This window comes from Pristis pectinata, chromosome 12 (assembly GCF_009764475.1).
Source record: "Pristis pectinata isolate sPriPec2 chromosome 12, sPriPec2.1.pri, whole genome shotgun sequence".
Lineage (NCBI taxonomy): Eukaryota > Metazoa > Chordata > Chondrichthyes > Rhinopristiformes > Pristidae > Pristis > Pristis pectinata.
Window position 1 is genome coordinate 14,228,788 of NC_067416.1, and position 1,133,145 is coordinate 15,361,932.

At 39.6% G+C, this 1,133,145-nt stretch overlaps 4 protein-coding genes and 1 long non-coding RNA gene across 5 annotated transcripts; 1 reads left to right on the forward strand and 4 right to left on the reverse strand.

Annotated features, from left to right (window-relative positions):
- The first annotated feature begins 1,583 nt into the window (after positions 1-1,583).
- On the forward strand, positions 1,584-164,110 carry gfra1b (gdnf family receptor alpha 1b). The gene is made up of 9 exons (XM_052027727.1): positions 1,584-1,623; positions 2,133-2,414; positions 2,534-2,629; positions 124,024-124,369; positions 145,249-145,358; positions 147,366-147,500; positions 150,653-150,840; positions 162,437-162,490; positions 163,937-164,110. The coding sequence occupies exons 1-9, from the start codon at positions 1,584-1,586 to the stop codon at positions 164,108-164,110; spliced, it is 1,425 nt and encodes a 474-aa protein (XP_051883687.1).
- Positions 30,789-33,019, reverse strand: LOC127576511 (uncharacterized). Its single transcript, XR_007957243.1, has 2 exons — positions 32,176-33,019; positions 30,789-31,280 (listed from the first exon to the last, which is right to left on the reverse strand). It is a non-coding gene; the product is annotated as an uncharacterized LOC127576511 (long non-coding RNA).
- Positions 164,111-245,160: 81,050 nt separating the features above from the next.
- Positions 245,161-855,967, reverse strand: atrnl1b (attractin-like 1b). Its single transcript, XM_052026988.1, is given in 30 exon segments — positions 245,161-246,905; positions 299,304-299,418; positions 374,836-374,943; positions 447,731-447,809; positions 483,631-483,692; positions 582,248-582,405; positions 596,054-596,132; positions 614,604-614,698; positions 627,502-627,554; positions 642,676-642,769; positions 683,008-683,145; positions 687,054-687,272; positions 693,371-693,559; positions 699,486-699,699; positions 706,126-706,307; positions 707,161-707,293; positions 714,062-714,180; positions 721,697-721,905; positions 722,428-722,512; positions 738,151-738,305; positions 750,847-751,029; positions 753,012-753,175; positions 753,177-753,272; positions 768,835-768,928; positions 771,072-771,246; positions 777,645-777,850; positions 784,036-784,164; positions 786,683-786,796; positions 787,918-788,001; positions 855,670-855,967. Coding segments are annotated over 30 exon segments (4,125 nt in total). The 5' UTR covers positions 855,939-855,967; the 3' UTR covers positions 245,161-246,780.
- A 114,892-nt stretch (positions 855,968-970,859) lies between these two features.
- On the reverse strand, positions 970,860-1,010,838 carry trub1 (TruB pseudouridine (psi) synthase family member 1). The gene is made up of 8 exons (XM_052027502.1): positions 1,010,580-1,010,838; positions 1,006,435-1,006,530; positions 1,005,288-1,005,343; positions 984,985-985,066; positions 982,403-982,475; positions 975,242-975,381; positions 971,731-971,787; positions 970,860-971,611 (listed from the first exon to the last, which is right to left on the reverse strand). The coding sequence occupies exons 1-8, from the start codon at positions 1,010,710-1,010,712 to the stop codon at positions 971,406-971,408; spliced, it is 843 nt and encodes a 280-aa protein (XP_051883462.1). The 5' UTR covers positions 1,010,713-1,010,838; the 3' UTR covers positions 970,860-971,405.
- Positions 1,010,839-1,062,458: 51,620 nt separating this feature from the next.
- fhip2a (FHF complex subunit HOOK interacting protein 2) lies at positions 1,062,459-1,120,776 on the reverse strand. The gene is made up of 17 exons (XM_052027489.1): positions 1,120,309-1,120,776; positions 1,103,723-1,103,801; positions 1,101,984-1,102,153; positions 1,100,895-1,100,999; positions 1,099,785-1,099,907; positions 1,097,630-1,097,959; positions 1,096,468-1,096,664; positions 1,091,431-1,091,545; positions 1,087,139-1,087,215; positions 1,086,530-1,086,719; positions 1,077,614-1,077,783; positions 1,076,459-1,076,602; positions 1,074,282-1,074,372; positions 1,072,956-1,073,099; positions 1,069,990-1,070,130; positions 1,069,638-1,069,741; positions 1,062,459-1,065,194 (listed from the first exon to the last, which is right to left on the reverse strand). Exons 1-17 carry the CDS (start codon positions 1,120,351-1,120,353, stop codon positions 1,065,089-1,065,091), a joined length of 2,331 nt encoding a protein of 776 aa, XP_051883449.1. The 5' UTR covers positions 1,120,354-1,120,776; the 3' UTR covers positions 1,062,459-1,065,088.
- Positions 1,120,777-1,133,145: the final 12,369 nt, after the last annotated feature.

Consider the following 1,133,145-nt stretch of genomic DNA (forward strand, 5'->3'; position numbering starts at 1 on the left):
AGATCCACAGGTTTCTGAAAACTACAGGAAATAAAATATAGGGCGGGAAAGTGGATTTAAGGTGGAAGTTCAGCCGTGAACTTATTGAAGGGCAGAATCGGTTTGAGGGCCGCATGGCCTGCTCTGGTTGTAATTTCTAATGTTCTTGGATTACAGTCGGATTTGCATCATTTGTAGCATTACAGATGTTTCTATATGTCCGTTTTCAGTTTTCCCTTTAATCCAGTGTATAATTCAGGAAGCCGCAGAAATGTAGCGTGTAATGGGATTGATGGATTCTGTAGCAGATGAAAACCTCGGTTACTCCAGAATGGCAGGTGTTGATAATAACCATAGATTGATGACGTTAGAATTTCCACCAAGCTTTCAGGTACTTCTCATACGGCCCAAGCCCGTTCCCCGTCCGATTTTCCCAGATGAAGTGCAGTATAACCTAGCCTCTTGCTTCATCTACCAACAAGAGTTAAAACGCTGAGGAAATTAACTGCTGTCGAAGGGAACGCCAAATTCCTGTAGCAACGTTTGCGGCAAGGATTCTTTGATTTTAGACCAGCCTTTTTCAGGATTACCACTTCTTTTGACATTGCAATATTAGTGATTTTATTAAACAGGTTGATCGCCATTGTAAACTGGACACACAAGAAAGTGCAACAAAGCGCCCTGTAGATTTGGAGAACCGATATGGATTTCATTGCTATTTTTCAAATCAGCAAATGTGAGGGACAGAGGAGATATCACTGAGATCAGCGTTGTAATCTTTCAATTCCAGTCAGCAGGCGACGAATTGCTATTAGACTGCTTCCTGCTATAATCATTTCCGTACTTTTAATCTTTGATATCTTTCAGCAATGAGCTCAACATTAAGCAATCGATCTCTCGGTATCTATCTCAATAAGATCATGAGCTGGGCAACAGTTATGAGCCTTCACCGCAATTCCGTATCAACCCTTATGTTACAGCTTTTCGCCAAACGAAAATTAGAAACATTTGACTGCACATCATTCTGTAACTAACATGTCACGTATTCGTCCCAAAGCGAGCAAGATAAAGCGCGGGGAGGGGAGGGAGGATGGATGGGGAGGGGGGGTGGGGTGTTGTGGAAAATAAACGGTGCGTAGGAAAGTAAGTGGCTGAATGCTAGATCGGAGTTGGAGGAAGCTGCAGACGTTTGTTTTAAGGGAAACTGTTGGTGGTGTTAGCGTGCATGTGCTAGATTCATCATACACATCAAGACGAGGGTAAGCAGTGGATTGAGCAAGGTACTGAATTGATGGATTGCCTCGAATTTTGATAGCACTTTCAGGCGATCTCATCGGAGGAGCTGATATTGTAGGCGATACGGTATGTAAAAAGAAATGTTACAGATCGTGGTCGCAGATTTTTCTGCAATCGTTCAACTGCTGTGAATAAAAGCGGAAAGCCTGGCTCACTGGTTAAAGGGGCTAGTGCCCAAAACTAAATGGATCTGAACTGGAATAATTCGCATCGCTGGCTCGTTCTGAACGTTGGAGTGTCAAAGTGCTGAATCTACTTAATGAAACAAAGCTGTTCATATTTGATGTGCTAAAAGCAACTGAATCGCAATGGTTTCTACAGCCTTGTATTTTGTTCTGCCCATTATAGGTAAGATGCACAATTTTGCAAATCGTTCAGCCTATTCTTTTCTCATTGTAGTTCTGACTAAAAACTTAACAGGGAAGTATGTTTTGTCTTGAGGTTCTTTTGGTACATTAGCAGCCACTTAAAATTACCAGCCCAATAAAGGACGCCTGAGCTCCAACACTTAATTACACTATTTAATCTGGATCCACGTGAACTACACGTGCCTTATTCTATTATCTAATATCTACAAATCAGACTTCGTTTTAGGTTGGAAAAAATCAAATTTATTGTTGATATAGTGACCAGAATGTATTAAATCTTTAAGTGTAGTTTTTCTATAGTAATTTTCTGATTGTTACAGGATTTGGAATATTGTCCCAGATTGTGTATCTCGTATTAACGCTTCAATTTGGTGAATTATCTGCATTGTGCATGATTATTGATTAAGTTGTCCTTATCATCTATGGAGATCATGAAACCCTATGAAGTAATACATACGTGTTTTTGCTTTGCTTCTTTTCCCCCTCTAGACGCTGTAGTTCAGACTGCAGGTGTGAGTACTGCTATTAACCGTGTTGACTGCGTAAAGGCCAATGAACTATGTACCGGCGACCCAGCCTGCAGCAGCAAGTATCGTACCCTTAGGCAATGCCTGGCCGGCAGCGCCAGCATGGTTACCGGACCCGAAGCCAAGAATGAGTGCATTAGCGCCATGGAGGCAGTACAGCAGAGCCCACTGTATAACTGCAGGTGTAAAAGGGGCATGAAAAATGAGAAACGATGTCTTCGAATCTACTGGAGCATTCACCAAAGTTTCATGCATGGTATGGCACATGGTTTAAAAGTCCCTCACATTATTATGTTTAACAACTTTTATAAAGATTTACACGTATAATAAAACTAAGTTAACTGTGATTGTACGTCCCGACAGGGTTTACAATTACTGGTCATGATCTGGTCGGTTCTCCCTATGAGCCATTGAACAATAGACTTTCGGACATATTCAGGGCAGCATCCATCATCTCAGGTAAGTTTTAGAGTCGCATGTGACTTACATTAACTTTATATATACAGATGACTAACTCCCACATTTAAAATACATTACAGCGTATAAAGATGCACATTCCTATCTATCACACATTTATATTGCTGTCTTGTGAATTATTCACGTTGTGTGATGGATGTAGAGCCTCCACAGTATCCTTATTTCAGTGCAGAGCTTTTCACCGAACAAACGGATGCGACTTCCAGGTCAACTCTGTATTGTCGCTGCATCTGAATAACTGCGAAATCTAAAACAGTGGCCGTACATAAGGCAGGCGTGCGCTAATGCCGAGCTCTTTTCAGAAGAGATTGTCAGCGATACTTCCACTGATTTAATTGGAAGATTGTGCTATGCAATATAAACCACGTCTTCATGTTTGGGTGAAGATCGCGGACGGGTAGATCACTTCACTACATTTGACTATTGATGGTGACTTATAATTACCCCTTTCAAATTGACCTGATTATTAGCTTTGCAAGAAGAAAGTGAAACCTACATTTTTATTTCTTTGCTGTTGGAAGAATTTCATTGTAATAGCGTGAGCAGGAATGCTGTTATGAAAGGAAAATTCGGCGGGTCGTTTGCCTTTTTATTCCAATGTTTCTCATCTGTCTGTAGATGGCAGTCTCACGCCCTCTTAAAGGTTTTGTCTGTCACCGAAAATCTGATAGAGCCTTCACTATTATTTGCTAGATCCGTAACAAAGGTTTGGTGAGGGTCGTGTCAAATGTCTGGCTACCACAGGATGGATAGATCTCTATTGAGACGTAGAGTGGCTTCCTTCTTCCCTTTTACTTCTACCTACATTATTCATCGTTTTACTTTTGTGTCCGTCAATTTGTCATTTAGACTGTACTAAGCGTCCACAGAGTTTTCTAAACTAGTCACAGAGTCATAGATACACAGAAACAGGCTCTTCGGCCACTGATTTCGCGCCGACCGTCAACCACTCATTTAAACTAATTTTACGTTAATCATTTATTTTGTTCACATCAACTCCTCTCAGATTCTACAACTCACCTAGGCATTCACCTTTGTAGTGGCCAATTAACCTACCAACTCGCACATCTTTGAATGTGGGAGGAAACCAGAGTACGGAGGAAACCCACGCTGTTACAGGGAGAACAGGCAAACTCCACACGGATAGCACCCGAGGGCAGGATTGAACCCTGGTCTCTGGCGCTGTGAAGCAGCAGCTCGACTACCTGCGCCACCGTACAGTCATTTTTTAATGTTTCTAGATGCAACTGAAAACCTAGTCAAAATTAATTTTGAAGATATAGTTTACATTAGTCCAATGGCACTCATACCTTCTGTCCACAGTTTAGTGAATTTTTCATGTACTCCTAGACTTGCAAGATAATAAGATCTGGATCAGAAAAATAAAAAAAAATTGTCTCATTTGCTTGTGAGATGGGACATGAACTGAACTTCAGCAAAATTAAATAGGCATAGCACTGAGAAAAATATAAAGTTCCATGTAGCAATAAATAATTAAATTAAGGGAAAAACGATCAGCTGCTGGTGTGAAGCTGGAAATTGCAAGCACATACTGCTGAATTTAAAGAATAGGGTTTTAAATAAATTAATATTTTAAAACTCATTTGAGAATGGCAAAGATGTTGCAATAGTTCCACAGAACATTTTGTATTTTTGCCTTTAGGAAAAAGAATTATATGTGACCGATTTATTTTACATCATTTAATAAAAATGTGTCTGAAATGGGATAGGAACCTTAGGAAATGTGTAGCAACACAACATTGGACTGAGTTGAGACCAGCACCAGACATTCACATTTCAGTGACATGGAAACAAACTATTTTAATAGTTTGGGCAACTTTGTTTCATCATTCCAATTGATAAGGTGGTGACGTCACTTCAGATTTAGCATCATTAGTTGTTGTAAAGTTAGATTTGGCTAAAATTGGCAAAAGACTTGGAACTAATGTGATGGCTGTGTCTTCAAATACAACATGAAACTATCAGAACAGTATCAGTACATAAATATCTTGAGGAAGGTAATACGATATACTTAGAGCTATTAATTGTCTAAACAAGATAGTTCATGGATTTAAAAGTGAAACTTATGGAGTCATGAATCCTTTTAACTATCATCTGTACTTTATGCCTTGATTCCACTCATTATTAAATGTTGCATCACAGCATGATCATGCAATTAATTTTTGGTAACACATATATGATTTTAATAGCTTTTTAGGGAGAACTGTCGATTATACCAAAATAATATATTAATAATAATAGTAAAAAAAATAACTACAATATTGTGTAAGTTTAAACAGTTAACTTAAAGAAACAGCTATGATTACCTCTAGACTCATCCATTATCTCTAGAATGGATGAGTCTAGAGGTAATCAAAGTTGACTTCTGTCCTCTTTAAATCTGAGCTTGTCCAAAGCTTTGCTTTTTATATTGTAAGTTGCACAAAGTTTTGTTCATTTCATCATCACTGTGAATACCAATCTGCAATAGGATCTGCCTGGCAATGTTTCAAAATAAAATGCTCATTAGTCTGTTCAAATTCCTCAATAGAATTATTATCTCTACTTAAGTTAAAACAATCCAGTGTCATAGACAGCCCTCCCCCACTTTACCCCATTTTCACCCCTTGCCCTATCTTCCCATCTGGCCCCTGACTCTTCCTGTGATTTCTGTTCCCCAAAGTCTGGATTCTTTTGATTCTTCCATTTTCATTGGTTGACGTTACCATTCTGCATTTTCCTCACCAACCTTCTATTCTCCTTTCACATTGCTTCTAAAAACCTCATTCTGTGACCAACTTTTTAGTCACCTGTTCTAATATCCCTTTGAAGCTTAGTGCTAAATTTTGTCTGATAAAACTTTCATGAAGTGCCTTGAAGTTCTCACCCTGTTAAAGATGCTATTTAAATGCAAATTGTTGTTCTTAATTTGAATCCTTTCTATCGTGGGACTCAATGTCAGCATCAAATATTCCGAGGTGAGTTAAATTAGGCATATTGGAACACAAGTATACCCTCGAGGCCGTTTTGCCATTCAGTGAGACTATGACAGTTCTGTGATCTAATTCTAACTTGTAACTTTTTCTCCATATCTATTAATTTGGTTAACAGAAATCTACCAATTGTTTTAAACTTAACAATTGGGTTGAAGTAGAAGATCAGCCCAGACCTTGATGAATGGTGGAGTAGGCCCACTCATGTACCTCTTTCTTATGTACTTGATTGATTTACCATCAAATACTGCTTGTGGATGTGTTCCAAAAGAATTCCATACGTATCACCTTTTACAAGTTTTTCTAGCCACTCCTGAATGGGTTGTATCTAATTTTCAGACTCTTCACTTTGATATTAAATTTCCAGTGTATCCTTTATTAGACCTTCCTTTCTTTCTGTTTTGTCAGTTCCCCTTAATATTTTAAAACCTCAATAAATTTGCCCCTTAACTGTTCCAGAAATACAACACTAGTTTGTTCATCATAATTTAAACCATAGAGATAAAATGTCTCACAAGGGCTTTGTACAGATTAAGATTTTTTTTCTAATATTTCAGTCCTCTAGATTCATTAGACTTTTTAATCCTTTTCTCAACCAACCCATGACATTTGCTGCAAACGTAGACCACAAGTCTCTTAGGATCTTCATTGCTCCATTTTTATCATTTAAAAAGTACTCTGTTTTATCCCTTTTGACTCCCAATTTGCACAGAAGGAAACCTATTTGGCATAGATTCGCCCATGTGCTTGTTCATTTAATATCTTTGTGTTTTAATGCATTCATCTGCATTGTGTACAATACTGCTTCCCTTTGTATCATTGGCAAATTTGGTAACATCCTGTCAATTTGATTATCTCCCAATTATGCCGATGGATTTGTGATTGAATTGCTATTTAATCATCGAATCATAAAAAGCTATGGCACTGAAGGAAGCCAATTGACCCTTCAAGCCCATTGTGGCTAAAAATGGTTCTTAAGTTGATCTTACTTCCCAGTTTTTGGTCCTTTGCCTTCTAGTTATGGCTCTTCAAGTGCTCATGGAGATACCCTTTAAATGTGGTGAGTGTTTCTGTCCCCAGTACCCCATCAAGCAGCAAGTTCTAGATCCCTGCTACTCATTGAGTGAAAGTATTTTCCTCAATGTTCCTGTAATCCTTCTATCAAATACTTTATTCTTTCCGGTTATTGTCCTCTCTTCTAAGGGCTGAAGGTCATTTCTGTTGTCTGAGGAATAAATCCTATCTGTGACACCCGAAATCAGATTAAAATATTTCCATATCACCATAAATTATTTTTTGAATGCTGAGTTTCAACCCTATTCTAAACAATGTGCATCAGCTCCAAACCTCAGAAGATCACATCCAGCTCAGGGATTTTCATTATCCTCTAGCATGGCTAAACAAGGGTCTTTGGTACCAACACAAGATTGTGATTGTATCATGGATTGTGATTATGTAAGATCTACAAAGATAGTTGACCTTTGTGAATTATTTCACCTGTGCTGGATTTGGACTCAAAGGTGGATAGCCAGTGTCTAATCTTCATTTCATTTTCCTAAAGAGATGCATTTGTTTCTTTCCAATGGTAGCTGCATAAGAACTAAATATTATTTATTTTTAAAATGGGATCTTTGAATTGTTTTTCTGTAGATTTTTTCTACTTATTCATAACTTGTGGACATTGTGCATTAAATGCAACTGCCTTTCATCCAGTATAAATCTTGGAAGAGTGAATTGTGGCAGTATTGAAGATTAAAGAGGAGATTAAATGTGTACCAAGTAATGTATGTTTGGAGTAACCAAAAAGGCACAACAGTTTTATGGTGGCATTTGTAGTACTGAATAGCTACTGCAAGTGCAGAGAACTTGGTAGTAACAGATGCTATGAATTTGATCAAATTGTTGCAAAGTTTAAATCAAATTTCAAAGTCTATAAAAATATAAAGTTTAACTGGATGTTTAAAAAGTATGTTTCTTTTAAAAAAATATTTCTCACCATGGTAAGGAATATAATGCTGATGAAAGAAAATACTGCATCAGTATGACTCCCTCAGATCCTTATGCACAGTAAAGTTCACTGACTCTGATCCAATAACTACTTATGTTAAGAGTCCGTGCCCCTTGGTACCTAAATTGAGAATGTTAAACCTCATTTCACTTTGAACTTGTTCAAAAGGTATTATTTTCTTCCTTTTTTTTCCTGACTCAAGCTCAAAGCCTTATGTTTTGTTTGCTCTTTTGTCGATTATTCACTCAAAATTATTGATTCTCCATTTAGATATGGTATTAGTAATCCTGTAGCATTACACATGCTGTTCATGTGTGAGCCCTGCCTGTGCTTGTCAACAACTTATTTAATTGTGCTGGTGATCATAGGGGAGCATGCTTCTGTCTTTACTTGCTCACTTCCAGCAGGGATTGTTAGATGTACCCAGTAGTAAGCTGATATTCTTACTGAAATGATTCCTGTTTAACTCAATGGCATGATGCAAACAATAGCACTCCAAGTGATTCTGGTATCTTTTTCTGATTTTGTTTTTCTGATATGTGTGGCACTAATCTATTGTTGAGTTGAACTCACCTTAAAGACCACCTTAAAGGCAAAAGAACTATACATGAATCCATAAGTCACTCAGTCCACTCTCACACTTAATTTGAAATGTTTATGGCTACTTAATTTCATAATTACTCTCTTTTCAGTTTTGCGATATAGGTTCTCCCCAGGTTATGAACACCCAGTTTATGTACAGCCTGTACATATGGATGAGCATTTGGGAGACTGGCAGGATGGTTTTGCTGGCTGCTGCAGGGCTGCAGGCATCTTCTGCTGTGCGGGAACTCTGTTCGCAGCCGCATTTCTGACTTGTGAACTGTTCGGGTTACAAACAGTTCACAGGAACAGAACCCTGTTGTAACCTGGCGAGGACTGTGTACAGTGAATACGTCTCCTATGCCGTGCACCAGCAGTGGTTGAATGGCTGCATAATCTGCACTGAGGCTTCTGATGTTAATTTGGATCATCTCAAGAAAGCTCAATGACAGCTCTAATTTGTTCCTCCATCTCACTGGAATGCACCAGATATTTGTTCAGCGTTTCCCCCATAACATGTGTAATGTTCAGAAATTACACAATGGAATGTTACAGATGCACATTCTGTCCCATTTGTTCATTGTGCCATGCAGTAATGCTCCAAAATGTGCCACCATAATTATGATGAATATATCTGTGTCTGGTAATCTCATCATTGTCAGCAAGTACTGACTGTTTTACCTTCATCATTCATTGGTCTTATGGTGTGAATAATCTAATGTTTGAGGACAAAATAAAATGAGTTCTTGGAAAAACTATTTTGTGCTCTATTTTGTGTCATTTTGGGTACCATTGAAAGTGTAGCTAATGTTAAGATTGATACTGACCTACATCTAGACAATCACATATTGGTGGCTTTCCTTCAAAATGTGCAGTAAATTGAAAATTACCACCATTTCTTGGCTGATGTTCTGTATTTATTCAGATGTAGCTGTTCCAGATTAAAATGCACCCTCTCACCCCACTCCTGCATCTGTTCAGGTAAAAACATGTTGCTGAATAAATTAAGAGCTGCACATTGTGTTTGCAAGTGGCATGCCAATAATTACATTGGTCTGATTTATTCTTAAACAAGAACCAAAAGAAGGGATTTTAAATGATAAAAGATAACAATCTCAGTCTTTGACTTAGTTTTGAATGTTTTTCTTCCTTTATGCAATAAAATCCTGAAAATAAGTGGAATTAGCAATGTATTAACACCTTTATTCAATTCATGGCATAAACTTTTAAGTTGCTATGCTGTCATAAAAGGACTCAGGTGAACATGGCAGAGGTCAGTTTGCATACAGTTCTTCAAGCAATTCTGTGATATGATCTGTGAATAATTCAAATGCTCTTTTTCTAGCAAGTTATTTCACACCCATTAAATTGCTTCACCCTTATCCACCTAATTATGGAGGTGTTATAACCAAATGAACATTATTGCCCTGTGAGTGGTGTTAAAGATTATGGAAGTCTGAATGGTACATTAGCTTGTTTTAGTATTGGCATTTGGTTCCTAAATTTTATATTATTTTGCAAGTATAATCCCTAATTTATTTTCATTGAATTATAATTTTTGCCTCTGTATAGTCATTGGATTAGTTTCTGGTGACTGCATTTTTAAATGATATAAATTAGAGGTTTATACTACTAATTGAATTCAGGTCTCCAATCTGATGTCACTGTGTCACCAGCACTCCATTGATTGCCATTGTAAAATGTGGCAAGCGCACTGTTTGCTTCCATTTCTAATTGTAAAATCGGTGCTCAGATATGTCACTTTAAGATTAGATCATAAAATGTTATGATTCTTCAAAGATGAAAAAAAGTAAAGATTTGCTGTTATCTAAATAGAGATTTTCTGCTTTTACGTTCTCAGTACATAGTTGGAGAATGTGACACAACAGTTCACATCTCAGTCCATGATTTTCTGTCTATTAATTTTAATGAACAGAAAACTAAAGGATGGGAGTGCAGATTTTCCTGATATGCATTCCCACCATGGGTTGAGAATACAAAAGCAAAAGGTATCTCCTAATAGTACCTTTTGACTTCTTGTGAAGATATTCCAAACACTAGGCCAAATGGAGCTGTATTTAGTCCACCAGTCAGATGGTCCCTGCTCACACACATTTGCCTAGGCTGGATGCAGAAGGCTGACTGAAGAGCATGTCCCAGAATTATTGCAAGTGTACCTAATTCTGGGGGTGGCTGAGTATATTGGTTCTATTAGGAACCACTGGCCACAGCCAACTCAGTTCGCCCCATCACAATAATGATCAATTACAGAGACAAGGGAAACAGCAAGATACCACAACTAACACTAAGATGTACAATCATCATATCTAGATCTCTGGATTTTCTTTTGTTGGTGTTAAGGGAAGCATATTGGCCGGGAGTGCTCATTGACATTTAAATAGTCCCATGAGATCTTTAATAGCTCATGTAGAAGGTAGTACCTGAGGCACTGGATGACTCCCACGACACCTCAAGCCTGAATGCAGGAGGTAACCACAATCTTCTGATTCAGTAGTAAGAGCTGTCCTTGACCATTCAAGCGTTACTTAGTCAATCCTACATAAGTACCTTTTCCCATAGATTTTTATCAGTCTTAATGCATCTCCATTTTTTTAATATAACTCTTTATTTTCCTCTGCAGAGTTATAAGAGAACGCAGAGATTTCCTTCCAAAGATAAAGTATAGTCTGCAATATTCTGATGATTTGGTAATTTTGTTCATAGCATTCCTTACAAATAACAAACGTTGATTTCAAAATGTTATACAACTGTGCATCAGGCAGTTTTTAACCTTGAACAATCATCAGGCAGCTTTTCGAGCTGGGATTCCACATTTTGGCCTGAATTGTACTTAGCTTGGATGGCAGTTCAGATGAGAACACCAGCGAGGTCCTTCTCTCAGGTCAGTCATTCCTTACTTCTGTGTCTGCACATTGAAGCACGGAAATAAGGAATATTTTAAAGGTCAAAGGTCTGAGTATATCCTAAACCAAAGGATTCACCATTGAGTCCTGGGGCAGAGCCACATCATCCTGAGCCCAGCGGCTGAACTGACATCATATGATGCAACTAGCTCTGCTCCATTCTTTTAAATGGAGTTACTGACCAACTTTAAAAGGGTAAATTTAGCTAAGTTTTTTTTGTTACTTGACTTAGTATTCATGTTTTTGATTAATGAACATAAATGTGTCATTAAATAGTTTTATGGTTTTTACATTTTTAAATCATTCAAATCTATTTTAACTTTTTAGATGTCTCCGACCATGAGAAATATTGAGAAACAGTTGAAAAGGTCTTTGACAACATGAGCTGTCAAAAGGCCATAATGACATTCCAGGTTGGGACTTCAGGTTCAGCTGCCTGAGGGAGGCCTGGTCACCTTTCGCTGACTGCTCCACTTCTTAACATGGCTGCAGTAGAGATCAATGAAGCTACAAAAGATTAATGTAGCCGGGGGATGAAAGGGCATGAGGCTCGGGTGATACCTGAGGTGCAGGATGTGCTGAGCATGACTTGGGCCATTGAGTTACCAATCTTCATTTGATTGTCAGGACAAAACATTAAGCAGAAATGGAAAACTGGAGTGCAAAATAATCTGGGCACCTCATCTAAGAATTTTGAAAGGTGGCAATGTATGACACTCTCAAGACTAGAATCAATCGACAGACAGACAGACAGACAATGTTCTTTAGCAACAAACAAGGTGCTGGAGGAACTCAGTGGGTCAGGCAACATCTGTGGAGGAAAATGGACAGTCGGCATATCGGGTCCGGATAGTCCAGATGAAGGGTCTCAATGCAAAATGGCAACTGTCCATTTCCCTCCACAGACGCTGCCTGATCCACTGAGTTCCTCCAGCATCTTGTTTGTTGCTACAGATCCCAGCATCTGCAGTCTCTTGTGTCTCCAATCTGCTTTAGCAAATTATTTCTTACTTGCTGCAACACAGGAGGTGGCCTTTCAGCCCTCAGGGTCCATGCCACTCCCAGCAGAGCAATCCCATCAGTCACATTCCTATGCTTCTTATTTCCTTGTAGTCCTACAACTTACTCTTTCTTGCAAGCCTAACAGCTCCCCTTTGATTCTTTTGCCACTGATTTGACTAAGAGGTAATTTACTGTAGCCAGTTAACCAATCAGCACATCTTTGGGAGGTGGGAGGAAACCAAAAGACCTCACAGAAACAGTATCATCACAGGGAGAACATGCAAACTCCACACCCACAGCACCCAAGGTTAGGATTGAATCCAAGTCGCTGGGCCTGTGAGATAGCAGCACTAACTACTGTACAACTTTCCCACCGTTACACATTAGAATGTTGAAAATCTGAAATACTGAATTAAAGGAAAGGGAATTAGAACAAGATGGATAAGTGTGTTTTCACATAATCTGGAAAAAATTCAGTTTATCCTTGATCAGTGGCACTAAAGGTGCAATGTTGTATATTTGTATTCCACAAATTGATTCTATTAATTTTAATGGAATTGAATTTTAGAAGTAGAACATAAGAATATAAGAAAATAGGAACAGGAGTAGGCCACTCGGTCCTTCTACCCTGCCCTGCCATTCAGTATGATCGTGGCTGATCTGTCCACAGCCTCATCTCAGGAGGACAACATGCAGCTCCTATTGTTTTGTATGTTCCAACTGAGGACTAATTGCTGGGCCTTCAGAGTGTAAGTTAAAGACAATGCCCTTATATTAAGTGATCTGTATATATTAGCTAATTAAGTCAGAGTTCTTTATTTTTCTGCATTTCATTGAAATATAATTCATAGTCACCAGTAAGCCATCCAAGTTTGCTATTCTGGATAAATCTGAACAATTCAGACAATATTAGCCGCAGCAGCTCCCAGGGTTAAGCCACCTTGATCTCAAGGCCCTGCACATCAGGAAGGTCTACTGTGCTGTAATGGGATCAGGTGGAGTGCAACCAACGACAAGAGGTCAAAAACTCTGAAGCTAGCTAAGCCATGATCTCTGACCGAGCCAGAACTGTCAAAGATTGCTGTCTGGAAGTTCGTTGCTAGTCTACAGATATTAATGTGCTATATAGCAGAGACAGCATGTTCTAGTCTGCCTCAGAAATTCGGTTCCAGCGACTTCTTTATGCAACTAAATGTTGTTACTTTACTACATCTGGTTCCCCTCTACAAATCATTGCCTTCAGTTGCCCTATTTTGATTTGGATGCTGTGTACATTGCTGTACAACACATTTAATTTGTTTTTAATTGTTCATTTCCACAATTTTATTAGGCCATCTGTGTGTGTAGATATTAAATGTAATCTTTGTGTTAGTAAGTCTTTCTCCAAAATGGCATAATTAAAATAGAATTGACAGTGTTATTATAGAAATACGTATGTTAACAGACTTTGACAATAAGAGCACAATTAATCCGTGATATGCTTCAGTTGGTAATAAATGGAAAAAGGTATCAAGCATAATGTTGATACACAGTTGCAAATTCAGTTTCATAGAAATCTGAGGAGTTAATCAAATCAGCAAATAATAACTTACAAAGTATTTCCAACAATTTAAAAATATTTGTGACTTGTGTTATTCCAGTCATCTGAATGTAATTCTGACCATGTGTGACCAATTTGTTCAAAGAAGACAATTCAGACCAGAACTTCCATAATAGTAGCTTATTATAAAATTGCAAAGCTCTCATTCATTTATTGCACTAAATCAGAAACTGTTTGGTTGTAGACTCACAGGGTCATGCAGCACAGAAGCAGGCCCTTTGGCGACCATGTGCATGCCTACCATCAGGTAGCCAGGTATATTAATTCCATTTCCCAGCACTTGGCTTGTAGCCTTAGCAATTCAACTGCTTGTCTAACTACCTCTTAAATGTTGTGAGAGACTCTGCCTCCTCAACCATTTCTGGCAGTGTGTTCCAAACTCTAACCAACCTCTGGGTGCAAACATTTTTCCTTAGATCCCCTACAAACCTCTTACCCCTTATGTTAAGTCTATGCCCTCTAGCTTTAGATACCTGTGCAATGGGGAAGAGTTTCTTAATCTCTACTGCCCTCATAATTTTGCATATACCAGTCAGGTTCCCATTCAGCCTCCTCTGTTCCAAGGAAAACAAACGGCATTTATCCAGTGTCTCCTCATATCTAAAACATTGCATCCCAGGCAATATCTTGGTGAATCTCCTCTACACCCTCACCAATGCAATCAAGACCTTCCTATAGTGTTGGGACCAGAGCTGCACACAGTACTCCAGCTATAACCTAACCAATGTTTTATATGTACCTTAGCCTCCCTGTTCTTAGATTCTGTTCAGTGGGTAATGAAGGATAGTATTCCATATGCCTTCTTAACCATATTATTTACTTGTGCTGCCACTTTCCGGGATCGTTGGACTTGTACACCAAGATCTCTCTATTCCTTAATACTCCTTGGGCCCTACCATTCATTGTGTATGTTTTAGCCTTATTCGTCCTCCCAAAATGCATCACTTATTGGGATTAAATTCCATCGGTCATTTCTCTGCCCATTGTATCACTCATCAATATAGTCCCATAGCCTGAGACTGCTCTCCTCAATATCAACACCACCACCAATTTCCATGTCACTTACAAACTTGCTTTACAAATCATAACTCGTGTACCTGCATCCAAATTGTGAATCTACATAAACAATAAAGTTCCCAGTGCCAATCCCTGTGATCCACCATAGATCACAGTATTCCAATCACTAAAGCAACCTTCCACCTTTGCCCTCTGCCTCCTATCACCAAATTAATTTTGCATTCAATTTGCCTCTTGGATCCCATTGGCTCCAATACTTGTATCATCATCCTCAGTGGAACCTTCTAAAGAGCCTTACTGAAGTCCATATCTGCACTATCCTCATCTGTACACTTTGTTACCTCTTTGAAAAATTCAATCAAATTGGTCAGACACAATCTGCCCCAACAATGCCACGCTGACTATCTTTGATTAATCCCTGCCTTTCCAAGTGGAGATTAATCCTGTCCCTCAGAATTTGCACATGTCCCACCTTCTCCAGACACTGTCCAGTGATCCAGACCTCCCCCCATACCATCCCTTTAGCCACACTGATCCATTTGATTTATCCTCAAATTCCTATGCTTGCTAGCACACGGCACCAGGAGTAATCCAGAGATTACAACCTTAGAGGTCCTACTTGCTAAATTCATGTTGCAGGACCTCATCCTTCTTTTTACCAATATCGTTAGTAGTGATGTGAGCCATCACCACTGGCTGGTTACCACCCCTCCCTCTGCTCTCCCACTTTTAGAACGCCATGCAACCATTGTGTGACATTCTTGCCTCCGGAAACACACCATCCTGGATTCATGTCAATGCAGCATAAGTACCTGTCCATTCCTCTCAGTATTAATTTATAAAATCATTTAGCAAGGGGAACCAGTGCTTTCCCTGGAGATGGTGATTTGAAGCTGAAATATACTTTAATCACGGGAAGTTATTTGAATTGTGGATAGCAAAAATTAGTGAAAGTTATTTGATGGTTATGATGAAAGGCAGATAGTGTTTTCACTGATGATGGTGAGTACAATGAAATGATACTGTGTAAAAATTCTAATCCTTATGGTTAGGTGCAGCTAGGGAGAAAATATATTTTTACTGAACCCTTCCAGTGCAAATTTAGCAGTGCACAACTTGGCAATATTTTCACTGTCACGAAACTATTGCCTTCTGAAATCATATTAACAGCAGATGAAAATATGCCCAAAGCAAGAATAAATTTTGTTTAATAGTAAATGCTGCTACAATCCATTGAACAGGTACTTTCATTTATTTGATGGTGCTTCAAAAATCCTCACCCAGAATATTAGTTATTATTTTTCTCTTCATATAACAGATTATATTCGAGCACATAATGACCAGAAACAAGTAAAGGTTTGGACATGCATGTAATTTTAAATGAAATGCAGTTACCTTGCTGCATTTCTTCTGTGCAGTTTACTATTTTTGTGGTTTATCCAGTATTGTTTACTCAGTTTCTGATAGTGTTACATTTCTCTTTATGTGCTATTTTATGAGTATTATCGTGCTTTTTTTAACAAACAAAATATTTGAAGTCTGAGAAATACAGACGAAAGCTGATCAACCAACATCAAATTAAAGGTACCAACTTCAGGCTAAGTGTACAATGTAATATTGATTTTGTATCTGGTAATCCTTTCCTTGATGCCAGACACATCAGTTACATCAATGAAGGAGATGAAATAATAGACAATCCCAATGGCAATTATTTCAGTGAAGATGAGGGCCAGCTATTTTTATTTGCTCATTATCTAGCATATCTATTTATTTATTTATTAGTATGGTGTATTTGTTTTGTTCTTTTTAATGTCTTTGTGAATTTCAATGCACCTGTGTAGTAAATTAAAGGAAAATATTAAATAAATTGTAAAATATTTCCAGTTACAAGCCTAGAAATCCTTGAATCCCTGTTGAAGAACATGCAAAAGCAGGTGAGTGAGGCCTGTCAAATCACTTCTTTCCCCACCCATCATTACTTTAAAGTTGAGTTGAATACCTGCCAATAATGTGTACCATTCTAAACACAATATAATCAGGCCTTTTACATATGCTCACTGTTGAATTGGTTCATTGAGTAATATTCCAGTTTATGATTCTGAAGGTTGCAATTTTAAGCTCTATTCTATTAATTACATGAACTAAACAGACAGTTGACTGCTGGACTGACAGAGTGCTGCAATGTTTGAGTATAATTTTTTGGACAGGATGCTGAACTGTAGCTCTGTTTATAGAGTCACACAGCACAGAAACAGGCCAACACACTCCTGACGGCCATTTTGCACATCTACATGAATCCAATTTATCCCCATGAGGTCTGGATCCTTCTATGCCTGTCTAAATGCCTCTTAAATGTAATGAATGTATCTGATTCCACCACATCTTCTGCAGTGTGTGTTCCAGGTACAATATCAACTACTCCCTGTGTAAAAAAAAGTTCCCACTCAAATCCCCTTTAGAACTCCTTCCTCTCACCTTAAACCTATGCCCTCTTGTTTTTGATACCCCTTTCTTAGGAAAATGATTCTGACCATTTACCTTATCTATGCCTCTCATAATTTTACGTACCTCTGTCAGGTCAACCCTCAGCCTCCTTCACTCCAGGGAAAACAAGCCCAGGCTATCAAATCTTTCTCCATAACTAAAATTCTCCAATCCAGGCAACATCCTGGTGAATCTCCTTTGTACTCCCTTCGGCGCAATTACATCCTTCCTTCCTATAGTGTAGCAACTAGAACTCCATGCAGTACTCCAAGTACCAACATAACTCCCAATTCTTATATTCTATGTCCCCATGCCATATGCCTTCTTCACTACCACATCTACCTATGATGCCACTTTCAGGGAACTATGGACTTAAACTCCAATGTCTCTCTGTTAACCAACATTCTTTAGTGCCATACCATGTACTGTATATGTCTTATCTCTATTTGACTTCCCATCATGTAATTGTTAGGATCAAATTCCATCTGCCGGTGCTCTGCACAACTTTCCATCTGATCTATATCCAGCTGTAGCCTTGGACAACTTTCCTTACACCACAATCTGCAACATCACCAATTTTTGTGTCCCTAACAGACTTAATAGTTGTATCTCCTACATCCTTAAAAATGTGTGCAAGGAAGAGATCAGGGATGTTGAATATGAGGTGACAGCTCATAATGAACCAAGTGTTCTCCCAGTGTTTTTAAAAACATTTTTTCTCTACCATAAACAGATTATGAGACAGTGCTATTACCATAGGTGGAATGTGTCATTCCAGGTAGACATTGGATGGCAATAAGCTTATACGTGTTGAGCATAGAGTCCTAAAATGTCACTATTTATTTACTTCTTACAAGCTTTAGGAATTTTCAGAGCTTCTGTTTTGCAGGCACATTGTCCCTCTCGATCAGGTTTATTAAGGAGACAAATGTAGCCATGTTATTTACTTAAGACCTACAACCCTGATTTAGTGATAATCAGGTTGACCTGTGGTAATTTTTACACCTCCAGTTCACTCTAGCCTTGAGAGCGCTGCAGTTGTTATCCAGAGTTATCAATCAAGTAGCTCATTATGATTAACAATTTCTCCCTTCCCACTAAACAGCAAAAAAAGACCTTCCCAATTTTAGAGCAAGATCTCCTATATATAAACAGAAATAAATGGAATAATTTGGCTAATTGAGCTTCTAATCATGTAACTGGACTATCATCCTTGAATCACACCAATCAATATGCATTTCCATACATTTGCCACAATGCTTGTATTTTAAATTAATCCCCCATACTGGGTTTTCATGAAGGCAAAAACAGATTTCTTGAAGCTCAGAGCTACTTCCTTTGGATCTGGCTTATGATGCATATGCAGAATAAAGCAGACTGCAAGATCATTAAGAAGCTAAACTAAGACACTAAAACAGCATTCAATATCTTTGTATATCATTAGACAACCTAGGCATCCTTGCTGTCTGTGGTATTACACAGAACTTTGTGGTACTAAGGAAATTATTACTAAGGAACCCGAAGTCAAGGAGATCAACATAAGCATACCAATTGAGAAAATGTTGCTCTTAACACACAGGTATCCCAGGAAGCTAAATATCCTTTGCAGAATCATGTTGTCTGAGTTGATCCTCCGATAGAATATGCCACAATCATATCCAACTTAATTCTGGGTTTGTTTCTGAACAAACTCAGAATTTAGTAAACCAAAATATTGATTTATTTTATGTGCAAGAAATGCGTGTAACTATTTTTCTGGTGCTACCCACAGGATTGGTATCTTGTGCATGACTTTAGTGCTTAAGTAAATGTAGCTTTTAACTGGGACAAAGAGACTGAGAAGTTGGAGAGTAAGCATTGCATCAGTTTCTTTTTAATCTGTAATTCAGTGCTCTTCTATATTTAGTGAGCACATGTCTCTTTATTACAATTCAATTACAATGATTGGTGCCCTGAATTTTGCTTTTTTTTTCCCAACAAACAAGATGCTGGAGGAACTTCATAGGCACTGGGTACAAGGCCTCTTAAAAGACCTTCATATCCTTATAGTAAATTTGGAAGATTCAAAAATGAATATTATATGATTGAGTTGTAATAAGGCGAAGGAATACCAGAAAGACCTGCAGGCTCAAGATTATCCTGCAACCCTTGGAGAATAATTAACTTTCATTTCCTTAGATGGGCAAGGTCTCAGCACCCTGAAGGTGATAGTGAATTTCGTCATTGATGTCTCCCTTCATTGAAAGGTGGCTGTCAGGATGTGGCGTCCATATTTTCCAGGGTCTCACTGCGGGCCTTTGTTGTTGCAGTATTGCACAGCAGGGGCAGGTTGGCAGAGGACCCTTGTAGATATTACGTGAAAGGCCCATCATCTCGTAGGCTTTAAGAAAGGAGCTGATGATGACTTATAGGTCAACACCCATACACGCACATACACAAGGGGCATCTGCATACAGCTGTTCTGTTTCTGAAATGATGTTGGATCTGGAAGAGAGGTCTTGTAGGTGGAACAGTTTCCCATTAGTCCTGTAGAATGACTTCACTCCAGTCAGAAGCTTATTGGAAGTGAGTACAGCACTGCAACAAGTAAGATTGGAAGTAGTGTTAGGAAGCTGACACAGCCTTGATTGAGACTATTCTGTGCTGAGGGAGGGCGTGTGGACCTATTCATTAAGATCACAGTTTGCATGTTATCATGAAGCAAACACAAGATGGAGATAAATTGCTGTGAACAGCCAAATGCTAGAAGGGTGCTCAACAGGCCCTCTCTATTCGATGGGAATATTTATTTTTGAGCACTCTGTGTTAGTCCATTCTCTTCCTCGGCTGCATGGTTAGTGAGTCTCTGGATCCCTTAATTGATCATAATATCCTGAACAGATGACCTTAGATGACTTGCTTTCACTCTGGTTTTGTAGGTTCTGAAGGCCTAATGAGGTCAATGTAGGAACCGCAGAGTCTTCCAGAGGTGAGGCCAGAGGTGGCTGAAGGGGTGGTCAGGTGGGGAGTTTGTGAAGTACTGTCCTCTTGCAGCTGACTCATGGATTCTGTGTGCTGCCCATGTATGGGCTTGGGGCGGGGCTCCTCTACTAACCCCAATGCTCCTTCTCCATTTTGAGCTCCACTCCAGAAGTTCCCAGGAGTCAGTGGGGATGTTGCACTTCTTCAAGGAAGCTATAATAATTTTTCATATGGTGATCTCTTTTACATTGAGGAAGATCAATCATGGATTGGGTGACTGCTTTGTAGAAAACCTCCTTGTAGATTCTAACAGTCATACAGAGCTTCTGGTGACATCATTTGAATACTTCATCCCACTCTTACTCTGTCCTCTACAGTTCCAGTAAAGCTCAATATAAACTCAAAGCACATCACCTCATATTTCATTTAGGCACTTGGCAACTTTTCAGCCTCAACAATGAATTTAACAAATTCAGATTATAACCATTATCCCATCTATCTTGTACAGCAGCTGCTGGTAACAATTCTCATATACTCGTCTACTGGATTCTTGTTTTGTTTCCTTTCTTGACTCATTAACATCCCCTTTTGACTTGCACCTTAGTCTTATCGATCCCACTCTTTTCCAGATCTTTACTTTTGTTCTTTTCTCCCCTGCCATTCTTTCCCTGCCCTTCTACTTGCATAAAACCATTTACATTTCAAACCTTTTTCAGCCATGATTTAAGTTTATCAAGCTTAAATGTTAAATTTGTTTCACTGTTCCTTGACGTTGCCTGATCGGCTGTGTATTTCCAGTATTTTCCACTTTTAGTTCAAGTATCACCATTAATTTGGCTTTGTGGTTGACTGGTCATATGCACACTGTGGTTAATCTGGATATTGCCTGCCACACATGTTACACAGCTGTCCTTTGGAGATGATGCGTACAATGTCAATCAGAACACCTCCCCTTACACTTTACTCCACATTCTCAGAATGGTCATTTCACCAGTGATAAGGTGGGGACAGAAGTGTACCCCATGTTAAGCTGCTGACTCCACCTCATTTATCAGTTCTTCCCATGTGCATACTTTACAAAGTATGAAATGTGCTGCAACCATTTTTGAACCTCGGAAAAAGACAACAATGTTTATGCCTCTGAAGCCAATTACCTTTCAATAGGTCTTACCAGTCTGTGTTGAATAGCAGTCCCTTGGTATTACATGCTCTATATTGAAAAAGTATCTGTACAATCTCACTCTTCCCTGCCTCCTTCTCCACTATCATCTCACCATCTGTCTCCTCCAAATACTCACTGTACAATGTTTTAGAACACATGAAAAGCATATGATGAAAATTAGCTGACCTTACTCATGTGGTAAGTTCCCAGTTTGCTTTTGGATCAATACCTGGGTATCTTAACCAATGCCAATTAAGTGTGGCAGGAGAGAGACATAATACTATGAAGCTTGGCTGTGTTCCACAGATTTAATGCATGAAGCCCCTTTAAGTATAACAACTGATTAGCCTTGGTGATTCAGCATTCAAATAACTAGAAGATCTTATGAGTACATTAAATGGGACACCAATAAAAGAATTACATTTTTATGATACACATATTTTAAAAAATGGGATCTTAGTTCATGTATGTGACCTTTATACAAAGGACCAGATTCCCGTCATCTACCTGTGACCTGGATTTATGCCTTATTCTTATTAAAGGCATCTTCCCTACCTTTACCATATCCAGTGAGCTCCAGCACAGTAAAAATGAACCAGTCATCAAAACTGTGAGAACCTCAGGTTTATTGCAAAACAAAATTCCTCACCCCATGACACTGGCATGAATACATTTCATCTCAACATATCTTCAAACAATCCACCATGCAAATGAGAAGAGATGATATATGCAAACCTTAAATACTAGCAGTATAAGTATAGGCAGCAGAAGAAGGATGTTGTTCATCCCCTAATTTGTGCATGGTCAGATTAACCTTCATATAAGATGTTAAATTGCTTTCGTAGGTGGATGCAAAAGATACTGTGATACTTTTTCAAAGAAGATCATGGGAGTTGTCTATCCTGCGTCCTAGCCTATATTTATCCTTCAACCAATACTTCAATACAGATTACTTGGTCATTATCATGATGTTGTTTTTTTGGGAGCTTGCTCTGCAGAAATGATTGTAATGTTTTCTATATTACAGCAAGCTTACAAATTAAATGTACATCGCTGGTTGTAAAAGATATAATGTTACTCTTTCTTCAGGTTCTGCTGAGATTGTCTGAGGGACTACATAAATACAAGCCTTTCTTCTTTAAACACCAGTTGCTTAATGTACAATGAAACGATCTCTGCAACCTAATAACAGACTCACACATTTTAAGTAGCAAAAAAACAAACTGCTGGAGTATTTTAAATACTTTTTGAAGGCAGCAGTACATCAATAATTCATCTTTTTGTGTGGTTGCTAAAGTGAATATCTGAAGTTCTTTGAATGCTGCTACAGAGGATCTAGGTGATATAATGGATTTGAGCTCTGACCTTTCACCTCTTGAATGTGAATTTGAAACCTTCCCAGACAGATGTATTGACAGCCTCATTTTCCCGATGGCATTAATGGGCCCCAAGTGGAATTAGCTGGTTTTATACAGTTGCCAGCCATTCATCACCTGCACTTGAAAGAGAATGGAGGAAACGTTTGGGGAATTAGGAAAACAAATTTAGTAAAAGGGCCATATTGCATTGAGGTAGATTTAGGGTGCTTTGGGGGGGGGGGGGGGGGGGGGGAGGGGTCTAGATTTTTGCAATTATGTAACCAAGGATTATTATTGATGGTAGGTTTAGCAATTTCCATTAAGCAGGGACAGTTGTAAATTTGCCTGTGTTCTTCAATACTGCTATAAGACTGAAATGGCAGCAAGCTCTACCATTATACCTCTTGCTATTAGTAAAAGAGAGAAAAAAAATATAATTTGCAGGTTGCACTAGTCCTGCCACAGTCATCAAATTCATCACATCCTTGGGCAGAGTTAGGTTAGATGTTGGAAAATATTTCACTCTAATTCATCACCTTCAATACAAATTGCAAGAACATACAGTTTCTATAAATTCCCCGCAGTCCTTCTAAAAGACTTTGACAAATTTCAAATACTGGAGGACATTTTCATTTACAGAGGGTAAATCGTGTATTAGATAGAATTAGAAAGATTTAGAGGTTATCTTAGTCACCAGGAGTTTTGGTTAATTGCCTTTGGGAATTGAAGGGAATTTTTTTTGCCTATATTCGTTCAGTTCCTTTCTCCTAGCTTGTTGTCTCTTCCAGGCATCTTTTTGACAGGCAAGGTTGGAAGTTTGCACCTTGATGTTTTACTGGAACAAGCTTGACATATTGGATATCAGTTCTGTCTTGCTTTTCATACCGTATGCATAGCTTTGATTAATTCCCTCAAATTAAAGTGGCAGTGCAAGAAAAAGAGTATGGTGAGCTAACTACATTATCCAATGCTCACAGTTGTACTCAGTGTATGCAATGCTGCCAGTAAAACAACTTTATATTGCATGTTAACTGCAGTGATTACTATGCGTAGCCATGACTAACTGCAGTGTTCATTGACTGCATGTAATAGCAAGGGGTCCTGAATCACAGCTTGCTAAAGTTAGTTTGTATCTCTTAAAGGGGAGATGCACAGCGGCTGTGGCCATTTACAAACTAAAGCTGATAATTGTCTGAAAAGCAAAATAAGACTTGCTGGAAAAACCACCTTAACTACCCTGTCTACCTGTGACTCCACTTACAATGAACCATATACAGTACTTCTACTCCAAGGTCCCTCTGTTCTATTTCTTGCTGGAAATCTGAAATAGAACAGAAAATGCTGGAGACACTCAGCAGATCAAGCAGCCTCTGTGAAAAATGAGAGCTAACACTTCAGGTCCACACCTTTCATCAGAACTTTGTAAACTCATTTGAACATCAGTCAATGCATCCTTGAATGCCATATTCCTACCAATAGTAGCAGCAGCTGAATAAGTGGGCCGAGGAATGGCAAATGGAGTTTAATTCGGATAAGTGCAAAGTGTTGCATTTTGGACAGTCAAATCCAGGCAGGACCTACACGGTGAACGGCAGGGCCCTGGGGAGTGCTGTAGAACAGAGGGACCTTGGAGTACAAGTATATGGTTCACTGAAAGTGGAGTCACAGGTAGACAGGGTGGTGAAGCTGGTTTTTGGCACGCTGGCCTTCATAACTCGGCACTGAGTATAAAAGTTGAGAGGACATGGTGCAGTTGCACAGGATGCTGGTGAGGCTGCACTTGGTGTATTATGTTCAGTTTTGATCGTCCTTCTATAGGAAAGATTTTATTAAACTGGAAGAAGTGCAGAAAAGATTTACAAGGATATTGCCAGGACTTCAGGGACTGAGTTATAGGGAAAGGTTGGACAAGCTAGGACTTTATTCCTTAGAGCATAGGAGACTGAGAGGTGATCTTATAGAGGTGTATAAAATCATGAGGGGCATAGATAGGGTGAATACACTCAGCCTTTTTCCCAGAGTTGGGGTATCAAAAACTAGAGGGCATAGGTTTAAGGTGAGAGGGGAAAGATTTAAAAGGAACATGAGGGGCAATTTTTTTTACACAAAGGGTGGTATCCATACAGAATAAGCTGCCAGAGGAGATGGTTGAGGCAGGTACGATAAGAACTTTTAAAAGACAGTTGGACTAGTACATGGATTGGAAAGGGTTAGAAGGTTATATGCCAAATGCTGGCAAATGGGACTAGCTTGGATGGGGTATCCTCGTTGGCATGGACCAGTTGGGATGAAGTGCCTGTTTATGTGCTGTATGACTCTATGATTCTATGATCAATCTCAGTCACTGCTGAATTCGCCATCCATCCCCATCCCTCACCTCCAAAATCTCTAACAATCAAGACTCATACCTATTATTCATATCCTTCACATACAACTGCTGCAAGCCTCACACCCACATGATTAAATAGCTGGTTGGTACACACTGCCAACTATTCAGTCATCCAAACACGTTGCAGAACACTCACTGGTATTCTTCCCCTTCTTGCAAGAGAAGGTAGTACACAGTAGAAGCAACAGGAGTCATGAGACAGGCATGTCTTCTTGTCATAATCTCCATTTAGAACATGGTGCTAGCTCCTGAGTCCAAGAATAAAATCAGTGAACTTCTTTCATCCCACTGCGTCTTGTTCCATACCATCTTTTGATTTAGATGGTGCAAGTGTGCACCTCTTATCTTTCTCAACACCCACTCCATCCAGCCACCGCTACAACTTTATCATGCTATCTTTTCCTATTCAGAATCCTAAGAAATGCAACCTGAAGGAATTGATGAAGGCATATTACCATCACTTGCTGTTATCTTCACACTCTCAGTCACCAGCTCAGATACCGATAATGATACACATTTTAGAGGATAGATTAGAGCTGGAACCTGCATATGATGAAGCACTAATCACATCAAAGTCAAAGTCGAATTTATTGTCATATCAACAAGTTCATGTATGTACAGGTGCAATGAAAAACTTGCAGCAGCATTACAGGCACATAGCATCATATACACAGTATTCACAAGAAAAACATAAATTAAACAATTTTTACAAGAAAGAACACAATTAGAACAAAAAAAGTCCATTTTAGTGCAAAGTGGCCTTTTGTCAGAGAAACATATAAGGGGAGCTCAGCTATCAGCCAGGCAAGTTCACACACATGTTCTGTTACTGAAGAGGATTCACAAGAGGATTTTGATTGACCGTCCTGCAGAAGATCTGTGGGTATCGCTAAGAATATTGTTGGTGTATTGGGTAACCTGCCAGGAAGTCTGCATTCACTATCAAGGAGCAAGTTGAAGTCCGACAACCGCCTGGTACAGAGCATGGAGCATATCCTTTCCAGGGTGGAAGTTTTAGGCAATTTATTTTATGCACTTCTGAGTCCAAGCATGTTGAAGCCTCCAGTGGTTATTGACACAACAGCATTATAACAATCTGGGTGCTACAGGGGAACTGAGACTGCTTCACGACAGTCAAGTCTACTGCCATGCAAGCTGAGACTGCTGCCATCATTGTTAATGATTAGTGCCCACAGGAGCTTGCAGTATGTAAGACAAGATAAGATATCTTTATTAGTCATATGTACATTGAAACACACAGTGAAATGCATTTTTTGCGTAGAGTGTTCTGGGGGCATCCCGCAAGTGTCGCCACGCTTCTGGTGCCAACATAGCATGCCCACAACTTCCTAACCCATACGTCTTTGGAATTTGGGAGGAAACTGGAGCACCTGGAGGAAACCCACGCAGACACGGGGAGAGCGTACAAACTCCTTACAGTCAGCAGCCGGAATTGAATCTGGATCGCCGGTGCTGTAATAGCGTTACGCTAACCAGTACATTACTGTGCTGTCACACCATTCCAGCAATTTGTCCACCATTAGGTTGCTACAATTGCTGAAGCATCACCTTGTGGATTTGGGTCCACGTACACAATCCTCCTATCCTCTGCTAGCATCCTTGCTATTGCCTGATCCCCGCACAGTCCTACCCATGCTGAGATTGCACAGTCAGCAGCAAGGTCTTCAAGGCCCAGCACAGCTCCAGATCATCCTTCAGACTCCTCAAGTGAAAGTCAGTGAACTTCCATCAGCCATAATGGTGGAAAGGGTGATGGAAGCTGATTCAACAGTAATTTTCAAAGGGGAATAAATACATGAAGGAGAAACATTTGTCGATCTCTGGAGAATAAACAGGGGAGTAGGACCAATTTGAGATCTGATTGGAAAAACCAGCATACACCAGCGTAGACCCTGTGATCTTCTCTGCTGTATCACTGTATGATTTTCATCAGTACTTATAAGGTGTCAGAAACAGGGCCTGAAGAATGTAGGCAGCAGAGTAGCTCCTATGCATTTTATCCCTTCAACAAAGTGGACTTTTACCCCCAGTAAGGGAAACTAATAGTCCAGAGAATGTTGGTTCAATTTTCACTGATTTAGGAATTCAAATTAAAAAGAAAGCAATTGCAAAATTTGGAAGTAAATATTGAGCATGTGCAATTTGTGCAAATTTCTCCTTTTGCTGATACCCCGTGATCCTTATTCTTGGGGCCAGCATTGAGCAGAAGCTGAACAGGATTAGCCAAATAAATCCTATGGTTACTAAAACAGGTCAGGGCTCAGTGTGCTGTGGCATATAACTCATTTCTTAATTCCCTAAAGCTTTCTACCTAACCTCAAGCCAGGAGTGTTATGAAATGCTTTTCATTTGCCTGGATGGTGTTGCTCTGATAATACTTAATAGCCTACACATTATCCAAGACAAAGCTGCCCATTCATTGCATTAGATATTCAATGGCTTAAACATTCCTTCCCTGCAATGTCATCAATTATTGGCTTAGTAAACGCTAGCTGCTGGATGCATTACAGCAACTTACCAAATATTCTCTGGCAGTACTTCCCAAAACATGATGCCACTACTTAAAAGGGCAAGTGATACAGGTGTATGTAGTCATTCCAGGACCCCTCCAAGTGACATGTGATGCTGACTTAAAGCTGCTTTATTGCCCTTTATTCATTACTGTGTCACAGTTTTGGAAATTTCTGCTTGTTTTTGATATGAGACCATCTTCACTATATGTATTTGAAGTGGTTCCAAGAAAATACTCAGTTCCTTCTTAAAATGGGCAATTAAAGATAGGCATTAAACACAGTGTCCATATCCTGAAAATGAACACTGCTTTAACAATGTCCAGTTTTCTGAACAACACCATAAAGGATACAGTGGCCTCATGGACACGGTTGCATCTGACTAACCAGTGATCATTCTTTTATCAACTTTTCAACCAGACACGAAAGTGACTTTAATTTCTTACAGATATGGTCGTATCAGTAACATTGCTGATTCAACCCATTTGTACTGAATTATTGAACCACAGAAACAGGCCCTTTCAGCCCACCTCGTCCATGCCAACCATGATGCCTATCTATGCTAATCCCATTTGCCTGCATTAGGCTCATATTCCTCTACACCTTTCCTATCCAAGTACCTGTCCAAATGCCTTTTAAGCATTTTAATTGTATCTGCCTCCACTACCTCCTCTGACAGCTCTTTCCAGATATTCACAACTCTTTGCGCGAACAACTTACCCCTCAGATCTCCTTTAAATTTCTCCCCTCTCCCCTGGCCTAGGAGTAGACTTCCCTGCCCTGGTCACCTATACTGGTCTACTTTAACCTGTCTCCAACATGCTACAACGAGCAAACTCCTCATATCTCCCTTTTCTACAAATCATTCTAAGTGTTAACAAATTTAATAACAAGTAGTACTATATATGGATTGGTTGAACATTCAGAGATTGCAGGCCCCTTGCAGAATGATATGTGCAGAGAACTGAATCTGTCTTCTATGTCACTGCTTTGTTTCACTGGAGTCAACATCCTACTGTTTAATCAATGTCTTCCAACAGTCCCATACAGAGTATTGATTTAAGAATCTGAAGAAAGAGATTTGCTGACATCTTGAGAATATGCGTTTAACATTGTATCATTGCTACTCCTGTGGGGCTGGGTCTATGGATCCATTGAATTACTGGACAGCTGTGGAAGACAAATGAATCCTTGAATTCCTCTATCTGCTTGGCTTACTAATGTGTCCATGGTATATACCTGTCTCCAAAGTGAGACCTGCAAGAACCTACACCAAAGATTAGTGGATATGGACTAAATGTTGCGAGGACTCAGGTGTAGCATTCTTGGAGGGAACCCTCTGTCTCTTTGCTGGATTCTCCTGATCTTAATTCTACCTCTCTCGATTATTCCGTCATTGTCACTTTAGCATTTTGTTTCTGCACTACTGCAGGTTACATTGCCATCTTTGCACCATTCTGCTGTTTTGTGCTCTTTGTTGTACTTATTATTACCATGTATACTGTTTACTCCCTGAGCTTCATGCGAGCAAGATATTTCATTTCACCTGGTGTATATGGCCAATCTGAATCTGAGATGACAATAAGTGGCTATAGTCCAAATCATAAAGCTGCAACTTCCTTGAATTCCCCTCAGATGGAAAGCTTGCTTGAGAAAAATATAGAAAGACACAAAAGCTGGTTTCATGGAAAGGCCACTTAAGAACTTATCTCTATCTTCCTCAGCAGAACTACGTGAGAACTTTGCACTCCATTGAGTTGTCTCTTGGGATTACCCTGCCTCATAAACTGTCCACTTGCATTGGGTGCTTCGCCCGCAGGCAGTCCTCTCTGATTCACTATCTAACCTACACAAAGTACCAATGTCAGTGCTGGTAGCTGGGATAAATGGAGGAGCTTCTTCACAATGTCTTCTACAGAGAGTTGTTGCTACTGTAAAAGACATAAAAGAAAGAAATGGCACTGAGTGGCTAGATATTAAGAGATAATAGGCTACAAAATTGAACCTGAAAATATGAAACTTACTGAATGAGTGCTGCAATGAGCAATGTATGAACAATATCCAGATGCCTTGCTCATATAAGGCACCGGCTTGTCCATCTTATGGGTTTGCTTTGTGAATGATGTCCAGCACCTTCTGTTCCTCTGAAGGGCATAGATTAGATAGTTCCCTGCTTCAATTGTGAATCTCTCTGGCATGATTTGATATTTTATCTTACATAAATACAGCATGAGAATTATTGATTGTGAATTCATTTGACTTTGAAGACACCTTCTTAAATTTTATCTAAAATGAAATACAATCACTTTGCTCCAGATTCCAACATCTGCAGAATTTCTTGTGCCTCTAAAATCATTTTGCAATTGACTTACAAATGTTAGCGAATTTTGTAGTATTTGAAAGATGGCATAGAGAAAACTAAAATTCTAATGATGATTAAACAAAGTCCATATTTGCTATGTGTTTGCTTCTCATTGGTTATCCATAAATATGCCCAGAATTATTTTCTTTCTAAAAGGTGTGATGTCCCAGAAAAAGGCACAATATAAAAAGCTACAAAAATGTTAAAAAAAAACAAAACATAAAGTGAAGTCTATCAAATATATGTTTTCTGTATTGCTTTCCATATGTAGAGAGCCATTGAATGACAATTGCACACCAAAATTATAACTCAGCAATTACCTTTCTGCATTTACCCTATGTTACCAACACTGAATGCTCCCTGACTTCCCATCATCTCTCTCTCTCTCAGTGAGAATGGAGCAGGTTTGGATTTCAATATAGAATAGTGTTAGAAGGCATAGCTATTAGATGCCATCTGACTTTGAAGGCACCTACTTAAATTTGATCCATGAGAAATCATTTTGCAGTTGGCTTAGAAATGTTGGGGATTTTGTAGTATATATAGTGATAAACCCTCTTTTTGGTATACTGTTAATGCATGAAGACTTTTGAACTGATCTACCTTTGAAGGTATTGGATTAGCCCTGCCAAGAAAAAATACTGATTAATTATCTGATATGTTGAATGTTCACCAATGTGAAGTAGGAACCAACAAAATATTCTACATTAAAATTTAAGTTTTGTAGCGGTTGCTACTGTGAAATAAAACAAGACGCTAGTCGAAGGATTGTCAAACAAGAACTGGTTTATTTTCCCGCCTTGCACGGGCCTTTTAAGGGAGACTGTTCCCGCCCAATGCAACCGGCAATGACGTAAGTACTACGTCATCAAGTCCTTCCCGCGCGCGGGTTCTCCCCGTCGCTGGGGAAAGACGAGGCCCGCCACCATCTTGGGCCTCGTCGCTCCGACACCACGCGACCGGACTGCCGAGCCGGTTCACCTCACCGGACGGTGAGTCGCTACACAACCCCCCCCAGAACCGGCAATACAGTCCCCAAGGTCCGCAGGCTGTGCCAGCCGTCGCTTAGGGGGTCGGCCTCTGCGTCGCGGCGTTGAAACCTCGACCGGTTGTTGCAGATCTAAATGGGCCGGTTTGAGGCGGTCCATCATGAAAACCTGTTCCCTGTGCCCAACGTCCAAAATAAAGGTGGATCCATTATTCCGGATGACTCGGAACGGTCCCTCATATGGTCGTTGCAACGGCGCCCAAGGTGTGCCCCTGTGAATGAAAACAAACTTACAGTCTCATAGTTCTTTGGGCTGGCAGGATGGGGCTTGACCGTGCCGCGAGGTGGGAATCGGGGCCAAGTTGCCGAGCTTTTCGCGCGGTCTTTGTAGGACTGCTGGGGGTTGTTCCCCTTGGTCTCGAAGGGCAGGTATGAAATCCCCGGGACAACTGGGGCGCCCCGTACACAAGCTCAGCTGACGAAGCGCGGAGGTCTTCTTCGGGGGCAATGCGTATGCCGAGCAGGACCCAAGGCAGCTCGTCAACCCAGTTAGGACCCTTCAGGCGGGCCATCAAGGCTGATTTCAGATGGCGGTAAAAACATTCCACCAACCCGTTTAATTGAGGATGGTAGGCTGTGGTGGTGTGCAGCTGCGTCCCTAGCAGGTTCGCTAATGCAGACCAGAGACTGGAAGTGAATTGGGTGCCTCTGTCTGAAGTGATGTGGGCCGGAACACCAAAACGTGAGACCCAAGTTGTGAGCAGCGCCCGGGCGCAGGAATCAGTCGTGATGTCAGTCAGGGGAGTTGCCTCTGGCCACCTCATGAACCGGTCCATGATGGTAAGGAGGTACCGGGCTCCTCTTGAAACCGGCAGAGGGCCCACGAGGTCAACGTGTATGTGGTCGAACCTCCTATGGGTAGGCTCGAACTGCTGTGGCGGGACTTTGGTGTGTCGTTGGATTTTCGATGTCTGGCAGTGCGGACAGGTCCAGGCCCACTCACTGACCTGTTTGCGCAGGCCATGCCAGACAAACTTGCTGGCGACCAGTCGGACAGTTGATGGTGTGCTAACCCATGTACCAAGCCCAAAACGCGTCTCCGCCAGACTGCAGGGAATATAGGGCGGGGCTGACCTGTCGCGATGTCGCAAAGTAGGGTCTGCTGACCTGGACCAACCAAGAAATCTTGGAGCTGCAGGCCCGAGACTGCGGTTCTGTAGCTGGGCAGCTCGTCGTCGGCTTGCTGTGCGTCAGCTAGGGCCGTGTAGTCGACACCCAAGGACAGGTTGTGGATGGTTGGTCTGGAAAGTGCATCAGCAATGACATTATCCTTTCTGGAGACATGTTGGATATCTGTTGTGAATTTGGAAATGTAGGATAAATGTCTCTGCTGACGAGCTGACCAGGGATCGGAGACTTTGGAGAAGACAAAGGACAAAGGCTTATGATCGGTGAAAGCGGTGAAAGGCCTGCCTTCTAGAAAGTACCGAAAATGCCGGACCGCCAGATACAGCGCTAGAAGTTCCCGAATCAAAAGCGCTGTATTTCAGTTCAGGTGGTCTAAGGTGCTTGCTGACAAATGCCAAGGGTTGCCAACGGCCTTCGATTAGCTGTTCCAGTACCCCACCCACTGCCTTGTTGGACACATCCACCGTGAGGGCGGTCGGGACGTCTGTCTTAGGGTGTACAAGCATCGTGGCATCTGCCAGGGCATCTTTGGCCTTAACGAAAGCAGCCGCAGCCTCGTCATTCCAGGTGATGTCCTTGCCCTTACCAGCCATCAGCAAGAACAGAGGGCGCATGATACGAGCTGCTGCAGGGATGAAGTTGACCATCCCAAGGAATTCCTGTAGGCCTTCGACTGTGTCGGGGTGGGCAAAATGGCAGATTGCGTCTACCTTGGCGGGTAGGGGTGTTGCCCCGTCACTGGTGATTTTGTGGCCGAGGAAATCAATAGAGTCAAGCCCAAATTGGCACTTGGACGGGTTGATCGTGAGGCCGAAATCACGGAGACGGGAATACAGCTGGCGGAGGTGGGAAAGGTGTTCTTGGTGGTTACGGCTGGCGATCAGTATGTCATCTAAGTAAATGAACACGAAGTCCAGGTCTCAGCCTACCGCGTCCGTCAGCTGCTGGAAGGTCTGCGCGGCGTTCTTAAGGCCGAACGGCATTCGAAGGAATTTGAACAGGCCAAATGGGGTGATAATCGCAGTTTTGGGCATGTCATCCGGATGGACCGGGATTTGGTGGTATCCCCGAACGAGGTCCACTTTGGAAAAGATGCGGGCCCCGTGTAAGTTCGCTGCGAAGTCCTGGATGTGGGGGATGGGATAGCGGTCCGGGGTGGTGGCATCATTCAGCCTGCAGTAGTCACCGCAGGGCCTCCACCCTCCGGTGGCTTTGGGGACCATGTGCAGGGGGGAAGCCCAGGGGCTGTCTGACCTGTGAACAATCCCCAGCTCCTCCATGTGACGGAACTCTTCCTTTGCCAGGCGGAGCTTGTCTGGAGGTAACCGTCGTGCTCGGGCATGAAGGGGTGGCCCTGTAGTAATGATGTGGTGTCGTACCCTGTGTTTGGGCCTGGAATTTGTAAACCGAGGTGCCAAAATCGATAGGAATTTGGCTAGGAGGTTGGTGAAATCGTCGCCAGAAAGGGAAATGGAGTCCAGGCGCGGGGCTGGTAGGCTGATTTCTCCCAGGGGATAGGTCTGGAAAGTGCTAGATTGGACTAACCGCTTCCCTTGCAGGTCAACTAACAGGTCGTGGGCCCGAAGGAAATCGACTCCTAGGAGCGGTCGGGCGACGGTGGCAAGGGTAAAGGTCCAGGTAAAACGGCTGCCACCGAATTGTAATTGAAGTGTACGGGTACCGGAAGACCGTATCGTTGTACCATTGGCGGCATTGAGTACAGGACCTGGTGGCCTGTTACGAGTGTCGCGGCCAGTCGGGGGCAAAATACTGACCTCTGCTCCAGTATCAACGAGGAAACGCCATCCAGATTTCTTGTCCTAAATGAATAGGAGGCTCTGTCGGCAGCCAGCCACCGTAGCCGTCAGCGGCGGCTGGCCCTGGCGTTTCCCTGAAACTTGCAGAGTGGGTGGCATTGACGGGCCTCCATGCCCCACCCCTGATGGTAGAAACACAGCTGGTCACCCGTGTTGTCGTCTGTGTTCCTGGGGTGTGGCTGCTCGGTTGCTGGGACTGGGCGAGGCGGGCGTTGGGCTCGCGGCCTGGTGATTTGGCCAACGGACGAACCACTCTCGCATTTGGCCTTCCACAGGACATCTGCCTGGGCGGCTACCTCACAGGGGTTGCTGAAGTCGGCATCAGCTAACAACAGGTGGATGTCATCAGGGAGCTGTTCGAGGAAGGCCTGTTCGAACATCAGGCATGGCTTGTGTCCCTTGGCCAATGCCAGCATCTCATTCATTAGGGCGGATGGGGATCTGTCCCCCAGGCCATCCAGATGAAGCAGGCGGGTGGCGCGCTCCCGACGGGAGGGGCAGAAGGTCCGAATCAAAAGGTCTTTGAAAGCCGGGTACTTATCTTCCTCCGGAGGCGACTGGATGAAGTCTCTGACCTGGGCGGCTGTCTCTTGGTCCAGAGAGCTAACCACATGGTAGTACTTTGTGGAGTCGGAGGTGATCTGCCGAAGGTGGAATTGCGCTTCGGCCTGGTCAAACCAGATGCTGGGCCGAAGTGTCCAAAAGGTGGGCAGCTTGAGGGCCACTGCGTTGACTGCTGCGTTGTCATCCATTGCACGGGTCCAAAATCCGTTTGGACCGTCGGGGTCACCAATGTAGCGGTTGCTACTGCAAAATAAAACAAGACGCTAGTCGAAGGATTGTCAAACAAGAACTGGTTTATTTTCCCGCCTTGCGCGGGCCTTTTAAGGGAGACTGTTCCTGCCCAATTTAACTGGCAATGACATAAGTACTACGTCATCAAGTCTTTCCCGCGCGCGGGTTCTCCCTGTCGCTCGGGAAAGACGAGGCCCGCCGCCATCTTGGGCCTCGTCGCTCCGACACCGCGTGACCTGACTGCCGAGCTGGTTCGCCTGACCGGACGGTGAGTCGCTACAGTTTGGCATTTACCAGCTAGTTAGACATTATCATAAGTTCAAAGGACAGAGGAAATAATTTTAAAAATGTATCCTTGGATATCTATATCCTCTGTGGATAAGCCTTGGTTTGAGCTAAGCATTTTTTATTCTAACATAACTGTATAAGGTTGTATAACTGACAAACCTTTAATTTTTTACATTGAAAAATATTGCTGTAAGATAGGTTTGTACAACAATATAACAGAGCTTTTCCAGTTTTAAAAGTTAAATTTACCAAAACTGAAGCCGATACTGATTCAGATATCAAACTGATAATACTGTGAAAAGTAAATGATTTTTAAATGAATGCATTATATTTATTCTTGTGTCACGAACCAGCAACAAAAGAAACACACTGAGCATGATTTAGTGTTAAAAACTATTTTATTAATCACTACTTATGATAATACGTAAAATAAAAGTAAAAATGTTAGTATGTTAGAATTCAAAAATGTTAAACCTTGAACGTTAACCCCAAAACTAAACTCGTCATGTGTGTGTGTGACAAAGTCCAAAACTCCCAGTTCCGGAATGGTTCTTAAAGTTCAGTTCCGCAAGCCATAAGGTGAAACATGAGCAAGGGCTTCTTCAACAACCACCGTTGTCTGAAGATAAGATGTAGATGTAGAAAAACATAGAGAGAGTACATACGAAATCCAAATGTTCCATGATGGAACCCAAATGACACTTCAGTGTTTACTCGGTAGTGACTTCCTCACCCCGAAAGCATCCGAACCGTGGTCGTCCACACACAAATACCTGTTTCCTTCTACAGGTCAGCAACAAAGTGAACTCCACCGGATTACTTCCAACTTCCATACATGGATTTCTATGGCAAACACAGTTATTGTTTCTCATCCATCGGTAGAGAAAACAAGCAGGCTGGTGTCTCTCTCCCTTCTCTCTCTCTCTCCCCTTCTTCTTCTAACTTCTTCAACAACGTCATTACGTCCTTTATCTTCTATTGACGTAAGCACGCCCCACACACACATACACACACACTCTCTATCTTAAAGGGACTTTCACTGAGTCCGTAACACCTCCCACCTAAAAAAAATTTTTCCCAAGAAAAATTTTAACCGCGCATACAGTTAGTAATGTTAATAATTATCATGCTACACAACTACAGACTATCAGATTAGTACAGATACATGTTTCCCATTTAACATCGAGAAAGACAATCAGCAATCACATTATCTTTGCCTTTAATGTGAGTTATCATGAGATCAAACTCTTGCAGAATTAAACTCCAGTTTAACAGCCTTCTGTTCTTGTTTTTGACTCGGCTCAGAAACACCAATGGGTTATGATCTGTATATACAGTCAATGGTTTCTGAGCGGTGCAAACATATACACTGAAATGTTGCAAGGCTAAAACAAGCGACAGTAATTCTTTCTCTATGGTGGAATAATTCTTTTGATGCTCATTAAATTTCTTTGAAAAGTAAGCTACAGGATGGTCAATATCATCAAGGTCACCCTTCTGCAACAACACCGCTCCTGCAGCTTCGTCACTGGCATCTACTGCTAATGAAAATGGCTTTTCAAAGTCAGGTGTTTTGAGCACAGGATGGTAGCATAAAATGGCTTTCAGCTTCTCAAATGCTTCTTGACAAGAATCTGTCCAAACAAACTTTACTCCCTTCTTCAGAAGATTAGTTAGGGGAAGAGCAATATCAGCAAAATTTTTACAAAATTTTCGATAATATCCAACCATTCCCAAAAATCTTCTAACAGTCCTCGTACCTGTGGGAATAGGGAACTCAGATATTGCTTGAACTTTTGCCTGAACAGGAGCTTGCTTGCCTTGACCTACAACATAACCAAGATATGTCACAGTGGCATGGCCAAATTCACTTTTAGCCAAGTTAACTGTAAGGTTAGCCTTGGAAAGTCTTTCAAACAACCTTTCTAACGCAGAGATGTGATCTTCCCAAGCATCATTCCCAGTCACCAAGTCGTCAATGTAGGCATCTGTATGTTTTAACCCATGAATCACTGAATTAATCATTCTTTGAAATGTTGCCAGAGCATTTTTCATTCCAAATGGCAAAACATTGTATTCATACAATCCAGAAGGGGTTACAAAGGCTGAAATCTCCCTTCCTCTATCTGTTAATGGAACACACCAGTACCCTTTTAATAGGTCAATCTTTGTAAGAAATTTTGCCTTTCCCACTCTGTCTATGCAATCATCCACCCTAGGAATAGGGTAAGCATCTGACTTTGTTACAGCATTCACTTTCCTGTAATCTGTGCAAAATCTAACAGTTCCATCAGGTTTAGGTACAATAACACAGGGCGAACTCCAAGTTGAAGTAGAATGTCTAATAATATCATTTTCCAACATGTATTTTATTTCCTGATCAACAAGTTTACTTTTTTCCACATTCATTCGATATGGGTGTTGTTTGATTGGTTTTGCATCCCCAACATCAACATCATGGGTAATTATCGATGTTCTGTTTGGAACATCTGGGAACAGATTTTTAAATTTTAAAATTAATTCTCTCATCTGTTGTTTTTGTGAAACTTGTAAATGGTCCAACTTCGTTTCAAGGTTCTCCATGATATTTTGGTTTTTTAGTTTCGATGGAACAATATTTGGTCTAAATTGGCCTTCCTCAACATCAACATCAGGCATTCTAGAAACAACCTTTACATCATCCACCAAGGCCACAACTGAATCCCTCTCATAATAAGGTTTTAGCATGTTTACATGACAGAGTTGTGTTTTCTTGCATCTATCTGGTGTTTTGATTATATATGTTAAATCAGTCACTCGAGATTCAATAACATAGGGTCCAGAAAAACGAGATTGCAAGGGATTATTTTGGCTAGGGAAAAATACCAACACCTTTTGTCCCACTGCAAATGTCCTAGGCCGAGCACGTCTATCAAAATATGTCTTCATTCTTATCTGGCTGGTTTTCAAATTCTCTCTCGCTAGCTGGCAGACTCTCTCCAACCGAGTTTTAAATTTTTGGACATAGTCCAACAGACTCAAGTGCACTTCCTCATTAACCCATTGCTCTCTCAACAACTCCAAAGGTCCTCTCACCCTATGTCCAAATACAAGCTCAAACGGACTAAATCCTATTGACTCCTGGATTGATTCTCTAACAGCAAACAAAAGTAAATGGATACCTTCGTCCCAATCCTTGGTGTTTTCAAAGCAATAAGTCTTCAGCATATTTTTGAGAGTAGAATGAAATCTCTCCAGAGCTCCTTGAGATTCTGGGTGATATGCAGATGATACAATCTGCTTTGCTCCCAGCTCATAGACTATTTGTTGAAAAATTTTTGACATAAAATTACTACCTTGATCAGATTGGATTTCTTTTGGCAAACCAAACAAGGTAAAAAATTTTACAAGAGCCTTTGACACCATCTTGGCCTTAATATTTCTAAGGGGTATTGCCTCTGGAAATCTAGAAGTGGCACACATGATGGTTAACAAATACTGATTTCCAATCTTAGACTTTGGTAATGGGCCAACACAGTCCACAATCACCTTCGAAAAGGGCTCCCCAAAAGCAGGAATTGGTTTCAATGGAGCCACAGGGGGTTTTTGATTTGGTTTACCTACCGTCTGACATGTGTGGCAGGTTCGACAAAACATCACCACATCTTTTCTCAAACCAGGCCAATAGAATTGTTTCAAGATCTTCCCTACAGTTTTATTCACACCAAAATGACCACCCAAAGGCATACTATGGGCCAGGTTTAAAATCTCATCCCTATAAACTTTTGGAACAACAACCTGATGAATACCTTCCCATTCCTCAGTAACAGGAACATGAGGAGGTCTCCATTTCCTCATTAACACTCCATTTTTGACATAATATCCCATTGGCACTTTTTCAATCTCCTCACATGAGAGTGCTTTTTCTTTCAATTCTGTCAACTCAGGGTCCTTTGTCTGTTCCTCCATAAAATCCTTCCTCGACAAAGACAAATCTTTAAATTCAGGCTCACTATAAGGATGTTGATCCTCCAGTGAAGACAGAAAAGTCTCAGATAAGGCATCATAATTTTCTTCCTGTTTAGGACTGTCACAAGGAACCACATCAGACTGCACCGTACTGTCTGTCTTGGCTAATTCTTTAGCTCTAGCTCGAGTCACTGCACATGATGGGTAAACATCTGGATCATTCTCAGACTCATCAATCCTTGATTTGGTTGTTAACCGTACCACAGGAACAATTTCTCCATCTGCAAGGTCATTTCCCAATAACAAAGAAACTCCTTCCACTGGCAAACTAGGTCTTATCCCTATCTCGACTGGTCCTTCTACGAACTTTGACTTTAAAATCACCCTGTGAAAAGGGACAGACATGGTCTCACCTGTAACGCCTCGTACTAGATTTACTTCACCAGTGTCACTTTCTTCTCCAAAATTTAAAACACTGTCCAGCAAGAGAGATTGACTAGCCCCAGTATCTCTAAGAATTTTCACTGGCACCTGGGGTGACTCATCATTCAGTGAAACAAAACCCTCTGATACATACGAACGGAATTCTTTTCTCACCTCCTCTAACTTTTCCGCTTTTCCCTCTTGCAAGGACTGATCTTTAACAGCATCTCCTAAACCTTTTTGATTTTTAATTGCCTGAAAGCAAGCATTGGGCACAGCTTCCTTCTTTTTCTTCAAAAGGGCACAATTAGATATCACATGGCCAGGTTTCCTACAGTAATAACAAGTACGCTCAACAGGTTTCTCCAGCCCTGGCTTCTTTTCATCTTTTCCTTTTTGATTACCTCCCAATTTAATCTCCGGTTTACCTGGATTGTCTTTGTAACTCTTTTGAAAGGTTTTAGGTTGTCCCCATTTGGATTTATGGGTTAAAGCATAATCATCTGCCAACCTAGCAGTTTCTTGTAAAGTTTCCACTGCCTTTTCATTTAAATATGTTGTTAATTCAGCTGGAACACATCTTTTAAAGTCTTCCACCAGTATCAATTCTTTCAATTTATCAAAATCCCCATCTACATTTTTAGCCAGGCACCATCGTTCAAAACATATTCTCTTTCCATTGGCAAATTCCATATAAGTCTGATCTGCAGATTTCCTCAAGTCTCTGAATTTTTGTCTATAAGCCTCAGGGACCAATTCATAGGCCTTCAATATAGCTTGTTTTACCTTGGTATAATCAGCTGCATCCTCAGCAGACAAAGCAGAATAAGCTTTTTGAGCTTTACCTTTAATCACACTCTGTACCATAAGAGCCCATCCTTTCCTTGGCCAGTTTGAACTCACAGCAACCTTTTCAAAATGTTGGAAATACTGATCAACCTGATCTTCTTCAAAAGGAGGGACTAATCGAACCTCCCTGCTGGCTGAAAAACCATCATCAGAATCAGATTCCGAACTCCTACGCTTCATTTGTAACTCATGCTGCCTCTGTTTCTCCTTCTCCTCACTATCCAGCTCCATCCTCTTCAATTCCATCTGCTTCATTGCTAGATCAGCCTCTATCTTCATCTGAGTTAGCTTTTGTTCGGCCTCTAATTTATTTTGTGCTCGTTCAGCCTCTATCTTTAACTGGGTTTGCTCTCGTTCAGCTTCTAATTTCCTTTGTTCTCGTTCAGCCTCTATCTTTAACTGGGTTTGTTCTCGTTCAGCCTCTATCTTTGCCAGCTGCACCTGTGCCTCAGAAATTGCTATTTCACTGCCAGGAAACTGTTTTAACACTTCCTTCTCAAACATCTTCTTTTCCACATAATGGCCAGCTATCAGTCTCTGAATATCTGCCTTTCTCATAGACTGCTTTACTTCTGTAAGATTTAACCTTTTAGCAATCTTTATCAGATCATCCTTTTTCGCCACCTCCAATCCCTTTTGGGTTGGTGACTCCAAAAATGCCTTAATATCCATTGCTGCTGGTTTCCACACACACAAGCCAATTAAAAAGAATTTATCAGACCTCCCTCAACAATCTTTGGATTGAATCCCGAACAAATCTCGTCAATCTGGGGAACAATCCCAGACGACACTCGTTAATCTTTGGATTGGATCCCGGACGAATCTCGTTAACCTTGGGAACTATCCCGGACAAGCCCCCAATTTTGTCACGAACCAGCAACAAAAGAAACACACTGAGCATGATTTAGTGTTAAAAACTATTTTATTAATCACTACTTATGATAATACGTAAAATAAAAGTAAAAATGTTAGTATGTTAGAATTCAAAAATGTTAAACCTTGAACGTTAACCCCAAAACTAAACTCGTCATGTGTGTGTGTGACAAAGTCCAAAACTCCCAGTTCCGGAATGGTTCTTAAAGTTCAGTTCCGCAAGCCATAAGGTGAAACATGAGCAAGGGCTTCTTCAACAACCACCGTTGTCTGAAGATAAGATGTAGATGTAGAAAAACATAGAGAGAGTACATACGAAATCCAAATGTTCCATGATGGAACCCAAACGACACTTCAGTGTTTACTCGGTAGTGACTTCCTCACCCCGAAAGCATCCGAACCGTGGTCGTCCACACACAAATACCTGTTTCCTTCTACAGGTCAGCAACAAAGTGAACTCCACCGGATTACTTCCAACTTCCATACATGGATTTCTATGGCAAACACAGTTATTGTTTCTCATCCATCGGTAGAGAAAACAAGCAGGCTGGTGTCTCTCTCCCTTCTCTCTCTCTCTCTCCTTCTTCTTCTAACTTCTTCAACAACGTCATTACGTCCTTTATCTTCTATTGACGTAAGCACGCCCCACACACACATACACACACACTCTCTATCTTAAAAGGACTTTCACTGAGTCCGTAACACTTGATATGTAAATTTTGTTTTTCAGATATTTTTAATCATAAGATATATTTAGAATTTAGTATTTCACACAAATGTACAATTGATTGTAAATGTATCCCATTTCTCTGTCAAAACAGAATAATTTTACTGGCAGTTGATATCAATTGTAGTCTCTTGTGTATGAAAAGTAACTGTTATATTAGCAGTGCTACTATTTCAAAACATTGCTACTTAGAAAGCTAGAATGCATAGTGATTTTACTTTTACATTGGAAAATGATGAATGATAGCAAACTGCCTTCAAATAGTTCTCAGGAAAATAGGCAAACATATTTCATATGTGTGGAGGAAACAAATATAATGAAGGAAAGCAAGTTTTATTATTCATTACACCAAATAGATCATTAAGAATGTTCATTCTATTTTGACTGAAGTGATTTGCAAAGCACTTACTGCTTTAATTTTATAGATCTCATAACCTATATAGACAGTTATATTCTCTTGCAAATAAGAATGATGAAGAATCAGAGGCAACATATAGCAACAACATTTAATTAACATATAGGGAGACATATTTAATAAGTACTGTATATTAATTTAAGTGAATATATAATAAATCATCATAATGACACTCCATTGCACAACGTAACTATAAATCATGCTACGATAGGATTATTAATGACAGTAGCAGTGTGTGAAGGATGGCCATTAGCAATCTCATACTGGGATTGGTGTTGGCGTCATTGAACCTCGATATCTTTGTTAGTGATTGGTTGAAGGCATCAGATGAACTTTGGGGTAATATAAAATTGGAGTTTGGACTTTGTGCATTGTATGCAGTTGTCCCTTAGACCTGTCCTCTGGGTTTGATCTAAAGTTGTCTGGATGGGATACAACTTGTCACAGCTTAAATAGCAGCACAACCCAGAACACCATTCCAAGTTTGTTGAGACAGGTCAAATGGCATAAGTAATATAAGTACAAGCACTTCAAATAGTATAACATGTTATATCAAACCACCAAAGATTATATGATGTAAAATGCTACAAATTATTGTGTACTGATATGTTCTCTGTACTCGGAACCTTACACAGCTTGACCCTTAACTGTAAATATGTCTTCCACTCATATCTAATTCTGACTGAATACAATTCACTACGTGATTACTCAAAGGAGTCTGTTCCCATATACATAGGTGATTGCTCCTTTCTGCAGTTTCCTTGTGAGCTACCCGTCAAATTTAATTATTACTCATGCTCTAACTTTAAATGATTCAAAACTCACTTCAGCAATCACTTGGAGGAATGTCCCTATGTGTACAATACTGTCTGTAGCTATCTGCAAGTTGCTATAATTTGTCCTGAACGTTCCTTGTTTTATAATATAAGGAAAACACAGGTGATAATTTGATTGATGTAGCCTCCTATTTGATTGTACCATCTTCATTTTGGGCAACTGCTGCAAAACCATGAACTGTTCAGTGTAATAGTGTTTGATGTTTGACTATTAGCACAACAAAAATACTTTGATGGGGAAAAGTCTAGGTTTTATCAGCATTGTAAAAAAGTTGATGAAGTGTTTAACATTAGTGACCTTTCTGATGTTTGTTGTTTTCAAAGACTTGGAGACAGAACCAACCATGTCAGTGTCACCTTCATCAGTTAGCTTTTGACTTATGAACCTTTGTTGCCAGAGGAGATTAAAGATGCCTGTTTGTATTTGTATAAACAAGTTCTTCATAATTTCCATTCACAGCTGCTTTGAAAAATTCATTGCAGAGTCCTTTGATTCCTCATGGCATGCTGACATAGAAATTTTGGTCAGATTTCAGTCCATTCTGGTTTACCTTAAGTTAATGCACACTTGCTAAAGGTTTTGACAACAGCATATTAGGCAGCTAAACTAGCATTTTATAGTCCAATTTAAGGGAACCACAACCAGTGGATCAGATCAAAGCCCTGTAGTCCTGTAACATTGAGTCATCAATGATGATGGACATTTGTATACCTAATTTGATGAGGCATCCTTGCTCAATTATGGTTGAGTCCAGGGCATGAGTGCTAAAATGTTTTGTAAGACAAGCTTTTCACTGTACCTCGGTACAAGTGACAATAATAAACCAATACCAATAATAAACCAATACCAGTAAAAACAAGGCTGCAACCACCTTCAGCTACAAATGTCAAGTAGACTCCTCATTCATCTGAAATCCTGACCATCACAGAAGCTAGTAAGCGCCCACCTTGATTCACTGTACAGGAAATAATGTAACAAATGGGAAAATTAGATGATTCAAATACTTTGGGCATTAAATAATTCTGTGTTGACGAATTACACTTCAGAACCTGCTGAACCTCCAGTCAAGCTGTTCCAGTGTAGCTGCACCACTGCCATCTGCACGTCAAGGAAGAAAATTGCCCAGGTATGTCCTGTTTACAAAAAGTCAGGGCAAATCCAATAATCGAGCTAATTACAGCATTGCCAGATTGAACACAATAATCAACCAAGTATTAGAAGGTGTTGACAACAGTGCTATTATGACACTTCCTTATCAATAACCTTCTCACTGATGATTAGTTGAGGTATGCCAGGGCCAATTGGCTCCAGATCTTATTATAACCTTCATCCAAGAACAAATACAAGTGGTGAGTTCCTGAGGTTAGCTAAGTGAGACTACCATTAACATCAAGGAAGCATCAGAATCAAGGATCCCTGGTAAAGCTGAAATCATTTGGAATCAGGAGACAACTTTCTACTGGATGGAGTCATATCTAGCACAAGAGAGAAATAAATGTTAGAGGTCAAACATCTCTCCCATGGGACATTCCTGCAAGATATCCTCAAGGCACTGGCAAAGGCCCAAACATCTTAAGTTTCTTCACCAATGAATCTCTTTTCATCATAAGGTTCGAAGTAACATGTTTCCTGAAGGTGAGTTCAACTCCATTTGCAATTCTTCGGATGACAATTTGAATAACATTCATGCACTCATGCCGTCAAGTGATAGGAAATGGTCATCTCCAACAGGAAATAATTTAACTGCCAACCTCTCCCTTTACATTCAATAGAATTAGCATCTCTGAGGACCCTATCATCAACACGAGAGATAACGTTGACCAGGAACATAACTGGTCCTGAGATTACATAACAAGTCAGAGGCTGGGGATCTCCCTGCAAATGACTCAACTCCTATTTGCTCAAAGCTTACAACTCAGATGTATATATTCTCCGTTTGGCTGGACAACTGCATTTCTATCAACATTCAAGAAACTTAACAACAGTCAGAACAAAGCAGCTGCTTCATCGGCATCCCATTCAAAAGTTAAACATTAACTCCTTCCACTCCAGGCACAGTGTGGCTGCAGTATCTACAAATTGCAGTGCAATACTTTGCCAGTGCCTCTTGGACAGTGCCTCCCAAACCGCTAACCTCTACCACTTAGTAGAACAAGCGAAGAAAGCACATGGGAACGCCAACACCTCCCAAGTCCCCTCCAAGGCACATACTATCCTGACTTTGATACATATCAATGTTCCTTCATCATTACAGAGGTAAAATCGAGTAACTCCCTATCTAATAGCATTGTAGGAGTACCTTCAACTTACAGGCTTGAGTGATTCAAGAGAATGTCTCATTACCACCACTTTTCTAAAACCAATTAGGGAAAGAAAATAATTACTTCCTCATCCTATGTGTGACATACTTTCACCTGAAAAAAATAGCTTATGGTTGAACTTAGATGCAGTGGAAAACGGGACAGGGTTTGGAAGGTATTTTTCTGTATAAACGCAGTTTGATGTATTTGGATGGGAGGGGCGAGGAGGGAACAATACTGAGTATGCTCACACTGCAGATTTGATCACTACAGGCTGCAGAGTAGGAGAAGGACAGATATTCTAGCACACAAATCATAGGAAAATGCTGACCATTGTTGTCAGGCTCTTATGAAAGTCAGCGTCATGAAAGATAGCTGCATCTTAAAACTGGTCCAAGTACACCATGTCGAATTTTGGTCCCCATACAAGATAATGGATATTAAGGCCAATCGTTTGATTCATACCTATTTTAACATCCTTTAGCTATCAAGATAGCAGTAAAGAATTAAAGAACTAAATTAAAGGCAGAAAATACTGGAACCACTCAGTAGGCCTGTGGGAAGAGAAACGGAATTAATGTTTCAGGTTGAAGACCCTTTCTCAGAACTGGTAAATAGTAGACAAATTGGTTGAAGAACTATAGTTTTGTTTTAGAGAAGCATAGACTTTGTGGGGATAAGAATGAATTTTCAAATTAAAGAACTAGATTCAAATCACATGAATAGATTGAGTAGCACATTATTTTATAAATTATGAAGGCAGAGTGTTCTTAAATATTACTAAGTATTTGTTTTCATAGGGTGACCACTTTAGAATATGTTGCCCATATCTGGTGAGCATGGGGTTCCTGCAGATATTCAGAGGAGTGCTTGTTCATTTTGGTGAAATATATAGTAGAGTCAAAATGGAAGCCTATAGTGATTGGTGTGAGGTGCTGAGCAATACTTAGTTGACTTCAAAACTTCTGGACAAGCAAGTTGCTCCCAGAGTTGGGTGCATTAATAGGCATTCCCCTCGCGATACCACATGATTGAGAGAATAAGCAATGTACATGCAGTTCTGGACAAACTGCTGGATGCGGAGGAGGAAGGAAAGGAGCAAACTTCTGGCCTGAGCCTCAGCAAAAAATAAAATGAGAGTTCTCAGTTCCATAAAGACAACCTAATTATTGCAGGAACATGCGCAATTTTGGCAACAGAATCAAGCTGAATGATAGGATACCGAAGTAAAATATGGGCACATATTCATCACTTTTGGTGCTTAAACTTGCATCACCTTTGGACACGTGCATGATTAAGTATAGCACGCTAGAACTCCTGAGCCAGCAGCACTGTAGGAATGCAGTTCCTTAAGAATCATTGTCACCCTCTCAAGGCAGTTGGGCATGGACAATAACAGCTGGACTTTCCAGTGATATCCAAATCTGTAAATGGATAATTAAAAAAAACTCTGGCATCCAATTTTTCTGATACAGCTCAGGTAAGCATGTCAGTGGGATTGTTACTGACAACCATAAACACTCACCTATTATAGCTAAGCATAAGTTATCATTTCCACAGACTACACAAAACACAGTGTAAATATATAGACAGAAAAGCCTGAAGCTAAAATTGAGTCCTGATGAAGGGTCTCGGCCCAAAACATTGACTATTTATTTCCCTCCATGGATGCTGCCTGACCTGCTGAGTTCCTTCAGCACTGTTTATGTATTGCTCCAGATTCCAGCATCTGCAGAATTTTTTGTGTCTCAAGCTAAACTTGTTCTTGTGTTTAGGTGCAATGGACGGTAGGAAGGAAGGTTTATAATGGCTTATCTTGAAGTTGGAGAGAAGATGTGATAAAAGAAATTGCCTAGGTGGATTAGAGGCTGTAAAAGAATGATGTTCTTTCACAGTTTCATCAGAATTATACTGTGATTACAACTAAATGTTTTGAATATGAAATAATAATAAACCAGTAGGTCAAATCAAACAAGACTGATAAACCAGTAGAGGTTGGATTTTTTTTGTTTAGAAATGAACAAGAACCTGCCGCTTTCTGTTGCTTTCTGACTCAGTTGGATATTAAAATTGCTGAAGTCAGCTGTATTCAGTAAGTCACAACTGAGGCACACATAATTGATTGCTAAATTCAGGATTCTGAGTTATGATGGAGGATTGGAAATAATTGGGCTCTCCAACTTTGGAAAGAAATAGTTGAAAGGGGACTTTATAAACTTGCATGCAATGGTAAATTATATTTAAAAGGCAAATATGATTTAGTACTTTGAAATAAAAAGTCACAGTAGGGGAGAGAATTTCAAGCAATCACAAGCTAATTTATCTCTGTTTATCTTCACACACAAAAATAATCAATGTGTGAAAGGAAAATCTGTGGGTCATTTTGGAAATGACAAGAATTTGTGGGGCCTTTGAGGCAAATGGCCCCAGTATTGTCCTAAGTGTATCCTTGTGCTTCATCATTATAATACAGGAGAACTGTGCATGACAGTTAGGTACCCCAATGCACTTTCCTATCAGCTAGTACTAACTGTCCCCAGGTAAGCACAGGTGAGCACAATTGGGAAGGAGACAAGGGCAGGTCTCCTTTCCCTCCATAGATGCTGCCTGACCTGCTGAGTTCCTCCACGATTTTGTGTGTTGCTCCAGATTTCCAGCATCTGCAGTCTCTCTTTTGTCTCATTTATGAACCTCTTCCTTCCAATTTCACAAAAAGGTCTTTTCTTGTGTGACTTCTACGAGTCTCTGACTTCTAGGTTTATGAGTGTTAATTAGATATATACAAGACCCTAGTGTCATTGGGTGAAGACTGCAAAGCACAAGTAATGTCTAATTTAAACTAAATTAGGCAGTTGATTTAGAAAGGCTCCTGAATTGAGGATTGCACTAGAGAAACAAAGGACAGCAGATGCTGGAATCTAGATGAAAAACACTATGATGCTGGAGGAACTCAGCAGGCCAGACCCTTCTTCAATCCTGAAGAAGGGTCCTGACCCGAAACGTTGACAGCCTGCTTTTCTCCACAGATGCTGCCTGGCCTGATGAGTTCCTCCAGCATCATAGTATTTTTCACGAGGATTGCACTGTTTTTAGGCAGTTGCTGTGGCCCATATAGAAACTCCTGACTGACTGTCCATGCAAATCTTATGCAGGGCTTTGCTAGTTTGCTTATTATTGTGGCTGATTTTTATTTGGGAAACTTTTATAACAATACTAATGAACCTCCAGAGTGTTTAACCAAACCAATCTTGAACTGCTCAGTCTGATTTTCTGATTATACTAGAATTCAATAGTTCAATGTGAAATATAATATTAAATTCTTTGGTTTCATCACTGTTCTGCAAGTGCTTGTTTTACATTTTTGAAACTGAATGACTTATTAAGAATTCTAAAATTCAAGCTGTTTGTAATCAAGTATTCTGGCCAATTTTCAAAGAAGCGGGTGAATGATACTGGAAAGTCAGTTTAATTATTAAAGAGACTATTTTAATTTCTTGTTGCTACTTGTGAGAGGAATCTTAACTCTTGAATGGGAAGCTAGACGGTCAAATGGGCAGTACTCCTGGGAATGGCAGAATGAAGCCAGGCAAGTATTAATCATCAGGGCACATTTGCATTCTGGTGGCTTACTGCCTGCTTATAATCGATTAGAAAAGGCAAGTGAATGGTGGCCTTATATCTAAGATAGGGAGCCCTGGAGGCTGCCCACCAGCACTCAGATAAATCTCAGGGGACTACTAGGTTTTGGGAGGAGTAGGATCATTGGGCCCTATATCATACTGTACACTTCTTGGACACTCTTATATTCTTGTTTAGTCTAGTCCTGTCCAAAAACTTTCTATCTCTTGTTCTGGAGCTGTTTATTTCTCCCAATCCATTTAGTGCCTTCTTTCTCCTTTTAAATGTTTCTTTCCTGAGCCTATCCCATTGACACATTAGTTGAAACCTCCCTCACACGACTACCAAGTCTTCTTGTAAGGACCTCCTTGGTTCCAGCTCTGTTGAGCTGTAATCCATCCAGCCTGTGTAGGTTCCAGAAGTATATTCTATGGGGACTATTCTACAGGTCCCAATTGCCCAGGAATCAAAAAACCTCCCTTCTGCACCGTTTCTCTCACCACGTATTTATCTATGCTATTCTCTTATTTCTATATGCACTAGCCCATGGCACAAGTAATGTGGAAGTTATTACCTTTGATATTCTGCTTCTTAATTCCTTTCCTAACTCCTTAAACATCCTCCTGCAGGGCCTCATCTCTTTTTCCACCTCTGTCATTGGCACCAATCTGGACCACAACTTTTGGTTGTTCATTGTCCCACTTTTTTACTCCCACTCAGTAACTTCCGTAACCCTGGAATCAGGGAGGCATCATACCATCCTGGAATCACTTTTACAACTACTTTTACAACATCTGCTTCTTGAGTTATAGAACTCCTATAGCTATTGCATTCTTTACCTTTCTTCTCTGTCTCTCCATGGTCTTGGCTCTGACTGTGCTCCCCATGGGAAACCACTTTTCCATAAGTACTCAAGAACTGAGTAAAGATTAAGATGCCTTCTGGGGTGTCCTGAATTGCCTGCCTGTTCTTTGTTATCTGCTTGGCAGTCACTCGTTCTCTCTCTGCCAGCATGTTCCTGAGCTGAGAGTTTCCATTTCAACCACTACTGTGTCCTATGTGTGCTGGGTGGACGAGATCTCCTGTACTTACCCAATTTTGTCAGAGGTGGTCACAATCCATCACTGTAGTATTAAAACCCCATTTTTACATCCACAATGCATACAGTGCAGTTATGGGGGACATCAGGAAGAGCTCCAATCTCTTGGAGATTGTGGTAATTTTTGGATTATACAATTTTAGGATTACCACAATTTTGGTGAGTGAAGCTACAGGGTAATTCCAGGATGATACTTTAGGTCTCATGAACCTATTCTACATCAGGTAATACATAAGCGAACCTGACGGTAAAAATAAGTAATAATACCTGATCTTTTACAATACTTATCAGCCACTGCCTCACAGCAACAGAGACCTGGATTCAATCCTGGGTGCTGTTCATGTGGAGTTTGCGTGTTTTATATGACTGCATGTGTTTCTTCAGATGCTCCAGTTTCCTCCCACCTCGTAGGCTGGTAGGTAAATTGGCCATTGTAAATGAACCCATGTGTGCAGGTGAGGGTAGAATCAAGGGGTGAGAAGTGGAGGGAATGGTGGGAATTTAGGGAGAATAAGAAGTGGGATTAATGCAAGATTAGTGTAATTGGGTGGTAGATGATCAGCACAGGTTTGGAGGGCCGAACAGTCTGTTTCTATGCAGTATCTCTCTCTGATTCTATGACTATGACTTCAAGGTAACAAGGAACTGCCCACAGTGAATTATTAAAGTGTAATGTCTATTTGAAGACAGACAATATTTCAGCCATTATACAGCAGCAAGGTCCCATAAACAACCTTGAGATGAATGATCCAGTTAATCTATAGATATTAAACATTTGGATTTGAACAATAATGATCATCTTCAAGCCTCATATGTAAACAATTTAATGCAGGTCATCTATTTTGATATATTTTTAATGTTACTAATAAGAAATGTTTCTTAAATGGAAATTAAGAAAGTAGATCCAGTTATGAATCCTGCTGTTTATAAAGTATAATAGGCTTGCCAATAATAGTAAACTTTGAAGGATAGCAAACTGGTTTAATGAATAGGAATTATGAAGCTAGATATCTCTGTGCAGTAAGGTATTGCTGTTCTTGTCAGCTACATATAATGATGAGAAGTTTTTGGAGTGCTATGCCACAATTCAGACTTCACAGCAATTTCTTCGTGCATCTGTCACATAAAATTGTAAGTTAGTTGGAGATATACTCTGGAACGATATTGGTTGTTAATCAAAGGCTGTTTGAATTTGAGATAATGCATTCCTGGCCATTAATTATCAGTTCCACAAAATGGCTAATCAGGATGAGATTATCAGTATCAGATCAATCATCCTTATTTGGCAGATGATCAACATTCACTTGCGTCATTGGAGCTGGGCACTGCAAGGGCTAAAATTTCTGAGAGGAATCTTCATGAAACAGTTGGAGCAGTTGTAATGCCAGAATCTTTTCCATGAAGTATATATTTATCCTAATGTCTAATATTATCTGTCATCAGGACTACATTGAAGGGTTAGCCTAGATCAAAAAATGTTTATTTTCAAATTTAAATAAATTACAATGGTCACATCTAACCAACACATCTGTAGCAGTTTTAGAGATACTTCAAGAATTGAATTGTAGGTTTTTATTTTAAACTCCAAACAATATGCCTTCATATAAAAATTTATCAAAGCCATCGTGCTGGCACTATGATATTATTTTGTGGTTTCATTGTAACATCTCTTATTGACTAAGTAGTTGTTTTCTCCCCTTGTTAACTTGCTTCTAAAATTCTGTGAGGATGAGGTTCTCAGCAGTAGTTGAGCTGAGGCAGTGATGGAGTTAAGTGATGTTACACTGGTGGTAACATGCACCCATACTGATGGTAAAGATATGAAGGTGGAAACTTCACAAGTCAATGTTGGCAACAAGTTTGTGAACAGTCTGGATCCGTTTCAGACAGCTTTGAGGGAGAAAGATGGAGACAGTGGCCAGGGAATGGAATTTGTTACAGATCTGAAAATATCGATATTAGTTTCCTTAATTCCTCAGGATTTTTCTGCTCATCCATTGTTGAATGCCAAACAAATAGTCTGACAGTTTAAATATGGTAGACAGGTCAAGAGAGCTGGTGGTGAGTTAAAGTTGAGTATCATTAGGTACATGCTCAAAACTGATGCCATCTTTTTAGGTGATATTGCCAAGGGACAGTTAATAAATGCAAAGTGGGACAAGGAAGAGGCTAAGGATAGATCCTTAATGGACCTCAAAATTAATGCTGTGGATACAACAAAAGAAACTGTTGCTGGTCACACAGACCATGAGAATCTAGATAACTGTGCAGTCAGGTGAATGTGGTCTTCTCAACTGAATGATGGAAAGTTATTGAAGGAGGCGGAGAAACAAAGGACTCCAGATGCTGGAATATCTCGATGATAAACACTATGATGTTGGAGGAACTCAGCAGGCCAGGTCAGTGTAACTGTACTATTAAATATGAGTGGCCTTCTCTACACTGATACTGAATAGGGACTTTTACAAGCATGGGAACTATTCTTTCAGATTGTAATTATTGTTAATTATTTTTACTTGACTTTTGTCTTTTTTTTCCCTTTTTTGATATCTCATTTGACAATGAAATCAATACTCCAACTTCCATGTCCTTGGTCAGACTGTATTACCTATTAATGGTTCTTCAGTCAGTTTGGATAAGGAGATGCAGACTGTTCGTGCAAGTCCCAGATCCTCCTGAGAGGGCACTGGCTTATTTTTGATCAAAAATAAAATTGCTGGAGGAATACAATGGGTTCAGCCTCTTTCATTATGTCACTTTAGCCTTTTTTTTGCACTACCTCAGTTTGCACTACCTTACTTTGCACCATTCTGTTGTTTTCACAATCATTGCTGTATATTTTGTTGTATTTATTATTACCATGTATACTGTTAATACTGTGAGCTTCATTGCACCCTGGTGTATATGACAATATACCATGGGGTTATAGACTACCCAGGCAGAATGTGAGGTGTTGTTCTTCAGTTCAAGATCCCAGCATCTGAAGTATCTTGTGTCTCTGGCTTGTTTTTGATAGTTGGTTGACCAGAACTATGAGTAAGAAAGGTTATGATTAAGTGGAGGTATAAGAGCAAGAGCAACTCACTTGCAGTTAATTATGTAATGCATCATTTTCTTTGATGAGCATCAAGAATTTTAAGGTTCTGTGAAACTGCTGTGGGTCTTGAGTTCTGATTTTGAAATCCTGTAAGGCATTCCTGGTGCTAAATAAGTCAATTATAGTGTACACTTTAGATTACTATGCAGAGATTTCAACATCATAGGGGGAATGAAAACTGTTTTGAAGTATCACCCTGGTGTGGCCGATGACAGTTTGGGATTTGGTGCTTACTTTTTGACCACAGCAGTAAATTCAAGTTTGAAAAAATTCCAGACAATTCTCTTGCATCCCTACATTTAGCACAGGATGTTGGAGAGAATTTTATAAGCCTATCGATCAGCAATTATGAAATGTGTGGAATTAAGTTTATCTTCATACCTTTGCCATTTCATGGATGGGTCTACAAGTCAATAGGGCAACTAATCTGTCCTAATTTATTAGCCAGTCTCTGAGAAGAGGATGGGAACAATTCTCTATCATGGTATTTCAGAAACTGCATATAAAAATGGATGGAAAATTTGAACAGAGAAGGTTTGATGCCTGCTCTGCTCATTGCTACCCTGTTTTAGGAAATGCTTTCAATGCAAGATTGGCATAAAACAGGAGCCTGGAAGAAATGCTGAGTTATTTATGAGGCCAGCCTTATTTCAGGTGTCTATTGGACACAGTTTTCTTAGTTGAATGGCATTGTTCTTTTTGCCATTTTTTCTCATCTGAGAAATGATATATTGAGGTGCACATTCTATCCCTTGTAGATCTTTGAGAACACATTGTGTGGAAAATCCTAATTTGGACAATTATTGCTTACACCCTTCTGTTAACCTAATAAAGCCAATTCTTTAAAGTAGTTACTAATATCATTAGCACCCACAATTTCAACAGCACTATATGGGAAAATGACTGGGAAGTTGCAGATGATGGAAAAACAAAGTTAAGATAAGTTATCTTTATTAGTCACTTGTACATCGAAACACACAGTGAAATGCACCTTTGCATAGTGTTCTGGGGGCAGCCCGCAACTGTCGCCGTGCTTCCGGCGCCAACATAGCATGCCCACAACTTCCTAACCTGTACTTCTTTGGAATGTGGGAGGAAACCGGAGTTTTAACTTAAATGAAGTGAGCAGACCTCTACTCAAGATCAAGTTACCTCTCACATAGCAATGTCCTGTTCTTTATGTTCACAGTTAACTACTTGAAGAAACAGTAACTTTATGCCATCCTGACAGGGCCATGTGCACTTATAATGTGAATTTAAATGCACTTTTATTTAAATGCAAGTATTTCACATTATATTTGAAGAAATATAGGTTATTCATTCATAAATTCAAGTCAGCCCTAATTTTATTTCCTTTCGTGGGCCTAGCTTGCTTTACTGGGAATTAGAAATTCAAATAAGAATCAAAACTGATTTAATTCTTTTGATATTTTTTCTAATAACATTAAAAGAACTCTCCTATGAATCATTCATTTCAATTGAAGCTAAACTCAATCTCTGATCATTTCTGCAAACCATTCCTCAAACACATAAATAAAATATGAACAAGAACAAATTGCTTTTAAGGTCCTTAGTTTATTGCCATAAAACAATAGTAAAATGAAGATGAATTAGAGTAAATATATGGTACTTAAAATCGAAGATATGGAAGCTGAGATCACTTGGATGAAGTGCCAAAGTGGAATTGGTATAGAATGCTACCTCCCACAAAGTCAGTTCAATTATCTGGCCCTCCGCCAGCCTCTTTCACTATATCTGCAGGTGCATAAAAAGGTAAAAGTGTTACAATTATCCCATTTCAAAAAAAAAGGTATTAATTTTATTAAGAGCAGCTCCTAGTTAGTTGACTGTGAAACCATGGACTGATTTGTCAATATCTCACAGCATCTAAACCAGAATAATTTCAAGGCTGAGGAACAAGGTTAGGTTGGAGAAGCCAGAGTTGTTCTTGGAGCAAAAGAGATTGAGAGGAAATTTAACAGAGGTGCACTATAAGGTTTAGATAAGGTTGAGAAAGAAAAACTGTTTCTGATTTGCCAATGGGACTAGGACTAAGGGACTTGGATTTAAGCTATGAGCATGAGATATGGGAGGGGGTTGGTTGTGGGAATATTTTATGTAATGATTGGTAATGACTTGGAACTTGCTGCCAACAGGGTTGGTAGAAGCATGGAAGATTTCAAAGAAAATTGGATGGGCACTCAAAAGAAATAAAATTGCGGTGCATTGGGGATAGAACACGGAAATGGAACCATTATGATTCTGTGACTCTTTGTGTAATTAAGTCATTATCTTTTATACCTTCTCATCTTCTCTTCTTCAATATAAATTTGTGTATATGTTTCAAGAGGGACGGGGGTACTGCCAGAATTTTGGCATGGTAGCATCAAATAGCTCTTGGAAATATTGCAATGGTACATCCCAAAGAGTGGGCTGATTGGATGCTTTAGTCCAGCCTCTTTTCAATGAGTGCTGGAAACCAGTTGCATTTTTATAGTACTGAGACTGAGTTGTAGGTGAGGTAAAGAAAATTAGTATGTTTATTGAAAAGGATACATGGAACAAGCCTTAACCTATTGCTCCCAAATGGTAGACCATTGTGCTCTTGTGTGCTCTGTCATTTGGTTGAACAGTAGGTGTAGAACCTTCATGCCTGATGATGCACATCATACTTGCTAATATACGTCAGAACATACTGTTGTGGAATTGGTGCCAAAGTGCACAGTATGGTGTAAGTTCACATTAGATAGTACCGCATGAGTGTGAAAAATTAATGAGTTGCAGTTTTGAGATTGCATTACAAAAATGGAACTGAAATGCAGGAAAGGGTATTCTCTGCACTATGTAGTCAACTTTTATGTTTTAATTTCTGTCACTGCTCTGTGATTGTGAGCAATGGCTATTATTTCCTTCAGGATTCTTTCATGTGATTAACTCCTTTGCAGGTTGCAATAACTTTCCAGAAAAGTCGAAAGAGGCGGTCTTGAATAAAGAGGATAAACCTTGTTTCGAGGTCCTCTTGTCATATATGTACTTGTCTGCACACCCTGAAAATGAGGATGGAATCATAGCCATCATAAAAGTGACAAAGTCATTCTGCACCTATGGGGCAAGTCTGGGAAACAAGTGATTTATCATGATCGAGTGAAGCAAGTCTTGGGGAGAAAAGGTAGTGCATGTAAAACTGATTGCAAGCAAAGGATCTGCTTGTAGCTGTCAAGCAATAAACAATGCAAAGTGTCAGGCATCTTCCTGACTGGGTCTTGGAGATTACAGCAAAGTGCGGGAACCCTTCACTTCATATATTGAATAACTGGAGATGCTTTTCCTGCTGAATAATACTATTGAAATCAAAGGCGAGAATGAAGGTGATCTTGTTATGAGAAATAGGGCTGGACACTTGTGAGATGCTGGCATACCTATTTATTTGAGAATTGTGCCCCATTTATTGAAGAAGCTGAGAAGTTGCAAAACCACTTTGACCCAATGCTGTCAGAAATGATGCAGAGCTATACATTTGGGACCCACAAGCAGAAGCCAGGGAAATGTATACTGACTACCTAGTTGTTCTTGTAAACCTATTGCAGCATTGTAACTTCATTACATTTTGGATTGTTCACTGGAAATTTGGTTTGTGCATGAACTTATGAATAAGATACTTCTAGTGTAGAAATTTGACAGTTGAATGAACATAGAACATAGAACACTACAGCACAGTACAGGCCCTTCAGCCCACAATGTTGTGCCAACATTTTATCCTGCTCTAAGATCTATCTAACCCTTCCCTCCCACATAGCCCCCTATTTTTCTATCATTCATGTGTCTATCTAAGAGTCTCTTAAATGTCCCTAATGTATCTGCCCCCACAACCTCTGCCGGTAGTGTGTTCCACACACCCACCACTCTCTGTGTAAAAAGCTAACCCCTGACATCTCCCTTATACCTTCCTCCAATCACCTTAAAATTATGTCCCCTTGTGTTATCCATGGGCAGGCAGGGCAGCCACATCCATGGAAATGGCCTCTAAAACTGCAGAGTAGTTTCGGTCAGTGCATATGTTACTGCAAATGCAGTATCCATCCAAAGGCAGAAAATTTGACTTGAGCTCCAACAAGAAGCTGGATCACATGAGCACAAGTTGAATAAAAAACAGGCAAGAAAGACTGCTACCATTGCCAAGGATACCACTTGACACAATTCTGTCAGCTTAGAACTGCAAACACTTTAATTGTTGCAGGCAAGGGCACATAGCCATTATATGAAAGGCTAGACTGAACACAATGTACCAGAATAGTGGTAGTTAAGCAAAGTCCCAATGGAAGGGAAAACATTAAGGTAGAAAACCACAGAAGGGAGGTTTACACATTATTGAGATAGATGAGCAATGCAAAGAACACAGTTTTAATATGGTGATTATAAATCCCCAGTGATATCAAAATTAACGATCAAAAATCAAGATGTCAATGTGAAAATTGATATAGCTGCAGCCTATCTAGTACTGTTGGTAAGAAGCAATTGGACATTTAAGTACTACTTTAGTGAGATGCTGAAAACACTCAGACAAATTGAATGGAAAGTCCATTATCATGTGCAGATGGCAAAGTTATTGATTATAGTGGTTGATTATGCTTGGAAGGCATTGGTTGAGAGAGAAGAGGACAGATTGGAAAAGTATATTCAGTGTCAAGGTTTCGCCACCAGGTTTGAGCAGGCTTCTGCAACAATTTAGGGAAATGTTTAAACATTCACTTCTTCTTCATAGGCAGTCCCTCAGTGTCGAAGGTGACCCACTCCCACTCTGTAAGCCCTGAGATGGCCACAGTGGCCTTGCACAGATTCTTCCACATGAAGGCACTAGTATAGAGGTGGACTGTTCCTTATAGAAGTCGCATGCTTCCGACAAAGAGACATAAGAATCTTGGAGCGATCCAGGCTGTCCCATCTCCTCTACCATCCTTATAGGCAGTGATCCCTATCACTCTCTGGTATTCTCTTTCTAATTTCTCTTTAAATCCTTCAACCATTCACTTGAAATCCAACCTCATGGTTTTTGACCTCCCAGCTAAGGGAAATGGGTGCTTCCTATTTACTCTGTTGAGACCCCTCTTAATATTATACATTCAGCTCAGCAAACCCCTCCCCATCAGTCTCCAGAAATGGCCCAGAGATTCCCACTTCAGTGAAATGTTACATTTTTTGCAAGGAAGATTTGAAAAACTTCTTGAGTGTTTCTTCGATCTGATCTATTGCCATGACAGAGGTCAGAGTAGAGTGGCTGTTTCAGGAATATTGTGTCAGCCATTTGGATGACGTGGTCCATCCATTGGAGCCAGCTGAGTGTTATTACAGGCTTTATGTTGAGGATTTTGGCTTGGGAAAAATCACTTCTGTTGGTTTGCTTATCCTATCAATGCATTTGGTGGGGGGGGGGGGGTGGTGTTATGACAGCACATAAGTGGTACCCTCCAGTGCTTCTATGTGCCTGCTGTTGGTAATCCATGTCTCTAAAGCATATAGGAAAGTGAGGATCATGAAGCCTGGTAAGACCATGAGCTTTGTGTTGGATTTGGAATCTTGATCCTCAACACTCTTTTCCCCAGACAGACAAATGCTGTGCAAGTACACTGGAGGCAGTGGTGAATTTCAGCATCTATGACTGCCTTTGCTGTGACATGGCTCCCAAAGTAAGCAAAGAGGTTCATTTTCTGTAGGTCAATGATTCAGACATTGGCACTGAGGAGCATGCAGGTTATATACTTATAAAACTGGATTTGTACAGATCTATTGTAGACTACAATCTATGCCAAATGTGCAGGGAGAGGAAGAGCTAAGAAACTTGAGCACCATCAGGTATTGGTGAAAATGGCATAGTGAATGGGCAATGCCTGTCATAGCAGTCTACAAGACTGAAAGAAAGGGCAGGCTGTGTGGAGATTACAAAGTGACTCTTAATACTGCAATGAATTGTGAATTAAACCTTATTCCTACTGCCAAGATTTAAATGTTGCGTTTATAGAAAAGTAGAAATGTACCACATAGAAGGAGATCTTTTGGCCATTTGTGTCCACACTGGTTATAAAACAGCTATCTAACCTTAACCTATATTTCAGCACTTCATCCATACCCCTGCTGTTGCAACCCTTCATGTAGTCTTTGCAACTTTCCAGGTTCTTTTTAAATATGGTTAGGGTTTCAGGATCTGCCATCCTTCTAGGCAGTGATCGCTAACACAATCTGGGGTAAAAAAAAATCCTAAGTTCCCTTGAAATACTTCTACCAATTACTTTAAATCCAAGCCTACTTGTTATTGACCCCTCAGCCAAAGGAAATTGGTGCTTCCTATTTACTCTAATTTTATACATCTCATTTGAATACCCACCTTGCACTGTTCCAAAGAAATTAACCCCAGACTATCCGATCTTTCCTCAGAGCTAAGTTTTTCCAGTTATGGCAGTATCCTTGTAAATTCCCTATACACTCTATGCTCTCTCCAGTGCAACCACATCTTTCCTGTGAAGTGATGACCAGATGTGTACACACACTCAAAGTGTGACCTGACCATCATTGTATACAATTTTACCTACTTACTTTTATATTCTATGCCTTGGCTAATAAAGGAAAATATTCTGCATGGCTCTTTAACCATCTTCTTTACCTGTCCTGCAACCTCTAAAGGTCCCTCTGTTACTCCGTGTTTCTCAGTTTCCTTGCATTCTGTCCAACTGGCCAGAAAAGTGGCAAATGAATTCAAAAGTTTTTCTCTCCCTTGTCAACAGTGTGTCCATTCTTTATATCATTTGCAAACTTTTTTTTCATCGTGTTCCCACCAACATTTGTCTAAATGCAAGGGCCCAAGTACTGAACCTTGTGAAATTCCACTGGTAACAACCCTGCAGTCACAAAAACACCTGTCAATAATTACCCTGCACTTCCTGCCACCCAGTCAATTTTGGATTCAATTTGCCACTGACCTTGGATGCTATGTACCTGTACTTTTTGAAGAGACTGCCTTGTCAAAAGCCTCATTGAGATTCATGCAAATTACCTCAAATTCACTCTTCTTGATACTTCTCCAAGAATTCAATTAACTTACTCAGACATGATCTTCCTTTAACAAATCCAATCTGACTATTCTTGATAAATCTGTATCTTTATAAATGAAGGTTTATATTGTTACTCAGAATTGATTTCAATAATTTGCCCAACACATCAGTTACAGTAGCTAGCCTGGTCTTATTTGCTTTATCCCTTCTTCCTTTTTTAAACCATGGTACAACATTGACAGTCCTCTGATCCGCTGGTACTACTTCTATTGTCAGGGACAATTGAGAAATGATGGTAAGATCTTCTGCAATTTCCTCACTTGACTCTTTTAGCATCCTAAAATATACTTCAACATGACTTGGTAATTAATTAGAGTCAGAGATAAAGTTGAATAACACAGATTTGGGCCCTTCTGCCCACCATGCCCACGCCAACCTTTTTGCCCATTTACATTCATACTTTTGCCCACGTTAGGATCATATTCAAAAATCCAATGTTTCAAATACTTCCTCCCTAACTACAACATTAACATCATACCCCTCTTTTGTAAAGATAGTCACAGAGTATTCAATAAGAGTCCTACCAATATCCTTTGCCTTCACACATAGTTTACCTTTCTAGGAGCCTATTAGGCTATATCTTTCTTTAGTTATCTCTTGCTCTTTATATACTGAGAAAACATCATTGGATTTTAATTTTGTGTTTACCTGCTGGCAATTTTTAATGTCCACTCTATGTTTTACTCTGCTCCCTTTTAATTTCACCAGTACTTTTTCTACATTGTTCTAGGTTTCCTGCAGTATTAGTTTTGCTGTATCTGACAGAGGTCTCCCCTTTTTGCCTCATCCTTTCTTCCATGGACCTTGTCATCTAGAGGGCTTTGTATTTGACAGTCACACTCTTATTTTATGAGGTACATGCTTATCTTGAACCTCTTGGTCTTCTTGAAGGCATCCCATTGCTCTGAGACTGATTTAACATCAAGTAGATGATTCCAATCCACTGTGAAGATCACAGCTCAACCTCATAACATTGCCCCTACTGCAAAGTAGAGCTTTTATTTGTATGTTGTTTCTGTTCTATCACTATGTTATATCTAATTGAATTAAGAAACTGGACCTCTCTCATGCCTTCTTAAAAATCGCTGCCTCCACCACCCCCTCAATGCCGGTTATAGATTCCTAAGTTGCCATAGTGGGATTTGAACTTAATGTAGATAAGGAAGGCCAGCACTTCTTGACAATCAATGCCCACAGGAAGTTGTACCCACATCCCAACAACAAAAATACTTCAAACAACTGTGGTTAAGATGCAATAGGGAATCCAGCATTGTTTATGCAATCAGGGTGATGTTCCAATTGCTACAGCCACTGAGGCAGAGGACCTTGAAATGCTCAAAGAAGACAGCATCAGCTGACAGGAAGCAAAGCCATTAGTAAAGCCAAGAAATCAGAACAGTTGTTGAGCTCAGATCCTTTCAAGGCAAGATCCAATAGTAGCCCAGATTCCTATCCAGTAAACGAAAATTAAAACAAAACTACTGATGCTGAAAAACTGAAGTAAAAACAGAAAATGCGGGAAACATTCAATGGGTCAGACTTAACATTTCCAGTTGAAGACCCTTTGTCAGAACAGTCTTCAATCCAAATGTTAACTTGGCTTCTCTTTCCACAGATGCTGCCTGACTTGCTGAATGTTTCCAGCATTTTCTGCTTTTATTTCAAATTCCTAGCCAGTTTTTCCACAATATTGATACTACTTCACCAATTGTTAAAGATAGGTTTAATCTATAACTATATTCAGAGTGACAAGATTTCATCAAGTACTGTTTACTGTAGTTACTGACTGCAAACCTCTGTTAACCATGTTAGTTTCAAATTCTGCTATGCCACAATAGCTGCATCACAAATGCTGTAATAAGCCAAGCTATTTGAGCCAGAGTATCAAAACAAAATGCGATGGAAGATTCTTTGTCTATATTCCTCTATGTTAAGGCCACAACAAAAATAAAGAATAAGAATGATGATTTCTGTCACTGCAATGGAAATAACTAGAGCTTCAGAATAATAGCCAATTTTGAAGCAGGTACCTGAGTACACATTCAGTGGATGCAGAGAATCAGACCCAGGTCTGTCTGAAGACAAGAAGCTATTTCATCTCAGACAGTATGCACTATCAACCACCCTGTTTTAAAAAAAAGTGGTCTGAAGCATTGTGATTTGGAAAGAATGGAGGAAGATTAAGTAAGAACTCCCATGCACAATTCTAGGTTACAATAGCACTGAGGCCAACAAACAAAAAACTTGCCCGTTGGACTAATTTTGACTCAGAATAGGAGGACCTAACCAGCAGATATGTTAGGATTGTCAGCTGCAATCTTCTAAAGCATCACATCTGATACAGCAGTGGCTGGGAAGACTATTGCAAAATGTACGTATCAACTGCAGTGAAAAAGAAGTGGACTATATTTTGACCCTAACCGATATCCATGAGTCCATAATCACGCTCGTCCATATGTCAAATATGTGAGCTCATGCAATACTAGAGACTGTTTGTTCGAGGAGTTAAAACCTATCTTGGCTGCATAAAGTCTGCCTGTGTCAGACAATAGTCCATGGTTCAGACCCATTCAGTTTGAACAGTTTATGAAGAATAACATAATGAAGCAGAAAGGTCTGTCTGCATGGCAAAGGAGGCATTGTAGAATATAGGTCAGAGAGGTCAATCGAACATAACCATAAAACATCAGCTTGCATTATTCGTTCTAAGCTATCAAGTCATGCCTCAATACACCACAAGGTATTCTCCTGCTGAAGTCTTAATGAATCAAAAAATCAGAACAAGATTGAGTCTCATCCATCCCAATCTGGAGGACAAAGTAGAGGAGAGAAAATGGGAACAGTGTAAGTGTATAATTCTAACTGCAGTGAAAAGAGGTTAAATCTGCATTATAGAGTTCAAGTACTGAGATGTCCCAAAAGGGCAGGAATCCATGTAGCATGCATTTCCCACATCTACTGTATAGGTTACTTGTGCACATAGACGTAGACTAGAGAAGTATATCTGCTACCAGCTGGTGTTGAGAACAGCCCTTCAAATAACTCATGGCTCAGTTCTTCTTTGCTTCTTGGCTGAATGTCAAAGCATCTGACCTACTCTATTCCGTAAAAGCTTGGGGAAATAATTGAAAAAAATTAAGGCAAATGCCACACAAAATATCTGATTTTGAAATTAATCATCCTTTCTGACCTAAGTAATAGGAATTTACAAAGGAAATCTAAAAACGTAATCAGAATTTCTGAGACTAATTCAGTAAGCTTGCCCATAGCGCATTGTTTCACTCCTGAATTCATTATCTAAATGGATGAGGAATTAGGAGCAGCACTTCTGCTATTGTCCAATCTGTACGACTTTTTTTCAGACTTCTGCTGTGGTACAGCAAATCCTCAGAAGGTGACTCTGTATGTCACAAATCCAAAATAAAAGAAAGAACTTCTGCAAATGCAGAAGCAGGTTATTAAACCTGAATAAAGAGATATCAACACAAATTTTAGTATTAACTGTATATAAGGTGGAATTTTAATCCCACTAACAAATAACAGGGAATCAGGTAACCTTACCATTTTCTTTACCACATGATCAGTGTTTTTGGTCCATGAACTCAGACAAAGTGTCACACACAGAATAACAATCTCTTCCAAATTCTGGTTTAAAATTATCATCTATTTTTATTTCAGATTTCCAACCTGCTGTTTTTCTTTCTTCTTATATATTCTGAGCCCCTTGCATTATCAGTAATTGCTTACTCAACAGGAACGTCACTATTTTCCTTGCATTGTGCATAGATTTATATCTTGGGCTTTTATTGTGTGTGTTCACCTTGTGTGGCTTGTAATCACTAACAGCAGTCACAGCACTGCTAACATACACTCGTGTGCTTCTTGCTTACAAAATAGTTGCCTGGGCCTGGCACTTCTGCTCAGCAAAGCAATTTTCAACTACTGTCTCCCAATGGACAATCACCATGGAAGGATGAAATATTACCATTTAACCTTAGTCTTGGCAGCTGCCCAAGAATCTGTCGTATAAATATTGAACTGCTTTGTATTATGCAGTTAGCCTTTTGTCAGTGAGTCCACTGTACTGTAAAATATTTTAGATGTTTGCACTTTTCCATAAACGTCATTGATTATGTGGTTTTACCTTTTGGTCAGAATTGGTGGAAAGCCTTAACAGAAAGAACATAATCTTATGTTTTTAAAAAAGGTAAATAAAATAAATTTATGTTGCTGGATAAAATTGACAAATGTTTATAAATAGGTCAAGCATTCACTCATAAGATTATTAAAGAATCCTCCAATGTCAATTTAGACTATAGTTACTTCAAACAATTCAAGCTGTTAATTGTTCTTCAGTCACCTTACTTCCAAGTAGGAAATGATGTTACAAATGACAGTTATGCATTTGGCACCCTATTTTGGTCTTGCCAGCAACACATGATGCTAAGAAGCCGTAGATTTAGAAGATAGTCAACTGGATAACACATTTTGGTTTATCATTAAACATGCACTGAGTCAGAGGAGTAAGAGGTGCTGCTCTGGCCCCACAAGCAGACCACAGTCTGTCCTGTCTCAGGTTTCCCTCTTCCAGATGAAGTCATGTCTAGTTGCCTTGATGCACTTACCTGACTGCCACAACTGTTCACGAGTGCCAAACTATACTACCCCATGTCCCCAACCTCTCCCGCCACTGAATAATCACTACTTTCATGCCACAAAGCCCACGTCAATCCAGCCACTGAAGGGAAGAGCCTCTCCTTCAGTGTAACTATAACAATAAGTGAACCTGGCCTTGCTTCGCTGGCTCTACATTCACCTCCATTATTAAAATAAATCTTTGAATCACTGGGAAGATTATCATGAAATTTGAATTCATCTTAAATTAATAGTTTAATTGTTGATAAAACAGATATTTTGGGTTTCTAAGTATGCTCTACAGATAATATTAGTGTTCAAGCATAGAGTTTTCAGCTTTTCGACTAACAACTGAGCACATTTTCAACATCGATAAAATTCGATTAAAGTTTAAGATAAAGTATAATTCTCCAACTTCATAAAAGGAAACATTCCCTTGTTTGTTGTCTCAGATTCATGGCAAAATAATTTTTTTGTAACCACTGAAGCACAGATTTGTAGATCGAGGCTAAAATTTGGCTTTTCAACCTCACTGCTTGTAAAAGGTAACCTACAGCACACTGAGCTGACTGCAACTAATTTTCAGCTCATTTGAATAGTTATTCATCACTGCTTGCTGCAGTAATCCTTTAGGAGACAAGTTTCCTCTAAGAAATATTGCGGTTGTATTGTTAACCATTTGTTCATGTGACCAAATGATGACACAAAGTGAAATGGCACATGTTAGACTGCTAATCTGTAAGTATTGCTTCTTTTTGATGCTTACTTAGAGATAATGGTGCTGTTATGATACCTGTGCTGCTTTGGCCTTGTGATTGTCTATAGGAACTTTGGACAGAATGCAGGTATACAAGTAAAAGTATGTGGGTGCATATATGACCATCAGTTCTTTCATGTTATCATAAAGTGGTGTAGCACCAAAAGAGGGCATTTGCCAGACTGAGTCTACAGCACTTCTTTCACAAGCAGCCAGTTAGAGGATGAAAATCCTGGAAGTATCATTCAGGCATGCACTGCATTTTGTTGGACAATATTATGGATAACCAGGTCTCTTTGTGCATTAGTGCATCAGACACATGGAGGGCTTGGGAGGAAAATCATGGGCCCGGAAAAACTTCCAGCAGCTCCCCAGTTTTCCTTTATTATTCATTAAAATTGAACTGCACAACACACAAATCCAATTTTTAGAGTGTATGTCTGACATGTCCAAATTAACTGATTGGATCCATGGATCCAACAGTTGTACTGATGTTCAACACTCTTTTTGGAGCATTTATGGGGAACTTACATTAAGTTGTCTGGGGCATAACAATTGCTGGTCATTCCTGGGACAAGCATGTTTCAGGAGCATAGCAATCTAAGGCAAGTCCTCTATTTAACTTTCATTCCCCTAGCCCCTTCCACACAGCTCCAACCTCTGCTTGAAGCCATTGATCTTGCTCTAAACTCCACCCTCTGATTCCCCTCCCCGTCTCATCCCGCACACACATATAGGGGGTCCCAATCAGACCAGATTCCCCTTATGAATTCTGAGGACAGACTCCATTGGTCCAGGTGATCTCTTACCCTATCACAGCCCTGCCCACCCCACCCCATACCACCATGCCAACCTTACCACAGGTCTTGGGTGCATCTGAAATTTGCATTAAGGCATTTGAATTTCTAGCTAAATGTTTCAGGACAATAATCATTCATCACAATTGGGAAAATTAGAAATGAACAAGTTTGGAATTGCAAAAAAAGTGGAAAGGTCAGGAGGGAACAAGAGAGTCAGTAACACAGGAAATTGCAGGAAGGATTAAATGTCTATAAGGTTAATAGTGCAACATGAAAGGGGATGATTTTGTTTGTTACATCTATGTGGTATTTTTTGAGTATGGCAAGCAAAAATTGGCAGGTCCTTGTAATGAAGGGAAGCAAAACCAACTGTAGCATTAAAATTGATGCCTTAGTTGAGATCAACTTACCCACTGCCAACAGGGATTAGATGCTGGGACTTTTCAATTTGTTTGGTTTAATACCATGCAAACAAAGTATTTTATAGACCTTTGGGGAGACTACAGATTATTGAAAGTTTAATCATTGCAGCAACATTATCTCCTGAGGGTTCTCCACATCTGAGTCAACACATATTTCATATTTTACCTTACATATTATGAGACTCAAAATCAGGTGATATTTCTTCAATATTGCTAATAAAATGTGCACTTTAAAATATCCCAAATGGAAATAGTTACGGAAACATTAATATTTCTCTGCTGCCAATTATTCTCAGTTATATTTTTATTCATGATTCTTTCATATTTTTCCTATTATGTATATTTTCCTTGTTACTTTAAATTTATTTCAAAAATATATTTGCTCATTTTCCACCAACCCCATATTCATAGTCAAAATACAAATACTTTAGTGAAAATCTTATTCGATGATCAATTTTTCACGCAATCATTAGATGCATTAGTAAGATTTGATTAGATGATCTCATCAGATTGACAGGTCAAACTTTTTATATGATGTTGGATGAAATCAAGAGTTTTGATTTTAATTATAGCTCAATTGGATTGGGGTGAAATAGAAATTCACCACTTCCAAATGAAATCAGTCTCGGGGTATTTGAACTCCCAGGTCTCATTAACATGTTGTTGGTTCAGTTACTCTTCCCCTCAGCCACTAGCTAAAGATTATTTTTAACACTTATTTTAAGAGAATGTCACTACTTTGCTGACAATTTAACATGGTAGGGTAACAGCTATTCTCACCCTGCTAAGTGTGGACTAAACTGCCAGAGCCCTATTAAAAAAAGGATTGTTCATTTGTATTTATTAGCGTGTCTTCCACTGAACACAAATGGGAAACTCATCCAACACCAAATCCAAAGACAATAAAATGGGTAATTACCAGGAATAGAGCAGGAAATGGAGCATATCTGGGAAAGGAGAAAGGAGGTGAACAGAGTTAAAATTCTCCTTAAGGAAGGTCAACATGTCAACAACCAGGTAGAACAAAGAGCGACAGACAAAGAACAACCAAATTTGAGTTTACAGTTCTCTTGGAAGATCAGAGTAGTTTTGTAGTTCTCATTTCTAGTTTCTAGTACATTCCACAGTGTCCTGGCCCTCCAATATAAGCTTTAAATTTCCACCTAAGTATTCTGGCACATAATCCAACCTTGTACCACTCTGTCTTCCTCATTATTTATGAAACATTTGCAGATAGTACTAATCAAAATAATGTGGGGAAATGTCATTCTCAGCATTGTATATACCTGTATTAAAATTCCATCCTCAGAATGTTACTTTGTTCAAGTCATTAATGTTGGCATGAAGCCCAGAAAAATAGTGAGCCAGTATTTTGGGGGTGAGATGAAATTTCCTCATTGCAGTTTTGGATGTTTGGAATTCTGTACCCAGAGAATTGTAAATGTTTAGTCAATGAGCGTATTAAAGAATGAGTTCAATAGATTTATAGGCACTATTGGAATCAGAGAATGTGAATGGGTTAGGAATGCAGAACTGAAATAGATCAGTATGATCTTATTAAATTGCAGAACTGGCTTGAGGGTCCACGTTTCTTCAATTCTTATAAGGGGTATTATAGCATACTAGTTGGGCTCTAGACCAAGATCTGAAGATGTGGACCATTAACCAAGAGAAATGCATTCAAGTTCTACCTGAGCACTGCTCTTGGGCAAAGGAAATCTGTCATCCTTATTTTGTCTGAAGCTGCAGAGTCAGCAATGCCATTGATTGTGCATAGTTTCAGGGGCCATTAGAGATGGACAATAAATGCCACTTTTGCCAACAACATCTAATGTTTCTTCTTGAAAAGCAAAAAAAAATACACTGCTGGAAACCAAGGTTAAAGCAGGTCAGGCAGCATCTGCGGTGAGAGAAATTGAGTTCAACTTTCAGGTTGATGATCCTTCATCTGGACTGAAAAAGTTCTCTGTAACTTAAAACTCAATTCATTTCTCACTTTTCTGGTTCTAATGAAAGGTCATCAACATGAAGTGTTAACTTGGTTCCTCTCCCCACAAATACTGCCTGACCTGCTGAGTATCTCCGGCATTTTCTGTTTTCCCTTATTAGCTCCCACAGTATGCAGAACATCTGTTGTTCTTTCTTATTTTAATCTTGAGATATGGCAAACAGTGAGAATGATATCAATCAACTACAACAGCACACAGGTAAACTATCAGACTGGGCAGACAGTTTGGCAGAAGGGAGAAAAAAGACAATATATATTTAATAGAGGCACAATTTAATGGCAATAGATTTAATGGCATAGTTCTGAGTAGAGGAAATCTGGAACCAAAGGGTTAATGCACATTAATCATTGAAGGTGGCAGGACATTTTAAGAAAGTAGTCAGCAAGGCATTTGAACTTCATTAATACAGATATTGAATACAAAAGCAGAGAAATCTTTCTGAAACTTTGAAGCATTGCCTCCATTCCTTGTTCTTGTACTTGAGAAGGTACAGTATGCAGAGGATGACTGATTTCTTCTGTTGAGACCGCACAGCTCCAAGGGCAGACTGTGCACAAGAAGGGAAGCAGCTAGATCATAGATCAGAATCACAGTGTCATGATCAGCTCAGTGGTGTCTCACTGTAGGAGATGTTTTGGAGGGCTCAAGGGAGATCTTCCTGATTGGCAAGTTAGAGTGGATCTACCCAACACAGGTTCCCGGTGGTGACCTCTTTGCTGTGTTGCAAGTGCCTGCTTTTTCAAGAATGACCTGCATCATTCACAGGCTCCACGAGAACGAAAACTGTTGGAATGGGACGCAGATTTTTCTTATTTCATATCTCCTCAATTCCCTCCACTATAGAAGGAGACGATCTGGCAATCACCTGAGCATTACTACAAGGTAGTGTAAGTTATCAGTCCTTAGTTGCCCTTCAGAAGATGGGACAAACTTATTTAATGAACTGTTGAAATGTATACAATAAAGATGCTCTCATAATGCTGTTAAGGAGGCATGTTTCAACTCTTTCACATCTGCCCAGTAACACCCTCCAATGGACATTGCACCTTGTGTTGGTGCAGCAGATGCACTGAGCAACCATAAAGAAAATATTGGACAATCCAAGCAACAGGTTCTAATGGAGAGTCTTCAACCTTAAACATTAAATCTGCTTCTCTTTCCACAGGTGCTGTTTGACCTGCAGTGTTTCCAGTATTTTCTGCTTTTGTTTTTATTTCAACAATTCCTCAGTTTTATATAACAGAAGTTATTTCACAGAAATTCAATTGTGTTCCACCTACCAGCAAGTTGCTCATTATTGCTGACTAGGACATTTAACAGAACAGTATTTAACTTGGAGTCTGAGACAGCTTGCCCCCAGCCTCAGATTACAAGTTAAATGTTCTTCTTTAAAGGTCCAGTGGGAAATGCAAGCCTCCTTGAAATTTACAGCTCAAAATTAGCTGCAAATCTGCTTCAAGTTCCATTCACAAACCATCTGAGAGGTGAGACATTGAAGTGTCTGGTTACCTCCTCAAAATGACAATCATTTTTGAAACATGAAGGAACAACTCACAATTCCAAAAGTAGTTTGCTTGTCTGATTCCAGATGTGCCTGGGTGACACCTAATTGGCCCAAGGGACATTTAAGGTTATTGAATGTAGGGTTCAGACATAAAATTAAATATATAAAGAATGGTGTTTTGTTTTATTCTCTTTGAAACATTATCATTTCAGCAGTTTTACAATATTATTAGCATATTTGTGTTATTTTATTGGATGCAAGTTTTATTTTTGTTTATTCATTCTTATGACCTGAATGTTACTGTCAAGGGTAATGTTCAATACCAATCCTTAGGTGCCCTTCAGAAGATGGGATGGAACGTTTAATGAACTGCTGCAATGTATACAATGAAGATGCTGTCATAATGCTGTCAAGGGTGGCGTTTCAGCTTTCTCATCCAGTGAATGGAAAGAAAGGCAATATATTTCCAAACAATGATGGGATGGGGATGTGGAGGAATCCTATAAAAGACGGTAGTCCCATGCAACAGGTGTATTTATCTTTTTGGGAGGTATAAGATGTGATTCTCAGACAGAAGTATGGATCCTTGTTAATGGATCAAGTACCGTTCAACTGAAGTGCTTTGTCTTGACTGGTGCTGATCGTATTGTTTATTGTTGCAATAGAACACAACTATTCAAGTGGAAAGTATTCAGTTACTGAATGTCCTGACTTTTGCATTGTAGCTTGAGTAAAAACTTCAGATAGTGAGAGGTGAAGCACTCAATGCAGAATACATAGCCATTGACCTGTTCTGGTAGGTACAAAGTTTATGTAATTGGTCCAGTTGAGTTTCTGATCCTTCATGACATCAGGATGTTGATTATGTAGACTCTGTGATTGTAATTGCCTTTGAAAGTCGCTGAAGGTGGCTAAGCTCTCTCTTGTTATGGATGGCTATTGCTTGGCAATTGTGTTGGGCAAATATTTTATGATATTTTGCATTTTCAGTTGTGGTTGTTGTTCATATTGTCCTGCGTGTGGCAAGCTTTGCTTGATTTTCTGATGAATTAGGAATGGAACTGAATGTTGTATAAATTTCAGCAAACATCTTTGAGGTTTAAATAATCATAAAGCAGCTTGTTCCAAAGGACTAACACATTAAACTCAGATGGCGTTAATAAACCATGCAAGCAACTCAACTGAACCCTTGATCTTGTACCATACTCCTAATTACATGCCACCCAATATATCATTTGCTTGCATGACTAAATATGGAACTGCTCTTACAGCTCTTGTTATCAGCATTACCTTTTAGATTTAACATTCAATCTGGGTAAGTGTGTTACATATATTGATACTGAGTAGTGAAAAATAGCAATTTCATATTCTGATTCATTCAAAATGGGAATAATGCAGGGATATTTAAAATTGAATTTTAAATCCAGCACTTGTTTGCAAATATATGATTTCTCCAGTTTAAAATAAAATTAGATTTAAGATAAACAATCAGTTTTATGCACACTTAAATGCTAGCTGTTGTTCTTCCTAACCATAGTATTAAAGGTCCCTCATTAATGCTTGAGATATACTTTTATTTCTGCAATTAACACGCAAGAGTAAAGACAATAACATATTTGTATTGCAAATTTAAATTGGAAATGACCAAAGGTGCATCACAGAAATAATAACAATCAAAATTTGATGTTGAATGAAAGGTAGACAGGAATGAAGGAAATCAAACTTCTGATCTAATTAGTTGGTCTTTAAGGAGCACCTTCAATGAAGAAGGCATTACAGAGAGGCAGAAATGTTTAGGGAGAGGATTAATGAGCAGAACCTTAAGAGCTGAAGGCATACCTGCCAATGGAGCAGGGTAAAGATCTTGTAGGGTTCTGAGGCAGGAAAGGTTTACAAAAAAGGGACAATTCCTTACAGAGCTTTGAAAACAAGGATGAGAATTTTAAGTTGAGGCATTGCTTAAACAAAAATCAATGTAGGTCGGCAAGCACAGAGGTAATGGGTGACATGACACAGTATGTGTTAAAACAATTGTCCAATTAAGGCAGAATGCATGGAAATGGAAGACATTCAGGCTATCTCAACATCTACAGATGTATACCTGTATGCCAAAGGCACTGCAGATATTCATCCAGGTTGCTCCAATAGCACCTCCCAAACCTGTTATCTCCACCCCCAAGAGGGATAATGGCAGCAGGTGCATAGGACACCACCACCTGCAGGTTCCCCTCCAAGTTGCGCATGATCCTGATTTGGAAATATATCACTGGTTCTTAATTGTCACTGGGTCTGGATCCAGGATTGCCCTGCCCAACAACACAGTGGCAGTACCTTCACCAGAAAGACTGCAAAGGTTCAAGAAAGGAGCTCACTCCATTCTTCTCTAATTCAATTTGGGATGGGGCTAAGTGCTGGCCCATCAATACCCAGATCATGAAGACATGTTTAAAAATCTCAGATTGTGAAATTATAAATTAGAAATGAAAATAAGGGGGAATGTATAAAGGAGATTTAGGTGGCAAGATTTTTTATAGGGAGTGATAGGTGCCTGGGAGCCTGGAATGCACTGCCAGGAGAAGTGGTGGAAGCAGATACAATAGCAGTGTTTAAGAGGCATTTAGGTAGACACATGAACAGGCAGGGAATTGAGGGATATAGTCCATGTGCAGTTTTAACTGGCATCATGGTCGGCACAGACACTGTGGGCCGAAGGGTCTGTTCATGTGTTGTACCGTTCTACGTTCTAAATACACATTAGTTATTTCTGATTTATGAAGTAGCTTCTCTTGAAGTTAACTTATATCTCACAACAGATTGATTATAAAATAGAATATGGCTTTTTTGCTGAAATTTATAACATCTTAATATGTCTAAAAAAACAGAAAGAGGAAGAGTGGGAGGATGTCAGTTTAAAAATAAATGAAACTTTAATGAAAGGAATGGATATCTATCTGATTTTGTTTCAAAAAGATTATGAGAGAAAGTGTGGAACACAGGACTAAGTTTTTCAGAAAATTAGAATTGGCATGAAGCACTAAATGACCTCCTTCTGTGCTGTAAAATTCCATATGTTCCCAAGTTACTGCTGGTGATATTAGTAGATGAATGTAGATGAAGATGAATTCTTTGTCTACTAGTTTAAGAGGCAGAAAGCCAATTGCTTGAAATTGGTTTAAAATATTAGATAGAGGATGTCAGCTCAATAGGTCCTTTTACCCAACGAATGGTAATTTATAAGCTGTTTTTTTTCCAAATAGAGTAAATGTATTATTGATTATTATAGTAGACATCATCAATAGTGGCTAGATGTTTCACTTTGAGAAACCTTGAGTAGCCTGTCTAAGACATAAAACTTGTAAAGCCTTCAATATTACTCAGAAAGAGGATATTTGCACATGCAAGGTTTTTTTTCAGAATATTGATTTTCAGTCATTATTAGTGTGCAAGGCGAATGCAATTTATTTCTGCCAGCAAAACTACATAAATTATTACTAAAATGAAAGAAAATTTGCAATTTTTGATGACAGAAAAATATCAACTTCCCTGCCTTCACAAAATCTTCACCTTTCATAATTCTTCATCAGTCTCCTGTGACACTGCAAATGGAGTCAAAACCATGTGCTCCTTTCAAATTAGGTAGAGTTATATAAATCCCTGTCAACATTGTAATTTTATTGCTTTTTTTTCCTTTGTCCCCCAGAAAGACTAGTAGTGAGGGAGAGAATGTCAGTGAAAGAGAAGTGATGTGAGAGAGAAGTAGGTAGGTTAAGGGAGATAACCAAGGCACAGGAGTGAGTGGGGATAGAGAGGAAGAGATTCAAAGATGAGCAAAGTGGATAACAGAGTTGGAGACCGAAGGTGCAAGAAATAGGGTCAAGATTGGGAGTGGTAGAAGGTGATTGTGGTGGGGAAGAGAAGGAGGAGGATTGAGATAGAGTGGCATGTGGATAAGAGTGGGAAAGATGGTGAAAAAGGAATAATAAAAGGCAGAGGAACTTAGAATGGTTGGGACCATTGATGTGAGGAAACTAACTTTCAGTCACAGTGCAAGAACAGCTATCATGCACCATGGAGTGAGTTTAGGGTATGGACAGTGGTGGGAATGGCAATTATCACTGTTCTCATTGAGAGGGAGCATATGCCAAGTCAGAATATATTCTCAGGGTGGACGTGGGTGGAAGGTGATGAGGAAGAGGAAATTCAGTTATTATACCTTCAACTGGAATTGGTTGAGTTGGCAATTTTGCACTTTTTATCTCACTTGAAATGGAGGTCAGTTAACATCCCTTCAGAAGGAATGGTGCTGGCTGAGAGTACATTGGGGAAGGTCAAAAGATAGCCTTGTAGCAGCAGAGGGGTTTCAGTGTAAAATTATTTTCTCTGTGTAAGACTGTGTAAGATAGTGGGGTGGACAAGGGAGAGACAGGTAGTTGTGGGTCATGATTGTTTTGCAGTGTAAGGCGCAGGTCACCTTTTATTCCCTTCAGGACATGAGGAGGAAGAGAGTTGTTTTCCCTGTTTGGGTTGCTGAGGGCAGTTTTATATTTTCAGTATAGAGTTTTCCCTATTTTTCAATGCGTAGGATATTTGAGGTTTTGATCCCCATTGTCACAGCAGGGTATTTCTGTATTTGTCCAACCCTGAGGTCTTTTCAGGCAGAACACCAGCAGAAACAACAGCACTCGCTGCCACCACTTCCATTTATTCAGTCCATCAAATGACTTGTGCAAATACAGAAAGTTCAATTAAATTATATGTCCACTGGAATTGATTGAGTGGGCAATGTTACAATTTTCCTCTCAGCTGCAGTGCTTTATGATCAGGACTCAATAGGGCTTGCAATCACTGAAATCACTGAATTTGTGATTTTACCTTTCTCCACAAGCATTGCCAATTTCTGCTTTCCCTTTTTAAATGGTGCTATGTACTAGTTACATCATAGAGAAGAGGTAATGAGGGAGAAATTTGGTTAAACTTGTACAAGTATATTGGCTGACAATTTTACTCACCTACATACATTAGATTCCATTTATATTTTATACATTTCAGCTTGCATTAAGCAACCATAATTATATTTAAAGTACAATGGATACATTAAATATAACTGTTTAAACCTACTTAAAGAATGTATGAATTATTAAACAAAAAAATTCATCAATATGTTTTTCGTGCTTACCAAAGGCACAGAGGCAGCCCAGGAGAGATATACTCCTCCCCCTGCACCCCAGGTTTCTTGCCTTGATACTGGTGCATTTCCTGCGGGTAACCACCCTCCCTCCCCTCGCTGCCTTGGGCTTTTCAGCCTCTGAGACAAAGGGAAGTAGGTTAGGATAACATGGCCCTTAAGCCTGATTTCACAGAATCACCCCTGGGACTTCAGTAACTGTTTGAAGACTCCAAGTCTAATCCAGAGAGTTCCCAGATATTCCCTCTGATATTCTCCCATGATTTGGTGCCATTTCGGATATTATCTGGGAAATAAAAGATTTTTCAGTTTTGTAGGAGGAATAGAAAAACAGAATGGCCTAGAAGCTGTTTGCCCCCTGCAAAGACTTAATAAAGGGGTGGAGACAGAATAGACTGCAGATGCTAGAATCTGGAGCAAAAAAATAAACTGCTGGAAGAACTCATCAGTTCAAGCAGCATTTGTGGAGACAAAGGGATGGTCGATGTCTCGGGTTGAGACCCTGCATCGGAAAAGGAGTGGGTGTGCATTGGGTTAATGACTTACCTTTAGAAGGACCTGCTCCTGCAGAATGACATTGTGCCCAAGGACAAAGCCTTTCACACCCAACATAATGAAAGTCCTTTCCTCTCCTTGCTCCAAAGTAGTTGAGCAGATGAAAGCAGAAGGGTGTCTTCAGATCCGGGTCAGGGATGTGGTGAGGAAGCAGGAGTTCTTGGACATCCATCAGAAGTGAGAGCAAATATTAGTAACTTTGGACCAAATCCAGCATTAGGAATGGGGCTGTGATCGACTTCTGAGGGAAAGGGCCAGTGGCATGATTGGATGCTGGAGGGTTGGTTGGGATAACAATCAGGTTGGAGGGGCTGGAAATTGTGATTAGGGTCCAGGTTCAGGGCTGCCTGGAGGGGTAAGTGGACCAACCTGAAGCAGTCTCATTGCCAGAATCTACAAGCTGGAATCTGATCAGGCATGTTCATTTTAACTTGCACTGAAACCAGCCACGTATATCTTTGGAAGGCCAACTTCTACATGTAACTTGCAATATCTGGCGATCAGAAATGAATCAGTGAAAATCATGGAATGGCATACAGACATGATAGTTGATGCCACTGTGTGTGTCTGGCTCTTGTTCTTTATTAATTAATCATGAAGTATTTAATGCCCATCCCAATTGGCATTGAGAAGGCGGTGATGAACCACTGTAAACCATCTGGTGAAGGTATTCCCACAGTGTGCCTCAATAGGAACATGCAAGATTTAGACCCTGTGATAATGAAGGACTGGCAATATATTTCCACATCAGTACAGCCGGTAACTTGAAGGGGAACCTGCAGGTGGTGGTGTTCCTATGCACCTGATGTCCTTGTCCTCCTTGGTGGTAGAGGTTGAAGGTTTTGGTGCTGCCCGTGTAACTTAGGCACGTGATCGCAAAGCATTTTATAGTTGGTACACACTGTGGGCACAAAGCACCTCTGAATGTTTAAGATGATGGATGGTGAACCAATCAAGCAGGTTGCCTTATCCAGGAAGATGTCCAGCTTCATGAATGTTGTTGCAATTGCATTTCATCTCAGCAAATGGAGAATATTCCATCACTTTCCTCACTTATGTCAGCACTAACTGTTGTTGGCAGAATCATGGATGGTGACAAGGAGGCATACAGGAGTGAGATAGGTCAGCTAGTTGAGTGGTGTCGTAACAGCAACCTTGCGACTAAGGAACTGATTATGGGCTTTAGGGGGGGATGTCAGGCGAATGCGCACCAGTTCTTATTGAAGGATTTGTGGTGGAAAGGGTGAGCAGCTTCAAGTTCCTGGGTGCCAACAGCTTGGAGAATCTATCCTGGGTGCAGCACATGGATGCAACTACAAAGAAGGCATGCTAGCATCTCTAGTTTCTTAGAAATTTAAGGAGATTTGGCATATCATTGAAGACTCTGACAAACTTCTACAGATGTACAGTGGAAAGCCTTCTGACTGGTTGCATCATGGCTTGGATTGGAAACTCTAATGCACAGTAATGCAAGAGGCAACAGAGAGTGGTGGACTCAGCCAGTTCCATCACAGGCACAGATCTCCCCACCATCGAGGACATCTACAAGAGACAATGTCTCAGAAAGGCAACTTCCATCATTAAGGACCTTCACCATCCAGGCCATGCCCTCTTCTTAATGTTGCCATCAGGCAGGAAGTACAGGAGCCTGAAGACTCACACTTCAAGGTTCAACAACAGCTTCCTCCCAACTGCCATCACGTTCTTGAACTGACTTGAAAAAGCCTAACACGTGTTTATTATGTCATGTATGTATAATTTAAGTTTAAGTTAACTTAAGTTTATCATGTTTGTAATATTCTGTGCTACTGCTACAAAAAGCTAATTTTCATGGCATTCATAACCTGGGTGTGTATGCCCATGACAATAAACTTGAACTTATGCCATGTAGATGGTGCAAAGACTTTGAGATGTCAGGAGGGAGTCATTCACTCCAGGATATCCAGCCTCCAAATTGCTCTCGTAGCCACCTTATTTAAGTCACTGGTCCAGGTGAGCTTCTGGTCAGTAGTAGAACAGGCAGTATGTCGTCTAGTCCCATAGCCTTTTCTATGTTGAATGTTCTCATTCATTTCTTGATGTTGCATGGAGTGAATCATACTGGCTGATCACTGGCTTTTTTTAATGGTGAGGATCTGAGAAAGACTCTGGTGGAGGTACAGCCATGAGTTAGTGCATTAGCTGTACAGAGGACCTTAAGGAAAATGAAGCATGCATTAAATCCCTTGAAGGGCTTCATGATTAGTTTTCCAAATTTTGTGCTTTATAATGGAATTATTTAAATAAGGTGAAAAAAATAAATGTTGGTTTACAGAAGAATCCAGGTTTGCTAGTTCAAGAAATGCAATAAATTAACATGTTGGTACAGCATGTAAATAGGAAGGAAAATGTAATGTGCATCTTTATTGCAAGGAGGTTGAAGTATAAGCTTGGATCCACAGCACAGGCTGAAAAGGGAAAGGAGAGAAGCATGGTTCAGGAATTGGAAGAGAAAGTGGAAGTCAGGTTGCTGGTCAGCCTGAGAACAGAGACAAGAAGATAGTAGAGACATTTTCCAATGAGTTCATGATATTTAGAAATGCACCAAATAATTATACACTTATACTTTTTGAGGCTGTTGATTAGAGTTATTAGATGTTTGTGTTATGATTTTTGTAAACTGCATACTGCAAGCAGTGTGTTCAGAATTATGGAGATAATTACATTAATTCCACAATTATAGAGATGTTAAGTATAGCTTGTCGTGAAGAGTTCTGTAGATGACTTAGAGACTGAGTATATTTCTTTGGTTATATTTATATTAAAAAATATATCCATAATATCTGAAAATAATTGGTTAATTGTATAATTTCATAAATTATACCACCAGATAGCTATTTTTGGGTATTTTCATACATAAGTAGCTATCTGATGGTATAATGTAATGTTTTAGATAATTGATGTTTTACTTAAGTTTATTATTCTTTTAAAGGGGAAGCAATATTGTATGAATGTGGGTGTATCTCTAAGAAATGAGTGTACCACTTAGTATAACCTTGATACATTTTGTACCTAACACTGCTGATTAATTTGAGAATAGTTGCCTTTGATTAAAGGATATTCTTTAGTTAATTCTGTCTAGTCTGAGTCATGCTACCTGCAGCAACACAAAACAAAACCACAGACACTATTATTCTTGGCTAAGAGGGTTGGCCTATGCAGAGCAATTGAGTAGGATGGGCCAACATTCACCAGAGTTTCAAAGAATAAAATGTAATTTCATTGAGGAATGCATGATTCTGGGAAGAGCAGATGCTGAAGATTGATTTTCTCAGCACCAGGAAGCATAATCACAGGATGGAGGATTGGCCAGTTAAGTCTGAGACGAGGAAAAGATTCCTTACCGATTCCTTACTGGGTTGTGGGTTTGGATTATCTACTCCAGAGGGTAGCACTTTGAAGGATTATAGGGGCTGAGTATATTAAGGATTGAGATCTAAAGATAATTGAACACTAAAGGAATGAAGGTAAGTGAGAATAAGGCGCAAAAATAGGCAAAGTACAGAATCAGCATGATCTTCTTGAATGACAATGCAGGCTTAAGAGGCCATGTACCTGTCTTTTGCTTCTGCTTCTAACGCGAGATCTCTTGGAACATATTTCATATTGGATGCCAAATGTGTTCCTTCACATTCTGGGCAGCATGTTAGTGAGGGTTGGTGATTTAGAGTTTCCTCGACCCCATTTACTGCAGGCTGACTGAAAAATAATTCATTAGTAAGATTCATGTTTGGAAGCTTGCTATAAATTAATTCTCATTTACAGTTCACCCACAGGTACAGTACCATACTAATCTTGACCACACATGAATCTTAATATATTGACATTGTTATCCATGAAGATCATTTATTCTTGTGAATATCTTGCACATATCTTACTCTGTCTGCAAGAGTGAATATGTATGTAAAACAGGTTTAATCTTATTAAAACATAAATAAAGTATTTACTGAATAATGCAATAACGACATCCTCATCAGATTTATCCATTTTCTGGTTTACTATTTCACTAGCAAAATATTTCTGAATAGGATCATAGATTTCTGTAGGATTTATCCAACAGAGTACAACCTTTATACTAGGCATATGAAGATAGCCGACAGTCTTGCAAAATGTATATGACCACCCAGTAATCATCAATATGAAAGACCAGAAGGCACAATTTGACAAATTGGTTGTAACACAGCTGGAAGTAAAACTTCCTGAACAATATTGCTCCAAGATAATCCATGAAGAGATAACATAAATCTTCTTGTATCACTCTGAGCCACACAGTGATCAAAGTAATTAAATCTGCTGTGATGTAGAAGGTACAGAAAATAACTACATTTAGTGTAATGATGAAGATATTTAGTTGACCCAAATTGATTGCAGCCTTGGAAAAATGCAGAGAAGGGGAAGGTGTTTTCTCTCCTGAGCTTTTCAGTCAACTAGGTAGAGTTTTAGCTGATGATAGCACTAATACCCAGCATGCCAGTGGGATGAGCTATAGCCTATCATAGCGCTGACAAGAAATGTAAAATTACTTCTAGACTGGCCAGACAAAAAAAAAGTGAGAAAAACTTATAGGTGGTGAATTCTGTTGTGGTCCTCTGAAGTATTTTGATGCCATTCTGCTGTAGAGATAAGTAAACCACAGATATATACACTATTCTCAAAATACATTATAGTATTATATCAAACCTATGACACCTAATTGACTTTTCTTGTAAAAAAGTGCTCTCAATAATTCCTCCGACTGCCTGATTCAGGCTTTCTCCTAAGTAGTATTCCACTGCTGTATCTAGTCTAAATAAGGTCTTGTGCCACACGAATACACAAATGATATTTACAGACTCTTACAAATAACAGAAGTTGTAATCCTGAATGGATCTACTTTATTTCCCTTTTTCTTCCTATGAAAGGAACAACTTTGAATTAGTAGCCTTACGTGTATATTGAGAGGTTACTTTGTTAGAAATTAATTGGCACAATTTTCTGGGTGTAAGCATTCAGTAGCAATGTTTTAAAAATCTAATCAATTTTACCATAAACCTATTACAATTACCAAAGTAGAGTTAAGGGGGATTAGCATAGAAATTGATAGCTTCTGTGTATTCAGTTATATTAGGCATGAATGACATTCTGAAATGCACAAGCCTTTTCCTCTACTCGAAGCTCCATCACAGCAAGAGATGGAGAAGGAAGGCACTAAGCATCTAAAGCATGAAGAGGCCATGCACAAATAGCAAATGAGCATAACGCATCCCAAACAACCCAACCGCCTGCCCAGTCAATTACCACTTCCTCCATCTGTGGCAGAATTTGTCCATCCTGCACGGGACTCTTCAGTTACTTCAGAACACATACAACTGGAGTGGAAGCAAGTCATCCTTGACCCTGAGGCACTGCCTGAGCAGAACATTTGCTTCTTAAATCTGTGTTTTTTCATTATTTTTCAAAGACATTTTTGTTAATCTAATAAACATTTCTAGCTTCCAATTGATGTAAGAACAAGAGGTTTTTCTGGAATATCTCAGTGACTGAACACAGTAATAAAAAAAATTTGGAGAAACATGAAAGCAAAATAATTCCAGAAATTACAGCTAAAGTGAAGGAAACATTTTATTATAGTTTTTAGAACACGACAAAGCATAGACATTCAATCTATTAGACAAATTCTTTCAAAGGACAATATATACTCAGTATTCTCTTTACTCAATTGAATAGATCTTTACAGTAGCTCTACTCCTCATTTGTGTTTGAACAAATCTCCAGATTACACATTGATCCTAATGATGAATGTAAAGCAAATTTCTAAATGTGTCTTTCAGTGGCAGCAGGTCTTTGAACTGTTTGGACTAAAGTTGGCTGCCTTGCAGCAACATTTCCCCAGTTTTTCTGGGCAACATTCAAGGCAGTAAATCAACGTGTGACTGTGCTGACATTGATATGATGCCACTTTCTTCTCACTTTAATAAGCTCACAACGATCTGATTGGGAGCTTTAACTCGCTTTTACGTACCTAGCAATTGAATAGCAAGTTGCATTGGTGAAAATCAAACAATCTAACATCTAATTTCAGGCTGTATTATGATTCGTCTGTTCTCATTTAAAATCAGCATAATAAGTTAATAGCACATAGTTATCAGGAGCATATCTAATTGTGGATATAAATTCTTAATAGTTTATGTCTGCTTATTGATTGTATTTGTAATATTCTAGATATTAATGAGACTTATTTCTCTTTTTCCATTTTCTAATTATCACACTAATTCTGTGGCATAAAAATGACCAATTATTATCAAATTATATTTCTTAATATTCTGATTCACTTACAAAGCAAATAAAAGAACAACTAAGACAACAAAGGACAGAAAAAGGCCACCTAGCCCCTCCAGTTTGCTTCTTTATTTAATGAGATTGTGGCTTGTTTTTCTGATTTGCTCTGCCAAACCTGGCATTAAATCCCGCCATAAAATTGGCCAGCAAAAATCCATTAATCTCAGTTTCACATCTATTTATTGGGAGTAACATCTATTTCTTTTTTCTGGCAGAGAGAGCCTCACACTTTACCTAATGGTTAACTTCTCTCCTTGATGGCCTGTTTAAGGCTAAATCACCTTTAACTAGACTCTCTTGCCAAGGAAAAAGTTTCTGTCTACCTCAGAGAATTTTAGATGTGAGAAACAATCTTTTCTTGGAAACAGAGAAAGCCAAGGTTACTTTTGATTGAGGTCTGTTTCTTTGTGAAAGGCCTGGATAGAGTCAATTGGGAGAATATGCTATTCTCAGCAAGTAATTAGGAAGCATGAATTTAAGGCGAATGGTGGAGAGGGGTTGAGGGGGAAAAAATCACTCACTGGAAGTATCTGTCTGAATGGATAGTGGAGGCAGAAGCACATATCACATTTGAAAGGTACCTGCATGACTACTTGATGTGCTGTAACCAAGTTTATATTCAGACCGAGGGCCAGAAAGTAAGGTCTGGCTGGATAGCTCCACTTCAGTTGGTATCTCAACAATGATCTGAATGGTTCCCTTCTATGCCATAACTTTCTATCTTTCCACAATTCCATTCACCCTATCAATTCTTGTCAAAATCCCCCAAATGTCAATCCAATCAACCTTTTAAATTTTAATTTTTTAAAATTTTTATTTACAGTGTGGTAACAGGCCCTTCCGGCCCAACGAGTCTACGCCGCCTATTTTTAAACCCAAATTAACCTACCCGTACGTCTTTGGAATGTGGGAGGAAACCGGAGCACCCGGAGGAAACCCACGCAGACACAGGAGAACGTACAAACTCCTTACAGAAAGCGACGGGAATTGAACCCCGATCGCTGGTGCTGTAATAGTGTCGCGCTAACCGCTACACTACTGTGCTGCCCCCTTCTAAATTCTAGCCTGATTTACATTATCTCTTCATAGGCAGTGTTGAGAATGACTTGCTCTGCTACAGTTCTATGGATTCTGAGACGATTAGTGAGTTTTATACAGGATCAACAGACCCTGCTATAGTGAGACAGGTCTGACAGGTGGTTGGGTGGGTTGGTTGGGTTCTTGCACAATTCCTCCACTCTTGTGCCTGGCCTCCATGTTCTCCTGATGGGGATACTCAGAGTGGTTGGAAGAGTCTTGGGCCAGGGATTTCCAGGAACAGGGAATTATTTCAAGGGAGCTTTGACAACATCCTGTAAGTGTTTTCTCTGTCCTCCTGTCAATCACTTGCTATGTTGAAGCTCAAAGTAGAGTGCTTTGTTCGGAAATCTGTTGTAAGGTACTTGGATGAATGGACCCATTCATTGAAGCCACTTGAACACGATCAGACACTTAGTGCTGGGAATGATGGCCTTGGAGAGAGCACCCATATTGGTTTGTCTTTCTTGCTAATGGATTTGAAGGATTACATAATCTACCAAAAGAACCAATCAAATTCTACAAAAAGTGATGTGGGTTATAATGACTTTTCTCTGTCCTACTCATCTCCCCCCACAATTTTCGGCTTGTGAAAGAAAATAAACCAACTTGGGAGTTGTTTCACTCCAAAAAAAGTATCAGTCTACCTGGTGTAATTTTTCATAGCTCTGGATATGAAACACCAACAGTGTGGCTGAGTGAATTCAAAATCAATATGAATCCAAAAACAATGTTGCAGAAGTCCTTAGTATTTTATAAGAAGTACAAAAACGAGGTTGTTATTAACTCACCATATTCACTATCAGCCTGTTTCCATTAAGAAACTGCACTCATTTTAAAATTCTGAGATATCAGGCAGCAGTCAAATACTCATGGTGGATATCATTAATTTTATGAATGAATTCATTCTTCTATCCACTTAGTTGTTGCAAAGAAATTTCTGATTTTCTTACAAGAGCTTTCTGTGTTCACTTATTGAAGTTCCTTTGGTCAAATTAGTGTTTTCTCATGTGGAAATGATATAATATTAGAATCAAAGTCTTATTGTTCCCGTTTCAAATGTCCTAACATGATTTATATAAAAGTCAAGCTTGAAATTTTTGTCTGAGTTTTTTTCTCAGTTATTTCCCTACAGTTGAATGCTATTCTAAGACCCTATCCTCACTGAAAACAATAATTGTATTCTGAAGCAAAATCTGGCATTTGTCAGTGGCTTTCAGAGAGAAAGCAATGTTAGGTTCCAGCTTTCACATCAGAAGGGCTATTAAATGCCATAATTCCCTTTTGTGACTAAAACAATTTGAATCTTTCAGAAAATATGGTTGTTTAACATTTGATCGAGTAGAAGTTGCAGCTTGAAATACCTTTTGATGTAAAGATGTTGAGAGAGTTCACGTTTAGCAAACTGCATGCAATATAATCAGGTGCTGGTTGTACACATCTCAGCACACATTTTCCTTGTAGCTAGTAGAATCATAATGTATGAAGCTGAGCACAACTGGTAGCCACTGGCAGGAATAGAATTTGCCAACAATTATGCTCCATTGAATAACAGGTCTAAAAGAGAAACAGCATTTATGATACCTGCAATTAATTGGCTGTACTTAAACTGCACATTAACTTGTGTTTATTTAAAGGTCTTTTTTTTATTGTATTTCTAATGCTTTAATCACACTGATATGATGTTAGTTTGTGTTGTTCTAAAATGTAGCTGCCCACATTTGACAAATCAAGTAGAAAATTCACATTGGAGTTTCAATAGCTAAGTTCGACAGTTGTACTAAAATTTCATACAGTTATCTGAGAGCTCCTTTTTCTTGACCAACCTCCTTGCATTCCAGGAGGTATACTAGAAAACCAGACTTTGTATTCTCAGGCTTTGCCATTGGCACCATTCTGAAGTGGACAATGATAGTTTGGGACAATCTTTTTCTGATTCCACTGCCTATCACTGAAGGTTCCTTGACACCTATCTGTGCCTCACAAGATTGCAAGACAGATATAGACCAAGAAGGCCATTTGTCACATTTTTGTTCATTCACCCAGAAGAAAACCTACAGTCTTAAATATGCTTTTTTCTCAGTTGTGCATCTGGTTCTTTGCCCTGCTGTCACATTCAATTTGAAATGGTATTCTGGATTTACCTTTTCAATTCAATTTACTGTATCCCTCCGGAGCCAATACTTTAAAGGCTGATAGCCTGGGTTTCTCCAGTGTTCTTTTGATAACCCTGCACATATTTCTGGTTGATTTGTCATGAAGTGGGATTTCTAGATTCATATATCTCCTGTAATAAACTCTTCTCCCAGAAAGACTTGCCTCCCCATGCATCTGTAAGGTGAATTTCTCCATGACATCCACTCTTCCCATCTTCTCCAAGAAAGAGGCTGATCCCAAGGGATCAATGTAGATTCTTACATTGTTCCTCTCCACCCCTGTTTATGTGCACTATTCCTCAGTGCTAGGGCTGACTGTGAGGTACAGGTCAATTTAAAAACATAAATCCTAATGGGAGACATGAGAAATTTCTTTTGCTGTTCAGTTTGGAGAAAGAATCAGTTTTCGTACCTGTCCATGTTATAATCTGGAAATTAATTATAAACACAAATTCTAAGTAATTCTGAACATTATTTTTACCTTGCTTTTTAATTTAAAGGGAGTATAAGAAAAATAAGTGACATTTGGAATTTGTTTATGTCCTCTGATCACCATTCTACAATTAAAAGAAGCTGTCCAGAAATTGTGTTTTTCTGCACAATGCAATATAATTTAATAAAAGATCAATCATAAAGGAAGATCAATGATTTACTATAAGTTACATGAAATTTAGTATTTTCCTCCAGCGTCCTCTGTGCCTCTGACGTGCTAATGCACTGAGCTGCCTGTACCTACACAATGGCATACAATGGCATGCAATGGCCTACAATACCACTTCCATCAATGGCCTATGGATGCTGCAGGCCACTCATGCAGAATCAGGCCCTCACTGCACCTCTCAAACCACGTGCAGCATTACTTATAGGGTTCAAACCATGAAGTCCAGCAATGGGAATACCCTCTTTAAGTAATATAAATAGCCAACTTTCCCACCATCCACCCTGGTTGCAACTTCAACTCCTCCACAATTCGCAGCCTTCACTTGTACCCCTCCACCATTATCTCCACCCGCCACAATCTGGCAACCGAATCAATCCTCACCCCATTCCTTCTTCTGACTTCCTGCATTGACATCACTTGATCCCTGGGTTCTGATATACACTTACGATCTCTTGGCCTAATACCACAAAAAACCCTGACTTTCATTTCATCCTCTTGGGCTTCTCTCCCCATGAACCTACGGTCCCCTCCCCAGTTGACTCAGATCAAGACAATGGTAAAGGAAAGGCCATTCTCTGTATCTCAGTGATGCAATATGCCTTTGATCTCATACAGTATGCTGCCAAATTTTGCAGTGGCTGGTCTTTGGATAAGACCCTCATTGGTCTGCTGCACACCAACCATTTAACTCACTTTTACCAGTGCCATTCTGTTCTAGGCCACACACTTCAGTACATGCCTTTCTTAACCATGCTGTCCATTATTTCCTTCTAGCCCCACATGGCTAAACAGTCTCTCTAACTTCTCTAACAAAGTACTTTTGTCAAAATTGAAGTACACAAATCTTTTAAGTCTCTTTGGTTGATTTGACATGTCCTTTTTGAATAGTATACATCCCATACAGTTATAGAATCATAGAGTTATATAGCATGGAAACAGCCCCTTCAGCTCAACTCGTCCATGCCAACCAAGATGTCTATCTGAGTTAGTCCCATTTGCCTGTGTTTGGCCCATGCCCCTCTAGGTCTCTTCTATTCATATACCTGTCCAAATGTCTTTTAAACGTTGTAATTGTACCTGCCTCTACAGCTTCCTCTGGCAGCTTGTTCCATATGCCAACCACCCTCCGTATGGAAAAAGTTCCTCCCCAGGTCCCTTTTAAATCTTTCCCCTCTCACCTTTCCCCTCTCACCTAATGAACAAACTGCTCGTACGATAAGATGGACTCTTGCCTCACAATCTACCTTGTCATGGCTTTGCACCTTATTGTCTGCCTGCACTGCACTTTCTCTGTAACTGTAACACTATATTCTGTATTTTGTCATTACTTTGCCCTTGAACTACCTTGATGTACCAATGTGATGAAATGACCTGTATGGACGGCATGCAAAACAAAGTTTTTCACTGTATCTTGGTACATGTGACAATAATAAACCAATTACCAATTAAACCAATGTTTATATACACCATTTTCCATAATTTTTATGAGAAAACACTTAACACAGAATGTTGCATTAAACCCAGCTAATCTGCCTGTTATTTTTAATATAAAGCCCAGAAATCTTGCAAAGTCTGTGGAGGCTTCAACTTCCTGAGAACATTTTCAAGAGGCTTTCTATAAAATGCCACAAGAAAAGATATTATATAAAGCCTATTGGGCTTTTACGAACATAAGAGCAGTGTTAGTGAATTGATTAAAGAAATGAAAACAGAGAAGCAATAAAACTGGGTCACTTTCAGGTTGGTAAGCTATAACGACTTGGGTACCACAAGGATCAGTGATGGAGTCTCAGCTATTTACAACCTATAGTATTGATTTACACGAAGGGACTGTGTAGAAGATATCCCAGTTTGCTGCTGATACAAATAATAGCAGATGGAGTATATTGTGGGGAAATGTGAAGTTACTTGGTCAGAAGAACATTTTTTTAATTGATAAAGAATTAGTGTTCAAAGAGATCTCTAGGTGTCCTTATATATGAAGCACAAAAAAACCCTGTAATTAACAAGACAGTTGTAACATTGGCCTTTATTGTAAGAAGGCTGGACCTAAGGGAAAGGAAGTCTTGTAAATGTATGGGGTCATGCTGAAGGCACTAAGTATTATGTGAAGTTTTGTTCTCTATACCCAAGGAAATGAATGTTTGGTGATGCAGTTTGGATTCACTCGACTGATACCTGTGTTAACTGGGTTGTCCAATGAGGAGTGATTGAATAAAATGAACATCTACAAACTGGAGTTCAGAAGGTTGAGAAATAATCTTATTGTCATGAGATTTCTTCTGTTGGAGAACTTAGAGATAAGTGGTAAAGGCTCATGATAAGGGGGTTAGCCTTTTAAGATTGAAGAGATTTCATTTGGAATTCTTTTAATTATGCAAACTATGGACATGGAAACTCCCTGGGTTTGGAATCACCTTGAAAGATTACCATATCACTGGGGTCTTGATCTTGAACTCTGGATCACCTGAACTCACTCTGCACATGTGTACCTGAACTAGGACCTTGGTGGCTGCCAGTTACAATTGCTGTGCACACCATGCCTACGGGGGGACTGAAACTGTGCATATCGGAGACCACAGCCTATGGCCTGAAAGCTCTCAGACTGAGCACACTTGAAAAAGTTCAAAGGAATGTCTGTGAATGCTGATGTGGTAAATGTGTTCAAGATCAAAATAAATAGATTTTTGGATTCAAAGGCAATCAAGGGAAATGGGGATTAGACAGGAAAGTGAACGGTAAGAAATCAGCCTTGATCTTATTGAATAGGAGAGCAGGCTTGAGGGACATATAGCCTGCTCTATTCCTATTTCATTTGCTTGTATGTTCTTTTCACTAAATACACCTGACTTATGTTAGAAGTGCAGTTTGTAAATTATTGAACCCACCCATTCCCTCAATGCTATTTAGCCAATAAAGATGTATGCTAGTCAGGATGGTACAAGAATCTCGGAGGAAATGGAAGTGAAATAAAATAGGTTTGTTTTTGTTGAGATAACAGCTTCAATTTTTCTCAGTCAAACTGCCCTTTAGAATTATAACTTTGAAACAAAACAACTCAGCACTCACTGACAAAACAGACTTTGAGAAGTTAACTAGATGATAATGAAGAGCCCCTGATAAAGCAGGTGTCCCTTCTGATTTATTATCAACTACGGGTGGCAATAGGGAAAATAAACTCCATTTATGCCAACCAATTTTTGAAAGTGGGAAAGCTGCACAAATGTTTTAGCTATTTGACCTTTATGGAAATATCAAATATTTTGTTCCATTTTGTGTTGGATCTTACAGTAGTAGAACTAATTGTAGGGTACTGCCAACATCTCCTTCCAGGTTGGATCCCATTTTGGTGCCAAATATCCCACTGGAAGTCCATGCTGCTTAACAAATTAACCTTGGAAAATAATTGATGACAGTGAAATTCTACCCTGGACCCTCTGGTGCAAATTGAGATAAATTCAGACTGTGCACTTTGATGTAACATCGAAATATAGAGGATTGCAAAATCGATCAATGGGCATTTGATCAATACTTTTCCAATAAATATTTGTTTTTTTCTACTCTTCTGCCAATTTTTTACTCCTACCCAGGTTTTACCTTCGATATTGCCCTTTTAGGTTTAAGTAGCAACCTATAATACAGAACTTTGCTAAGGAGATTTACCACAGTTCACTTGAAAGATCACATTTATATACAAGTCAAGGACTTGATCATGGATGGAGCAAGGGAGGGAGTGTTATTTCCAATTTAGTGGTTACTATCAAACCAGGAATTATTAACTTACATTTGATAATTATTGTTTCCTTTTTGTCAGATACTAATACAGAGAGTTGACCTGGAAACTGGATTTCACCAAATCAGGTCTCCCTCTAAAAGCATTGTGAATTTGATCAAGAAGGCATTTGAAACAGCGTCATGCTGGCTCACACCAACAGTGATGTGCCAAACTGGACCCCTTCATGGTTGCAGAGGGAGTCAGACTCAATGCAGAGTAGCTGCTGGCACTTTATTGTGCAGCAATGACACATTGGTGTTACCTCTTCAATGCACACTCCCTAGGGCAGCCAAGCAGCAACAGCACTCAGTCCTGATGCAGGGCCTCGACCTGCCTCCACAGATGCTGTCTGACGCGCTGAGTTCTTCCAGCAGTTTGTTTTTTGCTCCTGATTCCATCATCTGCAGCACATGCACACTATAGCTGCCTGGGAGGGGTGAGAGTCTGCTGGGGAGAGGGAGAGTGCTCCACATTCACCTAGGTGTCCTAGTCAACAAGATGCAAACCAGAAGAGAGATCCTATGCACCAGATCATGGAGCAAGACATTTCTTGACCTCACAAGATATGCTGCACATTAACAGTGTTGCTATTTTATGCAGACATCATAGTAATGACATACCCTTTGACTTGGTCAACAGCAGACACTCTCATACCATCTGTGCTACTGTGTGACCTTAACAGTGTTTTAAGTGGGGCTTACAGATACTAGCACCTTCTGTTTTGTCTTTGTAGGCCATCAGGAGATGCCCCATTTCCCCCTCCCAAGAACATGAGGAAAAAGGAGAGGATAAGAATGGGGATGATTTTTCTTACAATGATGATGATGACCAAAATACATCACTGCACCTCACAACGTCGCCTCAGTGTCGAGTACTGCCTGGAATGATGAGATTAGATAAGAAGGGCCTGTGGTTTAGGGAGATAGACCAGGCACCAGGGGTCAATGTGCATAGGAAATCTGATGTAAGAACTTTTTGTTAGTCATTAAGGAAATTCGCACGGACATAAAGTGAAAGGGAGCAACTGTCCCACAGCCAGGCTGAAACTACACAGGAGATACTTCTATGTTGTGCTAGGACATTAAAACGCAGCTTAAAAGTTGTCAGGTTGGAAATGCAATAGAATATGTAACTTCAAAGACAAATATCATGATTTTCTGGTGCGTATTATTTGATTTTGCTCTGTTATAAATGATTCTCAAAACACCAATACTGTTCAAATGGGTTCTCATTGAAGACACACAACACACTTTATAAATTGCTCTGGTGTAGCAGCAGCTGGCATTGACTCTGCCATGCCCCACTTAGAAAGGCTAGCAATGTTCAGCATGTCACATGACATGTTACTTAACATGGGGTGAAACTTTTGAAAATTATGGCATTACAATTATAGGGCAACGTGATTGTGAAATAATTAGACATGCCTGTCATTCTGGCAATGATTACATTTGACCTCTATTACCAAGTTAATACTATCTCATGACTCTCGTTGTGGCTAAATCTGAGGGAAGGACTCCAATGAGAATTAAAGAAATGTATGGAAGGTCTGATTGTGAGATGAAACATCTTCTCTACATTGCCCTTTCTCTTGGATCCCTCCGTTTTGTGGGAGAAAGACAGAGACAGGATTGGGTAAGAGGGTGTTTGTGAGAACTAGATGTGCAGGAAAGAATGATACCACATTAATGAGATCTATTTGTGGAGTAAAATGTGGTTAATCTACCACTGATATTTCATCAGTTTTGCCTCATTGTATACCTTGAAATAATCACTTGTTGCAAAGGCTTAAAATGAACCTTAGTTTGGTGTTACATAAAGAATATTTAATTGCTGATTGGTTTTGTACTTGTTGGCTTAAAATTTTAGCCCTACACATCTACTTATCCACTGGAATGGGAATCTGTTCAATATGTTGTTATGCACATTACTACAGCTGCTCCTGTAATGCTGACTAGCCACCACTGATGTCAAGCTGATGTCCAAAGGGTTCAAGATTTCAACTAATGTTTAGTCCTGAAGAGTGAAGCTGATTCAAGGAAAATGTATTTATGTCAGAGATCATTGTTGCTTAAGGAAGGGCCACTCATCAGCGAGGACAGAAATTTTATAGCAAGCTATTTAAGTTGTAGAATGAGAGATTTGTTATTAATTTGTTGTATTCCATGGACATGCACAATACAATCTAGGTGGATCATCATCTGGGCTCTCTGGATGGTTATTGGTATACTGTGTTGATGTTAAGGATTGTTGTGTGGAGATGGTCATTTGATTTCAATTAGAAACAATTTTTTAGACTCCTTATGGAACTTCTCTCTCTTTAATGGCATACCCTGTAGTAATGTCTGCCTACTCTGCTCATCTGGGGGTTGAGGCTGTGTATGCTGAACAGGAATATTGCCATATTCTTCTTCCTCCTCCTCTGGCTCTGAGCTTCAGGCCTCCTTGCTGGCACCTGCTTCGGTCTTCAATTGGACAGGTTGTCCAGCATTCAGGAGCCAACATGAAGCTTCCACATTTGCTTAATGTGTACTTCAAGACTACCTCTGATTAATGAAGGAAGCAATGTCTGATCTTTAGGATTTCAAAGCAGATCAATCATGATAAGAGCCATGTAATGTACAGTTCTGGTACTTCCATGGTTCTTGTTATGAATGTGCTTAGCTGCAGTTGAAGAGTACACTACTCTGGGGTGCCAGGGAGGTAGAGGGTAGCCCTTGTTCCCTGGAATCCTTTCCTCCTGGTAGCACTGGCTGCTGAGAATGTCCAGCAGTGTGGACTTCCTCAGGATGAAGTAGTCACAAGTTCTTATCAGACAAATGGCATTCACCATCATACTTACTGTCACCCACAATGCCTTGCCGTGTGAGGGAATGGGAATCTTTCCTGCTCATAAAAAAAGGTTTAGGTTTGTTAGAAGGAATCTTTACAGATAAGAATGTGGTCAATGGCTGCCTGCACTGGTGGGAAGCCTCAAATGCTGTCAAATCCCAGTTCCCAGTGCCCAAGATACCACCTGTTCTTCACTAAAAACATTGTTTCTTTGCCTGTGTGACCTCTGCAATGTAGCGATGGGCAGGTTGTTGAGATCAGCTGCAGCCACCTGGAAGGATATGTGACAAGGAAGTTCAGGGTCAACATGATTTCAAGCTGCATGGAGAAAGGTTTCCAGCCATAGCGAGTGGCTGAAGGTCTTCCTGCAAATGTTCACACATCACAGTGATGTCAGGCTTGGAAGCCCTAGCCTGGTGGATGTATTGTTCATTACAGAAATCTGGGTAGGATGTATGGTACCTCTGAAGCCTATCTACAAATAGGCATTTCCCAGATGGGCATGCCGTTATCCTTTGCTCCAAGATCACTAAAACCTTCCCGATTTGCCTGCCATTCCACGGGCTTTGCATGAATAGTGACATCATTAAGCGCACTCCTGATGCTAAAAGGGGGTCAGGCATGTTAGTAGGATTGCAAACAGATGTCCCCAGTCCAGTTTCACGATTGGTGCAATCTCACTTGGAAATGAATGCAACATATTCTGAGTGGCACTTAAAAAACAAGAGCAATACAATCCAACTTCTTGCTGTTATTACCAGCCCTCCCCTCTGCCTGCCCACCAACCCCAAGTCCAACACCCTCCTAAAACCACTTCTGTTTCCAACCTAGCAGTTGATTGACTGCCTTTTCATGACTGTCAATGTTCTCACTCTTCCTGTTGTAGAATAAACATCATTTACATTTTGAATTCTTTTAGCTGCTTCATGTACATCAAAGTGTTGATTTGAATTGGATTGATGCTAATTATAGAAAGCTTGTTTTTCTTGTCTTTCCTGTGAATACTTCAGCCTGTTCTCAGTTTGTAGCCGATTACTGTTGTTTCTGCTGTATTTTGTGCCTGAAGCTGTGTCTAATTTCATATTCTCTGTCTTTCTTTCCTCTTATCATGTCGTGTTATTGTGTACCTGAATTGATCCCAATCACTCGTCACCCTTCTTTCGGAAGAATTACTTGTTCCTTTTGCTGATTTACTTTAACCATTTAGGCTCACTCTTTTTCAGTCTCTTGTCTGCTGAGCCTTGATATACAAGACATAAAAGACAGTGTCCTTCCCAACCATATATTTCTACCTTTTCCCCTTATTTCCTTGAAGTTAAACTTTTGAGGTTATTTATCAGCTACAAGTGCTCAGAATTTCACATTCCTGGTTGATGCTTGACATATTCATTCATTGGTCATACTCATGACTCCATATCCTGAATGGTATTTGGTCCTGTTAGCATTATCAAGTCAAAATGTGAACTGCTTCCTATGGCATTCCAAATTCATTGAATTGTGTAATTACTCGTTATACCATTGGCTATACATACCTTGCAAAGAGAGGCTTAAACTATAATGGTATGCCTCATTTCCTGAGGCACTATGACTCGAATATTACAATGAACCATCATAACATCTGCATCATTCTTCTTTTCACTGATTCAATGTTTCTCAAAACATTAAAAATTCAATTAAAACATATTGCTTCCTAAATCAAATGGAATGAGCTCCCTTTGGTGTCCCATTGAGATTTTCTAGTGTGTAACTCAATCCTACAGACCAAAGAGATCACATGTTCAATTTCCAGTCTGTGCTGAGCCAGCTTTTCTCAGCCAGGGTGGTGGAAGGGGAGCAATATCTGACCTCCTGGTCTCTGAGTTAGGGAGGGAAATCTAGCCAGTGTTCCATCTCCTTTTGACATATGTTGGAAACATTCATTAATATTCGTCAGACAATAATAAGATCGGGTTCAGTCAAAATGATCCACCCCCTCCTAATCCTGAGAACGTTCATTCTGAATGCAGAACAAAATCAAAAGTTGCAACTTGGATGAGTTACAAAAAGGCCACAGAAGTCCATGAAGGTGTAGGTATAACTTATTTACCAACTATTCCCATTAAAAATGAGAGTCAAATTCCAAACAATGCACTTAGATTGGTTCCCCCACTCGGAAGCAACTTCTGGTGACATCATTTTGCTTTGGGTAGTTGAGGTGCCAGCCCAACTTAGCTGTAAGCCTCATCAACATACGGGTGTAAGCATCATATTACTTGGGTAGAATCTGAGAGCTATGTTAATTTCCTAAAATGGGAAGCCAGCACGGATGCCCAACTCATTGACACTCTGTGGATACTTGATACTGGGAGGGGGTGCATGTAAATCAAAATTAATACTATCTTTGTGAGGCCCTGGAGCAACCCACAAATGCGTCTGGAGGAACTCAGCGGGTCAGACAGTATCTACGGAGGGAAATAGACAGTCGATGTTTTGTGTCGAGACCCTTCATCTGGACTGGAAAGAAAAAGGGGAGATAGCTAGTTTAAAAAGGTGGAGGGAAGGGGTGGAGTGAGAGCTGGTACAAAAAGGTATAAGGACTGCCCAAAACATCAGCAGTCCACTTCCTTCCCTAGATGCTGCCTGACCTGCTGAGTTCCTCCAGTGCTTTTGTGTGATGCTCTAGATTTTCAGCACCTGCAGTGTCTTGTGTCTCCTTTGTGAGGCCCTGACTACCAGGAGTGTCTGCAGGCAATGGCGGCTGACATCATCTGACTCAGCACAGAGTGAGGATCTTCCCGTGATGTATGGCTCAGTTGCACACAAAATGGTGATCTATTTAACTATTGAACTAATGAGGATAGAATAAAGATGTTTAAAATGTTATGGTGTCAGATTAATAGAAAAAACAACCCTCTTCCTCATTGATTGTTTTTGTGGACAGCAGAAGTCCAAACTGGACATACCATTCAGGAATGGCTCCTGTTCATCTTGTTCCCAAGTAATCAACACTGTAGTGGTGGCTTGATTTAGTTTCCAGCTTAGCTTTCTTTTTGCAACCTCTGCTGTTCCTCTGCCATCTGATTCATGCTCCTGAACCCTTGCCATCCTTCAATCTTAAATTCCAATCACCTTTTGTCCTTTCACCATGCTGCTTAACCCTCCTACTGCTATTACAAGGATATATCATAATTTTGTCAGACAATAGAATAATTTATGTGCTTGCTATACTACGGCTCTGCTTTGAAGACGCTATACAGAAATCACTGTTATTGTGCAGTTACAACAATGCCATCTTGAGAGCTTACAAAACAGAATATATGGGATCTTAAGGTCCCCTTTTACAGAAACATGTAATGCATTCCACATCACCACAAAATAAGAAATGCAGTTCAATATAGATTTAATAACACAGTCAGTGACTCATGCAGTTGTTGATGTGAAATTGTAATCAATCTTTGACTGGAATTATCATTGTACACAATTATGGATGTTCATACCTTGAGGATCATTAGGATGATATTAACAAGGAAAGCTGTAGCAGCGATAAATCCGTGGTATGACTGCCACATGATAGCATATTGATCAGATTTCAGTCTAGATGAAGCTTCATTTAACGTCGGGCTATTAGCATGTAGCTCAGTCAAATAGCTGAGGAAAAGTTGTTTTGCAGAGGATTCAGAAAAGATCTTGTACCTCAAGTGATCACCTATAAATGTTTTATTTTTCCCCAGTGACTTTTCTTTGATTTAATTTTGGCTTTCTAAACTGTGTGCATATTACAATGGAACCTTTGTTATCCTTCTTAATGAGGACAAATCCCCAGCCAATAATGGAAATCAAAGGTTATTTCCATGTTACCTGATTTAGAAGATATGTATGAACATGTACTTAATACCTTTGTTATTTGAAGCACTGTTGATCTCTTAAGATCCCATGAGAGTCCTTGAAAAATTGTTATGAACATTTGCTCTCAGCAAAACAAACATGTACTTTTCTCTGTTCCTGAAATGTACTGACTTCCAAACATGACACACAGTTCTTAATCCAACCTAAATTCCTTGAAAAGTAATTGGGAACAGCAAAGATGGGAGAGTGTATGTTTAGATGCCATTGTAGTTTTTACATGTTAAGTTGTGCCTCCACTATTGGAACAAAACTTCATCCCTTACAGTATTAGGAACAAGACAAAAAATTCAGTCCAGGACCATGTAGATCCTTGAAAAGTTGTGCAATGAGTTTGAAGTAACATTATAAGCTTCAGTGAAGAGTGTTCTTAAGGTTTTTGATGTCCCTGAGGCACAGTTTAAGCCAACATGAAATCTGCCACCATAAATTTTGCAAGCAAACAACATGGAATTAGAAAGAGGGATTAACTATCGGCAAACAATAAAACAACTAATGTGGTAACCCAATTTAAAATCAGTATATTTTCCAACTTGACCACGACAAACTAAAGCAATCAAGGTGCAATTGTCACCATCTTGCCAAGTTGACCAATGTAGACTGTATGAAACCAAGAGGATTTTCTCACCCTGTCTTACATATGAACTAAAAGTATCCTTTTATCATGTTCCAATTGTTTTCATCAGCTGCTTTCACATTAAGAGAGCAGCAGTTTTATTGAAGTGCACCTATTAATCCCTTGATGAATTTGAGACTTCATAGTGCTTTTGTGTGGCAAGTATCTGCATGAAGAGCAAAATAGTATACAATCCTTTAGTCAGGATCACTCAACTACCCTGGAATGCATATTAGAACTGCTATCTCTCCTTCTGAGCTGTGGCAACATTACTTAATCTTCTCCAAAGTTCATTTGAAATGGTTTATATGTTGGAAAAGAAACCAACATGTCCTTATGGTGCGTAAAGGTATGACTGATTTGACAGACCATAATGTTTGTAAAATTAATTTTTTATTGCCAACACTGAGTTAACTAATGGTCTAGAGGCAAGGCAGGGTATATTTTCCACAGTGTTCAATCTATTGTACAGCAAACAATGTTAATTTACTTTGTAAGCATTCTATTTAAAGAGTAAATGAAACAAACTACTGCAACTTCTCCCAGTAGAAGCAGGGTAATTTCCCCAGAAAGATGTAATGAGTGAAGGATAGTTACATATGAATTATGTTCATAAGGTCAAGTTCAATTACTTACAACAGTTTGGTTACTAGGCTAGACTGATAGGTGAATTACTTGTCATCTGCCCTCTGGGTGACTGCAGTACTGGATAGATGATCAATTCCTAAATTATCAATTATACTTCTGGCTCTGTAAGAATGCATTCACTGAACAGACACTGAGAGAAATCGAGAGTTTGTTGGATACAGGTTTTGCACATTTTCTTGAAACACTGGTAATATTCAACATGAACACTATGAAACTTAAATATATTTATAACTTTTGTTTACCTTGATACTTACAGTGAGGAAAACCAGGAACTTGAACTAACTGATTTCCTGATTGAAAGTTTCTGCATTATTGTTTCTCAAATCATATTGCATTCTCAAAAGATATTGGAGAACTTGTCGTATATGTGGACCTATCCAATCTTGGATTCCACTTACTTTGATGCTGTTTATTCAACACTTCCATTGTGTTTCAAACAGTAGATTCAGACATGTTTTAACTTTGGATAATGTCCCACCAATGAGGATGGGCAGAAACTGAAACTATTATCAAGTTCAATCAAAGTATGACAACTTTACAATACATCAATTATCATACTCAGATGCCTTGTCAGGGGTATTTTATTTTTATTGCTGATGTTGTGTTTATCTGCAGCAATTATTAAGTGGAATAATGTTTCTATAGCTGATCCATGTGGAACTATTAAAGTACATAGCAGTAGTTTTATCAAACTTTAGCATCCCTCTCAGTTTAATTTAGATTCAGTGTTAATAATTCTGCTTAACGCTGACACTGACTGATGGCCCAATGTTATATGCTGTCAGAGTCAAAAACGGCAACCAGTGAATCAGTTCCTAATGGTCCAGGAAATTTGAATCATCTGGTCAAGCTGGTTTAATGGACACTTGGTTTCACACACTTCACTGTTCTCTTTAATAATATCTCAGGTGCACAGGTGCTGGATACCAGATGAGGAAACATTCACTCAGGTAGATAAGCTGTTCAAGGGTTAGGATTGAGAATCAAGGAATTGGTTTTAAGAAAGTCTTCAACATCCAGCAATCTCCTGTGATTGCAGACTCTTTAGGCTTCTGGCTGAAAGTTGCAATTCAGGAACTGAAGTACAACTATTTTTCTACATTGCATTTGAGCTTAGATCTTCAAGTATAAAAGGGACAGTCATTGCTCTCCTGATCTTCTCTGTCCAAGGCACCAAATATGCCACCCTGCATGGTTTTCTTGTTTTTACTACAAGATTAATGAATATCGTAACTCATAGCAACAATAAAAAAAATGCTTTGATGGTGGTCACACATCCGGCACAAAAATCCTAACCAGCAGCCCCAGCTCCTGTTCAGCTCCCTGACACACAACTTCAGCAAGGTGCATCAGGATCCTTGAAAAGGTGGTAGGACCATTATCTACAAATGTAAGGGCGATACTATCTCTTTTGATGACCACCATGAAAGATTGCATGATCCGATATCTGGTCAGGAGTTACTGAAACCTTGATGAAAATAAAATAAAACCTTCAAATGTTAGAAATTTGAAATAAAAATACACAAAAATGCTGAAAACAGCTGAGGCAGCATATTTGGTCTGACAAAGTGCTTTTGACTTGAAGTGCCAACATTATTTCTCTTTCCACAGACCTGTTGGGTTCTATCAATAAGACCTTCATGAGATTACTTCAGGGACTGACACTGGGATAGTAGTTCTTGAAGCTGTCTCATTATCATCATCTTCAAAAAGATTTCCACCTAATGGTTTTATCAGCATTCATCATCTCTTTCACTGCTGTTGGTGGATCTGCAAGAAAGAAGGGATGATTCTTTTGGGGTTAGAGCAGGGTGCAAGCTTGATCCTTTGTGAGGCTAGAGTCAGGGCATCATGGGGGCTATGTAGGTGCCACTGGAGTATTATCAGTATTGGTATTTCACACAGCAAGGGTGTCCCTTGTCCATTTTCAGTGTAGTTCCTCTTAGGAAGTGAGCTTTGATGTTGGAAATGACCCTTCAGTTACCCACACCTCACTAGGATTGTATGTAAGATTTTCATACAACAAAACCAATGGGTGTTTCTCTCCCAGTGGCAACACGCTGTTGATACACAGTGGAAGGAGGTGGGATGGGTAGCAGTTTTAAGATTGTGCATGCAAGTAAGTGCTGTCACAGGAGATGGCCACAAGTACTGCAAATTCAGTAGTTAGTCAGAGACCCATGTGAAGACTACTTGGGTAGTTCTTTATTTTAAGAAATGGAAGAGTAGACTAGTATCCAGGATACCCAGGGAAGTGAAAGAAGAAGAGACAGTATGCTATCGATTTGTTTTCTTTCAGTTCTTGCAAGTCAAGGGACTCATCACCCTGTGGCAGTGTCATATTCCTTCACTCGGCCTGAGAGAACTTTTCTTTTGAACCTTCTTCCCATACAGAAAGACCCTAGCGTTGGATGCTGATCTCATCAAAGCTGCAAGTTATTTCTCTACTCCTGCAACACCCTTGGCTCTTTTTTTGTGGCCATCCAGAGTAATTGTTTCATTTTTGCAAAGTGGGTCAAAGTGAAACATGAGAATGTTGTGTCCAATTATCCAATTGTTTGCCTGCTGCTTGTCAGCCTGATGGTGCAGTCTTCAGCAGGGTCTTGTTTTGGTATTTCTTATTTTTATTAGCATCATTATTAAAAGAATCATTTCAGGTATTAATCATTTGTAATAGGATCAGATGGCCTGCATTACACTAGTTTCTCCTTGCATGTATTAAAAAATAACTGCTTTGGTTACTTTTAAGCTGATCCTTGTAATATTTATTAATGGATTTACTTCCAGGGAGCCACCAGTCCAGTGTTTTCCACTGCATCTATGGAGCAGTTGGGATATCACTAACTGACAGCTGTACCCAGGAAGTGCTGAGGGCTTTATTAAAGAGCAATTTTGACCTCAAGATAGCTTTGCAGCTGTGCACAAAACATCTTTAATTTTCTAAGTATAAATAGCCTGCAAATAAGTACTTGATAGATAAAATGTGTTCTAATTTATACCATCTTGCTCATTGAAATATTTGTTCAATGGAGGCATTTGCTCAGTCATTGAGTCACTAGGTAGAGGTTGAAGTCAATGTATGCTGCTTTACTTGCTTGATAGGATTGAGTGGATAAAAAATAATATTTTGCTCACTGCAAGGACTTAGTTCTGAGTTGTTTCTCTATTATGATGCTTTACAAAATGAGAAGTTGACATAGTCATTTGGATAAAATCCACCAATCTATATAAAGGAATGGAAAATGCATATTTCCAATTCTTTATGCAGCAAAAGGGATTTCTTTTTCTCAGCAGATTTATGATGATTCCTGAATGCCATTGATTGAGACAATTGTCCTGCTTGTGTCCCCATGATCAAGAAACGTACACAATGAAATCTGTCTTGGATTTGTAAGAGGCACGGTAGTGTAGCGGTTAGCATAACGCTTTACAGCACCAGCGACCCAGGTTCAATTCCGGCCACTGTCTGTAAGGAGTTTGTACATTCTCCCTGTGTCTGCGTGGGTTTCCTCCCACATTCCAAAGACGTACAGGTTAGGAAGTTGTCAGCATGCTATGTTGGCACCGGAAGCGTGATGACACTTGCGGGCTGCCCCCAGAACATTCTATGCAAAAGATGCATTTCACTGTATGTTTTGATGTACATGTGACTAATAAAGATATCTTAATCTTAATGTGGCCAATTGCACATTTCTACAGTGTACAGTTACATCTCTTACAGCAAGATGTGATGAATGTAAAAGCTTGTTCTGTGGATTGCTGTATTCGAGTGCAAGCTCTATTTACAAACACTTGCACTTCGACAATGATCACAAGCTGCAGACAATGCATTATATGCAAGTTTTTTTAAATCACTTTTCATGTGTTGGAGGGCTTCTGAGAATGAAAGATTAAGTAATACGAATCATGCTACATACTTTGAGGATGGGAGAAATAGTGGTTCTCAAAATTGTTTCATCTCATCCGATTTGACAAGAAACATGAAATAATGCTCTGCACTGAGATAACTGCAGCACATCACACACCAAAATGATCCCTTCACTTTGTTGAAAACTGATAAAAGGTAATTACTGAATGGACTTAATTAACCTTTAGCACAAAACAATATATCTATAAAGAGTAAGTATTACACTGCAAAAATCTAATTTAAAGTTATTGATATTTCAATATACCTTTGTGCAAAGTGGCTTATTTTTAATAGTAAAATATTCTTAATGAATAGCTTTAATTATGAATCTTTAAATACAATCCAATCAGAACTTCCAATTAGGTTGAATGTATGTCAAGGTGATGTTGGCATGAATTATCCCATTAAAGAATATCTAACAAAATGGTCAAATAATTCTACTAATAATTTTTCAGCTTGTCCACTGGCCAAGTAGTCATTATTGGATTTAGATAATAATATAAATGGGAATGAGTAAGGTATAGAAATTTTAATGACTTACAAGCACAACTCAACTTGAAGCTTCATTTTTAGAGAAAAACTGAAGGAAGATTAATGGGCATGTATTAAATTACATTTGTGGGTGTAGTATATGCCTTGACCCTAGAGAGTTGGCTTTAATCCTGAGACAAAACCCATTAAACTTCATTGTTAACTTTGCTTCCAGAATAGATTAAAAAGCTTAGTAAGAAATTCATCAAAAATATCTGTTTAACTATGTAGCATAGAAGTATTGCAGTAAATTTGATAACCATATAACTTTACCATTTTTTCTTGTTGCTTACATCCAAAATATTTTTTTCTTGATAGGTAATTTGCAATCTATGTGTGCAACACTAGTAGATATAATGATGCTGGGTATAACTCCCAACATAATCAATTAAGCCCAACACAACTTTCTCAGTCTAGTTGAGTAATTATTACAAATAGAGTTTGAACTTCATGTTGTAGTGAGGATTTTTATTAATAATTTTAAAGAAAGTTATTTATAGTGTCTGTTTTTGCTAAATTTTCATTCAGATATCCTTGAATTAAGAAAGGTAGTTGTTATTTGTAATATCACGTCTTTCAAATTGTATAGTTCACTGTTGAATTCTTGATGATTTAGTGGATATCATATCTACTATTCACAAACGAAACACCCACTGGAATATATCAGAGTGCATTGGGTTTCAATCATGGGTTGAATCCTTCCAGTGGCAGCACTCTTTGTTTCCTTGTCAAGGTTCAATAGCATGGCACCAGAATTCAGAGCAACACAACAATTGATCATATAGTTGTCAATATCTGGTACATCATTTGGGTTTTGATACCACTGTTTGACATGTCTAAGAAATTCAAATTGCAGACCAATTTATTTTGTTAAAAGGGAAGCTCTCATCTGGCTTGGCAAAATGCTGGATTTGCATCAAAGATAACCAACAAGACAGAATATATAAAGACATCCCATAGAGTCATACAGCACGAAAACAAGCTATACGGCTCGACTCACCCATACTGTCTGAGATGCCTATCCACGCTTGTCCCATTTTCCTGCATTTGACCCATATCCCTCTATTCCTTTCTTATCCATGTACCTGCCCAAAAGCTTTTTAAATGTTATGATTGTACCTGCCTCCACCAGGTTGTTCTTATACACACCAGTGAAAAACTTGCCCCTCAGATCTCCTTTAAATGTTTCACCTCTCACCTTAAACCTATGTCCTCTACCCTCGGAAAAAGACTGTGAACAGCTACCCCCTATCTAAGCCCCTTGTAATTTTATAAACCTCTATAAGGTCACCCCTCAGCCTCCTGTGCTCCACTGAGAAAAATCCCAGACTATCCAATCTCTCCTTGTAACTAAAGCCCTCCATTCCAGGCAACCTCCATGTTCTCAGTCTCTTAAGTCTATCTCTTGGTTATTCCGTCAATGACACTTCCTTTTTGCACTACTTCAGATCGCGCTACTTTCTTGGCACCATTCTGTTGCACTTTGCACCACTCTGCTGTTTTATGCTCATCGCTGTATTCATTGGAAACACAAGAGACTACAGATGTTGGAATCTGGAGCAACAAACAATCCGCTGGAGGAACTCAGCGGGTCGAGCAGCATCTGTGAGCAGCAGTCCTGATGCGGGGTTTGGACCCGAAATATCAACAGTTCTTTTCCTCCTATAGATGCTGCTCAACCCGCTGAGTTCTTCCAGTAGGTTGTTTGTTGCTCATTGTATTTATTGTTGTATTTACTGTCACCACGTACACTGTTTACTCTGTGAGTTTACGCAAGCAAGGAACTTCATTGCACCCTGGTGTATATGACAATAATCTGAATCTGAATCTCTTCTGCACTCTTTCTAGTGCTACCATATCCTTTTTATAGAGTGGTGACCAGAAATGCACACCACAATATTCCAAGTGTGACCTAACCAATGTCATGGACAGTTGCAACACGACATCCCAACTTAAATACTCAAGACCCCTGTCTATGAAGGCAAGCAAGCTAACCATCTTCTTCACTACCCTATCCAGCAGTGTTGCCATTTTTAGGGAGCTATGAAATTGCACTCTGTACGTCAACACTTCTAAGGTCCCTGCCATTTACTGTAAATGTCTGGCCAGTATTAGAAAACTCAAAATGCATTACCCCACACTTGTCTGGACTAAATCATAGAATCATAGAACAGTACAGCACAATACAGGCCCTTCAGCCCACAATGCTGTGCCGACCTTTAAACCTCACCCAAAACTATCCAACCCCTTCCTCCCACATATCCCTCTATTTTAAATTCCTCCATATGCATATCTAGCAATCTCTTGAATTTGACCAATGTACCTGCCACCACTACCACCCCAGGCAGCACATTCCATACCCCGACCACTCTCTAGGTAAAAAACCTTCCTCTGATATCTCCCTTGGACTTCCCACCCATTACTTTAAAGCCATGCCCTCTTGTATTGACCATTGGTGCCCTGGGAAAGAGGTTCTGGCTGTCTACTCTGTCTATTCCTCTTAATATTTTGTACACCTCTATCATGTCTCCTCTCACTCTCCTTCTCTCCAAAGAGTAAAGCCCTAGCTCCCTTAGTCTCTCCTCATAATGCATACTCTCTAAACCAGGCAGCATCCTGGTAAATCTCCTCTGCACCCTTTCCAACGCTTCCACATCCTTCCAGGATGAGGTGACCAGAACTGGACACAGTATTCTAAGCGTGGTCTAACCAGAGTTTTATAGAGCTGCATCATTACCTCGCGGCTCTTAAACTAGATCCCATGACTTACAGATGCTAACATCCCATAAGCTTTCTTAACTACCTTATCCACCTGTGAGGCAACTTTCACGGATCTGTGGATATGGACCCCCAGATCCCTCTGCTCCTCCACACTACCCATAATCCTGCCATTAACTTTGTATTCCACCTTGGAGTTCATCCTTCCAAAGTGTACCCCCACCTCAAACTTCTCCGGATTGAACGCCATCTGCCACTTCTCAGCCCAGCTCTGCATCTTATCAATGTCCCTCTGCAATGGTCGACAATCCTTCACACTATCCACAACACCACCAACCTTTGTGTCATCTGCAAACTTGCCAACCCACCTTTCTACCCCCTCATCCAAGTCATTAATAAAAATCACGAAAAGCAGAAGTCCCAGAACCAATCCTTGTGGGACACTGCTAGTCACAGCCCTCCAATCTGAATACACTCCCTCCACCACAACCCTCTGCTTTCTACAGGCAAGCCAATTCTGAATCCACACGGCCAAGCTTCCCTGGATCCCATGCCCTCTGACCTTCTGAAGAAGCCTACCATGTGGAACCTTGTCAAATGCCTTACTAAAATCCATGTAGACCACATCTACTGCACTACTCTCATCAATCTGCCTGGTCACCTCCTCAAATAACACTATCAGGCTTGTGAGACATGATCTGCCCTTCACAAATCCATGCTGGCTGTCCCTGATCAGACCATGATTCTCTAAATGCCCATAGATCCTATCTCTAGGAATCCTTTCCAACAGCTTGCACATCACAGACGTAAGGCTCACTGGTCTATAATTCCCTGGACTACCCCTACTACCTTTTTTGAATAATGGGACATTTGTCACCCTCCAATCCTCTGGTACCATTCCCATGGACAACGTGGGTAAATTCCATCTGTCATCGCTCTGCCCAACTTTCCAGCTTGTCTATGTCCCTCTACATCCTTAGGCAATCATTCTTGCTATCTACAACTCCACCAATCTTTGTACCATTAGTAAACTTACTTATCAGACCACAGGCATTCCCATCCAAGTCACAACCCTCCACCACTACCCTTTGGCTCCTACCACCCAGCCAATTTTGGATCAATTTTGCCAAAACACTTTGGATCCCATGTACTCTAATTTTCTGGATGAGCCTACCAAGTAGGACCTTGTCAAAAGCCTTGCTAAAGTCTATGTAGCCCTAAGAATTTTTTTCCACTAGTTTCCCTACTACTGACAGTAGGCTCACCAGCCTATAGTTTCCTGGCTTATCCTACTGCCCTTCTTGAATATGGGAAGAACATTAGTTATCTTCTGGTCTTCTGATCCTCATCTGTGCTAAAGATGATGCAAAAATCTCCATCAGAGCAACAATAATCTCCTCCCTATCTTCCCATAACACCCTGGGATAGATTTCATCAGGACTTGGGGATTTGTCCAGCTTAATGTTTGTCAATATCTCTAACCCTTCCACCTTTCTGATATACACATGTTCCAGATTATCAACGTATTCCTCCCCTAACTCTCCATCCTCCTCATCATTCTCCCTGGTGAATACTGACACAAAGTATTCATTCAGGACACCACACATATCCCCTGGCACTACACCAAGACTCCATGGGACCATCTCTTTCCTTAGCTACCCTCTTGCGTCCAGCATACTTACAAAAGGTTATCAGTGCTACAATTAATCAAGTCAAGAACAATTTGATTTCACTTTTGCCTTTGAATCGGAAGATTCAAACTCCACCGTGGGATTTTACATTGTGCAATATTGAGGGAGGTGTCATCTTTTGAGAGCAAAATCAAAGTTGCATCTTCTGAAAAATCCTAAAATACTGAGAAATCCTATGACAATATTTGAAAAAGAATTGGGAATTCCCCACTGCTCTGACCAACTTCCTCACTCACCTTCACCACCTCAAACAGACATCATGGTCATTTATTTATTTGTAGCTTTTGGAGTCATGTTGCTGCATTTAATAACCATGGCTGCACTGCATAAAGTAATCTGTTACTTGTGAAACATTTGGAAACATCCTCAGGACAACACATTAGTCTCTATATAAATGTGAGTGCTATTTATTTTTCAAAGCAGTTAACCACCAACAGAATGGGACCAAACCATGTGTGGGTTTGATGACAAATGATGTTAACCAATCACTTCCTTGCACAGCAGCTGAAATCACAAACAGATTGGAAGTTAAGCTTGCTAGCAGCTCATTCCCTTAAAGCAAATCCTGTTAGCCAATTGTTGGAGAAAGAAGAATTATTGGGCTTAAGCAGTGTACCTTCAGAGTTATACTTGAAGTATCTTCAGGGAAATCAAGAGCTGTTGCAAATATGGATTTTGATGCAGCATATCATGAGGCCATGAAGGTCTGTGGGGAGATAAAACAGAATACACTGTTCCCACTAGAGTGCCCAATTATATACAATTATACTAAATTGTTTGCCTGCTGGCTAAAGTCTATCATCAGTCATCATCAGAACAATTCCTTTCAGGCCAGTGACAATAAATGATACTGCTATTCAGAAAACTCATGAAGGCATCTTTAGTCCCTGGAGAGAATACAGTATACAATTGGCATCTGACCCAACAAGTCATAAATCAGAACCCATCTGCATGGTGGCTGGTAAAGTTGACTGTGCATAGGCAGGAATGAGACCTTCCTGAACCTGATTAATATGAGGCAGTGGGTTGTCAAGGTAATTGTGTACCGGATATGAACATTAGTGATGTTGAATACTTAAGTTCCACTCAGTTTTAAGGCTTGATGAATCGTGCCAAGAAGCAGACATCTTGCATTTGGCCCACCCATCCCCCTAACCTCTTCGCAACCTCAAACTAACTTGATTTCTCCCCTCTCCAGTTCTAACGAAGAGCCTTTTCCCTGAAACGTCAACTCTATTTTACCACAGATTCTGCCTGACCTGCCGAGTGTTTTCAGTGTTTTATCTTTTTTATTTCAGTTCCTTTTGTTGTGATTGACCTACCACCTTTCCCCACAACCATCACGTTGCTCACACCCTGCTACCTAGCATCCTTCCTGAGACTTACGATCCCCTTACAATCTCTCTCCTTCCTTGCTGCTGAGAGCTTCCTTTCAACAATCACTTGCGCATTCCTGCCTCAAAATCTCTGGCTATACACAAAAAACAAAAAAATGTGAATGAACATCTGTTGTTAGATTTGCCAGCTCTTCACTATTCCTTTCATTTCCAGATTTTGCACGTGCAAAGACATTCTCCACCCCCTCCACCCCATTTCCCATTAAAGTTGAGGCCTTGGTGTTTCATAGCTCAATTGTGCCACCTGTTCAAATGATAGGGTATCCTACCAAACCTGTAAACTACAAACAGCCAGAGCTGTAGTGATAGATCTCAAGGTGGCTTCTCAACTTGCCATTAGGCCAACTGAATGGGGAGGGAGGGAGGGGGGTGTGGGAGGGAGGGGGTGTGAGTGGAATGGTTGTGATTCAATAAATTCCATTTTACTCTGGTGTTGAAAGTGTGTAAAAGCTTCTTTTGAGATAGCATGGTGTTTGTAAAGCACAAAGGAGAGTTTTTTTAACCTACTTCACTATTCAACCCTTTTGAAGAACCTAGAAGCTATATGGTTTAATCTAGGATCTTATCTTGAAATTGTTACATTCATCCTATCTGACATGCTTATTAACAATGAGTTGAATAACATTGTAAATTTCACTTTCGAAGTGTGTGTCCTTGACAATTCTGAAAGTATTACAGAGCTCCTTTACAAAGCCCTTCCTGTTCAGACCTGAATTATCTATCTGCAAATAACTTCATTTGATATGTAGCTCGAGACTTACAAGACTAAAACATCAATGTGGCTAGCAATTCATGTGTTGCCTCTTTACAGATCCTTGCACCATACTGATGCATGACCTTTAATTTGGAAACTAGTGCCTTGAAATTGGATCACATAGCACCATGCATCCATTTCAATAAAAGATCTTTGTGTAGAAAAGCTGAAGACTTACTGAGAGTTTGCAATTTCTCTCCTGGGTCCTTCTGTTTACACAACGATGAGCCACTTCCATGATTTTGGTTGATTTTCATTTTGCAGCAGATGTTGTAGATGGAACAGGCCCTTCAGCCCACAATGTTGTGCCGAACTAATTAAGCTAGTAATTAAACACCTGACTAAATGAATCCCTTATGCCTACACAATGTCCATAACCCTCTGCACATTTATGTGCCTATCTAAGAGCACCTTAAACACCGCTATCATATTTGCCTCCACCACCACCCACAGCAGTGCGTTCCAGGCACCCACCGCTCTCAGTGTAAAGTGCTCAGTAGCAGCGCTCCACCTGCTCTCGTGACCTGCTTTAAGATTAAAGGAACCTGAGAAGGCCCGTTTGTGGCCCAGAGCTGGAAATACACATCAAGTATTCCCTTTTTAGGTAATATCCTCTCCCATCAGGTTAACTCTCCGTCGTACTTCTCACACTGTCCCTATTGCACCCACCCAAGCTCACATTTAGAATGTGTCTAAACCAACTTACTGCAGCATCCAGAGCTAAAAACAAAATGCTGGAGGAAGATATAAATATTAAGATATTTATTTACTAGTCACATGTCCATCATAACACACAGTGAAAATGCGTCTTTTTGCGTTACTGAGAATGTGCTGGGGCAGCCCGCAAGTGTCATCATGCTTCTGGTGCCAACATAGCATGCCCACAGCTCCTAACCTGTACGTCTTTGGAATGTGGGAGGAAACCGGAGCACCTGGAGGAAACCCACACAGACACGGGGAGAGTGTACAACCTCCTGACAGACAGCAGCGGAATTGAACCTCGGTCGCTGGCGCTGTAATAGCTTTACAATAACCACTACACTACTGTGCCACCATCCAGAACTCAGCAGGTCAGGAAGCATCTGTGGAGGGAAATGGACAGTCAACGTTTCTGATTGAGATTCTTCATCAGTCCATATGAAGGGTCTCGACACAAAACTTCCCTCCACAGATGCTGCGTGACCTGCTGAGTTCCTCCAGCATTGTTTTTTGCTCCAGAATCCAGTATCTGCACTTTGTGTCTTCAGTGCAGCATCCGCCGATCTGCTATTTTCTACTGTTGCTCCCATTTTCCACCTCTCCCCTCCAACCCCACTATGATTTATCACATTGTTCTGTATTGATATTCTCCATAGTTTTACTCTGGTACACCTCAGCCATGTTCTTGAATGCTTTTGGGCATTTCTGTGCCTTAGATAAGACATGCTAAGCTTCAGGCCATCGATAACTGGAATATATCTCCATAAAGAATAAATATGCATGCTGTATCAGCTAAAGGGATACATTACCAATGTGAATTTCTTGGTAATCTGGGAGAGAAACTCTTCAACTTGCTAATGGGTTTCTGCATCTATAAGGTGCCCAACTGAGCAGAAAAAATTGAAGCAATTAAAGGTTGCCTTGATTGGTCCAGTTTGCACCTTGTGTACTGCTAGCTGCAATGAATGATTATCTAAAAATAAATATAATTTTGTGAGGGAAATTAGCAGGAACCGTGCAGAGGGAATACTGTAGTGGGAGCACATATATATGAAACTTAGTACCAGCCGGAATAAATTGAATAATTTTAATAAGTTCCTTTATTTTTAGATTGTTGATCAGGCAGTGATAATACTTTCTCTGATGTATTCTTCACTTGCAATTACAAAATAAACTTACTTGCCAACAAGTCTGAGTGCAATGCCCTCATATTTATTAGCTTATGTTAGCACAATTTGTCCTGTTGTATTTTTTATTCAACAAAATTGTACCTTTGTAACATAAGATAAAATGCAGGCACTGTAATACAGTAGAGAATCATATGGTCCATTTAATTCTATAGTTAGCTGGTAGCAACCTTCCACTGAGACAAAAAGCTTATGATGATGTGGAGTTTATGTACTTTTATTTATAAGGGTGAACATTTCGAATGACGGGGGTGTCAAATTGATGTACTTTATTATTTGAAAGGAGGAGTATCTCCTCATATAATGACTATTATTATGGCCCAGGGCTGCTTCAGCCTATGAGAAAGCCTTGCAAATAATGTGAATCATAAATGATTTCCGTCCAATCCTACTAAAATCTTTAGGTTAACATTAGTCATTGGCAGGGAACGTTATCTTGAAATGGAAGTAATAAATTATAGATTGCAGTTTTCTAGCTATGCTATTACCAGCTTACTATTTGGTTCTTAGCAATAGCAATGTATTTGATTGATTTGTCTCAAGACAGTGAAGGATAGTCTTGCTCACTGCATGTCAAATGTATAAGACTGGCATTCTGTGAATGAACAGACATACTGAACTAGGGTGAGAACCGAGTCACCTAAGCCATGTGCTCCAGCAGGTTATCATTTCTGTTAAATATTGTATCTTTTATGCCACTTTATCAATCACTATCTCCATCTTGCCCAGATGTCTTCTTTACTACATGGAAGTATAAATTACCCTTCTCTGAACGATGGCAGGCCTATTAAAAAATTCCCTTAACACACCGATTATTCATTCAAAATAACCCATGTGTGCATTTGGACGGGACCATTCCAATTCCTCAAAATGTTATTGGGATAGGTCTTGCTGACCCTTTCTCCTCGTCTGGAATTGACAAATTGATGCCCCTGGTTCCCCTGTGCCTGTGCTTACCTATACTAGATGTGGAGAGCCATTCTCACTGGCCTGAAGCATCCCAAAGTCGAAGGGTGTGGACCCAAGCAGTGGTGGAGGAGTGAGGAGGCCCCTGCCCCGGCATTTGAGTGCTGTCACAATCCCGCTCTGTTGTCTGTAAAAAGCAATAAGTGATCTTTAGGTTTCCTCTGACAGTTGGAAAGATTTAAAAATTCCTAAAATTGAAATGAATAATTAAAAACCTTGAAAGTTATTTAAAAGAAAATAAATTGTAAACAACAAAGAGCGAAAACACTTACCTTATTAAAACATTAAATAAAAGTAAAATAATTTTTAAATATTCTTCCTCCTGGCCATCAACTCCAAAGCCTTACAATCCCTTCTATCCCGCTGTGATCAGGCTCTTGAAGGCCTCTCATACACTAAAGATGAATTCATGTTCTCCCAATCTACCTCGTTGTGGCCCTTGCATCTTACTTGTTCACCTACACTGCACTTTCTCTGTAACTACAACACTATATTCTGTCTTCTATTTTCTTTTTACCCCGTCAATGTACTTATTTCTGGCATGATCTGCCTGGATGGCACACAAACAATGTTTTTCATTATATTTTGGTATAAGTGACCTATTCCAATTCCAACTGAAATCAGTGAGGTCATGGATCCCCTACCTGCCACTGAATCAGGGAGGCCATCACCCAGCACAACCTCAGCCAGATTTGGCTCCACCACTGGGTTCCACATGGACTCTGGTGGCAGAGCAAATTGACAGATTCAGTCTTAAAAACGAGCACTTAGCTTTTATGTGTTAACCTGCAGTGGAGTCTCTTTAAGGACTGCTGGTCTGATTGCGTTACAGAGAAGGGAATACATAATCAAAGCAGACAGTCTTAAAGTTTTAATTAAGAACTTCTGGTTCTTGTCACTTATTTCAAATTAATGCAATGTTATTTTAAAGAATCATATTCCTATTTAAAAATCTGATGAGAAGGCATCAAAACATACTGCATTTTATTCTTTGTAAAACTGAATGTGTCTGTGTTTTGCCCAATTTCACTGGGTTTCAGCATCAAACCAAGTGAATAAACACAAGGATATGGTGAGAAATAATTGAAAGACTGGATAAGTGTCCATTCTGCCCTTGCATAACCCCAATCCCATCTCCCCACAAGGAACTTGAGCATAGTAGTTGCATGTTTGCAACTGTTACTGGGTTGAATCAAAAAATTCAACCAGGAACTTCCTGCTGTGGGATACACTTGAACAAGTGAAGTGATTTCTGCATTAGTTGTTCAAAGAATGATGCCATTCTCTGTACAGTCCTTCACCAGAGCATTGCCCAGAAAATTGTTTCAAGGAACACCTTTCATTGGGTATTTCTGGAACAACCATATTCTAATGGTGTCATAGAGAGATTTAGTCATAGAATCATCAAGTCATAAAAACTTACAGAAGGCGGCAATTCAGACCGTCACATCAGCACATTTCATTCAGGTACTTAAAGGGGCAATGAAAACCCAACTCAGATATAATGCTTCAATCAAATTACTTATTTGGGTTCTTCTGGTCACCTGCCACCCCAGAATTAAAATTTGAGACCTGTTCCCTCTGTATCAACTACACCTTGTCCCCGTGATCATCCTCCCTCTCTCCCATGCCCTTCCCACTGACCAGGGCCTGATCTACAGTCCCACTTGAGCCCTGTAGCTCAAGATAGAAATGCTGGGTACTAAAGAAAATTAAATTTACAAGAAAAACTGGAAATTATCTTTGGTCATATTGGGCAGTATGGTAACATTTTAGCATAACAATGTTCTATCAGCCATTTTGTTTCTTCTAAATAAGTTGGTGTCCCTTTTGAAGTCAAGAACACAGATGTCAAACCAACACGTTAAGCAGTTTCCTGGTAAAAACACTAAAATTAATTTCTTGGCTTAAATCTCTGTAATCCTGCATAATGGACTTTTGTTATGTTTTGTTACATCTTTGTATCTTGAGTTCTTGGTTATTAATAAAAAAAAGGCTGAACGTATTTTTTTTCATCTTGTAATTCAATGCCTGAGAAACCATTTATATGATCAGCCAAGAGTGTCCTCAAGAGCCTGCACACACATTGAATGTAATTTTTACCATGTCAACTGGAAGAGACAAAGACGCTTAGAGATTTAATTACAAGAGCCATGACCTTGTTTTATCTGATTTAATACAAAATTCTTGTGAGATTATTGGATTGGAACATAAATTTGAAAAATGGTAATATTAAATGGAGCTCTGAAGTGACAGTAAGATCCGTAGCATTATAGCTTTTGCTATAGCAGCAGTTTGCTGTTCGCCATTACCTGCTGGAGTACGATAGCACTGGTAAAAAGAAATGCAATTAATCTTGTATATGCACAATAAGGAAGCAGACTGCTGATTTGTTGGAATGCTGCTGAATAACAGAAACACCCAAAGGTACCAATTAAATCTACAAGTACTTGCTGTTTTCTTGAATCACTGACATGCAAGCTTAAGATCCTTTCTCCATTGTAAATGTGTGTACTAGGAAATTGAGCCCATTTACACAGTTTTTATGTGCAATTAAACACTTTTTTATTCACAGAAAAGCTAGTATGTTGGCAAAGAGACATGAATTAAAGGGTCCATATTGGGACATTATTATTTTGTCCGCAACTTCTGCCTGACTTATTTTTCCGTAACCTCAGACAACTTTCCTCACTATCCACTACACCGCCAACTTTTGTGTCATCCACAAACTTGCTAATCATACCTCCTACATTCACAGCCAAGTTGTTAATTTAGATCACAAACAACAAGGGTCCCAGTACTGATCCCTGCAGTGCATCAATGGTCACAGACTTGCAATCAGAAAGCATCCTTCCACCACCAACTCTGCCTCCTATCACTAAGCCAATTTTGGATCCAATTAGCCAGCTCATCTTGGATCTCATGTGCCTTAGTCTTCTGGGTCAGGCTACCATGCAGGACTTTGTCAAATGCCTTACTAAAGTCCAGAAAGGCAACATCCACTTCTCTGCCTTCATCAATCTTCTCAGTTAACTTCTCAAAAAACTCAATCAAATTAGTGAGCCAGGATTTCCCCCACACAAAGCCATGCTGACTGTCCCTAATCAGCCCTTGTTTTTGCAAATTACATAAGTCCTATGCCTTAGGCTTTTCTCCAATAATTTCCTTACCACTGACATAAGGGTCTCCTGGCTTATCCCTGCTACCCTTCCTCAATAAAGGAACAACATGAGCTATCCTCCAGTCTTCTGGCACCTCCCCTGTGGCTAATGAAGAATCAAAAATCTCGGTCGGGGGCCCCAGCCAGCTCCTCCCTTGCTTCCCATAGCAACCTGGGATAGATCTCATCCAGCCTAGGGGATTTAGCGACCGTTTTGTATTCCATGACATATAACACCTCCTCCTTCTTAAGACTGACCTGCAATAGATTATCCACATACCCCTCACTGAACTGATTATTTTCCATGTCCTTCTGCTCAGTGAATAGAGATGAGAAGTATTCATTTAGAACCAAAACCACATTGCCTGCCTCTACAGATACCCTTTGGTCCCTAAGGGGACCCACTCTTTCCCTGGCCACCCTCTTGCTCCTGATATACTTATAGAATGTCTTGGGATTCTGCTTAATCTTACTTCCCAAGGATATTTCATAGCCCCTTTTTGCCCTTCTAATTTCTTAAGATTGAGTACTGCTTTGTTTTTATTAATTATATATTGTCTCAAAGAACTTTCTTGGATGCATTTAACAAATTCCACCCCATCTAAGCCCCTTGCACAAAGGCAGTTCCAGTCAATATTGGGAAAGTTAAAATCCCCCACTGCTATAGCCCTGTATCTGTTCCTCTAATTCCCATTGACTACTGAGAAGCCTATGGTATCCCAGCAAAGTGATTGTTATGCTCTTATTCATAAATTCTACCCTATGGCCTCATTGAATGATCCCTCTAGGATATCCTCTCTAAGTGCTGCCATTATGTTCTCCCTAATTAGGAGTGTGACTACCCCTCCTTTTGCATTCTCCTTTGTCATGTCTGAAACTTCTGTACAGCAGAAAATTAAACTGACAGTTCTGCCCTTTCCTCAACTATGTTTCCATGATTGCAATAACATCATAATTCTAAGTGTTGATCCATGATCTAAGCTCATCTGACTTACCTGGGAGGCTCCTTGCATTACAGTAAATGCAGTTCAGCCTGCCAGCCCTCCCATGCTCCCAAATCTGCTTCTGCTTTGCCTACTGGACTTGATTTATCCTCTACACTTTCCTCCTGATCTGCTGCACTGATAATTTGCTTCCCACCCCCACTGCCAAATTAGTTTAAACCTTCCCAAGTAACGTGAGCAAACTTCTGTGCAAGGATATTGCCCCCCCCCCCCCTTCAGTTTAGGCTCAACCCATTTTGCTTGTACAGACCCTACCTGCCCCAAAGACAATCGCAGTGATCCAAGTACCTAAAGCCCTCCCTCCTGCACTAACTCTTTAGCCACATTCATTTGTCCTATCCTCCTATTTCCAACCTCACTAACATGTGGCACAGGGAGTAATCCTGAGATTATAACCCTTGAGGTCCTGCTTTTAAACCTTCTGTCTAACTCCCTAAACTCACTTTGCAGGGCCTCATCCCTATTTCTACCTCTGTCATAAGTACCAATGTGTATTATGACCTCTGGCTGTTCCCCCTCCCTCTTCAGAATATTCTGTACCTGACCTGAAACATCCCTCCCCCGACACTAGGAAGGCAACATACCATTCCAGAGTCTCACTCTCAGCCAGAGCAGTAATTGTCTGTTCCACTCACAAACAACTCTCCCACCACTACTGCTTGCCTAGGTTTTTCCCTCCCCTGCAGTGCTTCAGAACCAACCATCATGCCACAAACTTGGCTGTTGATGCTGCTTTCTTCTGAGGGGCCATCTCCCTCAACAGGATCCAAAACAGTATACCAGTTTGAGAGGGAAATGCCCACAGGAGACCCCTGCACTACCTGCCTGAACTTACTGCCCTTCCTGGTTGTCACCCATCTCCTTTCTTTCTGTATCTGCTGTGTGCCCAATTTGCTAAACATAATATCCATGACATTTCCCACATCCTGGATGCTCCACAGGGAGTCCAAACACAGCTCCAGCATATGCAGATTTTGTCACCTCAGCTTGGAGAATATTTATTCAGTTATGTCATGTTGTTAGACTCAGCGTAGTTAGACTCCTCCATGCCAGGTCACTCCATGATATTGTCAATATTCAGTAATAACACAAATGTTTCCAAATACAATAATTAAGCAAAGCAACAGAAACGTGTTAAATATTAAGTGGAGCTGTAGTAACCAGCTATCATGCTAATAGTAACAGTATGATAATAAATGCCAGGCATGTAATGTAGCAGGTACGCCAGGAAGATTGTGAGTTTAGTGTCTTTTCTTTGCTGATTTTGTCCATCTCATTCAGGGTAATTATGACTGACTTCAATACGTGTGGAGTAAGGGGAGAAAATGCTCCTTAGGCATGCAGATTGCAGAATCCCCTCGAGGAGTAAACATGTATTTTTTATTCCTGATTCTGAAAGTTTGCTGCTTTAGAGGAAAACTGAAGCCTCTATCCATCTATCAAAACCAAGTAGCAATCCCTGCTGAATTACTTAAACCTTATGGAACATTATCTGATGTTTTGATATGGGAATCAAAGAATGAAAAATCACAGTACTGGAGGAAAGAAAGACCATCAGGCGTGCTGACACATTGAAGAACTGTCCAATTGATACTATTCTCTTTTTCATACCCTTGAAAGGTTTTGCTTCCTCAAATTCTTATCCAAAAGCATTGAAGGTCATTGATGTGAAAGGTTAACTCTGTTTCTCCCTCCACAGATGCTGACTGACCCGCTGAGTATTTCCAGCATTTTCCATTTTTATTTCAAATACTTATGCCTTTCCGCTTTGAACCTGTATACTGAATCTCACTCTGCTTTTGGCCATCGTATTCTAGATAAACATAACTGCTTCCAGATCTTTAGCAACAAACAGTCTTCTGGAGTAACTCAGCAGGTCCAGCAGTATCTGTGGGGGGAGCAGAACCGTCAACATTTCAGGTTGAAACCCTGATGTCCTGAGTCCTGATACAGGGTTTCAACCCGAAACATCAACAATTCCTTTCTCTCCAAATGTGCTGCTTGACCTGCTGAGTTCCTCCAGCAGATTCCTCCAAATTCCAGCATCTGCAGTCTCTTGTGTCTCTTACTTCCAGATCTTGTGCTGATTAACCTTAAATCTACATTTGGAGCAAAAAACTGCAGATGCTGGAAATCTGGAACAAAAATAGAAAATTCTGGAAGCATTCAGCAGGTCAAGCAGCATCAGTCGGGTGAAAAACAGAGCCAACATTTGAGGTCAAGGATCCTTCATCAGCACTGGTAAAGTATGGAACAAGTAAGGTTTACCTTGTGGAGAGGAGGAGGTGTGCAGAGAACAGGGGGAATCTCTGTGAGAGGCTCCAGAGTTGTCAAAATAACAATGGTTTTGAAAACTGGCAAAGAGAAAGAAAAGAACAAATTGAAACAGAAAGATGCAGCCACATCTGTGGAGAAAGAAAGACAGTAAAAAGGGTTGGTTACCTGAAATTGTTAAACACAGTTTTCAGCCCTTATGGTTGCGCTGTGCCCAGACAGCAACAAGGTGCTGTTCCTCAAGCTTACGTCGGGCATTGTTGGGACACTGTAGGAGGCCAGAAGCAGAGAGGTTAGAGGAGAAGTGGGGCAGAGAGATAAAGTGAAGGAATGCAGTAGTTCAGAAAGGTGGGTTCACCACCAATGGCAATTACAAATGGACAATAAAAGAATATTTTTTATAATTTAAAATAAAATATCTACTGTTACAATGAAATCAAGAAGGTCAATGAGGGGTGCGGAAGAGCATAATGGGATGGGCACCTCTAAAAATGAGATGCCAATGTGGTGAAGCTTCTACACAGGAGTGCCTGCATGCCAAACAGTACAAACAGCATGCAAGAGACAGAGCAGAGGAATCTCACATTCAACAGGTTGGATCGAAGCTCTGAATGTCTTGCCATGTCTGGTTGTGAATGGTACTGCACTATTAAACAGCTAATAGGAGGAACAGGCTCCAAGGAGATCCCCATCCTCAATGACAGTGGGAGCCAGCATACTCATTACAAGGCTGAGGCATTCTCAAACATGTCCAGGCAGATGTGCCAAATGAACAATCCACCTCGACTTCCTCCTGAGATCCCCAACAACACAGAAGCCAGTCTTCAGTCAATTTGATTCACTCCTCATGATATCAAGGAACAGCTGAGAGCACTGAGAAGAGCATAAGTTGTAGGACAGGACAACATCTAAGCTGTAGAACTGAAGACCTGCTCTCCGCAATCTGTCATGCCTAGCTGTTCCAAACCAATACAGCATCTACCAGACAATGTGGGGAAATTGCCCAGATACATCCTATCCACACAAAGCAGGACAAATCCAACCTGGCAAATCATTGCCCAATCAGTCCACTCTCAATCATCAGTAAAGTGACAGAAGCTGTCAACAACAGTGGCACTTACTCACCAATAACGTGCCAGCCAATGCCCAGTTTAGGTTTTGCCAGGACCAGTTGGCTCCATATCTCATCACAGCATCAGTCTACTCTTGGACCAAGGAGCTGAACTCCGGAGGGAAGACAAAAGTGACTGCTCTTGCCATCAAGGCAGTGTTCTGTCAAACTCTGGTAAAACTGAAATCAATGGGCAACACGGGGAGAACACTGCAATGAATGGAGTCATGCCTCACAGCCCAGCTGTAACCATAGCATTCTGGACATGCCATTATACTCTCTAAGAGGAAGAGGAAGCATAATGAACTCAGAGAATCATGCCGTGCCTGCCTTTACCCAATTATTTGTAGGTAGAGACAAAGACGTGCATCCCTTGGCTTGTCAGAGATGATTAAACTAAGGAGGCTATTATTCATGAAACATTGATAGCAATACACAGTCTACAGCCAGACTTCTAGACAAGTCCCAGGTCAGCAATGACACTGTCAGTGGCTGTTGCTTTGAAGCTTTAGTGCAGTATTCCCTTCCTTCCAAACAAGAGCGGATAGTTGTCAAATCTCATGATCAGAATTTCCAAAGCTTCAAGCAGGTGAAACATTCATTGTTTGTCAGGACAAACTCCTTAATTTCCCCATGGAAACCAGCCAGCAACCATAAGACAGCCCTGCATTCTGTCTAATGTGAAGGCTTCATGGATGATCTATGATTCCCATAAAGGACCCATCTTTCAATTTCACCCTTTCACTCCATTAGTGCATAGGTGATAGTAAACATAGAAAATTTAAAACTCGTTTACAGTTAAAGAATAACCTTTAAAGTGTGCTCCATATTGATATGTAGGGAACCACAGCAGCAAATTTGTACACAGCAATATCCCACAAATAGCAGTGAGTTAATTTGCTTTGGTGATGTGCATTGAACAACTTGAAAGCTCCTGATCTTTTGAATTGAGCTGACCATGCAGGTGTAACAATTTTCAACTACTGGCTCCAGATTTTTCATCTGAGAATTGAACAACCAGTAACGAAAAATTAGAGTAAGAGTTGCGTGATGCACCTCAACCACTCTGTCAATACCCCTGGCCTAACCAATGCAAATTTCAGATGGGCCTCTGGGTGCAAAACTGTAATAGGTGACAGGCTGCCATGATATGTAAATCAGAGTCCTACAACATTTGTAGGTAGAAAACTGGAGTCCTGACCCAAAACGTTGACCGTCTGTTTTTCTCCACAGATGTTGCCTGGCCTGCTGAGTTCCTCCAGCATCTTGTTGTTTTTTTCATTTGTAGGTAGGATCAAACTTCCAATTTATTGGAGTGTGCTTTTTCAACTGATCGCATGCAGAGAGCTTCTTCTTGGGCACTTCCCCAGGATCAAAGATGACCTGCTTCCACTGTGCTTCTGTGGATTCTGAGATGATTGATGAGGCCAATGTGGGAACCACAGACTCTTCCACAGATGGGGCAGGGGCTGGCTGGCAGGTTGGTGGTTTGTTAGGTGTGCTCGGTCCAGCATTTATACAGGGCTTCTGTGTGCTCTGATGCATGTTCCTCAATATGATCATGAATGCTCCTTCTCCACTTTGCGTGGTTATAGGCCAGGCATTCCTGAGAGTCTGTGGGAATGTTGCATTTCTTCAAGGAAGCTCTGAGCACATTTCTTCTACTGTGCACCAGGTAATCACTTACTGTGACAGAGCTCAAATCAGAGTGCATGCTTCAGGACCCTTGTGTCAGATATGTCAACAATGTGGCCTTCCCAATGAACTCACTGGAATGAGGTTTTCAAGGTTGGGAATGTGGCCTGGGAGATGACACCGACGTTGGTTCACTAGTCCTTCCAGTGAATTTGGAGGATTTTGCATAGACATTGTATCTTCTGTGCGCCTTGAGGTGCCTGTTGTAGGAAGAATATCAGAGGGCAAGGATGGTCCACGGCCACTGGTAGACCATGAGTTTTATAGCAAGTCTGAGGCCTTGATCTTCAAGTACCCTTTTTCTCAATGAATGAAATGTTAGTACATTGAAGGTATATTTCATCAGCAAGGTCTGCCTTTGCCAATGGATGGTTCCGATGTGTGAGGGGTCCTATTTTCCAGGATCTTGCCATGAACCTTTATTGTGAGAGGACAATGTTGTTCAGCAGTCAGGTTAGTAGAGGACCTTTGCCCTGCGTCTGTTGTGTGTAAGGCCCAACCTTTAGTATGCTTCAGTGAATGAGTCAACAGTGGCTTGGAGCTTGTCCTCCAAGTGCATGCATGCACAAGCATCGTCAGCATACTGCAGCTCCACTACCGAGCTTCAGCTGACCTTCATTCTGCAGAGTAGTCACCAGAGGTTGAACAGCTCCCCATTAGTTTTCATTCGTTGCACTCTCACGGGGAGTCTGTTGGAAATGAGGGGCAACACTGCAGCAAGAAAGATTGAGGAAATGTCAGGGCAATGGTGCAGCCATGGTTGTCAACAGTCTTCACTGAGATTCAATCTTTTGTAGACCTGTTGGTTAGGATCAGGACACTGAATTTTCAGCTGCTCAGATAAAGTTCACACTCTTCAGATTATCAGGTTGGTAAAGGCAAAATACCACAGTGCAGGAAGTACGAAATAAATCAGTAAGTCCTGGAAATTCTTAGCAGATCAGGAAGCATCTTTGGAGTGAGAAACATATATAATGTTTAGAGTCAATGAAGTTTTGTCAGACCTTGGGAAAGTTAGAGAAAAAACAAGATTTAAGTTGTAGAGAATGGGGACGGATGGAGAGAAGGTCTGTGAAATGGTGCTGACTAGGGGAGTCTGAATGATATAAGTGGTGTTGGAGCTGGATGAATAACAAAAGCTTTATCTGGGGAGGTGCAAATTGAGAAACATCTGAAGGTACTGGAAAAGTGCTGGAAGTATTAGACACAAGACTAGAATGGTTGATTAGCTCAGATTGTTGAATTCATTGTTGAGTCCCGAAGACTGTAATTTGCCAAGTCAGAGGATGAGGGCCTGTTCCTGGAGCTCACACTGAGAATAGTCTAGGAGGCACAAGTCAGAGACATCAGAGTGGGTTGGAATGGAGAATCAAAGTGACTGGCAACTAGAAGCTTGGGGGGTGACCCTTGCAGACTGAATGAAAGCATTCTGCAAGGCAGTCCCTCCTCATCTGATGTCAGTTCCCCATCTGAAATAGGTGAAAAGCCACCTAGGTATACAAATCAGAGCCCGATGACAGTTGTAGGTAAGGCCATTACTGTAAAGGTACTAACTCTCTTCAGATCAGGGAGTAGTTGCTGTTAAGGTCTATGAAGATCTCCAGTTAATTGAGGTAGTTTGTTGTATCTTGCAGAATTTTACCATCGAAGATTATGTTGCCATTGCATATTATGTAGGCAAAATTACCTGTAGAGAATTGCACTAACCAATTCTTGATGAAATGTATGCAGAAGTATACTGATAGGCTTTTAGAGAGAGCATTCTATCCATGTTAAACAATCTGTCTCTAATTATAATGTGGAATACAATATCATCATTGTCTTCAGATTTGCCCCAGACTTCCTATCCCCAATTAAGTATTAAGACGAATAAAATCATGTTGTCATATAGCAAACAAGGAGGGTGCTCAGGCTGCCTTGCCTGTACTGGCATCCATTAGTTCTAATGAATGCAAAATCCCACAGTCCTTTAAAGTATCCCTGTCTGCTGGCCAGTGATACAATCCAGGCATAAGCATGGATTCTGTGCCAAAAGCATGGATTCACAAAATCCGTTGTAATTGTAGGAGTGCCGTGAGGCATAACTTTGCCTCATTGTTCTTGAGTAATAACATTTCAGTATCAAATGTTGAGATGAATGGAAGTCATTGGTAATCAGCTCATTGCAATGACTGTTTGAATGTAGTCTTATAATCTAAGTGCCTTGAAGGTACAGAGCAGGCCTGGTGTTGTACATGTTTCGTATTCTGCTTTATCAATGATATATCTTCTGGCACCATCATGAATTTTTCAGCACAGAATGAGCTGCTCAATTTGGCCTGCTCCTGTCTTTCCCCATATTTCCAAAAAATTTTGCTTTTTCAAAGCACGCATGAGTGGATGGATTCAATCAGGTCAGTAGCAACGACAAACGAACACTTAGGAGCAAAGAATGTTTAACACTGGATGTATTTACTGAACATATCTGCTTGTCCCAGAGCTCAGTGTTGGATAGTTGTCTATGCGTTCATCGTCCAGCTGCCAACATCACAAATTACCTGCAACAACATGAAAACCAACTTCATCGCTAGCTTTCGAAAACTGTCACGTTATGTATAATGGAATGGCCGCAACAACAGGCAACAGTGCAAAGTTTAACATAATTGTATATATGACATAATTTTTTTATTGCAATAGGTGCAGAACCAATAGGTTCGAAGGGGAACAGCTGTTTGGACGCTGCCAAAGCTTGCAACTTAAACGACAACTGCAAAAAATTCCGATCGATGTACATCTCGCCCTGCACGGCCCGTGTCTCTGCGTCAGAGATCTGCAACCGGAGGAAATGCCACAGAGCTCTCCGGCAGTTCTTCGATCGTGTCCCTGCGAAGTACACCTATGGAATGCTGTTCTGCTCCTGCCGGGACACGGCGTGCACGGAACGGAGACGGCAGACGATTGTGCCTATTTGTTCATACCAGGACAAAGAAAAGCCAAATTGCCTGTCTTTGGCTGGTATGTGCAAGACAAATTACATCTGCAGGTAAGATACCAGTTGGCAGAGGAGTGATTAATGAGAGTGCAGAAAGAACTTTATAGCTGCTGAACTTGCCAGGCTTTGGTTTCAGAATTTCCACCAGGGTATTGAGCAACTGGGGAAACCTGACAGCTGGAGCTAAATAATGGAAGCCTGTTTCTTGTTGCTGGTTCCAGTAGAATAGCTGATAACTGAAACAAATTATCTAGGGGTTTATACCAGACATAGAGGAATATGAACTGCAGTCTGTGGGAAAAGCTAAAAATTATATATATTCTACAAAGCTTGGCTTCTGTTGCATAATTTGGCTTTACTCCATGGACTTTATTATAATTCTCAGTGTCCTCAATTATATATTGCAACAACACATGTAGAATAATACTCTAGCAATTGCATTCCGTGTCCCACCAAGGAATGAAGTTATAAGCTATTTGTTGATAATTTGTTCCCGTTTGGGTTTTTAACAACATACTGAGCTTTCTCATTTAATCTTTTTTCAGTGAGGAAAGAATTGATCTGGTTACAATGTGTTAGGAGGATCATAAATATATTCTTTACGAATGCATTAACCACTACAGATTGACTGAAGCACTTATTCACCCTTAGGCTGCAGAGCAGGTAGTATTCTCTCCACCAATCCTGTCAATCATATATCTGCTAACGTTCGTCAGTTCCACAGTGCTTCTTAGCAGTCTGAGTAAGGTTAGCATGTCAGCATGCTTCTTATATGCTTCTGAGACCTGGGCTACCTGCAACAGGCATCTCAATGAAATTGAAAATATCACCAAAATTGTGATCACAAAATCCTACAAGTTCACTGGAAGTAAATGTGAATCAATGTCAGCTTCTCCTCCCAGGCCAACATCGCCAACAGCTGTGTTGGGCAGGCCTATAATTCACCTGCCTATCACCAGATTCCCAAAACAGAGGTGCTGTTTCAAGCTCGGTTATGGGAAGAGGTTATCAGGAGGAAAGAGAAAAGGATTTAAGAAAGTGTCCAAAATGTCCTTAAAGAAATGATTTCTGGGAAGTACTGACCCATGATTGCTCCACCTGGAGGAGTATTCCAGATGAGAACCCCAAGGCCATGCCTTTAAGGAGCACACTGAAGTCCAGCGTCGGTTGTGGAAGGAGCACACCACCTCACAAACTAACCATCCACCTGCCCTGTAAGCACCTCTTGCCCCATCAGCACAAGAGTCTACGTTTTGGGTAGCCATCTCCAACTCTATAAAACTGGATTGAAACAGCAAGTCATCCTGAGGGACTGCTGAAGGTGGAGACGAGCACATATGGAAATTCGATTTTACGTTTGTTGGGACAATAAACTGGCATTATGTTTGGTGTTAGCAAACATATAAAAATCGCTTTCACATGCTCCCAATTATTCTGTCTCTTACGCACACATTCTCTCTTTCTCACACACAAACACAAGTGCATATACAGTATATAGTTACTCCATCAACAACCACTATACATGGCAACCTGATCTACACCAAGACATGCTCTAAGCCCACCACTGGCATTCTGCTCCATACAGAGCCCACACAGAGGTCAAGTTTATTCCATGTCCTTCATTCAGGCTAAGATCACCAGGAAAAGGAGGAAGGCCACCCACATTGGGAGGGGTTTCTTCTCGAATTTAGCACATCACCCACGTGGAGAAGTTGATGAACAGAGGACCTATTAAGCCCCAAACCAAGCAAATGATGTCTACTGTCTGCCAGGTAAGCTTACTAAGAATGTTGCATTGCAATTGCCACACACCATTTTATTTGAACAACATGGAGCCCTCTGTGTTGCTGGGCAACATAAAGGTATTTTGGCCGCAGCTTATGAAAGCAAACATTTCTATTTTGTCTTTGCAGGATGTCAGGAGAGGCCATGCCAGATGAAGAGATTGGCATAGGGGGACACAGGTTGCAGAGAAGCATATCATGCGCCAGTGAGCTCCAGCTCAGCACCAAGTATAGGGAGTGTAGAGCAGGAGCTTGTCCAAAAATAGTCTGTCCTTTGGTCCTGCCCAAGGGGACACAGATGAGGGACCATGATCGGAAAGGTTTTGTGATGAGGCTGATGTGGATGCACACAGAGATGGTTAATGCATTCTCAGCCTGGTTGACTGAACAAAGAACATAGAACACAGAACAGTACAGGAACAGGCCCTTTGGCCCACAATGTTGTGCCAAACTAATTAAGATAATGATGCTTAATCCCTTCTGTCTGCACATGGTCCATATCCCTCCATTCTCTGAATATTCATGTGTCAATCTTGTACACCTCTATTGTATCTGCCTCCACCACCACCCTTGGCAGCGCATTCCAGGCACCCACTACTTTCTGTGTAAAAAACTTGCCCTGCGCATCTGCTTTTAACTTTCTCCCTCTCACCTTAAATGCATGGTATTAGAAAGGAAGACACAGAAGTTGGAGGAGTCATCTCCATGCTCTCACAGGAGGTTGTATGGGCCCTGGAGACTTTGACCTCCTGTAGGTGACAGCTGCTGTGCTGGCCACACAAAGTCCTTCTGCCTCCATGCAGTCTCCCCCTGATCCAGCACCATGGGCTCTTAGGCGGGGTGCTCACCTGTACTGCACAGCCAGCAATTCCAGACTGCTCCTTCAATATACCCTGGACAGCAACCTGAAGCCAGTCATTGAAGGCAAGATCTTCCAACAGCCAGGCTGCAGCCACATGGAGGAATACAGTGACATGGTCCAAGACATTTAGGCCAACAGTTGGGACTGTTAATACTCTGAATTTTGGAAGGTGTTTGAGCAGTCTGCAGTGAGTTCCAGTGCTGCACAGTCCGGTCTTCCATTATCAGAAAAGGGTCCTCTTACACAGACATAAGTGCAACAAAGTAATGCAAAGAAATGCTGGTTGTACTGTGACTGTTCAATGAAGATTGTGGGTTGCATCCAAAAGCTCCAACTTATGGTAGCAAGGAAAGAAGCATTAATTGCACGATCAGTGGTTTCACAAGCTGCATGCTTGACACCGGAAGAATGTAAAAGGTGCTAAGGTAAACCACACATGTATGTGCCTGTGCCAGTTTTTTGATGGGTGCTATTTCACTTGGAAATGATTACTAGCATGATCTAATCTACGCTAAATTGCTTTGTTGTGTGCGTTGTACATGAAAAACACTAATAGGTCCAATTTCTAGACAATAAGCGACTTTGCTTGTCAGTGGGAGAAGTTCAGACTTTGAGAGGGTCAAATTCACTTTCAATGGGGATGCAAAATGTCAACAGAAATTTGGCCTTGTGTGTCTCTATTGAATTGCTGTGGTTCATCGGAGACCAACTTCACTCTTCCTATGGAATTAATTCAATTCTGAATTTACTGTGTCCAGGGAATTGGATGTGCTGTAATTTCCCAATTATTGTTTTAAGTGAAGGTGCTAAATGGCACAGTGGTTATCCCTGCTGCCTCACAACTTCAGAGGCCTGGGTTCGACCCTGACCTTGGGTGCTGTCTGAACGCCTTCCCTGTGATTGTGTGGGTTTCTCATTTGTGTGCTCCACTTTCCTCCCACGTGCCAAAGATTTGTTGGTTGGTGTGTTAATTGGCTGCTTTAAATGGTCCCAAGAGTAGATGGCTGTTAGGAGAACTGAAGGCAGGGAGCAAAGTTGAAGAGGATTCAAGAGGTAAAATGGGAGCAGTGCAGATGGGTGCTTGACGACGGTGCATCATGGTGGGTTGCATAACCTGTTTCCATGGGGCAAGGCTCTATTAAGACTTGATAACCTGCTGACATGAGTGTTGTTCATATCTTGTGTTATTTGTGAAAGAGCATTTACATTGTGCAGAGACCGGTGTGCAATTGCCAACCTAAAATGAAGTGTTAATTTCCTCGATGTGTCGGTAATTATTTTACTGTTGAGGATCACTTTTCTGGCATTATTTCACAAGAATTTAACTGAGCCTGGTTCATCAGTACAGCTAATGAGCACAATGTACTCAATAGCATTTTTAAAAACAATGTAATGCACCCAGTATTCAGCACTAACTTGCACCCACTATGGACTTTCTGCTCACCAGATGTGACATTGATTGATTCCTAAGCAAAACCAGAACAATCGTCTTATCTACGTGTGCAGAAGACAATAAAATATAGAGTGGCCTCAAGAACTGATGATATGAGAATTGAAATCATCACAGTACAGCAACAGTTATGTTCTTTGGAGATTGGAACAGTGTGGAGGCCTTGTATTTTGAATTATACAGTATTTATAAAGGTCGTGATGTGAGAGTGCTTGTTGCTGACTCTGAGTGCAGACAGAGGAAAATCTAGTACTCCCAGGTCTGCTATTCCTTTAATTGAGAACACAGAATCCAGCTTTTAATTGAAAAAGTACGTGCCCTATCAGGAGTTCAAATTTTCTGGCTTTTGGAAGGACATGCGAGTCCTTGGTGTTATGATTGAACAACCGTTCTTGTCTCCATATTCTCACTCTTATTGTGTTTATAGGGGTGGACCCATTCCCCTACTTGCACAAACCCTGCATAAAAATATAATAATTTTCATACAGCCATCGATAAAGTGCCATCAGGAGTTCCCACCTCAAGGACTCTTAACCCATCCAGAACAGCAACAGCTTTAAATGTAGCATAAATGTCCTGAAGTATTTCACGGAAGTGATACCAAAGGAAAAGTTGATGCCAAGTCACATAGGAAATACTGGGGAAGATGACCGCAAGTGTACATGCTTTGAACCACAAAGCTGGTATTTCTCCTGGCCCCTACTGCAGCACAACATTATCAGGACAGGAGTTTTACCCACTTCATGTTTGTAACTATAATTTTAGTATGACGCTCATCTATTATCCTTGGATTTCCAGAAGGCATTTGGTAAGGTGCCTCATCAAAGGCTATTGTGGAAAATGAAAGCTCATGGTGTAGGAGGTAACACAATGGAGTGGATTGAAGATTGGCTGGCTAACAGGAAACAAACAATAGGCATAAATAGGTCTTTTTCTTGTTGGTATTTGGTATTGATATTGGTTTATTATTGTCACTTGTACCGAGGTACAGTGAAAAACTTGTCTTGCATACCATTTGTACAGATCAATTCATTACACAGTGCATTGAGGTAGCACAGGATAAAAACAATAACAGGATACAGAGTAAAGTGTCACAGCTACAGAGGAAGTGCAGTGCAGGTAGACAATAAGGTGCAAGGTCATAACAAGATAGATTTTGAGGTCAAGAGTCCATCTCATCGTATAAGGGAACCATTCAATAGTCTTAAAACAATGGGATAGAAGCTGTCATTGAGCCTGGTGGTATGTGCCCTCAGGCTCCTGTATCTTCTGCCTGATGGGAGAGGGGAAAAGAGAGAAGACAGAATGACCCAGGTGGGTGGGGTCTTTGTGCTGGCTGCTTCACCAAGGCAGCGAGAGGTGTGGACGGAGTCCATGGAGGGGAGGCTGGTTTCCATGATGTGCTGAGCTGTGTCCACAACTCTCTGCAGTTTCTTGCAGTCCCGGGCAAAGCAGTTGCCATACCAAGCCATGGTGCATCCAGATAGGATCCTTTCTATGGTGCATCGATAGAAGTTGGTCAGTGTCAAAGGGGACATGCCAAATTTCTTTAGCCTCCTGAGGAAGCAGAGGCGCTGGTGAGCTTTCTTGGCCATGGTGTCTACATGGTTGGACCAGGACAGGCTATTGGTGATGTTCACTCCTAGGAACTTGAAGCTCTCAACCCTCTCGACCTGAGCACCATTGGTGCAGACAGGTGCAACATGTGTTGTCAAAAAGATCAGTGGTGGGGCCACAACGTTTTACAATTTTAACTAAATTACTTAGATAAAGACACCAAAGGTATGGTTGCTGACTTTGCCTGCGACTCAAATGTAGGTGGGAAAGTAAGTTGTGAAGAGGACATAAGGATTCTATAAAGGGATATAGATAGGTTGAGTGAGTGAGCAAAGATCTGACAACTTGAGTATCATATGGGATCATTTGAAGTTGTCCATTTTAGAAGGGCATTGAAATGAAAGATATTATCTAATTGGTAAGAGATTCTCTCAGAGATGCAGAGGGAATTGGATGTTGCAAAAGCTAATACAGTAAAACTCTGATAATCTTGCACAATTGGGACTTCGGTGGTAAGAACTCCAGATTATTGGATGTTATCTCTATTAGTACCTCAACACACTTTTAATTCTTTTTTTAGATTTTACACGGTATTATAATACATTTTACAGTGAAGCAGGTAAGTTTAAAGAAATTATGGGAACTGGGGCCCCAGTGAATTGAAAGGACCTTTCAGGAATCAGGGTCCACTGAGTGGAAAGGGAGAGCAGCAAACATCAACTAGTGAGACAGATGCCAATCGGTTGGGGTTTCTGAGTAGCTGGATTACTGATTAGAAGAGTTTTATTGAATATAGGTTCTGCAAATAATTAGGCAAGTTAGAAGAATGTCATCATTTATTGCTATGGGAATTGAATGCAGAAGTAGGGAGATTATGCTTCAGTTATATCAGGCATTAGTAAGAGCACACCTTATCAGTATTCATCTCCTTATTTAAGAAATGATGTTAATGTATTGAAAGCAGTTCAGAGAAGGTTATTTTACCTGAACAAATGGATTGTCTTGTGAGGAAAGGTTGGACAAGCTAGGCTGATTTGTTTAGGGATGATTCAAATATGTAATGTCCTGGTAGGTCTTGACAGCATAGATGCAGAGAGGATGTTCCTAAAAAAAGTGATCACTGTTTGAAAATAAAGGGTCACACATTTAATCCAGTGGGAGAAAAACCTTTGAATATATTTTTTCCAAGTAGAGGTGTATAGTAGAGCAATAGTTTAAACCATTAGTAAAGTTGAGATTGTAATTAGATCAATCATGTTTGTCTTAAATAAGAGAGCAGGTTTGAGAACTCAAGAGGCCTACACTTGCTCCTAATTCATACTTCTGGATTTAAAAGTAATTCACTGAGTACCCAGCTCTGCCTGTAACATGAAACGTGTCTGAGGAAAGTGTTAGAAGTTGCAGTTGCCAACCTCCAGAGCATTACCTGCCTCCACAATTCATCACATTTCCTTTGGAGGCATTTAAATTCTCCAGCATGTACCAAAGCACAAAGGACAGATTGCACTCCAGATTCTCTCTGGCAGTGGAGCTTCAGCAGAGCAATTCCCGATTTAGATTAGTCTTTACATCCACCCCCCCCCCCCCCCCCCGCCCTTTACCACATACTCTCCCATGATGGAGTGATGCTGGAAATTCAGTGCAACTCCAGGGAAAAGTCTATCCCTGTGCTTCTTAAATTATTAAGAAATTCCAACAGGAGGTACTGAACATTAAAATAGGCTCCTTACCAGAAAAGCTAAGGAGTAACTGATAATTGGCAACTTAAAAGTTGCAGATCTCAAAATTCAATGTTCAAAATTTTGTGCCAAGGTACCATCAAATGTTCTTTGCCATTGCTTGAGTTGAATAATGCAGAGTATTACGATGATGAGAGCCAGAGAAATTCAAGGTTTAATTCTGCTGCTATGAGAAAAAAAAACTTATCTTTTTATACTTTAAACACTATGAAGTGCAATGCCCAGAGTATAACAGGCTCAAGCTAGAGGCCAGGACCAAGAAATTATTTCATATAGATTTCTTTTGTGTGCTGTACACAAGTGGAATTTGACTTGAAAAAACGATCATGTGATCAAGTACTTACTGTACAAGTTACATAGGATGTCAAATTTGTGCTGTTCTGTCCATACGTGTAAGGCATTTATTCATGTCACTTGGGAAAGGATATCAAAAGACATGCAAAGCATGTTTCAAGATTTTTGCACAAAGTTAAGGTTAATGGCACAGGTCAAACATATAGAAGCAGGTCTTGACAAGGTGGCTGAAGCTACATTCTGCACTACTTATAGGGACTAGGCAGATTTAGTCTGTGATCGTTGAATCCAACACATGGCTCCTCCTTCAAGCAGGCTCCATTCAAGTTTTCTCTTACCCCTCAATGCCAACCCATCATCTCACAACACATCCTGCCTCTCCCCAATTATGTCCACAAATCCTCCCCACCCCAATGCTCCAACTCAACCCAAGCCTAGAAAGTACAATACACATCTTGCACCATTTCTTTCCCTCACCTAAATCCACAAAGTCTTGGAACCACCCTTAATTCAGCCCACTAACTGAAGGCTTGACCTTCCCTCCACGGCCCCCATTCTCTCTCCTACCCGCTGTCAATGGTCCAGTCCTCCAAACGTCTAAAATCCACAATCTTCCTGTTTTGCATTGTTGTTTCTGTGATGGCAGAGCTAGTGGTTAGCATGTAAGTTTAGGTCAAGTGTTTTATTTTCATAATTATTAAAGGCTTCTAACAGAGCCATTAGTTGTATCTCTTAATAAAAAAAAATTATTGGCAATAAATTACTTTCTACTATGGAGACTGGCAGATTGGTCATCAATTTTTTGGGCCTAACAGTTCCACTAGTTTATTATGGTATTTCCTTGCCTTGAGCTTCCATGTACCTCCAATTGTCTAAACACATGTCTGGGACCTTCATAACCTTTGCCTTAATGTAACTGAAGAGTGAACAGTATTCTCACTTGCAGATAGCAATTTAATTTTCAAGCAAACATGGGTTAATATCTCTGGATAGCTGTATTGTAAGATTTATATTCCTGGTGATAAATAATATATTGAGCCTCATAAATTGCGTGAAGCAAGTCTTATACATACGATAAGCATTTCTGGATTATGTCAGTTTCCATATCATGCTGACCCCAATAGGCACATAGATTAAAATTAAAATGTTAAAAAAATGCAAAAAATACATTGTACCACTCTACTGATCTCACCCTTTGTTTTTGTTATTGGTAAACCTGTCAACTAATCAGTTGTAGCTTGGGATAAGGATTAGGTTTTTTGGCCTTCCAGCCAGATTGTGGCTGTTTAGCTCCTCAGAGTCATTTATTTTCCATCTATTACGCAATCCTCAATACCTTGGCTCAATAAAGATTGCCCTGATTTTCTCAATAACTGCTTGTAATCTCACACAAACGATACATTCCTCAGGGACTACAACAATGGTGCACCAATCTCCTGCAAATCCCCAGTTTTGTTGTTGAGAAGCTTGTGTGCTGAAAATGCACTAGGTTATATCTGATAGAGGTGTAGTGTCTACATTCATCTCAATGAAGAGCTATAGCTGCAAAGGAGTGAGGCAAGATTCAGATAATTTATGAATTTTGCTTTAAATCAGTTAATATTAATGTCTTTAATTGTTTTAAGATATTTTAAGTGTTTTGAAGTATTCATTTTTAAAAACAACATTGCTGAATTGTGTGATTAGTTTAAATAGTTTTTGAATGCTTGTGATTGTCTGGAACATTCTACACAGGGCCTCACCAATCAATTTAGCACCAGTGTTTATATGGAATTGCTGCCTGCTCAAGGTAATAGTGGATCAGGGAGAGGAGCAGTGAGTAAAAAAAAATGGCTTCTGGTCCCATCAAATTCTAGGCCAATGTTTTAAACTCAGTCTTGAAAATTTCATTTGACTTAGTATGTATATCCTCTAGTGCGAGTATGTTCCATATTTCCTCTTGCTTTAGTGTGAAAAAAGTGCCTCCTATTACCATTCCTAACGCCCCTAGTTTCAATTTTCAGTTTATATCAGGTTATCCCAGTCCTGATGCAGGGTTTTGACCCGAAATGTCAACAATTCCTTCCCCTGCTCCCTCCCCCCAGACTCTGCTCAACCTGCTGAGTTCCTCAAGCAGATTGTTTGTTGCTTTAGTTTATACCTATTTATACCTGAATTCCCACATGAGATAAAATAGAATATATGTGCCCAACTTAATTCCTTAGGTTGCATAAACAATTCAGCTGTTGAGGCAAGTCAAGTGGCTGTCTTCAGAACTAAACTTTTGTACAATTTTGGTGAATCTTTGCTGTGCACCTTCTAAGGATGACATTTCTTTCCTTAGACTCAATGCCCAAAATTATCTGTTTTCCAAAAGGACCAAGATTCTGTATAATTAAACCATCACCGCCTCAAAGTTTAGCTGAAGGCCAGCATTCCCTTAGTTGTTTTGAACAGGACTGCTGTCTTTCAGTGATTTTTATGCTTGGGTGCCTAAATTTCTTCAATGCAACTATTAATATTTTGCATACTTTCCCAGATTCAAAGTGAATAACATGCTTCCCTCACACAGAATTCTATCTTCCATAGCTCTGTTGCATTTCATGTCTGCCTATGACATTTTGTGGTGGCAAGATACCCAATCAATTGGCCACCGTTATTTATTTGCATCTTAGCCAGGGCTCAGAGCAAAGAAAATGAAGGCTGGTTTCAACTTAAGTCAACTTTCTGTGTATCCCTGGGCCCTTTGAACATACAATTCAGGGCTATGTCTGAGTATGAAAAAATGGAAAGATGCCTTTTAAGTCTCTAGAAATCTCTGAGGACTTTTGAGAAAATAAATGAGGATACGGTACATAACGCTGCAGACCTATCTGCAATTGCTCGTCTGTCTTTTTGGCACATTGTTACCTCCAATGTTAAATGCTAGCAGCAAAATTGTTTTATTACTTTTAATAAAGAATCAGGCACTGCACTTGCTGCCAGCAGGACATGTAATCTGGAGAAATGAAAGAGTAAGTATTAGTTGATTCAGAAAGTCATAATTCGAATCTATAGCATTGAACCATGTCAGATGCCATCAAACCCCCAAACCAAGCACACAGACTAAAAACGAAATGCAAGTTAAAACAGAATATTTCTGAAATGTTGTTTTTGCTGGTAGATAAATATACCCGATGAGCCTCAGTGTAACATTTGTACAATCCTTGAAAATATGACATAGTATAAAATCTTCTGGGCTATGTTTTTATATAAATGCACTTCCTTAACAGGAGAAGTTTTATTCCAACATTGGTGTCAAACAAATGCTTTACATGAAGTTAAAATGTATGTAGAATTTGACATCTGTCAGTGTCTTCTTGACATGAATGCATATTTTGACATTTTTGAAGTTTCAGTCCTACCAGCTGGTTTCATTGTGACTAATAGTGTTCCCTTTAAACAAACAGAAATAGCAATGTCAAGGTTCATGTAAATTATAACAAAGCACATGTAAAAATGTTTTACTGAATGAATTAAAATTTTGGGCAACACTACAGTAAATTGCAATTATCATCATTTATCCCATCTATTTGTGGTGGCTATTTCACAATCAGTCTCCTGCTTGAAAGAATTCCTTTGTGTGTATGGGATCAAAATGGAGCAGACAGAAATAATCTGAATGCTGGTTGGTTTGAGTTCTAAGTCTAGTTGTTGATGTAAACAAACTAGTATAGTCATGTTAGTCCTTCTGATGAGTGATTGCGACACATAAGCAAAAATCTGGTCTATGTGTCATATCAAGACAACATGTTATAAGTATTGAAATACTGTATATATTACTGAGGCAGGCAGTTATAATTCTGCAAGTGCCTTTTGGTGAAATAATGTGGCTGCCTTCTGAATAGAACTAAAGGAACCATTCCAAAGGTAAATATAAAGATTTTTTTGATTCAATTAGTATGAAAGGAATTCAATGTGTGCTCAAACCAACAGCCAAAGCCAAAATCATATATCAGCTCTATTTCAGATTTTCATTAGGTAATTTACTGCATATGCTTTAATATGACACAGAGTGCTATTCCTTATTTTGAATTATACCAGATGTAAACCTAGCAATTAGAGCACTTCTTTTTGTTACATGCAACAACACATTAAATCCATTTGAGCATGCTTCCACCCAATTGGACCCATTTCTGGTGGAAGACCTGTCGATTGGAAAATTAGACTCGGGAGTTCTGAGTATTTTTTTTATTGTTGTACATCTGACATTCACGTCCATGATGCACATCTCTGACTTTCTGGAGCAACATACTTCCTTTTAATTCCCAGTAAAACAAAGTGTAAAACCTGCAGTCAGGTAGCTGGAAGACAAAGTGTGTTGACTGGACAACTACATACAAGATGTGGCTGTATGCATGTGTCTGCCTGAGTTTCCAATGTTAATTGCATCTTATGGTGCTCATTGTAGACTTTTAACATTATCCACAGCACACATCTCTGACTGACCAACAAGCTCATGTTTTACAATGAAGTTGGGCCACTCTCAGCATGGGTCTCCATCTATGAGTATGATGGCAGGGTGGGGGAGGGTGTGACCACACATACAGCAGAAAAGTGACCCCCATGTCTTCCTTCATCTTAATGACAGTACCTTCTAGAGTTACTCTGGCTATCTAAGGCTCTGACATGCTTTCAGTGGACAGAAGCAATACTAGTCCATTGGCTCTTTAGTCCTAGAGGTTTATCTGGGTCCTTGATTATCGCTCCAAGGATCCACCACTTCTAGCAGAATATCAAAGTCATCATCAATGAAACAAGGTGGCTGCTCCCAAAACTGCACTCCCATTCCACGCTCTCATGGTGCTGCAGTGGTTGGAGCTGGGTTTCCAACTCTTGGGTAAGGGCACCAAGTTTAATATATCCATGTTTGCTGGTGATACAAAGCTGGATGGCAAGTGTGAGGAGGATGCAGAGGGACCCCAGTGGAATGCAGACAGGCTCAGCGAATGGCCGAGGACGTGACAAATGGAACGCAATGTGGGAAAATGTGAATTTATCCACTTTAGATTGAAAAATAGAAAAATGGTGTATCCTTTAAATGGTAAGATTGTACAGTGGTGTTCAGAGAGACCTTGATGGACAAGCAGGTACAGCAAGCAATTAAGCAACCAAATAGTATGTTGGTCTTTATTACAAGGGGATTCAAGTGCAAGGGTAAAGATGTCTCGCTGCAATTATATAGGCCCTGATGAGACCACAGCTGAAGCAATGCACACAGGCTTGGTCTTGTTACCTAAAGAAGAACATACCAGCAGTAATGGGCATGCAATGGTCTTTCACCAAATTAATTCCTGAAATGGAAGGGTTATTCTATGAAGAAAGTTTAATAAGACTGAGCCTATCGTGTCTAGGGTTTAGAAAAATGAGATGTGACCTTTCTGAAAAAGACCAAGTTCTTATGGGGCTTGACGATTTAGATAGTTCAAAATGAGAAGAAATGTCTTCACCAGGAAGGAATCTTTGAAATTGTCTGCCCAAGAGGTCTGTGGATGCCCAGTTGTTGAGCATTAAAAAAAAGAAATTCTTAAATTTTTGGATATTAAGATAGCTAAACGATGTTGGGCTGGTGCAGAAATATGCAAAGGTAAAATATTGGCCATAATCTTATTCAATAGTAGAGTAAGTGGGAACCACTCCTGCTTCTGTTTCTTACATTCTTTGTTTCCAGATTACATACATGCACGGTTAAATGTGAAAACTCGGACATCATTAACGGTGGTTTCCCTACTCTCCCTGTTGCCTTGTCCATCGTACTCACTGTGAAGCTCAACTATTTACAAACCATACTTACCATAGCAAAACACTGAAAATGTTTATATCTTGTTGGATGAGGCTCTGCAATTTATTTTCTCACACATACCTTCCTCTTTTGATCTCTTTGCCACTTACCTACACTAGTGGCAACCCACAGTAGCCAGGTAACCGACCTGCATGCTGATGGGATTTGGGAAGAAACCAGAGCACCTGAAGGAAGCCTTCAAGGTCACAGGGAGAATGTGCAAACTCCACACAAACAGCACCTGGTAACAGGATTGAAATCAGGTCCATCACACTGTGAAGCAGCAGAGCTTCAGATTCCTTCAGATTATTATTTCAAAGTTTCATGTCTTACTCAATTATAAAACATATGTTAATTAATTTTTAAAGTTTAGAACATTTCAGCCTCTCCCTTAATCTTATATATGCCTATAAAGTTGCTGTCTGTAAGAATTCTTCAGGGTGATTCAGTGCTCGGTCAGCTTGATGGCATTACTCTTGTTAGATACCAGAGATCTATAACTAATGATAACGTCTGACATTGTGAAAGACAAAATCCACACCCAAGATCCTCAGATCATTGAGGACACTTCTTCAAATCTAGCAGGAAACAGCATTGCTTCATCGCTGAAGTAAACTCTGTCCAATGTTCTCACTAATCCCACTTGAACCTCATCTAGACTCATCCTTTGTTTCTTTACTTGTCCTTTTTGCGTTGTGCCAACATCTCCTTTAATCTCTCCTGCCCACCACCCTATGACAGAACTTTCATTTTTTTTCTTTGTCCTCCTATCCCTGCTTCTGTACTTACTTAAAATTTGTCATGTCTCCAACATCTTTGAGATCATTGAACTGGAACATTAACTCAGCTTGCTCATATGCTGCCTGTCCTGCTGAGTATATTCTGTTTCAATTTAACTTTTGACTGGCACTCAGGTGACAAATAAAAGCAAAGAAATTGCTGTGTCTGGCATTAACCTTACCACTTCTATCACATTAGTCAAGGCAAAGCATCTTTCCCTATGCTCTTGAGTCTGTTGTCATATACCATTCATGTAGAAGTTATAGGGGTGTAACAGTGATTGTTAATGAAAGATTTTTAAGCAAGTGTCAGTAAAGAAGAATGATCAGGTCACCAGAAGTGCTGCTTTATTGGTCAACCTCTTTCAACCTTATTCTTTTGCTTCCCTACATTCCACTTTCACAGCCCATCACGAATCACCATCCCAATTTACCAAAATCTTCCTCATGAAATGATGATCCTATTTTGTTGTTCTACCAATGCCAAAAGCAGTTCTTGATGAATTACAATGTAGCACAGCGTGCAGAAGCAGACTTACTCGGTCATTTGTTGCAGTTGTGGGGTAGCATGATCAATAATGTTCCTAGTTGTCCCGCAGATCTGATCATACCCAAGCTGTTCAGGCAGGGCAAGTTGCTGGAGGAATGTCATCAGTCTTTTAATGGTGTTCCAAGGCAACCATCCTATTAATTTCCTGGAATGAGTGAAGTAATGGATGACTGTTCATTGATTAAAGTTTTTAATTCTTGCCAGAGAACCAGCACAGACTTGGTGTCACAGAACGGCAATTGAGTGACGATCTTTTAAGTTGATCAAATCTCCTGGCTCAGTTTCTGGTACCATGATGGTTGCAAGAGTGCAACTCCTGATGTCTCAGATAGGAACAACATGAGCCAGTGCTGGAATTGCAAAAGTAATGTCAGAAATGGTGATGTATTGGGTTTGCAATGAGGGCATTGGTGATATAACAATGCACTGCAGATCAGAAAATGCCAAGAAAGAGGCTGAGGCAAGAAAAAACTTAAGGATGGCGATAAGTTTGACAGCCTCTGTTGAACTTTTGCCATCTGGCCCAGGAGGCAGCAGACCACGTTATGGGAGGCTGCATAAATCAATGGCAGTCTGCCTGAGAACTGCAGCTTTCTGCTGTATCCAATTGGGTGGCTCAAGCCTTGAGGCCTTGCCTAAGCTGCCCCATTCACCTCCATCTGCAATAAGCACAACCGCAGCCGATCCAGTTGTAGGTGCTGAAGCTGGTGGTCTTCTCACACCAGATGTCCCTCAACAATCTGTAAATTTGTTAAATCTTAATCAGGTGAATAAGAGAAACAAAACCACAAACCAAGCAGGCTCTAATATCTCTTGGTAATACAGTACAGCATTGATCCTAATGACTGATTTACAGTACTTGAAGCTGAGAGTCCCTTGAAAATGGTATTTCCAGTGAGTCAGGTCTCAGACTCTCTCTCACTGTCTCAGTCTCTCTCTCTCTCCACCCTCCACATTCTCCATAGACACTGCCTGACTTGCTGAGTGTCTCCAACAATTCCTGTTTTTATTTCAAACTAAATAAGTACATTATTTATAACAGCAAGCAACAAAAAAATGACAAATACATTAGGTGGTTTGTTATTTCATTAATGCACCGAGAAACCAGCCAGATCTATTTTTCTCTTTCCAAGTAGTGCATGCATTTTCAGGTTTAGAACATGATAGGTTGGTGAAATAAAACAACAAAATCAAAGTCAGCATTTATGAAGGACTTAGTGAGTAATTGTTAAATAGAATTCAGCATTAATTATGTCAAATTGATTTATTTTAATGGCCCACCAACTGAGCTGGCAATGTTGTAATTGATCCCTATGTCACTTGATAGGGGAATGGTTTAGGGAGGGAATGGGAGAAAGGCAAAGGTATAGAATTATTGGCCACATGAGCTATTACCATGCTATACTGTTCTGTGGTTATATGTGGAGTGATGGGGGAGGACTGAAAGAACAGAAGGAAAAAAACTTGAAGAAGTTAAGCCAAAGGTAGAAAGCCGTGAGAAATTACAGATAATTAATGACTATTCAATAATGACTCTGTTTCGTGAATATAGGCTTTGCTATTCTATGTTATTTCATCATATATTCATAAGTATTATCATGTACAGGGCAGGCACAGTAGTGTAGCGGTTAGCATAACACTATTAAAGCACCAGCGACCTGGGTTCAATTCCGGCCACTGTCTGGAAGGAACTTGTACGTTCTCCCTGTGTCTGTGTGGGTTTCCTCCGGGTGCTCCAGTTTCCTCCCACGTTCCAAAGACGTATGGGTTACAAAGTTGTGGGCATGCTATGTTGGTGCTGGAAGCATGGCGACACTTGCAGGCTGCCCCCAGAACACTCCATGCAAAAGATGCATTTCACTGTGTGTTTCAATGTACATGTGACTAATAAAGATATCTTATCATATGAGGAAGAAAAAATATATCCAGCCAGCTGTAATCCAATGAAATTTCATCAGTTGTCAGCTGATTTCCTAGCACATTAATGAAATAACGAACTATCCAAAGTATCCATTCCTCCTCTTGCAAGCTGATTTATGTGGAGTCAAGTGACACCCATGGGGGAAAAAACAGGAGAAAAACACATTAATTAAAAATGTAGTTCCGTGCTGTTGTTACTCTTTGTTTGTACAATAAATTCATTGACCTCTAGATATTAAACACTGTGAATGAATCGATATTTTGCTAGCAATGTAACCTTCTTTCAATTCACCCTCAATGATAAAACTTTAATTAATTTCCTGGACTGAATCGTCTTAATGACTTGCAAGTCTTTCAGATTGAAGAGACTATAATTTTAATTCTTTATACTACTGGTTAATTTAAAATCAATAATTCATTTTTATTGCTCATAGAATGATTGATTAGAGGTGGGCTATTTAGGTGTCATACAGAGCTCCAATATATTTCCGCTATCTTTGTTTTACCTAATTGGTCCTTGTAGTCCACTATGACTAATGGCCAATAGGGTAAGCAGTTTGCAATTTTTGACAAGTAATTGATGGGAAATAATATAGGCAGACTGTACCACTCAAAAATACATTGGTGGCGCAGGTTTATTATGGAACCCTCTTAAAAATTCACACCTTGATTAAAAATAATGTTTCATATGCAAGTTCCATGGTTTTAAACCTGATGAGTCACCCTTGTGAATAATTTACACAGCAATTGGTTTAATTTGTTATTTCCAGTAGAACTGATAACAAAGTCACTTTCTGACCCTATTACTGGGGATCATGTCACTGTTAACCTTTCCTAACAGACCAAACTCAGACTGCAATAAATAATGCAAGAGCTTAAAAACCATTTGGCTATTCAGTCACTTTAGAAGGATCTGGTGATGTAGATGTTAATAATGTATTAATTATAATTAAAATATGCCTTTCCCTACTTGAGTTTATACAGTGAAATGTCTCCTGGAGCCTCACATGATTCAATGTTGAGCTACAATAGGAGATATTAGACATATGATCCAAAGCTTGGTTAAAGCAAAAGATTTTATAGAGAGTCGTTAACGAAGAAATGCAGGTAGGGCACAGAAGGTTACTGACAGAATTTAACAGTTTAAATCTTCTTCAAATGAAGCATGGCTGCAAGCAATAAAGCAAATAAAATTGGGAGCGCAAGAAGCCTTATTAAAAAGCCTTGATATCTTTGAAGGTTGTTAGGTTGGAGGAGGCTATAGAGACAGAGAAAAAATATATGCAAATCAAATTGGAAATTACCACGATTGGCAAAAATTTTGTAGGAATGGTACAACATAATCTAGCTATCCTTCCAGTGTTTACAAAATAGATACTAGTCTTAAATTTGTATTGTGACACATCCATTAAATTGATACAATGTGCCCTCATCCCACCCCAAAGCTGCTGTATTGATCAAGACAAAAATATGTCTGGTTCCATATGTCTGACCACAGCAATCTACGTAACCATAATGAATTCCTCCATCCTTCTGCTTACACACCATCTCAAGGTGAATTGGATAGTTTGCAGCCTCAGTGTCCTTCATAACCCTGAACTGAGCATTTAGCCTTAAATCTTCTCTACCATCAAGGCTGCTGCCTTCCACATCTATACTATCACTCAGCTCCACCCCACCTCACCTCACCTCACCTACACATGATCCATATTTGTGTTAACCACATGGAAAATACCACTCAGATGTGCAATGGATGGCTCTCCCTTTATCCATTCCTCTGCAAGCATCCAAAACTTTAGTACCCATCATCATCCTTGTGTTTATTGACCTGTAGTCACTCTAGTTCAAAAACACTGCCATCCATTGCTTTACCTTTAACCAGTTCTTCCCCATTTTCGCTCACAACCATCTAACATTTCATCTGCCATTTCCTTTACCTTCCCATTGGTGACCATGCCTACCACATATAGGATCTGGAATTATCTCCCATATTTTCACCACTTCTCCACCTTTACTTGATTAAAGCCTTCCTTAAAATCTGCCTCCTTGACCACTCTTTTGGCCATCTGCCCCAATGCTTCTTTCTTTGGCTTGTGAGTTGTTCCAAAATTAAGTTATCATGTGAAATTATCGAGAAAATGCCAGATGAGAACAGGCAGGCTCCAGTCAAATGCATATGAAGGTCTAGGAGAAAGTTACTCACTCATTCAGTGCTCAGACATCATTTAGAAATATAATGTGCAGAAAGAAAGGCAATCCTTCATGAATGTTTGGAGTCAGGGAAGGGAGGAAATGACCACAATCCTATCAATCCAACTCAGGTCGCACTTATGCCATAGTTGATATTCTGCACAATGTGCCTTTAAGAGTTTTAAAATGCAATAAAAAATAGAATAATACATTTATGAAAAAAATGACCTTTTTCTTAATTTCAGTATTTTCCGATCTACATTATCACATCTTTGCAATTTTTACAATCATATAGATGCTACAATTCATTAGGAAATAATGCATTTGTAAAGTAAGAAGTGGTTGGTATTTAGCTATTTCACAAATTCATAAATTGGTATTTAGATTTCTACTGATTGTAGAAATAAACGGCAGTCTACATGATAGGCATACTTTTATGATATTAGTTTTGTTCTCCACTTCAATATCCAAGTTCAATATCACACACAAGATTCAGCAACCTGACATTTCAGCCAAGATTTCAAGCTTTGCATCAAGTAGGTATTCCATGGAGCATTCTCAGGAATAACAAATAATACCAGTGAAATAACCCCAGTATGAAATCTGATTGATTACGTATTACCTGCTCTCTTGTGCCATTCCTTAAGGACAGTCTCCAGCTGGGCGGACTCTTGTAAAAACAGAAAAGGCTGGAAATACTCAAAAGGTCAGGAAGTATCTTTGAAGAAGCAGAGTTAATGTAATAGTTGACTGCAATTCTTTGCTTCTTGATAACAAAAGGAATGTTGTGCTGTTTCTGCCTGAATTTTTATCTCCCAGGGCATTTACCCTTTGAAAAATTATGTTGTACAGAATAAAATCCAGCCAATTTGAACTTATCCAAGTACCAGTGATCAACTTCTCAGCTTTATCTGGCTGGAAAGAAGGGCAAAATTGAAGAGCCAGTACCAGGTCTGGCTGATCGGGGATGGAGCAAGAATGCTGTGTGGAAGCCAACAGAACTCTCCTGGTATTCCTAAACTTGCACAGGTTTTGAATAGCACATTTTATTTTGGCCTTGTTTGTTGATCAAACCTGTTTCTGGTATATTGGCCTTGCAAGAATCACATTCAGCCTGTCTGTTTAAATTGCTGATGTTAAATTGAATAAGTACAGTACTGGAGGATAGACAGACAGACAGACAGACAGACAGACAGACAGACAGACAGACAGACAGACAGACAGACAGACAGACAGACAGACAGATAGATAGATAGATAGATAGATAGATAGATAGATAGATAGAAAGATAGAAATCCCATCAGCTTCAGGTGTCTGCTCAGCTGAGTGGAATAAAATTGCAATCAGCAGCTTCAAATTGGCTGAGTGGATTGCATGATTTTAACAATCCAGGGAGGGGTAAAATCATCCTCTTTAGGTTTTATCTGTTCTGTTCCTTTAAGGGCACAGCTTGCATAATCTTAGCTACAACTAAGATAACTTGTATAGCAACTTGAATATCATATCACAAGGAGTTTCACGGAGACAATCAAACACAGTTTGACACCAAACCATCTGTTGAATTATTAGGACATATGCCCAAATGTTTGGCCAAAGAGTTGATTTCCAGGAGCATTTTAAGAAAAAAAGAGAAATCAAAACCGAGGCATAGAAATTTACCATAATTCATGTGATAAATCCAAAGAGATTGAAGGTCAACAAGAGATTAATCACGTTTTGATGAGAAGCATTTTCCGACTGCTAATACTTCAAAATTGAGCTCTACCTTTTTTTTATAAAAGGCCATATTTCTCCTCATTAATATATGTTTGCATATTAAAACATGGATTTCTGGAGTGTAATGGATATTCTGATGACCTGTATAGGGACTGCCAGTGTAAAGATATTTTTGAAAAACAGTGTAAGGAATATATTCAACCTACAATGCTGAACACTACTACAAAATACCCTTGCTGTTTTGGTGCAAATGTGATAATGTAATGTTTTGTATCTTTCTTCCTAACAGGTCAAGGCTAGCAGATTTCATCACAAACTGTCAGCCAGAATCTCGTTCCGCAAGTGGCTGCTTAAGGCAGAATTATGCAGCCTGCTTACTTGCTTATTCGGGACTCATAGGTAAGCTTTAGAATAGAGAGCATACTGCTTTGCACAGAGTGTCCCAGAGTCATTGAAGCCAAACCATGATTTAATAAAATTATGGATGATTCAGGACCCACCTCTATAGATTACCTTTGCCCAATATCACTGAAATAGTTTAGTTAACAAAAAAATCTATCAAAATCTCAGATTTAAAATCAAGAATTGAACTAGCATCAATTGTCGTCTACAGAAGAGACATAAATTTCCAGCACCATTTTGGTGTAGAAGTGTTTCCTTTCTTTATTTTTGAAAGGCTCAGTTCTAATTTTTAGATGATTGCCCCTAGTACTATCTATCGGTTCCCCTTATTTTTTGAGTAAACTTACTTCAAAACATCCTGTAACCATCAAGGTTTGTTTATTCACTCTTTGTGAATAACCATTGGAGTTTGGATATTATGTTATTAGCCTTCCTGATTGATTTTTGTATGCATCTATGATATTTCAATCAAGATGTAAGGACTCCAAGTCTCAGGGGACTGCCACTGTTTTCACTATTTAAAAGGAAAATTAATTTCCCACGTTAATATTTCCAGTGGAAGCAATGCCAATATGTCTGATAATATTTGTGAAGCAGTTGAAGCAAAAGATTTGAAGAGAAAATGGTAATAATTCTGCAGACACAAGAAATTCTGCAGATGCTGGAATCTGGAGCAATACACACAAAATGCTGGAGGAACTCAGCAGGTCAGGCAGCATCCATGGAGGGAAATAAACAGTCGACGTTTCGGGCCGAGACCCTTCATCAGGACTAGAAAGGAAGAAGGCAGAAGCCAGAATAAGAAGGTGGGGGGAGGGGAAGGAGCACAAGCAGGCAGGGGATAGGAGAGTCCAGGTGAGAGGGGGAAGGTAGGTGGGTGGGGGAGGGGGGAGATGTAAAAAGCTGAGAGGTGATATGTAGAAGAGGCAAAGGGCTGAAGGAGGAGGAATCCAGTAGGTGAGGGCAGTGGACCATAGAATAAAGAATGGGGGAGGGGAGGAGAGGAGATGGGCAGGTCATCAAGCCGGGGGAAGGGAGCTATAGGAATAAGGAAAAACAAAGGAGTGTGGGGGTGGGGGGGAAGACAAAGAAGGGGTAGGGTTACCGCAAGTTAGAGAAATCAATGTTAAGGCCATCTGGTCAGACACTCCTAAGGCGGAATATGAGGCGTTGTTCCTCCAACCTGCGCCTGGCCTCAACGTGGCAGTAGAGAAGACTGTGGATAGACATGTCCGCATGGGAATGGGAGGTCTTGACTGCTGCAGCAGACAGAGCAAAGGTGCTCGACGAATTCTGCAGCTGAGAAACAAGCTATTTGGACTGTCTGGTCTACATTAGCCTTTGTCTCTCTTGCCCTTCATCATTTAATTCTATCAGCATATCTGTTTATTGTTTTCTCCTTCACAAGCTTATCCTGGTTTCTCACAAATACATCTATGCCATTTCCTCAATTACTACCTGTGACAGAAAGTCCTACCTTCAAACTATACTTTAGATCTTCTGATTTACTGGTGACTGTTTTATATTCATGACCCCGGTTTTGCTCCATGCCACGGGCCAGAATTTCATCTTTACATTTACCACATCACATGATGGGTAGATGTGATCAGAATTTTTTGCTTGCAGGGAAAATAAGCAGTGAGACTGACTGGTTAGGCTGAATAGCTTGCCTCCGTGTTGTAATTTATAAAATCCTTGTCTATGTATAGCAGTGAGACTTTGCTTATACTTCCATCATAGAACCATTATAAAATGACAATGCTTGAGAGATAGCTTCTCCAATTTTCTATAAATTTCCATCTTAACTTGCTTGGGTCTATTGATGCTTGACTCTGAAAAGTGACAAGCAGTAATGGGTGAGCAATTTCTTGCTATTTTTGTATGTTATTGTTTCTTTTCTTATACTTCTGATGTGACAGCCAAAGTGTTTTTCTGAGAATATATAACAGTTTGTGTTCAGTTAAAAGAATGATCATTAACTGTGATCTTGGCTTCTCTTGACAGGAACTGTCATCACCCCAAACTACATTGACTCAACTGGGATCAGTGTGGCACCATGGTGCACCTGTAATGGGAGTGGGAACCAAAAGGAAGAGTGCGAAGAGTTCCAGAACTTCTTTAAAGACAACAGATGTTTCAGTAAGTTCAGCACCGTACAACACACGGAGAACATTATAGTTAGGAGTAGGACTCTGTAATACCCTCCCCTCATACCTCCTCTGCCATTCAGTAAGATACTGGCCAATCTGGTTTTGGCTTCAGCTCCACTTCCTTGCCTGATCCTTCCAATCCTCAGCTCCCCCCTTATCCAAAAATCTATTGATCCAGCCTTGAACATACCGAATGATGCAGCCTCCACAGCACTCTGGGATAAATAATTCCAAGGATTCACAATCCTCAGAGAATAAATTTTTGCTTGTCTCACTCTTAAAGTTAGCTTTGTAGATTTTGTGGGAATAATTATATTTAATTATGTGCATACTAATATGATGTGGTAGCAGATTCATTCACGTTTTTCTTTATCTTGTCCAATATATTGGAAAGTGCAGCAGCTTTTCTGTGCTATTTTATGGTAATGCTGGCGAAGGATATCCTTGAAGTGTTTGCTGCTGCAGATATATATTTTTAAATAAAAGCACTGTTCATTCAACTTATCCAATTGTACTTATTAAGCCAGGATTTGATCAGAACATAAATGTACATTTTTTTATTTATTATTTTATTTATTATATGGCTGTAAAGTATATAAATCCAACTTTCTGCATAACTCTAAATACCACTATAGTTATATGCAGTTTCATTGGTGTCTAGATTCCCTAAATGAAAGCTAAATTATAGTTTGATTTTGTACTTTTTTTTATATATACAATAAGTTTTCTTGGATCAACGGATAAATGCACTTCAATGCATTACTGAATTATTCCATTTTTATTTTAATTCAGTCACTTTTTGGGGATCGAGCCATTGCTAGAAAGGCCAGTATGTATTGCCCAAGGCGAGTTGCTTTTGAAAGGATAGTGATTAGCTGCCTTCCTGAACCACTTTAGTCCTTCTGGTGAACCCAAGGAGGAGTTTGAGGATTTAGACTCACCAATAGTGATATATTTCCAGGTCAGGATGGCGTGAGACTTGAAAGGGAACATGCAGGTAGTGGTGGTTCCATGAGCCAGAAGCTCTTTCCCTTTGTAGTAGTGGAGGTCATGAGTTTGGGAGGTAGGCAAGAACTGCAGTGCATTTTGTAGATGTCACATACTACAGGCATTATGGTAATAGAAGGAATAGATACTTCGGGTGGTGGATGGGGGACCAATCAAGCAGGCTGCTTTGCCAGGATGACGATAGAGTCATACCCGACAAAAACCGGCCCTTTGCCCACCAAGACTGCACTGACCATTAAGCACCCATCTTCATTAATCTTATCCTCACCACGTTCTCGGCTGCTCCTCCTGAATTCTACCACTCATCTACACATTTTACATTGGCCAAATAAATTACAAACCCACACATCTTTGGGATGTGCGAGGAAGCTGGAGCACCCAGGAGAAACTCACACAATTATAGGGAGAACATGCAAACTCCACACAGACAGCAGCAGAAGTCAGAATTGAACCTGAGTCACTGAAGCTGTGAGACAGCAGCTCTACATTGCATGGCCTCAACTTTCTTGAGTATTATTGGAACTGTGCTCATCCATACAAATGGAGAGTATTCCATCACACTCTTGATGTGCCTTGGAGATGATATATGAGGTGTCAGAAGGTGAGTTAATCACCAAAGCATATCCAGCCTCTGACCTGCTTTTTTAGCCATGGTATTTTTGATCCACTTGCGTTCTCGTCAGTGGTGACCGCTGGCGTATTGATGGTGGGGTCTCAGTGATGGTAACGCCATAGGATATCAAGGGTAGGTTGTTTGACACTTCCTTGTTAAATGTGGTCATTTCTTGCCAGATTTGTGGCACAGGAGTTACTTGCTATTTATAGCCTATGCCTCAAACATGTTTAGATCTTGCTGCAAGTAGGTATAGACTGCCTCATTTGCTGGAAGGTTGCAAGTGAATTGAACATTGTGCAATGATCAGTGAACATCCCTACTCTGGATGGATGGAATGAAGGTTATTGATAAAGCAGCCGAAGATGGTTGTACCAAGGACACTGCCCTGAGGAACACCTGCAATGATGCCATGCGAATTGAAGATGAAGAACACTATGATGCTGGAGGAACTCAGCAGGCCAGGGAGCTGAGTTCGTCCAGCATCATATTGTTTTTCATCTGGATTCCAGCATCTGTAGTCCTTTGTTTCCCTATGTCCGGTGAATTGGATGATTAAACTCCAACAACCACAACCGTCTTCCTTAATACGAGATATGACTCCAACCATGAGCCTTTTCCCCTTGGTGCACAATCTCTGACTGGATTGTGATGGAGGGGACTGGCAGGCATAATTCTGTGAGAACTATAGCCTGGAATAGCTCTCCCAACTTAGGCATCAGTTCCCAAATGTTAGTCAGAAGGTCTGCAAATTTCTGGGCTAGTACCTAGGTCGATGCCAAGCAGTCCATCCAGTTTTTTTTTCCCTTTCACTCTTTCACAGTAGCAGCAATAGTACAAAGGATTGGGTGTTTCAGAAGAGAGTTAAAGGTCAGCCAGCCACATCGGTGGAGCAGGAGTCAGACATAAAACATCAAATGAACCACGAGTTTTTATAATCCAGTTGTTCTGTGGTAATCCTTTCCAATGACTGTTCCACAACTGCCATAATGAGGTTTGTATTTGGATTTCTGGATTGTTATTCCAAGCCTCTGGATTACTAGTCCAGCAATTTATCCACTCCATTACCACATACCTCCATTAGAAGGTTCATAATTTTAATGCTTAATTGTGTTGATTCCATCAAGGTGATGCCGAGGTTATGAGACAGAGAAAGAATTGTCCTTTGATTTTTTTTCTGATTATTCTCCAGTGACATCTTGGAAAATGTGTTGGAAAGCATCTTGTCTGGTATCTCATCTGAAGGAGAAAATTATGTGGGAATAGGCAATGCAAGAAAATGCCAATTCTGACACTTGTTCTCATCTTTGTTTTGTCAACTAACATTAGTCACATATGATTTAGTGACACCCTTAACTGAGTAAACAGGTTTATATTCCAAACGTAATATATTCCTTACATATTTATTAGGAGTTAATTTAAGTAAATGACATTTATAGTAAAGAAATTAAAATGTGTTTCTTCTCTTCAAACTTGTGTATTTATATCATGTTTTCCCTATTCATTGTTTTATTCTACAGAAAATGCCATACTCGCATTTGGTAATGGCACTGATATGAATGTTTGGCAGTTAATACCCCCTGCGCCAACCCAAACCACAATCAAACAGAAGTATACATCACAACCTAATACTGAGTCGGTGAGCCATGCCAATGAAATCAACTCAGTCGACGACGAGAGCATTCTTCCTTTGTGTGCAAATTTACAGGTATGGGGTTACTGTTGGAAACCAATCATTATCTACATGATTATCAAGAGCAAATGTGATAAGGAAATAGAAATGTTACTTAATTAGCATGAAATAGCATCCTCACATCTACCTCTTAAAATGTTGAAGTGATAACATAAGACATTCAATAATTTCCCAACTCGTCCGATCAGATCTAATCAGCAATCACACTGGCAATGCAGACGAAACTGCTAAACTACAATAATCTGTTGCTGGCTTAGTTTTTTGCTTCTGCTCCATGTTAAGATGAGAAGCAGAAATGCTGCGTGGTTATTGTTATGACAATCTGTGCGAGGACTGATTTAATGGCAGAGACTAGCCCATTGTTCAATGTGACTCTTATTATGAGACTTAAGACCTGATTAAGTAAAAACACTCACCTTTCCATCTCCTCAAAAAAGGAATTTGAACACACCGCCTACACTCACAGTATATTCAGAAGAAAATTGCTCTTTAATGACAACATGGTTTCAGTACCACCATGTAAAAGTCAGGTTCTTGAAATGAGAAAGATTGAAAAATAACATGGCAAAATATATTATTTGTAATGCATTCAAAATGAAATATTTATATACAATGATATTCAGTTATATTTGACTTGCAGTATAAATATCAGGACCCATGTGTTTCCAAAAAATAAAAATAATAAATAATGATATAGGTATGTAATGCAATTGAAAGTGGAAGTAAAAAAAATTGTATTAAATATCCATCAAATTACACGTGCAATAGAATATACTGAAATATTGTTACAAAAAAGATAGCATTTTTCAGCGTGGTAAATTTTCAGTGGGGAGGATTTATCACTTACAGTGCACCTCATTTTTGTGAATATCAATTATTCTCAAGGTTACTCTTAGATCACTGAGCAAATTGAAGAGGGATTTGGCTACTTTTACTCTTTCAAATCAACATGTAGGTTCCAACCATGTTAATTCAATAATTTATACTGTTGTGAAGTCTCAAGCACAGCAAGACTATCCCATTAAATGGGAAGTCAGAAGCAAAGGAAAAGCCAAAGGCACAATCAATGAGAAAACAATCTCCCCTGGTCACAAGTGCCCAACATATGTACACCTCATACATACAAATGAGCATTTGGGGAGACCTGTAGGATGGATGGGATGGATTTGCCAGCTGCTGCAGGGATCTTCTGCTGGATGGCAACGGCTCATTTCTGCTTGCCTTCCCTCCCCACCAGTCAGGGGCTGGGCTGAGCCGAGCAGAGCTGGGGGCGCTAAGCAGACTCACTCGGTCACTCACTGAGTCAGTGAGGCCAGCTGGCAGCCGTTCTTCCCACACCTGCTTGCTCTCCTGCTTTCTGTGATCCTCTCCCTCCCACTGTTTTGTTCCTTTCTGACTTACAAACAATTCTCGGTAATAGAATCCTGTCATAACCTGAGGACTGCCTGCGTAGTTCTTCAGGGAAGGAAATCTGCTATCCTAGCCTAGTTTGGCCTTTATGTAATTCCAGAATCCACCCATGCAGTTAATTCTCAACTGCCTCTTCATTTCAGAGGCCATTAGAGATAGACCATTAATGTCCACAGTACCAGCAATATTCATATCGCTTGAACAAATAAATAAGGAACATAGCATTTCAGACAAAGGGTGGAATGAAATCCTGAAAGGTTTTGATGCCAATATATTGGAGATGGTGAAACAGTGGAGATTGTCAGGGGCATGAGTTATGCACTACTGAGGTTTACTGTAGCAAGGAACGCAGGCTGTAGATTCTTGATGTAAAAGAGCACTGTATGATGGAATTCGGCAGGTAAATGAGATAGGCATCAGAGAAGCTATGTCATGGGAGAACAAAGGTATTACTGAGGGATTCAGCATTGATGGACATAGAGTGGAAACTGATTTTTGTTTTTCTTTTGTTCTAAGTGCTCTGAAGGAAGCAGTACATTTCATTGATCCCTTGCTGGAACTTTGAGAGAAGCATCCAATTACTTTACTCCCCTACTCTTTCCCCATAGTCCTGTGAATGAGTTGGTCAATTCTAGAGTTGAAAGTGGGCTACACACACAAAATGCTGGAGGAACTCAGCAGGTCAGGCAGCACCTATTGAGGGAAATGAACAGTCAACATTTCGGGCTGAGACCCTTCATCAGGACTGGAAAGAAAGAAGGCAGAAGCCAGAATAAGAAGGTGGGGAGAGGGGAGAGAGGAGCATGAGCTGGTGAGTGATAGGTGAATCCAGGTGAGTGGGAAAGATAGGTGGGTGGGGAATGTTGGGAGTGGGAATGATGTGAGAACCTGGGAGGTGATAGGTGGAAGAGGCAAAGGGCTGAAAAAGATGGAATCTGATAGGAGAGGACAGTGAATCATAGAATGAAAGGAAGGAGGTGGAGAACCAGAGAGAGGAAGATGTGGGTGATGGGTAGGTCGTGAAGGCAGAGGAGTAGAAAGAGAAGGGGTAATGGGGCCTGAGGGATAAGGGAAAACAAAGGTTGGGGGACAGAGGCGAGCGGTTACCAGAAGTCAGAGAAATCAGTTGAAAGTGGACTGTTTTGTGATGGATTGTCATGAAGTTTAAAACAAAAATCAGCCTTGATAAAGATGTGAATCTCGTCTCAGCCTGATTAAATGGCCAAGAAATTGATAGGATTAATATTTGAAAAGCAACATTTTAGATGAGGTGAGTCTTGTTAAGATTGAAATGCAGAAAATTCTGTCTAATCTGCAACTTGGTATCAGTGAGTCGAGCAAATGAACAACACAGCAATAGTCGAACAATGAAGAATGCAGCTAATGAGGTAAAACTGATGTTCTCAAAGTAACAGTCATCCTTCTTGCCACCAGCACTTCAATAACTTGTTAACATGGTCAAAGCAAACATATAACAGATATTAAGATAATCTCTTACTGGTAAGTTTTAAATGACTTAAGATTTAAAGTAAATTACTGTACTCTTGTGAATTAGGTGGATCAAAATGGTTGTTGTACTTAGAGTTCCTAAGTATACATGATTAGGTTGTACCCTAAACCAAAAGCAAGAGAGATAATTTTTGCATGCCAGAACAGTAATGTTTGAATAAAAATTAATAATGTTATTGTGACATTTTAAAAACCATGTCCAGCTGACCACTGCTTTGTTCACATGGCTCAGTGTATTTTCATTGGATTCAGTAAGAATGCGAACAAAATAACATTGTCAAGTTGTCAAGATCTCTATCAGACTACACTAGGGCAACATAGCACAATACAACAGGAATCTTTAAAACCATACCAAAGCTTGATGTTAATTTTGCTATTAAAATCACCAAGTAATTTAGCTGATGGCAGGATGATAATATTAGCAGAGAACTGAAAATAAAATCAAAGGACAATTAGAGAACAAAAGATATGAGTTGTCAAATTATAAAATCCAGCCGGCTTACTTTTAAGAATAAAACAATTGAATCATTATTAAATGACTGGACTAGCACCAAAATCTTGGAGCATTGATCTAGAGGCATGTTCAAATTACACATTGGAAACAGAGGGGGATTTAAATTCATGCAATAAAAACTTGAAATATTTTTAAAAAGCTAGTAATGCTAGCCATGAAACTATTGGATTATCTTAAAAACCCATCTGATTCTCTTATGTCTTAAAGTTAAGGAACACAGACATCATTATCTAGTCCAGCCTCCATTCACCCACCAATGTGTTGACTTATAACCATCTCCCCAGTTCAGCAGCAATTAAAAGTAGACAAAAAATGGCAACATTGCCAGCAACATGCACATCTTGAGAATGATAAAATGGTTGTTTTAGTGGCTGGAGGAATATGGTGGTTATCATATGTTGGGTTGCACCTCAAGCCTGTTTAACATTAAGTGGGTTGCTCTAATGCATTGTAGTGCACAAATGAGGTTGTTTTTTTAATAATGGATAGCATTGATCGAATATGGGAACAAGAAAGTCTTCCATTCAATTAGTTCCATTAGTTCCCAACTAATTTCTATGTTTGCCTGTGGTGGGTGACAAAATTCTGTGAACTTTACTAGCTATAGTATGTATTCTGCAAAACTTGTATAACAATTTATGTTCAAGTCTGATCTTTAGAGCATTCCCAGTGTTACTGCTGCCCAGTGAGAGTGAGTGCTAGTAGGAAAGTAAATGAAAAGGGAGCTCCTTCATGAATAGATAAAGAATATTTTTTCTTGTAGCTACCAAGAGAGCAAGAATAGCAGAGAGAACTTTTTTACTGCAATGCATTTATCAAAGCATAGAGTACTTTGTCACAGAGTGGAAGAACAGGGGATATTGCAGCTTTTAAGGGAACAAAGGCAGGGAAAGATAAGATCCAATGGGAGAAAGCAGGGCAGTAAATTATCTTGTGGACAGCTCTTTGCAAAGAACAAGTAGAAACACAATAGGGCCACTTTATCTCCTGGGGTGAAGCCTATTGAATCACAGTAAGGCTCCAAAGACCAGTGGGTTTTAAGTTTCTGGTTGCAAATGGCAGTTGCCAGAAGAGGGAGGAAAGGAAAAGGGTCTGTTCATTGACATGGGCCCAGCAATAATTTCCTGCCAGGTGTGCTGAACTATTGCTTCTGACAGGATACCTTGAGAGACCATTTAGGCAACACTGCCCATTCCTCCTCGCACACCCCCAGCCCTATTTCACCGTCCTTCCAGTGGGGAGATAGGGAGGTGTGCCCATCACACAAGGCATGAATGTAGAGAGGTCTTCTGTGTTGTTACTCAAGTGAAATTGAGTGAGTGAGTTGTTGGCTTGTTCTCCGGCTCTGCCTGCTTTTACAGACCTGCAAGGACTGAACAGGAACAAGTTCCAAGTTTGCCTGCAAGACTTCCTTTTACACAGTGCTCAGATGGTAATATACCCTGTGTGAATGTTTTGTGCTTGACTACATATCCATGTGCTAGCGAGTGAATGAGTAGGAAAGAGAGCAAGAATGTAACTAGCTTCCAGCTTCAACTTCCTCCTTTCCTCTCTATGACCATTGCCAATGTAATATTACCTTATCAAAGATACTTATACGCTTGCAATTGTCAGGCTATTTGCCACATGGATTTCTTCCATGCTGAAAATTTGCAAGCAAGGAGCAGTGTTGAGGTATTGCAAATTGATGCTCTGCTTTATGGCAGGACACCAACAATCACCCGATTTGTCTGCTCCACAGACAGCAAAAACAATGGATAAAAATAACTATGTGTTCATTTCAAACAATGAGAGCTCGATTTAACATCGGTCCAACACTCCTTGTGATAACTCCTGGCGGATCTCTCCCCCACTGAAATAATTACTAAGAATACCAAATGTAATCGAATATTTGTAGCACATTACTCACCACGGAAGCATTCCCACCTACTTTTCACTAAACAGACAGATTAAAGAGTAGAGGCATAGAGGGTGTAATGTTAATACAATCAGGAAAATGATTTATAAATGTAGTGAATCTTATGATATTAATCTCAAGGTGGCAGCCTTGGGTCAATTGCAGTACTGATGTCTGAGTCAAAAGGCCTCGAGTTGTCACAAAAATTTACATTTATATAGTGCCTTTAAGACATTAAAATATTCCAAGATGCTTCACAGGAGTATTATCAGGCAAACTTCAACAATGGGGGAATTAATGGGACATTAAAGCAGATTTAAAGGAGTATCTTAAGGGAAGTAGGATAAACGAGAAGCAAAGAGAGTTCAGGAGGAAATTCGAGAGCTCAGGACAACCGAAGGTGGGATGATTTAAGTGAGGGATGTTGATGCCAGAAATGAAAATGATGGTACAAATAATTCAGTATTTTGGGGCTAAGGGAAGTTTCAGATGGGGGGGGAGGGGGGAGGGAGCGTGGTTATGAAGGGAGAAGAAAAAAATTTAAAATTGAGTTAATGATTAAAAGGTAGCCAATGTAGGTCAGTGAGCCTGTAGTGATGGGTGAACATGGCTGTGCAGGCTATGGTACAAGTTGCAGAGTTTGTGATGTTATCAAATTTATGGAGAGTAGAAAATGGAAGGACACTAAATTGAAGTATAATTTACAAAAGCTAGAAAGTTATTACAAACCTATATAAAATACTAGTTCAGTCACAGCCATCATACTGTGTCCAATTCTGTGCACCACACTTTACCAATGCGTGAAGATATTGTGAGAGCTTCAGAAGGAATTTACAAGAATGCTTCCAGAGATGAGGGATTACAGTTACATGGAGATACAGGAGAAGTTGGATTTGGAATTGGTTTATTATTGTCAATTGCACTGACGTACAGTGAAAAACCTATCTTGCATACCGTTCATACAGATCAATTTATTACATCAGCACATCGAGGTAGTACAAGGGAAAAGCAATAACAGAATGCAGAATAAAGTGTTACAGTTACAGGGGAAGTGCAGCACGGGCAGACAATAAGGTGCAAAGGCTACGACGAGGTAGATTGCGAGGTCAAGAGTCCATCTTATCATTCAAGAGGTACATTCAATAGTCTTATAACAGCGGGATAGAAGCTGTCCTTGAGGCCGGTGGTACATGCTTTCAGGCTTTTGTATCTTCTGCCTGATGGCAGAAGGGAGAAGATAGAATGTCTGGGGTGGGAGGGGTCCTTGATTGTGTCGGTTGCTTTATTGAGACAGGGAGAAGTGTTGACACAGTCCATAGAGGAGAGGCTGGTTTTCATGATGTGCTGAGCTGTGTCCACAACTCTCCGCACTTTCTTGCGGTCTTGAGCAAAGCAGTTGCCATACTGAGATGTGATGCATCCGGATAGGATGCTTTCTCTGGTGCATCTATAAAAATTGGTGAGGGTCATGCAAAATTTCTTTAATCTCCTGAGGATGTAGAGGTGCTGTATTCGGAATCCATTGTCTCATAGACTGATGGAAACAACTCAAGTGGAACCTATTAAAAGGGAACTGGAGAAATACTTGGAGAAACAATTGTAGGATGATGAGTGCGGAAGTGGGACTAACCTGGTTGTTCATTAAGGGAGCTGTTAGGGTCAGATAGCCTCTATGCTGTATTACTCCATGAGTCTATGCTAAAGTGTACTTAAAAATTTGCAATGCTGAGGTGTTGTGAGTTTAGCACATGCTCACAGATATAGAAAAAATAACTTGGTATTCTCTTAAATATCATGTGATTGAAATTAGGTCTTCGGCCTCATTTGTGAGGAACTGATGAACTGTAGACTGCATCAGTTATTCTCCTTTAGGTCACTGAGGCCTCACCCTGTTCCAACCAGGTACGACACTGAGTTGAGTGGCAGGTAGAGGCTAGTAAACTGGAGGCAGAAGTGATAGCAAATCCAGGTGCACTATGGAAGTGGTAACACAGGCTGCCAATAACTTGCAGTATTTTTGTGGACCCACTTAGAACTGCTACTCAAGTTTTACAAATGCAGGAGCAACTGATATAACATCAGTTTCTGCCAGTCCCCGATTTATATTTGAATTTAATGATGATTTTTACATTAAGAAGATTTGCACTGCTAAAAGTTGTCAGATGCCGTTTCTAGGTGGATTGCGTGTAGTAGGTTGCAATTGAAGACTTATACCCCAAACTTCAACTCAAAAAAACATTGGTTGATTTTTTTCCCCACAAAGTGTAACAAGTTGTGATGCATTTACAATGTACATAACGTACAAGGATAGATGGCACTGGCAGAAGTGTGGAGTGAGTGATCCACCTCAGCTTCCTTCTGAGTTGCCCAAGTGGATAGAAGCCAGTCTTCAGTCAATTGCATCAAGAAATAGCTAAATATACTGGATAAGGCAAAGGATATGAACCCTGACAATATGCAATAGTAGCACTGAAGACTTGTGTTCCATAACTATCTGCATCTCAACTAGATGTTCCAGCACATCCACAAACTAGCATCTGCTTGATGCAAAATTGCCCTGATATGTCCTGCCCACAAAATGCATTCTATTCAGATCAAAGTGATGGAAGGCCTCACTGACAATGTGATCCAGCCTGCCTTTTCATCAATAACCTACTGAATTTTGGTTCTACCAGGATAACTTACCCTAGAACCCATAAAAGCTTTGGCCTAAACAATAGTGAATTCAAAAGGTAGGGTGAGAATGACTGTCCTAAATACCGAGATACCATTTGACCAAGTGTGAAATCAAGAAGCCCAAATAAAAGTCAAGTCAATTCACAGTCAAAAACTCTCCGCAGGCTAGAGTTGTACCTAGTACAAAAGAAAATGGTTCTATTCATTAGATAACAACCATCTCATTCTTATTAGATCACGACAGGAGCTGCTCAGGGTAGTATCCTTGGCATGACCATTTGTAGCTGCTTTGTCAATAACCTTCCCACTATGATAGAAACCGAAGTGGGGTTGTTGGCAGATGATTGTATGGTTATCAATTCTGTTTAAAGCTCCTTAGATAATGAAGCAATCTGTGCACAAGAGACAGCAAGATCTGACAATATTCTGGTTGGTCTGATGTGAAGCATTATTGTTGCCATTTAAGAACACACCTTCATTGGACCCTGAGGGCACGTACCACCAGACTTAAGGACAGCTTCTACCCCACTGTGATAAGACTATTGAACGGTTCCCTTAAACAATGAGATGGACTATGACCTCATGATCTACCTTGTTGTGACCTCGCACCTTATTGCACTGCACTCCCTTTGTAGCTGTGAGACTTTACTCTGTACTGTAGATGTTTTGACCTGTACTATATCAATGCACTCTGTACTAACTCAATGTAACTGCACTGTGTAATGAATTAACCTGTACGATCGGTATGCAAGACAAGTTTTTCACTGTACCTCAGTACAAGTGACAATAATAAACCAATACCAATACTAATAAGAGAGAGTCTAAGTATCTCCCCTTGACAATTACATTATGATGGCCAAATTCATAACCATCAATGATCCAAGATCCACCACTGATCTGAAACTTAACTGAACCAGCCATATAAGAAAGAGCAGATCAGAAGCCAGGTGCCACGCAGCAAATGACTCTGCACCAGACACAGCAAACATTTCCCATCATCTTGGGTGAGCAGACAAGTGGAATAGGTTCTGCTTGCCTGATGAATGCAAGTCCAACACTGAAGCAGCTCAGCACATCCAGGATGAAACATACCATCTAAAACATGAAACATTTTTTCACTCTCCGTATTGCTGCTGCTGTGTTTTCTACCTATAGAATGAACTATACCAACCCTTTAACAACACTTTCCAAATTGTAAATTCCATCAACTGGAAGGTCAAGGACAACACCAAACACATAGAAAAACCAACACCTCAAACTTCCCCTTCAGCGCACATATTATCCAGACTTACACTACACTACATCACAGAGCGGGCAAATTCCTAGCCCTCTCTACCAAACAACACTCTTGTACTGTTGGGTGGATCAGTGGCAGATGTAATATAATCCAGACAAATGTGAGGTAATGCATTTTGGGTTGTCTACTACTGGCCAGACATATACGGTAAATGGCAGGAACCTTAGAAGCATTAACCTCAGGGTGCAAGTTCATAGCTCCCTGAAAATGGCGATACAAGTGGATAGGGTAGTGAAGAAGGCACTTGGCTTGCTTGTGCTCAATACTGTTGCCTATGAAGGCAAGAGCTGAGACATAATGTTGCATCTGTACAAGACATTGGACTGTGACAGATGGACTATGACCTCACAATCTACCTTGTTGTGACCTTGCACCTTATTGCACTGCACTTTCTCTGTAGCTGTGACACTTTACTCTGTACTGTTATTGTTTTTACCTGTACTACATCAATGCACTCTGTACTAACCCAATGTAACTGCACTGTGTAATGAATTGACCTGTACGATTGGTATGCAAGACAAGTTTTTCACTGTACCTCAGTACAAGTGACAATAATAAACCAATACCATTGGTTAGACCATACTTGGAATATTGTGTGCAGTCCTGATCACCACATTATTGAAAGGATGTGGTAGCACTAGAAAGAGTGCAGAAGAGATTCACCAGGATGTTGCCTGGAATAGAGGGATTTAGTTACAAGGAAAGATTAGTTACAAGCTGGGATTGTTTTCACTGGAGAGCAGGAGGCTGAGGAGGTGATCTTATAAAGGTTTATAACATTATGAGGGGCATAGGCAGGGTATATGGTCATAGACTTTTTACAAGGGAGTGTAAAACTAGATGACATAGATTTAAGGTGAGAGGGAAAATATTTAGAAGAGACCTTAGGGACAAGTTTTTCCACACAGAGGGTGGTATGTGGATCGAGCTGCTAGAGGAGTTGGCAGAGGCAGATACAATCACAGTGTTTATTAAGCACTTGGGCAGGTACATGGATAGGAAAGAAATAGAGCAATATGCCAAATGCAGGAAAATATGATTAGCATAGATAGACATCTTGGTCATCTTGTACAAGTCAGGCCAAGTGGCCTGTTTCCAGGCTGTACAACATGATTATCTTCACCATGTGGACTCCAGCAATTCACAAAGGTGACCAACCGCAACCTCATCAGGCAATTAGGGGAATAAATGCTAGGCCTTGCCGCCGATTCTCTCATAAAGAATCGTAAAGAAAAACCCAGAAGTAACAGATCCAATCTGGATTGTAGGAGAGGCCTGGTGTAGCACATGTATTCTTCCATTTACCATGCATACTTAACATTTCTTTAGTAAAGTTCCACAACCTAAATGCCACAAGACAAAAGAATAAATGGGAGAGAATTAGTTCATCAAAAAAAAGCAATTTTTGTTCATAATTTAGCATTTTAGATATGTGTGGAATATTTTAGTGAAAACTCGGTCAGAAGCAAAGCATCACAAGCAGCAATAGGCAACTAACTCAGAAGCATATCTGACCACTATTAACTTATCTATAATTGTAATGCTCTGAATGTGCGCATACCTGTCTGAAGGAGTGATAGCAGACCAATGCTAATCAGTGTTCCACAGAAGTCAATGGGAAAGGCTAGTGCAGTGTTTAATGGGCAGTTGCTCCTGACAAAGCTTTACCTTCTCCGTACAAAAGTACCTATGTTAGTCAAGGCAACACTTTCACATCAGTCTCATAAAAACCAGCTTACTTTTGCTTTTTATATCCAGCCAGCTTTCTCTCTCTTCCAAGATCTCATTAACTTCATAAAGTCCTCTAGGTGTGAAGGCAATGTCTTTGCTCTGACCTTAATTACTCTACCAGGTTCTTTCAACATTCTTCCCCAACTGCTGATGAGATCCCACCACCATCCAGCCAACACAATTTAAATTAGTCAAGCTTGACATTCCTGACAGAGTTAATTGATCATAAGTACAGCCTTGTGGAATAAGCCCTGGGATTTGCAAGCCTGAACCTTTGGTCCATCAGTGGTTCTTCTTTGCTTTGTGTGGTCTTCTTTAATCATGGATGCTAAGCCTCCCTGACATTCTTCTCTACCAATATCTTGAGCTCCCATTTGTGTTTTCATCACTGTGCTACGCTTTTGAATTTCAATGGCCTCAAGGCTCCTTTGACTTCAGTGAGTTTACCTGTCATCATCACTGAACCTCCCAATACTGTCCTCACCCAGGTTTCGGGGCTTTATACTGTTTCTTCTATTTCAGCTGTCAACGCAGTTTGTGTATTTGCCTTATGCTTTTTCTTATGTTCTTTATTCAGGCACAGAGACTACACTCCAATGTATCAGTAAGCCAGGACTTTTGTATTACAGAGGTAAGCATTTAATAATTAATTCACAATGGACTTATTTTTTTAAGCATAATAATAGTGCCTGGACTTTGAGTGAATAACTTGAATTCTTCCAAAATGCAGTGTCATGCTTGGATTTAATTAAAAAGGATTCCAACAAGGTACTATGAAACAGATTTATGTTTTCTTTGCAAACAATCTTAAGAAATTATAACATAAATTTAAGTAAAAGGAAAGATAAGTATTCACAGTAAGAATAATAATTAAAATATAAATTATTTTAATGAGCACAAGGCTTTCAAATTATAATGGATCCTAAAGAATTGGACCTGACGTAAAGGTGTTCCCTTGAATCATGTCACCTTAACTCATCCACTATATTGAATCGATAAGTGCAATGTTCAGTAAATTAGCCTGTAAATAGAACTATTTAACCAGACCAATGATATCCAGCATAGGTTTCACTGGAGATCATGGCAAGATCTAGTTAATGTTTGTAGATGTTTCCTAGCTAGCCAGCCAGATTATAACATTAGTAACTTTCAGGTAGTCAGGACTTCAGCACTAGAATACAGCCAGCAAGGAAATGTGGGGCAGGATTGATGCAATGATCTAATGGGTTTAGATACACATCAGGATTGGGAGGAATTACAGAGGTTACAAACATAGGTCTGGATTCAAAAACAGAGTTGCTGGAGAGATAGATTGAATGCTGGAAAATTTGCAAGGAGATGGGGGCGCATGTGACATGATATCAACTGGTGTGGTAGGCTCGTTCACAGGGATGCAGGAAGGTTAACAGGTTAACCAGCAGCTGTTGAGAAAGTGCTCCTGATTCCCAAGATTCCAAACAGCATTGGAATAGCCCATACCCTTTTGATCCAGGTGTTCTCAGGAAGCAAACCTGACCAGCATTATAACAGAAACATAGGTAAAACCACAGCCTCATTAATTATTTCTAGATGGGAGCAGGTTGATTGTCTCCTTTTGAACTAGTGAATTGGAGGCATGTTGGTTTCATATGTAATTTATTTTTAAACCTTGTCATCCCCAACCACTCCTCTCATTCCAATAGTGTCAGTACCGGCACCTTTCCTTTTCTTGAATTATATTAAGGATCTGGGTATGTGAGGCATAATTCTTAAGTTTGCAAATAATGATAAAGTAACATAAAACTCTGCTTCTCCCTTCACAGATGCTGCCTGACCAGTTAGGTTCTTCAGCATTTTCTGTTCCTTTCTAATACATTTAATTCATCTGTGAAAGGAGAAGCAGAGTTAACTGGTTGATGACTTTTTATCATCTGCACCAAGGTGCACTGAAAGAAGAACCATGTTCCTTTGTAGATGCACAATTTAAGCTCCAATATTCACTGTATCCAGGTAATCCGATGCACTTCTGCCGGAAGTAGGAAGTGCCCTCTTTGTGTTCAGTAATGGAACTTGCTGATGAAATTTTAATTATTTTCAGACACAGAGCTCTACTTCAAATGATAAGGAGATTTCTGCAATACAATCCAAAGAACAGACATCTCGAGGGACTTCAGCTGCTATCAGTCGAGAGGGTCACATCAGTACAGTGTTGTGGGTGATCACTATTGCACATTCAACTTTTTTTTGCTTCTACTCAACAGAAACATTGTAGTTTCATTTAAGGACCTGTACAAAATCTATTTGCTGTCCATTTTATTTTTCAAAAATGCTAGTTCTAGAGACAATATGGAGACATCCTGCTGAAGCAGATTCGTTGTAACTAGTTGGGGGAGGGAGAAAATTAGCTTCTTGTGAATTATGGGCTACTTAATGCAATCCTACATTCCAAACAAAAATCTAGTGGACATGATGGACCAGGATTTAATTACAGCTGCATTTATTTTTGACCTAGCCTTAAGCTTGGAAGCAGCTTATGTTGAATCCTGTGTGCATTGTCCATCCAACTGCTTAATTGAATCTGACAAGTTAGGTACGGCACAGCAGGGATGTCATGTAATTTCCATTGACACTGGTTTCACTCAACGAGTGTTTTCACCTGAAGAATGGGAAGATTTACTGTTTTTTTTTACTTCATTTATTAGTTGGTTTGCATCAGATATTTTAATCTTTATGAAACGTCCAAATTTCCTGTAATGTTTATGTAAATTGTCTGCAGTCAAATCTAAAAAAAACACATGACCATGTCGTAAACCTTTGTAAAAATCTGGGTTTTATTTTACCAAGAACTCAAATCTGTGATGTGCTTAAAATTCTTTAAACAGTGATATTTACAAAATTAAGGATTTATTTTAAAGCTAGCCTTAACAAATGAAAGTTTGTATTCCTTTAAGCTTATGTTAATAACTATAAGCACTTAGTGAACAACATCATCACAGATGAAGCATCCAGTAATGTAATAAAGAGTTCACTATGTTATTAGTATTCTACAGCAGTTCTGTCAGTGACCAGCAACCTTTCAGCTGGCCTGTGGTTAAACAATGACAATTTTGGCTGGAAACAGTTATAATTCAAATATCTGAATTTGATAGCTAATTGGAAGAACAGAGGAAAGTTATTTAGCTGTAACCAACAGTGACACTGAAACTAGTGGAAAATATATGTCACATTTTACAATGGAGCATTAAAACATGTTTACGCATCAAAATTATTACTTCTTGTCTGTTTACATAATTTATACAGATGGTCTTAAGAAAATGATTCTAAATTTGATTCTTTATCAGTGGACTGTTGTTTTGCACACTATATTCAGCCACTATTCAAGAGATACATATCAAATAAGGTGAAAGCACTGCTTTATGAAGGTTCTACATTGCCTTATTATAATGTACTTATAATCATTTAATTGCTTTGGATATCCATGCAGGGTGATAGGTTATATTGTTGTAAATCTAAGCATTCAATAAATTACATCATTTCATTAATTTCTTTTGGGGAAGTAACTGTATGTTGAAAATTTAATTTAAGATGAAGCATTGTGACGTGCTTGTGCAAATATTGACAAAGATAAAGCAACAGAATTTGAACTTTGCTCCTTACAATAAAATGTCGTACAGCCATTTTATTCCCAATCAAAAACAATTCTATAACTGAAATATCATGGAGTACTTAGAATATAAAAGCTGTTACAAAAGTCACATTGTAAATCAACTGACTCTCAGACAACTTCAGTGTCTCCTCAGTAATTTTTTTTTACTGTTCAAGAATAGCTATCATAAGAACCCTTAAATCAAACAGTCAAATAAGGCAGCAGTGAATGGAACGTAGAAGAACCAGGCAGAATTCTACTGACACAAACCTTCAAGTTCTCCTGGAGGAAATCAAACTAAAGAGAAACAGGGTGTTGATATCTATGCCAGCTAACCTACCAGGGATATCATGTGCTACCTGGAGTAAAGTGGAAATGCATTATGCAACTCCTTCACTTGCAGGATGCCAATTAGTGCCTTCATTTGTTCATTGGAACTTATCACTATAGGTAAAGTAACACACTAGGAACACTTGCTCAGATATGCCGGTACATCCGAAGGTTATTCTGGAATGGTATTAAAGTTGTGGAATGTCAATTGTCTGAATAGTTGTGTCCCAAGATCAAAATTCTCTTGCGGCTGAGGCCCATTCATATCTAACTAGGCATTAGCAGGCACTCGAAGTTGGCAGATTGGAAAGACAACTGAGGTAAGGGAGAGTAGGGGAAAGCTCTTCACTTGGGCAGGACAGAGGGAAACAGAGCATTTGGTGAGGGGTATCAGGAGAGCACCTGTACAGTGTGGAAGAGGAGTGACTATGGATTTGGAGGTCAGGGGGCAGAGAGTCCCAAGCACTTAGATATGTATCTTATTTACCTGAGACCTCCAAGGATTTAAGACCATGTTCCTCTGGAGCACTGTCCAAATTCACCTTCAAAAGGGAAGATGTTATCACAAGCATGCCTGATACTGAAAGCACATCAATGCTACAATGGTGAATCATGAAGCAAGTGCCAAGTTAAATTTTATAATTGGCATGATTTGATCCATTATAGGTCAAAGGAGCCATTTATTCTGGTTTAAAGTGGTTTTCAATCGTACACTGCTGAAGATTCAGCATGAGGCAATCCAAATACTAGGCAACTCTCTTCAGCCACCTTGGGGCACCAATGCATTTTTCACTTGTATGTCTAACCTTTTGATTCAGAAGTTGCTAATATTATGGCTGCCATAGTAATATTGTCCAAACTAAAACCATTTTAATGGACTGATACCTTGTGGTTTCTCACTACAGTTTTCCCACACCACTTAACACACTGTTGGCAACTTCTAGCTAGCCTTTCATTTATTCAATTGTTTGTGGGCAAAACAATGCCAATTAGAGGCAAGCCATGGAAGAGGTCTTTCTGAGGATGAAGAAATGTATTTCAAAGCTCAGCTAGGAGGCTCAAAAGGAAGCCTCGACTGAAAATACTCTGATTTATTCTAAGACACAGAATGGAATTACTGTTAAAGCTATTGAATGCATTTGATCTTTCCAACATTTGGCTTGAGGAAATTATAGTCATCCAAAACTGGAACATGGTGGCAGTGATGGAGTTGAGACAGTGAAGATGGAGTGCAATTCCCTACACATCTGTGGGAGAATTTGGGCAAGGATATATCCCAGGGAACTCCAGAAGTAGTGCAAAGGTAGAGAAAAACCCATTTCTGGATATATTCCAGCCTTAATAAAGTAAGGCAAAGGAGGCTCAACAATGATTATCCCATTAATTTGGCTGGAGAAGAAATATGACAGTTGGAGGGTTTGCTTGATTTTGTGAAAGGCTACAGAGGGATTAAAGAAAAATAAAGCAACACGTTTATAGTTAAAGAGAATGTTATGTGTGACTTTGGTAATCAATGTCAAAATGTCACATTCCCAAATCTTTAATACTTTGAGTGTCAAGGTTGGTCTTAGGTCCAGAGTTTTACTAATTTAGATTTCCTTGTACAGAGGTAGATACAATTTAAACCAGTTCACGATATTGTTAAATATTGCAATGGGGTAAAGATTAATGAGTGTTTTCCAGTTACTGACCCAATTATAGTAGAAACAATTCCTCCTTGTTTATTAAGAGTTATCACAGTTTTGAACATCTTTTAAAATTCTCCACAACTTTTTCTTCTCTAAGGACAGCACAACAACTTTCTCTTCAATCTTGAGACCGTGTCCTATTTCAATATATAATGCATTCTTATTACCAAGGATCACCTTACGTAAGGCATCAAAGAGAGGAGTTGGTGAGAGACCTGTATTGCCAATAGACAACCGAGCCACCAAGTGTGATGTGTACAACTCTACCAGGGAATCATGGATCATTCTTCCAACACACAGACGAATGAGATATATTGCACTGATGGGTCAGTCCATGATTTTAAATCTAAAAAAAAGAAAAATTGCTGAGAAAAATTTAAATCCCCTGATTTTCAAATTTATATTAATTATTAGATTTTTAAAATTAATAACCTCTGTTCTGTAAAAATATCTCTTTTCTTACAATTCAGAGTCAATGCGTTACTGTTGTGTAAACTAGAAATATGGACAAAAGAAATTCATTGCGATTACCATTTCAACTTGAAAATTTTTTTCTCAATCATTCTTATGCAAGAACATGATTTTTTTCTAGAAACTATTTCCAAAATTTTCAAATACATGCAATACAGTGCATTCAAAAATTCACTGTTTATTGTGCAACACAGATTATATTATGTACAGTAAGGATAACCCTCTGCAGTTATGTACAAGACTTGCATTTCATCAACTTTAACCATTACCTTTAGCTATATCAGTGCCCACAGGCTGAGGAGCATTTATATTGGTCCCAGCCCCTCAGGATGCAATGACATGAGGTCATTTAGATTGCAGCCTTTACTGTATAGCTTTTGTGGAAACTACAGCAATCTTCCATGTGCCCCTTACCACAAAGCCTTGGAACTTGGAAAGTCAGTCTGCTCTATTCAATTGTGAATAGCTCCTAGTAATGAATGGCCAACAAGTTTTGGGTAGACTATAGTACTATTTTCCCAAAGCAGAAGATACTTGTTTCAGTGTATGACCCAGGGATCAGGCCACACAGCATGGAGGCTGATGTTCCATCTACATTCATGATAAACCTTGACAAACACTATTGCATCACTTTCCAGACCTTCTATGCAAATACACATTCCAAGAGATGGATGACTGCTTCATCCCTACTACCAACACCTCACAGGCAGTGTGCAATGGTGCTGACATTGTTTGTGCTTAAAAGGACCTGATGGGGAAGGTCTCCTCACCGTCAGTCAAGCAGAGTCATCTATATTCTTGGTAGACTGAAAAACCAGAGCCAAAACTAATTATGTTTTCCGAAAAAGTAATTCAGAACCTTTCAAAATGACCTTAGTGTCCTTGCCTCAAAAGATCAAGTGTTAAAAGGCATGCAAATAAGGGCAATTCATGTACTTTCCCAGTGGTGATTAAATCACCCTGGGGATGTGGCCCATTTTGAGATGGAGCCTGCTTTAATCACAATTTTTAAAAACTAGTGTAAAATATCATGGAAATTCAAGTTGCGTCGTGTAAATTTCCACTTAAAATTCTGTAATCTTTCATGCCCTTGTTAGGGGAATTGTGCTTAAAAAAAAAACGATGCCATAGATCAGAAACTCTCACCATGGCATTTATAATTTGTTGCTGGTAACTTTTGCAAAGTTTCTTTTGGTGATGAAATTAAGATAAACATAACCAAATGTTGCAGCGTTATCAGTTAAGAGCAGATGGACAAATCTGCAGCATCATCAAAAACTACTTTCTGTAATTATTTATTGGTCCCAGGGCTAACAACTAAAAGCTGAAAGAGTATTAATTGTTCTCCAATAGATTTCAAAGCACCTGAAACGTTTGTAGGAATAGTCATCAATCCTCTTTTGTTGGATTATGATCAATTACAGTGTTAGCCATGAAAAGGAATCTTTTGCTGAAATGTGATATTAATTGGCACCAGTCAATATCTCAGCAGAAACACCATTGATCATGGTGGTGCTGTGATAGTACACAAAGGTAGCAGAACCTGTTTAGCGAATTACAGAGGAAGTAAATGATTTAATTGTGATGCAGCATTTATTATTTATCCAACTGCAGAAAGAGAGCTAATTGCAATAGGGTTTCTTACATTTGGCCGACTTTTACTTTTCATTTATATGCTCTCTCTAAGCAATGTCATCCAAAAACACACCATCAGCTACCTTCGTATGCTGGCAACAATAAGCTCTACCCACACAGTGCATCTCACAACTCCTTTAGCATTTCATTCATCATGCTGCTTGTCTGAAAGCCAGTCCTAGGTAGACAGAAATTTCCTACCGCAACACATGGGAAGATCAAACCCAGTTCCATTGGTTCCTGCCCCAAACACTGTTCTACAGCCACCAACTCCCACCTTTCCCCAGTCACTGTCCAAAATGGATGGAACTATGACAATAAATCCAAAGCTACACTACACAGCTTATAAGTTAGGAGAAGATATACAACCATGCACATAGCAAAATGTGTGATGCAACTGCTGTATCCACAAATATTTGTAAGTTTATTGCCTGCAGTGAAAGTGTACCATTCGAAAAAGAAAAGCTGCTGGATCCAGGTGCTCTGTTCTCCATTCAGATTTTGTTATTATCATCAACCTCACCAGACAACAGTAAAATTGAACCTGCTAACTACATCTGTCACTTTCCAGAATAATCATATGATTCAATATAGATGTAGAATTTGTTTTTTTTTTAAAAATACAGATAAATTTTTGTTGACCAGTTAAAGTCTAATTGGTCCTAAATAATATTTTCTATCATTGACTTTGGTTCATCTCCACTTAAACTCTCTAATCATTGCCCATCTTTGGTGTCAGTTGGAATTTCACCAGTAACTGCTAAATAGTTAACAAAATGATCAGAGACACCAATAATATTAGAAATAGTCAATGAGAGGACTAAAAGTGAATTATTTTACTCCTTGACAGAGTTACGGTGTTGTCAAAGTTTTGGTAAGTATGATAAAGTCTAATGTAATGTTGGTTTTCCCTCTGGATTTAAGAAAATATAAAGAAAATGGCTGATCCATTTCCATTGCAAGACAAGGCATCATTGTTTTAAGGAAGGCATATGGTTGCTTGCAGAAGGCTGGCAATATGTTTTTTTTTCCTCTTTAAGCACCCTGTGGTGATGATTACATGTGAAAACAGGAACCAACAAATGCTTAATCAACAATGCACTTATGCAATTCTTCCCTCAGTGTTCTGACTTTCTAAAGAACATCCCTCATCCTCTATATAGTCCCTGATCTATGGATATAACAGCAAATGATTTATTAACTGCAGCCTCAAGGCTATTGGACAAAGATTGCCTTCTGGCTCTATATATTCACTGTTCTGAAGACTCTGCACCCATCTCCAGCTGGCTAAGAACATTATTGATCTACTTGCAGGATTAAATTGGGGGGAGGGGGCGGGGAGAGGTGGCAGGGGGTGGTGGAGGGATGTGTTCATATGTCATATAAACTGGCTTAAAATGTAGCAGCATTAAAGATACCTCGACATCTTTTCATGATAATATTATTTAAGCTAAGCACAGAGGCCAAAAAGTTTCTGCTTTGAGCCTAATTAGGAATCTGGGTTTAAATGGCACACATAATCTGAAGTGTTATTCTTTCCAGTTTTTGCTTTAACACATTTTGTTCATCAGAAAAGTAAAAATCATCTATGAACTGGAAACCTGGGCAGGCACGGTAGTGTGAGGGCAGGCATGGTAGTTTAACAGTTAGCGTAACGCTTTACAGCGCCAGTGACCCGGGTTCAATTCCAGCTGCTGTCTGTAAGGAGTTTGTACGTTCTCCCTGTGTCTGGGTGGGTTTCCTCCGGGTGCTCCGGTTTTCTCCCACATTCCAAAGACGTACAGGTTAGGAAGTTTTGGGCATGCTCTGTTGGCGCCGGAAGCGCGGCGGCACTTGCAGGCTACCCCCAGAATACTACGCAAAAGATGCATTTCACTGTTTGTTTCAATGTACATGTGACTTATAAAGATCTTAGTAGAAGGTGATTGCTCCTTCTTTGTTTCATTTTAAACAGTTTATTAACACAGCTGAAAATGGGATTATCACAAAGAAATAGGTATTTTTCATATGACTAGTCCACTACTTGTGAGTGAACTGATCTACAAAAACTGAATAGGACTTTTAACATTTGGAAAGCCTTTAGAACTCTGCACCTAAAAGCAGCTTAATTTAAAGAGCTTCCTTGAAGGGCAGCAACTCATTTACTGGAGGTTTGCAATTATGATTTATTCAGTTAGCCTCACAATTCCAGAAATCTGGATAGAAACCTAATCTGTGGTGCTGCCTGTGTGGATTCTGCACATTTTCCCTGTGCCTGCACACAATGCTTGGTTTCCCATCACATTCCAAGGATGTGCTGGTTGGGGGTTAATTGGCTATTGCAAGTTGCCATTGATGTAGGTGGATTGCGCAAGAATTAGGAGTTGGGGGTAGGGGAGATATTGGGGATGCAAAAAGAAAAACGAGATTTATGTAGGTGGGTGCTTGGTGGTCAGCAGGGAAGGGATGGGCCAAAGAGCCTGTGTCTGTACTATATAACCCCATTTGATTGGATTTGGCGGTCTGTTTTATGAGCAGCTCTGGCTTCGAGTGCAATGTTTATTCCAATCAGCTCAAAAATTCAAGGTAACTTGATACACATCAGATGTAACATACTTGAAGTTCTTGGACCTGTTGCCCTGTTTTGGCTGATTTGGGGCAAATGCCATAAACTCCACCCTATGACATGTAAGGGTTAGATGTAAACCACAATAAATAAAATAATGCATGGTCATTTTAAGCTAAATCTCTTTGCAGGTATAAGAAGCATCAGCAAAGATTCTACCTAATACACAGTCACATGAGGGAAGTAATCAACAGAGAAAACTCCTGATCATTAGAGTAAAATTCCAAAAAAAAATTAAATAAGCTTTAATGCAGGACATTCAGCTGTTATCAGCATGAGCACATGACTCACTCGATTCCAGAATGAAAAACAATTATATGACCTAATATTCCCTGGAATACAAGTATATCATTATCCTAAATAGAGATCATTCTCTTTCTTCTTAGATGTGTTTTACCTGCAGTTCCTTTGTAAATATTTTCCACTTCCATTTTCATTGAGTGAGTTCTTGAAACAGAGAAAACAAAACTTGTGGAAAAATTGTTTTTTTCTGGGAAAATAAACAGAGGCTCAAACTCGGGAAACAGAATGGCATGGAAACAGAGGTGATGATGATAGTGACTTTTACTCAACACCTGCTAGAATCCTTGAAATATTTTGACATGCAAATCTCAACACAGAACTGAATCAATTAACCTGTCAAGACACCCTGTGTAACAAGTTTCAGAGAACATACAATCTGTGCTCAAGTAATTCCCTGATGATGTATACTTCTATGCTTAAAATTATACAACATTAAACTCATTCTCTAATGGAATGGAAAAGTTAGTTCCATTATGGCCAAAGGTTATCTTTGTGCATTAGCATTCAACATTGAGCAATGCCCTAAATGTACGTTTAATAACCAACCTTTTATATTTAATAATACCTATAAACTATCTAGTTAGCTACTATGGAATACATTTCACGAAAAGTGCATTACACACTGGTGAAAAAAGATATTGGAAAAACATATCTCAAGTCTAACTAGTAATAGTGTAGGTATCCTTGAAGGAGCCCAAGCCAGCAGCAGCACCTTCCACCCCATCATGACCTACACCGGAGGACCCTATTGAGGTAGCATGAAATTGGGCAGATTTCCCTGCTCTGAGACTGAAGTTGGTCCCCATTGAAATGAATGGGACAAATTAGCTGTCAGAAGAAAAGTAAGCAGTCGTTTTTAATTACTTATTTTAGTTGTACTTTACTCCGTGCATGTGCTTTAGTATTAAAGAAAAAAATTGAAAGGTGCCAAGTGTTATTAAATGACTCTGAACGTCAAAGACATTCACAAACGTTCACTGTCCCTAAAAATGTTGGTGAGCTTAAATGCTGGTGAACCTGGAACAGATCTTCATCAGTTGCCAGAGACATTCTATGACTGTGGCCAGCTGCCTGTCCTACATTCCACCATGAACACTTAGCTTATGATTTTGGGACAAAGGAAAATCTGGTCCAATATGTGTACAATTTTGGTTGGAAATCCTGAAAATATATATGGTGTTGAGGGGTGGCTTTGATGCTCTTGGTCCATGCCACAGGAAGACAACTATGGAATTCCATTTGTGGCTGCAAGTACAGGGCAAGGCTGTTCAGTCCAGACAGTCCATATTGTTGTTATACTTCACAGAAGTCATCCATCATCTTAATCTCATATGCCTGTCTTATTCTCATTACCCTTTTGTTCTTCCTTTCCATCAACCACAATGATGTATTTGCTTTCATTATGCTGTTAGATAGTGTGTTACCCTTTGCCTTCACACCAGCAAGCTGCAAATCCAGAAACCATACCCATTCTATTTGAATTAATTTGAATTGTAGTTTTTCCTATTGTTTATGCAAAATACAATTTAGCCTAATAACCACACGAAATGCTTCAACTGGCCTGCAAGAAAACTAGATCCTGTCTTTCAAAGATATATGCAAATTGTTTGCTTGAATCTACCCATCTGTAAATCATAGAACCATAGAACAATACAGCACGATACAGACCCTTCAGCCCTCCATGTTGTGCCGACCTTCAAACCACTCCTAAGACTATCTAACCCCTTCCTCTGACGTATCCCTCTATCTTAAATTCTTCCATATGCCTATCTAACAATCTTTTGAACTTGACCAACGTATCAGCCTCCACCACCACCCCAGGCAGTGCATTCCATGCACCAACCACTCTCTGGGTGAAAAACCTCCCTCTGATGTCTCCCTTGAAACCCATTACCTTAACGTCTTCCATTTGGCATCACCCATTACCTTAAAACTATGCCCTCTTGTATTGAGCATTGGTGCCCTGGGAAAGAGGCGCTGGCTGTCCACTCTATCTATTCCTCTTAATATTTTGTATACCTCTATCATGTCTCCCCTCATCCTCCTTCTCTCCACTGAGTAAAGCCCTAGCTCCTTTAGTCTCTCCTCATAATCCATACCCTCTAATCCAGGCAGCATCCTGGTAAATCTCCTCTGCACCCTTTCCAATGCCTCCACATCCTTCCTATAGTGAGGCGAACAGAACTGGACACTACAGCACCTCAGTAATTGCTTCAGGATTTAACTCAATGCTCTTTGGTGAAATTAGATATTGATAATCTTGCAAGGTAGGTTTAAAAGGAAAAGGAAAACAGGCACAATGATTTGCAACTTCTTCCTATTCTAATATTTTATATATGAAACTTGGCATGTCCTGATAATTAACTTTTGATGATTATTTCTTCAATGTAATTCCAACCATTATGCCACATATATTAACCTTTCATTGCAGATGTTACAATTGAAAGTGAAACATGGAAATATAGTGGCTGCTATAATCTCTGTGAAAGTTTGTAACATTAATTATAAAAATCTTAGATTATTTGTCAATAACTTTAAAGCAGCAACTTCAGTTGAATCTCTCAGTCAGTTAACGGCCCTGTGATCACAGCTGTATCTACATTAATATCCAGAGGCTAGAAAGCACACACCCATGGCATTTTGTTTTTGTTCATGAGATGTTAGCTCATTTCAAATAAACAAGTTTAACATAGCATATTGAGAAATATCATAATGCATTTCAAGGAATCAGGGAATGGTCACTTGGCCCATCAAGTCTATGCCATCTCTTGGTCAAGCAATACCATCAATCCTATTCTCCTGCCAGTTCCCCACAGCAATTCAAGTTGTTCTCTCATGTCCCTATTCAAATCTTTATTGAAGGAACTGATTGATTCTGTTGCAAAAAAACGAACTGCTGGACAAACTCAGCAAGTCAGACAGCATCCGTGGACGGAAAAGGACCGTTGATGTTTCCAGTTGAGAACTTCCATCTAGACAGAAAAAGTAGAGGGTAAATAGCCAGTATAAAGAGGTGGTGAAGGGGGAGGTGTGGCAAGAGCTGGCAACCAATGGGTGAATCCAGGTGAGGTGGTGTTGATTGGCAGATGGAGTCAGGTGGGGGAGGAAGGTTTGAGATTGATTCTGTTTGTTCCACTCTTACAGGGACTGAGTTTCAGGTTATGCATCTGGTAATATCAGCAACAGTGATTCCAGGCTTGTATTTTCTATTATTTTATCCATGCTTTTGCAAGGGGTTCTTCAGTTCTTTGCCCTAGATCTTTTTATGATTTCTACCAATGCTGCTTTGAGACTAAGTAACAGCAGAAATATTTGTAGGGGCCTGAAAATGTCAAGATTTTCCTACTCCCAAGTTACTCCATTATTGGGAAGATTTTCAGAGGACCAGTCAACAACTCATGAAAAACTATATAACTTATAATGGCACTGAATACTTTTCGACTGCCATTCTAGGATTAAATACTGAGGAAATCGATATGTTTACTATTAAACTAAATCATTCCCAGAGTTTTAGTTACTATTGGAAATGATCGCAATTTGCTCTCTGAGCATTTTTATTTTAATCAGGCATGTTTTAGTTTCATGGTTTAATTATATTTTCTACTTTAACTGTCAAATTCTAGTTTTTAAACTTAGTATCCATTAACAAAAATAAGTTAATGTTTAGTTCACTTTCTGTTATGAAGAAATTCAAACTAGAGGTGCAATAACTTGAAAACATACTGATTTAGGTTTCACTCACACAAATAGATGTTCACAGCAGCCTTATAAAATACTTCAGGACATAGTTTTTCCACTTTTATTGTTTAAGAAAACAGGTCATCTAAGGTATATTAGTTCCACAAATATTTTGCTTTCTGGACAAGTGAGGATATGTAGTGAAGACAGAACCAGGAAAGGATGACTGCAAAATTGATAAAGAGGGGAGAAAATGGAAAATGAGGCTGAAGCAGCAAGAAATTTAGCAAGTGATTGATGAATCTTCTGCAAGTATGTAAAAAGGAAGAGAGTAGCAAAATTAAATGTTGGTCTCTTGAAAACAGAGACAAAGCAATTAATAATGAGGAACAAGGAACTGGCAGAGATACAGAACAGAGATTGTGTTTCTTTTCTTCAAACAGTCAATGTTTAGAAATTCATCAGTAAACACATGGGTGCATTAGTCCATCTTCAAGTGCATCAATGACCATCTCAATTGGGGCCCTAACACCCAAGCAAGCAAGCAATGGACGCTACTTTAGATTGTATGTTGCACTTTGTAGGCTGAGTAAAATATTGGAAGGATATCTGGCTGGTGAGCTGAGTGTCAAGTCACAGACTGAGGGCTGTGGGTGTGATTGGGATCAAGAAATGGGCCGGTAGAGCAGGCCGTGAGATTTGGAGAAATCATATCAGAGGATTGGAACCAGAGAAGGAATAGAGGGGAGTGACAACATTGGAGAGTCTCAGCCTGAGAAGGTGATCCTGTGAGACGATTGTGTCGAGAAGGGTGTCCGATTGGAGAATTAGGGCGTCCGATTGGAGAATTAGGGCCTGGATATGGGGATCCTGACAAGCGATCAGGGTGTGGGAAGTGTTCCTTGCTAGACAATTAGGACTGGAGAAGGGGATCCCATCAGAAGATCAGGACCAGAACAGCATCCACAGCTCAGACCACAATTCACAACCAGAAATCCACAATTGAATTTTCAATGTCATTTGACTGAGAAATCACCATTGTTGCATTCAGGAAAAAGGGATTTGCAAATCCATAGCTCAGATACAAATAGGTTCTGGTATTTAAATTTCCAGGCCTAAAACAAAACCAGATACAGTAGGTGACCAAGGGGCAAAGGAGTGAGGAACTTTGAACTATTCATATTGCTAGCTATAAAATGCAGTTAAATTACAGGGATCAAGGACTGACAAATTTCTGGACTTGATTGCCTGGACCCGAGGGCTTATGGAGGTACATTAGTTGCAACCATTCAAAGTCCACTATTTTGGAGTCATACAGCATGGCAATAGGGCCTTTGGCCATTATGTCAACCAAGGTCCCAGTTGATTGGAAAACAGAAAACGTAATACCAGTTTTCAGATAAGGAAGGAGAATAAGAACAGAACTACAGGCCAATTAGCCTAACGTCAGTAAATAAGTGACTGCAGGAGTCCATTTTTAGGAAGTGATATCACAGCTCTTAAGAAGGCACATGATGATTCAAGTTTTATGAAATAGAAATTGTGAATACTTATTAGAGTTCAATGAGCATGTAACTGGTAGGATAGATAATTAGAATTAAGTGTATAGGGTATTTGGATTTCTAAAAGCCATTTATTGAGGTGGCACATAAAATTGTTACTGCATAGCACAAGGTCTCATGTGGTTGACGGTAATATATCAGCATGTATAGAGGATTTGCTAATAGATCAAAAACAATTAGGTTAAAGAGTCACCTTTAAGTTGGCAAGCTGTAATTACTGGGGTATCTCATCTGTCAGTGCTGAGCGGTGGAGGTGAGCTACTTACGATCTATATTAATGATTTATGTGAAGGGACTGAATATAGTGACTGTACTGTAGTGGTTAAGTTACTAGACCAGCATCAAGAGTTCTGGACCATTGATCCAGAAACAAGAGTTTGACTTCTACACTGGCAGTTGGGGAATTTAGATTTGAGTAATTAGATAAAACTGCAATTAAAAAGCTAGCCTTAGTAATGGTAACGATCAAATGATCGGAGAGTGGTAAAATCCCATTTCATTCACTAATGTTCTTCAGAGAAGGAAATCAGCCACCCTTGCTTGTTCTGCCTTCCCTGATCTCAGACCCACCAGTATAGTCGATTCGTAACTTCACCCTCACTTCAGCGCAACTAGGGATGGGCAATAAATACTAACGTGGTCAACGACAGCCACATCCTGTGAGTGTATTAAAGATTACCCAAAATATTCTGATGATACAAAGAGGACACAATGAGTCTGCAAAGGGATGTAAACAGGATAAGTAGGCAATAGAATGGCAACTGGAGTATAATATCAGGAAAAAGTGAAGTTATCCAACTGTTGAAAGAGTAGGAATAGAGAATAATATAAATAATGTGAAATGAATAAAGTGTTGGTATTCAGTGAGATCTGGGCACCCTCAAAGTTAACACAAAATCCAACATACAGATACAGCTGGCTGAATTGGTGGCAAATGGAAAGGTGACCTTTAGTGCAAGGGAAGTGGAGTGCAGGATAAGAAACTCTTGTTGCAATTGTACTGGACTTTGGCGAGACTACACCTGAACTAGGTGACCTACATTTTTGACCTCATGATTTAAGAAAGGATGTATTTGCTTGGAGGCAATACAATGAAGATGTACCAGACTGGTCCTTGAGATGAGTGGGTTGTCCTTCAAGGGAAGATCGTCCAGCCTATACATACTGGAGTTTAACAGAATGGGCAGTAGGCTGATTGAAACATTAAAGATTCTAGGTGGGTTTGACAGTGCATACAATTTGAAGACATTTCCTTCTAGTGGGTGAGTCTAGATTAAGGGAAAAAGTCTCAGGATAAATAGGGTGGCTCAGGTAAGAAGGAATCACTTCTATCAAAGGACTGTGAATCTTAGGATTTTTTTTTACTCCAGAAAGCTATCATTGCTGTCATCAAGTATGTTCAAGGCTGAGATAGAGCTTTGAATAAGGGTTATAAAGAACCAAACAAGAAAGTAAAATTGAGAGCAAATATTGTAGGTCAGAACAGGTTCAAAGGGGTGGCTGACTCCTACTCCTAAAGTTCTGAAGCACTCCCAGGTGAAAGATTAGGGTAGCTGAGTCTTTGATGTTGCGTTTTGAGCAATGTCCAGCCTTTGTATCATCATCCTCCTCCTCCTCCTCCTCCCTCCCTCTCTCTCCCGCCCCCCCCCCCCCCCCCCCAAAGGCCATGAACCTTTTTGGGTCACTTGAGGAAGCCATACGTGAGTGCACATGTAATCCATGTGTATAATTGTTATTTGTTCCTGAGGGATGGCTAAGCACATTTCATGCATTTTGGATGCAAACAGAATATGATCCAAAGTGTCACAGATACTAATGGAAACTCAAACCAATTTTGCATCCTTTGAGAAGGGTCACACATAGAAAGCACAGTTAATTCAATGGCAGTACAGCTTTTCAAAACTAATTCCACCTCATTTGCTCTTATTAAGCCTAGAAGTAACTTGATAATATCACACTACAAATATTTAATCTGATCCTTTGAGTTTTTTTGCATTTTTATTATAGTAGAGACCTCAAGTCATTCATAACAGTTAACTCTGCATTAAAAGCAGATGTAGAACGAGATGTAATTTGTTTGATAATGTTTTTAAGGAGTAGTTTCTCAGCTATTCAAGTAGTGTTTTGGCCTTTTATTCTAATAAACCCTACTGGTTTTGGTCTGTTAGCCAATCCTCTTCCGGGCTGGTATCAGCTGCAGGGAGTGAGACATTTTTTTAAAGAATGAATCTAGTCAATTCAAAAGCAGAAAAATAACAAAGTCTATGAAAATGTTGAAAAGTGCTCTGCTGATCTGTCAGCATCTAAAAAGAGAAACGATAATGAAAGCTGGATCCCTTAATGTAACTGCAGAACCTCTCTGCTGAAACTACTCAAGTACAAGGGTCAGAGTACCATGATTTCGTAGGATTATGCTTCTGTTCAGACTTTTATTTCTCACACAATTCAAATCAGTCCAGGTGCTCAGAGGGAATTTATATTCTCAATATTTGCATTTACTCAACCGATGGACACTGCCCACTTCTTCTATTCTCTTTTTTTTGTTGTCCACAACATCATTTTGCAATTTCTGCCCACAGCTGCTCTCATTTCTTCAAGCTTTATATTGTGTTTCTCTCTGAAACAAAGCCAATAAAGTTTTATGAATTAGGGTTATGGGATGAGAGGAAAATTGTGGAGAGGGGGTGGTAAGTCTTGAGTGAAGCATAAACGCTGAAGTGGACCATTTGCTCTGCTTTGACTACTGTACATTCTGTGTAATTCAGTGTAGTCATTGCCCCTTTATTTCTCATTTTCAAGTCATCTATCCTGCTCGGTCTCAAACATGCTTGATTGAGTAAGGAAAAGTCCTCATCTCTCTGTTTCCCTGTGATCCCCTCTCACATACTATGGTTCCATGAATGATAAATTAAAGGCAACAGTTTACTTTAGAAATAATATTTTTCCCCCCCAAACAGGGAAAATGAAATGTTACAAATTTGAAAAAGTAGATAATACTAAAGACATCGGCAACATTCTCAGCATCAGAAGAGAGATAACAGTTTAAATATCTTTGTCATTAGGCAAGTAACTTATTATAGGACCAAAAAAAATGCAGGGTGGAGATAGATAAAATCCAAGTATATTAAGCACTGTCACAAGATAATATTTAATGGGTATAATAGACTGTGAAAGTGTTTTTGAAAATTGGAATTGCATTTTGAAGAAAAATGACTGGAAGTATACACAGATAATCTGATTCAGGCAGACAAATAGCATTTGAAAGATAAAGGCACTTTGACCAGGTGTTTCAAGTTCATTAGACTGACAATAAGGGAGTTAGAAGGAAGGGAATAAAGCTGAAGGTTGATGAGAAAAGTGAGAAGGAAGAGTAATAAAATTACTGAAAAGCATCTCTCCCACCCCTTCCTTAAACTTGCAACTTTGACAATTCTGCAGAACAGTCCCAGCAGTCAATCCTACCTGCTTTCACAGGTGGCCTTTGGCAAACATGACTTCCCAGCACATTTTGCTGACTTCCTGACTGAAACAAGTTTAAATGAGGCCCTGAGCTTTATTTCTGAAGAAGCAGGTGCCTTTCTTACTCTCTCCCTCTCATTCAAACGGGCCCTGAAAGCCGGGTTTGTAATAATTGTGTTTGCAAATACAGCTGCATGCAAGCTTCCCTCAGCACAGTCTGTGCAAGGGTCAAGGTTTCAATTAAATAATGCAGGTCATAGTTAGAAAGAAAAAAGAATGAGCTTGCATTTATATTTCATGTCCTCAGGATGTCTCACTGACTTCCTTGCCAATTAATTACTTCTGAAGTGTAGTCACAGTTGCCGTGCAGACAAAGAGAGGAACTAATTAGTACACCATATCTCACAACAGCAACAGGATAAATGACCAGCCAATCTGCATTTAGTGATGCTGATGATACAAGAAAAATTAGCTCGAACATAGTTCCTGAAATTCTCTTATAGCTACTATGGATTTTATATGAACTCTGTTAATCTCCGCATATATAATCAAAGCCACTATTGTAGCATGGTATCTAAAGCAATGTAGCACTTCCTCAATATCATACTGAGGTTTCCACTTGTAACCTATTCTTGCACTGGGGAGGAGCTTGAACCCATAGTCTGATTCAGAAATAGGAATGCTTCCACTGAATCCGAAAGAGATATTATATAATTATACAAAGTCAAATATACCCTTTTATAATGTAGCAGTAGGTAACTCACAATCAGCAGCTATTAAATTAAGTTGAGTGGACTTGTTATGTTTCAGCTAAGGTGCACAAGCAAAATGCAGTGTGATCAAAAACTAATGGATCAGTTGATGTCATCCCAAAGTCACTGTTGTAAGATGAATTTTCTGATCAAGCTGGTCTTAGATGGCAAAATGAGTGAATCACTGAATTTCTGATGGTATATACTGTACATCACGAGCAGGGTTCCTTGACAAGAAAATCTAGCCAAAAATATACGCTGGTTTTCTCACAGCAACTTATTCAGACTGAAATCTACACATATTCAGAAGAAAAGGCTAATTTTTAAATACTTCCCTTGAATTCAGTAGAGGTACAACATATCAGTTTTTGACTTTTATTGTGGAATGTAATTTCTCCGTGTATGCCAACTAATGCTGTTTCGCCCACCCACTGTGCATTTCAAAAACAATCTGTGAAAGCTTGGCTACTTTGAATTTATGATCTGACAAGCTGAATCTATAACATCAAATTCCAATTATATTTTCCCATGCATCAAACATTACCGTGTACTACAATATAATTTGCTGCTGATATGGGTAAGTTCAATCATATGTTCTTGTTAATAGTTTCTTCTCTTTCGAAGAGATGGTCTTGCTGAACCATTGTCTTTTGAGAGCCTGGGTGGTCATTTGGCTATTGAGTGTATAAAGGGTCATGGTGGTCCAAACTTATTCTTGCTCAATTTGCTACAGTTAACACTAATAAACAAGATAATTGTTTTCTTCTTTCACCAGGAGCGAGGAGGCCAGTTCTGTAGGGAATTAATACTTCCTTCTCCCGAGAGGAATGAGCACTGAAGAGAAGCATAATGTACAAGCATGCAAGAAACAGAAGTACAAATAAACCATTCAGACCCTCACATATACTCTGCCATTCAATAAGAACATGGCTGATCATTTACCACATTGTTGCATTTAACCCATCTCTCTCATAATCACCGAAGTTTCCAAAACAAAAACGATTTTGGATGTTCTCAGCAACCAAGCCTCCATATGTCCTCTTATGTAGAGAGCTCCAAAGGTTCACTATTTTCTGAATGAAGAATTTTCATCTCTTCCAGAATGGCCAAGCTTTTGGTTCCAGACAACCCAGGGCAAACATTATGCCTGCATTTACCCTGTCAAGCATTGCAAGAATGTTGCTTGTTTCAATGGATTACCTCTCATTCTTCCAAACTTGAGAGTTTAAGCAGAGCCTAATTCATCTCTCACCATTGGTTGCCTCATGCCAGGAACCAATCCAATGAAATTTCATTGCCTTCCTTCTCATGCAAGTATATCCTTCCTTAGGTCAAGAGACCAGACCTGTACACAATGTATTGTTTATTATTATTGTGACATTGTAAAATATTATTGTGACATGTCCAGAGATAGAGAAAATCTTTTGTTTGCATGCCATCCAGACAGATCACAACATGCACAAGTACATGAAATAGTAGAATGATTTTAATAAATGAAATTAGAGGATCTGCTGAAGACAGTTCGCAAAGAGCTGCCATGCACCAGCTCCATCTTGGTTTAGGAGAACCACCATCTTGGTTTAGGAGCAGTGGTAACAGCTTTCCAGTCACAATAATACATGGACACCATTACCCTCTGCTTGGTGACACCAAGCCAATTCTTGATCCAATGTGGCTCTCTCCCTTGGATCCAATGCACCTTTTTTTTTTAAACTTTGCCAATGCAAGACCTTCTCAAAAGTCTCGCTGGAATTCAGGTGGACGACATCAGACTGATTCCCTTCAACTCTCATTATCATCTCAAATATTGTCATCAAGTTAGTGAGGTATGACCTTCCTTTAACAAATCCACACCAATTGTCTTCAATTAATTATCATCTTTCTGAAGAGATATAATTATGTCAACACTGCCCTTAGACCAACTGCCCTGTTTTAGCAATACAGACATACTCTGGTTTGTAATTGTTAATGGGCCTGGTCACCTGCCCAGACACATCTTCCATGATGCCAACCGTCCCTCACCAACTGTTCCAGATGCAGAGGACTGACAGAGCTGACTCACGGTACCATAGAGACATCCTACGAGGTGGAGTAGACTCTGTACTGTCAAGTGAATCTTCCTTTAACAGCTCACCTTTAAAAGGCATAAGGAACTGTTTTTAAATGTATCCAATTTAAAATCTGTTCAAATAGACCCACATTTTAAAGAGAGCTTTCATTAAAAATGCCTGAAGAAGCTAGCACATAAAAACATTAAAGTACATATTTACCATTCTTCACAGGGTCAATGACCCGATTCATGTGCCAGCCATCTCTGGCATAAAGTTGAAAGCAGCTAACCCTTCTCCTGAGCACAGTGGTGCAATACTGCTGCACTCATTTAGTATCGGAGTGGGAGGCCTGAGCACATGCAGAGAGCTCCAAAACGTGTAGAGTAGTGATGTGCAAATATCTGGCAATGAGTTACTGTAAGTAGTACAGTGTGAAGAGGACATATGGAGGCAGCTAAGAAATATAGATAGGCTGAGTGAGTGAGCAAAGATCTAGCAAATGGAACATAATATGGGAAAAAAGTGAAATTGTCTAATTTGGCAGAAAAAAATCAAAATTGTTTTATTGGTGAAAAATTGCAGAGTTCTGAAATGCAGAGGGATCTGGCAGTCCTAGTGCAAGTTTGTAGAAGACTTGAAAGGTAGGTACAGCAAGTGATTGGGAAAGCTAACAGAATGTTATTGTTCTTTGCAAGGGGAATTCAATATGTAAGGAATTTATTATTCAGTTTATAGGGCAATTGATCTCCTCACTTAAGGAAAGATGTTAATGAGCTTGAAGAAATTCAGCACAGATTTACAGAGTCATCTTCTGAGGAAAGGGTAGACAGGCCCAATTTGAAACCATTGGAGTTAAGAATGAGATGTAACATGATTGAAAACTGCAAGATCCTGAGGGTCTTAAGGTGAAGAGGATGTTTCCTTGTGTGGGAGGTTTTAGAACAAGGGGCCCATTATGAATCACCCATTTAACTCCCTTCAATGAGCAGTCGAAGCAGAGTCTTTGAATTTTCTTAAAAGACAGAGTTAGATAGGTTTTTGATAGGTAAGTGGGGAGGGGATGCAAAAGGTTACTATGGACAGATTGCAATGTGGACTGAGGTTGCAATCAGATTGGCCATGATCTTATCAAGTGACTTATCTTAAGAGACTGTTGGATAGGTACATGGAGATGAGAAAAATAGAGGGCTATGGGTAAGCCTAGTAACTTCTAGGGTACGGATATGTTCAGCACAGCTTTGTGGGCCGAAGGGCCTGAATTGTGCTGTAGGTTTTTTCTGTTTCCAAGTGGCAGAGCAGGCTTTCAGGACCTTCTCCTGACCCTAGTTCTTATGTTTGCTCAATAATCCAGGTAGTTCAGATCACAGGTTACATTCAGGACTGGAGATTCACTGATACAATGCAAGTAACTTTGATGAATCACCTATCTGGACTTCAGTGAAGACCATTGCCCAGTTACCCTTCACCCTCTAAGGTAACACTTACCAATGCATCCATGCCCCTGTGTAAATGGTTCTGAATTCATAATTATTCTGAAATAAATAGATAATGCAGTCATTTTTTTTTAAAAAGTCACAGCACGGAGAAAGGCCCTTCGGCCCATCGTCCGCACTGACCATCAACCACCTGTTTACGTTAATCCCTCCTTTTTTTTTATAAATTCTCACCACTTTCTCATTAACTCCCCCTAGATTCTACCACTCACCTACACATTTGGGGTAATTTACAGGGCCAGTTAACCTACTGCAGTCTTTGGGTTGCCAGAGGAAACCAGAGCACACAGATGAATGTGCAAACTCCACGCAGAGAGCACCCGTGGCCAGGAATGAACCTGGGTCTCTTGGTCCTGTGAGGCCGTGACCCTATCAGCTATGCCACTGTGCAGCTGGTAGTTCAATTGTTTATTTGGTGAAATGGTGAAGATTTATGAAAATGGGGAGAACTTAAGAGGTTTTGTGGTTTATTTCCTTCTTAACAATATAATTATCAAAGATTATTACCAAGATTATAGTAATGCAAGTTCACACATTTGTCTTTGGTTCAAACAACTGCTTAACAAATTAAAGAAAAAGAAACAATGAACACTGGTGTAACCCATTAAGCTATTCTGCTCCCAATATAAATTTTGGTAGTTTGTTTTAATGTTAATATATGAAATTACTGCAACAGCAGTAAACCTGTTTCAAATACTTTACACTCCTTTATTGAAGAACACATGAAATTGTTTAAGATGAAAATCCAAATTGGATTACTTATTCTTGTCCCAACTTATACAATGTATATTTTTTAACAAATTTTCTCAATATTTTCATACCGTGCATTTAAAATTGTTTTCTTCTCCTGAGCCAGCTTAATGTAAATTTGTCGCAGTCTTTCAAGTGGAACCCAAAAATTGTTCACAGATTGTGCCATTGTAAGGCATCACACTCTTATCTAAATGTGAAAAAAAGTGGCCATGAACTAACCCCCAGCTTTGAAATATTCCTCAATTTTATTTGTTTGGTGATCTATTAAATTGCACTGCATTCTATCTTCAAAGGAATCTAGTGAATAAAAGCAGACTATCTACAGATTCTTCAAATCTTGTCAGTTTCTGAAGAGCATTCTGATAAAATGCAAGACCATTTGGTTTATTTATTTCACAAGAAACTCCCTACTTTAGGAATGTTGCTCAAGGCAATGTCCTGCTACCAAGGAACACAAGAAAGCTAAAATTGTTGACGTTCACTGCAGAGGTTTTGAGGACTTTGATTTCATTCCAAGGGTCTTTTTATTTGAAGTGACTATTCTAATTGCCTGGGAGGGTTGGTGAGCCCTCTGATAAATTTTCAGAATCTGAAAGCATTCCTGCTCTGTGTGGTAGTAGCTACCAATGCCCAAGCAGCTTCAATTAGTGAACAAAACTTATGACAGATACAAGGATCTTCTACCAATTCCAGAACATGAGAAGGCCTCCAGAATCAAAGGTTCAACCAGATTAAGTTTGGCTTTTTGTGGAGCTCTCAGTTTAGCTGTGCTCTGAATTATGGGTTGGTTTGAATAGATCTCCTAGTCTTGCCTTGCCCAAACTTTGGGATTTCTACTAATTGTCTCCACCAATTTGTGCCTCTGAGCAAGCGGAGTGCATTTAGCTTAGGAGAGTTCACCAGAACTTGGGTGCCCAGGAACTTCCCAATACTCCAAAAAGTTTGAATAATGATACTGGCTTTCTTTACCTCAAGCAGCCAATGGATCAATAAAAAAAGATTGTGGCCTGGAAATTGCTGGAGCTCACCATAAACAGAACAGAACAAAAGTCTTCTGTTGACAAGGTATTGTTTCTCTTTCCACAGATGCTGCCTAACCTGCTGAGTGTTTCCAGCATCTTCTACTTCTGTTTCAGATTTCCAGCATCTACAGTTTCTTTTTTTTATTATTATTTATTTTCAGAGCAAAAAAGCCTTATTCATCCTCACTTAAGGATTGAAACCATGTCTCAAATTCTGAAGACTATGTCACTAGCTTAGTTAACAAATCTACATTATGAAACCTCACCAACCCATCCCGTAATATCCAGAAAACTCAAATAATCTGAATAACTAATATCTTTTAATTCTTTAATTTAGAGTCCTCGTTCAATGACATCACTCCAGTAGATGGTCTCAATAGGGACTTGCCCTCTTTCCACTGATGTAAATTGCGTCAAGACCTTCCAGAGGCGCAAAAGGTAGGAATATCCCTGAGTCGTCTTCAAATTCCGCAACATGCATTCCTGACATAGGGGACTGGGGAGGAAAAATCTTCCCAAGGATCCTCTGACCAGAATTCCTGGGTTCAGTTAAAGCACAGCAAAGTCAAGAAGCAGCAGCAGCAGCAGCATCACTCTTCCATCACTCTTCCCAGTTACTTCCAAACATGGTCAATGGTTATTGAAATTTAGGCAGTACCCACACAGTTAATTGGGCTCCAGTCTGAAAGAATTTAGTTTCCAAGGGATGTGGTTCAGATTAACACCATGTCCCACAATGGCAATGCAGATAATGGAAGCAGCAAAGAGTTGTTTACAAATAAGTTTAACATTTAGATGTTGCATGACCTGCTGAATATTTCTAACATCTTTCATTCATAATTCAGATTTCCAGTATTTGCATTTTTTGGCTTTTCAGTTTAGAAAGTCATCTTTACCCATGTCCTTGGTCTGTTCTTTTTTGGGTATACCGTACATTTCCATTAAACCACCTACAAATTTAATTCTTGAAATTGAACAACTTGCTATAGTGACATATGGATCTAATCATTAATCTCAAACAGGTAACACCCCCATTTTACTGAGGCTTTGCTGATACGTCAGTGAATGTTTTAACCACATGCATAATTTTGCCTATTATGCAAATATTTGTTGTGATATTAGCCTTCTCTGATTGGAAAATCAGTTCCTTTCCCTACAAGATGGCATAATGAAATGCTACAGCTACAAGCAGATATTGTACACATACATTGAATGAATTATTGCCTAGAATACATAGTTGAAGTTAAAGTCTTTATAATTCTACAAGAACCCACAAATTCCCTTTGGAACTTCTGTATGTGATACAAGTGATATTATCTTTGGACAATTCCAGAATGGATGAAAAGCAAATAAATCAAGCAGATTGTACATGAAGGTTTCAAGTGAATTTGTTTTTGGCTTAAGTGTTAAGAAATATGATGATTCCACTCTAGTGACTTTTTTTTTAATAAGTCATACAGGCAGAAGCTGACCAACAAACTACAATCTGTACTAATCTCATTCACCAGCACTTGATCCATAGCTTTCTATGCCTTGCTGATTCAAGTGCTCATCTAGACATGTTTAAAATCTTGAGTACCTGCCTCCAGCACCTGCTGAGGTGGAGCATTCCAGATTCTAACCACCTTCTGGGTGAAAAGATTCTTCCTTGGATCCCCTGCAAACCAGTTACTCTAAGCCTGTGCTTCTGATTTTAGACCTCTCTGTAATGGGGAAAAGTTTCTTATTGTCTACCTTATCCATGTCCCTCGTAATTTTGTATGCCTTAGTCAGGTCACCCCATCAACCTCCTCTATTCAAAATAAAAACCCAGCCTATCCAGTCTCCTCTCATTATGGAAACATTCCATCCTGGGCAACATCCTGGTGAATTGCCTCTGCACCTTTTTCAGTGCATCACATCCTTCCTATAGCATGGGAGTCATCATTGCACACAATACTCCAGCTGTGGCCTTAACAATGTTTCATAAAATTATGCCATAACCTCCCTGCACTTATTTATACCTTTGCTAATGAAGGCAAGTATCCTGTTGCCTTCTTCAGGACCTGATCATCCTGTGCTGCCACTTTCTGGGATACTTGGATTTATACATGGTTGTTCATTATATACCTCCTTAACTTATTGATCCTCTCAAAATGCATTAATTCACACAAATCAGGATTAAGTACCATCTGACACATCTCTGTCCATCTTACCAATGCATCAGTATCATCCTGTATCCTTAGACTATACTCCTCAATATCAATACCATCAATGAGAGAACTTACTAATATTACCTCCTACATCACCGCCCCTCCTAATACACACACACACACACACAAATAAATTTAGGAGGGCAAGGGCCATGAAATATCACTGGTGAGCAAGATTAAGGAAAACCTGGGTCTCCAGCACTCTGAGGCATAATATATAATATTATATTATACAGGTGTGTGTATATATATTTATATAATACAAGCAGCCCTGAGCACTTTATATTTTCTTGTCAGGCCTCCCATGTTTTCTGAAGGATCCTGGGTCTGAAACATTAACTCTTTCTCTTTCTACAGATGCTGCCTGACCTGCTGAGCATTTCCGGCATTTTCTAGAGCTTCGAAGAATGGGAGGCGTGTCTGTGCATCTCTGTGTGTCCTGTCAAGCCCTGTGTGTATGCAAGGACAGTGCTTCTCCCCAGCTATACATTTATGGTCCCATCTCCTTGCCAAATTAGTTTAAACCCTCCCTATCAAACCTTCCCTCAAAGGTGTTTAACCTGTTCCAGTTCAAGTACAACACATTCAGATTCTACAGCTCCTACTTCCCCTGGCAACAGTCCCAAAGTTTCAGAAATCTAGAGCTCCATCTCCATTCCTTCAGCCACACATTCATTCAACCTATGCTACAATTTCAATACTCACCAGCACTGGAAGCAATCCAGAGATTACAGTCTGAGAGGTCCTGTTCTTTAATCTGTGACCTAGCTCCCTAACTTCACTTTGCAGGACCTCATCCTTCTTTACAGTTACATTAGTTCCCTTGTGGACCATGACCTCTGGCTGTTTATCCTCCTGCTTTGATTGCCCCAAAACCTTTCTGTGACATCCCTCATTCAGGCACCATCCTAAATGCATGCCTATGGTCACAAAAGCACCTGTCTATCAACCAGCCCCTAATAGAGTCCCCTACTACTGTTGCCTTGGATTCTTGCTCCTCTACCCCTTGTGCAGCTAAGCCACCCACATAGTGCCATGATCTTCAATCTGTCTTGACTCCCCAGAAATATTGAGTTGTACTCTTGAGTTTTTCCCTGATTAACTGCTACTCCCTACCTTGCTCTGCTTGGTGGTCACCCCTTCCTTCTCTGAATGCCTCTCATGAAGCTGCAGGATGACCAGCTCCAAGAACACGCTGCTCACATAACCCGCAGCCTTGCAGATACACCAAAGTGCAACTAGTCAGCATTCAAGCTCTGAAACCAGGCACTCAAGGTGGCCAAATCAGAGGCACCTCACACAGTTGTGATCATTTAGACAGCAACGTGTCTCAGAATTCCCACATGTTGCAAGCTGTACAAGATACAGGGTTGAGCTCCCCTGCCATACTTATAATCTGTAATGCAAACTTTCTTCCAATGCTGTATTTGAACTACAAAAGTGAAAATGCTCACCAAGTACTTCCTGAGTGGCATCAATGCATTGACAACTTGCCACAGATCACCACACCCATCCCCTTAGACCAAAGTACACATTCTGATACCACTGCACTCAGAGGACCACTATGAAAAGATCACACTGTAGTTTCTTTGCCTCCTTTATACAGCACCAGTCCAGTCAGGTGAAATTCATTGATCTCAATCAAAAAGGTTACAGTTACAATTTTCTGGTTGACTGTAATCTGGCAGGGTCACACAGGAAGGGCTTTAGAATGTAACAGATTTGTTAGGATACAGAGCAATGAAGTATTGGCCTGGCATCTTTCATAGAAAAAGATGTTACGTATCAGCAACAAAAGAAACACACCAAGTCATGTATAAGTGTTAAAAACTATTTTATTAATTACTTATAATAATAAGAAAATTAAAAGTAAAAATTAGAATGTTAGAAGTAAAGATGTTAGATCTTAAACATTAACCTCAAAAACTAAACTCGAAGCATGTGTATGGCAAATTCCCAAACTCCAAGTCCAGGAATAGTTCTCAAAGTTCAGTGCAGCAAGCCGCAAGGTGAAACGCGAGCAAAGGCTTCTTCAAAACCACCGTTGACTGAAGGCAAAACGTAGATGTAGAGAGAAAATAGAGAGTACTTAAGAAATCCAAATGTTCCACTTTGGAACTCATACGACACCTCAGTGTCTACTCAGCAGTGACCACTCCGCCACTTTGTTCCAAAGCATTTGCCACCCCAAAAGGCATTCGAATCGTGGCCATCCACACAAATACCTGTTTCCTTCTACAGGTTAACGATAAAGTGGACTCCACTGGATTGTTCCAAAAATCCATACATGGATTGTAGCAACAGGTATAGTTATCGTTTTTCATCCATCAATAGAGACTAGCAAGCTGGTCTCTCTCTCTCTCTCTCTGACTGACAACTCCAAAAACATCATTACGCCCTTATCTTCTGTTGATGTCATCACGCCACACACAACTGCTCTATCTTGAAGGGACATTCACCAATAGTAACCTAGTCCGTAACAAATACAAGAACTTGTTTTAATGGCATGATAACAGAGCACTGGGAAAATCTCTGCATGATTAAGCAGAATTAATATGGTTTTATTAAAGTTAAATTGTTTAATAAATCTAGTAAAGTTTATTGGAAGTGCAGCTATCAAGAATGTTGACTACATTCCAGCAATCCACTTGTCCGACACCCCATTCATTCCCTGCACCACTGGTGCAGCATGGCTGCAGTGTTTGTCATCTACAAAATTCATTACAGTTACTTGCCTTGGTTACTCCAACACCACTCCCCAAATCTCCACCACCAAGGAGGACAAGTTCAGTAGATCAATGGGAAACCTCAACCTGAAGGTTCCCCTCCAAGTTGCACACCAGCATTTCAAGGGAAATTAGGATGGGTAACAAATGCTGGCCTTGCTGGCAGTTGTCACATCCTGAAAAACGAGTAAATGACCAAAAAGTTGATGGATAAGAGGGGAATCAGAGTATATTAGTATTTGGATTTGACAGTATACACCAGAAGAGGTTGTTGCACAATATTATTTCTCAGGGAATTGTGTGGGATCAGAGTATTCAGTAATATATCGGTATGGGTTAAAGATTAGTTAATGGCAGAAAACTGAGAATAGAAACAAATAATTTAATTTCAGGAAGGCAAGGTGTATGAGATCCTTCCTCAAGTCTCAGCTACTTACACTTTATGTTCATGACTTAGATGAGCAGATGCAATGCATCAGGTTCAATGGCAAAGCTGAGTGGGGAGAATAATGTGTCAAGAGAACGCAAGGGGCTACAGACAGGTCAAATGATGAGAAACAAGTGGTGGTCAGATAGTGTATAATGTGGGAAGGTGGGAAATCATCCTCCTTGGTAGAAAAAAATTGGAAATGCGTATTATTTTTATTAAATCTGTCAGACAAATAAATGTTGAGATTCAAATTGATTTGAGGGAACATAGTTAACAGTCAAGTACAGCAAGCAATTAAGGCGGCAAACCTTAGCCTTTGATGCAAAGTGGCTACACTATAAATCTTGCTATAATTATATAGTGAGCTTTGGTGAGACCAGTCCCAGAGGAGTGTGTGTTGTTTCAGTCTCCCCAACCTAGAAGGATGTACTCTCCTATTAGGAGATGCTGCAAAGGTTGACCAGAACTCTGGGGTAAAATATGTGAGAATGAGTAGACCAAACCCGTATTTCTGGAGTTTCAAAGGCTGACAGGTGATTTTGTTGCAATGTTTAAAATTATTTGTATGCTTAACAGAGTAAATGATGAAAAATCTTGGCTGGACCATCCTAAACTAGGGGGTCACATTCTCAAGGAAAAGGATTTAGTGTGACGAAGGTAAATGTTTATTTATGATAACTCTCTTCTGAAATAATATTTTGGATTCTGTTCACAAGTGCCTGGTTTGGAAAATGAGAGTATATCAATTAGTGGGCAAGAAATCACTTATTGCTGGATCTGAAATCCTGGGGCAGCCTTGTTGATTACTCTTACTTGGGCCTGAGGTGAAGATTCATAATCCTTGGAATTCTTTAGTCCCAGAAAATTGTGGATACTCAGTCAATGAGTATATTAGTATTGAATTATATATAGATACTATTGGAATCAGGAGATATGAAAGAAGGTGAACCCAGGACTGGGCAGTTTAATCTCTCCTATCTTTTTCACCATTCTCCGAGATGATGTTTGATCTGTGACTTTAGTACCATATACCTTCACCTCGTGTACCTAATTTGTACCTAATTTTGGAAATAGAATGCAGCATTTGAGGACTGAACGTCATCCAGTTGCACCCTTATTTTGTTCAGTTATAGTAAATAAGAATGCATTAAGAGTCACCACTGGCAAACATTGTGTTAGGAATTTAAAAGGAGGAAAAATTTACATCCTCATGATTTAATGTTCATTGTACGAAGAATACCAGGATCACCCTGATTCAAAGTTTTTTGCAGACCAAAGTTAGAACATGATAGAAATATTCAAGAGGCATTTTGGCAGGCACATGAAAAGCTAGGGAATGGAGAGATATGGATCATGGGCAGGCAGATGTGCAGTTTAAATTGGGATCATGTTTGGCACAGACATTACAGGCCAAAGGGCCTGTTCCTGTGCTGTACTGTTCTATGTTTGGTCAGAAATGGATGTTTGCACTCAATGCTGGCAGCTATGCATTACACTCAGCCCTAAATTTTGGTTTCCCATTTTTTAATTTCAAATTGGTGTTCATTTTACAAGTACAGGAAGGCACAATGAATTGATTAACATCTATTTATTTAATGTTGAAAAGCATGTATGATTCAACTCATTGAATAAATATTTTGAACCCTAAGACTATGGATCCTAAGTAATTAAAGTAATTAAAAATTTAAGTAAATTATCACATACAAGTTATTTTGGGCAAAAGCAGAGGTGACAATTAATACTTAATCATAAATCTTTGAAACACAACTACTAAATATTTAACAAGAGCAGAAGGCTGCAACAGCTCTGTTTCAAAATGCATTTCTTCAAATTGCTTGAAAAAGTGCTGCACAAGTTCAGCCTGTGCAAGTTTAGTCTGCTCCAATTCAAGTATTTAAGTCTTAGAGAACAGATTACATTTTAGCTCCTAATCCATTGTTTTGGCTGTTGATTCCAATCAATTGACAGCATTAAATGTTGCTGTGAAAGCCAGTACGGTGAAGCAGTTTGGATGAATGGTCTATTTACTGTTTCTGTTCTATTTACTTACTTAGGTTGTTAATAGGTTACAACTGAAAAAAAGAACTGAAGGTTACAGCAACATATTTCTCACAAATTTCAGCACAACCAGGAGAAAATGTATTGTGATTACCAATGTGCATAACACATTTCACACAGCCTATAGTAATCATGGTATTGGACTTGAATTCTTGCATTTAATGACTAAAGTGTCAAATGAGAACACTTTGAAATCCAGGGTGATTGATGCTTTTCAATTGGTGGTATCTGTGCAGATTTTCCTGACACAAATTGTTGACGTGCAACTTCAATAAATTCTGCACTTTTGACATAACGATACAAGTCTAAAGATTGTACTGGTGTTTTTTCTCTCTAGCATATTGGGAATTAGTTACCAACTCAAACAAACAAGCTACTTTACTTATAAAAAAAGCTTGCTTTATCAAGAGCATTCTTCTTACTGTGGCTTCCTCCATGGAGACAGAGACAATTTAAGAAAATAAGAAATAGGAGCAGGAGTAGGCCATCTGGCCCATTGAGCCTGCTCCACCATTCAATAAGATCATGGCTGATCTGGCCATGGACTCAGATCCACCTACCTGCTTTTTCACCCATAACCTTTAATTCCCCTACTATGCAAAAATCTATCCAACTGAGTCTTAAATATATTTAATGAGGTAGCCTCTACTGCTTCCCCAGGCAGAGAATTCCACAGATTCACTACTCTCTGGGAAGTTCCATGCAAAACAACCTTGCCAGACACCATGGCAAGTTGGTTGCCATTCTTATATAAAAACAGAATATGCTGGAGATACTCAGCAGGTCAGGCAGCACCCATCTAGGGAGATAAATCACAATTTATATTTCAGGTCAATGGCCTTTCATCAGTTCCAAATTACTGTTCGATGAAGGGTCATTGAACTGAAACATGAATTCTATCTTTCTCTCTACAGATACCCAGCAGGTCAGGTAGTATCTACAGCATTTTCCTTTTTCATTTCAGATTTGCAGCAACTGCAGCATTTCACGTTTTAAATACAGTTCTTGAAGTGGCGCACACATTACAGCTAGTAATTTTTTTTTATATAAAGTATTTTACTCAGTTTTTCCAGAAAACTTGGAACTTCATCCATTCCTGACAGTGGATAATACAAGTTCCAGCATGGGGTAGGGACCTTTAGATCAAATCTGTATGATTCAGTTTGTAGAGACCAGGAACAAGAAACAAAGTTACCTGGTAAATATACTACAATGCTCAATACTGAGAGCATATAACCATCACAAAAAACTGAATTTTCATACATTAAGCAAAGTAGCTACACTATCCAGAGAAGAACAATAACAATCCCACCAACTTACTTGAGAAGGCAAAACATGAATATAGAGTCAGAGCCAGGGTTATACAGTACAGAAACAGGCCCTTCAGCCCAACTCATCCATGCCAACCAAGATGCCTGCCTAAGCTAGTCACATTTGCCTTACCCCTCTAAACCTTCCCTATCCATGTAACTGTCCAAACATTGTAATAATACTCACTCCTACCACTTCCTTTGGCAGGTTGTTTCATATACCCACCACCCTCTGTGGACAAACTTGCCCCTCAGGTCCCCTTTAAATCTTTCCCCTCTCACCTTATACCCTCTAGTTTTAAACTCCCCTACCATGGAAAAAACTGATCATCCACCTATCTGTGCTCCTCATGATTTTTGAGCCTATAAAGCCACAGCCTCCTTCACTCCAGGGAAAATATTCCTAGCATATCCAGTCCCTCCTCATGACTCAAACCCTCCAGTACTGGCAACATCCCTGTAAATCTTTACTGTGCCCTCTCTCACTTTAGCGCATCCTTCCTTTAGTTTGGCAACTGGAATGGCACACAATATTCCAGGTGTGGTCTCACCAACTTCTTATACAGCTGTAACATGACACCCCAACGCTTGTACTCAATGTCCTGTCCGATAAAGGCAATCATTCCTCCTGCCTTTTTCACCACTTTGTCTATCTGTGTCATCACTTTCAAGGATCTATGCACATGTACCCTTGGGTCTCTCTGTTCTACAACACGCCCCAGGGCCCTGTCATTTACTGTGCAAGCCCTGCCCTGGTTTAATTTCCCAAAATGCATTACTGCTACACAAAACTTTTTGTTTTGGAATACTACTATTAATATAATACAAAGTATTACAAAAATATAACACAAGATAGCAGAAGAAACTACAAAGACTTGTGACATGATAAAAGGTACATCCATGCACAGCTGCAGCTAATAATCTAACAGTTTAACTCTTTAGAGACCGTTTCTTCAGCTCCCACATAATTAGCTGCAACTTCAGTATAGGATGCACCTCACCCTGATGTTGGTCCCCATCTGTGCACGTTGAGCAGAGCTGCTCGCAGTTTCTTTTTGAACTGCCCGGGTTTGCCACAATCCTAACCTCCCCACCCCCAGCACTTTTCCAATAAAAAAAAACATTATCCATAATAATTGATTGACACGAATCCTCTCTGCCCCACCCCCCACCTTGTAATTGTCCCTTCCATGCCCTGCTTATTCTTTGCAAGGCCCTACACCCTAAACCAATTAGTTCTGTGGCATCAACTTTCACTAAAGGTTTGATGTGGAAAAGATCTGAGTTTATCGGTACCTGGAGAAGTTAATCCTGTCCTATGGACAGCACCTGGACAGTCAGACTTCAAAATCCTTGAAAAGTAAACAGATAATGTGTTCTTGGGATAATCTTGCTTGTAAAAGCAAAGGACTACTCCTTGTAGTTTTCATCAACCCACATTCTGTTTCTCCCCCCCCCCCCCCCCCAACTTTGCTCTCATTTCATACTGGATAAAATTTTAGTTAATGTTGGTTAATCAGGAGTTAAATACACATCTTCCTGAAGGTACTGCCTACAGTGGGCTTCTGACTTATTAGAAGGAGAATGCTCTCAAAATCCTGGGAAGGGAACCCCTGAAGGTTGCATGAGAAAACAATCTACAGCTTTTGCAAACAGCCGAGTCCTCATTATAAACTTCTGAAATTCTTCCTTTCCATCCTATCCTTAAATTAATTTATTGACAAATAAAGCAAATACTTAAGCCTTTTGCTATCTCATAGCTTCTACCAAAAGCTCCTTGTGATCTCTCCGGTCAACGATCACTTCACTCTTCAATTAGGCTGTGCATTTCAAGTGAAACTAATCTCAGATTCTGACACAGGATTCTTGACCTTTCAAAGATTGCAGATTAGTTTGTTATAAGAATTTTGGACAGAATCCAAACACTCTTACTTTAATCAGCACAAGGCTTCGAGAGAACCATATATTTTGCTTTAGTAGAGTGATATGAATTAGCTAAACTGCCAGCAGCTTTGACAGCAATAGAATATCCTTCAACAGAACCAATATATGAAAAGTTAAACCATAAGAAGGTGCCAATGAGAGATATCAGTTGTGGAGCCCAAGTAAGTAGCTTTGTGGGACCCTCAGTTTAAATGCATTGGTATTTTTCTTCTCCTTGCCTTCTTTCCATTCTTCCTCTTTCCTGAAAACACTGATCTCTTGCTGCCACAAAACTAAAGCTGTAATTTGTTCTCTTGTGCCTTTCAAGTTCTAAATTGTTTACAGCCCTGACAGTGAATCTTAATCAGGCGACTATTGAGTCATCCTCTCTTTAACGTGGAAGCAGTGTTGTGCCTTTAAATGTGCTAACATTGACAAAGCTGAGATCAGTGTACATAGATACCTACCCTAGTACCCCCCTGGGCTGTCTGATTTTGCAACTCATTGATCCTGCTGAACCATAAAAGGAGATTTCAATATTCTTTTGCTGGAAGACATGGCAGCCAATTTGTTGGGTTTTCTTAATCCTCCCTAGCTTTCTTTACCATCCCTTCAATTATTTCCATTTATTTCTCATTTCTGTGAGCACCAAGTGATCTGCCCTATTGAAGGTGTAGGTTGCAATATAGCACATAATCTAGTGTGACACTTAGTTCATTGCTGAGGGAGTCTGGCACTCTTGTAGATGTCATCTTTCAGATGGTATTGAACCAAGGTTCTCCTTGCCTTTGGCATTATTTAAAGGAGTGCAGAGTTCTGCTGACCTGACCAAGATTTATTCCCTGATGGTGTTGACCATCAGAAATGGATCATCTGGGCACACATCTCATTGCCAAGGGCATAACTGGCTTTTGCTGTATTGTTATATACAAGGATGGAGTTGGGTAGGGGTTTGTGGGTGCCATTGCCTACAAGCTGTGGATGCATTACCATTACCTGAGACAAAAACTTCAGGTTTTGTCATTTGTTGCTCACCCTATTCTTTCTGTTTGATCGTAACAAAAGCCACAGCGATCTCGTTATTGACATTGTAATCATTTGCTCTCCTCATTTGACTAGTAGATACATCCAAGGTGGATCTGACAACAGTGCCTGAAGTTTGCAAGGAAGCATTGAGAGGTCGGTGTACTGGCATTACAACTATGGCTGATTACATAGGCTGGGATTAGATCCATTGCTGGATACAGCAATTGACATTAGAACCATTGTTGGGCAAATAGACTGGCATGGAGTCACTGTTACATGGGAAGAATAAAAACTGCATTAGAGTCATGGCTACATACAAAAGCATTAGAATCATCTCTGGGTACATAGACTGGCATTAGAGCCACTGCTACATACATGAACTCCATTAGAGTCATGGCTACATACATAGGAATTACAGCCATTGTTTGGAACAGAGACTAGCACTGGATTCATTGCTACATATGTAGACTGGCATCAAAACTATAGTTATGTATGTCAACTGGCAGTGGAATCATTACTATGTACATAGATTGGCATCAGATCCAAAACTGGGTACATAGACTGAAATTTAAGTCATTGCTGCATACATAGATTGGTATTAGAGCCTGTGTTGGGTTGAGAGTGTGGTATTAATTCCATTGGTGGGTACATAGACTGGCATTAGATCCATTGCTATAGGGGATGTCATTGTATACATTCTTGGGGTTTCCACAGTTCTCAGGGTAAATGTAGAGTTACCAGTGCATGGACATAGGTGACAAAATCATTCATTCAGCTGTTATGTGGTAAAAAGCTGGTGGATAAGCTTGCTAATGATGCTAAGAATCATCAGTTCTGATGAAACAACCTTCTATGTTAAACAGAGATGATCAGTTGTGGAGTTGCCACCTGCGTCACATACACCCGTGCTCTTCACTTCATCACACTTTCAATCTCACTTTCTGAAATCCCTTGGCTCGATAGATCAGCGCCACTGACTGTCAAGGTGAGTTTGAATGACACAGATGTGCTTCGAGTTTATAATTGTTCCTGGTTACTGGCCCATGACTCTGCTTCCCTTGCCATACCTACAAGAAGCAGGATTCACACTGCCGGCAGAGATTTACAGTTCTTTGGTGTCAATGAACCCATAAATTAAACAGAATTGAGGCTAAAGGAAAGAGAAAGGTCATTTAAATATTGTGCTAATGCTAGTCTGTTCCCATTCTATCTTCAAAGATCAGATTGCTCCTCAAAAAGGTAAATTGCAGTTTGACATTCTGCATCCTGCTCCCACATTTTCACCCTTTTAGCCTTTTCTGTAAAGCTGGCAGCAAATATTGAATGGTTCACTATACCTAGCAGGCAGAGTGTTAAGTTAGAATCCATTGGTAATGGAGGCAAAGAAAAAACCTATCATCCTGCACTTGAAAAAACTGGTGAGGATTTATACCTGGATCCCTCTGAGTTATTAGCAACAGGAAAGAGGATGTTTAGAGAAGTAATGTGCTGTATAATAAGTGAGCAGCCATAAAGTGTTACATGAAGTGAGAATATTAGACAACAGGAAATGGGTGCAGAAGTAGGTCATATGGCCCCTCAAACCTTCTCCACCATTCAATAAGATCATAGACATGATCTTTGCCATAATGCTACCCTCTAACCTCCTCTTAGCAGCCTTGGCTCCGCCATAGTCTGAAAATCTATATCCACAACTATAACTCCACAACAATATATTCCACAACTCTTGGGTAAAGAATTTCAAAGATTCACAACTCCCAAAGAAGAAATTGATCCTCATTTCCTTCTAACTCCTTGTTCTGAAGCTATGTGCCCTAATTTTAGATTCTGCTGTGAAGGAAATTATCCTTTCTACTTTCCTCTGCCAAGCCCCCCTCACAATACATTTCAGTATCTGTCCTTACCTATCATCCTTTCAAAATCCAAGGTGTCCTACTTGCTTGATTGTTGACCACCTGTGTACTGTTTTGGTCTCCTTACCTATAAAAAGGACATATTTACTACAGAGCTAGTACAGCAAATATTCATTGGATTGGTTCCAGGATAGTGGGTTTGCAGCACAAGGTGAGATAGAGTTGACCCAACCTGTATTCTCTTGATGAAAATCAAAAAAACAAAATGCTGAAAATCTGAAATAAAAACAGAAAATGCAGGAAACACTCAGCAGGTCAGGCAGTATTCAAGTTGCTCTAAAATATTAACTTTCTCTTTCAACAGATGCTGCCTGACAATCAACCTTTCCAGCTACTTCTGAATTCTCTAGAGTTTAGAGGAATGAGAGGAGATCTCATTGAAATTTTCAAAATTCTTACAGGTTGGATGCAGGGGCAATGTTCCTCCTGGCTGAGTCTAAAAGCAAGGGGCACAGTTTGAGTGAGAGGTCAGCTCAGTTACAACTGTGAAGGGGAGAAATTTCTTCATGCAGGGGAGATCTGATAGAAGTTTATAACATTATGAGAGGCATAGATAGAGTACATAGCCAGTAGCTTTCTCGCACAGTTGAAATGTCTAATACCAGAGGCCACGCATTTAGGGTGAGAGGGGGCAAGTTCAAAGGACATGTGCGGAGCAAGTTTTTATTTAGAAACACAGAGTGGTGGGTGCCTGGAACACACTGCCAAGGGTGGTTGTGGTGGAGGCAAATCCAATATAGGAGTTCAAGAGGTTCTTAGATAGGCACATGAATGTACAGGAAATGGAGCGTTATGGACATTGTGTAGGCAGAAGGGATTAGTTTAGTTGGGCATTTGATTACTTACTTAATTAGTTTGGTGCAACATTGTGGGCTGAAGGGCCTGTTTCTATGCTGAACTGTTCGATGTTCTACATCTTTCCTTATAAAAGACCTAAATTTTATGCAGTAATTCAGTTTGTGGTCTCACTAAGGTCCATTCCCAACCAAATTCTCCACCTCTCAGAAAGTAAATGCTGTGCTCTAAGACTCAATTTATCCCCCTCCCCCAATATATAGATCTAGATATGTTTCACCTTTTTTGCACTTGAAAATACAAAGCCCCCAGATGTTGGCACCCTGGATTTGTACCACTCCAATGCAACCTAATATTGCACAAGAATCTTTAGTCAACTGTTTTACTGGAAACTCCATCTGTGAAAGATGCCAATAGTGGAAAACAGAGCCCACAAATATAGCAGTTAAGAAGCTGCTGAGCTCACAGGTGAGTTTCCACTGCATTCTGGGATTAAAAAGATACTTTTTTAAAAATTAATTACCAGTCCCCAAATTATAACTGGTCTATATCAAACATAAACCGTTGATTGGGAGTGCTACATCGTAAGCCAAGGAATACTAAGAACAAGGTTTTGAAGCTCAGCAGCTGTACTACATGATAAACAATCCCACTCAGACTTTCAGTATAATTCATTCGTACTTTCGCCATTTATTCACTCTGTCCTCTGCCCCAGTGGTGGCCTTGAGATAGTTTTCATTGTTCTCCTTTACAGTGATGTTGTTTAGTGTGCTCTTTAAAAAAGAAAGACCTTTTACTTCTGTCATAATACTTTACACTCAAATCATGCCTTGTAACCACAACACATTTGGAACCAGCAAGTTTAAATCCATCTTCCAACACAAAGTTGCTAGGAACATCAGTGCTAGGCCATTCAGACTAGCTTGTTTATTTTAGCATCCCTTTCACTCTGAAAGCATGTTGTGATGGCATAGATGTGTTATCAGCATCCATCAGTACTCTGCATTTGGTTGAACTGTGATCATCTATTTGATATCCAGCAATTCTGGGGTGTGAAGATTAGTAAATGGTGTCGCTCAAATTCATATCCCATGAGATATTATTTTATGACTGAGTCACGCCAGCCTGTTAGCTTTTTGGAAGAACTACTAAAAGAAAACTTTATAGAATGTTTGTGAATGATGAGTGTAATATATATTTACTCAAATGGACTTCCTATATAAAAAAAACTTAATTGAACACATCTGATTACAAAAGGACAAAAAAAAGAACATTCACTGAATCTTAACTTAGTATTTTACAGTCAAATGACAATACAAGTCTAATAACTCAGCCCATATTCTGGGAGAGATCAGAAATACATTTGTGGCACATATAGAGAATTTGAAACTTGGGAAATCATATTGATATTTATTAAAATAGGATTTCCAGACATCACATGCAGCAGAACTTCATCTCTACTTGGCTAATGCTTTGAATCATGTGATTCCAATCAAATGACATCTACTTTTAATTTATGTTATGTCCCTTTGGCCCTGCAGAGCACCAAGACTGAGCCTGACACTGTTGTCTTACCAGATGTTTCAGCTTCATTAGAGCAATATAGGGAGTAGAGGTCAGGGGGCGCCAGAGTGGGTGGTGACAGGGCATCACGTGGCTAGAAATTCAGATTTGTGCTTGCAGACTGAATGTTTCCTCCTCAGCTGGAGGGATTACAGTCTTCCAGACTCAAATAGGTTCAACAATTTCAGATAATCAGCACTTCCAGCATTCATGGAATCATAGAATGGTTACAACACAGGAGGCCATTCAGCCCAATGTGCCTGTACTCGCTCTCTACCAGGGGATCTCAGTATTTCCTCCCTTTACCATTTTTTTCTTCACTATATGTTTGTCCAGTTCCCTCTTGAAGGCCACAGTGGAACCTGCCTCCATCACATCTGCAGGCAGTGCATTTCAGATTCTAACCAAATGCTGCACAAGAAAGATTTTCTTTGTTATTCTTAATTCCTTTTATTTTATATTTATGACCTCTTGTTTTCAACCCCTCTACTAATGGGAACAGTCTTCCCATTTCCTGACCCTCATTTTTTCCAAATACTTCTATCAAGTCTCCCTTTGGTACTTCTCTAAAACAGTCCTGGCATCTCTAATCTTTCCTTTCCTTTTTCATTTCCAGCATCCACAGTAGTTTTATTTGGTGATTTCAGATACAAGTTCTATTTCTCCACTCCTTCCAGGCTGGGCTTATGTTTCATAAAACACCCTCTTCTACCTTGAACCATTATCCCCTTTTGTCCTTTAACCTTCCTCTTGTCTACCCCTCCCCCTCCAATTTTCACATTCACACTCCCCCCCCCCAACCAAAACTCCATTCTTTCTCAGCTTCTTAAAATCTGTTCATCTCTATTCCCAGTTCTGATGGAAATCCATCGAGCTGAAATGTTATTTCCCTCTCACACAGATGCTGCCTGACCTGCTGAGAATTTATGAAACTTGAGTGTCATTCGTGTACCCTGCAACTTTTCTTCCACAAACTGAAAGCAAAGCTGGTTAGAATGTTAGACTGTGACAAGTGCTTGGGCCTCAGTATTTACAATCCATATCAATGGTTTGGCTTAGGGCAACTAAGTATCACATTTCCAAGATGGCTAATGATACTAAACTAGGCAAGATGGAGAGTACGGAGGATGTAAACAGGCTTCAGGGACCATCTTCACCCAGTGTACCTGGAATGCACTGCCCAAGAGAATGGTTGAAGTGGTTGCTGACAGCATTTAAGTTATCTCTAGATGACCACTTGGTCATAGAAGGGAATGGGCCAAGTGCTATGAAATGGGAGTAGTACAGATAGATGCCCACTGGTCAACATGAATGTGGTGGACCAAGTGGCCTTTTATCATGCTGTACATCTTTATGACTCAGATATGAACAAGCTATGTGAGTGGGTGAGAACATGGTAGATAGCATTATGTGAAGAAGTGTGAAGTTATTTACTTTTGGTGCATAAAACAGAGCGAGTACTTTTAATTGGCAAGAGATTATATCAAAGTTCAAAGGGAACAGCATGCTTGTTTACGACACGTAGGTGCAACAAGTGATTGGAGGGGCAAATGATATGTCAGTCTTTATTATGAAGAAATGGAAATAGAGGAAGAAGATTGTCCTGTTGCAATTGTATAGGGCCTTGGTGAGACTACACCTGGTGTACTGTGTACAGTTTTGGTCCCCTTACCTACAAAAGGATACAAGAGATATCTTTATTAGTCAAGTGTACATCGAAACACAATGAAATGCATTTTTTTTGCATAGGGTGTTCTGGGGGCAGCCCACAAGTGTCACCATGCTTCCAGCACCAACATACCACATCCACAACTTCCTAACCCATGTGTCTTTGGAATGTGGGAGGAAACCGGAGCACCCAGAGGAAACCCACACAGACCCAGGGAGAACGTACAAACTCCTTACAGACAACGGCTGGAATTGAACCCGGCTTGCTGCTGCTTCACTACCATGCCTGCCCTTCTCATAAGGAAAGTACAGCAAAGATGTACTAGATTGGAATCTGAATTGAGGAGCAATTGAATGGTCTGGGACCGTACTCTCTAGAATTTAGAAAAATGAGAGGAGATGTCACTGAAACTTAAAGATTCAGACAGTGCTTGACATGATGGATGCAGGGAGGATGTTTCCTCTGGTTGAAGAGTCTAACGCCAGGTACAACAGTCTCAGTAAAAGGGGACTGAAATGAGGAGAAATTTCTTTACTCCAAGGATGGTGAATCTTTGGAATGCTCCATCCCAGGGGGCTGTAGAGGCTCAGGTGTTGAGTTCATTCAAAAATCAGAAATTTATGGATTTCTGGTGATTAAGCTGATCGAGGGATATGGGGTTAGTGCAGGAGAATGGTGTGGAGGTAAAACAATTTAGCCATGATTTTGATGAAGGGCTTAAAGGACTGGATGGCCTACTCCTGATCTTATTTCTTAAAGCCTGCTGACACCTCCAGGGAAAGCTTGATTAGCATGTTCCCTTTTTTCACCCATTTGAATCCCAGACATCCAATAATGGGTAACATTTGATGGATGAACTTGCTGATCCTGCCTTCCCAGTGTGAAGGTAGTCTTGAAGGGAGAACAAATCATAAAAATTAAGATGTAGAATTTGACCAATTATACCAGCGTTGGCCAAAAAGTACTTTCCAACCTAATGCTACTTCCCAGCTCTAGTCATCTTGTGGCTCATGCACCTTCAAATGTATATTCAGGAGATTTTATATGCAAAAATGGCTTCTGTCACAACTACCCTTTCAGGGGAAAGAGCACCATACTTGGAATAAAGGAAATCTCCTCAACTCCCCTCTACCAGTTACTTAAAATCTATGCTTACTGGTCATTGTCTTCCTTCTAACAGGAAAGAGACCTTTCCTATTTACTCTATTGAGGCATCTCATTATTTTATACACCACAACTAAATCAGCTTTCAGTCTCCTCTGTTCCATAGAAACCAATTGCAGTCTATCCAATCTTTCCAAAAAGAAAAATTTTCCTGTCCTGACGACCTCCTCTTAGACCTCCTTTATATTCTTTCGTATGCATTCAAGCCCTTCCAGTAATGTGGTGACCAGTACTGCACACAGTGCAGTAACTTACAGAAAGGCATGCCAGAGATAAATACAACACTGCTGCTTGTTTCCCCATTGGACTGTACATTTTAATTACATACATGGATTATTAGCTGTACAACAAACACATTCACTGCTTTATAATGAGTAAACTCAATAAATTAATTACATTCAGTTGGATACATAAACAGCACAAGAGGTAACTTAACACAGTTATGTAAAATTCATTATATTTGCAATGATATGATCCAAAACAAAATAAAACCGATAGTGAGCTATTTCAGAATGAGGCACAGGTTACAATCCACTGCTAAATCAAGGCTACTCTTAACCTCAATCACTTTTTTTAAAAACTCATCGAGTAATGGTACAGAATTCCCCAATTTACTTTGTATAGGCCCCGGCTTCAACTTCACTGCATGTTGGATTAATGTGCCAAATGACCCCGAGATTTTACAAAGGCTGAAGATACACCCAGAGTTCAATAAGTAATGGATGTGCATTAAAACAAATAATGAGAGAATTGCAAAAGGATTCAGCAAAGAAAGGAGAGACACCACTCACAAAAGCTCAAATAAAAGTAATTAATGAGACTCAAAGAAAAAGCTGACAACATAATATATTACTGAAATACAGAACAAGATAAGTACATACTAAATAATAGGAAGAAGTAGCCAAGGAGAGAGAGTGGGGGTGGAAGGGAAAGGGAAGAGTCAAGGAAAGAAACAAAAACATTGTAGATTAGATCCTGGTTCTAATCCTAGGTGCATTAGTACATTCAGAAGCATCAGAAACAAGAAATGAGGAGTGCAGCTGCCCAGTTCCCCATTCTGGTGTTAACAGAGGGGCAATCAAACAGGCTCCATAAACATTGGGCAGGAATGCATGTACAATGTCTGATATACCAAGGTGAAGCCAATAGCTCCAGGCTCAAGGGCAGAAAAATCTTCTTTCTTTTATGTTTTGGTGATGAACAATGTCCCAGGAAATGAATTGTTCTTACCTTAACTCTTTCTCCTTTAAGTGGGATTGTAAAATCATAGCATCCTCCAGGAGAAGAACATGAATCATCACAGGTTTGGGAGAACATTTTAAAATATTTTCAGTATCAAGCCATCAACCTGGATCATGAATAACAATTCCTTTTTGGGGAGGAACAGTGAGGTTATGGTACCAGATAAATTATTTTATAATGTTTGAAGTTCACCAATAAGCCTTTAATGTCTCTAAGCTCATTTGGAAACATTTTCATTTGTTAGCAATAAACCCTCATTTTCACCAAAGAGGCAAACCCTTATAAAAAGCATATGCACAAGTGCAGGGGCTGATTACACAATACAATCTAATCCAATCCTTTCACTAATTAGCAACTCATTATGCTGTAATTACTAATTTAGTTGTAGCTGGATTTCATAATTTCCACTGCTGATTCTGGTTGTTAACAAGCTTTGCTTTGTTTGTTAACAGCTGGATTGTTGTCTCCCTCACACCACTTACTGCTAATAATGATCTGAGTTTAAGATTGCAGCTGCAGTATTGCAGGATGTTATTGGACTGAGTTGTACAGCTGAAAAAAATAGTTTGGCTTACTAAGACTTGCTTTGTCTAATATTACTAGTTCCAGCAATTTCCTGAAATCAAATTTCTTATAAGTTATTGAATTCTAGGTTGATCAGCAATCAAGGCACTGAATGATTTATAAAGCAAAAGTAATTTTAAAATATCTAGTTATTCACGACAAGTTAATGACATAGAGAGCAGAAAGAATCTTCAAAGTATTGTCATCACACAACCTTCATAAGGTTGTCTTTGCAATTATACATTTGATAATATTTGCCCAACAGAAAAATAACTACTCATGCATGCTGTAGTTTGTGAAGTTATAAAGAATATTCTGAAACTTGGTTATTTTAATTGTTTAAAATATTTTATATTAAATACTAAAACACAAGGTTTTATAAATCTTCAACACTATATTTCATTGCTCACTAAAACAAAACAGAAGTATATTTACACATTTTCTATGTATTAATAAATGTCTAGCCTTAGGCTAGAGAGAGATATTTTCATTACAATCTGAACCATTAGGCACTATGTTGTACATGGATACTCCGTAAGAGAAGTAGAAAATCACTCAGAGCAATGTTTTCCTAGCAGTCAGGGAGGCCAACGTACTTAGGAAGAAAAAATCCATTTTATAGCACCTTATGACACCCCAGATATTTCATCAGCCATTTATTTAATTTTACACTGCAATTTTTTTTATGATGGAGAGGGAATGTCTCAACCGATTTTCAGATACCAAGGTTCCACAAACAGCAATGACATAAATGTCCTAATATTCTGTTTTATATGGTGTGAGCCAAGACAACTTTTCTGTTCTTCCTCAAATAGCACCATGGAATGTTTTTACAGTCAATTAACTGTGCAGACAGGCCCTAGATTAATGTGTCATCTGAGAAAACGCACCTCTGACAGTGAAGCACTCCCTTCATACTGCTCTGGATCATCAGTTTATATTTTGTACTGAAATCTTTTGAGCTGGAATTGAACGCATAACCTTTTGCTTCAAAGGCATGAGTGCCAGGAGCAACCAAAGCAGATACTAACTTTCACTATTGTCAAAGCATTGAAGTAACATCTTTATATTCAGGAACAGGATGAACAGAAACATATCTGTTCAAAGCAAACCCTCATTCTAAAAGGATAAACAGGAAACCAATATGGATTTGCACCCAACATCCTTTATTACTCGTCAGCCTCTAAATTCAGTGCATTCCAAAGAAATTCACTTCATGACACATTCAAGACTTTGGCATGGAAAATGTTAAGAAATTCCAAGAATTTCCTTCCTTTTGATTATTTTGTATTATACTATTTAAAGTCAAAAACTAAATTATTGCTACAACCTCTCTACACATGGAACTGCAGTAATGGGAAGCAAACTCTTGGACAGTTGGATATCAGATTTTGCCTTTACATTTTTTTGCATATTGTACCATATTCAGTCTTATATAATAGGATTAATGAATATGGCAGTGTTACTATTAAAATGCCTCCCCAAATGTGAATACGATTTCAGTTAAATTGATTAGAGTTCATGCTAAATAATTGTATTGAACCTTGTAAGACCAGACCAGGAATACTGTGTACAGACTTGGTCTCCTTATTTAAAAAACATATACATGCCATCTCCAATATTGAAGAGGTTCTGTTTTTACAAATGTCCATAAGTCGATCTTTTTCATGTCAAAAATTACATAAATTTCACTTGATTGATAAGCATACCTCTACAATATTGTAATAAATGGGATCAAAAGCACCTAAGACTGAGAAGAAAGCACAATTACTAAAAGTGGAGAGAGAGAAAGAGGAAACAAGTTTTGCCATTCGTAGGAACAAATGTGTGTAGATAAGTTAGACTTGTGAATTTATTATGGGAGCTTGTTTGTGTTCATAGACCAGGGGTAGCTGGTACTTGCTTTAGAGACATTGCAGCAAAGGTTCATCAGACTGGTTCCAGGCATATTTGGTCTATTTTATGAGGAGAGTTGAATAGGCTAACGATCAATTCTGTAGAATTTAGAAGAATAGAAGGTGGCTTCATTCAAATGTAAAAAATTCTTAGAGGGCTTAACAGAGCGGAGGCCAAAAGGATGTTTCCCTGACTAAGGAATGTAGAACTTGGGCTCAGAGTGTTATCACTAGTGAGCGGTAAGCCATTTTGAACTGAAGTGAGAAGTTTCTTCATTTAGAGGGTAATGAATCTTCAGAATTCTCTACCCCACCAATTCCAGCCGCTGTCTGTAAGGAGTTCTCCTTGTTCTCCTCGTCTCTGCATGGGCTTCCTCCGGGTGCTCTGGTTTCCTCCCACATTCCAAAGACGTACGGGTAAGGAAGTTGTGGGCATGCTATGTTGGCGCCGGAAGCATGGCGACACTTGCGGGCTGCCCCCAGAACACTCTACACAAAAGATGTATTTCACTGTGTGTTTCGACGTACATGTGACTAATAAGGATATCTTATCGTATTTTATCTTATCTCATCTAATTGAGACCAATAGATTTCTGGATGTTGGAGGAATCAAGGGATAAAGGGTTAGGAAAGGAAAATGGAGTTTGAGGTAGAAATTCAGGCAGGATCTCATTGAATAGTGAAGTTGGCTTCAGGGGGAAAGTGGTCTACTGGTGCTCCTAATTCTAATTTGGTTAGGGATGATAATTATGAATTGAGAGAAAAGCACAGGAAATTCACCATCAGAAGATGTGTCCAATTAACAATAGATCCATTGTAAGAACTTTGTCTCAAACAGAAAGATTCCTGACAAGGACAATATTTTCAAAGGAAGGAGTAAAGCTTGGAAATTAGATATAATGTGAATTCCAACTACTGATATTCCATGAATGCTTTTCTGTTGAATGAAAGTGCAACTGCATATTGAACCAACACAAGCTATTTAAAATGGCAAGGATTACAATGGGCTTCAACCTCCACTACTGCCTTCAGGAGATACCCAACTTACCCCCTTTTTATATTCTGCAATAATTGAAATCAAAAATAAGTAGCAGCTTTCTAATGGTTACCAGCTCAATCAATTAATAAAAACACACAAGCACTTTGCAAAAAAAATCTTTCCATTTGGATCAGCATTTGATAATCTTTGGACTCCAGTGCTATTAATAATTCACTTGCCAGTTCAAAGGGATTGTTGAATAAAATTTGGTACAAAACAACAGAAACAAATGAACAGACCTAATAATATTACACACAAATGCCTTGACTTCTGATGTGTGATTTCATCAAAGCAGCTCTGAGCATCAAAACTCACTAACAGGGCAACATTCCAAAGTTATTCAAAAATATTATATTTAATGTTTAAATCAGAAACTCATCAACTGGAGCAAATTGCATTTACATAGCACCATTCACATGAAGAAACCATACTTTTTTTTCAGCCATGGTGAATGTGTGTTAAGGAGAGCGACAGAAAGCATGTTAAAAAGAGGTGGACTTGGAGGGGGCTTTTGAAGAAAAAGAGAGAAAAAAGATTGCAATGCAGGAGAATTTGGGGAAGTATCTGAGAGAGAAGAGTAAGGCAGGCAAAACTTCTAACAGCAAGAAAGAGGTGTAGGTAAGCACAAGTGAGAGTGTAGAAGAGTTGAAGGTTTGGGGATACAGACTAGAATGAAGGACTGATAAAGATTGGAGTTGGCTGTAATAGACCATGGAGAATCAGATAGATGAATAGCTGATCTGATACCATCAGTCTTACACCCTCCCAAAGTGGAAAATTTCTCCTAGAGTCTGTGTATTGGACTCCTTGCAGAGTAGGAGATTATAAACACAAGTCATCAAATAATTCTAGCTTCACTGAGTACATTTGCATGGGCATTGGCATCAGACCACTCTGCCTTTTTTAAAACATGAGGGAATTTTAAACTCCAACGCTTTGGAAATCAACAGTTAAAGGCCAGCCAATATGAATACACATGACTCAGACACCAACCTACACAAAAACTGCTTTTGCAGCTTTTTAAATGGACTGAAGTTGCAGCCATGGTATTATTTTTAAAGGTTATCCAAAATATATCTTGATTGCATTAACAATTTATCTCTATTCAAGGTTACAAATAGGCAGAATTGTACAGACTATCTCCAAAGGGAACTCTTTGCACTCTCTCCCTACACCAGCTGAGTACTTCCCAGATGAATGTTGCCTGTTGTATTTCTGGGACAATGTTGAGTGACAGCTGCTGTCACTCAACTCCATCAATGGATTCCTGATCATAGGTTCGAGACTGCATTAATCTAAATGGGGATTTCCAAACTGGAAATTAGGCGGAGAATAGTTAGCTAAGTATTTACTTTGACTTACTTTCTTGTTCTTAAACAAGGCATTTTAATGTGCTTTTGATTAATATTATTTTTTTAGTTTTCCTAATTACTTACAGCAATCTTAATAATTTTTAAATGTCTCCCACTAAGGGAGATGTAAATACTGCAAAGGAACATTATCCAACTTTTATCCAACTCAGGAGCTGAGATTACTGGGGGTGGATGGAAATGGAGAGCTGAGGATATATTCAGATTAGCCATGATGTTAAAGAATGTTGAGCGACGCACACAAAATGCTAGAGGAACTCAGCAGGTCAGGCAGCATCTATGGAGGGAAATAAATGGTCGACAAATTGCTGCCTGACCTGATGAGTTCCTCCAGCTTTTTTTACAAGATAAAATATCTTTATTGGTCACATGTACATCGAAACATATAGTGAAATACATCTTTTGCGTAGTGTGTTCTTGGGGCAGCCCACAAGTGTCGCAATGCTTCTAGCGCCAACATAGCATGCCCACAAATTCCTAAACCGTACATCTTTGGAATGTGGGAGGAAACCAGAGCACCTGGAGGAAACCCATGCAGTCACGGGGAGAACGTACAAACTCCTTACAAACAGTGGCTGGAATTGAACCCAGGTCGCTGGCGCTGTAATAGCGTTACATTACCCGCTACACTACTATGCCTGCCCAAATTCCTGGCATCTGCAGAATCTCTTGTGTCTCCGTTATAGAACATTGAAGCAGGTTTGAGGGGCCTAGTTCTGCTCCCAATTAGTATGTGCACATGCTTCATCCTCCAGCCTTGTTTCCAGTCGCAGGCTGTCAAGGCATTCTAAGAGCAGGGCCTCAGCAATAGTGCTGTCTAAGGCCAACTCACCACCTGAAGGCTGGGGTGGAGGATAAATGTGGGCAGGGTCTGGGTTTGACCTTAAACTCACCGGCTAGCTTCTACATTTTCAATCCACTTACTCAATTCCCATTAGTAAATATTCTGTCAACATTACCAGGGTCCGACTGAGCTGTTACACTCCAGTGTGCTTTGCGAGTGTATTATCTTAATCCCTTGCTCAATTCAACAACAGCTCATACTATTTACTAGTCAAGATAGTCTTGGACTTGAATTTTGTGACTCTTTTTGACCAGCCAGTTGGACATGATCATCAAAATCAAAGTCGAGTTTATTGTCAATTGCACAAGTCCATGTGTGCACAGGTGCAATGGAAGACTTACTTGCAGCAGCATCACAGGCACATAGCATCAGATACACAACATTTACAAGAAAAACATAAATTAAACATAAATTACACAATCTTTACAAGACAGAACATAAATCGAAGAAAGAAAAATGAAGTCCATTGTATTGCAAACTGGTCATAGTGTTGATATACTGAGGTAGTGGTTAGGGTTGTGCAGGTTGGTTCAAGACTGAATGGTTGAAGGGAAGTAGCTGTTCTTGAACCTGCTGGTGTGGGACTTCAGGCTTCTGTACCTCCTGCCCGATGGTAGCTGCGAGAAGATGACATGGCGATATGTTCCCTTTTTGTTTGGTGCCCCTTCTGAAACAATCAGCTGATATATAGAACCCAGCAGGAAAGAGAATGAAACCATATTGGCTGGACTGTACATTGGCATTTTGGTGCCATTGGTATCATGCACTCTCTAATTTGCTTTTTTTTTAACTAGAAAAAAAGGATTCTAAACTCTGGCACTTTGGAAATCAACAATTAAAGGCCAGCCAATCTGAATTTTTATGCAGGCATGTCAGAAAACAGTCAAACAGCTTATAAGGCTAAAAATAAAAGTGCTGACCTAATCACTGATGGATTTCATTAGAAATCATAGAACAATACAGCACAATACAGGCCCTTCAGCCCACCATGTTGTGCTGACCTTCAAACCACTCCTAAGACTATCTAACCCCTTCCTCCCACATATCCCTCTATCTTAAAATCCTCCATATGCTTATCTAACAATCTCTTGAACTTGCCCAATGTATCAGCCTCCACCACCACCCCAGGCAGCACATTCCATGCACCAACCACTCTCTGGGTGAAAAACCTCCCTCTGACATCACCCTTGAACTTCCCACCCATTACCTTAAAGCCATGCCCTTTTGTATTGAGCATTGGTGCCCTGGAAAAGAGGAGTTGGCTGTCCACTCTATCTATTCCTCTTAATATTTTGTATACCTCCTTCTCTCTAATGAGTAAAGCCCTACCTCCTTTAGTCTCTCCTCATAATCCATACTCTCCAATCCAGGCAGCATCCTGGTAAGTCTCCTCTGCACCCTTTCCAACGCCTCCACATCCTTCCTATAATGAGGCAACCAGAACTGGACACAGTACTCTAAGTGTGGTCTAACTAGAGTTTTGTAAAGCTGCATCATTACTTCGCGACTCTTAAACTCAATCCCACGACTTATGAAAGCTAACATCCCATAAGCTTTCTTAACTACCCTATCCACCTGTGTGGCAACTTTCAGTAATCTGTGGATATGAACCCCCAGATCCCTCTGCTCCTCTACACTGCCCAGAATCCTGCCATTTACCTTGTACTCCACCTTGGAGTTTGTCCTTCCAAAGCGTATCACCTCACACTTCTCCGGATTGAACTCTATCTGCCACTCGTCAGCCCAGCTCTGCATCCTATCAATATCCCTCTGTAAGCTTCGACAGCCCTCCACACTATCCACAGCACCACTGATCTTTGTGTCATCTGCAAACTTGCTAACCCACCCTTCCACCCCCTCATCTAAGTCATTAATAAATATCACAAAAAGTAGAGGTCCCAGAACTGATCCCTGTGGGATGCCACTAGTCACAGCCCTCCGATCCGAATGCACTCCCTCCACCACAACCCTCTGCTTTCTACAGGCAAGCCAATTCTGAATCCACATGGCCAAGCCTCCCTGGATCCCTTGGCCTCTGACCTTCTAAAGAAGGCTACCATGCAGAACCTTGTCAAATGCCTTACTAAACTCCATGAAGACCACATCTACTGCACTACCCTCATCAACCTTCCTGGTCACCTCCTCAAAGAACCCTATCAGGCTAATGAGGCAAGATCTCCCCTTCACAAATCCACGCTGGCTGTCCCTAATCAGTCCATGATTCTCTAAATGATCATAGATCCTATCTCTAAGAATCTTTTCCAACAGCTTGCCCACCACAGACGTAAGGCTCACTGGTCTGTAATTCCCTGGACTATGCCTACTACCTTTTTTGAATAAGGGGACAACATTCGCCACCCTCCAATCTTCCAGTACATCGCCATGGACAATAAGGACTCAAAGATCCTAGCCAATGGTTCAGCAATCTCCCCCCTCACCTCACAAAGCAGCCTGGGGAATATTCCATCAGGCCCCAGGACTTATCTGTCCTAATATTTTCTAACAGCTCCAACACATCCCCTCTCTTGATATCTACATACTCTAGAACATTACCCTTACCAACACTGTCCTCAGCATCATCAAGACCCCTCTCCTTGGTGAATACTGAAGAGAAATATTCATTGAGAACCTTACCCACTTCCACAGCTTCCAGGCACAGCTTCCCACCTTTGTCTTTAATCGGACCCACCTTTACTCAAGCCATCCTTCTGCTCTTCATGTCCAAGTAAAAAGCCTTGGGATTCTCCTTAACCCTACTCGCCAAAGCCTTTTCATGTCCCCTTCTCGCTCTCCTCAGCCCCTTCTTAAGTTCCCTCCTTGCTACTCTATATTCCTCACAAGCCCTGTCTGATCCTTGCTGCTTACACCTTATGTATGCTGCCCTCTCCTTCCTAACTAGTTGTTCCACCTCCCTTGTCACCCATGGTTCCTTCACGCTGCCATTCCTTCCCTGCCCCACCAGGACAAATTTATCCCTAACATCCTGCAAGAGATCCCTGAACATCAACCACATCTCTTTAGCACATTTCCCCTCAAAAATGTCATCCCAATTTACACTCTCAAGTTCTCGTCTTATAGCTTCATAATTCGCTTTTCCCCAATTAAATATCTTCCCGTCCTCTTTGCTCCTATCCTTGTCCATGACAATTCTAAAGGTTATGGAGCAGTGGTCGCTGTCCCCCAAAGTGCTCACCCACCGATAGATCTGTCACCTGACCCGGTTCATTACCTAATACTAGATCTAATATGGCACTCCCTCTAGTCGGCATGTCAACATACTGTGACAGGAATCCATCCTGTACACACTTAACAAACTCCGCCCCATCTAAACCTTTGGCACTAAGCAGATGCCAATCAATATTTGGGAAGTTGAAGTCTCCCACTATAATAACCCCGTTATTTTCGCATCTTTCCAAAATCTGCCTCCCAATCTGCTCCTCAGTATCCCTACTGCTACCACAGCGCTGAAAGAATACTCCCAGTAGAGTAACTGCTCCTTTCTTGTTCCTAACTTCCACCTATATTGACTCTAGAGAGGATCCTTCTACATTATCCACCCTTTCTGCCGCTGTAATAGTGTCCCTGACCAGTATCGACACCCCTCCTCCTCTTCTTCCCCCATCCCTATCCCTTTTAAAACACTGAAGACCAGGAATTTTCAATATCCATTCCTGCCCTGATGTCAGCCATGTCTCTGTGATAGCCACAATATCGTAGTCCCATGTACTTATCCAAGCTCTCAGTTCATCTCCCTTATTCCTGATGCTTCTTGCATTTAAGTAAATGCACTTTAGCTCATCCGCCTTACTACTTCTATAGCCTGTACTCTGCTTCTCCTTCCTCAAAGCCTCTCTACCTGTTAGATCTGACTTTTCCCCATCCCCTTCTTCCTCTGACCTACTCCTCCGGTTCCCATCCCCCTCGCAAGCTAGTTTAAACCCTCCTGAACCACCCTAGCAAACCTGGCTGCGAGGATATTGGCCCCCCCCTTAGGTTCGGGTGTAACCCGTCCTCTCTGTACAGGTCCCACCTTCCCCAGAAGAGATCCCAATGATCCAAAGATCTAAAATCCTCCCTCCTGCACCAACTTCTCAGCCACGCATTTATTTGCCATCTCCTCCTATTCCTACCCTCACTATCGCTTGGCACTGGCAGCAATCCTGAGATTGCTACCCTTGAGGGCCTGTTCGTCAGCTTTCTGCCTAGCTCCCTAAACTCACTTTTCAGGACCTCATCCCTCTTCCTACCTTTGTCGTTGGTACCAACATGAACCACAACTTCTGGCTGTTCTCCCTCCCGCTCAAGAATCCTGTGGACCCGATCAGAGACATCCCAGACCCTGGCACCTGGGAAGCAGCATACCATCCGGGATTCATGCTCACTGCCACAGAACCTCCTATCTAAGAACCACCTGTGAAACTTCTTACTGTTTGTAAACACAAACATGAGCCCAGATCTTCAGATTCACGGCCACCAATACTGCTTGCAAAGGCTGGCTATTGCCTGCGTAACTGGGCAGAAGCACAAGGCCCCTGGACAAAGGACCAATGGCTGATGGACTACTGTGGGATGATTACAGTCGGACTGCTTGTAATATGCAGATTTCCCAGCTTCTGCTCGTTGAACCTGAGACAGGTTAACCTGACTCTAATCCCACAGGTCCACTCATTGGAAGGAAAGGCTATAGACAGAGGCAATTTACTTTTTTTTAAATTAAACTGAGTTGATTTAAATGCAATTGGTTTTAATTATCTCCTAGTGTTGAGATGTATAAGTATTTTACAGTTAATTTTTCATTTAAAAAATTGCTTAATTTTCATTGTTTTGAGTGTTTAACCACATCTTAACCTGCAGCAGCTGTGGGTTTTAATGGTTCTCAATAGATCTCTGAGGTGGAGGTGATCTATTATGTTCAGAATGGCCCTCTTAGTGTAGATAGTGTAGTTAGGCATCATTAATGTAGATAGGCATCATAGTTGGCATGGTTAGGTCCGCCAAGAGGGCTCATTTCTGTCCTTCCATAATTCTATGGTTGATATGTTTAACTAAGGCTATCTAAGGCTGTATAACTAAGGCTATCTCTATTCACAGACACACTTCATGATCCCTATTTCACCATTCAAAGTGGGCAGAGGATATTGTCGTGGTCAGTATTCATTGCTCAACTAACACAGCCTGAAAGAGATTATTTGGCCATCCCTTGTTATTTGTGAGACCCTATTATGTATAAATTGCTGACCGTACTTCTTTCCATTACAACAGTGACTGCACTTCAAAAGTATTTCACTGTGTGATGAAATGCCTTGTCATATCCTGAGGACATGAAAAGTGCTATAGAAATGGAAGTTTGTTACTTCTAATATAAAGCATATCAAAGGATAACTACAACAAAGGTTTGTCAGATACATTTTGACAGTACAATGCCTCCTTTCATATTAGTCCCTGGCGCAATTGTGTATTAATGTAGAAAGAAATCCGGCAATGACTCATTAAAATAGCTTTCTTATATGTAGTTCCAGCATGCAATGGAGGCATGGTGTGGGCATGAGACCTATCTTCAGCTACCCCTGACAAAGCAATGAGATGGAGAAAAGATCAGACGCGGACTCCTATTGACAGCCAAGCTAGAAAGTGTGGACATCAGGAAAAGAAATAAGGACGTATTCATACATACCTTAGAGTACACTTTACATTAATTATGCTTTCATGTTTGGACTCTGTAATGCTGGGAACATTCCAGCCAAAGTGTGCACAGCAAGATCGCACAAACAGCAACGTGATAAAGACTGGATTAGCTATTTTTGTGCTTTTGAAGGATGGATTTTGGCTGAGAATATTAGAATAAATCCCCATGTTCAACATCAAAACAGTGCCATGGAATTCTTTATCTTCACCTAGGCAGGCAGATGAGGCTTCAACCTAACATCTCATCCAAAAGACCATACATTACTCCCTCAGCACTGGATTGAATTGTCAGCTAAAATTAATCTCTGTCAGGCTAGTGTTAGTTGAGCAGCACTTGCTGACCAGGGAAACACACATGGAGAGGTGGTGTTTCAGACAGTTGTTAGCCCAAGTAACTCAGCACAGCTTGTGAAGGATCTAGAGTAGTGAAGTACACTGTTCCTACTGAAGAATACTGATTTAATGTGTTTTTTTAAATAAGATAAAAAGAGAGGCATATCTTTAATGCAAACATCCTCACTGTTTAGTTCTGGTACAATTATCAGACCTAATCCGAAATCTATCATGAATATCTTTATATAGCAATCTGCTATGAAAGTACATTTGGTCATAGACCTAGGGAAGAGGGAAAACAAGTTATATTAATGCTATGTTAATTTAAATTTATGTTAACTGATATTTGTCCTCGTCTTGCAATGTACTGTGCTGCTGCTGCAAATTTTTGTCGCATTTATACCCTGTGTATATATGTCTACAACACCAATGAACTTGAACTTGAACCTGAACTTGAAACAAGTTGGTTTTAAATTGCAGAGAGGTTGGGGGTGGAATGGATAGGACAAAAGGAATCTCTCTGATAATGTGAGGCCAGAGTTGCCATGGAGATAAGCTGTAAATAAGGTCATCTCTTTAATGGGTTAATGGGGGAAATTAGAGGGAGATAATCTGAACAAAAGAACATAAAATCCATGAAATGAGGGTGGATATAGAGTAAGAACATAAAGGAATGTAGAAGTTGCAAAATGCAGCGCTGTAGGACATGCTTGCCAGATCAAAGTGTGCTAGCGGAGAGGGAAAAAGCTGGGCCAATATTCAAAAAACGAGTGTCCAGTTCTGATATATAGAGAGAAAGCAAGTTACTTGAAGTTATTAAATTCAATACTGAGTCTGGAAAATGAGGTGCTATTTCTTCAGTTTACATTGGACCTTGGAGAAGGCCACAGAGAGCGATCACAAAGTGGGAATGGATTGGAGAATTAAAGTGGCAGGCAAATGGCTCAAGGTCATTCCTGTGGACTGAACACAGGTTTCCCACAAACCAATCACCCAATCTGCCTTTGGCTTTTCATTGTCATATTACTACTGAACAAACTTAAAATACTGTGGAAATTGGGAATCTGAAAAAAGAACTGAAATTGCAAAAATATTCAGCCAGTTAGGTAGCATCTTTAGAGAGTGGTACTGTTTCAGATCAATGAACTTTCAAGAGAATGTAAGAAAAAAAGAACTATCAATAGGAGTAAGCAATAAAGCTTCTTGAGCCTGTTCTGTCCTTCATCAAGATCATCGCTGATCTTCTCCTTCAAACATCATTCTCCTTGCCCTATCCCCTTGACGTGCTCTTGTGAAACACCATGGACATTGAACAATGTCACAATCCCAAGTTTTGAGCAGGCACGGTAGTGTAGCGGTTAGCATAACGCTATTACAGTGCCAGCAACCCTGGTTCAATTCCTGCCACTGTCTGTAAGGAGTTTGTACGTTCTCCCTGTGTCTGCATGGGTTTCCTCCCACATTCCAAAGACGTACAGGTTAGGAAGTTGTGGGCATGCTATGTTGGCACCGGAAGCGTGGTGACACTTGCAGGCTGCCCCCAGAACACTCTATGCAAAGATGTATTTCACTGTATGTTTTGATGTACATGTGACTAATAAAGATATTTTATTTCTGTAGATCAAGATTTTGGTTCAAGGTAAGATGTGGACAGCAAATTTGGGATAAGCATTATGGAATCTGAAATGTGGGAATCCTCTCAAATTGTGTCGAATTTATGCAGGTTAACATGGCCATAAAAAAGCCAATAAACCAATGGCCTTGTTTGTTGAGGAATGGAAGCATAAAGCAAAGTTGTTTGGTCAAACTTGAACTAGAGCAGAATAAAGAATTCACAAGAAAGATGCAATGATATTGCAGAAGGTGCAAAAGATTTACCTTAAAGTCTGATACATGTCTATCTTCTAGGAATTCTTTTGAGGGGACAAAAAAGCGGTGTGTCTGGGATTTATATACCACTGCCATTTATACATCATACTCCAGTTGGGCATTGGTGTGTATTCCAAATCTAAGGTTATGACATTGGTTAGGCATTGTCTATGACATTGCATGTATTTTTAAGTCAAGGTACTTCCCCTTCCATGAGTCGATCTCAGTAGTTACTGTGTAGAAACAGGCCACATGGATCTCTTTCCATCTCCCTCTCTTCAACACTACAGATGGATCGGGGGGATCTATTTTTCTTGAGCAGAGGCGTCAGAAAATAATGGGTATTTAAGGGAATTGTTGGAAGGAACAATTGAAGTTGAGACTTATTTTTCACCCAAAACATGGTAGGTGTCTCAAAGTTACTGCCTGAAAGAGATAAAAAACTGCTTGGACAAGTACTTGGTGTGCCATGATCTGCAAGGTTTTGCATCAAATGTTGGGATTAGACTGTAGAGTTAGACTATTTTGAATTAGATGTTTATAGCCAGCAATGGATATGATATGTTGAGTGACCTCTTCCTGAATCTTCTTTAAGTTCTACAATTAGATGAACTTATCCTTCCATTCCTTCTGGATTTGTTAGAATTGAAATTTTAACAATCATGAATCCTTGTGGATAAAGACCATGGAATTATGGAATTGACTTGAAAGCTATTAATGCCATCATGGGTTTTATACATATCTCTTTGCACTTAACAGAACTACATCAATCTGAGAAAGCTATATTCAGTTTAAGCTGATTCCTACTGTTCAAAGCTTGGCACGTGAGGTCTCACTGGCAGTATGACCTAGTAAAATTTGTCCTTATATGTCTTTGCTGCTGATAGAGGTATATCTGTGTTTTCCAACAGCTTGAGGAGATTTAGTTTCAACTCTTCAATGACTACACTTCAAAGGATCAAAGAGTGGAAGAAAATTAGGCAGAATCCTTTTAGGTTTGCACCCTGACCCAGCTTTTTTAATGATAGTCTCTACATTCATGCAATGCAGTGAGTGGGTACATGCCCATGATAATTCCTCCATGCATCATGCATTTTCCATTTCATAAAGCTCTTTTTGCTCTTTTTCTACAAGAATTTAAATGCCCCATTCCCATGTTTTAGATGTGGTTTGTGTGCCTGTTTATTACACTTCCATCTGTGGTTTGTACAGCAGTGACATCCAAAACACAAGTACGCACAAATTCAGAAATTGGAGCGGCAATTTAAATACACCTTTAAGTGCATCATCTGGATACCTAATTTATGACAAAGCAAACTGTATGATGAAAGTAAAGGAAATGACTCCAATGAAAGAAGGGAAACTAGTTTACCAAAATCTCTGTCAAGTAAATCATTCTCATTATGTGACCACTTTTCAAATGTCCGCATTTTGCAGACATCACCTTTCAAATTCCCTTTCAAAGTCTCCCCTCAAAGTTTTAGCTGAGAACTATACTTTTGCAAAAGTTAAAACATTGCTGCATAGGGTAACACCTCAGGATCCAGACATTGATTTTTTTTTGTGTCTTTAATTGCTCCCAAAGAACACAAGAAATATAGTAAAAACTGATGGTCAGCAGTATTCTTCCAAAGTCAGAAAGGTACGAAATACTTTCCATAACTCTGGACCCATGGCCCAAAGAGAAACAATACCCTCTGCCCTGCTCTGACACCAAGGAATGCTCCAAATCCTTGGGCTGAAGGATCTCAGATAATCAATATAAAATAGCCCCTGTGCAATCTCAACATCAGGAAAGGAGATAATTATGATGCTCTCATTCTGTGCTCAACCCCTTCCAACCAGCTGTTTGTAGGATTAACTGCCAGCTTTTAAGAGAAAAGTCCCATTGGTAATGCTGACACTGAGACCTATTGATTTTTGAGAAGTATTGGCCCTTTCAGTGACTGTCACCCAAGTGAGCTGTATACTTGCTGTGCCACTTTACTCTGACTGAAGCTACACTCTTTCCTTCTTTTATTCCTTGTTTGAAGGAGAGCAACATAATCAATGTGATCCCAACAATTAGATCCACATCCCCAAAGAAAATGAAACAGCCCCACAAGCACATTTCCTCGTCCTGCTGACTTCTCTCAATTTTCAACCCCTAACCTGGACACCATTGAACCTGCTCAAAAAACAAACCAACATTCTCTCATTGCTACAGTTTCCAGCAAAAAGAGTTCAAAATCAGTCATCTTAGTAAGACTGGGGGGAGAAATCTATGAGGCTGTCTGTGAGACTTCAGAAGATACTTTGAGGAGACCAAACACTAGGCAGATGTCAATGAAAACTTAATCTTAGTTTCCTAAAACAGAATTGGCCATTCTGAGTTTTGACTTGTATTTTAATTAAGTTTGTATAATTCATTAATTGTATTTTACTGTTTTAAAAATGCAGTGGTTAAACTAATAAACTTAATCTGATTCTCAGCTCTGAATTCAAAACTGCCTTGCATTTATACACATTCTTTCTAAGGATTCCAAAGCAAGGGATCTAAAAAAAAATTTCAGATGCTGGATAGACTCAGCAGGTCAGACAACATTGACAGAAAAAGGAGTTAACACTTCAGGTCTAAGAATCTTCATCAGAATTTCGGCTTGGACTTGAAAGGTTAACTGTTCCTCTTTCCACAGATGCTGCCTGACCTGTTGAGTGTTTCTAGTATTTTATGTTTTGATCATAGACAATGAAGTACTGTTATAATGTGGGAGTTGTTTCAGATCAATTGACACACAGCAAGTTTAGACAGCTATGTGATCATGACTTAGACAATCATTATTTCTTTAACAATTTTGAGTGAGGGACACTGGTACAGTTACCTTGCTTTTCTTTGGGAATTTCACAAATTTTTGAAAGAGAAGACAGGGCACTGTTTTAACTTCTCATCCAAGAGACCATAACTATCACAGCACAACACTCCTCTATCACAGCACAACACTCCCTTAGTGCTGTGCTGGGCCATCAACTTAGAATTGTATGTTTACATCTCTGGAATGGGGCTTGAACCCACAACCTTCTGATGTGGAAACAAGAGCTTTACTGACTGAGCCATAGCTGATACTTAAAGAATTACCTTAAAGATAAACCTTACAGTTGCTCCCTACCCCCACGATAGCACACATATAACGATCCAGGAAGGCTTCACATTCTGTCATTCTAATTTCAGCGGTTTACAGCCACCTCTAGTAGCTTACAAAGCTTTTATTGTGGGACCTGCTTTTATTGTGGGACCTGCTGTGTATTCACAACATATTCCATTATTTCAGATATCTGGCAGCTTCAGTTTTGTTTTGATTCCTCATTAAAATCATGTAATTGCTTGCCTGATTTTAAATAAAGAAAGCAGATCAAATGCAAATTTCACAGTCTTTTGTGTATGTGAAGATACAATTTCCTGGAACAGCCTCCCTCATCCATAAGCTTTCATGATCAATTATAATGCTTCCTTATCTCTTGTTAATTTATAAGATGGGAAAAGATAGGCTGCAGAGTGCTTTGTACAGAACATTTTCTCCACTAAATTGCAAATGCAAAATTATATCCTCAATCTTTGCTCGTTGAATGAAAGGATACTCTTTAAGATTAATTTAGAGCAATCAGACAGTCTGTCTGTAGAGGCACTCTCTGGACAATACACACAGCCTCTCAACTGGAATTCACCAGTGTGCAACCTCTTAGCTTCTGAACTTGGCCTGCACTGCAATAGAAAACTTGCTCAATAAGCTGAAATATGAATTCTCCTTGAGGGATCTCAGTTGGACAGAAGTCGGAGAAAAATCCATGCATAATTCAGTGTTCTCTTCACCACATTAAGGTTAGTGGGAGGGGGATGGGGTGTGCATCAGAGTGCAAAGTATGAGTAATTTAATTATTTGTAAGTGTTAGACTAATACACGTAGCTACCTCGTTGCCAAATATGCAGAATTTTGTAAAGGAGGCAAGATATTTGCTAGAATCCATGGTACTCAAGTCATCTCAGTATTAGAAAAAGCCCCTTGGCTTTTAAGTTTGAACAATTCTGATATCTTTTTTATCTCAGAGCTGTTCTCATGGCATTCTACAAGTTACAGTTGAATTCTGTTCTTACTTTAATTAGCATCATCACATCAACAGAAGCTGTGAGAAATTCCTGGCAGCAGTGTTTCTGCTTTGCAACTGCACACAACCTCACCATGACTTCCTTCCCCTCAACATGCAATTATAATACACACTTCGCATAAAGGCAAAGGATAAATAGAACATGCCATAACCTGGAAACAGAATGTTGGTGTTAAAGAAAGAAAATTTAGATTTTATATAGAAACCTTTACATCTCATTCAAAACATTACGAAGCACATTACAGCCAATGATAGATCTTTTATAAGATCTTTTATATAAGTTCCCCCAGTTATGTGACAATAAATTATCATCTCTTTAACTTCATGGATAAGTATTGGTCAAGTTACCAGGAATAACTCCCCTGCTCTTCATCAAAATAATGCCAAATGATCTTTTCCATCCATTTGAAAGATCAGAAAGGTCCATGGTTTAAGCTCTCGTCCAAAAGATTTCATGTGAAACAGTACAGCATTCCCTTGATCCGTGTCCAAAGTATTAGCCTTGCTCAAGGAGTAGGACTTGAACTCTGAACCTTCAGACTCAGAGGGCAGGAATGCCACCAACTGAACTACACCTGATGTGGCCAGAAAGATCAAATAAGAAGAAAAGAGAAAGTGCAGGGACTTGAAGCAATATAAGTCTTGAGATCATGGCTCTGGGGAGAGAGAAGCATCTGAAGGTGCTATTGATCGGACTGATGTGGATACAGCTCTTTGTTGTGGAGCTGCGATGAGCCCTATGTAGCTGGCTGAGAGTAACTAGGGCCTCAAAATTAGAGATATTGGCCACAGTGGCTTGCTTGTCCTCTCAGTGAAATGAGGGATTTTGCAGAGAAACCGTTGGTCATAATTTTCCTATACCTTGAGACATCACCAAAGCATATCGAAGGGCAAGGGTCACTTATACCAGGAGTTATGTGTCGGGACCAAGGTCTTGGTCTTCAAATAACCTTTATCTCAGTTAACCAAAGGCTATAATGGAACATTGAAGGCTTTGGTGAATTTCATCATCAATGTCTTCCTTCACCTAGAGGTGGCTCCTGAGATATGGGGTGTCGTCCACATTTTCCAAGATGTTGTCACGAACTTTGATTGTCAGAAGGTACTGTGAAGAAGTGGGGGAAGATTGGTAGAGGGCCTTTGACTTGCAGATGTTGAGTCCTCTTGTACACCCATCCTCTTATGTGCTTCAGTGAAAATGTCAGTGATGGCATAGAGCTTGGAATCTGTGCAGGCAGAAACACGTGTCGTTTGTATACTCTAGCTTGAGTACTGGAGTTTGGGTGATCCTGGTTCTGGAGTGTAATCACCACAGGTGGAACCATTAGTTGTGAAAATTAGCCTCACTCCTTGGGAAGTTGTTGGAGGTGAGATACAGCATTGTGGCAATAAAGATTAAAAAAGGGTTGGACAACAACACAACCTTGTTTGACACTATTCTTCACTGACATTGGTTCTATCATAGACCTATTAGTTCGTCTCACAGCTTGCATGGAAATAAATTTCCATGGGCAATTGGATCTGAGGAGGATGTTCCACAGTCCCTCCCACTTGATGCAGTCAAAGACTTTAATCGGGTCACAGTTGGCAATATGTATTGGCTAGTGTCGCTCCCTGCATTTTTCTTGGAATTGTCACACATTGAAGATCATGTCGACTGTGCTTCAGGATGGACAGAATCCACATTGTATTGGGGGAGCGGCTCTTCAGTCATTGGGAGGAGCCTGTTGAGAAGATCCCTAGCGGTGACAACAGAACAACATCCTGAAAGGTGAGGGATCTAGGAAGTCAAATTTGGGCAGATTTTCTACATTGAAACAAGCATAGTGTCCTATCATAAAGATGGTCAAGGTTACAACATCTCTGAGGTCTCCCAGGATATCCTCCTCTTCCCAGATGTGGGTGATTGGGCTGTGTATTTTTGACTGAAGCTCTTCACTCTGAATTTCAGGACTTTAGTCGCAATACTGTCTGCTCCTGAGGTAATGTTATTTTTGAGTTGGTATATGGCCTTCTCGACTTCTTGTCGGTCAAAGCTGGCCTAGATAGCTGTCTTGCAATAGAATAAACAGCGCTTGTGTTAAGGGTGAGGTCTTTGAAGTGTTCCTTCCAGCAGATATTGACTGCCTCGTTGTCCTTTGTGATAGGACCATTAATGGCGATGAGAGCACTGAAGAACCCATGAATGTCGGCTGAGCCTCCTGTGCTCTCCCAATCCATTGGCTGTTCCTTAAGTCACAAGTTTTCTGTTGGACCTCTGACATCAGGAGCCTCTCTCTTCACCTGAGGTGAGATGGAGCCTCCAGTCCATGAACACCTTACGTTTGCGGTTAATTAGCTCCCTGGTCTCCTTGCCATTCCCATCAAACCTTCCCATGGTTCTTCTACTTAGTAAGGGTGTCAATTATGGCAGACTTCAGGACAAATCATAAGCTGTGGAAGCTTTGCAGCTCCTGTGGGCTGAGAGTTGACAGGTTGTTTGTGAGATGCTGTCCGATGATAAGGTTGTGCTCCAAGCAGTTTGCTAAGAGAAGTACCCTGTTGGAATTAGCCTTCCCTTCCTTTCTCCTTCCTTGCCAACCATCCAGGCTAGACTTCATTCTGGCATTGAAGTCACCCAGGAGAAATATTTTGTCTCTTTTTGGGATACAGATCACAATCTTTTCAAGATTGGAGTGCAAGTCCTCCTTGGCCTCATCTGAAGCTTCCAGGTTTGGGGTATATGTACTGATGACTGTAAGGTGTTGGTTCTGTGGTAGAGTGAGGTGAGAGTCATAACACATTAGCCAACTCCACGGAGGGATTCGCTGAGACACTGGACTGGCTCATTCCTGTGACAATGGTGTTTTACTTCTGATTTGCCCCTCCAGAAGTCAGACTCACTACTTTGGAGACACAAGAGAGCGCAGATGCTCCTTCCCCACCCACTTCACTTGCCCATCGCCCACACACTCCTCCCACTGGGTCCCCTCCCCCTACTGTTCTAATCTGCCTTCCCCACCTTCCTTCTTTGGTTCCATGCTCCACCTTACTTTGCTAACAGCTTCCATCATCAGCAGCCCCTTGTTGCCTCCTGCAGCCCTTTCCTGGCAGCTCCCAGCCTCTGTCACTACTTCCACTCCTCACCTGGATCCACTTATCAGCTGCCAATTCTTGCTCCTCCCCTTCCCCTCACCTCTTTACACTGGCTGTCTCCCCTCTCAGTCCTGATGAAGGGTCTCGATCCAAAACATCGAGTGTCTATTTCCCTCCACAGATGCTGCCTGACCCACTGAGTCCCTCCAGCATATTATGTGTTGCTCCAGACCCACTACCTTGTTCTTTAATCTGGCCACTTCCAGCCTGAAGTGTCTCACCCAGTGCGGCAATGTTGACGTCAAAGCATCTGATTTCCTGAGCTATGAAAGCAGCGTGGTGTTCAGGTCTGCTCCTGACATTCCAGGTCTCCATATTCATATTGAAGCCTGTGCATGGTTTCTTTTATTGTGCAGTAGCCTTTGCTGCCACACTGGCTTCGCAGAGCAAGGTCTTCATCCAGTGGCAAGGGGGACCTTGACAAGTGAAGACCAGACTCTGTTGCAGGGGTTTTAATGCTCACACATAAGGTGGGCACATGCATGGGTGTTAGCAAACAAATTGTGTGCTGGAATATTTTAAAGCCTGGAAGGAACAGGAAAATATTGCTCGAAACTCATTTTACATGGGCCCATTACAGAGAAGGAGAGAAAGAAAGGGGATCATTTATCATATCAGTCCGTGCCTGCGTAGCACACAAATAAATGACAGCATTTTTTTTCAGGTGGCCAAATTTGCAGGGCTATTACCTTGCCAGAAGTGAAGGCCCTATTCTAAATCCTGGCCCACAGTAATTTAAATGATGAGAGAGAGAACCAGCATACATATACATGCGATGTGGATGCCTGCACTGTTGAGGTGACAGAATCACTGTTGCTACCAGAAGAGGAGAAAGGAGTCGAGTGGGCAAGTGATAAGTTTTCCTCTCACCTCTTTGCCAGCAACATTTGATCCCTGCAGTAAAGGCAGACGTCCTTTGAGACCAATTTCCACTTGCCATTTGAACTTTAAGTTAATTATTAGACTCAGATCAGAACTTAAACCCTGCTCTCAGCTGGGCATTTCTGTTCAAATTCTCAGGGGTATCAGTTTCTGCTGTTATCCAACATAATTTGTCCCTTTCTTTCTTCTTCTGGAGCCTTCCAAGTAGCTTCTTAAAATGGAGAGGATCTCAAGAAGACAAGATATGTAAAAAAATCGTATTTGGAGTATGTTTTATATAATAATCTACCCACGAGTGGTTTTATCCACCCAAAGAATCATCTTCTATTTTAAGATCCCAGAGTCATGAAATGAAAACCAAACCTCTCTGATCTCACCTGCCACTTATGATTCAAAACATTATTTAAAAATTCTCATCACAGTGTGAATTTACAGCAAATATCAGGTTTAGTTATGAGCAAAGTATTTAAGCCATAATAATTCTATGATTAAATTCCATCTTCCCAGAACACAATAACTGAGTAAATCAATCAAAGTCATTAAAGAAGTGTATTGCTGTAATTTTTCTTTTACAGTGACATGTTTCTCCAGTGCAAAACTGCAGTGCCTCAACTTAGAAAGGCAGAGCCACAGTCTATGGTTATTAATAGAGCTGCAATGAATATTTCACAGCCCGGGGGAAGTAACAATTGGAATAATTGCCTCCATGTAAAAGAATTGCCAGGTTCTAAAAGAATTTGCAAGTAACAGCAGAATTCCATGTTGGGTGAGTTTTTGCTAGTTCACTTCTTTGTTGTCCTGTATTACCATATTTGCTTATGGGTGTTATATAATTGATGAATGATGCTTTACTGATAGAAATTGTCTTATGAACCTGGGTTATGACATTGCCAGTAAAGCCCTTTCCTGCATTGTAAATAAGTCACTGAATGAAACTTTACGCAGCCACTCTGAATATCTAAAGGGACTTGTGGGGTTGGAAATATCAGTTGCTGTTATATTATGTAAATGTAGTTCTGGTTCTATTCTCTGCTTATTTTCTTGAAAGCAAGCTATTTACAAGACGTTCTGAGCATTTGCAGGTGATTAACTTGCACCTGTTTTTCTACTTGGTATGGAATAAATACAAAACCCAGAGGGATTCAAAATAACTTTTAAGTACTGTAAATATTGATGTCCAAAATTCAGTTCAAAAACAAATTCTGTCACTAAACACTAATCACACTCTGGTGCCAACCATTTCAACATGTTTTATGGCTATGAATGATACTCCTATATGACATGCCTGAACTCATGTTTTATCTCAGTGAGTGATTAGTTGTTTCCTATCTGCCCTAGTGAATATGAAGGATTTATCAATCCCAATGTACTTTGTGCATCCAATTTTGTATCAGCACCATTATATCCTTGATTATTCCCATTTGGTTACTCGAGTACATACACAGGTCACCTTTCCCCAACATCCTAAGAACTGATGGTCCTGTCAATTGTTTACTGCATTAAAACATGATGGCCTGAAAGTTAATTGGCTAGAATCTCCATAAACTTTATTTTGAACAGTTAAGAGATTACACCATGTCACATCTTCCACGTATGTAGATATCACAAAGTCCTTCACAGCTGATTAAGTGATCTTGAAGTAGTCATTGTTTTAACAGAGGCAAACGCAGCAGGCAATTTCCGCAAAGTCCCACAACCAGCAATTACTCAAATAATGGCTTAAATGCTGGCCAGGGAACTGGGGAATTCTCATGCTGTTTTTCAAATAATGCTATGGGGTCTCTTTTATTGTTCAAAATCTCACCCAATACAGAGTTACACTGCCAAGTGTTATTTGTACTCATTCAGAAGAAATGGTCACCCACTTAAGACAAAAATGAAGAGGAATTTCTTCTCTCGGAGGATTGTGAATTTTTGGAGTTCCCTGCTGCAGAGAGTTGTGGAGGCTGAATTATTGAAAATATTCAAGGCCAAGACAGATCTTTGGTCCATAGGGGAATCAGGAGTTATGGGAGCAGGCAGGAAAGCGGTGCCAAGGGCTAAACCAGATCACCCGTGATCTTACTGAATGCTGGAACAGGCTTGAGGGGCCATATGCCCAATCTTGCTCTTAATTCTTATCTTCTTTGAGTTTAATGTCTCTTAGACGCTACAGCACCGTCGGCAATGCAGGAGGATCTCAGTACTGCACTGTGGGCTACCCTAGATTAAAGAGCTCAAGTCTCTGGAGTGAATATTCAAAGGCAAAAGTACTATCATTAAATCAAAACTGACACAAAAGATGATTCCATAGCTATGTCAGTATATTGTTGTGAGGTTCAAGCACAGCCAGATTACTTCCATGAAAAACTTGGTGAAAAAATCCATGAAAAAATCAGTGCATTCACACTGTAGTACTTTGCATGAGAGGGAAAACCATAATAATTGATTTAAAAAATGGAATATTGTTCAGTTGTTGATCCAAAGTACACAGAACCCTGTTTCCCTTAGCTGCTACAAATTCAAGTTTCCTCCATTTTGTTTTAAATTACAAAATGGATTAACCCAATCAACATCTGTAGTGAAATGTGGAGAGATACTACTTTCATGCATTTCTGCATGCAGTCACCAAAAGAACCTATACTGAACCAAGTGTGAATTCACAGTGACAGGCAGACCAAATTGCACACCGTCATGCAATCTGCAACTTGTTTTACTGAACTTTCCAATACAAAATTGTAAATTAACTTTTCAGATTAAGGCCATGCAATTTCATCCAGCAGCTCATTCTTCCTAGATGCCACACACATTCTAAAACAATAATTGTATCAGACCCTGGAGGCATTTGGTTCATGAGCGAAAATTTGGACAGATCTGAAGGTGAATAATGAGACTAATACTGATAGAAAAAATAATTGCATGTTAATGATATACTCTATTATTAATGCACAAATTGGACAGCAAATTCATGAAGAGATGTTCTGTGAGTTGCTAATCTTGAGAACTTGCTGGTTGATTCAGACCACACCACTGCTCATTTACACAAGTGTAGACTTGCTCTGAGCCACCCTGTAGTTGTTGGATTTGTGCATTAATTGGTCATTTATACTTTAAAGCATTAGTATGCTTTAATGTAGTGAAATGTTCCAAACTGCTTCACAGGAGCATAATCAAACAAAATTTAGTACAAGACACATAGGCTAGATTAGGGCATATTGGTTAAAGAGAAAGGCTTTAATAAGGAATATCTGAAAGGAAAGAGTGACAGAGAGATGAGAAGTTTAAGAAGGAAATTCCATACTTTAGGCATTGGCAGCTGAAGCTGTAGCCACCATGTGGAGCAAATTAAATCAGAGATGCACAAAGAGACAACATTGGTGGATCACCAATTATAAAGGTGAAGCTAAGGAGGGAATCAAAAGGAAGGATGAAAATTTTAAATTTAATAAAATATTGCGTGCAATTCCGGTTGCTCCATTAGAGGAAGGATGTGGAAGCCTTGGAAAGGACACAGAAAAGGTTTACCAGGATGCTGCTTGGATTAGAGGGAATGAGCTATAAGAAGAGGTTGAAAAAGCTTGTGTTGTTTTCTCTGGAGCATCGGAGGCTGAGTGGAGACCTGATAGAAGTTCGTAAGATTATGAGAGGCATAGATGGGTAGAAATGTCAAGCACTACAGGACATGAAAGGGAAAAAGTTTAAAGGTGATGTGGGGGGCAAGCTTTTTCACACATTGAGTGGTAGGTGCCTGGAACAGGCTGCCAGGGATAGTGGTGGAAGCAGATATGAGAGTGGTGTTTAAGAGGCTGTTAGATAGACACAAGAATATGCAGGAATAGAGAATTATGGATCATGTGCAGGCAGAAGAGATTTAGTTTAATTCAGCATCACGTTTGGGGCAAACATCATGGGCTGAAAGGCCCGTTCCTGTGCTATACCATTCTACGTTTTTAACTCAAGATGTTGTTTAATTGGAAGCCACTGCCAATTTACACAAGAATGGTGGGTGATTGGAACAAAGTGGGGCAGCAACCGCAGTAGTTTGGATGTAATTTACAGGAATTTATAGTGTGTTGAATGGTGGCTGGGATTGCACGAGAAAAAAAATTCTTTTCCTAGAACATCATTAATCAGCTGGAAATAACAGATGGATGAAGGTTGCAGAAGATGAGCAAAGGATGGGGCTGAGTCAGGTGGGAATGGGGTAGGCAAGTGGTCCAAAGCTCATCTCAAGATTAAATTATGGCACCAGGATTATGAACAATCTGGTTTGGCTGTAGAGAATTGCCAGGGAGGAGGGAATAGTCAGTGGCTGGACAGCAGAATGGGTGGTATAGACAAAAACACAATAACCTCTTCGATATTTTATTGGAGGAAATTTCTGCTCATACAGTATTGGGTGTCTGATTTAGAGGCAGTGGAGAGACTGAGAGAGTTGTATGAGATAGAGCTGGATGCCATAAATGGCATTGCAAAAAAATTGTGTTGGATTGCTGTAGGTTCTAATAATGTGGCAATTGTTATTGTAGTGCTTATCAACTTCTTTGGCATATAAATGGAAGAATTTCCATTATTTCATTTCATTCCCATATGGACTCAATTATTGTGAGAAATTTTAATTAGTTTATCTCTTATTTCTTTATGTCTCTTTTTCCCTCTCGCTCTGAATTCAATCCTTCTTTCCCTCATTTTGCATCTCAGACTTTTAATCTTTTAGTTAAGAGAATAATAGTTGGTCTCACTGTGCATCAAGTTTCCCCAGATGCTCCATTGACCTTGCCACAGCAACATACACTTCTTCTGAGTTATGACACTAAACACTAGAGTTGAAAAATGCATAGAAGTCACATTTATGGCACAGCTGGGAAATTTACCATTTCATCAGGATCGGGCCCAAAGATTCAAACCATAAGGATTGGTTAACGTTTTATCTTCCAACTATTTATGTAAATTTGGCAGTAGTGATGTATTTGCCCAGTACCACTGGGGACCTGTTTCCAGATCTGGGTCTGCATCTCACAATTAATCCTCTGTTTTTACCAGCAGTTCAGAAGTTGTCAGCATTTCCAGGACCAGACATTACAATTTCAGCAGGACTCCCACAGACGACAAAGATTTCAATTCCTGTATGTGGGCAACCGTGGAACAAGAAACTTGTCCAAGGTCATGCTAAGTGAGAATGATAGGTAAGAAAGTGTTGCCCAATTAGACATTCTGCACAAGATACCTGTATATCCCATATGGTGTGCCACTCAAAATATCTTAAATGGATCATTATTACCTGAGCATGTTCAAAATAAATCTAATCAACTGAAGGATTAAAGAAAAGCAGAAGTATTTTTCAAAGCACATAAACTACTTACTGCATGCAAATAGTAACTTTTGAAGATACATTTGAGGAAGTCTTGTTGCAACTGTACAAGGCATTGGTGAGACCACAGGGTAGCTAGCACTAGCAATGGTTTGGTCTCCTTACTTAAGGGGGGACATAGTTGCATTAGAGGTCATTCAGAAGACTGATTTTTGAGATAAAGGTATTGACTTATGAGGAATGGTTGAGACTGTTATCATTGGTGTTTAAAAGAATGAGGGATGAACTAAATGAAATAAGGTTGATCCTGAGAGAATGTTTCCCCTCATGAATCAATCTAGAACAGGGGAACTTGGTTCAGAATAAGGAGTTGCCCATTTTAGACAGCGTGAAGAGACATTTCTTTTCCTAGAACATTAATCAGTTAGAATTCTCTAAACAATTCTCCAGATTGGCTATAGTCAATTCATTTGTTTCTGCATCTCACAATGAATCCTCTGTTTTTACCAGCAGCTTGGAAGTTGTCAGCATTTCCAGGACTAGACGTCACAATTCCAGCAGGACCCCTACAGAGTATGAATCACTGAATACATTCAAGGCCAAGGTAGACAGATTTTTGATCCAATGTGTAGCCAAGGCTGAAGCAAAGATCAGATCCACCATGATCTTATTGACTGGCAGAGTATACTCGAGGGGTCATGTGGTCTACTTGTAGTTCTATTTCTTAGGTTCTATTCTAAGGTAATCATAAATCTCTGCAGGTCAGAAGTGGGCTAATGGCATAAACAATGGAATTGGTAACAGTTTCCACCACCATCAAGTCAATGCTTTTTCAACTAGCTTGCCAACTACAGGCTTACATTTATTTATCTATTTCTTCTCTTGTTTTCTCTCATTGAAATGTTCAGACTTTAACTTTGTCAGCCAATGTTCTCCAGGCTTATTTTAAGTATCACTCTGGAGTAAAAATGGTATTGTAGCAGTTAGCTACACACTATGAAATGAAGACACAGAGTCGATTGTTTGAAGTCAGAAGTCGAATGAACGACAGGGGCGCGGTGCGCCTTTAATACCCAAAAGCTTCCCGCGCTACAGTTCCCGCGCTGACGTCACGCGTTGGTCACCTGACCTTCCCACGTGCGGGATTTTCTAGCCCAACGATGGAGAAGAAGGAGGGCTCCGTGCCATCTTGGATCGGGGCCTCCGAAGACGTTCGCAATGTCGGGAGTCGGTTCGATGCCGGTACGGTGAGTCACCACAGTATCTTTATTGGTGAAAGAATAACATATAAACTCCGATGATGATTTCCCTGCTGTCCTTCTCTTCAATGGTATCATCTGGGGTGAAATGATTACCCAAGGCAGGAATGTATAAACTTGCAGAGCTAGTATGATGTCTCATCAGATACAATTACATACACTTGAGAAGGAAACTAAGAGAAGGCTTAGATCTTCCAATTCCAGCAGAACACAAATATGAGCTACCCAAGAGGGAATGTCACATCTTGTGAATGCACAGCAGGTGAACTCCACAATATTGGGAACTGAAGTAAAATTTGTAGACAGAAAGGAGAATTATTTTCCCCAAAGTATTGAGAGTAGCATACATTTGCAATGATTTCATGTAAACTTTGCTGTGATTTTTAATTAACCAGTGAACAAAAAGGAAATGCAATTTGCTAAATAATACAAAATATAGAACAGAGTAGAATGCATGGTGAAGATTCTCCATTATTTGTTAAGACTGCAGAATGAATAACAATTTTGTCCAAATGATCTGACAGGTTCTTAACCACACTTACTTCTTTCTGGCTAGCACACCTTTCTCTCCACCAGATGAAAGTGACAATGAGGTATGATCCCTCATGTATACTGCATGAAAGCTATTTCACTTTGGGAATGTTATTGATATTTACACACAGTGGAAACATAAATTTGGCCACTCTCCTCAAAAGCTCACACAGTACATTACAGCAAATATTCACAAATTTACTTCATAAGTTTTCTAATCTGCCAAGAAGTGTACAAAAGAACTATAAATACCCCTTTCCCAGCTGATCAAATATAATCTTAAAGCTGATACCTTTATATATAATAATTTAATCAATATAGCAGCAATAATAAAGACCAAATTAAGTATAGTAATCTATAGACATTAACAGGTTGCAAAAATTGATGTATCTGGAACACACTGCATTCAAAGGTTAAATGTGGTTAATATTCAATTTATAGTTATTTCATGTTAAAATTATCAGCATATCTGAAATAACTGCTATAGTCAAACTTTTAATCAATCTTAACAAATTCCCCCAAAAAGCCTTTGTCAAAGAAAATATTACACCTTAAAGATATCACAATTAATTGAAGGACATTAAATGAGGCTGAACTTCCTTTCCAGAAGAATATCATTTTGACACTATCAACTGCTTAGTTCAAGACATGTCCTTGATAGATATACATCTTGTTATGTCTTGCAACTCAGTAGGATCCCATCATGGTTCAGTTAGAATCTAATGGGGAATTAGCAATAGCTTCTGGTAAGTGAGGCATCAGGAATAACATCTGGAGATCCCTTGGCAAGCATCAGCAAGCAAGTGATACCTGGCATGATGTCTTTTAACTCACAGTCTGAGAAAGATTTTACCACAGCATTGAGTTTGGCTAGTGGTAGTAGCAAAGCATATTCTGTGATGAGTTAATATTTGAGCTTCTATTCTTCTTGTGTTTATTCTATTCTTTTGTTATTTCCAATTCCTCCCCTACAAAATGTTTTCGTTTAACCCCAACTAAAGTGTGCATCTCAATAAAAAGGGAGCCTAACAAATTGCATCATAAGTGGAAATCAGTTTTCCTTTTTCAGCTTTCCAAATCTGCTTAGTGATCCCTTTGATGATAGAGTTCCAGTTTGTGCACACACAAAGTAATTCATGGAACAGTGCCAAATTATGCCATTTACTTTAAAACTGGTGGATCTCCTGTGGTTCAGCTAATGATGAACCGGTGATGTTATATTTTAAAGCTAAGTGTTTTTTTTAACAATGGTTCTTTTCTGCACAAAATAGCTTTTATCTGGCAGATTGAAGTTTATAAAAGAGAATGAAAAGGGGAAAAGTCATCAAATTGAGATGATAAAATGGAAAGCATGTGGGAAAAGTGGAGAAGTGCACCTGGGAGAAGAGAAGATAATGAGAGCAATACAGATTAGGGGCTCAGCTTGGGGATTCTTGTTATATATAAAACAGAAGTAAAGGAAATTGGAGCAGCATTGGATAAAAGGAAGATGGGGCTGGTAGTCAAGGGCATATCAAGGAACAGAAATGGAGACTTAGAGTGTGAAAGGAAAAGGCAACTGAGACAGGAATGCAAAATGGCCAATTCACCTAAACTGGAAGCCTGAAACAAAAGTAATGCAAAGGTTTTTACACTGGGGATGCTCATTAGAAATATAGAGTCCTTTCTTTTTCTTTTTCAATCTTTTTATTAGTTTTTAAATTAATACAGATTAATATATAACATCGATGTTTGTACACGTAATACAAAGAGGTCAGGAGAACAATCATGGCATAGATAATCATAAAGAACAATAAAATATAAAAAAAATGTAGATCCAATGATCTCTTAGTAAATGAATATAATATAAAAGAAAGGAAAGAAAAATATTTATTATATATATAAAAGAAAAGAAAGAAAAATCCCCAAATCAATAAGAAAAAGATATCAAAATATAACAATATATCAAACCAAACTAAACTAAACAGAAAAGTTTCAAAAAAAACAAAAAAAAGAAAAAGAAAAGACTGGACTAAAATTTCTCAGTAGAAACAGAGCAATATTATGTTGTCAACTCCATTCCTCTAAGTTGGAAAGTTATTGAATGGGGATCTATATCATGTGAAAATATTGAATAAATGGACTCCAAATATCTTCAAATTTAAGCGAAGGATCAACAGTACCACTCCTAATTTTTTCCAAGTTTAAACATGATATAGTTTGAGAGAACCATTGAAAAGTAGTAGGGGGTATTGGATCCTTCCATTTAAGCAGAATGGATCTTTTGGCCATTAATGTAACAAAAGCAATCATACCGTTAGCGGAAACAGATAAATGGCCAGACTCTATCCTTGGTAATCCAAATATTGCAGTGATAGGGTGAGGTTGTAAATCAATCTTCAATACATTTGAAATAATGTTAAAAATGTCTTTCCAATATTTTTCCAGAAGAGGACAGGATCAAAACATATGTGTCAAAGAAGCCACATTCGATTTACATCTGTCACATATAGGATTTATATGGTGATAAAAACGAGCTAGCTTATCTTTTGACATATGGGTCCTGTGAACTACCTTAAAGAGTGTCTGGCACACATTGAAGATGTGTTAACTAAATGAAGAATTTTCTTCCATGTCTCTGTAGGTATAGATGTCTGGAGTTCACTTTCCCATTCGTTCTTAATTTTGTCCAGTGATTCTGGACATATTTTCATAATTAAATCATAGATTATTGCTATCAAGCCCTTCTGATAAGGATTAAGACCTAAAATTTTTTCCGTAATTTCAGTTTTGTAAGGTGTCGGAAAAGAGGGTATAGAGGCTTTTAAAAAATTTCTAATCTGCAAATATCAAAAAAAGTGTGATCAAGGCAAATTGTATTTGTTAGACAATTGTTCGAAAGATGAAAAACAGTTATCAATGAATAAATCACAAAAACATACTATTCCCTTCCTTTTCCATATGGAAAAAGCTGAGTCAACTCTGGATGGATGAAAGAAAAAAATTAGATTGAATGGGATTTGAGAAGTTAAATTTATTCAATCCAAAAAATTTATGAAATTGAAACCATATTCGTATTGTATGTTTAACAATTGGGTTAATCATATGTTTACTTAATTTGGTCAGTACAAAAGGGAGTGAAGCTCCTAAAATAGAAACTAATAAAAATTCAAGTACTGATTGGTGCTCAAGGTGTACCCATTTGGGGCATTGAATTACATCTGAATCTTGTGTCCAAAAAGTTAAATATCTGATATTAGTTGCCCAATAATATAATCTAAAGTTAGGCAGGGCCATACCACCATCCTTTTTTAGTTTTTGTAAATATTTCTTACTTAACCTTGGGTTTTTATTCTGCCAAATATATGAAAGAATTTTAGAATCAATAGTGTCAAAAAAAGATTTTGGGACGAAAGTTGGAATCGCTTGAAATAAATATAAAAATTTTGGTAAAGTATTCATGTTAACCACATTAATTCGGCCTACCAATGATAAAGACAGTGGGGACCATTTAATAAATAATTGTTTAACGTGGTCAATTAAAGGCAATAGATTAGTTTTAAATAAGTCCTTATGTCTCTTGGTAATTTTAACACCTAAATACATAAAGTAGTCAGTTACCAATCTAAAAGGTAATTGCCTATAAATTGGGGTTTGCATATTTAGTAGAAAAAGTTTGCTTTTATTAAGATTTAATCTATAGCCAGAATAAACACTAAACTGATCTAGTAGTGATAGTACAGCGGGGATAGATTCCTCCGGATTAGAAATATAAAGTAACAGGTCATCTGCGTAGAGAGATATGAATCTTCTGTCCACGAGTAATGCCACATATATTTGAAGAGTCCCGGAGTGCAATAGCCAAGGGTTCTAAAGCAATATCAAATAATAAAGGGCTTAAAGGGCAACCTTGTCTAGTACCTCGAAAAAGCCTAAGCAAAGAAGATCTTTGATAATTAGTAAGTATTGAAGCCATAGGTGTATAATAAATCATTTTAATCACAGATATAAATTTAGGGCTAAAATTAAATTGTTGTAGTGTAATGAATAGATATTCCCATTCGACTCTGTCAAATGCCTTTTCAGCATCTAGTGAAACAGCTCATTCTGGAATTTGGGATGAAGGGGTATATATAATATTCATTAATCTCCTAATATTAACATTTAAATAATGATTCTGAATAAATCCTGTCTGGTCTTCAGAGATAATTTGTGGAAGAACCTTTTCCAATCTAAAGGCCAATATTTTGGAAAGTATTTTTGAACCTACATTTAATAAAGAAATAGGTCTATAAGATGCACAATCAGTGGGATCTTTATCCTTTTTAAGAATTAAAGAAATAGTTGCTTCATAGAAAGATTGTGGTAGTTTACCTACTGATAGGACATCTTTAAAATTTTTGGTTAACCAGGGAACAAGAATATCAGAAAAGGATTTAAAAAATTCGGCTGTATATCTGTCAGGGCTGGGTGCTTTACCTGAGTTTATTGAAAATATTACTTTCTTTATTTCTTCCTCCGAAATGGGAGCATCTAATGTAGAACATTCATTTAAAGATAATTGGGGAATCTTCAGATCTCTTAAAAATTCATGCATTAATGTAGGATCCTCAGGGGATTCTGCTTGGTATAAAGAAGAATAAAATTCTTGAAAGGATTTGTTAATTTGAACATGATCTATCGTGTAGGTACCATCTGGTTTACCAATTTTATTAATCTGACATTTAGATAAAGTAGCTTTCAATTGGTTGGCCAATAATTTACCTGATTTGTCACCACATATATAAAGTTGACTTTTATTTTTAAGAAGTAGATTTTCAATTGAAGATGTTAATAATAAACTATGTTGTAATTGGAGTTCTGTTCTCTTTTTAAAAAGCTCCAGATTAGGAGTATCAGAATATATTTTATCGATTTCTTTAATCTTGTCAGCTAATATACGTATTTCGTTATTAGTTCATTTTTTTCAATCCAGCGGAATATGAATTAATTTGACCATGGATGTATGCTTTAAAAGTATCCCGTATTATCCCACTGGAGATTTCTTCAGTAAAATTGGTTAAAAAGAAAAATGAGATCTGTTCTTTAATAAACTGGATGAAATCTAAGTCTTGTAATAGAGAAGGGTTAAATCGCCATTGTCTGACATCAAAGGATACATCTGGTAATTTAATTGATAATTTCAATGGTGCATGATCAGAAATGGCAATTGCATCGCATTACAGTCCATAGTAAGTGGAGCTAGTCTAGCATCAATAAAAAAAATAATCAATCCTCAAGTAATTATGGTAGACATGAGAAAAGAATGAAAATTCTTTATCATATGGGTGTAGAAATCTCCAAACATCTAAAATTCTGGATTCAACTAGGAAGGAATTAATAAAAACAGCAGATTTGTTTGGAAGTGCAGGATTTGACACAGATCTATCCATCGAAGGGTTTAGACAGCAGTTGAAATCTCCACCCATAATCAAAGTGTAATCATTTAAATTAGGAAAAATTGCAAACAGATGTTTAAAAAATTCAGGGTGATCTACATTGGGTGCATGAACATTAACCATAACAACTTTTTTATTATGAAGTAGACCAGTAATTAATAAAAATCTACCATTTGGGTCTGATATTGTCTCATGATGGACAAACGAAATTGAGGAGTCTATAAAAATAGAGAGTCCTTTCACCTTTGCTTGTGAATTTGAATGGAACTGTTGACCCCTCCAAAATCTAAAAAAAGTTGATTATCTTTCTTCCTGATGTGAGTCTCCGGAGCGAAAATGATCTGAGCATTTAATCTATGAAAAACTTTAAGATCTTCTTGTGCTTAACTGGATTGTTTAAGCCATTAACATTCCATGAAATAAAATAAATAGTCTTATCCATTTTAACAGATTAAAAACATATGGCATGTAAGGGGTTAATCTTGGTATATGCGAGTTTTACCAGCAGGAAGAAGTAAAAAAAAAGTTCAAAGAGGAAGCGGATATGACGATAATTTAGAAAAATTTGTAGTTTAGTCCAGAAGAAAAAAAACCTAAAAACAGCCCCACCCCCTCCCCCAACAGCCCGAAAACTGGCCAATAGACAGCCAGAAAGCTACCCTCTAATTGAACTAACCCCAATTCTATTGGTGGCAGTAGTCCAAGTTGAAAAATATGTTTAGTCTAGAGGTTAACGGCATAATCAAAACATAGATATCGAACTAACAACCATAGTTGTGGGATTGAAACAGAGCCAAAGGGTGTTAATAGTTGACATTTAAAAGATACAATTTAATAGTTATTTCAAAAAGAAAGCAAACGATCAGTCATTTTGTTAAATTCTTAATTATTATTAAAACAAAACATTAAAAATATTAAAAGAAGGAAAAAGAAAGGTTTAAATCTAAAAATTAATTGGATAATAAAGCAAGTAGGTAGTAAATCAAAGGAAGGACACTGTGTCTCTTCTACATTTCTTAGCTTCTAAAATTAAAAGCTAGTTCAAAAGAAATTCTTCGGCCTCTTGGACAGATTTAAACCATTTGCGAGATCTATCAGGTAGTATAATTCTCAACCTTGTTGGGAATAATAATGCAGGATGATAATTGCTTTGATAGAGACGAGCCATAATTGGTTTGTAGGTCAGCCTTTCTTTCGTAACTTCTGGGATGTAACCTTCAACTATTCGAAACTTCCATTGTTTAAGTTGAATCATTCCACGTCCACGAGGGGTACGAATCAAGAGTTCTTTGATGTTGACATAACGAAATCTCACTATTACTGGCCGAAGTTTTTGGTCTGGAGCAGGTTTGGATCTTATTGCTCTGTGAGCTCTATCAAGAATGGGGTGAACAGGAAACATATCGGAACCAAACATATCGACCAGAAGTTTAGAAAAGAATTCCGTAGGGTCACCAGTCTCGGTGTTCTCTGGAAAATTGATGATTCTTAAATTTTTCCTCCTGCTGCGGCCTTCCAGGTCGATGATCCTCTGTTGATGCTTTTCCAGGTTTTGCTTGGTCATAATTAAGGCCTTTTCAAGTGAGCGGAGTTTGGCATCTCTCTCTTTACCAGCTTGGTCGAGTTCAGCAATTAGTTGCATTTGTTTGGCATTTTCCTGGATAAGAGTATTTTCTTTGTCTTCAAAGTCCTTTGAAATGGACTTCAATTTGCAAAGATTCGGTCGAACTTTCTATCCAGATTAGAAATAGCTTCCAAAGTAGGTTGGTCTCCATTACCTTTAGCACTAGCTGATGCTTTAGATCTGGTATTCATTTTAACAGTTAAAATTCAAAATTAAACTTGTGCCAGTATTGTAAAAGACTTATTAAAGAGTGGTAAATAGTAGATCAAAAAGTAATTGGACCAAAGCCAAGTTATGACTTAGTCCATCGAGCACCACCAACAGACCCCTATAGAGTCCTACAGCACGGAAACAGACCCTTCGGCCCAACTGGTGCATGCCAATCAAGATTCCCATCTAATCTAGTTCCATTTGCCCGTGTTTGGCCCATATCCCTCCAAACCTTTCCTATCCATGTATCTATCCAAGTACCTTTTAAATGTTGTTAATGTAGCTGCTTCAACCACTTCCTCTGGCAGCTCAATGCATATATCAACCACCCTCTGGGTGAAAAATTTGCCTCTCAGGTTCCTATTAAATCTCTCCCCTTAAACCTATGCCCTGTACTTCTTAATTGGGAAAAAGACTGTGAGCCTTCACCCTATCTATGCCCCTCATAATTTTATACTCCTCTACAAGATTACCCCTCATTCTCCTGCATGCCAATGAAAAAAGTCCCAATCTGCTCAACCTCTCTCCATGACTCAGTCCCTCAAGTTCTGTGAACATCCTCATCAAACTCTTCTACACTCTTTCCAGCTTAATGGCATCCTTCTTATAGCAGGGTGGCCAAAACGAAATACAATTTTCCAAAGGTGGCCTCACCAATTTCCTGTATAACTGCAACATAACCTCCCAACTTCTATACTCAATGCCCTGACTGATGAAGGCCAGCGTGCCAAAAGGCTTCTTCACCACCCTGTCTACCTGTAATGCCACTTTCAGGGAACCAGGTACTCGTAATTCCTAGGTTCCTCTGTTCTACACACTTCCCGGGGCCCTACTGTCCACTAAGTCCTACCCTTATTTGTCTTCCCAAAATAAGCAACACGTTGCACTTCTCCAAATTGAACTCCATTTGCCATTCCTCGGCCCACTTACCCAGCTGATCAATATCCCTCTGTAATTCCTGATCACCATCTTCACTGTCAAGACCACCACCAATATGTCAATAAGTACTTTCAATTGCAGATATCAACATAAAAACTGCTAACAAAAATCCTGACAAGAATTGTGCACAATCCAGATTTTTCTTTGTTGATGTGTAGATCCTTGCATATTTGGTCAGCAGATGTTCTTGTCTGGTGTAAATGTAAAAGAGAAATCTGAAGATGTTTCACACTTTCCATTATGTTGGTGATCTGTGGAGCATAGAATTCGGATAATCTTCGCTTGTTGAAACGTCTCCTCAGTGAAGTATAGCCTCACCTTTTGATTGAACCTTCAAATTTAACTTCTGAGAGAATTTTACTCCGCACTTACCTTCACCCACCCCTCCGCATATCACATTAAAAGATTCAATCTCTACAACAGATTTTGGTTATGGTTATTATTACATTATTTCTGTTGAATTGTTCCTCTACTAGGGCTAACCCTGAAAACAAACAAGTTGCTGTATATTGGTCAGAATCCATTTTCTTTGCAACATGGTGAAATGTGCAATTTCCCATTAAGCAGTGCAGGAGATGAGTTCAGTAACATTGCTCAAGATACAATATTAAATCAAATCTCAAAGTGTAACAAAGCATTGATCCACATTCTGCAGCAATTTCTACTTTGTCATTTCATGGACACATTCAGCTTTATTTCCTTTAACATCCCTGGGGCCATCACTATTGAAAAAATCAGTAAAAAACATGTAACATCTCAAGGTAAAGAATTTGTCCATGATAGAGGAAAGAAAGTTGAAGAAAAAATAATTTGAGTTTTCTTTTATTACGTTGAAGCTTCAAAATTGTTTTACATAGGCCCAGATTAACACAGAACTTATGTTGGCTGTTCTTTAATGATACAAATCTAAACATTTCAGTGTAAAATACTTCTTTGTGCAATCACCTGACTGATGCTGTCAGATGTGTATTTACAGATGCGACAACTTTACAAATGAATGAATTAGGTGGTGAGACACAAATGAGTAAAACAACAAAATCACAGCACCCCTACCCAAAACATGAGACATGAAAAACAATGGAGCTTTCATCAGTCCTTAATGCACAGTGACTTAAAAGTGATCCCATTACAGGTTAGAACTAAAATTCCACAGATCAGTGCAATTCAACACAAATGTTACATGAAAAGAACAGCTTCTATTGATATAGTGGGGGCGGTCCATGATCATTGACTACTATAATCCTACTAGATTTCCTCGAAATACGAGAATCAGAATAGATATTTTACAGAGCCAAGTGTTCCATGGCAGCTGTCAGAGGGGTTGCACTTTATAAAAAAAAATTATAGCACTTTCCTAAATGAAGGAAGATAGAATACTTTCACAGAATTTATTGTCTAGTTAAATTGTTATATAATAAAATCAGTTATCTAAACCACCCAAGAACTGAAAAAAGGACCACAGATTCACGTTCTCCTTCTACCCTGTGTCCTTCATTTCTCAGCTATCATGCCAATCAATATTTATCAAAATTACTTACATGATGAATACTGAGGGGGACTGCACAATCTGCTTTCCATGCTTGGATGAATTTTGTTTTCTTCAGTAATAGACAGTTGTTGGTCAACTTACACCAAACAGGCTGTGTTTAATTGAAATGTTGAGAAAATGTGGTTGTGTGCAGTTTTCTCTTAGACGTCTGCAATAAATAATATTTTTTAACAATTGCCCTCCTGATTCAACCAGATAGCAGAGCAGTAAAATGCATTAATGTATTCCCTAAGAATGTAAACGCAGAATCCAGGAATGTCATAATTTGCAACAGATGTATATTTTGTTCAAATGATTAACATACAATGGATTTCTAATTATTGATCCAGCACGACTGTAACATGCAAGTAACCATGAATCAAACTGCACACTACAGTAATATTCCATGACCTCTTCAGAATGAAAAAAATTGGAAACTTCAGGGACGGTAACAAATGCATCAATATCTATGCCTTTCTTTCTTCCCCCTTCACATTTACCAAAGTTGCAGTACTGCATATTTCAAAAACATTCATTCTTCTGTTAACACAATTGCATTAATACTTTAACATCCTTAAATATTGATAGTTATTCAAACCACAATCAATTGCCATCAGCATGTGGCTAAAATGAAAATAACATTTCTGTGGTCATTTAACATATCTAATTTTATTTCCGCAATCATATTTACAAACATGGTTAATGGTGTGAAAATGTAATAAATCAAACTGACATCGTGGAAGACAAGTGTGACCTCTATCCACCGGCACAGGACCCATCGCTGACTTCATATGGAAGATGACAGGGCAAGTTTTTTTTTAATATTCTTGTCGCCTCTTGAAAAACTGAGGCTGTTGGGTGGCTCTAAATCAAAGCCATATCAAAAAGGAAAACGGCTTAAAGAATAAACAAGTGCAGTTTCTATTTTTTTATACACAAGTTCCTTGATGTGTTGGAGGGAGCTGCTTTCTGTTCCTAACTGCTGAAGTCTTCTCTTTGCACTCACTTGGCTTTTGTTGTGAAATATCTATAAGAGCACTGGCTATTGCAAGACCTGCAAATACAAAAATGAGAAATGATTGACTGGTTGTTCCGTTAGGGTCTACCACATTCTGGTCACCTCTCTGCATAATACCACAGTGAAATGAACTTCCACTCCAACTTCAGTACAGTGTGTTCAGTATGGCAACGCTGTTTGATTTCCATTAAATCAAGTCACTATTGAAGATCATTTTTCAGAATGTCACACAAATCACCTCATGAAATCTATTTATTGCATTCTCTGGTTCAGTACTGTTCCAAGTTATCAAAGCAATACAATTAAGTGAGCAACAATTCATTACTCAAATCAAAGTTCTGAAGGAACATTATTAACTATGCCAAGATGATTCACAGAAGCATTGGTCAAATAAAATGTAAATGAAGATCAAGTTTAAGTCTTCTGTATAAATACAGGGCTACAAGTATTTATTTCAACTATTCATCTGAAAGACACCTAATTTTATCAATTCACTTGGAATGCTTTGAAGTATTTTAGTTACTACTTTTGAGGGAGGTCAAAGAGATACTTTAAATTCAGAAGTGAATTTGATGATGCAGAGATTAGAACATTTGGTTATTTGAGCAGATGTCAGCACATGGGTAACAAAATACTTCACTAAATTTAGTATCAGTAATATTTTGATTGGTATAACACAGCTTAACATTTGCTTTAGAAACTTTATTTAAAAATAAGCTAGCCATTTAGTTGGAGCTCTGGATGAAAGCATATTTTCAGCACAGTACTTTTCCTTTTATGTAAGATGAATACCAAGCAAGTAAAATAATTCTTCTTAGCTTTCATGTACATACACAGAAATAGTACCTTTTCACATTGTACTTGTATGTCGTTTAAATAATTTAACTATATAGAAAGTAGTCATGATTAACATTCCCTCATCTTGATACAAATATGCAAACCACAATGACAAACATATTCAATATAAACAATTTTAATAGATTCATAAAACCTCCATATACCTATAAAAACCATAATGCTATTATCCCCAAACTATAATTAAAGCAAAAAAATGACACGTTCTAATAACTATGGTAGTTAATGATGAACTTGGAGAAAAAAATATGGATCAACTATTCCACATTTTCATAAAAGAGAGTCTAAGCATTACCCATTGACATTCATTGCCAAGGCCCCTAACATCAATGCCCTAATGTCATCTTTGATCAGTCATTTAACAGAACTAGTCACAAAGATACTGTGTCTACAAAGCTGATCAGAGGTTGGGTGTTCTCATGTCTTAACTCCCTAAAGACTTCTGACCATCTACAAGACAAAAGGCAAGAGTTTGATGGGTAATAAATACTGATCTTGCCCATGGTGTCCACATCATGTGAATAATTAAAAAGGCAAGTTCATCAGATATTAATGGAAAAGGTTGACAATTTTAAAAGTACCCATTGTAAAAGAGATATAGTGAAGGGGGAGTGTGTATTTTTTTAAATAGTCTGGTTACTCAATAACATTCTCAGAATAACCGAAGTCTTCCATTTTCATGTCATAGAGCCATACATCACGGTAACAGGCCCTTTGGCCCAACTGGTCCGTGCCGACCAAGATGCCACATCTAAGCTAGTCCCATTTGCCAGCGTTTGGCCCATGCCCTTCTAAACCTTTCCTAGCCATGTACCTATCCAACTGTCTTTTAAAAGTTGTTATTGTACCTGTCTTAACCACTGCCTCTGTGTAAAAAAAGGTTGCCCCTCTTAAATCTTTCCCTTCTCACCTTAAGCCTATGCCCTCTAGTTCTTGATTCCCCAACCCTGTGAAAAAGACCAAGTGCATTCAGCCCTCATGACTTTATACACCTCTGTAAGATCACCACTCAATCTCCTACAGCCCTAGCCTGTCCAACCTCTCCCTATAATTCAGTCCCTCAAGTCCAGGCAGCATCCTTGTAAATCTTTTCTGCACTCTTTCCAGTTTAATAACATCTTTCCTATAGCAGGGTGACCAAAACTGAACACAATACTCCAAGTGCGGCCACACCAGTGTCTCGGATGCTTTGGGTCAGCGAGGCACTTTCTCAGGATATAGAGAGGAAGTGAGTGGGTGAGATTGTAGCAGATCCAATATAATGTGGCAAAATATGGGATAGACAGAGTCCAATGAAGGTTCACCAGATTGACTCCCGGGATTGGGGAGTGGGTAGTCCTTGGGGAGAGATGAACCAGACTAGGACAAAATACTCTCGAGTTTAAAAAGATAAGTGAGCTTATTGAAACATAAAAGCCTTACAAGGCTTGACAGGGTTTATGTAGAAATACTCCTTCCCCTGACTTGGATGTTTAGAACTTGAACTCACACTAAAAATAAGTGGTCAACTATTCAGGATTGAGATGAGAAAAATACAACTTTCACCAAAAAGGTAGTGAATCCTTGGAATTCCCTACACAAGTTGTGGAAGCTCAGTCTCTGCAATATCCTTCAAGATAGGAATTGTTCAGATATTAAAGGATCAAGTAATATGAGATTTCTGCAGGAAGAGGTTCTGAGCTAAAAGATCAGGTGGAGAAGACATGGAGGGCAATTGGCTTACAACTTTGATTTCTGAGTTACTTTTTCTTAACTTTATTTTAGATCATTTACTTCAATATTTGGCTGTGGCAATATGAGGGGGAAGGTGTAGTTTTTTTTAAATGTCACTGAATGTCAGAGACATTTTAAGCTATTAAAAATCCCTCTCACTGCTTTTACAAGCAGCAAAGCTGGGAGCCTTGGTTTCCCAACCGTCAATGCCTTTAGGGAGGTTTTGGGGGCTTGGCTTCCTCACTCCACTGTTGGAAATCCTGATGTCATTGATACATACATCACCACTGTCTAACAAGATGCTGGAGGAAACTCAGCAGGTCAGGCACTGAGTTCCTGCAGATGTTGCTGCAGATTCCTGCTGCAGATTCCAGTATCTGCAGTCTCTTAACTCTCACCAGTGTCTAGAATGCTTTGGGTCAGCGAGGTACATCCAGACCATTGATGAGCATGGGGTGAGCACAGCCAATGACTCTGGAAGGTGTGCCTGAGCTAGTACGACTGAGCACTCTACCACAAGTTAGGAAGGAAATCGGGCAATGTACTATTATTAATCTGTAATAATACATGCCCAATTTCCTCACTCATTTCTGGTGCAGTGCCAGATCCTCTTCCCATCTTTAACCATGGGCAGGAACCAATGTTAGGAACTAGCTGTGGAGGAGTTCGAAGGTCATAATCAATAATTTCTTGAAGTGGCATGTTGAAGATTAGTAGGCAGCACTGAATTCTATTTTATTGTCGCAGATCTTGCTAGCCCAGACCTGTCTCCCAGAATTATTGTCTATGGTCTCCACACAACCACAAGTATTGTCACCTGCCTGGAGAACTGCAGAACTCTGTGCACACATCATTCTCTTGTGATCTTTGCCAGGAATGACAGAGGAAGAAATACTATTTCAACAATAGGAAATAAAATATATTAGGGAACCACTACATGTAGAATCATATTGATCTTCAAATTCAGTGGAGCAGAAAGGAACAGGACTAGTTTGCCCTCAATTCCCTGTGGATTTTCTCTTACAAATATTCCTAAAGTGAGCCTATTCTTAAGATAAGATATCTTTATTAGTCACATGTACATCGAAACACATAGTGAATACATAGCGATCAATATAAAAATAGGAAAAATACACCCCCATGCAGAAGTGAACAGGAGACTATCCCACCCACACAATGGTTGTCTGTGTTTATCCAGTTAGTCATCCAGGAAAGGAAGATTCCAGGATTAGTTAATACCATGTTCTAACCTAGCTGATCAACAAAAACAACTTCAATTACGTAGCACCTTCAATGTGGCAAAACATCCAAGGCATTTTACAGGTGCAATATCAAAGAGGAATGTGTACTGCTGCCACAAAACAACAAATTTCATGACGTATGTCAGTGATAATAAACCTGATTCTGATTCTGAGAAGAAAATATAAGGCACAAGATCAAAAGCTTAAAAGACTTCTTAAGATTTTAAGAAATGTCTTAAAGGTGGAAAGAGAGGCAGAGGTTTTGGAGGGAATCTCAGACTTCCACCAATGGATGTACAATGAAAGTGGAGGAAAAAGAGATGAGAATTAGATGGGCCACAATACCTCAGAATGGAAGGAAGTTACAGAACTAAGGAAGAGCAAGATTAGAGAAATTTAAAAACAAGATTGAAAATAAAATCAGAACATTGTTTCGACAGAAACCAATGTGGGTTCACAATAGTTCAGCACTTCATACCGATGTATTATTGTTCAAAAATACATGTCAATGAAAGGAAACTACAATTCCCATTATGCACTACAGATGTAAAAGTCAGCAACAAAGAAATGGCACTTGCCATTCATCATGACTAACAACTTGATGCAGTATGACACCATCTACAGGACATCTGTGGTGTGCGTCAGCAACTAATATCCAGAGCTGGTGTCTTCTCAGCTTTGAATATAACCAGCCTTTGAAGAACCTCTTATTTTATCTATTTTTAACACACTTAATATTGCTGTTACTTCCTCCTTTGGCAGCATTCTCTTCCGTGGTAATATCAGATGGAAGGTCATGCCCTCTGCCAGCATAAGAATAACTTCTTTTTGGTGCTTAATCAGCCCTATCCTTCTGCAGTCGCAGAGTCATGGAGGGATGCAGCATGGAAAGAAGCCCTTTGGTCCACCAAGTCCATGCTGACCACTAACCACCTATTTACACTAATCCTATATTAATCCAATATTTTTATTCTCCCTAAATTCTTATCAACTCCCCCCAGATTCTACCACCCACCTACAGTGACCAATTAACCTACCAATGTGCATGTTTTTGAGATGTGGGAGAAAACCAGAGCACTCGGATGAAACCCACATGGTCACAGGGAGAACATGCAAGCTCCACACAGACAGCAACCGAGGTCAGGATTGACCCAGATCTCTGGCACTGTGAAGCAGCTGCTCTACTAGCTGTGCCACGCTGCCTTCCTTTGAAGAGTACTGTTGGCCGCAAATCTATTCTCTTTGTCCTTCTCATTCTCTTTTCTAGGTTTTCTCTGTAATTTCTTCTTCACCAGGATTATGAACCCTTAGATTTATCAAAAGTCTGTTTTTTACTATCTATATTTCCTACAAATCAGGATGTATATTTTATTATAGGAATGTGCCAATTCTGTACTTGAGCCAATTCCTTTGACTTGGCATCCCATTGCTCAATGAGGATTATGCCTTCCAATTTTTTGAATCCAATCTACTCAGCCCAGACCCTTTTTAACTCATTGAGGTTAACTGTACTCTAGTTAACTATTTTTATGCCTTGCCTTTTATACTATTATTATGATCAATGTGCTCCAAATGCCCTTCACTCTTACTTCACCCTCTGAAATTAAACCTAATACTTCCTTCCTTAATGTCCTTGAAACATTTGCCCTTTACAGTGTCAATATTGGAATAATTAAAGCTCTCTGTCAGCACCATTCAATTGTTCCTGTATATTTCTAAATCTGCTTTCCTATATCTGTCCCACTATAAACCCAATATGACATCCACTGTTCTTTAAATTGATCTGCCTTTGACCCATCAACTCTGTCCTTTCCCTGTGCCATAACATTTCTTTGAATATTATTCCAATCCCTTCTCCCCAATTTTTCCTTCCCTATCTTTTCTAAGTAGCTTGTAGTCAGGAAAATAAGCTCCTAATCCCGCCCCCCACCCCCGGTCTTTGAGTCAAATCTCTTTTATTGCTACTATATTGCAGTCCCACGTTTCTACAAAGTAAAGGCATTGAATTCTCAACTACACAGGGCTAAGTACAAGGAGCAGCTACAGAAATTGAAGGCTGTGATTAGATCAGCTGAAAGGGTAATGGAAAAGAAAACTGTAGACAATCGGAATAGTAATCTGCAAAGCTTTTCCAGAAGTTGGAAGATTCAGAACTGTCAAGGTCCTCAATGGCCCTTTGGAGGTGAGCTTATACAAGATTCACTTGCATTGAATAACCCTGTCAAAAACTACTAGTATAATATATTGTTTTAGGTAGAATTAAGAGCCTAGCAATAGCTAGAGCTGACTATTAGACGATATCCACCCAAGGGTCCTTGAAGGGATGGCAAATGTACAGTGTGAACCCCGTTATATATTTAATAGCTCACAGCACTACTAGTTGATAGCAGTACTTTGAAATGAGATGAGATAAAATGGAGGAGAGCAACCACAAATTCAATAATGTGACATCAGTAAGAGTAAAGCTGATTAAAGGAATCTTTCACAGGAATTTCTTGGCTAGAGGGGGGCACACAGGACATTCTACTGCATTGGTCTCTAAGTGTTCATAAGCAATAGTAACTATAGAGTGAATAGAGTCATGGTCTCATTCATAGATTAGTTAACTATCAGACATGGCATGTTGTTTGTCCTTTTACAAGATCCTTGCTTGGTCTAGTGGGATATAATGTCCTCACACTAGTTTTTGGAAAGGGTGCAGAGGAGAGTCACTAGCCTGGATTAAGTAGAGCTGATGTTTACAGAAGTGTAGACCAAGCTGATGTGGCCAACACAATCACTAATTTTATCCAAAAGGGCAAATAACTAAAGGTAATAGCTGCATTTGGATGCCTTTACTTCAGCTGCTTGTCATGTTCCTCAATCTTTTAATAAAACATAATTTATGAGATACCATAACTGAAATGCAACATCACAGCCCCAATCCCTGAACAGGCAGCTCCATAAAAATACTGCTTTGTGCAGGAAAGTAATTATTCCAATTTCTTGTCTCATTGGAGTCTTTTTAAGGAGAACTGTATGCTTCACAGTGAAAGTTAAACAGCCTGAGAATTGCTCCATTTTAAAGATAATTCCTACATGATCACTTTTTTCTCACACTGATAACAAGTTCTGTTCCTGCAAGTATTTCCTTACAGGCCCAGATCCTGAAAAGTGGTTAACAGTTTTCCTTGGGGGGAAAAAAATGTAATAGAATAGATGGAACTGGGCTGATTACACAGATAAGCTTAATAGTAAATATAAAACAAGAAAAAAAGCATGAGATTGGGGCAGAAGAGAGGATGATGAATGGGAAGGTAGAACCAGCAGAAGGCACTTCAAACATTTTAATTTTATTTACTACCCAGCTTTTGTGATTTATCCTAGTTGTATAGCTTTTGTACTTAAATTGAAAGTGTTTGAAGCATGGCTGTAACTGCAAAAGCAGATTTCCCACAACTGCTGGCATTCTATGGAGTAAAAATAATTATGGCCCAAAATTCCTGGATCGCTTACACAGGTTTCTGCCATTTTCTAATCAGCATGTGTACACACATGCCTGCATAAGTCACATCAGCAATTGTTACGCAGTTGTGTTATCATTATAAATATAAAGTGCTCTTCAAGATGCTTTCAAAATGTTGAATAACCAGAAAGTTTTGCTTGAGCCTGTTCTTCTTTTGGGTGAGCAATTTTTGTAAAATTAGGAAATGTATGTGTGCCAATCCTAACCTGGCAAGAACTACTAAAATATGCATTACCAAAGTCACTACATATTTCAGGCAAGTGTGGGTTTGAACTTAACATGTATCCTGAAGAGATATCTGATACTTTATCACTATGTCTACCAAAACAGAACTGGCGAAGTCACAAACCTCTTGATGTAACTGAAAGGACAGTCATCACCCTCAGATTACCCTGAGCCATCCATTGAGATTAATCTGCATGGCTTCACCGTGGCAACAGGTAACATGAAAAGCTATTGTTCATATTGCACTAAGCATTAATAGAAACTGAGTAGATTCTGGGTGTAAACCTCCCTAATACTATTTTAAACACCTTTTTTTGGCCAATTTCACAATTTTCTTTTTATTTGTTGACCTGATTCAGTGTTGATGACAGCTTAATGCGCCAAAGGGGAAATCTAATTTCTGAGCAATGGCATTTTAATTTAATCCAAATCTTTACACATAAAAGGCAAATTGCCTTATAATTCAAAAAATCTCAGTAGGACCAATACCAGGTGTCTTCTGGCATTAAGCTTTACCAGTGCACTATTTGTGTAAATCCAGTAAACCTGAATGAGGTGACCTTTAGCACAGCAGATAAGCAAAGTAAGTGGTGAGGCGGTAGGGTTTGGGTGGTGTTATCTCAGAAATGGCAAAGATGGCCAAGAACATTTGAACACAACAATGGCTCAACATAAAACTGATATAAAAATTCCTTGCTGAATAAACCAGCACAATACTACTCTTAAGGCAATGTTATACAGAAACTTTCCAGGACATTCCAGGATTATTAGGAAGTAAATATTTTGAAATGTAGAGAAAACATTTTTTCTTTTAGCATACACATATAGAGAGACTTCTGCTTAAAATATGATTTGGGGTAGAGTAATTGACAATCAAATTAGAGGCTTCATGAACAGTGAACAATTAAGTCGCATTTTTTCATCAACATGAAAAAGCTGCTTTTGCTAAATCTTGAAAAAAAATCCATAATCAGTTTGTTGAGTGTTTCTGGATCTTCAAATGAGCAGATCCTGAAATGATAAAATTTAATCAAACACTTTTATCTATTGGGTAATAACTTAGTGCTACTGTACAGATTCGGGAAGACTCATGATTAGTGATGGTGTTTGACTTGATCACTTTGACTTTGTTCTTCTAGGGAACACAATTATCAACCGAAAAGGTAGTAGAAACATAGAAAAACTACAGCACAATTCAGGCCCTTCGGCCCACAAAGCTGTGCCGAATATGTCCCTACCTTAGAGACATATAGCCCTCTATTTTTCTCAGGTCCATGTACCTATCCAAAAGTCTCTTAAAAAACCCTATCGTATCCGCCTCCACCACCGTTGCCAGTAGCCTATTCCACATACTCACCACTCTGAGTAAAAAACTTACCCCTGACATCTCCTCTATACCTACTCCCCAGCACCTTAAACCTATGTCCTCTTGTGGCAACCATTTCAGCCCTGGGAAAAAGCTTCTGACTATCTACCTGATCAATGCCTCTCATCATCTTATATGCCTCTATCAGGTCCCCCCTTATCCTCCGTCGCTCCAAGGAGAAAAGGCCGAGTTCCCTCAACCTGCTTTCATTAGGCACACTCCGCAATCCAGGCAGCATCCTTGTAAATCTCCTCTGCACCCTTTCTATGGCTTCCACATCCTTCCTGTAGTGAGGCGACCAGAACTGAGCACGGTATTCCAAGTGGGGTCTGACCAGGGTCCTATATAGCTGCAGCATTACTTCTTGGCTCCTACATTCAATTCCACAGTTGATGAAGGACAATACACCATATGCCTTCTTAACCACAGAGTCAACCTGTGCAGCTGCTTTGAGCGTCCTATGGACTCGGACCCAAAGATCCCTCTGATGCTCCACACTGCCTAGAGTCCTACCATTAATACTATACTCTGCCATCATATTTGACCTACCAAAATGAACCACTTCACACTTATCTGGGTTGAACTCCATCTGCCACTTCACAGCCCAGCTTTGCATCCTACGTATGTCCCGCTGTAACCTCTGACAGCCCTCCAAACTATCCACAACACCTCCAACCTTGGTGTCATCCGCAAACTTACTAACCTATCCCTCCACTTCCTGATCCAGGTCGTTTATAAAAATCACAAAGAGTAAGGGTCCCAGTACAGATCCCTGAGGTACACCACTGGTCACCGACCGCCATGCAGAATACCACCCTTCAACAACCACTCTTTGCCTTCTCTGGGCCAGCCAGTTCTGGATCCACAATGCAATGTCCCCTTGGATCCTATGCCTCCTTACTTTCTCAATAAGCCTCGCATGGGGTACCTTATCAAATGCCTTGCTGCAATCCATATACACTACATCTACTGCTCTCCCTTCATTGATGTGTTTAGTCACATCCTCAAAAAATTCAATCAGGCTCGTAAGGCAGGACCTGCCCTTGACAAAGCCATGCTGACTATTCCTAATCATATTATACCTCTCCAAATGTTCATAAATCCTGCCTCTCAGGATCTTCTCCATTAGCTTACCAACCACTGAAGTAAGACTCACTGGTCTATAATTCCCTGGGCTATCGCTACTCCCTTTCTTGAATAAGGGAACAACATCCGCAACCCTCCAGTCCTCTGGAACCTCTCCCGTCTCCACTGATGACGCAAAGATCATTGCCAGAGGGTCCGCAATCTCCTCCCTCACCTCCCGCAGCAGACTGGGGTACGTCTCATCTGGTCCCAGCGACTTATCCAGCTTACATATGATGAGCGTTTGTTGGCTCTTGGATTGTACTCACTGGAATACAGAAGAATAATAGGGGACCTCATAGAAACATTTAGAATGTTGAAAGGACTGGACAGAGTAGATGTGGCTAAGCTGTTTCCCTTGGTGGGTGAGTCCAGGACCAGAAGGCACAATCTTAGAATTAGAGGGTGCCGGTTTACAACAGAGATGAGGAGAAATTTCTTTAGTCAGAGGGTAGTGAAATTATGGAATTCTTTGCCACGTACAGCTGTGGAGGCTAGATCATTGGAGGCATTTAAGGGGAGATAGATAGGTATCTAATTAGTCAAGGTATCAAGGGATATGGGGATAAGGCCGGAAATTGAGGCTAGATAGGAATAGTATTAGTTTAGCTCATGGGGCAGACTTGATGGGCCAAATGGCCTACTTCTGCTCCTTTGTCTTGTGATCTTGTGATCTTGATGCTCTCCAAAAACTCCAGCACCTCCTCTTTCTTAATATCCACGTGCTCAAGCTTTTCAGTCTGCTGCAAGTCATCACTACAATTACTAAGATCCTTTCCCATAGTGAATACTGAAGTAAAGAATTCATTAAGTACCTCTGCTATTTCCTCCGGATCCATACACACTTTCCCACTGTTACACTTGATAGGTCCTATTCTTTCATGTCTTATCCTCTTACTCTTCACATACTTGTAGAATGCCTTGGGGTTTTCCTTAATCCTGCCCGCCAAGGCCTTCTCATGGCCCCTTTTGGCTCTCCTAATTTCCCTCTTAAACTCCTTCCTTTTAGCCTTATACTCTTCCAGATCTCTAACATTACCTAGCTCTCTGAACCTTTTGTAAGGTTTTCCTTTTCTTTTGGCTAGATTTATTATAGCCTTTATACATCACGGTTCTTGTATCCTATTGTAACTTCCCTGTCTCATTGGAACATGCCTATGCAGAACTCCACACAAATATCCCCTGAATATTTGCCACATTTCTTCCGTACTTTTCCCCGAGAACATTTGTTCCCAATTTAAGCTTCCAATTTCCTGCCTGAGAGTCTCATTATTCCCTTTACTCCAACTAAATGCCTTTCTAGTCTGTTTGTTCCTATCTCTCTCCAATGCTATCGCAAAGGAGATAGAATTATGATCACTATCTCCAAAATGCTCTCCCACTGAGAGATCTGACACCAGACCAGTCCCAATACCAAATCAAGCACAGCCTCTCCTCTTGTCGGCTTATCTACGTATTGTGTCAAGAACCCTTCCTGAACACACTTAACAAACTCCACCCCATCTAAACCCCTTGCTGTATGGAGATGCCAATCGATATTTGGGAAATTAAAATCTCCCATCACAACAATTCTGTTATTGTCACACCTTTCTCGGATCTGCTTCCCTATCTGCTCCTTGATATCCCTGTTACTACTGGGCGGCCTATAAAAAACACCCAGTAAAGTTATTGACCCCTTCCTGTTCCTAACCTCCACCCACAGAGATTCCGTAGACAGTCCCTCCATGATGTCCACCTTTTCTGTAGCCGTGACACTATCTCTGATCAACAGTGCCACTCCCCCACCTCTTTTGCCTTCCTCCCTGTCCTTTCTGAAACATCTAAAACCTGGCACTTGAAGTAACTATTCCTGTCCCTGAGCCATCCAAGTCTCTGTAATGGCCACCACATAATAGCTCCAAGTATCTATACGAGCTCTAAGCTCATCCTCCTTGTTCACTATACTCCTTGCGTTAAAATAGACACATCTCAAACCGTCTGTCTGAGCACGTCCCTTCTCTATCACCTGCCTTTCCTTCCTCTTGTACTGACTACAAGCTTTCTCTATTTGAGAGCCAAACACCTCTTCCCCAGTTTCTCCAGTTTGGATCCCACCCCCCAACAATTCTAGTTTAATGTTCACAGTAAATGAGTAAGGGTGTTTCTCGATTTGCTTATTATCATAAAAGAGCTCAGAGTTAAAAGGAAGTGACCTAAGGAGATTGATGAACATGTCTAAGTTGGTAAGTAAAAAGTTACTATCTAATATTTTCATCTTAAATGAATTATCCTCTATTGAGATGAGTTTCTATCCAAATTCACTCCACCTGACAAAGACACAACTTTGAGAGGAAGAGAAAAAAAAATCTGTAGGATAAATATTCATTAATGCTGTATCATTCTCTCATTTACTGTACAAATGTTGTTTACAGGTCAATTATTTCAAATATGGTAGTATGTCTTAGAGTTAAAAGCATTTTACAATGTTGATTTCCAGGTGGCATGATGTTCTACAGAACAATCAGTTTCAACTGAGACACCCTGAAAGGAAAATCCTTTCAATACTTATTGTTGCTAGTTGAGTTTTCGGCTATACCAGAGTACTGCAACATGGAATGGCAAATATCCTTGCAATAATGAGGCTAAATAAGCCAGTAGTGATCTCTTAGGTTCATGTGCTGGGATAATGTAAAACAATATAACTTGCGCCAACTAGTTGTCAATCAATGAGAAATCAGTTGAGGTTAATTCAAGATAATATCACTGTGTTATGCCATTTGCCTTTTTTGTATCTGATAGATCTATTTACTCTAGAAATCAGTAGAAGGGCTTTTCTGAAAATCACTTTAACAGTGCAATTCCCTCACATTTATGGCACCATTTATGTTATCAACTGTTATTTTATTTTGACCAAAAATCATTAATTTCATTGTATTTGAGCAAGAACAATTCCTAAAATTAGGAATTTCAGGACAATCAAAACCTGTAACTGTTCATTATTCCTCAAATTTCTAATGTCCCTGAAGAAGCAAATTAAAACAATATTCAATGTTCCCTCATTCTTGTGGCCCCCCTCCCCCCTTCTCGTTCTCCTTCCCCCACCCTCATGACCTGCCCATCTATTCCCCACCTCCTTCCCTTTATTCCATGGTCCACTGCCCTCACCTACCCAATTCCTTCTTCTTCAGCCCTTTGCCTCTTCTACCTATCACCTCTCAGCTTTTTACATCTCCCCCCTCCCCAACCCTCCTGCCTTACCCCTCTCAACTGGACTCGCCTATCCCCTGCCTGCATGTCCTCCTCCCCCTCCCCCCACCTTCTTATTCCGGCTTCTGCCCTCTTCCTTTCCAGTCCTGATGAAGGGTCTCAACCTGAAATGTCGACTGTTTATTTCTTTCCATAGATGCTGCCCGACCTGCTGAGTTCCTTCAGCACTCTTTGTGTCTGTTGCTCCAGATTCCAGCATCTGCAGAATCTTTTGTATCTCAATATTCAAAGTTTTAACTTTTAACCCCCTAGACTATGCTGGTATTGTTGCCTCTTCTACATTATTTACATGAACAATTTTTCATGAGATGTTGCAAAAACTGTAATGTATCACTCATAATCTCTTTGTTTTGTTGACATTCCAGGAACACCAAAGAATACGTTACAGTTTTGGAAGTTAGATTTTTAATCAACAATCGATTAATTATTCTGATTGTAATGCATATTTGGATAAGTGAAACTACTCACTTCTGGATTTGCTTAAGGATCATAACATGCTGAAGGATTGCCACTCCACACTATTGAATCCTGTCTCCAAACCGTGACTCCGGACTGGAAACAGTTAAAAATTATAAGAAAGTGATCTTTGCCAAAGGTCCAGGCAGGGAATTCTATCAAGAGGCAGTCAATCTAACGTATATGCTACTGTGTATCTGTTGGCTGATGGTATTCTGAAAATGCATATAAATATGTCTGACAGCATTCAGCTGAAGGTTTTTAACTAATGAATCTTTGTGTTGGTGATGTTAAAGGTAATCTGTTTTTACTCTATTCTCCAGCCCGAGAGAGATTGTCTCTAGAGATGATAATATTGGGTGTAAGCTAAAAACTACAGAACAATGAAAAACAAAACAAGATTTTGATGCAATAAAATGTATTTAATTTTTCAAAGTGGTATGTAATAAAAATGTAGTTGTGAACTGAGCTTTAAATATTATTTTTGAACCATTTCCTTGCATAAGGTAATTCATTTCAATATTTTCCATTTTTCTGATACCATCAATGTTTGCTTTTTTGAATAAGGGAAATTAAAGGAAAATTCACTCCTGTCACAACAAACTGAATATAATTTTACCTGAACAGAACTATCCTTTTTCTTTAAAGGGTACTAAGTTTAAAATAACTTATGGTACAAATTTATTTTAAAATAAAGGTGAATATTTACTGTCACATGGTAGAGCAATAAATAATAGCTTGAATTTAATGTTAAATTTGGTTTATCTGTATACCTGTGGCAAATATATGTAATATTCATTATTGACATGATTGTTACTTTAAGGCTGTTACCCCCTCAAGAACTAATTGCTCTCTGGGATGTAAAGAGTTCCATCAAGGTAGTCAGTACAGGGCCTTGGAATAAACCATACTCATTTTATTTATGCTCCCCACATTTAATTTACAATGATGATTTAACTTACCAATTTTCCCCATAATAAAGAGACTTTTCAATATTAGCTGAAATGCATACAATTCTGGAATTACCTCGGTTTTGATACAAAATGAAATGGACTGCATAACTGAGACTGACAACTCAGTGCACTATTTAGTAAATGCGACATTTTTGCTTAAAAGATCAAATCAAACACCCCAACTCTGGAAAGGTAAAAGACTCAGTGCCACGAATTGAAGTCCAATATATTTCTTTCCATTCTCTGGAATATAACGCCCCAATCATCTCTGATGATAGACAAGATGACAAGATGACAAGTCTTTTTGCCAAATTTGACAACTTAAGATAGCACACTGATTGTGTGGCATATTGGATATTCCCAACATGATGAATTCTGTACAAAATGTAAATTCTCTCTTTACACAACAGAAATATTTCTATCTAATGTGTAGCTGGTTAGTGACCACCAGCAATGAAACCACATGCTTTCAAGTCCCAGACACAATATTTCATATTTTAAGCCGAGTATCTGATCTAGGAGAGACAAAATTGCCAGAATGACTCTTTAGACACCTTTTAGCAACAGCCAATGATAGCTTTTAACGGGATGAAAATCAGGTAAGTTCTACAAGTGAGTAGGTGATCCACGATTGTTAAAATTACCCCCACTGTGATATTACCATATAAATAGACTGAATATTTGAGTGAAATTTCTTTCTTCTGTTATTTTAACAACCATGGCAACTCCTCATTTAAAGCACAGTACAATTTCACCCCAATAGCTTTGATTTTTAATCCTTTAAAATTTCAATTTAGTCACAAGAAAATTCAATGTTTGCAATTATAAAGAAAATACATTTCATAATATACTTGGTAGGCCTGTTTTGCCACAAGTCTGGTCCATATAGATAGTGGAGTCTGCACACACTTTATATATATTTAAAAAAATTAATGCGATTTCAAATTAATGAGGTGCTGGTAATCCCTCTTAATTTTTTTTGGCACAATTTAGCCCTCCGTGAAAGCCATTAGACCATCTGCAACAAGTTGCTTTTGACAGCAACACAAATGTGCTGGAGGGCTATGTTGTATTTGGCTTCTTGGCTCCTAGAAAGTTAGAAATAATGCATTTTTTTATCAGTGCAATAGCAGATAGTGTAACTGGGAAGTCCAGTGGACTTAAATCAGAATATTTCGTTGAGAACATTGTTACATTTTAATGAGAAAAGCGCTAAGTTTTTATTTTGCATTCTGGTTTTTGGATGGGGATGAAGTGGAATATGTTTGAGACTTTATATATTTTTCATTAACCTGTGACCTTGTAGTTACTCATATAAAACCTTGTGAGAAAAATCAGCAAAAATCTGTTCTTTTCAACATACAGTTTTTCAAACTTTTATCAATATGACATATGCCAGTCCTGAGGATATGTTACTTCTGCACATACTGCACACAGTATTGGTACCAAGAGTTTAAAGGTAGAATATAAATGAGATGAGCAATTATAATTTCAATGCAGTTTTATAACATTGAACCTTAACCGTTAGAACTTAAAAAATGTTGAAACTGCCCTATTATCATTCATTTCTTGTGACCTGACCTCTGAGGGACTAGTTTTGCACCAAATTGCAGATATTTTTATATTTTTTTTAAATCATGGCATATGGACATTGCTGGCAAGGTCAGTTTTTTTTTGCCCATCTCTAATTGTCTCTGGAAAGTAGTGTGCAACTTTCTTGAACTGCCAGTGTTCTTCTGATGAAGATCCTCCCGCAGTACTATTGGATAGATATAAGATGCACCCATTCAGAATGAGCATGCAGCCCCAACCCTTTTCAATGTAACTAACTGCACATTTTGCAATGTCCAAGCTGCCTCATTAGAACCAACCGCCCCTCCTACTTTGGTATAACTTGTAGATTTCAACAATTCATACAGAACTTCCAAACCTAAGTGGTTAAAGGAAGCTTAATTTATTTCTATATATGATCCTCGCAGCTGTCAGAGGCAGATCACATATGTCACACTTTTCTGTATCAGATTTACACAGATTTCTCGAATAAAAGCAGCAACATATAATTAGCCAAACACCTTAGTTTGTAGATTACCAACATGAGTTAAATTATTCTAAACAAGCAGCTGACTACAATGGGTAAAATATTGTAATGGTGACCACATTGGTAGGAAACTTCAAGGGTTTAGAAATGTTTTTGGAGAAGGATCAACATGTGAAAACATGGAATACATTAGGATCCTACTTTGTATTTCTGTCATACCACACTGCTGAAGCCCATTTGATCAACTGCAGAACATTCAGACTCACATTATTTTAAGTCTTTGATGCTAACATTGTGATGTAATTTACTTCTAAGTCTGAAAGGCAGTTTTCCTCCATCCTTTCGTACCCCTGCCCTAACTTGGGAATTAGAACGACCTTCAAATTATTGAACAAGGTGCATTTAGAAGAATTCACAAAAGGGACAATGTAAAAAGAGAGAAAAAAACATTAAGATTGCAGAAAATAATAGCAATTTGGGTGAAAATAGGGCAAGTGGGTCAGAAGGGAATAGATGGGACTTTAAGAAAGATAATAGGATGTCAATGATGGAGGGTGACCTCATGGAAAAATGAAACAAAATTAAAGTGAAATGCAAGGCAAATGGATGAAAGAAAGTGGTAGTGAGCTGTTCAATGTATCCAACTACTCATTTTGTAACTTCCAACCTACCTCATTAGAGCCAACCGCCCCTTCTACTTTGGTATAACTTGTAAATTTCAACAATTCATACAGAATTTCTGAACACAAGACATCACTATATGTATGTATGTATGTGTATATATATATATATATATATATATATATATATATATATTTATATTTATATGAGGTTCTTCAAAGGAATTTGATAGGTATGGGATAAATAATTTGCAGTTCTGGGGCAAGAGCAGAGGAAAGGAATGTCTGGATTGCTCTACAAAGAGCCAGTACAAATTTATAGGGCAAATAGTTCCCTTTTGCACTATAACAAGTCTGGGTGATTTATTGATTGGTTTTGATCTAAAAGCTCATTGCAGAGTGATCAAAGCTGTGACTAAATTTTCCAGGATACTTGAAATTTTGAAGAGATGGAAAAAGTAAAAACAAGTGGCTGCTGCCCTGATAATAAAGGATGGATGAGGATGGCGAGGGGTGTTAGTGCCTGCAATCAAGGGGCGGAATTAGTTGGGCTGGAGTGAAGGTATATTGCTGAATGGAGTAGTTTGTAGTTGTAGTATAAGCTAAAGTATAAATTAGGATGCATGCAACAAGAGTAAATGGAATTATTCTGGGTGGTTTTAATCACATAATCTAGGCAAATCAGATTTTCAATCATACTGTGAGAAGCTCCTGGAATGCATTCAAGACATCTTAGGTCAGTTATGTCAAAGACCCAACTAAGGAACAGGGGATTTTAAATGAAGTAATGTGCAACAAGGCACCATTAATTTCCTTTCTCTTTTCTGTCTGTTAACTAATCCTCAGCCTATATTATCCTAAATATTGCCCTATTTGTTATGAACACTAATTTTGATTGATAATCACTTGTATTGCTTTTTTTTACCCCTTATCTGTCCTGTCTTCCATATTTAGCAAGAGATTTGAAAAGCAAATGGTATGTTAGGCTTTATTATAAAGTGATATGATTCTTGAGAGATAGATAAGGCTCTGGTGAAACCACAGTTGTGACATTTAGGCCTGCTTACCGAAAGAAGTTTTTGTGGGAGTGCACTGAAGGTTTACCAGATCAATTCTTGTGATTGGATAGGGGAGAAGATACAGTGATGAAGAGAGATTAACTGGACTGACCTACATTTCCATAGAGTTTAGTACAATGAAAAGTTATTTTTAAGAGGATGGAGTTATTGGATAAACAAAGGACTGCAGATGCTGGAATCTAGACGAAAAACACTATGATGCTGGAGGAACTCAGCAGGCCAGGCAGCATCCGTGGAGAAAAGCAGGCGGTCAACGTTTCGGGTCAGGACTCTTCTTCAGGACTGAAGATAGGAAATTGGGAAGCCTTTTCCTATCTTCAGTCCTGAAGAAGGGTCCTGACCCGAAACGTTGATCGCCTGCTTTTCTCCATGGATGCTGCCTGACCTGCTGAGTTCCTCCAGCATCATAGTGTTTTTTATTGAGTAACTGGATGCTGGGAGGATGTCTCCTTCATACTGGGAATGCAAGGGGCTCAAAATCTCAAAAGGGATTGGCTATTTAGGACTTGGATAAGTAGAAATAGCATCACTAAATGTGTTATAAACCCTTGGAATTCTCCTGCCCAGAGGCTAGTTGTACATTATATTCAGGACTGAGAGTGGTTGATATTAGATATTTAGGGAAACAAGGGGACAATACAGAAAGGTGAAGATAAGCTGGGATTTCAGCTACAAACATTTCTAAATATCAGGGCAAGCACATGTTCATATTACCTACTCCATTTCCTATTCTTGTCATCTGCAGTCTGTTGAGTTGTATTTCCTCCATAAAATTGAAAATAATAGCCACATGCATTTAAGCAGTGTCACAGTTTATATATCTTTCTCACCATGATTCTGACCCCTCACATCCTGATAGTTAAGAATGAACCATGTGATCACAGGTTGACAGTACATAGAATTCATTCATTGATTAGCACAATTGAAATATATACATTTCTTTTATGACTTCAGAAAACTAATACCTTAAATGGTGTAAATTTCAAAACATGTAAGAGCACTGCTGAGCTATGGTATGAAGACAAAAGAGACTGCTGTTGCTGGAATCTGGAGCAAACAACAGAACGCTACAAGGGGAAGCTTACAACCCTATGGTATGAACACTGGATTTTTCAATTTCAGGTAATCTACATCTTTGGCATTCCCCTCCCCCGCCTGGTTCCATCTGTCCATCACCCCACTACTTTCATCTGGTTCTACCCATCATCTACTCACTTCAGTCCCACTCCTCCATCATATTGCTATATACTGGCAATCTTACCTCTTCTGCCTCATTCCTGATGCAGTGTTCCAACCCAAAACATTGACCTACACCTTTTGTCTCCACAGATGTTGCTTGACCCACTGAGTACTTCCAATGTTCTCTTTTATATATACAGTATATACACAGTGATGTACCTTGAGACTTATGTAACTATGGCATTGTCAATTTTTGGGGCTGCATTTTTTCCCTTTCACGTGGAAATCTATGGATAATGAGCCCATATTCCTTTGCAGTGACCGATTTTATTTGTGTCCTGTTGCTGGTGAAAAGGAAATTTATACATTTGGTTTCACATTAATATTATGACATTATTTGTACTAATGCTATATAGAACATAGAACAGTACAGCACAGGAACAAGCCTTTGGCCCATGATGTTGTGCCGAACTAATTAAGCTAATGACACCTAGTTCCTTCTGCCTGCGCATGACCCATTTCCCTCCATTCTCTGCATCTCCACGTTGCTAGGTAAGAGCCTCTTAAACACCTCTATCATATCTGCCTCCACCACCACCACTGGCAGCACATTCCAGGCACCCACCACTCTCTGTGTAAAAAGCTTGCCCTGAACATCTCCTCTGAACTTTCCCCCTCTCACCTTGAATGCATGCCTTCTATTATTGGACATTTTAATCCTTGGACAAAAATACCGGTGGTCTACCCTATCTATGCCTCTCATAATTTTATAAACTTTTATCAGGTCTCCCTTCAGCCTTTGCCATTCCAGAGAAAACAACCCTACTTCACAGGTTTTAATTAGTTTATGCATGTTAATATTAATTATTATATTTATGAATGATTTTAAACAGGCTGATAATTTCATATTTGTTAGGATTAACTTGCAGTTAAATGATATTTCAGCAGGTGGGACAAATGTGCGCCAACATCTTCTGAAGCGGCTTGATTGAGCATCCATATCCTGGCCAGAAAACATTGGCATATCTGACAACAAAATAGTGGTGTTGATAACTGCAAAGATAGTTCTAGGATGCAGACTAGAGATGTGTTGGGTCTCATGAATAAGTCATGATTGATTTTAGACATGTAACAGAAAATAGAGGAGAAAACTCTTGGCCAAGTAGATTTTGCTTCTGTGTTTTTCAGTACACTGTTGCCATTCCAAAAGATGTGTTTGGCAAACCAGTCTTCAGGCGACGATCTAGCAGAATATGGAGCCTTTTCACCTCAATATCAATCAATATTTTGCAATTACATTTGTAAATAAAGCAATTGTTTGCCAGAATGTTTTCAGGAAGTTGATGACTCTTTAGCATTACAATGAAGTCGAGAGACATCACTGATTCATTATTTGGTGTCAAGTCACTTTCCACGTCTCAATATAGTAAACTGGAAGTGTCAACAGTCTTTTAAACATCAGCAGTAGTCTCAAGCCTGACAAGCTCATTTTGCAGCAACTTTTGTGATAAAGAGCTGTAAATTATGACCCAATCTTTTTGGTCCCACTCTTTGAAATTAGATTGCTTGCTATAATTTTTAATGGAGTGGTAATCTATCTTATTCTGAAAGCTCATAAAAACTTACTGGCAGGAATATGCTGAGTTTGAGCACAGTGAGGTTTGGATTTGCTTTTCGTCACATGCTTATCCCACTCATGTGGAAACTCATCAGCATGTCTGCAGTCTTCAAACCACTGAGAAATCCACACGGGCACATTTACCTAATGTAGAGCTCAAACTGACTTGCCTAAATTAAGAGGTGCAAACTGCAAATTGGAAACTGTCAAGACTTGGGGAATCCCAGGTGGGATGGGGGAATGTTAACAGACTATAACCTAGGTAAAACAAAATAGCCAAACAGTATATGATGTCCTGGCTTGTAGAATACCAAACTCTAGGACATTAGTTAGTTCTTTTGTTGGTTCCCATTAGTGAGTAAGATCAGGTAGCCAGATAAAACTTTGGCATTTATTGGGAAGCTGGTTAACATGAATTAGTATATTTCCTGTAGATGCCAAGTTGCCTGTCATTTACCTCTTCATGACTTTGTATGAATTCATGAAGGTAGCCGAAGAGATTGTGGAGGCATTAGTAGTGACCTTTCAAGAATCACTAGAGTCCGGAGTAGTTTCAGAGGACTGGAAAATCGCAAATGTCACTCCACTCTTTAAGAAGGGAGGGAGGTAAAAGACAGTAAGTTATAGACCGGTTAGCCTGAGTTGAATGGTTGGTACAATGTTAGAGTCCATTATCAAGGATGAGGTTTTGGGGTACTGGGAAGCATATGATAAAATAGGCCAAAGTCTGCAATGGTTTCCTGAAGGGGAGATCTTGCCTGACAAATCTGTTGGAATTCTTTGAGGAAGAATTCCTTCAGGCAGGAAATTGGAAGATTAAATTGGGAACAGATGTACTCAGGGAAAAGTATGGAAGAAATGTGGCAAATATTCAGGGTATATTTGTGTGGAGTTCTGCATAGGCATGTTCCAATGAGACAGGGGAGTCATGAGAGGATACAGGAAGGGTGGTGTACAAAGGCTATAATAAATCTAGTCAAAAGGAAAAGAAAAGCTTACAAAAGGTACAGAGAACTAGGTAATGTTAGAGATCTGGAAGAGTATAAGGCTAATAGGAAGGAGCTTAAGAAGGAGATTAGGAGAGCCAGAAGGCCTTGGCGGGCAGGATTAAGGAAAACCCCAAGGCATTCTACAAGTATGTGAAGAGCAAGAGGATAAGATGCAAAAGAATAGGGTCTATCAAGTGCAGCAATGGGAAAGTGTATATGGATCCAGAAGAAGTAGTGGAGGTACTTAATGAATACTTTACGCCAGTGTTCACTACGGAAAAAGATCTGGGGGATTGTAGTGGGGACTTGCAGCGGGCTGAAAAGCTTGAGCATGTAGATATTAAGAAACAGGAAGTGCTGAAGCTTTTGGAAAGCATCAAGTTGGATAAGTCGCCGGGACCAGATGAGATGTACCCCAGACTGCTGTGGGAGGCAAGGGAAGAGATTGCGGAGCCTCTGACGATGATCCTTGCATCGTCGATGGAGAGGGGAGAGGTTCCAGAAGATTGGAGGGTTGTGGATGTTGTTCCCTTATTCAAGAAAGGGAGTAGCGATAGCCCAGGGAATTATAGACCAGTGAGTCTTACTTCAGTGGTTGGTAAGCTGATGGAGAAGATCCTGAGAGGCAGGATTTATGAACATTTGGAGAGGTATAATATGATTAGGAATAGTCAGCATGGCTTTGTCAAGGGCAGGTCCTGCCTTACGAGCCTGATTGAATTTTTTGAGGATGTGACTAAACACATCGATGAAGGGAGAGCAGTTGATGTAGTGTATATGGATTTCAGCAAGGCGTTTGATAAGGTATTCCATGCAAGGCTTATTGAGAAAGTAAGGAGGCATGGGATCCAAGGGGACAATGCAGTGTGGATCCAGAACTGGCTGGCCCAGAGAAGGCAAAGAGTGGTTGTTGAAGGGTCGTATTCTGCGTGGACGTCGGTGACCAGTGGTGTACCTCAATGATCTGTACTGGGACCCTTGCTCTTTGTGATTTTTATAAACAACCTGGATGAGGAAGTGGAGGGATGGGTTAGAAAGTTTGCGGATGACACCAAGGTTGGGGGTGTTGTGGATAGCTTGGAGGGCTGTCAGAGGTTACAGAGGGACATTGGTAGGATGCACAGTTGGGCTGAGAAGTGGCAGATGGAGTTCAACCCAGATAAGTGTGAAGTGGTTCATTTTGGTAGGTCAAATATGATGGCAGAATATAGTCTTAATGGTAGGACTCTTGGCAGTGTGCAGGATCGGGGGATCTTTGGGTCCAAGTCCATAGGACGCTCAAAGCGGCTGCGCAGGTTGACTCTGTGGTTAAGAAGGCATATGATGTATTGTCCTTCATCAATTGGGGAATTGAATTTAGGAGCCGTGAGGTATTGTTGCAGCTATGTAGGTCCCTGGTCAGACCCCATTTGGAGTACTGTGCTCAGTTCTGGTCACCTCACTACAGGAAGGATGTGGAAGCCATAGAAAGGGTGCAGAGGAGATTTACAAGGATGCTGCCTGGAATGCGGAGCATGCCTTATGAAAGCTGGTTGAGGGAACTCGGCCTTTTCTCCTTGGAGCGATGTAGGATGAGGGGGGACCTGATAGAGGTATATAAGATGATGAGAGGTATTGATTAGGTAGATAGTCAGAGGCTTTTCCCCAGGGCTGAAATGGTGGCCACAAGAGGACATAGGTTTAAGGTGCTGGGGAGTAGATATAGAGGAGATGTCAGGGGTAAGTTTTTTACTCAGAGACCGGTGAGTGTGTGCAATGGGCTGCCGGCAACGGTGGTGGAGGTGGATACGATAGGGTCTTTTAAGAGACTGTTGGATAGGTACATGGAGCTGAGAAAGATAGAGAGCTATGGGTAAGCCTAGTAATTTCTAGGGTAGGGACATGTTTGGCACAGCTTTATGGGCTGAAGGGCCTGAATTGTGCTGTAGTTTTTCTATGTTTCTAAGTAACAAGCAGGATAGACAAAGGAGAGTCAGTGGATGTTGTTCACTTGGATTTTCAGAAGGCCTTTGACAAGTTGCAGCACATGAGGCTGTTAAACAAGATAGGAGCCCATGGTATTACAGGAAAGATACAAGCATGACTGGCAGAAGGCAAGGAGTGGGAATAAAGGGTTTTTTTTCTGGTTGGCTGCCAGTGGCTAGTGTTGTTCCGCAGGGGTCAGTGTTGGGTCCGCTACTTTTCATGTTACATGTTAATGATCTGGCTGACAGAATTGATGGCTTTGGGTCTGAGTTTGCAGATGATACAAAGATAGGTGGAGGGGCAGGTAGTGTTGAGGAAGCAGGGAGTCTGCAGAAGGATTTGGACAAGTTGGGAGAATGGGCAAAGAAGTGGCAGGTGGAATACAGTGTCGGGAAGTGTATGGTCATTCACTTTGGTAGAAGGAATAAAGGCATAGACTATTTCCTAAATGGGGAGAGAATTCAGAAATGGGAGGTACAAAGGGACTTGGGAGTCCTAGTGCAGGATTCCCTGAAAGTTAACTTGTAGAAAGGAAGGCAAATGCAATATTAGTACTTATTTCAAGAAGACTAGAATATAAAAGCAAGGATGTAATGCTGAGACTTTATAAGGCATTGGTCAGACCACATCTGGAGTATTGTGAGCAGTTTTAGGGCCATTTCTAAGGAAGCATGTGCTGGTGTTGGAGAGGGTCCAGGGGATGTTTACATAAATGATCATGGAGATGAGAGGGTTAACACGTGAGTTGTTTGATGGCTCTGGGCCTGTACTCGCTGGAGTTTAGAAGGAATGGGGAGGGGTGAGAGGTGATTCTCATTGATACCTACCTAAACCTACAGTTCTCATTGAAACCTACCTAATATTGAAAGGCCTGGATAGAGTGGATGTAGAGTGGATGTGGAGAGGATGTTTCCAGTTGTGGAAGAGTCTAGGACCAGAGGCCACAGCCTCAGAATTCCTTTAGAACAGGGAGGAATTTCTTTAGCCAGAAGGTGGTGGTGAATCCGTGGAATTCATTGCCACAAATGGCTATGGAGGCCAAGCCATTGGGTATATTTAAAGCGGAAGTTGACAGGTTCTTGATTAGTAAGGGCGTCAAAGGTTACGGGGAGAAGGCAGAAGAATGGGGATAAGAGAGAAAAATAAATCAGCCATGATCGAATGGCAGAGTAGACTTGATGGGCTGAATGGCCTAATTCTGCTCCTATGTCTTATGGTCTATGGTCCCATGAACCACCTTCTTTCCTAAAATCACCTTTTCAAACTTATCCCATTTTCCCAATATTATACAGTAGGGAATGGAATAAAAGTCACACCCAAAAGCACCACAAATAAATAGTGTACATCTTGTTCAAGAATTGAACCAAAAGAAATACCTTTTGAACTTCATAGCATGTCAAAACTTTCTAATAGTATGTGTAGAAATTAGAACGTAACTAAGTAGGTCATGCTATGTTTTTAGATTATGCTCACACATAACTGCTAGGTTGCACTTACTTTTAACTAAATGTAATATATTCAGTTTCAAACAGAAAATAACAGAGTTTGAATCACTGTCAGACACAAGACAGGATAGCAGAAAGCTTTTTGATGAAGTAATTGTTTTAATTATATGCCACAAATGGAGTCACTGACAAGACGTTTCAATGCTTCATAAAAATTGCAGCATTTAGCTATAATTTATATTAAATCCTCTTGAGCTCTATTCCTAGCAGAATAATATGTTCATATGGTATAATTAGCATATGAAAACACACAGAAAATATATGTGAGGAACGGAAAGCAGAAATGCTTCCATTTTATCTGAGAAGTATCATTTTGCAACTTTGGTGAGTTTCTCAATAGAATTCAGAAAGATGGAATGGTTCCTGGATTGACTGCTGGGAAATCTCATTCAAAGTAAATGCTGTGGCTTTGAACTTACTGTTGAGAAAGCCTGTTGGATAGCAATTTTGAAGTAGGTATCAGTGTTAAATGCAAAAGAACTATGTACCTCCAAAAATGTCAATGCTGGACTTACTCATAGAGCCACTGTGCAAAATAATCTGATTTAAAAAGATTCAGGGAGAAAATAGTGTGCCTAAACATCTTACCTGTTGGAGGTGCAATGGCAATCAACTAGAACTGCAATATCAATTCAAAATAGCCAAGTGGTATAAATGCCAACCAAAGGGGTATATCCAGCAACTTGCCGTGATAGAGACCAAATCAAAGACAAAACCAGATGAACATGTTGAACTTCATTGATGATAATGAAGAAAATGATTGGTTTCATGTGCATAACATAAGTGGGCAAAATGAAAACCAAATGAACCAAAATTTCAGGAGCTTGGATGAATCAAAAACAATTTATGCTTTCGATGGTTCATGGAAAGAAATGGTTTCTGTCATGCGTAGTTTAGGTCAATCATAGACAAATTTTGTTCATGTAACTTAAGGAGTTTGTGAGGGAAAATGGAATCAAATCACTTCAGTATCCCTTTATCATACAGCATCTAATGGCATAGTTGATTATATCAGGATAGTCGAAGATGCCTTGAAAATGCAGATGTTAAAGGGCTCTCATCTTTTTCATGAAACACTGGCAAATTTCCTGTTGAAATATAGAGCTACACATAACATTAAAGTGTGTATACCAGAAGAGTTTCTTTTGAAAGGAAGGTTAATAACAGTCTGAGTTTAGTGCAACCAAATCTCACTGACAGGGTGAAACAGAAACAAGATTGTTAAAAATGTTATTTCAAGTAAGATTCCACAGAGAGGACATTTTGGGTGAATGATCATGTGTGAGTTTTGAACCCCATAACAAAATGAGTGCAGTCAAATGGGAAACTGGAACTGATGCTGCTCCCTGTGATTCCAAGTGGTATTTTCTGCAGACCACTGACAAAATTAGGAGTTGCATGAGAATTACATGGTATCAGCAAGGGTCATACTTTAACTGAGTTAAATTTCAGTCGTATTTGTATCGAGAGTCAGATTGCATTCAATTACTTCAACATCACTGGAACACTCAAAATAATGACAATGGCAGAGTTAGTGATACCAATATCTGCAGCAACACCAATGAAAACTTTGATAATGCAATGTAACCAGAGGATCAGTCTGTTGACCATGATTGTTCCAATTAGTTCTGAAGTGAGGCAGTTTCTTCTGAAGATGAAAGGTAGAAAAAGAGAAGAGTTTAGATCTGTGAGATGATCTACCAGATTTCACAAACCTTAAATGAAGCTAAATCTATATTTCATTAGTTCATCTGAATATATTGTGTGTCGTTTTTTGAAAGAGGGGAGCAATGGAGTGTATTGTTAGATGGATTAACATGCTGTTCCTGTGTATCTGTGTAAACCGTGATTTTGTTGGGAGAGGAAATAGCAGGTAGGAATAAATGGGTCCTTTACAAAGTAGCAAGCAGTAACTTGTAGGGTACAGTGCTTGGACCTCATCTATTGGAGACATAGAGAGATACAGTATAGAAACAGGCCCTTTGACTCACCAAGTCCACTCTGACCATCAATCACCCACTTACACTAATCCCACATTCATCCCATTCTGAATATATTTCAATGATTTGGATGAAGGAACAAAATTTAATATTTTGAATTCGATGGGATTATGAATTTTGAGGAGGATGCATAGAGGCCTAAAGGTGACTTGGACATATTGAATGACTGGACAGAAACACGGCTGAAGCAGTATCATGTGGATAATTGTGAAGTTATCCACTTTGGTAGGATAATAAGAATGGTAGTGTTATTTAAATGGTGTTAGATTGGGAAATGTTGATGTGCAAAGAGACTTGGGTGTTCTTGTACTGAAAGCAAACAGGAACATGCAGGTGAGTAGCTAAGAATGCAAATAGTATGTTGGACTTGAGATGATTATTATGAAGTACAGGAGCAAGGATGTCTCATTACACATGTCATACTCCCTCTATGGCACCATCCACATGCTGCAGTCCTTCAATGGTATGCATATCGTTTCTTAGATAAGGTGACCAAAACTGCACACAATACTCCAATTGTAGTCTCACCAAGCCCCTTAATGCTTGTAGCAAGACATCATAGGATACTGTATGAGGAGAGATTAAGTCAACTAGCTTTATTCATGAGAAGAACAAGAGGGGATCTAATTGAAACTTACCAGATTCTGACAGGACTAGACAGACTGAATATGGGGAGGCTGAGGTGTCTAGGACAAGGTGTTATGGTCTCAGGGCAAGAGGGTTAAGACTGAGATGAAGAAAATGTTCTTCACTCAAAGGATGGTGAACCTTTGCTACCACAGATAGCTGTACAGGCCTCGCTTAATACTGTATATTTAAATAGATTTCTGGATGCAAAAGGCATCAAGGGGTATGGGGAAATAAAGACAAGAGGTATTGAGATTGATGAACATATTGAATGGCAGGGTAGGCTCAAAGAACTAGATGGCCATCACCTGACCCTGTTCTCTGTGTTCCAAGAAGATATGTAGTGTGACTGTTTTGTTACATCGCACTGACAGGTTAGAAAATCAACATGTGTATAAGTTAAGTGTTTGAATAAATCTTTACCTCTATTGAAGCATATATAATTAGTCCTGATGTATGTAGAAAGACAACGTGCCGTGTATCTTTTCTCTGTCTCACTAGATAAATTGCAGAATGTAGTTTGTTATGTTCAAGATGGTAATGAAGATGGCTGAGAATTTCCAAACCCATTGCACAAGGCTAACTAATCGTCTGAAAATCAAGATAGTTGACACAGCAAACTGCACAGGAAATATTGATCTGACAATTTATAGCAGTAAATGGCAGCAGTAAAACCTGCCCAAAAAATTGCGTCAACTGGAAACAAATGTTGTGGACAGAATTTTTAATTGTACAGATATCTGACAATTCTTTTCTCATCACAACTTCACTTAAGTAGCTATAATTCATCTCTCACCAGTGAGAAGGTGAGAAGTTGCTAAACTTGCTAACTACATATGAACTAATCTTGCTAAAGAAAGTTATGGTTTGCCCACATCAGTCAAAATGCCCTGTTTGCAACATGGTAAATATCAAGCCAAATGACCTTTCTGCCATACGGAATTGACTGTTTGAAGTGTAGAAGCTTATTTTTCATATTTTAAATTGTAAGGATTAAAAAAAACATTTCTTTCAAATTCACTTTTTCTCCTTTTGCTCTCTCTCGCTTTCAATCTAGTCTTTCATTCTCTGTTTGCCCCAGAATTGAATCTGAATTCATCACTCTAACATGGACTTGCACTGGTCACTTCAAAATCTTCTACCCTGATTGTTTAACGAGATATAGAGTTCATTTTCCCATTCACTCAATTTGCAGGTGCCTTGCAATCGGTGTTACACTTTCCTGTCTTGCATTTCCAGCAACGTGCAGGACACAGGATCACTGGCACTAAATGAGCAAGGTCTGGTCCACCTACAGTGGCTGCATTCATTCACCTGCCTGGACACCTGTGTCCCAACAAACAAAAAGTAATGATCAAAAACAGTTGGATCCTGGAACACATGAGGAAAGGCATATTAAAGGTTGTCAGAAGTATTTGTAAAAGGGAAAATGGGGGGATGGCATTGAACATGTAATAAAGTAGTGATGGTAGTGCAACAAGGAATGGACAAGTAATCAGGCTGGGTTTTGGTTTGATATTGGAGTGACTGGGTACGCAAATGGGTCCCCAATAACATCAGCAATCAGGGAGTAAATACCATGTTAAATACTTAAACGGCGACCTGACTACAAGATGATGGATGCCTTGGATAAGGTGACTTAAGTCTCCTTTAGCTAATGCCAGACCAAGCCCAACTCACCAGTGGACCTATATTTACCTAAACCTGTATAGCAAAACTCTTAATTTGGCATGCTTAGGACTTTGGTTGTGCTGAACGAGCAGATTTTCTGGACTATCAACTGTTTTCTTATTAATACACAATCTCTTAACTCACATTTTTTGCAGACGGTACACAGTATTATAATAAATTTTTGAGTGAAACGGTTAAGTTTACAGGGAGTGCAGGAAACAAGGCTTAATGTTCAATGGAGTGTGGGAAACAGAACAGGGTAAATTTGAAGGGAACTTGATGGGAACAAGGGTCCTGGTGAGTGGATGGGGTGCAGGTGGATGCAATTTTATTCAATATACATTGCCGTGTCATCCAAAAAATATATTATTTTAAATAAAAGCCATTCAATTGCTAAATATATTTACTAAAGTAGTTGTGTGCAATGAGAACTTCCATTATCATAATGACCTTTAAAACAGAAGTCATAATGATGAAGAAGTGACTACTTAAGGCTCAGTTGGTGTGCATGCAGTTTCCAAAGTTAATATTTTCACCCTGCTGTACTGAAGGCTGACCGTAATAGAAAATGCTGTAGTTATCTTAGTCAACACTTTGTTCAAAAACTCATTTTGAATCATTGGTAAAACAGCAGTCTGCTTAATAAAATTCAAAGTGCCTAGAGCATCTAATGAAAAACTCCTTAAGTGGTCTCAAAAGTGTAGAATAGTGACTGCGGCACAATTTGAAAAATATTACAGTAAATATGAGGCCTGTGGGAAGTCACAGGAGCAATACAAAAATATCAATGGAAATATAAATAAATATTACATAAATTACATTAAGCTGAACATGAATGCAATCATTAGCAACAGATTTTTTTTAAAGATTCTAGAGTTATTTAACATGGAATGAGTAAAGGAAAATTCAAGGTCTACAAATGTTTAGAATAAACTAAAGATTCATAACACCCTCTTCAATCAAATAAGCACAAGTGTTCTAAAGAAGATTACAAGGCTGGACCAGCATTTGTCTGTTCTGCCTGATTTACAATCTGTGTCACCAGCTTTTTTCTGCTTTTTTCTACTTTGTTTCACCGAAGTGCAACATCAGTTTTGTTTTTCTAAATGTTTGACTTATGGTTTCCTTTTCAGGACATCAGTACCAATATGCCATACAATACCAGCTTCCCGGATATAAAATATTCAGCCTTAAACAAAAGGTACCTATAATTAAGTATGAGTCAGCTTTCCTCAGTCGGTAATGCTGTCACCTAGGAGACAAGGATTTAGGGGCATGTCCCAACATGAAACAGTACTGGGAAGATGAATAAGATAAGAGACATACACAATAAATGGTAGGGTTCTGGGAAGTGTTGATGAACAGAGGGGCCTTGGTGTACAAGTCCAACGACCCCTGAAGATGCAGCACAGGTAGAAAAGGTGGTGAAGAAAGCATACTCACCTTCATTAGTTGGGGCACATAATATGAAAACAGAGGCATAACTACTCTGATTGCATTGGAGAGGGTACAGAGGGGATTTAACAGGATGTTACCTTGTATGGAATTTGATTAAATGTTTTTGAAGAGTTGACGAAGAGGACTGACAAGGGCAGTGGGGTAGATGTTGTCTACATGGACTTTTGCAAGGCCTTTGGATAATGAATGGAGGCTGCTCCAGAAGGTTAGATTATATGAGATCCAAGGGAAGTTAGCAGGGTTGGATACAAAATTGGCTTGCTGGAAGGAGTCGGAGGGTGGTAGTGGAGAGGTTTTTTTCAGATTGGAGGCCTGTGCCCAGTGGTGTGCCACAGGGATCACTGCTGGGTCTCCTGTTGTTTGTCACATATATTCAAAATTTAGATGAGTATGTTGGCGGCATGATTAGTAAGTTTGCAGATGGCACCAAAATTGGTGGTGTAGTGGACAGTGAAGAAGTCTGTCTAAGGTACAGCAGATACTGAGAAAGTGGGCAAAGGAATAGCAGATGGAATCTAAATCAGGAAAGTTTGGGAAGTTAAACCAGGGCAGGACATACACAGTGAATGACATGGCCCTGGGGTGTACTGTGGAACAAAGAGGCCAAGGGGTACCAGTGCCCTGAAAGTGGTGACACAGGTAGACAGGGTGATGAAGAAGGCATATGGCACCTTCATTATTGGTCAGGGCACTGAATAGAAGAGTTGGGACATCACATTACAGCTGTATAAGTTGTTGGTGAGACTGCACAGTGCATTGTGTGCAGTTCTGGTCACCATGCTATAGGAAGGATGTGATTAAGCTAAAGAGGGTGCAGAAAGGATTCACAGGGACTAGATGGCTTGAGTTATAAGTAGAGACTGGGTAGGCTGGGACTGTTTTCCCTTGAGTGAAGGAGGCTGAGGAGTGACCTTATAAATGTTTATATACAATCATGAGGGACATGGAAAGAGTACATTGTCACAGTCTTTTTTCCAGGGTATGGGAGTCTAAAACTGGAGGGCATAGATTTAAGGCCAGAGCGGAAAGCTTTAAAGAGGACTGATGGGGTAAGTTTTTTGTTTAAACAGAGAGGGTGGTGGGTATATGAAATAAACTGCCAGAGGAAGTGGTAGAGGCAGGTACAATTACAATGTTTAAAAGACACTCAGACCCATTAATGGATAGGAAAGGTTAAGAGGGATATGGGCCAAACACAGGCAAATGGGACTGGCTCAGGCAGCCACAAGCTGGGTCGAAAGGCCTGTTTCCATGCTATATAACATTATGATGTGATCAATTATGAGGAGAGACTGGATAAGTTGGGTTTGTTTTCCTTGGAGTGGAGCAGGCAGAGAGGGGACTTGATTGAGATATACAAAATTATGGGGTACATAGATATGGTAGACAGTAAGAAACTTTTCCCCATAGCAGGCATATCTAAAACCAGAGTGCAGAGGTTTAAGGTAAGGGTAGGAGGTAAGGATTTTTCATCCAGAGAGTGGTTGTAATTTGGAACGCACTGCCTGACCAGAGGCAAAGATACTCTGACAACACTTAGGAAGTATCCAGACAAGCATTTGAATCGGCAAGACCTAGAAGAATATAGGCCAAGTGCTGGAAAATGGCATTAATATTTAAATGGATGCTTGAAGGTCTTCAATGTTCATGGTGGGTGAATGTTTCTGTGTTGTACAGTTCTATAATCTGAGAGAGTATTGCATTTTATATAATAAATGCCTGCTGAGATAGATGTGAGAAATACCATTATTCAAAGAAGGCAATGACACAAAGATAGATAGGAAAATAAGTTGAGGAGACATAAGGAGTCAGCAAAGTGGAATAGATAGGTTAAGTGAGTGGATAAATATGGGATAATGTGGGAAAATGTGAAATTACCCACCTTGCAAGGGAAAATAAAAGAGGTGCAGATTATGTAAACGGTGAGAGGTTGCAGAGCCCTGAGATGCAAAGGGATTTCGATATCCTGGTGCATGATATATAAAGGCTAGTAATTAGGAACGTTATCATTTATGAGGGGAATTGAAATCAAAAGCAGGGATATCGGGCATTGGTGAGATCATATCTGGAGTAGTGTGTACAGTACTGATCTCCTTGTTTAAGAAAGGATGGAAAATGTATTGGGAGCAACTCAGAGGTGGTTTATTCAACAAACAGCTGGAATAGATGGGTTGACTAATGAGGAAAGGTTGGACAGGCTGGTCTTGTATCTGCAGGAGTTTAGGAGAGCGAGAGGTTTCTTGATTGAAACCAATGAGAACCTCCGGGGACTCGACAGGGTGGATGTGGAGAGGATGTTTCATCTTGCAGGAGAATCTAGACCAAAATGTCACTGTTTAAAAATAAGGGGTGATCCATTAAAGACAGAGGCAATTTATTTTTTCCTCCCAGAGGACTGTGACTCTTTGGACCACTCTTTCTCAAAGAGCAACTGCAGTCTTTGATTATTTTTAAGATAGAAGTAGATACACTCTTGACAAACAAGGGAATGAAAGGTTACTGTGGGTAGACAGGTACGTGGCGTTGAGGTTACATTCAGATCAGCCCTGATCTAATAAACAGTGAAGTGAGCTCAATGGATTGAGCTGCCTACTCCTGTTCCTAATTCATCTGTTTGTAAAGACAAGGTGCTATCCTGATGCCATGAGTAATATTGTTCTCTCATTAATTTCAGCAGCAATAGCTTATCTTGAGATTTGTATTGCTGCTTTTAGAACCTTACTTGTTGAAATAGCTACAATGGTTGCCCATAAACTGAATAGTGTACATAAAAAAGTGATGTTTATGATCAACAGATCTAGACAACCATCAATGATTTACCCTCTTTGTCTAGGCACATTGTTTCTACTCAAAAATTTCTGACGTAGAATGTGTATGATTTGTGTTCAGTAGAAATGCATTGCTGAAGAACAGCAAATAAACTGTCCACTAATATACCCAGCAGAGTTATGAATAATTGAGCTCACTCCTTCTCACATTATTTCCCAAAAGGGCCAGACAATTCCACATCAAATAGACCTGCATACTCTGCAATCCAAAAGCCTTCAGTGCAAGAGACGTGTCTAGTGAAATAGTTCTGCTGATATATGGTATGTTCACTTAAGAAGTTTTGATATCCCTGTATATACTGCAGCCTGTTAATTTATGGACAGGGCCAGCAAACATCGTCAATATTTATGAACCTGAAACCACCCCACGGCTTTAACTCAGCTTCCCAGTCTCACTTGTTTCTCACACTTGTTCATTTCTTCTACATAAAACAGAGTAACACTTGCCCCAGTCATTGCTACACAAGTGTAATGCGTTGGTGAGTTTGTTTGAAAATTGCAGAACAGTGTTCTGAGTGCCCAATGATCTGTTTTTCTCACTTTCAGTTGTTTCAACTATTATCTCTGAAGCACTGCAAAATATCTTACTTTGGATGTATAAACTTTCATAAGTGGAGAGAAGGTAGCGTAACTCTGCTATAGATAAGTTGGATTAATGATATGGTTCATAAAATTCCAACTTTACTAGCTTAAGATACATGTTCGACCCTGTTAGGTATGAGTTAAATTGATGAGTGAGACAGACAAATCTGCCTGATATTTTACATTTAGGTGCTGCTACTTAAGATATGGCACACATGGGGATTAGTTACCTCCATAACCCTCAGACTACAAGCTTCCAAATGGATGGGTAAGTCACAGTCCCATACTTATGCTTAATTTCCCATAAAATAAAATTTCTGTGTATGCTTCTCCAAGTTTTATAGGATAAGAATAAAGTTTGGAATATCTGCATCTTCCCCTGCCCAAGGAATCTATATCAGATTTCAAAATAGATATAAGGGATCATCTCAGAAAAAGTGTGTTGAATGTCGAGCAAGTATCACTGTACAATAATTTTACTCATTGTTGTGACAAACAATGAGATAGCCAGGATTCAAATCAATTCCAATCTTCGTGACAATTAGCTCACTTAATAAAAACTCCAACATTTTTTCTCGGCCCATGCTGGATCATTCATCATCTTTACAGAGAACACCTCAAGGCAAATCTAGAACAAATTTCTAGCACCTAGATAAGATAGGCTGGCTCCTCAACACTGTGCTTTAGTGCTGAGACCATCAAAAGAAGTAGATCTTCTGGGTGAGCCTATTGATGACAATGGTATGCCTGGGAGCCACCAAACTTCAACACCAAGTAGATAATTATTAATTTATTCGCATCACTGGTGAGTCCATTGCCATATCCCCTTACCTTCTACTCCCTCTGTTCTAAAGAAAATAACCCCAGCTTACCCAATCTTTCCTTGTAATTATGATTTTCCAATCCACCCATCATCCTTCTCTGTACCCTCAGTCACATATTTCCCGTAATGTGTTGACCAGAATGGAGCACACTGCTCAAACTACAGCCTAACCAGTGTGGTATACATCTCTATTAAAAACTCCTGCTTATATTCTTTGGCTCAACTACTTAAGGAAAGCATCCAATGTAGCTTTTTAACCACTTTATTGTCCTGCCTATATCTTTAAGGATCTGTTGATGTACAGTCCAAAGTCTCTTTGCTACTATAGACCACCCAGTATCATCTCTTTTATTGCCTTGTTGAACCTACCAAAACGCATTACGTCACCATTCTCTGGATTAAATTCCATCTTCTGTTTTACTGCCTAACTGATTAAACCATCTTTATTTTTCCACATTCCATCTCACTGTCAACCAAATGGCCAATTTTTTATAGCACCTACAAACCCTTTTAGCATATCCCCAACAATTAGATCTAAAATATTAGTACATATTACAAAATGCAAAGGATCAGTACTGAGCCCTGTAGAACACCTTTGGTAATAGCCTTCTGGAGCATTAAAGCACCCATCAACCATTATCCTTTGCTTCCTGCCACTGAGGACATCTTGGATCGACTTTGCTACTCACACTTGCCTTTCACTTTTTTGACCAGCCTATTATGTACAGCCTTGTCAAAAGCCTTGCCAAAGTCCATGCAGACTATCTCAAATGGACTGACTTCATTGATCTGCTTGCTATATCCTCAGGAGAATTCATTAGACCACATCTGTCCATTCTCAATGATCAGAATGCAGCCAACGGTAACACTTTCTTTTACGTAATAGAATTCATTCATGAGAAAGAGTGCTCTTGAATTAAAATGGACAACCATTTCATCTATTTGTAACGTTTTGGAACTATTCCTTATCTTTGCTCTCAGGACCTATGTGCATGCTGAAGTGCAATTATATAACTCTCATCAATATAGAAGTTACAACACATTATAAAACAATATGCTTTCATGAGTATTAAACATTGCCAACCGCAAGACCAAATTTTCTAAAAGGATCTTTATTCAAACAGTTGATTACCTATGGTGAGCCTCATACACTCATAGGGCTGCTATATGTTCCAATATTTATACTGCGGGACACAAGCTCCCTCTGTCCCAACACCGAGTATGTCGCATCCATCTTGTTGTCAATGCAATGATTTATGGTCACTGGATGAAAATCCTTTGAGAATTGCCTAAGAAGTTGTTTACATCATTAGGCAGTTGCTTGTAGCAGTTGGAACAATGAAGCTTGTCTTATCTCTACTGATACTAAAAGTCAAAAAGAAATGCACAGAATGCAAAAGTAATTTCCATACTGCTCCATTTCATCTTTTGAAACATAAAGGCAGGCTCCAGTGGTACTATGGCCAAAATTTCAATGACTGGGTAACCCCATTAAAACATGGTCTTAAGAATAAATATGGAAGCTCCCATTTAAGAGTGTGCTTTCTTGGATGATGAAATAGATCTGACATGTGCACTTTCTTGCTGAGATATGTTGTCCCTTACAAGGGTACTAACTTAAAGCTTGTAGAAATGCTGTTAAATGGGTGGGGGTGGGCTTAGTGATTGTGGTGCTTCAGAGAGTGAGAGAGAGTGACAAGCTAATTTTTAATTATGATATTAGTTCTTGTTGGAGATGTGTATAATCTGATACTCATATAACTTTACTAAATAGTACCATTTGGCAGCCCAAACCTTAAGGTTATTCTGATCTTAATGATATAGGGTGCTTGATTATCAAAGGAGATGGGCATGGAGCAAAGCACTATGGAATATTCAACAACCTAACAGCTTAAGATGAGGGATGATTCAAATGAAGAGGTCCACAGAATTCCTGCAGCAATATTTTAGTACTGGAATGATCATCAGTGTCCTAACTAAAATGGATCAACTGGTCAGTTAGATACAGAAAGAGAGAGATGGAGAAGTTGATTGCTGCAGACCTCAGCATGCACAGGTGAAAGATGAGGTGTTACTCTTCAAGTTTAGTTTGGTCCTCATTGTAACAGAAAGATCAGAGTGGGAGTGGATGGTGAATTAAAGTAGCAAGCAACCAGAAGCTCAGGGTCACTCTAGTAAACTCAGTGCAGGTAGTTCACAAAGCAATCATCCCATCTGCTTCCAATGTAGACGAGATCATATTGTGAATACCAAACACAGAATAGTGGATTGGAAGAAGTGCAAGTCAATATATTTTGTTCAACGTTGTGCATTAATCTATTCTGTGCTTTGTACCATCAGTTACATTTCAATTCTCATCAACAATCTTTAAGAAAAGTCAGCTTTAAGAAAGATTTCTCATGGTGCTGTTGTAAGAGCCACCATCACAGATTTCACAACTAATCCACTGTTAAACATTTTTACTTGTGGGACAATATGCCTTCAACTGTGAAGCCTGTTCTCTTCCAAAAGAGAGATAGATAGGGATGAGAGAAATAAATAACTCATCTATAAGCAGCTTTCTTTCAAAAGTTCCTTAATGATATTCAGCCATAAATATTCAAAATGACCCTGACTGCCAACCTCAAAACTCTCAATGGAGCAATCCCCAGCGAAGGGGTAAGATAGGGGAGAGAAACATTCCAAACACTGCATGTGGTGATGATCTATGGCTTGATTTTAGATTTAACATACCATAATTGTCCATTAGTCCCATCAGCCAAATGAACCTTATAAAAATTAAAATAATTTTAATTTCAAATGTAAGTGTCCATTAACTATATGACATACTTACCTCCTCAAACTTTCAAAATTAAGAATCTCAAACACCTCATAATTGAAGCAGCTTTATAGTGCCTAATTGTTCCAAAATTATTTCATAACACCATAAATAGAACTAATTGTAAAACTGCAGTAATCAATACAGAATATTTAAACATTCAACATTTTGTATTGATTAATTTTATAAGGATATAACAGCTTTACTCATGAAATCATTCAAACAGTTTACAATCACATTAACATTTATGTGAGCTCCAATGCATTTCAAAAATTTATCGTTGCATTTCCAGATCAAGCTTTGATTGATGAAATCAGAATTGACATTTCCTTAAAGGAAGAGTCCTCTTCCATTAGGCACTTTGCTATTGATACGTGGACACTTCTAAATGCAGATGAGTGAATTCTAGGGAATTACTTGATATGTTTTATGTTGTAAAATTTGTCAGTGTGAAAATTGACCTATAGTAGAAAGTAACAGGGTTGCTTTTGGAATAGATTAACAGCAGATGCTGATTTATTGCTTAGTTTATATACTTACAGCATTTTATGTACTGACACCAGATACAGTTGCACTGCTGCAAAATTAGCTTGCATAGGTCAGACAGCCAAGTACAACAACATTAACATCATTGGTACTGTGGAGCCGCTGCGATCTAATAGTTAAACACAATATTTTATAACCTTTTTCATTTGTAAAAATAAACACTTTTTGCTCTGCTCAATGTTCTACTATTCCCACATTAATATTTTATATTAATTTTGGCTTCTGATGTTAAAGAAAGACACAATCTGACTGTTTTAATATTATTCTATCTTTGCTGGGAAATCTACACGTATTATATGTATATAGATTATATTGTGTGCATCTGTAATTCCTCCTATTAATTTTTCAGACAGGGTTTTCACTGGCAAGACCAGTCCAGTTATTGTGCGTCTCTTGAGAAGGCTGTGGTGCAATTCTCTGGCTTATGCACTCCCATAATATTGTTGGGCAACGAATTCCAGAACAACGAAGGAACAGCGATGTATATTCAAGTCAGGATGGTGTGCGACTTAAAGTGGAAGCTGAAGTTGATGGCTTTTGTGTGCACCTGCTGGCCTTGCCGTTCTTGGCAGTAGAGGTCAGGGTGTTGAGAGGTGCTATCTGAGCAACCTAAGCAAATAACTGAAGATGGTATATCCTGCAGGCATGGCACGCCAGAGATGAATGGTTAGATTGGTGAATCAGGTGCCAATCAGGTGGGATTCTGGATGATGTTGAGCTTCATCATTGTTGTTGGAGCTGTACAATTCCAGGCAGGTGGAGAGTACTTTATTACACTCCTGATTTGTGCCTTTTAGACGGCAAATAAGTTGGACGATGACTTATTTACAATAAGCTATGCAGCATCTGACCTATTCTTGTATCCACAGTACCTATGTGCTTGGTTCATTTGCATTCCTGGAAAATGTTCACAAGGATGTTGATGGTGGGGATCTCAGTGATGGTAATGCCAATGAATGAAAATATAAGTGGTAAAGGCTCGTCATTGCCTGGCACTTTTGTGATGCCAATGTTACTTGACAAGGTATTAACTCATGCCCAAAAGTTGTCTAGGTTTTGCTGCATGTCACCATGAACTGCTTCATTGTCTGGTCAATAACAAATGAAACAGAATATGGGTAATCAGCAATGAAAGCTTCCACATCTGGTCTTATTAAGAAAGGAAGGTGAAACTGCTGCAAATGGTAGGGCCTCTGACACTGCCTTGAGGAAATACTGCTACAATGTCATGGGTTTGGGAAGGGTGATCTCGAACTAACATCTTCCTTCCTGTTGAAGTAAAACTCCAGATATTGGCATGCTTTCCCTCTGATGTCAATTAATCTGTCAAATGCTGACTTATGTAAAGACCATTCATTTTCATTCTCATCTCACCTCTGGAATTACTGGAGTAATTCAGTGGACAGGCACGGTAGTGTAGCAGTTAGCGCAATGCTTTACAGCGCCAGCGACCCGGGTTCAATTCTGGCCGCTGTGTGTAAGGAGGTTGTACGTTCTCCCTGTTTCTGCATGGGTTTCCTCCGGGTGCTCAGGTTTCCTCCCACATTCCAAAGACATACGGGTTAGGAAGATGTGGGCACGCTACGTTGGTGCCGGAAGCGTGGCGACACTTGTGGGCTGCCCCCAGAACACTCTGCGCAAAAGATGCATTTCACTGTGTGTTTTGATGTACAAACAGTATGACTAATAAATATATCTTATCTTATCTTATAATTCTTCTGGGGTATCATGTACAGCTTTGGTCACCCTGTTATAGGAAAGATGTGGTTAAACTAGAAAGAGTGCAGTAAAGATTTATGAGGATGTTGTCAGGACTAGAGGGCCTGAGTTATAGGGAGAAGCTAAGTCAAGTTAGGTCTTTATTCCTTGGAAGGTAGGATAATGAGGGGGGCGACCTTATAGAAATGTTTAAAATTATGAGAGGCATAGATAAGGTGGACAGTAACAGTCTTTTCCCCAGGGTAAGAGAGTCCAAAACTAGGGGATAGAGGTTTATGGTGAGAAAGAAAAGATTTAAAAGGGACCTGAGGGGGCAACTTCTTCATGCAGAGAGTATATGCAATGAGCTGCCAGAGGAAGTGGTTGAGGCAGGTACAATAGTATCATTTAAGAAGCACTTGGATTGGTACATGGAGGGGAGGGGCCTGGAGGGATATGGGCCAAATGCAGGAATGGGACTAGCTAGGTGGACAGCATGGTCAGCATGGACTCATTGGGCTAAAGGGCCTGTATCCATGCTGTGTTGCTCTATGACTCTATAACTCTAATTCTGCTCTTTGATCCATAATTGGGTCAATAGCTGCAATGGTTAGATTTGTGAATGTCTCTGGATTGTTAGTCCAGGTCACTGAATTAGTGATTAAACTGCTGTGCCAGCTTTGAATGACCTGCACCAATGTTCAAGGCAAGTCAGAGGAGGTACTGTTTCCTAAGGACATAAAGACCATCCCACTTAATGTTCAGCATGTTATTCTAGAGTAACTATGGACACTGTCACATGCACATTCTTCGTACAACTAAATAATGAGCACAGTCATCATTGTATTTCATGTTGCTTGGCTAATTTATCACAAAGCAGGGTGTGAATTAACTTAGAAAAGTTCGACATTACAATTAGCATGTGTGGCACTTGAATTATGCAAGGTGTGCTTGAAAATTTTCAGGAATGCTGGTAAATCTTTGATAGTATTGTACTGATGCCGCAAAATAACAACAAATCTCATGACATATGTCAGTGATAATAAACCTGATTCTGATTCTTCTCATGGCAATTCAGATGTTTAAAACTAAAAAAAATACCATTTAGTATACAATTTATTATTCTATTATTGTTGTACTGTATACTTTCAAAATCATAAGCCTAGAAACTGATTAGTCCAGCATGAACTAAGTGCATGCAGTAGGCCTAAAGCCCACCTGACATTGGATCTTGTGAAAGAGAAATAAAGGACTGCAGATGCTGGAATCTAGATGAAAAACACTCAGATGCTGGAGGAACTCAGCCGGCCAGGCAGCATCAGTGGAAGCTGCCTGCTTTTCTCTATGGATGCTGCCTGGCCTGCTGAGTTCCTTCAGCATCACAGGGGTTTTTACTGGATCTTGTGGGTCATTTGCAAGTGATTGAGTTACAGGTACAGTCTCACCATCTCCAAGCAGCATGTTGATGAAGACAACTTCAATTTTGGGCCACTGGGTCATTAGCAATGGCCCTAGGAGAAAGGAAAACATTCAAGATGGTATGGGCAGGAAGTGTGAATTGGGGGTGAAAGGGAAAGAGTAGGGATGCAATGATCAGGAAAAGGAGGGAAACAACAATAAGAGGGAGATTGAAATCCAGGCCGAGCCATCCATTGGTGAAGGAAACCATGCTCAAGAGGGTATCAGGAGGAGGAGAATCAAAAGAAGGTTGAGTAAAAGCAGCAGTCTCCAGAACAGCAATGCTAATTCCTGACTCCACATTTGTAAGTATATTTCTCTTTAGTGGTAGCTGCCAATGCTGGCTAGGCTACAGTTAAACCACATGCTTCTGAATTCAGTCAGCCCAGATTCAGGGACACCAGGTCAAATCAGTTTAGCAAACAGAACATCAACCATGTGTTCAGTTTGTTGCTTGCATGTGCCAAGTTCCAAACAGTGGATCCAGGCACAGTTTTATGGACACTTTTTTGAAGCCTAAATCAATATGGCAAGCAAGGCACTTCCAGCTCTGAATTACATTCCTTACCATATTGAGCAATTTTGCATCCCTAGAGGTGGAAGTGGGTAGAATATCATCAAAATTCTAGCTTATAAAATCCAAATGTTCATGTCAATCACCATTAATTTTTTTGTTTGATGAACTGTGAAGATTGGAATGTGGTCATCAATTACAGGTTCCTCAATCAGGAAAACATTAATTTATATTTGTAATGAAGCAGGACATCTGGTGTACTGCAATAATACTTGCTGATCATCAGAATACTGGCTAGGATGTAGGCAATGCGCAGAACTTCATTAACATCAACAGATTTGAGCTGACTTCAAAAGTGAATCCTCCAAAGACAATTTCTAAAATTTCTTCAGTTATTATTCACTGCTGAGATAACTTTGAAAAGCTACAGTTTAAACGTTTGTCATGTTCAAAAATATGTAAGAATGAATTGTTACATTAACAACATGAAAACATAAGAAAAAGAAACAGGAGTTGGTCACCGTATCAAAGGCCTTCTGAAAGTTCAAACACACCACACTCACTGGTTCCCCTACATCCTTTTTGTTAGCTACAAACTTACAAGGATATTACTGACCTGTGAAACATGATTTCTCTTTCATAAAACTATGACTCTGTCTAATACTGTTTTCCATGTGCCATACCACTTACTTAATATTAGGTTCTTGTATTTTCCCTGCTACTGGTTATTTTGCAAAGTCAGTTGTATTACTTAGTCATAGTCGTAGATCTTAATACGTTAGACTGATGAGTCAGTCCACACTCAAATTTATGTCACAACGTGCAGTGCAGGAATGCACTGATGTTACAATGCCTCAACAGTTTCTTCAGTACAACTAATGTTAACTAATCGCTAATGTCGTTTCCTGACTTTTGGCTACAGGTTCCAATCTCATAACTTTCCAAATCTCCAGTGGTCTGGTTGAAATTGGTTTTGTAATCTTTCTATTACTTCATGGAGTCATAAAGTTATACAGTATGGAGAAAGGCCCTTCAGCCCAACTCGTCCATGCTGACCAAGGTGCCTTCCTGAGCTAGTCCCATTTGCCTGCATTTGGTCCATATCCCTCTAAACCTTTCCTATCCACGTACCTGCCCAAATGTCTTATAAATATTGTAGTTGCACCCACCTTTCCTACTTCCTCTAGCTTGTTCCATATACCCACCGGCCTCTCTGTGTGGAAAAACTTGCCTCTTAAGTCCCCTTTAAATCGTTCCCCTGTCACCTTAAACCTATGTCCTCTAGTTTTAGACTCCCCTACCCTGGGAAAAAGAGTGTGTCCACCCACTTTGCCTATGCCCCTCATGACTTTATAAACCTCTAAGTTCACCCCTCAGCTTCCTTCATTCCAGTCCTCATAACTCAAGCCCTCCAGTCCTGACAACATCCCCATGAATCTTTTCTGCACCCTCTCTAGCTTCATCACATCTTTCCTACAATACCACCACCAAGGACATCTTCAAGAGATGGTGCCTCAAGAAGGCAGGATCTATCATTAAGGACCTTCACCATCCAGGACATGCCCTCTTCTCATTACTACCATCGGGGAGGAGGTACAGGAGCCTTAAGACCCAAACTCAATGATTCAGAAACAGCTTCTTCCCCTCCACCATCAGATTTCTGAACAGTCCATGAACCCATGAACACTACCTCATTATTCATTTTTTTGCACTATTTATTTATTTCTGTAATTTATAGATTTTATGTCTTTGCACTGTACTGCTGCGGCAAAACAACAACTTTCACGTCATGTGTCAGTGGTAATAAATCTGATTCTGATGGTGACCAGAACTGCACATGACATTCCAGGAACGGTCTCACCAGCTTCCGATATAGCTGCAACATGACATACCAACTCTTGTACTCAGTGCCCGCCCGATGAAGGTAAGCATGCCATACACCTTCTTCACCACTTTGTCTACCTGTGTCCCCACTTTCCGGGAATTATGTATATGTTGTCCTCGGTCTCTCTGTTCTGCAACACTTCTCAGGGCCCTATCATTTACCATGTGAGTCCTGCCCTGGTTTAACTTCCCGAAATGCATCACTTCACACTTGTCTGAGTTATATTCCAAGAGCCATTCCTTTGCCCACTTTCCCAGTTAATCTACACCTTGTTGCAAGCTTAGATAACCTTATTCACTGTTCATCACACCACCAGTTTTGATGTTATCTACAAATTTACAAATCTTGGCACCTACGTTCTCATCACTTAATTCTTGCAGCAATTAATTCCAAGTTTCTTAGACTTGGTTTACCAATTGCATGTATGTGGTCACTCAACATACTCAAAGATGACAATATATGGCAAATGTACATAATTCATGAAGTTTTTCATATATATATATATATATATATATTTTTAATATACACAATTGAAAGCACCTAGTTAATTAATAGTTGTATAGTTGTTCTCCAAGCCAGCAGGGATCAGAATGCCTTTGTGGGCTCTGTTTTGGTGGATCTCTGTCAGTGTCACCTTGGCAGACACATGCACTCAGCAGGTTTGAAAAAAATGGAAATGTCCTAAAGGATGAGACTTGCTGTTCATCTTTTTTGTATGTTGAGCTTTAAAATTAGGATTCTTTGCCATCCCATCTTTGCTAGTGTAAGGTATATATTCCTAGTGGGTTCTTAAACAGGCTGATGCACATGAGATGAGGAGATCAAACAGCTGCATTTCGTTTATTCAAAGATTTTCATGCTCTGCAAATAAGTGCACCAACATTGATATGCATTACAATGGAATATGTCATGAATGACATCACATGCATTTACATACACTACATTGATAGTAAGTTGTGATGTTAAGTTTGATTCTGGAGCATCCTCTGCGAAATGCATGCATAAGTGGTGGCAGCACTAACTCTTTTGTTATTCCCCTGACACTTTTTAAATGCTTGCATTGATGTTGGTGTCATTAGAGAGGATTTTATTATAACAGGATCACTGCGCTCATTGAAATAGAATCAAATGAGATTTGCAAAAACACAACCTCAAGCACTTTGTTCCTGCTGTTGGCACATGTCAAAATAAGGTTAGTTTTAAATCCCTGAGCCATCTTCCTGTGATAAAAACCTTTGTATGCAAATCTACAAGCACATGCAAGGCTACAAAAAAAGGTGAAAAGCAATTGCACATTAGAAAGTGTTACATGGAGTGGAATATTCATCAGTGACACTATTCAATGTGTCAGGCAGCATGGAGAAATCTACTCCTATTTGTGGTGCTCATCCCCAGTACTGTCTCTCAGACCTACCATGAAGCATGAGGTCACCCCCATCACCATGAAGCATGAGGTCACCTCCATGCAAACTGCATATCCAGGACTCTCCAGCATCTGTCATAAGATCTTCAGGTTACAGATTCTGACACCATTCTTTATAGCAAGTTGATGGAAAGCATGGATACAGCAACATTTTTAAGGCCTGTTCCCCCTTGGAATGGTGGGAGCACTGGGGTAATAGCAACCTACGTCAGTGACTCTTGAGAGAGACTACAGCCAACCTCTTATCCAGTGACAGTACAGACCACAAAGTGTGGAAACTGATTTCAATGATGCTGCAACATTTATTGCAGCTCCAGTCCTAAAGATAATGCAATAAATTCTAGGGTGGGACTGCCCTAAAAGATCAGGATTGGCAGTGTTTATAACTGTTTATATGATGCCTATGTGCCTCTGATGCTGCTGCAAGTTTTTCATTGCACCTGTCCATACATGCACTTGTGCATATGACAATAAACTCTACTTTGACTTTGGAATTCTTTGACGCTGACAACCTAAAATCATCTGAAACACCTTTGTTGTGGGCCCAGAACCGTTTAACTCCCAGGCTCAAAGAGCACCTTGAAAAATACTAACATGGGCAGAATTCTGGAGTTGCAGCTAAGTGATCAGTACTGTGTGCAGTACTAGATTCTAAGTCATTGATGAACAGCTTTACACTTGCATTTGGGTCATGGGCTGTCCTACAGATAATGCAGTACTTAGGGCTGGCTGCAGAAGGGGCTTATAGATACAGGAGAATAAATGGTTTTCAGCTGCTAAACCATTCAACGAATTGTGTATCACAAAGCTCTACAATTAGCAGAATGGATGGGCCTTGCTCTTCATTATCCTCAGTGCATGCTGCCTTCCTTGTACAGCTGGCCTAGCGGGTTGACTTCACTGGGTGCAGCAGATAACAAAAAGTTGGTGAAAATATCACAGAACAACAGACTTTCTAGGCAATCAAATTTTGCCTCAAAAGGGGATGGTGGAAGCATGGAATTAATGGAACCTCATCTATCATTAACCTTCAGAGGTGTCCCTAGCAAAGTTTGCAACGGACCACTGTAGCCATCAATCAGGCAGCCTCTGGCCAACCGGTCAGCGAAGGAGAGGGGGTGATGGAAGGAATGGGATTGACAAGTGATGCAGAATTGTGGCATCTTGACAGCAGGTAACAATTGCATCATCAACTATTTCTGCCTTCAAATTCATTTATATGCTTCTGGATGGATGTAACAAGCTAGAGAACACAATTATGGACATTCCAACACTTGCAGACTTCCCGAAATGGCAGCTAAGCAGCAGACACGCTGAAATGAAAAGATATTTGCCAGGTGTCTTTGTACAAAAACCCTCTGTAAACGTGTCATGTTCACGAATGATTACCATCAGCTCCAGTAGTCAAAGATCCTCAAACAAAAAGAAAAATCAGAAGTACACTAGCAGTCCAAAGAAACTAATCCAAGAGCAACCCAACGGTAGCTGAAGAAACTCTGAAGTATTGCAAGAACTAGGTGGCTCCTTATCAACATGTCTGTGTTGCATTTTTAAATAGGGTGCCAAAGACGTTGACAAAGCAATTACGTTCATAAAGAAAAAAAATATACAAAATACACTGGATACTAGAAACAGAATAAAAACAAAAATTTAGAAATGTTCAGCAGGTCTGGCAAGTGGAAAGGAGAGACAAATTTATCTTTTTGGTTTTAGTACCTTTCATCAGAATTGGAAAAAAAAAAGTATGTGGATATTATGGGTTTTAACAGTGCAAAATTCAGAGGAAGTAAAGAGCAAAAGGTCAAGTGAAGGCAGGAATGATTAAATGTCAAAAGGGATGAAAGTGCAAGGTAACGGTAGGTGCTAGTGGGCTTTTATCTTCTTTTGTCATTTTATCTATTTTGCCTTCCACCCTGTAACAGACTTTCCCTTCTGTTCTTTCCCCCAATCCCACTTTCTTCAAATCTGTTACATATTTAACATTTTTCCAGTCCTAAAGAAAAGCATTGACCTGAAATGTAATGTTACTTCACTCATCACAGATGCTTTTTAAAGACAGTCGATCTAATTGAATAGTTTAATTAAATGCTACGTGGAATTCAGGAAATCATATGCAGATGAATATGGCTTTGCCAAATATTGATCCTCCTATTGACTGCATACTCAGGATTGTTTCAATAAACAGTATAAATTATTGTTTTATGTTAAGATGTCAGAATACCAAATGGCTGGTTGCTAAATCAAACATTAAATTAGAGGCTTTTGCAAGGATTTGAAAGTATAGAAGAATAATTGCAGCTCCTTATTCCGGCATCATTATTATATGGCCAGCCTATTTAAAAATATACATTGGGTAACTGCCATTGTGTAAGTCAAAAAAAAATCTATACATTGCAAAAAATTCTTCTTGGAAAGCAAAGCTGTATTAAGGCTCAATTTTAATTCAATTTTTTGTTAATGCATTATTAATTCCCTGGCAAATATCTTTTCACAGTGTCAGTAATTCAATCCCCCTGAATGCAGAGCAAGCAAACCAAGATTAACCAATGTTTTCTATACAAAATATAGCTCTGCAGTGGTACATTGTACAAAAAATGTCATTATAAGGTAACAGGGATTTAGTCTATTTTTGGTTTGTCATGCTGACAGGTTAAAACCTTACCCTGGGGTTTTCTTCTTTTGAAATAGAAACAGAATTTCAAGTTAGAAATGCATCCAGTGCTTTTAAGTAATAAAACACGATATTCAAGATGTGTGAGATTTGGTCTGTGATCTTTTGCAAGGTGTCTCCTCTTAATTTTACTGGCGGGAACCAGACCCCTTGACAGAAGGGGCTGTAGCCAGAAAGGAACCACTAACGTTCTGTTGTTCAAACTGGAGAAGGCTCCTAATGGGTACGGTGATTGCACAGTGATTAAATTACTGGATTAGTAACCCAGAGGACTGGACTAATAATCCAAGAATCTGAGTTCAAATTCCCATCATTATAGCTATGAAGTATAATAATCTGGAATTTAAAAAATTACTGGATGTTAGCAATGATGACTGTTAAATTAAAGGATTGTCATAAAAATCTATCTGCCATTAGGCTATAAAGCAGGGCTATAAGTGATTCCGATGATGGATTCTTAAATTCCCTCAAAGATTGGTCAAGCGAGCCACTCAGTTTTCAATTTTTATCAGAGAATTCCAGATCTTTCTGGTGCCTTTCTTCAAAGTCATCAGCAACTGCAATCATTTGATCACTGTTCTCAGCAAGAGGGAAGCTATTGTTCTGACCAAATCCCTCCACTCTATCCAAATCCTGTATGTTCCATTTCCTACTTTTTATTGGTCTGGTAAAGAGCGACAGTGATGTCATCAAATATACGGCAACACTGTAGAATTCTTATAGACAGCAAACATCACAATTTTTACGTTTTAAACATTTTAGAGAGAGCAAAATTTAAAAAAATAGATCCCTTACAATCCAATTGTAGAAGCAAACATATTATAATTTTTAAAAATTAAAGAACATACTTTAAAGTGGTGTGAAGTTTTGAAATATTTATCTGAAGGAATTGCTATCCACACTATTAATATGAGTGCTTTTGGGCCAGAGAAATTGTTAAAGGAACATGGCTGTGTTTACATGGAGCTAATATGGTATTTCTAAAATTTAGTAACTTTTGTAATGCAGAAAATAGATCAAAATGTGCATAGCAAGATCCCATAAATGATAATATGATATTGACTGGATAATCTGCTTTTTTATATTCATCTCAATGGAAGCATAAACAGTGCCAAAGACAAAACAGAAACCTTTAAAACAATACAATAGGATTTCATCCCAAGAGACAGGCAGCACCTCAGTTTACTGTCTCTTCTGAAAAACAATATTTCTGACAATGCGGCTCTTCTTAAGATCTGCACTGCCCAAGTACTGCAGGGTTACATTTATTGAGGTTTTTGTACTCAAATCTCTGGAATGGGACTTGAATTAAAACCTTCAGAGGTGAGAGTGCTCTCAACTAAGCCACAGTTAACATGGTGACTAAACAAAGATTGTGGCTTAATATGCCATAAAAAGCTCATTTTTACCACTGGCATCAAAGTGTAACAAATGTATATAAGTTTTTGTTTATCGTGAGAATTGCTTGTAAGAAAAATTAGCTTCCTAATTCTGCAGGTTAAGTTGGAGAAGGCTGCAACTTTCCACTCTGTTTAGCATAGAGAATCACAGACAGTAACACCAGGCTCTATGCATTTGACTGTGCCTCTACAAACTCTACAACTCGGTGTCAGATTTCCTGCATTCTAACAATTTTATTCCTAACCACTAATTTTTGGCCTATGTTAAGCAAGTAGCATTTCTGCTCCAGCTCAGGGTATTTTTGATTCAAGATATATAGCCAGAAATAACTACAAGGAAAGATGATGCATAAGAATGAAACTGTGGCTGTATCTTCTAGTGCATAGACAGGAATATACGTAGTAATTACACATGTAGTAATATAGTAATACGTAGTAATACGTAGTAAATACGTAGTAATTACTTGAAAGTGTGTCTTATAAAAATAATATTGTGTAGACTCAAAGGGTCATGAAATCATTATGTCAGATTATGAAATTCATCTCTTAATAATCTCATCCCAGGCCCAGTAACCAGGAAAGACCACTTCTATTTTACTTTAGCTGTAAAGGGGCTCTTTGAATTCAGTCAGCTAGAGGGTGGGAAGGCAGTGGAGAGAGGAAGGATTACCTTTATATTGACAGAATAAGAGGAAGTCAGCACCCCAGTCTATTATCTGAATGCAGAAAGTGATACGAGACAGTCAATTGTTATTTATTCATGGCCAAAATTTATTGCCCATGTCTAGCTGCCCTTCAACTGAGGAGGTGAATCTGGAGCCATACATGTATCAGACCATATAAGGGGGGTGGGGGGAGGTTGAAGATAACCTTTCCTGAATGACATTAGCGTACCAGATAGATCTTTTACCAAATTACAAAGTAGTAATTCCATGATTACTGTTATGGGCACCAGCTCTTTTTTAAATCCCAGATTTATTCAAGTAGTTGAACTTAAGTTCCACCACTGCCATTGTGGGTATCCAGGGTACCGCATGCTATTCCAGTAACATAACCACGATGCTAACATACCCACTGTGAGTCAGGGGCTGTAGCACGACTCAAATCAAAAATGTAGGAGCAATCTGTTCATGGAACCTTTGAGGAGACAAGTAAAAGTGACCAAAACTGCTGCTTTGCTTCTGAGTCCTCACAATCTAATAATGTACAGGGTAAACATGAGCATAAACTAGGGATTTGTGATTAAATGTAGTACACTGCATGGGCATTAACTATACTGCATGCAGGAGTAGGGTTTTAGTCTTCTTGACTACCCAGTGGGCAGGATTTAAAATTCCAGCACAAGGCATATATCAGTTGTGAAAATCAATGCAGCTACTAATATTATAATCCAGTATCGAAACAGTGATAAATTGAACTGTGCATTAAGATGATTCTCTTCATCCTGGTAGTTCCAGGCACCTGTGTACAAAGTCGAACAATTCAGGTAATTAATACTTCTATCTGCTGTTACTGGCAGGCTGCCAAATATGGGCACTATCAAACAAATATTACTTCTTCACCATAGTATCATGTTTAAACATATTGTATGAGATGATACAAAGAACATAGAACAGTACAGCACAGTACTGGCCCTTCAGCCTATGATGTTGTGCTGACTTATATAAACCTTACCAAGAGAGTTAAGTCGTACAAAGCAGTACATTGTTTTGCAATGGATCTTTCCTAAAAAACACTGACAAAGAACAAAAAAAAAGTTATCTGTGCTTGAAACCAGCATTCCTCTCAGATTAAAATTATTTTAGTGGTCCTGGAAAGAAATTGGATAAGTTTCATTTTAATTGACAAAATGCTCATGTTACATTTGACTTAATATCAGAATAGTCACTGGAAAAGCAGGGTGATAGTTTCTAACAGTCATCTTCCAGGTGCAGTAAAGATCTCAGTGGAGGAACTGTGAGAAACACCTTCATCATCTTGCGCTGTGGAACTTGGAAAGTCAGCAGGTCTCTGAGACTGTTCTGTAGAATGTGTACACTTGTACCTTTACTATGTGTTTGTGACTTCTCACTACACAGAATATCAATTACTTTGGGGTCTTAAATTTAGATGTATACTGTCAAAATTCCTTCAATAGACATATTTTGAGAAAGGATTCCTCAACCTTTCAATGGACTTCCAACACCAAACTAAGTACCAGTTGAACCTCTTTGAGACAAGTGAAAATGATGAAAGCTGTCGCTTTGCTTCAGAGTCCCCACAGCCTAATAATGCACAAGGTAAACACAGGCATGAGAAAGCATTCCTTAGTCTTTCAATGGACTTCCAACACTAAACCAAGAGACCTGCCTCACCTGTTTGGCCAGGGGGCGGGGTGCCAGTTGGACCTCGTGGCAGACATATAAAAACAGTCAGAACTGCTGCTTTGTTTCCTGAGCAAGGCTCCACAGCAATTGGTTTGGGAGATCCCTGCAAAACATGAAAACAGTACTGCATTTAAAGCCAAGTACATTAAGTGAAGATTGCCTGTGACACAGTACATTCCATCTTCCTCATGATTGCATTATATTCTATAACGCTAGCCACAATGTTAATCAAGCTCCCAGCATAAGGAGAACTGTGACAGATCTAAGACAGAGCTAAACTTTATTTAATTACAGTTTTACGGCTTTGCAGATACAAATAACACTTCAATGCAGTTCCAAGACTTCACACATATCATGGGAAGTTGTGAAAGCTGCAAACATCTGAAAACTACTTGAATAAACTAACGAAGAAAACATTAATGCACAGTTTAAAAGTTTTTATTTAGATAATGATGACAGTTTTGTCATAAGTTTTAACTGATGAGGAGATGTGTTTTAGAAATGCTCAGATGTGCAGTGAAACAGATAAACAAGGCTGTGATAATCATCAGTCAAGTGACTTTTCAAGTTTAAACAAAGTGCCACAATCATTCATTCTGACCATAAGAGATATTCTTTCCAAATGAACTAGATGCAAAACTAATGCAAAATGGCAACCAAATGGAGTTCATTACAGTGACGACAGTCAATTATTTTGATTTATGTTGTTGCTTTATTGCAACGATGTCTCAGCTGTTTATTATGTAGAATTTCAACTAAGAACAACAAATAGAATAGCCTTAGTATCCAAGATATTCGTGTCCGTCATGTACTTTCACTGGTGTTTGTTTTTCTACTTGAACGAATGCTCTTTAAGATGGCAATCTTTGCCAAGTCTGACCTAGATGTAACTTGACACCCGTCCTCTAAAAAAGACCTACCAACCCATTTAGCTGCATCAGATTACTACAAAACAGTAACTTGAAAAAAATGTACTAACCACTTGGTACTGGTTAATACTCTGGATGCAGCAAGGTCGCACCCAGCCCAACCATCCCTGCAGATCCTCTTCACTAACATCTGAGATTATGTTTTAATTTAGAGAGCCATCTCAGATGCCCCAGAATATTGCTGAGGGAGTTTCCTGAGGGCAGAGTCCTTGCACCAACCATGTTCAGTAACTTCAGCTATGACCTTCCTCCCATGAAAGTGTCAGAGGTGGGTATGTTTGCTGATGATTGCACAAGTTCAATTCCATTTGCAACTCCTCAGTATCTGAAACAGCTAAATGCACTATACAAAGACCCAGGTGATATCAGGCCATGGGCAGAAAAGTAGCACGTAACAACTGTACTATACAAATGCCAAGCATAGACCATTTCCAACAATGGAGAATCTAACCACTTGATCCTTATATTCAACAACATTACCATTGCAAATCCCCCACAATCTTCCTCCTGTGGAAAAGGGGATCCTGTTGACCAAATACCAATTGGAGCAGCCACATAAACACTAATGTCCTAGAAGCTGGAAATGCTGGGTTCAGTGATTCACCATATAACTCTAAAAAGCCTTTCCACGCATTTAGAGCAACTAGTCAGGAGCAGGAAAGAACATGTTGAACTTGGCCAGATAAGTGTAGCACCTAAAGCACTCAGGCAACTCTGTCATGCAGGACAAAGCAGCCCATCCTAAACATTTACTCCCCACCTCTGAAGTACTGAGGCTACAGTATTTATCATCTACAACAAAAAACCACGGTTACTCAGGCTGCTCTGATAAACATGCAACAATAACTACCAACGACAACAGTCACCAGGCACATGGTAACCCACCACTTTCAAGCTGCCCTCCCAGTCACACTGAAGGAAATATATTTTGTCGTTTCTTCATGTCATTGGGTCTAAAATCCTGGAATTCCCTCTCTCCCGACACTGCAGGGTACCATCACCACATCACCAGAGTGACTGCAGTGGTTTTGGTTTTTGGTTTTGGTTTATCATTGTCACTTGTACCGAGGTACAGTGAAAACCTTGTCTTGCATACCGATCGTACAGGTCAGTTCATTACACAGTGTACTTACATTGAGTTAGTACAGAGTGCATTGATGTAGTACAGGTAAAAACAATAACAGTACAGAGTAAAGTGTCACAGCTACAGAGAAAGTGCAGTGCAATAAGGTGCAAGGTCACAACAAGGTTGATCATGAAGTCATAGTCCATCTCATTGTATAAGGGAACCGTTCAATAGTCTTATCACGGTGGGGTAGAAGCTGTCCTTAAGTCTGGTGGTACGTGCCCTCAGGCTCCTGTATCTTCTACCCGATGGAAGAGGAGAGAAGAGAGAATGTCCTGGGTGGGTGGGGTCTTTGATTATGCTGACTGCTTCGCCAAGACAACGAGAGGTAAAGACAGAGTCCAAGGAGGGGAGGCTGGTGTCTGTGATGTGCTGGGCTGTGTCCACAACTCTCTGCAGTTTCTTGCGGTCCTGGGCAGATCAGTTGCCGTACCAAGCCGTGATACATCCAGATAGGATGCTTTCTATGGTGCATCGGTAAAAGTTGGTATTGGTATTGATTTATTTTTGTCACTTGTACCAGGGTACAATGAAAAGCTTGTCTTACAAACCGATCGTACAGGTCAATTCATTACACAGTGCAGTTACATTGAGTCAGTACAGAGTGCATTGATGTAGTACAGGTAAAAATAATAACAGTACAGAGTAAAGTGTCACAGCTACAGAGAAAGTGCAGTAGAGTAAGGTGTGAGGTCACAACAAGGTAGATCGTGAGGTCATAGTCCATCTCATTGTATAAGGGAACTGTTCAATAGTCTTATCACAGTCAAAGGGGACAATCCAAATTTCTTTAGCCTCCTGAGGAAGTAGGTTCAAGAAGGCAGCTCATCATCAACTCCCCAAGAGAAATTAAGGATGGGCAATAAATGCTGCCCTTGCCCATGATGCCCATATCCCATAAAGTATTGGGCATCCATAATAACAGAAGAAAATAGCTCTGAGATGGATTGTTCGTGTGGCTGTGTGCCAGGGATACAATACTCTCTGCCTTAATGGATTGCTGACTAAAGAAGTCAACATTCCACTGAATACTTTTGTTTTACTGACAAAGTTGAAAAAGATGGAAAATGGGTTAAACTAAACAACAATAGTGCAGCAGCAGAACATTTTAAAGAAATCAAAACCACAGATGCTGTAAATCTGAAATAAAAAGAGAAAATGCTGGAAATACTCAGTGGGCCTGCTAAGAATTTCCAACATTTTCTATTTTTGTTTCAAGTTCCAAAGTAGCCATTTGTAACATGCAAGATTTGACAATTGTAATGAAGTGACTTATATCAATGTGCAAATTGGATCTAGGAGAGTATATCAATTGGAGACCTAGTAGCTACTTATACAGGAGCAGGTTTGGAAAGAAGAGTGAGTTCATCTACAGGATGGAGTGAACGGAATGCACAACTCTGTAACTAATTGTATAGGGGCAGGCACGGTACTGTAGGGGCAGGCACAGTAGTGTAGCAGTTAGCATAACGTTATTACAGCGCCCGTGACCTGGGTTCAATTCCGGCTGCTGTCTGTAAGAAGTTTGTACATTCTCCCAGTGTCTGCATGGGTTTCCTCCGGGTGCTCCAGTTTCCTCCCACATTCTAAAGACATACAGGTTAGGAAGTTGTGGGCATGCTATGTTGGCGCCGGAAGTGTGGCGACACTTGTGGGCTGCCCCCAGAACATTCTATGCAAAAGATGTATTTCGCTGTGTGTTTCGATGCACATGTGAGTAATAAAGAGATCTTATAAGTGCCATTTCACTACCTAAGTTTAACACTAGAGAAGACTGAAGGTTATATGAAGTTCATGGTTTTGAGTTCTCAAGAGAAAAAATGGCCATCTTAAAAGTAATAAAGATATTGAGATATAAATCAGCATAACATTTGTCACCTAACTGGGTTAATAGACATGACTTGACAGAAGACCTTGAAATTTATTGCTTATATAAATCTGAGAAACCTTTGCTCTTCCTCCTCAGTCCCAAACTTAGGATCTATTTTCCCAAAAAACATTTGTGGTCCTTAGTAATCATTCATTGTTAAAGGAATTCCAGAGCTAGGACGGTATTGCTACAAAAGAAACTGCAGGTGTAAGATGTATATGCATGCACCTAGCTATAATTTCATGATAAGAAATAATAATGCCAAAGTTATGATACATCTCTGAAATACTGCAGCCCTGAGTAATCTTAACTGGTACCAAGAATTTAGTTTAGTGTATGTTAGTGTATAGCTAACACTATACACCTGCAGGCAAGTTCCTTTTATAGTTTTCTTTAAAAGCAGACCTGGTGGACACCACATTCCTTAATTAGAGGCACATTTTCATGGGGGAAACTTCTTGTTGTGTTTAGAATCAGGTTGCTGCAGCAAACAGGGGAGATGACAATCCAGCATAATGCTTAAAGATGATGAGAAAAATTACACTGCCTGCTGCTCAAGTTTCTGCCTGTTAATTGGAAGCTACATTTGAGTGCTTCCAGCAGCGGTGCATCTTTCTGACAGATTCAGTATTAGAATTAAGTCAGTTTTCATAAGTAACAAAAGCTAGGAGTTCAACGGTGAAGCAAGTGAAGTTGCTTCAGACCAACTGGGTCGCATGGGTGAACTGGTTCCTCAGAAATCATGCAAGACTCCTTGGGATTGTCACAAAGAAAGGAGCTGCTGATTAACACAGCACTATGCATCCTGTTCAAGAAGGCAAAGGAGTTGTCCTAGTTTGCCAAATGGTCACTCTGGGCCAGGAGAGGCCTTAAAAGAAAATAGTGACTTTATAGGATTTGGGGATATGCTGGATTTTGGAAGAGCATGCCATGGGATACAGAGCTCTTTTCAAATAATTTCACTGGTCGAATAATGTAAATCAACAAGATCTTCAACATCAGATTTGTACAAGAATTCCTGAAGTCTTATTTCAAATAACCACATTAAATTTCTAATGTGTCACTGTGAATCTGGCTCCTTTCTAAATGATAGGTTAGCTGTCGTAGCAACTGCATTTCACAATTCTACCTTTCGAGGCAGGTGACTTTCAATTTGTTAGTTCAAGTGCCACACTTGACCTTTCTCCCTGGGCTCGTGCTAAGGACTTAATTACTGGTTTTGTCTGTGACAAGCACATAGTTTAAATGCATTCAAGATAAGATTACTGGGATAATTTATCAAGACAATGCTTTGAAGCTACTAGTCATTTCTGCTTTCTGCAGAATACCTTGACAAAACTGAGTGGAATGTAAAGATATAATTATAATGATATTGAAATTCCATTTGTTACCATAATTACTTTAGAGTATTTTGAAGTTATTGAAGCACTTACTGCGCAGAGTCAGACATGAATTGCCTCCAATCAATCAACTATATTGCCAAGTACAGAATTATTAAATTCAAAAAGCATAATAGCCAGCATAGTTCAGTCTAGAATTAAGGACTGCATTTATTGGATTAAAAACTGAAGCTTAAATTAACATTTTGCAGTTCATTATGCAATAACCCAATAATTATAAAATTCATGATTGGTGCATTTCCCTTATTATTCTCCTGTAGACGTTTGCTATATATTCAACCGCGATAAAGTGTAATCCTACTATATCTTTTATTCCAGGGATTTCTAGGGAACATTAGGTACGGGTCCTTGACCTAATTCAGACATGTAGAAAAATCATAGCTGATATAAATCTCAATTGGCCTTTGCTTCATAACCCTTGGAAACCTTACGCAAAAATCAATCTAGTTCAGTCCTGAAATGACAATCGTTTTGGCAATCTCACTGGGCTGAATCAAGCCAGTAAATGTCGGGGTTTCTGTGGTCTCCTGCCATCATTTTCCTTTCAAGTAATAGCAAATTTGGACCTTCAGTGCACGTGCACCTGAACACAGAAGACCCAAACTTACTGAGAGATTCTAGCTGGTGAATCAATCAGTCCTCTCTGCAACTGGGAACTTCATGTGGAGCACAACAATGGAATCCACCATTTCTGAGACACTGAGAAATCTACTTGTGGACACTGCCCATTCATTTCAGTGACTTTATAACCGAGAAGTAAGATTAAACCAAGTTACATTTGTTTTAATTATTTGTGTTTGCTTAGTGTTTTTAATTAAGAATGTTTTTCTATATACATTTTATATATTTACTAAAATTATTTTTAATATTTTTGGAAGGCTTCTGAATAACCAAATTCCAAAAACTTGAGAATTCTGACATGAAACAAAACTGGGGCAAGGCTTTGCTGGTATATGTCAATTGTTTCATCAGTAGGTTTCATGAGTAGGGTTTGCTCTGATTCATACACATGACCTGATCATGCCAAAGTCTTACGCCATGCAGGATATCACCAATCAGTTCCAAGGTCAGTTCTTGGCTAGAAGTTTCAAATGTGGATCTAGGTCAAGTAACATGAGGCAATCTGGAGTGTGGGGAAGAGGCCCACTCAATAAATCCAAAGCAACTTTAAGGGAGCACCAGATTTTTACTAACCTTAAAATGGGATCCAGATCTTAAATCCAGGTATTCTAACCCTCATTTCAGATTATGTCTTCTTTATCTAAATCTCCCACCAGAAGGAGTAACTTCTCCAGATCTACTCCAGCAATTCCTATCAGTTTTTTGAAACATCCTGATCAATTCATGCTAATTCTTCTGTGCCCTGGGGAATACAGTATAAATTTTATAAACTAGTTTCACAATTCATTCTTCTGAGCTCATCTGGGATTAAAAAAAAGAGATAATTGCTTAAAAATCGCTCTCTTTTTTTGACATTAAGATTGCATTGTGAATCACCCTGATGCTGTTTGTGAAAGTTGCATAAAGAGCGAGAACTTTAATTGCGAGGTTCATAAAACAACATTGTCAGGTTTCCCTGTGAAATGTTGAGCTAAAACTGGTGAGCTGCAACCTCTCGCGGTTCTCAATATGCAGCACAGCAGGAGAAATTTTCACAGCCAGCTCTTAAAGGAACAGACCACTCTTCCAGTTACAGGAGAGTGTTGCCACTGAATGAATGGATGCTACAAAGCTGGGGGAGCTGGGCAGAGAGACTGCTCCCAGGGGTCAAAGAGACCATAAGATATAGGAGTAGAATTAGACCATTCAGCCCATTGAGTCTGCTCTGCCATTCAATTATGGCTGATTTTTTTTCAACCCCATTCTCCCACTTTCTTCCCATAATCTTTAACCCCCTTACCAATCAAGAACCTATCAATCTCGGCCTTAAAAACATCCAATGACTTGGCCTCCACAGCCCCCTGTGGCAATGAATTCCACAGATTCACCACGCTCTAGCTGAAGAAATTCCTCCTAATCTCAGTTTCAAAGGGACGTTCCTTTATTCTGAGGCTGTGCCCTCGGATTCTAGACACTCCCACTAATGGAAACATCCTCTCCACGTCCGCTCTATCCAGGCCTTCCAGTATCCAGTAGGTCCACTGTATCCAGGCCTTTCAGTATCCTAGACGTAGACAGTCTGGTGAAGAACAATGCCCACAGGAGATATCTTCTTTGTGCATGAAGGCCACAGAGGCCCTCTTGGCAGGAAGTCATGAGGGAGGTTTCTGTAAGCACTCGGAATGCCTACACATCCGAGAAATGTTGAGTTGTGGACACAGCCCAGCACATCACAGAAACCAGCCTCCCCTCCATGGACTCTGTCTATACCTCTTGCTGCCTCGGTGAAGCAGCCAGCATAATCAAAGACCACACCCACCCAGCTCATTCTCTCTTCTCCTCTCTCCCAACAGGCAAAAGATACAGGAGCCTGAGGGCACATACCACCAGGCTCAAGGACAGCTTCTATCCCTCTGTAATAAGACTATTGAACAGTTCCCTTATACGATGAGATGGGCTCTTGACTTCACAATCTACCTTGTTATGACCTTGCACCTTATTGTCTACCTGCAATGCACTTCCCTGTAGCAGTGACACTTTACTCTGTATTCTGTTATTGTTTTTACCCTGTACTACCTCAATGCTCTCGTACTAACTCAATGTATCTGCTCTGTGTAATGAATTGATCTGTACGAACAGTACGCAAGACAAGTTTTTCACTGTACCTCAGTGCAAGTGACAATAATAAACCAATACCAATACTTAAGTGTCTGAAGCTGCTCTGCCTGCTCCTGTAGGCTGCAGGGAGAGTAGATAAAGTATATTCTCATTGGGCATGAAGTTTACCAAGTGTAGCAATTAGCAGCAACTTGTGGGATTTGGCAGAGTTCAAAAGCAAGCTAGAATGATTGAGGCTACGAAGTAAAGACTGACTGTGATTCTGACCTCCATGTGTGAAACAGTCCAGGCTGTATTTGTTCTAGTTTAGAGACTTCAGTGAGGCCAAAGAATGAAGTTTCAGGCAGAACAAGAGTAGTGAAAATTGGTTATTCTGTGGGTAAAAAAGATAATTGTTTTGTTTTACAAGCGAGGCTTAAATTCTCATTGCAGAGATTTTCGTTTGTTGTACTACTGTTGGTGCTTCAGCAGTGGGTGCTTCATGCCAGGAAACAAGTGCGAGGGAGAACAGAAATCCTGCTGAGAAATAAGGATATGAATTTCACAATGGGGGCTAAGGCACAAAATTTCTCCACTTTGTATTAGTTTGATTCTCAACTACACAGCATAGCTCACCCAGAGACATTACATTTTCCTATCCACCCCCCCCCCCCCCCCCCCCCCCCCCCCCGCAACCCAATACTAACATATTTTCTCTCAAGCCAGTCAGGAGGAGGATCTTTGACCTGAAACATTAGCTTTGTTTCTCTTTCCACAGAAGCTGCCTGCCCTGCTGAATGTTTCCAGTACCTTCTGTATCTGTTTCACATTTCCAGTATTTGAATTTTGGAATTGTGTGAATGAATTTCTCACCCACTGCAACTAATTAACAGTATCCTTAATTCCTTCACCACATACATTTTTTATTATGATCATCTGCATTCACAAAGTTAAAAGTGTATTCCAGACATTTTAAGTCATGATATGCAATGCAGAATCTGAATGAAGTCTACATTTGTCCAAGATGAAAGTTTTAAATAGAGCTGCCCCAGGCATGTAATTTAGAGGCACTGATAATTGCCAAAATGCAAATATATAGGACATCTCCGAGACACTTCACCAATGTCTGTTCTGAAAACCTGCCAACATTAAAACAGTGTATAAGGACTCAATGTTTCAAACACAAGGTCAAAGATATAACTAAAAATCATTGTGTCATTAATTCTTAAATGATTTCTTGTGCTTCACAAAGACTCGTATTGACAATTACCAGATGCCCCTGGGTTATCGCTTAATACAATTTCTCGAAGTATCCTTCATAACACCAGAAGTTATTCTGCTGCATCATAAAAAGAAAATTCTGGAGGACGGTGATTTATAGCATTCTTTCTTTTCCATTAACCTATAATAAAACTGCACCATTCTTTTGGCTAGAATTGCTAATAGTTTTGATTTACTGAACAATGTATAAGGGTTCAATCATCTGAGGTTGTACTGTGCAGTCATAATCTCCTAGTGTTTATGAGTTAAGCTGGTTGCATCATAAACTGGCCAAAGGAATTCTGAAGTGTTTGACTTCCATCACCTTGCAGACGTGATATTTTTGAAAAGAAAGCATCAAGGTTACCATCTTTATTCCCTCAACTGTTGAAAGATACAAATACTTGAAAGGAGAGGCCATTAGGGCATCCTTTAAACAAGCAACTTGGTGGGATAGGCAAAAGAAAAGTTGTTGGGAAAAAAAATCAAAAAGAAATTTGTATTGTTAGTGAAATTCTTGAGGATCTACAAAATACTAATTTGAATTTACCACCATTCTGCATATCTAAAATCACCATTTAGAACTGAAAAGGGTGTTGCTGCTTCTCTGGACAAAACCAGTTACCTGTAGGCCCACCCACCAGCTTAGGAAGGCTCCACAAGACTGCAGTGTGGTATCAGGATCCCATTGTTCACAGGAACACTGATGCGGAATTTTTCCGTGCAAATTTCTCTGTGCTCACAAATGGAGGCAGGTGTGTTTTTATTTACAGCCACAACACTGACAACAGCCCAATTATGTCCTGTCCACAGAAAGCAGCACAAATCCAATTTGTCTAATTACTGCACCATTAGCCTCCTCTCAATCATCAGGAAGAGAAGAGAAAGTATCGCTAACAGGACTGTCAATCCACACTTCCTCACCAATGACGTGTTCAGCAATGCACAGTTCAGATTCTGCCAGGGCTACCTGGCTCACATTCTCATTAATAGCCTTGGCCCAAACATGGATCAAGAAGATGAATTTTAAAGATGAGATGTGTGACTGTCTCAAGATCAAGGAACTAGCATGAACCCCAGTAAAATTGAAGACAATAGGAACAGAATCGAAGGGAATCTCTCCACTGGGTGCAAGACCCCAAATGCCCAAAATTCGATAAGTTTGAGACAGAAGTAAAGGGGAATCCATTGAGAATCCATGCTGGTGATACTGTCGGGATCCCTGTTGTGTCCTGCTCACAGGACAGCTTGTCTCTGTGCATGCTGTCACAACCTACCCCGCTCTGCTACTCAGGCACTTGAGTAGGAAGCCCACTTTTACACAATGGTGAAGTGAGATATGCTGATAAAACAACAACTCTGCTATTCAACTGATGTGGCACAACCCAAATGACAGTTGTCTACTGCCGGATACTGCAGTATCTTACTGCAAACTGTTACATCACTTCCCGACTGTTAAGTTTTCGTAAATTTTTGACGCAAATGAGTTTTTTTTTCATAGGGTCTATTGGCACTGAGTTTTAAAGCTGGGCTGCGTGGGAATGGCTGCTAATGATGTACTAGGGCATCTCCCTGACGCTGGTGGTGAGCGTTCAGTCCTCCAGGAAATTGTAAGTGGTTTTGTCAGCTTCTGTAGGCCAGGCAACAGGGAGGTTTCTGCAAGTATTGGCTACCACAAAGAATAATCCTGGCACCACGTATTGGTTACCACAAAGAATGACTCTGGCACCAAGAATTGGTTACCACAAAGAATGACCCTGGCACCAAGTATTGGTTACCACAAAAAATGATCCTGGCACCAAGTATTGGTTACAACAAAGAGTGACCCTGGCACCAAGTATTGGTTACCACAAAGAATGACTCTGGCACTGTACCTCACTATCAAATGAGTTTGCATTGAGGCTAGGTGGCTCATGGATCCTGTGATCTCCATCCCCAATCTTTCTGCCTTCAGCCATTTCCTGCTCCATCAAATCCATAGTCCTGCTGTCCCACAGTTATCTAATATAGGATAGGGACCAAGTCTGTTTAGATCTGGACTGATCCAAGTCCATTCCGGTCCTCTGTAACTTGTCAAAAAGGATCTGAGAGCTGATAATGAGAATACCTTCCAAGACTGAACTGTGCCTTATTAAAACGTGTCTTCCTCAATTTAATTGCAATCCTGATCAGTGGATGCTAACACAGTGGATCCCAACCTTTATGTTTGGAACAATCCACCCAGTGGAGAGACTCCCTTTGATTCTATTCTTATTGCCTTCAATTTTACAAGGGTTAATGCAATTGCCTTAATCTTGAGGCAATCACACATCTCATCTTTAAAATTCATCTTCTTGATCCATGTTTGGGCCAAGGTATTAATGAGAATGTGAGCCAAGTAGCCCTGGCAGAATCTGAACTGTGCATTGCTGAAGACTTCATTGGTGAGGAATTGTGGATTGACAGTCCTGTTGGCAACATTTTCTCTTCTTTTCCTGATGATTGAGAGGAGGCTAATGGTGCAGTAATTAGACAGATTGGATTTGTGCTGCTTTCTGTGAATAGGACATAATTGGGCTATTGTCAGTGTTGTGGCTTGTAAATAAAAACACACTTTCTGCCTCAATTTTGCTTCCTGAGCACAGAGAAATTTGCATTTAAAAATCTGCATTGGTGTTCCTTGTGAACAGCAGAATCCATATAGAAATTTGTTAATTCAGAGTCCTACCTTTCAAAGATGTGCCGATCCTAAACCATGCTGTATGCTGTAAAAATGGCAGCAAGGATCTAAATAGGGTCACTGTTTTTTTAAAATGTGGTGAGAGCTCTTAGAAGCAATCCCCACAATTGTGGTATAAGTCATTATAAATGTTGAAGGAAGATTTTCGCCGCCCACTTTTCAACAGCAACTGGCCTGACTGTTCCAACGTCCCCTTTACAGTTAGGTCACACTACCTGAAGGTGCTAGGGATTTGGTTCGGAGGGGCTGAGGCAGTAACAAGAATTGGCTGGAGTGGATTGGGAAGGTCAAACAAAACAAAAATTGGGTCTGTGGAAATGACGCTCTTTGTCAATAACTGGGAAGAACTTGGTCATCGGGTGTGGTAAGTTCTCAGGGCTACCATACTTGGTGCAGGTGTGGCCTGTTCCTCGCTCCTCTGTCTTGGTCATCGCCAGGGACATCTTCCAGTTTATCTGAGGGTCCAAGATGGAGTGAGTCCAATGGGTCACGATGCACAAGTCTCCTGAGAATGGGGGCCAAAGTGTACCAAACGTTGCCTTCATCCTGATGACCACCTTTGTGTGTGGCTGCATCAGGCAGTGTGTGTACCCAAAGTACATGGGTACCAAGTGTCACTACGTGCTGAGGTTCTACCTATCGCTGGTGTTGCGGAAGATAGACCTGTCCCTTTATGTGCAACATCCCAGTCAACTGGACATTGCCGCACTACCTGTCCTTCCTGGAAGAATTCTTCCAAGTAAACGCCTTTAACCACAAGTCCATCAGGCAATGGTCAGCACAGAATGTACTGCAGACACTGCAGAACAGGGACACTCTGGATTCTGTGGGTTTGTTCCCTGAGCAAGTGGTACAAACCATCTGGCAGAACGCCTCATCGCCAGATCTGACCAACAAGCATCAAGACCTCGCTTGACTGCCGATGAGAGGTGCCCTCCCAGTCACAGCTTTCCTCTACAGTCGACATATTGCCCCCAATGTACCTTGCCCTCAGGATGGCTGCGGTGGGGAAGAAATAGTCACCCACCTCTTTGCACACTGTGGATTTGCTAAGAGGGTGTGGAGACGGATACAAGGATCCGTGTCCCGGTTCATCCTCAGCAGCAGTGTAACTCTCTGATCTACGGGCTGTTCCCAGGGACCCACACCGAAACAGACATCAAGTGTTGCTGGAAGGTCATCAATTTGGTGAAGGACACCCTTTGTTCTGCCTGAAACTTGTTGGTCTTCCAGCACAGTGAGATATCTGTAAGGGAATGCTGCCGACTGGCATAGTCCAGGCTGCAGGAGTACGTGCTGAGGGACACACTGAAGCTCAGTGCAGCCAATGCAAAGGCTCTGTGGGGAAGGACCACAGAATAGGCTCTTTCACTACTGCACATGGGGAGGGGGGTGGCAGAGTTGGGTGGGGAAGCCCCTCAAACAATGATAGGGGTATCACCTCAGGGATCCATGTGAGTGACAATGGTGCTTCGTGTTTTTTTTTAAAGTTTACAATACTGGATGTAACGACCACGAATGTTAAGGTTTTTTTGCATTGTTCCTTCCTTTGTATCATGAATAAAGTCTATTTTTGAAATATTAAAAAAACCTCAACAGCAACCAAGGCCGGCATTAATTGCTAGCCTTGCTTGCGACACAAACATCTCATCCTCAAGTATTTTGAAAAAGACACTTTCTACCAAATTTATTAATTATTTTAGTATTCTTAAAACTGTGATGAACTGGTAATTAATATGATCTATGCCCTCAGAGAAAAAATAATCAACTCTTAAAAGACAATTATAACTGATAAAACTGACAATTATAGCTGCTACCAGCATTGCTCTTTATACTAATAAACATTTTCACAGCTGTATCACCACTAAATGTTGCCTTGAAATATTTTCATGCATAAATAAACCCCAAAACAGCCAATTATTCCACCTAGCTCGCAGGAAAGATGTACATATAGCGTAGCTCTGAATCTAAAAAAAAGGATTATTATGAAACCTTAAAAAGTCAATGTAGGATTAGGACGCAGATACGAGGTTAATGCAGTTGGAACCACTGGAGCACAAACATTAGCATATAATAATTATATATAAAAAAAGAAAGACATGGATTTTTAAGTGCTTTTCAGGCTGTGGCATTTTGCAGCCAGTGGATTACTTATTAAGTACAGCTACTATTGTGATATTGGAAATAACTCTTCCTTTCTAATGTTAGTTAAGGATATTGCTTAACTACAAGAATGCATATTACTGTATTTGTGCAGGGTCGCTTGATGTGTTACTAATTAGAAGTAGTTTTTAGAAATTTTCCTTCTTATAATATTACATCTTCTTAAGTGCAAAAAAAGCGCTCATTTTTCAGGTCGCATTTTATTTTGTAATATTCACCCTTCTAATATTTGTACAATGCACATTCTTCAGTCGGGTGCAAAGTGCCAAATCCAATGTAGCACTGAAAATATTCCTCGGTTCAGCTGGGAAGCATGCATGAGTGATCCAGCATGGAACCTCATTCTTGCCAATATACCTAACCTTGCCCGATGATAAAGAAGAAATTGACCATTCAAATTTGAGTGATGGTGTGGTGGTGATGGGGAATGGGAGGGGAACTTGGACAACAATTATAAAAGTTTATGGGAAAATTTCTGACTATAAATGGTCAGCCCAGATTTTCACTTACTTTTATAGTTTTACTCGAAAGTAGACAGGAATTCCCTGTGTATTTGAACCAGAGAACCCCAGTCAAAATTGCTAGAGACAATAAATTCCTGCAATTATGTTGCTTTAAAATGAATGTTAAATTATCCTCTGAAATTTAAGCACAACAAGCTTTTTCTGTTGTTTACTTGCACCTTTTGAGCTATTTTTAAAATATATCCTGATCGAGACATATTGTACTTATGTCTTTTTAAGTGCAATTTTATGGGATCAGTATGATCCACATTAAAAAATCAGAAAGCTTCCATGAACACATATCTTAAACATTTTGTGACTAACGTGCATGAGTGCTGGTTAGGTGACTTGAAACCATAATTTTCATTGTTAAAGAATATTAAATTTAGCTTCTTCCTCCCAGATCCCAACGATATGCTGAATGGTAGGTTGCCTGGCTACAGTAAATTACCCCAAGGTAGGTGGGTGGTAGAAGAATACAAGGGGGTAGTTGACGGGCATGTGAGAGGGAATAGGTGACATGGAAGTAAGTGGTGGAAATAGGCCCGATAGGAATGTTCTGAAAGCTGGCATAGACTCCTTCTATGTCATAAGAAAATAGTGTATATACGGAGATGACTTGGCTCCTCTGGAAATTTATTGTCACAATCTATTTAAAGAAATAATTGTGGCTGAACAAATGCAATGTATCTATATTCACTTCCAGCATGGAATGTTCCTTTCTTTTATATGGAATTAAAAATGTCCACAACATTCTCAATTTGATTAGTCGTAAACTAATTGAACTATTGAACTCCAGTGCTGTGGCTTTCACTTTGCTTGTAATTTTGAAGATTCTCCTTCTTAATTACTTTTTTTTCTGGCTATCAGGTTAATGTCCTGATATTGTTTCTCTATCAATGTGTATTATACATTTATTTAATTTCAAGGCCATTTTTTCTTTTGTCTCTCATGAGGCCTTTTCAGTAGCACATCCATTGCTTTCTCTCACAGTTTACATGAAAGTAACTAGGAGGCTGACAGGCTACAGAATATGTCTGGTTTGCTGCAAGTTACATTACTGCTGTTAAATTTGCATTATATTTCATATCTGGCTCCACCAGGTGAGACTTGAACTCACTTCTATGAGCTCCACTGAGCCATTCACAGATGTAATGAAGACAAATTAGAAATGCATAATTAAATTTACATTTTCTGAAGATGCCTCTTAAATATCTGAAGTGTTTTTTTTCAAATGTATAAATGACAGGTGATGGAGATCTTCAAATGAATAACAAGATAAGTACCATTTCATGCTGCCTTTCATTAGGAAAGCAGGGTGGGGGCAATAGAAGGATGTCTGATTTTGATTTGATTGTAGCTGATTATCAACATTTTACAGATTGCTTATCTATTAATAAAACATTTATTGCATTAGGAACAAATATCTTATGTACAGCTGCAGTGCTATTAGTTTATTCAGATACTTTGGAAAGTTTGCTTACCCTTCAGTCTCTCAAATGCAAGGATAATTTGCTTCCATTCTGGTTCTGAGGGTTATGAAGTGACTAATGAGGAAAATTTGGGACCAGAGACCTTTCCACAGATGGGGCAGGAGACGTCTGACAGGATGGGCAAGAGGGTAGTTTCTGAAGTGCGGCACTCCTTCTAACATTTACTTCCAGTGCTTAGATCAGAGTCAGTGGGGATGTTGCATTCTTTCAAGAAGACTTTGCACACATCCTTGAATCTTTTCCTTTGTCCACCTGGTAATCTCTTCCTGTAACAGACCTTGGAATAGGTTGGCTGTTCCATGATTCTGGCATCTGGCAAATAAAGTGGTCTGCTCAAAGGAGCCAACTGAGTGTAATTAGAGCCTCAGTGATGGGTATGTTAGAATGGGGAAGGCACTGGTATTAGTTTGCTTACTCTTCCAATGAATTTGGAGGATTTTGTAAAGACAAGTTGGTGGAAGCCTTCCAGTACTTTGGCAATGGTGAACTTCATCAGTGATGTCTGCTTTCGCTGAGTGTTTGCTCCTGAGAAACAAAAAGTGGTTTCTGTTTTCCAGGACCTTGCCATGAACCTTTATTGTTGGAGGATAATGTTTTACAGCAGTGGTGGGTTTGTACAGGATCTTTGTCTTGTGGATGTTTCAGTGGAAGGTTCCTCCTCCCGTGTGCATTAATGAATGCAGCAACAATGGTTTGGAGCTTGGTCTCAAGAGTATGTGCACACACAAGCATTGTCTGCTCGCCTACTGATGTTTGGTTGACTTTGGTTCTGGAGTGTAGTCACCAATAAGTTGAACAATTTCCTGCAAGTACTGAAGATGAGCTCTATTCCCACAAATGGAGGTGAAGTGCAGCATTGTGATGAGAAAGACAAAAAAATTGTTGGGGCAATGACACAGTATTGTTTGATACCAATCTTCAATGAGATTAGTTCTCTTGTAGACCCATTGGCTAGGAGTTACGATCACTCAGTATTGGCAAGAAGATTTTACCATACAATATTTGTTTAAACACTAAAGCATATATAAAGGTTGAACAATTAGCACGATAAACGATAAAACATTGTGAAGATAAAAGGCAATTTTGTCTATCTAACTTGCGCTGTTTAGTTCAGCCTTCCAATCCCCCTACAAAGTAGCTTCAAGATCATATGTTTATCAAGGTCTTAAAGAGGGCAAGGAAAATTTACAAGTGTAGTTTTAAGGATGAAGGCATTCAGTTGCATCAAGTGATCAAAGAAGATGGAGTTCTTGTTTCTGGAGCAGGGAAGAGGAAGAGGATATTTCTGCTGTGTTCAAATCTCAAAGGACTTTGATATGAGTAAATAAGGACAAATCTTTGTCATTGACAGAGATGGGAACAGGTGTATGGTAATTGGTGAAACAATTAGCCAGAGATGAGATGTGGAGCATTTGTTTAAAAAGCATACCCCGCTTTGATGGATTGAAACAGAAAAGTACAGTGGAATCATGATCATTGGTTACATTCAAAGGGAACTGGATAACAGCCTGAGCAGAAGACTGTAGCAGGAAATAGCAGGAAAATGCGACGAACTGAACTGCTTTTTCAAGTAATGAAAATAAAAATACTGCAGATGCTGGAAAAATGACATAAAGCTCTAACAAAGGGTCTTTGGCCTGATATGTTAACTCTGCTTTTCCTTCCACAGATGCTGCCTGACCTGCTGAGTGTTTCTAGCATTTCTATTTCTCTTCTGCTTTTTCAAGAAACTGACACAGGCAGGATGGGCCAATGGGTCCTTGGCTGCTGTGAGATTTCATGGTTCTTGGATTAAATGATTGTAAAATGTTGTTCTGGGATACCTTTGTCTTCCCTAGTGAAGTAGAGTGTCACAAGGGTTAGTACTAGGGCCTCAAATATCTACAACATATATTAGTGATTAAATATACATTAATAGTTAATTATGTATCAATAATTTTATATATATATTAACATGTCAATATATATTAATAATTAATCACCAATAGCACGTCCTGGTCCAACCATGTAGATGCCACGGCCAAGAAAGCTCACCAAGAGCCTAAAGAAATTTGGCATGTCCCCTTTGACCCTCACCAATTTTTATCAATGCACTATAGAAAGCATCCTATCCGGATGCATCGCGGCTTGGTATGGCAACTGCTCTGCTCATGACTGTAAGAAACTGGAAAGAATTACGGACACAGCTTAGCACATCATGGAAACCAGCCTCCCCTCCATGGACTCTGTCTACACTTCTTGCTGCCTTGGTAAAGCAGCCAGTGTAATCAAATACCCCACCCACCCTAGACATTCTCTCTTCTCATTGGGCAGAAGATACAAAAATCTGTAAGTATGTACCACAGGGCTCAAGGGCAGCTTCTATCCCACTGTGTTATAAGACTAATGTATGGTTACCTAGTATGATAAGATGGACTCTTGACATCACAATCTACCTCGTTGTGGCCTTGCACCTTATTGTCTGCCTGCACTGCACTTTCTCTGTAACTGTAACACTTTATTCTGCATTGTTATTGTTTTACCTTGTACTACCTCGACGTACTGTTGTAATGAAATGACTTGTATGGATGGCATCCAAAAAAAAAGTTTTTCACTTTTCACCTCTGTACATGTGACACTAATAAACCAATTTACAATTTACACTCTACATTTTAATGACATGGTTAAAGGAACCAAGTACACTGCAGCCAAATTTGCTGGTGATACAAAGACGGGTTGTGAGGAATACACAAAGAACCTGCACAGTGATACAGGTGGGTCAGATGGCAGATGGAGTAGAATGTGATATCCAATATGGCATGAAGAATGAAAAAGCACATTATTATTTAAATAGGATGAGACTACAAAACGTTGCTGTACGAAGAGATCTGGACATCTAGTACACAAAACATTAACAGGCAGATACAGCAAGTAATAAGAAAGGCTAATGTAATGTTGGTATTTATTGCAATGCGTATAACTATAACTGTAGGGAAGCCTACAGTCAGGTGGTGAGACTGTATTTGGAGTACTGCATGCAGTGTTGTTCTCCAAATTTAAGGAACAATATACTTACGCTGGAGGCAGTGCAGAGGTGGTTCACCAGTTTGATTCCTGGGATGAAGCAGGTTGATTTATGGAGACAGGTTAAGCAGATTGGGCCCATGCTCATCAGAGTTTGGAAGAATGAGACGTGGTCTTATTGAAACACAGGAGTTTCCAATGATGTTTCCCCCAGTATGATTATCCAGAACTAGTGGCATAGTTTTAGAATAATGCATAACCCTTTTAAGATGGACACAAGGAGAATTTCTTCTCCAAGTGGGTCATGAATCCTTGGAATTCTCTATTCCAGAGAGCTGTGGAGGTGGAGTCATTGAATTTATTCAATGCAGTGATGGATAAACATTTGAATTACAAGGGAGTTGATAAGGGACAGAGAGCACTAATGTGCTATAGAGAGCAACACTGAATCAGCCAAGGCTTTATTGAATGACAGAGAAGGCTTGAGGGGCCAAATGGCCTTCTTCTGCTCCTGATTATGTTCTAAATGGAAAGCCTTGCCCACTTGCAGGGTTGAATGCTGAATACCAATAGTGTACACATATGTCCTGAAGATTAATTTTGCTAGCTCTTTTGTACCAGAATTTTAGAGAAATTCAGTATTTTTGAGAGGGGAAAGATGTTGGAGAGGGGTAAAATCTTAGCACATAAGAACATTTGCTTTGGAAGTGAATGAGGGTAATCATTTTTCAATTATTTTCTCTACAATTAATTCCCAGTTTGCTTTGTCTATGAACTTAAGCTGCAATTCCAATTTTAATGATCTGTTCACAGTGCTTTTTGACAAATAGAGTACCCAGATGAATCTTCACCCACTGTATAATCATGGACATTATATATTTGAGAAATGCAGACAAGGGTCAAAATGAAGGCAGCTTATGAAAGGATTACCCAAAACACACCAGCTAAATCTGATAACTTGGCAATAAGGCTTGAAGAACCTGCAACTGAATATAATCAGGCTAGGAACTTACACATAGATAATTAAGCATCTGCCACATTTCTGCCTGTTGCAAATGCAGGGAAGAGAAGTAAAACTAATTTGTGTTATGAACCCTCATGACAAAAAAAAATCAGCCCATTAATTTCAATAAATTTGAGCAATGAGATGATCACAATTTAAAAGGTACCAAGGTCCTTGCAGATATCCTTACTAATACCTGACTCCTCGACTTAGTTTTTCCCAGGGAACATATTTGAATTTTTGGAACTGCAAATTTCTCTGCTGATTTTAGCAGCTAATCCATCTGATCACAAGATGGTCAGAGTTAAATTCACCTCTTTAATCCATTTGCCATTTTCTATAATATATTTTAAATAATCCTGCGCTACTTTCTTCCAGTTTAGTTGTCAAGTATGTTTTGGGGAAAGGTAGGCATGTTTGCTAAACTGCAAAAATGCAGAAGTTACAAGTTTCAGTTAATTACATTAGAGTGAGTTAGCTTTGGCTATAGTCAGCAAAGCTCTGTAGTTGAGGGAAATCATTATGTACTCTGCAGAATCTCACCAGGCAATGTTGATGTTCCAATCCACCACAAGCAGCTGAGCATGTTTGAAGGTACAGTTCTTTGATGGTTATATAGGAGCTGGAGATCTGTTTTCTCTGCAGCCATGTTCACCATCCTACCAATTCTCAAATTCTAACCACTGAATAAAAATACTACTTGTTTTTACAAATGTGTTTCCCATTTAACTTTACCATGCACCAGCTTACTTCTAGCTTGCAAACCGAGTTGCTTAGCAGAGTTGATGTTTGGCTGTTTTCATAGATATTACAAGGCTGTGATTCCATTCAAAGACTGAATGGTTCTCCTGGTACCCAGGCCAAAATTTCTCCTTTGACTAATGTCACCAAAAACACATCATGGAATTATGTGCTGATTGTTGTTGGTAGTGTCCCACTGAGCATAATCGCTTCAACTATTGTTAAGCTAATTTAACTGTATTTCAATATAATTAATTGTGTGGGGCACTTCAAGGTGCAAGGGCTTCATACAAATTTCTCATGTTACAGCTGCTTTGTATTCTTCCTTGATGCATGAAGAAGTGTACTAGCAAAGTTCAGTAACAGTCCACCAGGAAGGCTGAAAGAACTCCATTTTTAATTAACTTACTTAAGCTGCAATCATTCTCTATAAAATAGGAACAGAATTTCAACAACAAAATCTTTAATAGTATTAATTAGCCTACCATTTAGTGATTGGGCAGTTTTATTTTCGGCTTTGTGCTTTATAATTACTTAATTTGTTCCAAGAGAACTAATACACATTTTCCTTTTCATTAACTTTTTGGCATGAGTGACTTCTTAGTGCAAACAAAAACTCTTTGAATTATTGTGTTATATAACACAAGAAAAACGCCTGCACATTGCACAATAAATTTACTTGCAGCTGGACATGCAAGAAGTGACGTTAAACTAATCATACAAATTTCCCTAATTTCCTAAATGCTTCGATCAATAATCTGGTGTTGTAAAAATCCTTCATAAAACTCATTACAACAGGTCAACTAGCAAAAATATGTTGAGAAATTACGGATTAAAACAATGTCATTCCTGGTTGTCTGTGTGATGAAAGTGTTCCAAAAATGTTGTTAGGTTGTGAGTCGCCAGCTTGATTCAGCTGAGTATTTGCTGGTTTACAGGGTAGTTAAAACTTTCCAGTTTGAACTGGAGTTGCATTGGGACAAGATTGAGCAAGGACAACAGTTTTTGTTCCCATAAGAAGTCAATTAATCAATTAGAACCACTGGATTACCATAGTGGTACCAATTACATAGGTAAATAGGGAAGCTAGCTTGCACACAGCAAGTCAAAAAGAAACCAAATGAATGAATGACTAGCTTACATCTTTTCTAAATGCTAAGGCAGAAACATTGGCCTAGGCCAACTGAGCAGATAGATAGGATCTTATTTTAAAGCTGCAGCTCCTCAGTCAGAGTCAGCTCTGTATTCATTCTGTGCTGCACTGAATTCATATCAGATTATGTCTACATTAAGGGCAAACTCAACCTAAAACCAACAACATTGCAACAAGATCACAGTTTTAATCTGAGTCTTGTCAAGTCTGTTTTATCACTTTGGAACTAAAAGTGAGTTGATGGTTGAAGAAAGATCACAGGACTGATCTCACTTTGCTTCACCCTGCCCAATACTACTCACAGCAGATCATCAGCTGATGCTGGTTTCCGGGTCAGTGGAATGTCCTGCTCTGCCCAATATATGTGGCCTTCTTTCTGGCCCCAACAATGGGATGGATGCAGATCTCTCAGATTTGTAGTTGCACATCTGCCCTCCTTGACTGGGGCCTTCCAGCTGCAAACTTTGAACAAAAGCTGAAGGTCTCAAGTAAATATCTAGATCCTGTGGTAGCTTTGTGCAAGTTATAGTGCCAAATCTTTCTGCCTTTAGCCAGCCTCGGAACTCCTGTGGACCTGAAAAGTTGGCAGCGCCATGAATTTCAGGCACTCTATTGAAAGTCACTCAGCCAGCCTGAAAACTGCAGAGAAGTGAATTCCTTGGCTACTTTTCTACAGCTCAACAGGATGGTGATACAGCACAAAAATGGGCTCTTCAGCTCACAGTGTCTGCACTGACCATCCATCAACCACCCCATACACTAATCCTACATCAATCCCATTTTCTTTTTTCTCCCCTTTTCTCATCAATCCCTTCGTTTCCACCACTCACCTACACACTAGGGGGTCATTTATAGTGTCCAATTAACCTACCAGCCTGCACGTCTTTGGGATGTGAGAGGAAACTCACCTGGTCACAGGAGAATACACAAACTCCACACAAACAACATCTGAGGTCAGGATTGAACCTGGATCTCTGCACTGTGAGACAGCAACTCAACTAGGCACCGTGCTGCCCTGTCCTTAACCTTGGTTATTGTACTTCACTCCAGTCCTGTTCTTCTCCATCACTTCTACTTCCATCTCTGTACCAACGCGTGACTCTGTGACTTTTGCTGAGATCCTCTTCAATGTTTTTTGCTATCTCTAAACTTAAATATTCCACTCTCAGCAACCCAACTTCCACCAACCATAAACAAAGCCATTTAAAATTCTGCTGCTTGTACACAAGTCTAGTCTTTTCAATCAGGATAAAACACCATCATCTTTGTAGTGATGTGCATGGAAAAATAACGAAAGAAGGAAATTAAGAAAGAAGATAACTATCAGACACTTTTCACATTTGCAAAACATTCCAAAGTACTTCGCTGGTAGGGAAGTTGATGGAGTCACCACTTCAGTCTATGGAAATGTCACCAACACTCGGGCCACAGCAAGATCCCAAAGGAGTAATCAATTAGATGAACAAGTATCCTTTAATTACCTTACTTGGAGGTTAACTTTTATCAGGACATTCGGAGAATTTCCATGCACTTTTTTTAAACAGTGCCAAGAAATTGGCCTGACAGTGCAGCAAGATCTCACTTGGAAGATGGAACTATAACAGACACTTTCACCTATGATGGCCCAAGTTTTCACCTCGTAGGAAAATTACAGGCTTGCTATTGACAATTCAAAGCAAAAAGCTCTTGAAAGGATTGTTTCCTATCTCAACAACACTAAGTATAATAGCAAGCTGTCCTACTGAATAGAAATGTAATCACTCCATTACTTTAAAGTATCTTAAAATCATCTCATGTCACCTCTTGACAATCTTTTTTGTCTAATTGCTCATCACAACACAATTTCAAAAAATTACTTTGACTTTGTCTCACATTATGAAGACTACAGGAGTGGATCTAAACCACACAGTTTTTTGGGATTCCATTGCTTCTGAGAGAAATGACAGTGTTTAAATTATTTTCCTGCCTCTTCAGAAAACCATAAATTAACCTACTGTAATATTTTTCAGTGCATGTTTGTGTCTAATCCCTGATAAGATAAACAGAAAAGCCAAGAGAGAGGAGAATTAATCAAAGTATGCAAGAATTGGCAACCAAGCATGGGGAATCTACATTATTTAAATTAAGAAATGAAGGACTCAGAATGAAGTCTTGTCCAAGGTCTTGCAAAATGAGCCTAGCTTGCAGATACATAATCATTCTTTCCATGCATGTTAGTTGCTAGATTTTTTTAGAACTGGGCTAAAATTAATCTTACAACAGTATTTTATTTTAAATTGAAGCATTTTGCTTCTACAATTTTTATCTGAATGTTTGAATTTAGAAGTTCAGCATTTGTTAGATAAAAGCCCATTTACACTCTGGGCATATTTTGGGCAAATGGCTAATGAAGTGAGTAAGTCACGCAGTGCAAGTAATTTTGGACTGGTCTATGCGAACTCCTAGCCATATTTTTAAGCTGACCAGCTGGTTTTGCTCTAGTTTGCTGATACAGTAGAAAGCCTTGGGGGCAATTTCTGGCAAAAACACAGAGGCCCATTTACATAAGAACATTAGAAATAGGAGCAGGAGTAAGCCATCTGGTCCGTCAAGCCTGCTCCGCCATTCAATAAGATCGTGGTTCATCTGGCTGTGGACTCAGATCCACCCACCTGCCTTTTCCCCATAACCCTTAATTCCCCCACCATGCAAAAATCTATCTATCTGTGTCTTAAATATATTTAATGAGGTAGCCTCCACTGCTTCCCTGGGCAGAGAATTCCACAGATTCACTACTCTCTGGGAAAAGCAGTTTCTCCTCATCTCCATCCTAAATCTATTCCCCCGAATCTTGAGGCTATGTTCTCTAGTTCTAGTCTCACCTACCAGTGGGAACAACCTTCCTGCCTCTATCTTATCTATCCCTTTCATAATTTTGTGTGTTTCTAAAAGATCCCCTCTCATTCTTCTGAATTCCAGCAAGTATAGTCCCAGGTGATTTAAAAATGTGTAGGTTGCAAGCTTTTTTGGCTGCATTCTCTATTCCATGACGAATTAAGGGAAGTTTGAAGAATAAATTATAGGCAGATATCAAAGTTCTTTCGAGTCACATTGAAGTCAGAATAAGGAGGAAAGTCCAGCCAGCAATGGAGAGCCAGGCCAGCTAGCACTGCAAGGGATAGGAAACGAGGTGGGGGAGAATTGAAACCATCTTAGAAGAGGGATTATAGGACAGCATTTGGATTGGGGATGAGGTGGAGGTTGGAAGCAGCAGCATTAGTGGGATCGATTTTGGATGGGCCACAGATGGGAATTGGGTGGGAGGTAGTCAGGTAATCCGAGGTGTGGGGCGTGGAGTACTTAGCTGCTGAGGCCCAAAGGGTATGAAGAATGATGCCATTATGCCAATCACGCTGGATTCATGTGGTTGACAAATGGTTGGAAGCATCTGTTTTAATTTCATAATTGCCATGAGTTGACCAGGAAATGGTCAAAAATGCCATATACTTTGCTGAATTGATTTTCAATCACACAGTTCTGAAAAATCCATTGTTATATCATCAAATTTCCAGGAAGTTATTTTTAAGCATTAGATATTACCGAGATCCTGGTCATCCATGTACTCAAACGTGCCACACCAAGTTCCGAGCCCTCAGCAGGGACTGAAACCATCTCCTAAATATAGGAAAATAGTTTCATCCATCAGACAGCAACATGACCACTTCCCTTGGCTCAAGGAAAAATAATATGGGCTGCATCCCAGTCCCACTGTCAACCTTCTCCAAATTGCCTCCCCAGCCTAAGCATCCAGCTGGTGAATTATATATGATGCTCAGAGGCATCAGAGTTCACAGGTTTTATGCAAATGCATTCAGGGGTTATGTTGTAATCTTGCTGCCCATTTTCCTCAAATTCTGGTGCTACAGGAATTTTGCATGTACTAGTACTGATTCATCACTTCAATGAGCATTGTCTCTTGGAGTGGACTTTTTGCGATAACTGTGAAACCATTTGAATTTTATCTTAAAATTTTTATTAAAGAAGATGACATGGCAGCTCAGATGGCCCCAGTCACTGATCAGAGAAAGAAAATGGAAACAACCTAATGGAGAAAAATATAACTAAATAAGCTTATTATGAATTAATTTGCCCCCTTTTGGGAATTTTAAAAGTTTTACCAACATCACTGATAAGTAGGAATATTTCCAAAAGATCGAGTGACTGTTTACATTTTGTGTTGTCACTCCACACTGGAGTGCCAGAGGTAACGTCTTAAGAACTGATACTCATCCATTCCAAATTTACATTTGAGGCAGATGTCCCTGAAATAGAGGTTGTGGAAACAATAAGTAAAGGTGCAATGATGGTGTAGTGGTTAAGCCACCAGACGTTAGTAGAGGCTTGGACTAACAATCCAAAGACATGGATACAAGTCCTACTAAATTGAGTTATTTAAATTCAGATTAAAGATCTGGAATTTAAAAACTAACCCAACTATATTGGTCTTGGTAATGATAACTGCAGAATAAGCTGCCAGATTGTCATAAAAACGCAATGTTCACTGATGTTCTTCAAGGATAGAAATCTGCCTTCCTTGGTCGAGTCTGTTTGCGACACCAGACCCACTTAAATACCTTCCGAAATGGTTCAGCACACCACTCAGTTCAAGCGAATTTAGGGATGGCAATAAATGCTGGCCTTGTCAGCAATACCCAGATCCCAGAGAATGAATTTTAAGAAATAAAAATTGAAAATAGCAGCAGGAGGCAAACAGCATGAAAAAAAACAGCTAGTCATTCTTGCGGAAATCAAATTTGCACATTGATGCAACATTTAACATCTTCAATGAAAACAAGGTAATTAATATGAAAAACAAAGTACAGATTAATGCCATTGCTTAGGTGGCATTTCTTTACCACCTGTGAGTTTATTCATTTCAGGGCAAGTTACATTGTGTTTTCCTTAAGAAAATACATATTTTACTGTCACTATTGGAATCACAGAGTTGTAGAAATTTGATAGAAGTGGACTGACAGAAACCATAATTGATGAGAGGTCAAAAGACAGTGTCACAGTATATCTGCTGTAATATTCATGAAACAAATTAGCAGCAGAGAAATTCAAGTATAAACTGTCATGCTAAGTTGTACATGATAACATCCAGACAGCAAATACAGCAAAAGAAACATTTAATTAAATATGGAAACCAATCAATGTCTTGCAATTCTTCTTTCAAGTCACAGTGATAAATTCCTTGTGGTATTAAGAATTTACATCATTTTCTCCTAAATAAAACATAATCTGTTGTTAAGACTAAGATTTGGCAGAAGAAATGGACTGCAAAATCTAAGGGGCAAGATAATGCCTCAAGAATAAATACTGAAAAATGGAATCAATGTAAAAGATTAAACTATTGATGTGTTAACATTAAATGCACTAAATAGGTAAAATCTGATTTAGAGAGATGGAACTGTAATAATCACCTGACATTGCATGAGGACAAAAGGTAAGCTGATATTCAAGCCCCCTTATAGGTTCTATTTTTGTGAATGACGTTGAATAATCAGACAGCAGAAATCAGGATCTTCACGATGTCCAACAAATGTGCTAACTTTTTAATACTTTATGGGGTTTGGGTGTTGCTGGCAATGGCAGCATTGGCTGTCCATCTCTAATTAACAGGACCACTTAGGTCCAGTTAAGAGTCAATCACATTACTTAAATTCCTGGTGCTGTTGCGGGATACAAACTTACATATCCCGATCGATTGCCCAGACCTCTGGATGCTGGTCCATGAGTGTAATGACCATGCTATCATGTCTGGTTACTCTCTGACAATCAAAAGCAGCTTTATGACAAGCACTCCTTGATGTTGAATGCAGCTACTCTCACTTGCCCTCCAGCAGATCTTGTTTTTTATATCATGATCAACCATTGTTGAGCTCTGGAGCCCAGTGGTCTTGTTAGAATCTGAACAATGTTGGTCTGCCAGTTAATGGTAAAGGTAGATGCTGTTTAGTGGCACTGCAAGAACTTCTTGCAACACTTTACTGAGCAGTGGAGGGGGATGATAAGGCTTGTTTGGATTTCCTTGATTTTTGTAGGTAGGATAAAATCAGATAACCCTGCAAGTTGTTCAGAATTATGAATGTCAAACACATTGGCCAGGAGAGCAGTTAACTCTGGTGAATAGGTCTACTGCCATACTACCATATATCATTAGGACTTAAGCCTTTGCTGTATTGTTACACACAGCCACTTTTTAATGTCACATAGTTGGGCACTGATACTCAAAGATTGAGACCTTTGAAAGAGAAGAATCCATCCAACAGATTTCACTGAAGAGTCTTGCAAAATAAAAGTTAGAATGGTTTTTCATGTATCACTGGACACACACACTGAGTGAAAGACTCTGGAATCTCATCCAGCATCACACTTTTATGTGCAAGTTCGAGGTTGACACTTCAGCTTCAGACTGAGTGGGTGGGGGGAGAGGCTGTGATGTTGCTACTACACTGATTGTGGTGCTGTCTATCCGATCAACAGAAAAATCCAAGGTAGTATTGGAAGAGCATTGGAGTTCTACTAAGTTTACTGGCCAACTTTTATTGCCCACTGAGATCAGTTATCTGTGTGTTTATCTCATTGCCATTTCTTTCATCATTTGACTCCACCTTTCAGATAATCTGAAGTGCATCATATCAATGTTACGCTTCTCTAAAGTATGGTCTCATATGCTAACATAGGAGTTAATTTGAAAATAGTAAGGATCTACAGACAGCAAAAAATAAACTGCTGGGGGTACTCAGTGGGTTGAGCAGCATCTGTGGAAGCAAAGGGATGGTTTATGTTCCTGATGCAGGGTCTTGACCCGAAGTGTTGACCATTCCTTTGCCTCCACAAATGCTGCTTAACCCGCTGAGTTCCTCTAGCAGTTTGTTTTTTGCTCCAGATTCCAGCATCTGCCGTCACTTGTGTGCACAAATAGCAGGGAGATAATCAGGAATCTGTTTTTGGTGGTGTCAGTGAGGGAAGAACACTACCTTCTACCAAGTGTCTTTAGACACGATCCAAAGGGCAGATGTAACAGCAGTTTAATGCACATCTGAAAGGCAACGCTGCCATAACCATCTCATTATAGACAGGGCTGTCTTAAAACTACAGTTCACCAGAATGATCTGCCAGCACCATTGCAATTTTAAATCAAAGTCAGTTTGTTGGGTCTTAAAATATTAAAAAACCTAGATAAAAGTCAAAATGCTAGCAATTTTTAATATGCTGCAAGTAATATTGGAAATGTCTCATGAAGTATCACAAAGCTCAGCTCTAGAGTGCAGAAACTGTTGACAGTGGAGAGTACAGGAGCTTAAACTGGCAGATTCTGGAGGGAGACATACACACATCCATAATGTTGCTGGGTGGATGGGTGCACTTGGGTCTAGAACTTCATCAGTTTATTAGTGGAGGAGGGTGTGGAGGTATTGGATGGGAAGCTGCCTTTGCACATGCTACTGATCAGAGATAAATTACCATTTAATTAGTTCTCAGGTCCTATATATAGAGCAAGGGAGGAATGAACGCTGAGAGAACACCTTGCTCTTTTATTTTCATTACCACATTTTTAAACAGTGGCCCCAAGTCCTAGATTCTCTCCAAAATGAACTCCGACAAACTGGTTAACCATGGTTTCCCTTTCACAAAGCCTTAAATTTTTCAAAATGCCCTGCTATAACTCCTCTTAAAATTTTCCCTATGACAGGTGCTAAGCTAACCGACATGAACACAGAATATGGAACAAGACAGGACAGGAATAGGCCCTTCAGACAATGATGTCCGTGATGACCATCATGTCAATTTAAACTAATCCCATCTGCCTGAACATGGTCTACATTCCTCCATTCCCTGCCTGTTCATGTGCCTGACTAAATACCTCTTAAACATTATATCTAAACTATCATATCTGCTTTGACCATCTTCCTGGCAGAGTTTTCCAGGCATATGCCATTCTCTGTGTAAAAATAACTTGCCTTGTAAATCTCCTTTAACTTCCCCCTCTCACCTTAAAGCTATGCTCTCTAGTCTTTGACATTTCCACCCCGGGAAAAAGACTCTGACTACCTACCCTATTTATACCTTTTACATACTTGTGTCAGGTCACCTCTTAGCTTCTGATGCTCCAGAGAAAACAATCCAAGTTTTTCCAACCTCTCCTTACACCTAACACTTCTAATTCAAGCAACATCCTCTTCTGCACCTTCTCCCAAGTCTCCCCATCCTTTCTGTAATGCGGTGACCAGAAATGCACACAATACTCTAAATGTGGCCTAACCAAAGTATTACACAGCTGCAACACGACTTCACAACTTTGATACTCAACACCCTGACCTATTAAGCAAGTACTACGAAGACGCTATTACTAGCTGTTTTATTTTTTGTGGCCAGCTTTATCCTGTATCCTAATTTTTCTTTCTTTATTAATCTTTCAGTAATTCATTACTGTTTTTTATACATTCTATCCACTATTCTGACTTGCCACCTATCTTTGAACAATTATATGCTTTCTCTTGGTCTAATATAATCTATTTTTAATTAATCATGGATTTAGATAGTAAGATTATATTAGATTGACCTATGAAGCATTTCCAATATTTCCCATCTTAAATAGATTTTATTGGGCAAAAGGAAGCAGATGTTGAGAAACAGCGAAAAAAAAATCTGAAGTAATCTTTTCCAATTACAAATTTATTTTACTCTAGAGTACAGTTCTGACCTTCCATCTTTCTCAATCTGTTAAACCAGATTTCAGATAGATTCATCCATTCTTATGATTATGTATATGCTACATAACCTTCTGCACATTTATCTCATTCCTAGATGTACTTCAGCCATTAACCAATGGGAATTGCAGCTGCAACAATTGGAAGCCGGTGGCAGAAGCTAACTTCTCTTTTAGGATGCAATAATCACAATGGTTTCAGTTCCTGCCATGTTCCTTAATGAACAGTCAGAATGTGTAATTCAGTAAAGTGATTCATAATGGAAAGTTAACAGAAAACAAGCTAAGGAAAGGGGAAAAGAAAATAAAAATCAAAACACAAGCTTGCACAATCTGTTTATTTTGCTGTATGGCAATCAGGTAAGAACTAACATACAGATAAGTTTTTGCTTTCTGTCATCTACTTTTGAAAATTTCAAACATTATTCATTACCATATCTCTCGGGTCATGACCAAAGCTTCTTAAAAAGTAACCAACTGAGACTCTTTGACAATGACTTGCTCTCATTCCTTTGCCCATTTTCACCTCAAGTGAATTATAAGGTTGTGAACTTTTCCAGCTTTGAATCAGAAATAACCAATGTCCGCAAGAGCCGTCTTCTTCTCCTTCCAGCACCATGTGAGACATACTTCCTAAGTCTTTTGATCCATTTCCCAACTAACACTTTACACAGCTTCTTCACCTTGTCCTAGAACTACCAGCTGCTGAGAGGCACATTACTAATTATTGCTCAAAGTACATTCCAATGTTTGCTTCGTGGTCCTTATCCTGTTTTTATGCACTGAGTCACAGAACATGCAGTGGGACTGGCATTGTTATTATTAGCTGGGTGTCAGGGTTTACCTGAATAGCTCAGGGTGAGATTTCCATCTTTATTCTCCCACTTCAGGCACTTGTCAGATTGCTGCAGCACTACTGTGAAGATTGGAAATGTGGTGAAGTAGTGAATGAAATCAGAATTCTAGCACCCCATTGCGCTTCATCTGCTATTTTAAATATATAAAAACTTGAAAAATAAAACCACAGAGCTACTGCAGAGAACACTGTCACACAAAAGAGAACCACAAACTAGTTTCTACAAAGAACACTATGGAGATTGAGTCTGTCATTTACTTTGTTTATTTGACTGAGGAATAAATTCAGCTTAATCCATCTAGTTGGAGCCTATAAATTCTTTCAAATCATTAAGAACAGGTCACTCATTAACATGATCTATGAGAAAAAAATTGCATACTTCCATTTACTGATCTTTCAGTTATTCATTAATTTATTCAATCTTTCATTCATGATCTGGCATTGCTGGCAAGCTCAGCATTTACTGTCCACCTTTAACTTCCTTTTAGAAGGTGCTGGTGAGGAAGGACCAGCAGCTTTGCAACATGGAGAGATACTTGAAGTGTTGTTGTTCCCACATACCTACTACTATTGTCCTTCATAGCAGTAGAGGTCCTGGGTTTGGGAGATGTAGTCAGAGTAGACTGGGTGAGTAGCTGCAGTTCATTTTGCAGATGGCACCCACTGCAGACACTCTGCCTTGGTGATGGAGGGAATGAATGTTTATTAGGGTTGTATCTGGGTACCAGTCAAGTAACTGCTTTGTCCTGGATTGTGTCAAGCTTCCTGAGAATTGCTAGAGCTGCATTTCCCAGGCAAGTGGAAAATACTTCATGATGCTCCTGATTTGGGTCTTGTAAATGGCAGGAATGGTTTGGGCTGATGGGAGTGTGACTCACTCTCAGCAGGATACCCATGCACTAACCTGCTTTTATAGTTGCAGCACTTATATGGTTGGTCCAATTGAGTTTCTGGTTAATGGCAACCTTCATTAACCAGAAACTCAACATTGATGGTGGGGAACTCAGCAATGATAATGTCATTGAGTGTTCAGGGCAGATACTGTTTCATTGGAGATAATCATTGTAGATTACCACTCCACAATTCATCAATTTTTTTTAAGCGTAATGCCATGCATATGTAAGAAAATACACTAAAAATTCCTTTATATGCTAGTAAATTAGCACATATGTGAAATGTAATTTTTTTTTCTTTTTTTGGCATTCTGCCACAATTGTCTATCAACAGCTGTGCTGAAAACTTATATCTTCTCCATACAGTGCTTATTACTGTTGCTACTTTTTCAATATTAGAAGAGTTCCAAAATACTAATTCAGTGACAATGAAAGAACAATGATACATGTTTAATTCAGGGTGATGCGCAATATGGCGTTTTCACATTGGAAAATCAATGAAGTTTGGAAGCAGGCACTCAGGGTTGAATAACTTGTTTTTATGTTCCAGCTTCAATGACTCTATGAGCACAGCACCACTGTCTTTTTACTTTGCAAGACCTGTATTTAGCCATACTGGTGCTGTAAAGGTGCAAGTCAAAAATAATTGACACTATGAGTTAAATAGTACATTTTTGAGGCTTTTATTAGACTTTTTAGATGTCAGCATTATTTATCAGTTTAACCCAAGGGATAAAATATTATGACCAATTTTCTGGTGGTAATATATTCTTACTGTTAGGTTGTCGGTGGGACCATCGTAAAATAATTAAGTAAGCTAATCAGCTTACTTAATTTAAAGGCACTGCTCCCTCTTTTTCAAAATGATGTTTTCCCTCCCTATAACACAAGAAAGTCAGATAAGTGAAGTGAGAACATCTGGAAGGGTGCCATTCCTTCAAAACAGAGTTTTAGTATTCTAATAGGGATATTCTTTCAAGTGCACAATATTCAGCATAGGGAATCCTCACAAGGTAAGCTTTAAAACTTTTCACTGCAACTTATTTCTTGCACACATGCCGAACAACTCCACTTCTTTGATTCTTTTGACCATTGGAGGTAATTAACAGTAGCCAATTAAACTGTCAGCATGGCTTTGGAATGTGGTAGGAAACCCACGTGGTCATGGAGAGAATACACAAACTTCACATGGAAATTTGGATGAGAAGATAATTCTGTCCATCTTGGTTCATTCTTCTGGAATACCTGCTATTGAATAAATACAAATTCACGTTTATTTCCTAAAAGATGCCAAGGTTCTTTGTTTCTGAATCTGGTCTAGTTGTTTTCCTTTATTGTGCAGAACTTTCTAATGTCATTCATTAACAACATGGACTTTGTACCTTGACCCTATGTACTTGCCCTAGTGTCATGGCTTAGTTCAAAGTAGCACACTAAAGTTATTCATTCCGGCATTGTTTGCTTTATACACTTGAGTAATATCATTTCTCCTTTGACTTCTCCAAAAACAGAAGAGGTCCAGCCTTCCTGCTTGTTTTTTTAAAGACACAATAACCTATCAAGTTAAAGGGAGATATACATATTGTAAACTATGCATGAATCCCTTAAACCTTAGCTGTTGCTACTTTAGTTGCTAGTCATGCTTTTTAATGTAGTTTCCCAATCTACCACAGCCAACTCACACCTAACAGAGCTATTGCATTGGTATTAATGTACAATGTGGACATTCAGAAGAATGCATTAATATCATTCAATAAAGATCCACTTTTACACCTTTTGCACTAAGAGCAGCAATGCAAATGAAAATTATTAACATTATCTAAATGAAGGGCAGCAGCTTGTTGAGTTGCTGCCTCACAACTCCAGTGAACCCAGATCAATTCTGGCTTCAGGTGCTTCTGTGTGGAGTTTGCACATTCACCCTGTGACTGTGGGTTTCATAGAGTTGTACACATAGAAGCAGGCTCTGTAGCCCACTATGTCTATGACAACTATCATGCCAAAAATGTGTCAGTTGATAGGTTAATTGGCCACTGTAAATTGTCCCTAGTGTGTAGACAGTGAGTGGTAGAATCTGGGGGAAGTTGACGGGAATGTGGAGAGAATAAAATGAGTGCTTGATGGTTGGCGCAGACCCAGTGTGCCAAAGGGCCTCTTTCTATGCTGTATCTCTCTTTGGCTCTGTAATGATTCTTGAGCTAGTTTCCGAGCTACAATGCCTGAGTTTTTAGAAGACACATATCTCATCTTTGTGATCATCCACAGAACCTGCTGAGGTTCACAAATAGATGTTTGAATACCATTGATACTGCTCTCCAACAATGTGCCAGGAAACTACCCCAGAACAAAGCTGCTTCCATGTTCACTTCCTAAGTTTGATGGAACAAATCATTTTTAACTTCACTTTCTGTGGGTGTAGACAATTCTGGATGCCATTTATTATCCAGTGCAGTTTTAATTTGCAGTTAGTGGAATAGATTGGTATCTACAATCCTCCGACCTAACAATGAATAACCAGAACACTCTACGCAAAAAGATGCATTTCACTGTGTGTTTCGATGTACATGTGACTAATAAAGATATCTTAATAACCAGATCCAAATTTGTAAATTTACTATGTAATCATTTCAAGATTTCTAGCTTCTTTATGGCAATTAGTGATAGTTAACTTTGATTACTGTAACAATATTCCCCTAAAAGTAAACACAATATGATAATTTCTTTCTCGATTATTTACTAACATCAAACAGAATGGGAGTAAAATTATTACCCACTAGGAATTGTCAGGGAATTCCAAAATGTGGTTGGATAGAAAGTGGTGCTGCACATAAAATTGGTATTTAAGTAATAACGAACATGTTCATGAAATTATTTTGTAAACCACCTGCAGTATTTTCATTAAAAACAATAGAATGCAAATCAGTGAAGAAATAGTGTTAGCAAATGTCTTTTCTAATTCCACCAAAGACTCAAGTCATTTAAATGATGAATTCACATCTCCAGAGAGAACTGTTTGAACAAATACATTTTGCTCATTGTGTATTTCTCATCATATTGATGTAGACCACAATTTTACACATTGTTTAGTATATAAAGAATGTGTCACCAGTCTTGCTGAGACAAAATAGACAATAAATCTTGGAATCTTGGAAATAAATGATATTCACCACTTCCTTAAGTGATAAGCAAATTATTTAAATGTAAAAAGGGAAAAAATGAACTAAAATTTACCAATGCAGATGGATCCATAAATGTCAATGCAGGTAAAGAAAAAACAAAATATCTATCAATTATCAATCAGGTTTATTATGCAAAGTTACACAATTGCCAATTTTGGATTTAGGATTTAACTGGAAGTTGTTCAATAACCTGTCCAAAGTCCAACTCATTTGTCAAGGTAATCATTTAAAAATGATTTCTTGTAACTTAGATCACGAGATCTGATGGTATTAAGAAAGGAACAGTTTTGTGGTAATATTCCATGCACAATAGAGCATACCAGATACTTATCCCTATATCAATACTGTACCTCCCCACTGTCCCAACTAATATTAATATACACAATGATTCTTTCAGGATCCTTACATCAATCCATTTTCTTTGAGCAGATGTACTGGCATTATGTGTAAACCATCAGATTCCTTTCCATTGGATCTATTTCAAATCATTTAAATCAAAATGTAACATTTACAATCTTTACTCAAGCTACCTTTATTTCTGCTGAGTATTTACTAAAACTTTACGAATACTGAGGAAAAAGTGCTTTGCATGATGTATGAACAAACCCTTAGAATTACAGTCAGTTTCAAATGTTGCAAAACAAATAAACTAATGATGAGGTTATAATTGAACTTCTGCACCACCTCCCACACGAGGTAGAAATTTCTCTGAAATGGCTGAAAACAAAAGGTTATGAACACCAGTTTTCCACCTGACTAATCAGCATGCAAGATTCCAGCCCTCAGCTATCCACCTGTGGTGCTCCCAATTCCAGAGCATGCATGTGAGTTTAATTTAACTAGGAATTTTTTTAAAATAAGGGCTTAATGAGCCAGTTTGCATTTTCCCTATTTCATTTATATCCAGCATTAAGCTTGGCTATTTCAAACATCTATGAATCTCTCTCTTCAGAGCTCTCTTCATTTAATCCTCCAGCAGGTTTGATCCAGATTTGAGCCAAGGCTCAAAGTGTCAACTTGCTCAATGGTATCTCTGACTCAGAAGGTCCATGTGGAACACATAATGAATCTCAACTGACATTTCAGTGTAGAAATGATGATGTGCTGCATTTTTGAATGGTTGTCTTTCAGCTGAGACTCTGAACTGAAAAGCAATTGCTTACTCCAGTAAATGTAAAGAAAACCTTCAGAACTATTAGGAGGAAAGTCCTGGTTAAAATTCCTAGCTCAACTGACAAAAATAACTGAATAACTCTTCACTTGTTGTGCAAGGTGTGCCCAATGCAAATTGGCAGCAACACTTCCATACTTAATTGCAGTCAACTAACTTAGTTAATGGTTTTGGTATTGGTTTATTATTGTCACTTGTACTGAGGTACAGTGGAAAAACTTGTCTTGCATACTGTTCGTACAGATCAATTCATTACACAATGCATTGAGTTAGTACAGGGTAAAAACAATAACAGAATACAGAGTCAAGTGTCACAGCTACAGAGGAAGTGCAGTCCAGGTAAACAATAAGGCGCAAGGTCATAACAAGGCAGATTGTGAGGCCAAGAGTCGATCTCATCGTCTAAGGGAACTGTTCAATAGTCTTATAACAGTGGAATAGAAGCTGTCCTTGAGCGTGGTGGAATGTGCTCTCAGGCTCCTGTATCTTCTGCCTGATAGGAGAGGGGAAAAGAGAGAATGGCCCAGGTGGGTGTGGTCTTTGATTGTGCTGGCTGCTTCACCAAGGCAGCGAGAGGATAGACAGAGTCCATGGAGGGGAGGCAGGCTTCCGTGATGCATTGGGCATTGTCCACAACTCTCTGCAGTTTCTTGCAGTCCTGGGCAGAACAGTTGCCGTACCAAGCCGTGATGCATCCAGATAGGATGCTTTCTATGGTGCATCGATAAAAGTTGGTGAGTGTCAAAGGGACATGCCAAATTCCTTTAGCCTCCTGAGGAAGTAGAGGCGCTGGTGAGCTTTCTTGGCTGTGGCATTCACGTGGTTGGACCAGGACAGGCTATTAGTGATGTTCACTCTTAGGAACTTGAAGTTCTCAACCCTCTTGACCTCAGCACCATTGATGTAGACAAGTCCATGTACACCCCCCCCCCCCCCCCCACCTTCCTGAAGTCAATGACTAGCTCTTTTGTTTTGCTGACATTGAGGGAAAGGTTATGTCATGACATCATGTCACTAAGCTCTCTTTCTCCATCTCCTGTACTCCAACTCATCGTTATTTGAGATATGGCCCACTAAGGTGGTATCATCTGCAAACTTGTAGATGAGTTAGAGAAGAATCTGGCCACGCAGTCATGAGTATATAGGGAATAGAGTAGAGGGCTGAAGACACAGCACTGTGGGGCACCAGTGTTGAGAATAATCCTGCTGGAGGTGTTGCTGCCTATCCCCACTGATTGCAGTCTGTTGGTCAGAAAGTCAAGGATCCAGTTGCAGAGGGAGGTGTTGAGTCCCAGGTCTCGGAGTTTGGTGATGAGTTTGCTTGGAATTTATAGTATTGAAGGCAGAGCTGTAGTCAATAAACAATAGTCTAACGTAGGTGTCTTTACTGTCCAGATGCTCCAGAGATTAGTGTAGGGCCAGGGAGATAGTGTCCACTGCAGACTGTTTCGGTAGTAGGCAAGTGGCAGTGGGTTGAGGTTTTCTGGGAGGCTGGAGTTAATGCGTACCATGACCAGCCTCTCGAAGCACTTCATGATAATGGATGTCAGAGCCACTGGTCAGTAGTCATTAAGGCACGTTACCTTGTTTTTCTTTGGTACCAGGATGATAGTAGTCTCCTTAAAACAGATGGGAACCTCAGATTGAAGCAGGGAGAGGTTAAATATGTCTGTAAATACCCCGGCCAGCTGATCAGCACAGTATCTGAGGACACAGCCAGGGAAACCATGTGGGCCAGATTCTTTCCTTGGGTTGACTGTCCAGAAGACTGATCTTATGTCCTCCGTCCTCGAAGGTGACCAGGGGTTCAGTTGCATTGGATGCTGTCAGGGTGGGTGGTGACAAACCACTCCCCTTCTGTTCAAAATGTGCATAGAATGCATTAAGATCATCAGGAAGGGATGTGCTATTGTTGGCTATGCTACCTGACTTCGTTTTGTAGCTCATTATAGCACATACAACCAACGGCTTGCCTAGGACTCTATTTTGAACTGGTATTGTCTCTTGGCATCTCTGATAGCTTTACAGAGGTCATATCTTGATTTCTTGTAAAGGTCAGGGTCACCTGATTGGAATGCAGCAGTCCTCAACTTCAGTAGGGAGTGGATCTCCCAGTTCATCCATGGTTTCCGGTTTGGGAACACCGTATTGTCCTCTTTGGTACACAGTCCTCAACACACTTGCTGTTAAATTATTATGCATTTGTCAAGCATTGCTAGTATGCATGATGTTGCAAAGGAAGTGATTTCTGTTTATAGTAGCTGAGTTTATAGGTCCTACATCTGAGAGTGGAAGCCAGTCTACCTGATTAACAGGTTTGCACACCTCCACAGTCATCACCATTTCCACTTCACTACCTAAATCTACTGAGCTGGATGCAGTTTTATTGGTGAAAATGGACTGAACTCTGAGGTCTTAACTTGTTCTGGGTCACCACAGTATGGGCTGCTGTTTCTCTTTCTGGTTCTACAATCAATACAAAATTGCTTCTGTTCCAAATTTGAGTAGAGATGAACAAACAGTCCAAGATGGACCATTATGATATACAAGGACATGATTCGAGCATCACTACGTAAAGAACTATTGTCAGCTGCACATCAGCATGTAAGGTTACATGTACTTTGTCCACAACAGCATGAATTTTTCTAAGATGCTCAAAGAACATACTGCCAAATGAGATGTTTGTTTGGCTCATCAACATCCTTCAAGCTAGGAACCAAAATTAGAGCACAAAATTATGGCTTGGCCTTTAGGGTTACAGATTGGAGCCTGACTTTTATAAGGACATACCTTCCTTGTTATGAGTAACTATTAGAGAAACTTTATCAGTGCAGCTTTATCACTTCCATTTTGCCCATAGGGAACTACATAAAATAGTGTTTGTATGACAATATGTAATGATTTCCTGCACAAAATTATGCTTTTCCTTAGGGTGAAAAAAAGCAGAGAGGGGAGAAATAGCATGAGAAAAAGGGTTACCCACCCTGAAATTTGGAAAGGCCTTGTGCTTGACATTAACTGTCTCTCTTCTTATGAAGGCACCTACCTTTTGTTATAAGTTCCTGTGTTGCAAGCAGAGATATAATCCTGATATGCAAATTTTGAGAGAAAAAATCACCATGATGCAGCACAACATGTGACTAAATTGCATCAGACGGCAACCTGTGTTGGATTTGTTGTGTAAAGCTTCTTTAATGTTAGGTGGACTGAGTTTCAGTTTTTTGGTGCTATTTGAATTTTTATCTTATTGTAGTTTATGTATGGTGAGCATTCAAAATTACGAGGTTTGCATGGGTAAGTAATGAGTGACAAGTTTGAGGAAATACATTGCTCCAAGTGTAGTTGGGACAGCTAATTATTGCAAGAAACAACTAGATAACCTGACAGTTCTCCTGAGGTCTGCCATCTTCTCTCATTAGCAACACTTGAGTTCTTCTGAATGCTGCACAGCAAATTCACCCTATCCATTATCTGTTTCTAGATATTTCTATGATTCTTTTAGGAGGAGGGCACAGTGGAGTGTTAGAAAGGGCAGCCTCTTGCTTTTCTTCAAGTACTGTCATTTTATCGGTTTTATTAGCTAGTATGGAAGTATTCAGAAGTCTTCATTTAGCTGCAGTCTTTATTTTCATTCAGCAAAATGAAGATCCCTGAATAATTGCTGCAGTGATAGAAATTCACAACTGGTGTGCAAGTGCTGATCCAGGTGACCCACTGCGGAGGCCGACTCATCAGACACAAGAATAAATGCAAATGAGTAATTTGGCTAGAAAATCGTTCATTGCAATACTTACCTTAATATACCACATTTATTGCAATAAAGTTTCCCAAAGCATAACAAAAGAGTGTAATTGGACAAAATTTATCTAATTATTTTGCTACATTTTCATACTTACTAGCACGTCATTAAGTGGTTGTAGGGCATTGCTGGTGTGCATGATGTTGCAAAGTAGTTTTCTTTTCTAGAAGCAGCTTAATTTACAGGCTCCACAACTGAGAAAGGAAGTCATATTTTCCTGATTACTAGATTCACACACATTGAATTGCTTGCACAAATGACAAGGTAGGCTTTAAGGCACCAGCCCCTTTCACTTCTGCTTGATTTCTAGAGACCTTTGCAAAATAAACACCTGTAATAGCCTACGTCAGCAGTGGATATCTTTCAGTCCGGCAAAAGAAAAAAAGGACACTCCGGGGTGATGCCAAATGATCACAGTCACACACAGATGTTTGATTCATTCTCCATTTGAAAAGCTGACTGCATCTTTTGAAATGTCCAGTTAAGATAGATATTTATTTATTAGTCACATGTACATCAAAACACACATTGAAATGCATCTTTTTGCATTACTGAGAATGTTATGGGGGCAGCCTGCAATTGTCGCCACTCTTCCAGCGCCAACATAGCATGCCCACAGCTCCCAACCTGTACGTATCTTTTGGAATGTGGGAGGAAACCGGAGCACCTGGAGGAAACCCACGCAGACACATGGGGAGAACGTACAAACTCCTTACAGACAGCAGCTGGAATTGAACCCGGGTCGCTGGTGCTGTAATAGCGTTATGCTAACCACTACACTACCGTGCCGCCCTTTGTTGTGGTTGTGTTTGAATCAGTCTTCCCAACATTGGTCAAAACCCACTGGTATTCCAATGGCAACAAAATGACAAATCTGCCACAAAGGTCCCGCTAAGTGTTGGTGCCTCTCTGTTCCGATGTATGAATGTGGTTAACCTTATGGATCCTGTCCATTCGCAATGAAAGTAGACAGGATCCACTTAAAGACAGGTCAACAGAGTGTTCTAAGGAAGAAATCCTAGTTCAGGGCCAGGCAGGTGTAAAGATATGGGCGGCACGATAGCGTAGCGGTTAGTGCGACGCTATTACAGTGCCAGCGATCGGGGTTCGACTCCCGTCGCTGTCTGTAAGGAGTTTGTACGTTCTCCCGTGTCTGCGTGGGTTTCCTCCTGGTGCTCCGGTTTCCTCCCTCATTGCAAAGACGTACGGTTAGGTTAATTTGGGTTTAAAATGGGCGGCGTGGACTCGTTGGGCCGGAAGGGCCTGTTACCACGCTGTAAATAAAATTTAAAAGAAATTTAATATGCTGTCAACACCAGAACAATGAAAGTCTGGAATGTATAAGACACCGTTAGTGGAGCAGGACATGGAGAGTTGTAGAAATGGAGAGAGTACAGAGATAAGCATAGCTGAGGTAAGGGACAGTTTGAAAACAATGATGAAAATTAACGAGTTACCAGACGACGAACCATCGTACATCAGCAAGAAAAGGATAGGAACTTCCAGCCTCATCTGTCCATCTTTGAGTGTGGAAGGAAACAGGTGACTGAACTGTAGCAATATGCTTCAAATGCTTAAGTATTGTGGTCCCGAAATCTTTAATATATGGTTCAATGAATCACAACTGGTGGAGCTGTTGCCTCACAGCTCCAGTGACCCCGGTACAATCCTCACCTCTGGTGCTGAGTATGTGGAGTTTGCATTTTCTCCCTGAGACTGTGTGGGTTTCCCACAGGTACTCTGGTTTCCTCCTACATCCCAAAGACATGTGGATTGGTAGATTAATTGGCCACTGTAAATTGTCCTTTGAGATGTAAGTGAATGAAAGATGCTGGGGAGAACAAAATGGAGCAGGCAATCTCTCTCATAAATATAAATCACTGCATAGAGATGCTATAAGATTATATTTAAACTTATTAACTATGGAGATAATGATGAACAATAAATATGAATCAATCTCTTTTTTCTGGTACTTTGTTTTTTATGACCAATTTTCTTTTTATAACACTGACAAGATTATAAGAAAGTTAATACGTATGCTCATAAAAGATGTCAAAATAGATAAAAGCAATGACAGACCCATTAGTCACAATTTGGTTGTGTTTAAAATAATGGAGTCAATTATTAGGAGCATATTTGAGGGATACCTGTAAAGTAAGAGGTGATCATAAACTTCTCCTCTTGGTTCTGGCAGCAGTGGTTAAAACCTCTGTGAACAACACTCTGATGTATTTCACCAGTCACCATTTTAAATGTGCAGTGTTTACAAATAAAAATCAACCCAGGTGTTCAGATAAACACTGAAAAATCAGAGGTACCATTCGGACTTCAATTAGGAACCTCATGAAAAATCACACCAGTCCTGTCTAGTACCAATCTACCAGATTCATCTCTCAGTCATTAAAGCAGTACAAAGGGGCACTCACCTAAATGTAAACATATTACAATTTCTGCGCTCCAATGAGTTGTGTGGATTGCCAAGAGTGTCTCCAGCTTTTAATTTGCTTCTTCCTGACATTTTCTAGCTTATTTACCCTCAGTAAGCTCCATCTGCTCATTATGGGTACAGATATTGCCAGTTGGAGGAAGGGGACCAGCAGCAGCAACAGTCGCCTGAGCAACCAACATGTACAGCAGCTGGGCTTATTAGAAGACAGCTGGTGTGGGGGCTGCTTGCAAGAGGCCCTACTTTGCACACAGGGATGTATAAGCATTTTTGTTGTTGAATCAGTCAGAAGATTAGAGTTTCAAGACCAGGTGGGCTCTGGCAGCAGCCCCCTCCTCCTTCTCACTCCTCACAAATTCCTATACCAGGGTCCAGCTAATGTTGGGACAAGAGCTTTGCTTTGACTGTGGCTTGGAATCCATCGGCAGCCTTCAAGGACCAGACAGGATATATTCCATATTAAACAGTCTGCAGTACACAGCTGCACTAAGGAGGTCAAGTATGCCCTGATTGTCAAAAATAAATGGTGTCTCCCATTGACCTTACCCAGTTATCAGGTTTGCAGTATTAAATTCATCCCTTACATCCAAGTCATCATTGACTGCACATTTGCTGAACTGGGCAGCAAAGGACTTCCAAGAACATCTTTTGTGAAATTTCTCTGTCCATACCAGATGCTGTCTGATCGGCTGGATAGTTCCATTATTTTCTGTGATTTACTTTTGCACTTATACAGTGAATTTAACATATTGAAATGTCATAAGGTGATATCTCTCTGGATTCTGACCACAGAAACAAGATTAGGCAAGTTTGTTCACATGTCAGCAATCACAATGCTTCAATCTTGTCAATTGCTGCAGTCCCACCATTTTCAACCCTTCCGTTAACTTGGAAGGATGGAGGCAAGAAGTACAGAATATATTACACACAATGGCCTGTGGAATCTCTTCATGCCCATCATGGTAGAGCAACACGGGCATAATCCTAAATGTAGCTTAGATGATTAATAAGTACAGTTAAGGGCTATTGAAACAGAAGCTTTGGTAGACACACGAGATCATGAGCAATGAACAATCTGCTGGAGAAACGCAGTGGGTCGAGCAGCATCTATGGGAACAACAGAATTATGCAGAGATTCAACCAGAAATGTCAATAATTCCTTCCCTGCACAGATGCTATTCGACTTGCTGAGTTCCTCCAGCAAGTTGTTTCTTGCTCCATAAGCTTTGGTATCTGGACAGTTTAGGCTGGGATGGGGGGTGGCTGGGGGGAATGGTTCTCTCTACAATATGACCTACAAACAACATCGTGCACAATTATGTCATATGGAGAGGCCTGAATATAGAAAACATGGAGCAACTGCAACAATCCTCACTGGATGAGGGAGACAATGGTGAAGGTAATGATGATGATGGTGAGGGCCATCTGGACAAGAAATGCAAAGGTTGACTTTAATTGCTCAGCCATTCCACTGACCCATTCATTTCCTTGACCTGCAAATTTACTCCTATTTATGACTAATCATTATTATGTACTTTATCAACATCCTTAATCCTGCAGTGAAGAAAGTTAAATATTTAGACATCTTCCATTTCTATAACTTTTGGCAGTACAACTTCAGGAGTTGTTACACTTCTGCATCCCAGACCAAAGGAGCTATATTTAATTCTCAATAGCTTTGATTCATTTCGCATTCATGTGTTAAATCACAATGACTTCTTACAAGATGATTTTCTGAGTCTGTTTCTATAAAGTGCTTCCCTTATAACTGCAGCGGAACTGGCAAAAATCATGTTGCTTGATCAAATAGAGCCCATGGCAAAGGATAGGTGGACTGCACCTCATGCTTGGACAGTCTGGCTCGGCAGGTTTCCTGCCACCATAGTGAGTATTGATTGAGGGGATGACAGAAGAACAGACAATCTGAGAGAGGGCACTAGGAACCACTCCTATCTCTTTGGATGTCGGGGTGAAAACCTCTCTCTCCAAGAACAGATGTGTAGAATCTGTACAGCAGCCACTTGAGATTCCACCACATCTGCAAAGGCTCCACTTCACTGAGAGCTAAGGGTGGACGTGACCTTATCAGGGTCAGACAGGCAGGCAACACCCTCTTATTAACTCCCTGTATGAGGTCAAGACTGCAGCATCCTAAGAGGTAATCTTGGTCTCCAAGATAGAGTGCAGAATGCTGACATTATGCAAGATGGCACTACACATGTTTGAAGCAAAGATGTTGAAATTCCTTGGCAGGCCTCCCAATACTGTTGCAACCACCTGTGAGACCCATGCATTTTCCTGTTCATGACTGGGACATTGAGATTCTTGCCTCTGGCCAGTCCAGCAGATCCTGGAGAGAACTTCAGCCTCTGGTGATCTATCTCCTGAGTTGTCCCGTCACCCTTCCCTGCAGGTAGCTGTTGCTGGGGATTTCATTAGGTGCATATTCTATTGGCTCACTTCTGAGCCCATAAGCTGTTCTGGTACATGTGTGGGATGGAGCACACATTAGTGCATTCCCAGTTTTCCTCATCCTTCTGCCCCGTTCAAGGAGCTCATTGCAGAGGACGCAGAGGAAAGGGAAACAGAACATCAATGGGATTGAGGGTGGGACTGTCACAATGGCAGGTCATTAGAATGCAGCAGAAATTTATGAAGCTTGCTGAATATCTATTGAGGAGAATGAAGGGCTATAATTAAAATGCAGAAAGCCTCCTCAAGTTAGGCTCTAGCCTCTCCTTCCCTTATGTTCACGACTTACCCAGAGCTACAAATCTCCAGCATTTCCTGCACCATTTGGCTGAGCACAATAACGTTATGTTCTATTCTTCTGATCCCAGTCATCACTTGGCATTCTATGAGCAAAGATAGGCCAGGTGTGACTTGCAAACTGAGAGGTGGAGAAGAGGACTTGTATGCTCCGAGCATGTGCAGAGAGAAAGAACAAGAAGCAACACAGGATGAGGATGGGGCAGTGACCCATTCAGTCATTCCACTTCAGTCCAGAGGTTGACGACAAAGCTTGGGAAATGTGAAGCAGACGGGAAGTCCTGGGGATGTTTGCTAGTTGTATAAATACCAGAATATGAAGTTGTGGATTGGTGAATGACATTTCTTATCTCCAAGTTTTAGAACTTCAGGGCTACCCCTCTCCTCTTGAGGCTTTGTAGTTTTTTTGTTGGGATATGGTCTTTTTGATTGGTTGTTCTTCAGGAGTGGGGGCAAGGCTGGACTTGAGGGCTTGGTGGGTGGGGGGGGGGCATTGCTTGGGTGTTGCTATAGTATAGAGTCAAAGACATTCATGTCAAATGCAGAGGTGATTGAAGAGATTGTTTAAGTGCTCCTTCCAGTGGGTGTTGACTGCCTGTCTGACCATGGAGTTCACCTCCATCCTTTGCTCTCAATGCAGTGGGGCCTTGGGTGTTTGGCCCATTGATCACCAAGAACACACATATATCTTGGCTGTCATGGTGCTCTCTCCACCCAGCAGCTCTTCTTTAGGTCATGGCCTTTCTGCTGGACCTTGGCCGTCTGATATCTGGGAATCTGGGAGCTCCTCCTTTTCCCTTGAGGCATGGTGGAGCTTCAAATTCACAACCAGCTGGCATTTGCAATCCTGAAAATTAAATCCTGGATCACTGGTCATTCTCACGAAGCCAGGTCTGATTCTTTTTGGTAATAAAAAAGTCAAGAATCCCTCGATAATTATGATGAACTTCAAAGTAGTCCAGACACCGTTGATGCCTGTTTGCTGGGAATCTTTTGGTTGTATGTGAGGCAGCTGTTTGGGAAGAGTTAACTTTGCAGGGTCTTTGAAAGTTTTGACATTGATTTTCTTCAGGCAACGTTTCTGTGTTTTGGCATCATTCTGATCATTACTGGCATATGGAAAGAGGTGGATCTCAGAAATGCTATAATCATGAGCATTTTCAAGAAAGGAGACATCCAATTGTGGTACCTTTAGAGGGTCTCCCTACTGTCTGCCAAGGGAAACTCATCACCAGAGTGCTCCTCAAGCACATACTCCAGTGTCTAAACAGCCACTACAGAATCACAGTGTAGATTACATCCATCTAAAGGTACGATTCCCATGATCTTCACACTCTCCTCATCTGTTACATTAGAACCCATAGAACTGGATTGGAAGCAACTCATCCTTGATTCAGGAAGACCACCTAAGAAGAATAATGAAGAATGTGAGCTATGAAGAGAGCAAAAGAAATGAGGGTGATTGGAACATGAAAAAGAGATTACATCCTTCAGGATATACACAAAGGGAGGGTGTTGTTGGGAACAGTGAGGAAAGAAACAAAAGAGCTCTAAACACCCTTCCTGCCCTAGAGGTAATTGAAATGTGATCTGATGTAATGCGGCTTCCTCTATGCTACCTCTGTCCAGGCCTGCTAGATGGTTAACCTGGGATCATTTCTATGGGTCCTGGACAGTGGTACCACTGATTTTTCCATCTTGAACTCCAGCAGATGACCAGAAAACAACCTTGATTTTTTCCATCACGAACTCCAGCAGATAACCTCAAAGCAAATTCTTACATTTGCACATAATTTTGAACTGAGTCAGTTAGCTTGAATCGGCTAAAGGCCAGAGTTAGGTAAAATTCACCATGTGGGCCTAATTATGGCAAGTGATACTTAAAACAAGTAAGCAGAATGTCCACATGGGAAGCAAAAAATGGATTATGTTCATCAAAATAACTGGGGTTGAAGGCAAAATAGAGGTGAAGTGGTTAACAGACACAGCGCTTAACACATCCAGTCATTCTGCAATCAACCAAACAAGTAAGACAATGAATTACATTGGTAAATCAATAGACCACAACAGAGAAGCTTCACTCCAGAACTGTAGGGTGCTCCATCAGAATATAATTCGAGTTCTGTCTCCAATATTGGTTCACTGGACACAAAGGAAACATGCATTTAATGTCATAAAATATTTGAAGAAACAATTGGAGCAGTGCAGAGAGAATCACGAGGCCAATCCCAGAGGACAGTTATAAGAAAGAACTGGAGAAGTATGCATTTTTCAACATTGAACATTGAGAGGCAATCTCAAAGATTGATATGTAAGACTGTAAATGGCATAATAAATTAGCTAGGTTATCTACAACTGCAAGGCAAGAGATCAGAGTTTCAAACTGACAAAAAAAATTGCATTAATGTCAGGAAGTGCTTCACACTGAGTAAGCAGCATTTGGAATCCTATTCTGTGTACAGTGCCAGAGATCAAATTCCTGAAAACACATGTCCCATTTATTTGGTGTTTTTAATGCAGTAATGTATTCTTCCATGATTTGAGAGAAAGTGGACACAGTCGTGACCAAAATGTAGGACTATGGAAGGTCTCTACAGATCAGGAGATATGGAGGAAAGTGAAGGGTGTAAACAAAGAGCATCTAGACAAATTGGCCACAACAGCAGAGAAGAGCAGACAGTAGGGGAAACACTACAAACCAGGGTTGGGAAAACAGAGGCTGTAAGCAAGTAGGTAGAATTGCAGAGATATACAAAGCCATTAAAAGGATTGATGGACAAAGACTTATGTCAGAGGAATAGGGGATTGTTGAGAGGTTGACAAGGTCAAGGAAAAAGGTGGCCAAGGCTTTATGTACCGATAGGATGAGTTTTTGGAAAAGATGGAACATGAGAGATTAGGAAGTAGGATATTGAAGAAATCAAGCCGGGGTGGAACAATGTATTAAAGTCTCAGCAGTGGTGGGTCTCAGCAGTTTTGGGTCCTTTGGAAGAGAGGGAATGGAAGCAGTACACTGAAAGTTGAAAAGTGAGAATGCAATTCCTACGTAATCTAGAACCATGAAAAATGCTGAGCCTTCATCACTACTACAAATTATTTTATGCAGTGACCATTAGCTACATAAATTACACAGGACAGAATTGATATATAAGCACATGCAAAGGTGAGCGTACATTTGTAATATCACTTTAGAATAAGGCTAGACTTTACTGAGATTAATATAAACTGGACTGATCTCTTGGATATGACAATTGTTGCAAAATGAAGTATGCAAGATTATTTCAGTGAACAGGTAGTCATGAAAGAATGATGTAAATGTGAGAACAGACAAATATTCTAAAGTTTTGTCTTCAGAGATCATGAAGCATATGTGTAAAATCTTCTCTTAGCCGATTAAATAGTTGTGGGAGGAATAGGTTTTACTGACTGAATAGCCTCCTTTAATCCGATGATTCTCTTTATTCCTGTTTCTAAGCTTCTCAAGTTGAGGAAAGAGTAGTAGGGCTTGCAAATATTTTTAGATTTGTTCTTTTAATAACCAATGTTTAAAGTATTTAAATTTGCATTACAAATAAAAAGAAACCTGTTTTTTTGTGACAGCCTTAGTTTATCCGTGTTTGGCTCATTAAGATGGTTCTAAATATACATTTTAACTTCCAAAAATTGTCAAAGATTTGCAAGCTGATTTTGCTAAGCCTTTATTTTTATGAATGAATGAGTTCTATCTGCCAATATTTTATCACATGACTGTATGCTTGCTAATTGAGCTTCAAAGTGAGTACTGCTGACTACTAACTTAATGTAATATAAACGTGACTACCTCTTCATTAAAAGCCAAATAATCAAGTTGGACTTGCTTAATTTCACACCACATAAATATTTGCATACCAGAGAATAACTAAGAATCTAATCAGCACATTGAAATACTAAATCCAAATACTAAATCTGAAACATTGGATTAAAAAGGGTGCCCGATTCTACTTTGAAAGATGGCCAAAGTTTCCAGTTTTGGCCTTTTGTTATGTTCTTGTGTTTTGTTTTTTTAGTAGTTTGCTTTGTAAGTATCTGATCCAGAGGCGATCAAGTAAATCAACAGTCTAAATATCAGATCTTTCTTTCCAAAGATGACATATTCATTATAAAATTTATATTATTTAGTTGATATTTAATTAAATGTAATCTATTATGGGCCAAAGAGTCATTCAGATAAACTAACACTTTGTTTTGTCAACAATTTTACCTTTCACCTATCAAAATAATCTAACACCCTTCATATTGCAGCGTCTTAACATGATTCTTCAAAAAAAAAATCAGCAAATGTTCCTTAAATGTTCTCTAGGACATGAACCTAACACAAAACCTTTCAGAAATCCAAAATCAATAAGAGCGCTTGCTGTTCTAATGCCTGAGGCAATATTATATCTAATGGAAATTATCAACATGACCACTGCAGGATTCTGTTGAAGCAGTATCGGTGTCACAAAACCTATCATTAACTTCAACTCAGATTTTCAGTGGATATAATTTAAATGTCATGTAATATCTTGAAGCTCTCCAGCATCAGGAACAATTTGAAGATTGCTTTTTTTAACCCAATTTTTTTTTCATCAGTGTGATCTATTTTATTTTCAATAGCTCCTTTAAAAACACACTTCCATAGCCACTTTGAAAGTAGGAGAGAAAAGAAAATGGCTTTCTACCTTCAAACCTAGCCAACAAAATTTCAAAACCTACGCAAAGCCTGCAGACTTTCTTTCTGTATAAAACAAAGACATACATCAATGAAATTTTCTTTGCTGAAAGGCAGGAAACTGAAGATATCGCTTTTAAATGAAATCTTTTTTTTTTCTGAACCATCCAAGCCTTTCATTGCTTATATCATGCTATACAGTTAGGTCTGCCAAAGCACATAGCTCAGAGGAGTCATCAGTTATTTGTAATACCTTTTACCTTGCCTTGTGTGTACCACACACTCCATCTAAGTTCATGGCACTTCATGGCTTAAAAAGTACTGTTATGGAAGTAAATAAAATGGTAAATGTTGGAAATTCTAAACAGGGCTGCCAGATAATACAATTTTTCAGCTCTTATTCCAGTGCAGCCAATTTTTCTTTTTATTTATTACTATGGTTTGGTCTTTCCAACATGAATACAAACAATTCAGTTGAAGGAACTTATTAATTTTTTTAAAAACTAAAGCACATTAACAAGCCATTCAGCTTAACAAGTCCAAGTTTATAATCTACATTAGTTATCTCTCCTTCCTACACCTAAATGCCCAATTCATTTTTTCTTCAAGTACACAACAAACTTTCACTTTGATGGGTTAATAATATCTGCTTCAATCACTTCATGTGGCAGCAAGTTCCATATTTTCAACAGTCTAGGAACAATTTTCTATTAACTTGTTTTGATCTTTGTCATTATTTTCTACTTGTTTTTTAGGAAAGAATATATGGCAAAGAAACAGGCAACTTGGCCAAACCAGACAATGTGCTTCACTAAAGCCTCTTCCTGTACATTCTGCCAGTGCGCATTATGGTCCAGTCCTCCTCAGGCCATCTCTCCTTCCACTATCCCAACATTTAGGATCACCTGCAAGATACTCTTCTAACCACTGATTTAGTGACTGGTCTAGAATTCTCACAGACAGCAAACCAGAAAGGAACAAGCAAGGTTCTATCATAGGAGACACAAGACACTGCAGGTGCTGGAAGTTGGAGCAAAAAATGAGCAGCTGGAGGAACTCAGCAGGCCAGACAACATCTATGGAGGGAAATGGACACTTGACATTTCAGGTCAACTTTATCGATCATGATTTATAATTAAAACAGGAAAAAATAAACACTAGAATACACATATGGATTGAGGTACAAGGTGAAATATAAATCTTTATGATTTTACTTTTTGTAAGTGTTATTACCTGTGGAAATTTGACATGAATACAGGAAGGGATATCTTGTGGTAAATATGTTTTATTACATTGTTAAATTCCATTGCACTTCACTCAATGAAATTCCATCTTCTGAAGTGTTTCTTACAATGGGATTAGTCTTTAAAGTTAAATAAATTCAGTGGTTTCAAAACTATTTTGATTTGCAAGGATTTCAACATCACACCCCATTTCTGACAACAGCTTCTGACTACTCAAGCCTGTGCAAGCATGTTTAATAACAGAAAATCAGAGGAATCTGCTTCACTTTCTTGCTTATCTTGAACCTCGACATAAACATGTTATGTATGTGTAGTAGCAGCTTCTCTCTAATCAGTTTGGATTCCCTAGCAATTAGATAAATGCCTTGTTCTCTCAAGACTGTGATAGCTGTAATGTAATGGCCTCCTCATGTTAAATGCACAGATATTGCCCCCTCAGAACCAGAGAAAGAAGCAAATCATCCTCACCCTGAGGGACTGCCCAAGGAGGAGGAGAGAATTCCCTTAACATGTTCTATTTCTTGTAAATATTGGTATTATGTTATTTGCCTGCCACTGACACCTCTAGCACCACACATACTTTTTTTCCCAACAAATCATTAAATGTGTAAAAATACCTCTTTCTATCCCTTTGCTAGATTCTTTAAAAATGTACTGAGGCAACCATCCCAAACTGGTGTTTTACCCTGAATAGTTAATTTAATATATACACTTTTTCCATTTTAAATAAAATCATCTTATAAATCATTTAATCACCCATTGTCAAGCCTGTCTGTTCTCTCTGTTAAATAAGAAAATAAACTAATGATTTAATGTTTCTAAGATTCATTATTCATCAAAATATTTTGGAAATTGTGACTATTATGTAAAGAATGACAATTACCATGTTCCTATTGTTATAATTACTAATGCAACATTTCTTTCATTGGATATTTTAATATATTTGTCACTGAGATTGATTCACGTACATATTGGCTGACTAAAGACCTTTTAAAGATTTAAAATACATTGTGTGAGTCTTTGCTTTTATTATGTTAAAATTTACACAACTCTACCATCAATAATTAATTATACTACTCAAAAGTTGTATTCATCCTCTTTGTTTGAATACTGTATTCCTCCACATGATATGACATAGATATACATCAAATTACAGCAAATAATGGTTCTTTAATGTGGCCTTTTCTATTGGAACCCACATTTTCCAATGCTTCCCAAGAGTGGGTAATATATTTGAATTTTCAAGTCTTTCACTCAGCTTAACATGACTTCAAAATAGCTTGAAATGACTTCAAAAGACTGTGGGAGAAGCTAATTAACAGTTTATTCCAATCTTTTTGTAACTGAACTTGGCTGCATGCTTCTCATTATAATGCATTTCTTCCTTTCACAGAGATGCATTGATATAGCAACTTTCACATCATTTTCATGATATGTCAAAGCACTTTACAAGTAATGAAGTACCTTCAAGTCCACTCATTGCTGTAATCTAGGAAATATGATAGAAAACTCTCACAAATGGCCTTGTGATAGTAACCACAAAATGGATTTTAGTGATACTGAGTTAGGGATAAAAATTGACTGGACCACCAGGGATCACAACCTTGCTTTTCAAGACAATGTATGAAATCCTGACCAACTTTTAGTGTTTGCCTGTCTTAGATTAATAGTGATGGCAAAGTTTAGGGTGAAACAGTGGTGCAGCTTCAACAGTCTAGTTCTGAGGGTCAGCTAAATCTGCCCTTGCACGGGGTAAGTCAGTGTTTTGGTGGGGGGGGGGGGAAGGAAGGGGAAGGGAACTACAGACAGCAAGGGGCCAGACCCAGCCCAATGAGAATTTATAAATTGGATAGTAAAATTATTACAAGTAGAGCTCTGCAATCCCAAATTCAACTGCTAAATGAGGAATTGTCATCAATGACAAAAATAGAAAACGGATCAGTGCAACACAGGAACAGACCTTTTGGCCCACGATGTCTGCGCTGAACACGGTGCCAAATTAAACCAAATCTTTCCTGCCTGAGCATGATCCATATCCCTCCATACCCTGCATATTCATACTGAAAAGACTCTTGAATGCCTCTGTCGTATCTGCTTCCACCACCACCCCTGGCAAGCTGTTCCAGGCACCCACCACTCTGTGTGAAAAACTTGCCCTGCACATCTCCTTTAAACTCCCCCCCCCCCCCCCACCCCACCAACCATTAATAACATGCACAGATCTTCACACAAAGATTAACAGACTGAGAAACAAAAAAGACCCCTGCAGATACTGGGATAAAAACAGAAAATGCTGGGAGTGCTCGGTGGTCACATAGGATCTATGGAAAGAGAAACAGTTAACATTTCAGGTCTAGGACGCTTCATCAGAAAAATAAGTCAGTTTACAGTAGGAGAGAAGGTGGGAGAGGGATGGGGGGAGGGAAATCTGACATAAAGACAGAGAATCTTGGAAATCTCAAAAGGTCAGGCAACATCTATAGGGAGAGAAACAGAGTCAACGCTTCAGGTTGATGACCTTTCAGTAGAACTGATATATTAAAAGCTGATCACTTTTACATCCCCATGAGCATACTTCTTTGACTAATATTTTTCTGACTCAACTGTACAAAATCTTTGGCTGATGGTAGAGTACTGAGGGGGTGATGATCACCAACTAAGTCCAATGAAATTAACAAGCAAGTCTCCAGCTTCTGAAAAGCAATTTGGGATGTTTAGAAAAATGGCTTCAAAACAAATCCAAGATAGAAATTGCCAATGAAGTTTTCAGATTTATGGTTGCAGTTATCAAGTTGTAGATGCTGGTATAAAGATTTTAGCCAGTGTAAACCATAATTCACCAAACTCCGACAAGGATGAGTGTGACATGCTGTTATATATGCTTCACTACATATCTTTATACAACATATCGCATTTCACTCCACGAGTTAATGCAAAATAAAGTAATGGAAGATTAATAAGAGCCCCCCACCAAAGTCATGAGCCTGATACAATTCATAGGCTCTTTCATCTGAAGCAATTGATAATAGACAGTGTCAGAGAGCATGGTTAGCCACTGTGGAAAAACAGTAGGGTTCACTTGTATAAGCAAAGCTGATGGAAGAAAATTAAAGTTAGTTGTATATAATAAGTTGTTATGATACTTGCTCATTTCTTTTCATTGTGATTCCTTTCTAATCCCTATTTGTTAATAACTACTTTCAAGGATTCCAATTTTGGGAAGCTTCTCTGAATTTGTATATAGATTAAACATTGTTTAGTTTTTCCCAAGTATGCTGGTAATAAGAGAGTCACTTTAAACAAATGAAGATGGTTCATAGTTGCTGGAGGTCAGTTATTCCAGTCCAAGGACATCCAACACAGGAATTCCTCAGGGTAGCGTTCAAAACCCAACCATCTCAGCCTGCTTCTTCTATGACCTTCCTTCATAAGATAAGAAGCGGTGATGCTCCCTGATGATGGCAAAATGTTCAATTGCATTTGCAGCATCTCAGCAAATGAAACAGCAAGACTTGGACAACATTCAGACTGGGGCTGATAAGTGGCAAGTAACATTCACCACACAAGTGTTAGTCAATCATCATTGACTAGAAATTCAACTGGACCAAGCACATATTGTGAATCTGTCTTCTTTAGCAATCCCTCAGGATTGATGATGAATTGTTTTTACTCCAGCTCTGCGGATTTGGAGGTGACTGGTGAAACTAATGTGGTGAACTCCTTCCACTATTTATGTTGGGCACCCATGTGCTCTTGAAATATGAACTTAAAATTCTCAGTGTCATCCAGAATACTCCTCCCCTATTTTGAGCAGTCATTGGCTAGTGATGCCACAAGTCAGCAGGAATGTTGCAATTTCTGATTATGTTTTGAGAACATCCTTCAGTCCTGTCGTCAGAGCTGTTTTGATCATCTGGTGTTGGGTACACAAGCACCATGGTTTGTCTAATAGAATTAATTAGGGCCTCAAAGGTGAGAATGCTGGCCTGGAATAAGAATCCGATGTTGGTTCACTTATCCTTCCAGTGAGTTTGGAGTATTTTGTGGAGACAGCATTGGTGGTACTTTACCAGCACCTTGAAGCACCGGCTTTTGGTAGTCCGCCTTAGTGCATATTGGAGGGCAGGGATCAACACTGCCCAGTTGACTGTGTGTTTTGTGCCAGGTATGATGTCCTAATCTTCAAACCCCTATTTCCTCAGTTGACCAAAAGCTGTGCTGGTGGACTGAAAGCAATAATGAATTTTATCATCAACGTCTCCCTCTGCTGAGAGGTGGCTTCTGAGATATGAGATGCAATATATATTTTCCAGGGTCACACTACTAGCCTTTATTTTCATACTTTGTGGTTGGACCAATAACATAACTTTATGGCCATAAGAGCAGGTCAGAGACTTGGTATCTTGTGGTGAGCATCTAACACCTACCTTTGACGTTTAATGGCATTACTATTGCCAGTTTCTCCATCATCAACAAATTGGGCATGTGAGAGTCATCGTTTACTAGAAACACAATTGGACCAAGTTATAAGATCAGGTTGGAGGTTGTGCATCCTGCAGTGAGTGATTCATCTCTTCACTCAAAAGCATTCCCACCACATACAAGGTACAAGTCAGGAGTGTGATGGAATACTCTCCATTTGGCTGGTTGACAGCAGCTTCAACTACAATCAGAAGCTCAACACCAACCAGGACAAGTCAGTCTGCTTGAATGGCACCCCATCCAATACTCTGAAAGTTCATTCCCTTCACTTGTGGTACATTGCATCTGCTCAACAGCATAAGAAACAGGAGCAGGAGTAGATAAATTGGCCCCTCTACCTTGCTCCAACGTTCATTAAGATCATGGCTGAGCCAATCTTGGCTTCATCACTTTCCTGCTCTCTCTCCCCAGATCTCTTGACACCCTTGTACTTCAAATGTCTATCAATTTCTGCCTTGAATATATTTCCTGACTGCATTTCCACAGATCTCTGCAATAGTGAATTCCAAAGAGTCACAGCCTGTTGAGAGAAGACATTTCTCCAAGAAACTCCGAACAGCAGACCTAGGAGGAGCACTATCAATCCAGCACCTGAACTATTTACAAAGAGTGACATCAGAAGTCAAAAAATGACATTGGCACAAGTGGAGGTAGCTGATCAGTGAGTAGCTGGTAAGTACTTACACTTGGCAGTATGCACAAACTACAAAGTGCATTGCATTTACTCATAAAGGCTATTCACCAATAAAACAGGATCTCCTGTCTGCAGTCTCTGCTTTCAAGTAAGATGAGGGATAAGAGTGAATGGGAACAGCATTATCCCATCCAAGTCATTGATCATCTTGATTTGGAAACATTGCTGATCCTTCATTGTCACTGGGACTAAATCTGGAAACTCCCTACCCAACAGCATTTCAGTGTACCTTCACCAGAAGGACTGTGAGAGTTCAGAAAGACAACCTTAAGGACTTCCTTGGAGGAGGAAACGGACAGCAATGGGAAAGCCAGCAGTTAAAAAAAATCTCTGAGCTCAACTTCAAAATAAATGCTGGAAATTCCACTTTATGAATGATATAGCTAAAATGGGGGGATCTGTGATCTTGCCTCACTCATGTGCAACAGAATGTTTTAGAGCGATTAATATCCTTACAAATGGGTCATAGCTAAACAGAAATCAGCTAATTCTTAGTTCAAAATGATGGTACATGAAGAATCACAACATTCCAAGTCAAAAGGCTAATATTTTCGGGAATTACACATGATGCCATTCTAATTAATGAATTCAAATTCTCAGGTTTTTCCCCTATTTCATTATCCGAGTAAAAGGCTTTTGTTGCATGTGCTGTTTGCTTTGATGTCAGATAATGGATACAGCATGAAGCTTTGTGCTGATTCCTGAAGCATAGTTTGGTTCTATTCAAGTTCACTTTAAAGCGAAATAAGTTATTTAATGATATATGTATTTTGACAAACCGTACAAATTGGAAGCAGGAGTAGATCACTTGGTCACTCAAGCCTGTTCTACCATGGCTGTTTGTAATCTCAACTCTGTACTCTCACCTAACCCAGTAACCTTTCACACTGCTTATCCAATATCTACCTACCTGTCTTAAAAATATTCAAAGAATCTGCTTCTGCCAGCATCTGACAAAGAGAGTTCCAATGACTCACTACCCTTTGGAACAAAAAAAACCCCACCTCATCTCTGCCTTAAATAGGTGACTGCTATTATTAAACAGCGACCCCTGGTTCTAGATTCTCCCACAGGAGGAAATACCCTGTCCACATCCACCTTGTCAAGACCCTCAGAATCTTGTACATCTCACTTCAGTTCCTTCTCACGCATTGAATCACATAGTTTTCCAGCATGGAAACAGGCCCTTCAGTCCAACTCGTCTACATTGACCAAGATGTCTATCTGAGCTAGTCCCATTTGCCTGTGTTTGGCCATTATCCCTCTAAACCTTTTCTATCCATGTACCCATCTAAATATCTTTTAAACATTCTAACTGTACCCACCTCTACAGCATTCCATATAGCCACCACCTTCTGTGTGAAAAAGTTTCCCTTTGGGTCCCTTTTAAATCTTTCCCCTCTCACCTTAAATCTTCGTCCTCGAGTTTAAGACTCCTCTACCCTGGAAGACCATAGCCATCCACCTTCTCTATTCCCCTCATGATTTTATATACCTCAATAAGGACACCCCTCAGCCTCCTATGCTCAAGGGAAAAAGGTCCCAGTCTATAGAGTTTCTCCTTATAACTCAAGCCCTCCAGACCTCGTAGCATCCTCGTGAATCTTTTCTGCACCCTTTCCAACTTAATGACATCCCTTCTATAGCTGGGCAACCAGAACTGCACACAATACCAACGACTTGTACAGTTGTAACACGATGTCCCAACTACTTTACTCAATGTCCTGACTTCTTTGCATGCCGAATGCCTTTTCACTGCTCTGTCTACCTGTGTTGTCATGTTCACGGAACTTTGCACCTGGAGTCCTAGGTCTTTCTGTTATACAGCACTCTCCAGGGCCCTGGCCCTACCATTTACACTTCTAAACTCCAGTTGATACAAAGTTAGCTAGTTCAACCGTTTCTCATAAGACAAACCATACATTCCAGGTATCAGTTTGGAGAAGGTTCAGACTGTTTTCACCACACTAACATCTTTCTTTAGATGTGGTTTTACCAATGCTCCATACAACTGAAACATACTGTAGGATTCACTTCCCTTTCCAATAAATGTTAATCTTCTGTTACCTTTCCATATTACTTGCTGTACGTGCATGCAAGCCTTTTGTGAATCACCCAGATCCTTCTGCATCCTCTACCATTTAGATAATATCCTTTGTTTAAGCTTTCATGTCAAACTGGACAATTTCACATTTTCACACAAAATACTTCATTTACCAGATCTGATTAATGAAATGCAATTCACTTCCATTGGACTTGACTGCGGAGCTGAGATTATCCATTTCTATGTCCCAGTTATGACTGCAGATTCATCCATGTGTTATATAGTTTGCGTATACAGTGCATCATACCAGTCCAAAGGAAATATCCTGACACTAATAACAATGTAATATAGCTCAGATTTTGTAGTCAGAAACGAGCTGCCAATGCTTGCTACGGACCTACAGGAAAATCTTTATGCAGATCCTCCACCATCAATTTGGGGGCCAATCCAGTCGAAGTCTTGTGCAGTGGAAGGGCCTTGCGCATATAAATAGTCTCACTGTTGCCTTATATATATGAAGCAGAATCTCCTACTTTTGCATTCAATTCCCCTAGCAAGATATGACAAAATTGTGGGGTGGATGGGTCATTCGTTGGGGAGAGTAGGTGAAGGTAAAACAAACGCTGTCCATAAAATAGGTGAAAAACCTTTGACAGCTAACTAAACAACATCTCAGGCTTAGGCAGCTGTCAAACCTATCAAATTGTCTTACTTCTCATTTTTCTTATGACATTCAAGGAGGCAACTTTGGCTCATTGAGTGCATGCCAACTCTCATAACATTCCCAACAGTCCCATCCTGCCACATATTTCCTGTAGCCTATTCTCACTCAAACACCATGAGCTTCCCCAGTTCTCCTTCCAACCATCTAAACTAGCTGTAATTTAATCTACCGGCACATCTTTGGAATGCGGGAAGAAGCTGGAGCACCTGGAGGTAACCCATGTGGCCACAGGGAAAATGTGCAATCTCCACACGGACATTACCAGAGATCAGGATCAAACCTGGGTTGTTGGCGCTGTGAGGGAGCAGCTCCAAGTGCTGCATCACTGTACAGCAGACACCAAGAAACATTCAAGAACATTCTAAAATTACCAAAAACAATTCTGATCGCTAAAAGAATTTACAATAAAAACGTTATTAGCAAAACAGTTAAATACACTTAAAATATTAAAACCAAACCCATTCAAGAACTCGCAGATTACCTTTGCCCCTTGCAGCTATTCCTCTCCATTCAATGACACTCTCATCACCAGGGCTCCTACTACCAACATTCTGAAAGTCCATTCTCCACTACGGACTCCAGAAGGAGTCTGTTAAAATTGAAGTTCTTTCTCGAAAAATACACATTTTCACATGTGTTGCTTCAATATAGTATGAATTGGCGCCGGAAACATGGTGACACTTGCGGGCTGCCCCCACAGCACTCAATGTAAAAGATGCATTTCACTGTGTGTTTCGATGTACATGTTGATAGGGTCACAGCGCAATGATTCATCTGAAAGTCAACTTCGTCTCTATACCCCACTTTAGCATCAGCTAGATCTTGTGATGATATCAGGAATCAGTCTGAAGTCTGATTCAGAGCTAAGATTGCTTACCAGGGAACTGACAAGAAGGACTTGTGTGGGTTTTAGAGAGCAGAAAAAGGTAGTGAAACAGAGATGTGAAAGGATTAATGAAGAGAGACAGCTGCACATAGAAGGTTCCCTTGTTGGTACCTTTACACATGTCTAGGTAGCCATTCAAAAAATAGAAACAACATTAAGTACTACTGTTCCTTCATTGGCAGGAACTTAGCTTCTCTCAGAATAATACAAAACTAATATTAGTAGTATTCATAGGCCAATAAGATTCACAAAACACTAAAAATAAATCTGTCTTAAAAAGTCACATAGATTTTAATGATTGTTTTTTAACTGGATTATAAGAGACTGATATTGATCAAAATACATTTACTCTCAACCATGCAAATAGTTATAAAATTAAATTGTAACAACAAAAAATTGGGATGTAGCCCAGCCACCATTTGTTAAATATGATTGTAGTGAGATTTCCAAAGAAAATAAACCATTTTAAATTAGGTCCAACCATAAGCAAATGGATGATGTGAGAACAGCTATGATTAATGGATTTTTGCTTCTCTCTGTCATGAGTAATGCTGAACATTTTCATTCCAAATTACAGAATAGGTCATTAAATTTGTCCCTATCATTAATGAACAGCTGCTGAAAGAGGTCACCCTGTGCCACCCTCTGTTTTCACGTAATCTGACTTTTCCAGAGCCCCCTCAAGGGATAGAGAGGCAAGGGAAATACTCCCAATGGTTATGAAACACTAAGCAAGCTGCTCCTAGCAGCAGAGGCTCAGGGAAGAGCATATCTTTGCACCCCATTTTGTGCACATTGTTCTTCAAAGGAGTCATTGAAAATTGTTTTATATCTGAAGAAACCATATGAAGTGCATTAAGTGGACAAGAATTCTTGAGACCATACCACTGGCCTTGCCAAATTGACATCTCCAAAATGGTGACACATTAGCTGATTTTGCTAGAACTGCAACTCAACCAATGACTTATACTAAAGCAAGCAATCATTGCATAAATAAAATCAAAATGATTATATTTACAAGTTGCTGTTTGCAAAAATCTACTTACTTCATTATATCTAGGAAGAAGCTGAAAATCACATAGCTGTATTCTTACCAACAGAATCATGCCATTTTTCTACTAATCTTCAGTATGTGGTCAAATTTGAAATAAGATCATTATTTTCAAAAGCAAGCTACCACAACTATAGTTACAAAAGATCCTCAAATCTACAAACAAGAACACAAAGCATTGGATATGTACATATATTAAATAAAGAGTATTTGTGTTATATATTTTAATGGATTAATGGAAAGCAATATCTCCATCAGCTTCAGTATTAAAATAAAGCAGTTATTTGCTTTTAACTTAAATAAATAAATTCAGCATTGTTTTATTGGGATAGATCAGAAATTACTGAGAATGTTCAAAACCAATATTTTTATCTTAGCTTTCATTTTTAACCAATATTCATGGAAATTTTTCTTGCATGGAAGATATTTTATTTTGCCAAAGCTGTTTATCTTTAATATCATATATAAGGGCAGAAATTGGATCTGAAATAAAAGGTAGAAAATATTGGAAAGAAATAACTCAGGCAACATCTGTGGAAAGAGAAACAGAGGTAATGTTTTAGGATAAAGACCCATCATTAGAACAGTCTGACAAAAGGTCTTTGATCTGAAGTGTTAACTCTGTTTTTCCTTCCACAGATGCGGCCTGACCTACTGAGTGTTTGCAGCATTTTCTTTTTCATTTCTGAATTTCAATGTCTGCATTTTTAAAAACTTTTTCATTTACAATCAGATCATCATCTTTGGTTGGGAATATGATAACGAGGACACTTTTTTAGGAGTTCGCTGGGAAAATGGGCAGCCCTGAGTGAAGCCAGACCTGGTCCACAGCTTTTCCTAGCTGGAACCCTAAATGGAAGCTTGGCGACACTTGTGGGCTGCCCCCAGAATACTCTATGCAAAAGATGCATTTCACTGTGTGTTTTGATGTACATGTGACTAATAAAGACATCTTATCTTATCTGCTGAAGGTTTTTGCTGACTGATCAGCTCGCTCCTTCCTGATTATAGCGATTTTGTATCTGAGAGGACATTCTTTTATGGCCTAACTCTGCATGCCATTATCAGCTGATAACTCTGCATGCCATTATCATCTGCCTCCCCAGCCCACCCTCTGCTGTCCAGCTAACGTTCATGCTATGCCGTTTAGCCATTAGCTGCAAATCATGCTCATCAAGTCTCCGGACCACCTGCCCATGAGTACGTAAGAATTCAGCTCAAACTATGTTATTTTGTTTCAGCCTCCCACTTGTCTCGGTACAATTACAATAGATCACACCAACAACAAGTTACACCTAAAATACACCAAATACATTGGGTGACTCTGCATGTTTTTCTGTGCACAATGGACTTCTCTACTGCCTTCAACTTTGCTTATCCTGTTTATTTGATGCAAGTCCATGAGTTAAACAGTCTCCAATCATTAAGAAATGTCCTTCTGTTTGATGACTGACTGTTATAACACAAAGCCCTCCCTGCAGCCCCAGTTCTTCCAGAAGACCCGCATCCCCCTTCTGCCTATTTATTTATGATTTGATCCCGAGCCCTGACTCTCAGCCTTTTGCCGTCCCCCAACCTCTACCCGATTTAATCTTGCTCCCTGAAATGGACATTTTTCCCTCATGGAAAATTACAGCACCTCATATTAAAATTTTCAGAGATCAGCAGATATTTAGATATTAAGAAAATCAAGGAATATGGGTTTAGTGCTGGACAGTGGCCCTGAGGTAAAAAAAAGATATGATCTTATCAAACGGAGGAGCAGATCCAAGGGGCCAAATCGACTACTCCTGCTTTTATTTTATATGAAAGGCAGGCATGGTAGTGTAGCGGTCAGCGTAATGCTTTACGGCGCCAGCGACCCGGGTTCAATCCTGGCCACTGTCTGTAAGGAGTTTGTACGTTCTCCCCGTGTCTGCGTGGGTTTCCTCCGGGTGCTCCGGTTTCCTCCCACATTCCAAAGACGTACAGGTTAGGAAGTTATGGGCATGCTATGTTGGCGCCAGAAGCATGGCGACACTTACGGGCTGCCCCCAGAACACTCTAATCAAAAGATGCATTTCACAGTGTGTTTCGATGTACATGTGACTAATAAAGGTATCTTATAAAAAAATAAAATGTGGGGAGCCTCTAGGACCAAAACTATCATTAGTATTGCATATTGTAATTAGTATTGCATACTGTGATTAGTATTAAAATCTGGGGAGAGTTGATGTTCATGTAGTGAGAATATAAGAAAAGGATTAATGTAGGATTAATATGAACAGGTGGTTGATGGTCAGTGCAGACTCAGTAGGCTGAAGGTTCTGTTTCTGTACTGTATCTTTCTATGTCTACGACTCTAAATGACTCCCTCTGAAGCATCCATTTTGGGTGCACAAGGGTTACTGGACCAATATACTTGTGCCTGAGTGTCTATAATTTAGGGAAGATCTCCTTTTCAGGGGACTACAGTTAAGTATTTGGTACATTTCCAAACATTTGTCTATTCAAAGATTTCTTGGATACTAATGGCTGGGTAAGACTGATAGGGAAGATTAAAGTCAGGTTTATAGTTGAATTTTATAAAGAGTAATCTTGTTTATGTTCCTGTGAGAGACAGTTTGTCGACCTCATTCTTGAAGATGCAAATCCTTCTGGGCATGGACAGGTCCAGTGTATTCACTGAACCAATGCATTAAACATTAACAGACCTGCCATGCACAACTGCAGAATGATCAAATCTTTCTGTGTGTTGTGTGGCAAGTTCATTTATTTTCTAATAAAAATGCTGAAAATTGCCAACAAATCTGTCAGCATCTGCAATGAAGAAAGATAGTCTAATATTTCAGGTCACCAGAAATGCTAAACCAGTTTTCGCTCTTTACAGGTGCTGATGTTGGGCGTTCTTCCTGAAGTATTAAGAAAGATTCAAAAAAATTACCTACATTTTCTGCAACTCCAATTAACTTTAGTTATTGAAAAAGCACAAGCTGTACAAATCTAATAGTGGGTTAATAATTTAAGAATAAAATTCAAACTATTGTCACTGAACACTCTAACAAACTTCTACAGATGTACTGTTGAAAGTACCTTGACTGGTTGCATCATGGTCTGGTATGGCAATTCGAATGCGCAAGAACGCAAGAAGCTGCAGAGAGTAGTGGACTCAGCCCAACACATCACAGGCATATCCCTCCCCACCTTTGGTAGTATCTATAGGAGATGCTGCCTCAAGAAGGCAACATCCATCATCAAAGATCCCTACATCTGGGCCATGCCATCTACTCGCTGCTACCATCAGGCAGGTGGTACAGAAGCCTGAAGTCCCACACCACTGGGTTTCAAGAACAGCTACTTCCTTTCAACTGTTCGGTTCTTGAATCAACTGGCAAAACCCTAATCACCACTACAGTTTAGCAACACTATGACCACTCTGATCTCTTTGCACTGTTCTTTTTTGTTTTAATTGTGATTTTCTCTTGTAAATATTGTGTATAATTTATGTTTAATTTATGTTTACATTATGAATCCTGCTTATATGCTGCTATAAGCCTGTGATGCTGCTGCAATTAAGTTTTTCATTGCACCTGTGCATACATGTACTTGCGCATATGAGAGTAAATTCGACTTTTGACTATCCACTACTATTTTTGTCACCTCAATACTATCATCAAAGTTTCACCATCCCACCACACCTTATCACCCCATGATCGTGTGCAAGCTGAAATCTCTAAAGCAACTACAGAAATGCCGGAAACACTCAGCAGGACAGGCAGTATCCATGGAAAGAGAAACAGAGTTTCACGCTGAAGACCCTTCGGCAGAATGTCCAAATGTCAGCAGCTTTTTCCATTGTCTCTAAATTGTCGGAATGCCCAAACATACGTAAAAAATGAGTAGAAATTTCTTCCAATTAAATACAAGAAGAGCAAATCATCATCTTTGGCCTTGGTTGCAATCGCCATTTTCTAGCCTTTAACTTCATCCCATTCCCTGGTAACTCGTTGAAATTGAACCAGGCTACTGCTAAACATCTGTCCTATGACACCCCCAGATTAGTTTCGGACCATATATTTGCACTTTTGCTAAGAATGTCTACTTCTACATCCATAACATTAATGACCTGAGCTCAACTGCTTAAGTTATTGGTGTCTGTTACTTCTGGACTTTATTATTCCAACACCCTTCTGGTCAGCATCTCCAGTTCTACCCTCTATAAAATGGAGGTTAAGCATATCTCCACCCACAATTTAGAAGACAAAGCCCTGTGCTCCAGAGTTATCTCCATAAGGCTCGCTGCTACTTCTGTTTTCTCCATTAGGACTTGCCCTTAAATTCTCTCTCTTTGACAAAGTTTTTGATCATCAGCCCTGTTTCGTACTTGTGATTTGTTGCCAATTTTTGTTGCTAATGCCTCTGTGAACTCACAAGGGAAATTTTGCTGCCATATAAACACTAAATACAAGTTTTAGTTGCACAGCCATAGTGTCATACAGTGCAGAAATAGGCCCTTCAGCCCATCTTGTGCAATGACAACCATCAAGTGTCCAGCCAAACTAATCCCATCTACTGGCACTCAGTCCATGGTCTTCTATGTGTCAGTGATTCAAGTGTTTTGTTGGTTTGGAGCCTTAGAGAGTAAACTCTATATTTTGATAAAAATTTAAGCTAAACAGACATTAAACAGATAATATAATTTACTATAACATCCACTGGAATGATTGCTCTAATGTGTAGGTCACATTTATAATATAAAGCTATGTTAAGGTTAACCCAGACAACTGAGTTTGGCACACATACATTCACATCAACTGAAACTCCATGTTTTATGTTCAACTCTCAGTAAGCTTGATGCCATCCAGGATAACTGCCTGATTGACTGGCACCCCATTACCCACACTAAACATTATTTTCCTTCCAACACTGGTGTGCAGTGGTTGCCATGTGTATACCATCTTCAAATGGTCTTGGTCCTTCATCGTGGCCAAGTCTAAATCCCAGAAACTTTGCAGTCATTCAAAGAGGTGGTTCACTATCACCCTCTCATGGGAATTAGGGATGGGTAATAAACTTTGGCCTTGACAGTGATGCCAGATCCCAAAAATGGATTAAAAACTATTACAAAGGCAATTTTTGATCCTACTTGCACTGTTACCTACATAAGATTGTACACCTGAATACGAAAGCAGGAATGCAATATGACAAATAATATCTACCTCCACAGTTAATAGGTTCTAGAAGTAGCACAGGGTCAGACTTGGATAGGTTGCAATGAATAAAACACTGCCTTGCCACCCTGCTCACAAGCTTCAGATTTCTGGAAAGCACATCTAACTAGCAACATTTGGTTTGAGCATTTTTGTATCCTGCTTTTTATAGAATGAAGAGCTCTTTCCATCAGTTTGCCTGATAAAGTCCTCCTTGCTTTGCTTTATTTCACCAGAAGCAAAGCTGAAAGAAACCCAAGTTAATAGAAATCACATTCACACAGAATTCTTTATATAACTGCCAGTCAAGATGGGCTCAGTAACAACTGAAAATTCTTGTTAACTTTTGCTTCTGGATCTCAGCAATTCTTTTGTGGTTTGGCACTCCCTGAATCTCGGGACAAAAATAGGTGCTTGCCAGCCTTTTTATCCCCTTGTCATCCAATTCATTTCACAACTGTGTAGTTAAGAAAACATTTTCGCACTAAGAAAGTAACTGGCTTGAATGTTGAAAATAAATTAACTTATTAGTTCTATCCCAGGCTAGGCAACCTACGCTTGTATGTTGGTTGTTGACTCTCTCTGTGCCACCAGGAGGGACCGATCCTTGCAGGGTGGGAGGGGTCACATCTAAAAGTCAGCGAATGTTTTTCTAGATGATATCTATGTGAATTCCTGAAATAGTTTTCATCACTGAAAGAATTTGAAGGGAACTTCCTACAATTCTTTTCCTGTTGTCTCTTCAAGTGGATTACATAGTTGTGTAGATGGGGAGGTGGGATAGGGTATGGACAACACAACAGGTGGTGTGTGCGCTGTTGGTTTTGAGGCAGTACTGGGGTTTAGTAGCCCATAATTTGACAGATCAACTGGTCTTCTACCATCCATCAATTCCCCATGGTTGATTCTTTAATCAGTTAACTTGCAATCATAGACTTTCCACATTAGATGTGACCAACAATTAAACAAGAGACATTTTAATGTTATTTGGCACAGATGTGAAAAATTATCATCATCTTTGCCAGACCTTCTGTTTTTGAGTTAATCATGCAATTAGTGAATAAATACAGCCAGTTCAATGAATCTCATGCTAAATACAACTACCTTCTGCTGTATCACAGAACTCTACAAAGCCGAACAAGAATATTAAATCTAATGGGCTAATGGCACTCCAGTAGCTACCTGGTGTGTAGTTCCAGGATGTCACAGAACACAGCAAGGTCACTTTGTGGTGCTTACATCAGCCCTAGGTATTTGTACTCTTCTCAAACAATTGCTTCAGCTGAATTTAATATTTAAGCAAACTTGGTCAGATTTAGGGAACAGTCACTATGGATTACAAGATGACAATAAACTGCTTGGGATGGCATCAGTCTTTCATTGACAACAGCACCATAGGGACAGTCATGACATCTTTTCATATTAAAATGCAATTTCATAACTACCATTTCAATGTTCTGACACTGTATTGCTTTTGTGATTAGATTCAATCTTTTGTACATGAATGCCAAGTCTGTCTAAAATACAAATACAAATCGTAAATACTAAAATACAAATCATAAATATTGTCTTCTGGTGATGCCCATATATACGTTGCCAATATTTGTACTTCATGGGAACTAAAGAGCACAATGGGTCTTTAACTCCCATAAGGAAACTCTGTTTCCCTCTCCACAAATGATGCCTGACCTGGCAAGTATTCCCAAAATTTTGTTTTTTTATTTCAGATTTCCAGCATCTGCAGTGCTTTATTTTTCGATTACTGTTTTTACCAGTTGTCAGCTTACCCTGATTATTTTCCAAACATCTGAATGAGTATGTTCAGTAGTTAGGTCTGTGGGAGTCTAATTCACTGAAAGGAAGCATTTGTTACAGTGCAATTATATTTTTCGCCAAGCTGCCTCTTTGCAAATGCCATTGTTCTTTATTGTTGCTTAATATAATCAGTATAGTTGAAATTTTAGTTGCATAACAGTCCAACATGGTCTGTCTCTTCTTCCTTCACAAAATAAATGATTAATTCAACAGCTCATGGTCACTTCAGTGCATAAAGTCACTCATCACCAGTGATGAGTGACTCGTTTCTGTCATTCAAGCTCAAACTCAACCAGGACTGTCTGAAATGTCAACATCCAAGCTGGTGCAAGCTTCAAGAGGTGTGTTTCTTGCAGAATGCTGAGGTGATCACTTCAGCTTCTCTGTATCAGATGGCACACTGTATGTCAGGGCTATTAATATGTATACCGTGTTACATTGATAGAAGAGCACAAAGACTGCCTTTGGTCTGATGAAAGAGAAAAGCATTCCAAAATCCAGGGTCCTCCAGAAGCTTGCATGCCAAATACTGCATTTACTTCCAAAACTCCTCATTCTACTTTTTCTCCTCATGAAGATTTTACTGGATTAGTTAACATTAGCCATACATTACCAAAGCAACAGAGAAATACATTTCACCTGCGGGTTCCTTAGGTACCCACTGCAGCAATCGCACCATTGATCCTCACCTTGGTACGTTGTTGTTCCCTTCATCCTTCTATATGCAAAGAATAGAAGATTGCCTCCAATCTTCTCTGTTCATAGGTTGCCTGAACCAGAGTATGGAGGATGCTTTGCCATCTTATACTGCTATTCAACCTACAATAACTTAAGCGTGCCCTTAATGAAGGTTTTTTTTTATGATGCTCTTGAGATTAAACAGTTATGTGAGAGCACAACTCCATCCTTATTCTTACTCTCCTATTACGATAGCTATGACTGTACGGCAACGTTGCAGTAGGTTTGTTCTAACTGGCTTGATCATACCCAGCATATTTCAGCTTGGAAAAAAAATAGTCAATTAAAAATAATTTATTTTTTAAACCAAAATAACCACAATAAAACCACAAGTGACTACAATAATGGTTAAACTTATCCCGACTGCCCAGTTAATTCTGATAATCTACATCCATAGAGGAATTGCTTGCCCTCCACAACACATGGAAAGCAAAATCTACTTCAGAAACCTTTTGACTGCATTTTCTGTGGAAGAGAGTGGGTGCGCCCCACAAATCAGCCAGGTCCAAACTCTGCCCGTACAAACTGTTTTAGTGACTTCATACTTGAGCATTGTGATCTGTTTCTCGAAGAGATAGAAACTCAAAATGAGTCATTCCCAGAATTCCTGTCCAAAGTGATCTGAATATTTACAATCAAAATTAGCATTTTTACAGTACCTTTAATGAATTAACTGAAAATCAAATAATAGAAACTACAGATGCTGGAAATCTAAAATAAAAAAAATCATAAAATGTTGGAAATACTCAGCATATCAGGCTGCAGCTGTTGGAAAAGAAAGAGTTAACATTTCAGGTGGAAGACCTTCGTCACAACTGGGAAGGAGAGAAAAGAAGCTTGTTCAATCGCAAGGAGGGCGGGGTTAAGGGGAAATGTCTCTGATCAGGTAAACTAAGGGTGACCATGGGGATAAGCTATAATCAAGGTTATCTGTTCCATGAGTGAATGGGAACAGTTAGAGAGTGAGAACATGGTCAAACGAATGTAGGAGTTGCAAAATGCATGAAGATATGCCTAGGTATGTCCTTCACTTCCAGAAAAAGGTCAAAAAAAAACAAATAAGCTGAGCCAATTTTACAGATGGATGACTGATATGGAGAGAAATCAAGTTAACTGAAGCTGTAGAATTCAATACTGAGTTCAGAAGGCTGCAACATGCGCAGACGGATGAGATGATGTTCCTCAGGCTTACATTGGGCCTCATTGTAACAGTATAGGAGGCCACAGACCAATAGATTGGAGTGAGAGTGGGATGAAGAATTAACATGGACGTAATGCTTCAAATATATTAAAGTTGTCTAAGGCACTTTACAGAAACAACCTCAAGAAAAATTTGACCCTACATTACATAAGGAAATACTGAGACAAGTTCTTGGTCAATGAGGTGGTTTTAAGGAGCATCTCAGAGGTGGGGAATTGCAAAGGTTAAAGTAAAATTCAAGAGTTTCTGCCCTCGCTGTCAAAGGTGGAGTGATTATAATCAGGGTTGTACAAGTGTCAGAATTAAGGAGCAAAAATGTCTTGTACAGTTGTACAGCTGCACAGTGCTATGGAAATAGGGGAGGATGAGACTGTGGAGAGCTAAGAAAATCAGAATTTTAAAACTGAGTTGTTGGCAGACTGTAAACCAACATAGATAAACAAATATGGGATGACAGGTGCACTGGACACAGTGTGAGTTACAAAATTTAGTCATATGTTGTAAGTGCAACTCAACTATTATCTAAGTGAATGCTGGAGCAAATATGAGGGACTGAATAGCTTCTTTCTGTTCCTATGTTCATATGTTCCTGTGCCATATCAGAGGTGAGTTACAACATTTAGAGAAGAAGTTTGGGATATAGGATAGAAAATGGAAAGTACATCAACAAATATCTAGCAGTAGTTAGGCCGAGGTAACAAAGGCATTGACAAGGGTTTTCACAGCAGTTCAACTGGGAAAAGTAATATAATATCTTGGAGATAGAAGTTGGTGGGTCAGTTATCAAAGGGTTATGACAGAAGCTCATCTTGGGATCAAATTTGTGAACAGTCCGATTCAGTTTCAGATGGTCGCCAAGGACGTGATTGGAGTTGGTGCCATGATTATGGCAGAGGCTCAAGACAACAGCTTCAACCACCAGTTACAAATGCTCTTTATCCCCCATTATTTCTCAATAAATCTCCTATAGTTCATTATGACGATTGTACACTTCTAAAGATGTTTCAGAATTATATATACTGACAACATTACAAGCAACAAAAACATACCAGATGTGGGTCTCAGATTTACAGCGTATTAGGAAAGCGAGGCTGTGCATTTAAAATAAATCCTCATTAGCTTAAACAGCTGGTCATTAGACAGGGAAAAGGCAAAGAGAGGCAACAGGGAAAACCAATTAAGTTATCTTAGCACAAAATCAGGTTGCCAGGGCTACTAAGATGATAGGTCATTCAACAATAGTGCTTCATCTTTGAAAATCCCATCAACATCTGACATGGTTATGTGTGTTCCATTTCTACACAAGTCTTCAGGCTTCTGAGACTGGATATGCTCAGAAGAGTGGAGCTTGGAGATGCTCCAAAATGATGTGTGGGATCTCAGATCCTTGGTAACAAAGCACAGAACTGCACTTTCTCGGAGTGCGGAGAACTTATAAAAATTGCTTTGGATACAAACAGAGAAAAGTTGATAAAAGCAAAAGAAAACAAATGGATTTGTGGGGGGGGGGGAAACGTTACTGCAGCATGAAATAAAGGCAAAATGACAAATGATCAAACTTTACACTTGGTTATTTATGGCCGTGGTGTTCTGCAGTTGAAGTAATAAAGCTGCTCACAAGTGACTCTACCATCATAACATTAGAATTATTTTCAAAAATAGTCAGCGAGCTAAAAGCAAAAATGCTGATCCAGAGAGACTGGAATTTACTTGCCCTGCTGATATTCAACATTTAATGGGTGTTTTGTTTCCATAGTTTTATTTTCATCACCTATTTGTACTCAGAGCACATTTTTCAACAAGGCACAGGGACATATGAACATAGGAACAGAAAGAAGCCATTCAGTCCCTCAAACCTGGTCCACCATTCAATTAGATAATAGTTGGGTTGCATTTACAAACATATGACTAAGGAGCCCAGAGTACGCCATTTGGCCTCTCTAGTCTGTTCCACCATTCTATAAGGTCATGCTGCTCTGACTGCAAGCTCAACTCTGCATTCTCCCCTATCCCCAGTAACCTTTTACCCCCCCGTCATTAGCAATTACTTGCACTCTTCCCACATCAAAAATGCAAAGACATTGTTCTCATTTAATTATCTGCCATTTTCTTATTATCCATTATCATTTTGAAATGAGCAAACATTCATCTTCAGCACTCTCCCTCCAAACACAGTGACAAAAATATTCTTTTTTCAATGCTGCACTGAAAATTAACATGAAGCAATTAGAAAGCCAAATGGTATGTTGGCCTTTATTGCAAGTGGATTTGAGTCCAATTGTAAGGAAGTCTACTGCAATTATATAGGGGCCAGGTGAAAGTGCAGGTGGAATATTATGTATCAGTCTGGTCACTCTACTTAACATCAGATCCATTTGCAATAGAGGGAATGGACTCAAGTTCACGAGGCTGATTCCTGGGATGACAGGTTTGTCCTATAAGAAAACATTAAGCAGGTTGGGCCCAGTTCTGGAAAGTGAGAGGAGACCTGATTGAACCTGATTGATAGGGTAAGTGTTGTTTACCCTGGTTCGGGTGTAAAGAATGAAGGTCACATCCTCAAAATCATGGTCATTCAGAAATGAGGGAAGAAATTTCCTCACCCAGCAGGAAGAAAATCATTGAAATACTTCCAGTAGGACAGTGGAGGCTCAGTCAGAGTATAGTCAAGACAGAGACTGATAGACTTTTAGATATATAGGGACCTAGGAGGCATAGAGTTAGCACGAAGAAGTGGGGTTGAGGTAAAGGCTCATGATTTTATTGAATGGTGGGACAGATGTGAAGCTCTGACTGGTCTACTTCTGTTTCTATTTCTTCTGTTATGACGTTAAATTAACCTACTCTAGTTCATTAGTCATGGTATTTTGATATCTTGTTCCCTTTCCAGTTCCAAAGCATAATGTTCCAGAAAAGTGCTCCGATTATACATTACAAATACATTTACTACCTGACATTTGCTTCTCCCAGCTGATGTGAAGATTGAAGATATAGAGATGCAGAGATTGAAAATCTGCATAGGATGTTAGAGCATCAGAATTGTCTGGTTATCTGACCTCCACAAATTACCATGACATGTACATGGTTACCCAAATTTTAATTAAAGATTTAGATTTCTGCTGAATTTTGGAAATATAACATGCTATATGATTATTTTGATTCAATATATGTTCAGAATGTGATAAAATGTTAGATGGCCTGCTTAAGTAATCCAGAGATTAAATTTAATTAAAAATGACTACATCATTATTAGCTACTAAAGCACCAGAAGAAAATAGTACATAAATTCTAACAAGTCTTAATTGCACAATTTCAACAATCTTCTTAAACAAGTTTTAAACACACACACAAAACCATTCGAATTTCTCAACCTGTTTGTCAGACCTATGTCTTCCCTGTGACAAGACATCCGATAGTCAAGATGACAGAATTCATCCAACTGAGGAAAGTGAGTTCAACTGTAAAGCTCCTGGGAGTGGAACTCGCTACCTTCTAAACTGACCGTTTGAACTGCATGTTATAGCTGCAGCATGAAATCCCAGTAAAGAGACATAGTAAAATTAAACTAAGCAATGTCTGAATTCTGAATTCAGCAAATATTTGGTAACAATATTAGAATCAGTCAAGAAGTGGCTGAACACAATGTTATTAAACTGGTGCCACATACACACTCAATGGAGGGACCAAGTTTAATCTATTGTCATTGCTGTTATATATGCATATGCATTAATTTTAAACTCATTTGCCTTGGGATTCATCTTCATCTGTTCACAGTGAATGCACTATATTGTGGCAATGGCTGTTCTACTCTTTTTGAAATTCCATTGGAACCAAATTTCACAAACAGGTAAACTGTGAAGCCACTGCTATATTCTACTGTATTGCACTTCTTGCCAGGGATGAGCTTTTGGGGAAAAGACATTTTCTAAAGAATAAAATTCTTGCACATGATATTTTGCTTTTGCTCTTATAACTACAGATTAGATTTTTAAGATAAAGCTAAGGAAAATGCAAACTGAAAAAGAAAATCAAAAAGCAAAAAAGCTACAACCTTCTTAGTAGTGGCGATGAAAAAGCACATGATCGTCAAAAATGCACAATATTCTGGGAAAATCTCTATAATATTAATAGCAATGGCAATAATCTAGTGACAGAAATAAAACATGGATTCAGCATTGTGGTGCTTCCAGCAGACTATTTCTCTCAAATAGCAGAGGTCACAGAATTTTTGGCATGATATTGTTACCTCTGTTCTATTCCCTTTGACCATACATCTCTGCTTAAAACATTGACTCCTGTGTTTTAGAATTTTGCTCATTGGCTCTCATTATTTATTATATTTTTAATGATGTTTACTAATTAATTAGTATTTTAATTAGACAAAGACTAATGTGTTCCATGACCACGTGTACACACTTTCCAGACTTATCACAAGGCCCTTCCCCATTACGGTATGTTCTACAGTACAGAAACAATAACATCTGTAAGGCTGCTCTGTTTTGTAAAGACCCAATGGATCTAGTCTTTCTATTGATATTTAAATGGATATATTGCTGCTTCACAAAATGGAGTCCGTCATATTGCTTTATTGCTTTGCAATTTATTGCACATGCTCAGTTATACACAATGTTCTTAAATGGAAAATGCAGTGCGATCAAAATAGAACTACAACCAGGTAACTGTACTATATAATAAAACACCACATGCTTTTGAAATAATAATTCATGTGATTCATATTGTTGTATAACTGTCCTCATGGTTATAACATAAATAACTCCATGCTATATGACACAGAAGATATTCAAGCAACAGTTACTGAGAGGATGGTTCTTACCTCCAGTGGTCCTCTTATAATATCTGGTTGTTCACTTCCAACTTCCAGGGCTACATCAACGGATGCAAAAGGTCGACTAGCCATCTGCTGTCTTTCCCGCAGAAGTTGCTGTAAAAGAAAAGCAGAATGAGCTTTTTTTAAACTTCAAGTACAAAATAATGTCTTAAAGAAAACTCAACAGTTTGGATATTTTATAATTTCTACAATTTTCAGGTAAACCTTCAGCTTTACAATTGTATCCTCAGACATATCAAGCACTAACAAGATCTGAACTTTTTTTCCATTTCTGTTTGCTAGAAATTTGCTACATAGGCTTTGTAGCAAATTATGACTTTTTTTCAAAACAGTTTCATCAGCAGCATTAAGATTTCAGACGAATCCACTTTAGAAACTAATCTGTGAGAAGGCATGTTTGTAACAACCTCTTAAAATGGATAACAGTTATTTTGAAAACAAATTGTCAAGGTAAACAGGTTCAATTTGCTATTAAGGAACTGCCAATGACAATAATGATCCATACCTTAAACTGAAAATAAGTTAAACATAAAAAAATCCTAAATTGTTGCAGCATTTGAAGTATGTAATACCATACAGGCAAAGTTCTGAAAGACACAACGTTACCCCTAGTTCAAGTTTAAGATTCTGTGGGAGATATGGTCATGTACAAAATTATATTTGGAGTGATATTAAGATAAAATCAATTCAGTTATTCAGATTTCAACCAACGGTTTGAACAAGATCATTATAAAACAGCTTATCACAGAAGAAATGTCACATTGACTTGCTGGAATACTGGTAATGTACGACTTAAAGGTCTGGTTACAATAGGACACTGATCAATCTTTTAGTGGATTTATATTCCCTTAAGAATTAATTTACAGAAGAAAGCTTCTTTTCATCCAGAATCAATATGAGGCAAGAGTTGATTTTTACTTTGGAGACTTGCACCATGGGGAGTCCAAACTGGGTAAAATCCTTGTAATAATTTTCACTTAATGTGTGAAAAGCTTATGGCAAACATCTAAGAAGCCTGTGACTAAATGCTTTAGAGTTGCTTTAAATAGGTGCTTAAACATTTCAAACCCATCTTAAATGGTATTTAATTGTCCCAAGAGACACAACTGACCCTATTCCTGCTATCTTTGCATAAGCAAGTGGATTTTGGGAAATCATTAACGCAAAGAGTAATTAGTTTGTTATAAAAACAAAGCGCATTTTCTACAACGGCTATCTTGAAAATAAAAATAGTTGCTGGAATCATATTTACTGCAAGCATAAGGAAATGGCTAATTAGAAATGGAAAGGTCTTCCATTTTAAGAACCACAGAGCTTTCTCAGGTCTAATTAATATTAAGCTTGTATTGACTGCACAGCACTTCTTGAATTAAACAAAAAGATAAATGGTCCAACTATATGCTATTTCCAAGTGCTGCAAAATTAGTTTATTGTGCACTTTGTTTTCAGGAAGGGAGGGCAGAAAAGGTATAATTTTGTCCAGTTATAAATCACTTTTTGCTTAGTCACTGAAATGGCTGTCATTCAACTTCAATGAGAAGCAGATCATACTGAACCCTCCCCATGAACAAAATGAAAGCTAGATAGCATACATTTGGGGAAAAAAGTTTTAAGTGCATTAAAGTTACTGCTGGCTTTGACTATCTCCTAAAGTGATGTAACATTTATATACCAAATAAACTCAAGAATTCAAAACTGATGAAAAGCAATACAACTTGGAGGCACAAGCAATTATCTTTCTTTTAGTTCCTGTGATACAGAATGACAATTCCCAAAGGTCACAGCTTTGTAAACTGCAGCCATATACACTTCAGTGGAAGATAACAGTTTCAAAGTTTTCATTGCCATTCTTGAGAGTAACATGCCCCTGCACAATGGCTGAATTGGATGTTACACCATTCACAAGTAATGAAAGCTTGGCTGAAGTGGAGAGACTCTTAAATTCCAATGATTATTATGGGATAACTGAAAACATGAATTCCACAGTAAAGGTCACATTACAACAACTTGCAGCTTTTCAGTATAGTCAACAAAGTTTTACAATCAAAAAAGGTCACTGACTTGAAATAAGCCAAAATTGGCCTTCAAGCCCAAAAGGGATAAATTAGGTGGATACCAGAAGCGTGGTTGAAAATGCTTTATTGAAGATCCTTTCAAGAGGGTCCTTGGTTGCCTGAATGTACAAAGTATAGCTGGGAATGAGGATGCACAACAGACCAGTAACCTATAGAGTCACACAGCATGGAAACAAGCAGGTCAGCCCATCATGTCTACATCAACCTATCCACGTCAATTCCATTTTTCAGCAGTTGGCCTCCACCTTTCTATGCTGAGGCAATTCAACTGCTCCTCGGGACAGTTGCAACTCTACCTCTCAAGCATTGTAAACCAGGTAATCATCATTCTCTGGGTGAAGAAAATCCCCTTCAGATCCCTCTACATCTCTTACTCCTTATCCTAAATCTATATCCTCTAGCTTTATCTACCTCTGATATGGAGACAAGTTTCCTGCAGTCTACCCTATCTATATCTCTCCATATTTTTATATACTCAATCCTCTCCTCTTTTAACTTCCTCCAGTCTAGGGAAAAAGATCCAGCCTACACAGTCTCTCCTCAAAACTCAACTGCTCCATCCCAGGCAACCTCTTGGGATGACCTTCTGGCCATCACACTATAGGAACGATGTGATAGTGCTGGAGAGGGTGCTGGCACCCTCTCTAGTACTATCCACATCCTTCCTACAGTGTGGTGACCAGAACTGTATGCAATACTCTAGCTCAAGTCTAACCAATGTTTTATAAAGCTGGAGCAATACCTCCCTACTAGTACCAAATTCCCTGACTAATAAAGGCCAGCATCTCATATGCCTTCTTAACCACAGTATCTACTTGCGTTATCACCCTCAAGGATTTTTGGACTTCTACACCAAGGTCCCTCTGTTCTTCAATATTCCCTACCATCCATGGTGTACATCCTAGCCTCACTGGTACTCACATTTATCTGGATTAAACTGCATCTACCATTTCTCATCCCATTAAACCAACACATTGATATCACCCTGTAGCCCAAGACTAGCCTCCACATTGACAATAACTTGTAGCATTGTTGGAGGTTAGTGAGAATTTAACATAGAGTATCTGAATTTTAAACTGGATGTCTTGAAGAACGGGGAGGCAGGTCAGAAAGAACAAAAGTGTTTGGGAGCAGGATTGATGGAGGATAGTGTAGCTGCAGCAGAGGTTTGGACAAGAAGAATTACAGTATGGAAGCTGGTCAGAGGGCCAGTGGAATGGACTAGACCAAGTTGACACAAAAAAAATGAGAATTTTGGCCCAGGACAGGCTCTAACAGCAAGAAGGAAAGTGGCAAAGCTGCATGAGTGGCAGTAGCTATCTTTCTGACAGAGCCTGAAGCTCAGTTCAAGGTACTGAAGAGCTTTGATATTGTAAGGAGTCTTATCCAACACAAAGCTGATGGATCTGGTAGCATCAATGACAAGTTTACTTTGGGGAATGAAGGTGTTGAAGATTAAGTTTCACACCAAAAATACATCTACACTTCGAAAAAAAAATGAGCACATAAACTCACAAATCTCATGACACATGAAAGGTGCATAAATAAAAGAAAATAACTCATTTTCAAGTATTGTGTTTCAAAAATATATAGTCATAATATTTTTATCCCTTTAGTAAGCTGTCCTAAGTTCAGCCAGAAACAAGTGTGTGCTTTTGGAGCTGAGAATTTCCAACAGCAGTTAATTAACATACTGCAAACCACAGTTTGGTTTTCAAAGGTGTAACAAGACAACTGGGGACTGAAGTATATGCTTAACTAAGATGGTGTCTGAAGATGCAAAACCCCATTAATACATTTAAATAATTTCATATTTCTTGAATATATTTAAGATCTTATTCCATCAGATCATCAGATTGCAAATAGTTAATAGTGGTTGTTTCACATTGAGATAATCAATATTAAAGTGACAGAATCAAATGACACTGGTATTTCGAATACAGTCAGGTAGCTGTGAAAGGGAAACAATAACCTGAGTTCATCTATTCCATCATACCAATTAGCCTCCATCATTAACTTGGTTTGATAAGATTTGTCAATTCAAATTCAAAGCAGGAATAGCTGGATAAAGCTACCATCATATAAACAGGGCAGTCTCAGATGGGCTGAGTATAATGTGAATAATTGATCCATTGCAACACTTTCCTCCAACATAATCTCCATATTACAAGGATTAAAATCACAAGATATTATTCACTCAATATAGAAAGAAACACAGTAGTACATGCAGTACATCAAATCTGCTGTACCATTAACTTCTAGCGGGTAATCTGTTGTGGGGCCAATGTTCGACTGCTAATGTGCTACAATTCTGTCGAAGTAGAGGACAGCAACCAAGATTCATGTTGCATTTATGGCCTTTGCACTTAACTTGGACTCACCAAATAAGCAGGGAGTACTCCCACATGAAACAGGCAGGATAATTTAAATTGAATGCAAATGATATGGGAGCCACTTAGCAAGACTTCCCAGGGTGGCATGGTAGCGTAGCGGTTAACACGACGCTATTACAGTGCCAGCGATCGGGGTTCGATTCTCATCACTGTCTGTACTTTTCAGTGTTGTGGGATTGTTGTTCAATGCAAGCCAGTCAAGATAAATTTTTGTTTGCAACTTACATTACACCTGGCCTTTAAACTACACAATCCAAACTAGCTTCACTCAGTTTTGAGTGACCAGAGGATCTCCCGGTTCATTGTTAAGGTGTTCAGAAAACATTTATTCAGTGAAATCACAAAGCCCCATTAAAAAAAGAACATACCTTTCCAAGTCTATCATTATGCCAGAAAATTACATTTATTATAAATAACAGGATTGGTATAGTCACATTACTGTAGCTCTGGAGCAGATACAGGACTGAGTATCTGGAGCTAAAGCTCTAAATTGGCTTTATTTAGGCTCAATACTTTTTTATGGAGTTCACAACAGGCTTCATTAAGTTTCTTAATTAGTGCATTTCTTTGTTATTTTCAGATTTTGGATTGTCCCATCATCATTTGACACTTTATTTTCAAAAGAAAATCAGATACGCTTCTATTCATCACAGAAAATTAAATCCTAGCAGCTCCCCTACATTGGTCTAAAGTCATGCATCATCTATTGCAGCAAATCAAAAATATATGCCCATGCAGCAGAGACTTGTCTAACTATAGTCTTACATTCTTGGTGTGGTTGAATATATCTGCACATGAAAAATCACAGTTGTGCCAAGACTTTTTTCTTCATTAGAAAGAAATGACAGTTTTGCTTTATGCACACCCTCCATTCTGAACATACTTGGTGTTGCAGAAATTGGGTGGGGAGGGGGGAGTTGGTTGGAAGTGCCTGGATATTCATACCTTCACAAAATATAATCCAGTTTACTTTATCTAATATGGTAATTTCTATTTCTTGACAATAATGAAGTGCTTATTAAAACATTATGTTGTGCAGTAAAGTGTGCAGAGTAAAATATATAAACAAAAAATAAATATCAACATCTTCGCTGGTGATCAGAATATTAAAATTATGGTAATATTTCTTATATGGGCAACGAATACATAAGATAATTTTAATTAATACGTTTTCATAAAGTTTAATGTATGTAAGCACATGGGTTCATTACTGACATTAGCTGCTGTCATAATTCTAATGTATTATTATATCATTTCTTTTCGACTAGCAAGGCAAGAGACTGCTAATTTTTACAAGCCAAATTAATAGAACATAATCTGGTCAAAACATTTAATTCTCGATGAATGCATCAACACTTGAACCAAACACGTTACTGGTGAGAGTTTACATGGTGAATCACTACACTTACAATATGCTTAAGTGAAGCTAACAACTACAACAGACGGTTGTTTGATCAATGTATTAAAATGCTACTGGTTATATGTTAAACATGCATTGCATGGAGGGTGAATTCAAAACCATGACTGTAATTAAACTGGGATCATATTACAAGATGGTGATGCATATGTTAAGCATGACTTAGACCACCATTAATGATCTTTCCAGCAGATTCTATTTTTAAAAATATCAAAATATCAAAATATTTAAAATATTGCTTCATAATCCTTCATCAAGATTAAAATCCAGTTTTAATGGGCATATCCCATACTACATTCCCAGTTCACCTCAAATTGATGGTTGAATCTAGGAGGTTGATCTCTCTGGCCTAGAAGGTCCTAGAACTGAAAGTGAGATGCCAGGTAGCAACAGGGCCTTGACCAATATAATGGAGTAATGTGGTGACCCCATACAAGTTCTGTCTACAAAACTACACCAAAAGTACATGACAGCAGGAAAAAAATACACCCACAGCTTTGCAGGCCATCAGGGTTTTTCAATGTTTCTGAATGTCAGAGACACTGAGAAAACAATTTAAAGACTATTAAAAACAAAATTAACACAATTTATAAAGGATGCTTTTAAAAAAGAATTGAAAATGTTAAAATTGTTAAAAAGCAATTTTTCTTATTTTTCCTTTTCTCTCCTACAACGATACAATGCCCAATGAATCAGTATATAGACCTACTAGTAGGTTAGACTAGCTGCAGGATCCAAGAAAACATCTCTCTGAATGAATACTGGAGTAAGCCTCTACTCCAGTGTTAGATTTCAGTAATGAATTGCAGCCAACAGACGTGGAGTTCCTCAGACTACGGTACCCAGAACCAGAGGTCAAGACGAAATAAGGTTATTCAGAATCAGATTTATTATCATCGACCTATGTTGTGAAATTTGTTGTTTTGCAGCAGCAGTACAATGTAAGACATAAAAATTACTATAAGTTACAAATAAATTAATATAGTGCGGAAAGGGAATAACAAGGTAGTGTTCATGGACCGTTCAGGAAATCTGATGGCAGAGGGGAAGAAGCTGTTCCTAGAACATTGAGTGTGGGTCTTCAGGCTCCTGTACCACTCCACTGATAGTAGTAATGAGAAGAGGGCATGTCCTGGAATGTGAAGGTCCTTAATGATGGACACCACCTTCTTGAGACGCCGCCTTCTTGAGACACTGCCTCTTGAAGATGTCCTCAATGGCGGGGAGGGTTGTGTCCATGATGGAGCTGGCTGAGTCTACAACCCTCTGCAGCCTCTTTCGACCCTGCACATTGGAGCCTCCATACTAGGTGGTGATGCAACCAGTCAGAATGCTCTCCACTGAACATCTGTAGAAATTTGCAAGTCTTTGGTGACATACCGAATCTCCTCCAACTCCTAATGAAGTAGAGTCGCTGGCAAGCCTTCTTCGTGATTTCAAGATAGAGATGAGAAGAAATATCCTTAGCAAGAGGGTAGTGAATCTCTGTATGTCTATACTCAAGAGTGCTGTGGAGTCTCAGTTGCTGAGCATGTTCATGAGGGAGAAATGCAGATTTTCAGATATTGAGGGAATCAAAGGGTATGGGAATAGTGTAAGAAAATGCTGCCAAGGTATCACACAGCCACGATCTAGCAGCAGAACACAGCAACTGCCACCCAACGACTAGTTACTGATCACAAACTGCTCCTCCTTGCAACATGCCTGCTGTAGCCAGGCCTCAAGGATAACTTGACCCACAGGGCTGCAAAAAGTGCAGCAAAGGTAAAGATACGACACCAGGCACAAATAGAGCACGATTCAGCCTGATGTTTTTGTTTACGTCTTGTATATTTCAGAAACATCCATTATTAACTGTTGGAATTTTCTTTATAAAAGAATAGAGAAATAATTGAGACTTCCTGATGTCAGTGTGATTTTCAAAAAGAAACCCTGTGGAATTGTGAAGCCTATGACTCATGTGTTTTTCTTACAGTTAGGCAATCACTGATTCCATATATTTGAGAGCCAGAGATTGTAACTGTCAACATCTGTGATAAAGAGTGTGTCATTCCTCCCTTTTGAAAAAAAAATGGAATTTCAAAAACAGATCAAGAAGGGGAGGATAGTAGAACCAAGCAGTGCAGGAAAGGCAAACAAATTGGGGCAAGGGAACCAGTCACCAACTGATTTTCTTCAAGGGAGGAAATCAGTGTAAGATCTGAATGAAAAATTAAAGATGAGATGACAGACAGTGGTGCACAGAAGGAAAGTACTTAAGTTAATTCACTCAGAGGTAGAAAAAGAAAGGTGAAAGGTCAGACAGTGGAAAGGAAGGAAAGCAAATGGAGGAAAACACGTAACATTTAACAATGGGGTAAGGAAACACTGGAGATAAAAATATTTTTTATCCAGGTCAGATGAATGCCCAGGGAGATGGGGACAAAAAAAGGCATTCCCCTCCCCCCTCCATTCTAAACCCTATTCTCCTCACCACCATCTTCACCACCCTTCCCTGAAAGTAACCATTAAGGATGCATGCGTGTGCATATGTTATAACTCGTGTGTGCTTACTGTCCCTTCCAGGAGAGGTTAAACTAAAATTCCCAAGCATAGCCATCTTGTACTAAATACCACATAATGAGAAAGGATAACAAATCAAGGAAAGAATTATAGAAACAACAAGATGAAGGTCAAGGGGAATGGGTGAAATAGTAGGGAAGCAAAGATATAACAGAAGTAATAGGAGAAAAATAGCAAAACGCCATCACTGACAGCAGGGTGTGAGTGCAACATGTCACATTCATGTCGAGGATTTCACTGTAAATATAGGTAGTAACAAGCATAATAGGAATATTCAATTAACCACAGAAGGTATCCATTCATGTAGGGACCAAACAAAAATTACATGCTCCACTCCAAATATCCCCCTAGTACTTTAACCTTGTCACGTGATGGCTGCCCACAACTTAACCGACAATATGCAATGCTCTGGAAGACTGATACTTATTAGAAGAGCTTGTTGACTTGTTATTTTCCAAATCTTTTTGTCTTATTTGTCTTAACATTTAGTTCAATCAAAAATAAAAATAGCAGCATCCATTTGGGGGAAAGGATGTGCAGCAAATTGATTGCTTGTGACAAAATCCTTGTTGACCTATATTTTAGAAGGACATTATGCTTACCCTATTCCAGTCAATTTGAAAGGCACCATGTGCTTTTTATCTGCTACGGATGGAATTAAAGCACTATACATTGAGTACAAGACTTAATTATATGAATGATAAATGGTTCTCTACAGTGGGTTAACCAACACAATACATTCCATTTTCTATCAACTGAATCCAGAAAGTAAGCTCCTTTATTTAACTCACTGCAGTCAGGTAATCAGACTTTGCAGCAGAACATTTGCAAGGAATAACTTCCTGAAGTTTTTAAGCACAGAAGTAGAAGGCAAACACGGATGAATTCATTGCACAGCTGCACTAAAATGACTCTTCCCATCCAACTTCCTAAAGCAACTAATCACTACAGAGGGATTTGGGGCTCCATATTAATGCCATAGGTCATTAACATGGGGCTCATGTTAAGTTTCAGATAAAATCTGATACAAATAATGTCCTCAATACTGTCCATTGTTTTTCTTTGTCAAGGTTAACAATTTGCATATTCCTCCAGTCTCAGAAATAAGAACGATAACCATATGTGCAATCTGTGGATACATTTCAGCTTAATGATCTATCTTTTGAAAGAATGAGACACATCAAAATCTAATCAAAGCATACTCCAAACCAAAACAAAAAAAAGAATTGCTTGCTTTCTAGAAGATAAGCAAAGGCTGATTTATTACATTTGCTGTTTTTCATGACCAATAATGTTTAAATATTGTAGTTTAAAATTTTTAAACCACCAAGCTGAAAATTGTCTAGTAATATATAAAATAATTAAGCAATTTTTCCTGTCACACGTTTCCTAATAAATGTTTCATGCTGATAAAAGACAAAACTAGATATTAAAAACCCAAACATTTAAACTAGAATTACAATTTATCATCCATAAGAATACTAAGTCAATTCATACAGATGAACTATAAACCTTTTTAAATTACTAGCATAGTATTTATACTGTATTTATTATAAAATTCAATTTTTCTCTGAAGGTTGAAGTCTCTCTTAGGGAGTTCCTTGTAAGGAATAATACGCCATATTACCAATGAGACATTTTACCAATTCAATCAAAATACGTAATTGGTTTTGCCCAAGCAGACAAGTGTCACCCAGCTGGTTCCCTTGATAAGAACACTTATTACAGATGTGTTGTATTTGTGAAACTATCTTCCACAGCAAATCTGTTTTGTGCAACCGTGTAAAATGTGTATAAAATACACCTAATATGATGCAGTTAGCAAACTGCACTAAACAGTCACATGAAAAACCTTAAAAACTTCTTGCACAGTGTGAAGAACAAGCCACGAATCAAGCAAGCATCTTACCTAAACATATTCAACATCAGTGAGATAACGATCAGTGAGGCATGCATCAACTTCCTTCCTCCAAGACCTACTGTTATATATACTTTTCTTAAGGAAGTTAGGGAAAGAAAAGGGTAACACTGAATGTTGTGACAAATCATGGCGAAATAACCTCCCAATTTGATTGCTGTCTTTAGTCTCTGTAACCAGAGATGACAAAGGGAAAATAATTCATCTACTTGAGGGGGAGAAATGATAGATATATTAATGTTCTAATTTTCCAAATTCTCACACTAATTCAGAATCTTATGGTTTTATATCTAATATTCTTTCATTAAGAGTTTGTTGCCTAGACTAAAAACATAAAACGTCTAACATTGCAGTGTAAAATCAGAGAATGGATTGAAACATTTTAACACTGCAATATTCTATGATTTTACATCCAACACACACCATCTATTATTTTGCGCTGGAATCATTTTGACAAAAAACAGATGCAGACTGAATTTAATAAAAATGTTAAATTTTAGTGTAATTTGGATAACAGGGTAAAAACCATGAAAGTCTAAATGGTAATATCTCTGTAGCACTTTGAATATCTTTACATTACAAAGGTAGCCTTGATGAAACCAGATGTTCTCATTTTTGCTAACGCACCAGCTAATTAAATTTTTTTTTCTCATTCATCAATGGAGGCAAAGCATAGAAATGGAAGCAGTTCAAGTATCCAGAGACCAACACTGTCTGAAAGTAATTGGTTTCTCCTTCTAATGATCAGAAAGCTAATTGTTTGGCCATTGTGCTGGATGGCATGGCATGACTATTACAATGCAGTTTTAAATCTACCGAATCCATATGCTGTGAGATTTAATACCCAAAAAGTAAACAATATGACTGTGATTGCATTGGGGATATCGTGGCAGACTGAGACTCCTGTACAAGCTGTCCATCTGTCCAATCAGGCTTTGATCTACTGCAAATCTTACTTCAATAAATTAATAAGAAAATAACAATGTCATGATTGCAGTGAAAACAAGATATCAAAATCACAAAATTTAATATCCCCCATTGTGTTTGTGATGTAAAAACATTTCTCACAAATTACAAAGGTAAATGATATGACCCTTCCGAACACATCTAGGGTAAAAATGTCATTCAGGGACCCAGTTAAGGGCAAAGTTGGTCTGCAGAGCACGAGGTAACATGATCTGACACCATCTGTGATTCTCAGAGTAGTTCCTTAACTGAAACAGTATCACAAGACAAGCAGAACATTTTATACAAAGTAGATACAAGGGATGAAGGAAGGCCTTATCGACCTGCATGAAAAATGATCTCCAATTAACTTCTAAAAATTACAAACCATAATACTGAAAGGTGTTTACAATTCATCCTAAGGATTAACCGTAAATATTCCTGCACTACCATGTGAATTGTACTTTATTGTGTATTAGACAAAAGGTGCAAACCACTTCAAATCTGAGTGAATTGCAGTTTGTCAGTAGCTCTCAACATATCGTGTGTGTGTGTGTGTGTGTGTGTGTGTGTGTGTGTGTGTGTGTGTGTGTGTGTGTGTGTGCACGTGCGTGTGAGAATCTTGAGTAGTAAATACAAGGGGATGCAATCTTCAAAGTAAAATTGCTAATGTTGTTGAATCTAAATTGCATGACAATTTATAGACTCAGTTATGAGCACATATTGAATAAGTCAGCATATTTAAAGAAAAGCGATTGAAAAATAAAAATTTAACTGTAATTGTGACATATAAAGACACATTGAATGCAAAGTCAAACAAAAAGTTCCTTTTTCTCCCTATCGTGTGCCCTTTTCCATCATAGAAGTTCTAAAAAGAAACTGAAAAAAGGCTTCATTAGAGACATTTTCAGACTGTGAAGGCCTTGTTAAAACATTGTTAAGCAAAAAAAAAAGCAAAATTGTTCATCAGCTTGGTGGGGATGATATATATAACAAATGTTCTGCCTGGCTTTCCCTAGGACCCTGCACTAGTCAGCAGAAGGAAGAGCACTTGCGGAAGCTCAGAGGCATTTGGAGCCCAAAGGCAGGACCATAATTGTCTTTGGCTCTTATTATATAATGCAGATGATAAAGAGAAGGACAGCTAGACAGGAGACAGCATTTTCAGGATAAATTACCCAAGGGAGATTTCCTGCTTCATAGACTCAGTTAATTGAATGTCAGGGAGAACCAAAGCAGAAGATAAAAACAACAGGGGTAAATATGGCTGTGGTCTAGTTGATTCAAAATATTTGTACAATCATCCATTTGCGACCAATATCACAACCCTCAACATCTATGCCATACATCGAGTGTCCTGAAGCAGATTTCTCATGAGCCACCCAATGCCTATTCTCTTCATAATGTGCTTTTCTGTCTTGACTTTCAACATCAGAAACGGCAGCCAATTGCTTACCAGCTGGATAACATTAAAAACGTAATCAATATCTTTCTAAATCTTTATGCCAATTGATTCTGTGTTCACCATTCATTTCCATCTTTGTGAATATGTAATTTAACAAAAATAAGTAATAATGCTTCAATGATTATGAAGGTACAAGTCCCACATCTCCACATCCAAGATAGCTGAATATCATGTTACTCTTTAAAACCTTCTTGGTTCATTGAGATGTCAATCCAATGCTGAGCAGGTCTCTCAGATATTATGCATATGCTACCAGACATCACTTACGTCCCTCTTCCTCAACAAGAATACATAAGTTTTCCAGACATTAGACCACTTGTTTTCACAAGTCATGAAATTATATTTTTGCAGACATTTCTTTAGAACAGAAAAATGACAGAACTTGTACTTCCCAGTAATTAAGTTAGACTTCACAAACATTCCACACAGCCCTTTCACTATGCAGGTAGATTAAAGCCATTTCTGTCTTTTACATTAGTCAAGCAGCTTGTTAACTGCTCGAAGTATTAAACAAGCATTATTCCAGGTTCATTAACATAAGCCAATGTTCTCCTGCACCAATTATCTCATTTCAACAGCACAGAATCCGATTTTATAAAACTGAAGCACTTGCTACTTTGGGTGCACATGAAACAACTAATAAAAAAATAATGGCTGGGAACAAATCCCACAAAGATAAATTTCCTGAAACATGGCTAACTGAGCAATACCAAGTAGTGCATAACAATTAAAATTCTATTATGTTCTGTGCAACATTTTACACAAGTAATGACATTTGTAGAGCTAATATGTGAGTGGATTTTACTAATAATCCTGTGAATTTATTTCTGGAAAGTAAAAGGGTGATCAGCCAGAAGTCTTGGTACATGTAGGTACCAATGACATAGGTAGAAAAAGGAGGTCCTGAAGGAAGATTACAAGGAGCTAGGAAGAAGGTTGAGAAGCAGGACCTCAAGGGTAGTAATCTCAGGATTACTACCTGCGCCACGTGCTAATGGAAGTAAGAATAGAAAGATCTGGCAGATGAATGTGTGGCTGAGTGACTGGTGCGAGAGCCAGGGCTTCAAATTCTTGGATCATTGGGACCTTTTTTGGGAGAGGTATGACCTATTCACAAAGGATGGGTTACACCTGAACTCCAAGGGGTCCAATATCCTGGCGGGAATGTTTAATATAGCTGTTGGGGAGGGTTAAAACTAATTTGGCAGGGGGAAGGAATCCAGGATGTTAGGATAGAGGAAGAGGTATATAGGAGCAAGTCCAAGACGGTGTGCAGTGAAGATGGAAAGAAGGACAGGCAGGTGAAAAGACAGGATAATTTGCTGAATAATAGAAATACAGCAAAATCGGCAGCAGATACTGGTCTAAATGTACTATATTTAAACGCACGTAGCATTAGAAATAAGGTGGATGACCTAGTGGCACAGCTACAGATTAAAAAATATGACATTGTGGCAATCACCGAGTCATGGCTTAAGGAAAGCTGTGAGTGGGAACTAAACGTCCAGGAGTACACAGTGTATAGGAAAGAATGGCAGGTAGGCAGAGGGGGTGGTGTGGCCCTGATGGTTAGTAATGATATAAAATCAATAGAGAGAAGGGACATTGGGTCAGAAGAAGTGGAATCCTTATGGGCGGAGCTAAGAAATGGCAAGGGTAAAAGGACAATAATAGCAGTGATATACAGGCCCCCTAACAGCAGCCAGGATGTGGACTATAAGTTACAGTTAGAAATAGAAAAAGCATGTCAGAGAGACAACGTCAAGACAATTATGGGGGATTTTAACATGAAGGTGGATTGGGAAAGCCAGGAAGGCAGTGGATCTCAGGAGAGTGAGTTTGGGGAGTGTCTACAGGATGGCTTTTTGGAGCAACTTGTTAATGAGCCCACCAGGGGATCGGCTGTTTTGGACTGGGTGCTGTGTAAAGAACCGGAGGTGATTAGGGAACTAAAGGTAAAGGAACCATTAGGAACTAGCGATCACAATATGATTGTGTTCAGTTTCAAATTTGAAAAGGAGAAGCTGACATCAGATGTGTCAATATTTCAGTGGAACAAAGGAAATGACAGTGGCATGAGAGAGGAACTGGCCCAAATTGAATGGAAAAGTAAGCTAGTTGGAGGGACGGCAGAGCAGAAATGGATGGAATTTCTACAAGAAATAAAGAAAATGCAGGATAGATAAATTCCAAGAAAAAAGAAAGTTATGAATGGAAAAATGGCACAAATGTGGATAACGAGAGAGGTGAAGGCTAAAATAAAAGCAAAAGGGAGGGCATACAAGGAAGCAAAAATTAGCGGGAAAACAGAAGACTGGGAAACTTTTAAAAACCTGCAGAAAGAAACTAAGAAGGTCATTAGGAAAGAAAAAATGAATTATGAAAGGAAGTTGGCAGATAACATTCAAAAAGATACCAAGAGTTTTTTTTTAATATATGAAGAGTAAAAGAGAGACACAGGTTGATATAGGACCAATTGAAAACGGTGCGGGAGAGATTATAATGGATAACAGAGAGATGGCAGAGGAACTAAAAGAGTATTTTGCATCAGTCTTCACTGCAGAGGTCATCAGCAATATACCGAATAGTCAGGGATCTCAGGGGATAGAACTGAATTCAGTTAAGGTTACTAGAGAGAAGGTGCTGGGGAAGCTAAATGGACTAAAGACAGATTAGTCTCCTGGACCGGATGAGGTGCACCCCGGGTTCTGAAGGAGGTGGCTTCAGAGACTGCGGAGGCATTGGTGATAATTTTCTAGGAATCAATAGACTCCGGCATGGTTCTGGAGGACTGGAAGGTCGCAAATGTAGTTCCGCTGTATAAAAAGGGTGGGAAGCAGCATAAAGGAAATTACAGACCTATTAGTCTGACATTGGCAGTGGGAAAGTTATTGGAATCGATCCTCAAGGATGAGGTTATGGAATACCTAGAGGTGCAAGGCAAGATTGGCCCAAGCCAGCATGGTTTCATGAAGGGAAGATCCTGCCTGACCAACCTATTGGAGTTTTTTGAGGAAATCTCAGGTAGGATGGATAAGGGAGAGGCTGTGGATGTTGTGTATTTAGACTTTCAAAATGCCTTCGACAAGGTGCCGCACAAGAGACTGATTAATAAGAGGAGAGGTCATGGAATTATAGGCAGGATATTAGAATGGGTGTAGCATTCGCTGGTTGGCAGAAAGCAAAGAGTGGGAATAAAGGGATCCTGTTCTGATTGGCTACCAGTTACTAGTGGTGTTCCGCAGGGGTCAGTTTTGGGGCCACTTCTTTCTACTTTGTACATTAATGATTTGGATGATGGACTAAATGGTTTTGTGGCGACACCAAGATAGGTGGAGGAGTAGGGAGTATTGAAGAAACAGGAAGGTTGCAGAGAGACCTAGATAGTTTAGGAGCATGAGCAAAGAAATGGCAGATGAGATTCAATGTTGAGAAATGTGCCGTTGTACACTTTGGAAAAACAAATAAACAGGCAGATTATTATCTAGATGGGGAGAAAATTCAAAGTACAGAAATACAAAGGGACTTGGGGGTACTCATGCAGGATACCCTAAAGATTAACCACCAAGTCGGATCGGCGGTAAATAAAGTGAATGCTATGTTAGCATTCATTTCGAGAGGTATAAAGTATAAAAGTAAGGAAGTGTTGATGAGGCTCTATGGGGCACTGGTGAGGCCTCCTTTGGAGTACTGTGCGCAGTTTTGGGCCCCTTATCGTAGGAAAGATGTACTGATGTTGGAGAGGGTTCAGAAAAGATTTACGAGGATGACTCCCGGAATGAAAGGGCTTACTTACTATGAGCATTTGTCGGCTCTTGGACTGTATTCATTGGCGTACAGAAGAATGAGAGGGAACCTCATAGAAACATTTAGAATGTTGGAAGGACTGGACAGAGTAGATGTGGTTAAGCTGTTTCCTCTGGTGGGTGAGTCCAGGACTAGAGGGCACAATCATAGGATTAGAGGGTACCGGTTTAAAACAGAAATAAGGAGAAATTTCTTTAGCCAGAGGGTGGTGAAATTATGGAATTCTTTGCCACGTACAATTGTGGAGGCCCAATCATCGGGGGCGTTTGAGATTGATAAGTATCAATCTCAAACACCCCCAAGGTATCAAGGGATATGGGGATAAGGCCAGAAATTAGGGCTAGATAGGAATAGTATTAGTTTAGCTCATGGAGCAGATTCGATGGGCCGAATGGCCTACTTCTGCTCCTTTGTCTTGTGATCTTGTGAGATATGGTCCTCAACAGAGTAAGTGGTTTGAATGCAAAGCAAATTGGATAAACACAGTAGCGAATCCAATGCTCTAGGTCTACATGGATCCAACACTATAACAAATGGTGGCAAAAAATGAGAGCAATAATGCAGCAAATCTTCCATCTAAATGCCTGCACTCTTCTGCAGAAGGTTCAATTTGAGTGCTAACAGGTGCTCAAGTTGGCAGTGGCATCTTCCACCCTTCTGATAACAGCGACTACACTGTATTGGTGTGCTCCTCATGAAATCTAACCAGCCAGCAAAAACTTCCATATAGTCCTCAGTTCAAATGTTGAGCCTGCACTAAATTAAACCTGTTGCAAGTTGAGCAATCCTATATAAATAAATGGAACAACTGCTGTAAGGTAAGTGGATTTTTATTTTCATTTTATTAAGCTAGTTTAAATTGCTTTACGTATATGCATTATTTATCTTTTTTGGCTTTCTAGACAACTTATTTTTAATTTTCAGAATTTTTTTTGATACAGTTTCCAAGTAATTAAACATTCAAAACAGTGACAGTGACTGCACTGGCAGCTGGTTTTGGGGGAGTGAAGGGAAAGGGATAGATGTGGGGAAAAGAACCTCACCAAATATTAAATTCATTCCAGGAGAGCAGTCAGATGCTTGAATATTCCACCAGCGATCTTCCTGCCCGCCCATTTAAACAGTTTCTTTCTTTTTGCAGATTCTGCCTCCACTCTATAGTTTCCATCCTTACCTTGGTTTGTACTTTTAGGAAATCTGAATACCTTATAATCTACTTTTTTCATCTGAAGTCAATATGGACTGTAAAGATGTAAGGGGGCAGCACTGATCCTAGTGCTACCCCAACAGTAATGCAGTTCTCTTTCGTGTGGTACATTAACTTTTGAAAAGCCAGATATACCACATCTAATGACACTCTTTTATCCAGACTGCTACCAGGATCTTTAATAACATAATGATTAGATTTCTCAAACACAGTTTCCCTTTCATAATGAAAAACACTATGATGCTGGAGGAACTCAACAGGCCGGGCAGCACCCATGGAGAAAAGCAGACGGTCAATGTCTTGGGTCAGGACCCTTCTTCAGGACTGAAGATAGGAAAAGGGGAAGCCCAAAACATATGAGGGAAAACAGAGCAGTGATAGGTGAACAAAAGAGGGGAGGTGGGGTGGGCACAAGGTGGTGATAGGTAGATGCAGGTAAGAGATAGTGATAGGCAGGTGTGGAGGAGGAGGGGAGAGCAGATCCACCAGGGAATGGGTCAAAGGTTAGGAGGAAAAAGGTAAAAAAAGAGCTAGGCTAGGAAAGGGAACAAAAGAAGAGGCATGGTTGGAGGTAGGGGTGTGTGTGTGTGTGTGTGTGTGTGTGTGTGTGTGTGTGTGTGTGTGTGTGTGTGTGTGTGTGTGTGTGTTTGTGTGTGTGTGTGTGTGTGTGTGTGTGTGTGTGTGTGTGTGGAATTGTGGTGATTACTTGAAGTGGAAGAATTCAATGTTCATGCCATTAGGCTGCAAGGTTCCAAGACGAAAAATGAGGTGCTGTTCCTCCAGTTTGCATTTGGACTTCTCCTGGCAGTGGAGGAGGCCGAGGACTGACATTTCTGTGATGGAGTGGGAGGGAGTGTGGCAATGGGGAGATGCAGATCCCGGTTACTGACGGAGCGTAGGTGTTCTGTGGAACGATCACCTAGTCTGCATTTGGTGTCACCAATGTGGAGAAGGCCACACTTGGAGCACCGAATGCAGTAGACGATATTAGGGGAGGTGCAGGTAAATCTCTGTCTCATCTGAAAGGACTGTTTGGGTCCCTGGCTGGAGGTGACGTAGGGGCAGGTGTTGCACCTATGGCAGGGTCAGTGCAAAGTCCCCTGGGTGGGAGCGAGATGGGTGGGGAGGGAGGAGTGAACTGGGGAGTCACGGAGAGAGCATTCCCTGGGAAAATCAGTAAGTGGTGGAGAAGGGAAGATATGCTTGGTGGTGGGGTCCCGTTGGAGATGGCGGAAGTGGTGGAGAATGATGTGTTGGATACGTAGGCTGGTAGGATGAAATGTGAGGACAAGGGGGACCCTATTCATGTTGGGTCTGAGAGGGGTGGGGGTGGGAGCAGGAGCAGAGCTCTTACCCTTTCATAAAATCTGGTCATATTCACCATGTCCCAGTGTTACTGCATCAGGTATAATGGATTTAGCATTTTCCACAAACATCATCGGTTTGTAGAGTTCTGGTCTGTAAGTTCCTCATTTTCTGCCCCTCCTTTTCTTCAGTAGCAGTGCTACCAAGCAAGTGGCTGGGATTGTTATAGATTTGAAGGAATTTTGGAAAACCACAAATGCACCAAAACTTTATGGTTAGCTCTTTTAGGACCATAGAAATCAGGCCATCTCATCCACGGTACATGTCAACTTTTGGTCACATTAGTTCTATTTATTCTACTACATTCTATCTACTAAGATTGAATAAATGACGTATCCCATTCTCACTAGACCCGTGGTTCCCCAAAAATACAGGAAATTCCTTTGTATCCTCCAGCATGAAGAGAGGTGCAAACTGTTTGTTTAACATTTCAATCATTTCTTCATTCACATATTTTCTCTTCCCTCTGCCTCTAAGGGTCCCATATTTATTTTTGTACTCTTCCCCTTTTTAAATTTTGGCAAGCTCTTGCAACTAATTTTTATATTTCTTGATAATTTATTCTCATCTGCTACCTTCACCTAATTTATCACTTTTTTGGCTAACTGTTAGTTTCAAAAACACTTCCAACTCTTAGGCATATTATAAGCATCTTCTTTTAATCCAGTATTATCATTAACCTCTCAAATTAACCTTGGATGGATGGCTCTTCCCGTGAAGAGCCTTGGTAATACCATCCTCAAAAGTTTGGCCACTGATCCTGGTATGAACCAATTCTTGCACTGTAGGAGCACTAATGTGCAATCTCCAGGTATGAATTTAACAATTAGGAGCCCTATGGAAAGTCAAATTTATCTAAAGATTATACAATATTTCTCAATTCCTTGTTTCCAGATAATGCCTTACAGTACCTTTTCTTAATGAGTGATGTCACGGAAAGAACATGCATCCAACTGGAGGGGAAATATTCAACAAGGATAAGGGAAGTCTCCAATATCCTTTGCCCTGGACTGCAACCAACCAGACAGATTGAGAATTTTCTCTAATTAATGTGTGTAAATCTTTGGATCGAATAAGATACTGAATATCAAGACAGAATCTCAGTTGCTAGCTTAATTTTCAGATGCATGACAGTTACCAGAGAAGAATTTATCTGGTTGCTAAGAATGGTGGCTTAATAAAAGCATTATTTGCCCATATCTTTATGATGTCACAATACACAGCCATCAGTTCTTCCTGCAACATGAATAAACACATGTGCAAGTCCTCAATGAACAAATTGAGGAGAAGAACGCCACAGAAGGTCCCCTCTGCTTCCTCAAACATTCAGTAAGACTATGGTTAATGCTGTGCCTCTGCATCTTTATGTTGATCTATGTCAGGGTCTTCCTCATTCAAGGGCTCCACAAACCCCCACAAAAGGACTTACAAAAATCACTCTCCACATCCTATCAACAATCTTGAATGAAAACATCCTTTATTTCATCTTCTGCTCCTCTAACATCAAACTATTTCTAACAGTAACAAATATATGTTTGAAAAAATAATCTGGAACAAAATGGTGAATTTTTTTTAAACAGCTTCAGAGACATGTATCCTTTATGAAATGACCTCCTTCTGGTGTATAAACTCCTTCATATCTTTTGAAACTTGGATGTCAACAGCTGCATCTTGTTTCCCTACCAGCAGAAGCAGGTTTAAATCCCTCACGCATTCAATTACCTGACCTGTCTTTTGTTTTCCTTCTCTTGTTAGGGATCAAACATCCTGCCATGCACTCTGAGATACTTCGCTGTATTTGAAGAGGGCAGTAGGAATGCAAATGTTTCTCTACAATCCTTTAAACAACCATTCGTTTTGCCTGACATGTATTACGGAGGACCTGAAGACAGGATTTATTGATCAGTACAGGAGCAGAGATGAGGAGAGCAGATTCTGTTCTACAGAGCAGAATTCTGATGAGGTGGGTCTTATTACACGTTTCACTTTGGTTGCTTATTCTGCTTGTACATTGTCAATATAAAAGAATTACAGCAAGAGTTTATACCTTCTTGTGTCCAAGATTTTACTGAACTGGTCCCCTTTTCTGCACTCAACCAATGCCCATATTTATCTGGTCCAGTTGTGAAGGGAAAACTAGCTGGCCCCAAGCATTTTGGACAGCAGGAACATGGCCTGAGTGGGTGCAGTACCTCTAGAAGCGCATGGTGGAATCTCTGCTCCAAAAGCTTCTACAGAGACAAATTTTAAAAAACTTAATTAAAACACAAAATTAAAAACATTAAAACAAGATACTTAAAGTAACTTAACTAGGTTTCCCTTCACAACTGGACCAGCTAAATATGGGCATTTGTTGAGTGCAGAAAAGGGGACCTTTGCCTCCTAATCCACAGTACTACAATTTCCATTGAAATCATGTTTAGCCTGGGGAATCACAGCAAGACAAGGTGAGGGAGAGCAAACTAACAGATCCGAACCTTCTAAATCTAACAGTAAGGTTGGGATGTCTCCATTTGATAGCATGAATGTGGAAATTCTGGACATATTGTTGTTCAGAACTACATAACCAGATCTGTCCCTATCTTTCAGTGGGCCTCTGCTGTGTGCAAAAGCTAACAATTTACTGTTTTGAGACAATGCATTTGTGACCATCAATCCATCTGATTTCTACCAACAATTATGTAGCTGAACTAATGACTTCCTTCAGGAGGGAGAGCCATTTGTTTGAGGTTTCCAAATCCATTTGCGTATGTCAGGGAAAATGACACAGGGCGTTAACTTGCTCTTTCATTCTAATAAAACATTAAGATTGAAACTAATATTAAATTCAAGGGGAGTAATCCAAACTACATGATGACAATGTATGGATGTGTAGATATTACTGTGTGTGTACATAAAAATACTTGTGAATTATCAAACTTTATGCCCTTAGAGTTTTTTTTTTGGATTTTGCACAAGATGTTCACCTTAAATTCAGTCTTTATGACTTTTTCTATGGACCCCACACCTAGTACAATCTGCAGAGTTTGTGCATTCATGGGTAAATAACAGCAGAATGCAGAGGTGGAACAGTGAGCTCTCACATTTGTAGGCTGGAAACTTTAATTCTACATTCTTTGGTTGAATATATACCTTATCATATCAAGTTCCCCTAAATTGCATTCAGGAGAACATTTTTTCTAGCCTGTATGCAGCATGCCTAGGTTGAAGGTGGAGGCAGTTGTGATTTTCATTTTGGGGAATAAAGCTGTGTGAACATGGAGGTATTGTCCATTAGTGCAAGGGCATTTTTTTATTGTGATTATAATTCAGTTGGATGTAGCACAGGTACTGAAAAAGACAAAGATAAAATAGGAGGAATGACATTCTTACAAGGGTAAGTGGATTGGAAACAGCTTTTTAAAGGTAAAGTTATCCCAGAGTAATGGGAGATAATTAAAAGGGAGTTTTAAGGAGGTCAGTGCAAATGTGTTCTTGAGTCCTCCAGATGACAAGGTGCAGACAAGGCACAAAAAAAAAGGAAAGCGCATGTCAGACACAGGAGCATAACATAGCAAAAACCCTAGAAAAGTAGAGTAAATTTAGGAGTGAACAAGGCAGAATTTAGAAAGCAGAGAGAGGGTACAGAAAAATATTGAGATGTAAAATTTTTAAAAATCCAAAAGATGTTTAAGTACATTAAGAGCAAGAAATTAATGTTGGGCCTTAATCAGCATACAAGCAGAGGACTTGGGTAACGTCCTTGGTAAATATACTACAGTTGAGTTCACAAAGGGGATGTGCCAGTGTTGTAGTAAAGGGTTGAAGTGTGAAATATTGGCAAAGTAAAAAATGAAGGATTGAGAGAATTAGCATAAATGAAAGTGGATAACTTCCCAGGCCCAGATGAAATAAATCCCATGGTGTTAAAAGAAGCAAAGAAAATAATTGCATAAACTCTGATTACAGTTTGTTACTCCTCCTTGGTTACAGGACTGGTACCGGACAATTGGAGGACTGTTAACAATCTCATTGTTCTTTGAAAAGGAAGAGATAAAATGAAGAATTATTGGTCAGTAATTTCAATTTAAGTAGTGAGAAAATTATTGGAATCAATTCTGAGGGATATTCTGGGAAAAGAAGAAATTAACAAGGATAGTCAGCATTGATTTGTAACAGGTCAGTATCTGAGTAACTTGAATTATTTGAAGAGATTACAAAGAGGGCCAATGAGGGTGGAGTATTTGACATAGTCAACATTGATTTGAGTATGATAATCCAAAATTGTTGAACTCAGTGTTGAATTTGGAAGGCTGCAATTTGTCTAGTCAGATGACAAGATGTTTTCAAGTTTACACTGAGCTTCCTTGGAGCAGTGCAGGATGTTGAAGACAAACGTCAGACTGGGAATGGGATGGAGAATTAAAGAGGCAGGCAACTGGAATGCCCAGTTATAGCAGCCAAATATAACCATGGAACTAAACCAATCATACCACCATGCTGGCTAATGAAAGATAGCCTCCTAAATTAAACTTTCCATTTAGATTTGTGAATAGATCTTTTAAAGTTGTGTTGATATAAAACCCATCACAAATAATTGAATGAATAATGAATTCAGTTCTCAATGTGAACTTGCATTCTTAAGCCTTCACATTCTAACATATGATGAGCAATTCACATCAATAATCTAATATATTTTGGTTGCCTCAGGTAAAAGAGGCAAACTGGTAATTCTGTAAAACTATGAATCCCAGACAAAACTAATTGGGTTCAATACTCAATCAGCTGGTTAAAACAGATGCAATTGTTGTTTGGTTGAACAGTCAGTGACACTTGTAGTCTCTTAATTTGCTTTCATTTGGGAATTATTAACACCTATACAGAGATGAGATGAAGCATAAACTCATGTTAAAGGTAATCCTTGCAATGTAATACCTTAATTGTTCCTCTGCAACTTCAGATGTTTTCAATTATATTTCTTAGTTACCTAACAGGAGTGGTGAGCAAATGCTTGGAGAAGCATTGAGGGCGGGCAGGAATTGATATTTGCAGCAGCACAGGAACAATGCAGGAAATATCAAATTTGATTGGAGTTTTTGAGGAAGGAGGAGGATGAACAATCAGGAAAAAAACATTGGATGTAATCTGTATGGAGTTTAACAAAGCTGGACCTGGAAAGCAGAAGCCATGGGATCCAAGGGAGAGTTGCAAATTGGATAGAATGTAAAGGACAATGGTCATTAGGGTTTGAATGAACTGCGTGCAGAGATAAAAACACTAATAAGAGCTAATAGGAGATCTACAGGGATGTTGCCAAGCATCTGAATCAATAATGGCACAAGTGCAATTTTGAGGCCATTCAAATCTATTTAACAAAACTAGGTTCTAATCTTCAGGCACTGCAATTGGTAGTGACTAATCAATGGAATAGACACATCACCCAGAGACACCCAAGGCTACTTCAAGCAATCTAGAAGCTTTGTTCAATGAATATTTACATTTTCTAAATGTGTGTATTATCATTAGCATTGTATCACTTAGCCCAACCAATAAACAAAGCTCCTGCTACAAATGAACCAATCTATTTACATGCTGTACTCCCATGTCCCTTTCTTCTATCCATCTTGTTGTTAAATTGGTGGCAATGCCTCCATTTTCAATAGCTTCGGTAGTGTATTCCACTGTGTCACAAATCAAAATATACAAAAAATGTTTGAAATAGTTACTTATATTTCTGCCCCTTGATGTGACGGATGTTTATTCTCTCTGCCCCATTTCTTTATAATTATGGATATTTTTTTTATTAATTCACCCCATAACCACTTCTGTTCTCAAATGACTTGCACATTATCCTGCAAGTGAGTTTGTTGAATTTCTTGGATAGCTAACTGCCAGGCAACAATTTTTTAAAAACTTGATGCACAAAATTGCGGCTCCCAATATCGTACTTACTCATTTTTTTTGACATCTTTGAATCTAAAAAAAATTCCAGACAGGTTGTGTCAAAGCCTGATCTTGTGTCAAGTCACATTAGTAGGGGGTTAAGTACAAATCGAAAGCAGCAATATTGTTATTGTATAACCCAAAGGTAAAGTCATCTTTTACAGCACTTTTGGACAACAGATCATAGAACAGGCATTATCGCACTATGAAGAAAATGTTGGCATGACTCGATTCAAGTTTTTAAGACTGTGACCTTATTTGCTACTTCAAGAAGAGATGACATTAAGAAAATAGAAAGCCAAAGTGAAGGAAGTTAAGCAGAACTTTTCCCTTGAATTTATTACGAAATGCCACACAAGCTGTCATTCTACAAAGTAGTTTGTGGTGTTATAAGCGATCTTCCAGAGAGAGAAAGGAATGTGACATATGGTAACTTGATGGAGCTAATTTACCAAGAAGCAGGGATTGTTCATCCTCATTGCCATCCAAAAATAAAACTAAAGATAAACAGAGTGCAAACTGAAATTATTTTTACCAACTTCTTACATTTCTGCAGAAAAATTATTAAACAATTGCAAAATATGATGAGCATAAACAATAGCAAAGTCTTTAAATATGAACATGTAACAAGGAAATATTTCAGATTATGAATGGAACAGTCTAGTTTCCTGTTTTCATCTTTGCCAGACAATCCTCAGACATTATGTGACATTTGACTCTCACAAATTGTCTCCATATCCCGGCTGATGTGGTGTTGACTCATATGATCCTTCTCTACTGATATCCAGTGGGACTCCAGACCTGGAGCACTGAAATTCCAAAACAAGATAGTGTTCTATTCCAAGGACCATGTAGAAACATGTGAAAAAGCACAATCCGAAAATTCAGAAGGCTGTCCAAGGGTAAGATTTGGGTCAATCAAAATTTAAGTATCATATAAAGGGTTCTTGAGACTGAACCCCAATACAGCCAAGTACAAAGTAAAATATGTACTCAAACCAAACACACCATCTTCCTCTGTCTGATCTGCAATTTGGTGACTAATTCTCAGAATCTTAGTATAATTATTAATTGTCAAGAAATTGCTTCTAGGTGACAGTGGAGAATATAGTAACAAGAGAAAACTGTCCTACAGAAAAATGACATTGGATGGAATCAAACTTTTTTCTAAGCGCCATTCAGATGGCTTCAGAGAAGAACAAATTTCCTTCCAGCAAAAACATTAATGGCCAGCAAATATTAATGGATCATGCAATCCTCTTGCTGGCAATGCACAATAAATTTATTAAATAGTTTCGTTAAATGTGCAAGTTAAACCTCGAAAATAAAATTGAAAACATTTTATACGACATTTGGTGAAACCCCGTTGTTGTTAAATTATGATGTCAATTATTGTTATGCATTTCAAGATTGTGTTATACACTGGATTTCATTAAACAAATTGGTCATTTGTCTTCCAATGCCATTTCAGATTCGGAAATGCTCTTCAACAGGATTCTAACAATATCTATTCACCAATTCAAAATCAATATAAAGATTCACCTAGGGTACTCAGCATCCATCTTTTATTGATTCTAAGTAGATCACAAAAATTAATGAACAGGAGCACAGTGTTATTGAGCAACAGAAATGATAAATCATAGAATTGTTATGGTACAGGAGTGCTCACCCAGCCTGTGGAGTCTACATCAGTTCCTAAGAGAGCCAACCAGATTCAAATCCCCACTCTTCCTCCCACCACCCCCCCCCCCCCAACAAAAGGCTTTAAAGATAATTCTCTCTCAAGTGTCAAACCATTCTCTTTCAAGGGCTTATCCTATCTTCAGTGTGTATGATAGACCTCTACCAACAAGCAGCATTTTCTGATCAATATAACATGGGAAACTTTCTAAAGCTTTTTCTGCCTTTTTAAGTCTTTGAGCAAATTGGAAAACAGTAGATTCTTGTCTTAAAATAATTATTTTATAACATTTAGTATTCCCTGACACAAGAAATGATTATTTTGAAAAAAAATGAATTCAATCCAATTTTCAATGGAAAGAACAATTAATTGGTTGTTAGTTTAGATTATCAAAATTTCTGAGCACATTAATGGAAACATTATAGTGTGTGGCTCTATAAAATGATGAACTTTAAAACATACATTAATTTGTTGTCCAATATCTTATATTCATATGATAGAAGGAATACACGGCTATCATTATTCAAAGTCAAGAACTAGTAATAAATTGCTTCAATAGGAAAAGGGCATTAAAATCAATAGTTTATTAGGGTTTGAACAATTAATGAATGGTATCAGAAATGAACTTTGAACTTTACCACTAACAATTTTGTCAAAATAGACTCAATTAAGAGTTTGACTGTCACCTTTGTCTGACATTTAAACACAACTTAATTTTGGCATGACAGTAGATCGAGAAAGTAATTGACTGGATTCCTTCCAATATCAGCAATGCATGAATTGTGAACATTTATAAAAAAAGCAGCAAGAATTTAATAATCTGCACCTCAGACTATCTTACACACATTCCAACTCAAAAATGATCCACAATAATGACAGGCAACATTGGAGAAGGTAAGGAGAAAGAAAATAACTTTTCTGAAGAATTTGTAACTGATATTCAAGGATAATATTTACTAGACCACAGCGACATCGACTATTAATTGAGTGAGACTTATTATAGTTAATTAACGCAACTGTACATTTCCATTTTGCAAAAAGCTGATGATTATGGATTTATTTGTGATTTCTTTTGTAGAACACTGGTGGCCAGCCAGATGGAATATTAGCATATTCCTGTCAGAATCCAATATTTTAAAACATTTCTTCACTGTTTAGATTTTGAGGCGATGAAGGTCAATAAAATGCTGTAAGCACATTTTATCCAATTGAATTTTGTAAATTAAATGAAGACTGCATATTCCTTAAAATAGGAATATGAAATAGCCCAGAAAGTGTTGTTGAAGAGAAAACAGAAGGTTCCATGGTAATTATAAAAGCTCAACTTGAAGAATTTCCCAAAATGTCATTACATTTTGGAGAATTATACATGGCCTAGAATTTCCTGGTAGCAACAAGCTGTCCAGGATTACTGTTCTTCTACCCACTATATTCACACTAACCTTTCGTGGATTTACCAACTGCAAATATATTGTTGGTTCTTCATTGCTTTGTCTAAATCCCAAAAGAGGGCCTGAGTTATAGGGAGAGGTTGGCCAGGCTAGGTCTGGCCAACCTCTCCCCATTCCTTCAAGCGTAGGAGAATGAGGGGTGATCTTACAGAAGTTTATAAAATCATGAGGGCATAGATAAGGTAGACGATAGCAGTCTTTTCCCCAGGGTAGGGGAGTCCAAAACTAGGGGGCATAGATTTAGGGTGAGAGGGGAAAGATTTAGAAGGGACTTGAGGGGCAACTTTTTCACACAGAGAATGGTTTGAGTATATGGAACAAGCTTCCAGAGGAAGTGGTTGAGGCAGGTACAACAGTATCATTTAAGAAGCACTTGGATAGGTATATGCAGCGGCTGGGTCAGAGAGATATGTGCCGAATGCAGGAAATTGGGACTGGATGGGTGGGCTCCATAGTCAACATGGACTGGTTGGGCCGAAGGGCCTATATCTATGCTGTACATTACTCTATGACTCTAACTTTTCAACAAAGCAGGATCAAACCTCATCCAGCAGTGAAAAGCATCTCACATCTGGTCAAAAAAACTTTGACAGCTGGCTAAGCCACACCCCTGGCTTAGACGACTGTCAAAACTCTGAATATTTATAAATTTCTTTGATGTTTGGAAACATTCAAAATCTATTGTTCTTAATAAACAAATATTATTAAAACTGTTAAAATGTTTAAAAATGAAAATGCAAAAAGGGTGACTTTCAATTGAGAAAATATTTAAGGTTAAATACTTAAAATGAGCCCTTTCTCCCTTGCAGCTATTTCTTTCCACTGAAGTGAATGAAGCCACTGATCCTTCACCAGAGCAAACCACATAATTACTGAATTATTGAAGGTTGGCATCGATGCAAAGTCCAGCCAAACCCCAGCAAAAAATCCAGCAGAAAGTATGGGAATTCTGTGTTCATGCACACTAGTGTGAGTGTGCCAGATTTCCTGATATTTACAAAGGGAAATGCTGCTGATTCCATGTAGAACTCCAGGCATTTCTCCAGAGGATTCATGCCATTATTTGAACCACAGTGTGATGTTCTGGTTGGATGTGACTAAAACTTACCAAGTAATAAATTGCATCGGAATTTTTAATTATTTCATAATTTAGTATATTTGGATGAGGTATTTTCTGCTTCTGAGCTCTTACTTACACGCATAATATTTATCAGAAATCCAACAGGGCAATCCTAATCAAATACAACTTTTAATACAATCTCCAAAAACTATCTATGTTCAACCTGGACCCTCCTTGATAGCTTTGTTGAACCCATTCAACTATAAAATTCACTCAGTGGCAAGAGTACGTTAAGCTATCTGGAGAAATCACTGTAAGTGATGTTGTTGAAAGATTCATGATGACCTCCGCTTTTTTTTTAGTGAATTGTATTAGCAAGGTTTTTTACGTAAAGTTGCATGATTTCGATAAGATATTAGTCGCATGTACATCGATACACACAGTGAAATGCATCTTTTGCGTAGAGTGTTCTGGGGGCAGCCCGCAAGTGTCGCCATGCTTCCAGCACCAACATAGCATGCCCACAACTTCCTAACCCGTACTTCTTTGGAATGTGGGAGGAAACCGGAGCACCTGGAGGAAACCCACGCAGACATGGGGAGAACGTACAAACTCCTTACAGACAGCGGCCAGAATTGAACCCGGGTTGCTGGCGCTGTAAATTGTTACACTAACCGCTACACTACTGTGCCTGCCACTAAAGCATAAGTACTATGCTCTTCATGAAAATGGTGCACCTGGAATCACCACTGAAGCATGTTCCGTGCTTGCTGTTAATGTTACATCTTCTATTTACGTCATAAGGCTGCCACTCTCTCTGTCAGTTGTGGGACACTGAAATTGAAACTTTTTTCCCAGAATGCCTTGGTTTGAGGGACTGAAACTTTTACCAAATTTACCATTGTAATATTGAAGAACTTGTGGGACTGGATAGTACTGTTCAGATGTCCCCTAGTCTTCAAAGACCTGTGCTAATCTGAGCCGCATACAGAGGGTGCACCTCACGGGCTCCATACAGCCCTGCAGCACGTTCTGTATGCCAAGAGGGCCTTGGTAGTGGCAATGTGGAAGCCCTACTCCTGAAACGCTTCTGACAGAAGGCTAAGCTAGGGACGGGTCTTTGTCAGGACTGAAATTTACCACTGATTTAACAGATTTTAAATGTCTCCAGCAGACACATTTAAAATCTATTAAAATTGAAGCAAATAAGTTAAAATGTGAATAATTAACATTAAAACAGACTAAAACATGAAAAACAATTAAAAATATTAAACAAAAGCAAACTAAAGTAAAATATCTTTGCTCAATCCTCACTGCTTTTTCAGGATCTTGAATCATTGGTAACATTGCTCATCATATTTAACTGTGGTGCCTCAAAGCTTTTAGGAGGAGTTGTAGCTTTGCAAATAGAAGTGAGAGATGGTAATAACATTAAAAACACCCAGAGCAAGCAATGGTTATTCCAGGCAGGACATCAGGAACCAGAGAAACAGGCTAAGCAATATTCTATTTCCTTAACTAATCAAATTGAATGATTAATAGCTGAAGTTGCAAGGTGGAAGTGTAAGGTGAATTTAACTTCAAAACAGGCAGGGTGAGGCAGGTAAGACAGGGTGAATTTAACTTCAAAGATGCAGAAAGAGAAATAAAGAGAAAAAAAGGCTGAACAAAGAGGAAAAAAAAAGGACAAAATGACTTTTCTCTCCATTTTTAGTATTTCTAAAATTGCAAATAATTTTAACCAGAAGGAATAAGAATGCCCTTGAATTAAAGGCAGAAGTTGACTGGCAGTAAGTAACAAGCACCACAAAGTTAACAGGTTATTTTAACTTGAAATTACTTGACAACTTTAGAAGCATGTATCTTCTATGCAGATACATGTCATTCTGTGCTAATCAACGAAAAGGCATTTTTAAAATGGAGATATGTAACTATTAAAATTGAAGTGAATATTAAAAAAGCAAAATGCTTCAAAAAGTGTTAATTAAAACATGAAAAGTTTTAAATAAATAAAAATATCAAGCTAAAGTAAAATAACTCTGTACTTTGATCCCTTATCTGAACATCTGAAAGCCCCACTGAAATCCAGCTGAAGCAGAAACCAAGTGCCAATTCTTCAGCATTATGCTAGGGAATCGACTAAGTCTATGCCCACTACTTGACTCCATGTAGAGACCAGCAGTGGAGAAAACTGACAGCTTTGCCCATATGAACGAGTCAGTAAGATCCGGTCTCCCAGCATGTGAACCGAAGTCCACAGCTTACTTTGCTTTCAGTGGCTGAACACTGTGAACCACAGGCAGCAAAATTCAGCATCATTACCCTCGGTATTATATTGACAGAAAAGTCTGGACCTTCATTATTCCCACGGTTGCTTTCACTTATTTTTGTGTCCGCACTGTATTTAAAATTGTGGATAAAGCTGCAGCCATTGCTTGAAGCTGAAAATTAATGGGAAGAAATGTCACGGTGAAGGTGGTTTCTGCACAGCTAAAAGGGAAAGAAAAATACACGTCCTGTCATGCCTTTCTGACACAATATTGATACCTTCAGCTTTGTGGTTAGGATCTGGGCTGGAGAATTCTCTACAGCCACTGACAGCACCACTATTTCTGACATTTGTGTGCTCCAGAGGTAAACCTGTCATCTTTCTCTTCTTCTTTTCCATCCTGCTCACTCTTGGGTTGTCAGCTAGGGAAAGAAAACTAAAATGTCAATATGGACTGGATTCAAGTATGTGCTTCAGCTTTCTGAATGTCACTCCAAAGTCAAGTCAAAAGCAGGGATATGAGAAATATGAGCTTAAGAATCAGTATTCCAGAGTACCGCAACTGGAGTCAGAAAGTAGGCAGATAATTACCAACATATCTTAGACAGTTAAGGGCATTTTTGGGGTAAGCTGGATATCTTAAACTAGGAAAACTTCAGCATGTTTAATATACAACAACCAAACAACTTCCATTCACTCACTCACTCTCTCTGTAGGGAGGCATCTCCTGTTAGACAGCTGAGATGCAGGCCGGCAGAGCTAAGGATTTGAGATGCACTTTTTCTTCAGCAGTCCCTTGAGATCAAGAAAATGACCTGCTTCCACTCTGGTTTTGTGGGCTCTGAGGTGGCTAATGAAGCCACCGTGGGAGCCACAGACTCTTCACAGATGGAGCAGGAGGTGCCATTTTGGGTGGGCAGTGGGCAGTTTGTGAGGTGATGCACTCCCTCTGCCATTTACACAGAACTTTTGTGTGCTCTTGATGCATAGCCTCAGGGTTCTCAAGACCATCCCAAATGCTCTTTCTTTAGTTTCTTTGAACAGTCATGAGCCAGAGATTCCAGAGAAGGGATGTTGCATTTCTTCAAGGAGACTTTGAACACATCCTTGAATCTTTGCCTCTGTTCACTTTGCAAACTCATCTCAGAACAGACAGTACTCATTGTCCTGTATCTGTTCTGAGAATCTGGCGTTGGGTTTGCAAGTAATATGGCCTGCCTAACATAGCCAATTTGCAATTCTCACTCAGTGAAGATGACTTTAGTCTTCCTGTTTGTCCATCCAGAAGGTGACGTATCCACCATCTTGCTCTGTAAACTGACCAACTCCTGCCCATCATGCATCAGTCAGGGCAGCAATGTCACTGTCAAAACGAGAGTTCCTGAGCTATGACAGTGTAGCTGTGTTCAGGTTTGCCACTGCAGGGACTATCCATCAGCCTCCTGACATTCCAGGTACCAACCTTCATACTAAGGAGTGGAAGCTGGCTGTGTATGGTTTCTTTTAACGCTGGACACAGCCACCACTTGTCACAGACAGAGGTCAGTAACAAGAACCTATACTACTGGAGGCTATGCTCTGTTGCATGGGTAATAACGCTCACACATTGTAAGCACGCTTAGGCACAATTGGCAGATACCACACACACAAGCACAAGACATGGAGCACTTGCCCATTTCTTCTCTCCTTGTTTCTCACCCACTGTTCTGCCCTTCAGTCTCCCACTCCCAATGGTGGCTGCAAACCCAGTCTTGAGTTCTGTCTGCAAACAATCTCATGTCCCCAACCCCTGCTCCAGCTACACTCCTGGCTCCCATTCCCCGCCTCTGCTACATACCAGTCCCATGTTTACAATTCCAGCCTGCAACCACACACCTACTGCAGCCTTACCCACACCTGTCCTCCCCATCCCTGGGCTCCAGTCTCACACCTCCTCACGTCCTTGACCCCTGGCACCAGCCGCAAACCTGGCCCTGTTCCTGGCCCCAGTGACATGACCCACACTGTGCAACACTCCAAGAGTAACGCAGGGAACAGCACCAGTCACTGAACAGAACCTTCTGCGACCTCACTAAAGCCTTCACTTCAACAACTGGGAAGAATTGTGGAACACCCTCCTTGAAATCTGCTGCCCACAGAAACCTCTCTCTAGTCGAGCTTTGCTTTGTGATGGAATTCAAGCCATGATCCTATCCATTGAACCTATAATAGAGTAAATCTCAGCACCAAACAAAGCTGCATCATTAGGCTGACATATCTTTCAATCTTTCTCATTGCAATGCTGCACCTCACCACCAAAAAACATGCTGCGGGAGAGGAGAATCTTCAGGAATAATGGAAAACTGTTCAACCTATGGTGATGGCAGTCCAAAACCAAGGCTACTCAAACCTCAGTAGCCAAGCTGCAGCATGCAAACACACACGTACTTGTGTGTGCATGGAATCTGAGGTCCATACTATTATCGACTTGCTCACTGAGCAAATGAGGGGATGGGTTTTACACTCAGCTTCCACAAAACAAAGAAGGGAATAGATAGATAATAAGGAAAATATTTACAAATTTAAAAAAGCAAGCTTTATGATGCATAGTCTATCGTCATTGGCAGAAACAGCCACACACAAGACTGATGATCTTGCTCCGTGCAAATAGCAAGATTTAGATTTATTAGCGAGTGCTCTAAAACTTACAGCCATTAGTAATGTTGTCTCAATACATTAACTATATGATTCAGTGTCATCTATCCCAGCAGATGTACTGTGCAAGACAAATGACAGCTCCTTCAAGTTTATTCACTAAACTGTGGTAGTTATGCAAGATGGTGGAGAGTAATAATGCTGGAAAAGGGAGCAAAGCATAAAGAGTCATTGTCAGCTAAAAGAGGCTTTTACAAGTATTATTATAATTTATGCATTTTCATTTATATTATTAGTACATGAACCCCAATAATAAAGGAACATTTTTAATCTTATGTACATTTGTGAAAAATATGATTTGTTCCATGCAGTGTCTAATACAAGTGAGACTGAGAGTACTTTGTGAAATCAACCAAAATCTGTATTCATTTTTCCCCTCCCAACAAACATTTCCAAGCAACAAGGTGAGGAGCCACTGTGCAATCTCCACAAAATAAGCAGGCAGGAATTTCAAACAGTGCAGGAGTTAGGTAAAAAAGGAGTATGCATATACACTGAGCAAGCAGAGCAACCACAGGCAAACAGTCAACACTGAGAACAGCCTGAAGCATAGAATTGGTCAGCCTTTCTCTGAGCAGGAAAGAAAACTTGATTTACGATGTTGGTTCTCTGAAGGACTTTAACTTTTTCTATTTTCGCCTTGAGGGAGATAGTAATGAATAAAAAATCTCAAATTTATATAATACAGGAATTTCTTAGAAATAAAATAACAGCACATGCTATTATTAGCATGCAAATTAACTAGGTATGTGTGGAAAGGAAGATATTCCATAAGCCACCGTGTTTCTCAATGGTTTAGATTGTTCTGCCTTTAACTTTTTGTCTCATAGCTCCTAATGAATGTCATTAAAATTCTGCATTTGCTATAAATTGCACACAAAATTGAATAATTGTGCAAATAACCCTTTTGATAGTGTCATAACAGTGAAAAACATCCAATTAACATACCTGGCCCAGATAGTGAACAATTTAAAATGTGGAATCTCTTTCTTTTAGGTTGTGAGTTGTAGGAGCTAGTTAAAGTCAAAAATCTCAAATTCCTGAAAAAAAGTTCTTATTTTCCCTTCCATCTGTTTTTTTTCCTCTGTGGATCTAATCCCTTTCCCTCCCTTTATTCTTTTTTATGTACTTGATTTTAGATTCACCCACTCTAATTCATCCTTTTCCTCTATCTTTGCTATTTTATAATCCTAAATCTCACAGGTTAGAGGTACACAATCAGTTCCATCATTCACCAAGGAACTGGATGCCTATTATCAGCTCACATTTTAAGAAATAGAAATGTCATATTGTTGTGACAGGGAGAGTCTTTTGAAGTTTGAGTCAAAGCGCACTGATACAACAATAGAGAAGAAGCTACATCCCATTTCTCTATTTCTGCTACATCATTTCAGCCAAATGTACTCTGCTCTTGAATTTAAATTGGAGAAAAAAATGTTATATTCACAACTAGCATTTTGTCAACAACTAAACTCATTCAACAAACAAAGAAAAAATGTCCCACTGCTGTTCATGTATTATATCCAGTTAGTTTACTTTCTATTAAGTCATACTCGGTTTGGTTACATCCTTGAAGTGGAGCAAAGGAATTAATAGATCTCTTAGATGCCTGAAACACCAAACAGTTGTGTTTAACAATGTGTTATACTTCAGGGCGTTTACCTGTATGCCCTGGAAATTGTTTTAATTCGTGTAAATGTTTTTGATTTAAGATCAAATTAAGCTAACAAAGTGTTAACTCATGGAGAAATGCAAATCACTTAAAAATGTTGAACTCAATGGAAATCTAGGGAGAACAACTGTGAAACTGTACTCAAAGTCATTGGGAAATCATTTGAGTGCATTCCACAGTAGTCTGGACCCTGAAGTATTTTTATTCAATACGACCAAAAGGGGAACTCAACAGAATAGTTAATTCAGAGGCCAAGATCACCTGCACCAAGAGGATAATGTTTTATTCAAAAGAGTAACTTAACATTCCGATCACCACTGTACAAAAGTGAGGCAGGGATAGTGAATTGTTTAAACCAATATTGGAATACTGGAAGAACACAGTAGGTCAAACCCTGTGGAGGTAAAAGGTGAAAGTCAATGTTTCGGGTCAAGATCCTGCATCAGGACCAAGACGGAAGAGGAAAGGTCAGTGTACAGCAGGATGAGGGAGAGGTGGGACAAAGGCTGGTATTTGATCGGTTGAACCAGATGGGGAGGAGATGATGGGCAGATGGACCAAGGTGGGGGAGGGTTGGCACTGAGGCTGATAGGTGACAGGGGAACCAGATCGGGAGGGATGATGGGCAGATGGACCAAGGTGGGGGAGGTGACAGGAGATGGGAAAGGTGAACACAGGAAGTAGAGAACTAGGTGGACAGGTAAGTGTGTGTGGGAGAAGAACACTGGGGGTGTGGGTTACCTGAAATTGGAAAATTTCATTGGGTTTTGAGCTACCCAAGCAAGCAGAATATGAGACATTGCTCTTCCAACATGCACTTAGCCTCTCTGTAGCAATGGTGAAGGCCGAGGACAGACAGGTCAGTGTGGGAGTGGGAAGGAGAGTTAAAGTGTCATGCAACCAGAAGCTCGAGAAGATTTGTTTGCTCATCTCTTTCCCAAACTACCTCTTTCTGAATCGGCAATCTGGGACAGTGACCGTTGCAAAACAAATTCATAAGCTTGCTAGAGAAATCTGGACTTTTCAGCCCAAGTTATGATTCTACAGAAAAGTTCTGATAATCTGGCAGCTTTGGGACTTTGGTGGTGCCAGACTATCAGACGCTTGGACCATTGGATGAAAACCCAAGCACACTTTTACTTCTCTATTCTTACTTGTTGCACGGTAGTGTAATAAATTGGTGAGTTTAAAGGATGTGCTCTGGACTCCAAGCTCCAGCTGCACACCTTGCTCACACTCTGGACCCCTCTGACTCACAACCTGGACTAATGAGCAAGCTAGATGCCAAACCACCTGGACTTCCAAACAATCGGATGTCAGATTAAGGGCATCTTTACTGTATGAAGGTAATTATAGCTGCTGGTTAACTCAGGGACAGCTAATTTTACAAAAAGATCTTTTGCCTACAGTGGTGGCAGATTCATAAGGTTTATTTTATAATGCAAAGAGTACCATACAGACTCTAATACTAACTCTCTGATAACAGGGCCTGATTCTCTCTTTATTTTAACAATAATTGTACGGTGACATCACATACTTGGAGCAGGTTATTGTGCAAACAACAATACTCTAATTTTCTTTTGTCACTTTGAAATACATCAACCAGTAATTTTCATCCAGTACACTTGCCTTTACAGATAGAAATAAATACCATGGTAGTGAAAATATTAACAGAAGGATTTTCAACATCATATACATGTCATTCAAATGAGTTGCTACTGCAAGGTTTATGCTTCAGTAGCTGGTGCAATGGTAATGAGTTAAATGCCATGGCAATCAATCATCAAACAAGTGTTAGACATAGACCGGGAGGTCTGGTAAAGTAGCAGATTCCCTCTGAGGATACAGGCCGTATAACTACTGATGCTATCACTCTTGGCCAAGTTGTCATTAAAGTAGCAATACCACAATAATTGGCTAAATTGATTGCAGGAAACAAGTCAATTTGACATCCTCATGAATGTTAACTCTCCTCCATTGTCTGATTTGTCATGTTGTCTGGCTAACACACAATATGAGCAGAAAGTCCCTTCATCTGAATATTAAGAATGAAGTTGTCATCTTTGTCCTTCCTATTGCCTGGCCATTATTTTCGTCAGTGGCTTACAACCGTCTGAACTTGAGCGTACCTTGATGTTGTGTCTTGCTCTCAGATAAGGAACCCCTTATCCACTCCATCACCAAAACCACCTTAGTTCTACTTCCAACATTGGTCAGTTCTGATCTTGGATCAGCTCATTTGCTGCTGAAACCTCTGTCCAGGTTGTCATTACTTCCAGACTTTACCAGTCCAATGTATTGCCATCCTCTGTCCTATGTAACTCTGTGTTCATCCAAACTCTGCCACCAAATCTCCGTGGCATTGTTCAGCCATCACCTCCATCATTCCCGATCCGCATTGTGTTACATTCCTCCCTGACCCTTTTTCAGTAACCTCCTCCAGCTACACAAACCTTTAGGATCGAATTCTGGCCTTTAGTATCCCTGTTTTTATTTGCTCCAGTTGTATTAGTGATACTTTCACCTGCTGTATCCCTCAGCTCTAAGATTACCTCGCTAAATATTTCCACCTCTTTGCCACTCTCTATTTGTGGTCATTTGCACTGGAATCTCTTCCAAGGTTACCAAAACAGGGCAGGACAGGGACCAAGGAGGAATTTGATGCAGTGCATGTCAGGAATTATGGAAGTGATAGATGAAAAATACTGTGGAGATTTGGTGCCAAAACACTTTTATTGGTATCACTTATTGAGTGCCTTGCGACAATTCGCTATGTTAAACTAGCCCTTGCTTTTTTTTAAAAAAAACACGCTGTAAATGCAAGTTATTTTTGATTTTGACAGATTAATTCCATTTACTTACAAGTACATCCATGAAAATTAAATGTTATCTGATCATATTAGGATCAGAAGTAAAGGGACAAAATGTGATAGCTTGAATGTGAATTTTGCTGGAAGGACAGAATTATGTAAGCCTGTTAAAGAATCATCAGATGCAATTACAGTAGAGGCAAAAAAGGTATATGAGCAATGGCAATCTCAATCAACTAAAGCATAGCTTATAGTAGGCTGAACTTAATTGTCCACAGAGAAAGCTATAGGAGAATTGAACCAGAAATAGTAAATATGAAAAGATTCCCATAAGTTTACTCTTTAGCTGCCTGCTTAATATTCTTACACATGTTAACAGTGAACTTCCATTGGTAAATCCACACCTGCCATGCCCTAAAGTATAATCTTTAATGCACTTAAATGTATGGGATCTACAGTTCAGTTGAGTTTTACTATAAAGTTAACACTATGTCACATATAGAATTCTATTACATCTTTGTTACTTTAGTCAGCAGATAACATCAATCACCCAAGACAGCACTTATATGAAAATAATTTCAATACAAAATTATTCACTGGAGCAAACAAAACAGGCAAGGTATTAAGCAAAATAATACAGGATAGGCATCATTAGATAGGCTACAAATGGTTAAAATGCTTGAATCCTTTTGTGATGCTTTCTGTCAATTTTAAGCTGCTTAGCGAACTGCTTTGCAACAAAAATAGAATACAGCCTTTGAGGAGTTACATAAAATCTAGCTTGAGTGTGGCATATCCGATGCATCTTCGCAAGATGAGAGAATTACTCAACTTATAAGCAGCTCTTCTTTCAAAAAAAAACTATTACCTTTGAAGAGAGCACAAGCTTTGAAATTCAGTCTGACAAACAAAGCAGGGGAATATCAATGATGCTACAATCTATTAATACAAATTCATGAAGATGAGGGTGCGGTTGAGGAGGATTTTGACAATTCAGCACAAATCCATCCATAATAGAACCACAGAGGTTAGACACATTAGCCTAGAAATTCAATTGCACAGCAGTTGTCATTTCGTCATTACATAATTAAAGCAGATTTTCCTTGAAATAAAATGTGGTTCTGACCATTTCTGGGCTGTTTCACATCATTTTAGAAAAATGACTGGGCAGTTCCTGGAGTGACCTGTACTTACTGATCAGATTTCTATACATACATGCACAAAATTAGTCTATTTTAACCTGGCAGTGCCCATCTTGAGTACTCCTGGAACAACGAGGTTTCATTAACTGTGTGTTGAACTAGGACCCCACTAAATCAAGTCCAGTTATTGGTCTTCTATCCCTTGGACCCTCTGCCATCCCTTACTGTGCGGACAAAATGTCCACCCATGTCTCCTCCCACCCAAACTGCAGATGACAAAACTACCGACCACTTTGATTGCCGAACTGGTCCACCACCACTCCCTTCTGAGAGTACCAAAGTGCACCACAAGATGGCTCCAGTTGGGCCTCTGACAGCTAAATACCTCACTAGACTTTCAGCCATGAGCCTTCACCCCAATGTTGCCACCAGCTCCCCACCACAATCCTCCAGACAACAAATGTTTCTGCAAGTGCTCCACAGAGCACAAGTATAATAGCAATTCAACAGTAACTGAGGTCCACTACTGAAGCTTGCAGGTGAGCATATTGACCAAAGCATCCCTTTTACACATCACTGCAGTTTCTGTGACATCAGATTCACAGCTGCTTCAAAACCCATCAACTTAATTGATCTTACATAATGTAAGATAAACAAATAACCTGGAGCATCCACTACTGGAAGACAGCAGCTTTCCCTTTGGAAATTTGAGACCTTTTAAATTTTTAAAATATTTTTAAAAATTTTACTTGCAGCGTGGTAACAGGCCCTTCCGGCCCAACGAGTCCACGCTGCCCATTTTAAACCCAAATTAACCTACCATCTTTGCAATGGTTTTGCAATGGTACGTCTTTGTCATTAGTGGGCTAAAAATTCTTCAGTGTCCAGGAAGTCACATTGAAGGAGAGCTATGCCGGTGATCTGTGCCAATTTAGCGGACACCCAGCATCAAAACATTATCATGCAATAGCTCCAAGGCATCGCATGCCAAAGAACAGGCTATGTACACTTTGTGTGAAAATAGCTGGTCTTCAGGTCTCAGCAGGAAGGGAGAGAACCAGATCAGCAAGGAAGATTTGGACTTGAGGCCTGTGTCAGGGTGGGAGAGGTGAAGGTGGGGGGGGGGGGGGTTGGGCAATTGGGTGCTGGGTGGCCTGAAGCATCGTTGCAAGAGGGTTTTGGTGGGAGGAGACATGGGTGGAAAAGAGCATAGAGGGATTGCATGTGCAATCATATGGTAGGGGATTTGGACATTCAGGTTCAAGGGATTGGGTTGGTGGACCCACTGTTGGGTGGTGGATGGTCCCACACATAATTGGAGTTGAAGTCTGGGTAGAATATTGAGATTTGGATCAACGCATGAGCAGTGACTCAATAGATATTAACAATTAATCTGCTGAGGTGGGAGGGGTGCTGACAGATGTATGGTGGGGAACGAGCCAACTATTTACCTGCACACCAGGTAGCACTGAGTCACATTCAATTAATACTAAGCGGGTCTGATCTCTCCAGTTAAGGCCTAGTTCAGCAAGTGACCTGCACTGTCTGCAGATCTGGATTGTGGAAAAGAATCTTGCACTTAACGTTATTGCATTGCCTCTCAGCCTCTCTGTACATGTGTCATATACAAAGAAAATCCAGGTCGAAATGCAGGAATCTGCTACTTACATACAAAAGACCTAATCATGGTTGGGTTTTGGGTAAAATTCACTTGCAGTGAACTTTTCAAGAGAAATTCCACCCCGATTTCTTTTGCTTTTAAGTCAAAGACAAAATTATTAATTCTTATGCAGTTGAATACAAAGTAAGACTTCAAGACTACTGATGCCAGTACAAGTTAAACTGGTACAAAATCAATTTCTAACTGCCACAGGAGGATCGGTGTAATTTATGTCTTAAAACACAGCTATTAAGTTAAATTTGGCTTGTAACAGGTAAATTTACATAGCTGTAGAGCTGCAAAATGTAGATTAGAATTCAGTTGGAAGCAAATAAGCCAGAGTGGTTGAGACAGTGGTAATTCATTTAGAGATTGCAGTGACTATTCATGCCTTGTAGTACTGAGATAGCAGATTCGTTTGAGCCCAGTGTAGAGTGTCTGCCAAGAATCCATTTTTTTAAAAAAAGGAAAAAAAAAGAATGGTGGTGAAATTAAATCGTCAGTTTGTTTAATTGTCAAATAGGAAAAAAATGTCGGTGGTGGGGGGGGGGGGGGTTCTTCTTTCCTAAGATCAGAAGAATTAAAATTTCTGGGCAGTCTCGTTAAAACTGAAGAGGGAGCCCCCAACTTGTGAAGGGAAAGACACTGTTCATCTTAAACTCCGTTTACACTTAAAGAGGAAATTAAGAGGGCAAAAAAGGATCATAAGATATCCCTGGTAGAGAAAATAAAGGAGATTCCCAACAGAAACTATAAGTTTATTAAGAGTAAAAAAGTAGCTACGGAGAGAGTAGGTCTCCTTAAGGTCCAATGTGATAACCTATGTGCAGAGCCAAGGGAAATGGGTGAGGTCTTAAATGAATTCTTGTCTGTATTTACTGGGGAGAAGGCCATGGAAGCAAATGTGTTCAGGGGAGGGAACAGTGATATCCTGAAGCATATCAACATTATGAAGGAGGAGGTGTCAGAGGTCCTGAAATGCATAAAGATGGATAAATCCCTGGGACGTTGCCAGGTGTATCCTAGAGAGGGTGCAGAAAAAAAAATCATTTGGATGTTGCCTGGATCGGAGGGCCGGAGAGCTAGAGTTACAAGGAGAGAATGAATAGGCTGGGTCCGTTTTCCCTGGAGCAAAGGAGACAGAGAGGTAACATAATAGAGGTATATAAAATGATGAGAGGCATGGATAGGGTACCTAGCCAGAGTCTGTTTCCCATGGTAGGTGTGTCTAAAACTAGAATACACTTTAAAATATGAGGGAGGAGTTTTAAAGGGGATTCGGGGGGTGGGGGGGGTTAAAGTTTTCACAAAGAGTAGTTGGTATCTGCAATAAACTGCCAGAGGAGTTGGTGGAGGCAGGAGCAGTAACAACATTTAAGAGGCATCTGGATAGGTACTTGAATGAGCAGGGCATAGAGGGATATGGAATTAATGTAGGCAAGTGGGATTAGTATAGATAGGCATGATGGTCAGTATAGACACAGGGGGCCGAAAGGCCTGTTTCTATGCTGTACAATTCTACAACTCCATGAAAAGTAGAAGTCTGACTAAAGTAACAGATATGGTGGGGGAGAAAAAAGCAAAGTTTAGTATTGTGATATTTGCTTACAATGGTTACTCTGCACATTTGCTTTGAGTCTGTAACAAAGTTTAATGCTTTATTTGGGCCTTGTTTAACCAAGGAGTTATTAGTCCTGGAGAAGTGTGAGAGAGGATGCCTACAAAAGGCAATATACCAGCTGGGGCACTGATTCCTTATACCCAATATTACAACTGGATGTTGGGTAACACTTGGGAATGCTGTGCAGAAACATCTTGTGGAAATAAATTTTGTTACAAAATCCAGGTAACCCCTAAAGTAGATATAAAACTTGCAATAACACTATTAGGATGAAAACCAGTCAGAAAAAAAATCTTTTTTAGTCAAAGGTGATAAATGTTCTGTATGATCTACCGAGTCCAAACTCAAAAGTGCCACACTTCTACCTCCTCCATTCCTACCATCCAGTATTCCAAACACACTTTCAAGGTGAAACAATAACTTGCACCTCTTTCAATTTAGAACACTGTTTCTGTGGATCATGATGCCATTACCTCTACCTGGGTGAGACAACCTGGGTGACTTCATTGCAGAAAACCTTCAGTCAGTCTGCAGGCAGAACCTATAGATTCCAGTCACCTGTAACTAACTCTCTACCCAAATTCTATTCTGTCCTCAGCCTCCTGAAATGTTGCATTGAAAGTAATCTTCAGCTTAAGGATCAACATATACCTTTTGATTAAATACATTAATGTTTTCTAGATTCAACACTCAAAATGATTTGGATATCCCATTTCATCTCCTTAACACCAATCTCGTGTTTCCTAACCTATCTCATTGTTACCAATCTTTGCCTTGCACCACCATCTCTCTACCTTTTCAATCTTTCTTGCTTTTCACCATATCTAATATTTAACTCTAACATTTCCTACTTCTGTTGAACGGTTATCTTTATTTCTCTCGCCACTGATGTTGTCTGTCCTGCTGGATATTTCCAGCATTTTCTATTTTTACTTCAGATCTCCAGTGACCAGCAGGAGCTTCCCCATGACAACATGGGTAACGAATGCAACTGCCCACAAGGAGATGGGGCAAATGCTACGAGAAGAACTTGGCGTAGGGTCATAACAGGGATCCAAAATGACCAGAAAAAATTCCTGCAGAAGTGCTAGAAGGATGGGCCACTTGAAAATTACCCTCTGCATCCAAATTAGCAGGTCCAGAGGCAATGAAAACCTCCAATCCCAAGACCACTGACTGCAGCAAGAGGCAGACCCCGCAACAAATTTTCATCTGACCACTGATCAAGATCTTGCCGGCAACAACTTTCAAGAATTAGAGAGAAATGTGACTTTGGTTGACCAGCGGCAGGAGTGATAGCATCTGTAGTACTAGTTTTGCAAACTACAGTGCTCAAGTTTCCAAAAGGCGTTACTCTTGACTTTCTACCAGGTTGTTGAACAATTCAAAACTTTTGACTCCTAGTGAAAGGACTTTTAGAATTTTGGGATAAAAGGTGGCCTCTTTCCTCTTAGAATACTTGTGAAGCTCCAAAATGAATACTTATGATCTTCCATTAATTTTAGCTTCCCGATTTCTACCTAAATTTTATTCTTTTCAACATATGAAAAGAGACAGAATAAGAACATCTAATCCATGGAATAAAACAGAAAATGCTCAGCAGGTCAGGCAACATCTGTGGAGACAGAAGCAATGTTTAAGGTTGAAGACCGCTCATTGGAACTCTTATAATTTTTCATCACTTTTTTTCCCATCGTAGAGTGAATTTACATACATATGTTCTAGGATTTTCTTCTATAAAAGAAGTCACATTACCTAATATTGATCAAATCACTTACATATGCAGGAAATAAAAAAGACATCAAGGTGTACTTTGCAGAATTTTACTGATTATCTGCTGAATTAAAAATGTTTAAAATCTACTAAACCAGAATAGTAGGTATATTTTTCAAAAAAGTCTCCTTAAAGCTAGCTTCCTATTTTTGTTCTGTAAGATAATCATCATTCTTATACATCTCGGAGGACCTATCCTGAGCCCAATGTATTGATGCAATCACAAAAAAGGCATGCCAGTGGCTCAACTTCTTGAGGAGTTTGAGGAGACTTGATACGTCACCAAAGACTCTTGCAAATTTCTATACGGTGTGCGGTGGAGAGCATTCTGACTGGTTGCATCACAGCCTGGTATGGAGGCTCCAATGTGCAGGATCACAAGACGCTGCAGAGCCAGCTCCATCATGGGCACAACCCTCCCCACCATCGAGGATATCTTCCAGAGGCAGTGCCTCAAGAAGGCGGCATCCATCACTAATGACCCTCACCATCTGGGACAAGCCCTCTCCTCATTACTACCATTCAGGAGGAGGTACAGGAGTCTGAAGACCCACACTCAATAATTTAGGAACAGCTTCTTTCCCTCCGCCATCAGATTTCTGAATGGTCCATGAACACTACCTCATTATTCCTTTCTTTTGCACTATTTTATAATTTATAGTAATTTTTATGTCTTTGCACTGCACTGCTGCCACAAAACAACAAATTTTACATCATATAAGTTAGTGATAATAAACCTGATTCTGATTCTCCAGTTGATATCAGGTTCATGTGTGCATTTCTGGTCGCTGCATTACAGGAAGGATGTGGAGGCTTTGGTGATGGTGCAGAAGTGGTTCACTAGGATGTTGCCTGGATTAGACAGCATTAGGTGTGAAGAAAAGTTGGACAAACTTGAATTGTTTGGCATGGTGTGGTGGAAGCAGATACGATAGTGATGTTGAAGAGGCATTTAGACAGACACATGAACATGAAGGGAATGGAGAATATGGATCATGTGCAGGCAGATGGGATTAATTTAATTTGGCATCATGGTCGACACAGACATCGTGGGCCAAAGGGCCTGTTCCTGTACTGTCCTGTTCTATGAGAATTTGTGTTATAACAATAGTTCCAATGATGCAATGTGATAACCTCTCAAGTCTCCAATGGCAATTCATCAATCTTTTCAACCTCTCTCTCCATAAATAAGATGCACAATGAATTTATAGTTGATTCTTTTAGTCTGAAAGTCACACAAATAAAGTTTTTGTTTTCTAAACAGCACATTAATTAATCCTGTGAAACCAACTGCTGCAGATGCAACTGAGGCATTTTTGAAGAATGACACATGCCAGAATCAAATAAAATACAGTTAAGAATTGAATACAATTAGCAATTTATCATTGGTACAAATTCAACGTTTGACACGATTGCTAAAAAAAAGGTTCCTTTGATTCATTTCAATGCATAATACTGGTAAACAAGTTTTGTGTCTGTTTTACAAAACAAAATACTTTGTTCTCATATTGGCAATGAATTATAATCGACCCTTTTAAAATTTCCCATAATAATTTCAAAAATGTGAAACAATACTGAATGAGAAAACCAGTCTATAGAAATGATGGTTCCTTTAGTTTAAAAACAATTGCAAAAGACGAATAGAGGAAAAAGATAAAAATCCTGTTTTTCACTGGAACTGATCAAAGTTATGATTAATTTGCAGACCACGATAGTTGCAAGCATGTTTGACAAGTTTAACAAAAGCCTCATTCACATGCTTGAATGAGCCAGCTAATCTGGTTAGGTTATGCATCCATGTAAAATTACTGCCTGACTCACTTATTGAAAAGAACATTTAACAATTCTAATTTATATAGCCCAAGGACCCTGAATCCTCAGAATCATTTAACAGTTAAATATGCTTGAAACTTGCAGATCTTTTGCCAAGGGTCAGGGACCTTTATATTCCTTTTCAACAGGGATTGCATTGATCTAAGCAACTGTCTACTTCCACTGTATATATTACACTAGCTCCTTCAACTTGAAATCGGAAGGAGAGGCATGATGACACTAATTTTTCTAGACACTTAAGTTTTAACAATTCATCTATGACTGATTGGGTATATGCTGATTTCATTATTCGACAATTTTCTTTAGTAATTCACAACAAGAATCTGACTAGCAAAATTAATTATCATTAATTTAACCTCCAAGGCATTTAAACAGTTAGATTGACTGGAAATGTAATTTAGCACCCATAAATACACATGTAAGTATTTGATCACTTCAAATTCATTAACACAATTGGGTTATTCAGCATGCTTTGTTTTCATTACAAATCTCTAACTTTTGGTTTACTTATGATACATCGATATTTATTTGCATTCTAAATAAAGCCAAGGATCCAAGTTCCATTTTGTTATGTACAGTGAGTTAGTCTGCCTCCACCAAGAGATCTTGAGATGTTCATTTCCTTGTGCTGACAATGGTCAGGTGTACATAAAGATCTGTATTTTACAACTTTAACTGATGGTTTTAAGACCTCAGCAGTTAGCCAAAGTGTCGAGCACGTGGGCCCAAAATTATTAACCATGTAACATAGACAATCATTATGTAATAAGATATTAAACTGAAACACATCTTTGCAAAAGGTGAATTAAAATAATTAATTTTAATGGCATGTTTATGTAATCAGCTGCAGCCTTGGGACTTCAAACACTCTAAATCACTAAGTGTTGAGAAATTACTCAGCCAAATATTATACTCTCAATGTTCATTCTTTGTCTTGTTCACTGTCATTCAGCTTAGAAGAAGAATGCTCAAGATGCCACATCCTCAGGGTCACAATGGATGAGCAATTGATGCAGCCTTGCCAGAGTCAAAAAGCCAATTAAAAACATCTCAGCAAACAACTTCCAAATAACAACTGGTGAAATGACTTTGAGGATTCCTTTCAAATTGAATTCATTACCTGAGTAATGAATGCTCTGAATTTAAAGGAAGTATTTTGATAACTTATTTGGTGCATTCTTCATATGAAATTAAGTCGTCATCCACTCTTACAATGTATTCATAACGAGCAAAGTGCCTAACTTCGGCATTGTACTGAGCCAAATAAAACATGGCGCTGCCATGTTTAATCTTTCCCTAAGCTTGCAAATGTCAAGACGGTGCAGTGCCAGGAATACAGAAGCAAGAAAGAGGGGACAATGTAACTCTTTGAGCTCCTTCTGTCATTCAGAGCAGTACAAGCATTGCAGTGCAAGAAACAAGACATCTGGAATTTGGCCTGGAAAATGGAGATCAGATACAATCTTATTCAATGGAATCAGCAAAATCAAGGGGTCGAGTGACTTGCTCTTGCTTTTTCTTGTGTTACGTTTCTCACCTCAACTCCATTTTATCTGTCCCTTGATATCAGGACCTAATGGAAATCAACGGATCTCAGTTTTGACTCACTTTGACTCAGCGTTCTGTCTTTAAGGGAAATAAATTCTTGATCTCTATCCTGATGTTGTATGGAAATATTGTTTCCTGACTTCATCATAAATAGCCCAGCCCTTATTTTGGGATCACACTTTCTCGTTCAAGGTTCAATCAGCAACAGGAAATGATTTGCAAACTCTTGTTGCTTTCTACAGTTCACCCAGTCACATGAATTTCCACTTTTCCTTGCATTTGCTTACGTATTTTCTTTTAATTTGGTTGTAGCCCTTCAATTGTTTGCAATGTTGCTTAACGAGGTGTATGGTTTTGTTTTAAGGGTATGTACTGCTTTTGAATTGTACCAAATAATTCACTGAATGTCTCCCATCACTTGTTTGTGACTTTACCCATTTATTAATGGGCCAGCTCAATTTATTCTCGTCAAAGTATTCGTTTGGCTTCCCTTTGAAATCTGTTTTTTTGGAATTAAAAACTGTAGAAATACAACTGGCTTGAAGTAAATCTGTCCCTAGGCTAAAACAAATAACAAAAAAAAACTGATCTATGAAGCTTAGGATCAATAAAGTGATCCCTGCTTAGAAGTTCTCGTGTACAGATAATACAGACTATAGTTCCTCCTGATGTTTGGATAATGGATAATAACAACATTTGGCTCAACTCTGAAGCTGACATAATGGGACAGCTTACCAACACTCAGCATCTAGGTTCAGATATTAACAATCACCACAATATGTGCAGCCTTCAGGGGCTCCCCCAACAGACATCCATTCCCTCGGAAGAAAATGCAGGATTTGTTTGGGGAAAGAGATATCACAATATCAGTTGCTGTCAAATAGTATCAACATGTGACCTATATCCTGCTTATTTTGGTTCCACTGATGTACTGTGAACTGGCTTTTTCTCATCAATTGGAATGTTTAATGTTCTACAGCACTATTTTCAGTTTTTAAAAAAGGTGAATAATGATAAATCAGAATCTCATTTTTCTGAATCACACTAGCAAATCAGGCAGCAATGACAAGGATACAAAGCTAATAAATAACAATGATACATAATGAATACTAATGTTCACTGGAACAAATGCATGCCAATAATCTGAGGGTTGGGACCAGAATCCATTGTGCATAACACACTAGATACAGTACACAGCAAAAGGTAATATCAGTTTTGGAAACAGGCTTTGCCTGAAGTGCACAGCTAAAGAGATGTGTATCAGAAGATGTCTTTCTCAGTATTGCATAAACGTTCAAGAACAAATAATTTTACTTCAAAAATAAACCTGCTGGAGATCATTATATATTCATCAGCAAAAACAAAATAATTACAATAACTTAAAAAAATAAAAATTACGCACAATATAGCTTCATCCTTCCTCTGAGAAAGATAATAACAATTCTCAGCTTTCATTTTTTCCCCAGAAGTAACAAGTTGCTCAGATACAGCTTGGCTCATCAATGTCTTCAGCCAGTAACATCACTGCCAAATCATTATTCTACGCTGGGCTTCAGGTTCAACACTAACGATGCCAAACACAAGCAGGTCAGCAATTTAAAGGATTATTGTTCTGCACCACTTGAATGGTTCACAGTAATATTATCTCTAAAATAAAACTGCATGTATTGAAGTCAACAAATCAAATATTTTTATCTGGCAAAATAAATTCAGTGAGCATTCGAGAGTCAAGTACACTGCTCTGGGTTGGAAATCCACAGGTCACACTGGGTGAGGGTGCCAGAGCTCCTTCCTTAAAGGGAAGTTAGTAAACTGTAAAGATTTTTAAACAACAATTCAATAGTTTCATGATCATCATTACTTAGATTAACTACTTAATTCATGAATTTATTTACTGAATCCAAATTCTCCAAATGACATACTGGGACTTGAGCTCATTTCTTCAGATCTTTAGTCTAAGCCTCTGGTTTACCTGTCCATCATTTTAACCATTTTACTACATTCCCAGCTGTGGCACTCTTTTATTTCACTTTTTTTTTTAAAAGGCAGATGATACAATGGTGTAATACATTTTCCAGTGAACTTGATGAGTTTAAATGGAGCAGGAAACAGGGTCCAAGTATATTTACAGGGGACATGGGAAACAGAACCCAGAGAGCTTAAAGGGAGAGTGAGATATAGAACCCAGAGAGCTTAAAGGGAGAGTGAGATACAGAACCCAGAGAGATTAAAGAGAGCATAGGAAACAGGGCCCAGTGAGCTAAAAGGGAGAGTGAGATGCAGAACCCAATAAGATTAAAGGTTGCATAAGAAACAGAACCCAGTGAGCTTGAAGGAAGCAAAGGAAACAGAACCTGGTGAGGTTATGAGTTTAAAAAATAAGGACATGATATAAAATAAATCGCACTTGGCAATTCACTTCATTTTTGGCTGCTCAGAAATTGGCAGACTGGACTGGAATAGCCACATTCGGCACGAATGCTAATCAGTGAGCCAGATGCCGAATCATCAGACTTTCCGTACAATTGGATACCGGATTATTGGAGATTTACTTTATTTATTCACACTGAAGCATTTATCGGCTGCAAGCCACTGGTGTCATTCAATCATTTCCTCAACCTGTGTCTTTACTGTGCTGTGCCGTGTGTTTTTGTTATAGACTACACAGCTTTTAAACACACATTTCTGATTTAAATAGGCTTCGCGTTCAGTGGAGGTTCAATTGAAGGAAATACGATTGTTAAAGAGAGCAATGGTGTGTTTCTAGGTTTGATCAATTTGATGAAATAGTTGAAGACTTACTGTGCATAATCATGAACTCTATCCAGCTGTGCTGCCTTCAATCAACATTCATTCAGGCATGAAATATGTTTCCATAATTGTACAAACGTGTTATCAACATGATACTTAAACAATTGCAGATGCTAGAAATCAGAAAAAAATACTAGAAATAACTGTGTGCACAATAAGAGAAACAATTAAAGTTTCAGGTGCTGACCTTGTTTCTATCGTGATATCAATCTACTCTGCTGTAAAAAAAATTCATGGTGAGAGTGTCAGTAAACAATTGTGGAAAACTAGTATGTTTTAATGCCTTTAAAATGTTAAAGATTTATATGTTGTTGCTTTATATTGAAATGTATTTGCAACAATCAATTCTGAGGTAAAACTGCATACAATAAAAGCAAGCCAGATTTCTCCAAATGTCTTACACAAGTCCCCTGAATACTGAAGGCTTTGGAATGTAACAGCTAATTCCAAATCCTTCTGACCTGATCGGTTGACCGCAGCATTTGCCAGTCTGCCAGATTATTTACAAGCCTGATTGCTTTCCTCTCAGCTGCTCAGCCAGTCATCCAGCTTGAGTGCTTTCCACATTAAGTGCTTACTCCACCTGCTGGCAAAGTGCACAGTCACATGACACCTAGACTATGTGCTGCCCTCTCTCTGACTGGAGGTGGAAGAGAACAAGGAGCAGTGAAGGAAGAAACATAATAAAGAGAAAGCTTGAGAAAAATGAAAGCAGAAAACAGTTGAAAGGTGAAGGTAGCATGAGGTATATATGACCTATTGTGATGAGTTACCATGGAGATCTTTGTACATAACACCAAGGATAATAATAAAAACAGAACATGTTGGAAATACTCAGCAGCACCTATAGAAAGAGAAAAACAGGCACATTTCAGGTCAATGACCTTTCACTGGAGGCTGACTGCTGAGGAATGAAATTGGCTGTGAAAGTGACCATAAAATGGTCATGAAGCTGAGACCAATCCTACTGCTCTCTCCACAGATGCTGCCTGACCTCCTGAGTATTTCCACCATTTTCTGTGTTCATTTCAGATTTACAGCATCCATAATACTATTTTTGTACCAATATGCAAATGATCTTTAAAAGAAGAAGAAATGTGGGCATTTCACAGTGGATGCATCAATCTAAAGGGTACAAACAATTTCATAATGTGCATAACAGTTTACTTAAATATGCTCTGAAATAGAAAGAGCATGTATATCATTATGATCTTTACCTATAACATTACTGATTTGAGAAAGCCAATTGATCAGTTTTTCAATTTAATGCAAGTGTTAGAATTCATTTTTCAATTAACCATTGCCTCCTAGGTCCAAAACTTATTTTACATTGCCGCTACATTTGCAATAATCCAATGACTAAAACTGCTCATTTAAGTAACTGCTGTTGCAAAGTACTTCAAGTCTTTGGACTTCAATGCAGTTCAAGATACTTTTCAGTGTTTACACAAATGGAGGTACCTACACTTCCTTTTTTAATGCCAGGACGTCGGCATAATGTTCAAAATGCTGCAGCAGCAGATGATTTAAGGAGGTCAGAAGACACAAATTCTTGCACCTGGTGTATTTCAGCCCAGTTCCATTCGCCTATTCAAGATTTTCACAATTCCCTTATTTTAGCATAGAGTTCACAATTTTCATCTTCACAACTCATGCAAATTCATTTCAGATGTTTATCAGTCTTGATATCAGGCCCAAATTGTTTTTTGTTTACAATACTCAGAATTTAACTTAAAAGTAAAAATCTTTCCATACTTTCCCATTCCCACAATTATACCTCAACATAATTGGATTCAGAACCTAAGTGGTCAAATTTGCAAATAATACCAAGGGGGGGGGCGCTCCTTAAAAGTAGTGTATGAATTTAGCAAGATGAATATGTGGAGAGAACAATTTCACAGAATTTCAGTTAAACTATGACAGAGTAAGCCCATAAATATGATTTATAAATGGTGTTAAAAAAACAAGTTAACTCTTCACCCTCCAAAAAGAGCATTTTTTTAGTCTTTCCTACCACATTGACATTTTTCATATTTTCTCACAACATAGACGAATGCCATTTAGCCCAATGATTCTATGCAGCTCTCAAGGCAATTCCATTGATCCCATTGTCCCACATCCTATTCTCTTAAACACTCATCCTTGTCCCGCCCTTCCTGCCTATCCACACTAGGGGCAATTGACAGCAACCGCTTGAGCTGCTAATCAGCACATCCTTGGGATGTGGGAGGAAACCAGAGCACTTAGGGAAAACCTGTCTGTGACAGGGAGAACAGGCAAACTCCATACAGAGAGCTCCAGAGGTCAGGATTGAACCCAGGTTGCTGGAACTATGAGGAAGCAGTGTTGTGTCACCCTGACATAATACATAATCATCTTGGATTCATGACACAAAGATTGGTCTTGACAACCAGAACTAGATGCATGCTGTTGCCAGAAAAATCCCATTTTCATCACAAAATCCCCCGACTTGTATTCTACTGTTAAGGTTCTGTAGTTCATTTTTACTGTCTATGTTGACTGATGCATCACATTGGTAAGACATGTTTAGCATTGAGTTAGCTAAGCCTGCTAAGTTTCTTCTGGCTTCACCCATGGCTAAACATTCAATTGAGTCTGATCTAAACTGTACAAAACTATCTCAAACACTTGTCTCTCTGAGTAAGTGGTGACTGCTATAGCTTCAGGCTGGTAAATAGTGAGCAATGCAGTAAAAAAAACCTCAACTGTCAATAAACAAAGATACAACATAGAGAAAATACCTGGAGATAACATTCAAACTAAATTGCTCAGAAGAACTTGATGCACAAACTAACTGCTCCTCCAAACAATAATTAATTGCAAGCTGCACGAAACATGAAAACATTCAAATCAAAACTGCATGACCACCTCTCAAATCTCACTTCCACCAACAAACCGGTAGATTAGATTCCACAGAGAATCAAATAACAATTCATAGCAAACCTAAATACCAAAAACTTTCATTTTAACTACAAGGGGAATAAGGTGCTAAGCAATAGAAAACCCAGTATCATCAAATGTATTCTTTATCAAGTGGTAACAAAATCTTCTGTAATAAATTTGTCAATTCTAATATTGTGATAATAAACCTTCATATCCTAGACCAATACATTTAATAACTTGCTTATGCACAGTGTGTAAAGTAACAGTGTTCGTTAACAATCAACTTAAATAGTAAATTGTTCAAAAGCATAAATAATTGCAAGCTTGCAAAATGCACCTAATTTATCTAACCTGTATCCACTGAAGTAAATGGCATAGTACAACACCAGGTACTGAGATGACCTTAACTTCTGGCTTATCTAGTTAAATTAATGGTTAGCTGAATTATACATTCCAGAGAATCACTGTTATGAGCCCTATTCTGTACGGTGCATGTGGATGTCATGACATCGCACCCACATTCATGGACTTTGTATTGACTGATGTAAAGTGATTGCTAATGAAAGAATTCAGGTGTGGACACTGTGGACAGGGAGAAGTGCAACATTATTTTCATCTTTGCAATATGTTAAAAAGTAAAAATTATTCCAACGTTAAAAGAAAGCTTCAGAAGTGAAAGCAGAAATAATAGTGCTCATATTAACATGTTATTAGGGAGGGCCGCCAGTCATCCCTGAGACAAAGCTTGGATATGCTGCTCTGCATTTGTGCTGAAAAAATACTAGTACTTTATCAATGTCTGCAATAACCATTTCAATGTTGAAGTAAAACAATGCAGACACAGAATGCAGGAATGGAGACATAAGGTACTGCAGATGCTGGAATCTGAAGCAACAGAATGCAGGAATGCAAGTTGCTCCAGAATGTAAGAATACAAATTACACAGAGTGCAAAAAGAACAGAACATGGGAAACATTTAGCTTTCCTTTATACATGCTCCAGAAGAAGCCAATGTTAACATTTCCTCCAACTGATCTTCTGCATGTTCAAATTCATTGTTTACAAATCACCAACACTTAGGATTGCAGCACATATATACAGAACTTATGTAGCAATTGTGACCACACAACTACTTTATGTGAAATCACAGCTCTCCTGCCAAGGACAACCCTGCAGTAAAGCAGGGATCTCACTGCCACCAAGAGTTTGAAGAAGGTTTCATCTGAAATAATTGCATCACAAGGTTTGCGCACCACTATTCACTTGGGGCCCCTCCACACCTGGATCCACCTATTGCTTGCCACCTCCTGCCTCAGCCCTCCTCCTCACTTCTCTATACTGACTACCTCCCCTTTACACTCTCAGTCCTGATGCAGGGTCTTATCTGTAATGCTGACTGTCCCTTTGCCTGCACAGATGCATCCTGACCCGCTGAGCTCCTCCAGGAGCATGTTTTTTGCTCACTTAAGTAACATTTCAATTTTAACATTCTTGTCATTGTTTTTTAAATTCCTCTATGGTCTTGAATCCATCTCTGTAACATCCTCCAGCCCATTAAGGTATTTGAACTGTTTTAATTCTCTTGCAAATCACTGAATTTAATTGCTCCACCATTGATGGCTATGCCTTTCAGTGTTGAAGCCCTAAACTCTTTCCTCTTTTAATATGCAACCTTCCTCTTTGATTATGGTTTGATTGTCTATCATGATGCCTACTTAAGTGATTTGATGCTTTTTTTTATGTTGGTAACAGTTTTGTGAAACTCCTTGGATCATTCCTGATGCTTCAAAGGTGTCACATAAATGAAAGTTTTAGTTCCTCTTCAGAGAGGGTAGATCAAAAGGATAAAAATACTTACAATGTCACATACGTCATATTGCAATGATCAATTGGGTAAACAAACAGTACTTATTTGAGATTGATGGGAATTCCAAAAGTTCTACAGGTAACTTTGTGTTGTACTCATTCAGTTGTGCTGTCAATCTTTCCTACAAGGGATTTGTGGGTGGGGCTTGTTCTAGCCCTGTCATATCTCATCATTATTTAGTTTGATCTCCTGTTACTGCTCAGGGTCTTGCAACTTGGCTGGTGCTTTTGGGATATTATGTGCCTTTTGAAAGCAGAGAGTGTTCAGGGAATGGGAAATGTGGAAGCTGGATGCAGGCAGTGGCTCCACTCAGAATTATTCTAGCAAAATTGTTTCTCTTTTATGCAGAGGAACCTAACTGATTAAATTTATGTAGGTTCATCATCTGATCAGCTTAGCTCCATGTCCTATTGTTGTGACTGAAAAGAAGATTTAAACAGCCACAAAGAATAGAAATTGCTCCACACTGTTCTTTTGGTGCTAAAAACAGCACTGGATCACCCTAATGCTGTTAGTTACATAAAAAGAAAGCAGCTCAGTTGCAAGGTTGATGGAACAGTATTGTTGCTGTTCCCTGTCGAACACTGCACTGAAATTGACATTGTCAGTTTCAGTATGGTGCTCCCCATTGATGTGTTGTAGGTTGTAGCCTGGCCATCTCAGAAGCCAGCTCTAAAAGTGACATACTACAATGCAAGCAACATTCTTCCATCTGTGGCAAAATGTCACTAATGGAGTCTACAATGATAGGAAGAGATTATGGGGTCAGAGGGATATGAACAATACCCTTAGGCAGCAAGTTCTTTGGGCAACCAGGGATACAAATAGCGAGGTCTCTGCAAGGACCCGAGTGCAATCTCTGAACACCTATATTTTGGGGAAACCTGTAAGGTGGCTAAATAACTCTGCTCAATCTATTTGCTCTTGTGGCTGAAGAAAAATAAGATGATGTCTCTTCTTCTTGGGTACAGAGTTTGGGTGACTTCCCCAGTGCAGCAGGGAGTAGTAAACTGAGATCTGGCACAGATCACCTGGAGCATCAGGAATGATCCCAAGTGCAGGAAGCCAAGAGTGGCCATACCATGACCTCCATGAGCAAAACAGTCAAGGAACACTCGAGGTTGAAATTGAGGCTGTGGAAGTCAGAGATCTCAGTGAGAAACAAAGAATGCAACTTGTGTGGCCCTTTAAATAGCACAGTTTGAGCGGCAATAGGGTTAGTGAAAACTGAATGGTCTGTGAGTAAATAACTGCCTTTTTTAAAAGAAGACTAGTGAGAGCTTGAAAGAAAATCACATCATAAGTGATTTTTGCTGGTCACACTGTTGTTTCAGGGAGCTTTTCCTTGAACAAAAGGTGATGGAAAGATGAAAATGCTGCTGAAAAATAATGAGTCAAATTTCTGGAAGATCACCAAGTCAAGCAGATACGAGTGCAAAATTAATTGACTCCTGACCTGCCTTGATTTTGAACAGCGCAAAACGATTCACCCCACCCCCCCATCCCCACCCCACCCGAGTTGCTTGAACGAATTTCTAGCTCAGATTGCCTTCACCATTAAGGAAAGCAAACATTGAAAACTTATTTTCAGTGTCACAGTGTCGACACAACACACTTCGGTGTGAACAAAATCAGTAATTAGTGTTTTGAAAAAGCAGAAGAAATTGACCTGTCAAAATTTGTCAGGAAAGATTCAGAACCTTTTGGAATATGGTCTTGGCAGACAGTTGTAATGATTCTGGCCAAGAATAAGTGCCCAAATAAGAGTGCGCAAGAGTTCCAGTTGTTATACTGCCAAGTTCCAAGATTTTCAAAATCGTTTTGTACAACACGAGAATATACAGATCATCCATAAGACATGGAATGGCAAGCAAGTTGCAAGTGCTATTGAATCAACACTGGCACCAAGAGCATCTATTTCACTTCTCTGAAGCCAATGAGAATACCTTGTGCTAATGCTTTAATCTCAGAGCTTTATATACTGTATATTATAGACATACATAAGTCTCTCCAGACACAGGCACACAGAGACAGTTTCCTGTTTTAAAAAATCAGATTCAAAGTGGATCAGAAACTGGCAATCCCTCTTAAGGATAGAAATATTACTTGCTATTTTCACTCCCAACAGAAACTTTCTATTAAGAGACAGAACTGAATGTTGTTGTGAGAGGTACAATTTTCAATTAATCCACCAAATATCACATCCATACACGAGGGGTAGGTTCCCTAAAATTCTAGCAGTAATCCATACAAAACTATCTCAGTTTTGGGTTTGTTGGACAGGTTTCCATTTATTTACAGAGGATCCAACTTTTCTACCTTTTGACAAAATTGCTCTTATTTAGAGATAATCAACAGTGCAGTGAAAACTGAAAAAAAAACTTTTTTTGGCTTAAAGAAAAATGTTAAGAATAAGAGCTTTAATATTTTTAATATTTCAAATATTTCTTAATGTCAAAAATATTCAATATTTTGAAACCATTGTCAGCTAGCTAAGGAGATCAAATTTTAAAGTAACTTTTATTTTTAGCACTTGAAGTTTTTCCCCAGCCCCACCTTCCCAACTTATACACACCCCATTGAGGTTCCATTACATTGCCAAAAACCCTATTGGCAAGGAAACAGATGGCTATGAACACTAATTTTCTACTTGGAAAACTGCTTAAGGTGTGCTCAATCTCTTTTCGGTGCCAAGCAGAGGGTAGCTCATTGTTTTCAACAAATTGTGGGCTATTAACTCAGTTTCTCTCTCCACTGACACAGAGCTTTTGCAGCACTTTGCCTTTTACTTGTGAGTAACTTTTTGAGCATTGGAAACTTGCCTTACTTCAAAGTAAACTGCAGGAATTTTCAAGTGGAATCTGCAGTGAGTCAGATTTCTAAATACTTCACCAAACAATTCAACTCTGATGTCTGATTTACAGACTTAATGGCTTCAAATAAGCATAATACAAGGGTGGGTATAAACAAAGCCTCTGCCACAAACCCATGTGTGCTAGTTTAAAAGCTCATGCATCACCAGCATCATGAAATAAGAAAAGGGAAATTTCAGATCACATCTGAAGAGATTTTTTTTTACCAGTAACATTCAACACCAGCAATACTTTTATTGTTGATGCAAAGCAAAGCATCAATTAGGAAACCCAGAAAAGGCATTAGTTACAGTGCAGCAGGGTAGATTTTACATGATCTTTTAGGCCAATGACTTATTTGTGTCAAGGTGGGAAATTTTATATTTTGTGAACATCAGTTGCTTCAGTGTAGTGTGTTGTATATGTTGAAATACTAAAGCCTAATTGCACCTATAAGCCTGGACATTACCCACATATTAACAGTATCAATTTCAGTCATTATCATGGATAGCAGGGGGTTCCTCATATTTGACAGTGAATAAGATTATGTTGTAGAATGGCAACACTGGAAAGTATGAATCAGTTTCAATATCATTTGACTGCTTTATAAGTGTATTGAATGTAATTGAAAATATGTTGGGTAGCCTCAATACCATATCCTAGTACTTTTACACAGATTGATCCTTCTAGCGTTCTCGATTCAAACACCAAGCAGCTTACAAGTTTCAATGATATCCAAATCCACTCACACCTGACCAGATTATTAGTAAGCTTCTTCAGCAGAGAATCATGACAAATCCTGTGAAAATGGGATATAGATAATGTAAAGAATTCTGAGAAGTTTGCTACATCCTAGTTACTTGTAACATTATATATTGGCTTACTGGTATCTTCTATTCATGCTCAGAAAACACAGGGATTACAGTTACAACTGCTGCTCCAAGGCACCCACAATACATATGGCATTTTTCATGAAGAATCTCAGTAGAAGTGAAGGAAATCGAAGACCAATGAAAGGTTTTTGATAAATTTGATTCAATTCTGTGTAATTGTGGTCCAGTCACCTGTTCTGAGCTGATAGTGGTTTTATTTGCCTCTTCCAAGAAAATTAAATTATTAATGCTCAAATACAAACCCTGGTAGATATATTTCATATTGTAGTATCCTGTAGTAGAATCCTATTTATAGTTTTCAAAAGACACATCTCCTTTCACAACCCTGGCATGCCAGTGCGTTTGAATAGACTCTCCTATCTGACTGAAAACCTAGGTAAATTTCAAACTTGTTTTATGCATAAATACTTTGCCTGTTTTTTGGAACTTTTTCAAATGCAACATTGCTGCTGATGGTTAAAATGTAAGAAACATACAAAAGCAAACAATTGGCAAAGCAAGTGGTATACTGGCCTTTATTGCAAGAAGGTGGAAGTACAAAAAGCAGTAGGTCTTATTGCAATTCTTCAAAACTTTGGTACACACAATGACTACTGGGTGCAGTTTTGCTCTCTACACCTGCGGAAGGGTATACTGATTTGCAGTTGGTGCAGTGTAATTTTCATTAGATTAATTTTTGGAATGAGGAGTTTGTTCTACAAAGCACTGATGGAATAGGATTAGCAACACCGATACAGGGAACAGTGTTCTACATGCAGCTGAGCATCACTACATCAGCATCAACAAACAATCTGTTGCAGGAATTCAAGGGTTGAGCAGCATCTGTGGTAAGGAGGATTGGGGGGGGGGGGGGGGCGAAGAGGGATTGTCGATGTTTTGGGTCAAAACCCTGCACCAGGATTCGTTGGTGTTTTGGGTTGAAACCCTGCATGAGTTCCTCCAGCAGACTGTTTGTTGCTCCAGATTCCAGCATCTGCAATCTCTTGTGTCTCTATTTTACTGAATCAGTATCATCAGCACAAAAGTGCACCAAGTAGTCCCTGTTCTAATATTTAGCATAATGTTATCCTGGTGACTGTACAAATGGAAGTGTGACTATGCTCATTTATTGATGCTTAGCTTTAGCTAGGACTTTCTTCCCTGGAATGAAATAGACATTCGTAATTGACCCCCATAAAAGGAGAGGTCTTCCCCCTTAATTGTGTGGCCTTCAATAGAACTAGGGTGCCATGAATCCACTCTCAGCAAAAAAAATATACACAGCTTTTTAAGCACACATATCAAACAAAAAATGCATTTTCAAATCAATCCTGGAAGAGCTGTCAAACTTTAACCTCAGTGTGATCCCAGCCCATGTCTGATCCTATCTGACTCATGTGAAAATGTAGCCCAGCTTTCCTTTTAATTTCTCACAGAATTAATAGATTTCACTGCTAAATCACCTGGACTCATCCTATCTGGACAAAGTGACATGTGTCCAAACACTGATAATCACCTGAGCTTTAAACATTCAGAAACATGTTATGTATAACTATTCTGCTAAATTCTTTGGAAGTGAAATGTGATTAGCTAAGATTGATTTCCATTTTATTTTAATTCCCAAGTATATAGCAGATAGTGGTCTGTGATATCTTTAAAGTATTTCCATTCAGGTCAATCTTGTTTTTTTGCATTCTCCACAAGTTAGTCGTCTGAAACCAATCTCTGTTTCTCTCTGGAGAAAAAGCTCGTCCACGAGATGAACCACTATCTAGCTGCCAACAACATTGCTACTTAATTGGCTCAGCAAGAGGCACACTTGAGCTGTGGGGTGTGGGAACTTCCATAGATGGCTGAACTGAACAATAGCTTCTCAGAGAGATCAAAGAGCAAATGCAAGAGCAGAATTCAAACCAGAGTCTAGGCAAGACAGCTTTCCAGCTATCTGGTTGCTCAAAATACATTTTCTGTCAAATTGATGCACATCAAGAAAGTAGCCTAATGCTGAGTTACAAAAAGCAGTGAAAACAAACCCTGCACTCTTGTTCTGAAAATTTCATTGTTTCCACTTGAATTATCATTCTGTTTTTAAAAAACACTACCTCTCCCACAATGACATCTTCCAACCCTAATCTGAGACAGTATGGATGAAAAATAGAAACGGATCATTAGCCAGAGGGACCACCTGCAAAAACTTAAAAGTTCATTGTTGATGTTCCCCAGACAGTTGGAGGTAGAAATGTTACAAGCAGTAAACTAATGATACAGCAACTCGTGCACTAAACCCTGCTTCTGAAATTCTAGTCCACTGACTTCAACAGAACCGAATCTTAGAAGCAGACGAAGAGACATGGGCATTAGAACATACATCGAGTGCATCCCACAGAAGACACATTTTTACTTCTAGATATTTGTAGTAGAAGTGCAGAACTCAGTACTGTCACGAACCAGCAACAAAAGAAACACACTGAGTCATGATTCAGTGTTAACAACTATTTTATTAATCACTACTTATAATAATACGTAAAATAAAAGTAAAAATGTTAGTATGTTAGAATTCAAAAAAAATGTTAAACCTTGAACATTAACCCCTAAAGCTAAACTCTTCGTGTGTGTGTGGCAAAGTCCCAAACTCCAAGTTCAGGAATGGTTCTTAAAGTTCAGTTCCGCAAGCCATAAGGTGAAACATGAGCAAAGGCTTCTTCAACAACCACCGTTGTCTGAAGATAAGACGTAGACGTAGAGAACATAGGGAGAGTAATTACGAAATCCAAATGTTCCACGATGGAACCCAAGCGACACTTCAGTGTTTACTCGGTAGTGACTTCCTCACCCCGAAAAGCATCCGAATCGTGGTCGTCCACACACAAATACTTGTTTCCTTCTACAGGTCAGCAACAAAGTGAACTCCACCGGATTACTTCCAATTTCCATACATGGATTTCAGTGGCAGACACAGTTATTGTTTCCCATCCATTGATAGAGAAAACTAGCAGGCTGGTGTCTCTCTCCCTTCTCTCTCTCTCTTTTTTTCTTCTGCTGACCTCTTCAACAACGTCATTACGTCCTTTATCTTCTATTGACGTAAGCACACCCCACACACACACACACACACACACTCTATCTTAAAGGGACATTCACTGAGTCCGTAACAGTACCTAATTGTGTCACATTATTTTTAAAGCACTGGGAACGTCCTGATCAGGCCAATAACAAAAGTAATTCAAAATTTAAAAAGAACTGCAGATGCTGGTAACCTGAAATAAAAACAGAAAATAGTAGAAACACCCGGCAGCATCTGCGGGAAGAGAAACGGTTATTGTTTCATGTCTGAGACCTTTTGTCAGAACTGGGAAAGAGAAAACAAGTGAGTTTGAGTAGCAGAGAATGCAGGGAGAGAGATGGGTAAAACAAAGGGAATATTTCTGATAGGGTGAGGCTAAATGTGTTAATGTGGCAGTTAGAAGCCTGTTATACTTCTTTGTCTGTGTTGCTGATATTAAATCTGTGGAACCTGCTGGGAATACTCACGGAGAAGGGAAAACTGAACTAATATCACAGATGGATGATCGGCAGAAATGGCCCGTTCCGATACAGACAAAGAGCCAGCTACCTGGAACTGGAGAATTAGACATCACATCTGGAAGGCAGCAACATTCCCAGAGGTAAGAAGAGGTGTCACAGCAGTGCAAGAGGCCACAGATAGATAGATCAGAGAGGGAGTGGGATGGAGAATTAAAATGGCAGGCAACAGGAGGCTCAGGAACCCCCTCTCCCCCCCCTCCCCGCCCCCAGCAGATTGAACACAGGTGCTCTGCAAAGTGATCACCCAACCTGCGTCGGGGTTCTCCAATATTGAGGACATCACATTGTGAATACCAAATGCAGTGGGGATGGAAGAAGTGCAGGTGACTCGCTGCTTCACCTGGAAAGACTGCCTGGGTCCCTGGAGGGTGGGAAAGGAAGAGGTGAAAGGACAGGTGTTGTATCTCTGCAGTTGCCTGTGGAAGTGTCAAAAGGTGGAGAGTGGTTGGTGGAGACACAAGAGTGGATCAGGGAATCCTGAAGGGAGAGATACCTTCAAAATGCCGAGAGGGGAATGGGAACACCTGGCTGGTGGGGGAATCTTGTTGGAGCTGGTGGAAATTGCAAAGGATGATCCTTTCAATGCAGAAGCTGGAGTGGAAGGTGAGGACCAAGGAAGCTCTGTTCTTGTTCTTCCCAAGAGGGGAGGGGAGAGAGGAGAAGTGTGGGAAACAGATGAGATGCAGTCACCATGGTGGAAGGGAAGCCATGATTCGGGAAGGAGGAAGACACTTCAGAGGCACCTGTGTGAAAAGTCTCATCAATGGAGAAAATCCAAAAGAGATGGAGTAACTGGGAGCATGGATTCGAGTTCCTACAGGAGGCAGGGTGAGAGAAAAAATATAGTCAAGATGCTGTGGGGAGTCAGTGGGCTTGTTTGTGGCTAGCCTATCTCCTGAGATGGAGACGACAAGAGTCAGAGATGGACCAGGTAGACCTGAGAGCAGGGTGGAAATTGGCAGCCAAAGTGATCATATTTTTGATTGTGTACGAGTGCAGGAAGCAAGACGGAGACAGTTGTCAAGGTAATGGAAAAAACAGTTGAGGGGGAGTAGGCCCAAGTACGATTGAAACAAAGACTGTTCCACATATTCCACACAAAGACATAGGTAGCTTGGACAGTTGTTAGTGTTCATAGCTACACCTTTGATCGATAGAATGAGTGTTGTTGAAAGAGAAGTTGTTCAATGCAAGTTTAGCCAAATGTGGTAGTGGAGGGGAATCGGTTAGGCCTCTGCTTAAGGTAACATAGAGGGCTCTCAGACCTCTCAAAGTGGGATGGAATTGCACTGAGAGGGATTGGACATCCATGTGAAGATGGGTCAGCTAGGACCAAGAAATTGGAAACTGTTGAAGAGAGAGAGGGCATCCAAAGTGTTACAGACATAAGTGGAAAGAGACTAGACTGGGGTGGGGGGGGGGGGGGGGGGGGGGTGGAAGAGGACGGGGCTAAAGAAACTGGGACAAGATACTGAGGTCTCCTGGAAGTGTTTAAAAGGAGAGATTTTAATGAGAAGTGTATGGGTATTGTATTTTAAAGCACTGAAGTCCCCTTGTGGGAAGAATTCCTGAGCATCAATTCCAACATTGAAATATCATATTATCAGTTTGTGATTAAGCCAAGGTAATGTTTTGTTTTAATTATGGGACAAATATTTACAAACGTTATTTGTTAAAGCAAATGGTTATTGGTTACAAATGAACAATAAGTATACATGAATATTTAAAACCCTTCAGCATCAGACACTTTCAGCAGGTATTCATATCATTTCCTTTGTAATGACATCATGTTTGCTTGTGCTAACAATGAATAACTTTGTGGTACTCTCGTACTGCAAGTTGCTTAGTTAACATGCACCAAATATCCTTCCAGTTCCATATTTAGCTTTTCCATTAAAAGTCAGTGATGTATATTATGAATGCATTGAAGTATTTAGATAAGAAAAAAGGTAATGTAAAATAATTAAAAGCAGATATTACAAGCACAAGAGAAAGTATTAATTGTAGTCACATTAATTAACCTGCAAATGAAAAGCTGTTTGGATCCCACCACAACTCCACCTTTCAAAAAAAAAAGCAACAGTATTTCCATTTTCTCTTATGTCTTACACTTGGAAACTCTGTACCAAATTTGCAACTTGTGCTTGACATGGCTCTGCTTTCTGATCAAGTCACTTTTTAAAAAGAAGTATTTTGTCACAGATTGTAAAAACAAAAATCTTAAATTCAGCTCAGATGTGCTTAAGATATTTTACCATTGCACTTTTAAGTTGCATCTATTTAAATAACAGTGTTTTAAAGCTTCTGAGAAGAAAATATAATTAAACAAATGAAATGATGTGAAATTTCATGCATTTCCTCATTGTGTTAAAATGATTTACAAATGCAATGAAGCAAGTGACAGAAAACCCATCAGCTTATCTGTATTGGCCTTCTTTCCATCTTTAACTGAATGCACATTATGACAGCTACAAAACATGAGGACATTTGAAAAAATTGTCTCTTAATTGAGCACTTATGGTGTAATTTTTGAATAAATGGTATATTAGATTTTGTTTTACCTGGATGTAAGAGGGCAATATAAAAATGTCTTTTTGCAGAGTCAGACATGGTTCCCTCACCTTCACCCTCGAGTTTGAAGGTTGTGGACTCGAGATCCATTCCATAGATTCAAGCTCAAAAACCATGGCTAACTCTCCAATACAGTACTGTTACATGAAACGTGCTGCCTTTCATTATCAGTCCCATCTGTTCTTGTAGGTCAATACATGAGGTTCCATGGCAGTGTTTCAAAGATGAGCCAGGGTTTTCTCTCCAGTACCCTGACTCATATATTTTCCTCCCCCAGTCAACATACCAACATATAGAAGATTTAGTCCTCATCACACTGTTGTTTGTGGGACTTCGCTGTGTGCAAAATGGCTGCCAGGTTTCCTAACTTGCAGTAGAGATAAGCCCCTACCTAACTTACAGAGTAAGCTTCCAACAAATGAAGCTGAGTTGTGGACAAGCAAATAAAATTGCAGGAAAATAACACCTGGCCAGAAATACTGACAAGTAATTGTCAGGTCTGTCAAAAAATTGGGATTGTGCAGGAGGTCACCTGCATGCACATCTGACCTCTTGATCTGCTGCTGGACTCTCGACCAAGTCTAGAGGCAACCAGTAGGTTAACAGGAGAGTAATCCCATTAGTCCTATTTCTCCTCTCATTTCCCTCCGCTCCTGTCAGTCACCATCTCTTATGCATGCCAACAACTCCATTTTTGATCTTCTTTCTTGCCATTAATCTACACTAAGTGGTAATTTATAGAAGCCAATTCACCTACCAGCATGTCTTCGGGATGTGCGAGGAAAGTGGTGCCGTCCTGAGGAATTCCATGTAATCACAGAAAAAATGTGCAAAGCACACAGAGATGTACCCGAGGTCAGGATCAAACCCTGCATCGCTGGATCAGTGAGGCAGCAGCACTAACCTCTTGCACCACTGTGGCAACCTTTAGAATGGGGTCAAAGACTATTTAAAGGCAAGTTCATAAATGTATTCCTATTTTCTTTACTTAAGCGTGTATTTATATTTTAAATTAATTAGTGGCAGTTTCATGTGTTATGTTAAATAAATGTATTATTTCCAAATGAGCTTTTTAATAATTTTTTGTTATCTTGCAGCTCCTGTCAGGAGCCAAGGACTGCCCGTCCTTAGCCAGCTCTCACCTCATCCCACTTCGGATAAAATGAACTGGTAATGGTTTACTTGTAAGTTCTTCAGAGGTTCTTGAAAAAGCACCTCTTGCTTAAACCATTATTAGATTTAATAGAGTCTCGAACAAAAGGAAATACCCAAGCTCATAAAACATCCTTGAATGCTGTCAATTTCTAGATTCCTTCTTCTTGTAACACTGAGCCTTTTTAATCAGCTTTCCACTCGTTTGTACTGAAAATGTTATATAAAAAAAGAAATGACATCTATGCTGCATCATTTTTTCCTTTTCCTCATACAACGGTTAATTACATCATCATACTCCAGTTCACCTTTGTTACCCAACTTTGAAACTATCCTTGTTTAGTTCAATTTTTATTTGTTCAACACTCGCAACAATCTTTCCTTTGCAAGATCAGGCAATAAGGAAGTATGGCACTATCAATGGAAACCCTCTTGCAAACATTTATAACCATCAGAATTAACTTTGCTCTTAATATCTCGGCTAGACTTTTATCCTCTGTCCCTCATAAATTTCAGTTTATCTTAATTTAGTCCATTCTCCATCCTACACCATCACGTGTACCGATGGAAGAAACTTGAACAGAGTCTTTTATTAACCTTATCGACTGCCGTCTTTTCACATACCACCCAAAAGAAAGCCATTTCAACACTGTACTATTCGAAATACTGAGATTAAATGCTCATCCAAGTTATGCACTGAAGTCCTGTGAGGAGCTTGAACGTAGAAACCTTGGACTCAGAGTCAAGACTGCTATCATTGAGCCAAAGCTCACTCTTCATGCCAGTGTCCATCATCCAATGCTGCTCCTGATTCTCTGATGCCCCCAACTTTAAAATGCTCAGGCGCCAGCAAACCTCCATCCCTGTGACCTTATAAAACCAGCTCTGACTCAACTTATTGTGCATGCTTCCTCTCAATCACAACCTTTAAGACTCTGAGAAACATTTTTTTTTGAAGGAGAATCATTTATTTCTGTATATCTGTGGAAAATTCATGGTAAAAGGCTGGCAATAGAATGTAAAATCGTCGACATTTCAGGTCGAGACCTTTCATCAGGGCTGATGAAGGGTCTCAACCTGAAACGTTGATTGTTTATTTCCCTCCATAGATGCTGCCTGACCTGCTGAGTTCCTCCAGAACTTCGAGTGTGTTGCTCCAGATTACAGCATCTGCAGAATCTGTGTCTGTGAATGTAAAATACTTGTGATTTTCTATCAGTTTTGATGAAAAAGATCCTCCCAATCTATAGTAGACATAGAAAACTGGATCAACGTACACAACTGCTCCCTAGGTATTTATGCATTAGTTAATGGATTAATAAGTGAATGGAGATGATTGAGCTCATTTGGTTAAAGGATATTGAGGAATGGAAAGAAAAGAGGGATATTTACAGAAGAGTCAATAGATTAGAATATGTATTTTAATAAAAACAAAGACAGAGAGATTGATTTGGGTTCTTAATGAAAGAGCTACTGAGAGCTAATGTAATATTTAATCTCAAAAATAAATGCATGCATTTAGAAAATTGATAATTTGACCATGGACTGACCAATATTCACTGATTGTGTCATACATGACATGTTATATTACTTCAATACTCACCACAAAATGTCAAGTATTAGAAAGAGTAATATATCATTCTGAAAAATTCTTGCTTGACAGCATAAATAGTTTTCACATAAGTGTATTATTTAAGTACTTTATTATCACAATATCTTCTCTTTAGTTTGAAGTATGCCAGTCAGTATCAGTGACTATTCCAGTTATGTGTATTCAGATAACAAAATGGCTTAAATTTTGATAAATATTTTTAATCAAAGGGTGAGAAAATCAATACTGGTTTGTGTAAACATTAAAGCAGATATCTCATCCTAAAAGAGCATTTTTACAAAATGATTAAATCACTTAACACTATGTGATAATGCCATAAAATATTTCTTACTGCAGGAAAAATGTTTCAATGTCAAACATCCTAACATCCTGGCAATCAATTTCAATGTTCCCATACCTGCAATTGTTTATACAATGATACAATTAGAGCTTGTGGAGAAAAAAAACTAAAAGCCATACGCGTACTGGTATCTATGTGAATTATTTCACCATCTAGAAGGTGAGGCATAAACCAAGGACCAATTTAGTTTCTCACATGTTCTGTGGCACTATATCAGATAGGAGCCAGTAAGTAATTCCAGTGTCTTGATCTATACACAAATTGCTTGCCTCGTTTTCTACATTAAGTGGCGGTAAAGCACTTCGGAATTTTCTGAGAAAAGGTGCTATATAAATCTGAGCTTCACCTATTTATCAGGAGTTCCTTGCAAAGTTCTTCGAGAAATAAAATCCACACCTGAAACCATATTAATTACTGGTCCACTGCTGTAGATCTAGAATCATCTTCATTAATTAATATTGGGTAATGTGGAAATGGCCGAGGCCTTGATCGACTAACACACCAAACAGAGATATTATGGATGCGATGGGAGGTGAGGACCTCGATACAATCGCTGTCACTAAAGAGGTAGTGCTGAGCAAACTACTGGGCCTAAAGGTAGACAAGTCTCCTGGTCCTGATGGGATGCATCCCAGGGTACCGAAAGAAATGGTGGAAGTTAGAGTAGAGGCGTTTCTGATAATTTACCAAAATTCTCTGGACTCCGGGCAGGTTCCAGAAGATTGGAAGACAGCAAATATCATGCCACTGTTTAAAAAAGGATGTAGGAAAAAGGCAGGAGACTACAGGCCAGTTAGCTTAATGTCTGTAGTCAGGAAAATGCTTGATGCTATCATTAAGGAAGAAATAGCGAGACATCTGGATAGAAGTAGTTCCATCAGGCAGACACGGCATGGATTCAGGAAGGACAGGTCCTGTTCGACAAACTTACTGGAATTCTTTGAGGATATAGTGAGCGCAGTCGATAGAGGGGAACAGGTGGATGTTGTATACTTGGATTTCTAGAAGGCATTCGCATAAAAGGTGCCGCATAAAAGACTTATCCATGAGATAAGGATGCATGGAGTTGGGGGTAATGTATTAGCATGGATAAAGGATTGGTTAACCAATAAAAGGCAGAGAGTTGGGATAAATGGGTGTTTCTCTGGTTGGCAATCAGTGGTGAGCGGGGTGCCGCAGGGGTCAGTGCTGGGCCCGCAACTGTTCACGATATACGTTAACGATTTAGGAGAGGGGACCGAGTGTAGCGTATCCAAGTTTGCTGACGACACTAACGTGAGTGGAAAAGCAAATTGTGCAGAGGATGCGGAGAGTCTGCAGAGAGATATAGATAGGTTAAGTGAGTGGGCAAGGGTCTGGCAGATGGAGTACAATATTGGTAAATGCGAGGTCATCCACTTTGGAAGGAAAAATAGAAGGTCAGATTATTATTTAAATGGTGAAAGATTACAGCATGCTGTTGTGTAGAGGGACTTGGGAGTGCTTGTGCATGAATCGCAGAAGGTTGGTTTGCAGGTGCAACAGGTTATCAAGAAGGTGAATGGAATGTTGGCCTTCTTGCTAGAGGGATTGAATTTAAGAGCAGGGAGGTTATGCTACAACTGTGCAGGATGCTGGTGAGGCTGCACATGGAGTACTGCGTGCAGTTCAGGTCTCCTTACTTGAAGAAGGATATATTGGTTTTGGAGGCAGTGCAGAGATTGTTCACCAGGTTGATTCCGGAGATGAGAGGGTTAGCCTATGAGGAGAGATTGAATCGCCTGGGACCATACTCGCTGGAATTCTGAAGAATGAGAGGGGATCATATAGAAACATATAAAATTATTAAAGGAATAGATAAAATAGAGGGAGGAAGATTGTTTCCACTGGTAGGTGAGACTAGAACTAGGGGACATAGCCTCAAGATTTGGGAGAATAGATTTAGGACGGAGATGAGGAAAAACTTCTTTTCCCAGAGAGTAGTGAATCTGTGGAATTCTCTGCCCAGGGAAGCAGTAGAGACTACCTCATTAAATATATTTAAGACACAATAAGATAGATTTTTGCATGGTAGGGGAATTAAGGTAGGGGAAAAGGCAGGTAGGTGGATCTGACTCCACAGCCAGATCAGCCATGATCTTATTGAATGGCAGAGTGGGTCGATGGGCCAGATGGCCTACTCCTGCTCCTATTTCTTATGTTCAATCTTTCTGCATCACACACTTTCAACAGTTTAACAATCCCAATGGTAAATTAGTTCTACAATACAATTACAAAGAAAAAGCAAATAAATTAACACTTTCAGCTAAAACTTCCAATTATTATGGACACTGGAGATAACATTATAATATTTCCGAGTCACGCACAACAAATAGACTAACAGTTAGTAACATTTAGCCATATTATTTTGGTTCTCATTGACAACAAATCACATCAGCATCCATCCATTGTTTCCGTGCTTAAGCCAAATGCAGATGTATTCAACAGCAAGAGCTATAACAGATTTTTTTATTGTTTCATATTCCTACCATGTTAAACCAACAAAGAGCTTTAAAGATTCTTACAAAGAATTTGAAATGTATGTTGGTACATTTGAAATCTATTACCAAAGTATAAAGGTTCTCAGGGAAATACGGTTAATTTTAAAGATATGCTGCAAACATTAATCATTTATCACAAATCAAAATTAATACATGTGTTCCATCCACATAGGTATGTTGAATATTTGGCACGTCTCCACTGAATAGCAGCTGTGGATGAGTAGCGTAAAGCCAGTATTCACCAACATGCAGTGGGAAAATAAAGTTCAATAATACATTATCACACAATAAATAAGCCTTTAAAAGTCTCTGAAATTTTTAAGACAACTGGGTGGAAAATTATTTGTGTTCTGAAAATCATAGTGCAGGAACATAACATAATTGCACTGCATAAACTTCTCTGAAGAAAATAAAAGTTATACATCATCCATGCCTTTCAACATTGTGCAGAAGTCATATACCCATTTTAGTAGGTTTATTAAATCCATAAAAGACACAGCAATTCAAATTCTTTTGTTCGCAAAGAAACAACTCTGAGGGATTATTCAAAAATAGAGAAATAGTTAACTGAATTCCATTCTGTAACAAATGATAATGTAAGACAGGTCATGTCATTCAAGTTTGATCATTAATTAAATGAATGTGAATGCAGACAGTGGCATTGCATATTTTCCTGACAACCCCAAAAATAATCTTGCAATTTTACATTCTCCAAGATAGCATGATCTTGGTTTACATCATATCATAATAAAACCAAGTGCAAATTATTCTTTAATTATCCATGGTCCATCCAAGGGTATATCTATGGTCTAACCAAGAACTACGATTGAAAATCAGAGGATATTTCAACAGGCTATCCCAGTCACATCAAAGTTGCCTGGTTAAAAATGCTCTCACTGAACAAATATTAGGAAAAAAATCATATACACACAGTTACTTATGTATCTTTGCTAAAAATTTCAAGATTTTCAGTTCAGTAACAGTAGAAATGATCAGAATGTGATATAGCCATTTAGTTCGCTAACCAATCGGCACAACACTAATCACTACAGTTTAGCAAAACGATGACTACTTTGATCATTTTGCACTAAAATGGACTTTGTTTTTTTTGTGTTCTTGTAATTGTGTTCTTTCTTGTAAAAACAGTGTATAATTTATGTTCTTCCTGTGAATGCTGCATATACTGTATGATGCAATCTGTCTGTGATGCTGCTGCAGGTAAGTTTTTTTTGCACCTATGCATACATATACGTGCATATGACAATAAACTTGACTTTGACTTTTGACTTAACCATTTTACATTTTTCCAATAATCCCTCTAATGATTTCTGTGAGCCAATTGTATGGTGAATTTTGATCAATGAATAACAAATTAATAACATTATATTTGCCTCCTTCTGTATAATGATAAGAGCATCAAGAATAAATGTATGACAGTATTAATTAACTAAATGAACCATCTATAAAAAGGATGCACTGGAGCCATAATACCACTTATTTCTTACCTCTCTCCTTCGAGAAGCCCAGCAAGTTTGTTTGATCTTCCACACAACTGCAGCCACCAAAAGTAATGACAGGAAGCAGCTATAAGAAAATAATCAAATACACCAGATGTAATTTATTTTCTCACAAAATGTGCAGAATCTTCTTAACAATGAGTCAGTATTTTAACTTAACCTTTTTTGAATTCAGCTTAAGATTGATAATATAGTTGTATCTATGTCTACATATAAAGTGTCTCATGAACACACAAGGCTCTCAATAAACTCTAGGTTTTATGCATTTGTACAAGCACATTTTGCAACATATATGCACTAGATTGGTTGAAATTCCATTGGAAGAAACCAGCAACAAATCACAACTAAACAGGTATGCCAGCAAGTAGATTAATTTTTGTGGACCCACGAATCAGTCAAGAGACTGACAAATTCAGTGTGACCAATCAAAGTCCAGTAGTTAAAAACAAATTACAAATTATTTCACCTCCCATCTGGGGATCTTTATTGTGCTAAAAAGTCACTAGAGGAAATAAAGTTTGTAAATTAGTAAAGCTGCCAGAGACCATGCAAGTTACAAGAAATGTACTAAAATTAATTGTAACTTCTCTGCATGAAATCCTGTCTAGTATTTTCCTGTGCCTCAAATATCTAGGTATTCCAGCTACAGCACAAGTGACACATTTGAATCGCAAATCTGAAAATGCACTGGTGGCAAATATTTCTGAGAACTTCCTTGGATGACTGAGAAACTAGCAATTCACAGAGCGTGCCAGAATGTGCAAACCTGATATTAACTTCTTCTGTCATCAGTCTCAATTGGCAACCTGGTTCTCAAGGGCCAAATACAAAATCTTTTCCCCTGGTCTACAAATCCCTCCACTGCATCATCCTTTGACAACCTTTGCTCTCCCGGAAACCAACCAATACCAACCTGCCTTTGAATTCTCAATTTATATTGCTAAATTTAATGTCATTTTTTTTTGGGGGGGGGGAAGCTTTCCTCGTGATTTTTTTTTCATTTAAAACAAAGCAAAACAGATAAATAACTTTTCTTTCCCTGACATTCTTGGTCTTGAACATCAGGAGTAAGTAAGTCAGAAAGTCAGGCAATGGAGCTGAACACAGTGATAAATGAGAAGAAAGCTGGGTTGTGGAGGTGAACTTTGGACAATAAAGAGTGAGTTATTATATTTTGATAGATACTCCAAATTGATACCCCAAATAGTTGCACAAGTTGTATATTGATTTGCCTATCCACTTACAGCAGTTAAAGGCAACAGCAATTATTTATCTCTCCAGGAATAATTAGAATAAGACACTTCATCATTTTTTGGGAATCTCTTATTAAACTCTTCCCAAGGAATGAGCTTTCCAAGTTGGTGGAGGCCAGACAATCACACGCTTATTTTATGGATCCTACAATTATAATAGTCAGCACAAGTTCCTGAGACACGTGTATTTTCTTTAAGTTGTGCAAGAAACAGGTGAGAGTTAATATACTGTGCCACTGCAGTAATTCAAAGTGCTGCAGCAGCCTTTTAAATCTTAGTTTTGAGGTCTGAAAAACAATGTGGTGAAGCAATCTCAATGAGACAGGCTACTTCGATTTGATAATGAAAAATCAGTATGGCTTTTTCTCTCTTTTATTTGCAAGCAGTATGGATACCAAGGTGCTGCAATTCACTCAGCTACAAAGTTTGCTTCCCCTACCTATCCAAGGCAGCCCAAGAACTTCCCAGTTTTGTAGTTTTGAGTATTTTTCTATCTTCCCCACCCCCTTTCCAATGCAAATATTTACTATCAAGATCATTTATTTCTTGTTTTTCTAGTCCCACTTCCATGCTGTGCTCAATCTCATTATCTCTTAATCTGTATCTCTCCCTCTCTTACTTGCAGAGTGGTGATGGAGAAGTTGCTGAAGTGTAGGAGGACAGAAACAGCTTCTCGATGCAAAAGAGAAAATTACAAAGACTTGAGCGAGGATTGCATGGAAAATAGAAAATCACGTTCATACACTCCCTTTAGCTTGAGCAGAAGGCACATATCTATTTCTCCTGTTCTTGCCAATTTACTCTATTGTTGTTGGAAATAATAAACTGCATTAAAAAAAACATACACACACATAAGAGGGGAAAGAATGGATTAAAAGAGAGGCTGCCTCTTTCTTTGCTGTTTTAATAACTCAGGTATGAACTGCTGTGGATTGCATTGGCATCTCCCAAGATTAGTGCTTTAGAATACTTGTAACACAGTAGCAGGCAATGAACGGAAGCAGGGCAGGTTCTAAAAGTCACAGCAAATTATTTTCACAGTCACTGCAAAATTAGTTTATTCAAAAGAAGGATCCATTTAAGGAACAAAGGAAACAGAAAATCCACCAACTTTCCCATATGAAAATGAGTGACCTCTGGAAACAGAGTGAGTCTCCCCATTTACATACGGATATAAATGGAGACATAAGAGATTGCAGATGCTGGGATCTGGAGCAAAAAGCAAATTGCTGGAGGAAGGCCAGGCTGGGCAGCATCTGTGGAGGCAAAGGGATAGTCAACATTTCAGGTGGAGACCCTGCATCAGACCACTGAGTATAAAGGGGAAGGATCAAATATAAAGAGGTGAGGGGGAGGAGTGAGGTAGGATCTGGCAAGCGATCGGTGGATCTGGGTGAGGAGGGGTTGATGAGCAGATGGAGCCAGGTGGGGGAGGGAGGGGTGGAGACAGCAACAGAGGCTGGGAGGTGATAAGTGGAGACAACAGAGGGCTGAAGATAATGGAATCTGATAAGAAAGGAAGGTGATGAATGGAACCAGCTAAGCCCAGGATGCTGGGAAAATGGGAACAGTGGGGGAGGTGTAGGGACAGGGGAACGAGTGGGTTGAATGTGTGGGTGGTAGGCAGATAGAACCAGGTGGGGAGGGGGAAAGAAGCTGGGGAGGGGAGGGGAGGTGGCTGGAAAGAAGTGGGTCTGCAAGAGGACCCAGGTGGATCAGGAGAGAGAAAGGAACAGAGGGGCTGTGGGCTACCTGGAATTGGGGAATTCAATATTCATGGGATCGGGTTGCAGACTACCCAGGCGGAATATGAGGTGCTATTACTCTCATTTGGGTCTGACCTCACCCTGACAGTGGAGGTGGTTGAGGACAGATAGGTCAATGTGGGGAGTTGAAATGGCTTGCTCAAGATGGCCCTCGTGCTCGGCAAAGTGGTTGCCCAGTCTGTGCTTGGTCTCACTGATTGAGAGGAAGCCACATCAAGAGCACCAAATGCAATGGCCAAGGAGGAGGTGCATGTGAATCTCTTACCTCACCTGGAAAGGCTGACTAGGTCCCTGGATGGTGGTGAGGGAGAAGATGTAAGGGATAGGTGTTGTACCTCTGTGATTGGAGGGGAAAGTGCCTGGGGATGGGGAGGAATGGATAAACTGGGGAGGAATGGATAAACCAGGGAGGAATGGAGAGAGTGGTCCATCCGGAAAGCAGAAAGGGTGTGGATTGGAAGTGGGTGGTGGGATTCTGTTGCAGCTGGAGGAAATGATGAATGTGTTTTATATAAATTATGGGCATACAAAACCAACCTCAGTCACTTATTGCAGTTTTGTAACCAAGCTTTAGTTACAAATTACCTAATCATCTCCACTCTTGCTATCCTCACCATATGCTGCCTTGGCGACCATTCTTCCAGAAACACCCAGTTGCAGAAAGTCAAAACATGTGATCAGCTATCTCAATTCCGGTCATACAACATTCTAGACATCTCCCAAGCACTCACAGATGCTACTCATTTTTGACATCAGCCATGCATTCCATCTTAAAATTTGCCCAATGTCAACACCAGAAATATTAACCCAACCAAACTGATCTTAGAAAAAAGTAAGGATCTGTGGGTGAAGTTGCTCAAATACACACAATCCAACCTTTAAACAGGCAAGCACAGTATTACATGCACAATGCAGCAATCAAGTGTCAAGTATACGACTGTCACATGAGGAAATATTAAGTTATCAGATAAAAAGGGTGATTAAATGTGTTACTCCCATGAATTCCAAATTGCCTGACACTTCAATAATCTGGCAGGAACTAGAAGGAAGGCTTATAGTTGAAAGCCCTTCACACCTTAATTGCCATTCCCATGTTTGAGGTTACACAAATCAAAAGCCAAAACCTACAAGTCTTAGACCCTGCAAAGGAAATTGCTATGTATATTGCCAGGTATATGAACCAGAGTTTTCAGCAATCACTGATACAACGTACAAGTTAGGTCTTCTTTAAATTTCACCCCTCTCACCTTAAACCTATGCTCTCTAGTTTTAGATTCCCCTACCCTGGGAAATAGATACTGACTATCTAACCTATCAATGCCCCTCATAATTTTGTAAACCATTACAAGATCACCCCTCAATCTCCTATGTTCCTGTGAAAATAAACCCAGCCTTACCAATCTTTGCTTGTAACTACAGCCCTCCATTCCAGGTAACATCTTGGAGAATCTCTCCACACTCTATTGAATTTTCTAAAGATTTGAAAATAACATATAACTGATTCTTTTTATATTAACAAATATTGTTCTACACATTCCAATTATAAATGGGAGGGGAAAAGTATCATGGCCATCACAAATATCTAGAAAGCCTTCCTGAAAAATGCTGAAGTCATTTTAAGAATGTTTATTGCACACAGCATTGTGGCTGGCACACATTAATCGAAACCGCCCCTGAAATCAGGCACAGGGATTCAGCTTTATGATTAATTCACACGCGTTGTTTCAAACGCAAGCAGCACACCAGCTTTGTGCTCCTTGCTCATTTACATTATGTTGCATTCATCCCTGTGCTCACCATGCTGTTTATTGATTTATTGCTTTGGCTGGGATCCAATGTTGGTTGGCACCATTAAAGCTACGAAAACAAATACTCTAAATACTGGAAAACTCCAAAAACAGAAAATGCTACTAATGCTCAGGCAGCCCAGACAGCATCCATGGAGAGGGACAGCATCCATGGTTGGCTACTTGAAACAAATGTTTCAAGTAGCCAACCTTTTCCCAGAAACAGCCATCAAGGGAACACACAAAGGTAGATGCTTTGAACTTTAATTTCGAACATTCAGGCAAAACATGGACTATTTAACTGGAGCAGTGGGGGGTTGAATTTACTTTTTTGTAACAGCAGTTAGGCCAGAAAGGAGTTATCTGGTGGCAAGAACTAAAACCTCATGACAATGATGTTGTGCAGCATAAACAATTGTTCTCTCTCGTATATAAACTTCCTGCCAGACATCTTCATTCTTTCTGTGTCTCTTATGATTTGATTGTGAGCTGGAGCAGCAGCCAACCTGAATGGCTAAGGAGCACAGATTCAAACCCATCAGTGTCGGGTTTTGTCACGCTTGGGTCAGGTAAGCGAGGTCTAATTTAGCTGCAAGAGATTAACAAGGGCTGCTAGCTGGAGAACTGAGCTCTAATTTGATAGTGCTGGCTTCAAAAGGCATTGATCAAAAACACAGTCTGCCTACCTAGCACTGGAGCAGCAGCCAACCTGAATGGCTAAGGAGCACAGATTCAAATCCATCAGTGTCAGGTTTTGTCACGCTTGGGTCAGGTAAGTGAGGTCTAATTTAGCTGCAAGAGATTAACAAGGGCTGCTAGCTGGAGAACTGAGCTCTAATTTGATAGTGCTGGCTTCAAAAGGCATTGATCAAAAACACAGTCTGCCTACCTAGCATTATTATGGCAAGTGCTAGATATGCGTGGTCCAATATGCTTACCAAGATGGTAGCCAATTCAGCTTGTGCCACAAACGTACATGTGAACATTAGTTTTGATTATGCAATCACAGAGCCCAAATAATGGCTGATACCTGGTCAAAGGTTTGTGAACTAAATTTCACACAGCGTTACACATACACGATGATCATAAGAAGAAAATCCAGGTACTACATTTAACCCAGAAAATTTAAAGCAGTCATTCAAAGCAGATGCATCTTCAGCATGTTAACTGCCTTCAATTATCAGGGTTTATTTACTAGGAGTAGTACCGGATAAGTTGCTTCAAATTCTGTCCTATTAAGGACTACACACTAATTTTTTAAATTTTAATAACCTTACATGTTAAACAAATAACTTGTGAGAGTCAATTTTTTTGTTGCTTGCATATCTAATAATTGTTTTGCAATATTTATCCCAAACACCCACCTAGTCTTCCCCTGAAGGGGTTGATTGCTCCTGATTGAACAGAATGTTGATTGCATGAACAACTACTGATAATAAAGCAACACCCAAGATGCTGGAGGAACTCAGAGGATCGGCAGCATCTATGAAGGGAAATGGACAGTCAACATTTTGGGTCGAGACCCTTCATCTGGACTGAGAGATAGATCCCCTCTCTCTCTCTTGTGTTGCTCCAGATTCTAACATCCGCAGTCTCTCGCGTCTCCAGAATGAGAGTAAAGTTGTGTTATTGACTTAACTTCAGCACTTCCAATGTGAAATAAATCAGGCAAAGGGGTCTTACTTTTTCAAACCTGGGAATATAACCTCTCTCTTTGATGCATCTAATCTCGTAGCTGAACTGAGAAATGATTCCACTCATCACCTATATGGGCTGATCGATTTTCAATGCCAGCCTTTAAAGGGAACTCACAAGTGATCATGATACTTTGACACTGTTTGATCCATAATAATATATCAGATTTCATCCTGAGCTGCTCTGTTATCAGAATTCTACTTAACTATGAAAAACCTATAAATTAAAAATAAGGGAGCTATGAGTGTTATGATATTTTATCACCAAATTATTAGAATTCAAGAGAATCTGTGATGCAGTACTCCATAAATTTCTTTTAAAGACGTTATGAAATTTAGCCAGTGTAGTCAATATTAATTAAATAGAATTAGCATTTATTCCAGTTCAATTTGTCAGCATTTTCAAAGTTAATCACCAATACTAATGAAAACGTAAATTATTTTAGAAACTATTAGCACTTTTGTTAATCTGAATACCATTATAGTCAATCTTACTTGCAGTCAAGGATAGTCTTTGCATTTCTATCCAATCTTCATGTCTCATGAAATTATTAAACTATTTGCTTTAATTTTCTCACCTGTTTCACATTACTCACCAGGTATTTATACAATGCCTTTGCAACATGGTTGAATCAATACAGCATTAATTGACCTTATTGACAGGATATTCTACATATCCATTACAGATCAGAATTATTATTTCCCAAGCAGTAGTCTCATTTGAGTTTTGTTATATGCATATAATTACATATGCATTTTCCACTTGTCCTAATTGTAAAGATCTGGATGATATGTTCTTTGAATCTTATTTCCACACCCATTTTTAATCAATTTTCCATTGAACACGGGATAAAAATATACATTTTGTCACTTATGCTAAATTCACAATAAAGTAGAAGTGTGGCACAGTAGGTAACACTGTTGACTAGCAGCTCCAATGACTGGTGTTCAATCCTGCCCTCCAGTGAATCTGTGTTTCATGTTCTCCCTATAACGGCATGGGTTTCCTGTGTACTCTGGTTTCCACCCACATACCAAAGACATGCAGTTTGGCAGGTTACTGTAAATCATCCCTTGCGTAGTTAGATGACAGGAGGAGTTGATAGGCATGAGAGAGAGAGAATATATTACAGAGAAATAAATGAACTAAAAGAATTGATAGGATTGCTCTGAAAGCTAACAGAGACCTGATGGGCCAAATTGCCTCCTACATTATAAGGAAAATATGAGATTGTACTTTCCTTCCAGTTTCCAAAATTTGTTTTCAGTAATCTCAACTAAACCAGATTTCTGAACCTGAGATCAAGGAAGAACATCCAGAGATTACTTTCACATATCTAAAGGCCTGAACCATGGGTCATCACTGCTTCTTCTCTGTGATTGCCTTCCAATGAACCAGTATCTTTTTTAGAGAAACTTTCAAAGGTAAATTGAACATTTCAAAGGTAAATTATTTGCAATGCTTATAATGACAATGTAGCTGAACAGATTTCTTGAAAATTAGTGTCAGTTTTCAGTTAGTGAATGGCCAACAATCACATCCAAAATCGTCTCCACAGATAACAGACATTCTTTTTATAAGATTGTTTACTCACTTATGTTGACCCTGAATACCATTTTACCCATGGAGTTCATGGCAGCTCCCAACAGAACAATCACAATAGTCCCATCCCTCGCTCCCTGTAGCCCTGCAATTTATTCTCTGCACGTCTCAATATTCCTTTGAGATATGGGAGATGACCAGCACACGCCCTGGAAACCCACAAGCTCACAGGCAGAATACGCAAACCACACAGACAGCAGTCACATCAGGGTCGAACCCAAGTCACTGGAGCTGTGAGCCAGCAGCACTAACTGCTGAGCCACCTTGCTGCCTTTCTCACATTCTGTTGTGCATTACTTCATATTTACCCAACAGTAACATCTGAGCTGGCATTATACCTATTTATTCAGGCCAGGTCCTTTGAATGTCATCAATCTCTCTTACAATACTCATTCATTCTACCACACAGTAAAAACTGCAAATTTACTCAAACATACCTATTCCATATAAATTATAACTAGGACAAGTAATTCGATGCGGCACAACATCACATAAATTTTTGCACCATGTGCAGTGCAACATGCCGTCCGATATTGCAAATTTGTACATGAATCCCAGAGGCAATGCAATGTTGATTTTTGAGGAGATTTGTGAAATATTAAATCACTCTCCCGATTTACATATCCAGAGCTGGGGATGTTTCCAGGTATACAAATCCTGAAAAAAGGACAGCTGAAATGAATACAACCAAAGTGTTGCCGCAACATCAAAATTACTGTAACACTTAAGTTCCAGGATTTTTTTTGGTGACTTTTCAATAGAAAGGAATCAGAAAAGAAAAAGGTTTCATTGACAGCAATTTCTGAGTGAAGAAACAGTACCATTTTTAAACATCTACTTAGAGACAATCTGAACCAAAATTCAAAATCTAACCGTTCTCTTAGCTCTTTTAAAACATTAGTGGAAATACAATGGGCTGAGTGATATTTGTCTGACACCTCTATTTTGGTTATAGCAAATTTAAACTGAGATGCAGTGCCCCAGATCCAAAATGTTAATTGTTTCTCAGCCTGACCTGCTGAGTGTTTCCAACATTTTCTGTTTTTATCTCAGATTTCCAACGTAAGATACAAAATATATCACACACTGAAATGCACCTTTTGCGTAGTGGGTTCTGGGGGCAGCCCACAAGTGTCGCCACGCTTCCGGTGCCAACATAGCATGCCCACAACTTCCTAACCCGTATGGCTTTGGAATGTGGGAGGAAACCAGAGCACCCGGAGGAAACCCACGCAGAGACAGGGAGAACGTACAAACTCCTTACAGACAATGGCCAGAGTTGAACCCAGGTCGCTGGCGCTGTAACAGCGTTACGCTAACCATCTGCAGCTTTATTGATTTTCTGATTTTCTCTTTCTAGTCAAAGTAAACTTTGTTGAATCAAAGGCAGGACCACAATATCGGAGCGAACTTGCAACAGGCAAACTGTTAAAGCACAGGCTGCTCACATATTACCGCCCGAACACTTGGCAAAAGGTTCGGGGGAATTTTCAGGTTTCTTCGTCCCTTCAATGATAATGTATTGAACACAGTTCAATCTTTTTCTCTTCTCTGACTCATCGAGACTATCTTCTAAAATGTTTCCCTTGTACACTTTATTTTAACCTTCATGATAATTATTTAAAGATATCCACCCTCACAGTTGTCCCAAACTGTAGGCAGACATGTACCTAAGGCAGGCTCTATCTGGCATTGAGCCTCCAGTACTGGTGCCTTTGCTCCATTCAGGTGCTGCAGATTCATCTGTCAACTTTCCAGGGAGCCAACTTGGCAATCTGACCATCGGGCTCTCTCCTAAACCCCCAGCAGGTGCAGACAAAGCTACACTGAGGTATGTTTCCATGTTAAGTGGACATGTCATCCTTGGCAATTACATAGAACAGTACAGCACAGGAATAAGCCCTTCAGCCCACAATGCTCTGCTGAACTAATTCAGCTAATGACACCCAATCCCTTCTGCCTGCACATGGTTGATATCCCCCCATTCTCTGCATATTCATGTGCCTACCTGAGAGCGTCTTTAAAGCCTCTATCATATCTGCCTCCATCACCAACACCACCAATGGTAGCCCATTCCAGCCACCCACCACTCTGTACAAAAAAACCTGCCCCACACATCTCCTTTGAACTTACCCCCCTCACCTTAAATGCATGCCGTTTTGATTCTGATCTTAATGATCTATTTGAGAAGACCTTATCCTGTGTGGTTGTTGAGGAAAATCATCTGCTCTGATCCCAGTGTGAATGTCAGGATATCCTTGAGAAAGTCCTGGTTTCGAGCACTGGCGACAGCATTTTCTGTCCTGGCGTGGCTGCCTTTGCCTTCCTGGTGCAGGAGAACATGATTTGCTGGAGGCTTCCTAGCCCTCTAACCCTAGCCCTAAACCTGGCAGGACAATCAATCACCATTCGAATGAATGGGAGAAATCTGCCTACAGGAAGAGTAACTTAGTACTTTTTCCCCCTATTTATTTCAGTTAGGATTAGGATTAAACTTGAATTTTGCTGCATGATGTCAAAATATTCTTGATGGTGGTTCTGCTGGCACAGGACACTCAATCATTTTTCAAATAATAAGTGACACACATGAACAAGGCTTAATATGATTATGCCAATGTGCCCAACTTCTGGGATCACCTTTAGACTTTATTCTTGTAATGAACCACCAATAAATCAGTTGTATCTCATATACCTAATCCTTGGCTGATTTCAACTGATTAATTTTGCACCATTTAAGAAATTTTCCTCCCTTAGCTGCCTAACCCCTTACCCCTCATAACACACATAGAATCACACACTTCATAGTTGCACAGTCTCGCCTTTTCATCAAAGAGCTTTTGACCTGTTGGTATGGCCATCTGGTTGAGAATTGCCTTGCAACTAATCTGTCAACTCTTTATGTGACCTCTATTTCTTTTCCAATAAAGTATCTTAATTTGCTTGCAAGACCAGTGAAGTTTTTGAATTTGACACAAAAGACTTTTACATCATTGTACCACCAAAGCCTGGTGCAGGATAATGCCCTCCGCACTGAGGACTAGACCTCATTGGCGTTGGATGGTGGGGAAGTATCTCATCTTCTCAAGTGAAATGATCTGAACAGTAATTTCATTGACCACCCAACAATAACTTTACAGCAGCCACTGCAACATTGGTCCTGCAAGAGAAGGCCTTGAGCCATTTGGTGAAATCATCTGGAAATCCAACCAGCTATGAGGAAGGGGTTGGATTAACTGAAGATGCATCCACGGCCCAGTAAGTAATGGATGTCAGAATTTGACAACCGCTTATTCTTTCTCAGGTAAAGACTGTGCTGGAAACATCCCTCAACCGGATCGAATATACACAAATTCAATAGGCCACCACATGGAATGTTTCATTTTATTAATAATACATGAAGCAGAAATATATCGTTGGGGAGATAACAATGGAAGTAGCTCAAAACCTTCATCTGTCTGCTTGAGTAGGCTCCTATAGTAAAAGGCTGTGCCTAAAATAAGGTTATTTCTATTGCTGACATGTGGGTGCTAAGACTGGCTTCACAATGACAATGAAGGATAATTGAAATGCATGCAAGTTTACATGGGATTCAGTCCAAAAGCTAGCAACAGTATCACTCTGGAACAAGCATGTGAATGGGCAAGTTATCTACATTAGAAATGCCACAACCGTTCTTTTGATACAAGACTAAATGTTAAAAGCAATCTGAAAGGAACAATCTGAACATATATTATCCAACTGATCAAAGGCAGGGGCACTATTCTACCCATTACACAGAACTATTGGGGAAAACAAAGGCAAATCCAGCTGTTGCTTTTCCATCCTCATGAAAAGAAGATCCATTCTGAATAAATCAGGGGCTCCCGCTATAGGAGAGGTAGTGACTGGCATGGGTTGGAAGTTGAAAAGAAGATGACACTGTGGGGTTCAAATTTCAACAGTACACTCTCTATCATTCCCTCTGCAGGATGACATGCTTGACAACATAGCACTCCTTCAATACTGCCCTGAGTTGTCAAGCTAAATTATGAGCTCAAGCACTGCAGTGTGCACAAGTTCACCTTAGGAGCAAAGTGACATCAGCCCAGAAGCTAAAATCTGATCAACACAGAATAAATAAAAACAAATTATTCAGTGTAGCTACATTGCATATTTATTTTTATAATGCTTTTGCTTATAGCGGTCATATTGGTAGAATTAGCCTTTTATTTCAGTAGGTCCTGATAGTTGAAGAATAACTTAATCAAAACTACCCATTGATCCACTTTCAAACACCACAGAAAATGTGAATTAATTAAAAGGATCATCTCAATTATCCATGAAATTGCACTAACTAAAAATCTACATGTAAATGGATAGGATTTCCATCCTTCTCTTGAATTGGAACATGTCAAGGCACGGACAAGAAATCTTCAAAATCAAGGCAAAATCAAAATAAACAAAATGAAGTAGTGTTTAATTAATCAGGAAGCACGCAATTTATAAAATATGGCAACTTTCACATTTCAACTGGACAGGCCCACTGATCTCTTAAAGTGCACATAGTCACCCATGAAGGTAATTCTGGTGTTGTAACATTACAGGTGAAGTTATGTATCGGCAGGTTCTTTAAATGAATATTGGTGACTGAAATGAAAGGAGATATTTCAGAGTTACTAAGGCTGTTGATCTACCAGCCATTCAAAACCACTTCATGCTGTCATCTTCAATGATTACAAATGCCTACTGAAAGCAGCATGCATCTTAGATCTGCCACAAATAACCTTGACAGAGCGAAGTTGCACAAAACCGAAATTAGGACAAGCCAGCTGTGAAGGCAAAATTTGCTTAACGTACAGAGCCAGACAAATTTCTAAGTATTCATAGCCTGGGTGGAACATTTTATAAATTATTTTTTTAGAATTTCAAATATCACTAAAAATGTGTCTGAATTCATAAGAAGTTGATGTGGGATTGAAAGCCGAGGAGCCAAATGAAATTTAATTTACCAGGATCAAGGACCTCTATGTTCCTGGACAAATTAAGCCTAAAAACCCTTGATCAAAAATACAACTACACTTTTTAGGCCGACTTCTGTCCCATGAATAGACAATCTACATAGAAAAAGTTCAGGTGCTGAACAAAGTTTAACTGACATTGCCCAAAGCAACCCTACAATGGAATTTGTAGAGTTCAGGCAAAGATTCTCACCTTTACGTTCTTTTCTTTGGTTCATTACACAGCAGGCTACAGGTTCAGTTATGAATACAGTTTGAATCATTTTCACTAATTTGAATTTCGATACTTGGCTGTACATTCAAAGCTGTTTTAGTATATTACCTCAATACTAAAGGTGCACTTAATGCAATTGCTGGCAAAATAAATAGCCTTAGCCAGTCAAAATGCATTTTATGATGTGTCATCAAACAATTCCTTTTCCACCTGAGTAATGGAAATTTAAATATAATATTGACTACCTCTTATTTGCATTTTGAGAAATGAAGCAGATTAGAAATAACCAGCTGGTAATGCATCCACTGGTGTTTGTAAGGATGAGGCACACAAATTTTCTAACATGAGGCTCTGCAGGACTTCCTGTAATTCATCATTTGGTGAAAATTGGTCAGGAAGTTCCAGACCCGTTATCAACAGTACAATTCAGCCTGACAATCCACTGCTTTTGAATTACTGCTTTTGTAAGAGATGTTGCACTACAAATGATCCATGAAGTCAAAGATCAATTGGTCTTTCCCCAAAGGTTCAGTTGGACATTAATGGCTTCTTGTTACTCTTTGAAAAATAGTAGGGACGTTTCCTAGTGTACCTTTCAACCATCACCTTTAAGAAAGGATTTACTGAGATTCATGTCAGGTATTTCCTTTTTAATCTTAGTTGGTGTCAAATATACTTGTGTTGCAACATTTGTCACTCTGTGGCAGTGATTTTTACGTTTGGAGGGTGTAAGGACATGCTCTAAGGGTGGGAACTTCCTGTCCCTGAGTATATTTTCAAAACAATTGGATCTTTATTACAATCTATAAGCATGTGTGACCATTCTCCAGCTCACAAATTAACAGTTTTTCTGAAATCAGTTTTACTGTTTGCTTTGGTAGGGTTATGAATTCAATCTTTCAGTACCATGACTATTGGACACATGAGTGTGACGTTGTGCCCAAACTAGTGCCCCTGTATGTCCTCTTTCTAACAGTTCATTGTATGTAATGTACTTTGAGTGATTACTGAGGACCATAATGGAAATGCAAAACTTCCTCTAATTTCATCAAAAACAGCAGAATGGATTGTGTACACTCACCATTCTATTTACATTTTCTTTTGTGCTGTAACCACAAATGAATTACCAGCACAGATGTCCCTATTCCAAAATACCCCGAGGGTATAATATTTTCAAAGTCAGTAATTTGAATTGGTACAATTGATCCAAAGCTTTGCAAAGTGGCACTTCAGAAATTATTGAGGTGCATATCATTTATTTTCGATGATGTAAACAAATTATTTGGAAGACTCAATTTTAACATTGTCAGTCCTCTCTCCAATCTTTCACCTTCTTAGACAGTCCCTCAGGATCAAGGATGACCTGCTTCCAGTCTGGTTTGATGGGCTCAGAGGTGGCGAATGAGGTCATTGTGGAACCATAGATGGGACTGAAAGTGGCTGATGGGGTGGCAGATGGACAGTTTGATGAGGTGGTATGTTCCTCCCGCCACTTGCACAGGGCTTCTGATGCATAGCCTCGAGGTTCTTAATACCATGCCAAATGCTCCTTCTCCATTTTGAATGGTTGTGAGCCAGAGGTTCCCAGAAGACAGTGAGGATGCTGCACTTCAAGGATGCTTTGAGCACATCCTTGAATCTTGTTCCAAGTCCGCTGAGTAATCTCCTCCCACAACAGAGCTCTGAACAGAGCATGTGTTTTGGGAGTCTGGTGTGAGACATGTGGGTGGTGTGGCCTGCCCAACACTGCAGACTGAAACCTACAGGTCTTCAGTGCTGGGGATGATGGCCTTGATTCGCTCATCTTTCAAGAGGAGGAGGATTTTGCAGAGACATCATTGGTGGTATTTCTGCAGCACAATAATGGGCCTTACACTCAACACTTACGAGTACCAACCTGCTCCCTGCTGTACCACACAGCCCTCCAACAGCAAAGGCAGACATTGATGATGAAATTCACCACTGCCTTGACTGCGCTAGTGCAGTCTTTGGTTGATTGAGGAAAAGGGTATTTGAAGATCAAGACGTCAAATTGGCACAAAACCCATGGCCTACTGTGCAGCAGCAATTCCTGCCTTCTCATACAGTTCTAAGACCTGATTACCTGCAAGCAGACACCTCAAGAAACTGTCCCACCATAAACCATACCTTGTCAGTCAATTCCATCCCTACCCACAACTAACATCTTTAATGAACTAGAATGGTTTTAACCTTGGCATCCCCTCAGAAGACGAGCTACCACATGCTGCCCACTGCAAAGAATGCCATTACTTTGCTTATGCCTCACATTGTCTGCTGACAAAACTCTCATCTATTCCTTGTTTTTATCTAAAATCTCTACAATCTGAATGCTCTTCTTGTTCATTGTATTTTGGAATACCCCAAGTTCTCTATTTACTTCCTCATTCACCACGAGGCAAATTTGTTAACCTACTCAAAAGGATTTGAAAGCACAGCCAGTAGTCACCTGAACATCTCAACCACACAGTAAAGGCAGATGAAAGTATTCTAAATTATCTTCTCCTGCATCCTCCATGTCCTGAGTTATTATGCTTAGTAAATCCAACACTGGTTACAGTTTTGTTTTTCACAATTTCTACCATTACATTTTTTAAATTTTAAATTTAAAATATTTTTTTTAATTTTTATATTTTATTTACAGCGTGGTAACAGGCCCTTCTGGCCCAACGAGTCTGCACCGCCCATTTTTTAAACCTAAATTAACCTACCCGTACATCTTTGGAATGTGGGAGGAAACCGGAGCTCCCAGAGGAAACCCACACAGACATGGGGAGAACGTACAAACTCCTTACAGACAGCGACGGAGATCGAACCCCGATCACTGGCGCTGTAATAGCATCGCACTAACCGCTACGCTACCGTGCTGCCCACAAATGCCAATTGGCAATTGGCACAAATGCCAATTCTGAATTGTTTTGTATGGTGATGTTTATTCAATTTTCAATGAAAACATTACACTATTACTTAGTAATGACGTAGCCACTGTTATGATTATGAAGGAAATGACCAAGCCAACAGTTTTAACACTGGTTAGGAAATAACTATTGACCATAGCAGAGAACTCCCTTGCCTTTCTGCAAATGGTGCTGTGAGGACTTTTATGTCCATCGAAAGTGAATGCCATAGCTACAGGATAGCATCTAAAACAATGCAAACTTCCTTCAAAAATGCACTTAAGATCTCAGCATAAATGATACACTCAAGATCCCAAACTCAGAGGCAAGAGAACAGCCATCAAGCTGATGCTGACACCTATAGGTGACATTGCATATAGAAATAAAATATTGTGTATCTCTTTAAGAAAAAACACTTCAAATGTGTTACTTTATTACAGGCAAAACATTATCTTTTGAACAGAAGATACAAAATGACTTTGCCTCACCTCCTGATGCAATAATAATAATAATCCTGGGTATTTTTAAGAATTTTGAGCTGAAAGCAGGAATTTAAAAATCTGTTTATGAAGGCGACCTGTAATAAGTAGGGAGACTGAAGATCATTATACCTCTTCCTGGTGCCCTGGGAACACTGGATGTTATTAAATAATTTGTAATGTCAGAATATCAAAAATCTGAGTGTCACTGTAATGAACAGGTGGTAAAAGCATGTAAATATTTTTGATTGTGTAATGCATTGCACAACGCTGTAAAATTATTTAAATATTTCAAACTATAAAGCAAATAAATGTTATAAATCAACATGTTTTACAGTTCTTTTGTATTGTTCTCTACAGTATCTTAAAGAAAATTTGGGATTGGTATTACATAAAATGGAGCTGTTTTGTTATGCAGGATTGTGCCAACTGACAGTCTCATAGCCAATTCTAAAACATTACAAAGAGAAATGGGTCATTAAGTATCAGTTGAGGCAAACAATGCATCTACAAATCTTCAGGAAAAGTGAAAAGGAGATAGTGAGGAAAGTAAGAACAACAATAAGAAAGTAAGAACAGTAAGAAAGTAAGAGACTCTTAGACACATGAATGATAGAGAAATGGGCTATGTGGGAGGGAAGGCTTAGATAGATCTTAGAGCAGGATAAAATGTTGGCACAATATTGTGGGCCGAAGGGCCTGTACTGTGCTGTAATGTCCTATTCCAACAACAAGTATAGTCTTCAACGGACTTGATAAATAATCACATGAATAAGAGATTGTGGACAAAACAGAACCCTAACATTCAAAAGTAAAACATTGTAGGGAAAATATTTCCAACATTATTTCAGAGAGAGGATGCTGAGTGAAAAGGTCAAAGCCCTAAGGGACTCCCTTAAATTGAAAACTGAAGGAGAATAGGATATAGTCCACATGCTAAATAATACTCCTTTTAAGTATTTAACCCAGAAGGAAGTAACAAAATACCACACATGGTGTACATGGAAACTTTGATATTAGCAACATGAATACAGTGCCAAGGACTAATAATCTATGCCTTCAGGGTATACACAGAGTCAAAAGATGAGATTTCTGAAGTTCTAAAAGACTAGTATTGAGTGCTGGCTTTTTCTTTTAAGCCTTTACTTTCCCACAGAAAGACTTTGGAAAAATGTTTTGTTTTTAAATTCTTTAGTGTCTACACAAGCTTGGGGAAAAGGTGCTCCTCGTTGACTAGGAGCATCTCACAGCTCAATTGAATAACTTGCACCCACTGAATTGAGAAAGACTAGGTCTCTCTATTGCTCATTTTAGAGTCATACAACACAGAAACAGGCTCTGGGTCCCACTGGGTCCATACCAGCCATCAAGTGCCTATTTATACTCATCCCATTCCCACTACTTGGCCCATAACCTTTTAGGCTGGCATTTCAAATGTTCATCTGCATATTCCTTAAACATGAGAGTAAATGTGGGGTGCCTCCACCACCCCTCTTCTTCCCAATTATATTGCTATTCAGAGAAACAGAGGAGAGCAGATGCTGGAATCTAGATGAAAAACACTATGATGCTGGAGGAACTCAGCAGGCCAGGCAGCATCCATGGAGAAAAGGACTCCTGAAGAAGGGTTCTGACCCAAAACATTGACCACCTGCTTTTCTCCACGGATGCTGCCTGGCCTGCTGAGTTCCTCCAACATCATCATATATTGCTATCCATCTTTCTCTTATGGAAAGGTCTCCCTCTCTATATTGAGATTTTCACTCTCGGATGATATTACATAAAATGGAGGACTCCCGAAAACTCTCTTCCTCACATTTTTTTCTTGTCTTTCTAGTCCTCTTAAAGTTCTACCTCTTCTGATTTGTAGGTTATATTGTTACAGTTCAACTTAAAAAAACCCGAACACTACTTCATTTGCCTTTGAAACAAAATTATCACATTTTAAAGCCAGATTTTACCACTTTCCCCTTCTTTGCTCAAAGCTTCACAATTTTTACAGGCACCATCACTATCTCTTCTATCTATGTGATCAGGACTGGACTCAAAACTGAAGATGGACCTTGACCATGGCGCTGGGTGAATTTTTAGCAATGCTATTCATCAGTTTGGAAACAGACTCCAACTTTTGCCCATTGCTGCTCTGTAAGGATACACTTAAGTACAAACATCCCGAGATCACCTTCAACTTGATGATAGTTTACAGTTTATCTTTCACTTTTTTTCCCTTTCATTACGCATGTTATCTTATCTATTTTCATCTGTTACTTGCAGGGTAATGGCTGCCTCCTAACATTTAACTACTTTTCACTCCCTCCCTCTTGTTGGTAATTTGCACAAATAAGGGCAATTTTCCTGGTTCCTGAACTCACTTTGTTAATGTAAATTGATAACAGCAATCCTTGGGTATCCTGCTCAGTACTTTCCCCAACCCAACTTGCCTAATACATTTCTAGCCTTCAGACAATTTCTTATCTATTTCCATCATTTTAAGTCTTTCATGTTGAATATTGTCAGAGGCATTTTGAATTTGTAAGCACAGCAAGTTGCAAAGGGGTTTCTACAGTCTCTCTCTTTTTGACAGTCCACTTGGAATATCACTTCCTCAACATCAAAGAGGAATCTTCTCTTTGGAAAAAACACTCAATTTAGCTTCACTAGATAATACGCAAGTTTGCTCTGCATATCCAATCACATTATTTCATCTGTTTTGCAGATTCATCCAATCTAATCAACCTCCAGTCAGCATACTGGCATTTCTTAATGAATCTGCGAGCTTCTGAATTCATTTAAAGAACTGTGGTCATTTTCTTATAGAGGTGTAATCAGCGATGAATATGCCAGCGTGCTTGTGAAAATCTTTTGTCTGCTACTTCAAAAAAAGACATTGAGCAATTTATTTTAATTGGATTAATGCCTTTGTTAGAGTAGAAATCAGTGAAATTCTATGAAAGACTACTAGTGTGTACATTAACAATATCACAGAACACAATTGGGGCCAACTGTCTTTTCTGCTGTAACCGCTGTAAATATAAAATTAACATATTATTTTTCATGTGCTCCCTATTTTTTAGGCCACACTGTGCTGAATCCAACCTGCCCCAGTCTCTGCCCACTCACATACACATGGTTTGGATGCAGAGGACTGATCTCCACACCCTAGATGCAAGTAGAAAGGTATCAGCAACAAACAGACCTCTGATAATGTGGTACTGATATCGCACTTCCTGAAAGCTTTGACAGGCTATTCAGAAGGTGGAGTTGAGGTGGCAATCTGGCTCTGTCAAGGCCCATAAGTAAATATAATAACTCTGACCTTCACAAAAATTTAAAAGCCATTAAAATTGATTAAAATAATTGACGGGATTAAAAGATGGGAAATGTTTTAACAATAAAATAAAACCCCATTGATCACTTAGAAATCATTGAAAACATTAAACAAAAGTAAAATCATTTTTAACTGATCATTTATCTTTACCATTCTACAGGTTGAGGTTCTCCATTCAAATGAATGTGGTCTCTGATTCAAAGCCATTTCTGACCTGGTGTAGGATCACAGAGGCAATTCCCCAGCAAGACTGGGATCTGCTATTGGAACAGAACTTCTACTCATTAGTTGATTTTCATTTTGTACCCCACAGTGGCTAGGTTTGAAGCATGTCAAATTATTCTTCAAGTAATCAGTATCTAGGTTGTCAAAGGAGCTAATAAGTAAATAAATCCCTAGAAATGAGAACCTTGAATTATATATGGGTTAAAAAAAACTAAGAAAGAATGAAGGACTTTGAGGTAACTTCTCTCCAATATGGTAAAGTTAGAATTCACCCTGGTACACTGTTCTTTCTGCCCCAGTTCTTGGTTATCCATATCTTTTAAAATCTTATTTTATTGTACTGATTCATAACTTTACTTCTAATTTGCCTGCAGATTGGGAAATTCTTAACTCTTAATTTGTCAACAATTGGTGCTTAAATAGGACATGGATTGTACCTGCACAATTGCTGATGTCATTCATTGAGCTTCTTAACCCATTTCTAGTCCCAATCATTTCAGCCTCCAAGATTTATTCTCTGTGCTACTAATACATGGGCTATTTTTATATTGCTTACTTTGGTAGGTGGTGTCTTGACAATTGGTCTTGTCGTCAAAATAGCCACGTTCTTTCTCTGTTGCTTGTCTCGCTTCCATGTTATCATTACTCAGACATTCACAAGGGTGCTAGAACTGCTAAGCAAAACAATTTCAACCATTTTAACTCCTTCCAATAAAATACCAACCTTGGAAGGCGATATTCTCTTCACCAACTCTTTGTTAGGAGACATATTTCTCTGCACGATTTAATGGCGTGCTTTACTCAGCTGATGTCCCCACTTGCTGCATCATTGATCTTGAAGTTATAATTAAATTATTGAATTCACTGAGTCACATGGTGTTTGTGCTTCCAGAAGCTTGAACCAGAGGATGATCCCAATTCTCATCTCCTGGTTGGAAAGCTGAGGTAAAGGTGGAATTGCTATTCACTGAATCAAAGCAAGAAAAATTCAAACCAGAAAAGCCAACTTCAATTTTGCTCCCACATCCTCTCCTCGAGTCTTTCCTCACTGCACCCCTGTTTGGCAATGAACAGAGCCAGGTTCAAAAGATGATGCAGGGCAGTAATTATATTTGATGAATGGATACAATTGCATTAAGCATTTGTCTGCTGTTATCAGTGACAATAATTTCGAGACTCGACTTAAAAGTCTCAAAAAAGTTCCAAAAGCTTATGATGAGGAGACTTAATAATTAATGGATAATGTTTGGGTGTGAGGCTTTGGTGTTTCATTGTTGAATCTACTTAAGATTCAAATATCTGTGCTTTATAAATTTAAATCAGCAAATTTTCAATAAACGTAATCCCCTGACCTCAAGATATTCAAGACGAGTAAAGATGTTACAATCAACGGCTCATTATGCTGCTAGTCTGAAGGATATCATTAGTTAGAGTTGTTATAGGTGAACTTTAAAAAAGATTCCAGTTCTCATATTAATATCATGATTTGAGGTTGGATTGTTAATGAAAAGTCAGATGGCACTTACAGATTTTTGAGTGGGCAAGAACATGATTGACAAAATAATAAAACATGAAAGTAATAGACAATTCTGCTACTCATGCCTTTGTCATGCAATAAATTCATGACATCATTTCCTGTACTAATCCATAATCCTTCAGTTCTCTTTATATACAAAAATTTATCACTCTGTTTTGAATATACTTAGCATGCACAGCCCTCTTCATACAGAATTCCAAAGATTCCAAAAAATGGATGGCCCATTTTTCAAGAATGGTTCTAGATGCCCCAGCTGGATGAAATATCAACTCTCCACCCGCCTTTTCAAGCCCTGTAAGAATTTTGTCTCTTTCAAGAAGATTACCACTCATCATTCTGAACTTGATAATAAAACAGCAACTTGAAAACATAGCCTTGATCTCAGATCTTCTCCTTCTCCTAAAAGTGCGGTTCCGATGAGATGTGCAGTACAAATTCTGTACCTTATTCAACAAAGCTTTAACTTCAGATGTCCCAGGACAATTTTTGGCACACTGTTTCACTCCAGAGAGCATCACTGCTCAGACTGAAGATTCCCTCACTCAATAACCAAATGTTTATTTTTCAGTAAAAGTCATGAGGAACTTTACTGACCTCTCCCTCCCAAACAGAAGCATTGACAGTGTACCGTTCTTAAACCGTGTTTCCAACATTTCATGTCCTCCTGCTTAATATATCAAAATTAGCACCAAAATAACTTTCACGTAGCTGCTGCCTCATTCGGCGTGCTTTCCATCCAATTGGAAGCCAGGGCTGTCAGTCTGGCCGACTTCCAGGGAGCAAATCCATCAAAGTAAAACTACATATACTGCAAGAGTCAAGACAAAGCCCAGCCATCAAAATACAGGCTAATGTATTTCGGATGTCCAATCTTGTTTGGAAAAACTGCATAGGATTGAAATTAACCCAAATTTGTCAAAATGAAACTGGCAAGAAATTGCAACTTCTGTCAGAAAAACAAATCAAGTAATGGTATTGATTTTACTGTTGTCAGTCTTTCAGGAATGTGAAGGTACAGAATGAAGTCATTTGCATCATTATTGACTTAAGAACATCAGGAAATAAATTGCACATTTCCCTCACATAATGTAAGTATTAAATGACAAAATTGTTCGTGTGCAGCCAGTTATCAATGACAAGGCTGCAGTCAAAATTATATGTGAATATTCCTTTATGATGCCTCATGTTACATTAAATGAATGGAGATAATAAACACATCCATCATTATCGCAGTGAGTTGAATTGTGAAGTGCCACTTGGTGAAATTCCAGAAGGATGTGCACTGACACAGGCTTGAATGTTTCTTCACTTGCAGCACCTTCTGACTTTAGGATTTAATCTACTGTTACGAACTAGCAACAAAAGAAACACCCTGAGTCATGATTCAGTGTTAAAAACTACTTTATTAATAGCTACTTATGATAATAAGAAAAATAAAACTAAAAATATTAGAATGTTAGAAGTAAAAATGTTAAATCTTAAACATTAACCCCAAAAACTAAACTTGAAGTGTATGTGTGGCAAATTCCTAAACTCCAAGTCCAGGAATGGTTCTTAAAGTTCAGTTCAGCAAGCCGTAAGGTGAAACGTGAGCAAAGGCTTCTTCAACAACCACCGTTGACTGAAGACAAAATGAAAATGTAGAGAGAAAATAGAGAGTAATTACGAAATCCAAATGTTCCACTTTGGAACCCAAATGACACCTCAGTGTCTACTCAGCAGTGACCACTCCACCGCATCTTCCTCACCCCGAAAGGCTCTCGACTCGTGGCCGTCCACACAAATACCTGTTTCCCTCTACAGGTTAACGACAAAGTGGACTCGACCGGATTACTCCAAAAATCCATACATGGATTGTAGTGACAGGCACAGTTACTGTTTTTCATCCATTGATAGTGACTAGCAAGCTGGTGTCTCTCTCTCTCCTTCAGACTGACTCCAACCGACTGCTTCAAAAACGTCATTATGTTCTTTATCTTCTGTTGTTGTAACCACGCCAACAAACACACACACACACACCACTATGCTCTATCTTAAAGGGACATTCACCAATAGTAACCCAGTTCGTAACACACCTCCCACCTAAAAAGAATTTTTTCTTCAAAAAAATTTAACCACGCATACAGTTAGTAATGTGTTAATAGTTATCATTCTACACAATTAAAGAATATCAAGTTAGTGAAGATACATGTTCCTCATTTAACATTTGGAAAGTCATGGCTGATTGCCTTCCATGTGACCATGTGACATATCATGTGTTCATACTTCCATTTTATCCATTTTCAAACAAAATTAATTCTCTCACGTGTTGACCTTGTTGCAATTAGAACTGGTCCAATTTTGTTTCAAGGTTCTTCGATTCAATGTTGTTTACAAATTTCACTAATTCAATGTGTAGACTGCCATAAGCTTTAACCTTCGAATTTTCAGACACTTTAATGTCAACAGAATTGGTCACAGCTGTTTTATTCACAAAACAAAATGTTCCAAATTGGCAGGCTTTCTGCAGGTTTTTAAATTTCTGAACAGAGTCCAGCAAATTAACCCATTGTTCTCCTGGCAATTTTAAAGTTACTGTTTCTCGATGTCCAGACACAAATTCAAAATCTAAGGTTTCCTGCACCAACTGTCTCACTGCAAACAAAAGCAAATGAACACCTTCATCCCAAGCCTCTGGCAATGGTGTAACACAGTCCACAACTACCTTCGAAAAGGATACACCAAAAACAGGAATAGGCTTCAAAGGAACCACAAGGGAACTTGAATTCGGTTTCTCTACCATCTCATCACTTGAGAGTGCTTTTTCTCTCAATTCAGTGAGCTCAGGGTCTTTAGTCTGTTCCACCATAAATTCTTTCCTCAACAAAGACAAACCTTTATATTCAGGCCTAATACAAGGATTTTGATCCTCCAGTGAAGATAGAAAAGTCTCAGACAAGTCATCATAATTTTCCTCCTGTTTAGGGCTGTCACAGGGAACAACATCAGGCTGCACAGGACTATCGACCTTGACTAATTCTTTAGCCCTAGCTCTAACAAAATTCTTTCTCTTCATTGCTAACTTATCCTCTATTTGCTTCATTTCTAACTCCATCTTTTTCTGTTCCAACTCCATCTTCTTTATTTCTATCTGGGCATTTATCTTCCTTTGCTCTGCCTCAACCTCAAACTTCATCTGAGTTTGTTCTCATTCAGCCTCTAACTCTAGTTTCCTTTGTTCTACCTCTAGTTTCCTTTGTCCCAACTCGAACTTCATTCGTGTTTGTTCTAACTCTATCTTTGCTAACGGCACCTGGCTATCAGGAATCTCTGATGCACTCCCAGGAAACTGTTCTAACTTTCTCCTCCAACTCCACTGGTTGAGAAGTCACATCAGAAATCACTGGTTTAATCTCAGGGAACTCGGCTACCTCACTCACCTCAAACACTTCCTTCTCCAAATAATAGTCAACTATCATTCTATGAATAACTGCTTTTTTCATAGACCGCTTTACTGCTTTAAGGTTTAACTTTGTAGCAATTTTTACCCAATCATCCTTTTTCGCCACCCCCAGTCCCTCTAGGGTTGGTGACTCCAAAAATGCCTCAATATCCATTGCTGCTGGTTTCCACACACACAAGCCAATTAAAAAGAATTTATCAGACCGACCACAATCAGTTGTCCACTAAGACCCCAATTTGTTCAAACTCAGACCTCCAGTACCAGTCTTGAGTTCGATTTCAAACCACCCTCGTCAATCTTGGGATCGATCCCAGACGAATCTCGTTAATCTTTGGATTTGATCCTGGTCGAGCCCCCAATTTTGTTGCGAACCAGCAACAAAAGAAACACCCCAAGTCATGATTCAGTGTTAAAAACTACTTTATTAATAGCTACTTATGATAATAAGAAAAATAAAAGTAAAAATGTTACAATGTTAGAAGTAAAAATGTTAAATCTTAAACATTAACCCCAAAAACTAAACTCGTAGTGTGCATAACACGACTGACATCATTGAAAATTGTTAATACTAAACCCCTATCATGATCTCTCTAGAACTATGAACTGAGGTTGGAATTTATCCTTTTCTTTGGGCAGGTCAGTGGATTCATCAAAAGCAATTGATCAAGATCTCCGTCCCAGTCTGATTTTGCTATATTTTTTCACGGAACAATGGAATAAAGACTGCACATTTCAGAGAAACGAGCTTGGTTGTGCCTCCTTGCAAAATGACAATGTTTCCAAAGGATCACTAGCCAGCTGACTTGTCCTGGTTGGGTTTATTAGATGAGGATGTTTGATATACGGGTTGTGCCAGGTTATGTTATGGATAAAATACAGTATTTTCAATTATTTTGGGAAACTGGTCTAAAATACTGCTACTTACAAGTCCTACCTACCTATCACTGAGTCACATTAACTTCTGGACTCAAAATGCCTTCAAAAACCTTTATTCTCCTAGTCAATTCTCTTTGTGACCTTTTATCTCTGCTATGTCAATGATCTCCTTGAGTGCAAAGATTTTGTCCTCCCTCTCTGTAAATACTGGAGCTCAACTCTTCCTTCACTGAACTACTGGTGAATGGGTTTTTTAGCCCCCAAGATCTGCAATATTTTCCCTCAATCTCTCACTTTCCCTTCCTCTTCAACTGTGCATTTGATTATCAATCCTAATACTTCCTTCCTTTGGCTTGGTGAAAAGAATTATATAAATGTAAATAGTAGTTTAAACTATCATATGATAGTTAAAGGCAACTGCTTATGGGTAGGTTTCAAAATCTGCAGGTTTTGAAAATTCTGTCTATGTTGCTGCTTCACAGGAATTGTTGATATATCACCTGCAGACAGTGAAGACCATTACAGTACTGTTTAAATTAATACAGCTGGCTACTTCCACTGTTTCTTTCCTGAAATGCTTCAATTTGTTCAAATCTAGAATCTAATCAAGTTTGAACAAGCAAATTCAATTTTCATGATGCAGTTGTCTGAAAACTAACTTGCAACACCATTCGGTTGCTGCTTATTGTAAATTCAGTTGTTAACTTTATAAAACAGAATTCTTCACAGCTTATTCTGACCACCTCCAAAGTTTCCCAGTAACCTCTACAAAATTTAAGCTACCTTCTGACCTTCTGTTTGGGAGTCATCAATTCCATCCGCAGTTACAAACCATCACAAGTTGGGAAGATGCATTTTAGCCAGAGATAAAATCAACACAAGAATTCAGCAGCTCAAATAGAAAATGCAATGAAGCCACAATCTAAAGGCATGTACAAATATAAGTAAGCCAAATATATGTGAGCTGAATCAAACAGTTAATTTATTACCTTTTTGAAGAAATAAATCTGGAGAATGTTGGAAATCTGACATTTATGAAGTTTCTAATAAAGGATCTTTTCCTAAACATAAACCAATTTCTCTAATATGCTGACAGACCTGCTAGGCATTTCCATTAGTTATGACTTCAATATGCACCTGCATTTCAGTCAGCCTTCCCAGAGCATGCTTTATGCTTGCTTATTTTATATGCATTATTGTTACGTAATTTGCTATTTTGTTCTCATACATTCATTAAAATCTTCCTTTACATGGCAGCTTCAAAAAATGTGAGTGCCTTCCTGTGCCATGGTTGTGTGGAGAGAGAAATGAATATACTCTGAATTTGCCATAAAATTGCTTGGTTGCTTTCTGAACACAGTGCACATGACTGAATGAAGATTTTGTTAATGCTGTGTAATTTTAGGCATGAACTGCTACAGAGACTACTAGCCACATATTTCCTGTAATCAATTCTCCTTAAAACCTTCAGTGAACTAAACAACTGCAAAGGTGGATGTGTAAGCAAAACCACAGAGAACTTTTGTTGGGAATGATTTTGTTTAAATTGATCGGTGACAGAAAGTCATCGCAATTTATCTGCCTACAACTCGCTGAAAGTAATGATCAAAATATTTTACCTCCTGACTGCTTTGGTGCATCAATCTTGTTTTTTTTTACCCATGACCTTAAAGATATAATATTACTTGCCCAGCTATAGAATAATGAAATGATATGCACTGTTCCAAACCAGAATTGGAATCCATTGCCCCATTTAAAAAAATATCTGAAGAAGCAAAATAGAAGGATGTCAGATGAGTAGACTGGGGCCCCAGTCAGAAAGCAACTGACACACCTCTTCAATCATTCACAGCATTCATACTGTACATCCGCTGAAGCCTGCAATGTGTTATTATGACACACAGTCACTGCTGGCTAACATATGGTATGATAATAAAAAAGACCTACAAGGCAGGAGTTACAAACATTTGAAGCTATCCCAATGAGTTGTGGATTACATCTGGCAGTCTGACACATTTGTTGCAGGATGTGGTGCTTAGACCTTGTAATGCCTTGCAACCACGGGGCAGGCACCTCAGACAACTAAATCCACAGTGCCAAGGAATGCAGATTTCTAATTCTGCCACAGAAAAGCAATAACAACGCAACTTGTTTTGATCCAACTTAATGTCATGAAATGCAGCAAGACCAAAAATTAGCACTCAATTATATGATGATTGACTTCGTCAGTTAAAGAAGTCTAAGGCATGCAACATGGAAGTCCTCAGCAGGACCTTATATGGGTATTAAAATAAGCTGGATCCATTCCAGTGGTGGCACTTGCACAATGACACCCAACCCATGGTGTAGCTGATGTGCCTCTGCGGTGCTCTTGATGGCAATTTGGGATAGGCACCAAAGGGGAAACGTAACCTTTAAAAAGACAATGGAGACACAAGAGACCGCAGATGCTGGAATCTGTAGCAACGATCTGCTGGAGGAACTCAGTGGGTCAAGCAGCATCTGTGGGAGGAAAAGGTCCTGATGCACGGTTTTGACCCGAAATGTCATCAATTCTTTTCCTCCCACAGATGCTGCTCGACCCGCTGAGTCCCTCCAGCAGATTCTTTTTGCCTTAAAAAGACAATTTGGGCACCTCTTTGACTCACCTAACTCCAGGACTTCCCATGCCTGGCAACTTCTTTGTTCTTGCCATTTGTTATATGTCTCTTTTGGTACCCTCTACCATCAAACCCCAGGCCACAAGAGGTATCAAGCAGTTCACAGCTGGTCTATTAATGCTACCCTACCACACATAGTGAAATATGTACCTGCAGCAGTAGAAGCATGCAAATCACAAGCAGGATTGGGGTAAAGGGTTTAAGCAGCAGTAGCATCACAAAAAATTCTAACCTGGAACATAATTGCCAATGCATACAAGACTGCAGACCAAGTGCTAGTAAATGGGATTAGTACAGATTAGATTGTTGATGGTTGGCATGGACATAGTGGGCCAAAGAGCCTGTTTCTGTGCTGTATGACACCACCACTCTATGACTGCTATTAATTAAGTAGAAAACAAGTACATTTCCAACACTGTTTCTCAATTAAATACAAGCATCAAGTACACACCAGTATATACAATAGAGTTCCAGAAATATCTTGCACTTTTTTCTTCTCAAATCCCACTACCATTTATCTCTCAAAATGTTCTCCCTTCCTTTCCTGAATATATTCACTGGCCTATGGCTTTCCTTTGGTACCTTATTCAAACAACCATTCTCCAGTGCAAGCTTTGGCAGTATACACGAAATGCAAAAATTGTCCCAGCAGATGCCCAGAAATTCTTAAACTAACTGCATCGCTTCCAAACTGATTATCAACCTATTCAGTGCAGAGTAGATACAGAATTTAGCATATCACAGGTGGCTTATTAGCCTCAGTATTATTACAGCATCGCCCCACTTAGTCTCTAGAGTGCATCTGATTCTAAAGTAAATCTCGGTATAGAGGCTTCTTATGATGCAACTTATTTATGGAATGTATCAGAACCACCCACAAACTTTCAAGAAGCTTCAAAGATGCTGCAAAAGAATCCCACTCTACACAAAAATACATACTGCAAAAAAAAAGCTAATCCTTTTATTGCTGTAGCCCCGTATCAAATGCATATCAGTCCAGCATTTCTTTCCCTTTATGTTGCAGTACTACTGGTAATTGCAGCTTTCACAACACTTTGTTACAAATAAAGTGGTGGGAGTTTCACCGGAGAAGCCAGATACTCTCGCAGAACATTTTTCCCCTCTTCCTTTACTTAGCCCCATCGATAATTCATTGACCTGTACAGACAAACTTCTTTCAACAAAAGGGAAATATATCTTGTCACAGAACTCCGGTTTCTTATTAATTGACTCACAGGACATGGGCATTGCTGACAAGGCTTTCATTTAATGCCATTCTAACAGCCTTTGAGGTGCTGGTGAACCACCTTCATGAAATGTGCAGTCCTCATTGTGCAGATACTCCCACACTGCTGTTAGGTAAGAGTGTCGAGTCACATTTAGGCTAGATTAGGTAAGAAATAAGAATTCCTTCTCTAAAGGACATCAATAAATGAGATACAACTTTACAAGTCAGTTCTAAAGTTTTATGGTCACCATTACTCATTCTGGTTTCTTAAAGTAATAGCATTTCAATATGCCAATTGTTCTGGTGGAAGTTGAATCCACTTCCAGATCATTAGTTGAGACCTCTGGTTTAGTCATGCAGTAAGTAACACTGTCACTATTTCACTATAGTTTTGAAGTGCCACAATTGGGACTTCAAGAAACTTCTTGTGTCTATACTTCTTTGTGCACAGCTGATTATTGCCTGTAGTGCCTGGACACTTAGGGTGGAACAGACTTCAGAGCATTGGAAGCCCCATAACAAAGGAAAATAGTTTCAAGCCCTGCTATCATAAGCACGTGAGTGGCATCAGTCACTCCAGCAGAAACATGAAGGGGAGTGTGGCTCTGAATCAATGTGTGGCTTTCTGTGACAGCATCTATTTAACATTTATCATGACCGTTATCAGTGCCGATCAACACTAAGGCAGGCTATTTTCCTAGAATCTTTTTATCTCCAATTTATTTGCTCAAATGAGATATAAGAAAGATATCAAAAGAATAAATCCTGACTGAAGCAGAACATTATTCTTGTAATAACCTCTGAAAACCTTTTCTCATAAACTAATATTCACGTATTTCATCTGTTCTAATCCATTGCATTCTGTAAAGACATTTCAGGAGCAGGCTTTCCAAATGTCATTTGTAATTAATTTAAATCATCTGCTTTCATCAGCCCCTTTCTGCTGGTTATTTATATTATTTGTAACAACTGCAAAGCGTGGTGAAGGATCTAATCTTTTAGATGTACACAAAATTCTGTGCTGTAAATATTATTCCAATTCTAAACAAGGGGCTACAGTCTTCTTTTATAGCTGTAAACAAGTTGCTCATTTCTTTGATGTCATTCATTTCACAGAGAGCTCTATTGGCTTCCTCAATGCAGAGACTGACACAGCACTTTGATAACCATGGTACATAACCAAAAAAATATTACCTGCTGAAAAGACATACTATTTTACACCATTTTAGCAGGCTTTCAGCTCCTTGTGAATGCCAATAATCTTACAATTCTGTGAACATTTTGTTAACTCTGCATCCCGAGTACCATTAATGGATTGTTTCAGACAACAACCTAAAACTGTTGTAATTTAATACCTTCGTCTTACAGCCCAACATGACTAAAGTCATCTTGTCATGCAGCTAGCATGGATGTTTGTACTGCACAGCTTCTTTCACTCTGCTCAATCTTTCTCGTATTCTGTGCACACAAACCACAGATGTATCAAGACAGCAAAATGGATTCCTTGTTCATATGTGCGAAATGCATTTATACAATAATTTTCAGTCAGAATCCTGCCAGAGATTGCTTCCACAGTTCCAACAATCTCCCTACAGCTTTGGATAAATAAATCCATATCATTCCACTGCACATGTTTCTGTCTTTGTCAACTATCAGCAATTGCAATTATTTATCACCTTTACAACATGTTTTCTCGCTACTACTTCTCAGCAGGGGGACCACTGAGCTGGTTACAAACAGATACCGAAGGAAGGCAAGAAAGGAGAAAAATAAAACACTTTGAAATAAAGTAGATAGCCATTTGGAATCCAAACTACATTTGGAGTCTTCTTTTTAAATTAAATCCCATGTCACTGTTTATGTACTGAATAAATAATAACTATAACTAATAAGTCAGTAGGAATAGAGCAGCAAGTTTTTACATTTTAGTTGCCCATGCCTTGCAAGTGACAGGTGGTAAGAGCTTAAATTCCAAAGTTATGCTTGGTGTACCATATTTAATATCAAGCACTCCATCAGCTCCAGACTTACTTTTGTAATTTAGAAAAGGAACATAATGCAATCCAAATAACCAGGAACATACAAAATAAGGGAAACATGAATGAAAAGCTAACGTGAAGGTTATCAATCAACTGAAAACAAAACGTGTAAATATCCAAAAATGCACACAGAACAGACCAGAAAAGCAAATTTGATACTTTATCCGATACAGCTAAATAATGGCCTGAAATTTGTCACTGGAATGACAGGGAAAATGTAAGTGCTTGCCATCATTACTCTGTAAAACAACAGCTTCAGGTATCTGCACATGTGCAATTAAATGCAAAATTCTCAGAGCTGCTGTCAGAAATACCTGCTATAGTTTTAGCATAGCAATCAACAAGCAATTAATGATTTGACATAAACTTCAACATTTTATAGGCTAGTCTCACTGCAATAAACAATGAAAATGTTCAGCCTTGTTGAATGAGGTGTAACTTAATTTATAAACAGCCATTTAATCATAAAAGCTGCATATCAACCATTCAGAACCAGAAAAATAAATTGCAAAAGTGATATACATGTAGAATGCCACACAATGATAAAATTTTACATGATGGTTAACTCATTTGAAATTTGTTTTATCTTTCATCTTTTACCTTAATCTTACATATAAACCCAAACCTTATAATGCTCTCTGTAATATGATTAATTACAATCCACAAATTTTACTTCCTGGTTTTCTGTGGAAATTCTTCTGATTGGCTGCTTAGCCTGGAACATGACTTCTTCAAAATTTAATTGCTCCATAATTTAAGCCAAGTCAAGTTAAGTCAAGTGATACTTTATTGTCATTCACCCATACGCTATAAAAACACATGGAGGAACGAAATGTTGTTTCCCCCAGACTCACACGACAGAGGACATACATAGAACAGAGGACATACAATAAACGCAGACAAAAAAATTTTGCAAGTACAAATAGTGCAAAAAACAGTATATACAGAATACAAAATTAGTGCAGGGTTAGTGCAAAACTGAGTTGGACAAAGAAAATACAGTACTCTGTGTGTTGCACTAAATGTATAAACATGTTCAGCAGCAGCAAAAGTTCTTAGACGCCGTTGTGCAAACCAGGACTTGTTGAACTTTAGAATTCCCTCCCTAAAATCCTCAGCCTTTCCTTCTTTAAGACACATTAAAACTAACAACTCTACCTAAGGGTTTTGATCATTTGTCCTAACATCTCCCTTTGTAGTGGGATCAATTTTTCTTTAGAAACACTCCTGTGAAAAGCCTTGGGGCATTTTCCTACATCAAGGGCATTATATAAATCAAGTATGGGTACAAACAGTATCACACCAGAAAATGGGACAATCACACTCTAAACTTACTAAACTTTGTGGACAGCTCTCTTCAAGGTCATTTGCGATCAGCATTCCCTTGTCATTAGATGCAAAAAATATGCCAATGTATAAACTCTCATTTTATTTCTAAATAAGGAGGAAATGTCATTGAGTTTGCTCATTCAATACTTTCGCTAATTTTATTACTGTCATGCAGCATATCATACAAAACTTGATCTAAATTCACAAGAAGGAAAGTGATCATTTGAAAAGAATGCTATGATAGAGGAAATGAAAGAATAAACAACAAACATTAACTGGAAACATGTGTACTAAATGTCTACTAAAGTCTACAGTAAATATCATTGCTATATCCAGCAACTGGATGATGTATGTCTGATGGAAGGTCATAGACAAGGAAAATGTTTCAAGATTGTTTAGAGAATGAGGGTTAGCAAAGAACACATGGATGGGAAAAAAATCCTGACTGGTGACTGAGTGGAGGACTTAAAATTAGAAAGGGGCTGATGAGGAATAATTAAAAAATGATTCTTCTGTTGGTAGTGTTTGAAACTACAGGCCATAAATACTAAATAGTCACCAAAAGAATCCTTTCACCTTATGCAGCAATGAGAATGTGGAGCTCCTTATCATAAGAGTTGTTGAAGCAAAAATATGACTGTGTTTAAGGGACAGCTGAAGGAATACAAGAGCAAGAAAGGAAAAGAAGGATATGTCAATAGGAGAGATGAACGAATAGAATAAAAGGAGTTTCACATGGAGCCAAATTATTGTCTCAATTGCTGTAAATCAATGCAAAGTTATGTAAGGTTAAACAGGAAAAGAAGTGAAAAGCTGAAGAAGAAATCAAAGCAACTATAAGTAAAGTTTCTTCGTAGTTTTAATCCAGATTGCATTTAAACCATATTTTGTCAGTAAAAATTAAGTCATAGTAATAAACCCATCTTTGACAAAGTAGTAACAACACTATTGTAAAATTTGTGTTGGTTTCAGTCATGTAAAATTACCCAAAATTCAGGGTAGCATTTGCAGGAAGACTTATTTCACATTAATATGATAGCATTCCATGAGTTAAAAACACATGGAGCTTGTTAAGGATAAAAAAGTGGCTTTAATAGTGTGGGGAAAATCACTTAAGTAAATTATCTCCACTACAGAAAGCAGAACCTTGCAAAATCAGTAATTGGAAAGATTGGAGGTACATTCAAGGCCATAAAGAGGTGAGCAATGAATTGGTCATTAAAGCTGGAGTATCTGAATACTCATTTATTTTATCTTGTCAAATTCACAGTCACTTTTTCCCCTTCCTTTTGAACCTTAAGGCAAAAGCTACCAGCTGTTATTTGGCTCTGAGGACTTTAGTTGTTTCTGACACCTGGTAAGTGTGGCAATTTTTCACCAGAGCCCCAGTGGAGATAAACCAATCCAATCTACAGTATACACTGTACGCAGAAATTTTCCCAGACATCATGGCCTCAAAACTCCATTGGCTACATTCATTGTAAAGAGATAAATCAGGTGGTTATCTGACCGATTTGCAAGTAGCATGGGTAAGCCACCTGCCACTCTAGTTACTTTTGCTCAGAAGATGCCTAGGTGCACACCTAGAACTTTGAGACAAAATTATTCATGAGATGTGGGAATTGCTGCCACTTTATTGCTCATCCTTGGTTGAAGTTGTTGGCGAGCCACCTTCTCAAATTAATGCACCAAATGTGGAGAAGTTACTCCATTATGCTAACAGGTCAAATGTTCCAGGATTTTGCCATGGCAGCAAAGGAGGACCAAGTCAAGATGCTGTGCGATTTGGAGGAAAGCTTGCGGCTGTGGTGGTCATAATGGTGTTCTGCTGCTGGCTTTTTGCTTCTTAGTAGTAGAGGCTACAGATTTGGAACATGCTGTCAGATTACGAGTTGCTGCATAACACCTTGTAGGTGCAGCAATCATGGTGTCGGCAAGAGAGACTGTGAATTTTCAATGGGCTCTGATTAGGAAAATTACATTGTGCTGGAAATTGTCAAGCCTCAAATATTGTTGGAACTGCACCCTCAAGCCAAGACCCTGTCTTATATCTCAAGGCAGGAGGTGCAAAAGCTATGGGAAATCACCTGCCACAAAACATCAGGTTTCTGACCAGCCCCTGTAACCCAGTATTTAAATCCTTGCCCATAAAGTCTGTGGTCAGTGTTGACCCACATGGAATAGGTCAAAATTAAACTCACCAGTTTATCGAGAAGCATACCACCATGGGGTTCAATGTGAAATACCGAAGCACTTAAACAAACTGGAATAAATGATCATTAAAGAATTTGGGCTGGCATAGGAAAATTATTTAAATAAAATATAGACATGATTCTGAAAAACGTTGGTGGATAATGGAGTGAGCTACATTTGTTTTTTTTTACTGCTTTCTCTGCTTATGCTGTTGTTGACGTTCATCACCAGCTTTTGACACGATTGAAAAATCCACATGATGAGTTATTATTTTTGTGCCAAAAATTTCAAATATCTTCATATTTAAATGCAAATCTGCTTACCTGAAAAATGTGACAAAGAATTGGACCAGATCCATAAAGCTACTGTGTTGTGAAAAGGAGATCTGTGGAAGAGATGTTATAAATATAATTATTACACATTAAGAACAATGAATGGGACAAATCTATTTGAAAATCATTTCCAAGATCATTGTGCATCATTTTCCATTTTAATTAGATTGTGAGTTAAGCTGCCTTTACTGTAATATCACTGGGATTTCACTAAACTGTTGCTGGACATAATGCATTTTTGATTAACATGTAACTTCATATCCAGAACCACAACCACCAAGCCCACTCTGTCAGTTATCAAAATGATATCCTGAAAGATTTGATTTGCTATGAGTTAGTAGCCTGAGTTTTCTATAGACTGTGGTAAAATCACACATGTACTAAAATGAATATCCATCATTGCCTGACCAAGAATCAATGTCAAAAAATAGAGCATTTATGAATCTTTAAATATACACATAATAATAGTAACAAAAAAAGGACTGGAATCATGTACTTTGGGATTTCAACAGTTGGTGCTAAGCCACTCTGTAGTAGTCAGGTGTAGCCATTGACAACTTCCTCCAAAACATTTTATTCAAAATACTGCAGCATAACTATATTAAATAGCTGATATTTTAGACTGATGTTCCTTCAGAGCAATTCATCTGCACAGAAATGTCAAATCTGGTTAGGAGCGAGTTGTTGTAATTGCTGGCAAATGAAACAACCAGAATGGAACGCCATTGATTAAAAGCCTCAGTTACCCTTCGCTTCAAAAGTCCAAGAATAGCTCTGCTGCTACACCAAGACCCTGCCAATTTACCTTCTCTGATTAAGCTCATGTGAGAAAACAAAATCCACTGATGCATCAAAAAAGTTTAATTGCCAGGTCACCATCATACATAACGAGCATAGCCCATGGTTAACCACCAACCTCAGTGCTAAATCGTAGAGGCAAGGGAGATTCGAGAATTTGGTGCACAATAGGAATGCTAATATTTGTCTCGGCCTCCTGAGTTAGAGTGAAAAATTCAGCTCGAGTTTCCATTCCTGATGTGCAGAGACAGGATTGGACTCACATAGTGCTCATTGATGAGCATCCTGGTGCTCTTTCAAATTGTATGAGAATTGACAACATCATGGGCCAAAGAGCCCATTCCTGTGCTGTACTGTTCTATGTTCTAAAAGGGAACACTTACGAACATAACAGTAATCTTCACTTACTGATTTACATTAATATGTTGCCTTGTATTCATCACAAAGCATAAAAGGAATGCTTACATTGATAAAGCATCTGATAAATCCTCATAATATCCAAAGAAACTCCTCTAAAATATTATTTTATGAAGCACCAGTGCAGGTGTCATAAAGGGAAATATGGCAGCCATATAGGCACACAGAAGTCCCACAAGAAGCAATGATACAACTGACCAAATAATTAAAACATTATTGATTTGGGGATAAAGGCTAGGCAGGACCCCATGAGAAATTTCCTGTACTTCTCCAAATAATGCAACACCTCTTGAGGTTTAACATTTCATTCAAATGATTGCATCTCCAATAGCCCAGCACTCTCAATATTTCAATTATCTCAGAATGCACAAAGAACTAAGCTCACTTTATCAACAGGGGTGAAGTTAGTGGAACTTCTGTCTGTATGAGTTTCTGCTCTTCTACTCAATTTCATGCTTGCAACTGCTGAAGGGACCAGCAATAATATTTCCATTTTGAAGTTTAATTCAGATGAGAATTAATTAATGCAGGTTTCATTCTTGTCTTTTATCTCTAAGGTTATATAGAAGTTGATGAAACAATAATTTCTCCCTTCTCTAGCTTCAATGTTATTACCTTAAGATCAGATGTTACAATAAAAATTGAAAACAGTTAAATGAAAAATCAGATTCATTTCCACAAGACTATTGAGAAGCCATGAGACAAGGCTGTTTTTGTTACAAGTCCAACATTTGGACAGTACATTAAAAGTTGTTAAAATTGTCAAAATTAGGAATATTAACACCTAAATATCTGAAAAGATATTACTTCAATTTAGATAATGGTAAGAATTCATAGATTTATCATTTAACCCGCCCCCAAACATGACAGGTTGAGTTTATTCATCAGGATGGAACGTGGGACAAGCAGACTGATTTACTCATCAGACAGTGCTGGTTGATTCTAAAAACTGATATACACACATCATCAAGATGATTGATTGGCTAACTTTTTCTTTTTCAATGCAAAGTACCATTTTGAATTGACTTCTATTATCAATTTTTCCTCAAAATTAATTCATATTCCCTGCTCTTGAAATTCATAGAAACTAATGATTTATTTTATGCTTCACAATGGCCTGATCTAACATCAGCAAACTTTAATATAAACACTTGCAAATTGTGAGTAAATATAAAAACAAAGCAAAAACAGGCATCAACAGTATCCCTGAGCCCCACAATCTCCGCATCAATGTTGTGACGGATTCTCTGCCTGAGCCTTCAGTACAATTCTCTTGTGTGGAATCTTACAAACACCTTGCGAAAGGTCAGATACTTGGACTATTTCTTTTTCACCTCGGATTATGTGGGGTCTTAACAGACGGAATGTGGACAAGATGTTTCTTCCTGTGGGAGAATTTAGAACTAGGGAATCACTGTTTAAAAATAAGGGGTCAGCCATTTAAGGCAGACATGAGATTGAACATTTTCTCTCAAGAGGGTCATCAGTTTTTTGAGCTCTCTTCTTCAAAGGGTGATGGAAACAGAGTTTCTGAATATCTTTAAGGCAGGCGTAGACATGCAAAGGGATAAAAGGCAACCTGGGGATGGAGGTAGGGAGGGGTAGGGTTAAGGAAAATGCAGAGTTGAGGTCACAATCCAATCAGTCACAAGCTTACTGAATGGCGGAGCAGACTCAAGTCCTGCTCCTCAGTCATATGTTCATCTACCAAATCTGATTTTTATAAAAAAATCAAATCAAAAGTTCTGCTTACCAATCCATGCTGATGGTTCCCAATTAATCCATGCCCTAAACATTCCTCCATTTCATCTTAAATCAAGGGTGCCTAACTGCACTAAAATGAACAGAAGCTTTGAATGTCTTGATACTGTCACAAACCAGCAACAAAAGAAACACACTGAGCATGATTCAGTGTTAAAAACTATTTTATTAATCACTACTTATGATAATACGTAAAATAAAAGTAAAAATGTTAGTATGTTAGAATTCAAGAATGTTAAACCTCGAACGTTAACCCCAAAACTAAACTCGTCGTGTGTGTGTGTGACAAAGTCCAAAACTCCCAGTTCCTGAATGGTTCTTAAAGTTCAGTTCCGCAAGCCATAAGGTGAAACATGAGCAAGGGCTTCTTCAACAACCACCGTTGTCTGAAGATAAGATGTAGATGTAGAAAAACATAGAGAGAGTACATACGAAATCCAAATGTTCCACGATGGAACCCAAACGACACTTCAGTGTTTACTCGGTAGTGACTTCCTCACCCCGAAAAGCATCCGAACCGTGGTCGTCCACACACAAATACCTGTTTCCTTCTACAGGTCAGCAACAAAGTGAACTCCACCGGATTACTTCCAACTTCCATACATGGATTTCAGTGGCAAACACAGTTATTGTTTCTCACCCATCGATAGAGAAAACAAGCAGGCTGGTGTCTCTCTCCCTTCTCTCTCTCTCTTTCTTCTTCTTCTTCTGACTTCTTCAACAACGTCATTACGTCCTTTATCTTCTATTGACGTAAGCACGCCCCACACACACATACACACACACTCTCTATCTTAAAGGGACTTTCACTGAGTCCGTAACACCTCCCACCTAAAAAAAATTTTCCCAAGAAAATTTTAACCGCGCATAGTTAGTAATGTTAATAATTATCATGCTACACAACTACAGACTATCAGATTAGTACAGATACATGTTTCCCATTTAACATCGAGAAAGACAATCAGCAATCACATTATCTTTGCCTTTAATGTGAGTTATCATGAGATCAAACTCTTGCAAAATTAAACTCCAGTTTAACAGCCTTCTGTTCTTGTTTTTGACTCGGCTCAGAAACACCAATGGGTTATGATCTGTATACACAGTCAATGGTTTCTGAGCGGTGCAAACATATACACTGAAATGTTGCAAGGCTAAAACAAGCGACAGTAATTCTTTCTCTATGGTGGAATAATTCTTTTGATGCTCATTAAATTTCTTTGAAAAGTAAGCTACAGGATGGTCAATATCATCAAGGTCACCCTTCTGCAACAACACAGCTCCTGCAGCTTCATCACTGGCATCTACTGCTAATGAAAATGGCTTTTCAAAGTCAGGTGTTCTGAGCACAGGATGGTAGCATAAAATGGCTTTCAGCTTCTCAAATGCTTCTTGACAAGAATCTGTCCAAACAAACTTTACTCCCTTCTTCTGAAGATTAGTTAGGGGAAGAGCAATATCAGCAAAATTTTTACAAAATTTTCGATAATATCCAACCATTCCCAAAAATCTTCTAACAGTCCTCGTACCTGTGGGAATAGGGAACTCAGATATTGCTTGAACTTTTGCCTGAACAGGAGCTTGCTTGCCTTGACCTACAACATAACCAAGATACGTCACAGTGGCATGGCCAAATTCACTTTTAGCCAAGTTAACTGTAAGGTTAGCCTTGGAAAGTCTTTCAAACAACCTTTCTAACGCAGAGATGTGATCTTCCCAAGTATCATTCCCAGTCACTAAGTCGTCAATGTAGGCATCTGTATGTTTTAACCCATGAATCACTGAATTAATCATTCTTTGAAATGTTGCCGGAGCATTTTTCATTCCAAATGGCAAAACATTGTATTCATACAATCCAGAAGGGGTTACAAAGGCTGAAATTTCCCTTCCTCTATCTGTTAATGGAACACACCAGTACCCTTTTAATAGGTCAATCTTTGTAAGAAATTTTGCCTTTCCCACTCTGTCTATGCAATCATCCACCCTAGGAATAGGGTAAGCATCTGACTTTGTTACAGCATTCACTTTCCTGTAATCTGTGCAAAATCTAACAGTTCCATCAGGTTTAGGTACAATAACACAGGGCGAACTCCAATTTGAAGTAGAATGTCTAAATGGTCCAACTTCGTTTCAAGGTTCTCCATGATATTTTGGTTTTTTAGTTTTGATGGAACAATATTTGGTCTAAATTGGCCTTCCTCAACATCAACATCAGGCATTCTAGAAACAACCTTTACATCATCCACCAAGGCCACAACTGAATCCCTCTCATAATAAGGTTTTAGCATGTTTACATGACAGAGTTGTGTTTTCTTGCGTCTATCTGGTGTTTTGATTATATATGTTAGATCAGTCACTCGAGATTCAATAACATAGGGTCCAGAAAAACGAGATTGCAAGGGATTATTTTGGCTAGGGAAAAATACCAACACCTTTTGCCCCACTGCGAATGTCCTAGGCTGAGCACGTCTATCAAAATATGTCTTCATTCTTATCTGGCTTGTTTTCAGATTCTCTCTCGCTAGCTGGCAGACTCTCTCCAACCGAGTTTTAAATTTTTGGACATATTCCAACAGACTCAAGTGCACATCCTCATTAACCCATTGCTCTCTTAACAACTCCAAAGGTCCTCTCACCCTATGTCCAAACACAAGCTCAAACGGACTAAATCCGATTGACTCCTGGATCGATTCTCTAACGGCAAACAAAAGTAAATGGATACCTTCGTCCCAATCCTTGGTGTTTTCAAAGCAATAAGTCTTCAGCATATTTTTGAGAGTAGAATGAAATCTCTCCAGAGCTCCTTGAGATTCTGGGTGATATGCAGATGATACAATCTGCTTTGCTCCCAGCTCATAGACTATTTGTTGAAAAATTTTTGACATAAAATTACTACCTTGATCAGATTGGATTTCTTTTGGCAAACCAAACAAGGTAAAAAATTTTACAAGAGCCTTTGACACCGTCTTGGCCTTAATATTTCTAAGGGGTATTGCCTCTGGAAATCTAGAAGTGGCACACATGATGGTTAACAAATACTGATTTCCAGTCTTAGACTTTGGTAATGGACCAACACAGTCCACAATCACCTTCGAAAAGGGCTCCCCAAAAGCAGGAATTGGTTTCAATGGAGCCACAGGGGGTTTTTGATTTGGTTTACCTACCATCTGACATGTGTGGCAGGTTCGACAAAACATCACCACATCTTTTCTCAAACCAGGCCAATAGAATTGTTTCAAGATCTTCCCTACAGTTTTATTCACACCAAAATGACCACCCAAAGGCATACTATGGGCCAGGTTTAAAATCTCATCCCTATAAACTTTTGGAACAACAACCTGATGAATAACTTCCCATTCCTCATTAACAGGAACATGAGGAGGTCTCCATTTCCTCATTAACACTCCATTTTTGACATAGTATCCAGTTGGCACCTTTTCAATCTCCTCACATGAGAGTGCTTTTTCTTTCAATTCTGTCAACTCAGGGTCCTTTGTCTGTTCCACCATAAAATCCTTCCTTGACAAAGACAAATCTTTAAATTCAGGCTCACTATAAGGATGTTGATCCTCCAGTGAAGACAGAAAAGTCTCAGATAAGGCATCAAAATTTTCTTCCTGTTTAGGACTGTCACAAGGAACTACATCAGACTGCACCGGACTGTCTGTCTTGGCTAATTCTTTAGCTCTAGCTCGAGTCACCGCACATGATGGGTAAACATCTGAATCATCCTCAGACTCATCAATCCTTGGTTTGGTTGTTAACCGTACCACAGGATCACTTTCTCCATTTGCAAGGTCATTTCCCAATAACAAAGAAACTCCTTCCACTGGCAAACTAGGTCTTATCCCTATCTCGACTGGTCCTTCTACGAACTTTGACTTTAAAATCACCCTGTGAAAAGGGACAGACATGGTCTCACCTGTAACGCCTCGTACTAGATTTACTTCACCAGTGTCACTTTCTTCACCAAAATTTAAAACACTGTCCAGCAAGAGAGATTGACTAGCCCCAGTATCTCTAAGAATTTTCACTGGCACCTGGGGTGACTCATCATTCAGTGAAACAAAACCCTCTGATACATACGAACGGAATTCTTTTCTCACCTCCTCCAACTTTTCCGCTTTTCCCTCTTGCAAGGACTGATCTTTAACAGCATCCCCTAAACCTTTTTGATTTTTAATTGCCTGAAAGCAAGCATTGGGCCCAGCTTCCTTCTTTTTCTTCAAAAGGGCACAATTAGATATCACGTGGCCAGGTTTCCTACAGTAATAACAAGTACGCTCAACAGGTTCTCCAGCCCTGGCTTCTTTTCATCCTTTCCTTTTTGATTACCTCCCAATTTAATCTCCGGTTTACCTGGATTGTCTTTGTAACTCTTTTGAAAGGTTTTAGGTTGTCCCCATTTGGATTTATGGGTTAAAGCATAATCATCTGCCAACCTAGCAGTTTCTTGTAAAGTTTCCACTGCCTTTTCATTTAAATATGTTGTTAATTCAACTGGAACACATCTTTTAAAGTCTTCCACCAGTATCAATTCTGTCAATTTATCGTAATCCCCATCTACATTTTTAGCCAGGCACCATCGTTCAAAACATATTCTCTTTCCATTGGCAAATTCCATATAAGTCTGATCTGCAGATTTCCTCAAGTCTCTGAATTTTTGTCTATAAGCCTCAGGAACCAATTCATAGGCCTCAATATAGCTTGTTTTACCTTGGTATAATCAGCTGCATCCTCAACAGACAAAGCAGAATAAGCTTTTTGAGCTTTACCTTTAATCACACTCTGTACCATAAGAGCCCATCCTTTCCTTGGCCAGTTTGAACTCACAGCAACCTTTTCAAAATGTTGGAAATACTGATCAACCTGATCTTCTTCAAACGGAGGGACTAATCGAACCTCCCTGCTGGCTGAAAAACCATCATCAGAATCAGATTCCGAACTCCTACGCTTCATTTGTAACTCATGCTGCCTCTTTTTCTCCTCGTTATCCAGCTCCATCTTCTTCAATTCCATCTGCTTCATTGCTAGATCAGCCTCTATCTTCATCCGAGTTATCTCTCGTTCGGCCTCTAATTTCTTTTGTTCGGCCTCTAATCTCTTTTCCTCTCGTTCAGCTTCTATCTTTAACTGGGTTTGCTCTCGTTCGGCCACTAATCTCTTTGTTCTCGTTCAGCTTCTAATTTATTTTGTTCTCGTTCAGCCTCTATCTTTGCCAGCTGCACCTGTGCCTCAGAAATTGCTATTTCACTGCCAGGAAACTGTTTTAACACTTCCTTCTCAAACACTTTCTTTTCCACATAATGGCCAGCTATCAGTCTCTGAATATCTGCCTTTCTCATAGACTGCTTTACTTCTGTAAGGTTTAGCCTTGTAGCAATCTTTATCAGATCATCCTTTTTCGCCACCTCCAATCCCTTTTGGGTTGTGACTCCAAAAATGCCTTAATATCCATTGCTGCTGGTTTCCACACACACAAGCCAATTAAAAAGAATTTATCAGACCTCCCTCAAAAATCTTTGGATTGAATCTCGAACAAATTTCGTCAATTCTGGGGTACAATCCCAGACGACACTCGTTAACCTTGGGAACTATCCCGGACGAATCTCGTTAACCTTGGGAAACTATCCCGGACGAGCCCCCCATTTTGTCACGAACCAGCAACAAAAGAAACACACTGAGCATGATTCAGTGTTAAAAACTATTTTATTAATCACTACTTATGATAATACGTAAAATAAAAGTAAAAATGTTAGTATGTTAGAATTCAAGAATGTTAAACCTCGAACGTTAACCCCAAAACTAAACTCGTCGTGTGTGTGTGTGACAAAGTCCAAAACTCCCAGTTCCTGAATGGTTCTTAAGTTCAGTTCCGCAAGCCATAAGGTGAAACATGAGCAAGGGCTTCTTCAACAACCACCGTTGTCTGAAGATAAGATGTAGATGTAGAAAAACATAGAGAGAGTACATACGAAATCCAAATGTTCCACGATGGAACCCAAACGACACTTCAGTGTTTACTCGGTAGTGACTTCCTCACCCCGAAAAGCATCCGAACCGTGGTCGTCCACACACAAATACCTGTTTCCTTCTACAGGTCAGCAACAAAGTGAACTCCACCGGATTACTTCCAACTTCCATACATGGATTTCAGTGGCAAACACAGTTATTGTTTCTCACCCATCGATAGAGAAAACAAGCAGGCTGGTGTCTCTCTCCCTTCTCTCTCTCTCTTTCTTCTTCTTCTGACTTCTTCAACAACGTCATTACGTCCTTTATCTTCTATTGACGTAAGCACGCCCCACACACACATACACACACACTCTCTATCTTAAAGGGACTTTCACTGAGTCCGTAACAATACACTTACAGTATCAAAGGTTAAATAAACACCAGGAAGGTGTTAATTACTATTTAGCACATTTATAAAAGGTGTTGGTTACAAAGCAGTTCATGCACCAGAACAGTAAATTGAAATTTAAATTAAAAAATCTTTAAGGTAAAGAATGTTAAAGCATATTGGAGTCACATAGCACAGAAACAGGCCCTTCAGCCCACTTGTCCATCAACTACCTACCTATACCAATCCCATTTACCTGCACTTGGCCCACAGCCTACTATGCCTTGACAATTCAGATGTTTCTTAAATGTTGTGAGAATACCTTCCTCCACCACTTTCTCAGGCAGTGCATTCTAGTTCACCTCTGGGTGAAAAGAATTCTTCCTTAGATTCACTCTACTTTTACTCAGATTCACTTAACGTTTTAGGAACAGCTTCATCAGATTTCTGAATGGTCCGTGTACCCAAGAACCCTACCTCGTTATTCCTCTTTTGCACTATTTACTGATTTTTGTTACATAGTAATCTCTATGTCTTGCCACAAAACAACAAATTTCAATGACATATGTCAGTGAAAATGAACTTGATTCTCTAAACTTCTTATTCCTCACCCTAAACCTACGTCATCTGGTTTTAGACACCTCTGCCATGGGGAATTCTTTCTCTCTGCCCTTTCTGTGCCTCGAGTTCAAGCTTTGCAGTTGGCTACACTTCCTAAACACGCAGTTGTCCAGGACACTGGATGCATCCATAACCTCCCACATGGTACAGGATGTACATTCCACTCAGATGAGCTGTCCCATTGTGCTTCCCTTCACCAATAAATTATGCAGTAGAATAATTTCAGAAAATACCAAACAGCTACTCAGCAAACAACTACCACCTTATTGAAGTTATTTGACTTGCAGCAAGGACATATCATTACACAGAATTCCAGGTTGGGGCGAGGTTGGGGGTGGGGGGAGATGTAGCTGAAGGGAGATGGGGGAGGGGGTATGTCTCAAGGTGAAATGTTTACCCAAGTTGTCAAATACTTGAGAACCAGACTGAAGTAAATTAAAAATCCAACAATCGCTCACTATAACACATTTACCATGCTTGCTATATAAACAGAAAGTGTTGGACACACAGCAGTGTGCAACCTGAAACACTTGTTTTGCTTTGCGCAGATGCTGCTCGACTTGCTGAGTGTTTCCAGCATTTTGTTTTTATTTCAGATTTCCAGCATTTGCAGTTTCTTTTGAGATTCATTTGCCCTATTGCATATGATTTATAGCTTTCTTGCCCATGTGGGAACCGGGTTAGACACATTTTCCACTACAGGTATTTCAAATCTCAAATGATAAAAACAAGAGAGTACTTACAGCAATCAAAATTTATATATGTTTGCCTCTCTGAAAAGACATTTACTAACAAAATCCTCAAAGCTTAGTAATTGTAATGAGTTGTCCAAAATAGTGGGCAGATTTTGTCATTAGTATAAACACCCTGCAAAAAGTCTTCAATACTGCAGGAAAAATGTTGCTTGGAAGCACAAAAGCATGTTAAAGGGAAAATGACCTGTATAGAACAGTAAGGTCGGATGAGGCTATCCATCAATGCCAATAACAGGCAGTAGGAAGTGATACTTGCTGCTAACAGCTCAAATAACCATAGATCCATTTTCTTTTAGCTGTAGCAGAGCTGAAGAAAATGGCAAATATTTGCAGAACAGAAAAATCAAAGCTTTCTAACAGCTCCCTCCAAGTAGATTTCCTCTCAGAGATCACTATTCACAAGGTGTGAAGATAGAAGCATCTTAAAATTGTAATAGATTTACTTTTGGACATTATTTTCCCTTCTTCAAACTGGTAAGTTAATTAAAAATTACACATTCTTGAATTTTTGTACAAAGGCATTGTCAGTTGCAAAACTGCTCGTCATAGTTGGAATGCAACTGTTTGCTCATACATAAAGTTGGGCGCTATGCCACTTCAATCTTAGCAAGGTCTAGGACAAATTTATCTCATAGACTCAGAGATACAGAACAGAACAGGCTCTTTAGCCCACCAAGCCTGCAGCCACCATTGAGTACCCATGTACATTAACCCTACCCTTTACATTTTCCCCACATTTCTATCAACTCCACTCCCCACCCAGATTCCACCATTCATCTATACACCAAGGGCAACTTACAGTAGCCCATTAACCTTCCAAACCTCTACGTTTTTGGGATATGAGAGGAAAGAAGGACACCCAGAGAAAAATCATGCAGTCACAGACAGAAGGTGCAAACTAGGACAGAACCTGGATCTTTGGAGTTGTGAGGCAGGCTATATTACCTGTATTTATATCCTGCTCTTACTCACCCATTGTACTATAGCATGATTTGAAAAGATCTGAGGGCCATTAAAAAGCAACATGTGTCACAGAGGCAGGATACAATTATATAATCTTGTTTCTTCAGTCAGTTTTCAGTAGGAAATTGGAATGAGAATTATGAATGGCAAAATTCTCATACAAATGCTATATGGGCCACATTCCATTACTGTCTGCATTACTTTGGAAAACAACACCTTTTTAAGGCCTGTAATATCATCAACGTTCCATGCAATTTCAGAAGAGTGTATCAAACAAAACTTGACACTGGATCACTTCTGGCAATACTAGAGCAGATCAGGCCAAAGAGATAGGCTTGAAGCAGTGTATTAAAATAGGGGAAAAAAGCCACTTTTGTTTAGGGTGAAATTAGAGAACTCGGACCTGATCTTCCAATGGAGAAGCAATCAAAATCAGGGATGCATTAGAGATCAAAAATTGGAGCAATGTAGATATTTCAGAGGGCTTTTGGATTCGTGGAGTTTACGGAGATCGGGAGAGAAATGAAAATTTGCATGAGACTTTGAACTCAAGCAATTGTCCAACAACCAGGTCAGTGAACACAGGATTAATGAGTGAACATGGCTTTGTGAAAGTTAGAATACAGGCAACAGAGTTTTGATGACCTCAAGTTTGGATGCCACATTCTACAATCTAAAATTCCAGTGTCAAATTCTGGAATGAACATTGTGCTGTTCTCAGAGGAAGACATCCTAAAGCATTTTTAATGTAATATTGAGGAAGATGGAATTCCCACCGACTACTTTCCCCCTGTACTAATGAAGAGGAAAGTATGAAAGATAAAACAATTCAGACGCTCTTCATCACTATGTATGGTTAGCGTAAAGTGTAGCTTCCATTAGGTGTCCTAATGAAATGTGCAATGAATTTTAGTGGAGAGTGTTTTAGGGATAACAGTTCTCCTTTACTCACTGCAAAAGGTTGCAAAATACATACATCTTGTACATTCTGGTCCATTCAGCTGATAGAAAACTAAAATCCATTTCAAACTAAAATTCGAGTCTAATTTTATTGCATGATGGTTCAGACTGAATCATAGTATAACAGCTGTGCAGTACCTAATTCATTTGGTGGTGGAACCAATAAAGCGAAACAGTATCCAAAACCTTCTGACAATCAGTATGGCAGAGGGGTTATTTCCTCAGCTCTGTATAGGAATGATTTTTGTTCAAACTTCAATTTCAGACAGGGTACAACATCTTAAAGCAAGGACATTTTACTTGTTGTTCAGGTGAATGCAAGTACACTCATTCAACATACAAAGTAGTATTCCCTGTACTCATGTCCAGGTTTGGTTTTCATTCCACCCAGGGTTTATTGGTTACTTACCAAGATAACGATTTTAAATTTTTGCTTAAAATAGACATAAAAATGAAGATGATTCAAAGTATACTTCTGCAGTATTGCCCAATTTTTCTATGGTTATTTAATGGTATGCCAAATTTCAATGGGGATAAAAATAACAATACTTAATTGCTACTGTTTCTCTTAAACCAAAACATTGTTCAAAAATAATTTTTCAAAAATATTGTCAAGGCAATCACAATATAAGAGAGACTGGACTACTGATTAAAAAAGCTTGTGATAATTTTCATGTTTGTATCAGCGCTTCTCAATATGTTCCACAACAAACGAGAAAGTACAGGTCCTCCACAGGTTAGAAACACCCGAGTTATGGACAGACCGTACATACAAATGAGTGTTTGGGAGATCAGCAGGATGGATTTGCCATCTGTTGTGCAGCTGCAGGCATCTCCTGCCATGTGGGAACTCGGTTTGTGGCAATATCATTGCATCTTGCAGAGATATCTGAATGGTTGACTTAAATGCCTTGTCTTAACTACCCACTGCTTTTGGTTGGCCTTTTTTTAAATTTAAATATATTGTCAGTCGGTTCAATTTCTGACTTGCAGGTTACGAACAGCTCTCAGGATCAGAACCTTATCATAAGCTGGGGAGGACCTAAAATTGAATTTTATATAAAAACAAAACTGTTCACCATTTTTTAAATGCTAGTCTTCAGAATGGGTTTGCATGTACTGTTATATTCTACACAGTAGACAAAAGCAAAAGCTCACGTCCTGATGCAGGGTTTTGACCCAAAACGTCAACAATTCCTTTCCTCCCACAGATGCTGCTCGACCCACCAAGTTCCTCTAGCAGATTGTTGCTGCAGGCAAAAGCAAAAAACTGGTCTCCTCAGACTTGTACTGAAAATGTGCATGGTTGGTAGTAATAATGATTGTACTTGCTTTTTCCTTCCAGAATTGAATACATCATCGAAACAACAAAAAAAGCTGCAGATGTCAAAAATCTGAAATACAAACATATAATGCTGGAACTACTCCCATCAACCAGCATCTTTGGAAAGGGAAGCAGAATCAAGAGTCAGTGACCCTCATCAGAACCAGAAAAGTCAGAAAATAAGCCTGTTTTATATTGCAGAAAAGGGAGGAAGTGGAGAGGCCATTTTGCAGAAAATCTCCATCAAGTCTCAGCTTGAACCCAATCTACCAGTTATCTTAATTCTCCATCCTATTCCCACTCTGACTTCAGCCTCTGTCATCGTTCCAGCAATATCCCACGTAAGCTCAAGGAACTGCACCTTATCTCTCTAGCTAGTTCTGATACAAGGTCATTCATTAACTCAGTGTAACATTTCTCCCGCCAGCAATGCTGCCTGATCTGCTGGATATTTCCAGAATCTGGTTTCATTTCAGAAATCCAGCAGCTGCTGTGCTCTACACCTCCAGTATGTTCCTTTGTTTCTTCTTTTTGTAACTGCAAGCTCTGAAAGTAATTGAACAACCTTGGTTTCCACCCTATCACAGACATTCCGAGGTCTCTCTACCCCACCCCTTCTCTGCAACTTGAACCAAACTTGTTTTCTTACTTTTCAAGTTCTAATTAAGAATCACTGACCTGAAACTTCGACTGTTTCTCTCTTCATAGATGCTGCCTGACCTGATAAACATTTCCTTTTTCTGACTAATCCCTTATGGAAAATTAGTCTATTTTTGATGTATACAGAGTAGATTGAAGTGCCTTCTGTTGCAGGGATGTAAAGCTGAAATTCAAAATAAAATAAATGGTGAATAAGTTGTTGCTCCTCAAACATTTGTAACCCAAAAATGCAAACACAAGGAATGCAGTCATGGAGAAAGCAATAAAGATGATGTTTCTGGAAACAATATCATTGGAAAATATCACACTGCCACTTTAAATGATTTTCTGCTGAAGTAACATAATCAAATGCTATTTATCAATGTCATTTTTGAACACATTGCATATCCTTGAATAATTACAATATTGTAATGTCAGCAACAGTTGAACTTTCTTTCATTCAAAAGCAATCATCGTCAAGTAGACCATAACAATCCATTACTCTGACCTTTCCTATCATATGTAACACTGATGTCATAATTTTCACAAGAAAGGACTACTACTAAACAAACAACCAATCTCAAAACTAACATGTTAAAGTCAGTACCAAATTTCTGTTTCCATAAGGTTCACTAAATTAAACACTCAAATCTACTAACGTTGATTTATTTCTCAGATTATGTTTTTTTGCCCATTTTACAGTTGCAAAAATATCATTTTTTCTGCAGCTTGCTAGTAAATAGGGTAATTGACTGACAACACCCTCATTCTTTTCTCACATACACATGTATGTATGAATAGATTAGTTATGACACTTCTATATGAATTCCGATATGGCATTGAGATAAGAACATTGGCGAGAGTAAACAGAGACAATAAAGGCCAGGATGAAATCAAGATTAAGTTGACAATGAGACTCCCCACTCTCTGCTAGTTTACAAAAACGTTTGGGCATTTCTCGGCCATTTAGTGATCTGGGCCTTCCTGCTGGCTGCAGTGCTCACAGACTGATCACCCTGTTGTCTAATGTGGAAAGTATAAATTCAAAATAAAGCAAAGGTAAGTGACTTGGATAGAATTTAGTATGTTTGCACCCCAGTTGACTATCTAGATATGACCCAGGAATACATGATGTTCCTGTTAAAAATGTTTTCTACTTTCTGCTCCTGAGTTTAAAAAAAGCTAAGGATACTTCCACTGAATAACTAACAAATAACTAATGTTATGATTCATATCCATGATGGTGAATGCTCAAGAATTACACGAAGGAAGCATTTATATTAAGCAGATTGTGACTCTTTAATTCTGATGTAAGGAAGCCATATGTGAGATATTAAATGAAAGCATTGTTTATGGTAATAGAAGATTCTGTCTTCAATATATGGTTTTGTTTAAGATTTAGTTTGGGTTACCCATGACTAACAGCCCATTTCAGCAGGTCCAAGAGACGCTACAAAATTAATTGACCATTATGTTTAAAATCCATCTTTCTGCAAATCATCTTTTAAATATCCTTTCCAACATAGTAAGTTGCTTCAAATCTCACAAGTACAGTTTTCAACTCAAATTCAATTGTCAAGTTCATGCCAGAGACCAGTATGAATTGTAGTAACGAAAATCCATACCACCCTGCTATATAGGAACACAATCTAGTCTCATCATAATCAGTGTTAAATTACTGTTATCATATTAGCATTGCACAATGCTTGTCAGTCTCCTGAAATGTTGCAAATGGGTAACTTGAAACAAGGGACTGCGGATACTGTAATCTGGAGCAAAACACAAACTGCTGGAAGAACTCAGAGATGGTGGACATTATGGGTCAAGACCCTACATGAGAAAGTAGAACATAGCTGTGCCGCTTAAAAGATATATGCTGAAAGTTCACTGTTCTTTTAAGACAATTGTATGCAATTTTTATGATGATGTGGTTTAAGTTTTCAAATCCAAGTATATGTTGATGGTTGTCTGCTAGAGAACAAACAGAGCCTCTTACAGATTCCTGAATCTGTCAAGGAATGAATGTCTTATATTCAGTTTTTTTTCTCAAGAAAGCTTGCTTAGCAGAATGCATCTGTGCAAGATGCATGAAGGATACATTTATATAGATAAAGCTTTTCATGCAATTCCATTTAATGAGCCAGAGAATATGCTTTACAATAACAGCAAGGGGTTATACTATTAACTCACAAAGTATGTCAGGGCCACTGATTTTTGATGACTGAATAAGAATAATTATAATTAAATAGTAGTTGTTTTTATACATTCTGCTGTATTGTGGATTAAGAATGCTATATAAATGAATGCTGTTTACAGTTAATGAAAATACATGTTGATTCCCCAGTCATAACAATATGTGTAAAAATGCAGTAAAGACCAACTTCCCCACTCTCAGTAATATCACGTGGATTTGAATAAGAGCAAGAATGAACTGCATGTGCAGCAGATCCTCCAAGGAACACTTGATTGTAGCATCAAAGATGCCTTCAATTTGGTCTGCCCACTTTCACTGAAAATCTGGGAAAATCCACAGGCTTAAAGCAAAAAGGGACTTAAAAATAAAAAGCAGAAGTTTCCAGTTTTATTTCTAAAATAGATTTCTCTGAAGCCTTCTACCTACAAACTAAAATAAAATTCTGACTGACCTGCATTTATTATTTGCAGATACAAAACCAGCTAACTGTCCTAAATTCCAGTCTACCTCTCAAATAAACCCATGAAAAAAACAAATACAAATTAAAGGACTGATTATTTGTGCATATAAATGAAAAATATAGTAATTATGTTTAATGAGCTTCACTCATTATTCAACATATCGTTAATGTCCTTGCATATTTGAAATTAAGCATTGTGTCAACATCATTTCATTGTTTTCACATGCAGTAATTGTCTTTTGCATTTCAATATTTTGAAATTAAAGAGCATTCACTTTACAATAAGCCTCCTGCATTGATAAAATTTAAATGATCAACTTTACTTTGCATTGCAAGATGCAAAGAGAACAAAGTCATTGTATCAAAACTGAAGCATAGTTCCAGTGCAATAATAAATCAGGTTGACAGCAAACAACACAGCACATTGGCCCAGTGGTCTTGCTTTAGAAGTATCAGTGAGCAGCAATTGCAGCTCTGGAAGAAGCTTGTTAGATAGCAAGTGGAAACGGATTCAGCCGCCTTGTATACCAACTGAATACTTTAATTGAGTCCAATTGAATCAGGGAAACGTCATGTGGTGCCCAGAGGTTTGACATTAAGCAGAGAAGAACACTTATCCTCTTGAAACTTGCCAAGTCGAGAATGGGTGGCAGCTACTTGTGATTTCTTTAAGAATTGCTGCTAAAGATCTGAAGAACCAGACCATTGCACATACCTTACTAAAATTATTCTGTGCAATCCAATATTGCAATAGGGTTTACAAATAGATAAGGACCCTTTATATTTGCCTAGAGAGGAGCCTTCAATACTAGGACCATATGCATCCATTTTAGGTCTGCAATATGCACACAGCTTAATCTGATTTATTTGCCCAAAACTCTTTTACTATGTCCTTAATTGCAATATTTATATTTTTGTGTTTCCTGAAAGAACAATGGGGTGATGGGTTGCTCAGTTTAGTTCTAAATTCTATTATGACCTGCATGTTAGGAGACAAACAGGTGCACACTGGGAAAGAATGAAGCAGTAGAGAGAGATCTGAGGAATGCTGATTTTATTGTAGGTTAGTCTGAGTGATGGTTTGATGAGGAAAAGTCTTACTCATAGCCACCAGATTTGTATGCCGTTCTCAATTTTTGAATCATCAAACATACTGGATAGATATGAGAAAATAAATTAGAACCAGTTGAGAAAGTTACTGTTAACACCTTGTGTGCAATATATTGATTATGTTTTTTTAGTTTAAAACAGATAAGTGGTAACAGAGTCCATTCCACACTCTATTGACTTATAGTATGTCCAATTAGCCTATATTTTGGAGATAGTGATACATGAACTGTACATTTATTTACCTGTGGATTTCTATGGGCTTGTGTACTGCAAATTCCTGTGGTCAAGAATCCATTTAGGTACAACATCTGGAAACTATGTGAATTGGATAAAAAAAAAGATTACCTTCTTAACGAACCAAAACGAGGGATCCTCCCAGAGATAAAGAGAATGAATCAGGAAATGTAATAATAGTTAAAAATAGTTAATGGTAATGGTTAATGTACAACTTCAAAAAGAAATCCAGAAGGGGGTGGTGGTGGTGGTGGTGAAAGAATTGGTCAGAGAAAAAGAGAGCAAAGATTGTAAACATTATTTTGCTGATGTTTAAGGCAGCCAAACGATCCATTTTGCTTAAATGGAAGGATCCAATACCCCCTACCACTTTTCAATGGTTCTCTCAAACTATATCATGTTTAAACTTGGAAAAAATTAGGAGTGGTACTGTTGATCCTTCGCTTAAATTTGAAGACATTTGGAGTCCACTTATTCAATACTTTCATACAATATAGATCCCTTTTTAATAACTTTTCAATTTAGAGGAACAGAGTTGACGACATAATATTGCTCTGTTTCTATTGAGAAATTTCAGTCCATTTTTGTTTTGTTTTTTTTTAATTTTCTTTTTAGTTTGGTTTGATTATTTACAATTTTCTATTGATTTGGGGATTTTTTTTCTTTTAGATACACAATAAATCTTTTTCTTTCCTTTCTTTTATATCATATTCATCTACTAAGAGATTGTGAGAGCTAAAGATTTTTTTTTATATTTTATTATTCTTTATGATTATCTATGCCATGATTGTTCTCTTGATATCTTTGTATTACATGTACAATCATCGATGTTATATATTAATATGTATTAATTTGGAAACTAATAAAAAGATTGAAAAAGAAAGATGTTTAAGGCTGAAAAATGTTGTAAGTGCGAAATGCGCCATACCAAAGCTTGTGAACTTTGAACCCTGCATCCAAAATTCAGTTCCAATGGAGTTGTACTTAAGAGTACTTTATTGGTCATTTGTGTTTTTGCAGCCGAGTTGTTCTGCATGTGACAGGTATACTATACACTATTAGCAATATTTATATTTCTGGGGAAATTTAATGCCAATTTGTAATCACTGCCAAGGTAAAGCATCATATAACGTTATTCCAGTTGAATTCTGTTAACTGTTTTAGCACTTTGTATCATTAGTCCATTTTTTTTTAAAGTTGGCTTTCACTTTTTACTTCAATGACTCTGCTTTCACTTTCCTTATTCAAATTTATGATGATAACACCAAAACCTATCCCTACTCTGTTAAAACAGTTAAGGGTATAAAAAAAACTAGGGTTGGTTTCAGCTTCTCCTGGGTAGACTGTTCCTTTATGTTTCTTATCTAGTGAAACTTGAGGAAGAAACTCAAGGGTTCTAACCTGACTGCTTAAAGTTTGGGGTGCCACATTTCCACATATGCTCTGTTTCCCAGTATGAAAAAAAAACATTCTGTGTTTAGCACTTCCAATTGAGACTGGAAATCTTCCATCTGGAAAATCTGAGGCATGAACCCAGATCCTGTCACTTGAAGTCACAATGTGTCAACATCCCAATCTGGTGTGCCACAATTCCAGATTTTTCAATTTGTTATTTTTAAACCAGTGTGCAAAGTTGCCAAATTCACTTATCCTAGGACTTGAGTATTAAAAATGATAGTTTACTAATTAAACATAATAATGAAAACATTATTAATGAAAAATTAGTATTTAAAACATGATTTGGTATTTCCTTCCTTACCCATATTGTTCTACTTTCACTGCAGGCCTTTAAAATTATTAATAAAACATAGATGCACTTAAATTCCCATATACTGTACCCACTTAACATGAGAACAAGAGAAACATCAGAGCAGACCAAGCAATCCTTCGAGCCTAGCTGCCATTCATGAAAATCAAAACCATTTTCCAGCACCAGTGCAGCCTCTCTTTGGTAAGAAGATAGCTAAACTCAAATAAATTAAACATTTATGTTTTACAGAAATTGAATTCTGGAAATAGTTTACTTTTATAAAGAACACATTAAATTATAATAGAAGAGGAAATGGTTAAATTATTAATAATGAGACATTCTGCACAAGTATATTTAGGCTACTCATTATAAATAGAAGAGAATTATCTCTGTTAGCATATCATGGGACACTGGGGAGGCAAGTCACATTGTAGAGAAAACTACCAGATAGTAGAAAAAGTTAAAGAGCAGAAACACAGGAAAATGCATGTGTGCACAAAATGGGATGCAACTACCCTACTAGAATGAATATAAAGCAGGAGGGTTCATGGTACAGAAGGAAGACAAAAAACAGATTGACCTATCTATCTCTGAAACACAGAGCGAGTCTTGACACCTGAAAAGATTCAGAGTTCTCAAGAATGATTACTGAGGACTTGCCTTCTGTCATGCACTTGGATTGTAATAAGCATATAACCTCAGTGTTGTAATGATTTGCCTGATATTAATCTGTTAAAAGAAAGTTGACTTGCCCTATTGTCAATCAAATACCAAATTAAAAATCTTACAGTTTGGAAGTATAATTTGGTTGGAGTGATATGGGTGCAGGGAGGAGGGGGTGGAGAAAGAGGCCGATTCCTTATTGTGTGATAACCTCCCAATGAATATTCCTAATGTTCACTTTGTCGCTTTGCTAAAATAAGTAGAAGGCACATCATCACAATTGTGAAATCATTGACAATGTGGCACCCTTCTGATAGAGGTTGCTAAATTGCTTTCTATAAATACAAAGCCCTCATGGCACTGATAAAGTAACAGAAATTTTAATCCCTTGATTTCCGAGTTTATTTATGCAACTATCTTTAAGTAACTATTGCCAAATATCTGCTAGTAGTTTCCCACTTCTGGTAGCAATTACAATAGACAGCAACAGCAAAATAGCTTGATATTATGACAGCAGAATGTTGGGAAATCATTTATTTAGAAGAACCTTTAATTACACATGTAATTATGGCATGTATGAAATTCAGTTATTATTTTTGTAAGGTAAACATATCCTCAGGATGCCTGAAATATAACATTGAGGCTTCAAACGCAATCAATGTGAGGATGACAGCTCCACTTCTCATACAGAAACTTCTACAATCAAAGCACCAATTCTAGTTCAAATAGTAAAAGCAAGATGCAAATTCAACTGTATTTACTTTTTATAGTCACAGTTAATGTTATAAAAATAAGATTTAATAGTCAATTCATTATTGAAAATTTGATAAGCAAGTTTGCTGCTCACACAGAAAACAGATTTTACTTGCTTTGGGGAATATATAGAAGTGTCTTGTAAAGGAACACTTTGCACATATGAGCCAGAGCCATTATTGCACTCCCAATACCATGAACACCAGCTATGTAATTCCAAACCAGGTGTTACTTAAAAGTTCACCTTGAAGCAGGTTAAATGGTTATGGGGAAGAGTAGAAATTTAAAACAATTTGGGGAGTCAAGTGTACTTTAAAGAAAAACTAAGGTCCTGAAATTCTCTCCAGAGCACAGAGTATATTCACCCAGATGGGTAACTTCAAGTTTGATGCTGCATGGAGTTTGGAGTTTTCAAAACCCTGAGATGGCCTGATGGATCTCTTGAAGAATTTATTAACTTATTCAGTATGATGTCAAATGCACTTGTCACTCATTGATAGAGAATGAGAGTGCAAATCTTCATCGACCATGCCAATCAGAACAGTTTTTAACAATTTACTGCCAACTACAAACAACTACTATCACACATAGTGATAGGTATAGTTTAAATGCAGGTTTAACTAAGTCAATGAAAATTGGGAGTGAAAAATTAGAGCCTCCAAGTATCACTACATTCATGATGTACATCAGATTTGGTACCAGATGAGAAGATATCAGCCAAACTGCATAGGTGCTAATATCACTGTGAAATGCATGGTCATCCTATTTCTCAGGTGCCAGGTATTTGACCCTTTGACTACATAAAAGAAGTATTTGAAAACTAATCTCACTGCATCTTAGCAGCCTGCAAGATATGGCTTAGCAGATCCTTAATCAAAATGTTATGCTTCGCTTCTATAGTGCCAGACACTGACCATCTCCAACAAGAGAATCTAATAATTTACCCTTTTGTGGTATTAAAGCCACCAAGTCCAACAACAACATCTCAGAATCACTCACTCAGCCAATTTTGCCTGTGCTATCAACAACGATATACCCAATCTAATCCTGCAATAAACATGAGCTCCATAACCTTGCAGGTCACAGCTCTTCAAATGTAAATCCACGTCCTTTACAAATGTGAGAAGGGTTTTCAACTCTCCCAAACATTCAGGCAGCGATTCCATAGCCCTATCACCCAAACAACACAAGCAGTTTTCTTCAGTTCCCATCAAATCCTTCTCTCAATTACTTTAATTCCGTGCCTGTTAGTTTTTGACCTCCTGCTAAGGGAATGATGTCCTCCTCATGTGCTCTCTAGATACCCCACAACTTTTATATACATTAATTATGTCTCCCATTAGCCTTCTCTGCTCCAAAAAAAACCCCAGCCTATCTAATCCTTTCCCATCATTAAAATTTCCAAGTTCTAACAGCATCCTCTCCAGCACAATCAGACCTTTTCTATGATGTAGTGATGAGATCTGAATGCAGTATTCAAGTTGTGGCCTGCCGTGTGTTGTACTCAGTTCTACCATAATCCTGCTCCCAGCTCACACATGGGACTTTTTCAAAAGCCTTGCTAAAATTCAGATACATTACATTAAACAAACTATCTTCATTGACCCTTCTTGTTCACACCACAAAAAAATTCAATTGTTAGAGGAAAAACGAACCGTTAAGCTTCTTGCAACAGCCTTGTGATAAATTTCAGGAGAGAATGTGGATTAGGCAAAGACTTCTTTTCTTTGACACGGACATTACCATCCCATAACAAATCCATCCTGACTGTCGTTAATTAGCCTGAGAGTTCCTAAGTGAAAGATTATGCTTTTCCTCAGAATTGATTCCAATAATTTACCATCACTGAAGATAAACTAACTGGCTTGTAATTACTTAGTTTATCCTTTCTTCTCCTGTTAAACAATAAACAAACTTGTGGGTCATCAGCAACCAGAACCATATTGGAATCAGCAAATAAATACTACAGCTACAAGAGTAGATCAAGAGGCTGGGTATCCTGTGACAAATGGCTCACCTTTTGACTCGGTAAATCTTTTCTATCAACAAGAAGATATAAATCAAAGCTGTGATGGAATAATCTACACCTGCTTAAATAAATGCAACCCCATTAACATTCAAGAAGATAGATGTTCTTTACAATAAAAGAGCCACTTGATTGGCGCACTGTACCCCACCCTAAATATTCACTCAGTCCATCTCTAGCACATCATGGTTATAGTATACATCATCCACATGATGCACTCCAGCAACCTACCAAGGTTTCTTCAACAGCTTCTTGCCGAGCACACCATCCCTCACACCTCGAAAGTTGATGACAGTAGATACATGGGACCAATGCTAGTTGCAAATTCCCTTCAAGTCGCATACCATCCTGACTCATGCCTGTTCCTTCTGTCAACAAATTTAAAGCCTACAATTCAGGATTATGGGGACACCTTCAGCACAAAGACTGTCGCTGTTCGAGAAGGTATTCACTGTCACCCGCTCCAGGGAGGTAGGAAATTAATTTTGACCTCACTAGTAATAGATACTTGCCTTGCCTAACGCACAATCCCTGTTGAAATTGACAGTATGGCAGTTGAAAGAAGTGGAAATCTATGCTTCTCTCGAGGCCCAATTTCTGATCAGCCTCTCTGCATGGATACATAGCTCAAGCATTGCTACCCCTTGAGTCACATACATTTATAATGAATCAACATGCAAGAATTAGAGCAACAAATACAGAACACACTAAAGTGTATACATTTCACAAAAAATCACAACTATAGCAAAACAAAGAAAAAATTGAATTGGTACAAGAGAACTTATTTCCCCCACCACTATGCCGACCACCTCTCTACCCACCCCACATTCTAAAGGCAGGCCCATCCTCTAGTATTACTTTGCATTCAGCTTCATGTTCTAAAGTTGGCTATATTGAAATCACAGTGTATTGCACCTTCAGAAGTTTAACAAAGAGTCCAAGGCCTATTTCATCTTTCAAACTGTGAACAACAGGAATAATAACTTTCTACATAAATCATTAGATTTGAGCATTATAAAGCAGATCCGCCTAATCTATTGTAGCTGGCCTCCACACTCGTACTGTTTTTGATCAGGCTGTTCAGGAATTTCTGAGTGCAAACCAGAGATTAAAGGTCTTTTCTTTTCCAAAATAAAAGTCCATTTCTCCCCTCCCCCAACTTACTTCTGTGCTTTACAATGTGGAGGAATTGAAATTTTCAGTGAATACATTCTCATCGGAAGGAAGCAGCATACAATATTAAATTCAGATTATCAGTTGGGAGCAACACTCACAATCAGCATGCCTTTGGAAATGGTGCACACACAGCGCCAATGATTTTAAAACCATTAACTGTGATTCTGCTCAGAAAGTGAGCAAGATCACAAAACAATCTTTTAGAACACAATCTGAAGTATCCAAAATCCTGCTCTCCTCCATCCCTCCCATTTAATTTGGACGTGGTTAAGAGACAGCAACTCTTATCAGCAATTGCAGATAAACAACAATCTTCGTGTTTCTTTTTGCTTTTGCAGCTTATTGCTGACAATGCAGCTCTTTAACCATTAACTGTTAAGATGACTAAGCTGATGCAATGTTTTTCTACTTGTTCCACACACAGTTGCAGACAGAAGAGCAGATGCATTGCGGCTGTTAAAAAGTTAATGATTACTATAACGTTTTGCTGAGTGCGATGCCATTTGGAAAAACACTGAAGAAAAATAAGTCATCAGCAGATTTTTGGGGGGAAAAACCTGCTCCTCAAAGCAGTATTCCTACCGTAACCAATTCATTTAGCAGGGACCCTCTTTCCTGCTCTTCCAATTGCCACTCAGTGTCAAAACTGCCAATCAGGTCTCCGCTACAATACATGACTTTATTCAACATCTGATTTCTGCATCAAACTGTCCTTTATGTCTTCTGGACACTACAGCTATTGAATGAAGTGCATGAGTGCATTGATGCCAAACTGACCCTTCAGGCTTTCAAATATCTGAATTATACTTTAGTGCCATGCTTAGTAGGAAGCAATATTCATCAGTAAAATTCATTTCAATAATTTTGCTGTTCTTCTAAGAATCAAACAAGAACTGCCTACAGATGATTGCATATGAAAAATTAACTGTTTGAAGAGCTCCCCTACAGAGTGGTAAAATATAGCAAGGCATGTAAGGAGAAATACACTGATCTCACACTCGAAGCAAGGAACTATTATTTTGATTATTGGTCCTAACTGGGACAATGGGAATGGATGACTCGTGCTGCAGAATACTGTTTCCAAGTCCACTCCAACAAGTCACCTGATTTTAACAAGGGCACCAGACGGAATGGCACAATACACTTTTATGCCCCTGGGGTAGAGGGCATAGAAATGAAGTCCTAGCAAAGGTGCTTATACTCATCTGCTAGACTGTAACCCTTGTTGAAGTGTACATTCCAGGTTGAATATGATCGTGCCTCTCTGTAATGTGCTCCATGATCATAATTCATTAACAGTTAGATACCACAAGTAAGTCAATAACTGTGGGCTCAGGAGCGGCAACCAGGAGAAAGGGGAGAAAGCTGCAAAGATGAAATATTTTAAATTTACTTCGCATAGATTCACTGAACTACTTTTCAACTTTTGTTATGGTTGGATAATTATGTCAATATAATGCAGTGATTGCTTCCAGCTGTGATAATACAACTAAGTCAGAGTACAAATCCATTGAGTTTTACAGTGACAGCAAGGGAGTAGGAGGAGGAATACTTGGACAGATTTGTGCAGCTATCCAAGGAGTTGGGAAAAACATTAGGAGTTGCAAAAATTTGTATGGAAATTTCTCCGTAAAAAAAGTAATTGATTGCAATATACCAAACATGATTCATAAAATTAATGGGTCTTAAAAGCCATACGGTGTCATTGTTATGCAAGGATTTGATGTGATATGACACAGGTAGGTGAAACACAAGATGATGCTGGAGGAACTCAGCAGGCCAGGCAGCATCCGCAGAGAAAAATAGACGGTCAGTGTTTCAGGTCAGGACCCTTCTTCAGGACTGAAGACAGGAAAAGGGGAAGCCCAATATATAGGAGGGAAAAGCAGAGCAGTGATGGGTGGACAAAAGAGGGGAGACGGGGTGGGCACAGGGTGGTGATAGGTAGATGCAGGTAAGGGATAGTGATAGGCAGGTATGGGGGAGGGGAGAGCAGATCCACTGGGGGATGGGTCAAAGGTAAGAAGAGGGAGGGAAAAAAAACGAGGCTAGGAAAGGGAAGAAGAGAAGAAGCATGGGGGGGGGGGGGGGTGTGGAGAAGGGGGGTGGGGATTACCTAAAGTGGGAGAATCCAATATTCATGCCGTTATGCTACAAGGTTCCAAGATGGAAAATGAGGTGCTGTTCCTCCAGTTTGTGCTTGGAATTCTCCTGGCAATGGAGGAGGCCAAGGACCGTCATATCAGTGATATTGTGCCCACCCCGCCTCCCCTCTTTTGTCCACCTATCACTACTCTGCTTTTCCCTCCTATATTTTGAGCTTCCCCTTTTCCTACCTTCAGTCCTGAGAAAGGGTCCTGACCTGAAATGTTGATGCCTACATTTCTCCACAGATGCTGCCTGGCCTGCTCAGTTCCTCCAGCATCATCATGTTTTTCATCCAGATTCCAGCATCTGCAGTCCTTTATTTCTCTGACATAGGTAGGTGTTCATGATTTTCTTTATGGAGAATTCCTGATATCACCCACATCATTGGTGCAGAGTGCTAACTGAAGATCAGATACTGCACATTTTATTACGACTACAGGGTATGCAGTAAAAACTGTTGCAAATCTGTTAAATTTCTATTCCAAATTTGTGAAATTTACTTGTCAGAAGAAAACCATTCTGCTATAGTCTCTGCTTGGGATATCTGGAGGAAATATTCACTTAGATTGTGAGATGAGGAATGTGCAATATGCGAGACAAGGAATATTAGGCATGAACATTTTCAATGGTCTTGGTGCCATTGCCAATCACCTGCAGGGGAGAAACTTACAAACACATGCCCTTGCTTGTTCATTCCACCTGGCCTTGGTTAAGAACTTTTCTTTCAAGAGAGGGAAGTGTATTTGTGGGTTTTGCTCAATTTGTTTGGTCTGCCATGGTTGAGTAGCTGGCACTGCGTGAGAACAGCAGGAAGTGGTTGTCAAGCTTGAAGTGTGTGAGGATCTTGCGAGCTTATTCAATGTTAGGAACAAATCCTGATGAAAGAAGATCAGTGTATGAGGCTGGTGACATAGTTAGTGGTGGGTGACTTTAAATGTGGCATGACTACTTGAATTACCGAGGCAAAGGCAGCTATGGATCAAGTGCAGGTAAATGGGATGAGTATAAATGGGTAATTGACCTTCAGCGAGAACATAGTGGACTGAAGAGCTCACTTCTGTGTTGCATGATTATATCTATCATGTAACAGGGTCTCCCAAGGCACTAATCTTCACTGAGGCCCATGTGGGATGGTTCCCTATTTATCTTTGCAGGGTCAACTTTCTGCTGAAGGCCTTCTTCCCTCAGTTCCCTTTTCTCTTGACTGGTGCCCTCTCCTCATCTTCCCTACTGTTTTGGACTTCTCATGGAACAGTTACCAGAACACCGATGCCTGGGAAAAAGTATTTTCTTAAGCTTTCTTCCTCAAAACCAATCTACACAGAGCATCAAAACTTCAATAAGGTCTGAGAGAAAAAAAATCCAACTTAGTGCAGCAGCAATCTCAAAATCAATCTCAACAAGTAAGTATTTGATCCATTTACGTTGCACAGGCTGGGACCTTCCAAATGTAAAGTGCTGCATCTTTCACTGGAGACATGGCTCCAGCTGCACGATTCAGGTCTAATTTGGTCTTGTTGGTATTCAGTCATCACTGCACACTGACCAGCATTAACATTCTCTCTGTGTATGAGAACCTTCCCAAATTGATGATCAGTGCAAATGGCATTAAAACTGTGCAGCACATTTGGATCCACTGCACCCAAAAAAAATCACAGAGCCACATTTCAAGGTTGTGGTCTCAATAGTATGGTGATATGTTAAAAGTGTCAAGATTATGAATGAAAGTAACCACTGTGCTAGCTACCATGGCAGTCTGAAAATTTGCTCGACAACCTAATGCAAAAACTTAATGACAGCCTCGAATTACTTGTGGCCCATCACTCCATATCACATAGAATGGAAAGTAAGAATGGATTCTGTTACCAGATGCAAAGGTACAATATATAAACAGCATTATTATTCCTATTACATAACTCCCTATCACACCTGAAAGCATTTCACACAAGTAATTTTTTTTCAAATTACTATTTATAGACTATTACTGCAATAAATGAGCTATTTACAAATACTGGAGATGCTACAGTGTACAAAACATGCCACCTGCTTAATATTAAATGGATTTGAGATTTTAACTTAAGTACAACAAAAGAACGAATAAAAAATTCCTGGCTAGCATTTGCGTCTAAGTACATGTATGGCAAAACAAATGGTCTCCAGTATTGTGCCAACACCTTTCTCAACTGATTTTGTTCTATTCAGTCACAGTGAGCACCGAATTCAAGTTTGGAAACAAAGTGGGTCAAACCATACTGAGAGTCTCAGAATACAAACCTGCATTACAAAAACATTCAATAAACACACCATTTTGCAGCAAGAAGTAGAACTTGTATCAATCTGATTTTTAAAAAAAAGTTTGTTAGCAAAACATATACAGTTATGTGCTTCATAATTTTTAAAAGTTTACTCATGGATCTTTCAAGTCATGATGGTACTTGTGCATACGTTATTGCAATTGTACAAGGGGTCTGCCTCCAATCGTGCCCTGGCATCTGTGACAATATCTTTATCTATATGTGCAAAGATTTATTATTATTAACATCCGTAGTGGTTGCTACCGCGGAATAAAACAAGACTCTACTCGGAGGATTGCCAAACAGAACTGGTTTATTTTCCCGCCTTGCGTGGGCCCTTTAAGGGAGAATGTTCCCGCCCAAAACAACCGGTAATGACGTAAGTCCTACATCATCAGGACTTTCCCGCGCGCGGGTTCTCCCCGTCGCTCGGAAAGACGAGGCCCGCCGCCATCTTGGGCCTCGTCGCTCCGACGCCGCGCGACCCGACTGCCGAGCCGGTTCGCCCGACTAGACGGTGAGTCGCCACACAACCCCCCCCCCAGAACCGGCGATACAGTCCCCAAGGTCTGTGGGCTGTGCCAGCTGCCGCTTAGGGGGGCGGCCTCTGCATCGCGGCGTAGCAACCTCGACAGGCTGTTGCAGATCCAAATGGGCCGGTTTGAGGCGGTCCGCCGTGAAAACCTGTTCCCTGCCTCCAATGTCCAAAATAAAAGTGGATCCGTTATTGCGTATGACCCGGAACGGTCCCTCATACGGTCGTTGCAATGGCACTCGAGGTGTGCCCCTGCGAACGAAAACAAACTTACAGTCCCGTAGTTCCTTGGGCTGGCAGGATGGGGCTTGACCGTGCCGTGAGGTGGGAATCGGGGCCAAGTCGCCAAGCTTCTCGCGCAATCTTTGTAGGACTGCTGGGAGTTGTTCCCCTTGGTCCCAAAGGGCAGGTATGAAATCCCCGGGGACAACTAGCGGCGCCCCGTATACAAGCTCAGCTGACGAAGTGTGGAGGTCTTCTTTGGGGGCAGTGCGTATGCCGAGCAGGACCCAAGGCAGCTCGTCAACCCAGTTAGGACCCTTCAGGCGGGCCATCAAGGCCGATTTCAGATGGCGGTGAAAACGTTCCACCAACCCGTTTGATTGAGGATGGTAGGCCGTGGTGGTGTGCAGCTGCGTCCCGAGCAGGTTCGCTAATGCAGCCCAGAGACTGGAAGTGAATTGGGTGCCTCTGTCTGAAGTGATGTGGGCCGGAACGCCAAAATGTGAGACCCAAGTTGTGAGCAGCGCCCGGGCGCAGGAATCAGTGGTGATGTCAGTCAGGGGGGTTGCCTCAGGCCACCTCGTGAACCGGTCCACGATGGTAAGGAGGTACCGGGCTCCTCTTGAAACCGGCAGAGGGCCCACGAGGTCGACGTGTATGTGGTCGAACCTCCTACGGGTAGGCTCGAACTGCTGTGGTGGGACCTTGGTGTGTCGCTGGATTTTTGACGTCTGGCAGTGCGGACAAGTCCTGGCCCACTCACTGACCTGTTTGCGCAGGCCATGCCAGACAAACTTGCTGGCGACCAGTCGGACAGTTGATCTGATGGACGGGTGCGCCAACCCATGTACCGAGTCAAAAACGCGTCTCCGCCAGGCTGCAGGGACTATAGGGCGGGGCTGACCAGTCGCAACGTCGCAAAGTAGGGTCCACTGACCTGGACCAACCAAGAAATCTCGGAGCTGCAGACCCGAGACTGCGGTTCTGTAGCTGGGCAGTTCGTCGTCGGCTTGCTGTGCGTCAGCTAGGGCCGTGTAGTCGACACCCAAGGATAGGTTGTGGATGATTGGTCTGGAAAGTGCATCAGCAACGACATTATCCTTTCCAGAGACATGTTAGATGTCAGTTGTGAACTCGGAAATGTAGGATAAATGTCTCTGCTGACGAGCTGACCAGGGACCGGAGACTTTGGAGAAGGCAAAGGACAGAGGCTTATGATCGGTGAAAGCGGTGAAAGGCCTGCCTTCTAGAAAGTATCGGAAATGCCGGATCGCCAGATACAGTGCTAGAAGTTCCTGATCAAAAGCGCTGTACTTCAGTTCGGGCGGTCTAAGGTGCTTGCTGAAAAATGCCAAGGGTTGCCAGCGGCCTTCGAGTAGCTGTTCCAGTACCCCACCCACCGCGGTGTTGGACGCGTCTACCGTGAGGGCAGTCGGGACGTCAGTCCTGGGGTGTACCAGCATCGTGGCGTCTGCCAGGGCATCTTTGGCCTTAATGAAAGCAGCCGCAGCCTCGTCAGTCCAGGTGATGTCCTTGCCCTTACCAGCCAGCAGCGAGAACAGAGGGCGCATGATACGGGCTGCTGCAGGGATGAAACGATGGTAAAAGTTGACCATCCCAAGGAATTCCTATAGGCCTTTGACTGTGTCGGGGCAGGCAAAATGGCGGATAGCATCCACCTTGGCGGGTAGGGGTGTTGCCCCGTCACTGGTGATTTTGTGGCCGAGGAAATTGATAGAGTCAAGTCCGAATTGGCACTTGGACGGGTTGATCGTGAGGCCGAAATCGCGGAGGCGGGAATACAGCTGGCGGAGGTGGGAAAGGTGTTCCTGGCGGTTACGGCTGGCGATCAGTATGTCGTCCAAGTGAATGAACACGAAGTCCAGGTCTCGGCCTACCGCGTCCATCAGCCGCTGGAAGGTCTGCGCGGCGTTCTTAAGGCCGAACGGCATCCGAAGGAATTCGAACAGGCCGAATGGGGTGATAATCGCAGTTTTGGGGACGTCATCCGGATGGACCGGGATTTGGTGGTATCCCCTAACGAGGTCCACTTTGGAAAAGATGCGGGCCCCGTGTAAGTTCGCTGAGAAGTCCTGGATGTGAGGGATAGGATAGCGGTCCGGGGTGGTGGCGTCATTCAGCCTGCGGTAGTCGCCGCAGGGCCTCCACCCTCCGGTGGCTTTGGGGACCATGTGCAGGGGGGAGGCCCAGGGGCTGTCTGACCTGCGAACAATCCCCAGCTCCTCCATGTGACGGAACTCTTCCTTTGCCAGGCGGAGCTTGTCTAGAGGTAATCGTCGTGCTCGGGCATGAAGGGGTGGCCCTGTGGTAATGATGTGGTGTCGTACCCCGTGTGTTGGGCCTATAATTTGTAAACGAAGGTGCCAAAATCGATGGGAATTTGGCTAGGAGCTTGGCAAAATCGTCGCCAGAAAGGGAAATGGAGTCCAGGCGCGGGGCTGGTGGGCTGATTTCTCCCAGGGGATAGGTCCGGAGAGTACTAGAGTGGACTAACCGCTTCCTTCGCAGGTCGACTAACAGGTTGTGGGCCCGAAGGAAATCGGCTCCTAGGAGTGGTCGGGCGACGGTGGCAAGAGTAAAGGTCCAGGTAAAACGGCTGCCGCCAAAGTGTAATTGAAGCGTACGGGTGCCGAAAGACCGTATCGTTGTACCATTGGCGGCATTGAGTAGAGGACCGGGTGGCCTGTCACGAGTGTCGCGGCCTGTCGGGGGCAAAATACTGACCTCCGCTCCAGTATCAACGAGGAAATGCCGTCCAGATTTCTTGTCCTGAACGAAGAGGAGGCTCTGTTGGCGGCCAGCCGCCGTAGCCATCAGTGGCGGCTGGCCCTGACGTTTCCCTGAAACTTGCAGGGTGGGCGGCATCGACGGGCCTCCGCCCCCCATCTCTGATGGTAGAAGCACAGCTGGTCACCCGTGTCGTCGTCTGTGTTCCTGGGGCGTGGTTGCTCGGTTGCTGGGGCCGGGCGAGGCGGGCGTTGGGCTCGGGGCCTGGTGATTTGACTGACGGACGAGCCGCTCTCGCGCTTGGCCTTCCACAGGACATCTGCCGGGGCAGCCACCTCACGGGGGTTGCTGAAGTCGGCGTCAGCTAACAACAAGTGGATGTCATCGGGGAGCTGTTCGAGGAAGGCCTGTTCGAACATCAGGCAGGGCTTTTGTCCCTCGGCCAATGCCAGCATCTCATTCATTAGGGCGGATGGGGATCTGTCCCCAAGGCCGTCCAGATGAAGCAGGTGGGCGGCGCGCTCACGACGGGAGAGGCCGAAGGTCCGGATCAAAAGGTCTTTGAAAGCCGGGTACTTATCTTCCTCCGGCGGCGACTGGATGAAGTCTCCAACCTGGGCGGCTGTCTCCTGGTCCAGAGAGCTAACCACATGGTAGTACTTCGTGGAGTCGGAGGTGATCTGCCGAAGGTGGAATTGCGCTTCGGCCTGGTCAAACCAGACGCTGGGCCGAAGTGTCCAAAAGGTGGGCAGCTTGAGGGCCACTGCGTTGGCTGCTGCGCTGTCGTTCATTTCGCTGGTCCAAAAGCCGTTTGAACCGTCGGGGTCACCAATGTAGCGGTTGCTACCGCGGAATAAAACAAGACTCTACTCGGAGGATTGCTAAACAGAACTGGTTTATTTTCCTGCCTTGCACAGGCCCTTTAAGGGAGAATGTTCCCACCCAAAACAACCGGTAATGACGTAAGTCCTACGTCATCAGGACTTTCCCGCGCGCGGGTTCTCCCCGTCGCTCGGAAAGAGGAGGCCCGCCGCCATCTTGGGCCTCGTCACTCCGACGCCACGCGACCTGACTGCCAAACCGGTTCGCCCGACTAGACGGTGAGTCGCCACACATCCATGTTAGTCTGTTGGATTTTGTGTCACATTTATTGAAAATGTGTGAGCCTGCATTGCTACCACTCTTACGCCTATTGTATTTATTAACAAGATGCATTAGTCAAGTTGAGTGGATATGTAATTGTGTATGATGCTGTTTGATTATGATCATGTGCGATGTGTGATTTTTTAAAATTAATTATTCATTCAAGGGGCAAGAGGAGCAGGATTGGAAGGTCAGATGCAGGGTCAGAACAACCTAATAGCATGGCATCAAACACTGTAATTAAGAGGTAATATGGACTCATAAATGGTTAAACATATGGTCTTTTCTCACAGTTAACTTTTTATGTTATTAACTCACTTTTTCCCCCCCTTTTCAAAGCCTCACTGATCAGAGTGACTTCTTTGGACCTAAGGGCAGACCATTCTAATTAAGATCTGAAATGAATGTCAAATTAATTAAAGTAATACTGATCTGCAGTGGGTAAAGTTTCCTTTTACTGTATATTCAGAAGGAATTGGGAGGCTACGTGGGAAAAGGAGCTTTTAAGTTGTCGCATTTTGCAAATATTGGGAAGAAAAGCATTCTAAACATCATTCCAGAATTATTTTTCTCCATTTCAAACCTTATGATTTAATTTTGCAAAAATAGAGTTTATTTTTAACTCCCTCTGGTAAGTTTGCCTTTCATAGAATTGCACTATATTTTGAGATGATAGGAGGTTTTAAAAGCCCACCAAGGGTGATCGAGATCTCCACAATCATAATCTAAACTTGAACACACAACCTGCCAATACTGGAAGTGAAATAGTCTTAGCCTGCAAGGCAGAAGCTGTGCCACAGAGCTTTGCCATCTGCAGTGCCAGAATGGAGATGACGCCTAGGGGTGTCAATGGACACCATCAACACTGCTCTCAATATTATCCTCCTAGCTCATTCCAACATGAAGCATCAGATGTCTGATGTGCCACCAGTATTTTCATCACTTGTCCCACTGAAGTGAATTAAATTGCTGCCAAATGTCAGTTTGGAAATGAAGCAGCAAATGTCATACAATGACTTCCCTGCCTGAGATGGGTTAACTTAGCACTAACAATGGATAAAGCCTGGCAGCCTCCTCATCTATACACCTCTGCAACCAGACAGTACATTTACCTTGTCATCCACTGAATTAATAAATACTCATTTCAATTCTAGGCACTAATCTAACATGCTCATAACAGGTTATTTCAGAAAGAGGTAGCTGCAGTCAGAAGCAGAAGAGCAAGATGCCCAGTTATTGTGAGGCTTCAATACAACATTCTCCTTTGTTTTTCCAGAAGTATTTTAATGATAGACAATGCATGCTCAGACAAAAATATTAAACTCATGTATGTTAATATCACAAACAGGGTACCACCACAGCTCCTCCTTCCCTCGGATTAATGTTTACATTGGAGAAAGGAAGGTCAGTGAGTGATCACAGTACTATTCCCAACTCTGAGTTTACATGACCATAAATCATTCACTTCATTACAGTCCATCATTATTGCTGACCAAAATTTATCATCTAACTGAAACCGATTAGTTGGTCATTTATCTGCTTGTGGAGTCTTGCATTAATCAGAATCAGGTTTATTATCACTGACATATGTCGTGAAGTTTGTTGATTTGCAGCAGCAGTGTCTTATTCACCCACATTTCAAGTTAATTAATTTCTTTCAAATGCCCTGAAGATATGAAAGATGTTATATATTCATACTCATTTACCTTTTTGTCATCACACAGTCACTATTATCTATCTATTCTCTTTAAATGTAAAATTAATTATATTAATTTTATTTCTATAAATTAACACATAAAAGAATGATCACTGCAAAACAAAAATGTCCTATTGCACAATTCAAAAACAGGAATTATCCTACATAAGCATTATACAAATCTGTTTTCAAACTGCACTTGAAACTGCTTAGATTTATTTTTTTAACAGGATAGACAAAAAGATTGCTTATGTTAAAAACAGAAAATGTTTTTGATTATATATGATGAAAGATGGAGTCCTAACTGCCTGATAACATGTCATAAATTAACCAAATCTCTTTTGACATTAATTAAGAACATTTTAATCAGGCACGCTGTCACATACACCTCATTGTTACACATCTAAGCTATTTATTAACAAAGACACCTCTTCAAATACAGAAAAGTGGCACTTTCAATGATGTATTTGAAAATTATTCTTTTGAGTAATTAACTCATGACTAAGAAAATTCAATCAATAATTGTAGGGTAAGTAGTGCTGACATTAGGCGAATCATTGTGTAGTGGTTATATTACTGGTTTTGCAATCCAGACCTTGGACTAATGACCTGAAGACTAACAACTTTGAACTTCATTAGTAGAGCTGTACAATTAAATTAAACTAAATGAATTTGAAGTTTTGAACAAAGCTAGTTTCAGTTTTGGTGATCAGAAACCACTATGTTGCTGTAAAAATCCATCTGATGCGCTAATATCCTTCACAGAATAGAATCAGAATTGTTGTTACACAAAATGAAGCCATGTAGCCCAACTCTATGTCTGCTCTTTGTACAGAAATCCAGTCAGCCACTTTGCCCTGCTCTTTTCCCTGAAAATTATTTTCCCACAAACTCATCCAATTCCCTTTTGAAAGCCCTACTTGAATGTGTTCCTACTACCCTACAGGTACCGAAAATGAAAGAAGAAACTGCAGATGCTGAAATAAAAACAAGATGCTGGAAACACTCAGCAGGTCAGGCAGTGTCTGAAGAGAAACACAGTTAATGGTTCAGGTTGAACTTATAGGCACGTCCTGCATTAAAAACAAAACACACAATCCCCTGTATCATTTCCCCATCATTTTAAATCCTTGAATCATCTATATTCGGAACAGTTTTTCCCTACTTTATCTAAATTCACAATCAGTTTGTACACCTTTATCAAATTTCCCTTCAAACTTCCTTGCTCCCAGGGAATCTAAACCAGCTTCTCCAGTCTAATCTTCTAGCTCAAACCCCTTGCCCCGGTACCATTCTGGAGAATCTTCCCAGCATCCTCTAGAAACTTCACATCATTCTTAAAGTGACTAACACGTTCTTTTGGAGGAAGAAAATCCGCTGCAAGTCTAGTCTGAGTAAGAAGAGCAATGCAGTTGATTCTTAACTGCGCCGTGAAATAGCCTGGCAAGTCACCCAGCTGCACTAAACTGCTATGAGCAGTTCAACAAGGCAGCTCATCATTACTTTCACAAGAGTGATTAAGAATGGGCAATAAATGCTGACCTTCCCAATGATGCCTGCATCCCATGAATATATTAAAGATATTGCTGATGAGGTTATATAATTAGCAATGGAATTTATGGCAATAATAATTTTAAACATAGTCAAGTTGTTTCAGTAGTACAATAGCAAGTGCCTTTACTAAATTCAATGATATAATAAAATGGAAATGCTATAAATAATACATAAATAAAGATTTTAGTACATGAAAGGAATTTCTCTGATGATGGCGACAGTGCATTACTACATAAAACTTGAACATAGTAAAGCAGTTTAGTTGATTTATCTTTCTTCAATACTTAACATACACAAAGATGAAGGCTCTAACTGTCTGTGGTATGATACGCTGAATTTTATGGCATTATTAATAATGTTACTTTTCTTCCCAATCAAAGACAGCAAATAAATGTGTATACTGACTGGTTTGCTTAGATCAAGACTTTGGCCAAGTAATAACTGAAAGATTGATATGCCTTTGTTGTTGGGGTAGGGGTTCTACTCTTTGGTGCTTCAGCCTTGGTTGCTATGGTAGCTGTACCAGCATCTTTAAGTTCAAATCCTGAGAGATGAGCACATACTCTAAGCCAGGCACTTGCAATGTGGGAGCTTAGAGCAGTCAAAAATGCTGCCATTTGTTTGTGATATCAATGAAAGTGTCTGCTTGCTCTATGGTTAGGGAATTAAAAAAAAATCCTGCACTGTTTGAAGAAAAATAGACCATTTCACTTCAGACTTCTGAACAATATTTATCTCTCAATTAACAAAGAAAAATGAGGATTAAATTAGGTAATGCCCTAGAACAAGTGCACAGAGCATTTCACCCCATGCCAGTTGAATGCACCAGAGACAACATACCAACTTTGGTCTACATACTCAATTCCAGGGTTTTGCTGTACCATCAGTACTCCCAGCACTGTTTGCTGGCTGAATACATCAGCATGTTAACCGATACTCTTGGCAGCATGGCCATCATTACTCCAGAGTTAGCCTGCACCTCTTAAAGAGCCACTGCAACTGAAATAGGCACTGGAAGTCATTCAACAAATGTGGGAAAGAGCACTGAACAGTTTGACTATAGAAGAGAGTAGTCACCAAACCTTTTGGATGCTGCATTGGAGTCCTGGTGGAGGAGTGGGCAGAGAAGTATCTTGCATCCTCAGCAAGGTTTGAGGCCCAGAATCATGGCCCCAGCAGAGGACAATACCAGGAGCGTAACCACAAGAAACTGCATTTAATGCAGTAAGTTTAATAATTTCACAGAATTAACCAAAGTCAAGACTGCACCTTCAAGTGCCACATCTCACCACCTCCACCGCTAGCCCCATCCGTTATTCAGTTCACTGTATCCTCATTGCCAACAGCTACTACTTAAAAAATCAGGACTCATACTCAATATTCATACTGTTTACCTCAATCTTGCATACTTAGCTCTGGTTCCAGTCTCACAGCCTCATTTCAGAGTGCAGACACCACCAGCTTTTCAACCATGGCAGGAAAATTAACCAACCTCATGATACTTATTGTCACACTTCTCCCTCTCCTGCAGAAGATGGTGTTATGCAACCAAAAACAGCAGCAACCAGGAGGAGAGCGAGGGGCCTGTATGTATTAACCCTGGAAACCCTGGACTATTGTTGGAAGAGGTATTACTCTGAGTCCTTCAACCATTCCCTCATTCCAGAGGCCTGCCCTGCACCACTCTGTGTCCTCTGTCCATTCTCCCAGTCATGCTGAAACCTAAAAGGAAATCCTCCTGTGCTTCGAGGTGTTACTACATTCCGGCACCCACCACTCTGTGTAAAAAAAAATTGTCCATTTGAACTTACACTCTCACTTTAAATGCATGCCCTCTAGTATTAGATATTTTGACCCTAGGAAAAAGATATCAGCTGTTTACTTTATGCCTTTCATAATCTTATAAACTTTGATAAGGTCTCCCCTCAGCCTCCACTGCTCCAGATAAAACAACCTCAGTTTGTTCACCTCTCCTTAAAGCACATGCCCTCTAATCAAGGCAGCATCCTGGTAAACCTCTTCTGCACCCTCAAAGCCTCCACATCCTTCCTATAATGGTGTGACCAGAATTGAATACAATACTCCAGATGCGGCCTAACCAGAGTTTTATAAAGCTAAGTTATGCTCGTAATAACTTTTCCACCAGGATGGTATTTACCACACTTTCCACTGCAACCATGCATCTATATTGCAGATACCATTTTCTTAATTTAAGGAAACTTAATTCTCCCAAAAAAATGGTCTCTACAGTCCTTGTGTTCCAGCCCCATTATCTACAGTATTGCACTGAATCTCATGGAACATTATTCACACTTCAGGTCTGCATTTCTTTAAAACGAGCAAACCTTGATTCTATTCCACAGTGTGACGCAGTCTCACCACCACCAAAGCTCAACAAGAGGGTGAAGACGCAATATCTCAGCTGAAAAGCCATGAGGCCTCGGGAACAGACAGTATCCCAAGTTCTAAAACTTGGCAGAGAGGAAGCTGACATAAATTCACAACCGCAATTCCCTTGAAATGGAGCTCAGAGACATTGTAATTGTAATGATCTTCAAGAAAGGAGACAAGTCCAGTCGTGTTAACTTCAGGAGAGTCTTCCTGCTCCCTGCCACAGGAAAAGTCCTCAGCTGCTTCTTCCTAGTGGTTGAAGAGCTGTTTCTTGAAATGCAGTGAAGATTTTGACCACGTGGGGGCAAAATGGATTTGAGCTTCACCACATGACAGCTCCGGGACAAATGCAGAGAGCAGCATTAACCACAACACATGGCCTCTTCTGACCTTATGAGAGCCTTGGACTCAGTTAATCGAAGGGGACTGTGGAGAATCCTTCCCAAATTCGGCAAACGACAGAAATCTGTCTTCATCCTAAGTCAACTTCATGACATGGAAGCAGTGATTCCAACTAATGGGTCCACAAAAGAGCCAATCCCAGTGCAAACTGGTGCCAAGGGAGTTCCAGCACTCCAACAATAATATTACACCTGACCACCAAAAAGCTTCCCATTGGAGTACAGCTAATTTACAGGATGCATGGGAAACTTCAACCTACATCACCACCACTCCAGAACAGAGGTCACTCCAATCAGTCATTGAGGTGTAGTGCGAAGATAATGCTTGACTGCACGCAGACTCTTTGTTGATTTCTTCACTAAAGCATATGAGAAAGTAGTTCTTACGTCAAAGATCCACAAAAGATCATCCACCAACCTGACCCCACCACATTACACTAATCTCCAAAAATAGATCAAAAGGTCCATGATCAGGTCCTGGTAAATATGGACTACTTTCCACATCACAGGAGCTGCTTCCCAGCAAAGGCAAACGTCAAGGATGAAAGTCACCTTTGTCTTTTGTGCAGTCTTTGGCTGCCTCAGAAAAAGTGTGCTTGAAGATCAAGACCTCAGACTGAGCACAAAACTCATGGTCCACCAGACTTCAGTGATCTCTGCTCTCCTGTATGCCTCAGAAACATGGACTACCTACAACCATCACTTCAAAGCGCTGTAGTCTTCACAAAGTACTCCAAATTCAGTGGCATTATAAGCAAAGAGACTTCAGCACCTCTCCAGTGACAAAGTTCCAATTACAATCAGCAGCTTCTGATGAGGAGGCTCAATGGGTCACAACAACATACTCCTGAAACAGACACTTTGCTGAGTTCCATCACAGCAAGACAGTACCTGGTGGAAAGAGTAAATGCTTCGAGGATCTCAAAGTCTCCTTGAAAAAATATGTAACATTTTCACTGTCTCATTGGAATCTTTAGCCCATGATCAATCAAAATTGAGGGGGAGAATCTATGATATCACTGAGAACTTTGAGACTCTTAATCCGCAGAAGCCCTGCAAAAAAATGGCAAAAATGAGGTAAAACCCTCCCAAACTAACACCCTAATTCTGCCCCACCCAAGGCTGTAAATCCCACACTGCCCTCTTCAATCTCCTCAGAAATGGAGTGGAAGCAACTTATCCTTGACCCCCACAGTTTAAGAGAAGAACAGAAGACATTTCAAAATTACTTCACTGATTGTAGAAGTATGGAATACCAAGGCTGTGAAAAGTGTTACATAAATCCAAGTTCCGCCTTTCTTCCCTTCCTCAGAAGTGAAATGTATTCTTAGCTGGGTGTCACAGAAATATTATTCAGGACCAATTAACAAAGGATTCTTTCTAACATATTTACTGTTCTTCAGGATGCAATTTATGATTTCAGCTTTGACCGTCATCCAATATATCCTTATTTCCAAAGTATCAATGTCTCCTCTCAAAGAAAGATCCCAATTAAATCTGCATTAGAATGCAATATTGATTGCTTGGCTTCATTAAGTTGGTTGGGTAAATTTGGAAAACACGAGTCTGCATAAAACATTACAAAAGGAAAGAAAGTGTCCTAATTTGACTTGCAAACAATTGTCTAATACCAAACACTAAGCATTTGAAATGAGATGGTTGTTTCAGACTTTTTGAATAACTTTCCCTTGACAAATTAAATGCATTCATTTGTGAGCACATTATTTTAATTCAATTTATTTAGGAAAACACGGTTGCATTATATTTTCAAAATCTGCATTGACCATTAATGTTGCAACAACACAGGCATACTAAAAAAAATTGAAACATCTGGAAAAAGGAAGAAATCCTTTGCTTATTTACATTTCTCATTTTGACTTTTCTAGGTGCTTTCTCACTGTACACAGATAATTTAGTCAGTTATTCAACAACACTATCATAAGGTGAACAGGCTAAAGTAGAATAGCACGAGAGAGAGAAAGAATAATCAATACATTTGAAGAGCAGCCTCCAGGGAACATCATGGATAAGGACTGATTGAAGAGCCTCTCATATAAAAAAAATTTAAAAAAGTAAAGTCAGTAAATTTCCCCTTGTATTGCTCATTGAACGTACACTGATGCATCATCTCCTAATAACAGTAATACTATATCACATCACAAAAATGGACATAGAACTTGTATTATAAATCACAGGTTTTCAGATAAAAGAGCATTGGCATTTTGATATAGAATAGGAATGCACCATTGGAAAATGTATGTATACATTTAAGAACAAGTTGAATGAAAGAGGAATGTTAAGATACCAGCACTGAGAGCTGTATGGAATTGGGGCTGTAGCTCATGTGGACAAGGAACACCTCTATGGACTGGTTAGGCCAAATCACTTTCTCCTATTGAAATTCTGTGCTGCTGGGCAGCTCAACCAGGCACGTGTTTGCAAACTGGAAATCTAGCCCTATTGCCTGGTTCACAGTGTTTAATGCAGTTCCAGGACGGTGTTAATTGGATTCTTCCTACAGCCCTATTCATAAATAGGATACTTAGCAAAATGTTAAAATATGTTACACAATTTACAGCTTGAGAATGAAAAGGAATAGTTGCAATCAAGCTAAACCTTTGGTGAAGCTATGCCCATGGATTTGAGCTGGATACGGCAATGACTTTTTATCGGATCCTCAACAGTTAGTCAAATAACCAGTACCATTGGCTTCTACTTTACCACTGTATCCATCAAAGGCAGATGAAGGAATAGAAGGTTGGACGTCCAAGTTTGAAAGTAAATAATGTTTGAGGGAAAAATTGTGTAAACTGGAACAGAAAGTTACAAAGACACATAAATAGATCAGCAAATAAAATGGTATCCAATATGGAACTGAATCAGTTTCCAGGAAGGGCAACACCACGGCAGGGCAGTTAACACTGCTACCTTGCAGCTCCAGGGACTCAGATTCTTTCCTGACTCAGATGGTGCACGTGTGAGAGCCTGCACTTTCTCTGTTCCACCCCACAGCCCAAAGATGTGCTGGTTGGTTAATTAGTTACTGTATATCACCCTCAGTGTGGATGTGGCAAAATAATTAAAGGGGAGTTAATGGGCATGTGATAGATATCAAGTAGCAGGGCCACAGGGAAATAGAGAGATGGGGAAATGGAATTGATGGGATTGCTCTGCTACAAGTGACAAGAAGCCAATGGGCCAAATAAGATGCGAAAATAAAATGGAATATTTTCTTACAAACCTAAGATTAAGAACGACAAAGGCTTAGAAAGATTGAGGCATTTGGATTAGAATACAAAGGAAAAAATTATATTTCTGTTAAGAAGAAACTTGGCCAGATCTGATCTTGAATACTTAAACAGCCTTGAGAGAGGAAGTTTTGCCTAAAAGGATAACACACTTTATAGGAGTAAATTATAACGGGAGATTACTTAGATATCAGTTTTATTCTGTTGGGTTAAGATAGTGAAGGGCTCATCTAATTCCTATGTGATACAGAGAACTTATTTCCTCTAATGGTAATGTAGAACAAGAATGGACAATTGTAGAAGAGAACTTGTGAGAAATGAACTTGTGATACAATTCTTCCCCAAACAATCGATCACAGAAACTTGGAATTCTCTCACTCAAATACTTGAGAGATGCAAAGCCAATTGAAATTTTTTAAGGCCAGAACCAACATTTTTTTTATTTGACCACGAGTATAAAGGAAAATAGATCAAAGACAGGTAAACATTAAAGTATATGTAAATGAATGGTGGAGCAGAATTACATGGTACGACCTAAAAAAATTCCTCTTTTCCTTTAAGTGAGCTGTTAGGCTGTTAGATACCAGGAAAATCATCATCAATTTGAAAGAGCACTGTCCAAGCGGGCTATCAGTTTAGTGTTAAATTTGAAGATACAAGTATGAAACCTCTATCATGGAGTTCCACAGATATTTAAAAGTTTACCAGAAAAAGGGGTTGGGGAATTTGAGTAAATAAGTAGATCGTATGGCCCAAATGCATATCATTAAGCATTGATATCATTAGGTCCATTGCAATCTGGCAACTAGGTTATCAAAACATTGATGAAAACATATTTGCTGCACCTCACTTGAACTTGGTTACTCTGTTTCTCCACAACAAGATTTTCAGCCAAGAATCTCTGCTGCTTTTGACATTAATTTGGCAAAAAATTACCAGAGCACACATGGCAATGAAGAACTTGTAATGTTTTAGAAACATGGGATAGATTTTGGAATGATCTTCACTCAAGGTTTGTGCCAATAGGCATCAAGAACTTAGGCATTTTGTCCTTGGGACAATATGTCAGATTCCTTTTGCCAGTTATTTTCTGGCCACACCACTTTTCCTCCCCCCCTCCCCCTCAATTCTTCCCATACACATTCTGCAACAGGATCACTAAGAATCAAAATTATTTCAAATTGTTTAACTAATCCGAATGTGTGATTTTCCTTTTTGAGCTTGGCTGGGAATACACACAAGTTTATTGCACCAATTTAAACTGCAATATGGACATGCACTGCCATTCCAAAGGTTATGCTCCGACATGTTTGTATGAGCATTTGGAGCTACATTTCCAGAATTACATTTTGATGTTATTAGTTTCACATGAGTTGTTCTTGCAATTTCTTTTTGTGTGTCTGCATTGTCCCATTTTGGCTTCCAGAAATGCACCACAGCAAGCGTTTTCTTGGCTTGTTTTCATGGTTATAGGGGATTGAAGAGTTGATCAGAGGCCCACTTGTTCACACCTGAAGTGGACTGCCTGCATCTGCCTTGATCCAGGCAGCTGTAAATACAGATCTAGATGCAGTGAACTAGATTGGAGAAATCTGCATATTGCCAGCAGCATATCACAAAGGAAGGAATTATGTACTTGCATCTTTTAGCTTTCCACTGATCAAAGCTGATTTTTTTTTAATCTCGACCATAAAATCCACCTCAGTGAAAGTTATCAAATTTGTCAATCTGTAGTGAGTTTCTGTATTCAGGTCTACTTTGTTTTCACAGGCCAACTCTAGTAACCCTTTGCCTTTGGAAAACTACCGGCAACTTTGCACTTACTCCATTGGTATATATACCTAAAATGCAAAGCACTGAAGATGCCATTAGGTTAAGATGGGCCTCAAATGCTGGCTTTGCCAACCATACACTCATCCCATAAATGGATCAGAAAAATATAAAATGTTTCTCATTTGAAATCATCTTCACATAAAATCATGAACAAAAGTGAGCCCGGCACCTTAATCCTCTCAAATGTCTGAACCAATTTATTATCGATGACACAGGAGGCTATTCACCCCATTGGGTCCATGCTGGCTTACAGCAAATCAGTCCCATTATTCCCATTCCCCACTCCTTATTTCCCTGTACCCTCACAACTTATTCTCCCTGACATCCACATCAACTCCCCTTTGATTATTTTGTTACTTACCAACAACCAAGGGGTAATTTACAGTTGTTAATTAATCTAGCAGCACACCTTAGCTTTGTTCGAAGAAATGGGCATACCTGGTGGAAACCCACATGGTCACAGGAAGGTGGTGCAAACCCAACACAGACAGCAGCCAAGGTCAGGATTGAACCCAGATGCTGGAGCTGTGAAGCAGCACTCCTAACTGTGGCACCATCACAGTCCTCATTCTTTAGTTACCAGAGCTTCAGTAACATCGTTTATGAATTAGTGCTTTGTAAAACGATTGCATTTAGTTAAGAGCAAACAAAGGTAAAACATTTAATATTTCAGACATGAGACATCACATTGCTAACTCAGAGAATTCAGCTCATCATGTAAGCATAATACACACAAGTTCAAACAATATGACAATTAACAAAGCAAAGAGTAAATATTAAGCAATGAAGTCAACAAAATCTGTTATTTTGGATTGGAAATGAGCTTGACTGGATTAATAATTACTTACAACTTAATTAAAATGCACCTGCACATTAACAAGCTCACTGTTGAAGCAGAATTTTAAGCAATGTTTCACTTTCCTATTATTAATGTTGAGAAATCTGATAGATATTTATAATGTTCACTGTTTGGGATACAGGTATCATGGCAAGGCCAGAATTTATTGCCCATCCTGGGAATATGGTGCCATCCTGGGAATATGGAACCCCGACAATCCTCCTGGTGAAGGCACTACCACCAGGCTCTTGGGCAGTGAATTCCAGCAGTTAGACCCAGTGACAGTGAAGCACCTGCAATATTTTCTCAAGCCAGGGTGGTCTGTGACTTGGAACCTGCAGGCCCTGCTGTTCCCATATGGCAGCATTCCTCCAGGGGATGGTGGCAGCAGGTTTTGGAGCTGCAGTTGGAGTAGCCTGGATAAGTAAGTGCAATGTATTTCATAGATGGCACCCAATGCTACCATGGTGTGCCAGTATTGGAAGGAGTGAATGTTTTGGGTGGCACATAGGATGCCAATCAACTGGTTGTTTTTCCACAGATGGTGTCAAGCTTCTGAACTGTTGCTGGAGCCACACACATTGAGATACTTTGAGATGGTTCCATAATATTCCTGATTTATACCTCATAGATAGCAGAAAGCCTGTGGAATATCGGAAGTGGAGTCACACATTGTAGGTTACCCAGCCTCTGATCTGCACTGGCAGCCATGGTATTTATGTGGCTGGCCCAGATGAGTTACTGGTCAATAGTGACAACTGGTCAATAGTGATGGTGGAGGGAACTTGCTAATGGCAATGTACTTATTGGAAACATGTGCTTACTGGAGATGGAAATTACCCAGCACTTTAATGGCACAAATGTTAATTGTTGCTTATCAGCCCATGTCGAAATTTTGTTGCATTCTGGCACATATGGATTCATTTTCTGAGAGGTTCGAATGGAAGTAAACATCCCCACTTCTGATGAAGGAATGTCATCAATAAAGCAGATGTCCAATCAAGATGTTTGGAGCAAGGTCATGGGGCTGGGGTGATTGACCTCCAACAACCACTCCATTGAAGGGTTTCCCCCTCAATGCCCATAGACTTCAGTTATACCATGGCTCTCTGTTGCCATACTCAGTCAAAAACTGCCTAGACATCAAGCACGGTCACTCTCACCTCAGCTTTTTGACCCATGTTTGGATCAATGCTGTGATGGGGTCTGGAACTGACAGGTCCTGGTAAAACCCAAACTGGCATCAGTGAATGGGGTACTGGAAAGCAAGTGTCACTTAACAGCTCTGTTGATGATACCATCCACCTTGGAGGGGATTGAGAGTAGACCAATTGAACATTAATTATTAGTACTGCAGTCTCACACATATGGGTCAAATTGCTCACTTACCATGCCAACAAATCAATGAGAAGAAATTTTGCAAATAGGACACTTCCAAATCAACTTTAAATTTTCAGTTAAATATATTCCTGTTATTTTCTTGCTAGATCCCATAAAGCAAAAGTTTTTTATCCTTATTTTCCCTCATTGATTTCCTGTTACTGTATGCTGAACATATATTTAATCAGTTGAAGCTGGCATGAAAATGTAAAGACATGGGTTTCTGGAAGGAATAAGATACTTCTGTAGGAAATAGAACACATTTGTATGCTGATACCATTCAATTAAAAAAAAATCCTCAGATCAGAAAGGATTCTGTCTCATGGTGAATTAGGCAAAATATTATAAGCTCTGATTAATCAGACTAAACCAACAGGAACGAAAATAGTCTTTCTTGTGGTAACTATAAATGTAACAATTGCGTGAGCTGAGCAGATCCAAAAATTAATGGATACAGATCCATAAAACATGATAAAATGCCACCACCCTAACTTACAGGCCACAAAATGGACACTAGGAAATACAATGTATGTGGAGTGATGGAGGGAGGTAGAAACGAATCAGATCAGATGAATATACTTCGCAGAAATCATGAGCAAGTACTTGAGTAGGGGTTGATGGTGGTCATGGTTGGGGTTGAAGTGAGGGAGTGGTGGCGGTTGGGAAGCGTAACAAATCACAGCCAAGTTATATTCTATTTCCACCAATACCCACTGAAACATGGTTAATGGAAAAGTCACCAAGCACCTACTGGGAACGGGAAACCTAATCCCCATGCTGTTGCAAGGAGTTAAGGCCCCACTGTGCCTGGGAGTACTAGTTCTTCCGATTCAATAAAATATGTATTCCATTTCACTAATCAGAGACATCTGCACCAAAGTTTAGAATGGCACTCTGATACAGTAAATGATGGAGTGTCGTACTATTTCAAATGAGGTGTTAAACTGAATGTCTCATTACATGAATGTAAAATAGCTCATGGGACTATTTAGAAGAACAGGAATATTATCTTAGGTGTCTTGATCTATATTTTCATAAAACTAATACCTAAAAACAGATTGCCTGGTTATTATCACATTTGATATCTATGAGAAGTCACCAGATAAATTGACTGCTCTTTCCCAAACAGCAACAATGTTTACACTTGATTGGTTGTAAAGGGCATTGACGGCATCCTGAGTTTATGAAAGGAGCTATATCAATGCATGTGTTCCTTTAACTGCAACCTTGTCTGTGATTACCTAACCAACAAGTGACTACATATTAGAATGCACAAAGTAGTGAACAGCAGCATAAAAATCACATTTAGAGCAACCAGCACAGCTCAAGCATATCACTTATGTCAGGAGTTCTGAAGTGTGATTCAGTGATTTACTTTCCTTGTGGCAACCCTAATGAGTAGTTTGATAGCTATACACACAAGTTTCTGGTTGTGCATCTGTAGCTAAAAAATTACAGTTCCGTCATAGAGACGCAGTCTTATAGTTAACTTGGAGATTTCTGTTTGTGTCCAAGTTTATACAGTAGATAAAATGGTTTGATTGGTAGCTGAATATGAATGACATGGTGGAGGATAACAAATTCAGTTCCTTGCACAAACATCTTATCATGTCCTTGATAATACTCTGACAAGATGAACATAATGGTGGTGACCTGTATATCTTGAGCTTTATGCAGTGAATAAGAAACCAAGCATTTTAAAATTTTAAGCAAACTTCATCACCACGTAAAAGTTCAATGTTGTTATTGACAAGGAATTGACAAAAATAACGGAGAAAATAATGTCAAATTTCTTCAAGGGATTTAGTTGCAACGATTAGCTCTAAGAGAAGCAGAGAACCATGCAAAAGCCATTTTATGATCTTGATGCTGGACAAGTGTTTGATTTTGTTTCAAGTTATTCTGGTGATATGACAAAGCCGGCAATTACTCGCTTACATGATTGCTCTATTGCCTAGCTGCTAAACTGTGCAGTTCACACTTTGATATAATAAGTGGTTTGCTAGGTCACTTCAGAGGGCATTTAAGAAGAGTCAAGCACGATAACATGGTAACAGAATAACCCAGATACACACCACAACTTTCCGTTCCGTAAACCTCAAGGGTTTATATAAGAAATCTGACACCTTAATGGTAATTCTGAAGCAAAGTAAGATCGAGATGTGCCATAAGAATTCTAAGCTTTTAAGATCTCAAAAATGGCAGCTTCTGGGAATCTGAAATAAAACTGAAGAAGGTGGAAACACCAGTCACCCGTGGAAGGAGGATGTTTGATGAAAGGCCATTCATCTGAATTGCTAGCTCTGTACCTCTTGCCACAGATGCTGTCTAACCCACTTAGTACTTCCAGTTTGTACAGGTTAACAGCAACTTTTGCTCTCACTATAAACAGGTGGCAGTTCAGCTCTTTATAGCATTCAGAAAAGTTTTCTAATATCACCACATGTTATTTTCAGGAGTTTATATACACTGGAATTCAATTTTTTTTTTAAATGTCATGGTGGATTCAGAACATGCTGTGTTTTGTCAGGTCTCTGGATTAAGCCTGACTGTACAGATATCCAATGCAACACAACTGCCAGAACACAAGTGCCATGGAAACCTCATGGAATTTACAGGATTTTTTAGCAAAGGAAACCCATTGCATCTGAACAGGTGCCACACAGGGTGGCATAGAAACACTACTGAGGACTGATTGTTCAAGATCAGAGAGAGGAAGATCAGAAGAGGTGGTGAAAACACAGCAAGGCAGGAAAGAGATGGGGTCAGAGGAAACTGAGGGGATGAAGGTCAAGGGATATGGAAGTCGAGAGCCGTTGAAATGTATGGTCTTTGAAAGCCTGAAAAGTCTGAAAGGAAGAAAAAAAAAGTCCTGTTTGCAGCAGCAACACGTGGCAAAGAATGAAATGGAGCTACAGACCATAACTTCTTTGAGACAGAGTGAGTCTGTACTATTGAAGAAAGATCAAAAGCATATATGTGCTGACGCATTGTACTGAGCGTGGATCTCAGGATGCGATGAGAAGGTTGCCTTGAGAAATGTTGGATAGTTTGACTAGATTGGGTAATCAGAAATTGTGAGGGGTGGAATTTCAGTTGGAATTCACACAGGACGGGTTAGAGCTGAGAACATTTGATAAGGAAAAATACTGTGGTGTGGAGAGTGTTTGGTCAACAGCTTATCAAAGGCAAGAGAAACAGAAACCACTGAAGTTGTTAAAGAGATGGAAACAAATTCAGTCACAAAGCAGAGCAGAACTTCAAGGATGGGATTTCTGGAAGAGAAGCGATAGTAAAATCAGTACAAAATGAAATTCAATTAAGAACTTGAATGTGGCAAAAAAAGAGTTAATATTTCAGGTTCGGGTTCTGAACTGCAACCCACTTCCTGATCTTTCCCATTTCACTTTCCTCTGACCCCATCTCTCCCCCAGTCCCATCTACTGCTATGCTTTCACCATCTCTTCTGATCTCTCTCTTTGATCCCTTCGTACCCACCTTAACAAATTCCAAGCCCAACATAATGTTGAACTTTCCTCCTGCCTCTTTCATGCCACAGGTGCTACCTGACCTGCTGAGCGTTTGTACCATTTTCTATTAATGTTTCAGACTTCCAGTACCTGCAGTTCTTTTGATTTTCATTTCCCAAATCAAGCAACAAGCTTGATTTTCTCTTATGGTTTCATCACATAGGCCAAAGCAGTGAGTAAAACACTGCTCACATGCACATCGCAACTATGGCAACAATTCATTTACTCTTTTCTTCCAGTCTGTTATCCTACCACCAGATGTGAAAAAAAGTCCTGCCCAGAATTTCAAATCCTAAAATATGAAATGATGACAAAGGATGTTTAACAGTAACTTTCAAAAAGTTGTGTCATTCAGACGGAAAAAGGAAAAAAGAAACAACTGCAAAGCTACAGGTAAAGTAGAAGAATGGGACTAGTTGGACAGCTCTGACGTCACAGATTTTACAGCAGGCTAGTCTTCATCTGTGCAGTCTGATTCAATGACAAAACTCAGCAGGGACATTAAATACTAATTCCAGGATCTTGAATATGTCCAATTGTTATACTGCATGGACTTTGCATAGATATCCGCATTCACCAGACTTTTAGCAATGGTGGCCAATCTGGCATTGTTTCCAGATGATGAGCACAAACGACATAACTGTTGCCTCCTTAAGAGAGTAGCACAAGGAAAAATAGCCGATTCCAAAGATGTTCCTAGGCATAGAGGGAAGTCTTTGTACAGTTCAGATAGTTAACCATTCTCATGGGTCTTGTTGATACATTGGCATGAGCACACTTTTATCACAAGCTCACTTCTATTTGTGAAACAATCAATATTTTCCTCCAATATAGCTGTGTGGTCAGGAATGTCTATCACGTCCATAATTGAGTCAAAAAGGTCTTGTGGTATTCACTATTTTCAGTTCTTGATGGTTCCATTCTCGTCTTGTCAATTAGTTGTGATCCCTTTGAAATCATTTCTGAGGATTAGAGTTTTCATCAACATGGATATTCTAATGAGATAGAGTTTCCATTTTAATATAAACTCTGCCCAATGTTTCCATTTTTTTGCAAAATTTTAACATTAAAAACAGGTATTGAATGCCATTTTAAATGCCAGTTACTAGTATTTCAGACTTTTATTTTTACTTTTTTTTTGTAATAATATTCACAAAATGGTCAATATAGACCTCAAAACAATAGAATATGTAAGATATGCAAGAGACAAAAGAGTGCAGATGCTGTGATCCGGAGCAAAAAATAAACTGCTGGAGGAACTTAGTGGGTGGAGCAGCAGCTGTGAGGGAAAGATGAAGGGTCTTGACCTGAAACCTTAACTATCCCTTCTCCTCCACAGACGCTGCTTGACCTGCTGAGTACCTCCAGCAGTTTGTTTTGTGCTATCGAGTATGCACAATGTATTGCTGCTCCTTTGCCATTTATAATTCCGGGTACAGTACAAGAACAGAATATGTGCGTTGTCATTCTAACAATTCATCCATCTTGTATGTACGATAAAACTAATCACAAAAATAGCCACTATTAAATGCTGGTGATGATATCTGCTTTAAAAAGCATGACACATGTTAGACCCAGAGCTATGTTTGTGGGTATAGAGTCCATCCATATGTGATTACTACTGCCATTCCTCCAAGATCTGCAAACTCTGCATGTGATACAAGCATTTGTGGCTCCCTTCGAGTAATCTTTCCTTTCTCCCTCCTTGTACTGAAATCAGATAAGCTATTAATTAAATACAAGTGAAACATAATATTTGTAATACAAGGGAGATTTTTTAAACAAAAAATATTAATTCTTTGGCTTTCTGCCTTAAAATCTGATTTCTTATTAAATATTTATAAGATTATCTGGTGAAGGTATCTGTATCTTCCTTAAATTGCCACAGTTTTGATTTCATCATCTGAATTTCTCTTGCAGGGACCAAGATATTTACTTTTCAATTGCTCAATAAATAAATATTGGTCTAAATCTAATGAATACATGTTGACAGACATTAAAAATATTCTATCCTTGTATTGCTGGTGAGAGAAGCTGCTGATACTGGCACAGCCTCACCTCCAAACAGATTTCCTTAATTTCCTCCCACGTGGCAGCGTATAGTCTGAGCAATGCACAACTGAATGTGACATGAGCAATACCTGATAGCCAAGTGGCATCAAGAAGGAGAACGGGTGGTGTAGGACGAAAAAAATCCCATACTCTTTCATCCTTATTTTCTTCTCTATCAGAGCTCTCTCTCTGCGGATGGACTGGACAGCTCAAGTGTTTGCTCAGGCTCTCTTGCCAGCTATTAGCAAACGTTCACGGAGCCTGAACAGCCTAACTGCAACACAGTTCTTCCAGCAATAGAAAATCTCTACATGAACAATGTAGCAAACTGAACACTGAGATATATATCTCATAGAATTATGCTCCTTGATGTCACTGATCAAAAAATACTGCAGCAAGCTTGACATAAACAAAGGTTCTTGTTCAGCAGCACATTGTCTTGATGCTACTTCTCTCAAATCAGAAGTGCTTCTAGGCCAAGATTTGAAAATATTACCACCAGAGGCCCTCAGAGAGCAATATAATTGAAGCATTCCCAATTTCAGAGTCTGATGTGGTTTGCTGCTTCATGCACATAAAAGATTCTCAAAGAGTACTAAGTGTTGCAATGTGCTCAAGTTAGAGTCACACAACATGGAAACAGGCCCCTCCAGTCTAACTGGGTCCATGCCAACCAAGATTTCCATCTAAGCTAGTCACATTTGCCTATGTTTGGCCCATATCCCCCTGAACTTTTCCTATCCATGTACTTTGTAAATATTTGTTAATGCACCTGTCTCAACCACTTCTTCTGGAAGCTCATTCCATGCCCTGACCTCCCTCTGGGGGAAAAAGTTGCCCCTCAGATTCCTACTAAATCTTTCCCCTCTCACCTTAAACTTATGCCCTCTAGTTCTCGATTCCTCAACCCTGGAAAAAGACTGTGGGCATTCACTCTATCTATGCCCCTCATAATTTTACACACTTCTATATGATCACCCCTCAGTCTCCTAGGCTCCAAAAAGAAGTCCCAATCTGCTCAACTTCTCCCTATAACTCAGTCCCTCAAGTCCTGGCAACATCCTCATAAATCTCCTCTGCATTCTTTCCAGTTTAATGACATCCTTCCTATAGCAGGGTGGCCAAAACTGAACACAATATTCCAAACGCGATCTCACAACATCTTGTACAAGATCTGGCATGGAGCCCAAGTTGCAGCAGAGGATCTCCAGTGTTATTCTGCAGCCAGGTTCTCTTAACCTAATGGTAGCTAAATAAACATGGCCCAGCCACTATGATTTTTTAAAGTGACGTGACAATCTACATTGATCCGAGGATGTAAATTGCCATCTCTCGACACAGTTATTGTAATAATTGGCACTTTTGCAGATTCCTGCCCCTGCAGATGCCAAGAAACTGTTTTGTTTTTGGTAGAGAGCACAGAACTACAGAGCAGATAGGGGATCAGGCATTTAAGGCGAGAGAAAAAAAAATGACACTATGTCTTGCAAATCTTGAGAATTTTCTACCCAAGGATGGCAAATGTTCAATTACCGAGTGTAAGCTGAAATTGGTGGGCTTTTGGGCACGAAGGGAAGCAAAATCACGGTGATCAGGCAGAAAAATAGACGAGATACAGAATCAGAGAAGTTTTGAAGAGCCATGTGGCCTAGTCCTGCTTTTATTCTTATATTCTTACAGTCCTTTCATTTCCAAATCTTAAAACTGTTATCACTATCACATTGTGATCCTGCAAAAGACTGAACTCAAGGTTACAAGTAAAGTTTGTAAACTATCCCTTTTTAAAAGAGTATTTCCAGTAATATTCACAGGAATTGGATTTTGTCTTAGGAATTCATGTGGCTCTCGGAAATGAAACATAACGTGAGGGTGTAATTTTGTCCACTTCACTGTTAAGAAAAAAATAAATTCTTTATAAACCAATGACATTGTAGAAAAAAAATAAACAAAATTATAATCATTGTCTCCTTCATTGTCTGCTCACATATTCCAACTTTGGACCCCAAAAATGAGATTATGAAGCTTTATCCATCCCAATTCTATTATTTCAGTAACCCAAGATCAAGCATTCTATGGAGACAAGTTAAATCTTAACATATATAATAGGTGCCAGCTGAGTTTTGCCTTTTAGGAAGTTTATTTACTTTCGACAAACCAACTGAATCACATGTCTGCAGAAACAGCCCTGACAGAGATCAAGCAAAGTGGCATTTGCCAGAGATCAAAGTAATGGCACAAGACAAGCCCCAAAAGCACCATGACCCCTGCTAGCTTGGAAAGCAACTACATATATATACTGTATATGTAACATATACTGTATATCTACCATATAATATCATGTTATAATAAATCTCTCTCTCTCTCTCTATATATATATATATATATACGATAGATAGATACATTACCAAATAAATTAGATACATTACTACAGATAAGATGAATTTAGAGGTACTGTGCCATCTCTTCATGCAAGATGCTATTTTGTGCCAAGAGCAACTCTGCAGGTTTTAAGCCAATTTCAGTGAGTAGTCATTGTAATTCTTAATGCACAAGATGCACAAAAATCAGAACAATGCCTTACGGTGCACCTAAAAAATTCCAAATGCTCACTGCATTTTTGATTACCTTCTTCTATGACATCAGGATACGAATAGGCCATTTAGCCCCCTGTGAGCAAAGTTAAAGTCAAGTTTATTGTCATATGCACAAGTACATATTTGCACAGGTTCAATGAAAAACTCACATGCAGCAACATCACAGACACATAGCATTAGAGGCAAAACATTCACAAGAAAAACATAAATTAAACATAAATCGTACAAAATAATACAAGAAAGAACACAATTAGAACAAAAAACATACAGTTCATTGTAGTGCAAAGCAGTCATAATGTTGCTATACTGAGGTAGTGATCAGGGTTGTGCAGGTTGGTTCAAGAACCAAATAGCTGAAGGGAAGTAACTGATCTTGAACTTGGTGGTTTAGGACTTCAGGCTTCTGTACCTCCTGCCCAATGGTAGCTGTCAGAAGATGGCATGGCCCAGGCGGTGGGCATCTTTGCTGATGGATGCTACCTTCTTGAGGCAATGGCTCATAAATACTACTGATGGTGGCGAGGAATTGGGCAGAGTCCACTACTCTCTGCAGTTCCTGTGCATTCACATTGTCGTACCAGACAGGATACTGTTCTTCCAGCATTTTGTGTGTGATACTTTTAACAATACATCCATAGAAGTTTGTTAGCATGTTCACTGACTTTCTGAGAAAGTAAAGACACTGAAGTGCCTTCCTTGTAATTGCATCTATGTGCTGGGCCCACGACAGGTCGTCCAATATGTTAACATGCAGAAATTTAAAGCTGCTGACCCTCTCCACCACTGATCCACCAATTTAGACAGGTGCATGTTTGTTGATTTCAGGAAGAGGAAGGAAGGCAATCAGCTCTTTAGTTTTATTGACACTGAGCGAGAGGTTGGTGTCCTATCTCACTCCTGTATGCTGACTCATTACCACCTGTGATTCGTCCAACAACAGTGGTGTCAGCAGCAAATTTGTACATGTCATTGGAGCTGCCTTAGCCACAGAGTTGTGTGTGTAAAGGGAGCTGAGCGGGGGCTAAGCATGCAGCCTTGAGGTACACCTGTATTGATGGTCAGGGAGGAGGAGGCATTACCATTCCTCACTGATTGAACTCTGCCGATGAGGAAGTCAGAGGGACGTACAGGGGCCCAGGTCTTGAAGCTTGATGATATGATGGGATGATTGTGTTGAACGCCAAGCTGTAGTCGATGAACAGCAGCCTGACATAAGTGTTCCTGTTGGCCAGATGCTCCACAGCAGAGAGAAGAGCCAGAGAAATCGCAGCTGCTATTGACCTGTTCTGGCGGTGAGCAAATTGGAGTGGATCCAGGTCATCTCTGAGGCAGCAGTTGATTTGTGCCAAAACCAACCTCTCAAAGTACTTCATTATGGTTAATGTAAACACTACCAGACAGTAGTCATTGAGGCAGGTCACCACGCTCTTCTTGGGCACTGGTACAATAGATGCCTTTTTGAAGCAGGTGGGAACCTCAGGCTGCAGAAGCAAGGTTGAATATGTCCACAAAATCTCCAACCAGTTGGTCTGCACAGATATTTAGCGCGCCATCTGGACCAGACACCTTTCGTGGGTTCACCCTCTTGAAGGATGCCCGGACATCAGCCTCAGACACTAAGATTACAAGGGATGTGGGGGCTTGTGTGGATGAGGGTGTGTCAGCAGCCAGAATGACAGAAACCAGTGATTTTAATGTAGACAAGGAAAACTTTAAAAGTGACTAGAAACAATCAGATAAGGAGCTACAGATATCAGAGCCTCTACACAAATAGAAGCTGTTGTTGCTGTGGGCACTGTTGGAAAGATCACTGAAGGAATTGAAGTTAATATTAACTGGCAAGCAACTGACATGGGAGCTGGGAGAAGGAAACAATGCTGGTCGATGATTAGAATAAAGATTTTTTTCTGCATGTTAAAAGAAGGAGAAGTAATGGATGGGTAGAGAATATGGATAGACTGAACGATTATGATAATTGATTGCAGGCCTTTACATGTGTCCTTCTGAGATAGCAGGATGTCAAAGTCAGAGTTTAAGTGCACGTTCATGGGTTAACAGAGACAGAATTCAGAGAGGTCAGGATGCGTTCAGGTGCAAATAAAGTTGACAAGCATGAGTTGCTGCTCAGTTAATAGTTGAGTAAAGGCAGGAAGCAGGACGCTCTTATTTTAAAGTGACAGTTCTTGGGAGACTCTGGGAAAAGACCTTGGAAGAAAGTGGAAAGGTAAGTGGAAGGTTTCCAAAGGAGAAAAGAATGCCAGAATAAACTGGGACAAATCGGGATGAAAGAGTAGTGTGCTGCTGCAGTTCAAATATAAAGATGTCAAAGTAAGATTGAGCACATAAACTTGGGCTGGAAATATGGTTCATTGTGGCACAGTACTGTATTGTATTGTCTTCTGTCTTTCACTCATTTAAATAGCTGAGCATCGTCCAGTGTCTTAAGAAATAAGGTTAATATAGGAAGAAATGCAGTATTTCTCTATTCTCTCTCAACTACCAAACAAGCAGACAGCTTCTCCATGGTGGCAGATAAAGTGTCTCTGGAAGAGTCATTCCAAAACATTGTTGCCAAATATATACACAGCTATTGGTCACATAGCACCATTTTTAAAATGGTACCAACAAATATATTACACAAATTACCTAAGTTACAATATCAGATCTGTCCTCTGCACGTTCCATGCGGGAACAATTCCTCTGCCTTTTTTCTGCATCATCAGGACCATATCAGTATGATAATGTTTCTCAGGCCCTCGGCAGCTTTTTGTAACAGATGTCAACCAAATTCGTTCCAAACTTTTTTTGAACATGCGCTATTTTAACATTTCCACTTAATCTATTTTTATCCAAAATTTCTTTAAATATTAAATATAATTTGCCAATGCTCAACATAAAAACTTAACTCTATTTTCAAGTTTCTTTTATTCTTCTTGGCTTAAGTAAGCCTGCACAGTGTAACAGTACATGTTGACATTTCTCTTGATATACAATTTATCCTCAGTAACGCACACCCAGATATACAACTAAAATTATGAATTAAAGATTTGCATGTATTAGTCAGACAAACTGTGCTGAAAGCATTGTTTTCAGACTTGGAATATTTTACCAAAAATCCTGAAAATAATTCAGGAACAGAACACAAGGTAACAAAAAAATATATACATAAAATTATTTCAAATAAATTGCAGAATCCTGTTGAGGTTTCTTCTTGAATAGAACTTGGAAACATTTAGATTAACAATGAGATTAATTATAGATGCATATCTTGGAATACTTACAGATATTCACTTGTAATTAACATACTCCTTTTGTTAATTACTCAAGTAACACAGTGAAAACCACTTAATCTGAACTATATTTTGAGAAATTACAATATTTTCCACCAATTTGTTATGATATTAAATACATCTATTTCAGATCATATTGATTCCAAACATAACTTGGCTCATACAGTACTATTCCAGCCCAAGTCAGAAGGTTGAGAATTCAACTTCAAAGTCAGGTCTTCAACTCATTGGCTCTTAACTTTGCATAGTAACGACAGCGAAACTATTCCTGTTCACTGTCGCAACCTTTTGCAACTGAAGCAATGTGTGTATTTTTACCCAAGTAGAGCTTAATGCACAAGTCTCAATTTTGCTCTCAATCAAAAGTGTTGTCCTACTTAAACATGCTCTTCCCTGGCTTCACTCCTTATGACCTTCCCTGGATCAATCAATCAAATAAATCACTTGAACATTTTGCAAGTTAGTCCTCATAAATTTACCAATGTTGTTTCTGGAACGAAAGATGTTAGCTACAAGGATAGGTCGGCGAAGTTGAGACTGCTTTCCTTGGAGGAAAGAAAGTTAAGGGCAGGCATGATAAAAGTGTACAAGATCTTGACAGTTTAATTATAGCAGATAAAGAAAAGCTGTTCCAATGAGCACCACAGAAGAGAAATTTAGGGTTTAGGGCAAAAGATCCAGGGGTTGTGGGGGGAAAACACAAGAAAGGAATGTTAACATGGGGCACAATAACGATCTAGAACACACTGCCTTTGAGATCTGTGGAAACAAAGACATTTAATATTTCACAGGGAAATAGGACAAAATGCTTGAAGGAAATAAACTTGCAGGGTTCATTGGATAAGGAAGAGGAATGAGACTGAGTGGCTTGCTCTGCAGACAGCCAATATGTATTCACTTGGATGGATGGGTTCTTCTGTGCAATAACGACTATAACTCCATAAATCACCTCTGGAAGAGAGATTTTGCTACATGAGGTCTAAGTGAAATCTTAATGACATATTAAGCCATAATTACTGCTTAACAAACTTGCTCGCCCTAAAAACCTCTTATGCATGCGCATTGTAAATTTCCTTGCACAATTATTTCAAAGCACAAGGGATTTTAAATTTAAAATTGTCATTTTTTCTTCAGCTCCTTACTTTAGTAATGTTTCAATCTTTATTTACCACCATATATAATTAATAATATATGAATAAGTAATTATTAGATTTTAATTCCAATTTCTGAATTTATTTAGTTTGACTTCAGATTTCCAGGTTTTGAATTAAAAGTTTCTTCTTGATTTCCTGTCTGTGAGACCTGACAAAAGTAGACACTGGGAAAGAAACTGCACCACAGATGGTTTGGATCTTAGAGATCTAGCCCCTCCCCACCTCCCACCTCCCCCCCCCCCCCCCCCCCCCCCCACACACACACACACACACACACAGACCCAGTTGAAAATCCTATTACTCTGCAGGACTCTGTAAATTCTCAGTCATAAGTTAACAGAACAGCACAATACAGGGAAGGAACACAGTCCTGGTTTTTAACTACTGATTTAGATGAGACATTTCATCAAGGCTCAACTGCATTTCTGGTGGTTCAGGTTGACAAGGATTTATTAGCAGAGAGGTGAGGATCCACCATAGAGGCTGTTTGACCTGATTATTTTCACTATGTTCTGTTTTTATATCAGATTTCTAGGTTCCACACAATTTTTGTTCATACAAGAAAAGTATCCTCACCAGGACACCCAAAGAAACCTCTGCAAAATTTCCACTTTTCTCTTCCTGAATGCTCTTTGACTTGGGCCAAATAGGAAATGGTGAACATACTCAAGGGGAAAAACATCACCTCAAATGAACATTTATTTCTTTGTTACATGTGTGGAAAAATAACACCATGAGTATTTGCCCAGTAACAGTCATGATATGTAAAGAACTCAGAGGTATTTTGTTAAAGTATTGATACAGCACTATACAAACATCTTTTTAAACTGGACCTTTGACCTAGTGATGGGAGTAGGGCATGAGGAAGTCATTGGAGGATAATAGATTTTTCTTTGTCAGCAGTTCCCACCAAACAATGCTGAATTCCCTTGGAGATGCAAGAGACTGCAGATGCTGGAATCAGCACACGCCAAGTTCCTCCAGCAGTCTGTTTCTTTGCTCCAGAATTCCCTTGGTTTGACTTCAATATCACATTGTAACATTTTGGATTTTAAGAAGCCACTCATATCACCTGAATTGCAACTTAGCATTAGTGTAGCCAAGAATTCAGTAGGTTGGGGTCAGGATTGAGATTTGCTAAATCCTGAGCTCCCACCTAATGCATCCCTGCCTATCCAGGGTGGAAATGGGAGAGTAAATCTTTGGCCTTCCCATCACCAAAATCTCTTAATGTGCATTGAACGAAACCAAAAATCACAACATCTGCAGCTTTTAACAATGAAAAATTCAATTAGAGATTTACATTTATTTCCTTCATGTTTTCTGTTCTCTGATGCTTTGTGATATCAAGCTGAAATGATCCATTCTACACTTAAAATTTCCTAATGTGACATGCCAGTTCATTGGAATTGAAGCTTTGATAACTCCTGATCCAAATGTGTAAGCAGTTAAAGAAAAAATCAGCTAACATATTTTGCTACGATGTCCCATTCTCAGGACTTCACGTTCAACAAAGAGATTTTAGTTTGCCCATGAAAATTGTCTGAGTTGTCTAAACACACTGTCCACGAGGTTGAAGTAACAGGAAAAAATTAATTGCTTTCTCTCATCCTGACTTTAAGTTCTTTTGTAAAATATTAATCATATCTTAAGCAACTTCAGGGAAAATGAATTCTCACTGTTCACTATTTCTGCAATCTGAAACTTTACAAAATACTACAATTACAAACCACTATTTGAAACTGAAGGGCCATGTACAAACCTCCATTTCATTCAGCATCACACTGTGAACATGACAAGATAAGTTAATTTTTGGTTTTGTATAGAACCACAAGAAACCTACTAGCCTCATCTACTCTGGCTGTATTTGGCACCCACTAATTTAGTGCTCAATTACTGGTTGGAAAATAATCCAACAATGGTTATAAAAGATGAGACAGCTCAGGGGAGCACAATCACAGTTTTTCTTTTCATACTGATGTGTATAAAATCATTTTAACAGATCCAAATCTGATGAATAAATACAATAGCACAGTGAGCAACAGCTGAAGTATTCCTATCTTCCCTTAGAAAACAAAAACTATCAATTTCAAAATAAGCAGAGTCTGAAAATGCACAGGAAGTTTCCAAGTGAGAAAGGTTAGTATTTTTGATATGGAGAGATCATTTATCAAACCTGCTTCATGCATGCCCTGTTTTCTGGCTTCATTTCTTAAATATCCCCTTAATTAGGGGGATATAGTTTTTTTGTTTATTTTATACCTTGACTAGAACTTGATTCATTCTGCAAACTCAGCAACTGATGCAGAGGTCTGGTTAGGACAACCAGTAGGAACAAGTATTGGTATTGGTTTATTATTGTCACTTGTACCGAGCTACAGTGAAAAACTTTGTCTTGCATACTATTCGTACAGATCAATTCATTACACAGTGCATTCAGGTAGTACAGGGTAAAAACAATAACAGAACACAGAGTCAAGTGTCACAGCTACAGAGGAAGTGCATTGCAGGTAGACAATAAGGTGCAAGGTCATAAAAAAGTAGATTGTGAGGTCAAGAGTCCATCTCATCATATAAGGGAACCGTTCAATAGTCTTATCTCAGTGGTATAGAAGCTGTCCTTGAGCCTGGTGGTATGTGTCCTTAGGCTCCTGTATCTTCTGCCTGATGGGAGAGGGGAGAAGAGAAAATGACCCGGGTGGGTGGGGTCTTTCACTATGATGGCTACTTCACCAAGGCAGAGAGAGTCTATACGAGTCCATGGAGGGAAGGCTGGTTTCCGTGATGTGCTGGGCTGTGTCCACAACTCTCTGCAGTTTCTTGTGGTCCCGGGCAGAGCAGTTGCCATACCACGTCGTGATGCATCCAGATAGGATGCTTTCTATGGTGCATCGATAAAAGTTGGTGAGCGTCAAAGGGGACATGCCAAATTTCTTTTGCCTCCTGAGGAAGTAGAGGCACTGGTGACAGGTGCATGTACACGGCCCCCTTTCCTGAAGTCAATGACCAGCTCTTCTGTTTTGCTGACATTGAGGGAAAGGTTGTTGTCTTGACACCATTTCACTAAGCTTTCTATCTCCTTCCTGTACTCCGACTCATTGTTATGTGAGATACGGCCAACTATAGTGCTACCATCTGCAAACTTGTAGATGTGGTAGAGTGGATGGAAAGATAAGGAAACATATCAAAATATTCCTACTTGCAATTAGTAGTTGTCTGAATGAACTTCAGACTGCATTGTTTAACTTCACTGCTCATCATTAGCAGTTACAGTTCTGCTTGGGAAATATGTTTTTTAAGCATCACGACATAGTTCGTGAAAGTAAGTCTCAAATAAATGATTACAAAGACCATCATGAAGAGACAATCTCCAATGATGAATATGCAGTGGACGTTTGTGGTACTAATCACCCTGGACAGTTTATCCTTTCTCCACGTCTGTGAAACCCCTAACGTTCCTTATTATATAACTTTATTGCCTTCCCTCTGCTCCTTCCCCCATATAGACTTCCCTGGTTATTTTCATTGCCAGTTTTTCCAACTTTTCTTGGTCTCCATCACTGACAACACCATCTCTTCTTTCCCTCACCACCCACATACCCTTTCCCTATTCTAAGTCCCATTCTTGGTATCCACCTCTGGATGCAATTTTTAACTCTCAATTTTGCCACTGGAGATGTCAGTGCCAAGTATTCCAAGTAATTCCCCTGTCCTCAGTAAAGATTGTAATCTTTCTTATCCTGGTCAAGCCTTTCTTTATAACCCTCAACTTCACGAATTCAAGTATGAATTTGATAGCACATGGCAAAGAGCTAGTTGAACAATACATCGGCCGTTCAAGATGGATTGCATCAAGCATTCTTGAACCTTCCTGTCCAATGCAAAAAGCAACCCAGGATCATCCTGGGAGCAAAGATAACCTGTAGATTTTTTTTCTGAAGCTTCATAATCAGATTTATTATCACTGACTTGTATGCTGTGAAATTTGTTGTTTTGTGGCAGCGGTACAGTGCAAAGACATAAAATTACTATAAATTACAAAATAAATAAATAGTGCAAATAAAAAGGAACAACAAGGTAGTGTTCATAGACCATTCAGAAATCTGATGACGGAGGGGAAGAAGATGTTCCTAAGTCGCTGTGTGTGGGTCTTCAAGCTCCTGGACCTCCTCCCTGCTGGTAGTAACAAAAAGAGGGCACGTCCTAGATGGTGATGGTCCTTAATCCTTAAACTCTTTTTTTCCTACCACCTTAATCTTCAATATTAATTAAGAGTATCTACAGCTCATGTGGACTTTTATTCTGTTTAATATTTAAGTCTATCAGCCCAAGAACCCACGCAAACCTCAATACAAATCCAAGTCTGGCCAAGTTCTAATACACCACTATTTATCTCCTGTCTTATTGAAGAATTTACCTTCATTGGACCTGTATTTCTGAAATACTGTTGACCTCCAATCCTCCTGGATTCTGGTGAATAATTTCTTCACCTCAAGTGCTGCCTTACCAAAATTGCCAACCTCTCCTCCAGAAACCCACCCTTCCCATCTGAGCACCATTTTTCATGGATCCTCTCATCCCATTTTCATCTACTTGTTCTTCTTGCTCACGAGCTTATTTTCATTTATGCACAGAATAGACCCAGAATAAAACACTTTCATTTATGCACAGAATAAAACACTTTAAGTCTCTTAACCCCTTCCTCCAGCGCTTTTGTGTTGTCAAATATCCAGTTTTGGATAAGCCACAATCTTCCTTAGTTAATAATGAATGCTATTATCTTCAGTCCCTATCACAGTCACTGATGCTCACAGATTCCAGTTCAACAGACTGATATTAAGCCAGTGTCTTAATTGGGCCAAGACTGAGGTTTCTATCCCATATTCACTTGATCCTTGCCCACATCTGCTCCCATTCAGCACATTTGCTGCTGAAATTCAAGGTTTCCAACTTGTAAATTCAATTCTGCACGTTATTCTGGCAAGCTTCCATCCTCTCTGAACTTCTCACTCATCCTGAATTCCGTTACTGAGTAACAGAATTTGGATACAGCAGAATGAATCAACTTAAAGAAAAATAAACATGAGTTGCAAATAGAGCTGCTGCCTCACAGCTCCAACGACCTAAGTTTGATCAACGTCCCCTGTGCTGTCTGCGTGGAGTTTGCATATTCTTTCTGGGACCGCGTGGATTTCCCCTGGGTGATCCAGTTTCTTCCCAAATCCTAAAGACATGCAAGTTGGTAGGTTAATTGTCATAATCACTTCTGAACAAAAGTAGCTTGTGGACAAATTCCTGGGACACATTCAAGTCAGTTTTCTGGAGAAATATATTGAGGAACCAATTGGCTTATGGAGTATTTTAGATTCAGTACGGAACAATGAGACTGGGTTAATTAGCAATCTTAACTTAAATGATTCTCGAGGGATGACTGACATAATATGACAGAATTTCATGTGTATATGAGCATAATTTGTTTAAATCTTAATAAAGCCAACTGTGGAGATATGAATGGTGAATTAGTTATGATAGATTAGAAAATTAAATTAAAAGATATGATGCTAGATAAGCAATAGCAAATACTTCAGTATTCATGACTCCCAACAAATATAAATTCCCTCCAGGAATAAAAATATCACTGAATAAGATACGGCTAAGGCAAACCGGAGAAATATTGTATTGTTGCTGAAATAAGTTGCATGCTTCAGGATCAGAAGTATTTTTGTAATTCAGCAACATACAACCTAAAAAACAAATACAAAGGGACAAAACAGAACCAAAGTAAATCATCAGAAGTTAATGTTTTCGCAATTATGTAAAATGGAAGAAACATAAATAGGGTCCTTTACAGGCAGTAACTGACTTCTCCAAATGAAACCATCAGCATCCTGCCACTTAAACTGAAGAGCTGTCACACTCATGCATGCACAATAAGAGTGGAGCTTACCACCATATCCAGGGGCTGAACCTCTTACAATGCTTCCACTGCTGGACTCCAACATGGTGTCCAATGGCAGGGTCCAGTCTTACTGAGATTCCCCAACAATCTGCTGGAAAATGTGTCTCCCCCAGATCTTTCTAATTTCAATGAGAATTCCAAGTCTGCAGATTTCAGCACTATGCTGCCCAAAACTAAGTCCCCACTCAGACCTTGGTATCTGATGCAAGGCTGCTGAAGGACACTGCGCTATTCCCTCCACATTGAGCCCCAGTGAATGTGCGCACATTGGGACCACGTATGGCTGTTATGAGTGGTAGGTCCTTTGCACTATTTCTTTACTTTTGTAATTTATAGTAATTCTGTGCCTTTGCACTGTACTGCTGCTGCAAGACAAATTTCACGTCATCTAAGTGATAATAAATCTGATTCTGATACCAGAATGATTTTCCCAGAATAATGGGCTGAAAGGAGATAGCAGAGACAAAGAAAGCTATTTGAAATCTTTCTTGACAACTTCGATTAAATCAATGATGTGTACAGATGAATCAGCCTTGGAGGGCAGAAAGTAACATGGGGGAAGTGTGAAACTTTGGCCGGGAAGAATGGGAAGTAGATTTATCTTAAAAGAAACGAGATCAATGAATGAAAATCAAAAACAAAAACTGCAGATGCTATACATACAATTGCATTGGAAAAGGACAAGTCATCCATCTATGAAAATGGTTCATTTTCTTCTCTATTCATTAGCACACACTGACCTGTCTGACAGGTCATGCAGCCCTATATTTCACCACTCTTACATTCCTTTGACAATAGTTTTTGCTCTCTAACTGTCCTTATTTCATAGTTCTTATGAATAAACAACCATGTTCTCCCTCCCTAACTGCCTCCGTTAACCTACTGAGCAAATGACCTCATTTACAGCTTATCCCCATAAGATGATACCAACTTGTTTTCTCTCTTTCCCAGTTCTGATGTTTCTGTTCAAAGACCGTTTATCTCTTTCTCTTTCCACAGATGCTGCCTGAACTGCTGAGTGTTCCCAGGATTTTCTGATTTTATCTTATACGAGAGAGAAGCAAATATGAAATTGGAAGATGAATTTGTGTTTTGTGTACAAGGTCCCTCAGAGGAGGTGGCCCAAGGAGAACAGATCGAATCTTTGCATCTTTGAAGATGGGGTAATTCATATAGAGGCATCTAAATTGTTTGGAAGACTTGACCATTTATGTATTGAAAAAACATTTACCTCACTGGAAAGTTGAGAACTAAGCATCAATGTTTCAGAATACTGGATTGGCCATTGGGCATTTAAGAGGGAGACATTTCATTAATTGGAGGATAGCGAATTAAATTTTACCACTGGTCTACAGAAGATCAGTCATTGTAAATTCAAGGCTGGGTTAAATAGATTTGTGGGCACAAAGGGAATCTAGGTATATGGTTTTGCAGTGGGAAAGTGGAGGTAAGGTAAAGTTTCATCACAGTTGTACAGAATGATGGAGCAGAATTAATGGGCTATCAAGCTCAGTCCAGTGATTTATAGTCTTATTCCACTCTGCATCCTGTCCTGCAACAAGTTTCATTCTTGCTTATTTACAATCAACTCCCTATCCCACAATGCTCCCCAATTCAAATTTTCATCCTTCTGTTTAAACCTCTCTATAATCTTGACACAATGTTTGCAACTTTCAACAAGTACTCTCCACAAACCCTCCTTACTTCTCATTCTACAGCTTGGAATAACTCTCACTTCACTCTGCCAGTTATGTTCAGACCCATTCTTTGGAAATGTTTTCATAAATTCATCCATCTCTCCTCTTGCTTTTTCTCCTTCAAGTTATTCGTCAAAACTTATCACCTCTCCCAATTTTTTCTGCTCTGGCTCAGTCTTGATTCTGTCAGTGACCATTCTCAGTTTGACATAAGTGCAGCCTTCAGTTTAGTATCTAAACTGCAATTGTAAACCACAGCTTGGTAAATACTTTTGTTTTTTTTGCATCAATTCATGAATGACGATAGCAAATTGAACAATGCAAGTGTTCCAATACTCTGCTTTACTCAACAGAAACATAACTTGGGTACAGAGGTAAAACATCAGATTTGTTACACTTCTAAGTTTCCCAATAATTAATACATCTCTTTCCTCTTTGCTCGATGGAAGAAATATCAAATTGCACCAGGTCAAACCAAATTAACTTGTTTTGAAATACTGCTGCTACATAAAAGTTAATGTTGTCATTTGTTATGATTGACTGCAAAAATAACACATTTTACTTTTGAATTTTAATTTTTTTGCAAGTAACATTAATGTCTAATAAGCTTCTACTTACAGTCTTTTGTAAATTTGTTTTAATTATACTTAACAACATCCAGATAGAAATGTCGAATGTGAAGTACTACCAGTCAACCATTTTGAACATATCACACTTAAAAAGATATAGCTTACAAATCTACACTATATTTTATACATTGTTTTGTAATTTATTATTTGCGATTTGTTTGCAAGTAGTTTCTGAGCAGATACATGCAACATATGATTGTACAAGTTATCATGCATTTTTTTTGTAGTGATCTTTGTTGTCAAGAGTAAATAGCATTAACATTTGACTACAAGTCTGGAATACAAGTGGCATCATTAAGTAACTTGCTGTGAAGTCTGCACATGTTGTAAATCTCAAATAGCCTCAAAGATTTGTTATCCTACCGAGAACCTTAACTTGTGACCATTGAACATTGAAAATTAACGAGGTACTGTATTGAAGTGGATGTAATTCATCCTGCAAGTAGGTCAAGCTCCAAAATTAACCCTCACTCCAAATAAGAGAAATTAACATGCACTGAGTTTATTTCATTTTATAAACTGCCCCCATATGAAGTTGTTATTGTTATTAGTTTGCATTGATTGTGCATAAGGACAGCAACCAATAATCCTATGTATGAATTATGACTCTCAACCTCGCTAACCATTTGCTACTTTGTACTGCCCAAGGGCACTGAACACTCCTTCTGGGTAAGACAATTTACATGTACATCCTCCAAACTCGTTAGGTGAATTTTCTACTCAATATAATTATTAAATCTCCCCAAAGTGGAAACAAAGTTTAAGTCATGGTTTTGCTGAACACCTGCATATGCATCTGAGCTACCAATTATTTACAATCTTAATTCTCCATCTCATCATACCCACCAATGATTCTCTGTTTAGTCTCTTATACTACTCCAATAGTGTTCAGTTCAGGTGTGAGAACAACACCATGACTTACCAGTGAGCACTTAGCAAATGCTCATCCTTAATACTTACTTTAACAACTTCCAATATTAACCGTCCCAATTTTTTCTCTCGACAGTTTATTTTAGCCACATAGAAATGGCACACCAGTGTTTTGGGGGTGTGCTGCATAACTCTATCCATGTACATTGGCGTCTGGAAAGGGAATCCCCATCAATGCACTGATAAAGGGTTCTTTCTTTACCAATTACTGCTCAAATAATTGTTTCCAACTCTTTTGATTATTTCCAACTTATCCTCTTTGAATTCAATTTGTCTCAGGCTGTAGAGTTACTTAGATTTATTTAGCTGAAATTGTAGACTACAATTGCACAAGGTTTTCCATGCAAACCAAAATAGGTTACACACAGAATAGAGATAAAGGTAGATACATGGTATCAGTTTACTGTTAACAACATTATAAAACTCTGAAAGCAGACTTGGCCATCTGCCATGTTACTCAGCCATCTGAATACCATGGTATCATAGGATGAGGCAATTCTTATAGCCTAATGCATAATACATCATTTGATATGCAAGTCTTATTACCTGGTGAGCAAACAAAAAAAAACTGCATATTGTAAAACACTGAAATTTTTATTCAAGATTTAGCCTGAGATGTTTAGATTGCTGTAATCTGCTCCCAAACATTAGTATCTGATGTTCTTAGTATGGTTTCATATACAATCTCTTCCTGGAGGTTACCTCTTGTGCAGGAATATCAACTGTGATCAAAAGGTGGCAATTAAGCATCTAATGTGGCGCAGTATCTCTGCTAGTTCGTAACGCTAAAAGGTATTGAAGTAATGGCCAGCATTTGCAGAGAGAAATAAAGGTGGGGTTGCTATCTAAAACTTGAATATTTTACTTCATGGTTTAGTGAGAACACTTCAATCTGATGAAAATCAAAAATCTGCATAGACTGAAAATCTGAAACAAAAACAGAGAATGCTGCATAAACTCAGGTCAGGCAGCATCTGTGAAAAGAAAAACAGTTAATGCTTCATGTCCAACAACCTTCATCAGAACTGAGAAAGAAAGAAAAGTTAGCTTTCTCAAACAAACAGAGGTACAGCAAAGGGAATGTCTGTGAAATCAAGAGACCAAGTGAGTTAATGTAGTAGTTAGAAATCGGATTGCACTTCTTTGTCTGTGTAATGTGTTGCTAACAGCAAGGCTGTGGCACAAGCCCAGCAGGCCAAACTGTGATAATAGACAAAGAAAAACTAAGGCAAATGGAAGAAATGGCCAGTTCTGATACAAACAAGAAGAGTGAATTTCCCAAGGTCGATGATTCGATATAGAGTCTAGAAGGCTGTAATGCGCCCTGACGGAAGATGAGGCACTGTTCCCCAAACTTGCATTGGGTCTCATTGTAACGGAGTAGGTGGCCACAGACAGGTAGGTCAGAATGGGACTGGAATGGGGAATTAAATTGGCAGGGAGCTCAGGGTCACTGCTCAGCTGGCATAATGCTACTGTTGTTGGGTGCCAGGTATCCCCAGAATTTAGGAACTAATTGTCACAATATGTGATATACTGTTTAAACAAGTAACTCTATTTGTTTAGCCTTCAAAGTCAGCGATAACCACTAAAAACTTCAAATCCTAGCCAATAATTGCTTAATTTTAGATTGACCTTTGAGTTATTTTGCATATGCTTCAATTTGAAGGTAACTAAGGATTATTTTTAAAATGGAGACAAAAGCTTGGCCAAAAGAAAACAGCAAAAATATCATTGCCCAGAGTAGATTGCACTAGAGGTCCTTTCTGGTAGAAATTGACCCCCAGTTGTGAAGTCAGACATGCCACTTTAAAGACACAATACACACTAATGCACCTGTCCCTTTTTCCAGTGTCCAGCATATGCAATTTACAACATCATGAGGCACATTTCTGCTGCCACCAGGACAAATAAGAGCTCAAAGCCACACACAGTTGTTGTGGAACAGTCAAACCAAGAGGACCTCATGCTATGTTCTTGCTTTTCCCACTGTTGAAAGTGACAGTCTGCTAACATCAGGAGACCTGACTGGGCAGCCTCTAGGTGACACACAGTAATGCCCCATTAATGTATGCAGGCCACTTATGGAGGATTGGGGAACTCAGGGCAGTAAGCAAGGACATATGCATCAAGCTAACAACCCATTTGTAGGGTTTCTTCAAAGGCATCATATCCAATCTGAGCCTGCAAATACACGACCAATGTAATTGAAAGTTCAGATCCCATGGGACAGTCATTACACAGGTATGTGACAAACTGCCAGATGGCTTTCAACCACAGTCTTATACCTGAACTGCGCGCTGGGTGAAGGTCAAGATGGTCATGATTCTCAGCTTTTTGGTAGCTGGATTATACCCTCTCTCCTTCCCTCCCCTCCCTCAGTTGCTATTTGGTGAATGTCCCCTTAAGGCACCTGGACAGTAGAGTTGTCGTGTGTGTGTGTGTGGTGTCATCCAGACAGCAAGAAGATAACAACGTGCTGGCTGTTTTGCTCAGTGAGTCGGGGGGAGAGAGAGAGAGAGAGAGCGAGCGAGAGAGTGCGAGAGAGTGCGAGAGAGCGAGAGAGTGCGAGAGAGCGAGAGAGTGCGAGAGAGAGAGAGAGTGCGAGAGAGAGAGAGAGTGCGAGAGAGAGAGAGAGTGCGAGAGAGAGAGAGAGTGCGAGAGAGAGAGAGAGTGCGAGAGAGAGAGAGAGTGCGAGAGAGAGAGAGAGTGCGAGAGAGAGAGAGAGTGCGAGAGAGAGAGAGAGTGCGAGAGAGAGAGAGAGTGCGAGAGAGAGAGAGAGTGCGAGAGAGAGAGAGTGCGAGAGAGAGAGAGTGCGAGAGAGAGAGAGTGCGAGAGACTGACTGACTGGTCTCCGTAACAATGGATGAAGAACAACAGCTGTGTCTGTCACTACAATCCATGTATGGATTTTTAGAGCAAACAAGTGGAGTCCACTTTGTCGTTAACCTGTAGGGGGAAACAGGTACTTCTGTGGGCGGCCATGTATTGAATGCCCTCGGGGCGGCAGATACTTTGGAACAAAGCAATGGAGATCATCGGAGATTGAGGTGTCGTATGGGTTCCATCGTGGAACGTGTGGATTTCGTAATTTCTCTCTACATTTTCACTTCAGGCGGTGGTTTTGGCAAAAGCCTTTGCTCGCGTTTCACCTGATGACTTGCTGAACTGAACTTTGAGAACTATTCCCAGACTTGGAGTTTGGGAATTTGCCACACACACACTTTGAGTTTAGTTTTGGGGATTATGTTTGATATCTAACGTTTTTACTTTTCTTATTATTACAAGTAGTTATTAATAAAATAGTTTTTAACACTAGTACATGGCTCGGTGTGTTTCTATTGTTGCTGGTACGTAACACTGTTGCTCACTGCAGAATAAGTGAGATCACTCAGACTCTGGATTCATAGAGGAAGGCTATATTTATTTTAAAAATTTTTACTGTGGGGAAGATGGAATCTCAAGGACTGAGATTTACCTACAATGATTCTTCTATTAATCACAGGAAGGTCAGCATAAAAGGAGGTCATTTAGCCCATCAAGTCTGTGCTAGCTCTATGCAAGAGCAATCCTACTCATCGCATTGCCCTGCTGTTACAACCAGCCTTGCAATTATTTTCTTTTCAAGTATTAATCATGTTTTCTTTTGAATACCGGGATTGACTCTACCTAATAATGGAATAAACTGCTTCTAACACATATAAATTTGTTCTCATTCAAATCATTTTAAAATAACTAAATTATCTATCAGAAGTTCAAGGTGACAAAGAAGAAAGGATGCTTCAGCAAACCATTATAATCATACTAAGAATTAGAATACATAAGCGTACTAAATCTCAGTATTCCAGCGGCAGGGTAAACAGATATTACAACACAACACCTTTAATTCTGACAAAAAATTATCAAAATCATTTCAAATGAGAATAATAAAAGATTGGAGGCTCAGCACAGTTATGAGAAGATCAAAAATAGTCCAGGAGTACAAGGTCTATAAGGAAAGACCAATTATACTAATACGATTGAGTATGATTTAACCACAGCAGACAGGAATCAATTCACTGAAGATAAATTGATGTCAGAGCACAGGTCGGTATTTAAGGAGCACCAAGTGTTAGATCAGGAGAAATAACCACACACAGGGAAAAAGGTTGGGGCTCCCTTTTTGGTACAGCCACCAAGACATTAGGGAGCATACACAGCAAATCAGCTTTTATCCCCCAGGTATATACATAAAGAGATCCCTGACAGGAAAAGTCTTCAGCAGTTTAAAGTAAGCAGAGTAAAAGCAAGAAGGAATTTAGGCAAGTTCAATACATGCGAAAAATATTGGCCTCCTCTACATTGGTGAGGCCAAACGCAGACTAGGTGACCATTTTGCAGAACACCTGCGCTCTGTCCATAACCGCAATCTGCATCTCCCGATTGCCAGTCACTTCAACTCCCCCTCCCACACCATCATTGATATAACAGTCCTTGGCCTCCTCCACTGCCAGGAGAATTCCAAGCGCAAACTAGAGGACCGGCACCTCATTTTCCTACTTGGAACCTTGCAGCCTAACGGCATGAAGATTGAATTCTCCAACTTTAAGTAATCCCACCCCACCCCCACACCCACCATGCCTCTTCTTTTCTTCCCTTTCCTAACCTCTCTTTTTTTCTACCTCCCTTTTTTTTCTCTCCTTAACTTTGACCCATCCCCTGGTGGGTTGGCTCGCCCCTCCTCCCCCGCACTTGCCTATCACTATCTCCTAGCTGCATCTACCTATCACCACTTTGTGCCCACCCCACCTCCCCCCTTTTGTCCACCTATCACTGCTCTGCTTTTCCCTCCAATATATTGGGCTTCCCCTTTTCCTATCTTCAGTCCTGAAGAAGGGTCCTGACCCAAAACATTGGCTGCCTGCTTTTCTTCACGGATGCTGCCTGGCCTGCTGAATTCCTCCAGCATCATTGTGTTTTTCATCTAGATTCCAGCATCTGCAGTCCTTTGTTTCTCTAATAACATGGAAAGCAGAGTTACATTTGATTGCTATATAAAGATCAATAGTAACACCTGCTGGGAACGTTATCACACTGAGTCCTTCTCAACCAGCCTCCTCTCAATGGTGGGAGAGCCATTCCCAAACTGCAGTGTGGATTCCATCCATGGAAAGAGAGAGACAATCATCACCCTGCGAAGACTCCAAGAAAATACAGGGAGTATCATCAACCACTACACACAGCCTTTGTTGTCACTTTATGGAAGGCCTTTGACTCCATTAATTGAGAGCAGCTATGAGGAATCTGTCATAAATTTGGATACCATTAGAAATAGTTTCTATTCTATATCTGTAATGTGATGATGTGTGTGTTGCAATTCTAACCAACAGGTTGACCCAAGAATCAATCTCAGCATAGACCAGTTCCGAGCAAGGCTGTATCACTGCCCAAATTTTCTTTTTCCCCAATCTTTCCCACTGCAATATTGCACCTGACCTCCAGCTGGTTTCCTGCTGGAGTTGGGATAACCTACATGTACTGTAAACCAGAGAACCAACATAACTTTCACTCCAGAACCAAGGTCACACCACCCTAGGCATTAAGCTGCTGTTCACAGATGATTGTGCATACACACATCTGGAGATCAAGCATCAAATCATTGTCAACCTTTGGGTAAAAGAGAATGGACCTTACATGTAACATTCTCAAAACCCAAATCCTCTACTGATATGCAATTTGCCCCACTGCACATTGTCTCCCAACAATAAAGCTCTGTGACAGGACGCTGGAAAACATGGACCACTTTCCATATCTGAGGAGCCACCAGTCAGCAATGTCAGACATTGATGAAGAAAGTATACCAGCACAGCTTCTGGCAGCTGAAAGTAAAATGAAGGTAAGCTGAAGATCAAAACCTCAAACACAGCACAAAGCTTACACCTACAGGGCAGTAGTGATCCCTGCTCTCTTGTATGTTTTAGAGGCAGGTACTGCACCAATGACATTTCTGCAAAATCCTTCAGCAGGAGAAGCAAACCAATATCAGTGTCCTCAAAAGGCCAATATCTCCACCAAAGCTTTAATTATGATCAGCTAGATTCAATGGGTTGCCCATACAAGTATCCAAAAGAAGCACTCTGCTGAGAGTTCCTTCACTGCAAGAAATTAACAGGAAGTGGCATCAAGCTTGTACTGTGTTTATGGAGCTATGTTCATCCAGGTAAACTCTTAAGTATTCCATCATACTTCCAACTTGTGCCTTGCAAGGTGATGTAAAGAGGACAAAGGCAAAAGAGAATGCAGATGCTGGAATCTGGGAAAATAAAACGAATGCTGGAAGAACTCAGTAGATTAAGCGGCACCTGTGGAGGCAAAAGTTCTAAGTCAATGTTTTTGGTCAAGATCCTACATCAGGATTGAGAGGGAAGAGGAAAGATTGCCCGTATGTAGCAGTGAGACGAAGGGATGGGATAGGGGTTGGTAGGTGATATGTGTAATCAAATGTGGACGGATGATGGGAGGAGGGGGAAGGGAGACAGAACGAAGGGAGAAGAAAACCAAGTGGATGGGCGAGTGTGTGTGGGAGAACACGAGGGATGTGGGTTATCTGAAATTGGAAAATTCAATGTAAGCTACCCAAGTGGAAGACGCGATGTTCTTCCAATTTGCACTTGGCATTTCTGTTGCAATGGACAAGGCAGAGGTTGGTACGGTAGTGGGAAGGAGAGTTAAAATAACATGCAACCAGAAAGGGCTCACCTGGAAGGGCTATTAGATGGTCATAAGGGAGAAGGTGAAGGGACAGGTGTTACACCGTCTATGGTTGCAGAGGAAAGTGCAAGGGGATGGGAAGGGGTGAGACGAGCAGACCAGAGAGTTACAGAGAGAGTCGTTACTGCAGGAAGGGGGTCGGGGGCAGAAGGGAAGATGTGACCGGTGGTGGAACACGTTGGAAATGCAAAGGCTTTGTGGAATCGGGTGGTGACTTTCGTGCCATTAATAGTGATGTGACTCACCCAGTCAAGTTTCTGAACAGAAGGTCAGGATATGGGTTTTGAGGCTTCATTTAAAACTTGGATTACACTGAAAAAAACATTGGTCATCATGACATGGTTGACTGTGGAACGCTTGCATGGAAATTTACAGCCACTTCCCTGGATTATAACAGTGATAAGTACTCCATAGGCTGTAAAATGTTTTAGAATACACTCAGGTCTCTTTTTGTATAATGTGAATAGTAGGCGAGGGAGCCAGCACACCAAGCAAGGTCTTGACGCTTCTGGCAAGCAGCAAATAGAACAGCTTCCAGCTCATTAACATTTTAAGAAATACAGTATCCTCAACTGAAATTTGATGGTCAAAGAGCAAAGCAGCCAATTCTAAATATTGTGTCACTGTGCCAAGTATTATTTTTATTGATCAGAGATCAAGATTATTTTAGTTCTGGTCTTCATTTGTTACGATATAACAAATAAACAAATCATGGAATGGTAATATTCATTCTTCTAATACATCACACTTGACCTTACTTTGGTCATCAAAGTGTAAAGTTATATTATAATGACAATTTTGAACATTATCATTGAAAAAGCATTAAGTATGAAATTGCTGACCCATACTAAATCCAGACAAAAATATTGTTACTGGCTTCATGTGCATTGGTGCAGACTTGGTTAAAATACGTGAAGCAGAGTCATCTCCATTACAAAAGGCATTCAATTTAATCATGTCTATTTGGGAAGTAAATAAGTAACTTGCTATTCTGAAATCTAATAAAAATCACATTAAATGCGACTTACTGAGCAAAAAAAATACAACTCAGCACTATTAAAAAAAATCATTTTATCAACAAGATTTATCCAGGAAGCAAAATTGAGCGTCGCATCAATCAATGCTGTTGCTGCAGAAAGGAAGGTACCATTGTCAGTTATGCCTAAATGTATAGCAAGAGACAGGAAATACTCCATTTGATTCCCACCAAAACCATTTATTTGCCCTTTTAAAATGCCTGTATCAACTTGCATTCCCTCTGCTGAAGATTCCAAACCAGTAATTGGGAATAACTGCACATAGTTTAAAGTGAATTAGTAAAGCTGCAACTTTACAAGAGAAATTGGCCATTTCGGTTCATTCTCCCTTCGAACAAGAGCCAAAAATGATTCCTATTTGCTCCCCAACATGTTCAAAATGTAATTGCTACATTTTCTGATCTCCTCTGTAAATAACATACTGAAGGTATATGGCTCTTTGGAGATCTATAAATAGTCTCTTAAAATAAAACAAGAACAAGCTTCAGTATGAATCACAACAGTAAAACATTTCTAACCTGCAAGTTTACTAATAGCTTAATAAATAAATGAATTCAAGCTGTGCTAAATAGAACTACAATAGCCCTTTCAACATCACACAGTGAGGAGGTGCAAACCTATCATACAGAGGTAATTTTGTGCATTCGAGTCACATTCTTTTACTAAGAAGCTTGCGAGTTTAATAGCAAGGAAGACCCAATCCTTAAACATCAAATTCTTTGGCAGTATGATTATACAATGATTTGGTTGCTTAAATTACATTGCCTAAACCATTCAGGATAGCTTGAAGCATGTACAAAATAATTGTGCTGAAATGTGTAACTGCTATTGTTAGCATTGCACTGCAATGTTTGGGAGCAAACAGTGTGTACCGCTTTGCATATGGAGATGACCCTGATACCAGTGAGGAGTTCCTTCAGTTGCCTTCCTCCTCAGCAATCATTTCTTTCATGAACTGACATCTACTCTGGTGTACAATCATCATCAATTATAAATAAACATGCAGACAAAAATGTAATTGCTTCCTTCAAGTGACCCTACAGTGAGCATTCTAGTCACTAATAGCAAAATCCTGTGAAAAGAAGTTGCTTCTAGTTTCAAAGCAACTTTCATCATGTGATATCTCTTTAGAATTTATTTACAGAAAACCTAATTATAATCCAACGTCTTCAAGTTTATAGAGAGCTGTTACCAGACTATTTCCAATGTCCATGCAGAACAATTATGATTCAGGAGAGTTTTTTTTTGCTTTCTCTAGTGTTTGCTTTCAGAAACACCAATTGCACAACACAAGTACTAAACTGGGTTTAATGTATTTACTGCTTCTCTTTGCTGAAACTTCAGAAAATGACCAAAGATGATGATTACATTGAGTACAGTGAAGCCCAAGAAAGCAGCTTTTCAAGGAAAGACAGAATTGTTACATATTTGTAAATACAGCAATAAAGGAAACTGAAAGGACAGAATGCTCCTTTCACGTGCTTTTCAGAACACCAAACTCTGAACAGCTATTGAAGTACTTTCGAAGGATACTCACTGTTGCAATCCAGGAAGTCCGGCAACTAATTTGAACACAACAAGGTCCCACAAACAATAATGCTGTGTTGATCACATATTTTCAGGTTTTAAAAGAAATATCAATCGACTGAAACACATTGACCATGACTCCAAAGACAAATCCCCTTCTGTTCTTTTGTCCAGGTCCACCTGAAGAACTTTTTGAACTTTAGTCAGCACCTCAGACAGTGTAACATTCCTCAATACTGCACTGGCCTGTCAGTCCATATATTGGCATTCAGGTAACATTTGCACTCCAGAGAGATGTCACTTATCATTCCATGCCCCACTGTTATCTAGGTCTTGCTGCAATGGGCATAGGTTACTTATTTACTCAGGAACAATGAATGAAATTGAGCCTTGTGCAATCATCATGCAAACACCTCACCTTGAAATTCTGATAGCAAGTAGTTCATTGATCAAACAGCTGAGGATGACTGGGCCATGGGCCACAGCCTGCCCTTCCCCAGTAGTGATGTCCTGAGGTTGGGATAACTGACCTCCCACAACCATCTTGCTTTGGTATTGGTATCGGTTTATTATTGTCACTCGTACTGAGGTACAGTGAAAAACTTGTCTTGCAAACCGATGGTACAGGTCAATTCATTACACAGTGCAGTTACATTGAGTTAGTACAGAGTGCATTGATGTAGTACAGGTAAAAACAATAACAGTACAGAGTAAAGGGTCACAGCTACAGAGAAAGTGCAGAGCAATAAGGTGCAAGGTCACAACAAGGTAGATCGTGAGGTCATAGTCCATCTCATTGTATAAAGGAACCGTTCAATAGTCTTATCACAGTGGGGTAGAAGCTGTACTTAAGTCTGGTGGTACGTGCCCTCAGGCTCCTGCATCTTCTACCCGATGGAAGAGGAGAGAAGAGGGAATGTCCCGGGTGGGTGGGGTCTTTGATTATGCTGGCTGCTTCACCAAGACAACGAGAGGTAAAGACAGAGTCCAAGGAGGGGAGGTTGGTGTCCGTGATGCGCTGAGCTGTGTCCGCAACTCTCTGCAGTTTCTTGCAGTCCTGGGCAGAGCAGTTGCCATACCAAGCCGCGATACATCCAGATAGGATGCCTTCTATGGTGCATCAGTAAAAGTTGGTGAGAGTCAAAGGGGACAAACCAAATTTCTTTAGCCTCCTGAGGAAGTAGAGGCACTGGTGAGCTTTCTTGGCCGTGGCATCTACGTGATTTGACCAGCACAGGCTGTTGGTGATGTACACTCCCAGAAACTTGAAGCTCTCAACCCTCTCAACCTCACCACCATTGATGTAGACAGGTGCATGTACACCGCCCCCTTTCCTGAAGTCAACGACCAGCTCTTTTGTTTTGCTGACATTGAGGGACAGGTTGTTGTCATGACACCATTCCACTATGCTCTCTATCCCCTTGGTATATCTACTCAGACGTATGATTCCACTTGTTTTCATTAGTACCAGGGCTTCTAGGTGCTACATTCAGTCAAATGTTGCCTTGATGTCAAAGGTGGTCACTGTCACCTCCCCTCTGAAATCCTGGCAAAACCCAAACTATTGGTGAATAATTAAAACTTGCTGGCACTCTTGATCACATTTCAACAGCACTACCAAGTCTGATTATCTGGACAGTAGACTGATTGCTCATTAGCCAAAATGGATTTGCTTTTTGTCGACTGAACATACATGGGCAATTCTCCACATTATTGGGATGACACCAGTATTGCAACAGTACAGAAAACAAGCTCAGCTGGACTCTAGCCCAATTCTGAGGTTGCCCTCAAGTTCTAAAGTTAGAATACAGTCTGGTCCCATGGCCTTGGCTGAATCCAATGCTTTACTCCACTCTTCATGTGATGTAGAGTAACCAGAGTTCACTGCAGTATCCATGACGGTGGAGACCTCAGGAGGAAGCAGAGATGGATCAAATACTCAGTGCTTCTGGCTAAACTTAGTTGCAAATGCTTCATCCTCATCTTCGGCACCCATGTTGTCCCCTAAGAATGCCTTTAGTCCTTTTCTCTCATTTGCAATCCAGCACCATGATCCACTGATGTGACCTGTTGGTTATGTGTTCACTTAGCTCCATCTATTACATACAGATATTGCTATTTAACACATGTTGAAACTTCAAGTTGCCACTTCATTTTTAGGTATACGTACTGTTTTATCCTTCTCTAATCCTCACTGAATCTAAACACTCTGGCTTGATAAAAATGAGGGAATGAAATACTGAGCAATGGAGCGACACAGACTGTGATAAATTACAATTTTACTGCTGCTAATGGCTCCCCACACCTTGTAGAATCACAGCTTCGGGCTGCCAGATGCGTTTCAAGTCTGTCCCATTTAGCAGGATTGTCGTTCCACAAAACACGATGAAGTGTATCCTCAGTGAAGATGGGATTCTGTGGAAGTAATTCCTACCAATCCTGGGATGGACAAATGCATCTGCAACAAGTAGATGAGGATGAGGTCAAGAGGTATAAACCTACAGTGGCATGCAAAAGGTTGGACACCCCTGGTCAAAATTTCTGTTACTGTGAATAACTAAGCGAATAAAAGATTACCTGATTTCCAAAAGGCATAAAGTTAAAGATGACACATTTCTTTAATATTTTAAGCAAGATCACTTTTTTATTTACATCTTTTACAGTTTCAAAATAACAAAAAAAGGAAAAGAGCCCAAATCAAAAGTTTGGGCACCCTGCATGGTCAGTACTTAGTAACACCCCCTTTGGCAAGTATCACAGCTTGTAAATGCTTTCTGTAGCCAGCGAAGATTCTTTCAATTCTTGGGATTTTCGCCCATTCTTCCTTGCAAAAGGCTTCTAGTTCTGTGAGATTCTTGGGCCGTCTTGCATGCACTGCTCTTTTGAGGTCTATCCACAGATTTTCGATGATGTTTAGGTCAGGGGACTGAGGGCCATGGCAAAACCTTTAGCTTGTGCCTCTTGAGGTAGTCCATTGTGGATTTTGAGGTGTGTTTAGGATCGTTATCCTGTTGTAGAAGCCATCCTCTTTTCATCTTCAGCTTTTTTTTTTTAAACAGATGGTGTAATGTTTGCTTCCAGAATTTGCTGGTATTTAATTGAATTCATTCTTCCCTCTACCAGTGAAATGTTCCCTGTGCCACTGGCTGCAACACAAGCCCAAAGCATGATCGATCCACCCCCGTGCTTAACAGTTGGAGAGGTGTTCTTTTCATGAAATTCTGCACCTTTTTTTCTCCAAACATACCTTTGCTCATTGCAGCCAAAAAGTTCTATTTTAACTTCATCAGTCCACAGGACTTGTTTCCAAAATGCATCAGGATTGTTTAGATGTTCCTTTGCAAACTTCTGACGCTGAATTTTGTGGTGAGGACGCAGGAAGGTTTGGACAAAATCACCTGTAATTGCTTGTGTGCTTCCCGCCCCCCCCCACCCCCACTGTATGTTCTCAATTTATCACTTGCATCACAACTGCAAGTTAATTTTGCTTACATTTCCTCACTTCTTGAACTGAAATATAATAAATGAAATTTTTGCTTCAACTGCAGTTACAAGGTTGGATTTCTTTCATATATTAAATTAAATACATATTATTTTTAAAGGAAACTGATTTTAGATGAAAATATGCAAAACCTATGATCCAGCAGGTCACTGTGAGACAGCTTCTAAACATAAAACAAAAATGCTCACATAACTTCAGTAATACTAAAATAGCAAGGATGCATTTTATTCAAAGGAGATTTGAATAGTATTAGTTATTTTAATATTAATATATTCCTTTTCACATTAAATGAATATTCTTATCAATCTTCTCATGTAAATTTACTTAGTTATTTTGACTGTCTTTTCACAAATCTATACACCTTGGAAAGAGTTTCATTAATTTTATTTTTGTCATCCAGTCATATTTTATGTCAGGGAATGAACTGTAGCATTAAAGCTAATAGAAAAAAAACACTGAAGAATAAAAGTAATTGAACCTAGGTGACCTGTGACTTTTTTTTAATTAAATAAATATCATGAATGAGCTCTTCTGATGCACTTTAATCTTTCAGTTTGACATAACAGGTCAGCAGAATGACACCTGGATTATAATTTCTGACCAATTTTGTCTGTGCTCAATGTAACCTTGAAGAGAAAACCAAAAGTCAGAAGTCACGTACTCTTAATTCTACCTTGCTCACATTCTGTCTTGTCACTTCAGCATTTCTTTTTGCACTACTTCAGATTACACCATCTTTGCACCATTCTGCTCTTTTGTGCCTGTTGCTGCATTTATTGTTGTATTTATTATCACAATGTATAATGTTTTCTCCATGAGCACCATGTGAACAAGGAATTTTATTGCACCCTGGTGTATATGACAATAAACTAATCTCATCTAACTCCCACCCCTGGAAAGAGCATACAAAGAAAAAACGCAAAGAATGGCCGATAATTCATACATTATCATTTACATCCTCAGGAGTTTCCAGCGAACTTTCCACATAAATAATTTTTTTTAAAGTAATCACTGGTGTTTTTTGGGAAAACACAACAGCAAGGTTTCACAAACAGCAATGCAAAAAAGAAACACCTAATCCATTTTCTGAATAGTTGAATGAAGGGGTAAATTTGACTAGGACACCTACAGAACTCCTTTTAACACTGGTTTGACAAATGGCAAAACTGATGGCAGCAAACCCTCCAATGCATTAGATATTAGCCAGTCAGTTATTTTGGCTCAGTAGTTGTTACTGATGCATGGAATTTCATTGCAAGACAGATTGTGGTCTTGCTATGAGGTAGTAGAATTCATGGACTTGGGACTCTCTACTTCCTAGGACAAGTGCAAACATCACCACTGGCATGCTCTCAAGGCCGCTCACCATCCTCACTTGGAAATATATCACCAGTCCTTCATCATTGCTGAGTCTAAATCCTGGAAAGCTCGGCCCAAGAACACTATGACAGCACTATGGGAGCACCCACATCAGAAAGCCTGAAACAGTTCAAGACAACTTACCACCATCTCCAAGCGCAGTAATAAATCCCTCAGCAATCAAAACTCAAAAGGCTAGAGTCTCAGATTCCAGCCACTCCCCAATGTGATGCCAGGTTTAGCAGAATACAGTAGTCCACAGTTATCTGGAAAAGTTTATACCAAGGGACATGCAGCTTCAAAATGTGAATGGTGAACTATACAGCAGATTAAGTAGGTCAAAGCATAAAGGTTCTAAGTAGGACCCTGGATAGAAAGAAATGGTGTACCAATAATAGAAATCCATGATAGATATTTCATATTGATACTCAGAAATATAGTTAGATAAGGACATGGCAGAATATGGAAACACTGCTCAACAATAATCCAAGGCAGCATTAGTGAACTACAACCAAACACAATTTGTTTGGAATCAGTTTCAGCACAGTAGGTTGGTATAAAATGAATGAATGAAAAGTCACGCTCTGATTCATAGTGAACATCAAATAGAAGTAGCTATGACTGACACAAAATCTTCTGGATGCACAAGCCAACTGGACCTCAGGGATGTTACAGAAGGGATACGGAAAAGTTCAAGCTCAAACCTGCTGTCTCCATAGAATCCACAGAGACAGAGCAGTCAAAATGTGGAACTCACAACTACGTACAAATAGTTGAGATAGTTAGCTTTGATGTGATCTGGATTTTAAAAAATGGACAAATGAAAAAGGATATAGCAATAGGCTGGAAGGAGGCTTGTGCTGGACTAAAAATCAGCAGAGGTCTTTAAGGAAGAATGAGGTTACATACCACGTCATGCCATTTAGTTACCAGACTTGATAAGCAAGGCACCAGTCACCTCTCATTTAGCTAATAGATTGATGCAGATTGATCTGCATTAACACTAGAATATCACAAAGATCCTGAGGCAGAAATACCTCAGGCAGTTGTCACCATATCTGTGATTTGTTTCAGCACAACACACTGCTCTCTCACAAGTCTCATCATGATTCAAAGTTTATGCTCCTTTGCTAGGCCCAGACAATTTTGCTGGCATAATAAATGGAGGTGACAGACTAATAAGTGCGATGATCTCCCAACACAGGTGTTCTAACATATCTCTCATCTGTTCCCTTCTTCCTAATTGGTGTAAAATAAATAATTCCACTAGACTCCCTGAAGGGCAAATGACCTCGTGAGAAAGATTTGGAAATTTCTGTCCACAACACAGCTTAGTAAGTACACTCATTTCAAAAAGCAAAAGTTATTTTCTCACTCATTTTGCCGTCTGTCATTTTAGAAATACAGCTTCTCGGACCTGAAGACCAATTTCACACGGTGAAGACCTGCAATGGACCCAAAACCAGCAGACTTGAAAACAATCAGGCATAGAGTGGCTTTAATTTTGGATTTTTAAAGTATTCTTTATGAAGACATAACCGCTCTAGATATTACTAAAGACCTCCTATCCAAGAGTCTAAAAGTAATACAAGGGAAATGAAAGTTGGGCTTATGTGATCACAACCTTTTATTTTCAAAAGTGCACCCCAAAACAAGCAAATTTAGAGATAATGCAAAGGAAAGCTTAACAAATTAATGTTAATAGGCATCCAATTTTAAGAAACATTCTTACCACATTAGTGGCAGATTTTCTTGAAGATCTGTATTATTAAACATACACAAGAGCGTTACAATCTTTAAAGAAAATTACCTTCATGTGACAGCTCAAACAATGACATTCTTCAGTCATATCAATGAACTAAACTGTGTTAAGTCATTTCCATATTGGATACATGCAAGGTAGAAGGTTAATCTGTGAAATCTGTGCCGTCAATCATTCATGCAGGTCCAACATCTTCCTGGAATTCTGTGCTTCAGAAAAATCCCCTAAACATCTGTTCACATGCTGCAATTAGAAACACTAACTTTAAGGTTGCCAGGAATCTAGAAAATCTTGGAAATTATACAGCTTTATGCACACACTCTTGGCTGTATAACCATCAAATCTGGACAGATAATAGCTTGACAAACAAACCATCACTTGAGCTAAACCCAATATGCATCAAGACTTCACATAACTGAAGCAAGATGTAATAAAAAATAATCTTCTTTTGAATCCTCTCTCAAAACCAGTCTGGGCCTACTAAAAACCCACAATCTAAATTGCAAGATGTTTCTTCTGTGGAAGACAGAAAGTTCATTCGATATTTTCCAAACAAACTTTAATTTAGATTGTTGCCTTACAAAAGTCAGCATGTACGAATTCACTGCATGGAGTTAGAGTGCAAAAGATCACACACAAGACAATTGGTCTGCAGAAATGAAGCACCATCTCCCACTTTCGTTCCTGTAAACACTTCTGCCCTGCCAGGAGCACACACATGCTGAATTTACTCAAATATCATATTATAATAAGTACAGTCTTTGTTTTTTCAAAGTAAAGTGACTCAATATGTTTAATTATCTAATGATTTGCTACTCACTAAACACGTATAGAAACATTAATAGTGAAATAAATTACTAGAGAAAAATGTGTTTTTTATTTGTGTTAGTTTATGAAATATGAACATCATTGGCAAGGTCAGGATTAATCAACCAATCTTGATTGCTCTTCAATTGTGGGGCTTAATAGGCCATTTTAGAATATTACTTTCCTACCAGGGCAGAGTCAAAGACAGACCAGACTGGGTAATTCAGCAAATTTACTTCCCTAAAGAACATGTGCAAGTAGCGCTAATAATAATAATGATGAGACATTTAATTTCACTTTGCTTTTGTCTTCTGATTTTCCATAAAATTAAAAGGTATATAAACCTTTTTTCCACCAGTTAACAAGAGAGGAAGTATTAAATAGCTCATTGCTTCTGAATATAATGATTTTGATGATTCATTAGTTCTGTCTCAATCATGAAACCAGAGAAGGATCATGCTAGCCTGACAGAAAGAGCATTTACATTATTCAATCAAGGAATACCATGAAACTCCAACTAAAATGAGCAAGTGAAAAGAAAGGCACAGATCTAAGAGAATTGCATGAATCATATTATTTCAATCTATTTTGCTTCTGAACTATGGAAAGAATACTGATAGTAGTGGATTGAGGCAGTCACGACAATGCCAAGAGGAATTGAGGTTTATGGGGAATTGGCACAGGAGCTGAGATCAGCATCGATCAGTCACGATTATATTGAATAGCAAGGCAGGCTTGAGGGGCCGAGTGGCCTGCTCCTGCTCTAATTTTCTTGTGTTCTTGGTAGTCAGGATAATCAAAGCATTCTTTTTAGAAAACAAGATGTGCTCAAAAAAGGTTTATTCGATAACCTTCGTCCTCAGAAAATATTGAATACCCTGTACTTATTCCACATTATTAATCCCATTTTAAACAATTTAGATTAATTGGATTTTATTAATCAATGTGCAACTAAAATTTGTCTCTAAAAATTATCACCCATGAACTCATTGATGGAAGGTTTGAAGAGTTATTGGTCAAATGTAATTTAGATTTATTTAGTTCCTGTTCTACATTAAGGCACAATTTTATTCATGTGATTCTCTGACCACTGGAAGCCCCAAGTCCTTATCTGGGCTCTTCTGACAGAAAGTGCTGTGCATTCCTCTTATAAAATCCAATGACAATAAGTTGTCTGATGTTCTTCACTCAATCCCACAGAAGGAAAAACCCTGAAAAGTGAGCTGCCTAGTTAGGTGCTTTCTCCAACAGTAGGAGTATCCCCAAAGGACATTCACAGTTGCAGGTTTGAGTTCTAGAAATGCAAAGACTATTATAATATTATTCCAACCCAAATTATCTTTATGGACAAAATTGCCAATAATTTGATGGAAGTGGAGATTGCAGAAGTATAAGCAATACACTTAGTGACGAACAAATGGTGAAATCACCCAGAAGCTTTTCCCTTGTGAACACCGTCTCCTGCATACTGCATTAGTGACTCTATCTGGCATCCATCCAACACTGGAACTGTTGATAGGGACACACCAATTACAGTCTTCGGTGATGAATGATTTGAGAGTGCTGTTTAGAATACAGTTGAAAATTCCTGTTTGTTATCAAAGCTAAATAATTGTTGAAACTTAAGATTTTTTTTTAAAAAAAGCATATTTATTGACTTTGCTGGTGCTAGTAAAACATTGCAATTCATCTTCTTGGAATTGTGCCAATTCATTCACATGAGGCTACAGCAAAAGCACATACATTTTTGTCAGTTCATTTGAGAAAGCAGTAGTAGTCTGTGCACATGTAGGCAGGTAACTTACTGCTGTAAATCTCTGTTAATCCAGAACAGTCAGGACTTTGCTGGTACCAGTCGACCAGATTTTCCTCGACTATTGGATGATATTTCTATTAATATCCTAATGCACTCTTAATTCACTTTGTTTTTAAGATGATACACAACAGAATAATAAATGTTCCAACTAAACCAGTAAATTTCAGGGAAGCACAGGAACTGGGACGTTTTCAGGGGAGTGCGGGCGAACTGGTGAGCCAGATGCCAAACCATCAGGATCTCTGAATAGTTGCTTTGTGGATTATTGAAGTTGTACTGTGTTTACCAGCTAGACAAAGGCAGATTGAACTATAGCGGTGTAGTGAAGAGGAGTGAGAGAGGATACAGGTGGAGAAAGTAGTTTGGATATCAGCAAGGAAACTTTTGACAGGTTAAAGGTACACCCAAAATAAAACATAGTACATGAAGGAGAAAACTACCATAATTTCCTCCAGATAATTTTTCCAAGTCTAATCAATAGCCTTTCAGTGAACAAATGGAGAAATTATTCATACACTTAAAAAATATATTATCAGTGGAACTGAACAATGTTGCAGACAATCAGAACTAAAATTAGTGGTGTGCATATATTTTGAAGGAGAGGTGCAATTTATGTTGCCTGTGTCATAAAGTCAGAGCTGTAGAGAGACAGCAGGGAAGCAGGGCCTACAGCTCATTGATTCCATGCCAACCACCCACGTACACTAATCCTACATTAAGTCCATTTCCCCACCCCCACCGCAACCTAATTAATTCCCCCAGATTCTACCACCCACCTACAAACTAGGTACAATTCACAGTCGCCAATTCACCTACTGCCCCAGACATGGGAGGAAATCAGAGCACCGGAGAAAACCCCATAGTCACAGGGTAAACTCCACAAGCACTGGACCCAAAGGTCAGGGCTGAACCCAGGTGTCTGGCAATGCAAAGCAGCAGCTCTACCAGCTGATCCACTGTGATGCTTCATGATACTTCCTTTTTATTCCTGTGTCCAAATAGCAAATGCTGAAGATCACAATTTGAGACTAAAATGATCGAAAACATCGATTATTTACTGGGGACACCAACATTCACAACTGGATAATGGTCGTACCTGTATTGTGTTAAGTAAAAACTAAAATAATTTTTAATCCATCTACATTTTTAATAGGCATTTTAATTGCAGGGCTAATAGATACAGAAATATGGATGCAGGGTTTATTCACTGAACCACTGGTTAATTAAGGAATACTTTCAATAAATAACACAAACAACAAATGGCAAGTACCCTTCTGGGTACATTTCTAACCAGATCATCACTTCTGAGACAGTAGCCAATCACAGCAGAGGCATAATGCTATTTTTTGCAGCAGAGAACAATCTCAGACACGTTTTAACACCCTGTACCATATTTCTTGTTTTAGAGGGCAACACATGTATTTTACTGCTTTGAAAAATAATGGCTTTTGTCATGTATGTGAACATGATAGTCAAAAGTGGTTTATAGCAAAATCAAGCACCATTTGTAAACTGTAGTTGAGGATGAAATATCAACTTGGGTCACTGGACAATTCCTGGTTATCCAAATTATCATAAGAGATTACCACAAGGCCAGAAGAATAAAGATTTGAGGATGGGCTTAAAGTCTTCTTGAAAAAACATGACATCCTCACTGACTTGTGGGAATCCCTGGCCCATGATTACTCAAAATGGAGAATCCCAAGGTCATGCACCAAGAGCACACAGAACCCCTGCATTAACTGCAGAACATGCACCTCACAATCTACTCACCCTCCCGTCTTGTCAAGCACCACCTGCCTGATCTGTGGATGAGCATGTGGTTCTCACACCACTTTTTCAGTCGTCTCAGAACCAGAGTAAAAACAAGTCACCCTGATTCAGCGGGACGGCCTAAAATTTCCAAAAAACGTCACATGATCTTCAGTTATTCCACAAACTACCAGTCAGCTCATCTGATGGACTGCGCTGATAACAACACAGCAACGAGAACTGCCTTGGAATGTCAGGCTACTTATACCCTTAGTTCCTAAAATGAGCCTGAATCTTCAATCTACTCACTGCAGAACAAAAAGATTAAATGAACACCAAATAATGGAACTGATCTGCACTACATCTCTAGCTGCAGTCCACAACTTGCTGTTGCTTTTGTTTAATTTAAAAACTGTAAATTGGTCATCTAAATCTTTGGACCTTCTTCACCACTTTGATGCCCGAATGGGTTTGTTTCACTTTCGTAAGTGCAAGTTTGACAAACAAGAAACCCTTTTTCCATGGAGGGAAGGCTGTTCGCTGAACTTTTCTTTGATTATTTTATAATGACACACAGTAACTTATTCTCCATAATCATCAGATAGTACACCACACATGTGGGGCAGGCAGTGGCACACAGTCAGGGTTCTCACAAATAAGACATCCATGACAGTGGAATACTGCCAGTCACATGTCTGACAAAACTCCTTGCCTTTGACTTCTGTATTTCTGAATTTGTACAAAGAATCCTTTCTGATAACCTCTGGTACAACACACTGCAGGGCAGCACTTCATATTGTTGAAATATCCAACCAGACAACATAAAAGAAACCCAGTGTTAAATGACCAAATGTTAAAAGAAAATACATTTCTTTAAATAAATAGATTGAAGAGATGAGACAGTAACAATATTAAAAACATAAATTGCATTTGTCTGTTCAATTCTATGTGAGACTAACTGAGCCATTGCATTATTTTGACCAACGTTACCAGAAAATGCTGAGGCCGCTTCCTTCTTTACACACATTAAAGCACAACCTTCATCAGAAATTCATTGAAGCTGAATCTTTGAGCTTCCAGATAAAATAAACATCCCAAATCTTGATACACATGGCATTCTTCAAATTCAGCTATTGAAATAACCATTTCTGCTCAGTAATTATTGTTCTTGATTATCTGTTTTATTTCGCAAAGTCAATATTCACATACATTTATATAATCAAGAATATGTGTGATGGTGCAATGTTATTAACTTCAATACATTCCTCAAGGTAGCCTTCGAAATAAGTCAAAATTATGGCAGCAGACCTTTGCCTCAAGGTTCCTCATGGCAAGTGAATGATATGGGAATAAATGTTTAAAATACCCACACAATGGGAAATCTTTTCATCATCCTTGTATCCAATTAATAACTACTGAGAAGAAACAATATGTTCAGAGGAAACTTCAAACTGCTTAAAGTGCACAGTGGGTGACAGCTTTGTTTGGGGAATGTAACAAAACATTCACCAAACTTATTTGGATGACAGTAAAGCTAGTCTATAAAGGTTACTTGAAGACATCCACCTCTGAAAGTACAGCCATCATCTCAATCCCTTTGGAATGTCCAAATCAAACCAAGTTCCAAATGATTAAGATACAAAAATGCAGAGCACATCACACTCCAAAACACTTAAAGTCTTTGCACTGTATTGCTACCACAAAACAACAAATTTCACATCATATATCAGTGAAAATAAACCTGATTCTGATTTCAGAATGAATTCAGGATAGTGTTCCCTATGAGTGGTTTCATTATAGCGAGCAGAGGGGTCTTCCTCATCGATGACACCTTACCAAGAAGTTGTCAGGGTGATGGAATCAAATACAACCACTTCAGCTATTTTTCCCTCCTGTTGGTGTTTACACTTTCATCACACTGTCTCATCCAGTGTTCATAAGGCTACTAAACCAATACATTTAATGATCCAAACATTTTATTCCCAAAGGTACACTCACATTTTATTTCAAGTTTCAAGCTTTAAATGTAGTCTGTACACATTTAATAGTTCTACTTAGTTTGATAGACATACATTTCCATTTGAGTGTAAATTAAATGCGGTCCATTTTCTTTCATGTAAAACATTTTAGCACAATTTAGGCATTTCTCATTTTCCAATTCATGGAATGAACATCATTAATTCCTAAAGAGAAAGCAACTTTTTCAATTACTTAATAAGTACACTCACTGCATGGTATAATACTGAAATTATTTGGCCCACAAGGTTGAATTCACAATCTGCACTGAACTATCCAATCTCATCCAAAATAATCTGATCAGTGTATGGATATCAACGACTATTCACAATCAATATTCCCGCTCCATGTGCATGAACGTGAATATTTTTATACGACACAGAACAGTACACTACAGGAACAGGCCCTTTGGCCCACAGTATCTGTGCTGACCACGATGCCAAATGACACTAATCCTATCTGCTTGCACGTAATCCATATCCCTCTTTTCCCTTCATATTCATAGACATCAAGGAGCTTCTGGCTCCCTGACAAATTTACTGAAGGGCTTGCACATATCTCTGAGAGTTGTATATTTACACAAAACATAACACTCATGTTATCTAGGCTACTAGGAAAGAGAGGTAGTAGCACAGAAAAAAAGCCACAAAACATTTCAATCTGTTGCACTGATAAACAAACAATACTTATGTATTTTCACTGTTGAGATGCAAATACTCAAGAATTTCAGGTGTGGACCTGGAAATTAAAGTGTCATTATTAGTGGGCAGACTTTTAATGGGTTTCCACAACATTCTTTCGTTTTAACTAAAGTGTTAGACTGGCAGTAAATTATGTGAGTCAACAAGTTAATGAAAAAAAAACCTGAAAAGTGCAAATTAGTGAATATGTTAATCATTTTGCAACAATTCCTCAGCTCCAGATATTACACAAGAGACTTCAAAACTTAATTAATGCTATTTTACTTATCAATAAAACATTAAGTGAATATAGGCTTATGAACAACAATGAAATTCCAAACAATTACAATGACTGAGCAGTTAATGGAGAGAACTGTAATGAATGCACAGGAACCAAGTTTTAAACCCAAGTCAAATTTCTTGCCCAAAGTAAACATTCCCCAAAATGGTGAATTAAACTTTCCACTTCCTTACCAGCTACAAGCATTCCAAGGTCATGTGACACAGGTTTAACCGAGTGTGAAATTCCCTCCACACTCTTCCAACGGTGTGTTAACTTTAAGTTCCTGCCACTTTCACCAGTGTGAAATATGCATGTTCACCTTTACTAAGGAGATGGTCCAATCCATTGGGTTTCATAATCATTTCATTGACAGTTGTTTTTCAGCTGAAGATTTGACAACTTGATAATCATTTTATTGACGGCAGTTTTTAAATTTTGTTAATAGTTTTAAAAGCCAAATTAAAATTCTCTGTCCATTACATAGAGATTTAACTTCTCACTCTGGATGAATAGTCAGGGCTAGCACAGTAACATAAAACTGTGCTTCAATATCAGAGATAGCAATGTCAGAAAAAGGTCCTGTGCCGAGTTTTTTTCTTTATCCACAACATTAGACAGTGTTTCATTCTTCTAAACTGATTAATGAAACATAATTTTCAGTAATAGTTTTTTGTGCATTAGCAAAAATAAAGGGAATCATAAAATGCAAAACTTCCATTATAATTCTATCTTTTAGCATTAACTGAGATTATCCAACCACACCCACCCCCCCACCCACCAACCACACCACCACATATGGCCTTGTAAATTCTTTCAAACTATAATAAATAAATTTATGGTACCTCATTAATAAATGATGGCAATTTATGAGATCATTCAATTCCCCCAGACATTTAAATAACTTATGTCAGATCATAACTTGATATTATGAAACAATAAAACAGTAACTAAACTGCATTTTACATACATTCATATTACTTTATACCAGCTTAATGGTACAGATTACAAAACCATATTTTGCAAGTTTTGCGAAAATCAATGTCACTATCTTGCTCCTCATTCAAATACAACTTCCACCATAGACCTTCCTGTATTTCAAAACAAGTTTCTCAATATAAGACGGTCAACATTAACAAGTCAGCTGAACATTCAACTCTGTTCATTCACCGGGAATACAAAACACACTGCACAAATTAATGCAATAGACAATTGGGTTTATGACCAATTTACAAACAGAAGAGTTGCTTGAGGAATAAAACTGGCCTTGATAATTTATCCAATGTACAGCCATTTTTGTCAGTCGAAGATTAATCAACCTTACAATATGCATACCAAACATCTTGAAAGTCCACAGGAATAAGAACATAAGAAATAGGAGCAGGAGTAGGCCATCTGGCTCCACCATTCAATAAGATCACGGCCGATGTGGCTGTGGACTCAGATCCACCTACCTGCCTTTTCCCCATAACCCTTCATTCCCCTACTATGCAAAAATCTTTCCCACTCAATTTAGTGTCATCAGCAAACCTAGATTAGCTACACTCGGTTCCCTCTTCCAAACTGTTGATGTATGTTGTGAACAGTTGCGGTGCCAGCACTGACCCCTGTGGCATCCTGCTCACCACTGATTGCCAACCAGAGAAACACCCATTTATCCCAACTCTCTGCCTTCTATTGCTTAACCAGTCCTCTATCCATGCTAATACATTACCCCCAACTCCATGCATCCTTATTTTATAGATAAGCCTTTTATGCAGCACCTTTTATACGAATGCCTTCTGGAAATCCAAGTATAAAACATCTATCTGTTCCCCTCTATCAAATGCATTCATTACATCCTCAAAGAACTCCAGTAAAGTTTGTCAAACAGGTCCTGCCCTTCCTGAATCCATGCTGTGTCTACCTGATGGAACCACTTTTATACAGATGTCTCACTATTTCTTCCTTTCTTTCTTTCTTTTTCAATCTTTTTATTAGTTTTCAAATTAATACAGATTAATATATTAATGTTTATACATGTAATACAAAGAGATCAGGAGAACAATCATGACATGGATAATCGTAAAGAACAATAGAGTATAAAAAAATCTGTAGATCCAATGATCTGTTAGTGAATGAATATAATATAAAAGAAAAAGATTTATTATAAAATATAAAAAAAGAAAAAAACCCAAAACAATAAGAAAAATTATAAACAATATATCAAACCAAACTAAGCTTAAAAAAAATTCAAAACAAAAACAAAAAAAAACTGGACTAAAATTTTTCAATAGAAGCAGAGCAATATTATGTCTTCAACTCCATTCCTCTAAATTGAGAGAATATTATAAGGTGATCTATATCATGTGAAAATATTGAATAAATGGACTCCAAACTTCCTCAAATTTAGGCGAAGGATCAACAGTACCACTCCTAATTTTTTCCAAGTTTAAACATGATATTGTTTGAGAGAACCATTGAAAAGTGGTAGGGGGTATTGGATTCTTCCATTTAAGCAAAATGGATCGTTTGGCCATTAATGTAACAAAGGCAATCAAATGGTTAGCGGAGGCAGATAGATGGCCAAATTCTATCCTTGGTAAACCAAAAATTGCAGTGATAGGATGAGGTTGTAAATCAATCTTCAATACATTTGAGATAATGTTAAAAATATCTTTCCAATATTTTTCCAAAAGAGGACAGGACCAAAACATATGTGTCAAAGAAGCCACATTCGATTTACATCTGTCACATATAGGATTTATATGTTGATAAAAACGAGCTAGTTTATCTTTTGACATATGGGTCCTATGAACTACCTTAAACTGTATCAAAGAATGCCTGGCACACATTGAAGATGTATTAACTAAATGAAGAATTTTCTTCCAAGTCTCTGTAAGTATAGATGTCTGGAGTTCACTTTCCCATTCGTTCTTAATTTTGTCCAGTGGTTCTGAACGAATTTTCATAATTAAATCATAAATTATTGCTATCAAGCCCTTCTGACAAGGATTAAAACCAAAATTTTTTTCTGTAATTTCAGTTTTGTAAGGTGTGGGAAAAGAGGGTATAGTAGCTTTTAAAAAATTTCTAATTTGCAAATATCGAAAAAAGTGTGATCAAGGCAAATTGTATTTGTTAGACAATTGTTCAAAAGATAAAAAAGTTATCAATGAATAAATCACGAAAACATATTCCCTTCCTTTTCCATATGGAAAAAGCTGAGTCAACTCTGGATGGATGAAAGAAAAAATTAGATTGAATGGGACTTGATAGATTAAATTTATTCAATCCAAAAAATTTACGAAATTGAAACCATATTCGTATTGTATGTTTAACAATTGGGTTAATCATATGTTTACTTAATTTGGTATGTGCAAAAGGGAGTGGAGCTCCTAAAATAGAAACTAATGAAAATTCAATTACTGATTGGGATTCAAGGTGTACCCATTTGGGGCATTGAATTACATCTGAATCTTGTGTCCAAAAAATTAAATATCTAATATTGATTGCCCAATAATATAATCTAAAGTTAAGCAAGGCCATACCACCATCCTTTTTTAGTTTTTGTAAATATTTCTTACTTAGCCTTGGGTTTTTATTCTGCTAAATATATGAAAGAATTTTAGAATCAACAGTGTCAAAAAAAGATTCCAGAACAAAAGTTAGAATCACTTGAAATAAATATTAAAAATTTTGGTAAAATAGTCATCTTAACCACATTAATTCGGCCTACCAATGATAGAGACAGTGGGGACCATTTAGTAAATAATTGTTTAACATGGTCAATTAAAGGCAGTAGATTAGCTTTAAATAAGTCCTTATGTCTCTTAGTAATTTTAACACCTAAATACATAAAATAGACAGTTACCAATCTAAAAGGTAATTGGCTATAAATTGGAATTTGCATATTTAATGGCAAAAGTTCACTCTTATTAAAATTTAATCTATAGCCAGAAAAAACACTAAACTGATCTAATAGTGATAGTACTGCGGGGATAGATTCCGCCGGATTAGAAGAATAAAGTAACAGGTCATCTGTGTAAAGAGATATCTTATGAATCTTCTGTCCACGAGTAATACCACATATATTTGAAGAATCCCAAAATGCAATAGCCAAAGGTTCTAAAGCAATATCAAATAATAAAGGGCTTAACGGACAGCCTTGTCTAGTACCTCGAAAAAGCCTAAACAAAGGAGATCTTTGATTATTAGTAAGTATTGAAGCCATAGGTGCATAATAAATCGTTTTAATCGCAGATATAAATTTAGGACTAAAATTGAATTTTTGAAGTGTACTGAATAGATATTTCGATTCGACTCTGTCAAACGCCTTTTCAGCATCTAGTGAAACAACACATTCTGGAATTTGGGATGAAGGGGTATATATAATATTCATTAATCTCCCAATGTTAAGATGTAGATAACGATTCTGAATAAATCCTGTCTGGTCTTCAGAGATAATTTGTGGAAGAACCTTTTCCAATCTAAAGGCCAATATTTTGGAAAATATTTTGGAATCTACGTTTAATAAAGAAATAGGTCTATAAGATGCACAATCAGTGGAATCTTTATCCTTTTTAAGAATTAAAGAAATAGTTGCTTCATAGAAAGATTGTGGTAGTTTACCCACTGATAGGGCATCTTTAAAATTTTTGGCTAACCAGGGAACAAGATTATCAGAAAAGGATTTAAAAAATTCAGCTGTGTATCCATCAGGGCTGGGTGCTTTACTCGAATTCATTGAAAATATTACTTTCTTTATTTCTTCCTCCGAAATAGGAGCATCTAATATAGAGCGTTCATTTAAAGATAACTGGGGAATCTTCAAATCTCTTAAAAATTCATGTATTAAAGTAGGATCCTCAGGGGATTCTGATTGGTATAAAGAAGAATAAAATTCTTGAAAGGATTTGTTAATTTGAACTTGATCTATCGTATAGGTACCATCCGGTTTACAAATTTTATTAATCTGACGTTTAGATATGGTAGCTTTCAATTGGTTGGCCAATAATTTACCAGATTTGTCACCATGTATATAAAATTGACTTTTGTTTTATAGTAGTAGATTTTCAAGTGAAGATGTTAATAATAAACTATGTTGTAGTTGCAGTTCTGTTCTCTTTTTAAAAAGCTCCAGATTAGGAGTAACAGAATATATTTTATCGATCGCTTTAATCTTGTCAGCTAACATACGTATTTCATTATTAGTTCGTTTTTTCAATCCAGCGGAATATGAAATAATTTGACCACGGATGTATGCTTTAAACGTATCCCATATTATCCCACTGGAGATTTCTTCAGTAAAATTAAAAAGAAAAATGAAATCTGTTCTTTAATAAATTGGACGAAATCTAAGTCTTGTAATAGCGAAGGGTTAAATCACCATTGTCTGACATCAAAGGATACATCCGGTAATTTAATTGATAATCTCAATGTTGCATGATCAGAAATGGAAATTGCATCATATTTGCAGTCCGTAGTAAGTGGAGCTAATCTAGCATCAATAAAAAAATAATTAATCCTCGAGTAATTATGGTAAACTTGAGAAAAGAATGAAAATTCTTTATCAACTGGGTGTAGAAATCTCCAAACATCTAAGATTCCAGATTCAACTAAAAAGGAATTAATAAAGACAGCGGATTTGTTTGGAAGTGTAGGATTTGACACAGATCTATCCATCGAAGGGTTTAGACAGCAGTTAAAATCTCCACCCATAATCACAGTGTATTCATTTAAATTAGGAAATAATGCAAACAAATGTTTAAAAAATTCAGGGTTATCTACATTGGGTGCATAAACATTAACCATAACAACTTTTTTATTATGAAGTAGACCAATAATTAACAAAAATCTACCATTTGGGTCTGATAACTATTTCTTCCTTAATGATAGCTTCAAGCATTTTCCCAACTACAGACGTTAAGCTAACTGGCCTATAGTTACCTGCCTTTTGCCTACATCTTTTTGTTTTAAACAGTGGCGTGACAATAAAATGTGAATCCCCATTGCTGTAAATTCAAAGTTAGAATTTACAGTGTGTAGGATATGAATGATCTTAAGAGAATCCATTTTAATGGGGATAGATATTGAACACATATATTTTTACCTTCCCCGAAATCACTCACCTGTATTTTGATGGGCCATGTGAAGTTGCTAACATATACGTAGAATGTGATATTTGGATTGTTGTGAAAATTGAATTTTTCATAGGAAAAACCATCTCTGTACTCCTTAATGTTCGTTTTTGAGATTATAGGTACTTCTTCTCCAGATATTGTTCCAGCTGCAAAGTGGAAATTCATTTTTAATAATCTATAAATGTACTGATTTACTTAAATGAATTAAAGTGCCATGAAATAGAAACAAAAAAAAATAAAAATATTGACATTAATTTCCATGAATCAATTGGGCAATATTCACTCAACATGCTGTTCTAACAATTTTTTCTTCAATGCATATATTAATCAGTTAATCATCTTTTGAATCCACATAACATGAGCACAATACAGACCAGTTTAAATGTTTTAAAGACCTTATTTGATAGACTACAATAAGGTGGCAAGGAAAAGTGGAAACATCAAATAAATATGAGAATTAGGATCTGCTCGAGCTCACTTTGCCATAATCTCAACTCCCCATTCTCATCTACCTGTCATAACCCTTCACTCCTCTGGTTATCAAGAATCTTCCCGAAAGGATTCAAAGGCTCTGGTTGTATTACCTTTTCATGAACTGTTCCAAGTATTTTTGACCATCAATGTCTCATCTCTGCCTTAAATAGGTGACCCTTTATTTTTAAATATTGACCCCTCATTCCAGATTCTCCCAAAAGAGGAAACATCCTCTCTACATACATCCTGTCAAGATCCCTCATAATCTTGTGTTTCAATTAAATCCCCTCTCACGCTTCTAAGCTCCAGCAGATGTAGGTTTGGCATGTCCAGCTTTTCCTCTTTAGACTACCCACTCACTCCAGCCCAGTAAACTTTCTCTGAACTGCTTTCAATTCATTTGCATCATGTGTTTAGGAAGGAGACCAATACATATGCAGTACGCATGATGTGGTTTCACCAATGCCCCATATAACTGCAGCATAACCTACTTTTGTATTCATCTACCAATAAATGTTAACATTCCTTTAACTTTCCTAGTTACCTCTGTACCTGCATGCTACCCTTGTTCAAATCATGCAGGACATGGAACGTGTTAGCCCATCTCAAGAGTACCGAACTCCTGAACAAATACTGCCCAAATGACTTCTCAAAGTAATCAAAGGATTTACACAAAGTATCAAGCGGATAAACAAAGATGACGCAACAACACTTAATATAATCAGAATTGGTGAAGAATGGTCGTAGGAATGAGCAAAGGTAAACCTGTTTGTCTTGAAATGAAGGTATTTGAGCAAAAGATGTACATCCTATTTATTATTGTGTCATCTTATCATAACATCTAAATATAGAAGTACACCGAGGATAACATGAGAACATCATTATATATGCATTTGAACTGTGTCTAACCCATTAACTCCTAAATTACCTCAAAATTAATTTGTTCAATTATTTCAACACTGTGCTCTCTGTTATTGTTTGTTCTTCATCAAGAGACAAACTTCGCATGGGTTTAACATCTGAACATTTTTATTAACAATCCGCCTGGCTTGCTTTCCCTCTCTTTTTACAGCCACCTCCTGTTCCCCCATGTGACCCCTTGCACTGTCTACTGGAAACTGTAGTTCTTTATTATAACTACATAATAACACATCTTCCCCCTTTAAAGAAAAAGGAACACAATACTTTGTCCTTATAAACTTGTCAAGAACCCTTGTCCACTCAGCAGCTTTCAATCAGTCTCTGAGGTGGTTTAATAGTCCTTTTTGGTCTGGTACTTATTTTCGCAGGTGTGTTGCCTTCATTTGCTGCATTACTATTGGTGTTTTCCTGGAAACTCCGGTCCACATGTTCATTTTCTCCATATGCTGGCCCCTTTGGTGTACTGACAGGGGACGGGTCACAGCCATGGGTTGTAGCTTGTGGTTGTAGATCCACATGGTTCCTCCTCAGAGGTGTCCCTCGCTCCGTCTGGATCTGGTATGAATGTGGATTTACTTCCTCTTGCACAACTCCTTGCATGGACCATGTGCCAGAACCATGATCTCGGATTCACACTTGATCCCCAGGCTTCCGGACTGGTAGACTTTTCACTGTCTTGTCGTGATTCTGTTTCTGTTTTTCTTTTCCTTCCTCTTTAGCCTGTTTGACCTTGTGTGCTCCTTCAGGTGTCAACAGGTTTTCATGTATTGGAAGGTTAGTGCATATGTGTCGACCCATCAGCATTTGGGGTGGTGAAAGGCTGTTCTGCAGTGGCGCACTTCTGTAAATCATTAGACTTCTACGGAAATCCTCTCGTCCATCTTGCGCTTTCTTCACGAGGCCCTTCACCACCTTAACTGAACTCTCTGCTAGGCCATTAGATTTTGCGTGATGTGGGCTTGAGGTTTATATGTCGAAACCCCCAAACATTGGCAAAGGATTCAAATTCACAGCTCAAAAATTGTGGACCATTGTCTGATACTACTTCACATGGAACTCCATGCCTCTCAATAACTCAGCTTTTAGGAACGTGATAACTGCTTTGCTGGATGTTGATTGCAGTGTCGCATCCTCTGGGTAATTGGAAAAGTAGTCTGTTACAACAATATGGCTCTTCCCATTACAGTCAAACAAATCCACTCCAACTTTGAAATACGGCCTGTCTGGTACAGGGTGTGGTGGAAGTGGTTCTGCTTTCTGCTTTGGTCTGTAGGTAAGGCATATTTCACATGAAGCAGTGGTCAAGCTGATGTCTTGGTTCATTCTTGGCCAGTACATCACTTCACGTGCTCTATGTTTACATTTTTCCTCCCCAAGATGTCCTTCCTGTATCTTCTGGAGCATCTCCTTGTGTAATGACACTGGAATCACAAACCTGTTCCCTTTGAAGACCATATCTTTCACTACTGACAGTTCAGCTCTGCATACCCAGTAATCCCGAATACACATTAGACAGTCATCCTTTGCTGTTGGCCATCCTTTCCGTATTGTATCCTTGAGTATTTTCATTGTTTCATCTGCCTCTGCTGCTTTCCTAATCTGCTCTGTTCTATCCAGAGATACTGAAAGAGAGGTGACAATCATGTCAACATAGGTCTCTATTTTCTGTCTTGTCGACTGCTCGAGACTGCGCATCAGCAGCAAACATATATTTTCCCGGTGTGTCGATCATCTTCACATCATATTTCTGCAGCCTTATCAATATGCGCTGTACCCTCATGGGACAGTCATTCAGTGGTTTGGACATAAGTGAGACCCATGGTTTATGGTCTGTCTCCACTTCAATAGCTTGCCCATAGATGTACTGATGGAACCTTTCACATGCATATGTACTGGCGAGAAGCTCTTTCTCTATCTGTGCATAGCTGACTTCCGCACTTGTTAAAGCCCTTGATGCATAGGCCACAGGTTGCCATGTGCCATCATGCTGCTGCAATAGTACTGATCCAAGGCCGTGCCGGGACGCATCGGCTGATATCCTGATACACCTTTCCGGATCATAAAACTTCAGCACGGGCTCTTCAGTTAGGACCCTTTTCAATATCTGGAAACACTCTTCTTGCTCATGAGACCAAATCAATTCATTTTGTTGCTTAAGGAGTGACCTAAGTGGTGCTGACACTGTTGACTGTCAAGGGATGAACTTAGCCAGGTACATCACCATCCCTAAGAAACGTCTCACCTTCTGCTTGTTTTGGGGCCTCTCCAAGTTTTCAATGGCTGACGTCTTTCTTGGGTCAGGCTTCACTCCCTCTTCAGACATGACATCTCCTCTAAAGATCAGTGTCTTAACACCAAACTCATATTTCTCTTTATTTAATTTCAAATTAACATTCCTTGTCACGTCAAGCACTTGTCTCAGTCAAGTACCATGTTCCTTCTTGGTGGACGCCCAGACGATGATGTCATCCATCATAGTCTCAACACCAGGTATGCCCTCAAATATCATGTAGATGGTTTTATGGTAGACTTCTGGTGCAGACAGGATCCCATATGGCAGCCGAAGATAGTGATATCTTCCCTGTGGTGTGTTAAAAGTACACAGTCTCAAACTTGCCTCATCAAGCTTCATCTGCCAAAACCCAGACGATGCGTCAAGCTTGCTAAACCATTTTGCACCTGAAAACCAGGACATGATCTCCTCCCGTGTTTGCAATTTAAAATGCTCTGTCTTGATGGCTTTATTAAGATCTCCTGGGTCTAGACATATCCGCAATGCTCCATTTTTCTTTTGCACAATGACCAGTGAACTCACCCAATCTGTTGGTTCTTCAATTCTCTGTATGACATTCATCCATTCCATGCGTGTCAGTTCTTGTTTAAGTTTATTTCTAAGTTGAAACAGAACTTTCCTGCATGCATGGACGACAGGAGCCACTGCTTCATCTATGTGAATTTTGTGTACACCAGGTAAGCATCCAAGCCCCTCAAAGACATCTGCATACTCTTCCATGAGTGTTGTGTGGTCATTTTTGGTATGTGAAGCTACTATGAAAACTCTTTTCACTAGGTTCAGCTTTTCACATGCACTCAGACTTAATATTGGCTGTACTCTCTTTTCTACAATCAGTAGCTGTGATTTTAAGTGCTGCCCCTTGTGCTTAAAGGTCACCATATAGCCCCCTTTTACTGGAACTTTCCCCTCAGTGTAGCCTGTCACTTTTAACTTCACAGGGTAAATCTTACTCTTTACTGTGAGTGTCTTATAATCATCCATGGCTAACAGATTGACCTGAGCCCCAGTGTCAAGCTTGAATGGAATTACCGTCTCATTCACAGTTACTGGAACAATCCATTCTGTTTTTATCAGCAGCCACAGTCTGTACAGAATCCACAAAGAATTCCTCCATTTCCTCATCAACTGTGTGCACCTTCTCTTGTTAGCCCCAGTTTTGCAGCACCTTGCAAAGTGATTCTTCTTCCCACAGCTATTGGAGGACTTCCCATAAGTAGGACACATCTTTGGAAAGTGTCTATCTCCACATCTGCTGCATTTGCTGTTTGAGCCTTCTTCTTTGCTTTGCTGTGCTTTCAGAAATGCCTTGTGTGCTGCTTCTCTGTTTTCACAGCATGCACTGTTGTGTCTGCCCTGTGCAGCTCCTTAGCTTGTGCACGTGTGGTTTCTGCTGACCTACACATATTCACTGCTTTTTCCAGGGTCAAATCTTTTTCACACAACAGTCTTTCTCTCAGTCCATTATCTGGAATTCCACAAACTATTCTGTCTTTAACTAGAGAGTTTCTCAAATCTCCAAATTCACAAGACTTACTCAGTGTGTGAAGCTCAGCTAAGTATTGGTCGAAGCTAACGCCTTGTTTTTGGTCACAGGAAAAAAAAATTATGTCTCTCAAATGTGATGTTTTTACTTGGGATAAAATACTTCTCAATTTTTTTTCATCAAAGTGCCCAACTCAAAAGCTGTCTCATCAATTTGAAAGCTGTTACAGATGTCCAAAGCATCTTCGCCAATCACACGCAGAGAAATAGACGCTTTCAATTTTTCATTGTTCCCTCCTGCTCCACTAGCATCTAAATATATGTTGAATCGCTGTTTGAAGCATTTCCAATTATCGGTTAGATTGCCAGTAAACTGCATAGGCGTGGGAGGATTTAGCTTATCCATAATGGGAACTTTCGGCCTCTCACCTGAATCTCTCTTGGCAAATCCGGTGACTGCTGAACTTCAGGAACAATGGGCTCCCTCGCCACGCCGGCCAGCTTTTGCTCTGTATTATTACAGCTTTTCTTTCGTACTCACTGAGTCTCTTTCTCAATTGCACACAGTATTCATCTGCTCTCCCTGTTCAGACCTCACACCAACTTCTGACACCATGTTATGTTTGTTCTTCATCAAGAGACAAGCTTCACATGGGTTTAACATCTGAACATTTTTATTAACCAACAACCCACCTGACTTGCTTTCCTTCTCTTTTTACAGCCACCTCCTGTTCCCCATGTGACCCCTTGCATTGCCTACTGGGGACTGTAGTTCTTTATTACAAGTACATAATAACACACTCTCTAGCTTGGAATTTTAATAACAATTTAAGAAAAGCAGCAGATTTGCTTTCAAAAATAAATAAATGCTTGTGAGTGTTTAAAAGGCAGGAAATGAAGCACGCAGAAAGCTCTTTTGAGTTGCACACATAGGGTTCAAGGGTTTAATTGCCTCGCATCATGGTGGACGCCACATAAATATAATGCTATCCATATGTCAATATACCACAATTCCAAAGACTACAGTCATGGTAAAAACAGGACAATCAATCATTGATAAATTATAATTTTCTTTAAAAATCTATATTCATTTAGTTGTCCCACAAGAACTATGGATTTAATGTAAATTATCAGACAACTTCCAACAATACTAACTAATGCCGAATGTCTTTTAATAAAAGATTATATGCATGAATGTGAATTAACTAATAATTAATAGCCATTAGGAGAAAGCTCTCTCAGCCAGATTTAAACAGCTTCATATTATTATAGTTTCAAAAATGTTAATACTGCCTTGTTTGAAAAACAATTTAAATTGAAATGAAATGCAAAGCAATGTACTTAATTGAGTTATGCACATAAAACATAATTACACGTAATTTAAAAAATGTTCTCAATTGTTTTTAAAAATCACCTTCAAAAACTACAGTACAGAGATAAATTCTGTGGTTTAAAGTGAAACCCATCTTTTCCTATACAGGTGATGTTTGAGACACCTTGATGATAACTTTGACAAAGTACAAAAATCATTAATTCCAAATATCCTTTAACCATAAGCTACAGATGGCACCAGAATATTCAACATTTGAAACAAGTTACTTCACACTTTTATATGGAAATTTTGTTCAAGCCATCAGTGAACACAACACACAGAACACAAGAAAATAGGCGCAGGCTATCAGTCCCTTCAAGCCTGCCCCACCACTTAATATGATCACAGCTGATCCATGCTGGCCTGAACTCCGCTTCTGTGCCATTTCTCCATACCCCTCTATTCCTCGATATATAAAATCTCCATTTTAAATACTTCTAATGATCCAGCTCCCACCACCCATTGGGGCAGAGAGTTCCAGAGATTCACCACCCTCTGCGAGAAGAAATTTCTACGTTGTTGTGCTTCTACACCATATCGTGACAATGCAAATGTGTTTGTTCATTTGGTCGGCTTCCCAGTCACTAACACTCAATTTGCATCACGTTATAAATCTGAGCTCATATTTACAATAGTTCCAAATACTCAAGAGTTTCAACCCCAATTTAAATACAGCTGTCCCCAATGTCAATTTGCCTGGTGGAGCCACTTAATTATCTTTTATTACCCCAACTGGCATGTACTGTATTCTCTGCAACTTTCAATGGACCTTCTTATAAAATAAAATGCTAAATATGCTATGTTAAACAAAGAAAAAACTTACACAATGAGGCTCCCTTAATTATGTTTTGTTTAGTGTATACAAATCATGATAGTGCAACTTCAAGCTTCAGTTTTCAGATAACGACTTAAAAGAAACAAGATGCTACACTGCCAAACATTCACTGGGCCATGATTCAATTGTGGTAATTCATGCCGGTTTTTAAAAACCACGTTGTGTATGAATTGACTACCAGCAGTGAGATCACTGTATGTACCACAAGTCAGATCATGAAGATCCAACTCATTTTGGAAGAGAGGCAGCTCACAGTACCCAAGGGTATGGCAATACAGCAGAGAGATCAGAAACAGTAGAGCCAGTTCAATCCTTGGCCAAAGCTAACCAAGCTTCCAAATGCAGTTCTCACATTTCAATGGCTGGAGCAGGAAGAGAAGTGGATAAGTTCCCATTCCCAAAATCTGAACACTTTTTTTGAAAGCAATGCAGTCCTCAAAGTGTGCTGCTACATTCAGAGGAAGTGGTTGACATGGGTACAATTATGAGCTTTAAAAGACATTTGGACATGTATGTAGAAAGGAAAGGTTTAGAGGAAAATGAGCCAGATGTAGGCAAATGAGACTAGCTCAGCTGGATATCTTGGTCGGCATGGACAAGTTGGGACAAAGGACCTGGTTTCTGTGCTGTATAACTGTCTGACTCTAATAACCACTGTCAGTTTTATCTGGGAAAACTTCAACTTTAAATACTCATGCCCATTTATAAAGAAGAAAGAAATTTGGGAGAAAAGCTATAGAAGGGTTGGTAACTTAAGGAATATTTCAGCCAATTGTACCTGTTCCAGCTTTTCAAGTTGTTTGAAATTGCAGTTGATGCCCATGGGTGGCTTGTGCCCATTGGTATGGTTCTCTGGTATCACAGAGTCACAGACCAAGATACTGCAGCCCAGTATTATACAATTATACAATTACTATACTGAATGTTATACAGTTACAGGCTTGTGTCCACCAGTGTCCACTAGCATTGAATCTTGAGCTGGATATGGACCGTGGAGCCCTAGCACTAGGTCTGGCTTTTTGTGGTCTGCAAGGAACTGATCTGCCATTGGGTCATCCCCGAGCAGATGGCCTGAACTCAAGTTAGCCCAGGGACAGGATAAACAGTGGTGAGGGGGGGAATCAAACACTATCTCTACAGATCCTCCTGTGGACCATGCAGTGCAGAGTTTCCAAGTGCAATGTAAATTACGTAGTAATGTCAACAGCTGCTCCTTCTAGGTAGATTAAGTTTAAGGATTCATGGTTATATCCCCACTGCCCCTGTAGATTTTTTTGGTTTGGAAAGGAAAATAAGCCCCATTTAAATAATATATTTTCAGCTGACTTTCCTTTCCTATATCAAACAGGACTGCTAGCAACTATACTTTTCACTCTCAACAACTCTCCAACTCTAACCTGACAATTAAGGCTCATTCATAAATAATTACTGAAGATAATGATGCATTGGATCCAGGGTGAATTGCAAGTTTGGATTCAGAACAGACTTGCCCATAAAAGACAGAGAGTAGGGGTGGAAGGCTGTTATTCTGGCTGGAGGTCCATGACCAGTGGTGTTCTGCAAGTATCAGTGCTGGGACCTCTGTTGTTTGTGATATATGCCAATGATTTGGATGAAAATGTAGATGGGTGGATTGGCAAGTGTGCAGATGACACCAAGATTGGAGGAGTTGTGGATAGTTAAAAGACCATCAAAGAATACAGCAGGATATAGATCAGTGACAGATAAGGGCAGAGAAGTGGCAGATGGAGTTTAATCTGGGCAAGTGTGAGGCGTTGCACTTTGGGAGGTCAAATGAAAGGAGAAAGTATGCAGTTAATGGCAGACCCCTTATCAGCATTGAGGTACAGAGGGATCTTGGGGTCCATGTCATAGTTCACTGAAAGTGGTCATGCAAGTGGGTAAGGTGGTAAAGGCAGCATCTGGCATGCTTGCAGAGGTGTTGAGTCTAAAAGTAAGGAGGCCATGCTGCATCTATACCAAATTTTAGTCAGACCACACTTGGAGTAGTGTGTGCAGTTCTGATCACCCCATTATGGGAGGGAAGTGGAGACTGTGGATAGAAGGTGCAGAAGAGGTTTACCAGGATGCTGCCAAGATTGGAGCTACAAGGTTGGACCAACTTGGACTGTTCTTCCTTCAGTGTTAGAGGCTGAGGGGAGACTTGATAGAGGTTTTTAAAATTATGAGAGGCATAGATAGGGTAGACTTTCAGAAATATTTTCCCCAGGGTAGAGTTGTCAAACACCAGAGGACATGCTTTTAAAGTGGGGGGGGAGGTGGAGTTTAAAGGCAACGTGAGGGGCAATTTTTTAGATGCCTGGAAATAGGTTACCAGGGGTGGTAGTGGAAACAGGCAGTTTGGTAGAGTTTAAGTAGCTTTGAGATAGACACATTAATCTGTGGGGAATGGAGGGATATGGATGATACACAGGAGGAAGACATTTAGTATAAATTGACATCAAAATCGGCACACCATTGTGGGCTGAATGGCCTGTCCAGTGGTGCTATGTTCTATGTAATTACTAATTTTCACTGTTATAACATGCTGGTATAAAGAGTCCTACCCAAGCAGATTCCAGAGGCCCCCTCATCCTTTGGAAACTACATTCAAAGCACATCTTATTTACAGCACAAAATCCCAGCGCCACTTCCAAAAAGTTATATTTTTATACCACTTATTTTAGTAGCAACAAAACAATAACAAATTAATGTGCAAGAACAAAGGACTGCAGATGCTGGAATCTAGATGAAAAACACCATGATGCTGGAGGAACTCAGCAGGCCAGGCAGCATCCATGGAGAAAAGCAGGTGGTCAACGCTTTATGTCAGGACCCTTCTTCAGGACTGAAGATAGGAAAAGGGGAAACCCAACATATAGGAGGGAAAAGCAGAGCAGTGATAGGTGGACAAAAGAGGGGAGGTGGGGTGGGCACAAGGTGGTGATAGGTAGATGCAGGTAAAAGATAGTGATAGACAGGTGCGGGAGAGGAGGGGAGAGCAGATCCAGGGGATGGGCTGAAGGTAAGGAGGAAAAAAGGGAGGTAGAGAAAAAGAGAGATAGGCTAGGAAAGGGAAGAAAAGAAGAGGCATGGTGGGTGTGGGGATAACTTAAAGTGGGGGAATTCAATATTCATGTCATTAGGCTGCAAGGTTCCAAGACAGAAAATGAGATGCTTTTCCTCCAGTTTGTGCTTGGAATTCTCCTGGCAGTGGAGGAAGCTGAGGATTGACATATCTGTGATGGAGTGGGAGGGGGAATTGAAGTGACTGTAACAGGGAGATGTAGATCGTGGTCATGGACGGAGAACAGGTGTTCTGCGAAACAGTCACCTAGTCTGTGTTTAGCCTCACCATGTAAGAGGAGGCCACACTTGGAGTAGTGAATGCAGTAGATGATATTAAGGGAGGCGCAGGTGAATCTTTGTCTCACCTGAAAGGACTGTTTGGGTCCCTTGATGGAGGTGGTGTAGGGGCAGTGGAAAGTTATTGGGGGGGGGGGGGGGGGGGGAGGAGTAAATGAGGGAGTCGCGGAGAAAGCAGTCCCTGTGAAAGGCAGAAAGGGGTATGGAGGGGAAGATACGCTTGGTGATAGGGTCCCATTGGATATGGCGGAAGTGGCGGAGAATGACGTGTTGGATACATAGACTGGTTGGATGAACTGGTAGGGGGGAGAGATCTCCCGAGGTGATGAGGTCAGCGATGGTGTGGGAGATAACGTCCTGGTGGTCCGAGGTGGGGTGTCATGGTTCAGGGGTAGGTATGAGGAAGTATCCGAAAGTTGGCATTTGGACTCTGCAAGATACCATGGCACCACCTTTGTCGGCTGGTTTGATGACAATGTCAGGGTTGGTGCAGAGGGAGTGGAGGGGAGTGAGGTTGGAGTGGGTGAGGGAAGCAGAAAAGTCAAGACGGCTGATGTCCCACCGACAGTTAGCTATGAATAGGTCCAGGGAAGGTAATAGGCCCAATGGGGGAGTCCAGGCGGAAGAGGAGGGCTGGAGGCAGGACAATGGGTCATAGGACGGGGGAGAGGACTTCTTACCGAAGATTCAGGTGAGACAGTCCTTTCATTGAATTCTCCCACTTTAAGTAACCCCCACACCCACCATGCCTCTTTTCTCCCAGGCTCTCTTTCTTTCTACCCCCCTTTTTCCTCCCTACCTTTGACCCATCCCCTGGGGGATCTGCTCTCCCCTGTTCCCCCGCACCTGACTATCACCTATCTCTTACCTGCATCTACCTATCACCACCTTGTGCCCACCTCGCCTCCCCTCTTTGTCCACCTATCACTGCTCTGCTTTTCCCTCCTATATATTGGGCTTCCCCTTTTCCTATCTTCAGTCCTGAAGAAGGGTTCTGACCTGAAATGTTGACCACCTGCTTTTCGCCATGGATGATGCCTGACCTGCTGAGTTCCTCTAGCATCATAGTGCTTTTCATCACATCTTGATGTGTGGTTGGAGGCCAGAGTAAAGGTTCCACAAATGATTTGACCAACTATACTGAGTTGGGTGACTTGTTTGCCAAGTTGGATTGTGCCAAGTGGGATAAAGTCACTGAAGCTCTATTACTTTGGGTCAAGGATTAAAGGTTCACCTCCCACTGACACATAATCATAGAAGATTTACAGCAAAGTCAGTCATTCGACTCACTGTATTTTTGCTTTATGAGAAAGAGCTACAAAGCCTAACTCAACCTTCCAGCCCTGCAGGTCATGGATTTTTCATGTATTTTCTAAACTTGAAGGTTTGTGCTTCCACCGCCATTTCAGAATCCCAACATGCTCTGGGTGAAAAATATTTCCCTCATCCTATCTTCTCACCCTTCTACCAATTATTTTAAATCAATATCCATAAGTTTTTGACCCCTCCACCAAGATAAACAGGTTCTCCCCATACACTCTATGTGGACCCCTCCAATTTTTATACATTTTTGTTGCTTCACCTCTAACCACCTCTGTCCCAAAGAAAACAACCCCAGCCTGTTCAATCTTTCCTTACAGCTACATTTCTTTTTGGCAACATTGTCAGATCTCCTGCATACCTTCTCCCACGCAATCACATAGGCCCTATAATGTGTTGACTAGGACTATATGCAATCTGAAGCTGCATTCTAACTAGTGTTGTACTCAGTTCTAGAATAACCTTCCTGTTTTTGCATGCTATAGTTTGGCTTATAAAGAGAAGCACTTGTATGCCTTTTTAACCACATATCGATCTTTCTGCTCCCCTTAAGGATCTGTGGGCCTACATTCCAAAGTTACAGTTCCTCCATACTTCCCCCATTTATTGTATGCATCAGTACTGGTTGTCAACATTCCTGTGATAAAGGGCATATTATTGCCGTTCATCTTTTAAACGTTACTCTCCATCAGAATGCAGTCATAGAAAGAAAATATGTGATTAGGTAGGTTGCTAAGTAATGGACAGCAGAAAAAAAGGATGATCCAAAAACCCTGATATCTTGGACATATGCATTTGTCATGCACACAACCAAAGCATTTTTGGTCATAAGACCATAAGATATAGAAGCAGAATTAGGCCATTTGGCCCATCGAGTCTATTCCGCCATTCAATCGTTGCATTATTTTTTTTAAAAACCCTTCTTTTGCCTTCTCCCTGTAACCCTTAACCTCCTTACCAATCAAGAACCTTTCAATCTCTGCCCTAAATACACCCAATGACTTGGCCTCCACAGCCATCTGTGGCAATTCCATAGATTCACCACTCTCTGGCTAAAGAAATTCCTCCGCAGCTCAGTTTTAGAGGGATGTCCCTCCATATGGAGGTTGTGCCCTCAGATCCCAGAATTTCCTACTAATGGAAACATCCTCTCTACGTCCACTTTATCTGGGCCTTTCAGTATCCGGTAGATTTCAATGAGATTCCCCCCCACCCCCCACTCATCCTTCTGAACTCCATCGAGTGGGAGACATCAAAGATCCCCATACGTCAAGCCTTTCATTCCTAAGATCATTCTTGTGAATCTCAGCAAGAAACAAAGTTTGAATAACATTATTTAAGAAAGAAAACATATTTGAACTATTTAAATCCAAAACATCTACCAGTCCAGAACAGAAAAAGCCAAACTCTCAATTAGGTTACCTATTTGAAAAGTATTACACAGAAACGACCATAGATCTTGAGCCCATTTATATTAAACCATAGAATCAATATGTTTAGTTTGGAGGTCAACTGGATACTTACAAAGATCAAGTACATTACTTTGGAAATAAACACACAAGGAGCTGTTCTGATACGTGGCTTTCTGTAAAATGATTCTCCAATGAAAATGTGAACCTTAATCAGGAAAATGGCTTGGTAGATTTAAGTGTGTTGTTGTATTAAGGCACACTTGATCCTGCTGTACAACAGATAATCAAGAAATCAAATTGTTTTTGAAAGACTCACCTGTTGATCCTATGGACCATGTGACATTTAAATTGAAGTTGTTGGATGCATTGATAGACAAGTCAAGGTCTTTGTTCATCTGCACAAAAAATATACAAAGTGTATAGCAAAGTCATTAATACAGAAAAGGTAGAGGGAATAAAGAGAGATAAAGGCTTGTATTTGTATAGTACTTGGCATCAACCTTGCAGGAACATTCCAAAATGCTTTACAAACTCATTAAGTACTTTGAAGTGTAGACATTGTGGCAATGTAGAAAATATGGCAATCAACTTACAAACATCAAGATCCCAAAAGCAGAGCTGTGAATAATACGAGGTGATCTGCCTCAGTCATGTTCAGCGGCAGAAAAGATTGACCAGGACACAAGTAATAAGTTCACTTTAAAAAAGCAAAGGCTCTATCTCATCCACCTAAGCAAGCAGACAGGGCATTGTTTTATTTTTTTCATGCAAAAAATGGACCTCCAACACTACCACAGTCCCTCAGTACTCTAAGAGATTTTTGTGCCCACATTTCTGGAGCGGGACTAGAATGCACAATTTCCTGGCTCAGAGACAAAAGTGCTACCAAATGAGCCACAGTCGACACTAAAACCCTAGCTGAAATAAGAAAGTGCACTTGTTAGAACAAATGATACATTTTCCTCCCCAAATGTTGCATAAAACATGGATGTAAAAACATAGACATTGTTAATCTCTTGAGGAACACATTTAAGCCAAGCAAACATTTATATTACCTCCCATTTTACCTGAAGCAACAACTATAATTGGAAATATTAATGAAAAGCATGATCCTTTTTAATGCAAGTTACTTATAAAATTACAAACAGATTACAGGCAAGCAAAGATTTGCTTCTACATGTGGCAGTAATCCTTTGTGATTTTTCTTAATATATGTCTTCCGGGGGAAACAGCAATCATAAACCAAAATTATTTAGAAGCAATATTACTTTGCATTATTTAAGAAAACTGCATAGAATACAAATTGAAATAAAATACAATGTAAAAGCAAGACAAGCTTATTTTTTGTATATATACAAGATGAATGTCCAAATGCACACATCAGCTGCACTCAGGGTGCACTCGACCTCAGAGCTATTAGGTGCCCAAGTACTCAGTATTATTCTCTTTGCAGTTAGGGTGTTGAGAAGCTAGCCATGTACTGGGTGCCACTTTCACTTAAACAGTGGAGTTGATCTTTAGCACAGTAACAAAAGAATATTTTTAATGTGTGCAGACCATGAATGATCTGGCAATGAAGGTGAGGATTAAACAAAAAACTAGATTAGAATGGGAGTGAATTGTTTACTATTGATAAAACTGATTAATTCATCTGTATGTTTTTGGGGATGAAAAATGCAATGAGCAGGGGGACAGAAAAAGGGAAGAAAATTAATTAGAACTATTATCAGCATTATATGAATGCAATAGATTTGCCAATCAAGGTCATGGTGCATGAACATAATTCACATAAGATATATTTGGGAATTTTGTTTTCAGCACAACAGATTGGATCATGTGAATGGCTTGCTGCTCATTCATAGCTGCAGTGCTCACGGCAGTGACTTCTGTGCACTACACTGCATCATGGAATTCTGAAACATGCTGGAGGACAACTGTTAGCAGATCTGATCTTATGCTCTATCTGTGGAATCACTATTGTGCCCAGGGGAAGCTGACAGAAGAAACAGGAGCAGGCCATTTGGCCTTTTAAACCTGCTCCACCATTCATCAAGTTCATGGCTAATCTTCTACCTCAATGCCATTTTCCTGCATAATAAGGTAAAAAATAAATAATCCCTCAGTTCCCTTAATATCCATAAATTAATTTATCTCTTTTTTTTGAATGAAATCAGTGATTGAGCTTGCACAGCCATCCAGAAAAAGAACTTCAAAGATTCACCACTTCTGCATGAAGGTATTTCTCCTCATCTCAGTCCTAAACTACCTACCATTATTCTGAAAACTTTGCCCCAGTCCTAGATTCCTCAGCCAAGGGAAACATTCTCCCTGTATCCAGCCTATTGGGCTCTGTAAAAATGTGCTAAGTGAGATGCTCTCTCATTCTTTTGCACTCCGGAGGACATGAGCCTGCTTGTCAGCAAACTTGCTATAACTGGAACCAGTCAAGTAAATCTCATCACAAGTACATACTTTTAGAACAGGAGACCTGAACTGTACGAATAATCAAGGTGCAGTTTCACCAGGGCCTCGTATAATTGCAATTAGACATCTGATGTACTCAAATCTTCTCATAAAAAATACCAACATATGATTTGCCTTCCGAGTCAATTGCTGCACCTTCATGTTCCTTTTGGTGACTTCATAATCTTACTGAGTTGAAAGGCCAGCTATACTGTTACGGATTAGGTTACTATTTGGTGAATGTCCCTTTAAGACATAGTACAGTAGTGTGCGTGTGTGTGGCATCATTACGACAACAGGAGATAACAACGTGCTGACGTTTTGGTTCTGTCAGAGTCAGAGAAAAGAGAGAGAGGGAGAGAGACACCCTGCCTGCTGGTCTCTGTATTGTTACGTACCAGCAACAAAAGAAACACACCGAGTCATGTATCAGTGTTAAAAACTACTTTATTAATAACTACTTATCATAAGAAAAATAAAAGTAAAAATGTTAGAATGTTAGAAGTAAAAATGTTAAATCTTAAACATTAACCCCAAAACTAAACTCCAAGTGTGTGTGTGGCAAATTCTCAAACTCCAAGTCCGGGAATAATTCTCAAAGTTCAGTTCAGCAAGCCGTAAGGTGAAACGTGAGCAAAGGCTTCTTCAACAACCATTGTTGACTGAAGACAAAACGTAGAGAGAAAATAGAGAGTAATTACGAAATCCAAATGTTCCAGTTTGGAACCCAAACGACACCTCAGTGTTTACTCAGCAGTGACCACTCCACCGCATCTTCCTCACCCCAAAAGGCACTCGAATCGTGGCCGTCCACACAAATACCTGTTTCCCTCTACAGGTCAACAACAAAGTGAACTCCACTGCTTTGTTCCAAAGTATCTGCCACCCCGAAAAGCATCCAAGATGTGGCCATCCACACAAATACCTGTTTCCCTCTACAGGTTAACGACAGAGTGGACTCCACCGGATTACTCCCAAAAATCCATACGTGGATTGTAGTGACAGGCACAGTTACTGTTTTTTCATCCATCGATAGAGACTAGCAGGCTGGTGTCTCTGCTTCTCTCTCTCTCTCCTCCTCTGACTGACTCCGACCGACTGCTTCAAAAACGTCATTACGTCCTTTATCTTCTGTTGTTGTAACCACACCAACACACACACACACACACACAATGCTCTATCTTAAAGGGACATTCACCAATAGTAATCTAGTCTGTAACAGTATCGATGGATGAAAAACAATAACTGTGTCTGTCACTACAATCCATGTATGGATTTTTTTGAATAAGCAGTGGAGTCCACTTTATCGTGAACTGTAGTGGGAAACAGGTATTTGTGTGGACGGCCACATCTCGAATGCCTTTCAGGGTGGCAGATACTTCAGAACAAAGCAGTGGAGATCATCAGTGACTGAGGTGTCGTATGGGTTCCATCGTGGAAAATTTGGATTTCGAAATTTTTGTCTATTTTTTCTCTACATTTCCACTTCAGTCAATGGTGGTTTTGCAAAAGCCTTTGCTCACATTTCACCTTATGGCTTGCTGAACTGAACTTTGAGAACTATTCCTGGACTTGGGAGTTTGGGAATTTGCTACACACACACTTCGAGTTTAGTTTTTGGGGTTAATGTTTAATATCTAACATTTTTATTTTTTTTCTTTCTTATTATCATAAGTAGTTATTAATAAAATAGTTTCTGACACTTATCCATGACTCAGTGCGTTTCTTTTGTTGTTGGTACGTAACAATACTTATATAGCCCTTTAGCTTTACACTCGGTTTAGTTGACTTATCAGCAACAACCCCATTCATTTGAACAAGATCACTGAAAGCAAATCTACAAGGTTCCTTTCTTTAAAATTAATGTTTTAATTTATATTTTAAATTAATTGCAGAAGTTGCACAAATCCAAATTTTTTAAATAAATTTCCCTTTTTTCTAAATGCCTCTGATCACCATTTCTCTCATGAAAAGTCATCAACCTGAAATATCAAATGTTTCTCTCTCCACACACCTAACAATTGACTGCTGAGTATTTCCAGCATTTTCTGTTTTATTCCAATTCCCAAAGTTCCCTAACAATGCATTAATTTAACTCCACGACCCAAAGATGTTTGCTTCAAAATCAGATTATTGTTTTTAAAGAGTTGTTTTTAAAGAGACTCAGTTTCACTTTATTTGCAGAGTTATACCATATACTTTACTTGGTAACATGCCATCTTTCAACACAGCATGAGCATCTTCATAGGAGGTTTACTTGCATGTTGAAGTTTTAAAGCCAGCGCATTTCAAGGTGTAACAATTTGTTAGAAATGCAAAATAATTCTGAAAAGAAATCAACTTGAGACCCTCTTTTTCATGAATTCAGCCAAGGATGCCCAATGAAATGTCAACCTCTGAAAAATGATAGAAGAAAACAACTGTAGATGCTGGAACTCTGAAACAAAAATACAACATGCCAGAAACATTCAGTAGGTCATGCAATGAAAGTGGAGAAATAAATGAAGTCAATATTTCAAGACAAAGCTAGAAAAAAGAAAGCACGATGGAGAAGTCAGAACGAAACATCTAAGACAGGTGGAAACCAAAGTGGTCCCTCTGTTCAATTAAACCAATTTTTCAGTCTGCTCTTCCCCTCAAAACTTATTCCTTCTTACCTTGATTCTGCCCTTTCTCCTCCTTCTATCCCTTTCCATTTGTATCTGTGAGACCCCAAGTCCATAGTGACTTCATTTCCAGGTCTCAACTGGTTTACCTGAGTTGTTTTGTGCCATGCTACCTTAGCCTAGCTAGAGGTTGTGGCATGATGCAAGGGAACCACTGCAACATTCTTCATAAGCAACACTGAGTTGCATGCATTTACCTTGTATAATCCTCATGTTCTCATAAAGAAAAGTGAATCCTTCAATTTCCTCCAAGTAATATGATGGCAGTTCTTCTACTGTTGCAATTAGACAAACTAGACACGCTTTGTCAAAAATAAGTGGTCCTTTGGGTGGGATGTTCTAACAAGTGCAGCTAGTTAGATCAAATTCTTAATGCTTCTTTGATGTACGTCAAGTTAAACCCATACCACATGCAGCTATGGCACCAGACTACGGAAATAACTTAGACCAAGAGTTCTTAACAAAAAGTTAGCAATGCTAACAGAGTTAAAAATTAAGGGATTAGCTTTTCAGAGCAAATATTATAATGTACATTTCATATACTTCCAATTGAAAGTCATTTCAACTAACCCACAAAGGATACGTAATACCTACTTTCATTGGCATTTGTGTGTCATCAATTTCATTGACTTGGTCAATTTGACAGTACTTAAACACCATTTTAAATCTAGTGTGCACATACGTGGAACAGGCTTCTTTCATTTGAACTCACTGATGTGCTAAAAATGCAATTTTATCCTGCACTAGAAAAGGAACAAGTTTGCTAAATACTACAAATACTACGTCATCCAAAGCTCAATCATCATTCTCTTCTACTGACAGAGACACACTATATGTCAAAAAATCCTTTGGTGTTAAGGAGCTCCAGATTTAAATTGTTACTGGAAACACAGAGGAAACTTTCAGATTTATCATAAAAATGAAATAAACATTTATGTTGCACTTCTGATAGATGCAAAAAATAGGCAAAATCATCACCATAGATCAGATTCTGGACCACATAACATAATGTATATGCTTAACTATGCAATATCCAATTACTAATAAAACAGGGGAAATGATGAATTTGCATTGTGGTTTAAATGAGGGAGATTAGACGAATATGAGACCTTGCTACCTCATGCACTGATTGCTACTGAGATAAGTGCAATCATTTAGAAGCATTCATCACCTTTTCTTACCTACAGCCAGTTGAGAAAGCGCATATGGCCTCTAACAAAACCTATTTGTTGCAAGTCTAAAAGACAATTAGATGCATTTCAAATAGGGTCATACATTTCCACTGCTTTTTTCATCCTATTTCAAATTTTCTTAAAGCAATCTGCCAACATAAAGAGGCAAACCAGATACTTCAAACAATTAAAGTAACTCAACAGGATGAAGAGTTCCAGGTACAACTGACCTTTGCCAGATGTTGTCACATTGCTCTGAATAGCAGCTGCTTTAATTAGAAGCATACTTACCACAGTAACTGAACTACAGTAGCCAACAATATCACATAATAAAACCTAACCACACAAAAAAACTTGAGAAGGTTATTCTGCACAAACTGATTTCCATAATCTGGTAAATCTCACACACATCCTCCACATGCTGATGACAACAAATTTGCTGATTAATTTCAATTAGAGGTGGGACCTCTAACCAGGTGGGTTGTACTTCAACAGAAGAGACCAACAGCCATGCACAAAGTTTTGCTAGTTCTATTATGGAGGTTTGAAGCAGCTTGGCAGGGGAGTGGGATCCGGAGAGTAAAATCAAAGGAGAAGAGCTATGATGTAAATGGAAGGTAGGGTTTAAGGTGAATGGATATTTAGGAAGGTGCAGAATAAAGAGAAGGCATTTGTAACAAGGCAACAACATGGCTAACAATAACTAGAGTGTATCAGGAAGGGGCACAGCATACAAGCAGTACAATGCACTGGTAAATTGACTCAGAATATGGAAAAATTATGAGCTAAGATCAAAGGCAGTTCATCTGAATGCAGACAATATTCATAAGAAGTTTGATGAGTTGATGGAACAAATTGAAATAAATGGGTATGACTTGACAAGCTATTTCAGTGACATGGATGCAAGGTGGCCAAGACTGGGAAACTGAATGTCCAGAAGCTCTTGACAGTTTCAGAAGAGTAGCTCTGTTAATAAAAGATGAGGAATGACATTGTTATGGAAGCTTAATCTGTAAAATCAGGGAGGTAAGAATCAATAAGGATAAAAAGTCAATGGTGGGAGTTGTATATAGGCCCCCAAAATAGATACACCATTCTTGGCTGCATTCCTAACTTCCTGTCTTTAAGAGCTTTCAGTCTACATTGCTTCTGCTACCATCTATTTCTGATAACAGGTGCCACAGCTGAATGCAGTTTGAGTTGAAGAAATAAAGCAGGTTTGTAAAAATGGTATTGCATTAATTGCAGGTTGGCTTAATCATTTTGCAAAGAAGTCTTGAGAACAATTTCATTGAGTGCATTTGGGATGGTTTTCTTAGAGCAAAATGTTGAGGAACCAACCAGGGAGCAGGCCATTTTTTTCTGGTTTAATGTAATGAGACAGTATTAATTAACTCTCTCAAGAAAAGGATCCCCTAGGAAAGGCAAGTCATAGCATTGTTGAATTTCAAATTCAGTTTGAAATTAGGACATGAGTTTCAGACCCCAAGTTCCCAAATTTAAATAAAAGTCAGTACACTCGTACGAGTACAGAGTTGACTAAAGTGGACCTGAAAATAGATTAAAAACTAAGGTAAGTCAGCAGTGGCAGATATTGAGGAGATATTTCATAAATCTCAGCCAAGACATATTCCAATGTAGAGGAAAAGTTCTGCAAGAAAGATGCACCATCTGCGACCAACAATGAAGTTAAGAATGCTGTGAACTTGAAAGAAAAGGCACACAATGTTATGAGAATAAGTGATAGGTCAGAAGATTAGAAAACTTTCAGAAACCAGCAAAGGATGATTCAACACAAAATTATAAAGTGGGAGAAGAAAAAGCATGAAAGTAACCATGAAAATAATACACGGATATGAGGAAGAACTTTTTACACATCTATAAAAAGGAAGGAGAATCACTAAAATAAAGGTTGCTCCCTTGGAGGTTAAGAGTGGGGAATTAATGGGAAATGCAGAAATGGTTGACATTCTACATAGTTATGGATCAGCCTTCATGGTAGTTGACACCAAAATCTTCTCAATAAATAGTAATAGATATTCAAGTGGCTTTAGGGAGGAAGAAAAATAAAATAATCTCTGCTAGAGAAATAGTAGTAGGTTAACTAATGGGGCTAACAACAAGTTTCCGGGAACTTATGGTTTGATTCTGAGGGTTTTAGAGGAAGCAGCGGCAGGGATGGTAGATGCAATGATAGCCATCTACCAAAATTCCTTAATTTCTGGAATAGACCCAACAGGATTGGGAAAATGCAAATATAACACCACTATGTAAGAAAGGATGGAGACAGAAAGCAGGAAACTATAGGTCAGTTAGTCGAACATCAGTCACTGGGAAAGTGTTGGAATCTATTGTTTAGGGAGATAATAGCAGGACTTTTTGAAAGCCATAGGACAATCAAGTGCAGTCAATGTGGTCTTGTGAAGGGAAATAGCCCTTGGCAAATTTGCTAGAGTTCTTTGAGGATGTAATAAAATGAAAAGAAACCTGCAGATGTACTGTATTTGGATTTATAGAAGGTATTCAAATAAGATGCCACAAAACGGGTCACTGCACAAGGCAGGATAAGAAAAGATACCTTTATCAGTCACATGTACATCAGAACCACACAATGAATACATCTTTTGTGTAGAGTGTTCTGGGGGTAGCCCGCAAGTGTCACCATGCTTCCGGTGCCAACATAGCATGCTCACAACTTCCTAAGTTGTACATCTTTAGAATGTGGGAGGAAACTGGAGCACCTGGAGGAAACCCACGCAGACACAGAGGAGAACGTACAAGCTCCTTACAGAGAGTGGCGGGAATTGAACCCAGGTCGCTGGCGCTGTAAAGCGTTTAGGCTAACCGCGGACACTACTGTGCCTGAGTCCTTGGAGCTGGGCTAATATATTGTCATGGCTAACTTACAGAATGTCAGGATAAATGGGTCATTTTTCGCCTGTGCAGTCAGTAACAAACGAAGTGCTGTGGCCCGATCGAATTTTACAATTTGCATGATCTTATTAAATAGTTAGGCAGCTAAAAGAGCCGATTGGCCATTTTCCTGCGAGAAACATTCTATGTAAATCATCTCAGCCAAATTCAAAACAATAAGAATACAAGATTTGCATTAATGAACAAGGGTTGCTCTTTTTGTTTTAAAACCTTGATGAATATAGCCATGCCTTCAAAAGCACTTCAATTTATCTGGCAATATTTACAATAGCAGAACTTAAAAATCTTGGCATTATAAAGATCTTTGCATATTTTAAGATGCATGCAACATGTGCTTGACTTCGTTGTGCACCAGAAGACCTGGATAATCTATGATTGGTTGACAATCTGTCAGTTGCCTGATAGGAGGACAAATAAGTAACTCTGAATGTTTTATCAATGAAGTTTCAGGAATTTGCTTGAAGAAACTGGAGAGTTTTGAAAAGGTACAAACGTGAAGGGAGGAGTTATTGATTTAAATAAAAGGTGGCACTCTGAGGTTTCCAGTATCAGGTATGAAATACACAGGATAAGTGTGATTAGGGTATATTGCAATGTTAGAAAGATGTTATGGTGTTTTAATGTTTGGACTATAATAAAATGTTTCAGAATTTCAATTTGCCTTATAGCCCATGATAAGGGATAAAATACCTTTGTTTTTAAGCTTTCCTTCCGTAATCTGTCATAATAAAATAAATAAATAATTTGCTTCAATCAGCAGCACCCATCACTTAGTGTTGCTGGTGAGGGTTGAGGAGATGAGAGCAGGCTTTTAAGTGAGCTTGCAGTACAGTTTGGTTAACTTCGTATTCTGTGATGACCTCCGAATAATAACAAGGTTTGGCAGTCAAGAGTAGGGCCTGGTAGTGGTCTGTGGTCCAGCCCAATCAGCTGTCCACCATAGCTATTTAAGTCTAAATCAATTGCAATGAAGGCTATTTCATGGTATGTTTCCAGAATGATAGAATAAAGCTTTTGATGGGCTCAAGGCACAGGACTGAAATCAGGGCAGATCAGTAGTTGCTGAAAGTTTACAAATGATGCCTTAAGGATAGACCACTTCGATTCTCAAAGTAAATTGAGTTTTTCTTTCAAGGAACTAATGCAGAAGGGCTTTAAGTGCGAAGCAGCATGTGCCTGTTACATTCTCCAAAAAAAAGTCGAGCAAATATGCTAAACGTGATTTCGCTTTCATTAAACTATGTTGACTCTGATTATCTTGCGTTCTAAATGTCCTACTGCAGAAATGGATTCCAGCATTTTCCCAATGACACACGCTCTCCAGTTTCTTCAAGCCAAATTCCTGACACTTCAGTGATAAAACATTCAGAGTATTTTGTTTGTCCTCCTATCAGCATGTGGGCCTGAACAATATGTGAGCCTACACAAGGTGGCATAGTCAATGAAGTGGGCAAGAGTAAGAGTTGGAGAAATTTATTTCAAGGATACAACAACAATAAATAGTAGGAGCTGTTGAGCAAGAGTACATTGAATATCAATTATCTGCTTTAACATGGACAGATGGCGCAAGCAACCCAAGTAGTTAGATGTGTAGTCCCCTATCATGGGCCCGTAAGGCAAAACAAAATTCTGAAACATTTTGTCACCTTTAAAGTATAACATTAAAGTACCACAACATATTTGATGTGCTTCTGAAAGCAAGCCACCAAATGCTGTACACACATTTAAATAAAGCACTGCTACATTCAGCAAGTTTTAAATAAAACATCCCAACTTGTCTATTAACATCCAACTGATATTCACACGTTTTTGAATTTGACTGAATTTACATAACCACGTTACAAAACTAGAGCAGGAGGAGACCAAACGGCCCTGCAACTCTGCTCAGGCATTCAACATGATCACATAGATGTAAATAGTTGATGGTGCCAATACTGATCTCTTTGGCACTGCACCAGTCAACCCAAAAATGACTCATTTATCCCAACACTGTTAGAGCCAATCCTCTATCTATGCCAATATATCATCCACTGCCCTAAGTACTCTTATCTTGTGCAGTATCCTTTTATGTTCTACCTCATTGAATGCCCGCTGGAAATACAAATACACCACATCTGCTGCTTCCCCTTTATTACCCTGCCTGTTACATTCTCAAAAAAAAGTCAAGCAAACATGGTAAACGTGATTTCGCTTTTCATTAAACTATGTTGACTCTGATTGATTATCTTGCGTTCTAAATGTCCTACCTCAAATGGATTCCAGCATTTTCCCAATGACACATGCTAGACTAACTAGCTTAAGTTTTCTGCTTTCTGCTTCCCTCCTTTTCTGAATAGTGAGATTACCATTTGCAATTTTCAAATCCTCTGAAAACTCTCCAAAACCAACAGAATGTCGGGAAGTTACAACCAATGCATCCACCATCTCTGCAGCCATTTCCAAGACTCTATGATGCAGGCCTGAGGGCTGAGGTCTTGCTGGCCTATAGCCCTGTTAGTTTGTCCAGCAGAGATTGTTTAAACATTCTCCCTCCCTATAGATTCTTGATTAGCTAGTTTTGTCAGAATGTTATTTTCTTCTACCAAAAAGACTGATCCCAAAATTATTTAGAATCTCTGCCATTTCTCTTTTTCCCATCATTAATTCCTGCCTCATTCTCTAAAGGATCAATGTTTGCTTCAGCTGCTCTCTTCCTTTTTATATCCTTGGCAGAAACGCTTGCAGACTGCTTTCATATTATTTGTTGTTTACTCACATACTGTCTTTGCCCCTCTTTACAATTTAAGTCATGCTTTGTTGTTTTCTAAAACTGTTCCAATCCTCTTGCCACTTATTATCATTTCATTGCACACCTTTTCTTTCAATTTGACAGCACCCTGAAAGGTCATAGATGGTGCATCCTTCTCATAAAGCTTTTGTTTTTTCTTTGGAATATATCTTGGCTGAGATTTAAGATACATCTCCTTCAATGTCTGCCATTGTTTATCTACCTTATTACCGTGTAATCTATTTTTACAGTCCACTTTAGACAACTCTGCACTCATACAGAGTTGTAATTGCCTTAATTTAAGTTCAAATCACTTGTTTCAGATCCAAGTTCTCACTCTCAAATTAAGTTTAAATTTTATAATGCTGGGGTTGTTCTTTCCAATGGAATCCTTTAGCATAATTAATCTTGTCTTATTATAGTAATGTTAAATCTAAAATAGCCTGCTCCTTGGTTGGTTCCCCACATATAGTTCTAAAAAAACTATCCCAAATAAGGCTATAAACTCATTCTCATGGCTACCTTTTGGTAATTTCATTTATCCAATCTACATAATGATGAATCCAACCCAGTATCTTTCTCATACTCCCCATTTCTTGATTTATCCTCCATCCTACAGTGTAGCGAATGTTGGGGGTCTACATACATACAAACCCCACCAGTGACTTACCTCTGCATTCTGCATCTTGAGTTTCTCTGCCAGATTCAGTCCCCACCACTGCAATGATCTCATCCTTCATTTACAAAACTACTCCATCTCCTTTTTCTTTAAGCCTCTCCTTCTGAAATATCAAATACCAGCCTGGTCACCTTGCACCCATGTCTCCATATTGGCCAGCAGATTATATCCATTTATTTGTATTTGTTCCATCAACTCATTTAACTTGTTATGAATGCTGTTTGCATTCAGATGAACAGTCTTTATAACTGTATCTTGCCAGTTTTCTTCATTCTGACTCAATTTTCTGGTGCACTCTTATGCTTGTATGTTCTTCCCCTTTCTGATGAAAGTCAAAATCAAAGTCAAGTTTATTGTCATATGCACAAGGACATGTATGCACAGGTGCAATGCAAAACTTACTTGCAGCAGCATCACAGGCAAAAAGTATCAGATGCACAACATACACAGGAAAAACATACATTAAACACAAATTATACAAGAATGGACACAATTAGAACAAATAAACTCCATTGTAATGCAAAGTGGTCATGGTGTTGCTATACTGAGGTAGTGATAACCCCAGTTATTGTCAGGCCAAGCCAAAAATGCCCTGCATTACTGCCTTCTTTTTTTGCCCTTTCTAAATACTCCTGCACCAGAACACCAATCTTCTATTTTCAGCATAGCTTTTCTCCCGTTTGATACTGCATTCAGAATCCCAATCTGGTTGGTTCAAACTGGTTTAAATCACTATGGAACAAGCCAAATTCTGTGAGGATTTTGGACCCGTTCCATAGCTGACGCAACTCATCGAGTTCAAAGTCCCATCTCTAATTCAATTGATTTTCACCAGCATGTGGAGGGCACAATGTCAGTTTGAAAAAAGTACTTTTGTTGATAGTTACAAGATTATAGAGATCATTTTGCATAGATAATCCTCAAGATTTCTTGTCTATACTTTATGATGTGACATTGATGGTTATTCTAGTTCAGTTGCAGAAATAATTAATGCTTTCTCCTCGTTAAAACAACTGCTGGTGAGAACAAAGTGACAACATCTTGCACCAGAAAAAGCCATACCTGAAACTGTTTCCTTCATCATGTTGAAATACTTTACAGAAATGCACCAAAATACCCCCACACCAGAATACTTTGAAGTAATTGCATATATCACAGATGTAACCAATGCATGAGGTAGCAAGGTCTCATATTAGTCTAATCTTTCCTCATTTAGACTTCAATACAAAAATTCAATATTTCACCTGTTTTATTCAGTAATTGAATATTGTGCAATCAAGCACGTTTATTCTTGTTATATGGTTCAGAATCTGACTTCTAGCTTTGCAATGAATAGGTGTTGTTTTTGCCCATTTTATTTTATTATATGCAAACCTAACCATTTATTTCATCTTTTATGATGAATTTGAACCCTTTCCTGTGTTTCTAAAGAAAATTATTTAAATCTCCAACTCCTTAACACAATGGATTTTTCTGCCTATACGTTATACAGTATATTAGTCAGTGGAGGAGCGACAGTAAATCAGCTTTTATTGACATTGCCATTTGTAATATTTAACAAACTGTTCCATTTCCAGTGCAGAATAAAATTGCATTCTCAGCACATCAATGAAAAGAAGCCTATTCCATGCACACTAAAATACCTGTCTAGTTGACCTGGATTAATCAAAACTGGATGACACATAATGCCAGTGCAAGCAGGTATTACTTTTTTCTTATGGGCTAATTGTAATTGCTTGCGATTGGAAGTGTACAAAACATTCTGTTATGATATTCAGTGTGAAAAGTTAACCTATTAATCTTTAAACTCTTCTTGATTTCCTAACTTCCTGTCCTTTTCAGTTGACCTCGTTTCTGATACCATCTATTTCTGTGGTCTGGTGTGACAGCTGAATGCAGTTTGAGTTCAACTTGACATATTCACTTAAAGCAGTAAAATTGTGATCTCACTGGGTAAACAGTATAACAACTCACCCAAAGGACCACTTTTGACAAATAATGCCCTAGTTTGTTGAATGGTAACAGCAGAAGAACTGTCATATTACTCAGAGGAAATTGAAGCATGCACTTCTCTTTTTCAGAAGATGAGGACTACACAGTGCAAATGCACATCGTTTAATATTGTTAATAAAAAGTGCTATCGTGTCCCCTTAAATTAGGCCACAACCTCTAGCTAGCTTAAGTTACCATATCATGAAACAAATTAAATAGTTGTTTTTGTTACCAGTGTTTACTTTAGTTACTCTCTTCTATTTTTATATACCAATTGAAACTTGTATATCTGTTTTTATATTATTTGTTAGTTTATTCTTGTGCTCTATCTTCAGCCTCTTTATAATTTTAAAAAGTTAAAAAGACAGTTTTATTGTAATTTTCCATTATATAAACATTTCCAGTTATTTTGAGCAAGAAACATCTCACATTGTTGACCAATGCGCACTGCTTCACATTTTATTTCTCAAAGCCCACTTCCATGACACACAATTTCAAACTTGTTGCAAATCAAGCCTATTTACCAAAAGGAAGATTTGAATCTGGATTATAGGTTGTTCAAAGCCCGCTCATTACTCCAACAAATACTTTTCTGCTCATAAATTTTGCTTCCTTGAAGTGCACCAAAACTAGGCGAGTAGCAAATTCATAGGAGTAGGTCGTCTGCCCCTCAAATATCCTCTGCCATTCAATAAAATTATGGCTGATCTGACCATTGACCTCATCACCACTTTGCTCCATGCCGCACCACATGCCTGTGATGCTGCTTCAAGTTTTTCATTGTACCTGTACCTCATAGTACTTGTGCCTACGGACAATAAACTCAATTTGACTTGATCACCATAACTCTTCATTTTCCTATAGACCAAAAATCAGCCTTGAATAATGACTCAATATCTAGAGCTCTCAGGCGAGAGAATACACAACCCACTGAGAAAGAATTTCTTCCTCACTTGAGTCTTAATGGGTGTTCCTTTATCCCATACCCCCTTATTCCAGATTCCCCAGATAGGGAAACATCCTCACAGCATCGATATGTCAAGCCTCCACAAGATCTTGTGTATTTTAAAGAAATCACATATTCTTTCAAAAATAAAAATCCAGAGAATAGGCCCTTTCTGCTCGACCTGCCCCCAGAGTACAAGGCTCTTAGCCTGAGAATGAATCCAGCAAACCCTTCTCTGCACTGCCTCCAAGGCAAGTATAACATTACACAATCTCTCACTCACACTTTTTCAGCATTTTCATTCAGGTTAAAATTTGGAAAAACTGAAATACATTGCACATCAAGTGGCATTCAAATGATCCTTTTCTTGAACTTGGAATGGCTTTTCAATAACGGATTTGGAAGCGCTGGAAAGTAGCTGATAATATTTTTTCAAAGTGAAAACAAAACTTTGAGAAAACTTCGATTTTGCTCTATCGCTGTTGCTTCTGAAATCAAATAATGCAGCATGTGAAAATTCATATTCACTATGCCAAGAAACAATGTGCTAAGATATGCTGGACAATGTCCACTGCCTGAAATCTCAGCGTGCAGTCTGCCATGCCCACACTTACATAAGCCAGATGCTGGGGCCCCATTCCTGCTGGCCCTCCACAGTTTAGTTACAGGTGACTGGAACTCCCAACAGTGTAATGCAACGGCCCCTCACTCAATACCTTCCTGACAGTCTGCAAAGCTTTGTCATTGTAAATGCCGTTGATGTTTTTTTATCCAATATATATTCTTGAATGCCTTTGATACTCTCACAAACTATTAAACTTGAAGTAAAAATGAGAAGTTAACTAAAAAAAATTGAACTGAAGCAAAATAAATGGATATATTAATTTGCCTTCCCTTTTGCCTCCTAATCAACAGACCTCCAATTCTATCAAAGTCAATGGGGTCTTTGATCCGACATCCATCTGAATTTTTTCCAGCAGGTTCTGGACTGCCATGCTGCACAATGGAAGCACAGAAAGATAGGACCTGTGGTCTTTTTAAATGTCTGAATGCTGGCAGTTCCAATAGAACCTGTGGCAAAACTGAACAGAACAGTTTAAACAATGCAAACCCTAAAAGATCCACACTCCCATTACCCGTAATCTGATTATTCACAAGTTTTGAGTTTACAGGTAGTTTTCAAATACAAGTTCAAAAAAAATTTTAATACTTTTGAAAAATCCTGTCCTTAATCCAGCAGGATAATTTTAAATTATGCATAGCTATTGCATAAGGAGGTCCATTATTCACTTATTTCCACAATTAGTTTCAGAACAAGAGACCAGTTCTAGCGTTAACACTGCCATCATGCATTTCTACCTTACTACCAGGTGAAATTCAAAGGTCCCATGGTGCTACTTGGAAGAAAAGCAAGGGACATTACAGCTAATCTTCTCGCTCATATTTATGCCATAATAACCCAAGTCGCTAGACAAGGCTTCTGTTGAACTGTGTGTCTGAAAGAAGACACCTCTGGCAAAGCAGCAGTTTTCTAGTGAAGCCAAAGATAATCAGCAGAGACTTTTTTGCTTAATTCTTTGGATGTACCAACTGTTAAAATTTGTTCAGGATACGCAATTGTAACCATAAATGAAATTCATTATTACAAAATCAAAATTGAAAAAAACAGATCAATGTTTGTATTTTGTACATCATAGGCAAATTAAGATTTAACAACTATTGGAAAGTAAAAGGTCATTACAAAAAAAATCAATCAAGATCTGGTTCACTATCATTATGCAGTTTCAGAGAAATTGTTATACGCAAATCAACTGTCAAAATTCCAATATTACAAAAACAAATACACTTCAAAAGTACTATATTAGCTGTAAATTGCATTGGAATACACAGAGGTCATGAAAGGTGATAGATAAAAGCAAATCTTGTTTTTTTTTGAATAACAATGCTAACTAAAACATGCAAACCCAGAAACACCATCAAACACACACAACTGATTGACTGCACCGACTACTATCTGGTCTGGAGATCTCAATGCTAACATTTATGGGCCTATCAAATGAAATATTTATTCCTGTGTTTGAATTTCAAAACACTTCTGCATTTTGTTCAAATGATTTCAAAATAAAAATATTTAAAATATTAAACTGCTTGGTATTCTTGAAAACTTAGAAATTGGATTTCTGATAATTTCGTAATTCAATATACAAACTGAAAAATATTAATATTCCAAAAATATACAATACCTAAAATTTACACACATAGTTTGTTACCATTTATAGCAAAAGACAGTTCATTCCACTTACACAATTTATGAGCATGACAACAACTTTTTATGTACACTGTATGACCAAACAACCCAAAGGATATTTACACAGGTTCCAGCACCTCAGTGCATAGTGGCATGATGGCCCTTGCTCAAAGAACCTCTGTGGTGGCTGCACTAAGTTTCAGTGCATCCCTCAGGACACAGTCTTGGATGTTGGAATGTGCCAGTCCACAACATCCCGGTCATGGTCAGCTCTTTTTACTGGGAGACAGCAAGTTCAGGGCAGACCAAAGAACTTGTTCCACCAAGCTGATAATCTCCAGCAGCAGTTCAGTTATGTCTCAACGTGCACCTCTGGAAAAAGTTCACAGAGTACAGGAGTCCTGTGCTAAGCTGTTGTTTGGGATGAAACTCTGCAAAGTGCACCGCCACCACTTTCCAGAATTTATCGGCAAATGCACACTTCTATAAAGAATAGGACGATGGCTTCATCGTCACTGCTGTGTGCAGAGATGCAGTGAAAACTATATCATCTTCCTCTCCTTCTGCCCACCTAACCCCAGTTTTACTACATAGCAGCCTCAGTTGTCCAAATCAGAGATGCAATAGTCACTACACAGATAGTATTGTACTTACCATTTTCTTTGTAACACATGAGCAATAACTTTATTCTTTAACCAGTAAATGGAAAGGCAATGCACTATTCAATTAAATGGGAAACTAGGGGAAGATTCTTAACATAGCTCTCAATACATAATTTGGATACTTTCCAAATCACAAGAGAAACAGTACAATTATTAATAATTAAACTGTACAATTAATGAAGGATAGGACATATTAAAATACTCGATTATTTTTTCACAATACATTTAGAAGGTACCAAGAAACCCAAATAATTAAAACCACAAGGTAGAAAGACAGCAAATTGCCTGAAAGAAAGGGAAAGGCACTTCAAACCCTCAAACTACAGGAAGAACCAACCTGTTCTGGAGTAGCCATAAAGTTGATAGCAGTGTAATGCCGATCATCTTCCTGGGTGAGGCTGAAGGTGAACTGGTAGTCAATCAAAAGACTGTCTGTGGGCAAGATTCAAAAGTAGATCATAAATAAATGCTGAATTCCCTCAAAGCATAAAATTCTTTTCAGATCTACACAGCAAAGGTAACTGACAAAGAAATTATTTTTCTTCACGTTAGCACAGCAGTAAATCCAAAGCATATTCAATGAGATGATCACTGATGGTCACCTGCCCTTGGAACACATTTTTCCTGAAGGAGGTCTTCCCACCAATACACCATCTCCCAGCGTGGCACAGTGCTGGGCCTCTCCGAGTGTAATTGTCAGGCTCCATCATCAAAATGCCTCAACAGCTGGTGTCTTTGACATTCACAAGCACTCAAAATCTTTCAAGTACCATTAAAAATATTTAAATATGAATGTATTAAACTAAAAAACTGCAACAGAATTTAAAATAAATTGATTTTAAATTAATTCAATTAAATCAAATAAAAATGTATTTAATTTTTATCTACTGCTCTCTTAACAATAGTTTCTCCTTACTGAATTAATCAGATCTGCTGGACTTGCACCAGGTTATGCCTGTACAGGTTCAACAGGCAGATTTTTACAAACTATATTCTGGGAAATCTGAGGAAGTTTGCATTCTCCAAGTTTAACTATGCATTGCTGGTGTCTTAAGAACAGTGCTGACCTGAGCAGAACATAGAACAGTACAGCACAGGAAGAGGCCTTCGGCCCATGATATCCACGATGCCAATCAAAAACTAATCCCATCTGCTTTACACATGGTCTAAATCCCTCCATTCCTTGCCTGTCACTGCCCATCTAAATGCCTGTTAAATGTTTGCCATCGTATCTGCTTCCACCATTTTGCTCTGCCAGCATGTTCAGGCACCTACCACTCTTGTAAAACAACTTGCCTCACTCTCTTTAAAACTTTACCCCCTCTCACCTTAAAGCTCTATGCTCACTAGCATTTAAATCATTCTATGCTCTCTAGTATTTGTCATTTCTGCCCTGGGAAAAAGACCATCTATCCTATCAACACATCACATATTTTTATATATTTCTATCAGCGTCACCCCTGATCTTCAGCCTGCTATCAGGAACCACTCTCCCCTCAAACTTTCCACCCCAGTGAACAGAAGACCACTCTTTTCATCTATGAGTTAGATTAACAATTCACTGAAAATCAATTGCTAATTGTGAGAGTTGCAAAAGTATTATTATTCACGCACTGAGAGGGTTTCCTAACTTCATTTCCTGAAAGACCCAATTCCTATATTTTTACTTACAAAAGACTTTGCTCCTTAAGTTCTCAATTGTTTAATTTCCTTCCCTCTGTTTACCTATCAATTCCCCTTAATACATTAAACTTCAGTCATGTTCATATTTAACCGTAAATTAGTTTATGTAATCCCTCCTCATAATTTAAAACTCAAAGCCATGTATTATTCTGGTAAATGAAATGACCATCTTTCCCAGATCAAAATAACCACTAAGAACTGCTTCATAATGCTGTAGATACAATATGACAAGACTTTATAAAGCTACAGCACTACTCTAATCCCTTGCTTTCTGCACCTCGAGGCCAAAAATAACTATTTCATTAGTTTTTTATTGTAATCTTTTGTACCGATCTTGATTATCTGGATACATGGAGCCCAACCTCTGCCTCCAGATGCATTTCATTTAGAAGTACTCCATTCTATCCTTCCTTAGTTCAAGTGGACAACTTCACATTTGCTTACATTGTGATCTATTGGTCACATTTCAGGCTCCAGTACATCAGTCACCTCTTCAAAAATTAATCCCATCTCCATTTGCAATGGCACCTCCTCGATGATACAAGAGAATCAGTGGTACAAGGAGGAAAATTTATGAATATCCTCGTTCAGTTACCGAATTCTCCATTTAAAAAATAATGAAGATAGGCTGACATTGCTTAATCTGCTCTTTAACTGATCAACAGATTAACAGTGCTAAATAGTCACTGCCAAAGACACGACACATGTAAGTAAATGATGAAAATGATTAAATCAGTGCCTCTATCTAGTCAATTTTGATATTCCATTAATGTGCAAATAAAAACAGTGGCCATAGACCCAAACCAATTTTAAAATCTATTACATCAAATCCACATTCGGTACGCTCTCACTGCAGAAATATTTGTTCATGAATGAAGGCTTTTATTCTGAAAATTAAAGCAGCATGTTTGATGTACATTAACTTTATTTTGTTTATACATTCTGATCAATTTTAAGATTTGTTAAAACAACAAAATAGCACATATGGTATTTTGAAATGAGTTTTCCTTAAATGCAGATTCTATCTAACTTACTGAGCATTTCTGTTTTTTTCCAATCATCTATTTTCATAGCCTGCTCCTGCTAAAATATGAAATGGGCAAGATTCATGTTTGCAAATGCTTGGCAGTGAAAGATGACTAGCAATGAAGGGGTAGGTCACAAGACATTAATAAAAAGGTAAGGAAAATGCATGGTAATGAATGCAACAAACAATTTCCAGCCGCACAGAAAGCACAAATCTGGATCCTAGAGTTCTTGCATTGCACATAAAATGGATGTACTCAACCAAGGGAATGTTCTTATTGCTCTCAAAAATGAAGAGCCATAAGGAGACTGGTTTGAAAATTTCAAGAAATATTCGCATTTTTTTCGGTTTTCATTGGTGCACATGATTTGAACACAGTATGCAGAAAATAACAAATGCACACAAAGATATTTACTGCATGGAGATTATGCTGACAATAGTTGAGGAAAACATAAGGGTTAATAACTTTATTCACTGTCGAAAAAATCAAAAACTTTTAATTTAAAAGCAAGCAAATGCAAAGTTAAATTACAGATTCAGATGTCTCAGACACGTTTTGCTGGATTGATTTGCCTGGATCAGTCTGCAACTTCCAATGTTAAAGCACAAAATAATGGATCCAATAATCTAACTAATGCTATGATATTTGCAGAATAAACTCCTTATCCAATATTGTCTAAAACCTGCCCAAGTACATTCCATCCATAAACAGAGGGACAAATTCAATCTTGCTAATTACTACTCCATCAGTTTCCTCTCTCAATCATCAGCAAAGTGAACAAAACTTTTAACGTTATGCTGCACTGACCGAGAAATCAAAACATTATTCTAAAGTATCCATACTTGGCTGATAAGAACACACATACAGACAAACTAAAAAATATGATAAATGTCTATGTCATTCTGAGTTATGGAAGTTGCGGCCTATTTTTCAGATGTGAATTTGAGACCAAAATCAGCCTTCAATTCATCGAGATAAGCTCTTAAAACAACAGACCACAAATCACATTTAGTTTTAGCTAAAGCAACCAAATGAAGAAAGAATTAAGTGTAACCAATCTACTTAGGAGTTTGCAAACTAATGTAAAGCAAAATTCAGTCCAAATTATGAACAGTGAAGGACACTATGCCCATGAAGTAAAAGGGATCATTATGACCTCTTATCTTTAATGGAGGAAATAAAATAGGGAGATACAAACAGGGTCACCAACAAAAGTCACCCCAGCCTAGAAAACCCTGCCAGGGATATCATTGGGTGAGCATTGGTGGTTTCATGAAAAAATGCTGTGTCTGTTATTTTAGAAAACCACAATAACTTTACTAAAATAACAGGCAAAAACTCTTAATTCATAACTTAGCAAATTGGTTCTTTTTTAATTTTAAAAATATATGCTTTTAAAAAACTTTCGACTTTCAATTGACAGAAAATGTTGGCATTGATGCTAATTGTCCTCTACCTAATTCCCCTGCACCTTATTGTCTGCCTACACTGTTCTTTCTCTGTAACTGTAACACTTTATTCTGCATTCTGTTATTGTTTTCCCTTATACTACCTCAATGCACTGTTGTAATGAAATGATCTGTATGGATAGCATGCAAAACGAAGTTTTTCACTGTATCTCGGTACATGTCACAATAATAAACTAATTTGCCAATCTAAAATGGGATAGGAATTTCAAAGCCAAAGCTGACCCTGTTCTCAACCAAACTCCACACACACATATCTGGAGTTAAAGAAGAAACAGGAACCAGAATCCTGGCCCACTTTCCCCTTTATATCCAAGGGCTTCAGATTCTGGTAAAAATCAGTTCACCTCTCAAAGCCTATAGATTAAATGCTCTGTGTTCTTGATTGGTCTATCCTACTGGAAGAACAATTTTTTCCTCACTGACAAATAAAGATTTAAGTGCAAATAAAAAGAATATGTCTGCAAGCATATACAGACCATTTGAACTATTTGAGGGAATAATTGCCCTCCATCTCACTTTTGGGCATCTTGAGAAGGTATGCATCACATACAATAACATTGACAAAATGTCTAGTGATGAACAATTTACAAGCAGAGCATCAATCATCAGACGTGCCTGTGGTAGATATCTCTGCAGTTATAAGAGAAATAACAGATTCATAAACTAGCTTTATGAATGAATGTCACTTAGGACACAGCTGGGCAGGTCTCAAGCAGGAAATGGCAAGATTATTCTGTTTTTATTTTGTCTGGAGCCAACCTATTATAGAGCATGAATACCATAATTGGACAAATACTGACCACCATCTCAATGGGCTTTAGGAACCTCTAGAAGCTAATGGAGATGTATCAACTATTATTGAGAGGAAAGAATGATTCAGACAGAAAGTGTCAGAAATGCTTCCTGGATGTGGGTCCACTCATTAGTTTAAATATTGTGGGAGTGTTGTACTGTTGGAGATGGCGTCCTTTGAACCAAAGCAACATCTGACCTCTCGGGTGCACAGAGAAATTCCCATGATAAAATTCTGAAAAGGGGAAGGATCCTCTCAAAATCCTGGTCAACTCTTCCCTCCAAAACAAATTAGCTTTATCACCACATTGCTGATTGTGGGAACTTGTGCCTCATTTCCAACATTAAAACAATGTTTACATATTTAAGTACTTCATGTCCATAAGTTATAAATGGCACTATATAAATGAAAATCACTCTTTTAGAGCAAGCATCAACATTATGAAAGCCAGACATAAATAATGATGCACACTGACTCACCAAATTCTTTAAACATGATCAGCTTAAGTCAATTCTTCACCTCAATGATTCTAATGGTGCCATCAACATTTACTGCTAAATAACTAATATGAAAATCATGCAATAGATTGAACTAAATCAAAAGATGTTAAACATATTTCTTTTTGAAGCTTCCATTTCTGAAATAGACATCAATAATGAAAGTAGTGCTTTATCAGGCAAAACACCTCAACACTACTTTTTACAGCAAACATTCAGCAGAGTCAATGTACTTGTAATGCTTAAAAGCCATCATCAAGACGGAAAGATTCCTTGACAATATAGTTGAACAATCTCCAGAGATAAAGGCATTCTCTGACAATACTGTTTCAGCTCTTTATAGGCCTGAGGTTAAGTACTGAGAGACAATATACTTTATGACTATGATTTATGAGCACTTTATAATCACCACCTTTCTATTCTTCAAACTACTAAAATTCTTACTGCCCATCAGAGTATTGTGATATCTGGTTTTAGATACAAGATAGCTACTCCTGATGAACTTTAAATTATCCTACTATATCAAACATACCATAATAGGACAAAGGAGATTTATTTTCTGTTTTTATAAAACTGCAGCACAAGAATCTCCCTTGGAAGTATTAATTGACACAGAATTACTAGGGAAAAGAAGGCAAATAAATCCTCACATCACTGCTAGTGTGTAAAATGCCCAGTAATATGCAAGCTGTGTTGCTGCACAAATCCCATTGTTACCCAGTTAGCTGAGATGAAACCAGATCTCAGTGTCAATCACCTCATTGAGTCTCCACATATTGCTGCTTTTACACCACTAAAACAATTAAACTCACCACAGGACGTTTGCCCTGATACCTGGATGAAAGGTTTGTTTTAATGATGAGATTCATGTCCCTGCAATGCATCTCAATCTCAGAAGCCCAGAAACAGTAATAACTGAAGCTGCATCATGCAGTAAATGTCTCCTCACAGGCTTCTGACATTTATTTTTTATTTCTCATGAGTATGTCTTTTCTGCTTAAATCCAACAATTCCTTCCCTTTTTATTAATTCACCCCATTTTCCTCTCCTCCATCCCCATATTCCTCTCCTCCATCCCCATATCTTTCTATAATCTAAGATTTAATTGGTTAATTAGACCAAATGGGGTGTTCTTACTGATCAAGGCCCCAATGACCCTCTCTTCCCCCTCTGCACAAGTGCAAATCAGCAATTTGTGAAATGAAGGCTCAACCATTCCCGAGAACAATGAAGTGGTTCACCAAATTGCTGTGCATCTGGAGGCACATCTAGGCCAGATGAGATATATGGTCAGCTGTTTTTCCCCTCCCCTAATGGATCATTTTATTTACAAACTTACAGCTTTGTAGTCACCATCATTGCTAGTAAATGAATCTTGAATTGAAAGGCTAAACCCACAAGACAGAGTACAGGAAGAGATAGAGAGCCTAGTGGCATGTCAAGAAAAGAACCTCTCCCTCGGTCAGTAAAACAAGAGAATGGTTTTTGACTTCAGGAAGCGGAGCGGAATACACACCCATCTGTATCAATGGTGCTGAGGTGGATTTGGGTGAGAGCTTCACGTTCCTAGGTGTAAATATCACCAGTAACTTGCCCTGGTCCAGCCACATGGATGCAATAGCCAAGAAAGCACACCAACATCTCCACTTCCTCAGAAGGTGAAAGAAATTCTGCATGTCCTTGTAGCCTGGTCTACCATGAAAAACAGCCTCCCCTCCATCAACCCTGTCTACACTTCCCATTTCCTTGGGAAAGCAGGTAAGGTCATTAAGGACCTCTCTCACCCCAGTCAATTCTCTCTTCTCCTCCCTTCCATCAGGCAGAAGATACAAAAGCTTGAGAATAATACCACCAGGCTCAAGGACAGCTTCTATCTCACTGTTATAAGACTCTTGAACGGACCTCTTATACGATAAAGATGAACTCTTGATCTCGCAATACCTCGTTATGGCCCTTGCACTTTGTCTACCTGCACTTTCTCTGTAAATGTAACACTATATTCTGCATTCTCTTTTGTTTTCCTCTTGTACTATCTCAATGTACTTATGTTTAGAATAATCTGTCTGGATGGCATGCAAACAAAAGCTTTTCACTGTATTTCAGTACACATGGCAATAATAAACTAATTGCCAATTTAAAATTTCCCTGGCGCTATGTGTAATTTGAACTCATGTCTCCAGATCAGTAGCATAAGCCCAAGGATAGTTAGTCTATATCAACATACATATTCCAAACTGGTCATACAACATCACATTTTTAGCAATACACTTGTGTAGCTGCTAAAAATAATTAAGAAACCAGATTGTAGAATGTGAACCAAATAAAAAGGTGCCAGAAACACTCAGCAGGTCAGGTGGAAAACAAAACAGTATTTCAGGTCATCAACAAGGCCCTTTCTGACAGAGTGCCCTTGACCTGAAACGTTAACTCTGTTTCTCAGAGTCAGACAGCACGGGAACAAGCCCTTTGGCGCAATTAGTTCATGCTGACCATCAATCACCCATTTACCACTAACCTTATACTAATTGTCCCTTAATCTCCCTGTATTTCCGTCAACCCCACCCAGATTCTAACACTCCCCACACACTTGGAGCAATTTGCAGTGGCTGGTTTGCCTACCAACTGGCATGGCTTTGGGACATGGGAGGAAACTGGAACACCTGGAAGAAACTCACATGATCACAGGGAGATGTGCAAACTCCACGTAAACAGTATCCTTTCAGAGCTTCACATCTTCAGCCTCCTCGCACAGCCTGCTGCTTTAGCCTCTAATAGCATTTTCTCCTCACATATTTAGAGATCAGTTTTCCTTGACTTTACCTTCCAATATCTTTTTCATTCACCCTCCTTGCCTTCCAAATTTCCTTTGAAATTTCATTCCTGTGTCTTCTATGCTCCTCCAGGTTTGCTGCTGTGCTGAGCCTCGGTATCATTCATAAGCTTCCTGTCTTTGCTTTTTCCTCCACAGTGCACTTCCCTCAGTATCGAAGGGAATATAAAAATTAGGAGCTCCTTTGTTTTAAAAAGAAATGGATACATATTTGCTTTGGTCCCTGCCTTTCCTCCTTGAATGCCTCCCACACTGTTCTGATGCTGACTTGCCTTCAAGTGACAAAAAAAAATCCTTAGGGGATTCTGTAAAGCCTTGAACTGTGGCTAAGTAAAAGTGGGCCATTTAGTACTAGTTTTTTTTTAAATGTGTAAATCATACTTCAGTCTAGCAGAATTGGCCTTGCCCAGTTTAGAATTTTCATTCCCAATCTTTCTTGATCCTTTGCCCAAACCATGCTAAATATAACTGAATAGATTACTTGCCCCGATATAATCTCCCACAGCCACCTACTTCACTTGCCCAGATTCAAACTCTAAAATAGTTTAATATTATGTCCTCACTTGTTAGGCTTACTAAGTACTGATTAATAAGTTTCCCTGAATGGAATGTTGGCATAACTGACATCCTCAATCATCAACACCATTAATGGCAAGAAAAATTTGATCCAAAAGTAAAAACACTTTTCCAATTACTTCCTTATTGTCCTCATCTTGGCATTTTGTAATGATAAGAAAGCTGTTACTAACTTATTGTCTTCTGGTTCAAATTGTGAATCTGACAAGACAGCGTGACTATTGACAGCGCGTCAGAAATGTTCCACTGACAAACTTATTGCACATCTGCACATTGTTCCTTATACAGAAAAACAAAAATCTAGTAAGCCAACCATAGGGGCTTTGGATACCTCATAGCCTCAAGCAAGTTTGGGCATTCAGCAGCTTGAAATTAGTTGGCAGCTGCATTTGCAGTTACTGTGAACTGTTATATTTATATTTCTGCTGATTTCTCTCGGCAAGAGCCTTAACCTTCGACTCTTTTATATAATACTGGGTTCACCCAAGGTTCTTGGGCTTCAGCTGTGTCGACTCTGGAACTTCATGTGCATATATGCACCTTGTGTACTTTCATCTCATAAACTGCACATCACCATTAACTTCAAGGGCATCAATAAATATTAGCCTTGACAGCAACAACCATATTCAATGAATGAATGGATTAAAAAATGTTCTGAAGATAGTCAAATGCATACATGGCTGACTGCTATACTTGCATGTTTTTACGAAATTTCAATCATGTCTAATTTATTGATGGACAGCTTAATATTTCACCGCTGAAGCCAAAACGAATTAGTCCAAGAAAAGAAAAATGACTCTGGTTGTCAAAAATTGCAAAGAGTTGATCGACCACATGCTTTTACTAAGGGCAGAATGTGCCAGAATGTGCTGGGAAATATTCAGATTATCTAAAATGGTGGAGGGAGCCATTCTAGTTTTAAAAGGCAAGATAACACAGCAGGTACATCAACAAAAATGTAAAAGGCAGTAAGTGCGATGACAATCCTTCAATGCTCTGCAGAAATTTCAATGTACTCAATGAAATCTGCAGACAAGGATAGTTAAAAGAAATGGCATGGAATGTCAAAAGAAAATTGCCAATGGTCCACAGTTACATTCCTGTAGCATTAGCTAGCAAAATAATTGAGATAATTGAAAATATTGAATTTCTTTTAAAGGATAGAATTCAGTAAGACAATGGGTTGACAAAATTTCCAATGGAAAAACAAGAATGCAGACCAAAGAGCCTTTTAAATAGTCAGAATTAATTTCTCATCATTTACACCTGAACTGTTATTGCAATTGCTCTGAGTCTTCAACTTTATATAGGTCATCTCCGGTATCACTTTTATCACGACGTTTCCCTGAAGTACCAATTATCTTGTATGAAACCTTGTTCATTTTTGATCTATCCATTTTTAATCAGCTTATGAAAAAGCATTACCATTTTTCCTTTACATAAGTAGTAGTATGAAATGAATATTTTTGAAAGTATTAACTTAGTAGGAAAAAAGGCCCATAATTTACTGGGAAAATAACAGAGGCACACTCAGAAAATTTATTAACACAAGAATCATCTTGAAATTTCTGTCAAAGAAAAGACACACTTTAAGCTGCAAATCTGCACAAATTTCGGGTTGCTCCAAGCCCACCCTCAATTTCCCTGCAATTTTCAAGATGTTGCTGAGTGGGTCTTTCATACATTAAAAACACCATAGAAAGTTGGGGACAGAATTCAATGACATTAGCCCCCTTTTATTGCCAAAATTTATACTGCTGCAATGTCACTCGTTCTCTCTGGGCCATAAAAGGAATAGTTAAAACAATTTTCTACAGTCAACTGACCCAAAAAATAAATTATAGAATGTTTATTTCTTGTGCTTTTCTTTGTGTCCCTTGTCTCCCTCTTCATCCAATTTTTATTTCCCTCTCTATATTCATTTCCATGTCTAATTTGATTTAAATTCACCGTCTTTCCTCTTCTTCAGTTCCTCTGGTTACTTATCAAATTTCACTGCAGGATATCCATTCCACGTAATGCATCACAATCATCCTTCCTGAACTTACCCAGCTAACATTCTGTGCTGTTGTTTTGGAATATGACATCTTTCTCAACTTGTCATACTTAACACAGTAAAATTGAATGCTTAAGATCTTGATTTCATCCAGCATCTGAAACCCTACCTTACAGAATGGAATTTTGCCTAACTGAAAAGGGAAAACAATGTTGTAACCTAATATAGCTATAACCTGCTGCTAAATTTTATTTATCATTGCTCACATTCCAACCCATATCAAGTTCTATTCACCTATCACCATTGTGATGCCACAGTGTGCTCACTGATCTACTTCCAGTTTGAAAAATTCTTATCCTTTTATTCCCCCTTCCCAATTTGTGTTCGCCTCCCAACACTACAACTCTTCAGAACTCAGCGCTCATCCAATTATTGCCTCTTATAATCCCTTTACCTTACCATTAAGAATGCCTACAATGGTTGGACATATTCTGAGAGATGTCTTCACATGACTCTGCCCCATCTGCACCACAGAGCATTTGACTCATTCATCCTCTTTGCAACACACTGTTCTACCTCAATAAAAAGGCAAAAAGACTCATTACTCAACTGAATCAGTCATTCATTATCACATCCCATCCACTGCATTTAGACTCAGTCATACAACTGAGAAACAGGCCCTTCCTTTGACCAACTAAGCCTATGCCAAACCTTGTGCTCATCTACACTAATACTTAAATGATGAAAGCAGTCAAAAACAATGGAAAAAGCATAGAAATTTATTGAATTGTTTTTCACCAAACTTGCTCCCAACAGTGTGCTTGGAGACTTCAGTAAATCCTGGAGAATTGACAACCACTTCCTCATTGGTGGTCATGTCTACATTTGTCAGGAGCCCAAGCCTTTCCAGCTCATTTCCCACCTCCCCACAACTTCCCAAAAAGGCCTTCTTTAAAATTGTCTCTTCAACTAAACTTTGTCACCTTTCCTAAAATTCTCTTCCTTTGCTACATGACAGTTGCTGCCCAATTACACTCCAAGCTGCATGGAATTTTAGCCTACACTAAAGCTGCTACCCAGATGCAAGATCTTACCATTTTGAAGAACAAGTGAAAAAACAAACCTGCTTGTTCACCCACTTGCAATATAAACAACATGGATAAAAATAATGGGAAAAATTCAGGGAGCAATTTTGGGAAAATTCTTTTCATTCCAGAAAAGAATCAAGAAATCAATAGGTGTGAACTTATTATTTTGTCCATGTAAAATAACTTAATTGCACAGTAAATAATCTAAAAGCAATTTTTTTTTCATTTTATAACACTTCAAACCATAAAATTTCAAGGCTACATTTCTCCAAAATAAAAATTCTCAAGAATCTCCTGTCTTATTGCTCTCAGTTGCTATCATTCACTTTGTGAACACTGTCCCCTTCTCCACCCACCCCTCTGCAACAGCCTCTGTCTCGATTTCCTTTGCAAGGGAGCAAAGGGGATACGATGCATCATGTGAGCACACACTAGTGCCTTATATAAAATGCTATAGCACTTTTTACTTAAAATCCAATTTACTCCTAAAGCCACCTCATACCATTTGTGCACCTGAGATTCTTACTTAATCTACAATCTTTAATAAATATCTGTGCATAATATTGATTAGGTCAAATTGTTGGCAGGATTAAGGCATTTTAGCAAAGGAAATTTGAGGAATATCAAAATGATTGCCACAGTACTCCACCACACAGAAACTAGATATCATCAATCCAAATAAACCATTTCCCTTGCATATACAGTCTTACATAACAACCGAGGAAGCTGTTAACAACAGTATCAACAAGTAATTGCATAAGATCAGACAACTTAATGGAACAAAAGTAAAACTTCCAATATAATTATGCTTATTCATAAATTAGAACAGAACAAATTAACTGGAATACTAAAAGTTAACATATATGCATTTTGAACATTGTGGAAATGGGATTTAACCAGACATTTTGCCAAAACTCTTGCCCTTATAATAAAATACTACCAATGGCATAATGAAAGTACCATAATAATCTGAAGTCATGTCCCATACTACTTTCAAGGAAAGCACTCTGGGGTTATTCCCATCACCAATGCATTTGAAAAGCCCAAGAGGGAGATCTATTTTCCAAAAGTTCTGAATGGTGCTGTTAAAGCTGACATTTTGAAGAAAGCCTCAAAGAAATATCAGGTGAATATAATTTTCTGGAAAAAAAAAGTTCTATTCCAATCAAGAAGTACTCACCACTACACTTTGCTTCTCCCTCAAGCAATGATTAACGAGTACTTATTTTGTTACATGATCTCTACCCAGCCCAGAAAAGCCTGAAAGACACTTACAATAGCAGGTTCCTTTGAGTGGGTTGCCAAGGTAACGGTTATCCGATTCACACCTGTATAAAAAAGAAATCTTCAAAAAGTCATATGGTAGACTATATCAAATGAAATCCAAACTTAAGTGTATTCACAAGCCATGAAATGGATGTCAAATTCCATTTCTTATTTAACTAATACAAATCAAATCAGGTAAGTTTAACTGCATGTCAAACAAAATTTTTCTTCAAAATTAAAAGTTCCTTGAATTTTAATTACAACTTGCAGATTGAAGGTTGTTTGGGGTGGGGCAAGGGGGTGAAAGTAGCACACACACAGTTTAAAATTTACAGTCTATCTTTGGAAATGCAAATTCTGTAATCAAACTGGAGACCAGAAAATGTCATGCCATTATTTATGAAAAGGATGTCCAGGAAACAAACACCAGGTAGTCCTACTCCTGCTCTTGCAGCTGAAACAAAAATTGAATTTAGGCAAGTGGATTTTGGTAAATGGATGGCAAGTAAACAAGGCTGTTTCAATTGGCTTCATACAGAAATCCATTTGTCCACCATCTATAATACTAGGTGAGATTGAGGAATGCTGAGAAGTGCACGGGGTAAATTCAGGTACTCACCACAGATGGAAAATAACGTGCCAAGCTCTACTGATTCATTTGAAATTTGAAGTAAATCAGGTGTTAGTCAAACCACTGTGCAAAAACTTGTACTTAGTAGGTGCAAACTTGAAGCTAGGTATGCAGCCATATCCTCACACAATGATGATTCATTGGGGTATCTTGACATGGGTAACTGAGGGGCAGCTGTTACTTTAAACCCCCAATGAGTGGAATCAAAATTAAATAGGCTGATAGGTGTGCCTAACATAAAGATTGTGGATGGTGATAAGCATACATCCAGTGAAGAGAAGTCACATGCACATTGTGAAAAATGGCAGAGGGGAAGAAGCTGTTCCTAAAACTGAGCAGCTATCAATGGACCGAAACAGATTTTCAAAAGTATTCCTTTTCTTTTTGTTATTTATTCACCCTAGTGTTTTGACCCATGTTAATTGCCCATCCATAATTGCCCCCAAACTGTTAGCTTGATGGGCCATTTCAGAGAACTTCTAAGAATAACCATGCTTCTGTGAGCCCAGGAGCGTGTGTAGGCCTGACCAGAAAAGACAGGCTGATTTCCTTCCCTGAAGAATATTAGTGAACCTTCTGACTTATTTTTTAAATGTTACCAACATCAGAGCCTAGTGAGTGAAGGAGGTTGAGGGGCTGACCGTATGAGCTTTAAAAAAATCATGTGAGGCACAGATACGCTGGATGATCACAATTTTCCCCAGGGCAGGAGAGTCTAAAACTTGACATCACAGGTGTAAGGTGAGAAGGGAAAGATTTAAAGAGCATCTGAGGGGCAAGTGTTTCCACACAGGATGGTGGGTATATGGAACGAGCTGCCAGAGGAAGTGGTAGAGGCAGGTACAAACATAATGTTGAAAAAACATTTGCACAAGTACATAGATAGAAAAGGTTTTGAGGGATACGGACCAAATGCTGGCAAATGGAATTAGCTTAGGTAAGCATCTTGGCCAGCGTGGACAAATAAGAATCTAGTGTGCTTTATCAAATCCAAGATTTATTTAATAACATAAACCAAATTCCCCAGCTACTGTGGTGGGATTGAAACCCACTCCTCCTGCTCAACAGTCCAGGTCTCAGATACAAATCCAGAAACTTCACCTTACAAAGTTAGCTAAAAGGAGGAATTTCAAGGTGGAAAGAAAATCACCAGGGATTAAGTTGGAGGAGTTTTAAACTGTGGGGAGCTGGAAATGAAAAATCTGGGTCAAGCACAGTAGAGGTGGAGGTGGAGGTGGATTATACATAATGCTGACCACAGCTGGAAGTGGGGAGTTATGAATGAAACTAAGCTTTGCCATCCAAGGATTTTAGGAGAGATTTGGAATTTGATTTAATAAACAATCGAGGTCAACAAGATTCAAAGAAAGAGTTTTTGGCAACAATAGGATCAAGAGTTTATCTTGCTGGGGTGCACAAGGAGACTTCCAGCACGAAGTTACGTGCAAGATATTCAACAATCGGGCAAAGGTACAGTACACAGCACCACCAAAGCATTTTGCAGTGGGAGGGGGGGATGTAGAAAATTTGATGATGCTTGGATAGTTGGAGCTCAAGACTGGATCTATCAAGGCACCATCTGAATATGTTCAGATCTGCAGGAAGATATGGGATCAGGAGCAAAGTTATGCAAATTCTGGTGGGACAGACCAAAATGGCTTTAGTTTATTTTAAGAAAAATCTCAGCTAAGTTGCAATGTTTAAAAGTTGTCCAAAAGCAAATGATGGTCATAAAGTCAGGAATAATATTGGAAATAAAAGCTGTCCATCTTAACCATATATGTGAAAGTAGATTTCACAATTAAGGATAATGTTGCTATCAACTAGAAACAAAAAGTGAGCCTTGCAATGCTATAGTTCCTTTCACAACTTGAAGAGCCGCCAAAGCATTATCCATCCAATGAGGTACTCATTAGGTATTGTCATTGTTATAATATGAGATTACAGGCAGTGAATTTGCACAAAGCAAGCTTTAAAATAAAACTGTAATATAAATATATATTTTATTTTAATTATAGTGACATTAATCAACATTGTCTTTATTCCTGGTGTCCTGGCCAATGTGCTTTTTCAAAAGAGCTATGGGATCTTTAAGTTCATCTCAAAGAGCAAGAGGATTCAGCTTAATTTGAATCCAAAATATAGCACCACAAATAATTCAATACTCCCTCAGCATTGCACTGTAGTGTCAGCAGAGTTTATTTTTCGCTCAAGTCTGTGGAATAGGAATTAAACCTGCTTTCTGACTGCAGAGGCAAGAGTTATTACCAAATGAAGCATTATTTAGCTGAGGAAGGCAGAGGTCATATGGAAGTTGAATACTTCATTCATGGGGAAACTCAATGCATAAGATATACCTGTCCCAACATTAACAGCATTGGTAGAATGGTGAAACAGGTATCTACTAGGATGGAGATCAGAGGAAAGGAGTTTGACATATCCCTTGTTGTCCGTGATAAAGATGGAGTAATGAGATTATTTGATTGATGACAGAACATTTCATTGCCAAAGCTCCTTAATGATTTTTGGCAGTCGAGTTTGTGGCTCTTCATTGTCACGTCAGACACCTTGCTGAGAAAGGAAAATTAACCCAAAGCTGACATCAATATAAAAAATTACCATGACATTATCAGAAAATGTTCAAGTGAGGTTTAAGTGGAGTGGAAAGGTTGTTAACTTGCATGCACTACTGCAAGTGTTACTAAGATATTAGACTGCTTTCAGGAAGAGAACACTGGAACAGTCTCACTACAGGTCATGTACCTTACTCAGAATTTATCTTCTTTCAGCATTTAATTTATTGAACAACTGCAATATTAGCAAGCAAGCACAGTAATTCACTTTGTGTAATTTCATCAAGTAGTCAGGAGACTGCTTGAGCTTGTGATTATTTATCCCCAACTGCTCTGTCTGCTATTTACCCTCTCTCTTAATTCATTGATTGACAAGTTAAAAAAATATGCATTATCTGAGACACGGGTTGCTTTATTTAACTGACTTGACTGGCATGTTTTGTTTGGAATAAAGACTGTGGGGAAAATTAATTGTGTAAAAAAATCATGGCAGACTTTTTACAAAGTTTTGCAAGACAAATAAACAATGAAATTAACAGGATTGAATTTGGGTTAGCTGAGGAATCAGAATGCCAGTAGATGGAGAAAGGTACCTAGTCTTGGTCCCAACATCCATTGATGAATATTAACGGTCTGGAGGGAGTGCAAAGAAGGCAACAAAGAGAATACTTAAACTTACAGCCCTTAGCTTGTGATAATCTTATGGTTTTACACTTTGAAGGCGAGCAGCCTCAGGGGATAGATGGGAAAGCTTTCCAAAATTCTAAAGTTGGGTTGCCCAGTAATGTGAAGTGAAAGCCAAAAGCAACCAACTGAATTTCTGATTCATAAAAAAATACAATTCTTCCCAATTCAGAATTGGGTATGCAATTTCACTGTGCATTTTCACAGTTGTAGTTCAAAGATTTTCAGCACTTTTGGCAAAATAATACAGTATTTCGTTACAGTGTCTCTATTATTATTATTACTTATTGGTTGTCCACTAAAGTGTGGCATAATACCGGTGGTAACACCAGCAACATTAAATGGATAGAGGAGTTATAGGTTGTGGGAAGCAAGTATGGGAAATCTCACAAAAAATAGAGACCCACTGCAACATATTGGGAATTTATGGAAAAGGTTTAGTCATCATAATGTCATGGTAAATGGTCTCATGGAGCTAGTCTGATTGCCTTTTCCAGGCAGGGTGGAAATTATTCAAATTTCACCTTAAAATGAGGTTATTTTTTACCATCCTTCAAATGTTAGCATCCCTTACACCTGGGAAACCAGTAGATAAAACTGAATCATATGTCATGAAGACACCCGTGAACCTGATAGTCTTTTCGATATAGATTTTCTACTAAAATTGTCAGGCTAAATTCATTCAGTTAGTTAGTTACTTTATGGGAAGAATTTACTGAATATTTAATTAGAGAGTGCATGCTTCCACCATAATTGATGACCCACTGACAAAACTGTTGGAGCATGGGGTTTTGCATGCTATTCCTGAGATCACAATTTTGTTCATCATTAATTTCAGGGTTTTTTTTTTTGAAGCAGGGAAATATCAATTACACAACACAATAAAATCAGCACGTGATGAATACCAGATGCCCATCTTCGAAATTCATTGTTTTCAGGAAAAAAAAGTGTGGCTTGAGAAATAAAAGCCACAAGAAAATTAGCTGATTTATCTTTTTGCCTGGTGACTTTTTATCCTAATTTTATTAACCACTTAAAGGTCAAGGCCTATAGAACACAAGCAATCAATATTGGTCGGGAAGCTATATATAATACATCCTCCAAAAAAAGTTACTATCCATGATAATTCATCCTAACCTAAGACATAGATGCTACTTGATATTTAAAACAAAAGACAGAACAAAGAGCTCAATAATCTTTTGAAGTTGTACTTAATTAAAAAGATAATTTATTGTTCTGTAAGAACTTAATCTGTGAACGTGGATATGGAACGAATGCGAATCTGAAGAGGTTCAGCACTTTCTAACACAGACGAGGAAAATAATTCTTGGTATTCACCAAAAACAAAATTAGAAAATCATTGTTGCTTCAGAGTAAATAGAATACCTACTCTGTTCTCTTTTATTCAAAATCCTTCTTATAATTTGGATACAGTTACCTAAGTAAATTCTAATTCAATGTGAAAATTAACCTGAAACTGTGAAAGGGAAAAGTCATTTTGCACAATATTCAATGCAGCATGGTGAATATTATTTTTAAAAAGTGCAATCAGAATGATTTAATGAATTTTAAAACACAGCATTAATGGATCATTACAGAATCAGCCCGGAGAGACGTTGGAGCAGTGGGTCCCTCACAAGTACGGGCAAACTATTTAAAAGGCTTGTGTGTTTTCGCGGGCTTTCTCTTATAGAATCGGCCCAGAGAGATGTTGGAGCAGCGGGTCCCTCACAGGTACGGGCTAAGTATTTAAAAAGCTTGTGTGTTTTCATGGGCATTTTTGTTCTTACAGAATTAAGAAGGGCCAATAAAAAGGAGGTCGTGTCAAACGCAGCAGCCATTTTGGAGCTGCCATTGTTGGAGTGGACAGAGTCAGAGTGAGTGGCTTTGGTACAACAGGCTTCAGCATTAAGAGGCGGAGGCCATCTGCAACAACACTGGGGAGTAGCTGGTAAGTAAAGGTAAGGTTTACTGTTATTGTTATAACTTTTAAGTAGACTACAGCTAGGTAAGAAAAAAAATAGTTCAGATGGAGGGCAAAGCGATGTGCTGCAGCTGCATGATGTGGGAGCTAGTGGACCCTGCTGTGGTGCACGGTGACCACATCTGCAGTAAGTGCTTGAGGCTGGAGGAACTTTGGCTCAGAATTGATGAGCTGGAGTCACAGCTCCAAACACTGCAAAGCATCAGGGAGGGAGAGAGTTATATAGATGCTCAGCATCGGGAGGCAGTCACCCCCCCCCCCCTTAGAGCAGGTACTTCTAGGGTCCAGGAGGCAGATAGATGGGTGACTGTCAGGGGAGAGAAAAAGGGAAGAGGCAGACAGAGCAGAGGACACCAGAGGCTGTTCCCCTCAAAAACAGGTATTCCGCTTTGGATGCAGTTGAGGGGGATGACCTACAGGGATCAAGCAGCAGTAACCAGGTCTCTGGCACTGGGACTGATCCTGCTGCTCAGAAGGGAAGGAAGGAGAAGAGGTGGGCAATAGTGATAGGGGACTCGATAGTCAGGGGAACAGACAGGAGGTTTGGTGGACATGAGCGAGAATCCCGGATGGTACATTGCCTCCCAGGTGCCAGGGTACAGGATGTTTCTGATCAGGTCCACAGCATTCTTCTGCGGGAGGGAAAGCAGCCAGAAGTCGTGGTACATGTTGGGACCAAAGGCATAGGTAGAAAGAGGGACGATGTCATGAAAAGTGAGTTTAGGGAGGTAGGCAGAAGGCTGAAGAACAGGACCTCAAGGGTAGCCATCTCAGGATTGCTGCCAGTGCCACGTGATAGTGAAGGTAAGAATAGGAGGAGATGGCAGATGAATGCGTGCCTAAAGAGTTGGTGCAGGGGGCAAGGTTTTAGATTTTTGGATCATTGGGATCTCTTCTGGGGAAGGTGGGACCTGTACAAATTGGATGGGTTACACCTGAACTCGAAGGGAACTAATATCCTTGCAGGCAGGTTTGCTAGTGTGGTTTGGGAGGGTTTAAACTAGTTTGCAAGGGGGATGGGAACCAGAGGGATAGGTCAGTGGAAGAAGTTCATGGAGTAAAGCCAGAACTAACATATAGAGAGGCTTTGAGGAAGAAGCAGAGTATAGGGTATAAAAGTAGTAGGGTGGATGGGCTAAAGCGCATTTACTTAAATGCAAGAAGCATTAGGAATAAGTGTGGTGAACTGAGACCTTGGATAAGTACATGGAACTGTGATACTGTGGCTCTTGCAGAAACTTGGCTGTCACCAGGGCAGGAATGGATACTAAATATTCCAGGATTTCAGTGTTTTAGAAGGGATAAGGGGGGGGGGGGGGGAAAGAAGAGGAGGAGGGGTGGCGTTACTGGTCAGGGATACTATTACAACTGCAGAAAGGGTGGATAATGTAGCAGGATCCTCTCTAGAGTCAGTATGGGTGGAAGTTAGGAACAAGAAAGGAGCAGTTACTCTACTTGGAGTATTCTCTAGGCCCCCTGGTAGCAGCAATAATAGTGAGGAAGAGATCGGGAGGCAGATTTTGGAAAGGTCCAAAAATAACAGGGTTGTTATCATGGGAGACTTCAACTTCCCAAATATTGATTGGCACCTGCTTAGTACCAAAGGTTTAGATGGGACAGATTTTGTTAAGTGTGTCCAGGACGGATTCCTGTCACAGTATGTTGACAGGCTGACTAGAGGGAATGCCATATTAGATCTAGTATTAGGTAATGAACCACATCAGGTGAGCATTTGGGGGACGGTGACCACCGCTCCCTAACCTTTAGCATTATCATGGACAAGGACAGGAGTAAAGAAGACAGGAAAATATTTAATTGGGGAAGGGCAAATTGTGAAGCTATAAGGCTAGAATTTGCGAGTGTGAATTGGGATGACATTTTTGAAGGGAAATGTACTATGGAGATGTGGTCATTGCTCAGGGATCTCCTGCAGGATGTTAGGGATAAATTTGTACCGGTGAGGCAGAGAAAGAATGGCAGGGTGAAGGAACCATGGGTGACAAGGGAGGTGGAACATCTAGTGAGGAGGAAGAAGGCAGCATACATAAGGTTTAGGTAGCAAGGATCAGATAGGTCTCTTGAGGAATATAGGGTAGCAAGGAAGGAACTTAAGAAGGGGCTGAGGAGAGCAAGAACGGGACATGAAAAGGCCTTGGCAAGTAGGATTAAGGAAAACCCCAAGGCATTTTTCACTTATGTGAAGAGCAGAAGGATGACGGGAGTAAAAGTAGGACCGATTAGGGACAAAGGTGGGAAGATGTGCCTGGAAGCTGTGGAAGTGGGTGAGGTCCTCAATGAATACTTCCCTTCAATATTCACCAAGGAGAGGGGCCTTGATGACACAGAGGACAGTGTTGGTAAGGGTAATGTTCTAGAGCATGTTGATATCAAGAGAGAGGATTGATGGAGCTGTTAGAAAATATTAGGACAGGTAAGTCCCCAGGGCCTGACGGAATATTCCCCAGGCTGCTCCATGAGGCGAGGGAGGAGATTGCTGAGCCCTTGGCTTGGATCTTTGAGTCCTCGTTGTCCATGGGAATGGTACCAGAGGATTGGAGGGAGGCAAATGTTGTCCCCTTATTCAAAAAAAGGTAGTAGGGATAGTCCAGGAGAGCCTTACATCTGTGGTGGGCAAGCTGTTGGAAAGGATTCTTAGAGATAGGATCTATGGGCATTTGGGGAATCATGGTCTGATCAGGGACAGCCAGCATGGATTTGTGAAGGGCAGATCATGTCTCACAAGCCTGATAGTGTTCTTTGAAAAGGTGACCAGGCAGATTGATGAGGGTAGTGCAGTAGATGTGGTCTGCATGGATTTTAGTAAGACATTTGACAAGGTTCCACATGGTAGGCTTCTTCAAAAGGCATGGGATCCAGGGAAGCTTGGCCGTGTGGATTCAGAATTGACTTGCCTGTAGAAAGCAGAAGGTTGTGGTGGAGGGAGTGCATTCAGATTGGAGGGCTGTGACTAGCAGTGTCCCACAAGGATCGGTTTTGGGACCTCTGCTTTTCGTGATTTTTATTAGTGACTTGGATGAGGGGGTAGAAGGGTGGGTTGGCAAGTTTGCAGATGACACAAAGGTTGGTGGTGTTGTGGATAGTGTAGAGGATTGTCAAAGATTACAGAGGGATATTGATAGGATGCAGAGCTGGGCTGAGAAGTGGCAGATGGAGTTCAATCCAGAGAAGTGTGAGGTGGTACACTTTGGAAGGACAAACTCCAAGGCGGAGTACAAAGTTAATGGCAGGATTCTTGGTAGCGTGGAGGAGCAGAAGGATCTGGGGGTCCATATCCACAGATCTCTGAAAGTTGCCTCACAGGTGGATAGGGTAGTTAAGAAAGCTTATGGGATGTTAGCTTTCATAAGTTGAGGGATTGTTTAAGAACCACGAGGTAATGATGCAGCTCTATAAAACTCTGGTTAGACCACACTTAGAGTACTGTGTCCAGTTCTGGTCACCTCATTATAGGAAGGATGTGGAAGTGTTGGAAAGAGTGCAGAGGAGATTTACCAGGATGCTGCCTGAGTTAGAGAGTATGCATTATGAGGAGAGACTAAGGGAGCTAGGGCTTTACTCTTTGGAGAGGCGGAGGATGAGAGGAGACATGATAGAGGTGTACAAAATATTAAGAGAAATAGATAGAGTGGACAGCCAGCGCCTCTTTCCCAGGGCACCAATGCTCAATACAAGAGGGCGTGGCTTTAAAGTAATGGGTGGGAAGTTCAAGGGAGATATCAGAGGAAGGTTTTACCCAGAGAGTGGTTGGGGCATGGAATGCACTGCCTGGGGCGGTGGTGGAGGCAGATACGTTGGTCAAATTCAAGGGATTACTAGATAAGCATATGGAGGAATTTAAAATAGAGGGATATGTGGGAGGAAGGGGTTAGATAGTCTTAGGCGAGGTTTAAAGGTCGGCACAACATTGTGGGCCAAAGGGCCTGTATTATGCTGTACCGTTCTATGTATTTATAAGAAGTTATGAAATAGTATACAAAAGCAACTTAGAAATGGGATCAACAATGGATAGAACATTCTGAAGTAGGAGCATGACATCCCAAAGTTAGTTCCCTATCAAGGGGCTTGAGATATTACAACCAAGATAATTAAGTTTAGAAATAAAGGACAAAGCAAATATTGAACAGCACATACATTTGGAGGTTCAATTATTTGAGAATCTGACACATCCAATTCAATATAAAGCTATGTAGAAGCAGAGAACCACATTTGGGAATGTGTTCAAACTGGAAGCAATGCACCTGTTTGTTAAAAGACCCAAGATTACAGTGGATAAACATCAAACCATTAGTTCAGCATTCGAGGCCACAGGAAAATTTGCCAAGCATTTTGGATAAGAGTAAAAGAGGAAATGAATACAAATCAAGAGAGATAATTTTGCTATAACAGGCATTGATTAGATCCCAACTGATGGGCCCTCAAATGCATAAATTTCACTTATTTAAATAACATTTTACAACATAACAGTGAAAGAGCAAATTACAAGAACAATGCAAACTTGCTTAGAAAGACTTTGAAAGGTGGAGAAACTAGTTTTCTGATATGTTATTGTCTTTTTCAACAACTTTTCTGTTTTTAAAAAATATAATTGCATTTATTACTTGTATAAAATCACCACACTAATTTACCCAAGAATGATGGAAGAAAATTAATCATTAAATGCTTCTTCCTTTAATTTGAATCATGTTTAATAAATTTTTCTTCAACTCAATTCCACATTCTCCAATCCACATTCTATTTACCAACCTACCTTGCCTGACACACTTCCTAACTTCTATTTGTACTGTAACCAAGAGAGGTGTTGGTGGATCACAGGAGATAAAATTTGCAAAAATCAAGTAGACTTAAATCCACATCCAGTCACCCAGTTGAAAGAAATAAATGCCTACAATTTGTATCCCAAGACATAATCCATGCGGGTTAACTTTTCATATTTTGCCCTTTGAGAAAGTCAGTCATCAAATTTGTCTCAGATTATCATCAGATCATCTCCATTTCTAGCTATGGCCCTGTTCTAAGTTGCCTTAAAGGCTTTGCTTTATCTAGTTACCAAATGTAAATGTGCCCAAAAATCACTCCTCTGGATATTGTGACTCTGGTTACTGTGCAAAAAAACCTGAACATCCTTCAATTCATAGTTGATGAGCTGGAGAATGTGTGGCAGCTACTAACCCAGCATTGAAGGATATTATAGCTAAATCAACCTCATCTATCATTTTCACTATAGTTTTCTGATGGTGTTTGGCAATGGGATTTGCGACTAATTTTTCATCTATGCTAGCAATGGGGAAAGGGGCAAATTGCACCTTCTTCAATGGCATCACAACAACAATCTGGTAATTCAGCACAGACCAGTATTCAACACTGAAATCTGCCGTATATGGTTTAATACCATATTATGCAATTCATTCATAAACTGAACTATTAATGTAATGTTCCACACTTGTTAAAGACTAGCCCACCAGATCAGGAATGACACAAACAACTGATCCCACTGAACACATATCATAAGATTCCAACTGTATGTATTTACAATTATGTAATAATAATGTTAAGAGCAGAGAAACACTACATGAGAATGTGTAAACGTTCGTTTAAAAATATTATCTATATGTGAATACTGCATGTCATCTCAAAAACCTATTATTATGGGGTGATTAAATTCATCTGGCAGAGGCTGTGTTACAGTGGATTCAGTATTTAGTGACATTTAAAAAAATTAACTGGGCATTTCTTTACTATTATTAATGGTTCACATACATAGGTGCCAGGCAGCAGCAGATTCAACAACTGAATGCCCAAGAAAAAGTGATAAAACAACAAGCATTTATTCCTACAATCCTCAGACATCAACATTTCATTCAAAAGATTTAATTTGCACCAATTAGTTATTTTCTTTTTGAACACTCATGGCAGAGTCTGGAATCATCTTCATCTCATGCAAGGTACATAACCAGGAAGTTAGAATTGTATGACATGATCCACATCAATTGTTTTAGGTAAGAGAGCGTAAGAGGCTTAAAAAACAAAGTCATTCACAATAGATTCACTAACATTAAATAAAAGATGCATTTTTATTTAATAAAAACTCTATCCTGTTTTTATAATTGTGTTCACTTTCCTTCCAGTTTTGCCACACATCCCCAACACCCACCCAAACCCAGAGCTTAGGACAGAATTCAAGATCCAATCCAAAGTCTGATTGGCAGAACATCGATCACATCTGGGATCTCTTCTTTCTATTTTCCACAGGTGCCGCAAATGGCCACATGGTCCCTGAGCCATTCTCAATTGATTCAAAGTGAACCAGGTTTCCCCATGTCAAAAGCCAAGTTTTCTATACTTATCCACAAGATATCAGGGATTAACCAAGAGTTGTACCATTAAATAGAAGAATATTCTTTTGTCCAAAAAGTGCTGACAGTATTCCAGTAGAGGACCATGAGATCTGTGCTGCATTTGATGAGGATGTCAAGGATCTTATGTTATCAGGATAGGCTCATTTAATGAGCCTGTCACACTCACTAAACTAACAGCAAGTGATCTGAAGATTATTGGCCCAGATTATGTGGAAAAATGTCAGCATCAGAAGTGATAACATTTCCTCATGTAACTGATAGTAACTTTGAGATTTCCATGCACACAAAGGAAATAAGCAAATTCTGAAACTGCTTTCAGCAGTGTGCCGCTCTTTTATCAAATGTGTTCTGGTACTGGACTCTACAATGAGCTCAACACAGGTGGGAAGTTAAACAGATTCCCACCACATGAAGATCCTGCATGACATTGAATTGAAGGCAGGGAGTACTTCCCCACTCATGTCAATAGCTGAGTGGGTCTGAGGGAAGTGATTTTTCACTCAATATATTTCGTGTTTAAGTCTAGTGCAGTAGTTTAAGTGTTGTTGCTTTTAATGTTTATTTAAACAATTAAAATTAGTTCTTTTAAAATTATTTATTGTTTGTTATTGATGCTGACATTCAGTCTTTGACAGATATAGTCAAATCAGGATCATAGCTTAACTGGCTGTCAGTGCTTTCTCATTTATACCTGCCCCTCCCTTGAACTCCCTCGATCCTATAATGGCTGGAAGGCTTCATCACAAAGGATCAGGCTTACTTTTCCCCCAAATTCCTGCTGAGAGGATTGCTTAAGTTTATTTTTCCTCAAGTCAATGGATAAGCACAAATGGCTCGCCACTGATTACAAAAGATAGTCTATTATGAACTGTTTAAAAGATCCAGTGGAAAAAAACTCTCTTAATGGTGAATGTTCTCCTGACCAGCCACAGATTTTAAGTTCTCTTGTTCACTTAATGATTTGTGTCTGAATAACACTGGATCTTTTGGCAACTCATTCAACATTCTGGATTAAAAGAAACAGCACTGTCCTGTTATAACTCATTGGTCCCCATAAACTCCATAATTCTGAGCTCACCCTGGTGTCATGACCTCATTGCTTTCATGTCCTGATGCAAATTCTGGCTCTTGTTTGACTTGATCCTGACATCAGTGTCAGTTCTTTCAAATTTTAACCAGTAGAATTAGAATAGGTTTATTATTGTCACTTGTACGAAGGTACAGAGAAAAACTTGTATTGCATAGCATTCATACAGATCAATTCATTGCACAGTGCATTGAGGTAGGACAAAGTAAAACAATACAGAATGCAGAATAAAACTACAGAGTAAGTGCAATGCAGGTAGACAAAAAGGAGCAAGGTCATAACAAGGTAGATTGTGAGGTCAAGAGTCCATTTTATCGTACTAGGGAACCATTTAGTCAGTGACCACTTTAAAAACAAAGTCGGTGCAAAATTTCTTTTTTGCACAGATGCAGAATTAAGAGAGAAAATCTATGGTCAGAAACAATTAGCTCTTTTTCAGTAGAGCACACTGATGATGAGGTTAGAAATGTTGTGGACAATGAGAAAGATTATCCAAGGCTACAGGAGGATATAGATCAGATGGAAAGTTGGGTGGAGCTTCGGAAAATGGAATTTAACCCCGACAAGTGCAAGGTGATGACGTATTTTAGGATGTCAAATAAGGGGCAAGTATGTACAGTAAATGGTAGAATATCAAGGAATGGTGATGAACAGAGACACCTTGGGATCCAAGTCCATGGTTCCTTGAAACTGGTCAACATGGTTGGCAAAGGCCATTCACTTAAGAAATAATAATAACCTTGCCTCCAGCAATCTTCTTAGTAGGAATCTGGGGAGAAGTAAGCCTGGATCATAAGTCAGAAAGTAGAATCTAAGAACTGGAACGTTATGTTGCAAACTTACAAAACATTGGTTAGACCAGAGGATTGTGCGCAGTTCCGGTCGCCACACAATAGGAAGGATGTAATTGCACTGGAGAGTGCAAGGGAGATTCGCCAAGAGGACTATAGTTATGGGGAGAGATTGGATAGGCTGGGCTTGTTTTCCTTCTGGCCAAAGGGTGACCAGATTAAAGTATAAAGGATTACAAAAGGCATAAAAGTAGTTTTCCCATGGCAGGGCTACCAAAAACAAGAGGCCATAGGTTGAAGGTGAGAGAAAGGAGATCTGAAGGCAAGTTTTTCTTATAGAAACAAAGAGTGGTTGATATCAGGAACATGCCATCAGAGGCGATGGTGGAATCAGATATAATTACTACATTTAAGCAGCATTTAGACAGAAACTGAGATAACAAAGGCATTGATGGAAATAATACTAATGCAGGCAAGAGATTAGTGTACATGGGCAAAAAAGGTCAGCTTGGACGTAGTGGGCAAAAAGGTCCTGTTTCTGTGCTATATGACTTTACAACTTGTTTATACAATGGTACAGTGTATTTGAACTTGCACCTTAACAAGATATTGCCTTGAAACTCTTACATGTTCACTGACTTGTTTAATTCAGATAACAATCTATTCTCCTTTTTAATGCAACTGAATTATTTTCACTTTAATTCAACACGTCAGACATGTTCACTATTTGGGTTACTCTACATGTATACGTTTATCAATAGCATTGAAGGTAACTTTTTTTTAAGCTATTGAATTAATGCAAGACATGATCATTTTAGCTCAGGTTTAACATTTCAAACACACATTCCTTACGTTGGTACATCTATGAGCATTTAATTTTCATACCACACATTACTAAAGCAATAGTCATGACCTGAACTTTTATTCATTTTGCTTGATTTCTCATGGCCCTATCAGATTTAGATCATGGAAGCTAATATAATTGCTATGTTATTTTTAACACAGTAATTGAAAAAAGTTAAAATAATATCAATCAAGGGAATTTCAAATACTCACAACTGGCACTGATCTCCCTTGATTCCTTTTGTTGTGCAGAAGCAATTTCCTTTTTGTGCATGACAAGCATTTGCATGTCCATTGCATTTGCAAGCTGAGAATAAAGATAGTCTGTTAGATAACATCCAGTAAACCAGAAATTATATACATAACAGGATACTTGGGAGTTAACCCAAATTCAGACGATGCATATGTCAGGAATGAAATCTGGATAATGAAAACTGAGACTAGATTAGATTAGTTTGTAATTATTCCCAAGATCTATAGTCATGAACTCATTAAAGAAACAGTATTTGACTGCAAACGTACCACATGGTTTTTAAACAAACAAACCACAGAAAAGTTTGATGTTGAACTCCATCACGTTCTCACCTATATTACTGTCAGAAGTGACCAGCAGAGATCAGGAATAGCTGCACAATTGCAGGGTCTGGCATGGCTATTTCAAAGCAATGTTTGTTTGCAGCCCTTCTGGATTACCCTCAAGTTTCACAGAAATGGGGCATCTTATCTAACAGCATTGCTGGTAATCCAGGAATAAGATGCACCATGCTCATAACTGACAGAATTACACTCCAGTCACCCATTGTATAACTAGGAACAGTCGACACCCGGCTCAGCCATTGAACTGTCAGAATGCATCTTTCTCCCCACAGTGCACCACCTCGCCCCCCCAGCCCCACCCCCACCAAAGGACTGAATGTATGATCAGACCTCCAGGAACTGCAGATTTGTCAAACTATAATCTCTCTTGAGCTCAGATGCATTCTTCCTGCATCCTGAAGTTTTTTTACAACATGAAATCTGCACATTGACTACTGAGTCATTTTTACTCCTTCACACAAAACAAAGTTTATATTAATATTCCAGGTTAATTGCTGTTGCTCAGAAGGCTCAGAATTTAGATGGCATTTGAAATTTTCCAGTTTTAGGACAAGGAACCAGTAGAAAAAGAGCGCCTTTATTCCTCTTTATATTTCAGACGCTATAAATTTGTGGGGACCTCAGTGAGAAACATTAAGGCAATCTATGTGCAAATCCCATTCACCAAATGGTTATTGTTCTGTGGCATTTAAAATAGGCTAAACCCACCTTCTGCAGAAGCCACTGTGCATGCTCCAAGTTCCAGTGGCTCTAATATTCTCCAGGCTCATGCTCTACTTTGGCTCCATATCCCTCACCACCTCAAATGTAAAATCACATTCTTGTTTTCAAGTCCCTTCATGGTCTTGCCCCCCAAGCCTTTCTACCATCTGTAAGGCACAACTCACAAGTGTCGTGGAAAACTATTGACTTGCCCTGACAATTTCAACTCCCGAAATACTCAGGAACCTCAAAACCACTCAGAACAAAGTAGGCTGCTTGACTGCATCCCATCCACCACCATGACCATTTATTCCCTTCCTACAATACCAGCATTGTGGTTGCAGTGTGCATCATTTACAAAATGTACGGCTCGGCTACTCTCGGCTACTGTGAAGTGGTAGAAGCTGCAAGATACAAAAAAAAAGGCAGCAGGCACATGGGAACATCTGCAGATTCCTTGTCATACACCACCCCATCCTGGAAATATATTGATGTTCCTTCATCTAACCGAAATCCAGTATTTTCAACTCAAAAGCATTGCAAAGGTGGAATTCACACCATCTTTTCAAATGCAATTAAAAAAAATCGATCACATCTGACATCTGTAAAAGAATAGAAAGCTTTTTTATAATATATCCAGAGATGGTTATGCAGGTTACTGGCTGGGTCTAAAAAGTCATCACTAATTTCCAAATCAATCTTTCCACATTCATCTATAATCAACAACTCTGTTATTTATCTCAATACTGGCTCAGGATATCAGCCTAGATTTTTTTCCTCAATATCTTTCCCAACCTTTATTTTGCTTTCACCACACATTCAAATTCTATTTGAATTTTCAACTTTATATTTCCCAATTTAAACTCTGAGCATCAGAGAGAACGATTTAACCTGACTGGATGAATAGCCTCACTGTGTTCTCAGATGTCACAGAATCCCTGTAGAGGGTGCTACATTGGAAAATCCCAAAGGATTTCAAATCTCCGTAGGCAAACTCAAAGGCCATGGGCAGTTTTCAAAAGGCATATTAATAATGCCACACTTAGTTAAAATATATCATTGATACTTGACAAATAGTTTTTAATGATTCCTGCAAAATATAGTCAGTGTTACTTTTTTCTGCTAAGGTAAAATTATTCATTTAAGAGTTCATTTTGTCAAAAGGACAAGCAAATAAATGAAAAACGAATCTCATTCTTCAACTATTTTTTTTAAAAAAGCATAGCCTTTCCCAAATCATGTGCAGCCAGGAAGACTAAATCTACCCCAATTTTCAACACTATCACAATTGTACAAAGTCAGCAGATACATTGACAAGATGGATGTCCAATAACAATTCTACCTCTACAATAACTTCTTAGGAGTCCAACATCTGCTCTTTAACCACTCATCCTGACATTTCCATCAAGCTGTTCACTAACTTCAAGTAAAAATATCTCCCAATTTGTGTCCTGAATTTCACTCACTTAATCTTAAATCTGCAGTTTTAAGATTAACAGCTCTGGCAAATGATAAGCTTTTATTAACTACACATTTTTATGTACTCAATATGAATTTGAATATGTTAATTCAATGTACTATATTGAAGAACACTAAATTTAATTCTTAAAATGTCACATACAGTTTGTTCTTAATACGTGGTGGTACTGTAAATTTTTCTCCAAGATTTCAGAACGATCTAAAACAAGCATATCAAGTATTTTCTCATCTTTGACTCAGAGTGAATACATTAAGTATCAGGCTTAAAAACGCATGTCCAACATGAACACCACGGGTTTAAGCTTGTCCCATTGCCCTAGAATTTCAAATTTCTTCTTGCGCTGAAGCTGACCGAGGTGCAATGTTTCAGGATTTCAAACATACATAGGACTTAAATTTTTCCTTTCATATTTATGGTTCAATTCCACTTTTTATTTGTACTTGGCAAAAATCAGATAATTTGTGTAATTAAAAAATTTAAGTCAAAAGGTTACATCATCTTTCAGTCTCTAGAAATGAAACAACAACCCACGCACATTCGATATACATATAACTAGACCCTCCAAAGATAATGATTTTTTTTTAAATTATTTACTATGCTTGCAATGCATTGCAAATTATTTTCAAAAACCTCTGGCAAATCCTTGGTAAAGCTGCTGTGTGCATATCAGGGTTCTTGCTGCAGGGGCTTTTTTCAGAAACAGTTCACTGAGGAATCCATGAATTTGATTCCATTTGGTCCCTGGTTGCTCATAAATTGTGTTTGGACATTGCATTTGCCTTCTAAGAAAGCATGGTACCAATGTTAGCATTCATTTCTAGAGTACTAGAATACAAAAGCAAGGATGTAATGCCGAGGCTTTATAAGGCATTGGTCAGACCACATTTGGAGTATTGTGAGCAGTTTTGGGCCTCATATCTAAGGAACGATGTGCTGGCATTGAAGAGGGTCCAGAGGAGGTTTATAGGAATGAAAGGATTAACATATGAGGAGTGTTTTGATGGCTCTGAGCCTGTACTAGCTGGAGTTTAGAAGGATGTGGGTGGGGGGGAGGGGTGGTGGAATCTCATCGTAACCTACAGAATAGAGTGGGCGTGGAGAGGATGTTTCCAGTCGTGGGGGAGTCTAGTACCAGAGGGCACAGCCTCAGAATAGAAGGATGTCCCTTTAGAATAGAGATGAGGAGGAATTTCTTTAGCCAGAGGGTGGTGAATCTGTGGAATTCAATGCCACAGACAGCCATGGAGGCCAAGTCATTGGGTGTATTTAAAGCCGAGATTGATAGGTTCTTGATTAGTAAGGGCGTCAAAGGTTACGGGAAGAAGGCAGGAGAATGGGGTTGAGAGGGAAAAACAAATCAGCCATGACCGAATGGCGGAGCAGACTTGATGGGCCGATAGGCCTAATTTAGCTCCTCTGTCTTATGGTCACTTCTCAATGTTCTCTTTTTATTTTAGCTGATTTCTGTCCATCACATCTCTCCTGCTCCAGAAGATGAGACCCTTTAAAAATTTTACAAGCAATGCAGATGTTCTGAAGTTTGATAAGTGGCTTGCCAGTAACAACAGAAGTAACATTTCTGCAGAATTTACTAGTTTAAGCTTTTCCTTAATTTTTTTAATAAGTAACTCTGCATTTTATTGCACATAAACATGTACGCTATATTTTTTGCCAATTTTCTCCCATGCTTTCACTCTGTTTATCTTCTAGATGTCTGGGCAATTTTCCACCTTGTAAAGTCGATGTCAATAAGCTTGTCAAAAAATGTCAAAACATTTCAGCTTGATGAGCAGCAATCTCTGGTGTGCAAGATGCCCAAAACATTTATAAAGAACTAATTCTGTACTATCCCAATGCAGTCCACCACTGCATTGAACAGACCAAACAATAATAACCCTAAACTAAGTCTTAAACTTAATGTCAACACATAAAAGACTATTCCAAAGAAACTTTCAACTTCCATTCACTCTGCACACTATTCAATTTTTGTGGGTAAATACATTTGCTCTATTAAGGTCTGCTCAATACCTAATAGAAAATTGAGACTAACCTAAATAAATCCAAAATTGCAGCTAGTTACCTCAAAGCCACTCCTGTTATACTGTTTGGCACAGTATCCCTCCAACACATGCAGAAGGCAATTAGCTGATGACAATAATTAGCAAATACAAGAGTCACATGAATGCCTTTACTACATGGACATCACCTCTCTTCTGTTCTACCATTAACCAGGTCACCATAATCAGCAGGAACTTGTTTCTTGAAAACGCAACAGCAAAAATTAAGGTGACAAAGCTGAAGAGTGCCAGCAAGGCATTAAACTCAGAGAAATTCGCATTTGACTCCAATTACAAATGGCACACATGGCAGAGCCTAAAAAAATGTTGGCCTTGGCTGAGGAAACGTTTTCATGAAATTACACTGGGAGTAAGCAATTGACTGTTGTGCATGTCTGAAGAAGGAAACCATGGCTCAACCCTTGAGATGCCCTCTAGGCGCCATAATGCAATCCACAAGACTTACGAATACTACCAAATACAGAGGGTTATGCACAAAATTGGCAGATTACATTGAATAGGTTGGACTGGAGATAAGTAGCAGCAGCTACTTTTGGAAGTCATGTTGAAAAATAGTATTTACCCTGGAAGATGTAGGAGATCATTTAATGCTTTGGGTATAAACAAAAAAAAATCAATATGCTAGGAATGTGCAGCATATTTTATTAAATATTTATCAGTCACATGTACGTCGAAACACGAAGTGAAATGCATCTTTTTGTGTTACTGAGAATGTGCTGGGGCAGCCCGCAAGTGTCGCCACTCTTCTGGTGCCAACATAGCATGCCCACAACTTCCTAACCCGTACGTCTTTGGAATGTGGGAGGAAACCAGAGCACCCGGAGGAAACCCACACAGACACACAGGAAGAACGTACGAACTCCTTTCAGACAGCAGCAGGAATTGAACCCGGGTCGCTGGCGCTGCAACAGCATTACGCTAACTGCTACACTAACATGGCATATGTGGGCAAAGAAACACTTGAAGACAAAAATCTTTCATTAGAAACATTGATTATTTCTGAAATATTTACACTACTTCCCACTCCAGAGATGCTGACCATTTCCAGCATTTGCTTGCTTTGTTTGACATCTCCAACATCAACAGTATTTTGCTTTTGTGTAACAGGTCTAACATGTGCAACTTATTCCATCTTCTCAACTGCTTGCTTAAAAATGTAGTTTGTGTATTATACCAAATGAAATTATAAATTCAAAATATTAAAGTCAATTTCAATGCCATAAAACCAGATCAGTAGGTTATGAAAGGACCACCAATAATCACAGCCACCAATAATCTCTACAGAATCCTTATTCTCCTTTAATAGTACAAGTCCTTGGGACAACATCAGGAATTTGAAGTAGATCTTATACCAATAAACATCATGCCTTACAATCCAAAGACAGTAACTGCGATCATGATTGTTTTTTGTTTGAAAATATTTTAAGAACTTTTCTCCCATGCACAAAACACTATAGTAATCTCTTTGGTCCTTTGAGTACAAAATACTTATAGAGGAACATGTACTTTGGCAAAGTGCCATAATGTCATTAAACAAACATAAGGAAGGAAAGAAATGACACTATTAGTTTCCAAGTTAATTCAAGCATGAATAAACATCTATTAGGACCCACAGAGATAAGGCATACACAAATCATACTCATAATTATGAAGTGGATGCATTACTGGAGTTAATTCAAAAACACCCAACTTCAAAATCTGGCTCTCTGCAACCTTCCAAACAGGTCACTGAGAGCCAGACAATCACTTGGAGTCCTCAATTTTGTTTCTGAGTTCCCAATGGGTTAAAGGAACAACAACAAATATTAAGATGGTCTGGGGAAAAAAAAAAATCAAGATTCACTTTCATCATCAATAAAAATGTCAGTTAATTAATTTCAAAAAAAGCATTTGTCAACTTTTAAGACACCAAGATTAATCCCCAATGGTAAATTAGTTTATTATTGTCACAGGTAGTGAGGTACAATGAAAGACCTGCCTTGCATACCATCCATACAGATCATTTCATTACAGCAGTCCTCTGAGGTAGTACAAAGTTAAAACAATAACAAGATGCAGAATAAAATGTTACAGTTGCAGAGAAAGTGCAGTGCAGGTAGACAATAAGGTGCAAAATAATAATGAGGTAGATTGTGAGGTCAAGAATCCATCTTATCGTACTAGGGGACCATTCAGTAGCGTTATAACAGCAGGATAGAAGCTGTCCTTGAACCTGGTGGTACGTACTGTCAGGCTTGTGTATCCTTTGCCCAATGGAAGCTGGGAAGAAGAGAGAATGTCCAGGGTGTATGGGGTCTTTGATTATGTCAGCCGCTTTACCGAGGCAATGGGATCTTCATTCCCCCTCAGTGCTTAAATATTAGCCACCATTATATTCCCAATATTTTCCACTATTTTCCTGTGACTAGCCATGAAGGTTTGCAGGAGTAAAGATTACTGTTATTTTTGCTCAGTGCAGAGACAAACTCAGTTTGAACAAAGGTTTGTCTCCTTTACGAATGACATTGTCCACACTTTTCTCATGACAAATTATTGTTGTTAGATGAAGTCTTGCATTCTTAGTGATTTGTTTTTAAAAATGTTGATTAAGGAAATTTTAAATATTTATTTCTTGGGCAATTCAAAATAACTTCCATGATTTATGGAAGGTTGCAGACATTTAAACTTCTTCAGTACTCCCTCAGGATAAAGGATGACTTGCTTCTGCTCCAGCTTCTAGGTGCCTAACAAGTCCAAGATGGGAACTGCAGATTTCCACAGATGGAGCAAGACTATTTAAATGCATCATTGCTAACTACCAACAAATCAGTGTCTTGATTAGTTGAAAAATGCAGTTAAACATCCACCATGGCAAACAATTACCACATAAATAGTCCCATGTTCAACTTATGTTTCTGCAGTTTCAATTCTTCATTGCTTTAAAGAATCTTTGTAAGGTCACCCTGTTTATAACGCAACCCCTTCTTATCCAATGTTCTGTCCAGGCCATTTACTGTTGACTGATACTGACTTGAGGTCTGTTTCAATGCTGCAATTCAGATTAATGGACGATACAAACAGATGGCCTGCAGAGTACCAGCTGCTATGATTCATGTATAACTGCCAAAATTGCATCCCTGAGCAATTCTGAGGCCAGTTTTAATTATGTTTCCTCTCTGAGAAACAATATTTCCCATTTATCTCACGTACTTAGCAAAGTAAACTAAACAGCAAGTGCAATTCGGACAGTTAGGGATTCAAGACCTTTACAGTTACAGAGCTAAACGGCTTTAGTGGAGAATAATAGAAGGAAATGTGACCCAGGTCGACCAAAAGGTCAAGGTCTGTAGAAGAAATGGACATAACAGACTACAATTGAAGATGGAATTTAAAACCTGAGTACATCTACAGACCAAGAGAAATATTTCATTCCTGTCTTTTCATCTATCCTTCCCACTCAGCTTCAAGAATTTACATATTCAACGGCAGGAATTGGCAAATTAAAACAGAGCCCAGTAACCTGCTGTTGTTGAGAGCTGAAATCAATAATTCCTTCAAAGACAAGCTGGTAATATTTAGCCCAGAACATGAGTTGGGATTCAGTGACTTAATTGTCCATTATTGTGATTTGAAGGGCGGAGTAGGGGAGAAGTTATCTGTGGATGTCATTAAGCTGGCCTTAATAGAAATAAGCAATGGGGTGGTGAGTGTTTCAGCATTTTACAGGCACAGAGTGTTTTTATTAAGTATTGCTGCAGAAGCTTAAGTGTTTACAACAGGGTAACCTATACCTGACTCATGGCCACTGGGCTTAAAAGACAAACAGACTATGTTTGATGCTTATAAACTTGAAGCAAATGTTTTGTTGTATTGGTTTATATTGTCACATTTATCAAGATACAGTGAAAAGCTTTTGTTTTGTGGTCCATCCAGACAGATCATGCCATACATTGAGGTATTAAAAAGAAAACAGAATACAAAATAGAGTGTTGCAGTTATAGAGAAAGTGCAGTTCAGGAAGACAAATGCAAGGGCTACAATAAGGTAGATTGGGAGTTCAAGAGTTCATCTTTTAAGTATGAGAAAGATCCGTTCAAGAGTCTAATAACAGTGGAAAAGAAGCTGTCCTCGAGTCTGGTGGTGCATACTCTCAGGTTTTTGTATCTTCTGCCCGATGGGAGAAGAGAGAATGACCAGGGCGGAAGGGGTCTTTGATTATGTTAGCCTCTTTTCCAAGGCAGCGGGAAGTGTAGGCAGCGGGAAGTGTAGACAGAGTCAATGGAGGAGAGATTGGTTGATGAAACTATCTGAAGGAAAAAGTGAGACTTATGCCAGTCTGTCAACAGCTGTAATGTAATCTGTATGGTTATCAATCAACCAGCTCTCCTGCAAATAGATTTGCCCTGACAAAATTGATTTTTAATATAAATGCAAACCATACACATTCAAGTTTATATGCATGCAGCTGAAGACGTATGTAAATCAATCATAGTTCCTCTTCCAATTTTCATGCAAGCATTACACAAGTTAAAACTCACCACCAACTTCTCGCTGTGAACCACAAGTAGGTAACTAATGGTGGTCTTAACAGGAATACTTACATCATGCAAATGAATCTTAAAAATTGAAGGAATATTCCCCACAGGAGGGTAGATAAAATAGCAACTTTTATTTATGGAAATTAAATTCTGAATTTTGTGCAGTTTGTTAACCAAGTGATATTTCAACGCTAACTTCTATATTTCATTCATCGAATCAGTTTCACAGCAGCAAAATTTGATGCTGCATTATATGTTTTGCCCTTGCACAGAACCCAAAAACATTTGCCTCATGTGCCATCATGCACTATGATATACTTCCACTTACCACCGAAGCTGTTCTATGATCTCAAGAAAAAAAATCATAACTTGATTTCAAATTTGTGACAGAAGTGAGTAGTAGCTTAAACCCACTGGAAATTGTTCCAAGACTACTCAATCTGAATTCAAAGAGATTGACATCAGCAAAGGAAATATTCAAACTGTTAGCATTGAGTTAAAACCCCTGCAAAATGTTAAAACCCCAAGTGGATCAAAGATGACTTTTAAGCACATATCCTCTGACACTCTTCCTCCTCTGTTATAACTAAACAACTTGAAGTTCAACAGCCGATACATCAGCTGCATTTGGTCACGGTCCAAAACGCAAGTCCAAAAACTAATGGAATGATATCAATTATATGAAGTGCAATGAGCTGGCACCAAACTAAATTACCATGGAGACAAAACAATTAAAGCTGTGCAAGACTGGAATTAAACCCCTTCGGCCACTTTCACATCCATCTTTAATAATCTTCTTAAAACCCATCTTTTCTACGATGGTATTGCATATCTTGTCTAATTTCTCCCATCAGGACTCCACATCTGCTCACATTCAATTTTCCTCTGTAAAGCAGCTGGAAAATTTACTACATTAAACAGACATATAAATTGCATTTTTAACATATAAAAATATTAGTGGCTTTCATCCACATTTTTAACACACTGAAAGTAGTTAAAAATAAAGTTACAGATCAAGTTTCACGTGTATTACAGAATGCTTGCTTTTTATTGCTCAGAGTGTTGAAAAGTTATTACCGTTTACTTGGTTGCGTAAATTCATGTTTCCCAGAAAAACTGAAAGCAAAGTTCCTAAAACCTTGATACTACTATCGCAGAACTTTTAAAATCTTTTCTTTGGGGAAAACAAAGCCAAGTAATGACCTGAAAATTAGTCTTAATACAGAAATAAGTTTATTTTTTTTCTTGGCCTTGCTTCAGGATTCATTCAGCATAAATAAATCAAATAGACATCCAAACAAGGGTCATTTTACAATAGAGCAAAGGAACACACTGTAATAAAGTGACAGGATACAAATACAGATTATGCAAACCCAGTCATGTCAAGTTCTTGAAAATTTTGAATTAGAAACCAGAACCATTTATCACTATATACACAGAGATCCTAACAGGTGTTAATATTGATTCCAGCCAAATAATTAGCCCAACATGAAGTGATGTGCTATTTGAATATTTGAAACATTAACAAGAAACAATAGGTATTTAGCTGTATTTACCTAGCTCCCTTTCAATTATAACTACACAAGTGATGACAAGTCTAGACCATTTATGCAAATTAACTGATTTTATAAAGAAACATATGGCCATTAACTTGTGTTTGTGCATAAATTATCAGCTTTTCCGTAATCATGATAAACATCACTTGTCACTTATTCCTACCTTCTTTAGTCCATCTGCTTCTGAACATCTTCAATCATGTCAACTTTAGTAGTTACCAACACCATGTTCTCCAACCCAGCCTCCCATCCTCTTCAAACTTCATCCTATCTAAAACTCTGCCGGCCATATCTTAACATTTGTTGTATTCCATGACTTACACTGGGTGTTATATTCTGATGCGGTCAATTTTATTTTCTTATCCATTACACTCATAAGAATGAACTTGAATCAGTTATGTTACTTCTCAACAGATTGTTTGAACTTGAGTACGGACTTCTACAGGAATCAAAAATGCAGCGGGCAAATAGTGACCCTTGATAAATTTAATGGAGGCCAATTCGCTGAGTAGTTCACAAATTGGATTTGATTGCAGAGTTTAAGAAATTTTCTTAAGGAATTCTATTAGGATCGTCTTTACACTAGAATCTTGAAGGAAAATCTTTAGATCAATGAACGGTAATGAAACTGAAGGAAACTGAATGCGAAGCTACATACAACTAATTAACAAGGATCATTGAGAAAAAGGTCAAGATTGCAATAGTCACAGGTGATCCGATATAAGCTACTAAGCAATCCAGTGATATTACAAAAGACAAATCAACAGAACACATTTTTTAGCAACTGAAAACAATAACAAATACCAATGTCAATAACTGGCATTTCTACAACAATCCCTGCATGCCTGAAGATGCTAGAAACAATATCTATAACATTGGGGGGGGGGGGGGGGGGGAGTGTACATTGAGGAAACAATGGAGAATGAGGAGCACCATGGAAAGGTGAAAAAGTGAAAATAAAAAGTGAAATTTTCAAGGTGGCGACAAGGTTGATTTAATAAAGAACAGGAGCAATAAAGAACAGGGACGATTCAGTAGACACTGAATGTGAGAGAAAAAAAGCGACAAAGAACTGCAAAGTGTGCATGAGACACTGAAATACAGGAGTGTGAAGTGGCAATGCGTCCCATTTCATAACACAAGCAAAAATGCTGCATCTTTTATATCAAATTAACTTTATTACCATTGGCAAATTTAAACACTTTATGCAAGCCCGCCAAGGCACAAACACGTTTTGACTGAATACCTTCAATGAGATTCAAAAAGAATTCCACAAGCGAAATTATAAATTTTATAGATTCCTTTTGAGTTACCATTGCCAGGAGCTAAATATTTTGTTTGTAAAGTGAGCAGGCCAATTGTCAACAAGATAAAATTAGTTTGATGCTTCAGACTTTGTCATTTTGAGAAAGAGAATTTTCATTGTGGGATGGATACAGCAACTAAAGGATGATAATTAGTGTTAAGAATAACAATTGAAATTTATAAATATTGCTTACGTGCCTGAAGATGCTAGAAATGGCCACAAGAGCAGTGAGGAAAAAGTGACACCTCCTTCACCTGACCCCAAATCATTCAACTTCCCTAACATCCAAAATTCTATCAATCTCCATCTTGAACACACTCAGCATCTTCTCCTCCACAGCTCTTTTAGGGCAGAGCATTCCAAAGATTCACATTGTGAATGAAGAACTTTCTGCTTATCCCATTCCTGAATGGCTGACACTTTTGCTCTCTGGTTCAAAAAACCCCTGCCAGAAGAAAGCATTAGCCCTGTATCTGTCTGTCAAGCCTGGCGTTTCATGAGATCACCACTCATTCTCTGAAATTTTAGGAAGTAGAGCCCAGTTTGTTTAATCTTTCCTCATCGGAAAGATCATCCTTTCCCAAGGAATCAATCCAGCTACCCTTTGTTGCATGGATCAAAGAATCTTTGTGACATCACGAGCATAGGTCATCAAGTCCCAGGAATTTAACAGCTGTTAGTTCCATAATTTGTTGTTTTTATTTATTGATACTAATTTCTTTCATTTGTCCATTCATCCAAGACCCATCCACACTATTTCCAAGTTATTTCTGTTTTTTTTCCTCCAAGAAGATAAGATTTTTTTTTAATTTCCCTAGCATTTCCATAATCTCCATTAAAATTTCTCCTGTCTCATTCTGCAAGGAACCCACATTAAATTTTGCTAATCTTTTTTTAAAAACCCATTTGTAGGAACTTTTGACAATTGTTTATAATGTTACTCATTGGATTACTCTCATCTTCTGCTGTCTTTTTCCTTCTAAAAGATCAAAGTCGATGGATTTCAGACGATGGAAGTTGTTGAAGACACAGGAGATCACAAAAGCTGGAATCTGAAGCAGCAATCTGCTGGAGGAACTCAGGGAGTCCAGCAGCACCTGTGGGGTTGTGGGGGGCGGGGGGCGAAGGTGGGAAGGAATGGTCAATGTTTCAGCTTGAAACCCGCAGGAAATGACTGGGGTTATGATGTTGCGGACTGCACTGTAGACAGTCCAGAGAAACACCTACAAACATTAGAAAACGTGGTACTAAGTGCATTGGCGTAGCTTTATTTTGGAGAAGTAGACAATTACAGCCGAGAATTCTAGGGTTGTCAGAAGTGCAAATGATTAGAGACGAATACACCCATGACTAACCAAGATCTCAGGAAATCTAAGCCACACATGATTGGACATTCTACATGCGTGGGTGGAAATTTTGGGAGGCAGAAGAGTATTCAGAAGTAGACAATTAAAATGCAACAGCCAAAACCAAAACTAAACTTCAAGGAATTGAACTGAAAGGAAGAAATTTTGTTCAGGAAGATGGCCATAATTTTTGGAGGGCAGATGGCAGCAGGGGATTGATTGTTAAATGGTGCTGCAAAATAGAAAGCAGAATTCAGTCAACAAGTGCCAATAAATATTGGAACTACACGAAAACCTTATATTAGACAGGAGGAGGAAAGGATCTGAAGTATTGATGCATAGTTATTGGCAAAATCAAGTGGCAATAAAGAAAATAGAATTTTGGGTCAGATCTCACTCAATAATACATACATCATGGCTTGTGGGACTGTGCTAACACATGCATTTGTCCCCATTTGAAGCACAGTAGACACTGCGGTAAAGAATGGATATGATAAAGTTGGAAAAGGTGCAGCTGATAATTATCCATCCAAATTCTCTGAATCCTAATATCTCAACAACAGAGTCTGCAGATTATGGAGATTTCTTGAAGCGGAAAATGCTGACAGGAGATGACATTGTCGAAATCATTGTCTTTTCTTGTACCATCTCAATGCACTTTTTAATGAATGGATCTGTATGAACTGCGTGCAAGACAAGTTTTTCACTGTACCTCAGTACATGTGACAATAATAAACCAATTCCAAATTGAATGTGCCTGAAAACTACCATTTGGGGGTTTGTTGTTAATCTCACATGAGTAGATGAGCGCAGTTCAGTTTGCAGATGAGATTTAACTATTTCACATGGGACAGCAAATGCTTACAATAGGGACTGCAGCTCTCAAAGTAAATGCTAATATCAGGTCTGATTTTTGAATGCAGGAATAAGCCAAGAGAGCCATAATCTTTCTGATCTTGCATGCTCTTATGTAATTATAAATAGTACTTGAAGGAAAGAATGCAAAATTACATTTTAAAACAAGGGTATTTACATAGTTTGGGCACTGTTCAAAAAGGTAGAGCAGAGTTTAGTATATCCAAAGTGCAATAAATATCAATGAGCACAATTATTCAATTTATAGCTTTAAATAATAAATATGGCTTAATGAAAACAAGAAATTAATTAACATAAACTAATCCTACTGGAGTTCTCGGAAACCTCAAAGCATACAAACTTAATACAACTGGACCAATAAAAAGGAAATATTCACACCAACAAATTAACAAAACTGCAGTGTTAGTGAATTTAAAACAAATTCAATTGAAGCATAATGAAATCTGTCTTCAATTCCAGATGATGGCTAACTTTAATTAGTCAATATTCCTGAACAAGTCTTGCCTTAGTCAGTTAATTTTCCCCGTGGTGAAGAAATACGCAGTTCAGCAAATGATACCTTGCCCATTAAAATCCTATTAATAATATTGTTGCTGACCACCATCATTTATATGGCTGTATTTCTTAATAAATGTTTCATTACCATTACTAATTGCAGCAGACACACTCAGTATGATTTAGTGAACAAAGCTAAAGAAAACCAAATGCAGGCAACAATTTTCAATACACCTTAAGTAAATGTCAAACCTGCAATGAGATGGCTATGTATTTTCTTTTAAATAACCTTTTCCTGTGACGTGCAGGTAATTCAATAATATTGCTGAAATGAATTTTTCCTCTCATAATAAAAGCAAATAAGATTTGCATTGGCAACATCACCCAGAATACTTCAACCAATATTGCAGGTAGGCTGGAGGGAGGACAGTTTTAGAAACATACCAGCCATAAGCATCAGCCTCTAACCTGAGAGTGAGGAATCACTAATGGTATGAGTCACAGCTATACAATTTTACCAAATTGTGTAAGCTACAAATTAAGAGTATACTTAGTACTGTTAGAACACTGAACTAGTCAGGCAAAACTTGCCGGCATACTTGACCGAAGTAAGGTGAGGAGCAGTGCTGGTGGCTCAAGTTGTACCAGTCAGTCCGAGGACATTTAGATCAGGAGACCTGGTACCGGAATGTTAAATGTCTTATGTCCCTGAAGAATTGGGAGATGAGGATCAGGAGGACTTGATGAATGGAAGCACAATAGGGATAAACCAGTGAACTATGGGCTGGTGTACCTTACATCAGTGGTAGCGAAATTATTGGAAAAATTTCTAAGAGACAGGATTTGTGTTCACTTGGAAAGACAGTGACTAATTAGGGGGATCCGGAGGCTTTGTGCAGGGGAAAACCTCTCACAAATCTGATTGAGTTTATTTTTGAGGAGGGAACTAAGAAAGCTGATGAAGGCAGGGTGGTAGATGTGGTTTGAATGGACTTTAGCAAGGCTGTTTGACAAGTTCCGCATGGTAGGCTGGTCTAGAAGTTAAAGAACAAGGGATCTGAGCTGTGTTGGCCAACTGAATCCAAAATTGGCTCGGTGATACGAGACAGAGGGTAGCTTTTCTGACTGGATGTCTGTAACTAGTGATGTACCGCAAGGATCTGTGATGAGTCATACAAACACACACACACACACATATATATAAATGGCTTGGATGAGAACAGAGGTGGTCTGGTGAGCAAGTTTGCTGACAACACAAAAATTGGTGGTCATCAAAGAATAGAGAGGAACATTGATCAAGCTGGACAGTTGGGTGAAGTGGTGGTAGATGGAATTTAATCCAGACAAGAGAGGTAATGCAGTTTGGGACGTCAAATACTGGCAGGACATATGCAGCAAATGGCAGTGACCTTGGGAGTGTTGATGCAAGTTCATAGTTCTCTGAAAATGGTGAAATAGGGCAGTGAGCTAACATTTGGTATGCTTGCCTTCACAGGCCAAGGTATTGAGTATGTCATGATGCAGCTGTGCAAAACATCAGTTAAGCTTCATTTGGAGCACAAAGTACAGTTCTGGTCACCACATTACATGAAGGATGTGGTAGCATTAGAAAGAATGCAGAAGGGATTCACCAGGATGTTGCTGGAATGGAGGACTTTAGTTACAAGGAGAGATTGGATAGTCTGGGTTTGTTCTCACTGGAGCAAAGCAGGCTGAGGGTGACTTTATAGAAATTTATAGCATTATGAGAGGCTTAGATGGGGTGGATAGTCAAATTTTTTCCCCCAGGGTAGGGAGGTCTGAAACGAAAAAGGCATAGGTTAAAGGTAAGAGGGGAGAAAATTTAAGATGTAAGGGGAGAAAATTAAGTAAGTAAGGGGAGCCCACCCCACCACAGTACGTGGTGGGTATATGGAAAAAGCTGCCAGAGGTGGTGGTAGAGGCAGATACAATTACAATGTTGAAAAGGCATTTGGACAGGTACTTGGGTAGGAAAAGAGTAGAGGGATACAGGCCGAATGCAGACAAATGCAATTAGGGATCACGACTGGCATGGAGGAGTTGGGCTGAAATCAAAGAGAACAAGGTCACCTTCACAGAGTGTTTTTGGATCATTATGGAGGGTTGGTGGGATGTGCTGAAGTGGCTACCTGTCCACTTGTAATTTTCATGTATAGTCACATCACTACCTGTTAACTGCCAATCATTTTGTCTCAAATATGCGAATCAGCAAAACTCTCAGAGATTAATACTTACTTATTACAACAAATGTTCCTATGTCAATCAAAAAATCTGTATCTGTGGTCTGAGTAGTGAATGATCCACAAGGTTACCAGGCCAACAAATTCAAACTCTGCTAACTTAAATATGCCAGACAAAATGTGCTGAATGGCCTTTTCCGAGAATACACATAACTTGCATGTGCAAAATGTTGCACATCTTCAAAATACTGTCCTTGTGTGAAGAAACCACCTGCTGATGGAGTTAGTATGCACTTGAATGAATCTTAGTCTGTGTACCTCCATGATTGTCTACAAATTACAGAAGACGGTAGTAATACCACTTTAAAAGTAACTTGGACATTGTGAAGCACTTTGAGCTCTCCTATGATGTGAAATGCATCATATACATTTTAATAAATCAGCATTGCATGTTCAGCTCAAGTGGGGCACAATTCAATCGAAAAGGTTCTTAACAATAAATTAAGCCATTTACATTGGTATAAAGGGCTTATTAGCTCTGCTGACAATTGTAACACCGCTACTCAAGAAAGAGTGGAGTGAAAGAAAAACAGGGAACCAAAAGCTCGTTGGCCTGAATCAGTTTTCAGGAAAATGCTGGTATTTATCTTTAAGGAAATGGTAAAGGGGTACTTAGAGTAAATATGAGGGCTTGAAGAATGAAATTATAGGGCTACATAAGAAGCACCAATTGAATGTTACAAAGGCACCTAATATGTACCACATACAGTTTGTTAAAATAAAATAAATGGATAGATGATTGGTTAAGGATGGGAAGCCATCAGCATCAGTTCTGGGCCACCAACTGCTTATCATCTGTTCAAGTGACTTCGATGAGAAGAAGAAAAAAAAGACTCTCTCTCTCTCTCATACACACACACACACACATAGCTACACACACACACACACACACACACACGTCTTTCAATGATACAAAAACAAGAGGGAAAGAGCCTTCAAAGTTTTGTTAAGAGGTTTAGTGAGTGGACAAAACAGTGGCACATGTAGGGCAATCTGGAACAAAGTAAAAGATCACTTTGATAGGAAGAAAAGAAAAAGAAAATAATTTTTATTTAATAGGAAACCAATAAATGTTGGTGTACAGATGAGTATTGGTAGACAGACTCATGAAACTTTACAAGTATGTAGATACTGCAAGCAATTAGGAAGAAAAATGGTACATTGGTCTTTACTGCAAGGAGGTCAGAGTACAAAAGTAAAGTCATTTTGCTCCAACCATACAGGGTTTTAGCAAGCCGCACCTGAATGGCTGCATAGTTTGGTCTTGCTGAAGGAAGAATACATTTGGTTTGATTACAAAGCCGTTTAAGCTCATCAGCTTGATCGTCCGATAAAGGAAGATCAAGAAAGATTGGAGCAATGAACAATCTGCTTGACCTGCTGAGTTCCTCCAGCAGATTGTTTGTTGCTTCAGATTCCAGCATCTGCAGGCTCATGTCTCAAGAAAGGTTGGCCTGTGCTTACTGGAGTAAGAACCCTAGTTTATCCAATCTTTCCCCATAGCTATAATTTTCTAGTCTTGGTGACATATTCATAAACCTGCTCAGCACCCTCTCCAATGCAATCACATCTTTCCTGTGATGTAATGACCAGAAATGTATGCAGCATTTCATCTGCGGCCTAACTCATGTTATATATAGTTCTAGCATAAACCTCTCTAGTCTTAAATTCGATGCCCCAGCTAATAAAGGAAAAAACCCATATGCCTTTTATTAAGCACTTTATCCACTTGCCCTACAACTGTTAAGGATCAGCGAACATACACAACAAGGTCCTGCTTTTCCTCCACATAACTCCATATCCAATCATTTACTGTACATTTTCCTGCCTCACTGGACCTCAAACTGTGTTGATCATGATGACCTGCTTGAAAAGACCCCTGCTCATCCATTTAGAACATTTTAAATACTTTGCATCAATCTACACGTTTTACTTATGCTCTAGCTGCCTAAATAATTCCAGGCAGTCTGCCCTGCAGCCAATTCACAGAAGCAAAGAGAACCAGCCATTCAGGAGATTGATGACATACCAACTCACCACTAAAGATAAATGACCACTGTACATGAACAGCCAAAAGAAGGGAATACCAAAGAGTGGAGGTTAGACACTTGCAGTGATCACAAGACATAAACAGAAACTGAGTCAACTTCCAACCTCAGCAAATAATTCATCAAGCATCACAATGGGCTGTTTCTTCCTTTGGTGCAAGTAATGGACTAAGTACTTTCATCTGGAAACCTATCTGATGACGGCTGACCTATTTTGGCAGTCCAGTGCAGGAAACTTGGACTCGAATTATGTGTTTCTGCAGAATAAGCTGATATAATTGGATTTCACAATTTATTTGTGCACTTGCTTGCCTTGCGATTCTGATTCTTGAGAGTTTTTATTTAGTCCAGGAAACAATACCAGAACTCTTGGAAAAAAAACACTATACCTAAAATGTTAATTGTCTTTTCATATTGTGGTCACTAATGGGGTAAGTTTGCACAGTTTTCCCCTCTCTCAAAACACTGGTCCTAGCAAAAACACATTATAGTTGATTTTTGTTGCCAAGAGCTTCAATAGCACAATTTGGTTTTGCTATTTTAGCACTTCAATATAAAAAGCAAAAGGTCTGATAAATATAAAGGTAAAGATTTAATTTGGAACAGACAAGATTAATATTAATTTCAAACATCATTTTCAAAATTGTCGAAGATTGCAGAGGGACATTGATAGGATGCAGAGCTGGGCTGAGAAGTCCAGATGGAGTTCAATCCGGAGAAGTGTGAGGTGGTACATTTTGGAAGGACAAACTCCAAGGCGGAGTACAAAGTTAATGGCAGGATTCTGGGTAGTGTGGAGGAGCGGAGGGATCTGGGGCTTCATCTCCACAGATCCCTGAAAGTTGCCTCACAGGTGGATAGGGTAGTTAAGAAAGCTTATGGGATGTTAGCATTCATAAGTCATGGGATCGAATTTAAGAGCCGCGAAGTAATAATGCAGCTCTATAAAACTCTGGTTAGACCACACTTAGAGTACTGTGTCCAGTTCTGGTCGCCTCATTATAGGAAGGATATGGAAGTGTTGGAAAGGGTGCAGAGGAGATTTACCAGGATGCTGCCTGGGTTAGAGAGTATGCATTATGAGGAGAGACTAAGGGAGCTAGGGCTTTACTCTTTGGAGAGACGGAGGATGAGAGGAGACCTGATAGAGGTGTACAAAATATTAAGAGGACTAGATAGAGTAGACAGCCAGTGCCTCTTTCCCAGGGCACCAATGCTCAATACAAGAGGGCAGGGCTTTAAAGTAATGGGTGGGAAGTTCAAGGGAGATATCAGAGGAAGGTTTTTTACCCAGAGAGTGGTTGGGGCATGGAATGTGCTGCCTGGGGCGGTGGTAGAGGCAGGTACATTGGACAAGTTCAAGAGATTGCTAGATAAGCATATGGAGGTATTTAAAATAGATGGATATGTGGGAGGAAGGGGTTAGATAGTCTTAGGCGGGGTTTAAAGGTCAGCACAACATTGTGGGCTGAAGGGCCTGTATTGCGCTGAACATGAAAATTGATGTTAAGATTTTTGAAACATACTCCATATAAAAAACAGTCCAAAGGGGCAAAGATGATACAAAGTTTCTGTATCTGCCTCCACTTTAAAGGCTTTTTTGGAAATGATCATACATTGCTATCTGAGAAGGACAATTAAGTATTGCTGCACAAGACCATAAGACTGGGCAAGGACAGAATCTAATAACTGCAACATGATTTACACAGACCATAAAGCTTATAGAAACCCAGCATAGAATTGTAATTATTCTTGAAATGATATGTAACCTTCATACATAAGAATAAATTCCAGCTTGACTGCATGCTTTTTTTCCCCCAGAAAGAAACCAAGCATTATTGCAATGTCACTCGTGTTATATAATGCTGCAGCGGGAGTTAGGTGATATCCAATAGGCTAAGGCAGCTATTACACGTGGGAGCCCCCCCCCCCCCCCCAGTATGAGCCTTGGATTGTGAATATGATTTGAGCCATATTCAATCCAATAATCTCTGATTCAGTGCCTACTATCGCTGAACAACACTGCAAAATGTAACACGGTCATATGACTGAATGAAAGGTTTTTTTTTCAAACAGATCATTGTATAAAACTTTTGAAAGCTAAAGTTAAGAGATTCTGATCATTTCTTTACTAACCAACACAAAGATGCATTCCATTTGAGTTGGGTTCTGAACTTGCTATAATCTGCCTGAAAACAACAACTAGATAATAAATGCCACTGATGAGTGAAAGCAATAGGAAGCTCCTCCAAATCAGAGGATGAGCATCATCCCTGATATTCCAGTGATTAATAAGCAGAGGTTCCTTCTAATTAAATAATGTTTGGTTTTACTTCTGCCACAAATTGTTCTTTAGCAACTGACTCCATCCTTCCTTCTCACCACTAGCCAAAGGGGAACCAGCCTGAAGTCAATGCAATCTTGATTCAAAGATGAGCTGTCAATCCTATATTCTCTTCATTACCAAGACAACCACCTCCATATTCAAATATAAAAGATCCTAGGGGGTCTTGACAGGGTAGATGTTGAGATGGAGAGGGATGAACAAAGTAACATAGTCGCAAGATAAGGGGCCGGTCATTTAAAACTGAAGTATGTAGAAATTTCTGTCAGAGGGTAGTGAATCTCGAGAATTCTCTGCTGTGGAAGCCAGATCATTAGAAATATTTAAGGTGGAGATAAATAAATATTTGAAGGAGTTAATGGCTATGGGGAACTTGCATAGAAGAGTTGAAGCCAGCATAGATTGGCCAGAATCATTATTGTGAATGGTGGGGCACGTGTGAGAGACTTTGTGGCTTACTCCTGTTCCCAACTACACCATTGACTAGAACATCTGCTGCTGAATCCTCAATGCTTCTTTGCTCGTTAGACTAACTATCTATCGGGCAACCTTCATTAACTTGAGATCCAGTATCCTGTTCTAATCTTCTAATTTGCATCAAATCACTTTTGCCCCTTATTTATTAATCATTATCTCACTCTCTCTACCTCCATCTCAGAACTCTGATATCTGACTTCTTCCAATTCTGATTTCTCATACATTCGTGAAATAGAAACTCCTTAATACATTAAAAATAACATTTCTGTTGTTTTTAAATTTACTTTAGTGAAATTACAAACGCCGTGTTTTCCAGCAGGATCAATGACCAGATTCAAATAAATGGATTTGCCATTGGTACACCAAACATCCATGTTCTCTGCACATTAGTGCTCTGTCGCTGGCCTCATTGGTAATTGGTTTATTGTTGTCACATTTACCGAAATACAGTGAAAACTTTTTGTTTGCATGCCATCCAGGCAGATCATACACAAGTACAAAAGGGGAAAAAAAAACTGAATGCAGAATAGTGTTACCGTTACAGAGAAAGTGCACTACAGGTAGACAAATATAGGGTCTTAACGAGGTAGCTTGAAAGATCAAGAGTTCATCTTGTACAAGAAGTCCATTCAAATGTCTTATAACAGCAGGACTTAAACTGCCCTTGAGCCTGGTGGGACGTGTTCCCAAGCTTTTAAGACATCTGAATGGACCTCTTGTACCAGATGAACTCTTGATCTTTCAATCTACCTCGTTAAGACCCTATATTTGTCTACCTGTAGTGCACTCTCTCTGTAACGGTAACACTATTCTGCATTCAGTTTTTTTTGGGAGAAGGGAGAAGCGAGACTATTCAGGGTGGGAGGGATCCTTGATTATGTTGGCTGCTTTCCCAAGGCAGCGGAAAATGCAGTCAGAGTCAATGGTGGGAAGGCTGGTTTATATGATGGATTGTGCTGTGTTCACAGCTCTGCAATCTTTTACAGTCTTGTGACACAATGGCAGCTCAGATGCATCAACATCTGAACTCCAGCTGATCCCTGATGTCTGCATTGGCACACAGTGCTGTGACAAGATGACTTGCAGCACAACTGTATTCAGACCATGGTTCCCTACAAAACTGCTAGCCAGTCAGCTCAATGTGGCCCATTACCTCCTTGTGGCTCAGCATCAAATTTTATTTAATACTCACACTTCTCAAGTATCTTGGGACATTTTACAACATAAAAAGTTGCAAGATAAATGTAAGAGTTATTGCCGTCCCAATATAATTATTCACAAGAGGTAATCATTAAACATTTTCACGGTCAACGTAGATGCTGTTGGCATTTAAAATATTACTCAAATACATTTTCATTCCCAGTATTCTTAAATTCCTTCTCTAATTTCTTTAAAACTTATTTTGGAAAGATAAAATTCATGATTACTCTAATGAAGGGTATACCTGCATTTGATACCAGACAATCTTAAGCATATGTTTCACCTCAGAGTTAGAGAATGATACAGCAGAGGAATTTAGTTCATTGCTTTGAGTTATCCAATTTGTTCTGCTCTTTTGATTCTACCCAAGTCCCCTGCCATCCTCAGCATACTTTCCCTTTTCAGAAACTTATCCAATTCACAACATTAAACAAATCTTTTAATTTTCCCAATAATTTGACATCACCCAACATTCTAGTTCCAGAATCCTAATCACACTATAAATAAAACAAGAATGATGATTTCCTGTAAATTAACACTTGGCAAGATAATAGAAGGAATTTAACATTATGAACTATGAAATCAACAAGATGTATTTGAGAGAGACTACACTTTAAAACAAGGTAAATATATCAGCCCAGTGAGTCTGAACCACAAACCTAAATGGATCCTCTTCAATCGCATTAAGCATTATAGGCACAATCCCTTCTTCATAATTGAATTACTTTGTTTCCCCATAGATACCTTTGAATGTTTTCCTATACAATACCCAAGAATTTGGCCACGATAGATGTCAACCTAATCAAATTACAACACCTAGGGCCACGTTATTGTTTTTTAATAAATATAAAGAATGGAATATGAAGTATTTTCAATCTTTCTATTACCACCCCAGAGTCTGAATAACTATGGATTGAGAACACCAACCCCTGTTCCCACCTTAATTTATTTTAGTACTCCAGAAAGCATTCCATCTGTACATTTTATGAACCTTCATTCCAGCTTCTTAATAAACATTTCATTCCTAACTTGAACCAGCCATGAACTCAAATGCATCTCCTAATGATTTGGTTATAGAACTGGGAATGCTGCTGATATTTTCTACAGTATGTATTGACAGAACAAATTAAAGAAGACCTCGTACATCAGCATTTCTGTTCGCTCTTCATTAGGGATCCCATTTGCTCTTTATTACTTTGCCAGCTATGAATGTACCTGATGAACTGTTGCTGTTTTCCCTAATGTCCACTACAATTTGTTTTTCTATTTACGCTCAATTATCATTTTAGTGCCTCTTAATTTACGTTTGGGTATTTTCCAGTTTGCATTTCCCTGGTTTTGATTAAAGCAGCAAAAAGTTTTGAACTATGTACAACTTTAACTCCCTTTTTAACCATTTACACCTTGATTCTGATATAAACCACCTGCTTCAATAATACGACATATTGTTTAATTCATTGTAAATCTCCAAAGCATGATTTGTCAAAAGAAGTAATTCTTGTGCTGCAGCTTGAAAAATCAGTCCATAAATATGATTTACCTTGTGGACATATTACAACACAGTTATACATTTGTCACCACATTACACTGAATGGCAACAATTAGATTTGGCCTCATCTATTCTTAAGTAAAATTAACAATGAACTGTATCCAGATATATATTTAAGGGACATTTCTCATTTTTCACCTTAGTTCAACACAGTGGAAATTTATCCAATTGTGATAGACCGTTTCACAAAACAATCAGAACTCTCAAAGACCCAGAACAATCTACAATGGTCAATAACTAATTTCTTTTATGTATTATGGTTCTTCCCATATGTACATAGGACATAAACGTTGTTACCTTCAACCACGTCTATTAACAACAGATGTTTTGAAACCCATCCCTTTGTGAGAAACAAACCCACATCACAAATTTAAAAGAACAGAATTGGCTGGCTTAATCACTGCCATTAATGAAGATAATTACAAGATTAGTAATCCTCAGTGGAAGAACAAGGAAAAGTTAAAATACAAAATCAATCAATTCAAGGATTAGAATGTTCACAAGGGAAGTTCCACCATGTTCTTCCTCACACCCATTTGCCTTGCCAGCGTGGACACCATACTCTTTCAATGCCTGTCTTTACATCTTCAATTTACTCAACCTCATCCTTTAGTAATTTTGTGTTTCTCCCAGTGCCCGGATCTCAGATCAATGGCTTTGGTCTTCCCAGCAGAGAGCTCAGTTCAAAATTTCAGTAAGTCTGAAATCAACCCCCACAAATGCCACTTGATCATGTTTAGTTGTTTAGTTAGGAAGGCTAAGAAACCATGGATGTGGCACTGAGTTTAAGTTGATTGAAATATTGCAGAAAATGAATAATTTGCAGATACGAAAGGCATCCACCTAACTAAATGTTATGCCCAAGACAAGTGCACTCCAGTTAAGCAAAGTTGAAGACAGCTTTCCAACACATTTGCATGTTCTCTGGTTATCTGCTTCAACCATTATGCCCAAGTTATTCCCATCACTTTCCTCACTCCCCATCACCCAAATCCAGGTGCTCAAAGCTTAAAGTTTCCCTTCTTTTAAAGTAGACTGTTTGCTAAGGCAGGGGAGCAAGTACTTTCTGTGTAAAGTTTCTCCATCACATTTAGACCAGGGCAGAATTTGTCACAGTATGTGGACAGGCTGACAAGGGGAGAGGCCATACTGGATCTAGTACTAGGCAATGAACCTGGTCAAGTGACAGACCTCTCGGTGGGTGAGCATTTCGGAGACAGTGACCACAACTCCCTGACCTTCAGCACAGCCATGGATAAGAATAGGAGCAGACGATATGGGAATGTTTTTAAAATTGGGGGAGGGCTAATTGCGCTGGTATTAGGCAGGAACTTGGGAGCATAAATTAGGAATAGATGTTCTCAGGGAAGTGCACAGCAGAAATGTGGAGGCTGATTAGGGAACACTTGCATGGAGTTCTGGATAAGTTTGTCCCACTGAGACAGGGAAAGGACGGCAGGGTAAAGGAACCATGGTTGACAAGAGAGATGAAACATTTAATCATGAGGAAGAAGGAAGCATACTTAAGGTTTAGGAAGCAAAAATGAGGCAGGGCTCTTGAGAATTACAAGGAGCTTAAGAAGGGACTTAGGAGAGCTAGAAGGGGACTTGAGAAGGCCTTCGCAAGTAGGATTAAGGGGTTTCCCCAAGGCATTCTACACATACGTGAAGAACAGGAGAATGACGAGTATGAGGGTAAAACCGCTCAGGGAGAAAGGGGCAAACATCTGCCTGGAGGCGGAGGAGGTAAGGAAGTCCTTAATGAATACTTTGCTAGTGTTCATTATGGAGAGGGACTTTGAAAAATATGAGGTCAGCGTACAACAGGCTAATGTGCTGGAGTTTGTTGAGGATAAGAAAAAGATAGTGTTGGAGCTTCTGTAAGTCCCCAGGGACAGAAGGGATATACCCCAGATTACAACGGGAAGAGATTGCTGGGGCACTGACGATGATATTTGCATCCTCCCTGGCCACAGCAGTGATAACAGAGGGTCGGAGGATGGCAAATGTTGTTCCCTTGTTCAAGAAAGGCAAGAGGAATAATTCTTGGAATTATAGACCAGTGAGTCTTACATCAGTGGTGGGCAAACTATTAGAGATGATTCGTAGGGACAGGATTTAGAAGTATTTGAGAAGCATAGTCTTATTAGAGGTAGTTAGCATGGCTTTGTGAGGGGCAGGTCATGCTTCACGAGCCTAATTGAGTTTTTTGAGTTGATATGGACCTTAGCAAAGTGTTTGACAAGGTTCCCCATGGTAGGCTTATCCATAAAGTCATGAGACATGGGATCCATGGAGACTTGGCTGCATGGATTCAGAATTGGGTTGTCCAAACAAGGCAGAGGGTGGTAGTAGATGGAGAGTATTCTGCCTGGAGGTCGGTGACTCATGGTAACAAGCAGGGGATCTGTTCTGGGACCTCTGTTCTTTATGATTTTTACAAATGACTTAGATGAGGAAGAGGAAAGGTGGGTTAGTAAGTTTTCAGATGACATAAAAGGTTGGAAGTGTTGTGGATAGTGTAGAAGGTTGTCATAGGTTACAATGGGACGTAGACAGGATGCAGAGTTGGGTGGAGAAGTGGCAGATGGAGCTCAATCCAGAAAAGTGTGAAGTGATACACTTTGGGAGATCTTGAAGGCAGAGTACAAGGTTAATGGCAGGATTCTTAGCAGTGTGGAGCATCAGAGGGATCTTGGGGTCCAAGTGTGTGGATCCCTCAAAGTTGTCACGCAAGTTGATTGGGTGGTTAAGGTAGCGTACGGTGTGTTGGTCTTCATTAGTCAGGGGATTGAGTTCAAGAGCCGCAAGGTAATGATGCAGCTCTATAGTACTCTGGTTAGACCAGACTTGGAGTATTGTGTTCAGTTCTGGTCACCTCATTATAGGAAGGATGTGGAAACTTTAGAGAGGGCGCAGAGGCAATTTACCAGGATGCAGCCTGCATTAGAGAACACATCCTATGAGGAAAGGTTGAGCGAGCCGGAGCTTTTCTCTTTGGAGCGATGCAGGATGACAGGCAACTTGATAGATGTGTACAAGGTTATGAGGGACATAGATAGAGTGGACAGCCAGCACCTTTTCTCCAGGGCAGCAATGGCCAATAACAGAGGACATCAGTTTAAAAGGTCAGAGGAGGAAAGTTTAGGGGAGATGTCAAAGGTAGGTTTTGTTTTACACAGAGAGTGGTGGGTGCTTGGAACGCATTGTTGGTGGTGGTGGTAGAGGCTGATACAAAAGGGACATTTAAGAGACTCTTCAATAGGCATGTGGAGGAAAGTAAAATGGAGGGATAGGGGCTGTGTGGGAGGGAAGGGTTAGATTGATCAAAGAGTAGGTGATTATATAGGTCAGCACAACATCGTGGGCCGAAGGGCCCGTACTATGCTGTACTATTCTATGTTCTAGGCCAATTGCTATCTTTGGAAGGTCCAGATTTATAACCCCTCATCCCTGCACTCCACCATGGGCACAAATCCCCAGTGATCCAGTTACAAATGTTAGAGAGCATGGAGTGGCACCATCAACAATGACACAAAAAGACCCTTCACATCAATTGGAAGGTAGCCCGGATACTCTCTAAAGTTACAATCATCAGCATTGAAGCAATACTCATGTATCAACTTGGCTGGAAAGGACATTGAGAGTGGATGCCAGATTGTCGTCTGTCCAAACAGCCATAATCCCAGCTCACCCCACCCCTGCAGCAAGAAGGATTACTGCAAAAACATGCTGAAAGTGCATCTCAAGATTAAAAATTTGGAGATCACGAACTGCAAGGAGGAAGCTATTAATCAACATCAATGCACCACATCCTCCATCAGGCAATAGCCTGCTGGGGGAAAAATTTAAAGCTAAAGAGAGAGGAAGGAAAGGGAAAGAACCCTCACCAGTAGGCAGCTGACCTTTGAGGAAATGCTTGCACCTTCTGGGGTTTGGTTTATGGCTCCAGGACAAGACTCCCAAGTCACCTCAGGATCCAGGTGTAGATCTGCAGTAAAGGTCATCCGCAGATCAAGAGATCATTGATGACTTCAGATTTCTTGCCTGTTGTATTGCTTGATGTAAGAAACCATCTGCTGCAAATTCTACCTCAAGTTCCAATCCGCCCCCAACATTGCCCGACACAGCCACTGCCAATGCTCTCAAGGATCAAAGGCAAACCTACAATGTGTAGCTTCACTTACTCCAACTCCAATTAAATGTCCATCAAAACAGAAAAGGAATTTGCATAAAATAACAAAATATTAAGTCACACTGATCCATTTAGCACAAGAGATAAAACAGGTTCGTTAGTGAGGAAAGATGATGCATAGGTGCTAATTAGTTTCTCATTATATGGAGCCGTCTTTAATCTTTTGTTGCTCAAAACTAACACATTGGTCCCCAATCATCGGCTGTGGTTGTAAAGAGTATGTTTTAAGTTTATGCCAAAGGATCATTCCATACACCCTGCCAATAACATTTCTAGCATTTGATGTCAATGTTCCAAGAATATATTAGAATTGTACTGATTTTTAGGAATAGCTGTATTTAATTAAAGTCAAGCTTCCTAAGCAGATTCAGAGAGTGTAAACTTTTTCTTTGCTTATTAATTTATTTCGGAGTAACAGTAAGGACACATATTGTACTGTTTGTAGAATGTCTTCCTCAACACACTCTCCTGGGGAAAAAAATGAATGTGATTTGGCTTTGCATAAATGATCTCTGATGTGCCAATATAGGTCTTTTCCTCTGTTCAATTGTGTGCATCATTAGCACTAACAGAATCAAAGTGATGCATCTTATGTTTTAATGAACAAAATTATGTGCATTAAGAAAGAAACTGGCAGACTCTTAGGGCAAGATATCTGTTCACACACACTTCTAAAAGTGCTGTGCATTTAAAAATTGGGGTTGACTCAATAGAATAATTTCCCCCACATTTCTGGGCACCCCAGCAGAACATTCATCTCCTTATTTCAACAGGACTTTTGTTCTCATTAGCATGGAGCTCTCCCGGAGTGACAATGAGTGAAGTGCAAAGATTTTCAACCTTAATTGGGGTATGACAAGGAGTTAAGACTGTAAGAACACAAGAAATAGGAACAGACCATTCAGTCTCTTGTGGCTGCTCCATCATCCAACAAGGTCATGGCTTTGTTAACTCAGCCCTACTCAGCTACACTAATCCCAGATCCCTTGGTTCCCTAAATTTCTTAAAATCTATTGATTTTGTCTTCACAGCCTCCTTGGATAGAAAATTACAAATATTCACTGCCCAGTTGGTGAAGGTATTCCTTCTCATCACTTTCCACATTATATTCCATCTGCCACTTCTATGCTCACTTAATCTGTCGATATCATCCTGAAGTCTCTCTGCATCCTCCACACAGCCCACACCGGCACCCACCTCTGCAAAATCAGTTCTTATTAATTGACATAACAATCAGCTTTTACAAACCCTGCTTCCCTATGCTTTACAAACCCTGTTAACATCTAAGCTGCATTATTTGTCCTCACAGAAATCTTATAACCTCAAATATAACCTGCCTTAAATGTGTTACCCTTGGAGGTCAGGGTTACCCTTAAGTTGCTTAACCTTTGGCTCATTCTGGACACTCAACCACACCTCAGCTTGCTGATCACTGCTGCGCTGTGGGGATATCACCAAACTCCAAACCCAAGGAGAAGAGACTTGTTTACTTTTCCTTCAGTCCACAGCTGCAGGTACAAAGAATTGAAGGTTTCCCCAGAGTACAGGCTTTCAGAGGCTACACTCATTCCTCACAGGGGACCACCTTGGAAATCTCCCATCAAGAGCACCTGGCTTTCGCCCTGGAAATTCTGTGTGGCTTTCCCGTTCACAAAGAACACGCCTCCTGTGGCTGATATTCTTCATCAACCTGTCCAGCTCCCTCTGATCCCCAGAGAGCACCATACCACTTCCTCCCATCACTGCAGCATCCATTCATTACTGGCAACATTCCTGTGTAGCTGGAAACATCTGTGGTATAAAGAGCTGCCTGGAACAATGGTACCTAGGGTATTACACTGCAATTACTGCTAGAACTTGCAACACATCAATAGGGACTGCCACAGTGAAACCAACAATATCAATTCTGACATAATGTTACACAATGTAATTCAACTGTGCTTTCTGTTTGCCTCACATTTAATGTTCCCATCCTTTCAGTGGTTTTCACAACCAATACAATAAAAGTATTTTAAGAAAAGAGAATGGTGTTTTGAGATATTAATAGAAATAACATCCATTAGTCCATAAAATCTGCCAGTCCAGCAGCAAAGTCCCAAGCTCTATTAAAGTGACCCACAGTGTTTTTTTGAACACCATTGTGTGGGAGCAGAGTCAAGGCCCTCATACTATAAAGTGACATTCGGCTTCAGCAATGTTCTTATAGAAAGAAAATGCTCAATCTGTACACTGACAATAAATGAAGAGAAAACCAAGCGTTACTTTGCACCCTGTCGATAACTTGATGTGCAAATACAGTGCATCTGTCAAAGCAAACGAGTCATAATTCATCATTGAAGTATCCTGCATCAGTGATTAAAACAGCTGTAGACTCAACTTAAAATTCTCTACTTTACCAAAATGATAATAAAAATCATTCATCAAAAATGCCAGAAAAAGCAGCAGCAATGCTGTCAACCTTCCTCTGGCCACCTCCTTGTAACGTGCTAGCCTCAGCTAGTAGAACTCTTTGAAATTAGTCACAATAAATCACAATAAAACAAAGCAAGACAAATCCAGTCCAACTAATTACCACCCAGTCTGCTCATCAGCAAATGGACAGAAGGCATCATTGATCATACTGTTGACCAAGACCCAAGGTTAAAGTAAGCCCACATGGAGCAGTACAGCAAACTGGCAAGGTAATGGACAAAGTTGCATTTGCAGTACTACCATATCAGTAAGAAGTTTCAGTTGCTTTCACCCCTATCCAAGATCAAGTAAGACATCAATGAGACCTTAGAGTCAACTGACATTAGAAGGAAAATGCTTCAATGATCATACTTCGCTCTAAGGAAGATGTTTGTGGTTGTTGCAGATCGATCATCTCAGTTCCTGGATGGCACTGCAGGAGTTCCTCAGGCTGTTCTCTCAGATCCAAGCAGCTTCACCTGCTTCATCAATGACTGACCTTCCATCATAAGGTTGGAAGTGGGGATGCTCATAGATGGGGGCACAAAGATCAATTCCATTTGCATCTCCTCAAAAAGAGGAGCAGCCATTGCCTGCATGCAACTAGACCTGGTCTGGTAAGTGACAAGGATCAGTGCTGGGACTTCTGCTGATTGTGAAGATATGGGCTGAGCAGCAAGTTTGCAGATGACACAAAAACTGGCAGAGTTGTGATAGTGAAGAATATTGTCAAAGGATTCAACAGGATATAAATCAGTTGGAGATATGGGCAGAGTATTGACAGATGGAGTTTAATCTGGACAAGAGTGAGGTGTTGCACTTTGGGAGGCCCAAATGTAAAGGGAAAGTATAGAGTTAAGGACAGGATGTTCAGAAGCATTGGTGTAAAGAGGGATCTTGGGTGCAAATCCATAGCTCCCTGAAATTGGCAACACAAGTGGAGTGGTTAAAGGCATCGTATGGCACGTTTGCCTTTCATTGGTCGGGGCCACTGAGTATAAGAGTCAGGAAGTTATGTTGAAGCCGTACAAAACATTGGTTAGGCCACATTTGGAGTTGTGTGCACAGTTCTGGTCACTGCATTACAGGAAGGATGTGGAAGCTTTGGAGAGGGTGAAAAAGTTCACCAGGATGTTGTTTGAATTATTAGCTCCAAGGAGGAGTTGGACAAAGTGGAGTGTCAGAGGTTGAGGAGAGACCTAATAAAAGTTTATAAAATTATGAGAGGCATAGATAGGGTAGATAGAGTCTTTTTCCCAGGAAGGAAATGTTAAGTACTAGAGGGCATAGCTTTAAGGTGAAAGGCGTGACACATTTAAAGGCAAGCTGCTGGGGAGGGGGTTGATGGAAGCAGATGCAATAGTGATGTTTAAGAGGCATTTAGGCAGGCACATCGACGTGTAGGGAATGGAGGGACATGGATCATGTTGCAAGCAGATGGGATTAGTTTAATTTGGCATCAAGGGTCGCACCAACATCATGTTACATTTATACAACATTATACATTGACAGACCTGCACCAGTATATTGTACATTTTGCTATATTTGTGACTATTACTTGGTTATATTGATGGACCTGTGCCCACCAATACCAAGTGTAATACAATTGCAGAGTTGCATCCAACCGTGACATACTCACCAGTGCATTACTACCAGCTCCAGAAGCAGCTACGGACTGGATCTGGTCTCAGCCTTGGTCCTTCATGGTCCTCACCGAGGACAGTCCCTGGCTCCCTGGTCTGGTAGCAGCAGGTAGTTCAAGTCTTGACTTTCAGGTGCAGAGTTCCACAGCTAGCTGAAGACTAGGCTTAGTATCAGTGGCTTGAGTGTACAAGCCCAGCCGCTGCCTCTGTTGGCCTTGCAGCAAAATTAGCATCCAGACACTGAACTATTAGCAACCTTAGCCCCAGTGGCAGGGCCACAGAGCCAGGCATCCTTGAGTGGTCCCTGCACATTTTCCAGGGTTTCAACAGGCATGTGTGTATCCACCTTTGCTTCCCAACTATAATCCCAGTCTTTACATTTGTCAGCAATTTCTATTGAACACCATTAATGGAACCAATATATCCACTACACAGCACTTGGTTGTTGTTGCCACAGATCAATCATCTCAGTTCCTGGACATCACTGCAGGAGTTCCTTAGGAGATTTGCACAGTGCAAACTAAATAAGGAATTATTTTAGGGCAGTTTTCAAAAGATTGCTTGAAAAGCTAGGTTTTAAGCAGTGATTTCAAGGAGAAAAGAAACAGAAGATGATTGATTAGGGTAAACTCTTCCATAGATTAGGGTCTGGGTAGTCGAAGACACAGCCACCAATGGCGAAGACACATACAAATGGCCATAAGTAGCATCAGATAATATGGAAGCAAGCCCTTTGGCTCATTCAGTCCATGCTGACCATCAAAGACCCACTCATCGCACACTAATCCCATTTTATTTTCTCATATTCCTATAAACTCCCTCCAGATTCTACCACTCACCAACTCATTAGGGGATTTCAGCAGCCAATTGACTTACTAACCTGCAAGTCTTTGGGAGAAAATCAGATGAAATCCACATGGTCAAGGAAGAGCACACAAGCTCCACATACAGTATAAACAGCACCAGATGTCAGTATCAATCCCCAATTCAGAATCAGATTTACTACCACTGACATAAGACCTGAAATTCATTGTTCTGTGGCAGCAAAACAACAAGGTAATGTTCACGGGTTCATAGATCGTCCAGAACTCTGATGGCAGAGGGGATGGAGATGTTCCTAAAACGTTGAGTGTGGGTCTTCAGGCTCTGTGCCTCCTCCCTGATGGTAGTAATGAGAAGAGGGCATTTCCCAGATGGTGAGGGTCCTTAATGATGGATGCCACCTTCTTGAAGCACCATATCTTGAAGATGTCCTCAATGGTGGGGAGGGTTGTGCCCATGCTGGAGCTGGCTGAGTCTATCACCCTCTGCAGCCTCATGTGATCTTGTGCATTGGTGGGTCCATTCCAGGCGGTGATGCAACCAGTCAGAATGCTCTCCACTGTACATCTGTAGAAATTTGCAAGTCTTTGGTGACATACCAAATCTCCTCAACCCCTAACGAAGCAGAGCCGCTGGCGTGCCTTCTTCATGATTGCATCAGGATCGACCCTCTGAGAAGTTGATGCCCAGGGACTTGAGCTGCTCACCTTTTCTACTGCTGACCCCTCAATGAGGATTGGTGTGTATTCTCCCGACTTACCCTTCCTGAAGTCCACAATCAATTCCTTGGTCTTGCTGACGCTGAGTGCAAGGTTGTTGTTACGACACCACTCAACCAGCCACTGTATCTCACTCCTGTACACGTCCTCATTGTCATCTGAGATTTTACCAACAACGGTGGTGTCACCAGCGAATTTAGAGATGGCGTTTGAGCTGTGCTTAGCCACACAGTCATGAGAGAAGAGAAAGTAGAGCAGTGGGCTAAGCACGCATCCTTGAGGTGCGCCTGTGTTGACAGTCAGCGAGGAGGAGGTGTTACCTATGATCCACATTTACTGTGGTCTCCCAATAAGGAAATCGAGGATCCAGTTGCAGAGGGAGGTATAGAGCCCCAGGTTTTGAAGCTTGGTTATGAATACTGAGGGAATGATGTGTTGAATGCTGAGCTGTAATCGATAAACAGTAGCCTGACATATGTCTTGCAATTGTCTAGGTGCTCCAAAGCAGAGTGGAGAGCCAGCAGAGAATTTGCTGGAGCTGGGAGACAGCAGCACTACTACCTGCGCCTGAGAAACAAATCATGGAGAAATTTAACACTGGCTAACCTCATATTTGGCTATTTTCACCTTGGCTACATTGCCCATCACCTGCCCTCCCTCAGCTCATCTGCTGCTGGGATCATCAACAATGCCTTGGAACTTGTCTATTCCATCATCATCCTGACCAACCCCCTTCTCCATCACCCACCACTCCCCCCCACCCCCAATCTGATCTCCATAAATTTGAGGTCATCCATAACTCTGAAGCCCATTTGCTATTGCACCATCACATTTGCCTGTCCCCTGGAGTTTGCTGACGTCTACTGCTCCAGGTTCAACAAGTCTGGAATTCCAATCCTCATTTTCAAATCCTTCAAGGCCTTGCCCCATGTTGTTGCAATAAGCTCTTCCAACCCAAAATCCTCCAAGATATTTGTGTCCCTCAAATTCTGACCTTCACTTTGCCACCAGCAGTTGGCCTTCAGTTACCAAGATCCTCAGCAAATCTCAGCTTCAGTACTTCTCTTCCCGCCTGTTATGGCACATTGAAACCTCCAAGTAACTGCTCTTATATCTTCAGTGTTTGATGACACTCCTGTGAAGTGCCTTGGGATGTTGTTGCTATGTAAAATGAGTTGCATGATGGAGATGATTATTGTTCCAAACAGACAATTGTTGTTCCATCCAGACAGGAAGTAATACAATTATGAAATCTATTAGATGATACAGACAAGTTGAGTATGATTTCTTTCATCCAGAAATCTTTCTTTCTTATTACATCACAGATGGAGACCAGTCAGGCCATGAAGTCGATGCCAGCTCTCAGCAGAGAATACCATGTCTCATGCCCCCTCTCCTTATTTCCCAATAGCCATGCTATTTTATTCCCTCTCACATGTCTATCAACTCCACTTCTGTTTGCCAATTTCCCTGCACTATGGAACAATTTACAGTGGTCAAGTAGCCAACCAGCACATCTCTAGGATACGAGAGGGAAACTGCTGTCACAGGCAGAAGGTGCAAACTTCACTCGGCCAGCATCCACGGTCAGGACTGACCCCAGGTCCCTGGAGCTGTGAGATAGCAGTGCTAACTGCTAAGCCAGTGTGCCACTGTCACCTTCACACATCAATCACAAAGACAACTGTGAGAGAGCAAGTTTTCTGTACTCTGAATCAGGTTCTGACTTCCATGAAGTCTAAGAAATTTTTGGAGCAACGCTTTCATAAACTTTGACAGCAGGACTTCAATCCATCTCTGATGCAGACACTAAAGACTAATTTGGCTGTTGGAAGAAAGGTGAAGCCCCTTCTTAGAACTCAACCCTGGAGCTGAGAAGAAATCCTCAAATCTATTACACATTGGATTCTTTATTCTGGCACCAATATTGAAGGGTAAACCACTTGTTTTTGATGTTGCTTGGAGCCATGAATGGCTCTTACTGTGATTTGTTTCCAATATTTTCCTCTATTCTGAGCACATAACATCCTGTAAATGAGCTATCCACTGCCACAATCATCCATCCTTCCACAGCTGTGTACACTCATCATGTTAGATGGCCTGAAGCTAAAACAGGAAATGGGAGAAGGTTTCAGAAAGCATATTTAAGGTAGCACAGAAAGGTATTTTTCTCCCCCTCTCTTTCTTCAAGACAGCTATATGCTATTGATACAGAGTCCAGTGGAGATTCTGGAATGTACCAAGTTTCAGGTGGCCGGGTGCATTTTACTCAGCTATGGCTAGTACACAACCAACACTCTCAGTCATTTAAATGGGGGTGCCTACCTTCATTTAAAAAGTGCTTAAGTTTTTTTAAACTTTACTTTTCATAATTTCATATTTAGTGAACAGTAGTGTAATAATTAACCAAGTTTTCAATTTTCATCCATTTCAACTATTCTTAAAATGTGTAAATAATGTAAATGCTTTTAAAACAGCAAATAACACCCTTGAAACCAGCAATGTGATAGAGGCCCTGGAACCACTGCCTGAAACTTATTTGCCACTCGTGGCCTGCTCATCCAGGTAGAATGAGTGGCGACCTCCAGCAGGGTCCAGCCCACAGTACAGCAGAAGGTACATGTGGCCATGGGATTAGCACAGGAGCTAAGTGCAGACAGGGGGTTCAATCAAACATAATCTAGCCCATTAACCATACATCAGAAACAAATTCAACACGTGTTATGTTACTGATGTACAGGCTCAAGATTATTTGTAATTGTGTGAATTGAAATAAAATGGTCGATAATGTCAATGGGCCGAGGACACAAACAGAGTTTGGGACAGCTTTTTGTTAATTATTGACAAAAGGGACAGTTGAACAAGAGTTACACCCATTCCAAGTGCACTTTTATTTTACTGCCTTCTTCATGTACAAACACAGTTTCTGGGTTTTGCTATTTTTTGGGTCTCTCCACGGCAAAGCTGAGAGCATGCAGATCTTAGACACCTTGGAAAGCTGTAATGTGCACCCTATCAGTCCACCAATCCAAATCATACATTTTAAGATGCCACTGATATCTGAATTACAATCTTGAGTTGCCTCTATCAAGATTAATCCTCTGCCTGTTGCTGCAGCAAGCTCTGGCATCCAGCCTCCTTCCTCATAGAAAGCCAAAACACATGAGCTTCCTTAGGTTCAGTAATTATCCCACAGTTCACAGAAGTTCACTTGTGCAATGCAATTTGGAAGCAGTAGCCATAAGATATTAACATATCTGTAAATCAGTCACCTCCATAACATGCGAGCAGAAAATTCACTGAAACTGTTGATTTCAAAAGCGTTGCCCTAGAAGCAGCTTGAAGTATTCACAGCCACCAGGAATATTATCTGGATGGTAAATACTTCCTGAAGGTCTTTCTGCAGGACAGAGAGCAACCTGGTCTCTGCAGCCATGTAAAACCTTAGCTTAAAACAAAGGCCTCTGGTTAATTCCAGCTAACTATGCTTTGAATTGTGTACGCAATAGATGGTGCAGCTGGAGGCCTGAATATTAATTGCAAATCCAGAAGGTAACCTTTGTACCATCCTATATCACTGCTTACGTACAAAAATCCTACAAATAGCATTTTCCTTATTCCTGGAAACACTGCTTAACCTACAACTAGCAAGTTATGGATAGCAACTTTGTGAATTTAAGTATTGGGATTAAATTATATTTAATTTACAATTTTTGAGTTTGGTATCAACAACGCTGCTTTTTAAATATTTGACTGGAATCATGTTACAACATTAATACATGAAATTTTAAATTAAGAACCCATCCACATAAAAGTGAAACGACTAAATTGATCCTAGATTTTAATAAATCATTAAGTAACTCAAAATGCTATGATCCAATACATAAATCTTCAGCACCACACCCATTTTTCTCTTCCACTTCTTAAATACTTATTTAAAAAAAAATACAATGTCAATAGCTCTGGAACTAAATGTATCCCAGAAGAATAAAAGCACTTCATTAAATCAAAGCACCAGCATTTTATTATTGACAGCACTAAAACTGCCTGATGACTTCAGGAAATAGGAGAACTATCTGAAGTTATTTAAGGTATCATAAATACAATCCAATGACTTACTGTCGATACCAGTTATTATAAATCTTAACTACTTAAAAATAATTCAAACAGAGGTACAGTTCCCTTTTTTGCAATCCCAAAGTAATATGTGATTTAAAAACCTGATTATAATATCCAGACACAGATTTTTCAAATGGCAAAATCTCACTGGCTGAGGACAGTGGGTCCAAATTTTAGCCACAATAAATGACAGTAATCATGGGGTCTCCCAACTGCTACCAAACACAGAAATTCCAGACTTTGCAGCAGATTCAAAAGGAGAGGCTTGAGCTGTTCCAAGACGCCAGACCCCCTTAATTTTGATGGGCTGTGATTAGGCAAGGAAGGGAAGAGAAATGCCTGCTTTCTTAAAAAATTCAATACAATTTTTTTAAATTGTGCTTTAAGTTAACTATTTTTACTTTATAAAAACAGTTCAAGTTTTCTTTTCATTTATTTCAATGTCATTTATTAGTTCTTAGACATATTGAAAACCAATTAATTTACCTCCACATTTTGTCTTTGACAGGGAGCAAAGCTCAGGGCAGGGCTTTGGTAACTTTCTAACCTTTCAGGGTGGGACTTCCTCAATAAAGCACTGGTGGCCCAGCCAGTGCCCAGGTTATGCTTCCAGAGCACAAGATGCTTTGTGCAAGCAAAACAGGGCTTCAGTATATTGTGCAGAGGAAGAGAGGTATGGGAGACAGAGTGTGACAATTCCAGGAAGAAGAACTGCCCAGCAAAAAGTGGACTCTTAATAGTGAATGGAGCAAATTTAAAAAAAACACTGAACCTCTGAAGATTCTTTTGGTCAATATTGAGGATTCAGATTCAGGACATATGTAACTCAAAAATACCAACCTCAGTACTAAATTTTGAGACCACAAAATGACAAATGCAGGCCAAAATTTAGTTATGGTGAGGAACTTTGGATGCAAAACATTTTCAGGCCGCAGTTACATTTTACTAAAATTAGGAAATAGCTTTTTGAAGAATGTATTTATTGCCTTTGCAGAATTATTCACTTTTGTTGGACATCTGCCTCTTTCCCACCTCCAGTCTTTTTGTTAGCTTTTCTAGGCTGATATACGATGAGAGAAACCAGGTTCATTTTCATCTTCAAGGCAAGAATTTCAAGGCCAACTCTGGCACCCATACAAACATCCTAGTGAAATTTAAGAAACTGAAGTGGGGAACTCTGTACATGCAGCCAAGCCACATGGTACCTTAACCTGCTCAAACATCAGAACAAATGAGTTCCATCGGTTCTCTTCTATGTTATACATTCATTGTATCCCAACTTGGGCACAAATTTGATACATAAAATCAACTTTTCACCATCCTCAACATTAGTTCCAAGTATAAATGAAGAATTATAGAAGACATCTTGGCATTGGCCACTAGCATGGAAGCCAAATAGAAAGAAATAAAAACATTTTTGCATTTGAATAAGATGCGAGCACTAACTGATTTCATTGAAAAGCCCATCAAGCACCTTCAATATAATGCTTACAACCATGAGAAAAGAGGAGCTTTCACATAGCTTTTCTCCCGATGGGTGGCCAGCATATTTCATAGCTAATTGCCAAACTACAAGGGTGATACATCTATCATGGAAGTATCATGGGCTCGTGAGACAGATAATGCAGGCTAGTTCCAGCAAGCAATTAAATTTATCAACCACCAAATTCTAGCAACGTTGAACAGGACACAAACTGTGTCTTTCATAAACTTAAGACAGTCATTTTGTGTTCAGTATTGCACCATATTTGCACTAGTACTTACGCTGGCATCTGCCACCATTGGTTGGATCTCCATAGTATCCTTGCATGCAAGCTTCACATTGTCTTCCAACAGTGAGATTCTTGCATTGTTCACATATACTGCCATTGATGCAAGTACTATGCCCATTACACTGACATGCTGCAAAAGAAAATAGAGAACATTAATTGTGACTGTTTATACTCAAATTCCAACTTTTTAAATATTTTACATAACAAATCACCATTCTAACATGCAAACCTGCACTGAGAATTGTTGACATCAAAACTCTTTGCTTTCTGCTAATCTTCCGGTGTCTTCAGCACATTTAATATTTGTACATTTAATTTGTTTATGAAATTGCTTCAAAATACTGTGATCAACGCTACTTCAAAGACTACACACCTTTTAATAATAACAACATTTTGCGAGAATAAATTCTCCTAAATATAACATGTTTTGAATATTAATACAGACAAACAGACAGTGGAAATAATCTTCCTTCCTTAAAAACGTTGAACACTTCTATCTGATTCTTGATCATTTTTCTCCGCTATGGTGAATGCTGAGATAATTGGGAAAACCATCAGAATTATATCCTTCATGTTATTTCGTGAACCTATTTTGTATTTTATCAGAGTTCCAACATCCTTTAATACAATGGCCAAAATTGATCACATCAACTTTATCTATCCAGATTATTGACAGATTTACATCCTCATTTGGCATACCACGTATCCATATGTACCTAGAATCTTGCTTGTCCTATATTTTCCACTGCAGTCTTGCTTTAAACATTCCATGTGTTATTCAGTCTCTGTTCCCCTGAGCTTTTAACTGTTTGGAGGCAATTTCTGTTCTCTTTTCTTTTAATTCACCCAAATATTCCAAGCAACATTAATCTGAACTGAACTCAATTTGCCACAATCTATGAAATTCCTTGAAGTTCCTCTCCTGCTGTCTTTGACTATCTCCCTAACAGCTTGCCAGTGTGATAGCTCTAGTCAACATTGATATGGCTCCCCGTGTGCAAATAGCTGAACTGTTAAACAGAGTACAGACATTCCAACAATTTTTTTTATGCACAGCATCAGGTACGACCCAACAGAGCTAAACAATAATTTTGTCCTTTTTTTTAAAAGAAGATTTATACCCTTAAAACATTTTTCTATCCTTTTCACTATTTTTTTAATGTCTGAGCCTTAATTTTCTGAACATGTCATTTGGGAGGTGCACTGTGTAATTTTTTTTGTCGGTTTCTGTCAATACATTGAATGAATTAGAATCAACTCCATTGCCACCACCTCCTCACTAACTTGCATCATTTCAGAAGGGACATTGATGACACAAACAAGAAATTGACTTATTATTTATTCAAGTGAACAAGACCCATTTCCAGGCATAATGCTTGACCTTCTTCAATATTCCAGCCAGAGCCACTGTTGCATTCTCAAATCCTGTAGCTTTATTGAACAAAGAATCAAACATGCCATAAAGTGGGCCAGGTATAAATGTAACAAGGCCAACTAAAATTTCAACTCAAAATCACTTCTAACAAATAATTTTAATTTCTTGTCTTGATTGGAGGAAACTAAGAACTGGAAAATGTCAATTTTTGCATCCAATTTTGTTTTCTTCCCCCCTCCTCCTCCCCAGTGTACAGGATTGAACTTGGTCACAATATTAGAATTGAATCATCATGACCCAGTTTTTTTTTCCCTAATAGCAAGCTACCCATGTTCACTGCTGACTTAAGGGATAACTAGAGACAATCTTTTAGCAGATCCCCGGTCTCAAAAAACATTCCTTCAATGGCAAATCTGTGTAGTTATGGGGCCTTGTCCATGTGTTTGCAATCACATAATAACAATGATGCAAAACCACCACTTCCTCATGAAGCAGCACAGAAACTGACAGTCACCAAAGCCAGACTCCACCCCACTGCCTGACCCTCATACTTCAGCCTGTGAAATCATTCAAACTATGAAAAACTTTGAACTTTTCTGATGCTCATAGGCATTAAAAACAAAGAAAATAAATTTCAAACCATTAAAAACCTAAATTTTAAAAACTAAGTTTAAGTAAAAACATTTGTATAAGCTATAACATTTTTTTAAAAAATGGTAAAAAAAAAAACTAGCCTATCGATCAGTTGCAGATGTGGGCAGAGAAATGGCAGATGGAGTTTAACCCAGATAAATGTGAGGTGTTGCACCTTGGTGGGACTAATGTCAAGAGGCAGTACACAGTAAAGGGCAAGACCCTTAACAGTGTTGAAGAGCAGAGAAACCTTGGGGTGCAAATCTATGGCTCACTGAAAGTGGCTACACAGGTAGATAGGGTGGTAAAGAAGGTTTATGGAATGCTTGCTTTCATTAATCGAGGTATTGAGTACAGGAGTCAAGAAGTTATGATGCATCTCCATAGAACTTTGGTTAGACTGCATTAAGAGTATTGCGTACAATTCTTGTCACCTCACTACAGGAAGGATGTTGAGGCTTTAGAGAGGGTGCAGAGGAGGTTTACAAGGATGCTGCCTGGATTAGAGTGCATGTGCTATCAGGAGAGGCTGGACAAACTTGGGCTCTTTTCTCTGGAGCGGCAGAGACTGAGGGGTGATCTGTTAGAAGTGTATAAAATTATGAGGGGCATAGATAGGGTGGACAAGCAATATCGTTTTCCCATTATTGAGCGATCCAATACCAGAGGGCATGCATTTAAAATGAAAGGGGGTAGGATCAGAACAGACGTCAGGGATACGTTTTTTTACTCAGAGAGTGGTGGATGCCTGGAATGCGTTGCCTGATACAGTGGTGGAGGCAAATTCACTGGGGGCTTGGATGGGCACATGAATGAGAGGAAAATGGAGGTATATGGGCATTCTGAAGGTAGAAGGGATTAGCTATGTCGGCACAACATTGTGGGCCGAAGGGCCTGTTCTGTGCTCTACTATTCTATGTTGCCCTTGTGAATCTTATTTTGAGATTATGTTGAGAATTTTAAGGCCCAGTTAGCAGAGAAACAGATTTAGTAACAAATCTAACTGCATCAACATCCTCCATCAATACTAAAATGGCAGTCACAAACTGGCATAGATCATGATTTGGACTTATAACTACAAGGTACTTGATTAAAGGAGCCTCATACAGAGTGTAGTAATTTCAAAATGAGTTGTGCTTTCAATCAATAGAATACTGGAAAATTAATACATTTAATGCAAGCTTATTTTGAATCAATGAACATCCACTCTCAATGGAAACTTGACATTTGCATTTTCTCTATGCCATAGTTAGAAATATAGAAGGGTGTACCTCCAGAAGAAATACCTTTTAAAAAATCAGGTTTGGGGCCAATTTGGATACATGTCCAAATTTGGAAAAAGTTGCAGTCTTGAGGAAATGCCATTGCACATCCCATATCACTTACCCTTTCAAACGATTAGCTTGCTTCAAAGAAATTAATATACCAATATAACTATATTACAATAGACTGTCAAAGAATTACAGGTAGTACTTTCATTAGTTTGGGCTCCTTTGTGCATGAGTTGCACAGAAATTAGATGATCCTAATTTCAGAACTGACACATGTTTAATTCAAGAGAAACAAAGTACTACGGATGCTGGAATCGAGATGAAAAACTGTATGATGCTGGAGTAACTCAGCAGGCCAGGCAGCATCCGTGGAGAAAAGCAGGCGGTCAACATTTGTCAGGACCCTTCTTCAGGACTGAAGATAGGAAAAGGGGAAGCCCAATATATAGGAGGGAAAAAGCAGAGCACTCATAGGTGGACAAAAGAGGAGAGGCAGGGTGGGCACAAGGTGGTTAGCAGATCCACTGGGGGATGGATTTTAATTCATGTATCAATGTCATTTCAAATGTTGCATCAATGCATTCATCAAGGGCACTGAACCAAAGAATAACATGTGTTTGTCTAATAGCAACACGAGCCACACCAATATTAAAATAGCCAAATTAATTTTAAACCTAATTTATTATTTCAATGTTGCATTTTTAATTATACTTAGTATAATTTAAAGCTACAAACTAAGAGTTCAGCAATGATGCCTACCTGGGCACTGAATAAAAGCCCATTCATTGTTTTTGTCTTTTGGACAAAGAACTGTATCGAGTATCATTTCATGAGTATTCTTCCCTGCAGATTTCATTGGTCCTCTTGAAGAGCCTTCCAGACATTGCCCTTTTCCTGTATTTGTGGGATCGTTGCACCAGCCACAACCTGGATGTTCCAAGCACTGTTCACATGTACGAAGTCCAGAACAATTTTGAGCTGTGCAAGCAAAGAAAGAGAAAATGTTATTACTTTAAATCTCAAATCAAAAGTTCACAGACAGAGCATGCCAAAATAGTTGTGAAAATTTTCAACCAGTGGGCAATACAGACTTCAGGTTCAAATGAATCCTCTATCAGCAGGAAGTGAATTGGAAAGTAAACCTTTGTTTTGCAGTACATTTTTGGACATTTATGCAATTTTCATAAATCTGTTCTATATCAGCAGCATCCCTGGTCTCAGAGTACCCCTTTCTTTGATCATTCTACAACAGATCTCGTTATTGAGTACAGCCAGGAGATCTTTATGAAATAAGATACATGCAATGCAATAGTTAAATTTCCCATCAGATTCATTCTCAAGAATGGAAAACCGATTGTGCTTCCTCCAGTATCAGCTTTGGTGTCAGCACTTATTCATTTCTCAGCATGTAGAAAGAGTTTAGAATGCCAGCTTTAATAAATTACCAGACACCATTAGCATGCATTTTTCAATGAAAAGCATGCTGACAAATCACTTTAACCAACATGAACAACAAATTAAAAGCGGTAAAATTTAGGAACAGAAAAGTGGGAAGTGATTCATTTGGGAGGAAAGAAAGACATATGAAGTAACTGCATCTGTCATCACTACATCCACCAATGAAAACATCACACAATAATCAGGTGAGTGGATGAGACAACATTACAGTATCCTACTTGAAGGAAATTAGGATTTTAGTTCACTGCCTCCATTCAAATAAAGATCACCATATAGGTAAGCAACAATAACAGAACTATTATTTGATCTGCTTTGCCAGGGTTCCAGTACAACTTATTTTTTTTAAAACCACGAATGCCAGAAAGCTGAAAACAGAAAACTGCTGGAAAAACTCAGCACACCAAGAGACGTCTGTGGAAAGAGGAACAGGGTTAACATTTCAGGTTGAAGATTATCTTTCAGAATCAGGTTTATTATCACTGACACATGTCGTGAAATTTGTTGTTTTGCAGCAGCAGTATGGTGCAAGACATAAAAATAACTATAAGTTACAAAAATAAATAAAAAGTGCAAAAGAGGAATAACGAGGTAGTGTTCATGGACCGTTCAGAAATTTGATGGTGGAGGGAAAGAAGCTGTTCCTGAAACGTTGAGTTTGGGTCTTCAGGCTCTTTTACCTCCTCCCCAATGGACGTAACGTAAAGAGGGCATGTTCCAGAATCAGAATCTTTGATCTGAAATGTTAACTGTTTTTCTTCCCATATATTGTCTGTAAAGTTTTTCCCTTTTAATTCCTGCAGTGGCTATCTGGTCAAGGCACTTCTAATAGAAGTCAGTTTGTCCTTTGTATTACTTTATTCATATGACACACCCTTTAAATTACTTCTAATCATTAAATACTTCGATTTTTTGGAGATCTGAGCTTCTTAAAATTCTTAGAGATGATACAATCTTCTTACTTCGCACAATCTTACAGCAATATCAGCATAATACACATGAATGGAGGGTACTTTATGAGAACTAGTGTCATTAGAACGATGAGCTAATATATTTGCTTTGTCATTAAAATTAAAATTTGCTTGAGTGGGGTGTCACATGGCAAAGGTACAAGTTGGATCTTTTCCCTTCAGCTCCAATTAAGTTTACATCACAAATTGCTGGCATTGCAAATTAATGGAAGTGTAAAGTCAATGGGGCACTTGGCACCTTGGTGAGTGATGGACTAATAACCTATTTTGCTAACCAATGAAAGTTAAGGATTTGAATGTTGAATTAAGCTCTGGTGGCTGCCTGGGCATTTTCAAAATACGTTTATTATTATGTCCACATGCAACATGCAGCAAAAATTTGTCAATAAAATTAAGAAATGCATAAATTAGACACCTTCCTGCCCAGAGTTCCAAATTTTTTTTAATTCATAAAATTCAGGAGTTGCAGCAGGTTCCATCTGCATGCCAGAGCCATATATTGTAAAACAATGCAATACAAATCTAATTTTATGATCTACCTTCCTGCTGGACAGAAACATTTTTAGATTTGTCAGGCCGTTATTTGCCCAAGTATTATCAATCCGTAAATCTTGCCTGTAGTACTCACTTTCCATTCTGTGCTCTCTTTCAGCACTATTTTGTTGCATTCCTCAACACGTGTTCCTTTCTATGTGAGGGGCCTAGGTTTTGATATTTTGTCAGTTTAATCTCCAACCTGGTTGCACACTCTACGTGACACAGGTAGAATAATCACATAAGTTGCTTGCCAGATTCATAGTGCAAGGCCATAGGGTAATTACAGCATATTTTTTAGAAACTTGAGGCATCTTTCATGTCAGGCAACTTATCTTATCCAACAATTCTGACAATTCTCAACTCTTCATTGCTGCAGACTTTTGTGATTTTATCCATTAGTAATGGCATATATAATGTAAACACACCACTAATTTCACACAACTTCAGGGAAAATGAGTTTTATTTCCATGCATAATTTACCCTTTCTTCAGGACTTTTATAGCACAATTTCTAAAGCAACAGGGAATATTTTACATAGCATGCAATCAAATGAAAGCCCAGTATTTCATCTTAGTGATTAAATGGGGAAAAAAAATGGTCTTCATTTCCAAATACAACTACATTTCCTGATAGCAGATCTGGAACTGAAAATGTTGATGTCCTTTAATACTTTATATCTGTGACTATCTCTCAACAAACCAGCCTCTTCCAAATCAATTTTATAATTCAGCAAACATGTGGCTAGAAATTAGAAGAAACTTATTTGTATTCTTAAAGTTCTAAAACAGTGTCCAAAATGGCTATGCAATGAATGATTACAAAATTTATTTCTTAATTGTAATTGTACAATATTAGGGGTGGAATATTTTTTGGATATTCAAGGTTACATGTCATTTTAGAACGGTCATAATGAAGAACATTTTAAGCACAAAGGACAAGCGGGAAATCTGGAAGAATAAAAATCTACAACATAAATCTATTTTAAGTCATATCAATGTGTCAGAACGTGACAAGTCAACAATGTTCCCTGTCACTGAAGTGTTTATTACAAAAGATAGTCTTTTCATGAGAAAAAAGGTTCTCAACATTATTTTCAAAAAATACTTTTGAATGGGAAATTTTTCTACTGTCTTCTGTATGTCTCAGATGTTAAATCAGTTTATTATTGTGGCTTTATCTGTCATGATGTCTATAATATATCAAAACAGTGTTCCAACAAGGCCACAATTTGTAAGCAAAAGTGATTTTCTATCAGTTCATTCAGCAATGATTTTGATCTGTGCTTTCCAGTAATTAATGTATTAATTCAGTTAATAAACTAAATCACATTAAGTAAAGCTATCAACTCTTTAAAAAGAAAAATTACAATGTTAACACAACAGAAAATTTATAGAATTTAAAAATAATCTTAGACTCAAGACAGGACTTCTCAAAACAACTTGAATTAGATTACCATAGCAAAATGCATTCACGAAAATAATCTCAGAGCAGACCATAACTGGCAAATGTCTTTGGACAAGCAAAATCACAGATTTACCAACATAAATTACTGAGGAGAGTCAAGTGCAGGAACTTAATTTCCATTTCAACCAGTCTTCCAATAGCTGTTAAATTTAACATATGACCTGAAACTACACTAACCGATAATTCAAAAATTATGCTGTTTTCTGAATTATTTCATGCCTTCCTTATTGCATGTATCCTCTTCCTCCCACATTTTCCTCCAAGTGTTATCCATTTGTTGCATTCTGACACTTTTCAGGAATTCCACCCTTCAATCCATATTCCCCAATCTCCCAGGTAGTCCTGATTAGGAAGTAATGTCATAATAATACAATTAATTTAAATTCATGTTTATCACTCACAAATATTCCTTCACAGTTTCAGAAAGTGCCCCTGTTGTTCTTTAATTAAAATTCTGAGAGTTTATGAGAGTCCACATGTACCAGCAAAGAGGATTACAATGGGAACTACCACAACACTTGCAGGAGAGGAATTTACTGTAATCTCAAGGGTGTAAGAGGTTAGATTTGGTAAGGCAAAGAACAATTATTGATCAGGGAGAGGACAGGGGAAGAGATCAAAATAGTATTGGACTTTAAATACTCAGTAGGGAAGGGACTGGAGCCTTCCAAGGAGTCTGCAGGTTGACAGACTAGGGAAGATGCCAAGATCAGAAATAACTGGAAGGTGGAATTGTCAGCACTTGGTGGTGTCCTGGTGGGTGCTCTCAGGAAACAGAAGATGCAAATTTAAAATTATATCGTAGTCCTGAGAATAACCAGAATGTTGTCAATAATGCAAAAAAAAATTGCAGCTACGTGATATAACCATAGACACTGCAACTATTTTCCTTGGAACAAAGAGGGTCAAAAGGCATTCTTGTAAAAGCAATTGATGCCAAAAATATAGACCTCTTCATCTGGTTGGTTGTGTAATGATGAGCGCTAATTTACAGCAAGAAAGAAGAATTTTGTAAAAAGAAAGCTTTGAGGGATGGAATGTTTTGCCTCAGGGATTGATTGAAATACAGCCCATAAAAAAGGAAAATAGCATACATATTTAAGTGGATGGACCAACAGAATCATTAGGCATAGACTATAGGCAACAGTTTTGGATTACTATACATGGGTTTGCTCAGACACAAGGAAATGAATTATCTTCTGTCCTATAAAATTTCATACTACCGTAGTGATTGGGTCAACTTTGATTTTGGTTTTGCTCTACAGGCATACAATTCTTTGAAATGCTTGGAAAGAGCTTCACACAAGGAACCTGCAGCTTTTAATAATGTTTTAGTTTGGATGAACCACAGTCACTATAGCAAAGTAATATACCCACACATGAAACATGACATTAATCCACTTCAAGTTGTAGTTTTATTCAGAGTTAATAACCTGCTGGGTAGCACATAATAAAATTACCAGTATCAAAATTAAATTTCTGTTGAATGCTTTGCTAGAAACCACTTTCAATGTGCCATTCACATATCTCTATGGTATCCAATGAACAGAGGTGATCTACAATAATATCATTTAGTCAATTTAATGGAATTATTTTGTTGTCTGTGTAAGTGAGTGGAAAAAGAACTCCTGAGCAGACACATACATACAGCTGAGCTACTTGAAGACGATGGATCACCATATTTCTCGCTTGTATTCCTCAAAAAACGCATCAGATTCCATATTCAACTTTGGCCTCACAAAGACTTGAAAATCATCAAAATGGCTTCAATTTTGTTTTAGTTTAGTTTTCATCCAGAATCAAGATCAGTGCAGCCAGAGTTCACAGCCAGTAAACTAGTGGAAGTATGATTTTAAAACCAACTTTTTAAAACATTTCAGATATGAAAGAAAGATTAAAACATACATGGGATTAAAGATGAAAGGTGAAATATACACAAACTCAAAAATCCTTCTGAAAAAGGTCCACAGAATTTTTAAATACAAGGGGAATGCCAATGTACGAGTGCAATTGATTTCCTTTTGCAAGCTGCTGAGTGGTACTGACTTAGTATGCCATTTAAAATCAACTTGCGCTTCCTACAACAAAACATTGGATTCTCAAAGGGTTTTTGTTTTAGAAACAGTGAGAATGGCTCATAATTAAATGAAGATCTTTTTAGTTCACCGATTTCTGAAGGTTATGCTGGAGAAAGCCTCAAGACAATGCACCTGTGGAGAAGCAAGAAATCGCTGACAGCAACCTCTGCAGTTAACTGTGCCTCATGTACTCCAGAAGTTGCTGTCAGAATTCCTTCATTATAACAGTGGATGCCAATAGTTTCTATGTTATTCCTCACTGCTAAATCCAGGCCAATATAAACACCAAACACTTGTCAGGATCTGGACCTACTTTATGAAATTTGAAATCACTTGCATTGTGTTGAGCAATTTTATCATCTTCTTGGCTCTTAACTTCAGGTACTTTTCAGTACCCATCTCACACTACCATTCGATCATCAAAATAAAAAGCATGTTCACGTGTGCATTACTCATTTAAAGAACTCAAATGAGGAGCAACCTTGGTCACTTTGAATCCAATAAGATTAAAATCATTTGAGTTATCTCAAACAGAGGATAATTTTGGGGAAGAAAATAATCAAATACTTACAACGACAATTTGTAGTCTGCCACTCCATACACTGCCCATATGGGAAAGAGATTACATAAGTATTGGAATCCACACAACGCTGAGCACTGCTGCACCACATGCATTCTACACCCTGGCTTGTGCAATTTGAACACGTTGCTCTGAGGGAGCAAGGAGTCTTGCATGGTCTTGCACTTTGATTTGGACTCACTACGAAAGAACAAAAAAGCATCTCAAAATTTGTCAAACAATAATTCCCGGCAACTTGCAATGAAAATGACAATGTACTGCACTTAATGACTTTGTAAAAAGAGGGCAAATGGTATTTTTTTTGTTCGGTAATCAACTTATACATTGGCAAGAGTTTAGTGGAAAATCCTAATGCATTGGGCTATAAATGCATTTTGAAGTAGGAACTTGAACAGCTTTTGCAATTCCATTAACAATGATATTTTAACCTATTACATTGGTTAACCTGACACTACACAGGATAAGTTAGCAACATACTTGGTCATTAAAGCTAACCAGTTGTAAATTTTGCAAATATTAGAAATGGAAGAATTCTACAACACTTGAGCTTTTGCAATTACAAATACCATGCCTGCTACAAGAGGATTTATCCATTAAGCAGCAAGTGCAGTGCTATACTGGGGAAGTGCAAGGAAACTTGTCCATGGAATGCAATTTCAGTGCATTTGCTATTTATTGGACAGCCAGTTCATTGCTAACCTTTTCCACTGAGGTGGGAAACAGAATGAACATGGGATCAATTATCATGAACGTCTTCCCAGAGAGAGCTGGCTGCTGTAAGGCTAGATTAGCCATGAGAGCACAAGCAGTTTGAAGTATTAATATTCTCCAGACCCTTGAACAGGAACCCTCACTATCTCTCAGCTGTTAATATTTTAAGTGCTGGAGTGGAGGTGAGGGAAGATGGTGAGTAATTAGCTGTCAGAAGCTCATTGGTATAAAAGGAAAGATGATATGCTTCCCTCTATAGTTCCCTTGCTTTTGTAAAATGGGGTGTTCTTAACCCAGTACCCACTAGAACAGCATGGTGCTTGAAACAAGCATTCATTCCTCAACCTAGCATGACATATCTGTCTTCAATGATTCCATGCTGCAGAGCTAACCTCTCCTGATCAGCCTTGGCTGATGCGGGTGTCCAGTTTTAGAATGTAAGTGGATCTAATCTGGGATACTGAACACCATCTAGTTCTTTACTTGAAAGTATCTGTTGTTTCAAGGTGTTAGCACACAGTGATAGTGCTGTTGGCTTACTTTGTGCTGGTGGACCCAATTCCATCCAACTTCAAATTTCTGCTTTTCTCACCTGTTTTGAATATATTTGGCAGAGCTTCGAGAAATCTGCTTAGAATAATTTTGCCTCTATTTTCACATTACAGAATATATGACAAAGGAAATTAGTTTCCTTAAGAGTGAAAAAAAGGTCTGCATTTACAGATACATTTTTTAATTCCATGTATGGGAATCATGGGACCTGAGATATGTACAGCACATGTGTTGACCATTTGGCCCATCGCACCCATGTTAACAGAAAGTGGTTATTTCTATTTCCCAGGTTCTTGATCTGTAGCCTTGCAGTTATGGTTCTTCATAGGCTTATCCCAGCCACCTTTTAAATGTGGCAAGGCTTTGGAGGGATATGGATCATGTGCAGGCAGAAGAGGTTTAGTTTAATTTGGCATCATGTTCGGTGCAGACATCATGGGCCGAAGGGCCTGTTCCAGAGCTGCCCTATACCTCCACCTCACTCTCAAGCAGCAGGTTCCAGATCCCCACTAGGTGAAAAAAATCTTTCATCTTGTATCACTAAATCTTCCACCAATTAACTTAAATCTCCATCCTACAAGTTGCTGATGGCCTAATCAAGACAACAGGTCCTTCCTCTTCACCCTGCCGAAGTCTGAATGTTGTACGCCTGAATTAAATGTTTCCTCAGTCTCCTTTGTTCCAAATGAAATAGAACATAGCCTGCCTCTCATAAATAAGACTCTGCCGACACGTCAACATCCTCTTTCTGTTCAAAACGTTCTGGAAAAATCTGTACATTTAAAGCTTCTTTACAACCTTAAATTGAGTTACAGGTAACTTAATGCAGTTGGTATTATAATATCATCAATGTTTTTTTGCATTTCAAATTTACTTATGATCTGTTGTCTTTTATCATCAATATGCACTGTAGATAGTGAGAAGCTGCACTAAAAATACTTTTTTTCCAGTGGAAATCCACATTTAGGATGCTCCAATGATAAACTTAGTCACTTTCACATTTCCTTGAAATAAAGAATCCCGTTATTGCCATTGTTGATGTTTCATACACATACTTAGAGTCAGAGTCACACAGCACGGAAACAGGCCCTTCAGCCCAATTGGTCCATACCGGCCAAGATGCCCATCCAAGCTATACTTATTTCCCCACTTTGGCGCATAACCTTCTAAACCGTTCCTATCCATGTATCTGTCCAATCATATCAATAAAAGTTGTTTTTGTGCCTCAACTGCTTCCTCTAGTAGCTCATTTCACATACATACCACCCTGTGGAAAAAAAAGTTGCCCCTCAAGTTCCTATTGAATCTTTCCCCTTAAACCTATGCCCTCTAGTTCTTGATTTCCAAACCCTGTGAAAAAGACTGAGTGCATTCACCCTATCTATGCCCCTCATGATTTTATACACCTCTATAAGATCATCTCTCCGTCTCCTACACTAAGGAATAAAGTCCTAGCCTGTCCAACCTCTCCCTTTAAATGAGTCCCTCAAGACCTGGCAGCATTCTTGCAGTTAATTCTATATGGTTTTATTTTTGAGAGTTTGAAACACTGGCTATTCAAAATTCAGCAAGATGCAATTTGAAGAAGTTAATGAGCCTGAATGAATAAAATAGCCTTTTCTCATCATTAGCTTTTCTGTTCTGAAAAGATCCCTCTGCCCATAACAGCACTCATCTCGAAACGTCGATTGTTTATTTCCCTCCATAGATGCTGCCTGACCTGCTGAGTTCCTCCAGCACTCTTTGTGTATTGCTCCAGACTCCAGTATCTGCAGAATTTTTTGAGGCTTCATTTTAAATGTTGCATTATCGTGCAGAGAAAAGGAAAATTATTTCCAGATAGGAGAGCTAACATCTATGTTGAGAAGACACCAAGTGTGCACTGATGAGTGAAGTAGTTACTAAGTAATCTGATCATAACACTACATCCTGCATTTTAGATACTATTTCAAAGCAAATCTTTTCATTTTAATAGTAATGTTTAACATGTTGCATTCTCCACAAGCTCTTTTTTCTTAATTATCTCTAAATTATTTTCTTAAAGTAGATGGTATAAATGCCAAATTAGCACAGAATTAGGGAAAGAACATTTTTGGAAAATCAGGCTTTTTTTAAAAAAAACTAAATATTTCATGCTTCTTTGAATTAAGTGCAAGTCTGCCCCCTAGTGTATGAAATCGGATTTTAATGTTGATCAAAAATTTGTGAAAACCTGTGACATTTCTGGCATATCCCAGTGTATGAGGATTTTGTTTTATAATGCAGTACTTGAAGAAAACTGAGAAATAATAAGCAAGTTAAATTATTCAATTTCTCAGATGCAGTTTGAAGATGATCTATTCAGTCAGGTTTTTTTTTTGCTTGGATGACATCAATGTCTCAGATCTAAAACATTAACTCTGTTTCTCTTCCAAAGCTGCCATCGAACCTGCTGAGCTGTTGCATCATTTTCTGTTTTTATTTCAGATTTCCAGCACTTGCAGTATATATTTTTTTATGTTCCACAGGCTTTCAAAGCATTGTTAGTGCAATAAAACATCCCATGTATAAAACCATGAGGGGTAATAGATGGGATGAACGCATATAGTCTTTTAGCCAGGGAAGGGGATCTAAAAATTAGAGGGCATAGGTTTAAGGTGAGAGGTGAAAGATTTAAAAGGGACCTGAGGGGCAACTTCTTCACGCAGAGGGTGGGGCATATATGGAACGAGCTGCCAGAATAAGTGGTTAAGGCAGGTACCGTAACAATATTTAAAAGATATTTGGATGAGTACATAGATAGGAGGGGTTTAAGAGGTATATGAGCTAAACGCAGGCAAATGGGACAAGCTTGGTGAGCACCCTTGTCGGTACGGATGAGCTGGGCAGAAGGCCTGTGTCCATGCTGTATTACTCTATGACTCTAAATATCGCAAAGCAAGACAAGAAAGACTGAAAGCAATGAAGTGATTAGTCACATCCGCTTGGAAGATCTTAAGTGGTAGGGTTAGTGGAGGTTTTTGAAAGAAGCAGAGTTAGCAAGGACAACTGACTTTTGGAAAACAGTACAGTGAGCCAGATTGAAAAATAAAGAATGAAGAATACAAAAGTGGTTAGGGATCAGGAGAGTAGAAGCATGATAGGCTAATTTACATTTCAGGAATGAGCATCAATGAGGCTTTTGAGAGACTTGTAAATGAAGTGGAGTATTTTGAAGTTGGTGCTTTAGTAGACTGACAGCCAGAGATTGTTGGCTAGCACAGGGCAACAAGATAATTTACAAAGTCTTAGATAGAAGAGTAGATAGGAAGAGCACCATGGTTGGCATGGATTGGTTGGGCCAAAGGGCCTGTATCCATGCTGTATTGCTCTATGACTCTATTACCAGATATGAACAAGTACTAACGACACAATTCCAGAGACTACCAGGGAATATATCAGAGTGAATAATCCCAAGTTTAAAAAGCAGTTGATACACACTTCAGAGTAATGAAATACAGATAAGTTAATGGTGATTTGCATTGTGAAAGTGGAATTGGAGTGATGGCTGTGGATTGATACAAGTATAGAGAGTGCAGCAGTGATTATTCAAAATTGTCAATAGAATCTATCATCTGGCTATTACATCAAAGTAGATCAACTAGCCTAATAATTATTTGTGTGTGTGTGTGTGTGTGTGTGGGGGGGGGGGGGGGGGGGGGGGGGGTAAATGCTGATACAGAAAAAAACTATAGTATTTGCAATTTGATAGAAAATTCAAAAATGTTATTCTTTGTAAGCCACTTCATTACCACTCATCATAACACATATACATCAATGCAACACATATACATCAATGCAACACATATACATCAATGCAACACATATACAAGTATGAACAACTGAGAACTTCCACTGCCTGCTATTCACAGCAAAGGTACAAATAGATTCTTTATACACGAGTTTACTACTCTGCCACCTGAAGAAATTTTAATCATTAAAACAGCTGCAGACACTAGAAATCTGACAAAACAGAAAATGTTGGATCTGTGGAAAGAGAAAGAGTTAATGCTTCAGGTCAACAGCCCTTCATGAGAGCTGGGACAGTGAGAAACCAAGAATTAGTTTTAGGGTGCCTCCAGTTGCCCATTCACTTTACTTGTCCATCCCATTCTGATCTCAGTTTGTGCCTTCCTGCACTGTTCCAAAAATCCCAATGGAAACTTGGGGAACAGCACCTCATCTTCCATCGACGCACACTGCAGCCTTTGGGACATTTAACCAAATTCAACAATTTCAATTAGCTTATTTTGTCTCTTTGCATCACACAGGGCAATTCTGCCACGGGTTAATATCACTGACCAATAACCTCAGTTTTCCTCTCTTCACAGATCTGTTGGCACTTGTAGCATTCTTCTTTTGGTTTCGGATTTCAGTAACAGCTGTCCTGCATTTCACAGTGATAACAAGTCCTGTTGCTTGCTTTGTCCCTCTACCCTCACCAATCTATTTATAGGATGGGTCTGTTAACATTGGGATCGCCCAGGCAACCCTAGCCTTACCCTATTATAGATATTCCCTTTATCCTACCCATTCATCCACCACCCCCAACTTAAAACTCACATTTTAAAACAAAAACACGTTCCTAGTTATGATAAGGAATTTTGCTCTGATTCTCATTCTTTTTCCATAGATGCCATCTAACCCGCTGAGTGTTTCCAGCATTTTCTGTAGAAATTCTGCCTCTCGTGGTCCTACTATCTTAAAGAAAATGTTCATGCCAAGCATCAAATTTACTGTTTTTTTTTAAAGTTTTGCTTGTGTCTGGGTTAACATTAAAGTAGCTTCACTGAACATTTGTGCGTCAAGGTAAATAAAAACTTACCAACGGGCTTTTCACAGACTAAGCCATCTGTCATTTCTGTGCATGCATAAGCCTTTAAACCAGCAACTTCTGCTTTTACTAGGTATGCACAGAAGCCAGAGTCATTGGGTTCACCAGGCAGCCACTGTAAGGTAGTATTTGTAAAAGGTGACATATCTTCCCAGCCCCAGTAGGAGATGTTGATCTTGCGCAATCCAACCCAAGGTGATATTTTCTGTTATAACCAAGGCAAAAAGAGAAGGAACAATTAGCCCAATGGTTACACAAGTGGTACTTGCTTCCTTTAGAAATCAATACTCTTATGCTTATACTTAGTTTCATTGATTTTTGTTTCACTGTAACTTGCAAGAAAAAAATCTAAATGCATTTCAATTACTGCTTCTTTCTTTTTGCACAACAATGGGTATTAATGCTAGCTCCAAGTTGAAGTGAAAATGGAGACACTTCCATTGTGTACGTTTATACCTGACAAATCTCCATCATAAAAGAAGCCACTTAAGTGTCCTTGGATCATTAACATTGATGAACATATTTCATATTTTACAAATGCATCATAACTATTTTATCAAATAAATCTGCTTAGTTGCTAAATTGAATGCACTGTCCCACATCCTTAATTTAAGGAAATACATATATCAGTCCCTCTATAATATAAGTATCATCATGCTTCAATATTCTCTTGCTATATCTTTATGGAATGTCAGGTTTTGTTAATATAAAAAACATGCAAAATAAGCAATATCAAATTACACAGCATGCAATTACTCAGTTGTCTTGGGTTTTATATGATACAAAATTTCTAAATGATGAAATCAGTGCTTTTTTTTTTTACAGGTGCAGAAACAATATGGCACAACAGAAAACAATACTAGTTACCTCAGAACCCAGCCCTGGCTAATAAGATTAAAGTCTCATCTTTCTGCTAGGTAAAAAGATCAAAACAGCACCCTGTATCCACAGCTTCAAAGTTCAAAAGTGGCCACAGCTGACAAATTCACAAATCCAGTCATGTCTTGTGTGAAAAATAAAAAATATTAACTCCTTAGTTTTCAGTGTCAACATTTACACTTATACACATGTACTCCCAAAATTTCACCACAACGCTTTAGTTATATTCCAGTCAAAGTAATAATTCGCTTTTCCTTCAAGGCTTGCAGCATTGCCGCTTTTGCATAGAAAAGGGAGAACTGCTGAGTTAAAGAAAGCAAAGCATAACCAAGCACTGTCTGCAGTGTGAAAATTTATGGGATCCAACATGTAGTATTAGTCTCCATGTATAGCTACTTGGATGGACTTGTATTGTTTAGCAGTTTGGGGCCGAGCTGAGAGATATCATAAGTACATAACGATGCATGCCTAGTCTTAGAACTAGCTCTCGCTTTCCAATGGAGTTCAGCCAAAAACCTCTCAATCATTGTTCTCGGGCCTTTGCTAACTGACTAGTAGTTCTTGGTAAAAGGGTGTGTACAGCTGGTGAAAGGATATAGTAATCTTCAGAAAATTATAGTGGGAATGTAGAGAAACAAAGGACAGCAGATGCTGAAATCTAGATGAAAAACACGACAATGCTGGATGAACTCAGCAGGCCAGGCAGAGATTAGTGAAAATGGTCTACACTGCCTGGCCTGCTGAGTTCCTCCAGCATCATCATCTTTTTCATAGCAGGAATGTAGCTGCTTAGTCAGAGTACTAGCGCTTTTATTATACATCTAGCAATTTATCTTATACAGATGAATCCACCGTGAGTTGTAGGAGCTAAAATGGAAAAATTGTTTCATTATCAATACTAATGAAAGGGAAATGGATAGCACCTCATAGCAGCAGAGAACAAGGTGGATCAATAGCTAGAAAAGATACAGTACAGAGAACAATGGCCCAGAATTCAAATGCATGTCATTTAAAAAGGTGGCACAATGAATCAGTTGTGTCCCAGGCCTCAAGCACTATTGATATTTACTGCCGGGAGCCCACAACTGAAATGGCCATTGGACATCATGCGACAACCACACCTATGACACAGGTCAATTCTAAGGAAAGAGCAGGAAGATGATGAGGGAAACAAGATTCATGAACTACAACTGCAAGTTTCACTAAATTATGATACTCTTGTTATGAAGAGGCTGATTAAACAAGAGCAGAATTGGAAAGCCGGCATTCTTGCCTACAATGTATTTAAACTAGCAAGGCAAGAGCAAAAAATAATAATGACAATGCCAAGAGGTTGGAGATAGCTGGTGATAGTCAATAAGCATTAAAATTACAGCCCAGAGCAACAGTACAACAAATGGTTCAAAGCCAGAATTTATCACGTTAGGATTAAGGAACGATGGAACCATAGAAGAACCAATAGAACCATACAGCACAAAACAGGCCCTTCGGCCCACCATGTTGTGCCGTCCATCAAACCACCCTCACACTACCGAACCCTTTCCTCCCGCATATCCCTCTATCTCACATTCCTCCATATGCCTATCCAACAAGCTCTTGAACCTGTCCAATGTATCTGCCTCCACCACCACCCCAGGCAGTGCACTCCATGCACCAACCACTCTCTGGGTGAAAAATCTCCCCCTAACATCTCCCCTGAACCTCCCACCCATAACCTTAAAGCCTGCAACTCAACTGCATTGTTGAGTGCTTGATATGGAGCCTCAAATAATGGATAGGAGGCAGAGGTGCAAACCTCCAGGCAGATATTAAAGAAATATAAAAATTAGTAGAGGCGAGGGACCAATGCTCCTCATAACAGAGACTGATTGTGAACATTCACAAAAGGGGAGTACAAGAAAGTGCGAGAGAGTACATGTTAGAGGGCGAAAAGAGAATGGAAAAAGTGAAGAGCAAAGGAGGAAGAATTCCTGAAATACTGCAATGTTTTTAGAATTTGAGAATGAATGAAATAAAGTACATTCAGTTCTGTAGAATGAAATAGGGCAACATGACAGATATCATAAACCATATGGAATGTTACGAAAAGCAAATCCCTTGCAGTGGTGGGGCATATGACCATGGGAATAATTGAAAACAATGCACCCATCTTATTGAGGATGAAGCGATATTGTAATGCAGAGATTGCTGTAGAAGCAAGGGGATGGTGCAAGTGTGATAGAAGAGTGGTGATCTCATATAGATAAAAGGAGGAGTGACGTAGGTTGGAAACTATACAAGTTAACAAGCCACTTTGCAGAAGAGATGTATCATTGGTTTTACCCAATCTGCTACTTCCAGCATTCCCTGTTTTAATGCATCCTAGGTGGTTGAGACAAACCAAAGTGGAGACATGCACAGCATCTCTGACCAGAATTGTTCAATCTGCCTTGGATACGAGACTGGAGGACAGCAAACGTGGAGAAGGTCATTGTTTAAAGAGAAGAACAATTTTAAGCACTGGCTGAAAAACAAGCTGGACTTTCAAAAGGAAACTAGGAGACAAGGGAAACTAATTTACACAGCCACACGCTGGATTGCTTTCAGAAGAGCCAGGAAGGATTTGATGGTCCAAATGGTCTTTTTGTGTTATATTGATGCTATGATTCCCAATAAATCTGTGAACTAAATGCTGGACTAAAGTCAGTGGTGAAGGCATTATTAGATTCCAGTGACATTTCAAGAAGCATGGATTAATAAAGTACTGTCAGCATAGATTCCTAAAAGGCAATTCATCTCTGACTTACCTGACTGGGCTCTTTAATGAAGGTTATTTAATTATGTTGTATTTAAGGGCTTTCAAAGACATTTCAGAAGTATAACAGAAAAGACATCACCAGAAAATATTATACAAATGGTAACCTGGGAATATATTTGGTTAAGATGCAAGAAGCAAAATGTAGTGCTGAATGGATGCTTTCCTAACTGGTGATGTGTACATAGTGGGGTCTGCATTGGCAAGGTGGCTTTTTCAATTATACAAGTGACCAGGGTTGGGAATACAGGTCCTCCCCAGCTTATGAACACCCGACTTATGGGTAGCCTGGACATACGAATGAGCATTTGGGAAACCAGCAGGATGGACGTGCGAGCTACTGCAGGCATCTTCTGCCATGTGGGAACTCGGTTTGAGGCAATATCTGAAAGGTTGCATTAAACACCCTGATTTGACTACATGTTGCCCTTGATTAGCCTGTGCTTTTATTTAAATACATTGCCAGGCGACTACATTTCCAACTTGCGAACTGTTTGGGAACTAAAGGAGCTTTATTTTGGGTGGGCTAGACCATTTTCACAAATCTTTGAAGCTGGCAGGTAGAAAATGTTATGTGAAACACCCAATTGAAAACTGAGCTTTGGAAAATGGCATGAAATACACATCAGCAACAGAAAACTACGTTATAAATGTTTGATTGGAGATCAGCCAGACTGCTGTGTATAATGCTCTCCAGGAAGGACCCATGGAAGGATATAAAGGCAGTCTATCAGGATTACATCCAGAATGAAGACTTAGGTAAGTAAGGGAACCCAAGAGGTATTCTAAACTTTAAATCAGTTTATTAGAACAAGTAGGGAGAAACAGTTTCCTTGGACAAGATGAGCCATGGAAATCACGTGTATCAAATAATTGGCATAACTCAAAATGAGGAGGAAATACTTCAGAGGCTTCTTAAGGTCTGGAACACTTATCCCAAAAGGTATGGGGGAATCAAATTCTCTTGACACTTTCAAAAGGCAATTGAACCTGTAGATGAGGGGGACTGTTTGTACAAATGTGAGGATAAAGCTGGAGAGTGGATAGCTCATTCCAAGAGGCAACTCAGGCACAATTGGCCAACAAGTCTGTCCTGCACAATTCCATTAACATCTCTCAAGGTTTTGGTTACAATTGTTCCCAAAAGATATGGAGTCGGAAGGGATAAATAGTTGCTGAACTTTGCCATCAAATTTCATAAATGTCAGACACTACAGTGCATGCTGAAATTCCAATTACAATAGGGTAGCTCTCCAAAGAATAAACTCATGCTTCAGACAAAAAACTGCAGTGCTCAATATTAAAAAAAATGACAACTTGGCTTCAAACCCAAGGGCTGAACTGAAAAGAAAGTCTTAGAATCTAATCTTAATATATCCCTTCTCTGTTTTGTGTCATAAATCTTATTAAAGAGAATCCGCTGTTCCTTAGGTCAAGTGAGATCGAAGCTGCTAACTACTTGTTTCGTACAGAGATTGACCATCTACTGCTCACTTCCCAAATCCATAAGGAACAACACACAAAAGACTGTTTTATTTAACAGGCATTTGAAAGCATGGAGTCTTCAGATAACAAATGAGAAAACACTAGATAAACTTTATTCTTTGACTTTCAGTCATTGTGAATGTAGTCATCATGCACAATGAGGTCCAACAATGCTTTTTCCTCAAAGAACCAGACAGACAAATTAATAACAAACATGTACTTGAACTGGGTTTAAAGAACAAGGCAGCCAAACAACTCTCTCACTATGTGAAAGCAGCAAACAAAATTCTGCTCGGTTCCCGCTCTTCATACTGAGCTACAACACTGCTGACCCAGTCTAAGTTCTATGACATATCACTTGGTGCAGTGTCATGCAGAGATTAGCTGTAGCACCTCAACAAAGTTGTCCCACAAGCCTGAGCAATAATGTTGATGTTATCATTGGTCACTGGGTTTGAAAACAAAAATGTACATGAAGGAAGCAGCACTTTCAATTGAACAAAAATACAATGTATTTCAATTTCTGTACAGTGCAGATTCCATTCACATATTAAGCTGGGGGTTATTATCATTTCAAAGAGGATTAATACTCAGCTATTTCATGCAAGCTACCTCGATTTCACGCCAAGTACGATGAGCTGTCATTGTGTCGATTATCCTAGAAACAATGAGATATTATGCCCATTGGACTGTTTCAGGTCCAACTCCCATTTTTGCTATAAACTTCACAGCCAGTGAAAATTCAGCTTCACGTGTTCACCTTCACAAAAATTGCAGAGCTGAAAGTTTACTGTGTAACATTTAATAGCAGTTTGGATTTCACATAAACAAGCAATAACACAAAAAGCATGTGTGAATATGCCAGATTTGCAGATGCAGAGAGAGTGAGAATTGGTTCTCATCACAATTATGGTTTATCAATCTAATGTTGCTCAACATATTTTTCTAGTCACAAGTTAGAAACCACAACTTCTAACAATACTTTAAAATAAATGCTTAATTTTCATATGCTAAGTTATGCATTCTTCACATTTCCCCATTTCCAGTATGAGGTAACATGTATCAAGCTACAAAGCCAATATTCTACTCATATTAAAATGACTTAGTACCTCAACCTTCTAAAGTTAGGACAATATAGAATGAATTACTGACTCACTCTCATAACAGTAGAAAACTCATGATAATGTCACTGCCTATAGGAATTTGGCTGAGAATAAGTCATTCATTCTATGTTATAAATGGTTGGCTTAAATATTAATTATCTATTCATATAAGCCATTACTACATTGTCCAGAACATCTGAACAAACTGGATCCTAAAATCCAAAATGGCCTCTCGAAGACATAATTTATAGTGTACTTCTGTTATTAACAGAGAATCACAACAATGCAATTTCTGAATGTGTTGCAACATGAATCCTCTGAATGCGAAAAATCAGACACATTGGAAAAATAACTCCTTAGCTTTGATTACCTGAACCGTGTATTTGTGCAGCTCATCTAAGACAAATTCAACTTCCTTTAACGTGGTAAGAGATGCAAGATTCCCATTAAGGTTGTAACAATAAAGTTTGGCATTATCATAGTTTTCTCGGCTTGCATTAATCCGGAGACAGACATCCCCAACGTGGCTCCACCCTTCTCCACAAAGATGAGCTGGGAAGTTAGGAACAAAAATTTTCATATTTCAAGGCTGTAATATACTGTGAAATGACAAGATCACTTCCAAATCACCTGCATTACTAAGCAATCTCTCATACAGACCGCCATTCACAATTATCCTAGATCAGGTGACAATATGTCAACTGCAAGGTGCAATCTAACTTTATTTTTCAGCCATCACCAGTGTAACAGGGTGTTACCCAAGTACATCAGAGAACAGGTACAGCCAATTCAAATGCTTACTGAAAATAAGGTATTGATGGAGGCATTGAGGGAACATCATGACAAGGGGAGGGGAGGAGGTAGGGGTGGGGAAGGGTAAAGAGATGGCAAGTCCTTAACATACCAAATTACAAAATATGGATTGATGATGGAAGAATTCAATAATATCTGTAACTGAACTGCAAAGAGCACCGAAGAGTTGAGGTAATGCCAAATAAATGGGAGGATCAAAAGGAAGAAATAAAATAGGAGAAGAATTAGGAGACAGCACCAATGAAAAGGGAGTGGGGGAAAAAAAAAATCAGGATAGGAAATTAAGTTAAGATTGTCAATAAGACCCAAAATCAGACTCAAGTAATATGAACAGCTTCAGTTTAATAACAGCCCCTCTTTTCTCTCTGCATTGATGACATTTTGCTTTTATAAGTGAATGGTAAGGACAACAAAATTACTATTTATTTATGGAATTGTAATGACCATTAAATATATGCCAAAAGAATTATCAGAACCAATTAAGTCACATGTAACAATGTAACCACTGTACATTATAATATCCTAAACATAAGATAGACCCATGAAATTCAGTAATTGTCAAGTAGATGTTTCAGTTTGTTTCAATTATTACCTGGCAAAGCTCGACATTCATGGTTCTGCTGATCCCACTGACAATTCAGCTTTGAAGAGCAGGTCTTGCAGTTTGTGAATTTGCTACAAACATGTTCATTTCGTACACGGCATTTGGTATAGCTTGTCACAGACTAAGGAAAGAAATATTTAAATTTATCATTAGAAATCTTAATACTTTTTAAAAAGCACAACTACCATAAAATATTAAATATAACATACATATAACATTAATAACCTATTAATATGAATCACAGCTTATTAATAAATACATTTGACTAGCATTCGTTAAGACATAGTGCAGTTTGCATTCTGCAGCTCCAAACATCAAAGGGTATAAAAAAATCATTGGGAATCTCAATGTGCTTAATTTTAAGTACAGTAATTGGAGTGCAATAAATGTTAAAAGTGATTGATGAAAAGCTGTAATTATTGTAATCCAAACACATGTTGATTTCTAGTTCAATACATGCAAGAGAAATACTAAATTGATGGAGGTAAAGGATTGGAATGCTGAGTAAGAGTTTGAACCTGCAATGACAGAGTGATAAAACACTAGCACAGACTCACTTTTTTCAAATCACTTGCAATTTTTCAGCAAGCTTCCCCTGTTACAGACAATTACATGATGGGAAACTGGGGGTAGTGACTGTATGGATAACAAGAGAAAAATGAAGCAATTGCATTTTTAGAGCCAGAAATGGATTTTCCAGGATGATTCAACTCAGATCCAGTTAATCTCAGCCAGCATTATTAGTATATCACTGCACTGAAATTGCCAAGAGATTTTCTTTTGAATTCATTGTGAGATATGGGTATCACTATCAAGGACAGAATTTATTGCCCATCGCCAACTATCCTCAAGTGTTGGTGAGCTTTCTCTTGAACCGCAGCAATCCAGTGAAGATATGCTACCGGTGCCTATGGGGAGGGATTTCCAGGACTTTGGCCCAGCAATAAGGACATGACAATGCACTTCCATAACAGCATAATTCCAAGTCAAGGTTGTTGCAACATGGAAGGGATTTTGCAAAAGATTATTCCCTTTTGTGAGGTAGAAGGTTCAGAGGCAGGCTTTTGAGTAAACCTTGCTCATGCATTTTGTGAAAAGGCATGAAAGTTCAGATCATAGATGTTCATGAATGTTCAGCAATCATCATGGATGGTATCAAGCTACCCGACTCTTGTTGTAGTCATGCTTATCCAGAAAAGCAGAGAGAATTGCACCATAATCCTGACTTGTTGTCTCGTGGATAGTGAAAACACTTTGTGGGGGGAAAAAAAAAAAAATCGCTCACTGCAGGGCACACTGTGACCTGTTCTTCCAGCCACTCTGTGTTGCTAATCCAAGTTTCTGATCAATGGTAAACCCAACCACCTTAACACTCAGCCATGATAATGTTGAAAGAGAGAGAGTTAAATTCCTCCGTGTTGAAATTGGTCATTGATTGGGAAAAGAGTGGCATGAATTACTTGTCACTCAGCCCACATCTGAATTTTGCCTTACGTTGCTTCTTTATCTGAAGAGTAAATGGAATTGTCAAACTGTGCAAATCAGCAGGAAAGAGAATCCTCCGTATGAAGACGGTAGAGGTTGAAAAGCTCTTGTTCTTCATCTTCCGAGGCTCGACATCTTTGGAATCTGTAGTAGAGATCTATACTAATTAACTAATTCTGATGAAGATCTGATAAAGATATAAATTTAACCAAGTTCTGTACTAATGTGCAGCTAATTATCTCACAAGTGCAACTTTTGCCATCTCAGCTGATGGCAATCTTAGATGAGAGCATTTCTGACTTACAGAAACTCAAGGTTGCAGACGGTTCTTGGAACCATTGTGTGACCCAGAAAATGTTTATACTGAAAAAAAAAGTTCTCCTACTCAAAAGGAAATGATCGGGGGCAATTCTTATGGTCTGACACCAGTCAGGCCCCAAGTGTGCCAGACTAGAGAGCTTCAAACTGTACTTTTCTTTCCACAACATTTGTGCTGTGCTCACTCCAACATGCACAGTTGCACTTGTAACAGGTAGATGGGCAAGGACTAGATGAAGCAAGCTTATCCTTTGTGTTGGTTCTCTCATCATTGGCCATGGTCCTGGTCTTATAGCCATATTCCTCTAGACTTGGACAGATCAGTCAATGCTGGCATCTCTAAACCCCTCTTAGCGACAGCCACTGAAGTCTCTTTTCCAGACAGTGTTTTCTACCCTTGCTTTACTCATGACTTCCAAGTGTTGATCAACATGGGGAAATGCTGCTTCATCATCTGAGGAAAGATCTTGGTCAAAATCATTTGGAGATTTTCTTGCCATTGTTGACCATGAGATTTCAAGGGATCTGGAGTCTCTGTTACAGATTTCCAGGAGCATCTGCTCCCACACAGACACCATTGTGCAGGCATCTCTATTGTACTTTCCCTTGTGATATACAGACATAGCCAAGGATTACAACTGAAAATACCGAGGACAGAACTACGCAGTTACAACTGAGCTGCGAGTGAAATTGACATGTCCCAATCCAACATTGTTGGGTGGTTCGTCAGTTTAATTCATCATTTTTCACATTGCAGTTTGATACTACTGAGCAGATTACTAGGCAGCAGTCAGAGAGATACAGCACAGAAAGAGGCCCTTTGGCTCACCAAGTCCATGACGACCATCAACCACCTATCTACATGAATCTTACATTAATCCCTTTTCTTCCCCCCCCCCACCCCACCAAAAGAAATTCTCCCCACATTTTCATCAACTACCCCCCAGATTCTAGCACTCACCTACACACAGGAAGGGGAGGGGGGTAATTTACAGTGACCAATTAACCTACCAGCCACACATCTCTGAGATGTGGGAGGAAACCAGATAACTGGATGTTGAGAGGTTTCGGGAGGGAATTTCAGAACTTAAAACCTTGGCATCTGAAGGCACTGCCACAAAGGTGGAGTGATAAAATTCAGGAATGAACAAGAGTCTGTCCTGAGAGTACAATTATGTCAGAGGTTACAGAAGTTGGAGAGTTGAAGGAGATTACAGGGGTAATGAGGGCAAGACCAAGGTGGAACCTGAAAACAAGGATGAGAATTTCAAACTAGAGGTGTTTAAAACTGTATCAGCAAGCATAGGGGTGATGGGTGTCAATGGCAGACCTCATTTACAGAGTAGAACAAGAGAAGATGGCCAGGACCACACTGGAATAGTCAAGTCTAGTAGTGACAAAAGCATGATTTAGGGTTTTGCAAGTAGACAATCCCAGAGAGGGACAGAGACAGGCAACATTCTTGCTGTGGAAATAGTCTCAGTTATGGCATGGATAGCAGGTCCAAACTAAACTGAAAGCCAAACATGACGAAGTTGTGATAAGTCTGGTGCAATTTTAAACAGCTGCTGCACAGTATGATGGAGTTCAGTGGCTAAGGAACAGGGTTTGCAAGCTTCCAACTTGGGAATAATTTAACTGGGATATAAACTACCCAATTCACATTCATATAAATTTTGACTCTTAACCAATGCAACCTTTACCCAATTTTAAATAAAACATGTTTACCATAGAAGTATACAGCAAGGGAAGCCACTCTTCAATCAGGCATGAGACAGTGTTTTGTTAGAATAACATCAAACTAATCCCACTGTTTCAACTTCCATGTCAATTTGCATTTCCTCTGCTTTGAATATTTATTTAATTCATTCTTAAAAAATGCAACAATTTCCATTGCATTCACTTCTGTGGCAACTTCTACGTATCCGACCACCTACTGCAGAAAGATAGTTCTCCTAAATTCAATCTTTGGCCAGCACAGTGGCACAGTTTCTGCCTTACAGCACAAAGGACCAGGGTTCAATCTTGCCCTCTGCTATCCATGCATAACTTGCCACATTCGTCCTGTGCCACGTGGGCAAATGGCAAAAGAACCAAAGGGGAGTTGATGACTATGAGAGACGACAAGTTGAAGGGCTACATGGAAAATAAAAGGAAATGGAATTGCTCTTTTGGGAGCCTGAATGGAGACAATGGGCCAAATTGTCACCTTCTGCATCATAATGAGCAATTAATATTTTAAACTGATGGCAATTTCACTTGCAAATTGTTAGCTGCAAGGGAAGGATCCAATTCAACTGAAACAATACAAGGTTGACGGTGTGTCGGAACTGACCGATCTGAGAACTTTATTTGAAAAGATCAACTTCTTGCAAGCAGCACATAAAAAGCTGGAGGAACTCAGCGGGTCAGGCAGCACCTGTGAAGGGAATTGGACGGTTGATGTTATGGGTCGAGACCCTTCATCGGGACTGGGCTTGGGCTGAGAAGCATCAGCCACCGTCTCCCACACCACCACTGACCTCATAACCTCCGGAGATCTTCCTTCTACAGCCTCAAACCTCACTGTTCCCCAACCCCGCACTGCCCCTTTCTACCTCCTCGCCAAGATTCACAAACCAAACTGCCCCAGTAGGCCCATTGTTTCCGCGTGCTCCTGCCCGATTGAACTCAGATTCCCCACCAACTTCTTGAAAGTTATCCTTTCATCAAACATCACAGATGCTTAATGGATACCTTAAATGGATGTAATTCCCTGCAAACATCTGAAATATTTAGCTGGCAAAACAAATTGAATTATTCACCTGGGACTCTTCAATATGCACCCTTTTATTTACAGAAGAATTCAATTTCTGCTTTTATAAAAAGTTTAAAAGGCGGCACCTCAAGAGGGCAGCATCAATCACTAATGACCCTCACCATCTGGGACATGCCCTCTTCTCGTTACTAACATCAGGGAGGAGGTACAGGAGCCTGAAAACTCTCAGTCAGCGATTCAGGAACAGCTTCCTCCCCCTCCGCCATCAGATTTCTGAATGGTCCATGAACACTACCTGGTTATTCATTTTTTTGCACTATTTAGTTTTTTTAATGTCTTTGCACTGAATTGCTGCTGCAAAACAAGTTTCACATCATAAGTCAGTGATATAAACATTATTAGGCAAATTTGCAAACACTCCCAATAATTAAAATGCACAATTTAAAGAGATTAAAAAAAACTTTTCAAACAAGTCATCAATTAAAAAGCTATTTTGTAGATTACAAAAGACTATACTCAGCACTAATATTTATATACACTTCTGTATTACAGTTAAAAAATGGACACTTGCCAACAAACATTTGCTAATCAAATAAAGCTTAGATCTCCCTACGTTACAACAATACAAATTTTCAAAAAGTGTACTCCAAAAGGTACACAAAACCTGTGGGCAGATTCAATCCATCCTGACTCATAGCAGCAGGCAGCCTGCATTCACTGTTCCCACAGCACCAGAAGTGCTTTTTATGCAAGGTTGAAGTCCAAGCACAGTTGTCATTGACTGACTGTGAATCAACTCCATTGACAAATCCTTCACAAACCCAAGTGCATGGCAGCCCAGAGCTACTGGTAATTCCCAATAACAACAGGCTAGTTGACCAGTGCCTAATACTGAAATAAAATAAACCACATGCATAACCAAAGGACATAAGTCAGCACTTTCTCAAGAAATTCTTTGATTGCCACACTCCCGTTAAAATAAATTTAAATGTCTGTTAATATCTCTGACATTCAAACATTAAAATCTATTAAAAATTATGGTATTAAAAATGTAAAAATAACAAAATTAGAACACTAGAAAACACATTACTGAGTTAGTGCAAATGCATTTAATTGTTTAAGTCAAAGAAAATAAAATGTCCTGAAACTGATACACTGCATTTGAAAGGAATGGAGTTGCTAAGACTGCACCATTGCCAAACTGTCTCAGGTTTAAAAGGCAGTTTGTCCAATCAAACTGCTGGGAAAATTCCAAGCAGCTGGCATTCTGATGAGGAGTCCAACTTCAGAGTGCAGTTAAAATGACAACAATAAGGTTGTCTAGGTTTGGGACTTCCCCATTCACACAAGCAGCCTTCAACAGCGTCTCAGATTGGCTCTTCTTACCTCTCCCCACTCAACTCCACCCACCACTGGCGCACTGATTGACATTAACAAGGCAACATTGCAACTTCCCACAACTTCCATGCTCAACAAGTCAATAAGGTGACACATTTTAAATTTTATTAAATTTCCTCTTTTAAGCCAATCTCAAGTATGTAGAGGAGCCTTCCATTGCAATGATAAACTAAACTTGAAGCCAAGTCTCAGGATGAAAGCACTAATTACCACTCTTCCCAACTTCTAAGTTCCCAATTTTCCCCATTCAAACTGAGCAATGGGAAAATGACTACTTATATTTTGAAATAAACAACAATACATCTTGACAAGATTTGCAAAATGAAGAAATTAACCTGCAAATAACTGCTGCATAGAGAGTATTATACTGTTAATATATGTAAATAATTGAAACAGTTTCTAGAAACAAACTGATTCATTCATCATCAGGGAAGAATCTCAAGCATATTTGGTTAACACCTGTCAGGGTTCTGAGATGCCATCGTACATACATCTGGCTAACCATGTGCTAATAGTGAAAGGGTTCAAAGTTCAAGAAAAGCGACATAGAAATTGTTTAAAAAAAAATCACAAGAAACACAGAACCTTAAATCAGACAGAACATTACCCCAGAGCATTCAGTGAGATTTAAAGCAGCACTGCTGCATTCCTGGCACGCTATGCTCCAGGACAAATACCTGATAATATTCCAGCAAGTTGAGATACCTGTCAAGGGTTATGTCACACATTTTACTCAAGAATACTCAGGCTGTACAAGAGCATTTGCAATCATGTAAAGTTATAAATACTTTGCATTCAGTAGAATGCACATAAATTAACTAACAAGATAATCATTAGAAGTTATTAAAAAAAACATCAATAGTGCCAGTTCAAAGTTCATCATGCAGACAATATTTACTGATAGGTGATGTAACTTTTACTTCAACCCACCATAGTGCAATTGCTGCTAGAAGAAATGCACTTCTTGTCCTCACACCACTGACACCCATTTGTATTTGCAGTACAGCTGGCACAGTCCGTATATTTAAAACATCCTTCATCCGAAGACACTGCAATATAAATGAATAGGAAAATTAATAACTAAGGGATTACAAAACAAAAAGACATTTATCTCTCATCACAATAATTTTCAACAACTTTATCTCGTATCACTTCCATTTTTTTATTAAATTACTTCAGCATTTGTAATCCTGATTTACGAGGATGATTCCCGGAATGAAAGGGCTTACGTATGATGAGCATTTGTCGGCTCTTGGACTGTACTCACTGGAGTACAGAAGAATGAGAGGGGACCTCATAGAGACATTTAAAATATTGAAAGGACTGGACAGAGTAGATATGGTCAAGCTGTTTCCCTTGGTGGGTGAGTCCAGGACCAGAGGGCACAATCTTAGAATTAGAGGGTACAGGTTTAAAACAGAGATGAGGAGAAATTTCTTTAGCCAGAGGGTGGTGAATTTGTGGAATTCCTTGCCACATACAGGAGTGGAGGCCAGATCATTGGAGGCGTTTAAGGAAGAGGTAGATGAATATCTAAATAGTCGGGGTATCAAGGGATATGGGGATAAGGCCAGAAATTGGGGTTAGGTTTTTTTTTTTTTGCCTTCCCCCCCCAATTTCTCATTTCTTTTTCTCTTTTCCTTTTCTTTGGAGCAGACTCGATGGGTCGAATGACCTACTTCTGCTCCCTTGTCTTGTGATCTTGTGATCCTAGTCTAATAGGGAAAACAGTTTTCATGTGAAGGAAGTTAGAACAGAAAACAAAACAACACTGGTACCTCACATAGTGCTCGGCAGGCATTCCCAACAATGAGATCACTAATATAATCAGTGCTAAAATGGGCATCTATAGCATTAAATTTTGAGAGATCAGTCATTGACAGTACTGCTCTGTCAGGAAGCTGGTTATCTGGAACCTGGCAAAAATCCAGTGATGAACTGCCCCATGTGCAAAAGAAAAGCTGTTGGAAGAACTCAGCAGGCCAAGCACCATCTATGGAGGTGAAGAGACAGCTCATGTTTCAGATCGAGTACCCTGCATCGGGACCAAGAGTGTAGAGGAATGACAATCAGTATATAGAAGAGAGAGGGAGGGGTGAGACAGGGGCTGGTAAGTGATAGATGGAACCAGATGAGGAGGCTATGATGGGCAGATGGAGCCAAGCTGGGGAAGGGGAGGGGGGGAAAGTTGCAACATGAATTTCTATATGGCAAGGTGTAAAGAGGAGTCCTGTGAACATTAATGTGGAGTGGGCTAGGGTGAGTTGTGCAGTTGTCTGGCACTGAGATGTGGAGCTCAGAGCTGTACCCTGGCCACACAATAAGTGCAGGTTATTTGCTGGGCACTGGCATCTCCTTCTCCACGTTGACAGACTTTCCAGATCCATCTGTTTGAGATGATAGAAGCTGCTACAACACCCTTTCTAACCGTATTTTCATGCCTGATTTGGGTGGTTCATCAACATGTGGAGCAGGTGCCGCCAGTCCTGTCCAGCATCAATCCTCACAGACAGCTTCTCCACTCCGAGCTGTGGGGCAATTCATTACAGGAGGCAGCACAGGCTCCAGGTTCCCAGCACAGTAGCATGCAGCCCAAGTCGGTGTCTTTTTGTTTTAATGAATAGGTGGAGGGTGGAGATGCTATGTACCCATGAGAGTATTCAGACTGTAGACCAAGAGTGCTATAATGTTACCTCAAGGAGTACCAATTCATTAAGTGGAGTACCAACATACAAGAGAATTCAATATACATGTATTTGCATGTGCACATTCATTCCAATACTGCTCAGTGACAACTACTTTAAGATCTGCATATTGCTTCCATGTACTGGAAATACAGTGCTCATCTTATGTTAACTGTAGGTTAGTTAATAACCAGGTCTTTTTGGACTATTCCAATCCATTCTTTATTACAATATCTAAAATTTTAATTCCTAATGGGTAATTTCTCTCCATTCACACAATTACACTTATTGATGCTCTTGAAGTGCTCAATGGACACTGGAACAAACCTTCCCCCGCACTTCTTCTATTCTCGAACCAGGGGCAAGGAAAAGGTGCACAATATCCCTATAACTTCCTCCAAAGATGCTGAATGCCAAGTTCAGAAATATGCTTCCCAGGCACCGAAGGGGAAAAATGCTTGCAATGGAATTTTTTGTTTTAAAGAGTGGCCATTGTTGCAACATATGAAACAGAGCATCCAAATTGCAACCCTTAAGATCCCACATGACCTTTGAGTATTTTAATGATATTGGTTAAGGGATGAATGTTAGTCAGAACATAAAGGGAACTCGCCCATTCTTTGTCAAGTTGATGTCATGGGATCTTTCACAGTCACCTGAAAGCATTGATAGGCCTCATTTTAATAACTACCCAGAAGACAATATTCATACAGTGACTTCAGTACTTTACTAGTCAATTGTGTCAGCTGATTGATTTTTTTTTGTGTCCATGTCCCCTTAGGATCTTATATGTCTGAATAAGATCACCCCTCATTCTTCTAAACTCTGAGGAATACATACACAAACTCTCTAGCCTCTCTTGATAGGACAACCTTCTCACCCCAGAAATTATCCTGGTGAATCTCCTTTGGACTACTTTCATTATTTCCGATATCCTTGTTTTTGGTAAGGGGACCTAAACTACGCCCAGTATTCCAGGTCTATTTGAAAGCTTTTTTGTAAGGAAGATTCAAGTGTGATTCGATATGCCCAAGAGACTGGCTCGTATTTTATACCAACATAAACTGATACCACATTAATTCTCTGGAGTGTTGGGACAGGATGAGAAAATGACACTTTCATGATTATTCTGAAGTCAACCAGGAGTGGAACCACTGCCAACTAATTCACAGGATGGCCACATGATCAGCAGTCCATGCAAGAGCTGAGAGCTTAAACAACTAAGCGGAATATACTGGTTTCATTAAGGAGTGAAGAAAGAGTAAAACTCAAGTTTACAATGCAACTTAAATCAGAAATTCTTCTCAAATTAGTTAAATTAAAGCCAATTAGGACACCTAGATTTCCAAAACCATTTCTTTAAGGGAATGTCTTCACCACTTAACCTACCAAAAAAAAGTGCATTGGTATGGATTTCACTTCACTATGATAGAAGCAGACACTGAATTCAAGGGAGTTTCAGATTTTTAATAGCTTTCAGAGTTGATATCACAGACAAATCTTTCACTGCCACATATTCCCACCCCTTGGCAGCTGATTTTGATTTCCTTTTATTCAAATTCCATGAATTAATCATTACCAAATTCTGAAAAGAACAAAAAAAAACTTGAAATTTTAATCAGCAGCACACTTTCTGGAACTATACATTTTTAAGAATTAATCAGTGAGTAAATGTAATAACATTTAGAAATGTTAGGACTGTAAGTGGTAATCTCTGGTGCTTTGAGTACCTTGGGTTCCACAAAGCAAAGGATTTTAATTTCAATGTTTCTGTACAATATTGTGTCAAATATCATGGACAAAAATTAAAACAGGACACAAGGGACAAGAGTCTGTTACAATTATTGTTTTTTTGTTTTAGACTTCTGAGCCAGAAATACCAAAACAGCTCTTTAGCACAAAAAAAACGTAAAGATTGAGGCTGGTTAAATTTAATTACAATGTAGATTCTAGATTAATAGAACTTCAAGGCACATTATTTACCAGTCTTATGGATTTCCCCACATTTTATAATATTTAGTAATTCATGGCAATTTTTCCCACCAATGACAAAATAAAGAAATCCAATTTATTTATCAACTTTTTCAATGCAACTTTTTTCAACCCTCCAGTAGGTTTTCTTTATTTATTCATTCACAGATGTGGAGTCACAATCAATACGAGCATTTATTGCCCATTACTGGGCGACACATCATATCAGCATCCACCCTGTCAATTTCCTCACAGAATATTATGTTTCAATAAGGTCACATCTCATTTTTCTGAACTCCAGTGAGTATTGACCCAAACTATTCAACCTCTCTTCATACAGCAACCCCTTCATCCCAGATATCAGCTCAATGCACCTTCTTTGAAAGTACATCTTTCCTTAAATACAGAAAAACTAATCCAGAATTGATCACACCAGGACCCTAGAAAGTTGTACCAAAACTTCCCTACTTTTATACTCCATCCTAATTGCAACGAAGGCCAACATTTCATAAGCTTCACCAATTACTTGCTGTGCATGCATGTTAACCCTTTTGTTTTATGCACAAGGACTGCAGATCCCTTTGTACTGGAATAATTCTGAGGTCTCTACTTAAATAATAATTTGGGTTTTAAACTCTTCCTACCAAAATGGATGTCACATTTTCCTACATATACTCCAAATGCAAACTTTTTGTGCACTCTCTTAATCTCTTCTTGCACACTCCTCATCTATTCATTTCTTTTTCACTTTCTGTGTCCTCCTTACAACTTGCTAACCCACGTAAGTTTATAAACAGTGGAAACCACAGCACTGATCCTTTTGATACCCACTAGTTACTGATCCAAGAATGACCAATTTATCCCAATGTTCCATTTCCTGTTAGATAGTCAGTCACCAATTTACACCATCCTATCTCGTGCAATATTCTTTTGCATAGCATCAAATTGAAAGCCTTCCAGAAATCCATGTATGCTACTTCTACTGGTTCCTCTTTATCCACACTGTTTATTACATCCTCAAAGATCATCTTCTCAAGCAGGATCCATTTGTGTACAAAGTTTGTAAAACAAAAAGCAACCTCAAGGTATTTTTGTCTTAGTAATTTACTATGGCTAGTTCTTGACATAATTGACTTTTAAGACCTGCTGAGATTATTAACTTGGTTTGAAGTGACCTTGGAAGCATCCAGCAGAAGTCTCAGATTTGGCCTCTCACATGGCTTTCCAATATTGACCCTAATTTATGACTAAGTGCTCTGTACAAGTAGAATAAATTATGAAACTTGTACTTCCTGATACATTTAAAAAGAAGCATGAACAATAAAAAGTTTACCAAAATTGTAGATATTATCAAGGGATAGTGTCACTTGTGAGCCAATCTACATTTTGATTTCAAATCGTGTACCCACTTGCTTGCTTGCATTCATATTTCAATAAGTAAAACAGCAGTCAGCAATATTTGAATGTTACAAAATAAATTAAACTCTGGCTCTTATTTTGTGTAAAGCATTCCTTGGATTGGAGTAATTCAGTACATCTACCCTTTGTTCCCTGCAGAAATAGCTAATTTAATTTAAAACATTCAGACAGGTTTCCTGTAACCAATAGTCTGCTTTCCTGTAGGATGCAATGTACATTTTGTGATGGGCACTAATTAAACCATAAGGCATGGTTCTTTTAAAAACATAAGATGCACAGAACAACCCTCGTTAAAATTGTCCATCTTTTTTGACATTTGTTTACATCCAAAAATGTTTCAAGGAAACAACAATCGTTTTTTCCTGAGAAAATGGAATTCTTGAATTTCAGTCCATTTCTGTTGAGGTATTATTTCTGTTATATTTCCGCAATATAGTATGCATGACACATAATGAAACAAAATCATGCTGCATTCTCTTGCAATGAAAACAGACCTCCTACATGATTTATGTCACTGGTTCAAAACACTGATATTCAGATTGCTGCAATTTATAAACCCAACTTAAGAAAGATAGAGTCATATAACATTGAAACAGGCCCTTTGGCCCAACTCACCCATGCCGACTGTAAGCCCTGTGAGCTCGTCCCATCTGCCCACATTTGGCCCATAACCCTCCAAACCTCTCCTATCCATGTACTTATCTAAATGGGTATTAACTATTACTAATGTGCCTGCCTCAACCACTATTTCTGGCAGCTCATTCCAAATACACACCACCCTTTGCGTGATGAAGCTGCCCCTGATGTCCCTTTTAAATCTCTCGCCTCTTATCTCAAACCTATGCTCTCTTGTTCCTATGAAGAAAAACAATTTTCTTACCAAGAAATTGCAGAATAAGTCACAAAATGATTGGGTCTCCAGAGAAAAGATGACAATTCTAACCCATAATTGTTGTAGGTTAATTGATGTCTCACTTGGACCTGTTACTTTTTCCCAATGCAAATCATGCAACTACAACATACAAATCACACAGAACAAGACAGCTAATTTTTTGTTTAAGGCTTGGGAACTGAGTATTTCCACCAATGTGTTTATTTCATATTTGCCCTAATCATGAACTCTGGCAAGATGGTCAAATGAAGCACAGCAAATAACAAGCAACTTGTCATCATCTCACATGAGTGTCACACAAAGATCTGGCAACATTTGCAGAATGAAATGGCCAGTCAACGTTTCAGGTCATGACCCTTAATGTCAACTGTCCATTTCCCTCCACAGATGTTGCCCGACCAGCTGAGCTCCTCCAGCAGTTTGTTTTTTTTTTTGCTCCTGATTCTAGCATTAGGCATCTCTTGTGTCTCACACAAAGATCTGACAGGTACCCAAACAAACTATTAGGAAACATAGAGACCTACAAATGGTCAAGAACTTCAGTTCTTGCAAACCAGGATTATCTGTTTAGGTTCCCCGAACACCACTGGATAAATGCATCACTTCGCCATGCAGACAAAAAAATTAGATCCCCAATCTTCGCCAAGGTAGTTTCATTATTAAGTAACAGTTGTGACACTTTGGCAGTTGGCCACAGCACTGTTACATTAGAAGGATAATGAGAAAACTAAAAACCACTGGCAAAGAGAGAATGGAAAATAGAAGTGATTTCAGTCAGATTGGTAATCAGCTTTCAGAACAAAGTTTTGGGATTTTTTTTTAAGTAAAATGAGATATTATTTTTATGCAAAGAGTAATTGAAGACATTGGGCTTGGCAATTAGAGGCTTCAGACTGCTTTGTTCAAGGACAAGACAACAATGACAGCATTGGTAAGTTTATTCCAAGATATTCATCCTCTACTAAATTTAATGACACATTTCACTGCTTAGTCAGGGTTGTACTACTAGCAAAGATAACATATAAAATCTTCAGTTAATCTCCAACATTTGCTTTCTTGTACTGACACATATTCTTTAGCACAGTCATTTAACACAAAATTGCTCTAACACTTAGCTCTAGAAAATAAAACACGAAAATAAAACTGTATATGGCAGTCCTTGTTACATAAGAGTTCCATTCCTGAGAACTGTCCGCAAGATGATTTCTTTGTAAATCAGAAAGGTCCGTTTTCTATAGCAACCCATATCTTCTCGACATTCACTTATTATAGTTCTTTCAGTTCATTGAATAATCACCTTAACACTAATCATAATTAACCTACTGGAACATTCACTGTATCCAGTCATTACAGAATACCACAAAACATTTTAATATTATTTCTAGCTTGAAAAAAATACTTTAAATGTGTATGGGGGAGTTTGTGTAGTCAGATTTCCATAAGTCAGGTCATTTGTAACCCAGGGAGCCCCTGTATTCACTACCAACAGATCTTCCTCTAATTTCTTTGACCATAAATATTAGAATATTGGTATAAATATCAAAAAAGTGTTCAAGGAAAATTCTAGTTTTAGCTATTTTATGCATTATTAGTACTTACTCGCTTTGAGGGAGCATTTTACTTCATGGAAACTACCATTACTCTGACCCTGTTCCCATGGAGTACAGTGATGCTTTTGCCACAAACATCTGATACCCGGGCCAGCATTTATGCAAAGATCTTCATCGAAAGCCTCGCAGTTTGGAGGCTTATATACAAGGACATCATTCAAAAGCATACTGGAAAAGCCACCAAACACGTACATTGACCTAGAAGAAAAGAATAAGCAAGCTTAAACAAGTAAAATTGTTACCATTTTTCCCACTGTGGCAAATTTTAATGATTTTACTCAACATACACGAAGTTATGAAACAATATGGAAATCTCCATCAGGAATAGGATACAGGTATGTTCATATTTTTTCTACTCCACCAGGTATACCTTTGAATCAGAAAATAAAAATCAACATATCCAACAATGAATAAAGAATTATTTTAAAGCCATTTGTTTCAACACTGACTCAACCTTCTAAAAATTTTAAGTACCCTTCCATCCAGAGAACAAATAATACGGCAACCACACAGAAGAAGACAACACAATTATACAAAAAAAAACTGACTTTTTAATTAAGTGAAATTTTTAAGATTTCTCTTCCCAAATTAATGGTCCATTGATGTTCCATCATATTTCACTTTTACTAACTATTTAAACGAGGTTTAAAAAAATCATCGATGACTGCCTAAAGGAAATTAAATATCAAAAGAGCTAAGCAGAGGCAGTGATAGACTTACCCATTGCTGACAACTGCTGAATGCCCAAACCTATTGAGATCACGATGCAAATTGGGCTTTGGTAGAACATTCCATTCATCACAAGCTAGATAAAAAGAGCACTAATTATATTCATAGCTCTTGGAATACTTAAAAGGAAAATGGCAAATTACTTTGCAATTATCAAAATACTTGTCAAACTTTTATTTGTTTGCTTATTAAAACAACGTAAAATAGAAATAACTGAATTATTTAAACTTTAACAAGGTAGAAGAGCAGATGAAATGAAAGATAAAGTCACTTGTTAAAATGCAAATACCCTTGCAGCGCTATGCAATCTGAAGTGAACAGTGGCATCATAGGGTAGAGAACTATCTATACCGCATGCATCATGTAGTTTGCCATAATCTCAATATCATTATAAACATAACAGAAAATGGTCCTTTCCTTAAGTTGATCATGAAGCAGTATGAGCTTATGGAAGGCTCCCTTTTACTTCAATGTCAGTTTTATAATAAATTTGGTTCAAAAAACATATCATTGACTTTTAACTTTGACTTTGCACAGGACACTAAAAGCATTGATTGAAGTGCATGGTATTTTATTTACAAAAAAAATGTAATTCAATAAACTTTACCATATATATACTAATTGAGATCTGTACCCAAGAATTGATCGATTGAACTACAAAAAGCACAAAGAAATGCACTTTAAATAGGAAAATCAGATGTTAATGTATAGTTTTAGTTAGTGCTTTAAGTCCAACTGGACGTGGAACTCAAAATAACAGGCAGTTCTTTCAATCTTTAGAAATAAATTACAGAAGAGCATTTTTCCAAAAGTATTCAGATTTTAGTTAACATTTATACTTTTCATAGTGTACAGCTAATAAAGGACTTCACCTTCATTTGCCAGCTTGAAAATGGATATACAAATGTATTTCCACAAATTACTGAGGTTAAAATAGAGTACAGATGATCGACTTGCTGTGCGAGTAATAGTTCTTCACTATGTTCCAACTTTTTTTTTTAAATCAAAAAGGTGCATTATTCACTATCGAGAGGAGGCAATACAGTGACTCTCTGTGATCACTCCCAACTTGCGCACAGTGGATTTGATCTTTTGAAGGATCCATACCATCCACTCAGGGATCTCTCAATACAATTTAGCAGTGCAGTAGCTTTCCCCAGCCCTTACATCATCAGACGGCCCCAGTGCTGGCAATTCATGCAATGCCAACATGAGCCAGGGCAGCTGGCCCTCTGAATGACAGAGGACACCTTTATGTCTCATGAGGCACAAGTCATAGCCTCCACATCTCTGCCAAGCTCCAGCACCCAGCCTCCTGCTCCTATGAAATGGCTGTAAAATTCAAGAGCAGAGCCAGCCACTTGTGGTCAGAAAGCTTCTACACAGCGGCTTTTCTCATTTATCAGGTAGGGTCCTGCTAACTGTTTGGAGACTGCTCCCGGGAGTGCAATGAAAGACTACCATACCCCTGACAGATGTCATTAAGCAGCACTCCGCCATGGGTCCACACTGCTGTTCCTGGTCAATTGCTGGGTTCTAAACTTGGAAGCTCCCAGTTCACCATACTGTGGCAATGATCAAAACAAACATTTGGTGAAGAGAAAGCATCCTCACTGGTGTGGAAATCTTGGACCAGATTTAGAATGGGCCCTCTCGAGAATGAAATTAGAAACCACCTTTTCAAATAAAGAGCAATCAAAATTTGCAACATTCTTCCACAAAAGGCAATTAATACAAGTTCAACTGTTAATTCCAACATTGATAGATTTCTGCTACCCAAGTAATTAAGGGATACGAGGCAAATCCAGGAATATAGAGATACAACACCTCAGCCATGACCAAAAAAAATGACAGTAGAAGCTCAGAGGCTAAATAGCACAATCTTATTGTTGTGTTGTTATAAATATCTCTGTCAGATGGCCTGAAGCAGTTCAAGGCAGCAACACACCATCACATTCTCAAAAGCAAACCAGGGATAGGAAGTAACTTCTGGCCTTTCACATATTGTGCAGGAATGGATAAAACAATGGTGATACTCTCAGAAATATTTTTTCTCAGACAAATAACACAATCAAGTTTTAAAATGCCATTTAATTACACACAAAACAGGCCATTATATCTTCCAATTCCTTCATATAAAAATTTATACTACTGATGAAATGCAGTGCAACTTAAATCTGCTTTAAGGAAGCAACATGAAAATTAAATTTAATGTTTTCCAACAATGGAAATTGCAGCACAGAAATTTAATTTTAAGCTATTAATTCCTTTTGCAGAAGAACAGGCAACTGTCAGAATCTAAAATTTATAATTCAGAACATTAGCCGATTACTGAAGCTGTTAAGGTATAAATTGTGGAAACAGGGTCAACATTGAGGGCACTTCAGTATTAAACAGCACATCACAACTTAATGACAGCTACTTGGGAAATACATCATTATAAATGGGATTGAAAAAATTGCTTCTTTTAAGGCAGAAACAAGTAAACTATCACTGAATTTTCTTTGGAAACCCAACTCTTTAGAGGATTTTGTAATATAAATTGAATGTGTGGTACTTCATGTATGCACCAACAACATTAAACAGACATTCTGTGGCTAATAGGGTTGGGTATCACAATTATTGAAATTTTTGCCAAAATGGTCGGGAGGTTGGTTGCAGCTAGAATTAACTCCCGTCTGAGCAAGGACCCAGACCTACTGCAATTTGCCTACCACCACAAGAGGGCTACAGCAGATGCAATCTCACTAGCTCTCCACTCTACTTTGGAGCACCAAGATAACTGTAAGATGTATGTCAGGCTGCTGTTTATTGATTACAGCTCAGCATTCAACACCATCACCCCCCCCAGTACAAATCAACAAGCTTCAAAACCTGGGCTTCTAACTCCTTTTGCAACTGGATCCTCGACATCCTTATCAGGAGACCACAGTCAGTGCAGATCAGTAATAACATCTCCTCCTTGCTGATGACCAACACAGGTGCACCTCAAGGATTCGTGCTAAGCCCACTGCTCTACTCTACACTCCTGACTTTGCCAAAGGACAGCTCAATCGCCAGCTATATATTCGCCGGCGAATTCAGCTTTTTGATAAACTAAGATGGCGACGAGGCGGCGTACAGGAATGAAACAGATCGGCTGGTTGAGTGGTGTTGCAACAACCACCTCACAATCAACATCAGCAAGACCAAGGAATTGATTGTGGACTTCAGGAAGGGGAAGTTGAGAGAACACACACCAGTCCTCATTGAGGAGTCAGTGGTGGAAAGGGTGAGCAGCTTCAAGTTCCTGGGCGTCAACATCTCGGAGGATCTATCCTGGGCCCCACACAATCATGCAATCACAAAGGTGGCAAACCAGCGGCTCTACTTCATTAGGGGTTTGAGATTTGATATGCCACCAAAGACTCTTGCAAGTTTTTATAAATATAGTGTGGGAAGCATTCTAACTGGTTGCATCACAGCCTGGCATGAAGACTTCAAATGCACAGGATTGCAAGAGGCTGCAGCATGTTGTAGACTCAGCCAGCTCCATCACGGGCACAACCCTCCCCACCATCAAGTACATCTTCAAGAGATGGTGCCTCAAGAAGACACCAGCCATCACTAAGGACACCATCTGGGACATGCCCTCTTCACGTTACTACCATCGGGGAGGAGGTACAGGAGCCTGAAGACCTACACTCAGCAATTCAGAAACAGATTCTTCCCTTCCATCAGATTTCTGAATGGTCCATGAACCAAAGGTCTTTATTCCTTTCTTTTTGCACTATTTATTTTTGTAATTTAGAGTAATTTTATGTCTTTGCACTGTACTGCTGCTACAAAACAACAAATTTCACGTCATACAAGTCAGTGATAATAATTCTGATAATAAAGAGTATTAGGTAAGTGGTTTCTCACTATGTATTCTTTATGATAAAAATGCATGCTCAGAGCTTTTCCCCCATCATACATGATGAATGCACAACACTGATGACAGGATCTATACATTCACATTCAATCGACTCTAACAAAAATGCAGTATCACAGGATTACTTCTCTTCGGCAGACACCAACTGATTTTGCTTTAAAAGCCCTGTTTTAAACTTCTTAATGAATTAATACAGTTTTGTCATCATCAAAAACTGGGGAAAAAAGGCCCAAAAGGCTAAAATACTGGATTTACAACACATTCGGAAGCTCTTATACAGAGTTTCTATGCCTGGATAAAATTATGACTAAAGATGGAATTCATCATAATTTTCACTTTCAGGTTTGACAGAAGGTTGTTGACCCATAATATTAACCCTGCTTGTCCCTCCATAGATGCTGCCTGACCCAAGAGTATTCAGCATTTTCTGTTTTTATTATGGACAAATACTATTTGATCAACTTGACTAAATTCTTTGACGAGCCGACAGAGAAGATTGACCAATGGAATGCAGCAGAAGTTAAGGTTACATACAAGAGGCTGCTTAACAATCAAGAGGAGGAAAATGGCTTAAAGACAAATATTGCTTTTCAGACAGGAAAATGATGGATATTATTGTACCCAGAGCACCAGTCATTTTGAAGGATTGACAGTGGTGAGAATTGGTCCATGGATGAATGTATGTGGAGGGCCCCTCATGCTCTGGTGCCAGAGGTGGGAGCTTTCTCCTGTGCTCGTGTCATGCTGGGAGTCAATGGTGACTGGCGTGGCCAGGAGTGAAACAAATGGGACCATGACAGACCTCGTGGACTGGTCGCCTCCTCCCCTATTGGAATGCCAGGTTCACAAAGATCAGAAGACAGAGGAGATGGTGGAATAGATCTGGAAAACTGACCAATGAGCTGGAGTGCAGGACAGCGCTTACAGAGAGGCAGCAGGCCACCCTCTGCAGGCAAGAGCCAAGTTCAGGCTGACAGGCAGCCATGCCAAATTATGGAGCATTGCAATCCTAAATAGACCCTCCCCACATGTATATTGATGACTAGGGCAAGGTGTACAAAGTAAAAGTTATAGGTGCATTGGGTAAGTATGATAACCAATGAGCTGTATACGACACAGGTCAGATGAATGGACAGACAAGTAGCACATAAATTTAACACTGAGTAGTGTGACTCAGTAGTCACAATGTGGAATGCACTGTGTGCAATGGTAGTGGAAACAGAATTGGTGCCTTCAAAAATAAATTGAACATGCAATTGAAAAAAAAATTATTTGGCCGAGTGGATAGAGCAAGAAAATTGGACTGACGGGATTGCACTACTTGGAAACAAATAATCTCCTTCTGGACCTTAACGATCATCAATACCCTGAAAATATTAACCCTTATTGGAGATCAATTTGCAATTTTAATTGCAAATTGTGCCATAATTATTCCTAACTGATCTGGCCCCACAAATTTAGTATCTACTAGTCAAGTTGTCTCAAATTCCTCCAATGATTCAGTGTTTTTAAAATTAAAGAAAAGAAAAATAATTAAGTATAACATTTCAACTTTTAATTTGCCCTGATCATCATTTTTCTCTTTTAAAATGCTTTGTTAAATTAATTTAGGAGACTTTTAATTTCTGATTTGCTTATCAGATTCCTCTACAAATTGGCAACTTAGCCTGTTTAATGACAGAATGAAATTAACAGTGGCAAAGGTAACCCCACTGCTGACAACAAAATTCAGGTCAGTTATCTCAATTAGTTCAGTAATTGCTGCACTGTAATTGTGGTTCAGCCTGGAACCCTCTCCTGATTGCAATCCATAGATATCCAGTAGGAAAATGTGATTGATGGACAGGAATATTCTGCAGATTGATTCACTCGTTGACTTTCAAGAACAATCATTTGGGTAAATGTGAGTGATAACCAATGCTTGTGGATTTTCTTCCTTCAAAATCATATGTACCTATCGGAATCTAGCTCAACAGGATCTGGAGAAAAGTATGTTCACAACTTGAACTCAAGTAATGCACATTGTTTTCTCTCCACCTCTCATAATGGTTCCAAATCATTCTGACATGAAGCTAAAGTGAAACTTGCTGGCACTTAAAACTTTCCCCATTCTCCCAAGAAATATTTTATCACTGTTAGGACTACAAGGAAAGAAATACAATTTAAAGAGGACCCACGCCCCTTTTCTCAGTGCAGAGATGCATCTCCTCTAGGAATGAAAGAAACCCTGGTAAATGTCAATAATTAGCTTCATATATTCCTCTTATTCCACAAGATACCAGAATTATGCAAATTTGGGAATCCATTAAAAATAGACATTGATATTAAACTAAATTATGTTTTGAATATTGTAATTAAACCTACATAATATTTGAAATGTGTTTCAGAATTATTCCACACAGGTGACAGCTTCTGGTTGCCTCATATTAAGTTTAGAGGTCTACTGCAGAAACCAGCAATTCTCAAGCTACTCTGGACCTGACAATAAAAGGTAGGTGACAGCTCTGCCACATTACTGTAGTTTTACACTAAATTCTGATGTAGGGCTTGTCACAACAACACTGGTCCCCATTTTTAAAATTGTATTGACCAGAAAGAAATAATTGCTTATCATAAATTTCACTGAGTGGATTTTCTCTTTTTTTTCCATCTTATGAAACAGCAAAAACTATCGAATGGGAAAAGTATGCAATGGGCATTTTCACAATTCTGCTGGATGTACAATTTCATTGTGTATCAGCATCTCACTGGTGGAATAATTTCAGATGTAGCTATCAGTATCTAGCTCAACAGGTTCTGATGTGAACATACCCTTTTCTCCAGTTTCTCGTGTTAGGATGTCAATCTGCAATTCAAGTATTTGACACTTCTCCAAGACCAAAAGACTGGTAACACAATTCCCAGACAGTGATCAACTCTGCCCACTAAACACTGAAAAGGTAATGCCAACGTTTTACTTTATATCTAGTCTGTTGATCACTATTCAGCTGAAGTGTCCACCACTTTGTTGACGATAGTGTTATCAGCAAGAACGATTTTGGATGACATTTACATGAGGAAGAAAAGCCAAAGTGGGCAGCAAAGCATTTCTCCAAGGAACTTTACGCTGGGTTGTGATGAAATGGCAAGTGCCAAGAAATTCAAATGCTTGCAAGCAATGAAGAACTCGGATATCAACTTCAAAAACTTCAGACACTGCTGAGAAGGAAGCCATCCACAACAAAGACTTCTGAAACGTCAAGTTCGTGCACTGAGAAAATAAACCATCCACACAGCCATTTCCAATTCAGTGATATCCAGCCATGACATCAAGAGTATCACAAGTCAACCATCTGATTTATTCCGAAGCCTATTGCTTATTATGCTTAATAAGGAAGCAGCAAAGGCACATCAATTAGAATCCAGAAAAACTCGGGTATTTCTTCTCCCAAGGCAGTCCCTCAAGGTGGAGGATGGCTTCCTTAGATATCTTTATCTTTATTAGTCACATGTACATCGAAACAAACAGTGAGATACATCTTCTTGCGTAGTGTTCTGAGGGCAGCCTGCAAGTGTCGCCACGCTTCCAGCGCCAACATAGAATTCCCACAACTTCCTAACCTGGATATCTTTGGAATGTGGGAGGAAACTGGAGCACCCAGAGAAAACCCACGCAGACACAGGGAGAATGTACAAACTTACAGACAGTGGCCAGATTTGAACCTGGGTCGCTGGCACTGTAAAGCGTTACGCTAACCGCTACACATTGAAAGTTCTGTGGAATCCAATGTGATGAAGTCCTACATGGGATTGACAAACTTTGCCACAGGAGGGACAGATGCAACAGGGTCAGTTAATTGCTACTTGTATTTGGCTTCCACATACTTCCAGAGAGTACCAACAGGCTTGATGCCTTCTCTGATGGCTCTGTGCCACTTTGAGCAAACTTGGGCTAGGGATTCCCAGGAATTAGGAACTTCGCCTTTTTGATCTTCCAGATGTTTAATGTGATGTCATCCCCTTGAAGGCTTCAATGATCAAACTGACAATGGTTTAGGAGCTTGGCTCCAAGTGTGCATACTGTATACACAAACACCAGTATATTGTAACTAAGTGGCTGAAATTGGTATGATGTTGGTAGTGGAGTGGAGATAAAGATTGGATAGTTTCCTACTTGTCCTGTAGATTAGCTCCAGTCAAATGGGAAGCATGTTGAAACTCCTGCAGCACAGAAGATTGAGATGAGGGTTAGTGCAATGACACAGCCTTGCTCAAGCTCAGTCTGTAATGAGGCTGGATCAGTGCTAAATCATTGCTTTCATATTACCATAGAACACATGAAGGATGGTGATGATTTTTTTTGGGGTCAGACAGTCCTTCATAATCTTTCAATTGACAGATACAAAGGCCAAGTTGTCAATTCCAAATACAGTGGTTGACACTACTCCCTTCAGTTTTGTTGAATTATTCACAAGGTGAAAGTCATGTCCAATGTGCATCAAAGGACAGAATCTGCATAGTTAGCTTGAAAGAGCACTTCAGCCAGTGGGTGGAGAAAGCTGAAGAGAATTCTCATAATGACATACTTTTATGGCTTCTTTTAGTGTCACAGGTCCCATGTCATGCATTTATCTTCCCAAAATGGAGAGAGGTCATGAATTTGCACAAATACTTCATGTTTAAACACTTCAAAGTCCATTATGTGTTTTAGCCTGTTCAACCTTTTGCTGGGCATGGGTGGTAATGAGATTGTTGCAAGTCGCATGCTATGAAATCGAGTCAAGGACTCCTCCACCATAGATCAAGCATTGGTTGAGAAAATCTTTGAAATACTCCTTCAATGAATGTTAATGCCCTCAATGAGCTCCCATCCTTTGACTCAGTGGTGTATATCCTTGGGATTATAGGTTGTAAGTGATCTTGAAGATCGCATACATCATGGTCAACTACTTGATGAACCTCCTACCTTCTTTCTACCCACCAACTGTTCTTTCTGTTGGACTCTGACCATCAGACGACTCTAGATTTGTTTCACACCCCCCCCCCACCCCGAGTTATGACGATGCTTCCAATTACTGAAAGATTAACGATGTATTAGCTCCTGAAATGTTTTTGTTACATTCAAACCAGTGTCTGCTTTCTGGTTAAAAACAGATTTATTTACAGGTGCCAAATGTAGTGGACTTCAGGGAAAACTAAGTAATATAGAGATGAAAAAAAATGCAGGGGAGGAGGGGAGAGCTTAAAGTGGGAGATTTCAATGTTCACGCCATTAGGCTATAAGGTTTCAAGAAAGATGGAAAATGAGGTGCTGTTCCTCCAGTTTGTGCTTGGACTTCTGGCAGTGGAGATGGCCCAGGACTGACATTCTCCCACTTTAAGTATTGATATTGGTTTATTATTATCACTTGTACTGAGGTACAGTGGAAAAACTTGTCTTGCAAACCGATCATACAGGTCAATTCATTACACACACCCCCACCCCCCAAACCATGCCTCTTCTTTTCTTCCCTTTCCTAGCCTCGCTCTCTTTTTTCTACCCCACCCCCCCCATTCCCTGGAGGATCTGCAAATCTGCACTCCCCTCATCCCCCACACCTGCCTATCACTATCTTTTACCTGCAACTACCCATCACCACCCTGTGCCCACCCCACCTCCCCCCTTTTGTCCACCTATCACTGCTCTGCTTTTCCCTCCTATATATTGTCCTTCCCCTTTTCCATTCTCCAGTCCTGACCTGAAATGTTGACCGCCTACTTTTCCCCATGGATGCTGCCTGGCCTGCTGAGTTCCTCTGGCATCTTAGTGTTTTTCATCTAGATATTCCAGCATCTGCAGTCTTTTGTTTGTAATACACAGACTCTATCATTTCCATAAGACCACAAAATACAGGAGCAGAACTAGGCCACCCAGCCCATTGAGTCTGCTCCGCCATTTGATCATGACTTTTTTCAACTCTATTCTCCTGCCTTCTCCCCATAACCCTGAAACCCCCTTAGCTGGGAGTCATTAGTTAGCACTGAGGTATCAACTGAAGAAACTTTTCTTTTTCCATGGTCTTTGAGTCCTTTTAAGAGATATCATCCTGCACAGATGTTTCAAGTGCCATACAATTTAGAGGTCAGGCTGATGCAATTGACAAAACTGAGAAGTAATATTCGATCCAGCAGTGATCATTCCTATCATGGCATGGGTAACACTGATATCTGTACCGCCGCTTGCTTGGATGATATAGTTTAATGGGTGCCAGTACCCATCTTGAAAGCATTGCCATGCGGCCTTGTATATTACTGATGAAACAGGATACTTTCTATGAGAAGATCACATCTTAAGTACTTTGTCAAGAGGAGGGCTCTATCAGTGTGAGCTTTCCCTGCTCGTTCCCAGCCAAATCATATCATTGTGAAAGTTTATCAACACTAGAGCTGGATAGGAGATATTGCCAAAGATCAGTCTGTCTGCTGTTGGAACTTGGGTCAGGGTTTGCTCAGTGCTCGAGTGGAATTCTTCTTTGGCCTCGTACATTTTAACATCAAGTCTAGGCACACGAAAGAATAAACCTTGCATTGCTCACACAACTGTTTCCACATACATGATATCCAGTCATGACAAGGAATATCACAACTCAACTGTCTGATTTATTCTGAAGCTCATTGCTGATTGAGCTTAATGAGGTGGCAGCAAAGCCTCCTGTTCTCTCTGGCTTGTCAACTGGAATCCAGAAAGAAACTGTCAAGGTTTTTATTCAGTTACTTGCTGAAAACTGGAGAAAACCAAGCTTTATTTAAATAAATAGGGAATTGATCAGTTCTCACTGTGGCAATCAAAGACAGATAAAACCAGAGAAAAGTTAGATATTAAATAGTTACTGCAATTATGTAATGTTCATGGAAATAAAAATTCTTATTCCATAGTGTACTCCGTACATTGCTCTATGAGCCTTTAAAAAGACTGAGCAGTGCACAAGTCATGAAAAGACTTGATCCATCAAGTCCTTATCCTGCAGTGTCTGCAGGATGTTCCGTGCTGACCACTGCCTAATGGACTTGTGGTCAAAGGTGTTGGTCTGGAAGAACTTTTACACGAAGTACAGGTAGTGTGGCAACATCCAGCTGACCGGGACGTTGCGCGGCATCGGAGCCAGGCCCATCCTTCGCATCACCAGGGACAGGTAGAACCTCGGCACGTAGTGACACTTGGTGCCCACGTACTTTGGTTCCACATACAGCCAGATGCAACCACAGACGAAGGTGGTCATCAGGATGAGGGCGACACTGGGGACACTTTTGCCCCCCTTGTCCAGGGACTTGTGCATGGTGACCCGTTGGACCCGCTCCACCTTGGATCCCCAGATGAACAGGAAGATGGCACGGGTGATTCCCAAGCCAGAGGAGTGAGGAACAGGCCACACCTGCGCCAAGTATAGCAGCCCTGAGAGCACCTCACACCTGATGACCAAATTCTTCCCAGTTATTGAGAGGGAGCGCCATTCCCACAGTCGCAGTTTCTGCTTCACCCTCTCAATCCGCTCCGCCAATTTTTGTTGCACACCCCGGCCCCCTCTGAACCAGATCCCCAGCACCTTCAGGTAATCAGACCTGACGGTGAAGGGGACGTTGGATCGGTCAGGCCAGTTGCTGAAGAGCATGGCCTTGCTCTTTGCGCGGTTAACTCTGGCCCCTAATGCCAACGCAAACTGGTCGCAGATGCTGGTCAATCTGCGAACTGACCTTGGGTCCAAGTTGAAGACGGCGACGTCATCCATGTACAGGGAGGTTTTCACCTGGGTGCCCCCACTGCCTGGCAACGTCACCCCTCTGATGCTCTCATCCTTCCTGATGGATTCGGCAAAGGGTTACCTGGACAAGTGACATTAGACTCAAATGAAAACTCAGTTTAGAAGGGCAGGCACGGTAGTGTAGCAGTTAGCGAAACGCTTTACAGCACCAGCGACCCGAGTTCAATTCCAACTGCTGTCTGTAAGGAGTCTGTATGTTCTCCCCGTGTCTGCGTAGATTTCCTCCGGGTGCTCCGGTTTCCTCCCACATTCCAAAGACTTATGGGTTAGGAAGTTGTGGGCATGCTATGTTGGCGCTGGAAGCGTGGCAACACTTGCGGCTGCCCCCAGAACACTATGTAAAAAAGATGCATTTCACTGTGTTTTGATTTACATGTGACAAATAAAAGATATCTTGTCTTATAAATTATGACCTAATAGATAATATCAATCTTAATACTAATTGGACATGCAAGGAGATTAGACCCTGAGGGTTTTGAAGTAGGAACAAAGGCAATTCAGCTTCAGTTTTCAGAGAGTAGAAAAATTGGACTGCATTTGACTGAAGTGAAAGCACATAATGATGTATGCACAGGAAGACAAAGTCTCTATTCCTGCCCTGTAATCTTAGTTAGGGAGCGACAGAATTGCATCAGGAATCTTCCAGGGGACTGCTACAACTATTGAAGTCATTTCAGTAATTTTTGTTTTATGTTGAAATAAAGTGCGAAACATATGAAAAATATTCCTGGTGTTACACTTGTATATCAAGGTCTTTGGAAAGCAGAGGTGGTCTTAAGATCAGGCAGCACAGAAGGGATTATTCTGGAGTTATGAAATTATGAATAGCATAGTAGTGTAGCGGTTAGCGTAACGCTTTACAGCGCCAGCAACCCGGGTTCAATTCCTGCCGCTGTCTATAAGGAGTTCATACGTTCTCCGTGTCTGCGTAGGTTTCCTCCAAGTGCTCCGATTTCCTCCCACATTCCAAAGGCGTATGGGTTAGGAAGTTGTGGGAATACTGTGTTGGCACTGGTAGCGTGGCAACACTTGTGGGCTGCCCTCAGAACACTCTACGCAAAAGGTGCATTTCACTGTGTGTTTCAATGTACAAATGACTAATAAAGATACCTTATCTTATAATTATGGAACTAATTAAAATGAGAACCAATCTTCAAGAAATAAAACCTGTTCACAATTTAACTTCGACTGATACTTTAAGGCTATTGTAACAAATGATTGGGTGTGGGACGTTCTGATTCTGTCCCATTGAAACTATGCAGGGGAAGACAATAGATGAATGTTCACATGAATTGGTGGTCATTAAAAACTTCCTTCAGAATAAGACCAGGGCAGGCAATAAGTGGCCACCTTCTGTATTAGCACATTGTTAAAGGCATATCCCTGCCACTTGATGCGCAGTTCAAGACAGGTCGGTTCTGTCACTTTATATTCTAGCTAGTTGAATATTTAGGGAGCCATCCTTAAACACAGTGACAAAAGAGGTATATTTTGGGTGTCTGGACTTTGGGCTCAGCAGTTTTTGGAACAGACCCCAATATTGAATATTCAAAGGGGTTCTGCTAGTTGGGATGTGCTACCATTGTAAACATGTAATTCTCCAACTTTACCTGACTATACTCAAAATGTTAAAGATGAGAGAAGGAAAGGGATCATTGATAAACCGGGTGAAAACAGTGAGAGGGAGCAAATTACTGGCAAATTAAAATTTTCCAAATCTGAGTCAAAACGCAAATCAACACCACCACAATACTGGAAAAAGGATGAGAGCGACAATTAGAGTTGAGATGGAACCAAGTACATTACACACACACCACAAAAGAATGTGCAGAGCAAAGTTTCCATAATCATTCGTTTCATTTGGAATGATCAGAGACAAAAGAACTATTCAACACAAGAACAAATCCAGCCAGAGTTAGGGTGGCAGTAGAGGATGGGTGCTGGGAATGTTTAAGAAAGCCAAGTGCCCACTTCTAATCCTTTGTTCTCCGAAGCAAAACTGCTCTTCTCTCAGCTTTGCCTCAAACCCATTCCTTTGAAGCATGCATCTCCCTGCTGATGATCAGATTTTTTCCCTTTTAACATTTTACACTCCAGGCACTCTTATTGTGATATGCCATCATGACAGAACCACCTTAATTTTTACCTGGCACTCATTCACTACAACCTGCATCTGATCCACGTTCTGTTGCCCTGGGTGTAATTGTAATATTGGCAGAAAACCTGATGAGAGTAGTGCTTTTAGATTTGGTGAACATCCATCACATCTGCTCGGAGACACAAGAGATTCACATCTGCTCATTTGCTTTTGCACCTCATTAACATGATGTTGTTCTACATCAGGGGCACAGTTTCATAGAGTTTCAAAATTCAACGTGAAATGCATTTGAAAATGTAGTTGTTGAAAATAAGCTTTGATCCACAAAGTTACAGTAGGTCAACTGGTTTGGATCAAAAAATTATATTAGTGAGCTGAGTAAATATTCTTTCACAATGCTTCTACTTCAATAATCAGAAAGCCAATCCATTCTTTTAAAACTGTAAATATTATAGAATCACATTAATAGCAAGGAACTAATTTCTCCCCTTTTACTGTGAATTTAAAATGAGTGCATAAATTGATTCCAGTCCTCTGGACAGACCAATGTGCAACAACTATGACAAAACCACTGTAGTACAAATGAAATATCAAGTTCCCCAAAGAAAAACACCATGCAGCATAAAGAAATTACCAAATAAAATTGAAAACAAGTGATGCAGCTGGTTTTAACTTGACAATTCTGCAAATTTTCTGTGAACGATTACAATTTAACATCAAACTTCATTCTACAATTGAATAAATTTTCCACATTGCAAGCTTCCATAAATCCAAATAAAATGCTTGAACAGATTCAGAAAATGCCTTTTCTGAAAAATACATGTTGTTAACTCCATCTGTGCCCTAACACATCAAGTAACAATGAAATATTGCAATTTCATTTTAATAGGTTAAGTTCTCAGGAATATAAAATTTTCAACATTTATTCTTCCCCAATATTAAAGAGAGAACTTTGATCTTTTATATTCCATTCATTGTGTCCCTTTCCTCATCTTAGAACATAAAACACTGCCAGAAATAACAATGTGCCTTGAATGCATTTTCTAACAACAACTTTGCTCACAAAATTAATAATACCACTCCAATATATAAACTGCACGATTCTTCAAATAAGAATCAGCAGGGCAAGATGAGAGGAGGTAAAATATCAAAGTCAATGAATAGAAATTTAAATGCCAGTGCTCCTTTTGACTACACTCTTTGAACAAAGATTCCAGTGAATTTGCACATTGGTTGATAACATGATAGATCTCAGCTATAATTCTTTATGGAGTGGTAAAGATCATCAATACACAAGTATGTGGCACGTGGATGAGATGATAGTGGGCAAAAAATTAGTGGGAAAAATACAGGCATGTTGATACTACAGACACCACTCCATGAGCCAGTGTAACAAGCAGATTTGCACAGACAAGTGCCAGATATAAAGTTCCTGATAAAAAAGATCATTCATTCAAGAGGTGAAAAAATTCACCAGTTGCAGGGAAATTACTTAGCCCCACCTGAAATATGAGTGGCAGTAACAGAAATCTGAGAGCTTGTGCAAGTAACTGTATAAAAAGCAAAAGAAAAGAAAGGCTAAGCAAATGTAAATGTCTGTCAGCAATAACGCCAGTCAAAGATAAAAGATTCAATGTAAAACTGTACACTCTTAAATACGCAGATCAAATATGCTGGGCGGGGGGAGAGGGAAAGAACAAAGGAAAAGAAAGAAAATAAGCAAAGGGAGTTGAGACAAAGTTGTGAGGGGATACATTACGTACAAAGCGTAGGTGGAAAAGGATTCCTGTGCCATGTTGCTGATTGTCACATTGAAGTTAATGGTAGGTAATATCACATGGAAATCCCTTCAGAAATTTATAGCAGTGATTGAACAAAGAGCATCATATCTCTTATTCCAAAGGATAGGTTTTGATTGTACGTACCAATGTCGTATGCTAAAAAATCAGCAGAGAAACATTTTGCTCCATTACTCAGAGATGTGTCATTGTGAGTGTTCCCTCCAAAAACAAGCATCACTCCACTGATGATGACAGCTGAATGCAGGTAACGGGCAAATCCACTTTCCTTCAGAATTGTCCTAAGTTGTTTTCAAAAACAAAAGTACAAGACATCATACTTGCAACACATAAAATACCAAATCAACAAGAGATATTCTGTATTGACTCATGAGCTTCAATAAATAATTTCACTATTTAAATGTTTCAATGCATCAAAGCCACATGCTTCATAGTAAAGATTGGAAGTTGTTGCACAGTCTAATGTTCTATGGTGGTGGACTACTTGTTTGTGCAACATGATTAAGAACTTAAGAAATAGCAGGAGTAAGCTATCCAGTCTCTTGTGATAACTCCACTATTCAATGTGTTTCATGCACAAACTTTTACCCCAGCACTATTTCCCTGCATTAATCCATACCCTTCAATTCTCTCGAAATTCAAAAAGCTATCTTGAGTACATTCAGTGACCTTTGGGTACAGAATTCTTAATATTCACTGTCTTGTGTGTGAAGAAATTTCTTCAGTTCTGAATGGCCAACCCCTTATTTTGAGAATGTGAACCCTGGTTCCAGACAACACAATCAGGAAAATCATCATCCCTGTATCTATCATATCAAGTCCTGTAAGAATTTTGCTTGTTTCACTGAGCTTGAGTGATTTACTCTGCTACTTAAAGAGAACTAGTGTAGCACTGGAATTAATAGGCCCAAAGGCCCCAGGGAAACAGACTTTCTTCCCACCCACAGATAGGTTTGATTTTTCAAAATATCTGACCACAACTTCTATAATATTCTAACTTTAAAATGGTACTTAAATTCTCAAGCAGTCACAGTCCATTGTCTGGGTTACAAACGCAGGAATTATATTATGGAAATGATATTAACCATCAATCTACACTTAGAAGGCAAGGATCGATCAGGTATAGTCATCATGTTGGAGGCTGATCCTGAGTAATTTGATTGGAGTTTTTAAAATGATGTAACTAAGCATACACAAGGGAAGTGGAGCTGATGTAGCCTACATGGACTTGGTAAGGCATTTGACAGGTCCCACATAGAAGATTGATCCAAAAGGTGACACAGCCAATGGGATCCAAGGTAAATAGGCAAACTGCATCTAAATTGGCTTTGTATTAAGAGGCAGAGGGTGATAGTGGAAATCTGTAGTGTTCTGGATAATGAGAAGGATAATCTTGGGCTAGAGAAAGAGACTGATCAGCTGGTAAATTGGGCAGAGCAATAGCGGATGGAATTAAATCCTGCTAAGTATGAAGTGATGCATTTTGGGTAGTCAGATAAGGGTAGGATATACACAATGCATGGTAGGGTGCAAGAGAGCATTGAGGAACAGAAGGACCAGTGTGGAAGTCCAAAGATTTCTCAAGGTTGCAGCACATATACTGGGTTGTAAAGTCACATACAGATTTCATTAGCCAAGGCGTAGAATACAAGAGCAGGGAAGTTATGGGACAGTATACAAAGCATTGGTGAAGCCACATCTGGAAAACTGTGCATGATCTTGGTCATCTCACTATAGAAAGGATGCAATTGCTCTGGACTGAGTGTAGAGGAGATTCACCAGGATGCTTCCTGGGATGCACTGTCTCAGTTATGAGGAGAAACCGGACAAGACAGAGATTATTCTGTTGGAGCACAGAAAGCCAAGGAAGGACCTGATAGAGGTGCACAAAGCCAAGGGCATAGTTAGGGCAGACAATACTGAACCTTCCCTGTAGCAGAAGTGTTCATAATCAAAGGGCATAGCTTTAAGGCAAGGAGCAAGAGGTTTGGAATGGACAGAAGAAAGAAATGTTTTTCACTCAGAGTGTGGTTGGAGTTTGGAACACACTGCCAGAGAAGGTGGTGGAGACAGAGACTCTCAACTTTTACTAAGTTTCTAGACAAACACGTGAATCAGGGCATAGAAGACTATGAACCAAGTGCTGGTAATTGGAATTGGTACAAATGGGTACTTGATGGTCATCATGGCGGGACGAACCAAAGACCCAATGACAACAGGTTTGTTTTCATAAAATTATTTCAGATTTTCTGGCATCAAATTGAGCAAAAATCCTTAATAGTATTGTGCTGAGGACTATTAATATACAAATGAGCCAATTCAAATCAGCTGGAATAGGTTTAAAACCATATCAGCACCTCAAATACTCTATCTTATCCTAATATATTTTATCATAAATATGGCACTGATAGACTGGCAACTTGCCCAAAATATATGCCAACTAACAAAATGGCAGAATATAAAACCTGTATTAAAATAAAATTGGAAACATACTGCAATTTCATTTTCAGATTTGCAGTACAACTGGAAGAGTTAAACTTATAATTCTTTATGGTTTTCAGTCTTGGGTCAGCAGCAACACGCCAAAGAAAAAAGGCTCAAGGCCCAATATGGAGCCATAATCTCAGCTGATATTTCAGTACAGCACAGACTGAATGTTGAAAATTAGGTCCTTTCAAGTCTCATGTTCACAAAGTTGACTTTAAAATGAGTTGTACCCTTAGAACTATGGTACTGTCCATGAGTTCAAATGGTACCTACCCATTAGAACAACTGGAAATGGAGATATAACTGGAGATATAACAACTGGAAATATAAAAAAGTGAAAATTTGGTATATCATATCAAAAATTGTGCCAGTCCAGAAAAAACTTCACACTCACCAAAACAAATCAACACCAGGTTTGTTAAGTTGTAACATTTAGAACAAGATTAATCATCTAAATAGAGGAATGGATTTTAAAAGCAAGTCTGTGGTCGATTGCAATTGATCACTGCGGTTGGCTGCCATCTGAAATGGAACTTCATTCTACAGACCATTTTTGAGCACATTCCCAAAACTGAAAATGTTGATTAACTATTTTTCTTTGTTTGCAGAGGACTACTGTATGATGATTTTTGTAAATGGTTGATGAATGTTACATCAAATAATTTCTTTAACATTAGCCACTTGGAACTGAAGAATGAGTTCCTTCTGGGAGAAAATATGTTCCTCGAGCGCCCTTAAAATGATAATACAAGCTGTGCTCACTAAACAAGATGAGTCAGTGATTAGACATATCAATCTCAAGATGCCTGTTGTCCCAACAAGGAATGACTTTTAATGCAATACAAGTCCTCAAGAAAACAAACAAACACAATATATAATGCTATCCTGATCTATTAATGGAAAATAACATCTGTAAATAATGCAGCAAGATGTATAACATTATTAAATTCAAAAAAGTTCACTAATTATCTTACATATTCAGCAATTTAGCTCCTACAGCATAATGTAGAAACTGTGAAATGCATCTAGCTGCAATTGTCAGCAATGTTTTGTAACTAGGTCATTGGCTGTCTCAGAACTTTTCCAGCAACATTGTAGAATACTCTTCACTGGTTAATCATGTGGATGAGATTAACTGGCAAATACTCAGTGGAGTTGCAAACTGTTGCAGCTGGTTGAGCAAATACTCTGTGCCAGGGAAGAGGTAGGTGTGCAAGGGATTTTTATGTTCATCTCTGATGGTCATGGATTTCCAATACAATTATGATATGAAGATTTCAATTAGCCATCTCTTCCCAACCATTTCCCTCCACACCTCCCACACAGCAAAGTCCCAGTGAGGGTAATTACTCCACCACCTCTCCAAGTTTTAAACAACATGCTCAAGTTGACAAGGCATTTGTAAAACTACAGACATTCATTCTTATTGAAGAATCTTTGAAGGAATATATAATATCAACACTCTACAGGCAACAAGGGGTCATGTTCTTCGGTTTTGAATCTACAACTTGCCATCAATGATGCTAAATTGTTATGTTAGTGGCATTTAAAATGAAAATTTCGCACCAAAATAAACATACATTCATAACATTTAAAATGAGCTGAACCTTCAACTATTTATTGCCCACAGCAAACATTAAATTGAATGAAGTAAATGTTAGTTGAAATATATCATTAACTCCAAACATCCTTGAGGTGAAAACAATGCAAGTTCTGAAGAGAAGCTGGTTTTAAAGATCATGACATTGCTTTACACCAAGGTGTTTTCCTCTTAATTTATTTTTAAAAACAGGACACACAAAATGGAAAAAGGGATCCTAGATGTGCCGAACTTGGCTGAATTGCCAACAAAAACGAGATAAAAATCATGTGTTTGGGGTGGGGGGCAATGGTGGGGGAAGAAGGTAGGCAAAAGTGGGGGCGGAATGGGGACAGGAGGAAGGCAGGTGAAGGGGGTGGGGGAGGGTGGGAGAAGGCAAGGAAGATACTGGGGGAGGAAATGGGACTAAAACAAATTACTTTTCTCCAACACTAATCACATTCTGACAGAGGGAGTCTCCTCACTTGCAATACCCATTATCTTAAGTTGTCTCACAGTCCTCTGCCACTAAAACTGCATCCAGCTCCACCAAACTCATGCTATACTTAGCGAGTACTGGTCCGCCCCAGGGTTACAGCAGGGTTCTGTTCCTGGAAACGATTTGTAACCAGGACTATTCGCAATTCGGAAATGCAGCCTTGAACTGAGTTCCCACCCATTAGAAGATGCCCGCAGCAACCAGCAAATCCATCCTACTAGTCTCCCAAACACTTCACAGGTTTCAGTTTGCAACCTGTTGATGAGATCTCACTCAAGTACAGGGCATGGAGTGGCCAGGTAACATGGATAGAATTCCAGATTTCCATTTTAGCAGCACATGGATACTCTAGAAAATGGTGTCCAACTTTATCTTCAACAAGGAACACTGCACATCTTTCCACCATTCCCAATGCACTATCCAGGCCACACATCTACAACCCCCACGGACCAACAGAAATCATGTGCAATTGCATGTGTCCCAATGTAAATCAAAGTGTCACAAAATAAATAAAAAGTAAGAGTTTAATATGGGGATTAAATAACGTCGGTGTATCTTGGACCACAAATCCCACCCTCTAAATAGAACATAACCAAAGAATATGGGAGATCTCAAATCAGAAAAAAAAGGAAATTGACTGGTCAATTTATAAATTTGGTTGCCTCACTACAACTGCCCAAGTCAATCTGTATGTTTTTATATATATTTTTGTTTTAAAAATCATCTAATTTAGGGATTATTTCCCTTGTTTTATTGTGGCATCCCACACAGGTTATCTGATGCTTCACATACTGTGTATCAAGGACTGGTTTGATCTCTTCTGTTTCAATGTCTCCATTAGGCCAAGGCATAATTTTCAATTCAGGCAAGATCAAGATCTAAGTTCTCTTAGATAGACATATGAATGATAGAGAAATAGGGGGGTCTGTGGGAGGGAAGGGTTAGATAGATCTTAGAGCAGGATAAAATGTTGGCACAACATTGTGGGCCGAAGGGCCTGTACTGTGCCTGTATGTTCTATGTTCTAATGCATATAAAGGTTTTCATGAATTTTTCTCGATATTATTCCTGAGATGGCCATCACAGCACAAGTATTAATGGGGTGTTAAGAAACAAATCCTTGCACTTGCTGTACTGTCAGTTTGCTACTTATTACAACAGCTTCAAAAAGTAACTTGATTCATTAGACTCTGAGGGAAGTTGCATGTTGAGAAATTTCTCTTAGAATGCTTCCCCTCAGCACTATGATCCAAATGTTTGTAACTACCTTGCAACCAAGTAATTAAGGCTTCCTGAAGGACAAGATTTCCAATCATAAACAAACACATGAAACAGTCAATCAGTCTAATCATCCCCATGTAAATAGTTTAAGTTTTTCCACTTACATTGCAAGCATTAATTCTAGGACCAGTCTTGCAATTTTTCACCTCAGTAAAAACAAAGATGACAACAAAGACTATTTTTTCCCCAAGAAAACTGCATTTTGGTTGTATTGGACTGGCTGTTATACTAACACAAGGCTTTTCAGATTAGAGATTTGTCTGAAAAGCCTTGTGTTAGTAGTAACAAACCTTTTTACTACTGTTGTCCTTAGCAACGGTTTTATAATCACGAATCTAAGCCAACCAGGACCAAAGTAAATATTGAGCATCCTCGGTAGTAGAAAGAAAAACTCATTAAATGCTGAAATATTTTCCTGTCACATCTACTGTATCTGCACTAAGTAGTTCTCGATTGGGTGCCAAGTTTGGATTCATGTCCTTGTGTGAAATTGGAAGCCTTCCTTTCTTAGTTTAATGACAAAAGAAAATTAGCAGCCAAGAAGGAGGAGTTTAAAAATGTGATTAATTTCTTCAACCATTCCAGATTTGCACCAGCTCAGGTAGTCTTGCTCCCAGAATATACTGGTATACTCAAGGGTTCAAATATCAATTACCACACTAAAAATATAAATTCATAGCCTGTATTCTTCACTGTGTCCTGGAAGATTGCTCAAAATCTAAAGCACTAAAGGGACCAAAGTAGGAAGTTCCACACAGTTTGAGTCTACCTGACAACTGATCCCATTAATTAATACCTTAGTTCCACCTATGGAAAGTTCCATAACTTCAGTGGATAGATATGATAAACATTGAAAAATGTTCTGTGGCAGAGATTATTCCCATTGACCCAACAGAATTAGAAATTTGGACATATAAATTGTTCATCTAAACTTTAGAAACAATACCTCATATTTCACCTGGGCAAGTTTCAACCTTCGGGACTTAATATTGAATTTAACAATTTGAACCTTCTCCCTCTCCCCTCACTATATGGCTGTACCTTTGTTTCAATTTGTTTATTTTCCCATTGTATCTTACTGCTAATTTTTAGCAATTGTTATTTTGACAACTCTAGTCTGCCCACTAGCACAGACATTCCCTCCATTCCTTTCCCCTCACTGCATGTTAAGCACACACTTTTCCAAATCTGATGAAAGGTCCTTCACCTGAAACGTTGAACGTTTCTCCTCCTGCAGCATTTTGCTTTTTCTTTCCCCCACCTTTAATCTGCTGGACACATCTGTGCCATTTTGCCACAGCTTTAGGATTTTCCCCATGTGTAATCTTCAACTTCTCACTTCATCCCCCATCATAAGCCACTTATTTGACACACCCAGTGAAGATCCATTCAATTCATGAACCGCAGACTAAATACACTATATAGCCCTAAGAATTCCACCATTGTGAATCCACTCATGTTCTTTACTACGTAGCAAGGATAGAGGAATACATCCTAATTTTATTCAAATAAACATCACATACTGCAAATTTGGGCTGAAAGAGTTGAAATAGATCTGGGAAAAAAAAATCAGGAAGGCTACAATAGTGAGGCTAAACATACTCTGGCTCTACTGCAGAATTTAACTCCAGCCAGCACCATCATGCCCAGAAAGCATCTGCAAGCTTTGAGACAATGTTGCTTTAAAAAAATACCTGTGGCCTTGCAGCCTAACTGAATAATTCACATTACAATGCATGAATTTTTTGTAGAAGCTTCCAATTATTGACTTGAAAAGTTTTCCCACTTTAAAATAATAAATATTATTCATTTATTGATCTAGAATGTTACTAACCAAAATACTCTTGCATATCAGATTACTACTCAAACACAGGTACAGAACAAACAGCTCTTGTCATTCTAGGTTTGAACAATGTCAAAAGAACATCACTTGCCCAAGCTACACTTAAATTGTCTGCTTTAAAACATTTTGGTCCAAAGTTCAGTGACATGTTGAGTTCAGCACTACAGTTTGCATTTATAAAATTCTCCGTCATTAATATCATGTTCCCTTCTCAATGAAATTCCTAATCCAAGATTGGAATTTCCCCAACCATCAGGGAATTCTTATTGGGAAGATTTTTCTTGAAGGTATCAATCACCCTAGATAGCAAGTCTCTGTTCAGTACTTATAATAGGAGTCTTATCCAAATAAGGCACTTGAAATATCTACAACTAATTTTTAACCACATTTTTTTTTATAAATAACATCAGTTAAAAGTGTCATAACAATCTTTTCACACACACACATGAATGGAAATAAAATGATAACGTGCTGAAAGTATTGCACTGAAATATGAAAATAATGCTTCATAACACAAAAACTGACCATACTTCAAAAAGAAAACATTTGTGCTGCACTTTATTTCCTTAGAGTGTCCTAATAACATGCCATGCAAATGTAAACCCTTTTTTCAAAGGCAAGAAAAAGCATGGAGAGTATTAAACTGTCAAAGAAAGCAAAGGAAGAGACCACTTTGCTCTTCACATCAGTGTGGGCCAACTACAGAACTACCCAGGCTAACATCACTTTTCAGCTCTTAGCCCTCAGGTTATGGCACTTTGGGTGCTCATCCAGGCATTTATTGAAACACGAGGATACCTGCCTCCACTGCCTTCTCAGGTACAGAGTTCTAACCCACCACTACTGTCCAAACATTTTTTTCTTCAACTCTCCTCTAATCCTTCTACCACTTGTCTTAAATCTAAATACACTTGTTATTGACCTCTCTGCCAACAGTTGAGAGTCTTCCTATACACCATTTTAGTTTCCTATTATTTTATGCATCTTGATTATAGGTCCCCTCAGCCTTCTGTTTCCAAAATGAACCCCAGCCGAGACAACCTTTCCTAAAAAGGCGAGCATTCTCCTGCCCTGACAACATCCTCATATCTCCTCTGCATCACCTAAGTGTTATCACATCCTTCCTGTAACACACCAACCAGAACAGTACGTAGTACTCTAGCTGCAGCCAATCAGTTATTTTAGACTGCTCCAGTATGGCCTCCCTCAGAACACCAAGTCAGTTTTATAATATTCATGTTATACAGGAATTCTAGATTTTCAGTATTGCACCTTAGTTCCTCACATTTTGAATTCTTTCCCACATTTTCCTGCAACATAACAGGCAAATGCCAATTTGCACAGCAGTCCCATACTTCCCTGTAACCTATTCTCTCACACCCATCAACTCTGATCAACAACCTCTCCCCCCACCCCAATTCTCCTGTCACCCAACAATACCCAGTGTAATTTACAATAAGCCAATTAATCTACTAAATTATTCAAATCAAACTCCTAATGGGCCCTTTTTATCCTTTTAAATGTATCCAGTGTTACAGATTAGGTTACTATTGGTGAATGTCCCTTTAAGACATTGCACAGTAGTGTGTGTGTGTGTGTGTGTGTGTGTGTGTGTGTGGGTGTGTGTGTGTGTGTGTGCGCGTGTGTGTGGGGGGGGGGGCGTGATTACAACAACAAGAGATAAGGACGTGATGATGTTTTCTCGCGCCACACACACACTACTGTGCAATGTCTTAAAGGGACATTCACCAATAGTAACCTAATCTGTAACACCAGGGTAAAAAAAGAGAGAAAGACTACATATTTAAATATTATCAGTCAGCAGGATGAGGTAGGTCTGCAAATTGGAAATTAAGAAACGTGATATTTTCCTGGATACATTAACCTTGCTTGTGGTTTTTGAAGTGGACTACCTTCCTTCCTGTACAATTGAGAAAGCTCTCAAACTACTCACAAGATCACAAGACAAGGGAGCAGAAGCAGGCCATTCGGCCCATCGAGTCTGCTCCAAGGAAGAGGGAAAAAGAAATGGGGTGGGGAAAAAAAACTATTCTAATCCCATTTTCCAGCCTTATCCCCATATCCCTTGATACCCTGACTATTTAGATATCTGTCTATCTCCTCCTTGAACACCCCCACTGATCTGGCCTCCACTGCTGTGCGTGGCAAGGAGTTCCACAATTTCACCACCCTCTGGGTAAAGAAATTTCTCCTCATCTCTGTCTTGAAACTGTACCCTCTAATTCTAAGATTGTGCCCTCTGGTGCTGGACTCGCCCACCAAGGGAAACAGCCTAGCCACATCTACTCTATCCTTTCCTGTCAACATTTTAAATGTCGCTACGAGGTCCCCTCTCATCCTTCTGTACTCCAGTGAGAACAGTCCAAGAGCCGACAAACGCTCATCATACGTAAGCCCTTTCATTCCCGGAATCATTCTCGTAAATCTCCTCTGAACCCTCTCCAACGTCAGCACATCCTTCCTAAGATGTGGGGCCCAAAACTGCGCACAGTATTCAAATGAGGCCTCACTAGTGCCCCGTAGAGCCTCATCAACACTTCCTTACTTTTATACACTATACCTCTCGAGATGAATGCCAACATAGCATTCGCTTTCTTAACCACCGATCCAACCTGGTGGTTAACTTTTAAGGTATCTTGTACGAGTACCCCCAAGTCCCTTTGTACTACCGTACTTTCAATCTTCTCTCCTTCTAGATAATAATCTACCCGCTTATTTCTGCTTCCAAAGTGTACAACTGCACATTTCTCAACATTGAATCTCATCTGCCATTTCCTTGCCCATTCTCCTAAACTGTCTAGGTCCCTCTGCATCCTTTCTATTTCCTCTATGCTCCCTACTCCTCCACTTATCTTGGTGTCATCCGCAAACTTAGCCACACAACCATTTATTCCATCATCCAAATCATTGATGTACAAGGTAAAAAGGAGCGGCCCCAACACCGACCCCTGCGGCACACCACTAGTAACCGGTAACCAGCCAGAACGAGATCCTTTTATTTCCACCCTTTGCTTCCTGCCAACCGGCCACTGCTCCACCCATTCTGCTATCCTACCCATAATTCCATGACCTCTCATCTTATTAATCAGTCTCTTGTGAGGCACCTTATCGAAGGCCTTTTGAAAGTCTAAATACACAACGTCTACCGCCTCTCCCTTATCCACCCTACCTGTGATTTCTTCAAAAAACTCCAATAGGTTGGTCAGACAGGACCTCCCCTTCACAAAACCATGTTGACTAGGTCCAATCTTGCCTTGCGCCTCTAGGTATTCGGTAACCTCCTCCTTGAGGATAGATTCCAATCATTTTCCCACCACTGACGTCAGACTAATAGGTCTGTAATTTCCTTTGTGCTGCCTCCCACCTTTCTTATACAACGGAACTACATTCGCTACCCTCCAGTCCTCCAGAACCATGCCAGAATCTATCGATTCCTGGAAAATAATCGCCAATGCCTCCGCTATCTCTACAGCCACCTCCTTCAGAACCCAGGGATGCACCTCATCCGGTCCGGGAGACTTATCAGTCTTAAGCCCCTTTAGTTTTCCTAGCACCTTCTCCCTAGTAATCTCAACTGAACTCAGTTCCAATTCGTGAGACTCCTGACTAACCGGCACATTGCTTATGTCCTCCACGGTGAAGACAGATGCAAAATATTCATTCAATTCCCTTGCCATCTCACTATCGTCCATTATAATACCTCCTGCACCGTTATCAATTGGTCCTATGTCAACCCGTGTCTCTCTTTTATTCCTTATGTATTTAAAAAAGCTCTTAGAATCCTTCCGAATGTTGTCCGCCAGCTTCCTTTCATAATTCATCTTTGCTTTCCTAATGACCTTCTTAGTTTCTCTCTGCAGATTTTTAAAAACTTTCCAATCTTCTGCTTTCCCACTAATTTTTGCTACTTTGTACGCCGCCCCCTTTTGCTTTTATTTATCCTTCACCTCCCTCGTTATCCACATCTGTGCCTTTTTTCCATTCAAAACCTTTTTTCTTGGAATATATCTATCCTGCATTTTCCTTATTTCCTGTAGAAATTTCTTCCATTTCTCCTCCGCCGTCCCTCCAGCTAACTTACTCCTCCAATCAATTTGGGCCAACTCTTCTCTCATACCTTTGTAATTTCCCTTATTCCACTGAAATATCGATACACCAGTTATCAGCTTCTCCTGCTCGAACTTGAAACTAAACTCAATCATATTGTGATCACTTGTTCCCAGTGGTTCCTTTACCTTTAGTTCCCTAATCACTTCGGGTTCACTGCACAGCACCCAATCCAAAACAGCCGATCCCCTGGTGGGCTCCTCAATTAGTTGCTCCAGAAAAACATCCCTTAGACATTCACAAACTCACTCTCCTGAGTTCTACCGCCTTGCTGGATTTCCCAGTCCACCTTCATGTTAAAATCCCCCATAATTATCTTCACATTGTCACTCTGGCACGCTTTTTCTATATCAATCTGCAACTTATGGTCCACTTCCTGACTGCTGTTAGGGGGCCTATATATGACTGCTACTATTCTCCTTTTACCCTTGCTATTTCTTAGCTCCACCCATAAGGATTCCACTTCCTCTGACCCAATGTCCTTCCTTTCTATTGATTTTATATCACTACTAACCATCATGGCCACACCTCCCCCTCTGCCTACCCGCCTGTCCTTCCTATACACTGTGTACCCCTTGACATTCAGTTCCCAATCACATCCATCATGAAGCCACGACTCAGTGATTGCAACAATGTCATATTTATTAACCTGTAGTTGTGCCACTAGGTCATCTACTTTATTCCTGATGCTACGTGCATTTAAATATAGTACGTTTAGACTGGTATCTACTTAACTACAATCATTTTCAAAAATTCGAAGCCAAAAAATTTGAGTTAAAAAGCAACAATTTTACTGAAAAGAACCTTAAAATGCTTAAAGCTTCAATAAGCAAAGTATTTTCTATTTTTCTCCTACCATAGCAAAGTACAAAGAACAAAGTGGAATAGCTGTTCCAGTTCCATTAAGATCCCCAACACAATTTAATTACTTCTATTTCAAATCAATTCCACAGAATGCTTCTGCAATCAAAATGAACTGAACAGAAGCATAACCGTTCCACTTACCAGGTGCGGCTATTTACAGTGTATTTGTAGAGGTCATCCACCAAGCCATACTCATTGCTTCTAAATGCTTTGTATCCTCCATGTACATAAATCGATTTTGTTGCTGCACTGTAAACACTGCTGTGTCCATATCCACCCTGAACTATTGCACCCTTCGTCTCAGTCACTAACACGTGTTGGTCTCTGGACAGGAAGCAAAACTCATTTTAGAAGTCCACCAATTCCACACTGTTTTTCCATAGTATTCTTTTCCACAAAAATATTAAATGTTACTATATAAAAGGATTTATGCTTAATGTAATGTCTTTACGGATAAATCCTTCCAAACAGTTACCAGTGATTCAACAGGTTTTCCCCAGTGTTCATACCAAAATTATAAAGATTTTTTTTCCAAATGTAATTCATATGAAAATCTCACCCCAAGTTACTCACAAAACAGTACAAATGCTAATCCCATTGATCTCTTTTGACAAAACTACAAACAAACTTAATGGCCAAATCATGAAAATAATAAAAGATGCATTACACAGGTTTAAGGCAATTTGTCCCATTTCAAATTTCCTTAAATTTTATTTTTCTTCTTCTCCTGCAGTGCATTAGTAATTTTACGCGACCATAACATAATAATTTTGAGCAGATAATGGACACCAGCCGAAACTTAAACATGATACTTCCCTGATTCAGCCAATAATAACACAGCCCCTGATTCAGCCAATAATAATACAGCTCCACAAATTCATGTAATTACCTAACCGGAAATCAAACCAATTAATGGATAGGTCTCTTCCAAAACCACAAGTGCAAATGAAAAACACCAGATGTTATTTCGCTAGCATAAACTCAAAGCACATGAAATAGAAGTAATGATTTTACATGATGATACAATTTACTGCATAAAACATTATGCATTCTGTAAATAAAAGTACACAACAGGATCTACTGTTTCAAATATTAAAATAGGTAGCTCATTCGCTTTAATTATTCAAATGTTCAGAACTGGGCATGTGCAGAGAGCACATTAATAATGCAGGTCAGAAAATGCAGGCAAGTTAATCAAAATATATTGTAACATCTAAAAAGATGGATGAGGAAACAGTTCAACAGACAGTCCAATGAACAGCAAATAGTTCAAAATTAGGTCAAATAGATTTCCCACATCCCAGATCAGTTATGACAATGACATTGCCCATCCAGATAACTGGCCCCATCAATAGACAACAATTCACACAAGCAACAATTCATCTGGGTGGAAACCATTCCTTCCTCTGTGCTTCAAAAATTGGCTTCCAAAACATTTAAGTTAATAAATAACTATTTCAAATATGTTTTACGGTACTTTGTAGTTTTAAGTTAGCCTCTTACTTCAAGAAGTAAATTAAGTGATCGTAATCAAAATTAAATTGAAATGCAATTATTTCCTTACAGTTGACTCATACTGGAGTTAAGCATATGATGCTTGATATTCATGTATTGGCCATCTAAATAAATTTATGAAAAAGAAAATCACAACACACACCTATATATACACACATACACACACTAAAAAAGCAGAAAAAAAACTATTTTTCAGTTACACAGAATGGTAAGATCATTCAAATCGCCTCCAATAAAGCTACTTCAGTTTCACTCACCATTGTAAAGTGTACAAAAGCAAGTGTTGTCATTTTCAAGATTTTTTAAAAAGAATTAATGTTGGTCAACAGTTTTCCAGTTTTACAACTGTTCTGTCAGAATCACACAGCCAACAGTGTTCTATGAATATACCAGTTACGTACAATGTCATGCTGCTTTTAGCAATAGGCTTCATTATATCCACAATTTCATATTTTAGACACTCATGTTGTTTGAATGACATTGCACCTGATGAGCTATCCATCTACATAAATGGATGGATGCAGAAAGTACGCAATTGGGGAATTCACACAAATCTTGAAAGCCTTTGCAAGCAGTTAACATAAAACACACAAAAAAATTAAACATTTAATAACTTCTTTGCATGATGAGCTAAAAATTGTACAGAACAAACTGAAGTTGGATTTCAATAATATGCTTCATTTAAGGTCTGTCATTGGACTCTTTGGCAGCCTTTCAATTCCTATTCTTCATTTTCAGTACCCATGAGACTATTCTGTTTAATCTGAGGAAATCAAAGCACAAACAAATACTTACTTATATTGTATTCTTGAACACTGTTTATATAACCATAAAGTGCAGAATATCCAAAAATAATGATCATGATGACATCTCCACTATCCATTTCAATGATATGTGCTGAATGTCCTTCCAAATCATACTGTTGCCCATGAGCTAAAACTGTTGGGGTTTTTTCTTGTCCATGATAGAGTGGGAATGTTGAAGATCCATAGTTCATTTGTAATGTTTCCATTATCCGTATCAATTTTTCCCCCATACATGTAAATATCATCCTGGAAAAAGGAATGGCACTAATTAATGGGAACACCGAATAAAGAGTGGGGAGGCAAATCAAAGAGGCCTTTTTAATCATTGCATTGAATGTCTTCCTTAACCTTAATTAAATTGTTTTAAACTTCATTTGCCACATCTGAAAATGAACTAAATTAAATCCTAAAACCTCAAGGAATGCATTGGATTAATGGTTTCTGTCTCCAAACCAAAAAGATAATCAAAGAATGGCCTTTTATTACATTGTGTAAAAACGAGTCACATTAAATATTCTGTAATTTAACATTTATCAAAAGAATTTTATAAAATGATTTTCACGTTCATGTTTAGGCAACAATATGCATCATTACAATCAGAAGACAAATGTACCATTTGGTCTCTGGGTTCTTAATCAAGTCTATAAATTTTATTCACCACAAGAGCACCTTGCATTCTCAAAGTTCACCAAATTCAACCAAGCAAGACAGCCACCTGAGAGTTTTGCCTTGTGTATCACGCCAGAAATAAATTTCCTGGACTGGAGAGACTGCACCTGCAACATTATTGCATCACTAGCAACTCCATGTCATTTGTTCAGATGGTAGAATGCAGACATTTTACATTCTACCTGTGTACTATTAGGAAGAAAATACATAGTATTCCACCTAAAATGTCATTTATTTAATACAGAAACAATTTTAAAATAGACAAAAATAATAAAAGCAGAGTACAAAAGGGAAACTTCCATCCCAGTTATCTTGGTTTTAAGTAAATCAATAATAACTTCAGCTGAAATAAAGTCACATTGAAAGCTTATGTATATTACTATGAAAGATTATGTAATATTTCACACACTGCGAGTCTGAGCCCACATCTTGCATGATGGGAAAGCAATTTATATACCTTGCATCCAGCTCACTAAATGTGGGAACCCTCAGTGATCGGGCCACAATTTAGATTGCAAGGGCCAATTACAGACACTGGGAGAAGTATGATACAAGTCCAAAGGGAAGAGTAGGAGCAAGTAATGAATTCAGAGTTTAGTAAGAACCTGGCATTACAGGGAAATATGATGCTTGCCAAGATGGTTCAGATGAACTGCAATTATGACAGTGCGAACTTTAAAATGGTTATCCACTTCCATGAAGATACACTAATTCTAATGGTAGTGCACTGCAATTGCTTGTTTGGAAACATCACATCTAAGGCAGAAGGTTTTGTGTTTTATCCATTGTGCTCTGGAGGTGAAAATGAACCCAGAACAGAAGTAACCTTCTCACAGAAATTATTGTGTGGGGATCAAAGCACAAAGGGAATTGGATGAGTAATAATCTGCACTGTGTTAGCAAAGTCATTTACTTTAAAGTTCTGAAGATTAAGAAATAATTTACAAAAATGATTCAGCTGGTTCAGTATCTGTTCTTTATTGAAGCTTATTTTCAACTGAAGATCCAGTTGCTCTGGTAACTATGAAGAATTTGAGGCAAGAAAACTGAAACACCTGGGTGACACAATGGCACTGCTGTTACAACTACTGCCTCACATCTCCAATGACCCAGGTTCAATCTTGACCCCGATTGTTGTACATGTGGGTGTTCCAGTTTTGTCCCACATCCCAAAGATGTTTGGCTTAGTAGATTAATTGGACACTATAAATTGGCTCTGGTTAAGTGAGTGGTAGAATCTGGGTAGAGTTGAGGGGCATGGGAGGAGAGTAACTATAGAATTAATGCAAAACGTGGTCAGCACAGGCATGGTGGGGCAAAAGGCTCATTTCCGTGCCAAGACCAAAACATCACAGAAGTTTCCCCAAGGCTTTGTTCACAAATTCACAGAATGTATCATTTTAAGACAACAGAACCAGGCTCAATACAAAAAGTGTTATTCCGTTTGACAGGTGAAACTTGTTTCTTCATAACATCATCATGATCAAATGAGTATTGTCATTAATGAAGATTAGCAGCAACCACAAATATTTTGCAACTATTTCAATATTAAATTTAATTACAAGAATTCTGCACACAAACAACCACAGAAATTTAACAATTCAATTTTTGACTCCAGCAGAAACATTACTGTCCTTTTTAATCAATAGATGATAATTAACAACAAAAATTACCGATTCATCTTTGAACCAATACGTGTGTTGGGTTACTGTATGAAAGCAACCTACTTTATGCTCGTTTTACATCAGCTGAAGCATGGCATTTCAGACTACATTGTTTTTGTGTACTTCACATTGGTAAATCAAAGCGAGGATAAAGGTTCTGGCAAATACTGCTTTCCTCCATCATAGTGTAAACTACTTAAACATGAATATGATTCAAAAAAAAACTACGGATGCTGGAAATCTGAAGTACAAACAGAAAATGCTGTAAACACTCAGGTCAGGCAGCAACTGTGGAGAGAGAAACCATTAACATTTTAAGGCTGAAGATGAAATTTCAACTTATAACATTAACTCTGATTCTATTTCCACAAATGCTGCATGAACCGCTGAACGTTTCCAGCATTTTTGCTTCTATTTATAACACAATGAACAATATGAGATCGGCTCCTAGAATCGGTATTCAAGATCAAACCACTGCAACAAATATTCCCCAGCTATACAATTTCTAAAATCACAACTGCATCATCACTGACAGGTACTTCTTAATATTTGTCCTCATCTCAGCTTCTACTTTACATAAACCAGGAGCTGTCACAAGAATTCTATAACCACAACCATAACCACAGAAACTTTGCAACATTTCAATGAAAGTAGACTGAAGCTGAAACACAGATGCCCTTGTTACATTCAAGGACAATAATCAGCAATAAACATCTGGTCATTCATCTTCAGAACTTATAGTATGATGAGAACAAGTTAGGGAATGACACTACAGGATTCATTTGGTTTTCAAATGGCAAACATTTCAAGTGCTAATGTGAGAGTATAATTATACAAACCTAAAATACAGCACAATACAGGTGGATCTGCCTAGGATCAATTACAATTGCCAATTATCCATGAAATGTTTCATTCACTTTGGTTAAACCTGTGGAGCTGGTCAATTTTTTTAAAAATATCAATGATAAATGTCAATCCTGACACTTTAGAAAGATGACAAAAAACATGTAATAAAACCAGTTTTGATATTGCCTTTAATTATTGCTTATGATGATTATTTATGTTGCCAACCTATAATAATGCTGTTTCAACACAGTTGGGTTACAAAAAGAACACTGCACTCTAGTGGCAAAATGCAATGAAGCACTCGATATCTGCAGCAGAACATTCCTTAATTCAGTTTCATAATTCCTAAATTATTATAAAAACTTTTCCCTCACTCAAATACTACAACTTTCCAAATATTAGCAACACTCGAGTTGCCTTCAGTGTTGTGGCCATAGAAAGTATGAATGATTACTTCAACATTACATAAAAAGGAGAGTATTGATTTTGTAGGAATCTCAGATTGTGGTGGAGAAATCTTAAAATGAAAACTGGACTGTAATCAATTTCACTGTATAGTTTTCTTTTTGACAGGTAGCTCAAATGCAAAAACAATTGGTATTATTTTTAATTCTATGTGGTTGGCAAGAATTTAAAGCACTTGTATCTAACTGAGTGAATTAGTCTTATTAACTTAGAGGGTTGGAATAAATAATCCCCAAGTATGACAGCATTGGAAGTCATAAGGACTCCCAGATTATGCCCACACACTGGTGGACAAATTGCACTTCCAAAACCTAAAAGGTACAGTATATTCACATGGCTCAGCTACCTATTAAAATTAATTGCATGTCATGATCTTCTTCGATTTACAATGATTAATTTAAATTAATATTGTGACAGCCATGTGGGGGTGGCAATTGTTATCACAAGAACACTGATAATGATAATTTATGACTCTTGCAGGATTCTAACTCCTCACTCAACATGAAGAGACAAGGGAATAATGAGGCTGTGAAATCTCACTCTCACAGGCATTGAATTGTTCCTGCAAATCATTATGTTCTCCAGTCAACTCCTATTTCTCCCTTTTGCCTTCCTTGCCCCATCTCATTCACTATTAGATATATGCTCCCACTCGACTCACAGTAAACTAAATCCGGTTCATTGTTCATTACTAAGTGCATCATGGTCTAAAAAGGCACATGTCCTAAGTTACCTCAAAGTTATGACCCCGTCTGGAAAATAGATTACATGTAAATGTAGCGGAGAATTAAAATGAAACTTGGGTGAACTATCATCCACAGTCATGCAACACAGTTCATGTTGCATCTACTATTCAGCTTTATGCATTACAGACTTGAGTGATGGCGGTGGAATTCCCCATTCTGGCACACAGCAATATCTTCACAAAGGATTTTGTTTCTGTGGTGGTTCGGGAATGGAGAGGGGAAATGTGATTCATGGGGAAAGATCAAGATTTTGCATAGATAAGTATCTGCTTGCGTAATTCCACTCCTCAGATCTGGAGTTCAAGTTATCCTTGAAGCTCAGCCAAAGACAAGAGGAAGTCAATGTGGACTGATCTATGTTAAAGCACATTATATAATTTAAGCACAAATTGAACTTTGACCAAGTAAATTAAGTTCATAAAATGCCCCAAACAATTTGAAACGTTTAATCATTTACATGCTGACATCTATCACTTATTACATGGCAAATACATAAACTCAAAGCTAATGGGAAATACATGAAGATGGATTAAAAAAAGTACATAATCAAAGTCGATGCAGGAGTGTTTTCAGGTAAATAGTGTAGAGGAAGAAATCACTGAGCAAGATTCCCCTTTGCTCCACTTCTACATTTTGATAAAACACAAATGACACCATGAGATGATGGCAAGCTTGAAGTAAATTACACTGTAAAAATGTTTTTGGTTTCAAAAATACATATATATGCATTTAGATCTAGTATATGTGTGAAAGAATACAGCTAATGTCATTCATAGGTAAATTATAAAATAACAGCAGGGTGCTTCATCTTGGAAATCAACCATAGAAAGTTTAGTCAGAATACCTACAAACATAAATGAGCAAACCTACATTATTACATTGATTCTGAAAGGCAATTTGAATGAAAAATACATGTTGTCAATGCTATGCAGTTGTCGATATCCAAAGATATAGAGGATAAAAAAGGATTACAATGTTTTTTTTGGAAAGAAAGATGTATATTGATTTGGTTTTTATCAATCAGCTTTATCTATCTCATCACATAACCATCTGCTTCACTGCGCACATGGTTCTAAGATTTTTGACAAGCTGCTTTGAGTATAATTATTTTTCTTGGACTTTAATGTATGAAAGTCACTGACTTTTTGTCACTATGCTGAACATATGCCTCAGAAGTACTGACAAACCAAACTGAAACCAAAATGTAATTGCAAGATGAATTTACATAATCTTGCAAGTGATTTTTCCAGCATAAAATTAACTACTTCCAATAGACTCTTTCCACTCGGCTCAAGAGAGGCCTTGTTTGTGTCATGGTTGAAATCTCAGTACTATCATATGAAACAGTTCAATTTAGGACTTCTCTTTCCTTCCTAGTTTATGCCCCCTGCTTACCAAAGCCAAAGATTTTCCAGATAGAATTGGTTTCAGAACCGTGGACAAAACTACAAGGGGAAAAAAAAACTTGGTAGATGTTGCCGTAGGAACTAGTGCCTCCTGCCAGTACTTAGTCTGGTGCTTGCACTTCTGGTTTTTGATATTTTACAATCTACATTGCTGTAAGCCAGCACTGAGAACATCACAGCAAGGGACGCTAGGAATCTGGGAACCAAAAGTGCACCCGTCTCCTGAATCAGACTGAACTACTGAAAAATTCAGAGCATAAAAGCAGGAGCACAGGCATATTTCAGTAGGTGAATTCAAAGTCATATGAGCAACAGGATAGGAAAAATACAAAAAGAAGAATGCACTTGTATCAAGAAAATGAACAAAGGAAAATATTTAAATTGGAATTTTAAAAATCTCCTTTAACACCTGAATGAATTACAAACCACATCTCCGATTAAAATTCTGTCCTTAGTATTTAACTTTGTCCTAAGTTTAGTTGGTATCAAATCATTTCAATTAGGGCTGTACATTAGGGAAAGTAGTAAAGGGGATAAGAAAGGGCATGAAGGGGAAGGAAGAGAGGAGAAAATGAGCTGGGCCAAGGGGTCGGGGGGGGGGGGGGGGGGGGGGGGGGGGGGGGGGGGGGGGGGGGGGGGGGGGTGGGGGGGGGGGGGGGGGGGGGAGGTGAGGAGGAAAGAGAAAGAGGCAAAGAAAACAAGAGAAAAGGGAAAGATAAGTCACAATACACAACAGGTCATTTGAAAAATTCCTCCTCCTAAAAAGATATTGGATCAGCTTTAACAATTCTGTCCCCAACAAGCCAAAATAAGTGGCAGCAAAAACTGCACTAGAACATTTTGGTTTCAGGCTTTATCCCTCTGATTCAGGAGACCACTAAATGTGAGCCAGTGGACAGTTCCCAAAATAGAAAATCCAGGGAGGCCAACAGAGATGCACGAGAAGATTCAAGGAAATATAGCAGCTGAACTGATTAGTTGGATTACAAGTAATGAGGAGCGCACATGTCCTGCCCCTGCATCCTCAACCCCATAGCCACAAAGATTTGTCAGTAGGCCACAGCATTCATGCTTCACTTCAGACTGCAACTCCTCTCCAAATTCACTTCCTTCCAGCAGTGGGTGCCTTGTTGACAGCAAGGAACTTGCTCACTACCTCATGAGAAGAGGTATAGCATATATTAGCATTTTTATCTGAAAATTGTATTTTGGTCCTCGTAGCTGGCATAGAGCATAAAGTTGCACATAAGTAGACTCCACTTGCTTTGGACATTTGACACATGAGATTCTGCAGACACTGGAATCTGGAGCAACAACAGAAAATGCTGGAGGAACTCAGCAGGTTAGGCAGCACCTATGCATACCATAGATGCTGCCTGACCTGCTGAGTTCCTCCAGCATTTTCTGTGTGTTGCTTTGGACATTTGTTGGATACTGTTGACAGTCCTGAGAGAGCGAGAGCAAGAATACGAGTTAAATGGAAGGATTGGAAACAAAAGAGGCCTGGTCGACATGAAGTAGGACCGTGTGAAGTGGGTTCATGCTGACATTGGGACACCTCATTAGCAGTGAGGCAATGTAGCTGAGACAGCACTTTAGCCAAGACAGATTTACAAGCATGTTGAACATTCCTCGATCACTAAGCACTGAGAAAGCACAAAAGGATATTCTGATATAAACAGACATCTTGGAACACCATGTACCAAAGACAGTCTGGTAAATTGTAAAAGCATGAACAGACACCTTGGTGGCAATGGTGGACCAGGTAACTAAAGTGATTATGAAACTGAGTCAATGGAAATTTAGAAGTCAAAGCAACGTCCAGAAAGAATACAAGAAGGTACCTCACAGGAGAACCGACAACAGTGGCTCCAGAGACCAATCATTGCAGAAAAAGACCCCTCCCCCCAAGGTCCAGGACTCAAAAAAAATTCATTGGATCAAACCACAGCCATGTTCATTTGAGCAGGTAATATCTAAAGGGTTTTGGAACCTGTGAAAGTAAACTAAAGAGTTGTGTAACTAAAAAGAGTAACTAAGGAGTTAAATGAGTTTTGTTTGAACTATGTTGTGAATCTTAGAGTTATTTGAATTGATAAAGGAGGTATAATTATTTGGCAAAGTCATTGTCTGGTGTGGTTTATTATGTACTGCATCCAATTGGTAACAGATACCCTGAAAATTGCAAATCAGTTTAACCTTGGATATCAAGAGTCAGCTAAACTACACCCACAGCCCTTCACATTTTCCAGGAGAAAATGACAAGGCATTTCTCTGGTGAGAAGCAAAAACCCATCAACAAAAAGTTATCAATGTTAGCAGTGTTGGGGCATTTGTGCATGAACTTTAAGCAGTACATGGAGGGGCATTTTAACCATTAGGTATTACTGCCAGGTCCACCTGGTATGAACTTATCCATGGATAGGATCAATTAAATAGTAATCAGAACACTACTCGCTAATCAAAAAGGGAGGGAAGTCTCAATGATGCTGTAGGCAAATAAACTACTCCACAAAGTCCATTTTAAAAAAATTCTCTTCAACTCCCTACCAGTCACTTCAATTTTCATTTTGGAAAAAAAAATTCAAAGATAGTTTTCTACTCAAAGGCATCCAGACTTATTAACTTCCACTAAAATGAATTCTTGCCTCATTTCTCAGTGGCCATCTAATTTCTATATTCTTCTCCAGATATTCTTGGTTATAATCCCAAGCCAATGAAAAGAAGTAGTGTTGGAAATGTAAAGGAACTCGCAACAAATGCTGGCATATCAATAAAAAACATTTACACTTGGATTGTCAGATTCAACGCAATCTTCCTTCAATACCCAAAATAACTCCAGACATTATTATTTATTACAGCCATGACCGTCATATCCAAGGTTAAAAATAAAATACTTAACTGTCAGCCCACATGCATATTTGCAAGAACGTCACAAAAACTTTAAAGTAACTTTCCTTAAAAACAAAGGGAACTTAAAAGAAAATAAAGTTTTTTCCAAACAATTTTGCACCAGCTTCATCAGTGAACACAGGATTACTTCAATGCAGCCCCAATTATTTTTGACAACCATTTTACCCCATGTTAATAAATATTTCCATCCACATTATACATGTTAATTATGCTCAAATTGGAGCACCAGTATTCTGAACACCACACAACTTAAAGCAGCATCAGATCCTGAAATATTAAAAGGGCTAGAAGTAGGAAACATCAAAGAGGCTGATTTCTCATTTAATATTTTGCATTTGATCCCAAGTGGCTTTCCTCACAAATAAAGGAAAACTCCACACCAATTTTTTTTCCACAATTCTGGAAGGCTATCTGTTCTTGTTTATGATGGAATAATGACAAATATTAACATTTACAAAACTGAACATTTGTTCAGCATTCAACCCAGAAGTCAAGAAGTTGCACCTCTCACATTTACTTTGAGAGAAGCAAGAGTATTTTTCCTACTAATTTACAACACAGTCACTTGTAATAAGCTAGTTTGCAAAAACATACTCTTGTTAGTGAAATCAGGCATACAGAATTTTACACCAATCTGAAGACTTTGATCAATATTATTTGCCTTCTCAATACAGAGAATTCTCTTCAAAAAGTTTAAGGCAAGATGACTTAAAAATGTCTCATTCTCAGATTAATCATCCTGTATAACTTAATGTTATAAGAATACACAGATTAATTAGCCATCATTTTCTGCCACAATCTCGCATGTATTTTAAATATGTACAAACGTCCATGCTGATCAGATCTCATTCATGTTGCACAGTAAATTGGTTTGTTATTGTCATATGTAGATTTTCTGGACAGCAGGAACCCTTGAAAGCTTTGATTCTGCAACAGAAATTGTTGCCTGGGTCGTTGCAGGGGGTACCGGGTAACATTCAGAATTCCCTGATCTGCAATCCTGATGACTCATTTGATGGAGTTTTACAAAGCTTACAACAGCATTCCCAAATTTTTAATTCACATTTATTTGAGCATTTTACTTGAAAGTTAGTGTCTCTACTGTAAATTTTAGGTTTACATTTCAGAATTCACTTCCCTCACCCCTTTGATTATTAGTAGTTTGAACTGAAAGTTGTAACAGAATAAAAGGAGAATGATCCAAATACTCTGGAATACAATGTTTACTGATCAAATGTACACTTGAAGTCACCCAATGGAAAAATAACAATTAAGATTTGAAGGGGATACAATATTAAATGACTGTTGTGACATGGCCATCTTCAGAGTGAACACTTCCACTTGGAATACTCTGTACCCCATATGAAAATAGTATATTTGATGGACTAAACTGTATATTCAATAATTTAAATTCTTTGATATGCCAATCAAAGCCCTAGAACATCTTCAGAAACATGTCCAATATTGCCCCAGAAGTACTCTAAAAGCCCAGTAAAGGATTCAATGATTTCTGTGCAATTTCTCCAGATCTTTTGCCAACGTTCATCAAATCATCGGGAAAATCTCCACAGAGACTCACTCAATTTACATTAAATGGATACAAGCTTAGTAGTCTGTACTCAAATACAAACTTCCCTTGATTAATGCATCAACATTTTGCCTTTCAAATCTAATGCATTTAAGCCTTGTTGGAACAAAGTGACTGCTTTAGGAAAGTATTCATTGTTGTCTTTCTAATATCCTAACATTGGACCCTTTCAAGTTGTAGCCAGCACAGTCTCCTCTTAGAAAACCATACCAGTTGATCAATCCAGAATTGTGTTTCCAAGGTAACTTTCCAGCCAACTGTTTTCTTTTATTATTTCATCACAGGGCGTAGGGTGTCACAACCAAGGAAAGCTTGTATTTCCCCATCCTTAAATGGCATCGAATCTGTTCCAAGGGAAATTAAGAATCAACCAAATAGCTACAAGTCTGGTACTTTAAAGGTCTGACCAGCGTAGGAAAGCAGATTTCCTACAACTGCAGATTAGTGATCCAGTTGGTCATTTACAACAACCCAGTAGTTTCATGGTCACCATTATTGAACTTGCTTTTTATATTTTAGATTAATTCCCATTTGCCATGGTGGGTTTTGATCTCATATCATTGTAATGTCAATGCAGCAGTATTACCATTATGCCACTGATATCTCGTAATGTCTTATTACAAAACACACCGAGAACAAGGTTGCCTTTCATAGCATCATCCTTAGATTTATCTTTCCTACCAAGATTATATCCCGGGAACTCAAAATTCATTACTCACAAATCAAGACCAACTGGAATTGTGGTCATACAACAGAGCCTATATTTAAAATTATAAAGTGAACCATGATTCATTTTAAATTAAAGCAAATGCAATAACAGGATTCTCAGAAATTCTGTGCAATAGTAATCAAGCATGCCATCTATTGGTGTTGGGGGGAAAAACAAAAAGGATTTTTTTTAAAAACTGTACATTTTGAAGATAGTTTTATTACATATTTTATACTTTACATCAAGTCTTCAGTTATGCCTTAGGAGGACCCATCCACATTAGGATCCTCCATTATAGTCCAGTCTGAAAGTAATGATGGATCAAATGCACACGATCTTTAAATGCTACCATACATTGGTCTTCAAAGAGCTCAGAGCAAAGAAAATAGTAACATTCAAAACACGCAGAAAGGCAGCTGACAGCCAATGAACTAAACCACTTTAAATGTACAAGTCCACAACATTCTGAGCATCTAAAAGGCATCAGGTCAGTGCCTCCCCATTTGTTTCCTAAAGTGTTGTTGAGATGACAAAGTTCCAAGTACGCATGTTATGCCTGACATCACTTGCTTTCCTGGCTCACATCCAAAACTGCCACAGAGGAAGATCGCACCAAAGATGCACAAGTCCTAGAGAAGCAGTTTCAACAGCAAAACAGCTCCAAAAAACCATGTTCATCCTCCAGTCACAATTTGGAAACATATACTGCCACTTGATGCTGAAATCTCAGGTGATTATTCCATTGGCATACAATCTATGAAAATACAAACGAAGGGTATGTTTAAAAAGTTTTTCCTATTGTGATTTGTGATGTGTTTGAATGTCACATAACCAGTAATTAATTTACCTCATGCACATCAAGCAATTACAGGCAATGAACATTCCACATTGTAACAAATTATCAACATGCACATTACATGCAGCAATGAAAACTAACATTATATTTGTTCTTAAAACAAAAAAAGTGCATACAAGTACTTACCAGTCAAAAATGATGGTGCATGGCCGAGACCAAAGTTTGGCCCATGGCAGCATTTTGTTTTAATCTGAAGATGCATCACCATCTTTAGGGATCGATGATCTTTTCCCACTTGGCATTGTTTTCAACCTAGCAAAATACTTTTTCTGCTTTCCTACAGTCCTTTATATTATGAATCACTCATTAAATTTCAATAGCTTGACAAATAATAAAATGGTCTTGGATAGCTTCAAGTAGAAATTTTTGATGCAATCAATAAAAAAATGAAAAGTCAGGAAAATGGGATTAGTACATGTATAAGGTACAGCATCAGTGCAGATGCAACGCTCCCAATAATTGGCCAGCCTCCCCACTGAAATTTCATTTATGTCATTTTTTTTCCTTTAAATTTGTGGATTTGCTTTAATATAATCTTCCTTACCACTAAAATGAATACTTCATGCTAATTCACATGGCATGTACTGAATTAGTGAACCAGAATAATTTCAAGTTACTTGATGTTTAATCCCCATACAGATATATATTTATGAGTCACATGTATATTGAGACACACAGTGAAATGCGTCTTTTGGTGTTACTGAGAATGTGCTGGGGGCAGCCCGCAAGTGTCGCCACTCTTCTGGCGCCAACATAACATGCCCACAGCTCCCAACATGCACATCTTTGGAAAGTGGGAGGAAACCAGAGCACCCACAGGAAGCCCACGCAGACATGGGGAGAACATATAAACTTTGTACCGACAGCGGCAGAACTGAACCCAGGTCGCTTGCACTGTAATAGCATTATGCTAACCGCTACACTACCGTGTCGCCACAACCTAAAGGCACTAAAAATGTTTGTAAGAGGATTAAAAGAAAAATTCAGTGTAACAGCTTGAATTGAAACAGAGTGAAAACAGTGAAGTTCAACTACTGAAACAGTGAAAAACAAAGCAATGTTTGGAAAGATCAGAACGATAGCACGGGGGGGGGGGGGTGGAATCAATAAATAGGGTGGTTAGGAGTACACATTGGGAGTTTCAAAAGGAAGAGGGAAATGTAACAAACACTTAGTTATACCATACACTAAAACATGGTTCCCAATTTGTAATAAAATTGTGAGGTACTGTGAAAGAAACTAAGCCCCAAATGTAGCATGGAGGAGGAAATGAACACACCAATCATCGAGTCATAACATAATTCTGTTACTAAGGCTACAGTGGACCTTTTATATTTTTAGTGAAGCAAAGGCAAGGAAGATTAAAAACAATAGGCAAGTGGCTTAAACTTATGTTATGCATTCCAACACAAATCTTAGAACTGCTCATCAATCAATTGGCTTTTGAGTGCAACATTTGCACTTACCAGTTTTATTTTCTTACAAATAAATGCAGGCCTTGTTTGCATTACAAGATACCACAGTTATTAACCCATCAGCAATCCAGCAAGTTTTATTTTGTGGTAGCTTTATGCAAGGGGAATAGAAAATTTAAAAACACCATCAATTTCTGCAATCAGAAATTCTTCGCAAGGCTGCTCCAATATTTCGCATGTATAGGTGCATTACTGCCTTCTGGTGGCAGTGTGTGTTAAAGCATTCTGAAGCAAAACCTACTTTGTTGTAGATTTGCTTTGGAACAGATTTTTCAAAGCAGACAACATAAATCACTAGCACAGAATCATGGAAAAATTGGAATTAAGCTACTGATACATAACTGGCTGCTGCAAAATATTCATTTTAAGTATCTTTTTATAAAATTTGCCCAGTTATCACAGACAAAAATTACCTTCTTTGCATGCATCAGTTGAGATACCAGCAACGATACTGTTCCCAGTTTTGACTACTAAATTTCAACTGGCAAAAAGCTATATGTACACGGAATGAAGCTGCTAATGCAACTTTGCTCCAAGTGCAGAATTTACAGCTTTCACAACCAGTAAGGCACTGCACCCAACTGTGCCCATTATGAAAAAGTTTCAGGGAATTTTGTGGGCTCGGCCTCCAGACCGTACTGCCCATTTGCAGTTCAGACCACGCCACTGGACCAGAGGATGTGTAGGGACAGCAAGATGGACTTTAAAAATACCAATAAACACAGGTACCGGAGGTGACAATTCTGGGCAGCAGTCACAGGTCAGCAAAGTCCAGCCTCAACATCTGATCAAAAAAAACAACTGCTGGAGGGACACACTGGGTCAAACCCCAGTCTTGATGCAAGGTCTCATTCCGAAACCTCCACCATCCCTTTACCTCTGCAGATGCTGATTAACAGACCAAGCTCCTCCAGCAGTTTGCTTTTTGCTCCAGATTCCAGCACCTGCAGTCTCTAATGTCTTGTTACTACTTGTTTTTTTGATGTAATCTCCTCTTTGATCTTCCTTTTCCACAAAGAATTAAAGCACAGGCCAAACCACCTGTTCTTTTCTCAGGGGGACTGAAAAGTTACATTTAAAAATAACAGAAAGCAATATACCTAATTATTCTGTGCTATGTATTCAAGCTATACAGGCAGTTTGACAGGATGTCACCATGAGATTAGCTTTCTACAGCTAGTAGAAGAGGGATAAGTGCTCTTCAGAAACTGAAATTGGGCCTGTGTTATATTCTGACATCAAGTCCGGTGATGAAAGGAAGACACATTTAGATAGCTTCTTTCACATCCAGTTCACAACACAACTAAATACTTGGGCATTTAATGGATTATTTTTGCAACTGCAGTCATTACTATAACAGAACCACCATTTTACACATAATAAAATCCCAAAAACAGGAATTATTATGTATTAATATATTATGCTCCATCAACTCTGTGCTTGGTTTAATAACTAAACATTTTTGATCCAAAAAAAACTCCAAATAGGGGCACAATTTTCTCTTGTAACTGAACTCAAAACCTGGAAATAATGAAATAGAATTAACTCCATTGTCGTGCTCAAAATTGTATTCAAAATTCATGGAGCCATTTTTCCCTGAAATACTGGGGAATCATCTTGTTGGCAATTCTCACTGAAAAGAAAGACAGATGTCTTTTGTTATTGTCTGTGCATCTGCCCCTTGTCCTTGAAAGCTACAACAACTCTGAAATTTCCATGAGGAAAACATCAAGACAGCTATTGGACTACAACACTTCCAAGCAACCTTTCAAATACTGCATTAGCAATAAGCAAGATCCAATATGTTGTCATACTTTGGTCGATTTTGGAAATGTGGAGCATTGCCATTTGCTTCACTGATATTTGAATATGGCAGTACCAAATTAATATATTCATCATTTTACTCCAATTACAAATGACTAAACAGCAAAGTGCAACATGCATTCTTCACACTTTTACCAAGACTTCAACTTACTAATCCCAAATTTCATCCATTCCTTCATCTATTTTACTAATACTTCAAACACTTAGTAAAATCTCAGTGCTCCACATAAAAAAAAATGGACAAACCTACTCTATAATTTGCATTTAAAATGACAGAGTGACACTGAAAAATACCCAGAAGACTTGAATGTTAAAGTGAATGCCCATTTTGTGTAGAAACTTTTACAGTCAATCCAAATGAATAAACTGAGATGGAGTAAATAACTTCAGAGACACAGCACAATAGCCAAAACAAAAACACCTTCAAGGGAATTTGTATTTTATGATTTTCTTCACAGTACACCAAAGACCAGGCCAAAAATTGCAGATGCTTAAAAATATATTGCACCAACAGTGAAAGAATTACTGGATTGCATTATAAATTGAAAATAATTGAGCATACAAATTATCCGAATCTACTGTTCAAAGTTATGAACTAACTGGTTGTTATTATAAAACTCAGTTAGGGAATATAGTTTAAATCTTACCTGATGCAAGGTTAGAGAATGTCCATACCTTGAAAGCGGCCTCACATCGCTTGTTATGGGTACTCCTGTCCACCCATTGCTCTCCAAGTCATACCTGGAACAAAATTAATTGGCTATATCAATTTTATGAACTATAGTAACCTAGATATTTAATTCCACATTTAAAATGTATGGTATTTCCAGCCCTCAAAGCTCAATGTGAGCACATAGACAAAACCATATAGCTATTGGATTTTTAGCAACAGACAAGAATTTCAGAATTCCTTGATGATTGTCATTAATTCAATATGCATTTAACAATTTAGCAAAATTACATACAACTACAAATGTAGACATACTGGACATTACTTTTAACAAAACTGACAAGCAGAGATAAAATTAACAATGACTATCCCAAGTTTCATGCCTTGCATCCACTTGATATACTTTTACTCCCAGAACTCTGATGAGAAGATGGCTTGTTCCTAGAACAGTTCTCCCTTAAATGCAACCTGACTATTACACTGTTACAAACTTCTATGCATTTTCCAATAATACAAAGGGTCTTCAAAAGTTCAAGATCCAATCAACCACTGAATTTGACTGGAATCAAAACTTCATTAATCCATTTTTTGTTAATCCCTGCGGTAGTTATAAACACAGTGACACAATACCACACCTTCAAAAGATGGTGGAATATCTGACCACCCTGTCCCCATTTAGTAAATTTAAATCCATGACTAACAATCCACTCCTGTCTGTATTTTGTCCATTCACTCTCATATGTGCCTTCTTTGACCCATCAATGGGTTGGTGAGAAAGATCCCCAATGTTTTCTATTGCCCAGCACTCACAGGCCACTTCAATGCTTGCTTGGTGTTTAGAGACATAAAATTTAACAGTTTCAAATGGTCAACAGGAATATTGGCATTTTGCTGTTAGTGGCACATGCAATGCGTGCCTTCCATTGTTAAAGGCAACTTCTCTTATTTCTTGATGCTGCAAGCACACATCATTTCGGATATAAACAGGGTGTAAAACAAAAAAAAACATTTTCTTTCCTTTTGCCAGATGGTATTTGGACACAACATTGTGTACAAAATCAGTTGAGGTTAAAGATTGCCATATCCTCCAAGTATTTAGTTGAACCACTTTGACCACAAGATCTCAGATTTGATTCCCAATTTGTACAGGGCAATTTTATCTCAATATGCAGGGATGAAGGATTGCTAACTACAATCAGTCTTATGCTCTCCATCATTACCCAGAAACTGGTGCTTAAAAGTACGTGTGCAAAATCTAGATTTGAGTAACAATAGACTCTAATGTGAAGTGGCCCATAGTCAAAACACTGCCACCTTTCATTGTTTACAGACACTGAACAGCAACAGGGATCCAAGTAACTGCATCCACTGGGAGTCAATATCTTCAGCAGAAATTGGAAAGAAATTCTGCAAGCTGTCAAAGTAGCACACCATTTAGTCATTCTTCTGATAGACATTGAAATCAAAGAATTTAAATACAGTGCAATCAAAGACCAGGACACATCCTACTGTCCAAAATCAACTCAAATTTGTGCTGTAGCTTAGGGTGGAGTTGGGGGGGATGGGCATTAGTTTACACAATTCCCCTTGCAAAACTGCTATGTCAGAAATACAGAATTGTGCAAGTAACCTTTGGTTGAAACAATGAACAGATTGCACTATTACTTTTTACAAGTCTTCAGGGCCCTTCTCAAAATCAATCCAGCCATTAGGGGTTTGATGTATTTGCACAAAGGCCCAGATTGTTCAAGATTCTGATTTCAGACAGACTTATCTTTCCAAAAGTAGAAGTCAACTGCCCTGAAAAACTATGACTGGCAAACAAAATGCATTAATTAATGAAGCTTCAACTCATTCCATCTCAAATTCACCAATTCCAACAACGTATGGCCTCATCTCATTCACTTGTTTTTATATTTGATGTTCCAAACCCAACAGCTCTCAGAATTTTCAAGCATGCTAATTATGTAAAATGGAGATTTATATTTGGTAAATTTATCAGCAGAACCTTGTCAAAAACTCAGCAACATTTAGTTCCAAAAGATTTTATTATGGTTTGATGTTCCTGCCAAATTTCTAAATTGTTCAACTAGGACAAAAGAAAAAGTAGACCAGCAAATCACTGAAGCCTCCAGTGGTTTGAATTTTTAGAAAACACGCAAGACTTCACACCAGGACGCAAAGCAACAAATAGTAAGCTACAGACATACTTACTTGAGGACCATCTGTGATGAACTATAATTAAAGGTATATCCACCAATTACCCACATAAATTTCCCATATACAACAGCTTTGTGGGATGCACGGCTCACACTAGGACTGAAGGGCTTGATATTTGGCAGTACCCAGTAGGATTCTTTGGATGGAACACTTAAAGAGCAGTCTGGTCCTGGAACACAGTAAAACAGATTTCAACTATTCTTTTTACGAGTTTCCACACAAGCCAGAGATTTTCAAAAGCAAACAAGATTAAAAGTAGAAAAGAAAACATGCCAAATCACATATAAAGTATAAAATATCAAGAGAAACAAAGGACTGCAGATGCTGGAATCTAGATGAAAAAACACTATGATGCTGGAGGAACTCAGCAGGCCAGGTGGCATCCATGGAGAAAAACAGTCATCATTTCGGGTCAGGACCCTTCCTCAGGACTGAAGATGAGAAAAGGGGAAGCTCAATATATAGGAGGGAAAAGCAGAGCATTGATAGGTGAACAAATGAGGAGAGGCAGGGTGGGCACAAGGTGGTGATAGGTAGATGCAGGTAAGAGATAGTGATAGCCAGGTGCAGGGGAGGAGGGGAGAGCAGATCCACAGGGGGATGGGTCAAAGGTAAGGAGGGAAAAGGTAGAAAAGAAATAGGCTAGGAAAGGGAAAAAAAAGAAGAGGCATGTTTGGAAGGGGGGAGGGGTGGAGTGGGGATTACCTAAAGTGGGAGAATTCAATATTCATGCCACTAGGGTGCAAGGTTCCAAGACGGAAAAATGACGAGCCGTCCCTCTAGTTTGCACTTGGAATTCTCCTGGCAGTGGAGGAGGCCAAGGATTGTCATATCAGTGATAGTGTGGGAGGGGGAGTTGAAGTGACTGGCAATGGGGAGATGCAGATCGCGGTTATGGACGGAGCGCAGATGTTCTGCGAAACAGTCACCTAGTCTGTGTTTGGTCTCACCAATGTAGAGGAGGCCACACTTGGAGCACTGAATGCAGTAGATTGAGGAGGAAGTGGAGAGCAGAGTGTTCATAAGGGGTAAGGTTGGAGTAGGTGAGGGTGCAGAAAAGTCAAGACGGCTGATGTCATGTCAACAGTTGGCTATGAATAGGTCCAGAGAAGGTAACAGGCCCAGTGGGGGAGTCCAGGTGGAAGAGGAGGGCTGGAGGCAGGAGAATGGGTCATTAGGAGGGAGAGAAAAATACCAAGACATTTTCAGTACATGATCACAAGGTAATACTAGAGAAACAAAAGGACTGCAGATGCTGGAATCTAGATGTACTAGATTTATTGATTAGGAAGATAATCATTCACTAGCAACAGAAATTAAATATCAGTACAGTTAACAGAATCTGGGTGTGCAAAAGACACATTTGAACACTGAATCCTTGGTATAAAACAAATAGCTTTGAAGTGTACCCATTTCAAAACATAAGACTGAAACAAAAACACTGCACATAATCTTGCAAAGTAACAAGTATAAGTGTCAAAACAATGACTAATTATTCATGCACTTTCATTCTACTCCCCACCACCAATGATCCAAGCCAAAAGATCATGTAGTTTTCCATGTGACTCCCGAAGTGCATCATAACCTCAAGGTTAGGAAATGCCAATCAAGATCTTGCCACCACTTCTCAGGGAAAGAATGGAGGCTCAGAGCAAGTCTGTATTGTGGAATATGGTGAAAATGTGATGCTATCTAAGTGAAGTTACTCCACGTAATTACTAAGATTCCTTGATTAGTAAGAGTTTGGGTAGATACCAGTGACATGGATGCCAGTATTTTAAGTATTCACAATTACAAGATCGCACCTTTAGATAATTTCAGGATTACTCTTGGCACCATGCACTGGATAAGTCTTCCGAAAACAGGTTAGATATTTCAATGTGTGACAAATCAAACCATGAAGAGGTTTCATAATTAGAGGTTATCACAAATTCACAGGACAGAGGCATGGGATTTGCTTGAACAAAACTGATATTGCTAATAAAGCACAGCCCAGAAAGGATTTAAGCCTAAATATAAATAGGAAAAAAAAGGATATCAGATTTGTTAAGATTAATATTTGGAGGGAAATGTTAGTTCAGGCATGGGAAAAATTCCCTGCTCTTTGACTTATGTCAAGGGATTAAAATCCATCTAAGCAAGGAGACAGAAGCTTCAGTTTAACAGTAGATTATCCACAGCAGAATGTTTCAGTTTAGTTGTGTTCCAAATTCTGCAGGATATTTACAAATCAGAACGAGGAAGCCATTTGCATAAGGTAACTGATAAAGCATCAAAAACTACTACATAAATGGGCAAGAGGCTTTGGGCAGGCAAAGTTTGGAAGCAGTACAATCAAGAACACTTGTGTCTAGGTAAAGTGTATAAAAATTCTTTGTATGCTTGCAAAGAAAAAGGTCTGCACTGATTTTGTACCATATAAAGTTCCAGAAAATTATATTTATTTGATTAAAAGCAGTCTTTATAATCTTGTAAGACAATTAACAGTATGGACATTGAAGATGCAAAGTGTTGTCACAACAAAAGTCTTTTCTCAGCACATTTAAAATTGAAGTCATTAACAGCACTGCAGCACTTCTAGTACAAGATTCAGAGTGTATCTGAACAAAAAAAGCATTCCACTTCATTCAATTGGTTAAATAAAATTTATAGAAGAGTGTCTTTGAATGCAAGTGTTTATAAAATAATCCAGAGACGGCAAAGCCCTCAAGTTCTTCCATCACTCAAATTTCCACTCTATTATCTGCATTTTTGGTGGAATACTTCCCAGAGAAACATGCCTCACTCTTGAAAATTCAATCATGTTTTTCTCCCCTCTACTTCTGTGACCAAAGTTCCATTTATTATCAGAAAGAAAAACAGAAAATATTCAGATCAGATAGTTTATAGAGAGAAAACAAGCTGCTGATTTTTCAGAATCACAATCAGAACGACAAAAAAACTTGCTTTAAATTGCAGAGGAAATGAGGAATGGGAGGTGGGGGTACAGCAAAGAAAGTGTTTCTGGAAGATGGAAGACGAGTGGAAATTGGTTGAAGTAAGTGGTGGCTGTGCCAGTGGAGAACGGTAAATGCTTGATATCTCTTTATGCCTTTTTGTTGCAAGCTTCCTGGCATTCAACATCCCAAGTTTCACCATGGGGTCATCCAATCCCTCAACACCTACAACAGAACAACTCAAGAACCCTTTGTTTCTTTCATGATCAGAAGCACACAGTCCCCATCCACCTCTTGTAGGAGAATCTGGAACTAGGAGATCATCAATTTAAGATAAATAAGGTGAATTTCATGTCAGAGGGTCAAGACTTTTAGGAACACTTCCTCCAAGAGCAGTGGAAGCAGAATCTGATATTTTCAAGTCAGAAGGAGATAATTTTTTTGATAGACAAGAGATAAACAATCATTCCCCCAATCTTGCTCTTTCTTTGGATGTTCTCTCCCATTGCCTGTTGCAGGTGTTATAATAGCAAATGCCATCCACAACAAACCAAGAGACTCCTACAGCTTCTTTAATTAGACTTCCTCCCACCATGCTTCCTTTCCATATTCTCCAGTTTCCCCGCCTCTTCACAGCCATCCTGGCAACAACACTTTTGATACTTGCCCATCCCTCTAGCATGCAGAAGGAATCACTCCCTTCATGGCATCCTTGCTCAATCTTCCATCTTCACCAAAACCCTCTCCAATTTTCACAATACTTGTTCTTTTAACTCCTTCCTTCTCACTGCTGTTGAGGGACTCAACCACACTTGAAGTGAAGCATTATTATATTTGTACCTGTTCCAATTTAGTGGACTGAATTCAATGCTCATGATGTGGTCTTCTCTAAAATGGAGAAGCCAAATGAAGATTAGCTGACAGTTTTGCAGAACACCTCTGCATGAGTCACCCAGTCACCTTAATTCTCCATCCCTCCTCTATCTTTCATCTCATACACTGTAACACCGAAATTTAACACATGCTCCAGAAACAGCACATCTTCCAACCAGGAACACTGAGCCTTCCTGACTAAATTAGTCAAGTTTTAGATATTCAGTCATTCCATCCTTGTACTTCACACTTCCAACATGCAGTTTTTCCTGGGGTTATCCCATTTTATTCCTTTCTTCTTGTTACGCCTTCACCAAACAACTTCTGTTATTCACTAGTCCTTACCTTCATCTTTCTGATCACGATCACTTGTACTATTCAATCACTCCTGACTTCCACTCTACTGAAAGCCTTTACTTTCCCCTTATCTTAAGAGATGTTTTCTGACTTTTCTCAGTTCTGAAGATCTGAAATATTAACTGCCTTTTTCACTTCATAGATGCTGCCCAACCTTGAGTGCTTCCATTACTGCAATTTTTTGCTTTTGAATTGTGTTTCTCTTTTCTTAAAAGGCTCCTTTGGCCAGTCATTGCCAACGCAGCCTCAACTTCACATTCTGCCTTTATTACATTAACAAAAAGAAAATCTCTCTCAATGTCAAATACAGAACCTTCTAGTAATTGTTTTATTGAAAAATTCAATCCGAGTCCTTTGACCAAGCACACAAATATTTTCTAACAAGTGGTCTAAGTAGCAATATTAATAACATCTGCTGGAAGCTAATAGCCAGTTTATGTGCAACACATGCTGCTATAGATACCAATGACCACACGATGGTGCACCTCGCCTTTACAGTTAAAAAAAACTAAAATCCCATTACTAGAGGCTCAAACAGGAAGAGACAATGAGGGCAATTACTCCCCACTCCCATGGTAAAGAGAAAATACAACTGAGAAAATTACAATTAATCAACATACTTCCAACTTTCCTGGCATGAAAGGTTAAACAATTGAGTCAGAAGGGGGTGAAAAAGAACCAGTTTCTGAGACAGATGTACTGGAATTTACAGGAACGGGGCAGTTTGTGGTATATTTGGGACCTTGTCAATCAATGGGACAAGCTGACCATCTCTAAGGACTGAAACAGAGAAAAAAATTAGAAGAATTGAAGAATGACTTGATAATCAAATCAGGTTAAAGAATTAGAATGAAAAAAAAACAGGAGAAAGAGGAAAACAAGAGAGAAAAAAAAGAGGAAAAAAGTTGCAGCTGAGAAGTCTCAGATTTTTTTTAAGGAGATCTGAAAGGCAGCCATCTGGCCAACTGTTCCACAACAGGTTATGCAGCCGAGTGCTATTATGTGATCTTGGTCTAGAGCTTTGTAGGCTACAGCACTGCAAAGGCATTTTCTAGTACTTTTTAAAATTGCAGTTAGACTTTCTGTCACTGTAACAATTCAGGCAGAGAGTTTCAGACTCTTTGCCCCAGCTGCTTCTCCTCAGCACATCTCTAATCCTCAAGAATTTGAGGATTAGACTACACTGGGATGTCATTATGTTCTGGATTACACCATTCAAAATAGCTTTTAGGTGCTAGATTACAGCAGGCAAATCCACACCACCTACAGGCAACCATGTCATGATCTGTTCATCTGGGTGCACTAAATTGGTCACATCTGTTTCATGATGGTCATTAATAATAAAGTGATCTGCATCTTGTATAGTATTTTAATTTAGAAATAAAAATGCATTTGCAAGTTTTTAGCAGACACTTAGAATTAGTAATGAAAGGCTTATGTGACAAACCTCACCATGTGAAGTGCATGCCTTTTAATGAAATATATTTTCTAATGTAGGCTCCAAAATTGGATAATCAGGGTGGTTAGAAGCCAAAGGCCTACTCAAAACCCAAATATTTTGCGTGCTGATTTACTGAAAATACGAGTGAGAACATTACTGCAATGGAAACTGGGCATCTGGGACCAAAGTGAACAGAGAAAGCCACAATGCATCTCCTATGGCTAAGAAACACACCAGCACTTCTACTTCCTCAGAAGGCTAAGGAAATTCAGCATGTCCCCATTGACCCTCACTAATTTTAATAGATGCAATATAGAAACCATTCTATTAGTTTGGTATGGCTACTGCTCTGCCCATGAACGCAAGAAACTGCAGAGAGTTGTGAACACAGCTCAGTCCATCATGAAAACCAGCCTCCCCTCCATTAACTCTGTCTACACTTCTCGCTGCCTCAGGGAAAGCAGCCAACATAATCAAAGACCCCTCCCACCATGGTCATTCTCTCCTCCCCCCTCCCATCAGGCAGAAGGTACACAAGTTAAATAGCACACACCACCAGGCTCAAGGACAGCTTCTATACCACTGTTATAATACCCCAGAGCTCTTGTATGATAAAGATGAACTCTTGATCTGTCAATTTACCTCGCCGTGGCCCTTGCTCCTCATTTGTTTACCGGCACCGCAATTTCTCTGACTGTAGCACTATATTCTGTATTCTGTTATTGCTTTTCCCTTTGTACTGCTTTGATGCGTTTATGTTTTGATATGACCTGTATGGATGGCATGCAAGCTTTTCACTGCATCTTAGTATATGTGACAATGATAAACCAATTACCAATAAAGCAATTGGAAGGGTTGAAATAAACATTGAAAAGACTAAAGGCGCTAGGATTTAGAATAATTCGGTCACTGTTCCCGTGACCACATATTTTATACTGATACTGCTGTAAAATAACTCACCTTGCCAGCTGTCATTGCAAACACAGAGCTTTTCTCCAGTTAAATCACAGTATCCATGATCTGGGCTCCCACAGTTGTCCTTGCAATACGGAATATCACAGGCTTCCCCCTTCCAATATTTATCACAGTCACAGAACACCCTACCAATAGTACTTCCAGTAACACATTTTCCATGGCCTGAGCAATTGTTTGGGCAGGAATTAATCCTTTTTCAGAAGAAAAAAAGAGAATAAAAGATTAAAAACATCTAGAAATAATACAACAGCATAACAAAATACACACCACTATAATTAATCATAACATTATGGCACTTACGAGAAGCACTACAAAGATCTTTTGGATCAGATTGCACTCGATTCAGTCCACTGCCTGACCTTGCTTCCCAACTGATCCGGTTTGGAAATAGAGGGCCAACTATGCTGGCTCTCAGCTTTCAAGAGTCCTCCCACAATAGAGTGCAGAACACAAGGGGCCATTGACCTCAGAGGATTCATCCCAAAACCCTGCAGTTGGTATGCCCTGGACAACTCACAATTTTTAAATGCCTCCGATAAAGCTTCAAGATAGCTTTCATCTGCAGGGCAAATGCAACCCAACTCAGCCTACTTGCTCATCTTCATGAATTTACCAGGACCTTTTTCCCCAATTCTGAAGAAGTCTACTCAAGCATAGATGTCACTTTCACAGCTGGAGTTAAATCCCAGCAGTGTGACAACAAATAATCACAAATTTGTATTTTCTGCAAGACGGCATTTCAAAAGAGATATAGAGGAAATTTGGGTCCAAGTGCCCACTGCAACATCATCCTAGGTTTTCATGTATCCAAAGAGAAAGCTGGCTCAAAAGAAAAAAAACCTGTGCAATTTCATTTATAGAAAATCTAATTACTCCTCATGCCAATCAACTTAAAATTCTGATTTCTTACAAGGGAAGATGATTATCAGTGTTCTACCATAAACACTTCAATAATCCACAAATGAGTTTAAATATCTCCAATCTAAAGTGCAGGATTTCATACAGAATTGGGGGTGGGTAACATAGGAAAAAAATAGAATATCTATCAACCTCATTCTTTACATTAAATATTTCTCATCATGTTACAGCAATAAGAATCTGCCACTAGCAGATGACCTGCAGGGAAAATCCTTTGAGAGCTGAAGGAGGTAAAGAAAAAGCTTTGGAGTCAAAGTGGATTGGTATTAAACTGGATTTGGGAAATAGGTCAAGGATGTTATAAACAAATTAGGACCCATCAAGGAGATTGAAATACAGAGTAAGTTGGAACACAGTGAGCAAAACCTAGCTTGGAATTTGCCAAGTGGGCTTGTCACTGAGATAAGTGTATAGCACTTATGCAAATAATGGATGAAAGCATCCAGCACCCTAATGTGCCATCAGAGCCTCACTCTACCTAATTGGTTCATGTAATCAAGCCAGAACAAGCCCACTCATGAATCTATCGAGAAGCCCATGACAGCTGGCAAAGCCACCCCCTCAGAACCTATCACAACTGTCAAGCTTTCTCCAGGTTTCTTAATGTTCTTGATATCCAGATACATTCAAAGAACACAAAATTAAAAACCATTTAAAAATTAAGATTACTCAAAACCCTTGAAGGTCTAGAAATACAGAGCAAGAGTAATCCATTCAATCCTTCAAACCTGCTCTACCATTCAATTTGAAAATGGCTGATCATCCAAATTCAGTATCCTGTTCCAGTTTTCTCCCCAGATCCCTTGATTCTTCTAGCACCACAAACAACATCTAACTCCTCCTTGAACGTATTTAATGAATTGACATTCCTACAAACACAAATTGAAAGTAAATCAAGATCTTATTCTAATCTTTCTGCCTTGGAACTATAAAGTCTCCATTCAAACAAATGGGCTCACACACCCCTCGCTAGGTTTAACCTAGTGCAGGACCTTGAGCAGATTCCTAGTTGAAATGTTGGTAATTTCAGCAAGTGTACTCTCCAGCACTCGACAGATGACTTGCCAATCAGTTCAGCACTTCCACAATCGTGTGACAAAGTCCCAGATTACTGGTTTTATATGGAAACATTTACAAGAATATTGAGCCATAGCATGTTATGGCCTAGGTTACTATTGGTGAATGTCCCTTTAAGATAGAGAATAGTGGAGTGTGTGTGGCGTGCTTACGTCAACAGAAGATAAAGGACGTAATGACGTTTTTGAAGCAGTCAGTCAGAGGGGGAGGGGGAGGGGGAGGGGGAGGGGGGAGGGGGAGGGGGAGGGGGAGGGGGGAGGGGGAGGGGGAGGGGGAGGGGGAGGGGGGAGGGGGAGGGGGAGGGGGAGAGAGAAGCCTGCTCGTCTCTATCGATGGATGAAAAGCAATTGGTGAATGACTGTGCCTGTTACTACAATCCATGTATGGATTTTTGGAGTAATCCGGTGGAGTCCCCTTTGTCATTAACCTGTAGAGGGAAACAGGTATTTGCGTGGACGGCAACGTCTCGGATGCCTTTCAGGGTGGCAGATGCTTCAGAACAAAGCAGTGGAGTTCACTTTGTTGTTGACCTGTAGAAGGAAACAGGTATTTGTGTGGATGGCCACGATTTGAGTAGACACTGAGGTGTCGTTTGGGTTCCAAAGTGGAATTTTTGGATTTCATAATTACTCTTTATTTTCTCTCTATGTCCACATTTTGTCTTCAGTCAACGGTGGTTGTTGAAGAAGCCTTTGATCACGTTTCATCTTATGACTTGCTGAACTGAACTTTAAGAACCATTCCTGGACTTGGAGTTTGGGAGTTTGCCACACACACACTACGAGTTTTGTTTTTGGGGTTAATGTTTAAGATTTAACATTTTTACTTGCAACATTCTAACATTTTTACTTTTATTTTTCTTATTATCATAAGTAGTTATTAATAAAGTAGTTTTAAACACTGAATCATGACTCGGAGTGTTTCTTTTGTTGCTGGTTCATAACAAGCAAAAGGTGGCTTAGATGAACGTAAGATTCATGCAACTGAAAGTGATTAGGATCCACAACAAAAAAAAACATGGATAATATTGTGTCATTGCAGGAACTATTTTTAAGACAATTAGCCCCTTTCAATAGACAAGACATTAAATTTAATTATACCAAGAAACAAAACGAAAAAGCACTGCACATGAGAAACCAAGATCATAAACAGCCTATTCTGAGCTTCTCAAATTACAAGATACTTGAGAAAAAACAGATTTGTATTCATGGATGCCAACAATGAAACAATTCCAACTTCTCAGAATTTCTGAGTTTCACAGCCCTGGCATCAGCTGTTACAGGAACCATTCACGTTTTTTGTCAATGTTTCAATCCAAAATAGACTGAGGAGGTTGCAACAAAAAGAAAGAACTTCAAACTGTTGTTGAGTGCATGGCCGGTTTAAGACAATACTACGCCCAAGCTATTCTACTCTCCAAAGACTATTGCGTGCAACTAACAAAAGCAAAATTTCATTAGGAATGATATCAAATTCTATGATAAAGTTCATTTTCGGGACAAGACAATATTTTTTGCTTTCACTAACCCCTGGAATTTTTCTTCATTACATTTTATTAAAAATAAATATTGTGGATTCTCAGTGAAACTATCTGAGATTCTATAATTCATCACAGAAGCAATTTGAGCAATAGCAATATTGCAATTTCAGAGCTAAAGTTGTTTAAAATGCCAGATGGTATTGTTATCCCATGTGCAATAAATTGTGTGGTTTGTGGGAATGGTGATCTGTTAATGGTCAAACACCAAACCCAGCTGGATGCACTCTGACCCAAGTTATAAGGCTGTGGGTTGAAGTTCTAACCCAATGGTTTCAGTAAAAAAAAAAGTCCAGCCTAACACTTCAAAAGCAGTACTGAATGTATTTTTTCTATTAAAGATGCCATTTTTCAGATGAGACCTTAAAATTAGATCCACTAAGGCTGGCTTTTGAACAAAATAAAAATGGTATTGTACCAATCTCAGGAGAAGCAGTTTAATCCCTGGCATCCTAGCCAACAATTACCACCAAAGTGATCATGGCATTTTCGGGAGCTTTAACTGTACTTCAGAAATACCTCACCTGATAGTGAAACAATGTACTAATGACAAGACAATCTGCAATTATCATTGCCTCACTACTGCACTGAAGTGAAAAGGTAGATTTTGTGGTGACTTCTGGAATGGGATCAAGTCCATGACATTCTGAACACACCTCATTTCTGATTATTGTCGTCAAACTTTTAAAACTGATTAAGTATCACCCAATGTTCAATCTGTCCAAAAGGTGAAACAAGCTTAATAACGAGACCTTATCTCCGTGTGTATTATAGTTATGGGTCTTACTGCCCAGCTGATGAGCACTGGGAATTAACTCCCATTATTGGCATGGAAGACCAATGACCTCAAGAGAATTTCTCATGCAGATGCACATTCTAATTTAAGATATTTTGAAAACAGCAGATCTCAATATTTCAATCCACATTTGAACAGTCCCTTAATTGAATTAAACAAGTGCACCTTATATATTTGCCCACAACCTGAACTGTGTAAAACTAGATATTTTGCTTTAAAGTTGACTTTGCATTAAATTTCTCCATAATTATGCATGTCATAGATGTTATTTATCAAGAAATGTGATTTGCACTTAAGTACTGCTTGTTTTTTTTAAAGAAAACAGCATTTACTTTTGCTGATGTTCAACATGCACATTAAGTACCTTATGAAAGTGCTCTCATTTGACTCCTAGTAGTTCCCTTTCCGTATAACCATTTTCTCAATAGCCTCGAATTCAAAACATCAGGATGTTTGAAAATAATACCATCATTTATCTTTGGCTATACTTTGTAATGTTAGGTTTTTTTTTAAAAATGAGCATTGGGTTAAAACTTTAACATTTCATTGGTGGAAATGACAGCCAGTATGCACACTGTCACTGACAGTGATGAAACTCATATCAATGTAATCTACAATATGTGAGATTTTAACTTAAATGTCTGAGAATTTTAATATTTAAGTGTCCAGCATCACCCTGAATTATACAAAATTCAGCCCCATTGAAGGTCACAGCCTCCCAGCCAACTACACTGGATGTTCCATAGTATTCACCTACATGATTCAAATAAATTCAATTTAGAATTTCAACTGTGATTTACACTTCATGCACCAATGCACATTTGACATATCCCCAGTCAAATTCTTCTCTGGTAATTGGCTGTGATGGAATAAGAAGTGATACCAATAACATTTTTTTTTAAATCTTCAGAGAATGCCTCCAGAGAGCCAAGAAAAATTTATTGAACTTCAGAACAAAAAAAGCTTCCATTTACAAATTGCATGTTTATTACTGTCCAATGACTTGTTTCCATCTAAATCATTGGAGGTGGATGAATATATACTTTGCTAGCCTCAACATTATTTTAAATCAGCACTATTGGGTCATTACACAGTGAAAGACAGGGCCCTCGGGAGTTTGTAGAACAGAGACACCTTGGGATACAAATCCATTGTTCCCTGAAGGTGGCAAAGCCATTAGACAGTGAAGGTGGTGCATGGCACACTTGCCTTCGTCAGTCAGGGCACCGAAGGGCTTATTTCTCTAATGTATGACTACGATCATCACACACAAAAGCTCCCAATTGTATGGTTTCTCCCCCACCCCACATTAACTGCAACTGCTCTCCAAACTCATAGTTAGTAAGCTACACGGAACCCTGAGTTCAAGCTGAGCAGGTGAAAGACTATGTAAACACAGATCTTTCTTTCCATGAGATTATCTTATTCAAATAAAGTTCCATGTCTTTTCTTTTAACTATTACTTCTCTTAAAGATGCACACTCATGAACTTTGCAAAATTTGGTCTCCCATTGATGTGCGTGCTCTGTAAATATATTTTGTTCAACATCAGAAAGTGCTCCAAGGCATATCAAAGTAATGTTGAATAACATTTTGCATTGAATCTCAAGTATTGGGGTAAAAGATGTATGTTTTAATGAGTATCTTAAAAAGGAGAAAAGTACTAAAGGTTAAAAGGTTCAAGGAGGAAATTCCAGAACTTGGTCTTGGCAAAGTGAAGCAATGCATTTTGTATGTTCACATGTATTAATCAACATGAATTAACATTTAAAGTATTTTCCCTAACCATCAAACTACTTTTAATGATTTAAATCTACACATCAGCAACAAGGAACACCATCCCAGACATATTTCAGTTCCAATATGGTGATTTCAGTTACATGTATTAATTCCCACTGTTCCACGAACAGGATAATGTTCAGTGTTACAACTAAAACCAATACTGGATTGACATTTACTCAATCTGAAGACAGAAAATATGAAAACAAAAGTATCCTATGTTTTCACTATCTGCTCACATATAAAAGCTGAACATTAGTTGTACTTACGAATAAAAAATATTGAATCCAGTTAAATTATAAGCAGCATCACTAAAAAAGTGCAGTAATGCATAGCCTGATGTGGTAACTACTTCAGGTACGGTCTCATTTCCACGCAGCTCTGGAACTATTAGGCCACTGTGAAAAGCGTGAACACAACAATATCAGCATGAGATAAAAGCACTTTAATACATTTATTAATCAGAAAACACACATTTCAGCATTATAAGGCTTGATGCTAGAACATTACTTTTGCCTGAGATTAGTGCCAATATGTGGAAAAGTAATTCAGATTATTTCAATTATTAATTCAGTAATTCAAACAATTCATGAAACACTGACAGGAAGGTAGAAATTAAGATGCATAAAAGCCATCCAGATAAGTACATAGAGAGGCTTAGAATGCAAAGGGCCAAACATGGGCAGATGGGACGAGCTCACTGGGCAACACAGTTGGCATGGACCATTGGGCCAAAGGGCCTGTTTTCATTCTGTATGATGAGGACATACACAGGTCCTCCACCAATCATCTAGTCATATCCTCTGCCCTTTCAACACATGCCCATGTTCTATTTATTAACTCTAATTACAAAATCTTGGGTACAAAGTAGGGAAGCCTGTAAAAGGAAAAATCCCACAAATGAACCATAAACTCATGACAGCCACAATACAAATTGTTTCTAACCTTGCTTGGAGACTGTATTAATCAGAACAATACAAGTATACTGACAAGAAATAATGCTGCCCATTTTAGATGTGCTAAAATTAGCAACAAATACTTGCCAAAATTTTCTTTAGAACTAATTCCCTACACAGCCTCCTGACAACAAACTTCAGCAGAGCATCAGAAGCCAAATTAATACAAAATCCTGAACTGCGATCTTCCTTTAATATTAAATTGATCATGTTCGAGGACCAGATGGAAACTGAACAGCTACCTAAACCACATGGCACCAAATACCACTTTTATAAATAGTGCATATTTTCATTAATCTTGCAACACAAGATTTCAACCCTACAGGCCTCAAACACTTCTTTGAAAGAGCTATTCACTGTTCTATCACAACCTTGTAAATTATTCCATTTTAAATACATCTCCTATTCCCTCTTGCACGCTAAAATTAAATCAGTTTCCACTACCCTTTCTTGTGCATTCATGACAACAATATGCTGCATTAAAAAATTCTCATCTCCCCTCTTTGTAACTTAAATTTAACCCGGCCTGGTTATCGACCCCCTTGTCCATGGAAACACATTCAACACACACTTACTGTCAAAGCCTTTACAACTGACAAATATTAGTCTTCTCCCAGCTAAGTATTTTCACCATTGATTACGTTAATATCATGACAAAGAACAACAGTATTCTCACTGTTTCTCAAGCGTTCATCCATTGAATTGATGTTTCCCTTACCTCATTTCACATTTAGTTCAAAGTGAAAGTAAACTGCATCTAATTTTCAGCATGACTGCAACAAATACCACCATCTCTTAACTCATATAAATGTCTCAAAATAGAAAAGGCCGCCCAACTTCATTAGATAAAGCATCTTCCCTGTCACCTAGTCAAACTGTTGAATTCCATTTATTGACAAATGTTGTACATGTCTACCAGTACAAAAGCTCCCTCAGCAAAAATCACAGTGCCACATACCACATCTTTCATAAACAAAAGCTGGTAAAGATAGGATTTTGGCAGAGCAGTGTAAATTCAACATCAGCATGAACACAGCTAGCATATAATCTTGAAAAGAAATTAGATTCAGCACAAAAAAATGTAAAATATAAACTTCTGATCAAAATAAAATAATAAAGTACTTCACATTAGGGAGAAACAAGTAATGCAAAAGTTGAATGAAAGTAAACAAACTAAACTCAAAAAGACAAAGTAACAAAAAAGTAATCCCGCAGTTATCTTGCTTTGATTCAACATGCATCATCATTCCTCGCCCAACGCAAGGTGACACCGCTCTCAATACTTTGAACTTCAATTGCTGTCACCTTCAGCTGAGTCTATTTAATCCTACTAATTAGCATCCACAAATCAAACATATAATGCAAAGTTTTATGCGAACAAAAATGATAAATCAAGGAATAAGAGCTCATTTTAAAAATAAGCAGCTCCTAAGTTCTAAACAGCAGGATAAGATTTTCAATTTTTCCCTGTCCCAGTAATTTTGTAACATACAGCATTAAATAATAACATTAAAATGCCTCTCAAGACATAATGCTAAGCAGACAAAATGACTTTTATTCAAGTTTGCTTCAGAATTTATTCTGGCTAAGACTTGTAACCAAGTAACCTTGCTCCTCTTCAAAGATCAGTGGATTTTGTTTAACTACAACCCAAAAGGAGAGGAGCACAAGATAACACTTCATCCAAAAGATAAAACCTGCAGCAATTCAGCACTCAAAATTGCTTGGAAATCCTGCATAAATTAAGTGTTCAAATCTGCAGAGTTGATGGCAAGCATTAATTCTAAATGCATTTAAAACAAAGGAATTAACCCTTCAAATACCTGTACTGCAAATGATCTATTGATTAAAAAAAATAATTTTCACCTAAGACCTCATTCAATTGATGAAAACTGATACAAAATTTACAGCAGCACACACCATCACATAGAAATTTTGAGCTCAACAAAATCAAGCATACCTGAATACAGCTATCAAAGGTGCATATATTGAATCACCATCATATACATACATATGGTCCCAGCTACATTCTGTAGCAAAGTGGTTAAACCTTAACCTTAATACTGCATTTGAACTGCAAAAGAAAAAAAATACTTCTGTTAAAGCCAGTTTTAAAGTCTTCCTGCATAATGACTGCAATTAGACATTTTTAACTAATACATATAGTAACTCCAATTTGTTCCCAAACCTTTTCAGTCTTCCAGGATAGATCTAAGCAAAATGATTTATTCTTTCACATCAAGTTCTTTTAAAAAATATAGCTTCCATCAGGTCTTTTTCCTCTTGTAAAGCTATGCATACCACCTTCAGTTATTCCCACATTCACCTTCCTTTGTAAGGACGGAAACAAAAACTGCAAGCAGCTCTATCACTAGTTCAAATTCAAGTGCATTTTGAGCACTTCATTTCAAAATAGCCCTAACCTCTGAATTATCCTTTTGTACACTGTTAAAGTCCTCAGCAGTCATTTTTTTTTGCCTTCCTTCATTCCCTCTCATTTGTTTCATCTCAATATATTTGATCACAATTTTTTCATGTAATATTGTCAATAGGTTTATGAGTAACTTCTTAAACCGTTCCATTATAATTTAAAGAAATATCTTCCCTGAATACAGTCCTTTACTCCGAGTCAAAGTGTACTTAATGTGAATATTGCCCATCTCAAAATATTTTCACAATACAATCTCATTTTTTGAATCATAGTTCAGCCTGACATTAAATTTACATTCAAATGCCAATGATGTCATAATTACAAAACGAACCTAATTGGTCAATGATCAATCTTCAGTATTTGAAATTATATACTTCACTTCCAAAATTTTCACAAATTTGAACACAGTTTAGTTAAAACTTAGGTGAAATGTTTTTTTTTAAATACTATTTTGCTTTGTAGACAAAGTGCTTTAATTCTTGTTGCATTAAAAGTAATGTGCTGCTTTCAGCATTAGGTCCTTTAAGACCTTTAAACAAAAATGAAAAGTTCCTTTTCCCCATAACATTTTTAACTAGTAATAACAAAAAGCATTGAAATACACAAATTGACACTAACTGATATCATCAATGAAAAGCTTCCAAGATATTTTTGCTAAGCTAATAAAAATTAATTGTTAAAATATGATCCCAGAAAAGATCAAAGCATTCTTTTTTTGAATGAATTATGGCAATTTATCAATTATAGAACAAAAAAGTACTTACTATCCTTCAATTAACCATGTACATTTAGTTTTATATTTATAATTTATTGGTCCATCTGTTAAATATCCTGAAGGTTCTGTTAGCCTGAAACACAAAAAATGTAGCACTATTAATATACAAAATGTCAAAAAAATATAAGCAGCACACACACATTTTAACTGATTCAGAGGGATGCTCAAAGAACATGAACTATATCCAAATCATTTGTGAGTAATTAATATGAATAAGACTTCACAGCATAGTAAATTTACTGCATTTCTACCTTCACATCAGCAATTATGTTTCCAAAATACTGTGCAAATATACCTGGTGCCATCTCTTGGAATTAACAACCTCAACTTTCAAATGCAAATCTCTTGCATGTCCGAGGAGTCAGAACTTATTTTGACATCATTTTAATAGTAAAACAAGCTTTGGTAGTAGATTTATGAATTCAAACTGGAATATCAAAAACATGTATAATTTTATGACAACCCATTTGTAGTTTACAATTTTCAAAAGCCATTTGTCCAGGTAATTACTTGCAGTTATCAAAGCGGGCGATATTAATGCTCGTGAATGGAACAGTACAAGTCTGCAGAGCCACTACTAATGTCAAATAGTTCTAGATAGGCTGATGTCAAAACAATCATCTTACTTCAAACGATGTCCCGTAGCCCTCATGAAAGCACTCCCACTGCCATTATACCTACCATAAATATATTACGCTATTTTGAGAACAGTGCAGAATTAATGGTCTAAGCTAACAAAAATTATAATCGAAAAATAAAAGATAGTTTTAAAAATAGGTAGCTCTTAAGTGCTGAACAGCAGGACCAGATTTTCAATGTTTCCTCATCCACAGTTCCCAGTAATTTTGTAACACTGTCGTTTGTAATACATCTGTGTCTAAATATCACTTGATGAAAATGCAGACGAGTTGGTTAGCAAGTTTGCAGACAACACAAAAATTGATGGAGTTGCAAACAGAGGTGGTGATTGTCAAAGGATACAGCAAGATAGAGATCATATAGTTACAGATACGTATGGGCAGAGAAATGGCAGATGGATTTTAATCCAGGCAAGTGTGACGTGTTGCACTTTGGGAGGTCAAATGTATCGGGGAAAGTGTACAGTAAATGACAGGACCCTTAATAGCATTGATGTACAGAGCAACTTTGGGGTCCAAGTCCATAGCTCCCCAAAAATGGCAATACAAGTAGAAACAGTGGTATAGGCAACATACAGCATACTTGCCTTCATCAGTCAGAGTAATGAGTGTAAGTCAAGAAGTCATGTTGCAGCTAAATACTGTTAAACTTCAGACACGAGAGATTCTGCAGATGCTGGAATCTGGAGCAATACACACAAAATGGAGGTCTTGATGAAGGGTCTCTACCTGAAATGGCGACTGTTTATTTCCCTCCATAGATGCTGCCTGACCTGCTGAGTTCCTCCAGTATTTTGTGTGTATTGTATATACAACTTTAGTTAGGCCGCACTTGGAGTATAGTGTGCAGTTCTGGTTGTCCCATTACAGGAAGGATGTGGATGTGCTTTGGAAAAAGTACAATAAGTTTACCAGGATGCTGCCTGGATTAGAGGGTACTATGAGGTTTGGACAAACTTGGATTGTTTTCTCTGTAGCAGAGGCTGATGAGTGACTGGAGACATGTATATCAAATTAAGACAGGCATAGTTAGGATATATAGAGCCTTTCTCGCAGGGAGGGCATAGCTAAAGTGCGAGGGTGAAGGTTTAAAAGGATATGTGCGGGGCAAGTTTTGTTTTAAGAATGTCACAAAGCTTGAACATTGTGCTAGGGAGGAAGTGGAAGCAGATACAATAGTGCCATTTCAGATGCTTCGAGATAGGCATATAGATATACAGGCAGAAGGGATTATTTTAATTTATCATTACGTTCACACAGACATTGTGGGCCAAAGGGCCTGTTCCTGTGCTATTCTATGTTCTACGTTCCAGGTACCAGTAGACTCGTACACATATTCAAATCTCTTTATATCCTGACAAAATCTATGGGTTTCCAACCTGACCCCAGTAAATTCAAGTAAAAACTGTGTCAAGCCTCATCTACACTGTGCTTAACTGCTCACGATGCCTTCAACTCAACAGGACCCAATCTTTGGGCAAGCACAGAGGTCCTCTTCGAAGAGATGGGCAAGAATCCACAGTTTAAAAACGTTGTTACTGTTTGAGGTCAAGCTATTTCCCAAATTATAGCACAGGGAACCATGCAACCCCTCTTGACTGCACCAGTGCCAGATCTCCAAATATAGGGATCGTCATTAATTGCATGTCACCTCCTGCCCCTTGTCATATAGTCCTTTCTAAAGTACATTTTCAGTGCATTTTAAATGGCTTAATTTTCATTTCAATCAATCCTTCCTAGCTTATGTGTGTACCTTTCATTTCTTTTGGTTCTAACAAACCTGGTTACCTATTTGACAACCTATAAAAAGCAAAGCAATTTTTCATTATTCCCCCTCTCAACATGCTTTATAAACCTGAAAGTGATGCTACCATTACCTTGTGTTCCAGCAAACAAAAGCACTATAAACTTTAAGAGAAGCCCCTTCACCAAGATCCTGTTGAGTTTTAAGAATAAGCTAACATTTAAATACTACTTTTCACAACTTCACTGCACTCAAAAGCCAGTGATGTACTTCTCATGCATACCAGAGCTGTTCAATACAAATTGCTGACAAAATAAGTGCAATGACTGAATTTTAGCCACATATGGTAATTTCTCTTAAGAAGATCCTGCACACAATGATGACACAATGGCACAGCTGGAAGCTCACAGCTCCGACAACCTGGGTTCAATCCTGACCAGTGGCATTGCCTGTGTGGAGTTTACATGTTCTTCCTATGACAGCATGGCTTTCTGCTGAGTACTCCAGTTTCCTCCCACAGAGATATACAGAGTTGGTTGGTTAACTGGCCACTGTAAATTGGCCCTAGTCAGTGGGGGTGGAGGCAGCCTGCAAAAGGAATATTTAAGTAGTCTAGATGGGCACTTGGATGGTCACCGTGGACTTGGTGGGCCAAGGTCTTATTTTCATGCTGCACAACTCTACGACAATCACACAATACAGCTCACCATGTGTGTATTTAATCGTTTTCCTACTATGGCTGGAAAAGAGCAAATAATACCAAATGAAAATCAGTTTATTATTTTTACCAAAAGACTGAATATAACGGTTGCAGTACACATATCTAGTGTCAATCCTAATGTCCCGAGGTGATGCCAAATGCTCACTTTGAATATCATAACCAAAATATAATTAGACATTTAGATTTTCAATTCACTACACGGCAGTTAATTTATGGGACCAAGGTGACATTAGTAAATGAGCTAGGAAATGTACAAACAAGACTCCAGAGCAGATGAGTCACCAGAATTATTTCTTGCAAGATTGTTTGAGGTAAAAAGGTTGGCCACAGAATAGGTAAATTCACCTATTCATTTTTGGATCTTTTACATCCAGCTGAGCAGCCAACTCAGCCTCCCCAAAGACTGCACCTTCAACTTGCTAACTGCCATTGCATCAATTTTGTGGTTGAAAGCAAAGTCAGAATCCTCTGATTAAAGCAACCAGACTATTACAGAAGAGCACTGACAACATGGAAGCTGCTACTACAGGGAGTGGCTGAGGCAGATCGCAATGTGTACTTAATTGAAGCCTGTGTAAGCTCAAGAGAGGAGAGATGAAAGAATCAAAGAGTTGGATGAAGCAGCATGTAAAGGGACTTGGGTGGAGCATGAACACCAGCAACGGGTCAGGCTGAATGTGTCGTCCCTGTGCTGTATATTCTATGTAGGTTGTTAAGTCACAGTGAACATTGATGAGCGTGTGCTTTAAAGCGTAATCCAATTTCATTTTTTATGATAGATTTTAATAGCTTGTCCATGACCAACACTGATAATTTCATGGCTCATCACCTTCTGCTTTCTCTGTATCCTTATCAAGTGACAGATATAGCTTGATACCCTTTTCACTACCCCTCCAGCATTTCAAGCTTGGCAAACTCAGAGCTATCTTGGATTTCCAAAATTACATTACTGCTTTGAAAATCTATGCATCCCAGAAGAACAATGTTGAACCCAAACTCCAAGGTGTGCAATCCACAAGACTGATCCCTGGACCACATGAACACAAGATATTGTAGCCGAACGCGACGCATTCCCGAAAGGAAAACTCAGAGACATTGTGGCTAAATCGGAGCACACTTTACTGAGTGAAGCAAAACGCGCATGCACACAAAGATACCCGAGAGCCTCTCCGGCGGATGTGACATCAGGATCCCGCCAGAAGGCCCGTCCCGCGGTTAGCTCACAATGCACGGCCGCCGATGACGGTTCAAGTCCCGTAAGTACGGGCCGCTACACCACCCCCCCTCCCCCCGAGAAGCATCCATGGGGGGCGTGGAACCCCCAGTCCGTGTGTCCCTCTTGGGCGGCCTGCCCCGTCGGGGCGGTGAGGGTACCTTCACCGACTGTTCAATGTCCAAATGCGCTGGTTTGAGGCAGTCCACCGTAAAAGTCTCTTCACGGCCACCCACCTCCACGACACACATAGATCCATTGTGTCAGAGCACCCTGAAGGGTCCCTCGTACGGCCTCTGCAGCAGTGACTTGTGCATGCCCCTGCGGATGAAAACGTACTCACAGTCCCGGAGGTCCTTAGGGATAAAGGACGGTGTAGTGCCATGTCTGGAGGTGGGAACCGGTGCCAGGGTCCCTACCTTATCCCGTAGGCTCGTCAGGACTTCCGCCGGCGTCCCTGCTGGACCTTGGGCCTCTGGCACAAACTCGCCTAGGACCGTCAGGGGAGTGCCGTAGACTAACTCTGCTGAGGAGGTGCCCAGGTCCTCCTTGGGGGCCGTGCGGATGCCCAGTAAAAACCAGGGGAGCTCATCTGTCCAGTTGGGCCCCCTGAGGCGTGCCATAAGGGCTGACTTGAGATGCCTGTGGAACCGCTCGACCAAACCATTGGACTGGGGATGGTACGCCGTGGTGTGATGTAACCGGGTGCCCAAGAGCTGCACCAGTGCTATCCACAGGCCTGAACCGTGCCCCTCTGTAGGAGGTGATGTCCGTTGGGAGTCAGAACCTGGCGATCCAGTTTGCAATGAGCGTCCTGGCGCAGGATTTGGTGGATGTGTCTGTTAGCGGCACGGCCTCCGGTCATCTGGTGAACCTGTCAACCATGGTAAAGATATACCTGGCGCCCCGGGAGACTGGCAGGGGGCCGACGACGTCCAAATAGATGTGCTGAAACCTCCCAAGCATCGGCTAGAACTGCTGGAGGGGGGCCTTCACATGCCGCTGGACTTTGGCGGTCTGGCAGTGTACGCAGGTCCTGGCCCAGTGTCTGACCTGCTTGCGCAAACCGTGCCAAACGAATTTGTCCGCTACCAATTTGATAGACACCCGGATGGACAGGTGGGCCAGGCCATGTAGCCTGTCAAAAACCTGTCGCCTCCATGCTGCTGGTGCCACAGGCCAGGGTCTGCCGGTAGACGTGACGCACAGGAGCCGAACCGCAGTTGGGCCGACGGGGACATCCTCCAACTGGAGTCCCGAAATAGCGGTGCGATAGGCCAGGAGCTCTGTGTCCGCCTTTTGCGCCTGTGCCAGCGCCGTGTAGTTGACCCCTGGGGATGAGGTGGTCACTGAGTGGATGTGGGGGCGGGACAGTATGTCGGCGACCACGTTGTTCTTCCCTGCGATATGGCGGACATTTGTGGTGAACTCCGAAATAAAGGTGAGGTGCCTCTGCTGCCGAGCTGACCATGGGTCCGATACTTTTGCAAGGGCGAAGGTGAGGGGCTTGTGGTCTGTATATACTGTGAAATCCCTTCCTTTGAGGAAATACTGGAAGTGCCGGATAGCCAGGTGGAGCGCTAGCAACTCCCTGTCAAAAGCGCTGTACTTAACCTCCGGTGGTCACAGGTGCCGGCCGAGAAAGGCGAGCGGTCGCCACTGGCCCTCGACAAGCTGCTCCAGGACTCCGCCGACCACCGTGTCAGAAGCATCGATTGTGAGCGCCGTGGGCACGTCGATTTTCTGGTGTACCAGGAGGGTCGCTTTCGCCAACACTTCTTTGGTCCACTCGAAAGCCTCCATGGACTCCACGTTCCATGCCACCTCTTTGGCTTTGCCGGCCGTCAGACCGAACAAGGGCCTCATGATGCACGCCGCCGCCGCCGGCACGAACCAATGATAGAAATTTACCATCCCCACAAATTCTTGCAGGCCCTTGACCGTGCTGGGTCTGGGGAACTGGCGGATGGCCTGGACTTTGGCCGGTAGTGGGGCAGCACCATGCTGGCTGACCCTGTGGCCCAAGAAGTCGATTTCCGTCAGCCCGAATTGGCACTTCGCCAGGTTGATTGCCAGTCCGTGGTCGCTCAGGTGCTGGCAGAGTTGGTGCAAATGTGCCACGTGCACTTGGCGTGACTTGCTGGCCACCAGGATATCGTCTAGGTAGAAGACGAAATCCAGGCCTCACCCTACCAAGTCCATAAGCCTCTGGAAAGTCTGGGTGGCGTTCTTGAGGCCAAAAGGCATTCTTAAGAATTCGAACAACCCGAAGGGGGTGATGACGGCTGTCTTGGGCACATCGTCAGGGTGTACAGGGATCTGATAGTACCCCTGGTCCAGGTCGATTTTCAAAAAGATGGCCGCCCCGTGCAGGTTTGCTGTGAAATCTTGGATGTGAGGCACCGGGTATCGGTCGGCAGTTGTGGCGTCATTGAGTGTCCTGTAGTCCCCGCAGGGTGTCCACCCTCCTCCGGACTTGGGTACCATGTGTAGCGGAGATTCCCACGGGCTGTCCGAGCGACGGACGATCCCCCATCTCCTGAAACCTTGGCGAGGTGGAGCTTGTCGGGTGGGAGCCTATGGGCTCGGGCGTGCAGCGGTGGTCCCTGTGTGGGAATGTGGTGTTTCACACCGTGCTTGGGACTGGTAGTGAAGAACTGCAGGGTGATGATGGAGGGGAAATCCACCAGCACCCTGGCGAACTCATCGCCTGAAAGTGTGACTGAGTCCAGGTGGAGGGCCGGGAAGTGGGCTTCTCCGAGCTGGAAGGTCTCGGCGTGGACCAAACGCCAGCCCTTCAGGTCGACCAGGAGGCAGTTGGCCCGTAGGAAATCCGCCCCTAGTAACGGCCGTGATACCACTGCTACCGTGAAGGTCCAGGTGAAGGAGCTGGGTGTGAAACGCAGCGGGATGGTGTACGTGCCGTATGTTCGGACGGCGGTGCCGTTTGCGGCGGTAAGGTCGGGGCCTGGGGCCGCGTTACAGGTGTCCATGTTGGAGGGGGGGAAGAACGCTGATTTCGGCCCTGGTGTCCACCAGGAAACGTTGCCCGGAGTGTCGGTCCCAGAGGAATAGGAGGCTGTCGCGATGGCCAGCTGTTGAAGCCACTAGCGACGGCCAGCCCTGGCGTTCCCCGGGAAGGCACATGGTGGGCGGCAGCGGCACGTGTTTGACCCCCGTCTTTGATTGTAAAACCACCATCGGTCCGAACCTTCATCCTTGTCCCCTGCAGGTCTCGGTGGCTTCGGTTGTGGGGTTTTGGCCTTGGGCTGCGCGGTCGTGGTTAGGTAGATGGAAGCCGCTCCCCACTGCTTACTCTGCCACAGAATGTCCACCCTGGCCGCAAGTCTGTGCAGGTCGCTGAAATCCTCACCCGCGAGGAGGCAGCGAATACCCTCCGGCAGTTGCTCGAGGAGCAACTGCTCGAATAAAAGGTACGGCTTACGGCCATCCATGAGCACCAGCATGTCGTTCATCAACTTGCATGGCTTGCGGTCACCCAGGCCGTCCACGTGCAGAAGCCGCGTGGTTCGTTCGCGGCAGGAGAGTCCAAAAGTACGGATTGGGAGCGCCTCAATGCTAGCGTACCTGTCCTCCGTTGGTGGTTGATGCAGGAAGTCGATGATCTGGCCTGCCGTGTCTTGGTCGAGCGCGCTGACCATGTTGTGATACCGCGTGGCGTCGGCTGTAATACTTCTGATGCTGAACTGGGCCTCAGCCTGCTCAAACCAGACGTGGGGCTGAGCGGCCCAGAAAGTCGGGAGCTTCAGCAAGACTGTGTTGTGTGAGTCATTGGAATTCACGTCACGGGTTCCAAATGCTGTCGGGAAGCGTCGGGGTCACCAAATGTAGCCAAATGCGACGTGTTCCCGAAAGGAAAACCCGGAGACGTTGTGGCTGAATCGGAGCACACTTTACTGAGTGAAGCAAAACACGCACGCACACACAAAGGTACCCGAGAGCCTCTCCGGTGAACGTGACGTCAAGATCCCGCTGGAAGGCCCGCCCCGCAGTTAGCTCGCGACACACTACCGCGCATCCACCCGTGGCCGCCGATGGCGGTTCGAGTCCCATAAGTACAGGCCGCTACAGTATTTTAATTATCTAGCTTTCAAAGTTAACTGTCAGTTGTGGGGTTGTAATTGACAATACTTTGAGGGGGAAAATATGAAGCAGAAATGAATTCAGTATTGTATCTTGAAACAGGCTGCACCAGTTATCAGCTGCTAGGTCTGATAAACTAAGAGTCAATCCTTCATTGAAATTAACGCTTTGAAGTCATTCTGAATTGTAATGGAAAATGTAATGCTTTCAATTTGGGCAATGGAAGATGATGTCTATTGCAGAATCAGTGATGCTTTTGATTTGTTTCTACTTCCAAGCATATCATTCATAGGATAGCGTCAGTGACTATTTCTAAATAGACCGTATTTTGTGTTGCAGTAAATCCAATTCAATGCAAGTCACTATCCACAAAAATGAGCAGAGCAAGGGATTATAGTAGCTAAAATTAGTGAATTGAAACCTTTCGTTGCCAAAGGATAAAAGTGGAAAATGTCAATTTGCTCAGCAGCTGCTCGATTCAGCCACTCAAAACAGCAACAATAGCTATCAAATTTTAACCTCTTCATCAAGATGATTGTCTGAACTGGATCTTTTTATATTTACACCATCATAAATTTCAACAAATTAACTTTGCTAATTTAGACTTTCCAAAAGCTTATTTTTTTGTCCTCAAGATCCTCCAAGGAATAAAATAATCCAGTTAAGAACATCCCATGCTTTCTCCAACCAAGTTTCTTCTGCACTGAAATTAAATATTCAAATATTCCACTTGAAGGATTTAAGGTCGCCTTGAGATGAATACAAAATCCATGTAATCTCAAATGCCATTAGGTGGGGGTAGTTCATATCTTTAATCACACTGTTCATTGAAAAGCATACCAAAATAATTAAACATAATTAATACAGTGCCTTTAATACAGTAAAACATAAAGCACTTCTTAGACCAAATATCAAAGAATTATAGGAGGATGCACCCAAAATGCACTAAAAATTTGCCAAAATTAGTGAAGTTTCAGTCAATCCCAGGTAGTCATTTGGAAGGCTCCATGAATACTGGTGACAGAAGGGGTATCTTCTCGCAGCTACCATCGGGTAGAAGGTACAGAAGCCTGAAGTCCCACACCACCAGGTTCAAGAACAGCTACTTCCCTTCAACCAGTCCGTTCTTAACCAACCTGCACAACCCTAATCACTACTTCAGTACACCAACACTATGACCACTTTGCACAATAATGGACTTTGCTTATTTTTGTTCGAGTGTTCTTTCTTGTAAGAATTGTGCATAATTTATGTTTTTCTTGTGAATGCTATTTATATGACACTACCTGCCTGTGATGCTGCCGCAAGTAAGTTTTTCATTGCACTCACGCATGCACTTGTGCATATGACAATAAACTTGACTTCAACTTTAAATTAAATCAAATGTCTCCCCTTTTGACTATGTCAGATAATGGAACGAAAATCCAGTCTTAATTTGTCAATGCTTATGAACAACAATTCAAAGCACTGAGCAGAAACACATGGATCTTTGGTTAATGGTATGAATGTCACAAAACCAAAAGGAAACAAGGAGTAGCTCCACTATCAGTTCTAGAAGCACCTACACTTGTACAAGACTAGCTAATTGCACAATCCACCTCCTTCGGAACAACCAAATCAAGTATGCAGGGCAAGAAAAATGGAATTCAATTTACATTATTCCTGTGCCTAAGGAATGTTACATTAACTTCTGCATTTCTTTGTTCTTGCAACAATAGAAGTTGAGAAATGCCAAGCTGTGGAACAATATTACAAACAGATGACTCATAGCAGAAATTGCTGGTTCTGATACAGACAGAGAAAGCAAGTTACCAGAGATTGTAAAACTCAAGACCCCAAGCCTGCAAGATGCCCAGAGGGCAAGATTCTATCCCTCAGGCTAATGTTGGACTCATCATACATTTCTACATCAGGATGATTATGACTTGAAGTGGAACCTGCAGGATGGTGGTATTCCTAAGCACCTAAAGCCCTCATTCTTCTTGGTGGTATAGGTGGACAAAGGAGCAGGGATCAACACCATCCACATATAAAGGAGGTTGTACTTTTGTACAAGAAAACACCAGGACCATCGAGACAAAAGGTCTTCTGAGAACGTTTACATTAAGGGACTATTCATACCAGGAGCTAAAGGTCCATTACCACAGGCAGCAAAGATATGAATAGTAATTTGAGGAACTAGGATGTTTAAGTATAACACAGAAATGAGAAAAATGAGGTTAGATACTCTTTTCCGGTTCAAATAGTACAACGCTGCAAACAGTCAAATTCACAACAGCCAAATATCAGGGTAAGATAGGGAGCTGATATCAGGGTAAGATAGGGAGCTGATAGCAAAGAAACAATTTGAGGCTAGTTCTAATAACAGTGACTCCAGTACTTGTTAATATTTAGTTGAAGGCAATTTCTACGCAAGGCAGCATGACCATTTTAAGATCATGGAGGTTTTGAGCCAGTGGTGGCAAAGGAGAGGGAGATATTGCCAGCGTACACATGGAACTAGGCACTTTTTTTGGTAATGTAGTAAATATTAAATGCACTGCTCATCAATAACAAGCCATCATTCTGTAAAGATCAGAAATCTGAGCAGGTCAAGCAGCAATCTGTGGTGAAAGAATTTACATAGAAGTGCCTCCAGCACTTTTGGCTTCAAGAACAAGCAAGGGTGTCACAGAAAGGTTAGTTTAATCCAACTCTGGCTGTCAAAGGCATTCATTATACACAACCATACCATACTACTGCTTAAAGTTTGATTAATAAAAATCTGAATGTCATCGACTTCCACAAATCTATTTTTTTTTGTAAACTTTGTTTTCAGTACTAAAGACAAGTTTAACTTGGGTAACTCAAAAAATGTTACCCAAGTTAACTAATTCTTGTTTTTTTTTCCCCCATCACAGCTGTTCTTCTCCATTGAAATTGCAGTGACTGAATATCAAAAAACAGAAATAACTAAAAACAGAAAAGCTGGAAACACACAGGTTGGGAAGTATCTGTGAAAGAAAAGGTTAACATTTAATGTCAAAGATCCTCTGACAGAGTTGCTCAAGTTGCGAGTAACCCAAGTTTATATTCAATTTTCATTTACTTAAACACAGTTTACTAAGATGAACATATAGCTGGATTCTTGGTCATTTTTCTTTAAATTTATGCAGAACCTCAGGAAGTGATGTTTTGCACTTTCAATTTCCAATTTGATTTTTTGGAGCTTCTTCAGAGGCCTGTAAGCAAGCACAATATATGGAAACTCCCACTAGTGATAAATTCACCCAGGGAGCTTGGTCAGTTTTGCTCCTGGTACAATTCTTAAGCAAATACACAAGATTATAGACACACAAATTGCAATGCGTCTAAGTTTATACAGCATACCCCAAGCCCACTGTCTATTTCCACCTACAGCACACTTCACAACCTCCATTTTCCTACAACAATAACAAAATTGCTTAGCTGGTCCTGACTTCATTGCAGGCAAAAAGTTGATTTGACTGTCAAATTCAATTGCAAGACTAAGCAGGCTTGGAAAAGGGATGCTAGAGGAAGCTGTTTGACATGCCCGGAACAGCCAAGCTTCTTGACATCATTGATTTTGGAAGTTTTCCTGACAGTATCCGTTACTCAATTGCTCTGGAGTTGAAAAGATACAATTTTGCAGCAGGATCTGCGCAAGGCCTGAATATAGATTCAGAGTCATATAGCACAGAAACAGACCCATTGGTCCAACTTGTCCATGCCTTCCTGAACTAGTCCCATTTGCCTACATTTGGCCCATATCCCTCTAAACCTTCCGTATCTATGAACCTGTCAAGATATCTTTTAAATGTTGTGATTGTACCCACCTCTTGAAGCTCATCCTATATACCCACCATCCTGTGTGTGGAAAAACTTGCCCCTCAGGTCCCCTTTAAATCTTTCCCCTCTCACTTTAAACCCATGTCCTCTTGTTTGAAACTCCCCTACCCTGGGAAAAAGACCATGACCATTCACTTTATCTATGCCCCTCATGATTTTTATAAATTCTTTAAGATTAACCCTTAGCCTCTTCTGCTCCAGGGAAAACAGTTCCAGCCTGTCCAGTCTCCCCTCATAACTCAAGCCCTCCAATCCCAGCAACCAAGCCGCTCTTATTAACAAAGCATTACAGTTTTTACTGGTATGCCACTCCAGGAAGAGAAAATTCTAAATACATTCTAACTTGTTTTGTCCCATTTGTCTGCTACACATACCAAACTACTATAGCACTATCGACTTCCTACATCACAAATTACAGCTTTCCTTTTCTAACTCTTCCCAGCTTTCTGAAGGTCTCTTCTTTAAAATACACCCAAAAACCTCTCTGATCAGACTTTTTAAAAAGGTCCTAACATATCCTTTACTGTGTTTTAATTTTTGTTTGATGAAAACACTGAGCATATTTTACCACTTTAAAAACCCTAAACAAATATAATTTTTTGTACCAGTGGAACTATTAGAACCGAAATGCACTTAAGGTTTACACATGTGGAGACATTCCCAAAAAAGTACGGGGTGGTGGGGGGGGGGGGGGGGGGGTGAGGGGTGAGATGGGGTCCATTTACCAGGTAGCAATCCAGGGAAGGCAGGACTAAATTCAGACACAAATTCAAATCTCACCCACACTAGCTGTCGGATTTAAATTCAATTAATCAATTTAAATTAAAGCAAAACTTGACTCAGTGATAGAAACCGTAAAACTACTGAATTGTTGTCAAAGGCCATCTAAATTTTCTAATATCCTTCTGGAAAATCTGCCATCCTTACTGGCCTACATATAACTCCAAGCACTGAACAAAGTGGTTAACTCTCAACTTTTGTGAAATGCCCTGGCCATCCATTTAGTTGTAACAATAACCACTATATTATAACAAAACTGGATACACCATTCAGCACTGGCAAGGACACTAACTTCAGACAAAGCAAACTCACACCCAGCCTTGTATGAAAAGCCAATGACAGTGTCTAAATTGAGAAGGCTGCCCCACAGACCATCAAGCAATACCCTGAATACAGCAAGCATGCCAGACTTCTTCATATTCCCCACTGGACAGACAGACCCAGAGTTGGGAATAGTTGTACAAAGGGCAGGAGTCCTAGGAAACCTCAGATTGTCTCCAGACCCAACAAGGTCCCCAAATGGTATCAAGTCACAAATGAAAAAGGAAAGCACCATCCAATTCCCAGCTATCATTCGTCTTCAGTAAATGAATGAGTCCTCCATTTTAAACACCTGGAATGACCACCAAGAGTACAGATTGTATTCCGGATTGGGGGTTTCAATGTCTGTTGTCAAGAGTGGCTTGGAAGCACCATTGACTGATCAGGACAAGTACTGATGTTTTTGGCTTCCAGGCAAGGTCTGCAACATGTTGCTAGTGAACCAACATGAGAAATAGACCCAATGATCTCACCCTCACCAGCTTCTCTGTTGTAATGCATTTGTCCATAACGTTGTTAGGATTTATCACAGCAAACTCCATATGGAGACACAAGCCTATTTTTACAAAGTGCACCCTACATCAATTAAAGATAAAAAAAAACTTGCAAATGCTGGAAATCCAAAAAACACAAAATGGTGGCAACATTCAGCAGGTAAGGCAGCATTTAACGAAAAAGAAACTGGAGTTAACATTTCAGTTCCAATGAAGGGTCTGCAACTCAAAGTGTCAAATGTTTTTCACTCCACAGATGCTGCCTGACCTGTTAGGGGTTTCCAGAAATTTTTTTGCATTTATTACACATGCCATCAGGTTATCTAGCACAACCATTGTGGTAAATGGTACAGAAGAAAAAACATGATAGCTCAGAATTGGGCCTTCAAGAGGCACTGTGGACCATCAGCAGCTGCATCTCTCCCCCTCTCTCATTCCAATCACATCTGGGGATCAAGTATGGTTCAATGAGTGCACACAAGTATACAAGGAAAAGCATCTTGACAAATATGCCTACCCTGGCAGAGCTGCAACACAGGACCACCAATGTTCACATCTTAAAAGACAAATAAAAAGCAAAGCAAAGTCACGGAAACGAAAATTGAATGTTAATGAACAAAAGAAGTTAATGCAGTTAGGAAGGCCTGTGCATTTGGGATCAGGCTTGGAGAATGCAGAAGAATCGACTACACAAGCAAAATGGGTAATCTGCAAAGTAAAAGCAGATGACAAAAGGAGAAAAACACTAAAGAATGTGAGAGCACCTGAAAAAGAAAGTGACCTGGAATATACATTTCTGACTGCAAAACGGCCAGCACTCAATACCATTCCACTGCAACACCGACAGGAATTTCTGGCATCTGCACACATGCAGCTGAACATGAAAATCCACAAGCTGCTGATAGTGACATTCAGATCCTCCACGGGGTGCAATATTGAAGTCCTTGCACATAATCAGTGACTTAGCCAGTCCTTCCAAACCCTATTAAAAAGAAAAAAACATTTTCTCACTGGAACATAGAACAGCACAGCACAGGAACAGGCCCTTCAGTCCACGATGCTGTTCCGAACTAATTAAGCTGGTGGCACCAAGTCCCTTCTGTCCACACATTGTTCTTATCCCTCCATTCTCTATATTCATGCGCCTATCCAAGAGCCTCTTGAACTCCTCCACCACCACACCTGGCAGTACATTCCAGGCACCCACCACTTTTTAAAAACTTGCCCCACGCATCATCTTTGAACTTACCCCTTCTCACTTAAATGCATGCCTTCTAGTATTAGACACTGACTCTATTGAATACTAAGAACTATTGAGAATAAAATACTTTGTTCAGAGAGTTTGAGGTTTAGCAACATACTCAGACAATGATTAAACAACCTCTCTACCAACAAAAAAACTAATTTGATGAACAATTTTCATTACCTTAGAATATTTGCAGGTTTAATGGTTTTTAAAACAAAATCATTAGTTTTTGATATTTGTGTGCTTCTGCCTCAGTGTCATATGCCTCAAATCTTTATTGTGCTTTCTTTGAAGCATCTGAAAAGTGCTTTTTACTCCTGGTTTAATTCTTGCCAAAATTCTTTAATCTGGTTAGCTACTCGGCCAGCTTGATGAATTCCTGCGGCTCCGCACATTAATTGCCTCCAGATGGTGACCAATTACAAATCACATCAGGGGAAAAAAGGGAAATCCACACACAAACCCCACTTAATATTTGACATGGGTACCTTCAAGATCAAATCCAAGCACCATTACTCCACTGCTGATTGACAAAGAAAATCAATTCTATTCTCATTTTCAAATATGTATGCAATAAATTATGAATAGAAAATAAACAACGTACTGAGCAACAATAACCTGAGAAAAGTTGCAGCCAGCAGTTACTTCACATCCGTCTTTACTTGGGAAAACCAAAACAAAACTGCTAAAGCAATTTCCCTAAACTGCAAAAGGGGAAAGGGAAAATACAATTAATGACTAATAAGCTAAAAACTCAGAAGTGTTTGATGCAATTTGCACCCATGATGCAAAAAAAAAAACAGAAAATGCTGGAAATACTCAACAAATCAGGCAGCATTAATGGCGATAGAAATGGAATACTTATTTTAAAATCCATAACTTACAAGCTTGGTTCCCAACAGAACTCAGCAAACTCTATGGGACGTTTCGTCACAGTTGGGAAAAATCACAAGAGATTCCACAGTTGGGAAAAAACCCAATGTTATGCAGCTAGTTTATAAAAGGGCTTCAGGGACTATAAACATATTTGCCAATTTCAATATTTGCTTTGGGAGAAAACCTTCTTAAATGACCTTCGGAAATCCAGTGAATGAACATTGAAAACAACTTGAGAGAAAAAAAATCCAATTGCTGGGAATTCATAGGAGGTAACAATCGACTAACCTGCAGGAACTTTCTTTTCATTTTCTGGACTACACAAGGCAGCAATTACCAAGTTGGATTCCCAGAAAGGTAACAGAAGCTGAACTGCAGCAATGGACTGCAATCAAGAAAAAGGCAACCTGCACTACCGTTTGGATATGGCTGGCAAGTCATATCGAAAAACAGGTCAAAAATAAGGCCCAGTGAAAATATAAGAATTTAATTAATAGAAAACAGAACCAATAAAATCTATTAAGGAAGTGGAGAGCAAACAAACCTCAAGGATTGGGTATCTATAGATCAGGGAGCAACATACCACAATTCTCATCTCATAAAACACGAGTTTGATCTTATTATTCTTCAACAGGAAGAGTTCAAATCCCACCATGATAAATTGAGAATTTGAATTCATTTCAAATAAAATGAAACTAGTGAAAGTTAACCCAACTATTTTATTACTGCTGTAAAAATCTATCCTGACAGTACAGCCCACGTACGACCCAAGTCCCACACAAAAGGGGGTCTTCGCCACGAAAATGGTGATTCATTGAGTTCAGGTCAACTGAAATTAATAGTAGCATTACCTACATCCACAAAATTATCATAAAACAATAAAGATGATCCAAAAAGAACCAGAAAGTTGAGCAGCAAGGAAAAGGTTAATTGAACTAGACTGCTTTACTGTGGGAAAACAGCTAAAGTGGTGAAATTTTCAACACTCAGTTTATAAAATACAGGAAGCTCCAACTTTTGTTTAACTTGATTTCAAATTAAATGTTTGAAATAATATTTATAATAGTGATGAATTGCACATCTAAAACATTATTAAATAGTAAACGTACAAGATACAGCTTTACAAGTAATCTACAAACCATTCTTCATATTCTCTTGAAACCAGATACAAGTCTATTTATTTTACCATATGAAGCAGAATTTCACCATTGCACATGTTGCAAAATACTTTTAACTCAATATGCAAACCTGATCCAAGTCATAAAAGATAATATTACTTCAGTCAAACAATGCAGAAAAGGGAATCATTTAACTTCAGGATACTGGCAACAAAAAAAAAATACATGTTGGAGATGCAAAATAAAACCAAAAATTTGAGATACTCAGGCAATCAAACAGCATTTGGAGAGAAAAAGTAAACCACAGTCTCAGTTTCACATCCTTCAAAATTCACATTGTTCTTTTCCCACACCCCCCCCCCCCCCGCCAAACTTAAAGTGCCCAGATATTGATGCCCAGATATTAAACAGCAGGGATTTATCATTACACTCCAAAACTGACAAAAACATTAGCACTTCTCTGCATGCACCGTGTAGTATAAAAATTCCATGATTGCCAATGATTCAGTTCTTGTCTACATTTTTTGCAGCCTTCACCATTGGAATTAACAATAACATACCTACATGAGCCCTGCTCAATGTTGCACTTTATTCAGGTGGATCTAACTGAATTGAACCAAGAAAATGACATACTAGACAATATCTTTTGCCCAAATTTCCTGTACCTAACAAAACTCATGTGGATTGTAATTTTTGTCAAGATTACAACGGGATCTAGATCAACTGGGGAAGTGGGTCAAATAATGGCAGATGGAATTTAACTTGGACAAGGGCGAGGTGTTGAACTTTGATAAGTTAAACCAGGGCAGGATCTACACAGTAAATGACAGAGCCATGGACAGTGTTGCAGAACAGACACCTTGGGGTACAGGCAGATAGTTGCCTGAACATGAAGACACAGTGGTAAAGGTGGCATTTGGCACACTTGCCTTCATCAGTCAGGGGACCAAGCATAGGAGACGGAATGTCATGTTACAGCTGTAGAAGTCCGTGGCAAGACCAAACTTGGAGTACTGTGTGCAGTTCTGGTTGCCCAGCTACAGGAAGGATGTCACTGAGCTGGAAAGGGTGCAAAAAAGATTCACAAGGATATTATCAGGACTGGTGGGCTTGAGTTACAAGCAGAGGCTGGATAGACTGGGACTTTTATCCCCTGGAGCATAGGAGGCTGAAGCGTGACCTCAGGCATACAAAATCTTTAGGGGCATAGGCAAGGTGAGTGGTCAGTCTTTTACCCAAGGTAGGGGAGTCTAACACCAGAGGGCATAGATTTAAGGCAAGAGGCGAAAAATATTAAAAGGACCCGAGGAGCAGTTTTTCCCCCACAGAGGGTGGGGGGTATACAGAACAAGCTGCCAGAGGAAGCTGCAGAGGCAGGTACAATTACAACATTTAAAAAACACATTCAGACAGGTATATGGATAGGAAAGATTTAGAGGGATAATGGCCAAATGCAGACGGGGACTAGCACAGGTAGACAACTTGGTTGGCATGGATAAGTTGGGCTGAAGGGTCCATTTCTGTGCTGTGTAGCTCTATGGCATAAATATTTCACAGAAAAATGAATAAAAATGTTGTGATATTTCAACTTCCATCTCAATTATGATTATATACCAGTCTTTATTTCATGTTTTACATAGCAACCAGGTCAAAATTTATGCTTTAATGGAATTTGGTTGCTCACCTAGCACGATGATATCAAGGTACTAAATTCCAGGAATCCCGTCAAACTGTCAACCATTTGCAGCTGACAATGGAACCAGGAAAAGAGATCGGGAGGAACCATTGTCAAGATCAGGATCTTTGTGCATCCTGCTCGATAGCCTATCAATGGAAATGAAGGTAGAGAAGTTGAAGGAAAGTAAGCACTCATGTTGGACCACAAGATGGCGTGGGAAGGGTGAAAATTGTAAGCAAACTTGATGAGTTTTGTAGGTAGGACAAAAATATACTGCATCAATGAAGTTAAAACAGTGGATGAGGGAGCAAGGGAGAGCAGCGGATGAAACTGGAACAATGAATGTCTCTCATATCCCGTGAAAAGACAAGCCAATCTCAGACCCATGCAAATTCCCACAGCGATATTTATTTGGGGGAAGGAAGTGATAGAGTGGTTGCTCAAAGAAAGACAAAGTTCACCCAGGCAGAGAAATGTGGGGGATGAGGTTTTGTTTGGCATTCCTTCAAGAAATTATTAAAAAGGACTTCAAGCCATCTGGTGTGGGATGGTGGTTTATGGTGGAAAGGAAGTGGTAATGGCCAGGAAACAAGTAAAGAACTGTCTTGGGTTGAGGAATTGCCAACGACCAGAGTGCAAGCACATTACATTCCAGAGGATCAGGAGTCAGTGACAGTATGGCAAGTGCTTTCTGTTCAAAAGTTGTTTCCTGGTTCAATCCACAAGAACGGGGTCAGAGAGGCAATATTCAGCCTGCTCAGCACTGAGGCCAGGTCATCAAACAGTACAACAATAAATCTCCCAAACATGTGAGGGCTAGAACCAATGAAAACAAGCTAAAGCAAGGGAAGCAGAAAAATTAAAAGACAAAATTATCATAGGCACTAGACAAGGAAATCTACACAAAGAATAAAATGAGTTGGGAAAATAATTCTAAAGACTGGGGAAAGCTGATGTGCAGAAAAGACCTCTATTACCCTTTCAGGTAATAAGCTCCAGATCCCTTCCTCAGACAGAACCTAGGGTAGAGTATTACTTGTTTCCACTCCAGTTCCGAAGACGGACAACTCCTGTGCACAAATTCTTTTAATGTGGGACAGCCATTGTACACTGACCACCACACAGACAGGACAGAGTGAGGTCTTAGCACAATAGCAAGGTCCAAGATAACCGGAAACCAGGCTCTGCTACACAGGCACCACATGACTCACATTTCCTCAGCCCTCACCCTCTCCAGCTCCCTTGATTCCCCTCCTTCCTTCACTGTCCATCACCACCAACAACCATTACCTACCCACCACCCCTCCCCACCCACCCCCCCCAATATCCCTGCAGCAGGGATCCGGAGCACCTTTCCAGAGATTGGTTGCCACACCCAACTGCCACCACTCACCCATTTCATGGCAGTACTGCCTACTGTGCCCACAAACCACCTCAATAGCCATTTAAAAGCTGGGACCCTTTCTGACAGGGAAATAATGATTTGAATTTCACTGTGTGAAGAAATATTTTTCTCCTGCTCTTTTGCCAGGCTTCTCAAATCTATCTTTTCTGGTCCTTGACTGTCCCAACAACACCACCAACAAATTCTATTTACTATCTTGACCTTTCATGATTTTGAAGATCTAACCCAATCATCTCTCAACTTCAGCTATTCCAAGTGAAATAATTCTGGCTTTTCCAAACTGTTGGCATAATTGAATCCCCCATTCCTTCGGCAATTCTAATCTCTTCTACACCCTTACGATGATCTTCCTAAAACTACCGGACACTAACTGCCCTTTCTGAACAGCAAATGAAATTTTTTTTAAAAACTGCCAGTAGTGCCCAAACTCTAAAAATAAATTTAAAACTTCAAATCTCCTTTGCATTCTCATCTTTCCCACAATGCAGTAATGAGAACGGTACAACTTGCTCTAGCTGTGACCCAAATAATGTTGTACATTACAACAGAAAACATCTTTGCCTTTATTGTCCATGTCTCAAAAAAAAACTGCCTCTTCATACACCTTACTGAGCCTGTCCTGCTCAAGATCTGTGGATATACACTCCGAGGTGTGTCTGCTCCTCCATCTAACATAATATCCTCCCACTTACTGTATAATCTCTTATTTTGCTGCCCTTCCTGAAAGCATTACCTTTCACCTCTTGTGGATCAACTTCCATTTGCCATCTTTCTGCCCAACTCAAACAAACCATCTTCTCCTGCAATCTAAAATCTTGTCTCTGTTAACCACACACAATAAAACTCCGATAATCTGCTACCCAATTTGGAAACCCCAATGGTTTGGCATCTGTTTCAACAGCTGATGTTTTCCTGCACTGCACCCTCTCACTGCACTTCCTTTAAACTTGCCAGGTTCACTGGAAAATTATGTAACATCTAAAATAAGTGAATGAAGTTCGTGACGAGAGATTGCAGATGCTGGAAATCTGGAGTAACACACAAAATGCACTCTACACTCATGATTGTGTAGCTAAGCACAGCTCAAACACCATCTACGAATTCACTGATGACATCACCGTTGGTAGAATCTCAGATGGCAACGAGAAGGCATACCAGAGGAGATAGATCAGCTGGTTGAGTGGTGTCACAACAACAACCTCGCACTCAATGTCAGCAAGACCAAGGAATTGATTGTGGACTTCAGAAAGGGGAAGTCGGGAGAACACACACCAGTCCACATTGAGGGAGAGGGTACAAGTCAGTAATAATAAACATGATTTTGATTCAAAACTCAGCGGGTCAGGCAGGATCTATGGAGGGAAATGAACAGTTGACTTTTCAGATTGAGGCCTTTCATCAGGACTGAAAAGGGAGATAGCCAGATAAAAAGGTGTGTGTGCGAGGTAAAAGGGTGGAGCAAGAGCTGGCAAGTGATAGGTGGATCCAAGTGAAAGGGATCTTCGGCAAATGAAGTAGGGGAAGAGGGAATTATGCAAGAAGCTGGGAGGGGACAGGTGGAAGTGTCAAAGGGCCGAAGAGGATGGAATCTGATAGGAGAGCACAGTGGACCATGGAATAAAGGGAAAGTGGTGAGGAGGGGAACCTGTGGGCAACAAGCAGGTCAAGAGGCAGGGGAGGGGAACGAGAAGGGGTGATGGGGCCAGTGGGATAAAGGGGGAAAAAGGGGGGCAGGGAAATAAAAAAAGAGGCAAGTAGTTACCATAAGTTAGAGAAATCGATGTTCATACTGTCAGGTTGGAGACTACTAGGGCGGAATATGAGGTGCCATTCCTCTAATCTGCATCTAGCCTCAACTTGGCAGTAGAGGAGCCAATGGACAGACATTCCAGTGCAGGAATATGAAGTAGAATTAAAATAGCTGGCCACTGGGAGATCGTGGCTGTTACGATAGATGGAGCAAAGGTGCTTGATCTGCCCATCATCACACATTCCTCCCTCCTGTCAGGTCCACTATCCTCTCCGATTCCACCTTCTTCAAGCCCTTTCTCACTTCCACCCATCATCGCCCAGCTTCTGGCGTCATTCCCTCTCTCCCCCTTACTTACCTGCCTATCATCCCCTTCACCTGGATCCACCTATCATCTGCCAGCTCTTGCTCCACTCCTTCCCCCTACCCGCCCCCCAACCAGCTTTTTATATGGCTATCTGTCCTCCTTCTTTCCAGTCCTGATGAAGGGTCTTGACCCAAAATGTCAAATGTTCATTTCCCTCCATAGATGTCTGACCTGTTGAGTTCCTTCAGCAGCTTGTGTATAAATTAGTGTTGGGTTATTAATAAGTCCAGAAAATTTGCAGTACAGCACCGAAGTCCAAAGCATGCCAGGTCATCAGAGTTTTACTGTGGTCATGTTTTCGTACCATCTTCAAACTTCATAATCATGCCCTATATTTGGGGCAAATATTTACTAACCATTACCAAATGCAACCAAGTACAGAATTCTTGAAGTCACAGTTTATTGCCACATGCACAATTGTGTGTGTGCACAGGTGCAATGAAAAGCTTGCATGCAGCAGCATCAAAGCTTCAGAGACACATTTACAAGAAAGACAAATTAAACAAATAGTACACTTTTTTTTACAAGAAAGCACGATTAGAACAAAAAAGTCCATTGTAGTGCAAAGTGGTCATTGTTGCTATACTGAGGTAGTGATTAGGGTTATGCAGGTTGGTTCAAGAACCAAATGGTTGAAGGGAAGTAGCTGTTCTTGAACCTGGTGGTGTGGGAATTCAGGCTTCTGGACCTCCTTCCTGATAGTGGCTGAAAGAAGATGGCCTCGCTTGAATGATTTGATGATAGATGTTGCCTTCTTGAGGCAGTGCCTCGTGTATATTTTACCGATGGTGGGGAGGGATGCACCACTGATGTATTGGGCTGAGTCCACTACTCTCTGCAGCTTCTTATGTTCCTGCACATTCAAATTGCCATACCAGACCACAATGCAGCCAGTCAGGATACCTTCAGCAGCATATCCGTAGAGGTTTATAAGAGTATTCGGTAACATGCTGAACCTCCTGGAGCATCTTCCTTGTGATTGCTTCTGTGCACTGGACCCAGGACAGATCATCCAATATGCTAACACCCAGGAAATTAGAGCTATTATCCCTCTCCACCGTCGTTCCACCAGTGTTGAATTCCACATGTTCACTGTTCACCTTCTGTGGAGCCCCATGGAACCCCATAAGTGTGTTGGGGGTGTGGGGGGGGGGGGGGGGGGGGGGGGAAGGAAGGAATGCAGTGGCCTTCCCGACTGAAACAATTGCAGGCCTAATGTGCCATTCAACCTTGGTCTTATGGATTTCTACTTTGTTGACCAGTCTGCAATAGAAAACTTCATCAAAAACCCTTGCAGACTACATCAAAAACCTCAATCAAGTTATTCAGACACAATCCTCCCATAAAAAATACATATTGACCCCAATTAATCTACACCTCTCTAAAAGGTTCGTACCATGCCTTAGAGTGGATTCAAATAATCTGCTCACCACTGAAATTTGATGAACTAGCCTACGTAAACTTGGTCCATCTCTTCCTTCCTTTACAATCATACAACACTAGTCTCACTCCAATCTTCTGGTGCCATCTTGTAGAGGATTGGAAAATTGTAGCCTGAACATCCACAATCTCCTCTGTTGCCTCTTAACAGACTGGGATTTATTTTTCTGGATCTGACAATTTAACTATTTTCAGAGATGATAACTCCTTAATGATTCCTCTTCTGTTTATTCCATCCAATATCTCACATTTAATTGCCTTAACTTAATCATCGTCTTCCTAGAGGTAGATAATGCCAATCAAACAAAAATTCTGAAGAATCTTAGCCACACCCTCCACCTCAACATACAGGTTACCATTTTATTCCCCCCACAGACCTTCTACTCTTTTCTTAGTTTTCCTCTTACTCTTTGTATACTTATAAAATCGCTTTATAGTTTCTTTGATTTTACTTGCCAATATTTCTGTTCATACACTATCTTTGCTTTCTCAATTTCGCTCTGACATATTAATGTTCCTCTAGGCATCATCTTCCAGCGTAAACAGTCAGCAAGCATGGCTCAGGAACTTCCACGAACAGCTTTCACAACAAGTCTCGCCTTTTAAAGTTTCCCCAACAGACTTCATTATTACAGAAAGATTAGTTATTTTGGTTCCCATTCACTAAATAACTCAGAGTCATCAACTTCAGCCAGCTGAGGTGGTTCCAAATGGTCCCTGCCCAATTCTTCATAAAATACAATGACAGATGGCAAATACTGATTCTTTGCAGCTGATCAGTTTTTCAAAACCCACTCTCCAAAGGCTTCAAAACAGCTTTGCAATTTACTGAAAAACCTGCAACTTAAAGACCAGAATTTCTCTTCCAAAAAATATTTTCATTAGCGTTTTAAATTAGCAACCCTAAAACCCAAACCTTTACTTAATCTGCCTAGCCATTCAGCTAATCCAAGGGTCCACTTCTCCAGTTTATTATCAGCAATGAAAAAGCTATACTTTTACATCTCAAATGCAATGTTAGCATTCACAAGAGGATTAGAATATAGAAGCAAGGATATATGGCTGAGAATTTACAACGCATTGGTCAGACCGCATATGGAATATTGAGAGCAATTTTAAGCACCTTATTTGAAAAGAATGATGTGCTGACCCTGGAGAAGGTCCAAAGGAGGCTCACAAGAATGTTCCCAGCAATGAAAGGCTTAAACACGAGGAGTGTTTGATGTCTCTGGGCCTGTACTTGGAGCTCTGAAGGATGGGGCAGGGGGGTAAATCTCATTGAAACCTATCTCATACTGAAAGGCCCGGACAGGTTGTACATGGAGAGGAAGCTTCCATTAGTAGGAATATCTAGGATCCGAGGCCACAGCTTCAGAATAAAAGGGACGACCTTTTAAAATTGAGTTGAGGAGGAATTTCTTGAGCCAGAGGGTGGTGAATCTGTGGAATTCATTGCTACTGAGGGCTGTAGAGGCCAAGTCATTGGGTGCATTTAAGGCAGAGATTGGTAGGTTCTTGATTGGTAAGGGGGTTAAGGGTTATGGGGTTAAGGGTTATGGGGAGAAGGCAGGAGAATGGGGTTTAAGAAAAAACACCCATGATTGAATGGTGGAACAGATCCAAATGGGCCAAAAAGCCCAATTCTGCCCCTATATCTTATGGTCTTACTTATTAGTTTTGTTTCTTCATTGATCATCACAGCCATGGCGCCACAGCCAAGAAAGCTCACCAGCACCTCTACTTCCTCAAGACGCTAAAGAAATTTGGCATGTCCCCTTTGACACTCACCAACTTTTATCGATGCACCATAGAAAGCATCCTACCTGGATGCATCACGGCTTGGTATGGCAACTGCTCTGCCCGTGACTGCAAGAAACTGCAGAGAGTTGTGGACACCGCCCAGCACATCACGGAAACCAGCCTCCCCTCCATGGACTCTGTCTATACTTCTCGTTGCCTTGGTGAAGCAGCCAGCATAATCAAAGACCCCAGCCACCCAGGTCATTCTCTCTTCTCCCCTCTCCCATCAGTCAGAAGATACAGGAGCCTGAGGGCACGTACCACCAGGCTCAAGGACAGCTTCTATTCCACTGTGATAAGACTATTGAACGGCTCCCTTTGACGATGAGATGGACCCTTGTCTACTTGCCATGCATTTCCCTATAGCTGTGACACTTGACTCTGCATTCTGTTATTGTATTTACCCTGCACTACCTCAATGCACTGTGTAATGAATTGATCTGTACGAACAGTATGCAAGACAAGTTTTTCCACTGTACCTCGGTACAAGTGACAATAATAAACCAATACCAAATCTTCATAAAGAGTTTTACTAATGCAATGTATTCATAAGTAAATCTATTGGCTTTTTTTAAAGTTATGTACAATATTTAAACTGAAAATGATAAAATCAGCTGAAAGACAGCATCAGCCATAATCTTGCTTGTCTGGACCAAACTCAACTCAAGGGTTTCTTTCCATAGTTTTCATGACTTCAGCAGAAGCAGTGATAAAATTCTGTGGAACACTGGTGGATTTCGGTATTATTCAGAAATATAGTATTCCAAATACTGATTATTCATTCATTCCAACATGCATAAATGTCAGGAAGAGCCAAGTTGCACAATTAGCTTCCTTCAGTGTGTGATCCTATTGGGTGCTGAAAGTGAGCATCTGCCCAAATGCATGACATATTGGAATTGGTCTCATGACAACAGAAGATTTCAGTTTGTTGAAATCACTGCACTTGCTCCTCCTGAGAAAATTAAGCTCCAAGACTGCAGCCGCATCAATTTAGAAAATCCCTGGCTTAACATCAGAATATGAAGCAAACTATATACTGTTGAACCAGGTAGCAATAGAAATTGAAGTTACATACCTTCAACAATGGACATTCTAAAAGCAGTAATGTGATATTAATGCATGGACAGTCTTCTGGGTAACTGAATAAACCCCAGCCATAAACCACCCAATCAGCAATCCATCCTGCTGCCATGAAGTGATTTTTCTTCACACCATCATGGTACTATTATTACAACTACACAGCTGACTGTCATGCAATGCCAAAATATCAATTTTCTTGTTCATTTCCAAGACGTGGTTGTCACTTGTACATGTTTTCGCTTAAATACAATGAAAAGTGTAACAAAGTTGCACTGGATTATTCTTGGCCAAACCAAACCCATTATTAAAGCATTTTAAGATCTAAAAAGCAACAATTCTTTTCCGTCATTAAGTTCTTGCTCCAAAATGCAACCTCAAAGACAAATAGGAAGGCAAAAAACAAATTTAAATCACAGCAGACCATCAAGTCTACATTTTACATGGTGACAATGACAAAGCATGCTTTGAGTAATTTTTTTCTTTTGCGGTACCCTAAACGGTTGCACTAGCTAAACTTGACATTGTGAAGTCCTCTCCACTGCACAATCCAAAAGAGCAGCATTCAACCCAGAAGCAACATCAGCCTCTCTCATCTTCTCTTGAAGATCCAATTGCTCAGACATTTCACCAGGCAAAGATGTAATATGGAATAAGAAAGATACCATAGGCTGGGAGTAAAAAAAACTATTAAGAAAGGACAAAAAGGAGAATTAAAGAAATTTACATGGGCAAGTCACTTGGATCTGCAGAGGAACATCAGTTGTCCTTTCAAATGTCAAAATTCTGAAGTAATTTTCATAAGGGAGGAGAACACAATTCACAAAAAGCCCAATTGTCATGGCAAACTTCAATTGATAGATTAGAAGGAAGCAAAAGAGAAATAAATTGATCTTGCTTAACTGTAGATAGGGGTCTGGAACTCATTGCCCGAAAAACTGGTCAGCAGAGACCCTCACAAAAATATTAAAAGAGCCCACATAAGCACTTCAGCAACCATATTTTGCAAAGCTATGTACCAAGAGCTGAGAAATGGGATTACCCAAAGTCATTTTTAGCTTGCATTGTCGGTGGACTGAATGGCCCCTTCCTGTGTCACAATTTTGCATGCTTCCAATTTCTGTGCTGGCTCAGTTGTGTTATACAAATTAAACCCCACCTAATCTCCACTACAAACTGTTTTCTAGTACCCCTGTATTAAATGACTCCCTTTTAAAAACAAAAACCTTAAAGTTCTAGATAAAATCAAAAATTTCTACCTTACCTTTAACTTGCTAACAGATACCCCTGCTTCAAATTATTGCTATGAGGAACTTTACTCAGGCGCAGATCTCTTTGCACCAAATGAGTGATTGTGCTAATTTTACATCAAATGCAGTATTACACTCCAAGACCTTATTAGTGAATCACAACAATTAGCAGGTTCAAAACACTGACTTGTTGCACAAAATGGGTGCTTATAATTATTTAGACAACTCTAGCCACATACAATTTCACATGAAAGATTTCTGTGAAACGATTAAGATTTTCAACCTCTAATTAACAACAATGCAAACTGCAGCTAATTATTATCTTCCAAAACATCAAAACTCCATGAAATAAATCACCTCTTTTGCTGTAGTTAAAATGGGAAAAAAAGTCAATGCAACTCTGGTACACAGCTACTGATTCTGTAGCTATCACATTTAAATTCACCAAGATGATCGTGGACAAAATTAACAAGTTCCCATTTGACTTCACCCATACTAGCTTACAGTTGTGATTTTCTAGATTGTGCTGAGAAAGCCATGAAATATTGTCAAACTTGCTGGGCCCATGACTAACTAACTCTGTCCCATCAAGAACAGAGTTATTCAACTTTGTTCCATATTTGGTCATGTCATTGCCCTAATATCATGCAGCCAGAAGGAGGCCATCAGACTGATTCCGTCCCCAAAGTACAATGCATGTTTGTTTGGTCAATAAAATTGAGTACCTTCCCGTTACTCCTGGGAATGACATTTTAAAAAAAAGCAACAGCTGTTGATGTCCTCGTGGTGAGAGGATGGACACTGACTAAATCAGAATCAGGTTTATTACCACTGACTTGTATGTCGCGAAATTTGTTGTTCTGCAGTAGCAGTATAGTGCAAAGACAGAAAATTACTATAAATTACAAAATAAATAAACCATGCAAAAAAAAAAGCGTTCATGGATTGTTCATCAAACTGATAGCAGAGAGGAAGAAGCTGTCCCTGAAATGTTGAGTGTGGGTCTTCAGGCTCCTGCATCTCATCCTCGATGGTAGTAACGAGAAGAGGGCAAATCCTGGATGGCAAGGATCCTTCATGATGGATGTTGCCTTCTTGAGGCACCGCCTCTTGGAGATGTCATCGATGGTGAGGAGGGTTGTGTCCATGATGGAGCTGGCTGAGTCTACAACTCTCTGCAGCCTCTTGCAATCTTGTTCATTGGAGCCTCCATACCAGGCAGTGATGCAACCAGTCAGAATGCTCTCCACCATATATCTATAGAAATCTGCAAGAGTCTTCGGTGACATACCAAATCTCCTCAAACTCCTAACGAAGCAAAGCCGCTGGCGTGCCTTCTTTTTGATTGAATTGATGTGTTGGGCTCAGGATAAATCATTTGCAAGTTTGACAAACTAATCCATGCAGTTTTCATACATATTTAGTGCACCATGAAGTGAATTAATGTTTTAGAAGATAGCTCTTAAACATAACTCAATCTCCTGAAAAAACAAATGTTTTGATATGCCACTGGAATCTTCAAACTTGCTTTGTAAGTATGAAGTCATTTTCCATGTTTCATGGAAATAGGAAGTGCTTCAGTTTTGAAATGAGAATACGAATAGCATAAAAACAACCCTTAGTAATTAAGCAATTTGCCTCTTTCAGGTTCCATTTATTTCTCCCCCAACACAGACAACTGCCAGAATGATTTAATACTCCATTTCTGGTTGCTGAGAAATGGTCAGCATCATTGAACTGGGCTGAGTAACAAGACAGTTATAGGAGTTAAATGAAAAGAATGCACCAAAACATACCCAGATTCATAAAATTAACTTCTGTCCAAACAAATAAACCAGATTACCAGATACACTTTTACCCCAGTTAGCTTTGTGGAGCACTGAAAATGTGCTGGTTACATTTGCCATTAAGCTGCAACCCTTCAAATAGAAGTTGCAACAAAAACATCCACAATGCATTGAAAGCTAGTCAGAAGACACAAGTGTTTCAGAAATGATGTCAATATTTCACTGTATTAAATCTAACAAAACGTTTAGTGCAATGCAATTAAATCATAAGTTAGATCCTTGGTTAACTCAACTGCATTATGGAATTCAACCCTAGCTGTTGCAGCTGGCCGAATGAGGTTTCAATGGTAATACAACATTTCTGTACTTTCATCCTTTTAAATCAAGACTTTTTTCAATCTTTCAAACAAATAAAATTCTGGCCCAGTGCAAATTCCCTGTGGGCTTAATTTCCTTTGAAGTGCACCAGATCCATGGGACTTGGTGCAACAAAACAATGAATCACGGCACATGCTTGGCTTCCCAATTAAATGCTTTGATGATACTGTAAGGCAGCTCAGGCACAGCAAGGATACTTCTAACATCAAAGACTGGATTAGAAAGGGTCTGATGCCTGGTCAGACAGATGATGATTGCTTGATCACGTTTTTACCCCCTCGCAGTTTCCATATTGGAAACTTTGCAAATAAAATAAGAGAGTTACAGAAGTAGTGATTAATTCAATTAAAAGAACATTATAGAAGAGGACCACCACATTAAAAGATATTTGCAAAGGAGAGCTATTCGCTAAAAAACATACAGAATCCTTTCAGTACAATTGCACTATTAATGGCTATGGTTAAAAGAAAATCTCACTTTCACTCATTCCTGATCTTACCAAACCTGGTAACAGATGATTCAGGTTATCAACCATCACAGCAACCCAAGCAGACAAGTGTGCAGAGGAGAAATGACTACTTTGTGCAGAAAGCAAATGTTTGGAGCCTTGGCATTTCACAGGAACACTATGGTATTTTAAATTCAAATTCTGCACCAATTATTGAAATGACAAATGGGGGCCTCTGTTAAAGCACTGCCACACAAGCCACAACACTAAGTGGCAGTGGGCCAATATTTGAGAGAATGAACAAACTAAACTCACATAATATAAAATCGCCACAAACTCTGAAAGTACTAAAGCCAGCTCAAGCCATTCATGGATTTTACCCAGCTGTTGCTACAGGACAATGCATATGGTAATGCAAGAGATGACAGAAGCAAAGCAAAGCAAAGCAATCAAAATTTGCTCTTAACAATCAACGTCCAGACTCTCAGATGACGGAAACATACAACCTGGAAGAAAGTTTATCCAGTCATTCCTGCATTTGCTCTTGGAACGAACAGTGCTCCTTAAATTTTGCATTCATTTTTACTTTGTCTGCGACTGTCAAAACTCTCATTCTTAAATAACCATCTAATTCACTCTTAGGATTATTTACAGAATCAACTTCTGCCACCTTTTCAGGTGGATTTTCCAGTATCATCCTGAAGTGTCGTGGGATACTTTGCTGCAATAAATGCAGTTGAAACAAACCTCAAGATCTTTTCTCCCCCTATACTTTGTATCAATGAGCTATAATAAATGACAACCTGCCAGAGGGAATAAATTGTCTGTATTTACTGAATCAATATGCCTCCACTTAGAAGCATCCATTTGGTCATTTCCCAGCACTCAAGACAAACAACTTTATTAACCTCTCTCATAACAGACCCCCATCCTGCTACGTCGTCTTCTCTGATCCACCAAGACAAAAGACGCCAATCATAAAAGTCAGGTGCCTATAACTGCCCACAAATCACTCAGATGGCTCAATTTAAAGTCCAAGGACAGTCGCAGCCTTTATGGATCATTCCTCCAGTTATAAACCCAGTAAACAATATAACTTTATTTTTAAAGATTTGATACATAGTCACCATCTATTCAACTGTTTTCTTTAAAAATCATGCCAATTATGTTAGTTCTTTCTATATTAGTCACACCAAAGTGCATCAATTCACAATTCATCATCTGGTATTTCACCATCCTGAACCACATAACTGACCTCAGCAAACTTCAGTATGCTGCTCCCTGCACTCAGATCCAGGTCAATTATAGAAATTGAAAACAATAATGAATACAAAACTAACCCTTGGGGAACTCTCCTGCAAACCACCACCCAGTCTGATGAACACTAATAATCCATCACCAACCTTTGTTTTGATTGGTGAACCAATTCGGTGTCTACAATTCCCAACTTGTTTAATTCCATGTGTGCCGTCTCCTTCATAAAACATTGTGGGAAGGCATTCGACGAAATCCACAAAGAACGTAAACCCATTTACTGTATTATTTCAAAAATAGAATGCTGGAAGGACTGACTCAGGCAGCATCAATGGAGGCAAATGTTTAAGTCGACATTTCAGGTCAAGACCCTGCATCTGGACTGAGGGGGAAAACAGGAAAGCATTGTTGGGGTGGGGGGGGGAAGCAGTGTGAGTGCATCTGTGTGACCTCTTTGTGAAACCAAGCAACTGTTTTACAGAGCATCTGCACTCTCAAGAACAAGCATCTAGAGCTTCCAGTTACATATCATTTCAACTCTCCTTCCCACTCCCACACCAACCAGTCTGTCCTCTGCCTTCTACGCAACTATGGAGAGGCCAAAAGCAAATTGGAAGAATACCTCCTCTTCTGCTTGGGTAGCTTACAACCCAATGATATGAATATTGACTACTCCAGTTGCAGGTAACCCACAGGCACAGTGCTCTCCTCCCACCCCACACAAATACAAGCCTGTCTGTCTGGTTTTCTCCTACCTTTGTTCATACCTCCCAACCCTTCTCTCCCCTACCAACCCCCCCACCCCACAAATCCCCAGTTCCATCTGTCCATCATCCCCTCCCCACCTGGTTCCACCTATCACCTACTGGCTTTACCTCTGGCAGTGAAGAGTCTATCCATTACCACCCATTTCTCAAAATTTCATGGTGCTCGAGCTGCATCCTAAAATTGAATGTCATTTCCACACATGGATGAGAGCCAACTCAAACTCAAGCACTGCACATATTAACCCTTCACCATTGCTCAAATGGCAAACATTGGGCACTGGATCACCAGAAACAACCTCCAATTACTGGACACCATTACTTTTAGTTCCTATTGAAAACACCATATCACACTTCAACTTCAATATATTTAATCAAGATAGATGCTTATAAGTAGCATCACCATCAGACTCTACTTATCCTTAAGATCACCTGCTGATGATGAAGCATGCATGCTTTAGTTAGCTCCAAGTCTAGTCTATTCTATGTCAATGCACTCGTGGCAGGTTTTGCTCATTCTGTCTGCCAGAACTCCACTAACCATATCATCCTGTTCTCCTATGCATTGTCTACTTCACTTTGACTCTAAGGATTTTGTTTTTAAAAAGGGTATTCCTTTATTTTCAAATCTCTCTGTGGCATCACCCCTCCCCCATACCTTCCACATCCACGTCATCCTCCTTGAAGTCTGCACTCATCATTAACTGTGACTTCAGCTGACTAGGTACTAATTCCAGAATCTGCTCCCATGACCTTTCCACCTCCAACTTCGGCACATTTTGTCAAATACTTCACGATTTAACCATGCCTTTTGGCCCCATGATCATCTCATAGCTTAGTATCAAATATTGTTCAGTGACTGCCTGATGTGTCCATGTTGCTGTAATAAACATGTTATCGATATGCATGCTGATGCTGTAGAATGATTTGAAATGAACAAGGTCAGTTTTGCTTGTAAGCAAAGAGACTGGCAGGCACTTAACAAGGCAAAATTTTGATTTCAGGAAACTAGGAACTGAGCAAAAACAAAAAAAGGGAAGTCAGAGGGATGCAATGCCTGACTGTGAAGGAGAATGAGGAAGGTCAAATGGCTACGTAGCAAAAGGGTACTAATGATCACATGCTCAGCATTCAGGGCAAAACAATGGATGTGCCCAAGCAGAAGAACCCATCACAGCAGAAGTGACGAGGGACTGATTGGCAGATAATCTAAAGGAAGCTTTTTTTTAGCCCCAAAAGTCCAAGTAAGCAGATCTCAGAAGGAAGATTTGTAAAGAACTAAACCACAACAGAGTGGCCATTGTGAGAGTAGTAGTTTTGAGGTGAAAATGCTGAGGCTCTCTCAAGAGGCTTCAGCGAGGAGGCTGAGCAGTGGTAAAGGTCGGAGAAGGCAAGACCATTTACTTTCCTCTGCAGTCTTAGTGTTTAGAGATGGCACTTGCATGCTTCCCCTGCAGAACGTGGGAGACCAGGGAAAATTTCAGCGTCTCTGCTGACTATATCTGCAGGAAGTGTGTCCAGCTGCAGCTCCTGAATGACCGCATCGAGCGGCAAGAGCTGCAGTTGGACTTGCTCAAGAGCATTCAGGTGCTGAGAGCCTCATAGCTAGGAGCTTTAGTGAGGTGGTCACACCAAAAGGTACAGGCAATCAGGAAAGGTAAAAGAGGTAGACAGGGAGTGCAAGATTCCCCCATGGCCATTCACCTCAGTAACAAGCATCTCATTTTGGATACAGTTTTGTGTGTGTGTGTGTGTGTGTGTGTGTGTGTGTGTGTGGGGGGGGGGGGGGGGGGGAGGGGGAGGAGGGGGGTGGGGAGGGAGGAAGGTGGAGAAGAGGATAAGGAAAGACCTTTCAGTGGAGAGCAGCAGCTACCGCCAGGCCTGTGGCACAACAACTGGCTCTGATGCACAGCAGGGAAAGGCGGATTCAAGGAGAGTTATAGTGATAGGAGACTTGATAGTTAGGGGGACAGACAGGAATCTGCGGCTACAAATGACACTCCAGGATGGTAGGTTGCCTCACTGGTGCCAGGGTGAAGGATGTTTCCAAGCAGTTGCAGAACATTCTCAAGGGGGAGGCCAAGCAGTCAGAGGTTGTTGTACATATCGGTACTAATGACTTGTTACTACCACTGGGGAGGTGGCATAGGAGCCTGAAGACCCACACTCTATGATTTAGGAAAAGCTTCTTCCGCTCCACCAGATTTCTGAACAGTCCATGAACGCTACCTCATTATCCCATTTTGTTTTTGCACTATTTTGTAATTTACAGTAATTTTTATGTCTTTGCCAATACCGCAAAACAACAAATTTCATGTCATACAATTCGGACATATGTAGACAAAGGGACAAGGTCCTGCAAAGTGGAGAGGGAGAGTTAGGCAGAAACTTAAAAAGCCTCAAGGACTGTAATCTCTGGATTACTCCCAGTGCCACAGTGAGGGCAGGAAGAGGAGAATAGGGTAAATGAATTTGTAGCTGAAGACCTGGTACAGGCAGGAGGGATTCAGGTTCTTAGACCATTGGGACCTTTTCTGAGGCACAGGTGACTGTGAACTGGAGAGGGACCAATATCCTGTCATGAGATTTGCTGAAGCTACTCAGGAGGATTTAAACTAATCTGGTGGTGGCGGGGGGTGGGGGGTGGTGGTGGTGGTGGTGGTTTGGGAGGGAACCAAAAGCAGTAGTGTAGCAGATGAGAAAGTTAAAACAAATATAGAAGTTAAAGTGAGCAAGTCGAGAAGGTAGGACAGGGAGAGAAGGAGGTCTGATAAGCTTGTTTTAATGCAAGAAACCTGAAAGGTAAGACAGATGAACTCAGGGCATAGATTGTGATATTATAGCAGAAACATGGTTGAGGGATGGGCAGGACAGGCAGCTCAATGTTCTGGGATAGAGATGTCACAGGCATGATAGAGGTGGAGGCAAGAGAGGAGGTGGAATTGTGATATTGATTTGGGAGATCATCACAGTGATAATTAGTGAGGATGTTCCCTGGGGAAAAATATCCAGTGGGGCTACATGGGTAGAACTTTAAGGGGGTGATTACTTTGATGGGTTTGTACTGTAGGCCCCCCAATCAGCAGGAATTAAAGCAGCAAATACATAGGGATATTGCAGACAGCTTTAGAAATAATAGGATTGAAATCGTCGGGGATTTTAACTTCCCTAATATTGACTGGGACTGCTGTAGTGCTAAAGGATGAGATGGGGAAGAATTTAAGTGTTTCCAGGAAAAAAGTTTTCTCAAGAAACATGTAGACAGACCTACTAGAGAAGGAACTACGCTCTACATCCTCTTGGGAAATGAGGCTGGGCAAGTGTCAGTGGAGGAGTACTTTAGGACCAGTGACTATAACCATTTTAAAAGTAATAGAATTATGGAAAAAAGATCAAACCAGTCCACAAGTTTGAAGTCCTAAAGCGGGGCAAGGCTAATTCTGATGGCATTAGACAGGAACTTGCAGAGGTTAGTTGGGAGAAGCAGTCAACAGGTAAAGGGACATTGGCAAGTGAAAGGCTTTTAAAAGTGAGATGGGGAGAATTCAGAGCCAAGATGTTCTTTTTAAAGTGAAGAGCAGGGCTGGCAAGATTAGGGAACCTATTGATAAGGGAAATTGAGGCTCTGGCACTTTCCCAAAAAGTGCGAAGTGATACACTTTGGAAGATCGAATTTAGAAGCAGAATACAAGGTTAATGGCAGGACTCTCAGCAGTGTGGAGGAACAGAGGGATCTTGGGGTCCACGTCCATAGATCCTCAAGGTTGCTGCGCAGGTTGATAGGGTTGTTAAGAAGGTGTATGGTGTGTTGGCCTTCTTTAGTCAGGATATTGAGTTCAAGAGCCGCGAGGTAATATTGCAGCTCGATAGAACTCTGGTCAGACCACACTTGGAGTTTTGTGTTCAGTTCTGGTCACCTCATTATAGGAAGGATGTGGAAAATAGAGAGGGTGGAGAGAAGATTTACCAGGATGCTGCCTGGATTGGAGAGCATGTCTTATGAGGGTAGGTTGAGAGAGCTGGGGCTCTTCTCTTTGGAGCGAAGGAGGATGAGAGGTGACTTGATAGAGATGTACAAGATGATAAGGCATAGATCGAGTGGACAGTCAAAGACTTTTTCCCAAGGCGAAAATGGCTAACATGAGGGGGCATAATTTTAAGGTGATTGGAGGAAGATATAAGGGGTAAGTTTTTTTTAAAACACAGAGAGTGATGGGTGCATGGAACACACTGCCGGCAGAGGTTGTGGGGGCTGATACATTAGGGACATTTAAAAGACTCTTAGATAGCCACATGAATGATAGAAAAATGGAGGGCCATGTGGAAGGGAAGGGTTAAGTAGATCTTAGAGCAGGATAAAATGTCGGCACAACATCTTGGGCTGAGGAGCCTGTACTGTGTTGCAATGTTCCATGTTCTAAGTTAGTCAGGAAAAAGAAAGCAGATGTCAGGTATCGGAAGCTGGAATCAAACAAATCCTGATTACAAGGCACGTAGGAGTACACTTGAGGAAGAAATCAGGATGGCAAAAGGAAGACACAAGGTATTCTTGGCAGAAAATGTAAAAGAGAATCCCAAAAGATTCTTATAAAAGATTCAGGCTCATCCCTGCAGCCGTGCAAAATGCTACACTTGTCCCTACACCACCTCCTTCACCACCATTCAGGGCCCTAGACAGTCCTTCTAGGTGAGGCACTGCTTCACCTGTGAATCTGAGGGTGTTATTCACTGCATTCAGTGCTCCCAATGTAGTCTCCTCTACATCGGTGAGACCCGACGCAGATTGGGTGACAGCTTCATTGAGCACCTTCGCTCCATCCACCACAAAAGCCAGGATTTCTCAGTGGCCAGCCACTTCAATGCCACATCCCATTCCCATACTGCTGTGTCTATCCATGGCCTCCTCTACTGCCACATTGAGGCCAGACACAGGTTGGAGGAACAACACCTCATTACGCCTTGGTAGTTTCCAACCTGACGGCCTCAACATAGATTTCTCTGACTTCCGGCAACCACTCACCCACCCCCACTTTTTCCCTCATTCCTGAAGCTCCCGTCACCCCTTCTCTTTCCTCTCCCTCATGATCTGCACATCTATTCCCCACCGCCTTCCCTTCATTCCATGGTCTACTGTACTCTCCTACCAGAGTCTTCCTTCTTTAGCCTTTGCCTCTTCTACCTATCACCTCTCAGCTTCTTACATCACTCCCTTTCATCCCCCCTCCTCCACCCACCGACCTTCCTCCCTCTCACCTGGACTCACCTATCACCTGCCAGCTTGTGCTCCTCCCCCTCCCTTTTTATTCCAGCTTCCGCTCTCTTCCCTTCCAGTCCTGATGAAGGGTCTCGCCCCGAAATGACAACTGTTTATTTCCCTGCCTGACTTGCTGAGTTCCTCCAGCATTTCCTGTGTTGCCGAAAAGATTCTAGATGTATGTCAAGAGCAAATGGGTAACTAGGGAGAGAATAGTGTGATTGTTTACGTGTGGAGCCACAAGAGATGGTCGAAATCTTAAATGAGTACTTCTCATCTTTATTTACCATGGAGAAGGTCATGGGAGCTAGGGAATTCAAGGAAGAGAGCAGTGATGTCCTGAAATATATCAATATTATGAAAGAGGAGGTGTTGGCAGTCTTAAATCATGTAAAAAGTGGATAAATCCCAAGGGCCTGACCAAGTGTAACCTAGGATGATGTGGGAAGCATGAGAAATTGCCAAAGATTTTTGTATCTTCGTTAACTACATGTGAAATGTGACTAATGTTGTGCTTTGATTTAAGAATGGCTGCAAGGAAAAGGTAGGAACTACAGGCCACTAAGCCCAACATCAATGGTGGGAAAGTTACTGGAGGGAATTCTAGAGAAAGGATCTATCTATATTTGGAAAGGCAAGGACTGTTAGCATGGCTTTGTGTGTGGGAAATCATGTCTCATGCATTAGATTTGAGTTTTTTTTTGAACAAGGTGACCAAATGGAATGATGAAAGCAATAGATTTGTAACATGATGGACGATGAAGAAGTTTGTCTAAGATTACAAACAGGATCTAGATCAACTGGGAAAATGGGCAAAGGAATGGCAGATAGAGCTGCCAGAGGAACTGGTAGAGGCAGGTACAATTACAACATTTACAAAACAAAACACACATTTGGACAGATACATGGATATGAAAGGTTTGAAGGGCTATGGGCCAAACATAGGCAAATGGGACTAGCTCGGGCAGGCATCTTGATCAGCAAGGACAACTTGGGACAAACATCTCCATGCTGTATAACTAGGACTCTATGAAGGAGTGTATGACATAAATAGCATAAGTGAGGGAGAGGGGGAAATACTGAAAACGATGGAGAAGTGAAATAAAGAGGCAAGGGAGATGCTAATGATGTATTCATAAAAATGCAAGAATATTTCGTGAATGAAGGACAACATCAAGATCCTCAATTCTCATACCTAGACTACTGCTTTACAATAGGTGGTCCAATACAATTTTTAAAAGTACAACTCTTTCATTTGCATTTTGATATACTAAAATTAATAATTACTATATAATGCACCACTGTCAAGAAAACAGCAGATTTACTGAACACATCAAATAATTAAATGAAAAAACAGATTTACTGCTACAAGCTAAAATACTGTTTTCACCCTGCAGCAGTACAAAACATTTGTGGACAACAATAAGTCTCCTTATGCCTGAAAAACAATGAACACAGTAAAGCAATACCACAAAAATAGAACTAGACATTTAAAGGAAACTTGACCGATGATCCATGTTATTGTGGCTACAAGACTTGCATTCAAAATAATTCCAATTACAGTTTCAGGCATAAAAAAATTGCTAGTTCCGAAGCTAAAAGCAAACCCCATTCAACAAGCTAAAGATATTTTCTCACCTAATGTTAACTGCACAACTGCCAACTGCAAAGTTCAGCTGATGTTACCAATGTGCCGAAAAAGTTTGGATATAAATGGTCAAAGGGTATTACAACTTTTGAGAGCAATTGATAACATTGGTTACAGTGAAAATTTAACTCCAGTTCACAGCCTGGGTTGAACCACTGGCTTCATGCAAGTATTTTTGTTTCAAGTCGTACGCTGTAGATTCAGATCCCCTCCTTGTGTATGGAAAATTAAGATGAATAATTATTAATATACAAAGGCAGAATTTTGATTTTATCAAAAATCACTGGCACTAATTAACTAAATATCCCAGGGACAGGCAAACATAATTGTTCAGAACACAAAGGCTGATGCAAAAATCAAATGGTCACCTGTTAACCAAAAAGAGACAGTGCCTATAAGAGTTCAATTAAGTTTATACATTGCAATTCCTTCCCAGAAATATCTCAGATCAAAAACTAACAAATAATTGAATGTGGTGTAACCAAGTTTCAAACATATACCAAACCAAAATAAATGATTAACTCAAAAGCAACTCCTGAGGGCTGTAATTAGTTCAATTACTCATAAAACAAAACATATTAAAATAATATTTTAAGTTTGATACTTTAACTTCCACTTTAATCTCATCTGTAGATTACAATCTATAGTTTGTGTTCAATAAACATGTTTAAAAATGTTGGTTTAAAAATTAAGCATTGTACTTGTTGATTTGCTGTGTTACAATTCTCCCATGAAATTATGTGCTGTGTGGCACTCTTATTGGTGGATGCAAATGATCTCCTAAAACTGCAGCTGTACATCCAACATTGGACACACTAAGATCAATAGATCTTTGTTGGAAACTTGAGGTCAGAGGTAGGCATCATCATGTGACCACTGTCCAGATAATCCAGACTAATCAAGAAGGAAACATTTCAAGAATTCAAAAATCACTTCTGCAACCAGCAGCAACCGCAATCTGACACCAACAAAAGTTTCACATTAAAAATCCAGATTAAATGGTCATCAAAAACAAGGACTAAATCAAGTACTTTTAATACAACACAATTATGGATCCCTCAGGCTAAAGTAAATCTCCTTTCACCAAGTTATTAATTTTCCTGTTCTTCAATTCAGTAGTAATATGCCTTGGAGTCAGAAAGTCAGTTTGGAGTATCAAACACAAAATTCAATCTGGCATTTTCACAAACTGCACTCCTGGAGCATCAACCTTTCAGGTTTCGGCTGAAATCAAGGTAGGATTTGCATTCAAGTGCAAGGCCAAATTATTTTATGAGTAAAATTTCTTAGGATAGCCGAAGACCATGCCTTAGTACAAATTCTGCACAAAGTGGGCTGTAAATTTTGGATATATATTTCAGTGGATAAAACTAACTTCAGCTGAGCAGCCATCCACATACATGCTATTCCACAAGATGCAAGGTACTCACATACTTTCCAAAGTTAGGGAATGACATCAAAATGGATGCATAGCCAACTGCTGCCCATTCTCAATCCTGCATAAAGCTCATCAACAAAAACGTACCACCCATATTGCCCCACATCAAGCATAGATACCACCCAATACCATCTGTCCTAACCCAACTTTGATTCCGAGCATCTGAAATCAACCTATTTAAATTCATCTGTTTTATTTCCCTTCGTCTTCCCAAATCCTCTTCTGCCCTCCAATCACTGCATTGCCTTCAAACTCTCCAGCTAGTCCCTAAATTTAGACTCAAGTTCCTTTCCTCTTAAAGCCCTGTTCACACAACTGGTGTTTAGCCAGCTCCAGTTTCTTATCGTGGTCTGGTGTCTACATCAACAGGACTTCAGGACATTTTACTATGCAAAAGACAATAATGCATTCCAGCAGCTAATATGCACAGTGTTAACTTCCAAGTGAACACAGTTCACATCTCAGCTACAGTTTGCAATTCCATTACAAGCAGTCTGCTCACTACACCTTTCTAAACTGATTCACAATTATACCGCCAAGAATGGTGAACCTGGTTATAAAGTCTAAAATATATAACAGAGACATAAGCGGCTGCAGGTGCTGAAATCTGGAGTAACAAACCAGATGCTAGAGGAATGTCCAGACAAATGGTCTCAACCAGATAAGTTATGCGCCCATTTCCCTCCACAGATGCTGCCTGACCCATTGTGTTCCTCCAACAGAATGTTTGTTGCTTCATATTACAATATTATCTTTCAAGTTTAAATAAACATGCCATCACAAGAAATATTCAGAACAGAGGAAGGGCTGCCTCCATTACTGTTAACCTGGCAGATAATAATTCAGATATTCAGTTAAAAAAAACAAAAGATTTCTTTTAAAAAATGCAAATCAGCCAAACACATTAGAAAACAAACTTACTTTGACAAAACTGGTGTGCATGGATTATTCAGTCCCTTATTCTCAACTGATGTGTCAGTTTAAAAAGAGACTTGCATTGCTATAACGCCTTTCATAATCTTTACAACCAATGGAACAATCAAAGTTAAACTGTAGTAGAAAGGAGACATCAACATTAGACTGAACACAAAGGATAACTCCCTCATTTTCACGGAAATAGTGCCAAGGGATCTTTGACTTCCAAAAGATCGCAGCAGTGCCTTGGTTTAACTTCTTTCCAAAAATTCCCAAATCTTCAAAAATTTGGTTCTCCATCAATACTGCTCAGGAACCTAGACTTGTGCTCGAGCCTTGATCAAAACTGAAACACTAAATACTACAATTCCAACATACCCCAGCCCTCCCCGAACCAAAAAATTACAGATTCAGATACAGTTCCACAGCCTTTGGCAATCTTGCAGTGTCAACCCAATTTTGTCATTCTTTATGTACTCTGTCCTGCCATTAGCATCCGAATAGCAATTAGCAAGAGTCCAGTCTGATTTTTCACTTCTTCAATATGACCCAACAGCAATTATCAAATAGAGGCAATCAAATCCTGGACTTCAAACCAGCTGCCATAATTTTAGTTGGAGGAGATTTTTTTTCTCCTCCCGGGAAGGGTTAGTAATTGGAATTAAATGTAGTAACTTTAAGCAAGGTCAAAATATACAACTAGCAGAAAATCGAAGCTAGAAGCTTTATGTTCCAGGTTCTGAAAACAGAACATACCCTCTGCTCAACTTACTAGAGTCAGACAAAACACAGCTGACATTCTCACTGGCCAGCATACACACCCAAGTACTTTGCCTTGCCCAGTTTCATATTTTTCCCCTGTGCTTTCACATGTCTGTACATGTTAGGTAATTTTTTTTTTTATCTTGGCTGTATCTCCAGAGAAATGTTTGATAAAATCAACAAGAAACAAATCTAGCTACTTCCTCTTCCCACCACCACCCCCAACAAACTGAAAGCTAAGCTCAAAGATAAATCATCTGTCATTCATGAAATATCTACATTCAACACTCCTTATACCAGTGCCTCATGAAACCAAGTTTTACTCCACAAGATACCACCTGGTGACTCAGTCGTCATCAAGGCTTCTTTTTAAGCAGTCCCGAGAGTTTGAGGACAACTTATTTCTATCTGGTTTTGTGGATTCAGAAGAGAGCATGATGCAGAAGACAGCAAGAAGTTTGTAATCTGTTTAGAATAATAGTGGTATACATGCTGCTTCGTTTATCAACATTTTGTGATATGTGCAACTGACACTGTTAAAAACCACTTGTGTGGCAACGGTTAAACAGTTTAATTCAAGCTTGTTTGTGAGTGATGTGTTATATGACAGGAAGAACTTGTCGTGTGACAGGAAGTTATTTGATGTATATAAAAGATTTTTGCCAGCGATAGAAAAAACTTCTTTGGACTGGAGTTGGAAGTGGTGCCAAGGACCAAAACTGAGAAGAAATTACTTGCTTAAAGTTGCTGCCGTCACGACTTTGGAACAGCAGAATGGAACCGAGAGCAGTTTGGTTCTCTTAAGAATAGTTTGCTCCCTGGATTGATGAAGGAGACTGTGCCTCAGAATGCACTCATGGCCAAGTTGTGTCAAGGGCCATTGAAGATGTCCTACATCTGCTGTTGCTTGGAACAGCAGACTGTGACAGGGGACTGTGTTTACTTAAATATTGCAAACTATTTGTTTCTGTTACTAATTGTGTAATAAAGGAATTGTCTTGAATAAATCGTTTTGCAACAGTGACTAATCAGTGGGAATCACAGACTGCTCCACAAATGGGACTGGCAGGTGGATAGTTTGTGAGGTGTTGCATTTTATCCACTACTTACACACAGCTTCTGTATGCTGCCTATGTTTGGCCTCTGTTCTTAATGTCATCCTAATGCTGCTCCTCCACATTGAGAAGTCATGGATCAAAAGTTTCTAGCAGTCGGGAGATATTGCACTTCAAGGAACTATTGAGCGCCTGTTCAAATCTTTTCCCCGCAGTTATAAGACTACTGAACAGACCTCTTGTACCATAAGATGGACTTCTGACCTCACGATCTATTTCGTCATGGCCTTGCACCTTATTGTCCACCTGCACTGCACTCTCTCTGTAAATGTAACACTATATTCTGCATTCTGTTATTGCTTTTCCCTTGTACTACCTCAGTGCACTGATGTGATGAAATAATATGCAAGGATGGCATACAAAATTTTTCCACTGTACATCAGTACATGACAATAATAAACCAATTTACCAATATAAATGAACCAATTCTATCCTTATCCACCTGGCAATCTCCTCCGTTGAAAGCTCTGAATTCAATGGTATATTTCCAATGTCTTGAGATACCTGCTATAGGTAGTCCACATCTCAGAAGTGTATAGGAAGGTAGGATCACTACTGCTCATCAGACCATGAGCTTTGCCAGGTCTTGACCTCCAAATATCCTTTTATTTCCCCCCCCCCCAATCAATTGATCAAAGCAAAGGCTGTGTTGGCACAATGAAGGTGGCAATCAATGTTTGCCTTGGTAAAAGTGGTTCCCAAGATATGGGAAGGGGATCATGTTTTCCAGGATCCCATTGTGAACCTTCATTATCATACAGCAGTGTGATGCAGTGGGAGTAGTTATTAAAGGTGGGGGAGTTAAGGGAAAAACTTACTATAACTGAGAATGTTAGAAGGAAGTCAAATTCCAAAAAGAGCACCTATGAATAGGTTGCATGGTTTTTCTTTTTTTTAAAAAAAAGTTTAACTTCTGGTTAATAAACAATGTGAGTCCCTCATGGGAGACTGATCCAGAAGATTAAAATGCATGTGATCCATGGTGACTTGGTAGCTTGGATTCAGAATTAGCTTGCCATAGGGGAGGGGATAATGGCAGAAGGGTGTGATTGTCCTGGACCAGAGGTGTGCAGCAGCCATCAGTGCTAGGACCTCTGTTTGTGATTATACAGTATATAGATATGACTTGGATGAAAATGTAGATAGGTGGGCGAGTAAGTTTGCAGACAACACAAAGATCAGTCGAATTATAGACAGTGAAGGTGGTTGTCAAAGGATACAGTAGAATATTGATCAGTTACAGATAATGGGCAGGGAAACGACAGACGGAGTTTAATCTGGGTGAGTGTGAGGTGTTGATCTGGAAGGTCAAATGTAAAGGGAAAAGTATAGAGTTAATGGCAGGACCCTTAACAGCATTGATGTACAGAAGGATCTTGGGGTCCAGGTCCATAGCTCACTGAAAGTGGCTATGCAAGTAGATAGGGTGATAAAGGCAGTGTATGGCATGCTTGCCTTCATTTGTACTCAGTGCCCTGACCAGAGTAAGGAAACCATGTTGCAATTATATAAAACTTTGGTTAAGCCACACCTAGGGTAACCAGAATTGCACATGATCCTCTATCATATGAAGGAAGTGGAGGCTTTAGAAAGAATTACTAGGATGTTGCCTGGATTAGAGGGTATGAGCTATAAAGGAGAGGTTGGACAAACTTGGGTTGTTTTCTCTGGAGCTTGAAGCTGAGGGGAGACCTGATGGAAGTTCATGAAATTATGAGAGGTGCAGATACGGTAGACAGTCAGAATCTTTTTCCCAGCATCAAAATGTCAAATACTAGAGGACATACATTTAAGAGGGGGAAGTTTAAATGAAATGTGCAGGGCTAGTTTTTTTTTTAAAAATGTGGTACTGCAGATATGATAAGTGTTTAATAAGGTTTTAGATAAACACATGAATAGATATCTTTATTAGTCACATGTACATTGAAGCACAGTGAAATGTATCTTCGTGTAGAGTGTTCTGGGGGCAGCCCACAAGTGTCTCCACAATTCCAGCACCAACATAGCAGGCCCAGGACTTCCTAACATGTACGTCTTTGGAATGTAGGAGGAAACCAGAGCACACAGATGAAACCCATGCAGTCAGGGGGAGAACGTACAAACTCCTTACAGACAGTAGCCAGAATTGAACCCGGGTTGCTGGCGCTGTAATAGTGTTATGCTAACTGCTACACTACTGTGCAGGGAAGGAGGGATGTGGATCATGTACTGGCAGAAGAGATTTACTTTAATATGGCATTGTGTTCGGTGCAGACAGCGTGTTTTGCAAATGGCAGAGGATTGGAAGTACAAGTGTCAAACAGGTTTAATTATATAAAGTCAATTTTTTTAAAAACCTAAAAGACAATCTGCAAAAGAAAATTCTAACAATATAGGACACCTCAAGTCCAAGCAAGGTAAAACTCAGCAGAGGTAGTCTTCATCAAAACAAGTAACGGTGATCAATAAGATTTTATGTTCCAACTTCAAAGGAAAAATGAATGAAACAATAAAGCTTTGTTAAATAACTTGGAGCACCCGGGCATGACTGTACAACTTCTCTGGCCCTGAAAATCTAATTGTGAAGTGAAAATGGCAAATTGGTTTATTATTATCATCACATACACTGAGGTACAGTGTAAAACTGTTTTGCATACCATCCATACAGATCATTTTATCACGTCAGTACAAGGGAAAAGCAAATCACAGAATGCATAATAAAGCGCTACAATTACAGAGAAAGTGCAGTGCAAGCAGACAATAAGGTGCAAGGCCATGACAGGGCAGGTTGTGAAGTCAAGAGTCCATCTTATCGTACGAGAAGACTCTTTAAGGGTCTTATAACAGGATAGAAGCTGTCCTTGAGCCTGGTAGTACGTACTTTCAGGCTTTTGTATCTTCTGCCCAAAAGGAGGGTGGAGAAGAGAGAATCTGGGGTGGGTGGAGTCTTTGATTAATGTTGGCTGCTTTACTGAGGCAGTGAGAAGTGTGGACAGTGTCCATGGAGGGCAGGCTGGTTTTCGTGATGTGCTGAGCTGTGTCCAGAACTCTGCACTCTTTTTTTTTGCAGTCTCGGGCAGAGCAGTTGCCATACTAAGCCATAATGCTTCCAGATAGGATGTTTTCTATGGTGCATCTATAAAAACTGGTGAAAGCCAATGCCGAATTTCTTTAGCCTCCTGAGGAAGTAGAGGCGCTGGTGTACTTTCTTGGCCATAGCATCGACATGGTTGGACCAAGACAAGCTATTGATGTTCACTCCAGGAACTTGAAGCTCTCAACACGCTCTACCTCAGCACCATTGATGTAAAAAGGGAGATGTGCACTCCCACTTTCCTGAAAGGAATGACCAGCTCTTTTGTTTTCCAGATATTGAGAGAAAGGTTGCTGTCATGACACTAGGCTCGCTATCTCCTTCCTGTACTCTGACTCATGATTATTGAGATTTCGCCCACTGCAGTGGTATCTGCAAACTTGGAGACAGTGTTGGAGCAGAATCTGATCACACAGTCGTGAGTATATAGGGAATAGGGGGGCTGAGGATGCAGCCTTGTGGGGCACCAGTATGGAGGACAATTGTAGCTACCAATTTACACTCGTCCCATTTTATTCTACCCAGGTACCCATCAACCTTCTAGGTTCTACCACTCACTGAGGGAAATTTACTGTGGTTGTCAGCACATCTTTGGGATGCAAAAAGAAACCAGAGCACCTGGAAGAAACCCATGCAAGCTCCACACAGACAGCATTTGGACACAGGTCCTGGAGAAGCAGCAGCTCCACTAACATTGAAATATCAATGCAAATAATTATTCATCCACCCACCACACCCTGGTTTCTAAATTAAGCAGCAATTTGCTCCCATTCCTGCATGTCAGAAGTCATTTTGTACTTAATTGTTTTGCCCTCAAAAGCAACTTGCCAAACATGAAAAGATAACTTGAAAAAGCCTTGTGGATTAAAATCATTTCACAAACAGATGCAAGTCGGGCAACTATACTCCCAACATAACTACATTACATGCAAATACTACATTTCCTTCCTTATGCAGAAAACAAACACCCATTTTCCAAAACACAGACTATTATATGCAAAATAAATGAAACTGGGTCACTCATTTCAGAGAATGGCTTCTAAGAAATTCCACTTTGAAAAAAAACAATTCAATTTAGTACAGACAAAACCAGAGAATGGTGTGAATGAGTCAAATTTGAAAGACAGCCAAAGTGCAGTACATTTCCAAAAATAAGAGAAAACAGGAAATGCGCCAATACAAGACAGATGTTCAAAACTTCAGATGATTCACTACAGCATGTATCAGAATTTCTGAATGTGAATAATATTGCTTCAGTAAAGCGTCTATATCAGATGCATTCAAACTTTGCTTTTGTTTCCTTAAAAAGCATCTGATGAAGTAACCAAATCGACCTGTTTAACCTAGAAAGCAAAACAGGACAAACTGAAATATCATCTCTTATAATCCACTCAAAAGCACACTACACTAAAAGAGACACTTTCTTTACAAACAGGAGACACAAGAGACTTCAAATGCTGGAAATCCAAAAGCAATAAAAAAGGAGCTGGAGGAACCCAGCAAGTCAGGCAGCATTTATAGAGGGAGACGGACAGTCGACATTTCAGGTCGAGACCCTTCATCAGGACAGGAAAGAGGGGAGATAGCCAGTATAAAAAGGTGGGGGGACGGGTGGAGAAATAAAGGGGTGGAACAAGAGCTGCCAAGCAACAGGTGAATCCAGGAGCGAGGGGGAAGATAGGCAGGTGAGGGAGCTTGGGAGTGGGAATGATGCAAGCTGAGAGGTGATAGGTGGAAATAACAACAGGCTGAAGAAGATGGAATCTGATAGGAGGGGATAGTGAAACATGAAATAAAGAGGCGAGGAGGGGAACTGGAGGGAGGAACATGTGGGTGATGGGCAAATAGAGAGAGAACAGGGGAGGAGAAAGATGGGGTGATGGAGGTCAGTGGGATAAAAAGGGGAGTGGTTTCCGGAAGTTGGAGAAATCGATGTTCATGCTGTCAGGTTGGAGACTACCAAGGTAGAATACGAAGTGCTGTTCCTCTCAACCACGTCGAGCATCAACTTGGCAGTAGAGGCAGCCATGGACAGACATGTCTGTGTGGGAATGGGAATTGACATTAAAATGGCTGGCCACTGGGATATCCCAGCTGGTACAGCAGATGGAGTGAAGGTGCTGGACGAAGCAATACCTCAATCTACATCGGGTCTCACAGATGCAGAGGCCACACCGGATGCAATAAGTTACATCGATGGATTCACTTGCAAAGAACTGCCTCACCTGGAAGGACTGTTTAGGGCCCTGAATGGTAGTGAGGGAGGTGGTGTAGGGGCAGGTGCAACACTCAGCTCAGTTGCAGGGACAAGTGCCTGAAATGGGATCGGTGAAGAGGGGTGAGTGAACAAGGGAGTTATGGAGAGAGGTATTCCTGTGGAAAGTGGGGAGGGGAAGATGTGCCTGATGGTGGGATCCCATTGGAGCTTCCCACACTGATGTGCCTAGTCCCCTCTGTCCTTTTTCCTTATCCCACTGGCCCCCAGTCACCCTCTTGATCTGCCCATCACCCAAACATTCCTCCCACAGGTTCCCTTCTCACCTCCTTCCCTTTATTCCATGTTCCACTGTCTTCTATCATATTCCATTCTTTAGCCCTCTGTTACTTCCACCTATCACCTCTATGCTTCTTACGTCATTCCCACTCCCCCTTCCTCACCTGGATCCATCCATCCTGCCAGCTCTTGCTCCAACCCTCCCCCCCCCCCACCCTTTTTATACTTGCTATCTCCCCTATTCCTCTCCAGTCCTTAGGAAGGGTCTCAACCGCCCATCTCCCTCCATAAATGCAGCCTGACCCAAATTCCTCCACCTCCTTTGGTGTTGTACTATCTTTACAAAGGGCAGGTTGTTGCCGTGTACAGTTGCACCCAATGCAATTATTTTAATGGAAAGCACAATGACAAACTAAAGAATTCAGTGAATTCTGGTGCAAGAGGCCATTTTAGTCAATAATTTCAGGCTGCCTAAATGCATGCTGATGCATCAGAATGTGGGATCCAATCTAAAACCAAAAGACTTGCTAAGTATAAATTGAAGCACCATTCTGTATACCATCAAGTTGAAACAGAAACCCTGATTTTTATAAACGACTTGGATGAAGAAGTGGAAGGGCGAGTTAGTAAGTTTGCAAATGACATGAAGGTTGGTGGTGCTATGGATAGTGTAGCAGATTGTTGTAGGTTACCATGGGATATAGACTCTGCAGTTGGGTGGAGAAGTGGCAGTGGAATTCAATCCAGAGAAGTGTGAAGTGATACACTTTGGAAGATCAAATTTGAAGACAGAATACAATGTTAATAGCAGGATTCTTAACAGTGTGGAGGTAGATGTTGGACCCCATGGATCTTGGGGTCCAACTCCATTGATCCCTCAAAGATGCCGAGCAAGTTGATAGGGTGGTTAATAAGGTGTGTTGCCCTTCATTGATTGGGGGGATCGAGTTCAAGAACCGCGAGGTAATGTTGCAGCTCTTTCAAACTCTGGTTAAACCACACTTGGAGTATTGTGTTTAGTTCTGGTCACTTCATTACAGGAAGGATGTGGAAGCATTAGAGAGGGTGCAGAGGAGACTTACCAGGATGCTGCCTGGATTAGAGAACATGTGTTATGAGGGAAGGTTGAGTGAGCCAGGGCTTTTCTCTTTGGAGCACAGGAGGACGAGAGGCAACTTGATAGAGGTGTATAAGATTAGAGACATAGATCAGAGTGGACAGCCAGCACCCTTTTTTCCCCCCAGGGCAGCAATGCCACAGGTGGTGAGAGGTTGATACAATAAGGACACTTAAAAGACTTAGATAGGCACAGGGATGTAAGAAAAAGGAAGGGTTGTGGGCTGTGTAGGAGGGAAGGGTTAGATAGATCATGGGGTAGGTTTATAAAAGGGTGGCACAACATCGTGGGCCAAAGGTCCTGTACTGTGCTGCACTGTTCTATGTTCTACGAAACACCTTAAAAAGACTGAAGCATTCAACCAGTGATCAGCCAGAAGAAAAAACTAACATTGTTGGTCCATGTACAATTGTACAAATTATCCACATAGGTGTACATAATTGTACACCTCTGTACAATTGACAAATTAATGGCTAATAAGATGAGCAAAGTCATTCCAAGCAGATAAATTCTGCCTTCCAATCTATTTTTTTTTGAAAACCTGCCATAAAATGATTTTTTGCAGCTAATTAAAATATGTTAACAAAGGAACAATTTTACTAGAAAGTAAAACTAGATCTGAATCTATTCTACATCTTTCACAGTTCCATTTTTCATACAAATTAGACACATGGAATTAGTGAAAACAGTTCTAGCCACATATGCCAATTTTAGTAAAGATACAGAGTCACACCCTTCAGCCCACCATATTCATGCCAACCATCAATTTCTCTTCTGCAGTACTCAATTTACCAGCACTTGATCCATGACCTCTATGTCCCGACAATTCATGCGCTCAGCTAGATTCTTAAATGTTGTGCAAGTACGAACTTCCATCATCCACTCAGTGTGCTTCAGTTTCCAACCACTCTGGTTGAAACAAAAATTTTCAGATCCCCTCTAAGTGTCTTCCCCATTACCCGAAACTTGTTATAGAGAAAAATTTCCTACCATCAATCCTGTCCAGGACCTTCATAATCCTTGTGTAACTCAACCAAGTATCCCCTCAGCCTCCTTCACTCCAAAGAAAACAAACCCATCCTCTCCAGTCTTCCCTCATAACCAAAACACTATTCCAGGATATATCCCAGTGAATCTGCTTTGCATTCTCTTGCCGCAGACACAATAGACAAATCTTTTTCACAATATGTTCATGTACATTAACCAATACACAGAAGTTAAATTTTCAACAAATTAGAAAACACACACATACACTCGGTTTTCCATCTATTTACCAAAAATTCATGATGCAGCCAATCCCACATGAAGAGATCACATGCCCAATAACTGCAATCATTTTTATTCCATAACTAAATTGTAATGCAATTCACCACATGCAGATTCCAGATTAACCATGCATGACTGGAGGGTAATACATTGGACAAAACTGCACTCTCACATCATGCCATTATTTTTGCCACAAAAAATGCATACAATCACTTACAAGCTCTGCATTTTACTAGTGCCCTACATTGGAAAATGATACAAAACATTTTCAAATCAATTACAATGACTGTGCTAAAACACATTAAGCAGGCCACATTTTTCAAACATTTCCAGATTATCTTTTGCTTCAGCTGCTCACACCTTGATGAATGCAGTAACCATTATGCCATTTCAGATTTCTTGTCATCTTTTCAACAATTGAAGATAAACTTTTGATTCAAATATGCAGCTGATCAAGGTCTAAAATGGATCAATACACAGAAGGGATATTTGTATTCACCTAATCAGACAGATGCATTTTAGACATCATTCACAAGCTAGCAACTCAACTATGCAACACTCCCTCACAAATTGTACTGGTCTAGGGTCTGTACCAAAGGCTGTCAGAAGGGAAACCTATTGTTTCAATGAGGAGAACCCAAGAACAATAAACAAAAATAAAACTAAAATGCCAGCAAGAAAGTTGCATCAACAACTTTCATGTCATCATATCCCAAAAAAGAGTCACTACAGAAAACCAACAAGGGCGAAATATTTGTCCTGCAGTGCTGAGACAGAAAATCAACTCTGGGTAAGTTAGAGGAAAGAGTGGGCTGCAGTACGATTAACAGCCAAAACATGTAATTTGCCATGCTTTCCACATGCTACTCATTTCCCAACATGATGCAAAGCTTTTAATCACCCTTGTGAAAAGGGATTTCATTCAAAGATCAGACTGCTACTGTAGTGATCTTTAAACCATTCTAGTGCAATAAACATGTATTGCAGGTGAAACCAACCCTTATTGCACTGCTAACGTATTGACTTTTAAAAATACAAGGACAAATCTTTCACCCACAATTGCACCTGCAGAAGTTTAATGTTTTCTCAGCATTACCACCATACAGAAAGTCGACATTTGAACTTCCCACCTTCGTTCAGAAATCTGACAGCTACTTTTACATAAGTTTTGGACAATTTGCACAAAAACATTACTTAAAATGGGACAAAACACTGCTGTTCAATATTTACAATAAAAAGGCAATATTAGGATACTGTCTGATATAATTTAGTTGTTGCTTAAAAATATCTAGTGGGATAATGATTTGCCAGAACTGCAATGTACAGACAGTGAATAGAAAAAGTCTTTGCAACTGTAAAAAAAAGTTATGGATCTATCTGCCTACTTATAACAGGATTCCAATCACACTAATGGATTTTGACTGTATTTTATAATTTGCCAAGCAGCCCAAAGTCTTTTACAATTCATCTTTAACCTTATTACAACAAAGTAACTGTGAACCATCCTTTGAGCACCTTTTAAAATAAACATATTCCCCTTAATAATTCAAAGTTTAGATGGGGACTTTGTCAGAAAGCAGGAGGAGAAAGGACATTAGGACTGGAAGAATCTGCATTGGAATCTGTCACCAAAGGTGAGCAATTCAGGCTTTAAATGGAGTGTTTGATGGCATCCAAGGTAGGTATTTAGAGGAAGAAAAGTACTGATCTAGTCGCGAGAGAGAAAACAGGACCATAATTATAAGACAGGGCTCAGGAAATGAAAGTAACCCCCTTTCTAAAATCCAGATGCAAGTACATCTTAAATACATTCCACTTCATAGATTAAAATAGTTACTCAGAACTTAAGTCAACAGCACACCTACAACAAAACAAGGCAAAAAAAAACTTTCCAGTTGTTCCATATCTAATTTGTCATGAATTCATAAGATTCTAATTTAGCTTCTGTTTAAAATATCTGCTATGAGCTTACTAGAACTTTCAAGCTACTACATTTTGGCCTATTAAATGTGATGATATTGTGTGTACCCAGTCTAGAGTCCTAAACAAGTCAAGATATTAAGTCCTTTCAATTATAACTGTATTAGTACTTTCACTTTAGGGAGATACTGCATCAACTTATATTTCAAAGACTAATTTACTTAACTACTTTAGTTTCTTTCCTGAAGGGGTTTCGCTATCAATAAATCACTATTTCAGGCCGCGGGTCCCCTCCCCAACCAAGGAGGAGATACCTCCAGCAAACAAAGCAAATTAAACATTTGAAATGAAGCACATTTTGGGAAGTAAATTCTGTCAGATTATAATTTTTACAAATGTTTTCCAAAAAACACGCCACTGAGTTACAGATGAAAAGTCGTCCATCACAGGCAGAAGGTTTTAAGAGATCCTCTTGGACCAAAGCCGAGGAGTGGATTCTGTGCCTTTTCTGTAATTCCTAAGAACTCTTACTATCTTCTAATATTTCTACTGTTTCTACAGCTGGTAAAGACCTCATCTGTACGGTACGAACTGCTGCCATGTTTCATGGTATCGTTAGTCTTGATCAGGTCAAATGGATGAGGCATGTAGTCTTACTCAGGTCAACGTGCATAGTATTGTCTTTCTTGATCATGTCAAATAAATGAGCAAAGGGTACTAGTTAGAAGTTTAAATGAGTTAGCAATAAGCATCTTGAACCTTGGGCAGCACTTCTTGGCACAGCAAAAATAGTCTATCAATAAATATCTTGAACCACATACAGTTTGTTCTGCTCTGCTTAAAAGCCAAGATTAGCAACATGCATTTTAGGCCTGGACAGAGGATATCTATCACAATAAAACATAATTCAAATCATTAATATGTAAATTTCCATGTAAACTTTAAATGCAAACACGATGGTTTCCAAGGGGATGCTCAAGAGGGGAAAATGCTATTTTTGTGAGATTAGCAGCATAAATCAAACAGCAATTTCTGGGAATTTATTATTCACAACATATTCCTTAATCTTTAATTTTCTGCCCAATTTCTCCCTTCATAAGTGTATATTGTTAACTTGCATTTATTTTGGAATTGGAATGTTATTGTTACTTGTACTGAGGTGCAGTGAAAAACTTGCTTTACATACCGTTCATACAGATTAATTCATTGCACAGTGCATTGAAGTAGTACAAGGTAAAACAATACAGAATGCAGAGTAAAGTGTCATAGCTACAGAGAAAGTGTAGTGCAGGTAGACAATAAAGGTGCAAGGTCATAATGATGTTGATTGGGAGGTCAAGAATCCATCCTATTGTACTAGGGAACCTTTTAATAGTCTCATAGCAGCAGAATAGAAGCTGTCTTTGAGACTGGCAGTATGTGCTTTAAGGCTTTTGGATCTTCTACCCGATGGGAGGGGATGAGAAGAGAGAATGTCCAGAATGGGTGGGGTCTTTGATTACGCTGGCTGCTTCACTGGGGCAGTAAAAAGTGTATACAGAGTCCATGGAGGGGAGGTTGGTTTAGTGATATGCTGAGCTGCGTCCACAACACTCTGCAGTTTCTTGCAGTCACAGACAGAGCAGTTGCCATACCAAGCCATGATGCATCCACACAGGATACTTTCGATGGTGCATCAATAAAAAAATGGTGAGGGTCAAAGGGGACATGCCAAATTTCTTTAGCCTCCTGAGGAAGTAGAGGCACCACAGCATCTACAGTATGTGATTAGACCAGGACAGGCTATTGATGTTCACTCCTAGGAACTTGAAGCTCTCAACCCTCAACATCAGCACCATTGATATAGATAGGAACACGTGTGCTGCACCCTTCCTGAAGTCAATGACCAGCTTTTTTGTTTTGCTGACATTGAGGGAAAGGTTGTTGTCATGACACATGTCACTAACCTCTCTATCTCCTTCCTGTACTCCAATACATCATTATTTGAGATATGGCCCACTATGGTAGTATCACCTGCAAACTTGTAGATGGAGTTAGAGCAAAACCTGGCCCTGCAGTCATGAGTGTATAAGGAGTAGATTAAGAGCCTTGTGGGGCACTAGTATTGAGAATAATAGTGCTGGAGATGTTGCTGCCTATCCTTACTGATTGTGGTCTGTTGGTCAGGAAGTCAAGGATCCAGTTGCAAAGGGAGGTATCGAGTCTCAGGTCTCCGAGTTTAGTGATGAGCTTGCTTGGAATTATAGTATTGAAGGCAGAGCTGTAGTCAGTAAACAATAGTCTAACATAGATGCCTTCACAGTCCAGATGCTCCAGAGATGAGTGTAGGGCCAGGGAGGTGGCATCCACTGTAGACCTGTTTCAGCAGTAGGCAAATTGCGGTGGGTTGAGGTTTTCTGGGAGGCTGCAGTTAATGTGTGCCATGACCAGCTTCTCGAAGCACTGGGCAATAGTCATTGTTTTTACCTTGTTTTTCTTATGTATTGGAATCAGTGGTCTGCTTAAAGCAATTGGGAACCTCAGACTGAAGCAGGGAGAGGTTAAAAATGTTTGCAAATACCCCCACCAGCTGATCTGTACAGGACACAGCCAGAGACACCATCCGGACCAAGTGCTTTCCATGGGTTCACTCTCCAGAAGACTGATCTGACGTTCTCAGTGACTATGGGTTCAGGCGCATTGGAGACTGTTGGGATGGGTGGCGACGTACCAATCCCCTTCTGTTCAAAATGTGCACAAAATGCATTAGGCTCATTGGGAAGGTATACACTGTTGTCAGTGATGATGCCCAATTTAGTTTTGTAGCACATCATAGCACGCAAGCCCTAACACAACTGATGGCTGGTCTGGGGCTCTATATGAACTGGTATCGTCTCTTTGCATCTCTGATAGCTTTATGGAGATCGTATCTTGATTCTTGTAAAAGGTCATGGTCACCTGATTTGAATGCTGTAGTCCTTGACTTCAGAAGGGAATGGATCTCCCTATTCATCCATGGTTTCTGGTTGGGAATACCCAGATTGTCCTCTTTGGTACACAGTCCTCAAAGCACTTGCTGATAAAGTCAGTGATGGCGGTGACATACTCATCTTGGCTGGCAGCTGAGTCTTTGAACATGGACCAGTCATTTTTTTTTTACCCTCAAAGTTCCTTTCAAGTAGCATACATCGTAGTCAAGTCATCTTCCAAACAAAATCATGACATTGGAGAATTCAGATTTACAACAAGCTGAACAGGAACTCCCAAGTTTATTCCAGAAAGGATAAATTCTGCCCATTCATTTATCTGCCCATTAAATGTTATAATATGCCATTTGAAGCAATTCGGTCAGAAAGACCAGTATAGAAATCCAGAGGGGATTGCCAGTCGACTTGGTATTTTGTTCTCATGTAAAATCACTAGGGGACATTCACAGGATGCAAATCACATTTAAAAACCATTCTACTTGCAAACAGCAGTCAGCAGGAAAGTTTGTTTCCACCCCCCCCCCCCCACCTTTTTAAAAACAAATGCACCAACTTCTCAGAATGTATTTAATATTTCCAATGATTAGACAAATGTGATTATCATTCCTGAATTATGAAATGTATAACCTTGCTTATCCAGGGATACCCTTTGGATCTTTATGTTTTATCATTTCCGGTATTATTGTCTATTTTTCAAAATTGGCATCTCATGATGATTTTCCCTAACTGTATCTTTGCAATAACCAGCTAGTTTTTTTTTTGTCCAAAAAAAAAGTTCTAGCACACATTGCTTCAGACTGTCCTCAAGTTCCAAATTCATCCCTGGCCCATTCAGCACAGTAGTAATTCAGTGAATTAAAGTTGTCAGATCTTGGCAAGGAGAACTTGAAATTTTACTGCTATCGAGTAAAAAAAATATCCCATTTCTCTTCTGTATCCCTCAAACAATATGTCTGATATCAAGGTCATGCATCAAAAAGTTAAAATTACACCCAAAAAAGCAATAATCAAGAGTTTCTGGATCAGTAAGTAAACCATAATACAACATGCAGAATCAGAATTCACCTTTCCATCATGACTATTATCCCTCAATCAACACAAAACAGATCAATGTCATATTTCATATTTACTATGGGGGGAAAACAAAATATCCACAATAATTGTCTTGATTATCTAACCAACAGCACTGACTACACTCAAAGTAATTCATTACTTTGGGACCTTTGACACCCTCAATTATGTTTAACAAAAAGGGAAGTCTTCATTGGAAACCATTTCTCAAAGAAAATGGATAACCCGGGGCATTCCCGAGAGTCAATTTATTGAGTGAAAATCCAAACTTGCAGAAAATAAAAATAAGTTTCTCAAATGGCAATTATGTATTTGAGTGGTTTTCAAATTTTACAATAATGACATTATTTGGTATAACATTCAAAAATTGTCATTTGAGAGGTTGCAACTGCACAAGGATTAATATGTTCAGTAGAGCAACAACTACATGATTGACTAGGACAGTCATCAATGGATTCTCATGTCATGTTATATTCCTCCAACACCCTCACCCACCTAAAGGAAGGCAAATTCTGGTGATCCACTTACTCACTACAGGGGTGCTAATGTTGCACTGATGCCTCATCACCAGAAAAGCATAACGTGATCACTGCCATGTTCAAATGTAAAGGTCTTTTCAGAAACCAATTCTCTTCCTCCCTCTGCAGATGCAAACAGACTTAATGGGCATTTCCAAGATTGTGTGTTTCTGTTTAACATTTCCAGCATCTACAGCTTTTTGCTTTTCAAAGGTTTCTTGGTATTACTATCTTGAGAGATGCAGATGGCAAAATAGATATTAAAAAAAAATCCCCAGAAGCCATCCTTCCACATCTTCTGGAGAGTTGCTGGCTTGTACTGACTTTGCCCTATACTTCAGTACTACAGAAGGTAGAATTGAGCTCCTTCCTGCTCTATTACCAAAAAAGCTTTACAGGCAAATGAACTCATATTTAAGTTTATGTAAAGATTAAACAACCAAAAATTCAATTCTGACTGTTATTCACAATTGAACAGAACCTATACCAAAATTTTCATCCAAATAAACCATCAGTGGAGTATACCAACAGCTTGGAAATTTGTTCATAATTAACCCTGCTGTGACAAGATTCAAATCATTTTGATGGGTCAGAACATACCTGTCACAACACATTCAGCCCATTGATTTCACACCAGCTCCCAGAAGAATAATCCCATCAGTCCCATTCTGCCTCCTCTTATTCCACCCTGTATTATATCCTCTATGTGCTCATTAACTCCCAGTTTGTCTTTTATTTTGCCAGTAACTTACAGCTGGGATAACTTACAGCATCACAATTAACTTACGAGCAAGTCTTTAGTATGGCGAAGGAAACCAGAGCAACCACAAAGTCACGGAGAATGCTCAAACTCCAGAGGTAACGCCAGAAGTCAGGTTTGAACCTGGGTCCTGGAGCTATGAGGCAGTTGCACTAACTGCTGCACCACGCTACTGCCTGGAATTGTGCCATCTAGAAATATTTTACCTAGTTCAAATCTGCTTCAAGCAGCAAATACTCATTTCAGAAATTAAATGCCTGCCCCGACAAATTATCATGCAAAAACATTGCCAATGGATTATCTAAACAGTCTGCTACAAAGTAATGCAAGCTACTTTTTAACCACACATTTCTCCATATCATCAAAAATTAGTTTATCCTTGTATCCAAATTTCAATGCCAACAGTTTTGAAGGACCCATCACCAAGTAATGAAAGGCTGTCAGAGGAAATTAATGTAATTGGATACATCCCAAAGAAAAACTAAAAAGGAAAGTGATTTAAAATTTTGCCTACATGCAAGCTATTTCTAAACTCAAACAAAATTTGCACCAATGGACTTGATAACATTCTCTAAAAGGAACTATGTGCACATTTATAATGCAACACAAGTATTAGTTTCCAGTAGTAACTGCATACCAATGATCTTATTACAGTAAAAATGCAACCTCTTTCCAAATTCGATGCCTGACAATACCAGAGCAAGACCCACTGCTTCAGTGCTGGCCATGATATTGTATTTAAACTACACAAATTTAGCATCAATTTTAACTGAAACCACAACACTTCACACCAAGCACCAAAATTGTCGTTCAGCAGAACACAGGCCTGACCAATCCCCAACAATATGGGGGAAGGTGGGGGGCAAATATTAAAAAGCACAACAGGTGCTGGAAATCAAAAATAAAATCATTCAGCAAGTCTGGCAGCATGTACAGAAAGAAAGTTAGTGCAGCAAGTCAATGATCCTTCACCAGATTTTTGACCTTTTTCAACTTGAAGTTTCTCTTTTCATAGGTGCTGCCTGACCTGCTGAGTTTCTCCAGCATTTTATGTTTTCAACCCACAGTGTAGGCTTACTTGCAAGTAATTTGCACTTTTGCAAAGCAGCTTATCTTTTATAATTTTTAAGCAGGGTTTTTCCCCACAACTTCTCACCTCCCAATCCAGAAATGGTACCACTAAATGGCACCATTTGCCTGGCTTCATTTATCAAATGCTCAAAGATGCCAACTACTGCCAAGAATCCCAGTAATTTCTGCCTTTAATACAGATGTCTAAAATTTGCAGTATTTCTGTTGCAGCTTGCTAGGCTGGACTAAGTGGACTGAATATTCTTCAACTGCAGCTCAATTGCAATTTCCACATAACACATGGAATACTCAAATACAAGAGGGTGTGCAAGACCAAACCTTGAAGCCATGAGGCTAACGTTTGACATGCTTGTCAAATAATCTGCCAGTGACAAGTACCAAGAATCAAATGAGCATTTTTCATTAAGTACAGTTAACCTCCAATAATCCAGCATCCTATTACTCAGAAATACTGAAATTTCAACATCTGGCTCACTCATTAGTTTGGACTGTGAACCAAGGGTCCAGATTGCAAGTGGGGTGCTCAGCCAAAGATCTAGAGTGTGGCTGGGTCCAGGATCTGAGCCTTGGGCTGGGGGTGCAGTCAGGGGCAGGATTTAGGGTAAGTTTGCGGTCAGAGCTGCAGTATGAAGTGCTCTCACTGCCTTCCTGGTAAATTATACTGCTTTGTAACATCTAAAAGAAAAACACAAAATAAGAGTGTTGGAGTGTTATTAGGAATGGCATCCAATACTGAGAAAATCTGCTAGTCATCACCAAATTATTGTTTTAGAGTTTTACTGCAAGTATTAAAAGATAGGAAATAGTGAAAGAGAAAATTAGCTGGAAAAAGATCAAAATGTTGTGGTCTTCAAGTCAAAAATGTTTTCTTTTGAAAGAAACAGCACCCAACAAGACAAGCACGAGTCTAAGAGTTGGTCAACAAAAATCCAAAAATATCCATACACTTCAATTAGTTTTAAAAGATGGAGGACTGGACTCATCTCCTCCCACACTGGAAGACTTCACTCAGTGAATCCCACTTGATAGCTGATGTGCAACAGCCACTTCACATCAAAACAAAACATGCAAATCTTCCTCATCTCAAAACTGGAGTGAAAGCAAATCAATCCACTGAGGGACTGCCTTAGAGGTGTTTAATCATCCACCACCAAACATGACTGGTTGTAGTAAAATCACTAAAGCTTGGCTTTGATCTGTTGATTGTAGAACCTCAAGTTTGGTCATAAGCATGTTTCTTTTACAAGGTTATTTTGTATGCAGTTCCACAATTGTAACTTCAGGAGATCAACACATTATTCAGGTACACCCTGCATTATCCCCAGCACATTCTTATACACTCTTGAGGGACTCGATTAGTCACTTAATTTGATGATAATGGAAGAATGATAGATTGCAAAGGAATAACTTTCTGCTGCTGAAGACCCACTGTGCCTGATGAATGCCCAGTTTTGAGCTGCTGGAATGTTATGGATAGATCAAGGTCTCTGTTGGAAATGTGCAAGAAAAATCATGTGTCAGAATAAAGCAAATTTTTCCCCTTCATGCTGCACAGTGGTGCAGCTATTAAAGACACTGCATCATTGCACTAGAGACCCAGGTTCAAGTCCGAACTCCAGTGCTGTCCGTGTTGGGCTTGCACATTACCTGTGACTGTGTTTTTCCTCCAGGCTCTGACGTTTCATCCCATATCCCAATGACGTGCAGCTTGAGTTTAATTGGCCACTATAAATTGCTGCTGTGTAGTAAATGGCAAAGTCTGAGGGGAGGGGTTTGAAGAGGATGTGGTGTAAGGGACAAACGTAGGATTATTGTAAAATGTGTGCTTGACAGTCAGCGGAGACTTGATCAGACAAAGGGCTTGTTTCCATGCAGTATCCTTCTATTGATTCCCTTACTACTAGCCTCAGCCCACATTGGATCTTTTAGTTCTTCCCCCCTCAATGAGCAGTGCTGCAAATGAGCAACAGATATTGGACTCCAATGAGCATCATTCAAAGCAAGTCAACACATTCTGTTCCCTTCCTCGTCTCAATGCTACCTTTAAGTGGTAGTTAACATGAAAGTACACATCCTCAGCAGATGAAGGTGATTGGAGCTAATCAAGAGGTTTACTTGCCCACAACGTTCCTGGCCATCTAGTTAGTTAAGTCTGGAGTCAATGGCAAGAACTCCCAGAGACACCACTTCCCAATTGTATACCACTAATCCACTGTATATATTTCACCTTTCAGTTATTGGAACATGACAACAAGAGATTGTGATGGAGCCACCAGAAATGTTGGTTGAAAGATACAATTCTCTGAATATGACCCTGTCCAAGAGTTGCTCAACTAGTCTGTCAGAAAGCCATCCCAGATTAGGCACAAATTCCAGAGGTTCATTCAAAATACCTTTATGGATTCACTGGATGGTCTATGTTGTGCTTTAGCAGCTTAGTACAACATGGTTTGCTAGCCCATCTCAGAGGACGATTAAAATGAATTGGGCATATTGCATCACATATAGGACAAACCAGGCAAGGATAGCAGCTTTTCTTCCTTAAATGGACACAAGCAAACCAGATGTGATGTTGCACTCTAGACATTTCCTGGCCAGTTTAAACAAGGTTATGGCTAGATACAAAATTCCCTGGCTATAAACTGAATCTGCAATTCATTCCACTGAATTACTAGTTCAGTAACTTCAGTACTTTACTACCATTCTCAAAATTCAGAGCATATAATTCCCTGTTATGTTATGCATATTGTACGGCACCCTGTGGGGCAAACAACCCATATTCCCAAGAAAGTAATCAAAGCAAGGCTTTGTTTCTAATTTGAAATAGAAAGAAAATGCTGGAAACACTCAGATCAGGTAGCATCTATGGAAAGAAAACAAAACATTAAACACTTCAGATCAAAAACCTTTCAAAAGCTTTGATGCAGAGTCTTTGATCTGAACCACTAGCCATGCTTCTCTTTCCACAGATGCTGCCTGACCAACTGATTATATCCAGCGTTTTGTTTTTATTTTAAGATTTCCAGCATGTGCAGTTTTATTTTGACTTTCAACTTAAAACTGTTCTGGCTCAGCCCTTATGAAACTAATTTCAATCACATTTGTGGTTCCCAAAACAGTATTATCAGGTTTGAATTTGCTTGATCGCATTGCAAATTTGGAGTAGATGTAAAGTAATTCGACGAAACCTATTAAAATAATAATACAAATGACATTACCCAGCATCACATGCAGGTATTCAACAATAGACATTTCTCGAATTTAGTGCAAAATAGCTTAAAAAGCCTGAAGCAAAATAATAAAATGTCAGTTCCTTAATCACTACAGTAAGGGGATAGAGGCAACTGATGTTGAAACTGCATTAACTAGGCAAGGGGATATTCAAGAAATGTCTTCAGCCCCATTGTTAGGCATTCAAAATAAAAACAGTAAAGATCACCATCATATTTTAAGAATAGGGAACATCTTACAGGAGACGTTTATATTAAAGTTGCACCCTACAGGCTTAACAATCTCTGTAGCTACTCTTGCAAAATAAAAGGCTTTGTTAAATGAGGAAAGCACTGAAGAAGATGCACAGAATGTGACAGAAGGGAACAATGCTAATTTTAAAAACTTGGCTAGAATGGAATTCCATTCTTTAATTAGAGATTCCAGACTTAATGGAATGGAATGGAAGAACTGGAATGGTCCTATTCATCCATGCCCATTATGGGGTGACCTCTGAAAATGTACAGGTAATGATGTTAGTAGGATAGCCTTTAGCATCAGGTTCAATGGTGAATAAGTGAAAGGGAAAGAAGTCAGAGGCTCAGTCTGCTCCCTATGCTCAAAGCAAACAAAGCCAGAAGTCGTGCAAATTTAGTTGCAATGATCTGCAGAGAAGGGCAAGGAAAACAAGCATATTTACTGTGGATATTAGAATCCAGATTTTCCAATAACATGATAAACTAACAAATATGTTTCAGACAATAACTGAGACAAAGTATTTCTATTCATATTTTAAATTACAACCATTATTTTGTGGACACTAAGGATTTGTTCATAGCTTTTCCCCACTGAACTGTCACTGGTCTACTTCTTCAATGTGGGAAGTATGCAGAAGACAATCTTCACTTTCGACTATGAAGGATTACGGTTCTTATACAGACTACGGAAAAAGCAACTCCAGCAACCATATATTGTGAGCAGCCACCAATACAAAAATAGAAATATCAAAAGACTCAACACATATAATAACATCACTCTGATTCAGAGTTGTCAATACAAAATGGAGAGCTACCTATCAGAATTGCTGCCTCTTTATTGTAGACATTGGCCTATGAAAAAGTAAATAAAGTCCCACTGCAGCAGTCAAAGGTCTCATTCAATATTCCTCCCTCAATCACCAAAACAGTTGAACCAATTATTCAGTTCATTTGCTGTTTGTAGGATTTGCCCAATACAGTGACACAATCAGAATTACACTTCAAAATAATGAAGTGCTTAACATAGCATATTGTGCAATGCACAATTGAATGTAAAAATAATGTTCACTTAAGCCCAGGATAGTCTACTTTTAAAAAGGTAAAACTACACTGACACTGCAAAATGTGTGCATACAATAAAGCAAGAAATTGCTGATAAAAGCAGATGTCTAATACTCTGTATTGGATTACAGCATCAAGATAATATTGTGCATGTTAAATGTAAATCAATACCACACCACCCAGCCCACCCCCAACTGAGACATTATCAAATACACATACAAACTTGTTACAGAACAGCAAGACCACCTGCATCAGCATTATTTTCCTTCCTACAATATAGCACAGACTTTCCAAAAATGATGTTACATGTGAAATCAAGGATGTTTTCTGTCTTCGTCAATATAGCCAAATGAATTTGTCTAGCAGCTTAAACAAAAAAAAATGCTCCCCAGCATCATGTTAGTTACCTGCTGACACAAGGAAGATTTGACAGCATACAATAAAACCAATAAGCCAAAACAAAAATTTCCAGCATCTGCAGTTTTTGTTTTGATTGTCACGAAGTGAAAAGTATTCTCTTCAAGTTTATGCTGCCCAGAAATTAAATTACAGATAGCCAAGTGAAATTGCACCATTGGACAGAAATAGTAAAAGCTCACTCACTGAAGACAACAATATCAAATCCAAAAATTAAGTCTGGAGAAAAACAAAAATTCCTAAATTATAAGTAAACAACATCCATACATACTACAAATAGTACTCACTTGTGGGTGGAGTGAAAATCAGCCATGTATTAAATATGTATACTTAAGACAAGGGGGGGGGGGGGGGGGGGGGGGCGGGGAAGAGACTGTATTCTGACCAAATTTACATTTAACATAATATATTTGTACTTGAATACACAAAAAAAGGAATGGACTCCAAGCATTCTTTTGGGGGGGGAAAAAAAAAACAAACTCTTGAAAGACATGTAGTTTCCTACACTGACACAGGACAACAGAAGCTTGGTTCAAAACGAATATTGTTGAATTATTAAACAAGTTAAGCCATGCAAGTCATTGTAAAACAACTCACCTCAGTTCATCAACTCAAAACCAAGCTGCACTGTCTAAAACTTCATTTTTAAATGCTTCCTTCAAACCACCCAATTTCATGATTAGTTCAATATCACACATCAAAATATGACCCACTGAAACCAAGGATCTATCCTATTCCAATCTGAACAACAACTGAACTCTGCGGAGACACAAACATAATCTGAGTTGACACTACTGAGGCTGCACTGTCAGTGATCTTATCTTTCAGACAAGAATATTAAACCAAGGCCCCATGTGCCCCCTCAGTGGATTAAAAAAAAGCTTCTTGACAGAATTTAAAGAGAAGCATGGCAATTCACCCTGATGTCCTGGTTAATGTTTCCTTTGCAACCAACATTTCACAGAGAGAACTGGCCATCATCTCTCTGCTGCTTGTGGGACCTTGGCTGTACTTTTTTTCTAAAATGTGCAGCCAATGTAAGCATACAAGTGTCTACAAGCCAAATCCATTTAGTCAGTTGTAAAATACACTGCATTGGAATTACCCAAAGACGTGAAAGGTGCCATTTATTTTTAGTATATTCTTTCCAAAGATTGCGACCATTGCCACAGACTCATGAACATTGCTCAATACTTAACCATGCAAAAACCAACTCCTGTGGCGAATGCCAACCAGAGTTCCACAAATTTCAAAGCTACATTTCCTGCATTAGACTATTTGATTCTCATTACTGTGTCAACGAGAGAGAAATGATCCAAATTTGAGATTGTTCCATTTAGTTATAGGCAGTGGGAATGTAACAGTGCATGGAGTATTTTCTATTCTCCTTTCAAATCGAAGCATTCCCAGAACTCAACTGCAACTACTTTTAACATCGATGATAGTGGGAAATACATTTTGACCCATTTTCCGAGCACAAGAAAGTAATCTGATGAAACACCAAATAGGTGTCACTGCTGGAGTCAAAATGGTAGGAAATGAAGATTACTTTTTCAAATTGCAAGCATTATGCACACTTAAAAAATACTTCGTAAGAGTACTGGAACTTGGCTGTATGCTTGTTACTTCACCGCTTTGGGAGCTTCAACACAGGATGAGGCAGAAAAGTGCAAGCAAAGGACCAATTCAGGCATGACCGCACTGTTCAGAATTTCTAGCAGTCAACTATACAGCAGCACCAGCAAAACCCTAGGAGCAGGTCATCTGGAAATACAACTACCCAGGGAGACTACCTGGCATGCAAAGATAATTTTAGCAGGGGGTAAGAAATCAATTATGTGCGAAAAGGTAAAACACACCAGCACTTTCGAAAGGAATTAAACCTCCGGCGTTTCAGCTGTTTTCACTTTCCATCGATCAAAGGAATATTTCTCATTTGCTATAATTTATTGTGGCACACATTTCACAATGTTGAAGTATATGCCACTTACAATGGGGAAATCTGAATGAAGGTTTTAATACTAGAGCAGCAGTGATCTGTACACTTCTTGTCATTTCATTGAGTACAACAATGCTTGTAGAGAGCAATATGAAAATTTCATTCATTCCTCACAACCCAAAATATCTAGCATAGTTAAAATCCAAGAAGGAATATGTAATTAGAGTTTATCATTCCAGAAAAAAAACCTTTGTACCATATTCAAGGAAGGTCTTTTGGGTATACCGATCATTTATAGATAAAAGGACGATTACAATGAAAGAACCTGCTGTAATTGTGCAAAAAAATCAAGCACCATTCCAATGAGGTAAACTGTAATAAACTTTGCAGTCACACAACAGGGAATACAGAGATAAGATGCTGTTTATAATCGTGTTAATTTCCTCAATGTCACTCACGAGGATTAAACTGTTACTTTATGGCAACTTGACAATATTTCACACATTGCAACACTCTAAATAATAACATCTACAATCTGCTTTATAAATCACAAATACAGTTAACACAATTGAAGATGAAGGACTGTTATAAAATACTGTGTGTCAACCATCCTTTAAGATAGGTTTACACCACAGTGATAACAACAAAATCCTTGCTCCTGTGGTAGAAATGATACATCAGTGTCAAGACTGGAATTTGCAAATTGTCCAAGAATGCACAATATGCTGGAGAGATGGGTATTCCTAAACCGGCAGCCTACTCTGGTAGGACATTACAGCCTTGTTACACTGAAAATAGCCACTTAAAATCTTAAGGAACTAATGATCACCTGCACGGAAAAAAAAGGTCAATGATGCAAGTGTACTTTTGAAATTGAGAAAACATCTGGAGACGCGAATTTGTTTTCTTTTCGCATGCGTATGTGAAATCAGCGAGTCTTACTTGAATCTGCCACCGCAGTGTTGACATTGATCGCCGACCCATCCTTGGTCGCAGATGCAGCTCCCGTTCACACACATCCCGTAGACACACGTCGCCTTGTCGCATTCCCGGCAAAGCCCCACACGGGCCGAGAGGACGAGGTAGAGCAGGGCATAGCAGACACAGTACCTACACGGATCCAATCCGTCCCGGGCCGCCCACGACCCTGGACTCCAGTTAAATTGATTCGGTCTTTTTTGCGGGTTCCCACTGCCAATTCCAGCCGCCATTTTAACCTGTGTAATTCGGTTTGCACAGATTGCACCGCCCGCACACCAAGCGCCCCCCCCCCAACCACCTGGAAACAAACACCAGCCAACAACACCCCCACCACCCCTCCCCCTTCCAGCTGGCACTCCAAGCTGAATAAACTAATTTCGCCTCTGAAGAGGAGAACAAGGAGGACTCCGGGTTTTAAAAAAACAGAAGAAAGTCGGGTGGAAAATTAAACAGTCACCACTCAGTTAAACCGGACAAGTGTCAGGTAAACCGTTCGTCGGGTCCCACGCGTTGCAACGATGGCAAAAGTCGGTAGAGAAGCGTTGAGAGCAGTAACAGAGCGCACAAGCGCCAGGAGGTCCGGGTCTGCACATAATGAGAGGATTCAATCTGTATTTCTTCTCCCTTTCTTCCAAAACAAAAAGAAAACAATCGGATTAAACGCCAAGCAACAACTTCAGGTGCGCGGAAGAGGCTACACCGCTGGACGAAGAGCCGCCAGATGTTCGCACCTCCAGCTGGAGACCCGGAGCGCACACTGCCCCGGCCGGCTCCCACTCCCGGAGCCCACAGCTGCCACAAAGCCGCTAATTAAAGGGGCAGTGCTCAGAGGCTGCGCATGTGCGGCTTCCTGCAAACAGGCAGGGGGGAAAAAAAGACATCCCCTTTTAATGTTGTCGGGCAATTCAAGATCTCTTGCGGGCGGCCAGCCTCTTCTTACGAGCCCACTTTCTTTCAATGTTACGTTGCAGACGTCCTGGAATGTATTGTTTGCAGGTACAGGGTTCTATTCAAGTACTTAGCTGGGAGCTTCTGTGCGAAGTTTAGTAGAATTTTTTTTTGGGGGGGGGGGTAATCTAAACGGAAAATGCTGGGAAAACTCAGCAGGTCGGGCAGCGTCTGAGAGAGAAAAAGAATGGTTGGCCCTTTTGTCAGAGCTGGATAATGCTAAAGGTAAAACATGCTGGGGGAGGGGGGAGAGAGAGAAAATGACAAGAACTTGAGAAAGAGCGGAAGGTAGGAGAGTTTCAAGAACTGGCGGCGGGCGGAGAAAGCGGGTGGCAGCGGCACACGAAGGGACAGTCCCCAAGACAGTGTAGATGGTGTTGTCAGCATTTGTCAAACTCACCATCGAGTCCGAAAGACCCTAGGGTCATTGTTGGAGATTGATCAGGGGTGTCTGCGGAACACTTCCCCAGTCTCCAGAAGGGAAGAGGCTGCTGGTAAACTAAAACTGAGAAGAAATTTTGAGTAAATCGTTAGTCAGAGTGTTTAGCGGTAACAGGAAGAGTCCTGCGCTTAAAGACAAAGGGATCAAGGAGGGGGAAAGTGCAGTGATAAAGGTGATGAAGGAATGGAGCAGGGTGTTACGGAAGGGCTTGTCCCTTCAGCTGAGAGAGGAGAACATATGTTCAATGATAGCACCACGCAGGAGGTACCAGAATTGGCAGAGCATAATCCATTGAATGCAGGGTGGAAGTCGATTTCAGGGTTTGGTAATATTATGAAATTTGATGGATTTTGATGGTGAAGGGGAAGAAGCGAAAAAACAAACTGATATCAGAATGTTCTGAAGTTCTTTACAACCAATGAAGTACATTTGCAGTGTCATAATTGCTGTTATCTACATTTTTTTTATCAGTGGTATTACCATACCATTGCAGTACTACAGAGGGCAAGCATGAGGTTTATCAGCAGGGTAATGCAGAGTTCAGCCGACTGGATAATCTCTGTACTTTCCCTATAGGTGAGTTTAAGGATTCTGGGGGACGGGGGATTCAAGTTACAGGAGTATGTCAAGACCAGGTGTGTCATGTTTATTTCTCTGCATAAGTGCTAGAATCACTCTGATTTCCAGAAATCTTTTCAAATGGGTAAGCCATGGGAGTAAATAACAACAGATCACACAAACTCTTGTTCATAATTTTCTCTCACTTCATGCCTGAAACACCCAACAGAAACAGTTGTCTCACAAAAACCAGGAATGACAGATTCTGGAAATCTGAATAAAAATTAAAATTACAGGAAATACTCAGCAAATTAAAAGAGAGAAAACAATTAACTTCATAGATCAATGTAAAGACAAAGTGAAGAGAAAGCCTTTCCACTAAGGAAAATAAATGTTTGGTTTAAAATTTGACTAACAAAATGACTTGTTGTATGCCTTGTTCTTGAATATAATTCAGCCAGGCAGAATAATTAACATGTAAACAGCATCCAGAAAGAAAATAATAAAATGGCATTTGTCTTTATGAAATAATGTGTAAGATAATTGGTTAGATTTCTATTTTAGATACAATTAGTAATTCTGGTGCAAACTGGACCCAAAACTCTGCCATTTTGAAAATAATTCCTTCAGGAGGTTCCTCAAAATTTTATTTGCAGATCAAAGATAAAATTGGTTACGCTCAAAATGGAAGCAGATTCATTTGTAACATTAAAAAGGGAAATAGATGTATTTAAATGGAAACATTAATAAGGCCGTGGGGAAATGATGGGATGGGGAGCCACTAATTTGACAGCATTTTCAAAGAGCTGACACAGAACCACAGGCTATACATTGCCCTTTTGTGCTGTATATTCCTATATTATTAAATATATAATTTAATCATTTAACATGGTTAAATTAAGTCTCTCTATCTATTTTCTTGTTATAGTGTTGTGATATCTGATAAGAAGCAAAGCAAATTAAAGTGTGCATGCTGAAAAAAACAATATTCTTCAGTGGTCTATTTCAGCCAGTAAAACTAATATTATATTCAAAGAATAAAGCTGTAAGATGCAGTTTAATATACATTGGATTAGTCTGATGAAAGAGAAAACCAGCATGTGGTAAAATGTGTATAACCAATTTATTGAATTTGAGAAATATTCTGACCTAGCTGCTATGAGTGAGTCTTGGATGATATCAAGAGAGTATTTGAAACTGTCCAACATAACAGACTGATTCAATAGATTTGTGCTCATAGGACCCCCATAATTCTCCAGAATGACTTAGTGGATGAAGATTCATTCAGTGTGTCTCAGTATTCAGATGATAATAAATTGACCAAGGTGGACAATAATAACCAATCAATCAGTACAGAGAGAGATGAAGGGTGGAGTTCAATGTGGATAAATGAAATGTCATGGAATAGGAAGAATTATCAATAATATGGGTTAGATTGTAAAAGAAAACCAGAACTGGGAGAGGAATTGAGTGTTTTCCCCAGAAAAGGTCATTAAAAGCAACTGTGTTGGAGAAAAATATGGTATGTGGTCAGGCTAATAAGACGAGAATGGTGAAATTAATCTGCCCTTGCAGTTGCATCTGGAGACAGCAGTTGCTGGAAAGTGGAGCAAAATGCAAGATGCTGGGGGAACTCAGCAGGTCATGCAGCATCTGTGGAGGGAAATGGACTGTTGACATTTCAAGTCACGACGTCGACAGTCTACTTCCCTCCATATTGCTGCCTGACCAGCTGAGTTCCTATTGCATTTTGTGTTTTGTTGCAGTTGCATCTGATGCACTCTGTAAAATTTCAGTCTCTGGATCTTTCCTTTAAAGAAAAGGGAAAGATGAGGGAGGAATGCAATGGACACAATTTAGAGGAACAATTTAAAGTTGATAGAATGTCAAAGGAAGGAGCCAGCAGAGACTCAATGAGCTGAATGGTCTGCTCATGTACTGAACTGTTCCAGTATACTATTTGCAAACACTCGTACCAGAAGCACATTTTCTTATTCAATTGTTATTTTTACCACATTATTATCCCCCTACAAACTGCTCAAAGGTATTCTGTTCTTTTAGAATCAGATTTATTATCACTGACATGTGAAATTAATTTTTGTAGCAACAGTACAGTGCAATGACAAAAATCTATACATTACAGAAGTAAATAAATAGCGCAAAAAAAAGGAATAATGAGGTAGTGTTGATGGATCATTCAGAAATCTGATGGCAGCGGGGAAGCAGCTGTTCCTGAATCATTAAGTTTGGGTCTTCAGGCTCTTGTACCTTCTCCCTAATGGTAGTGACGAGAAGAGGGTGTGTCCTGGATGGTGAGGCTCCTTAATGATGGATGCCACTTTATTGAGGCACCACCTCTTGAAGATGTCTTCTATGGGGGGGGGGGGGGGGGGGGGGGGGGGGGGGGGTGTGTTGTGCCTGTGCTGGAGCTAGCTGAGTCTACAACCCTCTGCAGCCTCTTACAATTCTGCGCTTTGGAGCCTCCATACCAGGCTGTGATGCAACCAGTCAGAATGCTCTCCACCATACATCTGTTGAAATATGTAAGAGTCTTTGGTGACATACCAAATCTCCTCAAACTCCAAACAAAGTAGATCTGCTGGCGTGCCTTCTTCATGAATGCATCAATGTGTTGGGTCCAGGATAGATCCTCCAAGCTGTTGACACCCAGGAACTTGAAGCTGCTACCCTTTCCACTGCTGACCCCTCCATGAGGACTGGTGGGCGTTCTCCCGACTTCCCCTTCCTGAAGTCCACAATCAGTTCCTTGGTCTTGCTGATGTTGAGTAAGGTTGCTGTTGTGATACTACTCAGACGATCTATCACACTCCTGTACGCCTCCTCATCGCCATCTGAGATTCTACCAACAGCGTTGCCATCGACAAATTTATAGATGGTGTTTAAGCTGTTCTTAGCCACAGTCATGAGTGTAGAGAGTAGAGCAGTAGGCTAAGCACGCATCCTTGACGTGCGCCTGTGTTGATAGTCAGCAAGGAGGTGTTATTGCCGATCCGCACTGACTGTGGTCTCCTGATGAGGAAGTCAATTTCTCTTAAGCTGAATCTCTAAATTCAGTAACATTTCCCAGATTACTATGGAAATATTCCAAGAGTAACATATTTTTTTAAAACTTTAAAACATTTATACAGCGCAGTAACAGGCCCTTCCAGTCTAACGAGCCCATGTGACCCAATTACACTCATGTTAACCTACTAACCCGTATGTCTTTGGAATGTGGGATGAAATCAGAGCACCTGGAGGAAACCCATGCAGTCACAGGGAGAACACACAAACTCCATACAGACAGCAGTGGGAATTGAACCCCAAATGCTGGTGCTGTAATAATGTTATGCTAACCACTATGCTACCATACCGTTATTGATAGAAAACAGCAAGTATATCCTTGGGAACAAAACTGCACACTGCAGGTGTGGTCTGAACAAAGCTCTGTATAATTGTCAAAAGACATCCTTTTGGTTGTTCTCAAAATCTCTCCTAAAGGCAGCCAGCTCATCATTTGCCCTCTCAATTGCTTGTGCACTGCATCTGTTTTCAGTGGTTGGTAAACCAGGACACCTCATCCCATTATACATCAACATTTCCCAATCTATCAATATTTAAATGATCCACTGCCTTTCAGTGTTCCTTACCATAATAGAAAACAAATTCAAACACATCAGCCATGTGTCTGCCCACTGAATTTCATAGGCCCACCACCTTACAAGTAAAGAAATTCCAACTCTTCACTCCTAAATATCTTACCCCATATCCTCAGATTGTAACCTGAGTCAAGAATATCTAAATCGTCTGGAAAGCTCTTTGCACCTTGCTCACAACTCCCAATCCAACCCAGTTTTGCATCATTGGCAAACTATCACATTCAGTTCCCCGCATGTGCGTGTGGGAACACACACATTAAATGGCTGGGTCTGAACAACTGGTCCCTACAGTACCCTGTCAGTCACTGCCTACCATCCTGATAAATTCCTACATTGTTCCCTGTCTGTCAGCCCATTTTCAATCTATGCCAGTATAATACTCCCAATCCCATTCACTTCAATTTCGCACACTAGTATGTGGGACTTAAGCAAATGTCTTTTGAATATTCAAATGCACCACATCTACTGATGCTCCCTTATCAATTCTACCAGTTACATACTCAAATTCCAGTAGATTTGTCAAAAATGATATTCCTTTCATAAATTCATGCTGACTTTATCTAATACCATTGCTGTTTTCTAAGTGTTCTCTTATCACATTCTTCATAGTGGACACTAGCATTTTCACTACTGACATTGAGTTAACCAGTATGTAATTCCCTGTTTTATCTTTCCCTCCTTTTTTTAAAAAAAGAGCAGAATTACATTTGCTACCCTTTAATTTGCAAGAACTATTCCATCATCTATAGCATTTTTGGAAGGTGACAACCAGTACATCCCATGTCTTCATGGCCACTGTTTTTTTTACTAAAACTAATTTCCATTAATTCATCCTTTTCATTAGACTCTTGGTTCTCTCGCATTTCTGAAGACAGAAGCAATGTACTTGCTTAGTTACTGTGTATTATGTATTTTCCTTTTCCTAATTGTGAGGGACTAACATTTGTCTTCACTAACCTTTTCCTCTTTAGAAAATTGTAGAAGTGTTTAAGGTCCACTTTGATATTCCTTGCAAGTTTACTCTCAAGCTCTGTTTTTACTCAATCTTGGTCCTTTTTGGCTGAATTGTAAACTCTTCTCAATCTGCAGGCTTGCTGGTTTTTCTGGCAACTTTAAGACTTTTCTTTGGACCTGATTCTATCCTTGATTTCTTTTGTTAGCCATGGTAGGGTCAATTTTCCTTTTGTGCTTTTTGTGTCATAAAGAAATGTATAACTCTTGCAGTTCCTGTATTTATTCCTTAGATGTTGGCCATTGCTATTTATCATCCTGACTTTCAATAAAGCTTCCCAATCTATCATGGCCAACTCACTCCTCATACCTTAATAGTTTCCCTTGTTTAGATTTGGGGTTCTGGTTTTCAAATTGAACCTCTTCACTATCATGTTATGGTCACATTTCCCTAAATGACACCATACAACAAGAGTGTTGACTAACCCCTTCTCATCTACAATATAAATCTAGGATACCCTGTTCCTTATTTGGCTCTTCACTAATAAAGCATCCTGCAGACACTCCAGAAATTCAACCTCCCTTGTTTTTTCTCTGATTTGGTTTGACCAGTCTATATGTAAATAAAAGTGACCCATAATTATTATAGTACCCTTCTTACAGGCATCTCTAATTTTCTGATTGATGTTGACCTTTGTTACTACTATTGTTTAGATGTCTATAGATAACTCCCACCAATCTTTTCTGCCCTTTGGTGCTTAGCTTTTCACCAGAATGTTATTCATTTATAAGTAATCAGATCCCCAGAAGCTAAAATTGCATCATTTACCATTATATTTTGTGCTTTCAAATATCAGTCAAAAAATCATTTAGCTTAGTTTTCATTCATTTGTAGAGATTAGAACATTTGAAATCTCTAACATTCACTCATGATCCACATAACATACTAAAAGATCTTCCTGGAAATAGAGTATTCAGAAAAGAGCCCATAACTTTATTGACAGCGACAAAAAATTAATCTTAAATATATAAAGAATATGAATAGAATGAAAGCAGGTATTCCACCACAGAGACCAGGTCTGTGCTGAAATCTGATTTCATGAATGAGATTGAAGCACTAAAAAAAATGAATTAACTTTAATAATGGGGAGAAAAAAAAAATCATTAGAGGGTCTCATTCCTGATCATGTCTGGTTCTAGATGAGATCAACATTGGGATCTGCTATAAATTCTTGAAATAAACTGCTGGCATTCTATCCATCTAGACATGACTGAATGTCTTCACAAATGAGAAAACAAATTGGGCCCATAAATTTGTCTTGAATGATAGGGAATCGTCAGCCCATTTTGCACTCTGCCCAATTTTATTTTACGATTTCATGTTACCACCCAATGAGTCTACTGTTTCAGAGGAGGAATCAAGGGAAAATACAGCTTGATAGAGCGTGAAATAAAGAAGACACGAATTACATAAAAAGTAGAGATATTTCATACATTAATATCAGAAGACTACACCTTGAGACACCAAAAGAAATTGGTTCCTTCAATGTAAAATTTGGAGTAATCCCTCATGGGATAAAGTAGATTTGTTATTTAGAAGCTGAGGGGGATTGCAAGGACCAGTCTTCAACTTGTCAATGAAAGCCCGAGTCCCCACGGTCTAGCAGATGTCAGGATTACATCACAAAAATGATGAAGTCAAGTGCAATGAGGGAAAATTGATGCAAGTCCCTCCCACTGTGTAAAAGATCAAAATGCACCAGGCTGGGGTCTGCTGCATTGCTGATAAAATAAGGTGGAATGAATAGGAAAAATGCTGCTATGTCCCCATCCATCAAGGGACATAAATCCAGTTCAGCATAATTTGAAATTGGGTCAAGTAAAAATAAAACAAACCCTGAAGAAAAGACCTGTGGGGTGTTGAGATATTGAAGCTGAATAATGACATTGACTTGGTCTAAAAGGATTAAGAGGAAAAAAAAACAGATGTCTCGTTGAATGACATGCAACATAGAAATTACAGAATGTGAATGATCAGCAATCCCAACACAGATAATAGTTGATTTAGAAGGCAAAATAGGTTTAATACCCAGAGGAAGCAGTGGGTATATTGAAACCTAGAGCCAGACGTTTATAATGCTTCTTATAGTCTAATGTCATAGCCAAAATTGATACTAAACAAGGAAGACAGGGGCTTAGAAATATACAGCACTAGGCAGTTTATAATGACAATGGTTCAACGGATGACATACTTGTATGTGCATTATAGATGTGAATAAATCTCTACATAAAGTTTAGGCAGCTGTTGAAAGCAGGGGATTTTCTTATTTGCGAATCAGTTCCTTTTTCAAATTACTCTCTTGCCTGGTTTGCCTCCTCCAAAGATATTTCACCAAAGTCAGTTGACCTTCCTGACCATAAAGCTCAAGTATCAGCTGCCAATGCTCCTCTCACCTCTCCACATATAGAAATTTACATGGGAATTGTATTAACCTAAATTCTGTTAAATTTTAGCTATCAGTTTAAAATGAAAGACCGTACAGCAGCGCATGAAGATTTAATATCAGCAGTATAAGGGTTGAAGTAAAAAGGTTTTAAATATCACACCATTCGCACTAGAGAAGCAGATAGACAGGTACTGACTGAAATGAGAAAGAGTAGACAGAAAATATATTTGTGGATACTAATTAAAATGGAAGCAGGAACTTTTGCAGGTGGAAGCTGTTTAAGCATCAGACGAGGATCAGTCAGAGTTATGATTTTTTTTTGTTTGGTTATGAGGGGATTTGGAGGTCATTTCTCCTGAGTAACCTTATGGATGTTAACTAGGTGATAGGCTCTTCCATTGTGACTATAAAGAATCTAACACTCAAATTAATGAAGTTATTGTTAAAGGAAAAAAGTTTCATATCCCAAAAGATCACAATTACAATAGGAGAGGTGAATACAGTTGAATATTTATAGATGCAATAATTTATTGACAAATCTTAATACCACCCACAAATATTTTAGGAACAATAAATCAAAGAAAGAGGCAATTTGTCCCATTAAGCCTGTGTCAGCTCCTAATAGAGCAATTCTGTTAATCCCACTTCCCCAATTTTTCCCCTTGACCCTGCAAGTTTTTCCTCTCCCAAGGGTTTATCCAATTCACTTTTGAAGGTACTTGTTATTTATAGGTACACATAACTAGATTCACACATCTAGATGCACATAAACTAGATTCTAGTACATACAAAGAGTGAGCCCATGCAATATTTACATGGAAAAATTAATCAAGGAGTTTGTCATTGGTCCATTCTTTGCTTAACACTGTCTCTCTCCATATATCATCATTGCAGTTGGCTTCCAAAGAAAATGAAAATAATAAATTTGAGTTTTTCCACTGTCCTCTCTCTCATGGTCAGGCCTGCTCAAAAAATAAAATTTATGAAAGGGAGACCAAAAGTGATCTACCACTTTCAACACTTAATGAGCATACATAATCCATAATTGAAAGCATATTAATGTCTTAATACCCTATAGTAAAAGTTGAGTTCCTCAGATTTGTTTTATCCTCTCTTCCCACTGACCTTCCACATGTAGTCCATATTTCAGGGAAATATGTGCATTCTTTATCTGCATAATACCTTTTAGCAAGTCACAGATTATTGAATTTGACAACAAATCTGGAATGCTCATCAGATATCATGGAATTCTCACAGAATTGACTCAATTTCCATTGGCATGGATGTACTGTGAAATGCCGTTACCACATAACTGAGTCTTCCTTATAAACCTATCGCCATATATCATGTTGCTCATTTGATGATTGCCTTAAATGTATGAATGCACTTTTGGATTAATTACAAGTCTAATGCTTCAACCGTAGAAAATATATTAAGTTACTTGCGATAAATAAGTTTTCTTGTTGAGCTTCTTTAATTTTGCCACACAATGGGGAAGGACCTTAGAGGATATGAAAATGCCAGTCACGATCTGTGCCTCAACCTTCCAGATATAGTGATGAATCAGGGATCTCAGAATTTCAGGATCTTGTTACAAATAACCAAGTCTATACCCTTTCTAAAAAATACTGGAAATTCCAAGTTATGGATCACAACAACAAAAATATCCTCTTACTCTGCTGTGTAGCTATGAAGCCAAAATACATTGGCAGAGGTGGAAGCATGGCGGCAGAACTCCAGGAGTTGTGGAGTTTCAGAATTATGACATTCGCTCATTCTCTCCACGACTATATGGGATTTCTCTGGGTGCTTCACTTTCCTCCCGTATTCCAAAGACATGCTGGTTAATTAATCAGCTCTAGTGTGTAAGCTAAATGGTGAAAAGAATCAAAAGGAAAGTTGATGGATATGTGCAAGAGAAAGGAAATTGCTGGGGTACAGGGAACTAAGCAGATGTCATGGTCCCAAAGGGCTGAATGATTTCTTCCCGTCTTATAATAATAAAAGCAATTATAACCAGGTAGCTCATTGTGACAGTGATCAGAATTAATTTTGGTCAGTTGTTAGTACTTGAAGTGCAACCTTCATGGAAGCCCATGCTGCTAGCAAGAAATTGAGATATAGAACAGGAACAGGTCATTCAGCACATGTTGTGCCAATCCAATTAAGCTAATGACACTTCATCCCTTCTGCCTGCTCACAGTCCCTATACCTCCATTCTTTGCATATTCATTTGTCAATTTAAGAGCCTCTTAAATGCCTCTATCAAATCTGCCTCCACCACCACCCTTGGCAGCACATTCCAGACACCCACCACTCTGTAAAATAACTTATCCTGCACATCTCCTTTGAATTTTCCCCCTCTCGCCTGAAATGTATGCCTCCTAGTATTTGACATTTCAACCCTGGGAAAATTATGCCAGCTGTCTACTCTATGCCTTTCATAACTTTATAACTTGTATCAGGTCTCCCCTCAGCCTCCGCTGCTCCAGAGAAAACCACCTTCGTTTGTCCAACTTCTCTTTATAGCACGTGCCCTCTAATCCAGGCAGCATCCTGGTAGATCTCTTCTGAACCCTCTCCATAGCCTCCATATCTGGAAGTGAACACATCACAGAGGTTACAAGGATTTACAGGTTGTCTACTTGGGGTACAATACACCTAAATTTATCACCAGTGAAAATAAAGCATTTTGTGTATGTAATCATTGTTCTGCTGGTGAAGATAATGACCAGATGGTTTCACCTGAATGCAAATGAAATCTTATTTTCTTTGCAGACAAACATAGCACACATAGGATAGCAACCCAGATACTTTTGTGGATTTTCCATTAAAATCTTCATAACTTGGAGCAATGTTTAAACTTGCATTCATTGAGTCTTAGCAGCACTTCATGGCTCATAATGGAAAACCTTAAGTGTGTCATGAATGCTGACATTCGGTTATATGAAACTCCCAAAGGAGCATTAGGCCTCTGGTTGTTCAATTACAACAAGTGTGTGGGCCATGGCCTGCTGCCACATGGCATTAATGGTACTGTAAGCTTCCTATCAACCTGAATATGATGTACTCCCAGAATATGAATGAGAGAATCCTCCAGATAGCAAATTGCTGAAGTGCAAACATTCCAAACCTTTCTAATAGTCTATTGCACTTGTAACCTTCAAGAGTCTATTATTGTGGGGAATTAATGATGACCTAATTTGAAAGTACCAAAGAAACCATCATATGGTCCACTTGCTTTTAACTGTAGATTTGTACTTTGAACATCAAAGTCCTAAAAACTCATATCATTTGTGACCAGACATAGGTCAACCACATTACTGAACCAGCTGGCATGTGAGAAGCCAGGGAGTGATCGCACACTGCAAATTAATGCTACAGCTTAGGAACCCTCTCTATTCAAGAGACCAGGAATACCAAACAGTGGGTTTAATTCCAGAGGTGGTTGCCAGAATTTCCCTCTCATCCCTCAGACATCCTGCTCATAAGAAACAGAAAGAATAGTCAGATCATTCTTTGAAAGGGAAACAAAACTTCCAGGTTCAAGTCATGTGGCCCCAGACCAGAACCCCAGCCAAGGAGGAGCCCACTCCTGCCAGCCAGATACCTGTACCAACTGTCCTCAAGTATACCATGTGCCAGCACTTCTCTGAACCTCAAAAAGAGTGGGGTCATGGCAGCTCTCGATGTTGGAAAGTTCCATTGTTGGATTTGATCCCCCTTCCTGCATCGTTGGTTTAAATATGGATGAGCAATTGCCATCACCCACAAAGCCCAGTCAAATATTGGAAAATTGTCCAAGCCAGAAATGTGAACTTTTTCCAGTCTTGCTGGAGTAAGAGTGGGGATGTACAGAAACCACTGCAGATGTCTGGCCCTAAATCTTATTTAATTAAAATAAATTCTCTCTTCCAGGCTGGTTTCTATTTTCATAAATTTAATTGGAGAAAACTCAACTTTCAACTGATGAAGTACAATATTCTACATTGCTCAGATGTTTCTGCAAAAAAAAGTCAGCTGTTCCCTATGGAACTTCCTCTCAGATAATTGCCACTTTCATTCCAACTTCACTCAAACATTGGATTCCTTATGGAATTGAACGGTTGAGCATGACCCTCCTGTGGTTTGCCAGCTCAATGACTCCATTCATTTTAATGGAGGTGAGTGGCTGCAAGGGAAGGAAATGAGTATTAAGTAATTTACAATTTTTATTGAATTGAAATCATTTAAACTTTGTTTTTTTAAAATGTATTCCGGTGTTTCAGATATATTATTTTTTAAAAATAAGTGATCATTCAAAATCATTAAAAATAGTGTTTCAATCTTTTTGGATTTATATTCAAGTTGTTTGATAGCTTTGACAATCAGTTCAACCTAAGGCTATAATTTAACATGTTGCCATAGCTTATCAATGGGAACAACAAATGGAAAGTCCCAAATTGTGAAGAATTTTTGATCAAGTCGGGAAGTTCTTGCCAGGGAATCCACTCAAAGTATGGGCAGGTTCATCAGCTAGGACAGACCCCATCCTTACTTATCTCTACACATCATCCCTCAAAACAAAATTTCAAGGCTCTGTCAGCTGTGCAGCAGCTCCTCCTAGAACCTTACCATCTGTCAAGGTCACCAATTATAAGATCCGACCTCCCTTGACCACTATCATCATCTCCTCACATCTACAATCCCCAATCCTTTCCCCCATAATCTTAAACCAGTCTTCTCAGTAAAATTTTCCTCTCAATCACTTTGCCTCAGAACTCTTTGCAATCAGTCTCTGATTTTCCCCCAAATTCCCCCAACTTCTGTGATCCTTTCCCACATTGTTTCCCCACAATCTCTCCCCCAAGGGGAAGCCTTGTTGCATGACTTCCTGTGTAAGACTCGTTCTCCCACTCACGATCCTGAGCTTAATGTGTGGTAGAATATTGGTGTCCGGGGCCTCTGTAATGAATCAATCCAGTTCCACATTGCAGCAGCAATTCAATACATGAACATGTTGCAGAGTTTCTGGGCCTGCATGTTGACTGTGAAAGCCAGAAACTGATATTGCCAAGTAAAATAAGATGCAATTGTGTGGGAAGTTCTATTCTCATGTTTAAATAAATAATGCACAGTAATTAGAATTTGTTAAATGATTTCTTTTCGTGCAACACTGACAGGGTAGGTCACCGTGCGACATGCTTTATTTTAGTTGACTCATTAAACTGAGGACCTGTCTGCTCTCCTTTGATTGGACACAAGTGATCCTGCTGCACTATTTTAAAGAGAAGTGCAGTTTGCTTTGGTGTTCTGGCCATTATCTCTGAGCCAAGTTCACCCAAGCAGATTATCTGATCATTGTTGCATTGCTATTTGTGGAATTTTACAGCTTGTAAATTGACAGCCACTTCTCCATCCTTAAAACAGAGCCATGCTTCAAAAATTACATAATTGGTTGTAAATTCTTTGGTACTTTTAGCTATCGGTAAAGTCACTGTTCAAATGGAAATTCTCACTGTCTTGTCTCCCTATTTCAATTTGAAAGTAAACTGGTAGGAGGTGTTTGTTGCAAAATATTATATGGGAAGAGTTGAAAAAGAAACCATAGAACAAAGAACAGTGCAGCACAGGAACAGACCCTTCAGCCCACAATGTCTGTGTCAAGCATTATGCCAATTTAAACTAATCCCATCCATCTGCACATGGTCTATATTCCTCCATCCGCTGCCTGTCTAAATGCCTGTTAAATGTTGCTATCATATCTGTTTCCACCACCTACCCTGGCAATGTATTCCAGGCACCTCCACCTCTCTCTGTAAAAGAAAAATTGCCTCACAAATTTCCTTTTAAACTTTCCCCCTCTCACCTTAAGCCTATGCCGTCTAATATTTGGTATTTCCATGATGGGAAAAAGACCATCCACCCTCTCTACGCCTCTCAATTTTATATACTTCTATCTCCCTCTCAGCCTCTGACATTCCAGAGAAAATAATCCAAGTTTGTCCAACCTCCCCTTATAGCTAATACTCACTAATCCAAGCAACATCCTGGTGAACCTCTTCTGCACCCTCTCCAAAGCCTCCATTTCCTTCTTTAATGGAGTGACCAATACTCCAAATGTGGTCTAACCAAAGTTTTATACAGCTGCAACGTGACTTGCCAACTTTTATACTTAGTGCCCCAAACAATAAAGGCAAATATGCTGTATGCCCTCTTTACCATCCTATCTTTGCCACCTTCAGGTTATGGACTTGCACCCCAAGATCCCACAGTACTTCAATGCTTCAAAGGGTCCTATTTACTGTATACTTTCCTCTAACATTTGACCTTCCAAAGTGCAACACCTCACAATTGTCTGGATTAAATTCTGTCTGCCATTTCTCCACCCATATTTCCAGCTGATCCATATCTCATAGTATCCTTTGACAACCTTCCTCACTAGCCACAACTCAATCTTTTGGATCAGCCTACCATGAGGGACCTTGTCGAATGCTTTACATGCACTGAATGACAATATCCACTGCTCTACCTTCATCAATCATCTTCATCACCTCCTCAAAAAAGCTCATTCAAGTTCATAAAACATGGCCTCCCCCACACAAAACCATGCTGACTATCTATAATAAGTCCATACTTTTCCAGATGTAAGTCCTATCGTTGAGAATCTTTTCCAATAATTTCCCAACCATTGATGCAAGGCTCACTGATGTACAGCTCACCACAACTTTATTTGGATGATCAGATTTGGTTCATCCAGATTTCATTTCAATGATCAGATCCCCAGTCACCTCATTTGCCCAAGGATGCTTAACAAAGTATTCTATGTTCTGTCTCAAAAATGATTTAATAATTTAATCTGATACCTTCCAGCAGCCAATTCTCTTTTCTCTTGTTATTTTCATTCAATTTAGTCTCTTTTGGATCTTGTATGAAGCACTGAATTTCTGTACACTGATTTTCATTGTACATATTGTATCATATAAAATAATACCTTCTGAAAGAAATCCATTTAATTTTCATTTGAACAAATCAATATCAGTTGCTTTCATTGTCTCTTTAAGATGCCTGTTCGATTGATTGACCAATTGCTTATTACATACTCTTTAAAGATTAATTTTGAATTTACCTTTTGGGGTTGAATTTGTTTGTTTCTGGTAACAGTAAAAAGAAATCTGCCTGCTTAAAATATTTTGCTTTTATTGTTTTTACACTGACAAAATTCTATGTTGGGAATATATTTCATGATGTCAGCCATGCATTTTGCTTTAGGAATGCAGCTTTCAAAATGAGGTTTGGTGCATAGACCACAAAGCAATCACATTTGTTGACAGACATGGAATAGAAAATATTAGTCAGTGAATGATAATCAAAATACTGCAGCTGCTGGAAATCTGAAATAAAAATAGAAAATGCCAGAAGCACCCAGCAGGTTAGATAGTATTTGTGGAAAGAGAAAAGTTTCCTAGACCTGAAATGTTAATTATTTTTCTTTCCATGGATGCTGCCTGACCTACAGGGTGTTACCAGCATTTTCAGTTTTTAAATCATGGCAGTCAATGACATAACTAGGCATTTCCAGCTGCATTTTTACACATCCATTGTTATCCTGTTCAGACTTGGTGCCTACCATCTTCATCAGCTCTATGTCATCTGCATTTTCAGCCAATTTGGTTTATAAGTTCTTAACTTCAGGTAATTAATGAAGAGGTTCCCAATAGATCTCTGGTGGGACTGCATTACACCAGCTTCATTACACTCTTGAAGCATTCCCAACCTAACAATCATTTAAAGAAATAGGAAGTAGCCAATTATCTCATTATTGTTCAAGTCACCTTGTTGGCTATATGACCTTGCTACAGGACTGACCACACTTCTATCAGTAGTGCATTGGCTGTGATGACAAAGAAGATTCAAGGATCGACTCAAAGCTTTCTTAAAGAGGTACAACATCTACAGTGATCCCTGGGGTCTTCTGTCCCAGGACTATTCAAAGTGGAGGAGCAGCATTCAGGATAGTATTGAGAACCTGGGGACCATGCATTGGGAGCACACAGGAGCCCTGTTTAAGCAGCAGCAGGAGTGCACCACTTCACAATTTGCACACCCAGTCCATTAGACACCTCTTGCCCCATCTGTGGGGGAGTCTGCAGTTCCCACATTTGCCTCATTAGCTACTCCAGAACTTATAGAACTGTAGTGGAAGCAAGTCATCCTCTGTCCTGAGGGACTGCCCAATATGGAGAAGATTGGCTGTGAAAACAATTGGAAGCACGCTTCAGACCATGTTATAAATGCAAGTTCTTTCTATCTTTGTCCAGCCTATCATGGGAATTCTATAAAAAACTGGAACCATGCAGAGTTTAGCAATTCTGTCCAATTTATCTTTCATAAAATATACAGAAACCACAATCTTGAAACATCATACTGAAAGAGATCTGGTCAGCCATGGTTTGTCAAACACATCTAAAAATAGAAATTTCACAACTGAAAGGTAAGAAAGCAAAATAAATTAATGTTATTGTATTAAATTATTTGTGTTTGCTGTAAAGTTTTTAAATTAGAAGTGTTTTGGAGTAATTTACATTTTTTTTTAAAAAGTCTAAATAATTTGTTTTGTGGGTGAAACTTGTTCTGGCCAGACAACATGACCTGATTGATAGAACTTGGTGCCATACAGGCCCACTGATCACATCCAAGACACTATCACCCAGCAAGCTCTTCTTTTCAGATATGCCTAATGCAATTGTAGTACATTTGGGTATCCAAGCAACAACTGTGGACACTGAGCCTAGAAGCAATGACCTTAAAGAACTGATGGTTGGCACAAAATCAAATATTGTAACTATTAATACAGGTTTTTTTTAAATTATAGTGTTGTACAGCACAGAAACAGACGCCTCAGCCCACTCTGCCGATCTACACTAATCTCATTTGCCTGCACTATTGACTTGGCTATATGTTGATCTTACACTGACGAATGAGTATCCGATTAGAGACACAAGAGACTGCAGATGCTGGAAATCTGGAGTAACACAAAGCACGACTCAAAATGTTGACTGTCCATTTCTTTCCATAGATGCTGCCTGGCACTCTGAGTTCCTCCAGCACTTTGTGCACAGCATCTGATTAGGTATTGGGTTTTCATGAAGGAGACTGAATAGGACCTTGATGAAATAATTGCCGTAGATCTTCATATTTTTGTTTACTACCTACATATTCTTGATTAATGATCCTATAAATTATGAAGGAGTAAAGTTGGAATAAACAATAGTTACCTTCATTAATAATGGCCCTGAATATGTTGCAATAAATATGGTGTCAGCATTTGCTATTATTGAGCAAAACATGCCGTTACTACAGATTAAATTTCTGGCATCATATTCTTCTTGCATTGTACCTGAGGGCTGAGGATGTCCTGCCAGCATTCCAATTTTGTGGTCTTTCTGGTGGCTGATGAGGCACATGTTGGAATCACAGTCTTTTCCACAGATGGGCCAGAAGGTGACCGATGGGGTGGGTGGCCTTGACATTCTTAATGCTGTCTCCAAAGTTCGTTCTGCACTTTGGGCAGTAATGGGCCAGAGGAACCTGTGGGAATGTTGCAGTTTTTCCAGTGATACTGCACACATCCACGGATGTTTTCCCCCATCCTCTTTGTAGACTGTTCCCATGACAGAACTTGGAAGAAAGTGTATGTTTCAGTAATCTGCTGTTGAGCATGCAGGTGATGTGAATTGCCCAAGCTGACTGTGTGTAATTAGGGTCTCAACACCAGGGACGATGGCCTGGGTGAAGAAAATGAAGTTGGTTTCCTTATCCTTCCATGGAATAGGAAGGATTTTGCATAGACAGCATTGATGGTACCTTTGTAGTGACTTGAAGTACCTGACATAGCTAGTGTAAGTCTCTGAGGCATAAAGGAGGACAGGCATCATTGCTGCCCAGTATACAATGTGTTTTTTGCCAGATTTGAAGTCTTGATCTTCAAATACCCTTTCCCTCAGTCAACCAAAGGTTGTGCTCATACATTGAAGGTGATGGTGAATTTCATGATTGACGTCTGGATCTGCTGAGAGGTCCCTCCCGAGATACAGGCATTGGTCCACGTTTTCTAGGGTCTCACTATCAACCATTATCATTGCGTGGGGAAAGTGTGGCGCAGCAGGAGCAGGTTGGTAAAGCACTTTTGTCTTGAGTGTGCACAAGTGCACTTAAACATGGAGATCCAGAAGTTGTAATCAAAAATATCCTTCTTCAATAAGTGTGCCATTGCAATGCTCATAGGTGTAATCCAAATAGAAGTTATTAACTTGTCATGAACTTAAATTATTCACTCACAGTTCACACCATAGGAAACAATGAATAACTTAAAACTTATTCCAGTGCAACTCAGGCAGCATCCGTGCAGAGTGTACCTGAGTTAATATTTTAGATCAATGATTTTTCACCTGAAATAGACAAAGTTAGGAAACAACCACAGAGTTTCAGAGAAGGGCAAATGGTGGAGATGTGGTCAAGGGAGATTGGCAAAGGTTTGTTAATTGCAGATGACCTGACTGGGAAAAATGTGAATAGAAAGATGAATGTGAATAGGTGAGAGGACCACTTGCAGAGGTCACTACTTAGAATGTATCCACTGGATGGAATATACCAAGTTTTTTTTTAAGGCATTGGTGTGGTCAGGATTGGAAATTACAGATTGGGTATATATCCTTTAATCGCCATTTGGTGCAAATATGTATAATTTGGATACAAATAATATAGATTATCCAAGATAAAAACAATGCTTTAATGAGCTCCAACACTAGAATTATTATTCCTATAATTTGAATGAAAGATTCAAATAAACATTTAATTAAAATGTATATACAAGTAAAAGAGGCTAAAGTTATTTATTGGTTTTTACTGACATTTCACAATTGTATTAGAAGCAAAATTCTGACTTTTGGTTTAAAAAATATTAAGAAGGGATTTCACCTGTCCTGTCACAAATCATAGAATCTATTTATGCATTGCTGAAGATGTGTTTTTTTTTTATCTTCATGAATAAAGTGTCATGATTTATTGGCTTGGTACTAAGCTTCAACACAGGAAATGTTTAATATACAACATTAATAGATGCTTATATATTAATTATGAGTTATTTCATGCCAAGCAGAAATTCTTTTATAGCAAGATTGATTAGTATTTGAATAAGAAGAGCAGCATCAAAAATCTACATCTCTTCCAACATATTTAGTTTTCACCAGATTTAGAACAAGGATAAGTTTTGACTTTTCTTGCCTCTCCAAGGAACCCAATGAGAATATCTGAAAAGCCAGGCGCATCATGCCAATATCTGGAAGAAGTGGTGCTTCTGTTGGAGTGTATAGACCTACCCAAAGCCAGGTCAAAAGGTACATGCCAGAATAAAGGATTGAAGCCAGCCAAGTGATCAGCCCATGTACAAGTGACTTAATTACAAAAACAATCCAAAGGACTTTATGGATGTGAATATAAACATCAACTGGAGTTGTAGAGTCATACAACATGGAAACTGACCCCTCAACCCACTGAGTCAATGCCAACAATCATGCACCCAGTTATGCAAATCGTACACTAATTCCATTTTATTCTTCCCACAGATTCTGCCACTCACCACCACACTCGAGGCAGTTTACAGTGGGCAATTAATCCACCAACCCACGTCTTTGGGATGTGGGAGAAAACCAGAGTACCCAGAGGAAATTTGTGCAATCACAGAGAACATACAAACTTAACACAGACAGCACTGGAGGTCAGGATTGAATGGTCACTGGAACTGTGAGGTGGCAACTCTACTCCCTCTGCCAGTCTTATGACTATTGACTATACAGGCACACATCTTTCTGGAGGTGAGTAAGGGAATTCTAGGATGAAGATAAAGATTTTTCTCTGGAAAGACAGCATGGAAGAAGTGCATTACTTCTTGAACCAATAGCTGCAGGAGACCAAATAAGTTTCAGGGGTCGCAGCTGAGGCTATTGCCTCTGAAAAGGAAATGAGCATAATTTCAAAAAATATATAATATGCTCTGTGTGCAAAGGACATAGGCAGCTCCCTCCATCGCAAAGTAAATGCAACATGGAGATTTTTTTTTAAATGAGTACTTAACATCCCAGTTCACACACAGCAACGACCTTCCACATCCCCCATCATCTTCCCAATACCCACCCCATTACCTCTCCAGGTAGCCATAGAGCTGCTGGACATTCCAGCCTTTTTGTTGGTTTGGTTTGCCAGATGAGTTCCTAATCACATAGGCACCAATATTACTCTCAGTGAGAAAACCCTCCCAGAACCTACAAGCTTTGATAGGGATATGTGACAGAGATCTCAGCCAGACACAAATTAGCACTTAGGCCTGGTGGATATTTGGTCTTATAGTTCTCATTTCATCCTATCAACTAGCTTTTAGGATTATCTTGCATTTACTGCGATGGAATCTTTTTAATGTAACTTGAAGCCAAGTTCAGTTCATAAAGGCAGTAATATTTGCTCAGTTTTAATGTCAATGTAATTCCTTAAAAAATCTTTTGAATTTCCTACTTCAGTATACAGTCAGCTAATAGTGCACCAATTGATCATTTTCTGCCACAAAGAACATTAAAACAAACTTTGAGCCTTTCGTTACCTGTGCTGCAGATAATTTTGTTTCTATGTAATTTGATAATTCATCTGCCATTCAATAAACATTAGCAGGTAGCAGAAGATAATCAAAATGCTGTTGGCTCTATTACAATCTGTATTCATTGGCTCATGAATTATTATGAAAGAATTTTAGTGAGTGAAGAAAATCACTAATCTAAATATTTCTTGGTAAGAGGATTTTAGGGGTGAAAATTAAGATTTTTGCTATGAAATTTCTTGGAAATTAAACAGTATTTGTATTTACCATAGGCTTTCAGTTTCCTCTGTTCTCCTTAAAAAAGGGTTAATTTAAACAGACTAATTTAGAGCCACATGAGTCTTTAATTAGGATGTATGCCACTGGCTCAATTTTCCATGACTAATTACAACACTAATTCGTGGCAGTTTTTAGGCCAATATGAATTGGCCTTGAATGTTGCCAGAGCACTGGAAATCCAAAGAGTACAAGTCCAAAAGAAGCAATGGGAAGTGTTATTGATTCTGAGATCGCTGTCAACATAAGAATCATTCCAAATACATTCACTGGAAACAGAGTGAAATGTGAACCTGATCTACTTAGAAGTGATAGTAGGAATCTGGGGCAAGGAAATACCGGAGTTATTAAATGTTACTTCACATCTGTCTTCACTCAGGAAAAGGAGGGGAAAGTTGCCTTTGTTACAAATCAAATTTCCAATAACAGCAGAGGAAAAGGTAGTTAGGCAAGTAGCAAAGGATATGGAATGCAATTTTACTATTCCCGGTACACAGATGAAATCCACTCCAAGACTAAGATAAAGAATACCGGATCCAAGCAACATGAAGCCATGAATCCGAAAGAAACTGAAAATTGCCCATGAGGTTTCCTTAATAGATAGATACAATTTAATGAAATTTCCCCCCTCGCCATTTTTTCCTCGTCTTTAAAGGTCACAACTCATTTTCTTCACTTTTAGGAACTGTATTTTTGCACCTTCAACATGTTGATTTACACTGACTCAAACAACAATACTTCAGCACTTTTCAACCAATGCATTGTAAAGTATAGATTTCTATTCTATTCTTTTAACTATATATTTATGTATTCTGCTGGTCTTTAAAAAAATTCTTAACCATACTATCCGAAGATTGACAAGCTTTTCATGCTGTTACTTCGAGGCGGGCTCATCTGTGGTAACAATCTTAGCAGCATGTCAGAAGGTAAGTTTCACAATTACTCAGACTTGAGCAAGTAATTTAAGTCAACAAAAATGAGTAACTGTCACATTGCTGGGGACACTGTCCATCTGAACATAGGCCTTTCTGGGTGCAAAAGACCTGCTGGTCTTTTATTTTGAAGAAATTCAGGTGTCTTGATCCATCTTACCCCAAAAGAGATTTACCAGTGATTTCTATGTTCTCCTGTTTGTGACTTTGCTGTACATAAATTAACAGTCAGAAACAGTGTTTATATTTTAAGAACTAATTCATTAGCTGTGAAATGTTTTAAGTCTTACTTTGTTCTCGAACATTCTACTTTATGTGAGGCTCATTATGGAGAGCAATTTACTCTCCTGTACATAATTACATGAAAAGATCACATCATAATATGCTTGCTCACACCTTCATTTAGAATGACATTATTGTTTTGGATTGGTGAATTAATGAAGATTTTTATTATGGTTTAAGAAGGTTCTTTAAAAGTTGGAGTCACCTTTGGCAGTTGTTGAAAAAATTCAATTTCACCTAAATATCTTCACTAACAAAATAATCAAGAGAAAGGTTTCCTTTCTATGTTTTTACTGATGAAATAGAATGTACAGAAACAGGCTACTGAGTCCCAAAGGCTAATGCTGTTGTTTATGTCTTAAAGAGCAGATGGAAAATGCAACAAATGCTGGCCTTGCTAACGATGCCCATTTCTAAAATAAATATCCCTTGGCCAATGGATGCTTTCATCCTGAGCAAGTCTTAAAATTATGTTAATTGGCAGGCCCTCAGAAAATTTGCCTGGAATCAGCAGCAGAGAAAGCATTCACCCAAAGCTCAGCAGTTCCAGTACAGTATTGATCAACTGTATTGAACTTTATACAAACCAGCAGTCATTTTCCATGGTTTTGCTGGCTGCTGTGCTGACAGAATTGGGACAATGGAAACCATGATTACTTTTGACTGAGCTTCAAATCTGTAGACATTTGAACCAGTTTTGCATGCAAGAGTGTTCACATCCATTTTACCTCTAACATTGCCATGGTGATATTTCCAAACTATTTTATTGTAAGGCACTCGTTAAGTCCTACAATAATGAAAGATGCTATATAATTGCAATTTTTCTTTCTTTCCATTCTGTCATTGTGGTTCCTTTTGATTTCAAGGTTAATACAAATAAATACCATTCAGAACTTTGTAGAATGTTTTTTTAAATTTCTGTGCAACCTTGAGAATGAGTGTAGGAGATGCTCTGTTGGAAATCACAAGAATGTAGAAGTGATGGGTCATTAAATAAAGTTCACCGTTTACTTCAATTTCCTACCTAATCCACATATCACTTAATTTTCTTAGTATCTAAATTAAGTTCTCATTCTGCTGTACTCTTTTCGTACATACTTTTATTTCAATGTCCACAGTAGGTCTTAGTGGAGTGTTACTAATATTTTTCCTTGTGAAATTTGTATTGATTTTTTTTTAAAAAAGAAATTTTGAAGCTTTAATATCTTCTCACATCTTCAGGCAAGTTTGTTTTTAGAGTGACCTGCACACTGGCAGACTAGTGATTAAAGATATCAATTGGGCAAGAACATATTGCAAACAAGTTAACAACTATGTACATTGTCAATAACATACGTCTCAGTTGGCGACAAGGAGGCATGCAGGAGTGAGATAGATCAGGTGGTTGAGTGGTGTCGCAACCACCACCTTGCACTCAACGTCAACAAGACCAAGGAATTGATTGTGGACTTCAGGAAGGGGGAAACTCAGGAGAACACACATTAGTCCTCATTGAGGATCAACAGGGGAAAGAGTAAGCAGTTTCAAGTTCCTGGACGTCAATGACTCGGAGGATCTATCCTGGGCCCAATACAATCACAAAGGCGGCACACCGGCAGCTCCACTTCATTAGAAATTTGAGGAGATTTGGTATGTCACCAAAGACATACAAATTTCTATAGATGTACAGTGGTGAGCATCCTGACTGGTTGCATCACAGCCTGGTATAGAGGCTCCAATGCACAGGATCACAAGAGGCTGCAAAGGGTCATAGACTCAGCCAGCTCCATCACAGACACAACCCTCCCCACCATTGAGGACGTCCTCAAGGTGGCAGCATCCATCACTAAGGACCCTCAGCGTCCAGGAAATGCCCTCTTCTTAGTACTACCATCAGAGAGGAGGAACCAGAGCTTGAATACCCACACAGTGATTCAGAATCAGCTTCTTTCCCTCTGACATCAGATTTCTGAATGGTTGATGAACACTACCTCATTTATTTTTGCACTGTTTTCATAATTTATAAACTTTGTCTTTGCACTGTACTGCTGCAACAAAACAACAAATGTCATCTGTCAGTGATAATAGATCCGATTCTATCTACTGCAAGTCAACTATTTTCCATACTCCATCACAAATATTGATTTATTATTTTCCATCAGCAACAACTCCTGCACCAGGAGTGAAGTCACCCCTTAAACATCCAGGGTGGATTCCTGCTTCAGCTGGATACTTTAAAGCATGTGATCAACTCTAGATTTCTGCTTCAAACTGACCAGTGCATAAACAGTAAGGGAGAGGATGAAATCAACGAATCCCTCCATTTGCCCTGGAAAGTTATTACAATGCAGACTCATGTCTGGTCACCACTGCGACTGCAAACTGACTATCCCAAACATCCTGTAATATAGGCAAAAATGCTGGAAGTGCTCAGCAAGTCAGGAGCATCTGGGGAAGAGACATAATGCTTTGGGTTCAGGACACTTCACTAGTTCTGATGAAAAGTCCCAGAGCTGAAATGTTAATTGTTTGACTGATGATGCCTGACCTGCTGGGTATTCCCAGATTTTCTGTTTTTATTTCAGATTTACAGTATCTGTACTTTGATATTCATAAGCAGCATCCTGTGCCGCCAACCTATGGCCTCAACAAGACTGCTTTACTTCCGGAACTTCCAACCATGAATCACCTCCTGATCAGAATCCCTGCAAAAAAATTGACATCGGCCAAAAAGATATTGGAAGTGGTGTTACACAATGGAAAAGTGGACTAAAGTGACCAGGCTTAAGTGAATGTAGCTTCCAACAGTTTCTTAATTTCACCCCTTAAAAGGCCTACACCCCATTATATACACACTGGCAGCACAATAAATGCCTTAGAATAGAAAGACTGAAGGTAAGATGGAGGGAGCTCTCAGATTCATTGACAAAGATCATCAAATGATACATGGCAGGAGGGAGATCTTGTGTGCAGGGGGTCAAAAGATCTGCCAGGGATAGGCTACTCTAGCTGTCTCCTCTAGGTATGCAAATCTCCACACACTTGAGCAACGCAGAAACAAATTTAATGTCTTAACAAGGTGTATCAAAATTAGATACACACCGTTGTAAACAGTGTTAGCTATTTCAGTAATTGAATCAAGGATTCATTCATTGGAGCCTTATGATTAGTGCAGATGGTCCTGTACAGGAAGATGCAAGGGGTTATCATGATTGATTATCAATGAAGTATGTGTTAAAGACTGTAGTGCAGAGAAGGTAATTTTGTTTTCATCGAGGTCAATAATTTAGCAAGGTCCTTATGGAAAGGGTCTGTTTATGAATGAGTTCTTTGTAGCCCTTGCTCAAACTTGAACTGAGGGGGAAAACCTTCTCCAATTCAGATTTATTAACTTTAGTGAAACAGATGACACTCAGATCACTACACATTCTTGATCAACTTTGAACTGCAAAGTATGGACTGAAGCTCTTTATTTAACTCAGATTGTAACAGAGATACAAATTCAATGCAAGGGTGAGAAGTAGGCAACAAAACTCAGCTTCCACAGTTCCTTGGGCACTGAATTCTGTTCTTTTCTTGCTGTGTTCTATTGAACAGAATATGTTCTTCCTCAATATGCCCTGACAATATCTTGAAGCCCCTCTTTTATACCCTCAGAATGCAAGTGCCTGATCATAGATTTTGACCAAAAAGTGATTCCAGCTTCACTTGGCTACTTTGATCATCAGCATGGGTGGAGGGTGGGCATAGTTATAGTGCAATTGTTGCCTTTGGCCTTTAGTACTGGGGGATATCATTGATGGAAGTCACTTGCTGTTACCAATCTTAAAGTAAAATCTCAGAGCCTCCAAATAATTTAATTTAAATGTGTTCAAAGAACAAAATCTCAAACCCTGCACAAAACTCATGGTCAACAGGCCAATGGTGATCCCAACCCTCCTGTACTGAGATATGGACTACTTGCAACAGGTACCTCAAACTATTGGCAAGGTATCACCACTACTGTGTCTGCAAAATCCTCCAAATCTACTGGTATAAGGGAGCATCTTTTGGAGACAAAAGACTGCAGATACTGGAATCTGGAAGAACATGCAAAATGCTGGAGGAACTCAGTGGGTCAGGCAGCATTTATGGAGATGAATACACAGTCAACATTCAGACCAATACCCTTCATCTGGACTCATTTTGAGTAAGGCTATATCCTTTGTATGCCTGACATCAGACTCCCAAAACATGCATTGTATTCCAAGCTCTTGCAGCAAGAGCTTCCCAAAGGACATCTCAAAGCCTCCTTGATAATATTCAACCTTCTCACTGAGATGTGGGAAACACTGGCTCATGAAAGCAGCAACATCTGGAATGACATTGAGAGTGGGAGTACATGGATTCCCCACAGAAGTGATAGGAGGAGTATGACCTTCCATGCAATCCACCTGCCAGCCCCATCACCTGTGGTAGAGTCTGTGGATCCCACATCAGCCACCAATGCACAGAACTGCAGTGGAAACAAATGATCTTCAATTCCAAGTGACTGCCTGCGAAGTTGATTTTAAATGTTAGCAATAAAACATTCAATGTAGGGAAACAGGTGTAATTTTCCATATTTGATTTACTAAAAATGAGCCCAATGAAGCAGTTATTTCCTGCAACAGTTTAAAATGAAGAATTGAAAGATCCTCTTTGACCATCTTTAGCAGTTAGCTGTCAAAGTAGGCAGGGGACAGCTGCTGTGTGTGAATATGAATGGAAGGGTTTCCACCAACAGAATAGCACAGCAAATGGTATTCATTAGCAAGCCTGGAATATTCATTTCCTTACTTTATGGAATATGAATTTTACCAAGTATCATGTCATTATAATAATTTTTCTTGCCATTGTGGCTAGGTTAAGGTTATCATGGTTCAGGCTTATAAAAGGAGAGGGACAATCTTGATGTAATAACTTCACAGAAAAATATGGATAAATAAATCCTCATAAGTAGTCATTCACACTATATTAGAATGATTGCTTAATATTATTCCCCAGGGAGTACAGGGTGGAAGGCAGGAAGTGTCAGGATCATCTGTGCACTGCTTTACAATTTACAGCAATACCTCTTGTTTATAAGCATTATTTGTCAAGAGCAGATCTTGAAAATGTTTAAAATATTACCTCTCATTTGTACTATCCCACCAAAATCTATCCATGATCTTCATTGAATGGCTTTCCCAATAATGTGGTTAAGATTTTTAATTTGTCATGTGATGAACAAGTGCAAACCAACAACCATTTCACAAAGCACCACTGCAATTTGGAAATAACTTCCAGATGTCCCAAAGTCTATGAAATGGATTATTGGAGTGTGGTCATTTGCCATGTAGATATGACAAAAATAGTTGTATATTACACTGTCCATTAACAGCAATTGGATGAAAGACTAGATCTGTTTATTGGTGTTAGTTAAGCATTGTAGGCTAGGATACTACAAATCACTCACCTCTTCAAATGCTACCATTTACATCAACTGAAAGATTAAATAGGCACAAATTTTACCTCTCATTTGAAAGATGAGACTTTCAATGCAACAGCACTCCCTCAATGCTGCACAGAAACGTCAGCCCAGATTTTATGCTTAAATCCCTATAGAGTGGGACTTAAATCCCCAAGCAACACACAAGATGCAGGAGGAACTCAGCAGGTCAGGTATCATCTATGGACAGTCAGTGTTTCAGGTAGAGACCTTTCACTTGGACTCAACCTGACAAGTTGACGGTCCATTTCCCTCCATAGATGCTGCCTGACTAGTTGAGTTCCTCTAGCATCTTGTGTTGGTCCAGATTCCAGCATCTGCAGTCTCTTGTATTTCCATTCAAGTGCCAGCTCGAGGCAAGGATGTTAACATCAGCCAAGGCTGACACATTATGCAAGTGTGTTACCCCAATTCAAAAAAAAATTCACAACTGCATACTATTTTAATGTATTGATTAAATCAGATCAAATCAAGCAAGGAGAGAACAGCAACATCCACAGGCTACAAAATTGGGCTGCACAGAGCCTGACATTTGAGTACCACGGGTTAGAAATTGATTCCTGCTCAGTGATCTGACATGTGTACTTGTAGTACAAGTTTGCTGGAATATTAGGCAATACATACCATCTAATTTCTCCACTGTAAATTCCGAGCTCACTTCAGTCATGAACATGAATTCAGTAGCAAGACTGACCCTTAACAGCAGTAGTCAAAGGATATTTCTATCGACTACTGCCTCAGTAAAATAATTACACGTTCTAGATTTCTTTTTGCTAAAGTGGTGAGCCAGGGCTGAAGGCATGTCTTGATTCAAAGCTTCTGAAAAAGCCAGCTGAGAGAGATTCATCAGCATTTCCCATGGAGTGCAGCATGACACATCCTATGTATGTGCTGGTTCTTATTTAACTGCATGTGGTTCCTGGAACATAATGGATCACTCAGACATGGAGAATGGCAAAAATAAACAACTCATTTATTCCAACTCTCTAACTGCATGTACAAATGCACATGTGTCACACACATTTTATAAATTCACATGAATCACACTGGGAAAAATGAGCAGTGAGATAACAATGGGTCAAGTGGCTGGAGGAGACGTGCTTGGCAGGAGACCATATCCTCCCAGGATCTTCAGTAAGGAACAGTTGTGACATTTGCCTCAATCAGGAAGCTCTCACAGAAAAATGTCATTTCCTTCAATTACAACTCCAAATTCAGTGAGAGAAAGGTGAGACTGATTAGCCAGTTACTGTCAAAGTTACTGACTGTAGTCACTATAACCCTGACATGGACTGCAGCCAGATGAGATGCTGTTCCCTCTCATGTGATCATAGTGTCAATACCATATCCTGACAGCAGTCATGATGACTCAGAACTTCAACACAATGAAGTTGTGTATTTGAGCCACAATCTAGAACCAAAGGGTGGCTACGGGATGACAAAGGCTAGCCATTAGTCAAAGGCTTTTGGCTCCTTTGCACAAACCCATGCATACATGGGGCAACAAGCATACTGGAAACCATGCCTCACAATATAAAATAGAACTCCTCATTAGTATGCTTTGAGGTGTCACCCTAACCAGCTGCACAAAGAGTAGGAGAGAAGGAAAAAGGGAAGGAGGAAGGAAGACCTCTTTCCAGTTGGAATGAATGTGACCAATACCTTTAACTGGGATACCAACAATTACAATTCCCCAGTCACCAGCACACCCTCTGTTATTGATTATTACAATGACCATCTGGCAATAACACCAAAATAACAGCCAGTAGAAAATAAACACCCCAAATTATCCATCAAATTATGCTTGCACTATACAAATTTAATCTTTCCATACCACAATGACAATTTATTCCAACATATTTTCCCACTTGCATTACTAAACAGTGTTATCCTAATAACTGAAGGCTTCTGACTTCCAGCACAGGAAGTTATGGGAACCTCAAAGGATGAGCCCAGCAGTTCAAATCCTAGAAGGACTGCAACTTCCCAGCATGAACATCAGTAGCCTGTTTGGCTGGCTGTCAAGGCAGAGAGGTCTGGCTCATTGTCAGTCATTACATCACCCTGGGACAGCATTGCCACTCCTGAGCCCATCCCAACAATCTGAGCAGTTTGGAGGATGGATTGCTGGGATGTTGTGTCACCCTGTAAAGCTGTGTGAAGATATTATCACAGCTACAGTGGCAGTAAGTTTAGCTAAAACAGAAATAATCTGAGCTTTCATTACAACATCCATCTGCTTGAGTAGCAAGACATCCACTGTCAGGCCAGCAGTACACTGAAGGGGTTATCCACCTCTTCCGTGCTGGAAAAGATGACTTCCAAACTCTGCAAAAAATCCTATGCAAAGCTGGTGCTGGACATCTCCTTGCCGTGCTGAACTGGTTTTATTACATGCATCACAAGGCATCATACTTTCTCATTAACCTTCCCCTCCAAGCTGCCCCAAAGTCCTGCATGGCTTTATCCTCACTACATGTAGCACCTTTTCACTCCAGCCAGGCTGCAGCCCACTTATTTTCAGTTAGCCCACCACATTCAGATTTGCCTCCAAACCAAACTCTAAATCAGATGAGATGTCAAGATCAGAGCTGCTGGCTGTGAGTGTTAAACCCAGTGACCACCTTCTCACTCTTTTATACCACTGGTCAAGCCAAGTTACACTTCAGAGTCAGTAATATAGCATGGAAACAGACCTTCTGGCCCAACTGGTCCAAGCTAATCACAGCATCCTCCCTACTAGTCCCAATTGTCGGTGTTCAGCCCATAAGCAGCTCCCCTCCACGTACCTATCCAAGTGCTTCTTAAAAGTTGCAGTTGTACCCACCTTGATTGTTTCCTCTGGCAGCTCATCCCAGGCGCTCACCACCCTCTGAAGTTAGCTCCCAGTTCTCTTAAATCCCTCCCCTCATCTTGTCTCTCTGCCTTGTTATAGACTCCCCAGCCCTGGAGGAAAGACCATGACCATCCACCTTATCCACACCCCTCATGATTTTGTCAACTTCTGAGGTCACTCCTCATTCTCCTACACTCCAAGGAATAAAGTGGCCAACCTCTCCCTATAGCTCAAGCCCTCTAGTCCAGGTAGCATCCTCAAATCTCTTCAGCTTCAGAATGTCTTTCCTATAAACAGAGTGACCAAAACTGTACACAATACTTCAAGTGAGACCTCACCAATGACTTGTATAACTACAACATAATGCCCCGACTGAAAGCCAGCATGCTGAATGCCTTCTTCAGCGCCCTGTCAACTTGCACAGCCATTTTCAGCTAACTATGCATTTGTACTCCCAGATCTCTCTGTTCCGCAACACTCAGTGCCCTGCCATTCACTGCACAAGTCCCACCCTGGTTTGACTGCCCAAAATGCATCACCTTACACTTATCTAAGTTGGAATCTATTTTCTCTTCCTTAGAAGAGAAAATTCTGTTGATCCCCTTCCAGTTCAAGTGCAACCCATCCCTCTTGTACCCTAGAAGAGATCCCACTGATCCAAGAACCCAAATGCCTGCCCCAGTCCTTCAGCCACTTGATCTGCCCCATCTTTCCATTCCTGGACTCACTCACACATAGCACCAGGAGTAATCCTGAGATCACTACCTTCAAGGCCCTACGTTTAATTTTTTACCCAATTCCCTATACTCATTCTTCAGGACCTCATCCTTTGTTCTCCTTAGATCCTTGTATCAAGATGTACAACAACTTCTGGCTGTTCACCTGCCCCCCTGAGAATTTTCTGCAGCCACTCAGACATCCTTGACCCTGACACCCAGGTGGCAACACATCATTCTTGGCATCTCTTCTGCAACCACAGAATCCCTTGTCTGTTTCCCCCCCCCCCCCCTCACTATTGAGTTCCCTAGCACTATCACCTTGTCCAACTGCACCCTTCCCCTCTGAGCCAGCCACAGTGCCAGAGACCTGACTACTGCTAGCCCCTGAAAGAACATCCCTCTCAACAGTATCCAAAGAGGTATACCTGTTAGTGAGGGGAATGGCCACAGGGAAACCTTGCACTAACTGCCTACTCCCCTTACTTCTCCTGGTGGTCACATCAATCTGAAGCCTGTACTTTGGGTGTGATAACCTCCATAAAAGTCTCATCTATGAAGTCCTCAGCTTCCCAGATGATCCTAAGTAACTCCAGAACTAGTTCTTTGACCAGGTCTGTCAGAAGCTACATCTGGGAGCACTTACCACAAATATAGTCATCAGGGAGACCTTGAGGTTCTCTGACTTTCCACAGATTGCAGGAAGAGCATTCCACAGCCCTAACAACAACAAAATAAAACCTTACCTGTGCCTTCTCACTGAAGCCATTTTCAAAGAGCTGCTCTCACTCCCCCCAGCCCCAAAATAGCCACCCTGCTCAACCCTAACTTCTCTTTATTGGCTGCTGTTAATTGGCTAATTAGCCAATCAACTATTAACTAACAATTTGTAAACGTGCCTCATATAGAGTCCTGTTGAGTGAAACTCACCAGCAAGTCCTGAGACATCAAGGGTACGTAAAAGGAGAAAATCACAAGGGAGGAGTTGTGGTCAGAGCAACTTGATGTTAGAAGAGGGAGACAGAGATTTGTCCTGGTGCAGATTTTCAATCTGAAATGGCAACGATTCTGTTCCTCCCACAGAAACCGCTCAACCCACCAAGTTCCTCCAGCAGATTGTTTGTTGCTCCAGATTTCAGCATCCACAGTCTCTTATGTCTCCTGATTCATAAAGATTACTGATGTGCAAGTGTTGGGGAGAAGGGGAGTACGATTCATTGAACAGTGTGTTAGGTCTGTTGAAGGAATATGACATCAAATGGTGCTGTGAGATCATTGAATTTCTTACAACATTGCATTGAGTTCTTCCAGGTTTGACAGCTGGCATTAACCACTGCTGTTCTGTCCTCCCACTGCCTTTGGAGAGCATACAAACTTAATCTTAATTATTACAACACAGAAGGTGACCATTCATCCCATCAGGACCATGTGAGCTCCCAGCAGGGCAATCCCATCAGTCCCATTCCCCCTCCTTATTTTCCCTGTAACCTATTCCCTCTCATATGCCCATCAAAACTCATTTGGTTTTTTTTTGCCACTAACCTAAAGCCAATTAATACACCAGCACTTCTTTGGGATGTGGGAGGAAATTGGAGCAACTGGAAGAAACCCACATGGTCACAATGAGAACATGCAAGCTCCACACAAGCACAACCAAATCTGGATTCCAGGAGCTCTGTGGCAGTGGCATTAACTACTGCACTACCTTGCCACCCACGTTGTGACTTAAATCTGGAGCAATGTCTTGCCCCTGTAGAAACAGTCCATCTCTTCTGCTGGTAATCTTCTCCCCTAACACCTCATTTGCCTTATTGGAAAACCATGCCCACTGTGGTTTCCCATGTTGTGCCTCAAGTCAAGTTGGCATCACCACCACAGTGACTTCCACTACTGGCTGCAGACACAATACACCTCCCTCTTAGGAAGTGTAAATTATCCTTAACCATTGCAGGCCAACAATAACTGGTGCCACCCACATAATTGAAGCCTCCACTGAGACAATAAAGCATGTCCTGGACAATGAACTCATCATAGTGAGCAGCCAGCAGAAGTTTTGATGTGGTGTTAACCTCAGATTGTTCAACCATGTATTAGTCACAGATTACAATCCTGACACCTGTTAATGGGAGCTGTCCAAATTTAGCCGATAAGCTATTGCATGTCAACAACTAACTGAAGCCTGGAGCTTCCACTGTAACTGCAATTTACCTGGAAACATAATACTGCTTTCTCTATTGTTATGATTTATTGATATTAATATTTCCTCTCTGGATGATAATGTTTTGCATGGTATCTGCTATATGTTTAGCAATTTGAAAAAATAAAAAGCCACAGTGTCAAGATATTTTATTCATTGGATTAGAATACTTCAAGGTGGATAAATAAGATTTGGGTTCTATCAGTATTGTTAGGAAGCAAAGATAAATGTAAATTTAACTTAAAAATTATAGGTAATTTTTCATTGTGTGAGATAATGTATGTTTTCATTTTTAAAATAAAGAAACTACTAGAAAATCTGCAACAACTCCAATTCAAATCAATTACTCAGAAGGGAAAAAGATTTTCCTGACGGGTTTCAATTTTATGTGAACAAATAATCTGCCTTCACAGAAACTCAACAAAAGCAATGAGTGCACTTAATATTTTTCTGCCAATATAAATTCAATAGTGTCCAATGTATCATGAAAATTGACTGACTAATCTTCTCTGTGAATCATAATGTTAATAATTTAGTTAAAACTCCAGATATAAAATAGTGAAGCTGTTCTATAAATTGGGCTTCAAGATGCTGCCAGATATTCTCTGATAATTGTCAAATATGTGGCCCCCAGTTATTTGTGTGTTATTTAATCGGGTAGTCCAGTGCTTATTTTTAATCTTGCCCCATTTATGCTTCTTTTCTCTCAAAGTTGCTAATTTTTGATGGATGGAGTTCCATAGTTCTTGTAACCCATTAGTACCCTTATCCAACTGAGTGTTAAGTATAGTCTTCATTTGAGGCCCAGGACAGTTAGTAGCAGCCTATTTGACTGAGGATGGAAGAGTTACTTTCTAGCTAAAACACAAGCTATCAGCATTCAATATCTCTATTCCAGTCAGGGCCACCAGATGGTAAGCAAGATTCTCTTCTGGCTCCTCTGTTGGCACAAAGATCTATTTGTAAATGTAGGTCTACCAGGAGTAATGGAAATACTTTCTAATTAATGCATACAGTCATTTCCTGATCATCCAGGGTAAGGGAGAGGAATGCCTCCCTGTATAATACAAAAAACATAGATAAGGCAAAGGATGATGCATATTAGAAGTGTTGCACAGTATTTTTTATTTTTATTAAAATATTCAATCATGTTTGCTTGTTTCATTGAATACCTTGCCATTTACCTAACATGTTCATAGCACTTGCTGAAATGGTTTAACAGTCAAGGTTGCAGGATCTTGCTCATCCACATATAAAACAATGTCCCAACACCATGAGAAACGCAGTGCTGTAGAATCAGGTCTTCCTCCTCCCCCTCACTTTCATTCGCATGATAGTCAATTCATGCACATGCTGTTACAATGTCAGTGAAGGAAAGCAACTCACAGCCACATTCATGGCAGTCTATGTCCAAATACTGCTCCAATCTTTTCTCCATCAACTTTTTCACCTCTGTCCATCACTGAACAATTACTGATGGATCTGCTACTGAAGTTCCTCCATCGTCCAAGTTGTTATCACTGTTTATCTCTGGCATCTGTGTGATTTGTTTCACTGCACTTCATTCTCTGCTCACTTCATATATAGCATCCAGAATGGTCAGCTATTTCTGAAAATATTTCAAACCATTTCCCACACTGACATGTTTTTGTAGTAGTCCACACTTTTAACACTTCCAAGTCCATAAAATGGATTACGGAAGTCACATTTAGTTGTAAAAGTTTGACCAAAATATTACAATCTTCTGATCTGTGAAAGCTTGCTTGAGGAAAAGAAGGGCCATTACTTAATAGCAGGACAGCCATTTTCAGGAAAAGCTGTCAATCACATGTGAGTCTGGATGTGAAGAATAAACTACCTGTCAAATCACTTTTTGAACATGCCACATACTGTCTGTGCTGAATTGTGGCTGAAGGAAAGCACTGGCATAGTCAATTCCTTTACATAATGTTCCAGCTTTGTCAATCCCACAGATTTAGAGCTTGTGTGGGCCAGTTGCATTGGCACAGCACAAGAGTTTAGCCTGTCTTGTGACCTGAAACATGTTGTTCTGCCTCAAATGCAAAAGTCTTTGCTGGCAAGCATTCCTCATGAAGTCCAGTTTCATCTGCATTGTAATATTGAGGAACTCGGAGAATGGAATGAGATCCTTACAGGAGGTACAGCTGTGGGAGTCTGTGGCTTGTAATGGATAATTGTTGTTGTTGTTAGCCTATCCCCTGAGATGGACTTGGAGAAATACCAAAATGGAAAAGACAACGATAGACCATGTGAAGGTGAGAGCAGGAAGGAAATTGGTAGCAAGGAAACTTTCAATCTCTGTATGAGTGCAGGAAGTTGTACCATTGCAGTCATCAATATACTGGAAAAAGAGTTGAGAAAGCTCCTCAAGTAGGACCTAAATAAGGACTGGTCCAAGCATCCCACAAAAAGACAGGCATAGCATGGGCTCGTGCTAGCTCTCATGGATACACCTATGGTCTGGAGAAAGTGAATGGAGTTGAAGAAGAAGTTGTTCAATGTGAAGATGAGTTCAGCCAGGTGAATGTGTGTTGGTGGAGAGGGACAGGTTGGACCTTTGTTCAAGAAGGAATTAGATGGTTCTTGGTCCATTAAGTGCTGATAGTTCAGCTTCTTTAGTTCCTTGGAGAACTTGCTCCACCATTTTCTGACTAATTTTGACTGGAGTCTTATAAACAATGCTAGGACATGTGTTGAAGTTACAGGACACTCATAGAGTGTCAATATCTGTGTCAAGAGAGCACTCTGAACATCTAAAGTGATGGGAGATCACAATCTCAAATTCATCTATTCACTCCTCCCCCCCCCACCTCACATACAAGTATCAATATCTTCATTTTTACTTTGGATATAATTTAGGAAAGTGTGCCCAAAAATCACAGAATGACCACAGCACAGCAGCTAGGATAAAAATAAAAGTGTTGTTGTATGACCATTTGAGTGCAAGATCCTTGCTGAATATAACCAATCAATGAGGAGTGATGCATTTCAAAATCCTTTCCTCCAAACCAGTGAAGACATGGAGCAGATGAACAGGTTCAATAGACTCCCTTAGTTCTATTTTTTCTCCGCTGAATATACATCAGCTTATACGAAACTTTGAAAAATAATGAAAATGGTATGAATTCCCAAAGACACAATAAAAAAACTCCAAAATCTTTTTAGTAGAACAAATATCATTGTAATTCCTAGGATTTATTAAATCACAATTCTGCATAAGACTTTTATATAAAACTGAAGAAAATGAGAGCTGAATTATAGAAGGAATTTTACCTTAGTTTAATGTATTTAAAAAGGGAGAAATTGTATAAATGTTCACAATGCACGTATAAAAATGTTGTCTTAATGTTTATTTGAAAAAGTTAAAGGTATGAGTAACACTTCTTTTACTCAGGGTGTCACCCATTAATTGTACTGGTTCCCACACACGTTATCCTAATGCAAACACCCATTGTCATTTCCCTACCAAAAAAAAAGTGGAACGCACTGGCAGCAGAGGTTGTGGGGGCAGATACATTAGGGACATTTAAGAGACTCTTAGATAGATACATGAATGATAGAAAAATAGGGGGCTATGTGGGAGGGAAGGGTTAGATAGATCTTAGAGCAGGATAAAATGTCAGCAAAACATTGTGGGCCAAAGGGCCTGTACTGTGCTGTAATGTCCTATGTTCTAAATCTGTTCTGGTGCACACCTTTTACAATGAATGCAATGAATTCCTCATGGAAGCAAGCAACAGTTTATTTGCCTGCAAGTAAAATTTCCCCTTCAGTGCAGATCTCATTGATGCATTGTTTTTTAAACCATCAGGATGGAGTGTTAAAATTTCCATCCATTCCCAGATCATCAAAAGATATTTGGCCTACTTAATGCAAAAGAAGTCCAGTCACTGGTGAAGCTTCACCTCTTTGTGGATTGAACCATTCCAGCATTGTTTTTGGAAAATCTCCAGAGAACATGAAACAGTACAGCACAGGAACAGGCCCTTCAGCCCACGTTGTCTGCACTGAACACGATACCGAATTAAACTAAATCTCTTCTGCCTGTACATGATCCATATCCCTCCATTCCATGCATAATCATGTTGCCTTCTTCCTTGATTTTCTGTTCGACAAACTTCTCAAAGATGATGGTGGTGTTGTTAGGAAGTGTTGATAGTGAAGAAGGTTATCATAGATTACAGGGGGATCTTGATCAGTTAGGGAAGTGGGCTGAGGAGTGGCAAATGGATTTCAATACAGATAAGCGTGAGATGATGGATTTTAGAAAGTCAAACCGGAGCAGGACTTATACTATGAATGGTAGGGCACTAGCGAGTATACTGGAACAGAGGGACAGAGAGGTACAGGTGCATAGTTCATTGAAAGCGGCATCACAGGTAAACAGGGTGGTGAATAAGGCATTTAGCACATTGGACTTCGTCATGTAGGGCATTGAGTATAGGAGTTGGGACATTATGTTGCAGTTGTATAAGTCATTGGTGAGCCCGCACTTGAAGGACTGTATACAGTTTTGGTTACCCTGTTATAGGAAAGGCATGGTTAAACTGGAAAGAGTGCAGAAAATATTTATGAGGATGTTGCCAGGGCTAGAGTGTCTGAGTTATGGGGAGAGGTTCACCAGACTAGGTCTTTATTCCTTGGAACGTAGGAAAATAAGGACAACCTTTGAGAAGTGTTTAAGGTTATGAGAGGCATAGATAAGGTGGATGTTAAAGTCTTTTCCCCAGGGAGGGGGAGTCCGGAACTAGGGGGCATAGATATAGGGTGAGAGGGGAAAGATTTAAAAGGGACCCGAGGGACAACTTTTTTCATGCAGAGGGTGGTGAGTACATGGAACAAGCTGTCAGAGGAAATGGTTGAGGCAGGTACAATAGTATCATTTAAGAAGCACTTGGACAGGTACATGGAGGGGAGGGGCCTGAAGAGATATGGGCCGAACGCAGGAAATTGGGACTAGCCAGGTGGACAACATGGTCGGTATGGACTTAACGTATGGGTTAGGAAGTTGTGGGCATGCTATGTTGGTGCCAGAAGCGCGGCAACACTTGCGGGCTGCCCCCAGAACACTCTACACAAAGATGCATTTCACTGTGTGTTTCAATGTACATGTGACGAATAAAAATATCTTATCTCATCTTGTCTGATCTCATTACTCTATGACTCTATGACTAATTAATCGCATGACAAATCAACACCACCTTGTTCATTTTAAGATCACTACACCTGTTCACTAATATCATATTAAGTTGAGGATTTGATTTTTTTCCCAGCTTCTCATGCAAACCAAGTTTAATTTCAAGGTCAAGCCCACACATTTCCATTTGTTGGATTTGTGGGCTTATTTACAGTATAACTGTCTTGGATACAGTACTGCTGTCTATATACTGTGAGCTACAAAACTTTAGCCACTTGAGTCTATTCTAATTTTACTGCCCTCTGACTTTAGTTGCTCTATTCTCAGTTCTCACTGGAGATTCTCATGGAGATTTCCTGGAAGTCCTTTGGAGGATCTCTGGAGTTGGCCTTTTAAGGGCTTTTTAAATCTGAATCTGCAGTCCCTTCCAACAGAGAAATGGAAGCTTTTCAAAACTCCCATGGTTAACCTGCAAGTCAGTCCTGCAAGCTCCCAGTTAACTGGGAGTCTCCCGTAATTACACAAAGAAAAACAAGGACCCCTGTCAAATCACCGCACCCCATCGCTTATCTATCACTGAGCTTCACCGATCAGGACTCATATCTAAAGTTCATCACACACCCCCCACCCCCCACCCCCCACCCCCCCAATATTCCCAGTTGCAAACCACACAGTCCCACATGCCTCAGAACCGGCATATTCTGCCACTTTTATAAGCACACCACCCAAATAGATTGGAAAACGGTTATTTGCATATGTGCACAGAAGATAGAGTACAATTGAAATTAGCAGGAAATAATTGGAAGGGGGAAGATCCGCTTCAGCCCCCATGGAGGAGACTGTGCAGGCCATTATTGGAAAGGCCATTGCTCAAACTGTGGACTGCAGTGGGCTGAGTCCATTGAAAGTACTCCCTCTAGACCCACAACCTTGTCTGATTTACAAGCTCCAGATGGTGCAAGAATGCCCCTTGTAACTTCTCTCCTCCCCTCACTGCAACTGGACCCTTATGGTTTATTTCTTTTATGTATCAAGTGGTGCAGCCTGGCTGGGCAATGTAAGTAAAAAGAGCATAGACTTTTTGCTATTCAAGCAGTAATGCTTATGTTACAGCACCAGTGTCCCACTGGCTTCTAGAGAAATAAATCCAATACCAGTAATTTGTGTTTCTTTTTTCTGTGGTAATCAAATGCGATCCACTTACACCCTCAGAAATAAGCTAATACCAGCATAAAATATCACAAATTAACAAAGTTTACAAAGAAAGCTCTGGTTCTTTATTTTAAATTAAAGCTATTTGTATCCATGTGTTAAAATGTTAGTTCCTTTCGACAAAGTTTTGTTCAGAAATTCTCATTTAACAAAAAGAACAAATTCATCTCTGGATGCTGAAGATGAGGCAGTGAAACACTGTTTTGTTCTGGTAGCTTTAGGTCAAAATACAAATGGGTAAAAAGTAAAAGAGTAAAATTATTAGTCTTTTTCACAATAGCTTGCACTAAAGCCATTCTCAGGCAGTACCTTTCAGACTGCATCAATAATTTGCTCAAAAATTTGGGTCATCTTCCTTCCCATATCTGTATCTATATCCAGTGAGATGGGCCTAGTGTCACTGACGTTACATGATCATCTCTGGGATATCAATTCTCTCCCCCTGCCCCCAAACCAATGGAAATGGCAAACAGCACTGCATGCTTAAATGACAGGAGTACATTGGATTGATAAGCAGCAGCCAGAAGTTCTAATATGTAGCTCCTAATTCCTGTAGCTTTATGGATTACCGAGGCAGGTTCTGACTGAAAAAGGACAGCAGTGATGTAGTGTTAACCCAGCATAATCCTGCCTGCAGAACTGGTAGTGTTGTCTCAGCTGTTTTATTTGTAATGCGCACAAAGCCCGTGGCAGATCAGGTTTTATTATGTTTGGCAGAATTCCACAGGGCAAACAAATTATGGAAGTGGTCCAGATTTGGCCAAGGGTTGGACACTCCTCAGTGGGTCATCTTCTGGAGCAAGGTCAGGAGACAAGTTTGTTGTTCTTAACCTAAAACAGACTGCCATATCTGTTCTAAAGGTGGGAAGTTTTATTGCTTTATAAATTTCACAAGGTATTGCTTTCATAATTGGAAATCAAAAATCCGCAGAGGGATCCCTTGTCCTAGTGAACCACAGTAAAATACCTCATATAAATCAATTTACTCCAGCACTTTCCCATCAAACTGCAGGTTGTTCATTTCCCCTACTACCTCAATTAACAACAGTTAACATCTGCCATGAATCGCTCAGCTGATATCTGGTATTAAAATGACAGATTTATTGAGCACAGGTTACTGAGACCATAAGGGGGTTCAGAAAATTGTAGCCTCAGAGATACTGCGGCTGAAATTGCCAACATACCCCTCTGGGATATCACCGTTATTCAGTACGATCTCTGCAGAGCAGAGCAACCGTATTCTGGATATCCTGTGGTAATGCTCAAAGGAAATGGATCATCTGGTCGCACTTACCTGTGTCCATCATATTTGTGCTGCTGGTTGCCTCCATTTCTAGCTTTTTCCCTCCATCATCTGTTTACTATCTGCTGGGACATGGTGGATGGTGTGGGAGAATGTTAATGCTGCCAGCTATACATTATATTGTGGGTGTAGAATTGCCATTATTTGAGGGACTTGGCTGCAGTTGTGGGCCAAAGGTTCAAAGATGTGGGCATTTTGCCATAGCTCCACTGACAGTCTATTTTTTCCAGACACTCCTTAGCCCCATTATACTTGCCATCTTGGCCGACTGCTCATTCTATTATCTTCAATACTTTTTATCCTTGCCTCTCTGCCTCCTCTCTGTGATGCACAATGCCTTGAACCTCGTTGCTTTGCAAACCCTTTAATCCTCTATTGTCCTCTTTATCCCCGGATTCTTCATTGCATTCCCCCTTCATTCAGCTCCATATTCTTCCCATTCACATCCATAGGCCTCTTTTTTCATATCTGTGGCTGTCTATCCTTCCCCCTTCAGCCAAGTCTGCTACCCCTTCACTTCCCTTCCATCTCTGTCCAATTCAGCCACACACCAAGCTGGGTCAAAAGCAGTGAAATGCAAAGTCGGCAATAAATGTGTTTATGGAATGATTAACTTTAAGCAAAAAAAAACAAAATTACCAATTTATTATTTGGTAACTCGAGATGATGAAAGATGTGATTAGGGACAGTTCAGAGGTACGAGTCCTGTTTGGGTGAACAGGGAGATAGAACAGAGTGAATTGCCACTATCAAAAATTATTAGATATAAGAATTCTTTAAACAATAAGAAATGAATTAAAATCATATAATAACATGAAATGAATGGGGTTGCACTTTTCACATCATCCATGGCCGGCATGAAACAGAGGAATTGGATGCAAAGTGCACCCAGCCCTTCAGCTCAGTATGTGCGTGTTTTGCAGCTGTGGGTTGAGTCCAGCAACAAATCAGAAGGTCAGATATGCCAGCATCTAACTTCTGTCTTGACTCTGCTTTACGCAGGCACTGAAGTCAGGGTTAGAACGTAGAACAGTACATCACAGGAACAGGCCTTTGGCCCATGATGTCTGTGCCAAACACAATGCCAAGTTAAACTAAACCCCTTCTGCCTGCACGTGATCCATGCTGGGTTGTGAGCATGTTGAGCTCTGCACCGCAGTCAGTTGGTAATTCTCTATGTTCCAGTTCCTTGATCACTTGCTCCCTTCCCCATACCTTTTTCCACCCTTTCTCCCTCCTAGAGAAGGTGATTCACGCTGAGCTATAGTCCCTCTATAGCAACAGCCTACCATGACTAATCAGAGAACCACAGACAACTTACCACAGAAAATAAGGCCATTTGGCCCGTCATGTCTCTACTAGGGTTAGGCAAGACTTTTTAGTATAGGTCCAATGGATGAGTCCCTCTGGTGGTTCTATGTATGGCATTGGATAATCAGCATGGTTTATGTGATTACCGTCCTTGCCCAATGTCAGGAGAAGCCATAGGTAACCCATCACACATGGTAACTCTGCCAATGTTTTTCCTTCTGCTTTGGGAAACTAAAGCTGCAGCAGTACCACTGCCTATGTAGCTATTCATCTGTCCTTTAATTCCACTGGAATAAAGGTTAGGCCTTCTAATCACTTCATTCAGCAAAACTAAAAACCTTTAAACTTCCTTGCATTTTATTGCCTGTTATGTCTTGTAATAAGAGAATGATTGTGTTTCAGAAGAAGGGAAACCTGCTTTTACTTAAACTGATGCACATTCTTAATCTGAATTAGAAAACTATTATACTCAGCTAAATATTTTCCAGATGTTTCCTGTAATTTTTAAACAAGCCTATCATTGTGAAACAAAGGGCACAGAAGCAGATTTATGGTGTGACATGGGAAAGCATTTAATTATGCAAATCTGATTTGAACAACCACATGAACACTTTGATTTGAGTAATGATATTGAATGGGAATCAATCTACTTTGGAAAAGTATTCATTTATTTTCATTGATTTGTGAAAAGAAACCAAAACTGGGACATTGAATTGCCTTTCAATGATTTACTGTCTTATGATGTTTGTCTGAACTTGAAAATCAGAATCAGAATTATAGGTTCCCTCACAGCTTCCCATTATGTCAGTTATTTGTGCTCATTGCTCTGCTAAGTCTGGGTAAGAGAATTAGGTTGCAAATATATCAGAATGTGTGAACTTCAGTTTCACTTCTGTTCTCTGCATGCTTGAAACATCTAATCAGAACATATAAACAAGGTGAGCAAATTGCCCTAAAAATAATCTGTATTTGGATTTGTGCAGAATTCAGTGTTTATAAGGTAAAGGTGTCAGAAAATTGTGCACCTTTCATTTTCAACCAGTCAATGTCAGGTCAAGTACTGCGTGATCAGATGTAACGTAGTCAGGCGAAACCACGCTGACCATGGTGCCCATCAAGTCAGCCCCATTTTGCCCGCATTTGGCCCATATCCCTCTAAAATGTCTTTTGAATGTTGTTATTGTACACCCAAACTTCAAATAAGATAGAACTGCAGACACAAGAGACTGCAGATGCTGGAACCTGGAACAAAAAATAAACAGCTATAGGAACTCAACAGGTCCAGCACCTCCTGCAGAAGGAAACAATCGACGTTTCAGGTCGAGACCCTTCATCTGGACTGAAAGATAGAGGGGAAATAACCAGTACAGAGGTGAGGAGAAGGAGTGGAGCAAGAGCTGTGACGAGATAGATGGATCCAGGCGAGGGGGATGATAAGCAGATAGAAGAGGAAAGAGTGGAAATAGCAACAGAGGCTGGAAGTTGGAGGCAACAAAGGGCTGCAGATGATGGAATCTAAGAGGAAGGGAAGCTGGAGCTTGGAGCCCAATAAGGGAGGTAGAGCAGGCGGATGGGAACACTGGGAGGAGTGCGTGGGTGATGGGTGTACCTTCCACATTCAGGGCGCAATTTTTCATTGAGAGAGTAAAATTGTCTTGGATGGTAGCACAAAACAGACATTGGCACATCGGCAGCACTGTTTTACACACTGTTCAATTTCACCCATCTGTAATTCCAAAGTAAAATATCATTTAATTTAAATGGAGCAACAGCACCAACGTAAAGAAGCTCCAGAAAATGTATCAAAATTGCAGAGGTTTACAACACAGGGGGCCATTTGCCTTGGAATTGATGTGCTGTCTGCATCCCAGGTTCACAAATTGTTCTTTAATTGAGAAAACACAGACAAGATTCATTGGAAAGGATATTGATAACGTTGAAATAAGTTGGAAGAGTTAGGCCTTGGCTAAAGAACTCAAAAATTAGGTTCCATGATTATAAGAATGGAAGACTGAGTAAGTCAAATAATTCCACAGTATACTTGTGTTAGCATTAGGTACAGGAGGAAGTAGTGTCATAGATCTTTACACAGTTAGAATTTTTTTAATGTATTCAAATTACTTGTCCCTAATTGCTTAATTTCTAATTGCCTCTGAACGGAGCAGCTTTTCAAGCCATTTGAGAGTCACGTGCAGATCAGACAGTGTAAGGTCAGCAGATTTTCTTTCCTGGAGGGCGTAAATGAACGAGATGGGGTTTTGGGACAACCTGGTATCTTAATGATTACCATTTGAGACAGTTTCCTTGAACAATACATTGTTTTGTGCTCCAGGAAACACAGATTTAAGTTAATTAGTAGAATGATTAGAAAGGAGTTGAGAAAAACACATAGCTCACTCAACGAGTAGTGAGGCCCTGGAAGTGACACTTTGAAAGGGTAGTGGAGGCAGAAATCCTTCTGGCTTTTAACAAGAAACTGGATGAACTCTTGAAGAGCCATAACCAGCAGAACTGAGGATCAAGAGGTAGGAAGTAGGATCAACCTACAGCCCATTTTTGACTGATGTGGACAAGATAGGTTGAATGGGCTCCTTCAGTCTCTATGATCCTACGGCCATTACTGATACTAGCTTTTATTCCAGATTTATTTCATTATTGAAATTAACTTTTGCTATCAGACTTCCTCCTCTCCATGAGAGGACTACACCCCCTCATCCTTCTAAAGGATGGGGCATCACACTATCTCCCTTCCCAGACACTCCTTCAAGCAAGTGCAGGTACTTCTAGAGAGCTGCATGCTTAAACCAAACTGGTCAATCCAGCTGATGTCCAGGCAGGAAACCGATTGAAAATAACTTCACAGTGCACAGCTGTGGCTACAATTCCTTTTCCCTTCCCCAACTCAGAAAACCCATTCCTTTCAAATTTCACCAGTTATCTGCAATTATTTTTGAATTTAATTACCTTCATTTGACATTCTCTGGTTTTACTGTTCTGGACAAGATGTAATGGTCTACATTATCCAGTCCCTGCAGCATTCTATAATTAATATGCTTTTCCTCTCTTATACTCTTTACCAGTGATCATTCCTTATAATCCAATTCTCCACACCTTCGCCTCTTCAATCATTCTGGTGGCTCCCTTCTGAACCTTTTCAATAAATTGCTCCAATTTCCCTGGAGCAACCAGAATTGTATATATTTTAAATCAGGTCATATTACTGATTTACAAAATGCTAGATAACCTTGCAAATTACTTTTGATACTCCCAACACTTGTTAACTTGTTTTCCTCATTGACACCAAGCATTGTTGCAATAGATTCAATTTATTGCCAGTTAAGATACCCAAACTCTTTCATTTTCCATCTATTTTCTTTCCATTTAAATAATACACCCTTCTTGGATTTTCTGTCCAGAACTTTGCATTTTTCTGCTTGGAATTTCACTTGCTCTGTCTGTCCAATTCCTGACATTCAAATTGCTCTTGAGTCCTAATCAGTAAGGATAAGCAGCAACACCTCTGCCACAATCATCCTTGACACAGATGCCCTGCAAGGCCGCGTCCTCAGCCCCTTACTTTACACTCACACCTCATGTACAGTCACAACTGTGTGGCCAGATACTGCTCTAACTCCATTACAAGTGGCCCAGATCTCAAACAACAATGGGACGGAGCACAGGAATGAGTCAGAGCACCTAAAAGCTCAGAGTCAAGACAACTAGTGTTTACATAGCTTCTTTAATACAATAAGATACGTTGCAGGAGTCTTACAAAACAATATTTCACTGAGCCACAGAAGAAGATAGAGGAGAGTGAACAGTGAATAGAAGAGGAATCAGGGTGTCTTAGATGAAGAGTAATAGAGATGGAGAACTTTAAAGAAGAAATTGCACAAGTTGAGGACAAGGCACCATGAAAGCAGAGTTACTATTGATGGAGGGATTAAAATCAGGGATGCATTTAAAAAGCCTGATCTGGAGGAGCTAAGACACTTGGAGTTGGTGGATGGAGGGGTTTCCTGTGACAGGGGTATTGTGGGTGAGGCAATGGCGGGGGGGGGGGGGGGGGTGGTGGGGGGCCAAAAGACCATAGAAAGACTTGAAAAGATTGGGATTTTAAAACTGTCAGTGTAGATCAGCAACTAATGTTTACATACATGTCTAATACAATAGCTGAACAAGATTTGGAGAAAGGTCAATGGAGGGCAGGAATTTGAGGTCATCCAGAACAGCCTTGGCCAAGTCAAATCCAGAGGTATCAAAGGTATGGATGAGGATTTCAGCAGCAGATAAACTGAGGCTGGGTCACAATGGGAGAAAGTTTCTGATGCAGAAATAGGCAACAAAAGTAGATTGCATGTGTCGTCAAAAACTCAGCTTAGAAACACAACAAACATTTTAATATTTAGGATTTGATTTATTTTAAATATTAATCAAGTGTCCCACAGTTTAAGACATAATCCACGGCCATTTATATCAAGGTTGAATGCACATGCCTCCAGCATTAAGATTACAATTTCCTTCCCACCAGGCTGAAAATGAGTGACTAATGAGGCTAAAGTCAAAAGGATAATTCTATTTGACTTGATTCAGGCATTTAACTGGAATGCAACTGTGTGCTGTAAAAAAAGAAGAGAATAAGATATCCTATGCTCAGATCCAGGGAAAGCTCTGCCCATTCCTCTTCTGTTCAGTGTTTACTCTCCCCAGGCAGCCAGTGCTCTCAGTGCAGATAAAAGAGAACATGGAGGCTATCTTGATCCTTGATCTGTGGGGTGAATGAAATGGGAAAGTATTTCAGTATGTTTGAAGACAATGTAGATGGCAGAGACAAAGGAAACAATCTTCATTTTCAAGGTTAAATATCCGCTGCCTACTCAGAGGTAATGCAGTGTATTGTATTTCACAAGGTGATGGATTTCTCCTCCATTTGTGGTAGAATAAGATTTCACTGGAGAAGTAATTAGACTGATCAGGATTTGGATGAAGCGATAAATATCTCTTCAACTGTTTATGAAAATTCTGTATTTATTGCCCATTCCTACATGCCCTGAGGAAATTAAATCTCAAGTGAACTTTGCGGAACTGAAGTTGGACATGGGCCACTCTGAAGGACATTCGTGAACCAGTTGGATTATTACAATAATCTGTCAGTTTTCATTGCCATTTTATCCTAGTGTTATAAATTAGATTTGATAGTGGGGGTGGGAACATAAGTAGCTGTTTACCATTTTAAACGAACAAACATCTGCTGGTCAGACTTCTTGAAAGCAACACAAGGATATAAACTGTAAAAGAGAACGTTCTGCTGATTCACACTGATTGTCCAGCAGATGTAGAGGGCAATGTAACCAGTCAAAAACATATTTATATTATGAAAAACTATGGTCTAAAATGATATTAACTTTATGAAAGACCAAGGCCACCAAATTTGATTGTTCCTACACCAATGTTGGTTACTACAGATGTTGAATTGCTTCTAATCTGGAGTCCTATGCCTGCCTGCATACACGCACACACATACCAGATCTGTAAAATTGCTAGTATACGTCATGGTAATGTTTTCTAGAAGTGTGCAGATTAAGCAATTCATGACATCAGTCGATGCTTTTGTATTGCCAAAGGTACCAAACTGGAGATTAACTAATTCCAGATGTTAAATTTACATAGTTGAACTCAATCAACAGTAGAAAGGATATTGCTCCAATACAGGTTAGTTGCTGATTGGTTTCTACTCTACATTTTCTTGATTCAAGTACCGTTTGATGCTTCTAGTCTTGGTGAAGTCAGGAAGGAGCAGAGTGCTAAGAGCTGAAGGGGGTTGTCTTGAATTCAAACCTTCTGCAAAGACCAGTTGCTTCTTGACAATGGTGCTTCCAGTCACCATTCCCCCTTAAAATTCTGCATGGCAGACAGAATGAATCGAGGACATACAGCAGGACAAACTGCTAGAAAGAGGAAGGAGATGGTGAAAAAGAGCTTTCAGCAGGAGGCCTCTCCAAGGACCCTTTGGAGTTATTCTCCCATCTTGACCCCAGCAAGGAACAAGGCAGGAGATAGTGTAGGATTGGTGTGGACAAGTACTTGTCAGAATGGATTCGGTGAGAGAACCTGTTTCCTTGCTGTTTGACTCCAATGATAATTGCGTGTCAGTAAGGATGTCCTCATTGAAATGGGCACAGGTACCAACCACGACTCCAGCTTTGGCAGTGGCTGTTTAGATCATGGACTCCCTGAGATTCAAAAGGTGTGCTTTTTTAGGCTGGAGATATTGGCGAGATATCCCATTTTACTGTACACACTCTAAGAGCACAAAGGCCACCTATTCTGAGAGAGCTGAGTATATCATTCTCCCTTCCCAGTGCTCACATGTTTTTGAGAGGACTGTAGGCTCTCTTATGGTTCATGATGTACTACCACAGTGTCCAGCTGGGATATGACTACACATGGGGAATCAAGCACGTTACTGCCCTGTAACATGAAAGCAGCCCTACCATTTTTCTGCGGTAGTCCACTGTGCCATTTATGCATGCTTCTGTGACAAACCCAACAGTGGTTACAAGGTCCGACCGCTAACCACATAGCTTTTGCCTACAGTGCATAACCCACAAAAACCAAGGGAACCTGCATGTAATAAACACCATGCTGCCACACGTGATCTGATTGGTGTGCTCAAACCACAGTTCCACTCTCTGGAGGAGTGCTGCAGCAGTGAGCATAGCCAGTCTCAAGAACCGTGATGAGCTGTATGTCATGTAACTTTGCAAACATACAGGCTCAGCAGTTGCACCGACCACATTATTAGCAGCTGCAGAATAGGAGAAAGCAGAAAGAAGCTGAGGGGGACTAAAGGGGAGGAAGAACATGAGGGAGATGAAGAAACAAGACAAGCTAAGCAGAACAAGACAAACCCAATGACTTGCCAGACTTCAGTATCAATAGTGTAAGATTGCATTACCATTAATAAAAATAATTTCCCATTCACCAACAGTTCCCTTCCTACCTCTTTTGTCGATAATCAAAATGCACTTGAGCACAATGCCAAAATAAACAAAAATTAAAAATCAACCAAAGTTAGAAATCAAAAATAAATACCCTAAGAATATCAGTTCATCACATTTGGGTATTCTCTTCATGTCATCCTTCCTCAGGGCTTTGCCTGCTCCAGCACTGGATGTAGGGAACTGGGATGCGAGAAGTAGGTTTGGGCATGAGAATAGAGTATTGTCTAACAGTTCGGCACTGCTGACAGCCACAACCTCACGAATAGCTGCTCTAATGATGAGCACCATCTCCCTACATTAGGATAAAGAGATGCTGCCATGCCAGCCTGTTGCCAGTTATCCATTACTGGCTACAGTTGTAATAATGTTTACATCTCCAACACCAAACAAATTAAAAAAGAATGAGACTTCATCCTTGAAAAAGCAAACTTTCAATGCCAGGGTGGTTAAGCAATAATTAAAGCTTTACAAACTTAAGAATTCACTTGAGGTGAATGCACTTCCCTTAATGTTTTCTTCCGTGTTTAGTGAGTGATTATGGGTTGTAATAGCAAGGTCAAAGCAGTGATACATGGATCTCAAAGCCCTGTGCAACATTAAGTTCCAATGCAGCCTGTGGAGGAGCAGGGAACTCAGAATACACTACAAGGAACCAGGTTACTTGGCTCATCAAGTCTGTACTAGTTCTTTCAGGGTCTATTCTAATTAGAATTGTTCCTGCCACCGCCCACTCTCCCTTCCTCCCACTCTGCTCTTTCTTCATATTGCTGCCATTTTTCTACACCTTGATATACTTAATTTTCCTTTTGAAGGAAACAAGTTGAATTTGCATCCACCACCCTATCAGAGAGTGTATTTTGACTTCTATTTGTTCCATTTTTTCTTTGTGTTGTCTCTGGGTCTTGTATCAATTATGCTAAATATTTCTTCTTTCACTATTGCCCCTTCAGTCTCTGAAAGTAGTTTTACAAAACTATATTTTTTAAACATCTCCATTAAAGTAGCAGCACGGTAGTGTAGCGGGTAGCGCGACGCTATTACAGTGCCAGCGATCGGGGTTTGATCCCCGTCGCTGTCTGTAGGGAGCTCGTATGTTCTCCCATGTCTGCACGGGTTTCCTCCAGGTGCTCCGGTTTCCTCCCACATTGCAAAGACGTATGGGTAGGTTAATTTGGGTTTAAAAAACAGGCGGCGCGGACTCGTTGGGCCGGAAGGGCCTGTTACCACGCTGTAAATAAAATTTAAATTAAAAAAAACTCCTCAATACCTTCTCTACTCTAAGGAGACAACTTCTGATCCTTTGGTTTTGTTGGTAATTCCAGTTTCCTCATGTCTGGAATCCTAGTCATTCCCCTCTGTACCTTCTCCGATGCTATCGTACAAAATGTGATGCTCAGGATTGGAAACAATACTCCAGCTCAGGCTAAACTTGTGTTCTAAGTATGTTTTGAAAAACATACTCTATTTATCTATTTAAATAGCCCAGGATTTCATTCCTCAGAAATAGTGTTGATGCAGTTTTGGTCTTTAATGCATTGCATTGAAATTCATTTGTGTTCACAGTTTCAGGCCACCGAGTCCTCCAAGTTCAGGCATGGGGGACTGGCTACAGGCCTTGAATCAGTGACTTACGACTCAGTAGTGCTTTTCTGCTCTGGGCAACATGATAGAACCTAGAACATAAAACAGTATAGCACAGGATAGGCCCTTCAGACCACAATGTCTGTGCCAAATACAATGCCAAATTAAACTAAATCTCTTCTGCCTGTACATGATCCATATCCCTCCATTCCCCGCATATTCATGTGTCTAACAGCCCCTTGAACACCACTATTGTATCTGTTTCCAACCCCTTACAGCCCCTTCCAGGTACCTACCACTCTGTGTAAAAAAACTCGCCCTGCACATCTCATTTAAACTTTCTCCCCTCTCACCTTAAATGTATGTCCTCTCGTGATTGACATTTATACCCTGGGATAAAGATTTTGACTGTCTACCCTTTCTATGCCTCTCATAACTTTATAAACTTCTATCAGGTCTCCCCTCAGCCTCTGCTGCTCCAGAGAAAATGATATTTGCAGAGAGGATAGCCAAGCTAGAAAATTTAAAAAATGGGGAGCAGGATGGAAGGGGGATATTGATGGCCATGGGAGACAGACTGAACATTAGGGAGTAGAGGGAGCAGCTTGTGGGGACAAGCAGCTTAGATATGTATTTTACTTGTCTGTAGTTTTTCCAGCACAACATTTTGTGATTCAGATCATGTTAACCAGGAAGTGCCCTATATCAGGCATTGACTGGATCACATTGTCCATGTTTCACTGCAATGAGCTGGAAGAAGTTTTCCACGAGGTTTGACATTACTATGCATGTTCCTGATGGGGAAATTATGCTGGAGTCAGAAGGGCGATTGAGAATGAGAAGTGGCCAGTCATATTTCATGACCGCCACAGTCAGACTTGGAAATAGTTGCAAATGTGATTTTCGCCTGGTTAAATTTGATTTTCAAACACATAACTCGATAAAGAAACAGTATTATGAGGTCAAATTTTGAGGCACATGTTTTATTAACTGTTTTGTTAACAGTTAACTAGCCTTGCTGTTTAATATTGCGTTGTTTAACTTGTAGTGTGTCGCCTTATTCTTCTCATCAAGATGCATTGTCACACACTTTGCTGTATTGTACTCTGCAATGTACCTGCCCATTCAAACAGCCTGTCCATTACCCCTTGAAGTTCATTGGTGCCAGACCAGCTACAACCTTCCTCCCCGTTCATCTTACTTCCGAGTCACCTGAAATGTTTGAAATTGTTCACTGTCACCCAAGTGCAGGTCAGTAATGTATATTGAGAATGACAGTGGTTCTCACACCAAACCTTGGGGAATAGCCCTCTATACCACACTCCAGTGTGTATAATTGTTTCTTGAAAAGTTGCAACCCTATTTATGCGGTGAGTGATGTGAACCTCATTTGTTTGCAAGTCAAAATGCAGACATATATTGTTAGACTGTGTGCCTATTGTTTAGAATAACAACGTTTGCTTTGTATGCTTAAAAAGCAAAGACTACAGATGCTAGAAATTTGAAATTGAAACAGAAAAGGTTGGAAATACTCAGCAGAAAGATCACTGCTTGAAATGTTAATGTTTTCCTTGCTCCAAAGATGCTGCTTAACCTTCTGAATATTTCCAGTATTTTCTGCTTTTATTTTGTCTCATCTACCAGCATCCAACTGCATTGCTTCAATTTTCAAATAGCTGTCATGAGTTGGCTATGCAGCTGGGAGTATTTAAGTTTTGAAAAGCTTATGCCTCTACTTCTACCACCCAGGATATTATGAGCGAGAAATTCTAATGCATTGGAACAGCATTAATGAAGTTGAATGATTTTGGTTTTTGTCCCATAGCAGGAAAATTCAGTTACAGCTGTGGCCTGAGACTGCCCAGATCTCCTCTACTGTCTGGACTCAGGAGATGAAGCCATAGGCCCTGGAGCCAGCGGGACTGTGGATCAGTCACTTACCTTCATCGGTGGGGCTTCAACACTCTGGGCAGCATGGTGTTTGCAGAGGGGATGGGAGAGCAGAGGGAAGAAAAGAACCAGGGCAGTACGTAACAGATTGGCGGGCAGGATTGTGGTCCGTACCTGGCGGGAAGTCACACTCACGGATGTTTTCATGGCTGTCCTGAGCTTCCTGACAATCACGAATGCAAATACTGGCATACATGAAAGCATTTCTCAGGAAAATCCATGCTATTAAATCAGATTGATTTATGTCTTATGTCTTCTTATTAACCAAAGAACTGGAACATTTCTCTCCTTTCAAACAGTGCCATTTTGCCTTTGCCAGCTTTGTCCTTCTGCTGAAACGAAAGCAGAGGTCAACAAGTGGTCCTGAGGACACTGAATGTCTCTGTTATGGACACACCACAGATCACTTCCAACTGGTTAAATGCTTTAAAGTGATCTTTTCAGATCTTACAAGTTTAAAGGAAAACAGAACAGCTCTTGATCTGACAATTCACTTTCCTTTCTTAAACAGCTAATAGATTTTGAAACTAAGAATTTTTTTTGCATACAAGTCAGTCAGGTAATAATTTATGTAACGGCTCCACAATGTTCTGCATTGTAAGCCTAGCATTGAGAATTTCTGACAGTAAAATGGATGAGGCATCGTCTTTGAAAATTATTCCAGGAAGGTGACTTTGTGATGACAGGTAGTAACTGGCTTATGAGGAACCCTGTCAGAGGAATAACGTCCTAATGTACCAATTAACACCAGTACCTTTAACAGAAGACTTTTGATCGAAGCTTTTGCAAGAAATAGGTAACACACTCTGATTTCTACATAGGAAAAAACTATATTCTCTGAAGAAACAGATAAGTAATGGTCTCTAATTTTTGCATTTTCCTTAAGGAAGATTTTATTTAAGAAATACCTAATCAGTGTGGCCTGCTAATTAATTGGTCTATTGATGATTTGTTCAAGAAAACGACATTCTTTGGATGTTATATATCCTACCTGTGTTTTATTTTAATATTTTTGTAGCACAAATTACAATACGTTCTGATTTTGCCAGTCCACATCATATATAAAATGCCAAATTCGTGGTGTAGTATTCCATTACAACAATTACTCACCTATATTTCTCTGCACTTGCATTTTGGTCCTAACCTATTGCTGGTTTCCATCTTCATGCTGGTTTCCAACAATAGGAATAAATTAACTTGATGGGGGCTACAGTCAAGAAATGAACAAAACCAAACTGTATTTGACGCACTGTGGTTCTGACACTCAGAATATTTGTGGTGATGCCAAACGTAGAAGCTTACCTGCTCAATAATATGCCTTTATTCTACAACTAGTCTATATTTAGCACTTAAATCATTTTGCTGGCCACAGTAAAGTCATCGAAGTTGTCAGTTGCGGCTCTGTGGTGGTAGTTATGCCTTTTCTGTTTTGTGAATTCAAATTCCACTCACAACTTGGGCCTGGAAGTCTACTTCTTGCCAATATAGTAAGCAGTACACATCTGGATCCTAATGAGCATAGGCATCCTGCACTCCATATTGAAGTATGGAGGCACTACGGTATTGAAGTTTGGAGGCAATACAGGCACTTTGTAGTTGATTTCTTAAGTCAGTTACTTATTAAGAAGTATTTGGAAAAGCTGCCACAGAAATTTTCCTTAAATAGTTTTCAGGAAGCTGTTGCCCTTTGTTCTTCCACTTGTCTGGACAATGAGACTCCTTTTCCTCTCTGTTTAATATTTCACTCAAAAATCTGCCAGCTATCTTATTCCCCAAGACTAGAGAATAAAGGGAAGGATTTAATGAAAGGGTATATGTGACCTCTTAAAGACCACCAAGAAAAGAGGAAATAATATATGAACTCAGTTTCTGTGGTGTTGGCAGAGAATATTCCAATACTGTAACGTAAACTTCCACTTCCTAGAAAGTACATAAAAGTCAAATGAGGTGTAATGAAATCTTACTGAAAGCTCAGCTACAACAGAGCTTGGGGATGTGGGGGGAGGGGGCTTCACACCACACAATAGAAAATGAGGCTTTAAACAGGGTCTAGTGTAGAGCGAACTAATGCAAGAAAATGGAACTATGAAGAATGTGAAATCTTATGTGCCAGTTAAATAAATAATACAATTCACTGGTTCCTCTGTCTCACCCCACCCTAAATGAATGAGCGTGGCGAATTACCCCCATCATGCCCCTTTGAACGCTTTTGTGCAGCCTCTTATAATTTGACTGCAAACGAGACTGATAAACACCACGTGGGCTGGAAGCAACTTAAAATTTCAATAGCATTAATAAAACACACATGATTACCACTCTTAAATACACAAAGGATTTTTCTTAATGAAAATTCCTCTTTTTAACTGCTGAAACATTGGCTGATACCAAGGTACATGAAAAATTCTAAGATAAATGAATTTGATCTGAAATGTAAGCAAACATCAAATTTTGTAAACGAGTGCTATTTTGAATGCCAGTTAAGTTTGGCTTGTTAATTGCACCAAAATCATTAATTTTTCTTTTACAGAAGTTGTGTGGCTGTTAAATTTGCTTCCAAGGATAGCAGTTGGCACAGAAACTCTCTCAAATTTGTGATTACTTGGAGAGGAAAATAAGGGAAAGGGCATTGAATGGAAATAGAAGAGAATGCGTAACATATCTAGAATATTTACTTGGATAGGGAATTAAAGCTGTCATGGACTGATTGAGGCAAATGGCCTTCTGCTGTGTTATTGCTGTTATACTGTATATTTCTATGTAGTTTTTACCCACAATGTACGTCAGAGCTTTTACAATAAATAAATATATCTTATCATTTTTATCTGATCTCATAGAACACGCATCCACATGGAATAAACATGAGTGAACAGTACCTTCAAAGATTCCCAGCATGAAGGTGATTTATTTACTTCGGCAATTACTCCCCTTTGTAATGTGCCTGTCATTTTGGCTCATTTTTCTACTGTTTCATGTTGAGTTCTTACTTGGCCACCTATCTTTCTCTAAACATCCTTTCTCATCCTGGAATTAACACATGTATCATGAAATCTCGAGAGTTCCCAAAATCAACACGACTACTGAATGATGGGATTTCCTTTTTGGAAAGCCAGCCAACAATTTCTGGTGCAATATTGTAAACCTAGACTGAAACATAAATGTAACTTGAATCTTTTGACCATTGCACAGTGCTAAATGATAAATGCCCAAGGCCCGGATTTTCTGACAACAGCTTCCGGTGAAGCCAGCTCCAACCCGATCACTCAGCCCCTGAGGAACTCAGGATCTTCTGATTGTAAGTACCATAGAAAAGTTTTGACAGCCTGTTAAAATGGATCCACAGCCATGCATGGGTGGGTTCGTAAGTTTGCAGATGATAAAAAGATTAGTGGCATTGTGGATAGTGTCGAAGATTGCCAAAGGATTCGGCGGGATATAGATCAGTTGCAGATATGAATGGAGAAATGGCAGATGGAGTTTAATCCTGGCAAGTGTGAGATATTGTGAGGTATCAAATGTAAAGGAAAAGTACACAGTTAACTGCAGGACCCTTAGAAACATTGATGTGTGGAGTGAGCTTGGGGTCCAAATACATAGCTCCCTGAAAGTGGCCACACAGATTGATAGGATGGTACAGAAGGTGTATGGCATGCTTGCCTTTATTAGTCAAAGCATTGAGTTCAAGAGTCAGGAAGTTATGTTGCAGCTTTATAAAACTCTGGTTTGGCCACATCTGGAGTATTGCATTCAGCTCTGGTCACCCACTATAGGAAGGATGTGGAGGCTTTGGAGAGGGTGCAGAAGAGGTTTATTAGGATGCTGCCTGGATTGGAGGGCATGTGCTACAAAGAGAGGTTGGGTAAACTAGTGTTTTTTTTTCTCTGGAGCGACGGAGGCTGAGGGGAGATCTGATAGAAGTTTATAAAATTATGAGAGGCATAGATAGAGTAGACAGCCAGCATCTTTCTCCCAGGGTCAAAATGTCTAATACTGGAGGGCACGCATTTAAGGTGAGAGGGAGTAAATTCAAATGAGATGTGCGGGGCAAGTTTTTTTTTACACAGAGAGTGGTGGGTGCCTGGAATGCACTGCCAGGGATACAGTAGAGGCAGTTAAGAGGCTCTTAGATAAGGACATGAATATGCAGAGAATGGAGGGATATGGACCATATGCAGGCAGAAGAGATTAGTTTAATTAGGTGTCATTAGCTTAATTAGTTAGGCAGAACATCATGGGCTGAAAGGACTGTTCCTTTGCTGTACTGTTCTATGTTCCATGTAAAATCACGCCCTTGAGTTGAACCAGTTGTCAAAGTTTTTGTACATCTTAAATATTTGTGAATATTTAATGATTCCTCTAGTTATGCATGGATCATGACTTAAATACTCCGAAACATTGCAAAAATTACTAAACAACTTACATGTATTATTGAACAAATTAACAATAAATCAAAACATTAAAAAAACTGGAAAACAAAAATAATTTAAATTGACCCAATTAAGATAAATATAAATCACCTGAATCTTAACTTTCTCCATTGCAACTGTTCCTTTCCATTGAAATGAAGTTTCTGAACTTCTGCTGGGTCTAAGTTGGCGCAGGCTCAGCTGGTGGACTTCTCAGTGAAGCTGTTGGGAAACTGGAAGAAGTGAGAGCTGCACTGTGCACTCCATGAGGGATCCAATGTCAAGACACAGTTGGAATGGCAGAGGAAGTTCAGCACTTCTACTTTTACATACGCTTCTGCAGAAGCCCTAAACTTACTCACACTTACAAAGTTCCAAAGTTGTGCGGAAATTTTAGGCCATTATTTTGATTGTCACAAAAAGCTGCTATGCGGGAAGCCTTAATTGACCATCACACTGCTCAAATTATTCAAACTTGCAGTAGTGATCTGTGCATAACCAGAGGACACATAGAAACCAGAACTGTCCACTGCATAAATGACATGTTACTGCTACCATAATGAATGTGCCACTACACCCGTACTTTAACAGATAACATGCCTGTGAAATTTATTCGCTTTTTAATGTCATTTTATTTATAAATTCTAACTTCATATCCAATTACATAATCATATCACACATCACAGATTTGCCAAAAGCAATTTATAAAGCAGCACTGCTTTAAACAGTCCATTACAAGAGTCAAATGTATGCTTAAGTTTTAATTTTGTAGCTGTATGGACAGAAGACTTAAAATAAAGATCATCCAGTTAAAAAGGACATTTGTGCCTTGTAGTTCAATGTATAAGGAAATTGCAACTATTCTTTCACAATGGATATCCAAGGAATAGACCACATTTAACCACATTCAATCTGCATTCTACATGTTTATAAAACCTTCCATCATAGATGTGGAAAGACCAATAACCCATGGGTTAAAACAAAATATATATTTCCGAACCACCATATCTTGGCGTCTTATTCAAAACTGACTGGTACAAGAGCAAGTGGAATTATCCAAAGATTTGCAATTTAGATACACAGCTAATAAAGAAGGATATTAGTTCAGAATCTTGCTTTGCTTCACTGCTATGAAATGAGAACCTAAATCCTATTATATTTCACATTATCCAGTGGGTGGCAGATGCTTAAACAACATTAAAGAATGGTTCTCCTCTGAAAGAGCCTGTGGCTGAAGGAAATATGTAAGATAACACTTCTCAGACTCCCTTGACAACATACAATTCTCTATTTAATTTGAACGAACATAACAAAGATCAAAAGGATCTAAAAGTCAATGCCTTTCATATTTTACCCATGAACTTCATCTCAACATTTGTTAATACGCTAAGATGATTAAATGATTTCACATTTTTAATAAATTACTAATACAGTGAAATACATTGCCAGATTAATGTATTATTCCAGAATGATTTGCATAATAGAAAACAAAATGCAGAGTAGATATGCAGAGAGGTTGGATTGAAAGGGGAAGATAAAGTGAAATTTGAACTTGAGGCACAAGAGAGACTGCAGATGCTGGAAATCTGGAGCAACACACAAAATGCTGGAGGAACTCAGCGGGTCAGGCAGCATCAGTGGAGGGAAATGAACAGACGATGATTCAGGTTGAGACCCTTCATCGGGACTGGAAAGAAAGAGGGAGGGAGATAGCCAGTGGGAAAAGGAAGGGCGGGGGTTAGAGCAAGAACTGGCAGGTGATAGGTGGATCCAGGTGAGGGGGATGATAGGCAGGCGAGGGAGGGGGAGAGTAGGAATGATGTAAGAAGCTGGGAGGTGATAGGTGGAAGTGACAGAGGGCTGAAGAAGATGGAATCTGATAGGACAGGACAGTGGATCATGGAATAAAGGGAAAGAAGTGAGGAGGGGAACCGGAGGGAGGAATGTGTGGGTGATGGGAAGATCAAGAGGGCAGGGGAGGGGAAAGAGAAAGGGTGATGGGGCTGGTGGGTTAAGGTAAAACAAAGGGGGGAATGGAGGGGAGTGGTTACTGGAGGTTAGAGAAATTGATGTTCATGCCGTCAGGTTGGAGACTTCCAAGGCAGAATATGAGGTGTTGTTCCTCTAATCTGTGTCTAGCTTCAACCTGGCAGTAGAGAAGGCCGTGGACAGGCATATCGGTATGGGAATGGGAAGTGGTATTAAAATGGCTGACCACAAGGACACAAGAGAAACTGCAGATGCTGGAAATCTGGAACAACACACACAAAATGCTGGAGGAACTCAGCATCTATGGAGGGAAATGAACAGTCGACATTTCAGGCCAAGACCCTTCATTGGGACTGGAAGGAAAGAGGCCAGAAGCCAGAATAAAAGGGTGGGGGGAGGGAAAGGAGCATGACCTGGTGGGTGACAGGTGAGTCCAGGTGAGAGGGGTTAAGGTGGGTAGGTGGGTGAAGGGGGGGTAAGTGGGAATGATGTGAGAAGCTCAGAGATAATAGGTGGAAGAGGCAAAGGGCTGAACAAGATGGAATCTGATAGGAGAGGACAGTAGACCACGGAATAAAGGGAAGGAGGTCTATCCTGGCTATTACGGCATACGGAACGAAGGTGTTCAACAAAGCGATCCTCCCAGTCTGCATCGGGTCTTGAGACATGGGTGGCAGGTTGGTTATGTTACCTGTAATCCAGGGGTCTGGACTAATAACTCAGCTCATGAAACAGGAGATTGAATTCCACCATGGTTGTTGAGAAATTTAGATTATGTCATTTCAATAATCTGGAATAAAATGTCAACACTGTTAGTGTTGACCATGATTCGTAATAAAAACCCATTTGCTTCACTGAGGAAATCTGTTGTCCTTTTCCAGTGCAGTCATTAAGTAAATCAGCATGGATTCGTTGGGCCGCAGGGCCTGCATCTGTGCTGGATTGCTCGATGACTCTAAATCCAGGTGCACTCAAAAGTGTTTGATCCTTAACTACCTCAGCTGTGTCAAAATATAAAAATTCACCTGGACAGACCGCCCATCATTGACCAAGTTTAGTTCAGTTCAGCCACTGCAAAGGCTTTGTGGAAGGAGCACAGTCGAGGGTCCTGCTGCCATTGGACACTGAAGGGGTTGGGCTCTGTGTAATAGCCTCTGAAACAGATGGATGCATTGTATGAGGAGGAAACATTAGTGGTGTTGATGCATTGTAAGAAAATGATTGAATTGATGGTACGATGAATGGAGAGAAAGATGTACTGTTTGTATTTACTGTATATTATATGATCAATAAAGTGTATTTTTGAAATAGTAAAAGAATCAGCATCAATGACCAGCTTGAGTTGGTCTCAGGGACCAGAGTCAATCACAGAAAGATTGAGGCCATGTTCCTTGACAAATGAACGGACCGATCCACTGTTCCCCTCCGCGTCAGGCCCAAATAGCTGAAGGTGCTGGAAATCTGGTTTGGAGGTGTCGGGGCACGTGGCAAGAATTGGCCACGGATATCCAAGGCAAAACAGAAATTGGGAACGTGGGAGCAGTGCTCCCTCTCAATGGCAGGCAAGAACCTGTCTTCAGGTGCAAGGTGTTCCCAGGATTGCTGTACATGGTGCAGGTGTGGGCCATACCCCTCTCCTGTGCTGTGAAAGCCATCTTCTGTTTTATCTGTAGATCTAGAATAGATCATGATGTAAGCTTCCAGAGAAAGGGAGAAATGCATACCCAACCTAGAGTCAAACCTAGAGTCAAACCTAGTAACACAAACACCAGGTGTTGCTCTGTGCTGAGGTTCTTCCCGTCCCCTGTGTTGTGAAGGATGATCTTGGCCTTGTTGCCACACAATGTTCCATTCAGTGGGAGCTTGCCAGTCTACGTGTCCCTCGTAGAAAAGTTTCTGCAGAAAAATACCTTTGGCCATAAATCCATTAGGCAGCGATAAGCACGGATTGTCCGGGAAGTCTTGTGGGAGAATGACATGGTTGATCCTATGGGATGGTTCCTTTATCAAACAGTCAATGTCACTTGCAAGCAAAAAACAAACTGCTGGAGGAACTCAGTGGGTCAAGCAGCATCTGTAAAGGAAATTGGACAGTCAACACTTTGGATTGAGACCCTTTGTCAGTCCAGATAAGCGCTGGTTGACTGTCCATTTCCTCCATAGATGCTGCCTAATCTGCTGTTCCTCCAGCCATTTGTTTTATGGTCCAGATTCCAGCCGGGTCTTAATCCCACCACACGCTGCCTTCCTGATAGCTGCAGTGTGGATGTCCACCTCCTCATGGACTGTGAATTTGCCAAGAAGGTCAGGAAAGGGATGCAGTGATCCTTATAGAATTTCACCCCAAGCAGCTGTGGAACAGAGGACTCCCAGGGACTCAAACTGCTGCTGGGAGATCGTCAACTTGGTGAAAAACTGGTTTGCCCAAACCTTATTGGTCTTTGAGTGTAAGGAGACGTTGTAAGTGAATGTTGCCAACTGGTACATTCCAAGGAGCAGGAGTACGTGCTTTGGAGCACACTGAAGCTCGGTGCAGTCACAGCAAAGGGTTTGTGGGAGGATCACAGTCTGGTGTCCTGCCACCATTGGTTGCTCAAGTACTTCATGGGTGCATTTCTTAGGAGTGGTGCTGATGCACTGTAAGAGAATGTATTGAATTGACGCTCTGATGAATGTAGACAACTGTGTACTGTTTGTATTTAACGTTTGCCTTAAAAATAAAGTCCATTATTCAAATGAAAAAAAACTCCATCTGGGTATGACAGACCCAGCCAAGTCAATCTTGCCAACTCCTCCCCACAAACATTTGGAAATGTGTCTAAATTGGGAAACCTGATCCACACTTTGGTTAAGCAACAACTTAACATACACAAATACAGTTTGTCACCTTGACTCCACACTTACAATCTTGGGTCCCTCCATCAAGAGGACAAGACCTTGGACAGGTACATGGATAGGAAATGTTTAGAGGGATATGGGCCAAATGCGGGCAAACAGGACTAGCTTAGTTGGGAATCTTGGTCGGCATGGACGTGTTGGGCGCTGGGCCTGTTTCTGTGCTGTATGACTCTATGACCACCTGTATTCAATCAGTTAGGAGTGGTCCTGGGAATCCTCAGCATTGACTCTGGACCCTACAAAGACTCAATGAACCAGTAGAAATGCAAACAATGAAACCTAAAGCTGATTACTTTGTTGAACATCATTAAGAAGGCACCATTGAGAGCATCAAAGGCACCACTTACTGAGTTGGCCAAACCCTGAGGGACAAATAACAGGCTGGATCTGTAACAGGTGGCAGGTGGCAGGTGGCAAGAACATGAAGGATGAACCTGCTTGACCTCTTCCTTGCCTATCTACCTGCAACAAAAATAATGGTGTCCATGACACATAACAATGTGGTTCAGTCAAAGGTGGAATGGAGTTGTGATTAAGTGACTGAACTTGTAGGACAGAATAAAGCCAATGACAATCTTCCCAATATCTAATTAGAGAAATTTTCCCCTCATTTAGTTAGCCAAGTAGTGTAACAATTTAGAGAAAGTGTTGATGAGATATGGTTGAGTGTGAAATCATTTAATTAAATCAGCAGACTAATAAGTTATCCCTGTTACCTTAGTCAATATTTAGCCCTTATCCAGTGTAAATAAAAAAAACAAATTATTTTATTTTTAAATCGCATTGCTGCATTGGGATTTTGCTGTTTGCAAATAGGTTATAATTTCTACATTGCAGCAGTGATCCATGATTCCTAAAGTACTTCATTAGGTGTAAAGTAATCAAAGACATCCAGAAAATGATACTGTCTTCCTTTTATGCAAATCTTTCTTACAATCATTTAGAGTGATTCAAGTTGATTCAAGATTGGTTTGTGTGCTGAGTGGGAACTTCAGGGTGAGATTGATCCTTCAGTCATGATTTCTGCTTGAGGGTGGTCACAAGAGCATCAAACTTGTCTTTCACATTTATAACCTGGATTCTGAGGATGGGATATTCACCACTGAGGAACCTCTTTCACCAGCCTGCTGTTTAATTATGCACCACCAGCCACGAATGGAGCCTTCGATCTGATGCATCAGTTGTGGGACCACTTGGCTTTATCTCGAGCACATTACCTTTGCTGTTTGGCCCCGAGCTGCAGCATTGGCAGCTTCTTCTCCATTATTACTTACCAGCGTGCTCTTCCACGTTCCTCATTGTGGTAAGGTTCAAGTGAAGGATATGCCAGGCCATGATGTTACACACAGTGACAGGATGCACTTTGGTCAACACCAAGGACTCCCCTCATGGATGCCAAGGTTTGAGCTCATAAAAGTGTTCTGAACCAATCTTATTTGGTAAGGTGTTTTATTGTGTAATGGAGGGTGTGGTCCATGTGTAAACTATTCTTGATATCCACAATTTGATCTTTCTGACTAAAACTTTCACGGACAAATGTATTGATGGTAGGTAGGCGGGTGAGCAGACTTCTGTTCATTTAGGCTCAGTCCCTGGTGCCGTGTTATGCCCTTTAGATTTTGGCCAGCTTGATCACTGGTGGTGCTTGATAATGGACATCAAAGTTCCTCACTCAGAGTACATTGTATGCTCTTTCTGTCCCTCTGCATTGTTCAAAATGAATGATGGCTGATTCATCAGCTGTGACAATAATTGGCAGAACTGTTAGAGAAAGTGTGTGGGAATGAGATGATAACATTGCTTTTCTAAGACCCAGGATAGGCTTGATGAACTGAATGGCCCACTTCTGTGCATTATGATGATTCCCAGGGTTGAAGAATCAAGAACTAGAGGGCATAGGTTTAATGTGAGAGGGGAAAGAGTTAATAGGAACTTTAGGGGCAACTTTTTCCATGCAGAAGGTGGTACGTACATGGAATGAGCTACCAGAGGAAGTGGTTGAGGGAGTTACATTAACAACATTTAAAAGACACATAGGCAGGTACATATAGGAAAGGCTTAGAGGGATGTGAGCCAAACACAGGCAAATGGGACTACTTTAAATGGGAATCTTGGTTGACATAGACCAGTTGGGCTGAAAAGCCTGTTTCCGTGTTGTATGACTCTATGACAATACACTGGATGTTATTCAGCAGAAGATTACATCATCCATTTATGCTATGATGCTAGAAACTTCATCATGTCTGGAGTCAATATTGTAATTTATTGGTTGAGTAGCCATGACAGAACAATTGAGAGTCAGGTAGAGTGCTGCGCTCTGGAGTCATACACAGAGCCAGAGCAGCTAAGCACTACAAGTTTCCTTCCTTAAAGGACATGAAAGAACCCAATCTGCATTTACAAATATCGAGTAGTTTTGTCATCATTATTGACATTAGTTTAATATATTTAAGATTTAATTAACTGAATTTAAATTCCCAATGCCATGGTGAGATTGAACCTATTTATCCCGATTATTATTCCAGGCCTCTGGGTTATTAGTCCATTAATATTACTGCTACAGTGCTACTTTATTCAAATAAAGTACTGAGGAAAATCCCTTGCATTGCACTTGGTAAAATTTCTTGTTTCCTGATAGAATAGGTTTTATGCAATGTATGGTAAAATATTAAAATAAATTGCAAAACCCTAAGGTTACTTGATTAAGAACAGTGCTAAGAATCAATGATAATATAATGTAAGCATTAAGCTTGTATTAAAATTCTGTAAACCAATCACAAAAAAGAAATCCTTTTCTTTAAGTCCTCAGCATCTTCTGTGTTTTTGTTGGTGGAAAAATTGAACAGAAATATTTCCTTTCCAACATTTCCCTATAACACATTCAAGCACAGTTTCCCCCTCTTGAGTTTAAACAATTCACTTGCCTTCATTAAACAATTGCAATTCAAGAAAGTCCCGAACATGAAGGATTAAATTTCAGATTTTCTTTGTTCTGTGGAAATGGTAAATCTTGTCATGCAATATTTCAGTGAGAACTGAAGGCAAAAGAAAAAATTGCAAGCAATTAAAGTACCAACAAAATAAAATATTTTATGGCTGTAGAAAGTTTCCTTGCTACACTTTGAAACTGAAGATGAAAAATTTATAAAGACCAGGTTATAAATTATCACATTCCAATTACTTCAATGCACCAGGCCTTTTTAATATTTTTAACTGCCTGAGGCAATGTGGTTAAAATGTAATTAAAAGAAATAAAATGAAGTAAGATTGGTTATTCATGTTTCATACAATATAACATAAAAGCATTTGGAATACTTAAAAGCATTCTAGCTATAACTTTCCTTAAATTTGAGGTGACACATAACACTGGATCAAGCACGTTTTTCTCCACCTCCACAATTTTCACTTACATCTATTGGTTCCTGGTTAAGAAAAGTTTTAAAATTCCCATGCTGTTTTTTGAATCTGAAATCCGCCACCCGCCCAACGATTCAATAAGTTTATGGACCAAAAACGGAAAAAGCTGGAAACACTCAGCAGGTTCTGCAGCATCAGTGGAAAGAGAAACAGAACTGATGTAGGATTCGCGATCTGAAACATCAGCTCTATTTCTCTTTCCTCAGATGCTGCCCGACCTGCTGAGTGTTTCCAGCATTATCTGTTCTTATTTCGGATTTCCAGCATCTGCAGGGTTTTTGATTTTCATTTACTCTCAGAGTCAAGGGTGACTTGCTCCCATTTCAGTTCTGTGGGTTCTGAAGTGCCTGATGAAGTCAGTGCAGGAACTCTGGAGCAAATAACAAATAACAAACCTCTGAGCAAATAATAAACCGTTAGAGGAACTCAGCAGGTTGAACAGCATCTGTGGGGAGACCTGAAATGTGGACAATTCCTTTCTCCCCACAGATGTTGCTCGACCTGTTGTGCTCTTCCAGCAGTTTGTTTTTTGCTCCAGATTCCAGCATCAGCAGTCTCTTGTGTCTCCAACAACAGACTCTGCCTCAAATAAGGCAGGACATGCCCAGATGGTGCAGTTTGTGTTCTGTGTGCCTGAGGATCTCAGTAACATCCAGAAGCTTGTCCGCTTTGAACAGACCTGGAACAGGGAATCCGAAGAGTCAGTGGGAGCGCTGCATTTTCTCAAGGAGGTTTTTAGCACATCCTTGAATCTTTTCATCTGTCCACCTGGTAACCTCTTCCAATGACAGAACTTGGAATAGGATGTTTCAGGCATCAATGTTAATGCACGTACTTCAACTAGACTTCAGTACAGGATATCAATTATTGGGAATGAGCATATTTCTGCCCACATTATCACATAAAAGTGTATCTCTCTACCAAGAATTCTACATAGCAACCTACATACTTAGGTTAGCTAGTATTTGTGTGTGTCCAGTAACCAAATGTTCAAAGTTTAATCACAGTGTTTGACTGTATCAATACCAAGACAGACAGAATGTAGGAGAATATTCAAAAATAACAGGGCAAAGAAACTCTGTTATTGTATTGTTACGGACTCTATCTTTAACTGGGTTTGTTCTCGTTCAGCCTCTAATCTCTTTTGCTCTCGTTCAGCTTCTAATTTATTTTGCTCTCGTTCAGCCTCTATCTTTAACTGGGTTTGCTGTCGTTCAGCTTCTATCTTTGCCAGCTGCACCTGTGCCTCAGAAATTGCTATTTCACTGCCAGGAAACTGTTTTAACACTTCCTTCTCAAACACCTTCTTTTCCACATAATGGCCAGCTATCAGTCTCTGAATATCTGCCTTTCTCATAGACTGCTTTACTTCTGTAAGGTTTAACCTTGTAGCAATCTTTATTAAATCATCCTTTTTCGCCACCTCCAATCCCTTTTGGGTTGGTGACTCCAAAAATGCCTTAATATCCATTGCTGCTGGTTTCCACACACACAAGCCAATTAAAAAGAATTTATCAGACCTCCCTCAAAAATCTTTGGATTGAATCCCGAACAAATCTCGTCAATCTGGGGTACAATCCCAGACGACACTCGTTAACCTTGGGAACTATCCCGGACGAGCCCCCAATTTTGTCACGAACCAGCAGCAAAAGAAACACACTGAGCATGATTCAGCGTTAAAAACTATTTTATTAATCACTACTTATGGTAATACGTAAAATAAAAGTAAAAATGTTAGTATGTTAGAATTCAAAAATGTTAAACCTCGAACGTTAACCCCAAAACTAAACTCTTCGTGTGTGTGTGTGACAAAGTCCAAAACTCCCAGTTCCGGAATGGTTCTTAAAGTTCAGTTCCGCAAGCCATAAGGTGAAACATGAGCAAGGGCTTCTTCAACAACCACCGTTGTCTGAAGATAAGATGTAGATGTAGAAAAACATAGAGAGAGTACATACGAAATCCAAATGTTCCACGATGGAACCCAAACGACACTTCAGTGTTTACTCGGTAGTGACTTCCTCACCCCGAAAAGCATCCGAACCGTGGTCGTCCACACACAAATACCTGTTTCCTTCTACAGGTCAGCAACAAAGTGAACTCCACCGGATTACTTCCAACTTCCATACATGGATTTCAGTGGCAAACACAGTTATTGTTTCTCATCCATCGATAGAGAAAACAAGCAGGCTGGTGTCTCTCTCCCTTCTCTCTCTCTCTTTCTTCTTCTTCTTCAACAACGTCATTACGTCCTTTATCTTCTATTGACGTAAGCACGCCCCATACACACACACACACTCTATCTTAAAGGGACTTTCACTGAGTCCGTAACACCTCCCACCTAAAAAAAAATTTTCCCAAGAAAATTTTAACCGCGCATACAGTTAGTAATGTTAATAATTATCATGCTACACAACTACAGACTATCAGATTAGTACAGATACACGTTTCCCATTTAACATCGGGAAAGACAATCAGCAATCACATTATCTTTGCCTTTAATGTGAGTTATCATGAGATCAAACTCTTGCAAAATTAAACTCCAGTTTAACAGCCTTCTGTTCTTGTTTTTGACTCGGCTCAGAAACACCAATGGGTTATGATCTGTATACACAGTCAATGGTTTCTGAGCGGTGCAAACATATACACTGAAATGTTGCAAGGCTAAAACAAGCGACAGTAATTCTTTCTCTATGGTGGAATAATTCTTTTGATGCTCATTAAATTTCTTTGAAAAGTAAGCTACAGGATGGTCAATATCATCAAGGTCACCCTTCTGCAACAACACAGCTCCTGCAGCTTCATCACTGGCATCTACTGCTAATGAAAATGGCTTTTCAAAGTCAGGTGTTCTGAGCACAGGATGGTAGCATAAAATGGCTTTCAGCTTCTCAAATGCTTCTTGACAAGAATCTGTCCAAACAAACTTTACTCCCTTCTTCTGAAGATTAGTTAGGGGAAGAGCAATATCAGCAAAATTCTTACAAAATTTTCGATAATATCCAACCATTCCCAAAAATCTTCTAACAGTCCTCGTACCTGTGGGAATAGGGAACTCAGATATTGCTTGAACTTTTGCCTGAACAGGAGCTTGCTTGCCTTGACCTACAACATAACCAAGATACGTCACAGTGGCATGGCCAAATTCACTTTTAGCCAAGTTAACTGTAAGGTTAGCCTTGGAAAGTCTTTCAAACAACCTTTCTAACGCAGAGATGTGATCTTCCCAAGTATCATTCCCAGTCACTAAGTCGTCAATGTAGGCATCTGTATGTTTTAACCCATGAATCACTGAATTAATCATTCTTTGAAATGTTGCCGGAGCATTTTTCATTCCAAATGGCAAAACATTGTATTCATACAATCCAGAAGGGGTTACAAAGGCTGAAATCTCCCTTCCTCTATCTGTTAATGGAACACACCAGTACCCTTTTAATAGGTCAATCTTTGTAAGAAATTTTGCCTTTCCCACTCTGTCTATGCAATCATCCACCCTAGGAATAGGGTAAGCATCTGACTTTGTTACAGCATTCACTTTCCTGTAATCTGTGCAAAATCTAACAGTTCCATCAGGTTTAGGTACAATAACACAGGGCGAACTCCAATTTGAAGTAGAATGTCTAATAATATCATTTTCCAACATGTATTTTATTTCCTGATCAACAAGTTTACTTTTTTCCACATTCATTCGATATGGGTGTTGTTTGATTGGTTTTGCATCCCCAACATCAACATCATGGGTAATTATCGATGTTCTGTTTGGAACATCTGGGAACAGATTTTTAAATTTTAAAATTAATTCTCTCATCTGTTGTTTTTGTGAAACTTGTAAATGGTCCAACTTCGTTTCAAGGTTCTCCAGGATATTTTGGTTTTTCAGTTTCGATGGAACAATATTTGGTCTAAATTGGCCTTCCTCAACATCAACATCAGGCATTCTAGAAACAACCTTTACACCATCCACCAAGGCCACAACTGAATCCCTCTCATAATAAGGTTTTAGCATGTTTACATGACAGAGTTGTGTTTTCTTGCGTCTATCTGGTGTTTTGATTATATATGTTAGATCAGTCACTCGAGATTCAATAACATAGGGTCCAGAAAAACGAGCTTGCAAGGGATTATTTTGGCTAGGGAAAAATACCAACACCTTTTGCCCCACTGCGAATGTCCTAGGCCGAGCACGTCTATCAAAATATGTCTTCATTCTTATCTGGCTTGTTTTCAGATTCTCTCTCGCTAGCTGGCAGACTCTCTCCAACCGAGTTTTAAATTTTTTTGGACATGGGGAGGTCTCCATTTCCTCATTAACACTCCATTTTTGACATAGTATCCAGTTGGCACTTTTTCAATCTCCTCACATGAGAGTGCTTTTTCTTTCAATTCTGTCAACTCAGGGTCCTTTGTCTGTTCCACCATGAAATCCTTCCTCGACAAAGACAAATCTTTAAATTCAGGCTCACTGTAAGGATGTTGATCCTCCAGTGAAGACAGAAAAGTCTCAGATAAGGCATCATAATTTTCTTCCTGTTTAGGACTGTCACAAGGAACTACATCAGACTGCACCGGACTGTCTGTCTTGGCTAATTCTCTAGCTCTAGCTCGAGTCACCGCACATGATGGGTAAACATCTGGATCATCCTCAGACTCATCAATCCTTGGTTTGGTTGTTAACCGTACCACAGGATCACTTTCTCCATTTGCAAGGTCATTTCCCAATAACAAAGAAACTCCTTCCACTGGCAAACTAGGTCTTATCCCTATCTCGACTGGTCCTTCTACGAACTTTGACTTTAAAATCACCCTGTGAAAAGGGACAGACATGGTCTCACCTGTAACGCCTCGTACTAGATTTACTTCACCAGTGTCACTTTCTTCACCAAAATTTAAAACACTGTCCAGCAAGAGAGATTGACTAGCCCCAGTATCTCTAAGAATTTTCACTGGCACCTGGGGTGACTCATCATTCAGTGAAACAAAACCCTCTGATACATACGAACGGAATTCTTTTCTCAAACCAGGCCAATAGAATTGTTTCAAGATCTTCCCTACAGTTTTATTCACACCAAAATGACCACCCAAAGGCATACTATGGGCCAGGTTTAAAATCTCATCCCTATAAACTTTTGGAACAACAACCTGATGAATAACTTCCCATTCCTCAGTAACAGGAACATGAGGATGCAGCTGATTATACCAAGGTAAAACAAGCTATTTTGAAGGCTTATGAATTGGTCCCTGAGGCTTATAGACAAAAATTCAGAGACTTGAGGAAATCTGCAGATCAGACTTATATGGAATTTGCCAATGGAAAGAGAATATGTTTTGAACGATGGTGCCTGGCTAAAAATGTAGATGGGGATTACGATAAATTGACAGAATTGATACTGGTGGAAGACTTTAAAAGATGTGTTCCAGCTGAATTAACAACATATTTAAATGAAAAGGCAGTGGAAACTTTACAAGAAACTGCTAGGTTGGCAGATGATTATGCTTTAACCCATAAATCCAAATGGGGACAACCTAAAACCTTTCAAAAGAGTTACAAAGACAATCCAGGTAAACCAGAGATTAAATTGGGAGGTAATCAAAAAGGAAAGGATGAAAAGAAGCCAGGGCTGGAGAAACCTGTTGAGCGTACTTGTTATTACTGTAGGAAACCTGGCCACGTGATATCTAATTGTGCCCTTTTGAAGAAAAAGAAGGAAGCTGGGCCCAATGCTTGCTTTCAGGCAATTAAAAATCAAAAAGGTTCAGGAGATGCTGTTAAAGATCAGTCCTTGCAAGAGGGAAAAGCGGAAAAGTTGGAGGAGGTGAGAAAAGAATTCCGTTCGTATGTATCAGAGGGTTTTGTTTCACTGAATGATGAGTCACCCCAGGTGCCAGTGAAAATTCTTAGAGATACTGGGGCTAGTCAATCTCTCTTGCTGGACAGTGTTTTAAATTTTGGTGAAGAAAGTGACACTGGTGAAGTAAATCTAGTACGAGGCGTTACAGGTGAGACCATGTCTGTCCCTTTTCACAGGGTGATTTTAAAGTCAAAGTTCGTAGAAGGACCAGTCGAGATAGGGATAAGACCTAGTTTGCCAGTGGAAGGAGTTTCTTTGTTATTGGGAAATGACCTTGCAAATGGAGAAAGTGATCCTGTGGTACGGTTAACAACCAAACCAAGGATTGATGAGTCTGAGGATGATCCAGATGTTTACCCATCATGTGCGGTGACTCGAGCTAGAGCTAGAGAATTAGCCAAGACAGACAGTCCGGTGCAGTCTGATGTAGTTCCTTGTGACAGTCCTAAACAGGAAGAAAATTATGATGCCTTATCTGAGACTTTTCTGTCTTCACTGGAGGATCAACATCCTTACAGTGAGCCTGAATTTAAAGATTTGTCTTTGTCGAGGAAGGATTTCATGGTGGAACAGACAAAGGACCCTGAGTTGACAGAATTGAAAGAAAAAGCACTCTCATGTGAGGAGATTGAAAAAGTGCCAACTGGATACTATGTCAAAAATGGAGTGTTAATGAGGAAATGGAGACCTCCCCATGTCCAAAAAAATTTAAAACTCGGTTGGAGAGAGTCTGCCAGCTAGCGAGAGAGAATCTGAAAACAAGCCAGATAAGAATGAAGACATATTTTGATAGACGTGCTCGGCCTAGGACATTCGCAGTGGGGCAAAAGGTGTTGGTATTTTTCCCTAGCCAAAATAATCCCTTGCAAGCTCGTTTTTCTGGACCCTATGTTATTGAATCTCGAGTGACTGATCTAACATATATAATCAAAACACCAGATAGACGCAAGAAAACACAACTCTGTCATGTAAACATGCTAAAACCTTATTATGAGAGGGATTCAGTTGTGGCCTTGGTGGATGGTGTAAAGGTTGTTTCTAGAATGCCTGATGTTGATGTTGAGGAAGGCCAATTTAGACCAAATATTGTTCCATCGAAACTGAAAAACCAAAATATCCTGGAGAACCTTGAAACGAAGTTGGACCATTTACAAGTTTCACAAAAACAACAGATGAGAGAATTAATTTTAAAATTTAAAAATCTGTTCCCAGATGTTCCAAACAGAACATCGATAATTACCCATGATGTTGATGTTGGGGATGCAAAACCAATCAAACAACACCCATATCGAATGAATGTGGAAAAAAGTAAACTTGTTGATCAGGAAATAAAATACATGTTGGAAAATGATATTATTAGACATTCTACTTCAAATTGGAGTTCGCCCTGTGTTATTGTACCTAAACCTGATGGAACTGTTAGATTTTGCACAGATTACAGGAAAGTGAATGCTGTAACAAAGTCAGATGCTTACCCTATTCCTAGGGTGGATGATTGCATAGACAGAGTGGGAAAGGCAAAATTTCTTACAAAGATTGACCTATTAAAAGGGTACTGGTGTGTTCCATTAACAGATAGAGGAAGGGAGATTTCAGCCTTTGTAACCCCTTCTGGATTGTATGAATACAATGTTTTGCCATTTGGAATGAAAAATGCTCCGGCAACATTTCAAAGAATGATTAATTCAGTGATTCATGGGTTAAAACATACAGATGCCTACATTGACGACTTAGTGACTGGGAATGATACTTGGGAAGATCACATCTCTGCGTTAGAAAGGTTGTTTGAAAGACTTTCCAAGGCTAACCTTACAGTTAACTTGGCTAAAAGTGAATTTGGCCATGCCACTGTGACGTATCTTGGTTATGTTGTAGGTCAAGGCAAGCAAGCTCCTGTTCAGGCAAAAGTTCAAGCAATATCTGAGTTCCCTATTCCCACAGGTACGAGGACTGTTAGAAGATTTTTGGGAATGGTTGGATATTATCGAAAATTTTGTAAGAATTTTGCTGATATTGCTCTTCCCCTAACTAATCTTCAGAAGAAGGGAGTAAAGTTTGTTTGGACAGATTCTTGTCAAGAAGCATTTGAGAAGCTGAAAGCCATTTTATGCTACCATCCTGTGCTCAGAACACCTGACTTTGAAAAGCCATTTTCATTAGCAGTAGATGCCAGTGATGAAGCTGCAGGAGCTGTGTTGTTGCAGAAGGGTGACCTTGATGATATTGACCATCCTGTAGCTTACTTTTCAAAGAAATTTAATGAGCATCAAAAGAATTATTCCACCATAGAGAAAGAATTACTGTCGCTTGTTTTAGCCTTGCAACATTTCAGTGTATATGTTTGCACCGCTCAGAAACCATTGACTGTGTATACAGATCATAACCCATTGGTGTTTCTGAGCCGAGTCAAAAACAAGAACAGAAGGCTGTTAAACTGGAGTTTAATTTTGCAAGAGTTTGATCTCATGATAACTCACATTAAAGGCAAAGATAATGTGATTGCTGATTGTCTTTCCCGATGTTAAATGGGAAACGTGTATCTGTACTAATCTGATAGTCTGTAGTTGTGTAGCATGATAATTATTAACATTACTAACTGTATGCGCGGTTAAAATTTTCTTGGGAAAATTTTTTTTTAGGTGGGAGGTGTTACGGACTCAGTGAAAGTCCCTTTAAGATAGAGTGTGTGTGTGTGTATGGGGCGTGCTTACGTCAATAGAAGATAAAGGACGTAATGACGTTGTTGAAGAAGAAGAAGAAAGAGAGAGAGAGAAGGGAGAGAGACACCAGCCTGCTTGTTTTCTCTATCGATGGATGAGAAACAATAACTGTGTTTGCCACTGAAATCCATGTATGGAAGTTGGAAGTAATCCGGTGGAGTTCACTTTGTTGCTGACCTGTAGAAGGAAACAGGTATTTGTGTGTGGACGACCACGGTTCGGATGCTTTTCGGGGTGAGGAAGTCACTACCGAGTAAACACTGAAGTGTCGTTTGGGTTCCATCGTGGAACATTTGGATTTCGTATGTACTCTCTCTATGTTTTTCTACATCTACATCTTATCTTCAGACAACGGTGGTTGTTGAAGAAGCCCTTGCTCATGTTTCACCTTATGGCTTGCGGAACTGAACTTTAAGAACCATTCCGGAACTGGGAGTTTTGGACTTTGTCACACACACACACGAAGAGTTTAGTTTTGGGGTTAACGTTCGAGGTTTAACATTTTTGAATTCTAACATACTAACATTTTTACTTTTATTTTACGTATTACCATAAGTAGTGATTAATAAAATAGTTTTTAACGCTGAATCATGCTCAGTGTGTTTCTTTTGCTGCTGGTTCGTGACAGTATCATGTATAAATGATGTCTTTAGAAAAAAATTTGACTACAATTACTGATCGCTGGAAAATGTTGTTCATTCTGCTTGCATTATTCTGATATGTAGTGGCTGCATGCCAGGTACTGACAGCAGTATGAAAACTTGATGAATTTACCCTTATATTTTAAGCAATATGCCCAGAAATGGCCATAACTATCAAAATATGAACGGACTAACCGTTGAAGTCAGGAGAGAGAAAAAAAGACATTGACCCAGAATTTGACACTGTAATGACAGTGAACAAGCCTCACCATGATTGCTCTATAATACTGATATCAACTTCTGGCATATGCACAAGTTTAGTAAAACATGGAAATAAAGCAGTTGCTTTCAGTAATATCTTTGTTATTGCAGATGCAAACAATGCAAAAAAGTGTTTTGATGTTCACTCAAAAATTTGAAGATTTTTCACTGTAAAGACTATTTAAAACGTTAAACTTTATTGAATGAAATGCAAATTAATTGAGATATAATTATTTCTGAATAAGCTCCCTTGCCCTGAAAACTGATTTTGATGTTTTATTTATCTACATTTATACATGCTCAGACCACATTGCCAAGTTGTCTGGATTTTTAAAAAATATTTTTTAAGTTTATGGTATTTCAGTTTCTACCTTAATTTCATGTGTACTTACCAATCTTTATTTCACTTTCCATAAAAAGTTTAAAAAGTTAATAAAATTGCCGCTTTCCACCTTCAGGTTTGATGAGTTGTGAGATTTCTGCTCTCTGAGCAATTGCTAAGTCGAGTTGATGTCATCACTACTGCAGGATGCATGTCATATTTTAGCAGTGATGCCATGGCACAGAACCAGCTTAATTTTTGTTGGGCGTTTTTCACAAATGTTATCAGTAAGTGTTTAACTTTGAATACTGACCAGAAAGATAGAGCTAAACTTTTTTTTGTAAACAAATCATTGGGAAAGTAAATCCAGGGAAAGAATGTTGTGTTTAAACTATTGTTTAATTCCTTAAAAGATATTCCAATGAAAATGAATAACAATGCAAACCAATTATTAATTGCGAGTCTCCTATTTCCTTTGGCTCATTGAGTCTCTGCTGGCTCCGAGATCAATCCAATCAATCCCACTCCCTCACATATTTCCCTGAAATCTATTGTCTCATACATCCCCATTAACTACAATGTACTACAATGGACTTTCATTTTTTTGTTCTAGTTGTGTTCTTTCTTGTATCATTTTGCATAATTTATGTTTAATTTATGTTTTTCTTGTGAATGTTGTGTCTCTAATGCTTTGTGCCTGTGGTGCTGCTGCAAATAAGTTTTTCATTGCACCCATGCATGCATGTACTTGTGCATATGACAAACTTGTACCCCAGGAAACCCACGTGGTCATAGGGAGAACATGCAAACTACACACAGACAGCACCAGAGGTCAGGATTGAACTTGGTTTGCTGGAACTAAAGCACAGATGAACTACCTACAGTACCACTGTGCTGCCCTGTCATGTATACAGGACAAGAAACAAACTAAGACATCTTCATCTGTCTGCCAGAACATAAGAAGCACAATGGATACATTTGACATAATTTTAAAGCCAGGATGATTACTCCCACACAGGGTTTTCTGACCCTGGGAAACCCGGCCTGCACCATCAAACTTAAAGTGGTCCTGAGATGTGAAGCCTCCTATAAATATTCAGATGGTGGGTGTACTTACGGGAGTGGATTGCTTGTCATTCTAATCAGCTTTGTTGAGAGAGGGCTTCTTATGATTTAATTTTTAAATCGCTCCACCGACACCACTTCCACCTGTTATGGGTGATTAGTACTTCTCATGTCTGACTGACTTAACTTTGTGAAGGATACAAATATGGCTGGTAAATGCAAGGTTATCGCATCTCCTTTACCTATTGCTCAGTTCAGGTGAGCTGTCCTTTGTCAGCTCCATTTCTACTTATCTAGTCATATGCAGAGCATTTCTACCAATAGCTTTTCCTTCTCGCTTTCATATCAATTGCTTGGGAATCCTTGACTACCTTCTCTCCCTCATCCTTACACTGTTCCTTGGCAATGCTTGCTGCAGATTTAGCTTCCACACATATACTGAAAGCACATGGCTCCAATTGTCCATTGCCTCTGAAGAATCAGATTCCGAGTCCAACATTTCGATGAGGCAAATTTTTATTGGAGGTCCATTAGAAGGACCAAATCTAACTTCAGCCCCCAAGATGATTCCTTGGCATTGATTTCAAAGAGATACTTTTGATATTGATTCCTTTCACAAATCATTAAGCTTAAGATCTACTGCAGCTGAACCAGCTAACTTGCAATTTTCATATCCTATAATACCTCATGGTGCCTTCTTAACTCCCATATTCTCTCCATCGCAAAGGAGTTTATTTTCTGCCATTTGAAATATTCTGACACGTCCTGCCAATGTCCACTTCCAGGTTCAACTATAAGAAAGGGTTCTCCTTAAGATGAGCTACACTGCTGTTGAACCTCCAAAGAGAAACAATTGCACTGATAGTTGATCTATAAAGAGTTTTGCATGTGGGTTTCCTCACTCTGCTCATTTGGATAACTCACTTAAAATCACTCAAAGCACTGTTAGAAGATGAAATCCATGAAAACTTGTGAAGCATAAGAAAAAGCATAAGAAACTTGCAGGAAACATTTCTTCAAATGTGCAGTTGGTGAAGACATCCTCCATCTTCATTTTCTGCCTCAGAAAACTTCCTGTGACTTTTATACATTGCCAATGCATGAAAATGGCAAGTTTATTGTCATGTACAGAGTTACAATGAAAAACTAGCAGCAGCATCATCACAGACAGGTAGGTACAAACACACAGAATATAAATTATACATGACAGTGAAGAGAGAGAGAAAAAAACAGTGTAAAACAAGACCTTTGTGCAAAAAAAAAGACACAATCAGAGACAAGTCCATGGTAGTGCAAGAGGTGGTCCGTAGAGTTCAGTTGCTGCGGTAGGGGTTAGGGTTGTGCAGGTCGGTTCAAGAACCTGATGGTTGTCAGAATGTAGCTGTTCCTGAACCTGTGGTGTGGGAAATTCTCCTCCTTCATTAAAAGAAGTGTTGTGTTTATTACACTATCCCAACAGCAGTAAAAGAGATAAACCTGAAGAAAACATCTTATGCAATATGAAATAATGAACAAATTAATAACTGACTGGAGGGTCTGTAACCTGAAATGGCATAAATAACATGAACAAATTTGAGTTTCTAAAACAACCACATCAAAAAAGCTGACAAAATCTTGATTGCAATTTCTTCCATTCTTACAATATGAGTGGGATGTCATTGCTTAATATATTTTTGAAATGTATTTTCTGACACATGTACAGCAACAGCCAGCAAAGTTCAGTTCATGTGCTATCAAGCATGAATTACTATTTCCACAGCAACTTGGATTAAGACAGTTCAGATTCAATTAGTTTCAGTGTTTGGTGTCATAAAAGGATTAAATGACATTTCTGCCAACTTGAAACAACATCAGCTACAAATCTCTCAAGAAAGGTTAAGTTGAAAATTCAGCTGAAAAGATTTTTAAATTTATAAATTAAAACATTGAAATCCTTTGTTATTGACTGTAAAAAAAAATTATCAATCACAGATTGCAGCTCTTGGACAATACCACTTGTGAGAATAGAAAGCATAAAACAATTCTGACAACATGAAATTATTGTGTTGTATCATTCAATAGGATTAACTTCCAGGCCAGCAGGATCATTCCTTGCAGCATGATGTCTGCTGTGTGATTAGTAACTGAGGCAATGCCCCATAATTTGGGTTGTTGCAATCAAAGTTATGAAAGTGTGGCCCTGAGGCTGAGTTTCCCAGAAAAGGAAGAGGGAAGTAAATGGATTCAGAGGTGTGCAAAGTGATGAAGTGTCTTCAAGAAGAGAGATATCCAGGAGATTGAGGTCACCATACGTTCCCTTGTCATGGTATGATGCTGTGTTTATACCCCAGCTATCACTTGAGGAGATCCTGGCATGGAAGAATTGTATGTAGGACCATGTTGAGCAGAAACACCATCCCTACTCATCAGCATGGCTATTGGGATTCTCCCAAAATTATTATCCATTGAAGACAGTGATGCCTTAGCCTGAAATAATTGGCCTCCAATAACACAACCATCTTCCTTGGCGAGACCCGGCAAGTTGCCGTTTTCTGATTCTGATTCCAATAGACTTCAATTTTACCAGGTAACCAATTTGGTCAAGTGCTGCTTGATGTCACAGAGTCATACAGCATGGAAGCAGGCCCTTCGGCCCAACTCGTCCATGCTGACTGTGTTACCAATGTGTGTGACTGTGTGAATTATTAAAATTCTCTATCCCAGATCGCTGTCAGTACTCTGTCAATGAATGTATTCAAAATGGAGATTAATTGATAGATTTTTGTAATCAGGAATTATGAGAATTGGAAAGCAGTGATAAGGTAGAAAATCAACCATGCTCCTTTTGGATGGCAGACAGCTTGGAGGGGTCACGTGGTCCATTTCTGCTCTTATATCCATTCTTATGCACTCTCTCCCACTCCTTATTCCAAAGCGTCTGATAAATTTTAGACTTACAATCAGATGTTTACAATTTTATTATTAAATAAATGCAATAAAGTATGTAAAATTTGTTTTTTAAACAAACCAACCAAAGAGCAAATGGAAAGATGGGAGCATTTTAGAAGCCACTTTCAATTCACCTCAGGGGCTATTGATGAAGGATAATATCATCTATGTGGCAGATACAGAGAACCATGCAATTAGAAAGGCAAGAGTAAGAAATAAATGATTTAAATAAACCAGTAACATTGTTCATTTGTCTCTTTAGAGTCATTCAGCATGGAAACAGGCCCTTCAGCCCAACTTGTCCATGTTGACTGTGTTGCCCAGCGAGCTGGTCCCATCTGCCTGCATTTGGTCCGTAGCCCTCTGAACCTCTCCTATCCATGTATTTATCTAGATGGCTTTTAAATATTGCTAATGTGCCTGCCTCAGCCACTATTTCTGGTAGCTCATTCCAAATGTGCACCACCCTCTGCATGAAGAAGCTGCCCCTGATGTTTCTTTTAAATCTCTTGCCTCTGATCTTAAACCTATGCCTCTTGTTTTTAGCACCCCCTCCCTTGGAAAAACACAATATGCTTTCACCCTGTCAATACTGTTCATGATCTTACATATCTCTATCAGGTAACCCTTCAATCTCCTATGTTCCAGGGAATAAAGTCCTAGCCTACCTGGTAACTCAGACCCCTAAGTCCAGGCAATGTCCTAGTAAATCTTTTCTACACTCTTTCTCATTTAATAACATCTTTCCTATAACAGGGTAACCAAAACTTTGCACAATACTCCAAGTGCAGCCTCACCAACATCATATATAACTGCAACATAACTTCCCAACTCCTATACTCAATGCCCTGACTCAATGCCCTCAATGTAAAAGGTAGCCACCCTCAACTCACCAATGAAATTCATTTGTTCAGTTTGGACACAAGTTGTAACAAGGTGTGGAGGTGTATGGTTCCGTCAAAACCCAAACAGGACATCAATGAGTAATTGGTAGTTGATCGCACTCTAAGTGACACCTTCCATTACTCTGTTGATGACTGAGAGTGGATTGAAAGTGCAGTGACTGGCTAAAATGAACTTATCATGGGTTTGATAAACAGGATACACCAATGTAATTTTCCATATCAGGAATATGCCAATATGGTAGCAACGCTGGAATAGCTCGGCAAGAGCCATCACTTATCCCAAGTACTATCCTCCAGCTGGGCAACTGAGGTGTTCTCAAAGTTTTTGCTGGAAGCAGCATACTAATCTATTTTGTAATGTTACCTGGAGTACCTCATTAATCAGAGACTGACTTCCATGATGACGAGCGCCTCAGCTGAAAACCAAAATGGGTCATCCACTTAAAACTTCAGACTAAAACTGATTGCAAAAAGTTTAGCCTTGTCTTTTGCATTTGCATTCGCGTTCAAGATTCCACCACAAACAAGGATGGCAATATTAATTGAATTACTTCCTTTCAGTTCTTTAATTATCCACCTGCATTCATGAGTGAGTGAAGCAAGACTGCAAAATTATGATCCAATCAATAGGTTGCAAGACCACTTAGCTTTATCTGTTGCAGGCTGTTTTGCATTCACATTGTCCAGTGTCGGACCTTCAACAAGCTGGCACCTTTCCTTTAGATGCTGCTCCTGGCAGGTGCTCCTGTTCTCTTCACTGAGTCAAGGTTGTTCCACCAGCCTTTGGACAGGTAGAGTGTAAGGTATACCAAGGTACAAAGTTACCAATCGTCATGGAAATAACATTGCTGCTGAAGGACCGTAGCGCCTCATGGATGCCTGGGTTTGATTGAGTAAATCTGTTCGATCTCATTTATCATGGTGAGGGGCATTCTTAATATGAAGGAAGCACTTGGGCTTCACAGGCCTGTCTGATGGTCATTTATAGTCATTCTTTCATGGTTGCTGTGTTTGCAATAGGTAGACTGGTAAAGATGGGTCTTCCCTTGTGTCAGTTCTCTCCCAACTTGCCTCAGGCCCAGCATGACAACCATATTTCTCAGAACTCTGCTAGCTTGGCCAGCAGAGATGCTACCATTTTGGCATTGGATGCTGAAGTACCTCATCTGGCACATAGTCAGTATAATCATGGATAGATCAAAAACCGAACAAATCATGCAAAGTTGCCCCAGGAGGGGAATGAGATATCAACCAAGATTAGGCAGCCAAGCGCAGGAGTGGAGATCAAACTCACACTTTGTAGAGTAGTACAAGATGAGTCCAAATAGAAAGTACATTCAGGTTTTACTCATTTAGTGTGGGTTAACTTGTAAAGGCAGCTGCTCTCAATATTCTCCCCTCCTACCCCAAAAATGTCTCACCTCTCTCCCTGAAGTTGAAGATTTGTATGGGCCATGGAGTGAGGCACTAACAGGACCACATTGAAATCATTTTGCACAGTTCCACTCCATTTTTTATAGCCAGCTGGAAGCTTGTGTGCTTGGTTTTATATTCTCTCATCTCTTGGAGCATTGCCTTGGCAGCCAGATCTATTGCACTTTCCATTGTCTGGCCCAAGGTCATATTTTCTTCATATTTGCTCCTACACTCTGATAGACTTACCTTAACCCAGAGTGGGAGTAAGGGATTTGAGAGGTGTTCAGGCAAACACCAAACCTCATTAATCTTTGCAGCACAATGTCTGGTTGATTTTAACTCCTAGGCCACATTGTAGTTCATTTACTGTCTTAAGATAAGTGGAAAGTGCCAGAAGGGGCAGAATTTGGATGGCAAGGACCAACACCGGGTAAATATGGAGGAGTCTGTGGACATGAGCAATTGCTGATCTAAGTGTGGGATCAGATTTTCACAGGCTGGGATCCAGACAAGAGGAAGCAATGACTTCCCTTCTGCAGGGCACGAGTTCACTCCTGCACCTCCTAAACCCACAAAGGGGAGTGAAAAAGACATCCGTGAGAAGCTCACTGCAGATTCCAACTCTCTTCAGCCTCACAGAAAGTCACAGCCATGTTCCTGCTCAAATGCGCGTTAAAATTGTCTAGAGCTTCATCTCATCATCTGTGTTTTGAAACCCCACATCCAGCTTCAGCATCTCACTAGAAACAAAAACCCATGATGGTCAGGTGAAACTGATCGATTCAAAGGTGGGTATATATCCTGAGTGATCAAAATCACTCACCTGCCTGGTTCACACCGAATGGGTAGGTTTAAATCACTTCACTCTTCAATAACGTATTACAGTTTGACTCCACACGTTATTTTGGAGATGATGCCATTTCACATTCAATATGTTTTTTTCTCCTTTAATCAATCTTACTGACCTCATTTTGCAGACACAAAAATAAAGGTTTTGGAATTCGCAAAACTAATTTGACAAGAGTCAGTCGATGTCAGAAGGTCACTGGGAATGTGAATGTCAGTATCAGGGGCTCTGAAGTACTTGATAAGTGACAGAAAAATAGGCACTTAAAAATTGAAAATTCAGCTCCTTTAGCTGTCTTGCTCTATATTTGGTACTATTCTTAGAAGCAGGTTAGCTATAAATTTTAATGTATTACTATTGCAATGTAGGATTCACAGAAGGCAGAGAACATCACATGACACATCGCAATCTAATTGCAGCTTCTGAGTGCTTGCAATTTGAATTTTGAAAGCTTAGTGGGCCAGAAAACTATCCATTTTCCTTTGTTAAATGATATGCATTTGAATCATATTTTTGGGCATCTGCATACAAAAGAAGATTGACTGAGCTCAGGGATCAGAGTTCACGAAACCAGCACCATTTTTGCCTGGAAATTTTTATACAACAGATGCTTAGATTTTCCCAATTGCTGGGACTTTTTAAATAAAGTGTACAAGAGAATTTTTAACTTGACATTATAAGGAACAGAAAATTTTGACTTTGTGCAGAGAGTCATCTGTTCTGTTTTAAGTATTTCACCAGAACCTGTTTCGTTATTTTCAGTTCTACCCCAAACAAAAAATATGCCAGTTGAGAATGGTGACAATTGTCTGTTTTATTAAAGCAGGGAATTTTATCGTATGATTTTTATTGGAGACTCAGGCTGGAGTGGCATTGCTGATGTGCAGGAACAGGCATTTTAATTGTGCAAACACAACAGTTGAATTAATAGTGTAACGCTATTACAGCGCCAGCGACCCGGGTTCAATTCCAGCCGCTGTCTGTAAGGAGTTTGTATGTTCTTTCTGTGCCTGCGTGGGTTTCCTCCAGGTGCTCTGGTTTCCTCCCACATTCCAAAGACGTATGGGTTAGGAAGTTGTGAGCATGCTGTGTTGGCGCCAGAAGCGTGGCGACACTTGCGGGCTGCCCCAGAACACTCTACACAAAAGGATCATTTCACTGTGTGTTTCGATGTACATGTGACTAATAAAGAAATCTTATCTTATGATATTTTATGAGTTTAAAACCTCAAAATTCTGTTAAACCAAATTTGTAATCCAACCGACAAGCATAATTTAAAGGATTTTGAATCCTGTTGAATACTAACAGTCAACATTGTAAAATATTACTTTTACTTTTCTCTTCTCAGACATTGTAATGTTTAAATACTTTCAGTCCACAAATTATTGTCTATTTTTTGTGCAACGGTTGAGCATCTGCATGTTATTAATTTTCCTTCAACCAAAGTATAAAAGAAATCATAAAATTTTACTTGTTTTACATTCATCAAAGTTTGACAATATCTTTATTGCAAGTTGTCTTTAGTGTTTCAACAACTAATTAATTTTTCACATGGTTCCAGAGCACCATCCCCTTGGTCTCCTTTCCAAAGCATGTCTCTCAAGTGCACTGTGGATAAATGTAGCATTGAATTTAATACAAAAGTAGAACATGAGGGAATCTCGCCCCAAATTTTATTGCACAGTCCTTGGTTTAAGAAGTTCTTCACAAGATGATCAGAGGAGAAAACCTACAAATTCTCTGGAAGTTGCTGGAAATGCCCAGCAGGTCAGATGGCATCTTTGGAGAAACAGAATCAATGTTTCAGGTTGATGATCCTCTCTTACAAGGGTCATTCATTGTAGTATTCAGGAGTAAAAGGCTTATTTCAAATTCCTTAGAGTTGCTTCGTAAAGATACTGCACCTTTGTAGTTTCCTCTAATTTGTTAATTAACTTATTTGTAATGAAAATAGCCATTAGGCCTGGTAATAGTAATTTCTTTACGGTAGCATTTGTATTACTATGGATGTCGAGAAGAAAATTGAAAGAAAATAAACTCCATCTATTAAATTGCCTTTGTTTTCATTTTGTTTCTTTATGAAAGAATCTTAAAGCATGTGCAACAGTGCTACTCCTGTACTATGTAGGAAAATATACTCTGGGTTTATCTGTAGCTAACATCAGTCACTCTGACTGCTGTGGTTGCTTTTTGTAATGTCAATGGTTATAGTGGTTACTCCGATTTTCTATGAATAATAAAAATATTGTGTTTCAGTAAAGCCCAACATTGTGCTATTTATTGTGGCATAGAGAAAATGATCTGCTCGTTCTGCTTTAGTTTACGATTTCAAATGGGTTTTCAATATGAAATTTTGGATTCACCATCTCTGCTGCTGTACCGTTAGATCCTCTCCTATCAAAATAACATGACTTTTCACCAAAGATGGGCTGAAAATACATAAAGTTTAAAGTAATTGTGTTCTGTTATCCTTGTTAGGATTAATTTTGAAATTTACAAGCTCATTAAGTTTATAAGAGAACCTTGCTTTACCCTACTTACACATTATCTCCTGCATATTCATTTTGTACAGTAGGTGCTTACCGACTAACTTATCATGAGCTTCAGATCTCAAATTCACAATCTTTCACTCTAAAAGGGAGATCACAATTCCTTCGAGAGAGAGAGTGTTGATAGAACGTCTTAGATATTAGTGTGGCAGTTTTTGTTTGAATTCTCAAATGGTCCATTATGCTAATTTTGCACTTCTTAAAAAAATTGTTCACAGGACATAGGCATTGCATTAAATCCACATTTAGACTGTCAGCCACATTGCTGTGTGTCTGGACTTACATCCAAGCCAAACTGGTTGGGCATGCCTTATTTCTGTCATTACAGGAACAGCATTTGAACACTCTACAGTCCAGGCCTCTGGATAATAGTCGAATAATTCAGTAACTCTGCTACCAGACTTGTTTGGACGTGGTAAGAAATGTACTGTATCACCATTCACAGAAGTACACCCAATTCTTTGACAACCATTGTACCAAAACTGGGTGGCTGGTGCTGTGCACAATGACACTTACGTTCTGATAAATTAGCTAAGAAATTATCAAATGCTTCATTGGGTTGCCTTTGAATAGATCAAAATGAAAAACATTTTTCTTCTGTAATTACATGATCTTGTGAATACTGTGTTCAAACCCTTGCTTATGCATGCTGAGGAACATTACAAGGATCATTTGAATGCCATCTATGATACTGCTGTATCTCTTTTCCCTAGGGAAAGCGATGAAGCTGTTGTGCCTCATATTTGTCACTTACTGGTACATATGACCACAAATGCCTTCTTCAGTGAATTTGGAGGGTTTCTGCAGCATTAAAAGATCAGATAATTCATTAAGGAAGAACATCAATATTCCAGATTAACCTGGATGGATGGTTACAGCTGTTTCCTCCGGCATCTTCAGGTGCAGAGGGATCCAACAGTGGAGATTCCAGAGTATCAGAGGTGTGGACACAGGAGGGCAAAACAAAAAGGACATTTGAATTTATGTAGCTCCTTTTACCACTGTCCCAAAGCACCTTTAAGCTGCTTAAGTGCTTTTGAAGGATATTCACTGAAGTAACACCACACACCAAGCTCCCACAAACAGCAATGTGATGATTACCAAACAATAAGGTTTTGTGATGTAGTTTGAGGAATAAATATTGGTCAGGACCAGGGAGAACTCTGCTGCCACCAGAGAGTGGAGGCAGGGCCACAGTGTAATGTATCAGCTTAAAAACAGTACAAATGGCACTGCAGCGCTCTGTCGGTACTGTAGTGGAATCTCAGCTTGGATCATGTGTTCCAGCCCCTGGAGTGCGATTTGAACCTATGAAGTGCAGATTCAGAGGTAGCCATGTTATCCCTGGCTACACCTGTTTTGATCCTGATAAACTCCTCTTAATTTCTTAATGATGCAGCATAATGTAACCTCTCACAACACACTCTCACGATTTTGTGAATTGTGACTGAGATAACAGGAGAGTCAATACTTAACCAAACATCAAAGGAGACACCAAAAGCACAATGCAAAATGCATTAAAATTAAATAGTAAACTCAATTTTTATTATTAGCTTGCAAGAATAATAAGCTCTAACAGAGTCCACTTAGCAGGTCTAGCCCAGAAATATCAACATAGCCATTTTAATCACATCCCACCAAAAGACAACATTCTGCAAAGGTCCTGAATTAAATACAATGGCCTGGCCATGCCGACAATCCAATCTACCACTGATACTAAAAATCGTAAACTGCAAACTGCTTTTGGCAGTGTTTAGAGCACAAGCCTCATAACCCACACCCTTCACAACCACACTTCCATACCTCAACATCACAGAACCTCAATTGTGAAGATTACAGCATCACCCAAGACAAAAGACTGACAACTCTGCCATTCAAAGATTCCAAAGGTATTTTTATATCCTATAATCCAAAATCGGTCCCTTTAGCACTCTGAATTAACTCTATGGATCTCATTTGTGCGCAATGTGGCAAAAAATATTTCATTTCATGAATTCAGAAGCTTTGAGACTCATTTTTATAGTAAAATATTTTGGCTAATCATCCACTAATTAATGCATGAATAAAATACTTAAGAATCTTTGGAAACCATAATACCCTGTTTGGTATTACTGAGTCAAACATTTCCACTGGAGCAATAACCACCATTAGCATTACCAGATATTTTTAAGCCATCTTTGAAAAACTCACATAGTAAGCCACTTCTCTGTCATGTACAATTGTAAACTTGCATCTTGCTCAGTTTAAAGTTCTTTACGTATTGCTCTCACCCCTTGGAAGATGGATCAAGGTTCATTCAAAGTTTAGCACCCACCTGCAAAGCAAAAACAATAGTGATTTCAACAAATGTGTGTGTAACAGCAGGAAAATTCATTGTGCACAAAGTGGTGCTGTTAGCAATCAACAAGCAAGTGGTTCCAATGATATGTCATTATTGGAGATTTTAGCTAGGTAAGGCAGCCTTCAGTTAAAGCAATCAGATTGAACTGGAAGCCTGTGTGTTTTATTGCTTGGAGGAAAATTAGATTTTTGACAGTCTGGGTTGTTTATTTGCATTTTTCAAATCTTAGGTTAATAGTGTTTGAATTAATGAACCAGCTGTCAGAATTCCATTAACCATCATTTCTGTCTGGTCCCTTTTGTATTTTAATTTAAATAAATTGAACGGCATTCTGAATTTAAGAGACAATTAAGATCCTTGTCATTCTTGTCACGCAGTCATCCATTCTAGTCATACATTTTCTATTCCCTCTCTAATAAATGAGTAACAGAGTTGTTGGGTTTAGAATACCCATACTCTTCATTAAGAAACTCCGGAATTTCATTCTCAATTGTCATTTACACACAAAGTTCTCCTAGATAATGGGTGAGGTTTGGTGATTTAACTCAGGTCTCTGTGAGAGGAAACCAAGGATTCCTTCCCAACTGAATAATATATAATTCTTGAAAAAAATTACCAAAGGAATCAATTGAAATAGGCAAAGAGACAGAGGCAATTTGGTTCAAGGTGAATGTTATTACTGCCAGGTGCTAGCTGAATGGGAAGAAGATGGCAGTCAGTACCCACCTACATCAGAGCTGTAATTTATCTCTTTGCAACCATGGGATTCTTTAAGCTAATCTCTGAAACACAATCTTCTCCTTTGCAAGGGCCCCTGACACTGCCGTCTTTACAGCTTCTCCCAAGTCCCACATCCGGGCTTTTGTACTTTCCATACTTGTTCATATGCTCCAGTAACTGGCCTCTGCTCCATAAAATGAATCCTACACAAAACTCCGCAGCTTATATCTCAACCTGTATCACCCCAGTGCACATTGATTGGAATGGGCCCCCGATCCACCAAAACCTCCAGGTCATCTTCTAGCCCTCGTATGGGCAAGCTCTGCCCCCTCCCTGTAACCAGCTCCTGACATGCAAGCTCAAAAGGGTCAACTTTCCACTACTTCTGGTCACTTGTGGTTCGGCAGTTTAACACCCCAACGTTGTGTGCACTTTCAGCAAATATTGGGGTTCTGAAGCTCTGGAGTTCTCTCCGTCAGCATCCCCTCCCCTCTCTCTTTTTCCTACTTTAAAATGTTCCTTCAATCCAGCTCTTTGACCAAGCTTTTGGTTTTGGTCACCTGCCCTAACTCTACTGGCTGTCATATTTTGTCGGATAACAATCCAGTGAGACCATTATGTTTGAAGCTGCTAATAGAAATGCAAGTTGCTGTTTGAAAAAAAATAGAAATCTCATTCCCAGGTTCCTACCAGCCTACCAGCAAGGGCCACACTATTCCCTCACTGGCCAATAAAGAACTTGTAGAACATTAAAGTTGTCAACTGTGACAAATTGGGCTGAAAGCACATTCATCAACTTCCAGAAGGATAAAAACATGTAATCTAAAATATTCAGGTAAACAAAATGTATTACATTACAATATAACCAAAAGATAGCAATCGAATATGATTATAAAAACTTAGAAGACTATTTGGCTCACAATGAAATGCAGATGATAGATCTCATGACCAGCATGTAATAGGCATGGATTTACATAATTTCAGTCTTCATTTAAAGTGATATGCTAAACAGCATTGTTATCTTAACCTGGCTTGACAAGAGACTATGCTGCTTTAAATAACCAGCTGTCACCAACCTCAAAAGTTGAATTTATTAATTACTGGCAGTCACAAAAAGCATGTGCTCATTGCAATCTGAATGTAAATGAAGGCCAAGAGCCCCTTTCTGTCTGCATTCACTGAAGGACACCTGCTGTGTAAACTGCACAGTGAAGTTAATTCATTTGCATTAAAGCTGGCATAAAGCGGTCCTTGATGTAACGAACAAGCAAATCTACTGGCTGAAATGAACAGATATCATGTTCATTTTTCGAAAAAATTGGTGCTTTAGTATGAAGTACAGAATTTTTTTCTCTGCAATATTAATTGTTAAACTATGGAATTGAAAATAAAATCTTACTTTATTGTTGTAAAGTATCTTAAGGTGAAATTATGCATCATGATTTCAGGACAGTTCACATAACCATATAATTATCCAGTCCAGAGATTTGGCCCATCATGCTTGAGCTAGCACTCTTGGGAAGAAAATTACCAATTAGACCCATTCCCCTTTTATTCCCATTTTCCAACAAAAGATAAAATCAATTCCTTTTTATAAGTTAATGGGCTGGAAGGTGCTCCACTTCTCTCTTTTCTACTTTGAGGTGATCCTTCAAACCTAGTTCTTTGATCAAGCTTTTGGTTTTGGTCACCTGCCCTGGTATTGTTGGGCTTCATATGTTGTCTGATAATGATCCTGTGTTTAATGGTGCTATATAAATGCAGATTGCTTTTTGCAGAAAAAAAATATAGAAGTTGAAATCCCAGGTCCTTAGCAGCCTGCCAACCAAGGCCAAAATATTCCATCACAGATTTCTGCCACTGTGGAAGTAGAGAATGCACTGGAGGTGGATGGGTGAAGCACAATCTGGTCCAACATCGAGTCTGCTTCCGTCATATCTGCAAAACAAATCACTGATTATTTTATGTAAAGAGTTCTCCTAATTTCTCCCCACCTCCAGGCAGCCTGGTGTATGTGTCAGTTATGTTTAAGCCACAGCCTCTGGTTACTGGCCATGTTCCAGTGAAAAACAAACTGCTGCAGGATCTCTGTAGGTCAGGCAGCATCTGTGGAGGCAAAGGGATGCTTGACATTTCAGATTGAGACTCTGCATCAGGACTGAGAACGTAGAGGGAAGACAGCAGTGTACAGGAGTGAAAGGGAGGGGTGAGGCAGGGCTGGGATGCGGTGGAGAGCAAAACAGCAGTACATAGAACATAGAACAATAAAGCACAGGAACAGGCCCTTCAGCCCATAATGCTGCACCAAACTATTAAACTCATGACACCGAATTGCTTCTGCCTGCGCATGGTCTGTGTCCCTCCATTTTCTGCATATTTATGTGCCTATCTAAGAGCCCCTTAAATGCCTCTACTACATCTGCCTTCAGTACCATCCCTGGCAGTGCATTCCAGGCATTCACCACTCTCTGTGTATAATACTTGCCCCACACATCGCCCGATGCAGCCTAACTGGAGTTTTATAAAGCTGCAACATAACTTCCTGACTCTTCAACTTTGTGCCTCGACTAATAAAGGCAAGCATGCCATACACCTTCTCTACCACCCTATCGACTTGTGTGGCCAATTTCAGGGAGCTATGGACTTGGAGCCAAGATCCCTCATCAAGTTTCTACCCCAAGCAGTAGAAACAACCAAGAGAGAAAGGTGAGAGAGGGACTCTGTTGAATAAAGGAGGAGAACTTCTTCAAAGTGGGCATACCTTGAAGTAAATTCACAGTGGAGTAGCAGAATGGAGCAAAAAACAAACTGCCCGAGGAACTCAGCGGTCAGGAAGCATCTGTGCAGGCAAAGGGATGATCGACATTTTGGGTCTCACCTCTCCCTCTCACCTCTTCCTACTGGCTATCTTCCCTCTGCAATCTCAGTCCTGATGCAGGGTCTTAACCTGGAATGTCGACCATCCCTTTCCCTCCACAGATGCTGCTTGACCCACCAAGTTCCTCCAGCAGTTTGCTTTTTGCTCCAGATTCCAACATCTGCATTCTCTTTTGTCTCTAACTTGTCAGTGAAAACTGTTTCTCTCAACTTATTCTATCAAAACTCCTCATAATTCTGAATGTCTCTTAGATGAGTCAATCATCACTCTGGGGGGGGATATCATTTACATCAACAACAATCTTATTTTCCTCTTCTGTATCTGTTGAAAGTGACGCTTGTCTATAATTGCTATGCTTCTTCTTTTGCTCACATAACATGATAATCCCTGCCGCTGAATGTGGGTTGACCACAACAGTTTAATGCATGTAATGCACAAATCTACACTTAATGTGTTCTTGCTGATGTCACACAAGGCACATCATTCAGCAACTTGATTATTAATATGCAATAGTCTCGGTCTGTTAATGACCAGAAAAAGGCCTTGAAGTAAGGTGAGCAGCTAAATTTCGACTCATAAAAAATTTAGCTACTTCCTATGGTTATTGGAAAACTAAGATATACATTTTAAAAACTTTGGAATGTACTGTTTGGTTTAAGTTACTTAGAAGCTGATTACCCTCTATGAACATCATTCCACATATTTTTACAGAATTGCAGTAGATTAACATAAGCTTACTCAGAGGTGATGGATTGACACCATTTTGCTTTTATTTTGTGAAAAACCCAATTTCAGTTGTTTCTAAACCAACCAGTCCTCTCTTAAAAATGAAGGACCTATTTTTAAAGCAACATTCCTTTGTTAAAACAAAATACATTTCAAAGCACTATTTAGTTGCCCCAGTTGATAGCTGGTTTTGAATTTGAAAGGAAGCTTAGAACAAAATCAATTTTGTTAACAAACGCAGATTTTTGAATGCAATTTGTCCTGGAACTGTTGATGGCACTAGAAGGAAAACGTCTTACCTCAATATATGTCTCAGGATGCCCTCACTCACTTTAAAGTGGAACCAACACACTGTGGTTATAAACCCATATGTCCCAACCCTGTAGGCAATGGATGCAGCCAAAGACAACTTCTACTCCAACCTTGGAAAAATGTCCTGGCCTGCATCCCATAAGGAGACAAATTTATTCACCTGGGAAACTTCAGTGCTAGGGTCAGAAAAGACTCAATCCTCTTGCAAGGCATGATCAGCAAGAAGGGAATAGAGAGAGCTAATCAGGAGGGTCCTCCTCCTGACACAATGCTTGGAGCATGACCTTGTCATATCAAAAGTTGTTTCACCTGAGAGACAAGCACACAGAACTAATGGCAACACATCCCATCCAGGCAGGAGCACCTGTCATTTTATCAGATTGTCTGACCAGGAGACTGAAAGGATGTCCGCGTCACTCACACCGAGTCAGGTGTTGATAACCATTGTGCTGACCTGCTCCAATCTGCTCGGTTCCCTCTGCCAGAATGGCTCCAAAGGCAGCGATAGAAATGTTGCCATAAGAAAATCAATGCTGCAGATTTTAAGGTCCCAGCCAGAAGAACTCTACTCAGACAACTCCTCACAGGCAACCTATCAACCCCCAAATAATAAGAACCATGGGGTGTCCATGGTATCTGGAATACCCTGAAGTCCACCATAATTAGCACATGCAAAGAGACTCTTGGCTTCTCCACCAGAAACCACCAGGGATGGTTTGATATGGAAGCACAGTGGCACAGTTATTATGTGACCATGCTAAGTAACCAACTTAGTAACGCAGTTAGTTTGTGACCATGTGGAATTCCCCGGATGTTCTGGTTTCCTCCCACATCCCAACGTAGTGTGGGGTTGGCAGATTAATTGACCACTCTAAGCTGCCCCTACTGTGCTGTGAGTGGTAGAATGTGGGAGAGTTGATGAGAATGTGGGGAGTATAAAATGGCATTGGTTTAGGATCAATGTAATGGGGTACTTGATGGATGGTGTGGACAAGGTGGGCCAAAGGGCCTGTTTCCGTGCAGTACAACTCTATGAGAATGACCAGGAGATCCAGGAGCTAATAGAATACGGATGTGAGGAATTATTTGATTGGAAGCTTCACCACCCTTCAAGAGGGAAAAGAACCAGCTCAATAGGTATTGGTATTGGTATCGGTTTATCATTGTCACTTGTACTGAGGTACAGTGAAAAGCTTGTCTTACAAACCGATCGTACAGGTCAATTCATTACACAGTGCAGTTACATTGAGTTAGTACAAGGTGATTTGATGTAGTACAGGTAAAAACAGTAACAGTACAGAGTAAAGTGTCGCAGCTTCAGAGAAAGTGCAGTGCAATAAGGTGCAAGGTCACAACAAGGTAGATCATGAGGTCATAGTCCATCTCATTGTATAAGGGAACCGTTCAATAGTCTTATCACAGTGGGGTAGAAGCTGTCCTTAAGTCTGGTGGTACGTGCCCTGAGGCACCTGTATATTCTACCCGATGGAAGATGAGAGGAGAGAATGTCCTGGGTGGGTGGGGTCTTTGATTATGCTGGCTGCTTCACCAAGACAACGAGAGGTAAAGACAGAGTCCAAGGAGGGAAGGCTGGTGTCCGTGATGCAATAGGCTGTGTCCACAACTGTCTGCATCTTCTTGCGGTCACAAGATCACAAGATCACAAGGCAAGGGAGCAGAAGTAGGTCATTTGGCCCATCGAGTCTGCTCCAAAGAAAAGGGGAAAAAAAAGAAAAAGAATGAGAAATTGGGGGGGGCAATGAAAAAAAAACTATTCTAACCCCAATTTCCGGCCTTATCCCCATATCCCTTGATACCTTGACTAATTAGATACCTATCTATCTCTTCCTTTAACACCTCCAATGATCTAGCCTCCACTGCTAGGCAGGGAATTCCATAAATTCACTACCCTCTGGCTAAAGAAATTTCTCCTCATCTCTTTTAAATCTGTGCCCTCTAACTCTAAGATTGTGCCCTCTGGTCCTGGACTCACCCACCGAGGGAAACAGCTTGGCCACATCTACTCTGTCCAGTCCTTTCAACATTTTAAATGTTTCTATAAGGTCCCCTCTCATTCTTCTGTACTCCAGTGAGTACAGTCCAAGAGCCGACAAACGCTCATCATATTTGAGCCCTTTCATTCCGGGAATCATCCTCGTAAATCTCCTCTGAACCCTCTCCAACATCAGCACATCCTTCCTAAGATATGGGGCCCAAAACTGTACACAGTATTCCAAATGAGGCCTCACTAGTGCCCCGTAGAGCCTCATCAACACTTACTTACTTTTATACACTATACCTCTCAAAATGAATGCCAACATAGCATTCGCTTTCTTTACCACCGACCTGACCTGGTGGTTAACCTTTAGAGTATCCTGCACGAGTACCCCCAAGTCCCTTTGTACTTCTGTACTTTGAATTTTCTCCCCTTCTAGATAATAATCTGACCATTTATTTCTATTTCCAAAGTGTACAACTGCACATTTCTCGACATTGAATCTCATCTGCCATTTCCTTGCCCATTCTCCTAAACTATCTAGGTCTCTCCACAACCTTCCTGTCTCCTCAATACTCTCTACTCCTCCACCTATCTTGGTGTCATCCGCAAACTTAGCCACAAAACCATTTACTCCATCATCCAAATCGTTAATGTACAGGGTAAAAAGAAGTGGCCCCAACACCGACCCCTGCGGAACACCACTAGTAACCGGTAGCCAACCAGAACAGGATCCTTTTATTCCCACCCTTTGCTTTCTGCCAACCAGCCAATGTCCACCCATTCTGTTACCCTACCTGTAATTCCATGACCTCTCATCTTCTTAATCAGTCTCTTGTGCAGCACCTTGTCGAAGGCCTTTTGAAAGTCTAAATACACAACATCTACCGCCTCTCCCTTATTCACCTTACCTGAGATTTCTTCAAAAAACCCCAATAGGTTGGTCAGGCAGGATCTTCCCTTCACGAAACCATGTTGGCTTGGACCTATCTTGCCTTGCACCTCTAGGCATTCCATAACCTCATCCTTGAGGATCGATTCTAATAACCTTCCCACCACCGGGCAGAGCAGTTGCCGTACCAAGCTGTGATACATCCAGATAGGATGCTTTCAATGGTGCATCGGTAAAAGTTGGTGAGAGTCAAAGGGGACAAACCAAATTTCTTTAGCCTCCTGAGGAAGTAGAGGCACTGGTGAGCTTCTTGGCTGTGGCATCTACGTGATTTGACCAGGACAGGCTGTTAGTGATGTTCACACCCAGGAACTTGAAGCCGTCAACCCTCTCAACCTCAGCACCATTGATGTAGACAGGTGCATGTACGCCCCCTTTCCTGAAGTCAATGACCAGCTTTTTTGTTTCATTGACATTGAGGGAAAAGTTGTTGTCATGACACCACTCCTGAAGGCCAAGGTTACGCAGTCAATCATGACCTAATAAAGAGAGAGTGGATGGAAAGAGCATAAGAGGTACAGAAACTTGTTGATAACGATGACATGCACAGACACTTCAGCACTCTCAAGACCTCCTGTGGCCCAAGCACCCAAGAGCCCACTCCGCTGAGAACCAAGGACAGAGGTGGTCAGTCCGCCCCTGCTTGGAAGGGATACTTCAAAGGACTCCCCAGCTGTGACTCTGTCCTTCATGTGATTGCCCTTGGCTCCATTCCACTATTGTCTACTCTCACTGCCAAGCCTGACTGACAAAAGTCAGAAAGGCCATATGTCAATTGAAGACCAACAAGGCCTCGAAAGAAGATGATATCGCTGGTGAAGTTCTAAAACATGACAGAGAAAAATTTCAGTCGCAGCCACATCTCCCATGTCTGGGAAGAGGAAGAAGTGTTAGGGCAATTCAGAGGCACCGGAATCCTGACTATTTTCATGAAAGGAAACAAATCCAATTGCCATAAGTGCAAAGGGATCTCACTGCTCCCTACCGCAATGAATATAACACCAGTGTTCTTAACCACCTGAATCACCATGTGGATTCTGTCCATCCAGAGGCAGAGTGAACATGACCTTCACCATGCAACACCTTTAGGTGAAATGCAGGGAGCAGCATCAACCATTATATCTGTTTTAGCCTCACAAAAACCTTTGACTCCATCAATCAAGAGCAACTGTGGACAAATTCTCCCAAAATTGGTAGGCTGCAGAAATTCATCTCCATCTTATGTTTGCTTTATATTAGCCTGCAAGCCATGACTTTAACCAAGGGGTCCATAATAGATTGTGTTATCACCCCAACACTTCTATCAATCCTTCTACCTGCAAAGCTGCACCTCACCTCCAACAAGATTTCCACTGGAGTGGAACTAATTTACAAGACCAAGGGGAAACCATTCAAACTAAATCACCCCAACTTCAGTCACTGAGCTGCAGTACACAGATGACACTTGCATATGAACAGCCTCAGAGGTTAAGAAAGTCGTCATCAACTCATTTACTGAAACATATGAGTGAATTGGCATTACGTTCAACATCCACAAATCAATGGTCTTCTACCAACCTATCCCTGCTAGACAACATTACCCTCCAACAATAAAATCCATGATGAGACCCTAGAAAATGTTATCCATTCCCCATATCTCGGGAGCCGCCTCTCAGTCAAAGGGAATACTGATATAGAAATTTACTGTCACCTTAATACACCAGCAGTAGTTAACTGCCTGAGGGAAAGAGTTTGTAAAGATCAAGACCTCAAACCTAACACAATGGTCGACTAACATAAGTGATCCCTGCCCTCCTGTATCCTTCTGTGACCTGGGCTGCCTGCAGTGGGCACCTGAATGCACTGGAAAGATACCATCCAGGTAAAATCCTCCAAATTCACTGGCAGTCCTCTCCCAGGTGAACATCTCCAACATTAATGCCTTCATTGCACTCATTCAGCAGCAATGAGCACATCATTTGCATGTGTGACACCAGACTCCTGAAACAGATGCTCTGTTCCAAGTTCTGTGTCAGAAAGGTATAGCTACCTCACTGAAACGAGGAAATCCATAGCCCATGACTGCTGATGACTGCTCAAATGGAGAAGGGGCATTTGGGATGACATTCAGAACTGAATTTATCCATTGGATGGATAAAGAAGCCCAGCATAGATGGTGGAAGGAATGTATCACCTCCCAAAACTACCCACCTACTCAACCAGTCTAGTACCTCCTGCGGCAAGGTCTGTAGGCTCCACACGGACCACATCAGCCACCTCAGAGCCCAGGGAACTGGAGTGGAAGTGTGTGGCACTCGATCTCAAGGGACTGCTCATCATGGGTTGGCTTTTCACCCAGTGAAGTGTCATTATATTTCTTAATGGTTTTCCTGCAGCTTGAGCCTCACAGTGCACAAACAGTCATGACATCTCATTAATGCCATGCATCAGTGCAATAACTCAAAATCGCTCAGTGCACTGTACCATACCATCTACCTACCTCTCTCCCTACTCACCAACAGGAAGCAACCTTAGCATAAAAGAATTCTTCATGTAATTTTGTGTTTCACCCTCCCAGCTAAAGAATACACTGTGAAAAACATAACACCAGTTGGATGTTAAAGATAAGCAAGATAGTAGTGGTCGAGGTAAGAGGGTAGTGGTCGATGGGACTTATTCTAGCTGGAGGTCTGTGACTAGTGGTGTTCCTCAGGGATCCGTACTGGGACCTCTGCTGTTTGTGATGTATATAAATGACCTGGATGAAAATGTACATGGGTGGTTAGTAAGTTTGCAGATGAATCAAGGATTGGTGGTGTTGTGGATAGTGTAGAAGACTGGCAAAGGATACAATGGGATACAGATCAGTTCCAGATATGGGCGGAGAAATGGCAGATGGAGTTCAACCCTGCCAAATGTAAAGTGTTGCACTTTGGGAGATCAAATGTAAAGAGACAGTACACTGTTAATGGCAAGACCCTTACAGTGTTGATGACCAGAGGGATCTTGTGGTCCAAGTTCATACCTCCCTGAAAGTGACTACACAGGTTGATAGGGTGGTAAAGAAGGCATATGGTATGCTTGCCTTCATTAGTCGAGGCATTGAGTTCAAGTGTCAGGAAGTTACGCTGCAGTTTTATAAAACTTCAGTGAGGCTACATCTGGAGTATTGCATTCAGTTCTGGTTGTCCCATTATAGGAAGCATGTCCAGGCTTTGGATAGGGTGCAGAAGAGGCTTACCAAGATGCTGCCTGGGTTAGAGGGCATGTGCTATGAGGATAGGTTGAACAAACTTGGGTTGTTCTCTCTGGAGTGGCGGAGGCTGAAGGGAGATCTGATAGAGGTTTATAAGATTATGAGAGGCATGGATAGAGTAGACAGCCAGTATCCTTTCCCCAGGGTTGAAATGTCTAATACCAGAGGGCATGCATTTAAGGTGATGGGGGTAAATTCAAAGGAGATGGGCGGGGCAAGTCTTTTACACAGAGAGTGGTGGGTGCCTGGAATGCGCTGCCTGGGGTGGTGGTGGAGGCAAATATGATAGAGGTGTTCAAGAGGCTCTCAGATAGGCACATGAATGTGAGGGAAATGGTAGGATATGGAGATTGTGTAGGCTGAAGGGATTAGTTTAGTTGGGCATTTTATTACTAATGTAATTGGTTTCCACAACATTGTGGGCCGAAGGGCCTGTTCCTATGCTGTACTGTTCTATGTTCTATAAGCCAAATCAATTCCAGAGGTGACAGGATCGGCATTTGCTTATTATTCTAAAGCTGGCAACACTCCTCCAACAGACAAAGCCCATTGAGTACATTAATATTTACTCATCTCAGCACTACTGACTACTGTTGGAAAGAAAGACACTTTTGTCACTTTGGAAAGAGTAACTCGGTGCCAATTTTCTGCAAATCCCTGCTGATACATCTTGTGGTAATGAGGCCTAAAATGAATTTGACTGGAAGAAAATGGCTGCTGTGATATAGAAGTGTGTCTAAGTTCTGTGGAGATCAGCTTGAAATAATGAATCTTTTTGAAAAATCATGCTTAGGAAAATCTGAGATCACATGCGGTGCTGATTTATTCTGCACAATATGGCTGTACAAACATTAAAGAAATTGTGCGATAGCTGAGAGGTACAGAACATAATTTTTAATAGGTGGTTTCTTTTTTTAAATGGAACATCAAAAACATAATAGTCCTGAGCAAACAACCTGTGGTGTTGCTTGCAGACTGGGTTTGAAATATTGTTGGAGATGCTAATTGTACCTCAGGCTACAGGATCACTGATTTAAACATTCAATTTATTCCCAGCGATTCACTATTTCTACAGCTCAGGATCCAAGAGAATGACTGGTTTTCTTTTGAACTTTGGTGGTTTCTTTGTATCTCTAACCCCCAAGCAGTCACACATGATGGATTCAAAAGTTATTAAATTGCCTGCAACATTACTCATGGATGATTTCACATTTAGATCTTTGCCATTCAGCAATATTGGGGCCATGTCTTCATTGTTGCTGGGACCAACTTGGAAATGGACCACTACAGATTAGAATGGTCTGCTGAACAAAGTATTCAGACTCCTGGAGGCATCAGAATCTGTTTGTTCTCCAGGCAGTCTGTACAACAATATGCCCATAAGCCAAGCTATTAAAACAAAATAATGATTATGCACTGCATTGCTGGATGCAAATTCACAATGGCCATTCCATTTCAGAACTCACTCACCATGAGGCACGTTAGAACATCCCAGGGGACTGAAAAGTTTTTAATATAAATTTGGGGTCTGCACTAAGTATTCTCTCAGGATGCACTCAGTAAAGAATCCTGCATCCTTTAATGGATATCCTCTTGGAACAGGCATCGAAAAACAGATACCTGCATTTCCATTTTTTCAAGATGTCTTTAGGATCATTATAAAATCTGTGATATGTGCACAGAATACGATAATTTCACAAATTAATTGCATCTATCTCTTGGTGCAAATTCTGGAGAGAAATGGAAAGTTTTTTATTTCTACTATTTTTGGGATCAGGACATTGCCGGCAAGGCCAGCATTTATTGCCTAAACACTGTGAACCATCTTCTTCAACCATTGCACTCCATCTGCGAAGGAACTCCCACAACACTGTTGGGAAGAGAATTTCAGGATTTAGATCCGTCAATAATGAAGAAGTGCTGATATATTTTCAAGTCAGGGTGACATGGAGGGGAACCAGAAACCAAGAAGCTGACACAAAACAGCAGACCCAAAAAGAGGTTTCCATGAAATGCAATTTAATCTCTCTCAACGCTGAAAACACACATACAGTCCCTAATGCAGATTTGGCTTCACTTTTATGGATCATTAATCACTGAGCTAACTGGTTCTAATCTTAAAAAGGATTTCCTCTCTGAGAATGTTTCCATTGCCAGTTCTTGCATATTGGCTCCCTCCCTTGAGTATTTCTGCATATTCTCTCTTCGCTGAAAAGGAAGCCAAGATCTTTGTCCACCTTTCAAAAGAATGGAGATTGGTTTCTTATGCTAACAAACAAAAGATTAACTGTGCTTACTTGGTATAAGAGTCCCTGGTGAACTGACAGGAGTGAAGCTAACACATCACCAAATCTTTCTCCCTTTGAGAAAACAAACCTGATTTGTATGTGACAGATGAGAAATTCTATCCTGTGGATAAACAATTTGATTGGACCTCCTTCATTCCATGGTGAATTCTGACCCTCATTCCCAATTCTGTTTATTGAGGGTTTAAAGTTTGATGATCTAATTTTAAATTATGCATTCCAGCTAACTTTACATTACCTGAAATCTCTCAGGCTAGATAGTCTGAAATAAAGAATCTCTGTCAGATAAATGCACAAAAACATCTTCAATGAGTAATATTAATTCTTTTACTCTCATCAGTTTTAGCATTTATTTTATATAAATGCACCCTTTTTGCTTCAGCCTATGTGTCTTTTATTAATCTACATTCAGTATATTTAGATTTAATGGGGCAGACCACAATTACAATTGCCAGTGGCTCCAAACTTAACCACTGGTGTTTAACTATTTAAATGCAAGTCCAGAACCTCCACAGATCCACCAAACCCAGAATGACTGGCAGATTCAAAGCATCAAATCTGCTGGTTTGCTTCACCTCTGGTCTTTACATGGGTGGCGATGGAGAGTGGGTGGTGTCGGTGTTACACCTGACACAAGAACCAAGACCCCATTGATTTCAATGGGAATTGTAGGGCTGTGGATTAGAAGGCAAGAGGAAATTCAATTCCCTTTTAATCATGGTATAATTTGTATAATTTAATGTTTCAATTAAAGGAGTTCTAGTTATTTAATTCCATTTGATATATTTGAATGCCGGGCCTTACTAAGTGTGCAGCAAGACCTGTCTCTACTCAGGCCACATCACTGGAACCTGGAGCACTTCAGGGCAGTTATCTAAGCCCTCTGCTTTTGGAACAGTTAAAAAAGGCACTGGGATTTAAACAGCTACATCCGAGTCATCCCTTTGAGTGTTAAACTCAACTCAGTTCTCCTGTCTCAGATGCAGAAAAAAATCTGGGATTAAGGCTCACTTTAGAGGGCTGTGCACATCATCAATATTGCAGGCTTGCTATGTTGCATAGCCAGAGACACCATCCATGGATGAGCTTTTAAACCAATAAGTTGGATTTTAAAAGGTCCATTGCACAATTTTAAGCAAAAATGTGTTTACTTTCATTCCTGTCCACACTTCAGCCAAGTTTCCATTAGTGCTCTCAAGTTTGTATCCTACTGTTAAAAAAATTGTTGCTACTTCACATTGACTTTTGTAACATATCAACTGTTATCTGTATTTTCTTAAAGCTTTTTTCCCCTCATGGCCAAGTTAATACCTTGACTGTTCATTTTCTTACACGTAACATCATCTGCATGATCTTTTGCTTAAAGTGTTCATTCACTTCAACTACTCTGATTTTATTTCTCTGCACCCCATCTTCCCTCAGTTTAATAAAATTTGCCACCTCCTAACCATGTCAGTTCATTAGCTCAATTTGTCTCAGCTATCCTTGTAGCATAGCTTTCATTTTCCCCAGAGCCATTGACCCACTAAAAAGAAATCCTTCCCTGACACTATTTTTAGTCTTATGTTAAGCTCTTTTATCCTTCTTCATTATTGTATGCAGTTAGAAAATAACCACTCAAGTTCTGTTTCTAAACAGAATTAACACCGAAGTTCTTTTTATATATCTCTGAACCTTTCCTTCCTCACCTGGTTCCATTTTCATACCACCAGCAAGACTGCATAGATGCACCTCCACTCATGAAATTTTGAGGTGATCTTTATTGTCAGGTGGTTTTCTCCTCCATTACAATAACCTGTGTACAAATCAAGGAATGATGCCACCCTGCATCAATCACAGTCATTGCTGATGAAATGCAGCTTTAAGGATAACAACTAGTCATTTATCAGTTGTTCGTGCTAAAAAGCACAACTGTTGTTCTCCATGCAGTCCCACTATGCCACTCTTAGATTATTTCTATCTGAATCAGAATCAGATTTATAATCACTGACTTAAAATCACATGAAATGTTGTTTTGCAGCAGCAGTACAGTGCAAAAACATAAAATTACTGTAAATTACAAAAACAAATAGTGCAAAAAAAAGAGGAATAACAAGTTAGTGTTCATGTATTCATGGACTGTTCAGAAACCCGATGGCAGAGGGGAAGACCCTGTTTCTGAATCATTGAGTACCACCCCCTAACCATGTCAGTTCATTAGCTCAATTTCCCTCAGCTATCCTTGTAACATAGCTTTCATTTTCCCCAGAGCCAATGACCCATTGGCTCTCATTACTGCCATCAGGGAGGATGTACAGGAGCCTGAACCAATCAGGTTCAGGCTCCTGTACCTCCTCCCCGATGGCAGTAATGAGAAGAGAGCATATCCTGGATAGTGAAGGTCCTTAGTCGTGGATACCACCTTCTTGAGGCACCACCTCTTGAAGGTGTCCTCGATGGGGGGAAAGGTTGTGCCTGTGATGGAGCTGGCTGAGTCGACAACCCTCTGCAGCCTCTTGTGATCCTGTGCATTGGAGCCTCCATACCAGGCTGTGATGCAACCAGTCTCCACCGTTCTGGACCCTTCATAGATGGATTGAGATTTTTCTAACAAAATGATTTGATGAAATGAAGGAGAAATGGTTTCCTGTGGAAGAAGGGTTTGTAACTTGAGGGCACAAATTTAATAAGCAAAAGAAGCAGGAGATGTAGAAACGATTTGTTTATGCAGGCTGTTACTATAACCTGGGCAGGGCAGAAGTAGATTCAATAACAACTTTCAAATAAGAATTGGTTACATACTTTATATGGAAAATAATTGCTGGGCTATGGAGAACGAACAAGGAAGTGGAGCTAATCTTAGAATGTAAAGGCAGAGGCATAAAAGGGGGACAAGGGTTTCTGCGCTGAATCATTTAATCTTTTTATAATGAGCCTTTAGATGAGTTTTACCTGAATGTAGTGTTCCTGCCATACTGACTTGGCAAAACAAATAATCCAACGCACTGGGTGACAGCTTTCAGACCTAGGAGAGGCTTTATTTTGTATTAACAGGCATTGGCTCCAGACTGAATTGTGTGCATTTGCTTAATCCATGCAGCAGCTCGCCCACACATCAACAGAGTAAAACCAGGCTAATGCTTCAGAAAGCAACAAACTGATAGTCATCTTCAATTTTTAAATTTTATTTATTCAGTCATGGAGTTTTGCTATCACAATGCTGGTATTTATTGTTCATCCATAATTGCCCCTGTTCTGTGGAGGCAGTTTAGAGTCAATCACCTTGGTGAATCTGCAGCCACATATCAGCCAGACCAGGTAATAATGGCAGATTTCCTTCCCAGAACAGCCTGAGTGAAGTCGATGTGTTTTTACAACCAACCAGTACGTTCACCGCTACTGCGACTACCTTTAAATTCCTTAACTAGTTTAAAAACCTGATCATTTGAATTTAAGTTCTTCTGTTGACACAGTTCAATGGCCTTGAACTCAGGCTACTGATCCGGTAACTGAGCTGCAGTTTTACCATACCTGCCAATAGAAACAAACATGCTGAAAATACAGCAACTGCGGAGAGTGAAAGTGACTTATGTTCTCTTGTCCAAACTGGAAGATAGAAAATCGATGTTTGTGCAATGTTAATGAGAGAGTGCGTGCACATGTCAGAGCACAACCGGGTCTGTAACAGAATAAAAGATTCAGTGCACCTCATGGAAGTATGATCAAAATTTCCCACTCTCCGATCGATTCCATGAGAGGACTAGCAGAGACTACTAGGGGAACAAATGCCACCACTTTAAGATCAACACATTCACCAGCAGACCCAGCTGTTGAATGTTATCATCAGGCATGAAGATGCAGCAGCCAGACCAGCAAAGCCCACATTGCCCTGAACCCGTGAATGAGAAAAGTAACCGGTTGGGTAAGTTCTGCTCCTGTACAATTGGGAACACCCCTTCCCCAAGTAAAAAGATGGCCTTGCTCTGGTGTTCAACCGACCCATGGGTTACCTGCTTCATGAGGTTCTGAAGCAGCCATTACATTAATTATTCATGTTGAGAAACTCAGATGGACAGAAAGCACAGGGACCAGAACAATAGTGTGGAGTAAGAGCAACACCCTGTTGATGCTTGAACATCACAAGAAGTGGGATGAGACATGCTCAGGTCAAATGCTTCATAAGTAACCAAACACAGTCCATCTGGGTATCAGCTGCTCTGTAACTTACCAACTAAACTTAGTAAGATTGAATCTTGAGTTGCACGCTTTGAACAATCTCGTAGAATGTGGCATTAAAGGATAAAATGAAAGTATGGCAGTATGCCACAGATTGGTGACCATTACCTCATGTGTGCAACAGTTAGCCTGGGATTCCAGCAAGTGTCAGTGATGTAGTTGAGTGGATGTGCACATTGAAGAAGTGTAGAGGAGGAAGTGAAGAAAGTGAAGAAAGTGAAGAATGGCCAGGCAGAGTAGCGTAATGTTATTACAGCGTCAGCGACCTGGGTTCAATTCCAGCCACTGTCTGTAAGCAGTTTGCCATTCTCCCTGTGTCTGCATGGGTTTCCTCCAGGTGCTCTGGTTTCCTCCCACGTTCCAAAGATGTACAGGTTAGGATGTTGTGGGCATGCTATGTTGGCGCCGGAAGCATGTGTGACCCCAGAACATTCTACGCAAAAAGATGCATTTCACTGTGTGTTCTGATGTACATGTGACTAATAAAGATATCTTATCTTAAAGTGAGAAATTATACCACTGTTACTGAAGAGAATGTTAGAACAGAAAACTTGAAACATTTCAAAGAGGAAAGATTGAGTTAAACGGTTTAAAGAGGGAATTCCTGAACTTCTGGCTTTGGCAGTTGAAGGCACAGCCATCAAAGGTGGAGCAACTAAAATCAGGAATGTGCAAGAGGCCAGAACTAGAGGCATGCAGGTATCCAAGATAGGGCACAGCAAGGCAAGGATGAGATAAAGGTAAAGATCTGTGATAGATTAGAACAAGTGGCTAATGGAAAAAGTGAAGACATGAAAAATGGTGTCCAGTGGAAATATAGTTTCAAGGGAATTACTGCCAACATCTGTTTTCTTGAGAAAATGAAACTAGTGGTTAGGACCCAAAATTGCTGAATTCATGCTGAGCAACCTGCCAAAGCACCCCGCCACATCTACATTTGTTTCTTCTCCTCCACTTAGTTCACCGGTTCTGAATTTGCTGAAAAGCAATTACAGTTTTCTGGTTCTGAAGCTTATTGACCTGAAACATTAACTCTGTTTAACCACAATATTGTCAACACCAATTAAGAAGAAAATCTATCTCATCATTGAATTATGGCATAAAATGGAAATCAAAGCTGTTAGTAAAATAATATTTTATAAAACTATAGAGGTGTATAACTTCAGTGTAGGCTGAGATGAAATGTTCATAGTTCTTGCCTGATCAGCTGCAAGTACTGATATTAACCTTGAATAGATGAACAAAAAACAAAACATAACTGTTGTAGTCAAAATGTCTGGATAATGCAATGTGATTACTTGCACTTTATTCAAATGTTTATTCAGCATCTTCAGCAATTTCCATTACTTTTTTTTTCCTTTTGTTCATTTCTCCATGGCCGGAAAGCAAAGTTCCATTTTTTTTATAAATGGGGCAGGAGAAAAATGTCTTGTAACAAATATCATGTTTACCTGTGGCACAAAGCAGATGGTTTTCAGAAGGTAGGATTCAGATTGTTGTACACATCAGAGAAACTAAACACAGTTTGACATAATTGATTCAGGAACAAGTACCTATCAAAGCGAGAGAAATTACACCATCAACCGTTGAAATTTCAGCAGAGGTCCTAAATGTACAAGGCAGGGACTTGGCATGGAATCAGGAAAAAGTAAAAAGAATATAACTTCTGATGCCTTGCCATAACAATTAGACCAACAGAAGAATTGAAGGGCTAACACGGTCAAACCTTGGTCAAATTTTGGCATTCATTCTAGAAATGCAATTGCAGGTGCCATGCATCAAATATTTTGTAGCTGGATGCATCACGGCTTGGTATGGCAACTGCTCTGCCCATGACCTCAAGAAACTGCAGAGGGTTGTGAACACAACTCAGCACATTACGGAAACCAACCTCCCGTCCACGGACTCTGTCTATACTTCTTGCTGCCTTGAGCAAGCAAAGACCCCACCCACCCCAGACATTCTCTCTTCTCCCCTCTCCCATCGGGCAGAAGATACAAAAGCCTTAAAGCACATACCACCAGGTTCAAGGACAGCTTCTATCCCACTGTTATACGACTACTGAACAGTTCCCTAGTATAAGATAGACTCTTGACTTCACAATTTACCTCGTTATGACCTTGCACCTTATTGTCTACCTGCATTGCACTTTCTCTTAGTTGTTACACTTTATTCTGCATTCTGTTATTGTTTTACTTTGTACTACCTCAATGCACTGTGTAATGAATTGATTTGTATGAATAGTATGCAAGACAAGTTTTTCACTGTACCTTGGTACTAGTGACAATAATAAACCAATTCCAATAATAAATCGATTCTGATAGAGTAATGCACAAATTGGCCTATTTATAAAATATATTTGCTTACAATAAGTTAAATGCTATCAAATTTGTTTTAATAATGCTTTATTATTACAATGCAACCTCAATGTAGCGCACCATATTATATTCTGGTTTCGGATTTAGTGCAGGTATCATCATGTCCACCAAGGTGGCAGTTAGAAAAAGGTTAATTTAACTTACAACATTGGTAGCTTATAACACAGGCACTAAGTTGTCCCTTCGACACTGGCATGTTATTAAGGTTGCACTGTATTAAAAAAAAGTTTCATAAACTGTGTATGTAATTATAAAAAAATGGGTGACCAATGCTACATCATAGCTGTCTTCTGAAGTATTCATCATTCAAATATGAGAGTGTTCTCAACATATTTGTGGGACATAAAACAACTTAAATAGGAGTGTAGAAATGAAGTACCGAACATTGCCATTTCCACCCACCATATTTACACTACAAGTGGTATCTGCAACACTGAATTGTATTTAAACCCAGCTGTAACTACACCCAGATGATAGCAGCACATGGCTACTCATATGAAGGAGTAATAAGCAAAATGTTGGAAGTTTTATACTGAAGTAAAAAGATAAGCATTTTCAGAAAAAAATTACAGCTAATGTTTCTATCTACACCATCTTTTAAGTAATTCGAAACAGGTCAAAAATGCTAAGAATATCTGATTTTTCTTTAATATGTTGGCTTTCCATTACTGCTCAACAGTAAACTCAACCCGCTCATCATAGACGCGACTTGCGACCCAACTTGAACTTTGCATTCATGCAATACCATGTGAATAACATCAGTGTTCATTTGAATGTGAATTATTTCTGTTGTCGCGAAGAGAAATTACAATAAAATGTCAATAATCTGCAAAATCATTGTTTGGAAATCCTGATGCTTCAGCATCTGCCTCACCAGGGCCGCACTTCCTGCGCTCCCGTTAAACTCACTAGGGCCACATTCCCACACTCCCATTAAACATACCGGGGCGCTGTTTCCATGCACTTTTCAAACCCACTGTGACCCCGTTTCCTGCGCTCTCATTGAACTCATTGAGGTGCTGTTTCCTGCACACCTTATAAACTCACCAGGGCCCCATTTTCCCATGTTCCCGAGAAACCTCAACAGGTTTTGTTTCCCATAGTCCCTTTGAACTCATCTGGATCACTGCAAAATTATTATACTACTGTGTATAGTCTTGAAAAAGTTATTTAAGTGTGAGTTGGGTGTGCTAATAGACATTGTGTCCAATAGTCCCAAAAATCTGCCAGTGCCGGGGGTGTCGGATTATGGTAACTTTACTGTAGCTGCTGAAAGAATAGAGCGAGTGGAACGTGAAGGGATATTTGTGGCTAGTGAGCTTCCTCTCAAACTTTTTCATGGTTCTTATAAAGAACCAGTACAGGCCGTCCCCAGATTATGAATAACTTGTGGAGACCCCCTACATAGGAATAAGTTGCCAAACTATTAAATTCAAAAGTCTAACATACATACATATGTTCGTTCCTACAAAGGGCAGAACTAGTTTCTTTTCTCTCTCCACTGTTAGTGATTGTTCTTTCTTATCAGTTTTATGTGTTTTTGATGCCATTCATCACAATACTGTAGTGGTGTGGTTACCATACCAGTGAGTTTTGTGTATTTTCCAACATGGACAAAATCGACTTAGGATGTCTGGAAAAACAGAACCCTGTTCATTAACCAGGGATAGACTATGTAGACAGAACAGGACCACTACTGTATGCTTTTCTAATCTTGGTGCAGCTCTTCCAGGTACAATTCTGTAGCACAGATCACAAGATTGAATTTATTGTCTGGTTTCCGTTTGAAAATATTCAACCAGGTAATGCATTGCTGCTCTGCATCCCGGAGTGGGAACCCTCACTATTTTAAAGCAGATTAACCACAGGCATTTTTTTTCTTCATTGATGAAGGAATAGTAACCAAGATTTTAAAATAAAGTCATGAATTATGCTTGCAGACTGGAACATCATTGAAGTACTAAAGTAGTGGTAACTTATCTCTTTTTGCACATCTTCAGAGAATCTGAAAAATGAGATTTTCTGATTTATGCTGCTGAATACCAAGCATAATAGTTTGAATCCATACCAACTTTGGAAAGCCTGCAAGTGGTCCTTAGGAGAAAGGGAAGTAAATAGTTTTCATGAATAGAGAAAAAGAGGTGTAAAGAATGTATAGAGCCATGCATTTGAATAATAACCTTTCAGCACAATCAGGGCCTGAACCAAGTAAGGGAGAACTCTCTTATGACTAATAACTTGCTCAAATGGTCATGTTTGCAAGTTATTTTGTTATGGAGCTCCCGAGTGATTTTGCTGCATGGATGACGGAAATTGATTCAATCAATTGGAATGTTATGGAAGAAATGGAACAACAGGGTAGAGTGGGGACATTCTTTCATATGTGGAGGAGTTGTACCACGGCACAAGTTACCAGTTAACATCTCTGCAACCAATAATACACCAGCCACAAATGGGTAGAGATGAATAAAAGTGTAAATGCAGCAATATTGGATTTTTTCACCAAATGTGAAATTGTTTCCTGACAAATTACCCTTTGCTGCTGTTGATCATTCTTAGAATTTACTAAAATCTCAGTGCAGTTTTGAGGAAACACTTCAATCATTTTCTGATGTGGCTTAATTATAGGTCTCACATTGCACCTGTAATGTATTTTTTACCTTCCGTATAAATAGAACTGATTAAAAATCTTCATATTTTAAATGGAGTAATTAGAATGAACATCTCCAGCCTAAATCTCAATCGTATCTCCACTGGTGTTAATATATTAATTTAGATTAATTCGAGACAAGCACCTTGATTAAAATCAGCATTCTGGCTTCTTTACCATCTTGATCTACTTAATGCTTTGTAAATTGCCCCAGACCCTTTGAGATTGCACTTCTGATCCCTCTGTTTCTGCAGTTTTAGCTGGTTGCATGTAACGGGATTCAAGCTATTGATCTGATCATGCGTTAAAATCTAATACAATTTTAAATGGAAAGTTTCAGGGGTCAAGTTATATAGTAATTATTTTACTAATGACTCTTTTACATTCCTCTACAGTCAGACACACAACACAAATTCACTGTTCATACCAAATTAAAGTGGTTAACATGCTGAAACTGATTTGAGGTGGTAGCATCAGATAAAAACAATGCCACTTCTATACTCGTTCTTTTCTGACCACATGCTAAACCCTCCATGGATGCGGATTTGATTTTCAGTTAATCCACATTAAACTTCCCTAATAATTGGAGGAAGCCTGCAATTCAGTTTTTAAAATCAGAATCCATAACTTACAAGTAAATGCATGTGAAAGTCTGCAAGCATTCAGCTCTTTGCTTATAACCACAAATGGTGCAGAATCAATTTTGCAGTAATGACAAGAGTGAATCCACTGCAATTGCAACCAAGGGTATGACAAAACTACTTCAAGCAGACAATCTAGAATGTGACAGGGCCACAAGTACAACTTGGGGATGTAAGTTATGAACAAGCTGGATAGATGCAAATTCATTCTTATAAGTAATGTAGTTTGGCTCCCCAAGTGATAATGTGTAGGTACTACTCTGATTACAAGTGGTATCACCCAGAGCATGTAAAGGAAAAAGCAATGAAGGTGGCAAATAGATCATTTCTTATTCAAAATATAGCTCTTTGGAAGTCAATTTTTACAACAGCATCAGGACAATTAGTATATTTAGGTTAACAGTAGGATGAAATGGCTTCACCTTCAAGACACAGCAATAGGCTGCTAATTTATCCTTCCAATAATTTATTGTTGCACCTGGCCATAAATAATGATGGAGAAACAAAGTTTGAGCAAAACAAGAACTAATTGCCTTAATTAATATCAAATCTCCAAGACGATGGATGGTGTAAAAATGCTCAAGATGTTATTGACATTTTTTTGACATATTAGCACTTTACTGGAACTCTGCATACACACACACACACAAATGAGATATTGTTTGCCATCCCATTTGACAATGCTCAAAGGCTACAATATAAAAAGAGGCATGACTTCAAAAATGCAAAATAAACCTTGACAAAATAAAAAGACATCTGACAGCCCAGCAGGCAGCTGAGACAGACAGAATATCAGCTTCTTGCTTCAACAACCCCATCTGTGCCTTGTTGTTTGATTTCACCCACAATAATAGCTCAGGGGGTGCTGTAACCGACTCATGCCAAAGCTCATTGGGCTATGGGGAGGAAGATAGGATGTAACTGTTAAATCAGCCAGGTTCTTTCTTCTGCAGCAGCTGAAGTGTGCATGCCTGGACATCAAATGACGAAAGGATTAGCCTGATTAAAGATGCTCCTGTGGTTAGATCAACCAGCACATAGAAATAATAGCTAATGGGGAAAAGCACTGTAAGCAGCAGAGTAAACAGCAGCAAAGATCCAAGAGGACAGATGGAAAATTAGAAATTTAAAGAGACACAATAACATTGCTAATTTTTTCATTGGCATTGCATCCAAATATTTTACCGATCAGCAACATTCAAACAATTATTATAATGTACATTACATGGCAGACAAGTTTCAATGGTTGTCTCACATGCCAGACTTTCCAGATAAGAGAAACAAACAAAATTCTCATTTAGGACCAATTCCATTTCATTAAAGGGATGCATCATAATGTCCAAAGAACAACTGTGGAAATATGACTATTACATCATGGGTCAAAGTGGGGAAGTGCAAGATTTAAAAACAGGAAATAGTATAAAACATTACTCTATAAATAGCTGATTTGCATACCACACCACTTCTCAAAAGATGTGTCAATTAAAGCAACATTAAGCTGGATCACAAGAAACCGTTTACCCAAATGATCTATTTTAGCATATAATTTCCTACCATGGTTTCCTATTTTTGATTTAGATTTAAATTAATTTAAAATATACCTAATCATAAAAGGAATTATCACCCCCTCCCTCCAGCCACTCTTTCCATCCACCAACCCTTTCTCCTTCCCTCCAGCCACTCTTTCCCTCTACCAACCCTTCTTCCCTCCCTCCTTCTCTCCCCTCCCTCGCTCCACCAACTCTCACTCCCTCCCTTTGTAAACCCCCTCCCCACCTCCCCTTCCAGCAATGCCCTCCCTCCACCAACCCACATCACCCCTCTCCCTCCCTCCAGCAACTCCGCCACCTCCCCCTCCAAACACTCCCTCCCTCCACCACTTCCCAAGAGGTTCTAACATCCAACACCCAGAAAGTGTTGATTACAAAATATGGAAGTTTTTCATTTTAAAGTCTCCAAAGCAATTGAAAATAGTTTCATTTGCAAGACCCATATCTTAGATGAAGTGGCACGGTTTTAAGTCCATTTTATCTCCAGACATCAATTTGAAACAATATAAATTCCATTCTCATCAGGCACTTTATACATGCCTGTTTGACAATACCACATAACTACTGGTGATGGATGCTGAATGTACACCCGCATATAGAACAGGCAGTCACTGAAAGTACAGGATAGACTTACAGCAGCAGAAATAAAACGTTCTTCAGGAAGTCAGATTATTTTACCAGGATGAGTCAGACACACCAAGACCTCACAATGCAGTGTCTGATAGGTGGACCGAGGCAGGGTGAAGAATGACAGGCAGATCAAGTTAGGGAAGAAAGGGGGATGTGTGGAGTTGGGAGACAGAGGCAGGTGGAATATAAATTGAAACAGGCAAAAAAGGCAGGGGGGGGGGGGGTGGGGGAGGGCAGAGAGAATGTGGAAAAAGCTGGGAGGGTGATAAGCAGGAACATAAAAAGCTACCAGCGCTGGAATCTGATAAGGAAGGTGATAATGGGATCCACTGGGGAGAGGAGTAGGGCAGATGGAATCAGAATCAGATAGAGGGGAAGAGAGCAGGTGGGTAAAATGTGCAGGTTGTAGGTGGATGGAACCAGGAGAGGGAGATGAAAATGGGTGATGGGGGGAGCTGGAAGGGTGGAAGGGGGCTGTGGTAAAGGGGACAAAAATGGGGGGACTGGAGGAGGATAGAAAAGAGAGAGAGATATTTTTATTAGTCACATGTACATCAAAACACACAGTGAAATACATCTTTTGCGTAGAGTGTTCTGGGGGCAGCCCGCAAGTGTCGCCACGCTTCCGGCCCCAATAGAGCATGCCCACAACTTCCTAACCCGTACGTCTTTGGAATGTGGGAGGAAACCGGAGCACCCAGAGGAAACCCATGCAGACAAGGGGAGAACATACAAACTCCTTACAGACAGTGGCCAGAATTGAACCGGGTCGCTGGTGCTGTAATAGCATTATACGCTAACCGCTACACTACTGTGCCTTAGAGAGGGATCGCAAGCGAGAGAGATGGGTGGGGGCAGAAACACAACGGAGGTGAGGGTTACCTTAACTTGGATAATTCAATATTCATACAATTGAGACTAGCCAGCAGAATATGACGTGTTGTTACTCTAGTTTGTGTTGGGCCTCACCCTGGCAGTAAAGAAGGCCAAAGATGGACAGTGGTGTGGGAACAGTAAGGGGAAATGAAAAGGCATGCAACTAGGAGCTTGGGGTGGCCCTTTCAGACAGAGTGCAGGTGTCTGCAAATCAGTTGCCTAGTCTGTGCTTGGTCTCGCCAATATAGAGGCCTTATCAGGAGCAGACTAGGTAATCGATTTGCAGAGTACCTGCACTCTGTCCACAATGGCCATCCCAAACTCCCAGTTGCAAGTCATTTCAATTCCCCTTCCCATTCACACAGTGACCTGTCCATCCACAGCCTTCTCCACTGCCAGGGTGAGGACCAATGCAAGCGAAAGGAACAACATCTCATATCCCACCTGGGTAGTCTACAACCATAATATATCATGTGGGGATAAATTAGTTGAAGTGGTCCTTTACATAGCATCAAGATCACAATTGATAATGAAAAAAGCAATGGCAACATACATCTCACACCTGAAGTACAAGGTTCAGAAAAAGATCTCTAATGTTCTGATTAAAAAAAATCAAATTACTTGCCAGGATTATTAAATGACCAATGAACAACAATAAAAAAACTTACACATTTATTAGATCAGCTTTGATAACAGAATATGTACTGAATTTTTTATGAGTTACTTCCTAATTATACAAGCACTATTCACATCTTGCATCATTTACATGTCAGCAAAACAAAGTCTTCAGGATGTTGACCGGATTTCCCTATACAATAGCACAGTGTTTGGTGTGTGTATAAAGTAGGTTGCAGTTTAATTGGGCAACAATGGAAGTTGACAGTTTTAATTTTCAAAGTGATTATATTCTTATTCAGAGCTGTTTAAAGCTCTGGATATGTAGAGATACACAAGATTACTCCAGCAAAATTCAGATTACAGTGCTCTGACCAACATTTATCCTTCAAACAAACATCAACAACATTTGGCCACCATTACATAACTGTTTGTGAAACATGGCTGTGCAAAATTGGATGCCGAATCTCCTGCATGACAACACTTCATATACTTCAAAAGAAATGCTGTGAAGTGCCTCAGGACATCCAGACAAAGGCACTATATAATCACAAGTCTTTGTTCGCCTCATCAAGAAATGCACTGCAGTATCAATCGATTTCTTTTTCCTGTTCAGAGATTTCAGTCTTCAATTTCTTATACCCTCCTTCAGAGGGAACGAACTGTGTCCAGTTCTCAATGGCTTTTACTATTTCATCAATTGTCCACTTCTCTTCTCGAAGTGCATGTTCATCCAACGTGAAAGGTCCCTGTTTGGTTCTGATCAACTCCTTAACGTGAGCACAGGAAGAAAGCTCTAGCAAAAATAAAATACTTGTGTTATGCCAGACATTGAAATTTTGAAGAAATTGCTGCTAAAGAAAAATGGTTAATGTTTGATTTGAATTTAAAATAAATTTGTTTACTTCTTCCTACCTCTGCCAAGGTCATTCACCAAACTACGAACATAAAAGCCACCTCCACATTCAATATCTGAAATAGATACACATCATTCCATGGAGCATAATGCATCATCAATTCTTTACTATTTTATCATGTAACAATAGCCTCGGCAGTTTGAATGATTTCACAGAATGCAAGAATACAAGAAAATAGAAGGACTTGGACAATATCATCATGACTGATCTATGCTGGCCTCAACTCCTCTTCTGTGGCAATTTTCCATACCCCTCTATTCCTCAATCTATCAACATTTATCCACCTAATACTTCTAATTATCCAGCTTCCGCCACCGTGAGGCCTGAGGATTCCAGAGTTTCACCAGCATCTGTGAGAAGAAATTTCAACATACCTTAGTTTTAAATGACCAGCCCATTATCATGTAGTTATGTCCCCTCATTTGAGATTGTCCCACTAGTGAAAACATCCCAACATCTACCCTGTTATCTCCCTATATGATATGTTTGAATTGATCACCCCTCATTCTTCTAAATGGCAAGGAATACCAGCCCAAACTATTTAGTCGCTCTTGGTAGGACAACCCTCTAATTCCAAGAATTAGCCTGGTGAATCTCCTCTGTACTGCCTCCAATGTTACTTTATCTTAACGGGACCAAAACTTACACAGTATTCCAGATGAAGATTCAGCGACACCCTGTACACTTGATACAGAACCTCCCTATCTTTAAACTCCAGTGGTCTTTATTCAATGCAAAAACTATCGAAGGACACACACACACACATATTTATATATATATATATATATATATATATATATATACACACACACAATATAAATATAACATCCATATGGAGAAAGACATTTTTGAAATGGGGTGGTACAATGGTACAGTGATGAGTGCTGCTGCCTCACAGCTCCAATGACCCTGTACAGTCCTGACCTTGGGTGCTGTCTGTGTGCAGTTAGCTTGTTTGCCCTGTGACTGCATGGGCTTCCCTTAGATGCTCTGATTACCTCCTACTTTATACAGATGTCTGGTTGGTAGGTTAATTTGTTATTGCAAATTATCTCTGATTTAGGAGAATGGGGAAGGTAAGGGGAGTTGAAAAGGACACAAGAGGAAAAATGGGATGAGCATAGACGGGTGCTTGATAGTCGATAAACAGGGAGTGGATATCAACAGTACTTGATGAAAGGGGACCACTTAAGATGTCAATAAACATTAAGCAAAGCAAGACGTTGGAAGTTTAGTGAGAATAAAGTCAAGCGAACAGAAAGTGGGAATAATGGATGAGTCTCGAAGAGAAGAAGGAAAATAAATGAATTAGAATTCAGAGGGACATTTCAAACAAAGAGTAAAAATTAATCTGCAAGTTAGTGCAAAACTGGATCGATCACCTTGTTGATTTAAATTCCAACACCACTTTTCGTTTTAAAAGATATTTGAAGAAAACTCACTTGTTGCTCAAGTACTCATTAAAGCCACTTTTACCGTGACATAAATATTCCCTCATTCTCAAGGGTGGCTTCTGATCTTGGATTTTGCATAATCTTGATCTCAGCCTGTACACTGCTACTGGTAGACTAACTTGGACTGTTCCTTGCATCCATCTTCCCCAGACATGTTGATCTACATTGGCTCCCAGATCACGAAATAATAAGGAAGAAATGTTCACACAATTTACAAACCAACACAAGAACTACAGCAGCAGTAATAATGGGTCTGGGGTGGGGGGTGGGGGGAGGCAATCTTCAATTATCCTCATAAAGACTGGGATAGTAGTAATGTAAAGGAGAAAGAGGCACATTCCCCCCCAAGGAAATAGGTGGTGGCTGTAATAGCGCAGGGTGTTTCACTGGGGGAGTATTTGAAGAACATGTAACTATATCATATAGAATAGTCATGGAAAATGATAAGCAACAATCAAGCATGTAAATGTTCAAATGAAGTAGGCTGAATTCTACTTCTATTAAATGTATTCATTATTTCATGATGTGGGCATTGCTGGCAAGCCCAACATTTGTTGCCCATCCTTTTGTGTTTTCCTGAAGTTGATGGCGAGAAAACTTGTTAAATCACTGCAGTCCTTTGGAGAAAGTACTCCCATAATGCTGTTGAGGAGGGAATTACAGGATACAGACCCAGCCATAATGAATGAATGAAATCAGTTTGGTGTGCAACTTGGATAAAAACGTGCATGTGGTGACTTTCCCACATGCCTGCTGACCTTCTCCTTCTAGGTGTAGAAGTTGTGGATTAGGGAGAGGCTGGGGGAGTAACTGCAGTGCCTTCTGTAGATGGTACACATTGCAGGCACAGAGCACTAGTACTGGAGGGAATGAATGCTGCTAGATGAGATGGATGCATTTTTCCTGGATTGTTCCGAGCTTCTTCACTGTTATTGGAGCCAGTTACATTCAGGCAAGTGGAAAGTTTTCCATCTGAGGTATTGGGAGGTGAGTCACTTGCTGCAGAAATACCCACCTCTGAATCGTATTTACGTAAATTTGCATTTCTGGTTAATTAGCTAAACCAGTCATTATCTCTACACCTCCATTATATCTCTCCTCAATCTTCTCTGCTTCAAGAACCACTACTCCAGCTTTTCCAACCCAACCCAGTGGAAAAAAAAACCTTCATCTCTGGGACCATACTGCTAAATCTCCTCTGCACCCTCTAAAGACCATTACATCCTTTCTAAAGTGTGACAACCAATACCAAACACAATAATCTGATTGTGACATAACCAGTTCAGCATAACTTCATAAAATGCTGGAAATACTCAGCAGGTCAGGCCATGAAGAAACTTCGACATGAAACATCAGCTCTGTTTCTCTTCTGACAGATGCGGCCTGATCTGCTGAGTATTTCCAGTATTTTCTATTTCAGATTGCTAGCACCTACAGTATTTTTTATTCTTAGCATTAACTTCTCTACCTCTGTACTCAATATCTCAGTTTTAAAGCTCAAGATCTCATATGCTGTGCCAACTGCTCTCTCAGTTGTCCTGCCATCCTGAAGGGTCTACAGACATGAACCCCCAGATCCCACTGTTCCTGCACAATTGTATCATTAAGTTTATATTCTTTCTCATCCTTTTCACCTACAATCTCACTTGTTAAACATTACAGAAAGATTACGATATCAATTCTTTTCATTCCAGGCGATGAGGACATCAGCAGTTATTATTTCCACATTCCATGAATTAATCCCCTCTCTTGCCTTTGCAAGAATGAAGTGCAAGTACTGAATTTGCACTGCACTTCATTGAAGTGTCTCCTTAGACGAAACACGTGTGAAGCAGATATCTTTGAAACATGGGAGATAATGTTCCAACATGTTTTAGGAAAGCCCTTTGTGATAATCCAAAGCCACACTTATCTGAAAGACAGTAGTACTTTATGTTCAAGGCTGGGAAGAAAGGTTTTAACTTTACTACCTGACTATTAAGAACAATAAAAACAAGTATTATGAAATAATTCAAGAGCAACTCCTATGAAATAATGACAAAATAAATTTCTTACCAAGAGTAAAGTGAGGAGGACTGTAATCCTGTACAGAAAGATCATACACCATTACAGATCTAGCAGGTTTAGATTCTACAGCTTCTCCTTTCTTCACCAAACAGGAAAGTCGTTGCCCATTTTGTTTCAAAGCAGAATATCTGAAAACAAGAATATTAAATAAAAGATCAAACACAACATTGAGTCTGCAAATGTAAAGGGTATAAAATTCCCACAAGGTTCTAAAAAGATTCATTAACAGCCAAGTGTTAAAGAAGCATTTTATTGATAGAAAGTATAATTTTCAGTACAAGTTACATTCTCAGATTAGCTTAGTTTCTTTGCTTCTGCTGCCAAGAGAACTGGTGCGAAGCCCAGTCCAAAGCTACCAAAGACTCTAACACAGCTTCCTCAACAGTATCTGGGCACCTTCTGCCTTTTAGTGTTCAGCAAATGTCTGCTCCCCATTGTACCAAAAACGTTTAATACTTTATAAGGAGATTAAATGTTTAATTTTATCCATTTAATTTAATTATCCTACAAAGACTATAAGCAGTTCTTTAAAGAACATTTCATTATCTTGATCAGATTTAATACAACATGCATTATTATCCCACAGTTGCAGTGCAGCTGTCAATGAATATGAAAAACCTTTCCAACACAGTGTTCTTTTCTCCATGGGTTCTGCACGATATGCTGACTATTTCTAATCTTTTCTGTTTCTTACTTATGGAAGAGAATGCTTCGGAACAAATAACTTGGAGCATGTTACGTTACAGAATCATTACAGCACAGAAGGGAGATACAAGAGACTCCAGATGCTGGAATCTGGAGCAGCAAACAATCTGCTAGAGGAACTTAGTGGGTCGAGCAGCATCTGTGGGAGGGGGGGGGGGGGGGGGGGGCAGCGAAAGGATGTGTTGATATTTTGGGTTGAAACCCTGCACCAGTCCTGAGAGTGGAGAGGGGAAACAGCCTGTACTGGCGACACCCATTACCCAACACCCGAAGTGATTGGTAGACTGAGGTGAAAGATGATGGACAGGTCGAGCCAGGTAGGGGAGGGGGAGAGGTGGAGTTGAGAGAGAGGCAGGTGGATGATAGATGGAGGCAGACAAAAAGCGAATGAGATGGAGCAAGGTGAAAGTAGAGACAGCTGCTGGAGGTTGATAAGCAGAAACACAAAGGCTACCAGTGCTGGCATCTGATAAATACGAGAGTTCCCCAAAGCCATGACATCACTGATTTTTCACTGATTTACCTCCTTGATAAATATCTTTAGTGATCTAGTCCTCAACAACCCTCCAGGTATAGAATTCCAGAGATTTGTCATTTATTCGCCACTTATATCAAGCTTATTTCATTCAAGTGTTTATCCAGTTTCCTTTTGAAATCATTGATCATCTCTGCCTGTGCACCTTCAAGGGCAGTGGATTCTAGAATGTTACCACTCAGTGTACAAGAGGCTCTTCCTCACGTCTTCCCTGTATTTCACACACAAAACCTAAAATCTATGTCCTCCAGAATGTGTACTGTGAACATTTGGAACAGCTTTTTGTTTGTGTACTTGAGCTAAATTTGTTATTAAGTTTACATTCCTTCTCCTCATCCCTTTTGCCAAAAACCAACTTCTATGCATTAAAATCCATCTGCCACTGTTGCACTGATTGGCATCATCTTCAATGCTTCCCACACCTCAGGTTTGGAAACCTTACCCTGCCTTCAGTCCCAGCGCTGACACTCAAGGAACACCACTATCCACTATCCTCCAGTCTGAAAAATTGACATTTATCACAACTCACCGTTTTATGTCCTTAAACCAATGTTTTTATTCACACTGACATTGACTCATCTATTCCACGAGCCTTACATTTTTTTTTAAAAACTCTTATGTGATACTGTGCCAAATGCTTTCTTAAAAATCTTTATAAGTAACATCCAATTTGAACTTCTCTGTACTTCATCAAAAAATATTAATTAGGTCAGTCAAACAAGATCTTCCTTTCACATCCATGTTAGGTCTCCTTAATTAAGAAGTGAATCACCATTAACAAGCATATCCCAGGTTATGAAGGGAATGTCTTATGTGTCTTTTGAGGAAAGGCTGAACAGATTAGGCCAATATTCATTGTAGCTAAGAAGAATAAGAGGGAATCTTACTGAAACATGATGGAAGTTGACAGAAGTTTATAAAATTATGAGAGGCATAGATAGGGGAGACAGACAGAATCTTTTTCCTCAGGGTAGAAATGTTAAATACTGGAGGACATGTATTGAAGGCAAGAGGGGGAAAGAGATGTGCTGGGCAAAATTTTCTTTTTTTTTTGTTTTTTGACATAGAGAATTGTAGGTGCCTGGAACAGGTTGCCAGGGGTTGTGGCGGTAGCAGATAAGATAGTGGCATTTACATAGATACATGAATATGCAAGGAATGGAGGGTTATGGATCATATGCATGTAGAAGGGATTTATCTTAATTTGGCATTGTGCTTGGCACAGACAGCGTGGGCCAAAGGGCCTGTTCCTGTGCTATACTGTTCTATATTCTGTACTATGTGAGAACTTCAGGTCATTATGGCATCATTTAATTGGGGCAACATTTTCTTGGAGGGATTGACACGTAAACACTTGGAGGATGTTTCCCTCGTGGGAGAAACTAGATCTAGTGGACATGGTATCAGAATGAGGGGGTGCCCATTTAAGACTGAGATGAGGAATGATTTCTTCTCTCAAAGCAGTGTGACTTTGGAATTCCTTGCCCCAGAACACTGCAGAGGCTGAATCTTTGAATATATTCAAAGCTGAGATAGGTTTTTAATGAATAAGGTAATCACAACTTAAGGGAAGAAGGTAAGAAAGTGGATTTGAGGAAAGCTGGATCAGACCTGATGTTATTGCACGGCAGAGCAGGCTCAAAAAGGTAAGAATGGCCAATCCCTGTTCCTATTTCTTATGGGAAACAAAGTACTCAAGTATTCCAGCTCTGTCCTGCATTTCCAAGCATATAAAAAACAGACCTGACTGCGATTGGTCCCACATTGCTTACTGTCATCAGTTTACTATTTTTACAGGCCAGAAAAAGATTATACTTCTTTTCATGTTATTTGCTATTTTATTCTCATATTCTTTTCACCAGTTACTTTTTCTTCATGCCCTCTCGACTTGTTATATTTAGCCTAGTCTTTGCCTGAGGAATTCACCTGACATGTACCCTAACCTTTTTTTTGTTTCATTTTATCACCTATCTCTCTTGTTATCCAAGGAGATTTGGCTTTGGTTACCCAAACTTTTCATCTTTTGGGAATGTACCCAGTCTGCATTTGAAACATCTCCTTTTTAAAGTTCTCCCATAAATCTGTTGCAGTTTGTCCTGTAAACCTTTGGTTCCATTTTACCTTTTCCAAATCCCTTCTCCTCCCATAGAAATTGGTCCTCTTCCAATTAAGCAGTTCTACTTCAGATTGTTCCTTGGCCTTCTCCATTAGTAACTTAAGCCCTATGATATGATAACCACTCTTACCCAAAGTGTTCTCTCAGTGACATGTGGTCCACCTGGCCCAACTCATTCCCAGGCACCAGCAATACCTCCTTCCTAGTTGGGTAGAGAACATACTGGTCATGAAAGTTCTCCTGAACCCATTTCAGAAATCCCTTCCCTTCCTTTCCCTTTACTTTAAAATTATCCCTATCAATGTTTAGGTAATTAAAGCACCTTCCTCCCTCCTCCATCCCCACCTCTCCACCAATACCACCCCTTTATAGTTTTTGCACTTCTCTGGTAACTCCCAGCAGATTGGCTATCATCCCTCTCATTAGTTGAAGACCTACTTTTTAAACATTGTCCCTCGCTTCTCAAATTCTTACCATATGGTCCTTTCCACTGATACTGATGTGTACCATAACCTCAAGCTCATTCCCTTTCCCAAGCAGATTATTCTGCACTCCCTCCATGACATCCACTGGTGTGACAGCAAGGAGGCAACACACCATGTGGGGCTCACAATGATGGTTGCAGAAAAGTCTCTCTGTCCCTCTGACAAAGGAATTTGGTATAATGACTGCATTTCTACACGTCGTTGTTTCCTCCTTGTCCATTGGTCACATGTTTTAGGATACACTTCTCCCAGAGTCTCCAGCGCTGAGTACCAGTTTGAATGCAGCACACACTCTGAAGACTCCTGTACTTCCTGCATCTTTCCATTGTTCAAGACAGCCACCCACTTACTATCCTGAATTCTCTCTACCTGTGGATGGCCACATGGCCATCTCCTGGACTGCATGATCTGGAAACTTTCAGCCTCTTCAATGCTCTGCAATGACCATAGCTGGTCCTCAACTCAGAAACCCTGACCTCAAGCTCAAGCAGCTGGTAACACATTCCAGGCAAATGATGCCCCAGGACAAATGACCAGAAGTTCCCACATAGTGCAGAAATTGAAAGAAACAAGTCTCAGTAACCTATCCATGGTCTAGCGAAAAAAATTCTGATTTCCTCTTTTAGAATGTAGATGGTATTTTGTTTAAGTTATTAATTAATGCCTTTAGAGCTCTTGCTCTCCCCTTCAGGCTGTTCTTACTTTATAAAATAGCAGAATAGCATTTCTTCCCTCATCACACAATTACCCACTTACCAAACTTCATCACTGGCAGTCAAGTGAGTCTTATGTCAGTGGTGGGCAAACTATCAGAGAGGATTCTCAGCGACAGGATTTACAAGCATTTGAAGAAGCATAGTCTTATTAGGGATAGTCAGCATGGCTTTGAGAGGCAGGTCATGCCTCACGATCCTAACTGAGTTTTTTGAGGAGGTGACAAAACAAATTGACAGGAGAGGGGTGGACGAGGTGTATATGGATTTTAGTAAGGCGTTTGACAAGGTTCCCCATGGTAGGCTCATCCAGAAATTCACGAGGCATGGGATCCATGGAAACTTGACTGCATGGATTCAAAGCTGGCTTGCCCACAGAAGGCAGTGGATGGTAGCAGATGGAGTGTATTCTCACTGGAGGTCAGTGACTACTGGTGTTCCACAGGGATCTGTTCTGGGACCCCTGCAAGATTCGTAGCAGTATGGAGATACAGAGGGATCTTGGGTCCAAGTCCATAGGTCCCTCAAAGTTGCCGTGCAAGTTGATAGGGTGGTTAAGGCAGCATATGGTGTGCCACTAAGAATCCTGCCATGAACCTTGTACTGCGTCTTCAAGTTTGATCTTCCAAAGTGCATCACTTACACTTTTCCATCTCCATCTCCACTTCTCCGCCCAACTCTGCATCCTGTCAATACCCCGTTGTAACCTACAACAACCTTCTACACTATCCACAACACCTCCAACCTTCGTGTCACCTGCAAATTTACTAACCCACCCCTCACTTCCTCATCCACGTCATTTATAAAAATCACAAAGAGCAGGAGTCGCAGAACTGACGCAAGTCTCACCAGTCTATAATTCCCAGGATTATCTCTATTACCTTTCTCGAATAACAGAACAACATTTGCCATCCTCCAATCCTCTGGTACCACACCGGTGGCCAGGGAGGACGCAACAATCATCATCAACACCCCAGCAATCTCTTCCCTCCCTTCCCATAGTAACCAGGGGCATATCCCATCCAGTCCCAGGGACTTATCTATCCTAATGTTTTTCAGAAGTTCCAACACTGCCTCTTTCTTAACCTCAAAATGCTCCAGCACATTAGCCTGTTCTATGCTGACCTCACAAACATCAAAATCCCTCTCCCTGGTGAACAATGAAGCAAAGTATTAATTAAGGACCTCCCCTACCTCCTCTGCCTACAGGCACATGTTTGCCCTTTTATCCCCGAGTGGTCCTACCCTCACTCTAGTCACCCTCCTGTTCTTCACGTATGTGTAGAACGCCTTGGGGTTTTCCTTAATCCTGCTCGCCAAGGCCTTGTCATAAACCCTTGTCGCTCTCCTGAGTCCCTTTTTAAACTCCCACTTGGCTACCTCATAATTCTCAAGAGCCATGCCTGAATTTTGCTTCCTAAACAAGTATGTTTCCTTCTTCTTCTTATCTAAATGTTTCACCTCTCTTAACAACCATGGTTTCTTCACCCTACCATCCCTTCCCTGTCTCAGTGGGATAAACCTATCCAGAACCTCATGCAAGTGGTCACTAAACAACTTCCATATCTTTGCTGTGCATTTCCCCAAGAACATCTGTTCCAATTTATGCTTCCAAGTGCCTGCCTAATACCATCGTAATTAGCCCTCCCTCAATTAAATATCTTCCCATATTGTCTGATCCTATTCTTACCCATGGCTATGCAAAAGGTCAGGGAGTTGTGGTCACTGTCTTGGAAATGCTCACCCACCAAGAGATCTGTCACCTGAGCAGGATCATTGCCTTGTACCAGATTCAGTATGGCCTCTCCACCAGTTGACCTGTCCATATACTGTGTCAGAAATCCTTCCTGGACATACCTAACAAACTCTGCGCCATCTAAACCTTTTGCACTAAGGAGGTGCCAATCAATATTAGGGAAGTTGAAGTCTCCCATGACAACAACCTTGTTATTTTTGCACCTTTCCAAAATCTGCCTACTTAACTGCTCCTCAGTGTCCCGGTGGCTACTGGGGGGCCTATAGAATACCCCCAATAGGGTGATCGCTCCCTTCCTGTTTCCAACTTCCACCCCCATTGACTCAGTGGATGATCCCTCCACAACATCCTCCCATTCTGCAGCTATGATACTCCCCCCTCTTTTAACTCCCTCCCTACAGTAGTGATACTTCTTGACAGGCTAACAGATCAGGAAGATCAGGCTTTTCATGTAGTGACAAACTCTAATGCAAGCCATGGACTTCATGTTAGAGTGACCTAGCTCTTAATATCCATGCTGAAAATTATATCTGGAATTTAATAAATCTAAGTGAAGTGATTAATTTACACTTAAGCCTTTCAAAATCATTGTAACTGTGCACAATGTTTATGGAAAAAACAACAAAGACAAACACACATTTATTCCTACTTCATATTAAAAGGTGACTACACATGCAGGGACATCTTTATATAAAAGGTAAAGTAGTTACTTATTGCTTCTAGTCTACATGGTTCTTTAATTTATCTAGTTGATCTGAAGACTGAAGAATGTAAAATATCCATAGCAATCATCTTCCATCAGTCCCACATGGCCGAAGTATACAGAACTATTAACTTACAATGGTGGAGTCTGCATAATGCTTCCTGTAAATTTCTTCAACATCCTTTCCAGATCATCCTTTGTTATGTGGTCTAATTAACAAAAAAATTAAACAAACACTGAAACTCTTGCCTTCATGCCAAGAGAGAAATATTTCAATAATTTCACATTGAAAATAATCAAGGCAGCATCAATTGTGTTAAATATTTTAGCTAGAATCCTTATCCTCAGATTGTGTCTCAACATACAAAAGAAGATGTTCCCAGCTCACCCAATCTCCTAAAGAGTATTTAGTAGGTAGTTTAATGACCAGCACACAGAGTTTTTATATCTGTACTTAAGTCCAGCCTGAATCAACGTGATTCACAACACTCAGTCTTTCATTTGTCCAATTTCAAAGGCATCTAGCCAGTTCCATCCCTGGCTAGTTACTATAAATATCACCTAGAAGACACCCACGATCGCTGCTGATTTACAACACAAGAATGAACTTTCCTCTTCCAGGCCCAGTGTTGACTTGTTGCATAAAGCCAACCAACTCCTAAACTGCAGAGCCTTGGATGACATGGGCTGAGGGGCCATTTCCATGCTGTCTCTCCCTGTGACGCTGTAATACAATGACATGGACAGGCTAAAATAGAGCAGCTGAAAAAAATTGAGCTAACTAAACCTCACAACTTGCTTTCCCAGCTGTCAAATGTGACAAGAATGTTGCATGCTTCTGAATTCTGAAAGAATTGAAAGCTGTAAAAATCAATGAATCAATTGAAAATGGTTAAAAATTTTAAAAAACCTAAGAAAAAAATTAAAAGCATTTAAGTAAACTCAATTAATTCACAAAAAGTAAATTAACTACTACTTAATCTTTTCCTTGACTGACATTCATCTCCATTGAAATGAACAAGTTCACTCTTCATGCACCACTATAAACTTCTGCAAGTTCAGTTAAGCAGATTCACCAGTGTAAGTGCTAAGGAAGTGGAGAAAGTCTGCACTTTGCTGCTGGACCATGGTTCATCATCAATGTGCAAGTTCCTAGTGGAAATGTAAGAATTTCCCAGCAGGTTCATGTCCATTGTTAATTCTGAAGAAGGCAATAAGACTTCAGGAGCGTGTATACAGCTGTTGGAATGGGCAGACATGTAATGCAGCAAAGCATGATGTACATGTTGATGGGAAGAATGGAGAGAGAAAAAATACATGCTCAACAATACATCTGTAATGGACATTTAAAAACAGAAATCTGGAGATTATTCTGTAAAATCTCTAAAACCAACAGGTTTGTTAACAAAATTATTCATACAGAATAGTGGAACCCATCATATATTGGGTAATTCTGGATCACATCAACATTTGTCGAACTGAAACAGTAATGGCCAATATTGTCTCCATATATTCACAATGAAAGAGGTTTTGCCTATTCCACAGTAATGAAATACCTCACAATAAATTACTAAATTGATCAAATATTTGTAGCAACTCCCTCATGACTCAATTGCTAATGACAAAAGGATGAAATTTCCACAACTATTCACATATATTTTATTTTCATCATTTCTAGGAGTTCCTGCTAAATTTACAGTAAGAAACTGGGTAAATGCCATTGAACTTTTTTGCCAGTATACAATGTGGAACTGAGTCATTCAAAAATAGCAAGGGCCCCAAGTTTTATTATCAGTCACTGCAATGTCAGCAGATTTCAGCCACAGTGGTAGTAAAGACAAGACAATTGGACTGAATACATCTCCCCTGTCACCTTGACCTTGCTCAGTTTATCTCTATGCACAGTATGGAAGTCCAGTGAAGATCAGGTGAGACTTTCCAAATCAGAATAATCTCCCATACTCCATAGCTTAAATCACATTCAAAAAGCATCAGGGTACTAGAGTGCGCTCAACAGTGACAGAACGCACAAAGTTAAGGCTACCAATTTCAGTGTGGGAGAGAAGAGAATGAAAATAAACACTATTCAGGATAAACCAAATTAGAGAACAGATGTTAGAAGACAATAGATGCTGGCCCAGGTTGTTTACACACTACAAACAAAGTACATATTGAACCCACAATCTTCTGCCTCAAAAGCAGAAAATGCTAACCTGAGAGGAGGTTTGTAAACATCCCTGCAGTACACTTCTGAAGTACAAAATTAACCAAACCTATCAAAGTTTTTAAAAGACTAGCATAGATAATACTGGTAAGTATACAAAATTATGAAGGTATTGATAGGATGGATCGTGAGAAACTTTTTCCCCATAATTGAGATGTCCAAAATCACAGAGCACAAGTTTAAGGTGAATAGTAAGAGGGTTAGGGGGATTTGAGGAAGCATCTTTTCACCTGGAGGGTGGTTGCAATCTGGAACACACTGCCCAAGAAGGCAGTGGAGCCAGAGACTCTTGTAACATTTAAAAAATATCTGGATGACCATTTGAATCACTAAGGCATAGAAAGCTATGGACTGCTGTTAAATAGCATAGATGGGTACTTGATGATCAGTGAGGACATGATGGACTTAAGGGCCTGTTTCAGTGCAGTATTACTCTATGACTCTGTCTTAAGTGAGAATTACTGAAATACACTGATTTACTGAAACTTTCTTACCATATGATTGTTCTTCTGTCACCATTCCTATTGCATCAAATGTGTCTGTAGCCTTTCCAAGTTCTCCAACTGTTGTGTATTTCTGAAAATAAAACAAACAGCTAAGTCCTGGAAGCATGAAATTGTTTTGACACATTTTCACCATCTATTTTCCTTTGTAGTGTGCATTTTTATGTGCTTGCTCATTGCTCACAAGCAGTTCTAAAACTTGCAAGGAGACACACTGAGAAATACTGAGCAAGAACATTAATGAAATGAGATCCTTTGTCCAGCTAACTTGAATGTAGCAGTGATTATCTTCCGTCTTTTTCAGCTTAAACCACCAGCTGATTTGGCAAAGGCTGTTAATAAAAATAGAATGATAACACAGATTAACAAAATTAAATCAGAAATTCTCTGATTTAATTACACTATGGGGAAGTTCAATTAATGTGGATCAACTAATTTGAAGAATGAAATGATGATTTCTCTCATGCATCAAATAGTAACCACGTTAAAAACAATGAGGTTAAATAAATACATTTAACAATGTGTAATCTGATTTATTGTTCCTCAAAGCTTTCAATTGCCTTATCCAGGACTTGACAACTGAATAAATTGATGTCCATGAATATTTTTCTCATTTCCAGTAGTTTGAAGTCAGTAAGACTTGAAATGTAGTTCAAGGTGAATTCATGTAAATTTCCCCTGATATTAGCTGAGCTTCTGTCTCTTTGAAAGATGCTGAGTCTGACAGGCATTCAATTGGCAGATAGCCATCTGCAAAATTAGTGAAGACTGGGTCAAACTGCTGTCCCAATGGAATGCAGCCTGCTAATACACCTTGCCAGTGAATGCCCACAAAGTGGGAAGTCATTTTATTCATTAATATACAAGCAGCATCTGCATTTTGAAGGTCTAAGGAAAGTTGAAAGCGAGTGTTATTGTAATATCAATAAATTATAAAGTGTATCAGTTTCCAATGCCACCATCTACAGAAATGTACATACTCACGTATGGCCAATGAATATTCATACAGTTTTGTTATCTTAGTACTTTTATATATAGATTAATGCCATAGATTTCAAACACTGAAGACTGATCATTCAACATAGGTGTCATAAAAAGGTGTCAAAGTAAAGCTATTAAAACCCCAACCTTCCAAAATTAATTGAAAATTAGAATATATATTTGGCTGTATAGTTATAGCCTATTTTCATCCTACTAATTTTATCTTCCATCATCTTTTAAAGTACAACATTAGAAAGCCACGTAGAGTTGAACTTAATTTCTACAATTACTAAAGGCTTTAAGGCAGAGAATTAGAGCGACGAAAAGCCCCATTTCCCTTGGCTGGTAACAGCAGATTGCTATGGAGAACATGCTGATCGCTGAAAGGCCATAATAGCAGCAAAAGATAAGTGTGCAATTTGAAACAAAGTGAAGTAAATACGCAAGTCTGAGCCGGCAGTGCACAGAACACGTGATGGTGTCATTGTGCTTTAGTTTGAAGCATAATTGTGCTTACTGACTCTGGGAAGCTAGGCTTATCTGTGCAAAAAGTCCACATTAACACTACATCAGACCTGATTTTAAATCCTAATATCGAAATAACAAGAATACATTTGATCAGTTGTTATTTGCAGCTCTGTTTCTTTATTATCTTCTTTTCCTCTTAAAGTTTAAAATGAAGATGAAAGGTTAACCACCAAAAGTTGCACAGGTGACTCATCATATTACCAATATTATTCACTGGTTACTAGATTTTTGATACTCCAGGTCACTGGGCTGATACAATACCGGTTACAGCAATTACACTGCCAGTCAAGGTCACTCATGTGTTCTTAAATGCATTCACCTTTATTTAACAAAATAATTAAAACACTATCCTTATTGTCAGATCTCTCATGACCTACCAATGGTATCATTTTGGAGCAAGCTGGGAAAATCCTAAAGTGACTCTGCTGACAGATCTAGAATTGCCACTTGGCAAAGAAAACTATACAACCCCATCAAATCTGGAGTTAGCCAAGCTTCCCACTCCTCTGTCTTCTTTGTGTGTTGTGTAGAGCCTTTTGCCAAATCCATCAGGCATGACAATACCAAGCACACGGGCACTCAGGTCAAAGCCTCCCGACACATGAACAACATCACCATTTTCTTCTCAAACCCATGGTCAGTGACCAGATCAAGCTAACTTCAGAACCAGAGTCAATCGCAGCAATGTTTTTTTTGGCAATTGGCCTAACAGATCCTCTGTTCCCTTCACCATCAGGTTACGACACACACACGCTCAGGATAGATGCTCTTGTCCAGAACAACCAACTCACACCACTCACCACCCACCCTCAAATCTCCTCTCCTTCTGTGCATCCTAATATCCTCACACCCTCCCTCAGTTCCCAATTCTCTCTTGCACCCTATGACTTGGTCCCTCCTTCCTTTCCTATCCCTTATTCTCCTCTCCAACTCCACCCCTTTTCTCCCTATTACACTGCCCCCTACCCCCCACCCCCTGACATCCCAGAGTCCTCCTTTGGTCTCCAGCCCTGAGAAAAACCATGAGAATATGTTTGCTGTACACAGTTGGTCAAGGCCTTGGGAAAGGTTTTGGCTGGCTGCTCGATTGTGCCTGAGGGGAGCTGAATGCATCCACAATCCTGGAGACTGTGCTGTCTGAGGCCCATGGTCTGGGAGGTATCCCTCCATGGCCTTCTCCAAAAGCTTTGGCAAATCAGCAGCTGCCTGCCCGAGTGTATAGTCTCTCAGTGTGCTGCGATCAGGTTGTTCAATCCTGATGATGAAGCTTGATGATGGTAATCGATTTGCCATCATTCAGGGGAAGCAACTCAAGCCACTGCCGTGATCTTCCTGGCTTCTATCCTGTTTCATTGGAGAGACAAGCAAAAGACCTCGTTGCCCACATATCATCATCTGACCAGGAGACCTGAAAGAAGCTGCATTAGCCATGCCATAGCAGAAAGCAATGAATGTTGGACTGACCACTGTTTTATCCACTCTGTGATCTCATCAACAACTGTTGCCACCACACAATCAATTTTGGAGCTCTTCTCAGACAACACCTCACACACAAGCTGACAACCCAAAACAATAGCTGCTGCAAAGTGTCAACAGTGCACGGATATCCCTGAAGTCCAGTCACAATCCACCACAATTAACACCTGTGAAGAGATTCTTAGCTTCTATACCTGTAAACACCAGGCTAGGTTAAATGCAAATGACTAGGAAATCCAGGAGCTTATTAAGTGCAGATCTATGACATTCTTGTATTGGAAACACTCCCATGCCTCATGGGAAAATGAACTGTTCTATACTCGCCTGAGAGCCGAGGGACAAGAAAAATCCATGATCTAAATAACAGATGGAAGATGCAAAGAACACAGAAGATCCAACAATGTGCTGATAACCATGACATCCTTCAGTCCTGTCAATACCACTTACATCACAAACGCCCAGGGGCCCACCCTACTGAGTGCCAAGAACAGAGGAGGGTTTATCAAGGCTAATGAGGCAGTCATTAGGCAATGCGCCTGTTGGAAAAATCATTTGTAGAACTCTTCAGCTGTGACTTTACATTGACTTGAATAGCCAGGTCTAATCTCACTGGCACCCCACACTGAAAAGAAGTTGAAAATTCCATAAATCAACTGAAAAACAGGAAGACCTCAGAACCAGATGATATTCCCACTGATGTTCAAAAACTTGGTGGAGAGGAACTACAAACAGAAATTTGCAGCCTTATTCCCACATATGGAAATAGGAGGACGTATCAAGGACATCACCAGAGATCCAAGAAAGGAAACTGGGATAGAGATAGTTTGCAGTAACTACAGATGGGCCTCCCTGCTATTTACTATCTGCTACATGCAAGTCATTACAAGAACCTGCCTCAACCATTCCTCCAAATGGGTAAAGAGGTGCTCCCTGAATCACAGGGTGCGCGGTATCCATCTTGAGACACAATGGATATCACCTTCACCACACAGCAGGGAGCAGCAGCAACCATAATACATGATCGTTTTTGGACTCACAATAGCTTTGACTCCATCATTTGAGAGTGATCAATTCTAAATTTACTTGTACATCCTGCATCTGCTACACAAGGCCATGCAAACTGTGATTCTAACCAATGGATCCACAACTTCCTCCCATGCCAACATCCCCAGCACTGAAGCCCTACTGTGACAGGGAGAGCAGGAGAGGGGGGAAGCAGGTGAGTGGGGAGGAGTAGGAGAAAGTGATAGGGGGCCGAGAGCAACGGAGGATAATCAGCGGCTTTTGATATAGGAACTTCCACATCACTTCAACCCCATGTGAAAACGTACTTTCTGAGTTGTGCCTCAATTTAGAGATTTGTCCTCAATTTAGAGATTCCACATCTCTCCCCCAACGATCTCAAGCCTGTCCCTCTTTTTAAACAGTTCAATTACATTATTCTCAAAACTTCTATAAACAAGAAAATAAATGCCTAGCTCACGTAATCTGGATTCATAATTTAACCTTCCAACCCCAGCATAATTTTGATAAGTCTTCATTGTACCCATTGCATCAAATATGGCACTTCCAAGTTACAGAACCTAGAAGTGAATGAAGTTCTCTTGATGAGGTCCAATCAACTGAAGCAGAACCTTTGTTATCAAAATCTGATTTATTTAACAGTTATCAACTGTGCCCCATCCAGGATCTGGCCATCTGTCAGATTCTTCGGGATTGGGGGAGGAAACTGTCCAGCTTTTACAATCAATAGCTGATCTGCAATGCCAGCTTTATAGCTATGAGAGGGATTGAAAATCTGCAGCATTGTATTCTGTGGAGCATCTGCTCTTCTGTCATTCTTCAAATTTTACAATTTCAACTTTTTCATGATTTATTCAATTCATACATGTTAAAATCAACAATTGCTTTAACTAGTAATTTATTTGAACATGTTCACCTCCTTTGTTGGTGAAAGGGAGGGATGGGGGAGAAAGCTCTTTTCGTCTGAATCCAATTAAAGTTCCACTCGTGGCATCGAGCTTTCATTAATTTCATCAAATTCATTACATTATCTGCTTAGGTCTGCATTACTCTTACTTCTAATTACTAATATATATATATATATATATATATAGAATATTCATGGTAATTAATTATTAAACTGAATAATGAATAAAACATGAATTAAAACAAATCTGCTAAAAGCCAGAATGAATCTTCCAGAGTGGTGACATATAGAAATAACTCCTAATGTACTTTCTGAAGTTTGGTGAACAGGACAAATATGCTTAAAAAGTCATGCAGAGTTCCAGTAACTCCCCTTCCCCCAGGTAACAAACTGCAAAGGATTGGTTAGATGTAATGGCCTTTCATTCATTGAGATGAAAATGGTCAGATAAAAGCTATTGATCAAATCAATTAAAACCTAATCAGTTGCTCAGAAGTTCTTATTTTCTGCATTTAATGGACCTGAAATATACAAATGATTAGATGTAAATTATGGTAGTTAGGCCTCAATTTTTCTCAAGCAATCTGCAAATCAATGCATGTGGGGCACCATACGTGAAATAGGGCTGATAATTCATTTTTCCATTTTGTACCCAGTTTTTTGGCTCGGGTAGTGGCTCATTCACTGGACCTGCATTATAAGAGCAACAGATTGATAACAAAAAGCCTTAATGTACTTCACAGAACTTAGAACGGTATAGCACAGGATAGGCCCATCGGGGTACGATGTATGTGCCAAACATGATGTCGAATTAAACTAAATCTCTTCTGCCTGCACATGATCCATATCTCTCCATTCACTGCATATTCATGTGCCTATCTATAAGCCTCTTAAATGCCACTATCATATCTGCTTCCACTACTACCCCTGGCAGCCCGTTCTGGGAACCTACCACTCTCTGTGTGAAAAAACTTGTCCTGCACATTTCCTTTAAACTCTTCCCCGTCACCTTAAACACATATTGTCTAGTATTTCATTTGCATGACAGACTAATGCAGAAACAAATCTAGTATCAAACAACTCTTGCAATGGACCTCAACATTAGATGCCTAACAATAAAAATTTAAGTGGAAAAGAAGCTAATGAGAATAGATATCTCACAGAATGACCCTAGACACTGCTGGAAGAACCAAAAGGCTGAAATTTCATGGAAGGTCATCATCTCCTACATCAGAGCTTCAAAAGGATTTCTATATTCTATAATCTTCCAGCAATGCCAGTTATAAAACAACAATGTTGCATTATTTTGCAAACCTGGTATATATGGGAGAAATTGGGTCGTAACTGCAATAACCATGGGGATTAACAGTACCTATTATACAAGGCAGCAAAACGTATAGCTTAGGGAACAAGAATAAAGAAAATCTTCAAGGACTCTGCCTGAATTCTACCATGGAAGGCAATTAGAAAACTGATATTTGATGGGCAAAACAACTTAGATAGGTCATGTAATGAAACATACATGAACTGATACAATTTATACATCAGAGACAAAAGTATAAGAACGTAAATAGGAGTAGGCCATTCAGTCTCGTATGCCTGTACTACCATTCAATAAAATCGCCGCTGATTTTCTACGTAAGTGCGCTTTTTTACACTAATCTCATTTCACTCGAATCCCTTAATACCTAAAATTCTATCTGTCTTGAGTATACTCAGTGACTAACCCTCCATCGCTGTCTTGGGTAGAGAATCACTGCCCTCTGAGTGAAGAAATTTCTTCTCACCTATGTCCCGAGTGGATGACCCTGTATTTTGAGCTGTGCCCCTTGCTTCCAAGAACCCTGGCCAGGGGAAGCATCATCTCCACATTCATCCAGTCAGGTCCCATAGAGTTTTGTACATTTCATTTCTTATTCTTCAAAACTGTACAACATAGTTCTGGTCTACTTAATCTCTCCTGAAATGACAAATCCACTATTCCAGGAATCAACTGTTGAACTTGGACACTAGACCTGTACACAATATTCCTATCTCACTAAGACCCAATATAATTGGATCATATTATTTCTGCTCCTGTACTCAAATCTTAATACCTTCCTAATTGCTTGGTTTACCTTCAGTAATTTGTGTATAAGGACATCAAGGTCAATCTGAACACAAACACCTTTCAATTTCTCACCACTTAAAAAATACTCAATTTTTCTGTTTTTTACGACCAAAGTCATGCCCACACATTTTTCTACTTTCGATTCCATGTGTTTTGTTCTCTCCCAGTCATTTCTTCTATAAATTCTAAAGTCTTGTCTGCATCTGCCTCACAGCCCACACTGCAACACAGCTTCGTATCATCAGCAAACTTTGAACCCCTCATTCAAATTATTTAAATAGATTTTGAAAGCTTATCTCTTGTGGATCCCCACTGGTTGCACACCCCAAAGCAAAAATAACACATTTATTTCTTCTATTTTCCATCCACTAACTTATCATAAAAAAATGTTGGCACATTACTGCAAATACCGTGAACTTTAACAGTGTTAAATAATCTTTTACACGGCACCTTATAGAATGCATTCTCAAAGTCCAAATACACCCCATCCACTGGTCCCCCTTTATCTATTCAGCTAATTACAATTTCAAAAAACTAAGAGTTGACAAACATTATTTGCCTTTCATAAATCCATGTTAACTCTGCCCAATTTTGTTGTTTTTTTAGTACCTCGTTACCACTTCCTTAATAATCAATTCCTACATTTTCCCCACTACTGATATCAGGCCACTGTTCTATGGTTTGCTTTTTTTTCCCCTCCATCTCTCCTTTCTTTAATAACGTTGACTATTTCTCTCCATAGATGCTGCCTGACCTGCTGAGCTCCTCCAGCATTTTGTGTGTGTGTTGCTCCAGATCGCAGCATCTGCAGAATCTATTATGTCTCAGATTATATTTGCTTTTTGTCAGTTTTGTGGGAACTCTCCAAGAGTCAATGGAATTTTAGAAGATGACAACCAGTGCATCCATTGCCTCCCTAGCCATCTCCTTCAAAATCTTAGGATGCAAGTCTTTATTGTCCTTCAGTCTCATTCATTTCTTCAATGTTTTTTTTTGACCATTGATAATTTCTTTGAGATCCTCATTCACTCTAGACCTCCAATTCTCCAATATTTCTGCGAGGGTTTCTACATCTCTTTCCATGAAGACAGACACAAAATATTTTATTTCTCTATCGCACTCAATATCCAATATAATTTCTCGCCTTAGCACACACGATCCTTCAATAACTTTAGCGCATCTTTTCTTTAATATAGCACATATTTTCTTTTCTTTTTACTTATCTTTAGAAGCTTTTACAGTCTGTTTTCATGGATTCTTGCTAGAGCGCTCCTATATTGTTTTCCTTTATTAATGTTTTGGCTTTAGCTGAATTCTGAAATTTTCTCAATCTTCTTCAGGTGGAGTAGTAACTCTTCTTTAAGTAGCCCCAATGTTAACTACCTCAGATTAGCATGCCAGAAAAAAATGAAACTTCATCTGCAGTAAATGTCCTTTTCAAGTAGCAATTCATTATCGGAAAAGCTATAATTTAAAACGTGTTGCAACCTTTTAAATATATCCTTTCAGCCAGAACAAACTGAGCCAAAATGTAGCAATACGAATGTTACGTATGATCTATTTCTACCATTCAGGATTTTTTATCTACTTACACTTCTTCCAGTTATGTTCTGTTATTCACTAATGTCATCACCAGCTCCATTACCACGTTGGTCTTTCAATTTCTCCAACTGTCCACCCTATCTGACCTTCACTTTTGGTCTCTTCATCCCTCCCCTTTTCTTTACATCTTAAAACTTGTTTTAACTGCAACTTTTCTCAGTTCTAATAACAGGACATCAAGCTGAAACACTAATTGTTTCTCTCCCCACTGGTACTGCTGGAATAACGGGTACTTCTAGCATCTGCTGTTTCACGTAGTGAGGCAAAATGCCACAATAAGAGTCCATGCTCCCATTTTCAGGATAGAAATTCCAGTGACATGATAAACGGTGAAAGGATCTATCCATCATTAACACCACACATGCAAGATGTAGGATCATTCAGAGGCTCTGCAGACTTGAAGAGAGAAATTCCACCCAGTCTTGATGCCACCCAGTATTTAAACCAATTAAGAGAAGGTAAGACAAAATGCTACCAGAAGCTTTGCAAACATATATTGCAACAATTCAAACAGATCTCACCGTGTCTGTGTGGGTTTCCTCCGGGTGCTCCGGTTTCCTCCCACATTCCAAAGAAGTACAGGTTAGGAAGTTATGGGCATGCTATGTTGGCACCAGAAGTGTGACGACACTTGTGGGCTGCCCCCCAAAATCACTACGCAAAAGGTGTATTTCACTGTGTGTTTCGATGTACATGTGACTAATAAAGATCTTATCTTATCAGAGGCGATGATAAGGGTGCAGAGAAGATTCAGGACAATAATACCAGAAATGCACAGTTGTAACATCAGAACAGGATGAATAGACAAGCTCTCTTTTCTCTTGAGAAAAGGCAGCTTAGTAGTACCCTATAAAGCTCTTCAGATTTATGAAGGGTTTTGATAGAGTTTATGCAGAGAGAATGTATCCACATATGGGATAGAGCATATCATTACACAATAGCCACTAAAAGAAATCCAACAAGGAAATCAGAAGCAACTTCTTTACCCAAAGAGTAACAACAACGTGGCATTTGCTATCTCAAGAAGTGGTTAAAGTGAATAGATGTATTTAAGGAAGGCTAGACGAACACGAGCAAGAGGAAATAAGACAGTTGTACTGATAGATTTAGATGAGCGAAGACAGACTGTTGCATAAGCACTGTCCCAGTCTGATTTGGCTGAATAGCCTGATCTTACCTCATTCTATGTCTATAAGCAGAGGTGACAGCAAGTTTGTTGGGGTGGAGGGAGGGAGGGGTCTATTTTTATCTATTTGCAGATGGAACAGGGACAGCCACTGCACTGTGCAGCTTGTTTATCACTTGCCATTGGGAAACACGAGAAATGTATTTCCACAGGATAACATACAAGATGGCCAATCTCTTATAAACAACCATGGGGAACTGAAAGATGAATTGAGGCAAGTGGTTAAAAAACGAACAACTGCAAAACATAATTCACAGAGACCCACTGCTGCTGCTGAAACTGTTAATAAACATTTCCTTAATGTACTGTATTATCGCACTAGAAAGTCTTTCATACAATATCATAATTTTATCAATCAGTGATGCTGATCAGCACACAGGCATCGGAAGAACCAGAATGATCTGATTATGTGCTGGGAAAGTAAGAAAGTTCTTCAAGTGTCCCCACTTTAAGGTAGAGATTACTGTCTCCCTCTATTATGTACAAAGTTTTTAATCATAAATGGCTATATGTATGCCACCAAGTATTGCATCCATATTTCAAAATAAGAACAATTAACTACAAAATTCTGTCCTTAATTTGCCTGGAACATCTATCGCCACCTCATCATATTGCAGACAAGCAGTTCAACTTCTAAATATGGCGGATTATCATGTTCTAAATTTATGCATTCATGGAACATGGATGTCACTAGCTTATACCCAAAGTGAGAAGGGAGTTAAGAGTCAATCACATCGTTGGGTAGGAGTCACATTCTGTCCAGACTCATTAGGATGACAGATTTCGTTCCCTGAAGGACACGAGTGAACCAGATGGCTTTTTATGACAGTCCTGTAGTTCCATAGTTACGGACGGTTACTGAGACTTTCAGATTTATTGAATTATTTGAATTTAAGTACCCCAGCTGCCACAGTGAGATGCAAACTCATGCCCCTGCCTCTACACCACCAAATAGAACCTAGGGATATTTCAAAGTTATTTGGGAAGTTAAAATTTTGAATTGATATATATTGGAAAATAGAAATCTAGTTATTAAATCTTACAACTAAGCAACTTTAAATGGTGAGAAATCTGCATACAATTTAATTTTAATGTGACTCTGGGTAAAAAGCGATATGCCCACTTCAAGCTATTTGCAGATGGAACAGGGACAGCCACCCCAGTGTGCAGCTTGTTTATCACTTGTCATTAAAAAACACAAAAAATTTATTTACACAGGATAACATACAAGATGGCCAATCTCTTATAAAACGACCATGGGGAACTGAAAGATGAATTGAGGCAATCAACCATCTGCCATGAGCAACAGAAAAGGACTATAGATTTTAAACACGGTGATGCACACAATATATTGAAGTGAAAACTAAGGAAAACTAACAATGTATTTTTACACATTTAAAAGACAACAATGAAAAGGATTTATCCTTTGTACTCATCTGAAGCCATATTACTTAAGAACACAAAGACTTATCAAATGCAAATGTAGTCAGAAACAGCAAGGGCTGTTTGCTTATGACGTCTATAATTTCAAACCACAGCATGTGCAACTTCTAATAAATAATTAATTCTTTCCCAACCCTCTGCAAAAACAATTTGAAATGTCAAGGAATATTGCCACAAAATGTGAAATTTAGATCAAGACCTTTCAATACCTTTCCAACAATACGTATTTAATACATGTATCTGCACAAAGATCAAAACACATTTCAGTTTAGAAATTTTGCACTATAATTACAACCGATCAATTCAAATGTACATCACTAAAGCAAAACAAAATCACAACTAAAGAGGTAAGTATTTCAATTAAATGTTAAAAAAAAAGGCAAGTTTTCACTAAAGAAACTTGGACACGAGTCAAGCTTAAAGAGACTCTAAATTCTGTCAATGAAACAATGCAAAGGGAAATCAAATTCCCTAACATATTTTAGCTTCATTTATCCACTAACTGGAATACTATTAGAAATACAATCTGTAACATAAAAATACATTTACAGAGCCTGGTTCCAGAGGAAAAATCTTAATAGCTTAATCTTGACAGGATGGGGTGCAACAACAACGTCGTGTCAAAAGTAAATCTAGATGTCACACATGCAAGGATAATATGCTGCCAACTAGCCTGCTAGCCATTTACAGCTTTTCTAATTGGGCCTTTGTCTTGTAACAAAGACTGTCTGAACTCCTGGACTCTTCATTGCCCATGAAAAAATGGAATGAGTTTTGAAGCCACCACAAATATGTAATACTTTCATTAGAAAACCTGAAAAGAATTAATTTCTATTACTTGGAAGTGATTTGGAGGAAGCTGGTAATGAACAAGAGTGTACTATCACATTTTTTATTGAACAGATGAGAATAACAATACAAGGCTACAAATAGCTTTTATTACTCAGACACACCAGCACTCAATTTTCACAGGTCACCGATTCTTCCCTAACCAAGACAATTTTCCCATAATGACAAACACAGTGACATATGAACAACACCATAAATATTCAATCTTAGCCGAAACAGACAAGACTGTGTTGGATGAAAAGCAAGAACAACAACAAAGATATTCTTCCACAGTTAAAAGCAAATTTTAATTTGGGAAGCTGCAATAGCCTAGACATAAGTAAAACTACTATAGCCATGTTTTATTCAACATCCAGCTGTTACAAAAACCAAAGCTCTATTCTATGCTCAACCCCTGTATTGATCCAAGATTAGCAAAGATTTGAGGACTTTTCCCAAAATAAATAGATTTCAGAGTTTAGAACTCATAAGAATTTCAGTAACAAGTCAGTTTGATGAAATAGGTTTTTAAAACACTGCAGATTGAAAGTCAGAATTTACAGACCAAATGAAGATTCATCTGCTAAATTACTACATTGGGGATGGCCTGGGAAAATGCAGTTCAGTTGAGTTGACAAGCTTCTACGAGAGCCAAGTGAGCGACAGAAAACTAAGCAATTGAGTTCAGGCTCTGGAATTCAGCTTAATGCCACATCCCTGTGAAAACCAACTCTTGAAGCTGGGGAAATAGGGAGCATGACACAGCCGAATCTTATGGTTGACACACAGGTTATTCATAAAATATACCAGTGCATCCCCATGCCCTCACTGGTAACTGATAACATAAGAAATGGAAGTAGGCCATTCATCCCCTTGAGCCGATTCTATCATTCAACGTGACAGTGCTGAAACAGTACCTCAGCTTCATTTTCCCACCCAATCCTTTGATTTCTGTAGCATACCAAAGATTCTCAGCCTTGAACATACTCAAGGACTATGAAAAAGATTTTAAATTCTCATCTGCATTAAGTGACACAAGCATTGTATTGCAACTCTGCTCTCTCAATGAGATTATCTAGTATTGTTATAAACGAGTGGTGCACAAAATTGTGCTTTAAGACAGTTTGCATGCACAGCAGATCATTGGTTGAAACTTTTGCCGACACTTCTGATCATGTGTTCTGTTAGCACCACTTAAATACACAGTGATATCAAACAGCAGAGAGAATTCATTTCATTTCACTAATGAAAAGCATCTGACTCAACTTTATCCACAACCATGGAGTACAAGACACAAAGCTTCCTCCATGTAGGCTTCTTGATTAATTGCTCCTCCCTCCTGATGCTGTCGTTCTCTGACGGTATCCCTGCCAACAAAATTTTATGTTCTTTCTGAAATTCCACACACTCTTATCTCCATGAGATCTTTTATCTTGACCCCACCCAGCAACGCTCACCCCAACAGACATCCTCTGTGGTCTCAACTCTTTGCAATGGTGGGACACCACTGACGTCAAGGGCCTTGTACATAATAAAATAGTCAAGCCTGTGCTTCAAGAGATGAAACCACAAGGATTATCACAGGCCATACTTTAGACATCCCTGTCCTTAGTTCGAATAAGTGGAAAACATCCTCACTCATTCTATCATCTCTGGAACCACTCTGGTGCTCTACACTGCATTCACTCCAAACCTGGTATATTCTTCCCTGGCAATGCAGACCAAAACTGAATCCAGTATTACTGTGAAGAAGCTGTGCAGGAGGAAAGGACAAAAACAATCTGTAGATTGCATTATAAAAAATTCTGAATTCACACTAAGCATATTAACATCTGTTTTTGATGTACCAGATCAATGTGCTGCATAAACATTAAAATATGATTTCCAAATAGAAGGCAGCTGTTCACAGAGTAAGTTTCCAAATGTTCACAAAAACAACTGTCAACATTTGAATATATTCAAAATTATAATCACTTTGAAAGAGTCCTATAAAACAATCCCCAACCATAAACACAAGAGCTTCAAAAGGGTACATTCTGTAAAGATGGGCAAATAGCCATAAATGTACATCACCTGCTGTTAATGTATTTTCTGTAGGCTTATCAAATATCCCACTTACTTAAAATCCTGTACATGTTTGGAAATTCTTTTGCTAATCAAATTAAATGATATACAGTTTTATAGGAGGCCAGATTCTATTATTTTTATTCTTGAGTTCATCTCATGCCAGTGCATCAGGCTGCAGAAGAATAAAGTGAACACTATTAACAAACACACCAACGTAGCTGCAGATGAGAGTAAACTCCTACCTTCACAGAACATACAGGCACTTGACAGTAATGTTTCCCTCTCCCACCAATTCAGCAGCTACAGCATGAATCCATAATACTGAAAATTCTGCCCTCAGGAGTATGATGATGAAGCAAATACACTCATCCAGCACATTCTCTGCCACTGACACGCCTGCTTCCAAGTCTCCCTCATCTCTACTCCTCTTACCACAATCTCATCTTTGGAGCACATCCTACAGTCTCCACTGAAAAGGCAAAAAGAATCACAACTTATGTCCGAAGGGGAAAAGAGTATGCCATTGTGAAGTAAAGCCTTAAAACATGTCAGTTTTAAATATATTTTCTATGGATACAACAGATTTCACATTCATGGCAGATTCTTAACTTCGGTTGGATCACTGGAGGCACAACCAAAGGATTCCCATGAGTATGGCAGGAAAAATGTGAAAACACAAAAAACTTGCAATAATATATCTTCCATGTCCTCAGGACATCCAAAATGTCTATTATTGCCAACAAATTACATCTGAAATTCTGGGAACTGCAAGGAAAGCTGGCAGAAAATTTGCACACAAGACACAGAATGCAACAGATTCTAAGAGACCTTGTGCAAGCAATGCAACATGCTTTGCAGAGACCAACAGTAAGCTAAAATAATGTGGCAGCATTTCAAACAAAAAATGCATTTTATCCACTGATTAAAAAAAAGCAGCTTTGGTGTGTCAGATATCTTTTTGTGACAGGAAATACATATTTGATTTCTTTGTCTGCACCACAATCTCTACTTTCAGCACATTTTAAAAAGTAGTATTGTTGGCCCTGAAATATGTTCTAAGATGTACACCACAATAAATCAACACTGAATTGTCTGGATTTCGACAAAGCAACTGCTCGGGAATACCAGAAACAATTAGCTACTAGCTTTCCCAGAGAAATGCCACTTTAAAAGAAGTTCACAATGAGAACATTTTCATAAAAATAATGTGGCTATCATCTCAAGACTGGCCTTAAAATAAAACATTGGTCCAAAAGAACCAACTCCAATTGACAAATATGAGTATACTTACTTTGAACCTTAAGTCCCCAGAGTGAGCACTAATAATCAACTCCTTTCTGACACAATAAACTCACAAATATACATTGGACAAGTGTTAATCTGAATATATGCTACTGAGATTTACTGTCTAGGAAGACAGACTTATACCTTCTGATGTAGCACCAAGGCTCAATGACCTGAATAACATTCAGTACCTAATTCCGATGAGTTTTTATTTCCAGTACAGTACCCAAAGTGATATTCATTACCATATCTGTTTGAACACAACAAGTGATCACAAACAAATATGACTACACTAAAAATGGAATCTACCTAGGGACATTGGTTTGATGTTACTACTTTTTCAATTTCAACTCCTTAGGAATTAAATTTTGAACTGTATTTGAATCTGGAACTCCAGCCATTATGCACTAAAAACAAATTGTTGTCAGCAGTCAAGGATTAAAAAAGTAAGCTACTCTTTTTTTGATGTTCAGCAGACTGACATAAATCCAGGCACCAAGTAATTTTGACTTCATTTGTTTGCAGCATAATCACAGGATTTTAAACAGAAAGAGATTGTTCAATGCCTCCAAGCTAACACAAGCATAAGATATTTCCTTTGTTTCTCTGTACTCCTTTGAAATGTATAGCTGAATTAGTTGTAGGTGGAAAAAAACAAGAAAGGTTTTGCTGCACAGATCTTCATTCACATATAGATCTAAAATGAAAAACGCCAGCATCATATTCCATCACTAAAAAGACTATGTATAAAGCCCTGAAGGTCATAGTAGTTAATTCTGTGCATAACCTGAGTCTACTATCAAAAGCAAATTGCTGGTGGAACTCAGCAGATCAAGCAGCATCTGTGGTGGGTGGGGGAGGGGAAAAATTGCCTCCTCAGTCTCCACCACCATCCCATCCCCCCACCAGGTTCCATCTGCCTTCCTTTTCCTTGTCTGCTTCCACCCATCACCCACCTGCCTGTCTCCCAACTCCATCCCACCCCTCCCCACCTGGCTCCTTCTGCTGCTCATTATCCCTCACCCCTCCTCAGTCCACCCATTAACTACCAGCCCCTGTCTCACCCTTCACCTCTCCTCTTTATACTGGCTAACTTCCTCCTCCACTCTCAGACCTGATACATGATCTTGACCCAAAATGTTGACAATTCCTTTCCTTCCTCAGATGCTGCTTGACCCGCTGAGTCCCTCCAGCAGTTTGTTTTTTGCTCCAGATTACAGCATCTGCAGACCCTTGTATTTGCTGAGCCTAATACTGCTCGTTTGTCGACCAAATTGCAGAACAAACAGCAAAGTTTAAATATATCCGTCCTATTCCAGAATACTGCACTGTCAAAAGTTTTGGAAATTCAAGAGCTGCACAGAAACCAAAGTGCAAAATCCAGTGAAGGTGATACAATCTAGGCCAAAAACTGTCCTCAGATGAAATCCACAAAATACTCACTTTCATCCTTCCTCTTTATCTTCAACCTCTGAAGTCTGAGTTCACTATTGCCCACTGTACAAGCACCATCCAGCCACTAGCTTGCATACAATCAGCATCAAATCCAATTTGTACCAATTATATTGACCGGAGGCATCAGAGCAGCCCATTTATGGCCCTCCCCATCATTTTTCTTTTTGACCGCATCACGGTTGAGTAGTTAATGCTAAGATAACCAACAGATTGACTTACAAACATGCAATGCCAACATGACAAATTAATAATAGTTTAATACATTTGTCCTCTAAGACAAGTGAGTTTCCTCCGGTTGCTCTGGTTTCCTCCCACATTCTAAAGACGTACAGGTAGGTTAATTTGGGTTTAAAATGGGCGGCACGGACTCGTTGGGCCGGAAGGGCCTGTTACCACGCTGTAAATAAAATTTAAAAATTTAAAATTAAATAGGGTAGCTGACCACTCAATCACAACTTTTGTAACTTGTGATCTCACAGCAAACCCTATATAATTAAAAAAAAATTACAAAATTAACCTTTCAAGTACAGAAATTTATTCTAATACAGCAAAAAAAATCTGTCTCAATGTAAGGCTACCTTCTGTGCAATAAAGATGCTAAAAAATCAAAAAAGAAGTGCATTAGTTTTCCAACAATATGTCATTTTGATGCACGTTGCAATCCGAATGATTATAATTGTTCTGAAAATATATATTGCATACACAAGGCAGATAAGGCACTCCTCCATTTCTCTCCCCACCTTCACTTTCTAGTAATGTATGGCAATTTCTTTATCAAAGCTTTCAATGACAGAAGCCCCATCTTTGAGGAGATTCGAGACTCTCATCCCTCCAGGGAGCTGCCCTATCAGTCACAATCCTCACTCCAGCATGGAAAATTTAATTTAAAATACTGCAGAGTCTGGAGCAGTGGAATGGGGAGATCAATGTTGCAGGCAGTGAAATGATATATATCTATTAATCCAGTGGATAAGTACTCTGTACAAGGACTGCCCGAGGTAGTCTTTTCTTCTCTTTATCAGTTATGCTTGATTTACAACAAAAGGAAACATGTTAAGAAGGAAGATTAGAAAATTATTTCCTGCACAGCATTTACTGACTGGCTCAGTGCATTCGAGAAGGAACCAAACACTGCTGAGTCCTAATCACAACATAGGCACCTGGTGCAATGCCAAAAGATGAGTTTCTGAACCCTCTTCTGACATTTTTCAGAGCAAACATAACTGAAAGGGAAAAGTTAACAAAGGAATACAGTGGCAATTGCAATTCACTATTATCAACCTCCTGTACTGACATGAACTTTTATTGCAACCAACAAGCTGAACATTCCAAAGGGCACTTAAAGAAAGGCACACTTTTGTTTTGTGTAGCTTCAAATAAATGTGTGATACTGAGATATTGGGTGGTTACAGTAATAATATAACTTACATAAAAAACAGATGTTTCAGTTTGATCTTTAAATAACAATGTAATTTACCTTGACACTGATCAGTGTCTAAAGAAAAACATCAGTGCATTCTCACCTGGAAACAGGTGGTGTTGTTTGACTGTCAACTTTTGAGATCACTAAAACTAAAGATAATTCCAAAGATTTTACAAAGCATAATGTGGAACACAGACATCTAATGAGTGCAGAGCACTGGATGACACTTCTTCCTTGGTGGCCTGGACTCGAATTAAATTGAGACTGACAACCTCTATTCTGAGATAACTATAGCAGAGACTTTTGAAAGTCTCTCTCAGAGCCTGGAGTAAGCACCAGCTGCAGAAAGATAGTTAAAATTCACATCTAAAATGGCAGTCTCAAAGCACAGAAACCACAGACAGAACCATAGAATACTCCATCTGATTTAACTATCACACTTGACTATTATCCCAGCACCTCCATTGATAGCTTCATTTTGGAGCAAGGATTCCATCAATTAAATCTATGGCTCAGCTATTTGTCAAGCCTACCCATAAACTGATCAGACATTAAACCCATGCAACGTTGAAGTACTGACTTAATTGTCCTATGGAAATGACTATTTTCCAGTGAGGTGAGGATGAGGTTTGAGACATTGGTGGCCCCAGGAAAGCAGATACTGTCATTAATGTGTTACTTTGTTGGTAGCACCACAAGGGTCAACATTGTGACGTCCTGGCATTGATGTTCAGCAAACACTGCATCCCCAATGTAATATCCTTGGCAATTAAACAGCAGACAAGTAATTTTCTGCTTGATACAAATTCAAACAGCACTATCTACTTTAATGGAGATATCAAGATGATCATAAAAAATACACCTTGTTATGACAGCTATGTGGGAAGGTGTAATTGGAAAATTGGTCAGCGGCCACAGGAAGTTCATTAAGAAAGCAAAAAAGATGCTGTTCTGTGATGTTGTACCTGTGGAGCATTGTTCAGATTCTGGCAGGGCATTGGTGCAGAAAAAAAGCATAGCTAGTGTGACCCACTGAATTCACTTGCCAAATGCTGCCTCTTTTACTATTGCCAGCCCCAACTTTTCCACTTCTTTGTCACCAAATGGCCTGCAGTATTTCTGATAATGTGGGAGAATGGGGAGAGTCAGGCAAAATGGAAAATGGGGGAATAAAGATGTATCTAAGAAAAAGGCTGCAAACAATAAGGGATGAAAGGGGAAGGTACTGAGGCTGATAGATGGCTTAATGAGGTGAAAAGGTAGAGAGTTTGATTGGGAGAGCTGAGTTACTGGAAAGCTGTCAGGCAGAAAATGGAGGAAGGGATAACAGGGAAATGAATGAGAAAAGAATCAACGTGGAGGAAAATAATCAAGTGCAAAAGATAAGTTAAGCAATTGCAGTGGATTTGTAACGATTGGGAATGGCAGTGGCAAGGATGGGTGAGCACCAATGGATTGATAGGCACAAAACAAAGATAAACTGAATGCGACAAGGAAAACAAATTATGTCTAAGATATAAAGCATTAACAGGTATATGGAAGGAACAATAGTAATTGCTGAAAGGGACTTGCAACCAAACAAGCCTTCATGACCTGATCTCACCCCATGTTCACCATTCCCTTCCCATTGCTCCTCCAGCCACTAACCTGCAACCCTTGCTCCACAGGAGCTGTCCAGGAAACAAAAAAACATATATTCACCTGTGTTTGAACGTACGACAACAATTCTATAATATGCGAATGATTTAAGTTAAGCTTCAATGAATATTACATATTAATGTCACAGCTTAATTAAACTGCTAGCTATATTGATACATTTACAATTATTAAATAAAAAACCATTCTTTAAGCAGGACAACCAAATATACTTGAAGTATAAACTAGTTTTGCAGAAGTACATTTTACAGAGAATTAAAAATTGAATCCTCTGATTCAGTGAAGTCTGAAACAAGCTGTATCCTTCATAAACAATGGCACCTACCTTGGAGCCTGATAACATTCCACTGAGCATTTTGGTCCCTTTTCCAATTCCAACCACTACAGTCAAATAATAAAGGAAAGCAGTAATTATTAACACGTGAAGATAGAAAGAAATGAAGCAAATCTGAAATGAAAACAGGAATGGCTAGAAGTGTGGTGCAGCATACTGATCAGGAAATAGATCCTGAGGCCATAATGGATAAATAAGTCTTCCAAGCGTCAGCCCAGGGCTCAGCTGCAGTTACCAAAAAGATGAAGTATGAATCAAAGGGAGTTGTATTGTTGGTGCTTAACTCACTGATTGGACCTCATCTGGATTACAGTGTGCAATTCAGACTTCAATCATGGGAAATACAGATTAAGAAGCAGGCAATGCAGATGATCCTTTTATATCAAATACCGAGGAAAAGTTAACCATGAGGTTTTTGCAACCAACTTTCAAAAATTCATTGTTGTGTTGGAATTGAGAGGAATGCGATAAGGACAATTCTGGAATACAAGTGACCCCTGCATTACAGCCATTTGGGTAACGGAAGTTTGCCCTTACAGAATTCACATATCACCCACCCAAAATTTTGAGAGACAAAATAAAATTCGCTCTCACAGAATTTATGTGTAAAAAGGTAAATAAGTAAACGCAAAATTCATTTTTTTTTTCAAACTCACGTTTCTTGAAGCATGTGCAGATGACTGGCTTCGTGCTTCAGAAAATCGTGATACAGACCATTTTCTAGGAACACAACACTCCCCTCCCCAACCCCCATAATGGGGGGGTTGCCTAAGTGGGATTCTAAGCCACAAGAAAGGCTGCCAAACTACATAAATTTTAAATCTGCAGGATGCCTGGTTCAGCTGCTTTTCACTTCTTTGCATCAAAAAAAAACAAAGTAAGTTATCAGCCAGTACCACAACCAGTTGGCTTATCAAGAAGTGGATCCTGCCACACTGATGAATACTGCTTGCTATTAAAGCCCGAATTAAGATCAGCAGAGCAAGCAAGTATTGACAGCAAAAAGTTCAGTGTAATGCATCTTCTGGGACACACATGAGCAATTTCAAAGGTGGCAGGAGGATAAGACTGCGTGTGGCAACAACACCTAAAGCAGCTAAAAACTATCACTTTTCCTTCATTCTTAAGTGCCTCTTACCAAGTACTCCTGATGCTGCACTATCAAGGGTTCCTCCATGTCCCATTTTCAGAACTTGTTTCTTTCTCTTCTTTGGATGCTGCTTAATGCCAGCTTCTGTTTAATGCAGCACAATTAAAATGTCAGATCGCATAATTCCAAACAGCACTATTTTGCTGAAGATTTATTAAATTATGGTTCAAAGACATTGTAAATAGCTTCAACAATTTTGTAGTAAATTGAAATTAAACAAAATGCACATGCTGAAAATCATTCAGCTTAACCTGCAGAGTGTTTCCAGCATTTTCTGTTTTTACTTCAATTATTTTGTATTTTGTTCAAACCATTTTTTGGAATTTGTTGAATAAAAATTTGTTTTGTTTTCAGATGCAAAAGTTACTCTGCAGTTTATGATGTCCTCTGTAAAGAATAAGACAATATAAAAAGGTGAGACTTTTAACTATAACATCAATGAACAGCATTTTTAAACAAAAAATCATGACTTACAATCTGCATCACACAGCTTTAAAACAAATGCACCAGTAAAGGACAGATTCAAGATAAGGAGGAATGTCACATCCAAACAGTGAAATCTCAAAGGCAACTGCCATTTTGATCTGAAATCAGCTGACAACCTGACAGCAGGGTCTTACAATTATGATGCTGCAATGGCTTCTCATTCACCACAGCTTCCAATTTCCGTGACACAATGGCAGTACTAAATACCAAAAAGCAGTTAACTGCAAATGCATCACACTCAAGTTTGATCGTGTCCTCCTGACATTCACATAATGTGCATCCCAAAGTTCAGATGTTTGAGGCTTTTCAACCTTTTTTAGGTCAATCAATGAAGGAAATAAGTAGCTCCCCTATCAGCTAACCGTAAGCTGAAAATTCTAAGGGTTTCACCTTCACTATCCGAGCAATTCAAGTGTCAATCACTCTATGTGGTCATCATGACACTTGCTCTAAATTATATTCTCCAGTCAAACCAATGCCAGATGTCATGCCAATGACATCTGGATGTCTTTTGTACTGATGATGGTCCTCCCTTAGCCATATACACTTATTCAGAGCCACGAATTCTCCCTCAACTTCCCACAACAAATAATTTCACATCAGAAATCAGCTAAGATATGAATATTTACCTTGTCTTGGGGAATCTAAAGCATCATATTCATTTCAGGGCTTTTTTGTGTTTATACATTATCAGCTGATAAAGTACTAAAAAGAACATGCAGTTACATATCCTTTTGTTCTGTTCCAAAGAATTTCACACACAATTAAGTACTTCTGAATTGATGTAACATTGGGAAGTGCAGCAGTCAAATTATATTTAGCAAGCTTGCAGATATAAATAAAATGATGAATAATTTGTTGTAATTATGTTGTTTGAAAAATATATGCTTGCCAGAGCAAAGTCATTCCCCCACTCCTCTACCAAGTATTCAGTTTATATTATCGAAGAGGTGAACTAGGTGTGTTGCTCATTATAGTTTCTGAGCCCATGCAGTGCACAAACTGGAAGCCGCAACTTTCTTCATTACAACAATGGCACTTCAATACAAAGGTCAACCTGAACTGTTAATTGCTTCTCTCTCCACCAACGTAGCCTGATCTGCTAAGTACTTGAGCAGTTTTGGTTTTACATCAAAAGTACTTCATTGATTGTAGAGCATTAAGATGTCTCAAGGTCATAAAACGATCTACATAATACCGGTTCTTTCCTTACTGATTCAGGAAAAGTGTTCTGAACCTAAGCTTCAGATTTAAAATTTCAACCATTGTGCTTAAATCTTTCCATGGTCTAACCCCTATCTTTGTAACCTCCTGAAATTCACCATGATGACCAATATACACTAGTTTTTAGGAGACAGAAACGACTGCAGATGCTTGAATCTGGAGCAAAAAATAAGCTGCTTGAAGAGCTCAGTGGGAGCATCTGTGGAAGCAAGGGGGTCAATGTTCAGATCGAGATCCTGCATCAGGACTGAGAGCGTAAAGGGAAGAAAGCCAGTAGTGGCGACACTCGTCACTGGGGAAGGTGGGTGGGGAATGGAGGTGGAGCTGCATTCTGAGAAAATGGTCTGTATCACGATTTTTCTATAATGCAAAGCTGCTTCATCTGCATATATGTCAAGAAATGTGAGGTGAGGTGAAAAAAGTTTAATTTCGTGTTTTTATTTGCTTTTTTATCCCCCACATAAATTCCATGAGAGCAAATATTATTCCATATCTCAAATTTCCAGGTAGTGATTTGTGAATTCAGTAAGGGTGAATTTCTGTTACCTGAACAGCCATGACAAAGTGGCTGAATATAGAAGTGAAAGGGAGGGATGTGACAGAGGCTAGTAGGTGATAGGTGGAACAAGATGATGAGTAGATGGAGCAGGTGGCGGAGGGGGAGTGTGGAGACAGAGGCTGTCTGTCTGTCCTCAGCACTCTCCACTGCCATAGTGAGGTCAAACACTCACAAGACGAGCAGCACCTCATATTCCACTTGCATAGCATTAAACACAATGGCACAAGCATTGAGTTTTCCATTTTCAGGTAACCCACTCCCCCTGTATTCTTTTCCCACTCCCAACAGTCCACCCAGATTCTCTATCCCTTTGTTCACCTTTCCATCCTTACCCCCAGCTCCCCCCACCCCCCATTACATAGACTCTTCACCCTCTCCTACCTGGTTCCATCTGCCCATCACCAGCATACTTATCTATCTGTATTTCTTCCATCATAATGTCTATCATTCTGCCTCCCCACCCTTATCTGGTTCCACCTATCACCTACCAGCCTCTGTCTCACCCCTCCCTCTTTATATACTGGCTATTTTCCCTCTATACTCTCAGTCCTGATGCAGGGTCTCAACCCAAAATGTCAACCATCCCTTTACCTTGACTGAAGCTGCTTGACCCACTGAGTTCTTCCAGCAATTTATTCTTTGCCCTAGGTTCCCACTAATCTATAATATTTTGTCCTTGAATAGAACAAATTGCAATATTATCCATCCTTTTACATCTCCATTATCAACAATTACTAAAATGATCAAAACTGGTACTTTGACCAATTTAGTCAAGCAACCAAAAAAGTTTCTTGACTAAAATCAGCTCACCCTAATCAAACTGAAGCCATCCTAGTTTGCACAGCTCACTGTCATCACATTGTGCAGTGAACTTCTGCGCGTCTTCACCAGTTTAGAAATTAATCTGAATAACTGAAAATGTTTAACAAAAAACAATCCTCCGCATGGGGCATGTACAATATCTTCCACAACATATTTGAAATAAAGCTAACACCTCATAACAAAAATAGTAACTTATGGAGCTCTTCCTAACGGGAAGATTCAAGATATTAAAACAAGAACCAGCCAATTCCTAAACTTATTTAATAATAGATTGCAGACTTGATTCATTCCTCTGACAAAGGATCATCAACCTGAAACATTACATCAGCTGAGACACAAGAGAGACTACAGATGCTGGAAATCCAGAGCAACACACACGAAACGCTGGAGGAACTCAGGAAGTCAGGCAGAATCTATTGGTGAGAAATAAACAGTCGACGTTTCGGACCGAGACCCTTCATCAGGACTGGAAATAAAGAGGGCAGAAGCCAGAATAAAAGGGGTGGTGGGAGAGGGGCAGGAGCACGAGTGGCAGGTAAGAGGTGCATACAGGTGAGGGGGGGAAGGTAGGTAGGTGGGGGGGAAGGTAGGTAGGTGGGGGAAAGCGGGAATGATGTGAGAAGTTGGGAAGTGCTAGGTGGAAGAGGCAAAGGGTTGATTGAACAAGATGGAATGTGATAGGACACTAGACCCATGGAATGGAGGTGGGGGACCAGAGGGAGGAAGGTGTGGGTGATGGGCAGGCCGGAAGGGGAGGTGGTGATCTCAGTTCCTTTCTCCACAGATGCTGCCCGACCTGATGAGTCTTTCCCAGCACTTTCTGGTTTTACTTCAGGTTTTCCAGCATCTGCGGTTTTCACTTGATCCATGTCCCCGTTTGCAGCGCGGATCACCCGAGGTCGGGCAACGTTTGCTGTCCGCCCCGGACACTGAAATGGCCGTCAGGCGATGACAAGTGACTTCTCCACCTTTATTTCAGCTGCAAACCCGGGGTCACAGCTGCTTCGCCAGGCGATCAGGAGCTGCAATAAAACGTGTATACCTTCTAAAAGCTTGGATTTCAGGAGATTCAGCACGTCTGCTGAAGTGGGGCCTTTCCTCTTGTGAATTGCAAAGAGCCCGTTGAGTCCCTGCAGCTTCTCGGCCAATCCGATCGACGCCGCGCTCCCCGCCATGTTGCCCGGGCTCCGTCCGCAGGCTCTTACGTCATCAAAAAGGCCTGGCCCCCACTGCCTTCTGGGTGTTGTAGTCCCAAGTGCGCAGGAGGCCAGGACTTGGTGAGGGATCGTGTCCCTGTGCTTTGCAGTGCAGCGTTCAAACTCAGATCCAGCAGTAAATGACAATAAGAATGCAATTGCTGGAAATTTGAAATAAAAACAGAAAATGCTGGAAAAACTGAGCAGGTCAGGCAGCATCTGTGGAAAGTGAAGCAGTTAACCTTTCAGGTCTAAAATAAGATTTCTTTATTAGTCACACGTACATTGAAACACAGAGTGAAATGCATCTTCAACGTAGAGTGTTCTGGGGCAGCCCGCAAGTGTCGCCGCCTTCCAGCGCCAACTTTGCATGCCCACAATTTCCTTACCCATAGGTCTTTTGGAATGTGGGAGGAAACCCACGCAGACACCAGGAGAATGTACAAACTCCTTACAGACTCTTCATCAGCTGTGAGAAAGGATGATATGTCAGCTCGCTTGAACTAATAAACAAAAAAGACAAATCATAGTTTTGAAAGTATTCCACAGTGTGAAGAGTAAATTTACAGGAAAATTCATCATGCAAAAATACCAGGGCAGTAATCACAGGGGATTTCAATTACCCTCATGTTAACTAGGATATAGTTTGTGCAAAAGTGAGCATGAAATTCATAAATTGCATTCAGGAGAATATTTCTAATCAGTATGTACCAAGCACGACGAGAGGTGAGATGCACTTCTGGATTCAGTTTTAGGAGGTGAAGCTCTGCAGGTGGAAATAGAGCATTTCTGTCATTGTTAGCAAAATTCAGCCAGATTTACCATAATAATGAATAAGTACAAACATCAAGTAGGAGGAAAGGTTCTATATTTGAGATGAGGCCATTTTTATGAAACTGAGGAGTGATTTGACAGGAGAGAACTTCTTAATGGTAAATTGGTCTCAGAGCAATGGGCAGCATTCAAGAACACAAGAAAATAGGAGCAGGAGTAGGCCACCAGACCCCTCAAGCCTGCCCCGCCATTCAATATAGATGCATAGAGTAATACAGCATGGAAATAGGCCCTTCAGCCCAACTTATCAATGCTAACCAAGATGCCCATTTGCCTAGGTTTTTCCCATATCCCTCTAAACTTTTCCTAAACATGTACCTGTCCAAGTGTCTTTTAAATATGATCATGGCTGATCTATGCTGGCCTCAATTCCTCTTCTATGCTAGATCCCCATAACCCTCAATTCCTCAATCTTTCAAATATTTATCTAACTCCTCCATAACTATATCTAATGATCTTACCTCCACTACCCTGAGGAGCAGAAAATTCCAGAACTCACCTCCCTCTGAGAGAAGAATTTTCTGTGCATCTCAGTGTTAAACGACTGGCCCCTTATTTTACAGCCATGTCCCCCGGTTTGTGACTCTTCCACTTGTGAAAACACCTCAATATTTACTCTGTGAAGCCCTCTTTGGATCTTATGTTTGAATAAGGTCATTCCTCATTTTTCTAAACTCCAAGGAATACAGACCCAAACTGTCCAGCCTCTCTGGATAGGTCAAACCTCTCATCCCAGGAATTAGCGTAGTGAATCTCCTTTAGACTGCCTCCATTGCTACTGTATCATTTTTTAGGTAAGGGAATCAAATCTGTGCACAGTATTCCAGGTGTGGCTTCACCAACACTGTATACAACTTAACGAGACCACCCTATTCTTAAACTCCAACCCCTTTGCAATAAAGGCCAACATGCCATTTGCCTTCTTGACTACTTTTTGGACCTGCTTGCTAGCTTCTTGTGATTCATACACTAGAACACCTAGGTTCTTATCAACCTCACTCATTTGCAGTCTCTCTCTATCTTGATAGCAATCCACATTTTGCTATCTCTTACTGAAGTGCATGACCTTAGACTTCCCCGCATTTAACTGCATTTGCCAGATGTTTACCCAATCACTCAATTTATTTATATCCCATTGTAGAATCACATCGTCCTCATCACAATGTGTCCTTCCACCTATTTTCATATTATCATCCACTACTTACATCCCTCCAGCCTGAAAAAGACCCATTTATTCCAACTCTCTGTTTTCTACGTGACAGTCAGTTTCCAATCCATGTTAACATATATTCTCCAAATCCTTGGGCAATTAATTTATGTACTAGCCTCTCATGTGGCACTTTGTCAAATGCCTTTTGGGAATCTAAATACACCACATCTACAGGTTCCCCTCTATGGACTCTCCATGTCACACCATCAAAGAATTTGAGCAATGCTGTCAAACATGCTTTATCTTTCATAAAACCATGTTGACTAGGTTTGATTATATTCAGTTTTCCTAAATGATTTGTTGTTTCTTCTTTGATCATTGACTATAGCATCTTGCAAACAATAGATGTTAAACTAACTGGCCTACCGTTACCTGCCTTCTGTCTTCCTCCCTTTTTGAACCAGAGAGTCAGATTGGTTGTATTCCAATCTTTTGGTACCCTCCTGTGTTTTGAAAAATTTCATCCATGGATCCACTATCTCTGCAGCCACTTCCTTTAAAACTCTTGGGTGTGGACCATCAGGTCCCAGCAACTTGTCCATCTTTAGCCCCATCATTTTCTCTGATAATTTATCCCTTGTGATTGAGATTTTTACAAGTTCTTCTAAGTTATTTGAAATTAGCCCATCTGTTACCTTAGGGATATTATAGTGTCCTCCATGGTGAAGACTGATGCAAAAAATTGATTTAACATATCTACCATTTTTTGTTTCTTGTTACCAATTCATCAGCCTTGTTCGCTGGAGTTCCCACAGCTACCTTCTCCTTTCTATTTATATATCCATTGAAAATCTTACTGTTTGGTGAGAAGTTACAGATAATAAGAAGGGGATTCAGTAGGTTCAGAGTAAACATGATCCCACAAAAAAATAGTGGAACTGCCACTTCTGAGCCTGCGTGGGTGGCAAAGTGTAAAGAAGGTGAGATAAAGCAAAAAAGGAAGCTTATGTTAGCTGCAGATATCTTAATAAAAGTGTTAGGGTGAGATTAAAAGGGAAATGAGGAAGGAAGAGAGGAAGCATTAAAAAAAATACTGGCAAGTAGAGTAAAAGATAATCCAAAGATATTTTATGTATATCACAAAGGAAAATGAAAGGTCTATAAAGGTAACCCCTGTGGAAACAGAAGACATCAGCAAAGTTTTTAATTAGTATTTTGCAACTGTGGGGATAATACAGATGTTGTATTTAAGGAGGAAGTGTGTGAAATATTGGATGAGATAAACATGGTAAGGGAAGAGATATAGCATCATTGAAAGTGGGTAAATCGCCAAGCCCTGATGAATTATGACCCTGCCTGTTAAAAGAACTACAGAGGAAATTGTGGAGGTTATGGTGATAGTTTTTCTATGCTCCTTGCTTCAGGACTGGCGACAGAATTGTAGGATTGCTAACAATACACTGTAGTTTAAAAAGAGAGAAAGGAATAAATCAAGTAAGTTAACTCAAATTTGATAGTGAACAAGTTATTGCAATCAATTCTGAAGGACAATATAAATCTCAAACGAGACAGACACTGATTTATCAAGGACAGTCACTGTGAATTTGTTATGGGAAAATTGTGCATGACTCATGATTGAATTTTTTTAAAGGGATGATGGATGGAATCAATAAGGGTAGTACATTTGGTGTAATCTACTTGGATCTCAGCATGGGTTTTGATTAAATCCCATGTGGCCGGCTGGACATAAAAGTCAAAGCCAATGGGATCCAAGAAAGAATTGAAAATAGGATCTAAAGTTGGCTCAGTGGAAGAAAACAAATGATAATTGTTGATGGGTGATTTTGCAGCTGGACGGCCCTGCTCCCTTGTTTTGTATGGTATCCACTTATACTTTAGCTTAAATGTAGGGGATATGATCAAGATGTTGGCAGATTGTACAAAAATTAGATGTGTTGTTGACTATAAGAAGGAAACCTATGGAAAGCAGAAGGATGTAGATGGTCTGGCCATTTGGGCAGAAGAGTGGCAACTTAAGTCAAGTTTATCATATATGCACAAATATGACGAGGTACAGTTACAGTGGAATCAGCCCATGGAAGTGTGAGGTAATGCACTGAAGGGAATACAATAAAATACAACATAACTGGGGGGATATTGAGCAGTCTGGAAGAACAGAGTGTACATCCACAGATTCTTAAAGGTAGCTGGACAGGTCAGTAAAGCCTTACAGGATGCTTTCCTTTATCAGCTGAGACGTAGAATACAACAGCATGGAGGTCACGCTAGGACCATTATACACCACTTGTTAAATCACTGCTTGAGTATTTTAAACAGTTCGGAATAAACATCACAGGAAAGATATGATTGTGCTGGAGGTGTTGCAGAAGGGATTTATCAGGATATTGCCAGGAATGGAAAACGTTGACGATGAGGAAAGATTGGAAAAGCTAGGGGTGTTTTCTTTGGAACAGAGAGGGCTGAGAGGATCTATAATTGAAAACTATAAAATTATGAGAAGTTGAAATGGAGTAAACAGAAAGGACCTGTTACCCTTAGCATTTGGGTGAAAAAGCAATGGTACAGATTTAAAGTAATTGGTAGATAGATAACAGATGAGAAAAAATGTTTTTCACCCTGAGGGTGGCACAGATTTCGATCTCACTCCCTGAAAAGGTAGTAGAGGCAGAAATCCTCATCACATTTATAAAGGACCTAGAAGAACACTCTAACAAACTTCGCCAGATGTGCTATTGAAAGTGTCCTGACTGGTTGCATCACAATCAAGTATGGCAATTCAACTGCGCAGGAACGTAAGAAGCTGCAGAGAGTAGCAGTCTCAGCCCAATACATCACAGGCACATCCCTCCCTACCATCAGTATTATCTACAGGAGGCACTGCCTCAAGAAGGCAACATCCATCATCAACCGGGCCATACCACGTTCTCGCAGCTACCATCAGGCAGGAGGTACAGAAGCCTGAAGTCCCACACCACCAGGTTCAAGGACAGCTACTTCCCTTCAACCATTCAGTTCTTGAACCAACTGGCACAACCATAATCACTACAGTTTAGCAACACCATGACTAGTTTGATCACTTTGCGCTAAAATGGACTTTTTTTCGTTCTAATTGTGTTCTTTCTTGTAAAAATTGTGTATAATTTCTGTTTAATTTATGTTTTCTTGTGAACGTTGCTTATATGATGCTCTGTGCCTGTGATGCTGCTGCAAGTAAGTTTTTCATTACACCTGTGCATACATGTACTTGTGCATAAGACAATGAACTTGACTTTGACTTTGACTTTAGACATGTACTGAGGTGCCGAAATCAGGCTCGAGTTCTTCTTCAACCAGCACGGACAAAATGAGTGGGCTAGACTCCTTTTATGTTATGATTTTTTTAGTGATTCATATGGTTGATGACAGATCTCCAAAACACATTTTCATAATTAGTTATTTATCTTGTCCGTACCCTGAAGACCAGAGCTCAAGTATTCCCTATGACAAATCTAATATTTATAACAAGGCTGATAAATTAATCCTTGAAATAAGGACTATACATAGCAGCTCCAGCAATATTCAAGTGATTCAACAAAATTCCCACCAGCACTTCAAATATCTAGCTGTCAAGTACCACACATAATAGCACAACAGAATCCTCAGATGTTATAACTTGTCATCATGACAGTTCAAACTGGTCGCTCCATTTTGTCAACTCTTACCAAAGCTTCCTCTTATTCAGCACTTACACCTCCTCCATCAAATTTTCCATCCAGATCCAGTAATGTTGCAGCTGACAGCCTTTTTATTTAGGATGAAAACAGAGAAGTGCAGTTCTCTAAGCAGTAAGCCATGCTGTATCTGTGCAGAGTGAAGCAGAATGGACAAAGTTTTGTCAGATCTCCCGAGATCCCAGTACTATTTCAATGTCCAGCGAAAGCATCTCTGGTGTCATATTACTGTTTGTTGGGGTTTGCTGAGCACACATTGCCTGCTGTGTTTTTTACAGTACAACAGTGACTTCTACTTCCAAAGTGCCCTTTTGACAAGTGCCCTTTGGAACATCCACAGCTCATGAAGTGCCCCTAATGCTGCAAGGTTTTGCAATCAGCATCAGGCCAGGTGGAGGATGGTACACCATGCATTTACAGCTGAGATAAACAAAGGACTGCAGATGCTGCAATCCAGATGAAAAGCACGATGATGCTGGAGGAACTCAGCAGGTCGGGCAGCATCCATGGAGAAAAGCAGGTGGTCAACTTTTCGGGTCAGGACCCTTCTTCGGGACTGAAGGTAGGAAAAGGGGAAGCCCAATATATAGGAGGGAAAAACAGAGCAGTGATAGGTGGACAAAAGAGGGGAGGCAGGGTGGGCACAGGGTAGTGATAGGTAGATGCAGGTAAGAGATAGTGATAGGCAGGTATGGGGGAGGGGAGGAGGGGAGAGCAGATCCACCGGGGGATGGGTAAAAGGTAAGAAGAGAGAGAAAAAAAAGGAGGCTAGGAAAGGGAAGAAGAGAAGAAGCATGGTGGGGGGGGGGGGGGGGTGGGAATTACCTAAAGTGAGAGAATTCAATATTCATGCCATTGGGCTGCAAGGTTCCAAGGTGGAAAATGAGGTGCTGTTCCTCCAGTTTGCGTGCTTGGAATTCTCCTGGCAGTGGAGGAGGCCAAACACTGTCAGCTATTTAATTCTGCATACTGTAACTTGCCCAGAAAAGATCAGTGAGGTGAAATTTGACTGTATGACCCATAGCATTTTACTGCAGCACATCGAGTGTAAACCTTTGGAAAAGCTTCCTGCTTTACAAATGTTCATTGTTTATTTTAGTTAGGTCTACCATTCTTAGTGATTCTATTCCACAAGACTTAGAGTGGAAAATCAACCTCACTATGAAGAAATCAGTTATGCCTAGTGCAGAAGGATCTAAAAGATATTGTGGATCTTCTTTTCAATGCCTTGAAATGGGTGCTGAATGAGTATGAGGCATTTAACTCACACAAAAGTATTCAATAGCAACATTGAGTTGCACTTTCCTTTTAACTGGTTTAGATTTGACCTAGAAAATGAAAATACCCAATGGGAAAGTCATTAAAGTTGATTTTTCCCATCCAGATGGTTGAGGGTTTGAATCCCAGAGATGTCAGTCACTCAAAATGATCTGATATTGTTGAGAGTAAGTTTTGCATGTTATTGCAGAAACTTATGTATCTCAGGGGAAGGAACATTGATATTGCTGCAAGTAGAATGTCTGCAAATTCAGCATTTCAATCCTCAGTTTCTTCCATTTACCTCCCTGAGATGCAGGCACACTTATCAAGTGTCCTTTCTTATCATTTTACAACATACTTTTGTATCCAGGGCAATTTTCTAAGCTGTAAGTAGGCTTCCTGTTGTGTAAAAGATTAGTTTTCTGGGCAGAGGAGGAAGTGATACAAGAGTGCCGGGATGGACATAGTTGGAGGTGGAAGGAGGGGCCGGGTGGAGATATAGTTCTGCACCATGAAATGGTTTGGAAAGACATGTGCAACAGGCTTCTGCAGAGACCGAGAACATAAACTAACCAAAGCAAGAAATAAAATCACTCAGCTTGCTAATTTCTGTATTAGCTTGTCTCAATGTTACCCTCCCTTTTTACGAAGAATTAATTCCTTCACCAAAAGCTGTTTGAAAACAAATCAAAGAGCTTTGTGAATATCTCCATAACCATCCTTTTTTGCTGTATGGACATGTGTTTAGACTGGTTTGGGGGAAGTAAATAGATGGCAATTGCCTTTACTTATACAGGTAGATAAATAAATCGATTTATATAAAAATAACTTATGTAGGTTAATAAATTGTAATGAGAAACATTTTTTTTCATGCTTATGTGCATGGAATTTTAAAACAGAAACTTTTGTAAAATGTTATGAAGAAAAGCTTAAACTAATTTCGTCTTTCCTTCCTTACCAAGTATTGCTTAAATATAAAATGGCCAGTCCAGGTAAAACTTCAGCTTATGACACCCTTCCAAAAAACTTGCCATATGGTCAGTAAAATGAGTTTGCATTATATTAAAGTGCCTTCATATGCCTCTCAGCAGCTAATTTAAAGTTGTCAAGTGTACAATTCCTTGAAAACAGATTAAATTCCAAATATCTTCATCTTTCACTGCCCCTTAGGATCAAGGATGGCTTGCTTTCTCTCTGGTTCTCTGTTTTCTGAGGTGTCTGATGAGGCCAATGTCAGAACCACAGAGAACTTCCAGAGGTGGGACATGCTTGACGAAGTGGGAAGGATGGGGGGGGGGGGGGGGGGGGGGCGGTGATGCAGGCATGGGCTGCTGCTTTCGGTGAGGATTTATGAATGGTATTCAAAGTCAAAGTTGAGTTTATTGTCATATGCACAAGTACATGTATGCACAGGTGCAATGAAAAACTTACTTGCAGCAGTATCACAGGCACATAGCATCAGATACACAACATTCACAAGAAAACATAAATTATCCACAATTTTTACAAGAAAGAACACAATTAGAACAAAAAAAGAAGTCCATGGCAGTGCAAAGTGGCCAGTGTGGACATAGTGTTGCTATACTGAGATCGTGGTTAGGGTTGTGCAGGTTGGTTCAGGAACTGAATGGTTGAAAGGAAGTAGCTGTTCTTGAATCTGGTGGTGTGGAACTTCAGGCTTCTGTATCTCCTTCAAGAAGATGGCATGGCCTGGGTGGTGGGGATCTTTGATGAAAGATGTTGCCTTCTTGAGGCAACGCCTCATGTAGATACTGCTGATGGTGGAGATGGATGTGCCCGTGATGTATTGAACAAATTGGTAAATTGGTTTATTATTGTCACATGTACCAAAATACAGTGAAAAACTTGTTTTGCATGCTGTCCATACAGATCATTTCATTACAACAGTGCATTGAGGTAGTACAAGGGTAAACAATAACAGAATGCAGAATAAAGTGTTACTGTTACAGAGAAAATGCAGTGCAGGTGGACAATCAGGCACAAGGCCATAACAAGGTAGATTGTGAGGTCAAGAGTCCATCTTCTTGCACTAGGGGACTGTTCAATGGTCTCATAACAGTGGGATAGAAGCTGTCCTTGAGCCTGATGATACGTGCTTTCAGGCTTTTGTGTCTTCTGCCCGACGGGAGAGGGGAGAAGAGAGAATGCTCAGGGTGGGTGGGGTCTTTGATTATGCTGGCTGCTTTACCGAGGTAGCAAGAAGTGTAGACAGAGTCCACAGAGAGTAGGCTGGTTTTTGTGATGTGCTGAGCTGTGTCCACAACTCTCTGCAGTTTCTTGCAGTCATAGGCAGAGCAGTTGCCATACCAAGCTGTGATGCATCCACATAGAATGCTTTCTATGGTGCATTGATAAAAATTGGTGAGGGTCAAAGGGGACATGCCAAATTTCTTTAGTCTCCTGAGGAAGTAGAGGCGCTGGTGAGCTTTCTTGGCCATGGCGTCTACATCTACGTGGCATCTACTAGGACAGGCTATTGGTGATATTCACTCCTGGGAACTTGAAGCTCTCAACCCTCTTGACCTCAGCACCATTGATGCAAACAGGAGCGTGTGCACCATGTCCCTTCCTGAAGTCAATGACCAACTCTTTCATTTTGCTGACGTTGAGGGAAAGATTGTTGTCATGACACCATGTCACTAGGCTCTGTCTCCTTCCTGTATTCGGACTCATTGTTATTTGAGATTCGGCCCACTACAGTGGTATCATCTGCAAACTTGTAGATGGAGTTAGAGCAGAATCTGGCCACATGGTCGTGAGTGTATCAAGAGTAGAGTAGGGGACTGAGGACGCAGCCTTGTGGGGCACCAGTGTTGAGAATAATCGTGGTGGAGGTGTTGCTGCCTGTCCTTACTGATTGCGGTCTGTTGGTCAGGAAGTCAGGGATCCAGTTGCAAAGGGAGGTGTTGAGACCCAGGTCTAGGGGTTTGGAGATGAGTTTGCTTGGAATTACAGTATTGAAGGTGGAGCTGTAGTCAATAAACAATAGTTTAACATAGGTGCCTTTACTGTCCAGATGCTCCAGAGATAAGTATAGGGCCAGGGAGATGACGTCTGGCCTGTTTCCATGGTAGGCAAATTGCAGTGAGTCAAAATTGTCTGGGAGGCTGGAGTTAATGCATGCCATGACCAGCATCTTGAAGCACTTCATGATGATGGATGTCAGAGCCACTGGGTGGTAGTCATTAAGGCACGTTACCTTGTTTTTCTTCGGTACCGGGATGATAGTAGTCTTCTTAAAACAGGTGGGAACTTCAGATGAAGCAGGGAGAGGTTCAAAATGTCTGCAAATACCCCAGCCAGCTGATCTGCACTGGATCTAAGGACACAGCCAGGGACACCATCTGGGCCAAATGCTTTCTGTGGGTTCACTCTCCAGAAGACTGATCTTATGTCTGCAATGGTGACTGTGGGTTTAGGTGCTGCGGAGACTTTTGGGGTGGGTGGTGACATCCCCTTCTGTTCAAAATGGAATGTGGTAAGCTCATCAGAAAGGTATGCTCTGTTGTCAGCGATACTACCCAACTTCGTTTGTAGCCTGTTATGGCACGTAAGCCTGCCTCAACTGACCGCCAGTCTGAGACTAGATTTTGGACTGGTATTGTCTCTTGGCCTCCCTGATAGCTTTACGGAGATGGTATCTTGATTTCTTGTATAGGTCAGGATCACCTGATTTGAATGCCACAGTCCTGGACTTCAGTAGGGAGTGGATCTCCTGGTTCATCCATGGTTTCTGGTTTGGGAACACTCAGATTGTCCTCTTTGGTACACAGTCTTCTACACACTTGCTGGTAAAGTCCGTGATAGAACATTGTGTGATCATTAACAAACATTTCCACTTCTGACATTATGGTGGAAGTCATTAATGAAACAGTTGAAGATGGTTGGGCCTAGGCAACTGCCCTGAAGAAATCCTGCCGTGAGGTCCTGGGGTTGGAACGATTGACCAACAACAAGTATAATCATCTTCCTTTGTGTGAGGTATGACTCTAGCCATCAGAGTGTTTTCTCCTTGATGTACATTGACTTCAGCTTTACCAGGTTATATGTTGCCTTGATATCAAGGGCAGTCACTTTTACCTAAGTGTTTAGACTGACGCTGTGATGTCAGGTGCTGAGCAGTCCTGATAGATCTCCAATTAGGCATCAGTGATCAGCTTATGGAGAGCAAATGCCCTGTTAGTGATTGAGAGTAGAATGACTGGGCAGTATAGGCTGGATTGAATATGCCTGGATATACTTGGACAATTTTTCACAAGGTTGGGTGCTTGTCAGTGTTGTAACGGCACTGGAACAGTTTGACTTAAGGTACAGCTACTTCTCAACCACAGCTGGGATGATGTTTGGTCCCACAGTCTTTGATGTACCCACTTCTGTCAGTGTTGCTTAATGGGAAATACCTTAATGGGATAATTTATGGCCGATCTGCAGATAATCTGAAATTGGTCCAGAAGACACTGTGCCCATCTTAATCCATGGGAAAAAATATTTAAAAGGTTCTTAAAAATAATCTAATAGTTTGATTATTCTGAGCAGGAAAATATTGGTGGAGTTCAGCAAGCAAGTTTGAAACTTCCACAGTTGTGTCGGTGTCCCGGACTTTCTTACCAAGGGTAAACATCAACAGTTTCATTTTGCACTGTTTCCTGGCAATTTCTAACATAGTAGGTGTCTTGCTCTCTCCAGAAATGTTGCCTGATTTGCAGAATGTCGCCAGAGCACTTTTGCTATTAAAAATGGAAATTATTCTTTTACAATTGGTTTTTTCATCATTTTTCACAATCTTCAATGTCCTTTGATCCTTTGGATTCCAACCAGGATGCAGTTTTCACTGGAAGCTTGCAAAAGATTTTCCACAAGTGAATCAACTTTCTGCTTTCCAATTTTCTAGAATATTCTCTCATCATATATTCCTTTCCATTTTTAATCAGTAATGTCATTGTTCCAAGAATTGCATGTTATTATTAATCATTATGTTTTTGCATTAGTTTACTTGGATCAAATAAAATTTACATATCAAAGTGTGCTGAATGATTACCGCCTTCCAGTTGATGAGTGATTTTCAACTTACCAATAGAGCATTTGTCACTGATAGATTTTGCAGAAGACAAATGGTTGCCATAGAGATTAATTTAAATAATAAATCAACAAAATCAACCAGCAAACAAAAGTATGGATTGGAGAGCAAAAAATTTACCCAGTTAGTTTTATTACAGGCACAAGGTATGACAGAACCTCTATGTCTAAAATAAATAATTTTGGTAATGGCAATCTCTATTGTGAATTACAAAAATCTTAGTAGGTAAGGGATTGTGTATTAATACAGTTAGCAGTAAGCTGCTATTTCTTTATATTATGTTATTCAAATGACAGGCCATCAATTTACTACTTCTGATATACTCCCACATTTCTTTTTGTATGCTGGAGGCATTACTCAGATCAGGATCAGTCAATAACGACCTCCTTTTAATGTGACTCATATGGTACTCAGAACATTACATTAATAAAAAGCAATATCCAGGAAATCATTTAAAAACAATGTCATTACCCTTTAGTTGTAAAGCGCATTGCATTCTCATTAACAGCCATGTTCGTTGATCTTACCAGATAATTTGAAAGCCACTTTTCCTCACACTCAGAGTAAATTGGTGCATTAGAATTGTGTCAGTCAAAGAAAGATAACATTTATCATGCAAGCTGTAGATCCTATTTGGTTGTATTTTCTCCTGGTTTAACATCTCTTTCCACTTCCTGTCAGGGCAGCAGGATGATCTGATGTGTCATCTCCCAAGGCATTCTTTCAACAGCTGGAATGAACTGTAATATATTCTTCTTTTACCATGACTTTACTTGGCAGCTTTTCCGTTGTTTGAAGGAGGATCATGTTAATGTGCAATGTACCGTCTAAGGATTTTATGTTAAGGGAAGGAGGTAGCCTTTAGTTTAGACACCCTGGATGGCCAAGTACAGAGGTAGGGGATGAGAAAATGGAATAAGGGGCATAACCACTTCATCCCAGCAACCCTGCAGCCACTTTCCCTCACCCCAACCTGACTGTTTCCAATTTTTACCTATACACAGTTAGGCAACCTCTTCAAACTGGCTAGATTGACCTCCGCCAATGTAACTGGGACCCAAGTAATCTGAGTGTAACGTGAAAGCATGTCAGCCAAAGATGAATTCCATATTTTAAATATAATTAGCCTGAAATTCCTCAAGGGTTCTGTCGATTATTCCACTATAAATGGCTGGAAAGTGTTACTCAGAGTTGCAGAGACGACAAAGCTAAAACATAGTCACAAGACTACATTCTAAGTCTATCAGTGGTTAAACAAAGAAGATGGCCATAATCTTTTGGACACAAATGCTATCTACTAGTTCAGACGATGTGATAAATGACATGGGATAGTATACCCTCCAGGAGGCAAGAAAATTGTCTGCAGCTTTCCAGTTCTGTGGGTTTAAAAAACTAGGTTTAAAATCGGAGCAAGGTTTGCAGTTTAGTTCGTAGGGACAATACTCAAAATCATACTGGGAGAATGTGGACTGAAGGATATGCGGGAAGGTGACTTGCAAATGAGGCACTGGGTCCTAATGCAACAAGGTGCAAGAGCAGGTAATATTAATTCTTTCCCTATTCACTGATTAGGTATGTGCATTTATTTATCTTTTCCTTGTTGTTAATAAAATAGCCAATACAATAACACTTCCTCCGCAAGTTCAGAAAGCACATGGTTTCTCAATATCTAAGCATATGGTCACACCAGCTGTGATGTTTCCGTCTTCATCTGAGCGTTACTTGGTGGCAACTAACCAGATTTTCTGATTTTATATAAATATTAATAATATGATTTTTGAATATTATTAATTTTGAATATTGGGAGATATGAAGTAAAGTGACACTGAGGTAAAAGATGATCCATGGTCTAAATGAATGGTGGAGCCAGCACAAGTGGCCAAATGGCCTACTCTTGCTTCTACTTCTTATGCTCTCATGTTTAGTGCTATGTGAGTAAAATTTTATTTTCATAGAAGATGGATGGCTCTACTTAATGCCAACATTTTCTCAGTGTAAGCTACCATTGTACTGTTGACCATCAGGAGGGAGAAGGCAAAAGGAGTTTGTATCTCTCTATTGTATAGTGCAAATAAGATAAGGTATCTTTATTAGTCACATGAACATCAAAACACACAGTGAAATGCATCTTTTGCGTAGAGTATTCTGGGGGCAGACCACAAGTGTTGCCACGCTTTCCGTGCCAACATAGCATGCCCACAACTTCCTAACCCGTACGTCTTTTGGAATATGGGAGGAAACCGGAGCACCCGGAGGAAACCCATGCAGACACGAGGAGAACGTACAAACTCCTTACAGACAGTGGCCGGAATTGAACCCGAATCGCTGGCACTGTAAAGCGTTATGCAAACCGCTACACTACCGTGCCTGCAATAAATGAAATTAGCTTCCTGAGTTGAAATTATTGACAGTATAGTGAGTTAAAAGAATAGGTGCACAAGCTTGGCAGTTTTTAAAGGTTTACATGCCACCTTGTATCTCTTAGGAGTGGTCTTTATCACTATAAATGTGAATTGCAGTTATTCCAAGATGGAATTGGATGCTCACGAACTATTAATGGAGATTGGATGGAACAATCCATTTTTTTAGTAAACCAACAGTCAAATTCAATGACTGATCTTGAAAGTATAACTCATAGATTATCCAAGGTTATGAAATAAATATTTAATGCAGTAGGTTGTGTTGTATTCTTTTTAACGATGCAGATGATTAATGTTAGGAGACAGAGTATCCGGATATTAGGAGAAGTTAATAGGTATGCTGGGATGCAGTTATCACCACAAATACTGGAAAAAGAATTAAAGCAGGCAGATCATTCATGCATACTTATAAATTACAGTGCGTCCAATTAAGATCCTCCCTCTGACTATGCTTTAGTGGAGATCAGTAATACCTTGTTTATCTTAATATTCTGGGTGATCTCAAATTTCACCATGGAATAGTTGCTGCTGTGGAGTCGGATGTTCCATCTAGATGTGACATATCCACATTCCAGACACACATATATGGGCATTGCAGCAGAAGCATGCTTCATTGAAAAGTGTAAATGGGAATAAAGCATTTATGTGATTGAAGATGGGAAGTAAAAGTAATTTTTGAAATCATTTCAACTGGTACAGATTTACAAATAGTGGAGATATTAACTGACTTAGGTGGATGATTAAAATCAGTGAAAGAGACTTATTTCCACCATTAACAATTTTATCTGAGGAATATTTTATTCAACAGAAATTCCCACTAGAGAGAGAGAGAGAGAGACAATTTTCTTTATACATGTAAGCCGAGCTGTTATGAAACAGTTAGGACCCTGATCCCATTTTACCTGCCATTCAGCACCCTATCTGATCCACCATCTCAGTAGACTGGTATCTTGGAGCCACTGAAAAAGCATTTGAAGGCCACTCACCTGCAAGTAACTGGATCAATCAGGGAATTTTCAAACACGCCTTTGTTCAATCTCTTTCCTCAATCTGCTTTTCATTGATGATTTTATCACCAATTTCATTTGCTCAAGGATTGGTTGTAGGGAAAAGAGCAGCAGCTGATCCTTATAGAAGTCAACAAGAGAGGAGCAATCTATCAGCAGCATATTTTCCAGGCAGGCTGTTTCGTACATTTGAAGCCATCCAAAACAGGACTTTCTGCTTTCTGGAGTGGGGTTCTACTTTTCCAGTGGTCACCAAAAATAACAAACAGCCTTTTTCATCACTGTTCCTTCCAGACTATTAATAGTGGAAATGTCTGTAAATTCCATCCTGCAATTGCATCGTATTGTGCTGCACCCTGCACCACATTACCATACAGAGAGGCTCTCTGTTGGACGATGCAAGTTCCATTAGAAATAGGTGCAGAAGTAGGCCATTTGGTCCCCCCATGCCTGTTTCACCTTTCAATTAGATCATAGCAGATCTTCTACCTCAGAACCACTTTGTGGTACTAACTGCATCATTCCGGATTCATTTAATATCTAAAAATCTTTTTTTTAACGTTCATATTAAAATTAAGAAAGGATGTTCAAAATTGCTTCGGCCTCATGACAGCCACATTATGGGTCTGGCTGTTCACCCTCATACTGTGCTCACCTGATTCCTACTGAGTTTCAGTGGGCCATTCTGTTCCTGAATTCAGGTGTACATGTTATAAGCATGAAGATATAATGCACTATCCGTGGTGCCAAAATATAAATGGCCAGCATTTCTATCCACAGCTTCACATTAGGAGATGATAGATTACAGAAGCCTTAGACATGCAGCTTTCTCTGCACTGTTGATGATTAATGTTACTGGCAGAAGTTCAATAACAATTACATAAATGGACATGTTTCATCTGCATTTATTTCTAATGGAATACCACATCTCAGGTAATCTGCTGTGAACATGTTCTGTATACTTAAAAAGCTCATTTCAGGCACTTCTAATAAAAGTAATTTCCTCCCTGTCTTAGAGCATCTTCCTAATAAATGTGGCTCACTGATACATTTAAATGCAATGCATTCTTTAATTTATTTTAAATTCTTCTGCAGATTCAATTATTTTAAATGTTTAAGGCAACACACTGTTGAGGATTCTGCAGAATAGTGCATTCATTTTTCAGACTCCCTGCTGGACAACATTTCCCAATTTAAGTGAAAACAAGATTTCTAATAAGTTATTCATCAGTTAGTATTCTGTGTGTTGATGATTGTAGCTCCATACTGACACAGACTTAAAATAAAACAGATTTTCCTGACAAACCCTGACAGGTTGAAGGTGGAATACATTTCTCCAAAAGATAAGAAGCATTAGCTTAAAAAAAATTGAAATTCATCCCATCCACATCTCCCTCTGCACCCTTCCAAGAACATCGCAATTACTTGCAACACCTTAGCCTTGACACCAGTAATTTTTTAGAAACAATTTGTGATGAGTAAGGTTCCTCTGGCTCTTCACAAAATCACACTGTAACCTCCACCCATCCATCTGTAAGGAAGATATGATTATCCGACAACTTTTAAAATTGTCAAGTGCCCTTGGATCATTTCATAAAATCATTGCATTGAGAATATGATAAACTTAATACTTGTCCAACAGGAGGTCTAATATTCATCTCAAAGATAAATCTCATTGTTTTCTTAATAAAAAAAGATTTGTTGGCATTTTTATATAATGCCTTTCATGACATCCAAATGCATTTTATTGCCAATTACTTTTTGTATTGTTGGGTAATAGTAGGTTCTGATTTGAACACAGTGTGTTTACAATAAGATATCTAACCTGATAAGCTGCCTTGGCGATGCTGGTTGAAAGATAAATATTAACCAGCACAATGGGACAATTCTCCTGTTCTTAAAAGTTGTGCCATTGGATTGTTTGGACCTGACTGAATTAGCAGACCATGCCTCAGTTTAACATCTAAAAGACAGAACTTCCAACATCATTGAAGAATCAGCCTGATTAGTGGACCTCTGGAGATGGTCTAGATCAGATCATCTTCTGACTCAAGATCATTATTCCTGACACCATTACTGTGCCCACAAAGCAAAAAAGGGTGACAAAACTGACTAAAAGGAAGTCTGTGATTTTTAAAAAATTGATTAAGCTGGTCATGAAAGTTTTCCAAGATGCTGAATTGACATATCATCTTTGACCCTGCCTGCCCAAAGCATCAAAGGTCATTCTCACAAATATAAAGACTGAACCTTCTGATAAAAGATAATTGACGTGAAATGTTAACTCTGTTTATCTCTCTGGATGCTGCCCAACCTGCTATCTCTAACACTGTTGCTATTTCAGATTGGTAGCATCTGCAGTTTTTTTGAGTTCCATTCTTGCAGATGGCTGATAACAATTAAATCTGAAGTGAGCTATGCTTCCTTCTCATGCACACGATCTCCCAAATCTAGCAAATCTGACTGTTAAATGGATTTTATTCACTGACGGAATACATAATTCATGAGGGTTCCAGTGCTATGGTGGTCATGCAGATGTCCTTTCTGTAAAGGTTTTGTGGTTAAATGACAGAACCATTCCCATTGTTGAAACCAATATTTAAACATCAATCAACATCACTAAAAGCAGATGCCATTTGTGGGATCTTGCTGTACATAAGTTGGCTGCCATGTTTCCTTTATTACTACACTTCAAAAGTACTTAGCTGCTTACAAAGCTGCCTTAGGGACATCATGAAAGAGATCTGTTAGGCACCAGATGATTTTTCAATAGCACGTGCCTCATTAAATGATTACAGCTGGGCTGCTCTGGACAAAATTTGCAGTCAACGGACAAAATTTGCAGTCAACTGACAACCAACTGTTGCCATCTGGCTAAGCCACACCTCCTAACTTGGCCAGAATCTTTAAAGACAAATCTTGCTCTCTTTTATTGCAAGGTAATATTAACTAAGTTTAGGTTCCATTGAAAAATCCAGGTCTTTCTTACCATTTTGCAACGTAAGATTAGCTTCAGACTGTCTTCAACTCACCACTCTCCCAACTACTGAAAGGAAGGTTTTAGACCAACAGTATAACATGGTCCAAGAATAGGGAATTACACCCTCCAGATGTGCAAGGTGGAAAGTCAAGTAGCCATATTGAAAAAGCTTGGGAATTTAAAAAGGAACTCTGGAAAATATGGAACAACTATTCCAATCTTCTCATTAACCCATGCTGACATCCTGCCCCAAATCACAGAGACATATCAATATGTGCAAATAACACACAGTGTGGTGGTCCATCGATCTTTAGACCTGAGTGGTAAAGCCTCAGTGGCAACTGGCTAGTAAATGTTTCAGCTCTCAGTAGCCAGCACAGGTAAAGATAATGAATCCTCTGTTACACTGACTACTTCAGTAATAACCTAAATGCCTTAAAAGGCCTCAACTGGCACAGTGCACTAAGGAAATAGTCGGACGATTTGCCGCAGATCCCCGGGAATCAATGCTTTGATATAGTGTGGTGCAGGAGAGGGGTGGTTAATCAGGAGGAGGGTGAATGAGGAATTCACTGAAGCTTTTCCTTCCCCCCCGCTCACAAAACTGAAGAAGCCACAGCACCACACATAATGACAATGTTACACTGACTATGGATCAGGAGTACATGGAAATGCTGCATAGGTAGCAGAATGAGTGCACCATCTCACGAACCAATCTACCTGCCTGCCCTCCTGTCCCATTTATGGAGAAGCCTGCAGTTCCCACTTTGGCCTCATTAGCCACCTCAAAACCCATATAACTGGAGTGGAAGTAAGTTATCCTCAAACCTGAGGGGCTGCCAAGGAAGGAGAAGGTTATGGAGCTTTTACACAAATGTTGGGGATAAAATAGATTGCACAAAGAACAACTGTCCGCATATATTAGTAATCCATTTTTGGTCATTGATTATGTCAGTTTTTTTGCTTTAACTATTTAGGATTAACTTTACATTGCCAAACACCCTCCATCTGCAAGGGTAGGCACGGTAGTGTAACGCTTAGTGTAACGATTTACAGCGCCAGCGACCGGGGTTCAAATCCGGCCACTGTCTGTAAGGAGTTTGTACGTTTGCCCCGTGTCTGCGTGGGTTTCCTCTGGGTGCTCCGGTTTCCTCCCACATTCCAAAGATGTACGGGTTAGGAAGTTATGGGCATGCTATGTTGGCGCCGGAAGCGTGGCGACACTTGAGGGCTGCCCCCAGAACACTACGCAAAAGATGTATTTCACTGTGTGTTTTGATGTACATGTGACTAATAAAGATAACTTATCTTACCTTATTCACCATGCAGAAGGAACTATTGCTGCAACACTGCTCCAGCAACCTGGGTTTGATCCTGACTTCCGGTACTGCCTCTGTGGAATCTGTACTTTCTCCTTGTGACGACGTGGCTTTCTCCCAGATGCTTAGGTTTCTTCTTGTTTCACAAAGATGTGCTGGTTTGTAGGTTAATTGGCTGCTGTGAGTTACCCCCGAGTGGCCTAGGTGGTCAGTGGGAATTGATGGGCATATCAGAAAGGATACGTTACAGGAAAATTGGTGGGGCACTGGGAGTGATGGGGATTGATCAAGTGGCCTCCTTCTACGTAGTGTTACACAGCACAGAATGGGGCCCTTTGGCCCAACTTGACCATGCCAACCAAGGTGCCTACTTAAGCTAACCATATTTGACTGCATTTGTCCCATATCCTTCTAAACTTTTCCTATCCATGTATCTATCCAAATATCTTTTAAATCTTGTAATTGTACCTGCCTGCTCGCTCCATTACATACCACCCTGTGTGTTGAAAACTTGCCCCTCAGCTCCCCTTTAAATCTTTCCCCTCTCACTTTAAACCTGTGCCCTCTAGTTTTTGACTTCTCTGACCTGGAAAAAAGGCTGTGACGAGCTACCCTATCTATGCTGCACATAATTTTATATACTACCGCTTTGCCTCCTTCACTCCAGGGAAAAAAGTCCCAGCCTATCCAATCTTTCCTTATAACTCAAGCCCTCCAGTCCAGGCAACCTCATTGTCAATCATTTCTGCACCCTCTCTCGCTTAATCACATCCTTACTAAAGCAGTGCAATCACAACTGCGCACAATACTCCAAGTGTAGATTCACGAATGTTTTATACAACTATAACATGACATCCCAAATCTTGCACTCAGTGCCATAGCCAATGAAAGTCAGCATGACATATGCCTTCCTCACCACCTATCTACCTGTGTTACCACTTTCAGGGAACTATGTAGTTGTACCCTAAGGTCTCTCCATTCAACAACACTCCCCAGGACCCTCCATTCATCGTGTATGTCCTGCTTTGGTTTAACTTCCCAAAATGCACCACTTCACGCTTGTCGGAGTTAAGTTGCATCTGCCATTCCTTTGCTGACTTTTCCAGTTCAACAATGTTTTGAAGTAACTTCAGACAACCTTCCTCACTGTCCAGCGTACCACCAGTTTTGTCATCTGCAAACATATTAATCATGCCACTTACATTCTCATCCAAATCATTTACATATATGACAAACAACAGAAGACCCACCACCGATCCCTGTGGCAAACCACTAGTCACAGGCCTCCAATCTGAAAAACAAACTTGCCCTACCACTCTCTGCCTCCTACCACCAAGTCAATTTTGTATCCAATTGGCCAGCTCACCCTAGATTCCATGTGTTCTAACCTTCCAGACCAGCCTACTGTGAGGGAGCTCATCAAAGACCTTCCTGAAGTCTACGTAGTCAATGTCTACCGCCCAGCCCTCATTAATCCTCTTGGTCACCTCTTCAAAAAACTCAGTCAAATTCATGAGACATGATTTCCCAGGCAAGATAATATGGAACAGATGTTGGAAGTATTATCACTGAAATAAGGCCTCATGTTTCTACAACTGAAGTGAAGGTACCTTGTGGAGTTGTCTGAGCAGTGTTCACTTGAAGAAGCAAAACTACATCAACCTTTCATGTATAGGACTTAAAGTAGTCCAAGAACAGGGATCCATAAATCTCCTCATGTAAATTGTATTTTTAGCAAATCATTAAGAAATGGGGCTGATAGGAATTGCTATTTTCAACTCAAGCTGCTGATTTTGACCACAATGCAACATCCAGGCAGCATTAATGCACATACAAAGAACTTACTCAAGAACACAAGAAAATATGAGCAAGAGTAGGCCACTAGGCTCCTCAAGCCTGCCCCACCATTCAATATGATCATGGTTGATTGATGCTGGCCTCAACTCCTCTTCTGTGCCAGCTCCCCATAACCCTCAATGCCTCCAGCAAAAAATGAGCTGCTGGAGGAACTCAGCAGTCAGGCAGCATCTGAAAAGGGAAATGGACAGTTGATGCTTCAGCTCCAGACCTTTCATTTGGACTGAAAGAGTAGAGGGGAGATAGCCAGTATAAGGAGGTGAGGGGGAGGAGTGGGGCAAGAGCTAGTAAGTGATAGGTGGATCCAGGTGAACAGGGGTTGATTGGCAGATGCAGTCAAGTGGGGGAGGGAAGGGTGGAGATCGTGACAGAGGCTGGGAGGTGACAGGTGGAGGCAACAAAGGGCTGCAGATTTTGGAACCCGATAAGAAAGGAAGGTGAAAAGGAACCATATAAGGGAGATATGCTGGGCAGATAGGAACAGTGGAGTAAGGGACCCAGTGGGAGCAATGTATTGGTGACGGACAGATGGAGTAGGTGGGAAAGGAGAAAGAAACTGGGAGATTGGGTGGTGGGGGTGGGGTGGTGCTTGGGGATGGAGTGGAGGCCAGATTGTTTGATATACGTATTTAAGAAGGAGATGGATAAGATCCTCCACCTATTCCATGCTAACACACTTCCTCCAATACCTTGGGTACTTAATTTATGCACTGTCCTCATATGTGGTGCCTTGTCAAAAACCTTTTGGAAATCTAAATACACTACATCTACAGGTTCCCCTATATCAGCTCTCCCTGTCACATCCTCAAACAATTTGAGCAAATTTATCAAGCACAATTTACCTTTCATCAAACTATATTGACTAGGTTTGATTATATTCAGCTTTCCTAAATAATTGTTTCCTCTTTGATTATTGACTGCAGCATCTTGCCAACAATAGATGTTACTCTAACTAGCCTATAATTTCCTGCTTTCTGTCTTCCTCCCTTTTTGAACTATGGAGTCACATTGGCTGTTTTCCAATCTTTTGGTAACCCCTCAGAATTCAGCAAGTATTAGAAACTATCTCTGCAGTGATTTCCTTTAAACACTTTGGCTGCAGACCATCAGGTCCTGGTGATTCATCCACCTTTAGGCCCATGAGTTTCTCTAACACCTTATCTCTTGTGATTGAGGTTATTGAAAGTTCCTCCATGTTATTTTAAATTACCCCATCTATTTTCTTAGGAACATTTGCAGTGTCCTTTATGGTAAACACTGATGCAAAAGAATTGATTTAAAATATTTACTATCTCTTTGTTTCCAGTTATTACTTCACCAGCCTCATTCCATAGAGGTCTCATACTTGCCTTAGACGCCTTCTTCCTATTAATATATCCAGAGAAACTCTTTCCATTTACTTTGTTACAACACAGAAGTTTTTCTCAAAATCAATTTAGTTGTTCGCTGCTGGATCTTAAAACTATTACCAGTCCTCTGACCTACCTCCAGCCCTTTCTGCTTTGTATGCCCTGATTTTCATTTTAACATTATCCTTGACCACCTTTGTTAACCACGTATTGTGCCTCTTTCTCATGGAATCCCTCTTTCTAGGATCCTGAAATTAGGATTTCAGATGGTAAACAGATTCAGGGATCACTGTTTTCAGACATTCAGCCCTGCTAGCTATTCTGCAATTCAATATGATCATGGCTAATCATCCAATTTCGTTCAGTACCTGTACAGTGACAAAGGTCATGGCTGTCATGTGACAGTGACAACACTGACCCCTCTGGTCAGATGACAGCATTGCTCATTGGGTCAGAAGCAACACCACTGTCAATCAAGGTTTGGCTCCACCCCACCTATTAAGTGTACACCTAAGGATTGGCTTTTGTAACACACCTTTGTCCTTGACACCTAACAATTGGCTCGTTTAAGCACCTTTGTCCTTGCTGGCACCGAGCCATTGGACCTTTTGAATTACCTGGGTTGGACCACCCCCAGCCCTCCAGCACTATAAAAAGTGCCGCATGGCCCTAGCTCTTTCTCTCTTGACTGCCCCAGGTATTGTGGAACAATGCTGAAGAGATCATTGGTAAGAGTGTGCACTTCCACAAGGGTTAGGATCGTCCTTGGGAGCGTTAGAGCCGGTGCTTGTCCAGAATCAGGGGGTCAGGCACCGTATTGTTTGTTCCTTGATCATTTGTAACCAGTTTGTTGTTGTGTGTGTGTATATATATCTCAGCCCCTGTTGCAATTTCTCTCATGTTTGCGATCTCCTGTGTGTGCAAGTGTGCATCCGTTCCCATCCATTCTGTCCCTGTGTTTGTCTTTGTAAATAAATTTTCCCTTTTTAAAATACAAAGACTTGTGTCTGGAGCCCTCTGCCTTTAAGACCTGAAAGAACCTTTTCTCACAACAGTACCCTGTTGCTGTTTTCTCTCCACATCCTTCATCTCTCTAGTCTTTAGTACTACATCCAACTCCACCTTGAATATATTTAATGATTTGGCCTCAACTGCCTTCGAGTTTAGAGAAATTCACACATTCACCACTTTTTGAGTGAAGAAACTTCTCATCATAGCCTATCCCACATCCTTCGTCTTTGAAGACGGAAGAGACTGCAGATGTTGGAATCTGGAGCAACAAACAGTCTGCTGGAGGAACTCACAGTCAAGCAGCATCTGTGGGAGGAAAGGAATTGTTGATGTTTCGCTCCCTGATGAAGGGTTTCGACCTGAAACATCAACAATTCCTTTCCTTCCCCAGATGCTGCTCGACCTGCCGAGTTCCTCCAGCAGATTGCTTGCTGCTCCTTAGGCTGTGAATCCTGGTTCTGGACTTCACCATCGGGACCATCATTCCTTCATATAGTCTGCCCGGTCCCATCAGAATTTTATGTTTCACTGAGGTTTCCTCTCATTCTTCTGCACTCGAATGAATTTAAGCCCAATCATTCCAATATCTCTTCATATGTCAGTCATGTCAACAAAGGAATCAATCCAGTGAACTTTCATTGCACTCCCTCCACTGCATGATAGGGAAACCAAAACTGCACACAATACTCAGTGTCATCTCACCAAACCTTGTGCAATTGCAGTAGGACACCTTGTGTTCCAGTACTCAATTCTTCTCACTGTGAAGGCTGCCATACTCTTCGCCTTCTCAACTGCCTGGTGCACCTGCATGCTTACTTTTATCGACTAGTACACAAGGACACCCTGGTCTTGCTGCACCTCCTGCTTTCTTAATCTTCAACTTCAAATAATAATCTGCCTTCCTATCACAGGCAACATCCATATGCAATTAATGATAGCAATTTTAAAAGTTATGGGAAATTTCTCACATGCAATATTTGCATCCTAAATTAACTAACCTGCGTATTATGTACGATGCTCCCCTCGTGTGGAAAACGTTTGATCTTGAGGTATGATGCCAAACCCATGAAGGATTTCTTTTATACTAAAATAAGAAAAATGACTGGTATGTTGAAATGAGCCAATTGGTTAGTTCTTAATCTTTGGCTGTAATATACAAGTCAATGGAAAATATATGTATTATGTGGAAGCAAAATTTAAAATTACTTAAGAGTTATGGCAGATCAGATTTTAGGATTTTTCCATCTGAATTTGACAATCAAACCATGTTGCTGTATTCTGCAACAATACATAACAAGAGGCTTGTACTGTTATATTTAAAATTCTATCTTTATTTGAAATGCATCTCTTAAAACTTTATGATCCAGATTATCTCTTATTAAAAATGCATGGATAGAATAGATGTCAAAAAGGCACAATGCCAGGCAATGATATTCCTGCTTTTTCCCTCTGTGAAAAAGTAATCTAATTGAACAATGTGGTGATACAGATCTGGATTTCTTAATGTATCTAAATCAGATGCTTTAGGTAGGTATAATAAATGTTGAGTGTAAAAAGCACAGCCTGTCCACTTCTATGTGGAATTCTTTTAGGTGATTGAGGAATTTCAATAGAAGATGCAACATACTTTCACTCTTTACATTCAATTTACCATGATACAGATTACATTTCTCTCCATGTTGCAGGTTAAGGACTCCTCTCGATCTTGCACTTTTTGGACTGGTACCAACATTATGCCCCTCCGGATCAGGTACAGCACAACTCAGGGGCAGAATTAGCTCTTGCAACATTCTTTGAGTAATATATGTTAATTTAATCTCAAACACAAATGTCTATCTGCATTATTGTGACATTTTAATTTCCCAAATCAGCCATCCTTGTACACTCTAAATAAGATTGGCAATTTAATACCAATTAGTGCCAAATTATGAGCGGTTTTGAGCTGTGGTTTCATATCCAGTAGGAATTATATGGAAATTTACTAATCTAATTTAATTGATGCCCTTCTACCTACCAGAAAGTAGATTTTCATTACAATACTCTGTTCTGAATTCAGATTCAGTGCATCGTTGTTGACTAATCTCCTTGCAACAAGCAATATAATACAATGTAAACAAGTTATTTATATTACATTGTATTGTTGTGGATATTTCAGTTTTAAAACTGGTTCAAATATAATTCAAATGACATCATTAAAAACGTAATATGGCTAAGCCCCAGTTGCCCTGTGGTGGTCTTTATTGTGTCTTAATTATTTTTATACTCCTTAGAAGTATAAAATCCTTCAGAATTTAGGATCCTTCAGATATAACATCCTTCAGAATCAAGGATGACCTACATCCACTCTGATTTTGTGGATTCTGAGGTGACCAATGCAGCCAGTGTGGGAATCACAGACTCTTCCACAGATGGGACAGGACTTTCAGGGATCTGGTTGTTGGGCATGTGAACAATGTAGCTGATTGCTAGGGATATTGCCCTGTGAGAGGACATGGACATTGGTTCACTTATGTCAGATTTGCAACATGTACCTTTCCAGTACCTTGAGCTGCCTCTGCAGGTCGTCCAATTCTCAGAAGCAGGAAGGAGGACAGGAATCACTGCTGCCTCGTTTTGTGCCAGGACTGAGGTTCCAATCTTCAAATACTTTGTCTAGATGAGTGAAACTCCAGTACCTCCTCGATAAAACAACCCAGACAATGGGTATCCACCCACCAACCTAAACATCCACTCGCTCCATCACTGGCCCACTGCAATTACTTGTATGTATGGTATTTAAATACACCAAGTGGCTGCACAAGGAATGGCCGCTTCCTAGCTTATTGGTTTGTCCATCAGGTGAATGTGCTTTCCCATTGGTTGGTTTTGCCACAGGTATCTGATAGGTTTCCTGATTTGAACTACTGTTAGCTATGAGTACCTCTTATCTCGGGTATAAAAGGTGTCGTTTTCTGTTAATCCTCCTCTTGTTCTCTTCCGCCCACCCCTGGCCCTAGCTCATTTTTAGTTCCTTTTGTCTCGGCTCATCTCCCAGTAGAAAAGCTAGTGCCATGTGCTCTGTGACTGTTTCTTTGTTTTAAACTTTTCCAATAAAACTTTGTGAAGCACCAAGTTGTTTTCAACTCATTCCTGGACTCCTGAAAGAACCTGCGGATTTGAAAATAACCAGATCCGACAAGAAGCACAGTGGACATATGGAAACACCACAAACTGCAGGGTTTTCTTCAAGTGACACACCATTCTGATTCGGAAACACATTGTCATTCTTTTTTCATTGCTGAATCTACATCCTGGAACTGGCAATCCCAGTCAATACTGGGAAAGTTAAAATCCCCCACTACTGTAACCCTATTGCTCTTGCATCTTTCTGCGATTTGCTTATGTATCTGTTCCCCAATTCCCTTTGACTATTGGGAGGCCTATAGTATAAATGCAGCAAAGTGATCGATCCTCTCTTATCCCTAAGTTCTCTCAGGCACGGTAGCGTAGCGGTTAGCATAACGCTATAGCAGCGCCAGCGACCCGGGTTCAATTCTGGCCGCTGTCTGTAAGGAGTTTGTATGTTCTCCCCGTGTCTGCGTGGGTTTCCTCTGGGTGCTCCAGTTTCCTCCCACATTCCAAAGATGTACGGGTTAAGAAGCTGTGGGCATGTTATGTTGGTGCTGGAAGCGTAGCGACACTTGCGGGCTGTCCCCAGAATATTCTACGCAAAGATGCATTTCACTGTGTGTTCTCATGTACATGTGAGTAATAAAGAAATCTTATCTTTCCATATGCCCTCATTGGACAATCCCTCAGGGTATCCACTCTAAATCCTATTGTTATGTTCTCCATAATCAGTAGTGTGACTCCCCTGGTCAAATACTGGAGAACATGCATTTCAGGTGAGAGGGGGAATGTTTAAGGGAGATGTGCAGGGCAGTTTTTTTCCCCACAGAGAATGGTAAGTGCCTGGAATAGGCTGCTAGGGGTGGTGGTGGAAGCGTTTAAGAAGTTTTTTGATAAATACATGGATATGTAGGGAATGGAGGGATACGGATCACATGTAGGCAGAAGGGATTTAGTTTAATTTGGCATCGTGTTTGGCACACACATCGTGGGCTGAAGGGCCTATCCCTGTGCTGTGCTGTTCTGTTCTATGTTCTCCCCCTCCTCTTTTGCACTCTGCCATGTCATGTCTGAAACTTCTATGCCCTGGAACATTGAGCTGCCAGTCCTGCCCTTACCTCAACCACGTTTCCGTGATTACAATAACATCATAATTCCAAGTGTTGATCCATGCTCCAATGTCTCTGAGTGCCTTTTCACTAACAATGAACTCCAGCAACTTCCTGACAACAGAAGGTAGGTTAACTGGCCTAATGTTTTCTGTCCCTTCATTCCAGAATACTGGCATTACATTTGCAGTTTTCCATCTGCTGGAACCCTTCCAGAATCTACAAAGTTTTGGAAGTGCGCAATCACTAAATTCACTAGTAGTGCAGACACTTATTTACTTATTTCCATACCGAAGAAGGCCATTTGGCCCACTGGTCTATGCCACTACCAGGAGGGCAATCCTGTCATTCCTATTCCCACCTCCATATTGGTATTAGTTTATTATTGTCATTTGTACTGAGGTACAGTGAAAAACTTGTCTTGCATACCGTTTGTATAGATTAATTCATTACACAGTGCAGATACATTGAGTTAGTACAGAGCATTGAGGTAGTACAGGGTAAAAGCAATAACAGAATACAGAGTAAAGTGTCACAGCTGCAGGGGCTGCAGGGAAGTGCATTGCAGGTAGACAATAAGGTGCAAGGTCAAATGACGTAGATTGTAAGGTCAAGACTCCATCTCATTATATAAGGGAACCGTTCAATAGTCTTGTCACAGTGGGGTAGAAGCTGTCCTTGAGCCTGGTGGTACATGCCCTCAGGTTCCTGTATCTTCTGCCTGATGGGAGAGGGGAGAAGAGAGAATGACTCGGGTGGGTGGGGTCTTTGATTATGCTGGCTGCTTCACCAAGGCAGCGAGAGGTATAAACAGAGTCCATGGAGGGGAGGCTGGTTTCCATGATGCGCTGGGCTGTGTCCACAACTTTCTGCAGTTTCTTGCGAAACTGGGCAGAACAGTTGCCGTACCAAGCTGTAATGCATCCACATAGGATGCTTTCTATGGTACATTGATAAAAATTGGTGAGTGATAAATATTTTCCTCTAGACCTGCCACTTATTTTCTATCACTCCACTTCAATTCATTTGCCACTTCCCCTAACTAGGGTGGAATTCATAGACACCAATTAACCCACCAGCGTGTCTTTGGGATGTGGGAGGAGACCAGAGCACCCAATAGAAACCCACAGGGAAAAGATGCAGACCCCACACATACAACACACGGCTGAGGTCAGGATTGAACTCATGCCCTTGGATCTGTGAGGCAGTAGTCCTCACACTAGTGCCACATGCTGCCCCTGTGCCACCTCATCACCCTTTGCTTAGGAATCTAAAATGCAGGCCATCAGGTTCAGGGATTTGTCAATCTTTTGTCCTTTTTGTTTACTCAGTACTTTATCTCCATCATTGTTTGTTTTGAGTTCCTCCCCCCCCCCCACCTTTGCCCCCTTATTTCCTATTTTTGAGTTGCCTTCAGCATCTATCAGCGTGAAGATGGATAGAAAATACTGATTAAATGTCCCTGCCATTTCCTTATTCCCGAATGTTAATTCCCATCTCAGCTTCCAAGATTCTGACCTGGCCCAGGATGTGAGGGTTGATTGCCCTGTGTACAGCAAAATTTTGCTCCGTCACTTGGCTTCACATGGAGTCTTACACCACAACAAAACAACTGGTTTAGCCTTCTGAATCTATAAGTAAATTACATGTTTGGCGGCACACGGATGGTGGTTTGCAACTTACCCCATTGCCAATGGCTGAACGCCAGTGGTCTTAATAAGAACCTTCAGCAATGGACAGCAAAATTTGGCCACTTTTTAATGGACACAGCTCTATATTCCAACCATCAGACAGGATATTTATTAAAAAACCAACAATACAAAGGATGCGGCCACAATGGATTCATTTCTTTAATAAAAATAAAATGTACCTGCTACAGGAATGTGAAAATGTAAAGCTATGTTAGTTATGTATGTCATCAAAGTGGAGGGATCCTTCATTTTGCTTGCTTGTGCTGCTGAATTATAAGGGTTTGTCTAATTGAGAGATGCTGAATGACCTTGGATTCACTTAAAGCAGGAGTACAGTCAGAATCAAATGGCAGAGATTTTGTGATGCACATTGCATTCGCAGACTTCCTTTGCTCTTGAAAATGCCCTAGAGACAAAAGGGCTTATTAAAATGCAAACATTTGTATTCAACAGCACATTCAGCTGTGTGTAAGGAAGCTGACATGTTGGCGGTTCTCAATGCCTCATCTTTGGCTCAGTTGATTTTTCATGATATAACTTTGTCTCTTAGCAACGCTCTTAGCATGCTTTTAACGACGTGAGTTAACTTGTAAACATGAAATGTTGAGATATAAATAAATGTCCTGTAAAGATTAGAAGTAGCAGTTCTATAGGTACATTTAAGATATGTCCTATATGAGAGAACACATGTTGTGATGTACTGGGAATACACACGGTTCATCCATTTTATTCTCATAGCTTTCCTGCTAACTTTCTGAGGAGACTCTGGCAAAACTGCTTTTAATTGATCCTCATTAAAAGAAAAGGATAGAGGAAGGTGGTGATATTCTGTGCAACAAACTTGGACAGTTTTGCTCTCTGTTACTGAAAGAGTAAAAGCCTCCACCAATAGTAGTATTTTTAAAAAAGATATACATACTTAGAATGTGAAAACATTCACACAAGTATATAATTACAGTTGACATCATACCAATAAGTACATTTTTATTTGTGAACAGTAAAAACCCTTCTTAAATAACATCTAAAATACAGACTCAGATTTTAAATGTATGACAAGGGACTAGACAGAGGTTTCAGAAGGCAGCCTTTTCCCATGGGATGCATCTCACTTAAGAGTATCCATCAAAACCTGTTCCTGGATCTTGGAGTGTGCTGGTCATCAACATTCAGTCATTGCCAGCTCCTTCAGTTGGAAGACCAGAGATTTTGTGTGGACTGCAAGATCTACTTGTGAGTTAACTAGGTGAAGGGACAGACAAATAGGGACATCTGATTGATCAAGATCTGCATGGATTCAAATACAATCTTCACTGCAGGATGCATTAACCATGGGGATTGATGGTTGATGGAAGTAATTAATACAGTTAATGATTGGTAAAAATGGCACTAATAAAACAGCTTTAAGCAATTTGCATCTGTCAAATTTTGAAGTGTGGTCCATTGTTGCCACCTAGGAGCAAAGTATTTAGTGGATGCACAGCATCAGCAAGTTGGGTGGAATTGGGGCAGGAGGTATGTCACACAGTAAGGTTAGAAAGGTGCTACAAACGATGTTTAAAGTATGTACATAAGATCAATCTCACTGACTTCCAGCAGTGTGCTCACCAAGCAGCAGTAAAAGGGAAATTACTAAATCATCTCCACTCTAGGTGGTCATGGTGTTGTCACCAAATGCCACCATCTCAGAAATGTGGCAGCAAATTTGCATACAAGTGGTAGATAACCATCACAAACACCAATGCGATAATGACGACAACTGCTCCAGTAATGATGACTGAGGGATAAATATCCAACAGGAATCCAGTGATTTCTACAGTACACTTCCTCTGGATGTTTTATGGACACCCAAGAGTGCTCGTTGTCTCATCCAGAATACGTCTCCTATGACAGTTGAAGGAGCTTCCTACTTTACAGAAAAATATAAATTTATTAACACCATTCAGGAGCAACCTAAATATCCATGAAATGTAGCGATTGATGTGGAATTTGGATTGCAATAAGCCTTAGGGAAGAGTCCCAATTCATGTAATAACTGTTTCCAATGCTTAGAAATTACTGTTGCAATTACCCACTATAAATGGAGGAACACTTCGTGTGCTCATCATTTGTTCTCTACTTTAATGGAAAGATAGAAAAAATAAAGGTGTGAAAGCAGTGCAATGAGGAAAGGCTGAGAAAAGCACTGAAGATTCACCATCTCATATTGGCAACAGTAATTTCTGGCTTCATAATTTGAGGAGATTGTGTCTCAATGACATAGCTTAAAATCAGATTTTTTCATTTAATTAATTGGTCATGAAAAGAATTCTCAGAATTCGCAAGAAATTAAAAAAAGTAACTTTTTTTATGGTAATTGATCAGAAGTAAATCGCATCCAGTCTGATTAATGCACTATTGCAAGTGCAACAGAATTGTATCCACTGCACAACAGAAACTGCCTTACAACAAATGTCCATTTTGCAAAATAGTAATTCCTTCAAAGTTAGTATTCAGTACCTTTGGAATAGGGTTCATAAATTCTTCCACATCATCTCTAGCCCAAATTATTCTTCGCCTGCTACCAATCACGGGCAGAAGTGTTTGAAACAGAAGTAGTACACCGAAGAAGAAAAGTAGGTTGCTTCTCAGTAACGGCACAAATCATACATCATATGTTCAAACACTCAGATATATTATCGCAGATATTGTGCAGTGTAAATTGTGACTTCACCTGCTTCCAAAGCAAGGTCTACTCAAGCATCATACAGTGCAGATAACCACTGGTAAGTTGACACCTCTGTTTCCCATCTGTTTTCGATCCCTCTCTCATTGCTTCCTGGAAGCAAACAAAGTTTCAGCTGGGTTAGACTGGGGAAGCTGTGGTTGTTCCCCTTGTAGGAAAGAAAGTTGAAAGATTTGATTGAGGAATACAAAATCATGATGGGTTTAGATAGGATAAACAGAGGGGAGCTGTTCTCATCAGCACACTGTTCAAGGACCAAGGAATACAGGTTTAAAATGGTGAACCAAATATACAGTTGCGGGAGGAGTTGATGGGATGAAAACCTCTGCTCTGCAGAGCGAGTTTATGATCTGCAAGTCATGTCTAGATGAGCATTTGAATCACTTAGGCATAGAATGCAATGGGCCATTGCTGGCAGATGTGATTAATACAGATGGGGGCCAAATGCTCTGTTCCCATGTTGTATGATTCTATGACTCTTAAGATGGGTGAGATAGTCAATCAGAGCTTTCAGAAGGAATTTTTGATTGTCTATTCATCTTTTCAGGATCTGTTCTTGGTGGTCAAAGGCAGCATTTATTTATTTTTATTCATTCAAGGCATGTGGGCTTTGAAGGCTGAGCCAGCATTTAATTTTCCATCCCCAGTTTCCCTTGAGAAGGTGGTGCTGAGCTTCCTCCTTGAAGTGCTGCAATCCTTGAGGTGTGGGAATATCCACAATGCCGTTAATGAAGGAGTTCCAGGATCTTGACCCATCAACGGTGAAGGAACAGCAACGTCAGGATGCTGTGTGACGTGGAGGGCAGCTTCCAGATAGTGGCGTTCCCATGCTTTTGCTGGCCTTGTCCTTCTAGCTGGTAAAGATCGTGAGTTTAGAAGGTGCAGGCTAAGGAGTCTCGGTGAGTTGCTGCAGTGCATGGTGTAGCTGGTACAAACTTCTGCTACTGTGCGCTGATAGTGGAGCGAGTGAATGACTGTGGATGGGGTGCATCTCAAGCGAGCTGCTCTTGTCTTAGATGGTGTTGAGCTTCTGGAGTGTGTTGAAGATGCACTCATCCAAGCAAGTGGAGAGTATGTCAGCACACTCCTGACTTGCCCCTTGTAGACAGTGGACAGGCTTTGGGGAAATTAGGAGGTGAGTTACTTATCATAGGATTCCTAGCCTCTGACCTGCTATTGTAGCCACATTGTCTATATGGCTACCCAGTTCAGGGTTCTAGTTAATGGTAACCTCCAGTTTATTATAGTGGAGAATTCAGTGATGACAATGCCATTGAATGTCAAGGGATGATAGGTGGATTTTCTCCTGTTGCATGTCGTTGCCTGGCACTTGTGTGGCGTGAATGTTAGTTGCTACCTATTAACCTAGGCCTGAATATCAGGCCTTGCTGCATTTGGATCTGGACTGCTTCATTATCTGAGGTGGCACAAACACTGCTGAACATTGTACAATCATCAGTGAACTTCACTACCCCGAAGCTTACATTGAAGAGAGGCCATTGATGAAGCAGCTGAAGATAGCTGGGCCAAGGCCTCACTACCCTGAGGAACTCCTGCAACAATATCCTTTGGCTGAGATGATTGACACTCAACCACCAGAACCATTTTCCTTTGTGCTAGGTATGATTCCCATTGACTCCAGTTTAACCAGGGCTCTTTGATGAACAAGCAGGGCAATGGGACTGACCAGATTGCTCTATAAAGAGATAAGGCAAACTCAATAGCCTAAAACAAAAGAGAGGAAAGTATTTTCTTTAAGGGAGAGAAGAGTGACATACAAGCCAGGTCCAGAAGAGATCATTTTAACTCAGACCAATGACACCAGTCCTGTCATTCCTCCTAGGTACGTTTAAGCAAATGAGAAGAATCTATGTAAAAATAAATGAAGAAGTTTGCACCCTTTTGAAACTATTGATTTTTCAAAGATCACTATGAATCAGCATTTGTTAAAATTTTTGCAACACAAAGGTTGCCCAGCGTTTTGGTAATATATAAACCTTTGCCACAATTGTGTTTCACCTAATGACATGATGGTTTGCAGTCTTTGTGACAATGATAAGAGGAGAGGTGATAGGTAGAACTTGAAGCAAAATTTTTACAGAATCTAATGCCAGAATCAGATATCTGAAGGGAGGGTACTGAGACATTGTAGTATGAGAGCACATGGCTGTCACGTGACAGTAACAACACTGACCCCTCTGGTCGGAGGACAGCATTGCTTCTTGGATCGGAGGTGACACCACTGTCAATCAAGGTTTGGCTCCACCCCACCCATCAGGTGTGGGCATAGGGATTGGCCTTGGAGAGCACCTTTGTTCCTGAACCTGCCTGACTATTGGCCTTGGCAGACACTTTTGTCCTTGACCTCCAAGCCATTGGCCTGTCTAAATTACCTGGCCGGGCTCCACCCAGCTTCCCAGCACTATAAAGAGTGTTGCACTTCCCTGGCCCTTCCTCTTTTGACTGCCCCAGGAGTAGTGAGATGATGCTGCAGAAACCACTGGTAAGAGTGTGCATCGCCACATGGTTTGGGAGCGTCTCAGTCAGATTCCAGGGAGTGTTAGGGCCGATGCTTGTTTGGGTCAAAGTATTCAGGCATTGAATTGTTTATCCCTTGATAAGCTGTACCTTGTTTATTGTGTGTTTGTGTGTGTGAGTATCTCATCCTCATTGTGATTTCCCCCTCACGTTCACGGTCTCCTGTGTGTGAGTGTGTGTGTGAGTGTGCATCTGTTCCCATTAATTCTGTCCCTGTGCTTGCCTTTGTGATTAAACTACTTTTAAAATCCAAAGCCTGTGTCCAGAGTCCTTCATCTTTAAGATTCCAAAAGAACCTTTTCACACAACAGGCATGAAGACAATTATGTTGCAGTAACAGCTGCAGAGCAGGATGAGAGACCAGATGTAGATGCAGCCTACCTGGGACAGTAATCCACTGGAATTTCTAGTGTCTGAAGTGGATACTTCAGAAATGTCAATTGAGCAGAGAGGCCTATTTTTGAAGGAAAGCAGAGTATTGTGTACATGTGCAGGGTACACTTGCAAAACAGTTTTCATCATCTGGTATGACACTCGATGCATACTTAAACCCAAGCCACACAGTTTATTTTGGAGGTACAGCCTTTAATAATGAATATTCTCTTTGTAGCTCTACCTGTTTATTTGCTAAAGTAAGCAGCTTCAAAAAAGAACTCACAAACGCTGCACACAGCAGGTATGTTGATAATATATTAATTTTCCCTAGGTTGTCTGCTTGGAATTAAAATGGTTTTGACAATTAAATAAACATTCATGTGCACAGAATTTGCCAAACATTCAAGGCCAATTTTATTATTGAGATTTGTTCTAATTTGTAAATCTTTGTCTGAATACTTTTCAGGGAAGAGATTACAAATATTAATTTTGTGGCAATCTCGGTATTCCAGACCAGCCATTTGTTTCTATTTTTTTAAGTGACAAATTTACATGCATCAGAGAACTAATTCCAGTCTTACCAGACAATGGCACAGTTCTTCAGAGCCAGTAATATGTTTGCCCAGAGGAATCCAGGTGCCAGTTTAAGTACTGCGGCCTCCTGGAGAAGTCTCTCTGATTGTGACATGAGAATCTAGGGCATTGCATTTTCTTTACATTGTGCACCTCTGAGCGATTGTTTCCATCCTTGATGCAAAAAAGAACTGCAGTTACTTGTTCATATTCATTTTGTTTTTCAATTTTCATTTGTCATGACTTTGAGGAATCAAAGTTTATTGTAGTTTTTAGAATTTTCTTTGAGATTGAACCTCCTGCGATTCTTTACCTTAATTTAGTTTCAATATTATGAGTCTGCACTAGAAAGGCAACACACTTGTTGGCCATGCATTCATTTGTAATCTGTCAGTTTGTAAATTTATGATATTGATCACTTCAAGGGTCACAAGTCAATGAGAGAAAATTTACTACATAAATATTTACATTGGCACTTCATGACAATACCTGTGCAAAGCTTGCTCAAAGATGAGTCTGCTTTCCCTATTAGAAGGGACAAATTCTCTTACTGGGGAGAGAAAAAGGAAAAAAAAACACAATCCACTGAAAGTACATCAGTTTTTCCTTTAAGGCATCAGGTTTGGAATAGGGGTCAGATTACACTTAATGTCTGTGTTAGAACCCAGAAGAACATCAGTTCAAGCCACACTCTTGAGATTTGAGCACATAATCTAAGGTGGCACTTAAGTGCAATGCTCAGGGCACGATGTACTGTTGAAATGTTATCTCAACCATGAATCTGAGACTTCTTTGCTTTCCACGGATGCAAAATAACCCACAGCACACTTCGAGGAAGAGCACGTGAGGTCTTCAAACAAATACTTCTAAATATTTCGTAACATATAATACCACTGAAACAAAGTATTTGATCAGTTATTTCATTGCTGTTTGATGAACATTGATCTATGTGCTTTTCCCTTCAGTTTAATGGTTACTTAGTCATTAGCTGTGAGGCTCTTTGAGATGCTCTTAGATGGTGAAAGTTATTATATTTCCTATAATAAAGGAGGAGGCCATTCAGCCCATCCTATACCAGGTATTTTCATCTATCCCATTCTCCCACTTATTTCCCTGTAACCTATTCTCTCTCATGTACATCAAATCCACCTTGATTCTCTTACCATCCACCTACACTGGAGGTGACTTACACCAACCAACTAACCTGTAAACCAGTAAATCTTTGAGATGTACAAGGAAACTGAGGCATTATTTATTTCCTTTAAAATCATTCCAAATAATCACTTTGAAAGTGGCTTCCAGCATTTAGAATTGAATATCCACTCATATGGGTTTGACTCCAAAAAATGCAACAAGCATCTGAATGCTACCAGCTTGCTCCAAAGGTGCGCACAACAGCTAGTAGAGAGCTGCTGCTTCACAGGGCCAGAAACCCAGGTCCTGTCTGTGTGGAGTTTGCATTTCCTCTCTGCAGCTGTGTGGGTTTCTTCCGGGTGCTTTGGTTTCCTCCAATGTCCCAAAGATGTATGAGTCACTGTAAATTGCCCACAGAGTGCAGATGAGAGGAGGTGTCCGGGGGAGTTGATGGGAATGTGCAGAGAGTAAGACAAAAGTGGAATTAATAAAGGATTGGTGTAAATGGGTATTTGGTGGGTGGCGTAAACTCGGTGGGTTGAAGGACCTGGTTCCGTGTTGTATCTCTCTATAACCTCAAGGTGGACTTTCTGGCTCCAATGCAAATCGGCTTGAAATTACACTAGTTTCCTGAAGCAAAGTTATGGTTCAAGATGCCTCTTGGAATCATTAGCCACAATCACAAACAAATGCAAATTATTAGGAACTTTTCTGTGATATGCTTGAGAACTGTGCATTTTTATGGGCAGATCTGATAATGAGCTTTTAATAGGTCAGGTCTTGCAGGACCTAGTTAGTGTGTTGCCTGCACAGCTCAACTTACTACTTTGTGGGGATGGAGGGCCAAACTGACCTCCCAAACAAAAGGTTGTGATGAAGGATCCCAGACCCGAAACACAACCCTTTTATTTTTAAACTTCGTCTTGCAGAGGGTGCTAAATCTCTGGCATTCCTTACCCCAGAGGGTTATTGGGGATATTTAAAGAACAAGTAGATAAAAACTTTGAACAATCAGGGAAGTGATCATGTTCAATGGCAGGGCAAAGTCAAGGGGCTGAGTGGCCTAGTCCTACATTCTTCTGTTCCACAGATGCTACCCAACTTGGCAAGTGTTTCTGGCATTTTTTGATTTTTTCAGAATTCCAGCAGCTGCAGTATTTTGATTTCTAAACTCAAGGCAGGATCCAAGAGGTGAGTAGGGTCAACTGGTGTAGCACTGAAGCCCTCCTTCCAAAACGCTGAGTGCTTGCTCCTGTCAAAATAACTGTTTCTAACTATCTTTGATACTGGATAACATTTAAAACTATTCAAGTAGAATAAATAATTAGAAAAAAGCTCAGTTAAAAAAAGCTTGAAATACCAGAAGATGATTAAAATCATCAAAATAGTAAGGTAATCCAAACATTTACTTTTCTGTGCAGGGTCAAAACTGAACTTTTATGCTCATGAGGTTGCCAGCCCTTGGTGTCAGATTGAGAGGGCAGATGAGGTCTGGACACAGCCCCTCTCTTCACACATTAACACTTCTCAACTGTGACCAATCGCTGTGTCCAGCTCTGGAGTGGGAGGTCAGATTCTGAGCTACAAAGTCCAAGTGTGGCAGCCCCCTGCTGAATTGTCAGTTGCCTGTTCAATTCAGCCCAATAAGTGTCCAGTCCAACAAACTCACTGGACCATTTATGGCTAAATGTTGGGCTTAATTTGAATTGGGCCCTTAAACATTCACAAACAGTGACATGTTAATTGAAATTCACCATGCTCACTATTTTATTCTGGGAGCCTGGACAGTTTTGTGAACAGAACTGGGTGCAGCACAAGGATTTTTTTTAAAAACTGAGCTTTTGATTAATGCTTTATGTAACTTATATACACTTTGTGGGCTAGTTGGATACCTGTGCCCAGATACTTAGGTTGACAATGATGAATTCAAGAGTTTACTGTACTCAAAGCTAGAAACCTAGTTGACTGCCTGCAAGAAATTACCAGTTTTCATAAAAATACCATTGACTGGAGCAGATAGGGAAAATATCATGTGTCTGATGTAATCAAGGCAATTCATAAATCCTGTAAGTTTCACCCAAAAAGTAATAGCTTTTAACATAATCATCATTACACAAATGGTTATCTGTATTTATTTTAGCATTAACAAACCAACTGTACTCATCTGTCATAAACTGAGTTGAAAGGAAATCCTATTTCATACAAGCTCCAGTTTAGTTCTGTTTAAATATTAATTTCAAAATACCAATCCTAAAACCGAACATTAATATCATGCCATATTACTGTTCACATCACATCAAAACATTTATATATGAAACATTTTTCTCCTGCAGTGATGAATTCTTTATCAATATTTTAAATTCCAACTTTAAATTAAATTTTATTTACAGCGTGGTAACAGGCCCTTCCGGCCCAACTAGTCCGCGCCGCCCATTTTTTAAACCCCCAAATTAACCTACCCGTACGCCTTTAGAATGTGGGAGGAAACCGGAGGAAACCCACGCAGACACAGGAGAACGCACAAACTCCTTACAGACAGTGATGGGAATCGAACCCCAATTACTGGCACTGTAATAGCTATGCTACCGTGCTTCTTCAAAAATCAATTTCTTTAAATTTGAATTTTGAATATAAAACAGAATGAAGTCATTCCAAAGTACTCTTTAAATACCATCCTCAAAGGAGTAATAGGAAACTTAAAAAAAACCTGTGTCACCTACATAGACATCATGCAAATGGAACTAACATGAAATAAAACTAATCAACACTTTTCATGCTTTGGTACTTTGAAGGGTAAGCACATCAGAACTTCTTCACGATGCACAAGGAAATGATTGAAAATATTGGGAAAATCATCTCAAAATCTCTAATTGCGGTGCAAACCACATGATATGCATCGCCACAATTAGCTGGATATCTAATATTGTGGAATATGTTCTGATTTGATATTTTTCAGATGGAGTTCCAAAACATGCACATCAACAACTGAAAAAATACTTAACTGTTATTTCTCCCCCACCCCCTCAGAATTTCAGTGACACGTAAGCACAAATTTAAGTTTAAAGGAAGTTGGTTTTAGTTTCTCCCTCTCCATTAACCAAAAGGTAAGATGATCCAGACTGCTGCCTTGTATATCACTTACAGGACACCACATTTGGCACAGAACCCTCCATGTGCAGGATGTTTTCTCTTTTACTATCAACTGCATTGGACGCTTTAGTGTTGAAGGTAAATAAGTTGAATTATATCCACAACTAGGAATAAACAAACAAGTGCTATCCAAATTTGAAACTACTGTTTTACCTACAAATTGGAAGCTGGAAGAAAAATTTTTTTTTACCTTTATGTGTTTGTCTCATTTTATTTGCTTCCTTGCAGGTCTCCGTGACCAACAAGAGTACCAGATACATTTTACCAATTTTGTGCTGCTACCAGCCTGTGATCACCTGAACATTGATGTGGCCCCAAAATGAAGGCCGAAGACAAACTTCAGATAGTTCTTAGACTAGTTTCTTATTCAAGTGTTGCATATGTCATTCAGCTTGTACCAGAAAATGGCATATGCACCCCTTCTCCCATATTTCTAGATCTCAATTCAGTTTAGCATCGGAGACCTTTCCAATTTTGAAAATTGCATGCATGAATTTGAAAATTGCATACCTTTTGCATCTTTTGAAAGAATGTTTCTAATTAAAACTTGTTCCTAAATTACTGACATTTTTTTTGATATAGCATGCAAAACAGGGATACAGTGGTATGCAAAAGTTTGGGCACCCCTGGTCAAAATTTGTTACTGTAAATAGCTAAGCAAGTAAAAGATAACCTGATTTCCAAATGGCATAAAGTTAAAGATGACACATTTCTTTAATATTTTAAGATTACTTTTTTATTTCCATCTTTTACAGTTTCAAAATAACAAAAAAGGAAAAGGGCCCGAAGCAAAAGTTTGGGCACCCTGCATGGTCAGTACTTAGTAACACCCCCTTTGGCCAGTATCACAGCTTGTAAATGCTTTCTGTAGCCAGCTAAGAGTCTTTCAATTCTTGTTTGGGGGATTTTCACCCATTCTTCCTTGCAAAAGGCTTCTAGTTCTGTGAGATTCTTGGGCCGTCTTGCATGCTCTGCTCTATTGAGGTCTATCCACAGATTTTCGATGATGTTTAGGTCGGGGGACTGTGAGGGCCATGGCAAAACCTTCAGCTTGTACCTCTTGAGGTAGTCCATTGTGGATTTTGAGGTGTGTTTAGAATAGTTATCCTGTTGTAGAAGCCATCTTCTTTTCATCTTCAGCTTTTTTTTTTACAGATGGTGTAATGTTTTCTTCCAGAATTTTCTGGTATTTAATTGAATTCATTCTTCCCCCTACCAGTGAAATGTTCCCTGTGCCACTGGCTGCAACACAAGCCCAAAGCATGATCGATCCACCCCGGTGCTTAACAGTTGGAGAGGTGTTCTTTTCATGAAATTCTGCACCCTTTTTTCTCCAAACATACCTTTGCTCATTGCAGCCAAAAAGTTCTGTTTTAACTTCATCAGTCCACAGGACTTGTTTCCAAAAATGCATCAGGCTTGTTTAGATGTTCCTTTGCAAACTTCTGACGCTGAATTTTGTGGTGAGGACACAGGAAAGTTTGGAGAAAAAAGGGTGCAGAATTTCATGAAAAGAACACCTCTCCAACTGTTAAGCACGGGGGTGGATCGATCATGCTTTGGGCTTGTGTTGCAGCCAGTGGCACAGGGAACATTTCACTGGTAGAGGGAAGAATGAATTCAATTAAATACCAGCAAATTCTGGGAGCAAACATCACACTGTCTGTGGAAAAAAAAAGCAAGCTGAAGATGAAAAGAGGATGGCTTCTACGACAGGATAACGAACCTAAACACATCTCAAAATCCACAATGGACTACCTCAAGAGGCACAAGCTGAAGGTTTTGCCATGGCCCTCACAGTCCCCCGACCTAAACATCGAAAATCTGTGGATAGACCTCAATAGAGCAGTGCATGCAAGACGGCTCAAGAATCTCACAGAACTAGAAGCCTTTTGCAAGGAAGAATGGGTGAAAATCCCCCAAACAAGAATTGAAAGACTCTTAAGCTGGCTACAGAAAGCATTTACAAGCTGTGATTCTTGCCAAAAGGGGTGTTACTAAGTACTGACCATGCAGGGTGCCCAAACTTTTGCTTCAGGCCCTTTTCCTTTTTTGTTATTTTGAAACTGTAAAAGATGGAAATAAAAAAGTAATCTTGCTTAAAATATTAAAGAAATGTGTCATCTTTAACTTTGCCATTTGGAAATCAGGTCATCTTTTACTTGCTTAGCTATTCACAGTAACAGATATTTTGACCAGGGGTGCCCAAACTTTTTCATGCCACTGTATTCATCAATTATTCATAATTTCCCCCCAATAAAATACATGGAAGATTATCAAATTCCTTTATCAAATTTTTAGGTAAAGGGCTACTCAGGACTGCTGGAGAGAATAAAATACATAGATTCCCCACTGTCAATAATTGCAAGTCTGAGCAACACATCATTTTTGCATGCGATCTATAACTCAATTGGTAGTAATGTCTCCACTGAGTCAGAGTCTGTGGGTTTGGGGTCTCACTCCAGAAACGAGTTAAGAAAAACATAGGCTGTTGCTCCAATGCTGCACCAAGAGTTGCTGGTGACATCTCTCAGATGAGACCTTAAATTGAGGTCCCATCTCCTCAGTTGAGCGGGTATTAAAGGTTCAGTGACACTAGTTTCAAGAAAAGGTACTATCCTTGATGATCTGACCAATCATTAAAAATGATGAACGCAGTATTATTTGTGGGATTCTGTTGTGCTTCCATTGTTACAATCATGACTACACTTCTGAAGTACTCCATTGAGCTGCAAGGCATTTTGGTATATCTTGAAAGGGATACAAAGTGTACACTTTTCTCCATTAACCATTGTTGAATTTTTGAAAAGAACAAGTATATGTTAATCAAACAATAATTCTCAAATTGTTGTTCAGATTATGTGTGCACCGCATCTTAATCCCAAACACTACCAATGTGATTAACATTAAGAACACACTCCAACATCCACAAAATATGATCATGCTTCCTTTCTCCGAGCTGCTTGAGTAAAAATTCAGCAAGCATGTTCTCTCTGCCTGAATGGACAGACCCAAGATGCCTGGACATTGGATCAACTTAAGTTTGGCCCCAGGCCCAAAGTAGCACGAACTGAGAGTGAAGGGAGAATGAAGATCAGAATGTTGTTCCTGCTGGCTGCACATGCAGGAAAAAATTATAGTTTACTGCATTGGTTGCAAACACTCCAAAGATTTGTATGCAGCTGGAGACACCCTTGCACAGGTTGCCTCAAACATGATGCCCATTATCTGCTTGTGCAAACATCTTCCTTCAGGCAATATCACTGCATACCCAACCATTTCCTTTCCTAATGTACCAGAGCATAGGACAGAGAGCTGTCTCACAGCTCTAGTGAACTAGGATGGGTCCATGTGTGCTGTCTGTGTGGAGCCTTCATGATCTCTCTGTAACCACACAGGTTTCCCTCGGAGTTCCAGTTTCCTCCCACATGGCTGATTGGTAGGCTAATTGACGACAATAAATTGGCCCTAGGGTCCGTGGATGGCAGGAAAATTGGTGCGTGTGGGGTGGGGAGGAAAAGTTGATGGGAATGCAAAAGAAAAAATAAGATGGGTCCCTCTTTATTCTGCTGGAAATACACGTGTTAATGCCAATTGCCTAGGACTTAGCTCTAGATTTAGCTCCCAGATTTATAGGTCAATATATCTATATGGTCACTGTGGATATTTCATTCAGTTGAAGCTGGGTCAAGAATACAAACTTACTACTCAATGGAAGACCAGATATGCATCGACTAAGTAGCACATGGGTGACTTTGTTAACCCAAAATCTGGAGAGTCATAAACACCCTGCAAAAAGGCCATAACCGCACTTTATGTTGTTTCTACAGGGCCTCTGCAACTCTTTTACCAAAGTTAAAGTGGATGAACCTTGAAGAAGCTTTTCCCTCTAATGTTACAATAAATACACACACCGTTAATTCATCTGGGCACCACATGCCTGCATCAGTGTTTGTATTCATTAATATAAACGGAATCTATGAAGCAGATAATAAATCACCTTTTGCTGGTGATTATTTTTGTTCTTTACTTAATTGTGATGATTATTATAATCAGAATTTTATGAAGTTACATACACTGTATCTAAGTCTTAGGATTTAGAGCACATTTGATGATTAAGACACCCCATTAAGAATGCAAAGATAATATGCAGCGTACTTTTAAAAATCAAACTATATTTAACATCCAAAAACTAGCACACATCCAAAAACTAGCGCACTAGCAATGAACAGTGATCTACATATTCTAACAGTGAAAGGTGTCAAGTCAACTGTGTGTGACAACAATCTTGGGCAGCACCATCAATTGATAGCAAAAGTCTCACAAGGAAGAACCCGAAACAGTTCAAAGGTGTGAAAAAGATCCTGTATCTATGTAGTGTTTTTCCCATCACTTTCAGATGTGCCTAATACTTCATAGCTACTGAAGGTAGTCCCTGTTGAATCTATAGACATGTTATTTTGCCTGATTCTAAGTTTCAGTTTGAGACAAAAGCAAGTCTTTTTTTAAACTATTTTAAACTATCTTCAGGTATCTTCCCCATAGAACTAGGTGCTCTGCTTGGAATATACAATACATATGAAAACAGTCCATTCACTTAGTTGCAAAAACAGTCAGGCATTTCAAAATTGCTGCATTATTTCAAAATGAAATGTGGGGCTATCAGGGTTAATTCATAACTTTAATCCACAATGCTAAAATAAAGTGAACTTACTACAAACTGTATAAAAGCAAACCACTGCAAATCTGAACTCAGTAGGTGAGGCAACCAATATGGAGAAGTCAGTTCAATGACTTTGGGAATGGGTGTTAACATGTAGAGGAGGATGATAGAGGAGAAACAAACAAAAAGGCAAGGTCTCAGATAGAGTGGAAGGCAGGAGAGGAAGGCAGATACAAAGGCGTGACAGGAAGGCATGGAGGTGGTATAAATGTAGCATCACTATCAAGTCAATATGGAATGTTGGAAATCTGCAAAAAAAAAAATGCTGGAAATGCCGATATCTAAAACAGTTGCTTGATGTCAAGCCCAGAAGGATGTAATGTGTGTGATCGGAAGATGAAGTATTCTTTGTGTTTATGATGGAACAGAGGAGGTGACTGTTGACAGAGGTCAGAGTGGGGTGGAAAATTGAAGCAACAGACAACCGGAAGCTCGGGATTATACTTCTAGATTGAACGGATGTGTTCTGCAAAGCATCACCCAATCTCTGATTTATCCAATGCAGAGGGCACCATATTGTGAGCAGTCGAAGTAGTCCAAGGGAATCACTGCTTAGTGCAAGGGAAAAAAATGTTGGGGGTTCTGGGCTGAAGAGAGAGGAGGTGGTTGTACAGGAAAATCTATGGGAGTGGGTATTGGTGGTGATAGAAAAATGAATATGAGAGAATAATTCCTTCAAAATGCTGAACAAGGAGGAAAACAGTAGATGGATCACACTATCAGCATTGGAAATTAAAGATGATCCTCTGTATTTTAAATAAGATCAGAAAATACTTGAGGTGCTCAGGTCAGGAAGTATCTACAGATGCTGTCCCATCTGCTTGCTACCCTAACATTTTCTGCACTTATTTCAAATTTTCAACATTTGTTGCCTTTTGCTTTTCAAACTTTTTAAAGAATTTTGAAACCATGCCCACATTAAAGGACTTCACTGCAAATTGAGCTCTACGAATAATCATTTCTGCAGTTTTACAAATTAACAGCTTGAAAGGTTAAGTGACAAGTGTTATGGACTAGGTTACTATTGGTGAATGTCCCTTTAAGATAGAGCATAGTGGTGTGTGTGGCGTGATGACAACAACAGAAGATAAGGACATAATGACACTTTTGGAGCAGACAGTTGGAGTCAGTCAGAAGAGAAAGAGTTAGAACAAATAGAGAGAAAGAGAAACACCAGCCTGCTGGTTTCTGTATCGATGGATGAAAAACAGTAACTGTGTCTGTCACTACAATCCACTTATGGATTTTTGGAATAATCCAGTGGAGTCCACTTTGTCGTTAACCTGTAGAAGGAAATAGGTATTTGTGTGGACGGCCACGTCTCGAATGCTTTTCGGGGTGGCAGATACTTTGGAACAAAGCGGTGGAATAGTCACTGCTGAGTAGACACTGAGGTGTCGTATGGGTTCCTTTGTGGAACATTTGGATTTTGTAATTACTCTCTATTTTCTCTCTACATTTTGTCTTCAGTCAACGGTGGTTGTTGAAGAAGCCTTTGCTCACGTTTCACCTTATGGCTTGCTGAACTGAACTTTGAGAACTATTCCTTGACTTGGAGTTTGGGAATTCGCCACACACACACTTCGAGTTTAGTTTTTGGGGTTAATGTTTAAGATCTAACATTTCTACTTTTATTTTTCTTATTACCATAAGTAGTTATTAATAAAATAGTTTTAACACTTATACATGATTCGGTGTGTTTCTTTTGTTACTGGTTCGTGACACAAGCTATTGACACTGAACATTACAATTAAAATAAAAGTCAAAAATGAGTCTTATTTGTTGAATTCCATTAAGAATCTGGTCCAGAAAACATTGCTAGAGCAGTTATGTAACTAAAACACCTGTAATTTATAATACCATTGTCCTCATTACATTCTTTCAACATCACATTGGTTCCCTGAAATGTTAGGGCATTGACATGGTGACAAAAATACATTTCTAATTCTTCTAGCTTCTCACACTCAATTGGTCATGAAGTTCAGTACACGAGCATTGGTTTCCCACCATTTACCCAAATTAAAATTGCCAAAAATATTGAGTTACCTCAGAAGGGTATTTTTCATTTTGTCAAGATTTCACAACTTCTTTTTTTATTTATTTGCATTTATATTGCACCTTCAACATCAAGAACTATTACAAGACTCTTCTTATGAGTAAAGAAGAGTTTCTGTGCAGTGTGAATTGCTTAATAATCAATTTTACTTGCTCCCTCATCTGATCGTGCATTCTCCCGACATTGGTTGGAATACAAACTGATGAAATTGAGTACACATATGGCTAGCAGACTCCACTAAGACTGGAACTTGTAACCATCAAAAATGCAAACAAGTTCCATTTTCACCACTGATTTTTGTGCATTTTGAAATGAGAATTTATTGGAAGATGACCAATACTAATGAAAACAACATGATTTTTGTAAATTAGTTACTTCTGGATGGATGCCCTGGAATTTGTGTTTGTAAATTGTAAGCTTCTATTAACAAAGATGTAAACAAAGTGGCCCAATCTCATGCCAGCTTGTTGCTGTTGGTTCATTCTCTGTAGGTTTATGCTGGACAGCCTGACATTGCCCCTTGCATTCTGGTGTGGTGTTGCTGTCCCAAGAAACAGCAGCAACAAAGGTGAACTCCAGCCAAAATCATTCAACCAGACTTGCTCAGTGGGGAGGCTGCTTTAACAACAGCCAACTGTTCCAGAAAGATAAAGCAGAAAGCATCAGTCACTATGGAATGGAAATCACTATCTGGGTTACTGCTTATTTTCCACTCTGCTGCTGATCCTATTGCAGTTTATGCTTCCATGGAGACAGGGATTCCAACTGTTCACCAGCCATCGTTTAACTAACAAATTCTAATGAAGCCCAATTACTGCCTACAACAAAGCCAAAGCCTCCCTAATGTTGCAACAAATGAGTTGTAGACTTGAGAGTCATTGTCAATTGCATTGCCTTTGCGAAACAATACTTATGGAGCTGTCATGTTGGTCGGCATTCATGAGGTCAAATTCTTTCGTGAAATCACATACAGCCTTTTCCTTGGTCACATGCACTTCCCACTCTTTCGATTCTCTCATTTTCTATTATTTTTTCATGAGCATGACCTAATTTTTCTGGGTGAAAGTATCATCACGGGTGTCCAGCAGTGAGGAATCAAATCATGCAGATGGTGAACTAGATGGGGTGTCAGGACATACACATCTCTGCAAGAACTTACAGATTTCAAGTTTGTTGTCATCCCCATCCTTCATCACAAAGGAAGTCACTCAGTTTCAGTTTCTCCTCAACTTGTTATCTGTTATGGAAGAGCTATATATTTCCTCACCAGGACATTGGCAGCCTATGTGCATTCCGCTTGAAGAGAGTAGACAGAATTACAAGTTTACAAGAGGGCATTTATGAAGCTCCTTTCATGACCACTGGATACCCAAAGTCCTTAAGAAAGAATTTTCTGAAGCTTGAGTGGCAGAAGCAGATAGTTCAACTTGGGGTACAGATTATTCATCTTCGCACCAGGCACGGGGCCATATCTGACATTCCTATTTATTTTCTTTCAGATGCTACCAAACTTATTTCTAGCATTTGAAATTTTGTATTTTCATCTGCACTCCACACAAATAACACTAGGATAAGCAAATATACTTTACCAACTAAATGCTTTGTAGTTGAGCCAATTTTTTAAAAAATAAGTCTTGCATAGATAGTTAATTTGGAATGTGGTTTTGAATGTCAAACTTATTTTTAAACATCTAAATTAAATAAAAATGTACAATAACAGAGACATCCATTACCGAAGACAGTCCTCAGCGTTACAGCTTTTGCTGCCATCTAGTGAATATTTCAGATTGAAAACTTTTATTGTAGGAAAATAAGTTTGTTTGTTCTGTAAACTTAATTTGATAACTATCAGTATATTTAATTGATAGTTTCTATTGTTTAAAACTTCTCACATTTGTTCATGTGCATGCAGAATGCACACTGCTAACAATCATTCTATTAGATAAGAAAATGCCATAGAAATAATAATTGAGACCAAATTTCATTTGCAGGACACAAGGTAATGTTCAAACATCCATTCAAAGCCATTTTATACACTGCAAAGACAACTGGAGAGAAGAAAAACTATGCACAAATGGACTTTCTGATAACCAATCAGATCTTCGAGCAGATGAGTATTTTTAGGCAACTGCTCTCAGTAACAGTCAGCCTTTCATAGAATGGATTCAGATTTGATCAACAGCTTGCACATTGCTATCTTTGTGACTAACTTTACTAAACTTGATTAAAAAAAACCATTTGAACCTTGTGAATCTTTCAGGGCAGAGGTTCTTTTGAAAGATACAACACATATTGAATAAAAATCACAATGCTAGTCTCGGCAACAATTTTCTTGGAACAAAAGTTCCCGAACATGTTTTGCCACTGCCCAAATCAGAGAAATTAGATAGTTTGGGAGGCACGGTAGCGTAGCAGTTAGTGTAATGTTATTACAGTGCCAGTGTTTAATTCTCGCTGCTGTTTATAAGGAGTTTGTACATTCTCCCTGTGACTGCGTGGGTTTCCTCCGGGTGCTCCGCTTTCCTCCCACATTCCAAAGACATATGGTTTAGTAGGTTAACATGGCTGTAATTGGGCGGCGTGGGCTCGTTGGGCCGGAAGGGCCTGTTACCGTGCTGTATAAATAAAGTTTTAAAGTTTTTCTGGAACCATAATGATTTTGGGTGTGGGCTAGTCCATTACTTAAATACAAGGTGTCACTGCTTATACATTAGAGTCTGAATTAATCCTTGAAGTTGCAGGATACTTTGTAGAATTGCAGTGTAGAAACCACGAATAAGTCTGAATATTTCAGTCTGCATCAATACTACAAATTGTTACGGACTCAGTGAAAGTCCCTTTAAGATAGAGAGTGTGTGTGTATGTGTGTGGGGCGTGCTTACGTCAATAGAAGATAAAGGACGTAATGACGTTGTTGAAGAGGTTAGAAGAAGGAGAGAGAGAGAGAGAAGGGAGAGAGACACCAGCCTGCTTGTTTTCTCTATCGATGGATGAGAAACAATAACTGTGTTTGCCACTGAAATCCATGTATGGAAGTTGGAAGTAATCGGTGGAGTTCACTTTGTTGCTGACCTGTAGAAGGACAACAGGGTATTTGTGTGTGGACGACCACGGTTCGGATGCTTGCGGGGTGAGGAAGTCACTACCGAGTAAACACTGGAGTGTCGTTTGGGTTCCATCGTGGAACATTTGGATTTCGTATTTACTCTCTCTGTTTCCCTACATCTACGTCTTATCTTCTGACAACGGTGGTTGTTGAAGAAGCCCTTGCTCATGTTTCACCTTATGGCTTGCGGAACTGAACTTTAAGAACCATTCCGGAACTGGGAGTTTTGGACTTTGCCACCCACACACACACGAAGAGTTTAGTTTTGGGGTTAACATTTGAGGTTTAACATTTTCGAATTCTAACATACTAACATTTTTTTTTTTACTTTTATTTTACGTATTATCATAAGTAGTGATTAATAAAATAGTTTTTAACACTGAATCATGCTCAGTGTGTTTCTTTTGTTGCTGGTTCGTGACAAAATAAAGAAAGTCAGATTGAACACATCATGGCAGCTTCCAGGATGATCAACAAAAGATTACACTCCCTATGGCAGAATTAACCTGCATTTTCCAGGTCCTGAAAGACTATGAAAAAGTATGCCCTTGCCCAAGCCAGAGGTTTAGATATCAATTTTGCCAACAAAAGAATGACCAGAAAGGAAATTAAGTGAATATTCCATCAAATACTTGAGATAGTGCAGAATATTTTTGCTTCCTTTAGATAATATTTTTTTTCTTACTCAGAGTTGCTAACTTTGACCAGTGGCACATACCTTGTTAAATGGACCAGTGTCTTTGTTTCTGCAAGGAGGTTCAACCATATGGAAGATTGTAGTAGTACCAGCAGAAAGAATGTGCATGTTTACAGTATCCACTTTGAGAGGACTAGACTGCTTCACCCAGGTTGCTATTTTACAGATAGATAAAGAACACACATCAACTTCAAAATAAGCTAAAATATGAGATCTAAAATCCATTGGTGGATTCTTCAGTGTCATCATCTCACTCCTTGATAATCTCCGAGTTCAGCCACGGACCAGCATAATAAACATTTTGTTTTAAACAAACAGAAGAAAATAACCAGAGGAAACCTCCCATCTTCTACCAATATTATTTTTAGACTCAACAGCTAAATATGATTCCCATTCTGAAAGGTACATCTTGGTAGCTGATACTTTTCCTTCCTTCTTTTCCCAACTATTGTTTCTGGCACTTCTGACAACATAATGTTGACAATGGAAAGCTCTTCTACAGTCTTGGAATGCGATTACCTATATACAATGGACTCCTTCTGTCATGTTCTAAGGGACTCCAAGTCTTCCTCTCAGGGTGTTCAAATTGAAACAAATCACAGCACTGCTGCCTTTGTGGACCCTGTTAAAAGCCTTACAGTGCGATTCCTCACACAGATAAAATATCTTTAAAGAACCACCACAACAGCTTTATTCCTGACAGAATAATATTGACACAATCCTAAATCGTGTAAATCATTTTTTAATTCAAAGAATGAAGACAACTCTACCAGGCTTTATGCTTTATGCAGCACCTTCTGGCACCATTGCCCATAACTTTGCATGAAATGCCACAAAATATTTTAGAAAAAGGCTATTTGTGACCAGTATCATGTCAAAAACGAAAAAATGTACACCTTACTTTGTGTGTGCTGCAAGTGGTGTTAGAACATTAAATTTACCCACAGTGAACCAGCAATTAATAATGAAATAGGTTGCAAAAACAAATCAATCACATTACAACATAATTTGTAAAGATTGGTAAATATATTACCCTTTTAATTTCAAATTAGCACCAAAGTATTGTTAATGTATTCATGGCCATCTCAAATTTAAAACAAATGCAGCTTACTGGATGATGCTCTTCCCACTGAAAGAATAAATTATTTAAAATACAGAATGTTAAGGAAAGAAGCCATATGGGAATTTAACACAAAATGATCAAATCAAGTGTTGACTGGTTATGGTTTCTTCATGAAGAAGAGTGACCCAATGATCACATACCACCTACCATAAAGTTTTGCTTGTTCAATGTTTTCTAACCAGAGCTCCAGAGCTAAAGTGGAAAAAAGCAGAATCTGCAGGTGAAGCAGATTAAATTAATCAGAAATGAGACCAAAGAAAATTTGTACATTCCAGAGTAAATGCCACCTGCACATGCAGCTAAAGTTGAAGAGCAAGACAAATTCTTAAGGACTCAAAAAAGATGAAAAAATTCATAAGAAACTCCCATTAGTATTGATTTGTTTTGATACCTGGGGAGTTACATGCAAAAAAAAGTTAAGTATGGAAATGACAAGTTTTTAATTAGAGCTTCTGTTACAGCTAACCAAAATTGCAATGTAAACATACAACACCATGCCAACAATAAACTTGCACTTGAGACAACATAAAAGTTCATCTGCAGTCAGTCCCCAAAGTTATAGCATATCAAAATAAGGTGCTAAAAAGAGAATTCTTCAATAGAAAATTATGAATGTATTTTAATGTAAATTAGGCAGATTAAACCCATTTTACCATATACAACAGTGACAGTAGAAGCAAGCACAGATCATATATATAAGACCTTATGTACGACAAAAGTGTTGCATTTAAGCTGCATATAAGGCAATACAGCTTTGATATTGCACGCAAAAGTGTAGCACTCATGAAAAGAAAAAAAGGTTAAGACTGACATTAAATGTGATGAAGTCTCAAAATATTTGGTTTCTATACACCAAATATATTTCAAATAACAATTATTTACAGAAACAAAAGCACATCTTGTGTCTACTACAAACTAGTACTCCCTTAAGAAAATTCAATGCTACTGTCCAGAAAAGGAGCTCAGATCTGTGCAATGTTAACATTTGGTATTAAAATGAAAATTGAGTATGATACATCACGAGTAATATTCAGAAAAACTGCAAATACAGAACACACTAGATTTGGTAGGTGTAATTTATAACAAAGACTTGTTATGAAGCACTTTTAGAGGATTTATTACATTATTGCACAATGACACCATGTCATTTGGGTATCCAATGTGAATTATATTAAACATTTAAATTTCTTTTCAAAGTAAGCAGGATATACTACTTTACAGACATCTACTAGTTATTATTCTGTATTTGCTAGTTTAAAAATAGTGAATGATGACTGTTTTAAATGATTTATTAATACTGGGTAATGGCAGCATTGTTATATTCAAACTGACGTAGCATTAAAGCCTTGTTGAGTACTTGTTAATAGTGAACACTTAAAAATGGAGCATTAGTCATAAACCCAAAAATCACTCTCTCCAACTGTGCAAGTATACAATACTTAAGCTTGGACTTTCATCCACAAATGCAGACCATTCCCTGGGATGAGCACGAAGGCTTAGGCTTGGAACAGGCACAAAGCCATAGCCTACATGGCTATAGTCTCCAGACTATCTGAAAGTGTTGCACGAAGGCTTAGGCTTGGAACAGGCACAAAGCCATAGCCTACATGGCTATAGTCTCCAGACTATCTGAAAGTGTTGAAGGGGAAAGAGAACAGAGTGACAAAAGATAAACAAGACTTAACACTTAATGCTGCCCTTTTCAAAGGCACAATATACAATAATTTCAAATCAGCACTCCGACTTTTTTCACTTAAATAATCATTCGATAAAATACTGATAAACATTTCTATTATTGACCTTAGCCCAATCTATTCTCAAGTGTTGAGAACAATTTTGAATAAGAGAATGCATCATGATTTTAAAAAGGGACCGTAGAGAAACAACCAGCCCCACTGTAAAATTTAGCATACACAACATTGAGACTGTTGTTCTATTTGTACATCAACATCTTTCCAATACTGAAGTCAAGTCACCTGCAAAGCTGAGCAACTGCAACGAGGAAGGGTTCTGGTCTACTTCCAGGCACAACCTCTCAGCTTTTCAGTTAACTGTATCAATTGCTCCATTTTTGCACATATTTCCCTTTTTCTATCCATATCCAAAACAGTGATGGGCAGCACACCACAGTTAGCAGTCACAGCAGTCCACGTTATTCCAAATATTTTTAATGGAAGCTAACCAGTAAGACTGACGTGGTAATGGGATGCTTCTGTGTGGAAACCAGTCAGCAATTAGGTTGCAGTAGAAGCATGGAATTTAACAAATGCGATTGCAGCTAATTCCTTACAGAATTCTTCCAACACAATCACACCTTCCAGCAAGGTCATATGGTCTATGCTGTGTGAAAAAAAGGTGAAAGAAATTAGTTTTGACAACTGCAGATGGAATTGTGCCACTGATGCAAAAGCAATTAAAATTCTGAACATTTTAAAAATGAAATTTAATATTGAATACATGCAACAGTGAACATCTCTGAATAAGAAAATATGAATCAGAAACACAAGTAGGCCAGTAAGCCTTCAAGCCTGCTCTGGCATTCAATACGATTCAGATTGTAATCTCAATTTCACCTTCTCTTGGTAATCTTTCACCGACCACCTCCCCCCACCACCTTGCTTATCAAGGATATACCAACCTCTGCCCTAAAAATATTCTAAAAACCTCTTCCTCAAAGGGCACTAAGAGCAGAGTTCCAAAAATTACAATCAATTGAGAGAAACATTTCACCTCATTTCCATCTTAAATGGGCAATCCTTTTTTTTTAAATATACAGTGACCCTTAGTTCTAGATTACACCACACGAAGAAACATCCTCCCCACATCCATTCTGAGGAGAAGACCCTTCATGATCTTTCATGTTTCAGTCAAGCACCTCTCCCTCTTCTAAAGTGCAGCACATACAAGCCTGGCCCGTTTAACCTGTCCTCATAAGACAATCCACTGGTTCCAGGTACTGGTCCTGTAAACTTCCTCTGAACTGCTTTAAATGTATTTACATCCTGCCTTAAATAAGGAGACCAATACTCCAGGTGTGGCATCAACAATGCTCTAACTAAGTGAAGTATAACCTCACGACTGTTGTACTCAATTCCCCTAGGAATAAATAATAACATTCTGTTAGCTTTCTTAATTAACTGTTGTACCTGCAGCCTATCCTTGTGTGAATCATGCTGGGCACCCAATCCCTTTGCATCTGCAACCTCTCACTATTTTGACAATATGTTTTATTTTTCATGCCAAAATGAACAATATTCTACAAAGTTATACTGCATTTACTAGATCTCTGACCACTTGTCTGCCTCCCTTTCTCGCAGCCTTATGTCCTCTTTACTACAACCTTTCCTATCGTTTTGTCACCAGCGTATTTAGCAAGTAGTTCCCTCACCCAGTCATTGACATAATTTGAGAAGTTGAGGCCCTGCTGCCTCAACTTTCTCAAAGCTTAAGAAGCTGAGCTGCACAACTAAAAATAGCACATCTTAAAATTACGGCAGGTTGACCTACTGTAAGTTTTTAATGCCTCCCTTGAACAGTTTAGTTACAACCCCTCACCCTACCACCACCGAAATGAAAGCACATTTGGTTCTGGTTTCAGATTTTTTGTATTTTAATCTCTGACATGACTCCAATCCATCTATATTTGGAAATTACGATTCAGCCTTATTACACAAGATGATAATGTAAAAATTTACAAAGGCTTGAACTAAATAAAGACAATCAAAATGACTTGGTAAAGAGCAGGTTGTGTTGAACTCATTTCTCTTTATTATTTCAGGAAACCCCTGGGCAAATGAAATTGATGGATGTTGTATATGCAGATTTTCAGAAGGTGTTTGATAAATTACCACATAGGTACTTATTATAAATGGAAATAGGCACACATGAATAGAGAGATGACTAGAATACAAATGGACAATTTTCAAATTGGCAGGATTGGTAGGCGGTGGAGAACTGTGCTAGGAATTCTTATTTTCAACTTATGCAGGTAATTTGGTCGAAGGAAGGATACTTATGACAAACTGAAAGGAAAGATGAGAAAATTGCAGGAAAACTCCAACACAACAATTGTGACTGCACTTTAAAATGCAAGTAATTGTATGTGAAATGGAATTTGAAAAAAAGATTGCTCTTTCACTGAAGCTGAGAAAGCAGATGTAAGTGATGTTGATAATTTAGTAAAATGTCTGGAGTAAAAGATTGCTTCTATTAGTGAACTTATACTAGTAACAATGTAGCATAAGATTGAAGATTATCATTTAATAACAAGCCAGATGGTGCTGACATATACCCAGTAGTTCCAAAAAACACTGGCTAGCTACAGAGAAGGCATCAGATCATTCCATACTTCTATATCTGTGCACCCCACAGCACGAAAGTCTGAAATGTGCTGGATGTCCTTTGACCACCTGTTCTGTTATTGTGCTCAACATGGCTTCTACAAAGCACTGAGGCACCAGGTACACTTCAAGAAAGATTTTAAGCCCGATTCCAGCCGTATCTTGTGCATCTAGTTAATGGGGTCGTCAATCTTCACTAAAAACTTAAGTGAAGACAAGCATTATTTTAATTAATATCATTGCTTTTTAAAATTAATTTACTTGCTACATATGGTTTAAATTATTTTTAAAACAATTCTTATATTAATTTTTTTAAAAATTTTGTTTTAAACAGTTTCTAACCATCAGAGACATTTCAAAACAATAGAGAAGGCCTGCTGGTACACCAGAGGACTGTGTGGGACAAGGTCTTGGTTTTAGCAGCTTGTGGACTGCTCTACTTTGCCAAACAGCCGTAGTCACGACAGTGGCAGGATACTGAGAGCAGCATGACTGCAAAAGTCAACAGGCGAATGCGAGGCAAGGGCCAAGGCCAGCTCGATCCAGTGCATTAAAGATTACCAATTAGAACTATTTTCACTGCAGATTACTAGAACAGGGAATGTTTAATTACAAAATGCCTATTGACTAACATGTCTTTCAAAGAGATTGGGTAAGTGTTGAAGGAAAAAGGAATAGAAAATCACTGAAAGAACAAATAAAGATAAGAGGTGATATGCAGCTGAAGATCTGGTTCTGACTTAATGGCTTCTTCTCCTGTACATTCTAATAAACATCACAATTAGAAGTGCAAATCTCAATTCAAATTTTCATTTAAAATAATTTAGAAGAATAATGTAAATTAGCCAAATTTAGTGTGCATGATATGCATGTCCAACTATTTTTGTGACAATCTTATATGAATTTATACATATGCAAGACTCATTTTAATGTGTACAATATTCAAATTCTGAGGGACATTAGTGCTTGTTTAAGTCAGTTGTCAGCACAGGCATCAGTACTTTTTTTTAGCATCTACTTAAAGATATATGCTTTCTGAGGTTGAAGTCACAAGGAAATTGATGAAGATGGGAGAGAAAATTCCAATTTGGCGGGGGGGGGGGGGGGGGGGGTGTGGTGGTGGGAGGCATGGGGGAACCGAATCATAAAGCCATGGAGTTGTACAGCATAGAAGTGGGTCCCTCAACCCATTGGGTCAATGGTTACCATTATGCCGATCCATAACAATCGCACTTGCCTGAATTAGTTCCATATCCCCCTCGCCGCCTTACTCATTCAAGTACCTGTCCAGATGCCACTTAAGTGTTGTTACTGTTCCTGCCTCCACCACATCCTCTGGGAGCTCATTCCAGATACCAACTACTATCTGTGTGAAAAATTTACCCAGCAAAACCTCCTCCCTCTCACCTTAAATCTACAGTTTTATACATCACTAAGAAGGGAAACAGACATTGGCCATCTACCCTACCTATTCCTCTCATAATTTTAAATACCTCTTTCCTGGCACCTCTCAGCTTCCTTTGCTCTAAGGAAAACAGTCCTATCCTATTTGATCACTTCTTATAACTCAAGCTCTCCAATCGAGGTAACATCCTTACGAATCTTTTCTGAACCCTCTCTGGTTTAATCCATCCTTCCTATAGTGTGGCAACCAGAACTGCATGCAATACTCCAAGTGCAGACTAACCAATGTTTTGTCAAACTCTGACACGACATCCAAAATCTTACATGCAGTGCCTTGGCCGATGAAGACAAGCATGCCATATGCCTTCCTTGTTTATCTGTGTTGCCACTTTCAGGGAACTATGTACTTGTACCCCAAGGTGTCTCTGTTCAACAACTCTCCCCAGGATCCTGTCATTCACTATGTCCCGCTCTAGTTCAGCTTCACACTTGTCCATCAAATGCTATCGACCATTCCCTTGCCCACTTTCCCAGTTGAGCAATATCCTGTTGTAACCTTGCAGAACCTCCTTCACTATCCACTATACCACCAACTTTGGTGTCATCTGCAAACTTACTTATCATGCCATCTACATTCTCATCCAGATCATAAATATATATGACAAATAACAGGGTACCCAGCACTAATTAATCCCCGCAGCACATTACTGGTCACAGGCCTCCAATCTGAAAAACAAATTTCCACTACCACCAAGCCAATTTTGTGTCCAATTTGCTAACTCACCCTGAATTCCATCTGTTTTAACCTTCTGGACCAGTCTACAATGTGGGATCCAGTAAAAAGCCTTGCTAAAAGTCCATGTAGACAACATCTACCTCCTTGCCTTTGTCAACCTTTTTGGTCGCCTCTTCAAAAGAACTCAATCAAATCTGTGAGGCACCTTGGATTTCGGCATTAATCAGATTCACACTTGTGGGAAAATGTACATTAATTAATATTATAATGGGGGATCAGGAAAAGTGGTTGATCTAAACTTACATGGGTCCATCTTGCTCAAAACCCAGCAAACGTTTTCGGACTAGCAAAAGCTTTGGTGTAAAGTCTGGGATGCGTTGTATTCTCAACATTAGGTCTCCAACCACCTAGAAATTTTTTTGTAACAATTTTGTATAACACCATTAATGTTTCTGCCATACATTTAGATGTCATTTTAATTTAAAATGAAATGCAAACATCTCTTTATAAAAACTTTATAAAATATGCCAAGAAATTTTTATAAAATTTATAAAAACTCCTTATATACATTGCAAAAAGCAATTTGGTTTGAATAAATGTGCATAATTTAAAGATCTAATGATAAGAAAGACCACGTGTGTAGATATGTACTTACCCTTACAATAACAGAAAACAAAGACCTGCAGTTGGGAGCCAGATTAATATAAGGATCCAATAAGTATTCATGTATGTGGGGATGAGGAAATAAAGATAACTTTGACAGCACAGAAGTCACTTGCAAATTCACGTCATATGGCTGGAAAGAGAACAGAAAGTTCCAAATGATAAGCATATGTAAAAATAACAAGAAAAAAAATTCAAATAGCTTAATATGTTCTCAGCTACAAAACTGCCATAGAAAGATCATGCATTAATCATGAATGCCTTATTAACTGAAAAGTGATGCACAAGGATAAATTATATCATCCATTAACATTATTTTCTCATTGTCACACCAAATAACTGCTTGAAATTTGCCTTGAGCATACTTTGCAGAATTTAGAAAAGAACAAAATTATTATAATCTTGATCTAGTACCTTAACACGATGTCACAACACCAACGAAAACATTTTTTTAAAACTGGCTCATCTCATTTTCTAATGGTTTCTAATTGTTTTTAAGTCACATCTTAGAAATGCCTTGAAGGCTAATATTATTAGAAATAACTTTGTAATCTCCAAGTGAGTGTAAGGTTATTCAGTTGCTGAAATGAAAACATTGTGCTGATACTATAGTTAGGTTTTTAAAAGCAAGGGCAATTTGCACTTCATCTAAATTGCATTCAACTTGAAAGTAATTAAATGCTTCCACTGAATATAAAGTAGGAATTATGCCATTTCCAGCACTGAAGTCTTCACCTTGATGAGAACTGACAGATATGAAAGGAAACATATTATGATCCTCCCAAGTTTCACTTGTCTTATCAACTTGCTGAAACACCAACAATGTGTCAAAGGGATTGGTTAAGTAACTTGTATCATCAGGCAAAGAAAAACTGCCACATTTCTGGAATTCATCAGAATTAATAGCCACTGTAGCTCCTTTATTCCTTTGATGACAATTGAAGTACTGAATACAATCTATCCATATTATCCAAGTTTGCAGACAGTGCAAAGATAGGTGAAAAATTAAATTGTGAAGAGCTCATAAAGAGGTTGCAAAAGAAGTGAATGGGTAAAGCATATTATATTGACAAGTGCTAAATTATCTATTCTGTTTGTAAAATAGAAACCTTCTCAACAAGTGAGAAACTGGGAAATGCTATTATTCACCCTTGCATACAAATTGCTGCAAGTTAACACATAGCTATAAGGATTCATAGGATCATTGAAAATTTATGACACAGGAAGCTGTTTTTCTGGCTCATCATGTTCATGCTGACCAAAAAAAAAGTTACTTAGTTTAATTACTCTTTCTAGCAATAGATTTATCGCCCTGTGGCAATGGCTTCAAGTACACTTTAAGTACTTTTGAAAAGTGAAGAGCTTGTACTTCAAGCAATGAGTTCCAGACCGCTATCACTACCTGACTGAAAATGTTTTCCCCATTTCCCTCTAATTTTTCCCCCAATTACTTCAAATCTATCCTTTCTGGTTTTTGAACTCTCTGCTAAGGGAAATAATCCTTTCTATTTACTCCATTAAGCCTCTCATCATTTCATGTACCTCAAAATCTCCATTCAGTCTCCCCTATTCCAATCTTACCTTATAGTTAAAATTTACAAGTTCTGGCAACACCCTTAATAATCTCCTCTGCACCTTCTCCGATGTAATCACATCTTTCCTGTTACGTGGTGACCAGAACTACACACAGCAGCCACTTTACTGTTCTTGTACATTTCTACTCTTTTATTCTATTCCTCAGCTAATAAAGGAAAGCATCCTGTGTGTCTGTTTAACCATCTGATTGACCTGTTCTGCTACATTTGAAGATCTGTAGATCCACACTCCAAAGTCCCTCTTTCCATGTACATCCCTTGTATTCTCCCATTTATTGTGCATTCCTTTGCCTGCTACACCTCCTTAAATGCAGTACCTCATTCTCTGCAAAACTGAATTTCTGAATTCCCACCACCGTCTGTAAGGAGTTTGTACGTTCTCCCTGTGTGTCTGCGTGGATTTCTTCAGGGTGCTGCAGTTTCCTGCCACATTCCAAAGATGTACAGGTTAAGAGTTGTGGGCATGCTATGTCGGTGCCAGAAGAGCGGCAACACTTGGGGCTGCCCCCTGCACATTCTCAGTAATGCAAACGCTTTTCACTGTGTGTTTCGATGTACATTTGATAATAAGTATCTTATCTCATCTTTTCTCCCCATTTGATCAGATTGTCTATATCTTCCTGCAATCTAAAGTTTTTCTCCTCACTTGTCAACCACACAGTGAATTTTTGTGTCATCTACAGATGTCTTCATCACTCCATCTACGTTTATGTCTAAATCATTAAAATATAATTGCCTATCTATGAAGAGAAATGTTTTTCCTCAGAGGTTTGCGAATCATTTAAACTCTACCACAAAGGGCCGTGAATGTTCAGTCAGAGTAGACTGAAAACATCTCATCTTCTGACACCAAACGAAATGGTGACGGAGTGAGAAACTTGAGTCCAGGGAAATCTTGTACCATTATTTGACTGCACAGTGAACTGCATTTGTGGGGCTATGACACCTATTCCATTGCCCTTTTTAATGCTGATTTATTTTTATTCTGTTTTAATCATTGATCATTCAGCAGGCGTAGCAGCAATTTAACAACACAAATTATAAACTGAATCGTGAGTATATTTATCACAGGAGATTTGGCTGTGCAGTAATAAAAGCTCCATACTGCAACTCTGACTTCCAATGCACAAGGAAAAGTCATTTATTACTTTGCATATTGGGATGAATTTGGTCCATTCTATCAGTATAAGATAGCAACAATAAAACTCCTTCAATGACAGTCTGTCACTTTAATTTCAAATACAATCAGATACATTTTCATATTCTGGAGTGTGCAAATAGAATACATCTTTAAAGAACCAAAATACTGGGGTGCCTTCTTCTCTGTAATGAAGTGATAATCATTTCAACCATTTCACAGTACCTGATCAAGTATCCTGCCCATTCGATCAAACAGAACTTTTAGAAAATGTCCCTCAAAGAAAGGAGACTCCAGGTTGCATTTCTCCAAAGGTTTGGGTGTTCCTGGCCAGTCCCACCTCATACAGTTACCACAACAATCCCGGAACTGTGAATGAAATCAGCATTAATCAACTCCAGTAAAGAAAACAACTTAATTAATTGATTCTTTTTCCTTTCAGTAATGGAAGAAAGCAGCCCACAGTTGGATGTTAAAATTTCTAGATGAATTAGAAGTCAATTTTTAAATATATATTTGTGACATTGTCAATAAAGAAACTTCGAAAGAATAAAGTGATCTCAAACCATCTAAAACCATTCACATTCTTACAACTGGCATCTATTATTGTGTTGGCTCATATTTAGTGCATGCACGCTCAGGAATAACTCCCTTCTTGTTATAGAAATCAGCAGTTGGTATTTTTTGGGTTCAAAAAGATTTGAACGAAGGCTCAGAAGATTTTTTGTTCGACAAAGTTAGATATAGCACATGCTTCACAGTACTTTTAAAAACTTAATTTGCCGATACTTGCATGAAGATAGCTTTCATCCCTACCAAGCTATAGGGCTCACATTTTGCTCTGCATTTAAGATGTGATAAATGTTAATAACTGTCATCACACTAAGCACTAGTGAATCTAAATCACCTTTTCATTGGGACGTTTAGACTTGGGTCTTAGCAGGCTTTGAAGCTTTAACAATATTTCAGGCTTTGAACAATGCAGGAAGGTTTCAGGATGTGAGAGAAATCAATGGTGCTGAGGTGTGGAGCTACTTAAGTTTAGTGGCAGGAGTAATGCGAGTGATGCTAAGTAAGGCTGAGATAAAAGAAGATAAATTGAACATGAAGGTGTGTATTAGAGCTTTAATCATTGATGTGGACACAGCAGAGGTAGTGACTGGTAATATTTTGGAGAGTGACAAAAGCAGTCTTGGTGTTGGACTGGATAGAGAATTAGAAGGTCAGCTCATGTCACTGAGATATCAAGTTAGTGCACAAGATTCAGCCTGAAGCAACAGCCAGAAAGAAGAATGCACGTCCAGTAGAAAAATCTTTCAGAATCTGCGGACATTGGGGCCAAATCGTTTTCTTTGGTGCTGCAAAATTCTGACTGAAATTCTTTTCCACCATAGAAAATCCTGATTGGTTCACAGCCAGGTTTCAACAGTAGAACAGAAATAGAAAAATGCATGGAATCAAAATGCAGAGAGGAAAAAACAGATGTTGTCAACACACATATGGAAACTGACTCTAAAGATCTTGCAAGATTGGCACTATTATGTCCCATACCTGCCTATGTGCATCTCTGAGGTAGGTATCATATCCAGTGCCTTCAACATAGTAAGATGATTTTGCTTCATCAGGAACGAGACATAGGAAACTGAAATATCAGATAATTAAAAAAAAATTACTTCTGATTATGCAATCAAACCGAAACAATACACATCTTATAAGTATGTGAAATATAATTAACAATTAGGTCTTGCATATTAAAGTAATGATGATATGTCTTCGTTCCATTTGACAAAAACATTCTTAGATATTTGATTACATTTCTTGAAACTTGAATTTCCAAGGCATCATCTAATCTCTCAGTAACGTGAAACTGAGGGGGAATTTTCTCACGTCCTGGCCAATACTTAACACAACATCAATGATTACTTGTTACTGAGTATAGTATTTATATTCAAAAAATGTACTTGTTCCAGTTCCATGAACAATATTGAACTAGATTTACTTATGACTGCAACTGGTATTTTGCTGTCTGCAAATTGCTGCTGTTAAAATACTTCAATTAAAAGAAATTTTGTGATATCCTGCAGTTACAAAAAAAAACTACATAAGTACTTGGTTTCCTTGCAAACTTGTCAAATATCAAAGAGTTGGCATTGAACTCTGACTTAAAGTCAGGGCAGAATTACTGTGTTATTGTTTAAACGTTTCCTCCACTGAAAATTTGAGAGTCTGGCCTTGTTACTTATCTGTCTGTAAAGTTACACTTAACTTGAGCAGATCTCCAAATGGCAAAATCTTCAACACAACTGATTCCAACCTACTTGGAGAATAACTAAGGTCTTTCTGGATCGAAATGGCATCATGTTGTACACAACTTGACAGCCAGCTGAGTCATGACTCCAGGTCTAATTGTCTTTCAAAGCCGTCAAGTAATCTCAAGGGGCTGAAACTGTGCATGACACAGCCTCTGTATTGTGTTTGTGCTCTCCCCTCCCATTGCAATCTCCACAGCTACACTAATCCATCGAGCCCCTTTGAGTCTAATCGAGCTTCAGACCTCTGTGGGAAGCACGCTGCAAAGTGGAAAGGTCCATGTATGGAAGTAGTCTTCAGGTGGTGAACCCTGAAGATCCACCCACATACTGAATGGAATGCATTTTGACAGCTTGTGCTATTACAGGTCTTTTCATCTATTTCTAAATTCCTCTGATGTTCAGAGACATTTAAAAAAGCTGACATAAATTTAAGTTTGAAATGTTAAATGAAAATACGTTTAAAAGCACATTTAACCAATACAAATTAATTGATACATTGTTACTAATTAAAATAAAGAAAAAAGCCAAAGCCGCTAACCATATACCTTTGCATAGATATCCATCTATAGCAGCAACCCCATCAAAGGAATAGGCTGCACTACAGTCAAATAGCAAGTGCACCCAATTCTTCAGCACAGAACATTTAAGCTATGCCTCTGTATCAGTTTTGAGTCCAGCGGTGGAGCAAGAGGTCAGATGCCCTGGCATGGAAGTCGGGAATCTGCTGATCCACAAATAGAACCGAGATGACAGCTCTACAAACTGCTGACAAGAGGCGTGGACAGTTTGGGCCAATAATTCAGAAGTTCTCTGACATTTAATCATATTCAAAAACCAATTAAACCATTAATTACGCAAGTATTTTAGAAAATATTATTGAACAATTTTTAAATAAAAAATATTTAAAACACTTAAAACAGTTAAATACACAAGTACGTTAATTTAAAAAAAACACAAAAAGCCTGACATTTCCTTTCTCAAAGTCCATCCTTTCCATTCAAATGAAGTTCAGTGGAAACATTTCTAAGCGTAACCACTGGGGAACTGCATGAAATTGGCATTCTAATGTCAGAGTGCAACCAAGAAAATACTGACAAAAAACTCTCACAAAGTTTGGTTTACCACGTTCATTCATGCTTGCCAGGGAATCTCAAGTTTCCTGACACATCGGAAATACTGGCAGTTCCATGTGGAACTGCCAGCATTTGGCAGAAAAATCCAGTCCAATATTGTTAATGGAAACCGTAGAAGCACATTTTCTGAATCTATCTGCTACACTCAAATCTTTAAGAGCACACCAGAGATAGCCAACATTTAATATTCCAATTTAATTGCATAACTGAAAAGAAAGCAATGTAAATAACCAGCAAATAATACATATGGTGTGAAGAGAAAACAATTAAACTTCATACACACCTATTTACAATTTTATGCACTTCTGTTTTCCCGTCAGATTTTGTGTGGTCTGGAGTTGGAGGTGGAGAAGCAGTTAGCCAATTGGAGCCTAGCATTCTGTTATCAGGTGACAAATCTGTAAAAAGCGGATCTTCTTCCAAGTCACTGTGGAGTGCAATCACATCGTCTTTAGTAATAAAGCGCATTTCATTAAAAAAGAAACAACACTCAGCATACTAAAGATTTCATCACAGCACAGCCATGAGTTTGTGAGATCTATATGCTCCGTTCACTTAAAGTGAAAACACCCTGCTGTGCTAGAATAGATTATGTCCTATCAAATGTGACTTAAGTCCTATATATGAGTACTTTCAGGCCTGTAACATAAATCAGAAAATGCTGGAAAATCTCAAAAGGCAAGGCAGCAACTGTGGAGAGAGAACATTATGTATGATCCAATACCAGAACTGAGAAAACAATCATATTTTAAGTAGCAGAAATGGGGAGGGATGGAGAGTAAAGAAGGTATAACTGCGATATGATGCAGAAGAGCATTGTCAAGGCCTTGGGCTAAACCCTATCACAAATGTTTCCTCTGTCTATCTCCCTTTCTGCACCTTAAAACAAGTTTCTCACTTTTCCACTTTTGATGAAGGATCATTGATCCTGTTTTTTCTCTCCACAGATGCTGTTGCTGAGTTCTTCAACCAATTGGGTTTTGGCTGATTATATATAAAAAATGTTATATACATGCATTTTTGTTAAACCTTTTCTCTTCAAACCAAACAATATGCCTCATTCCCAATGTCCTGTACAGCATTTCCAAGGGCCATGTATAAGTCCTAATGTGCTGAAACAAGAGAATTGAACTGAAGTACTGAACCTACTCAAACTCCAGTGAAGGAATCCACACTCATTTAACAAAGGGCCAAAACACCTATATTCAAATTGATATTACCTAAATGTAGATATTTTATCTTTTGATACAAGAAAAACTGTTAAGTAAAATATTATGAAGGTATTAAAACTATATATATAAAACACATGCAGTGGTCTCACTCATAAAAATAAACTGATCTTTCCTTTTCATTAATCATCAATGCATTCAGTAGAAATGTTAAAGTGAAGCAAGAATGAATAAGTAACTTGATGAAAAGGAATAAGACTAACACTCACACTGCTCCTGCTATTTGTCCATTCTCAACTATATCCTTGTCTTCTTGGCAAGGTGGCTTATTCTCAACATAGTTCCGTTCCTCCAAATTCCTTAGCACCATGTTGTAAATAATGTGCTCATTTGGCTTTTGCAATAGATGCTCAAACATTCGCAGTGTCATTATACTGATCTGTAAAATGTAGTAAACATCTTAAATCATCCCATTGCAAGCAATTTGATGAAAGGCTAATTATTTGACCAGAAGGCTACAGACTTACAAATAAATGATATAAATTAAGAATTCAAACTAGTTTAATGCTGCATTCAATTAAAATAATTTAATACCACACTCTAGTTGGAAAGGCACAATTGGATCAAATGCAGATGCACAAATCTGCTTTCTCCCAGAGCAATCCCATGGGTGTGAGAGCTCTTCTCTCCTCATCTGCCTCAATCAATATGGTATGGATCTTCCATATAGCAGCAACGTTGCCTACTCCACAGTCTTCTACTGTGAAGTCAGCAGTTCCCTGAAGAGCACAAAACTTTTCTAATTGCAGCTGGCAAGTTCTGAAGCTGAAATACCTTGAGAACTAGTTAAGTCCCATCTGTCAAGGAGATTGAATATTCAAAGACACTCAGTCTATTTAAATATGATCAAGGCATTTTAATATTAATAAAAATATCAAAAAGGTTTAAAAACTGAACATACAATACTATGAAATAATTCAATACCTTTAACTCAATACAATTAATAACAAGGATATTACTTTTTACTCACACCTTTGTACTTTGTTATTTCTTCCAATTTTAAATAAATATATCTGCTGAACTTGTGTCATTCAGCAGACAGATTTTCCAGCCTACACGCCAACCCCACTCAACTCCATGAGGAATTTGAGGGCAAAGCACAGTTGTTTCGGGATCGGCGATCAGCTTAGCAGAGGTTGGGACTTTAACATTTGCTCAAGAGTCCTGAATATCTGCACTGTTACTTTGATAAATGCTGACATATCCAAGAAAAATTGATGGCTTTTAATTGGGCAACATCTTAAACAGTTGGGATTGACCTCAGTACCAGGGCAGCAGTGCTTTTCTTGGTGAAGCCAGATAATCAGCTAATTGCCAGTTCTCTCAGTTCTACGGGTAATTTGAAGGACAGTTAAACAATGTTACCAAAGATTTAAGGAAAATAACAACAGGAGAATTTTTACCCCACAAAAATGTGTTGGTTTGGGAGTGGTGACATAAAAATACAAAACAAATCAAAATTGATCAGTTTTAACAAAGGGGCAAGGCAACTAACATCCCGATAGGAGATGCATTGGCCACTTAAATATTTATAATGGGGAATGCATCCCTCAGAATCAGAGACAATTTTAAATGCAAATGGAAATCCAAAAATTGCAGATGCTGGAAATCTGAAATAAAAACAGAAAATGCAGCAAACACTTAGGAGCCCACACAGCAACTGTAGACAGAGAAACAGAGTTAATATTTCAGATCAAAGACCTTTCATCAGTACTGGGAAAATAAGAAAACAAGTTAGTTTTACGTTGCAGAGAGAGTGGGAGAGGGACAGATAAGACAATCTCTCTGAAAGGGTAGGACCAGGATCACCATGGTGTAAGCTGTTCATGAAGTCATCTGATTGATAGATTAATGATGGTGTTAGAAAAAGAGAAAACAAAGAGACAATATGAAAAAAAAATGACAGAAGTACCTTGCAGGTCAGGCAGTGTCAGTAGATAAAGGAAAAAACAAAATGGATATTACAGATAGTTAACATAGGAAAGACCAAATGCAGATTAGGTGACTGTTTTATGGAGCATCTTTGGTCAGCGCAGAAGGGCAACCCTCAGCATTCTGACTGCCTGTAACTTTGGTCCTCCATCCCACCCTGACCTGTCTGTGGCTTCTTGCATTGTTTCAATGAGACGCAATGCAAGCTTGAGGAACAGAACCTCATCTTTCATCCCGGCACATTGCAGCCTTCAGAGCTCAATATCGAATTCAACGATTTCATATAATTCACTTTCTGTCTGTGTCAGAACAAACTAGTTCTGCTGTACATCATCAACCTGTAAAATTAACAATTTCTCTTTCCACTAATATTGCTTGATTTGCTTGGCATTTCCAACAGATCTGACCTATGTTTCATAGCTTTAACATGTCCCTTTGTATTTTTTCCTCTCTAACTGCCCTCATTAATCTATTAACCAGACAGCTTCATTAACAGCTTATCCCTGTGGGTATCCTGGCCTAACCCTATCAGGGATACTCCCTTTTGTCCGAACAATCCCTCTCCCACCCTCTCTCCAACTAAAAATTAATTGCTTTCTCCCTTTCCCAGTTCTGATGAAATGTCTTCAACCTGAAACATTGATTCGATTTCCTTTTCCACAGATGCTGGCTGACCTGCTGGGTGTTTCCAGCATTCTCTTTTACCATTCTAAATGTAGCCCCAGCCAGCAGGGTTTTTCAAGATATAGGAAATCAGTTACCAAAGGCAGGTGGACCCAGAGGGTAAGATCTTCCTTTGCACTTACTTTCTGGATCCAGTTTACTTGCTAAAGCCTCAATCCCGATCCTTCCAACCTCCCCTGCTCTAATCCCTCCCTCCAGCTGCAGTCTATTCCACCTAGTGGTCAAATATTCTTCCAGGTGATCTACCTTTAAGCTGCACGTCTCCTCTCCACCCCAAATGATCTTAGGATAACATCCAACCCAATAAATTGACATTTGTAGCGGTTGCTACCGCGGAATAAAACAAGACTCTACTCGGAGGATTGCCAAACAGAACTGGTTTATTTTCCCGCCTTGCGCGGGCCCTTTAAGGGAGAACGTTCCCGCCCAAAACAACCGGCAATGACGTAAGTCCTACGTCATCAGGACTTTCTCGCGCGCGGGTTCTCCCCGTCGCTCGGAAAGACGAGGCCCGCCGCCATCTTGGGCCTCGTCGCTCCGACGCCACGCGACCCGACTGCTGAGCCGGTTCGCCTGACTAGACGGTGAGTCGCCACACAACCCCCCCCAGAACCGGCGAGACAGTCCCCAAGGTCCGTGGGCTGTGCCAGCTGCCTCTTAGGGGGGGCGGCCTCTGCGTCACGGCGTCGCAACCTCGACAGGCTGTTGCAGATCCAAATGGGCCAGTTTGAGGCGGTCCGCCGTGAAAACCTGTTCCCTGCCTCCAATGTCCAAAATAAAAGTGGATCCGTTATTCCGTATGACTCGGAACGGTCCCTCATATGGTCATTGCAATGGCGCCCGAGGTGTGCCCCTGCGAACGAAAACAAACTTACAGTCCCGTAGTTCCTTGGGCTGGCAGGATGGGGCTTGACCGTGCCGTGAGGTGGGAATCGGGGCTAAGGCGCCAAGCTTCTCGCGCAGTCTTTGTAGGACTGCTGGGGGTTGTTCCCCTTGGTCCCAAAGGGCAGGTATGAAATCCCCGGGGACAACTAGTGGCGCCCCGTATACAAGCTCAGCTGATGAAGTGCGGAGGTCTTCTTTGGGGCCAGTGCGTATGCCGAGCAGGACCCAAGGCAGCTCGTCAACCCAGTTAGGACCCTTCAGGCGGGCCATCAAGGCCGATTTCAGATGGCGGCGAAAACGTTCCACCAACCCGTTTGATTGAGGATGGTAGGCCGTGGTGGTGTGCAGCTGCGTCCCTAGCAGGTTCGCTAATGCAGCCCAGAGACTGGAAGTGAATTGGGTGCCTCTGTCTGAAGTGATGTGGGCCAGAACGCCAAAACGTGAGACCCAAGTTGTGAGCAGCGCCCGGGCGCAGGAATCAGTTGTGATGTCAGTCAGGGGGGTTGCCTCAGGCCACCTCGTGAACCGGTCCACGATGGTAAGGAGGTACCGGGCTCCTCTTGAAACCGGCAGAGGGCCCACGAGGTCGACATGTATGTGGTGGAACCTCCTACGGGTAGGCTCGAACTGCTGTGGTGGGACCTTGGTGTGTCGCTGGATTTTTGACGTCTGGCAGAGCGGACAAGTCCGGGCCCACTCACTGACCTGTTTGCGCAGGCCATGCCAGACAAACTTGCTGGCGACCAGTCGGACAGTAGATCTGATGGACGGGTGCGCCAACCCATGTACCGAGTCAAAAACGCGTCTCTGCCAGGCTGCAGAGACTATAGGGCGGGGCTGACCAGTCGCAACGTCGCAAAGTAGGGTCCGCTGACCTGGACCAACCAAGAAATCTCGGAGCTGCAGACCCGAGACTGCGGTTCTGTAGCTGGGCAGTTCGTCGTCGGCTTGCTGTGCGTCAGCTAGGGCCGTGTAGTCGACACCCAAGGATAGGTTGTGGATGGTTGGTCTGGAAAGTGCATCAGCAACGACATTATCCTTTCCGGAGACATGTTAGATGTCAGTTGTGAACTCGGAAATGTAGGATAAATGTCTCTGCTGACGAGCTGACCAGGGATCGGAGACTTTGGAGAAGGCAAAGGACAGAGGCTTATGATCGGTGAAAGCGGTGAAAGGCCTGCCTTCTAGAAAGTATCGGAAATGCCGGACCGCCAGATACAGCGCTAGAAGTTCCCAATCAAAAGCGCTGTACTTCAGTTCGGGCGGTCTAAGATGCTTGCTGAAAAATGCCAAGGGTTGCCAGCGGCCTTCGAGTAGCTGTTCCAGTACCCCACCCACCGCGGTGTTGGACGCGTCTACTGTGAGGGCAGTCGGGACGTCAGTCCTGGGGTGTACCAGCATCGTGGCGTCTGCCAGGGCGTCTTTGGTCTTAACGAAAGCAGCCGCAGCCTCGTCAGTCCAGGTGATGTCCTTGCCCTTACCAGCCAGCAGCGAGAACAGAGGACGCATGATACGGGCTGCTGCAGGGATGAAACGATGGTAAAAGTTGACCATCCCAAGGAATTCCTGTAGGCCTTTGACTGTGTCGGGGCGGGCAAAATGGCGGATAGCATCCAGCTTGGCGGGTAGGGGTGTTGCCCCGTCGCTGGTGATTTTGTGGCTGAGGAAATCGATAGAGTAGAGTCCGAATTGGCACTTGGACAGGTTAATCGTGAGGCCGAAATCGCGGAGGCGGGAATACAGCTGGCGGAGGTGGGAAAGGTGTTCCTGGCGGTTACGGCTGGCGATCAGTATGTCGTCCAAGTAAATGAACACGAAGTCCAGGTCTCGGCCTACCGCGTCCATCAGCCGCTGGAAGGTCTGCGCGGCGTTCTTAAGGCTGAACGGCATCCGAAGGAATTCGAACAGGCCGAATGGAGTGATAATCGCAGTTTTGGGGACGTCATCCGGATGGACTGGGATTTGGTGGTATCCCCTAACGAGGTCCACTTTGGAAAAGATGCGGGCCCCGTGTAAGTTCGCTGTGAAGTCCTGGATGTGAGGGATGGGATAGCGGTCCGGGGTGGTGGCGTCATTCAGCCTGCGGTAGTCGCCGCAGGGCCTCCACCCTCCGGTGGCTTTGGGGACCATGTGCAGGGGGGAGGCCCAGGGGCTGTCTGACCTGCGAACAATCCCCAGCTCCTCCATGTGACGGAACTCTTCCTTTGCCAGGCGAGCTTGTCTGGAGGTAATCGTCGTGCTCGGGCATGAAGGGGTGGCCCTGTGGTAATGATGTGGTGTCGTACGCCGTGTGTGGGCCTAGAATTTGTAAACGAAGGTGCCAAAATCGATGGGAATTCGGCTAGGAGCTTGGCGAAATCGTCGCCAGAAAGGGAAATGGAGTCCAGGCGCGGGGCTGGTGGGCTGATTTCTCCCAGGGGATAGGTCCGGAGAGTGCTAGAGTGGACTAACCGCTTCCTTCGCAGGTCGACTAACAGGTTGTGGGCCCGAAGGAAATCGGCTCCTAGGAGTGGTCGGGCGACGGTGGCAAGGGTAAAGGTCCAGGTAAAACGGCTGCCGCCAAAGTGTAATTGAAGCGTACGGGTGCCGAAAGACCGTATCGTTGTACCGTTGGCAGCATTGAGTAGAGGACCTGGTGGCCTGTCGGGGACAAAATACTGACCTCCGCTCCAGTATCAACGAGGAAACGCCGTCCAGATTTCTTGTCCTGAACGAAGAGGAGGCTCTGTCGGCGGCCAGCCGCCATAGCCATCAGCGGCGGCTGGCCCTGGCGTTTCCCTGAAACTTGCAGGGTGGGCGGCATCGACGGGCCTCCGCACCCCACCTCTGATGGTGGGAGCACAGCTGGTCACCCGTGTCGTCGTCTGCGTTCCTGGGGCGTGGCTGCTCGGTTGCTGGGGCCGGGCGAGGCGGGCGTTGGGCTCGCGGCCTGGTGATTTGACTGACGGACGAACCGCTCTCGCGCTTGGCCCTCCACAGGACATCTGCCCAGGCGGCCACCTCACGGGGGTTGCTGAAGTCGGCGTCAGCTAACAACAAGTGGATGTCATCGGGGAGCTGTTCGAGGAAGGCCTGTTCGAACATCAGGCAGGGCTTGTGTCCCTCGGCCAATGCCAGCATCTCATTCATTAGGGCGGATGGGGATCTGTCCCCCAGGCCGTCCAGATGAAGCAGGCGGGCAGCGCGCTCACGACGGGAGAGGCCGAAGGTCCGGATCAAAAGGTCTTTGAAAGCCGGGTACTTATCTTCCTCCGGAGGCGACTGGATGAAGTCTCCAACCTGGGCGGCTGTCTCCTGGTCCAGAGAGCTAACCACATGGTAGTACTTCGTGGAGTCGGAGGTGATCTGCCGAAGGTGGAATTGTGCTTCGGCCTGGTCAAACCAGACGCTGGGCCGAAGTGTCCAAAAGGTGGGCAGCTTGAGGGCCACTGCGTTGGCTGCTGCGCTGTCGTCCATTTCGTGGGTCCAAAAGCCGTTTGGACCGTCGGGGTCACCAATGTAGCGGTTGCTACCGCGGAATAAAACAAGACTCTACTTGGAGGATTGCCGAACAGAACTGGTTTATTTTCCCGCCTTGCGCGGGCCCTTTAAGGGAGAATGTTCCCGCCCAAAACAACCGGCAATGACTTAAGTCCTACGTCATCAGGACTTTCCCGCGCGCGGGTTCTCCCCGTCGCTCGGAAAGACGAGGCCCGCCGCCATGTTGGGCCTCGTCGCTCCGACGCCGCGCGACCCGACTGCCGAGCCGCCACACATTCAATGAAATTACCTTCACAAAGCAAACTAGCCCCACCTAGTGGCAGGAAACAATGATTCAATACATGACAAGGAATCATGAATTAATGCTCACATTGAACCATTAAATTATTAAAATGCAAGCTTCAGATTCTAACTTGACAGATATGCATGTCATTTAACATGTTATAGAATTGGTCTCTTGGACTCTTCAAAGAAGCTTCAGTCTATTTCTGTGCAATACTTACAGCATGTACTTACACACAGTTCTCAATGCATTTACAAAGATATATTTCCTTCATCTGAATTATTTGAACTTGAACCCTGAAGGCTTTGGTTAACTTTTAAAAACAGTATTGCTAAGAATTTCTTTCCCCTGACAAAAGCTGTTCCTTTTAACATAGGTATAAAGAGAGGAGGGAACTGGATCCTTACAGTGTCACCCAGCAAGCGTAGTCTGTGTCCAATAATGTGACTGAATTAGGTTGCAAGAGATAGAACTGAATGATACTGGATTATACTCCTTTGCTCAAATAGTAAAAACGAAATTTTTCCCTTTTTAAAAAATGTTTAGAAGTATTATAATAAAACTCTGATAAACTGGCACTCTCAGGAATTTGGTGTCTGATTGGCACGTTTTCAACTATTTTTCATATTTTTATTAATACTTTAATGGTCTTTTAATTCAATTTTTGATGTTACACAGTATGATAAATTTTCCACTGAACCAGACAAGTTGAAAGAGAACAGGAACTGGGGCCCTGGCGAGTGGAAAGGGAGCACAGGAACTGGGATCATGCAGGTAGAAAGAGAGTCCAAAATGAAAACAGAAAATGCTGCAAATACTCAGCAGGTCAGGCTGCATCGGCAGGAAATGAAATATTTAACGTTTCAGGATGAACACCCTGCATCATAACAAGCTCCTTTTCTCTCCTTCCCTGTTGTTAAGCTGCAGGGAGGGTGTTCACAATGTGGACTCTCCTACATTGGAGAAACCAAATGCAGACTGGGTGACCATTTTGTGGAGCACTTGCATACAGTCCGCAGGGTGACCCCGAGCTTCCTGCTGCCTGCCACTTTAATTCTCCGCCACATACCCACTTTGACTTATCGGTCTGTGGTGTCCTGTACTGTGACAATAAGGTCCAACATAACCTTGAGAAACAACACTTCATCTTCCATCTGGGCATGAAGCAGCCTTTTGTAATCAATATTAAATTCCACAACTTCAAGTAACTTGATTTTTCTGCCTGTATTGTTTATCTGTGATACTGGCTCAGTTTGCTTTCCTCCCCCCTCCCCAGCCTCTTTTTTTCTCTCTCAAAGTGGAGGACATGCCCAGCCTAACATGTCTTCCTGCTCTGCATTTTGCAACTCCCATATCCTTTCGTGCATGTTCTCACTCTCTAACTGCTCCAATTCTCACACTGGCCAGATAACCTTCTTTACAGCATGGTCACCCTGGTTTTATCCTACAAGAGACATTCCCCCTCCTTCATCCTACCTGCAGCTCAATGATCTTTTCTTTCCTTCCCAGTTCTGACAAAGGGTCTTTGAGCTGAAACGTTAACTGTGTTTTCGTTCCCACAGATGCGGCCTGACCGCCTGAATGTTTCCAGCATTTTCTGTTTTTATTTTAGATTTCCAGCATCTGCAGTTTTTTTGATTTCTATTTGTGTGTGAAAAGGGAGCACTGGAACTGGAGCCCTTGTGAGCAGGAAGAGAGTGGAACAAACATTAGCTGGTGAGCCAGATGCTAAACCATCAGGATTTCCCAATAGTTGGACAGTGGATCATCGGAGTTATATTGCATGAAGAAACATGGGAGAAATTTTACAAAAGAAATGTAGCTCTGTATTAGTGCAAATTTTGCATTCATCAATATTCACCTCATCTGACAGATGGTCACAGTGTTCTATGAGCCGGTACCGCAGCTGATGCTTATTGTGTCCAGGTGTTTCAGGCTGTCTCCATTCCCCTAACAAGAAGAAAACTAACTCTTGTAGCATTGCATTTGACGTGATCTGACGGATGATGCGATTAAGTAGTGATATTGAGGTCAGAATACCGATTTCTGATCTATACACACAAGGAAAAGAAATTTTAGGCATCATTGTGAGAACTTGAAGAGGTTTAAAAAAAACTGTCGTAATCACCTTGAGATCAGGATTTTTGGCTTCTTCAAGCAGATAATATACAGAATAAAGCAAGTTTAATGAATAAGAGCTCTAATATGACAGCAACAGAATTTCATGCAAGTTTTCACACTGACCACAATGACAGAACTTAACATGTTTTCTCTCAGGAACTCAACCTATTGTCAAGAATAGGAAGAGCAAGATTGCCATATTCCTAAGTATAGTCTCTCTCAATCTTTACATCTCCATAGCAGCGCAGGGTTAAAAATTACAGAGAAGCACTGAAAGCACTCTTCTGTACTGCTTTACAAGACAAATGGAGCAAATTCATGAAATGAAGTAAGAAATTAAGCTACTTACGTCTGAAGCAATTGAGGTTCCATAACTGGGACAAAGAATCTCTCTCGGATAGCCCTTGCCAAGGCAGCTGCAGTGAGCTGTAAAATGAAGAGCAGCATAAATAATTATACAGCTGACGGTTATTGATACCACACATCATGAAACACTAATTAAATGGCAAAAATTCGTGATACTTCAGCTAACAAATATTCATACAAGGAAAAGGACAAAGTAAAGATTTTGTCATAGCTAAAATTTTCTCATAGCAATCTCAATTTTTCAAATGTATTTTAAGTTATGTTCATACAATGGTTTACAGCAAATATTTATCATTCTTCAAAGTGCAAAGTCATTCTTACTATACAGCGGCATGCAAAAGTTTGGGCACACTTGGTCAAAATTTCTGTTACTGTGAATAGCTAAGCGAGTAAAAGATGTCCTGATTTCCAAAAGGCATAAAATTAAAGATGACACATTACTTTAACATTTTAAGATTACTTTTTTATTTCCATCTTTTAAAGTTTCAAAATAACAAAAAAAAGGAAAAGGGCCCGAAGCATACGTTTGGGCACCCTGCATGGTCAGTACTTAGTAACACCCCTTTTGGCAAGTATCACAGCTTGTTAATGTTTTCTGTAGCCAGCTAAGAGTCTTTCAATTCTTGTTTGGGGGATTTTCACCCATTCTTCCTTGCAAAAGGCTTCTAGTTCTGTGAGATTCTTGGGCCGTCTTGCATGCCCTGCTCTTTTGAGGTCTATCCACAGATTTTCGATGATGTTTAGGTAGGGGGACTGCGAGGGCCATGGCAAAACCTTCAGCTTGTGCCTCTTGAGGTAGTCCATTGTGGATTTTGAGGTGTGTTTAGGTTCGTTATCCTGTTGTAGAAGCCATCATCTTTTCATCTTCAGCTTTTTCTTACAGACGGTGTGATGTTTGCTTCCAGAATTTGCTGTATTTAATTGAATTCATTCTTCTCTCTAGCAGTGAAATATTCCCCGTGCCACTGGCTGCAACACAAGCCCAAAGCATGATCAATCCACCCCCGTGCTTAACAGTTGGAGAGGTGTTCTTTTCATGAAATTCTGCACGCTTTTTTCTCCAAACTTTCCTGCGTCCTCACCACAAAGTTCAGCGTCAGAAGTTTGCAAAGGAACATCTAAACAAGCCTGATGCATTTTGGAAACAAGTCCTGTGGACTGATGAAGTTAAAATAGAACTTTTTGGCCGCAATGAGCAAAGGTATATTTGGATAACGATCCTAAACACACCTCAAAATCCACAATGGACTACCTCAAGAGGCACAAGCTGAAGGTTTTGCCATGGCCCTCACAGTCCCCTGACCTAAATATCATTGACAATCTGTGGATAGACCTCAAAAGAGCAGTGCATGCAAGATGGCCCAAGAATCTCACAGAACTAGAAGGAATTGCAAGGAAGAATGGGCAAAAATCCCCCAAACAAGAATTGAAAGACTCTTAGCTGGCTACAGAAAGCACTTACAAGCTGTGATACTTGGCAAAGGGGGTGTTACTAAGTACTGACCATGCAGGGTGCCCAAACTTTTGCTTCGGGCCCTTTTCCTTTTTTGTTATTTTGAAACTGTAAAAGATGGAAATAAAAAGGTAATCTTGCCTAAAATATTAAAGAAATGTGTCATCTTTAACTTTATGCCTTTTGGAAATCAGGTCATCCTTTACTCGCTTAGCTATTCACAGTAACAGAAATTTTGACCGGGGGTGCCCAAACTTTTGCATACCACTGCAAATGTAAACACTCATTTTCTCAAAATTGATGTCCTCTGTTTGTACCCCTTGCTTACTTTAAAGTAAATTCTGAGTTTACCTTTGGGACATTATTTAATAAGGAATATATTTTTATCCTGTACAAGTTGAGTTTCTTTAAACTTTCTGCAAAGATCATGCACTTCATCTAAGATCAGTTTTCTTACTTCATTCTCAGAATATGTATTTTTCTAACTGCTCAAACTACATCCTGGGAAGTTCCACTCCCCACTTAATCAACATAGCCTCAAAGAAGCAGAATTGTCAACTGGAACTCAAATGCACGCAAGCTCTTTTATATTACATTGTTATTAAACTTTTCATTTTAACCGTTTCAGAAATGTAACAGAAAATGTGAGAAATTTTTAGCAGTTCAAGCAACATCTGGAGAAAAAGAAACAGTTAATTTTTCATGTCAAAAACCCTTAAACAGAACTAGGAAAATAAGGAAAACAAATTGGCTTAAACTTGTAGAGAGAATGGGGGAGAGTTGGATAAGACAAAGACAATATTTCTGATAAGGTGAGATTTATCTGTGTCAGAATGGCTCTCAAAAACACAGCATAACCTGCTGGCACATCCTACAGTTCTGCATTTTACAAACCAACTTGTTTTCTCTCTCCCAGTTCTGATAAGGGGTCTTCCACCTGAAATATTAACGGTTTCTTTTTCCAAAGATGCTGCCTGACCTGCTGGATGTTTTCAGCATTTTCTGTTTTATTTTGAATTTTTGCATCTGCAGTTTTTTGCTTTTCATTAATTATTTCAGAAAGGTTTCCAATATTGGATGCTATTTGTAGATAATCCGTGGAACTCATCTAGTTAAATTGGGTGACGCACTATCCTAGAATGGCAGAAGCACTATACCATATAACCCAATGTAATATTTTGATACTAAAAAGTAGCTGATTGCATGTTAGTGTTACCACTTAAGATGAAAAAACAGTCTGGAGTATTTGAGGAGTTGTTGGGGGGAACTTGTGCTCAGTATCTTTTCCAATATATTCATTTGCCCTAACTCTTAATACAATGGTATGAATGCCAAATTTTCAAATTTCAGGTAACCCACACTGCCTGTGCTCCTTTCTCTTTCTTGATCTACCCATGTTCTCCCCTCCTCCACCTGGTTCTATCTCCCTATCACTCCCACACTAAACCTACTGGGTCTCCTATCCCCTCCCCCTACAGGTACCTTCTGCTCATCATCTTTCCCTTATCTGGTTCCACTTGTCGCCTTCCTTATCAGATTTCAGCATTTGCAGCCTTGTGTCTCCACTTATCACCTTCCAACATCTGTCTCCACCTCCACCCTCCCCTCCCCCAATCACCTGGCTCCCTCTGCTTCCTTTCTCCCCCCTCTCTTCTTATCTGTCTCTACCCAACACCCACCAGCTGCTGTGTCCCAACTCCACTGCATCTCCCCCAGCTGGCTCCATCTGCCCATCATCCCCTCCTCATCTGGTTCCACCTGTCGCTTGCCAGCCCCTGCCGCACCTGTCCCTCTCACCTATTTATACTGGCCATCTTCCATCCACACACTCTGTGCAGATACAGGGTCTCTGCAAAATGTCAACTATCCCTTTGCCTCCACAGATGCTGCTTGACCTGCTGAGTTCCTCCAGCAGTGTTTTTTTTGCCCCAGATTACAGCATCTGCAGTCCCTTGTCTCTCCATCTTAACACTCATTAATGGATTGTTATGGTCCCTTCAGAACTTTACGTTTTGCTTTCTGTTCTGGCATTGCATGTTAAATCCGAATATACAACTCTCTACCCGTCACCTTCAAATGTTTGGTTGGATCAAAACAAAACAAAATAACTCATCCAGATTAAGGTTAACAATGATTTTGTTCACCACCTCAGATGTGGTACCACAAACATGGCATTCAAATTTTTTAAAATCCTATTATGGTATAGGCCTGAAACACCCTTCCAACTTGCGATTTTGTTATGGATAATATCTAAAGGAATTGAAGAATAAATATGGATGAAATACAGTCATTCAGAGCAACAGGTTTAATGCATAATACAGGAAGTCCCCGACTTACAAACGCCCGTACATACGAACCGACCTTCGTGGTCTTAACGACCTTCAGTTCGTAAGCGGGCCCAGCCTCCGATCCTACCACGGCAGCGGTACGCCTTCTTCGGCCCAACCACGGCCAAGTGCGCATGCGCGGCCGCGATCCCCGGGCCAAGTGCGCATGCGCGGACACTGTTCCCAGTTACATATAAAATCTGGTTAGAAACAGTCTCAAAAACGGAACTCGTTCATAACCCGGGGACTTCCTGTAATTTACAACTTCCACTGTGTTCCCCAGCAGGATTTGCTGGATCCCTCACACTTTCATTTTTGCCAGTGAAACTATTCCAATGGCTGTCCACAAAGCAATGATTCATAGTACAAGAGACAATCCAGTTGAAATTATTCCACTTTATCCATGAAAACATGTTTGAAATCAAATTTAATCTTTCAGATTATTGTGGAAAAAAAAACAGTAAACATTTCAACTTTTTGCTTTGTTATTCAGACCTTGTGGGCTTCTTTAATCAGCTGGTCACAGTAATCCAGCCAAGACAGGAAAGAGATGAGAGCCCGCTTTCCTGGAAAAGCTGTGGTATCTTCTTTATGGCTATAAGAATCCAAACTGTAATACAGAAAGTAAAAAAATACAAATTGATTGGTACGAATAATTATGATTTTTAGCAACTTAACCTTAAAATGAAAGCACCCTGTCACACTATAATAATACAAGTAAGGTTACAATTATGAAAACAGTAACAAAAAATGTCAGAAATTGGATATAAAACCAAACTGGTGAAAATTATTAGCAAGCCTGGCAGGCACCTGTGAAGAGGAAATCAGAGACAATATTTCAGGTTGATCAGCTTACATCAAAATTGAGTAAGATGCACAGATGTTGAAAGATTCCAGTTAAATGGTTATTAAAAGGGAATTTACAATGTGTATTCCAATCAAATTCAAATGTCCAATTATTAAACAAGTTTTGCTGAAATTCTGCAGTATAACAATGACTACATTTCAAAAATGCTTCATTATCAGTGAAGTGCTCAAGTTGCTGTGCGATCAGAAAAGCCACCATAAAATATAATTTCCTTCTTTCCATTTAATAAATTCAATTCTGAAAACGAACAGTGCAATTTCCTGAATATCCATCATATTTTCAAACTGCTGATGTTTAAGAAATTTAGTAAAATCTTATTTTTGCGTAACAGCAGTGGTATGCTTGGATCATGAAATACTGAATTGTCTTCTGATTATGCACTTATTGAAGGCTCTTTGTGCCCAAAGATTCTCTTAACATGTGATACCAGGCACATCCAAAGCTTCCTCAATGTATAGATGTGGTCCTGCTCATTCTGAACTTTTCCCAAGGACAACAGAAACAAAAACATTCATCCCTGTGGGGTCTGGTGTATATGTATTCCTTATACCTGTGCCAAATCCAAAAGGAACTGGGACTTAGCAAAATGTATTCCTCAATATTGTTTACTTCACAAAACTAAACATTTTAAAAACATTTTTCAGTGTCATTGTCATTCACATCCCTTCCAATGCCTCCACATCTACCAAAAGTAAGTTAAATAGTGATACAAAGGTATCTCAGAGGCTTAAATTGGTGAAATATGATAGCTATGGTATCAGCAAGAGCACTACATCAGATGAGAAAAATAACCATGTCAAAGTACAAAATAGTACAGTTATGCTGCTTTAAAGAAAGTAATTGTTGTGAGAAAGCATAGAATGGATTGGAATATAAAGCTGACAATGCATTCTGTCAGATTGATGAAAGAGTAGAAAAGTAACAGGTCATTAATGGCCCATCCTAAAGTTGTAAGGATAAAAAAAGTTCAATAAAGCATTGAACTGTAGTCCAGAATATATAGCCAGCTTCAGACATATGAAAGAAATGTCATGACCCAGACTCAATCAACACACACGAAGAGTGAAATGCAAAGTACAATCCTCACCCAGTGGCACTTAATATGCAAGCTACTCAACCACCGAACAGGAACTCTGTTCAATTTGCAGCTCAAAAGAATTTCAACTTCAAGTCCTTTCTCATTTATTACAAGTTTTATTCACTTCAGAAGGGAGAGGGTGGTTGTTGAAGGGGAGTATTCGACCTGCAGGTCAGTGACTAATGGTGTTCCACAGGGATCTGTTCTGGGACTCCTGCTCTTTGTGATTTTTATGCATGACTTGGATGAAGAAATGGAAGGGTGGGTTGGTGGTGTAGTAGATAGTGCAGAAGATTATAACAGGATATTGAAAGGATGCAGAGCTGGGCGGAGAAGTAGCAGATGGAGTTCAATCTGGAGAAGTGTGAAGTGATACACTTTGGCAGATCTAACTTGAAGGCAGAGTACATGGTTAATGACAGGATTCTTAGCAGTGTGGAGGAACAGAGAGATCTTGGGGTTCTTGTAAATAGATTCCTCAAAGTTGCCGCGCAAGTTGATAGGGTTGTTAAAAAGGCGTGTGGACTTCATTAGTCGGGGGACTGAGTTCAAGAGCAGAGAGTTAATGTTGCAGCTCTATAAGACCCTGGTTGGACCACAACTGGAATATTGTGTCAGTTCTGGTCACCACACAATAGGAAGGATGTGGAAGCTTTGGAGAGGGTGAGGAGGAGATTTACAAGAATGCTGCATGGATGCCTGGATTGGAGAACATGTCTTATGAGGAGAGTTTGAGCAAGTTAGGGCTTTTCTCCTTGGAAAGGCAGAGGATGAGAGGAGACTTGATAGAGGTACATAAGACTATGAGAGGCATAGACAAAATGGACAGACAGCATCTTTTCCCCAGGGTGGTAATGGCCAATAAAGTTTCTATAAGTTGGCACGACATCGTGAGCCGAAGGGCTTGTACTGTGCTGCACTGTTCTATGTTCTAAGTTACTGGCTGAATCAGAAATCATGCGCACAGGGTATTTGATTACGACAACATTCTAGCTAAGTCTTTTGACAGAGGAAGGGGAAGTCCTGATGATAAAGTAACTCTATGCAACTAACACACATTACAAAACTATTCCCTACTACTCTCTTTCTGGAGATGCTCAGTAAACTTTGAAGGAACATATGCTATTTCAGCAATTTAAAATTTTAGAGCAGGTTTCTTTTCCCTCAAAACTTCTTCTAGCAATTACATTATTCCCTTAATTCAGTTTTGGAGCAAAACTGGATCAGGTAGAAACAGAAAATGAAACAAGATTATTTATACATGATGGAAGTGTACATACATCAGCTCTCATTTATGTTTCATCCACTGGCATTGTACACCTTTTTCTCTGTAGCAATTTATAATGAAGTTGAAAGGAAAATTGAAACTCAACATTCACACATCTTCATAAGTGGAGGTTTTTAAAACACTAAGGCACATATGAAACATGCTGATCATCTGGCCAACAGCTGCAATAATGGCTCAGACAGGAATTCACCACTTGAATTACAAGGTTCTTCTGTCAAAGAGAGAAAAATTGAATACTTGTCTGCACTATACAAACAAAAAGGTGAATTTTAGAAGGTGCCAGCAGCCATGTGTTCCAAGCGTCTGAAAGGACTGGAGTAAATTTAAAGCAAAAAAAAACACTGCTGGAGGAACTCAGTGGGTCTAACAGCATCAATGTGGGGGGTGGGGGTGGAGGAATTGTTGATGTTTTGGATCGAGACCCTGCATCATGATTGAGGGTGGAGAGAGAAGATAGTTGGTATAAAGAGAAGCGGGGGCAGCATCTGCAGTCTCTTGTGTCTCTCTCTTGAGCAAATTTAAGTTATTCAGGGACTTCAATATATCTTTTAAAATACAACTTATACAACATGAAGGGTGAACACTTTCTGCTGCACTGCTATTTTCCAGTTAATTAAATCCAAACATTAGTTCAATGTATCATCAGTGCAAATAAAATAATGTCATTGAATAAATGCATCCTTCGGTATACTGTAAGATGCTAGAGGAAGTATTTGTGCAAAAAGAAACAGAAATAATTCTTCAAATCAATGTCCTTCTGTCAGAACTGGGAAAATCTGGAAAAACATTTTTAGTTTGAACAGAAGAGGTGGCGTGGAAGTACAAAGGAAATATCTGTGATAAAGACCAAAAGAAAATAGTTGACACAGGATGGCAACATCTGAAGCAATGAACAATGTGCTGGAGGAACTCAGTGGGTCATGCAGCATCTGTGGGAGGAAAGAAATTTTTGACATGTTGGGTCGAAACCCTGCATCAGGGCCTAGAGTAGAGGCGAGATGGCCGGCATAAAGAGAAGGGGAGCAGCAAAAAAGGATTCTGAAATGATTGGTGGACTGAGGAGGGGTGTAAGATGACAGGCAGGTAGTGCCAGGTAGGGGAGGTGAGTAGGGGTGGAGTGGGAAGACTGTGGCAGGTGAATGATAAATGGAGGCAGACGAAGAGAGAGAGAGGAAAAGACACAGATGGAGCAAGGTGGGGGGAGGGGGGTGTGAGGAAAGGAGACAGCTGTATCATCTGACAGTGGGCAGCACCAATGGACAGAGAAATGGGAATGTTGTTTGACAGAAATCCATGGATTCCTCCTCACCTGTTCAGCTTTTCCAGCATTCCCCATTATTTTGTATTTCCAGCAACAGATGTTTTCCTTAACTCATATTTCCAACATCGTTACTGTTTCTACTTTGTTTTCTCTCTCCCCCTTTACGTCGCCTGTCGGAGAGATTAGCTGCCATTAAGCCCTCAACACCCACTCTCTGAGTATCTTGGTCTCCACCCTCTGAGACATTCTCTTTGTACTCTCCACCCCTCTCCCTACTCTAACTTAAAACATGCCTGTTTTCCAAATTCTTCTAGTTCTGATAAGAAGCTATCAACCCAAAATGTTAACATTGTCTCTCTCTCCATTGATATGGCCATAAATGAATATTTCCAGAATTTTGTTTTTATTTCAGATTTATAGCATGTGCAGTTTTCTCCCCCCCAAATACATCCTTGCACGTTGATCAACACGGTCTTTCAATTCACTGGCAGACCTCAATGATAAATCCTTCTCACTGGGTCAATGGAGGTAGGGGTAGTAATGGCAGTTTTGGCTGGGTATGGGTATATCCAGACAGAAACAGAATTGCTGATTTGAGAATGTGATGAACACAACCTACAGAATGTTTACTGTTTTAGTTCATGAAAATAAGGAAATGAACTGTTCAGACAGAAACAATGTCAAAGTTTGAATTGTGGGTATATTTTTCCCCAGTCTCTCAAACACATTTTAATACTTATTATGCATTTGAATAGTAAAAGTGATCAGTATTGTCTACATGGTAATCTCATTGTTATTTGCTGCTATTTAACACAGACAACAGATAAACTGGAAGAATTTGGCTCACTTTTTGTCTTGCCTGTAGCCTATTTAGAACCGCAGCAGAGGTTTCATTTCAAAAACAGAACATCTTTCAAGGATAATTATCACTGTGAACCCTCTCTCTCTGTCTGCACACTTGTTTACAATAACCATTGCAAGTTGTTCTGTAAGCATATTCACTTATCAAAACATAGGAATTGCTCTGTTCTACTTACCCCCAGTTGACAGACTCCAAAGATTCAATATCCATGGGGTCTATCGACTGTGGCAATGCTCTATAAAGCGTGCCCAGTCTTTCTGTTAGCAGTTGGCATAGAGAAGTGTTCTCAGTCAGGCACTTTGCAGCTGCTGGCTCTGGCAAACTAACCAGCAGCATTAGACCCTCAGAAGCTTTAACAACAATTCGACCATCCTGAAACGCAAATACAAAAGAAATTCCTTGGTGCTCTGTTTCTGCAGGAATGTAGTTCACATTGTAATGAAGTGATGAGTTCAACAGTTTTATGTGAACTGACCACCAATTATCAAAGTCAAAGTTGAGTTTATTGTCACGTGCACAAGCACACGTATGAACAGCTGCAATGAAAAACTTACTTGCAGCAGCATCACAGGCACATAGCAAGGATAAGCAGACAATAAGAACAAAAAAATCCATTTTACTGCAGTGTGATCAAAGTGGTCATAATGTTGCTGAACTGTCGTGATTTGGGTTGTGCAGGTGGTTTCAAGAACCAGAGGGTTGAAGGGAAGTAGCTGTTCTTGAACCTGGTGGTGTGGGATTTCAGGCTTCTGTACCTCCTGCCTGATGGTAGCTGCAAGAAGATGGTGGGAATCTTTGATGATGGATGTTGCCTTCTTGAGGCAGTGCCTCCTATAAATGCTACTGATGGTGGGGAGGGATGTGTCTGTCATGTATTGGGCTGAGTCCAATGTAGTAATCAAGTGTATTATCACAGTAAACTTATTCTTGTATCAACCTTCTTTTAACACCCTTGAATGTTTCTTTATACAATAGCTGCATGTTTTTTAGAACACAAAAATGCAATGTCATTAAGTAGCAGGTTTCTTAAGGTTTACAAGTGGATATAGGCAACATTTCTAGTATAGTTTTGTGGGTGTTGATTGCCCTTTCAAGCAAGGGACTAGAATTCTTAAGGAAGCAAATCTTAAGATTCAAATGATCCCATTGCTACTTCTCCAATCTGTATTAAATGAATTTTTCATTTTTTTATACTATAATACTAAGACAGGTGCAGTGGTATCTCTGTTTAGATATTTCTCTCACTTTGGTCACTGTGAAAATCTGATCCTAATCAAATTAGAAGAATTACACAATGTATAAGATTGGCCCATAAAGATGTTTAAAAGCATACCTACCGGACTTTTACTTAGATTTAGCAAGGAGTTCACTAAATTGTAATCTTGGTTTTGACAATGATCAGTTGTAGCAATTGTCTGTGGAGAGAGGACCATCTCATTAAATGATGTAGACAGATCAGTACTCTGCTGAGATGATCCACTACTGCTGTCCAAGGGGCTGGTTACAGCTCCACAGGTAGCATTGCAAAGTCCTATACTTGTCTCATCTTCAAGAGATTGGGCCTGTTCAATCTCTGACGATATGTCTGCATTCATGACTGTTTTGTTTGAAACATCTTTTATAGTTTGCCGTGAGTTGGTAATTCCTGCATCTCTTGGAGATTTGTTCTGGAAGAGGAAAACATTTGGTTTTATATTTGTGTAAATTTAAGGAAAAACTCAGGAAACCCAGAAAAGTAAATTTAAATACACTAATTTGTTGATTGTATTTAATATGAGTTAAACAATGGCTGGATTGGGCAAGCCACTTAACATAACGACAATATATTCTCACAGCAGAACAGTGCACTTCTCATCAAATACCGATAGTGAAAGGAGCAGATTTGGAAAGAATTAGAGATAAGCTGATCTGAAAAGGTAGTGCTTGTCTCCTGTAGCAATTATGTACTTATAAAGTATTACCTAGTACTTTCAGCACAGAAACAAGCCGTTCACCTCAACAGACCCACATCAACGTTTATATTCCAAGAGCCTTTTCCTACCACTTGTCCTTTATCCAATGCGCATTCCAACTGCAACTGCACTCTTGCTCTAATCACTTGAATATTTCTAAATTCACCCCACTAATGTTGGCCACAACTTCAGCTGCCAAAAACCCAAACTCCGTGACTTCAGTTGCCAAAAGTCCAAACTTTATTCCAAGACTTCTACATCTCTCCAGAATGCTCTTGAAATTGAATTTCTTTAACCAAGCCTTTGATCACCTGTCTCTTTAAATGGTTGAGTGTAAGGGGCGAGATTTCTGTGAAAAGTCTTGAGAGTTTTACTTGTGCTAAAATTTACTTGGCTATGCGAGTAACTTCAACCACTTCTTGCACTCACCAACTTCACAATCTATCACTCATTAGGTAAATATGCTTTCTCCTAAATTTCCCATTGGATTTATTAGTGCTTGCAGTTGATTTTGTTCATTGTAATTTTGGGAAAATGGAGGAAACCACAATGGTACAAGTTAATAAGAATAATGGCACATTTCTTCTGAGTGATGACACCATCACCCTGTAAATATGTAAAAGAAGAAGCTAATTCAAATTTTGTGCCACGATATTTTGACACAGCGAATCAATGTTTTGGAATATCTGAACAGAATGTACTGTTTAAGAAAGCCTAGTGTAGGGAAATCCTTGCAGAAAATTCTGAGGCCTATTAACTTGTAAGTGGAATGAGTGGGTAAAAGGTTATTAATGTTCATCAGATCCAACAGCAAGGAAATCAACAGCAATAGGCTCAGACAATTGTGATATGTCCACGAGCAAACAGAGGAACAAAAGCACTTCACATTATAGCTGTCACATTACCCAGTAATAAGGAAGCTTGAAGTTAGAAGAGTAAAGATTCAGCTGCAAAAAGCAGCAAGAACAGAGATAACCACTGTGTTCAGTTGGTAAGAATGGCTGGAATGTCACAAAGTTTCTTTTATAGTGAAGACACATTGCCAATTTGCTGATTCTCAATATTTATTAAATAAATAAAACATTCTTTTAAAACAATATCCATATGTTATTGATTCTAACTTAACCAAGCCTAAACAAAATTCAGATTCAGGCATTGTTAGATATCATTTGACTAACAGATTACAACTGACTGGCTTGCTCAGCTGTTCCAGAGAACACTAAACGATAGCTTTGTTGTGGGATAGGATAAATGTCAGTGCGGTAGGGAGAGCAGACTTCCTTTCCTTTTATGTTGCACAATGAATTACCAGATTTATTGATTTCAATTTTATCATATGGAAACTGTACTCAAGTTCTGAGTTCGTGGTCTAGCACCGTAACTTCTACAGTCACTTATTCTATTCTGGAGCTTTCTTTTTCCAGCAGTAATTTCTTTTAGTCAGTAGTCCCATTGCATCATTAATTTAAAGATAACTAAAGCAACAACCTCTCAGTTACACAGCATTTTGAAAATGAATAGGACAATGGAATATACATACCTCGAGAAAGAAGTTGACCAAATAAGGGTCTTGTTTTAATTTTGCACAAACGATACAGAGAAATTGTATTTCCTCATTTTCTGTTGGGGCAGCAAGAACTTCGCCGCAAAGTCTAATTAATTTCTAAAAAACGAAATCACACATAGCAGAAAAGTGGAATATTTGTAAATATGTACCTCCCACCCCCACCAAAAATACATAACATAGTATGATTGCCCTAAATAACATGGACAGAGATTCATATCTACCAAAGAGGGCCAAGTTTAATCTCTTAAATATTCTTAGTTAACCAATTTAATTCAGTACACCAGTGAAAATTAACACACTTTACAAAACTAAAAATATTCATCAGTTTACTTATTTGATATTATTCTATATGATGACAGGCTAAGGGAAAGTGGACTTCATTACATTTGGGAAAAAAGAGAGATAATGTTGTATTTTATGCTAATAAGCCATTTCATCAGTGCCAGGATCCATCAGTGCATTGAAGAGGAGCCATTTTCCTTTTGCAAATGTAAAGCCAAGACCAGAGTTCTTCAATTGACAGAAGTATACTGTGGCACAGATCCTGTCTGTTTTTAGGTACACATCCAAACATGGAGATTCTTCATGGGAATCTAGACTGCAGGAAGTATCACAATAGACTTTGCATTGTGTCAGTATTCATCACATCTATTCAGTCGTACCAAGAGTATGAGTAATAAGCCAGTAACAAACTGAAGCAGGTAGCCCAGAAATTTTTCCCCAAATCTAGCAATCTCCCTACTCCAATTAGTAAATAAGTAATGAGGCCTTAGCTCTTCACAGAATGGTCCAAACTTGGGACTCGCGTTATTTGTGTGACTTAGCTCTTCATTGGATAAAGCAATCATCCAATAAGCTCAAAGCTAGCTGAAGGTGATTCTTTGTAAACCAGCAGACAATATGAAAACATATTTCATCTTTAGGGTACTAACTACCTCATATTTTTTGTTTTATAATATTCAACATTCAAATTAGACATTCATGCCAAAATTACATGATAGAATTTCTACACTTATGGAAGATATTTGGCACGATACAGAAATTCTCACCTGTCAATTTTACATGGCAATAAACAAATCATACCTGGACGGGTTTGTGAACATTTATATGTGGTAGCAGGGGTTGCTTGATCCTTCCGAGTAATTTTGTATAGAAAATCAAGACCTGCTGTTTCATTCCAGGTGGGCACTACGAAGCACAATCAAACAATGAAAAGTTGTAAGCACATCAGGAAAATAAAATTCAACCAAATGATTCAAGTTCCAAAATTTTGGTAAAATGCACACATAGTTAACTGGAATGGGCACAGACTTTATACTTGGGTAGTGGAATTTGGTTTGACAATACTGCATTCAGTTTGAAGGCTCTGCATTAACTTCAATATTTTAGTCCTGACTGTGGCAATTCAATTTTCAACAATGCTGACATTCACTTTTCTACTGAAGCAAAGTGTGTCTTGGGACCTCTCAACATAAAACATGCATGAAACAACTGTCACATAGGTCCCTCTTGCTCATCGACTCAGGGATGTTCTGATTTATGTTACAACTATAGACATTGTGCATACACACACGAATGTTAACTTGGAAAGGGTGAAAAGAGATTAAAAGCTTGCAACAATTTGTGTACAACAAAGTTCCACAAACACCAGTGAGATTAGTGGCAAGGTGCTGACTGAGGTTCAGCAGTAGTCAATTTGCTCTCTGCAAATTGCGCCATGAACCCTTTACATTATGACTATGGAACAGATCCGTTACTAACCAAATACATTTTCTCAGTGACTGTTGTCAAGTGTTTTTAAATTAATAAGTGGTTTTACATTAAAACCTAAATAAATCTGTTAGATTCCACATGTTTCTGAGGGTGCTTGTCCATTCAGGTTTAGGTGTTAACTTGGAAACTGTGTAGAATTCTTTATTGATCAACTTAACTTCAACGTCTGAAAGGAAAAGACTATGTCCTGAGTAAACCTAGCAGATACAGAAAAACTGACCATACCATACCAATCCTGTAATGACTATTCAAAAGCGATATTTTTATTTTCTATAACTATGTAGGTGCCTGGCCATTGATTTATTACATTCAAAATCTTTCAAAAATGTTAATGTCCTACAATATTACTCTGTGTTATTGACTAAAAGGAAGAATGCAGAATCAGTACTTAGAACATACATCAGCTTTCCCCAAGGTGTATAGTGTTTCCAAAATCTTGTGATGAAGTAAGTATTCCATACAAGGCCCAGTCTCCCCAGATTCCCTTTCATGTTCCTCCTGAACCAAAATATCTAGCATCTGATCCAGATGTGATGGGATATTTGTATCTGTTACAGGAGCTTTATCATCTGTCAAGAAAACACATTACAACTCATAATTTATAATCCATATTACAGTATTTTTTAATGATATAGCAGAAATATTCAAAGAAAAACTATGCTTCAGTAAAGTTTGGTGTCTACCTTTGATATCAACCTTGCTCAATGTTTACACTTATATTAAGATTACATCCAACTGGAGTTAAGTACTAAGTCCTAATTAAGTAGCAACTTATTTTATTCACTGTATATTCAAAACCATCCTACTCCTGTGTCACATAATGCTCCAGATAATATCTGTCTCTAACCACATAGAAATTTCACAAATTAAATTCAAAAGTTAGGCAATGCCTGCTTGCACAAAACCAAAGTTTTACCCAATGAAGTTAGAAGGACAACAGCAGACAGAGATCAAACTACATTTAAAAAATGAACACCACAAACAACAAGCTGTCAGTTATTTGATGCTGAAAAGTCTAATGCAATAAAACCAGCATTCATCTTAAAATACCAAGCTTATTTTAGTAAAATCATGGCAATTCTAGCCATGTTATGGGTGAAGCTTGGGGACACAAAATCTACCAGGTAGTTCATATCAAAGAGAAATAACACTAGAGGGAGGAAAAATGTTGATTTGATAGTATCCAGCAAGGGAGACAAACAGAGTTGATGGACCAGATCACATTGCCAAATGGCAGGTCTAGAACTGCCACACGTGTTGTCAATTGGAGAAGTCACAAACTGAATGAATGACAAAAAACATTGTATCTGACAGATGAGACTTTAGTGCAGGATCCAAGATCCACTTAGGATTGTAGAAATAAATTATATGACAAAGGGGAAAGCAACTTCTCTTTTTCCAACTATTTCCATTTAATTTAGTATTTTTAAGTGTTTTAAATCTTTTAATTCTTTTAACAACTACTCAGTGTTATTCATACTTAATAGTAATGAAATATTTTTGAATGCCATAGACTTTCAAAGGGTACTGAAAACCCCTCATATTTTTGACAGCAGGCAAAGCTCAGGATAATACTGTCAGGAACATTAAGGGTGGGGAGCTTCCTCAAGACTCCACTGGAAGCTCTGCCACTATTCAGGGTTCACTGCTGCAGTCTGGGACACTTTGGGTTGGCAACACAGATAACCTGTACCTGAACAAAAATATACAAGCATGAGGAGACCTTAGGTGGCGATTCCACTCAGTGGATTAGGTTGGCAAGATGCAGTACCACATTTCTTGTCAACAGCCCAGTCCTGGTGAAAGGTCATGGATCTTAAGTGTCAACTTTTTTCTACCCTCCACAATGCTACCCATCTGAACTTTATGACACATCTAAGATTGGATTTGGAATGAAAGCAGCAAGAACCTTCCAAGAAGTTTGAGACTTCCCTATTTCCATCAGTTACCCTCAAAAATGTTTCCAAGTTGTCAGCCTGGCCATTCCCACAAAGAAGCTGTGCATCACAGTCTCGAGACATAAGTTTCATCAATTACTGGCTCTTCATTGGCATGCCATTGACAAGTTAAATGTGCAGACTTTTTCATCTATGCAATTTATTAAAATTAATCAAAAATAAAATATCATAGCCTCCTACCTGATGTTTCAATGTAATAATGGGTAATGGCTTTCCAATGATACACAAAGTCCTCTTGCAGAGGAAGGGAAGGAGCCAGCTATAAAATTCAAAACAGAAATTATAACAACAGTTTAGACTTGTTTGAAGTTAAAGATCTGATGAATAATATTACATGTATTTCTTGGTGTACGTAGTTAAACTGAGTGACATTCTCATTTATCAATCATCTATTGCAGTATTCAAATAGAAACAAATCCGAAGGGTAAAGAAATTCACCACATTTAGGACACTGACAGTTCTGTCACAGTACCATTAATACAGATTATTGCTTACCATGTTAAAATAATGTTATTATCCAAATAAAGAGCAATTAATTTTCTCATATATCAGTGACAAATGCTAACACATGAAATTAAAAAAAAACCCAGAAGACGGAAATCTGAAATAAAAATATGAAATGCTGGAAACACTCAGCAAGTCAGGGAGCATCTGTGGAAAGAAAAACAGAGCTAACTTTTTAGGTTGAACACCCTTCAAGCACGTATTTTGTTAATTTACATAAACATGCATAAAATGTAAGTTTTAAATACTTGACTGCTCACATTTTTCTTTCTACTAACAAATACTACTTTCCAGAATCATGTTACCATAAATGAAAAACTGATATTCTACACAGGAAGTCAGGAACAAATGGAGCTTCCAATGGAGTGGGATAGAGTGCAGGAAATTACTGGAATGGGAGACAATAAGGTTCTCCTGCTCTACAGGCTTAAAGCCTTGGAAACACACTTTCCATCAGAAATTTGGATCCCATAATTTCATAGTGGAAAAAAATGAGTAAACATGAGAACTAGGTTTTGCCAACAAAGCTTCTGAGGTCCTGGGAGAGAATGAGAGTGGAACAACTGACAAAACAGTGAAAGGTCAGAAGCAGGAGATGAACCCCTTTTGCTTATGAAGCAGAGGGAGGTTCAGGAGCAATAATCAAAGCAACATTGAAACATTGAATGGGCAGGTCACACGTGTGATGTTAAAAGTGGGAGGCGAAAGAAAAACACTTGGGTCATTTACACAATTCCTTAAAAGAAGGATAAATTGAAAAAACTGTTCAAAACAGCATAAGGAATCATTGGCTTTGTTAACTGGGTTAAGGCTGGCTAAAGAAGAAACTTCTGATGAAGGGTCTTCACCCTGAAGTATTGATTCTGCTTCTCTTTCCATAGTAGCTGTCTGACCCGGTGAATGTTTCCAGTATTTCCTATTTAATTTCAGATTTCCAACATCTGCAATTTTTAAAAAAATAATTTAATATCTAATTGAAGTAGCCATTTTCCATTGTGAGCCGAGATAATTAGCTATTTAACCACAGTGAGCATTACAATCATTTCAGGGCATCCATGTGCAATGCTCAGCACAAGTAACTGGCTAGTCATCAAAAGCAGACAGCCAGATATAATGTTCCTTTCATCATCCTGGAAGATATCTTCATATTGACTGAGAACTGATCACGACACTCTTCAACTTAAGTGAAAGATCAAGTGAAATAATATTCAAAGTTTAAGCCTATAAACAAATTGACTTCATACAAAGTCGTTCCTGTGCCATACAAGATTTAATGCACAAGATTTTACAATGAATCACAACCATTGAGACAGAAAACATAAGTGTAGTTTAAAGTACTTTATAAAAAATTATCAAGAGTTGTTTCTGGAAAAAGGTTAAAAAAAAAATCACAAGAAGGCTGCAAATGTTCTTTTTCTTTTTGCATTCCAAATTTATGCTCTCAATCTTTTTCCAGAATTTTACTGGATGGTTGTACCCAAAATTAATTTGGATAGGCTTGGTGGTGCTCAGATTGACCAACTTTCTCAGAGATACTCTGCAGGTGGCTGGCTGTGGATGGATGGATAAGGAATTTTATACGGTAATTTCCATGACAATTTTCCAGCTACACTGGAATAGCACAACTTGAGGCACTTTGAGCAATACTGCTGCAACATTGTCTCACCCTTCTGCCGTAACGGCATCTAATGTCTTTAGCTGTTTCTTGACCTGGAGGAGGTATTTGATTGGACAAACATCCAATTCCTTTGGCAACATACTAAGTGATCCACTTTGGCAATTTCCCATCTTTGGGGTTAAATCTTTGCCAGTAATAGTTTTGCATACTGGGGTGGCTGAGAAGCAGTTTTAAGATAGCATTGATCTTTAGAAAATGTACCTTTGATTCCACTCATGCTTACATATAACTTTAAAATTTGAAAGATCAATGCCTGTATAAAATGCTTTATCTTGTGTATTTGAGTAGTTGTAAACCAGACAGCATGTAGGACACCTTCAAATATTTGATTTTAATTGTAGCTTATATTTAATGCACAATTCAAAATTAATTGGAACTGTTGTTAGCCCACAAGAAATGGAAATTATAAAATGAAACTGTGCAGAAATTATGTTCAATATTCTATCATTCAGATTTCCACACAACACAGGAGGCTATTTCAGGCGGCTTGCAAAGCCATCTCACTCCTCCACCTATTTTCACTGGAACTTATTATCCCACATTTCCATCAACTTCCCATAGATTCTACCACTCACCTACACAGTAGGGGCAATTATATTTCTTTGTGGCCAACTTACTTGCATTTGGAAAAGCATGGACTTGTTAGGGATAGTCAGCTTTTTTGAGATTTTTTGAGGAAGTGCCAAAGATGATTGATGAGTGCAGGGCAGTGAATGTTGTCTACATGGACTTTAGTAAAGTATGGTCGGCTGGTTCAGAAGATTAAATCATGTGGATCCATGAAGGCTTCGTAAATTGGATTCAAAATGGCTTGGCCATCGAAGACAGAAGATAGTGGTGGAGAGGTGTTTTTCTGACTGGAAGTCCATGAGCAGTGGTGTTCCGCAATGATCAGTGCTGGGACCTCTGATGTTTGTACTATATATTAATGATTTGGATGAAAACATTGGTGGCCTGGTTGATACATTTGCAGATGACACAAAAATTAGTGGAATTGTGGAATAGTGAAGAAGGTTGTCAAAGGATACAGTAGAATATCGACCAGTTGGAAATTTCAGCAGAGAAATGGCAGTTAGAGTTTAATCCAGACAAGTATGAGGTGATACATTTTGGGAGGACAAATGCAAAAGCAAAGTATATAGTAAATGTCAGGACCCTGAGGAGCATTAATGCACACAGGGATCTTGGGTGCTAGACCATAGTTCCCTGAAAGTGACAACATAGGGGAGAGATGTGTAAAGAAGCTATGGCATGCTTGCCTTCATCGGTCGGGGTACTGAATATAAAAGTTGAGAAGCCACGTTTCAGCTATATAAAACTTGGGTTAGGCCACATTTGGAGTATTGCGTGCAGTTCTGGTTGCCACTTTCTAGAAAGAGGTTCACCAGGACGTTGTCTAGACTGGAGTATATTAGCTATAAGGAGAGGTCAAACAAACATAGTTTTCCCTGGAGTGTCAGAGGCTATCCTGATGGAAATATATAAAATTATGAGAAGCATAAATAGGTAGACTGTCATAGTCATTTTCCCCAGGATATGGGCTTAAGGTGTGAGGGGGAAAGTTTAAGGAGATACCAGGGAAGATGGTAGAAGAAGATACAACAGCAACAATTTAAGGCACATTTAGATAAGGTGCATGAACAGGCAGGGAAAAGGCGGACAGGGAAATGTGTACGCAGACGGGGTTAATTTAGGTTAGCATCATGGTTGACTGAAGGGCCTGTTCTAGTGTTGTATTGTTATAACCTACCAATCTGTGTGTCTTTGGAACATGGGAGGAAACCGGAGCACCTGGCACAAATCCAGGCAGTCACAGGGAGAACGTGCTGGCAACTGCTTTGTATTCCACTACAAAATCCAATGCAAGTTACCCAAAAAAAGAAAAGGATCCTGTTAATTTATATCTATTAACTGAGATTTCAGGAAGTGACTTTTGCAGTGCCTTTAGTCAGAATGAACCTCAGTACACATTAAAGTCTGACAAAACTCCTTCAAGCTTTTACTTGATTCCTTGTGTTATACACTTGACAACCCTGCATTAACTTGCAAAAGGATATCTAAACTAAATGCCTGAAAGGCCTCAAAGCATTCCTAATCATGGAAATTTTACATCTCTACAACATTTCATTTGCGCAAATAATTCACAACATTCTATTGCAGACTAAAAATGTGCAAATGGTCAATCTAAAATTTAATGCTAAAAAAATCAATATCATAACTATAATGTAAATGCAATTTAAAACAATGTTCAGTAATGGATAACAGAGTACTGTAATAAAGTTTTTAAATCTTTGATGAGGCCCAGCAATGTTCTGTTATGAATGATGCAAAATTAAAGACTTAGCCCATTAATACCCAACAGTTGCAGTAAACAGGCCACCTTCAACTAAAACACCCCAAATGTATTTAAATCTTTAGCTGCTGCATTGTACATGCTGCATTCTGTTTGTACAATCAAGCATGTAATAATTCAAAACACAAGAGACTGCAGGTGCTGGAAATCTGGAGCAACGAATAAGAAGCTGGAGGAACTCAGCAGGTCAGGACTCATCTGTGTATCCAAATCGACATGCAGGGTCTTGACCCAAAACACCAACTGTCCATTTCCCTCTACAGATGCTGCCTGACCCACTGAATTCATCGAGCTTCTTGTATGTAACAGTGGAAAATCAAGGTCACAGAACCCTGATGTTTCATTCTTTTTGGTGTTGAGCACCACATTGCTTAGAATCTACTAAATAATAGTTGCATGGTTGAAAGATTAAAATGCACTTTAGGAGGTGCATGTATTCCAGTCAATAAAAATGCAGTGAAAAAGCAATGATTGACATTACAGAGCACAACTGGAATATAGATTAGGAACAATCACTATCTGCATTAGAATATATTCTGAATTTGAAATAAACAATGATTATGACGCACAGTCAGCATTGTTTAATCAGATTAGTTGGCAATCAACAGAAAACTAATTTTAATTCAAATGCCAGAAATAAGATTCCAGCAGCTCGCAAAACACCACATTGGTTGCAGTTTCAAATCTAGATGTAACTTAGAATGTGACGACACTGCCAACCGCTTTTTCTTCATCACTGTTTGATTCTTGATTTTAATTCTCCAAATAATTCTAATGATACACTGGCACTACTGATGAAATCAGCAGACCTTCACATCACTCTTTTGAAATGGCACCAAACAGCACATTAAAGTGAGAATCCAAGAGCAAAAAGCTGCTGATGCTGGAAATCTGACATACAACTTGAAAATGCTGGAAACACTCTGAAGGTCAGGCAGCATCTACGGAGAGAGAAACAGACTTAACATTTCTGGTTTATGACATCAGAACCATTCATCAGGAATTTTGATGAAAAATTATTAATGAATTCTGTTGTGTTCTCCAACTCTACTCCTCTCTCCATAAACTCTGCCCGATGTGCTGAATTTTTCCAGTATTTCTTGTTTCATGTACATTATAGGAAGAGGTGTGTTGAAACTTGTTAACACAGGACATGTAGACAATTCAGGTTATATCTTGTATTGGGAAACCAGACCAGTTTTTAATTAATGCTACCACTGTATCATAATGGTGTAAATACTCTGTGCTCTGAAGCATAGACTCTGAAAGCTCATTATAACAATATCTCAACAGTTCATTCTCACAAGCTTTAAACAAGTCTGTATACTTTAATTTATCTGAGAGAATTTAATGCAGATAATATCAAATCATGTAGTTATAGAATAAGAACAAAATTTTGTTATTTCTGTTACTAACTGTTAAGCTGTTCTAGATTATTCAGTTTATATTAAATCTTTGTTATTCACAAGGAAAGTGGCACATATTTCCCTCAGATAACAAAAAAAACATAGATACCACCAAGGCCCTCTCTATTTTACTCAATAGTACCCCCAACTGAACATAAATATGCCCTATAACATTCAAAGAGCATTCACACACATTCATAAATACATTATTTCTAAGTACCCAAAAGGAAATGATATTAGCCAACAAACACCTCCTATTGAATGCATTGAAACTTAAAAACAGGGATTCATTTTGAAATCCCAATCTGTAGCTGTGTGAACAATGACCACCTATATCAGGGTGCAGGGACTCACTTAACGCAAGCAGTCTGGAAACCGATCATGTATTTATGAAAACAATGATGGGTTCCTCAATGTGTAAATGTACAAAAATATACTTGTTCAAGAAAATTTGAGATGTTGCCTGAGGTGAACCTTGCAAGTATGCAGATCTGCAGATAGCAAATCAGCGAATAATGGGGCTCAAGTGTGTTCAAAGCAAAATCACATGGTCATAAAGATTGTATCTACACTATGGCATGCAACAGTCTATGTTAAAACAAATATAAAAGAATCAAGCTTTCTCAGAGTCTTTAAGCAACTGAAGAATACTGTTCCTTAAGTAATTTTAGTAATTCGCATCCCTTTCACTTGATGTATTTTTATTGAAATGAAACATTTAACCATCTAATACAGATCTAATGTATAAACTTATGCAGGGGCATAGTCAGGGTGGACAAGCAATATCTTTTTCCCATTATTGAGCGATCCATTACCAGAGGGCATGCATTTAAGGTGAGAGGGGGTAGGTTCAGAACAGACATGAGGGGTACGTTTTTTACTGACAGAGTGGTGGATGCCTGGAATGCGTTGCCTGATAGGGTGGTGGAGGCAAATTCATTGGGGGCTTTTAAGAGGGGCTTGGTTGGGCACATGAATGAGAGGAAAATAGAGGGATATGGGCATTCTGTAGGTAGGAGGGAATAGCTATGTCGGCACAACATTGTGGGCCGAAGGGCCTGTTCTGTGCTGTACTGTTCTATGTTCTATGTACATACACATTCTGTGCTGATTAAGACATCAATTTTTTGACAGCTAAAGTTTTACGGTAATATCAGGCTCCGTTACTAAACCATAAATTGGGCAGCAACTTTCAGTAAGCACACATACTCAAATAAATAGATATCAGGAAATCAATGTCCGAGTTGCCTTAATCCACCAGAAGTTTAGCAATAACAGTATTTCATCAGCATGCAAGTAAACAGATGAACTCATGTCAGTGGGGACAGAAGCAAACTCAAGGACCATGACCCAAAATGCTGACTGTTTCTCTCCCCACAAATACTGCTCGACTTGCTGAATATTTCCATCATTACCCAGTTTTGCTTCAGATTTCTAGCATCTGAGGTTTTAGGCTCCATTATGAAACAGTGTCATTGGTTGAGAAAGTACACAACTGCACAGATCATGCAGATCCCAAATCCCTCCTAGTGTACATTGCACAGTTTTGAATATCTAATTCAGTTAAACTCTGATAATCCACTACTCGAAAATCCAGATGGTTCAGCATCTTAGTGCTGATTCCTCAGGTTCCTTTCACACACCAGGGCCTCACAGTTTCCACACTCCCTTTCACACACCAGGGCTCAGACTTCCATGTTCCCTTTCACTCACTAGCACCTAGGTTCCCATACTCCTTTTGGACTCACTACAGCTCCAGTTCCCACAATTCCTTTAAACTCACTGGAGCCCAGGTTCTCCTGCTCTCTTTAAACACATCTGGTTCTGTTTCCTGCACTTAATTCACCAAGGCTCCGATTCCCATGCTCCCTTTAAACTCACCTGAATCTGTTTCCAACCCAGCACCTTGTTTCCCAGGCTCCATTTAAACTTAACGACTTCACTGGAAAAAATAAAACAACTAAAAAAATGTGAATTAAAAGTTTTGTTTTTGGAATTACAACTGTACAGCTGCCTTTTAAATATTAGGGTTATTTAGCTAATAGTTGGTAGTAAGTCTGGTTAATTGTGAAAAATCTTGTTTCATAGCATCGCAGGGTCAGGAGATGCATCTTTTTAAAAAAAAGTTATCAAGGTGATTGCCTACCTCAGCACATTCAACCGAATTAAGTAACCCCTTGTCCTTAGTACACAAAATCTAAATTTATTAAATGAAAATAATAAAAACTGCAGGTGCTGAAAATCAGAAATAAGAACAGAAAATGCTTGAAACACTCAGCAGGTCGGGCAGCAGATGAAGAACAAGAAACCATTAATATATTAATAATCAGAGCCTTCATCAGAAATGTATTAACGTCAGCCTTGTTATCACTCCTAGAATACTTAAACTCAATAACATTTTTAAACTCAAAAAATAGGCAAGGAACATTTCATGTGGATAGAACCTCCCACTGTCTGTTTGGCCAAATCTAATCTTTTTTCTATTATTATTATACTTCCATAAAGAAGTTTCTCCCTCACCCCCTCCCAAACATATCTTTGCTTGGCAGCAGAAATAGTCTTATTATCCTTGTGGCTGTTATTTTTTTTTATTAATTTTAGTTCTATTATCTCTGCTAACCTTCCTTATTCCATTAACTATTACCTCAGCAGCATTGGATTTAGTGTCTTTACAAAATACACTAACACCTCTTGGTGATTAGGATGCATTCCCAGGGACAAGAATGCAAAAGAAATTGCTGCTAAAAGGGAACGTTATGGCACTGCATGTAGATTTTTGTCACTGACAGCTCTGCTGGGCCACAAACCTGGCATGAACCCTTGGCCTGCCCACTGCTGTGTCAGGAACCTGCTGAAGCTTCAGTCATTCACTAGCACTCCTGCAGCAACGAAATGGATAAAGTAATCTCATCATGGCACAGTTTGGTGTCGAGTGAGCCACTAAGACAACATGCAATTGCTGTCTCCAGGGTTGGTGTTGCACAATCTGGGGCAAGTAGAGCAGCTGCTCAGTGCTGTGATGTGGGGCTCAGAGATGCACTCTGGCCAGCACAGTGAGTGCAAGTCATTGCTATGGACTGCAGTGGTTACTCCAGGTTCACAGATCACTTGGATTCTCTGATCTCACTGATCACTAAGGATTCATTGCTGTTGATCAAGAATAGAGTACATGTGGAGATTCTCAGCAAATCATTTTGACCAGAGTATTGTACTGAACTGGGCCAGCATGACATAGTCTGGCCTGACCCAAACCTTATTTCGTCAGAACATCCACCTGAACTGAACCTGATCCATATCGTCAGGTACCAGACTGAGCTGAGGTCAGGTAGCCAGGCTCGTTTAGAGAGAATATATTCAACATTATTAACCAATTCCAAAAGCCATTTAGAACCAGCCAGCAGTTTTTGGACCCCATTAAGATTAGAAATGGTAGTTGTTGATTCCGCAAAAATGAACTCTGTTGTCCTATTTACCTGCTTTCTATTTAAGCTAAAATACTTAACATTATCAGTCAGGTTATGATGTGAATTACTGTCCTCTACAGTTTTAGTTGGGATGTTACCTAATCCTAATTTGATTTAGGGGTTTTAGACATTAATGCTTGGTGGATCTTCATAGTAATGTTACAATATTCTTTGTATTTTCCTTCACGCTCTCATAGTAAACTAACCTCCTCCTCAGTCTAAATAGATTTCCTAACTTTAATTGTTAAAGTATATTAGGAATTTCTTTTGCACTGTTTCTCAAAGGTTGTCTCTGATATTTGTGTGAACCCAGACCAATTTTGGTATCAAAGGAACACACACAGCAAGAAAATTTACACCTGTTTTTAAGTTACAATAGATCATCTGATTCAATATTGGGACTCGCATGTTTGGCATAATGACCAGATATCACATGGAAACCATTTCCTATTTTTAATTTCACTTTAAATGGACTAAACCACAAACATTTATGACTATCTTAACATAGATATTAAGAATGATTTTTATATTGATCACCAAAACATTATAACCTCATGGTTACACATCCAAACACATTAATATCATTTTGACTAATGAACTGTATATTTTACCATATCAGCCACAAAAAATATAAAGAAGGAACTGCTGCAAATTATGTTCAAAGTCTGTGGTAAAAAGAGGAAGCTATTTTGGCATTTAGTTTATACAATGCAGGTCAAATAAATACCTTTATACTATATTCATTTGTGCCCATTTGCTAATAACATAGCAACATTATGAACTATCGTCCATGGCTGAACAAAGATAATTATTTTAAGATTTCACCACTCCAAACTAAAAGCTCATTTTGCTTTTGATCTCAATGGGAGCAAGAGAGATGCCTCCAACATAAACACTAAAACTAATGTACAACACCATAGAAAACTGGATAGTTTATTAAGAAAGTCAGCCAAGTCCAGTTTAGTACTATAACTCTTCCCGTCCAGAAGATGGACTTTTTGCACGTGATAACATTTCCATTTTCTGAGCCATATTGTCCTGTCTCAACCTAACTTTTGTCAACAAAAGAAATTTTGGTAAAAGTAAAACCATGCAGCATACCCGACATGAATCTACATAATTGCAAAAATCATTCACACCACACAACTGTCAAACAGTGACCATCTGCACTGAGAAAGCCCAACCATCTCAATGATCAAAACAATTAATTCTGGAAACAGTCAGGTCACATCACACAATATGTGTAGACTCAGAAGCAAAGTTAACACTTCAGGTCTAAAATGTCAACTCCGTTTTCCTCTTCACAAATATTGCCTCGTGCTGGTGTTTCAAGCATTTTCTTTTGCTACTTCATATTTCAAACATCTGCAATGTTTTGCTTTTTATGCCTTTTGATGATATCCTGGGGCAGGTGATTCACCACCTGATTCTGCAAAGCTCCCACAATTCCACTTTACAGGTTTGGAGTGCAATGGAAAACTCTCCACTTTCAATAAATTTCAACAAATAATCAACAAACTCAACACCACACAGGACAAAGCTGACTAGCACTCCACCCAACACCTTAATCATTCATTCCCCCATTCCTGATGTACTGGATATGTTGTAACATCCATAAAATGCTTTGCATCAACTCTCTCAGGGTAAAAGCTCTTCCCAAACCCATCCAGAACAAAGCAGCCCACTTGATTGGCACCCTATCCACCAATTTACACATCCACTTCCTCTTCTGCCACTGGCATAATATGGTTATAGTGTGCACCAACTATAGGACACATTGTAGCAACTTGCCAAGTTTTACTATGCAGCATCTCCCAAGCTTGCGATCTCCAGTACCTACAAGAGAACACAAGCATCCTGACTTGGAAACCAACAGTTGTTTTTGTTGCTGGGTCAAAATCATGAAAACCCATGCCCACCAGCCCTGCAGTGATTATAGGCATCTAACCATTGGCTTCTGAAGTATATAAGGAATGGGGATTAAATGCTGGCCTTGCCACTGATAGCTACATCTCAAACAATCACATTAAAGAACACACATCTGAGGTTCAAACTGTTTATACATGTCATTGTATGGTCATCAAGCCCATAATTTCTGGGGTGTGTCTAGAGGAGAGGGGGAACAGAAAAGATGCAACTTGGAAAGAATTTGCATTCTCTGAGAAAATTGTTTCCTTGCTGTCTGTCACAGGGAGGATCATTGCCGGGGTCCTCCTCAACCGTGTTCTCCCAGTGGCTGAGGAACAGCTCCTCAAATCACATTGTTGATTTCATCTAAATACACGAGCTTCATTGTAATAACAACTAAAATAAAAATTTAGGGAACAGCATCAAGCATTACGTGTGTCCTTTTTCAACCTCACTAAAGCCTTTGATTCCATCAATCGGGAGGCATTGTGGAACACTCTCTTCAAAGTTGACTGCCCACTGAAAATGGTCACCATTTTAACTCTGCTTCCTGAGAGAAAACAAGCCACAATCCCAACCAATGCGTTTACAACACTGCCAATCTCAGTGAACACTGGTGTCATAAAGGGCTGTGTAACTGCCACAACACTTTACTCATCCTTCCTCACTGTAATGATGTACCTCAACTTCAACAAACCTCCTGCAGAAGCAGCCCTAAACTTCAGAATTAATTGAGAACTACTCAACCCATGGCGATTATACTCTAGAAACAAGATCACTTGAACCTTGGTAGGTGAGACGCAATATGCAGATGCACATGTGTTTACATCTGCTCAGAGGAGAGGATCCAAGCTTTGGCCAACTTTATTCACTGAAGCATAAAAAAAGGACGAGCATGGGTTTTACAAATAACATCAGCTGCCAAGCAGGTCATGTTGTTCACCTGCCTGATAACAGACTCTCTAAAATGCTCTACTCTGGGCTCTGTCCGAGGAAGTGATCATCAGATGGACAGAGGAAAAGCAATGAAAATATTCTCAACCCTCCTTGATAAATTGCAGCATCCCCACCAACTCTGAGGAATCCGTGACTCATGGGCATTCAAAGTGGTGAAGGAGTATTCAGGATGACTCAAATCAGCAGCGCACATGTGCCCCTGAGCAAGCAGCAGAAGGAGCGCACCACCTCACGTACCACCCACCTACCCCATTGGGCACCTCCTGCCCCATCAGTGGAAAACTCGCAGTTCCCACATCAACCACATCTGTCACCTCCAAACCCTCAAAAGTGGAATGAAAGCAAATTACCCTCAATCCGATGAGACTACCTAAGAAGAAATAGCTTATTACAAGGCAGTCTGACTCTACACAAGAGACAGTAAATGTGCTAAATTATTTCTTTCTAATGATTGCAATTTTGACAAACTTACAATAGAAATGTTGCCAGGACTGAACGGCTTGGTCTACGGCTTTTATCCTGGAGCCCAGGAGGCAGAGGGGTGACCTTATAGAGTTATACAAAATCATGAGTGTAAAACTACAGGGTATAGGTTTAAGGTGAGAGAGGAAAGAGTTAAAGAGGACCCGAGAGGCAAATTTCTAAACACAGAGGTGATGGGTATATGGAACGAGCTGCCAGAGGAAGTGGTAGAGGTGGGTACAATTACAATGTTTAAAAGACATTTACATGGATAGGAAAGGTTCAGAGGGAGATGGGGCAAATGCAGGCAGATGGCACTAGCTCAAGCAGGCACCTTAGTCGGTATGGATAAGTTGGGCCAAAGGGCCTGTTTCCACGCTGGATGGCTCTATGACTCAACTTGCATGCACTTCGCAAGTCTAATCTAACCTGGGTCATAATTTTATGATGCCTCTCCACAACAAAGATTAGTGTATTAATTGGCCCATGTAGATGTAAAGTTCAATTACCCTGCAGACATCTCTTCCATCTCTGCAACTACTATTCATTTAAATCTGTACTTGCATAGGTAAAGGACTAAGGTTTGGAAACACACTGCCCTACTCTTTTAGTTTACTGGAGGAAGCTCTCTTGTTACAAACTGAAGTCTACATTAAATGATTAAATTACATCTTCCTTCAACAGAAAAGAAATATCCTATTTGTTGAGGACTCAGGAAAGGAGGGAGAAGTCAATAATTTGGCTCACCATGCTGAGGGAAAAATAGAATCAAAGTCAAAACGCATTATTAGAATTTGGTGAAATTTAACAGAACACTGTGGAACACCTCTGAAATCAAGTGACAAGATCTTGCCTCAAACCTGACAGCAACATTTCATAATTTGACAGCTAATACTGCTGATGAATGTGCCAGGAAACCCACAACACAGTTTGCTGAAGAAAATGTTCCATAATACTTGAAAAGTTTTTCAAAAATATTACATTTACTCACAAACAAGTAGCTGACGATATTAATAAGACATAGATGTGTCCTGAGTGTCATATGCCCAATCTTCACCAACTGCTTCATTTCATCATAATTTAAGAAATGAGAATATTTGCTGATGATTGCACGAATTCAATTATAATTGCAACTCATCAGAAATGCAGTCATGCTTGCACACTTTAAGACTCTGGAAGTATTCAAGTATGAGCTCATACTTGACCTCACAATCTACCTCGTTATGACCTTGCATCTTACTGTCTTCCTGCGCTGCACTTTCTCTGCACTGTAACACTTTATTCTGCATTGTTATTGTTTTACCTTGTACTACCTTAATGCACTGTTGTAATGAATTGATCTGTACGGGCGGTATGCAAGACAAGTTTTTCACTGTACCTCGGTACATGTGACAATAATAAACCAATTTACCAATGTCAGCAACTGGAATTTCACATCTTTATTGCATTCCACGAGTTCCTGCTTCATCTTAAGGACCTGGAGCGGGAATGTTTCATAGATGTCTTGTCTGCTAAATGTAATGAATTCAGTATCTAATCTAACCTAATCCAGGCAAAGACCACCTCTTACACCTACCTTTGACAGTCAACGTCATTACCATCGAGTCCCACCCAACTTACACCTTTGATCAGAAACATATTGAGCATGCCACATAAATATCGTGTCTTCAAGAGTTGGTCTTGCACTGAGTGACTTCTTTTCCACCATCTATGAGGCACAAGTCAGGAGTGTACAGGACACTCTCCACATGCTTGGATGTGAACAGGTCCAAAAAAAAACTCACCCAGTACAAAGCAACCACTTTGCCCACCATCCTAAACACTCTCCCTTCCGCAGAGTACTATGCAGCAAGCACCTTTTGTAGAATGTACTGTGGCTACTCAGCAAGCTATTCCAACAACACCTCACAGACTTTTAATCACTATTGCTTAGAAGAACAGAGACAAATAGGCATTTTGGAAATGCCACCATTGGCAGGTTCCCCTCCAAATCACACGTTATAGTATATAAACACTGCTCTTTCATCATGACAGTGTTTCAATTCTGGAACTCACTAAATCACACTGTGAGAATATCTTCATCAAAGTAAAGGTAGATCATGACCAGCTTTTCAAGGGGCAGTAGAAGTTGGCCTTATCTGCAACTCCCATGTCCCATAAATAAATAAACAAAGACGTTTTAAACTCCTGTGACCTTCAGCTAAACATCTCAGGATGACCACAGTTCATGAGATTGGTGTGTTTGTTCACACACCAGGATAGTTTATCTATCACTACATCTTAATAAAATCATTTTGTGCAACAAAAGCAGTATTTACTTTTCATAGTTGCCCTTGTCTGTCTGAAATTAGGAATGCAGGTCCTGGGCATCTGTCAATGCAGAAAAGTTTGAAAACCATGAACAAAGAATAAGGCAAAGCACTGTAGCTTGGCTTAAAGCATAAAACCTTTCATGTGGATGCCTGTGTGCAACTTACACATACGGACAAACTTGCCAAGTGACACTCCACATCATAACTGCTAAAAATGTCAACTCCCAAACAGAAATGGTAACTATCGAATGCACAGAAAATGTAAGTTTGATGACAGACGGAGGCATAAATCTGAGGATCATGTGGACTCTGATACAGGCTCAGTTGGCTGAACACTGTTCAAAATTTGAAATATTTTCCTGTAAAATACTACACAAAAAGAAATCAAATGTTAGCCAGGTGTTCTCCATTGAAAGTATGATTATACCTGCAAAAAAACATTCATTACTGAATCTAATCTCAATAGCTTCTCTAAAACAAGCATTGCACCTCTGCAATGACTTTTCCCTCTCTGTTCCCCCTCTTGTGTTTTCCACACTTCTCTGATCTCAGCTCTATTCACTCTTCTTTTTTTGACCAAACTTTGTCAAGTCTCTGAATACTATGAGTGTCCATGTTCTGCTTTGTACCTCTGTGAAACACTGATGGGTGTTTTTTCTATCCTCCAGCAAATTAAAACCTGCACCACTGCAGCTAAAATACTCCAATAAGCATTATAGCTTGAAAATCTCACACTTTCTTAAAATGAGATTGTACCTGCTACTGCAAATCCAAATAAAGTAACTTTCCGCTTTCTCCAACTATCTTCAAACAAAAATTACTTTCATATTACATTTGTAAAAGTCTCTCTCAAAGCAGTTTATATAGTAGAGATGGGAAAGTGGACAGAGAGGAATAAAAGTGAGAGTCTATGAGGACTAAAGCAAATGTGATGCATTTTCACATCTTGTTCACATTTTTTTTCCTCTTCATGATGTTAACTGTGCTGAAACAACATTTTATTGTGTATTAGTATGCAGGCTTCCTAAAGACAAATAGATTATTTAATAACACAGCTGAACGTATCAGATTATTTACACATCTGAGTGTATCTGCTGCATTTTTATCATGCTTACTTCATTTATTGCTTGCTTTGTTTCTTTTTTTTTGAATATCCACTGCGATTAAAAACAGAAGAGCCAGAAATAAACTAAGATGTTTCTCCTGCCCGCTTGAAAAAGGAAATTGTGTTTTTTTTCCCTCCAGATCACTGCCAAACTGCTGGAATTTGCCCTTAAACAGACAAAAGGCACGTCCTCCCCCTGACCCAACTCTGCACACAAGGTTGGGTGGATGTCGCACAGTGCACGAACAAGCCAAGACTGGGGGACAACAGCTGGTTCCAGGACAACAACGTAGCTGCAGTCGCAGTACATTATTCCTGCTCGCCAACCGCCCGCCCCAGAAGAATTGGACTTATCAGACAAAGTGGGCGAGGAGAGCTTGAAGGGGAGGGGACAGGTCAATTATCTCAAGGCCTGTACCTGATAATGTATTTCTGAAGCTTTAAAAACAAAAAAAAAACAATGTAATGTTACGGAAATAAACGAAGTAAGATCCCTGTAATGCCAGACAGGTGGCCCCTGGGCTTGTGGAGACTAGGCCTGGTCGAATGCCGCGGTAAAGTGAAGGGGAGGGTTGAGCAGGGGAGGGGAGGGCAGGGCAGGGCTGGCCGGGACTCACCGCCTCCACCGCCTGCTGCAGGATGTTGGTGAATTTGGTGAACATCTTGGCCTTGGACTCGCGGATCTCCCGGCGGAATTTCTCCTTGGATTCCTCAAGCTTCTTCCTTGTTCGATCCAGCCTGGCTGTTCATGCGGCCCCGACTCGCAACACAGTAAAAATTATATAGAGATTATATATATAAAATAAGAAAAGCGGAGAGGAAATCAAACCACAGCAGACGCGGACAGTAAACACCGGACGGCCCGACACAGTACACAACCGACACCGTGGCAGCGCACACACTGACTGCCCGTCCCAGCCGCACCGCGCTCCTCCCGCCGCCGGGGGCGCGCAAGGCGGGCAGCGCCCGCGGTCCTCCCGCCGCCGGGGGCGCGCAAGGCGGGCAGCGCCCGCGGTCCTCCCGCCGCCGGGGGCGCGCAAGGCCGCCTCACTCACTGCCGGCTGTGGCCATCCCGGTACCAGGGGGCGCACAGCGGGGCCGTCAGCCATGACCCGGGACCAACAGTGCGATCATTCCTGCGCGGGGGGGGGGCAGTTGGGGGCGGGGCGCAACTCGACGGTTCCGGGGGAGAGAGTGCGGTCCTCCTGGCGTCAGGGGGCGGACGTGAGCGCGGTCTGCACAGTCGCTCCGGCAGGGGGCGCACCGGGCTCCGTGCGCAGTCCGCAACTCTGACGCAATGGCCATCCCGCGGCCAGGGGGCGGTAAAGAGCTCACTGCCGGAGGCGTCCTGAAGTCAGGGGCCAGTTTACAGCCCCGGGCTCTGAATAGTAGTGGGTGGATAGCTGCAAGGTCTTAAAGGCGCAGCATGATTGAACAAAGTCCACCAGCCTTTTAAAGGCATCATTTGTTTTAGCACAGAAATAATTCATAGTTACATGGTACATTGCAATTTGCAAAAGTTAAAGTCAGGTCCTGCCACTGGAACAGTGGCTTCTGTAGCTCACAAAACAAAACACTTTTTATTCAACCTGCTGTTTGTAAATACTCTTCCATTCCCACATCCCCGTCTCTTGCATATTAGTTCTTCCATAGCAGTGTTCCTTTCCCCCATCTCGATGACCTGCCCATCTCCTCTCCTCCCCATCCCTCATCCTTTAGTCCATGGTCCACTGCCCTCTCCTACCAGATTACTCCTTCTTCAGCCCTTGGCCTCTTCTACCTATCACCTCTCAGTTTATTATATCTTCTGCGCCTCCCCCACCTTTTTTTTCCCTTGAGATTCCAGCATCTGCAGTCTCTCTTGTATTCACCTCTGTCATGTTTGGCACTAAATTTGATCATATCTATACAATTTCTCAAAGTTATATTGTTATCTTTTTGTTACCTCCCAGAACCATGAGAGGGTGAACATTGTCCTCACTTCTCACACCTCCAGTCCTCACGTTCAGTGGATCATCCTCCACCAATATCCACCACCTCCAGTGCAATGCCACCACCAAACACATTCCCTCCCTTCTTCCAGTATTCTGAGGAATCAGATTCCTCTCCAAAAGTCCGCTCCTCAATCATCACCAACGTTCCCTCCTGTTCCACAGTGATTGGCCATCCAAGAAAAAGAGATGCAACACTTGCTATTTTACCTCGTCGCTTTCCACCACCCAGTGTCCAGAACATTCCTTCCAGGTGAAACAGCAATTTACCTGCACTTCTTTCAATTTAATACTCTCCATGCTATAGTCTCATAAATCAAGTGAGCAAGCTAAGGATCCTGAATAATGATATCCCATAGGGAAGTGTTCTTGTCCTGACCCTTTTAAATATTTACCTCTTTGAGAAAATCTGCAGGTGCCAAGGACCTGGCACAAACCACACTGGCAATGACTCTCAAAGAGATTGAAGACATGGTGACATCAGTTCTGTCTATAATGGTAGAATACTTCTGCAAGTGGAGGCTGTTATCAAATCAACGCATCAAGTGTCTCAGCCTTTCACCTCAATCACAAAATGCATGTTTTCCTCAATGTCACCTTTTTTTTTACTATTCCAAAATAAACTTTATTCATCATAAAAAAAACAAACTATATACAACAATAAAACAGTGCAAATCTTTACGTTCATGTACGGATCAATCATTAGTGTTACCTTTTTATAAAAAAACACAGCACTGATGCCACTCGTGTGGCTCCCTGGGGTGCTACCCCAATCCCATATTTACAATATTTAAGGGGCTTCCTTGCCTGACCCTGCCCTTCCTTCTCCAGTGGCAGAAGAACCCGAAACTGAAGTCCTTCCCCACCGAGCCCTTGTGTTGGCTGCACCCAGCTTCAGTGCGTCCCTCAGCACGTACTCCTGAATGTCACCTTTATGGGGTAGGTTGGTAGGTGGTGGACAGGCTTTAAGAAGATGAAGGATGCAGTGTAGTGGTTAGAATAATGCTATTACAGTGACAGCGACCCGGGTTCAATTCCCGCTGCTGTCTGTAAGGAGTTTGTACTTTCTCCCTGTGACTGCTTTGGGTTTTCTCCGGGTGCTCCGGTTTCCTCCCACATTCCAAAGACATACAAGTTAAGAGCTGTGGGCATGCTATGTTGGCGCTGGAAGAGTGGCGACACTTGTGGGCTGCCCCCAGCACATTCTCAGTAATGCAAAAAGATGCATTTCACTGTGTGTTTTGATGTACATGTGACTAATAAATAAATATCTTATCTACCTATCAATCAAAGGACAGGCAATAATAAAATCTGGGAGATAACAAAAGCATAGCAGCAGGATATGAATTTCAATTATACATGTTTATTGAATTTTACAAGATTTCACATTTTTATATGCTTACATTCACAATCTTATACAACAGTGCATGTTAGCGGAACATTGCTTCTTAAGAGGGATGAGACCATTCCTTAATGGAAACTGGCTCTTCACACTACCCCTCTTGCTTGGTTTAATCCCCAAAGGTTCAGAAGTATCTGAATATCCTGTACAGTCTGGTAGAACATTCTGTTACTTCTGTCTCCAGATGATAATGTCTCTGCTCCTCAAGCCATAAGTGCAGTTGATGATACCATGTTTGCTGCTGCTTACCTTGTCTGCTGGTTTACAGTGGAGTTGTTTTCCTGACGAGACTGTGCAGATGCTACAACATAAGGACACTGACTTTATTACCATTGTCCTGAAGTATCTCTGGTATCCCATAGAAACATCAAATCTGTGCTTGTGAATGACGCAGTTCCCTACTTTTTTGTTTCAGACCAGAATTTGTATAAATTAAAAGCCAACAGTCCAGGTAAAGGATCTCAACCCAAAATATCAACTGTCCATTTCCCTCCACAGATGCTGCCTGTTCTGCCAAGCTCCTCCAGCAATTTGTTTGTTGCTCCAACATTTTTGTATCTGGGGTTTGATGCAGATGAACCAGTGGAATACACAATTCAATAAACAAGAAAGCAGCTAAACTGCAGATGTTCTATCCTGTTCTATCCTGCTGTTATAAGACTACTGAATGGTTCCCTAGTACGATAAGGTGGACTCTTGACCTCACAATCTACCTTGTTATGACCTTGCATCTTACTGTCTTCCTGCGCTGCACTTTCTCTGCACTGTAACACTTCATTCTGCATTGTTATTGTTTTACCTTGTACTACCTCAATGCACTGTTGTAATGAATTGATCTGTATGGGCAGTATGCAAGACAAGTTTTTCACTGTACTTCGGTACATGTGACAATAATAAAACGATTTACCAACGTCAGCAACTGGAATTTCACATCTTTATTGCATTCCACGAGTTCCTGCTTCATCTTAAGGACCTGGAGCGGGAATGTTTCATAGATGTCTGCTAAATGTAATGAATTCAGTATCTAATCTAATCTAATCGTGGAAAGCCAGTCAAGGCACCCTCTGTCATTTCAGGTGGACCTAAAAGATCCCCTAGCATTATTCTGAAGGCGAGCAAAAAAGTTACCTCGTGTTTCTTGGCCAACAGTTAGCCCTCAATTGCCATTACAAAATTATTATCACATTATTTACTGCAGGACACAATGACCAGCATTGAGGTCCAGTAACTTGTAAACACAACCACCATTGAGGAAATGCTGCAGCAAGTACAACCTGGGTGGATTGGGCATGTTATAATATGGAGGAGGCCAAGGCCTCCCAAAAAGGTCTTGGATGGAGATCTGAGGCAAAGCAGCAGAAAGAAGGGTTGTTCATAAATCAGTTCAAAGACAACCTGAAGAGCAGTCTCCAGTGGACTGGCACTAGTCCTACAGATCTCATTTAAGTGGCTCAGGACTGACCTCACTGGGAATCTTGTAAAAAGAACATGCATTAGATTTGATGAAAGCATCTCCAAGCTGCATGTGAGGGATACCACAGAGTGACAACATCAGACATCAAGATTACACTTTGCCTGTCCAAAGTGTGGCCAACTCTCTGCAACAGAGTTTGGACATTGGAGTCACAAGGTCACCATAGAATAGATTTGTGGCAACATTGTCATCAACGTCAGTGATGGAGGACAAAGATTCTTCTGAACATTTTCTTATGATTCAGTTGGCTTTCTTTGTACAATATTCAGCTTCTTTTGGTTACAAAGATTCTCAATATCCTGAGATGCTGCTCCAAAAAGCTAATAAAATCAAGAAAAAACGAAATTGAATACACAACCCAAACATTAGCAGTGTGCAATTATGTAGTGCCTAGAATATAAAATGGTTTCAATACCAAGCACAGACAGGGGTAAAGTAAATGAACAGTGAATCAAGAAAGGGAAGTGACCAATAGACATCAATGAATCCCATTTCCCAACAACTGCACCACTTGGTTCACACACTGCTCCCTGCAAAGTACTCTCATCTTTGAAGAGATGGGATTCAATGACATTTATTGCAGGGCACATGGAGATGGTTGGAAATGGAATTCCAGATTAAATAATGAAATTTTGTGATTTGCATAGTTTTTTTCAGTCCTTACAACTCTCAGCAGAAAACTACACATCTACATCTGTGCAAAATACACAAACCCAACTGTAAAACTGCATTGGGATAGAGTTCTGATGGGATCGGGCAAAGTTGTTGATTTCCTGGTCCATTTGTGTCCATGTTGTCATTCCTTTGCATCAAAAAATTCTAACTGAAACAAGGCATTCTTCAACTTGGTCGTGCTGTTCACAAGATCAGTTGGCTAGCTGTGATACCAACAGTATGCCACTAGAGGGCAGAACATGGCAGTAAATGAATGTCTACATTAAGTAGAATATGTACATCACAAACAATTCTCTTCCTATGAATGTAATCCTTTTAATATACATAGATTTAACTATATCAGTCCAATAAATAGGTAAATGGAAGAGAATATTGGTCATAAGAAGAGAAATACAGGAGATGTTTTTTAGCTGGATGGGAGTTGAGATTAACGTGGTCAACAATATGGTTGTGTTCAGAACACAGCACCACTTCATTGACTTCTCAATTAACCTGGGTGCAATAGGTTGACTATGCAAATAAGTAATTTTCTGAATAATTATTCCCCATCCCTAAAGTTGTCTAATTTAGATTAAAATATCATTGCATACATATGGGGAAAAAAACCTTATAAGTATGGTGCAGTGTCTCCAGATGGTTCAGAAAACCCCACATTTGAGTAATATGATCATAGTCAAGAATTCAGTTGAGATCCTGCAATTAACCTTAATGCTTCATGTTTAACAAAGGGAGGGAGGGAAGAAAACCATGTGTTGTTTGAGGCTAGGATTGTTGTTCCCGGTAATTCTTGTCCCACCAGCTGATGGCCAGTTGGGAAAAATACCACCCAATCAGGAGGAGTCAATGTCTTAAGGAAAAGAGGCAGGCATATAACAAGTAACGGAAATATAGACTGTAAAGGAAATATAGGAAGTCTGCATCTGCAGTCCTTTGTTCCTCAAGGAAATTTAGAACCAGCTGAATCTTTTCTTGTTTGTTGACAGAGGGCACTTGAGGGAAATGGAGAGAGCAAGCAGGATTTGGAATTTAGTTCTCTGGAAGACAGGTTGCAAGTGGAAATCAGGGAAGATTGCACTCTGTTGATGACTGCCAGTCCACCATCACCATAACCAATTTCATCTGGTGTCAGATTGAAAATAAAGGAGTCAGCTTTGGCCCTGCTTTTAAACATTGTAAGGATATTTTTTTCTGGAAAAGCACCATCCAGGTGTCTTTTTTCTCGAGGCGGAGGTGCTGGCTGTTGGTACACTTGCAGAAATTTTGCAAGTGTTGAATTTCATCCATTTCACACAGCGATTGTACAAGGTTACTAAAGCTGCAACTGAAGTTTAATGCTGGGTAAGAATTTCGGAACTGTTACTGAACCCAGTGTGGGAATACCTTCATTACACGGATGTCAGCTACTGAGGGAGAAAGTACCTCCTATCTTCTCAAGGTATTCTTAGGGATGGCCAACAATTTCTGCCCTTGCTACCAATGCCCAAATATAAGAACGTTTTTGCACAGCATTGACAACTAGCTAAATGATCCAAGGCAGTCTATAGGGCAGGTGGCAAACCACAGAAGGGAGTGGGTCAAAGGACAAGGTGGAGAAATGGATGGGCAAAGGTGCATTACAGATAACAATTTTGGGAATTCTTTTGTAGAAAGGCAGGATGACAGCAAATAGACATGTTGAGGAGCAGGGTTCTAAAATCTACAAGTGCAATGTGTCAAGACACTGTCACTGCTAGCATCGGATGGGGTAGGAACCGACAGTAGATCAGGGTTCAATCAATGGAGGATGTCACTAGAGGAGTCCAGGCATTTACAACCCAATAAGTTAGAAATTTCTTTTGGTAACTGATAATTGGTTTATTATTGTCACATGTACCAAAGTACAGTGAAAAGCTTTGTTTTGCATGCTGTCCATAAAGGTCATTTCACCACATCAGTACATCAAGGTAGTACACTGGGAAAGCGATAACAGAATGCAGAATAAAGTGTTACAATTCCAGAGAAAGTGCATTACAGGCAGACAATAAGGTGCAAGGTCATAACGAGGTAGATTGTGAGGTCAAGAGTCCATCTTATTGTACTAGGGGACTGTTCAGTAGTCTTCTAACAGCGGGATAGAAGCTGTCCTTGAGCCTGGTGGTATGTGCTTTCAGGCCTTTGTATTTTCTGCCCAATGGTGGGGGAGAGAAGAGGGAATCTCTGGGGTGGGTGGGTCTTTGATTCTGTCAGCTGCTTTACTGAGGCAGAGGGAAGTGTGGACAGAGTCCATGGAAGGGAGGCTGGTTTCTGTGATGTGTTGAGCTGTGTCCACAACTCTCTGCAGTTTATTGCGGTCCTGGGCAGAACAGTTGCCGTACCAAGCCATGATGCATCCGGACAGGATGTTTTCTATGGTGCATTGATAAAAGTTGATGAGTGTCAAAGGAGACATGCCAAATTTCTTTAGCATCCTTAGGAGATAAAGGTGCTGGTGAGCTTTCTTGGCCATGGCGTCTATGTGGTTGGACCAGGACAGGCTATTGGTGATGTTCACTCCTCAGAACTTGAAGGTCTCAACCCTCTCGACATCAGCACCATTGATGTAAACAGGAGTATGTACACCACCCGCGCTTCCTGAAGTCAATGACCAGCTCTTTTGTTTTGCTGACATTGAGGGAAAAGTTGTTGTCATGACACCATGTCACTAGGCTCTCTATCTCCTTCTTGTACTCTGACATCTTTATTTGAAATTCAGCCCACTATGGTGGTGTCATCCGCAAGCTTGTAGATGGAGTTAGAGCAGAATCTGATCACACAGTCATGAGTGTATAGGGAATAAAGTAGGGGGCTGAGAACGCAGCCTTGTAGGTCTCCAGTGTTGAGGATAATCATGGCGGAGGTGTTGCTGCCTGTCCTTACTGATTTGCAATCTGTTGGTCAGGAATTCAAGGATCCAGTTGCAAAGGGAGGCATTGAGTCCCAGTTCTAGAGATTTGGAAATGAGTTTGCTTGGAATTATGTGGTGCAACCAGGGTAAATTTCTAAAGTGTAGTCACAGGTGGGATGAGTCACCAAACAGTATAACTCACATAAAGTGAGATCATTTCATTTTTCATTTTCATCTTCATGTATGAGTGCTATCTGGTGACTGATCATTAAACTATTACATGGAACAGAACTGAAAACACGAATAAACAAACTAATCAGAGAGACAGCATGGATTTCAATAATATAAGTCATGTTAAAGAACCCGGCTGAAAATTCTGAAAGGATAACTGATGCGATTGGAAGGAAACGTCAATTAATGTAAAGTATATGGGCCTCCAGAACCCGTGCAATAGGGTCTTACATGGGAGGCTTTTGACAAAAATTGCAGAGTATGGATTTGAAATCAATCTATTGCTGTTGGTAGGAAATTGGTTAGGAGGCAGCAGATAGTAAATAGGGATAAAACAACTGCGCTCCAATACTGCTGAAATATTACCTTTCATCTCAAGGCAAGTTGAATACAAAGGGTTGGATGTTATATTCAAGTTAAAAAAAACTCAGGTTAGACTCCATTTAGAGGACTGTGTTTAGTTGTGAGTACTCACATCAGGAAGGATGTATAGGCCTCAGAAGACATGAAGTGTTTTGGGTTCTTGTCATTTTACTGTGCTGAAACTCATCTGTGCTTTGCATTGCAGCAGTTGACTTTAAACTGAACTAAAGCATGGTACATTCAATGTTACCACGGCAAACACATGACAGAGCTTCTTAAGCTAATAGCAACCACATTTGCATAAGGTAACAGACAAAGTTGGCAAAAACAAATATATGTTAACCGGATGGGTTCAGTGCAGATTCACCAAAATGCTGGTGGGGTCAAAGAATTTTAAGTTTTATTCATTTCTCAGGATCTACATTTAGCTAGTAAGGGCAGAATTTATGGTCCATTGCCCATCCCTCTTGAGAAGGTGATGGTGAGCTGCCTTCTTGGACCATTACAGTTCTTCCAATGAAGGTACGTCAACAATGCTGCTGGGGAGGGATTTCCAGGATTTAGACCCAGTGACAATGAAGGAAGAAGCCAGGACAGTGTATGATTAAAGGGGAATGTGATGTTCCCAAATACCTGAGACCTATGGTGGTAGAAACTGTACATTTACGATGTGCTGCTGAAGTAGCAGGGCAAGTAATTGAAGTGCATTTTATATATGGAACATACCAGAGCCACTGTGTGTCAGTGATGGTTTAAGGTGGTAGGTGGGGCACCAGTCAAGTGGTCTGCTTTGTCCTCGATCACGTTGATCTGCACATGTGGAGGATATTCCATTACATTCCTGACTTACACCTTGTAAATGATGGAAGGCTTTGGGATGTCACTTGCCACGGGATACCCAGCCCCTGACCGACTCTTGAAGTCACAGTACTTATGTGGCTGTTCCAGTTGAGTTTCTGCTCATTGGTGACACCAAGGATTTTGATGGTGGAGGTCACGGTCATGGTGATGCCATTTAATGTCAAGGCAGGTAGCTAGACTTCTTCTTGTCAGAGATGATCATTGCCTGAGACTTAAGTGGTGTGAACGTTGCTTGCCACTTGTTCTAAAGCTGGGCAGTTCCAGCAAGATCCTGGATTACATGTGCAGTCCAATGGCTGAGTACAACTGGGAATTCCTTGGCTCAAATTCATTCAGCAAGTTCTTGACTTCTGCATTCATATGGGAACACCAAACATCCCTACCATTCGTATTCTCTCTTCTCCCCATCCCTCAGCCCTTCCATCTGCCTCCTTTCTAGCATCTTCTTTCTTCATCCCCATTCCAATCCTTCTCTCTCAAAAAACACTTTATTTTTCCTTCAACTTTCCCTTGTCGTCCTCCCCACAGCTGATTGTCACCTCTCCCTGGAATGACTCGAATCATCACCCTATTTTCTAACCCTGCTTGACTTGAATATTATAGCTTGATTTCAGCTCAAAATGTGTCAATAACAACAGAATCAGGTCAATTATCACTGACGTAAGTTGAGAAAATTGTCGTTTTGTGGCAGCAGTACAGTACAAGATGTGAAAATTACTGTAAGTTACAAAAATAAATACTATAAAAGAGGAATAACGAAGTAGTGTTCATGGGTTCATGGACCGTTCAGGAATCTGATGGTGGAGGGGAAGAAGCTGTTCCTGAAATGATGAGTATGGGTCTTCAGGCTCCTGTACCTCCTCCCCGATGGTAGTAATGTAAAGAGGGCATGTCCCGGATGGGGGGGAGGTCCTTAGTGATGGATGCTCCCTTCTTGAGGCACCACCCCTTGAAGGTGTCTTCGATGGCAGGGAGGATTGTGTCCATGATGAAGCTGGCTGAATCTACAACACTCTGCAGCCTCTTTCAATCCTGTGCATTGGAGCCTCCATACCAGGCGGTGATGTAACCAGTCAGCATGCTCTTCACCGTACATCTGTAGAAATTTGCAAGAGTCTTTGGTGACGTACCAAATCTCCTCAAACTCCTAATAAAGTAGAGCCACTGGTGTGCCTTCTTCATGATTGCATCAATGTGTTGGGCTCAAGATAGATCCTGTGCGATGTTTACACCCAGGAACTTGAAGCTGCTCACTCTTTCCACTGCTGACCTCTCAGTAAGGACTGGTGTGTGTTCTCCCGACACACCTTCCTGAAGTCCATAATCAATTCTTTGGTCTTGCTGACGTTGAGTGCGAGGTTGGTGTTGCGACACCCCTCAACCAGCCGATCTATCTCACACCTGTAGGTCTCCTCATCGCCATCTGAGATTCTGCCAACAACAGTGGTGTCATCAGTAAATTTACAGAGGGCATTTGAGCTGTGCCTAACCACAGAGTCATGACTGTAGGGAGAGTAGAGCAGTGGGCTAAGCATGCATCCTTGAGGTGCACCTGTGTTGATTGTCAGTGAGGAGATGATGTTACGACCGATCCACACTAACTGTGGTCTCCCGATAAGGAAGTTGAGGATCCATTTGCAGAGGGAGGTATAGGCCCAGATTTTGAAGCTTATTGATTTGTACTGAGGGGATGATGGTGTTGAATGTTGAGCTGTAATTGATAAACAGCAGCCTGACGTATGTTTTGCTGTTGTCAAGGTGCTCCAAAGCTGAGTGGAAAGTCAGTGCGATTGCGTCTGCTGTAGACCTGTTGTGGCAGTAGGCACATTGCAGTGGGTCCAGGTTCTTGCTCAGGCAAGAGTTAATTCTAGTCATGACCAGCATTTCATCATAGTAGATGTCAGTGCCCTCGGGAGATAGTCATTGAGGCAGCTCACCCTGCTCTTTTTATGCACCGGTATGATCGATGCCCTTTTGAAGCAGGTGGGAACCTCTAACTGCAGCAGTGACAGGTTGAAGATGTCCTAGAACACTCCAGCCAGTTGGTCGGCACAGATTTTCAGTATCCTGCCAGGTACACCGTCGGGGCCTGACGCCTTGCGAGGGTTCACCCTCTTGAAGGATGTTTTGATGTCGGCCTCTGAGACAGAGATCACAGTGTCTCCAGATGCTGTGGGTATTCACACAGGTGTAGTGTTATTCTCCCTTTCAAAGTATTCATAATATATATATATGTGTGTATGTGTATATATATATATATATATATATATATATATATAAAATATATTCTAAATATATTCTAAACATATATTTAGAATTACATTTCAAATGGTTGTGGTGTGTTACACGTAATAATGTAAATCATTAATGATGTAAACCATAAAAGAATGAGATATTGCAAATGAACTATGCAAGTTTGATTTAGCTTAAAAAAACTCATTCCAATGTGGCAATTTTTAACCATATCTAACCACAATTTTCATTCAGGATTCTAACTGGGTGGGTAAATCACTTTCACAAAGACGGTGTGGTGTTTTTTTCAAATACGCAGACTGGGATCCAACAACAACCTTTGAAGCTGATTCCAATTTTTATTCTGATCTGAATGGGAATCTGCTGTGGGTTTTGCAACAGTTGAGGGCCAGTTAACACTTGCTGGACAGAGAAAGAGGTCACAAAAGTTATACGTTGCTCTTTTTCTGAGGTTCCGAGGTGCAGGATTGCAAACATTCCATACAGGAAGACAAGGCATTCCATTCCTGAAACCGACCACCCCAAGCGTCCTGTGTTTCTCCTTCACAGAACACCTTTCCCCAAACTCGCCTAACTTGAGTAGGGACCAACAGTAAGTGAATAAAGCTTGTAAGTTTTCTGATGCTGCAGGTGAATTTCTGATTCACCCACCCAGAGTTAAACCAGAGATCCAGGAAATTCGCAAAACTATCATAATACACTAAAGCAGGCTGCTTCATCTGCAATCCATCTGCAAACACTCCCTTCAGTGTGCACTATGCTGCCATGTGTGCTCTCCACAGGACCATTGCCAAAGCTCTTTGGCAGTTCCTTTCAAACCGGCGTCCTCTATCAGCTGGAAGGACGGTGGTGGTAGGTGGATGATAGCAGCCAGCACTGGGTTTCCCACCAATCCATGCATCATCCTGACATCACTGTTCCTTCCATGGCAATGGGTGAAAATCCTTGAACTCACTACCTACCAATATTGTGGAAACCTTCACACCCTCGACCGAATTAAGAGCAAAAATGAGCTGCTGGAGGAACTCAGCATCTGTGGAGGGACGTGGAGAGTCAACAATTCCTATCGAGACTGTTCATCTGTACTAATGGACTGAACTATCCAGCATCTCATCAAGGACAACTGGGGATGGACTGGCCTTGCCAGTGATGACCATATCAAGAGAGGATTCTTTATAGAAATAATATGAATATTTTACTTCCTACATTACTTATTTACTTTTTTACATGCAAATGTCAGCTGGATTACTTTTCATTTAGGCTGGATATTATTTTGTGTGACAAATGGTAATTCACTTCACCCAACAGGTAGTAGCTATTACTCATTGTTTTTCCACCACA

Coding starts and splice junctions, on each gene's coding strand:
- gfra1b (XM_052027727.1), top strand. CDS start 1,584: ATGGTTTCTACAGCCTTGTATTTTGTTCTGCCCATTATAG. Junction 2,630..124,023: donor GGCAGCATCCATCATCTCAG/GTAAGTTTTAGA, acceptor TTATTGCAATAG/GTGCAGAACCAATAGGTTCG. Junction 162,491..163,936: donor AGGACTTTTGTATTACAGAG/GTAAGCATTTAA, acceptor AATTATTTTCAG/ACACAGAGCTCTACTTCAAA.
- trub1 (XM_052027502.1), bottom strand. CDS start 1,010,712: ATGGCGGGGAGCGCGGCGTCGATCGGATTGGCCGAGAAGCTGCAGGGA. Junction 1,006,531..1,010,579: donor GAAATCCAAGCTTTTAGAAG/GTATACACGTTT, acceptor TGCATTAAACAG/AAGCTGGCATTAAGCAGCAT. Junction 971,788..975,241: donor TCCTCCTCACTTTACTCTTG/GTAAGAAATTTA, acceptor TATCTATTTCAG/ATATTGAATGTGGAGGTGGC.
- fhip2a (XM_052027489.1), bottom strand. CDS start 1,120,353: ATGTTCACCAAATTCACCAACATCCTGCAGCAGGCGGTGGAGGCG. Junction 1,102,154..1,103,722: donor TTATTACATTGAAACATCAG/GTAGGAGGCTAT, acceptor TTTTCTTGACAG/ATGATAAAGCTCCTGTAACA. Junction 1,091,546..1,096,467: donor TTGGAGTCTGTCAACTGGGG/GTAAGTAGAACA, acceptor TCTGTATTACAG/TTTGGATTCTTATAGCCATA.